This window comes from Siphateles boraxobius, unplaced genomic scaffold, assembly GCF_051911475.1.
Source record: "Siphateles boraxobius isolate OS27281-9 unplaced genomic scaffold, OSU_SipBor_1 8, whole genome shotgun sequence".
Taxonomy (NCBI): Eukaryota; Metazoa; Chordata; class Actinopteri; order Cypriniformes; family Leuciscidae; genus Siphateles; species Siphateles boraxobius.
The window spans coordinates 32,535,001-33,442,500 of record NW_027509208.1 but is presented as its reverse complement, the minus strand read 5'-3'; the positions used below and the strand labels follow the sequence as shown (position 1 = coordinate 33,442,500).

The 907,500-nt window shown below is 41.6% G+C and overlaps 5 protein-coding genes, 2 long non-coding RNA genes, 419 other non-coding genes and 2 pseudogenes across 455 annotated transcripts in view; 116 read left to right on the top strand and 312 right to left on the bottom strand.

Annotated features, from left to right (window-relative positions):
• Positions 1-201,285, top strand: part of ptprk (protein tyrosine phosphatase receptor type K) — a 238,228-nt gene extending 36,943 nt beyond the window's left edge. For 2 of the 26 annotated variants that reach the window (XM_077221121.1, XM_077221137.1), the window contains exons 2-34: positions 17,439-17,561; positions 40,729-41,000; positions 58,991-59,072; positions 66,935-67,050; positions 70,268-70,442; positions 91,063-91,356; positions 132,840-133,142; positions 141,566-141,675; positions 141,836-142,037; positions 151,222-151,327; positions 154,787-155,060; positions 156,293-156,329; positions 164,989-165,124; positions 168,545-168,574; positions 170,161-170,321; positions 171,349-171,384; positions 175,967-175,978; positions 176,136-176,410; positions 177,885-177,972; positions 178,915-179,054; positions 179,198-179,215; positions 180,457-180,493; positions 181,526-181,623; positions 182,755-182,871; positions 185,498-185,652; positions 187,135-187,270; positions 189,101-189,250; positions 189,807-189,980; positions 195,167-195,298; positions 196,211-196,336; positions 196,968-197,131; positions 199,059-199,194; positions 200,298-201,285. In XM_077221121.1, coding sequence (XP_077077236.1) covers positions 17,439-17,561; positions 40,729-41,000; positions 58,991-59,072; positions 66,935-67,050; positions 70,268-70,442; positions 91,063-91,356; positions 132,840-133,142; positions 141,566-141,675; positions 141,836-142,037; positions 151,222-151,327; positions 154,787-155,060; positions 156,293-156,329; positions 164,989-165,124; positions 168,545-168,574; positions 170,161-170,321; positions 171,349-171,384; positions 175,967-175,978; positions 176,136-176,410; positions 177,885-177,972; positions 178,915-179,054; positions 179,198-179,215; positions 180,457-180,493; positions 181,526-181,623; positions 182,755-182,871; positions 185,498-185,652; positions 187,135-187,270; positions 189,101-189,250; positions 189,807-189,980; positions 195,167-195,298; positions 196,211-196,336; positions 196,968-197,131; positions 199,059-199,194; positions 200,298-200,351 — 4,469 coding nt within the window. In that variant the 3' untranslated portion in view covers positions 200,352-201,285. Of the gene's footprint in view, positions 1-17,438; positions 17,562-40,728; positions 41,001-58,990; positions 59,073-66,934; positions 67,051-70,267; positions 70,443-91,062; positions 91,357-132,839; positions 133,143-141,565; positions 141,676-141,835; positions 142,038-151,221; positions 151,328-154,786; positions 155,061-156,292; positions 156,330-164,988; positions 165,125-168,544; positions 168,575-170,160; positions 170,322-171,348; positions 171,385-175,966; positions 175,979-176,135; positions 176,411-177,884; positions 177,973-178,914; positions 179,059-179,197; positions 179,216-180,456; positions 180,494-181,525; positions 181,624-182,754; positions 182,872-185,497; positions 185,653-187,134; positions 187,271-189,100; positions 189,251-189,806; positions 189,981-195,166; positions 195,299-196,210; positions 196,337-196,967; positions 197,132-199,058; positions 199,195-200,297 lie in introns of those variants that run through there. The other 24 variants (XM_077221123.1, XM_077221140.1, XM_077221131.1 and 21 more) reach the window with 23 other exon arrangements.
• Positions 201,286-202,045: 760 nt separating this feature from the next.
• On the top strand, positions 202,046-231,195 carry themis (thymocyte selection associated). The gene is made up of 6 exons (XM_077221146.1): positions 202,046-202,396; positions 203,719-203,856; positions 206,935-207,396; positions 208,834-209,903; positions 221,743-221,863; positions 229,769-231,195. The coding sequence occupies exons 1-6, from the start codon at positions 202,306-202,308 to the stop codon at positions 229,942-229,944; spliced, it is 2,058 nt and encodes a 685-aa protein (XP_077077261.1). The 5' UTR covers positions 202,046-202,305; the 3' UTR covers positions 229,945-231,195.
• Positions 231,196-231,201: 6 nt separating this feature from the next.
• Positions 231,202-237,595, bottom strand: LOC143729750 (protein leg1a-like). The gene is made up of 6 exons (XM_077221147.1): positions 237,264-237,595; positions 235,240-235,332; positions 234,950-235,134; positions 234,290-234,411; positions 233,897-234,135; positions 231,202-231,470 (listed from the first exon to the last, which is right to left on the bottom strand). Exons 1-6 carry the CDS (start codon positions 237,556-237,558, stop codon positions 231,319-231,321), a joined length of 1,086 nt encoding a protein of 361 aa, XP_077077262.1. The 5' UTR covers positions 237,559-237,595; the 3' UTR covers positions 231,202-231,318.
• A 16,797-nt stretch (positions 237,596-254,392) lies between these two features.
• Positions 254,393-262,901, bottom strand: mmachc (metabolism of cobalamin associated C). Its single transcript, XM_077219585.1, has 4 exons — positions 262,771-262,901; positions 262,292-262,489; positions 260,715-260,867; positions 254,393-255,662 (listed from the first exon to the last, which is right to left on the bottom strand). Exons 1-4 carry the CDS (start codon positions 262,876-262,878, stop codon positions 255,333-255,335), a joined length of 789 nt encoding a protein of 262 aa, XP_077075700.1. The 5' UTR covers positions 262,879-262,901; the 3' UTR covers positions 254,393-255,332.
• Positions 262,902-263,330: 429 nt separating this feature from the next.
• LOC143729751 (uncharacterized) lies at positions 263,331-264,718 on the top strand. Its single transcript, XR_013200059.1, has 2 exons — positions 263,331-263,543; positions 264,551-264,718. It is a non-coding gene; the product is annotated as an uncharacterized LOC143729751 (long non-coding RNA).
• Positions 264,719-278,418: 13,700 nt separating this feature from the next.
• Positions 278,419-278,533, bottom strand: LOC143729821 (U5 spliceosomal RNA). Its single transcript, XR_013200083.1, has one exon. It is a non-coding gene; the product is annotated as a U5 spliceosomal RNA (small nuclear RNA).
• Positions 278,534-280,992: 2,459 nt separating this feature from the next.
• On the bottom strand, positions 280,993-281,107 carry LOC143730385 (U5 spliceosomal RNA). Its single transcript, XR_013200587.1, has one exon. It is a non-coding gene; the product is annotated as a U5 spliceosomal RNA (small nuclear RNA).
• Positions 281,108-282,100: 993 nt separating this feature from the next.
• LOC143730305 (U5 spliceosomal RNA) lies at positions 282,101-282,215 on the bottom strand. The gene has a single exon (XR_013200514.1). It is a non-coding gene; the product is annotated as a U5 spliceosomal RNA (small nuclear RNA).
• Positions 282,216-283,285: 1,070 nt separating this feature from the next.
• Positions 283,286-283,400, bottom strand: LOC143730354 (U5 spliceosomal RNA). Its single transcript, XR_013200558.1, has one exon. It is a non-coding gene; the product is annotated as a U5 spliceosomal RNA (small nuclear RNA).
• A 1,328-nt stretch (positions 283,401-284,728) lies between these two features.
• Positions 284,729-284,843, bottom strand: LOC143730244 (U5 spliceosomal RNA). The gene has a single exon (XR_013200459.1). It is a non-coding gene; the product is annotated as a U5 spliceosomal RNA (small nuclear RNA).
• Positions 284,844-285,309: 466 nt separating this feature from the next.
• Positions 285,310-285,381, top strand: trnad-guc (transfer RNA aspartic acid (anticodon GUC)). Its single transcript has one exon. It is a non-coding gene; the product is annotated as a tRNA-Asp (tRNA).
• A 460-nt stretch (positions 285,382-285,841) lies between these two features.
• Positions 285,842-285,956, bottom strand: LOC143730280 (U5 spliceosomal RNA). Its single transcript, XR_013200491.1, has one exon. It is a non-coding gene; the product is annotated as a U5 spliceosomal RNA (small nuclear RNA).
• A 989-nt stretch (positions 285,957-286,945) lies between these two features.
• Positions 286,946-287,060, bottom strand: LOC143730363 (U5 spliceosomal RNA). Its single transcript, XR_013200567.1, has one exon. It is a non-coding gene; the product is annotated as a U5 spliceosomal RNA (small nuclear RNA).
• A 981-nt stretch (positions 287,061-288,041) lies between these two features.
• LOC143730304 (U5 spliceosomal RNA) lies at positions 288,042-288,156 on the bottom strand. Its single transcript, XR_013200513.1, has one exon. It is a non-coding gene; the product is annotated as a U5 spliceosomal RNA (small nuclear RNA).
• Positions 288,157-289,135: 979 nt separating this feature from the next.
• LOC143730303 (U5 spliceosomal RNA) lies at positions 289,136-289,250 on the bottom strand. Its single transcript, XR_013200512.1, has one exon. It is a non-coding gene; the product is annotated as a U5 spliceosomal RNA (small nuclear RNA).
• Positions 289,251-290,237: 987 nt separating this feature from the next.
• Positions 290,238-290,353, bottom strand: LOC143729822 (U5 spliceosomal RNA). Its single transcript, XR_013200084.1, has one exon. It is a non-coding gene; the product is annotated as a U5 spliceosomal RNA (small nuclear RNA).
• Positions 290,354-295,748: 5,395 nt separating this feature from the next.
• Positions 295,749-295,863, bottom strand: LOC143730243 (U5 spliceosomal RNA). Its single transcript, XR_013200458.1, has one exon. It is a non-coding gene; the product is annotated as a U5 spliceosomal RNA (small nuclear RNA).
• Positions 295,864-296,852: 989 nt separating this feature from the next.
• LOC143730241 (U5 spliceosomal RNA) lies at positions 296,853-296,967 on the bottom strand. Its single transcript, XR_013200457.1, has one exon. It is a non-coding gene; the product is annotated as a U5 spliceosomal RNA (small nuclear RNA).
• Positions 296,968-297,947: 980 nt separating this feature from the next.
• Positions 297,948-298,062, bottom strand: LOC143730301 (U5 spliceosomal RNA). The gene has a single exon (XR_013200510.1). It is a non-coding gene; the product is annotated as a U5 spliceosomal RNA (small nuclear RNA).
• Positions 298,063-299,296: 1,234 nt separating this feature from the next.
• Positions 299,297-299,368, top strand: trnad-guc (transfer RNA aspartic acid (anticodon GUC)). Its single transcript has one exon. It is a non-coding gene; the product is annotated as a tRNA-Asp (tRNA).
• Positions 299,369-299,822: 454 nt separating this feature from the next.
• LOC143730239 (U5 spliceosomal RNA) lies at positions 299,823-299,937 on the bottom strand. Its single transcript, XR_013200455.1, has one exon. It is a non-coding gene; the product is annotated as a U5 spliceosomal RNA (small nuclear RNA).
• Positions 299,938-300,933: 996 nt separating this feature from the next.
• Positions 300,934-301,049, bottom strand: LOC143730392 (U5 spliceosomal RNA). Its single transcript, XR_013200593.1, has one exon. It is a non-coding gene; the product is annotated as a U5 spliceosomal RNA (small nuclear RNA).
• Positions 301,050-301,520: 471 nt separating this feature from the next.
• On the top strand, positions 301,521-301,592 carry trnad-guc (transfer RNA aspartic acid (anticodon GUC)). The gene has a single exon. It is a non-coding gene; the product is annotated as a tRNA-Asp (tRNA).
• Positions 301,593-302,046: 454 nt separating this feature from the next.
• On the bottom strand, positions 302,047-302,162 carry LOC143730343 (U5 spliceosomal RNA). The gene has a single exon (XR_013200548.1). It is a non-coding gene; the product is annotated as a U5 spliceosomal RNA (small nuclear RNA).
• Positions 302,163-307,961: 5,799 nt separating this feature from the next.
• Positions 307,962-308,076, bottom strand: LOC143730238 (U5 spliceosomal RNA). Its single transcript, XR_013200454.1, has one exon. It is a non-coding gene; the product is annotated as a U5 spliceosomal RNA (small nuclear RNA).
• A 1,226-nt stretch (positions 308,077-309,302) lies between these two features.
• On the top strand, positions 309,303-309,374 carry trnad-guc (transfer RNA aspartic acid (anticodon GUC)). The gene has a single exon. It is a non-coding gene; the product is annotated as a tRNA-Asp (tRNA).
• Positions 309,375-309,827: 453 nt separating this feature from the next.
• Positions 309,828-309,943, bottom strand: LOC143730341 (U5 spliceosomal RNA). Its single transcript, XR_013200547.1, has one exon. It is a non-coding gene; the product is annotated as a U5 spliceosomal RNA (small nuclear RNA).
• A 1,762-nt stretch (positions 309,944-311,705) lies between these two features.
• LOC143730237 (U5 spliceosomal RNA) lies at positions 311,706-311,820 on the bottom strand. Its single transcript, XR_013200453.1, has one exon. It is a non-coding gene; the product is annotated as a U5 spliceosomal RNA (small nuclear RNA).
• Positions 311,821-314,023: 2,203 nt separating this feature from the next.
• On the top strand, positions 314,024-314,095 carry trnad-guc (transfer RNA aspartic acid (anticodon GUC)). Its single transcript has one exon. It is a non-coding gene; the product is annotated as a tRNA-Asp (tRNA).
• A 451-nt stretch (positions 314,096-314,546) lies between these two features.
• On the bottom strand, positions 314,547-314,661 carry LOC143730390 (U5 spliceosomal RNA). Its single transcript, XR_013200591.1, has one exon. It is a non-coding gene; the product is annotated as a U5 spliceosomal RNA (small nuclear RNA).
• A 987-nt stretch (positions 314,662-315,648) lies between these two features.
• Positions 315,649-315,763, bottom strand: LOC143730236 (U5 spliceosomal RNA). The gene has a single exon (XR_013200452.1). It is a non-coding gene; the product is annotated as a U5 spliceosomal RNA (small nuclear RNA).
• Positions 315,764-317,765: 2,002 nt separating this feature from the next.
• trnad-guc (transfer RNA aspartic acid (anticodon GUC)) lies at positions 317,766-317,837 on the top strand. The gene has a single exon. It is a non-coding gene; the product is annotated as a tRNA-Asp (tRNA).
• A 452-nt stretch (positions 317,838-318,289) lies between these two features.
• Positions 318,290-318,404, bottom strand: LOC143730235 (U5 spliceosomal RNA). Its single transcript, XR_013200451.1, has one exon. It is a non-coding gene; the product is annotated as a U5 spliceosomal RNA (small nuclear RNA).
• A 2,409-nt stretch (positions 318,405-320,813) lies between these two features.
• On the bottom strand, positions 320,814-320,928 carry LOC143730267 (U5 spliceosomal RNA). The gene has a single exon (XR_013200479.1). It is a non-coding gene; the product is annotated as a U5 spliceosomal RNA (small nuclear RNA).
• A 1,051-nt stretch (positions 320,929-321,979) lies between these two features.
• Positions 321,980-322,094, bottom strand: LOC143729818 (U5 spliceosomal RNA). The gene has a single exon (XR_013200080.1). It is a non-coding gene; the product is annotated as a U5 spliceosomal RNA (small nuclear RNA).
• A 1,175-nt stretch (positions 322,095-323,269) lies between these two features.
• trnad-guc (transfer RNA aspartic acid (anticodon GUC)) lies at positions 323,270-323,341 on the top strand. The gene has a single exon. It is a non-coding gene; the product is annotated as a tRNA-Asp (tRNA).
• Positions 323,342-323,793: 452 nt separating this feature from the next.
• LOC143730325 (U5 spliceosomal RNA) lies at positions 323,794-323,908 on the bottom strand. Its single transcript, XR_013200532.1, has one exon. It is a non-coding gene; the product is annotated as a U5 spliceosomal RNA (small nuclear RNA).
• A 1,174-nt stretch (positions 323,909-325,082) lies between these two features.
• trnad-guc (transfer RNA aspartic acid (anticodon GUC)) lies at positions 325,083-325,154 on the top strand. Its single transcript has one exon. It is a non-coding gene; the product is annotated as a tRNA-Asp (tRNA).
• Positions 325,155-325,606: 452 nt separating this feature from the next.
• LOC143730297 (U5 spliceosomal RNA) lies at positions 325,607-325,721 on the bottom strand. Its single transcript, XR_013200507.1, has one exon. It is a non-coding gene; the product is annotated as a U5 spliceosomal RNA (small nuclear RNA).
• Positions 325,722-327,420: 1,699 nt separating this feature from the next.
• Positions 327,421-327,535, bottom strand: LOC143730234 (U5 spliceosomal RNA). The gene has a single exon (XR_013200450.1). It is a non-coding gene; the product is annotated as a U5 spliceosomal RNA (small nuclear RNA).
• Positions 327,536-329,293: 1,758 nt separating this feature from the next.
• On the bottom strand, positions 329,294-329,408 carry LOC143730233 (U5 spliceosomal RNA). Its single transcript, XR_013200449.1, has one exon. It is a non-coding gene; the product is annotated as a U5 spliceosomal RNA (small nuclear RNA).
• A 1,038-nt stretch (positions 329,409-330,446) lies between these two features.
• On the bottom strand, positions 330,447-330,561 carry LOC143730232 (U5 spliceosomal RNA). Its single transcript, XR_013200448.1, has one exon. It is a non-coding gene; the product is annotated as a U5 spliceosomal RNA (small nuclear RNA).
• A 1,175-nt stretch (positions 330,562-331,736) lies between these two features.
• Positions 331,737-331,808, top strand: trnad-guc (transfer RNA aspartic acid (anticodon GUC)). The gene has a single exon. It is a non-coding gene; the product is annotated as a tRNA-Asp (tRNA).
• A 453-nt stretch (positions 331,809-332,261) lies between these two features.
• Positions 332,262-332,376, bottom strand: LOC143730346 (U5 spliceosomal RNA). Its single transcript, XR_013200551.1, has one exon. It is a non-coding gene; the product is annotated as a U5 spliceosomal RNA (small nuclear RNA).
• A 1,038-nt stretch (positions 332,377-333,414) lies between these two features.
• On the bottom strand, positions 333,415-333,529 carry LOC143730230 (U5 spliceosomal RNA). Its single transcript, XR_013200447.1, has one exon. It is a non-coding gene; the product is annotated as a U5 spliceosomal RNA (small nuclear RNA).
• Positions 333,530-334,704: 1,175 nt separating this feature from the next.
• Positions 334,705-334,776, top strand: trnad-guc (transfer RNA aspartic acid (anticodon GUC)). Its single transcript has one exon. It is a non-coding gene; the product is annotated as a tRNA-Asp (tRNA).
• Positions 334,777-335,229: 453 nt separating this feature from the next.
• LOC143730345 (U5 spliceosomal RNA) lies at positions 335,230-335,344 on the bottom strand. The gene has a single exon (XR_013200550.1). It is a non-coding gene; the product is annotated as a U5 spliceosomal RNA (small nuclear RNA).
• Positions 335,345-336,392: 1,048 nt separating this feature from the next.
• LOC143730229 (U5 spliceosomal RNA) lies at positions 336,393-336,507 on the bottom strand. The gene has a single exon (XR_013200446.1). It is a non-coding gene; the product is annotated as a U5 spliceosomal RNA (small nuclear RNA).
• Positions 336,508-337,556: 1,049 nt separating this feature from the next.
• LOC143730227 (U5 spliceosomal RNA) lies at positions 337,557-337,671 on the bottom strand. Its single transcript, XR_013200444.1, has one exon. It is a non-coding gene; the product is annotated as a U5 spliceosomal RNA (small nuclear RNA).
• A 1,049-nt stretch (positions 337,672-338,720) lies between these two features.
• On the bottom strand, positions 338,721-338,835 carry LOC143730226 (U5 spliceosomal RNA). Its single transcript, XR_013200443.1, has one exon. It is a non-coding gene; the product is annotated as a U5 spliceosomal RNA (small nuclear RNA).
• Positions 338,836-340,072: 1,237 nt separating this feature from the next.
• trnad-guc (transfer RNA aspartic acid (anticodon GUC)) lies at positions 340,073-340,144 on the top strand. Its single transcript has one exon. It is a non-coding gene; the product is annotated as a tRNA-Asp (tRNA).
• A 453-nt stretch (positions 340,145-340,597) lies between these two features.
• Positions 340,598-340,712, bottom strand: LOC143730388 (U5 spliceosomal RNA). Its single transcript, XR_013200589.1, has one exon. It is a non-coding gene; the product is annotated as a U5 spliceosomal RNA (small nuclear RNA).
• Positions 340,713-341,750: 1,038 nt separating this feature from the next.
• LOC143730225 (U5 spliceosomal RNA) lies at positions 341,751-341,865 on the bottom strand. Its single transcript, XR_013200442.1, has one exon. It is a non-coding gene; the product is annotated as a U5 spliceosomal RNA (small nuclear RNA).
• A 1,175-nt stretch (positions 341,866-343,040) lies between these two features.
• trnad-guc (transfer RNA aspartic acid (anticodon GUC)) lies at positions 343,041-343,112 on the top strand. Its single transcript has one exon. It is a non-coding gene; the product is annotated as a tRNA-Asp (tRNA).
• A 453-nt stretch (positions 343,113-343,565) lies between these two features.
• Positions 343,566-343,680, bottom strand: LOC143730344 (U5 spliceosomal RNA). The gene has a single exon (XR_013200549.1). It is a non-coding gene; the product is annotated as a U5 spliceosomal RNA (small nuclear RNA).
• Positions 343,681-344,728: 1,048 nt separating this feature from the next.
• Positions 344,729-344,843, bottom strand: LOC143730224 (U5 spliceosomal RNA). The gene has a single exon (XR_013200441.1). It is a non-coding gene; the product is annotated as a U5 spliceosomal RNA (small nuclear RNA).
• A 1,049-nt stretch (positions 344,844-345,892) lies between these two features.
• LOC143730223 (U5 spliceosomal RNA) lies at positions 345,893-346,007 on the bottom strand. Its single transcript, XR_013200440.1, has one exon. It is a non-coding gene; the product is annotated as a U5 spliceosomal RNA (small nuclear RNA).
• A 1,049-nt stretch (positions 346,008-347,056) lies between these two features.
• On the bottom strand, positions 347,057-347,171 carry LOC143730222 (U5 spliceosomal RNA). The gene has a single exon (XR_013200439.1). It is a non-coding gene; the product is annotated as a U5 spliceosomal RNA (small nuclear RNA).
• Positions 347,172-348,408: 1,237 nt separating this feature from the next.
• Positions 348,409-348,480, top strand: trnad-guc (transfer RNA aspartic acid (anticodon GUC)). The gene has a single exon. It is a non-coding gene; the product is annotated as a tRNA-Asp (tRNA).
• Positions 348,481-348,931: 451 nt separating this feature from the next.
• LOC143730324 (U5 spliceosomal RNA) lies at positions 348,932-349,046 on the bottom strand. Its single transcript, XR_013200531.1, has one exon. It is a non-coding gene; the product is annotated as a U5 spliceosomal RNA (small nuclear RNA).
• A 1,048-nt stretch (positions 349,047-350,094) lies between these two features.
• Positions 350,095-350,209, bottom strand: LOC143730221 (U5 spliceosomal RNA). Its single transcript, XR_013200438.1, has one exon. It is a non-coding gene; the product is annotated as a U5 spliceosomal RNA (small nuclear RNA).
• Positions 350,210-351,259: 1,050 nt separating this feature from the next.
• LOC143730219 (U5 spliceosomal RNA) lies at positions 351,260-351,374 on the bottom strand. Its single transcript, XR_013200437.1, has one exon. It is a non-coding gene; the product is annotated as a U5 spliceosomal RNA (small nuclear RNA).
• Positions 351,375-352,423: 1,049 nt separating this feature from the next.
• On the bottom strand, positions 352,424-352,538 carry LOC143730218 (U5 spliceosomal RNA). Its single transcript, XR_013200436.1, has one exon. It is a non-coding gene; the product is annotated as a U5 spliceosomal RNA (small nuclear RNA).
• A 1,238-nt stretch (positions 352,539-353,776) lies between these two features.
• trnad-guc (transfer RNA aspartic acid (anticodon GUC)) lies at positions 353,777-353,848 on the top strand. The gene has a single exon. It is a non-coding gene; the product is annotated as a tRNA-Asp (tRNA).
• Positions 353,849-354,300: 452 nt separating this feature from the next.
• On the bottom strand, positions 354,301-354,415 carry LOC143730217 (U5 spliceosomal RNA). The gene has a single exon (XR_013200435.1). It is a non-coding gene; the product is annotated as a U5 spliceosomal RNA (small nuclear RNA).
• A 1,043-nt stretch (positions 354,416-355,458) lies between these two features.
• LOC143730215 (U5 spliceosomal RNA) lies at positions 355,459-355,573 on the bottom strand. Its single transcript, XR_013200433.1, has one exon. It is a non-coding gene; the product is annotated as a U5 spliceosomal RNA (small nuclear RNA).
• Positions 355,574-356,810: 1,237 nt separating this feature from the next.
• trnad-guc (transfer RNA aspartic acid (anticodon GUC)) lies at positions 356,811-356,882 on the top strand. The gene has a single exon. It is a non-coding gene; the product is annotated as a tRNA-Asp (tRNA).
• Positions 356,883-357,334: 452 nt separating this feature from the next.
• LOC143730323 (U5 spliceosomal RNA) lies at positions 357,335-357,449 on the bottom strand. Its single transcript, XR_013200530.1, has one exon. It is a non-coding gene; the product is annotated as a U5 spliceosomal RNA (small nuclear RNA).
• Positions 357,450-358,497: 1,048 nt separating this feature from the next.
• Positions 358,498-358,612, bottom strand: LOC143730214 (U5 spliceosomal RNA). Its single transcript, XR_013200432.1, has one exon. It is a non-coding gene; the product is annotated as a U5 spliceosomal RNA (small nuclear RNA).
• Positions 358,613-359,662: 1,050 nt separating this feature from the next.
• LOC143730213 (U5 spliceosomal RNA) lies at positions 359,663-359,777 on the bottom strand. Its single transcript, XR_013200431.1, has one exon. It is a non-coding gene; the product is annotated as a U5 spliceosomal RNA (small nuclear RNA).
• Positions 359,778-360,826: 1,049 nt separating this feature from the next.
• LOC143730212 (U5 spliceosomal RNA) lies at positions 360,827-360,941 on the bottom strand. The gene has a single exon (XR_013200430.1). It is a non-coding gene; the product is annotated as a U5 spliceosomal RNA (small nuclear RNA).
• Positions 360,942-362,178: 1,237 nt separating this feature from the next.
• trnad-guc (transfer RNA aspartic acid (anticodon GUC)) lies at positions 362,179-362,250 on the top strand. The gene has a single exon. It is a non-coding gene; the product is annotated as a tRNA-Asp (tRNA).
• Positions 362,251-362,702: 452 nt separating this feature from the next.
• On the bottom strand, positions 362,703-362,817 carry LOC143730211 (U5 spliceosomal RNA). Its single transcript, XR_013200429.1, has one exon. It is a non-coding gene; the product is annotated as a U5 spliceosomal RNA (small nuclear RNA).
• Positions 362,818-363,860: 1,043 nt separating this feature from the next.
• On the bottom strand, positions 363,861-363,975 carry LOC143730210 (U5 spliceosomal RNA). Its single transcript, XR_013200428.1, has one exon. It is a non-coding gene; the product is annotated as a U5 spliceosomal RNA (small nuclear RNA).
• Positions 363,976-365,212: 1,237 nt separating this feature from the next.
• Positions 365,213-365,284, top strand: trnad-guc (transfer RNA aspartic acid (anticodon GUC)). The gene has a single exon. It is a non-coding gene; the product is annotated as a tRNA-Asp (tRNA).
• Positions 365,285-365,736: 452 nt separating this feature from the next.
• On the bottom strand, positions 365,737-365,851 carry LOC143730322 (U5 spliceosomal RNA). Its single transcript, XR_013200529.1, has one exon. It is a non-coding gene; the product is annotated as a U5 spliceosomal RNA (small nuclear RNA).
• A 1,048-nt stretch (positions 365,852-366,899) lies between these two features.
• LOC143730208 (U5 spliceosomal RNA) lies at positions 366,900-367,014 on the bottom strand. Its single transcript, XR_013200427.1, has one exon. It is a non-coding gene; the product is annotated as a U5 spliceosomal RNA (small nuclear RNA).
• A 1,050-nt stretch (positions 367,015-368,064) lies between these two features.
• On the bottom strand, positions 368,065-368,179 carry LOC143730207 (U5 spliceosomal RNA). Its single transcript, XR_013200426.1, has one exon. It is a non-coding gene; the product is annotated as a U5 spliceosomal RNA (small nuclear RNA).
• Positions 368,180-369,416: 1,237 nt separating this feature from the next.
• On the top strand, positions 369,417-369,488 carry trnad-guc (transfer RNA aspartic acid (anticodon GUC)). Its single transcript has one exon. It is a non-coding gene; the product is annotated as a tRNA-Asp (tRNA).
• A 451-nt stretch (positions 369,489-369,939) lies between these two features.
• Positions 369,940-370,054, bottom strand: LOC143730321 (U5 spliceosomal RNA). Its single transcript, XR_013200528.1, has one exon. It is a non-coding gene; the product is annotated as a U5 spliceosomal RNA (small nuclear RNA).
• Positions 370,055-371,102: 1,048 nt separating this feature from the next.
• On the bottom strand, positions 371,103-371,217 carry LOC143730206 (U5 spliceosomal RNA). Its single transcript, XR_013200425.1, has one exon. It is a non-coding gene; the product is annotated as a U5 spliceosomal RNA (small nuclear RNA).
• Positions 371,218-372,267: 1,050 nt separating this feature from the next.
• Positions 372,268-372,382, bottom strand: LOC143730205 (U5 spliceosomal RNA). Its single transcript, XR_013200424.1, has one exon. It is a non-coding gene; the product is annotated as a U5 spliceosomal RNA (small nuclear RNA).
• Positions 372,383-373,431: 1,049 nt separating this feature from the next.
• LOC143730203 (U5 spliceosomal RNA) lies at positions 373,432-373,546 on the bottom strand. The gene has a single exon (XR_013200422.1). It is a non-coding gene; the product is annotated as a U5 spliceosomal RNA (small nuclear RNA).
• Positions 373,547-374,784: 1,238 nt separating this feature from the next.
• Positions 374,785-374,856, top strand: trnad-guc (transfer RNA aspartic acid (anticodon GUC)). Its single transcript has one exon. It is a non-coding gene; the product is annotated as a tRNA-Asp (tRNA).
• Positions 374,857-375,308: 452 nt separating this feature from the next.
• Positions 375,309-375,423, bottom strand: LOC143730202 (U5 spliceosomal RNA). The gene has a single exon (XR_013200421.1). It is a non-coding gene; the product is annotated as a U5 spliceosomal RNA (small nuclear RNA).
• A 1,043-nt stretch (positions 375,424-376,466) lies between these two features.
• LOC143730201 (U5 spliceosomal RNA) lies at positions 376,467-376,581 on the bottom strand. Its single transcript, XR_013200420.1, has one exon. It is a non-coding gene; the product is annotated as a U5 spliceosomal RNA (small nuclear RNA).
• Positions 376,582-377,818: 1,237 nt separating this feature from the next.
• On the top strand, positions 377,819-377,890 carry trnad-guc (transfer RNA aspartic acid (anticodon GUC)). The gene has a single exon. It is a non-coding gene; the product is annotated as a tRNA-Asp (tRNA).
• Positions 377,891-378,342: 452 nt separating this feature from the next.
• LOC143730319 (U5 spliceosomal RNA) lies at positions 378,343-378,457 on the bottom strand. The gene has a single exon (XR_013200527.1). It is a non-coding gene; the product is annotated as a U5 spliceosomal RNA (small nuclear RNA).
• A 1,048-nt stretch (positions 378,458-379,505) lies between these two features.
• Positions 379,506-379,620, bottom strand: LOC143730200 (U5 spliceosomal RNA). Its single transcript, XR_013200419.1, has one exon. It is a non-coding gene; the product is annotated as a U5 spliceosomal RNA (small nuclear RNA).
• Positions 379,621-380,670: 1,050 nt separating this feature from the next.
• On the bottom strand, positions 380,671-380,785 carry LOC143730199 (U5 spliceosomal RNA). Its single transcript, XR_013200418.1, has one exon. It is a non-coding gene; the product is annotated as a U5 spliceosomal RNA (small nuclear RNA).
• A 1,049-nt stretch (positions 380,786-381,834) lies between these two features.
• Positions 381,835-381,949, bottom strand: LOC143730197 (U5 spliceosomal RNA). The gene has a single exon (XR_013200417.1). It is a non-coding gene; the product is annotated as a U5 spliceosomal RNA (small nuclear RNA).
• A 1,237-nt stretch (positions 381,950-383,186) lies between these two features.
• Positions 383,187-383,258, top strand: trnad-guc (transfer RNA aspartic acid (anticodon GUC)). Its single transcript has one exon. It is a non-coding gene; the product is annotated as a tRNA-Asp (tRNA).
• Positions 383,259-383,710: 452 nt separating this feature from the next.
• On the bottom strand, positions 383,711-383,825 carry LOC143730196 (U5 spliceosomal RNA). Its single transcript, XR_013200416.1, has one exon. It is a non-coding gene; the product is annotated as a U5 spliceosomal RNA (small nuclear RNA).
• A 1,043-nt stretch (positions 383,826-384,868) lies between these two features.
• Positions 384,869-384,983, bottom strand: LOC143730195 (U5 spliceosomal RNA). Its single transcript, XR_013200415.1, has one exon. It is a non-coding gene; the product is annotated as a U5 spliceosomal RNA (small nuclear RNA).
• A 1,237-nt stretch (positions 384,984-386,220) lies between these two features.
• On the top strand, positions 386,221-386,292 carry trnad-guc (transfer RNA aspartic acid (anticodon GUC)). Its single transcript has one exon. It is a non-coding gene; the product is annotated as a tRNA-Asp (tRNA).
• A 452-nt stretch (positions 386,293-386,744) lies between these two features.
• LOC143730318 (U5 spliceosomal RNA) lies at positions 386,745-386,859 on the bottom strand. Its single transcript, XR_013200526.1, has one exon. It is a non-coding gene; the product is annotated as a U5 spliceosomal RNA (small nuclear RNA).
• A 1,048-nt stretch (positions 386,860-387,907) lies between these two features.
• Positions 387,908-388,022, bottom strand: LOC143730194 (U5 spliceosomal RNA). Its single transcript, XR_013200414.1, has one exon. It is a non-coding gene; the product is annotated as a U5 spliceosomal RNA (small nuclear RNA).
• Positions 388,023-389,072: 1,050 nt separating this feature from the next.
• LOC143730193 (U5 spliceosomal RNA) lies at positions 389,073-389,187 on the bottom strand. Its single transcript, XR_013200413.1, has one exon. It is a non-coding gene; the product is annotated as a U5 spliceosomal RNA (small nuclear RNA).
• Positions 389,188-390,236: 1,049 nt separating this feature from the next.
• On the bottom strand, positions 390,237-390,351 carry LOC143730191 (U5 spliceosomal RNA). The gene has a single exon (XR_013200411.1). It is a non-coding gene; the product is annotated as a U5 spliceosomal RNA (small nuclear RNA).
• A 1,049-nt stretch (positions 390,352-391,400) lies between these two features.
• On the bottom strand, positions 391,401-391,515 carry LOC143730190 (U5 spliceosomal RNA). Its single transcript, XR_013200410.1, has one exon. It is a non-coding gene; the product is annotated as a U5 spliceosomal RNA (small nuclear RNA).
• Positions 391,516-392,752: 1,237 nt separating this feature from the next.
• trnad-guc (transfer RNA aspartic acid (anticodon GUC)) lies at positions 392,753-392,824 on the top strand. The gene has a single exon. It is a non-coding gene; the product is annotated as a tRNA-Asp (tRNA).
• Positions 392,825-393,275: 451 nt separating this feature from the next.
• Positions 393,276-393,390, bottom strand: LOC143730189 (U5 spliceosomal RNA). The gene has a single exon (XR_013200409.1). It is a non-coding gene; the product is annotated as a U5 spliceosomal RNA (small nuclear RNA).
• A 1,051-nt stretch (positions 393,391-394,441) lies between these two features.
• On the bottom strand, positions 394,442-394,556 carry LOC143730188 (U5 spliceosomal RNA). The gene has a single exon (XR_013200408.1). It is a non-coding gene; the product is annotated as a U5 spliceosomal RNA (small nuclear RNA).
• A 1,050-nt stretch (positions 394,557-395,606) lies between these two features.
• Positions 395,607-395,721, bottom strand: LOC143730186 (U5 spliceosomal RNA). The gene has a single exon (XR_013200407.1). It is a non-coding gene; the product is annotated as a U5 spliceosomal RNA (small nuclear RNA).
• Positions 395,722-396,770: 1,049 nt separating this feature from the next.
• Positions 396,771-396,885, bottom strand: LOC143730185 (U5 spliceosomal RNA). Its single transcript, XR_013200406.1, has one exon. It is a non-coding gene; the product is annotated as a U5 spliceosomal RNA (small nuclear RNA).
• Positions 396,886-398,122: 1,237 nt separating this feature from the next.
• On the top strand, positions 398,123-398,194 carry trnad-guc (transfer RNA aspartic acid (anticodon GUC)). The gene has a single exon. It is a non-coding gene; the product is annotated as a tRNA-Asp (tRNA).
• Positions 398,195-398,645: 451 nt separating this feature from the next.
• On the bottom strand, positions 398,646-398,760 carry LOC143730184 (U5 spliceosomal RNA). The gene has a single exon (XR_013200405.1). It is a non-coding gene; the product is annotated as a U5 spliceosomal RNA (small nuclear RNA).
• Positions 398,761-399,996: 1,236 nt separating this feature from the next.
• Positions 399,997-400,068, top strand: trnad-guc (transfer RNA aspartic acid (anticodon GUC)). The gene has a single exon. It is a non-coding gene; the product is annotated as a tRNA-Asp (tRNA).
• Positions 400,069-400,521: 453 nt separating this feature from the next.
• LOC143730268 (U5 spliceosomal RNA) lies at positions 400,522-400,636 on the bottom strand. Its single transcript, XR_013200480.1, has one exon. It is a non-coding gene; the product is annotated as a U5 spliceosomal RNA (small nuclear RNA).
• Positions 400,637-402,575: 1,939 nt separating this feature from the next.
• On the top strand, positions 402,576-402,647 carry trnad-guc (transfer RNA aspartic acid (anticodon GUC)). Its single transcript has one exon. It is a non-coding gene; the product is annotated as a tRNA-Asp (tRNA).
• A 452-nt stretch (positions 402,648-403,099) lies between these two features.
• LOC143730183 (U5 spliceosomal RNA) lies at positions 403,100-403,214 on the bottom strand. The gene has a single exon (XR_013200404.1). It is a non-coding gene; the product is annotated as a U5 spliceosomal RNA (small nuclear RNA).
• A 2,110-nt stretch (positions 403,215-405,324) lies between these two features.
• On the bottom strand, positions 405,325-405,439 carry LOC143730182 (U5 spliceosomal RNA). Its single transcript, XR_013200403.1, has one exon. It is a non-coding gene; the product is annotated as a U5 spliceosomal RNA (small nuclear RNA).
• A 1,691-nt stretch (positions 405,440-407,130) lies between these two features.
• LOC143729833 (U5 spliceosomal RNA) lies at positions 407,131-407,244 on the bottom strand. The gene has a single exon (XR_013200094.1). It is a non-coding gene; the product is annotated as a U5 spliceosomal RNA (small nuclear RNA).
• A 1,749-nt stretch (positions 407,245-408,993) lies between these two features.
• LOC143730181 (U5 spliceosomal RNA) lies at positions 408,994-409,108 on the bottom strand. Its single transcript, XR_013200402.1, has one exon. It is a non-coding gene; the product is annotated as a U5 spliceosomal RNA (small nuclear RNA).
• A 988-nt stretch (positions 409,109-410,096) lies between these two features.
• LOC143730179 (U5 spliceosomal RNA) lies at positions 410,097-410,211 on the bottom strand. The gene has a single exon (XR_013200400.1). It is a non-coding gene; the product is annotated as a U5 spliceosomal RNA (small nuclear RNA).
• A 1,000-nt stretch (positions 410,212-411,211) lies between these two features.
• Positions 411,212-411,326, bottom strand: LOC143730281 (U5 spliceosomal RNA). The gene has a single exon (XR_013200492.1). It is a non-coding gene; the product is annotated as a U5 spliceosomal RNA (small nuclear RNA).
• A 950-nt stretch (positions 411,327-412,276) lies between these two features.
• LOC143730277 (U5 spliceosomal RNA) lies at positions 412,277-412,392 on the bottom strand. The gene has a single exon (XR_013200488.1). It is a non-coding gene; the product is annotated as a U5 spliceosomal RNA (small nuclear RNA).
• A 472-nt stretch (positions 412,393-412,864) lies between these two features.
• On the top strand, positions 412,865-412,936 carry trnad-guc (transfer RNA aspartic acid (anticodon GUC)). Its single transcript has one exon. It is a non-coding gene; the product is annotated as a tRNA-Asp (tRNA).
• Positions 412,937-414,162: 1,226 nt separating this feature from the next.
• LOC143730292 (U5 spliceosomal RNA) lies at positions 414,163-414,277 on the bottom strand. The gene has a single exon (XR_013200502.1). It is a non-coding gene; the product is annotated as a U5 spliceosomal RNA (small nuclear RNA).
• Positions 414,278-414,750: 473 nt separating this feature from the next.
• Positions 414,751-414,822, top strand: trnan-guu (transfer RNA asparagine (anticodon GUU)). Its single transcript has one exon. It is a non-coding gene; the product is annotated as a tRNA-Asn (tRNA).
• Positions 414,823-416,048: 1,226 nt separating this feature from the next.
• Positions 416,049-416,164, bottom strand: LOC143729825 (U5 spliceosomal RNA). Its single transcript, XR_013200086.1, has one exon. It is a non-coding gene; the product is annotated as a U5 spliceosomal RNA (small nuclear RNA).
• Positions 416,165-417,401: 1,237 nt separating this feature from the next.
• On the top strand, positions 417,402-417,473 carry trnad-guc (transfer RNA aspartic acid (anticodon GUC)). The gene has a single exon. It is a non-coding gene; the product is annotated as a tRNA-Asp (tRNA).
• A 2,354-nt stretch (positions 417,474-419,827) lies between these two features.
• Positions 419,828-419,939, bottom strand: LOC143729854 (U5 spliceosomal RNA). Its single transcript, XR_013200111.1, has one exon. It is a non-coding gene; the product is annotated as a U5 spliceosomal RNA (small nuclear RNA).
• Positions 419,940-420,937: 998 nt separating this feature from the next.
• Positions 420,938-421,053, bottom strand: LOC143730068 (U5 spliceosomal RNA). Its single transcript, XR_013200299.1, has one exon. It is a non-coding gene; the product is annotated as a U5 spliceosomal RNA (small nuclear RNA).
• Positions 421,054-421,525: 472 nt separating this feature from the next.
• Positions 421,526-421,597, top strand: trnav-gac (transfer RNA valine (anticodon GAC)). The gene has a single exon. It is a non-coding gene; the product is annotated as a tRNA-Val (tRNA).
• A 2,675-nt stretch (positions 421,598-424,272) lies between these two features.
• LOC143730067 (U5 spliceosomal RNA) lies at positions 424,273-424,388 on the bottom strand. The gene has a single exon (XR_013200298.1). It is a non-coding gene; the product is annotated as a U5 spliceosomal RNA (small nuclear RNA).
• Positions 424,389-425,834: 1,446 nt separating this feature from the next.
• trnad-guc (transfer RNA aspartic acid (anticodon GUC)) lies at positions 425,835-425,906 on the top strand. The gene has a single exon. It is a non-coding gene; the product is annotated as a tRNA-Asp (tRNA).
• A 456-nt stretch (positions 425,907-426,362) lies between these two features.
• On the bottom strand, positions 426,363-426,478 carry LOC143730069 (U5 spliceosomal RNA). Its single transcript, XR_013200300.1, has one exon. It is a non-coding gene; the product is annotated as a U5 spliceosomal RNA (small nuclear RNA).
• A 999-nt stretch (positions 426,479-427,477) lies between these two features.
• On the bottom strand, positions 427,478-427,593 carry LOC143730065 (U5 spliceosomal RNA). Its single transcript, XR_013200297.1, has one exon. It is a non-coding gene; the product is annotated as a U5 spliceosomal RNA (small nuclear RNA).
• Positions 427,594-429,564: 1,971 nt separating this feature from the next.
• LOC143729840 (U5 spliceosomal RNA) lies at positions 429,565-429,678 on the bottom strand. The gene has a single exon (XR_013200100.1). It is a non-coding gene; the product is annotated as a U5 spliceosomal RNA (small nuclear RNA).
• A 1,003-nt stretch (positions 429,679-430,681) lies between these two features.
• Positions 430,682-430,797, bottom strand: LOC143730064 (U5 spliceosomal RNA). The gene has a single exon (XR_013200296.1). It is a non-coding gene; the product is annotated as a U5 spliceosomal RNA (small nuclear RNA).
• Positions 430,798-431,269: 472 nt separating this feature from the next.
• trnav-gac (transfer RNA valine (anticodon GAC)) lies at positions 431,270-431,341 on the top strand. The gene has a single exon. It is a non-coding gene; the product is annotated as a tRNA-Val (tRNA).
• Positions 431,342-434,022: 2,681 nt separating this feature from the next.
• On the bottom strand, positions 434,023-434,138 carry LOC143730063 (U5 spliceosomal RNA). Its single transcript, XR_013200295.1, has one exon. It is a non-coding gene; the product is annotated as a U5 spliceosomal RNA (small nuclear RNA).
• Positions 434,139-436,076: 1,938 nt separating this feature from the next.
• Positions 436,077-436,192, bottom strand: LOC143730262 (U5 spliceosomal RNA). Its single transcript, XR_013200475.1, has one exon. It is a non-coding gene; the product is annotated as a U5 spliceosomal RNA (small nuclear RNA).
• Positions 436,193-437,192: 1,000 nt separating this feature from the next.
• LOC143730347 (U5 spliceosomal RNA) lies at positions 437,193-437,308 on the bottom strand. Its single transcript, XR_013200552.1, has one exon. It is a non-coding gene; the product is annotated as a U5 spliceosomal RNA (small nuclear RNA).
• Positions 437,309-439,281: 1,973 nt separating this feature from the next.
• Positions 439,282-439,397, bottom strand: LOC143730261 (U5 spliceosomal RNA). Its single transcript, XR_013200474.1, has one exon. It is a non-coding gene; the product is annotated as a U5 spliceosomal RNA (small nuclear RNA).
• Positions 439,398-440,396: 999 nt separating this feature from the next.
• Positions 440,397-440,511, bottom strand: LOC143730291 (U5 spliceosomal RNA). Its single transcript, XR_013200501.1, has one exon. It is a non-coding gene; the product is annotated as a U5 spliceosomal RNA (small nuclear RNA).
• A 1,446-nt stretch (positions 440,512-441,957) lies between these two features.
• Positions 441,958-442,029, top strand: trnad-guc (transfer RNA aspartic acid (anticodon GUC)). Its single transcript has one exon. It is a non-coding gene; the product is annotated as a tRNA-Asp (tRNA).
• A 456-nt stretch (positions 442,030-442,485) lies between these two features.
• Positions 442,486-442,601, bottom strand: LOC143730260 (U5 spliceosomal RNA). The gene has a single exon (XR_013200473.1). It is a non-coding gene; the product is annotated as a U5 spliceosomal RNA (small nuclear RNA).
• A 1,000-nt stretch (positions 442,602-443,601) lies between these two features.
• On the bottom strand, positions 443,602-443,717 carry LOC143730062 (U5 spliceosomal RNA). The gene has a single exon (XR_013200294.1). It is a non-coding gene; the product is annotated as a U5 spliceosomal RNA (small nuclear RNA).
• Positions 443,718-444,189: 472 nt separating this feature from the next.
• Positions 444,190-444,261, top strand: trnad-guc (transfer RNA aspartic acid (anticodon GUC)). Its single transcript has one exon. It is a non-coding gene; the product is annotated as a tRNA-Asp (tRNA).
• Positions 444,262-446,933: 2,672 nt separating this feature from the next.
• LOC143730052 (U5 spliceosomal RNA) lies at positions 446,934-447,049 on the bottom strand. The gene has a single exon (XR_013200285.1). It is a non-coding gene; the product is annotated as a U5 spliceosomal RNA (small nuclear RNA).
• A 1,446-nt stretch (positions 447,050-448,495) lies between these two features.
• Positions 448,496-448,567, top strand: trnad-guc (transfer RNA aspartic acid (anticodon GUC)). The gene has a single exon. It is a non-coding gene; the product is annotated as a tRNA-Asp (tRNA).
• A 425-nt stretch (positions 448,568-448,992) lies between these two features.
• Positions 448,993-449,104, bottom strand: LOC143729858 (U5 spliceosomal RNA). Its single transcript, XR_013200114.1, has one exon. It is a non-coding gene; the product is annotated as a U5 spliceosomal RNA (small nuclear RNA).
• Positions 449,105-449,752: 648 nt separating this feature from the next.
• trnad-guc (transfer RNA aspartic acid (anticodon GUC)) lies at positions 449,753-449,824 on the top strand. The gene has a single exon. It is a non-coding gene; the product is annotated as a tRNA-Asp (tRNA).
• Positions 449,825-450,337: 513 nt separating this feature from the next.
• LOC143730384 (U5 spliceosomal RNA) lies at positions 450,338-450,452 on the bottom strand. Its single transcript, XR_013200586.1, has one exon. It is a non-coding gene; the product is annotated as a U5 spliceosomal RNA (small nuclear RNA).
• A 1,061-nt stretch (positions 450,453-451,513) lies between these two features.
• LOC143730352 (U5 spliceosomal RNA) lies at positions 451,514-451,628 on the bottom strand. The gene has a single exon (XR_013200557.1). It is a non-coding gene; the product is annotated as a U5 spliceosomal RNA (small nuclear RNA).
• A 1,052-nt stretch (positions 451,629-452,680) lies between these two features.
• Positions 452,681-452,795, bottom strand: LOC143730178 (U5 spliceosomal RNA). Its single transcript, XR_013200399.1, has one exon. It is a non-coding gene; the product is annotated as a U5 spliceosomal RNA (small nuclear RNA).
• A 1,758-nt stretch (positions 452,796-454,553) lies between these two features.
• LOC143730264 (U5 spliceosomal RNA) lies at positions 454,554-454,669 on the bottom strand. The gene has a single exon (XR_013200477.1). It is a non-coding gene; the product is annotated as a U5 spliceosomal RNA (small nuclear RNA).
• Positions 454,670-456,431: 1,762 nt separating this feature from the next.
• LOC143730089 (U5 spliceosomal RNA) lies at positions 456,432-456,547 on the bottom strand. Its single transcript, XR_013200318.1, has one exon. It is a non-coding gene; the product is annotated as a U5 spliceosomal RNA (small nuclear RNA).
• A 986-nt stretch (positions 456,548-457,533) lies between these two features.
• LOC143730382 (U5 spliceosomal RNA) lies at positions 457,534-457,648 on the bottom strand. The gene has a single exon (XR_013200584.1). It is a non-coding gene; the product is annotated as a U5 spliceosomal RNA (small nuclear RNA).
• A 1,238-nt stretch (positions 457,649-458,886) lies between these two features.
• Positions 458,887-458,958, top strand: trnad-guc (transfer RNA aspartic acid (anticodon GUC)). The gene has a single exon. It is a non-coding gene; the product is annotated as a tRNA-Asp (tRNA).
• Positions 458,959-459,412: 454 nt separating this feature from the next.
• LOC143729832 (U5 spliceosomal RNA) lies at positions 459,413-459,527 on the bottom strand. Its single transcript, XR_013200093.1, has one exon. It is a non-coding gene; the product is annotated as a U5 spliceosomal RNA (small nuclear RNA).
• A 998-nt stretch (positions 459,528-460,525) lies between these two features.
• LOC143730061 (U5 spliceosomal RNA) lies at positions 460,526-460,641 on the bottom strand. The gene has a single exon (XR_013200293.1). It is a non-coding gene; the product is annotated as a U5 spliceosomal RNA (small nuclear RNA).
• Positions 460,642-461,878: 1,237 nt separating this feature from the next.
• On the top strand, positions 461,879-461,950 carry trnad-guc (transfer RNA aspartic acid (anticodon GUC)). The gene has a single exon. It is a non-coding gene; the product is annotated as a tRNA-Asp (tRNA).
• Positions 461,951-462,427: 477 nt separating this feature from the next.
• Positions 462,428-462,502, bottom strand: LOC143729853 (U5 spliceosomal RNA; annotated as a pseudogene).
• Positions 462,503-462,907: 405 nt separating this feature from the next.
• Positions 462,908-463,022, bottom strand: LOC143730177 (U5 spliceosomal RNA). Its single transcript, XR_013200398.1, has one exon. It is a non-coding gene; the product is annotated as a U5 spliceosomal RNA (small nuclear RNA).
• A 410-nt stretch (positions 463,023-463,432) lies between these two features.
• On the bottom strand, positions 463,433-463,548 carry LOC143730269 (U5 spliceosomal RNA). Its single transcript, XR_013200481.1, has one exon. It is a non-coding gene; the product is annotated as a U5 spliceosomal RNA (small nuclear RNA).
• A 1,762-nt stretch (positions 463,549-465,310) lies between these two features.
• Positions 465,311-465,425, bottom strand: LOC143730275 (U5 spliceosomal RNA). The gene has a single exon (XR_013200487.1). It is a non-coding gene; the product is annotated as a U5 spliceosomal RNA (small nuclear RNA).
• A 408-nt stretch (positions 465,426-465,833) lies between these two features.
• LOC143730334 (U5 spliceosomal RNA) lies at positions 465,834-465,949 on the bottom strand. The gene has a single exon (XR_013200540.1). It is a non-coding gene; the product is annotated as a U5 spliceosomal RNA (small nuclear RNA).
• Positions 465,950-467,711: 1,762 nt separating this feature from the next.
• On the bottom strand, positions 467,712-467,826 carry LOC143730256 (U5 spliceosomal RNA). The gene has a single exon (XR_013200470.1). It is a non-coding gene; the product is annotated as a U5 spliceosomal RNA (small nuclear RNA).
• A 409-nt stretch (positions 467,827-468,235) lies between these two features.
• LOC143730333 (U5 spliceosomal RNA) lies at positions 468,236-468,351 on the bottom strand. The gene has a single exon (XR_013200539.1). It is a non-coding gene; the product is annotated as a U5 spliceosomal RNA (small nuclear RNA).
• Positions 468,352-470,114: 1,763 nt separating this feature from the next.
• Positions 470,115-470,229, bottom strand: LOC143730255 (U5 spliceosomal RNA). Its single transcript, XR_013200469.1, has one exon. It is a non-coding gene; the product is annotated as a U5 spliceosomal RNA (small nuclear RNA).
• Positions 470,230-470,639: 410 nt separating this feature from the next.
• Positions 470,640-470,755, bottom strand: LOC143730332 (U5 spliceosomal RNA). Its single transcript, XR_013200538.1, has one exon. It is a non-coding gene; the product is annotated as a U5 spliceosomal RNA (small nuclear RNA).
• A 406-nt stretch (positions 470,756-471,161) lies between these two features.
• On the bottom strand, positions 471,162-471,277 carry LOC143730330 (U5 spliceosomal RNA). The gene has a single exon (XR_013200537.1). It is a non-coding gene; the product is annotated as a U5 spliceosomal RNA (small nuclear RNA).
• Positions 471,278-472,325: 1,048 nt separating this feature from the next.
• Positions 472,326-472,441, bottom strand: LOC143730329 (U5 spliceosomal RNA). Its single transcript, XR_013200536.1, has one exon. It is a non-coding gene; the product is annotated as a U5 spliceosomal RNA (small nuclear RNA).
• Positions 472,442-473,684: 1,243 nt separating this feature from the next.
• On the top strand, positions 473,685-473,756 carry trnad-guc (transfer RNA aspartic acid (anticodon GUC)). Its single transcript has one exon. It is a non-coding gene; the product is annotated as a tRNA-Asp (tRNA).
• A 454-nt stretch (positions 473,757-474,210) lies between these two features.
• On the bottom strand, positions 474,211-474,325 carry LOC143730175 (U5 spliceosomal RNA). The gene has a single exon (XR_013200397.1). It is a non-coding gene; the product is annotated as a U5 spliceosomal RNA (small nuclear RNA).
• A 1,534-nt stretch (positions 474,326-475,859) lies between these two features.
• On the bottom strand, positions 475,860-475,974 carry LOC143730174 (U5 spliceosomal RNA). Its single transcript, XR_013200396.1, has one exon. It is a non-coding gene; the product is annotated as a U5 spliceosomal RNA (small nuclear RNA).
• A 1,534-nt stretch (positions 475,975-477,508) lies between these two features.
• Positions 477,509-477,623, bottom strand: LOC143730073 (U5 spliceosomal RNA). Its single transcript, XR_013200304.1, has one exon. It is a non-coding gene; the product is annotated as a U5 spliceosomal RNA (small nuclear RNA).
• A 1,051-nt stretch (positions 477,624-478,674) lies between these two features.
• Positions 478,675-478,789, bottom strand: LOC143730381 (U5 spliceosomal RNA). The gene has a single exon (XR_013200583.1). It is a non-coding gene; the product is annotated as a U5 spliceosomal RNA (small nuclear RNA).
• Positions 478,790-480,034: 1,245 nt separating this feature from the next.
• trnad-guc (transfer RNA aspartic acid (anticodon GUC)) lies at positions 480,035-480,106 on the top strand. The gene has a single exon. It is a non-coding gene; the product is annotated as a tRNA-Asp (tRNA).
• Positions 480,107-480,809: 703 nt separating this feature from the next.
• Positions 480,810-480,881, top strand: trnad-guc (transfer RNA aspartic acid (anticodon GUC)). Its single transcript has one exon. It is a non-coding gene; the product is annotated as a tRNA-Asp (tRNA).
• Positions 480,882-481,334: 453 nt separating this feature from the next.
• LOC143730173 (U5 spliceosomal RNA) lies at positions 481,335-481,449 on the bottom strand. Its single transcript, XR_013200395.1, has one exon. It is a non-coding gene; the product is annotated as a U5 spliceosomal RNA (small nuclear RNA).
• A 403-nt stretch (positions 481,450-481,852) lies between these two features.
• LOC143730172 (U5 spliceosomal RNA) lies at positions 481,853-481,967 on the bottom strand. Its single transcript, XR_013200394.1, has one exon. It is a non-coding gene; the product is annotated as a U5 spliceosomal RNA (small nuclear RNA).
• Positions 481,968-482,377: 410 nt separating this feature from the next.
• On the bottom strand, positions 482,378-482,492 carry LOC143730274 (U5 spliceosomal RNA). Its single transcript, XR_013200486.1, has one exon. It is a non-coding gene; the product is annotated as a U5 spliceosomal RNA (small nuclear RNA).
• Positions 482,493-484,254: 1,762 nt separating this feature from the next.
• Positions 484,255-484,369, bottom strand: LOC143730254 (U5 spliceosomal RNA). Its single transcript, XR_013200468.1, has one exon. It is a non-coding gene; the product is annotated as a U5 spliceosomal RNA (small nuclear RNA).
• A 1,240-nt stretch (positions 484,370-485,609) lies between these two features.
• Positions 485,610-485,681, top strand: trnad-guc (transfer RNA aspartic acid (anticodon GUC)). Its single transcript has one exon. It is a non-coding gene; the product is annotated as a tRNA-Asp (tRNA).
• Positions 485,682-486,133: 452 nt separating this feature from the next.
• LOC143730171 (U5 spliceosomal RNA) lies at positions 486,134-486,248 on the bottom strand. The gene has a single exon (XR_013200393.1). It is a non-coding gene; the product is annotated as a U5 spliceosomal RNA (small nuclear RNA).
• A 1,762-nt stretch (positions 486,249-488,010) lies between these two features.
• LOC143730170 (U5 spliceosomal RNA) lies at positions 488,011-488,125 on the bottom strand. Its single transcript, XR_013200392.1, has one exon. It is a non-coding gene; the product is annotated as a U5 spliceosomal RNA (small nuclear RNA).
• Positions 488,126-488,703: 578 nt separating this feature from the next.
• LOC143730308 (U5 spliceosomal RNA) lies at positions 488,704-488,818 on the bottom strand. The gene has a single exon (XR_013200517.1). It is a non-coding gene; the product is annotated as a U5 spliceosomal RNA (small nuclear RNA).
• Positions 488,819-489,228: 410 nt separating this feature from the next.
• On the bottom strand, positions 489,229-489,343 carry LOC143730169 (U5 spliceosomal RNA). Its single transcript, XR_013200391.1, has one exon. It is a non-coding gene; the product is annotated as a U5 spliceosomal RNA (small nuclear RNA).
• A 410-nt stretch (positions 489,344-489,753) lies between these two features.
• Positions 489,754-489,868, bottom strand: LOC143730273 (U5 spliceosomal RNA). The gene has a single exon (XR_013200485.1). It is a non-coding gene; the product is annotated as a U5 spliceosomal RNA (small nuclear RNA).
• Positions 489,869-491,630: 1,762 nt separating this feature from the next.
• LOC143730251 (U5 spliceosomal RNA) lies at positions 491,631-491,745 on the bottom strand. Its single transcript, XR_013200466.1, has one exon. It is a non-coding gene; the product is annotated as a U5 spliceosomal RNA (small nuclear RNA).
• Positions 491,746-492,985: 1,240 nt separating this feature from the next.
• Positions 492,986-493,057, top strand: trnad-guc (transfer RNA aspartic acid (anticodon GUC)). The gene has a single exon. It is a non-coding gene; the product is annotated as a tRNA-Asp (tRNA).
• Positions 493,058-493,509: 452 nt separating this feature from the next.
• LOC143730167 (U5 spliceosomal RNA) lies at positions 493,510-493,624 on the bottom strand. Its single transcript, XR_013200389.1, has one exon. It is a non-coding gene; the product is annotated as a U5 spliceosomal RNA (small nuclear RNA).
• A 1,763-nt stretch (positions 493,625-495,387) lies between these two features.
• LOC143730166 (U5 spliceosomal RNA) lies at positions 495,388-495,502 on the bottom strand. Its single transcript, XR_013200388.1, has one exon. It is a non-coding gene; the product is annotated as a U5 spliceosomal RNA (small nuclear RNA).
• Positions 495,503-496,080: 578 nt separating this feature from the next.
• Positions 496,081-496,195, bottom strand: LOC143730307 (U5 spliceosomal RNA). The gene has a single exon (XR_013200516.1). It is a non-coding gene; the product is annotated as a U5 spliceosomal RNA (small nuclear RNA).
• Positions 496,196-496,605: 410 nt separating this feature from the next.
• LOC143730369 (U5 spliceosomal RNA) lies at positions 496,606-496,720 on the bottom strand. Its single transcript, XR_013200572.1, has one exon. It is a non-coding gene; the product is annotated as a U5 spliceosomal RNA (small nuclear RNA).
• Positions 496,721-497,958: 1,238 nt separating this feature from the next.
• Positions 497,959-498,030, top strand: trnad-guc (transfer RNA aspartic acid (anticodon GUC)). The gene has a single exon. It is a non-coding gene; the product is annotated as a tRNA-Asp (tRNA).
• Positions 498,031-498,483: 453 nt separating this feature from the next.
• Positions 498,484-498,598, bottom strand: LOC143730164 (U5 spliceosomal RNA). Its single transcript, XR_013200387.1, has one exon. It is a non-coding gene; the product is annotated as a U5 spliceosomal RNA (small nuclear RNA).
• A 992-nt stretch (positions 498,599-499,590) lies between these two features.
• LOC143730289 (U5 spliceosomal RNA) lies at positions 499,591-499,705 on the bottom strand. The gene has a single exon (XR_013200499.1). It is a non-coding gene; the product is annotated as a U5 spliceosomal RNA (small nuclear RNA).
• A 1,759-nt stretch (positions 499,706-501,464) lies between these two features.
• Positions 501,465-501,579, bottom strand: LOC143730163 (U5 spliceosomal RNA). Its single transcript, XR_013200386.1, has one exon. It is a non-coding gene; the product is annotated as a U5 spliceosomal RNA (small nuclear RNA).
• Positions 501,580-503,341: 1,762 nt separating this feature from the next.
• On the bottom strand, positions 503,342-503,456 carry LOC143730162 (U5 spliceosomal RNA). The gene has a single exon (XR_013200385.1). It is a non-coding gene; the product is annotated as a U5 spliceosomal RNA (small nuclear RNA).
• A 578-nt stretch (positions 503,457-504,034) lies between these two features.
• Positions 504,035-504,149, bottom strand: LOC143730306 (U5 spliceosomal RNA). Its single transcript, XR_013200515.1, has one exon. It is a non-coding gene; the product is annotated as a U5 spliceosomal RNA (small nuclear RNA).
• Positions 504,150-504,559: 410 nt separating this feature from the next.
• On the bottom strand, positions 504,560-504,674 carry LOC143730368 (U5 spliceosomal RNA). The gene has a single exon (XR_013200571.1). It is a non-coding gene; the product is annotated as a U5 spliceosomal RNA (small nuclear RNA).
• Positions 504,675-505,912: 1,238 nt separating this feature from the next.
• On the top strand, positions 505,913-505,984 carry trnad-guc (transfer RNA aspartic acid (anticodon GUC)). Its single transcript has one exon. It is a non-coding gene; the product is annotated as a tRNA-Asp (tRNA).
• A 453-nt stretch (positions 505,985-506,437) lies between these two features.
• Positions 506,438-506,552, bottom strand: LOC143730161 (U5 spliceosomal RNA). The gene has a single exon (XR_013200384.1). It is a non-coding gene; the product is annotated as a U5 spliceosomal RNA (small nuclear RNA).
• Positions 506,553-507,544: 992 nt separating this feature from the next.
• Positions 507,545-507,659, bottom strand: LOC143730288 (U5 spliceosomal RNA). Its single transcript, XR_013200498.1, has one exon. It is a non-coding gene; the product is annotated as a U5 spliceosomal RNA (small nuclear RNA).
• Positions 507,660-508,894: 1,235 nt separating this feature from the next.
• trnad-guc (transfer RNA aspartic acid (anticodon GUC)) lies at positions 508,895-508,966 on the top strand. Its single transcript has one exon. It is a non-coding gene; the product is annotated as a tRNA-Asp (tRNA).
• A 454-nt stretch (positions 508,967-509,420) lies between these two features.
• LOC143730160 (U5 spliceosomal RNA) lies at positions 509,421-509,535 on the bottom strand. Its single transcript, XR_013200383.1, has one exon. It is a non-coding gene; the product is annotated as a U5 spliceosomal RNA (small nuclear RNA).
• Positions 509,536-509,938: 403 nt separating this feature from the next.
• Positions 509,939-510,053, bottom strand: LOC143730159 (U5 spliceosomal RNA). Its single transcript, XR_013200382.1, has one exon. It is a non-coding gene; the product is annotated as a U5 spliceosomal RNA (small nuclear RNA).
• A 3,239-nt stretch (positions 510,054-513,292) lies between these two features.
• On the bottom strand, positions 513,293-513,407 carry LOC143730158 (U5 spliceosomal RNA). Its single transcript, XR_013200381.1, has one exon. It is a non-coding gene; the product is annotated as a U5 spliceosomal RNA (small nuclear RNA).
• Positions 513,408-513,810: 403 nt separating this feature from the next.
• Positions 513,811-513,925, bottom strand: LOC143730157 (U5 spliceosomal RNA). Its single transcript, XR_013200380.1, has one exon. It is a non-coding gene; the product is annotated as a U5 spliceosomal RNA (small nuclear RNA).
• A 403-nt stretch (positions 513,926-514,328) lies between these two features.
• On the bottom strand, positions 514,329-514,443 carry LOC143730155 (U5 spliceosomal RNA). The gene has a single exon (XR_013200378.1). It is a non-coding gene; the product is annotated as a U5 spliceosomal RNA (small nuclear RNA).
• Positions 514,444-515,677: 1,234 nt separating this feature from the next.
• Positions 515,678-515,749, top strand: trnad-guc (transfer RNA aspartic acid (anticodon GUC)). Its single transcript has one exon. It is a non-coding gene; the product is annotated as a tRNA-Asp (tRNA).
• Positions 515,750-516,203: 454 nt separating this feature from the next.
• LOC143730380 (U5 spliceosomal RNA) lies at positions 516,204-516,318 on the bottom strand. Its single transcript, XR_013200582.1, has one exon. It is a non-coding gene; the product is annotated as a U5 spliceosomal RNA (small nuclear RNA).
• Positions 516,319-517,554: 1,236 nt separating this feature from the next.
• Positions 517,555-517,626, top strand: trnad-guc (transfer RNA aspartic acid (anticodon GUC)). Its single transcript has one exon. It is a non-coding gene; the product is annotated as a tRNA-Asp (tRNA).
• Positions 517,627-518,079: 453 nt separating this feature from the next.
• Positions 518,080-518,194, bottom strand: LOC143730153 (U5 spliceosomal RNA). The gene has a single exon (XR_013200377.1). It is a non-coding gene; the product is annotated as a U5 spliceosomal RNA (small nuclear RNA).
• Positions 518,195-519,432: 1,238 nt separating this feature from the next.
• On the top strand, positions 519,433-519,504 carry trnad-guc (transfer RNA aspartic acid (anticodon GUC)). The gene has a single exon. It is a non-coding gene; the product is annotated as a tRNA-Asp (tRNA).
• Positions 519,505-519,958: 454 nt separating this feature from the next.
• On the bottom strand, positions 519,959-520,073 carry LOC143730379 (U5 spliceosomal RNA). The gene has a single exon (XR_013200581.1). It is a non-coding gene; the product is annotated as a U5 spliceosomal RNA (small nuclear RNA).
• Positions 520,074-521,309: 1,236 nt separating this feature from the next.
• trnad-guc (transfer RNA aspartic acid (anticodon GUC)) lies at positions 521,310-521,381 on the top strand. Its single transcript has one exon. It is a non-coding gene; the product is annotated as a tRNA-Asp (tRNA).
• Positions 521,382-521,834: 453 nt separating this feature from the next.
• Positions 521,835-521,949, bottom strand: LOC143730152 (U5 spliceosomal RNA). The gene has a single exon (XR_013200376.1). It is a non-coding gene; the product is annotated as a U5 spliceosomal RNA (small nuclear RNA).
• Positions 521,950-523,187: 1,238 nt separating this feature from the next.
• trnad-guc (transfer RNA aspartic acid (anticodon GUC)) lies at positions 523,188-523,259 on the top strand. The gene has a single exon. It is a non-coding gene; the product is annotated as a tRNA-Asp (tRNA).
• Positions 523,260-523,703: 444 nt separating this feature from the next.
• LOC143729831 (U5 spliceosomal RNA) lies at positions 523,704-523,817 on the bottom strand. Its single transcript, XR_013200092.1, has one exon. It is a non-coding gene; the product is annotated as a U5 spliceosomal RNA (small nuclear RNA).
• Positions 523,818-524,220: 403 nt separating this feature from the next.
• LOC143730272 (U5 spliceosomal RNA) lies at positions 524,221-524,335 on the bottom strand. Its single transcript, XR_013200484.1, has one exon. It is a non-coding gene; the product is annotated as a U5 spliceosomal RNA (small nuclear RNA).
• Positions 524,336-524,742: 407 nt separating this feature from the next.
• LOC143730151 (U5 spliceosomal RNA) lies at positions 524,743-524,857 on the bottom strand. The gene has a single exon (XR_013200375.1). It is a non-coding gene; the product is annotated as a U5 spliceosomal RNA (small nuclear RNA).
• Positions 524,858-525,265: 408 nt separating this feature from the next.
• LOC143730150 (U5 spliceosomal RNA) lies at positions 525,266-525,380 on the bottom strand. Its single transcript, XR_013200374.1, has one exon. It is a non-coding gene; the product is annotated as a U5 spliceosomal RNA (small nuclear RNA).
• A 1,050-nt stretch (positions 525,381-526,430) lies between these two features.
• On the bottom strand, positions 526,431-526,545 carry LOC143730378 (U5 spliceosomal RNA). Its single transcript, XR_013200580.1, has one exon. It is a non-coding gene; the product is annotated as a U5 spliceosomal RNA (small nuclear RNA).
• A 1,237-nt stretch (positions 526,546-527,782) lies between these two features.
• trnad-guc (transfer RNA aspartic acid (anticodon GUC)) lies at positions 527,783-527,854 on the top strand. Its single transcript has one exon. It is a non-coding gene; the product is annotated as a tRNA-Asp (tRNA).
• Positions 527,855-528,308: 454 nt separating this feature from the next.
• On the bottom strand, positions 528,309-528,423 carry LOC143729834 (U5 spliceosomal RNA). The gene has a single exon (XR_013200095.1). It is a non-coding gene; the product is annotated as a U5 spliceosomal RNA (small nuclear RNA).
• A 1,762-nt stretch (positions 528,424-530,185) lies between these two features.
• LOC143730361 (U5 spliceosomal RNA) lies at positions 530,186-530,300 on the bottom strand. Its single transcript, XR_013200565.1, has one exon. It is a non-coding gene; the product is annotated as a U5 spliceosomal RNA (small nuclear RNA).
• A 474-nt stretch (positions 530,301-530,774) lies between these two features.
• trnad-guc (transfer RNA aspartic acid (anticodon GUC)) lies at positions 530,775-530,846 on the top strand. The gene has a single exon. It is a non-coding gene; the product is annotated as a tRNA-Asp (tRNA).
• Positions 530,847-531,292: 446 nt separating this feature from the next.
• Positions 531,293-531,408, bottom strand: LOC143730313 (U5 spliceosomal RNA). Its single transcript, XR_013200521.1, has one exon. It is a non-coding gene; the product is annotated as a U5 spliceosomal RNA (small nuclear RNA).
• Positions 531,409-531,815: 407 nt separating this feature from the next.
• On the bottom strand, positions 531,816-531,930 carry LOC143730149 (U5 spliceosomal RNA). The gene has a single exon (XR_013200373.1). It is a non-coding gene; the product is annotated as a U5 spliceosomal RNA (small nuclear RNA).
• Positions 531,931-532,404: 474 nt separating this feature from the next.
• trnad-guc (transfer RNA aspartic acid (anticodon GUC)) lies at positions 532,405-532,476 on the top strand. Its single transcript has one exon. It is a non-coding gene; the product is annotated as a tRNA-Asp (tRNA).
• Positions 532,477-532,928: 452 nt separating this feature from the next.
• On the bottom strand, positions 532,929-533,043 carry LOC143730148 (U5 spliceosomal RNA). The gene has a single exon (XR_013200372.1). It is a non-coding gene; the product is annotated as a U5 spliceosomal RNA (small nuclear RNA).
• A 408-nt stretch (positions 533,044-533,451) lies between these two features.
• LOC143730286 (U5 spliceosomal RNA) lies at positions 533,452-533,566 on the bottom strand. The gene has a single exon (XR_013200497.1). It is a non-coding gene; the product is annotated as a U5 spliceosomal RNA (small nuclear RNA).
• Positions 533,567-534,555: 989 nt separating this feature from the next.
• LOC143730356 (U5 spliceosomal RNA) lies at positions 534,556-534,670 on the bottom strand. The gene has a single exon (XR_013200560.1). It is a non-coding gene; the product is annotated as a U5 spliceosomal RNA (small nuclear RNA).
• A 1,762-nt stretch (positions 534,671-536,432) lies between these two features.
• LOC143730360 (U5 spliceosomal RNA) lies at positions 536,433-536,547 on the bottom strand. The gene has a single exon (XR_013200564.1). It is a non-coding gene; the product is annotated as a U5 spliceosomal RNA (small nuclear RNA).
• Positions 536,548-537,021: 474 nt separating this feature from the next.
• Positions 537,022-537,093, top strand: trnad-guc (transfer RNA aspartic acid (anticodon GUC)). Its single transcript has one exon. It is a non-coding gene; the product is annotated as a tRNA-Asp (tRNA).
• A 446-nt stretch (positions 537,094-537,539) lies between these two features.
• Positions 537,540-537,655, bottom strand: LOC143730312 (U5 spliceosomal RNA). Its single transcript, XR_013200520.1, has one exon. It is a non-coding gene; the product is annotated as a U5 spliceosomal RNA (small nuclear RNA).
• A 407-nt stretch (positions 537,656-538,062) lies between these two features.
• Positions 538,063-538,177, bottom strand: LOC143730147 (U5 spliceosomal RNA). Its single transcript, XR_013200371.1, has one exon. It is a non-coding gene; the product is annotated as a U5 spliceosomal RNA (small nuclear RNA).
• A 474-nt stretch (positions 538,178-538,651) lies between these two features.
• trnad-guc (transfer RNA aspartic acid (anticodon GUC)) lies at positions 538,652-538,723 on the top strand. The gene has a single exon. It is a non-coding gene; the product is annotated as a tRNA-Asp (tRNA).
• A 452-nt stretch (positions 538,724-539,175) lies between these two features.
• LOC143730146 (U5 spliceosomal RNA) lies at positions 539,176-539,290 on the bottom strand. Its single transcript, XR_013200370.1, has one exon. It is a non-coding gene; the product is annotated as a U5 spliceosomal RNA (small nuclear RNA).
• Positions 539,291-539,698: 408 nt separating this feature from the next.
• LOC143730285 (U5 spliceosomal RNA) lies at positions 539,699-539,813 on the bottom strand. Its single transcript, XR_013200496.1, has one exon. It is a non-coding gene; the product is annotated as a U5 spliceosomal RNA (small nuclear RNA).
• Positions 539,814-540,802: 989 nt separating this feature from the next.
• Positions 540,803-540,917, bottom strand: LOC143730355 (U5 spliceosomal RNA). Its single transcript, XR_013200559.1, has one exon. It is a non-coding gene; the product is annotated as a U5 spliceosomal RNA (small nuclear RNA).
• Positions 540,918-541,391: 474 nt separating this feature from the next.
• trnad-guc (transfer RNA aspartic acid (anticodon GUC)) lies at positions 541,392-541,463 on the top strand. The gene has a single exon. It is a non-coding gene; the product is annotated as a tRNA-Asp (tRNA).
• A 1,401-nt stretch (positions 541,464-542,864) lies between these two features.
• On the top strand, positions 542,865-542,936 carry trnad-guc (transfer RNA aspartic acid (anticodon GUC)). Its single transcript has one exon. It is a non-coding gene; the product is annotated as a tRNA-Asp (tRNA).
• Positions 542,937-543,390: 454 nt separating this feature from the next.
• On the bottom strand, positions 543,391-543,505 carry LOC143730076 (U5 spliceosomal RNA). The gene has a single exon (XR_013200307.1). It is a non-coding gene; the product is annotated as a U5 spliceosomal RNA (small nuclear RNA).
• A 476-nt stretch (positions 543,506-543,981) lies between these two features.
• Positions 543,982-544,053, top strand: trnad-guc (transfer RNA aspartic acid (anticodon GUC)). The gene has a single exon. It is a non-coding gene; the product is annotated as a tRNA-Asp (tRNA).
• Positions 544,054-544,546: 493 nt separating this feature from the next.
• Positions 544,547-544,618, top strand: trnad-guc (transfer RNA aspartic acid (anticodon GUC)). The gene has a single exon. It is a non-coding gene; the product is annotated as a tRNA-Asp (tRNA).
• Positions 544,619-545,072: 454 nt separating this feature from the next.
• On the bottom strand, positions 545,073-545,187 carry LOC143730078 (U5 spliceosomal RNA). Its single transcript, XR_013200308.1, has one exon. It is a non-coding gene; the product is annotated as a U5 spliceosomal RNA (small nuclear RNA).
• A 1,760-nt stretch (positions 545,188-546,947) lies between these two features.
• On the bottom strand, positions 546,948-547,062 carry LOC143730316 (U5 spliceosomal RNA). The gene has a single exon (XR_013200524.1). It is a non-coding gene; the product is annotated as a U5 spliceosomal RNA (small nuclear RNA).
• Positions 547,063-548,298: 1,236 nt separating this feature from the next.
• trnad-guc (transfer RNA aspartic acid (anticodon GUC)) lies at positions 548,299-548,370 on the top strand. Its single transcript has one exon. It is a non-coding gene; the product is annotated as a tRNA-Asp (tRNA).
• Positions 548,371-548,824: 454 nt separating this feature from the next.
• Positions 548,825-548,939, bottom strand: LOC143730075 (U5 spliceosomal RNA). The gene has a single exon (XR_013200306.1). It is a non-coding gene; the product is annotated as a U5 spliceosomal RNA (small nuclear RNA).
• A 1,549-nt stretch (positions 548,940-550,488) lies between these two features.
• Positions 550,489-550,602, bottom strand: LOC143730315 (U5 spliceosomal RNA). Its single transcript, XR_013200523.1, has one exon. It is a non-coding gene; the product is annotated as a U5 spliceosomal RNA (small nuclear RNA).
• Positions 550,603-552,363: 1,761 nt separating this feature from the next.
• LOC143730258 (U5 spliceosomal RNA) lies at positions 552,364-552,479 on the bottom strand. Its single transcript, XR_013200472.1, has one exon. It is a non-coding gene; the product is annotated as a U5 spliceosomal RNA (small nuclear RNA).
• Positions 552,480-553,478: 999 nt separating this feature from the next.
• Positions 553,479-553,594, bottom strand: LOC143730296 (U5 spliceosomal RNA). Its single transcript, XR_013200506.1, has one exon. It is a non-coding gene; the product is annotated as a U5 spliceosomal RNA (small nuclear RNA).
• Positions 553,595-554,067: 473 nt separating this feature from the next.
• On the top strand, positions 554,068-554,139 carry trnav-gac (transfer RNA valine (anticodon GAC)). Its single transcript has one exon. It is a non-coding gene; the product is annotated as a tRNA-Val (tRNA).
• A 2,671-nt stretch (positions 554,140-556,810) lies between these two features.
• Positions 556,811-556,926, bottom strand: LOC143730057 (U5 spliceosomal RNA). The gene has a single exon (XR_013200289.1). It is a non-coding gene; the product is annotated as a U5 spliceosomal RNA (small nuclear RNA).
• Positions 556,927-559,571: 2,645 nt separating this feature from the next.
• On the top strand, positions 559,572-559,643 carry trnad-guc (transfer RNA aspartic acid (anticodon GUC)). Its single transcript has one exon. It is a non-coding gene; the product is annotated as a tRNA-Asp (tRNA).
• Positions 559,644-560,098: 455 nt separating this feature from the next.
• Positions 560,099-560,214, bottom strand: LOC143730389 (U5 spliceosomal RNA). Its single transcript, XR_013200590.1, has one exon. It is a non-coding gene; the product is annotated as a U5 spliceosomal RNA (small nuclear RNA).
• A 987-nt stretch (positions 560,215-561,201) lies between these two features.
• LOC143730357 (U5 spliceosomal RNA) lies at positions 561,202-561,316 on the bottom strand. Its single transcript, XR_013200561.1, has one exon. It is a non-coding gene; the product is annotated as a U5 spliceosomal RNA (small nuclear RNA).
• A 473-nt stretch (positions 561,317-561,789) lies between these two features.
• Positions 561,790-561,861, top strand: trnad-guc (transfer RNA aspartic acid (anticodon GUC)). Its single transcript has one exon. It is a non-coding gene; the product is annotated as a tRNA-Asp (tRNA).
• A 513-nt stretch (positions 561,862-562,374) lies between these two features.
• On the bottom strand, positions 562,375-562,489 carry LOC143730270 (U5 spliceosomal RNA). The gene has a single exon (XR_013200482.1). It is a non-coding gene; the product is annotated as a U5 spliceosomal RNA (small nuclear RNA).
• Positions 562,490-563,552: 1,063 nt separating this feature from the next.
• Positions 563,553-563,667, bottom strand: LOC143730336 (U5 spliceosomal RNA). The gene has a single exon (XR_013200542.1). It is a non-coding gene; the product is annotated as a U5 spliceosomal RNA (small nuclear RNA).
• Positions 563,668-564,723: 1,056 nt separating this feature from the next.
• LOC143729845 (U5 spliceosomal RNA) lies at positions 564,724-564,838 on the bottom strand. The gene has a single exon (XR_013200105.1). It is a non-coding gene; the product is annotated as a U5 spliceosomal RNA (small nuclear RNA).
• Positions 564,839-565,809: 971 nt separating this feature from the next.
• On the bottom strand, positions 565,810-565,921 carry LOC143729850 (U5 spliceosomal RNA). The gene has a single exon (XR_013200109.1). It is a non-coding gene; the product is annotated as a U5 spliceosomal RNA (small nuclear RNA).
• A 1,236-nt stretch (positions 565,922-567,157) lies between these two features.
• On the top strand, positions 567,158-567,229 carry trnad-guc (transfer RNA aspartic acid (anticodon GUC)). Its single transcript has one exon. It is a non-coding gene; the product is annotated as a tRNA-Asp (tRNA).
• Positions 567,230-567,683: 454 nt separating this feature from the next.
• On the bottom strand, positions 567,684-567,798 carry LOC143730145 (U5 spliceosomal RNA). Its single transcript, XR_013200369.1, has one exon. It is a non-coding gene; the product is annotated as a U5 spliceosomal RNA (small nuclear RNA).
• Positions 567,799-568,271: 473 nt separating this feature from the next.
• Positions 568,272-568,343, top strand: trnad-guc (transfer RNA aspartic acid (anticodon GUC)). The gene has a single exon. It is a non-coding gene; the product is annotated as a tRNA-Asp (tRNA).
• A 454-nt stretch (positions 568,344-568,797) lies between these two features.
• LOC143730391 (U5 spliceosomal RNA) lies at positions 568,798-568,913 on the bottom strand. Its single transcript, XR_013200592.1, has one exon. It is a non-coding gene; the product is annotated as a U5 spliceosomal RNA (small nuclear RNA).
• Positions 568,914-569,384: 471 nt separating this feature from the next.
• On the top strand, positions 569,385-569,456 carry trnad-guc (transfer RNA aspartic acid (anticodon GUC)). Its single transcript has one exon. It is a non-coding gene; the product is annotated as a tRNA-Asp (tRNA).
• A 2,670-nt stretch (positions 569,457-572,126) lies between these two features.
• Positions 572,127-572,242, bottom strand: LOC143730060 (U5 spliceosomal RNA). The gene has a single exon (XR_013200292.1). It is a non-coding gene; the product is annotated as a U5 spliceosomal RNA (small nuclear RNA).
• Positions 572,243-572,714: 472 nt separating this feature from the next.
• On the top strand, positions 572,715-572,786 carry trnad-guc (transfer RNA aspartic acid (anticodon GUC)). The gene has a single exon. It is a non-coding gene; the product is annotated as a tRNA-Asp (tRNA).
• Positions 572,787-576,229: 3,443 nt separating this feature from the next.
• LOC143730051 (U5 spliceosomal RNA) lies at positions 576,230-576,345 on the bottom strand. The gene has a single exon (XR_013200284.1). It is a non-coding gene; the product is annotated as a U5 spliceosomal RNA (small nuclear RNA).
• Positions 576,346-577,792: 1,447 nt separating this feature from the next.
• On the top strand, positions 577,793-577,864 carry trnad-guc (transfer RNA aspartic acid (anticodon GUC)). Its single transcript has one exon. It is a non-coding gene; the product is annotated as a tRNA-Asp (tRNA).
• A 425-nt stretch (positions 577,865-578,289) lies between these two features.
• On the bottom strand, positions 578,290-578,401 carry LOC143729859 (U5 spliceosomal RNA). Its single transcript, XR_013200115.1, has one exon. It is a non-coding gene; the product is annotated as a U5 spliceosomal RNA (small nuclear RNA).
• Positions 578,402-578,874: 473 nt separating this feature from the next.
• On the top strand, positions 578,875-578,946 carry trnad-guc (transfer RNA aspartic acid (anticodon GUC)). The gene has a single exon. It is a non-coding gene; the product is annotated as a tRNA-Asp (tRNA).
• A 513-nt stretch (positions 578,947-579,459) lies between these two features.
• Positions 579,460-579,574, bottom strand: LOC143730383 (U5 spliceosomal RNA). Its single transcript, XR_013200585.1, has one exon. It is a non-coding gene; the product is annotated as a U5 spliceosomal RNA (small nuclear RNA).
• Positions 579,575-580,636: 1,062 nt separating this feature from the next.
• Positions 580,637-580,751, bottom strand: LOC143730142 (U5 spliceosomal RNA). The gene has a single exon (XR_013200367.1). It is a non-coding gene; the product is annotated as a U5 spliceosomal RNA (small nuclear RNA).
• Positions 580,752-582,508: 1,757 nt separating this feature from the next.
• LOC143730365 (U5 spliceosomal RNA) lies at positions 582,509-582,623 on the bottom strand. Its single transcript, XR_013200568.1, has one exon. It is a non-coding gene; the product is annotated as a U5 spliceosomal RNA (small nuclear RNA).
• Positions 582,624-584,386: 1,763 nt separating this feature from the next.
• LOC143730087 (U5 spliceosomal RNA) lies at positions 584,387-584,502 on the bottom strand. The gene has a single exon (XR_013200317.1). It is a non-coding gene; the product is annotated as a U5 spliceosomal RNA (small nuclear RNA).
• A 991-nt stretch (positions 584,503-585,493) lies between these two features.
• Positions 585,494-585,608, bottom strand: LOC143730377 (U5 spliceosomal RNA). Its single transcript, XR_013200579.1, has one exon. It is a non-coding gene; the product is annotated as a U5 spliceosomal RNA (small nuclear RNA).
• Positions 585,609-586,835: 1,227 nt separating this feature from the next.
• On the top strand, positions 586,836-586,907 carry trnad-guc (transfer RNA aspartic acid (anticodon GUC)). Its single transcript has one exon. It is a non-coding gene; the product is annotated as a tRNA-Asp (tRNA).
• Positions 586,908-587,359: 452 nt separating this feature from the next.
• On the bottom strand, positions 587,360-587,475 carry LOC143730081 (U5 spliceosomal RNA). The gene has a single exon (XR_013200311.1). It is a non-coding gene; the product is annotated as a U5 spliceosomal RNA (small nuclear RNA).
• Positions 587,476-588,533: 1,058 nt separating this feature from the next.
• Positions 588,534-588,648, bottom strand: LOC143730351 (U5 spliceosomal RNA). Its single transcript, XR_013200556.1, has one exon. It is a non-coding gene; the product is annotated as a U5 spliceosomal RNA (small nuclear RNA).
• Positions 588,649-589,873: 1,225 nt separating this feature from the next.
• Positions 589,874-589,945, top strand: trnad-guc (transfer RNA aspartic acid (anticodon GUC)). The gene has a single exon. It is a non-coding gene; the product is annotated as a tRNA-Asp (tRNA).
• Positions 589,946-590,397: 452 nt separating this feature from the next.
• LOC143730080 (U5 spliceosomal RNA) lies at positions 590,398-590,513 on the bottom strand. The gene has a single exon (XR_013200310.1). It is a non-coding gene; the product is annotated as a U5 spliceosomal RNA (small nuclear RNA).
• A 1,058-nt stretch (positions 590,514-591,571) lies between these two features.
• On the bottom strand, positions 591,572-591,686 carry LOC143730349 (U5 spliceosomal RNA). Its single transcript, XR_013200554.1, has one exon. It is a non-coding gene; the product is annotated as a U5 spliceosomal RNA (small nuclear RNA).
• A 989-nt stretch (positions 591,687-592,675) lies between these two features.
• On the bottom strand, positions 592,676-592,791 carry LOC143730086 (U5 spliceosomal RNA). The gene has a single exon (XR_013200316.1). It is a non-coding gene; the product is annotated as a U5 spliceosomal RNA (small nuclear RNA).
• A 991-nt stretch (positions 592,792-593,782) lies between these two features.
• LOC143730376 (U5 spliceosomal RNA) lies at positions 593,783-593,897 on the bottom strand. The gene has a single exon (XR_013200578.1). It is a non-coding gene; the product is annotated as a U5 spliceosomal RNA (small nuclear RNA).
• Positions 593,898-595,124: 1,227 nt separating this feature from the next.
• Positions 595,125-595,196, top strand: trnad-guc (transfer RNA aspartic acid (anticodon GUC)). Its single transcript has one exon. It is a non-coding gene; the product is annotated as a tRNA-Asp (tRNA).
• A 452-nt stretch (positions 595,197-595,648) lies between these two features.
• Positions 595,649-595,764, bottom strand: LOC143730079 (U5 spliceosomal RNA). The gene has a single exon (XR_013200309.1). It is a non-coding gene; the product is annotated as a U5 spliceosomal RNA (small nuclear RNA).
• A 1,055-nt stretch (positions 595,765-596,819) lies between these two features.
• On the bottom strand, positions 596,820-596,934 carry LOC143730348 (U5 spliceosomal RNA). The gene has a single exon (XR_013200553.1). It is a non-coding gene; the product is annotated as a U5 spliceosomal RNA (small nuclear RNA).
• Positions 596,935-597,984: 1,050 nt separating this feature from the next.
• On the bottom strand, positions 597,985-598,099 carry LOC143730141 (U5 spliceosomal RNA). Its single transcript, XR_013200366.1, has one exon. It is a non-coding gene; the product is annotated as a U5 spliceosomal RNA (small nuclear RNA).
• A 1,759-nt stretch (positions 598,100-599,858) lies between these two features.
• LOC143730300 (U5 spliceosomal RNA) lies at positions 599,859-599,973 on the bottom strand. The gene has a single exon (XR_013200509.1). It is a non-coding gene; the product is annotated as a U5 spliceosomal RNA (small nuclear RNA).
• Positions 599,974-601,735: 1,762 nt separating this feature from the next.
• On the bottom strand, positions 601,736-601,851 carry LOC143730085 (U5 spliceosomal RNA). Its single transcript, XR_013200315.1, has one exon. It is a non-coding gene; the product is annotated as a U5 spliceosomal RNA (small nuclear RNA).
• A 986-nt stretch (positions 601,852-602,837) lies between these two features.
• LOC143730373 (U5 spliceosomal RNA) lies at positions 602,838-602,952 on the bottom strand. The gene has a single exon (XR_013200576.1). It is a non-coding gene; the product is annotated as a U5 spliceosomal RNA (small nuclear RNA).
• Positions 602,953-604,179: 1,227 nt separating this feature from the next.
• trnad-guc (transfer RNA aspartic acid (anticodon GUC)) lies at positions 604,180-604,251 on the top strand. The gene has a single exon. It is a non-coding gene; the product is annotated as a tRNA-Asp (tRNA).
• Positions 604,252-604,703: 452 nt separating this feature from the next.
• On the bottom strand, positions 604,704-604,818 carry LOC143730072 (U5 spliceosomal RNA). The gene has a single exon (XR_013200303.1). It is a non-coding gene; the product is annotated as a U5 spliceosomal RNA (small nuclear RNA).
• Positions 604,819-606,055: 1,237 nt separating this feature from the next.
• Positions 606,056-606,127, top strand: trnad-guc (transfer RNA aspartic acid (anticodon GUC)). The gene has a single exon. It is a non-coding gene; the product is annotated as a tRNA-Asp (tRNA).
• Positions 606,128-606,580: 453 nt separating this feature from the next.
• Positions 606,581-606,695, bottom strand: LOC143730359 (U5 spliceosomal RNA). The gene has a single exon (XR_013200563.1). It is a non-coding gene; the product is annotated as a U5 spliceosomal RNA (small nuclear RNA).
• A 998-nt stretch (positions 606,696-607,693) lies between these two features.
• On the bottom strand, positions 607,694-607,808 carry LOC143730245 (U5 spliceosomal RNA). The gene has a single exon (XR_013200460.1). It is a non-coding gene; the product is annotated as a U5 spliceosomal RNA (small nuclear RNA).
• Positions 607,809-609,047: 1,239 nt separating this feature from the next.
• Positions 609,048-609,119, top strand: trnad-guc (transfer RNA aspartic acid (anticodon GUC)). The gene has a single exon. It is a non-coding gene; the product is annotated as a tRNA-Asp (tRNA).
• A 453-nt stretch (positions 609,120-609,572) lies between these two features.
• Positions 609,573-609,687, bottom strand: LOC143730140 (U5 spliceosomal RNA). The gene has a single exon (XR_013200365.1). It is a non-coding gene; the product is annotated as a U5 spliceosomal RNA (small nuclear RNA).
• A 411-nt stretch (positions 609,688-610,098) lies between these two features.
• Positions 610,099-610,213, bottom strand: LOC143730139 (U5 spliceosomal RNA). The gene has a single exon (XR_013200364.1). It is a non-coding gene; the product is annotated as a U5 spliceosomal RNA (small nuclear RNA).
• An 856-nt stretch (positions 610,214-611,069) lies between these two features.
• On the bottom strand, positions 611,070-611,185 carry LOC143730084 (U5 spliceosomal RNA). Its single transcript, XR_013200314.1, has one exon. It is a non-coding gene; the product is annotated as a U5 spliceosomal RNA (small nuclear RNA).
• Positions 611,186-611,595: 410 nt separating this feature from the next.
• Positions 611,596-611,710, bottom strand: LOC143730358 (U5 spliceosomal RNA). The gene has a single exon (XR_013200562.1). It is a non-coding gene; the product is annotated as a U5 spliceosomal RNA (small nuclear RNA).
• A 997-nt stretch (positions 611,711-612,707) lies between these two features.
• Positions 612,708-612,822, bottom strand: LOC143730337 (U5 spliceosomal RNA). Its single transcript, XR_013200543.1, has one exon. It is a non-coding gene; the product is annotated as a U5 spliceosomal RNA (small nuclear RNA).
• Positions 612,823-613,819: 997 nt separating this feature from the next.
• LOC143730070 (U5 spliceosomal RNA) lies at positions 613,820-613,934 on the bottom strand. Its single transcript, XR_013200301.1, has one exon. It is a non-coding gene; the product is annotated as a U5 spliceosomal RNA (small nuclear RNA).
• A 1,762-nt stretch (positions 613,935-615,696) lies between these two features.
• Positions 615,697-615,811, bottom strand: LOC143730138 (U5 spliceosomal RNA). The gene has a single exon (XR_013200363.1). It is a non-coding gene; the product is annotated as a U5 spliceosomal RNA (small nuclear RNA).
• A 1,105-nt stretch (positions 615,812-616,916) lies between these two features.
• On the top strand, positions 616,917-616,988 carry trnad-guc (transfer RNA aspartic acid (anticodon GUC)). Its single transcript has one exon. It is a non-coding gene; the product is annotated as a tRNA-Asp (tRNA).
• A 448-nt stretch (positions 616,989-617,436) lies between these two features.
• Positions 617,437-617,551, bottom strand: LOC143730310 (U5 spliceosomal RNA). The gene has a single exon (XR_013200518.1). It is a non-coding gene; the product is annotated as a U5 spliceosomal RNA (small nuclear RNA).
• Positions 617,552-617,870: 319 nt separating this feature from the next.
• LOC143730137 (U5 spliceosomal RNA) lies at positions 617,871-617,985 on the bottom strand. The gene has a single exon (XR_013200362.1). It is a non-coding gene; the product is annotated as a U5 spliceosomal RNA (small nuclear RNA).
• A 1,236-nt stretch (positions 617,986-619,221) lies between these two features.
• trnad-guc (transfer RNA aspartic acid (anticodon GUC)) lies at positions 619,222-619,293 on the top strand. The gene has a single exon. It is a non-coding gene; the product is annotated as a tRNA-Asp (tRNA).
• A 454-nt stretch (positions 619,294-619,747) lies between these two features.
• On the bottom strand, positions 619,748-619,862 carry LOC143729837 (U5 spliceosomal RNA). The gene has a single exon (XR_013200097.1). It is a non-coding gene; the product is annotated as a U5 spliceosomal RNA (small nuclear RNA).
• A 998-nt stretch (positions 619,863-620,860) lies between these two features.
• LOC143730058 (U5 spliceosomal RNA) lies at positions 620,861-620,976 on the bottom strand. Its single transcript, XR_013200290.1, has one exon. It is a non-coding gene; the product is annotated as a U5 spliceosomal RNA (small nuclear RNA).
• A 1,236-nt stretch (positions 620,977-622,212) lies between these two features.
• On the top strand, positions 622,213-622,284 carry trnad-guc (transfer RNA aspartic acid (anticodon GUC)). The gene has a single exon. It is a non-coding gene; the product is annotated as a tRNA-Asp (tRNA).
• A 477-nt stretch (positions 622,285-622,761) lies between these two features.
• On the bottom strand, positions 622,762-622,836 carry LOC143729852 (U5 spliceosomal RNA; annotated as a pseudogene).
• A 405-nt stretch (positions 622,837-623,241) lies between these two features.
• Positions 623,242-623,356, bottom strand: LOC143730136 (U5 spliceosomal RNA). The gene has a single exon (XR_013200361.1). It is a non-coding gene; the product is annotated as a U5 spliceosomal RNA (small nuclear RNA).
• A 410-nt stretch (positions 623,357-623,766) lies between these two features.
• On the bottom strand, positions 623,767-623,881 carry LOC143730135 (U5 spliceosomal RNA). Its single transcript, XR_013200360.1, has one exon. It is a non-coding gene; the product is annotated as a U5 spliceosomal RNA (small nuclear RNA).
• Positions 623,882-625,643: 1,762 nt separating this feature from the next.
• On the bottom strand, positions 625,644-625,758 carry LOC143730250 (U5 spliceosomal RNA). Its single transcript, XR_013200465.1, has one exon. It is a non-coding gene; the product is annotated as a U5 spliceosomal RNA (small nuclear RNA).
• Positions 625,759-626,167: 409 nt separating this feature from the next.
• Positions 626,168-626,283, bottom strand: LOC143730328 (U5 spliceosomal RNA). The gene has a single exon (XR_013200535.1). It is a non-coding gene; the product is annotated as a U5 spliceosomal RNA (small nuclear RNA).
• A 1,762-nt stretch (positions 626,284-628,045) lies between these two features.
• On the bottom strand, positions 628,046-628,160 carry LOC143730249 (U5 spliceosomal RNA). The gene has a single exon (XR_013200464.1). It is a non-coding gene; the product is annotated as a U5 spliceosomal RNA (small nuclear RNA).
• A 409-nt stretch (positions 628,161-628,569) lies between these two features.
• LOC143730327 (U5 spliceosomal RNA) lies at positions 628,570-628,685 on the bottom strand. Its single transcript, XR_013200534.1, has one exon. It is a non-coding gene; the product is annotated as a U5 spliceosomal RNA (small nuclear RNA).
• A 1,050-nt stretch (positions 628,686-629,735) lies between these two features.
• On the bottom strand, positions 629,736-629,850 carry LOC143730372 (U5 spliceosomal RNA). The gene has a single exon (XR_013200575.1). It is a non-coding gene; the product is annotated as a U5 spliceosomal RNA (small nuclear RNA).
• Positions 629,851-631,094: 1,244 nt separating this feature from the next.
• trnad-guc (transfer RNA aspartic acid (anticodon GUC)) lies at positions 631,095-631,166 on the top strand. Its single transcript has one exon. It is a non-coding gene; the product is annotated as a tRNA-Asp (tRNA).
• Positions 631,167-631,869: 703 nt separating this feature from the next.
• Positions 631,870-631,941, top strand: trnad-guc (transfer RNA aspartic acid (anticodon GUC)). The gene has a single exon. It is a non-coding gene; the product is annotated as a tRNA-Asp (tRNA).
• A 430-nt stretch (positions 631,942-632,371) lies between these two features.
• Positions 632,372-632,486, bottom strand: LOC143730134 (U5 spliceosomal RNA). Its single transcript, XR_013200359.1, has one exon. It is a non-coding gene; the product is annotated as a U5 spliceosomal RNA (small nuclear RNA).
• Positions 632,487-632,889: 403 nt separating this feature from the next.
• LOC143730271 (U5 spliceosomal RNA) lies at positions 632,890-633,004 on the bottom strand. Its single transcript, XR_013200483.1, has one exon. It is a non-coding gene; the product is annotated as a U5 spliceosomal RNA (small nuclear RNA).
• A 1,763-nt stretch (positions 633,005-634,767) lies between these two features.
• Positions 634,768-634,882, bottom strand: LOC143730248 (U5 spliceosomal RNA). Its single transcript, XR_013200463.1, has one exon. It is a non-coding gene; the product is annotated as a U5 spliceosomal RNA (small nuclear RNA).
• Positions 634,883-636,121: 1,239 nt separating this feature from the next.
• Positions 636,122-636,193, top strand: trnad-guc (transfer RNA aspartic acid (anticodon GUC)). Its single transcript has one exon. It is a non-coding gene; the product is annotated as a tRNA-Asp (tRNA).
• Positions 636,194-636,645: 452 nt separating this feature from the next.
• On the bottom strand, positions 636,646-636,760 carry LOC143730133 (U5 spliceosomal RNA). Its single transcript, XR_013200358.1, has one exon. It is a non-coding gene; the product is annotated as a U5 spliceosomal RNA (small nuclear RNA).
• A 1,762-nt stretch (positions 636,761-638,522) lies between these two features.
• Positions 638,523-638,637, bottom strand: LOC143730130 (U5 spliceosomal RNA). The gene has a single exon (XR_013200356.1). It is a non-coding gene; the product is annotated as a U5 spliceosomal RNA (small nuclear RNA).
• A 403-nt stretch (positions 638,638-639,040) lies between these two features.
• LOC143730129 (U5 spliceosomal RNA) lies at positions 639,041-639,155 on the bottom strand. The gene has a single exon (XR_013200355.1). It is a non-coding gene; the product is annotated as a U5 spliceosomal RNA (small nuclear RNA).
• A 1,235-nt stretch (positions 639,156-640,390) lies between these two features.
• On the top strand, positions 640,391-640,462 carry trnad-guc (transfer RNA aspartic acid (anticodon GUC)). The gene has a single exon. It is a non-coding gene; the product is annotated as a tRNA-Asp (tRNA).
• Positions 640,463-640,915: 453 nt separating this feature from the next.
• LOC143730128 (U5 spliceosomal RNA) lies at positions 640,916-641,030 on the bottom strand. Its single transcript, XR_013200354.1, has one exon. It is a non-coding gene; the product is annotated as a U5 spliceosomal RNA (small nuclear RNA).
• Positions 641,031-641,433: 403 nt separating this feature from the next.
• Positions 641,434-641,548, bottom strand: LOC143730127 (U5 spliceosomal RNA). The gene has a single exon (XR_013200353.1). It is a non-coding gene; the product is annotated as a U5 spliceosomal RNA (small nuclear RNA).
• A 1,238-nt stretch (positions 641,549-642,786) lies between these two features.
• trnad-guc (transfer RNA aspartic acid (anticodon GUC)) lies at positions 642,787-642,858 on the top strand. The gene has a single exon. It is a non-coding gene; the product is annotated as a tRNA-Asp (tRNA).
• A 453-nt stretch (positions 642,859-643,311) lies between these two features.
• On the bottom strand, positions 643,312-643,426 carry LOC143730126 (U5 spliceosomal RNA). The gene has a single exon (XR_013200352.1). It is a non-coding gene; the product is annotated as a U5 spliceosomal RNA (small nuclear RNA).
• Positions 643,427-644,419: 993 nt separating this feature from the next.
• LOC143730284 (U5 spliceosomal RNA) lies at positions 644,420-644,534 on the bottom strand. The gene has a single exon (XR_013200495.1). It is a non-coding gene; the product is annotated as a U5 spliceosomal RNA (small nuclear RNA).
• Positions 644,535-645,770: 1,236 nt separating this feature from the next.
• trnad-guc (transfer RNA aspartic acid (anticodon GUC)) lies at positions 645,771-645,842 on the top strand. Its single transcript has one exon. It is a non-coding gene; the product is annotated as a tRNA-Asp (tRNA).
• Positions 645,843-646,294: 452 nt separating this feature from the next.
• Positions 646,295-646,409, bottom strand: LOC143730283 (U5 spliceosomal RNA). Its single transcript, XR_013200494.1, has one exon. It is a non-coding gene; the product is annotated as a U5 spliceosomal RNA (small nuclear RNA).
• A 1,235-nt stretch (positions 646,410-647,644) lies between these two features.
• trnad-guc (transfer RNA aspartic acid (anticodon GUC)) lies at positions 647,645-647,716 on the top strand. Its single transcript has one exon. It is a non-coding gene; the product is annotated as a tRNA-Asp (tRNA).
• Positions 647,717-648,169: 453 nt separating this feature from the next.
• LOC143729827 (U5 spliceosomal RNA) lies at positions 648,170-648,284 on the bottom strand. The gene has a single exon (XR_013200088.1). It is a non-coding gene; the product is annotated as a U5 spliceosomal RNA (small nuclear RNA).
• A 987-nt stretch (positions 648,285-649,271) lies between these two features.
• LOC143730282 (U5 spliceosomal RNA) lies at positions 649,272-649,386 on the bottom strand. Its single transcript, XR_013200493.1, has one exon. It is a non-coding gene; the product is annotated as a U5 spliceosomal RNA (small nuclear RNA).
• Positions 649,387-650,622: 1,236 nt separating this feature from the next.
• trnad-guc (transfer RNA aspartic acid (anticodon GUC)) lies at positions 650,623-650,694 on the top strand. The gene has a single exon. It is a non-coding gene; the product is annotated as a tRNA-Asp (tRNA).
• A 453-nt stretch (positions 650,695-651,147) lies between these two features.
• On the bottom strand, positions 651,148-651,263 carry LOC143730074 (U5 spliceosomal RNA). The gene has a single exon (XR_013200305.1). It is a non-coding gene; the product is annotated as a U5 spliceosomal RNA (small nuclear RNA).
• Positions 651,264-651,665: 402 nt separating this feature from the next.
• On the bottom strand, positions 651,666-651,780 carry LOC143730125 (U5 spliceosomal RNA). The gene has a single exon (XR_013200351.1). It is a non-coding gene; the product is annotated as a U5 spliceosomal RNA (small nuclear RNA).
• Positions 651,781-652,948: 1,168 nt separating this feature from the next.
• Positions 652,949-653,020, top strand: trnad-guc (transfer RNA aspartic acid (anticodon GUC)). The gene has a single exon. It is a non-coding gene; the product is annotated as a tRNA-Asp (tRNA).
• A 456-nt stretch (positions 653,021-653,476) lies between these two features.
• Positions 653,477-653,591, bottom strand: LOC143730367 (U5 spliceosomal RNA). Its single transcript, XR_013200570.1, has one exon. It is a non-coding gene; the product is annotated as a U5 spliceosomal RNA (small nuclear RNA).
• A 407-nt stretch (positions 653,592-653,998) lies between these two features.
• Positions 653,999-654,113, bottom strand: LOC143730124 (U5 spliceosomal RNA). Its single transcript, XR_013200350.1, has one exon. It is a non-coding gene; the product is annotated as a U5 spliceosomal RNA (small nuclear RNA).
• Positions 654,114-655,280: 1,167 nt separating this feature from the next.
• On the top strand, positions 655,281-655,352 carry trnad-guc (transfer RNA aspartic acid (anticodon GUC)). The gene has a single exon. It is a non-coding gene; the product is annotated as a tRNA-Asp (tRNA).
• Positions 655,353-655,805: 453 nt separating this feature from the next.
• LOC143730123 (U5 spliceosomal RNA) lies at positions 655,806-655,920 on the bottom strand. Its single transcript, XR_013200349.1, has one exon. It is a non-coding gene; the product is annotated as a U5 spliceosomal RNA (small nuclear RNA).
• A 1,232-nt stretch (positions 655,921-657,152) lies between these two features.
• trnad-guc (transfer RNA aspartic acid (anticodon GUC)) lies at positions 657,153-657,224 on the top strand. Its single transcript has one exon. It is a non-coding gene; the product is annotated as a tRNA-Asp (tRNA).
• A 454-nt stretch (positions 657,225-657,678) lies between these two features.
• LOC143730366 (U5 spliceosomal RNA) lies at positions 657,679-657,793 on the bottom strand. The gene has a single exon (XR_013200569.1). It is a non-coding gene; the product is annotated as a U5 spliceosomal RNA (small nuclear RNA).
• A 407-nt stretch (positions 657,794-658,200) lies between these two features.
• LOC143730122 (U5 spliceosomal RNA) lies at positions 658,201-658,315 on the bottom strand. Its single transcript, XR_013200348.1, has one exon. It is a non-coding gene; the product is annotated as a U5 spliceosomal RNA (small nuclear RNA).
• Positions 658,316-659,483: 1,168 nt separating this feature from the next.
• trnad-guc (transfer RNA aspartic acid (anticodon GUC)) lies at positions 659,484-659,555 on the top strand. The gene has a single exon. It is a non-coding gene; the product is annotated as a tRNA-Asp (tRNA).
• Positions 659,556-660,008: 453 nt separating this feature from the next.
• LOC143730120 (U5 spliceosomal RNA) lies at positions 660,009-660,123 on the bottom strand. Its single transcript, XR_013200347.1, has one exon. It is a non-coding gene; the product is annotated as a U5 spliceosomal RNA (small nuclear RNA).
• A 1,693-nt stretch (positions 660,124-661,816) lies between these two features.
• LOC143730118 (U5 spliceosomal RNA) lies at positions 661,817-661,931 on the bottom strand. Its single transcript, XR_013200345.1, has one exon. It is a non-coding gene; the product is annotated as a U5 spliceosomal RNA (small nuclear RNA).
• A 1,237-nt stretch (positions 661,932-663,168) lies between these two features.
• Positions 663,169-663,240, top strand: trnad-guc (transfer RNA aspartic acid (anticodon GUC)). Its single transcript has one exon. It is a non-coding gene; the product is annotated as a tRNA-Asp (tRNA).
• Positions 663,241-663,694: 454 nt separating this feature from the next.
• Positions 663,695-663,809, bottom strand: LOC143729820 (U5 spliceosomal RNA). The gene has a single exon (XR_013200082.1). It is a non-coding gene; the product is annotated as a U5 spliceosomal RNA (small nuclear RNA).
• A 407-nt stretch (positions 663,810-664,216) lies between these two features.
• Positions 664,217-664,331, bottom strand: LOC143730117 (U5 spliceosomal RNA). The gene has a single exon (XR_013200344.1). It is a non-coding gene; the product is annotated as a U5 spliceosomal RNA (small nuclear RNA).
• Positions 664,332-665,568: 1,237 nt separating this feature from the next.
• Positions 665,569-665,640, top strand: trnad-guc (transfer RNA aspartic acid (anticodon GUC)). Its single transcript has one exon. It is a non-coding gene; the product is annotated as a tRNA-Asp (tRNA).
• A 444-nt stretch (positions 665,641-666,084) lies between these two features.
• LOC143729843 (U5 spliceosomal RNA) lies at positions 666,085-666,199 on the bottom strand. The gene has a single exon (XR_013200103.1). It is a non-coding gene; the product is annotated as a U5 spliceosomal RNA (small nuclear RNA).
• A 403-nt stretch (positions 666,200-666,602) lies between these two features.
• On the bottom strand, positions 666,603-666,717 carry LOC143730116 (U5 spliceosomal RNA). Its single transcript, XR_013200343.1, has one exon. It is a non-coding gene; the product is annotated as a U5 spliceosomal RNA (small nuclear RNA).
• Positions 666,718-667,956: 1,239 nt separating this feature from the next.
• trnad-guc (transfer RNA aspartic acid (anticodon GUC)) lies at positions 667,957-668,028 on the top strand. Its single transcript has one exon. It is a non-coding gene; the product is annotated as a tRNA-Asp (tRNA).
• A 444-nt stretch (positions 668,029-668,472) lies between these two features.
• On the bottom strand, positions 668,473-668,586 carry LOC143729830 (U5 spliceosomal RNA). The gene has a single exon (XR_013200091.1). It is a non-coding gene; the product is annotated as a U5 spliceosomal RNA (small nuclear RNA).
• Positions 668,587-668,996: 410 nt separating this feature from the next.
• Positions 668,997-669,111, bottom strand: LOC143730115 (U5 spliceosomal RNA). The gene has a single exon (XR_013200342.1). It is a non-coding gene; the product is annotated as a U5 spliceosomal RNA (small nuclear RNA).
• Positions 669,112-670,350: 1,239 nt separating this feature from the next.
• On the top strand, positions 670,351-670,422 carry trnad-guc (transfer RNA aspartic acid (anticodon GUC)). Its single transcript has one exon. It is a non-coding gene; the product is annotated as a tRNA-Asp (tRNA).
• Positions 670,423-671,124: 702 nt separating this feature from the next.
• On the top strand, positions 671,125-671,196 carry trnad-guc (transfer RNA aspartic acid (anticodon GUC)). Its single transcript has one exon. It is a non-coding gene; the product is annotated as a tRNA-Asp (tRNA).
• Positions 671,197-671,640: 444 nt separating this feature from the next.
• On the bottom strand, positions 671,641-671,755 carry LOC143729826 (U5 spliceosomal RNA). Its single transcript, XR_013200087.1, has one exon. It is a non-coding gene; the product is annotated as a U5 spliceosomal RNA (small nuclear RNA).
• Positions 671,756-672,988: 1,233 nt separating this feature from the next.
• On the top strand, positions 672,989-673,060 carry trnad-guc (transfer RNA aspartic acid (anticodon GUC)). The gene has a single exon. It is a non-coding gene; the product is annotated as a tRNA-Asp (tRNA).
• A 453-nt stretch (positions 673,061-673,513) lies between these two features.
• Positions 673,514-673,628, bottom strand: LOC143729819 (U5 spliceosomal RNA). Its single transcript, XR_013200081.1, has one exon. It is a non-coding gene; the product is annotated as a U5 spliceosomal RNA (small nuclear RNA).
• Positions 673,629-674,035: 407 nt separating this feature from the next.
• Positions 674,036-674,150, bottom strand: LOC143730114 (U5 spliceosomal RNA). The gene has a single exon (XR_013200341.1). It is a non-coding gene; the product is annotated as a U5 spliceosomal RNA (small nuclear RNA).
• A 1,239-nt stretch (positions 674,151-675,389) lies between these two features.
• trnad-guc (transfer RNA aspartic acid (anticodon GUC)) lies at positions 675,390-675,461 on the top strand. Its single transcript has one exon. It is a non-coding gene; the product is annotated as a tRNA-Asp (tRNA).
• Positions 675,462-675,905: 444 nt separating this feature from the next.
• LOC143729839 (U5 spliceosomal RNA) lies at positions 675,906-676,019 on the bottom strand. Its single transcript, XR_013200099.1, has one exon. It is a non-coding gene; the product is annotated as a U5 spliceosomal RNA (small nuclear RNA).
• Positions 676,020-676,422: 403 nt separating this feature from the next.
• On the bottom strand, positions 676,423-676,537 carry LOC143730113 (U5 spliceosomal RNA). Its single transcript, XR_013200340.1, has one exon. It is a non-coding gene; the product is annotated as a U5 spliceosomal RNA (small nuclear RNA).
• A 1,078-nt stretch (positions 676,538-677,615) lies between these two features.
• On the bottom strand, positions 677,616-677,730 carry LOC143730112 (U5 spliceosomal RNA). Its single transcript, XR_013200339.1, has one exon. It is a non-coding gene; the product is annotated as a U5 spliceosomal RNA (small nuclear RNA).
• Positions 677,731-679,493: 1,763 nt separating this feature from the next.
• Positions 679,494-679,608, bottom strand: LOC143730311 (U5 spliceosomal RNA). The gene has a single exon (XR_013200519.1). It is a non-coding gene; the product is annotated as a U5 spliceosomal RNA (small nuclear RNA).
• Positions 679,609-680,845: 1,237 nt separating this feature from the next.
• trnad-guc (transfer RNA aspartic acid (anticodon GUC)) lies at positions 680,846-680,917 on the top strand. The gene has a single exon. It is a non-coding gene; the product is annotated as a tRNA-Asp (tRNA).
• A 444-nt stretch (positions 680,918-681,361) lies between these two features.
• Positions 681,362-681,475, bottom strand: LOC143729829 (U5 spliceosomal RNA). Its single transcript, XR_013200090.1, has one exon. It is a non-coding gene; the product is annotated as a U5 spliceosomal RNA (small nuclear RNA).
• A 403-nt stretch (positions 681,476-681,878) lies between these two features.
• Positions 681,879-681,993, bottom strand: LOC143730111 (U5 spliceosomal RNA). The gene has a single exon (XR_013200338.1). It is a non-coding gene; the product is annotated as a U5 spliceosomal RNA (small nuclear RNA).
• A 410-nt stretch (positions 681,994-682,403) lies between these two features.
• On the bottom strand, positions 682,404-682,518 carry LOC143730109 (U5 spliceosomal RNA). Its single transcript, XR_013200337.1, has one exon. It is a non-coding gene; the product is annotated as a U5 spliceosomal RNA (small nuclear RNA).
• A 996-nt stretch (positions 682,519-683,514) lies between these two features.
• LOC143730108 (U5 spliceosomal RNA) lies at positions 683,515-683,629 on the bottom strand. The gene has a single exon (XR_013200336.1). It is a non-coding gene; the product is annotated as a U5 spliceosomal RNA (small nuclear RNA).
• Positions 683,630-684,864: 1,235 nt separating this feature from the next.
• Positions 684,865-684,936, top strand: trnad-guc (transfer RNA aspartic acid (anticodon GUC)). The gene has a single exon. It is a non-coding gene; the product is annotated as a tRNA-Asp (tRNA).
• Positions 684,937-685,380: 444 nt separating this feature from the next.
• On the bottom strand, positions 685,381-685,494 carry LOC143729828 (U5 spliceosomal RNA). Its single transcript, XR_013200089.1, has one exon. It is a non-coding gene; the product is annotated as a U5 spliceosomal RNA (small nuclear RNA).
• Positions 685,495-685,915: 421 nt separating this feature from the next.
• Positions 685,916-686,030, bottom strand: LOC143730106 (U5 spliceosomal RNA). Its single transcript, XR_013200334.1, has one exon. It is a non-coding gene; the product is annotated as a U5 spliceosomal RNA (small nuclear RNA).
• A 1,049-nt stretch (positions 686,031-687,079) lies between these two features.
• Positions 687,080-687,194, bottom strand: LOC143730340 (U5 spliceosomal RNA). The gene has a single exon (XR_013200546.1). It is a non-coding gene; the product is annotated as a U5 spliceosomal RNA (small nuclear RNA).
• Positions 687,195-688,431: 1,237 nt separating this feature from the next.
• trnad-guc (transfer RNA aspartic acid (anticodon GUC)) lies at positions 688,432-688,503 on the top strand. Its single transcript has one exon. It is a non-coding gene; the product is annotated as a tRNA-Asp (tRNA).
• Positions 688,504-688,958: 455 nt separating this feature from the next.
• On the bottom strand, positions 688,959-689,073 carry LOC143730247 (U5 spliceosomal RNA). The gene has a single exon (XR_013200462.1). It is a non-coding gene; the product is annotated as a U5 spliceosomal RNA (small nuclear RNA).
• Positions 689,074-689,481: 408 nt separating this feature from the next.
• LOC143730105 (U5 spliceosomal RNA) lies at positions 689,482-689,596 on the bottom strand. The gene has a single exon (XR_013200333.1). It is a non-coding gene; the product is annotated as a U5 spliceosomal RNA (small nuclear RNA).
• A 1,049-nt stretch (positions 689,597-690,645) lies between these two features.
• LOC143730339 (U5 spliceosomal RNA) lies at positions 690,646-690,760 on the bottom strand. Its single transcript, XR_013200545.1, has one exon. It is a non-coding gene; the product is annotated as a U5 spliceosomal RNA (small nuclear RNA).
• Positions 690,761-691,233: 473 nt separating this feature from the next.
• trnad-guc (transfer RNA aspartic acid (anticodon GUC)) lies at positions 691,234-691,305 on the top strand. The gene has a single exon. It is a non-coding gene; the product is annotated as a tRNA-Asp (tRNA).
• A 452-nt stretch (positions 691,306-691,757) lies between these two features.
• On the bottom strand, positions 691,758-691,872 carry LOC143730104 (U5 spliceosomal RNA). The gene has a single exon (XR_013200332.1). It is a non-coding gene; the product is annotated as a U5 spliceosomal RNA (small nuclear RNA).
• Positions 691,873-692,860: 988 nt separating this feature from the next.
• On the bottom strand, positions 692,861-692,975 carry LOC143730103 (U5 spliceosomal RNA). The gene has a single exon (XR_013200331.1). It is a non-coding gene; the product is annotated as a U5 spliceosomal RNA (small nuclear RNA).
• A 409-nt stretch (positions 692,976-693,384) lies between these two features.
• LOC143730102 (U5 spliceosomal RNA) lies at positions 693,385-693,499 on the bottom strand. The gene has a single exon (XR_013200330.1). It is a non-coding gene; the product is annotated as a U5 spliceosomal RNA (small nuclear RNA).
• A 405-nt stretch (positions 693,500-693,904) lies between these two features.
• On the bottom strand, positions 693,905-694,020 carry LOC143730090 (U5 spliceosomal RNA). Its single transcript, XR_013200319.1, has one exon. It is a non-coding gene; the product is annotated as a U5 spliceosomal RNA (small nuclear RNA).
• Positions 694,021-694,428: 408 nt separating this feature from the next.
• LOC143730101 (U5 spliceosomal RNA) lies at positions 694,429-694,543 on the bottom strand. The gene has a single exon (XR_013200329.1). It is a non-coding gene; the product is annotated as a U5 spliceosomal RNA (small nuclear RNA).
• A 1,049-nt stretch (positions 694,544-695,592) lies between these two features.
• On the bottom strand, positions 695,593-695,707 carry LOC143730371 (U5 spliceosomal RNA). Its single transcript, XR_013200574.1, has one exon. It is a non-coding gene; the product is annotated as a U5 spliceosomal RNA (small nuclear RNA).
• Positions 695,708-696,944: 1,237 nt separating this feature from the next.
• trnad-guc (transfer RNA aspartic acid (anticodon GUC)) lies at positions 696,945-697,016 on the top strand. The gene has a single exon. It is a non-coding gene; the product is annotated as a tRNA-Asp (tRNA).
• Positions 697,017-697,470: 454 nt separating this feature from the next.
• LOC143730100 (U5 spliceosomal RNA) lies at positions 697,471-697,585 on the bottom strand. Its single transcript, XR_013200328.1, has one exon. It is a non-coding gene; the product is annotated as a U5 spliceosomal RNA (small nuclear RNA).
• A 1,235-nt stretch (positions 697,586-698,820) lies between these two features.
• Positions 698,821-698,892, top strand: trnad-guc (transfer RNA aspartic acid (anticodon GUC)). The gene has a single exon. It is a non-coding gene; the product is annotated as a tRNA-Asp (tRNA).
• Positions 698,893-699,345: 453 nt separating this feature from the next.
• Positions 699,346-699,460, bottom strand: LOC143730098 (U5 spliceosomal RNA). Its single transcript, XR_013200327.1, has one exon. It is a non-coding gene; the product is annotated as a U5 spliceosomal RNA (small nuclear RNA).
• A 403-nt stretch (positions 699,461-699,863) lies between these two features.
• On the bottom strand, positions 699,864-699,978 carry LOC143730097 (U5 spliceosomal RNA). The gene has a single exon (XR_013200326.1). It is a non-coding gene; the product is annotated as a U5 spliceosomal RNA (small nuclear RNA).
• Positions 699,979-700,381: 403 nt separating this feature from the next.
• On the bottom strand, positions 700,382-700,496 carry LOC143730317 (U5 spliceosomal RNA). The gene has a single exon (XR_013200525.1). It is a non-coding gene; the product is annotated as a U5 spliceosomal RNA (small nuclear RNA).
• Positions 700,497-700,970: 474 nt separating this feature from the next.
• trnad-guc (transfer RNA aspartic acid (anticodon GUC)) lies at positions 700,971-701,042 on the top strand. Its single transcript has one exon. It is a non-coding gene; the product is annotated as a tRNA-Asp (tRNA).
• Positions 701,043-701,536: 494 nt separating this feature from the next.
• On the top strand, positions 701,537-701,608 carry trnad-guc (transfer RNA aspartic acid (anticodon GUC)). Its single transcript has one exon. It is a non-coding gene; the product is annotated as a tRNA-Asp (tRNA).
• Positions 701,609-702,835: 1,227 nt separating this feature from the next.
• LOC143730257 (U5 spliceosomal RNA) lies at positions 702,836-702,951 on the bottom strand. Its single transcript, XR_013200471.1, has one exon. It is a non-coding gene; the product is annotated as a U5 spliceosomal RNA (small nuclear RNA).
• Positions 702,952-703,948: 997 nt separating this feature from the next.
• LOC143730096 (U5 spliceosomal RNA) lies at positions 703,949-704,063 on the bottom strand. The gene has a single exon (XR_013200325.1). It is a non-coding gene; the product is annotated as a U5 spliceosomal RNA (small nuclear RNA).
• Positions 704,064-707,286: 3,223 nt separating this feature from the next.
• LOC143730056 (U5 spliceosomal RNA) lies at positions 707,287-707,402 on the bottom strand. Its single transcript, XR_013200288.1, has one exon. It is a non-coding gene; the product is annotated as a U5 spliceosomal RNA (small nuclear RNA).
• A 1,444-nt stretch (positions 707,403-708,846) lies between these two features.
• On the top strand, positions 708,847-708,918 carry trnad-guc (transfer RNA aspartic acid (anticodon GUC)). Its single transcript has one exon. It is a non-coding gene; the product is annotated as a tRNA-Asp (tRNA).
• Positions 708,919-709,372: 454 nt separating this feature from the next.
• On the bottom strand, positions 709,373-709,488 carry LOC143729838 (U5 spliceosomal RNA). Its single transcript, XR_013200098.1, has one exon. It is a non-coding gene; the product is annotated as a U5 spliceosomal RNA (small nuclear RNA).
• Positions 709,489-710,475: 987 nt separating this feature from the next.
• On the bottom strand, positions 710,476-710,590 carry LOC143730294 (U5 spliceosomal RNA). Its single transcript, XR_013200504.1, has one exon. It is a non-coding gene; the product is annotated as a U5 spliceosomal RNA (small nuclear RNA).
• A 1,063-nt stretch (positions 710,591-711,653) lies between these two features.
• On the bottom strand, positions 711,654-711,768 carry LOC143730335 (U5 spliceosomal RNA). The gene has a single exon (XR_013200541.1). It is a non-coding gene; the product is annotated as a U5 spliceosomal RNA (small nuclear RNA).
• A 1,056-nt stretch (positions 711,769-712,824) lies between these two features.
• On the bottom strand, positions 712,825-712,939 carry LOC143729851 (U5 spliceosomal RNA). The gene has a single exon (XR_013200110.1). It is a non-coding gene; the product is annotated as a U5 spliceosomal RNA (small nuclear RNA).
• A 971-nt stretch (positions 712,940-713,910) lies between these two features.
• Positions 713,911-714,022, bottom strand: LOC143729849 (U5 spliceosomal RNA). Its single transcript, XR_013200108.1, has one exon. It is a non-coding gene; the product is annotated as a U5 spliceosomal RNA (small nuclear RNA).
• Positions 714,023-715,780: 1,758 nt separating this feature from the next.
• Positions 715,781-715,895, bottom strand: LOC143730299 (U5 spliceosomal RNA). Its single transcript, XR_013200508.1, has one exon. It is a non-coding gene; the product is annotated as a U5 spliceosomal RNA (small nuclear RNA).
• Positions 715,896-717,131: 1,236 nt separating this feature from the next.
• Positions 717,132-717,203, top strand: trnad-guc (transfer RNA aspartic acid (anticodon GUC)). The gene has a single exon. It is a non-coding gene; the product is annotated as a tRNA-Asp (tRNA).
• Positions 717,204-717,657: 454 nt separating this feature from the next.
• LOC143730082 (U5 spliceosomal RNA) lies at positions 717,658-717,772 on the bottom strand. Its single transcript, XR_013200312.1, has one exon. It is a non-coding gene; the product is annotated as a U5 spliceosomal RNA (small nuclear RNA).
• Positions 717,773-719,008: 1,236 nt separating this feature from the next.
• Positions 719,009-719,080, top strand: trnad-guc (transfer RNA aspartic acid (anticodon GUC)). The gene has a single exon. It is a non-coding gene; the product is annotated as a tRNA-Asp (tRNA).
• A 421-nt stretch (positions 719,081-719,501) lies between these two features.
• Positions 719,502-719,614, bottom strand: LOC143729847 (U5 spliceosomal RNA). The gene has a single exon (XR_013200106.1). It is a non-coding gene; the product is annotated as a U5 spliceosomal RNA (small nuclear RNA).
• Positions 719,615-720,087: 473 nt separating this feature from the next.
• On the top strand, positions 720,088-720,159 carry trnad-guc (transfer RNA aspartic acid (anticodon GUC)). The gene has a single exon. It is a non-coding gene; the product is annotated as a tRNA-Asp (tRNA).
• A 422-nt stretch (positions 720,160-720,581) lies between these two features.
• Positions 720,582-720,694, bottom strand: LOC143729842 (U5 spliceosomal RNA). The gene has a single exon (XR_013200102.1). It is a non-coding gene; the product is annotated as a U5 spliceosomal RNA (small nuclear RNA).
• Positions 720,695-721,752: 1,058 nt separating this feature from the next.
• On the bottom strand, positions 721,753-721,867 carry LOC143730295 (U5 spliceosomal RNA). The gene has a single exon (XR_013200505.1). It is a non-coding gene; the product is annotated as a U5 spliceosomal RNA (small nuclear RNA).
• A 1,001-nt stretch (positions 721,868-722,868) lies between these two features.
• LOC143730370 (U5 spliceosomal RNA) lies at positions 722,869-722,983 on the bottom strand. The gene has a single exon (XR_013200573.1). It is a non-coding gene; the product is annotated as a U5 spliceosomal RNA (small nuclear RNA).
• Positions 722,984-724,747: 1,764 nt separating this feature from the next.
• On the bottom strand, positions 724,748-724,862 carry LOC143730279 (U5 spliceosomal RNA). The gene has a single exon (XR_013200490.1). It is a non-coding gene; the product is annotated as a U5 spliceosomal RNA (small nuclear RNA).
• Positions 724,863-725,335: 473 nt separating this feature from the next.
• On the top strand, positions 725,336-725,407 carry trnad-guc (transfer RNA aspartic acid (anticodon GUC)). The gene has a single exon. It is a non-coding gene; the product is annotated as a tRNA-Asp (tRNA).
• A 454-nt stretch (positions 725,408-725,861) lies between these two features.
• On the bottom strand, positions 725,862-725,976 carry LOC143730094 (U5 spliceosomal RNA). Its single transcript, XR_013200323.1, has one exon. It is a non-coding gene; the product is annotated as a U5 spliceosomal RNA (small nuclear RNA).
• A 1,763-nt stretch (positions 725,977-727,739) lies between these two features.
• Positions 727,740-727,854, bottom strand: LOC143730093 (U5 spliceosomal RNA). The gene has a single exon (XR_013200322.1). It is a non-coding gene; the product is annotated as a U5 spliceosomal RNA (small nuclear RNA).
• Positions 727,855-733,649: 5,795 nt separating this feature from the next.
• Positions 733,650-733,764, bottom strand: LOC143730293 (U5 spliceosomal RNA). The gene has a single exon (XR_013200503.1). It is a non-coding gene; the product is annotated as a U5 spliceosomal RNA (small nuclear RNA).
• A 1,226-nt stretch (positions 733,765-734,990) lies between these two features.
• trnad-guc (transfer RNA aspartic acid (anticodon GUC)) lies at positions 734,991-735,062 on the top strand. Its single transcript has one exon. It is a non-coding gene; the product is annotated as a tRNA-Asp (tRNA).
• Positions 735,063-735,515: 453 nt separating this feature from the next.
• LOC143730092 (U5 spliceosomal RNA) lies at positions 735,516-735,630 on the bottom strand. Its single transcript, XR_013200321.1, has one exon. It is a non-coding gene; the product is annotated as a U5 spliceosomal RNA (small nuclear RNA).
• Positions 735,631-737,391: 1,761 nt separating this feature from the next.
• On the bottom strand, positions 737,392-737,506 carry LOC143730091 (U5 spliceosomal RNA). The gene has a single exon (XR_013200320.1). It is a non-coding gene; the product is annotated as a U5 spliceosomal RNA (small nuclear RNA).
• Positions 737,507-754,435: 16,929 nt separating this feature from the next.
• On the top strand, positions 754,436-815,855 carry tab2 (TGF-beta activated kinase 1 (MAP3K7) binding protein 2). Of its 5 annotated transcripts, XM_077219648.1 has the most exons (9): positions 754,438-754,733; positions 781,338-781,511; positions 801,167-801,328; positions 801,416-802,751; positions 804,927-805,087; positions 806,245-806,338; positions 813,392-813,490; positions 813,739-813,852; positions 813,961-815,855. In XM_077219648.1, the coding sequence occupies exons 2-9, from the start codon at positions 781,410-781,412 to the stop codon at positions 814,095-814,097; spliced, it is 2,205 nt and encodes a 734-aa protein (XP_077075763.1). In that variant the 5' UTR covers positions 754,438-754,733; positions 781,338-781,409; the 3' UTR covers positions 814,098-815,855. The 5 variants fall into 5 exon arrangements, with proteins under 5 accessions (XP_077075762.1, XP_077075764.1, XP_077075763.1 ...); XM_077219647.1 differs by having other exon boundaries at positions 754,436-754,733; positions 801,167-802,751; XM_077219651.1 differs by lacking the exon at positions 813,739-813,852 and having other exon boundaries at positions 801,167-801,208.
• Positions 770,105-773,937, bottom strand: LOC143729741 (uncharacterized). Its single transcript, XR_013200058.1, has 3 exons — positions 773,842-773,937; positions 773,039-773,288; positions 770,105-770,156 (listed from the first exon to the last, which is right to left on the bottom strand). It is a non-coding gene; the product is annotated as an uncharacterized LOC143729741 (long non-coding RNA).
• Positions 815,856-907,500: the final 91,645 nt, after the last annotated feature.

Here is a 907,500-nt window from a genome sequence, read left to right as displayed (position 1 = left end):
ACCTTCAACGTGGGGCTTCTCGTGACTTCAAACCATTCATTTTTCACTGTCATCTCACCTGGGCCTTATCCAAGCTCCGAGAAGAGATTATCCGAGAACTGGATCCTGCACTCTCAGCACTTTGGCGAACCACACTTGATTGTTTGCAGTTCCTCAAACGCATCTGAGAAACCTCAAACACTGTGTCAGCTAGTCGAAGAACACCATCCTCCCTGGACCCCATTAACACGCACACACACACATGACTCCCCTAGTCATCATTTTCCCAGTCTTTTCATATACTTCTCCCGTTTTGTAAATCAGCTTATGTCCAGATTCCATCACTTCCTCCGCTGTGATATAAACGCAGGCCTCGCTGCCCTTTCCACAGCACTTTCCCCCGTTTATTCCTGAATTCATCAGCGCTCAGCCGTTCCGCTTAGACGATTACCTGTGGAAACGCTTTGCTCTCCGGAACGGGAAACGGCATTTTTATTCATATCCTGACATTTCATGGCCGCTGCGGCGTGGAAGAGAAAAACATTGTGTTTTTAAGTGTCAGGTGATCATGTATAAAGCGTTTTATTGTTGGGGAGAGAGATGGCGGTGAGTAAAAGTGAGGATGAGAGATTGTCGCACACACTCGTGGGCAATTACATGCTGCCGACTCGTGTCTTTTGTTCTTAAGCGCTGTAAAATGGTGCGTAAGGAAAGCGTGGGGACAGGTTAAACTACAGAGGAGACGTCTCCTCAGTAAACCAGCTCTCTGCTCTCTCTCTCTCTCTCGCTGTCTCAGAGAGCCGTTATCACAGGCTGTGAGTGTGGCGAAGAGAAGGTGCGCCTGCGTTTCAAAAGCTCTCTCCAGGCCCTGTGTGACATCAGTAATATGCCCAATCAGCGCTTAAAGAAAAGACTGTGACTGGGTGCAGTTGGACTGTGAACGCCTTGCTCATGACAATAGAAGAAGAGTAAGAGTAAGAGCATTTCATTTTAGTACAGCTGTTTTCATAACACTCGAACTTTTCCAGTTGCAAGTTACGTATTCCTGCGCGTGGTGATGTAGCGCGACCAATGCCATAACATGCAGCTTTACAGCAGAGCGAGCTGATGCAATAAACACACACACACACACACACACTACATAATCCCCCCATAATCAAATATAGCAGAATTCCCTCTTTCCATGGGTTTTGTTACAATGACAAAAAAGTAAAAATAAAGTTACTTTTTTCGTCTTCTCTGCTTCAGTGGTCTAACAGTGCTCGTGAATGTCAAAATGATTGAGATGGCCAATAAAATTAAAGAAGGCGTGGCTTTAGTGTTCACAGTAAACGAGTGTGAATTCCAGCACTGTGCTGCAGTTTTAAAGTGTGAGGTAAGATAAGTAGCTAAGCATTTAATATCACGATAGTTACATTTCCGACAGTAACCTCCAGTCACGCAAAGAGAATTTTTATTTTTGTCAAATTTTGCTGTTTTGATTAGAATAAAGCCTTGATAAATTATGTGATTCATGTAATGTGTTTAGTAATTAAATGTGACACGAACTTAATGAAGAAACGCGAGTGATTAATGCTGTGATTTTGACATGGTTACAACCTTGGTATGTCATGTGAAGTGTTGATTACTTTTAACTCTTAAAAGCCAGCGTTTTCTAAAAAAAGTTGCCATCCGGCGCCAGCATTTTTGATTTCAGAAGATGCATAACAGCATGACTACTGTATAACTGTGAAAACGAATTATGTCCTCAGGAGATTAGTCAGCTATATTCAGGACTGTACAGTGCGGTACATATAATCGAGTCTATTTTTGCTGCGCTGCTCACGCTCAATTAAAGTGAAAGTACACTTGATGGACAAAATAAATATGATTTCACACAAAAATGCCCAAAATAAGCATGTCTAGTGAGTTTTAACAAGAACTAGAGTAGGCAAAAGAAAATGAAAATGAAGACTGAAAAATATTTATAGAAGATTTAGGCTACCCATATAAACTTGTTTTTAATTATTCAGTTTGGGTGAATGTATGGTGTATTATAAAAAAAAAAAACTAAAGTAAACTAGCCAGAAAATATTATACACTTTCGGAAAATATTTATTTAATGTTATACACAGACACCTACATAGGCTTGCACAACCCAAATAAAACCTGAATGTGCGGTTTTGTGTGTGTGTATTTTTTTTTTTAATCCACGGAGTTTACAGTCTTGTAAACATATCGAAAGTATATGACTGAAACAACAAGATTGGAGCTGTTTTCTGGGTTGTTTTGTTGTTTACCATTTAGTCTATATGTGAATGTTGTACACCTCCCCATAACAAACTTTCAAGACTATCAATTTTTTAAATGACCAACTTCTAAAAACAAATTTATATTTGTCTTTGTAAAGAATTGTTCACTTATATGTAGCTTTGGAGCCATGCTGTGACACTGTACTGTAAACGCTTCCAGTGTGAATACTCTCGCGCGTCCGCAGCTGCAGTGACGATGTAGTTACGCTGGCGTGCTGCTCAAGCGCCGCTCACGCTTGCGGTGTGAAACGGCCGTTATGCTCTCAACACCTTACTTTGAGTTCAAAAATAGGAAAGAAAGAATTTTTTCTCCGGTTTAGAGAAGACATTTCCTGACAAAAATTAAGAGATAAAAAATGTTTTTAATCATAATTTAATATTTTACAATAAAACATTAGACAGATCTAATGAATATAACGATAATAATAATTTGTATTATTATATTTAATCTTTAATACTCTGTTTTATATTTTATAGCATTGTGTTGGTTTTTTTTTTTACTTGTGCTACAAAACTTTCAACCTGTGTAGCACCAGTGCTATGTGCAAAAAATTTATAAATAAATAAATAAATTAACATACAGCTCTAGTTTTATTAGCTTTAACAAAAGAGTACCTGGACTAATTGTAGATTTTAGTCTGTAATTAGTAGTTCATTGCTGGACAGGGGGAAGGATTTGCATAGAGTTTCCAAATGATCTCCAGAAGAACGCGAGATGAAACAAATTCTCCCCTCAGCTGTCCTTCACTGTGTCTGTTAGTCACAGAAGTCCCTCGGCTTCATGTCTCACACTCCAGTGAGGGTTGTGTTTCAGCTTTTCAGAGGGGAGGAGATGTGTCTCTGTGTAAAGACTCGTCCCCTTGTGAGACTGAAGGCAGATGCGAGGGTCCGAGGTGTTTTTGGATTAATGTTTCTGGATTATTTTCCAGTGTAAAACATCATCTGTGCCTGACACTTCTCTGTGTGCAGCTCGTGTTTCAGCCTGTTAAATACAGTCTTACGCTCATTACTGTAAGACAGTGTTGAGAATTATCCTGCTCACTACTGCTTTATTTTTTGATAGATGTTTTTTGATGGCAGATAAGTTTTGATTTAAAGGTGAAAAGGGGTTTCAAGCATAAAAAAATAAGTGTAATACAGCTTTAAATTTAGCCCCCCCCCCAAAAAAAACATTAGAATGCGTCCTGTTTCATTTTATATTTTTCTGAGCAAAAAAGAAACGACTATCATACATTTGTACCATGATTTACTACCGAAGACACCCACTAAAATATCATTGAGTGAACAGTTTGTATAAAAAAAACAATCTTTAATTTTTATTTAGAACAAGAATGATTTGATGTCAATTTAAAAGACTCTATTTAAGGATTACAGTGCAGCCCCAAATACTAATTAATTGTAATTTTCTAAAAATCTTTCTACTTTGCCATTATCCTTTAAACCACTAGGTGTTACCCATTTGTCAGCAAGAAGCTTTTGAAAGGAGGTTAAAAATAATTTAAAATATTATAAAATTTAGTATGATCACATATTGATGGCAGTAAATGATGGCAGAAGCAGATGTTGAAAAATAATAAGCATTTTACTTTACTCTTTTGATGCTCCCTGGAATGCTTGCTTAGCTTGACACTTTGTTTCTGACTAAAAATGACGGCTTCCAGCTATATTTATGAATTCTTTCTGTATGCCAACATAAATGAGATGATCGGGATGGGTATTTTGGATGGAGAATCCCCTCAATGGCCTCATCTTGAACTTGTGACTCTCCGTTCAGAAATATTACTAAGCTATTATTCTGACAATCGCAATCCTCAAAGCCTTTCTCGTCCCCTTGCAAAGAGTGCCGTTCAAGCGGCTGCGTCTGCATAATCTCTGGCTTTTTACAGTGAACTCTCTCTGTTTGTGGGCATCTAACATACATCAATATGTTACAAACAACTAAAACAACACAAATGCATTAAATATTTAATATTAATTAAGTTTGTCACATATTTGTCAGCATTCCTCATTTATCTGTTAATGAAATGCTAAAACATATGATTCTGTCCTTTAGTGTAATGGACGACACTGTGGTGTAACAGAGGATTTGCTTTTGCTTTAGAAAAAATTACCCTGAATAACGAAACTTCTGCTTCAGCTTATATTGCAGGCGATCAACTGGCCACCTATATTAAACAGAGAGCTTGACCAGTAAAGTTAATCACAATTATTCACATCAATTACTTATTTTTCCAAAAAATCTAACAATAAAAGTGTTTTTCGCCATTTCACTGAATGACGTGTTTGAAAAGGTGAAATTATGAAATATTTTTGAGCAATAAACTCATTTTGCTGCAGCACCAGACGATCTTCACGGCGCCTTTTGATGATGTCACAGACTGTCGAATGACCTTTGCTGTGTCCGAAACCACATATTCTCTCGAGTAGGTACTTATTTAAAATAAGTAATTACTTCACGACCACTAAAAAATTATGCTCTATTTATATTATGAATGTGTGTAGAATGAATGTAATCCGGACGTACTACATTCGCCACGTTGATGGTGTCACATGACCTACGCCAGTTGCTTCCCTTCGCTATCATTCACAAATCCTATCCCGTGGCCTCATGGGATAGTATGGGTTAGTCCCATCCCATCAGATGCACGCAACAGTATCTGAGTATCACTCCAGTATTCACTGAGTACTGTGGGTGCAGACACACTTCTTTTGTCACATACAGTTTTTCATCTACTATATAGTAGGGAAGTGTGTGATTTCAGATGCAGCAAATCAGGTTTTATATGATTTCAGAATGGCTTCTTGTTCCTTTTACACTGAACGACCTCTTAAGGCCTCATTATGCTTCTGCGTCAACTCCACGGCGTAGCTACGCCGTCATTCCTACGGCGTTGTGGCCGTTTTATGGTTCACCTCCAAAAAATTGTAACTACGCGAGTCGAGGCGACGCAGACCACAAGGGCTGTGATTGGTCAGATGCACCGCGATGCAACTCAACCAATCACAGCCCTTGTGGTCTGCGTCGCCTCGACGCGTAGTTACAATTTTTTGGAGGTGCACGTCGAGCTACGCCGGAGGGCTTCGTGGCGACGCAGAGGGGTCTTCGGGGGTACACCGTCGATTCGACGCAGAAGCATAAAACAGGCTTTACAAACTGCATATTCGGGACAAAAGTGCCCTGTTTTTTTTTCAATACTTAAAAGATAATCGCCAAGTCCTTTTAATATTACACAGCCAACACTTATTTGAAAATGCAAAGTAAACAAATATAAATTTAAAAGATGTAATGGTAAAATCAAAGTCCGGACGATTACGTTGAATGACAATTTTACACTATATTATTTCACCTAAATTTTATTTTCACAAAAGTTATTTGAAACATGAAGGTAGACAATTTATTTGCATTTTATATTTTTTTGTATGCATATTAAATTACTTTTGTAAATTTAACTTGATGCGGACACCAAAATGGTGATGTCTCATCTTTGAGTCTTTTACATTTTTCTTGTTTATTGGTTTAGTTATAATGAATTGTCATGCAGATATTGGTTCAGCTGAAGCGGTGGAAGTGTTGTGCGCAGGCTTGTGTCGACGGCTCGTTCAGCGAGGGGCTTAAGGAGGGTTTTGACAGTCTCTGAAGGTGTTGCTTTTAGCTGTTTTAATTGGTAGGAAATCCATTTACAATGTCTGCGTTTTTGACATTTTGCACTACAAGCAGAAAATAACTTGTGCCCTTCAAAGAAACTGCTTCTGCCTTTTTACAGGAATAATGTTAATGGCGAGATTAGACTCTCAGTTTAAGTCCACTCCACTAACACACAAAGATTGCTTTAAAACATCTGTAAACCTGCGGTCAAAACACCACGCAGCCGTGAAACGAAGCACTCAGGCACAATGGAGGAAGTGACACGTATTGTTTACCTACAGACAAGTGCCACCTTTTGTTATTTCTACATAATTGAACATTTTGTTTCAGGTAAAAGTGAGAGAAGCTATTTAGCTGTCTATTTGGTTTTGAAAGTCACCAAAGTTGCAAAGTCATTTGTTTTTTCTCTCTTTCTTCAACACCAATGGCTTTCATATCATGATGTTAAACTGCTATGGGCTTTTACCATTTTAGTGCTGGATAATAGTTTACTGTTAAAGTCCCCCTGTGGTAAAAATCCAGCTTTTAATGTTGTTTATATGTCTATGTGGAGTTTTTAATATGCTTTAAGACAAAACATGTGTAAATTCATAAGTCAACAGCATTGCTGAGTATTTTCTCCTTAAAACTGCAGTGAACCAAAGACAGTCTCAAAAACAGCGTTTGAAATCGCTGGTGTTTCTGACGTCACACACTACCTTGTAACCAATCAGATCAAAGTGTGATCGTCAACGAGTGGATCTCTGAGCTGTGTGAGTGAATGGAGGTGGGGCTCATCTGCATATGCATAGAACCGCATATACTAAATGAGGCAAGGGTGTCTAGTTACATAATTTTTTTGTATTATTATTATTGCCGCATCGCTCGATCTAGAGAGAAGCCGCCGCCGCCGTCGAGGAAGTGACAAGTCAGCTTAGGACAGCGCCTGAAGAAGCCGGCCGTCTTCGCCACCTTCAGCCATCCGTGCGAGGTACGCTATCCGGCGACGTATCCTTTTTTGCAAAACTTACTGTCTAAAAGAGCAGCGAGCGTCTTTTTCAAGATGCCTTGCACTTCCTGCGGCTCGTGCAAAGCCCCGCTCAGCGACGGAGACCGCCATGTGATCTGCGCTCTCTGCCTGGGCCAGGAACACGCAGCCCTCGTCCTCAGGGGGTTTGTTCGCTCAGCGACACACTTCCGATGTCGACCCTGCGGGCTCGGCTCGAAGTATTCAACCCTCAAGCTGTCACTCCGCCCTTTGCAGGACCGTGCAAAGAAGCGCCGTTCTCAAAGGCCTCCGGACCCGGAGCTACCACTCACAAGCCGCACTGCCGTCGTTTTCTGATGCAAACGCTCGCCAGAATGACTGCCTCGAGCGTCTATCTCTCTTTCTCCGACACCCCTCCCGCCCGCGCTGCCACCGCCTCAAGCCTTGTTTATACTCGACGCGTCCGCACGAGCGCGAGTCTCCGCTGACTGCGCGGGCACCTCTCCAAACGGACGAGGCGTTTATACTTGACACGCTCGCCGTTGTGCTATTCTGTGAAACGACAGGGGGCGACTCGGAGTAATTCTCCTCTAACTCACCAGGAATCAGCAGTGAAGAAGTAGTTTGCTGTTTATTAGTAGTTTATTAATAGCTGATTCATATTAAAAGAGTAATAAATGCAGTAGGTTTATTGTACTTTTTTGTACAAACTAGTTAAACAACTGAAGCCTTATTGAAGAGTGTTTAAACCTTAATTTCATCAGCAGGGCTTACTTCTGCTATTGTAGTCTTATTTTGTTAATGTAAGCAGATACTTTAGACAAGTGCAAACTGGGTCCTTAATGCAAATGTGATCCTTTTCACAAAATGAGAGGCTTTTATGGTCGCCCATCAATGCAAATGTATCTGTGTATAGAAGGATCACAAACATGCTGGTACAGACGTACCAGTTCGGCCAGATTCGGCTCGAAGTCGTTCATCTTCGGATGCGGCGCCGTGCGCGATGTTACAAAAAGTGGCGTGCACACCGCCAGGAGAAATGGGGTCTTGCGCACCCAACGCGCACGACCGCACACACCGCAATGACGTCATTTTGCCGCGCGCACCTTCGCGCTCTTGCTGACGCGTTGAGTATAAACATGGCTTCAGGGGACGAGGCGCTTGATATGTATGAGGACGCGCTGCTGACAGCTGTTTGACCGCATATAATGCAAAAAGAAATTTGCATTCTAAACTTTTTCTTTACCTTGACATGTTTCGACTGCAACCTGCAGTCTTCCTCCACCTGAACAACACCCTGTCTTTCTAGAAGAAAATTGTCCAATTTCTACAGTATGTTGGTTCTGATCTACTTCCTAAAGGAAATAAGCCTTTCATTTATTTGTTATTGTGTAGTTCAACTTGTTGAGTCACAACACAATGTGATGTATTCATTTCTGTGTTCTACAGAACATAAGCTACATAAAAATAATTCTGAAGTTATAACTACACGACACAGAAAGTGCTTTAAGTTGTTGTTACTCAATAAAAGAGTTAAGTAATTCAGCAGCTGACTTTTTTAATACTGCAATCACTTTGTAGTGTATTTTCGTTTACTGTTGTGAAATGGAAAATCAATAATCGCTAATCGAGAATCGTTAATAATCGAAAATCGACTATAATTGAATCGGGACTTCAATAATCGTAATCGAATCGAATCGGGAAATCAGACAGATTAACCACCCCTATTTATTTTTATAGCTCTTTTTACAATACAGATTGTTTCAAAGCAGCTTTACAGAGATAACAGGAAAATAATGTTATAATAATATTGTTAAATATAAAATGAAATGTCCCCAACTAAGCAAGCCAAAAGCCAATGGCGACAAAGGCAAAGAAAGGCGAAAAAGGCGACAATGTCAGAAACGTCTCAGGTTACGACTGTAACCCTAGTTCCCTGAGAAGGGAACGAGACGATGCGTCGATGACGCTTTGGGAACGCCTTCGGGTTATTAGCTCTGAAGCACGTATGTCAACTAGTCCAATGGAATGAATGAATGAACGCCCCCTTCGGGTGACGTCATGACCAGGAAAGGATATAAGCACATCCGGTGCGTTACTCGCGTTAGCTTCTAGAGCCGAAGCAAAGTCGCAGGAATGCAGGAAGTATGGCAGGGCGACGCATCGTCTCGAACTAGGGTTACAGTCGCAACCTGAGACGTTCCCTTTCGAGGGAACTTGCGATTCGTCGATGACGCTTTGGGAACGAGAATACCCAATACGCCGTACTTAAAAAATGCCAGATGATAAAACTGTCGGCAAACTAAGTAAAAAGCACCTGGGGCAGCATCCAGGTCCAAGCTGTAAAACCTCACGAATGTGAGCGGTGAGGACCAGCCCGCCGCATCACAAACGTCTTGGAGAGAACTCCAGATAATAAAGCTTAGAAGCCATACTCCTAGTTGAATGAGCCCTGACCACCAAATGGTTGGCCAGAGGACTCACAAGCAAGAAAATAGTCTCAACTATCTATTTGCCCAATAGGTTGGATTTTCTCGACAGAGAAGTCCGATGAACATAAGTGTCCAGTGCTCGCACTGGGCACAAAAGGTTCAGCTTTTTCTTTTCCGATAAATGGGGGAGGACAGAAACCTGCAGCACAATAGGCCTCGGAAAAAAGGTAGGCACCTTAGGAACATATCCATGTTTGGGGTAACATTGCCTTGGCCAACCCCGATGCACTCAAGGCAGGTGGAGACCAAAAGGGCCCGAAGGTCTCTACTCTTAGAGGGACGAAATAGCTAGCATAAAATAGTCTTAAAAAAAAAGAACTACTCTGAGACCAAATCTAAGGGCTCAAAGGGAGCCCCAGATAGGCCTTCTAGAACTATTGCAAGGTCCCAAGCCGGCACCCTAGTTCAAGTTGCAGGCCTCAGCCTCAAAGTGCCACGAAGGAAACAAGTGATCAGGGGGTCTCGACCCAAAAATTTACCACCCACCAGGGCGTGGAAAGCCAATGGCTGCCACGTATACCTTAAGCGTGGAAGGACATAGACCTGATACAAAGCGTTCTTGCAGAAACTCAAATACTGTGTTTACTGAACAGTTAACCGAATTCTACTGACCATGGTAACACCAAGAAGTGAAAAACTCTCGAAACAGTGAATATAGTATCCTCATAGCGGGAGCTCTTGAGCTTAGAATGGTCTCAACAACAATGAAAGATGGAGATGTAAAGGGCACCGTATAATGAGGTGTACACCGTTCCACCCCGGTTGGGGCTGCCCTCACCAGTCTGACGTCTGTGGCGCCAAGACCTTTTCTTTTGAGCCAAAGCCTTCTCAGCGTGAAGAACGGTCCTTGGATCCGGCTTCTGCTTTGAAGGCTTTGGCTGCTGTGTTGTGTATGAGAAACAAGACGGCTGGAGCTGCTCACGCCCAGCAGCCCCAGGGGGTTGGACATAGCGAGGGAGAGATTCTCTTGTATCTTTCTCCATTATTTCCATCAAATTGAGCCAGAGGTGTCTCAAAGTGACCACAAGGGCTGCCATAGACCGCCGAAATGTTCAGGCGGTCTCCTTAGTATCCCTGAGAGATAAATCTGTGGCCCGACAAAGTTCTCAAACCCCATCAGGCCAAACTCCCTCACTTCTGTCCAAATACCCCAGCAGGTCAGCCTTATATGCTTGTAGCACTGCTATAGTGTGCAAGCAGCCTCCAGCTAGACCCACTGCCGTAAATGCTTTTCCCACTAGATTAAAAAAAAATATATATATTATATATAATATATAATATATAAGACAAGATTAGTAAGGCTTTTTCCATGATCTGGACAGCTCGCTGTGCAGATCGGGAAAAAATGGAAGGCCCCGTGATGGAGGTGAAAAAAATAGAGGAAAGGAAACTTGTTCTTTATTTTTAGGACAAGCTCCCCCTAATTCTGCTGGCCATTAAATATTTAATTTATCTACAGCCTTGGTAAGCACCTCCACCAGCTTTATTTATTTATTTATTTATTTTTCTTTTTATATATAAATTTATTTTATATATATAAACTTTTATATATGTGTATATATATTTCTCATACGCTGGGGAAAGAGAGGGCAAATCCACTTCCCCCATGATTGTGCTTTGTTACTTTCAATGCCCAGCGCATCTACCTCTTTGAAGGTAGAGCACTGAAGCATTGATCTCTCTCCCCGGGCGGAAGAGACCGCAGTGCGGGCTTCCGAGACCGGAGAGAGAGCAATGGATCCCTCATGGAAAGGGAGGAGCATAAGATCCGCGGACCCATCTCCAACCCCGTAAAGAGATCCTATTTGCGATCCACAGGAATGCATTCTCCTGCACCCTGAGAATCGTGAGCCTGGTCACTTCCCTCGAAAAGTGACAGGCGGGAGTGAAGCATGCGAAGGGAAAGCTTCTCACAATGTCGTCAATCAGCCAAGGCTGATACCGCATGCTCCACTCCAAAACACATCACACAAAGCTTGTGTGTGTCCCTACTCGTTAAATAACGCGAGCAGGGAGAACACAGAGTTTGTGCAATTGTTTCTATAGTGTGTATATATATGTATATATCAGACAGACATCAATAAATATTCACAGACAGTTTTGACACAGAGTGCTTTGCTGAGGCACAAAAGCTAACGCGAGTAACGCACCGGATGTGCTTATATCCTTTCCTGGTCATGACGTCACCCGCCCTTGTCGTTCAATCATTCATACCATTGGACTAGTTGACATATGTGCTTTAGAGGTAATCACGAGAAGGCATTCCCAAAGCGTCATCGACGCATCGCAAGTTCCCTCGAAAGGGAACACAGTGTTTCAGTGATTCTGAACTCCCTGAAATGCCTCCATTGTAGTCTTGATTTTTTTCCGAGAATGAACCCGTCACAATATTCCTCATTTAAATAATTCATTCGCAGAATAAAGGGCTGGGGGTCTGGTTGAATAAGTTAGTCTTGTGTTGAAACTGGTAGTTATGGGAGGGGGCGGGACATTTCCCAAACACACTCAAAGTGCTCGACCAATCACAACGCACTTCTCTAGCCGACCAATCAGAGCACAGTGTGCTTTTCAGAAGGAGGGGCTTCATAGAGACAGGAAGTAAAAAGAGCGTTACTGACAGACTGGGAAGAGAGGAGCTGCAACGATGGAGAATATGAGGAAATAATCAACATTCAAGTAGGAATACCTGTTCTAGGAGAGACCAGAAAGGGCATAATATGGCCTCTTTAACTGTTTTTCATCAGGAGCTGAGACTAAACAGGTCTTGAAAGTTTTGCAGCTTTGCAAAGCCTGCACAAATTGACATTGTAGCACCACATTGGCAGTGCAATTCAGGGCTTCATGACACAAGGTTGCAAACTGTGCTTGTATGTATGTAAAAATAAAACAAAATAGCAAAACTTAATACTGGTGAAGATAATAAAGCATTGCGGAAATAATAAAAGAGAGCAGAGCAGAAGCAAGGTTTTATTTATGTGATCTCTAGTGAAGTTGATTAATCTGACGCCGTCTGTGACTAACCTTCTGTAAAATAACATTTTCCCATTTTACCCCAAACAACACCAGCACTATTTGTGTTTCTTGGTTGATTGGATCATTATTTGTGTTTTTCAATTTAGTTCAGCAGCTGATGGCATTATGATTGATTTCTTCACCTCCTGCCACACTGTTTTCCACATCTGGCCAGTTTGCAATATTAGCAATCGAATTTTTACTTTTAATTTGAGAATGCGGGCTGATTTGCGTCCTGCACTTTTCTTACACATTTTTCTCATTCTCAATCACTGTTAATGAGTGGGTGTTTATGAGCGTGCAGGGATGAAGCTGTTAACCCGTGTTTATTGGGGACTGTGAACGGGGTTTGCCCTTGAGGTTTTATCAGGCACAATAATTATTTTATTATGTAAATGAAGAGCAGGCTATTATTTCATTAGCAAGGCTGAATATTTGCAGCCATAGATTAGTATGCAAATCATCCCGTTAGTGTCCTTGCACTCACGCTGAATGCAGGAGGCGTTCGGCCCATCTGGAGCGTTGTGGACTCATTAAAGCGCTCGGCCCGTCTGTGCCGCACAATGGACTGAGGTGAGCGCCGTGAAATGCCAAAGGGGTATGAAAGATGTCTTCTGCATAAGGCAGTGGGATTTTGGCGATCTGGACCTGCTGAATAGACGCTTCCCCGTTTAAACAGAGCGATTCTGTCCTCGGCACATAGACGGGGGTTGTTGTGAGCGCTCTGTCCTCGGGCCAGCTATCAGCACTTATTCCGGCCCCTCGGCACAGCCAAGCGCGTCAAACACAGTCAGATGGTGTGTGGAGGTGTTTGGTTTGTGATGCTGAAGAGTATTATGTGTGTGTGTGTGTGTGGGGGGGGGTGTAGGCAGAGCTCAATTTCCTGTGCTGTAGATAAATTAAACACTGCTAGACGATCTAGTGGGTGTCGAATTTGAAGATGTTTTTGTTTTTGCTTTGGTTTGGGAGTCTCTTTGCTTGGTTAGGCTTTTAAAACTATAGAAACACACACACACACACACACACACACACACACACACACACACACACACACACACACACACACACACACACACACACACACACACACACACACACACACACACACACACACACACATACACACACACACACACACACACCCCAACCCTCTCGGATGCGTGTAAAATGGCATGTCTTTTAATGTTGTGCGTCTCAAATGATATTAGCATGACATGGCAGTAAGTGTGTGGATTAGCAGTAAATGACAGCAGTAATATTAGTTCGTGTGTATAATCACTCAGATTAAGTGTGCAGACCTCTGGAAGGCACGTTCCCTCTTCTGTCTTCTGCTTGAGCTCGTTTCATTCACACACTGAATACACTCTCGCAACGCTCTGTTTGCACAAGTCCTTGTCAGACGTTTCCTACATTTGCATGTGTTGGAAATGCAAAACGTAGGAAACGTGTGATTCACCAACTCACCATAGGATATTCCCATAAAATTCAATTAAAATGAATTCGGTTGAGTTTTATGTCAGGTCTCTCATGCTGACATATTGGGTTATCATGCAACTAAAGGATTTGCTAAATGTTTTGTAAAAATTAGGGATGCACCGATATGAAAGTTTTGGCCGATACAATAACCGATTCTTTATATTTGAAAGCTGAAAACCGATATTTTGGCTGATAAATCTAAATCCAAAGTTGTAATAGTTTTGAGAGCGTGATTACAAAAACAAAAGTCTCATAATTAAATCCATGTCCCAAGCACACGATTATAATGATGTTCTCATTATAGTTTTATGTAGCCGATATGACAAATTTGAGCTGCACATGTTGAACTTTACTGTATTTTCCCTTTTTGAAGTGATTCGATTCCAATCATATATCCAGCATTTCAAAACCATCATGTTGAACAGTGCGCATCTGAAGAGTCTCAGATGATGGAAATAATACATTATTTATCGGCTTTATTTTTGGCTGAAAACAATAACATTAAAAATGAACATATATATCGGCTGATACCGATATGGTGGATAATATATCGTGCATCCCTAAAATGAAAGTTGAGTTTATTGTCTGGTTTCCATGTGGTGTTGCAGCCCTCGGTGCGCAGATGAATGTGTGTGTTTTCTTGGGAATGTGCAGGTATTTCCATCCCAACATTACACAGGGCCGCTTTAATTAACACTTTCATCCGTCTGGATCTGTGACATCACTGAGAGGTTGTAAAGGTCAGTGGATGTAAAACACGGAGCGTCTGACCTTTACACAGGTGAGAAAACCTCACATAATGAATGCACTGCTTTGAGTCGCTAACAAGCTAGTAAGTCATGAAGTCCTGTCAAACTGTCTTTCAAGATGATGATCGTTAATCCTTCAGATGAATGTCCCGTCTGGAGGATGTTGGTGGTGGGATGCTATTTCACTCTCTGTTACCTCACTGGTGGACTTTAATAATAGCACATATAATGGCACAAATGAGTCCATAAAATTGCTGGTCGCAGTTTGCGTGCCACAGTTCCCGATCCTGTAAGTTGGTATTTCTTGTTGGTTTGTGGAGGGTCCAGTAGATCACCAGAATCTTACTTTACTCATCATTACTGGGACCGTTACTCCACCGCTACTCCGCGACTCTTTCCCTGCCTTTGACGAGTTTTTACGGCAATCCGTGTTTTCCCTGTGATAATGTAGGGGGGACTATTACACATCTTCTGAAAGAGTACAGCATCTCTGGATCAAAACTCTGGCGAAGAAGAAGCAGAAACAAGTGATAGAAGCATTGCTGACTCAGATGCAAAATAACACCATCATCAAACATTCAACAGCATATAAATCAAACCTGCTGAAATCCCGGGACACACCTAACAAAAGCTGATCACTTTCTTCTCTCCAGTCGGCTCATGTTGTTATGAAATATTTGTGATATTTTGAAATATTTTGTGATATATTTGAATGCTCAGGTAAAATTTGAACAGCCTTCTGTCTGTATTATCTTCACTTCTTTGCTCGCTTTTATCACTTGGGCTTTGATTCTTGTGCCCTGACTCGTTCACAAAGCGGAACAGTCTGTCACTGACGGTTATTCAACATGCTGAAACACACCGGAAACTAGCGTGTCACGCCCCTGATGTTACTGAATGTATGCAGGACTGTGTAAGTTTTGTGGGTGTTGATGAACTCGATCTGTGTTTTGATCATCACTCTGAATCCCTTCTGGACAAAGTCTTTGATAAGATTTTGCGCTCTTTTCAAAATGTTGTTTTTTTATGAAACTTACCCACATTCAAAAGAATGGATGAAGCTAAAATAACATGGTTTCCTTTTGATATATCGACTGTTTACATATTCATACAACAAAATGTTCTGGGAGCCATGCAACTTTTGTGAATATGATCAAAATTCCTGGCGTTGGATGGCAACTTTAAAGAAAAAAACGCTTGCAGGGAAAGAGTTGAAATACTGTGCCTGAATATATACCCTATCATAAAGTGCTTCTCTGTCATTTGATCATCATTTGATGTGTGTCCAGTAAATATACTATAATAAACATAATATTAATAGCAAAGTATATGTAATATTGTTGTAAAATTATTTTTATTAATTTTTTGCATTTTACTTTAGTTTTAACAAACACAAAGCCATCTGCTTCCGCATCACAGATGTAGTGATGTTTGTCAGCTGATAGAGACTCTAGAAGACATGCATGAGAAAAAGAAAAACATGAATACACAGACACACACATACACACACACACACACACACACACACACACACACTGACAGATCTTCCTGCTGCCAACTCGCTTATCTGTTCTGTGCTGTGACTGCATCAGCACCTATATGAGCACACACACACACACACACACGCACGCACGCACACACTCCAACACACACACACACACACACACACACACACACACACACACACACACACACACACACACACACACACACACACACACACACACACACTGCAGTCTAGAAAGACTGTGAGAGTGAAAGTGATAATGGCAACGGGATGTGACACACTCTTCACGGGAACGCAATCCAATATGTTGAACAATATGAGCATGTAGTAAATCACTGCCACACCACATCAAACATACCAGACCATGTTCGTACAGTATGAATCACAGGTGTTTCTGCTGTCTGCAGGTGTGTGTGTGTGTGTGTGTGTGTGTGTGTGTGTGTGTGTGTGTGTGTGTGTGTGTGTGTGTGTGTGTGTGTAAGGGGTTAACAACGCTCCTGTTTGCTGATGTGAGTCTCTGACTGAGAAGACTGAGTTCTCAGTGATCTGTGTAAATGAGTAACAGTGTCTGGCAATGCAAAGTACTGTGTTTGGCAAAGTGGAACATTTGCCTGTGGTTTGAAAACAACATATAAAAACAACTAGACTAACTAATAAAATTTCAAGCATTATTAAAGACAAGTAAACACTCAGCAATTATAAAAGAACAAATAACAAATTAGCAATCGCAACAAATAGATACAACTAAACAATTATATGATTGAAATAAACAGTGTTTTAAGATTTTCAGGTATTGAGGTACATATTTATAAATAAAATATACATTACAAATATAGTTACAAAAGTTATTGAGTCAAGAACGAGTGAATTTTCTCTTTTGTTATTGTAGAGATGGCAGTATGAACTTTAAGAGTTTCATAGATTCAATAAACTGTTACACACGCCTGCAGCACTGAAAACTGGTTTAAAATCATATTGAAATGCTCACAAATAAATCGATAAGATGAATTGAAATTTTAATTTTAAAAAAAGTATCCGATTCCAGAATTGGAATCGATTTTTGATTTCCAACCCTAGTTCACATGGGAGATGTCTGAGAAAATGTGTACAAAAGGTTATATATTTAGGTGGACTTAATATGTCAGTTATTAATGAAAAATTAAATCTGTGTGTTTTCATTAGTGGTCACAGACTTTTAGAGCCCGTGTGTGTGTGTGTCCATCTCACCTACATGAAGTCCTCAACAGTGAATTTGGTGCTGTACTGTTAAAGTTGTGCCTTTTTGGTTTGGTTTTATAGATAATGTTTGTCTCTTGTAGGCGGCTGCAGCTTCGATGACGGCCCAGCTCAGTGTGACTACCAGCAGGATCCTTACGACGACTTCGACTGGACACACGTCAGTGCTCAGGAGGTGCCGTACCTGCCCTCTGACCTGCCCCAGGGTGAGTCTCACACAAACACACATACACACCTGAGCCAGGCCAGAGTGTCCTCGCTAACCTTATAGCTGGAGAATCTGAGGCAAGAACACAGAGCGAAATACAAGAATGGAAATACAGGGTTTTATCTGGCCTTGTTTAAACAGTGAGGCAGATTTAGGAATGTTTTAATGGGCTGCTAACATTTGAACAAATTTGCAGCGGCGTCTTATCGTGTCAGGGTAAAAGCCATTACCGAAGTTGAGAGAAAATAGGCAGGTAACAGAACATTAATCTTCCTTCAGCTGCTGTTCCCGCTCTCTGAACACTCTTCCGGATGAGATCTGAAAATACTTTGCCATTTACATGACAAAACGTGCAAAGTGCCTGAGGCGGAAAAAAGGCTTTGGTCAAAGGACTGTCATACGTGACACAATTAAGCTTTTTAAATGTGCTCAAAGAAGACGCGAATAAGAGGGGAGAGCGGAGCGTTGCGACCTTCACTTTTCACCTCTCCTACGCTTAATCACTCGTTTTCAGACAGGAGATTCTGCTCAGGGAAATTAAAGCATTTCACTCTCAGCTAAATTCCCTAATTAATAAGATATTAAGTTATTAATCAATGCAGGAGAACAGAGAAGGTCGTCAGCCCTCGCTTTCAGTCAGGTAGGGGTTCACTCGAAGAGGACCTAAAGGAGAACATTACAGCTTTTGTCAGGCTTTTATGATAATAGCTGGTGCATCTCACTTTAGGCGTCTGGTTGACGAACGCATTTGATAAAATGAGCAAAATTATAATTTGGTATATTTTCATGCATTTATCGAGGTTTCTTTATCACTGGATTTGCTTGTTGTGTGTGTGTGTGTGTGTGTGTGTGTGTGTGTGTGTGTGTGTGTGTGTGTGTGTGTGTGTGTGTGTGTGTGTGTGTGTGTGTGTGTGTGTGTGTGTGCAGCTGGCCGCAGTCTGGACTCTCCACCGACATGTCTCATCTAAAGTCGAGTAAAGATGGGGCATTTATGTGATTACTTGATTTTGACATAAGGGAATCAACAGACATGCATTTTCAGCAGAAAGATAGACTGGGAATCAGAGAACGATGGAAAGGGAAAATACACAGAGAGAGAAACAGGAACTGACAGAAATGTGGACAGAAAGATAAACTAGGAAATCCTGGAAAAGGAATAGACAGAGAGATGAACAGGGACAGGGAAATACTGAAATGTGGACGGAAATAAAAATGGGAAAAAGGAATAGGAAAGAAAGATAGAGAGATGGACAGAAAGAGACAGAAATGTGGACAAATTGGACAGGTGAACAAGACAAAAATATAGACAGAAAGATAGACAGGAGAAAGCAAGACGGGTGGAAGGGAAAAGACACATGGAGATGGAGAGAAAGATACTGAAATGTGGACAGAAGAGATGGAAAGATGGATAGTTTTATCATTATAGTCTATTCCTCCGATCAGAGCATGTTTATAACTTGACACAGACGTGTTTTCGTGATGCGTTTCCCCCATAATTCCTGATGACTCAGTCCTAGAGGGAGTCGTTGGACGCTGCAGTGAGTGACTCGCTGAAACAGGACGTGAACACAAACCCGGAGAGGATCCGCTGCTCCTACAGGGAGAGATGTTGAGTTATGCTGGATTAGCACAGACGCAGTAGATGCTAGCTCTGTTTTCCGTATCATTCTGCCTTGAGGGAAGCTTACACTGATAGTGTTTTCAGTAAAAAAGCATCTGAAAGTTGCTCATTTTTAATGATAGTTGGTACTGAAGACAACAGAGACTGTTAGACGTGAAGTTGCAGTGGAATACAGACACTGAAGCTCATGTGATCCCACTTTTGATTTGAGGATTATGGGTTTGAGAAAAAGCCTAAAATGTACCGGTAACACTTTACGGTAAGGGTACATGAATTATCATGAATTCATGTATAAATTCATGCATTAATTCTGCATTCATTCATGCATTAATATCTCATGAATCATCAGGAACTAACACGAGTTCAACATTTTTCATTCATGATTTCATGGATGAACAACGCCTTAATTAAAACATTAACTAAGATGAGCACATCATCATGAATTATGATTTATTACGCATGATCATTATGTTTTCTTTGTTCTTTGTCTAGGTCAGTGACCTAGTCACCACTTTAGTTGAGGGGCCATACATATGATGAAGTCATTGGTAGATAATGCTTAGTTAATGATGACTACTGTATTGGACAGATGCCAAAATAGACCAATCGCAACTCATAGCACACAAATTCTGTTGACATTCAAATACAGTAGTCATCATTAACTAAGCATTATCTATCAAGGACTTCATCATGTGTGTGGCCCCTCAACTAAAGTGGTGACTAGTCCTTTGAAACACTGATGAACAATGTGCTATTAATGGTGGCATAACTGTGAACAAAGAAAACATCATGATCATGCGTAATAAATCATAACTCATGATGATGTGCACATCTTAGTTAATGTTTAAATTAAGGTGTTGTTCATCCAAGTCATGAATGAAAAATGTTGAACTTGTGTTAGTTTCTGATGATTCATAAGATATTAATGCATGAATGAATGCAGAATTCATGCATGAATTGATGATAATTCATGTACCCTACCTTAAAGTGTTACCAATGTACCTTTTAAAATGTAAATGCACCTTTATGGAGGAATAAATGTTGGACAGTTTCTTAATAATTCCAGAAGACACGTAAGCTTGGTACAGATGCCTTCCTGCTGTCATAACTGGCATAAACGTTTGAGTCTTTATGAAACAGCTCAGATGTAAAATTGGGCCGTCTCAGCTGAGGGCACTGGGATCCGCCTCATGGATCGGCGTCGGGATGCTTATACACAAACACTGATGGTCATGGCACTTGCTACGCACCTGTAAAACCTGATGAAGCCTTGATCTCTCGCCTACACCTGAGGAGCTTTTGGTGAAGTCTGATGACTTTTGGGAGCATGCAACGGCCCGGGACCAGTGTACTTCTTTTCCCGTCTTCAAAGTACACTCACCCATGGATGAGCACGGATGGACGGGTTCGACACATGCAGTACAACTGCTTTTTTCTACTCTACCAGACGCCAGAGGGCAGCACTGAGTCCTGTCATTTACAGGACATTCACTCGGAAGGATAGAATAAGAAAAGTAGCGGATCCGCCACTGCATGCAAAGTTTAGATCAAGAACCAAAACACTGACGATGGAGAAGGATATGCTGCTTTTTACTGGTTTATATCGCTCTGTCCACACTCTTCTTCGACTACTGCACAGAACATAAAAACTGTGTGTACTGCCGCTAGTGGACTCTTCTGTCTTTTCACGCAAAAATTGGGTAGACTTAGTGTCATCCAAGATGTTCATGTCTTTCTTTCTTTAGTACAATGGACTTCAATGGGGTCCAAATATCAGTTTCAGTGCAGCTTCAAAGTCTCTACACGATACCAATCAAGGAATAAGAGTCTTATCTAGAAAAACCATCGTCATTTTATACAAAAAATAAACATTTATATACCTTTTAACCACAAATGCTGGTCTTGCACTAGCTCTGTGATTCGCCACACATTACATAATCACGTTGAAAGGTCATGCGTGTTCCGGTTAAAAAATGTAGGGTAGGGCGAAAAACTAAAAATCGTCTGACATCGTTATTTTACCTTTTTTTTTTTTTTGTAAATGGTGTTTGACTCAGTCTTTGCACGTTGTCTTTGTAAACTCTAGGTCTGTACTTCCGCCTACGTCACGCATAACCTTTCAACGTGATTACTTAATGTGTCGTATCGCAGAGCTAGTGCAAGACCAGCATTTGTGGTTAAAAAGTATATAAATATTTATTTCTTTATAAATGTCCGATGGTTTGTCTAGATAAGACTCTTATTCCTCGGCTGGGATCGCGTCGAGACTTTGAAGCTGCACTGAAACTGATATTTGGACCCCATTGAAGTCACTATATGGAAGAAAATCCTTGAATGTTTTCCTCAAAAACCTTCATTTCTTTTCGACTAAAGAAAGAAAGACATGAACATCTTGGATAACATGGATAAATGATCAGGATTTTTTTTCTGAAGTGAATTAATCCTTTAACTGTACTGAAGGTTACTGCAGTGCACAGAAAGCACTGCACCGCTGAGTAACCCTGACACGCCGTTTCACACAGCACTCCCTTATCATCCTGCTTTATTTCACTGGCATCTTCTGCGCATCCTACACACTGCTTCAACTCCATATTTCTAGCAGTTCATTGCCAAGTTACATGCTACTCATCTACACTGCAGCAAGATGACTGCTTGGAAAAAGTGTTTGACTACACTAGAATTACTTCTAGATTGAAACTAATTTGTATGCAATGAGAAGAAACATCTCTGCTTTTTTGCGGTTGTTAATCTATGTAGACCTGTGACAGACAGACTTTGGCTTTTGCATCTCATTTCAATGCATTAACAAAAATGCATTGAATTAATTTAACTGGTATTACGCAAGTCAGAATTATTAACATCATAAAATCAACCTTAATAAATTGATTTCTACCGACAACATTTTAGAAATAGCTCTTTATTACTTCACTAAAAAAGTTTTACAGTGCATTTTTTCAGTCTCATAGTATCAGCGTTGCATTTGTAAAATAGTGGGTAAAAATCATATTCATAGACATTCCTACTTAATGTGCAGTAGCTTTTTAATTATATCGGCTAGTGCAGTTTATTCAAAAAACAGTACATTAATCTCACTTTTCACTAAATACTAGACCCTAATTTACATAAGCGATGAACAGCAGTATTCACCTAAATGCAATTTATAAATATATAAAATGACATTTTAAGAATGCATGCATGAACTTCTGTGAACACTGAAGAGTGCTGACTGAAATTAACCGTTTAATGTTTGTTAAAATAAATAGTCTGAGCAAATTCAGGGCTACTTGTGATACAGCGTTTCGAAATATTGCTACTTATTGGGCAAGGTACGTTGTTTTAAAAAAATGTTACATCTTGTAAACGACAAAACCGTCCTGCTACTGGAAACTGGGGGCACTGAATGCCTGGTTATGAAGGTCTCGAGTTACTGTGAGCGTTTGAAGAGCGTTGGGAAAGACGAGTGTTTCACCGCGGTGACAGAGCTTTCCGCTCTACATCTCCTGGCCAGTGTTTGCCTGACAAAAGGGACCGTTCCCGTTAATGTGGGTCAGTGGCATGAAGGGGAGGACGCCGCACTCACTGGCCTTTACACTGAAGAACGGATGTGTGCTGTGGTTGTGAGTGCAGGCCTTCTGTGATCCGGCTGTTAGTGTTGTGGGAAGGGTGACAGCCATCTTGAGTGTCTTCTGTCAGCCATCTTGTTGAGAGCGTTGTTGTGACGGCATCATTGTGTTTTGATAGCCACTGACAGCTCTCATCTACTTCATCAGCCTAGTTTAGAGATAATGATTACTATGCATTTCTTTAGAGTTTTATTCTTGGAAATTCTTTATATTTTTATATGGTTTCCCTTCCAAAGAAATGCTTTTTGTACTGCTGTGAAATCATAATAATTGAAATGCAACTATTTCCTCTAATCAGTGTAAGAAGCTTCCAGATGTTTTGTTTCATTTTTGTTTCGGTTTGCACATTTTTATTCTAACAGCTGTAACTGTGATATTATGGTAAATCGGTGTTTAATGCCACAAAATGACTCGTTTGAAATGCATTCAGGGTTTTTATTTGTTATCATACAAGAAAGATTTTTCTCACATGGTGCGAGTGTTTCGTCTCATGAACGTTGCGCGTCTCTTCTGTGAACAGCAGATGCGCTCCGGGTCCAGGAAGGCCCTTCTCTCTCTCTCTCTCTCTCTCTCTCTCTCTCTCTCTCTCTCTCTCTCTCTCTCTCTCTCTCTCTCTCTCTCTCCCTCTCTCTCTCTATTTCTCTCTCTCTCTCACACGGCAGGGATCTGAATGTAAATGCCCATATTTCTACATCACTGCCAAAAACCCAACAGCCCATTTTAGCTATTCACATTTCATGAGCAATCAAAGAGAGCAGGGATGGGCTGTGTTTGACAGGTCTGTTTTCTCTCTGAATGTGGACAGAGAACAGATCAGCTTATATTTTCAGTCATTCGGTGTAATGTACAGCTGTGCTAATGAACTAGTGCAATGGAGATTTACGTTAAAAGCTCCTGAAGAATTACAGGATGTAGAATTAAAATGAAATAAATCTCAATGTAATTTGTAAAACAGCTGCATGTGCGCTGTAAATTCATTTTAAAACAATAATAAATTTGATGTTTTTAAGTATGAATAATTTGATCATACACAGCATATCTCCAGAAGCATTAGATCAGTGGTTCCCGGCTCTGCTATGCTCAGTTTTAATGCTATTTTAAGGTGGGTACCCCGTACTCGCGTACCCCTCTGTCACCTCACGTACACCCAGGGGTTCACATTAGATTATATAATAATCTGTTTCTCAAGTGTTTGATTAAATTGTTTAGGTCTCACAGTTTGTTTTCAACGATACATGGAGTTTAAAGGGGTCCTATTATACTTTTACACTTTTTCAACTTTAGTTAGTCTGTAATTTTGCTGTTTGAGCATAAAAAAGATCTGTACGTTTACAAAAGCTCAAAGTTCACACCAAAGTGAGATATTTTATTTAACAGAATCCACTTTCCAAGAACTACAACGAACGGCTCGTTTGAACTACAACGCGTTTTTTTCTGGGCTTTATGAAGTCATAATGTTCCTCATTTAAATAATCTCTGCCCACGGAATATGTGAAAAAGTTCACTGCTGCTGTCAAAGAGATGCTGTTTTTTCCACAACTCATTTCTTTGACCTTCCTAAGGCTGATGTACTTAGAGTGGTTAGAATTTATTTTAAACACTGTTCCTGAATATTATAATCCCAACGTTTATCTTTGCACTGCACATTTTACGAAGAACAGTTTCAGAAACACAATGCAGGCGCCGCACAAAACCTTCTCCTGAAATAGAGCAGTTTCCACCTTGTTGGGACAATCTGTTGTTTATGGAAGTTCCCTTACGAAGGGAACTCAACGATGCGTCCATCGACGCCATGGGAACGCCCCCAGCATGACTGCGTCTGAAGCATCTATGTCAACTAGTCCAATGGAAAGAATGAGCGTCATGGGCGGGTGACGTCATGACCAGGATATGATAAAAGCACATCCGGTGCAAACCGGCATTAGCTTCTGTTGCCTCAGCAAGCGATCTGTGTCAAACTGTCTGTTATATTTACTGTTGTCTGTCTGATATATATATTTATGGAAACTAAACAATTGCACAACTCTGTGTTCTCCCTGCTCGCGCTATTTAACGAGTAGGGACACACACGAGCTTTGTGTGATGTGTTTGGGAGTAGAGCATGCGGTATCAGCCTCCGAGGGGGCTGATTGCCAACATTGTGAGAAGCTTTCGCTTCGCATGCTCCGCTCCCGCCTGTCACTTTTCGAGGAAAGTGGCCGGGCTCGCAATTCTCAGGGTGACAGGTCCCGCGTCTGCCGAGGCAGCGCGGAGAATGCATTCCTGTGGATCGCGAATAGGATCTCTTTACGGGGTTGGAGACGGGTCCGCGGATCTTATCTCCTCCCTTTCCACGAGGGATCCAGTGCTCTCTCGCCGGTCTCGGAAGCCCGCGCTGCGGTCTCTTCCGCCCGGGGAGAGAGAGAAATCAATGCTTCAGTGCTCTACCTCCGAGGAGGTAGATGTGCTGGGCATTGAAAGTGACACAATCATGGGGGAAGTGAATTTGCCATCTCTTTCCCCAGCGTATGAGAAATATATATAGCCTATATATATATATATGATAGTTTATATATTATATATAAAATAAAGTGAATATATATAAAAAATATATATAAAAAATAATAAGCTGGTGGAAGTGTTTACTAAGGCTGTAGATAAATTAAATATTTATGGCCAGCAGAAATATGGGGGCACTCGTCCTAAAAATAAAATAAATTAAACGAGTTTCCTTCCCTCTATTTTTCCACCTCCATCACGGGGCCTTCCATTTTTCCCGATCTGCACAGCGAGCTGTCTAGATCATGGAAAAAGCCTTACTCCTCTTGTCTTTTAGCCCCCACATTCATGTATATTCAGATATTTGGGGGTTAAGAGGGTATGGCTATGGGGCAATACCCCGGGTAGAACAGACGCTTGCGAGCTATCTGTCTCCCGGTTCAGTATCGTACCTGAAGGCGTCGGCTTCTCTCACTAAACCATTAAAGAAAACTATTTTTTAATCTAGTGGGAAAAGCATATATGGCAGTGGGTCTAGCATGGGCCTGCTTGCACACCATAGCAGTGCTACAATTATATCAGGCTGACCTGCTGCGGTATTTGGACAGAAGTGAGGGAGTTTGGCCCGATGGGGTTTGAGAACTCCGTCGGGCCACAGATTTATCTCTCAGGGATGGCAGCCCTTGTGGTCACTGAGAGACACCTCTGGCTCAATTTGATGGGAATCATAGAGAAAGATACAAGATAATCTCTCCCTCGCTATGTCCAACCCCCTGGGGCTGCTGGGCGTGAGCAGCTCCAGCCGTCTAGTTTCTCATACACAACACAGCAGCCAAAGCCTTCAAAGCAGAAGCCGGATCCGAGGACCGTTCTTCACGCTGAGAAGGCTGCGGCTCAAAAGAAAAGGTCTGGCGCCACCGGCGTCAGACCGGTGAGGGCAGCCCCAACCGGGGTGGAATGGTGTACACCTCATTATACGGTGCCCTTTCCATCTCGGTGCCCTCAGGGGACCGTTCTGCCAACCCCGCCACCCTTGGTGCTTCGGGGCGCAGCGGTCTCCAGCGAGCTTCTGGCGCAGCGTCAACTCGACATTGCGTCGGAATGCGCCCTCTGAGGGGGGTTCGAAAACAGTCAGTTCGGGTGGTTCGTGCCAGTATGCTTCAGGTCCCCGAACTGGCTGTCTTTATTACACCAGAGGCCAGCCTCGAGGGGCTGGTTCCCTTGGTAGATTTTCTGGCAGCGCGGAAGCTACTGCCAAATATATCTCTATGGGTCCTGCAGTTAGTAGTATGAGGCAGATTTGGTTCTCGTCCTCCAGGCTACAACGGGGTGTTGCTCACGTTAGTGCATTCCGAGCAGGCTCTGGTAATGGAGCAAGAGGTAAAGGCCCTGTTAGCAAAGAAAGCTATAGAGCAGGTGTACTCACCCGACATTGCGTCGGGTCTTTACAGTCGTTATCTCATTGTTCCAAAAAAGGATGGAGAGCTGCGTCACATACTAGATCTTCGTCTGTTGGAGTGTTTGGTGCTGGAACTCAAGTCCAAAATGCTGACACTCAAACAGATCGTGACTCAAATCAGATCCGAGGACTGGTTTGTCACGATAGATCTAAAAGACGCATACTTCCATATCTCCATCCTCCCTCAGCACAGGAGGTTCCTGAGGGTTTCTTTGGGGCAAAGAACACCAGTATCAGGCACTTCCTTTCGGTCTAGCTCTATCACCCCGCACATTCACGAAGCGTGTAGACGCAGCTCTGGCCCCGCCAGGCTGCAGTGCATATGCATTCTGAATTGCATAGATGACTGGCTGATTCTAGCGGAATCAGAACAGTTAGCGGTTCGGCACCGAGGTGTCGTTCTCGCTCCTATGCAGATGTTGGGGTTGAGGCTCAATGCCAAGAAGAGTGTGCTTTCTCCAGTACAGAGAACCACTTTCCTTGGTGAAGTATGGGATTCAGTGACGATGCGGGCCACTCTGTCGCCCGTTCGTGTAGCTGCTATCCTAACAGCCACAAAAGAGCTGAGGCTAGGCCAGTCACGCACTGTAAAACAGTTAGAGAGACTGTTGGGTCTTGTGACAGCAGCGTCCAACGGGATAACTTTTGGCCTGCTGTACATGAGACCTTTACAGTGGTGGCTCAGGACCAGAGGGTTCTCCCCGAGGGGAAACCCACTTCGTATGATCAAGATCACGCGGCGGTGTCTCCGCACCTTGGTTATATGGAGGAAACACTGGTTCTTAACCCAGGGTCCGGTGTTGGGAGCTCTTTGCCATCGAGTTGTGATCTCGACAGATGCTTCCCTCACCGGCTGGGGAGCGGTATTGGAAGGCCGCTCAGCTCAGGGCTTGTGGAGGAGTCATCATCTCTCTTGGCACATGAATTGCCTAGAGATGATGGTCGTCTTCAATGCGTTGAGACATCTCCTCCCAGACCTGAGGGGCCATCATGTGTTGTTCTGGAACAGTGACTGTTAGGCCTCAGGGCAGCAGCGTCCAATGTGATACCCTTTGACCTGCTGTACGTGAGACCTTTACAGAGGTGGCTCAGGACCAGAGGGTTCTCCCTGAGGGGAAACCCACTCCTTACGATCAAGATCACGCGGCAGTATCCCCGCGCCTTGGTTATATGGAGGAAACTCTGGTTCTTGACCCACAGACAACACGTTGGTGGCCTCTTATTTTGGTCCCTCAAGAAATTACGCTGTCTGAGGGCAGTGTATATTCCAGGGGGGGCCAGAATATTGGAGCAGACACCCTGTCGAGGCAGGGGCTGAGGCCAGGGGACTCCACCCCGAGGCGGTGGAGCAAATATGGGAGTTTTACGGCCAGGCAGAAGTGGATTTGTTCTCGTCTCAGCATACGACGCACTGTCCACTCTGGTTATCCCTCACTCAACCAGTCCCCTCGGGGCTGGATGCTATGGTGCAGACGTGGCCGAGGCTACGTCTGTACGCATTTCCCTCCGTTGCTCTGCTCCCAGGAGTTCTGGAGTGAATCCGCCAGGATGGAATAAGCCTATTTAGTAGCACCACCCTGGCCGAGCTGAATTTGGTTTGCGGACCTAATTTTTCTCCTCGACGGACCTCCCTTGGAGGTCCCGATCAGGAGAGACCTTCTGTCTCAGGCAGGGGATGCAATATTGCACCCCCGGCAGGGGATTTGGGAACTGTGGGTTTGGCCTCTGAGGGGGCCCAACTCATAGAGAGTGGTCTCTCAACCGAGGTTGTTTAGACCATTCTAAGCTCCAGAGCTCCCGCTACGAGGAAACTATATTCACTATTTCGAGAGTTTTTCACTTCTTGGTGTTACCAGCGTCAGTGGGATCCGGTTAACTGTTCAGTAAACACAGTATTCGAGTTTCTGCAAGAACGCTTTGTATCAGGTCTATGTCCTTCCACGCTTAAGGTATAATATGTGTGGCGGCCATTGCGGCTTTCCACGCCCTGGTGGGTAGTACATTTTTGGGTCGAGACCCCCTGATCACTCGTTTCCTTCGTGGCACTTTGAGGCTGAGGCTTGCAACTTGCACTAAGGTGCTGGCTTGGGACCTTGCAATAGTTCTAGAAGGCCTATCTGGGGCTCCCTTCGAGCCCTTAGATTTGGTCTCTGAGAAGTTCCTTTCTTTTAAGACTATTTTCTGCTAGCTTTTTCGTCCCTATAAGAGTCAGACCTTCAGGCCCTTTCGGTCCCCACCTGCCTTGAGTGCACCGGGATGGCCAAGGCAATCTTACCCGAAACATGGATATGTTCCAAAGGTGCCTACCATTATTCCGAGGCCTATTGTGCTGCAGGTTTCTGTCCTCCCCCATTTTTCGGACCAGGAAAAGCTGAACCTCTTGTGCCAGTGCGAGCACTGGACACTTATGTTCATCGGACTTCTCTGTCGAGAAAATCCAACCTATTGAGCATATAGATAGTCGAGACTATTCTTCTTGCTTGTGAGTCTTCTGGCCAACCATTTGGTGGTCAGGGCTCATTCCACTAGGAGTATGGCTTCTAAGCGTATTATCTGGAGTTCTCTCCAAGACGTTTGTGATGCGGCGGGCTGGTCCTCACCGCTCACATTCATGAGGTTTTACAGCTTGGACCTGGATGCTGCCCCAGGTTCTCAGGTGCTTAGTGCTTAGTTACAACAGACTGACACTCAGGTACTTGGAATTCTGGCGCTTTGGGTATTCTCGTTCCCATGGCGTCGATGGACGCATCGTTGAGTTCCCTTCGTAAGGGAACGTCTCAGGTTACTATTGTAACCATAGTTCCCTGAGAACAGGGAACGAGACGATGCGTCACCCTGCCATACTTCCTGCATCCCTGTGATCGGCTTGCTTCGGCAATTTTCGAAGCTAATGCCGGTTTGCACCGGATGTGCTTTTATCATATCCTGGTCATGACGTCACCCGCCCGTGACGCTCATTCTTTCCATTGGACTAGTTGACATAGATGCTTCAGACGCAGTCATGCTGGGGGCGTTCCCATGGCGTCGATGGACGCATCGTCTCGTTCCCTGTTCTCAGGGAACTATGGTTACAATAGTAACCTGAGACGTTTTATGTTGTTGCTACGCTCACCTGCTAGCCAACATTAGTGTTGATATAGTGTTTACTGTTAGCTTTTGTAAGACTGTTCGCCGCCCCTTAGGAAATTGTCCATGGTTTTCTGATCGATTACTGTTTGTATTACCAAAGTTTTCTGACAAATATCAGGATTAAGTGGTGTGCAATCGTATCTAAAATACATAAGCAAATTACAAAAAAAAAACATACCACTCTGAAACGTCCTGTGAAATCCGTGCTTGAAATCCGTTCTGGTTCTACTTCTTGTTCTTTAACATTGTCAGGGCCTGAATCGGGCTCGAATTGGTTTGAAATTGGCGATATCCGTAATATTTACACTAGAGCAGAAAAAACATATAAAAAGTGTAGACAAGTGTTTCTTCTTTTTCTTCTGAATGTTCTGGGTGTGTCAGCATGCATGTGTGGGATTCAGGGCTGTTGACTCTGTGAGGTTTTGGCACACGTCGAGGCTGCATTCTGTAGCAGTGTGTGACAAGAACATGTTTTTTCTGCTTAGTCATGCTCTGATTCCACTGAGGAGAGACTTTAACATCAGACCTCTGAGTACGCTATAATAATGTGTTCCACATTTCACATTCACTAAGAACAGACTTGACTATTTGCTCTGTGTGCTCACATCGAACTCCTACACCCTCTGGAATGAGACGTGGAGATCTGTTTTACATCAAATCTTCAATAGTTGACATGATGAATGGTAGTTTCCTTCTCTGTTACTCACTTTTTTTTTCCCCCAATATCTTTCTGTCTCTTCTTTGCTCATTTCTCAACCTCTTGATTTGAAGGGGTCATATTATATATATATATATATATATATATATATATATATATATATATATATATATATATATATTATTATTTGATTCTTAACTTGTGAAATGAGCAAGAGTTCAAACTTAAATAAGGCTCTTATTTATGGTGTTTTTGTGAGCGTTGCTGAATTACTTTTTGAGAGAAATATTTTTTTGTTATAGTAAATGTCCTTTTTTTGCAGTTTCAGACTTTCTTTAAACTGCTGCTCCATTTTACACTGTGTGAAGCAGCTCTGTAAATTGCTCTTTTAAAGCTCACAAGCTGATCCATTCTTCAGAGAGCCCATGAAATTGGAATTTTTTGTGCTTTTAGTCCATGTCTATTAGCTTTACGGTCATCTTTGTGCTAGTGTACTTTTAACAGATACTGTATGGCACGCACATTTAAAATATTTCTTTCTGCGAAAAACAGAACAAAAATATTGATGACATCATCTTGTACTCAGAGGCGTATGCAAATTGTTGTCCAATAAAACCTCCTGCAGTAAAACGGTTTCTTTGCAAATAACTTGCACGGTTCTAAAGGTGATGATACACAGGGCAACTTTTTGAGCAATGTTGCCAGGCAATCTTGCCGAGCGATTGTTGCTTGGGCACTTTCCCATTGAAAATGGGCAACACATTTCTATCTGGATAATTTAGATCGGTCGTGGGCCCTGTGTCTCATCTGGTTGCCTGTTGACGACAACATTGCCCAGCAACATTGCTCAAAAAGTTGCCCTGTGTATCATCACCTTAAGGCATAAACTTTGACAACTATCCTCCATTACTTGCAAAGCTGCGACAACAATGGCCAATAAATCAAAGTCGTTGAACCTTTCTCTGAAGTGAAATCTGAATATTCATTTTATTTCATTTGTGTAATGAGCGAACATTCAAAGTGAAGTCAAATAAATTTTTTCACTCACAAAACATGACAAATACTCCAAGGCAGCCCCACATGTATTCATTGTGCTGTATGCAATCCCATAATGCAATGTGTAAAAAAAAGTTGTATTGCTATATATGTATAGCTATGGCCGTTATATGGCATTTTTTAATTATCAGCATAGACCGATAAGTTTCTCTGTTTGGCCGATGTGTCGGAAACTTTTATTTTGACAGTGAGCAGGACTTTTATTTTGAAAGCACTGAGTCCAAGGTTTGAATCTTCATCTTCATTAGTTCCCTTTCGAGGGAACTCGCAATGCGTCAACGACGCTTTGGGAACGCCCCCAGAGTAAATGCGTCTGAAGCATCTATGTCAACTAGTCCAATGGAAAGAATGATCGTCACGGGTGGGTGACGTCATGACCAGGGTATGATGAAAGTGCATCCGGTGCAGACCGGCATTAGATTCTATTGCCTCAGCAAGTGATCTGTGTTTCTGTCTATATATATAAGTGGTGTTGATGGCGCAGTGGATAAGACACATGCCTTTGGTGTGAGAGACCCGGGTTCGAATCCACTGTGAGACACCAATGTGTCCCTGAGCAAGACACTTAACCCCTAGTTGCTCCAGAGGCGTGCGACCTCTGACATACATAGCAATTGTAGGTCGCTTTGGATAAAAGCGTCAGCTAAATGAATAAATGTAAATGTAAATATATATATGTATTTGGAAAGATGGCGAAACAACTATACAAACTCTGTGCTTCTCCCTGCCCACGTTATTTAATGGGTGGGGACACACACAAGCTTTGTGTAGTTTGTTTGGGAGTGGAGCATGCGGTATCAGCCTTCGAGGGGGCTGATTGCCAGCATTGCGAGATGCTTCCGCTTCACATGCTCCGCTCTTGCCTAGCGCTTTTCGAGGAAAGTGGCAGGGCTCGCGATCCTCAGGGTGCAGGGCCCGCTGTTGCCGAGGCAACACGGAGAATGCATTCCTGGGGATCGCAAAAGGATCTTTCAGAGGGGTTATCTCCTTATCTCCTTCCTTATCTGAAGGATCCTGTGCCCTCCCTCCAGTGTCAGAAGCCCGTCTTGCGGTTTCTTCTGCCCGGGGAGAGAGCCCGATGCTTCAGTGCTCTAGCTCCGAGGAGTTAGATGTGCTGTGCATCGAAAGTCAAAGCACACACACAGGGGAAAGAGATTTGCCACTTCTTTCCCCAGCATATGAGGAGCTGGTGGAAGTGATCACTGGCGCTGTTAATAAATTAAATATTGATTGGCCAGCCGAGAAAAGAGGCGCTTCCTCCCATCTAATGTTTTACTTCCACCACGAGACCTTTCTTTTTTTCCCGATCTGCACAGTGAGCTGTCCAGATTGTGGAATAAACCATACTTGTCCCGTATATTCAGCCCCCAAGTTCATATTTATTCAGGAATAAAGGGGTTGAAAGAGTATGGTTATGAGTCGATGCCCCCGGCTGAATAGACCCTCGCAAGCTATCTGTCACCCGGGCAAGCATCATCTCTGAAGGCCTCGGTTTTGCCCACAAAGCCATTAAAGACAACATCAGCTTTAGTGGGCAAAGCATATACGGCAGCAGGTCAGGCTGGAGTATGCCTTCACACTATGGCGGTGCTTCAGGCTTACCAGGCTGACTTGCTGGGGGATATTGACAGGAGTGAGGGAGTGGGGCCCGATGAGGTTCGAGAACTTTGTCGGGCCACATATCTGTCTCTTAGGGCTACCAAGGAGACTGCCAGAGCAAGGTGGTCTATGGCAGCCCTGGTGGCCACTGAGAGGCACCTATGGTTAAATCTTGCGGAGATTAAGGAAAAATATCGAAATATAGAAAATAGCTTTTCTCCTGGATGCCCCGGTTGATCCTTCTGGTCTCTTCGGCGACGCTGTTAATTCGGTCGTCGATAGATTCCAGGAGGCTAAAAAACAATCGGAGGCATTCAAAAGAATTCTCCCTCGCCGTGTCCAACCCCCCGGGGCTGCTGAGCGTGAGCAGCCCCAGCCGTCAAGCTCCTCATATCGTGTGCAGCAGAAAGAGAGTGTTGCATCTCGTGCACCTCCACAGAAACACTGGAAGCAGACGCAGCACTCTCAACCAAAGTCTTCTAAGCCTAAGCTGGATCTGAAGACCGTTCTTCAGGCTAAGAAGGCTTTGGCACAAAAGAAAACATCCTGACTTACTGGCATCAGACCTGTGACGGCAGCCCCAACTGGGGTGGAACGGTACACAACTCAGGATACGGTGCCCGTTCCATCTCGGTGTCCTCACGGGCCCGTTCTGCCAACCCCGCTACCCTCGGCGCTTTGGGGCGCAGTGGTCTCAAGCGAGCTTCTGGCGCAGTGTCAACTCAACTCAACTCAACTCTCGAGAGGCTGGTTCCCTTAGTAGATATTTCCTGGCAGCGTGGAAGCTACTGCCAAATATATCTCAGTTGGTCCTGCAGATAGTAGAAAAGGGATACAGAATCCAGTTTGGTTCTCGTCCCCCACGCTACAACGGGGTGTTACTCACTTAGTGCATCCCGAGCAGATCTGGTAATGGAGCAAGACGTAAAGGCCCTGTTAGCGAGGGAAGCTATAGAACAGGTGTACTCACCCGACAGAGAATCGGGTTTTTACAGTCGTTATTTCATTGTTCCAAAAAAGGATGGAGGATTGTGTCCCATTTTAGATCTTCGTCTGTTGACTCGTTCAGTACAGAAAACAGAGTTCAAGATGCTAACACTCAAACAGATAGTGACTCAAATCAGATCCGAGGACTGCTTTGTCACGATAGATCTGAAAGACGCTTTCTTCCATGTCTCCATCCTCCCTCAGCACAGGAGGTTCCTGAGGTTTTCTTTCGGGGGCAAAGAAAACCAGTATCGGGTACTTCCTTTTGGTCTAGCTTTATCGCCCCGCACGTTCACAAAATGCGTAGATGCAGCTCTGGCCCCGCTCAGGCTGCAGGGCATACGTATTCTGAACTACATAGACGACTGGCTGATTCTAGCGGAATCAGAACAGTTAGCGGCTCGGCACCGAGCTGTCGTCCTCGCTCATATGCAAATGTTGGGGTTGAGGCTCAATGCCAAGAATAGTGTGCTTTCTCCAGTACAGAGAACCACTTTCCTTGGTGTGGTCTGGGATTCAGTATCGATGCGAGCCGTTCTATCGCCCGCTCGTGTAGCTGCTATCCTTAAAGCCTCGAAATTGCTAAAGCTAGGCCAGTCACGCACTGTGAAACAGTTCGAGAGACTGTTAGGTCTTTTGGCAGCAGCGTCCAATGTGATACCCTTTGGCCTGCTGTACGTGAGACTTTTGCAGTGGTGGCTCAGGACCAGAGGGTTCTCCCCGAGGGGAAACCCACTCCGTATGATCAAGATCACGCGGCGGTACCTCCGCACCTTGATTATATGGAGGAAATACTGGTTCTTGACCCAGGGTCAGGTTTTGGGCCCTGTTGCTCTGCTCCCAGGAGTTCTGGAGAGAATCTGCCAGGATGGAGTAAGTCTACTGCTGGTAGCACCACGCTGACCGAGACGAATTTGGTTTGCGGCCCTCATTCATCTTCTCGACGGCCCTCCCTCGGAGGGTCCCGATCAGGAGAGACCTTCTGTCTCAAGCTGGGGGCACAATATTTCACCCCCGGCCAGAGATTTGGAAACTGTGGGTTTGGCCTCTGAGGGGGCCCAACTCATAGAGAGTGGTCTCTCAACCGAGGTTGTTGAAACCATTATGAGCTCCAGAGCTCCTTCTACGAGGAAACTTTATTTATTAAAATGGAGAGTTTTCAGTTCTTGGTGTCATCAACGCCAGTGGGATCCTTTTAACTGTTCAGTTAACACAGTACCTGAGTTTCTACAAGAGCGTTTTACATCAGGTTTGTGTCCATCCACGCTTAAGGTCTACGTGGTGGCCATTGCGGCTTTCCACGCTCTGGTGGGTGGTATATCTCTGGGGCGAGACCCCCTGATTACTCGTTTCCTTCGTGGCACCTTGAGGCTGAGGCCTGCAACTCGCACTAGGGTACCGGCTTGGGACCTGGCAATGGTCTTAGAAGGCCTGTCTGGGGCTCCCTTTGAGGCCTTAGATTCGGTTTCAGAAAAATGTCTTACTCTCAAGACCATCTTTCTGCTAGCTTTTTCGTCCCTCTAAATAGTCGGAGACCTTCAGGCCCTTTCGGTTTCCCCCACTTGCCTTGAGTTTTCACCGGGGATGGTCAAGGCTTTCCTATATCCAAAACAGGGATACGTCCCTAAGGTGCCGACCATGATTCCGAGGCCTATTGTGCTGCATGCTTTCTGTCCTCCTCTTTTTACCTCTTCGGACCAGGAAAAGCTGAACCTCTTGTGTGAACACTTATGTTAATCGGACTCTGTGGAGAAGATCCAATCAGCTATTTGTTTGTTTTGGATCACCCAAGAAAGGTCTTCCTGCTTCTTAACAGACGGTTAGCAAGTGGTTAGTCGAGGCTATTTCACTTACTTACGAGTCCTCTGCGGCCTCCAAAGCCTTATTATGTGGGGTTTCTCTCCAAGACGTTTGTGAAAGCGTCGTTGACGCATCGCGAGTTCCCTCGAAAGGGAACGTCTCAGGTTATGACTCCAACCATAGTTCCCTGAGAAAGGGACCGAGACGATGTGTCACCCTGCCATACTTCCTGCATCGCTGTGATCGGCTTGCTTCGGCAAATTTCGAAGCTAATGGCGGTTTGCACCGGATGTGCTTTTATCATATCCTCGTCATGACGTCACCCGCCCGTGAAGATCATTCTTTTCATTGGACTACTTTTCACAGATGCTTCAGACGCATTCACGCTGGGGGCGTTCCCAAAGCGTCATTGACACATCGTCCCGTTCCCTTTCTCAGGGAACTATGGTTACAGTCGTAACCTGAGACGTTTACTATTTTACAGATTTATTTTTTTATTTTCATTTTCTAATTATTTATTTCTAATTTTGTAAATCTTATATAAAATAAATATATATATTTAATACCAGCAATTGTTATGCATGTGCTATTTAATATCTTTTAAATTAAATAATTAAATAATATGATATCATATGGATCGGCTTTATATCAGCCTTGCTGCTCTCTTGGATAACGGTAGGCTATCGGTTATCAAAAAATTTAGATAGGTCGACTTCTAAAAAAAAAGTATTAAAAACGTTTTAGTGTGTACTGTTTATATTTATTAAATTATTTAGTTTTGACTGTATTGCTGCTGCCCATGAAGAGCATTTTCAAATCAGTCATTATGAGTTTCCATTTCATTTGGATGCTCCCTATGTAGACATGCTGTTGGTAAGATTGAGGTTTGAGGTTTAAGCAGGGAGTGGATCTGTGTGTAGATGTGTGTAATTAGTGGTGTGGTGGTTTAGTTCTCTGTCCAGTGCTCTGCATACTAACATAAACCACCGCTCTGCACTCGCTAAACCAGCCTCGGTCTGAGCTTTGTGGAGGTGCACTCGTGTTCATGTTTTCTTGTGGCTTTGAGAGCCGGCCAAACCTTCTCGTCTAATATGTCCAGCCTTCTGTCGTTGCTCTCGTCGTTTTCTTCACCGTTTTACACTGAAGTGATTAATGAGCAGCGCACATACACATTCTCCAACTCTCCAGCACATGTTCATAAGGAAGCACTTACATAAATCAAAAATCACTCATGGACATGTTTCATTTTCTGCCAGTAACTCTTGGCTGAACGATAGTGCCATCTGATACGCCGGTTAGTTCACGTCACCAACCTTTGACCTTTGGGAAGAAACAAATGTTTACCCAACGGGCGTTTATAGAGGAAACGGTGGGACACACACACCTCATGACATGCACATGGCTGTTCTCACCTGCAGTCATTAGTGTCTCGCTGTGAGCGCTCAGAGAATAATTCAGTTATTCTGCCAGCATCCGCAAGTGCTCTGTAACCCAGCTGTAAGGGGCAGGTTCACTTACCTGAGATGCCCAGCGGATAGTTTAACTTCCTGTTTGTACAGTTTGTATTTAGCTTTATTACAAGTCTGTCTGAAATACTTGATTGTGATTAATCAATGGTGTCTTTCTGTGGTCTAATATTTGCATATAATGACTCTAATGAGAAGAGCGTGTGGGTGGAGTCTCTCTGCAAATGCACTGCTCTCCCAACCAAATCAATCAAAAATCACAACCAATCAGAAGAGCGTGTAGGCGGAGTCTCTCTGCAAATGCACTGCTCTCACAACCAAATCAATCAAAAATCACAGCCAATCAGAATAGTGTGTGCACAGAGTCTCTCTACAAATGCACTGCACTCGCAACCAAATCAATCAAAAATCACAGCCAATTAGAAGAGCGTGTGGGTGGAGTCTTTCTGCAAATGCACTGCTCTCACAACAAAATCAGTAAAAAATCACAGCCAATCAGAAGAGCGTGTGGGCGGAGTCTCTATGCAAACTCACTGCACTCACAACCAAATCAATCAAAAATCACAAATCTTTGTCATAGAATACTCTATGTTTGTTCACAGTTTGAACATTTATTTTCAAAATCTAAGGTGAATCATACATTGTCGCTTTCAGTATGGCTATACATGATATTCATACTGTATTTTTTGACAAATGCTTGCAGGAAATATACCAAATATGTTTCAAATATGAAGTGTTGCTATAGAAAGAAAGGACAGGTAATTGTTTTCCTGTATAATATTTCTGTATTCTTTTTAAAATATTTTGACAGTGATGAAAGTGTGAAGGAAATATGTGAATGAGTATTGCAGGCCTTAGTCCAACCAGTCAGGACTTTGATTTTGTATTGGAGATGTTCAGAATCCTGTGTGAATTATGTCGGTCTTGCGGTGAGATTTGGAGCGCTGGAATCAGGAGACAGAAATAATTGGTAGGGTTGCTAGCAGCTCTTGGCCAATTTGCATTTGATTCTCCATCTTTCCTGGTGGTCTGATCCACACTCTATACTTATAAAAGCAAGAGGCTTTCTTTCACCCAGAACTCACCTGTAGAGAGAGAAAGAGAAACATGTTCTCACAGAGGAGAACAACTCCTCATAGATCTCATGGATGTGCTTCATCTGCAAATAAAGCCCAAATGAAAGCTCTTTCTGGCAACTTCTGCAACTTTACATCTGTCTCCTGAATAAACAGGCTATCTCTGTCTCTTAATGATCACTGCTTTAGACATTTGCTATTTCAATGGAAATAAAAGACGAGCAGCAGTGTTTCAAGACACTTACACCACACTGATGTTCTCAGCTGTGGTAATGATAGTCTACTTCATTCTGAGAATATATTGTCAAAGACAACATGAATCTTCATTCACAACTCATTTATTGTCTACGATGTGATGTGACATGATACATGATGATAAAATACACCAGCGTTCAAATAATATTTACATTTGAAAAAAAAGCTGTTTTCTATGTGAATAGTAAAGTGTCATTTATTCCTGTTTTCAAACCTGAATTTTCAGCATCATCACTCTAGTCTTCAGTGTCACATGATCCTTCAGAAATCATCATAATTTGCTGTTTTGTAGCTCAAGAAAATATTTCTGATTATTATCAATGATGAATACAGTTATGCTGCTTCACATTCCTGTTGTTCATTTTGTTTTTCAGGATTCTTTGATGAATAGAAAGTTCAAAAGAGCAGCATTTATTTGACATAAAATCTTAAACATTATACATGTCTTTACTCTCACTTTTGATCAATTTAATGCATCAAAATGTTAAATTCTTAAAACAAAATATCTTACTGAGCCCAAACTTTTGAACAGTAATGTATATAAAACATATTTGTAAAACATGAACAGTCCCATTGGATGCAATCATTTTTTTGTTATACTGTTTATATGAATAATTGTTTTATAAAGATCCAGTATGTGGTGACGGTGACAGGTGTGTGTTTTTATCAGCTAGGGTCTTTAATGCAGCTGAGAGTCTGGATTCTTATGTTATATCTCAGAGTATTTTTTCCCAACCCACATGACTTATGGTTAGATAAAAATAGTCAAAAGTAATTTCAGAGACAGAGAAAATGATTACACTTGAAAGATTCTGAATATGGAATAACATGCACCTGATGAGCTGCACACAACATGGCCAGGGTTATTTATTTAGGATGAGTTTCATCTAGGCTTTATGTCTAGTATCTGACAGAAGAGACGAGAGAGAAAGAGAAGATCTTTGCAGAGAGAGAGAGAGAGAGAGAGAGAGAGAGAGAGAGAGAGAGAGAGAGAGAAAGAGAGAGAGAGCTGGTCATCTCTGGTTCTGGCCGTGGAGAGACAGATGAACAGATGTATGTTCATTTGGACAAATGCTGGTGAAGTCTGTGCTCTCGCCGCCTGTATCCATCCTCTGGGCATTTGGGATTTGAAATCTTTTCCTCTCAGTGCAATCACATGCTTAAAGAACTGGAACTAGATCCTATATGGCCCTGTCCGACTTGGCCGATAGCTGGAAACCATTTCTCCGGTGGAGTGATTATGAAAGCATTCTGTAATAAGCACACGGCGAACTGCCAAGTGTACGAGTCTTTGATTCTGAAGTTCAGAAATATTGTGTCCCCATGTCTGAGTTTATATCTAGCTAGGATCCCACGTGAGTTCTCAAAAAATTTGCTTTGCTTGCTTTTTAGCAGATGACACTCACTACGTTTTCTATATTCCTTGGTGTGGCTTTGTGACATTTGCTTTACTCTGTATTTTTGTTTGATTACAACACAAAATCTGGTTCAAAACCTAAACGGGTAGGGCTGGAAATCTGGTTTAGTACTTAAATCCAGTTAATTTAGGAATATCTCAGCCGTAATGTCATGCAACAATCTGGTGATTTTAAGAATCAATATTGAATCATTGATTCTTTGATCCCAGAATGCATTACGACAAGCTTAGTGAAAAAAAGAAATGTCAACTTTAAATGTTTTATGCGGTGTTAAAAAATCTGCATAAAACATAAAACAAAATATATATATATATAAATAAAAATAGCTCAATCTAATGACAAATGGATCAATGTTTGGTGTGTGCTTGTTGTTCATATTCTGATTAGAGCATTACTTTAAACACAAATTCCTTTGGATGCAAATTAGGCACTAATGAGATTTCATTCAGTGTGGACGCTGCCTATGTAAGAAGCAGACAGCAAGGCAGACACTCACGCTTTTGAGTTCTTCACATGTGTTTCCTGTCTCCGTTCTACCAGGCTCGTACATGATGGTGGACACCTCTCAGCATGATTATGGAGAAAAGGCTCGCCTGCAGCTGCCGGTGATGAAAGAAAACGACACTCACTGCATTGACTTTAACTATCTGCTGTTCTGCCCGGACGGCTCCAGCTCCGGGACGCTTAACATCCTGGTGAAGGTCAACAAGGGCCCGCTGGCAAACCCCATCTGGAACGTCACGTCCTGCACAGGCCGAGACTGGATGAAGGCTGAGCTCGCTGTCAGCACCTTCTGGCCCAATGAGTATCAGGTATGCAAATCACCAAGCCAATCAAAAGATCTGGCTTGTTTTCTGTAGACAAGATACTATATCTGATGAGGTTATAGAGATGCAAAGATACTAAAGCCCCGATATACTCATGGTGAAGTTCTTTATCATTCTTCGCTCATGGGTAAAATGAAGTTTGATATAAGTTTGCGGTGATATGCTGTTAGCGATCATCATGACGCCGTCCACGCTGCCGAGAGTGAATATTAGATGAATATGTAAATATATGCTGCACTTGACTAAAAAAAACACACAATAAAATTGACAGCGGTGAGAAAACAGCAGTTCAGAAAGCATCTGATCTTAGTGATGTGAATGTTTGGACCAGCTCTGTGATTCAGCACTCCAGTCACGTCATGTTTATTTATACAGTACTTTAAACAATGGATTGCTGTAAAGCTAGCCTGGATGCCAGCTGAACTTAGCCCCGCCCACAACATTCGGTCTGGACTTGATCCGTTGAGAATAGTGGTCAACCGATATGGGTTTTTTGATGGCTGATGCCGATATCTTAGAGAGCAGGGTGGCCGATGGCCGATATAAAGATATTTATATTTATATATCAAACATATATACGGGCGGCGCCGCCCGTCAAAATAAAAGTCTGCAGAGCCGTCAAAATAAAAGTCCCGCTTCCAACACATCGGCCAATCAGAAAAACTTATCGGCCGTGGCGATATATCGGTCGACCACTAGTTGAGAAGCAAGTATGCCCGAACCAGAGCTGTTCGGACCAAACAAATTGTCAGGGCGGGCTTTATACGATGATGGACAGGTGATCAATAACGTAATTATCCACGTCACCAAAGAGCGCTTGGGTTGAATTCTTTTACAACAAAGAATGGATGGCGCTGGAGAATTTAGATGTGTAGATTCAGCCATCACATCTGTTATAGAAGATGTAGACAGCGCATTCATTTTAAAAGAGGAACAGAGAACCGCGATCAAGGCATTTGTCGATCCGATTGAGTGCAGAGGCATTTTCTTTCCTTGTTTGGTTGTAACACGCCCCATAATCACAGCCCAATGGAGCAGTATCAGACTCACATTCTGAGTAGAGTCTGAGTATGACTACGTCAGGCTACTGTAAAGCGGCAGTTTTACAGTATTAAACACAAAAAACAGTGTCAGTGTCGCTTTCAGTTAGAATTACAGCTTCAGTTTCTACTATAAAGCAGCTTTTCTCCAGTGTGTTCATGTTTTTTACTCGCGTCTGAACAGAAGAAATTAACCGAGGAAGATTTACACCTCAAAGAGGGCGGAGCCTCAGAGCCACGCCCACCTTTCCCGGAAAGTTCGCTTTGACAAGCTGTTTCGAGTTCCTGGAGAGCAGATTTTGTTGAAATGACATCACACCAGTTCATCTTTGATTTCGCTTGAAGTATATTGGTTCTTGAAAGCAAACTGAAGCAATTTTCTAAAGACTTTTACCTCTAACTGTGAGCTCGAGATTCAGAAGAGGTGTTTTCTTGTGTTGTCGCACAGTAACTCCTGAAGTCCATGTGGTGACATATTCCTGGCGTCAAGCCCTCTAAACAAAAGTACGAGGAACGGGATCATAATGGATGTTTTGCTTGTAGGCAGAGCTGGTTTAGTTTAAGTGTGACCGGAGCTGATTTATAGGAATCTAGCGGCTCTGTTGAGCTTTTCAGTCATATTCATGTATTCATATATCATTACTAATGTTTCCTTGCATGTGTAAAGTAACAAGGAGAGTTTCCTGCTGGTGAAACTTCTCTTTGGGTCAGTGGAGCTTCTTCACGGGACTTTTGTTTTTCAATACAATCGCTTTTTATTGTCCAAGTAGAGTAGTATTTAATCCACTGAATATGACTCTCTTCTCTTCTCTTCTCTTCTCTTCTCTTCTCTTCTCTTCTCTTCTCTTCTCTTCACTGTTGAATGTGGGTGTGTATGTGTCAGTGTTTGCCTTGCGTGTGTGATCTGACGGGTTGTTCTGCTTCAGTGTGTGTTTGTGTGTGTGTGTGTGAGACGGTGAATACTGAAAGCCTCCTTCTGTGTTTAGACTAATTGGGAGTCCTGACTGATCTCGTCCCTCTCTCTCTCTGCTGTCTCTCTTTCTGTGTGAGAGACAGGATTTCAAACGCTGTGAAGATTCAGTTTCTTTATGCGTTTAGGGCGTCTTTATAGTGTCCGTCTGTTTGCTTCAGCTTTATCAGTCCTACATGTACACACACCTGGAGGGCCTCTACTGGCCGTCTACAGACATTACACATCTTGCTCAGAGGAGCTGTGAGGAGACGCTTTTGTGATTAATATTGCATGATATTTCCGAGACGAGCTAATGGATCAGGAGGGCTTGTTTCTTCATGTCTGGATGTGATTTCTCACAGTATAAAGTATATTCCACCTGCTGCCCCCCTAAAGCCCCGGAGACGTGTCCCTTCTAATGAGTCCAGGCATGTTACGTCCCTTCATCACACTCTCTCGCTCGCAGTCCATCTCTAAACCCTGGTGTGGGCTTGTAATTTCTTGTCCCCTTTAATTAGGCACTGATGAGTCAGATCTGTTGCTGGAGTCCAGTTTATTTTAGCTGAAGACCTGATTCACTTTGGTTTTGTTTTCTCTGTGCGTAACTCCTGAGGGAGTCTTCCTGCGAGAGCGCTACACTTCCCCGATCAGATCGTTAGTCACCACGTCAAACGGACTGGCTTAATGAGCTGGACACCTGCCCTCGGTTACTTTCAATTATTCAATGTCAGATTGTCTGAAATCACGCCAAAGCGCAGAACTGAAGTGTTTGAGGAAGTCGCTCGCGTTCGCTGTCATTAACATTGTCGAAGGGAATGAGTTAACGTGTTGCTGGCATCCCTTTGGATTTTTAATCATTCATGGGAACTGAAGGATGACCAGTCACAGTCGCTAAACTTGAGAGAAGAAGTTGTTTTTCTGTTTTTTCTTCTAAGGCAAATAATGTTCATGTTCCTTTGTGGTTTCTCTGGCTTATGATGTGTTCTTCAATAATGTTCTTTGAGGACGCAAAACAGAAATGTGTGTCATCAGCAGGCGTGTGTGTGTGTGTGTGTGTGTGTGTGTGTGTGTGTGTGTGTGTGTGTGTAATCGCTTTGCTAATTAACTAATTAATTACTCACTCACTTGACAAAAAATATAGAATCTGAACTTTACATGCTCATTGGTGATCTGACTCCTAACCATTGCTTTATAATTCACTAGCATACCAGAAATGTTCCGTTAGTTAAGAAAACAAAATTAAAGACATTTCTTAAAGTCCCCCTGTGGTGAAAATCCAGATTTGATTTTAATATTGTTTATGTCTATGTGGTGTTTTTAATATGCTTTAAGACAAACCACGTGTAAAATCCAATCAGATCAATGTGTGATCGTCAACGATTGCATCTCTGAGCTGTGTGAGTGAGTGGAGGCGGGGCTCATCTGCATATTCATAGAACCGCGTATACTAAATGAGGCAAGGGTGTCGAGTTACATTCAAGATATTTTAAGGCATGAAGACATTTTTTATTTTCAAGGAAAAAACTTTTAAATATGTTATTTTGGTGATCAAAGATGAGTTTTAAGGGATACAGTTATTGACTACTGGGGGACTTTAAGATTAATTCTAAGAAATGCAATTTTTGAAGCATTTTCTTAAGAACAAAAAATAAGACTTAGGAAGCTTTTGGCTTTGGCTTCGATTCCTTATCAACTCAATGACTTGCTAGACTCGGTGTTGTGTTATGTAAAGCGGCATGTATTTTTAAAATAGCCCGCACTCTTGATTGGGACACTTTTTGCCATTGAGATTACTGGGAAAATGAGTGTCCCAATCAGGTCATTTTAAAGAGCCTGTCCCAAGATGAAGCAGTCTGTTCATCTTTCCTGTGCTCATGAACGTGTCCTGTTTACTTCTGCTCTCATACGAGCCCAATGCTGCTGAAGTGCTGTCATTTTAAAATGAAAAACAATGTTCCTATTTGGCATGTTTTTGTCCTTACATGAGTTGTTACTGGATTTTGAATTCAGCAACAAGTCATTTTAGGCATTATAATGATGATCATTGTTTACATCATGATTCCACTTCAGGGAACTTGTGCACATTCCTTGTTATAGTAATATATATTATATGTAGTTAGTTTTACGCTGTAATGTTCAATATTTGAAACAACCCAATAAATTCATGAAACATCTTATCTTTGAAGATTTACGGCAAGCTGGAGGTTAACATATCAACTAGGAGAATTAAACAGGTATATTTGTGTAACTCCCAAACCATAGTGAGTATTTGTATGTGTAATTAGGAATGTGCGAAATTACCTCATTTATTTAAAATTTGAATAGTTACCTGAGCGACTGGTTGACTGATCATGTAAAGGAAGGGCTGTGTGATTAAGCTGATTTCAGGTTCATCTGACCCCGATCGGCCGTTTACATTAGGCTTTTTCTTACATTCATGATTCACAGGTTAAAACGTTTTACTTCAAATTATTTAATATATGCTAAAATTATTGCCTGTAATCCCACAATCCAATATATGATAAAAATTCAGTTTCCCCAACTGTTGGTTAAGGATATTTTGACCATCACTACACCATTCTGCACCTCTAGCCATAGGTTAAAGAAGGTCTCGCACTTTTCCCAGGCTTCACAGCTCCGTGTGAATGCCGATGTCCCACCTTCTCCCAAAACAAGATCCCTCAGGGCAGGAGATCCCGGAGGGGTTCGGAAGAAAGTGTGAGGGGAGTGATTTAGAGGGTGTGTGAATGTGTGTGTGTGTGTGTGTGTGTGTGTGTGTGTGCGTGCGTGCGTGTGTGTGTGTGTGTGCGTGTGTGTGTGTGTGTGTGTGTGTGTGTGTGTGTGTGTGTGTGTGTGTGTGTGTGTGTGTGTGTGTGTGTGTGTGTTTGTTAGATAAAGGCTGGGGGTGTTTTGTGATAGTGTTGAGAGCTCGCATTTAGTCAAGGTCAGCACACATAAAACACACACACACACACACACTGTTTTATCTTGTGTCCAGCATAGCAGTAATTTATAAGTTGTTGCCAGCTTAGATTAGTGTACAGACTCCTGTGTGTGTGTGTGTGTGTGTGTGTGTGTGTGTGTGTGTGTGTGTGTGTGTGTGTGTGTGTGTGTGTGTGTGTGTGTGTGTGATACGAGCGTTTGAGGAAGTGTATATTGTGTCTATGTCCTCTGAATATGATACAGAATAATATCTTATCTTTCTCACTCAGCTTCACTAACCAACACACATACACACACACACACACACACACACACACACACACACACACACACACACACACACACACACACACACACACACACACACACACACACACACACACACACACACACACGCACGCACACACTGTAGAGGTTTTTCAAGTGAAACGCATTATTATTATTATAGTCTTGGATATTCTTGCCATTTTTTTTTTTTGTGGAAACATCCTCATTAAGTTTTTTCAAGCACTTTTTATATGTCTAGGTGAGAAACACGAGCACACGTGTGTGTATTCATATCATTGTGTGGATTTCCATAACATTAAGCCCAACATACACACGTTTGACATTGTTTTAAGCTGTTTTTCCCCATGGACGTGTTTAACTAACACTATGAGATATCTCATCCTCAGGCCATATGTCTTGTTTTGAGTTTACACTACGACAAAGAAAGAATTCCCCCTGAAATTAAACTCATCATTTAACCTGTATGCTGTTATTGTGTAAGGAACACATATTCACCGATGATCTTCCCCTCCCTATTATTTCTCTCTGTACAGTGTTTGAGTCTCACAGAGAATGGTGTATTTTTCTGTCGTCTGGCCAGATAATGACATGTTCTTAAAGTCATTAGGCTGATTACTCACACTCACTCTATTGTCCTGATTTAATGTGCTTCACTGTGTCTCTCTCTCATTCCTCACCTCAGTGTTGTAGATCAGCTTCAGTTCAGTTCAGCCGCTGGGTTTCAGGGTTCTGGTAATGCTGCACACATTATTCAGAGTATACTTTCAGTCTACTTTAGGTGCACTTATCAGAGATATACTTTACAAAATTATACTTAAGTGTACTTGGGTTATGCTTAAAAGTAAGTCTATATTTGGCCTATAGTTAATCATTATTTCAAGATACACTTAAGAAAAGTATTAATTGCATTCTTGACTTGTAGAACTGTTTAATAGATAGAGTAATATATTTAATTTTAACAGAGTAGCGTATTAAGGACTTTTTCCACATCTATTGGTTGTATTCAAACATTATTATTTTATAAACTTACATGTTTAAAGCAACAAGTCAGCTTTGTGCTGGATTAGCCTTAAAGTCATTAGTACATGGGTGGAACTGAACCTGATCTTTTTTCTACACAGTTCTATTAACCCACACAGAAACATATAAACGTGGATGATTTTATTAGCAATTCTTCTAAGGTGTGAGCATATTGTAACAGACTTGATTCATTCTGGCTTATAGGCCATTACCTGAATATATAATTCTGCATCTTATCATAGATCATTAAGTCAAAAGGATCAAGTCTCTTTATGTAATGCATAAATCATTGCCATAAATCCACTGGTAGTGTACATAGGAGTTAATTTCAATGCTACTAAATAGTACAGGTAAAACCACGTAACTCCATTGGCTCTTCAAACTGTCAGTCAAAGCTCATAGCTCCGCCCACCTCTATCATGCATGAAGTGCTGCTCTCAGTTTGAAGCGTCTCTGCTTGTTTGCAGTTCAAGAGTAAATAAAGAACTGATGTTTGAATAAGGACAGTGTTTTCTTTACTCTATAAACACTGTATATATAAAGGCTAATGTTTTATGTATTTGAGGAATTGAGAAAAGTCTCTTCGTCTGGCATTTGTTGTTGAGTCACAGTCAATACTGTCTTAAACAGCCCGGGTGAAACACTTCATCTTTAATAACATGAGAACAGAAAAACTGAACGACTACATAAACACAGTAAACTGCACAACTTGTAAGTTGATGAAAACGTAATGCAATGCCTCAAGTCAAGTCAAGTCACAATTATTTATATAGCACTTTTTACGATACATTGTTTCAAAGCAGATTTACAGCGATAAAAGGAAATGAATGCAACCAAGATTGTATTGGCTGTCCAGCAGCTCTAGAAGAAAGTCATTGTCTAGCTTAAGTAAGTCCAGCATTGATTCGTTTCTGTTGTAAAAATCATTAGTTTTTAATTTAGGGGCCGTCGATACGACAGCGTTTTCAAATAAATACAGAAAACTTTTTATGCTTTCACAACTCATACAGGTTTGGGTGAGGGTGAGTACTTGATAACAGAATTTTTATTTTTGGGTGAACTGTCCCTTTAATGATAATGGTAGCCCTTTATTTTACTGTCCTGTTCCCCCGTGTACATACTTTGTACTTATTAATAACTGGTAATAATAATTAATAATAATAATAATTTGTTACATTTATATAGCGCTTTTTCTGGGACCTCAAAGCGCTTTACAAAGAAGGGGGAATCTCCTCAACCACCACTAATGTGCAGCATCCACCTTACTGGTGGAGAGGAGACAGTAATGAAGCTAATAACTAGGTACTAACCCTGAACCTACACCTAAACATGACCTTAACCCATGTAGTAACCTTATATTATCCAGTACTGTCTAAGTTAAGTTCACTGTAAGTACACGTACTGTAAAATAAAGTGCAACCATGATAACAAACAATGTAAACAACTTCTGAAGTAACGAAAACATTTTAAAAGACACCGAGAGTCTTCTTTTAGCGAAGCGGTAACTCTTGGTCTTCAGACGGATCACTATCTTTTCATCCGGCATTGATCAGAAAGATTGAAGGTCTGTCTTCTGTTGAAGAGACTCGGCTTCAGGGTGATCTCCATAAGCTCAGAGAGCGAGAAATGACAGATTACAATCTGAACTGAGAGATGAAGTATCGCCCCGTCCCGGGCTGATGGATCTGCTGCTCGGGGAGTGGGATATATTGCCCCTAATGGGCCAAACGATGAAGGACATCTCGCTCTTCGCTCGCTGACAGACCCGCCAAATGAAAATAAATAAAAATAAAAAACGCTCCCCACGCATCACATTGGCATCAATAAGGATTTTTCCTTGCTCTCATTGTTTACTCAGAGAGCTGTGGTAATGATCACCACCGCCAATGCAAGTGTGTGTGTGTGTGTGTTTGTGTGTGTGTGTCTGTGTGTGTTCTTGACAGGTGAAGAGATGAGAGCTCAGAGCTCAATGTTTGGTGAAATGATGCCAACAGGAAGAGGAAAGTGTGCATGCATGTTTGTTTTTTATATGTGTGTATCTGAATTACATTTTTCAGTAACACTCAATAAGGTTAATTAGTTAACATTCGTTCACTACCTTAGTTAACATGAACTAAGAATGAACAGTGCTTCTGCAGCATTTATTAATCTTAGTTAATGTTAATTTCAACATTTACTGATACATTATTAAAATCAAAGGTTGTATTTGTTAACATTAGCACCGCTGTAATTAGTGCTTTTAAAAGTCACCATGGAATGAAAAATTATTTTTATTTTCATGGAATATTGCAGTTTTTATTACTAAATGATTTATCAGTGAGCATCATTATTGTTTTAAATTCATGTTCCTGATAATCTTGAATCAGAATAACTTCCTCTTGCAGCATCTCTTCTCTTCTCAGATGATAGGGCGGGGCAACCTGTCAATCACATGAGATCCACCAATAGCAAACCACAATCATCCAATAATTCCCCACAGACACAATCAAGCCCCGCCCACATTTGTTCTGTTTCCAGAAGCCGTTTCACTCGAATATACGACACGATAAAAAAGAAAAAATCAGCACAACTTACAATTCATGCCGAGTTTAGTTAATTATCACTAGTACTAGTGCGAATAGTGATGTGCTGAAATCTCTTAACAGTCTTAAAGTTGTGTGTGTTTGTGTGTGTGTTGTCCTGCAGCGTTTGAGTGATTCCTCAGTCATGTGTGTTGTTCGAGCAGAGTGTGCTGCTACTTTACTGAGAGATCATATTTTCATGCTGCACTAGAAAACGTGAAAAACTCAAACAGATTTAGGAACCATATATATAAACCTTACCAACCACCCAGAGACAACATAGCAACCAGCCTGAACATCTTAACAACCACAAGCTCTAAAACACTCTTGTTTAGACTGAATACATTCACACATGCAGATACACAGTCATCATGTAGGTCTTTCTCTCTCTCATCATAATGTTCCTCATCTTCGGTCTGAGAGTGTTGTATGTGTTTGTGTGTGTGTTTGTGTGTGTGTGTGTGTTTGTGTGTGTGTTGTGAGTCATCAGCCTTAAGCGATATTGATTGTGGTGCAGGGCTTCAGATGTAATCAATGTTTCATAATTTAATGCTCTGAAGAGTCATTTATGTCTTCAATAAAAACATGATGGATGATTGTGTGTGTAATGGATGTTTAGACATGATGCAGTTCAAACACACACCCTCAAAATCCCCGCTCAGACTTTTATCACTTCTCAAAATGTAAACGCCGTCAGATATGCAGTATTTATGTAGAATGAAGTGTGTGTGTGTGTGTGTGTGTCTGTCTGTCTGTCTGTCTGTCTGTTTGTGTTTGTGTTTGTGTGTGTGTGTGTGTGTGTGTGTGTGTGTGTGTGTGTGTGTGTGTGTGTGTGTGTGTGTGTGTGTGTGTGTGTGTGTGTGTGTGTGTGTGTGTGTGTGTGCGTATGTTTTAAAGGGGTAATGAACTGCATTGTTTTTTTTTAATAATGTTCCCTGGGGTGCCCTTATAATGTTAGTGTGATTTTTTAAAAAAATTTATTTATTTGATTAAAATATGATTTTACCAAAAATTTAGAAATACATGGCTTTTTCCTACCCTGTTTTAGTCCTCTGATTTGAACGCTTTGTTTGAAGGGGCGTGTCACTAATTGAGACTTCAGTGTAAACGCCCAGTGCTGTGATTGGCTGCTGTGAGACTTCAGTGTAAACGCCCACTGACGTGATTGGCTGCTGTGAGCCTTCAGTGTAAATGCCCAGTGCTGGATTGCCTGCTGTGAGACTTCAGTGTAAACACCTACTGCTGTGATTGGATGCTGTGAGACTTCAGTGTAAACGCCTACTTCTGTGATTGGCTGCTGTGAGACTTCAATGTAAACGCCTACTGATGTGATTGGCTGCTGTGAGCCGTTAGTGTAAACGCCCGCTGATGCGATTGGCTGCTGTGAGCCTTCAGTGTAAATGCCCAGTGCTGTGATTGGCTGCTGTGAGACTTCAGTGTAAACGCTTACTGCTGTGATTGGCTGCTGTGAGCCTTCAGTGTAAATGCCCACTGATGTGATTGGCTGCTATGAGCCTTCAGTGTAAATGCCCACTGATGTGATTGGCTGCTGTGAGACTTCAGTGTAAACGCCCACTGCTGTGATTGGCTGCTATGAGCCTTCAGTGTAAATGCCCACTGATGTGATTGGCTGCTGTTAGTCTTCAGTGTAAATACCCACTGCTGTGAGACTTCAGTGTAAACGCCCACTGATGTGATTGGCTGCTGTGAGCCTTCAGTGTAAATGCCCAGTGCTGGGATTGGCTGCTGTGAGACTTCAGTGTAAACACCTACTGCTGTGATTGGCTGCTGTGAGACTTCAGTGTAAACGCCTACTTCTGTGATTGGCTGCTGTGAGACTTCAATGTAAACGCCTACTGCTGTGATCGGCTGCTGTGAGCCGTTAGTGTAAACGCCCGCTGATGTGATTGGCTGCTGTGAGCCTTCAGTGTAAATGCCCAGTGCTGTGATTGGCTGCTGTGAGACTTCAGTGTAAACGCCTACTGCTGTGATTGGCTGCTGTGAGCCTTCAGTGTAAATGCCCACTGATGTGATTGGCTGCTATGAGCCTTCAGTGTAAATGCCCACTGATGTGATTGGCTGCTGTGAGACTTCAGTGTAAATGCCCACTGCTGTGATTGGCTGCTATGAGCCTTCAGTGTAAATGCCCACTGATGTGATTGGCTGCTGTTAGTCTTCAGTGTAAATACCCACTGCTGTGAGACTTCAGTGTAAACGCCCACTGATGTGATTGGCTGCTGTTAGTCTTCAGTGTAAATACCCACTGCTGTGAGACTTCAGTGTAAACGCCCAGTGCTGTGATTGGCTGCTGTGAGACTTCACTGTAAACACCCACTGCTGTGATTGGCTGTGAGCCTTCAGTGTAAACGCCCACTGCTGTGATCGGCTGCTGTGAGAGTTCAGTGTAAACGCCCAGTGCTGTGATTGGCTGACATGTTTGCATATGAAATAGCCAGAATTACATGTGGATCTCTCTTGTAAACTTTTAGCACGCTTTTACTATTAAAGCTCTCATGGTTAACTAATCGAGTAAAGTGTTGATTTATGTGATTTAAGTGTTGAAAGTGTGGATCTATAACATAGGGTTGGGCGGTATTTCGGTAATATCGTATACCGCGGGGTCTTAAAATAGCAACAGTATCAGTTTCAATACCGACATTACCGGCACTTATATATAATATATAAATATAATTTATTCAATGCCTAAAAATGCTTATGTAGTTGTCATCAAGTGACAGTGTGGAGGAGAAAGAGCGAGAGAGAGACGGGAGAGGCGGTAAATACTGACGAGGCAATTTGTAAATGTTGCAATAAAAAAGGTGACTGCGAGAGATGGAAACACCTCTAACCTAATGTCGCATCTCCGAAACAACCACCCACTCACTGCTGCGAGGATGCATTTTGCCCCGAGTTCATTAAATAAGCACATTAGTTTATATTTGTTAAAATATTATAATGTTATTTTTTTTTATGTTGATAATGAAAACTGAACAGCACGAGTAAGATGGGATGCATCGGGAGTCAGACATTGACCACTTAATTAAGTTTCATTTTGTAAAAGGCCTTTCTTTAAAGTGTATTTCGTTTTGTATAAATTGTATCTTAATTTTAATACTTTTTTATCAACCAATTGCCTGGATTTAATAAATAAGAATCAAATATAGCAGACAACATAATCATGACATGATCGTGCACTGGCGCGCATCTGTCACTTGCATTGAAATCTCATCATAAATTAACCGAAACTCAGTGTATGTCTCACAGACATGACAGATAGGCCTATATCTAAATAAAGCTTGAAATTTCATTCAAAACGAAAAGAAATAGGCCACTCGCTGATTATTTAATCCATGATGTGCATTTCTCTCTGTTCGCGTTCATACGGAAATGGCGATCATCAAATTAAACGAAACTATTCAAAACGAAAAGAAATAGGCTAGCCTACTCTCTGATTATGTAATCCATGATGTGCATTTCTCTCTATCGTTCACTATGGAGATGGCGATTCGTCAATTTCTTTAAACGAAACAATTCAAAAGGAAAAGAAATATAGGCAGCATACTCTCTGATTAATCCATGATGTGCATTTCTCTCTATAGGCGCGTTCACTACGGAGATATCAATCGTCAATTTCTTTAAACGAAACAATTCAAAACGAAAAGAAAAAGGCTAGCCTATACCTTCTGATTATGTAATCCATGATTTGCATTTCTCTCTATATATGCGCTTTCACTAGGAGATGGCGATCGTCAACTTAATCTTTGCAGCACTGACAGAAAAGTTGTATTAATAAAAATCAATGGACGCGTGTCAACGGATTTACAAATGCACTTCTTGCTTGTTGCTTGTTAATTTAATTTAAATGAATTAATAAAATGAATACAATTGTCATAATTAAAATAATTAAATATTATTAAATGTCCCATTTTTGCTCATTTATAAATAGTATTTATATCTACCACCCCCTCAGAACCTGGGTTCAAAAATTATTTGGCGCCACCATATTATAACGGCCCACGTATTAAAAATAGTCGAGTCTAAATAGGGCTCCGGCTCATAATTACATTTAATGCCGTCAGCCGGGATCAGACGGGCCGAGCTTCCCTTGCAGTCTTAAAGAAATCCCCACTGGTTGATTGGTTGACAGAGAATCGCCACTTGCGCGTAGAATGACAACATAAGAAGCGTAATTTTTTAATATGTTCAAATATAATACTACTGTTATTGGGTCACGGAATGTAGTTTTAAGTGTTTTTCAGGCGAGAATGTAGTTGTTTAAAGCTGAAATCTGTGGTTTATTTATAAAGATTTATGAAAATTTGATCCAGGATGTGAGATCGATTCCAGGCGATCAGCGGACGCTCGGCGCTCATGTACCCCGCCTGGAACAGCCTCTGCTCGGCTAGTCCTTCTGATGTGTGCCGCCGACTCTGACGTCTCTGTTGTGGTTAAACATGAGATATAATTCGTCTTGTATTCTGTAGACGTAGATGTTTGGTCTCGTGAATCTATAATTTGTTCCCTGGCCAATCGTTTTGGCTGAGGGCAAAGTGAAGTTTCATAACTTTATATATTTAGGCTATTTAACTTAACCGTTGTAAGGTTAGACTAGAGCGCTGACTTTGTATGTTTGACTGAATTGTTTGCTTTATTTCTTATTGTATAGCTTCTTATACCTTTTAATTATACTTTTATAATGGCTAATGTTGATAAAACTTTAACAAAAAGAGTCTTGTTTGAGTTTTGTCATTTTTTTATTTTTTTACTGTGAAGATGATTACTGTAATGTTGTTTACTGCAACATATGTTGTTTAGTACAAATGCACATATTGCCTGGACTATATTAATATGTTTAATATTTTGTGACAAAAAGCCACATGCTGAGAAACAAGAACAAGATCTGCTGTATGTCATACATTGTTGTTTACTGTCGCTTTCTTCTTCGCGAGAATTTGACATCAATCGCTTCTTTCCGGCATGGGCTACACCGCGCCTATCAAGTATGGTACTGTTGGTGGTGGAAACGCAAGCCGGATCAGGGTTAACCATCCCGAATCGTACTGTACTGTACCGTACCGCTCGGTGGAAACGAGCCAAAAGAATCCACAGTTAAATGTACTGCATACAAATAAATAATGCTCAACTGAGATATTCACATTGTTGAAAAAAAAACATTACCACATTCCTAGTATTAGGATCTTTTGGAAGGTAATGTAATTTGTGGTCTATCCTGTATAGCTCTCTTCTCGTCATCTCAACACAACAGTGGGCGGGGCCAAAGTTACGACCAGCAAGTAGGCGTTGTCTTCTTCTGCAGAGGTGGTCTTTCACTACTCTATTACGTCATAAAGAGACGAGTCCTTCACTGGGCTTGGTAACAACAAAAGCTGTTTTTGTAATAACAAGGAAGTTTTCAGTACTTACAGGACTTACAGGATATTCTTAAAGTATGATGACCTCTTGTATGTAAAAAGTTCAAGGAAAATTTTATTTCTCAGTTCATGACCCCTTTAATTGTTGGAGTGATGTCTGCAGATAATGGTGTGTGTGTGTGTGTGTGCGTGCGTGCGTGCATGTGTTTTTTAAGGGTTAGAGTGATGTCTGCAGATAGTGATGTGTGTGTGTGTGTGTGTGTGTGTGTGTGTGTGTGTGTGCGTGTGTGTGTGTGTGTGTGTGTGTGTGTGTGTGTGTTTAAAGGATTGGAGTTATGTATGCAGATAGTGATGTGTGTGTGTGTGTGTGTGTGTGTGTGTGTGTGTATTCTTACAATGATGTTCTGATTGACAACAAAGCTGCAGGCTTTCTCATCCAGACCGATCTGCCGTCAACATGACAATAGGGCAAACAAACACACACACACACACACACACACACACACACACACTGCGTGTGTGTAAAGGGGGATTGGTCTCTGTCAGATTATCATCTAGACAAGTTTTAAGGCCTTGTGTTTTCTGAGGTGATGAAAAAATATGGTGAGAATAAACATGTCTTATTACAAGACTTTTGTTTAGAGATAAAATCTTCACATTTGAAGAAACGTCTAAATAAAACATCATCATTAAAGTTGTTATATTTCAACTTTAAAGCAGTTTGACTCTGGCTGATGCGCTGAGTCAGCATGAGCGTCTCTGATTCATATTCATCCCATTTAACCTGGAAACAGAACAGATTCCACATCAAAACTACAATTCAAACATAACACTCTTCATTCCCTTTTCTAATAGCTTCTTTTGTCCGTGTCTGCACGTCTGTCCTCATACAGTGGATCGTCATTATCACTTTAAGGTTATTTGACTAATCGTTTTTGGCGATGATAGACGTTTCACATGTTCTTGTTCCAAATTAATAGAGAAAGAAAAGCAAACAAACACACTTATACATGCTCTCATTGGCATATCTGATCTGAATATGTCTTCTTTCTCCCAGTATTTCCCACCTGTGTTTGTTAATGCACGAGTGCATCAGTCTGCATATGTGCAGGCTTCACACACACGCGTGTGTTTGTGTGGAGTTGACGTGAGGTCAAGCAGTGACATCCTGCTTATGTGGCCCGCTGTAGATTTAGAGACTACATGGAATATTTGCACCTAAAGAGAACTAGTGAAGGCAAAAAAAGAAAAAAAAAGAATTATATATATATATATATATATATATATATATATATATATATATATATATATATATATATATATATATATATATATGTGTGTGTGTGTGTGTTTATGGTGACTAAATTGGTTTCAGTTTTGCCTTAACATTCACAACCAGCCTCATTATTCAGGGCTCTTTATGTGGAAGAGTTCAGGAAGAGTTTTGAAACCGCTGACAGTGTTGAAGATGTCTAGTCGTGCGCATCTCTAGTTCGAGCTGCTTTTGTCCGGCTCTGATGGGATAATTGCCGGAGTGCAGGATGTCACCCAGCCTCCCTCTGTCCTGTTCTCTTCTTTCTCACTTAGTTTTTTATCCTCTGTTCTTTCCCTCTCTTCTCATTTCAGCAATTTTCACTCTTGCCAAAGCCTTTTCCTCAGCTGAGACTCTGTCTAGTCTTTCAATCATCCTCTCTGATGACCGCTCACAAACACAGAAATGTCAGGGAATCTGGGAATAAAATTGAGATTTTCAAGCCTGGAAGAATCAGTAAAACCTTAAAAGTGATGGAAACTTCTGCACTGAATAGATTTTTTTCCTCCACTCACAATATGGGGCATCAAATATTACATTAGCTGGATATTGCAGATGTAGAGGAAAACAGGCATGATAATCTGTTGAAGGTCAACAATTATTGATTGTTTCATTGATTATTTATATCAGTCTATTAATTAACCTTTTAATTTATATGTTCATTCATTCATTCATTCATTCATTCATTCATGATAGCAAATAGTACATTCAAAATGTAGATTATTCAAAAATATCCATTCTTTCAATTCAGCCAAGAGGTCACACAGTGATGAATCAATCTTTGTCTGGTCACATGACTTAACGTGATGTAATTCGCAGGTCAGAGTTCACCAAACATGAGCTTGTGTTTGCGTTCTAATGCATTTGCATGTGTTTGAATGGAACGGAAAGTGTATTGTGACGTCCCTAAACAATAGCTATGTTTCCATCCACCTATTTTTATGTGCATTGTGGAATATCGCATAAAAAACCATGGATGGAAACGACAAGATGCACATGAATTCTTAAACCCCCGAATGCACTTAATTGAGGCAGATTAAGTGGGTTTTATCAGATAAGAAGACATGCACATAATCTATGATGGAAACACATTTACCAAATATATCCCTCGATGTGCAAAAACAAACTCAGGTGACTTTGCCTCAGCAGAGGCTGTGATTGGATAATTGGACTAACCAGCAGACCAATCGCATCACAGCATCTCAAATGTTGGGTTGGTGTTTCTGAAATGCCTGAGTCATAGTCTGTGATCAGAATGATTCGGTTTAATTCCTTCCAGAAGCGTCTCACAAGATTGTGTTCACAAACACCAGCATCCCAACACAAGAGACCATGAAAGCGTTTATTGTCACAGTTTCTTCCCCAATTTTAGCACTGATATTATCTGATAGTTTCCCAGGAAGTGAACACATGGGATGGAAACACTGCAAGTGTTTATGCCATATTCCAACTTTGAATGGAAACATTGCTGCAGGATTGTGACAGGATTCTGCATATACATTGGCTGATCAGCAGAATTACTGTACGAGCGAATCCTGTAGGATTAACTTGAGCGAGAGAGAGAGAGATAACGGCTTTCAGCCAGAACACTTTTGAAGATTTACATCATAATCGCCTCATAAGCATTACTGACCAAGAGCGGCCCTGAGATTTGCTTTGGAAATGTCAGAGGCATTTTAAGAGAGATCATGTCTATCAGTATTCCCTGGCTCAGACTGCAGATGGCCTCGCTCTAATTGAAACGGCTTCTCCTCTGTCCTGGCCTGATACGGGCAGGTCACTTTCAGATTGCTGCAATCTTGACGCCATGGCACGACATTAAAGGTTCATTGGAAAAGCGCTGTTCAAAAGCCAGACCTTCACGTCGAGGTTGAATACTGAGCGAATTCAACTCCGTTCAGTCATACTTCAATTCAGTAATGAAACCTAAGACTGACCTTGCCATTTCCAGGGTTTTCAACGACGCCGCTTCTGTCCTCCTGTGGCTGCTTGATCAGGAAGATTTTACTCCTGGAAATGAGCAACTGTTTGGGAAAATCTGTTTTGTCTTTGGAGATTAACAGAATGAGATTTGCTGCTTAGTTGTATATAAACAGGGACTATCTCTGACAGCTTTAAAGAGCTCAGGAGAACGAGTCCTGAGACACAGAGACTTCTCTGTTTCAGGACGGGGAGAATAGAAGAGAGATAATGCTGTTGGATGCTGTAGATTAACAGCAGATTATCAACACAGGAGTAGTTTTCTTACACATGGGTCATTTCATTTCAGAGGTGTATAACAGGGCTAGATTACATTTGTTAAAAAGAAGCACTCTTGAGCACTGAACTTATACTTTTTTTAAGTGCACTTAAATTGCCATTAATTTCATTCATATTATTTTATTTTTTTAATAGGGTTAGGGATTGGTTTATTGGTGCGTTCATTGGATTGATTCAGCTGTATGAAGTGAATGGCAGCTCATCTAAAAGACACTTTTCTCTGTGCAGGTGATTTTCGAGGCGGAGGTGACAAACGGCAGACGAGGTTTCATTGCCATCGACGACATCCAGGTGCTCAGTTACCCGTGCGGTGAGTTAGCAGAAACAGCACGTGTGTGTGTGTGTGTGTCTTTCTGTCTGTGTGTGTGTGTGTGTATGGTATAGAAGTCTAGACTGGTAAGAACGTTCAAACCCTGCACCCCTATTATTTAAAGCAGCTGTAATTTCCTTAAAATCACACACTTCAGGAAGTCAAACTATACCTGTCTTATAACTGACTCTTCTTACTACACTGAGACAGTATTTTAAATACCTCATGAAATCAAGATCCATGGTGATCCATACGTAATACTGTAATACTAAAAGATGACTAGCTAATGCAAACTTTTAGCATACATACACAGGCAAATGAACAATGTTTATTTTCTGAAAAAAATGAATAAATAAATAAACTGGAATAACATTTCCTGGTTTTTACTGTATTTGTGATCAACTAAATGCAGAAGAGACTATTTTCAAAAACAGTAAAAAGATCTTCCCAACCCTTAACTTTTGTTTGGTAGTGAGATATAGAATATTTGTGGTCGGGCCAGAGATGCAGACACAGATTTCATTTTGAGTCTCAATATGAAATAGTCTTTTGATAAATTTTTAAAAGTGAAATATTTTCAGGGAATGAGTGTTAATCACGTGGCCATCATGTCGGCAGCGGGAAGTAAAGAGCAGCGCAATCAATAAATGATCAGAGAGGACGCATGAGCACAAACACAGAGATAGAGCTGGAGCAGTTCAGATCCTCTGAGCACTGAAGTTTGTCTGATATATAATTAGCCCTTATTGCACGCCAAGTGCTGCTCTTAACATGCAGCGTTTAGGGGTCAAGTGACACACATCAGCAGACACACACGCGCCTGCAGTTCAGCACTCCAAATGTCAGCAATGTACATATCATTTTAAGTGATTAATATTTTGCCATCATCTCTCCAGGTTAGCACTAGTCTTACGCGTCTGTCAGGCGCATCCGCTGGGATCAGAGCTTAGCCATGATAATATTACAGGTATTCCCAATTAACGGCAAGTCCATGAGAGCACTGGGATTACTGCCACTCCAACATGGATTATATTCCCTCTGAACGCTGCTAATAAAGCTTCCCGCTGATCATGAGTGACATCTTATTAAAATGATGCAGAATGAGAGGGAGATGAAAGAGATTTGTTGCACGGAGGACACGGAGGGTTGCATGTTTGTGGCGCTAAAAGAGCATTTATTTTGAAGGCACTCTCTATCGAATGTGATGCTTTCTGTTCCCAAAGCTGTTTCAGCTCATTTGGCACAGCTACAGTCCAGCCCGACACCTAGCAAAGATCCCCTGCTCGTACCAGATCAAGACTTACCTCTTACCCTATTAGTTTCAGTACAGAAATAATGAAATACTCAGTGTTCGTTTGTTACTTATGTCTATATAAATTGGTATTTATTGGAAGAAATTTGATATTTCATATACTATATTTGTCCCCTGAATACAATTTCTAATGCCAGGAATGATTGATTGCATGGATGGGTGAGTGGATGGATGGGTGGATGGATGAATGGATGGGTGTGTGGATGCATGGATGGTGTGTGGTAGGGCTGCAACTAACGATTATTTTGATAATCGATTAATCGGACGATTGTATTTTTCCGTTTAATCGATTAATCGATTAAGCGGATAAAAGTTTTTAGAAAATTTAATTTGATTGTTTATCATAACTAAATAAAACCTTAAATCAGGGTATTTATGTGTAAAAGTGTACTTTAAAAAGTGCAAAGTCACACATTGAGTTTTACTAATATAATCTTTATTTTTTACATTTTAAACCTTAATATATTGATGAATTAAATATAGAAAGACTGAAAACAAGCATGTGAACATAGTAGAGCCGCAGTAGATTGCGTTTGAAAAACAATTAAAACTTAATAGTAGACAAATGCTATAAAAAGAGAAAGGAATGGAGGTACGCAGCAAGCTAACAGGCTTGATTAAAAGGACAGGAAAAATGATGCATTAGTGCACAAGCATTCGCTGAAAACCACTGACTACAGTGACTAAAAAACTATCTTTTACTGCTGCTGTTAGTAACTGCCTTTGTATTTAGTGCTTCACTTTGTAAACACCGTTTTAATTTCTTTGGTAGCGCTATTTAAATCCATAACTTATGTTGCGAGCGAACTGATTGCGCAACCTGATGCTCAAATCAAAATAGATCTAGTGTGACTGTCCCGAAGTTAGTAAACCAAGCTGTTTACACAGTAGCATTGTTTTCTCAGATCGGATAGCTATCTGATTGTGTAAAGACCAGGTGTAAATGCCCTCCGAAACGCATTAGAGACGGATTTGAATCTGATCGTTCAAACCGCTTCAGGAGGAGATCTGAGACTCATTCCAAACGAAACTGGACAAGTGTAAATGCATCTGGTTGATGAAACCACATGTAAATTTTACTCCTCCCAAAAATGCTAAAAAATAAACATGTGAGAGCGTGTTATATAGGCTATAATATGTAATGTTATAGCCCGATATTACGGCGCTACTGCAACACGCATCACCCCAGATGAGAAGCTGAACATCTATTTATTTATTCATTCATTTATTTATATATTTGTTGGTTAATTCGTTTGATTAATTTTATCTTCCGCTTTTTTCTTTCTCTTTACTCCACTGTTGCCTGCCTCCGCCATCTCGCTGAATGCTGCAGAGCCGCTGTGCGGGAAGCACGTGACATAAAACGAGGCCAGCTATTGGCTATTCGCTGCTTCTCCTGCTGTACTGTTTGAGTAAAACCTCCGGTGGCTCATTACTGCCACACTTTGGTCACCGCAGATTTAAAATATTTACGAAATGAGCCGCTTACAGCAAATAAAAGTTATTTAGCAACTAATCGATGACTAAATTAGTTTACAACTATCTTAATAATCGATTTTAATCGATTAAATCGATTAGTTGTTTCAGCCCTAATGAGTGGATGGATGGATTGATGGATGGATGAATGAATGGATAGATGGGTGTGTGGATGGATGGATGGATGAATGGGTAAATGGGTAGGTGGATGGATGGATGGATGGATGGATGAATGAATGGGTAGATGGGTGTGTGGATGGATGGATGGATGGATTAATGGGTAGATGGGTGGATGGATGAATGGATGGATGGGTGTGTGGATGGATGGATGGATGAATGGGTAGATGGGTGGGTGGATGGAAGGATGGATGGATGGATGAATGAATGGTTAGATGGGTGGGTGGGTGGACAGATGAATGGATGGATGAATGGGTAGATGGTAGGGGTGTAAATCGGAGCCTCAATGAAGATTCGACACAATACCGATTTCTTAAGCCAACGATTCAATTATTTTCGATACTTCAGAATTGTTTTTCTTGATAAGATTCGATTCGATACGATTCAATGCTAGATATTTTTACATGATATCTATTAAGTTTCAAATAAATCAACAAAAAAATTAATTAGCCTTTTATTGAGAATACAGAAACAGTATTTGTGGCGAGCAGGACGAGGCAGAGGGACGTGAGAGAACGGCGCGAGGCCCGTGGCGTGAGTGTTAATGAACATCACCTGTGAGACACACCGGTCTCGCATCTCCGCTCCTCCGTGAGAGATACGAGACCGGTGCGTCTCACATGTGATGTTCATTAACACTCATGCCACCTACCTCACGCTGTTACATTATAGCCTTTCTCTTTGCAAACGGCAACATCTCTTACCACTGCTCCATCTGTTTTCCTGAAGCCAAAATACTTCCACACCCATGACTTGACGCCGACTGGAGTGTGTAACATTTCACATTCATTGCCAGCTCGCTCTGATGGTACCATCCCTCTTGAAAGTCATACTCAACAATGTGTGTGAACGTAACGTGTGTGAAGTAGAAGACAATAATGAGGTTAGCGCCACACGCATCTTAGGAGTAGGTTATACGCATATGTTGGAGCGGATGCTGAAAATAGACACGCGAACAGACAGGCGGAGAAATAAACACATTAATCGATACTCTTGCGGGCGCATCGATGCATTGAATCTTCGGCTGTATAATCGATGGATCGATACGAGTCGATTAATATTTACACCCCTAGTAGATGGGTGGGTGGATGGTTGGATGGATGGATGGATGGATGAATGAATGGGTAGATGGGTGGGTGGATGGATGAATGAATGGATGGGTGTGTGGATGGATGAATGGGTAGATGGGTGGGCTGATGGATGGATGAATGAATGGGTAGATTTGAATGAATGGGTAGATGGGTGGGTGGGTGGATGAATGAATGGGTAGATGGGTGGGTGGGTGGATGAATGAATGGATGGATGGATGGATGGATGGATGGATGGATGAATGGGTAGATGGGTGGGTGAATGGATGGATGAATGGATGGATGGGTGTGTGGATGGATGGATGAATGAATGGGTAGATGGGTGGGTGGATGGATGAATGGATGGATGGGTGTGTGGATAGATGGATGAATGGGTGTGTGGGTGGATGGATGGATGGATGGGTGGGTGGGTGGATGAATGGATAGATGGATGGATGGGTGGGTGGGTGGATGAATGGATAGATGGATGGATGGATGGATGGATGGATGGATGGATGGATGGATGGATGGATGGATGGACCGGCATTTAGATGAGCTCAAAACTGCTGATAACTAAAGGACACAAAAATCACATTTTAAACAGGTTTTAAACAGGCTGCTGTACCTTTAAGAGCATGTATGTAACAATGACTTCTGTTATGGTTGGACGATTTCTAAGCATGTAAAATAAGTTACAGAGCTCATAATGAATTTTAAATGTCATTTATTTTCTGTAAATGTTCTGTAGGGACTGGAGAGGATATTTATTTTGTTACACTCTTATTATAACACTGTAAAAAAGTAAGAAATGTTAAATACAATCAACTTGAATGTTTAAGAATTTTAATTTTTAATTACATTAAACTGAATTGAAAAATTAGCTGAATCTTGAATAACTTAATTTAACTTGAATAACTTAATTTAGTTAAAGTAATGTGAAAACATATGTTGTCATATTTTATTGATCGTATAATTTTTTACACTGAAATAGCGAGACAAATTCTGTTTTCCATCATATGAACCTTTGTAATATTATCGGCAGTCACGTTTAACAGTAGAGAAAGCTTAATAAAACACAAGCATGTAAGTGTGTGTTCATGTGACTTCATGCTGAAACTCATATGAGATCTGCAGCTTGTCCTCTCCGTCTCGTTGTTCCTCTCGGTCTGCTTCTAACCACACACCTGCGTAATGGACACAAGACAATAAAGATATACTGAGACTGAATGAAAGACTGACAGAGAAGACGAATCCACAGGTGGTTTCTCTTTCAGAGACACCTGATGCTGCTCTCGGTTTTTGGTTCATGGATCGCAACTCATTATTGGAGAATTATCTGAAATCAAATGGGAAAAATTAGGGCGGATATACTTCCAGAACCTTACTGTAGCAAACTGTACTGTTACAGATGAATCATGTAAATATATAAAAATATATTTAGTATATGAAAATACTCAGACGATTATCCTATCCAGAGTGACTTGCAGTACACATGATCTCAGGTCAAGAGTCTTGATTGAGGACACAATGGTGATAATTCAGCCGCCTCAAATTAGGGATAGTCAATATACCGGTAGACATGATTAACTGGTAGAAATTTGTTATCTGGTAGAGATTTTGGACTATCGTCTCTATCGCGGCTACTCTGACGTGATCTTGCTGTCCTGTGCCGTCTCGAAAGCTTGTATGCATTTTTAAGCCTTGCGGTTTAAAAACAAGTGATTTTAAACTGTTCAAGCACAATAATCAGCAAAAGAGGACTCGTATCGGTATATGCATGCGCTGTCTGAGAGACGCGCACATAAAACCGCTGCTCATACTTCGTGTCAGTACTGAACCTAGAAATACACACAAATACACACACTTATGTCAAAATGCCCATCTTTGCGAGTTAAACACAGTTTGTCTCATAAACACAGTTGTTTCTGTCTTAAAGGCGCAGTAAGCGATTTCTGAGAAACGCTGTTGATATTTGATATCACCAAAACAAACATGCCCCTACCGAACAGGATCACACCCTTATCCTGATACCTCTGCCCCCAAATTCACAAACACGCTATGCAGAACAGATCCTCCCCCTCATGAATGGACACGCCCCTTACTACCTAGTAGTGTGTTTTGGGCCTCAGTCCGATCCACTATCAACAGCGATTCTCAAGAAATCTTTTATTTTTATTTTTATTATTATTATTTTTTAACTTATGTTAGTTGGGCTTGAATTAGTTTTTTTATGTGATTTTGAAATTGGTGATGAGATTTATGAAATTTCAATTAAATGATTATATCATAAAAACTTTATTTAAAATATAAGTTATTTACTGTATAAGTAAAAATAACTATATTGTGATATATATATATATATATATATATATATATATATATATATATATATATATATATATATATATATATATATATATATATATTAGGGGTGTGCAAAGCAGCCGGTATTTGTATCTGTATTTGTATTTGTTGAGGGGGAAAAAGTATTTGTATTTGTATTCGAGTAAAATCCAAAATAGGCGTAAAAATCTATTTTTTTTGCGTTACACTTCTAATTTACGTTATAGTGTAAGTATTCTTTAATTATATAAATCCAGCAATGAACATGTAGCCTACCAAGGAACGTCATTGAAAAGAAAATAACATAACAGCCATTACCTCATCCATGGTTAAACCAACAACTAATAAAATACCATTGTGAACATTATGAATCCCACCACCACCCGTCCTTGTTGGAGGACGCTGAACAGACAGAATAAGTAAGGGATAATGTATAGTGAGGCGGTTGATTATGAGCCTGACGCGAAGCGGAGGGGTCTTGAATCAGCCTGAAGGGTCTGTATTCGCTATAACAACCACCTCGCTATACATTATCCCTTTTACTACATGGCTACCTACCAAATAAATCAATAATTTGACTCAAAATATTGATTTAAAAAGGAGTTTATTGATTTAAAAACTATTGTATTGCTTCCGCTAAAAAAAATAGTCTGTTCCGTCTCTACGTTTAGAATCCATGGCAACGCTCTGTTTTTCGTGGCAACGGTGTGTTATACTTAGCAGCGGTCTGTTATTAAGAAATAACCATGGAAATAACAGACCGCATTCTACATTAGAATTCAACCAAGCCATGTAATAAAAACAAATAATTACGGAGCTAACAGAGCTACGTAAACAGAGCGAACATGAGAGCACCCAGCTGCAGACGTCAATAATGCAGCGTAATGAAATAATCTCCCGATCAAACTCCACTTCCCGAAAGTTATAAACTGCCTCCGGAACCCAGTTAAGGTACAAAAATCTATTCAACAAAAATAGTAATGCAGTTAAGTGTTTTTTCGCTCAGCCGAGCCCTCTCTGTTGCTGCGTGGAGCAGCCTGTGTCAGTCACCTCTTCCTGAACGTCACTCACTCACTCGCGCACTGCGGTCTCGTGAGGAAACGCAGCTTTTTGATATAAAGTTTTTCTTGTTCCCGAATACAAATATTTTCTAAAGTATTTGTTCGAAATAAGTATTCGTAAAAAACACGTTATTTGTGCCTTTCCGTATACCGTATTCGGGTTCGGCTCCACCCCAGATATATATATATATATATATATCGCTATCGAGAAATAAAATGATTCATATTGTGATATTAAGATCGATGTTAACCACTTTGCAGCATCACCCCAAAAATAAAGCATGTTTTACCTGTAACCATCAGTGTGTTAAACGCTGTGTGTACATCTTTATTTATTGCCTGTGTTGGGAGTGTTCAGCACTGGTTTAGTATTCTGGTATTTGAAAGTTGTAATGTCATGTGTTGCTGTCTTTTCCTTCATTGCAGATAAATCCCCTCACTTTCTGCGTTTGGGGGACGTGGAGGTGAATGCCGGACAGAACGCCACGTTCCAGTGCATCGCCACGGTCCGGGACGTGGTCAACAATAAGCTCTGGCTGCAGGTGGGAACTGAGAACACACACTCAGCTGATCTGAAGCAGACACGTCACTGCATCCACAATCTGACACATCAACACGGATTCAAAGAGAGTACTTATTACAAAAACAATGCACTTTAAAACAATATACTCAATTGAAAATTGAATGTATAGTTTGTAATGCATGTAAATGAAAATGCATTATAGTTTAAATTTGTATTAAATGAAATTAGCTGAACTTTTAGTGCTTTTTGACCCACTTAAGTATATCTTTGTATATCATTTCATAAATACTTCTATTGTCTTTGAAATGTGGTTAAAATACTGACATACATTTGTGGTGAGCTTAAATATACTTTAATGTAATTTCTATAGAAACCTATATTTCATATATATTTAAATATATTTGTAATTGCACATATAGTTGCCATTTTGTACATTTAAAATATATTAACTCCAAATTCAATATTGGATACAGTTTACATTATAATCAGGTACTTTCCATGTGCTTTAGTATGTTAGTCCACACATCAAAATAAGTGAACTTCTATAAACCATGACAAAAAACGTATTAAAACGTAATTATTTAAAATGTGCTTAAGTAAAACTTTAACTTGACATTATTACACAGTCATGAAAGTGTCTCTCTATAAATGCACTGAAGGGCCCTTTTATTTCATTCATATATTACGGTTACACTTTATTTCGATGATCTACTTTAGACATTCTACTAACTATTACTTATAAAATAAAATAAAATAAAATAAAATAAAGTGTTAGCAGATATTAATCAGGCAGTCTAATAATACTCTACTAATATTCCAATAAGAGTTAGTTGACATGTAGTTGCCTAGTTACTTATAGTTAGTAGAATGTCTAAAGTAAAGTAGACCATTGAAATAAAGTGTTACCTATATTATATGCAATTACAGTAAAAAAAAAAAAATTAAAACATATTTCCCCCGGCAGTTGTTTTTGGGTTGCGACCCACCGTTGGAGGACCATTTAACTAAAACTGCAGCCATGCTTTAGATCAGAGATGGGATTCACCCTAATTGGCGTGGAATGTCAAGTTCAGGATGTGCGGGAGCAAACAATTTGGCTGTTTTTAAGTTCGATGTCACTATTCTCAAAGAATTGCATCATTTGTGGAAACTGCATTGCATATTCATGGTCAACGTGTATATATAAGCACACTTACTAATCAAGCAGCGAGAGATACTCTGGGTTCATTACAGCCGAGCCTGTCACAGAGAGAGAGTCTCCTCAAATCTTCCCACTTTATTCATCCCGAAGGAAAATCCTGCTCTCCTAATGATGTGTGTGTCAGCAGGGTTTTCGTGTCTGTGTGTTGTGCTTGCGCTGAGGTGAAGCCCTGTGATTGTGATTAACTAATGAGAGGGCTTCACATGCAGAGAAGATTGAAAGAAGAAGCGCCTGACAGTGTATAGGAAAAGTGACCTTTTCTGTTCTGATACACGAGGAGGTGAAGAAATGAAAGAAAGCAAGCAAGTGCTGGTGTCTTCTGACTAATAGGAGATGTCATAGTTAAAGGGGCTAATGAATGATCCTCTGTCGCACACGCACACACACTTCACTCACACAGATCGCCTGTGACACTGACTGTCGTCACTTCTCCAGTCGAGCAGATTACAGGAGCTTCACCAGAACAAGCCTGAATGCTGAGTCCTGCTGGTGCTCTTATGAAGTCAAGTCCCAAATCCATGAGTAGCACCTCATTAAGGTGGCGTAGTTAGACATGCTACATATGCCTACTCCAGTAATAACAGTAAATTATGCTTAATTATGTAAGACTGGAGAAACTGGAAGAGAGGGCTACTCTCTGAGAAAACAAAGGAAATTAACATTTGAACTATCTTGCTATATTACCATCCCCATTCGAGACACAATCACAATTGAGTTGATCACCTCCCAATTTACACATCATTCCCTTCACCCTTCCCTACCGGAATTCACCCAGAAATCTCTATGGTTTAATATGAACAATTATCAAACAGTATGATACATTTTTGGTATCATTTGAAATGTCTCAAGTACAAAGGTCTCATTCCCACAGAAGTAAACCAGAAAGGTAATAAGGTGTGGAGAGTTTAGAGTTATCTTGTTAACTGCTATAGGTGTGCCCCCATGCAAATTAACGTCTGTCCCCAGTAAGTTTGGGACGGTGATTAATGCAAATTCCCACTGTGAAGTCATCTTTACATTTGAAAAGAGGTTTCTGCCTTGGTCTAAGTATTTAGGGAGATTCTGAAGAGGCTCGTGGCGATCTGTAGCTCAAACTAGCCTGTGATACGATGTGTATGCAGGCACTCTGCATCATGTATTTTATAATGTCAGGTTTGCATCTACTCTCTTTATTCCAGAGCATTTGATGATTTGTATTTATTATCTTTGAACTGATTATGAAATTGGCATAATACATTTACATAATAAATTCTTACATTTGATTTTATTCCGACTGACTCTGTCCCAAGTTCCCAAGTAGATTAAACGGATTTGTATGTTACGGCGAGTTTTGTGTCAGATTAGTGACGACTAATATTTGGCACTAATTCAAGTGTACGTGTTTTGCAAAGACAAGAAGTGAATTTCCTTTTAGGGCAGCAAACGTGCTGCTTGACCAACCTAGGGTGTGTCTTACCTCTTTTTTAATTTAATGTTACTTTAGATAAGTGTACGTGGGAATCCACGGCATAGCCAATCCAAAGCTATGATAAGACAAGTAAAGTTGGTTGACTTATATCTGTAGTAGTGGCCATACCTCTACTGAAGTAAAGTTACTTTCATTTCAAGTGTATGCAATCACCGGGACTATACCAAAGTATCTCTGATTGTGTAAGCGTGAATGCGACCGATCTCAGGTATAAAGCAATTACCTCTGTTTGGTTACCGAAGGTGGCGAGCTTGTGATCGTGAGACCCGTGTTAAACAAGGACCTCTGAGCGACATAGCTTCCTAATATGAATGGGTAAAATATAAGTAAAGAGTTAAATAGAACAATCAAATGTATTGCTAAACTGTTATATAATTGAACAATAACCAATTGGCAATCTAACCTAAATTCGAGGTTGTGATAAAATGGAGTCTGATAAAAGCTTAAATGGAATTAAATGACTTCGCTATGACTATGACATCTGAAGCCATTATAATGGGGAGGAAATGACTGAATCAAACCAATCAATTTTATTTTTCACCTCTTTTGCTCTGTTGACATGCATAGCGGCGTAACGGAGAGGACATTCCAGTGGCGGAGAAGAAAAACATCAACCACAGGAAGTTTGCGGCCTCCTTCAGACTGAAAGAGGTGACCAGTCAGGACCAAGATCTGTATCGCTGCGTCACCCAATCAGAGAGAGGGTCCGGCGTCTCCAACTTTGCTGGGCTCATAGTCAGAGGTAAAGCCTTGCTTTGTTTTTTATATGCTGTCTTTATCATTTTCTCTATATTAAAACTAGGGCTGTAAAAATTGACGATTAATCACAAATAATCTCATCCAAAATCAAAGTTTGTATTTACATAATATATGTGTATATGCATGAATATGCACATGCATGCATATATTTAAGAAAAGTGTGTTATTTATATATAAAATATTTATTTTTATATATAATATAAACTATGTATAAATACTGTATATATATAAATTTAAATCCAAATTTTTTTTTGAGAGAGAGAGCCTGATTAAAAAACCATGTCCCAAGCACACGATTATTATGACCTTCTCATTATAATTTTATGTAGCCTACATGACATACTTGCATTTTGCATTTTTCTGTATTATCCTTTTTTGAAGTGATTCCAATCATATTTCAAGCAATTCAAAACAGTGCACATCTGAAGTGTCTCAGCTGAAGGAAATAATACATTATTTATCAGCTTTAAAATATCGGCCAAATTGTCTTATCAGGCTGATAACGACAACATTAAAAATGAACATATATCGCCCGATACCAATATGGTGGCCGTTATATCGTGCATATATCGTCTATATAGATATAATGAATAAAAGGCTGCACTGTAAAAAATTAAATCGTAAAAAAAGGGTCAAATGACTGGCAGCAAAGGCTGCCAAACAAATACCGTAAAAATAAAGTAAAATATCCTGATTTAAATTAAGTGCAAAAACATTTTAAAGATATTTTTCTTAAATGTTTTACAGAAAAACACTGTTATTTTACAGCTATTATCTGGATTATTACGATCAAACACCCTAACTGTAAAAACAATCCCATAAAAAACAGCCAATGACTGTCAGCAATGGCTGCCATACAAAAACCATAAAATGAATGTAAAATAGCCTAATTTAAATAAGCGCAAAAGTAGAAATCTTCATTAAGCTTTTTAACAGAAACACAGTTATTTCACAAATTTTCAGATTTTTTTATTAATAACATGTAGGTGATGCATGATTTACTGTGACTAAAGCAACATGCAGCATTTCATTGGTGTTTCTCTGCTCATCCTTGACTGAAGCACAGGCTCTACTCTTCAACACAATGGTGACCAACAAAACACACCATACAGAAACAATTTAATCCCAACAGAACATTAAACACTAACAGATCTCTCAAGATCTCTGCATCCTCACTTATTACAATTCAGAATTTATTTATTGCATACTAACATTCTTACTGAGAATTAACAGATGTTTAGAAGTTGTTTTTTTATGGAAAATAATAAAGTTTGATGTCACCATGATGGAGATCAGTGTTTGCTTTAGTTGTGCTCTTGACCCTTGTTACGAGCCTGGCTCAAAGCAAGCAACAGAGTAGGGAAAGGCCACACACACGGAATAGGAATATAGTATATTTATTAAATTAATAGAATGTTAACAGAATAAACTTTGCTCAGCCAGTACTGAAGTTGGCTTTGAAAAAGAAATAAAAATATAAGCAATCGGAAATAAATAAACAAAACAAAATCATAAACGGTGCGGGAGAAATGCAACGGAGGCTGGTTCTCCTCCCGGTCTCATCTGAAGCATCTTTAAAGGCCCAGACCAGGAACTGATTAGCACAAACTCCAAACACCTGTGCCCAGCTCACCTGTAGGAGACAGACACAGCCAGGAGGAGGAGCCAGGCAAGGCCGTGACACCCCCCTCCTTACGACAGAGGCCTCTCAAAGAGAGACTCTGGAAAAATTACACACTTCTTTTCTTTCCCCATATAAGAATAAACATCAGATATAAACAAAAAAAATACTCAACTTTGTCTAGGGGTTATGGCTTGGCCACTCCTCCCAAGCCGGCAAAGCAGATGCAAAATGGTCACTTGAGTCCAACAGGCCCCCCCCACCCCTCCACTCAATCCCTCCCTCAAACCCAAGGCTCCAGCAAGTCCCGGTACCTGGAAAGCCAAATTTAAGGAGACTAGGCAGAGAAAGAGATACAAGAGAGAGACAGCCAGGACAAGACACTGACTCACTCCGGCTCACACGGGGCACGGGACAAGGCGTCAGCCATGACGTTGTCCACACCTCGAATGTGCCGGATCAGTAAGCTATACGGTTGTAAAAATAACACCCAGCGCATAAGGCGCTGACTTGGGCTCTTTAGAGAATATAAGAACGTTAATGGGTTGTGATCAGAATAAATGGTAACCGGAACAGCACCCCCACTTAAATAAACATCAAAGTGTTGTAATCCCCATATTAAAGCCAGTGTTTCTTTTTCGATGGTCGAGTAATTTAACTGGTGACGGTTAAACTTTTTTGAAAAGAAACACACTGGCCGGTCTACCCCTTGCTCATCTCCCTGCAGGAGTACGGCCCCAGCACCCACGTGGCTAGCGTCGACCTGCATCTGGAATGACTGGTCCATGCGGGGAGCCCTTAACACAGGAGCAGATGTTAACAACAACTTCACATTATCAAATGCGGCCTGACAAATCGCAGTCCAATCAAATTTAATACGGCCCTTCAAAAGGTCAGTCAATGGGGCAACAACAGTGGAAAAGTTAGCACAAAACCCACGATAATACCCCACCATTCCTAAAAAGCGTCGGAGCTCAGGTTTGGTAGCTGGAATAGGGAAATTATCGATAGCCACCACCTTAGCGTGCACAGGCCTCACCTGGCCCTGCCCCACCACCTTCCCCAAATAAACAACTGTCGCCTGGGCAAACTCGCATTTAGCGAGGTTTACAGTGAGGCGAGCTTCAACTAACCGTTTAAAAAGAGCCTGGATACGCTCAAGATGTTCAGACCACCCGTCACTATACACAACCACATCGTCCAAATAAACAGCACAGCCCTGTAAACCAGAGACTACGCGGTTCATTAGTCTCTGAAATGTGGCGGGCGCATTTCGTAACCCAAAGCTCATCACAGAGTACGAATACAGGCCAGACGGCGTTATGAAGGCTGAAACCTCCTGAGCCCGAGGTGTCAAAGGAACCTGATAGTAGCCTTTAAGTAAATCAAACTTACTTACAAACCTGGCCGAACCTACCCTGTCAACACAGTCTTCAACCCTTGGGAGCGGAAAAGAATCTGGCTTTGTGATGTTATTTAACTTCCGATAATCGGTACAAAATCTATACGTCCCGTCAGGTTTACTAACTAGAATGCAAGGCGAAGCCCAACTAGAATAAGAGGGTTCTGCCAAACCATTATTCAGAAGATACTTCACCTCTGCCTCTAGGTGCTGCTGTTTCTCGAGTGACACCCGATAGAACCTCTGCCTTATCGGCTCAGAATCACCCACATCGATGTCGTGCTTGATCAAATGAGTACACGACGGTGTGTCTGAAAATAAAGCAGGAAAGTTAAAAATCAACGACTCAACTGCTAATGCCCTCTCCTTGGACAAATGCCCAAGTATCGTGTCCAAATCAGACAACTTCTCTGAGTTCTTCAACCGAGGCTGGAGCACACAGTCGTCTGGGCTAACCACATCCTCATCACCACACGCTGCCACCATGTGGGGAGAGACGCTAGATATCCCAGCAACTGCAGCCACAGCAACTGACTTAACCTGATCACCAGTCTCGGCTGCCCCAGAAACCGAAGACCTACTGTAATAGGGTTTCAAAAGATTAATGTGACAGAGTTGCGTATTACGCCTACGGTCAGGAGTTGAAACTAGATAATTCAGGTCCGAAACCTGCCGAACTACCGTATAGGGACCTGAGTATCTAGCAAGAAAGGGAGAACCGGCTATCGGCAACAGCGCCAGAACCTGATCTCCAGGACTGAACACTCTCGGCTCAGCCCGGCGGTCATACCAACTCTTCATTTTCTTCTGAGCCTTAGTCAGATTTTCTACAGCCATCTCACAAGCTAAGAACAATTTCCGGCGGAAGCCGTTCACATACTCCAACAAGTTAGGATGACTTTCAGGACACTTCAGCTTATCCTGCAGGACAGCTAAAGGCCCACGAACTCTATGGCCGAACACCAAATCATTAGGTGAGAAACCTGTACTTTCCTGTGTTACCTCACGTGCTGCAAGCAACAGCCACGGAAGCCCTTCCTCCCAGTCTTTACTGAGCTGAACACAATAACCTCTTAGCAGTGACTTGAGCGTCTGGTGAAAACGCTCCAGAGCGCCTTGGCTCTGGGCGTGATAAGCGCTACTTAGCTGATGTTTAATACGCAGCTGCTCAAGCACTTCTGAAAACATACGTGATGTAAAATTAGAGCCTCTGTCACTCTGAATAATCTGAGGGATGCCGAAGATGGAAATAAACTGAGAGAGCGCCTTCACCACCGACTTGGTAGAAATTGTACGTAACGCATAGGCAGCGGGGTAACGGGTGGCCTGACACATCACAGTCAAAAGGTAAACACACCCCGACTTCGATGGAGGCAATGGTCCAACACAGTCGATTAGCAAATGCTCAAATGGGTTCCCTAAAGCCGGAATAGGGTAAAGTGGAGCTGGCTTGATCACCTGATTAGGCTTTCCCGTTATCTGACATGTATGACAGGTCTTAATGAAGCATGCCACATCCTTCTTTAGGCAAGGCCAATAGAAGTACTTCATAAGTCTGTCATACGTTTTCCGCACACCCAAATGGCCCGCTATATCACCATGAGCCGTCTGTAGTATCAAGTCTCTAAACTTCACCGGCACTACTATCTGGAAAACAGGATCCTCAAACATCTCTTTAGTCTGAGGCATCCACTTACGAACCAACAGCCCATCTTGAACAAAATAACCCCTCGCTGCACTATCTCGCTCCTCAAGAGGCAAAACCCCAGCAAACAGTTCACTCAATGTTGAATCCTCCTTCTGAGCTACAACAAAATCACTAAATGACAGGGAAGATGGCACATTGGGCAAAACAATAGGCTGTAATTCAGGCTTACAAATTTTCTCTAGAACCTCAGTTCCAGAGGCACGATTCATGGCCCGTGTTACTGCACAGGCAGTAAACACCTCAGGTAAGCTCTGCAGGCTACAATCAGTACCTGATGGGATAGATGGAACACTCTTAACCACCACAGGAGGTGGTACATCACGCCAAACACGCTCTCCAGCCAAGTTATTTCCCAAGATGAGATGTACACCATCTATAGGCAACGAATGGCGCACGGCAATGACAACTTCACCCCGAACCAGGTCTGACTGTAGCTCAATCCTATGCAGAGGAACAGTTACAACCTGCAACCCAATTCCCCTCACCAAAACATTACCCATGCTGGACTCACTAGAAAGAGGCAAAACAGACTCTAGAAGAAAAGATTCACAAGCCCCCGTATCTCTAAGAATTTTAACTGGCACCTTTGCAGAACTGCCCACCAATGATACTAAACCATCTGTAATGAAAGGAGAGTAATCATTAACATTGGCTTCAATTACATCAGACCCGCTATACGGGCTAGATCCCACAAGGCTGTCCGCGGACAAGTTAGAGGAGGCCACACCCCTTTCAGGTTTGGACCTAATCTCTGTGGGGATGAACTCAGACCGTGCGCGCACATCCGAAACGGCAAGAGCAACAGGTCTTGCCGCGCCAGATTTGCTCCTCTGGCCCCTTGCTCTCAAGACCGGACACTCGTTCTTCCAATGCCCCTTCTCTGAGCAGTAATGACAAGCATCCGGATCTGCCTTACCACGAGACTGTTCTTTGGCAACAGACTGACTAGCTGGAGTATTAGAAAATACTGAACGTTCACTGTAACGTCCAAAGCGCTGCTCGCGGTAACCCCTTCCTGAATTGTGTTCTTTAAAATTTTGCCTGTGCGTTAAAACGTATTCATCAGATAAAACTGCCGCATCTGCTGCTGTTTTTACCTTCCGCTCATTAATATATACCGCAATTCGATCAGGGAGGATGTTTCTAAATTGCTCTAAGACAATTAAATTACACAACTCTTCAAAGGTAGAAACGCCTACTGCAGCACACCAACGATTGAAATGACAATTCAGCTCTCTTACTACCTCTGTATAAGTCTGCTTTTCTCCCTTCTTCCAATTACGAAATCGCAGTCTATATGCTTCTGGAACTAACTCATATACTTTAAGCACAGCATCTTTCACACTTTTATAAATCCTTCTTTCAGGCACCGATAAAGCAATAAATGCCTCCTGCGCTTTTCCAACTAGAACGCTCTGGAGTAACAATGTTCGTTCAGGATCACTCCAACCACGATCATCTGCCACACTTTCAAACAGTGAAAAGAACACATCCGGATCTTTCTCACTAAACCTTGGAAGCAATCTGGCCATATTAGAGATATCAGGAGTGCGCGCTGGTCCAGTCGGAACATCGTCACCGGTATCACCCGTAATTTTCCCTTCTGCAATCAACCTAAGCCGTTCTAAGGCAATTTCTCTATCACTTTTGATTTTATCAAATTGTAGTTGACGTTCAGCTTCTCTCTCTCTACGCTCGGCTTCACGTTCAGCTTCTTTTTCTCTACGTTCGGCTTCACGTTCAGCTTCTTTCTCTCTACGTTCGGCTTCACGTTCAGCTTCTCTCTCTCTACGTTCAGCTTCTCTCTCTCTTTGTTGCATTTCTAACAACTCTTTTTGTTGTTCAAAGGTAAGACCAAAATTACTGCGAGACTCACCCAATGTTGCCAAAGGCGTTGAAGCACCTTCAGGATCCAACTCATCCATTGAAGCTATTGATGGGAGAATTTTTCTTTCAGCCAATTTAGTTCTGACAGCCTGCCTTATCTGCACCAATTTCGCATTTTTCCTCAAGCCCAATTCAAAATTATAATGTTCACTAACGTCGCACAACTGCTCCTTAGTCAACGTATCTAAAACCTGATCTGATGGAGCAGCGAAAAATGTATCCAAAGTATCCATTTATTTACTCTGCCCTTTTCTTTAACCCCTAAACAAAAAAAAAACAAAAAAATATTATTTTTTTAAGCACATTTATCAATGTAAGTGCGGCCACCACACTGCAGCTACGAGACAAAACAAACGGAGCTGCCCTGCACACTTCGATCCACTTCATGCATACCCCAAGAACAGAGATTTTTAATACACGATATCAGCAGGACCTAACTTCCCCGACAAAATGTCGTTAAAGCAGGCATCCACGACTGTGTCCTCCGCCCAGGGTATAGCACAAAAACAAAAAACTAAAATAACAAACAAGCGTTAAGCACTTTGCAGGGGTTCGTAAAGCTCCAGTGACTACACCAATTAATTATTAATTATTTTTGTCTCGCAAACACAGCGCAGCCCGCACCCACCCAACAATGAACCACCTCCTAATACTATAACCTGGCTGTATTTAAACAAGCCCAGGCACAAACGAACCAAATTTTGTCTCCCGCACCGACGTACTGCAAAAAAAATTCAAAACCTAATTAACTGATCCGCGTGTCTTTCCCAATAACCATGCGTTAAATGCCCAATCAACCTTACTGCGCCGGATCAGCGTAGGATCCAAATACAGTTTACAAATTTGGCACACTAATCAAAACGACCTACAATTCAACTACTCAAACCCAATTGAGAAATGCAAAAAAAACGCATATTTACCGATCGATGGTTCAAAATCCTGGACGAGCCCCCAAATCTGTTACGAGCCTGGCTCAAAGCAAGCAACAGAGTAGGGAAAGGCCACACACACGGAATAGGAATATAGTATATTTATTAAATTAATAGAATGTTAACAGAATAAACTTTGCTCAGCCAGTACTGAAGTTGGCTTTGAAAAAGAAATAAAAATATAAGCAATCGGAAATAAATAAACAAAACAAAATCATAAACGGTGCGGGAGAAATGCAACGGAGGCTGGTTCTCCTCCCGGTCTCATCTGAAGCATCTTTAAAGGCCCAGACCAGGAACTGATTAGCACAAACTCCAAACACCTGTGCCCAGCTCACCTGTAGGAGACAGACACAGCCAGGAGGAGGAGCCAGGCAAGGCCGTGACACCCTTTAGTTTTAACATTACTTTTTCTCTGGCTGCTTTAACCTGTTAACCTTCAAGGCCACTTTTGAAAAATCCCCAGAAATGGCATACCCAAACTTAAACAGATACAGTTCATGAACCCTTTGCACTAAAAGCACAAGTATGATCTCATCTGAAAGCTGACACCTAGTAGTTTATTGTAAATGTAGAATTAATTATTGTCATAATGAAAAAAAATGTTTAAATAGCTTCAAAGTTTTGTAAAGTTATTAGAAATTTCAAAAGCCATATGTGTGACCATTTTATATTTAAAATCTGAAAATGATAAGTCTAAAACTCTGTATTTAGTTAAATGTTTTTCAAGATCATGTCAAATTACTTTATTTTGATTAGACGCTAAAATGCAAACTGATGTTTAGTCATCTTCTGAGTCATCTATTCAGTCTATTGTCTCTATTATTTTGTGGTGTAAACGAGCCCCATTCAGAGTCAGTCTCCCCTGCACACATTTACACCTCTCCAGACTGGTTATGGCTCTAAATATGCATTTCTTTTGTCTGCATTAGCTACTAACGACTGGCTATTCACAGGCTATTCATAGGGTTTCAAACCCTAATTAATTTTATCAAAGTTCTCTCTAAATATTTGAAACTGGTATCAAATATACTGAAACATTTCAGTAAGCATTCCTATTTAGAAAAAAATCATAAATGAATAACTGCTGGTGGCAGGTGCACCTGGGCTAGCTAGCATGTTAGCTTAGCACACCATCAATACACGACCATTTATGAGATTAAAACCATGTTTGTGCTCCAAACTTACTTTATAACGCAAGTCGAGTGTTTTAAATAATCTTATGTGATCTAATTTGGCTTCAGATAAAAAAAAATCCGACAGAAAATTTATTATTTATAGTGTTCTACACGATGATGAAATCTATATCGATTAGCATTACATTATAAATATAATCTATTATTATGAAATACCTGACATGGCTTGAAGAACACAGGTAACTCAAATATCATTGCAATCATGTTTATTGTCTTCAAAACATCTTTATCTGCATGTTACAGCGATCTCTGTCAGCTACTTTCTGTATCGAGGTGACGTCTGGAATGTCACATGACTATGGGTCTTCTTCGTGATCCATATATGGACTATTATTGTGCATATAGCGCCCTCAGGCTATTGGTATGAATTGAAAACACAGCACATCTCAGTAAGAAGCGATCATAATGATTACATCGACGCATTTGGGTATAAATTCAATAAATATTATTCCTGTCTATAGAAATATGATGTGAATCAATGAGAATATATCAATATTTCTCCAAGTCTGCACATTTTTGAGCTAAAGCCCTGAGGGACGTTGTTTTGTGAATCGCTGTCATGACGACAGCACGGAGTGTTTTTTATGAATGGACCAGCTGACGCTCATAATTCATATTAAAGGTATCGACTCATTTTTTCATTTCATAACTCCTGACACAAATTAAGACATAACTGTCACTATAAGTTTCTCAGAATACAATAGTGGTCAAATACTGAATCTTGAGTCTTATATCTTTTTAATGATGTATAGTTTGTCAAGGTATAACATTAAATCTGATAGTAAATTTGATCTAAATTAAAAAAAAAAACGCTTCAGTGCGCCGACGCTCTGGTGTCGCTGATACATATTTGTTATGGTAGGAATTCAAGAGAAACTCGGATCAGAAGATCTGGTCACTTATTAGTGATAATAGTCATCATGTAGTTGAATACTTTGTTGATGCTACCTGAAGAAAGTAATATCTGATTAATTCGTTAAATATTAGTTGTTAATTTTGCAAACCAATACTGTTACAGAAGATCATGCAGTGCTGTGATACTAAGATTTTATCAAGTCATTATACTGAAAATGTTTTGACAGGATCATAAAGAACTCACACATACATCAAGAATCAGCGTATGAATCACTACAATGGTGATCAACTACTATAAAGTCACATAAAGGTTTTGTTGATTTTCACCATTGTTGAGATTCATTTGTTGATTAATGATGTCATACTCCTAAAAAAATAAACCAGCTCAAACATTTTCTTTATAATAGATATTGTTCTTAAATTTCAGATTGTAATAATATTGTTTCAATATTTTAAGGTTCATGGGGAAAAGTATGACAATCATAGACTTTATTTAAAACTTAAGCACGTCTATTTATAATGTACTCTCAACAGATATTTTCTTCTGCTTTAATTGCTATAACAAATGTATATTGAATACACAGTTAAAGCAGCCAGAGAAAATCTAATGGTATAAAATTAAAGGTCAAGAGCCCAACTGAAGCAAACACTGATCTCAATCATGGTGACATCAAATTTCTGTTAAAGTTTTTTGCACTTTATTTAAATTAACATATTTTACTTTAATTTAATGGTTTTTGTTTGGCAGCCGTAGCTGCCAGTCATTTGACCCTTTTTTTTAACGATTTTTTTTACAATGAAGGTATTTGATCATAATAATGCAGGAAATACCTGTGAAATAACAGTTTTTTGGTTTATTTAAAATAGAATATTTTACTTAAATTTTATGGTTTTTGTTTGGCAGCCTTTGCTGCCAATCATTTGACCATTTTTTTACGATTTTTTTACAATGAAGGTATTTGATCATTATAATGCAGGAAATACCTGTGAAATAACAGTGTTTTTTCAGTTTATTTAAATTTGAATATTTTACTTTAATTTTACGGTTTTTGTTTTGCAGCCGTAGCTGCCAGTCATTTGACCATTTTTTTATGATTTTTTTACAATGAAGGTATTTGATCATAATAATGCAGGAAATACCTGTAAATAACAGTGTTTTTCAGTTTATTAAAATTATGATATTTTACTTTAATGTTACAGTTTTTATGGGGCTGCCAGTCATGTAATCATTTAACTGTTTTGTTACCGTTTATTTACAGGTTATATTTGTAATTTTACATACATTTTTATGTAATTTAAGAAAATAGAAAAATATTGTATGAAAAATACAATCAATTTTCTGTAAAAAAAATGTGAATGACTGGAATTTGTCATCATTAATGTCACAATACCTAAAATATCAGCTGCATTTTAATTTTACAGATATTATTTGTAATTTTACAGTGTTTTGAGTACAATTTAAAATGAAAGAAAATGATCATCAAAAAATCACAGTTATTTTTTGTGAAATTAGGATTTTTTTTTACAGTGTGTGATTTTATAGACTAGTTTAAGGCCTTCCGACCCGAAGTCAAGAAGAAATAGCCATGGCTACAGCGACCATCTGCTTATTTAACCGCTGCTAAATAATACAAATGCATTCATATTTCAATGACCATTGGGCGCATGATGCCATATTAATATGCACAACCTGTTTACGCAAACAAATGTCGTTGGGTGTTTTTTTGGCGACCTCCCCCGAACCCGAGAGCGTACCAAAGTGCTGTTGTGTTTGGTCCCGTGTGCAGATGCGACTGAGAGGAGTGCGATAGTTAGCGGCGGCCGGAGGGCAGAAGGGCCGCTTGAGTCTCAAGCGCTCTGACAGCTCAGATATCTCCACCACACTTCCCCAGCTGACATCCTGCTACACGGATACCAAAGATGCTAATTTCAGCGGAAATTTTTGGGCCATGGATTTGTGCGTGCTCTAATGGGAGCTGGCACGGAGTTGCCTATTGTCGCGTGTGACCCCGGGCTAGTGCTTTATTAGCTCCCGCTCTCCCTAATGCGGGGCGACAGCGGGCCCTCACGGCTGTTTGGGGCCGCTTTGTAACAAATGAAAATTTCAGTGGCAAATTCTTACGCTGGAGAGGATCGATCTGTGTGTCCTCCAGCTGCAGCAAGAGAGATGGGAGGGGGGGAAAACACAACAGTTGTGGCCTCAGCGAGTGTAGCCCAGGGTTTGGAGTAATGACATTAGCCTGCTCTCGCTTGTAGGGAACAAACTGAATTGACAAGATGTGTGCTGTGAAATAGATTCAAACGCAAACAGTCGATAAGCACCACCCTGTTTTTATTGGATACCAGTGGTTTGGAGATTGTTTCCTTGTGCAGCTGCAGAAAGACCTCGCTCTTCAAAATGGCACTTAGTTGGAACTGGAAGGCTTTTGGTTTTTTGAGCCTGACGTCGCAGGAGAAAAGCATCTGTCTACTCTAAAGTCCTCAAGAACTAATAGACCGGGACCTTGTGAGATTATGAAAAGCTGAGAATGAATTAAATGGAATGTAACTTTTGGGGTGTACAATTTTCTCAGCTTTTTGCTGACAATGATGAAGGTTCCAAAGATGATTATTATTATTATTAACTTCAAATCTCAAGATGTTTTTCTTTAGAAAGTTTGGGAAGTCTGTGATAGACCGTTTTTTTTTTTATCTCCAAAGAATCATACATTCAAATCCAGAATGTTATGCAGCCAAAAGTGATGTTTAAGATGAACCACTGAAGAAACCACAGAAATCTCCGGATTTCTCCCAAGTGCAGTTGTGTTTGTGCTGGAGCGAGACATGAGAGACGATGATTGTTTGCTACTTGTGATTTCCTAATGACTAGATAACAGGCTGTCAGGCTCCTGTGAGCGCGCGGCACCCCGTCGCAAACACACGCCTGATCGCTGGTAAATATGCCTGGAGAGACAGCCGGAGATCAGGAGTTGAAACGAGGGAGATTTTAAAGACACCAGCTCTGCGTATGCTGACGGATCGTTAAAGTTTGATGAAGCGCGATCGCCTGATACTTCCCGACGATACACACACAGAACAAACGCAAACAAACCAAAAGAGCCAAAATGTCAACAACTCCGAAAGCTTCATCTGAGAGAATCTGAGAGAATGAAGAACAGAAAGCGCTTCATTAATGTCACAAGCGTCGGGTTCCTGACTGTGAAACACATCAATGATTCATTGGCTTTCACTGAACACACTCTTGCTGCTCTCACACTCGCACCTGGGCGACACTCAGGGTCTCAAATCAAGACCTTCCGTAATGCCCACATTATTTCTGTTTTCTTTACTTCTAGAAGAAAGGAATTATTGACCTGGTTTTCCCTTATTTGTCAGAGAAACTGCATCAGTCAGTGCATACAGTACTAGTCAAAATTCGGTTACATCTCTTCTGCTCACCAAGGCTGGATTTATGTGATTAAAAATACAGTAAAAACACTGAAATATTATTATAATTTAAAAAGTCTCATTATGTATGTAACACTAGTTCCCTGAAGAGGGAAGTCACGCTGCGTCGAAACGCTCTGCGTGATTGCGTCTGAAGCGCGTATGGAATCAGTCCAATGGCGTGACGGAACGTCATGTGACATCATCTACCAGCAAACTATAAAGCGTTCCCACAGCGTTTCGATGCAGCACGAGTTCCCTTGAAAGGAAACAGCTGTTTTCTATGTGAATAGTAAAGTGTAATTTATTCCTGTGATCAAAGATGCATTTTCAGCATCATTACTCCAGTCTTCAGTGTCACATGATCCTTCAGAAATAATTATAATATGATGATTTAATGATCAAGAAACATTTATGATTATTATCAGTGATGAAAACAGTTGTGCTGCTTCATATTTTTGTGGAAAGTGTGATTTTTCAGGATTCTTTGATCAATTAAAAGTTAAAAAGAGCAGCATTTATTTGAAATATAATCTTTTGTAACATTATAAATGTCTTTGATGTTTTTTTGGATCAATTTAATGCATCCTTGCTGAATAAAAGTATTAATTTCTTTAAAAAAGGTCAAACTTTTGAGCGGTGCACTGTGGGTCAGACTGGTGTGATGTCAGATGTCAGGGGTGAGAGCAGCTTTTGAGGGGTGATGGGTTTGTGAGAGGTGATCACATGTCCTGTCAGCGCAGAGAGAGAGGGATGAGTGTGTCTCTTGCTCTCTCTATCGCTGTCCGTCAGGTGTTAGATTGCCGTATCCCTGATCCAGACTCGCTCGCGTCTGTCATCTCTTTCCCTTCACAGGCCCCATCAAAACTTCAAAATAAAAAAGCTGTGATGCTTCCCACAGGAAATATTTCCTTTTGCTTTTCCTCCCTCACTTATTCTCCTTCCATTTCTGTCTGTCTCTCTCTCTCTCTCTCTCTCTTTACCTTTTCTTTTTTTAACGCGGCCTTGCTTTGATCAAACGCGTCCCTGCCGGGTCCTCGCGCCTGTGAAATAGATGACAAAAAAACACATTATTTCTCTGACTATAAAATGTTTAGTCGAGGGCAAGTGCCTTTTCCTATTGCATGAGTGTGTGTGAGTGAGTGAGTGAGTGTGTGTGTGTGTGTGTGTGTGTGTGAGTGTGTGTGTGTGTATGTGTGTGTGTGCGAGGAAAGACGGATGAGACAGGGCTTCAGGAAGGCTAACAGCAGGGCACATCACTATCATTGGCTCATGTCACACACACATGATGGATGACCCGCGTGAAACAGCCAGTGACACCTGACAGAAACACACTCACGCTCACCGTCGCGCTCTCAGTGCTCGTCCACGGCTCCATTCTGTTGAAATGAACGCTGGTAAAACCCCTGTTCAATGCAAGGCCATTATGGCTAACAATAAATTTGTATTTGGTAAATATTTAGTTTGCATATTAATTACAAAACTTTAAGGAATAGTTGACTTAAAATGTGAATATTCTGTTGTTTTTTGAGCTTGATGATACTTCTTTTGTGTCACTGAGATAGCAGAATACAGGTTATGAATGACACGAGGGTGAGTCAATACTGACAGGTTCTGCTCAATTTCATTCTGTCAATCAATGCTGTCGTGATGTAATGGAAGTAGCGTCAGATCCTTTCTTTCTTCCATATTGTGACTTACGAGCACAACAGATTATCAAACAAACGTATCGAAGAAATGTAGTGTTTGATTTGGTTCATTGCGTCAGTCGTTGATTGGATGGAGGCAGATCTGAATGTGAGCTTGTGGCCAATTATAAGAAAGGGACGGGGCTTAATCAGACTAAATGATTGGAGAATCCTGCATACGTCCGCAAAGAGAAGACTGACGCTTCACCAGGAGATCCAGTTATGACCGTTTCATCAAAAATAACAGTTGAAAAACTAATAAAATAATAAAACATAAGCACAGATGAATTGTTCACAATAACATGAATTTAAAGGAGTCTCACAAAGCATATTCTGTCTAAAAGAAATGCAATACAAACAACACTGAAAAAAGTTGTTTATTTGCTGCTGACCATCTCAGAAAGAATATAATTTTATCAGTTTTAAAATGTTGAATGTATAAATAAAACTGGTGTCTGTTTAATAAGCCTGATTCGGCCTGCTTTCAGCTAATACATGAATAGTGTTCCATTCACTCGCCAATTTAGCGCCGGTCCACTAAAAGCCCTGTGCTTGTGTTCCTCTGTGTGTGTGTTTGAGAGCGTGTGTCAGTGGCTCTAATGAATTGAGATGAATGTCGTTTGTCTGCAGGTTCAAGCACAAACGAACGAGGCTTTTTGCTGGCTTCTTAAAAAGCCCTGTTTGCTCTCAGACGCTTTGTTTTCTGAGGAACCCAGTAAATAAGCGCAGCCGTACACATTAATGTGACTTTGCTCCCCGAGTCTCTTCATTACTGGTAAAAGGCAGTGATTGTATGTGCTCCGTTGATGGACATGGAAATAAACAACATCTTTTATATCACATGCTGCCTATCATGACAAACATGGAGAAGCGTCTGACACACACACTTCCCCTGAACGGGGTCTTGGGAGACAGATATCACACAGAATGACAACAGTACAATATCTCCTGGTGTATGTCTTCTGATGTCAGGATGAGATATGACCTGGACCTGCTCTGGAAAGGTTTGCTGATTCACCCGTTCACTGTAATAACCGGCTTGAAAGGGTAAAGTCTTGTATGTCAGTGAGTGACTGACGAAACCAGCTCTGGTAAATGTCACATTTAAAATAATACATGAGAAATAAAAGTGCAGTTTACAGAGGTGATGTCATCACAAGACTCAAAACAAGACAACAAGGAAGATGTCCAAGAGTGTGTGTGTGTGTGTGTGTGTGTGTGTGTGTGTGTGTGTGTGTGTGTGTGTGTGTGTGTGTGTGTGTGTGTGTGTGTGTGTGTGTGTGTGTCTGTCTGTGTGTGCGTGTGTGTGTGCGTGAATGTGTGCGTGTGTGTGTGTGTGTGTGTGTGTGTGTGTGTGTGTGTGTGTGTGTGTGTGTGTGTGTGTGTGTCTGTGTGTTGTGTTATGCTCTGCAAGGGCAGTGCTTTTGTACATTAGTGCCGTTGTGATTCGATTACTTGGTGAAATGTAATTTTGGCGTGTTGCTGTTAGTGGTGTCACACACAACACAACACACACCGGAATCAGATTAGAGTATTAAAATAAGCCGGGTTTGATTGCACAGGGATACCAGCACCTCCTCCTGCAGGAACACACAATAAATCAATTAACTCTCATTCCTTCCTTCCTTTCCTTCATTCCATTAAGACATAAACCGCATTACGCAGGTCTCATTTACAGGAACGTCAACGGTTTAAACACTGATTTATTCACAAAATTAAAAAAACTTTCAACAGCTGCTGATTATATTGATAAAGTTCATTGTGATACATTTTTAAATAAGCAGTACGAGAGGTATGAGAGCCGGGTAAGACAGGGTAAGATGAGCCACACACCTTATTTATTTCTCTTTACCATAGATACCACAAAATCTCGTCTCAAATGCCTATGCTATTTTTAATTTTGTCATTTGAATATCAACATTTGTGCGATGTGATCAGTCCAAACCGTTTATGATGTTACAGGGTTCTACGCTAAGGATTTTCCCAAGGAGCACATGTGCTCCTAAATGAAAAAATGTAGGAGCACACAAAAAAATTTTGGAGCGCAGTGAAAAATGTTCAAGTAACAGAGTTTAACAAACTATTTATCATGTACATATATATACTACGTGTGTGCTCCTCTTTGTGTTCTACTATGGTGTGAAACCATTGGAGGACTATGGAAGTGATGACTCTTGTATCCTGCACAATACTGAAACAGATGTTTTGAAAATTTGACACATTGAAAACAGCTTTTAAAACACGGATCACTCATCACAAAAAAAACTTTACTGTGAGTGGTGTAGGGCTGCAGCTATCGATTCTTTTTGTAATCGATTAATCTAGCACTTAATCGACCGATCAATTGAGTAATCTGATTTTTTTTGTGTGTGTTTTATTAACAGAATAGTTATATTAAACTTGTGTCTATTTCAGTTAAAACTGTTATAAGTTATATACTATAAGTTATATAGTATGCAAGTTATAAAGCTATCTCATATGTGAATTTTCCTTTAAGATGTAATAATATAATCACTTAAATACGCATATTAGTGTATTCTGGTAGTTTAACGCTGAAGAAGAGCTGTAACGTGACTTGTTGAACACGCATTAAAAGCTGACGCACTTTTTGTTCCGTGCGTTTTAACTGAAAAATGAGTAGGCTACTCCGAATAAAAACCAACAGGCTGGGGACTTTCATTTTTTGTTGTTGTCTGTATTTGGCAGACGTGAAATACAAACAAGGTCTCGCAAAGACTGCAATACAATATTTGTTCCTCCATCACGTCCCGGTGTATACAGTGAATGCATGCTGAAATGATTGTTGCGTGGCTACATAACAGTTTAAGCATATATGTGATGCATTGCTGCAATTGTTCTGACTGGCGTGTGTGTGTGTGTGTGAAGGGGTTCTTTTTTTAGGCTATACTCTTGCAATTGAACGTGATAGTTACGTTTACTACTTAAAAATGTCATCAAAGGTAAAACTCATATCTAGTCAAACCGCATCACGACATCGCTACAAATACAGTATGGGATTAAAATCAGCGAACATCAATAGGCTTAGACTACGTTACCTTGTTTCAGCGATTTAAGTGTATTAAGTGAATTAAGTGTGTAATGATCCCACACTTTAGACAATTTCTGCTGTTTATTCTCCGCCATCGCGCCAACTAAATTCAAAATATATGCTTCCTGAACAGGTCCGTGTGAATAAACGGTCCATGTGAAACAATCAAATCCCTGCGCCGTGCGTATAGTGCGCGTCATAGGAATTTAACAAGGCTTCGAGGCAGAGTTTTTGCCTCGAGGAATTTTTGTAATCGAGTAACTCGATTAACTCGAGGAATCGTTTCAGCCCTAGATTGGTGCTTATTTGCTTAACCAGGGATGGATTCACTCAAACAACCCAACCACACCTGATGTAAACAAGAACAACCCAACCACACCTAGGCTAATGTAAAAAAGACTACTGAACAGTATTAACGTGTAGGCTACGCCGGCGACTTGATGCAGAAGTGTAAATCACACTTCACAATCACTTCAGTAAACATTTGAAAGATCACTGTAGCACGCAGGCTTTTTTATGTCCCGCCCCATCCAGGCTGTGACTGGTGAGTTTACGAAAAGTTATGGTAGGTTGTAGTTACTCGCACATTGTGCTCGTAAACCATTTTTCCGGTTCGCACGTATCGATTTTTAGGGGCATATGCGAGCAAAATGGCCGCACTGTAGAGCCCTGTGTTAAATTGATGTAGTTTTGTGTCTCTAGAAAATAGTGATATATGGCATTGTATTATATTGAATATCAAAGTTTTTGTGTCTACTTGTTAATGAGACATTTGTGAACTCATTAATGTTTTTAGATTTGTGGAGTAAAATTTATAGTTTTTATTTGGAAGTGAAAAGATAAAATTAGACCTTTGGGGTAAGATATGCCACCAGAATTGGAACAAAAGGCCCGGAGTGGCATGCTCTTACTACTGTTGTTGTTCTTGTTATTAATTCATTAATTTAATGCTTATTGTAATTCATGGGGTTATTATTTTTTCTGTCATCTTCACTTTTCATTAAAACCTATAAGCTAATTGAGTAAATTAATTTTCATATAAATATTGAAATATTGAATTCGCATTGTTGATTTATGACATATCTTCTTTTTTAAACATGGCCAATTAAACGTTCAGTTCTGATTGTTATTAACATTATTTATTCGAAACAGAAATATTTTGTAACATTATAAATTTCACTTTTGATCAATTTAATACATCCTGCTGAATAAATGTATAATTTTTTCCCAAAAAATAAAATCGTACTGATTCTGGTTGATCATTGGTTTTATTGTGCAGTCAAATATATCATCATAGTAAAGTATTTAAAGGTAACTTGTGTACTTTCTATACAAGTGTCACCAACCAGAACTGCAAAAATGATTTAACACTTTAACTTTCTCCATATGCCAAAGCTTTTTCTGAAGATCCTGTCCTTGAGCAGTATACACTGTACATACCCACGTGTTTTTGTGTAATCTGCTCATCATATACGCGCTCATGGCCGTGTAGGAATATGCAAAAGGCCTGTTGGTTTGGGGTGTGTGTGAGCTTCATGTGGGCTGGTTAATTAGCTGAGACAAATAGAGAGTTCAGGAGCCATCTGTGGTGGAGAGCGAGAGTGTGTGTCTCCATCTGATGGTCTCTCAGCTTGAGCTGTCTGTTGCTTCAGTGGACAGTCTCGCAGCTTTAAACTCCTCATCAAAATCAGTGAGATGCTGATGAAGGACTGTAGAGAGAGAACCTTTATATGTCACCTAAACAAGTGTCAGGATGTCTTGTGCTGATGCTGGTTTGAAGTCAACTGCACCATCTTGCATGATTTATTCATAACCATAAATTCATCAGTAGTGTCAGTCTCAGAGATATGTGGAGATCATTGTGGAGGATCTCTACACTTACACAGAGCAGAACAAATAGAAGAACAGCTTTCTGTTGTCCCCTCCAGTAAAAAATAGACGACTGACTTGTTCTATGTACGAATGAGATATCTCAACGCTTTTCTGTGGAGCCAAATGTATCAGAAAACACACACACACACACACACACACCCGCACGCACGCACGCGCAGTCGCGCACACACACCCGCACGCACGCACGCGCACACACACACACACACACACACACACACACACACACACACACACACACACACACACACACACACACACACACACACACACACACACACACACACACACACACTAAAGGACCATATGGATTTTTTTTTTTACTGCAGTAGTGCACTTACAGTAAACATTAACTTTAATTAAAAATGTGTTAAAATAAAAATACATGTGATCTTTTTAAATGAAATAAATTTGATTCAAACTGACTCCAGGAACATTTACTGATGATAAAATGAAAATGAAAAAGCCCTCATTCAGAAATCATGAGCTCATTAACATATGACCACCATTTACATAGCAACACCTATTCAATGTCACATGAAAGAGGTTAGCCAATTGTAGCATTAAAGTAATTTACATAGTCAAGTCTTAAAGGTATAGGTTTATTAGTAATGCTCAGAGAATGTAGAAAATGGTCATGAAAAACTAAATTATGACTTTTTGACTAGCCTTAATAAATGGACTTCAAGTGTTCTGCAAAATATGGCTCTTGCAGATATTCAGCATGCAGCTATTAATAAAATTAAACTAATTAGGTCTGATAAAATATTTCCTTTTTGATTCTATGTGACATTGGGATTGTTTGGATTAAAAAAATTATAATATATATATATATCTATATATATATATATATATATATATATATATATATATATATATATGTGTGTGTATATATATATATATATATATATATATATATAGTTTCATGTGAGGTTTATCTTTATTCTGCCAGAGCCCCCGAGACCCATCGCTCCGCCTCAGCTGCTGGGCGTCGGGCCAACATACCTGCTAATCCAGCTGAACGCTAACTCCATCTTTGGGGACGGCCCCATCATCCTGAAGGAGGTGGAGTACAGGATGACTTCTGGAAGCTGGACAGAGACACACGCCGTCAACTCGCCCAATTACAAACTCTGGCACCTGGATCCCGACACAGAGTACGAGATCCGAGTGTTGCTGACCCGTCCAGGAGAGGGGGGAACCGGACAGCCCGGGCCGGCTCTCATCACCAGAACCAAGTGTGCAGGTTAGTCTGCTCGGCTCCCCCACACCAATCTACGCATTGGTGCCATGACATTTTTAACAAGTACATATTCATTTTGTTGCGGGAGGTGCTCACGCTGGCAGCAATGAAAGCACTTATTTTTTGCTTGCGCTATTGCCACATTTCAGGGATCATAAAATATTCCTTTGGACTTAAGGATCTGGCTCTTTTGTGAGCCAGTTATGGCTGATTTCTGGGGGCATGGAAGAAGTTGTTGGGGAGTTTTGGTCTGCTTCCGGTTTACTTTCAGCAAGTAGCTTTTGGTATGTGGGCTAAAAGCAGCCGAAATACAACCAGATTCGGCCCAATACCAATTTGCTATCTGGGAAGCTTTGAACGGCTTAGTCTGACATGCTTGTTAGCTGATTAACTGCCAATTCTTATTAAAAATGAATGAATTCTAGTCGCATTACGTTTGCAACTGTTGTGCAAATAGCCATTACCCAAAAATAAAAATTCTGTCATCTTTTCTTCCAAACATATATGATCTTCCTTCTGTGGAAAACTATTTTGTCCGCACAATAAAAGTCAGTGGGGTCCAAAACAACATTGACTTTCACTGTATGGACATTTGTCATACAGGTTTGTAATGACAGGAGGTTGAGTAAATGATGACAAAATGTTCATTTTTGGGTGAATTGTCCCTCGAAGTGTAAATACAGGAGGTTTGCACCTAGTTTGCACAGGTGTTTGGGTGTACTTCTGAGTACATACTCCTGCTGTGATCATACACACATTAACACACACAAAAGAGACAAAATGCAGACTTTGGGCTCCCCTGGACCAGATGGAGGTTCGGTTTCAGCTGCAGTTTCAGAACGAACCTTAAGCGACATTGAAACAAGGGTCTTCTTGTTTTTGCAGCAGCACACCTCTAGTGAAAGTGTTTTTTTCCCTCTCTCTGTGTTGTATTTGCACATAAATAATTGCCTGGAGCTTCTTCAGAAACATAATTGGAAAACAAAGTAAACAAGAGAGAGTGTGGAGCTGTTATCATCGATGCCATTCACCCTTAAGAGCCGTGTGTGTGTGTGGTGTGTGTTTATATGTTAATCATGACTCAAACCATGCGCTGTATACCACCGCCCTTATAAAATTGGAAGCGTATAAGAGTAAACACTGTCACACTGCATATAAAGGCCTTGTGCCTTCATTTGAGCTCTGTGATGCCATTCTCTCTGCGGGTTTCCATGGTGCCCGTATTAAACGTGGCAAGACTCAGTGAGAACAGATATACAGCTAGTATGAGGAGGCACGGCGCAACGACCGTCATCCGGAGAGAGAGAGCAGCGTATGCATGGTTTCATTACAGAGAGTTTCTCTGTGTCCCTAGTGGCGGCACAGTATGCCGGCCCACTCGCTCGCTCTCTGATTGAAATTCAAACAGGAGCCCCTCTCCCCCATCAATCGCATTTGAACTTTCATATTATTATTATTTTTTTCGGCAAAAGACGTTTTCCAGGTCTGCTTTAGACGTAGCTTTAGATGGAGAGCTCTCTGGGTTTTTCATCTCCTTCTAGCCAATCACACGCTTATCTCACCTCGGACAGGGAGAACCGAGTGGAACCGGTGAATTTACACAATTACATTTAGATTGGTGCCAGTCTGCCCAAGTGCTCTGTTTAAATTCACATTCTCTCTCTCTCTCTCTCTCTCTCTCTCTCTCTCTCTCTCTCTCTCTCTCTCTCTCTCTCTCTCTCTCTCTCTCTCTCTCTCTCTATCTGTCGGTTAGTTTCCAGCTAAACCTTATTGTCTGGCGCTTGTGTGGCGTGTGCATATTTCACATTTATCAATATTATTATGTTTGGCAGCATAGTTTATCTTGGTTGCGGGTATGCATTTTGAAAAGGGCGACAGAGAGGAGGCGTAACTTCCTGAAAGAACAACGTCTCTTGTATGTGTCTGAGCACAAGCCAAACACACTGATTCTTTCCACTTAAAGACTGAAGTCTTGTGTGTGTGTGTGTGTGTGTGTGTGTGTGTGTGTGTGTGTGTGTGTGTGTGTGTGTGTGTGTGTGTGTGTGTGTGTGTGTGTGTGTGTGTGTGTGTGTGTGTGTGTGTGTGTGTGTTTGAGCTCATAATTAGGTGTGGCTTTATCATAACTGAGACCTCTGAGATCAGCAGAAACCCCTCAGGCCTTAACAGAGTTAAAAACTATTGCTCAGATAGTCCCACTGCTCTTTTGAAATTTTCCAGGTTTTTTCCAAATACCTGGTTAAGAACACTATCTGTCAGCATCACCATTCATCTCAAAGGCAGTCACTCTGTTTTCAGACATGCAAAGTAACAGAGAATAAAAATATAATGTGCGATTTACTGAGGCGGTTTTCAGTGAAAATCTCCAATTCATTTCCAGTTAATTTTCTTGCTTTTTAGAAGACATGGATTTGATATTAAAGCTATATTATCACATTTTAACCATGACATCTCTCAGAATAGTTTTGGCATGTTAATGAATATGGCAGTGTTAATGTATGTGGAATTAGCGGAATGAATCTGTCACGCTGCTGGAGATCTAGTATGGACTAATAGATACACAGACACACTGCTGTGAGCATATAAGATAAATAGACACACAGTACATAAATCCATCAGCAGATCTAGGCAGGTGGAGCTGGCAAGGTGGAGGGGTTCAGATGAACTCTGACTAGTTTTGAACAAACAATGAACCTGACTATTTGAAAGTAGAGCAAGTATTCTCATTGGCTGCAGAATCAGCAGAGGCCAATCAGCTTGTGTCATGTGGTAATGATGTGATTGCTAACCAGTGTTAATTTCGTTAACGAAAACTATGACGGAAAATGTTCGTTGACAACCTTTTTTTCCCTAAGACAAGTCGATGAGAGATGACACCCACGTCATTAAACAATAACTGTGACTATATCAACACATGCAATATCGTTGACGGAAAAAGACAAGACTGATGGGTTAAAAAAAAAACTTGACCAAAACCACTTGTTTTTGTCGAATAAAGGAGACGACAACACATTACAGTCAGACTGTGTTTGCGAGCGTTCATGCTTACAGTTGCCAGATTTCAATTATTTAAACCCCCAGTCAGAGCTTTTCTGGTAAAGTAACACGTTCCCTTTCGAGGGAACTCGCGATGCGTCGATGACGCTTTGGGAACGCTTCCAGCGTGAATGCGTCTGAAGCATCTATGTCAACTAGTCCAATGGAAGGAATGAACGTCACGGGCGGGTGACGTCACGACCAGGAAAGGATGAGAGCACATCCGGTGCAACCGGCATTAGCTTCTGTTGCCTCAGCAAGCGATCTGTGTCAAACTGTCTCTTATATGTACTGTTGTCTGTCTGATATATATATATATATATATATATATTAGGAGTGTAAATATTAATCGATTCGTATCAATGCATCGATTATACAGCCGACGATTCGATGCATCGATGCGTCCGCAAGAGTATCGATTAATGTGTTTGTTTTGCCGCCTGTCTATTTTCAGCATCCGCTCATATGCATACAAACGACTGTTGTTATGCACTGGGCTAACGTTAGTTAGTCACCGAACTAAACTGCCAGTGTGAATGCACCCTCAATCACTTAGTCGGCGAATTCCAATCTAGCAGTTACTAACGTAAAACAAACAGGTGCTAACGTGTACAAAAGGCTACTTCAACAGCTTACTTGAAAAGTCTAGGGTGCTTTCACACCAACTCGGAACGGAACGGGAACGGTTCCTATGAAAAATCGCTAATTATGTAAACGCTGTCTGTCATGCGGACCCGGGTGCGCACTGGGGTACCAAACCCGAGACTGCCTGGAGGAGGTGCGCTGAGTTCGGTTGCACTCGAACCGTGCCGCGGCTCGCGTGAATGTGAAAGCATCACGGACTCGGGTGCGCACTTGTTCAGGAAGTAAGTGACATGCGCATGCTTTTTAGCTGATTATGATGTATTTAGTTAAATAAAACACATGTAAGGGATGATAGTGTTGATAATTTACCTTGGATAAGAGCGAGAGTGAGTCTGCAGTGTATTCGCACACACATAGCGCGTGGACTCAGGGCAACAAATTAATGGAAATCCACTGTCTCCAGCATTTGCAATCAGCAAAAAGCCAAATGCGACACACAGTAAACCGGTGTTGTTCACTCAGCTGTGCATAATAGCACCAAATAAAATAAAAAAACACAATATATTGACCCGCGTTCTGTTTTCTATCATAATACGTGCACGTTTGCTATGACGTAAGATGCACGGAAACGCACCATGATTCGATAGAATCAAGTTTTGAATTGTATGAAGTAACTGTTATATTTGCTGTTCTATTTGCAGTGCATTTAGCACAACATACACATTATGTGAATAGAATACTGTTCCTGTATTCTCAATAAAAGGCAAATTATAAACATTCCTGTTGATTTATTTGAAACTTAATAGATATCATGTAAAAATATCGATTATTGAATCATATCGAATCGAATCGTATCGCTGGGAATTCTGAAGTTTCGAAAATAATCGAATCGTTGGCTTAAGAAATCGGTATCGTATTAAATCGTCATGTAGGCTCCAATTTACACCCCTAATATATATATATATATATATATATATATAACGAAACAATTGCACAAACTCTGTGTTCTCCCTGCTCGCGTTATTTAACGAGTGGGGACACACACAAGCTTTGTGTGATGTGTTTGGGAGTGGAGCATGCAGGGCTGATTGCCGACATTGTAAGAAGCTTCCGCTTGCAGCTCTGCTCCCGCCTGTCACTTTTCGAGGAAAGTGGCCAGGCTCGCGATTCTCAGGGTGCAGGACCCGCGTCTGCCGAGGCAGCGCGGAGAATACATTCCTGTGGATCGCAAATGGATCTCTTTACGGGGTTGGAGACGGGTCCGCGGATCTTATCTTCTCCCTTTCCCGAGGGATCCATTGTTCTCTCGCCGGTATCGGAAGCCCGCGCTGCGGTCTCTTCCGCCCGTGGAGAGAGATCAATGTTTCTGTGCTCTACCTCCGAGGAGGTACATGTGCTGGGCATTAAAAGTGACACAATCATGGGGGAAGTGGATTCACCATCCCTTTCCCCAGCGTATGAAAAATATATACATATATATATATAAATATATAAACTATATATAAAAAGCTGGTGGAGGTGATTACTAGGCTGTAGATAAATGAAATATTTAATGGCCAGCAGAAATAAGGGGGCTCGTCCTAAAAATAAAAATAAACGAGCTTCCTTCCCTCTATTTTCTCACCTCCATCACGGGGCCTTCCATTTTTTCCCGTTCTGCACAGCGAGTGGTCTAGATCATGGAAAAATCCTTACTCTTCTTGTCTTTCAGTCCCCAAGTTCATGTATATTCAGATATTAGGGGGTTAAGAGAGTATGGCTATGGGGCAATACCCCGGGCAGAACAGACGCTTATGAGGTATCTGTCTCCTTCGTCCCCGAAGGCCTTGGCTTCTCTCACTGAACCATTAAAGAAAACTATTTTTAAAATAATGGGAAAAGCATATATGGCAGTGGGTCTAGCAGGAGTCTGCTTGCACACTATAGCACTGCTACAAGCATATCAGGCTGACCTGCTGGGGTATTTGGACAGAAGTGAGGGAGTTTGGCCCGATGGGGTTTGAGAACTTCGTCGGGCCAGAGATTTTACAGTCAGAGGCGTTAAAAAATCTCTCCCTCGCTATGTCCAATCCCCTGGGGCTGCTGGGCATGAGCAGCTCTAGCCGTCTAGTTTCTCATACGCAACACAGCAGCCAAATCCTTCCAAGCAGAAGCCGGATCCGAGGACCGTTCTTCACGCTGAGAAGGCTTCGGCTCAAAAGAAAAGGTCTTGGCACCACCGGCGTCAGACCGGTGAGGGCAGCCCCAACCGGGGTGGAACGGTGTTCACCTCATTATACGGTGCCCGTTCCATCTCGGTGCCCTCATGGGACCTTTCTGCCAACCCCGCCACCCTTGGTGCTTCGGGGCGCAGCGGTCTCCAGCGAGCTTCTGGCGCAGCGTCAACTCGACATTGCGTCAGACTCGCGCCCTCTGAGGGGGGTTCGAAAACAGTCAGTTCGGGTAGTTCCTGCCAGTATGCTTCAGGTCCCCTGTGGCTGTCTCAACTACACCAGAGACCAGCCTCGAGGGCATGGTTCCCTTGGTAGATTTTTCGGCAGCGCGGAAGCTACTGCCAAATATATCTCTATGGGTTCTGCAGTTAGTAGTAAGAGGCAGATTCCAATTTGGTTCTCGTCCTCCAGGCTACAATGGGGTGTTGCTCACGCTAGTGCATCCCAAAGCAGGCTCTGGTAATGGAGCAAGAGGTAAAGGCCCTGTTAGCAAAGAAAGCTATAGAGCAGGTGTACTCACCCGACATTGCGTCGGGTCTTTACAGTCGTTATCTCATTGTTCCAGAAAAGGATGGAGAATTGCATCACATACTAGATCTTCGTCTGTTTGAGTGTTCGGTGCTGGAACTCAAGTCCAAGATGCTGACACTCAAACAGATCGTGACTCAAATCAGATCCGAGGACTGGTTTGTCACAATAGATCTGAAAGATGCATACTTCCATATCTTCATCCTCGCTCAGCACAGGAGGTTCCTGAGGTTTTCTTTCAGGGACAAAGAACACCAGTATCAGGCACTTCCTTTCGGTCTAGCTCTATCACTCCGCACATTGACAAAGCGCGTAGATGCAGCTCTGGCCCAGCCAGGCTGCAGTGCATACGCATTCTGAATTGCATAGACGACTGGCTGATTCTAGCGGAATCAGAACAGTTAGCGGTTTGGCATCGAGATGTCGTCCTCGCTTATATGCGAAGGTTGGATTTGAGGCTCAATGCCAAGAAGAGTGTGCTTTCTCCAGTACAGAGGACCATTTTTCTTGGAGTGGTCTGGGACTCAGTCACGATGCGAGCCGTTCTGTCGCCCGCTCGTGTAGCTGTTATCCTTACTCCCACAAAAGAGCTAAAGCTAGGCCAGTCACACACTGTGAAACAGTTCGAAAGACTCTTAAGTCTCAGGGCAGCAGCGTCCATTGTGATACCCCTTGGCCTGCTGTACGTGAGACCTTTGCAGTGGTGGCTCAGGACCAGAGGGTTCTCCCCGAGGGGAAACCCACTCTGTATGATCAAGATCACGCGGCAGTATTCCCGCGCCTTGGTTATATGGAGGAAACACTAATTCTTGTCGCAGGTTCCGGTGTTGGGAGCTCATCTCTACAGATGCTTCCCTCACCAGCTGGGGAGCGGTATTGGAAGTGCCGCTCAGCTCAGGGCCTGTGGAGGAGTCATCATCTCTCTTGGCACATGAATTGCCTTAAGATGATGATCGTCTTCAATGCGTTGAGATATCTACTCCCAGACCTGAGGGGCCATCATAGTTTGCTCTGGAACTGTGACTGTTAGGCCTCAGGCCATAGTTCCCTGAGAAAGGGAACGAGACGATGCGTCGCCCTGCCATACTTCCTGCATCCCTGTGATCGACTTCGTATTGATCGGCCCGTGACGTTCATTCCTTCCATTGGACTAGTTGACATAGATGCTTCAGACGCATTCACTCTGGAAGCGTTCCCAAAGCTTCATCGACACATCATGTCATTCCCTTTCTCAGGGAACTATGGTTACATTCGTAACCTGAGACGTTTTCTACCCGTTCTTTTCAATAGTATCTGGCAACCATGCGCGCGCTCTCTCTACACTGCTGTAGAAGCGCAGATAATCTGAAAAAACAGACAAGTAAACTGGAGTTCAGCGATCTTCAGATATTGTACTTAAATTAAAGTGTCATTCAGTCTTGTCTTTTTTCTTTCACGAGTCGCTTGCGCTGTTTATGCGACTAAATCTGCGATCAAAATGCAGGCTGATATCCAGCAGTTTTTTTAATGTTGATCATATTGTACGAACAAAAATGCAATGTTTCCTGAATATCCACACGATTTCAAATGTGACATTGATTTTATACAACAGTTCAACAAACAAAAGGGTAACATTAAGTGATGTACTAAATTTAAAACATTATTGTCAGTAGGCATATTGCTCTATTTTGCAACGAAGGCCACAGCAGAACTGTAGCACACAGTGGTGATTCGTGAACGAATATGTGGCTTTGAACGAATCGTGAGATTCAATGATCCATTCATAAATACAGCCACTTGCTTCGTTACTGAATGAATGAATGACTCGATGACTCACTCATAAAGACAGTGACTTACCGCCACCTTTTGGTGATTTTAATTTAATATTTAAAAGTATCACTTAGTTTTTACCAACAATCCATATTTATTGAACATTGTTTTATTTAAATTATTTTTTATTTTTAAAGGTATTTTTAAAGGTAAGAAATGAACTGGAAAAATCGATTCAAGGGGGCAAATATTCCCTTAATGGAAAAGGTGTGACTGCAGTCCAAGTGGAAGAGTACCTGGGGGTACTCTAAAAAACTGGAACTAAGGAAAAGGGATATGTAGAATTGCACAAGTGCTACTGCTGAAGAGTGCAATGTAAATACAGCCTGTTACCTTGATTCAAATTTCTTATAAGCTTAATTGAACTGGCCTAGAGAGAAAAATTGTAATGACATTTTTTGTCTACAGACAACAGTCCAAAATTAATGTCGGTAACTGCAGTTTGACTAAAAGTAATAACAAAGTTGACAAAAAATGCAATGACTTTTCGTTAACTAAAACTCGATTAAAACTATGAAAGACAAAATTACTAAAATGTGACTAAGACCAATAAGCATTTTCGTCTGAAGATGAGGACTAAGACTAAATCAAAAATGGCTGCCAAAATTAACACTGTTGCTAAAAGATTGCATTAAGGACTTATCATCCTGCACCATCTGCAGTTTCATGACTGAACTAGATATTAAAAAAAATTAATTCCTATAGGCTGATTATTCTGAGCACAGTTTGAGACGTTGTTCTGAAACTAGAGGAAACTAGTAAGATTACAGGTGGCTTTTTGTCAGGAGAAACGTATAAGAAGCAGTAGCCTTCAGCATTTGCTCTCAATTTAATAATGTTGCTGTGTAGGAAAAACATTTGAGATATTAAGATTATCTCATTTGTGATTTGTGAATATAAAACTAGATTCAGTTCCTCCTGATGTCATGGGAATGTAATATTTTTCAATACACAAAGTTACAACAGCAGCACTGATCTTTCTGCTCAAGAACATTCCCTTTCTGCTGAACTTGTGGGCTGGAAAAGGTTATGTATGATTATTATTTTATTTTTGTAGACACACTGCATGTAGAGACAAAAAATGCATTGAATGCAGGTCCTATGTGCACACGTGTCCTGATTATCACTGCCAAAAAAACCATTATGACAATGTTCCAGACATATCTCCCCCTGCCTTTTTATTTTGTACAAATGTCAAGCTATTTCCCCAAAATAGCAAATTGATCATATTTCCCATGATTCCCTGCTAAATAAATGAGATGTCAAACATTGCCTCAGTCATCACTGTACAAGTCAGTGCAATGTCTATAATGATGTCTGGAGAAATAAGCGCTAACTCGAGATGGAATTGAATCAGTGGCCTTTGCTCAACACCGCTCAGATGAAACACAGACAGACGTCGACGCAGACTCTCAGGGGTTTTATTGAACACAGAAATGGCTTTATCACAACTAAAAGGTATGTACTTTGTGATCCATTTGTAATATGAATTGAAGAGAACTGCCTTGTTCACTTGTGGGTCAACTGAAAGAGGTGTGGCTTTGATTCTTTCAAAGAGGACTCAAGTGTAAACACTCATAAATTGTCCAAAAAAAATCACACAACCTGTTGAATATGAGAGCTGCAGTTTAAATGTAATGTTTGGCCGTTTTGTTTCTTTTTAGCCTTGTTATCTTAACGTCAGTCATATGATATGTTAAAGCTCAAGTGTGTAATTTTGTTATGTTACAATACTTGCTCCTGTCCCAAATATAAACCTTTCATATGTTGATTCTCTTGTAGATTGTCTCTGTTCTGGCTGGTCAATGGTAGTGTTCAGGAAATCGGTCTGACAAGCATTGAAATCACACTTCAGCTTTAAATGTCTTATATCGCATTACAAATCAAATCACTCTTGTTGATATATATCGAAATAACGTCTCGGGTTATGACTATAACCCTTGTTCCCTGAGAAGGGAACGAGACACTGCGTCGTTGAAAACGACTCTTTGGGGACGCTCCCTTAGCGTGTGCCTCTGAAGTATGAATGAAACTAATCCAATCCTGATTGGTGTTGCGTCGTGACGTAACATGTGACGGCATTACCGGATGTATAAAAGAGACGCCGACACACACACACACACACACACACTAGCCTCGCGATGAAGCAAGACGCTCTAAGGCCTCTAGGGGCGTGGCAGGACGACGCTGTGTCTCGTTCCCTTCTCAGGGAACAAGGGTTATAGTCATAACACGAGACGTTCCTTTTCGAGGGAACTCACACTGCGTTGTTGAAAACTACTCTTTGGGGAACGAATGCCCACTAGGCTACGCACCGAAATAGGCCTGCCCTGGAGTGAAACTGATTCAGGCACTCAGCTAGGACGAGAGCACATGTGCACCAGGCATACTAGGGAGGTGCTGACTATAGAACCTAAAGAAAGTGTGCGGGGTAGCCCAACCGGCTTCCTCACAGATCTCCTGGAGGGGAACTCCTGAGAGGAGGGCCCTAGAGGATGCCATGCCTCTAGTCGAATGAGCCCTAATGGCCAGAGGTGAAGGCAAATTGCGCACCTCGTGAGCCGAGGCAATAGCCTGAACAATCCAATAACTAATAGTTTGCTTGGATGCCGGGAGCCCTCTCCTAGGTGAACCAAAACACACTAACAGTTGGTCCGACCTCCTCCAAGAAGAGGACCTCTCGAGGTAAATACTCAAAGCTCTGACGGGGCAGAGCAAATGAAGCTTCTCTTCTTCTGCTGACACATGAGGTAGAGGATGGAATGCCTGCAGGATCGTAGAGCTAGCCATATTAGCAGGCACTTTAGGAACATAGCCCGCTCTCGGGTGCAAAAAGTGCCAGGGTGACTATACTGGGGCGTTAGGACCCACACAGACCACAGGGTGAGCACCCCCTGCTGGCCTCCCTAAGACCTCTTCCAAAAGCAAACCTGGTTTTCTCAGGAGTCTCCCATTCAGGTACTAACCAGGCTCAACCCTGCTTAGCTTCAGTGGGCAACCAGTATTGGGCTAGAGGATGATATGGCTGCTGGCTGCCTATCACTGTATTCATATATAAGATTCTTCAGTATGATCAACAGCTATCGCGTTTCTCAGGAGCGAATTACCCTCCTCCCTCCCCAGCTCCTTCTGTCTTCATTCAGGATTTGGACCCGAGAACCACTGCCAGGTCCCAGGCAGGAACCCTGGACCTGGTTGTCGGTCTCATCTCAGAAAACGAACGACCAGCTGGTGCCTCCCCAGAGGCACATCACTCAATGGCGCGTGGAAAGCCGCAATGGCAGCCACGTACACCTTAAGCGTGGAAGGGGAGAGTACCGCAGAGAAAGGATCTTGAAGAAACTCCAGAACTGAAGCCACCGGGCAGTTAACTGGGTCTAAATCATGTTCTCTACACCAAGTGATAAATACATTCCACTTGAGGCCATATAATCTCCTAGTAGACGGAGCCCTAGAGCTAAGTATGGTTTCATCCACCCCGACGATAGACCAGCATTTAGGTACTGAACCCTGTCAGAGGCCAGACCCACAGTTTCCACAGCTCTGGGTGAGGGTGGAAAATTGTACCCTGCGCCTGAGACAACAGAGCTATCAGGAGTGAAATTATGTCTGAAAACCATACTCGGGTCGGCCACATTGGGGCAGCCAGAAGTAGACTGATGCCCTCCTGACGGACCCTCTCCAGGACTCCCGGAAGCAGAGCGATCGGGGGAAATGCGTACAGGCGAAGCCTCGGCCAGGCCTGTACCATGGCATCCAACCCCAGTGGGGCTGGATGTGAGAGGGAGAACCAAAGTGGGCAGTGGGACGTCTCTCGAGATGCGAATAGATCCACTTCCATGGGTCCAAACCTCTCCCATATCAACTTCAAGACATCTGGATGAAGTCTCCATTCCCCAGGCCTCAGCCCCTGCCTCGACAGGATGTCTGCTCCCTGATTCTGAACCCACGGAATATGCATTGCTCTGATACACAGTATTGTCCCTTGGGACCAAAGAATAACCTGATGCGCCAGTCTGCACAGAGGGGAGGTCTTGAAGTCTCTGCCCTGAAGTCTTAGTGGAGCAAATACTGCATCCATAGATTTGGTGAATGTGCGGGGAGAGAGTGCTAGGCCGAACGGAAGAACCCGATATTGGTAAGCTTCGCCCCCGAAAGCGAACCTCAGGAACCTCCTGTGACATGGAAGGATGGATACATGAAAATAGGCGTCTTTTAGATCTATCGTGACAAACCAGTCCTCGGATCTGATTTGACTTACGATGACAGGAATAGTAAGCATTTTGAACCTGTACTTCCTCAGAGACCGGTTCAAAACCCTGAGATCCAGAATTGGCCTCAACCCCCCATCCTTCTTTGGAACTATAAAGTACCGGCTGTAAAATCCGGACTCCCTGTCTGAATGAGGAACACGTTCTATGGCCTCATTGCACTTCTTGTTCCATCAACTGAGCCTGCTCTGGGACAACTGTAGTCTGCACCACCCCAGAAAATATGGGGGGGTGGGGCGGTGCCCGAACTACAGTCTGTACCCTGACTTTATTATATGCAGGACCCATGCAGATATGTTGGGAAGATGATACCATGCCTCTACAAAATCTTCTAAGGGAACCAGCCTCCCAGGCTGTAGTCGATACGGTTTTCGTTACCATAACTGATGCTTGTTTTTTATTCTTTGAGAAAAACGACGCGGAGTTCGTTCGCTGGAAGATGATGCGGCCCGAAGCGTCACCGACGGCGGGCAACTCACATCGTTTCCTTGAGGGCTCCGCTGCGAGAACAACCTCGGTTGCTCTGCAACGGAGGGGGCAGCCCTCAGAGGTCCCACCACTTTCCTGAAGCCCTCCTAGCCTGAAGGACGTCCCTCAGATCGCCCCTCTGGCTGGAGGGCTTCTGCTGGGAGCGTTTCCTTTGTTGCCAAGCTCCCGGAGGAGGGGCTCTAGAGGAAACGCTCTCCCTTTGCTCCGCACGGTGTGAGGAGCTGGCTGATGGTTGGGGCTGATCTCCTTGCCCCACCCTACTCGATTTGGACTTCGATTTACGGGGGAGGAACTGCTGGAACACCGCAGATTGCTTCTTCGCCTCCTGAAACCTGTCGACGACCGATGTAACGGCGTCGCCGAACAGGCCTGAAGGCGAGAGCGGCGCATCTAGCAAAACAGATTTGTCTTTCTCCTTTAACCCAGACAAATTCAGCCACAGATGCCTCTCCGTGGCCACCATAGCTGCCATAGAGCGGCCAATAGCGCGGGACGTCTCTTTAGTGGCCCGGACAGACAAATCTTTGGCCTTACGCAACTCCGCGACATCCTCTGGAGTTTGCCCCTCCCCCTCGTCCAAATCTTTCAGGAGGTCGGCCTGGTATGCCGGCAAAATAGCCATAGAGTGCAGACATGAACCAGCCCGACCTTCCGCCATGTAAGCCCTGCCTAATAAAGCAGATGTATCTCTGCAGGGCTTACTAGGCAGCGCCGGGGTTTTAAGGGAAAATGCCGCCTCAGGAGAGAGGTAGCCAGCTAACGCCTCTTCTACTTTAGGCATCCTCCCATAACCCATATCCCGTGCCCCCAAAACATTACTATAATCCACCACAGATGGATTGGAGACACGGGACGAATGCGGTTTATCCAACGATCTCGAGATCTCTTTGTGGATATCAGAGAAAAACGGCAAACCCCGGCGCTGAGGCTGTGACCTGTGCCGCAGGAAACGCTCGTCTAATTTGGTTTTGACTTGCGTTCCCTGCTCATCTTGTGGCCAGCTGATGTTAAGTCTGGCCACTGCACGAGTCACAACCTCCACCAGCTCCTCATATGCTTGGCCGTGAACTGGCGCGGCTAACTCACGGTCATCCCCCTCGATGCTGAGCACATCTGCCTTCTCGGAAACAGAGAGCTCAAGCATCGGGACCTGGTCGTGGGCAGAAGAAGCCGCAATGTGGGCTTCTGCACCACTCAAAGGGGCTTCGGGATCCTCAGATGAAGAATGAGAAAGTGCCTTAACAGTCTCATTCTCATCTGCAAGATCCCTCTGCGAACCCCATGATCTGAGTCGCCGCGGGACCAGAACCGAGGGGAATGCAAGCCTGACTGTGCTCAACAAAGCACGCCAGCCGGGAGCGCAGCACTCTCATGGGTAGTGCTTCACAGTCTGCACAGGCAGCTCCCTCGAGAGCTGCCTGGGCGTGCTGCGCTCCCAAACACTTCACACACAAAACATGCGTGTCCCCATCCGTAATGAAACAAAAACAGGGGTGCACACACTTCTTGAACTGTTCGCTGGCCATAATATATATATATATATATATATATATATATATATATATATATATATATATATATATATATATATATATATATGAATATAGAATCAGACAAACAACACCAAATAAGACAGACAATCTTAACAAAGAGCGCTTGCTGAAGAGTTAAAGCTAGTGTGTGTGTGTGTCGGCGTCTCTTTTATACATCCGGCAATGCCGTCACATGTTACGTCACGACCAAACACCAATCGGGATTGGATTAGTTTCATTCATACTTCAGAGGCGCACGCTAAGGGCGCGTCCCCAAAGAGTCGTTTTCAACGACGCAGTGCGAGTTCCCTCGAAAGGGAACCGAACATTTATTTTCTGACCATACAGGCCTAGTTTGAACTGTTTGTTGAAGCACAGACAGCTCTGTCACCTAATTGTAGACATTTGTCGGCTTTCTCATACTTTAAAAATGGATATATTGCAAACTTCCAATGTTGTCGGGTTCGCTTGAAAGTCGTATTCCCATGTGTCTGATAGCCAGAGGGCAGGATGTAGTGGCACATCTGGTATTTGTACTCTCTCTCTCTCTCTCTCTCTCTCTCTCTCTCTCTCTCTCTCGTACTGTGCCGTCTCTCCCCGTCATTCTCTGCCTGTAAGGCTGTGCCTTCAGAGGAGACCAACACCACAACTTGCTTTCTGACAGCAGAGGAAACAGTGAGAAAATGGTGTCTTTTCTTCACCTCCAAGTCAAATCCCATTTTAACTCAGGTCCAATAAATAATATTAACAGATACAACTTTTGATTTTGATAATGTGTTAGTACATTTTAAATTGAACATGAACTGAGATTAATGAATGCCTTAAAAAAAATTTTTTGTTAATGTGAACTAATTCAGTTTACTAATATTAACAAATTAAACCTTATTGTAAAGTGTTACTAATACAGTACTATGCTGTATACACAGCACCATTTGTAGTGAGCATGGTGGCAGTATTCCACTCTGAACATAAAGATATACTTTTCATGTCTATAAATGGTGTCAGCAATAACAGGAAGCACTGTTTGTTGAAACAGGAAGTAATAGGAAAAGTACTCTGATCTTGGCTCTTTAACCATTTTCTACAAAATGAAAACTGGCAAAGTATCTCCAATGTTGGAAATGCTTGGAGAGTCATCTATATCTAATAGTTAATGTCAAGTCAAGTCACCTTTATTTATATAGCGCTTTTTACAATACAAATTGTTTCAAAGTATCTTTACAATGATAACAGGAAAATAATGCAACAAAGTTTGCTCCTGCTGAACTGCAGATCTTTGTAATGGATCACTAACCCCCAAAAGTAAAGAAGAAGAATTGTCTGGCCAATCATGTGGAGAGTCTGAGGCTCTTGGTGACCAGAAGTGGCTAATCACAGCATCCCGGCCTAAGTATACGGATTGATGTTAGACTGCAGGGACTGGGTGTCTAGGCAACTGACAGCCACACAAGCCAAGATGAGTTATCATTATGTGGTCCACACAGCAGAGTATAATTTAGAAAATATCCCCATAAACCACTTGAAAATTAAAGCTGTGTAGATAGAGAACATTAGGGGTCCCAGCACCGAACCCTGAGGTACCCCGGTGATGAGTGTGTGGGAGTGTGTACTGAGAGGAGTACTTCTTGCTAGGACATCATTATGTTGGCCAAGTAGGATATAAACCAGGAAAGTGCTGACCTGGAGAAAATTAGCATGGAGTTGTGTGAGGATTCTCTGGCTTACTTTATGTCTTGTGGTTACAGCAAGGAAAGCAGTTTGAGTAGAGTGACCACGTTTGAAGCCAATTTCAATTAAATCATCTCATGGAAATCAGATTCCAGCACAGATAGTGAATTAGCTCTTTAGCCCAGTGACTAAGTGATTTTTGTAATCAAGTAATAGATACTGTAAAAGTATGGAAGAATAATACATTAAAGTAGGCCAAATAAACATAAATTGAAGGACCCATGTGTAAAGAAGTTTTTTTCCTGATTTTAAATGAAATTACAAGTCTAATAGTTTAATACTTTAATGCATGACGTCCATCAATGTGGACGAATCTTTAACCTTTCAAACCATCATGGGCGATTAGCTCTGACCCTTAATTCTCATAATTATATTCAAAATGGTGTATCCCCAATCTATTATATTTAACACAGATGTATTACTTTCTCAAAATACATGACATTGGAGGGGGAGGAATTACTTGGTTTTCTTTGAGTTTTGTGTGCACGCATATGGGTGTACGTGTCCAGGCTGTATGTTTTGTACTGTTTGACTTTGAACACAGTGTGTAGGTATGAGGTTGTGTGGTAGCGAGAGAGAGAGAGAGAAAAGGTGCTGTAATTATCATGAACTAAATGAGTGTGTGCGGTTATAGTGCTGATTGTGCTGAATGCAAGCTCTCCGAAGGCCCACGTGCACGACATGCTCGATTTAGCAGGCCAATTTTCAATTAAGCTACATCACAAATGAACATTGGCCATTTCAGGAAACATCGGCTTCCCATTTTTTCTGCCTATGTGGCAGAATGTGAGATTGGATGAATCTAATCGGTAATTGTCATCGTCCGTCAAGGTGAAAGCCTTCTGGGTAAGTACAATAAACAAGCCTCTTGCAGCATGCATTTTGTATTTAAGCAGACTGGTCGAAATATGAAGTTCATGTGCTCATATGATTGATTATTAGATACTGTGGTACATCATGTATCTTATGAGGGGCCATTCGATATTGATGGATCTTATATTTAAAAAAATGCTGCATGTTGCATGATAGAGTGCATTGTTTTGTGAAATGTTTATATGAAGCCAATTGTAAATGTTAAAGGCAAGTGTCTACAGCTCTAATGGTGCACTTTCAAATGAATGTTCTATGTTCAGCAGCACTTAAGCTCTATCGATAGCATTTGCGGCGTTATATTGAACACGCAAAGTTGCTGTTCACTGAAAACTTAGACAGCCACCCAACCTCTCCTTTGCGTGTTAATGAGAATCCAAATCATTCTTTTGAATGGGATCATATTTGGGTGAACTTTTCAATGAAGTTTCACTAGTAGCCAAACCTGTGCTAAATGTTGGTAGAACCGAATGTTTCATGTGTTTATTGAGCCTCAGAAAGGATAATTAGCTTAATTACAGCTTCTCAGATGTGAAGTAAAACAATACTTATTTTAGTGCTACTTTGCTTTGGGTGAATAGACTGAAGAAATTTCTGGTGGTTTGGTAATATTAGATTATTATGTGTTGTCTCTCGTGAATTACTTCTATTTAGAGGCATGCCAGCTCAGCATAAACCGTTACTTGTTTCTGATTGAAGAGTTTGTTCTGTTACACACACACTTCATTCTTTCTATCAATCTAAATTAAATGTGTTTGTGCAAGTGCTTGAGTAAATAAGTCTGGTCGTTCAAACACGTAGATTTTCACTCCACCAGCTTCGACAGTCTTTACCCCAGGACTTGTTTTGTGTTGTGCTTTGTCCACTAATGATTCCACTCCAATGCTTTGCACTCGTAGATTCTTTCAAGGCAACTGTAATAACCTCAATTTTAACATTCGATCCATTGAGGATTTTAAGAGGCCATTAAGCCCATTAGCCTGTGGTTTAAGACGATTGATTAGGTCTTGAAAGACATTGATCAGGTACCTTGAGTGTGTGTCGTGGAGGGGAATAAATCGCTGAGTTTCTCACATACTCATTTGTTTCCCTTCTCTCATTAAACGTGAATGTGTTTGTGTGAAGCACTCTTACATGTCCTAGTTTCTTCTGAGAGCGGTCGCCGCTTTACACCTCGGCTTCCTATTTTACTGTAGGAGTGCGGATCCTGTTTGTCTATTTACTCAATATTATGTTTCCCAGCCTATTTCATAAAGAACCAGATCCAGCAGACAAACATCATGAAGCCTGGAGATTATCAGTTTATGTCCAGAGAATGTTATTTAAATGGAAATTACTTCCTTCCTGCCACACGCTGTATTTTATTTGAGCTATTTGCCACGCATTGCTGGTGCTGGATATTAATGTTAATGGTACTTGTGTCTTTTCAGCATTCAGATGGGTTTCTGCACTCTTAACATATTGTAGGTGTTTATAGGTCTTTTAATGGCTTCACATGGGGGGAAAAGTTGTCATAGGAACACGCTCTGCTAGGCCATTTATTCTGAACATAAGTGTTGGCCTAATGGATCAGTGCTACCATATCTTCAACTGCAAAGCAAATCACCTTAAAGTGAATGTTTTTTTTCCCACTCCAAACATGAAAAGAAAGTAGAAAAAAAAAACAAGAAGTTTCCAGCAACAACCATTATTTTCTATTTTTTTCCACACTGAAAAGTGCTGCATGGTGCAACAAAATCACACGTAATAAAAAGAAAGTTTTACTTGTGTTTTATGTCAGATACTTTATGCTTCTAAATTACCACAATCGGTCTCTTCTCGTCTATGTTTAATATTCATAAGGAGCACTACTTTGGTCCAATGAGAATTCAGTGTGGGCTATCTGGTGCAGCAAGGGAGAAGTGGCTGACAAAACGTTGCTTGTCACAGTTGGTTAGGACAAAAACTCAAAGGCCTCGGATATGGTTAACACCATAGACAGCATAACACCAGAAATAGTCTGAATGAGCCATCGGATTGGGAACAGAACTTTCAGAATTTTAAATTAGATTGCATTCTTTCAAATTGTCAAAAACTTGTTGCAAGTGACATAGTGTTAAATTTTGGTATTCACCATCTACTTTCATAAATGGAAAAGAGCAGCATGAACTCTCTGCAAATATTCTTCTTCTTTGTTTCCTTTGCTTGTTTGTTTATTTGTAGCATCATGAGACATGAGTAGGTGATGTTTGTTTTCTGGTTGACCGTTCCTTTGAATCACCCGTCCACGTACTCTCGCCCCTGTGTTTTACTCTCTTCACCTTGGCATGCTGAGGTGGGTTTGTGCACATATAATGACATTTATTCCCTGCCCTTATTACCCATAATCCTGTGAGAGTGTAGTGGTTAAGGTGTGTGTTGACTCTGTGTGCTTATCAGGTCCTCGACAGTACTCATTTGAATTTCAAAAAAGCCAATTGGATGAACATGCTGGTGGAGTGCAGGTACGTGGTCCGTTTTACCTTTTACTGCCCTTTCATCTACCATCCGTTTCACTCTCTCTCTCTCTCTCTCTCTCTCTCTCTCTCTCTCTCTCTCTCTCTCTCTCTCTCTCTCTCTCTCTCTCTCTCTCTCTCTCTCTCTCTCTCTCTCTTGTCTCACAACGGCCTTCCTCAGGCAAAACATTTTTTTTTCCACATGCTGAATCTCAATTCAACATTTTCAATCTCCCCGCACAATAAAATCCCAATATATACCGAACTCTATGCCCCCCCCCCCCACAGCCAGTCCCCGACCCGATGAATAAATCATGACATGGAATGAGAGCCTGCGACCAAATATTACCCCATCTGAGGAAAGGTAATCTACTGGGCACGCATTCTCAGTGCTTCAGAAGTTCACTGTGCCCTGAGCAGTGTTCCTGTAAGTGTTGTCGCACAAACGCCGGGAACAGACGCAAACATATCTGGGCGAAAGATAAAGATTTCTTCAGCTTTTGAAGTCTAGCTGGATGTACATTCATTTTCAGTATAGAACTGAAGCTGTCAGGTAAATGGCAGGATGCTTGAACGGTACAGAAATTTCAATAGTTCAATTGCGGTACGTAATGAAGCCCACAGAGGTCATGCCGTACGATCTGTTCTCTGTTTTACTTCTTGTGATCTTGACAAAAGAAGTTATCTTGAGATGACGGAATGGCAGAAAAATAACAAATAAAAAACAGTTTCGTTTTGATGAACTGATATTGACAACAATGCTGATTTTTGTTGATGGGTGAACAAAACTTATTTGTATCAAATAATCACAATGAGATTTGGCCTTTTTTAACTTTTGATACAAAACAGTCTTAGCTTTAAAATTTCAAAATACTTGTGTTTTTTATTCTCTTCAATGTGTGGTGACAGATCACTGTAACACCTCAATTCAAGAACTGTTCATCTCTTCCTCTTTACTAATAGTTACAGCACCAAATAAACATGATGAACACCAGAAAGATTGTTGTAAGTTACAGAACAACCGAAATGAATCCGGTCTCATGTAATCCATTTAAACTGGACGTCAGTAAAACAGCTTGAGAACAATATGTCACGAATCCTGACTCAGAAAAGCCATTCAATGACCATAAACTCAAAAATCAACTCTAGAGAGCATTTTGATAAATAAAGGGACTTAATGCATATTCATTATATTTTACCTTAAAAATAAATCTGTTATGAAAACAAGCCTCTGTTTAAATGTTTATATTTCAACAATAAATCGGAAAAGAAACATAATTATATAAATTCATATAAAAACTGCCTTATGTGCAATTTTAATTTTTTCAAGTGTTGATCATTAGGCCTATATCTAAAAAAATAAACAAATAGCAATTGAATTAATAGATTCTAGAGATGCACCGATTGATCGTTTTTCACGTGATCGGCCGTTTCACACCAAGCGTGAGCAGCGCGGCGTGCATGTTAATCAATGATTGCATTTACACCGAGAGCAGGAGCAGCGCGTGAGCGTCGAGCAGGAGCGTCGCGTGAGCAGCAGTGAAGCGGGATTTCGGCGCAGAGTCTATTTTTGCTGCACTGCTCACGCTCAACTAAAGTGATTGTTTAGCCTGGCTGGACATGTGGCAGACGAGACAACAACTGTTTGCGAAATAAAACTTGCCATTGATGTACAATTGATTGCAATAGGCCTGTGTGTGTGTGTGTGTGTGTGTGTGTGTGTGTGTGTGTGTGTGTGTGTGTGTGTGTGTGTGTGTGTGTGTGTGTGTGTGTGTGTGTGTGTGTGTGTGTGGGTGTTTTGAGAAACTTCTTTATACTGCAAGGCTATATTTATTTTGCTATTTATATATTATTTTATTGCCATTACCTGTTTTCATACAGAAGTTTAATTTCCTAAATAAGTAAATATATCACTTTTTTTTAGATGAATATATGGAAATGAAAATGGTTCTTCCATACCATAACACTGCACTTAGATATGTGTGAATTTCCCACATCAGGAGTAATCATTTATATAGTTCTATTTTATTTAATTTGTTCAAAAAATGTTCTATGTAAAATGTTCTATTAAAGAAAAGATAGAAAATAAATATTTATGTTTGCTGTAAAGTGGTTAGAAAAAATTAAATCGGAATCGGCTAAAATCGGTATCGGCAGGACAATCTCTAATAGATTCTGCTGTTCATTTTACCTTCAATATTATAATTGTATAGTTGTATAGTATTACTTGTATAGTTTACAGCATTAGTTGAGAGATATTTATTTTTCCCTCATGTACATCCAAATTAATCGAATAGAAATCAAATCAAGAGCTTGTGAATTGGAAGCTAATCAAATTGTGAAATCTGTGTCAATACCCAGCCAAAATCATTACACATCATATGTATTTTGCATGTGACACAACAAGCAATCTGAGTATATACACAGAACATGCCAGTTCAGTTGAGGTAAATTTACATTCAAAAAACCTCCATTGTTTATTTAACTAAACATTAAAGCATTTAACTAAATATTGTAATTTTTTTTGTAATAAATATTATACTATGTAAAGCTGCAGACTCAAACCAGTCTACACAAACCCAGCACCAGAAGTGCCATCTCCTCCATGCTGCTGGTTAGAAGAGCTACAGCTTTTTAAAAACAGCTGAGCTTCTGTAATGTTGCTGGAAAAAAACAACTGACTGACATTTCTGAAACTTAGTACAGTTATACTACCAGAATAATGATTTCTGAAGGATCACGTGACACCGAAGATGCTGAAAATTCAGCTTTGATCACAGGAATAAATTAGATTTTACAGCACATTCACATAGAAAACAGTTAAAATAATATCTCAAAATATGACTGTATTTTTACTCTAATAAATGCTGCCTCGCTGAGCCTCAGAGACTCAATGTTGAACGCGAGTGTGTTTATTTGAACGCATTGCACTGCGCAGCTCACAGAGTTTATATGGTAATGTGGTCTGAAACGCAACAATAACGGCACAGCAAAAACAGAAGTGCTCTCGAAACTCAAAATTCAAAGTGCTGCTGGAAATTAATCATGCAATATGCAAACAGTGCCCAGATGAGACAGCGAGCGCATAGATGGGCAATACATTATGTAATGAATTTATCATTCTCTGTCTGAACAATATCTCCATCTGTTGCCCCGTGTTTCGTTTCCCTCTGATAGTAATAGAGCTCTCTGGAGACGGTGTGTGTGTGTGTGTGTGTGTGTGTGTGTGTGTGTGTGTGTGTGTGTGTGTGTGTGTGTGTGTGTGTGTGTGTGTGTGTGTGTGTGTGTGTGTGAAGCTGAAAGCGATGCTCATGTTCAGAGAGCGAGCTGTGGAAGGTGCTTCACCAGTCGCTTAATTGAAAATGTTGATGTGTTGATCGTTAAGGGGGGCTGCGAGATTGCCCCGTTGCTTTATGGGTAATTGATATGATGCTGCTGTGACACGCTCACTGTTTCATTTTCCCCATGGGAATAGTGTGAATTAGGTTTTTTTTCTCTTTTCTTTCTCTCCGCTCCCTCGGGGAGAGACAGTGGAAGGCGACACGCTCGTTTTTTTATGATTATCTTTTCTCTCCCTCCCTCGCTCTCTCATGTCCGCTGCCACTGAAGAAGTGATTTATTAGCACTTGTCAGAGGAGGATAAAAGGTGAAACATAATCAAGTGTGGGATGCACTAAGGCCTGTGTGTGTGTGTGTGTGTGTGTGTGTGTGTGTGTGTGTGTGTGTGTGTGTGTGTGTGTGTGTGTGTGTGTGTGTGTGTGTGTGTGTGTGTGTGTGTGTGTGTGTGTGTGTGTGTGTGTGTGTTTTTGATGCACTCTCACGCCTTGAAAGAAGAACGCTGGATCTTTTGAATTTCCTCCTCTTCCTCTCAACAAAAGCTCTGGATTGAATATTTAGGGGCTCTTTGGATTGTGTGGTTGTAATGATTAAATCCATATCATTGAGTGAACTGAAACAAAACGAGCCATTGCGATCAGTCCGACACGGGAAATTAGTCACCAGGTTTAATGAACATTCATTTATAACATTTAGTTCAAAACTGAAGTGTGGATATTTAGTAGATGCTTAAATAAAAACAACAAAACTGAAATCAAATCAGTAGTTAAACTAAATCGAATCAAGGACAAAAATATCATTCATATAAACAAACTTTCACTATTGACAATATAGCCACATTATGACACACTCATTTAGAATTAAAAAAACAAAGTATAATATTTGCCAATTTACAATGAAATGTTTCTTTAAAAGAACTAAAGTAGTTACTGGTCATTCTGGCGCTTATGTTCGCTGCTCATTTACTGTCACTTCTGCCCACACAGCCTGAAGAGTTGGTGAAAGTTGTTCAATTAGATCAAAAAAACTTCTTTTTATTTAAAATAACATATACCACTTTATTGAGTGCAAAAATACAAGAGACTGTCGATTTTAATTTAATTTTATCTGGGCTGTCATGACATACGATACAAACTTTCCCCTGAACGTTCTGGTACATCAATTTAAACTATATTAAAGTCTATAGGCATGTTATGTGTCAGCTACCTGTCTGTGTTTGTGTGTGTCTGTGTGTGTGTGTGTTTGTTTGTTTGTGTGTGTGTGTGTGTGTGTGTGTGTGTGTGTGTGTGTGTGTGTGTGTGTGTGTGTGTGTGTGTGTGTGTGTGTGTGTGTGTGTGTGTGTGTGTGTGTGTGTGTGTGTGTGTGTGTTTGTGTTTGTAAAAGAGAGAGAGAGAGAGAGACAGGTGGCACAAGTAAGATGAAGGACTGCTCACAAACCTCCCACTACCCATAATCTCACTCTTTTCCTTGTTTATTTGTGAAAACAAATATTATGGTCTGTCCCTAGTTGCCTAGTAACACATAAGGGCCCTCTGTGCTTCCTAGCGGGAGGGAGATTTGAGGCCTGACAGTAGAAAACATATGATGATGGAAAAAGCTTAAACTAATCCAGCTCTTCACACTCTAATAGTCCTGCAGACGAGAGACAGACAGATGGAGGGAAGCCACAGAGACTCTCGGAGAGAAGCCATATTCAGGAGGAAGTGGGATTTTATTAGGGCTTGAAACTGTGGCGGTGTGAGTCTGGTCTCTCTTTCTCTTCTGAGTGAAAATGTTATTGCTCAAATGTTCTTCTTTCATACTTCAAAAGACTTGGAGGAATAATTGACCAGAAAATTCAAATTCTGTCATGTCGTTTCACAGATGTTCGGCAGAATGTATATCCTGCTCTTTTCCATAATGTCAGCGCTTACTGTCAAGCTGCAAAAAAGATAAAAACAGAAATTAAACATTACCCGAAAATAAATATGTTGACCGATTAATACTATCAGTTAAACATTTTAACAGTTAAAACTGAGCAAAAGTAAAGCAAAAGGAAGTGAGTGAAAAGAAGTAGGCCTACTGTGTGGAACCATTTCCAGAGAAAGGGTGACGAAGTTACTTACAAAATATGCTACGCGGTATTGAAAAACAGCACTAGTACAAGTACAATGCAATATCACTTGCAAAGCAAACATCCACAAGCAAAAGAAAGGTGCTTCCCGAAGCTGGCCACTTTAGCGAGACGTTATCTCTATTCCCGGGACATCTGTGCCATCGGAGAGGACATTTTCTGCCGCGGGTCTAACTGACTAACCCCACATCATGTAGACATGTTACCTTTTTTTTAAATAAAAACTAGACAAGGTGTGGATTGAGGCAGGCCTGCTATTTGTATTTGACGAAAAAACTTAGTCTTATATTGCCGGGTTTTCAAAGCTTCAAAGGGATTCAGTGTTTTCTTTTTGCCATCTTAATTTGTTAAGTATTTAAGTTAAAAAAATATATATATTTAGTGTAGGCCTATTTTATGTTTTATTTTATGTTATTTTACTCTGTTTTTCTCTGTTGTCACTGTCAGAAATGCTGCAAGTGCGTGAAAATTCAGGTTCTGTTGTTGATCTGTTCTGTATGCTGCTGTTTGCATGTTAAAATAAACCGTGAATTTTTGTTTTTGTATTTTTAACTGGTCACAGACACTCGTCAATTTTATTTTAATTTAATTCAATACTATAATCTTATCAGTTAAAGGTTAATACTTAGATAACGAGCGCCGGTTGTCGGTCGGGAAAATTAACCGAAATGAGCATCCCTAGTTTGTGCACATTCAAATGTTTCATGTCACACCAGGTTTGATATCAAATGCCACAGGTTTAAAATGTCACAAGTTTGAATATGCATGATCATTTTATACTGCTTTTTCGTACATGAGGAGTAAGGAAGTTCTGCTAAACTTCTCCATTTGTGTTCCACAAAAACAAGATGAAACTCCATGAAGGTTTGTAAATTAAGGCAGAATTTTTGTTTTTGGGTGAACTATGATTTTTATGGAGTTCCTAAGAAGAAACGAAAAGTAAATGAATCAATAGTTGACAGTTAGTGAGAGTATAGAGCTGTAAATTAAAAAGTTAAAAATTAAAATTTGATCTTGGCAGCGTTTTTCTGAGCTCAGGGTAAGACGTTGTTGAGATGTCTTCTGATGTGAGATTAATGGGGTCTTTTTCTCAGGGTAACATCTGAGTTTCAGTAGAATCCTCTATTTGTTCTTTTAGTTACCTCATTAATGACTTGGGATTTGATGCTGGTGCTCCAGGTCAAGCGCAGGCAGAATGAACAGATGTGTGGTTCTGAGATTGGACTGCAGTCATTAGCAGATATTCAGGGCTAGTTATGTATTCATCCCTCGAGTCGGTCTGGTTTGGACCTTTTACAGGTGTTTACACGCAGATTCAGCCATCATCGACCAGGAGCTGAGAGAGCAATGCTGCTGTATGCCTGACTTTGTTTCAATTGCAGAATCTCTACAGGAAGAAAGAGAGTTTTTCTTTGATAATATGTCCGTGTCAAGGCTGATGATAAAAGCTGCTTTAAGCTTGTGGTGTAGAGTGATTTGAGCAAGAACTTCTGTGATGTTAAAAGGTTATCAGGTGAGATCAGACTCGCCTGGTTCCTCGTGTTTGTGAGCGACGCTGGCTTAAGGTCTGAGATGATGATTCTTCTTTATACTTCCTTGTGAAAACAAGATCTTTGTCCATATTGCCACTTGCATTGAGAGGGCTGGAAATGAGGGGGAGAGAGAGGCAGTGAGATCTACATCAAGTATCGCTCTAGTGCACTTTACCAAGTTGGAAGTTCACAATTCAAACTTTCAGAATTGGAAGAGAAGGCGGCGTAAGCCATGGCTGCGTTGAGGGCTCAGGGTTTGGCTGGTTACCGTGGACCGTTTGACCCTGGAAGATACTGTAATCTGGAAAACTCTGCTCAAATTGGCTCAAACCACCCTGGCTGCAGATCTGAGTGTGAATGAGCACAAGTTTCAAATCACACAGTCCTGCATCAGCCAAGTAACGGCCTTTGAGATAAATGGCAGCGCTAAAGAATAACGGCTGTCAGGCACACTGGTGCTGAGTGGGTATTAACCCAAGTTTTATGATTTAATATCGATTAATTTTCATATACAACACGCACAGTACAAAAAAACTAATACTGTAAACTATACAGTCAGGTGGAATATTACTATAGTATTACAGGTTAAAATTAACAACTGATTTGCATGCAAACATTTAGATTATTACTTATTAAATATATAATTATGTGTCTACTCCAATTTGATGTTGACATATAAACATTTAAACAGTGGCTGTAATAAAAACTTGTTTTCATGATTTATTCAAACATATTAAATATTTAAGAACTGGTTAAGTAAAAATACTATGAATATGTAACAGTGCATCTATTTATCAAAATGCTCCTCCTCTAGACTTTTTCTTGCTGACTATCAAGTTTATAGTCATTGAATGGCTTTTCTGGGGTAAATATAATGTTTTGTGACATATTGTTCTCAATCTGTTTTACTGACATCTTTCCACAGTTTAAACACTGTTTGATGGATTACATGAGACCGGATTAATTTCAGTAAGTTGTTCTGTAACTTTCAACAATCTTTCTGGTGTTCATCATGTTTATTTGGTGCTGTAACTATTAGTAAAGAGGAAGAGATGAACGGTTCTTGAACTGAGGTGTTACAGAGTTCTGTCACCACACATTGAAGAACATCAAAAACACATTTATTGATGGAATTACATGCAGATACTTTGTTTCAAATCAAAAGAATCAAAGCACAAAGCTTATTGTGATTATTGGATGGCAGAAACACTACCAATAATTTTAGAATAGTCAACACAACACAGACTAAAAGATCAATCTTGGAATTTAAGAATCAGTATTAGTTCATCAAACCGAGAATTCATTGATATTGATTAATTGAGACATCAATATTGTCAGCCCAGCCCTACAGCACACTTTTCTCTTTGTTAGCCCACATTTCTAATGTTTCAGAAGGAAGCAGATTCTGTTTTCAACAGCATTAAACTGCCATGACGGGTGAAATAGAGCGATAGTTAGCATCTGACTCACGTTGGTCAGAGTTTACAGTCCAAACACGAGCCACATCTGTGGATGTACCATTAACAATTGCTGTTTAGAAGCCAAATCTGGGATGATAATAAAGGGCTGATGGTGTCATATTTTAAGGAGCACACAATGTCAGATAGGTGTGCATCTGCTTTGTGTGTGTGTGTGTGTGTGTGTGTGTGTGTGTGTGTGTGTGTGTGTGTGTGTGTGTGTGTGTGTGTGTGTGTGTGTGTGTGTGTGTGTGTGTGTGTGTGTGTGTGTTTGTTTCTTAGCTAATGTACCCACCATTAGCAGACTGCAGCATTGATTGTCTTGAAATTTATGAAGCGCGGCCCATTACAGACCTCTCTGTCGGACGTTTTCTCTTTCCCTCCTGCCCACAGGGAGTCTCACTTGTGGTGTAAAAGCATAATTAAAGCTAACCAGTATTGGATCTTTACCTATGAATACACTGTGCTGGACATGTGCGACTCCCTCAGTAATGGGATTACTGGAAGTATGTGGGCAGACAGTCTTTGTGTTGGCCAAGTATGCTAGAGGAAACCGATGAAACCTATAAGGTGGGATCAAATAGGCCAATGGACGAGGCCGTATTGAATGCCTCTGTTTGAGAAAAGCCATCCATCTCCCGTCTCTAGCAGGAGAGTTTTTCAGTATCAGCTCGCACATTTATCGCTAAGACCCGCCGGTCCGATAAACAGCCCTTCAAAATTACATTCACATTCCCTGAACCTCCAATTTATAGCAATTAAATGAAATGCCTCCTATTACTCTGATCTCTTTCTCTTCCATTGCTCCATAATGTGGACTTGAGGATAAATTGCCTTCGTGATCAAGTGTCGCCCCTGTAAACCTCTCATTTATACACACAAGCGCTCTCGCTCATCACTGCTCGTTTCTTCTGAAGTAGACGGAGGACGTGTTTGGAGGTTTTAAATCCATCATCAGATGCTTCTGAAGGAAGTGAAGTATCACTGTGTCGCTCGACAGCCAGAGGAGAGATGAATGCTGAATGGCTGAAGGGTCACAATACGGATTACCTTATCGGCTTCTGTTTTGGCTTTGTTTTCATTGTGGACAAAAGATTTGATTAACATGGAGAGGTTGGGTAAAGTAATTATTCCCAGAGCTTCTCTGTGATTTTAGTCCCGCCCGAATGTGCCATCTCAGTAATCACTACGGACAATGTCAGTAAAGATTACGGCGGCTTTTTCCTTCTGTAAAAAGGTCCGGAAAAATGACCTCAGGTTATACTAATCTCGTGCGAATAGACCCGCTGTAAAACTATATGTAAATATTTAGTCATTTCCTGTTTAAAAGGAATTTTCTGCAGTTTTTCAGAAAGTATGTTTCAAGTATGGAGGCGCTAGAAAACGCATTCAGTTGCGTTCTAGACGCTGGGACAAATCTGTGGCAAAACTCGTGTGTTTCCCACACACCATTCAGATCAGAAAAGAAGATTGAAAGCACTTGTTACTTTGTTTAAAGTAACAAGGCACGAAACTTTGTTTAGTGTTACATAAGTGCCTATTACCAACATAAACCAATCTGATTTAATTAACATCGTTTAACTGGTTTTATACTGTTTTATATATAAATATAGGTTAATATGTGTTTGCACACATGATATTTCAGGAAGCAACGTAATACGCACATGACGACAGGAAGGGTGACGGCGATGGGTAATTCGAGTTACTCCTCCCACTTCTGCTAGTTTTACTGAGATTTCTTATCCCGTGCGAATTGGCTATTATTATTACAGACGTTCTGTGGTAAAATTACATTACTCCATCTACCCTTGAAAAACCAATCCCGTCCGAATTGGGCTAAAGACAGTAAAGAGAGCGGAACGTAATATTATTCATGAAGAAGTTGAATTATTAGAGCATATATTAACTATTCTTGCCTAGTGAATGATAATACCCAACAGCCTATCGTTGTTCCAGTGAGGTTTGTGTTGACAAACACCACTCACACTTTCTTCAGAAAATGTGTTACCACCCCTCAGATTAAAACAATACAGAAGAGACATCGAAGCTCCAGGATTTTCCTCCCATACAGACTAATTTAAAAAGAGCCGATGTGTATTCACCTGCGTGAAGTGGCAGAACAACAGCAAATCGATGGGTCTATTCATCAGGTGGCTGTGCCATTGAGAAGTCATTGTGAATGAGATTACCATTGATCTGTGCTGCTGGACACAGGCTGGAGATGCCACCACTTTATAACCACACACACAATGACACAAAGCCCTGCCTCGTGGGAAACAATACTACTTTCTAATCAAATCAATGCTCTGCTGTCTTAAAATGTCAACTCTCTGATGGCCGTGTTGGCAGTATGTAGGAGTTTTAGTTGATATCTAGTAAAGGGTGTCGCTGCTGAATCTACAGTGCGAAAGCAGAATGGTGTGAGTTTGCAGTCTGATTTGTCTGTCCATTGCTACATACATACAGAAATAGACTTTCTATCTGTTCACTGACTACATTCAAAATCAAGCATACAGCACGACCAGTAAAAACTACTGCAGGACAGGTGAATATATGATGCAAAACGCCACCTCCGTCAAAAATGAAATAATGATATTGAGCGAATCCTCTCCGCACATATCGCTTCAAACCTGCTAAAACCCAGCTTCAGCCCATTCAGATGCCAGTTCGTAGGCAGAAACCGCTTAACGCCACTTCTCTTTGCTAGCAAAATCCTCTATGTTTACTGAACCAATCAGAATACACAAATCGAGTCATATGATTTAATGATGAATGACGGCGTGTGTATGAGCCAGTTTTTATCCTGTTTAAAGAAATTTTTAGCTAAACAAGATGGGGAAGTATGATGAAACCTGTGGTAGTTTCAGTCACTGGCAAAAGGAAACGTCGTCAGCCTCATAATTTGCGAGTAGCATGTAAACACAACAGTGTTTCCGTGTGCTGCTGAAACTCTGACAGAAACAGACATAACCTACATTAAAGAGCAGCTCTATTCCACCCACGACAAAGTGAAACTTTTGTGCAAAAAATTGAGCAAAATACCATAGTTAATTACCAAGGAATCGACTAAAGTGACATTGTTTTAAATAAAGCATTTTAATCACTGACTAATAACCTTTTCATTGCCATTAAAGTGAAATAATTGAACCTAAACTCAGGAGCCTGATAAAAATGCTAATTTAAAAGAAAAGATGTGAGACGGACTTAGAGGTTGTTGCAATTTCATATGCTGTCATTTGTTGTGTTCAGCACAGCTTCATATATACATATATATATATATATATATATATATATATATATATATATATATATATATATGACAAGATAAAATATTAAATAATTGTCATGAATATTAGAATTAGAATTAGAATGGTTTCCGAATCTACATTGAATAATTATGAATGTATTACTAATTTGAGGTAGACAATATCAGTGAGTGTTTTTCCCTGTCAATATGGTTGTAGTCGTTAATATTAGTATTCCCTAATTACAGTTGTGTATGTAATCTGAATGACTGAAATTAGTAGATTCGGTGTGTGTGACCTCAGTATTGAAGCTGATTGGGGTTGTATTAGCTGCAGAAGAACATGCGATCAACGGATGAATAATGTGTGATCTGACCCGTGACTGTATGTTGTCATGATCAGTTCTGGATGGTGAGGGTGACTTCTGCACTGCAAGAAAGAAAAGAAATGAGATCATTATCTGTTAAGACATTTTCTTTGACCCTAAAACACAATGCAATGCAATGCGTAATATACCGTGCATTTGTCCTCAGCCGGACTGTACGGACAGGGTGTTTGCGAGGGAGTGACTGGGGTCGTGTGCGGTACAGACGTGGCTGAGGGAAGTGTGCTCGCATTTGATCATGGAGTGGCTGATCAATAAAGCTTTATTACAGAGGAGTAATGCTTTAATCTAGCAACTTAATGCAGCTCTCCACTTGTATTGATCCCAGCTCAGAGAGACAGGAAGAGGGAGGCTGGTAATTGTTGGCAGGAAAAATGTTATCTGTGTGTGTGTGTGTGTGTGTGTGTGTGTGTGTGTGTGTGTGTGTGTGTGTGTGTGTGTGTGTGTGTGTGTGTGTGTGTGTGTGTGTGTGTGTGTGTGTGTGTGTGTGTGTGTGTGTGTGTGGTTCTGAGTTTGATGGGCCGTACCAAATCAGAGCAATTTATTGCTGTTCACCACTACGTTTTACTGCTCACTTGACATTTAAACTGATGGAGGATGTCAGGGATCTATCAGCCTTCAGCTCGCCACTTAAAATCACGTTGGGGTTTTTTTCAGCCAGGTTGAATTGATCACAGGTCGTGGGTGTGAATTGGATGCATATAAATTTCCTCTCTCGTGGGTTTTACTTTACAGTGAGTGACATCTCCTTATCACCACGGCAACAGAACACCCCCCCCCCCCCCCTCATCCTGTTTAAGAGTTCCATAATCATATGAGGACCATTGAGAGAGAGTCACAAGATGGATTCTGCTCCTCCGGTTTGAAGGGGTTTAGTGTGTGAATCTGATCAGATGTTGTCTGCACTACAAGATGGGAACAATGGGAAAATTAGTAACTGGCATGCTGAAATAGTTTAATAAAAGTTGTAGTTTGGACTACATTTGAGACGGTTAGCTGAAATAAAATCTCAGATGAAATCTATTTCAATGTGTCAAGTCACCATGAACCCTTAAAACAAGTTACTGAAGTACATTAAATGGCAGACAAATTGTATTTTAGGGTTATGATAAAATCAGAAAAATCTGATCTTTTAGTTTGTGTCCATCATGTTCCAAGAAAAGGTGAATATAATCAACGAGATGAAGTGCCATTCATTTTTTCATTATTTTATTCACTTGATTTGATCATAAACGGACATTACCACATGATTGCTTTTAAATCTAAAGCATTACGCGGTTGAATTTATAACCATCCACAGAATAAAGCCACTCTTGGCGTGACATCAGATTCTGGTTACCACACGCCCACTGCAGTCTCTGGTGGTTTATTGCTTTATTGGGATTCTGTATGTACAGTGTGCGGCTGAAATCCTGATGAAAAATCTCATTTAATAGAATAAACATCAGGATTGGTGCTTGTATGAGCGGACGTTCGATTTGAGAGTGTTTGTCTTTCTTTAGAGATTGTTCATCTAATACAATCACAGCTGCAAATACATGCATTTAATCATCAGAAAAGAGCAGCCGGGAGGAAAAAAGCATCAGAATGAGCAGAAGATTGGAGAATAATGAGTGAGTTTTAATGAGCCAAACGTGTGTGTGTGATTGCAGGCTCTGTGCTTTGTGTTTTAAGCATGGGTTGTGTCTCATCATAGAAGGATCCGATACATCACCCTGTCAGAGACGTACAAACCCTGTCCGCCATGACTGACACTCACATAATGACTTATTTTTGAGTTGAACTGGCCCTAGAGACACGTCTTTAGCTCTCTCTCTCTCTCTCTCTCTCTCTCTCTCTCTCTCTCTCTCTCACTCTCTCTCACTCTCTGTTTTCCTCTGTTGTTTCTGAATAAGCGATGGACAGAGAGAATGAGAGACGAAGGGCTTGAACATCACTGTTATTAGATGTGTGTTGTTGAGCGAGAGCGAGGGGTGGGATGGTTCCTCTATTGCGTGTGACCCCAGGGCCGCGGTGGCAATGAGGGGCTGGGCCGAAGTAAGTCAGGACTAATGTTTGGTCATCCTGCAGGGTCACCGGTGGCAGAGCTCACAATTAAAGCCTCTGGGAGACTTTTCTGTCTGGCTGCCTGTCTCGTCCTCACATTCACATACTAAAAGCCTAACGTTAAACTAGATCAAATCAATTTGCAGACTTTTTAGCCAGTAGCTATTAGTTTGAAAAACCCTCTGAGATAAATCGCTTTTCTTTCATCACATCAACAGCCATCAAAGCTTTAGTAACTAATACATAATTTAAATGTTGTAACTTTACTGCATGTATATGCTGTTCTCTTTGAATTTAATGCAGTGTCATGTAAGATGAACAAAGGTCATTAAAAAAAATTCCACTTTATAACAACATCCACCATACTGTATACCACTATTATTTGCTTTGTGCAAATGCAGAGATGTTTTGCTTTCGGACAGTCATTTAAAATGTGCAAGTTTAGGATATCGAGGTAACTGAACAAAACTCCATTCAATAGCCTCTCTGGATACCTAGTATCTGAATAACGTGTACCATAACAGCAAATTTTTTACCATAATGGTGGGAATTTGCAAAAAAAAGGTTTGTAAATCACAAACAAAATGGCGGATAACAGCAAAGCTTATCAGTGCAGTGATTTGATTGGCTGTTTGTGCTGTCAATCATGTGTCTGTGGTGATGCAGATGTTGTTCTGTGAACACATGCAGACAGACGGCTTTGACCGTTGATCTCGTGCCTTAAATGAGAGTATCAAATGAAAGAAAGCTGAAACTTTATTTTACTTGCAGAAACAGCTATTGGACATTGACACTAAATCTGCCTAATGATGCTGGCCTGACAAGCAGAAGTGAAACCGCTTTAGCTATCCTTCTAAAATCAGGACAAAATACTTGTTTTTCTTTGCTCTCCTGAAGATTTATGACAATCATGAGTTTGAGAGAGAAACTGTCACCCAAAGGGATGATGGGAAAGGCTTTGTTATTGATAAGCTCTGAGCAAACAGCCAATCACTTTCCTGTGTTAACAAGCTCTTCACCTGTATTCAGAGCGGCTCGCTTTTAATTAGACTACATGGAAAGGGCCTCCTGAGCTTGCGTGTGTGTGTGTGTGTGTGTGTGTGTGTGTGTGTGTGTGTGTGTGTGTGTGTGTGTGTGTGTGTGTGTGTGTGTGTGTGTGTGTGTGTGTGTGTGTGTGTGTTTCCCATCTCTGTTTGGTTTAGTTTTCTGCTCTCGGTGTGGCTCCAGTTCACACACCGCACGGTGATCTGGATTTTCTGCGTCTGTTTTCTTCGCCAGAGTTATCTTTTCATGCATCATGGGGCGACAGTGGCTCAGTGGTTCATGTAGGTTGTCTACAAACCGAAAGGTTGGTGGTTCTATCCCCGGTTCCACCTGACCAAGTGTTGAGGTGCCCATGAGCAAGACACCTAACCCCAGCTGCTCCCGATCAGCTGAATGGCGCCTTGGCGCCTGACACCGCCGTTGGTGTATGAATGGGTGAATGAGTGTGTGAATGGTCGAATGAGAGGCAAATATGTAAAGCGCTTTGGTGGCCATTGGGTCTGTGAAAGTGCTATATAAATGCAGTCCATTTACCATCATGTTCTCTCACCTTCCAGTGGCGTTCAGTTGATGTCCTGTTTTTCATGTTTACACAGCTTTCTAATAGTTGACTGTGATTGGTCAGTGATGGCATTCTGTGAGCAAACGTTGTGTATAAATCAACCCAATCTCACACACAGCAAGATGTCATTATTTTATGATTTCATATGAATTTGAACGATGTGAATTATTCAAGAAACATACAATTTTTTAGGAAAAAAGTAAGCATGAAGCTCCGTCACTGGGGCGTTAGCACATTGTACGGAAACATATTAGATTGTATGAATTCATAGTGATTAGCCACAAACGTGAGCTTGAGTTGGTATGATTGTAAACTATATAATGTAATTGACGATTTCAACTGATTCTCTCTGTGGCAGAGCCATTTGCATCTGATTAATCGCTCATGTTATATAGTGTTATAGATGTAATAATATAATTATATACATATATCAATAATAGTGTGTTGTTTTAAGAAATACATCAAATGTACACTCTTATCAGTATTTCATGTTATTTTGTTTGTATTTATTTTGGTGAGTACTAGTAGTCGTGATGATCCAAAATATCTTTCTCTAAAAAAATATCCGACTAATATTTATATCTTTTAAAGCTGGCAAGAAATGAAAATTCAGGCATGTTATAGATCTTATTTGGGGTAACAAACAGTAAAAACCTCATAATGTTTAATCAAAATGCCATAACTTGATCTTCCAGACACTACTACCATTTCATTGTGACATTACTTAGCCTTGAACGTGTGCCTGAGACACTGAATCTGCTAAACACAATAAAGCTAGATCTAAAGTCTGAGGATCATCATCATGTATCTGTATGTTAAAGGCATTATCGACACACACCCGAATGACTCTCTGTGAAGCTGCTTTGAAACCATGTTCGTTGTGAAAAGCGCTTGAGAAATAAATTTGATTTGCCTAGACTTGTTTTGTTTCTATCGACAGTCATTATAACGTGAACATGTCTACAGTCAGTTTCCTCTTGTTTAGAGTCAGCATTCTGAATAATAACACATGTTGTTTAATGTTTCAAATTTGCGTCGTCCAGCGCCTGAAGCGTTTCTTACTGCGATAGAAAAACCTTCTGCATTGATGTGTGTGTGTGTGTGTGTGTGTGTGTGTGTGTGTGTGTGTGTGTGTGTGTGTGTGTGTGTGTATGTGTGTGTTTTTCCATGTGTAGCAGCAGCTCAATCCTCGACTGAGTGTGTGATCAAATGGTCAATGACCCCACACACTTCGGCTCAGTCCCGCCTGACTCTGAGGTCAAAGGTCATTTAAGGCTTGGAATAGAGCAGTTTTGAGCAGACGCTAGACATTATTGAGAGGTTTGCTGATTTATGACTCTAAGCACAGATTGTCGTTAGAGTAAAGGTTAATGTTAGGGTCAAAGTGTACTGGACATGCGTATAACAATCTTCTTACATACTAAAAACCCTCAGCGTTTCATCTGTGTCTATTCACGGCTGCATGTGTGTTGCATGATGCAGTGTGTGTATTTCTGTAGTAATGACACTGACAAACTGAATGGCACAGATAAATGACACTGTTACAGTAATTACAAACCATCTAGGAGTGCTGGACTGATGCAGTATGGGGTGGCGTTATATGAACTCTCTCTCGCACTGATGTATTGGCTAATTTAGAGAGGCTTAAAGCGTCTGCATCTGTGTGTGTGTGTGTGTGTGTGTGTGTGTGTGTGTGTGTGTGTGTGTGTGTGTGTGTGTGTATGAAGGAGCCTTTATCTGGTCCACAGGTGCCTCATTTGCTTTCACAACACTTTCCGTCTTCCTCGTGCCACTCATACCAGATCACACTCTCCTTTCATTTCAGCCTTTTCTGAATTTGTTCATCAGAAAGAGAATATAAAATCAAATGCTGTGGTTTGTGTATGAGTTTTCTGGTTGTTTGTCAGTGTGGTCATGTGGCTATTCAAGCAGATGGTGGCTCTAGAGGATGCCATGCCTATGTTTGAATGAGCCCTGACAGCCAAAGTTGAAGGCAAGCTGCACACCTGATAGGCCATAGAGATAGCCTGAACGACCCAGTTACTGATGGTCTGTTTGGATGCGGGAAGCCCCTTCTTGGGTGACCTGAAGCACACCAGCAACTGGTCTGACTTCCACCATGAAGAAGATCTCTGGACAGAGGTACAGACAGAGCTCTGACAGGGCAGAGCAAATGAAGTCTTTCTTCATCCGCCGTCACGTGAGGTGGAGAATGAAAGCCTGCAGAACCATAGGCCGTGCCACATTAGATGGCACTAGGCACATAGCCCGGCCTGGGATGCAAAATAGCCTTAATGTTACCTGGAGCAAACTTCAAGCACCCATGAGATATAGAGAGCATCTGAAGGTCCCCTACTCTCCTCAGAGAAGTAATGGCTACTAAAAAAGCTACCTTGAGGGAAAGGTTCTTGGCCTCAGCCAACTCCAGAGGTTCGAAGAGGGCCTCGACCAGCCCTTCGAGGACCACTTCCAGGCCCCAATTGGGAACTCTGGTACAAATCCACTTCCACTGGGCCGAACCTCTCATATACCGACTTCACCACCTCGGTGTGAAGTCTCCATTCCCTGGGCCTCAGCCCCTGCCTCGACAGGATGTCTGCTCTCTGATTCTGGTCCCTGGGACATGCATTGCTCTGAGATAACAGCTTCCCCTGAGACCACAGGAGGATCTGATGCACCAATCTAGATAGAGGGCACGATCTCAGAACCCCCTGATGAATCAAGAAGGAGATCACCGACACATTGTCTGCGTGGTGACCCCTGAGGTCTGGGAGGAAGCTCCTCAGAGCCCCGCCATCCATGACCGTGCCCCAGCCTGTGAGGGAGGCGTCTATCGAAGCAGGTTTCCGGCGACATGACGCTCCCAGCACGGGGCTTTGGGACAGAAACCAATCGTTTTTTCCACATAGATAGGGAACAATGGCATCTGCACGTAACCCTGATCATGCGGAACGGGTTCCCACTCAGGGAAACCCCTTGGTTTTCATCCACCACTGCAGGGCCCTCAAGTGCAGCAGGCCGAATGGAATGACATTGAACGCTGCTGCCATGAGCCCTACACTCTCTGAAAATTTTTTACAGTGATGGCTTGGCCTAGCTTTATCCTGGTCACCGTGGCCAGGATGGAATCGATCCGTGCAAGAGACAATTCTCCCCGCATCGTGACCGAGTCCCAATCCAGTTCCAGGAACGTGGTTCTCTGGGCTGGTGCCAACAAGCTTTTTTTCGTGTTGAGTCTCAACCCCAGGCTCTGGATGTCAGCAAGGACGACATTTTGATGCCGAACTGCCAGCACTTGTGACTGGGCCATAATAAGCCAGTAGTCGATATAATTTTGCACCCTGATACCCTGAAGCCTCAGCGGAGCTAGAGCTGCATCCATGCATTAGGGGAGAGAGCTAGGCCGAACGGAAGAAGAATCCAATATTGGAACGCTTCGCCCCCGAAAGCGAACCTCAGGAACTTCCTGTGAGATGGAAGGATGGATATATGGAAGTATGCGTCCCTTAGATCTATCGTGACAAACCAATCCTCAGATTTGATCTGACTCACAATGATGGGAATAGTGAGCATCTTGAACCTGAATCTCCTCAGAGACCAATTCAAATGCCTTAGATCTTAAATTGGCGCAACCCTCCATCCTTCTTGAGAACTATGAAGTAGCGGCTGTAGAACCCGGACTCCCTGTCCGGCGGAGGAACACGCTCTATGGCCTCCTTTTCCAGCAGGGAGTTTACTTCCTGTTCCAATACCCGACCCTGCACTGGGTCGACTGCAGTCCACACCAACCCGTGTAATTTCGGTGGGTGGAATGTGCAGGACCCAAGGGGAAATATTTGTCAGGTCTTACCATGCTTTGAAATATTCCACTAAGGGATATTATTCGGGTATTATTCAAGATTCGTTCTCGATCCCCTGAAAGGGCTCTCCGGCAGGGTTTGGTCGAAACGATTCTCGATGTGTGGACGCAAGCGCTGCCTGGCCGCAAGCCTGTGGGGCAGACAGAGCAGCGTGCGTTCGCTGGAAACCGATGTGTCCCGAAGCGCACTTAACGGTGGGATACAGACATCGATTTCCCGAGGGCTCCCCTGAGGGGAGTCTCTTTCGGTTTCGTTCTCGACACCCTGAAGTGGAGGTCCGGCAGGGAATAATCGAAAACCGTTTCCGATGTGCAGAAGGAACACTGCATGGCCGCAAGCCTGTGGGGCAGACAGAGCAGTGTGATTCTTTCGTTCGCTACTCATCATTTTAATTCCTCAGAATTAAATGCAGCCATAAACACTGGATAAGTGAAACACGGTCTGAATGGTAGGGTGAATTAAAATATCTAACTTCTTAAAGTCAGAAAATATTTCATCATTTTAATTTCTTAAAGTTAAATGCCCATAATTACCAGACAATACTGTTTTTATATGTGTTATACGTCTCATAATCTACGCGCTGCTTCGGAAAACGCGAGATTCGAGTCGTTACAATATATTTGGCTTTCATCCCTCAAGAAGAAAGTCAACAGGTGCGAGGCTGAAACATCCGACAGATATACATCGAGATATTTCTCAATGAACAGCTGTCAGCACCCTCAGGGGCTGACTGTGAATGCCTCGCACCCAAACAGTATTATTTCACAGATCGCGTGTGTCCCTTTTATTGGCTGACCCGTAATCTACGCGCTGCCTCGGCAAACAAGATTCGAGTCATTCACAATATATTTGGCTTTCATCTCTCAAGAAGAAAATCAACGGGCACGAGTCTGAAACACCCGAAAACACACGGCTGTGTGCGTCGAGATATTTCTCAATGAACACAGCCAGCACCCTCAGGAGCTGATTGTGCCTGCCTCCCACACAGAATCTTTATTGCAGAGTAGACACGTAATCTACGCGCTGCCTCAGCAAACGCGAGATCCGAGCACCTATAGATTCTGTATTGCAATGCAGACCTTTAATCTACGCGCTGCCTCGACAACGCAAGATCCCAGTCACAGAATCTTTATTGCAGAGTAGACACATAATCTACGCGCTGCCTCAGCAAACGTGAGATCCGAGCACCTATAGATTATGTATTGCAATGCGGACCTTTAATCTACGCACTGCCTCGACAACGCGAGATCCCAGTCACAGAATCTTTATTGCAGAGTAGACCCGTAATCTACGCGCTGCCTCGGCAAATGCGAGATCCGAGCCACTAGACTCTATATTGCAATGCAGACCTTTATTTAGGACAATTCTTTTGGGACAAACAACACCAAATAGGACAGACAGTTTGACACAGAGCGCTTGCTGAAGAGCAAAAAGCTAACTCTCTTGTGTGCCGGCGTCCCTTTGTAGCTTCCGTGTATGCCGCCACGTTACGTCATGACGCAACACCAATCAGGATTGGATTAGTTTCATTCATACTTCAGATGCGTTACGCTAAGGGCATTCCCCAAAGTGTCGTGGTCGACGCAGTTCGAGTTCCCTCAAAAAGGAAATACATTTTTACTCTTGCAGCAGTCGAGATTAACGAATCGTGAAAAGTGTTGATTGTAGCATTATATTTAGATCTATTCCCATCACATGAAAGGTTGCTATGATGAGCATTGAGCAGATGACAGACTGTCTGTTGATCACGTGAATGCAAATACTTTCACCATAAATAATATTGCAAACATTATGTAAATACAGTAAGAGCTTCTTGTGGAGTGTAACAGCGTCAGTGATTACATTACGAGATTTGTGGCAAGTGTCCAGATAAACTGCTGTGTGATTGACAGTTTAGACGATTGCGAAGGGAGCATTCTTTGATCGCTTTCTGTATATAATTTAATCACAATTAAAAAAAACAGATTATTTTCATGCTATTATTAATTATTATCATTATTTTCAGGTTTCTGTGTAGGCACGTTTGCCTCTGCATTTGCCTCATTATTTACCTACTACATGCACGAATCAGTGGGCGGGGCTAAACAGGCGTTGCTGTAAAAGCAGGTGTTGATCTTTTTCTGCGGGGGTGGTGTTTACCCACATTATTACGTAATAAAGTGGCACATTACACAACCGTTTGTTTTTGCATATTGGCTTCAATATAGGCTGTTTTTAGACTAACGAGAAAGTTTTGAGTTCTGAAACCTCCAGGATGTTTTTATAGTACAAAGACCTCTTATATGTCAAAAGATCAAAGACATTTTTATTTCTCAGTTCATGACCCCTGTAAGAATGAACAATGTTTTGACCCATCTTTCATCCTCTCTCTCAGAACCCATGCGGACCCCCAAGAGTCTGAAGATCGCGGAGACGCAGGCGCGCTACATCGCCGTGGACTGGGAGTCGCTGGGCTACAACATCACCCGCTGCCACACCTTCAACGTCACCATCTGCTACCACTACCACAAAACCCCCAACCAGAGCAAAGCTGACTGCCTGGAGATGGACCCCAAAGCCCCCCGACACGTGGTGGGAAACCTGCCTCCCAACACCAACGTCAGCCTGAAAATGATCCTCACCAACCCGGAGGGACGCAAGGAGAGTGACGAGACCGTCATCCAGACGGAGGAGGACGGTACTACAAACACTTCCTTCTACAGAAGGGATTCCCATCCTTACATATAAGAACACCAGAGATATTCAACAACCCATAGGTGTTATTAAATATTAAGACATATTAGAGATGTCTTCAAAGAGGAAATTATTTTCTATAGTGGGTGCATTCATAACAAACACATCTAGACATGTAGACTTACACAAGATTATACAATAATAGGTACCAGGGATCACAAATGAGACAAGAGCACAGCACACCAATGGATGATGTCTCTATACTTTAAGAGGATTATTTATTTAAAGCCTGTATGGCTGTAGGGACAAAGCTCTTACTGGTTTAACTGGCCTTTCTGCGCATATTAAAAATAAAACTACAATAAAAATATGATTTATTGAATTACTATAATCATATGTAATTCTATTGCTTTTATTAAAAAATATTCAAATATTTTATATTGAACGATTTTATTCATAATTCATTCAATGCCTTTTAATTTAGCAGGATATTGGTAATATCTGTTCTCTTAGGGTGTGTATCAGTTCACAGGTTTGATTCGAATAAAACAAACTGCCATCCGAACTGCAATCCACTTCCTAACAAATTCTGGTGCAGTTCGACTGAAATATGAACACAACACGGACCAAAGATATATAAATAAACCAAAAACGAGACGTGATGTCACAAGATGAGGCCTTTAAAAGGGATTCCTGCTGCTGTTTTGACTCCTTTACACATTTTATAAGCTCTTCATCAGTTCTCAGCTGGTCACAATATCATCATATGTTTGCACATACAATGAGCACATTTAGCCCAAAACATTGGCCCATTTAAAATGTTTACATAATTATGCTGACAGTTAAAGCCTCTTTCTGCAACATCTCTCTCATGGAGAAACAGATCAAAACATGTCAGGAATGTATAAATATAACTTTTTTTTTTCGGAAGATGAGTGAGGCAAATAATTCAAATGAGGATAAAGGCAAGTATATTTTGAACACAAGCGCACCTGACAGTCATAAGTGGGTTAGATGCTGTGATTTCTTGACACATCTGGGACGTGCACATCGCTTGCAGAACTTTTCCGTCAGTCGCCTTGACGTGAATAGTGTTGCAGAACAATAAAGGCCACCGTCAGCGGCTCCTTGGGCAAACCCAGGTTTATGAACACCGTTTGTATTCATCTGCGTATATGCAAATAATTTCTGAAGCGAACGTTTTCTTGTTTTGATGAAATGATACGCTCTCACCAGTGTACCATAATTTCTGCCCCTTTCTTTTGTGTTGTTGTGCTGATGGCCCATTTTATCCTGCAGAGTGATTTAGCGAGTGTGTCTCCCCAGGTACAGAATTAGCCTTGTGCCAAAACTTTTTTTTAACACAATTTTAACACAATTTATATTCAAGTCATTTCAGTCATGGAAGCAGGAGATTTTAGGGACCATGACGATCCTAAAATCAGTCCAGTTTGTCAGGCCTGTTCACTAGTATTGTACAGTGTGTCTAGCACAGTGTTTCTTGCGTGAGTCTCTCTGCAAACGCACTGCACTCGCAACCAAATCAATCAAAAATCACAGCTAATCAGAAGAGCGTGTGGGCGGAGTGTCTCTACAAACGCACTGCACTCGCAACCAAATCAATCAAAAATCACAGCCAATCAGAAGAGCGTGCGGGCGGAGTCTCTCTGCAAACACACTGCACTCGCAACCAAATCAATCAATTATCACAGACAACATTCAGACTAACTGCAATGATTGGATAAACATTTTTTGGTCTTTAGACTTCAACAGAAGTCTATGTATGTATATTGTTTAATATTTAAACCACTTCCATTATTGATTGCTATCAGATTGTGGAGAGAGTTTCAACCTCTAGAACATTAGGGCTGTCAAAATTGCTCAAAAATGACGTTCGAATATTCCCTCTAAAAAACACACATATATTCGAACTATTCGAATATCTGGTTGCGCATTTTTTCAATGACGCGCATTACGTCAATAACAGGAAAAATTAATACAAAGAGACATAACTACTTGTATAGGTAGTTTATTTAAATTTAAACATATTTAACAACGTATTACCTACACAAAAACAAGTAAAACAACTAATGGAAAGACCGCAGACCTCGCTCGCGCTTGCAATATCTAATCAGTAAGTACAGTACACTAATGTTTCTGTTTAATGTTGAGTAAAATGAGGCACACAATTCCGAGAAATGTCACAACGATTTTTTACCATGAGATTCATAAAATATAAAGTGCTATTACAAACGAAAAAGGCTACATTATTGGTGATTGTATTAAAAAAAGGAAGAAAAAAAAACTTACATAGCTTGCATACAACTTTATCTCACGGCTCCACAATTTTACCATCCACCGACCAAAATACGAAGTACTTCCAGTCATGGCTTTTTAGATTTTGGGGGGTTAAAATCACTTTCTCTGCTGCGAAAGTTCGGCTCTTCACTTTCTGCCATGCAAGTCAACTTTCAGCAGTGACGCTGTGCCAGTGCGACTCAGCTTGTGACCTGTTCCTGATCCCTCAAGCCTTGTTTATAGTCGACGCGTCCGAAAGAGCGCGAAGGTGCGCGCGGCAAAAGTGACGTCATTACAGTGTGGGCAAAAGTGACGTCATTGCATTGTGGGCGGTCGTGCGCGTTGGGTGCGCAAGACCCCATTCCGCCTGGCGATGACACGGGACTTTTCGTAACTTCGCGAGCGGTGCCGCATCCAAAGATGAACGACTTTGAGCCGAATCTGTACGAGCATGTTTATGATCCTTCTATACACAGAGACATTTGCATTGATGGGCGACCATAAAAGCCTCTCATTTTGTGAATAGGAACACATTTGCATAAGCACCCAGTTTGCACTTGTCTAACGTAACTGCTTACATTTACAAAATAAGCCTGCAATAGCAGAAGTAAGCCCTGCTGATGAAATTAAGGTTTAAACACTCTTCAATAAGGCTTCAGTTGTTTAACTAGTTTACATGCAGTGAAAGTACAATAAACCTACTGCATTTATTACTCTTTTCATATGAATCAGCAAGTAATAAACTACTAATAAACGGAAAACTACTTCTTCACTGCTGATTCCTGGTGGTTTAGAGGAGAATTCTCCGAGTCGCTCCCTGCCGTTTCACCAGAATAGCACAACGTCGAGCGCGTCCAGTATAAACGCCTCGTCCGTTTGGGGAGGTGCGCGTGCAGTCAGCGGAGACTCACGCTCGTGCGGACGCGTCGAGTATAACCAAAGCTTCAGGCAGCGCGCGCCTCCTCTACTGCGTTTTTCCCCCCACATTCGAATATATATTTTCACCTTCGAATTTCTGTTTTTTTTTTCAAAAAAAAAAAAGGTATAGCGACACCCCTGGTACTGCATATCAGCATCATTTTACCCATCAGCTGCTCTGCTCAGATATTAGTGTCAACACTGATCATCATAAACACATATCAATTTGTAGCCAAACATCTGATGGCAAATTCTCCACATTCTGTAAGACACACAACCAGCCAACATAGTACCCTTTCAAGAGAACTCGAGCTGCGTTGAGACGCGGTGGGAACGCTCTGCGTGATTGCGTCGTGAAGCACGTGTATAATGAGTCCAATGGAAGAGCGAGACGTCATAGGCGGGTGACGTCATAGACCAGGAAGCTATAAAATACACCAGAAAACAGACCGCGACAGCTTCTGTGCCTTCAGTAAGCGATCTGTGCATTCCGTCCTTGTCATATTTATTGTTGTCTGTCAAGTTGCAATGTATATATATATATATATATATATATATATATATGTATATTATAGCAAAAGAGAGCAAGCAGCTTTGTGTTGTTCCCTGCCCACGTTATATCACGGGTGGGGACGCACACATCAGCTTTTTGTTACTATTTGGGAGTGGAGCATGCCACAGTCAGTTCTCGAGTGGGCTGACTGTGAGCATTGCGAGACGCTGTCCGTGAGGACGCTCCGCTCTCGCCGGGCGTTCTTCGAGGAGGACGGTTTGGTTCGGTTCGCATTCCCCGCGGTTGCTGAGGCACGGCGGCGACTCGCATTTTGGGACAGATCTGACAGCGGGGGTTGGGACGGGCTCCGCCCTATCTCAGCTTTGCCCTGTCAGATCCAGTGCTGGTGATTTCCAGTTCCGAGGAATTGGTATCGTTAGTTTTTTGTTTAGAAAAAAGAGAACAAAACAAATAAAGATATTAAGAAAAAGGCAGATGTTTGAGTTTTCAATAAATAAATAAATAAGTCAGCTCATAACTCTGTTGAATAAAGAGGAGCTTTACAAGGAGGTTTATCTAGTGCTGTTGCTAGTTAAATATTTACTGGCCAGCTGAACATTATGAGAGTGAAAATAAAAAGAGTTTATTAGATGAAATATATCTAAAAACAGAAAAACTCTGTATCTCAGCCTCCTCGTCGGGGACTGCTGTTTTTCCCTATCTGCACACTGAGGTGTCGAGATCGTGGAATAAGCCGGTTTCTATTTTATGTGTTTAATGCCCAAACGTCTAACTATAGTAATGCTTTGGGTATTAAGTATCATGGTATGACAGTGCCTCGGGTTAAAGAGACGCTTGCGAGGTTTCTCTCTCCCGAGTCGGCGTCATCGTTTTTAACCCCGGCGTTACCCACCAGCCATCTTAAATAAATACATTTTATTAGGCAGCGCTGGTGGGTAAAATATAAGGACATGGATGAATGTGAGGATGTCAGCACTGACGCTATTCGAGAATTGCGTCGTGCAAAAACAGATAAACTATACTGGGGAGGGACGGTTTCGAGAAATCGTTTCTCCTCTGGGGGGGGGGGGCGACTCTCTGAGGAGGGTCGCAGCACGGCCAGTTCGGTTGTTTTCCTGCTGGTGGCCACGGAGTGATATTTTTATATATATATATATATATATATATATATATATACGTTTTTCTGATTTAAAAATAAAGAAAAATAAGATAATTATGTCTGTTCTTCTGGACGCTCCGCTTTCAAAAAAACGAAGAAATAAACCATTCAGCGGCATTCCAGAGGTTTCTTCCTCACCAATCTAATGTTCCTGAGACTGCTGGGCGGAGCAGTCTCGGTCTACTAAGCTCCTCGCAGCACAAAGTGCAAAACGAGCATCGCCATTTTGGCTCCTCAACAATCGAGGGGGACTTGGTTGGCAGTAGCAGTCTAGCCAGTTAGAGATATGCAAGATCTGAGGACTATTTATCCCTAAAAAACTTGGACAAATAGGAAGCCCTGACGCCGAGGCTATCAGGCTTCTAAAGGGTGGTCCCCTCCGGGGTAGGGATGGTTTTGAGAAATCGTTTCTCCTCTGCGCCCTCTGGGGTGTGACTCTCTGAGGAGGGTCGCAGCGCTGCCAGTTCGGTTTTCCTGCCGGTTCGCCGTTCAGGGCACCAAGGTGTCGGTGTCCCCAAACGATCCTCCGAAGGGGGTCTTAGAGCAGTCAGTTCGGTTTCCCTGCCGGCTCGTCATTTCAGGGTGCCGATGTGCCTGCTTTTTCCAATGATCCTCCGAGGAGGGTCATAGGAACTAAGCTATTTAGAGGTAGGCAAGATCTGAGGATTATCGTCATCTCTAATAAAGCTTAGACAGGAAGTCCTGTTCCAAAAAAACAAGGCTATCAGGCTTCTGAGGCCTCCTCTGGGGGAGGGACGGTTTTGAGAAATCATTTCTCCTCGGCGCCCTCTGGGGTGCGACTCTTTGAGGAGGGTCGCAGCGCTGCAAGTTCGCTTGTTCCCTGCCGGTTCGCCGCTTCAGGGCACCGTAGTGACTGTTCAACCAAATCCAGAGGCCAGTCTTGAGAGACTGGTTCCCCTAGTAGAATTTCTGGCAGCGTGGAAGCTACTGCCACATAATTCTCAGTGGGTCCTGCACACTATAGGAAAGGGTTCAGAATTCGGTTCTTGTCCGCCCAGATTTCTAGAGGTTCTTGAGGTTTGCTTTCAGAGGCGAAGCATACCAGTATCGGGTTCTTCCATTCGGCCTAGGTTATCACCCCGCACCTTTACAATATGCGTGGATGCAGCTCTGGCTCCTCTGAGATTCCAGGGCATTCGCGTAGTAAATTATATGGACGTTTGGTTGATTTTAGCTCAGTCCGAGCTTTTGGCAGTTAAACATCGAGATGTTGTTCTGTCCCACATAAGGAGGTTGGGGTTGCGGCTCAACACCAAAAAGTGTACTCCTCCCAGCTCAGAGGACCACTTTTCTAGGTGTAATATGGGATTCGACAACATGCAAGCACGTCTGTCTTCTGCATGATTCTCATCCGTAAAGAATGTAAACTAGGTCAGTCATTCACTGCAAAACAGTCTCTGAGACTGTTGGGGCTCATGGTAGTTGCGTCCAACGTAGTTACTTTCGGCCTTCTGTACATGAGCCTCCTGCAGTGGTGGCTCGGGACCAAGGGGTTTTCTCCGAGGGGAAATCCGTTTTCACATGATCAGGGTCACGCGGCTATGCCTTCGTGCCTCGGTCATGTGGAAGAAACCTTGGTTCCTCGCCCAAGGCCCAGTGCTGGGGGCTTCTTGTCGACGCATCACGCTATCGACGGATGCTTCCCTCACAGGATGGGGGGCGGTCATGAGTGGCCGCTCGGTGAAAGGTCTTTGGTTGGGGCTCATGGCAGTTGCGTCCAACGTAGTTACTTTTGGCTTTCTGTACATGAGACCCCTGCAGTAGTGGCTCAGGACCAAGGGGTTTTCTCCGAGGAGAAATCCGTTTTCGCATGATCAAGGTCACGCGGCTATGCCTTCGGGCCTCGATCATGTGTCAAGAACCTTGGTTCCTCGCCCAGGTCCAGTGTTGGGGGCTTCTTACCGACAAATAAATCTGTCGACGGATGTTTCCCTCACAAGTCGGGGGCAATCATAAGTGGTCGCTCGGCGAAGGGTCCGGACAACACACTGATGGTCTCGTATATCAGAGCAGATATCCTGTTGAGGCAGGGGCTGTGGCCCGGGGAATTGAGACTTCACCCCGAGGTGGTGGAGCTTCTTAGGGAGAACTTCAGGCAACTCAAGTCGACCTTTTGCATCGTTTGTACAATGCATTGACCTTTGTGGTTCTCCCTCACGCATCCAGCTCCGCTTGGACTGGACGTGATGTATTAGGTGTGGTTGACGCTACACCTGTACGCATTCCCGATATCTTTGCTCCTGGGAGCTCTGGAGTTATGGATACTGTGGGCTCGGCCTCTGATGGGGACCAGCTCATAGGTTCAGGTCTCTCGTCCGAGGTCGTGGAGACCATACTCCAGTCCAGAGCTCCCTCCACGAGAAGACTAAATATGCATTGACATGGAAACTGTTCTCTGCCTGGTGCAGAGAACGCCTTCTGAATCTTGTTTCTGCCCTGTTGGTACAGTACTTGATTTCTGTAATGAATGTTTCTTTGCTGGGTTATCTATGAGAAGAGATCCTTAATTTCGTCTTCTCCGTGGTACATGAGGCTGAGGCCTGCACGTACTTGGATTTGCACCTGGTTTGGTGGTAGTATTTCTTCACCCCAGGTCGGGTTGTATTTCTTAGTTCCCTACTAAATGTGCGGGTCATTTGTGCTCCAGGCCTTCTGTCCTCCACCTTTAATACCCCAGATCAGGAAAAACGCAATCTGTTTTGCCCTTTCCGGGCTTTGGATGCGTATGTCCACAGAGCTGCTCAGTGGCGTATTTCAGAACATTTATTTGTCTGCTTCGGGTAACTTAAGATAGGTTGCCCTACATCTAAACAGATAATGAGCAAGTGGGTAGTTGAGGCTATCGCACTTGCTTATGAAGCGGCCGGACAGCCTTCACCTATGGCTGTCTGCGCCCATTCTACAAGGAGTATGGCTGCCTCTAAGGCTTTAATTTCAGGTGTTTCCCTTCAGGACATTTGTAATGCGGCAGGCTGGTCCTCACCGCATACATTTGTCAGATTTTACGACCTAGACCTCTCCACTCCCAGGGCTAGGCTGCTTGTTTCCTAGTGTGCGCAAGGACTCCACACAGAACGGGCATTTCTCATTATGGCGTAGTGGGTATAGGGTTCCCACCGCGTCTCAACGCAGCTCAAGTTCCCTTGAAAGGGAACGTCTCAGGTTACGTATGTAACCCTGGTTCCCTGAGAGGGAACGAGACGCTGCGTTCTCCTCCCATACTTCCTGCATGCCCTGATCGACTTGCTTCAGGCTTTTTCAGAAGCTGTCGCGGTCTGTTTTCTGGTGTGCTTTATAGCTTCCTGGTCTATGACGTCACCCGCCTATGACGTCTCGCTCTTCCTTTGGACTGATTATACACGTGCTTCACGACGCAATCACGCAGAGCTTTCCCACCGCGTCTCAACGCAGCGTCTCGTTCTCTCTCAGGGAACCAGGGTTACATACGTAACCTGAGACGTTTTCTCACTAAAGCCAGTTCTGCTAGCATTCGGTTTTCTCTCTGTCTGTGCTGTAGTTCCTGGTCCAGTTCCCAAGGAGTTTGTGCGAGCGACTCCATCTGAGGATAAGATCTCACTGCAGTGGAAAGAGCCTCTGGAGCCCAACGGCATCATAACCCAGTATGAGGTAATGTGTGCCTTATTCACACTGGATTTTATATGTCAGATTTGTGTTCAAACTTGAACGGTTGTGCTCTAAGTTAATTTCTTAGTATTTTATTAGGAAGAACTAAAAATAAATCCCAATATATGCTGAACTTGTTGTGTTATGTGCTGGGTGTCTCCAGATCAGCTACAACAGCATTCATTCGTTCGATCCGTCGGTGCCGCTGCTTCGGCCGCCCCTGCTCGTGTCGTTACCCTGGAACACCTCGCGACACAACTTCTCACAGCTGCACCCGGGAACCACATACCAGTTCCTGATCCGGGCCAGTACCAGCAAGGGATACGGACCCCCAACCACACTCAACGTCACCACCAATATATCAGGTATGCTTATGAGTTGATGTTGTGTATGTCAAATTCCATCCCATCTTCTGATTGGACAATTTGTTCAGGCTGTGAAGTCAGATTCTTGCATATCTATAGTCACCAGGAAAATGAATTCTATTACGACTGAGAGTATCTGTTGGTATGGAAAGAGATGACAGAAAACGTCTCGGTTACGTATGTAACCCTCGTTCCCTGAGTAGGGAACGGAGGCGTTACGTCGGATGACGACGAATGAGGTTTCGCTTAGAAAGCCTATCAACTTCGAGTATTACAAAACGAGCCAATGGCAAAGAAATGCCATGGGTCTGCGGAATTTGCATGACGTAACTCCGCCCCACCTCGTGGGTATAAAAGGAGGACGCCAGCAACAGGCAGATATGTTTCTTCGCTGAAGAGCCAAGACTGAGTTCAGGCGATCCCCGCGGTACAGCGGAAAGTGGCAGGCAGACGTCCCTACTCAGGGAACGAAGGTTACATACGTAACCGAGACGTTCCCTTTCGTTGTCACTCCGAGTTACGTCGGATGAAGACGAATGGGGTTACCAGTCTAATCACGCCACCTTCGCAGCTGTCTTCCAGTCCCCTGCGTAAATCTGAGATCCCTGTCGTGAGAACCGACTGGGAATGGAGTCGCCAATCTCCCGGGAGGGGCTGAAGCCATGAGAGCTCGTCGGCTGCACAGTTCAGGGCTCCGGGGATATAAATGGCATGAAGCGACCTCAGATGCTCCTGACTCCATATGATGAGGTGGCGGGCGAGTTGCCACATACGGCGGGAGCGTACACCACCTTGATGGTTGATGTACGCTACAGTGGCGGTATTGTCTGAACGGACTAGTACGTGTTGGTTCTTGAGCACGGCCCGGAAGCAGCGCAAAGCAAGATGTACGGCCAGCAACTCGAGGCAATTGACGTGCCAGAGGCGGCGGGGTCCTGTCCAGGAGCCCGCGGCAGCACGTCCATTGCACATGGCACCCCAGCCCGTGGAGGAGGCATCTGTCGTTACAACGACGTGCCGCGAAGCTCGTTCCAGGGGCACTCCGGCCCGTAGAAAACTGAGGTCCGACCACGGGGTGAAGGTCTGACGGCAGGACGGAGTAACTGTTACTCGGAAGGTGCCGTGTTGCCATGCCCACCTCGGGACTCGGTCGCGAAGCCAAAGCTGAAGCGGTCTCATATGAAGCAATCCGAGCGGCGTTGCCGCGGCTGCAGATGCCATATGCCCCAGGAGCCTCTGAAAGAATTTCAGTGGAACTGTACTCTTGCCCTCGAACTGTCTCAGGCAAGTCAGCAGTGACTGCGCGCGCTCGCTCGTAAGCTGCGCGGACATGGCGACCGAGTCGATATCCATACCGAGAAAAGAGATCCTCTGCACGGGGCAAAGTTTGCTCTTTTCCCAGTTGACCCGAAGGCCGAGACGAGCTAGGTGCTGGAGCACTAGGTCCCTGTGTTCGCATACCTGGTCTCGAGAGTGAGCTAGGATCAGCCAGTCGTTGATGTAGTTCAGGATGCGAACCCCGTGTTTCCGAAGGGGAACAAGGGCTGCCTCGACGACCTTCGTGAAGACGCGAGGAGACAGGGCTAGCCCGAAAGGGAGAACCGCGTACTGGTATGCCTGCCCCTCGAAGGCAAACCGAAGGAACGGTCTGTGTCGAGGGAGAATGGAGACATGAAAGTAGGCGTCCTTCAGGTCGATTGCTGCAAACCAATCCTGGGGCCGCACACATTCGAAAATGCGTTTGGCAGTGAGCATCTTGAACGGCAGCCTGTGAAGGGAACGGTTCAGCACACGAAGGTCCAGGATTGGCCGTAACCCACCGGTTGTTCTTGGGGACAATGAAGTACGGGCTGTAGAAGCCGGTCCTCCTCTCGGCCGGAGGGACGGTCTCGATCGCACCCTTCGCCAGCAGGGTGGCGATCTCTGCTCTCATGATAGGGGCGTTGCCACCGACCAAAGTGGAGCGGACTCCCCTGAAGCGGGGAGGAGACCGCGCGAACTGAATCGCGTAGCCGAGCCTGATCGTCCGTGCGACCCATCGGGACAGGAGGGGAAGCTCTAGCCAGGCTCCCAAGAACTGTACCAGCGGGGTCATACGGACCACAGACTTCCCATGATGGTGCAGCAGGGCGGAATGACTGGCCCGGACGTGGACGGCATAGCGGCCCGGTGTGGGGGCACAGTCATTAACCGCGCCCTGACAGAGGAGACCAGGGAAGGAAGAACGTTCCACGGGGGTCTGCTCTGCCAGGGGGCTGGCGACAGAGGCGGAAGAGAGCGGCACGGTCCGGGGACGGCGCGCACTGTCAACCGGCTCTGGGACAGAGGGGGACGAGGGGTGCACGGCTCGGGGGCGGCGCACCGTGTCGTCCGAGAACTCTGTGTGCTCAGGGATGGAAATGTTACTTCTTTCTTTAACCACATTAGGGTGCTGCCCACCCGTGGGTGAGCAGCGGGGAGTGGAGAACAAAAGATTCTCCCCCGGCCCTCCACCGGGGGAAGGAGTGGTCCTGCTACGATCTCCTGAGAAGTAACCTTCAACGTCCCTGAGCAGCCCGTCTCAGGAGCGCCGCTTGGCCCGGAGTTTAGCGGGGGGCGGGGCTGGAGAGGGCTGGGGCGCCTTCTTACGGCTTCCTCCATGACCGGGCCCGGGTGGAGGCTGCTGCTTGGGCCGGGCGGGAGGGGTGGGAGCCGCAGGAGGGCGCCCTCGGCGGCGAACAGACTGAGGGATCTGCCCGGTCGGCTGGGTGGAGGCAGCAGCGGGCCGTCGGGGCAGAATGTGCTTGATGGCCTCAGTCTGTTTCTGGGCGGTGGAGATCTGTTAGGCGAAGTCCTCCACCGCACCGCCGAATAGGCCGGCCTGGGACATGGGGGAGTCGAGCAGGCGAGAGCGCTCAGCATCCCGCATGTCAGCCAGGTTCAGCCATAAGTGTCTCTCCTGGACCACAGCTGTGGACATCACCAGACCCAGGGAGCGTGCGGTCACCTTCGTCGCCCGGAGGGCGAGGTCGTTGGCGGCGTGCAGCTCATCGAAGAGCCCTGGGTCCGTCCTACCCTCGTGCATGTCCCTTAGCATCTGGGCCTGATAGACCTGCAGAGTGGCCATGGCATGCAAAGAGGCAGCCGCCTGTCCTGCCGCTCTGTAGGACTTCGCCACTAGGGTAGACGAGAACCTACAGGCCTTGGATGGGTGCTTAGGCTCGCCGCGAGAAGAAGCACTCTGAGGACACAGCTGCATCGCAACAGAGCGCTCAACCGGGGGGAGCCCAGTGTACCCACGGGCGGCTGCCCCATCGAGGGGAGGAAAGGTGGATGAAATCAACGAGCGGTCGCGGGAAGACATGGGAGTCTTCCAGGACTTCGAGATTTCATCATGCACGTCCGGGAAGAAAGGTATTGGGGCAGGCTGAGGACGGGAAGCCGCAGCTGCACCCAAAAACCAATCGTCCAGCCGCGAGCGCTCAGGACAGGGTGGAGGGTTCCACTCCAAACCAATGCTCGCGGCCGCCCGGGAAAGCATGGCCGTCATCTCTGGATCGGACTGAGCCACAGCCGTATTCACACCCGAGGGTGGCAGCTGTGACGAGTCGTCACTTCCAGACGAATCAGACCCACCTTGTGATGTTGCGATTGACATCGCATCTTCCTCTGGAGCGCCAAAGAACACCCGTGGGACCTCAAAGGATGGTCCCGCGAGGATCCCTTGAACGCTCGCGGGTTGCAACACTGGAGAAGGTGCTGCCGGGCACGGACGAATAGTCTGCGCTTTGTTCCACACAGTCACCCTCAGATCACCCTGACCACCAGCCGAAGTAGAGCCTCTCGAGGAGGCGCTAGATCGGGGTGTGGATGAGGGGACTCTCACTCTTGCGAGATCATTGAGTCTCGATCTAAGTGTTGCGATGGTCATGTTCCCACAGAAAGAACATGACTCATCCACGAGGGCTGCTTTAGCGTGATTAAAGCCCAAACACACCAAGCAGCGCTCGTGCCCATCAGAGTCAGACACCAGCCGACCGCAACCAGAAGTGCACGGGCGAGGCATCTTTAAAAAGACGTGCCGCGTGCAAGCTCTTTTTGTGAGAGAAACTCAGTGCTGAAGCGCCCGCGGAGAACACACTCGCTGGCAAACCACGCTCAGATAAGCAGGAAGTGTGCACTCGCCGGGAGATCGCCGTCACACCAACACTGGAGAGTTGCTCGTCTCGTAAGAAGCTGACAATCAGAGATAGCTTAAGGAGTGAAGAATTACACTTGGCTCCGAAGCGAAAACATATCTGCCTGTTGCCGGCGTCCTCCTTTTATACCCACGAGGTGGGGCGGAGTTACGTCATGCAAATTCCGCAGACCCATGGCATTTCTTTGCTATTGGCTCGTTTTGTAATACTCGAAGTTGATAGGCTTTCTAAGCGAAACCCCATTCGTCGTCATCCGACGTAACTCGGAGTGACAACGAAAGGGAACTATGAATTTTTGGCATACTTTTATTCTCTCTGAAATGAAGTGATTTTACTTGCAAATACATTACAAATACGTTCAAACGTCTGGGGTCAATGAGATTTTATTTGATCAAACATTCAGTTAAAAATGTAATTATTATTATAATTTAAAACGGATGTGTTCTATGTGAATATATAGTAAAAGGTAATTTATTCCTGTGATCAAAGCTGAATTTTCAGCATCATTACTCCAGTCTTCAGTGTCAGGTGATCCTTCAGAAATCATTATGATATGATGATTTAATGCTCAAGAAACATTTCTGATTATTATCAATGATGAAAACAGTTGTGCTGTTTCATATTTCTGTGGAAATCCTGTGGTACATTTTATTTTTCAGGATTCTTTGATGAATTGAAAGTTCAAAAGAAAAGCATTTATTTGAAATATAATCTTTTTTAACATTATAAATGTCTTTACTGTCACTTTTCATCAATTGAATGCGTCCTTTCAGAATAAAATTATTAATTTCTTTAAAAAGAAAACAAAAATCTTTCTGACCCAGAACTGTGGAACATAGTGTATATATGTGTGATTTTTTTGTGCAGTGTAATCAGTATTTTAATAACTTTTGACGCGTTACCAAAGTCAGCTCATTTGTGGTTTACTAATTGAAATAAAAATAAATAATGTGTTCTGTAAAGATGAATGAGCCCCTTTTGGTTTGTTTGTTTTAATTTGCATCTGCTTCTATAAGGATCTTGAATTGCAGGCTGTAATCAGCTGAATTGAATGTAAAAGCTTCTTCCTGTGTTGTGCTAATGACGACGAGGAGCGTAACCTCATCACGTCCCCTCAGGCTTTCTGCCACTTCACCGCTCGCAGATGTCACACACGCATGATCAGGGCAAATAGGATTTCCTAGCATTTCAGAAATACATCACTTTAGATTTGTTGCGAGTGAGAGAAGTGTAGGTGGAGCTAACAAAACATGCAGGGATGAGGGAAGAAAACCTGCTTTAGAAACGGAAGAGAAAGACAAATACACATGTGTGGGTGTGTGTGTGTTGTGCTTGTCTAATGTGTTTTATGATTTTTTAAGCAAATATACATTATAGCAACAGTGTTGGTATTGTCAACTAAAACTATCAAAAACTTATCTGATTACGTCTGTGAAGAGTAACTTTTTATTGTTAAATGTAATTTTTTAGTACTATTTTTCTTTATTAATTTTCATAATAATTTCATAATGTATTTTATGAGTCAGAGTATGTTGTACATGTGTGCTGATGAGAGACATGGGATGAGCTATATTTTCCATACAAGTATGTGTGCAATGTAACATGTTCACTGAGCAGAGATGTTCCACTTATGACGATACTTCAGTTGGCATGTTCTTTAGAAGGAAAGGAATGTTTCAACTGATGCAAATATACCACTAATGTATACACAGAGGGAAAGTGGATTGTACCATGTGTAAACATGAGGTATACGTTCCATTTTAAACATAAGCAACATGTTTTTCTACCTTACACGGAAGTTGTAAGACCCAGAGTGGTGTATATAAGATCATTCTTACTGTACCACCTCAGAGAAACATAAAGGCATGACGGGGTGAGAGGAAAGAGAAACATAAAGGCATGACGGGATAAAGGCATGACGGGGTGAGAGGAAAGAGAAACATAAAGGCATGACGGGGTGAGAGGAAGAAGAAATAGAGATGAGGGGGTGAGGGAGGAGAAACACCAAGAAACCATATACAGCTGGCATGATGTGGTGATGGAATAGAGAAATGGGGAACAGAGAAATCTGGAAAGAAGACCTCCTCACCTTAGCCTTATTCTTCTATGTCTGTTTCTCTCTGTCTGATACATGTATAAAAATAATAAATCAGAGATCTCTTGGCAAAGTAACTGGTGTAGCCTCCGTGATTCAACAATAATGGGGAAAAGCATGATTTTCAAATCTACAGTCTGAACTAGTCCAATCCTGATTGGTGCCCCATCACCTCGTGATGTGTGATGGTGTAACGCGAAAACTACAAAGGGAAGCCGGCAACACAGTAACGTCAGCTTTTAATGTGCTTTTAATTCATTCAGCTCCCAGGCATGCAGGAATTATGGCAAAGAGACACAGCATCTTGTTTCCTTCTTACGGAACAAGCTTTACAGTCGTAACCAGAGACATTTCCTTTCGAGGGAACTGCGAAATGCCCACTATCCCATTCTGACAAATGCCTGTCCTGGTGTGAAACTGTTCAGGCACAGCTCAGGAAGAAAGCACTCAAGACCCTGGCATAGCCAGCAGGTGCCATACTTAATGCCATACTTTGGGTTCAATGGGCTTACTGGCTGAGGTGAGGGCAGACGCAGAAATGCCTCCGAAATCCCCCTACTGATTGTTAGTTTGGTAGCCGGGCAGCCCCCTTGGGTGGCCTGAAACACACCAACAACTGGTCAATGTTTCTCCCTGAGAAAAGTATAGATGTAGCTTCTCTTGGTCTCTTGACACAGGAGGAGGATAAAGGCCTGTAGGACTATAAGCCAAGGCCAATGATCCGAAAAGTGCCAGGGACAACGTCTAGATCCCCCTGCCGGGACTCTAACCTGAGCTGGAAGCCTCATCCTCATAATGCCACTAAGGAATCAAATTACCAGTTAATGCTCCCCGTAAAGGTCCAATACTTGAAGAAGGCGACTGGTAGTCACACAGACTTTAAGAAACTCCAGCACTGAAGCCACTGAGCAGCTAACCGGGTCCAACTAACAGCAAGAGTGAGCTTTCACTTATGGTATAAAGATTCCTCTAGAGTTCAGGCTGGACTCCACAACCTCAGTTGAAAGACCTGTATTCAGGAACTGATCCCGCTTAAGGGTGAAGCGTCAGCCTCCTTCTCTAGAACTCTTGGGAGCAGAGCAATCAGGGAAAACGCATTCAGACAAAGCCTCAGCTAAGTCTGTACCATGGCATCCGACGCTGTGGTGCTGGATGCGTCAGGGAGAACCAGAGCAGACAGGGGTTTTTCTCTTGTGACGCTAATAGATCTGGGGTGCGTTTCCCGTACAACGACGTAACTTGCTGTCTAACTGCGATAGTACGATGCATCGTTGAAGAAATCAACTAGCTAGTCATGACTGTTTTCCGAAACCGTATTGTCACAAATTGGTGGTTCAATCACCTTGGTTAATGATTTCACACACGTGGTGGAGTAATAACTACTTTAATTTAATCTGTTTGAGATCGAATTAATGCTAGATGTTTTGCTATAAATTACAGACATGGCATCTGAGGACTATTTCTCATTTTTCTCAGTTATTTTGCTTTATTTCCAGATTCAATCATAGGCTCGTTCTTACATACTTGAGTAGGCTCACAGATGCACACTCTTCAAAAACGGTCTCGACAAACTAAAAGACGTAGGCTAAATATTTGTATACATTCTAAATAAAAGATATACTGAATGTCAGCTTGCTTATTTGGCTCAAGATTAGGATTTATTGAGTCCACATGTCATGCAAACAAGAAACTCTGCTTCTAACCACAGGATGAGAGCTGTCGTTCCAAACACACAACTGTGTGATGCTGTTTGCGAATTTTCGTTGGAACGATGATTTCGGAAAGCACCGACTCGTTAAACTATGCTGATAACGACGGAACTAACAATGCTTTTGGGAAACACACCGCTGGGCAGAATCTCCATTCCCTGAACAGGACATCCGCCCACAAATTTTGGTCCCCATGGATATACGTTGCTCTGAGTTACTGTGTTGCCTGCTTCCCTTTGTAACCCCAAAGTGTTGGCATACGACACAGCGTGAGTTCCCTCGAAAGGGAACTGTTATTGTTAATTTAAATATATATATATATATATTTTAAGAAATAATATTTAAAGATATAAATATAAGACAAAAAAATTTGAACTAAAATGAATTACTAAAACTGAAATAAAAAGTAAAACTAAACAGACAAGAAAAGGACAAAAGCACATAACAAAATTGCTAAAAAACTACAATGAAACCTGAAAATATAAAAATAAAAGATACAAAACATTAATAAATACTGTAATAGTATATAAATAATACTAAAATAACGGATCTATTAGTTAACTACGTAAGTTAACATTTACCAACAATGAAAAATACTTGTAAAGCATAATTTCAACATTTACTATACATTATTAAAATATAAAGTTGTATCTGTTAATATTATTGCATGGACCTGAGCTAAAAATATATTTAATTGTAATAAATACTACTGTTATTGCATTTACATTTAGCTATTTAGCAGACGCCTTTATCCAAAGTGACTTAAAAAACGAGGAATACAGCAAGCGAGTCAGCATAAAAAGGCAAACAACATAAGAAGTGCTCGAAATACAAAATTTCAGACATTGCTTAGAATAGCATAAGCCAGACAAGGGAGGGATTCAAGGAAAATTGTTTTTTTTTTCTTATGAGGTTAAGTATTTCTTATGAGTACTGAATTTCAGTTTGTACATTTATTATATAGTTTGTATAAATGTATGTGTTATGTACAGTATTAAGTTTAATACCATCAAGCAGTTTGAGATGCTCATTGTTTTCCTGCTAACAGTGACTTGTTTTTCAGCTGGACGGCTGTAGTTGAACTACTCTGAAGTTAGAACAGCTTTTAGCTTCTCAGAGTATTGAGTTTCAGAGAAGCTTCGCCAACACAGGATTGTATTAATGGGAAAATGTTGACACATTCACTCTCTCTGTCTCTGTAGCACCGACTCTAGAGGAATATGATGGGTCCGAGGCGTCCCTGAACGAGACGGCCACCACCATCACCGTCCTGCTGAAACCTGCCCAGGCTAAAGGAGCTCCTATCAGGTGTGTGTGTGTGTGTGTGTGTGTGTGTGTGTGTGTGTGTGTGTGTGTGTGTGTGTGTGTGTGTGTGTGTGTGTGTGTGTGTGTGTGTGTGTGTGTGTGTGTGTGTGTGTGTGTGTGTGTGTGTGTGTGCGCGCGTGTGTGCGTGTGTGCTTTCGCGCATCAGACTGAAATGAGCCTCTGCTGCTGCTCCCATATTCACTCCCTGTGTTTCTCAGCTCTATCTCTCCTTCGGCTGTTTCATATTCCTCTCAACACTTACACAAAGACTCTTCCTCTCTCTGCGCTCTAATATGACAGACTCATTCCTGCAGACAGCCTCAGATGGAAGAGAAGGAGAGACTTATTTATTGATTAAATTATTAGTTTAAATTCAATTAAGTACGGAAAATGCAGAAAAAGACCATTGGGAAAGTTAAGGGAAATATGGATGCGAAGCACAAGAAGCCATTAGAGCACAGTTTTTCACATGAACATACAAAATGTAAAATTATTTTACCCTGTAATGCCTGACATAATAGTCAGACAAAACTTTAAAAATTGAACACTTTATTAAAGTAAGATGAAATTCTGATGCTTGAAATGTAAATCAGTTACATCTGATCAGTATCTTTATAACAGTTTAGCAGATACTTACATAAAATGCATATAAATATCAATATGGGCCAATAATGTCTTAGTAAGATGATATTTAAATGCTTAGTTTCATGATCAAAGTTCTGTAGTTTTAAATCATATAATGTAATGCATTACAGTGATGATTGACAGATGAACAAATAAACCTCAAAAGCCTGATGATCATATTTGATTCTTTTCTTATAAATAATGTCTGGATAATCAAGTAAACCTCAGTCGCTTCTGTCCAGGTGAAATATTACTAACAATATCAAAGTTATTCTTGCGTTTCCTTGATAAATCAGGTCAGATTTGACACAGAAAGACACGTGAAGCTCGAGCTGTAGGAGGACGTTTGTACAAATCAAAATTACAATTACTTGATAAACGAGTCTAAACTATCATTCAGAGACAGAAGGACTGGAGGAGATCGAGTGAGGCAGTGAAGTCTTGATCATGTTCATCATTTAGAGGCCTTAATAATTTTCATATGCAATATGGTAAAGTATGTTTTATAGGGTTAAACATGGTAACTGTGGTGAATGGGACCTCTGTGTAGAAACTCCCGTAAAAACCTGAATGATTGAGGAGATTTTGTCCCCCAGTCAGCAGTGAGTAAAAACACAGAAACAGCTGAATGTATTAAACAAGAGTATGAATATCCCAAAATATCCTCTCAAAACTAAATAAATTATATTTTGTCTGTGCTTTTGGTTGTGTCATCGATATCCAAATGAAAGGTGAGAGCTGAGGGATGTTGATGTCACAGGGTGGTTCAAGGAAGACGGAAGAAGAAGGTAGATTCCAAACATTCTTTAATAACTAGGCATGGAAGACAGACAAACAGGTGCAACAGCGTGTAAACACGTAACATAGAGTGTTTCACACAAACAATACTGGACACTGAACAGAAGACAGGCAGGAACTTAAATACACGATGATTGACATAAACGACAGGCAGCTGTGAGGAAGGTGATTGGTGTCCATGGAAACAGATAGTGGCGGGAAACACTGACAGGGAAACACGTGAGAATTCAAAACAAACTGAAAATCAAATGAGCCTAATGGTGACATAACGTCCCCCTCCGGCAAGGCGCGTCCTTGCACCGTAACGCAACAACGGAGGGAGGACCGGAGGAGGTTCTGGAGGTGGACGAGGTGATGGTGAAGTGCAGGAACGAAGCTGGAGTGACAAGATGGTGAAGGGCTGACGACGATTCCCTAGTGGCACAGATGGAGATGGCCTGGTGGCGCAGACCCAGAGCCATCCAGTACCGACAGCCCAGGACAGAGTTGAGGGAGGGAAGAGACCAGGTGGCGAAGAGGCTGACGGTAGCTGGGGGATGGCCGACGGAGACTCGGTGGCGGCAGGATCCATCGGCGCAGACGGAGAGCCGGTGGACACAAACGACGTCGCTGGACTGAGAGACCCAGGCAACATCGCGGCGACGAGCACTGGAGATGGAGCCAGGGTACTCAAGAGCAGAGGCGGAGTCGGAGTGAGGGAGGACAAAGGTGACGCCGAGGGAAAGGAGAAGCCCGCTGTAGCCGAAGGGGTGGAGGGACGGAGCGTTGCGGACGGACTGTAAGTCCGTGGCGGAGGCAGAGAGACGACTGACCAAGGGGAGCTGGCAGGAGAAGGGAACCCGATGTAGCCGTCAGTTCGAGGGTCTCTGGTGGAGCCACATGTGGACAGGCCGAAATGGAGTGCAGAGGACCACGGCTGGAGGTGGAGCCACAAGATCCTCATGCCCAGGTGCTGCGGATGGCGGGCTGACCTGCGACCTGTCATCAGGGGTCTCCCCGGAGGCGATGCAGGGCTGCGAACATCCAGCAGCGGCAGGGCTGACTGACTGAGCTTTGTGGTGAGGTGCTACTTGAAAGATCAATCAGAGAGGGAAGATACAGTCACTAGAGTGGTCTGAAGACGATAAAGATGCAGATGACAAGTAGGATAGGGTGGGAAACGGGGTTTCCTCAGAGAAAATTTTCAGCCAGTCCTTGTGTTCCGTCGAGTGGGTTCCCTTGTCTGCAGATGTTGCGGGGCCACTCCCATGGTCAGACTCCTGTTGGAGCTCCTCCTCCGGGGCGAGGGTCAGCTCTGTCCTCTTTGTCTCGGGCTCTGGTTGGCGTGTCGCGCCGGGTGGTAGCTCTCCGTCACGCACGTGTTCTCCGCGGTCGAGGGTTGCAATCCGGGCTCTGGGTCTGGCTGTGTGCTGGATCGGGGTGCGACGCTCACCAGACACCTGATGACAGCCTCCTTCCAGTTCAGGTTAGAGGTGTCTGGGAGGTCGATCCGCTGGTGGAAGTTGGCCCCGATCCAGAACAGGTTTTTCAGGGTTTCGTCGTCGAGGGGGCTGGTGACTGCAAGAACAAAAAAGTCTCTGGTGAATGACCAAAAAATTCTGGCTTTTGTGAGCCAGCAGGATGAAGTCCACGCTATCCATTTTTTTAGGTCCGGAATTCTGTCACGGGGTGGTTCAATGAAGACGGAAGAAGAAGGTAGATTCCAAACTTTCTTTAATAACTAGGCATGGAAGACAGGCAAACAGGTGCGACAGTGTGTAAACACGTAACATAGAGTGTTTCACACAAACAATACCGGACACTGAACTGAAGACAGGCAGGAACTTAAATACACAGTGATGATTGACATAAAGGACAGGGAGCTGTGAGGAAGGTGATTGGTGTCCATGGAAACAGATAGTGGTGGGAAACACTGACAGGGAAACACATGTGTGAATTCAAAACAAACTGAAAGTCAAATGATCCTAATGGTGACAGTTGAGTTCTCAGTGTAAATGTGAATAAATGTGCTGATTGTGATGTTCTTTCGGTCGTCCACAGCTCGTATCAGATCGTGGTGAAGGAGATCAACCTGCAGCGAGCCCGACGGGAGGCTGGTGGTGGCGAGTGTTACCGCGAGCCCGTGTCGTATCAGAACGCCGCCAGCACAGGCCTGCCGTACTACTTCGCTGCGGAGCTGCCGCCCAGAAATCTCCCAGAACCGCTGCCGTTCACCGTGGGAGACAACAAGACGTACCATGGCTACTGGAACGCCCCTCTCGCACCCCGCAAAAACTACAACATCTACTTCCAGGCGGTCAGCAGTGTGGAGAAGGTCAGCAGACGATAAAAACCCACATCACTCATATCAACACATGCAGTGACTGACACTACAACTCACACAACTTAATCGCTACTATTTTTTCTTTGAGCAAAATCACATTTGTCTTGCTTCAGGCACTTTTATTGGTGTATTATCACTTTCTTTTGCATTGCATGCGACTGTTAAACAAATGACAAAGTTAATATCACACCCATGACAAGTCGAATACTAATAGAAATATTGGGGAGTCCAGTTTTTGTCTAGATCATAGCAGCTCAGAAGTTGTGTCCCAAATTACGCACTATACACTTTGTACTTATGAGCGTAGACAGGGTTTGGAATTAACAGTTTCATTCACCAGCCATTTGGCTACTTAATTTTTAATTTACCGGCCATTCAGAACTTCTACTAGCCAAAAAAAGAACCAGATTAACTATGTCACAGCACATATTTATTATAAAATTTGGATTTGATACATACATTTTTTATTTCTTACAAAATCCTGTCATCCAGCCTTCTCCTCCCTTCCTCTTTCATCCTCATCTTTTTCACCAAAAATGTGTTTTAGGTGGACAGATTAATACGGTACAAAGAACATAAAAAAATATTTAGGATGTTGGAAATAACGATGTTTTTTCTGTTAAGCAAATGCTTTTTAATCTAGCATTGTTTCAATGCTAATGAACAAGGATGCTGTTATTTGTTGCGTAGTGACGTGTGTGTTCCATTTAGCCAGATATAAGCAGATTCTGCGCAATACAATGTATTTAATATATCATGATCTCACGAGTTGAGTATTTACACTCAAAATCTTTGCAGATTTGGCTTACACGAACTTCCCCAGAAAAGTGAGTAAACATAATTTAACACGCCAAATTGTCTAGTGATTTGACAGCGTTACGCGACACAGTTGATTTTTACCTGCATTTGGCGTGTTGGCTGGTGTTCATTTTAAACCCTGAACGTAGTGAATGAATTTTGTAAGGATATTTTGTCATTCATCATCATTCGTCTGATCGCCCCTCCCCCTCCACTGTGTAATTAAAGCCACGTCTGTTGAGTTCAGCATCCCACAATTCGTTTTTCCGCTTAATTAAGTGCGTCATCCGGGTATTCGAAGAGATTAAAATACCAGTCATTCTACTCGATATGCATTGCAGATATCTGTTTTGACATCTTTGTTTTTCTGCTCTGCTATTACTTCGAGTTTTGAGAATTAACTGTAAATTGTTGTTGTATTTCAGGAAAGTAAAACGCAGTGTTTGAAACTGGCATTTAAAGGTAAGCCCTTTCATTTGAGAGCATATCTCTCTCTCTCTCTGATGTTATGATGTAAGAGTGTGTTAAAGTCTGAAGTCTGATCTTTCAGCAGTGTTTTTACTGGGGCACTGTTTGATTATATAGACAGACTATAGATAGATATTTGATCGTCCTTTACCATCCTGCACACAATAACCTATTCTGTTCAGCATCAAATGCATGTATCATTTACATAAGAATCACATTTATGAACATCTCCCTTAAATATATGTGCTAAAATATACTGAATTATACTATGTGAGCTTGCAATATAAGGAACAAATGCATACAATATGTGATTTTTAAAAAAGTGTAAAGTGGCAATAAATGCCCGATTTGTGCCTGAGTGAGAAGAATACAAGTGGAAATTGATGGCATTTATTTGTGCATATTAAAATAACAGATACTTGAGTATTATTCTAGGGATTCTGTATTTGAATTCTGATAAAACTGAATACTTTATTTTTACGAGGAAAATAAATATTACGCTTTACTCCATTACAACTTCATGTAGACTTAAAAGTACAAAGTAAATACATATCATTGTGGCTTAAATTTTTCCTCAATTATTAAAATTCAAAATAGCTTTTTTATTTATCCTAATTTGACTAACAAGTCAATCAAACAAACTCACTTAAATTTGACTTTCCTTTTGATGGACAGTAAAGTGTCCATGTTTGGGTGAACTGGTCCTTTCAGACACAGACTCTGAACTACAAGCATGTGTTTTTATAATAACCATCACTTTAGATGGATGAGATCATGAGTCATGTTAAAAATGAGAACATCTCAAACGTCTATTTTAAAAGCTTTCTCTGTACTTTTTTACACCACTGGAAGTTTGTCAGTGATAGGTTATTACAATTATTAATTATTAGGTTATAGTGATAGATTATGTGACTGCAATCCCTGGTCTGCAAAAAAAAACAAAAAACTTAAATATCTATTTAAAGTCATGTGCTGATGCTGTAGAATAATTATTATATATTTTAATTGATAGTGTAGTAGTCCTAGAAACATTGTGGTATTTCTGAAGATGCAGCATTTCACTCCCATTTATTATACACCTAATAAAATTCATGAATAATGAATCCATACCCACACCCAGATAGCAAGCAATCATGGAAGCAATGTTGAGTCAATGTTGATGCGTCAACGCTAATTGCATTGAATTAATGTTACAAAGTGATGTTGGTTCTGTCACAAACTGCTCTGAGACCAGAAAGTTTAGATCCAAATGCAGCTTTTTATAAGATGGGGTAATCCAGACATGTAATCAAATGAACAGGAAACAGGTCGAAATCCAGTTAGGCAGTCCAAACAAACAAACACAAGGTCGGGTAATCCAGAGGCAGGCACGGGACAAGGCAAACGGGTAATCCAGAGGCAGGCAGAGAGTCCAAGAAACCGAAATGCAGGGAACCAAAGAAATGCTTAGAGATGCAGGACAACAACATACAAAACAATATTGCCAACTGATTTACCAAGTTAATGTTGAAACAACATTAATATTTCAACTACACTGTAGGAATTTCTTTCTTCTGATGAACACTCGTTAACGATCACACTTTGATCTGATTGGTTACAAGGTAGTGTGTGACGTCAGAAACACCAGTGATTTCAAACCGTGTTTTTGAGACTGTCTTTGGTTCACTGCAGTTTTAAGGAGAAAATACTCAGCAATGCTGTTGACTTATGAATTTACACATTGTTTGTCTTAAAGCATATTAAAAACACCACAAAGATAACAGCATTACAGCATAAACAACATTAAAAGCTGGATTTTCACCACAGGGGACTTTAAATGATGTTAGAACTTTGTTCAGGAAATTCCTAATAAACGTTACTAAAGCAAGATGCATTTCTAAAGAATGTTTTCAAACACTTTAATGACTTTTTAATGTATCTAAATGCAGTCAGTAACAATACAAATCAAACGCAAATAACAAGCATGCAAATTGTATCAATGGTCAGTCTAAAAGTGCTTCACATTCAATCTGAACTTATGTCAATCTGTTTATGTATGCATGTCACACATATCTCAGGACTAATATATTTCATATGAATATATATATATATATATATATATATATATATATATATATATAAATTTTTTTGGGGGGGGTTCTGATTTTGTATATCGAAATAGTAATTTATGATTACAGTTTAATCATAAATGCCTATTTAACATTTCATTTTAACGTACATATTTTCTCCAGCTAAATGTCCAGTATGTTTGTATAAATTGTCTGGTGCGGTAATGACAGTACGGAAAGCACCTTCGGTCGTGTCTCGGCTGAGTTATTGCGCATTATTTCCTCCTCTGGCTCTTCATTAATTGTTTTTCAGCAGGAAATCGAATGATAAAAGTCTGCCCGAGGCTCCGAGCGCTCCCAGAACGGATTAGATATACCCCACGTCATGTGTTGTTTAGCAACAAAAATACATTTTAGTTTTTAAGCATGGAATTTTATCTCCAAAATGGACGTAATCCAATTTCCATTGAATTGCTCCCAGTGTTTTTCTCTCCGATCAGACTCATAAGAGCTGACAGAAACACAAGTGTCCTGGCAGGGGGCAAAATTTGATGTCTGAACCAATACAGGCGTGCATCTAAAACCTCACACGCCGCCCATTAATCACCTTTTAACCCAAGTGTGAAAACTGACTGCGAGACCACCTTGCTGGAGAGGTCACAGGCTCTGCTTTTCCTCCATGCCAGCGAGATGGACGTGAAGTTATAGATTACATTTTCACATTCACGTCCCAGACGTGAGACATAGTGAAAATAAATGGTAACATCTAAATTAGCTGGGTTTGTTCAAATCATTAATCAATATTATTTAAAATCACAGAATCCGCCTAAATACACTGATTTATCAGATAGAATATAGATATCTGATTTATAGATAGCTCTTTAAGGTAATAATTAAAATGTTACATTGTTTGCAGTGGAGACGGCTGTAAACTAGAGACTAATCCACAGCAACAGTGCATGAAAACAATGATCTATTGGAAATCTATTAAATATTGACATTGTATGAGCGATTTTTAGAATAGTGGGATCATTTTACACATAGTGTTAGTATTGCTACAACTGTGCATACATTAGGTTTGGAAATAAAGTAACAAATTTCATGTATCAGTTCATACACTGTGAAAGAATAGTTGAGCTAACTTAAAATAAGGCAACCTATCGCTTTCAACTTTTTAAGTTAACTCAACTAATCAACTAGTTAGTCAACTTAAATACTTTTGTTCATCTATTGTTTTTTTAACTTAAAAATTATTGTCAAGGCAACTAAAAGAAGTTGAAACAACTTGAAAAAATAAGGCAATCACACTCAAATTTTTAAGTTTTCAAATTTTAATTTTTTTTTACAGTGCACATTTAAACAAAATATTTTTTTCAGATGGACAGAAAATAAAGTGCAGCGTGTCAAGAATAGCCGTGTGCGTCTGTCAACTGAAGGCGTTCCTCACTGGATGATTGACAGCTTTGTTGATCATAATGCAGTCTATTTTTACGCATTGCAACATCCTTGCGTCCAGCGAATACATTTTATTGTCTATTGAACAAAAATTTAACCAGAAATATAACTTATACCGCTAGCATTGGCAAATAAAATTAGAAACCAAAATGATTATTTTCAAGTATTTCTAAATACACCCCTAAAGCACGATGGACAAGCAGGTCATCACTCACTCCATTGGCTGAGCCAGAAGTTGACACACAGATTTATATTTTGACAGTGTCACAGTGAAAGTGTTATTATTTTTAAAAAAAATGTTGTAAATTGCTTATTAAAATATGTTTAATGGAAAAAATATGAATATATAGGATCTTACTGGACCAGCAGATAAACAGATCTTTTAGCTCCCGAAAGTAGTTCTCTCAGCTCTGCTTAAATCCCCGTGTGGTGAAAATCCAGCTTATAATGTTGTTTATAAGTCTAAGTGGTGTTTTCAAATGCTTTAAGACAATCCATGTGTAAATTCATAAGTCAACACCATTGCTGAGTATTTTCAGTGAACCAAAGACTGTCTCAAAAACACGGTTTGAAATCGCTGGTGTTTCTGACGTCACAAACTACCTTGTAACCAATCAGATCACCGTGTGATCGTCAACAGGAGGATATCTGAGCTGTGTGAGTGAGTGGAGGCGGGGCTCATCTGCGTATTCATAGAACCGCATATACTAAATGAGGCAAGGTTGTCGAGTTACATTCAAGATATTTTTTGGCATGAAGATTTATTTTTCAAGGAAAAAACGTTTAAGTATGTCATTTTGGTGATGAAAGATGAGTTTTAAGGGATACACTTATTGACCACAGGGGGACTTTAAGATCCGTTGTGCAGATCCTGCCCTGGTTATGTGTTATTGACAGAGACAGGTCAAGTGAAGCTAACGCAGCACTCGTGTGTGTGATCGGTTCTTAAAGCCTGGAGGAAGAGTGTGGTTTGATGATGAAGGCCCGGTGCATTAGAGCAGCATCTGGCCCCGAGCTGCTCACTGTAGAGGACAGAAAGCCGTGTCACAGTGCCTTTGGTTTTGTGTGAGTGTTATTGTTGGGTAAAATAATCTGCCCCACAGATCCAGAGGCAGGAGAGTACAGCTGATGGCTTTATTTAAGAGGCCCATGTCAGCGGGTCATTGCCTTTTCACTCTTAAAAGCTTATAGTAGAGCTTCAGGACACAGTGAAGATGCTTTTACTTCTCTTGCCCAGACATCTCGCACAATGCAGCATTTACAGGCAAACTCACGAGTGGAGTCGGCATCAAGACGGCCATAAATGTCAATTGCACCGAGCTAGAGTTTGGATCAATAGCCGTAGATGCCTTAATGATAGTTGTGCTGTTATATCGGTGTGCGAGAGGTATTTCAGTCTGCAGTGATGTATTTCTGACAGGGTTATATACCCCAAGCTCCACTGCAGCACACTTACACAATGGAGGAAGATCTGGCCAAGTCACACCGTATCACTAGGTTTGGAATTATCCAGACTACCATTTCGTCTAACCATTACAGATTATTCCTATTAGCCTATTGACTTAGTTTTGTTCTTGTCACTTGCTGTGGAAACTTAATATACAAACCTGTTGGACAAACTTATGTTATTACAGTGAACTATATAACCAAAGCTCACGAGCAAAATGACATGGACCCATATTTTTTTTTTTTTTGTGTAGATTTAGTTTTGTATGTAATTACATTGGAGTAAGAAACAAATGGGAAAAAGCAATTCTTATGATATATCTGTCAGGTTGTTGTGCAGGTAGCTGAAGACGAGGACAAGAGGACTTCCAAAAATAGCTGATTTATTTACAAAATAAACTTCTATAAACATACAGGAACGAAATAACAAACTCCAGGAACTTCAGGGAAAACACAACCATACAAGAACGACGACCAACAAACACTGAGGGAAAACATAGGCTGTGGGCGTGGCCGGGGCGGAGCAGGCTGTGGGCGTGGCCGGGGCGGAGCAGGCTGTGGGCGTGGATGGGGCGGTGGGACCCTCGGGCGTCCAGGGCGGAGCTGTGGGACCCTCGGGCGTCCATGGCGGAGCTGTGGGACCCTCGGGCGTCCAGGGCGGAGCTGTGGGACCCTCGGGCGTCCAGGGCGGAGCTGTGGGACCCTCGGGCGTCCAGGGTGGAGCTATGGGAGCCTCGGGCGTCCAGGGCGGAGCTGTGGGACCCTCGGGCGTCCAGGGGGGAGCTGTTGGACCCTCGGGCGTCCAGGGCGGAGCTGTGGGACCCTCGGGCATCCAGGGCGGAGCTGTGGGACCCTCGGGCGTCCAGGGCGGAGCTGTGGGACCCTCGGGCGTCCAGGGCGGACCTGTGGGACCCTCGGGCGGCCAGGGTGGAGCTATGGGACCCTCGGGCGTCCAGGGTGGAGCTGTGGGACCCTCGGGCGTCCAAGGGGGAGCTGTGGGACCCTCGGGCATCCAGGGAGGAGAATAACAGCCAATCCTGAATCACCTCAACACATCCTAACCCCTCCCTAGCAACCACTGTCAAGCACCTTAGCAACAAAAATCCAAAGAGGGATATCTTCCATTCTGAATGTCACAAAGGCGTGGGAGTTGGTTTATATCATTCATACTGACAAGAAGCCTTTGGAGTTTCATGATTGGCAGCTGCCAAGCCACTCCCTAGCAACCAAACAGAGTACCCTAGCAACCATTTCGCAAGACCTATATCTCTGCATCAAAACATCGTATAGAGATGGGGGTTGGTTTATACATTCACATTGACTTTGGAGCTTCATGATTGGCAACTGCCAAGCCACTCCCTAGCAACTAAACAGAGTACCCTAGCAACCGTTTTGCAAGACCAATATCTCTGCATCAGAACATCATATAGAGATGGGGGTTGGCTCTTTTGACTCATGCTAGCAAACAGGACTTGCTACATGCTACACATGCTAGCAGTGAATAGCTACATGCTAATATTGATTAGCTAAGTGCTAAATCATGCCAATAAAATGCTACAAACTCAACAGTAACCATCTTTGACAACTACCAACCACCTAGTAACACCATAGCAACCACCCAGATTACCCTAGCAACACCCTAGCAACCACCCAGAACACCCTAGCAACTGCCTAGCAATGCCCTAGCAACCACCCAGAACACCCTAGCAAACACCTAGCAACCACCCAGGATACCCTAGCAACCACCTAGCAACGCCCTAGCAACCACCCAGATTACCCTATCAACCGCCTAGCAACCACCCAGAATACCCTAGCAACCTCCTAGCAACACCATAGCAACTACCCTAGCAACACCCTAGCAACTGCCTAGCAACACCCTAGCAACCACCCAGAACACCCTAGCAACCGCCTAGCAACACCATAGCAACCACCCAGAATACCATGGCAACCGCCTAGCAACGCCCTAGCAACCGGGTGGCGAGTTTTGCCACTGCAAGCACCACTTCACATTTTCTTCTGGAAATGTACATTCTAGTTATATTTTCATATTGTTATTTACGACTATTATTTATAGTTTCATTAATTGTATTATACAGTATAATCCATATATAAAATTGTGTAATACAATTGTTAAATGATACAATTTAATTTAAATTAAATACATTCCAACATAGGCTACAGTTAAAGAGTAAGAAAAGCGGTCTTATAGCTTCAGCTGTGAGGTTTCTCTGAATAACGCAGATATAAACGTGTGTCCTGCTGGCTAATTAGAGCTCTGTATAAAAGGTGTTTTTTCAGTTTGAACTGGTGAGAATAACACCGTTGGCTTTGCTCAAGGTTTGGGCGAGAGCGCGTCTGCAAACAGCGGCAAGTTTGACAAGAGTGACAACAGGTTGTGAGGAAAGCCCTTATATGGAGATGTGTGGGCGTGTTTTATGCAAATGACTGCCCTCATTTACAATACTCCAAATTCACTAAGATCAGAACGAGGTTAAGAACAAATTCATGTGCATAAGAACGTGTTGTGAATTAGGCAGAGATTTTTCGTATAAAGTTCTTCTGTGCGTACAAATACAAAATAATCCATGCAATTATTAGTGAATGAGACCCACTGTTTAATTATTTAAAACTTTATGTTTTAATGTCTTATGTTTTAAACTTTTATGTCATATATATAAATCAAGTTTACAGCATTAAAAACTTTAAATGTAAAATCAAATACCATAATCAAGTACTTTACATGTGCTTTAGTATGTTAGTCAACTTCTATAAAGCATGACAAAATGAAACATAATGATTTAAAATGTGCTTTAAAGTAAAACTTTAATTTGACATTATTACAAGAGTGCACTTTTTAAAAGGTGTTACGAAACAGTCATGAAAGTGTCTCTCTATAAATGGACTGAAGTGGCCTTTTATATCATTCATATAGTGTTTCTGCCAGTATATTTAAACAAAAAAAAAATATATATATATACACAGTGCACTTTTAATATTTGGGGTACTCTACAAGTGCTCATTTAATACACCAGAACAAGAGACATAAAAATTCAATATTTGCTTCTTTGCACGTGAGTATTGAAATGGGTGTATTTGCTGTGTGAACTGTAGTGTACAGTGATTTGAATACAGTGTGCAGCATGACACTCCCACAGGCCTTACATTGTGTTTAGCTCGACATGGCATCGTTCACGCACTGTTCTTTAGGCTGCGCTCCGAGGCAGTGTCTTCTCTTTCAACTGTTTCACACATTTATTTTTAGAGCAGACTCATTTTTGTGTTTTGCATAATTTATTCGTGCCAGGTAATAATATTAGCGTTCAAATATGGAATGATACTGTGGTTGTCTGCCGATGTTTGGCGAAACATATCCGACAGTCATTTTCAACCCATTCTGTTATGTTTTGGCAGCGAGAGAAAGAAAGAAATCACACAGCGAACTGATGGCAGACAAATCGTTGGGAACAGTTGTTGTGGTCAGAAGACTTTTGTGATGTTTGAAAGTGCATTTGGAACGGGATCTTGTAGAAACAGCGCGTTAATGGCAGACATTTCATTATTTTGCAGTTCTAATGTTGCATCTAAGAAAAAGGCTCTTAAAAAGCTAAATCATATTTGATGTGTTGAATTTGCTAAGCCATTGCTCCAACCTAACTCTCATATAGGTGGATGTTAAATTAAAACTTCTCTGTCTGTCCATTCAGGGGCCACAGAGGAGCCGGAAGTGATCCCAGATCCGGCCAAACAGACGGACCAGGTGGTGAAAATAGCGGGCATCAGTGCTGCGGTCCTGGTGTTCATTCTGCTGGTGCTCGTGGCCATCCTTCTGCTGAAGAAGAGGTAAGATGTGGCACACCACATTGCACACCACATCCTCCTCCCACTGCCATCTCATCACATCATCAGCAGCACACACACCAAACCTCAGTGAGAGAGGCAAACCTGGACACACACATTAATCAGGAGAGGTTCCTGTTATCACGCCTCAATAATCAATCCGTTAACCAGCCTGTTTGCACAGGACACTTTACTGTATCTTAGGGCTTTTCAGAAATACTGCCGTTCAAAGGTTTGGGGTCGGTGAGATGTTTTTAATGTTTTTGAAAGAAGTCTCTTCTGCTCACCAAGGATGCATTTATTTGATCAAAAAACAGTGAAATATTATTATTATTTAAAATATCTGTTTTCTGTGTGAATATATTTTAAACTGTAATGTATTGCTGTGATCAAAGCAGAATTTTCAGCATCATTACTCCAGTCTTCAGTGTCACATGATCCTTCAGAAATCATTCTAATATGATGCTTTGATGATCAAGAAACATTTCTAATTATTATCAATGTTGAAAACAGTTAATATTTTTGTGGAAACTGTGATACATTTTATTTTTTAGGATTCTTTGATGATTTGAAAGTTCAAAAGATCAGCATTTATTTGAAATGGAATCTTTTGTAACATTATAAATGTCTTTACTGTCACTTTTGATCAATTTAATGCGGTCTAGATTAATAAAAGTATTTTTATTATTTTTAAATTACTTAAGTTAACTAAAGTTAAAATTTGTTCTCAAATCACTTGTCTTATTTATTTGTAGACAGAATATTAGTAATAATAATAGTAATTGATGTCTTTGTCTGTGGAAGCAGGGGTTGGTCGAGGGAGAGACTGATGGATCGGCTGATGAATCACCTTCATTTTGGGGATAAAGGTGTAAAACTTGCAGTGTAGATGAACATTTGAGAGGACACACCAGAAAATATTTGGTGTTTGTGAGGGAAAGGAAAGAAGGGAGTGTGTTTCGAGCGTGTTTGGCTCTGTCTGTATGTAAATGAGCGCAGGGTTCAGTGCTTTAAGAGCCTGTACTGTACTCTACTCATCTCCACTGGTTGTTTTGAAGGGGTGTATTTAACGTGCACCCCCAGATCTTCAGGAAAACACACCATTGTGGCTCTTACTTTCACTTTTCTCTCCCTCTATCGCTCAGCAAACAGCCTGTCATTGTTTCTGCCAGCTGCTGTCTAATGGCTCCATCACGTGGTGTTTACTTGAACAGCAGGCTGTTTAACACACACACACACCAATGCTCATCGTAACGGACCAGCCAAGAAACATTAGTCTGGATAAATACCATAGATAGATAGATAGATAGATAGATAGATAGATAGATAGATAGATAGATAGATAGATAGATAGATAGATAGATAGATAGATAGATAGATAGATAGATAGATAGATAGATAGATAAGTAATATAATAAAGTTGAAATAATGATTGTATGGAATAATTAAATGGCTAAATAATAATTAATAAAAAAAACAAAGTAAACAACACACATACACACAGGTTCTATTGAGAATCCCTAGTTGCTTCAACAGTGAGCATTTTCTTTTTTCCTCTCAAAGCACACACACACACACAGTTCATCTATTCATTGTTGCAGTGGCAGCAGAGAAGAATCTTTTATAACCTTTAATGAAATGAAGAGCTTGGTCATGTGTGTAGATTGGACCTCTTTAGAAAAGCTGAGTTCAGTGTTCAGAGTCAAGGAATGTCTTTTCTTACTGCACACACACACAACACTCGCTCGTCTTCAGGATCGTGTTCGTTGTTGTTTTTAGGGGAAGCAAAATGAAATGTAATGCAATACATAAGCATGAAATTTTAATGATGCACAAAAATGCAATCCATTTAAATGGATTAATTCTGTAGAGTCAAATAATCAAAGTTCCTTTAAGCAAAATAGCACTCAGTGTGGCAGAAGCAGAGATGCAGTGAGCTCTAGTTTAAACTGTACAAACACACACGTGGGTCGGGTCGCACCGGCCCTTCAGAAGTTTGTTCTTTAACTGCATTGTAAAGTCCACACTAGAGGCTTAGTACCTACTAGCTAGTTTATAACTAAATCTGTTCTTTTTTCGGTTGCACCATTTGTTAGTGAGGCAGAACTTAGCTAGTAAGTCGTATGATCCAATGGCAGCCTTCAAATGCAAGAGCAGAAGTTACTCACGTAACTAACGGTAAAATTATTTTAGCTTCCAATCAAATACAATACCGCTTAATCATAAATAATATAATAGGTGTTTTATATGTAAATAACATTAAGAAACTGTTTTTTAAATTTATAAAGGATCAATTAATTAATACTGATACAAAAAACCCATAAGAAATTACATTTATTTGATATAAATTGTATTTATTTTGTGTAATTTCTCTTGAATGGGCCTCAGATCCTGGTTTATTTCCCACCCTGACCCAGGAGCATCAGGAATACTCTTCATCCTCCATTCTTCACTCATTCAGTGCAGTACTGCACTCCATCATGCTTGTAAATGAAAAATTCAGTAGTGGTCTCGGGCGTTAAACTGACAGCTGTCGGCGTGGAGAAGGCACAAGCTTATGTCTAGTGTAGAAAAACTGTATTTGTGATCCCTTGAATAACTTATTCCACAACCAGAAGTGTCCAGTACGAGCTGGTCTCACCGAGATAAAGCGAGTATAGTATTGGGGAGGTCATGTGATCTGAATGTGGGAGTGAACATCTCCTGTGAATGGACTTCATTTCAAACAAAACAGTGTTTGTTTCACCGACCAGCACCGTTAAACACGTCTGAACACGTTTCGCAAATGTGACATTCAGCATCATTTTTTGTGTGTGTGAGAGATGATTGTCTATTTTAACATCCTGTTCAAATGAATGAATATGTGCATATATTGAACCTCGATACACAGGTATATAAATGGCTCTTAAATGATTATCAATGTTTTCCGCTCAAACTGAAGATACTGCATCTTTAAAACGGTGGTCATTGACATATTGTTTATTTTGCAGGAAGTCAGCAGCTTTACTGCTTTGATTTGCAGCTTCATTTTATTTGTGCCTTTTTGCTTGTGCTCTGCATATGTGATTTTTCCCCCTTCTTTCTTTAAAAATGGCTTTTAAAAAACATTTTTAAATGGTCTGTGCTTCAGGTTTTATTGCTAGGATTGATCAAGTCAGAGATGCCCCTGAAATGCATGATGAAATAACACAGAGTTTTTGCATGCTCTGATTAGTTTTTTTTTTCTTTTTTTTTTACAGTCTATTGTCAAATAAATAGGGTGTCAGAATGCATGCAAATGTACAAAACAAGACATGCATGTTTGAATGAATGCCAGAGAGATCAGGCTAAAGTGTCTGTTGCTTATGTTGGTAAGGTTGATTCCCACAAGACACTCACCAATATCTCTTCATCTGTTTGTGCTGTTTCTCATTCGCTCGCCAGGAGGAGCTACTATTCGTACTCATATTACCTGTAAGTAACAGAGACGCTCAGACAAAAGCAAAAGGCTGACACACATGCAGGGCTCTCTGCTCTCTGTCTATAGTTAGTCCTGTTAGTCTTTTAAAGATGCAGTATCCTTTTTTCAAGCGAAAACACAAATCGATTCGACCAATCAAGTTCCTTTTGCATTGTAGTAGTTCTTGGACGAGCTCGGCGACGGTCGCATCCAAGCGGTGTTATTTGAAAAAAGAATGCTGCACTTGTGTCTGTCCGTTGTTTTCGGTTGGTTCTTTTGTTGTTTTGGTGTGTGCATGTGTGTGTGTGTGTGTGTGTGTGTGTGTGTGTGTGTGTGTGTGTGTGTGTGTGTGTGTGTGTGTGTGTGTGTGTGTGTGTGTGTGTGTGTGTGTGTGTGTGTGTGTGTGTGTGTGTGTGGGGGGATAGTTACTCACCCTGTCTCCATCCACCTCACATTTTCATCCGCCCGTTCATTTGGTGAAGAGGGTGTTTCTTCATGCTGCTGTCCCGGGTGGCCTTTAGTCTAAACCTACACCTCTACAAAATGTCAATAAAAAATAAAATCAAGATATCCCTGCTTGTATGTATTCCTGTCGAAAAAAAAGCATTGAAATCTTATAACAGATTGAAAATACACTAATAATCATTTGCCTTATAAATCATCTTTCTTTCACAGCTCCACATTGCATTTCATGACATGGCAAAGTAAAACCATGACAAGAGAATCTTTTTTTGTCTTCAGTTCATATACAGTAAATCTATATTTTTATGATCTGTTCTGTATTTGCTTTCTCAGATGCAACCTAAAAAAATACATTGACCTAAAAAAAATGTTCTCACTATTTTGTCTTGTTTTGCACTGGGGGGAAAAAAAGTCTAATCATCCTTAAAATGAGGGGAAAAAAATAGTTGGAGAAGCAAAATGGCATACTGTTTTCAGAGCTCAGTTTTTGAAATGATTTGTTCATCCTGATGATTGTGATGAATATTGTTCATTCAATCCTTTTCTTTAGATTTCCATTCATTTTAGAATATATGTCAAATATTTTTGTGATATTTTCTTGATCTCGGAACATATTTTAATATTTTAAGCCTTTAAATCTGCTTGAAGATAAAATTGAAAATGATTTGACATTAATCATAATTTTACTGCACTGTAACAAGTTAAATATCACATTTTCTCCTATCATGATACCCTTATGTTCAGATATTAACTGGAAAACAAGACAAAATTTCTTATTAAGAAAATAATTTTTTGTAATTCTATTGTTATGTTAGTCAAATGCTCTTGTTTACATTTAGACAAAAAATGCCTCATAAATGGCTGAACTTATTCTGTAACAGTAAAACTGTCAGGAAGTTTGAACAATTCGAACAGACATGGTTTTATTTCTCTGAATCACATCCACTAATTTGAAAGTATTCCTCAAAGTTGTCCTTTACCACAGAACAAAAGCTTTCCCATTGGATCATCCCCTTTCTCTCTCTCTCCTGTGTTGTTTATTCCCTCATGTGACTGCTTTGGCTGGGTGAAGGGTGGAATGATGTGGTTTCCTAGAGCAAAAGATCTTCATTGATTCTCTCTTTCATTGGGTTATCAGGAAGCTGGCCAAGAAGCGCAAGGATGCCATCGGGAACACCCGTCAGGAGATGACACACATGGTGAACTCCATGGATCGCAGTTATGCTGACCAGAGCACTCTGCACGCCGAGGAGCCCGTGTCCGTCACCTTCATGGACTCGCACAACTTCAGCAACCGCTGTGAGTACTCACAACAACACAACGTCTCGCTGTAGAACCAGCTCAAGCTTGTCTGCAACAGGAGTTTACACTTTTATATGAGAAAAAAACATTTGGTCTGACACATCAGAACGATGGACACCTACATGAAGAGAGTGGGGCGACACAGTTGATGTGCGTTTATCGGGCGCTAGTGTGTGTAATGGTAACATTTTAGTAGTCTAGATTGTGTACCTCTCTCTATTGAAGCTTGTTTCTGCCACAGAATAAAAAAGAAAAAAGGTAATTGCGACTTTTTATCTCACAATTCTGACTTTCTTTTTCACAATTGCGTTTACATCATCTGCGTTTACATCTGTGTTATAAAGTCAGAATTGCGTGATATAAAGTCGCAATTATGAGTTATAAAGTCAGAATTGCGTGATATGAATTTGCAATTTTGTGTTATAAAGTCAGAATTGCGTGATATTAAGTCGCAATTGTGTGTTATAAAGTCAGAATTGTGAGATATAAAGTTGTTATTGCGAGAAAAAAATCAGAATTCCAAGTTTATTTCTCTCAATTCTGACTTTATAACACACAATTGCTACTTAATATCACGCTATTCTGACATTTTATATCTCGCAATTCTGACTTTATAACACACAATTGCGACTTTATATCACACAATTCTGAGAAATAAAGTCAGAATTGCTAGATGTAAACTCGCAATTGTGAGATAAAAAGTTGCGATTATCTTTTAAAATGTTTTGTGGCGGAAACAAGCTTCCAGATCTCTCTTGCCCAGCCCATCACAAGAGCATTTAATGCCATTACTGCACCCACTGCTCTGCATTACGCAAAAGTTTTTAAAGCATCCCGGTTCAGTTATTAGTTATGACTGGATGTTGTGTGACCGTGCACAATGCACCCACGTTTAACATGCACTTCTGTTGAATCGTGAGTAAAAACTCAAGCAGTGAGGCGTGTGATTTCAGTTTCTGAACATCCTCAGCCTCTGAGAATTGATTTTGTTTGATTTACGATAACTCTGCATGTTTCTCTGCAGTGCCTAATGATCCTCTCGTGCCGACAGCTGTATTAGGTGAGGACTGAATGTATCGTGTGCACATGTCTGTGACTGGATCACTGGAGTATTCAGTTCAACCTGTTTTATGGCTCAAAGACAACATGAAAACAAGACCCCGTTTACTTGCCTTGAACATGGCACTTTTTGGTCTTATTGTGCACAATTAAATTAGTAAATTAGGGGAAAACATAATATTTTGTCAAGATTTGTTAACTTCTGAATGACCTTTCTGCCAGCTTAACTAAAGAGGTTTGGGTGGGGACATTAATATTAACCAACAATATAATTGGCCAATCTAATTAAATCAAAATGAATAAAGTCAAACCCTGTCCTACATTAGTTTGAAATGTAATTTCATGTTGTCTTTCATTTGTCCATATTTCCAATTAGTTAAATACTTCAAGTCACGAGGTAAAGCTTGATTCAGGTTGTGTCTGCCTTCAGAGGAGAACTGAATTGAGCTGAGTACTCCTGCTGCACATAAAGACCTTCATTACCCAGCATGCATCACTCATGTACTGTAGCCCCTCACCATGATCCTGTTGTGTTACGTAGAATGGGGTTTCTCAATCATTTCCACGGGCAGCGCTGTGTCACACACTAAACACATGTGCCCAGTTCAGTCAATGGACTCTACTACTAACAAGTCACAACACAAGTGTTAAACAAAATCCAACATCTGGAGCACAGGGAGCCTGTAGGAACAGATAGAGAATTACAGTGTTTGAAGAATCCCAGAATCTTACAAATGTCTCTTGAGACGACTGTGTTGGAATGAAAATAATCAGTCACCTAAAGGATGACAATGTGCACACACACGTTTGCTAAATGAGGGCCAACTGATACAGGTGCTGGTCATATAATTAGAATATCATCAAAAAGTTGATTTATTTCAGTAATTCCATTCAAAAAGTGAAATTTGGATATTATATTCATTCATTACACACAGACTGATATATTTCAAATGTTTATTTCATTTAATTGTGATGATTAAAACTGACAACTAATGAAAATCCCAAATTCAATATCTCCGAAAATTAGAATATTACTTAAGACCAATACAAAAAAAAGGATTTTTAGAAATGTTGGCCAACTGAAAAGTATGAACATGAAAAGTGTGAGCGTGTACAGCACTCAATACTTAGTTGGGGCTCCTTTTGCCTGAATTACTGCAGCAATGCGGCGTGGCATGGAGTCAATCAGTCTGTGGCACTGCTCAGGTGTTATGAGAGCCCAGGTTGCTCTGATAGTGGCCTTCAGCTCTTCTGCATTGTTGGGTCCGGCGTATCGCATCTTCCTCTTCACAATACCCCATAGATTTTCTATAGGGTTAAGGTCAGGCGAGTTTGCTGGCCAATTAAGAACAGGGATACCATGGTCCTCAAACCAGGTACTGGTAGCTTTGGCACTGTGGGCAGGTGCCAAGACCTGTTGGAAAATGAAATCTGCATCTCCATAAAGTTGGTCAGCAGCAGGAATAAAGTGCTCTAAAACTTCCCGGTAGACGGCTGCGTTGTCCTTGGACCTCAGAAAACACAGTGGACCAACACCAGCAGATGACATGGCACCCCAAACCATCACTGACTGTGGAAACTTTATAAGGGACTTCCAGCAACGTGGATTCTGTGCCTCTCCTCTCTTACTCCAGACTCTGGGACCTTGATTTCCAAAGGAAATGCAAAATTTACTTTCATCAGAGAATATAACTTTGGACCACTCAGCAGCAGTCCAGTCCTTTTTGTCTTTAGCCCAGGTGAGACGCTTCTGACGCTGTGTCTTGTTCAAGAGTGACTTGACACAAGGAATGCGACAGCTGAAACCCATGTCTTGCAAACGTCTGTGGACTGTTCGTGAAGCACTGACACCAGCTGCAGTCCACTCTTTGTGAATCTCCCCCACATTTTTGAATGGGTTTTGTTTCACAATCCTCTCCAGGGTGCGGTTATCCCTTTTGCTTGTACACTTTTTTCTACCACATCTTTTCCTTCCCTTCGCCTCTCTGTTAATGTGCTTGGACACAAAGCTCTGTGAACAGCCAAGCCTCTTTAGCAATGACCTTTTGTGTCTTGCCCTCCTTGTGCAAGATGACAATGGTCGTCTTTTGGACAACTGTCAAGTCAGCTGTCTTCCCCATGATTGTGTAACCTACAGAACTCGACTGAGAGACCATTTAAAGGTCTTTGCCGGTGTTTTGAGTTAATTAGCTGATTAGAGTGTGGCACCAGGTGTCTTCAATATTGAACCTTTTCACAATATTTTAATTTTCTGAGATACTGATTTTGGGGTTTTCATTAGTTGTCAGTTATAATCATCAAAATTAAAAGGAAAGAACACTTGAAATATATCGGTCTGTTGTAATGAATGAAAATAATATCCAAATTTCACTTTTGAATAGAATTACTGAAATAAATCAACTTTTTGATGATATTCTAATTATATGACCAGCACCTGTAGATTGTGATGTTTTATATAAAGCTAGTTACAATTACTACAGATGAACCCAAATGCTACCCCTAAAATAAGACTTATTATTGTTTTAAGATATATATTTTATGAAAGCCAATGCCAGTTGATTTTTAACTCCAATTCCAATTGAGGCAGAGGGTTGGTTTTGTCAGATTCAGTTTAGTTTCAAAGTTTCACCAAACTAAAGTAAAGCCACACACCATATGATCTGATGGGTCACAGACAGCAGGGAGAACCAACATTAAACGCTACAAATATGATGCAACTTACCATGTCATCATGCATAGCTATGATGACAGGATAAATAAAGCTACATATGCGTCCAAACAAATGACAGTGTTTTGACTTCCGAATGCATGAAGCCATTGATATTCAAGAGATATTGTATACTCAAATCATATTCATGTTGACTTTTTCATGGTAATCGCTTGTGAAAAAGAAGAGCACTTAATTGTATTGAATGTGCACTTGTAGTGTACTTAAAAAAAAAGAAACCATAGTTGTGGATAATATAACATTAATGAAATGTCAAATAAACAGTTTCACTTTAAAGAACATTTTAAATAATTGTGTTTTAATAATCTTTCATCGTGTTTTATAGAAGTTCACTTATTTTGACGCGTCTAACATACTAAAGCACATGTAAGGGACAATTTTAACAAGTGGTTTTTTTTATGTTAGAGTTAAAATATTTAAAAAATAAAATTAAGTTTACTATAAATTCTTATCAGTACATTCAGCAGTAGTTTAAGCATATTTCAAAGACAATAGAAGTAATCATACATTTACATATTAAGATGTATTGAAGTGCTACTTCAAAAAATCACTCTTATTCTCAGCTAAATACATTTTATATGAATTTAAACTACACTATTGTTTCATTTAATTGTAAATAACATGCAATTAAGTCCCCCGAAAGCAGTTTGCACTTTCAATGCTGTAATGTTTTCAGACACTTAATTGGATGTTTTTTACAGTGAAAATTGAAATATTCTATTAAAGTAGTGTTTCAGTAAGAAGTACAGTACTCTTTTAAAAACATGTGTAAAGTGTACTTCTTTTTCACAAGGGATATTAATACATTTCCATTAATAGATTTACATAAATTAGACATTTTAAAGACTAATAGATGTTCAATGTAAATTCTGGAAGCAGAATCAGCTGGGAAACACTCTTCTGTATGTTTTACCTAAGCATCATTATTTATACACACACACACACACACACACACTCACTCTCTCTCTCTCTCTCTCTCTCTCTCTCTCTCTCTCTCTCTCACACACACACACACACTCTCTCTCTCTCTCTCTCTCTCTCTCTCTCACTGACACACACACACACACACACACACTCTCTCTCTCACTCTCTCTCTCTCCCTCTCTCTCTCTCACACGCACAGACCACATGCCATTATGAGTGTTCCCGGAGCTCGTAGGATGATGCCAAACCTAAACTGACAGCTTACAAGTAAAGCTAACATGAATCCAGTCATCTGGGTTAACAGTGTCATATGCAAAGAGGACAGAACAGGCTAGAAAGACTCTTTCTACAGCGGTGTGATGATGATGATGATGAAGATTAAAACGTCCCCTAAGGCCCGGGTCTGGCAGAGACAGTGCTGAAGTGTGAAGGACGACACTTCACCCAAACCAGCTGCGTCTCTCTGACGTCTGCGATGAAGAGAAGTTAAAAGCTGAGACCAGCTGATTATCAAAGTCTTCAGAAACCTTTAGACTGCAGTTGTGGCCAAAAGCTGCGGAGAATCAACACTAAAATGTGCACTAGTTTGTTACTAACATGGGTTACTTATAAATCATATCCTGTGGTTGCGATTCCTGTGAACAAATTCCGTTATATTCAGTTTGTGGTGATGTACATATGGATGCGGCTTCTGGATCTCCTCAAAAATTATAGCTAAAATGAAATGTGACGTAGATTGGAAAATATCCTCCGTGTGATGTTGAGAGTGGCTTTGTTTGCAACCCCCCCCCCCCCTCCCCCCCTCCTAGTGTCCTGTGTACATGTTAGTGTACATGTTCAGTCCATATCACACCATCAGCTGTACTACAGACCCGTGTGTTTGAGCTGACGCTGAACTAAACAACTCTTTTCTCTCCCGCTGCCCCATAAGTGCCTATCACTGGTAAGTGTGTGTGAAGAAACGCCTCTGTCCTGTGCAGAGTGCTCAACTCTGGGATTATATATGCATTTGTGAGGTTTTGCGTGTGTTTGTGGAGTCCTTTGAGCTCAGCATGTATAAAGGTGTGCATTGAACTAAAGATTTCCCGATGCCTCCTCAGACGAGAACCACACAGCGGCAGCGGAGAACAGCAGACTGTTGGATATCCCACGCTACCACTGCGAGGGCACGGAGTCGCCCTACCAGACCGGACAGCTCCACCCCGCCATACGGGTGGCAGACCTGCTGCAGCACATCAACCTGATGAAGACCTCCGACAGCTATGGCTTCAAGGAGGAGTATGAGGTTAGACTGGGAAGCGTTGGGGATGCTGAAACCACTGAGAAACACATCGCAAAGCTCCTAGCTTATGATGAAAAAGCAGTGCGTCGGAATGTGAGAGTGTGTCCTGTGTGTCTTATCTGCTCAGCTAGAGTTCATTGGAAAGGCGAAATAAAGACCCCAATATACTCACGCCGAAGTTCTTTTTCATTCTTCGCTTACGGGTAAAAAGACGTTTGAATTACCCTTTGCTGTTAGCGAACATCCCGTCACCGTTTAGATCAGCGGTTCTCAAACTTTGTCAGCGTGACCTTTGTGTAGGGTGCATTGCTTTAGGGCCCCCAGATAAAATTCATGACACAAACCTCAAACTTACACATTTATTTAAAGTAGAAGCATATTAAATTATACAATACTGGAACATCAATTCTGTTGGTTGGTGTTTGATTATACAATTTATGATAAATTCTATATTTCATAAAATAGAACAAATTGTCATGAAACTATTTTGACAGTTGAAACTGATACTTTCAGAAATGTTTGTTTTAGAAAAGTGCAATAAAACAAAACGACATTGACAGTGGCAATGTTTTTTTTTGTTTGTTTGTTTGTTTTTTATACTAGTGCCAACCAGCGACGATTATGCAGAAATGAAAAATGCCGAAGTTATGTTTTTAATGTGATGTGAACTTTAAAAGTGCCTTTAAAATAAAAACAATAGGAAATGGCCTTGAACATGGAAAGCAATAGAAATTAAATGAAATTTTTCGAAGTAAGCCCAGTTGAATTATATTTCCCCTCAAAGATAAATGTTTGGTGGTATATCTTGTCTGGTTTGAGAGGACTGTGGGACACAAGCAGGACAGAGTCCGTCTCTTCTCTAATATCTGTTTCCTCACAGTGTTCCAAAGCACTGGACGCTGATTGTAAAAGGATTGAACATATGTTCAAATATTTAATAACTTTAATGTAATGAACATTTAATTTACTTATATAATTAATTCAATTATTATTTTATTATTATTTAAATGAATTATTCAACTTTTGGTCTGATTTTGTTCAAAATGACGTCACACCAGTTCAATTTCACTTGAAGTATATCGGGGCCTTAAAGATTGTTTTCACACAGGTTTACTGAAACCCCCCCGTCTTCCATATTTCTGATAAATGGATTGCCCCACCCCAAACTATTTTAACAACCAAAAAAATTACACTTCACCTTTAACAAGAACTTTACCAAAAAATGCCTCCACCACAACCTTATACCCACACATGTTTTGCAGTCATTAGCTTGCTGGTTGCAGGCAAACAGTGCCGGCGGTTTATGAAACCACAATCGTATCAGTTGAGTTTTTGTGCCAGATGCAGCACAATTTCTTTTTTTGTTTCGACTGCTGAGACCGCCTAATGTTTCTGTAACTCTTTAGTAATGAAATGTATTTGTGTTTCCATACACATAGTGAAAATTCACACTACTGTGTGGTGCTGATGTTGTCAAACTTGATGAGAATTTGAGTAAATTTGGATATTCTTAGGATTTCCTTAAGCTTCTGTTGGCTGTGTTGTAACTCTTTCTCTGTCTCTCCAGAGCTTCTTTGAGGGCCAGTCTGCTTCATGGGATGCAGCAAAGAAAGAGCAAAATCGAACGAAGAATCGATATGGGAACATCATTGCATGTAAGAGTGTATGATATTCTCACTCAAGATCTGGCTGCATACACTCTTAAAAACAACGTTTTTCTTTAGGTCCATAGACAGTTTTGTAGTCATTAAAGAACCTTTTGAACTTTTGCTCTAGAAAACCAACATCCACTGGTGCTTTAAGGATGAACCTATCAAGAAAGAGTCATATTTCACCGCAGCATCTAAACAAAAGATTAAGACATTATATTGTGTACAAAGAAAATGAAACCTGTTTTTAGTCAAATTATTTTCAATTTAACCCCCCAATTCTCAGTACAATGACCTTTGTTAAAGTAGAGCTGTGCATTTAAGCTAGAAACTTACAAATATACAATATATTCTATATATAATATACTTATTTAATAAAAATAAATTAAATTGAATTAATTAATTAAAAAATAAATTTTGAAAAAAACTTGCTGTGCTTACTGTTCTAGACTAATAGACTTGTTACAGCACTTGTATACTGTTGCCCTCTTGCTGGTCTGATAGCTTCTATTTCTCTCCTCATTTGTAAGTCGCTTTGGATAAAAGCATCTGCTAAGTGATTAAATGTAAATGTAAAAACTGTTAATTGTGTCTGGACAACATGATTGTATTTTATTACTGTAGAATTACAAACAAACAAATTCTCAAGAGGTAAACATTTGGACGCTTTACAATAATGAGAAAATGTGCATAATCGCCATGCAGATTATGTCACCAAGCAAATAATCTTCTATATCATTTGTATTTCTCCCTATTGGTCTTGAGGTGAAATATGACCAGAACATGTTTTAATGAGGTTCACCCTGCAAGAACTTAAAATGGTTTCACTGAAGAGCCTTTATTTTTAAGAATGCATGTATGTTTAGTGAGCATAGCTCACAATCCACCAAACATACAGAAAGCACCTACAGTGTTTTTATCCTGACTTTGCTCTGTTTGGCGCTGTAGACGATCATTCTCGAGTGATCCTGCAGCCAATGGAAGACGACCCCTCGTCCGACTACATAAATGCCAACTACATTGATGTAAGTGGCGATGCCGCCTCCTCCTCCATTGGCGAACGTGTGAGAAACGTCTCTCCCTCCCTCGTATGTGAGGTCTTTTATGCATGCCTTTGTCTCAACTATACACAATTTATAGCTTTCTTTTCTTCCTTGTTGGAGGTGCTTGCTGACTCACTGACATTGTTGTGCTCTCTCTCACTCTTGTGCGGTTGATTTGGGGGCGGTAGATTTGGCTGTACAGGGATGTAAGTATCACTGTAGGGCACATTCAAACACCCTCTCTGTGTCACCCATCTATCAGCATGCGCCGCTCCTCTCTCTCTCTCTCTCTCTCCACACGACACACACTTCTGCTTCTCCTCATACTCTGTGCTCTTACGCTCTGCACGTGGATGCCATGCATGGTCACATCCCTGGCCTAGTTTTGGTTAACCCTCATGATTTTGGTGTTGTGTGTTTTCCTGGGAGGGAGGGAGGAGAGGGGGGTATGATGTCGGGTCTCCCTGCAGTGTGTGTTTGATTCTGTTTGAAATTGTGGTGCGTGTCGAGATTACAAGTGTTGATCTAACTTGAAAAACCTAACTATTAAAAACATAATTTAGTTCAAGGCTTGACATTAACACCCGCCACCCTGCCAAATGTGTGTGTTTCAGCAGTTGTGTGTAACGCAGTCACTCCTACTAGCCACTTTGGCGGGTTGAATTTTATATATAATATATACATTTTTCAATTGTTGTCGATTTAAAGGCATCTGAAATAATAAAGTGCAATATAATTTTTTCGATACATATCGATACTGAAATATCAGTATAGATGCACAATACCAGCTGCACTTTCTCTCTCTCTAATCTTCCCAACAGGGAGTTACACACAAACCCGTGTCCCTTTACTCTCTCGTTTCATTCGCTCCAGATGAATATTGTTGCTGTTACAGGTCTTGAATTTAGCATAGGATTGCGCATAATTTTACTCATTCTTGCAGATTTTGTGCTCAAAGTGCGGCACATAAAGCCGTCTCTCAGTGCTAAATTGAGTTCGTTTTCACTGCTTATTGAGTTTAAACAGTCCAATACACACAAAATAATGTCAATAATGCCGGTCTTGGAGAGTATTCACGTAAACACAGCCAGTTATGCTTTAAGTGAACGTAAACAGTTGAGAAAGAAAATGCATGTGTAACATTATAATGCATCCATGCGTCAGGTCTTAAAGTGACAGCAGCCTAATAAACCTGCAGTCAAATTATGAGATCATATAAAAAATATCTATATGGGTGTTTTTCCCCATGGTATCTTTGTAGAACGACTAGTACCTTTGGAAAACCACTAGCCACAGTGTCTGGTGAGCAACAAAGTTAATGTCAAGCCCTGGTAGCCCACTGTAAAAATGAATTAATCTCAGATAACTTGACTGTATTTGTTTGAATTTTTTGCTGCTTTCTTCTTTTAAAGTTGTAACTAAATCCTTGTTTGCGTTTCTCTTGCAGGGATACCAAAGGCCCAGCCATTACATTGCAACTCAAGGTAAATGAGAAATGTTAAAATACTGCTTTCTTTATCACCAAGAACAAAAACTGACAGGTGTTTAAATACAAGAACTGTACCGTGACAATCATTGTCGCAACATTTAGAAAGCGTTGCTTTCTGTTTTATCTGTGAACGTGTGTATGCTCTTAAATCCAAAACCATTTAGCAAATATCATTCTAACAATCTACTAGTATGTATGTATCTATGTAACAACAGATGAACAAACAGTCTAAAATGATATCTTCCAGATTACATGTACCATTGACAATACAAATCTGATATAACACAAATAAATTCTGCATTATACAGCGCCTAGCATAAGTGAACACACCCATGCTAAAGTTGACTAAAAAGAGGAATAAAAAATGATCTTTTGGAAATTGATCTTAATGCCTTAGTTTAAAGTTCCTGATAAAGTTCTATAGGTATGGCCTTTGGAATTAACATATCCCCACATCATCACATTCCCTTCACCATACCTATAGATTGGCATGGTGTTATGCTGGTTTGGTTATGCTGGTTTGATTTGCATTGAGAGATGATCTTATGGAAAGTGCCCCATGCCAATCTCTAGGTATGGTGAAGGGTATGTGATGATGTGGGGATATTTTAATTCCATAGGCCAAGTGAACTTTTTCAGGATGTTAAAAATAAAAATCTGCTGCCTCTATGGGAATTTAACATAGGGGTGTCCTGACTTGTGCAACCTGTATTTTAAGGAAGAACATTTATTTATTTACGATGCATTATTCATTCACAAATAAAATTGGTGTCCTTAAAGGTTGGATTTTTCCAAATTTTTTTAAAATTAAGGCATTAAGATCATTTCCAAAAGATGATTTTTTATTCCTCTTTTTAGTCAACTTTAGCATGGGTGTGTTCACTTATGCTAGGCATTGTATATCACAGCACATGGTATACAAAGACTTTAAATAGCATGTTTTCAGTGTGTCCAAATGTACATGACTGTAGTTTTAACAAAAGCCTAAATTTAAAGAAATAAAATCAAAGCTTTATGTTGCCCATAGGCCCGGTCCACGAGACAGTGTACGACTTCTGGAGGATGATCTGGCAGGAACAGTCGGCCTGTATCGTCATGGTAACCAACCTAGTGGAGGTGGGCCGGGTATGTCACTATACTGCCTGCTGAGGGGCCGTTTTGTGTTTTTGTGCTCTGTGATGTGACCTGAAGGCCCCAGCCTGCAAAAACCCTTTTGAAGAGTGAGCCAGCACTAGTAATCGAGAACACCAGATCATATTTCATCTGCTCAAAGTGAATCTCACAAAGCCTGTCAGTAACAGGTCATAATTCACCCCAAAATCAAAAGAAAGAAAACACTTGTTTTTGACACTTCTCAAAGGGTTGATGCATGTGTATGTACGTATGTATTTTGTATATTTTTGCATGTTGTGGTTGTTTTGTTAAATTATATCATCATGCACAAGTGAGTGCATATGAAATTATGTTAACACTTTTCAATAAGGTTCATTAGTTAACATTAGTTAACTACCTTAGTTAACATGAACTAAGAATGAACAATACTTCTGCAGCATTTATTAATCTTAGTTAATATTAATTTCAACATTTACTTATACAATATCAAAATCAATGTTGTATTTTTTAACATTAGTTAATTCAACATGAACAAACAATGAACACCTTTATTTTTATTAACTAACATTAACAAAGTTTAATAAATACTGTAACAAATGTATTGCTTATTGTTAGTTAATGCATTAATGAACCATTCATGTAAAGTGTTACCGAAATGATTTCACAGCAGTCATTGGCCCAGTTTTACTGACAGGGTTTAGATTAAGCCAGGATTAGGCTTTAGTTCAATTAGGACATTCAAGTGGCTTTTATAAACATGCCTTAGAAAAAAATATTATTTGTGTGCATCTTGAGACAAAACAATGGTACTGACATATTTTAAGATATGCTTTCAGTTAAAACAGCTCAAACATAAGTGTGGGTTTATGTAAAAAAAACAAATGGAGCAAATTATCATAGGACTGAACATGTCCAAGCGGGATTTAAGCTTTAACATATAAGAAATTAATAAATGTTACTGCTGTGAATCAAGATGCTTCTGTATTGCTTTGTATCGATCGATATGGTAACTGTATTGTTACAGTTACTATTAAAAAGTATTATTAAATGAATGTCTAACAGGTTGCGTTAGTGCATGTGATTTGTAGACGGTGCGTCTTTTTGTCCTGTATTCTACGTTTAATTGGTCTCGTCCTCCTGTAGGTGAAATGCTATAAGTACTGGCCAGATGATGCTGAAGTTTACGGAGATTTCAAAGTGACATTTGTGGAGGTGGAGCCGCTTGCAGAATACGTTGTCAGGACTTTTACTCTGGAGAGGGTGAGACTGAAATGTTTAATTTTCTCATTTAGGCATAGGCCATATACAGCAGCCCCACAAAGTATGTGGACACTTTTGAGCTCACAATTATAAATGTGTGCCTTCATTAGATTAAATGTCTGTGTCTACTTGTGTCAAACTCCACTTTTCTACATCATGTATGAAGTCTGAATGTGTTTGAATCAGCTGGTGATTATGTGAGGCAGACCAATAAAGAGCATTAAGAGGCAGACCCAGCCCTGGCTTTTCTCTGTCCGTCCGCTCCATTGCAGTTATACTTGCTCAGAATGCAAAGCCTGGACCTCAGACCAGCTCTTGTCTGTTACGGAGACCAGCAGAAGGTAAGGCTGTTTCCAAGCAGAGGTTGGCCCTCTACATGTGGCTACCTTCATTTTGCCTTCGAAGTGTTGACTTGCTGTGCCATTTCCCTCCTATGGACTGGATACGTGCGGAATTCTTGCTCCAGTAGAGTTCCCCTTATTAGACGAACCCTGTCGAGTTCCTCCATACCCTTCGGCAACGGATGTGGCAGAACGTCCGAAGCCAGGCCTATGACCCGTATGCACTGGTGTAACCTGTGTTAGGCTGGGTCCATTTGTTGAGATCCCTACGGCGATCCCATATGTGTATTCACGGCGTGGCCGTGTCTTCCCTCGGCAGAGCCTGCTCTGCCATCACTGTCTGCTGTAATAGGCTGGAGCCACCCCAGTGACATTCCATATGTTGTACTGCCCGGTCTTCCGGCCAGTCCATACGTGTACAGGAGGTGGCTTCCGCAGCGTATTCCTTTCCAACGAAAGAGAACGCTTTCCCAGTGGTCTTGTGGAACAGCGGGCCTGGCCTAAGCCCTGTCCCATCTCCACCTCAAATAATGAAGGCTTTTCAGAAGGCTTTTGTCTAAGCACTGGAAGGTGGCAGCACTAGTGGCGTTTTAATTGGAATCCCAATCAGTCGACACGTTGACTATGTCGTACGTGAGCGACTGAAAGTTACGTATGTAACCCTCGTTCCCTGAAGGAGGGAACGGAGCCGTAGTCCCGTCGGCACTATTGCTCGACCACCGCTGACTCTGGGCTCCGCTTGGCTCCTCAGCGAAAAACAACTGGTGCCTGCATCCACTTCCTTATTTATACCCGCGTCGCGGAGCGGAGTGTGAGATGCGGATCTCGCACGCTAATGACAGGCTCCCTGAGCGCAATCCCAATCAGCCGACACGTTGACTACGTCTCTGTTCCCTCCTTCAGGGAACGAGGGTTAAATACGTAACCGAGACATTATGACAGTCTGATTAAACATTAAGAGGCACAATTTTATTTATGAAAGTGTACAAATGAATTGTTCACATTTCATGCCCACTTTTATGTGATTCTCTACACCTGTGTGAACTTGAGAGGAGAACTGAGTTCACACTTCCTTTATGAAACTGTCATTTGGACCTTGGACCGTGTGGTACCCTATGAAGTCCATTATATGGAGAAAAACCCTAGAATGTTTTCATCAAAAACCTTAATTTCTTTTCGACTGAAGAAAGAAAGACATGGACATCTTAGATGACATGGGGATGAGTAAATTATCAGCAAAAGGTTGTTTTTTTTAAAGTGAACTACTCCTTTAACCCTCTGGTGCTATTCGAACAAAAATCATGGACACACTTGTATTGTTCATGGTCAAAAATTAGCGCATTGGAAATTAATGGGAGACAAATTTCATCTACTGGAATCATTTGTTAGTGCACCTAAACAAATTATTACTGAAAGCTCATTTTTTGAAAAACCTCAAATTTGGAGCACAGCTTTATTAGATTTATGGCTTTGATTTTCTCACAGGTTTAGAGTAAAACGTATAAAAATGTAATGGTATTTTGAATGGTAAATGGTGCATTTTTCATAACAATAAATAAAAAATGTAAAGTTCCCTTTTTTAAACTATTTTCACTCCAGCAATAATCTGCCAACTGTCGTCTTCGAAAATAGACCAAACTAAAGTCTGTGCTCTAAAAGCATTAAAGATTTACGACCGTTTAAGTTGAAAAATTTTATTTTCAGGTCTATGCTCAAAAAGTGAACAAATGGATTGTAACTACTGCATAAATCCACTAAAAATACACAATATTAATTAAAAAACATTAGCGAACTAAAATACAGTACAATAATTTAATTTAAATTAAAAAAAATTTGACCAGAGGGTTAAACTCATCTGCATTGAGTGCCACGCCCACACCTCAACATCCAATCAACATGCATAGAATCAAGTCGCTGCCCTACAATTTTTATTTTTTGATAATCTGTTAAACTTGGATGTATGACACAATACGGAAGAAAAGATCTATCTACTTGCATTTTTACTTTTTTTACAACTTTAAAGTTTACAACTTTAGCGACATGATCCTATAACCAGAAACATCCACAACAGACTTCATCTTCAACACTACATTTGATGTTATAGCAGAAAGGCTTTGCTTGTGCGTCTTTCTTTACACTTGCCTCGATGTATTGTCATTAGTGTGACTGAAGTGTCGAGATACTTCTTGGGGCCAGTGGAATTGCTGAATGACGATAAATTGACTTGATATATTTGAATATAATTTTTTCAATGTTTTGTGTGTGTTTTTCCCTTAACTTCACAGAGGGGTTTTAATGAGGTGCGAGAGGTGAAGCAGTTCCATTTCACCGGCTGGCCCGATCATGGAGTCCCGTATCACGCCACAGGACTGCTGTCATTCATCCGACGAGTCAAGATGTCCAACCCTCCCACCGCTGGGCCCATCGTGGTCCACTGCAGGTACTGCAACAGAAAGCCTTTGTGCTGTAAACCTGGAGCTCAAGTGAACATGCGTGCTAAAGATCAGTGGCTAACGGTCATTTGCACTAAACGACGGTGGTGTGTGAATAGAACCAAAATTAATAAAAGTGGGCTTGGAAAGTCATAGCTTTTGTGAAATGTGTTCTGTCAAATTTACCAGCCTTTAACAGCTTTCAGGTGTAAAAGTGGCTAATCAAACGTCATAATGCCTCTGTTCTAATTTGAAGACAGGAAGGTGAGTGCAGAACTCATCCTATTTTAATGAACAATACAGCATCAGAAAAGACTGATCCACAGTTTGACATTTTCTATCCTTTTCTATACATGGTTGTACTTGTCGTCTCGTCTCTCTGGTGGGATGTAGAACCAGTCCTGTGTTGTAGAGGAGAATGCATTGTCATTGGTTTATGACATCATTTCCTGTTCACACCATAACTCATCAACATATGCGAGGGGTCTTGTGGTCGGTTCTGTCACTTTGTCCCACTCACACATACATCTACCAGCGTCCACATCTGACACTGTTGGCCAGAATCACAGCAGCTCGGATGAATCTTTCTGCCAGATGTGATAAATGGGCCCAAAACCATTTTACCATTTTGCATTACCACGTTGCCTGCTGTTCTTGCTCCAAGAACAGGATGTGGTCTCATCTGCATTGCTGCTTGCAACAACAACAAAAAATCCCATGATGCAACTTTCTTTTTCTTTTTCAACTTGTTAACAGTCTTTGATTGCTACTGTCTTTGTTCTCATGGCATTCTGTGTACATTTAGTCAAACGGCAAAAGTCTGAACGGTTTCAAACACAGATCATCCAGAGTTAATGCAGTAAAGATGGGCCATGATGGTTGATTAGTCACTAAACAACAAGTAGTTGAATAGTTGATGTTGACTGACACATCCAGATTTTTTTAACAGCAGTGCTGTAATTAGACCATTGCTGCGGTGTAATTGTCCTTACAATTTAGTGTTGTCAAAAGCACAAAAAGTCCATACAGAAACTGTACAAATGTGAAAATACCCGCCTGATAGATGGCTGATTTCACACACACACATCTGTTTTTTGTGCTCTGAAGAGCGTCACAGGTTTCGATTTCAATTGTAATTAAGAGTTTGTAGTTAGAATAAATAGCATTTATCAATTATTCCATGAAATATATGTAGTGCAAATGGTTGATATTTTACAATACTTTGTCACAAAGAAAATGAAGTAGGCCTAATCTAACTATCTAGATTGTATTTCAATGTATTTCACATTTATGAGGATGGATCCGCATCATTGTATTGTATTATACTTTGACCAAAAACATATCTCTGATGTCTGATGAAGAGTTTTGCATTTATAGCGGGCCGCTGCTCACACACACACTCTTCCTCACGTCTCTCTGCTGCTTGTTTGATCAGTGCTGAACCATTGTGAGACGGCTGATGGTTGTCTCCTCTGTTGTGTCCGTGTCAGTGCGGGAGCCGGGCGGACAGGATGTTACATCGTGATTGACATCATGCTGGACATGGCAGAGAGAGAGGGGGTGGTGGACATCTACAACTGCGTCAAAGCTCTGCGCTCCAGGCGAATCAACATGGTTCAGACTGAGGTATGTGGCCTTCTGAAGCACAAGCAGTGTTGCCGCTATTATTTTCTCCCCATTTTATGTGTTTTTAGGATGCCACTAGTTATAAGATTTGATATAATTAAATATAAGAAATAAAACTGACTTGAGAAACCTTCCCTGTAAGCTAAAAGTTTGGAATTACCGAATGTTTATCTCAAAGCAGCAGCCTTGTCTCAGTTGCTGAACATGCATATTAACTGGCCTCTATAAAGCAGCAGTGAAGAATCAAACCTCAGTCTTGACCACTAAGGGCCACTGTTGCATTTCTGCAGTTTTTACCAAAAAAAAAGTCATAATTTCTGCTAAGATGCATTTCATAGTTCTAACTCATATTTATTTTTTAAAAAGAGGCATAAGTAACACTTTACTTAAAACCTTCATGTATATTGTATTATTAAGGTATTCATAATGTATGTTATAATGCATCATATCTTTTTATAAATAATTGTAACCGATGTTAAAATGCATTATAATATTTACAGATTCCTCGTTACATCTGAAATCATTTGTTTATTATGTGTTTTAATGCATGATAACTGTGGTAATTAATGCATTAAAAATACTGTTATAATGCATTATATATATATAAAGGCTTATATAAAGGCTTTAAGTAAAGGTATCTTTTTTTATTGCTTTATGCAAATATTGCAATTTTGCTACAGTGGGACTCGCACATTACTGCATCTTCTACATGTTAATTAAAGCAATGTGGTAGTTGCCCTAAAATTGCCCCAAAAATAGTGACAAAAAGAGATTTCCAGCCTTGGAAAATGGACATCCTCACCCTTTATTTAAGTATTATTAACGATTTATTTAGAGATTATGTAAGCATATTGTGTAGTTGTGCTTGGAATCGATTGTTTTAATTTTGTGATAATAACACAATGAAACATGACAAATTGTGCGACATAATTTTTGGACTGGCTGTTAAAGGGGAAATTGGCAACTATTTCAACTTAATAAAACCATTTAGAAATCATCTGGATGGTGAGATAACCTGTTCTGGTGAGAATGGTAACTTTACCTGCACCCCCCAGCGTTCCCAGGCGAAAAACCAACCTTGCAACATGGGGACTAACGTCCCGGTAAGTTGGAAATAGGAAGTCTTGTGAGAAGCGAGAACGAGCGAGAAACACGAACTGCTTTACGGCAATTCGACATTAACACACACGCCATATGATACTGTGTATGATGTATTACCCACCTCAGCAGACATAGCTCCACATGATAAAGTTGGCCGGCTCCGATAATAACAAATGCACATGAGCAGCGGTTGAAAGGGGGCGGAGGGTGCCACAAGTTTTTTTTACGATAGTGTTGTGAAATATTCGCCCCATAGCTGTATGGGGAGCTCGTTGAGACAATATGCGACAACAAAAATGAAAATCAGCGAAGAAATGGCTAGAGTTGCCTAATTCCCCTTTAAACAAACAATTTATGAACACATGCAAAAACAAGTGAGAGCCAACCAAATATTATTAATTGATTATGTTGTAGAAAAAATGTATGGTTTTTCCTTTCAGCTTTTTGGTTGTCTATGCCAGTGGTTCTCAACTCCAGTCCTCGGGACCCACTGCTCTGCACATTTTTTATGTCTCCTTATTTAACACACCTGATTCAGATCACCAGCTCGTTAGGAGAGACTCCTTGATCTTAGCTAAGTGTGTCAGATAAGAGAAACATAAAAAAATGTGTAGAGCAGTAGGTCCCGAGGACTGGAGTTGAGAACCACTGGTCTATGCCTTTTCTTTGCATAGAAAAATATAACCTGTAGCTGGCTCTCAAAATCTCTATAATCCCTCTGTCTCTCAGGAGCAGTACATCTTCATCCACGATGCCATCCTGGAGGCGTGTCTGTGTGGCGAGACGGCGATTCCTGTGTGCGAGTTCAAAGCTGCATACTACGACATGATCCGCATCGATTCCCAGAGCAATTCCTCTCACCTCAAAGATGAATTCCAGGTACATACAAGTGCTGTTTTTTATTATTTACTGCAGTGCTTCTGTACTGGCTTTACTTCTGGACCCGAATTTTACAAGAGGAGTTATTCCTAATGTATACAATGTTGTTATTCCCAACATTCACACAAAAATCAGTTTTACTACTACGAACTGCATACGCTCCAACAATATGCAGCATTATTTTGTGTTTGGTTTCTAAACACCTCTCTAAAATTGGTGATTTCATGTCCTTGGCAGTCAGAGCACAAAATACATTGTCCTCATTTCAACAAGTATATATGGTTGTATATTTTTAATCTTGTGCGGTTTTGTGATTAACTTTGAGGTTGAGATCATGTCATGCAACCTGTCTATGTTGGCATCTGGCTCATTTGACTAGTTTCTTCCAAATGACAGATGAATCTGTGCCTATATCTGTGCCAAAATCTGTGCCTTTAGAGTTTGATTGGACACACAGCCTTTGACTCAAACAACAAAAGCTCAGAATTGGACTCACCTGCAGTGAAAAGTCCCCTGCAGACCTGTGATCATGATGTGTCCACTGTGTCTTGTCCAGACGCTGAACTCAGTGACCCCTCAGCCTCAGCCTGAAGACTGTAGCATTGCACTCCTTCCTCGAAATCACGACAAGAACCGTTTCATGGACAACCTCCCGCCCGACCGCTGCCTGCCCTTCCTCATCACCATCGACGGAGAGAGCAGTAATTACATCAACGCAGCGCTCATGGATGTAAGTCTTCCAGAGACCTCGCTGTCTCTCTTCTCCTCGTCTCCTTTACGTTAGACACACACTCTGTTCCAAAACCTAGTGAGCCGCCGACGAGGCCAGCCAACAGGTACCCAGACAGCAACATACACTGTAAAAAATAATACACTAAATCTACACAATAAAATTGTGGCAACAGATTACAACCAATATTGTAAATCAAATTCAACAAAGAAGAATCGAGTTAGAATGAATCAAATTAATTCCTTAAAAGTCAACAATTTTAAAAAAATTAAATTTAAACAAAGATACCTGAATAACAGACAGACATCAGAAATGATTTAAGAACTCCTCATTTTTTATTGCCAATATTGAAGACATTTGATGATAGCAAGCAGAATCACTGAAGGAAAGAGAAACACAAGAACTACAACTGACTTCAGCCACAGCCTTAGATGAAATCAACTGAAAAGACATTAAATCTCTCTTATTACAAACCAGATAGACTTTATTTATGTTATTTGTCTACAGTTCTTTTTGACTGTGAGAATAATGTGAGAATGGCGACTCCATCCCAAGTCGGTTCAGCTGATTTGGGACCAGTTCGGGGACGCACAGATAGATCTGTTTGCCTCTCACGACTCGTCCCATTGCGACCTGTATTATTCCCTGACCGAGGGCACGCTCGGCACGGATGCACTGGCGCACAGCTGGCCGCGGGGCCGCAAATATGCATTCCCCCAGTGAGCCGCCTTGCGCAGATCTTGCGCAAGGTCAGGGAGGACGAGGAGCAGGTCATCCTGGTTGCCCCTTACTGGCCCAACCGGACCTGGTTCCCCGAACTAGTACTCCTCGCGACAGCACCTCCCTGGCCGATCCCTCTGAGGAAGAACCTTCTTTCTCAGGGACGGGGCACCCTATGGCACCCTCGTCCCGATCTCTGGAACCTCCACGTGTGGCTCCTCGACGGGACGAGGCAGGTTTGAGTACCCTACCACCAGCGGTGGTGGCTACCATCACTTCCGCTAGGGCGTCGTCCACGAGACACGTCTATGCGTTGAAGTGGAACCTCTTCGTCAGCTGGTGCTCTTCTCACCGAGAAGACCTCCGGAGATGCTCGATCAGCGTTGTGCTTTCCTTCCTTCAACAGGGGCTGGAGCGAAGGCTGTCTCCCTCCACCCTGAAGGTCTATGTTGCTGCTATTGCCGCACACCATGACCTCATCGAAGGTAAGTCGGTGGGGAAGCACGACCTGGTCATCAGGTTCCTGAGAGGAGCGAGGAGACTAAATCCGCCTCGCCCTCCTCTCGTTCCCTCTTGGGACCTCTCAGTGGTTCTAACTGCCCTGAAGAGTGCTCCATTTGAGCCCCTGCAATCAGTCGAGCTTAAATTCCTGTCTATGATGACAGCGCTCCTGGTTGCACTGGCCTCCATCAAGAGGGTAGGGGACCTGCATGCATTCTCCGTTGACTAAGCGTGCCTGGAATTCGGGCCGGCTTACTCTCACGTGATCCTGAGACCCCGGCCTGGATATGTGCCCAAGGTTCCTACCACTCCCTTCCGGGACCAGGTGGTGAACCTGCAAGCGCTGCCCCCGGAGGAGGCAGACCCAGCCTTGGCACTGCTCTGTCCAGTACGCGCTCTGCAGAGCTGCAGGCTGGGCGACACCTAACACATTCGCCAGATTCTACAATCTCCGAGTGGAGCCAGTGTCCTCTCATGTACTCGCTTCGCCCAGCTAGTACTGGACCCGCTCAGGTGTCTTCGCTTGCTCGCCATTACACTCCTCGGACTGGATACGTGCGATATTCTCCTCAGGTGAGCTTCCCCGATAGCCCTGAGTTCCTCCAGCCCTCCTGACGTTGGCGCCAGTGTCTATTGCCTGCGCGTCGGCTAGGTTCCTCCCGTGTGCATGGTCCCTCCCCTGAGCGACCCCCACATGTGTATTTCCACTGTAAGCCTCTCTGAGCATGTGTCTTTCCCTTGGCAAGCCACCTTGCCACCCCTGGGGTTGAAATATTCCACCTGCGGATGGATACCCCAGTGTTCTCCATATGTTTCCTTCGGGTCACATGTGTATTCAACCTCTGGGTTGGCATTAATTGCATACTTCCCCTAGCTTGGGATATGCTTCCCAGTGTACCTTGGTATTCCTGTGATAAATGGAGTCCTTCGTCCAGTCTACGACAGGGATCTCAATTTACGCAGGGCACTGGAAGACAGCTGAGAAGGTGGCGTGATTAGACTGGTAACCCCATTCGTCGCCATCCGACGTAACTCGGAGTGACAACAAAAGGGAACGTCTTTGGTTACGTATGTAACCCTCGTTCCCTGAGTAGGGAACGGAGACGTTACGTCTTCCTGCCACTTTCCGCTATACCGCGGGGATCGCCTGACCTCAGTCTTGGCTCCTCAGCGAAGAAACATATCTGCATGTTGCTGGCGTCCTCCTTTTATACCCACGAGGTAAGGCGGAGATACGCTATGCAAATTCCGCAGACCCATGGCATTTCTTTGCCATTGGCTCGTTTTGTAATACTCGAAGTCGATAGGTGTTCTAAGCGAAACCCCATTCGTCGTCATCTGACGTAACGTCTCCGTTCCATACTCAGGGAACGAGGGTTACATACGTAACCAAAGACGTTTTTCAGTAACAATATTTTGTTGGCACAGATCAGACATTCTAAATTTTCTATTTTTAAATACACTGTATGTTTTTTTTTTAAATACACAGTCTGTCTTTTTAACATTTGTATTGACATCAAATAGTTACTTTTGGTCATTTATGAGATCAGTCAATAATTTTTCTCTACGACAAAACCACAAACTCGCATAAAAAGCAAAGAGTCAATCTGCCCAACTAAAGGAAACACTGATCAACATAATAGTGGACAAACATTTTCAATAAAACATCAACATTGAAACCTCTGTTAATTCTTAACAAGAGCTTCTGTAGATGAATGACAGAAATAAAGTCAGTCTGGTTAGTAATAAGAGAGATGTAATGTATTTTCAGTTGATTTCATCTCAGGCTGTAGTTTAAGTCACTTGAAATTCTCTTTTTTGTGTATCTCTTTTCTTCGTTGATTCTGCTCTTTTATCATCTGGTTACCATCTAAATTTTGCTTAATTTTTTGTGTGCTTTTGCAGTTACTCATTTTAAATGGTTGAATTTTAAGGAATTAATTTGATTAATTCTAACTCAATTAATTATTAATTGTATTAATAATTTTGCTTGTAATCTCTTTCCACAATTTTATTGAGTAGATATAGTGTATTATTTTTACGGTGTTGTATCGCCCCAGACCCGGGCCACATTTGGTACATGTGGATTCCACCCGTACTAGATGTGGGCCGGATCTGGGCCGACACTATGTTGCTATCTGGGTAGGCAGCTAAAATTTGCCGCATTCTAAGATGTCTAGCTTTAGTACACATTGCTTTTATCGGATCAGCCAGTTCAGTTAAAAAAATGGTGGATGTACTTTAGTACTTAAAAACGCATCGATAACAGTCCAGCGTATGTAAAATTAATTGTTTTACCCCAGTATTTGTGCTGTGGATTCTTAATGCTAATTAAAGTGTTGCGCTGTTGGCTTAGCAACATGCTAACATCGAACTCTATGGAGTTATAGTGCGCTACTAGACAGCAAGATCGCTCAGTGGATTTTGGAACGGAGCTACAGAAAGCTAGAGACAAATCCAGGTCGCAAGTGCTTTGAGTGGGACAGATGTTAGCGTGAGCCACTTTAAAACCTATTCCAGTTGAGCTATTTTGAGCGATCAGCGATACGATTATTTGTCTTGAATTAAGCTAATTAAGCTTTCAATTTTGTTTTTGCTTTCAATGAATTCTTCTTGATGGCTGTATGTGGTCCTAAATTTAACATTCTTTTTTTGGGGTTTCCAAAAATAATAGTCCTATTGTTTTTTGGTAACCTTATTGGAAAGGGAGAGGTAAGTGTAACTGTGAATCTCTTGCTTTAATTCTGTCATTTATTAAAAGACAAGTTGACTCAAATTCCAAACGGTCTGTCATGATTTCTCACCCGCAAGTCATTTTAAAACCTGGATGTTTCGTTTCTTTCTTTCTTTCTTTCTCTCTTTCTTTCTTTCTTTCTTTCTTTCTTTCTTTCTTTCTTTCTTTCTTTCTTTCTTTCTTTCTTTCTTTCTTTCTTTCTTTCTGTGGAACACAAATGGAGATGTTTTGCACAGTGTTTACTTCATACAGCAGAAGTAGTCGTTCATACCACACATACTTGTTCACACTTAAGACGACATGTTTGAATTGAACACTAGCACAAATGAGACTTGAGATACAACAAACCTGTTCTCAGCACACGAGTCGGATGAAGTGCTGCTAGTGTGTTTTGAGAGTCACTGCATGATTTCATTATATCCTGCCGACAGATTCTTCAGAATCTCTCCGTTTTTCTTCCACAGAAGGAAGAAAGTCAGACAGGTTTGGAATGACATGAGGGCGAGTTTCTGATCTGAGAATGCATTTCTGCAGTATTTAGATTGGTATGCATCCATCTCCTAGTGGTTCATGTGTCATTGATGTTTGCGTAATTGAAGCAACGAATCCGCTCGTATCTGTCTAATGTAGAGCACCGTCTTTCAATGTGCACAATGTTCTGTACATCTGAGAACGACGTTCATTCAGAGACGTCTTCACAGCCGATGACCTTTGACACTGGGAGATGGTGGTCTAACAGCCAGAATCAGCTAGTTTGACAGCTGAGCTCAAAAAGTTGTTATTTTAGAGGGTAATTTTAAATCGCTTCCTCGTACGCTTCACATACTCTTGGACTTTTTTTAACCAAGCCGTCAGAGGAATACCAGGTAATTTCTGATTCAGTTCTGCCTCTGTTAGACTGGATTTGTTTCGTGGCTTTAGTGGTATGTCAGCACTTTCCATTCAACCTCTCTATATTGGGTTTGCTACAGCATGCAAAGGAAAATGAATGCATTTAATCACTTACAGAGATATACATTTATCACACTGACACATCTACACACACACATATGAACCGACACACGTTTAAATCATTCTCTCATTTCTGAACGGTCACTGTGGTCCTTGCATGATCATACACATTCACACGTCGGCCAACTGAGAACAGTTCCATCTTCGTCTTGTTTGTGTGTAAGTGTCACAAAGCAGAGTACGTGTTTGCAGGAAGTACATTGTCCTCTATGTCATGCAGAGCTACAGACAGCCGGCCGCGTTCATCGTGACCCAGCATCCGCTACCCAACACCGTCAAGGACTTCTGGAGGCTGGTTTATGATTATGGATGCACCTCCATCGTCATGCTGAACGAGATCGATTTGGCTCAGGTGAGATTCAAGCTGAAGTGTCATTAAAATTTTGCATGAAGCGCAATGTTCATTTAAATTCCCCCTGTAGTCAATAATTTGATCCCTTAAAACTTATCTTTGATCACCAAAATGACATATTTAAACGTTTTTTCCTTGAAAAAAAAATTTCTTCATGCCTAAAAATATCTTGAATGTAACTCGACACCCTTGCCTCATTTAGTATACGCGGTTCTATGAATATGCAAATGAGCCCTGCCTCGACTCACTCACACAGCTCAGAGATCCACTCGTTGACGATCACACTTTGATCTGATTGGTTACAAGGTAGTTTGTGACGTCAGAAACACCAGCGATTTCAAACTGTGTTTTTGAGACTGTCTTTGGTTCACTGCAGTTCTAAGGAGAAAATACTCAGCAATGGAATTTACACATGGTTTGTCTTAAAGGATTTAAAAAGCACTACATAGACATAAACAACATTTAAAAGCTGGATTATCACCACAGGGGGACTTCAAAGAGGACCTATTATGTTGTTGCTTCTTTTACATAATTTCAATTGTCTTTAGTGTGTAATATTGCTGTTTGAGCATGAAAAAAAGAGAGTTATTCTCTATATAAAGGGGCGGGGCCTGATTGAGAGTGTGTTGAGTTCAAACATGCTCGAAGTGCTTGACCAATCACAACACACTGCTCCAGCCGACCAATCAGAGTACAGCGTGCTTTTCAGAAGGAGGGGCTTCATAGAGACAGGATGTAAACAGAGCATTACTGCAACAATGGAGAATATGGGGAAAATAATCAACATTCAAGCAGGAAAACCTCTTCTAGGAGAGACCAGAAACAACATCAAGAGTTTGCAAAAGGGCACAATAGATGACTGTAGTGTAAAAAGACTACTGTGTTTGATGACAGTGTAATGTGTGTGTACAGGGTTGTCCTCAGTACTGGCCGGAGGAGGGAATGCTGAGATACGGGCCTGTACAGGTGGACTGCATATCCAGCTCGATGGACTGCGACGTCATTAGTCGTCTCTTCAGGATATGCAACCTGACCAGAGTGAGTTTTTCACACATCTCTGAAGCTTTTAAGCCACAAAGTGCAGAGCCGCACATCTGTCTTGGTTAGACGTCCATCATTATATCTGACCCTGGACCACAAAACCAGTCACAAGGGATTGAGATATATACATCATCTGAAAGCTGAACAAATAAGCTCTCCATTGATGTATGGTTTGTTAGGATAGGACAATATTTGGTAAATCAAATATTTCAAATTTTCAATATTTTGAAAATCCGGAATCTGAGAGTGCAAAAAAATCTAAACATTGAGAAAATCGCCTTTAAAGTTGTTTATTTTTTGTACGTGATTTTGCCGCATTCACTCACACATTTTTTTTTAATATATATTTACGGTTGGAAATTTACTAAATATCTTCAGGGAACATGATCTTGAATTGATATCCTAATGATTTTTGGCATAAAAGAAAAATCGATAATGTTGACCCATACAGTGTACTGTTGGTTATTGCCACAAATATACCCCTGCGACTTGTGACTGTTTTTGTGGTCCAGGGTCACATTTTGACGTGTGTGTGTGTGTGTTTGTGTGTGTGTGTGTGTGTGTGTGTGTGTGTGTGTGTGTGTGTGTGTGTGTGTGTGTGTGTGTGTGTGTGTGTGTGTGTCTCAAGCCTCAGGAAGGTTACCTGATGGTCCGTCAGTTCCAGTACCTGGGATGGGCGGGGCATAGGGAAGTCCCCGCCTCCAAGCGCTCGTTCCTCAAACTGATCCTCCAGGTGGACAAATGGCAGGAGGAGTGTGAGGAAGGCGATGGACGCACTATTATACACTGCCTGTGAGTATAGATGTGCAGTGACCAGCTGTCAGTCACAACACAGGCACATAGCAGTTTGTGATGGTCATGGTATCAAATCTTCAAAATTCTTTGATACAGTTAAGTTAAAATAATTAGTACCTACAGGATTGCCATGAACAGACAGAAAGGCCCAGTCCCAATTCGCCTACTTATACTACGACCTAAAAGTATGTACTCTTTTTGTGAAGGAAAAAGTACATACTTTTGAGTGTGTAGCAAAAGAGTAGGCAAGCTTTGAGACATACTATCACGTCACCTTTAACGGACAGCTCTGTCTCGTGTTCCTGTCACCATAAACTGCCCTTTCAATCATCTAATCCAAGTTAAAATCCTCCATTCAATCTAATTTTATTTCCTACCAATTCAGAGAGCACGTTCATCTGCCAGTCGTGGGTCTTTCTTGCGGAGACTCTCCTCATGTGTTTGCAATTTGAATATAATGATGCATTTAAAAGTTAATGGCTAGACATATCTTTACAAAAGTTCATGCTGCTGCAGATGCAATGTAATGTAGACAATGTTGAATAAATACATTTTCGTCAGGTTAGATACTGATAATTAATCACTCAAACCCCTTTATCTAAATCTCTCTAAATAACCGGCGGACTCGCGCGTCCTCCATGTCTGTAGTTTTTTTAACACTTTTCACTCGTGTTTGTAGTTCTAACCGAATCCTCGTCCAACGCGTGATGGGTTGTGGGCAATATTAGCCGTTAGAGTGTGCATCGATCTGCACTTTCGGATTCTGACCGGAAATAGTAGACCATCCGGGTATCTTTGGAACACTCATTTCAACATACTATGATTTGGGACATACTAATTCTATTTTCGAATACTATTTAGGACGGATAGTATAACAATTGGGACTGGGCCAAAGTCTGCTCATAATTTCCACTAATATCTTGTCAATATTTCCTGTCACTATATTGTCTGTGAATGAATCTCATAATGCGCTCACGGATATGAGATTTACCCACACTAAACATCACATGAAGAACAAACTATGACTGGTCCTTTCTCATTTTTCAAAGCAGCTTTACAAAAAAAATTACTAAAGACTTAAATTCTTTACCATACTTTTCAAAAGAGCACTTATTACAGAAATAACATACTATGTTTGCGTGTGAATTAAAGGTTAAATGTTTCCGGACACTTAATTGCATGTTAATTGGAATTAAATGAAAATGTATTATAGTTTCAATATAATTAGCTGAACTTAAGAGTGCTTTTTGACTCACTTTATGTTAGCACAACTGTATATGCAATTTCTATGGAAACTTGCATATATTTTTTAATTCTGGAGTAGCAATTTCGTACATTTTAAATATATTAACTTTAAATGTAATATCAAATCCCACATTACAGTTAAAATCAATTATAATTACATGTGCTTTAGTATGTTAGTCTACACATGAAAATAAGTGCACTTCTTTAAAAACACAATGATTTGCTTTGAAACTTTAATTTGATATTACACTTTTTAAAAGATGTCAAGAAACACAGTCATGAAAGTGTCTAAGTGGACATAAATGGCCTTTTTTTAATTAAAATGATATTATCAGCAAGTACAGTTTTTTAAATACACAGTCCTGATTTGAAGTACACTGCAACACAATGCAGCACATTCTTGTTCTCACGAGAAACCCCAGTAAGCAGGACAATCTACATAAGGTAACTATAAAGATCCCGCATTGCTCTCGAGTGGGTTTCTCCATGAGAATATATGTGATGAGGAAGTCTTTGCACACACATTAGTACAGTGGTCCAGTACGGGGAAACTCATCTGACGTGTGTGTGTGTGTGTGTGTGTGTGTGTGTGTGTGTGTGTGTGTGTGTGTGTGTGTGTGTGTGTGTGTGTGTGTGTGTGTGTGTGTGTGTGTGTGTGTGTGTGTGTGTGTGTGTGTAGGAATGGAGGCGGCCGCAGTGGGATGTTCTGTGCCATCAGTATCGTGTGTGAGATGATAAAGCGGCAGAATGTTGTTGACGTCTTTCATGCGGTGAAGAGTCTGAGGAACAGCAAGCCCAATATGGTGGACAGTCCGGTATGAACAGCACCTCTCACACACTACACTAACATACACACTCAGTAGTGTTAGCAGGATGAGGAAGTCACTGGAGGCAACACCTACAGTACTTAGCCTTGTTACATGTAGTTACTATAGTAATATGGTTAAATTATGTATAATTACAAGCAAGGTGTCATTGTTACAGTGTAATTATATAGTTAAGTACTGCGTAATAATAATTAACAACAAGCACTTACTATTGTTGGATAGGATTTGGTCGAGGGTTAATTGCATGTAATTATGCATAATTTACTGTTATTACTATGGTAAGTACATGTAACGTATGTAACAAGGACACTGTAAAATAAAGTGTTACCAAACCTGTAGGAAGTACATGTGTTTCATTAACAGTACTCAGTGCTTATTTGTCTAATTACACTGTAACAACATCACCTTAAAATAAAGTGTGACCTCATTGTATTTTCTGTCTTGTTGTCCAGTAAGAATATCCCAGTATCCTTAAAACTAGATTTACATTTACTTGAGAAGCGTTATATATGACAATAAATGTGTATGGCTGTGGAAAATGGCACATCCTCTGAAAACACAATTCTGCACCTCAAGTCAATTCATCCTGGAGTTTATTTACTGGAATCAATGAAAATACTGATTAGGAAAAATATGATGCATCATAACAAATGCTTTTTAACGGAGACTAGCACTGAGATTTCACACTATAAATACAAATGTACATAAACATAAACATTGACATGTAACATTGAACAATAATTTAACACAACGTAAGCCTAACATCATTTATATAAAAGCCCATGGTATGTCTCTCTTTTTTTCCTTTTTTTTTAAAGACAGAGAAAGAATTTTTCTTACCTATTTTATTCTTATTTTTAATTATTTATTGTATTCTCATTTATTTACAAATTGATGTCTATATGTTAATTGGCCAGCAAGTTGATAAATAAAGAGTAAATAGCATTGAGAGAGATGTTTTGATGATAAGCTGTTGTGGCCTCAAACATTCACCACATCCTCTGTAAAGAGCCAGTGTTTCTGTTAAGCTCATATTAGCGCTCATCGATGTGCACTGTGTTCACTCTCATGATTTGCACTTGTCTTCACAGGAGCAGTACCGTTTCTGCTACGACCTGGCCCTGGAGTACATCGAGACATCCTAATGTTTCCCAACCAGACCTTCTCTTACGAGCGCCGTTTAAATGTCTGTGCATCCGTGTTGACTTTCATGGGATTCAAGTGCCGGTTCATGTTTCGTTTTGTTCTTTTTTTACAGCCATTTGAAACACTAAGGCCGAGCTGTTGCATGCTGAAGACGCTCTTTATTTGCGTGTGTCTCTCACTGTTCCTGTTAATAACATGTGTAGCTGTACTCGTGTGGATGGACATTGTGTTGAAAGGGGAAGCGTGTAACTTTGAACACTGCACTCCGCTCTAATGGCTGGCTTATTACGTTTCTTCTTTTCCTTTTTGGTAGCAGATGATGAGCATAAGCCAAAGACTTGTGTAAATATGTCTATAGGGATGAAGCACATTGTTTGTATTTATTGTTTACTTGCATTTTTGAAAGCTCAAAACAATCATTATCATTCCCTGTTTAGCCTAAATTTTCACTGGAAACACTCTTTGTATGAGACAGATTTAAGTAGTGTTCTTTTTTGTTGTATTTGAAAAAATGTATTTTCCTTTTTTATTTGAAATCTTTACGTGTTAAAGTGTTTTGTTTTACGTATCGGTTGTGATTTTTCTGAGGAGATCTCCGAGAGGGACTCCGGAGAAAAGAGAAGAGCTCTATTTTTTCTGATGTTTTCACATTTGTATTGTGCTGGAAATTGAGAAGAAAAAAACACAAACAATGAAGTGTATCATTAAAAATATATACAGTATTAGACTCTAGTGTATTTAGGATCAAAGCCAAATTAAGAAGAAAGTTGCAGCCAGTATTGATGCTGATCATTTTATAGAAAACAAAACAACAACAACAAAATTCATCATGTGAAATAAGTTATGTATTTTTTGTCTGTAGTTGTTGGCTTTATGGCTGTAATACAATGTCAAAAAGTACAAATACTTTGAATAAAAAAATGATATGTGAAAGAATGTGTTTCATCTGATTTAAACTGAGTACGGTTGGAATTAATTTGGAGAATTTACCCGTTTTGAAAATGCCACAGTATTGCTGTAATAAATGGTCCTTTTAACAGTAATAGACTGTAAAACTGTGACAGTGAAACCTGTTAATTGGTCAAGAGTAAGTTGTATTGCTCCTGTATATACAGGGAAAACTGTAATAGATCTCATTTTACAGTGAAACACTTTTAAATGTACTGAACAAATCATATTATAATTTACAATGACAAAACGTAAACTTCAGTGTGACATTTCACATTTGATCTTATTTGATCATCTTGCGTCTTATTTGCTTGTGCATTAGTGTTTTATTTTCCTTCTTATGTTCCATTATTTTTATTGTGTTCTGATGATGGTTCAGTATTTCCCTCAGCTTGTGATGAACTTTAATTCGTCATGTGTTTTTCTCTTTAATATGGTGTAATTATATGTTATATAAGTGCAGAGTGGCCTAGTTAACTCAGTAGAAAAAGGCTGTTGGATTTACCAGTTTACATTTTTTTGTAAATTACAGTTTTAAAATGTAAATTCTAAATGTTGCTCTGTAAATGTTAACTTTAGTGTTTTTTACTGTTTTTTTTTTTCTGTAAGAACTACAAGATTATTTTTTTAAATTATTTATATTGCAGTGACACCGTGGCGTTGGATGAACGCTTGTTTCGGGGATTTGGATCCCTGTTTGTTTCAGCTTAGCTTTGGCCCTGGTGTCATGAAGTCAGGCAGAGGATGTGGGATTAGTGTATCATAGTACTTTTGCAGAATCCCCGGTGCAGCTCTGCTTAACAATGCGTTGAGTTGTGGTCTTCGAGCTGAAGGTGGCTTCCTGTCCTCCTCCTCCTCCTCTGCGCTCGATGCCTCGCTGTCTCGTTCTCGATCTGCTCTTCTGAGCTGAGGGGCATCTGGAGGGCCAAAGGGCATCAGGGTTTTCCTTTATGGACAAGCCTTCGCTGTCAGCTCTAAAGCATCTCCTCACACACAAAGCAGAAGATGGCTACGACACTGCATGAATTCACACAGTTTGTGGATCCTAAAACTTTCCCTCGAGTGCTTCAGATCCAGTCAGGAATATACTATCAAGGTAAGCCAATCCCTGCTCAGAACTCTTCTGGTCCTCGCTGTCAGATAAAAGCTGTGATTATGAGTTCTGAACGTCGTAATATCTCGAATATCCGTCTCACGTATTGGCCTAGGTGAGGGTTTGCCGTTGAGAAACAAACTGGAAATGTATTTAATAATTGATAAGTTAACTTCTTTTTCAAACAAGTATTTTTTATATAAAAGACAAAATAGACAATGTAATCCTGTTACGTAATTTGGTTTTGAAGAGGGGCACTAGGGGTATAACAATATAGGCCCTATCGTGTCACAATACATCGCAATACAAAAATGCAACAATGTATCGTGGATAGTGACAAAATGTATTGTGTATAGTTCATCCAAAATAAAAATGACTGTGTGAGGGAAAAAAATCAAGTTTGCAGAGTTTAAGTGTCAGTACTACATTAAACTGACACTTTTTAAACTGGGGGGGGGGGGGTATTTATGGGTCCTGATAATGCCAAATGTCTGATGTTAGCAGTAAAAAGTGGCATACATTATTTTAAAATATGTAGTCAGTGAAAGAGTGCAAGCATGTTCATCTAAAATAATTAAGTATTTTCATCTCCAGAATCATGAATATTGTTATTCTGGTGTCTCTATTGTCCTGTGCTTTGTTTCCAGCATCAAGTCCAAGCCTGTTCATTTACACACACAATGTAATATCAAATCTAGCATTTTAATCAACAGTACATTTTTTGTTAACCTTTCATCATATGTCTTGGAGTATCGCAATAATATGGTATTGTGAGTTCACTATCGTCGTGATATATAAAATCGTGACACAAGGGTAGCGTTACACCCTTAACTGGCACGGGACGTTTTTACATAAACCAATGTGAGCTTTGGCATTGCATAAAACTCAAAACATTCCTTCCTTACAGTATATATATATATATATATATATATATAGTTTTTTTTTTAAATCAACCATATGATTTTGCAAAAAAATAAAACTCGTTTTAAATGATTTAGAGGTAATTGAAACTAGCAAGATGACTGAATGACTGAATTTATCAGTTGAACAAAGAAAACAAAGAAAAGTTTATTTTCAAACCACATGATATCAAGAGCGGAAACCACCCGGTGTCTGATCTTTTTCTAGCTCTCTTCGGTTTGTAATATGCCTGATGTTCGTGGTGTCATTAACTGTAAATATAATTTTTAACTGCTCAAAATGCCACTTCACTCCAGTACTCCGATTTGTGCAGCAATAGTTTTACAGCAATCCAAGCTAAATGGACTGGAATACTGAGAGCTTGAAATGTTTAATATGAGTGTGAAAACACTGGTGTTTTTCAGGCTGCGTGTATGAGATGTTTGGAAGAGAGTGCTCTCTTTCGACAGGAGATCTGCTGAAAATCATCGACATCACCATCACCAGATTCACAGCACTGAGCTCCAGCAACACTCAGATCGACATACCGGTGGAGTATCCAGGTACCAGAGTTACAAACTAAAGTCATTTCTTTCTTTTATATACAGATATTTTAAAATCTCTTCAAAGTTTCATTTTATTTTCATGCCAATTTTTTTGTTTGGAAAGCAAATTCCAAAACAAATGATTTGTATCTTGGATTTGTAAGTGATCTGGTTATTGTTGGTTGAAATGCGGCAGACGTAAACTAAACTCACTCAGTCCATTTGAGCAGCAGCTTCCATTCAGTTGCAGTTTTGCTTAGTATTTACCATATTATACCCTCAAAAGTATATAAACCTTAAATTTATCCCATCATCAGTTTGTTTCTGAATTAACTTTAACAATACTCTCAGCCCTGTACCCCAATTATGCTCCAATTATGTTTCCCTTTTTAATTAAAATGCTTAAAATGAATTTAAAAATTTCAAAAATAGTTTATTCTAAAACAGCAAAAAACTCCACAAGTACATGTCAAATGCCAATGCATAAAACATAGACTAACACCTAAAAAAATGTAGAGTATGTGTGCGTATGCTAGTACTTTCACAGTTGTGTCAGATGTCGGCTTTCCATTTTGTTCAGTCTTTGTGGCCCCAATAGATGTAACCGGGGGAAGTTGTGTTGCAAATCTCCCCGTCTGCTCAGCAATGAAAATTGTTTGTTAGTTTTTTGATATTTTGGTGAACGTTTTGAGTCGGTGTTTTTACATCAAACTCAATAAGAGAACTTGGTGAAATTTTTATTTCCCTACCTCAATTTTTTTTTTTCTGTCCATGTTTTTTATGAATACACCGTGGCTCTTGACATCTGCTGTCACCTCAGGCAGGTTGTGCTCCTGTATGATAGAGATTTTAACCCTGTATATCATTTCTGAGTGGTTAAACTGACAGTGATACTTCATGTTTCAACCATCCTGATTGTTGACTGGCTAGAGACCCGGCTGTTCTTACTGTACTGAGAAGATCAATCCACCAGCAAAGAATAGTGAAAGTGAAGTGATTTTGTGTCTCTTGTTGATGTACGGTGGAGTGTCGATCTCTCAGGCTTCTGGAGAGGGTGTAGATCTGGGTGTAGAAGTGAGAGGAAGAATGAGGAAACAAATATTAGTGTCTTGAACCTGGTGTGAACAGCGACGAGTGAAGCGGGAACACATGCTGTCTTAGGCCCCGTCCACACTACTGCGTTTTCGTTTAAAAACGGAGAATTAAAACGAAAACGATCTCCGTCCACACCAGCGTTTTAGCTGCGTATTAGAATTGATCTCCGTCCACATTAAAACGACTGAAAACTCGGATCACGTGACCATTCTCCAACACTGTGCATGCGCGTGCCGGTGTAAACAGGAAACAGATGGACTATTCCTCAGATTTGATGAGGAAGCAAGTAACGTTAGCTACCTCTGCAAAGATTAGAAAATGTCGAAGACCAGAGATTTCTTTTCATGGACCGCCGCTGCACACGGGAATTGTCATAGATCGCTCGAATAATAGTTTGCCTCCGGCGCATGTAGGCAGTTATAGCATTGTAAAATGCAGAATTTGCTTGCACAACAGCTGCTAACAAAGACATCAAAGTCAGTAACGCTTGTAATTCGTTATCCATGTTGCACTCACTAACATCAGCTACGTAGTCCAGGATGTTTTTGTTTGTTTTCTTCCGGTGACGGGAGATGTGATGGGTGGCTGACGAATCAGGGAAGGATACGTCATGGGTGATGACACCCAATCATAGAGCCGAGCGTGACCTTCTACGTCATCGTTTCTAAACTCCTCCGTTTTGTCCCGTCTACACTAAAGCGCCCTCCGGAGATTCAAAACGAAAAACGGAGCTGCAGCGTTTCTAAACTTCTCCGTTTTGGGTCTTCGTTTTTCCCGTTTTAGTGTGGACGGGAGGTGCAAACGTAGCAAAAGGTCTCCGTTTTTAAACGAAAACGCAGTAGTGTGGATGGGGCCTTAGGCTCTTTAAAGGCCAAACACACTACTGCCTTATTGGTTATTTGCAGAGGTTTGATCCTACTGTTATAAAATGCAAATGTGGTCTGTGAAGGTCAGCTGCGCATCACACACAACCCTGAGATTGTCCCGGATAGCTCTATACATGACGATCCTAGCCGAATGGAAAAGTGTTGGGCTGGATTGGAGGATGATAAGCTCTGTCTTCACTTGACTGAGTTAGAGATGATGGACATGTAACTACTAAGATGTGAAAAAGTCTTATTGCCTTATTTTGCCTAGGGCACAAAGTCCCTTTTAAGGCAAGTCATTTGACTCAGTGGCCATCTTTGAAACACCAGCTGTTTCAGTCATACAGTGCAGCTCCAATCTCTCCGAATGGGGAAACATCAGATTCTCCAAAGCTGTTTAAGCTATTAATTTTCATTTTTGAAATCATGCCCTGCACTTTTTTGCACTTTCGCACTGTATGTGTGGCCTCTGGACAATAAAATCTTATGAGCTTTTTGGCCAATTTTTTTTGTGCAAATCTTTTTTCAGTTTTTTTTATTTTTATTTTTTTATCTAAGCACCCCAAGAAGTTAATTCATCTGTATGGGAACAGTGTTGGCGCTACACCTTTCCATCCCCTTTTTTCGTATTCAAAATCACCAATGAAATCTGACAACTGTCTCATAAATTGTGTTTCTAAATGCTTAAATCATGACAAGAAAAGATAATTTTTCAGGCTGGACCAACAGCAGCTCCAGTGACTCAATGACATTACCAATTTGCGATTGGCTCTTTTATTTACAAGGAGGGACTTATTCTGCTATATTGCGCATTGCACTTTCTCCCATTGAATGTAATTTAAGTGTGCCATCTTTGTATATCTAAAGTCTTTACTTTCAAGTAAGCCAGGACTGTGAACAATAGGGCAGGTGAAAGCCTTAAAGTCCACTTGAGAATTCACAGTGGTTAGAAGCCTTTCAAGAAAGCCAGGACTGTGACTGAGCGACCCACCAAAAAATAGGTGTACGATGCCCTTGTTAATGACTCACTAAACAATTTATGTGTTTGTACAATTATTATAATTCACATTCTCTATGTTGTCTCCAATTTTGCTCTTATAACGGCTAAATTTTGGCATTGTTCTGTGTGTGACAGGTTTGTTTAGGCTGGTGTCTGACAGTCAGCCGTACCGAAGCATTCAGGAGATAGCCGCCTCACTGAAGATCAGCTCTCATCGGCTGGGCCAGCCCGTGTTCATCAGCTGTCAGGAGATTCAGCTGCCTCAGGGCTTCATAAGAGAGAGAGACAGCTTCAGGATCACCGGCGTCTCCCACGAGCTCCACGCTGGACACGTGCAGTGCGAGCTGCTGCTCAGAGAGCCCAAGTTCTGCTTCAGCCTGAGCTTCTCCCAGCAGGGACACTTTATAGAATGTGAGGACGACCAGTTTTACACCCTGAAAGAGGTCGCGGAGTGGAAAATCTCCAAAGGCAGGAAGAGGACTGTAACCGAGGTCAAAGCTCCGGCCAAGAAGGACTTCTTTTTTTCCAGTTTGTTGGAGAATGTATCTGGAGAGCTGACACTGACTCCAGTGTATGAACTGAAGGCTGTTACGAGTCGTGAGTATGACACTAGTTTAATTTCTATTCTAGTGGTGTGCACATACTTTATTAATAACAAAATTATAGCGCAGCAAATCTTTTTTCTCTCTCTTGTTTTCCTGTCAAAACATCTAAACCAGAAGAACCAAAGATATACTCATTTTTGTTCACAGAGAAATCTAACAAAATTTAATGAGCTTTATGCTTAAAATGAAAATACAATTTGCCAAAGGCATGAGAAAAAATAATTTGTTTTCCCTTATAATTAAGTTATTTCTTTCTTTTTTACTATAAATCTTTCTCTGAAAACAAGAGATAATATTTTACTTTTCAAGTTAATGTATATTATTTAAAGGACATTTAGTTCACTGTTTGCAAGTTTGGTTTGATTAAAACGAACCCTGATGCGATTGCTCTGTTAGTGCGGTTGTGTGAACACTGCCATCTGAACTCTGGTGCGCATCAAACAAGCAGAGTCTCAAAATATGAACAAAACATGGACCAAAGACATGTGAACGAACCAAAAACAGGACGTGAAGTCACAAGATGCGACCCTAAAAAAGAACTCAAACTCTTCCCACCATGGGAGCAGTGTTGCCCATCACAGTTCAGAGGGATTCTTGTTGCTGTTTTGACTCCTTTACACATTTTATAAGCTCTTCATGAGTTCCAGCTTGTAAAAATATCATCATATCTTTGCACATACAATGAGTGCATTTAGCCCAACATGTTTTGGATGTTATGCAAGTTCTGTTGCAAGTTCCGTTTTAAGAGCTGTTTTGTTTTCGTTTGTTTTTTGTATCTGTATGTATGGTCTTAAAAATGGCGGTCTGAATGTTAAGTGAACCAGGACTAAAGCCTCTTTTTCTGTTTTGGTGAGAACCAAACTACTGTAGAAATGTGAACACACCAGAATAATAACCAGGATAATAGAGTTAGTTTTAGGGTTAGATGTTTTTGCTGTCTGATCATGTAAGATGAAGTTAAAAGACATGCTGGGAAAATCATTAGGCTTTATTAATGAAACACAAGTGGAAAGAGTTTCTTTGTAAAAATGTTTATAAAGTTATTCATAAATCATCATCATTCAATTAAATTAACGTATGAAAGACAGCAGTTAGTTTAGTTAGTATGTAGTTTGTTTAGACAAAAATTCCATTCTGCTCTTGTGTGCATGTGTGTGTGTGTGTGTGTGTGTTTGTGTGTGTGTGTGTGTGTGTGTGTGTGTGTGTGTGTGTGTGTGTGTGTGTGTGTGTGTGTGTGTGTGTGTGTGTGTATGGGTGTGTGTGTGTGTGTGTGTGTGTGTGTGTGTGTGTGTGTGTGTGTGTGTGCGTGCGTGCGTGCATGCGTGCGTGCGTGCGTGTGAGTGTGTGAGTGTGTGAGTGTGTGTGCGTGTGTGTGTGTGTGTGTTTTCTGTTCCACATTCCTTAAAACATGGACTCTTTCTTCCCACAGTCTGCGAGAAATTCCTGCTCATCCCGTCAAACTTGGACGTGGAGGTAATGGATGTCACAGAAGAGTTTGATTGTGACTCTTTTGTGCAGCCTCTGTCTCTTCCAGATGTTTTGAAGAGGCCTCCAGAGTTTTTTCCTGTGGTGGCCAAGATGTCAAGTGAAAGCAATTTCAAGCTTTCACCAGAGCTTGAGTCCCTTTTCCACTCAAAACAGGTGATCGTTCATCATGCTTTTTATGCCAAACGAATCCTTGCCTCGGAAATGTGCCGTGAATCAACAAGACACTTTCTTATCCCGGAGTCCTATAACGGCCGCTTCAAGCGCCGGCCACGGCAGTTCCCCACCGCCTACGATCTGGAACGGGCGCGCAGCGAGACCGAACAGATACGTGTGGTCGCCACCAGAGAGTTCGAGTCGGTGTACAGCGGGCTTGCTTCTGTTCAAGCTGGAGACGAGTTTATAGTAACAAAAGGCAAAAGCTGTGCAGTTTCACGCAATGGGATCGAGAAGACAGCTGATAAATTTGAATGTCTGAAAGTCACAGAGAAAAGCCACGGGACAGAGGTGAAGGAGCCTGTGTGCCTCCCCATGTGTTTGGAGGGGGGATTTATGGAGCTGGTTCGGGACAAGCGTCAATACACCATTGCGGAGATATGCCGATGGTTCCCGCTACCCTTCAACGTCAAAGTGTCTGTGCGTGACCTCGCTTTGAAGGTTGACGTTCTGGCTGGAGTGCCTGGTCTGCACATTGAGGAGGAGATCTCGGACCCTTGCCTCCTTGTGTCAAACCTTGACCTCTCAGAGTTCAGGGAGGTGCCAGTAAATCGTACAGACTTGATCCTTAACGTAAAACAGCGCTGGGCTGGCGAGAGTCCAACATGTAGTGGAATGTCAGCCATAGAGGAGATCTCAGAGGACTGTTACTACACACTCAGGAGGTACGCTGTCGCTACTGTTACACCCCCTCCACGGCCTCCAAAAAAACCCAAACATCCTCCACCGCGACCACCCAAGATGCTCACCTCCAGATCTGAGAGCGCAAACAGTGAGAACTCCAGCTGCTCTCTCAAGGTAAACTGTGTATTTTATTGTATTCGGTGTTACGAACTTGATGTTCAAATTGCAGCCTTAAGATGCATGTCACATTTACCTCTCCCAGACAGCAATACAGTGTCAGCCCAGATCTGGTACATGTTGATTCCACCCGTACCAGATGTGGGCCGGATCTGGGCCGACGCTATGTTGCTGTCTGGGTTGCTGGGAATCGGCATGATGAAGAATTTCATCCGTATGTGATATCCGATTCCTTTTGCAATTTTCATGTGAGGTTTAAGTTTGGTGAAATATGGCACCTAAATTCACTGTGGCAATCATTAGCAAACCTTTTGGTTTGGCACTGACCTCAGTGTGGGAAAATACTCGAAATTTATCAACAAACCAAAACTGAAGATCCACAATGAACGAGGATCATTTTAAAATGTTAAATAGTAGAATATCTTTTAGGGCTAGACGATTAATTGTATTTGCGATAATATCGTGATATGATGAAATGCGATTTTGTAACCGCAAAAGCTGCGATTACACTGGTCACGTGACACGCGAGAGAAAAGCAGTCTTTAGATCAAGCATCAACTTGGCACGCTACGCATAGGTCTGGCATACAGGAAAGAACAGTTTATTTTTATTTATGTGATAGTGTTATTTATTCTCTCTCCAACAATTCTGGGTTGATTCAGAGAATTTAAGAATCGAGTCTGAGCTTAGTTTTTAAACACAGATGCTTGATGACGCTGCGCGTGCTTTAGAAACAACCGTATTCTGCTTGCTTCTAATTTCTCTCTCTCACACACACACGACACCGCTCGAACCTTCCGAAAAATAAGCTTTCATAAAGTTCGGGGTTTAAGCGAATTACAAGGACAGTCGCGGGCTTTCATTGCACAGGTTTTGCCGCTTTGATGTTACTCTTGCAGTGCTCGGTCTTGGCCGCCGGAATAGGGCTTGGGCGTCGTGACGTCATCACTTGGCGTTGCCGCCATTTTGGCAGCTTCCTTTACTACTACTCGGACTACTGCGCACTGTTTGTAGACGTACTTCCTCTCAGTTCTGTGGCTTAATTTGATTTAAGTCACGTTATTTCAACCATGGTAACCCGTTGCTGTATTGTGGGGTGTAACAGCGCAACACATAATCATCATGGGAAAAAGATAAAAAATGGATTAACTTTCCACTGCTTTCCTGCTTGGAAGCGCACCCACGGAGACCTAGTATCCGAGATAACAAAGAGTCGTCGGCTCGCTTGGATCTCGGCTGTAAGACGACCAAACATAACCTTCCACAGTATCCCGGTGTCGATGAGAGTGTGTTCCCTGCATTTTCATTCTGGTACGTTAAAAGAAGTCTCATTGATGCGTTGAGAGTGCAAGACCTGAGGAGACATAAATGAACATACATTATGCATTTGTTCATTTGTCTTAAAACTGGAAAAAGACAGTAGTAATAATAAAGTAAAACTTTACATTAAAAAATGACAGATAAGGACAACACTTCATTATGTTTCATTCTATGCAGGAAACCAAACATTAACCTCAACCCCTCAGTAATGTGTACATGACATATAAATGACATTTATATATACGACAGTAAATAACAGCCATATCACCCTGTATTATTATTATTATTAACATCTGAATATTAATTTATATAGCTTAAGTCGAATTCATGATGAAGACAGCGGAAAAGAGCTCAAAATACGCGAGAAACCCGGAAAACTACACTTTTGAAACACATAGTTAAAAGTACATGTGAATGGTTGTTAGCACTAACAGTTACTAAACTAGCAGCTAGGTGGAGCGCACCTTACCTTTGTCCGGATTACTGCGTTCCCACTGTTCGTTATGATGATCTGCAGCTCCTGAACCCATCCATTAGTGAACTGAACATGCGACTCCAATCCCTTGTAGCTTCGGAACTGTTCAGAGGTGTATGCGCTCACACCACAAACAAGGTAGCTGAATATGTCGTTTATACAAAACTGCGGCAGCAAGTCCTCGTCGGTGCTCCACTCTTTATGTGAAATTTCATAAGGATCCAAACCGTTTATAATGGCGATTTTGTCCACATATCGGTCCCTGGCTTCCCTAGATAACCTATCGCGGTAAATTGCACATCCTTTTAGGTGTTTTAACATATTTATTTTCTTTTCTTTCTCTCAACTCTGCTTCTCCTCGTTCGGCTTGCTGTATGTTTACATTCGTATAGCTGTCAAGATGGCCGCCACGTCCCAGAATGCAACGCGGCGCCCAAGCCCTATTTTCCTTACAAATGCTCCACAAAGGCATTATTATATCTTTTGGAATGCAGTTGGCTTATATATTAAAAATATGAAAATCACTGAGAAAGCTGTTTTCATTTTAAAATAGTTACGCGCGCTTTGTGAAGAGTGCTCGTGCATGCGGCTGTGATCGACTCATTGGTTAAATGTACTTGCATCTCAAAATGCTTTTGACGCGAAATTAATGTAAACACGGTCAGTTATATCTTAAACCAACAGGACAAACCACATTTACAATTTCAAAAGAGATATGTGCATTAGTGTGAATGCAGCTTATCGTTTAGCGGGAAAATCACTACAGCTCTTGAATGGAAAACGTTCAGACAGTCTACTTTTAAATACTGAAAGCACTCTTTGTTTATTGCTTGTAATGTTTTTTTTTTTGTTCCTCTTTATTTACTAGCTTTTATATTTTGAAGCTATATTAGTTTATAGCCCATTTACAATTCTTAACATGTAATTGGTTTAATTAAATGTGTTATAGCTATATATATATATTTAAAGTATGTATTTACACATGTAATTAAATACATATTTTAAGTGTTATTAAGATTAATTAATAAGAAAAAAATTAGATCAGATCATGAGCTGTCTAAAGATTCCCATCCCTACTGTTCAATGATGTATTGCTTGTCTTTGTCGACTAATACAGAAGGTAAAGAACTTAAAGTAATCGCATATTAAATCGCAATCGCAATATTGGTTAAAAAAATCGCAACTAGATTATTTTCCATAATCGTTCAGCCCTAATAGCTTTCGATGTTCACTGTCCTTATAATTTTACGGCTTTCTACAACATACTAATTTCGGGGTAAAGAGGGTTTCATCAGTCTGCTATGGAACAAACTTGTGTTTATGATGAACTAGTCACTGGATTTGAAAGTAGTCCTTGGATTTGCCAGAATATGTGGCTTCACATGTTTGAAAGAATATTCAGAGTTTAGTTTAAAGCCCTTAGAAGCAACCCAGACGGCAACATAGTGTCGGCCCAGATCTGGCCCACATCTGGTACACAGGGAATACACATGTACCAGATGAATGCCAGATCTGGGCCGACACTATGTTGCTGTCTGGGAAGTAGCCAAACAAGATATATGGGTGGCATGTATTTCTTACGCTGATAATCAAAAGTCAGGCTACATAAGACTCAACTGAAGCAAAGGGCAGAAGTTTCATTATTCATAGAACTCTCTTAAGTAAAAAATACAGAACATTAACATACTTAGAAGAAAATACATGTCAAATTTACCCATGTTATGAGTAATGAGTTAGACTGCAAAAATTACTTTTTAAATTGTATGTAGAATACTACTTCTGTATTTTGTCTACTACACTTGCAGATATTTTATAATTTGAAAAAATCTGCCAATGCACAATACATGGATATTGGATAATGGATAATATTTTAATAAAGTCCATCCTAAGTATCACTATCATCGCATTAATTGCTCAAGACACCCAAACTGATGAAGTTCTAATGGTTCTCAGCTTTGTGTGACTTTGTGTGTTAAAAGCAAAACTAAACAACGACTAAAAATGAAAACATGACAATTATACAGTCTATTATGTTAATTTATGAAGGGATTAATTTGACCAGAAAAAACAGGTTTATGAAACATAAGATGTCACACATTGAAAGAGGCCTTTATTGCCACTATTACACACATAGTAAACAATATCCAGAGAATTACTTGGGAGAAAAAAAGCCCAAGACATTCCTGAAATGATCTGTGAATAGTCAATGTCCACCAAATCCCGTCATCTTACCTGGTCAAGCTGGAGTTCATCATGGAAATGTTTGCTTATTATCTAAATAAACAAAGTTGATACAAAACACATAAGAACACACACACACTGTCTTTCAGTCTGTAGACAGATAGGCTCTTGAATGAAGAACATTTCATTATATTAAAAATGATTTTTGAAAATAATTGTAATGGGTGGCATACTAAATTACATCATGGCTGAACTGCTCAATTCTTAATGCATTGTCTTATTGCATATTCCACCAGGAGGCACTGTAGCCTACACTCCTACGGGTGTTTCTCGAACAGTTTTATAAGACTTATCTTCTACCATATTATTACTGCACACCTCACTGGTGAAAGGGCTTCTCTGGCTCATCAGCAACTTATGTTCTTGCAAATGTGTGTGTTGTGTATAAAGGTCTCTCAAAAATTAATTATTATTTTTCACATTTTGTTTCTGTTACACTTTCAGATTTTCATCCTCATAGACATTGTTGGTGGAGGAGACCAAAAAAATTGATAGAAAGATGTAAAAAAGAAAGACTTTGTTATAAACTGTATAAAACTGAGTATTGCATTTTTTGCCTGACCTATAATGATACATGTATAATAGGGAACAACAGGGCTAAAGGCACCTCTAAACCACAAGATGTGGAAAAAAACTCTACTGTAGGGCTATTCAATTAATTTGGAATTGGGGCCAGTTCATGAAACTGCAAAATAAGGGGCTGGAGAACCTCCCCTGAACCCTCCACAACCTGGTTAAATTATCATTATACAATTCACAGAGAGCAATACAAAAATCTATTTTTTTTTCCCAAAAATGTCAAGAAATCATTTAAGTAAAAAGGGAAAAACACTTGAAACACATCAATATATTTGATTTGATACAGACATAGGTTTGTATCATGTAGTGTGTCATGTCATATCATGTATTTCATGTATCCTAATCATCCCCATATACACTATATTGCCAAAAGTATTGGGACACCACTCCGAATCATTGAATTGAGGTGTTTCAATCACTTCCATGGCCACAGTTGTATAAAATCAAGCACCATACAGACGACTCAACAAACATCTGTGAAAAAAGGGGTCGCTCTCAGGAGCTCAGTGAATTTAAGCATAGCACTGTGATTTACATTTACATTTTCATTTCATTTTCATTCCACTATCATGCCTGTCCCCAAAAAAAAACAAAATCACTGGACTTAATGACTACAGACCTGTCGCTCTCACGTCTGTGGTCATGAAGTCGTTTGAAAGACTGGGGCTGGCCCAACTGAAGGACATCACTGGACCCCTGCTGGATCCCTTCCAGTTTGCTTACAGAGCAAACAGGTCTGTGGATGATGCAGTCAACATGGCACTGGATTATATCCTGCAACATCTCGACAGACCTGGGACTTATGCAAGGATCCTCTTTGTGGACTTCAGTTCCTGCCTGATGCCATCATGCCTGATCTTCTCACAGCCAAACTGATCCAGCTCTCCATACCATCCTCGATCTGTCAGTGGATCTCCAGCTTCCTGACGGACCGGCAGCAGCGAGTGAGACTGGGGAAACACACATCCAGGACTCTCACCACCAGCACTGGCGCCCCTCAAGGGTGCGTTCTATCCCCACTGCTCTTCTCCCTGTACACTAATGACTGCACTTCTAAAGACCCCTCTGTCAAGCTCCTGAAATTTGCCGACGACACCACTGTCATCGGTCGCATCCGGAACGGTGACGAGTCTGCTTACAGACTGGAGGTTGAACAGCTGGCTGTCTGGTGCAGTTACAACAACCTTGAGCTGAACACGCTCAAAACAGTGGAGATGATCGTGGACTTCAGGAGGAACAGCTCAGCACTCCCCCCACTCACCATCATGAACAACACTGTGGAAGCAGTGGAGTCATTCAGGTTCCTGGGCACTACCATCTCTCAGGATCTGAAGTGGGACAATCACATTGACTCCATTGTAAAAAAAAGCCCAGCAGAGACTGTACTTCCTTTGCCAGCTGAGGAAGTTCAACTTGCCACAGGAGCTGCTGATTCAGTTCTACTCAGCCGTCATTGAGTCTGTCTTATGCACATCCATCACTGTCTTGTCTGGTTCAGCTACCAAATCAGACATCAGGAGACTACAACGGACAGTACGGACTGCGGAGAGAATCATTGGTGCCCCCCTGCCATCCCTCCAGGACCTGTACTCTTCCAGAGTGAGGAAGAGGGCAGGTAAAATCATCACAGACTCCACTCACCCTGGACACCACCTGTTTGAACTGTTACCGTCAAGACGGAGACTTAGATCACTGGCCACAAGAATCATCAACATCTCGGCACAGGAACAGTTTCTTCCTACAGGCCATTTCCCTTCTGAACAGTTAACACACCTCCCAAGGCATATGCCTTAAGTGCAATACTCCCACTGTTTAGTGCAATATCCTACAACTCAGGTGATACTTATACTTATATTTAGATTTATTTATTATAATATTCAAAACACTGTAAATCTGTTCATAATCTGTAAATCTGGAAATGTCTATTCTGACTAAACCCAACTGTGATACTTTTATTCTCATATATTTATATTTTTATTCTTTATTCTTATAATTTGTAGTATTATGTTTCATGTTTCTTGTTGTATTTTTATAGTCCACTGGAAGCCTCAGCACCAAAACAAATTCCTTGTGTGTGCAAGCACACTTGGCAATAAAGCTCTTTCTGATTCTGATTCTGATGTTACATTTACATTTAGTAGGGGTGTCACGATTCTCCAAATCCTCGATTCGATTACATTTTCGATTCTAAGGTCACGGTTAGATACGATTCTCGATTTTTTTTTTAAGCACAGGTTGCTGTTGCTCCTAAAAAGCTGACATCAGTTCATCGCAATCTCACACATCTCTGTTATTATCAGTGAAGCTGACTGCACAATGAATCTTTCATAATATATAGCCTACACTTTGTTTGTTATAATTAGAGGATTTGCCAGCTTACAGAATTCTGCACTGAACAAAAAGTCAGTTTTGAGCGGTGAGGAGAGTCTATCTTAAATGCTTATGATTGGTCATTGCGTTCAAGAAATTAACACATATGTCTGTGATTGGCTAAATCGCTCAACGCTGCAAACATGTGATAAATAGAAACTCTGGCCTGTAAATCGTTTCTATTTTGTTTTAGTTGTTCTTGTTGCTTTTCTGCAACAGATGAAAAAAATTTATTAGTTTTTATATGTTTTATTCATAGATATTTCTAGTTTGCGAGAGTCCCGCAAATCTTTTTATTCTCCCGCACACACAGAGTGAGTGCATTACCGCCCGCGCTCGCAATCAGCCATCAAATCTAGTCCCGCGCCGCACTCTATTGCGTTGGGAGTGCACGTCTATAGATCAAGAGCCCGGCCTGAGGATAGTGACGGGAAATATCGGCCAAGTTCGGGCTCGGGCATAGAATCCAAGTTAGAGAACTCACAGCCTTTCAACACGTGTGTTTTTTTCCCGCGCCGTGATGAGTCGTTCATGAACGATCCGTTCATTGCCTCTGTCACGCGACAAATGAACAAAAGACTCGGAAGGTCAAGTATTAATGTTCCCTGTAAATTACTTTTGACTGCATTATAATGATTTCTTAATTCATATGATCAAGATTGCTTTGGATGTGTTCGGGGAATTTGCCTGTTAAAAGTATAACATTTAAAGCCCCTGAAATGACTAGAAAAAAGATTAGTTAATTTTGATGAACGAGATTGAACAATAGAGTCAGTAAAACGATCTGAACTTTCCATCACGGGCGCGACATGGGGGCGTGGCAGTATGGACGATTCCATTTTTTATTTCGATTTTTGAGTTTTTGAATTAATTTCGATCGATTTCGATTTAAAATCGAAATCGTGACACCCTTCACATTTAGTCATTTAGCAGACGCTTTTATCCAAAGCGACTTACAACTGAGGACTAAAGTAAGCGAGTCATCGTGAAGAGGCAAGGACAACGCAAGAAGTGCTCAAAATACAAAGTTCAGACATTGCTCAGAGAGGCAAAAGCCAGACAAGGGAAGATTTAAAAGGGGAAGGAAAGATTTAAAAGAGAAGGAAAGGTTTTTTTTTCTTTTTTTTTCTATGTTAAATACTCACGGAAGAGATGAGTTTTCAGTTGACTTTTGAATGCTGTCAGGGATTCTGCATTACGGACGAGGGTGGGTAGATCATTCCACCAGCATGGAACCGTGAATGAGAATGTTCTGGAGAGTGATTTAGTGCCTCGCCGTGATGGCACCACGAGCCGTCGCTCCTTGGCCGATCGTAGGCTTCTGGTAGGGATGTAGACTTGTAGTAGGGAGTGAAAGTAGGATGGAGCTGAGTCTGTGGTCGATCTGTAAGCAAGCATCAAAGCTTTGAATTTGATGCGAGCAGCGAGTGGTAGCCAATGCAGTGAGATGAACAGAGGAGTGACGTAGGCCCTTTTGGGTTCGTTGAAGACAAGGCGGGCTGCAGCATTCTGGATCATTTGTAGACATGATGGAAGTCATTAGTTACACATGATGGAAGTCCAGCCAGAAGAGCATTGCAGTAATCAAGCCTAGAAATAACCAGGGCCTAGACGAGAAGTTGTGTTGCATGCTCAGTTAGGAAAGGCCTGATCTTCCTGATGTTATACATTGCAAACCTGCATGTTTGAGCTGTCTTTGTAATGTGGTATGTGAAGGTCAGCTGGTCATCAAATATTACTCCAAGATTTCTGACTGACCTTGATGGGGTGATTGAGGATGTATCTAGCTGGATAGTGAAGTCATGCTGAAGAGACGGATTAGCAGGGAGGACGAGAAGCTCGGTCTTTGCCAGGTCGAGCTGAAGGTGATGTTCCTTCATCCATGCTGATATGTCCACCAGACAGCCTGAGATAGTGCAGCTACTGTGGGATCATCAGGTTGAAAGGAGAGGTGAAGCTGTGTGTCATCAGCATAGCAATGGTAAGAGAAACCATGTGCCTGTATGATGGGTCCCAATGATGTGGTGTAGAAGAGGAGCTGCCCAATAACTGAACCCTGAGGAACCCCTGTGTTCAGTTGATGTGCTTTGGATACCTCGCCTCTCCATGTAACCCTGAAGGACCTACCTGTGAGATAGGACTCAAACCAGTGGAGGGAAGTTCCTTTGATGCCCAGTGATGAGAGGGTGGATAGAAGGATCTGATGATTCACAGTGTCGAAGGCAGTAGAAAGATCCAGCAGAATGAGAACTGAAGATTTGGAAGCAGCTTTTGCGATCTGCAGTGCTTCTGTGACTGACAGTAGTGCAGTCTCTGTTGAATGGCCTTTCTTGAAGCCAGATTGGTTGAAATCTAGCTGGTTGGTCAGAGACAGGAAAGATGACACTTGGTTGAAAGCAACTCGTTCAAGTGTTTTCGCAATGAATGGTAGGAGAGAGACAGGTCTGTAATTCTCTAAAAGTGATGTGTCTGATGTTTTTTTTTTTAAGCAGTGGAGTTGCTGTTGGGAAAATGCCAGTGTGGAGGGATGAGCTGATGATGTGTGTGAGTGCTTGTAGAAGTGTGGGAGAGATGGCTTGTAGAAGGTGTGAGGGGATAGGGTCTAGAGGGCAGGTGGTAGGATGACTGGAGAGGAGAAGTTTAGATACTTCTTCCTCGGTTAGCGGAGAGAAGGTAAAGAGAAGGTTTCTGGTAGTGAGAGAGGATGGTTTGGGTTCCTGTGTGTATGGAGTTGAGAACTGACTGCTGATAGTAGTTGTTTTGTTGGTGTAGAAGTTAGCAAAGTCATCAGCAGTTAAAAGAGGAGGTGGGTGATGGTGGAGGTTTACAGAGGAGAGAGTTGAATGTCTTGAAAAGTGTTCGTGTGTTAGAGGCGTTGTTGATCTTGTTGTGGAAAATGAAGATTTTGCAGCGAGAACATCAGCAGAAAAGGAAGAGAGCAGAGATTGATACATACTCAGGTCAGACTATCTTTTGATTTGTGCCATTTCCTCTCCATTGCCCTGAGTTTTGTCCGGTGTTCACGAAGAACCTCGGATAACCAGGGTGATAGGTTTCCACCTGTGCAATAAGTCCATTCGTGAAATTTCCTCACTACTAAATATTCCATGGTCAACTGTTAGTGGTATTATGACAAAGTGGAAGCAATTGGGAACAACGGCAACTCAGCCACGAAAAATCCCAGAGTGGGGTCAGTCGCCAACTTTCTGCAGAGTCAATAGCTACAGACCTCCAAACTTCTTGTGGCCTTCAGATTTGCTCAGAGCTTTATGGAATGGGTTTTCATGGCCGAGCAGCAGCATCACTAAGTGAAATAAAAAGCATGGGATCCAGTGGTGTAAAGCATGCTGCCATTGGACTCTAGAGCAGTTGAGACGTGTTCTCTGGATTGACGAATCACCCTCTCTGTCTGGCAATCTGATGGACAAGACTGAGTTTGGCGGTTGCCAGGAGAACGGTACTTGTCTGACTGCATTGTGCCAAGTGTAAAGTTTTGTGGAGGGGGGATTATGGTGTGGGGTTGTTTTTCAGGGGTTGGGCTTGGCCCCTTAGGTTCAGTGAAAGGAACTCCTAATGCTTTAGCATACCAAGACATTTTGGACAATTTCATGCTCCCAACTTTGTGGGACCATTTTGTAGATAGCCCCGTTCTGTTCCAACATGTCTGCGCACCAGTCCTGACTTCAACCTGATAGAGCACCTTTGGGATGAATTAGACTGTAGACTGCGAGCCTCCTGTCGGGAGTTCTGGCGCAATATGGCTGCCGTTGCATCATCCAGGTGGATGCTGCACATTGGTGTCACATTGGTGACTTTGGGTGTTCCTGTGCACCCAAGTTCCCTTCTTGTAACACATTATTTGCCATTGTGAAGTATCATCCAAGACATTGCACGCACAACGTTGCCCTGAGGCAACAAAAAGAAAAAAACTGAATTTGTGAACATGCAAGATAAAAAAAAAACTTCATAAAACCTGCCAAAAGGCTTATCTACACCTTCATACACAAACACATATTTTTTATGTACAGTTCATGTAATTTTAAATAAGATTACTAAAGCAACTAATCTTGCTTTCTTCTCACACCATGTGCTCCTGTGACCATGTGTCAGAAAAGGACGTCCCATCTACAAATGGTGCTTGATAGTGACTCCCAAACCTTATTGGTTGCAATCATTTAAAGAAAACTGTATTGAACATGGGTCTTGAGAAGACTTTCCATTGCCTGAGGGCAACGCTGTGCTGTAGAGGGTTAACATTTTAATGACAGTAAATTTATTAAACAAAAATGAATTATTTTATGTATAAAATATACAGAAAATAGTACAAACTTTGCTAAAGTAATTGTTTTGAACAAGTATTAACTTAGACATTATTAAAAACACATTCTTTTAGCTGAAGTATTTATAAAGTATAAAAGACCTCCTCACCACCTTATACATTTATACCATTTTTAAACAAAATTAACAACTTTTATGATTTATTTTCACATAGAATCTGTTGCTCCATCAATGTTCAATACAAACATGTATATTTTGTTCTGCAATCCTACACTATGGGAGCAGTGAAAAGCATATTTATCTTAAAGTGTGTCTTTAGCCCTGTTGTACCCCAGTATATTAATGCATTTACATAAGGATTGGAAAATGTTCACGCTGCACTGGTAAATTTTCAAAACTCTAAGTACAAAGCTCATTGATTAAAAATCTGTGATTTGATGATGATTTGTACAGTTTTGAAAAACTGATTGTGAAAATAATGACAAAGCAATCAAAAATACGCTAATACAACTTTTATATTCACTTATTATTTACATCATGTAATTTCCTATTGTTCTGTCATCCCCGTAACAGACTCTTTGTGTTGAACCTTTTAAACAAGATGACTTCATGCAATGCAGTGACTCAAAAAATGGAAATGATAAAAAGATTCCCAGTAGTCCAGTCACATTGCCAAAACCTACCCTGCAGAAAGGTAGGAACATTCAGTAACTTTCTCTTTAGTGTTTATCAGCATATGTTAAATGTGAAGTGTGTAATGTCTGCGCCACCAACTGGAATGCAGTTCCCTTTCGTTGTCACTACGAGTTCCGTCGTGACGACGAATGGGGTTTCGCTTAGAAAGCCTATCGACTTTGAGTATTACAAAACGAGCCAATGGCAAAGAAATTCCATGGGTCTGCGGAATTTGCATGGCGCAACTCCGCCCCACCTCGTGGGTATAAAAGGAGGACGCCGGGAACATGCAGATATGTTTTTGCTTCGGAGTCAAGAGTATCTCTTCACTCCACAGTCATTTCTGACTTCACTCTACGAGACAAGCAACCTCCTCTCACAAAAGAGCTCGCACGTGGCACGTCTTTTTAAATACGGCTCGCCCGTGCACTTCTGGTTGTGGTGGACTCATTTCCGACTCTGATGGGCACATTCTCTGCTCTGCGTGTTTGGCCATTGATCACGCTAGAGCAGCGTTTGTGGATGCGTTTCTCCCGGCGGAAACATGACCATCGCGTCATTACGGTCGAGACTCAATGATCTTGTCAGAGAGAGAGTCCCCTCATCCACACCCGATCTACACTCCCCACGTGAGGTGGTACTTCGGCTGGTGGCCAGGGTGACCTGAGGGTGATGGTGTTGAACAAAACGCCCACGCGCCCCCCCCCCCCCCCCCCTCTTCACTGAGGATGAGCGATCACGGGACGCCCACGTGTCACGTGTCTGTCCTGTCTTGTATTGCACTTGGGTGTCTTTGTAATGTTGGGCCATGTGCTCTCGTTATTGTTTGATCCCTCCCCCTTGTTACCTCATTAGTGTTTGAGTTATTCCACCTCTTCCCTCTTGATTTGTTCCCTTTTTTAAGTCTCCTCTTGTTTGCAGTCTTTGTCGGATCGTTGTCATATGTTTTCCCAGTTTCCGTGTGATGGTCTTCGTGTTCAGAGTCAGTGCTTGTTCTTCAAGTTCAGTTTTGTTTAATGTCTCATTTATTGTGTTTTCCCCCTTGTGGGTTTTTGCTTTGTGTTTTGTTTTCTTTTGTTAATAAATCATCTGTTGCTGGACTTGAGTCCTCCTCTCTACTTTTTGTAACTTTAACGTGACAGAACGATCCGACCATTTGAGGACTCAGCAGCATGGATGACGATGATTTTGACTGGATGGATGATGACGCTTGCATGGACGAAGATGACTTGGATTGTCCAGACTACACAATCGCTACATTTGGATCGACCCAGTTTTCCACTATCTTTCATGACGGAATGACTCCGTCCTCTAACGAATCCGGCAGAATTAATATTTTTCAGGCCCTCACTTTTATGGTTCATCAAAGGGAGGAGTCGGAGCGTCTGGCCGGGTTCTCGGGGACCCGTGGATGTCGTAGAGGAGGAGGAGAGGGTCGAGAAGAGGCTCAACACCACTCTCCATCCTGGCCCCCCTTCGATCCTGGGCCAGTGAGGGACAGCTTAGAGCCTACTTCTCGCCGTCACAGACGGAAAAGGAGGAGGAAACGCCCATCTGTACAGCGAGAGACTGTTCACGTCCCGTCTGCCCAGTGAGAGACTGTTCACGTCCCGTCTGCCCAGCGAGAGACTGTTCACGTCCCGTCTGCCCAGCGAGAGACTGTTCACGTCCCGTCTGCCCAGCGAGAGACTGTTCACGTCCCGTTTGCCCAGCGAGAGACTGTTCACGTCCCGTTTGCCCAGCGAGAGACTGTTCACGTCCCGTCTGCCCAGCGAGAGACTTTTCACGTCACGTCGGTCCAGCGAGAGACTGTTCACGTCACGTCGGTCCAGCGAGAGATTGTTCACGTCCCGTCTGCCCAGCGAGAGACTGTTCACGTCCCGTCCGCCCAGCGAGAGACTGTTCACATCACGTCCGCCCAGCGAGAGACGGGTCACGTCACGTCTGCCCAGCGAGAGACTGATCACGCTCCATCTATCCAGTCTGGGACAGAGCCAGAGATCCCCTTTGGCGTGGCCGCCAAGGCTGTGACGGACTATCTGGAGCGTCTGGCTCGGATCTTGGAGATGACAGTCTCTGCTGTTCCAGAACCGGAGGCAGAGCTATTGTCCGCTGTTCCAGAGCCGGAGACAGAGCCAGTGTCTGCTGTCCCTGAGCCGGAGCCAGTGTCGCTGTTCCTGAGCCGGAGCCAGTGTCTGCTGTTCCTGAGCCGGTGTCTGCTGTTCCTGAGCCGGAGCCAATGTTTGTTTCTGTGTTTGTGTCTGTCCTAGTGGCCGTTGCTGTTCTGGTGGCTGTTCCTGAGCCAGAGCCTGTTCCTGAGCCGGTGCCAGTGCCAGTGTCTGCTCCAGAGCCGGAGCCAGTGCCAGTGTCTGCTCCAGAGCCGGAGCCAGTGCCAGTGTCTGCTCCAGAGCCGGAGCCAGTGCCAGTGCCAGTGTCTGCTCCAGAGCCGGAGCTAGTGCCAGTGTCTGTTCCTGAGCCGGTGTCTGTTCCTGAGCCGATGTCTGTTCCTGAGCCGGTGTCTGTTCCTGAGCCGGGGTCTGCTCCTGAGCCGGTGTCTGCTCCTGAGCCGGTGTCTGCTCCTGAGCCGGTGTCTGCTTCTGAGCCGGTATCTGCTCCTGAGCCGGTTGCTGCTCCTGAGCCGGTTTCTGTTCCTGTGCCGTGGTCGCCCGAGTGGTAGTCTCCGCCCTGGCCGCCCGAGGGGTATTCACCGCCCTGGCCGCCCGAGGGGTCTTCACCGCCATGGCCGCCCGATGGGTCGTCTGCTTCGCCCTGGCCACCCGATGAACTGTCTGCTTCGCCCTGGCCGCCCGATGGACTGTCTGCGGGACGCCCGATGGACTTTGTGCCCTGGCCGCCCGGTGGACTTTGTGTTTCGCCCGGGTCTCCCAGGACTAAACGCTTTGTCCCTCCCGTCCCACCCTGGTCTGTCCCTCCTGTCCCACCCTGGTCTGTCCCTCCCATCCCACCCTGGTCTGTCCCTCCCGTCCCACCCGTCCCGCCTGATGGAGCGTCTGGTAGCCGCTCCGTAGGGAGGGGGTAATGTCACGTGTCTGTCCTGTCTTGTATTGCACTTGGGTGTCTTTGTTATGTTGGGCCATGTGCTCTTGTTATTGTTTGATCCCTTCCCTTGTTACCTGATTAGTGTTTGAGTTATTCCACCTCTTCCCTCTTGATTTGTTCCCTTTTTAAGTCTCCTCTTGTTTGCAGCCTTTGTCGGATCGTTGTCATATGTTTTCCCAGTTTCCGTGTGATGATCTTCGTGTTCAGAGTCAGTGTTTGTTCTTCAAGTTCAGTTTTGTTTGATGTGTCATTTATTGTGTTTTCCCCCTTGTGGGTTTTTGCTTTGTGTTTTGTTTTGTTTTGTTAATAAATCATCTGTTGCTGCACTTGAGTCCTCCTCTCCACTTTTTGTAACTGTAACTTGACACCACGGGCCCGTCTTCGGACCTCCCGCGGGTTTCCTTTGACATTCCAGAATCGGATCTGATGTCCATCGCAGCATCACAGGGCGGGCAAGAATCTTCAGGAAGTGAAGATTCGGCAGTGCTGTCACCTTCGGGTGCGCATACGGCATTTGTCGAGTCGGATCCTGAGATGACGGCCATGCTTTCCCAGGCCGCCGCGAGCATCGGATTAGAGTGGAACCCTCCACCCTGTCCTGATCGCTCGCTGCTGGATGATTGGTTTTTGGGTGAGGCCGCTGACACCCGTCGGCGTCCAACCCCAATACCTTTCTTCCCGGATGTGCATGAGGAGATCTCGAAATCCTGGAAGACCCCCAAGTCTTCCCGTGATCCCTCGTTGATCTCCTCCGCCTCTCCTCGATGGGGGCGCTGCCCTGTTGCGATCTTACTCTGTCCTCAGAGTGCTTCTTCTCGGCACGACCCTAAGCACCCGTCCGAAGCCTGTAGTTTTTCGTCTACGCTTGTGGCGAAATCTTATAGAGCCGCAGGACAGGCTGCCGCCTCTTTGCATGCCATGGCTATTCTGCTGGTCTACCAGGCCCAGATGCTCAGGGACCTGCACGAGGGCAGGACTGACCCAAGGCTCTTTAATGAGCTGCGCGCCACCACTGACCTTGCTCTCTGAGTGACGTAAGTGGCCGCACGCTCGCTGGGTCAGGTGATGTCCACCAATCACCTGTGGCTGAACCTGGCCAATGTGTAAGATGCCGAGTGGACTCGTCTGCTCGACACCCCCATATCCCAGGTCGGCCTCTTCACCGGTGCGTTTGAGGGCTTTGCCCAACAGTTCTCAACCGCCCAGGAGCAGACTGAGGCTATCCATTATATTCTGCCCCGATGGCCCGCTGCTAAAAAAGCCCCGCCATCGGCTCAGATCCCTCAGTCTGCCCACCGCCGAGGGGGTTCACTCGGGCTGGCTCGTGGAAGAAGCCGCATGAAGGCACCACAGCCATCTACAGCCCCGCCCCCTGCTAAATGCCGGGCTAAGCGGCGCTCCTGAGATGGGCTGCTCAGAGATGGGACTCAGTTCTTTCCAGGAGGTGGTAGCAGGGCCACTCCTTATTCTCTGAAAGAACTGACTCTCCTGTCTCTGACCACACAGAGTTATCGAATGATAGTGTGCCGCCTCGGCCGTCGCACTCTCGTCCCCCTCTGTCACAGAGTTCTCAGATGACAGTGTGTGCCGCCCCTGGCCGCACCACTCTCATCCTCCTCTGTCGCCAGACTCCTGGCAGAGCAGGTCACCACGGAATACTGGTCCTTCCCTGGCCTCCTCTGTCAGGGTGTGGTTAATGACCGTGCCCCCACACCGGGCCGCTATGCCGTCCACAGCCGGGCCGGTCATTCCGCTTCGCTGCACCACCGAGGGGACGTCTGTGGTTCGCATGACCCCGCTGGCACAGTAATTGGGAGCCTGGCTAGAGCTTCCCAACCTGTCCCGCTGGGTCGCACAAACCATCAAGCTCGGCTATGCGATTCAATTCGCACGGTCTCCTCCCCGCTTCAGGCGAGTCCGCTCCACTATGGTCGGTGGCAAGGCCCCTATCATGAGAGCGGAGGTTGCTACCCTACTGGCAAAGGTTGCGATCGAGCCTGTCCCTCCAGCCGAAAAGGGGGCCGGGTTCTACAGCCCTTACTTCATTGTCCTGGTGAAATCCGGTGGGTTTCGGCCAATCCTGGACCTGCGCATCTGAACTGCCCCCTTTACAGGCTGCCGTTCAAGATGCTCCTGGCCAAACGCATTTTCAAATGTGTGCGGCCACAGGATTGCTTTGCAGCGATCGACCTGAAGGACGCATACTTTTATGTCTCCGATCTCCTTCGACATTCCTGCGGTTTGCGTCAAGGGGCGGGCATACCAGTACGCCGTCTCCCATTCTGGCTAGCCCTGTCTCCTCGCGCCTTCACGAAGGTCGTCGAGGCAGCCCTTGTTCCTCCATGGGAACACGGGGTTCGCATCCTGAACTATCTCGGCGACTGGCTATCCTAGCTCACTCTCGAGACCAGGTTTGCGAACACAGGGACCTAGTGCTCCGGCACCTAGCTCAGCTGGGCCTTCAGGTCAACTGGGAAAAGAGCAAACATTGCCCTGTGCAGAGGATCTCTTTTCTCGGTATCGACTCGGTCGCCTTCTCCACTCAGCCCTTGCTGACTTGCCTGAGACAAATCAAGCGCAAGAGCGCGGTTCCACTGAAGTTATTTCAGAGGCTCCTGGGGCATATGGCAACCGCAGCCACAACATCGCCGCTCGGATAGCTAATATGAGACCTCTTCAGCTTTGGCTTCACGACCGAGTCCTGAGGTGGGAAGTACCAGTTACTCCGACCTGCCGTCAGACCTTCACGCCGTGGTCAAACCTCAGATTTCTACGGGCTAGTGCCCTGGAACGTGCTTCCGGGCATGTTGTTGTCTCAACATATGCCTCCACCACGTCCCGATCTTTGGAACCTCAACGTGTGGCTCTTCGATGGGACGAGGCAGGGTTGAGTACCCTACCACCACCGGTGGTGGCTACCATCACTTCCTCTAGAGCAACGTCCACTGACATGCCTACGCGTTGAAGTGGAACCTCTTCGTCAACTGTTCTGCACTCTTCTCACCGAGAAGACCACAGGAATTGCCCGATCAGTGTCGTGCTATCCTTCCTGCAAGACGGGTTGGAGCGAAGGCTGTCTCCCTTCACCCTGAAGTGTATGTTTCCGCTATTGGCGTACATAACGACGCAGTTGATGGTAAGTCCGTGGGAAAGCACGACCTGATCGCCAGGTTCCTCTCGTTCCCACTTGGGACCTCTCAGTGGTTCTAACTGCCCTGCAGAGTGCTCCCCTTAAGTCTCTGCAATCAGCAAGCTTAAGTTCCTGTTAATTAAGACAGCGCTCCTGGTTGCATTGGCCTCCATCAAGAGGGTAGGGGACCTGCACGCATTTTCCGTTGACAAAGCGTGTCTGGAATTCGGGGCGGCTCACGTGATCCTGAGACCCCGGCCTGGACATGTGCCCAAGGTTCCCACCCAGGTGGGGAACCTGCAAGCGCTGCCCTTGGAGCAGGCAGACCCAGCCTTGGCACTGCTCTGTTCAGTACGCACTCCCTGCCTATGTAGACATAACGCAGTGTTTCAGGACCTCAGACCAGCTCTTTGTCTGTTATGGTGGGAAGCTGAAGGGAAAGGCTTCTCAAAGCATAGGTTGTCTCATGGGATGTGGACACCATTGCTTGGCATACTAGCAGCAAGGTCGACCATGCCCCCTTGGAGTGACAGCCCACTCCACCGGAGTGTGGCTTCCTCTTGGTCTCCAGCGCATGGCGCCTCGCTAACAGACATCTAGAGAGCTGTTGGCTGGGCGACACCCTACAGATTCTCCAGATTCTCCAATCTCCGAATGGAGCCTGTGTCCTCTCGTGTACTCGCTTCAACCAGCCAGTACTAAGACCTGCTCAGGTGTCTTCGGTTGCTCGCCATTCCACTCCACAAACTGGATTTGTGCGATATTTCCTCAGGTGAGCTTCCCCGACAAGCCCTGAGTTCCTCCAGCACTGCTGACATCGCCGCCAGTGTCTATTGCCTGTGCGTTGGCTAGGTGCCTCCGTGTCCATGGCCCCTCCTCTGGGCAACCCCCACATATGTATTTCCACTGTAAGCCTCTCTGAGCATGTGTCTTTCCCTTGGCAGCTACCTTGCCACCCCAGGGGTTGAAATATTCCACCATGCGGGCTGGACACCCCAGTGTTCTCCTTATGCATCCCCCTCTGGCTCATATGTGTATGTCTATATGTGCATATTTCCTATGATATATGCTCCCTGTGTACCTTGGTATTCCTGTGTTAAGTAGGAGTCCTTCGTCTGTGCTAGTCCACGACAGGGAACTCAGACTTACACAGGGCACTGGAAGACGGCCATGAAGGTGGCGCGGTTAGACTGGAACCCCATTTGTCATCACGGTGGAACTCGTAGTGACAACGAAAGGGAACGTCTTGGTTACGTATGTAACCCTCATTCCCTGAGTAGGGAACAGAGACGTTCCGTCTTCCTGCCACTTCCGCTGTACCGCGTGGATCGCCTGAGTTCAGTCTTGGCTCCTCAGCGAAGAAACATCTGCATGTTGCCGGCGTCCTCCTTTTATACTGCAAATTCCGCAGACCCATGGCATTTCTTTGCCATTGGCTCGTTTTGTAATACTCGAAGTCGAAACCCCATTGGTCATCACGACGGAACGTCTCCGTTTCCTACTCAGGGAACTAGGGTTACATACGTAACCGGTATCCTGAACACTTGCTCTATCTGCTCTAGCTTTTATCTACTAGTTGCTTCTTTTAAAATTAGCTCTACACATTTAGGTTAGACATGAGAAGGTATTTTAAAACAAAAAAGACACACTTCATCTTTAACAGGCTATGTTTTAAGGCTTGCGTGTCCTTTTGTCCTCACCCAAACTTTGTGTTGGCGTTTGTTTCCCCTTTAGCTCTCGCCAAGGGCCGAAGTCTGGACGACATATCCATCGAAAACAACCAAGATGACGACCATGATGTGCATGATTATGAATATATAGATGAGGCTCAGCTTGACAACATAAGAAGGGCATACCAGGAACAGCCCATTAACATGGGCGTGAAAGGAAAGCCGAGTAACACAATATGAGTATATACAATATATATATATATCTATATACACGACTGAAACACGACATGGTGCAACACACAAAGAAAAAGCCATTTCACATGACATTAATGACATGACCCAGGCTTATTTATTTAATAATCGCTATACATTAACTATACATTTAACTATACATATGATGGAATGAAAATAATTTATTAGGTTAAGGTCAATGTTTTAAAATCCCATTGTAAAAATGTACACTGTGCTGACGCTGTGATTTTTGAAATGCTTTTCTTAATGGGATTAATGCCAAGCTTCGAGCAAACAGGTTAAAGTACATTAGTTCACAAGCATCTTTGTTTGGTCAAATTATGGTCTCCCTATAACAGACAGGACATTATTTAACTAATTCCTAAAAGCAAATGGTTCTGAAGTGTTTAGGTGTGGATCATGTCAGAAAAGTGATTGCTATTCATAAATCTGAGAAGGGTTTTAGGGCTGAATTATTAAAGCAACGTCTGTCTTTCTCCATATACAGTACAAACAGTGCAAACAGCTGTCAGTCTTCACAACGGGCTTCCTAGCAAATTCAATACCAGGTCAGACAATATAATAATGTTTGGAAAAATCACAAAGAACCCATTTGGCCTGTAGATGTACAATACTGATAAAATAATACAGAAAATGATTTCTCTTTTAAAGGTGGTTATACGAGTGACTGGATCACAAGCCATTCTCACTCACGTTCGATGCTGCCGCTTGTCCAAGAGAAACATGCTCCCAAACGCATTCAGAGTCGTTTTAACCTGAGCTCACATTTGTGTGCCAGTCAAATAGTTTTATAACATTACTATGACATGAGGAATTCAATTAATTAGCATTGGACAAAAATGCAATACTGACAACAAAACTGTTTTAAGTCTTAAGAAATTAAGTCTTTTTATCTTTAGACATTTAGAGGTTTCCGGCGTAACTTTGTGTCTCTCCAGGCTGCAGCTGCACACAGTTACTGAGAACGGGCTGTGGATCATCATGTGTGCTTTATTTGCCCATTCATTCTGCATATTGACTTTTTGTATTTTTATGTGTGCCCTTGGAATATTTGTTTTAGTATTATTGTTAACCTAAGGTAAGATTTATCCCAGGTTTCTTGTACAGTCGTGTACAGTCTTGTTATATAAAGCGACAGAATTTAAAGTTGTTTTTTTCCACAGTATTTTGTGGAACATATTTTTGTCATGTTTTTGTGTATTTTGTCTGGTTTACAGTGAATAAATGAGATGGAAAGGAGCAGTGTTTGATTTCTTCTTGTTTATTAGTTAAAGATGCGAATGGCGCATGTCGTGGCCACAGCACACACACCTGCAGATTAACAGATCTGGTTTCACCCAGCTCTTACATCTGTTGGAGACGTCAGCAGCTGGTGGTCATCTCGGTCAGGATTGACATCAGACTGGTAGCAGGGAACTTGGGGTCGAGGATGAGGTCATGGAGAAGGGCCTGACCTTTCTCCCGAGCCTGAGCTGAACACATAGCACTACGCCAGAGTCTCACCAGGGAACCGCCTGCCCAAAACGCAAAATAATGCACTGAGACTGGAAACATGACTTAATCACAGATGTTTTCAGTTGAATTGGTTAATATTTGCAAAATATTTGAAAATTTAAGTAAGCTTTGTAATCATTTTACTGTTGTGTAACGATTAAATTTTGCAACAAGTATGCTATACTACAAGAAACTCTATGTGCAACATGGGATCATGAAATCATGTAAGATTGTTTCTCACCAAAAATAAATAAATAATGCATTGCATCATCTAATCTAATTACAGTTTAGATTTTTATTAATCCATCAATTTATTGAGTCACAAACACATGTACACAATGTCTGAGACCACAATGACCATCTAGAATACAACATTTATTTTAAACATTAAAATGAACATTTGTGAAAATTAAGAGATTCTAAACTATTTCTAGGTGGCTAATCAAATGTAAGTGACACTTTGTAGAGAGTGAAGGAGTGGATTCTGGAATCCACTTCTGCTTCAATGTATATGTAATGAGTGATTATAATCAAGGTATTAATCAATGCTTCCTTCCAAATATCAAATGACTTCTCTAGGCTTATGAGATTTCACTTTGTTTTAAAAGTTACCATTGTGATTATCAAAAATGTCCTTTCATGTATTCTTTCTAGTCTGTATGAAATATCTGAGAAGTGACTGAAGGGTCTGGCTCAAATGCCAGGAATACAGAAACAGTGTTTGCTCATTTAGCCCGGCTCCCAGAAATGAATTATGGACTTCTTTAACATGTATAAATACATCCATCAGCTTTTCTAGGGTACCCCGACAATTAAAGTCACAGGGGCCATTAAAGTTTATAGTTTAAGGGAACATTTCTTTGTTAAAGCCTTACTTTCCAGTTAGACTAAAGTGTCCTTTCCTTGAGAACTGTGTTATATTAAAAGTGTCCTCCCATTGAGAGAAAGAACGCATTGTCTTGATGTTTTGAGAAGACTGTCCTGTTTATAGTTAGAGGCTGGCCAAATCCAACCTTGAAGAAGCTATTTGTGTGTGTGTGTGTGTGTGTGTGTGTGTGTGTGTGTGTGTGTGTGTGTGTGTGTGTGTGTGTGTGTGTGTGTGTGTGTGTGTGTGTGTGTGTGTGTGTGTGTGTGTGTGTGTGTGTGTGTGTGTGTGTGTGTGTGTGTTAGTCTTTTTGGTTTCAGATTAAGAAACAAGTGGAATTATTGGAGATTGATTGACTAGTTTTCTTCAACATGTTGGCGACTAGAAACGCAGATCAGCGACCTGGAAGGTCACGACGTGCCTAACTTCAGTGTCCGAGTGTCAGCTGCATAATCGATGGAGATATGCCTCAGTCTATCTGTTTATGTGTGAAAAATTACTATTTTTATCTATTTCTTAGCCAATGAGAATTATTTAACCTGAAGCAAGGACGTAGCTTAGACCTTGGTGTAGGGTATAAATGAAAGCTTTAGCGTAAATTCTGCCGGGAAGACTCAATTGTTACGTCACTTATTACCTTCTCATCTAACCAATCGTGTTCTAATACTCGTAGTATAAAAGTTCGGTACTTACACATGTCTGAGTTTGAAGATGCTGATGCAAACATTCACCTTCATCCTCCCCACCACCACAAGGATGGTCCTGCCCAAACCTCCCAGGGGGTCGGCTGCGCCCCTGCCTTCGTCTTCAGGCAGGACATGCAGAGTCGGTACCATCGGATTGCGAGCTACGGGTACTGCTACTGTAAGCGGTGCGGCCTATAAACTCCTTGTGAGTCTTGAAGCTGACGTCTGCCTGATGAGACTGCAAACTATCTTCAGTAAAACTTTTCTTTAATTTATTATAATTCTGACTCTTTTCTTCAATTGACTGCACTCTTGACTCCGGGTCTTCATTCATCATATCTAGTTCTGGGTCTTGAATGTAAATCCTCTAACAAGAGACAGTCAGATTTTCTTATTCCATTGAAACCAGTGTTATTTTAGTGTTTTATTAATATTTTTAACTAGCTTATATTTTTAGTTTTCATGGTAATTTTAGTTGAATTGTTAGTCATTTCGTCATGTGCTTTTGACATTTTGTAACTTTTTTGATTTAGATTTTTTTATTTTATTTTCATTTCAGTTTTAGTTTTTATTCATTTCCAGTTGATAATGTTAGTGCTTCAATCAACTGATATTTATGTTTTATTTCAATTAACAGAGATGTTGTTAGTAGTTTTAGTTAACAATAATAACCCTGACTGAAGCTCAAGATACTCTTTGGATCATCTCAGATCATGTTGCAGATCATGATCAGGTTTTAATTTGCCCAAAAATGAAAATTCTGGTATGATTTACTCACCCTCATGTCATTCCATGTAGATGTTTTGATAGAATAGAATAGAAAAGTATTTAAATTTCCCTAGTGGTCTCAGACGTTTGGACTGTATAATTTCTCTCCATCCTCTGATATTCTTACCAAGCAGTTGATTCACACTGTTCATCCAGCTGAAAACGTAGAGTGTGTGGTTCTCCTCTGTGCTGAGATCGGCGATGTTGGGCGGGCTATCAGACTCCTGCAGCACCCGGCTTGGCAAGGGAGTCATGAACTTCTCTGACCTCTCAATGCTGGCGTGGAAATGAGCAGCTGCTACATATGCTGCCGAGCTGAGCCAGCTCAGTCCAAACCGAACCTCGGGAGAGGAGTACAACTTCTGCCTATAGCAATGATAAAAGAAGCCTCAAAACAGGTTTCGTTTAAACAGAAGCGCCCTGCCAAACTAAAGCTGGAAGAGTATCAACACATATTTAGTTTAGGGAAATGGCATGATGTCATGTGCAGAAGTTTGAACGTGTTATGAAGCATATGGACCTTTCACTGCAGGCAGCGGATGCGGTCAGTAGAGACTCCTCCTCTGCTGCCCACATCAGTCCCAGAATCTGATCCTTCTTGTAAAAATCGGTGTCCTCAGATTCACTGATCTGCTGCAGAGACTACATAGGAACACGGAAAAGAGCAACAGTTAGTCCTTGAGCTTAACAGATCAAATGTGCCTGATCTGGTGTTACCTGCACAAGTCTCAACAACCTTTCGTACGAAGACCTTAACATGGGCATTGTCACAAATTTGATTACTTCCAGTTCCTTTAAATGTTTTTTCATTGATTGTCATAACAACGTTTGGCCCCCACTACGTATAAATGTGATGCTTCTTAAACTACAAATATCCCATGTGTGCATGCATGAAAATTGCTGTTACTGCTATTGTGTTTAGTTTGTGGTGTTTGTTACGGTAGCAGTCGTCATGTACAGTGTCCTTGAATTTGTCTCTTCTGCTTATATTCTCAATACATTTTGACCCATACGATGTATTGTTGGCTATTGCCACAACTATACCTGTTCTACTTGTGACAGGTTTTGTGATCCAGGGTCACATTTGTGAGTCACTTTGGAAAAAAGCATATGCTGAATGCTTGAATGCGAATATTTATGTGCATCCAGAGAGAAAGTGACAGGAGCTGAACAATGACACCTGGAAAAATGTTTGCCATTTGGACATGGCATCGGGGTGTTTGGTGGAACAGTCTGTGTAGCTGGAGCAGTAATCTTGAGCCACCTCCGCTGGAACCTGAATGTGTATCTGAACCTCACCCTTCCAAACCACACCTGTCTGAACTGCTGCCAGGAATGGAAGCACAGACATGTAGTAGTTTATACCTGCAGAGAGTGGAAGGGACCAAATGAGAAAATACACGATGGGATTTAGAAAGTTAGCTTTGACTTTATGTCCATCTAGTGGTGCAAATGTAGAGCTGCACTTACATGCATACCAGCTCTGAAGAGAGATGCAAACCGGTTCTGAACTTTCCATTCCACAAGTGCTAGTACTCCCAGGGCTTGGGTCAGTCAACCGGCCTACGATGTAAAGTAAAACTTTAGCGACAACCAAAGTGTCCTTTTGTTAAATTAGTGTTCTAACATACTGTACTGAGTTGAATTTCCTGACTCATATACATTCCCTCAGCACAAGTACATACACTATATCAGGGGTGGGCAAACTCGGTCCTTGAGGGCCACAGCTCTGCAGAGTTTAGCTCCAACCCTGATAAACTTTAGGTTTATTGAAAATGTTTGGTCACCACTATGTTGATCAGTGTTTCCTTTAGTTGGACAGTGTGACTCTTGGTTTTATTGTTAGTTTTTGATCTTTGCAACAGTGTTCTGAAACACATAATTTATTACAAAGAAAACCAGAAACAAAGATAATCAGGTAAGTTCAGAATCATTACTCATAACTGTTCAGCATCATAACTCACTAATCTTACCACTGACCAAAAGTGGTAATTTCTTATTAATAAGTTCTATTCAAAAACAATACTTTCTTGCCACAGATCAGACATTCTGAATTATGATTTTTAAAATACATTAAAAGGGAAAATATTTTTGGATACACATGGAGACATAAAGAATCAGCATATGAATCTCAACAATGGTGACATGCTTCATGCTGCAATGCTTTCTGGTGAAATCTTGAGAGATGTATTGTCTTCTTTTATTTGAAGTTGATTTCAGGGTGTATGACTTTAAGTCAGTTGTAATTGTTGTGTTTCATTTTCTGAGAGTGCAAGCATGATGTTGAACCAACAACACATTGTAACATTGACTCAATGCTATTACCATTGATATGGATGAAATTTCAACATTTTTTCAACATTAATTGCGGGAGCAAAAGAGATGTTGATTCAATGTAGTTAGCATTGGCACATTGACATTATTTTGATGGTTGCGATCTATCTGGGACCATTATCAAACACACCTGAACCAGCTAATCAATGTCTTCAGGATTACTAGAAAGCTACAGGCAGGAGAGTTTATCAGGGTTGGAGCTAAACTCTGCAGAGCTGTGGCCCTCCAGGACCGAGTTTGCCCATCCCTGCAATATATGGACAAAAGTATTGGGACACCTGACCATTTACACCAACAGGGACTTTAATGACATCACATTCTTAATAAGTAGACATTATGGAGTTGGTGCCCCCTTTGCAACTATAACAGCTTCCACATCTAGGAAGGATTTCCAGAAATGTTTTTGTGAGAATTTTTGCCTATTCATCCAGTCGAGCATTTGTGAGTTCAGGCACTGATGTTGGATAAGAAGGCCTGGCTTGCAATTTCTGTTCAAGTTCAATTCTCTTAAGTTTAATAAACGCATTAGCTCTGTGATTGGTTCTAGTTTCTTTCATCTCCTCTTGCTTGCTAAAATTAAGCTGTTTCTATCCGAGAAGTCTCTGGAAGTTGCAATCAATGCTTTTATTATAGCTAGGCTGGATTATTGCAACTCCATCTACCATTGTACAGTATATCTAAGTCTCAAATTTACTGTTTACAAGTGGTTCAAAATGCAGCTGCACACTTGGACACAAGGATGTAAAAATGTACGTACTTCATTTGCCTTCTGAAAGATATACATTGGTTTCCAGTTAATTAAATCTTTACATAAATCTTTACATAATCAAATGAAGATTAAGGTCTGAAGATCAAAACTTACTACAAATAGAAACAAAATATATAATTTTATATATATATTTAATATATATATATATATATATATATATATATATATATATATATATATATATATATAATATAATATAATAATATTAATATATATTTAATATAATTTTTACATATACTTTAATCCACACACCCATAATGTAATACTTTTTAATCCACACACCCATAATGTAATACTTTTTATACAGAACTAATGATATTTACTATCCCATAACCATCACAGAAACCTTTCAGAATTAAACCATTTTTAAATATTTTTCAGGTTTACATACCTGATTTGAGTTTCCAGCCCAGCTGCATAGGAAGACTCCACAGAGGACTCTCCTTTTCTCCAGGGCCCACGGAGCCCATGTAGGGATCCGTAGAGTTGATCAGCAGCTTGTACAAAGCCATCCTCTGCAAGTAGTCCCATGGGTTTATCTGGATCACCCCGTCAACTGTGGGCAGCTCGGAGAGCTCGCTTGGGGCTTTCTCCCACAGAATAGGAAGTCCTTTCTCAGTCACTACTGCTGCATGGCTGAGCACAGCCAACACCACTACAGCACCCACTGTTCTGATGAAATCCATATCTAGTTGAAAATCCAGCTAGGCTGCCGAAGTCCTGTGGTACAGGGGCTAAAATCTAAGAGCAAACAAAGGACTTTGGTCCCAAATGGAGACAGGACCAAATGAGTGTGTGGGTGGGGATTGATTTGGAAGAACACAAACATTTTATGCTCAATTTTCTCAACACTGTAGACTATCAGAAAATGTGGTTATGTATGTAAAGTATTCGGTTATGTATTACATATGAACACTCATTTTATTCAAAAAGACTAGCATTGAATTCAACATTTTATCAATGCATTCCCTGTGACTCAATCCCTTCCCAAACAGCAACATAGTGTCGGCCCAGATCCGGGCCACATCAGGTACATGTGGATTCCACCAGCACCAGATGTGGGCCGGATCTGTGCCGACACTATATTGCTGTCTGGGATGGCCCTAATATGTACCCTTAAGGGGTAAATACAATACGTTTTTATGAGAGTTTGTACAATACTATTATATAATGTAACTGTCATATCTTGTTTACAGGTAAACAAAATCTATGTCTTACATATAATGTATTTCTTGAGAGCAGTGAGCAACTTGTGTAAAGTTTAACTTGATGGTCATAGTGTTATCTAGCATATTTGGACAGTCAGAGTCACCAGCTAACCAAAGCGCATGTGACATAACGGTTTCATGTCTGTTTCCCCCAGTGGCGGTTCTAGACCATTTCAACTGGGGGGGCCAAGCTGGGGCCAGTTGTACTGTTAGAGGGGCCAGTTACATTTAGACCGTATTGTTGTCATATCATTTTCTGCACTGCACTGCAGGCATTAACAGGCAAAATACAATGTTGGTAATCATTCAACAATGTATTTGCATTTCCATTATATTTTTACATTTGCATTACATATTCAGTATTAGTCACAGTAACTGTAATTGACATGATGTCCTTCTTTCTCTTCATTTTGGTGAGAACTATAGAGCACAAGCAATGGGGACCAAGAAACTTATTAATTTATTTAATGAAAATAACTGACTTGCTAGGTAACTTTGTCTAACCGTCAACGTTGCAACTCATTTACTGAGTGTGCTTTTAGTAAAAACACTCAGCACCATGAGTTTGTTGATCATATATTTTATCCTTTTTCAAACTGCCACAAACTACAAACGGCCAGGTTAAGATTATCTGATCTAACGTTACACTTATGTAATGCATTTAAAACAAATACAACATATTAACAACTTTACTCACCTCTATATATCCTTCTTTGCTTGAACTAATATTCGCACAGAATTTCCCCTTTGGGCTTGAACTATAATATTCGCGCAAAACTTCCATCAACTTCTGAATAGAAAAAAACCTGCAGATGCATGTGCTATGATACTGTTGTGTTCCGCTTTAAGCAGTCACTCTAGAAAATGTGTGGGTTACATTTGTGTTCGCGTTGCCACTGTCTAATATCGGATGTAAAAAACAACGATAGCAAAAAACAGTTTGGTAAAAATGATTCCACACTCAACATTTAGGGGGGCCAAGCTTGTTGTCACAGAGGCACTGAACACTGAACCTTTAGAGGTAAAGGCTTTTTTGAGAGGTTGCACATGGACAATGCCTCACTACTGTAGCAGTCAGTTTCTTTCACTAGACACGTGAGTCTGGAAAGAAATCCAAAATCTTGACTTAAGTGCTGCTTTCATGTAGAACCTGTTTCCTGTGTAGTTTGATCCTGTAGATGGGAAAACTGATCCTTTTTTACCTTATCATTGCACAAAATGTCACTGATGCCAAGTTATTATTGTATTTTAATAGGATAAGGTCTGGGGTTGGACTACTGTATTTTCATAGCTCCAAAATTGTCATATTTTGATATTTTATTTGGACATTTCAGAATTAATTTTGTCACTAATGTGCACTATTGCAACATTTGTGCAAGAAAAAAACTGCATTCATATTTAATCAATATCAATCAATAACTAATAATGGAACTTATAAAAGCAAAGTCATCCTGTAAAAACTTTCCTTTTGAAATACAAATGTAATAGAATTATACATATAATGTATATTACTACACTATTACATTTTTTATGTCCCTATAATTTGGCTAATGGGATGCATTCCTACACATTTGCCAAATATGCAAACCTCTCTGTAGATTTTCAGACTATATTTAACATAAATGGTTCTTATAGCATTATATTTGGCATAGAGTACAGTCATCTGTAATTTATTTGCTTGTATCTCACAACTGCATTTCTGAGCGCTCCTTTGAGTATCTGTTCCATGTTTTTGACCCTGTTCCCTGTTTTCCAGTTTTCTCCTGTTCGGCTATATCTTAGATTAACCCTGTTTGCCTGAGTTCCTGCCCAGGTATCAGTTTGGATTGTTTGCCTGTGTTTTGACCTTTTGCCTGTTATGAATTACTTCTTTGGATTACTCTTTAATAAACTACTGCGTTTGGATTCTCAGCCTTTGCGTCTCCGAGCAGTTCATAACAATTCTGCATAAGTTTGATACTGTAAATGTGGTTTGATGTTGCAGTTGCACAATCACTAAACTGCAAAGCAGCCTAGAGTCTGATTTAGATGATTGTTTGCTCTGTTATCTGTTCAGGGTTCGTACACCTTTTCCAAGGTCAAATTCAAGCACTTTTCAAGCACTTTCAATGTCCATTTTAAAGCTTTTTCCAGCACTTTACACCACCGTAAATTACATACCAATACATAGTCAAAATTATTATTTAGTGTTTGTATCACATTAAAAGAGATAATGCTATAAACAGACAAAATTGTGTTTCGTAATAGCAGATGGTTCAGATATTTAATCAAATCACAAGTTTTATTTTTCAAATGTTTCAGACTCTGTCAGTGCAATGGCACCTGTCTGATAAATAGCCTATATTATAAAAAAAAAAAAAAAAAAAGATTTCATTGCCAAGACATACATTTCTCTGTTGTTATGCACTGGACTAACATTTGCAGGTTTTAATTTGCGGGTAGTAAACGTTACAGTTACTGTGCTGTAACTTTGGCTATGTTCCCTGCATATTCCACAAATGTCATTAAAAAACAACAATGTAAAATGGTTCTCAACTGCAGACTTCAGTTTTGGTTGCAATATATGTAATACATGAGTACAGAGTCTCTCTGGCCACTCTCTGAATCCCAAGACAATTATCATCAAAAGGCCCCTTGCATGTGAACACAACCCAAGGGCACACACTGGAATGCACCTAAAAGAAAATGAATACAGAAATGATTAGGATACATACTTGATTGTTGAATATTTAATAAGAATAAAGTAATCATTCAAAAGGATATATATAAAAAGGATAAATATAATTAAATTGAAGAGACAGGGGATTCTGACCCCAACCCTTCAGTACGTACAGTAAGGGAGGTATTGTCAAAATTGCACCTGTAGTAAGTCAGTCTGATCACTAGGAAAGCACTACAGCCTTTGGAACAGGAAAAAATACTTTATAGGGGAATTACTGTAATTTTTTTAAATTAATATTTGTATACTGAATGTACAGAAAGGGAGGTACTGTCAAAATTCCACCTGTAGTAAGTCAGTCTGGTCAGTAGGAACATACTACAACCTTTGGAACATGAAAAAATCCCTTTGGTGAATTACTGTAACGTTTACATAAAACATTTTTGCGTACTGTATGTACAATAGCCTACGCAAAAGTACACTAAAGCAGTATAGGTGAATACGCAGCAAATATCAATCCTGAAACTAATTTAACCCAGTATTTTTTTTTTGTTGTTGTTGTTTTTAAACTTGACCATGTTCATGGTGCTGTCCATGTGGTCCTGAAGGTCCTATGATCAAGTCTGCAACTTGGGTACAGTTGCTTTTTATATTCGCTTCGCATATTTGCGGAGTTCTGCGTTCAATATCTCGTGAGCTGAATATTGTTACTACACAAATAACAGATAAAACACCAGAAGCTACACCAGAACACCAGGTTTATAGATAAAACACCAGAAGCTACAACATAAATTTCCTCAAAACAATCTTTCCTTCGCACTGGACAAAATACTGTACATTGATCTCTATGTCCAGGCTGCTAAGAAGGGACCATCTGCAAAGTGCAAACCCGAAGGAAAGCTTGTTTTGAGGAAATTTATGTTGTAGCTTCTGGTGTTTTATCTGTAGTTATATGTGATTGGTGTTGTGTGTAGCAACAACGTTTAGTTCACGAGTTATTGAACGCGGAAGTCCGCGATTGGGCGAATATGCGAATATAAAACCAACTTTACCTAAGTACCGTTGAAATGTCGCGGAGATTTGAACGAGTTCTGCATATAATTTTCACACACAGGGAGGTAGCATTGGAAAAGCATGTTTTACACCAGTTACCCCCTAAGCAGCTTTGTTATGGTCAATTGATTAACAGTCGAATCAAAATGCATAGAACACGATATTTAGACGATGATTATTAGTTCTGTACATTTTAATGTTCGCAGATTATCTTAATAAACGTTAAAAGATGATGAATTATAACAAAATATAGTAACATCACTTACCTTTCAAAAAAAGCTTTCTTCCACGAACATCTGTTTGTCTTGTATTCAGGACTAATCCCTCCGCACGTTCAAACATCTTGACCCCGCTTTTGCTTCAGTTTCATTGGTTGAATCTGTAAACCAATCATTTTCCTTTCTGCCCTCAGAACATGTTTGAGTACGTAAAACCATAGACATCATATAGATGTCTATGCGTAAAACTCCCATCTGCAGTGTGCACATGTTTTGCTAGCTACTTTGCTTGCTAATTTTTTTACTGCACATGTAGCAATCCTTTAGAGTAGGCATCTGTAAAAAAAAAAAAAAAAAAAAAAAAAAAAACATAAATGATATGTGTTATGGGGCTGGGGGGATAATACATTTATTGTTTTACCCCTATATGTTGACAAGATTCAGTCTCAGAAAATATTGTCACCACAGTGAGCTAACTTTCAAAACATTTAAAGAAAAATGCAACAGTATAATGCTACTCAGAACCTGGTTTCGAAAATTGTTTTTTCAACTTAAAGTCGATGTGAAATCAAAATTGACCGTATTTACTTTGTTCGTGCATATTTCTAGTCTTGTGGTGAACAATTAATCCATGCAAGTTAATGGTGTTCTTTAATCAAAATCCGAAAAGTTACTTCCGGTCTGGAATGGTGTTCCAAACCGCGATGGAGATGAGGAGCGCTAAAGTAAAACACTGCCCTGAGTTTAATATTCCCTTTCACTTGGAAATACATCACAACACTGGAGAAATGCTGTTTGCAACTTCAGGTTCACAGGGACTTTAAGACATTTATTTGTATTTGTGGTAGCCTTCTATCAGAAGCACCAGAAGAGGGCTATAGAAGAGTTTTGGGATAAAATGTTATAATAAATAATTATAGACTGTTATAAAGAGGCATACATTATATATATGGTGTGTTTGTATAAATACCCATATATATATATATATATATATATATATATATATATATATATATATATAATTGATTCATGTGACCTAACACAAAACCTTAGAATTATATGGTTCTATCTCCACTTTTGGTCGAAATTGAGTTTTTGACATAATCTTATCCATTAGGTGTTTATTAATGTCTGTGTGGTGTTATTTTTTCTAAAAAAGATATTTTGTTAGTAGTTATTAATAAAATAAAAAGGTTCCATCTCACAAAACAGCAGGGATTTAAAAACTTTGATGCTCAATATCTCAGAACTACCCTAAACGGAGATAGAACTGTATAATTCTAAGCTCACTGTTTGGTAAATATAATATGATCATGCTTAAACTAAAGGTGAAAAATCAACATCAGATTCCTTTTGTTAATCACCTTTGTTGTCTGTCCTCTAGCCTTGTTTCGTCGTTCGAACAATGTTTGTTCTGTTCCTGGCTTTACACCTGTATGAAGAAATCTGAGAAAAATAGCACAATGTACTATAAAGTACAATGAATATATTGGTCTTATTATTTATGTTCACTGTTTATTATTATCCTGCTAATTCTGAAGAGCTGTTAAAAGTTTTTCACTGTTTCTTTTAAAATGATGTTAAAGATCTATTCTATTCATATATATATATAATTATATATATATACACACACAAGTGTGTGTGGAAACAATTCCATTCTATTTATTATTATACATAATTCCATTATTTTATTAAAAATAATGCTTTTATTTGAAATAACCATTACAACTATTTTATTAAAAATGTTAATGCGTATTATTATTATTATTTATTATGATTAGGCTATGTTTCAGTATTTATTTATTAATTTCCACAATTGGATATTTCTGGAAAATATCATATCGAGTCAGATTAACGAAATATGGAAACTATGAACATTTTAACAAAATGTGTATACTTTTTACATGGTCCCTTACACACAACGTTTCAAATTTCCGAATAATTTCACACTAAATACTAACTTTAAAATGCTGATGTGACCTGCTCAAATAATTGAAACATGTTAAAATAATGAGAAAAATTGCGTCCCGTAATGGTTTTTCGACGCAACGTAAATTCAATCGGTCTATTGAATAGACGACAGAATTATAGGCCTAATATTTGTCCAGTAACAATAATTGATCTATTTCTAATGTTGTTAAGACGGATATGAATAAAAGTGAAGATTAATGTCACGTATGATGTCTAACTTTTCCAATTACTTTTGGATGTTTCATATTGTTTTATATTTCATACAACGTTATTCCCAAGTAAAAACCTGTAACAAGTTACAACTAACGTTAATCACCACAAAGCAAGATGAAACAGCACAAAGCGCCTTGCATATTATTTTGTTCTAAAACCATATTAGCTTTCAAGGTTCGCTGATAAAATAGCCTACCTGTATTAGCCTCAATTATCTCGTAGAAAACCCACAATGCATTGAGGGGACTCTGTGTGGCATATCGCCCGCCGCCTTTAGGGGCACTATTTTAGGAAACAATGCAGTGGGTCGTATTTGAGGAAAGGTGCAAACGACCATTATGGTCGTATAAGTTGGAGGACTTGTTGCAACATACGCAATTACGTTCAAAAGGTCACGGTTGACGTAGCCGGAAGTACAGAGTCAGTGTTTACAAGTTGAACGCGCAAACTAAGTCAAATGCCGTTTACAAAAAAAAAGGAATTAAAAGGTAAAACAACGATGTCGGACGACATTTGAATATGTGTATATGTTCCTCCTTCCTCACATTGGTAAACACTGACTCTGTACTTCCGGCTACGTCAACCATGACCTTTTGAGCGTAATTGCGTATTACTTGACGTTACAAACGTGCATCACAGAACAGAGCAAGGCGAGAATTTGTGCTTATAAAACTTACATTTTTTTATTTATTTTTGAAATGACCGATCGTTTCGCAAGATAAGACCCTTATGAATCGTTTGGTGTCGTTTAAAGCCATTTGAAGTTGCACTGAAACTGTCATTTGGACCTTGGACCGTTTGGTACCCAGTGAAGTCCATTATATGGAGAAAAATCCTAGAATGTTTTCATCAAAAACCTTAATTTCTTTTCGACTGAAGAAAGAAAGACATGGACATCTTGGATGACATGGGTGTGAGTAAATTATCAGCAAAAGTTTTTTAAAAAGTGAACTACTCCTTAAAGGTCCGATATTATTCCCCTTTTCACAAGATGTAAAATATGTGTCTGAAGTCCCCAGAGTGTGTATGTGAAGTTTTAGCTCAAAATACCCAACAGATCATTTTTTACCAAAGTGTTTAAATTGTCATTTTTTGGTGCTCAGAAAAACGAGCTGTTTCAGTGTGTGCCCTTTAAATGCAAATGAGCACGGCACAGGTGGCGGAGCTTCAAGAGTTCACGCTCAGTCTCAGGACAATTTCATCTCACAGAATGATGATAATAATATCAGAAACTCTCAGTAACGGTGTTCATTTCGACCCGGAGTCGGACAATAATACCTACAGAGTCAGAGTGCTGTATAGAGATGGAACAGGTATAGTTTAGTAGTTTAATTACGGTTATAACGTATTTGTCATCTGCTTGTATGCATCCACTATTAATAGCTTACAAGTCTGCTGTTTCGGACCAGCTCCGAATGATGATCAAACATATACGGATGAGTTTAATAAAGTTTATTGTACATAACACAAAAGATGAAGCGTCAGTTTTACTTCAGAAACTCACCGTAAGAGCAAACAGTAAGATTTAAGAAGTGCGCAAGTACATAAACGAATTTCGGTAGAGTTGAGGGAGCATTTTCTTTAAAAACAAAATAATTCCACCTCGTCTTCAGCGGCTGCCTCAGTTCCCTTTCGAGAGGTCTCTCCTATTGCGTAAGTAGCTTACGCTATGGGAAAACTCCTTTTCTCGAGAATATTGAAGTCTTTATGTAAAACGCATTGCAGCTGCACAGCTGACAGCAATGAACGAAGGAAGCTCGGTCATTGGCTGTGCTGCGGCAACTTGCTCGAACCAATGACGGGGCGAATCTGAATGCGCGACCAATGAGCGCGCTTCACGCCCGCGCGCGTCAGAGCCCGCCAAGATGGGCGTGGCCAAGAGCTATTTATTGGGCGCCCCGTCATGAGAGTTCTTTAGATTTAATCTCCTTCAGCGAACACCTTCTTCGCTGGATCCTCCGGATTATTGAAGCCTTCGCTGCCGTCGAAAAGCATACCAGCGGGATTGCTACGAGGACGTCGGCACCTTCAGCCGCCTTCGAACGCCATCCTACGGAGCCATCCGGCGTGCCACACACGCAAGTATCTTTACATCTGTTCGCCCTGCGACACTTGTAAAAGAGCAATTTTCTGAGGCGTTGTTTCAAATGCCTTCCTGCGCGTCGTGCAGAGACCTTCTCCCGGACGGGGATCGTCACATCATCTGCGCTCGCTGCCTGGGCCGGGACCACGCAGAAGCTGCTTTGACCAAGGGCGGATGCCCGGAATGTGATGACCTGGGTCTCTCCGCACTGCAGGCTCGCCTCGCCGCTTTCGCCGTGAGCGTGCCCATCGCCGCCACCCCTCTGTTTGAGCCGCGCACTAAGAAAAAGCGCCGCTCACAGAGGCTTCCTGAACCGGAGCTCAGTGACGTCACGCCGAGCCAGTCTCCGCGTGCTTCACCGCCGCTCTTGCCTTCCCCACCGCCGGTTCAGTTCACCCAGCCGGACCCACACCCCTCTAGCAGAGCGGTGGGCCTTGTGACTTTCGGCGCGTCCGAGGACGATGGGGGAATGGATGACAGCTTGTCCATCGACGCTGCATCGGACGACTGGCCGGGCTCCACTCTCGACCCCGCCCCGTCGACGCTAGCTAGCACGAGCGGGGGCTCCACCATGGATACGGAGATTATCCGCGTCCTCTCGAAGCCCGTAGAGGACCTCGGGCTCGATTGGTCTTCTCCCGAAGAACCAACCCGAAGCCGACTGGATGAGTCGTTTCTGCAGAGGCGCCAGCAGGCCCCTTGGCAAAGGCCTTCTCCCTTCTTCCCGGAAGTTCATGACGAACTCAACAAGTCATGGAAAGCCCCCCACTCTGCGCGTCTGAAGCCTTCTTTTTCTTCGTCGCTCTCCTCTGTGGACGGCGCGAAGGAAAGAGGCTACGAGGGAACGCCGCCCCTCGAGGAGGCCGTGGCCAATCATCTCTGCCCGCCCTCCACCACCGGATGGAAAGCCAAAGCTTCCCACCCCTCGAAGCCCTGCCGCACTACTTCTGCTCTCGCCGGTCGCGCCTACGCCGCCGCCGGCCAAGCTGCATCAGCGCTTCACTCAATGGCGGTACTTCAAGTGTTCCAAGCCAAGCTTCTCCGCTCTATGGACGAGTCTGGCCCCGAACCCGAAGCCTTTAAGGACCTACGCAGCGCAACCGATATAGCTCTGCGAGCCACGAAGGCCACCGCCCAGTTTATTGGCCGCGCCATGGCTAATTTGACTGTTCTCGAGCGCCATCTGTGGCTGACTCTGACGGAGATGAAGGACGCGGATAAGGCGCCGTTTCTCGACGCGCCTATCTCCACCAGCGGGCTGTTTGGACCGGCGGTTAAAGGTTTCGCCGAACGCTTCACTGAGGCCCAGAACGCTTCACAAGCTAGGCGCCATTTCCTGCCCAAGCGCTCCAGCTCATCGCAGAGCAGACAGAGACCGCCACAGCCGCAGCCTCAGGCTGACGCTCGACGCCGCTCGCGCTCCCACAACCGCAAGCCGCCTCCTGAGCGACGGGGTCCTCGGCCCAAGATTGTGCTGAACCCTGAGTCTCGAAAGCCGTCCTAGCCACAGGAATGAGAAGAGAGAGTGCGTGTCTCGCAAAAGCCGGACCACTCTCTCTGCAAAAGCTCAAACATTACCCAGTCCCCTTACAGGCGGCTGGAAATGTCCATACAGCAGTCAATGGGCCAGTCACAGAGCTCGCTCACCTGCAAACAAACGCCGTTTTTACGGCGACGCACAGAAAACACAAAAAGAGTCTTTTTCTGCCTGTGTCACTAAGGGTTCACATGTCCACAAAGTGTGCATTCCCAGATACCGTCAAAACAGTGCCAAATTCATTCCCAGCTCAGGCTGCGCGCCCCATGAATGTAGATCACGTGCCTACGTTCATGTACGCACCACTACACACAAGCACTGTTCACACAGTTATGAATTCATCCCCAATAAAAGCGGGAAACATTATAAAAGTGACGCGTGTGCCTACCACTGTTTATGCACCCCCACTTATAAACACTGTCCTTACAGTGTCAAACACAACCCCAGCTCAGGCTGCGAGTTTTACAGACATAGCGCGCGCTGTTGTAAGCACACACGCGCCCATTCACTCAGCTGCTCAGCGCGCGCCCGCGCCTCTGAGAGCACGAGCTCAGGCGATTCGCTGGCCGGGTCCCTACGTCACAGCGGCCCGCCCCTAGCCTGTATTCAGCCCATATCTGTACACGCAGCGGCATGGGAAAACATTCCAGATATGCCGAAATGGGTATTGAATATAGTAAAGCACGGATACTCGCTCCAGTTCGCTCGCAGACCACCACGTTTTACGACTGTGGTCTAGACGAAAGTGAGAAAGGAGTGCTCACATGTTCTACGCACCGAGGTGCGCAAACTAATAGAAAAGGGCGCTGTGGAAACTGTTCCCCCCTCTATGAGCGAGGCAGGTTTTTACAGCCGCTATTTTCTCGTCCCGAAAAAGGATGGCGGTCTCCGCCCCATCCTAGATCTCAGACACCTGAACAAAGCACTAATGATTCGCTCGTTCAGAATGTTAACAACCAAGCATATCCTCGCGCAAGTACGCCCAGGAGATTGGTTTCTCTCCGTGGATCTGAAAGATGCTTACTTTCACATTCCAATAGCGCCTCATCACAGGCCGTTTCTGAGATTCGCTTTCGAGGGACAGTCTTACCAGTACACAGTACTTCCGTTCGGCCTGTCCCTGGCTCCCCGTACATTCACGAAATGTATGGACGCAGCACTTTCCCCCTTGAGACGAAGGGGAGTGCGAATACTGAATTATCTCGACGATTGGCTGGTCCTAGCACAATCAGAGAGTCAGTTAATAACACACAGATCTTGGATTATCAGCCATTTAGAATGCCTGGGTCTAAGAATCAATTTTGCAAAAAGCATACTATCTCCCAACCAGAGGATTTCTTTCCTGGGAATAGTTCTAGACTCGATGCAAATGACAGCGCGTCTCTCATCAGAGCGCGCGCTCACCATCCGGCGCCTTGCAACATCATTCAGGGCGGGCGCGCGCGCCCCCGTCAAGCAGTTTCAGAGGATGCTCGGTCTCATGGCCTCAGCATCGGCCGTACTCCAGCTAGGATTGTTGCATATGTGCCCTCTCCAACGCTGGCTCAAGAGCCGCGTCCCTACTCACGCATGGCGTTCGGGCCACTTTTTAATCAGAGCGAACCACGGCTGTATAAAAGCCCTGACGCACTGGAAAGCCGCCAACTGGTACCAGTCAGGCGTGAGTCTGGGTGTGAACACAAGGAGAAAGATGATAACGACAGATGCCTCCAAAATAGGTTGGGGGGCCCTTTACAAGGGCAGGCCTGTCTCCGGCTTTTGGTCAAACCCGGAGAAGCGCCTACACATAAACTGTCTGGAGATGAAAGCGGTCGCTTTGGCTCTCAGAGCCCTGCTTCCACATCTAAAAAACGAACACGTCCTGGTCCGAACGGACAACATGACGGTAGTGTCGTACATAAATCGCCAGGGTGGACTCAGGTCGAGCTCCATCCATTCAATGGCCAGGAGACTCATTTTATGGTCCCAGCACAACTTGCGCTCGCTGAGAGCAGCGCATGTGCCAGGCGCCCTGAACCAGGGGGCAGACATGCTATCCAGAGACAAAATTCTCCCAGGAGAATGGGCTCTCAACCCGCTGACGATTCAGTGGTTATGGAAAACCTTTGGCAAAGCGGAGATCGACCTCTTCGCCTCCAAGGAGAACGCGCACTGCTCTCTTTTCTTCACGAAGAGCACGGACGCGCTCGCCCAGAGCTGGCCGAGCCGCCTCTTATATGCCTTTCCCCCGATCGCGATGCTGCCACAGGTCATCAGTCGGGTCAGAGAGGAGAAAAACGCAGTGCTTCTGATAGCCCCGCTCTGGAAGAACCAAACATGTTTTCCAGATCTGATGAAAATGCAATCTGCACCACGGCCGATTCCACTGAGGCCAGACCTCCTCAGTCAGGCCAGCAGGATGATTTTTCATCCCCGCCCCGATCTGTGGGCCCTTCATGCATGGCCCCTCAAGGAACCTCACGAGCGGAGCGCTAAAAACCATCGCTGAGGCGCGGGCGCCCTCCACGAGACGCTTATATGCACAGAAATGGAAAGTGTTCAGTGACTGGTGTAATGCCAAGGGCCTGAACCATGAGACATGCGAGATTACGAACGTACTCGCTTTTCTACAAGGGCTTCTGGAGGCGGGCCGGACCCCCTCCACGCTCAAAGTATATGTGGCGGCCATCACAGCGTCACACAACCCTGTAATGGAACGTCCATTGGGAAGAAATGACCAAATTATTCGTTTCCTAAGGAGCGCTAGGAGGATGAACCCTTCACGCCCCCCCCTCAGTGCCGATCTGGGACATAGCTACTGTCCTAGACGCTCTTAAAGGGCCCCCGTTCGAACCACTCCGAACCGTGCACCTTAAACAGCTCTCGCTCAAGACTGCGCTCTTGCTGGCACTCGCCTCGGTCAAGAGAGTGGGCGACCTGCACGCGCTTTCGACAAGTGCTGCCTGCCTAGAATTCGGACCTAACGACTGCAGGGTCGTCCTTAGACCGAAACATGGGTATATTCCTAAAGTGCTCACCACTCCCTTCAGAGCACAGGTTATCTCCCTAACTGCGCTATCGTCTCCAGCAGACGAACACGACGCTAATCTAAAGCCCCGTTAGGGCTCTCAGAGTGTATTTGGAGCGTTCTGCCCTATTCAGACAGACAGAACAACTGTTTGTATGCTTTGGCGGCCGTACGAAAGGTTCCGCCGTTTCAAAGCAGAGAATCTCTCACTGGATAGTTGAGGCTATAGCGCTGGCTTATGAAGCTAAGGGACTTCAATGCCCCTGGGGAGTCAAAGCACACTCCACCAGGAGTGTGGCTTCTTCCTGGGCATGGTCGAGCGGGATACCGATCGAGGATATTTGTGCGGCGGCAGGCTGGGCCTCACCGTCCACATTTTTCAGGTTCTACAACCTACAGGTCCCGACATTGCATTCCAATGTACTATCAGCATGATGCTAGTTGAACTACGAGTTCGTATCTAGATTATGTATGTGCTTGTGTCACACTTACCCCTTTTCCACCAAAAAAGAACTGGTTCGGAACTGGTGCTGGTTCAAAGTTAGTTCGGAGTTGGTTCAACTTGCGAACCTTCTCAGAACCGGTTTGTTTTCCCACTGACTAGAGCGCCCAGCGAACGACGTCGTTACGTCACTGTGTACGTCGCCATACAGAAACGCTAGCAAGTACATTATTTTGGGATTATCTCTAACTTGTGTACCATGAAGGCTTTAAAAACAATTGAAATAAGTAAGTCTTTTAATCTTTTCCTTTGATATGTAATCATTTCTGATTAGTTATGTACCTCTGTCTTGTGTCTTTTTTTCTTTCCGTTTATTTGTTCTATATTTTGACTGTTTTCTTCTTTGCTTACATAATGTTTTCAATAAAAAAATAAAATTTAAAAAAAGCTAGAAACGCTTGCGCCAACTTCAAGCATAATAATTACAATGGTGGACTACATCGTGTTTCTGCAAATGTTTCTCCTGGCTTTGCGGTCATAAAATATGTTTAGGACACATCTAAACCCGCCTCCAGCCCCGCCGTAAGCATGACACGGTGGTAAAAGAACGGTTCTCTGGTTCTAGTCCAGCAAAGAGTTGGTGCCGCTTTGGAACCAGTTTTCCTGGCCGAGAACCGGTTCTTTGGCTGTCGAAACACAAAGAACCGGTTCGTGAGTAGGCACCGGCTCCGAACCGGCTCTCAAAATGCTTTGGTGGAAAAGGGGTAACTGAGCGCCTTCTAGCCGCTCTGTATTTTTTCCACATATAAAGCTCGCCTCTGCCGGCTAGTTGGATGATAACTTTGCTTTTCAGCTCAGGCACCTGCCTCTGGCTATCATAAGGCGAAGTTCAGCACGCACGGCGTTTTGCATGATGTTCCCATAGCGTAAGCTACTTACGCAATAGGAGAGACCTCTCGAAAGGGAACGACTCGGTTACTAACGTAACCTCGGTTCCCTGAGAGGAGGGAACGAGTATTGCGTAAGCTGCCGTGCTTGTGCTTGGTTAGTTCGCTTCAGTCGTTTTAACCTAAAGAACTCTCATGACGGGGCGCCCAATAAATAGCTCTTGGCCACGCCCATCTTGGCGGTCTCTGACGCGAAACGCGCTCATTGGTCGCGCATTCAGAGTCGCCCCGTCATTGGTTTGAGCACGTTGCCGCAGCACAGCCAATGACCGAGCTTCCTTCGTTCATTGCTGTCAGCTGTGCAGCTGCAATGCGTTTTACATAAAGACTTCAATATTCTCGAGAAAAGGAGTTTTCCCATAGCGTAAGCTACTTACGCAATACTCGTTCCCTCCTCTCAGGGAACCGAGGTTAGGTTAGTAACAGAGTCGATTTCGGGAGTAAATAGAGAGCTCTTTGTGGATTAATAATACATCCAGCCACACAACACCTACAACGCTGGGAGACATTCTCGTCAGTGCAGCAGCTGTGAACTCGATCAGGGCGGGTCCATGTTAGAACGGCAGTGTCTGTCAACACTCGTGGGCGGGGCCTGTACTTAGTGACGTCACTAAAACAGCATTCTGAAAACAGGTCGTTGGGAGACACTGCTGATGATTTATGGGGATTAATACAAAAGGAGTGAGTGGATTTTTATCACTATTGGGTGGTAGTTTACACACACTGTCAACACACATTTATGTCCAAACAGCATGCAAAAATGATTTTTGCATAATTTTGGACCTTTAAGTATGAATGAGCATTTAACAAACCAGCAGAGCCAAACAGCGTTGTCATTTGTTTACTTCCTTGCTACAACGTACAATTAACAATACAAACTATTACAGGAAAACACATCAAAGAAAAATAAATCACACTTACAGGTTGTGGCCCGTAAACAAAAGCTTCTGTTTTTAAAGTTGGAACTGACATCTTTCAGAGCAAGCCGATGTGCGAATCCGGCATTGAGCTCGCGAAGATTGTGGAAGCTTTCCTACGTAACTTGTGCAGCACGGAGAGCGAGATTTGGGTCTGAATTATGAGGGCCCGAGTTAAAAATAAATTTTAACCATTGATCCCTAACTCCCTCGTCCCTAGGTAGTGATGATGTGACATTTGAAGCGAGGCGTCTGAACTTGTGTCGAGAAAAAACGGGCGTGCCAGATGAAGCCGCGATTCGAGGCTTGTGTTGTTAACGTGAAAATCACGTGACTAATGACAAACGAGGCCAATAATCGCCCTCGGTTTGTGTGGATTCGTCATCGGTTCGGTTTGAGTGTCGCTTCCGGATAAAGGGGGTTCGAAACTCGCGCCACCTTCTGGCTGTTGTCAGGAGTAGTAGACACAGTTGTAGTAGTGTCAGAGAGTTAGAGAACTCTCATTGTCATTACTGTGTCATACATGTGTTAGGACTGTATATTATTATATTATATAATGTTAGAATACTTAGTATATTGTTATTCTAAATTATAGTAGGCTAGCTATATTATAGTCTTGTTATATTAATTAGATAAGATTATTTGGATTCCTGGATCTGGACTGCTTTTTGTTTTGGATTGCCCTTTTGGATTTGTTTGCTTTTTGCGACTCTTACTTTTTCCTGGTAATGGAGCCAGCTAGAAAGAGGAGATCCTCCCCTGTCTGGGCTCAACAGAACCATCAGTATCCTCATTTATACCAGCTGGCACTGGCATTTTATGTTCCCCTGCATCCTCTGTTCCTTGTGAAAGGATATTTTCTAAGGCTGGAGAGGTTTTGTCCAAGAAGAGGAATCATCTAAACCCCAACACACTTGAAACATTTTTTGTTTCTCAATAAAAATCTATTGTAATCCTTCCATAACCCACTCGTAACTGCAGTGTTGCAGTTTGCTCCTCTATATCCCCAGTCCCATAAGCACAACACTGCACTAAAACTAGTAACAGCTCACTGCACAAACCCACTCAGAAACAATTCTTAACTTTCCCAACCCAGACTATTCTGTTGCAGTTTACTTTATTACACTCCCTCCACCATAAGCACTGCAATCAACAGTGACAGTTTTGTTGTTCATACCGTCACTATCCAAACAATTTATGAATAATTAATTAACTGTGTGTGTGACAGTTGTCTCTACACAAGTAAATTCAGACAGAGAAAGATACATATTTTATACCCAGGCAATGAACAAATGTCTGCTCAGGTCTTTTTATTATTGCAAATGAAAGGTTACAGACATTAACAGAAAGAAGAAAGTAAATAAAAAAATAAAAACAGAAGGGGGGGGGGGGGGGGGGGGGGTTCCAGTAATTAATTTGTCTGCTACTTCTTTGCAAATTAGCTAGGTGACAGCAATGCTGAATGCAGCTTCGAGTAATGAACCTTTGGGTGAAGCAATCGGCTGCGAGGTCTCAGTGGTTCAGGGAGCCTCATTTTGCCATCGCTTTCCCTAGGAAGGCTGAACAAAGTGGACCTTCAATCCGGATGAAAATAACAGCAGCGTTTCGACGGCATTGCGACTACTCATCTCCAAAACAGCAATATAAAATGGCCTCACCCGCTTATTATGTATTCTCGGAGGAGGGGTTTATGTAAATAATGGGATATGCTGACGTCAGCATATCCCATGGAATGTCGTGTAGTCCAAAACCGGCCGTTTACTGTAGTCCTTAGAAATTGAATTTTTTAAAAGCAAATATCTCCCTTTGCTTTGAACTTTGAGCGCTTTAACTTTGAATATGTTGTTTATGCTCAAACAGCAACATTACACACTAGCTAAAGTTAGAAAAGTGAAATCGTGTTTTATCACCCCTTTAAATAAAAAAAAGATTATTTATAAATTTTCATACATTTTCTACAAATAGCGATTGCAGTGAGACACCTGTAGAATGTTCATGTTCACAGTATCTTAAATATTATGACACAATTTTTTGCAAATACAAAATAGGGCGAATTGTGAGATATAAACTTTGAAACTGCAAGAAAAAAAGTCTGAATTGCAAGATAAAAAGCCTCAAATGTCTTTTTTATTAATTTTTTTATTTTGTATGTGTCTTCCACACATCAGAGCACATCTTTGGGAAAACAGCTATGAAAGTGTGTAATCAGCCCTGTTTGTTTGTGGAGCTCTGCTTCTCCGTCAGAAAGCCCCAACGTCTGAGCAGCTCCCCCCGCTGGCCTGGAGGAGTCGTGAAATACTCTCTCTGCTGATCTGAGTACCTCTCCTCTGTGGGCACAATGTCTCTGTAGCTCCCGTCCTCCCAGCGGAAGTTAAACCTCTCCAGCAGGTCGATCCGGTCCTCCTGTGAGCGCACACAGTCTGGGGGATCTTTCTGCTGGAGATCCGCTCCCACTCGCACATCCTGGAAGACCAGCAGGGCTCGTATAGCAAACCAGCCACCCAGCTTGGGGTGAATACAGACTCCAAACATCTTCTGTGTAGAATAAGGAGAAAGACGTTCAGGAATAGCAGACAATATCTGCCTCGCAGCGGACCATTTTATAAGGTTGTATTTGAGGGGCTGTGTAACCCCTTTTCAACTACAGTAACCACACTTCATACACTTAGGCTGCGTTTACACTTGGCATTAACATGCGACCTGTATCCAGATGTTGTCTACATACACATTGAAAAGACATGTGTAAACGCGATTTTGATCGGAATGTTATCCAATCAGCCTGTCCAGATTCGGAGTTAGTCGAGGACGCATTGCGATCAGGGGCCTCATTTATAAAACTGTGCGTAGGATCCTTAGTAAAAGTGTACGTGCACCAGAAAGCCAAAAATGGCATATGCAAAAAAAATATTCAGACTTATAAAACCGTGCTTACGCTAGAACTTGCGCAGAATTCACTTTATAAATCCCAGTTAGCGTAAGATTGTGCGCACATGCGTCTCCTCCCCGAAACAACCATATATGGAGCTTACAACGCCTAGTTTTACTATGCATATCCTCATCTGCATATCATTTGCATAAGATTATTCATCCACATGATAACATGTTTAACGGTACAAGACATTAGGAATATATATGAATAATATGAAATGTGGATGTGCTGTCACATTAGTTACATTAATAAAAATCATTTAGTAGCATATCCTTGCCTTGTTTTTGAATAAATAAATCAAATAGTGTAAAATACATTTCAGAGAAAGTTTTTCTCAATCTTTTCCACTGGCCGAAGAGTATTTTTAATTGATTTATGTTTTTAATGGAAACAGATAGATCTTGTTGTGCATTATTTGCAGGAAACTATTTTCTCAGACAATCTGCTATTATCATGATAAGCAATTATCTCTGTAGTTAAAACATTAAACACAGCATGCCAGAGGAAAAGTGTTCGAAAGCATTGCATCCACTACAAATATTTATATTTATTGAATATAAAAAATGTTGTAACTTCTCAGTAATGATTTCATGTGATTTAAGTGTTTAACTCCATTAATCAGAATGGCATATTTAATCTAAATCTTTACAACAGAAGTATAACAAAGTTTAAATCATTCTTTTATTTATTTAAACTGTTATTGTGAACATGCACTGTATTTATGATTAGGACTTATAATGAAGATTTACAGTTTTAGATGCGTTATGCTATGCGTCAGTTGCACTAAACGGCCCAACGCGCTCGCTGGCGCGGACATTTAAGAAGGAATGGATGTTTGCTTCATGTGATAGGCTTGGTGAGTGAAATTATATTTGTATTATCTTTCTGTATATGTATAATATTTTTAGATTTTCTGACTAAAATCGACCAAAAAGACATGTAACTCCAGCTCACCATCGGTGTCGCCAAACTGCTCCATCTCCAAAATGTTTTTACGCATGGGTCAGAATTTGTGTGCAGATGTGCAAATTTTCCCGTCAAGTTTGTTTTTATAAATCACAACTTATGCGTCGGAAGTGGCGTACGCCTCTTTCAGGGCGGTTTTGTGCGTACGCAATGGTTATAAATGAGGACCAGAACTTAGTGTAATGTAAACGCAATCCAGCCACCGTGTCTGCATTCACAGGTGGACGTCATACAAAACTCCGCCCACTGTCATTATTCCCCCTCCTCTCTCCAGGAATTGCTGCACATAGCTGTCAAGTCAAGTGCGAAGTAACGTTACATCGCAAATATACTGAAATATTTGCCTTCGCACCATAGACTGTAAAAAATATGGACAAAGCGTCTGTGACGTCACCCGTAGACTTTCTGAAGAACGGTTTTGAAGCCGTTTATGGGGGGTATGGGTGGCGCCATCTTGGAAAATCTTGAGAAATCCTAACCCCGCCCATCTTCTGGACAATCCATATATGGGTAAAAGGGCGGGCTTTGTGTGAGACTGGAACAATGTCATTTTCACGCGAAGAAAGCAACTTAAACAACAATGGATGACATACAGCAGATATGGTTTTTGCTTTTCTGCGTGTTTGTCACAAGAAGCCAAGCGCCGACATTAGGCGTTTCGCGATAGCAAGTACGCAAAGTTCGGACTTAATTGCCAAGTCCGACTCAGGAGAATGACTCCCGAGGACGCGAGTCCGGTTGGAACAGCTCGAGCGTGCGTCACTCAGCTCGCTTCTGTTACTCCAGTTATCTCTGTATGTATATTTTAGGCAACAATAAAACGAAATATGTTATAAAACACCACACTGCCTCTTTTCGTTTTCATTTAAAGAAATCTTAAACATTATAGCCGCACAAATGTGGTTCAGGCAACGCGTATTGATTATATTCACTGCATAACGTTAGCCTATTTATAACAAAACGAAATATAAAACACAACCCTGCCTCTTTTTGTTTAAATATAATATAAAATATTAACTTTTAATATGGTCCAGGCGATAGGCTATTGTGAATTTTTACTAAATAACAGATGTTGCAGTAAACAACATTAAAGATCATCTTTGTTGTATTAAAATTTAAAATGACAAAACTCAACCCAGTCTCTTTTTGTTAAATTTCAGTTTTATCAATATTAGCGACTATACAAGTAGCCTATAAGTAAAAGGTACAAGAAGCTATACAAATAAAGCAAACAATTCAGTCAAACATACAAAGTCAGCGCTCTAGTCTAACCATACAACGGTAAATATAAGCCTAAATATAAAGTTATCAAACTTCACTTAGCTCTCAGTTTGGCCAGGGAACAAACTATAGATTCACGAGACCAAAAATCGCCCGTTAGATATACACAAGAAAGACGAATTATATCTCCTGTTTAACCACTACAGAGACGCCAGAGTCAGCGGCAAACGTCAGAACGACAAGCCGAGGAAAGGCTGTTCGAGTCGGGGTACATGAGTACGTCTCCTCACTGACGTCACTCAATTCTAAAACTTGTCTTCCGCCATCTTGAGTACCTGATTCGGCAAGATCGATACGTCAGTCGCAAAGGAACTAGAGCTTATTCTCTGGCCAAGCCCGAACTTGCGGGCCGATATTTCCCGTCACTATCCTCGGGCCGGGCCCTTGATCTAGAGATGTGCACCCCCAATGCAAAAGAGTGCGGCGCGGGACTAGATTTGATGGCCGAGTGCGAGCGGCAATGCACTCTCTGTGTGTGTGCGCGTTGCAGGGAGAATAAAACGATTCGCGGGACTCCCGCAAACTAGAAATATCTATGAATAAAACATAAAAACTAATACATTTTTGCAGAAAAGCAACAAGAACTAAAACAAAATAGAAACGATTTACAGGCCAGAGTTTCCTTTTAAAACACGTTTGCAGCGTTGAGCGATATAGCCAATCACAGACATACGTGTTGATTTCTTCAACGCAAAGGCCAATCAGAAGCACTACAGATAGACTCCCCTCACTGCTCAAAACCTCTATGCTCAAAACTGACTTTTTGTTCAGAGCTCTGTATGCTAACAAATCCTCTAATTGTATCAAACAAAGTGTATATATTATGAAAGATTAATTGTGGAATCAGCTTAATTGATATTAACAGAGATGTGAGATCGCGATTAACTGATGTCAGCTTTTTAGGAATTATTAAGGGAGTGCACTTTGCGCGCATTCAGTCAAAATCCTTCAATCATATCAAGACCAACCATGCACGCAGCTGCTTGCTTTTATGTTATAACAACGGTGTTGTGTTATAACAGTGGTTTGTGTGTGCAAACTCTCTATGCAGTGTTCATGTTGTCTGTGGTGAGTGGATGTAAATGATAATGAGCTTTCTAGTTTAGGGGTGTGCTATATCACGATTTATGATCGTGGATTAAAATATATCCACCATTTACTTTTGAAGAAATGTCGTAGTATCGTGCATTCTATCAGTTGCAGTTCTGGCGCCTCCGTCTCAGCATATGCTACAACGCGACGTATATTCACGTCAAATGTTAACGCAAAGGAACGGGACAATGCAGTTCACATAAGTTCATTATTTGCATGTGCTATCAAGTGATTCACGTCTTGATGCGCGGTTCTAACGAGCGCTTTAACGTGCACTAAGCCTGTTTAACAACAGCGACAGGTTACTGAACGAAGTTATCTTTCTAGTCTTATTGCGCGAATACTGTCAAATACACACAGGGTTTACATAAACAAAGTTGCTTATGTATAAAGTGAAACAAACAGAGAAAATCCGCTTCCTAGCTAATGCCGTCAGTATTGTAGACAGTACTCGGCAGGTACTCAAGATGGCGGCAGTCAACTGGAAAAAGAGCGGATGACGTAAGAGGTCATGTGACTTATATTCATGTATATTAAAAAATGGCGCTTGTCATTCTCCTTGGCGAAGCCTATGCTCGTTTAGCTGTCAATCAAGCTGTCAATCAAAGTTAACCACACCCTTTTTGTCATACATTTTATATCTAAATACGATCTAAACTAACGAGTTAGAAAAAAATTCACCCCCCTCACAGTTGTCAGGCACTCGGAACCTATCGAAAAATACAATAAAAGTCCATGGGACCAACATGTAAAAACATGAATTTATCCTTTGAAAACGGACATTTTAACATGGGGTCTATGGACATTTGCTCCCTTTTGGGACCTGCCCCAAGCGGATTTTCAATGTATTGCAGTTTTTCGCACTTCCGGGCAGGCTTCATTTTTCAGATTAGAATGTTGCCGCTTGCTTCGCACCTGAAAGTTGCAGAACCATTCATTTACTGTAAAGAGAAATTTGTGTAAAGAGAAAACATTTTTCCCACCACAGCTGGCAACGTTCACGGACCCATACGTTTATCTGTACCGTTTCCATTACAGCATCTATTCACATTATTAGTACTTGCAGCCTCTTCATCCTCCTCATTTTGCGAGATTTGTAAAATGTCCCTGACTGAAAACTGCTTTTTTTTTTTTTTTTTTACAATATTTTTATTGAAGGAAGAAGTATTCTCCTTCAAGTAGTATTCAAGAAGTATTCAAAAAAATGTCATAAGCCTGTCACAGCCCTAATAATTTTGTTTTCTGATGAATCAAAGTTCAATATTTTAATCAACTGATATCATAAAGCGCGATAAACATGATGAAAGTGTCTGGCTGACCTGATCAGCCCACGGTGGACTGTGGATGTCTGATTTCTGGTAGTAATATGCTGCTCCTGATATGTGTGCGGCGGTCTGTGCGAGAAACTTGGGTCTTCTGCTGGGCAGCATCTCATAATCATAACTGACATCCACAGACTGATCGGGAAAACACTGAGTGAAAACAGAGAGAGCGAGAGAGAGAGAGAGAGAGAGAGAGAGAGAGAGAGAGAGAGAGAGAGAGAGAGAGAGAGAGAGCGAGAGAGAGACAGAATAAAACATATGGTCAGATAATGGAAACAGGACTCAAACTTTTAGATGCTACAGACACCAAAATATGATCATTCTCATGTGAGGGACCCCCACCCTAAAATGTATATATATATTCATGTATAAAGACCCAATTAATACTGTGGAAAATTAATTATAAATGTGGACAATATTTAGTTTATTTTACATTACTGCATTTTTCTACTAATTGTAGTAGTTAAATGTTTTGTAATCGAATATATTAATTATTTATTTAAATCATATTTAATTTACTTATTTTAATATTTTTTTTATTTTAATCAATGTATTAATTTACTTAGTTTAATCCTGTTATTTATTTATAGTTTATCATATTTATTTTAATCAAAATGTATTTATTTAAATCAAATGCATTCATTTATTATTTATTTTAATCCATTTCTTTTAATCTAATGTATCAACTAATTATTGATTTACGATAACACTTCACAATAAATTTACATGAAAGAAGAATTAACAATAGTTCTACAGCATTTATTAATCTTAGTTAATGTTAATTTCAATGCTGTTTGCTAATACATTATGAAAATCAAGTTATATTTGTTAACACCAGTTAATGCACTCTGAACTAACAATGAACGGCTGTATTTTTAATAACTAACATTATTTAAGAACTAACAGTTCATTGTTAGTTCATGTTAAGTTAATAGATTAACTAATGCTAACAAATTAACCTTATTGTAGAGTTCAATTAAATTCACATTTATTTGTATAGCGCTTTTCACAATACACATCGTTTCAAAGCAGCTTTACAGAAAATACACGAGTCCATATTACAATTTAGAGTGATCTGTTATTACCAGAGATGACTGTCTAAGTTATGTATTTCGGAAATGTACATATACAAATCACAGTTAGCTAAAAATGTATTATTTTACCAATGTAATAATTTAAGGAAGATACAATAAGCTCGTTGAGGTAATGAATACTTTTTTGTTAACAAATGATTATGACTATGACATTGTAGCATTTGGTGCATGCTGATTCATAGTGCTACCTGATTTACTTAAAAGTTAATTTATTTTTTTATTTATTTTTCATTTTAATCAAATTTAATAATTTAATTCAGTTGAATCTTATTTGTATTTATTTATACATTTTTTACACTGTTTTTATCTAAGCTATTCCACCCTGTGGGTCCCCGGACCCCAGTTAGAAAACTCCTGCTTCTAGATAAAAACAGAAAAAAAATCTAACCACAAAAGGAGTCAAGTTGTGATGTGATTGTGAACCAGAAGAAAAATCAGAGGCAGTGTAAATCATTTTTGTTGTCCTGCACTGAATCATACCAGTGAGACACAGGCTGAGACGGTGTGTGCGCTGCACTGATCTATGGGGTCCCGGAGGCCCTCACAGCGCTGGCTCTGTAAGAAGGGCAGGAACGAACGCTCAAACATGGCCGGAGTGCTCAGGACCACCACAGCCAGAGTGTCTGCTGGGTAATGGAGGTGATGGCCATGAGATAGCACTGCATTGTACCAGCCAACCTGCCATAAAACAGAAATATTATGAGTTACAATCATACAAACTGGGAGCTCAGCTCAACACTTTTTGTGGTTACATTCAGAGCTGTATACATAAGTGACGTCTAAACATGTTTATTCCCCACTTATGCGTACGTGCACAGGTGGTTTTGACTGCTTCTGCAAAGTTTCATGTGGATAGACTTGACATTATAATACATGCACCACTGTAATATACAGACACCGAATACTTTCATTATCGAGCCTGTTTGATTTTATTATGTTCGTGGAGCCGGACATATTACCTTAAAAGGATAAATTTCAAAACCGTGCGCTTTTAAAGCCTCGCGGAAAGTCCCTATAAGATCCTCTACGACGCGCTCACTGGAGATCGCCATATCTCTTCTTCTCATAATATTACGGTGTTTTATGGCGTGCATTTGCGCCGTCTAGTGAACAGGAGTCTGAAGCGTCAATCTCTGAGGAACCATGTGTTTTACAGAAGGGTTTTTTTATGGAATTACTTTTGTGCCAATAATAATGAAAGTAACTTTTCAAGAAACTAATGAAAATATAAATTGAAACTGAAAAAAATATCTTTGAAACTGAAAAAGAATAAATCGCGGGCACATTTTTTTACTTCGTTCTTAATACACGGCATGTTTTGCTAACTATTTCTCATATTTCTTTCGCTAATCTGAATTTACAAATGCGCTTCCAGAATTTTCAGTTACGCTTCTGAAGTTTTCGTTTACGCTCCCTGAGTTTTCGTTCGCAGTTCTGACACATATCTCTCGTGGGGGCGGGGCTAGTAGCAGTGTGTTCTCATTGGCTTCTGAGTTTTTGATTGACAGCTTCGTGACCTGGAAGTGAAGACGTCAGTGTTGTGTTTACATGTTTGAATGTGAGCGTCTGTAAGCGCAGCTTTCTATTTCATTTTACTGATATTAAGTTTGTGTATTTATTTGCTGGTACACTATATTGTTGAGATGATTTCTTATAGAAGGAATAGTAGCCTACAGACGAATGATATCATTATCATTAGTCATCGTCACTATCAGGATACTGGATACTCGTGGTAAGTTTTTTTTTTCTTTTTATATATACAATACTAATACTATTTATAATACAGTACTTGCTTTTTAAGGTGGTGAGGCATTTTAGAGCTCAGTGAGCCCATAACATTATACAGTGTTGTCTTGATTCAACTGTTAGCCCAGTCATTACATGACTTGTTTATCTACATACGATTATGTCTTTGATTAGATCATAGTTGCTTCGATTAGATAATATTCCCCCCAGCCACCCCAAACAACATTGGGCTAGAGTACTGTACAGTATCTGTACTGTGTAGCCTACAGTACAAAAAGTACTGTATCAGACAATGACCGATGCCATTGGACCAGAGCGCTGTCAATCACTGCCTGATTCAACCTTGGCAATGTAAAGCCTTTTTTTACCATGCCAATAAAGCTATTTAAACCTGAATTTCTCAATTTCTGATGAATTTGTGATGCAGAGTTTTTGAACTCAGACCACATCTCTGTTCATGATATGTAAACACACAATTATTTTGAAGTATCACCCTGGTCACAATATTTATTCTGATTACTTTTGTGTGATAAAGATGACTGATAAAGCTATTATATGTAGCTAGTATGAGTAACAAAATGCTTTTTCTGTGTCCATATTTGACTAATAATAATGCAAAAATGTTCACTTCAAATTAACATTTCTGAGAAAATTTTTTAATCTTTAATACTCTTTAATAATAAATATATGTCCAAATTCAAAACTTAATACATGCAAGTAATTATGACTGAAAACATCCAGCAACTAGGGAATACACAGCCATGGATATATGTTTATATATAGGGCTATAACACCCATCTACTGGTTACACAACAGTATTACAGATGATAAATGGTGCATGACTCAGATGTAAATATTTAGTACTGTAAAATCCCTTAAAACATTTATATAATTTGTTTGAAATAAATATTTTAAGTCTTCAACTTGTTACTGTATGTGGGAGTTCAAATCAGTGTGTATTGATTATAATATGTTTCCTTTCTCATTTTCCAGGGAGTTGAGCAACTTTTCCATAAACAAAATTCTGATGCTGACACAGAGGATGGAGTGATAGTACCAGAGATACACTGTCCACATCAGACAATAATCTTACTTTGTTCAGACACATCACATTTGAATGACTGGGATCTTGATCTTCAGACACCTGATTTATTTTGTTTTTATAAAATAGCAAATATTTTAATTTCCTCTAGATCAAAACAAACACAGTTCACAAGTACACAAGAGGTTGCACTTGATTTTTATTAGTTTATGCTGATCATGGATTAGCATACCAACAGCATATGAATGTTAAGGGGATAGTTCACCCAAATATACAATTCTCACTTATTTTACTCACCCTCATGCTGTCCCAGATGCATTTTACTTTATTTCTACAGATAAACACGAATTAAGATTTTAAGGAAAGTAATCCATCTCTGCGAGTCCTAAAGATGCTTTAAAAACCACACACAGTGACCGTGATGTCCATGCGACCTCAGTGGATGAATCAATCACTTCTGGAGTGAAACAATAGGCTAGACAAGAAAAATACTAATAATGTAAATTGTAAACCGTTTAAAACTATTAAAAGTCACTTCCGACCAACTATCATATGTACATGAATTACAATCCACTTGTATTATATGGACTCACAGAGATGGATTATTTCCTTAAAAATCTTTGTTTATGTTTATGTGAAGAAAGAAAGTCATATACATCTGGGATGGCATGAAGTGAGTAAATGATGAGAGAATTCTCATTTTTTGGCCGGACTATCCTTGTACCCACCCAGTCACTGCTTTGTTACTTTTACTATAACAGGAACTGTTCAAAGGATCATAGCATCATTTAAAATGTATATGAATTTTAAATATGTATTCTGTATTTGTAATTGTGCATTTTGTATAGTAATGTATATCATGATAATACTGTGCATTACATGTATAGTATGCAGGTAATGTTTTGTGGATTCTGGTCTTTCCTGTCACAACATTATTGCATCCAAGACTTTCACTTTGATACTTGTGTATATGCCGTATTGACAATAAAGAATGTACATTTATTTGAATTCATATTTGTAATTACTTTCATTTAACTGGTTGAATAAATCACAATTGAAACTGTTGATGATTGTTAAAATTTTAATTTTATATTTTAAATTTTAAATGTTAGAAGATAATATTAACTAAATTAAATAACTAAATAAAATTATCAGCATGATAAAAAACATTCTTTGTGTGACATATGTAATGAAATGCCCTTTGAGGTCTGTATCATTTGACAACAGGCCACGATTGTAATTTTTATATTGTTTAAATTCCTCTTATGTAAGTGATCATTAATGTTGATGGTGTAAATGCATATGCTGACAATGAGTAATGTGATGGACATGGTTGCCAACCTTGATTACCTGGTTGAAGTGAAACGTTCTTCTTGACGGCTGAATATCACACACTATGCTAGTATTATTTTTAAATTGTAACAGCTCAATCTAACCAGAGCCTAACATGCAAAAGAATCATCAGGAATAAACAAATATTCTCCGAAAACATTGGACACTATACAATATTTTCAGTATTATACAGTAGGCCTATTTTAATGTACAATTACACCTGAATAGTGAATAGACTCAATAGATCTCTTGCACTCCTAAAAGCTTCTGTCGACAAAGTAGTAGCAGCAGGTAAATACAGATAAAATTAAAAAACAAACATAACTTAATATCAGTAAAATGAAATAGAAAGCTGCGCTTACAGACGCTCATATTCAAACATGTAAACACAACACTGACGTCTTCACTTCCAAGTCACGAAGCTGTCAATCAAAAACTCAGTAGCCAATGAGAACACACTGCTACTAGCCCCGCCCCCACGAGAGATATGTGTCAGAACTGCGAACGAAAACTCAGGGAGCGTAAACGAAAACTTCAGAAGCGTAACTGAAAATTCTGGAAGCGCATTTGTAAGTTCAGATCAGCGAACGAAATATGAGAAATAGTTAGCAAAACATGCCGTGTATTAAGAACGAAGTAAAAAAATGTGCCCGCGATTTATTCTTTTTCAGTTTCAAAGATATTTTTTTCAGTTTCAATTTATATTTTCATCAGTTTCTTGAAAAGTTACGTTCATTATTATTGGCACAAAAGTAATTCCATATTTTTTAGGCCACATGAGAGCGCTAAGGGGTCCGGGAAAAGTTTTAAAATAAATAAAAATACATAATTAATAAGATTAATATAAATAAAAAATATTTAAAATACTAATTTGGTATTACTAAATGAATAAAATAACAAATATTATATATAACAAAAAAATCTATATTAATAAATGAATAAAATACATTGAAATAAATTATTAAAAATAGATTTAAACAAACAAATAAATAATACACAATACAGAACTATATAAACTTTTAAAAATTTATTTTCCAAATAATAATTTACACACATTTATCTCAGTATTACAAACAACAGGCACATAACAGGCACATATGTTCTATTCTTTCTGATAGGCACGTGCAGAGGGGGGGGGGCTTTGGGTGCTCGAGCACCTGCCCTTTTGCCCCTTGGTGCCCAAAGTGCCTAGCCTGACTACGTCAGACTTCCTACTTCCGCTAATTTCATTTCGCTCCTGTAGTCAGTCTGAGATAGCAGCCTATCTTTCTGTTTTCCACCGGCCTGAAAACAGCCTGGCCAATCAACGAACAGAGGGCGGGCTGAAAGCCGTGACGTAGTCGGTAAGCGCCGTGTTTAAGATTAGGTCAGGGAAATCGACCGCTGATATGGAGACGCGGATGCAATTCGCTCTGTTGTGGAGAATATTCCCGGCATTAGCAAACTGAAGCCCGAACACGAAGAGTGTGTATTAAACATTTTGAATGGAGGTGATGTTGTGGCCCTACTCCCTTTGGGAAAAGTTTAATTTTATCAACTATTACCGATCGTCAGCGAGAAACTGGGGAGCCTTTTGACAGGTCAGTGTCTCTTTTCTTTTCCAGGTCTTAAATACCGTAAAACTTCAAATAATAGCCCGGGCTTTTATTTGCCCAAATCGTCGAACTGCACCGACTTGTACTTGAGATAGGCGTCTAACTTATATGAGACAGGCCTTTATAGTTGAGATGTTGTTCATTGCGATGTTGTTCCTAGAGTCTATAATCTCTAAAAATCTCCAAATGCTCCACGTGAAACCGCGGTCTTCCGACCTCTTACTATCTTGTCGATTGATTTTTATGAATATGCGCGAGGGAGAGAGAGCAAGACAGCGCTCTTGTTGTTTGTAGACGTGGGAGTGCGCGCGCGCGGCCGGGGCTCTCTCTCTCTCTCTCTCTCTCTCTATCTCTCTCTCTCTCTCTCTCTCTCTCTCTCTCTCTCTCTGCTCGTTTGTTCCCTGTCAAGCGTAGCAGTCATTCTATTACATCACTCACAGATCAAAAAAGTCGTTTACAGCCATGTTCACTCGGGTATTTCGCTCGCATCATCAAGTGTTTACAGTGGAAGTTCGATCATAGATTTGAGTTCGATGCATGATGTCTGTGGTTCGATGCGGCTGTGTCGGCGCATAACATACGTCATAAACAAACTTATCTGATTGGCTTACGGGTAACCAATGATTTTAAACTTCAGTACGCGCCCCCTAGCGAGAGAGAAAACACTTCTCTATTATGCTATCCCAGACTCTGTGTACGAAGCAAAGTGAAGTAGCAGAGTCTGGTATTACCAGGCTACAAAGTGCCCTTTTGTCAAGGCAAAATTTCCTCTCCTTTTTTTGTAATTAAAGGCCCTTTTGTGGATGCCTGCCCAATCCAACTATTAGTAAAATTAATGAATAATAATTTAGCCGTAAATAAAATGACCCACATGATGACCTGTCACCTGACGAACTCATCCGGGACGATTCCTCACGCTGCACGCGCATTTTTTAATTTCGCGCGGCTACGCGCCCTACCAGAGGATTTCTTCAACTCTGCGGCTGCTGGTAAGTGGTGTTTTATTCTCAGCGAAGTGATTTTGATGTTTGTTTACTTATTATTATTATTTTACAAGAACGACGTGAAGAGCATGCTGAGATGTTGATTATATTGCTTTGTGTAGGCTGTAGAAGTAACGTTAGCTTGCTGTTTGAGGGAGAAAAGTTTCACGGGCGTCGAGGGGTCTGGTCTTTTTATGTTATTTGACTTAAAACTATTATTTTACTTTAAACTATTATTATTATTATTACAGTATTTATTTAAAAAACGTATAGTGCCATAAAAATTATCATCACAAATCTGGTAAGAGTTTAGGCTTATTATCGCTTACCAATATCTTATGTTTTGTGTGCAGAAGCCTCTGTGAACATCTCCCCTAGTACTATTATATAGGCTACTATTATTATATTATTATATTATAGCAGCCTGGGCAGAATCTGCAGCTTTACAGCAGGTCAGTGACCTAGTGAAGGTTCCAAACACTGTCAGCAGTCTTTACATCTTGTCATGGTTACATAAAAATGATTTAATCAGCTAATATATCTCTATATGTTTGTTTTAATGTCTCAGATCAGCTCCAGCAGTATCAGCAGCAGCAGCAGCAGTAACAACAACAGCAAAGGCTGCAAACTCACTTAAGGACTTTAGTAAGAATGTACCAGAACAGGTATCACATTAATGTTAAAAATCTTGTAAAGTATTAATTGCTGTTTCTGTTTGCTTTGTTTTTATTTTCATTGTATAAATGTAACTCTTGTATTTGTGTAAATCAGTTTATGCCATGAAAATAGCCATAGATGCTGATATGGCATTAAATAAAACTATACTGTACGAAACATGGGCCACGTTGATTTTGTCCTACACAGTTTACTATAACAGCTGTTCTTTATTATTCTGTATAACAGAGAAGAAAAAGCCATCAGGTTGGGACAACTTAAGATACTTCAGTTTCTAATCCCAGAGTTATTAATAGGTGCACACTGCACATTAATTATTTTTTTTATCTTTTAAACGTAAAATTTGTCTTTTCTGTTCTGTTTCTTTTTCAAAACTGCATCAATGCATTTGCTACTGTATCGATACAGAATCATCCGTATTGATATATTACTGTATTGATATTTTGAGCACAGCCCTATTTAAAGCCTTGTTCCGCATGTGCTCCCTTTTATACTTTGAGCACCTGCCCCTCCAGAGGTCTCTGCACGGCCCTGTTCATAATTATCACAAAAGTCAGCTGCACTGTAATAAGAAAACAATAAAGTGTAAAAAAAAAGTACAATCAGCTTAGATATTTAAGTAATTTCAACTTGAATTACATTAAACTCACTTAACAAAATGAGTTGAACTTATAAAAAAGTTGAAAATTGCTTATTTCGACGAGTTAAACTATTGTAAAAAAAATATTTTGTCATAACTTATTGATCATAATGTTTTACAGTGTGGATGCTTCCCTATAATGTGAAGTGTACTCTTCAATTTACTATGTAGGGCTACTCTCTTAATCCAATCATGGTTGTTCTTTGTTTCTTCACTTAGCCTACTTTCCAAAATGCAAATTCTATTCTGAAAAGAGTAATTCATTCATTCATTCTTGAGAGACAGATGTCTGTGTGATGATTAATTGGCTATTATATAATATTAATATTGAGTTTTTGGTCACACATCACCTATTGTGTCGTTGTTAGTCGTCATTTGGTCAGCGTGACATTAGGCTACTTTATGACAACGTTTTGAGGGACGTCGTGGTAAGTTCCATTTTTTATAATCTTGGCTAACTTTCCAGAAACGTCGTGGGCACGTCCTCAAAAGACGTCGCTAGTTTATCCCATGGAGAACGTCGTGGTAAGTCCATTTTCTTATAATCTTGGCTAACGTTCCAGAAACGTCGTGGGCACGTCCTCAAAAGACGTCGCTAGAGTATCCCATGGAAAACATTGTAAAGATGTGGTCAACTGGTCACCAGATTTAATAAAATCTTTGATGAATTAAGTACATTTCCCATAGGCCTATAATATCCAAATGGCATAGCCTATCACTAGGATAATACTTGTAAAGCAATTTTCTGGAAAGTTATCTCAGGGCTCTCAAGATTTATCAAAAGTTTAGAGTGAGATTTTGGGGAGGAGCCACCCAAATATTTGCAGCAGCGGTCCCTCGACCCAACCAAATTCGCTTCAATTTTTGCTAGCAGTTCAATTTTGCCTATTGTTCTTAATTGACCAGCACAAAAAGGAAATTATAACAATTGTTAAATCTGATAAAAAGACAAATTCATCCAAATAAAATAAATAGTTATATTTAAAAAATACAAATTTATTGAAAAATAAAAATAAATTTGACCCCAAACAAGCCAACTGAACATCAGTGCTCAATTTACATAACATTGTGTCATAACAACTTGCCCTGAGAATGTATGTCAAGACCCAAACCGGTCACCTTTACAGGGGTCATCGGATGCCCATTTTCCACAAGTTGGTATGATTCTTTTGGGTCTTCATGTAAAGTTTGTAACATACTTTGGTTAAAATTTCTCAATGGTTGTGTAAAACAACACCCTTTTTACCTCTTCAAAAACAGCTCTGTTCACAGTGACCCGTTTCGGTGCATGTCTCTTTAAATGATAATGAGCAACTACTTTTTGGCTTTTTGAGGATTAAAAAAATGTGAACGGATTTTTTTCATTGCATGGTGATTGTGTCCACACACTGCAAAGACACATTTATTTGCAAATACCATATAAAAGTGTATTTTGCATCCGATGACCCCTTTAAAAGCAGATGGAGAGTTTATGAATGAATCAAAAATAATTTAGCACGATTTTGTCTATACTCCTCAAGATCAGCTCTCACTGTCTTTGATCACAGGCAAGAGATATCGTCCAGGAATCGTAAAATCAAAATGCTAAAAAAAATAAAAATAAATGAAGATGTCCGCAAACCGCATTCATCAGATCGTGCTCTTTCAACTTCCACTCCGTGTGTGCGCGTGTTGTCTAGTAACGAACGTGCTCGCAGCGGGAACACATAATTTACCCGGAAACAACTAATTCTAATTTCTGATTGGCATGTAGCTAGCATTTAACTCTGTATAACTCGAGACAGATGCTATGAACTCGGCAGAGAACTTCCCTCCGTTTGCCTGCGTCTCGTCCATTAATTGTGTAGCGGGACAAGTTCCCTTACTCCATTAATGGAAAGCATATCCAGTATTAAGTGACGTTTCAACGGTAGTCCTCGTTAGTATAGAGCTGGTAAGTCCCGCCCCTTCCGCTAACCCCGCTGGACCTCTAGATTGAAAAATCGTCAATGCAAGTGAATGAGAGAAAATAATTATTTTCTAATCCCGTTCGAATTTTGCAATGAATGTGAACATATGTTGTCTGTGAATTTTTTATATAATTTTTCGTGTAAAGAATTTTCATACGATTAGACTTTGTGTGAGAGCAGTTTGTGGACTACAACTCTTCGCTGCTTTCGACGCGTTTGATATACGTCACCACCACTAGGACACACATCCCGCTAAACATGTCTGTGTCTTTGGTGCACTTCACCGCCTTCTTTCAGGGAGAGGACAAACTAGTTGAGCGTGGTGAAAACCACTTCAGGTCTGGGCATGTGGAAGGGTTTAGGTACGCAAGTGGGGAGATGGCCGGCGTTGTCCACGCCAGTCGACGAGAAAAGTGGTATAATGTTTTGGTGAGTCTACTAGTTAACTAGCACGTTAGCAAATTGCTAGTTACTGCAGTGAAAGCAAAGCTCCCTAGGGTTAACCATTCTCTTGAGTATTTTTGATTGTTATTCACACATTCTGCATAATCCACGAATGTAACTAGTGTTGCTGTGGCTAAAGTGCTGTAGCACTAGTTGTTTATATATATATATATATATATTATGAAGACTTCATATGCAAAAGCCTCTAAGTGCCATTTTAAATTTTCTTCTAGAATTATCATTTTTGTTTGGGATGTCTGGTTTTCTTTTTGAGTCTTTTTAAACAGGAGCTTGTTGTTTTCATGTATACCTTGGCAACTAGCCTGAATAATATGCACATGAAATGAAACTTGTTGAACCCACCTCAACATGTCTTTAACAATCATTTAACCCACCATGGGTAATGCTGAAGTCACTGTTACAAACTGTACAGAGTGCAAGACTGTCATTATGTTTTACTCTTATAAGACAGGGGTACACTTTCGTGTAGTCTGGCGTAAAATGTGTCTTATACTTTCGTTTTTCGCTAAACCATAGGATTGATATTCTACCCAGCTCCTGTTTTAACAGATCTCCCTGCGTGATGATGGCAGCAAACTGAAGTCCTCCTGTGAGTGCGCGGTGGGGGACGTTAAATACAGTCATGCTGCAGCGCTTGCCATTTTTGGCATGCGGGAGGTCAGCGTGACTGACATGGAGTGCCGCTGGAGGAAACCTGCCACCGTTAAAGTAACAAGGCCAGTGTCTGAGCTGTATCCGCAGGTAGAGGAGACCTACAACGCTCTTGCCAGGGACGTCACTGAGGAGGACATGGACTGGTTTAGGTCGGCGCTTCATGGGACTCAATGTGGGATGACATGGCTGTTGTCGTCAGAGCCAGAGCCCCAGCATCAGGCTCTCCCCACTGTGCCTCAGCTGGTGAGGAAGCACAAGGATCGGGGGCTAGAGGCAGTCCTTGCCTCCTTGGTGCTTTCTGAGGATCAACGCCTGCCCATCCTAACAGCCACCGTGGGGCAACGGGGAAATCCCCAATGGCAGCAGCACAGGCAGGGCCGGTTGACCGCCAGTAATTTTGGCGCTGTGCTTTCGCGCCGGTCTTCTACTCCCTGTCCATCCCTCATGAAGCGGCTGCTTGGGGCACAGAATTTGGATGGTGTCCTCGCTGTAAACTGTGGCGTAATGAATGAGCCAGAGGGGGTGAAAGCCTTTAAAATGGCTCATCGGGTGGAGGTGCTTGATAGTGGACTCTTTGTGAGCCGATCAGGCATCCTGGGAGCGTCACCTGATGGGCTGGTTGGACCATCTGCCCTGCTGGAGGTAAAGTGCCCTTACAGCCAGCGAAACAACACCATCACAGAGGCTGTCATAGAGGTCCCATCGTTTTGCCTGTGTGTGGAGGGGCAGGGGTATGCCCTCAAAAAGACCCACCCATACTGGCACCAGGTCCAGGGTCAGCTTTACCTAGCTGGTCGGGATGTTTGCTATTTTGTGGTGTGGACCACGAAGGAGGCAGTCATCATCCCCATCGCCAAAGACCCTGCGTGGGGACAACACCTCCTCATGCTCGAGGACTTCTACCGGCAGCACGTTCTCCCAGTGTTGGTCAGTAGAGAGGACTGAATCTGTATATAATATGTAAATAGTTTTTTTAATTTTTTTATATCAAATCAGTTCTTTTGTTCATGTTCCAAACATTTTGGGTGACCGTGGATCAGCGTTCCCGCCGCGTCTCCTGTCAGTACCTGTAATCAGGGAAGCCAATGATCCAGATACAGACTGTACTACTATAGTTCTTGTAAAATAAAATCTGTTGTATTATGTTAACAGGATACTATTTACCAATACATTACCGTAAGTTAGTTACATTTTTGGTCATAGAGGTGTGTTAGAGAGATTCAGCCAGATTCATTTTTTTTGTCATAAATTTCAAAATAAAGAATTCATTTATTAAAAGGTGAGATAGAAGAGGGAGAAAAGAGAAGGGAATGTCAACAATTAGGTGGCAGCAAGGGTGCTGCTTATCTCTTTGATTAGCGGCTGTTGCAAATTTACTAATGCGCAGCACAACTGTACTAGCACATTGGCCAAGCTCCTTAGCTGGTAGGGGATTATTTGAAGTATTTTGAAGTCCTTCAACCGTCCATTGGCCCTCTCCACATGGATACGGTTTCTTGCCACTTCCCTCGTGGCCCTGACCTCACTCCCGGAGAACTTTCCATTATTCAAAAATGGTGGTATGTTAACACTGACACCTTCTGGAACAATGTTGGAAATCAGGAACCCCTTGTCAGCCAGGACCATATCTCCTGGTACAAGCTGCTCCAGCAAGCCGGAGTCCTTTGTAATGGCCTTGTCTGACACAGACCCAGGGAACAGCTGACTGCAAAATGTGATGACTCCATTGGGGGCGACACCAATCAATACTTTGAAGGAGTACATTCCACGGTATGCAGAGTACACCATTTTTGCCACATCCATGTCCTTAGGAGCTGCCACTTTAATGTCGGTGCAGTCAATAACTATCCGGCAGTTTCTGGCAGAGGGCAGGAATGACTCTGGCATGCTATTTTGGTTTTTTTGCCGACTGGGCACATTCGCCATCATTTTTTGGAATAATAATGTGTGTAACACATGAATGAGTGTTCTTACAACATTTGACACCGTTGCAGTACTGCAAGAAAAAAGTTTGGCTAGGTGCAGATGGGGATAATTTTGACGCATCTTCATCAGGGTCATAAAAACCTGGGACTCCAAAGTCATCCCCTCTACCTTCCAGCCAGCTGCATATATGATGGAGCCCTGGAACCGCTGGACCAGCCCCACCACCCTTCTGAACATGGCCATTTCAAGTAGGCTAGTCTCCATTTTTATCTCAGCATCACTTAGGCCTTCTGGAGTATACAGGGCATGCATCCTGCTTCTGTGTGGGACCTGGTACTGGGAGAGCCCTGGCACAACCTCTGGCACATCCTCTGCCACCTCTTCTAGCATCTCCGCTGCTGCCATCTCCGCTGCCACCACCTCTACTGCCATCTCCGCTGCCACCACCTCTCCTGCCATCTCCGCTGCTACCACCTCTCCTGCCATCTCTGCTGCTACCACCTCTGCTGCCATCTCCGCTGCCACCACCTCTCCTGCCATCTCCACTGCTGACACCACCTCTCCTGCCATCTCCGCTGCCACCACCTCTCCTGCCATCTCCGCTGCTACCACCTCTCCTGCCATCTCCGCTGCCACCACCTCTCCTGCCATCTCCGCTGCCACCACCTCTACTGCCATCTCCGCTGCTACCACCTCTACTGCCATCTGGTTGCTGGGGCCACTTCCAGATGCATATTTTGACCACTGAAATAGGGATGGGCCATTTTCCTTGCCATGAGGGAAATGGCAGCTACACACCCTCGAGTTCTTGTCCGGCTCTCTGTCAGCTCGTCTGCAAAACCAAATGATAAGAAATTATCACTGGTAACTAGGGCTGGGCGATAAAACGATAATAATTGTTATAATTATCGCGATATAATTTTTCTCGATAAATCGATATCAAGAATTAATGTGTGTGTCACTGTTTATTTTTTTTCTTTTGATTTAGGCAGATCAATGAAGACATGGTCCATGATCCGCACTGACTTTTGACGAGAGATAACCAAAGGAAATGTTCCCTTCACGGTCTGTACAGAATTAATGTTTCTTAAATTAAGTCCTATGCGGCTGTTTACTTTAAGTTATTATTGCTAGTGAGTGGTGTACCTATGGTGCACGTGTGTATTCCTTCTCCCTTTAAGGCCCTTGTCAGGAGTCTGAAGGCCTGACCCTCACCGTGACCTTTGAGATTGTCCCATCAGGTGCTGTGCCTGGAGATAACGTTGTGCAGTGTATTCCAGCCTTCCTTCTCTTCTTTAATGATATGTCAGCATACATTTTACAGGATAAGACACATTTTTTGTAGTTGTTTCAATTAATGTCCCACTTTGTGACTCAATCTATAGCGATTGCACATAGTATATTTTTCTATGTTATAAATGCTACTTATTGACTTAGCAAATAAAGTCAGCTTGTGTTCTGTAAGATTATGCGACTAATTGTATTTTAAATACAAACATTATTTTTTCATTCGTAAAGAAACACAGCATAAGGTCATAAGTACAGTAAACCTCATTTATTTGAAATGGTACATAAATCCAGGATACTGCAAGCAGGACACACAGGGACATATGGAGCTGAGGATAGAAGAACATAACATTAGCTCATGTGATGAACATTAAATCTCAAGCTTCGTTACATTTTTGGTGTAAACGTTCTTGTGAGGTCTGTAAGTGATTAACAAAATAAATGCACAAGGCACCACGCCACATCCCTCATATTGTGTGCAATATGATCAACGTGGGGTGGTGTATTGTGGATACTTTCTGTGATTGAGATATGTGGACATGTTCATGGTTAAGTGACCAGTTGGTCACTGTAAAATGTAAAATACTGCTGTGTATGCTGATACTGCGAACTGTAATGCACTATAGTTAATAAAACACATGACCTGAAAATGACTGTGGACCAGTCCTGTTTGGGTTTTTTTGGCAGTTCCTGCAAAACAAATAAAGGGGACAAAACAAAACATGATGTATTTAATGTCAGAGGAAAGAAAGACTAAATCATTTTTAAAACTCATAATTATAGACTGATTCACGCATGGTAACAGTAATAGTGATTGGTCTGACTCACCCCTCAAAGCAATTTCATGCATGGCTGATGGTCCCTTCGACTCTCCCTGATCTTTCTGATTTTGGTTTTTCATTTTGATTGCATGATTACATAATATTACAAGAGGGTACTTTCCTTAACAATTTATATCACCAGTTACATTTCACCTCAAAGAATATACATTTTATCATTACCTTTTGCTCACTAGTGCTACCTTTTCTCATTAACTTCATTACTCTGAAACCAAATCACCTTTACACAGATTAAAAGTATGCCATCATGTGCATCTACTAAAACCTTTTTGAATTTTGTGAATTGCTGCACTGATTGATCATACTGTGCATATCTCATTGTTGCCAGGAGGACTTGGTTGAGGGGTTTTATTGAAATTATAATCATTCAAGCAGCACCTTTTTTATTGTGCTAGTGCTACTAGGCAAACCTGCTAATATTTCAGGAGCTTCTAGCAGAGTAGTGGGTAAGTCAACTTTTGCTAGATTCACATACCTGATACGTTTCATCCAGCGATTCCTAGTTTTTACATCAGACGGGAATCTGAAGAAAGAACAGCCTGTTTTGTTTGAATGGTGACAATTGGGTACAAAACACACAGGCATCTCGATCTAATTCCTTAGATTATCGCACCGTGATTTGTGGAGGGAAAATGTGTTATGCGGTGACGTCACATATGCGACGTGTAGTCTTTCTCGTTATGTCTATTCCACAACTGCTAGCCAAAGAATCATACAATATACTGTCAAACTCGTTACATGAAAAATTATATAAAAAATTCACAGACAACATATGTTCACATTCATGGCACAATTCAAACGGGATCAGAAAATAATTCTTTTCTCTCATTCACTTGCATTGACGCTTTTTCAACCTAGAGGTCCACTTGGAGTTTTACGGATGGGCGGGACTTACCAGCTCTATAGTGGATAGTATCTCCGCCTGTCACGTGGAAGACCGGGGTTCGATTCCCCGACGGGGAGGCTTCCTCTTTATCACGGCCAAACACTTTTTATATAAGCTCAGGCTTTACCGTGGAAGGCGCTGATAAAGCCAACCTGCCGTTCAAGACTCACTTGATTATGTTTAGCTAATTGCATTTGAAAGATTTTACTTTCAGGAAAGCGTTTGAAATAGGTTTGTAAAAGGTGTTTTTTTGCATGTTTGGCCTGAGTTTTTTTTTCATTTTCACTGTTCTGACCAGCGTGTTGCGTTCCGAACGCTTGGAAACAGAGAATAATTTTGCGAAGCAATCGGTTCAAAGCTTTGTTTCTCCCATCACTAACCTTTTGTGCTTGGTAAAACTTACATTCACACTGCTGACTCAAGACTCGAAGTTGTGAACTGGGAAAGTGTGGATGGTTTGACGACTACCCAGTTCCAGTCTTGGACAAAACAGCCAATTCTTTTAGCCACGCTCGATCTCTGGCCCAGCCTATTGTGGTTCTTTGTTACAAGCTGCCAAACGTCCTCTGTTCTTGAACAAACACATGTAGCTCTGCTGTGAGCAGAGCATCCAAAAATATCAGAAACTCGCAAATGTTCCCCTCCATGGAAATCTTTAGTAAAAGGCGAAAGATTTATGAGTGAATGAAGAGAAACTCGAGCTGTACCCATGAGACGTTGGGACAATGTTGTCGCAAGCACATGCAACCATGCTCAGCAAGGGTAATGTCTGGTGCAGGCTCCTCCCATCCAGCTTATGTTCTTTAAAAAAAGAAACAATAATACAGCCATATCCATTAGTAATAGTAATAGTAATAGTAATAGTTTATTTAAGAGTTTGACAAGGCAGGATATTGAAGGACAAAACCCTGAAATGTATCAAACAGAACACATACTCAAGACAACCGTATATACCTAATTAAAAAGTAAAAAAAAAAAAAAATAGAAGAAACAAACAGGAGGGGTAAAACAGATGCATACAAAAACCTGAAATACATCAGGCTTCATACAAGCAGAACCTGCAAGTTATTTATAAAACAGTTTAAGAGCACGTGGAATAAAAGAAACTTCATGTCTTTTTGATTTACTCCTGGGCACAATAAGTTCTCTACGCTGCCGTAGTAGGTAAATAGGTGTTGGAGCCACAGACAGGAAACAATGCAGTGGTGATGAACTGTCCTTGAGTAGTTTTGTAAAAGTACGTATAGTGGCCTCATCACGCCTCTCACTCAGTGATGGGAGAGAAGAAGTTGGAACACCTATTATCCGACAGCAACGTTTTTGGACCCTTTCCAACTCATCAGAGAGACCTTTTGGTAGTCCACCCCATACTGGACTAGCGTACTCAAGAACTGGCCGTATAAATGTCAAATATATTTTCATTAAAACATCACATGGGAGACCCGCGTTTTTAGCAACACAGAGATAGTGGATTCTAGGACGCACCTTCGAAATCATGTACTTAATGTGTGCGCCCCACGACAGATCAGAAGAAATTTGAACTCCAAGTAGTTTAAAGGTGGAAACTCTGCTAATTAGATGTCCTGATATTACAGGAGAGGAAGGGCAGGGAATGTTTTTGTCTTTCCTGGCGCTAATGACCATGTCTACTGTCTTACCTCCATTCATTGCCAATGAAAATTCATGTCCCCATTCCGCCACTGAATCCAAAGCCTTCTGTGTTAACCCTGGTAAGGATCCCATTAAAAATTCAGTGATTGTTAAATCATTGGCATATTTCACCGGGATTACTGAAGGAGGCAGGCGGGAATCCAAGCTGTTTATGGAGATTACAAAAAGCAGAGGGGATAGAAGTCCCCCCTGGGGAACACCAGCTGAAATTGGGTAGGAGTTAGACACACAGGAGCCCCACTTCACCTTTTGCTCTCTGTTACTCAGATAGCTCCTTATGCTGAGCCAAAGTGGACGTCTGACATTCATCTCAGCTAAAGCATAAAGCAGTTGACAATGATCAACTGTGTCAAAAGCTCGAGTAAAATCAACAAAAACAGCATGAATGTCCAATTTAGGATTGCTATTGAGTGCTTCATGCCAGTGTTGCAGAATATGAATCAGTGCAGTGTCAGTGGATCTGTTTGCCATGAAGCCATGTTGTGATGGTTGAATTTTAGCAACTGTATCCTCCAGAATGGCATCTCTGAGGATGGCTTCATACACTTTTCCAATTAGAGGAAGGAGCAAATGTAAAAAGAATGTGCCCCATCACCAAATGTCCGCAAACCCTGTCCAAGAGGATGTCACTGAATCCGATAGTATGTCAAAAGACCAGTGATAGTATTCGCATGAGATTTTTATGAACTTCCTGGATGCTAAGTGAACAAACCCTTCATCTCCTTGGATTGCGGGTGGATACCTCCATAGGACACTGTGAGCTCCTTGGCCAAAATAAAGGCCGTAAATAATAATAACTCCATTAATGGAAAGCATATCCAGTATTAAGTGACGTCTCAACGGTTGAGCATAGACAACAGTGAGGTACCGCCCAGAGAAGCAACTGTGGAGACCAGTCCTCGTTAGTATAGTGGACAGTATCTCCACCTGTCATGCGGAAGACCGGGGTTCGATTCCCTGACAGGGAGGCTTCCTCTTTATCACGGCCAAACACTTTGCATAAGCTCAGGCTTTACCGTGGAAGCCGCTGATAAAGCCAACCTGCCTTTCAAGACTCACTTGATTATGTTTAGCTAATTGCATTTGAAAGATTTTACTTACAAGAAACCGTTTGCAGTAGGTTTGTAAAAGGTGTTTTTTGCATGTTTTGCCTGAGTCTTTTTTTTTTCTTTTTTTTCTGCATTTTCATTGTTCTGACCAGCGTGTTGCGTTCCGAACGCTTGGAAACAGAGAATAATTTTGCGAAGCAATCGGTTCAAAGCTTTGTTTCTCCCATCACTACCCTTTTGTGCTTGGTAAAACTTACATTCACACTGCTGACCCAAGACTCGAAGTTGTGAACTGGGAAAGTGTGGATGGTTTGACAACTACCCAGTTCCAGTCTTGGACCAAACAGCCAATTCTTTTAGCCACGCTCGATCTCTGGCTCAGCCTATTGTGGTTCTTTGTTACAAGCTGCCAAACGTCCTCTGTTCTTGAACAAACACATGTAGCTCTGCTGTGAGCAGAGCATCCAAAAATATCAGAAACTCGCAAATGTTCCCCTCCACGGAAATCTTTAGTAAAAGGCGAAAGATTTATGCCTGAATGAAGAGTAACTCGAGCTGTATCCATGAGACGTTGGGACAATGTTGTCCCAAGCACATGCAACCATGCTCAGCAAGGGTAATGTCTGGTGCAGGCTCCTCCCATCCAGCTTATGTTCTTCAAAAAAAGAAACAATAATACAGCCATATCCATTAGAGGAAGGAGCAAATGTAAAAAGAATGTGCCCCATCACCAAATGTCCGCAAACCCTGTCCAAGAGGATGTCACTGAATCCGATAGTATGTCAAAAGACCAGTGATAGTATTCGCATGAGATTTTTATGAACTTCCTGGATGCTAAGTGAACAAACCCTTCATCTCCTTGGATTGCGGGTGGATACCTCCATAGGACACTGTGAGCTCCTTGGCCAAAATAAAGGCCGTAAATAATAATAACTCCATTAATGGAAAGCATATACAGTATTAAGTGACGTCTCAACGGTTGAGCATAGATAACAGTGCGGTACCGCCCAGAGAAGCAACTGTGGAGACCAGTCCTCGTTAGTATAGTGGACAGTATCTCCACCTGTCATGCGGAAGACCGGGGTTCGATTCCCTGACAGGGAGGCTTCCTCTTTATCACGGCCAAACACTTTGCATAAGCTCAGGCTTTACCGTGGAAGCCGCTGATAAAGCCAACCTGCCTTTCAAGACTCACTTGATTATGTTTAGCTAATTGCATTTGAAAGATTTTACTTTCAAGAAAGCGTTTGCAATAGGTTTGTAAAAGGTGTTTTTTGAATGTTTGGCCTGAGTCTTTTTTTTTTGTTGCATTTTCACTGTTCTGACCAGTGTGTTGCGTTCCGAACGCTTGGAAACAGTGAATAATGTTGCGAAACAATCGGTTCAAAGCTTTGTTTTTCCCATCACTACCCTTTTATGCTTGGTAAAACTTATATTCACACCGCTGTCTTGGACAAAACAGTCTTGGCCACGCTCGATCTGTGGCCCAGCCTATTGTGGTACTTTGTTACAAGCTGCCAAACGTCCTCTGTTCTTGAACAAACACATGTTGCTCTGCTGTGAGCAGAGCATCCAAAAATATCAGAAACTCGCAAATGTTCCCCTCCACGGAAATCTTTAGTAAAAGGCGAAAGATTTATGCGTGAATGAAGAGAAACTCGAGCTGTACCCATGAGACGTTGGGACAATGTGGTCCCAAGCACATGCAACCATGCTCAGCAAGGGTAATGTCTGGTGCAGGCTCCTCCCATCCAGCTTATTTTCTTTTTAAAAAAAACAATAATACAGCCATATCCATTAGAGGAAGGAGCAAATGTAAAAAGAATGTGCCCCATCACCAAATGTCCGCAAACCCTGTCCAAGAGGATGTCACTGAATCCGATAGTATGTCAAAAGACCAGTGATAGTATTCGCATGAGATTTTTATGAACTTCCTGGATGCTAAGTGAACAAACCCTTCATCTCCTTGGATTGCGGGTGGATACCTCCATAGGACACTGTGAGCTCCTTGGCCAAAATAAAGGCCGTAAATAATAATAACTCCATTAATGGAAAGCATATACAGTATTAAGTGACGTCTCAACGGTTGAGCATAGATAACAGTGCGGTACCGCCCAGAGAAGCAACTGTGGAGACCAGTCCTCGTTAGTATAGTGGACAGTATCTCCACCTGTCACGCGGAAGATCGGGGTTCGATTCCCTGACGGGGAGGCTTCCTCTTTATCACGGCCAAACACTTTGCATAAGCTCAGGCTTTACCGTGGAAGCCGCTGATAAAGCCAACCTGCCGTTCAAGACTCACTTGATTATGTTTAGCTAATTGCATTTGAAAGATTTTACTTTCAAGAAACCGTTTGCAGTAGGTTTGTAAAAGGTGTTTTTTGCATGTTTTGCCTGAGTCTTTTTTTTTTTCTTTTTTTTCTGCATTTTCATTGTTCTGACCAGCGTGTTGCGTTCCGAACGCTTGGAAACAGAGAATAATTTTGCGAAGCAATCGGTTCAAAGCTTTGTTTCTCCCATCACTACCCTTTTGTGCTTGGTAAAACTTACATTCACACTGCTGACCCAAGACTCGAAGTTGTGAACTGGGAAAGTGTGGATGGTTTGACAACTACCCAGTTCCAGTCTTGGACAAAACAGACAATTCTTTTAGCCACGCTCGATCTCTGGCCCAGCCTTTTGTGGTTTTTTGTTACAAGCTGCCAAACGTCCTCGGTTCTTGAACAAACACATGTAGCTCTGCTGTGAGCAGAGCATCCAAAAATATCAGAAACTCGCAAATGTTCCCCTCCACGGAAATCTTTAGTAAAAGGCGAAAGATTTATGCATGAATGAAGAGAAACTCAAGCTGCATCCATGAGACGTTGGGACAATGTTCTCCCAAGCACATGCAACTATGCTCAGCAAGGGTAATGTCTGGTGCAGGCTCCTCCCATCCAGCTTATGTTCTTCAAAAAAAGAAACAATAATACAGCCATATCCATTAGAGGAAGGAGCAAATGTAAAAAGAATGTGCCCCATCACCAAATGTCCGCAAACCCTGTCCAAGAGGATGTCACTGAATCCGATAGTATGTCAAAAGACCAGTGATAGTATTCGCATGAGATTTTTATGAACTTCCTGGATGCTAAGTGAACAAACCCTTCATCTCCTTGGATTGCGGGTGGATACCTCCATAGGACACTGTGAGCTCCTTGGCCAAAATAAAGGCCTTAAATAATAATAACTCCATTAATGGAAAGCATATCCAGTATTAAGTGACGTCTCAACGGTTGAGCATAGACAACAGTAAGGAACCGCCCAGAGAAAAAACTGTGGTGATCAGTCCTCGTTAGTATAGTGGACAGTATCTCCGCCTGTCACGCGGAAGACCGGGGTTCGATTCCCTGACGCGGAGGTTTCCTCTTTATCACGGCCATACACTTTGCATAAGCTCAGGCTTTACCGTGGAAGCCGCTGATAAAGCCAACCTGCCTTTCAAGACTCACTTGATTATGTTTAGCTAATTGCATTTGAAAGATTTTACTTTCAAGAAAGCGTTTGCAGTAGGTTTGTAAAAGGTGTTTTTTGCATGTTTTGCCTGAGTCTTTTTGTTTTATTTTTTTTCTGCATTTTGGTAAATTGACTGCATTTATATAGCGCTTTCACAGACCCAATGGCCACCAAAGCGCTTTACATATATGCCTCTCATTCACCCATTCACGGCGGTGTCAGCCATGCAAGGCGCCACTCTGCTCGTCGGGAGCAGCTGGGGTTAGGTCTTGCTCATGGACACCTCGACACTTGGTCAGGTGGAACCGGGGATAGAACCACCAACCTTTCGGTTTGTAGACAACCTACATGAACCACTGAGCCACTGTCACCCAGTTTTATCACTGTTCTGACCAGCGTGTTACATTCCGAACGCTTGGAAACAGAGAATAATTTTGCCAAGCAATCGGTTAAAAGCTTTGTTTCTCCCATAACTAACCTTTTGTGCTTCGTAAAACTTACATTCACACTGCTGACCCAAGACTCGAAGTTGTGAACTGGGAAAGTGTGGATGGTTTGACGACTACCCAGTTCCAGTCTTGGACAAAACAGCCAATTCTTTTAGCCACGCTCGATCTCTGGCCCAGCCTATTGTGGTTCTTTGTTACAAGCTGTCAAACGTCCTCTGTTCTTGAACAAACACATGTAGCTCTGCTGTGAGCAGAGCATCCAAAAATATCAGAAACTCGCAAATGTTCCCCTCCACGGAAATCTTTAGTAAAAGGCGAAAGATTTATGCGTGAATGAAGAGAAACTCGAGCTGTACCCATGAGACGTTGGGACAATGTGTTCGCAAGCACATGCAACCATGCTCAGCAAGGGTAATGTCTGGTGCAGGCTCCTCCCATCCGTTCTTTAAAAAAAAAAACAATAATACAGCCATATCCATTAGAGGAAGGAGCAAATGTAAAAAGAATGTGCCCCATCACCAAATGTCCGCAAACCCTGTCCAAGAGGATGTCACTGAATCGGATAGTATGTCAAAGACCAGTGGTAGTATTCGCATGAGATTTTTATGAACTTCCTGGATGCTAAGTGAAAAAACCCTTCATCTCCTTGGATTGCGGGTGGATACCTCCATAGGAAAGTGTGAGCTCCTTGGCCAAAATAAAGGCCTTAAATAATAATAACTCCATTAATGGAAAGCATATCCAGTATTAAGTGACGTCTCAACGGTTGAGCATAGACAACAGTGCGGTACCGCCCAGAGAAGCAATTAGGTGACCAGTCCTCGTTAGTATAGTGGACAGTATCTCCGCTTGTCACGTGGAAGACCGGGGTTCGAATCCCCGACGGGGAGGCTTCCTCTTTATCACGGCCAAACACTTTTTATATAAGCTCAGGCTTTACCGTGGAAGGCGCTGATAAAGCCAACCTTCTGTTCAAGACTCACTTGATTATGTTTAGCTAATTGCATTTGAAAGATTTTACTTTCAGGAAAGCGTTTGAAATAGGTAGGTAAAAGGTGTTTTTTTGCATGTTTGGCCTGAGTCTTTTTTTTTTTTTTTTTGCATTTACACTGTTCTGACCAGCGTGTTGCATTCCGAACGCTTGGAAACAGAGAATAATTTTGCAAAGCAATCGGTTCAAAGCTTTGTTTCTCCCATCACTACCCTTTTGTGCTTGGTAAAACTTACATTCACACCGCTGTCTTGGACAAAACAGCCAATTCTTTTAGCCACGCTCGATCTGTGGCCCAGCCTATTGTGGTTCTTTGTTACAAGCTGCCAAACGTCCTCTGTTCTTGAACAAACACATGTAGCTCTGCTGTGAGCAGAGCATCCAAAAATATCAGAAACTCGCAAATATTCCCCTCCACGGAAATCTTTAGTAAAAGGCGAAAGATTTATGCGTGAATGAAGAGAAACTCGAGCTGTACCCATGAGACGTTGGGACAATGTGGTCGCAAGCACATGCAACCATGCTCAGCAAGGGTAATGTCTGGTGCAGGCTCCTCCCACCCAGCTTATGTTCTTTTAAAAAAAAAACAATAATACAGCCATATCCATTAGAGGAAGGAGCAAATGTAAAAAGAATGTGCCCCATAACCAAATGTCCGCAAACCCTGTCCAAGAGGATGTCACTGAATCCGATAGTATGTCGAAGACCAGTGGTAGTATTCGCATGAGATTTTTATGAACTTCCTGGATGCTAAATGAACAAACCCTTCATCTCCTTGGATTGCGGGTGGATACCTCCATAGGACAGGGTGAGCTCCTTGGCCAAAATAAAAGGCTTAAATAATAATAACTCCATTAATGGGAAGCATATCCAGTATTAAGTGACGTCTCAACGGTTGAGCATAGACAACAGTACCGTACCGCCCAGAGAAGCAATTGGGATGACCAGTCCTCATTAGTATAGTGGACAGTATCTCCGCCTGTCACGCGGAAGACCGGGGTTCGATTAGTCTTCTTCTTTATCACGACCAAACACCTTGCATAAGCTCAGGCTTTACCGTGGAAGGCGCTGTTAAAGTCAACCTGCCGTTCAAGACTCACTTGATTATGTTTAGCTAATTGCATTTGAAAGATTTTACTTTCAAGAAAGTGTTTGCAATAGGTTTGTAAAAGGTGTTTTTTGAATGTTTGGCCTGAGTCTTTTTTTTTTTGTGGGATTTTCACTGTTCTGACCAGCGTGTTCCGTTCCGAACGCTTGGAAACAGTGAACAATTTTGCGAAGCAATCAGTTCAAAGCTTTGTTTCTCCCATCACTACCCTTTTGTGCTTGGTAAAACTTACATTCACACCGCTGTCTTGGACAAAACAGCCAATTCTTTTAGCCACGCTCGATCTGTGGCCCAGCCTATTGTGGTACTTTGTTACAAGCTGCCAAACGTCCTCTGTTCTTGAACAAACACATGTAGCTCTGCTGTGAGCAGAGCATCCAAAAATATCAGAAACTCGCAAATGTTCCCCTCCACGGAAGTCTTTAGTAAAAGGCGAAAGATTTATGCGTGAATGAAGAGAAACTCGAGCTGTACCCATGAGACGTTGGGACAATGTGGTCCCAAGCACATGCAACCATGCTCAGCAAGGGTAATGTCTGGTGCAGGCTCCTCCCATCCAGCTTATTTTCTTTAAAAAAAAACACAATAATACAGCCATGTCCATTAGAGGAAGGAGCAAATGTAAAAAGAATCTGCCCCATCACCAAATGTCCGCAAACCCTGTCCAAGAGGATGTCATTGAATCCGATAGTATGTCGAAGACCAGTGGTAGTATTCGCATGAGATTTTTATGAACTTCCTGGATGCTAAATGAACAAACCCTTCATCTCCTTGGATTGCGGGTGGATACCTCCATAGGACAGGGTGAGCTCCTTGGCCAAAATAAAAGGCTTAAATAATAATAACTCCATTAATGGAAAGCATTTCCAGTATTAAGTGACGTCTCAACGGTTGAGCATAGACAACAGTACCGTACCGCCCAGAGAAGCAATTGGGATGACCAGTCCTCGTTAGTATAGTGGACAGTATCTCCGCCTGTCACGCGGAAGACCGGGGTTCGATTAGTCTTCTTCTTTATCACGACCAAACACCTTGCATAAGCTCAGGCTTTACCGTGGAAGGCGCTGTTAAAGTCAACCTGCCGTTCAAGACTCACTTGATTATGTTTAGCTAATTGCATTTGAAAGATTTTACTTTCAAGAAAGCGTTTGCAATAGGTTTGTAAAAGGTGTTTTTTGAATGTTTGGCCTGAGTCTTTTTTTTTTGTTGCATTTTCACTGTTCTGACCAGTGTGTTGCGTTCCGAACGCTTGGAAACAGTGAATAATGTTGCGAAACAATCGGTTCAAAGCTTTGTTTTTCCCATCACTACCCTTTTATGCTTGGTAAAACTTATATTCACACCGCTGTCTTGGACAAAACAGTCTTGGCCACGCTCGATCTGTGGCCCAGCCTATTGTGGTACTTTGTTACAAGCTGCCAAACGTCCTCTGTTCTTGAACAAACACATGTTGCTCTGCTGTGAGCAGAGCATCCAAAAATATCAGAAACTCGCAAATGTTCCCCTCCACGGAAATCTTTAGTAAAAGGCGAAAGATTTATGCGTGAATGAAGAGAAACTCGAGCTGTACCCATGAGACGTTGGGACAATGTGGTCCCAAGCACATGCAACCATGCTCAGCAAGGGTAATGTCTGGTGCAGGCTCCTCCCATCCAGCTTATTTTCTTTTTAAAAAAAACAATAATACAGCCATATCCATTAGAGGAAGGAGCAAATGTAAAAAGAATCTGCCCCATCACCAAATGTCCGCAAACCCTGTCCAAGAGGATGTCACTGAATCCGATAATATGTCGAAGACCAGTGGTAGTATTCGCATGAGATTTTTATGAACTTCCTGGATGCTAAATGAACAAACCCTTCATCTCCTTGGATTGCGGGTGGATACCTCCATAGGACAGGGTGAGCTGCTTGGCCAAAATAAAAGGCTTAAATAATAATAACTCCATTAATGGAAAGCATATCCAGTATTAAGTGACGTCTCAACGGTTGAGCATAGACAACAGTACCGTACCGCCCAGAGAAGCAATTGGGATGACCAGTCCTCGTTAGTATAGTGGACAGTATCTCCGCCTGTCACGCGGAAGACCGGGGTTCGATTAGTCTTCTTCTTTATCACGACCAAACACCTTGCATAAGCTCAGGCTTTACCGTGGAAGGCGCTGTTAAAGTCAACCTGCCGTTCAAGACTCACTTGATTATGTTTAGCTAATTGCATTTGAAAGATTTTACTTTCAAGAAAGCGTTTGCAATAGGTTTGTAAAAGGTGTTTTTTGAATGTTTGGCCTGAGTCTTTTTTTTTTTTGCATTTTCACTGTTCTGACCAGTGTGTTGCGTTCCGAACGCTTGGAAACAGTGAATAATGTTGCGAAACAATCGATTCAAAGCTTTGTTTTTCCCATCACTACCCTTTTATGCTTGGTAAAACTTATATTCACACCGCTGTCTTGGACAAAACAGTCTTGGCCACGCTCGATCTGTGGCCCAGCCTATTGTGGTACTTTGTTACAAGCTGCCAAACGTCCTCTGTTCTTGAACAAACACATGTTGCTCTGCTGTGAGCAGAGCATCCAAAAATATCAGAAACTCGCAAATGTTCCCCTCCACGGAAATCTTTAGTAAAAGGCGAAAGATTTATGCGTGAATGAAGAGAAACTCGAGCTGTACCCATGAGACGTTGGGACAATGTGGTCCCAAGCACATGCAACCATGCTCAGCAAGGGTAATGTCTGGTGCAGGCTCCTCCCATCCAGCTTATTTTCTTTTAAAAAAAAACAATAATACAGCCATATCCATTAGAGGAAGGAGCAAATGTAAAAAGAATCTGCCCCATCACCAAATGTCCGCAAACCCTGTCCAAGAGGATGTCACTGAATCCGATAATATGTCGAAGACCAGTGGTAGTATTCGCATGAGATTTTTATGAACTTCCTGGATGCTAAATGAACAAACCCTTCATCTCCTTGGATTGCGGGTGGATACCTCCATAGGACAGGGTGAGCTGCTTGGCCAAAATAAAAGGCTTAAATAATAATAACTCCATTAATGGAAAGCATATCCAGTATTAAGTGACGTCTCAACGGTTGAGCATAGACAACAGTACCGTACCGCCCAGAGAAGCAATTGGGATGACCAGTCCTCGTTAGTATAGTGGACAGTATCTCCGCCTGTCACGCGGAAGACCGGGGTTCGATTAGTCTTCTTCTTTATCACGACCAAACACCTTGCATAAGCTCAGGCTTTACCGTGGAAGGCGCTGTTAAAGTCAACCTGCCGTTCAAGACTCACTTGATTATGTTTAGCTAATTGCATTTGAAAGATTTTACTTTCAAGAAAGCGTTTGCAATAGGTTTGTAAAAGGTGTTTTTTGAATGTTTGGCCTGAGTCTTTTTTTTTTGTGGGATTTTCACTGTTCTGACCAGCGTGTTCCGTTCCAAACGCTTGGAAACAGTGAACAATTTTGCGAAGCAATCAGTTCAAAGCTTTGTTTCTCCCATCACTACCCTTTTGTGCTTGGTAAAACTTACATTCACACCGCTGTCTTGGACAAAACAGCCAATTCTTTTAGCCACGCTCGATCTGTGGCCCAGGCTATTGTGGTACTTTGTTACAAGCTGCCAAACGTCCTCTGTTCTTGAACAAACACATGTAGCTCTGCTGTGAGCAGAGCATTCAAAAATATCAGAAACTCACAAATGTTCCCCTCCACGGAAATCCTTAGTAAAAGGCGAAAGATTTATGCGTGAATGAAGAGAAACTCGAGCTGTACCCATGAGACGTTGGGACAATGTGGTCCCAAGCACATGCAACCATGCTCAGCAAGGGTAATGTCTGGTGCAGGCTCCTCCCATCCAGCTTATTTTCTTTAAAAAAAAAACACAATAATACAGCCATATCCATTAGAGGAAGGAGCAAATGTAAAAAGAATCTGCCCCATGACCAAATGTCCGCAAACCCTGTCCAAGAGGATGTCACTGAATCCGCTAGTATGTCGAAGACCAGTGGTAGTATTCGCATGAGATTTTTATGAACTTCCTGGATGCTAAATGAACAAACCCTTCATCTCCTTGGATTGCGGGTGGATACCTCCATAGGACAGGGTGAGCTCCTTGGCCAAAATAAAAGGCTTAAATAATAATAACTCCATTAATGGAAAGCATATCCAGTATTAAGTGACGTATTAACGGTTGAGCATAGACAACAGTACCGTACCGCCCAGAGAAGCAACTGTAATGACCAGTCCTTGTTAGTATAGTGGACAGTATCTCCCCCTGTCATGCGGAAGACCGGGGTTCGATTCCCCGACGGGGAGTCTTCTTCTTTATCACGACCAAACACCTTGCATAAGCTCAGGCTTTACCGTGGAAGGCGCTGTTAAAGTCAACCTGCCGTTCAATTCAATTCAATTCAATTCAAATTTATTTGTATAGCGCTTTTCACAATACACATTGTCTTAAAGCAGCTTTACAGAAATTGCATTTCGGAAATGTACATAGAAAAATACAGTTAGTTAATCATGTATTAATTTATGGCATAACATATCGCCGGCTTTGAGTCGTCTCTTCACAGGCGTCGAGTCGTCTCTTCACAGGCGTTGGGGCATCTGAAGTCTCCGTGAGAGGCTGGATACAAACTGGAGCTGACGAATGCTATTTACCTCGGGACTAGCGTCCCGAGATAACAGCAGAAAGGCAGATGGGAAATAATTAGCATAGCTGATGTTCATAATGTTAATGCATTCGAACTGATTCAGCAGTAGTATCAAAGGTTAAGCATTAAGTGAATGCTTGGTTAAAGAGATGCGTCTTTAATCTAGTTTTAAACTGGGACAGCGAGTCTGAGGCTCGTACAATATCAGGAAGGCTATTCCAGAGTTAAGGAGCTAAATGCGAGAACGCCCTCCCTCCTTTAGTGGACTTAGATATCCTAGGAATGACCAGAAGCCTCGAATTTAGTGATCTTAAAGAGCGCGATGGATTGTATGGCGATAGAAGGTCTGTTAAATACACAGGAGCTAAACCATTTAGGGCTTTATAGGTCAGTAGGAATACTTTGTAATTGATACGTAACTTAATAGGTAACCAGTGTAGAGATGATAAAATAGGTGTTATATGATCATATTTTCTTGATCTAGTAAGAACTCTAGCAGCTGCATTTTGCACTAACTGTAGCTTGTTGATTGAGGATGCAGGACAGCCAGCTAATAAAGCATTACAGTAATCTAGTCTCGAGGTCATGAATGCATGAACTAACCTTTCTGCATCAGAAACAGATAGCATGTTGCGTAGCTTAGCAATGTTTCTAAGGTGGAAAAAGGCTGTTCTTGTAATATATGAAATATGATTTTCGAAAGTCAAGTTGCGGTCTAGTATAACACCCAGGTCTTTTACTGTAGTGGATAAAGTAACAGGACATCCTTCTAAATTAAAGTTGTATTGTAAGGGATTTTGTGGGTAGTTTTTTGGACCAATAAGTAGTACCTCCGTTTTATCTGAATTTAATAGCAGGAAATTACACGTCATCCAGCATTTTATATCATTTAGACACTCTGTCAATTTAGATAAGTTAGTGTTTTCATCTGTTCGTGATGAGATATATAATTGAGTGTCATCAGCATAACAGTGGAAATTAATTCCATGTTTTCTTATAATATTACCAAGTGGCAGCATATATATTGAGAATAGCAGAGGGCCTAACACCGATCCTTGCGGCACTCCATAGTCTACTGACGTTATCTTTGATTTTTCCCCATTTAAACAGACAAAATGGTAACGGTCTGATAAGTACGATCTAAACCAGCTTAATGCCTGTCCCTGAACACCAGTGTAGTTTTGTAGTCGACCCAAGAGTATTTTATGATCGATAGTATCGAACGCAGCACTAAGATCGAGTAGAACTAGTATTGAAATACAGCCTTGGTCAGAAGCTAAAAGTAAATCATTTGTAATTTTAACTAGCGCAGTTTCTGTGGTATGATGCGGTCTGAATCCCGACTGGAATTTTTCATAGATATCATTTTCTTGTAAGAAAGAGCACAATTGAGCGGACACAATTTTTTCTAGTATTTTAGACATAAATGGAAGATTTGAGATGGGTCTGTAATTTGCTAAGTTATTTGGATCTAATTGCGGTTTCTTAATGAGAGGTTTTATTACTGCCAGCTTGAATATTCTTGGAACATGACCTAAAGATAAAGACGAGTTAATAATATTAAGAAGAGGCTCTTCGACTACAGGTAACACTTCTTTCAGTAGTTTAGTGGGTATTGGATCTAATAAACATGCTGTTGGTTTAGATGCAATGATAAGTTTATTTAGCTCTTCCTGTCCTATAGTTGTAAAGCGGTGTAGTTGTTCTAGAGGGGCCATAATTGAGGCTGAATCATAAGACATCATAGAGGATTGTATATTTACAATTGTGTTTCGGATGCTTTCTATTTTCTCATTGAAGTAATTCATAAAATCATTACTACTATATTGTAATGGAATATTTTGCTCTGGTGATGTTTGTTTATTTGTTAGTCTAGCCACGGTGTTGAATAAAAACCTTGGATTATTTTGGTTATTTTCTATTAGTTTGCGGAGATTCTCAGCCCTGGCTGCTTTTAGAGCCTTTTTATAATGTGACATACTGTCTTTCCACGCGATTCTAAAGACCTCTAAATTAGTTTGTTTCCATTTACGCTCTAAGTTACGAGTTTCTCTCTTGATTGCATGCGTAGCACTGTTGTACCATGGTGCTTTAGTTTTCTCTCTAACCTTTTTTAATCTAATTGGTGCAACAATATCTAGTGTACTAGAGAACATGGTGCTCAAACTGCTAGTCATTTCCTCTAGTTCATCTGTTTGTTTGGGTGCACTGCGCAGCTGAGATAGATCAGGTAAGCTATTTGAGAATCTATCTATAGTGGTTGGAAGGATTGTTCTGCCTGGTCTATAACGTGGCGCAACATGATAAATTTCAGCAGTACGTATTATACAAGTTACCATGTAATGATCAGTGAGATCATCACTTTGCGGTATAATATTTATATCAGTTGGATTGGTTCCATATGATATAATTAAATCTAGTGTATGATTTAGACGATGAGTGGGACCACTGACGTTTTGCGTGACCCCAAAGGAGTTTAATAAATCTGTAAACGCAGTCCCTAACGCATCATTTGTATTATCTACGTGTATGTTAAAGTCTCCAACAATTATTGCTTTATCGACATTGACCAATAGATCTGAGAGAAAGTAGGCAAACTCTTTTAGGAAGTCAGCATAGGGCCCTGGAGGTCTATATAGGGTAGCCAAGGCTAGAGATAATATGGATTTGTTTCTTGCATCTAAGAGCGTAACATTTAGCACAAGTACTTCAAACGAATTAAACCTGTGACCTGTTTTCTGAGTAACATTAAGAATATCTCTATAGATTGTTGCAACACCGCCGCCACGACCGATCAGACGGGGCTCATGCTTATAACAGTATCCTGGTGGAGTAGACTCATTTAGACCGAAATAATCATTTGGTTTAAGCCAGGTTTCAGTAAGGCAAAGTACATCGAAACTATTATCTGTGACCATTTCATTTACAATAACCACCTTAGGTGTGAGCGATCTAATGTTTAGAAGACCTAGCTTTAGAAATTTGTTTTTGTTCACTGATATTTAGATTTTCTGGTTTAATTACAATAAGATTTTTGCTAGATCCTACACTAGATTTATTGTTTGGCCTCACTAAGCGAGGAATAGACACAGTTTCTATATAATGTTCTACACTACTTATATCAATTAAGTTGGGACAGCAAAGACTGTGATTTGGACTTTGACTTACTAGTCATATGGTGTGTAACGTCTTGGAGATGTTGTCCGACAGAACAGCCGCTCCGATTCTGCTGGGGTGCAGGCCATCAGCACGGTAGAGCCTAGGTCGCTCCCAGAACAGATTCCAATTATTTACAAAGAGCAGTTTCTGTTCATTACACCATGACATTAACCATTCATTTAGAGCAAATAATCTACTGAGCCTTTCTTGTCCTAGTCGGTACGTGGGAAGCGGTCCAGACACGATGATCGTTGCTTCAGGCGATGTGCTGCGAACCGTCTCGATCAGGCTTCTGTAGTCCTTCTTCAGAACCTCCGTCTGCCGCAGCCTGATGTCGTTCGTCCCCGCGTGTAGGACCACAGCTCCGACGCGCTCGTCACCGTTCAGGATCTCGGGAATCTATGCACCGACATCAAGAACACGCGCACCAGGAAAGCAGTGAGTGCGCACCTTACGCTTACCTGAGGTAGCACGGACATGACGGACCATGGAAGTACCGATGATCACGGCGGCGTCACGTTCCGGCTCGCGAAGAGGGGAGAAGCGGTTCCGGGTGGAGATCTCGAAGACCGGGAGGGGCGGGCAAATGCAACCATGCTCAGCAAGGGTAATGTCTGGTGCAGGCTCCTCCCATCCAGCTTATTTTCTTTAAAAAAAAAACAATAATACAGTCATATCCATTAGAGGAAGGAGCAAATGTAAATAGAATCTGCCCCATCACCAAATGTCCGCAAACCCTGTCCGAGAGGATGTCACTGAATCCGATAGTATGTCGAAGACCAGTGGTAGTATTCGCATGAGATTTTTATGAACTTCCTGGATGCTTAAATCTCTGCAGTATCTCCGCCTGTCACGCGGAAGACCGGGGTTCGATTCCCCGACGGGGAGTCTTCTTCTTTATCACGACCAAACACCTTGCATAAGCTCGGGCTTTACCGTGGAAGGTGCTGTTAAAGTCAACCTGCCGTTCAAGACTCGCTTGATTATTTTTAGCTAATTGCATTTGAAAGATTTTACTTTCAAGAAAGCGTTTGCAATAGGTTTGTAAAAGGTGTTTTTTGAATGTTTGGCCTGAGTCTTTTTTTTTTTGTGGGATTTTCACTGTTCTGACCAGCGTGTTCCGTTCCGAACGCTTGGAAACAGTGAATAATGTTGCGAAGCAATCAGTTCAAAGCTTTGTTTATCCCATCACTACCCTTTTGTGCTTGGTAAAACTTACATTCACACCGCTGTCTTGGACAAAACAGCCAAGTGGCTAAAATTCTTTTAGCCACGCTCGATCTGTGGCCCAGCCTATTGTGGTACTTTGTTACAAGCTGCCAAACATCCTCTGTTCTTGAACAAACACATGTAGCTCTGCTGTGAGCAGAGCATCCAAAAATATCAGAAACTCGCAAATGTTCCCCTCCACGGAAATCTTTAGTAAAAGGCGAAAGATTTATGCGTGAATGAAGAGAAACTCGAGCTGTACCCATGAGACGTTGGGACAATGTGGTCCCAAGCACATGCAACCATGCTCAGCAAGGGTAATGTCTGGTGCAGGCTCCTCCCATCCAGCTTATTTTCTTTAAAAAAAAAAACAATAATACAGCCATATCCATTAGAGGAAGGAGCAAATGTAAAAAGAATCTGCCCCATGACCAAATGTCCGCAAACCCTGTCCAAGAGGATGTCACTGAATCCGATAGTATGTCGAAGACCAGTGGTAGTATTCGCATGAGATTTTTATGAACTTCCTGGATGCTAAATGAACAAACCCTTCATCTCCTTGGATTGCGGGTGGATACCTCCATAGGACAGGGTGAGCTCCTTGGCCAAAATAAAAGGCTTAAATAATAATAACTCCATTAATGGAAAGCATATCCAGTATTAAGTGACGTCTCAACGGTTGAGCATAGACAACAGTACCGTACCGCCCAGAGAAGCAATTGGGATGACCAGTCCTCATTAGTATAGTGGACAGTATCTCCGCCTGTCACGCGGAAGACCGGGGTTCGATTAGTCTTCTTCTTTATCACGACCAAACACCTTGCATAAGCTCAGGCTTTACCGTGGAAGGCGCTGTTAAAGTCAACCTGCCGTTCAAGACTCACTTGATTATGTTTAGCTAATTGCATTTGAAAGATTTTACTTTCAAGAAAGCGTTTGCAATAGGTTTGTAAAAGGTGTTTTTTGAATGTTTGGCCTGAGTCTTTTTTTTTTTGTGGGATTTTCACTGTTCTGACCAGCGTGTTCCGTTCCGAACGCTTGGAAACAGTGAACAATTTTGCGAAGCAATCAGTTCAAAGCTTTGTTTCTCCCATCACTACCCTTTTGTGCTTGGTAAAACTTACATTCACACCGCTGTCTTGGACAAAACAGCCAATTCTTTTAGCCACGCTCGATCTGTGGCCCAGCCTATTGTGGTACTTTGTTACAAGCTGCCAAACGTCCTCTGTTCTTGAACAAACACATGTAGCTCTGCTGTGAGCAGAGCATCCAAAAATATCAGAAACTCGCAAATGTTCCCCTCCACGGAAATCTTTAGTAAAAGGCGAAAGATTTATGCGTGAATGAAGAGAAACTCGAGCTGTACCCATGAGACGTTGGGACAATGTGGTCCCAAGCACATGCAACCATGCTCAGCAAGGGTAATGTCTGGTGCAGGCTCCTCCCATCCAGCTTATTTTCTTTAAAAAAAAACACAATAATACAGCCATATCCATTAGAGGAAGGAGCAAATGTAAAAAGAATCTGCCCCATCACCAAATGTCCGCAAACCCTGTCCAAGAGGATGTCACTGAATCCGATAGTATGTCGAAGACCAGTGGTAGAATTCGCATGAGATTTTTATGAACTTCCTGGATGCTAAATGAACAAACCCTTCATCTCCTTGGATTGCGGGTGGATACCTCCATAGGACAGGGTGAGCTCCTTGGCCAAAATAAAAGGCTTAAATAATAATAACTCCATTAATGGAAAGCATATCCAGTATTAAGTGACGTCTCAACGGTTGAGCATAGACAACAGTACCGTACCGCCCAGAGAAGCAATTGGGATGACCAGTCCTCGTTAGTATAGTGGACAGTATCTCCGCCTGTCACGCGGAAGACCGGGGTTCGATTAGTCTTCTTCTTTATCACGACCAAACACCTTGCATAAGCTCAGGCTTTACCGTGGAAGGCGCTGTTAAAGTCAACCTGCCGTTCAAGACTCACTTGATTATGTTTAGCTAATTGCATTTGAAAGATTTTACTTTCAAGAAAGCGTTTGCATTAGGTTTGTAAAAGGTGTTTTTTGAATGTTTGGCCTGAGTCTTTTTTTTTGTTGCATTTTCACTGTTCTGACCAGTGTGTTGCGTTCCGAACGCTTGGAAACAGTGAATAATGTTGCGAAACAATCGGTTCAAAGCTTTGTTTTTCCCATCACTACCCTTTTATGCTTGGTAAAACTTATATTCACACCGCTGTCTTGGACAAAACAGTCTTGGCCACGCTCGATCTGTGGCCCAGCCTATTGTGGTACTTTGTTACAAGCTGCCAAACGTCCTCTGTTCTTGAACAAACACATGTTGCTCTGCTGTGAGCAGAGCATCCAAAAATATCAGAAACTCGCAAATGTTCCCCTCCACGGAAATCTTTAGTAAAAGGCGAAAGATTTATGCGTGAATGAAGAGAAACTCGAGCTGTACCCATGAGACGTTGGGACAATGTGGTCCCAAGCACATGCAACCATGCTCAGCAAGGGTAATGTCTGGTGCAGGCTCCTCCCATCCAGCTTATTTTCTTTAAAAAAAAAACAATAATACAGCCATATCCATTAGAGGAAGGAGCAAATGTAAAAAGAATCTGCCCCATGACCAAATGTCCGCAAACCCTGTCCAAGAGGATGTCACTGAATCCGATAATATGTCGAAGACCAGTGGTAGTATTCGCATGAGATTTTTATGAACTTCCTGGATGCTAAATGAACAAACCTTCATCTCCTTGGATTGCGGGTGGATACCTCCATAGGACAGGGTGAGCTGCTTGGCCAAAATAAAAGGCTTAAATAATAATAACTCCATTAATGGAAAGCATATCCAGTATTAAGTGACGTCTCAACGGTTGAGCATAGACAACAGTACCGTACCGCCCAGAGAAGCAATTGGGATGACCAGTCCTCGTTAGTATAGTGGACAGTATCTCCGCCTGTCACGCGGAAGACCGGGGTTCGATTAGTCTTCTTCTTTATCACGACCAAACACCTTGCATAAGCTTAGGCTTTACCGTGGAAGGCGCTGTTAAAGTCAACCTGCCGTTCAAGACTCACTTGATTATGTTCAGCTAATTGCATTTGAAAGATTTTACTTTCAAGAAAGCGTTTGCAATAGGTTTGTAAAAGGTGTTTTTTGAATGTTTGGCCTGAGTCTTTTTTTTTGTTGCATTTTCACTGTTCTCACCAGTGTGTTGCGTTCCGAACGCTTGGAAACAGTGAATAATGTTGCGAAACAATCGGTTCAAAGCTTTGTTTCTCCCATCACTACCCTTTTGTGCTTGGTAAAACTTACATTCACACTACTGACACAAGACTCGAAGTTGTGAACTGGGAAAGTGTGGATGGTTTGACGACTACCCAGTTCCAGTCTTGGACAAAACAGCCAATTCTTTTAGCCACGCTCAATCTCTGGCCCAACCTATTGTGGTACTTTGTTACAAGCTGCCAAACGTCCTCTGTTCTTGAACAAACACATGTAGCTCTGCTGTGAGCAAGACAATTCTTGGATACCTCCATAGGACAGGGTGAGCTCTTTGGCCAAAATAAAAGGTTTAAATAATAATAACTCCATTAATGGAAAGCATATCCAGTATTAAGTGACGTCTCAACGGTTGAGCATAGACAACAGTAACACACCGCCCAGAGAAGCAACTGTGATGACCAGTCCTCGTTAGTATAGTGGACAGTATCTCTGCCTGTCACGCGGAAGACCGGGGTTCGATTCCCCGACGGGGAGTCTTCTTCTTTATCACGACCAAACACCTTGCATAAGCTCGGGCTTTACCGTGGAAGGTGCTGTTAAAGTCAACCTGCCGTTCAAGACTCGCTTGATTATGTTTAGCTAATTGCATTTGAAAGATTTTACTTTCAAGAAAGCGTTTGCAATAGGTTTGTAAAAGGTGTTTTTTGAATGTTTGGCCTGACTCTTTTTTTTTGTGTGGGATTTTCACTGTTCTGACCAGCGTGTTCCATTCCGAACGCTTGGAAACAGTAAATAATTTTGCGAAGCAATCAGTTCAAAGCTTTGTTTCTCCCATCACTACCCTTTTGTGCTTGGTAAAACTTACATTCACACCGCTGTCTTGGACAAAACAGCCAATTCTTTTAGCCACGCTCGATCTGTGGCCCAGCCTATTGTGGTACTTTGTTACAAGCTGCCAAATGTCCTCTGTTCTTGAACAAACACATGTAGCTCTGCTGTGAGCAGAGCATCCAAAAATATCAGAAACTCGCAAATGTTCCCCTCCACGGAAATCTTTAGTAAAAGGCGAAAGATTTATGCGTGAATGAAGAGAAACTCGAGCTGTACCCATGAGACGTTGGGACAATGTACTCCCAAGCACATGCAACCATGCTCAGCAAGGGTAATGTCTGGTGCAGGCTCCTCCCATCCAGCTTATTTTCTTAAAAAAAAAAAACAATAATACAGCCATATCCATTAGAGGAAGGAGCAAATGTAAAAAGAATCTGCCCCATCACCAAATGTCCGCAAACCCTGTCCAAGAGGATGTCACTGAATCCGATAGTATGTCGAAGACCAGTGGTAGTATTCGCATGAGATTTTTATGAACTTCCTGGATGCTAAATGAACAAACCCTTCATCTCCTTGGATTGCGGGTGGATACCTCCATAGGACAGGGTGAGCTCCTTGGCCAAATTAAAAGGCTTAAATAATTATAACTCCATTAATGGAAAGCATATCCAGTATTAAGTGACGTCTCAACGGTTGAGCATAGACAACAGTACCGTACCGCCCAGAGAAGCCACTGAAATGACCATCTGTTAGTATAGTGGACAGTATCTCCGCCTGTCACGCGGAAGACCGGGGTTCAATTCCCCGACGGGGAGTCTTCTCCTTTATCACGACCAAACACCTTGCATAAGCTCAGGCTTTACCGTGGAAGGCGCTGTTAAAGTCAACCTGCCGTTCAAGACTCACTTGATTATGTTTAGCTAATTGCATTTGAAAGATTTTACTTTCAAGAAAGCGTTTGCAATAGGTTTGTAAAAGGTGTTTTTTGAATGTTTGGCCTGAGTCTTTTTTTTTTTTGGCATTTTCACTGTTCTGACCAGCGTGTTCCGTTCCGAACGCTTGGAAACAGTGAATAATTTTGCGAAGCAATCAGTTCAAAGCTTTGTTTCTCCCATCACTACCCTTTTGTGCTTGGTAAAACTTACATTCACACCGCTGTCTTGGACAAAACAGCCAATTCTTTTAGCCACGCTCGATCTGTGGCCCAGCCTATTGTGGTACTTTGTTACAAGCTGCCAAACGTCCTCTGTTCTTGAACAAACACATGTAGCTCTGCTGTGAGCAGAGCATCCTAAAATATCAGAAACTCTCAAATGTTCCCCTCCACAGAAATCTTTAGTAAAAGGCGAAAGATTTATACGTGAATGAAGAGAAACTCGAGCTGTACCCATGAGACTTGGGACAATGTGATCGCAAGCACATGCAACCAAGCTCAGCAAGGGTAATGTCTGGTGCAGGCTCCTCCCATCCAGCTTATTTTCTTTAAAAAAAAAACAATAATACAGCCATATCCATTAGAGGAAGGAGCAAATGTAAAAAGAATCTGCCCCATCACCAAATGTCCGCAAACCCTGTCCAAGAGGATGTCACTGAATCCGATAGTATGTCGAAGACCAGTGGTAGTATTCGCATGAGATTTTTATGAACTTCCTGGATGCTAAATGAACAAACCCTTCATCTCCTTGGATTGCGGGTGGATACCTCAATAGGACAGGGTGAGCTCCTTGGCCAAAATAAAAGGCTTAAATAATTATAACTCCATTAATGGAAAGCATATCCAGTATTAAGTGACGTCTCAACGGTTGAGCATAGACAACAGTACCGTACCGCCCAGAGAAGCCACTGTGATGACCAGTCCTCGTTAGTATAGTGGACAGTATCTCCGCCTGTCACGCGGAAGACCGGGGTTCAATTCCCCGACGGGGAGTCTTCTCCTTTATCACGACCAAACACCTTGCATAAGCTCAGGCTTTACCGTGGAAGGCGCTGTTAAAGTCAACCTGCCGTTCAAGACTCACTTGATTATGTTTAGCTAATTGCATTTGAAAGATTTTACTTTCAAGAAAGCGTTTGCAATAGGTTTGTAAAAGGTGTTTTTTGAATGTTTGGCCTGAGTCTTTTTTTTTTGTGGCATTTTCACTGTTCTGACCAGCGTGTTCAGTTCCGAACGCTTGGAAACAGTGAATCATTTTGCGAAGCAATCAGTTCAAAGATTTGTTTCTCCCATCCCTACCCTTTTATGCTTGGTAAAACTTACATTCACACCGCTTGTCTTGGACAAAACAGCCAATTCTTTTAGCCACGCTCGATCTGTGGCCCAGCCTATTGTGGTACTTTGTTACAAGCTGCCAAACGTCCTCTGTTCTTGAACAAACACATGTAGCTCTGCTGTGAGCAGAGCATCCAAAAATATCAGAAACTCTAAAATGTTCCCCTCCACGGAAATCTTTAGTAAAAGGCGAAACATTTATGCGTGAATGAAGAGAAACTCGAGCTGTACCCATGAGACGTTGGTACAATGTGGTCGCAAGCACATGCAACCATGCTCAGCAAGGGTAATGTCTGGTGCAGGCTCCTCCCATCCAGCTTATTTTCTTTTAAAAAAAAAACAATAATACAGCCATATCCATTAGAGGAAGGAGCAAATGTAAAAAGAATCTGCCCCATCACCAAATGTCCGCAAACCCTGTCCAAGAGGATGTCACTGAATCCGATAGTATGTCGAAGACCAGTGGTAGTATTCGCATGAGATTTTTATGAACTTCCTGGATGCTAAATGAACAAACCCTTCATCTCCTTGGATTGCGGGTGGATACCTCCATAGGACAGGGTGAGCTCCTTGGCCAAAATAAAAGGCTTAAATAATAATAACTCCATTAATGGAAAGCATATCCAGTATTAAGTGACGTCTCAACGGTTGAGCATAGACAACAGTACCGTACCGCCCAGAGAAGCAATTGGCATGACCAGTCCTCGTCAGTATAGTGGACAGTATCTCCGCCTGTCACGCGGAAGACCGGGGTTCGATTAGTCTTCTTCTTTATCACGACCAAACACCTTGCATAAGCTCAGGCTTTACCGTGGAAGGCGCTGTTAAAGTCAACCTGCCGTTCAAGACTCACTTGATTATGTTTAGCTAATTGCAATTGAAAGATTTTACTTTCAAGAAAGCGTTTGCAATAGGTTTGTAAAAGGTGTTTTTTGAATGTTTGGCCTGAGTCTTTTTTTTATGTTGCATTTTCACTGTTCTGACCAGTGTGTTGCGTTCCGAACGCTTGGAAACAGTGAATAATGTTGCGAAACAATCGGTTCAAAGCTTTGTTTCTCCCATCACTACCCTTTTGTGCTTGGTAAAACTTACATTCACACTGCTGACACAAGACTCGAAGTTGTGAACTGGGAAAGTGTGGATGGTTTGACGACTACCCAGTTCCAGTCTTGGACAAAACAGCCAATTCTTTTAGCCACGCTCAATCTCTGGCCCAACCTATTGTGGTACTTTGTTACAAGCTGCCAAACGTCCTCTGTTCTTGAACAAACACATGTAGCTCTGCTGTGAGCAAGACAATTCTTGGATACCTCCATAGGACAGGGTGAGGTCTTTGGCCAAAATAAAAGGTTTAAATTGCTTAATGTATTAAGCCCAAACGGTTGCTTGGGCTTAATACATGGCTGCAAAAAACCTGTAATATAAAAGGAGTGAACTTTATTGACAACTTCAATCTTTTCTGGAGTCAGGGGCAACTGTTTCAACGGGATGGCCACCACCCAAACAAACTTGGTTCAAGAGTGCTAAAGGACAATATCTACTTCTCCCTCCGTCATCCTTCTGCAATGTGTGCCAATCCACTCAACCGGAATGGCACACACACACCTGGATACAGTATGAATGACCACAGGATTTCACTTCAGCCCCTGAATGGACATGCGGTTGACACATCACACAAGGACAGTGATAACACTACTCAGCCACAACAACCTCTGCTCACGGACACAATCTCAGCTGAGCCCTGCCCACAGAGCTCAACACAGACAGACTGTGACATACCAGCACTGCTCCAAGATACAGCACCGAAGGACGACTTTCTGGAAAACAGCCAGGGAAACCAGGACAGCATATTACAGCCTCCAATAACACCAGAGCAAAAATCACTCTCACCGGAAACATTATCACTCTCTCCAGCATCTCCACTTCTGTGCTTCTCAGAGAAAATGGAACAACTGGTGCATGCTGGAACTAGACTATCCCACTCTTTTGCTGCGAGCCCCCAGATACCAACCAAAAAACGCCAGGCCCCACAACCACCAAAGCCTACGGGCCCAGCTCGCCCTCCCCCTCCTCCTGTGAGAGCTCTTCGGCCTCTGCCACAGCGCCAGGGCACACACCCTCCTCCGGCGGCTCGAGGTGAACCAAAAACAACTGATACCAGCTCTCAGTGATATGTGTCGGGTCCCCGCTATGATAACAATAACTTTCTCAAATGTTTACAGAACAAGCGGGAACCCAGTGTGCCTGTATCTTTTTCTATTGCTGTTCGATTACATGATAGAAAGTCTAAGGCCTTCAAAAGCCGTACAGCAAACCCATCTAATCTGGTACCTATTACACGACATACCAAGATTGCTGTGGGGACAAAAAGTAAGACTGTTAAGTTAGCACTTTTAAACATCCGCTCACTTAAAAATAAATCACTTTTAGTCAACGACTTAATAACCACATACAACCTGGATTTTATGTTGCTAAATGAAACTTGGCTAGAAGAAAGTTGCAGTGCAACAGTCCTCAATGAAACAGCCCCTCCTAACTTTACTTTTATGAGTGTCTGCAGAGCTGTCAGAAGAGGCGGAGGTTTAGCTGCTCTTTATAAAGATGTCTATCAATGTAAGCAAATATCATTTGGGAATTACCCGTCTTTCGAATATCTGGGTATTGTGTTAAAAGGTGCTCCACGCATTTTACTTATCATTGTTTACAGGCCTCCAAAATACTCTCCAGCTTTTGCTGAGAACTTAACAGAACTGTTATCAACAATTTCCTCAGAGTTTGACTGCTTTGCCATTGCTGGAGATTTTAACATCCACATAGATAATGCAGAAAACAATATGGCAAAAGAAATCAAAACTGTTTTAAAAACTTTTGATCTGACTCAGCATGTACATGGAGCCACACATAATCGTGGACACACTCTAGATATACTTATCAGTAAGGGTCTAAACATTTCATCAATTGTTATTAAGGATGTAGCACTGTCTGATCATTTTTGTATTTTCTTTGATATATTGATCTCTCCTGCCATTGAAGCTAGATCTGTGTCTGTCAAGAAGAGATGCTTAAATGAGAACACTAGTGTACTATTTATGAAGGCTATATCTTTAACACCAAGCATATCTGCTGACTCTGTTGATTTTCTCCTTGATTCTTTTAACTCAAAAGTTAAGAGTGTAATTGATGATATTGCTCCTGTGAAAGTCAGGAAGAAGAGTGGCAGACAAAAAGCACCTTGGAGAAACTCAACAGCAGTGCAAAATATGAAAAGACAATGCAGAAAAGCAGAGCGCATGTGGCGGAAGACAAAACTTGTAGTCCATTATAACATCTACAAAGACAGCATCCATGCTTTCAATAAGGAACTAAGCAAAGCTAGACAGACTTTTTTCTCGAATATTATAAACAGCAATATAAACAACATGCGCACTCTTTTTGCTACTGTAGAGAGACTGACAAACCCCCCAAGCCAGATTCCCAGTGAAATGCTCTCAGTGAGAAAGTGCAGTGAGTTTGCTTCTTTCTTCTCTGACAAAATCAATAATATCAGAAAGGTGATCAGCTCATCCTTGAGTTGCGCTGGTGTCAGGCAGATCAGACAACAGCACGAGAAAGTAGCCACTATGTCTGATTTCGAAGAAATTGATGGCAAAATTTTGGAAGAAACCGTACAGCAACTAAAAACATCAACCTGCGCCCTTGATGCACTTCCCACATCTTTTTTCAAAAATGTGTTACACAGCTTAGAAGCAGATCTCCTAGAAGTGGTAAATGCCTCAATTCTCTCTGGGAGTTTTCCGACCTCCCTGAAAACTGCTGTTGTCAAGCCCCTCCTGAAAAAGAGCAATCTGGATAAGACCATATTAAACAACTATAGACCGATCTCAAATCTTCCTTTCATAGGCAAGATCATTGAAAAAGTTGTCTTCAATCAGCTGAACAAATTCTTAAGCTCGAATGGATACTTTGACCATTTTCAATCTGGTTTCCGACCGCACCACAGTACAGAGACCGCGCTCATAAAGATAATAAATGATATTCGCTTAAATACTGATACAGGCAAATTATCAGTGCTGGTACTACTCGACCTCAGTGCTGCATTTGACACTGTCGATCACAAAATACTTCTTGACAGGCTGGAAAACTGGGTCGGGCTTTCTGGGATAGTCCTAAAATGGTTCAGGTCATACTTAGGAGGCAGAGGTTATTATGTGAGTATAGGAGACCATAAGTCTGAGTGGACATCCATGACATGCGGAGTCCCTCAAGGCTCAATTCTTGCGCCACTCCTATTCAACCTGTACATGCTCCCAATGAGCCAAATAATGAGAAAGAACCAAATCGCTTACCATAGCTATGCAGACGACACACAGCTCTACTTATCCCTATCGCCTAACGATTACAGCCCCATTGACTCCCTTTGCCAATGCATTGATGAAGTAAACAATTGGATGTGCCAAAACTTTCTTCAGTTAAACATAGACAAAACTGAAGTCATTGCGTTTGGAAACAAAGATGAAGTTCTCAAGGTGAACGCATACCTTCAGTCTAGGGGTCAAACAACTAAAAATCAAGTCAGGAATCTGGGTGTGTCTCTGGAGTCAGACCTTAGTTTCAGTAGTCATGTCAAAGCAATAACTAAATCAGCATATTATCACCTGAAAAATATTGCAAGAATTAGATGCTTTGTTTCCAGTCAAGACTTAGAAAAACTTGTGCATGCTTTCATCACCAGTAGGGTGGATTATTGTAATGGACTTCTCACTGGCCTTCCCAAAAAGACCATAAGACAGTTGCAGCTCATACAGAACGCTGCTGCTAGGATTCTGAGCAGAACCAGAAAATATGAACACATCACACCAGTCCTCAGGTCTTTACACTGGCTGCCAGTTACATTTAGGATTGATTTTAAAGTATTATTACTGGTATATAAATCATTCAATGGCCTAGGACCTCAATACATTGCAGATATGCTCAGTGAATATAAACCCAACAGATCACTCAGATCATTAGGATCACATCGGCTAGAAATACCAAGGGTTCACTCGAAGCACGGCGAGTCTGCTTTTAGCTACTATGCCAGCCGCAGGTGGAATCAGCTTCCAGAAGAGATCAGATGTGCTCCTACAGTAGTCACATTCAAATCCAGACTCAAAACACATCTGTTTAACTGTGCATTTACTGAATGAGCACTGTGCCACTGTTCGTCAGACTGTTTGCACTGTATTTTATTTTATGTTTTAATTATTCTGATTTCTGTATTTTATCTTTTATTCTAAACTGTTTTAATTATTCTGATTTCTTTTGATTATTTTAATTTCTTCTATGTAAAGCACTTTGAATTACCATTGTGTATGAAATGTGCTATATAAATAAACTTGCCTTGCCTTGCCTAAATAATAATAACTCCATTAACGGAAAGCATATCCAGTATTACGTGACGTCTCAACGGTTGAGCATAGACAACAGTAACACACCGCCCAGAGAAGAAAGTGTGATGACCAGTCCCCGTTAGTATAGTGGACAGTCTCTCCGCCTGTCACGCGGAAGACTGGGGTTCGATTCCCCGACGGGGAGTATTCTTCTTTATCACGACCAAACACCTTGCATAAGCTCGGGCTTTACCGTGGAAGGTGCTGTTAAGGTCAACCTGCCGTTCAAGACTCGCTTGATTATTTGTAGCTAATTGCATTTGAAAGATTTTACTTTCAAGAAAGCGTTTGCAATAGGTTTGTAAAAGGTGTTATTTGAATGTTTGGCCTGAGTCTTTTTTTTTTGTGGGATTTTCACTGTTCTGACCAGCCTGTTCCGTTCCGAACGATTGGAAACAGTGAATAATTTTGCGAAGCAATCAGTTCAAAGCTTTGTTTCTCCCATCACTACCCTTTTGTGCTTGGTAAAACTTATATTCACACCGCTGTCTTGGACAAAACAGCCAATTCTTTTAGCCACGCTCGATCTGTGGCCCAGCCTATTGTGGTACTTTGTTACAAGCTGCCAAACGTCCTCTGTTCTTGAACAAACACATGTAGCTCTGCTGTGAGCAGAGCATCCAAAAATATCAGAAACTCGCAAATGTTCCCCTCCACGGAAATCTTTAGTAAAAGGCGAAAGATTTATGCGTGAATGAAGAGAAACTCGAGCTGTACCCATGAGACGTTGGGACAATGTGCTCCCAAGCACATGCAACCATGCTCAGCAAGGGTAATGTCTGGTGCAGGCTCCTCCCATCCAGCTTATTTTCTTAAAAAACAAAAACAATAATACAGCCATATCCATTAGAGGAAGGAGCAAATGTAAAAAGAATCTGCCCCATGACCAAATGTCCGCAAACCCTGTCCAAGAGGATGTCACTGAATCCGATAGTATGTCGAAGACCAGTGGTAGTATTCGCATGAGATTTTTATGAACTTCCTGGATGCTAAATGAACAAACCCTTCATCTCCTTGGATTGCGGGTGGATACCTCCATAGGACAGGGTGAGCTCCTTGGCCAAAATAAAAGGCTTAAATAATAATAACTCCATTAATGGAAAGCATATCCAGTATTAAGTGACGTCTCAACGGTTAAGCATAGACAACAGTACCGTACCGCCCAGAGTAGCAATTGGGATGACCAGTCCTCGTTAGTATAGTGGACAGTATCTCCGGAAGACCGGGGTTCGATTAGTCTTCTTCTTTATCACGACCAAACACCTTGCATAAGCTCAGGCTTTACCGTGGAAGGCGCTGTTAAAGTCAACCTGCCGTTCAAGACTCACTTGATTATGTTTAGCTAATTGCATTTGAAAGATTTTACTTTCAAGAAAGCGTTTGCAAAAGGTTTGTAAAAGGTGTTTTTTGAATGTTTGGCCTGAGTCTTTTTTTTTTGTTGCATTTTCACTGTTCTGACCAGTGTGTTGCGTTCCGAACGCTTGGAAACAGTGAATAATGTTGCGAAACAATCGGTTCAAAGCTTTGTTTCTCCCATCACTACCCTTTTGTGCTTGGTAAAACTTACATTCACACTGCTGACACAAGACTCGAAGTTGTGAACTGGGAAAGTGTGGATGGTTTGACGACTACCCAGTTCCAGTCTTGGACAAAACAGCCAATTCTTTTAGCCACGCTCAATCTCTGGCCCAACCTATTGTGGTACTTTGTTACAAGCTGCCAAACGTCCTCTGTTCTTGAACAAACACATGTAGCTCTGCTGTGAGCGAGACAATTCTTGGATACCTCCATAGGACAGGGTGAGCTCTTTGGCCAAAATAAAAGGTTTAAATAATAATAACTCCATTAATGGAAAGCATATCCAGTATTAAGTGACGTCTCAACGGTTGAGCATAGACAACAGTAACACACCGCCCAGAGAAGCAACTGTGATGACCAGTCCTCGTTAGTATAGTGGACAGTATCTCCGCCTGTCACGCGGAAGACCAGGGTTCGATTCCCCGACGGGGAGTCTTCTTCTTTATCACGACCAAACACCTTGCATAAGCTCGGGCTTTACCGTGGAAGGTGCTGTTAAAGTCAACCTGCCGTTCAAGACTCGCTTGATTATTTGTAGCTAATTGCATTTGAAAGATTTTACTTTCAAGAAAGCGTTTGCAATAGGTTTGTAAAAGGTGTTATTTGAATGTTTGGCCTGAGTCTTTTTTTTTTGTGGGATTTTCACTGTTCTGACCAGCGTGTTCCATTCCGAACGCTTGGAAACAGTGAATAATGTTGCGAAACAATCGGTTCAAAGCTTTGTTTCTCCCATCACTACCCTTTTGTGCTTGGTAAAACTTACATTCACACCGCTGTCTTGGACAAAACAGCCAATTCTTTTAGCCACGCTCGATCTGTGGCCCAGCCTATTGTGGTACTTTGTTACAAGCTGCCAAACGTCCTCTGTTCTTGAACAAACACATGTAGCTCTGCTGTGAGCAGAGCATCCAAAAATATCAGAAACTCTAAAATGTTCCCCTCCACGGAAATCTTTAGTAAAAGGCGAAACATTTATGCGTGAATGAAGAGAAACTCGAGCTGTACCCATGAGACGTTGGGACAATGTGGTCCCAAGCACATGCAAACATGCTCAGCAAGGGTAATGTCTGGTGCAGGCTCCTCCCATCCAGCATATTTTCTTTTTTTTAAAAAAACAATAATACAGCCATATCCATTAGAGGAAGGAGCAAATGTAAAAAGAATCTGCCCCATCACCAAATGTCCGCAAACCCTGTCCAAGAGGATGTCACTGAATCCGATAGTATGTCGAAGACCAGTGGTAGTATTCTCATGAGATTTTTATGAACTTCCTGGATGCTAAATGAACAAACCCTTCATCTCCTTGGATTGCGGGTGGATACCTCCATAGGACAGGGTGAGCTCCTTGGCCAAAATAAAAGGCTTAAATAATAATAACTCCATTAATGGAAAGCATATCCAGTATTAAGTGACGTCTCAACGGTTGAGCATAGACAACAGTACCATACCGCCCAGAGAAGCAATTGGGATGACCAGTCCTCGTCAGTATAGTGGACAGTATCTCCGCCTGTCACGCGGAAGACCGGGGTTCGATTAGTCTTCTTCTTTATCACGACCAAACACCTTGCATAAGCTCAGGCTTTACCGTGGAAGGCGCTGTTAAAGTCAACCTGCCGTTCAAGACTCACTTGATTATGTTTAGCTAATTGCATTTGAAAGATTTTACTTTCAAGAAAGCTATTGCAATAGGTTTGTAAAAGGTGTTTTTTGAATGTTTGGCCTGAGTCTTTTTGTTGTTGTTGCATTTTCACTGTTCTGACCAGTGTGTTGCGTTCCGAACGCTTGGAAACAGTGAATAATGTTGCGAAACAATCGGTTCAAAGCTTTGTTTCTCCCATCACTACCCTTTTGTGCTTGGTAAAACTTACATTCACACTGCTGACACAAGACTCGAAGTTGTGAACTGGGAAAGTGTGGATGGTTTGACGACTACCAAGTTCCAGTCTTGGACAAAACAGCCAATTCTTTTAGCCACGCTCAATCTCTGGCCCAACCTATTGTGGTACTTTGTTACAAGCTGCCAAACGTCCTCTGTTCTTGAACAAACACATGTAGCTCTGCTGTGAGCAAGACAATCCTTGGATACCTCCATAGGACAGGGTGAGCTCTTTGGCCAAAATAAAAGGTTTAAATAATAATAACTCCATTAATGGAAAGCATATCCAGTATTACGTGACGTCTCAACGGTTGAGCATAGACAACAGTAACACACCGCCCAGAGAAGCAACTGTGATGACCAGTCCTCGTTAGTATAGTGGACAGTATCTCTGCCGTCACGCGGAAGACCGGGGTTCGATTCCCCGACGGGGAGTATTCTTCTTTATCACGACCAAACACCTTGCATAAGCTCGGGCTTTACCGTGGAAGGTGCTGTTAAAGTCAACCTGCCGTTCAAGACTCGCTTGATTATTTTTAGCTAATTGCATTTGAAAGATTTTACTTTCAAGAAAGCGTTTGCAATAGGTTTGTAAAAGGTGTTTTTTGAATGTTTGGCCTGAGTCTTTTTTTTTTTGTGGGATTTTCACTGTTCTGACCAGCGTGTTCCATTCCGAACGCTTGGAAACAGTAAATAATTTTGCGAAGCAATCAGTTCAAGCTTTGTTTCTCCCATCACTACCCTTTTGTGCTTGGTAAAACTTACATTCACACCGCTGTCTTGGACAAAACAGCCAATTCTTTTAGCCACGCTCGATCTGTGGCCCAGCCTATTGTGGTACTTTGTTACAAGCTGCCAAACGTCCTCTGTTCTTGAACAAACACATGTAGCTCTGCTGTGAGCAGAGCATCCAAAAATATCAGAAACTCGCAAATGTTCCCCTCCACGGAAATCTTTAGTAAAAGGCGAAAGATTTATGCGTGAATGAAGAGAAACTCGAGCTGTAACCATGAGACGTTGGGACAATGTGGTCCCAAGCACATGCAACCATGCTCAGCAAGGGTAATGTCTGGTGCAGGCTCCTCCCATCCAGCTTATTTTCTTTAAAAAAAAAACAATAATACAGCCATATCCATTAGAGGAAGGAGCAAATGTAAACAGAATCTGCCCCATCACCAAATGTCCGCAAACCCTGTCCAAGAGGATGTCACTGAATCCGATAGTATGTCGAAGACCAGTGGTAGTATTCGCATTAGATTTTTATGAACTTCCTGGATGCTAAATGAACAAACCCTTCATCTCCTTGGATTGCGGGTGGATACCTCCATAGGACAGGGTGAGCTCCTTGGCCAAAATAAAAGGCTTAAATAATAATAACTCCATTAATGGAAAGCATATCCAGTATTAAGTGACGTCTCAACGGTTGAGCATAGACAACAGTACCGTACCGCCCAGAGAAGCCACTGTGATGACCAGTCCTCGTTAGTATAGTGGACAGTATCTCCGCCTGTCACGCGCAAGACCGGGGTTCGATTAGTCTTCTTCTTTATCACGACCAAACACCTTGCATAAGCTCAGGCTTTACCGTGGAAGGCGCTGTTAAAGTCAACCTGCCGTTCAAGACTCACTTGATTATGTTTAGCTAATTGCATTTGAAAGATTTTACTTTCAAGAAAGCTATTGCAATAGGTTTGTAAAAGGTGTTTTTTGAATGTTTGGCCTGAGTCTTTTTTTTTTGTTGCATTTTCACTGTTCTGACCAGTGTGTTGCGTTCCGAACGCTTGGAAACAGTGAATAATGTTGCGAAACAATCGGTTCAAAGCTTTGTTTCTCCCATCACTACCCTTTTGTGCTTGGTAAAACTTACATTCACACTGCTGACACAAGACTCGAAGATGTGAACTGGGAAAGTGTGGATGGTTTGACGACTACCCAGTTCCAGTCTTGGACAAAACAGCCAATTCTTTTAGCCACGCTCGATCTGTGGCCCAGCCTATTGTGGTACTTTGTTACAAGCTGCCAAGCGTCCTCTGTTCTTGAACAAACACATGTAGCTCTGCTGTGAGCACATGCAACCATGCTCAGCAAGGGTAATGTCTGGTGCAGGCTCCTCCCATCCATCTTATTTTCTTTAAAAAAAAACACAATAATACAGCCATATCCATTAGAGGAAGGAGCAAATGTAAAAAGAATCTGCCCCATCACCAAATGTCCGCAAACCCTGTCCAAGAGGATGTCACTGAATCCGATAGTATGTCGAAGACCAGTGGTAGTATTCGCATGAGATTTTTATGAACTTCCTGGATGCTAAATGAACAAACCCTTCATCTCCTTGGATTGCGGGTGGATACCTCCATAGGACAGGGTGAGCTCCTTGGCCAAAATAAAAGGCTTAAATAATAATAACTCCATTAATGGAAAGCATATCCAGTATTAAGTGACGTCTCAACGGTTGAGCATAGACAACAGTACCGTACCGCCCAGAGAAGCAATTGGGATGACCAGTCCTCGTTAGTATAGTGGACAGTATCTCCGCCTGTCACGCGGAAGACCGGGGTTCGAATAGTCTTCTTCTTTATCACGACCAAACACCTTGCATAAGCTCAGGCTTTACCGTGGAAGGCGCTGTTAAAGTCAACCTGCCGTTCAAGACTCACTTGATTATGTTTAGCTAATTGCATTTGAAAGATTTTACTTTCAAGAAAGCGTTTGCAATAGGTTTGTAAAAGGTGTTTTTTGAATGTTTGGCCTGAGTCTTTTTTTTTTGTGGGATTTTCACTGTTCTGACTAGCGTGTTCCGTTCCGAACGCTTGGAAACAGTGAATAATTTTGCGAAGCAATCAGTTCAAAGCTTTGTTTCTCCCATCACTACCCTTTTGTGCTTGGTAAAACTTACATTCACACCGCTGTCTTGGACAAAACAGCCAATTCTTTTAGCCACGCTCGATAAGTGGCCCAGCCTATTGTGGTACTTTGTTACAAGCTGCCAAACGTCCTCTGTTCTTGAACAAACACATGTAGCTCTGCTGTGAGCAAGACAATTCTTGGATACCTCCATAGGACAGGGTGAGCTCTTTGGCCAAAATAAAAGGTTTAAATAATAATAACTCCATTAATGGAAAGCATATCTAGTATTAAGTGACGTCTCAACGGTTGAGCATAGACAACAGTAACACACCACCCAGAGAACCAACAGTGATGACCAGTCCTCGTTAGTATAGTGGACAGTATCTCCGCCTGTCACGCGGAAGACCGGGGTTCGATTCCCCGACGGGGAGTATTCTTCTTTATCACGACCAAACACCTTGCATAAGCTCGGGCTTTACCGTGGAAGGTGCTGTTAAAGTCAACCTGCCGTTCAAGACTCGTTGATTATTTGTAGCTGATTGCATTTGAAAGATTTTACTTTCAAGAAAGCGTTTGCAATAGGTTTGTAAAAGGTGTTTTTTGAATGTTTGGCCTGAGTCTTTTTTTTTGTGGGATTTTCACTGTTCTGACCAGCGTGTTCCGTTCCGAACGCTTGGAAACAGTGAATAATTTTGCGAAGCAATCAGTTCAAAGCTTTGTTTCTCCCATCACTACCCTTTTGTGCTTGGTAAAACTTACATTCACACCGCTGTCTTGGACAAAACAGCCAATTCTTTTAGCCACGCTCGATCTGTGGCCCAGCCTATTGTGGTACTTTGTTACAAGCTGCCAAATGTCCTCTGTTCTTGAACAAACACATGTAGCTCTGCTGTGAGCAGAGCATCCAAAAATATCAGAAACTCGCAAATGTTCCCCTCCACGGAAATCTTTAGTAAAAGGCGAAACATTTATGCGTGAATGAAGAGAAACTCGAGCTGTACCCATGAGACGTTGGGACAATGTGGTCCCAAGCACATGCAACCATGCTCAGCAACGGTAATGTCTGGTGCAGGCTCCTCCCATCCAGCTTTTTTTCTTTAAAAAAAACACAATAATACAGCCATATCCATTAGAGGAAGGAGCAAATGTAAAAAGAATCTGCCCCATCACCAAATGTCCGCAAACCCTGTCCAAGAGGATGTCACTGAATCCGATAGTATGTCGAAGACCAGTGGTAGTATTCGCATGAGATTTTTATGAACTTCCTGGATGCTAAATGAACAAACCCTTCATCTCCTTGGATTGCGGGTGGATACCTCCATAGGACAGGGTGAGCTCCTTGGCCAAAACAAAAGGCTTAAATAATAATAACTCCATTAATGGAAAGCATATCCAGTATTAAGTGACGTCTCAACGGTTGAGCATAGACAACAGTACCGTACCGCCCAGAGAAGCAATTGGGATGACCAGTCCTCGTCAGTATAGTGGACAGTATCTCCGCCTGTCACGCGGAAGACCGGGGTTCGATTAGTCTTCTTCTTTATCACGACCAAACACCTTGCATAAGCTCAGGCTTTACCGTGGAAGGCGCTGTTAAAGTCAACCTGCCGTTCAAGACTCACTTGATTATGTTTAGCTAATTGCATTTAAAAGATTTTACTTTCAAGAAATCGTTTGCAATAGGTTTGTAAAAGGTGTTTTTTGAATGTTTGGCCTGAGTCTTTTTTTTTTGTTGCATTTTCACTGTTCTGACCAGTGTGTTGCGTTCCGAACGCTTGGAAACAGTGAATAATGTTGCGAAACAATCGGTTCAAAGCTTTGTTTCTCCCATCACTACCCTTTTGTGCTTGGTAAAACTTACATTCACACCGCTGTCTTGGACAAAACAGCCAATTCTTTTAGCCACGCTCGATCTGTGGCCCAGCCTATTGTGGTACTTTGTTACAAGCTGCCAAACGTCCTCTGTTCTTGAACAAACACATGTAGCTCTGCTGTGAGCAGAGCATCCAAAAATATCAGAAACTCGCAAATGTTCCCCTCCACGGAAATCTTTAGTAAAAGGCGAAAGATTTATGCGTGAATGAAGAGAAACTCGAGCTGTACCCATGAGACGTTGGGACAATGTGGTCGCAAGCACATGCAACCATGCTCAGCAAGGGTAATGTCTGGTGCAGGCTCCTCCCATACAGCTTATTTTCTTTAAAAAAAAACACGATAATACAGCCATATCCATTAGAGGAAGGAGCAAATGTAAAAAGAATCTGCCCCATCACCAAATGTCCGCAAACCCTGTCCAAGAGGATGTCACTGAATTCGATAGTATGTCGAAGACCAGTGGTAGTATTCGCATGAGATTTTTATGAACTTCCTGGATGCTAAATGAACAAACCCTTCATCTCCTTGGATTGCGGGTGGATACCTCCATAGGACAGGGTGAGCTCCTTGGCCAAAATAAAAGGCTTAAATAATAATAACTCCATTAATGGAAAGCATATCCAGTATTAAGTGACGTCTCAACGGTTGAGCATAGACAACAGTACCGTACCGCCCAGAGAAGCAATTGGGATGACCAGTCCTCGTTAGTATAGTGGACAGTATCTCCGCCTGTCACGCGGAAGACCGGGGTTCGATTAGTCTTCTTCTTTATCACGACCAAACACCTTGCATAAGCTCAGGCTTTACCGTGGAAGGCGCTGTTAAAGTCAACCTGCCGTTCAAGACTCACTTGATTATGTTTAGCTAATTGCATTTGAAAGATTTTACTTTCAAGAAAGCGTTTGCAATAGGTTTGTAAAAGGTGTTTTTTGAATGTTTGGCCTGAGTCTTTTTTTTTTGTTGCATTTTCACTGTTCTGACCAGTGTGTTGCGTTCCGAACGCTTGGAAACAGTGAATAATGTTGCGAAACAATCTGATCAAAGCTTTGTTTCTCCCATCACTACCCTTTTGTGCTTGGTAAAACTTACATTCACACTGCTGACACAACACTCGAAGTTGTGAACTGGGAAAGTGTGGATGGTTTGACGACTACCAAGTTCCAGTCTTGGACAAAACAGCCAATTCTTTTAGCCACGCTCAATCTCTGGCCCAACCTATTGTGGTACTTTGTTACAAGCTGCCAAACGTCCTCTGTTCTTGAACAAACACATGTAGCTCTGCTGTGAGCAAGACAATCCTTGGATACCTCCATAGGACAGGGTGAGCTCTTTGGCCAAAATAAAAGGTTTAAATAATAATAACTCCATTAATGGAAAGCATATCCAGTATTATGTGACGTCTCAACGGTTGAGCATAGACAACAGTAACACACCGCCCAGAGAAGCAACTGTGATGACCAGTCCTCGTTAGTATAGTGGACAGTATCTCCGCCTGTCACGCGGAAGACCGGGGTTCGATTAGTCTTCTTCTTTATCACGACCAAACACCTTGCATAAGCTCAGGCTTTACCGTGGAAGGCGCTGTTAAAGTCAACCTGCCGTTCAAGACTCACTTGATTATGTTTAGCTAATTGCATTTGAAAGATTTTACTTTCAAGAAAGCTATTGCAATAGGTTTGTAAAAGGTGTTTTTTGAATGTTTGGCCTGAGTCTTTTTGTTGTTGTTGCATTTTCACTGTTCTGACCAGTGTGTTGCGTTCCGAACGCTTGGAAACAGTGAATAATGTTGCGAAACAATCGGTTCAAAGCTTTGTTTCTCCCATCACTACCCTTTTGTGCTTGGTAAAACTTACATTCACACTGCTGACACAAGACTCGAAGTTGTGAACTGGGAAAGTGTGGATGGTTTGACGACTACCAAGTTCCAGTCTTGGACAAAACAGCCAATTCTTTTTGGCCACGCTCAATCTCTGGCCCAACCTATTGTGGTACTTTGTTACAAGCTGCCAAACGTCCTCTGTTCTTGAACAAACACATGTAGCTCTGCTGTGAGCAAGACAATCCTTGGATACCTCCATAGGACAGGGTGAGCTCTTTGGCCAAAATAAAAGGTTTAAATAATAATAACTCCATTAATGGAAAGCATATCTAGTATTAAGTGACGTCTCAACGGTTGAGCATAGACAACAGTAACACACCGCCCAGAGAACCAACAGTGATGACCAGTCCTCGTTAGTATAGTGGACAGTATCTCCGCCTGTCACGCGGAAGACCGGGGTTCGATTCCCCGACGGGGAGTATTCTTCTTTATCACGACCAAACACCTTGCCTAAGCTCGGGCTTTACCGTGGAAGGTGCTGTTAAAGTCAACCTGCCATTCAAGACTCGCTTGATTATTTGTAGCTGATTGCATTTGAAAGATTTTACTTTCAAGAAAGCGTTTGCAATAGGTTTGTAAAAGGTGTTTTTTGAATGTTTGGCCTGAGTCTTTTTTTTTGTGGGATTTTCACTGTTCTGACCAGCGTGTTCCGTTCCGAACGCTTGGAAACAGTGAATAATTTTGCGAAGCAATCAGTTCAAACCTTTGTTTCTCCCATCACTACCCTTTTGTGCTTGGTAAAACTTACATTCACACCGCTGTCTTGGACAAAACAGCCAATTCTTTTAGCCACGCTCGATCTGTGGCCCAGCCTATTGTGGTACTTTGTTACAAGCTGCCAAATGTCCTCTGTTCTTGAACAAACACATGTAGCTCTGCTGTGAGCAGAGCATCCAAAAATATCAGAAACTCGCAAATGTTCCCCTCCACGGAAATCTTTAGTAAAAGGCGAAAGATTTATGCGTGAATGAAGAGAAACTCGAGCTGTACCCATGAGACGTTAGGACAATGTGGTCCCAAGCACATGCAACCATGCTCAGCAAGGGTAATGTCTGGTGCAGGCTCCTCCCATCCAGCTTTTTTTCTTAAAAAAAAAACACAATAATACAGCCATATCCATTAGAGGACGGAGCAAATGTAAAAAGAATCTGCCCCATCACCAAATGTCCGCAAACCCTGTCCAAGAGGATGTCACTGAATCCGATAGTATGTCGAAGACCAGTGGTAGTATTCGCATGAGATTTTTATGAACTTCCTGGATGCTAAATGAACAAACCCTTCATCTCCTTGGATTGCGGGTGGATACCTCCATAGGACAGGGTGAGCTCCTTGGCCAAAATAAAAGGCTTAAATAATAATAACTCCATTAATGGAAAGCATATCCAGTATTAAGTGACGTCTCAACGGTTGAGCATAGACAACAGTACCGTACCGCCCAGAGAAGCAATTGGGATGACCAGTCCTCGTTAGTATAGTGGACAGTATCTCCGCCTGTCACGCGGAAGACCGGGGTTCGATTAGTCTTCTTCTTTATCACGACCAAACACCTTGCATAAGCTCAGGCTTTACCGTGGAAGGCGCTGTTAAAGTCAACCTGCCGTTCAAGACTCACTTGATTATGTTTAGCTAATTGCATTTGAAAGATTTTACTTTCAAGAAAGCGTTTGCAATAGGTTTGTAAAAGGTGTTTTTTGAATGTTTGGCCTGAGTCTTTTTTTTTTGTGGGATTTTCACTGTTCTGACTAGCGTGTTCCGTTCCGAACGCTTGGAAACAGTGAATAATTTTGCGAAGCAATCAGTTCAAAGCTTTGTTTCTCCCATCACTACCCTTTTGTGCTTGGTAAAACTTACATTCACACCGCTGTCTTGGACAAAACAGCCAATTCTTTTAGCCACGCTCGATAAGTGGCCCAGCCTATTGTGGTACTTTGTTACAAGCTGCCAAACGTCCTCTGTTCTTGAACAAACACATGTAGCTCTGCTGTGAGCAAGACAATTCTTGGATACCTCCATAGGACAGGGTGAGCTCTTTGGCCAAAATAAAAGGTTTAAATAATAATAACTCCATTAATGGAAAGCATATCTAGTATTAAGTGACGTCTCAACGGTTGAGCATAGACAACAGTAACACACCGCCCAGAGAACCAACAGCGATGACCAGTCCTCGTTAGTATAGTGGACAGTATCTCCGCCTGTCACGCGGAAGACGGGGGTTCGATTCCCCGACGGGGAGTATTCTTCTATATCACGACCAAACACCTTGCATAAGCTCGGGCTTTACCGTGGAAGGTGCTGTTAAAGTCAACCTGCCATTCAAGACTCGCTTGATTATTTGTAGCTGATTGCATTTGAAAGATTTTACTTTCAAGAAAGCGTTTGCAATAGGTTTGTAAAAGGTGTTTTTTGAATGTTTGGCCTGAGTCTTTTTTTTTGTGGGATTTTCACTGTTCTGACCAGCGTGTTCCGTTCCGAACGCTTGGAAACAGTGAATAATTTTGCGAAGCAATCAGTTCAAACCTTTGTTTCTCCCATCACTACCCTTTTGTGCTTGGTAAAACTTACATTCACACCGCTGTCTTGGACAAAACAGCCAATTCTTTTAGCCACGCTCGATAAGTGGCCCAGCCTATTGTGGTACTTTGTTACAAGCTGCCAAACGTCCTCTGTTCTTGAACAAACACATGTAGCTCTGCTGTGAGCAAGACAATTCTTGGATACCTCCATAGGACAGGGTGAGCTCTTTGGCCAAAATAAAAGGTTTAAATAATAATAACTCCATTAATGGAAAGTATATCTAGTATTAAGTGACGTCTCAACGGTTGAGCATAGACAACAGTAACAGACCGCCCAGAGAACCAACAGTGATGACCAGTCCTCGTTAGTATAGTGGACAGTATCTCCGCCTGTCACGCGGAAGACCGGGTTTGATTCCCCGACGGGGAGTATTCTTCTTTATCATGACCAAACACCTTGCCTAAGCTCGGGCTTTACCGTGGAAGGTGCTGTTAAAGTCAACCTGCCATTCAAGACTCGCTTGATTATTTGTAGCTGATTGCATTTGAAAGATTTTACTTTCAAGAAAGCGTTTGCAATAGGTTTGTAAAAGGTGTTTTTTGAATGTTTGGCCTGAGTCTTTTTTTTTGTGGGATTTTCACTGTTCTGACCAGCGTGTTCCGTTCCGAACGCTTGGAAACAGTGAATAATTTTGCGAAGCAATCAGTTCAAACCTTTGTTTCTCCCATCACTACCCTTTTGTGCTTGGTAAAACTTACATTCACACCGCTGTCTTGGACAAAACAGCCAATTCTTTTAGCCACGCTTGATCTGTGGCCCAGCCTATTGTGGTACTTTGTTACAAGCTGCCAAATGTCCTCTGTTCTTGAACAAACACATGTAGCTCTGCTGTGAGCAGAGCATCCAAAAATATCAGAAACTCGTAAATGTTCCCCTCCACGGAAATCTTTAGTAAAAGGCGAAAGATTTATGCGTGAATGAAGAGAAACTCAAGCTGTACCCATGAGACGTTGGGACAATGTGGTCCCAAGCACATGCAACCATGCTCAGCAAGGGTAATGTCTGGTGCAGGCTCCTCCCAACCAGCTTATTTTCTTTAAAAAAAATCACAATAATACAGCCATATCCATTAGAGGAAGGAGCAAATGTAAAAAGAATCTGCCCCATCACCAAATGTCCGCAAACCCTGTCCAAGAGGATGTCACTGAATCCGATAGTATGTCGAAGACCAGTGGTAGTATTCGCATGAGATTTTTATGAACTTCCTGGATGCTAAATGAACAAACCCTTCATCTCCTTGGATTGCGGGTGGATACCTCCATAGGACAGGGTGAGCTCCTTGGCCAAAATAAAAGGCTTAAATAATAATAACTCCATTAATGGAAAGCATATCCAGTATTAAGTGACGTCTCAACGGTTGAGCATAGACAACAGTACCGTACCGCCCAGAGAAGCAATTGGGATGACCAGTCCTCGTTAGTATAGTGGACAGTATCTCCGCCTGTCACGTCGGAAGACCGGGGTTCGATTAGTCTTCTTCTTTATCACGACCAAACACCTTGCATAAGCTCAGGCTTTACCGTGGAAGGCGCTGTTAAAGTCAACCTGCCGTTCAAGACTCACTTGATTATGTTTAGCTAATTGCATTTGAAAGATTTTACTTTCAAGAAAGCTATTGCAATAGGTTTGTAAAAGGTGTTTTTTGAATGTTTGGCCTGAGTCTTTTTTTTTTGTTGCATTTTCACTGTTCTGACCAGTGTGTTGCGTTCCGAACGCTTGGAAACAGTGAATAATGTTGCGAAACAATCGGTTCAAAGCTTTGTTTCTCCCATCACTACCCTTTTGTGCTTGGTAAAACTTACATTCACACTGCTGACACAAGACTCGAAGATGTGAACTGGGAAAGTGTGGATGGTTTGACGACTACCCAGTTCCAGTCTTGGACAAAACAGCCAATTCTTTTAGCCACGCTCGATCTGTGGCCCAGCCTATTGTGGTACTTTGTTACAAGCTGCCAAACGTCCTCTGTTCTTGAACAAACACATGTAGCTATGCTGTGAGCAGAGCATCCAAAAATATCAGAAACTCGCAAATGTTCCCCTCCACGGAAATCTTTAGTAAAAGGCGAAAGATTTATGCGTGAATGAAGAGAAACTCAAGCTGTACCCATGAGACGTTGGGACAATGTGGTCCCAAGCACATGCAACCATGCTCAGCAAGGGTAATGTCTGGTGCAGGCTCCTCCCATCCAGCTTATTTTCTTTAAAAAAAAACACAATAATACAGCCATATCCATTAGAGGAAGGAGCAAATGTAAAAAGAATCTGCCCCATCACCAAATGTCCGCAAACCCTGTCCAAGACGATGTCACTGAATCCGATAGTATGTCGAAGACCAGTGGTAGTATTCGCATGAGATTTTTATGAACTTCCTGGATGCTAAATGAACAAACCCTTCATCTCCTTGGATTGCGGGTGGATACCTCCATAGGACAGGGTGAGCTCCTTGGCCAAAATAAAAGGCTTAAATAATAATAACTCCATTAATGGAAAGCATATCCAGTATTAAGTGACGTCTCAACGGTTGAGCATAGACAACAGTACCGTACCGCCCAGAGAAGCAATTGGGATGACCAGTCCTCGTTAGTATAGTGGACAGTATCTCCGCCTGTCACGCGGAAGACCGGGGTTCGATTAGTCTTCTTCTTTATCACGACCAAACACCTTGCATAAGCTCAGGCTTTACCGTGGAAGGCGCTGTTAAAGTCAACCTGCCGTTCAAGACTCACTTGATTATGTTTAGCTAATTGCATTTGAAAGATTTTACTTTCAAGAAAGCGTTTGCAATAGGTTTGTAAAAGGTGTTTTTTGAATGTTTGGCCTGAGTCTTTTTTTTGTGTGGGATTTTCACTGTTCTGACTAGCGTGTTCCGTTCCGAACGCTTGGAAACAGTGAATAATTTTGCGAAGCAATCAGTTCAAAGCTTTGTTTCTCCCATCACTACCCTTTTGTGCTTGGTAAAACTTACATTCACACCGCTGTCTTGGACAAAACAGCCAATTCTTTTAGCCACGCTCGATAAGTGGCCCAGCCTATTGTGGTACTTTGTTACAAGCTGCCAAACGTCCTCTGTTCTTGAACAAACACATGTAGCTCTGCTGTGAGCAAGACAATTCTTGGATACCTCCATAGGACAGGGTGAGCTCTTTGGCCAAAATAAAAGGTTTAAATAATAATAACTCCATTAATGGAAAGCATATCTAGTATTAAGTGACGTCTCAACGGTTGAGCATAGACAACAGTAACACACCGCCCAGAGAACCAACAGCGATGACCAGTCCTCGTTAGTATAGTGGACAGTATCTCCGCCTGTCACGCGGAAGACCGGGGTTCGATTCCCCGACGGGGAGTATTCTTCTATATCACGACCAAACACCTTGCATAAGCTCGGGCTTTACCGTGGAAGGTGCTGTTAAAGTCAACCTGCCATTCAAGACTCGCTTGATTATTTGTAGCTGATTGCATTTGAAAGATTTTACTTTCAAGAAAGCGTTTGCAATAGGTTTGTAAAAGGTGTTTTTTGAATGTTTGGCCTGAGTCTTTTTTTTTGTGGGATTTTCACTGTTCTGACCAGCGTGTTCCGTTCCGAACGCTTGGAAACAGTGAATAATTTTGCGAAGCAATCAGTTCAAACCTTTGTTTCTCCCATCACTACCCTTTTGTGCTTGGTAAAACTTACATTCACACCGCTGTCTTGGACAAAACAGCCAATTCTTTTAGCCACGCTCGATCTGTGGCCCAGCCTATTGTGGTACTTTGTTACAAGCTGCCAAATGTCCTCTGTTCTTGAACAAACACATGTAGCTCTGCTGTGAGCAGAGCATCCAAAAATATCAGAAACTCGCAAATGTTCCCATCCACGGAAATCTTTAGTAAAAGGCGAAAGATTTATGCGTGAATGAAGAGAAACTCGAGCTGTACCCATGAGACGTTAGGACAATGTGGTCCCAAGCACATGCAACCATGCTCAGCAAGGGTAATGTCTGGTGCAGGCTCCTCCCATCCAGCTTTTTTTCTTAAAAAAAAAACACAATAATACAGCCATATCCATTAGAGGACGGAGCAAATGTAAAAAGAATCTGCCCCATCACCAAATGTCCGCAAACCCTGTCCAAGAGGATGTCACTGAATCCGATAGTATGTCGAAGACCAGTGGTAGTATTCGCATGAGATTTTTATGAACTTCCTGGATGCTAAATGAACAAACCCTTCATCTCCTTGGATTGCGGGTGGATACCTCCATAGGACAGGGTGAGCTCCTTGGCCAAAATAAAAGGCTTAAATAATAATAACTCCATTAATGGAAAGCATATCCAGTATTAAGTGACGTCTCAACGGTTGAGCATAGACAACAGTACCGTACCGCCCAGAGAAGCAATTGGGATGACCAGTCCTCGTTAGTATAGTGGACAGTATCTCCGCCTGTCACGCGGAAGACCGGGGTTCGATTAGTCTTCTTCTTTATCACGACCAAACACCTTGCATAAGCTCAGGCTTTACCGTGGAAGGCGCTGTTAAAGTCAACCTGCCGTTCAAGACTCACTTGATTATGTTTAGCTAATTGCATTTGAAAGATTTTACTTTCAAGAAAGCGTTTGCAATAGGTTTGTAAAAGGTGTTTTTTGAATGTTTGGCATGAGTCTTTTTTTTTGTGGGATTTTCACTGTTCTGACTAGCGTGTTCCGTTCCGAACGCTTGGAAACAGTGAATAATTTTGCGAAGCAATCAGTTCAAAGCTTTGTTTCTCCCATCACTACCCTTTTGTGCTTGGTAAAACTTACATTCACACCGCTGTCTTGGACAAAACAGCCAATTCTTTTAGCCACGCTCGATAAGTGGCCCAGCCTATTGTGGTACTTTGTTACAAGCTGCCAAACGTCCTCTGTTCTTGAACAAACACATGCAGCTCTGCTGTGAGCAAGACAATTCTTGGATACCTCCATAGGACAGGGTGAGCTCTTTGGCCAAAATAAAAGGTTTAAATAATAATAACTCCATTAATGGAAAGCATATCTAGTATTAAGTGACGTCTCAACGGTTGAGCATAGACAACAGTAACACACCGCCCAGAGAACCAACAGCGATGACCAGTCCTCGTTAGTATAGTGGACAGTATCTCCGCCTGTCACGCGGAAGACCGGGGTTCGATTCCCCGACGGGGAGTATTCTTCTATATCACGACCAAACACCTTGCATAAGCTCGGGCTTTACCGTGGAAGGTGCTGTTAAAGTCAACCTGCCATTCAAGACTCGCTTGATTATTTGTAGCTGATTGCATTTGAAAGATTTTACTTTCAAGAAAGCGTTTGCAATAGGTTTGTAAAAGGTGTTTTTTGAATGTTTGGCCTGAGTCTTTTTTTTTGTGGGATTTTCACTGTTCTGACCAGCGTGTTCCGTTCCGAACGCTTGGAAACAGTGAATAATTTTGCGAAGCAATCAGTTCAAACCTTTGTTTCTCCCATCACTACCCTTTTGTGCTTGGTAAAACTTACATTCACACCGCTGTCTTGGACAAAACAGCCAATTCTTTTAGCCACGCTCGATCTGTGGCCCAGCCTATTGTGGTACTTTGTTACAAGCTGCCAAATGTCCTCTGTTCTTGAACAAACACATGTAGCTCTGCTGTGAGCAGAGCATCCAAAAATATCAGAAACTCGCAAATGTTCCCCTCCACGGAAATCTTTAGTAAAAGGCGAAAGATTTATGCGTGAATGAAGAGAAACTCAAGCTGTACCCATGAGACGTTAGGACAATGTGGTCCCAAGCACATGCAACCATGCTCAGCAAGGGTAATGTCTGGTGCAGGCTCCTCCCATCCAGCTTTTTTTCTTAAAAAAAAAACACAATAATACAGCCATATCCATTAGAGGACGGAGCAAATGTAAAAAGAATCTGCCCCATCACCAAATGTCCGCAAACCCTGTCCAAGAGGATGTCACTGAATCCGATAGTATGTCGAAGACCAGTGGTATTATTCGCATGAGATTTTTATGAACTTCCTGGATGCTAAATGAACAAACCCTTCATCTCCTTGGATTGCGGGTGGATACCTCCATAGGACAGGGTGAGCTCCTTGGCCAAAATAAAAGGCTTAAATAATAATAACTCCATTAATGGAAAGCATATCCAGTATTAAGTGACGTCTCAACGGTTGAGCATAGACAACAGTACCGTACCGCCCAGAGAAGCAATTGGGATGACCAGTCCTCGTTAGTATAGTGGACAGTATCTCCGCCTGTCACGCGGAAGACCGGGGTTCGATTAGTCTTCCTCTTTATCACGACCAAACACCTTGCATAAGCTCAGGCTTTACCGTGGAAGGCGCTGTTAAAGTCAACCTGCCGTTCAAGACTCACTTGATTATTTGTAGCTGATTGCATTTGAAAGATTTTACTTTCAAGAAAGCGTTTGCAATAGGTTTGTAAAAGGTGTTTTTTGAATGTTTGGCCTGAGTCTTTTTTTTTTGTGGGATTTTCACTGTTCTGACTAGCGTGTTCCGTTCCGAACGCTTGGAAACAGTGAATAATTTTGCGAAGCAATCAGTTCAAAGCTTTGTTTCTCCCATCACTACCCTTTTGTGCTTGGTAAAACTTACATTCACACCGCTGTCTTGGACAAAACAGCCAATTCTTTTAGCCACGCTCGATAAGTGGCCCAGCCTATTGTGGTACTTTGTTACAAGCTGCCAAACGTCCTCTGTTCTTGAACAAACACATGTAGCTCTGCTGTGAGCAAGACAATTCTTGGATACCTCCATAGGACAGGGTGAGCTCTTTGGCCAAAATAAAAGGTTTAAATAATAATAACTCCATTAATGGAAAGCATATCTAGTATTAAGTGACGTCTCAACGGTTGAGCATAGACAACAGTAACACACCACCCAGAGAACCAACAGTGATGACCAGTCCTCGTTAGTATAGTGGACAGTATCTCTGCCTGTCACGCTTTAGACCGGGGTTCGATTCCCCGACGGGGAGTATTCTTCTTTATCACGACCAAACACCTTGCATAAGCTCGGGCTTTACAGTGGAAGGTGCTGTTAAAGTCAACCTGCCGTTCAAGACTCGCTTGATTATTTTTAGCTAATTGCATTTGAAAGATTTTACTTTCAAGAAAGCGTTTGCAATAGGTTTGTAAAAGGTGTTTTTTGAATGTTTGGCCTGAGTCTTTTTTTTTGTGGGATTTTCACTGTTCTGACCAGCGTGTTCCGTTCCGAACGCTTGGAAACAGTGAATAATTTTGCGAAGCAATCAGTTCAAAGCTTTGTTTCTCCCATCACTACCCTTTTGTGCTTGGTAAAACTTACATTCACACCGCTGTCTTGGACAAAACAGCCAATTCTTTTAGCCACGCTCGATCTGTGGCCCAGCCTATTGTGGTACTTTGTTACAAGCTGCCAAACGTCCTCTGTTCTTGAACAAACACATGTAGCTCTGCTGTGAGCAGAGCATCCAAAAATATCAGAAACTCGCAAATGTTCCCCTCCACGGAAATCTTTAGTAAAAGGCGAAAGATTTATGCGTGAATGAAGAGAAACTCGAGCTGTAACCATGAGACGTTGGGACAATGTGGTCCCAAGCACATGCAACCATGCTCAGCAAGGGTAATGTCTGGTGCAGGCTCCTCCCATCCAGCTTATTTTCTTTAAAAAAAAAACAATAATACAGCCATATCCATTAGAGGAAGGAGCAAATGTAAAAAGAATCTGCCCCATCACCAAATGTCCGCAAACCCTGTCCAAGAGGATGTCACTGAATCCGATAGTATGTCGAAGACCAGTGGTAGTATTCGCATGAGATTTTTATGAACTTCCTGGATGCTAAATGAACAAACCCTTCATCTCCTTGGATTGTGGGTGGATACCTCCATAGGACAGGGTGAGCTCCTTGGCCAAAATAAAAGGCTTAAATAATAATAACTCCATTAATGGAAAGCATATCCAGTATTAAGTGACGTCTCAACGGTTGAGCATAGACAACAGTACCGTACCGCCCAGAGAAGCAATTGGGATGACCAGTCCTCGTTAGTATAGTGGACAGTATCTCCGCCTGTCATGCGGAAGACCGGGGTTCGATTAGTCTTCTTCTTTATCACGACCAAACACCTTGCATAAGCTCAGGCTTTACCGTGGAAGGCGCTGTTAAAGTCAACCTGCCGTTCAAGACTCACTTGATTATGTTTAGCTAATTGCATTTGAAAGATTTTACTTTCAAGAAAGCGTTTGCAATAGGTTTGTAAAAGGTGTTTTTTGAATGTTTGGCCTGAGTCTTTTTTTTTTGTTGCATTTTCACTGTTCTGACCAGTGTGTTGCGTTCCGAACGCTTGGAAACAGTGAATAATGTTGCGAAACAATCGGTTCAAAGCTTTGTTTCTCCCATCACTACCCTTTTGTGCTTGGTAAAACTTACATTCACACTGCTGACACAAGACTCGAAGTTGTGAACTGGGTTGTGTGGATGGTTTGACGACTACCAAGTTCCAGTCTTGGACAAAACAGCCAATTCTTTTAGCCACGCTCAATCTCTGGCCCAACCTATTGTGGTACTTTGTTACAAGCTGCCAAACGTCCTCTGTTCTTGAACAAACACATGTAGCTCTGCTGTGAGCAAGACAATCCTTGGATACCTCCATAGGACAGGGTGAGCTCTTTGGCCAAAATAAAAGGTTTTAATAATAATAACTCCATTAATGGAAAGCAAATCCAGTATTACGTGACGTCTCAACGGTTGAGCATAGACAACAGTAACACACCGCCCAGAGAAGCAACTGTGATGACCAGTCCTTGTTAGTATAGTGGACAGTATCTCTGCCTGTCACGCGGAAGACCGGGGTTCGATTCCCCGACGGGGAGTATTCTTCTTTATCACGACCAAACACCTTGCATAAGCTCGGGCTTTACCGTGGAAGGTGCTGTTAAAGTCAACCTGCCGTTCAAGACTCGCTTGATTATTTTTAGCTAATTGCATTTGAAAGATTTTACTTTCAAGAAAGCGTTTGCAATAGGTTTGTAAAAGGTGTTTTTTGAATGTTTGGCCTGAGTCTTTTTTTTGTGGGATTTTCACTGTTCTGACCAGCGTGTTCCGTTCCGAACGCTTGGAAACAGTGAATAATTTTGCGAAGCAATCAGTTCAAAGCTTTGTTTCTCCCATCACTACCCTTTTGTGCTTGGTAAAACTTACATTCACACCGCTGTCTTGGACAAAACAGCCAATTCTTTTAGCCACGCTCGATCTGTGGCCCAGCCTATTGTGGTACTTTGTTACAAGCTGCCAAACGTCCTCTGTTCTTGAACAAACACATGTAGCTCTGCTGTGAGCAGAGCATCCAAAAATATCAGAAACTCGCAAATGTTCCCCTCCACGGAAATCTTTAGTAAAAGGCGAAAGATTTATGCGTGAATGAAGAGAAACTCGAGCTGTAACCATGAGACGTTGGGACAATGTGGTCGCAAGCACATGCAACCATGCTCAGCAAGGGTAATGTCTGGTGCAGGCTCCTCCCATCCAGCTTATTTTCTTTAAAAAAAAAACAATAATACAGCCATATCCATTAGAGGAAGGAGCAAATGTAAACAGAATCTGCCCCATCACCAAATGTCCGCAAACCCTGTCCAAGAGGATGTCACTGAATCCGATAGTATGTCGAAGACCAGTGGTAGTATTCGCATTAGATTTTTATGAACTTCCTGGATGCTAAATGAACAAACCCTTCATCTCCTTGGATTGCGGGTGGATACCTCCATAGGACAGGGTGAGCTCCTTGGCCAAAATAAAAGGCTTAAATAATAATAACTCCATTAATGGAAAGCATATCCAGTATTAAGTGACGTCTCAACGGTTGAGCATAGACAACAGTACCGTACCGCCCAGAGAAGCCACTGTGATGACCAGTCCTCGTTAGTATAGTGGACAGTATCTCCGGAAGACCGGGGTTCGATTAGTCTTCTTCTTTATCACGACCAAACACCTTGCATAAGCTCAGGCTTTACCGTGGAAGACGCTGTTAAAGTCAACCTGTCGTTCAAGACTCACTTGATTATGTTTAGCTAATTGCATTTGAAAGATTTTACTTTCAAGAAAGCTATTGCAATAGGTTTGTAAAAGGTGTTTTTTGAATGTTTGGCCTGAGTCTTTTTTTATTGTTGCATTTTCACTGTTCTGACCAGTGTGTTGCGTTCCGAACGCTTGGAAACAGTGAATAATGTTGCGAAACAATCGGTTCAAAGCTTTGTTTCTCCCATCACTACCCTTTTGTGCTTGGTAAAACTTACATTCACACTGCTGACACAAGACTCGAAGATGTGAACTGGGAAAGTGTGGATGGTTTGACGACTACCCAGTTCCAGTCTTGGACAAAACAGCCAATTCTTCTAGCCACGCTCGATCTGTGGCCCAGCCTATTGTGGTACTTTGTTACAAGCTGCCAAACGTCCTCTGTTCTTGAACAAACACATGTAGCTCTGCTGTGAGCAGAGCATCCAAAAATATCAGAAACTCGCAAATGTTCCCCTCCACGGAAATCTTTAGTAAAAGGCGAAAGATTTATGCGTGAATGAAGAGAAACTCGAGCTGTACCCATGAGACGTTGGGACAATGTGGTCGCAAGCACATGCAACCATGCTCAGCAAGGGTAATGTCTGGTGCAGGCTCCTCCCATCCAGCTTATTTTCTTTAAAAAAAAACACAATAATACAGCCATATCCATTAGAGGAAGGAGCAAATGTAAAAAGAATCTGCCCCATCACCAAATGTCCGCAAACCCTGTCCAAGAGGATGTCACTGAATCCGATAGTATGTCGAAGACCAGTGGTAGTATTCGCATGAGATTTTTATGAACTTCCTGGATGCTAAATGAACAAACCCTTCATCTCCTTGGATTGCGGGTGGATACCTCCATAGGACAGGGTGAGCTCCTTGGCCAAAATAAAAGGCTTAAATAATAATAACTCCATTAATGGAAAGCATATCCAGTATTAAGTGACGTCTCAACGGTTGAGCATAGACAACAGTACCGTACCGCCCAGAGAAGCAATTGGGATGACCAGTCCTCGTTAGTATAGTGGACAGTATCTCCGCCTGTCACGCGGAAGACCGGGGTTCGATTAGTCTTCTTCTTTATCACGACCAAACACCTTGCATAAGCTCAGGCTTTACCGTGGAAGGCGCTGTTAAAGTCAACCTGCCGTTCAAGACTCACTTGATTATGTTTAGCTAATTGCATTTGAAAGATTTTACTTTCAAGAAAGCGTTTGCAATAGGTTTGTAAAAGGTGTTTTTTGAATGTTTGGCCTGAGTCTTTTTTTTTTGTGGGATTTTCACTGTTCTGACTAGCGTGTTCCGTTCCGAACGCTTGGAAACAGTGAATAATTTTGCGAAGCAATCAGTTCAAAGCTTTGTTTCTCCCATCACTACCCTTTTGTGCTTGGTAAAACTTACATTCACACCGCTGTCTTGGACAAAACAGCCAATTCTTTTAGCCACGCTCGATAAGTGGCCCAGCCTATTGTGGTATTTTGTTACAAGCTGCCAAACGTCCTCTGTTCTTGAACAAACACATGTAGCTCTGCTGTGAGCAAGACAATCCTTGGATACCTCCATAGGACAGGGTGAGCTCTTTGGCCAAAATAAAAGGTTTAAATAATAATAACTCCATTAATGGAAAGCATATCCAGTATTACGTGACGTCTCAACGGTTGAGCATAGACAACAGTAACACACCACCCAGAGAAGCAACTGTGATGACCAGTCCTCGTTAGTATAGTGGACAGTATCTCCGCCTGTCACGCGGAAGACCGGGGTTCGATTCCCCGACGGGGAGTATTCTTCTTTATCACGACCAAACACCTTGCATAAGCTCGGGCTTTACCGTGGAAGGTGCTGTTAAAGTCAACCTGCCGTTCAAGACTCGCTTGATTATTTTTAGCTAATTGCATTTGAAAGATTTTACTTTCAAGAAAGCGTTTGCAATAGGTTTGTAAAAGGTGTTTTTTGAATGTTTGGCCTGAGTCTTTTTTTTTTGTGGGATTTTCACTGTTCTGACCAGCGTGTTCCGTTCCGAACGCTTGCAAACAGTGAATAATTTTGCGAAGCAATCAGTTCAAAGCTTTGTTTCTCCCATCACTACCCTTTTGTGCTTGGTAAAACTTACATTCACACCGCTGTCTTGGACAAAACAGCCAATTCTTTTAGCCACGCTCGATCTGTGGCCCAGCCTATTGTGGTACTTTGTTACAAGCTGCCAAACGTCCTCTGTTCTTGAACAAACACATGTAGCTCTGCTGTGAGCAGAGCATCCAAAAATATCAGAAACTTGCAAATGTTCCCCTCCACGGAAATCTTTAGTAAAAGGCGAAAGATTTATGCGTGAATGAAGAGAAACTCGAGCTGTAACCATGAGACGTTGGGACAATGTGGTCCCAAGCACATGCAACCATGCTCAGCAAGGGTAATGTCTGGTGCAGGCTCCTCCCATCCAGCTTATTTTCTTTAAAAAAAAAACAATAATACAGCCATATCCATTAGAGGAAGGAGCAAATGTAAACAGAATCTGCCCCATCACCAAATGTCCGCAAACCCTGTCCAAGAGGATGTCACTGAATCCGATAGTATGTCGAAGACCAGTGGTAGTATTCGCATGAGATTTTTATGAACTTCCTGGATGCTAAATGAACAAACCCTTCATCTCCTTGGATTGCGGGTGGATACCTCCATAGGACAGGGTGAGCTCCTTGGCCAAAATAAAAGGCTTAAATAATAATAACTCCATTAATGGAAAGCATATCCAGGATTAAGTGACGTCTCAACGGTTGAGCATAGACAACAGTACCGTACCGCCCAGAGAAGCCACTGTGATGACCAGTCCTCGTTAGTATAGTGGACAGTATCTCCGGAAGACCGGGGTTCGATTAGTCTTCTTCTTTATCACGACCAAACACCTTGCATAAGCTCAGGCTTTACCGTGGAAGACGCTGTTAAAGTCAACCTGTCGTTCAAGACTCACTTGATTATGTTTAGCTAATTGCATTTGAAAGATTTTACTTTCAAGAAAGCTATTGCAATAGGTTTGTAAAAGGTGTTTTTTGAATGTTTGGCCTGAGTCTTTTTTTATTGTTGCATTTTCACTGTTCTGACCAGTGTGTTGCGTTCCGAACGCTTGGAAACAGTGAATAATGTTGCGAAACAATCGGTTCAAAGCTTTGTTTCTCCCATCACTACCCTTTTGTGCTTGGTAAAACTTACATTCACACTGCTGACACAAGACTCGAAGATGTGAACTGGGAAAGTGTGGATGGTTTGACGACTACCCAGTTCCAGTCTTGGACAAAACAGCCAATTCTTCTAGCCACGCTCGATCTGTGGCCCAGCCTATTGTGGTACTTTGTTACAAGCTGCCAAACGTCCTCTGTTCTTGAACAAACACATGTAGCTCTGCTGTGAGCAGAGCATCCAAAAATATCAGAAACTCGCAAATGTTCCCCTCCACGGAAATCTTTAGTAAAAGGCGAAAGATTTATGCGTGAATGAAGAGAAACTCGAGCTGTACCCATGAGACGTTGGGACAATGTGGTCGCAAGCACATGCAACCATGCTCAGCAAGGGTAATGTCTGGTGCAGGCTCCTCCCATCCAGCTTATTTTCTTTAAAAAAAAACACAATAATACAGCCATATCCATTAGAGGAAGGAGCAAATGTAAAAAGAATCTGCCCCATCACCAAATGTCCGCAAACCCTGTCCAAGAGGATGTCACTGAATCCGATAGTATGTCGAAGACCAGTGGTAGTATTCGCATGAGATTTTTATGAACTTCCTGGATGCTAAATGAACAAACCCTTCATCTCCTTGGATTGCGGGTGGATACCTCCATAGGACAGGGTGAGCTCCTTGGCCAAAATAAAAGGCTTAAATAATAATAACTCCATTAATGGAAAGCATATCCAGTATTAAGTGACGTCTCAACGGTTGAGCATAGACAACAGTACCGTACCGCCCAGAGAAGCAATTGGGATGACCAGTCCTCGTTAGTATAGTGGACAGTATCTCCGCCTGTCACGCGGAAGACCGGGGTTCGATTAGTCTTCTTCTTTATCACGACCAAACACCTTGCATAAGCTCAGGCTTTACCGTGGAAGGCGCTGTTAAAGTCAACCTGCCGTTCAAGACTCACTTGATTATGTTTAGCTAATTGCATTTGAAAGATTTTACTTTCAAGAAAGCGTTTGCAATAGGTTTGTAAAAGGTGTTTTTTGAATGTTTGGCCTGAGTCTTTTTTTTTTGTGGGATTTTCACTGTTCTGACTAGCGTGTTCCGTTCCGAACGCTTGGAAACAGTGAATAATTTTGCGAAGCAATCAGTTCAAAGCTTTGTTTCTCCCATCACTACCCTTTTGTGCTTGGTAAAACTTACATTCACACCGCTGTCTTGGACAAAACAGCCAATTCTTTTAGCCACGCTCGATAAGTGGCCCAGCCTATTGTGGTATTTTGTTACAAGCTGCCAAACGTCCTCTGTTCTTGAACAAACACATGTAGCTCTGCTGTGAGCAAGACAATCCTTGGATACCTCCATAGGACAGGGTGAGCTCTTTGGCCAAAATAAAAGGTTTAAATAATAATAACTCCATTAATGGAAAGCATATCCAGTATTACGTGACGTCTCAACGGTTGAGCATAGACAACAGTAACACACCGCCCAGAGAAGCAACTGTGATGACCAGTCCTCGTTAGTATAGTGGACAGTATCTCCGCCTGTCACGCGGAAGACCGGGGTTCGATTCCCCGACGGGGAGTATTCTTCTTTATCACGACCAAACACCTTGCATAAGCTCGGGCTTTACCGTGGAAGGTGCTGTTAAAGTCAACCTGCCGTTCAAGACTCGCTTGATTATTTTTAGCTAATTACATTTGAAAGATTTTACTTTCAAGAAAGCGTTTGCAATAGGTTTGTAAAAGGTGTTTTTTGAATGTTTGGCCTGAGTCTTTTTTTTTTGTGGGATTTTCACTGTTCTGACCAGCGTGTTCCGTTCCGAATGCTTGCAAACAGTGAATAATTTTGCGAAGCAATCAGTTCAAAGCTTTGTTTCTCCCATCACTACCCTTTTGTGCTTGGTAAAACTTACATTCACACCGCTGTCTTGGACAAAACAGCCAATTCTTTTAGCCACGCTCGATCTGTGGCCCAGCCTATTGTGGTACTTTGTTACAAGCTGCCAAACGTCCTCTGTTCTTGAACAAACACATGTAGCTCTGCTGTGAGCAGAGCATCCAAAAATATCAGAAACTTGCAAATGTTCCCCTCCACGGAAATCTTTAGTAAAAGGCGAAAGATTTATGCGTGAATGAAGAGAAACTCGAGCTGTAACCATGAGACGTTGGGACAATGTGGTCCCAAGCACATGCAACCATGCTCAGCAAGGGTAATGTCTGGTGCAGGCTCCTCCCATCCAGCTTATTTTCTTTAAAAAAAAACAATAATACAGCCATGTCCATTAGAGGAAGGAGCAAATGTAAACAGAATCTGCCCCATCACCAAATGTCCGCAAACCCTGTCCAAGAGGATGTCACTGAATCCGATAGTATGTCGAAGACCAGTGGTAGTATTCGCATGAGATTTTTATGAACTTCCTGGATGCTAAATGAACAAACCCTTCATCTCCTTGGATTGCGGGTTGATACCTCCATAGGACAGGGTGAGCTCCTTGGCCAAAATAAAAGGCTTAAATAATAATAACTCCATTAATGGAAAGCATATCCAGGATTAAGTGACGTCTCAACGGTTGAGCATAGACAACAGTACCGTACCGCCCAGAGAAGCCACTGTGATGACCAGTCCTCGTTAGTATAGTGGACAGTATCTCCGCCTGTCACGCGCAAGACCGGGGTTCGATTAGTCTTCTGCTTTATCACGACCAAACACCTTGCATAAGCTCAGGCTTTACCGTGGAAGGCGCTGTTAAAGTCAACCTGCCGTTCAAGACTCACTTGATTATGTTTAGCTAATTGCATTTGAAAGATTTTACTTTCAAGAAAGCTATTGCAATAGGTTTGTAAAAGGTGTTTTTTGAATTTTTGGCCTGAGTCTTTTTTTTTTGTTGCATTTTCACTGTTCTGACCAGTGTGTTGCGTTCCGAACGCTTGGAAACAGTGAATAATGTTGCGAAACAATCGGTTCAAAGCTTTGTTTCTCCCATCACTACCCTTTTGTGCTTGGTAAAACTTACATTCACACTGCTGACACAAAACTCGAAGATGTGAACTGGGAAAGTGTGGATGGTTTGACGACTACCCAGTTCCAGTCTTGGACATAACAGCCAATTCTTTTAGCCACGCTCGATCTGTGGCCCAGCCTATTGTGGTACTTTGTTACAAGCTGCCAAACGTCCTCTGTTCTTGAACAAACACATGTAGCTCTGCTGTGAGCAGAGCATCCAAAAATATCAGAAACTCGCAAATGTTCCCCTCCACGGAAATCTTTAGTAAAAGGCGAAAGATTTATGCGTGAATGAAGAGAAACTCGAGCTGTACCCATGAGACGTTGGGACAATGTGGTCCCAAGCACATGCAACCATGCTCAGCAAGGGTAATGTCTGGTGCAGGCTCCTCCCATCCAGCTTATTTTCTTTAAAAAAAACACAATAATACAGCCATATCCATTAGAGGAAGGAGCAAATGTAAAAAGAATCTGCCCCATCACCAAATGTCCGCAAACCCTGTCCAAGAGGATGTCACTGAATCCGATAGTATGTCGAAGACCAGTGGTAGTATTCGCATGAGATTTTTATGAACTTCCTGGATGCTAAATGAACAAACCCTTCATCTCCTTGGATTGCGGGTGGATACCTCCATAGGACAGGGTGAGCTCCTTGGCCAAAATAAAAGGCTTAAATAATAATAACTCCATTAATGGAAAGCATATCCAGTATTAAGTGACGTCTCAACGGTTGAGCATAGACAACAGTACCGTACCGCCCAGAGAAGCAATTGGGATGACCAGTCCTCGTTAGTATAGTGGACAGTATCTCCGCCTGTCACGCGGAAGACCGGGGTTCGATTAGTCTTCTTCTTTATCACGACCAAACACCTTGCATAAGCTCAGGCTTTACCGTGGAAGGCGCTGTTAAAGTCAACCTGCCGTTCAAGACTCACTTGATTATGTTTAGCTAATTGCATTTGAAAGATTTTACTTTCAAGAAAGCTATTGCAATAGGTTTGTAAAAGGTGTTTTTTGAATGTTTGGCCTGAGTCTTTTTTTGTTGTTGCATTTTCACTGTTCTGACCAGTGTGTTGCGTTCCGAACGCTTGGAAACAATGAATAATGTTGCGAAACAATCGGTTCAAAGCTTTGTTTCTCCCATCACTACCCTTTTGTGCTTGGTAAAACTTACATTCACACTGCTGACACAAGACTCGAAGATGTGAACTGGGAAAGTGTGGATGGTTTGACGACTACCCAGTTCCAGTCTTGGACAAAACAGCCAAATCTTTTAGCCACGCTCGATCTGTGGCCCAGCCTATTGTGGTACTTTGTTACAAGCTGCCAAACATCCTCTGTTCTTGAACAAACACATGTAGCTCTGCTGTGAGCAGAGCATCCAAAAATATCAGAAACTCGCAAATGTTCCCCTCCACGGAAATCTTTAGTAAAAGGCGAAAGATTTATGCGTGAATGAAGAGAAACTCGAGCTGTACCCATGAGACGTTGGGACAATGTGGTCCCAAGCACATGCAACCATGCTCAGCAAGGGTAATGTCTGGTGCAGGCTCCTCCCATCCAGCTTATTTTCTTTAAAAAAAACCACAATAATACAGCCATATCCATTAGAGGAAGGAGCAAATGTAAAAAGAACTGCCCCATCACCAAATGTCCGCAAACCCTGTCCAAGAGGATGTCACTGAATCCGATAGTATGTCGAAGACCAGTGGTAGTATTCGCATGAGATTTTTATGAACTTCCTGGATGCTAAATGAACAAACCCTTCATCTCCTTGGATTGCGGGTGGATACCTCCATAGGACAGGGTGAGCTCCTTGGCCAAAATAAAAGGCTTAAATAATAATAACTCCATTAATGGAAAGCATATCCAGTATTAAGTGACGTCTCAACGGTTGAGCATAGACAACAGTACCGTACCGCCCAGAGAAGCAATTGGAATGACCAGTCCTCGTTAGTATAGTGGACAGTATCTCCGCCTGTCACGCGGAAGACCGGGGTTCGATTAGTCTTCTTCTTTATCACGACCAAACACCTTGCATAAGCTCAGGCTTTACCGTGGAAGGCGCTGTTAAAGTCAACCTGCCGTTCAAGACTCACTTGATTATGTTTAGCTAATTGCATTTGAAAGATTTTACTTTCAAGAAAGCTATTGCAATAGGTTTGTAAAAGGTGTTTTTTGAATGTTTGGCCTGAGTCTTTTTTTTTTGTTGCATTTTCACTGTTCTGACCAGTGTGTTGCGTTCCGAACGATTGGAAACAGTGAATAATGTTGCGAAACAATCGGTTCAAAGCTTTGTTTCTCCCATCACTACCCTTTTGTGCTTGGTAAAACTTACATTCACACTGCTGACACAAGACTCGAAGATGTGAACTGGGAAAGTGTGGATGGTTTGACGACTACCCAGTTCCAGTCTTGGACAAAACAGCCAATTCTTTTAGCCACGCTCGATCTGTGGCCCAGCCTATTGTGGTACTTTGTTACAAGCTGCCAAACGTCCTCTGTTCTTGAACAAACACATGTAGCTCTGCTGTGAGCAGAGCATCCAAAAATATCAGAAACTCGCAAATGTTCCCCTCCACGGAAATCTTTAGTAAAAGGCGAAAGATTTATGCGTGAATGAAGAGAAACTCGAGCTGTACCCATGAGACGTTGGGACAATGTGGTCCCAAGCACATGCAACCATGCTCAGCAAGGGTAATGTCTGGTGCAGGCTGCTCCCATCCAGCTTTTTTCTTTAAAAAAAAAACAATAATACAGCCATATCCATTAGAGGAAGGAGCAAATGTAAAAAGAATCTGCCCCATCACCAAATGTCCGCAAACCCTGTCCAAGAGGATGTCACTGAATCCGATAGTATGTCGAAGACCAGTGGTAGTATTCGCATGAGATTTTTATGAACTTCCTGGATGCTAAATGAACAAACCCTTCATCTCCTTGGATTGCGGGTGGATACCTCCATAGGACAGGGTGAGCTCCTTGGCCAAAATAAAAGGCTTAAATAATAATAACTCCATTAATGGAAAGCATATCCAGTATTAAGTGACGTCTCAACGGTTGAGCATAGACAACAGTACCGTACCGCCCAGAGAAGCAATTGGGATGACCAGTCCTCGTTAGTATAGTGGACAGTATCTCCGCCTGTCACGCGGAAGACCGGGGTTCGATTAGTCTTCTTCTTTATCACGACCAAACACCTTGCATAAGCTCAGGCTTTACCGTGGAAGGCGCTGTTAAAGTCAACCTGCCGTTCAAGACTCACTTGATTATGTTTAGCTAATTGCATTTGAAAGATTTTACTTTCAAGAAAGCGTTTGCAATAGGTTTGTAAAAGGTGTTTTTTGAATGTTTGGCCTGAGTCTTTTTTTTTGTTCTTGCATTTTCACTGTTCTGACCAGTGTGTTGCGTTCCGAACGCTTGGAAACAGTGAATAATGTTGCGAAACAATCGGTTCAAAGCTTTGTTTCTCCCATCACTACCCTTTTGTGCTTGGTAAAACTTACATTCACACTGCTGACACAAGACTCGAAGTTGTGAACTGGGAAAGTGTGGATGGTTTGACGACTACGAAGTTCCAGTCTTGGACAAAACAGCCAATTCTTTTAGCCACGCTCAATCTCTGGCCCAAACTATTGTGGTACTTTGTTACAAGCTGCCAAACGTCCTCTGTTCTTGAACAAACACATGTAGCTCTGCTGTGAGCAAGACAATTCTTGGATACCTCCATAGGACAGGGTGAGCTCTTTGGCCAAAATAAAAGGTTTAAATAATAATAACTCCATTAATGGAAAGCATATCCAGTATTACGTGACGTCTCAACGGTTGAGCATAGACAACAGTAACACACCGCCCAGAGAAGCAACTGTGATGACCAGTCCTCGTTAGTATAGTGGACAGTATCTCCGCCTGTCACGCGGAAGACCGGGGTTCGATTCCCCGACGGGGAGTATTCTTCTTTATCACGACCAAACACCTTGCATAAGCTCGGGCTTTACCGTGGAAGGTGCTGTTAAAGTCAACCTGCCGTTCAAGACTCGCTTGATTATTTTTAGCTAATTGCATTTGAAAGATTTTACTTTCAAGAAAGCGTTTGCAATAGGTTTGTAAAAGGTGTTTTTTGAATGTTTGGCCTGAGTCTTTTTTTTTTGTGGGATTTTCACTGTTCTGACCAGCGTGTTCCGTTCCGAACGCTTGCAAACAGTGAATAATTTTGCGAAGCAATCAGTTCAAAGCTTTGTTTCTCCCATCACTACCCTTTTGTGCTTGGTAAAACTTACATTCACACCGCTGTCTTGGACAAAACAGCCAATTCTTTTAGCCACGCTCGATCTGTGGCCCAGCCTATTGTGGTACTTTGTTACAAGCTGCCAAACGTCCTCTGTTCTTGAACAAACACATGTAGCTCTAATGTGAGCAGAGCATCCAAAAATATCAGAAACTTGCAAATGTTCCCCTCCACGGAAATCTTTAGTAAAAGGCGAAAGATTTATGCGTGAATGAAGAGAAACTCGAGCTGTAACCATGAGACGTTGGGACAATGTGGTCCCAAGCACATGCAACCATGCTCAGCAAGGGTAATGTCTGGTGCAGGCTCCTCCCATCCAGCTTATTTTCTTTAAAAAAAAAACAATAATACAGCCATATCCATTAGAGGAAGGAGCAAATGTAAACAGAATCTGCCCCATCACCAAATGTCCGCAAACCCTGTCCAAGAGGATGTCACTGAATCCGATAGTATGTCGAAGACCAGTGGTAGTATTCGCATGAGATTTTTATGAACTTCCTGGATGCTAAATGAACAAACCCTTCATCTCCTTGGATTGCGGGTGGATACCTCCATAGGACAGGGTGAGCTCCTTGGCCAAAATAAAAGGCTTAAATAATAATAACTCCATTAATGGAAAGCATATCCAGGATTAAGTGACGTCTCAACGGTTGAGCATAGACAACAGTACCGTACCGCCCAGAGAAGCCACTGTGATGACCAGTCCTCGTTAGTATAGTGGACAGTATCTCCGGAAGACCGGGGTTCGATTAGTCTTCTTCTTTATCACGACCAAACACCTTGCATAAGCTCAGGCTTTACCGTGGAAGACGCTGTTAAAGTCAACCTGTCGTTCAAGACTCACTTGATTATGTTTAGCTAATTGCATTTGAAAGATTTTACTTTCAAGAAAGCTATTGCAATAGGTTTGTAAAAGGTGTTTTTTGAATGTTTGGCCTGAGTCTTTTTTTATTGTTGCATTTTCACTGTTCTGACCAGTGTGTTGCGTTCCGAACGCTTGGAAACAGTGAATAATGTTGCGAAACAATCGGTTCAAAGCTTTGTTTCTCCCATCACTACCCTTTTGTGCTTGGTAAAACTTACATTCACACTGCTGACACAAGACTCGAAGATGTGAACTGGGAAAGTGTGGATGGTTTGACGACTACCCAGTTCCAGTCTTGGACAAAACAGCCAATTCTTCTAGCCACGCTCGATCTGTGGCCCAGCCTATTGTGGTACTTTGTTACAAGCTGCCAAACGTCCTCTGTTCTTGAACAAACACATGTAGCTCTGCTGTGAGCAGAGCATCCAAAAATATCAGAAACTCGCAAATGTTCCCCTCCACGGAAATCTTTAGTAAAAGGCGAAAGATTTATGCGTGAATGAAGAGAAACTCGAGCTGTACCCATGAGACGTTGGGACAATGTGGTCGCAAGCACATGCAACCATGCTCAGCAAGGGTAATGTCTGGTGCAGGCTCCTCCCATCCAGCTTATTTTCTTTAAAAAAAAACACAATAATACAGCCATATCCATTAGAGGAAGGAGCAAATGTAAAAAGAATCTGCCCCATCACCAAATGTCCGCAAACCCTGTCCAAGAGGATGTCACTGAATCCGATAGTATGTCGAAGACCAGTGGTAGTATTCGCATGAGATTTTTATGAACTTCCTGGATGCTAAATGAACAAACCCTTCATCTCCTTGGATTGCGGGTGGATACCTCCATAGGACAGGGTGAGCTCCTTGGCCAAAATAAAAGGCTTAAATAATAATAACTCCATTAATGGAAAGCATATCCAGTATTAAGTGACGTCTCAACGGTTGAGCATAGACAACAGTACCGTACCGCCCAGAGAAGCAATTGGTATGACCAGTCCTCGTTAGTATAGTGGACAGTATCTCCGCCTGTCACGCGGAAGACCGGGGTTCGATTAGTCTTCTTCTTTATCACGACCAAACACCTTGCATAAGCTCAGGCTTTACCGTGGAAGGCGCTGTTAAAGTCAACCTGCCGTTCAAGACTCACTTGATTATGTTTAGCTAATTGCATTTGAAAGATTTTACTTTCAAGAAAGCGTTTGCAATAGGTTTGTAAAAGGTGTTTTTTGAATGTTTGGCCTGAGTCTTTTTTTTTTGTGGGATTTTCACTGTTCTGACTAGCGTGTTCCGTTCCGAACGCTTGGAAACAGTGAATAATTTTGCGAAGCAATCAGTTCAAAGCTTTGTTTCTCCCATCACTACCCTTTTGTGCTTGGTAAAACTTACATTCACACCGCTGTCTTGGACAAAACAGCCAATTCTTTTAGCCACGCTCGATAAGTGGCCCAGCCTATTGTGGTATTTTGTTACAAGCTGCCAAACGTCCTCTGTTCTTGAACAAACACATGTAGCTCTGCTGTGAGCAAGACAATCCTTGGATACCTCCATAGGACAGGGTGAGCTCTTTGGCCAAAATAAAAGGTTTAAATAATAATAACTCCATTAATGGAAAGCATATCCAGTATTACGTGACGTCTCAACGGTTGAGCATAGACAACAGTAACACACCACCCAGAGAAGCAACTGTGATGACCAGTCCTCGTTAGTATAGTGGACAGTATCTCCGCCTGTCACGCGGAAGACCGGGGTTCGATTCCCCGACGGGGAGTATTCTTCTTTATCACGACCAAACACCTTGCATAAGCTCGGGCTTTACCGTGGAAGGTGCTGTTAAAGTCAACCTGCCGTTCAAGACTCGCTTGATTATTTTTAGCTAATTGCATTTGAAAGATTTTACTTTCAAGAAAGCGTTTGCAATAGGTTTGTAAAAGGTGTTTTTTGAATGTTTGGCCTGAGTCTTTTTTTTTTGTGGGATTTTCACTGTTCTGACCAGCGTGTTCCGTTCCGAACGCTTGCAAACAGTGAATAATTTTGCGAAGCAATCAGTTCAAAGCTTTGTTTCTCCCATCACTACCCTTTTGTGCTTGGTAAAACTTACATTCACACCGCTGTCTTGGACAAAACAGCCAATTCTTTTAGCCACGCTCGATCTGTGGCCCAGCCTATTGTGGTACTTTGTTACAAGCTGCCAAACGTCCTCTGTTCTTGAACAAACACATGTAGCTCTGCTGTGAGCAGAGCATCCAAAAATATCAGAAACTTGCAAATGTTCCCCTCCACGGAAATCTTTAGTAAAAGGCGAAAGATTTATGCGTGAATGAAGAGAAACTCGAGCTGTAACCATGAGACGTTGGGACAATGTGGTCCCAAGCACATGCAACCATGCTCAGCAAGGGTAATGTCTGGTGCAGGCTCCTCCCATCCAGCTTATTTTCTTTAAAAAAAAACAATAATACAGCCATATCCATTAGAGGAAGGAGCAAATGTAAACAGAATCTGCCCCATCACCAAATGTCCGCAAACCCTGTCCAAGAGGATGTCACTGAATCCGATAGTATGTCGAAGACCAGTGGTAGTATTCGCATGAGATTTTTATGAACTTCCTGGATGCTAAATGAACAAACCCTTCATCTCCTTGGATTGCGGGTTGATACCTCCATAGGACAGGGTGAGCTCCTTGGCCAAAATAAAAGGCTTAAATAATAATAACTCCATTAATGGAAAGCATATCCAGGATTAAGTGACGTCTCAACGGTTGAGCATAGACAACAGTACCGTACAGCCCAGAGAAGCCACTGTGATGACCAGTCCTCGTTAGTATAGTGGACAGTATCTCCGCCTGTCACGCGCAAGACCGGGGTTCGATTAGTCTTCTTCTTTATCACGACCAAACACCTTGCATAAGCTCAGGCTTTACCGTGGAAGGCGCTGTTAAAGTCAACCTGCCGTTCAAGACTCACTTGATTATGTTTAGCTAATTGCATTTGAAAGATTTTACTTTCAAGAAAGCTATTGCAATAGGTTTGTAAAAGGTGTTTTTTGAATTTTTGGCCTGAGTCTTTTTTTTTTGTTGCATTTTCACTGTTCTGACCAGTGTGTTGCGTTCCGAACGCTTGGAAACAGTGAATAATGTTGCGAAACAATCGGTTCAAAGCTTTGTTTCTCCCATCACTACCCTTTTGTGCTTGGTAAAACTTACATTCACACTGCTGACACAAAACTCGAAGATGTGAACTGGGAAAGTGTGGATGGTTTGACGACTACCCAGTTCCAGTCTTGGACATAACAGCCAATTCTTTTAGCCACGCTCGATCTGTGGCCCAGCCTATTGTGGTACTTTGTTACAAGCTGCCAAACGTCCTCTGTTCTTGAACAAACACATGTAGCTCTGCTGTGAGCAGAGCATCCAAAAATATCAGAAACTCGCAAATGTTCCCCTCCACGGAAATCTTTAGTAAAAGGCGAAAGATTTATGCGTGAATGAAGAGAAACTCGAGCTGTACCCATGAGACGTTGGGACAATGTGGTCCCAAGCACATGCAACCATGCTCAGCAAGGGTAATGTCTGGTGCAGGCTCCTCCCATCCAGCTTATTTTCTTTAAAAAAAACACAATAATACAGCCATATCCATTAGAGGAAGGAGCAAATGTAAAAAGAATCTGCCCCATCACCAAATGTCCGCAAACCCTGTCCAAGAGGATGTCACTGAATCCGATAGTATGTCGAAGACCAGTGGTAGTATTCGCATGAGATTTTTATGAACTTCCTGGATGCTAAATGAACAAACCCTTCATCTCCTTGGATTGCGGGTGGATACCTCCATAGGACAGGGTGAGCTCCTTGGCCAAAATAAAAGGCTTAAATAATAATAACTCCATTAATGGAAAGCATATCCAGTATTAAGTGACGTCTCAACGGTTGAGCATAGACAACAGTACCGTACCGCCCAGAGAAGCAATTGGGATGACCAGTCCTCGTTAGTATAGTGGACAGTATCTCCGCCTGTCACGCGGAAGACCGGGGTTCGATTAGTCTTCTTCTTTATCACGACCAAACACCTTGCATAAGCTCAGGCTTTACCGTGGAAGGCGCTGTTAAAGTCAACCTGCCGTTCAAGACTCACTTGATTATGTTTAGCTAATTGCATTTGAAAGATTTTACTTTCAAGAAAGCTATTGCAATAGGTTTGTAAAAGGTGTTTTTTGAATGTTTGGCCTGAGTCTTTTTTTGTTGTTGCATTTTCACTGTTCTGACCAGTGTGTTGCGTTCCGAACGCTTGGAAACAATGAATAATGTTGCGAAACAATCGGTTCAAAGCTTTGTTTCTCCCATCACTACCCTTTTGTGCTTGGTAAAACTTACATTCACACTGCTGACACAAGACTCGAAGATGTGAACTGGGAAAGTGTGGATGGTTTGACGACTACCCAGTTCCAGTCTTGGACAAAACAGCCAAATCTTTTAGCCACGCTCGATCTGTGGCCCAGCCTATTGTGGTACTTTGTTACAAGCTGCCAAACATCCTCTGTTCTTGAACAAACACATGTAGCTCTGCTGTGAGCAGAGCATCCAAAAATATCAGAAACTCGCAAATGTTCCCCTCCACGGAAATCTTTAGTAAAAGGCGAAAGATTTATGCGTGAATGAAGAGAAACTCGAGCTGTACCCATGAGACGTTGGGACAATGTGGTCCCAAGCACATGCAACCATGCTCAGCAAGGGTAATGTCTGGTGCAGGCTCCTCCCATCCAGCTTATTTTCTTTAAAAAAAAACACAATAATACAGCCATATCCATTAGAGGAAGGAGCAAATGTAAAAAGAACTGCCCCATCACCAAATGTCCGCAAACCCTGTCCAAGAGGATGTCACTGAATCCGATAGTATGTCGAAGACCAGTGGTAGTATTCGCATGAGATTTTTATGAACTTCCTGGATGCTAAATGAACAAACCCTTCATCTCCTTGGATTGCGGGTGGATACCTCCATAGGACAGGGTGAGCTCCTTGGCCAAAATAAAAGGCTTAAATAATAATAACTCCATTAATGGAAAGCATATCCAGTATTAAGTGACGTCTCAACGGTTGAGCATAGACAACAGTACCGTACCGCCCAGAGAAGCAATTGGGATGACCAGTCCTCGTTAGTATAGTGGACAGTATCTCCGCCTGTCACGCGGAAGACCGGGGTTCGATTAGTCTTCTTCTTTATCACGACCAAACACCTTGCATAAGCTCAGGCTTTACCGTGGAAGGCGCTGTTAAAGTCAACCTGCTGTTCAAGACTCACTTGATTATGTTTAGCTAATTGCATTTGAAAGATTTTACTTTCAAGAAAGCTATTGCAATAGGTTTGTAAAAGGTGTTTTTTGAATGTTTGGCCTGAGTCTTTTTTTTTTGTTGCATTTTCACTGTTCTGACCAGTGTGTTGCGTTCCGAACGATTGGAAACAGTGAATAATGTTGCGAAACAATCGGTTCAAAGCTTTGTTTCTCCCATCACTACCCTTTTGTGCTTGGTAAAACTTACATTCACACTGCTGACACAAGACTCGAAGATGTGAACTGGGAAAGTGTGGATGGTTTGACGACTACCCAGTTCCAGTCTTGGACAAAACAGCCAATTCTTTTAGCCACGCTCGATCTGTGGCCCAGCCTATTGTGGTACTTTGTTACAAGCTGCCAAACGTCCTCTGTTCTTGAACAAACACATGTAGCTCTGCTGTGAGCAGAGCATCCAAAAATATCAGAAACTCGCAAATGTTCCCCTCCACGGAAATCTTTAGTAAAAGGCGAAAGATTTATGCGTGAATGAAGAGAAACTCGAGCTGTACCCATGAGACGTTGGGACAATGTGGTCCCAAGCACATGCAACCATGCTCAGCAAGGGTAATGTCTGGTGCAGGCTGCTCCCATCCAGCTTTTTTCTTTAAAAAAAAAACAATAATACAGCCATATCCATTAGAGGAAGGAGCAAATGTAAAAAGAATCTGCCCCATCACCAAATGTCCGCAAACCCTGTCCAAGAGGATGTCACTGAATCCGATAGTATGTCGAAGACCAGTGGTAGTATTCGCATGAGATTTTTATGAACTTCCTGGATGCTAAATGAACAAACCCTTCATCTCCTTGGATTGCGGGTGGATACCTCCATAGGACAGGGTGAGCTCCTTGGCCAAAATAAAAGGCTTAAATAATAATAACTCCATTAATGGAAAGCATATCCAGTATTAAGTGACGTCTCAACGGTTGAGCATAGACAACAGTACCGTACCGCCCAGAGAAGCAATTGGGATGACCAGTCCTCGTTAGTATAGTGGACAGTATCTCCGCCTGTCACGCGGAAGACCGGGGTTCGATTAGTCTTCTTCTTTATCACGACCAAACACCTTGCATAAGCTCAGGCTTTACCGTGGAAGGCGCTGTTAAAGTCAACCTGCCGTTCAAGACTCACTTGATTATGTTTAGCTAATTGCATTTGAAAGATTTTACTTTCAAGAAAGCGTTTGCAATAGGTTTGTAAAAGGTGTTTTTTGAATGTTTGGCCTGAGTCTTTTTTTTTGTTGTTGCATTTTCACTGTTCTGACCAGTGTGTTGCGTTCCGAACGCTTGGAAACAGTGAATAATGTTGCGAAACAATCGGTTCAAAGCTTTGTTTCTCCCATCACTACCCTTTTGTGCTTGGTAAAACTTACATTCACACTGCTGACACAAGACTCGAAGTTGTGAACTGGGAAAGTGTGGATGGTTTGACGACTACGAAGTTCCAGTCTTGGACAAAACAGCCAATTCTTTTAGCCACGCTCAATCTCTGGCCCAAACTATTGTGGTACTTTGTTACAAGCTGCCAAACGTCCTCTGTTCTTGAACAAACACATGTAGCTCTGCTGTGAGCAAGACAATTCTTGGATACCTCCATAGGACAGGGTGAGCTCTTTGGCCAAAATAAAAGGTTTAAATAATAATAACTCCATTAATGGAAAGCATATCCAGTATTACGTGACGTCTCAACGGTTGAGCATAGACAACAGTAACACACCGCCCAGAGAAGCAACTGTGATGACCAGTCCTCGTTAGTATAGTGGACAGTATCTCCGCCTGTCACGCGGAAGACCGGGGTTCGATTCCCCGACGGGGAGTATTCTTCTTTATCACGACCAAACACCTTGCATAAGCTCGGGCTTTACCGTGGAAGGTGCTGTTAAAGTCAACCTGCCGTTCAAGACTCGCTTGATTATTTTTAGCTAATTGCATTTGAAAGATTTTACTTTCAAGAAAGCGTTTGCAATAGGTTTGTAAAAGGTGTTTTTTGAATGTTTGGCCTGAGTCTTTTTTTTGTGGGATTTTCACTGTTCTGACCAGCGTGTTCCGTTCCGAACGCTTGGAAACAGTGAATAATTTTGCGAAGCAATCAGTTCAAAGCTTTGTTTCTCCCATCACTACCCTTTTGTGCTTGGTAAAACTTACATTCACACCGCTGTCTTGGACAAAACAGCCAATTCTTTTAGCCACGCTCGATCTGTGGCCCAGCCTATTGTGGTACTTTGTTACAAGCTGCCAAACGTCCTCTGTTCTTGAACAAACACATGTAGCTCTGCTGTGAGCAGAGCATCCAAAAATATCAGAAACTCGCAAATGTTCCCCTCCACGGAAATCTTTAGTAAAAGGCGAAAGATTTATGCGTGAATTAAGAGAAACTCGAGCTGTAACCATGAGACGTTGGGACAATGTGGTCCCAAGCACATGCAACCATGCTCAGCAAGGGTAATGTCTGGTGCAGGCTCCTCCCATCCAGCTTATTTTCTTTAAAAAAAAACAATAATACAGCCATGTCCATTAGAGGAAGGAGCAAATGTAAACAGAATCTGCCCCATCACCAAATGTCCGCAAACCCTGTCCAAGAGGATGTCACTGAATCCGATAGTATGTCGAAGACCAGTGGTAGTATTCGCATGAGATTTTTATGAACTTCCTGGATGCTAAATGAACAAACCCTTCATCTCCTTGGATTGCGGGTGGATACCTCCATAGGACAGGGTGAGCTCCTTGGCCAAAATAAAAGGCTTAAATAATAATAACTCCATTAATGGAAAGCATATCCAGGATTAAGTGACGTCTCAACGGTTGAGCATAGACAACAGTACCGTACCGCCCAGAGAAGCCACTGTGATGACCAGTCCTCGTTAGTATAGTGGACAGTATATCCGCCTGTCACGCGCAAGACCGGGGTTCGATTAGTCTTCTTCTTTATCACGACCAAACACCTTGCATAAGCTCAGGCTTTACCGTGGAAGGCGCTGTTAAAGTCAACCTGCCGTTCAAGACTCACTTGATTATGTTTAGCTAATTGCATTTGAAAGATTTTACTTTCAAGAAAGCTATTGCAATAGGTTTGTAAAAGGTGTTTTTTGAATGTTTGGCCTGAGTCTTTTTTTTTTGTTGCATTTTCACTGTTCTGACCAGTGTGTTGCGTTCCGAACGCTTGGAAACAGTGAATAATGTTGCGAAACAATCGGTTCAAAGCTTTGTTTCTCCCATCACTACCCTTTTGTGCTTGGTAAAACTTACATTCACACTGCTGACACAAGACTCGAAGATGTGAACTGGGAAAGTGTGGATGGTTTGACGACTACCCAGTTCCAGTCTTGGACAAAACAGCCAATTCTTTTAGCCACGCTCGATCTGTGGCCCAGCCTATTGTGGTACTTTGTTACAAGCTGCCAAACGTCCTCTGTTCTTGAACAAACACATGTAGCTCTGCTGTGAGCAGAGCATCCAAAAATATCAGAAACTCGCAAATGTTCCCCTCCACGGAAATCTTTAGTAAAAGGCGAAAGATTTATGCGTGAATGAAGAGAAACTCGAGCTGTACCCATGAGACGTTGGGACAATGTGGTCCCAAGCACATGCAACCATGCTCAGCAAGGGTAATGTCTGGTGCAGGCTCCTCCCATCCAGCTTATTTTCTTTAAAAAAAAACACAATAATACAGCCATATCCATTAGAGGAAGGAGCAAATGTAAAAAGAATCTGCCCCATCACCAAATGTCCGCAAACCCTGTCCAAGAGGATGTCACTGAATCCGATAGTATGTCGAAGACCAGTGGTAGTATTCGCATGAGATTTTTATGAACTTCCTGGATGCTAAATGAACAAACCCTTCATCTCCTTGGATTGCGGGTGGATACCTCCATAGGACAGGGTGAGCTCCTTGGCCAAAATAAAAGGCTTAAATAATAATAACTCCATTAATGGAAAGCATATCCAGTATTAAGTGACGTCTCAACGGTTGAGCATAGACAACAGTACCGTACCGCCCAGAGAAGCAATTGGGATGACCAGTCCTCGTTAGTATAGTGGACAGTATCTCCGCCTGTCACGCGGAAGACCGGGGTTCGATTAGTCTTCTTCTTTATCACGACCAAACACCTTGCATAAGCTCAGGCTTTACCGTGGAAGGCGCTGTTAAAGTCAACCTGCCGTTCAAGACTCACTTGATTATGTTTAGCTAATTGCATTTGAAAGATTTTACTTTCAAGAAAGCTATTGCAATAGGTTTGTAAAAGGTGTTTTTTGAATGTTTGGCCTGAGTCTTTTTTTTTTGTTGCATTTTCACTGTTCTGACCAGTGTGTTGAGTTCCGAACGCTTGGAAACAATGAATAATGTTGCGAAACAATCGGTTCAAAGCTTTGTTTCTCCCATCACTACCCTTTTGTGCTTGGTAAAACTTACATTCACACTGCTGACACAAGACTCGAAGATGTGAACTGGGAAAGTCTGGATGGTTTGACGACTACCCAGTTCCAGTCTTGGACAAAACAGCCAAATCTTTTAGCCACGCTCGATCTGTGGCCCAGCCTATTGTGGTACTTTGTTACAAGCTGCCAAACATCCTCTATTCTTGAACAAACACATGTAGCTCTGCTGTGAGCAGAGCATCCAAAAATATCAGAAACTCGCAAATGTTCCCCTCCACGGAAATCTTTAGTAAAAGGCGAAAGATTTATGCGTGAATGAAGAGAAACTCGAGCTGTAACCATGAGACGTTGGGACAATGTGGTCCCAAGCACATGCAACCATGCTCAGCAAGGGTAATGTCTGGTGCAGGCTCCTCCCATCCAGCTTATTTTCTTTAAAAAAAACACAATAATACAGCCATATCCATTAGAGGAAGGAGCAAATGTAAAAAGAATCTGCCCCATCACCAAATGTCCGCAAACCCTGTCCAAGAGGATGTCACTGAATCCGATAGTATGTCGAAGACCAGTGGTAGTATTCGCATGAGATTTTTATGAACTTCCTGGATGCTAAATGAACAAACCCTTCATCTCCTTGGATTGCGGGTGGATACCTCCATAGGACAGGGTGAGCTCCTTGGCCAAAATAAAAGGCTTAAATAATAATAACTCCATTAATGGAAAGCATATCCAGTATTAAGTGACGTCTCAACGGTTGAGCATAGACAACAGTACCGTACCGCCCAGAGAAGCAATTGGGATGACCAGTCCTCGTTAGTATAGTGGACAGTATCTCCGCCTGTCACGCGGAAGACCGGGGTTCGATTAGTCTTCTTCTTTATCACGACCAAACACCTTGCATAAGCTCAGGCTTTACCGTGGAAGGCGCTGTTAAAGTCAACCTGCCGTTCAAGACTCACTTGATTATGTTTAGCTAATTGCATTTGAAAGATTTTACTTTCAAGAAAGCTATTGCAATAGGTTTGTAAAAGGTGTTTTTTGAATGTTTGGCCTGAGTCTTTTTTTTTTGTTGCATTTTCACTGTTCTGACCAGTGTGTTGCGTTCCGAACGATTGGAAACAGTGAATAATGTTGCGAAACAATCGGTTCAAAGCTTTGTTTCTCCCATCACTACCCTTTTGTGCTTGGTAAAACTTACATTCACACTGCTGACACAAGACTCGAAGATGTGAACTGGGAAAGTGTGGATGGTTTGACGACTACCCAGTTCCAGTCTTGGACAAAACAGCCAATTCTTTTAGCCACGCTCGATCTGTGGCCCAGCCTATTGTGGTACTTTGTTACAAGCTGCCAAACGTCCTCTGTTCTTGAACAAACACATGTAGCTCTGCTGTGAGCAGAGCATCCAAAAATATCAGAAACTCGCAAATGTTCCCCTCCACGGAAATCTTTAGTAAAAGGCGAAAGATTTATGCGTGAATGAAGAGAAACTCGAGCTGTACCCATGAGACGTTGGGACAATGTGGTCCCAAGCACATGCAACCATGCTCAGCAAGGGTAATGTCTGGTGCAGGCTGCTCCCATCCAGCTTTTTTCTTTAAAAAAAAAAACAATAATACAGCCATATCCATTAGAGGAAGGAGCAAATGTAAAAAGAATCTGCCCCATCACCAAATGTCCGCAAACCCTGTCCAAGAGGATGTCACTGAATCCGATAGTATGTCGAAGACCAGTGGTAGTATTCGCATGAGATTTTTATGAACTTCCTGGATGCTAAATGAACAAACCCTTCATCTCCTTGGATTGCGGGTGGATACCTCCATAGGACAGGGTGAGCTCCTTGGCCAAAATAAAAGGCTTAAATAATAATAACTCCATTAATGGAAAGCATATCCAGTATTAAGTGACGTCTCAACGGTTGAGCATAGACAACAGTACCGTACCGCCCAGAGAAGCAATTGGGATGACCAGTCCTCGTTAGTATAGTGGACAGTATCTCCGCCTGTCACGCGGAAGACCGGGGTTCGATTAGTCTTCTTCTTTATCACGACCAAACACCTTGCATAAGCTCAGGCTTTACCGTGGAAGGCGCTGTTAAAGTCAACCTGCCGTTCAAGACTCACTTGATTATGTTTAGCTAATTGCATTTGAAAGATTTTACTTTCAAGAAAGCGTTTGCAATAGGTTTGTAAAAGGTGTTTTTTGAATGTTTGGCCTGAGTCTTTTTTTTTGTTGTTGCATTTTCACTGTTCTGACCAGTGTGTTGCGTTCCGAACGCTTGGAAACAGTGAATAATGTTGCGAAACAATCGGTTCAAAGCTTTGTTTCTCCCATCACTACCCTTTTGTGCTTGGTAAAACTTACATTCACACTGCTGACACAAGACTCGAAGTTGTGAACTGGGAAAGTGTGGATGGTTTGACGACTACGAAGTTCCAGTCTTGGACAAAACAGCCAATTCTTTTAGCCACGCTCAATCTCTGGCCCAAACTATTGTGGTACTTTGTTACAAGCTGCCAAACGTCCTCTGTTCTTGAACAAACACATGTAGCTCTGCTGTGAGCAAGACAATTCTTGGATACCTCCATAGGACAGGGTGAGCTCTTTGGCCAAAATAAAAGGTTTAAATAATAATAACTCCATTAATGGAAAGCATATCCAGTATTACGTGACGTCTCAACGGTTGAGCATAGACAACAGTAACAAACCGCCCAGAGAAGCAACTGTGATGACCAGTCCTCGTTAGTATAGTGGACAGTATCTCCGCCTGTCACGCGGAAGACCGGGGTTCGATTCCCCGACGGGGAGTATTCTTCTTTATCACGACCAAACACCTTGCATAAGCTCGGGCTTTACCGTGCAAGGTGCTGTTAAAGTCAACCTGCCGTTCAAGACTCGCTTGATTATTTTTAGCTAATTGCATTTGAAAGATTTTACTTTCAAGAAAGCGTTTGCAATAGGTTTGTAAAAGGTGTTTTTTGAATGTTTGGCCTGAGTCTTTTTTTTTGTGGGATTTTCACTGTTCTGACCAGCGTGTTCCGTTCCGAACGCTTGGAAACAGTGAATAATTTTGCGAAGCAATCAGTTCAAAGCTTTGTTTCTCCCATCACTACCCTTTTGTGCTTGGTAAAACTTACATTCACACCGCTGTCTTGGACAAAACAGCCAATTCTTTTAGCCACGCTCGATCTGTGGCCCAGCCTATTGTGGTACTTTGTTACAAGCTGCCAAACGTCCTCTGTTCTTGAACAAACACATGTAGCTCTGCTGTGAGCAGAGCATCCAAAAATATCAGAAACTCGCAAATGTTCCCCTCCACGGAAATCTTTAGTAAAAGGCGAAAGATTTATGCGTGAATGAAGAGAAACTCGAGCTGTAACCATGAGACGTTGGGACAATGTGGTCCCAAGCACATGCAACCATGCTCAGCAAGGGTAATGTCTGGTGCAGGCTCCTCCCATCCAGCTTATTTTCTTTAAAAAAAACACAATAATACAGCCATATCCATTAGAGGAAGGAGCAAATGTAAAAAGAATCTGCCCCATCACCAAATGTCCGCAAACCCTGTCCAAGAGGATGTCACTGAATCCGATAGTATGTCGAAGACCAGTGGTAGTATTCGCATGAGATTTTTATGAACTTCCTGGATGCTAAATGAACAAACCCTTCATCTCCTTGGATTGCGGGTGGATACCTCCATAGGACAGGGTGAGCTCCTTGGCCAAAATAAAAGGCTTAAATAATAATAACTCCATTAATGGAAAGCATATCCAGTATTAAGTGACGTCTCAACGGTTGAGCATAGACAACAGTACCGTACCGCCCAGAGAAGCAATTGGGATGTCCTCGTTAGTATAGTGGACAGTATCTCCGCCTGTCACGCGGAAGACCGGGGTTCGATTAGTCTTCTTCTTTATCACGACCAAACACCTTGCATAAGCTCAGGCTTTACCGTGGAAGGCGCTGTTAAAGTCAACCTGCCGTTCAAGACTCACTTGATTATGTTTAGCTAATTGCATTTGAAAGATTTTACTTTCAAGAAAGCTATTGCAATAGGTTTGTAAAAGGTGTTTTTTGAATGTTTGGCCTGAGTCTTTTTTTTTGTTGCATTTTCACTGTTCTGACCAGTGTGTTGCGTTCCGAACGATTGGAAACAGTGAATAATGTTGCGAAACAATCGGTTCAAAGCTTTGTTTCTCCCATCACTACCCTTTTGTGCTTGGTAAAACTTACATTCACACTGCTGACACAAGACTCGAAGATGTGAACTGGGAAAGTGTGGATGGTTTGACGACTACCCAGTTCCAGTCTTGGACAAAACAGCCAATTCTTTTAGCCACGCTCGATCTGTGGCCCAGCCTATTATGGTACTTTGTTACAAGCTGCCAAACGTCCTCTGTTCTTGAACAAATACATGTAGCTCTGCTGTGAGCAGAGCATCCAAAAATATCAGAAACTCGCAAATGTTCCCCTCCACGGAAATCTTTAGTAAAAGGCGAAAGATTTATGCGTGAATGAAGAGAAACTCGAGCTGTACCCATGAGACGTTGGGACAATGTGGTCCCAAGCACATGCAACCATGCTCAGCAAGGGTAATGTCTGGTGCAGGCTGCTCCCATCCAGCTTTTTTCTTTAAAAAAAAAACAATAATACAGCCATATCCATTAGAGGAAGGAGCAAATGTAAAAAGAATCTGCCCCATCACCAAATGTCCGCAAACCCTGTCCAAGAGGATGTCACTGAATCCGATAGTATGTCGAAGACCAGTGGTAGTATTCGCATGAGATTTTTATGAACTTCCTGGATGCTAAATGAACAAACCCTTCATCTCCTTGGATTGCGGGTGGATACCTCCATAGGACAGGGTGAGCTCCTTGGCCAAAATAAAAGGCTTAAATAATAATAACTCCATTAATGGAAAGCATATCCAGTATTAAGTGACGTCTCAACGGTTGAGCATAGACAACAGTACCGTACCGCCCAGAGAAGCAATTGGGATGACCAGTCCTCGTTAGTATAGTGGACAGTATCTCCGCCTGTCACGCGGAAGACCGGGGTTCGATTAGTCTTCTTCTTTATCACGACCAAACACCTTGCATAAGCTCAGGCTTTACCGTGGAAGGCGCTGTTAAAGTCAACCTGCCGTTCAAGACTCACTTGATTATGTTTAGCTAATTGCATTTGAAAGATTTTACTTTCAAGAAAGCTATTGCAATAGGTTTGTAAAAGGTGTTTTTTGAATGTTTGGCCTGAGTCTTTTTTTTTGTTGTTGCATTTTCACTGTTCTGACCAGTGTGTTGCGTTCCGAACGCTTGGAAACAGTGAATAATGTTGCGAAACAATCGGTTCAAAGCTTTGTTTCTCCCATCACTACCCTTTTGTGCTTGGTAAAACTTACATTCACACTGCTGACACAAGACTCGAAGTTGTGAACTGGGAAAGTGTGGATGGTTTGACGACTACGAAGTTCCAGTCTTGGACAAAACAGCCAATTCTTTTAGCCACGCTCAATCTCTGGCCCAAACTATTGTGGTACTTTGTTACAAGCTGCCAAACGTCCTCTGTTCTTGAACAAACACATGTAGCTCTGCTGTGAGCAAGACAATTCTTGGATACCTCCATAGGACAGGGTGAGCTCTTTGGCCAAAATAAAAGGTTTAAATAATAATAACTCCATTAATGGAAAGCATATCCAGTATTACGTGACGTCTCAACGGTTGAGCATAGACAACAGTAACACACCGCCCAGAGAAGCAACTGTGATGACCAGTCCTCGTTAGTATAGTGGACAGTATCTCCGCCTGTCACGCGGAAGACCGGGGTTCGATTCCCCGACGGGGAGTATTCTTCTTTATCACGACCAAACACCTTGCATAAGCTCGGGCTTTACCGTGGAAGGTGCTGTTAAAGTCAACCTGCCGTTCAAGACTCGCTTGATTATTTTTAGCTAATTGCATTTGAAAGATTTTACTTTCAAGAAAGCGTTTGCAATAGGTTTGTAAAAGGTGTTTTTTGAATGTTTGGCCTGAGTCTTTTTTTTTGTGGGATTTTCACTGTTCTGACCAGCGTGTTCCGTTCCGAACGCTTGGAAACAGTGAATAATTTTGCGAAGCAATCAGTTCAAAGCTTTGTTTCTCCCATCACTACCCTTTTGTGCTTGGTAAAACTTACATTCACACCGCTGTCTTGGACAAAACAGCCAATTCTTTTAGCCACGCTCGATCTGTGGCCCAGCCTATTGTGGTACTTTGTTACAAGCTGCCAAACGTCCTCTGTTCTTGAACAAACACATGTAGCTCTGCTGTGAGCAGAGCATCCAAAAATATCAGAAACTCGCAAATGTTCCCCTCCACGGAAATCTTTAGTAAAAGGCGAAAGATTTATGCGTGAATTAAGAGAAACTCGAGCTGTAACCATGAGACGTTGGGACAATGTGGTCCCAAGCACATGCAACCATGCTCAGCAAGGGTAATGTCTGGTGCAGGCTCCTCCCATCCAGCTTATTTTCTTTAAAAAAAAACAATAATACAGCCATGTCCATTAGAGGAAGGAGCAAATGTAAACAGAATCTGCCCCATCACCAAATGTCCGCAAACCCTGTCCAAGAGGATGTCACTGAATCCGATAGTATGTCGAAGACCAGTGGTAGTATTCGCATGAGATTTTTATGAACTTCCTGGATGCTAAATGAACAAACCCTTCATCTCCTTGGATTGCGGGTGGATACCTCCATAGGACAGGGTGAGCTCCTTGGCCAAAATAAAAGGCTTAAATAATAATAACTCCATTAATGGAAAGCATATCCAGGATTAAGTGACGTCTCAACGGTTGAGCATAGACAACAGTACCGTACCGCCCAGAGAAGCCACTGTGATGACCAGTCCTCGTTAGTATAGTGGACAGTATCTCCGCCTGTCACGCGCAAGACCGGGGTTCGATTAGTCTTCTTCTTTATCACGACCAAACACCTTGCATAAGCTCAGGCTTTACCGTGGAAGGCGCTGTTAAAGTCAACCTGCCGTTCAAGACTCACTTGATTATGTTTAGCTAATTGCATTTGAAAGATTTTACTTTCAAGAAAGCTATTGCAATAGGTTTGTAAAAGGTGTTTTTTGAATGTTTGGCCTGAGTCTTTTTTTTTTGTTGCATTTTCACTGTTCTGACCAGTGTGTTGCGTTCCGAACGCTTGGAAACAGTGAATAATGTTGCGAAACAATCGGTTCAAAGCTTTGTTTCTCCCATCACTACCCTTTTGTGCTTGGTAAAACTTACATTCACACTGCTGACACAAGACTCGAAGATGTGAACTGGGAAAGTGTGGATGGTTTGACGACTACCCAGTTCCAGTCTTGGACAAAACAGCCAATTATTTTAGCCACGCTCGATCTGTGGCCCAGCCTATTGTGGTACTTTGTTACAAGCTGCCAAACGTCCTCTGTTCTTGAACAAACACATGTAGCTCTGCTGTGAGCAGAGCATCCAAAAATATCAGAAACTCGCAAATGTTCCCCTCCACGGAAATCTTTAGTAAAAGGCGAAAGATTTATGCGTGAATGAAGAGAAACTCGAGCTGTACCCATGAGACGTTGGGACAATGTGGTCCCAAGCACATGCAACCATGCTCAGCAAGGGTAATGTCTGGTGCAGGCTCCTCCCATCCAGCTTATTTTCTTTAAAAAAAAACACAATAATACAGCCATATCCATTAGAGGAAGGAGCAAATGTAAAAAGAATCTGCCCCATCACCAAATGTCCGCAAACCCTGTCCAAGAGGATGTCACTGAATCCGATAGTATGTCGAAGACCAGTGGTAGTATTCGCATGAGATTTTTATGAACTTCCTGGATGCTAAATGAACAAACCCTTCATCTCCTTGGATTGCGGGTGGATACCTCCATAGGACAGGGTGAGCTCCTTGGCCAAAATAAAAGGCTTAAATAATAATAACTCCATTAATGGAAAGCATATCCAGTATTAAGTGACGTCTCAACGGTTGAGCATAGACAACAGTACCGTACCGCCCAGAGAAGCAATTGGGATGACCAGTCCTCGTTAGTATAGTGGACAGTATCTCCGCCTGTCACGCGGAAGACCGGGGTTCGATTAGTCTTCTTCTTTATCACGACCAAACACCTTGCATAAGCTCAGGCTTTACCGTGGAAGGCGCTGTTAAAGTCAACCTGCCGTTCAAGACTCACTTGATTATGTTTAGCTAATTGCATTTGAAAGATTTTACTTTCAAGAAAGCTATTGCAATAGGTTTGTAAAAGGTGTTTTTTGAATGTTTGGCCTGAGTCTTTTTTTTTTGTTGCATTTTCACTGTTCTGACCAGTGTGTTGCGTTCCGAACGCTTGGAAACAATGAATAATGTTGCGAAACAATCGGTTCAAAGCTTTGTTTCTCCCATCACTACCCTTTTGTGCTTGGTAAAACTTACATTCACACTGCTGACACAAGACTCGAAGATGTGAACTGGGAAAGTCTGGATGGTTTGACGACTACCCAGTTCCAGTCTTGGACAAAACAGCCAAATCTTTTAGCCACGCTCGATCTGTGGCCCAGCCTATTGTGGTACTTTGTTACAAGCTGCCAAACATCCTCTATTCTTGAACAAACACATGTAGCTCTGCTGTGAGCAGAGCATCCAAAAATATCAGAAACTCGCAAATGTTCCCCTCCACGGAAATCTTTAGTAAAAGGCGAAAGATTTATGCGTGAATGAAGAGAAACTCGAGCTGTAACCATGAGACGTTGGGACAATGTGGTCCCAAGCACATGCAACCATGCTCAGCAAGGGTAATGTCTGGTGCAGGCTCCTCCCATCCAGCTTATTTTCTTTAAAAAAAACACAATAATACAGCCATATCCATTAGAGGAAGGAGCAAATGTAAAAAGAATCTGCCCCATCACCAAATGTCCGCAAACCCTGTCCAAGAGGATGTCACTGAATCCGATAGTATGTCGAAGACCAGTGGTAGTATTCGCATGAGATTTTTATGAACTTCCTGGATGCTAAATGAACAAACCCTTCATCTCCTTGGATTGCGGGTGGATACCTCCATAGGACAGGGTGAGCTCCTTGGCCAAAATAAAAGGCTTAAATAATAATAACTCCATTAATGGAAAGCATATCCAGTATTAAGTGACGTCTCAACGGTTGAGCATAGACAACAGTACCGTACCGCCCAGAGAAGCAATTGGGATGACCAGTCCTCGTTAGTATAGTGGACAGTATCTCCGCCTGTCACGCGGAAGACCGGGGTTCGATTAGTCTTCTTCTTTATCACGACCAAACACCTTGCATAAGCTCAGGCTTTACCGTGGAAGGCGCTGTTAAAGTCAACCTGCCGTTCAAGACTCACTTGATTATGTTTAGCTAATTGCATTTGAAAGATTTTACTTTCAAGAAAGCTATTGCAATAGGTTTGTAAAAGGTGTTTTTTGAATGTTTGGCCTGAGTCTTTTTTTTTTGTTGCATTTTCACTGTTCTGACCAGTGTGTTGCGTTCCGAACGATTGGAAACAGTGAATAATGTTGCGAAACAATCGGTTCAAAGCTTTGTTTCTCCCATCACTACCCTTTTGTGCTTGGTAAAACTTACATTCACACTGCTGACACAAGACTCGAAGATGTGAACTGGGAAAGTGTGGATGGTTTGACGACTACCCAGTTCCAGTCTTGGACAAAACAGCCAATTCTTTTAGCCACGCTCGATCTGTGGCCCAGCCTATTGTGGTACTTTGTTACAAGCTGCCAAACGTCCTCTGTTCTTGAACAAACACATGTAGCTCTGCTGTGAGCAGAGCATCCAAAAATATCAGAAACTCGCAAATGTTCCCCTCCACGGAAATCTTTAGTAAAAGGCGAAAGATTTATGCGTGAATGAAGAGAAACTCGAGCTGTACCCATGAGACGTTGGGACAATGTGGTCCCAAGCACATGCAACCATGCTCAGCAAGGGTAATGTCTGGTGCAGGCTGCTCCCATCCAGCTTTTTTCTTTAAAAAAAAAACAATAATACAGCCATATCCATTAGAGGAAGGAGCAAATGTAAAAAGAATCTGCCCCATCACCAAATGTCCGCAAACCCTGTCCAAGAGGATGTCACTGAATCCGATAGTATGTCGAAGACCAGTGGTAGTATTCGCATGAGATTTTTATGAACTTCCTGGATGCTAAATGAACAAACCCTTCATCTCCTTGGATTGCGGGTGGATACCTCCATAGGACAGGGTGAGCTCCTTGGCCAAAATAAAAGGCTTAAATAATAATAACTCCATTAATGGAAAGCATATCCAGTATTAAGTGACGTCTCAACGGTTGAGCATAGACAACAGTACCGTACCGCCCAGAGAAGCAATTGGGATGACCAGTCCTCGTTAGTATAGTGGACAGTATCTCCGCCTGTCACGCGGAAGACCGGGGTTCGATTAGTCTTCTTCTTTATCACGACCAAACACCTTGCATAAGCTCAGGCTTTACCGTGGAAGGCGCTGTTAAAGTCAACCTGCCGTTCAAGACTCACTTGATTATGTTTAGCTAATTGCATTTGAAAGATTTTACTTTCAAGAAAGCGTTTGCAATAGGTTTGTAAAAGGTGTTTTTTGAATGTTTGGCCTGAGTCTTTTTTTTTGTTGTTGCATTTTCACTGTTCTGACCAGTGTGTTGCGTTCCGAACGCTTGGAAACAGTGAATAATGTTGCGAAACAATCGGTTCAAAGCTTTGTTTCTCCCATCACTACCCTTTTGTGCTTGGTAAAACTTACATTCACACTGCTGACACAAGACTCGAAGTTGTGAACTGGGAAAGTGTGGATGGTTTGACGACTACGAAGTTCCAGTCTTGGACAAAACAGCCAATTCTTTTAGCCACGCTCAATCTCTGGCCCAAACTATTGTGGTACTTTGTTACAAGCTGCCAAACGTCCTCTGTTCTTGAACAAACACATGTAGCTCTGCTGTGAGCAAGACAATTCTTGGATACCTCCATAGGACAGGGTGAGCTCTTTGGCCAAAATAAAAGGTTTAAATAATAATAACTCCATTAATGGAAAGCATATCCAGTATTACGTGACGTCTCAACGGTTGAGCATAGACAACAGTAACAAACCGCCCAGAGAAGCAACTGTGATGACCAGTCCTCGTTAGTATAGTGGACAGTATCTCCGCCTGTCACGCGGAAGACCGGGGTTCGATTCCCCGACGGGGAGTATTCTTCTTTATCACGACCAAACACCTTGCATAAGCTCGGGCTTTACCGTGCAAGGTGCTGTTAAAGTCAACCTGCCGTTCAAGACTCGCTTGATTATTTTTAGCTAATTGCATTTGAAAGATTTTACTTTCAAGAAAGCGTTTGCAATAGGTTTGTAAAAGGTGTTTTTTGAATGTTTGGCCTGAGTCTTTTTTTTTGTGGGATTTTCACTGTTCTGACCAGCGTGTTCCGTTCCGAACGCTTGGAAACAGTGAATAATTTTGCGAAGCAATCAGTTCAAAGCTTTGTTTCTCCCATCACTACCCTTTTGTGCTTGGTAAAACTTACATTCACACCGCTGTCTTGGACAAAACAGCCAATTCTTTTAGCCACGCTCGATCTGTGGCCCAGCCTATTGTGGTACTTTGTTACAAGCTGCCAAACGTCCTCTGTTCTTGAACAAACACATGTAGCTCTGCTGTGAGCAGAGCATCCAAAAATATCAGAAACTCGCAAATGTTCCCCTCCACGGAAATCTTTAGTAAAAGGCGAAAGATTTATGCGTGAATGAAGAGAAACTCGAGCTGTAACCATGAGACGTTGGGACAATGTGGTCCCAAGCACATGCAACCATGCTCAGCAAGGGTAATGTCTGGTGCAGGCTCCTCCCATCCAGCTTATTTTCTTTAAAAAAAACACAATAATACAGCCATATCCATTAGAGGAAGGAGCAAATGTAAAAAGAATCTGCCCCATCACCAAATGTCCGCAAACCCTGTCCAAGAGGATGTCACTGAATCCGATAGTATGTCGAAGACCAGTGGTAGTATTCGCATGAGATTTTTATGAACTTCCTGGATGCTAAATGAACAAACCCTTCATCTCCTTGGATTGCGGGTGGATACCTCCATAGGACAGGGTGAGCTCCTTGGCCAAAATAAAAGGCTTAAATAATAATAACTCCATTAATGGAAAGCATATCCAGTATTAAGTGACGTCTCAACGGTTGAGCATAGACAACAGTACCGTACCGCCCAGAGAAGCAATTGGGATGTCCTCGTTAGTATAGTGGACAGTATCTCCGCCTGTCACGCGGAAGACCGGGGTTCGATTAGTCTTCTTCTTTATCACGACCAAACACCTTGCATAAGCTCAGGCTTTACCGTGGAAGGCGCTGTTAAAGTCAACCTGCCGTTCAAGACTCACTTGATTATGTTTAGCTAATTGCATTTGAAAGATTTTACTTTCAAGAAAGCTATTGCAATAGGTTTGTAAAAGGTGTTTTTTGAATGTTTGGCCTGAGTCTTTTTTTTTGTTGCATTTTCACTGTTCTGACCAGTGTGTTGCGTTCCGAACGATTGGAAACAGTGAATAATGTTGCGAAACAATCGGTTCAAAGCTTTGTTTCTCCCATCACTACCCTTTTGTGCTTGGTAAAACTTACATTCACACTGCTGACACAAGACTCGAAGATGTGAACTGGGAAAGTGTGGATGGTTTGACGACTACCCAGTTCCAGTCTTGGACAAAACAGCCAATTCTTTTAGCCACGCTCGATCTGTGGCCCAGCCTATTATGGTACTTTGTTACAAGCTGCCAAACGTCCTCTGTTCTTGAACAAATACATGTAGCTCTGCTGTGAGCAGAGCATCCAAAAATATCAGAAACTCGCAAATGTTCCCCTCCACGGAAATCTTTAGTAAAAGGCGAAAGATTTATGCGTGAATGAAGAGAAACTCGAGCTGTACCCATGAGACGTTGGGACAATGTGGTCCCAAGCACATGCAACCATGCTCAGCAAGGGTAATGTCTGGTGCAGGCTGCTCCCATCCAGCTTTTTTCTTTAAAAAAAAAACAATAATACAGCCATATCCATTAGAGGAAGGAGCAAATGTAAAAAGAATCTGCCCCATCACCAAATGTCCGCAAACCCTGTCCAAGAGGATGTCACTGAATCCGATAGTATGTCGAAGACCAGTGGTAGTATTCGCATGAGATTTTTATGAACTTCCTGGATGCTAAATGAACAAACCCTTCATCTCCTTGGATTGCGGGTGGATACCTCCATAGGACAGGGTGAGCTCCTTGGCCAAAATAAAAGGCTTAAATAATAATAACTCCATTAATGGAAAGCATATCCAGTATTAAGTGACGTCTCAACGGTTGAGCATAGACAACAGTACCGTACCGCCCAGAGAAGCAATTGGGATGACCAGTCCTCGTTAGTATAGTGGACAGTATCTCCGCCTGTCACGCGGAAGACCGGGGTTCGATTAGTCTTCTTCTTTATCACGACCAAACACCTTGCATAAGCTCAGGCTTTACCGTGGAAGGCGCTGTTAAAGTCAACCTGCCGTTCAAGACTCACTTGATTATGTTTAGCTAATTGCATTTGAAAGATTTTACTTTCAAGAAAGCTATTGCAATAGGTTTGTAAAAGGTGTTTTTTGAATGTTTGGCCTGAGTCTTTTTTTTTGTTGTTGCATTTTCACTGTTCTGACCAGTGTGTTGCGTTCCGAACGCTTGGAAACAGTGAATAATGTTGCGAAACAATCGGTTCAAAGCTTTGTTTCTCCCATCACTACCCTTTTGTGCTTGGTAAAACTTACATTCACACTGCTGACACAAGACTCGAAGTTGTGAACTGGGAAAGTGTGGATGGTTTGACGACTACGAAGTTCCAGTCTTGGACAAAACAGCCAATTCTTTTAGCCACGCTCAATCTCTGGCCCAAACTATTGTGGTACTTTGTTACAAGCTGCCAAACGTCCTCTGTTCTTGAACAAACACATGTAGCTCTGCTGTGAGCAAGACAATTCTTGGATACCTCCATAGGACAGGGTGAGCTCTTTGGCCAAAATAAAAGGTTTAAATAATAATAACTCCATTAATGGAAAGCATATCCAGTATTACGTGACGTCTCAACGGTTGAGCATAGACAACAGTAACACACCGCCCAGAGAAGCAACTGTGATGACCAGTCCTCGTTAGTATAGTGGACAGTATCTCCGCCTGTCACGCGGAAGACCGGGGTTCGATTCCCCGACGGGGAGTATTCTTCTTTATCACGACCAAACACCTTGCATAAGCTCGGGCTTTACCGTGGAAGGTGCTGTTAAAGTCAACCTGCCGTTCAAGACTCGCTTGATTATTTTTAGCTAATTGCATTTGAAAGATTTTACTTTCAAGAAAGCGTTTGCAATAGGTTTGTAAAAGGTGTTTTTTGAATGTTTGGCCTGAGTCTTTTTTTTTGTGGGATTTTCACTGTTCTGACCAGCGTGTTCCGTTCCGAACGCTTGGAAACAGTGAATAATTTTGCGAAGCAATCAGTTCAAAGCTTTGTTTCTCCCATCACTACCCTTTTGTGCTTGGTAAAACTTACATTCACACCGCTGTCTTGGACAAAACAGCCAATTCTTTTAGCCACGCTCGATCTGTGGCCCAGCCTATTGTGGTACTTTGTTACAAGCTGCCAAACGTCCTCTGTTCTTGAACAAACACATGTAGCTCTGCTGTGAGCAGAGCATCCAAAAATATCAGAAACTCGCAAATGTTCCCCTCCACGGAAATCTTTAGTAAAAGGCGAAAGATTTATGCGTGAATTAAGAGAAACTCGAGCTGTAACCATGAGACGTTGGGACAATGTGGTCCCAAGCACATGCAACCATGCTCAGCAAGGGTAATGTCTGGTGCAGGCTCCTCCCATCCAGCTTATTTTCTTTAAAAAAAAACAATAATACAGCCATGTCCATTAGAGGAAGGAGCAAATGTAAACAGAATCTGCCCCATCACCAAATGTCCGCAAACCCTGTCCAAGAGGATGTCACTGAATCCGATAGTATGTCGAAGACCAGTGGTAGTATTCGCATGAGATTTTTATGAACTTCCTGGATGCTAAATGAACAAACCCTTCATCTCCTTGGATTGCGGGTGGATACCTCCATAGGACAGGGTGAGCTCCTTGGCCAAAATAAAAGGCTTAAATAATAATAACTCCATTAATGGAAAGCATATCCAGGATTAAGTGACGTCTCAACGGTTGAGCATAGACAACAGTACCGTACCGCCCAGAGAAGCCACTGTGATGACCAGTCCTCGTTAGTATAGTGGACAGTATCTCCGCCTGTCACGCGCAAGACCGGGGTTCGATTAGTCTTCTTCTTTATCACGACCAAACACCTTGCATAAGCTCAGGCTTTACCGTGGAAGGCGCTGTTAAAGTCAACCTGCCGTTCAAGACTCACTTGATTATGTTTAGCTAATTGCATTTGAAAGATTTTACTTTCAAGAAAGCTATTGCAATAGGTTTGTAAAAGGTGTTTTTTGAATGTTTGGCCTGAGTCTTTTTTTTTTGTTGCATTTTCACTGTTCTGACCAGTGTGTTGCGTTCCGAACGCTTGGAAACAGTGAATAATGTTGCGAAACAATCGGTTCAAAGCTTTGTTTCTCCCATCACTACCCTTTTGTGCTTGGTAAAACTTACATTCACACTGCTGACACAAGACTCGAAGATGTGAACTGGGAAAGTGTGGATGGTTTGACGACTACCCAGTTCCAGTCTTGGACAAAACAGCCAATTATTTTAGCCACGCTCGATCTGTGGCCCAGCCTATTGTGGTACTTTGTTACAAGCTGCCAAACGTCCTCTGTTCTTGAACAAACACATGTAGCTCTGCTGTGAGCAGAGCATCCAAAAATATCAGAAACTCGCAAATGTTCCCCTCCACGGAAATCTTTAGTAAAAGGCGAAAGATTTATGCGTGAATGAAGAGAAACTCGAGCTGTACCCATGAGACGTTGGGACAATGTGGTCCCAAGCACATGCAACCATGCTCAGCAAGGGTAATGTCTGGTGCAGGCTCCTCCCATCCAGCTTATTTTCTTTAAAAAAAAACACAATAATACAGCCATATCCATTAGAGGAAGGAGCAAATGTAAAAAGAATCTGCCCCATCACCAAATGTCCGCAAACCCTGTCCAAGAGGATGTCACTGAATCCGATAGTATGTCGAAGACCAGTGGTAGTATTCGCATGAGATTTTTATGAACTTCCTGGATGCTAAATGAACAAACCCTTCATCTCCTTGGATTGCGGGTGGATACCTCCATAGGACAGGGTGAGCTCCTTGGCCAAAATAAAAGGCTTAAATAATAATAACTCCATTAATGGAAAGCATATCCAGTATTAAGTGACGTCTCAACGGTTGAGCATAGACAACAGTACCGTACCGCCCAGAGAAGCAATTGGGATGACCAGTCCTCGTTAGTATAGTGGACAGTATCTCCGCCTGTCACGCGGAAGACCGGGGTTCGATTAGTCTTCTTCTTTATCACGACCAAACACCTTGCATAAGCTCAGGCTTTACCGTGGAAGGCGCTGTTAAAGTCAACCTGCCGTTCAAGACTCACTTGATTATGTTTAGCTAATTGCATTTGAAAGATTTTACTTTCAAGAAAGCTATTGCAATAGGTTTGTAAAAGGTGTTTTTTGAATGTTTGGCCTGAGTCTTTTTTTTTTGTTGCATTTTCACTGTTCTGACCAGTGTGTTGCGTTCCGAACGCTTGGAAACAATGAATAATGTTGCGAAACAATCGGTTCAAAGCTTTGTTTCTCCCATCACTACCCTTTTGTGCTTGGTAAAACTTACATTCACACTGCTGACACAAGACTCGAAGATGTGAACTGGGAAAGTCTGGATGGTTTGACGACTACCCAGTTCCAGTCTTGGACAAAACAGCCAAATCTTTTAGCCACGCTCGATCTGTGGCCCAGCCTATTGTGGTACTTTGTTACAAGCTGCCAAACATCCTCTATTCTTGAACAAACACATGTAGCTCTGCTGTGAGCAGAGCATCCAAAAATATCAGAAACTCGCAAATGTTCCCCTCCACGGAAATCTTTAGTAAAAGGCGAAAGATTTATGCGTGAATGAAGAGAAACTCGAGCTGTAACCATGAGACGTTGGGACAATGTGGTCCCAAGCACATGCAACCATGCTCAGCAAGGGTAATGTCTGGTGCAGGCTCCTCCCATCCAGCTTATTTTCTTTAAAAAAAACACAATAATACAGCCATATCCATTAGAGGAAGGAGCAAATGTAAAAAGAATCTGCCCCATCACCAAATGTCCGCAAACCCTGTCCAAGAGGATGTCACTGAATCCGATAGTATGTCGAAGACCAGTGGTAGTATTCGCATGAGATTTTTATGAACTTCCTGGATGCTAAATGAACAAACCCTTCATCTCCTTGGATTGCGGGTGGATACCTCCATAGGACAGGGTGAGCTCCTTGGCCAAAATAAAAGGCTTAAATAATAATAACTCCATTAATGGAAAGCATATCCAGTATTAAGTGACGTCTCAACGGTTGAGCATAGACAACAGTACCGTACCGCCCAGAGAAGCAATTGGGATGACCAGTCCTCGTTAGTATAGTGGACAGTATCTCCGCCTGTCACGCGGAAGACCGGGGTTCGATTAGTCTTCTTCTTTATCACGACCAAACACCTTGCATAAGCTCAGGCTTTACCGTGGAAGGCGCTGTTAAAGTCAACCTGCCGTTCAAGACTCACTTGATTATGTTTAGCTAATTGCATTTGAAAGATTTTACTTTCAAGAAAGCTATTGCAATAGGTTTGTAAAAGGTGTTTTTTGAATGTTTGGCCTGAGTCTTTTTTTTGTTGTTGCATTTTCACTGTTCTGACCAGTGTGTTGCGTTCCGAACGCTTGGAAACAGTGAATAATGTTGCGAAACAATCGGTTCAAAGCTTTGTTTCTCCCATCACTACCCTTTTGTGCTTGGTAAAACTTACATTCACACTGCTGACACAAGACTCGAAGTTGTGAACTGGGAAAGTGTGGATGGTTTGACGACTACGAAGTTCCAGTCTTGGACAAAACAGCCAATTCTTTTAGCCACGCTCAATCTCTGGCCCAAACTATTGTGGTACTTTGTTACAAGCTGCCAAACGTCCTCTGTTCTTGAACAAACACATGTAGCTCTGCTGTGAGCAAGACAATTCTTGGATACCTCCATAGGACAGGGTGAGCTCTTTGGCCAAAATAAAAGGTTTAAATAATAATAACTCCATTAATGGAAAGCATATCCAGTATTACGTGACGTCTCAACGGTTGAGCATAGACAACAGTAACACACCGCCCAGAGAAGCAACTGTGATGACCAGTCCTCGTTAGTATAGTGGACAGTATCTCCGCCTGTCACGCGGAAGACCGGGGTTCGATTCCCCGACGGGGAGTATTCTTCTTTATCACGACCAAACACCTTGCATAAGCTCGGGCTTTACCGTGGAAGGTGCTGTTAAAGTCAACCTGCCGTTCAAGACTCGCTTGATTATTTTTAGCTAATTGCATTTGAAAGATTTTACTTTCAAGAAAGCGTTTGCAATAGGTTTGTAAAAGGTGTTTTTTGAATGTTTGGCCTGAGTCTTTTTTTTGTGGGATTTTCACTGTTCTGACCAGCGTGTTCCGTTCCGAACGCTTGGAAACAGTGAATAATTTTGCGAAGCAATCAGTTCAAAGCTTTGTTTCTCCCATCACTACCCTTTTGTGCTTGGTAAAACTTACATTCACACCGCTGTCTTGGACAAAACAGCCAATTCTTTTAGCCACGCTCGATCTGTGGCCCAGCCTATTGTGGTACTTTGTTACAAGCTGCCAAACGTCCTCTGTTCTTGAACAAACACATGTAGCTCTGCTGTGAGCAGAGCATCCAAAAATATCAGAAACTCGCAAATGTTCCCCTCCACGGAAATCTTTAGTAAAAGGCGAAAGATTTATGCGTGAATTAAGAGAAACTCGAGCTGTAACCATGAGACGTTGGGACAATGTGGTCCCAAGCACATGCAACCATGCTCAGCAAGGGTAATGTCTGGTGCAGGCTCCTCCCATCCAGCTTATTTTCTTTAAAAAAAAACAATAATACAGCCATGTCCATTAGAGGAAGGAGCAAATGTAAACAGAATCTGCCCCATCACCAAATGTCCGCAAACCCTGTCCAAGAGGATGTCACTGAATCCGATAGTATGTCGAAGACCAGTGGTAGTATTCGCATGAGATTTTTATGAACTTCCTGGATGCTAAATGAACAAACCCTTCATCTCCTTGGATTGCGGGTGGATACCTCCATAGGACAGGGTGAGCTCCTTGGCCAAAATAAAAGGCTTAAATAATAATAACTCCATTAATGGAAAGCATATCCAGGATTAAGTGACGTCTCAACGGTTGAGCATAGACAACAGTACCGTACCGCCCAGAGAAGCCACTGTGATGACCAGTCCTCGTTAGTATAGTGGACAGTATATCCGCCTGTCACGCGCAAGACCGGGGTTCGATTAGTCTTCTTCTTTATCACGACCAAACACCTTGCATAAGCTCAGGCTTTACCGTGGAAGGCGCTGTTAAAGTCAACCTGCCGTTCAAGACTCACTTGATTATGTTTAGCTAATTGCATTTGAAAGATTTTACTTTCAAGAAAGCTATTGCAATAGGTTTGTAAAAGGTGTTTTTTGAATGTTTGGCCTGAGTCTTTTTTTTTTGTTGCATTTTCACTGTTCTGACCAGTGTGTTGCGTTCCGAACGCTTGGAAACAGTGAATAATGTTGCGAAACAATCGGTTCAAAGCTTTGTTTCTCCCATCACTACCCTTTTGTGCTTGGTAAAACTTACATTCACACTGCTGACACAAGACTCGAAGATGTGAACTGGGAAAGTGTGGATGGTTTGACGACTACCCAGTTCCAGTCTTGGACAAAACAGCCAATTCTTTTAGCCACGCTCGATCTGTGGCCCAGCCTATTGTGGTACTTTGTTACAAGCTGCCAAACGTCCTCTGTTCTTGAACAAACACATGTAGCTCTGCTGTGAGCAGAGCATCCAAAAATATCAGAAACTCGCAAATGTTCCCCTCCACGGAAATCTTTAGTAAAAGGCGAAAGATTTATGCGTGAATGAAGAGAAACTCGAGCTGTACCCATGAGACGTTGGGACAATGTGGTCCCAAGCACATGCAACCATGCTCAGCAAGGGTAATGTCTGGTGCAGGCTCCTCCCATCCAGCTTATTTTCTTTAAAAAAAAACACAATAATACAGCCATATCCATTAGAGGAAGGAGCAAATGTAAAAAGAATCTGCCCCATCACCAAATGTCCGCAAACCCTGTCCAAGAGGATGTCACTGAATCCGATAGTATGTCGAAGACCAGTGGTAGTATTCGCATGAGATTTTTATGAACTTCCTGGATGCTAAATGAACAAACCCTTCATCTCCTTGGATTGCGGGTGGATACCTCCATAGGACAGGGTGAGCTCCTTGGCCAAAATAAAAGGCTTAAATAATAATAACTCCATTAATGGAAAGCATATCCAGTATTAAGTGACGTCTCAACGGTTGAGCATAGACAACAGTACCGTACCGCCCAGAGAAGCAATTGGGATGACCAGTCCTCGTTAGTATAGTGGACAGTATCTCCGCCTGTCACGCGGAAGACCGGGGTTCGATTAGTCTTCTTCTTTATCACGACCAAACACCTTGCATAAGCTCAGGCTTTACCGTGGAAGGCGCTGTTAAAGTCAACCTGCCGTTCAAGACTCACTTGATTATGTTTAGCTAATTGCATTTGAAAGATTTTACTTTCAAGAAAGCTATTGCAATAGGTTTGTAAAAGGTGTTTTTTGAATGTTTGGCCTGAGTCTTTTTTTTTTGTTGCATTTTCACTGTTCTGACCAGTGTGTTGAGTTCCGAACGCTTGGAAACAATGAATAATGTTGCGAAACAATCGGTTCAAAGCTTTGTTTCTCCCATCACTACCCTTTTGTGCTTGGTAAAACTTACATTCACACTGCTGACACAAGACTCGAAGATGTGAACTGGGAAAGTCTGGATGGTTTGACGACTACCCAGTTCCAGTCTTGGACAAAACAGCCAAATCTTTTAGCCACGCTCGATCTGTGGCCCAGCCTATTGTGGTACTTTGTTACAAGCTGCCAAACATCCTCTATTCTTGAACAAACACATGTAGCTCTGCTGTGAGCAGAGCATCCAAAAATATCAGAAACTCGCAAATGTTCCCCTCCACGGAAATCTTTAGTAAAAGGCGAAAGATTTATGCGTGAATGAAGAGAAACTCGAGCTGTAACCATGAGACGTTGGGACAATGTGGTCCCAAGCACATGCAACCATGCTCAGCAAGGGTAATGTCTGGTGCAGGCTCCTCCCATCCAGCTTATTTTCTTTAAAAAAAACACAATAATACAGCCATATCCATTAGAGGAAGGAGCAAATGTAAAAAGAATCTGCCCCATCACCAAATGTCCGCAAACCCTGTCCAAGAGGATGTCACTGAATCCGATAGTATGTCGAAGACCAGTGGTAGTATTCGCATGAGATTTTTATGAACTTCCTGGATGCTAAATGAACAAACCCTTCATCTCCTTGGATTGCGGGTGGATACCTCCATAGGACAGGGTGAGCTCCTTGGCCAAAATAAAAGGCTTAAATAATAATAACTCCATTAATGGAAAGCATATCCAGTATTAAGTGACGTCTCAACGGTTGAGCATAGACAACAGTACCGTACCGCCCAGAGAAGCAATTGGGATGACCAGTCCTCGTTAGTATAGTGGACAGTATCTCCGCCTGTCACGCGGAAGACCGGGGTTCGATTAGTCTTCTTCTTTATCACGACCAAACACCTTGCATAAGCTCAGGCTTTACCGTGGAAGGCGCTGTTAAAGTCAACCTGCCGTTCAAGACTCACTTGATTATGTTTAGCTAATTGCATTTGAAAGATTTTACTTTCAAGAAAGCTATTGCAATAGGTTTGTAAAAGGTGTTTTTTGAATGTTTGGCCTGAGTCTTTTTTTTTTGTTGCATTTTCACTGTTCTGACCAGTGTGTTGCGTTCCGAACGATTGGAAACAGTGAATAATGTTGCGAAACAATCGGTTCAAAGCTTTGTTTCTCCCATCACTACCCTTTTGTGCTTGGTAAAACTTACATTCACACTGCTGACACAAGACTCGAAGATGTGAACTGGGAAAGTGTGGATGGTTTGACGACTACCCAGTTCCAGTCTTGGACAAAACAGCCAATTCTTTTAGCCACGCTCGATCTGTGGCCCAGCCTATTGTGGTACTTTGTTACAAGCTGCCAAACGTCCTCTGTTCTTGAACAAACACATGTAGCTCTGCTGTGAGCAGAGCATCCAAAAATATCAGAAACTCGCAAATGTTCCCCTCCACGGAAATCTTTAGTAAAAGGCGAAAGATTTATGCGTGAATGAAGAGAAACTCGAGCTGTACCCATGAGACGTTGGGACAATGTGGTCCCAAGCACATGCAACCATGCTCAGCAAGGGTAATGTCTGGTGCAGGCTGCTCCCATCCAGCTTTTTTCTTTAAAAAAAAAAACAATAATACAGCCATATCCATTAGAGGAAGGAGCAAATGTAAAAAGAATCTGCCCCATCACCAAATGTCCGCAAACCCTGTCCAAGAGGATGTCACTGAATCCGATAGTATGTCGAAGACCAGTGGTAGTATTCGCATGAGATTTTTATGAACTTCCTGGATGCTAAATGAACAAACCCTTCATCTCCTTGGATTGCGGGTGGATACCTCCATAGGACAGGGTGAGCTCCTTGGCCAAAATAAAAGGCTTAAATAATAATAACTCCATTAATGGAAAGCATATCCAGTATTAAGTGACGTCTCAACGGTTGAGCATAGACAACAGTACCGTACCGCCCAGAGAAGCAATTGGGATGACCAGTCCTCGTTAGTATAGTGGACAGTATCTCCGCCTGTCACGCGGAAGACCGGGGTTCGATTAGTCTTCTTCTTTATCACGACCAAACACCTTGCATAAGCTCAGGCTTTACCGTGGAAGGCGCTGTTAAAGTCAACCTGCCGTTCAAGACTCACTTGATTATGTTTAGCTAATTGCATTTGAAAGATTTTACTTTCAAGAAAGCGTTTGCAATAGGTTTGTAAAAGGTGTTTTTTGAATGTTTGGCCTGAGTCTTTTTTTTTGTTGTTGCATTTTCACTGTTCTGACCAGTGTGTTGCGTTCCGAACGCTTGGAAACAGTGAATAATGTTGCGAAACAATCGGTTCAAAGCTTTGTTTCTCCCATCACTACCCTTTTGTGCTTGGTAAAACTTACATTCACACTGCTGACACAAGACTCGAAGTTGTGAACTGGGAAAGTGTGGATGGTTTGACGACTACGAAGTTCCAGTCTTGGACAAAACAGCCAATTCTTTTAGCCACGCTCAATCTCTGGCCCAAACTATTGTGGTACTTTGTTACAAGCTGCCAAACGTCCTCTGTTCTTGAACAAACACATGTAGCTCTGCTGTGAGCAAGACAATTCTTGGATACCTCCATAGGACAGGGTGAGCTCTTTGGCCAAAATAAAAGGTTTAAATAATAATAACTCCATTAATGGAAAGCATATCCAGTATTACGTGACGTCTCAACGGTTGAGCATAGACAACAGTAACAAACCGCCCAGAGAAGCAACTGTGATGACCAGTCCTCGTTAGTATAGTGGACAGTATCTCCGCCTGTCACGCGGAAGACCGGGGTTCGATTCCCCGACGGGGAGTATTCTTCTTTATCACGACCAAACACCTTGCATAAGCTCGGGCTTTACCGTGCAAGGTGCTGTTAAAGTCAACCTGCCGTTCAAGACTCGCTTGATTATTTTTAGCTAATTGCATTTGAAAGATTTTACTTTCAAGAAAGCGTTTGCAATAGGTTTGTAAAAGGTGTTTTTTGAATGTTTGGCCTGAGTCTTTTTTTTTGTGGGATTTTCACTGTTCTGACCAGCGTGTTCCGTTCCGAACGCTTGGAAACAGTGAATAATTTTGCGAAGCAATCAGTTCAAAGCTTTGTTTCTCCCATCACTACCCTTTTGTGCTTGGTAAAACTTACATTCACACCGCTGTCTTGGACAAAACAGCCAATTCTTTTAGCCACGCTCGATCTGTGGCCCAGCCTATTGTGGTACTTTGTTACAAGCTGCCAAACGTCCTCTGTTCTTGAACAAACACATGTAGCTCTGCTGTGAGCAGAGCATCCAAAAATATCAGAAACTCGCAAATGTTCCCCTCCACGGAAATCTTTAGTAAAAGGCGAAAGATTTATGCGTGAATGAAGAGAAACTCGAGCTGTAACCATGAGACGTTGGGACAATGTGGTCCCAAGCACATGCAACCATGCTCAGCAAGGGTAATGTCTGGTGCAGGCTCCTCCCATCCAGCTTATTTTCTTTAAAAAAAACACAATAATACAGCCATATCCATTAGAGGAAGGAGCAAATGTAAAAAGAATCTGCCCCATCACCAAATGTCCGCAAACCCTGTCCAAGAGGATGTCACTGAATCCGATAGTATGTCGAAGACCAGTGGTAGTATTCGCATGAGATTTTTATGAACTTCCTGGATGCTAAATGAACAAACCCTTCATCTCCTTGGATTGCGGGTGGATACCTCCATAGGACAGGGTGAGCTCCTTGGCCAAAATAAAAGGCTTAAATAATAATAACTCCATTAATGGAAAGCATATCCAGTATTAAGTGACGTCTCAACGGTTGAGCATAGACAACAGTACCGTACCGCCCAGAGAAGCAATTGGGATGTCCTCGTTAGTATAGTGGACAGTATCTCCGCCTGTCACGCGGAAGACCGGGGTTCGATTAGTCTTCTTCTTTATCACGACCAAACACCTTGCATAAGCTCAGGCTTTACCGTGGAAGGCGCTGTTAAAGTCAACCTGCCGTTCAAGACTCACTTGATTATGTTTAGCTAATTGCATTTGAAAGATTTTACTTTCAAGAAAGCTATTGCAATAGGTTTGTAAAAGGTGTTTTTTGAATGTTTGGCCTGAGTCTTTTTTTTTGTTGCATTTTCACTGTTCTGACCAGTGTGTTGCGTTCCGAACGATTGGAAACAGTGAATAATGTTGCGAAACAATCGGTTCAAAGCTTTGTTTCTCCCATCACTACCCTTTTGTGCTTGGTAAAACTTACATTCACACTGCTGACACAAGACTCGAAGATGTGAACTGGGAAAGTGTGGATGGTTTGACGACTACCCAGTTCCAGTCTTGGACAAAACAGCCAATTCTTTTAGCCACGCTCGATCTGTGGCCCAGCCTATTATGGTACTTTGTTACAAGCTGCCAAACGTCCTCTGTTCTTGAACAAATACATGTAGCTCTGCTGTGAGCAGAGCATCCAAAAATATCAGAAACTCGCAAATGTTCCCCTCCACGGAAATCTTTAGTAAAAGGCGAAAGATTTATGCGTGAATGAAGAGAAACTCGAGCTGTACCCATGAGACGTTGGGACAATGTGGTCCCAAGCACATGCAACCATGCTCAGCAAGGGTAATGTCTGGTGCAGGCTGCTCCCATCCAGCTTTTTTCTTTAAAAAAAAAACAATAATACAGCCATATCCATTAGAGGAAGGAGCAAATGTAAAAAGAATCTGCCCCATCACCAAATGTCCGCAAACCCTGTCCAAGAGGATGTCACTGAATCCGATAGTATGTCGAAGACCAGTGGTAGTATTCGCATGAGATTTTTATGAACTTCCTGGATGCTAAATGAACAAACCCTTCATCTCCTTGGATTGCGGGTGGATACCTCCATAGGACAGGGTGAGCTCCTTGGCCAAAATAAAAGGCTTAAATAATAATAACTCCATTAATGGAAAGCATATCCAGTATTAAGTGACGTCTCAACGGTTGAGCATAGACAACAGTACCGTACCGCCCAGAGAAGCAATTGGGATGACCAGTCCTCGTTAGTATAGTGGACAGTATCTCCGCCTGTCACGCGGAAGACCGGGGTTCGATTAGTCTTCTTCTTTATCACGACCAAACACCTTGCATAAGCTCAGGCTTTACCGTGGAAGGCGCTGTTAAAGTCAACCTGCCGTTCAAGACTCACTTGATTATGTTTAGCTAATTGCATTTGAAAGATTTTACTTTCAAGAAAGCTATTGCAATAGGTTTGTAAAAGGTGTTTTTTGAATGTTTGGCCTGAGTCTTTTTTTTTGTTGTTGCATTTTCACTGTTCTGACCAGTGTGTTGCGTTCCGAACGCTTGGAAACAGTGAATAATGTTGCGAAACAATCGGTTCAAAGCTTTGTTTCTCCCATCACTACCCTTTTGTGCTTGGTAAAACTTACATTCACACTGCTGACACAAGACTCGAAGTTGTGAACTGGGAAAGTGTGGATGGTTTGACGACTACGAAGTTCCAGTCTTGGACAAAACAGCCAATTCTTTTAGCCACGCTCAATCTCTGGCCCAAACTATTGTGGTACTTTGTTACAAGCTGCCAAACGTCCTCTGTTCTTGAACAAACACATGTAGCTCTGCTGTGAGCAAGACAATTCTTGGATACCTCCATAGGACAGGGTGAGCTCTTTGGCCAAAATAAAAGGTTTAAATAATAATAACTCCATTAATGGAAAGCATATCCAGTATTACGTGACGTCTCAACGGTTGAGCATAGACAACAGTAACACACCGCCCAGAGAAGCAACTGTGATGACCAGTCCTCGTTAGTATAGTGGACAGTATCTCCGCCTGTCACGCGGAAGACCGGGGTTCGATTCCCCGACGGGGAGTATTCTTCTTTATCACGACCAAACACCTTGCATAAGCTCGGGCTTTACCGTGGAAGGTGCTGTTAAAGTCAACCTGCCGTTCAAGACTCGCTTGATTATTTTTAGCTAATTGCATTTGAAAGATTTTACTTTCAAGAAAGCGTTTGCAATAGGTTTGTAAAAGGTGTTTTTTGAATGTTTGGCCTGAGTCTTTTTTTTTGTGGGATTTTCACTGTTCTGACCAGCGTGTTCCGTTCCGAACGCTTGGAAACAGTGAATAATTTTGCGAAGCAATCAGTTCAAAGCTTTGTTTCTCCCATCACTACCCTTTTGTGCTTGGTAAAACTTACATTCACACCGCTGTCTTGGACAAAACAGCCAATTCTTTTAGCCACGCTCGATCTGTGGCCCAGCCTATTGTGGTACTTTGTTACAAGCTGCCAAACGTCCTCTGTTCTTGAACAAACACATGTAGCTCTGCTGTGAGCAGAGCATCCAAAAATATCAGAAACTCGCAAATGTTCCCCTCCACGGAAATCTTTAGTAAAAGGCGAAAGATTTATGCGTGAATTAAGAGAAACTCGAGCTGTAACCATGAGACGTTGGGACAATGTGGTCCCAAGCACATGCAACCATGCTCAGCAAGGGTAATGTCTGGTGCAGGCTCCTCCCATCCAGCTTATTTTCTTTAAAAAAAAACAATAATACAGCCATGTCCATTAGAGGAAGGAGCAAATGTAAACAGAATCTGCCCCATCACCAAATGTCCGCAAACCCTGTCCAAGAGGATGTCACTGAATCCGATAGTATGTCGAAGACCAGTGGTAGTATTCGCATGAGATTTTTATGAACTTCCTGGATGCTAAATGAACAAACCCTTCATCTCCTTGGATTGCGGGTGGATACCTCCATAGGACAGGGTGAGCTCCTTGGCCAAAATAAAAGGCTTAAATAATAATAACTCCATTAATGGAAAGCATATCCAGGATTAAGTGACGTCTCAACGGTTGAGCATAGACAACAGTACCGTACCGCCCAGAGAAGCCACTGTGATGACCAGTCCTCGTTAGTATAGTGGACAGTATCTCCGCCTGTCACGCGCAAGACCGGGGTTCGATTAGTCTTCTTCTTTATCACGACCAAACACCTTGCATAAGCTCAGGCTTTACCGTGGAAGGCGCTGTTAAAGTCAACCTGCCGTTCAAGACTCACTTGATTATGTTTAGCTAATTGCATTTGAAAGATTTTACTTTCAAGAAAGCTATTGCAATAGGTTTGTAAAAGGTGTTTTTTGAATGTTTGGCCTGAGTCTTTTTTTTTTGTTGCATTTTCACTGTTCTGACCAGTGTGTTGCGTTCCGAACGCTTGGAAACAGTGAATAATGTTGCGAAACAATCGGTTCAAAGCTTTGTTTCTCCCATCACTACCCTTTTGTGCTTGGTAAAACTTACATTCACACTGCTGACACAAGACTCGAAGATGTGAACTGGGAAAGTGTGGATGGTTTGACGACTACCCAGTTCCAGTCTTGGACAAAACAGCCAATTATTTTAGCCACGCTCGATCTGTGGCCCAGCCTATTGTGGTACTTTGTTACAAGCTGCCAAACGTCCTCTGTTCTTGAACAAACACATGTAGCTCTGCTGTGAGCAGAGCATCCAAAAATATCAGAAACTCGCAAATGTTCCCCTCCACGGAAATCTTTAGTAAAAGGCGAAAGATTTATGCGTGAATGAAGAGAAACTCGAGCTGTACCCATGAGACGTTGGGACAATGTGGTCCCAAGCACATGCAACCATGCTCAGCAAGGGTAATGTCTGGTGCAGGCTCCTCCCATCCAGCTTATTTTCTTTAAAAAAAAACACAATAATACAGCCATATCCATTAGAGGAAGGAGCAAATGTAAAAAGAATCTGCCCCATCACCAAATGTCCGCAAACCCTGTCCAAGAGGATGTCACTGAATCCGATAGTATGTCGAAGACCAGTGGTAGTATTCGCATGAGATTTTTATGAACTTCCTGGATGCTAAATGAACAAACCCTTCATCTCCTTGGATTGCGGGTGGATACCTCCATAGGACAGGGTGAGCTCCTTGGCCAAAATAAAAGGCTTAAATAATAATAACTCCATTAATGGAAAGCATATCCAGTATTAAGTGACGTCTCAACGGTTGAGCATAGACAACAGTACCGTACCGCCCAGAGAAGCAATTGGGATGACCAGTCCTCGTTAGTATAGTGGACAGTATCTCCGCCTGTCACGCGGAAGACCGGGGTTCGATTAGTCTTCTTCTTTATCACGACCAAACACCTTGCATAAGCTCAGGCTTTACCGTGGAAGGCGCTGTTAAAGTCAACCTGCCGTTCAAGACTCACTTGATTATGTTTAGCTAATTGCATTTGAAAGATTTTACTTTCAAGAAAGCTATTGCAATAGGTTTGTAAAAGGTGTTTTTTGAATGTTTGGCCTGAGTCTTTTTTTTTTGTTGCATTTTCACTGTTCTGACCAGTGTGTTGCGTTCCGAACGCTTGGAAACAATGAATAATGTTGCGAAACAATCGGTTCAAAGCTTTGTTTCTCCCATCACTACCCTTTTGTGCTTGGTAAAACTTACATTCACACTGCTGACACAAGACTCGAAGATGTGAACTGGGAAAGTCTGGATGGTTTGACGACTACCCAGTTCCAGTCTTGGACAAAACAGCCAAATCTTTTAGCCACGCTCGATCTGTGGCCCAGCCTATTGTGGTACTTTGTTACAAGCTGCCAAACATCCTCTATTCTTGAACAAACACATGTAGCTCTGCTGTGAGCAGAGCATCCAAAAATATCAGAAACTCGCAAATGTTCCCCTCCACGGAAATCTTTAGTAAAAGGCGAAAGATTTATGCGTGAATGAAGAGAAACTCGAGCTGTAACCATGAGACGTTGGGACAATGTGGTCCCAAGCACATGCAACCATGCTCAGCAAGGGTAATGTCTGGTGCAGGCTCCTCCCATCCAGCTTATTTTCTTTAAAAAAAACACAATAATACAGCCATATCCATTAGAGGAAGGAGCAAATGTAAAAAGAATCTGCCCCATCACCAAATGTCCGCAAACCCTGTCCAAGAGGATGTCACTGAATCCGATAGTATGTCGAAGACCAGTGGTAGTATTCGCATGAGATTTTTATGAACTTCCTGGATGCTAAATGAACAAACCCTTCATCTCCTTGGATTGCGGGTGGATACCTCCATAGGACAGGGTGAGCTCCTTGGCCAAAATAAAAGGCTTAAATAATAATAACTCCATTAATGGAAAGCATATCCAGTATTAAGTGACGTCTCAACGGTTGAGCATAGACAACAGTACCGTACCGCCCAGAGAAGCAATTGGGATGACCAGTCCTCGTTAGTATAGTGGACAGTATCTCCGCCTGTCACGCGGAAGACCGGGGTTCGATTAGTCTTCTTCTTTATCACGACCAAACACCTTGCATAAGCTCAGGCTTTACCGTGGAAGGCGCTGTTAAAGTCAACCTGCCGTTCAAGACTCACTTGATTATGTTTAGCTAATTGCATTTGAAAGATTTTACTTTCAAGAAAGCTATTGCAATAGGTTTGTAAAAGGTGTTTTTTGAATGTTTGGCCTGAGTCTTTTTTTTTTGTTGCATTTTCACTGTTCTGACCAGTGTGTTGCGTTCCGAACGATTGGAAACAGTGAATAATGTTGCGAAACAATCGGTTCAAAGCTTTGTTTCTCCCATCACTACCCTTTTGTGCTTGGTAAAACTTACATTCACACTGCTGACACAAGACTCGAAGATGTGAACTGGGAAAGTGTGGATGGTTTGACGACTACCCAGTTCCAGTCTTGGACAAAACAGCCAATTCTTTTAGCCACGCTCGATCTGTGGCCCAGCCTATTGTGGTACTTTGTTACAAGCTGCCAAACGTCCTCTGTTCTTGAACAAACACATGTAGCTCTGCTGTGAGCAGAGCATCCAAAAATATCAGAAACTCGCAAATGTTCCCCTCCACGGAAATCTTTAGTAAAAGGCGAAAGATTTATGCGTGAATGAAGAGAAACTCGAGCTGTACCCATGAGACGTTGGGACAATGTGGTCCCAAGCACATGCAACCATGCTCAGCAAGGGTAATGTCTGGTGCAGGCTGCTCCCATCCAGCTTTTTTCTTTAAAAAAAAAACAATAATACAGCCATATCCATTAGAGGAAGGAGCAAATGTAAAAAGAATCTGCCCCATCACCAAATGTCCGCAAACCCTGTCCAAGAGGATGTCACTGAATCCGATAGTATGTCGAAGACCAGTGGTAGTATTCGCATGAGATTTTTATGAACTTCCTGGATGCTAAATGAACAAACCCTTCATCTCCTTGGATTGCGGGTGGATACCTCCATAGGACAGGGTGAGCTCCTTGGCCAAAATAAAAGGCTTAAATAATAATAACTCCATTAATGGAAAGCATATCCAGTATTAAGTGACGTCTCAACGGTTGAGCATAGACAACAGTACCGTACCGCCCAGAGAAGCAATTGGGATGACCAGTCCTCGTTAGTATAGTGGACAGTATCTCCGCCTGTCACGCGGAAGACCGGGGTTCGATTAGTCTTCTTCTTTATCACGACCAAACACCTTGCATAAGCTCAGGCTTTACCGTGGAAGGCGCTGTTAAAGTCAACCTGCCGTTCAAGACTCACTTGATTATGTTTAGCTAATTGCATTTGAAAGATTTTACTTTCAAGAAAGCGTTTGCAATAGGTTTGTAAAAGGTGTTTTTTGAATGTTTGGCCTGAGTCTTTTTTTTTGTTGTTGCATTTTCACTGTTCTGACCAGTGTGTTGCGTTCCGAACGCTTGGAAACAGTGAATAATGTTGCGAAACAATCGGTTCAAAGCTTTGTTTCTCCCATCACTACCCTTTTGTGCTTGGTAAAACTTACATTCACACTGCTGACACAAGACTCGAAGTTGTGAACTGGGAAAGTGTGGATGGTTTGACGACTACGAAGTTCCAGTCTTGGACAAAACAGCCAATTCTTTTAGCCACGCTCAATCTCTGGCCCAAACTATTGTGGTACTTTGTTACAAGCTGCCAAACGTCCTCTGTTCTTGAACAAACACATGTAGCTCTGCTGTGAGCAAGACAATTCTTGGATACCTCCATAGGACAGGGTGAGCTCTTTGGCCAAAATAAAAGGTTTAAATAATAATAACTCCATTAATGGAAAGCATATCCAGTATTACGTGACGTCTCAACGGTTGAGCATAGACAACAGTAACAAACCGCCCAGAGAAGCAACTGTGATGACCAGTCCTCGTTAGTATAGTGGACAGTATCTCCGCCTGTCACGCGGAAGACCGGGGTTCGATTCCCCGACGGGGAGTATTCTTCTTTATCACGACCAAACACCTTGCATAAGCTCGGGCTTTACCGTGCAAGGTGCTGTTAAAGTCAACCTGCCGTTCAAGACTCGCTTGATTATTTTTAGCTAATTGCATTTGAAAGATTTTACTTTCAAGAAAGCGTTTGCAATAGGTTTGTAAAAGGTGTTTTTTGAATGTTTGGCCTGAGTCTTTTTTTTTGTGGGATTTTCACTGTTCTGACCAGCGTGTTCCGTTCCGAACGCTTGGAAACAGTGAATAATTTTGCGAAGCAATCAGTTCAAAGCTTTGTTTCTCCCATCACTACCCTTTTGTGCTTGGTAAAACTTACATTCACACCGCTGTCTTGGACAAAACAGCCAATTCTTTTAGCCACGCTCGATCTGTGGCCCAGCCTATTGTGGTACTTTGTTACAAGCTGCCAAACGTCCTCTGTTCTTGAACAAACACATGTAGCTCTGCTGTGAGCAGAGCATCCAAAAATATCAGAAACTCGCAAATGTTCCCCTCCACGGAAATCTTTAGTAAAAGGCGAAAGATTTATGCGTGAATGAAGAGAAACTCGAGCTGTAACCATGAGACGTTGGGACAATGTGGTCCCAAGCACATGCAACCATGCTCAGCAAGGGTAATGTCTGGTGCAGGCTCCTCCCATCCAGCTTATTTTCTTTAAAAAAAACACAATAATACAGCCATATCCATTAGAGGAAGGAGCAAATGTAAAAAGAATCTGCCCCATCACCAAATGTCCGCAAACCCTGTCCAAGAGGATGTCACTGAATCCGATAGTATGTCGAAGACCAGTGGTAGTATTCGCATGAGATTTTTATGAACTTCCTGGATGCTAAATGAACAAACCCTTCATCTCCTTGGATTGCGGGTGGATACCTCCATAGGACAGGGTGAGCTCCTTGGCCAAAATAAAAGGCTTAAATAATAATAACTCCATTAATGGAAAGCATATCCAGTATTAAGTGACGTCTCAACGGTTGAGCATAGACAACAGTACCGTACCGCCCAGAGAAGCAATTGGGATGTCCTCGTTAGTATAGTGGACAGTATCTCCGCCTGTCACGCGGAAGACCGGGGTTCGATTAGTCTTCTTCTTTATCACGACCAAACACCTTGCATAAGCTCAGGCTTTACCGTGGAAGGCGCTGTTAAAGTCAACCTGCCGTTCAAGACTCACTTGATTATGTTTAGCTAATTGCATTTGAAAGATTTTACTTTCAAGAAAGCTATTGCAATAGGTTTGTAAAAGGTGTTTTTTGAATGTTTGGCCTGAGTCTTTTTTTTTGTTGCATTTTCACTGTTCTGACCAGTGTGTTGCGTTCCGAACGATTGGAAACAGTGAATAATGTTGCGAAACAATCGGTTCAAAGCTTTGTTTCTCCCATCACTACCCTTTTGTGCTTGGTAAAACTTACATTCACACTGCTGACACAAGACTCGAAGATGTGAACTGGGAAAGTGTGGATGGTTTGACGACTACCCAGTTCCAGTCTTGGACAAAACAGCCAATTCTTTTAGCCACGCTCGATCTGTGGCCCAGCCTATTATGGTACTTTGTTACAAGCTGCCAAACGTCCTCTGTTCTTGAACAAATACATGTAGCTCTGCTGTGAGCAGAGCATCCAAAAATATCAGAAACTCGCAAATGTTCCCCTCCACGGAAATCTTTAGTAAAAGGCGAAAGATTTATGCGTGAATGAAGAGAAACTCGAGCTGTACCCATGAGACGTTGGGACAATGTGGTCCCAAGCACATGCAACCATGCTCAGCAAGGGTAATGTCTGGTGCAGGCTGCTCCCATCCAGCTTTTTTCTTTAAAAAAAAAACAATAATACAGCCATATCCATTAGAGGAAGGAGCAAATGTAAAAAGAATCTGCCCCATCACCAAATGTCCGCAAACCCTGTCCAAGAGGATGTCACTGAATCCGATAGTATGTCGAAGACCAGTGGTAGTATTCGCATGAGATTTTTATGAACTTCCTGGATGCTAAATGAACAAACCCTTCATCTCCTTGGATTGCGGGTGGATACCTCCATAGGACAGGGTGAGCTCCTTGGCCAAAATAAAAGGCTTAAATAATAATAACTCCATTAATGGAAAGCATATCCAGTATTAAGTGACGTCTCAACGGTTGAGCATAGACAACAGTACCGTACCGCCCAGAGAAGCAATTGGGATGACCAGTCCTCGTTAGTATAGTGGACAGTATCTCCGCCTGTCACGCGGAAGACCGGGGTTCGATTAGTCTTCTTCTTTATCACGACCAAACACCTTGCATAAGCTCAGGCTTTACCGTGGAAGGCGCTGTTAAAGTCAACCTGCCGTTCAAGACTCACTTGATTATGTTTAGCTAATTGCATTTGAAAGATTTTACTTTCAAGAAAGCTATTGCAATAGGTTTGTAAAAGGTGTTTTTTGAATGTTTGGCCTGAGTCTTTTTTTTTGTTGTTGCATTTTCACTGTTCTGACCAGTGTGTTGCGTTCCGAACGCTTGGAAACAGTGAATAATGTTGCGAAACAATCGGTTCAAAGCTTTGTTTCTCCCATCACTACCCTTTTGTGCTTGGTAAAACTTACATTCACACTGCTGACACAAGACTCGAAGTTGTGAACTGGGAAAGTGTGGATGGTTTGACGACTACGAAGTTCCAGTCTTGGACAAAACAGCCAATTCTTTTAGCCACGCTCAATCTCTGGCCCAAACTATTGTGGTACTTTGTTACAAGCTGCCAAACGTCCTCTGTTCTTGAACAAACACATGTAGCTCTGCTGTGAGCAAGACAATTCTTGGATACCTCCATAGGACAGGGTGAGCTCTTTGGCCAAAATAAAAGGTTTAAATAATAATAACTCCATTAATGGAAAGCATATCCAGTATTACGTGACGTCTCAACGGTTGAGCATAGACAACAGTAACACACCGCCCAGAGAAGCAACTGTGATGACCAGTCCTCGTTAGTATAGTGGACAGTATCTCCGCCTGTCACGCGGAAGACCGGGGTTCGATTCCCCGACGGGGAGTATTCTTCTTTATCACGACCAAACACCTTGCATAAGCTCGGGCTTTACCGTGGAAGGTGCTGTTAAAGTCAACCTGCCGTTCAAGACTCGCTTGATTATTTTTAGCTAATTGCATTTGAAAGATTTTACTTTCAAGAAAGCGTTTGCAATAGGTTTGTAAAAGGTGTTTTTTGAATGTTTGGCCTGAGTCTTTTTTTTTGTGGGATTTTCACTGTTCTGACCAGCGTGTTCCGTTCCGAACGCTTGGAAACAGTGAATAATTTTGCGAAGCAATCAGTTCAAAGCTTTGTTTCTCCCATCACTACCCTTTTGTGCTTGGTAAAACTTACATTCACACCGCTGTCTTGGACAAAACAGCCAATTCTTTTAGCCACGCTCGATCTGTGGCCCAGCCTATTGTGGTACTTTGTTACAAGCTGCCAAACGTCCTCTGTTCTTGAACAAACACATGTAGCTCTGCTGTGAGCAGAGCATCCAAAAATATCAGAAACTCGCAAATGTTCCCCTCCACGGAAATCTTTAGTAAAAGGCGAAAGATTTATGCGTGAATTAAGAGAAACTCGAGCTGTAACCATGAGACGTTGGGACAATGTGGTCCCAAGCACATGCAACCATGCTCAGCAAGGGTAATGTCTGGTGCAGGCTCCTCCCATCCAGCTTATTTTCTTTAAAAAAAAACAATAATACAGCCATGTCCATTAGAGGAAGGAGCAAATGTAAACAGAATCTGCCCCATCACCAAATGTCCGCAAACCCTGTCCAAGAGGATGTCACTGAATCCGATAGTATGTCGAAGACCAGTGGTAGTATTCGCATGAGATTTTTATGAACTTCCTGGATGCTAAATGAACAAACCCTTCATCTCCTTGGATTGCGGGTGGATACCTCCATAGGACAGGGTGAGCTCCTTGGCCAAAATAAAAGGCTTAAATAATAATAACTCCATTAATGGAAAGCATATCCAGGATTAAGTGACGTCTCAACGGTTGAGCATAGACAACAGTACCGTACCGCCCAGAGAAGCCACTGTGATGACCAGTCCTCGTTAGTATAGTGGACAGTATCTCCGCCTGTCACGCGCAAGACCGGGGTTCGATTAGTCTTCTTCTTTATCACGACCAAACACCTTGCATAAGCTCAGGCTTTACCGTGGAAGGCGCTGTTAAAGTCAACCTGCCGTTCAAGACTCACTTGATTATGTTTAGCTAATTGCATTTGAAAGATTTTACTTTCAAGAAAGCTATTGCAATAGGTTTGTAAAAGGTGTTTTTTGAATGTTTGGCCTGAGTCTTTTTTTTTTGTTGCATTTTCACTGTTCTGACCAGTGTGTTGCGTTCCGAACGCTTGGAAACAGTGAATAATGTTGCGAAACAATCGGTTCAAAGCTTTGTTTCTCCCATCACTACCCTTTTGTGCTTGGTAAAACTTACATTCACACTGCTGACACAAGACTCGAAGATGTGAACTGGGAAAGTGTGGATGGTTTGACGACTACCCAGTTCCAGTCTTGGACAAAACAGCCAATTATTTTAGCCACGCTCGATCTGTGGCCCAGCCTATTGTGGTACTTTGTTACAAGCTGCCAAACGTCCTCTGTTCTTGAACAAACACATGTAGCTCTGCTGTGAGCAGAGCATCCAAAAATATCAGAAACTCGCAAATGTTCCCCTCCACGGAAATCTTTAGTAAAAGGCGAAAGATTTATGCGTGAATGAAGAGAAACTCGAGCTGTACCCATGAGACGTTGGGACAATGTGGTCCCAAGCACATGCAACCATGCTCAGCAAGGGTAATGTCTGGTGCAGGCTCCTCCCATCCAGCTTATTTTCTTTAAAAAAAAACACAATAATACAGCCATATCCATTAGAGGAAGGAGCAAATGTAAAAAGAATCTGCCCCATCACCAAATGTCCGCAAACCCTGTCCAAGAGGATGTCACTGAATCCGATAGTATGTCGAAGACCAGTGGTAGTATTCGCATGAGATTTTTATGAACTTCCTGGATGCTAAATGAACAAACCCTTCATCTCCTTGGATTGCGGGTGGATACCTCCATAGGACAGGGTGAGCTCCTTGGCCAAAATAAAAGGCTTAAATAATAATAACTCCATTAATGGAAAGCATATCCAGTATTAAGTGACGTCTCAACGGTTGAGCATAGACAACAGTACCGTACCGCCCAGAGAAGCAATTGGGATGACCAGTCCTCGTTAGTATAGTGGACAGTATCTCCGCCTGTCACGCGGAAGACCGGGGTTCGATTAGTCTTCTTCTTTATCACGACCAAACACCTTGCATAAGCTCAGGCTTTACCGTGGAAGGCGCTGTTAAAGTCAACCTGCCGTTCAAGACTCACTTGATTATGTTTAGCTAATTGCATTTGAAAGATTTTACTTTCAAGAAAGCTATTGCAATAGGTTTGTAAAAGGTGTTTTTTGAATGTTTGGCCTGAGTCTTTTTTTTTTGTTGCATTTTCACTGTTCTGACCAGTGTGTTGCGTTCCGAACGCTTGGAAACAATGAATAATGTTGCGAAACAATCGGTTCAAAGCTTTGTTTCTCCCATCACTACCCTTTTGTGCTTGGTAAAACTTACATTCACACTGCTGACACAAGACTCGAAGATGTGAACTGGGAAAGTCTGGATGGTTTGACGACTACCCAGTTCCAGTCTTGGACAAAACAGCCAAATCTTTTAGCCACGCTCGATCTGTGGCCCAGCCTATTGTGGTACTTTGTTACAAGCTGCCAAACATCCTCTATTCTTGAACAAACACATGTAGCTCTGCTGTGAGCAGAGCATCCAAAAATATCAGAAACTCGCAAATGTTCCCCTCCACGGAAATCTTTAGTAAAAGGCGAAAGATTTATGCGTGAATGAAGAGAAACTCGAGCTGTAACCATGAGACGTTGGGACAATGTGGTCCCAAGCACATGCAACCATGCTCAGCAAGGGTAATGTCTGGTGCAGGCTCCTCCCATCCAGCTTATTTTCTTTAAAAAAAACACAATAATACAGCCATATCCATTAGAGGAAGGAGCAAATGTAAAAAGAATCTGCCCCATCACCAAATGTCCGCAAACCCTGTCCAAGAGGATGTCACTGAATCCGATAGTATGTCGAAGACCAGTGGTAGTATTCGCATGAGATTTTTATGAACTTCCTGGATGCTAAATGAACAAACCCTTCATCTCCTTGGATTGCGGGTGGATACCTCCATAGGACAGGGTGAGCTCCTTGGCCAAAATAAAAGGCTTAAATAATAATAACTCCATTAATGGAAAGCATATCCAGTATTAAGTGACGTCTCAACGGTTGAGCATAGACAACAGTACCGTACCGCCCAGAGAAGCAATTGGGATGACCAGTCCTCGTTAGTATAGTGGACAGTATCTCCGCCTGTCACGCGGAAGACCGGGGTTCGATTAGTCTTCTTCTTTATCACGACCAAACACCTTGCATAAGCTCAGGCTTTACCGTGGAAGGCGCTGTTAAAGTCAACCTGCCGTTCAAGACTCACTTGATTATGTTTAGCTAATTGCATTTGAAAGATTTTACTTTCAAGAAAGCTATTGCAATAGGTTTGTAAAAGGTGTTTTTTGAATGTTTGGCCTGAGTCTTTTTTTTTTGTTGCATTTTCACTGTTCTGACCAGTGTGTTGCGTTCCGAACGCTTGGAAACAATGAATAATGTTGCGAAACAATCGGTTCAAAGCTTTGTTTCTCCCATCACTACCCTTTTGTGCTTGGTAAAACTTACATTCACACTGCTGACACAAGACTCGAAGATGTGAACTGGGAAAGTCTGGATGGTTTGACGACTACCCAGTTCCAGTCTTGGACAAAACAGCCAAATCTTTTAGCCACGCTCGATCTGTGGCCCAGCCTATTGTGGTACTTTGTTACAAGCTGCCAAACATCCTCTATTCTTGAACAAACACATGTAGCTCTGCTGTGAGCAGAGCATCCAAAAATATCAGAAACTCGCAAATGTTCCCCTCCACGGAAATCTTTAGTAAAAGGCGAAAGATTTATGCGTGAATGAAGAGAAACTCGAGCTGTAACCATGAGACGTTGGGACAATGTGGTCCCAAGCACATGCAACCATGCTCAGCAAGGGTAATGTCTGGTGCAGGCTCCTCCCATCCAGCTTATTTTCTTTAAAAAAAACACAATAATACAGCCATATCCATTAGAGGAAGGAGCAAATGTAAAAAGAATCTGCCCCATCACCAAATGTCCGCAAACCCTGTCCAAGAGGATGTCACTGAATCCGATAGTATGTCGAAGACCAGTGGTAGTATTCGCATGAGATTTTTATGAACTTCCTGGATGCTAAATGAACAAACCCTTCATCTCCTTGGATTGCGGGTGGATACCTCCATAGGACAGGGTGAGCTCCTTGGCCAAAATAAAAGGCTTAAATAATAATAACTCCATTAATGGAAAGCATATCCAGTATTAAGTGACGTCTCAACGGTTGAGCATAGACAACAGTACCGTACCGCCCAGAGAAGCAATTGGGATGACCAGTCCTCGTTAGTATAGTGGACAGTATCTCCGCCTGTCACGCGGAAGACCGGGGTTCGATTAGTCTTCTTCTTTATCACGACCAAACACCTTGCATAAGCTCAGGCTTTACCGTGGAAGGCGCTGTTAAAGTCAACCTGCCGTTCAAGACTCACTTGATTATGTTTAGCTAATTGCATTTGAAAGATTTTACTTTCAAGAAAGCTATTGCAATAGGTTTGTAAAAGGTGTTTTTTGAATGTTTGGCCTGAGTCTTTTTTTTTTGTTGCATTTTCACTGTTCTGACCAGTGTGTTGCGTTCCGAACGATTGGAAACAGTGAATAATGTTGCGAAACAATCGGTTCAAAGCTTTGTTTCTCCCATCACTACCCTTTTGTGCTTGGTAAAACTTACATTCACACTGCTGACACAAGACTCGAAGATGTGAACTGGGAAAGTGTGGATGGTTTGACGACTACCCAGTTCCAGTCTTGGACAAAACAGCCAATTCTTTTAGCCACGCTCGATCTGTGGCCCAGCCTATTGTGGTACTTTGTTACAAGCTGCCAAACGTCCTCTGTTCTTGAACAAACACATGTAGCTCTGCTGTGAGCAGAGCATCCAAAAATATCAGAAACTCGCAAATGTTCCCCTCCACGGAAATCTTTAGTAAAAGGCGAAAGATTTATGCGTGAATGAAGAGAAACTCGAGCTGTACCCATGAGACGTTGGGACAATGTGGTCCCAAGCACATATAACCATGCTCAGCAAGGGTAATGTCTGGTGCAGGCTGCTCCCATCCAGCTTTTTTCTTTAAAAAAAAAACAATAATACAGCCATATCCATTAGAGGAAGGAGCAAATGTAAAAAGAATCTGCCCCATCACCAAATGTCCGCAAACCCTGTCCAAGAGGATGTCACTGAATCCGATAGTATGTCGAAGACCAGTGGTAGTATTCGCATGAGATTTTTATGAACTTCCTGGATGCTAAATAAACAAACCCTTCATCTCCTTGGATTACGGGTGGATACCTCCATAGGACAGGGTGAGCTCCTTGGCCAAAATAAAAGGCTTAAATAATAATAACTCCATTAATGGAAAGCATATCCAGTATTAAGTGACGTCTCAACGGTTGAGCATAGACAACAGTACCGTACCGCCCAGAGAAGCAATTGGGATGACCAGTCCTCGTTAGTATAGTGGACAGTATCTCCGCCTGTCACGCGGAAGACCGGGGTTCGATTAGTCTTCTTCTTTATCACGACCAAACACCTTGCATAAGCTCAGGCTTTACCGTGGAAGGCGCTGTTAAAGTCAACCTGCCGTTCAAGACTCACTTGATTATGTTTAGCTAATTGCATTTGAAAGATTTTACTTTCAAGAAAGCGTTTGCAATAGGTTTGTAAAAGGTGTTTTTTGAATGTTTGGCCTGAGTCTTTTTTTTTGTTGTTGCATTTTCACTGTTCTGACCAGTGTGTTGCGTTCCGAACGCTTGGAAACAGTGAATAATGTTGCGAAACAATCGGTTCAAAGCTTTGTTTCTCCCATCACTACCCTTTTGTGCTTGGTAAAACTTACATTCACACTGCTGACACAAGACTCGAAGTTGTGAACTGGGAAAGTGTGGATGGTTTGACGACTACCAAGTTCCAGTCTTGGACAAAACAGCCAATTCTTTTAGCCACGCTCAATCTCTGGCCCAAACTATTGTGGTACTTTGTTACAAGCTGCCAAACGTCCTCTGTTCTTGAACAAACACATGTAGCTCTGCTGTGAGCAAGACAATCCTTGGATACCTCCATAGGACAGGGTGAGCTCTTTGGCCAAAATAAAAGGTTTAAATAATAATAACTCCATTAATGGAAAGCATATCCAGTATTACGTGACGTCTCAACGGTTGAGCATAGACAACAGTAACACACCGCCCAGAGAAGCAACTGTGATGACCAGTCCTCGTTAGTATAGTGGACAGTATCTCCGCCTGTCACGCGGAAGACCGGGGTTCGATTCCCCGACGGGGAGTATTCTTCTTTATCACGACCAAACACCTTGCATAAGCTCGGGCTTTACCGTGGAAGGTGCTGTTAAAGTCAACCTGCCGTTCAAGACTCGCTTGATTATTTTTAGCTAATTGCATTTGAAAGATTTTACTTTCAAGAAAGCGTTTGCAATAGGTTTGTAAAAGGTGTTTTTTGAATGTTTGGCCTGAGTCTTTTTTTTGTGGGATTTTCACTGTTCTGACCAGCGTGTTCCGTTCCGAACGCTTGGAAACAGTGAATAATTTTGCGAAGCAATCAGTTCAAAGCTTTGTTTCTCCCATCACTACCCTTTTGTGCTTGGTAAAACTTACATTCACACCGCTGTCTTGGACAAAACAGCCAATTCTTTTAGCCACGCTCGATCTGTGGCCCAGCCTATTGTGGTACTTTGTTACAAGCTGCCAAACGTCCTCTGTTCTTGAACAAACACATGTAGCTCTGCTGTGAGCAGAGCATCCAAAAATATCAGAAACTCGCAAATGTTCCCCTCCACGGAAATCTTTAGTAAAAGGCGAAAGATTTATGCGTGAATGAAGAGAAACTCGAGCTGTACCCATGAGTCGTTGGGACAATGTGGTCCCAAGCACATGCAACCATGCTCAGCAAGGGTAATGTCTGGTGCAGGCTCCTCCCATCCAGCTTATTTTCTTTAAAAAAAAACACAATAATACAGCCATATCCATTAGAGGAAGGAGCAAATGTAAAAAGAATCTGCCCCATCACCAAATGTCCGCAAACCCTGTCCAAGAGGATGTCACTGAATCCGATAGTATGTCGAAGACCAGTGGTAGTATTCGCATGAGATTTTTATGAACTTCCTGGATGCTAAATGAACAAACCCTTCATCTCCTTGGATTGCGGGTGGATACCTCCATAGGACAGGGTGAGCTCCTTGGCCAAAATAAAAGGCTTAAATAATAATAACTCCATTAATGGAAAGCATATCCAGTATTAAGTGACGTCTCAACGGTTGAGCATAGACAACAGTACCGTACCGCCCAGAGAAGCAATTGGGATGACCAGTCCTCGTTAGTATAGTGGACAGTATCTCCGCCTGTCACGCGGAAGACCGGGGTTCGATTAGTCTTCTTCTTTATCACGACCAAACACCTTGCATAAGCTCAGGCTTTACCGTGGAAGGCGCTGTTAAAGTCAACCTGCCGTTCAAGACTCACTTGATTATGTTTAGCTAATTGCATTTAAAAGATTTTACTTTCAAGAAATCGTTTGCAATAGGTTTGTAAAAGGTGTTTTTTGAATGTTTGGCCTGAGTCTTTTTTTTTTTGTTGCATTTTCACTGTTCTGACCAGTGTGTTGCGTTCCGAACGCTTGGAAACAGTGAATAATGTTGCGAAACAATCGGTTCAAAGCTTTGTTTCTCCCATCACTACCCTTTTGTGCTTGGTAAAACTTACATTCACACTGCTGACACAAGACTCGAAGATGTGAACTGGGAAAGTGTGGATGGTTTGACGACTACCCAGTTCCAGTCTTGGACAAAACAGCCAATTATTTTAGCCACGCTCGATCTGTGGCCCAGCCTATTGTGGTACTTTGTTACAAGCTGCCAAACGTCCTCTGTTCTTGAACAAACACATGTAGCTCTGCTGTGAGCAGAGCATCCAAAAATATCAGAAACTCGCAAATGTTCCCCTCCACGGAAATCTTTAGTAAAAGGCGAAAGATTTATGCGTGAATGAAGAGAAACTCGAGCTGTACCCATGAGACGTTGGGACAATGTGGTCCCAAGCACATGCAACCATGCTCAGCAAGGGTAATGTCTGGTGCAGGCTCCTCCCATCCAGCTTATTTTCTTTAAAAAAAAACACAATAATACAGCCATATCCATTAGAGGAAGGAGCAAATGTAAAAAGAATCTGCCCCATCACCAAATGTCCGCAAACCCTGTCCAAGAGGATGTCACTGAATCCGATAGTATGTCGAAGACCAGTGGTAGTATTCGCATGAGATTTTTATGAACTTCCTGGATGCTAAATGAACAAACCCTTCATCTCCTTGGATTGCGGGTGGATACCTCCATAGGACAGGGTGAGCTCCTTGGCCAAAATAAAAGGCTTAAATAATAATAACTCCATTAATGGAAAGCATATCCAGTATTAAGTGACGTCTCAACGGTTGAGCATAGACAACAGTACCGTACCGCCCAGAGAAGCAATTGGGATGACCAGTCCTCGTTAGTATAGTGGACAGTATCTCCGCCTGTCACGCGGAAGACCGGGGTTCGATTAGTCTTCTTCTTTATCACGACCAAACACCTTGCATAAGCTCAGGCTTTACCGTGGAAGGCGCTGTTAAAGTCAACCTGCCGTTCAAGACTCACTTGATTATGTTTAGCTAATTGCATTTGAAAGATTTTACTTTCAAGAAAGCTATTGCAATAGGTTTGTAAAAGGTGTTTTTTGAATGTTTGGCCTGAGTCTTTTTTTTTTGTTGCATTTTCACTGTTCTGACCAGTGTGTTGCGTTCCGAACGCTTGGAAACAATGAATAATGTTGCGAAACAATCGGTTCAAAGCTTTGTTTCTCCCATCACTACCCTTTTGTGCTTGGTAAAACTTACATTCACACTGCTGACACAAGACTCGAAGATGTGAACTGGGAAAGTCTGGATGGTTTGACGACTACCCAGTTCCAGTCTTGGACAAAACAGCCAAATCTTTTAGCCACGCTCGATCTGTGGCCCAGCCTATTGTGGTACTTTGTTACAAGCTGCCAAACATCCTCTATTCTTGAACAAACACATGTAGCTCTGCTGTGAGCAGAGCATCCAAAAATATCAGAAACTCGCAAATGTTCCCCTCCACGGAAATCTTTAGTAAAAGGCGAAAGATTTATGCGTGAATGAAGAGAAACTCGAGCTGTAACCATGAGACGTTGGGACAATGTGGTCCCAAGCACATGCAACCATGCTCAGCAAGGGTAATGTCTGGTGCAGGCTCCTCCCATCCAGCTTATTTTCTTTAAAAAAAACACAATAATACAGCCATATCCATTAGAGGAAGGAGCAAATGTAAAAAGAATCTGCCCCATCACCAAATGTCCGCAAACCCTGTCCAAGAGGATGTCACTGAATCCGATAGTATGTCGAAGACCAGTGGTAGTATTCGCATGAGATTTTTATGAACTTCCTGGATGCTAAATGAACAAACCCTTCATCTCCTTGGATTGCGGGTGGATACCTCCATAGGACAGGGTGAGCTCCTTGGCCAAAATAAAAGGCTTAAATAATAATAACTCCATTAATGGAAAGCATATCCAGTATTAAGTGACGTCTCAACGGTTGAGCATAGACAACAGTACCGTACCGCCCAGAGAAGCAATTGGGATGACCAGTCCTCGTTAGTATAGTGGACAGTATCTCCGCCTGTCACGCGGAAGACCGGGGTTCGATTAGTCTTCTTCTTTATCACGACCAAACACCTTGCATAAGCTCAGGCTTTACCGTGGAAGGCGCTGTTAAAGTCAACCTGCCGTTCAAGACTCACTTGATTATGTTTAGCTAATTGCATTTGAAAGATTTTACTTTCAAGAAAGCTATTGCAATAGGTTTGTAAAAGGTGTTTTTTGAATGTTTGGCCTGAGTCTTTTTTTTTTGTTGCATTTTCACTGTTCTGACCAGTGTGTTGCGTTCCGAACGATTGGAAACAGTGAATAATGTTGCGAAACAATCGGTTCAAAGCTTTGTTTCTCCCATCACTACCCTTTTGTGCTTGGTAAAACTTACATTCACACTGCTGACACAAGACTCGAAGATGTGAACTGGGAAAGTGTGGATGGTTTGACGACTACCCAGTTCCAGTCTTGGACAAAACAGCCAATTCTTTTAGCCACGCTCGATCTGTGGCCCAGCCTATTGTGGTACTTTGTTACAAGCTGCCAAACGTCCTCTGTTCTTGAACAAACACATGTAGCTCTGCTGTGAGCAGAGCATCCAAAAATATCAGAAACTCGCAAATGTTCCCCTCCACGGAAATCTTTAGTAAAAGGCGAAAGATTTATGCGTGAATGAAGAGAAACTCGAGCTGTACCCATGAGACGTTGGGACAATGTGGTCCCAAGCACATATAACCATGCTCAGCAAGGGTAATGTCTGGTGCAGGCTGCTCCCATCCAGCTTTTTTCTTTAAAAAAAAAACAATAATACAGCCATATCCATTAGAGGAAGGAGCAAATGTAAAAAGAATCTGCCCCATCACCAAATGTCCGCAAACCCTGTCCAAGAGGATGTCACTGAATCCGATAGTATGTCGAAGACCAGTGGTAGTATTCGCATGAGATTTTTATGAACTTCCTGGATGCTAAATAAACAAACCCTTCATCTCCTTGGATTACGGGTGGATACCTCCATAGGACAGGGTGAGCTCCTTGGCCAAAATAAAAGGCTTAAATAATAATAACTCCATTAATGGAAAGCATATCCAGTATTAAGTGACGTCTCAACGGTTGAGCATAGACAACAGTACCGTACCGCCCAGAGAAGCAATTGGGATGACCAGTCCTCGTTAGTATAGTGGACAGTATCTCCGCCTGTCACGCGGAAGACCGGGGTTCGATTAGTCTTCTTCTTTATCACGACCAAACACCTTGCATAAGCTCAGGCTTTACCGTGGAAGGCGCTGTTAAAGTCAACCTGCCGTTCAAGACTCACTTGATTATGTTTAGCTAATTGCATTTGAAAGATTTTACTTTCAAGAAAGCGTTTGCAATAGGTTTGTAAAAGGTGTTTTTTGAATGTTTGGCCTGAGTCTTTTTTTTTGTTGTTGCATTTTCACTGTTCTGACCAGTGTGTTGCGTTCCGAACGCTTGGAAACAGTGAATAATGTTGCGAAACAATCGGTTCAAAGCTTTGTTTCTCCCATCACTACCCTTTTGTGCTTGGTAAAACTTACATTCACACTGCTGACACAAGACTCGAAGTTGTGAACTGGGAAAGTGTGGATGGTTTGACGACTACCAAGTTCCAGTCTTGGACAAAACAGCCAATTCTTTTAGCCACGCTCAATCTCTGGCCCAAACTATTGTGGTACTTTGTTACAAGCTGCCAAACGTCCTCTGTTCTTGAACAAACACATGTAGCTCTGCTGTGAGCAAGACAATCCTTGGATACCTCCATAGGACAGGGTGAGCTCTTTGGCCAAAATAAAAGGTTTAAATAATAATAACTCCATTAATGGAAAGCATATCCAGTATTACGTGACGTCTCAACGGTTGAGCATAGACAACAGTAACACACCGCCCAGAGAAGCAACTGTGATGACCAGTCCTCGTTAGTATAGTGGACAGTATCTCCGCCTGTCACGCGGAAGACCGGGGTTCGATTCCCCGACGGGGAGTATTCTTCTTTATCACGACCAAACACCTTGCATAAGCTCGGGCTTTACCGTGGAAGGTGCTGTTAAAGTCAACCTGCCGTTCAAGACTCGCTTGATTATTTTTAGCTAATTGCATTTGAAAGATTTTACTTTCAAGAAAGCGTTTGCAATAGGTTTGTAAAAGGTGTTTTTTGAATGTTTGGCCTGAGTCTTTTTTTTGTGGGATTTTCACTGTTCTGACCAGCGTGTTCCGTTCCGAACGCTTGGAAACAGTGAATAATTTTGCGAAGCAATCAGTTCAAAGCTTTGTTTCTCCCATCACTACCCTTTTGTGCTTGGTAAAACTTACATTCACACCGCTGTCTTGGACAAAACAGCCAATTCTTTTAGCCACGCTCGATCTGTGGCCCAGCCTATTGTGGTACTTTGTTACAAGCTGCCAAACGTCCTCTGTTCTTGAACAAACACATGTAGCTCTGCTGTGAGCAGAGCATCCAAAAATATCAGAAACTCGCAAATGTTCCCCTCCACGGAAATCTTTAGTAAAAGGCGAAAGATTTATGCGTGAATGAAGAGAAACTCGAGCTGTACCCATGAGTCGTTGGGACAATGTGGTCCCAAGCACATGCAACCATGCTCAGCAAGGGTAATGTCTGGTGCAGGCTCCTCCCATCCAGCTTATTTTCTTTAAAAAAAAACACAATAATACAGCCATATCCATTAGAGGAAGGAGCAAATGTAAAAAGAATCTGCCCCATCACCAAATGTCCGCAAACCCTGTCCAAGAGGATGTCACTGAATCCGATAGTATGTCGAAGACCAGTGGTAGTATTCGCATGAGATTTTTATGAACTTCCTGGATGCTAAATGAACAAACCCTTCATCTCCTTGGATTGCGGGTGGATACCTCCATAGGACAGGGTGAGCTCCTTGGCCAAAATAAAAGGCTTAAATAATAATAACTCCATTAATGGAAAGCATATCCAGTATTAAGTGACGTCTCAACGGTTGAGCATAGACAACAGTACCGTACCGCCCAGAGAAGCAATTGGGATGACCAGTCCTCGTTAGTATAGTGGACAGTATCTCCGCCTGTCACGCGGAAGACGGGGGTTCGATTAGTCTTCTTCTTTATCACGACCAAACACCTTGCATAAGCTCAGGCTTTACCGTGGAAGGCGCTGTTAAAGTCAACCTGCCGTTCAAGACTCACTTGATTATGTTTAGCTAATTGCATTTGAAAGATTTTACTTTCAAGAAAGCGTTTGCAATAGGTTTGTAAAAGGTGTTTTTTGAATGTTTGGCCTGAGTCTTTTTTTTTTGTTGCATTTTCACTGTTCTGACCAGTGTGTTGCGTTCCGAACGCTTGGAAACAGTGAATAATGTTGCGAAACAATCGGATCAAAGCTTTGTTTCTCCCATCACTACCCTTTTGTGCTTGGTAAAACTTACATTCACACTGCTGACACAACACTCGAAGTTGTGAACTGGGAAAGTGTGGATGGTTTGACGACTACCAAGTTCCAGTCTTGGACAAAACAGCCAATTCTTTTAGCCATGCTCAATCTCTGGCCCAACCTATTGTGGTACTTTGTTACAAGCTGCCAAACGTCCTCTGTTCTTGAACAAACACATGTAGCTCTGCTGTGAGCAAGACAATCCTTGGATACCTCCATAGGACAGGGTGAGCTCTTTGGCCAAAATAAAAGGTTTAAATAATAATAACTCCATTAATGGAAAGCATATCCAGTATTACGTGACGTCTCAACGGTTGAGCATAGAAACAGTAACACAGCGCCCAGAGAAGCAACTGTGATGACCAGTCCTCGTTAGTATAGTGGACAGTATCTCCGCCTGTCACGCGGAAGACCGGGGTTCGATTCCCCGACGGGGAGTATTCTTCTTTATCACGACCAAACACCTTGCATAAGCTCGGGCTTTACCGTGGAAGGTGCTGTTAAAGTCAACCTGCCGTTCAAGACTCGCTTGATTATTTTTAGCTAATTGCATTTGAAAGATTTTACTTTCAAGAAAGCGTTTGCAATAGGTTTGTAAAAGGTGTTTTTTGAATATTTGGCCTGAGTCTTTTTTTTGTGTGGGATTTTCACTGTTCTGACCAGCGTGTTCCGTTCCAAACGCTTGGAAACAGTGAATAATGTTGCGAAGCAATCAGTTCAAAGCTTTGTTTCTCCCATCACTACCCTTTTGTGCTTGGTAAAACTTACATTCACACCGCTGTCTTGGACAAAACAGCCAATTCTTTTAGCCACGCTCGATCTGTGGCCCAGCCTATTGTGGTACTTTGTTACAAGCTGCCAAACGTCCTCTGTTCTTGAACAAACACATGTAGCTCTGCTGTGAGCAGAGCATCCAAAAATATCAGATACTCGCAAATGTTCCCCTCCACGGAAATCTTTAGTAAAAGGCGAAAGATTTATGCGTGAATGAAGAGAAACTCGAGCTGTACCCAAGAGACGTTGGGACAATGTGGTCCGAAGCACATGCAACCATGCTCAGCAAGGGTAATGTCTGGTGCAGGCTCCTCCCATCCAGTTTATTTTCTTTTAAAAAAAAACAATAATACAGCCATATCCATTAGAGGAAGGAGCAAATGTAAACAGAATCTGCCCCATCACCAAATGTCCGCAAACCCTGTCCAAGAGGATGTCACTGAATCCGATAGTATGTCGAAGACCAGTGGTAGTATTCGCATGAGATTTTTATGAACTTCCTGGATGCTAAATGAACAAACCCTTCATCTCCTTGGATTGCGGGTGGATACCTCCATAGGACAGGGTGAGCTCCTTGGCCAAAATAAAAGGCTTAAATAATAATAACTCCATTAATGGAAAGCATATCCAGTATTAAGTGACGTCTCAACAGTTGAGCATAGACAACAGTACCGTACCGCCCAGAGAAGCCACTGTGATGACCAGTCCTCGTTAGTATAGTGGACAGTATCTCCGCCTGTCACGCGCAAGACCGGGGTTCGATTAGTCTTCTTCTTTATCACGACCAAACACCTTGCATAAGCTCAGGCTTTACCGTGGAAGGCGCTGTTAAAGTCAACCTGCCGTTCAAGACTCACTTGATTATGTTTAGCTAATTGCATTTGAAAGATTTTACTTTCAAGAAAGCTATTGCAATAGGTTTGTAAAAGGTGTTTTTTGAATGTTTGGCCTGAGTCTTTTTTTTTTGTTGCATTTTCACTGTTCTGACCAGTGTGTTGCGTTCCGAACGCTTGGAAACAGTGAATAATGTTGCGAAACAATCGGTTCAAAGCTTTGTTTCTCCCATCACTACCCTTTTGTGCTTGGTAAAACTTACATTCACACCGCTGTCTTGGACAAAACAGCCAATTCTTTTAGCCACGCTCGATCTGTGGCCCAGCCTATTGTGGTACTTTGTTACAAGCTGCCAAACGTCCTCTGTTCTTGAACAAACACATGTAGCTCTGCTGTGAGCAAGACAATTCTTGGATACCTCCATAGGACAGGGTGAGCTCTTTGGCCAAAATAAAAGGTTTAAATAATAATAACTCCATTAATGGAAAGCATATCTAGTATTAAGTGACGTCTCAACGGTTGAGCATAGACAACAGTAACACACCGCCCAGAGAACCAACAGTGATGACCAGTCCTCGTTAGTATAGTGGACAGTATCTAGTATAGAAGACCGGGGTTCGATTCCCCGACGGGGAGTATTCTTCTTTATCACGACCAAACACCTTGCATAAGCTCGGGCTTTACCGTGGAAGGTGCTGTTAAAGTCAACCTGCCGTTCAAGACTTGCTTGATTATTTGTAGCTGATTGCATTTGAAAGATTTTACTTTCAAGAAATCGTTTGCGATAGGTTTGTAAAAGGTGTTTTTTGAATGTTTGGCCTGAGTCTTTTTTTTTGTTGCATTTTCACTGTTCTGACCAGTGTGTTGCGTTCCGAACGCTTGGAAACAGTGAATAATGTTGCGAAACAATCGGTTCAAAGCTTTGTTTCTCCCATCACTACCCTTTTGTGCTTGGTAAAACTTACATTCACACTGCTGACACAAGACTCGAAGATGTGAACTGGGAAAGTGTGGATGGTTTGACGACTACCCAGTTCCAGTCTTGGACAAAACAGCCAATTCTTTTAGCCACGCTCGATCTGTGGCCCAGCCTATTGTGGTACTTTGTTACAAGCTGCCAAACGTCCTCTATTCTTGAACAAACACATGTAGCTCTGCTGTGAGCAAGACAATCCTTGGATACCTCCATAGGACAGGGTGAGCTCTTTGGCCAAAATAAAAGGTTTAAATAATAATAACTCCATTAATGGAAAGCATATCCAGTATTATGTGACGTCTCAACGGTTGAGCATAGACAACAGTAACACACCGCCCAGAGAAGCAACTGTGATGACCAGTCCTCGTTAGTATAGTGGACAGTATCTCCGCCTGTCACGCGGAAGACCGGGGTTCGATTCCCCGACGGGGAGTATTCTTCTTTATCACGACCAAACACCTTGCATAAGCTCGGGCTTTACCGTGGAAGGTGCTGTTAAAGTCAACCTGCCGTTCAAGACTCGCTTGATTATTTTTAGCTAATTGCATTTGAAAGATTTTACTTTCAAGAAAGCGTTTGCAATAGGTTTGTAAAAGGTGTTTTTTGAATGTTTGGCCTGAGTCTTTTTTTTTGTGGGATTTTCACTGTTCTGACCAGCGTGTTCCGTTCCGAACGCTTGGAAACAGTGAATAATGTTGCGAAGCAATCAGTTCAAAGCTTTGTTTCTCCCATCACTACCCTTTTGTGCTTGGTAAAACTTACATTCACACCGCTGTCTTGGACAAAACAGCCAATTCTTTTAGCCACGCTCGATCTGTGGCCCAGCCTATTGTGGTACTTTGTTACAAGCTGCCAAACGTCCTCTGTTCTTGAACAAACACATGTAGCTCTGCTGTGAGCAGAGCATCCAAAAATATCAGAAACTCGCAAATGTTCCCCTCCACGGAAATCTTTAGTAAAAGGCGAAAGATTTATGCGTGAATGAAGAGAAACTCGAGCTGTACCCAAGAGACGTTGGGACAATGTGGTCCCAAGCACATGCAACCATGCTCAGCAAGGGTAATGTCTGGTGCAGGCTCCTCCCATCCAGCTTATTTTCTTTAAAAAAAAAACAATAATACAGCCATATCCATTAGAGGAAGGAGCAAATGTAAACAGAATCTGCCCCATCACCAAATGTCCGCAAACCCTGTCCAAGAGGATGTCACTGAATCCGATAGTATGTCGAAGACCAGTGGTAGTATTCGCATGAGATTTTTATGAACTTCCTGGATGCTAAATGAACAAACCCTTCATCTCTTTGGATTGCGGGTGGATACCTCCATAGGGCAGGGTGAGCTCCTTGGCCAAAATAAAAGGCTTAAATAATAATAACTCCATTAATGGAAAGCATATCCAGTATTAAGTGACGTCTCAACGGTTGAGCATAGACAACAGTACCGTACCGCCCAGAGAAGCCACTGTGATGACCAGTCCTCGTTAGTATAGTGGACAGTATCTCCGCCTGTCACGCGCAAGACCGGGGTTCGATTAGTCTTCTTCTTTATCACGACCAAACACCTTGCATAAGCTCAGGCTTTACCGTGGAAGGCGCTGTTAAAGTCAACCTGCCGTTCAAGACTCACTTGATTATGTTTAGCTAATTGCATTTGAAAGATTTTACTTTCAAGAAAGCTATTGCAATAGGTTTGTAAAAGGTGTTTTTTGAATGTTTGGCCTGAGTCTTTTTTTTTTGTTGCATTTTCACTGTTCTGACCAGTGTGTTGCGTTCCGAACGCTTGGAAACAGTGAATAATGTTGCGAATAGGGATGGGAATCGAAAACCGGTTCCACTCGAGAACCGGTTCTAAATTTTACGATCCATCGATATTGTATGCCCTCGACGTTAACGAGTCCTCTTATCGATGCTCCTGCTCTGAGTCAGCCATAGTATGTACAGACCGTGAACTCACAACTGTCCCTTTTGTCCTTTATCAAGCACCATAGCACCGCGTCCAAAGATAATCTTTGTCCTGCAAAGTCTTATTTGATCAGTGAGTAAAATTGTCTCTCTCTGGTAATGTAGATGAACCGCTGCGCTTGTGACAGGCCGCATGTTAAACTGATCGAGCAGAGAGAGAGAGAGAGAGAGAGCCCCGGTCGCGCGCACGCACTCTCTCTCTTCGGAGCAAGTCGAAAGTAGGCTTCACCGTCTCAAAACTAAGCGCTGTCTTCCTCTCTCCCTCGCACATATTAATCAAAATAAACGACACGATGGTAAGGTAGGGAGACTAAAGTTTTATCTGGAGCATTCGGAGATTTGTTTTTCCTGAATTGCCGCTGGGTGTGAATTGTGCTAAAATACGTTGCCTTATCTTCTCTGAAAAGTCTTCCGCACATTCAGCTGACATAATCACACTTCAAATAAACGAAAAAAAACGATCCAGTGATGAAATGTTTTCTGTGATGACACACATCTTGTGGGATGTCCCAACTGGCGGGATAATCACACAACGCGCACACGTCCGATAATGACACGTCCAATTCGCGAACTAATGACTCATTTGAACCGATTCGTTTTAATGAATGGTTAAAACAACTGATCTTTCCAACACTGAACTCACGGGACGTTTAATCGGTGTATAACTAATCGGTAACACTTTACAATAAGGTTCAATTTTTTACAGAAATTACATAAAAAGTACAGTTTGCTTAGTCAAGTGTAAGCATTAAAACGACTTGTTCCCCCCCGAAAAAGACTACTTTTTCCCACACAGTGCTATCAGGAATCGATAAGAGAATCGTTAAAGAATCGGATCGATAAGCAGAATCGTTAGTGGCATTGATATTGATAAAATCTTATCAATTCCCATCCCTAGTTGCGAAACAATCGGTTCAAAGCTTTGTTTCTCCCATCACTACCCTTTTGTGCTTGGTAAAACTTACATTCACACTGCTGACACAAGACTCGAAGATGTGAACTGGGAAAGTGTGGATGGTTTGACGACTACCCAGTTCCAGTCTTGGACAAAACAGCCAATTCTTTTAGCCACGCTCGATCTGTGGCCCAGCCTATTGTGGTACTTTGTTACAAGCTGCCAAACGTCCTCTGTTCTTGAACAAACACATGTAGCTCTGCTGTGAGCAGAGCATCCAAAAATATCAGAAACTCGCAAATGTTCCCCTCCACGGAAATCTTTAGTAAAAGGCGAAAGATTTATGCGTGAATGAAGAGAAACTCGAGCTGTACCCATGAGACGTTGGGACAATGTACTCCAAAGCACATGCAACCATGCTCAGCAAGGGTAATGTCGGGTGCAGGCTCCTCCCATCCAGCTTATTTTCTTTAAAAAAAAAACACAATAATACAGCCATATCCATTAGAGGAAGGAGCAAATGTAAAAAGAATCTGCCCCATCACCAAATGTCCGCAAACCCTGTCCAAGAGGATGTCACTGAATCCGATAGTATGTCGAAGACCAGTGGTAGTATTCGCATGAGATTTTTATGAACTTCCTGGATGCTAAATGAACAAACCCTTCATCTCCTTGGATTGCGGGTGGATACCTCCATAGGACAGGGTGAGCTCCTTGGCCAAAATAAAAGGCTTAAATAATAATAACTCCATTAATGGAAAGCATATCCAGTATTAAGTGACGTCTCAACGGTTGAGCATAGACAACAGTACCGTACCGCCCAGAGAAGCAATTGGGATGACCAGTCCTCGTTAGTATAGTGGACAGTATCTCCGCCTGTCACGCGGAAGACCGGGGTTCGATTAGTCTTCTTCTTTATCACGACCAAACACCTTGCATAAGCTCAGGCTTTACCGTGGAAGGCGCTGTTAAAGTCAACCTGCCGTTCAAGACTCACTTGATTATGTTTAGCTAATTGCATTTGAAAGATTTTACTTTCAAGAAAGCGTTTGCAATAGGTTTGTAAAAGGTGTTTTTTGAATGTTTGGCCTTAGTCTTTTTTTTTTGTGGGATTTTCACTGTTCTGACTAGCGTGTTCCGTTCCGAACGCTTGGAAACAGTGAACAATTTTGCGAAGCAATCAGTTCAAAGCTTTGTTTCTCCCATCACTACCCTTTTGTGCTTGGTAAAACTTACATTCACACCGCTGTCTTGGACAAAACAGCCAATTCTTTTAGCCACGCTCGATCTGTGGCCCAGCCTATTGTGGTACTTTGTTACAAGCTGCCAAACGTCCTCTGTTCTTGAACAAACACATGTAGCTCTGCTGTGAGCAAGACAATTCTTGGATACCTCCATAGGACAGGGTGAGCTCTTTGGCCAAAATAAAAGGTTTAAATAATAATAACTCCATTAATGGAAAGCATATCTAGTATTAAGTGACGTCTCAACGGTTGAGCATAGACAACAGTAACACACCGCCCAGAGAACCAACAGTGATGACCAGTCCTCGTTAGTATAGTGGACAGTATCTAGTATAGAAGACCGGGGTTCGATTCCCCGACGGGGAGTATTCTTCTTTATCACGACCAAACACCTTGCATAAGCTCGGGCTTTACCGTGGAAGGTGCTGTTAAAGTCAACCTGCCGTTCAAGACTTGCTTGATTATTTGTAGCTGATTGCATTTGAAAGATTTTACTTTCAAGAAAGCGTTTGCAATAGGTTTGTAAAAGGTGTTTTTTGAATGTTTGGCCTGAGTCTTTTTTTTGTGGGATTTTCACTGTTCTGACCAGCGTGTTCCGTTCCGAACGCTTGGAAACAGTGAATAATTTTGCGAAGCAATCAGTTCAAAGCTTTGTTTCTCCCATCACTACCCTTTTGTGCTTGGTAAAACTTACATTCACACCGCTGTCTTGGACAAAACAGCCAATTCTTTTAGCCACGCTCGATCTGTGGCCCAGCCTATTGTGGTACTTTGTTACAAGCTACCAAATGTCCTCTGTTCTTGAACAAACACATGTAGCTCTGCTGTGAGCAGAGCATCCAAAAATATCAGAAACTCGCAAATGTTTCCTCCAAGGAAATCTTTAGTAAAAGGCGAAAGATTTATGCGTAAATGAAGAGAAACTCGAGCTGTACCCATGAGACGTTGGGACAATGTGGTCCCAAGCACATGCAACCATGCTCAGCAAGGGTAATGTCTGGTGCAGGCTCCTCCCATCCAGCTTATTTTCTTTAAAAAAAAACACAATAATACAGCCATATCCATTAGAGGAAGGAGCAAATGTAAAAAGAATCTGCCCCATCACCAAATGTCCGCAAACCCTGTCCAAGAGGATGTCACTGAATCCGATAGTATGTCGAAGACCAGTGGTAGTATTCGCATGAGATTTTTATGAACTTCCTGGATGCTAAATGAACAAACCCTTCATCTCCTTGGATTGCGGGTGGATACCTCCATAGGACAGGGTGAGCTCCTTGGCCAAAATAAAAGGCTTAAATAATAATAACTCCATTAATGGAAAGCATATCCAGTATTAAGTGACGTCTCAACGGTTAAGCATAGACAACAGTACCGTACCGCCCAGAGTAGCAATTGGGATGACCAGTCCTCGTTAGTATAGTGGACAGTATCTCCGGAAGACCGGGGTTCGATTAGTCTTCTTCTTTATCACGACCAAACACCTTGCATAAGCTCAGGCTTTACCGTGGAAGGCGCTGTTAAAGTCAACCTGCCGTTCAAGACTCACTTGATTATGTTTAGCTAATTGCATTTGAAAGATTTTACTTTCAAGAAAGCGTTTGCAATAGGTTTGTAAAAGGTGTTTTTTGAATGTTTGGCCTGAGTCTTTTTTTTTTGTTGCATTTTCACTGTTCTGACCAGTGTGTTGCGTTCCGAACGCTTGGAAACAGTGAATAATGTTGCGAAACAATCGGTTCAAAGCTTTGTTTCTCCCATCACTACCCTTTTGTGCTTGGTAAAACTTACATTCACACTCCTGACACAAGACTCGAAGTTGTGAACTGGGAAAGTGTGGATGGTTTGACGACTACCAAGTTCCAGTCTTGGACAAAACAGCCAATTCTTTTAGCCACGCTCAATCTCTGGCCCAACCTATTGTGGTACTTTGTTACAAGCTGCCAAACGTCCTCTGTTCTTGAACAAACACATGTAGCTCTGCTGTGAGCAAGACAATCCTTGGATACCTCCATAGGACAGGGTGAGCTCTTTGGCCAAAATAAAAGGTTTAAATAATAATAACTCCATTAATGGAAAGCATATCCAGTATTACGTGACGTCTCAACGGTTGAGCATAGACAACAGTAACACACCGCCCAGAGAAGCAACTGTGATGACCAGTCCTTGTTAGTATAGTGGACAGTATCTCCGCCTGTCACGCGGAAGACCGGGGTTCGATTTCCCGACGGGGAGTATTCTTCTTTATCACGACCAAACACCTTGCATAAGCTCGGGCTTTACCGTGGAAGGTGCTGTTAAAGTCAACCTGCCGTTCAAGACTCGCTTGATTATTTTTAGCTAATTGCATTTGAAAGATTTTACTTTCAAGAAAGCGTTTGCAATAGGTTTGTAAAAGGTGTTTTTTGAATGTTTGGCCTGAGTCTTTTTTTTGTGGGATTTTCACTGTTCTGACCAGCGTGTTCCGTTCCGAACGATTGGAAACAGTGAATAATTTTGCGAAGCAATCAGTTCAAAGCTTTGTTTCTCCCATCACTACCCTTTTGTGCTTGGTAAAACTTACATTCACACCGCTGTCTTGGACAAAACAGCCAATTCTTTTAGCCACGCTCGATCTGTGGCCCAGCCTATTGTGGTACTTTGTTACAAGCTGCCAAACGTCCTCTGTTCTTGAACAAACACATGTAGCTCTGCTGTGAGCAGAGCATCCAAAAATATCAGAAACTCGCAAATGTTCCCCTCCACGGAAATCTTTAGTAAAAGGCGAAAGATTTATGCGTGAATGAAGAGAAACTCGAGCTGTACCCCAAGAGACGTTGGGACAATGTGGTCGCAAGCACATGCAACCATGCTCAGCAAGGGTAATGTCTGGTGCAGGCTCCTCCCATCCAGCTTATTTTCTTAAAAAAAACACAATAATACAGCCATATCCATTAGAGGAAGGAGCAAATGTAAACAGAATCTGCCCCATCACCAAATATCCGCAAACCCTGTCCAAGAGGATGTCACTGAATCCGATAGTATGTCGAAGACCAGTGGTAGTATTCGCATGAGATTTTTATGAACTTCCTGGATGCTAAATGAACAAACCATTCATCTCCTTGGATTGCGGGTGGATACCTCCATAGGACAGGGTGAGCTCCTTGGCCAAAATAAAAGGCTTAAATAATAATAACTCCATTAATGGAAAGCATATCCAGTATTAAGTGACGTCTCAACGGTTGAGCATAGACAACAGTACCGTACCGCCCAGAGAAGCAATTGGGATGACCAGTCCTCGTTAGTATAGTGGACAGTATCTCCGCCTGTCACGCGGAAGACCGGGGTTCGATTAGTCTTCTTCTTTATCACGACCAAACACCTTGCATAAGCTCAGGCTTTACCGTGGAAGGCGCTGTTAAAGTCAACCTGCCGTTCAAGACTCACTTGATTATGTTTAGCTAATTGCATTTGAAAGATTTTACTTTCAAGAAAGCGTTTGCAATAGGTTTGTAAAAGGTGTTTTTTGAATGTTTGGCCTGAGTCTTTTTTTTTTTGTGGCATTTTCACTGTTCTGACCAGCGTGTTCCGTTCCGAACGCTTGGAAACAGTGAATAATTTTGCGAAGCAATCAGTTCAAAGCTTTGTTTCTCCCATCACTACCCTTTTGTGCTTGATAAAACTTACATTCACACCGCTGTCTTGGACAAAACAGCCAATTCTTTTAGCCTTGCTCGACCTGTGGCCCAGCCTATTGTGATACTTTGTTACAAGCTGCCAAACGTCCTCTGTTCTTGAACAAACACATGTAGCTCTGCTGTGAGCAGAGCATCCAAAAATATCAGAAACTCGCAAATGTTCCCCTCCACGGAAATCTTTAGTAAAAGGCGAAAGATTTATGCGTGAATGAAGAGAAACTCGAGCTGTACCCATGAGACGTTGGGACAATGTGGTCCCAAGCACATGCAACCATGCTCAGCAAGGGTAATGTCTGGTGCAGGCTCCTCCCATCCAGCTTATTTTCTTTAAAAAAAAAAAAACAATAATACAGCCATATCCATTAGAGGAAGGAGCAAATGTAAAAAGAATCTGCACCATCACCAAATGTCTGAAACCCTGTCCAAGAGGATGTCACTGAATCCGATAGTATGCCGAAGACCAGTGGTAGTATTCGCATGAGATTTTTATGAACTTCCTGGATGCTAAATGAACAAACCCTTCATCCCCTTGGATCGCGGGTGGATACCTCCATAGGACAGGGTGAGCTCCTTGGCCAAAATAAAAGGCTTAAATAATTATAACTCCATTAATGGAAAGCATATCCAGTATTAAGTGACGTCTCAACGGTTGAGCATAGACAACAGTACCGTACCGCCCAGAGAAGCCACTGTGATGACCAGTCCTCGTTAGTATAGTGGACAGTATCACCGCCTGTCACGCGGAAGACCGGGGTTCAATTCCCCGACGGGGAGACTTCTCCTTTATCACGACCAAACACCTTGCATAAGATCAGGCTTTACCGTGGAAGGCGCTGTTAAAGTCAACCTGCCGTTCAAGACTCACTTGATTATGTTTAGCTAATTGCATTTGAAAGATTTTACTTTCAAGAAAGCGTTTGCAATAGGTTTGTAAAAGGTGTTTTTTGAATGTTTGGCCTGAGTATTTTTTTTTGTGGCATTTTCACTGTTCTGACCAGCGTGTTCCGTTCCCGAACGCTTGGAAACAGTGAATAATTTTGCCAAGCAATCAGTTCAAAGCTTTGTTTCTCCCATCACTACCCTTTTGTGCTTGATAAAACTTACATTCACACCGCTGTCTTGGACAAAACAGCCAATTCTTTTAGCCAAGCTCGATCTGTGGCCCAGCCTATTGTGGTACTTTGTTACAAGCTGCCAAACGTCCTCTGTTCTTGAACAAACACATGTAGCTCTGCTGTGAGCAGAGCATCAAAAAATATCAGAAACTCGCAAATGTTCCCCTCCACGGAAATCTTTAGTAAAAGGCGAAAGATTTATGCGTGAATGAAGAGAAACTCGAGCTGTACCCATGAGACGTTGGGACAATGTGTTCCCAAGCACATGCAACCATGCTCAGCAAGGGTAATGTCTGGTGCAGGCTCCTCCCATCCAGCTTATTTTCTTTTAAAAAAAAAACAATAATACAGCCATATCCACTAGAGGAAGGAGCAAATGTAAAAAGAATCTGCCCCATCACCAAATGTCCGCAAACCCTGTCCAAGAGGATGTCACTGAATCCGATAGTATGTCGAAGACCAGTGGTAGTATTCGCATGAGATTTTTATGAACTTCCTGGATGCTAAATGAACAAACCCTTCATCTCCTTGGATCGCGGGTGGATACCTCCATAGGACAGGGTGAGCTCCTTGGCCAAAATAAAAGGCTTAAATAATTATAACTCCATTAATGGAAAGCATATCCAGTATTAAGTGACGTCTCAACGGTTGAGCATAGACAACAGTACCGTACCGCCCAGAGAAGCCACTGTGATGACCGGGGTTCAATTCCCCGACGGGGAGTCTTCTCCTTTATCACGACCAAACACCTTGCATAAGATCAGGCTTTACCGTGGAAGGCGCTGTTAAAGTCAACCTGCCGTTCAAGACTCACTTGATTATGTTTAGCTAATTGCATTTGAAAGATTTTACTTTCAAGAAAGCGTTTGCAATAGGTTTGTAAAAGGTGTTTTTTGAATGTTTGGCCTGAGTATTTTTTTTTTGTGGCATTTTCACTGTTCTGACCAGCGTGTTCCGTTCCGAACGCTTGGAAACAGTGAATAAAATTTGCCAAGCAATCAGTTCAAAGCTTTGTTTCTCCCATCACTACCCTTTTGTGCTTGATAAAACTTACATTCACACCGCTGTCTTGGACAAAACAGCCAATTCTTTTAGCCAAGCTCGATCTGTGGCCCAGCCTATTGTGGTACTTTGTTACAAGCTGCCAAACGTCCTCTGTTCTTGAACAAACACATGTAGCTCTGCTGTGAGCAGAGCATCAAAAAATATCAGAAACTCGCAAATGTTCCCCTCCACGGAAATCTTTAGTAAAAGGCGAAAGATTTATGCGTGAATGAAGAGAAACTCGAGCTTTACCCATGAGACGTTGGGACAATGTGGTCCCAAGCACATGCAACCATGCTCAGTAAGGGTAATGTCTGGTGCAGGCTCCTCCCATCCAGCTTATTTTCTTTTAAAAAAAAACAATAATACAGCCATATCCATTAGAGGAAGGAGCAAATGTAAAAAGAATCTGCCCCATCACCAAATGTCCGCAAACCCTGTCCAAGAGGATGTCACTGAATCCGATAGTATGTCGAAGACCAGTGGTAGTATTCGCATGAAATTTTTATGAACTTCCTGGATGCTAAATGAACAAACCCTTCATCTCCTTGGATTGCGGGTGGATACCTCCATAGGACAGGGTGAGCTCCTTGGCCAAAATAAAAGGCTTAAATAATTATAACTCCATTAATGGAAAGCATATCCAGTATTAAGTGACGTCTCAACGGTTGAGCATAGACAACAGTACCGTACCGCCCAGAGAAGCCACTGTGATGACCAGTCCTCGTTAGTATAGTGGACAGTATCTCCGCCTGTCACGCGGAAGACCGGGGTTCAATTCCCCGACGGGGAGTCTTCTCCTTTATCACGACCAAACACCTTGCATAAGCTCAGGCTTTACCGTGGAAGGCGCTGTTAAAGTCAACCTGCCGTTCAAGACTCACTTGATTATGTTTAGCTAATTGCGTTTGAAAGATTTTACTTTCAAGAAAGCGTTTGCAATAGGTTTGTAAAAGGTGTTTTTTGAATGTTTGGCCTGAGTCTTTTTTTTTTGTTGCATTTTCACTGTTCTGACCAGTGTGTTGCGTTCCGAACGCTTGGAAACAGTGAATAATGTTGCGAAACAATCGGTTCAAAGCTTTGTTTCTCCCATCACTACCCTTTTGTGCTTGGTAAAACTTACATTCACACTGCTGACACAAGACTCGAAGTTGTGAACTGGGAAAGTGTGGATGGTTTGACGACTACCCAGTTCCAGTCTTGGACAAAACAGCCAATTCTTTTAGCCACGCTCAATCTCTGGCCCAACCTATTGTGGTACTTTGTTACAAGCTGCCAAACGTCCTCTGTTCTTGAACAAACACATGTAGCTCTGCTGTGAGCAAGACAATCCTTGGATACCTCCATAGGACAGGGTGAGCTCTTTGGCCAAAATAAAAGGTTTAAATAATAATAACTCCATTAATGGAAAGCATATCCAGTATTACGTGACGTCTCAACGGTTGAGCATAGACAACAGTAACACACCGCCCAGAGAAGCAACTGTGATGACCAGTCCTCGTTAGTATAGTAGACAGTATCTCCGCCTGTCACGCGGAAGACCGGGGTTCGATTCCCCGACGGGGAGTATTCTTCTTTATCACGACCAAACACCTTGCATAAGCTCGGGCTTTACCGTGGAAGGTGCTGTTAAAGTCAACCTGCCGTTCAAGACTCGCTTGATTATTTTTAGCTAATTGCATTTGAAAGATTTTACTTTCAAGAAAGCGTTTGCAATAGGTTTGTAAAAGGTGTTTTTTGAATGTTTGGCCTGAGTCTTTTTTTTTGTGGGATTTTCACTGTTCTGACCAGCGTGTTCCATTCCGAACGCTTGGAAACAGTAAATAATTTTGCGAAGCAATCAGTTCAAAGCTTTGTTTCTCCCATCACTACCCTTTTGTGCTTGGTAAAACTTACATTCACACCGCTGTCTTGGACAAAACAGCCAATTCTTTTAGCCACGCTCGATCTGTGGCCCAGCCTAATGTGGTACTTTGTTACAAGCTGCCAAATGTCCTCTGTTCTTGAACAAACACATGTAGCTCTGCTGTGAGCAGAGCATACAAAAATATCAGAAACTCGCAAATGTTCCCCTCCACGGAAATCTTTAGTAAAAGGCGAAAGATTTATGCGTGAATGAAGAGAAACTCGAGCTGTACCCATGAGACGTTGGGACAATGTGGTCCCAAGCACATGCAACCATGCTCAGCAAGGGTAATGTCTGGTGCAGGCTCCTCCCATCCAGCTTATTTTCTTTAAAAAAAAAACAATAATACAGCCATATCCATTAGAGGAAGGAGCAAATGTAAAAAGAATCTGCCCCATCACCAAATGTCCGCAAACCCTGTCCAAGAGGATGTCACTGAATCCGATAGTATGTCGAAAACCAGTGGTAGTATTCGCATGAGATTTTTATGAACTTCCTGGATGCTAAATGAACAAACCCTTCATCTCCTTGGATTGCAGGTGGATACCTCCATAGGACAGGGTGAGCTCCTTGGCCAAAATAAAAGGCTTAAATAATTATAACTCCATTAATGGAAAGCATATCCAGTATTAAGTGACGTCTCAACGGTTGAGCATAGACAACAGTACGGTACCGCCCAGAGAAGCCACTGTGATGACCAGTCCTCGTTAGTATAGTGGACAGTATCTCCGCCTGTTACGCGGAAGACCAGGGTTCAATTCCCCGACGGGGAGTCTTCTCCTTTATCACGACCAAACACCTTGCATAAGATCAGGCTTTACCGTGGAAGGCGCTGTTAAAGTCAACCTGCCGTTCAAGACTCACTTGATTATGTTTAGCTAATTGCATTTGAAAGATTTTACTTTCAAGAAAGTGTTTGCAATAGGTTTGTAAAAGGTGTTTTTTGAATGTTTGGCCTGAGTCTTTTTTTTTTGTTGCATTTTCACTGTTCTGACCAGTGTGTTGCGTTCCGAACGCTTGGAAACAGTGAATAATGTTGCGAAACAATCGGTTCAAAGCTTTGTTTCTCCCATCACTACCCTTTTGTGCTTGGTAAAACTTACATTCACACTGCTGACACAAGACTCGAAGTTGTGAACTGGGAAAGTGTGGATGGTTTGACGACTACCAAGTTCCAGTCTTGGACAAAACAGCCAATTCTTTTAGCCACGCTCAATCTCTGGCCCAACCTATTGTGGTACTTTGTTACAAGCTGCCAAACGTCCTCTGTTCTTGAACAAACACATGTAGCTCTGCTGTGAGCAAGACAATCCTTGGATACCTCCATAGGACAGGGTGAGCTCTTTGGCCAAAATAAAAGGTTTAAATAATAATAACTCCATTAATGGAAAGCATATCCAGTATTACGTGACGTCTCAACGGTTGAGCATAGACAACAGTAACACACCGCCCAGAGAAGCAACTGTGATGACCAGTCCTCGTTAGTATAGTAGACAGTATCTCCGCCTGTCACGCGGAAGACCGGGGTTCGATTCCCCGACGGGGAGTATTCTTCTTTATCACGACCAAACACCTTGCATAAGCTCGGGCTTTACCGTGGAAGGTGCTGTTAAAGTCAACCTGCCGTTCAAGACTCGCTTGATTATTTTTAGCTAATTGCATTTGAAAGATTTTACTTTCAAGAAAGCGTTTGCAATAGGTTTGTAAAAGGTGTTTTTTGAATGTTTGGCCTGAGTCTTTTTTTTTGTGGGATTTTCACTGTTCTGACCAGCGTGTTCCGTTCCGAACGCTTGGAAACAGTGAATAATTTTGCGAAGCAATCAGTTCAAAGCTTTGTTTCTCCCATCACTACCCTTTTGTGCTTGGTAAAACTTACATTCACACCGCTGTCTTGGACAAAACAGCCAATTCTTTTAGCCACGCTCGATCTGTGGCCCAGCCTATTGTGGTACTTTGTTACAAGCTGCCAAACGTCCTCTGTTCTTGAACAAACACATGTAGCTCTGCTGTGAGCAGAGCATCCAAAAATATCAGAAACTCGCAAATGTTCCCCTCCACGGAAATCTATAGTAAAAGGCGAAAGATTTATGCGTGAATGAAAGAGAAACTCGAGCTGTACCCATGAGACGTTGGGACAATCTGTTCCCAAGCACATGCAACCATGCTCAGCAAGGGTAATGTCTGGTGCAGGCTCCTCCCATCCAGCTTATTTTCTTTTTAAAAAAAACACAATAATACAGCCATATCCATTAGAGGAAGGAGCAAATGTAAAAAGAATCTGCCCCATGACCAAATGTCCGCAAACCCTGTCCAAGAGGATGTCACTGAATCCGATAGTATGTCGAAGACCAGTGGTAGTATTCGCATGAGATTTTTATGAACTTCCTGGATGCTAAATGAACAAACCCTTCATCTCCTTGGATTGCGGGTGGATACCTCCATAGGACAGGGTGAGCTCCTTGGCCAAAATAAAAGGCTTAAATAATAATAACTCCATTAATGGAAAGCATATCCAGTATTAAGTGACGTCTCAACGGTTGAGCATAGACAACAGTACCGTACCGCCCAGAGAAGCCACTGTGATGACCAGTCCTCGTTAGTATAGTGGACAGTATCTCCGCCTGTCACGCGGAAGACCGGGGTTCGATTAGTCTTCTTCTTTATCACGACCAAACACCTTGCATAAGCTCAGGCTTTACCGTGGAAGGCGCTGTTAAAGTCAACCTGCCGTTCAAGACTCACTTGATTATGTTTAGCTAATTGCATTTGAAAGATTTTACTTTCAAGAAAGCGTTTGCAATAGGTTTGTAAAAGGTGTTTTTTGAATGTTTGGCCTGAGTCTTTTTTTTTGTTGCATTTTCACTGTTCTGACCAGTGTGTTGCGTTCCGAACGCTTGGAAACAGTGAATAATGTTGCGAAACAATCGGTTCAAAGCTTTGTTTCTCCCATCACTACCCTTTTGTGCTTGGTAAAACTTACATTCACACTGCTGACACAAGACTCGAAGTTGTGAACTGGGAAAGTGTGGATGGTTTGACGACTACCAAGTTCCAGTCTTGGACAAAACAGCCAATTCTTTTAGCCACGCTCAATCTCTGGCCCAACCTATTGTGGTACTTTGTTACAAGCTGCCAAACGTCCTCTGTTCTTGAACAAACACATGTAGCTCTGCTGTGAGCAAGACAATCCTTGGATACCTCCATAGGACAGGGTGAGCTCTTTGGCCAAAATAAAAGGTTTAAATAATAATAACTCCATTAATGGAAAGCATATCCAGTATTACGTGACGTCTCAACGGTTGAGCATAGAAAACAGTAACACACAGCCCAGAGAAGCAACTGTGATGACCAGTCCTCGTTAGTATAGTGGACAGTATCTTCGCCTGTCACGCGGAAGACCGGGGTTCGATTCCCCGACGGGGAGTATTCTTCTTTATCACGACCAAACACCTTGCATAAGCTCGGGCTTTACCGTGGAAGGTGCTGTTAAAGTCAACCTGCCGTTCAAGACTCGCTTGATTATTTTTAGCTAATTGCATTTGAAAGATTTTACTTTCAAGAAAGCGTTTGCAATAGGTTTGTAAAAGGTGTTTTTTGAATGTTTGGCCTGAGTCTTTTTTTTTGTGGGATTTTCACTGTTCTGACCAGCGTGTTCCGTTCCGAACGCTTGGAAACAGTGAATAATTTTGCGAAGCAATCAGTTCAAAGCAAGGTTATAATCCTTAACGAAAACGAACGAAAAAACGAAAACTAGGTGGGAAAAAACATTGTCGTTAACTAAAATAAAAATAAAAACGAGGCATTACAAAAAAACGATAACTAACTAAAACTGTAATGTGTGTTTGGCAAAACTAACTAAAATAAAATAAAATAATAGAGTAAATGTCCTTAGTTTTCGTCTTTGTAAATGTCTTTCATTTTTAACGCTATTTAAAACACGCAGTGTATTCGTTCAGCTGCATTTCCTTTCGCTGCTCTCCCTCCGTCTCTCTGTCACATGCACGCGCACACACACACACACACACACACACACACACACACACAGCCCCTCCCCTCCGTGCACACCGCGTCTCCATGAAAACGAGGGTTCGACGTTGAAAGCAAGTTCGCGAAAGGTTGGTATCTCGTGAACACCTTTACACAATCACACATTAAAAAGTGGTGCAAAAATATTTTTAATTCTGAATACATTATTGTCTGTGTGTTAATGTCGACCCGAGAAGCGATTGCGCCTTCTTTAGAAAGTTAACTAGTCGCAAATTTGAGGTAAAATGCACTTGGGTTGTCGATATCAAATATATAAGCTGTGATTCAAATATTAAATAATGTTATGTCATTATTCAATACAGATGAGTAGCCGGTCCGACATTAATTTTATGGCCCGCTTCATGCAAAAGATGAATGCACTTTTTATTTTATTTTTAGTTCAAAGGTTGTGCGAATGTTAGACAGTGTGCCTTATATGTAGCCTATATGTTTAATACCGCGGAGTCGGACGCTTTGGATAATCCGTGGTTCAATTAATAAAAAATAACACTTATCATCGTCATTGCGATGTGTGTGGAATGTTTAATGTAGCTTTATATAGCTACTTGATATCTCCGAAATGTAACCATTAACTTGATAAGCGCAACAAATAGCGAAACAAGCGGTAAAGCTGTCAGTTTGTGTGTGCACGCAGAGCTCGTGCATTCAGAGCTGCGCACTTTCAATTGCGTAATTTAAATATCACACTTTAATTATTTATAGCTCATAACTTATAAAAAATAAAATAAAACAAGGTGTTATTACTATATGACAAATGATAGACAGCTATACAGCGCGCAAGGACTGAATTGAGCTCTCTTTCGCGTCTGAATGGACAAATACACAGCATTATGTATAAATGTCCGTTTTGGAGAGTATTCATGCAAACACAGTCAGTTATGTCTTTACAGAACATACAGTTGTGAGAATATCGGATGTGCATCAGTGCAATTGGATCTGCACTCGGTCTTAAAGTGACAGTGCGTAATAAACCTAATGCCGTCTGTGCACTTAATATCAATCAAACAACAAAATAAAAAGAGAAAAGAATTCACTGCTCTTTAATGAGAAATAGCCTGTATTTGCTCAATGATTTTCTCCATGTATTTTGAGTTTTTTAATACTCTTGAGTATTATTTTTGTTTTAATACATTTATAAACTACTTTTTTGTTCCAGATTTTTTTAATTTTTATTTTCATATTCAGTATTACTTTAAATCGGACAAAGACTAGCAATACTTACCTTGCAAGGAGGTTTTTAATACTCTGTTTGGGTATGAACTCTTTTTTTGTGTCACGCGGAAGACCGGGGTTCGATTCCCCGACGGGGAGTCTTCTGCTTTATCACGACCAAACACCTTGCATAAGCTCAGGCTTTACCGTGGAAGGCGCTGTTAAAGTCAACCTGCCTTTCAAGACTCACTTGATTATGTTTAGCTAATTGCATTTTAAACATTTTACTTTCAAGAAAGCATTTGCAATAGGTTTGTAAAATGTGTTTTTTGAATGTTTGGCCTGAATCTTTTTTTTGTGGCATTTTCACTGTTCTGACCAGCGTGTTGCGTTCCGAACGCTTGGAAACAGTGAATAATGTTGCAAAACAATCGGTTCAAAGCTTTGTTTCTCCCATCACTACCCTTTTGTGCTTGGTAAAACTTACATTCACACTGCTGACACAAGAATCGAAGTTGTGAACTGGGATAGTGTGGATGGTTTGACGACTACCCAGTTCCAGTCTTGTTCAAAACAGTCAATTCTTTTAGCAGAGCATCCAAAAATATCAGAAACTCGCAAATGTTCCCCTCCGCGGAAATCTTTAGTAAAAGGTGAAATATTTATGCTTGAATGAAGAGAAACTCGAGCTGTACCCATGATACGTTGGGACAATGTGGTCACAAGCACATGCAACCATGCTCAGCAATGGTAATGTCTGGTGCAGGCTCCTCCCATCCAGCTTATTTTCTTTAAAAAAAAAACAATAATACAGCCATATCCATTAGAGGAAGGAGCAAATGTAAAAAGAATCTGCCCCATCACCAAATGTCCGCAAACCCTGTCCAAGAGGATGTCACTGAATCCGATAGTATGTCGAAGACCAGTGGTAGTATTCGCATGAGATTTTTATGAACTTCCTGGATGCTAAATGAACAAACCCTTCATCTCCTTGGATTGCGGGTGGATACCTCCATAGGACAGGGTGAGCTCCTTGGCCAAAATAAAAGGCTTAAATAATAATAACTCCATTAATGGAAAGCATATACAGTATTAAGTGACGTCTCAACGGTTGAGCATAGACAACAGTAACATACCACCCAGAGAAGGCACTGTGATGATCAGTCCTCGTTAGTATAGTGGACAGTATCTCCGCCTGTCACCCGGTAGAGCGGGGTTCAATTCCCCGACGGGGAGTCTTCTCCTTTATCATGACCAAACACCTTGCATAAGCTCAGGCTTTACCGTGGAAGGCGCTGTTAAAGTCAACCTGCCGTTCAAGACTCATTTGATTATGTTTAGCTAATTGCATTTGAAAGATTTTACTTTCAAGAAAGCGTTTGCAATAGGTTTGTAAAATGTGTTTTTTGAATGTTTGGCCTGAGTCTTTTTTTTGTGTGGCATTTTCACTGTTCTGACCAGCGTGTTCCGTTCCGAACGCTTGGAAACAGTGAATAATTTTGCGAAGCAATCAGTTCAAAGCTTTGTTTCTCCCATCACTACCCTTTTGTGCTTGGTAAAACTTACATTAACACCGCTGTCTTGGATATAACAGCCAATTATTTTAGCCACGCTCGATCTGTGGCCCAGCCTATTGTGGTACTTTGTTACAAGCTGCCAAACGTCCTCTGTTCTTGAACAAACACATGTAGCTCTGCTGTGAGCAGAGCATCCAAAAATATCAGAAACTCTCAAATGTTCCCCTCCACGGAAATCTTTAGTAAAAGGCGAAAGATTTATGCGTGAATGAAGAGAAACTCGAGCTGTACCCATGAGACGTTGGGACAATGTGGTCGCAAGCACATGCAACCATGCTCAGCAAGGGTAATGTCTGGTGCAGGCTCCTCCCATCCAGCTTATTTTCTTTAAAAAAAAAACAATAATACAGCCATATCGATTAGAGGAAGGAGCAAATGTAAAAAGAATCTGCCCCATCACCAAATGTCCGCAAACCCTGTCCAAGAGGATGTCACTGAATCCGATAGTATGTCGAAGACCAGTGGTAGTATTCGCATGAGATTTTTATGAACTTCCTGGATGCTAAATGAACAAACCCTTCATCTCCTTGGATTGCGGGTGGATACCTCCATAGGACAGGGTGAGCTCCTTGGCCAAAATAAAAGGCTTAAATAATTATAACTCCATTAATGGAAAGCATATCCAGTATTAAGTGACGTCTCAACGGTTGAGCATAGACAACAGTACCGTGCCGCCCAGAGAAGCCACTGTGATGACCAGTCCTTGTTAGTATAGTGGACAGTATCTCCGCCTGACACGCGGAAGACCGGGGTTCAATTCCCCGACGGGGAGTCTTCTCCTTTATCATGACCAAACACCTTGCATAAGCTCAGGCTTTACCGTGGAAGGCGCTGTTAAAGTCAACCTGCCGTTCAAGACTCACTTGATTATGTTTAGCTAATTGCATTTGAAAGATTTTACTTTCAAGAAAGCGTTTGCAATAGGTTTGTAAAAGGTGTTTTTTGAATGTTTGGCCTGAGTCTTTTTTTTTTGTGGCATTTTCACTGTTCTGACCAGCGTGTTCCGTTCCGAATGCTTGGAAACAGTGAACAATTTTGCGAAGCAATCAGTTCAAAGCAAGGTTATAATCCTTAACGAAAACGAACGAAAAAACGAAAACTAGGTGGGAAAAAACATTGTCGTTAACTAAAATAAAAATAAAAACGAGGCATTACAAAAAAACGATAACTAACTAAAACTGTAATGTGTGTTTGGCAAAACTAACTAAAATAAAATAAAATAATAGAGTAAATGTCCTTAGTTTTCGTCTTTGTAAATGTCTTTCATTTTTAACGCTATTTAAAACACGCAGTGTATTCGTTCAGCTGCATTTCCTTTCGCTGCTCTCCCTCCGTCTCTCTGTCACATGCACGCGCACACACACACACACACACACACACACACACACAGCCCCTCCCCTCCGTGCACACCGCGTCTCCATGAAAACGAGGGTTCGACGTTGAAAGCAAGTTCGCGAAAGGTTGGTATCTCGTGAACACCTTTACACAATCACACATTAAAAAGTGGTGCAAAAATATTTTTAATTCTGAATACATTATTGTCTGTGTGTTAATGTCGACCCGAGAAGCGATTGCGCCTTCTTTAGAAAGTTAACTAGTCGCAAATTTGAGGTAAAATGCACTTGGGTTGTCGATATCAAATATATAAGCTGTGATTCAAATATTAAATAATGTTATGTCATTATTCAATACAGATGAGTAGCCGGTCCGACATTAATTTTATGGCCCGCGTCATGCAAAAGATGAATGCACTTTTTATTTTATTTTTAGTTCAAAGGTTGTGCGAATGTTAGACAGTGTGCCTTATATGTAGCCTATATGTTTAATACCGCGGAGTCGGACGCTTTGGGTAATCCGTGGTTCAATTAATAAAAAATAACACTTATCATCGTCATTGCGATGTGTGTGGAATGTTTAATGTAGCTTTATATAGCTACTTGATATCTCCGAAATGTAACCATTAACTTGATAAGCGCAACAAATAGCGAAACAAGCGGTAAAGCTGTCAGTTTGTGTGTGCACGCAGAGCTCGTGCATTCAGAGCTGCGCACTTTCAATTGCGTAATTTAAATATCACACTTTAATTATTTATAGCTCATAACTTATAAAAAATAAAATAAAACAAGGTGTTATTACTATATGACAAATGATAGACAGCTATACAGCGCGCAAGGACTGAATTGAGCTCTCTTTCGCGTCTGAATGGACAAATACACAGCATTATGTATAAATGTCCGTTTTGGAGAGTATTCATGCAAACACAGTCAGTTATGTCTTTACAGAACATACAGTTGTGAGAATATCGGATGTGCATCAGTGCAATTGGATCTGCACTCGGTCTTAAAGTGACAGTGCGTAATAAACCTAATGCCGTCTGTGCACTTAATATCAATCAAACAACAAAATAAAAAGAGAAAAGAATTCACTGCTCTTTAATGAGAAATAGCCTGTATTTGCTCAATGATTTTCTCCATGTATTTTGAGTTTTTTAATACTCTTGAGTATTATTTTTGTTTTAATACATTTATAATCTACTTTTTTGTTCCAGATTTTTTTAATTTTTATTTTCATATTCAGTATTACTTTAAATCGGACAAAGACTAGCAATACTTACCTTGCAAGGAGGTTTTTAATACTCTGTTTGGGTATGAACTCTTTTTTTGTGCTTAATTTTAATAATTAATATTGCTAGAAAACTGTTAATCCACTTTTTTGTTCCAGATTTTGTTTCACGTTCAGTATTAGCCTACTTTAAATAGGACAAACACTAGCAAGACTTACCTAGCAAGATAGGCAATACACAATATTTCGTACTTATTTAGAAATGCAGTTTATGTCGTCTTTAGTCTATTTGCTATTTAGTTTTTTTTCCTGGCACACGTCACTTACACATTTTGCACTTTACTGCGGAGTCTTGTGCAGACTGTTTACATATTTGTGCCCATATGTACATTTTATGTACTGGTTTTATTGTTGAATAGATATTTCTAAAATTGTATGATGTTTTCGTTGAGTTATTATTACACAATTCTTTTTCTGACCTTTTTGAATCTTGCCCCTGACAAATAACCCAAAATCCAAAAAAAGACTAAAACTAACATTAAAACTAAAAAAACTAAACTAAAACTAAGCATTTTCAAAAAATAAAAACTAAACTAAACTAGCAAACCCACTTTAAAAACTAATTAAAACTAAACTGAATTTGAAAACCAAAATTCAAAACGAAATAAAAATAAAAACTAATGAAAAATGCAAAACTATAATAACCTTGGTTCAAAGCTTTGTTTCTCCCATCACTACCCTTTTGTGCTTGGTAAAACTTACATTCACACCGCTGTCTTGGACAAAACAGCCAATTCTTTTAGCCACGCTCGATCTGTGGCCCGGCCTATTGTGGTACTTTGTTACAAGCTGCCAAACGTCCTCTGTTCTTGAACAAACACATGTAGCTCTGCTGTGAGCAGAGCATCCAAAAATATCAGAAACTCTCAAATGTTCCCCTCCACGGAAATCTTTAGTAAAAGGCGAAAGATTTATGCGTGAATGAAGAGAAACTCGAGCTGTACCCATGAGACGTTGGGACAATGTGGTCGCAAGCACATGCAACCATGCTCAGCAAGGGTAATGTCTGGTGCAGGCTCCTCCCATCCAGCTTATTTTCTTTAAAAAAACAAACAATAATACAGCCATATCCATTAGAGGAAGGAGCAAATGTAAAAAGAATCTGCCCCATCACCAAATGTCCGCAAACCCTATCCAAGAGGATGTCACTGAATCCGATAATATGTCGAAGACCAGTGGTAGTATTCGCATGAGATTTTTATGAACTTCCTGGATGCTAAATGAACAAACCCTTCATCTCCTTGGATTGCGGGTGGATACCTCCATAGGACAGGGTGAGCTCCTTGGCCAAAATAAAAGGCTTAAATAATAATAACTCCATTAATGGAAAGCATATCCAGTATTAAGTGACGTCTCAACGGTTGAGCATAGACAACAGTACCGTACCGCCCAGAGAAGCAATTGGGATGACCAGTCCTCGTTAGTATAGTGGACAGTATCTCCGCCTGTCACGCGGAAGACCGGGGTTCGATTAGTCTTCTTCTTTATCACGACCAAACACCTTGCATAAGCTCAGGCTTTACCGTGGAAGGCGCTGTTAAAGTCAACCTGCCGTTCAAGACTCACTTGATTATGTTTAGCTAATTGCATTTGAAAGATTTTACTTTCAAGAAAGCGTTTGCAATAGGTTTGTAAAAGGTGTTTTTTGAATGTTTTGCCTGCGTCTTTTTTTTTTGTGGCATTTTCACTGTTCTGACCAGCGTGTTCCGTTCCGAACGCTTGGAAACAGTGAATAATTTTGCGAAGCAATCGGTTCAAAGCTTTGTTTCTCCCATCACTACCCTTTTGTGCTTGGTAAAACTTACATTCACACTGCTGCCTTGGACAAAACAGCCAACTCTTTTAGCCACGCTCTTTAGTAAATCTTTAATAAAAGGCGAAAGATTTATGCGTGAATGAAGAGAAACTCGAGCTGTACCCATGAGACGTTGGGACAATGTGGTCGCAAGCACATGCAACCATGCTCAGCAAGGGTAATGTGTGGTGCAGGCTCCTCCCATCCAGCTTATTTTCTTTAAAAAAAAAACAGTAATACAGCCATATCCATTAGAGGAAGGAGCAAATGTAAATAGAATCTGCCCCATCACCAAATGTCCGCAAACCCTGTCCGAGAGGATGTCACTTAATCCGATAGTATGTCGAAGACCAGTGGTAGTATTCGCATGAGATTTTTATGAACTTCCTGGATGCTAAATGAACAAACCCTTCATCTCCTTGGATTGCGGGGGGATACCTCCTTAGGACAGGGTGAGCTCCTTGGCCAAAATAAAAGGCTTAAATAATAACAACTCCATTAATGGAAAGCATATCCAGTATTAAGTGATGTCTCAACGGTTGAGCATAGACAGCAGTGCGGTACCGCCCAGAGAACCTACTGTGATGGCCAGTCCTCGTTAGTATAGTGGACAGTATCTCCGCCTGTCACGCGGAAGACCGGGGTTCGATTCCCCGACGGGGAGTCTTCTTCTTTATCACGACCAAACACCTTGCATAAGCTCAGGCTTTACCGTGGAAGGCGCTGTTAAAGTCAACCTGCCTTTCAAGACTCACTTGATTATGTTTAGCTAATTGCATTTTAAAAATTTTACTTTCAAGAAAGCATTTGCAATAGGTTTGTAAAATGTGTTTTTTGAATGTTTGGCCTGAGTCTTTTTTTTTTTGTGTGGCATTTTCACTGTTCTGACCAGCGTGTTGCGTTCCGAACGCTTGGAAACAGTGAATAATGTTGCGAAACAATCGGTTCAAAGCTTTGTTTCTCCCATCACTACCCTTTTGTGCTTGGTAAAACTTACATTCACACCGCTGTCTTGGACAAAACAGCCAATTCTTTTAGCCACGCTCGATCTGTGGCCCAGCCTATTGTGGTACTTTGTTACAAGCTGCCAAAAGTCCTGTGTTCTTGAACAAACACATGTAGCTCTCCTGTGAGAAGAGCATCCAAAAATATCAGAAACTCTCAATTGTTCCCCTCCACGGAAATCTTTAGTAAAAGGCGAAAGATTTATGCGTGAATGAAGAGAAACTCGAGCTGTACCCATGAGACGTTGGGACAATGTGGTCGCAAGCACATGCAACCATGCTCAGCAAGGGTAATGTCTGGTGCAGGCTCCTCCCATCCAGCTTATTTTCTTTAAAAAAAAAAACAATAATACAGCCATATCCATTAGAGGAAGGAGCAAATGTAAAAAGAATCTGCCCCATCACCGAATGTCTGCAAACCCTGTCCAAGAGGATGTCACTGAATCCGATAGTATGTCGAAGACCAGTGGTAGTATTCGCATGAGATTTTTATGAACTTCCTGGATGCTAAATGAACAAACCCTTCATCTCCTTGGATTGCGGGTGGATACCTCCATAGGACAGGGTGAGCTCCTTGGCCAAAATAAAAGGCTTAAATAATTATAACTCCATTAATGGAAAGCATATCCAGTATTAAGTTACGTCTCAACGGTTGAGCATAGACAACAGTAACGTACCACCCAGAGAAGGCACTGTGATGATCATTCCTCGTTAGTATAGTGGACAGTATCTCCGCCTGTCACCCGGTAGAGCGGGGTTCAATTCCCCGACGGGGAGTCTTCTCCTTTATCATGACCAATCACCTTGCATAAGCTCAGGCTTTACCGTGGAAGGCGCTGTTAAAGTCAACCTGCCGTTCAAGACTCATTTGATTATATTTAGCTAATTGCATTTGAAAGATTTTACTTTCAAGAAAGCGTTTGCAATAGGTTTGTAAAATGTGTTTTTTGAATGTTTGGCCTGAGTCTTTTTTTTTTTGTGGCATTTTCACTGTTCAGACCAGCGTGTTCCGTTCCGAACGCTTGGAAACAGTGAATAATTTTGCGAAGCAATCAGTTCAAAGCTTTGTTTCTCCCATCACTACCCTTTTGTGCTTGGTAAAACTTACATTAACACCGCTGTCTTGGATATAACAGCCAATTATTTTAGCCACGCTCGATCTGTGGCCCAGCCTATTGTGGTACTTTGTTACAAGCTGCCAAACGTCCTCTGTTCTTGAACAAACACATGTAGCTCTGCTGTGAGCAGAGCATCCAAAAATATCAGAAACTCTCAAATGTTCCCCTCCACGGAAATCTTTAGTAAAAGGCGAAAGATTTATGCGTGAATGAAGAGAAACTCGAGCTGTACCCATGAGACGTTGGGACAATGTGGTCGCAAGCACATGCAACCATGCTCAGCAAGGGTAATGTCTGGTGCAGGCTCCTCCCATCCAGCTTATTTTCTTTTAAAAAAAAACAATAATACAGCCATATCGATTAGAGGAAGGAGCAAATGTAAAAAGAATCTGCCCCATCACCAAATGTCCGCAAACCCTGTCCAAGAGGATGTCACTGAATCCGATAGTATGTCGAAGACCAGTGGTAGTATTCGCATGAGATTTTTATGAACTTCCTGGATGCTAAATGAACAAACCCTTCATCTCCTTGGATTGCGGGTGGATACCTCCATAGGACAGGGTGAGCTCCTTGGCCAAAATAAAAGGCTTAAATAATAATAACTCCATTAATGGAAAGCATATCCAGTATTAAGTGACGTCTCACCGGTTGAGCATAGACAACAGTACCGTACCGCCCAGAGAAGCAATTGGGATGACCAGTCCTCGTTAGTATAGTGGACAGTATCTCCGCCTGTCACACGGAAGACCGGGGTTCGATTAGTCTTCTTCTTTATCACGACCAAACACCTTGCATAAGCTCAGGCTTTACCGTGGAAGGCGCTGTTAAAGTCAACCTGCCGTTCAAGACTCACTTGATTATGTTTAGCTAATTGCATTTGAAAGATTTTACTTTCAAGAAAGCGTTTGCAATAGGTTTGTAAAAGGTGTTTTTTGAATGTTTTGCCTGCGTCTTTTTTTTTTGTGGCATTTTCACTGTTCTGACCAGCGTGTTCCGTTCCGAACGCTTGGAAACAGTAAATAATTTTGCGAAGCAATCGGTTCAAAGCTTTGTTTCTCCCATCACTACCCTTTTGTGCTTGGTAAAACTTACATTCACACTGCTGCCTTGGACAAAACAGCCAACTCTTTTAGCCACGCTCTTTAGTAAATCTTTAATAAAAGGCGAAAGATTTATGCGTGAATGAAGAGAAACTCGAGCTGTACCCATGAGACGTTGGGACAATGTGGTCGCAAGCACATGCAACCATGCTCAGCAAGGGTAATGTGTGGTGCAGGCTCCTCCCATCCAGCTTATTTTCTTTAAAAAAAAACAGTAATACAGCCATATCCATTAGAGGAAGGAGCAAATGTAAATAGAATCTGCCCCATCACCAAATGTCCGCAAACCCTGTCCGAGAGGATGTCACTTAATCCGATAGTATGTCGAAGACCAGTGGTAGTATTCGCATGAGATTTTTATGAACTTCCTGGATGCTAAATGAACAAACCCTTCATCTCCTTGGATTGCGGGGGGATACCTCCATAGGACAGGGTGAGCTCCTTGGCCAAAATAAAAGGCTTAAATAATAACAACTCCATTAATGGAAAGCATATCCAGTATTAAGTGACGTCTCAACGGTTGAGCATAGACAGCAGTGCGGTACCGCCCAGAGAAGCTACTGTGATGGCCAGTCCACGTTAGTATAGTGGACAGTATCTCCGCCTGTCACGCGGAAGACCGGGGTTCGATTCCCCGACGGGGAGTCTTCTTCTTTATCACGACCAAACACCTTGCATAAGCTCAGGCTTTACCGTGGAAGGCGCTGTTAAAGTCAACCTGCCTTTCAAGACTCACTTGATTATGTTTAGCTAATTGCAGTTTAAAAATTTTACTTTCAAGAAAGCATTTGCAATAGGTTTGTAAAATGTGTTTTTTGAATGTTTGACCTGAGTCTTTTTTTTTTTTGTGGCATTTTCACTGTTCTGACCAGCGTGTTGCGTTCCGAACGCTTGGAAACAGTGAATAATGTTGCGATACAATCGGTTCAAAGCTTTGTTTCTCCCATCACTACCCTTTTGTGCTTGTTAAAACTTACATTCACACCGCTGTCTTGGACAAAACAGCCAATTCTTTTAGCCACGCTCGATCTGTGGCCCAGCCTATTGTGGTACTTTGTTACAAGCTGCCAAACGTCCTGTGTTCTTGAACAAACACATGTAGCTCTCCTGTGAGAAGAGCATCCAAAAATATCAGAAACTCTCAAATTTTCCCTCCACGGAAATCTTTAGTGAAAGGCGAAAGATTTATGCGTGAATGAAGAGAAACTCGAGCTGTACCCATGAGACGTTGGGACAATGTGGTCGCAAGCACATGCAACCATGCTCAGCAAGGGTAATGTCTGGTGCAGGCTCCTCCCATCCAGCTTATTTTCTTTAAAAAAAAAAAAACACAATAATACAGCCATATCCATTAGAGGAAGGAGCAAATGTAAAAAGAATCTGCCCCATCACCAAATGTCTGCAAACCCTGTCCAAGAGGATGTCACTGAATCCGATAGTATGTCGAAGACCAGTGGTAGTATTCGCATGAGATTTTTATGAACTTCCTGGATGCTAAATGAACAAACCCTTCATCTCCTTGGATTGCGGGTGGATATCTCCATAGGACAGGGTGAGCTCCTTGGCCAAAATAAAAGGCTTAAATAATTATAACTCCATTAATGGAAAGCATATCCAGTATTAAGTTACGTCTCAACGGTTGAGCATAGACAACAGTAACGTACCACCCAGAGAAGGCACTGTGATGATCAGTCCTCGTTAGTATAGTGGACAGTATCTCCGCCTGTCACCCGGTAGAGCGGGGTTCAATTCCCCGACGGGGAGTCTTCTCCTTTATCATGACCAAACACCTTGCATAAGCTCAGGCTTTACCGTGGAAGGCGCTGTTAAAGTCAACCTGCCGTTCAAGACTCATTTGATTATGTTTAGCTAATTGCATTTGAAAGATTTTACTTTCAAGAAAGCGTTTGCAATAGGTTTGTAAAATGTGTTTTTTGAATGTTTGGCCTGAGTCTTTTTTTTGTGTGGCATTTTCACTGTTCTGACCAGCGTGTTCCGTTCCGAACGCTTGGAAACAGTGAATAATTTTGCGAAGCAATCAGTTCAAAGCTTTGTTTCTCCCATCACTACCCTTTTGTGCTTGGTAAAACTTACATTAACACCGCTGTCTTGGATATAACAGCCAATTATTTTAGCCACGCTCGATCTGTGGCCCAGCCTATTGTGGTACTTTGTTACAAGCTGCCAAACGTCCTCTGTTCTTGAACAAACACATGTAGCTCTGCTGTGAGCAGAGCATCCAAAAATATCAGAAACTCTCAAATGTTCCCCTCCACGGAAATCTTTAGTAAAAGGCGAAAGATTTATGCGTGAATGAAGAGAAACTCGAGCTGTACCCATGAGACGTTGGGACAATGTGGTCGCAAGCACATGCAACCATGCTCAGCAAGGGTAATGTCTGGTGCAGGCTCCTCCCATCCAGCTTATTTTCTTTAAAAAAAAAACAATAATACAGCCATATCGATTAGAGGAAGGAGCAAATGTAAAAAGAATCTGCCCCATCACCAAATGTCCGCAAACCCTGTCCAAGAGGATGTCACTGAATCCGATAGTATGTCGAAGACCAGTGGTAGTATTCGCATGAGATTTTTATGAACTTCCTGGATGCTAAATGAACAAACCCTTCATCTCCTTGGATTGCGGGTGGATACCTCCATAGGACAGGGTGAGCTCCTTGGCCAAAATAAAAGGCTTAAATAATTATAACTCCATTAATGGAAAGCATATCCAGTATTAAGTGACGTCTCAACGGTTGAGCATAGACAACAGTACCGTGCCGCCCAGAGAAGCCACTGTGATGACCAGTCCTTGTTAGTATAGTGGACAGTATCTCCGCCTGACACGCGGAAGACCGGGGTTCAATTCCCCGACGGGGAGTCTTCTCCTTTATCATGACCAAACACCTTGCATAAGCTCAGGCTTTACCGTGGAAGGCGCTGTTAAAGTCAACCTGCCGTTCAAGACTCACTTGATTTTGTTTAGCTAATTGCATTTGAAAGATTTTACTTTCAAGAAAGCGTTTGCAATAGGTTTGTAAAAGGTGTTTTTCTGAATGTTTGGCCTGAGTCTTTTTTTTTTGTGGCATTTTCACTGTTCTGACCAGCGTGTTCCGTTCCGAATGCTTGGAAACAGTGAACAATTTTGCGAAGCAATCAGTTCAAAGCAAGGTTATAATCCTTAACGAAAACGAACGAAAAAACGAAAACTAGGTGGGAAAAAACATTGTCGTTAACTAAAATAAAAATAAAAACGAGGCATTACAAAAAAACGATAACTAACTAAAACTGTAATGTGTGTTTGGCAAAACTAACTAAAATAAAATAAAATAATAGAGTAAATGTCCTTAGTTTTCGTCTTTGTAAATGTCTTTCATTTTTAACGCTATTTAAAACACGCAGTGTATTCGTTCAGCTGCATTTCCTTTCGCTGCTCTCCCTCCGTCTCTCTGTCACATGCACGCGCACACACACACACACACACACACACACACACACACACAGCCCCTCCCCTCCGTGCACACCGCGTCTCCATGAAAACGAGGGTTCGACGTTGAAAGCAAGTTCGCGAAAGGTTGGTATCTCGTGAACACCTTTACACAATCACACATTAAAAAGTGGTGCAAAAATATTTTTAATTCTGAATACATTATTGTCTGTGTGTTAATGTCGACCCGAGAAGCGATTGCGCCTTCTTTAGAAAGTTAACTAGTCGCAAATTTGAGGTAAAATGCACTTGGGTTGTCGATATCAAATATATAAGCTGTGATTCAAATATTAAATAATTTTATGTCATTATTCAATACAGATGAGTAGCCGGTCCGACATTAATTTTATGGCCCGCGTCATGCAAAAGATGAATGCACTTTTTATTTTATTTTTAGTTCAAAGGTTGTGCGAATGTTAGACAGTGTGCCTTATATGTAGCCTATATGTTTAATACCGCGGAGTCGGACGCTTTGGATAATCCGTGGTTCAATTAATAAAAAATAACACTTATCATCGTCATTGCGATGTGTGTGGAATGTTTAATGTAGCTTTATATAGCTACTTGATATCTCCGAAATGTAACCATTAACTTGATAAGCGCAACAAATAGCGAAACAAGCGGTAAAGCTGTCAGTTTGTGTGTGCACGCAGAGCTCGTGCATTCAGAGCTGCGCACTTTCAATTGCGTAATTTAAATATCACACTTTAATTATTTATAGCTCATAACTTATAAAAAATAAAATAAAACAAGGTGTTATTACTATATGACAAATGATAGACAGCTATACAGCGCGCAAGGACTGAATTGAGCTCTCTTTCGCGTCTGAATGGACAAATACACAGCATTATGTATAAATGTCCGTTTTGGAGAGTATTCATGCAAACACAGTCAGTTATGTCTTTACAGAACATACAGTTGTGAGAATATCGGATGTGCATCAGTGCAATTGGATCTGCACTCGGTCTTAAAGTGACAGTGCGTAATAAACCTAATGCCGTCTGTGCACTTAATATCAATCAAACAACAAAATAAAAAGAGAAAATAATTCACTGCTCTTTAATGAGAAATAGCCTGTATTTGCTCAATGATTTTCTCCATGTATTTTGAGTTTTTTAATACTCTTGAGTATTATTTTTGTTTTAATACATTTATAATCTACTTTTTTGTTCCAGATTTTTTTTATTTTTATTTTCATATTCAGTATTACTTTAAATCGGACAAAGACTAGCAATACTTACCTTGCAAGGAGGTTTTTAATACTCTGTTTGGGTATGAACTCTTTTTTTGTGCTTAATTTTAATAATTAATATTGCTAGAAAACTGTTAATCCACTTTTTTGTTCCAGATTTTGTTTCACGTTCAGTATTAGCCTACTTTAAATAGGACAAACACTAGCAAGACTTACCTAGCAAGATAGGCAATACACAATATTTCGTACTTATTTAGAAATGCAGTTTATGTCGTCTTTAGTCTATTTGCTATTTAATTTTTTTTCCTGGCACACGTCACTTACACATTTTGCACTTTACTGCGGAGTCTTGTGCAGACTGTTTACATATTTGTGCCCATATGTACATTTTATGTACTGGTTTTATTGTTGAATAGATATTTCTAAAATTGTATGATGTTTTCGTTGAGTTATTATTACCCAATTCTTTTTCTGACCTTTTTGAATCTTGCCCCTGACAAATAACCCAAAATCCAAAAAAAGACTAAAACTAACATTAAAACTAATAAAAACTAAACTAAAACTAAGCATTTTCAAAAAATAAAAACTAAACTAAACTAGCAAACCGACTTTAAAAACTAATTAAAACTAAACTGAATTTGAAAACCAAAATTCAAAACGAAATAAAAATAAAAACTAATGAAAAATGCAAAACTATAATAACCTTGGTTCAAAGCTTTGTTTCTCCCATCACTACCCTTTTGTGCTTGGTAAAACTTACATTCACACCGCTGTCTTGGACAAAACAGCCAATTCTTTTAGCCACGCTCGATCTGTGGCCCGGCCTATTGTGGTACTTTGTTACAAGCTGCCAAACGTCCTCTGTTCTTGAATAAACACATGTAGCTCTGCTGTGAGCAGAGCATCCAAAAATATCAGAAACTCTCAAATGTTCCCCTCCACGGAAATCTTTAGTAAAAGGCGAAAGATTTATGCGTGAATGAAGAGAAACTCGAGCTGTACCCATGAGACGTTGGGACAATGTGGTCGCAAGCACATGCAACCATGCTCAGCAAGGGTAATGTCTGGTGCAGGCTCCTCCCATCCAGCTTATTTTCTTTAAAAAAACAAACAATAATACAGCCATATCCATTAGAGGAAGGAGCAAATGTAAAAAGAATCTGCCCCATCACCAAATGTCCGCAAACCCTATCCAAGAGGATGTCACTGAATCCGATAATATGTCGAAGACCAGTGGTAGTATTCGCATGAGATTTTTATGAACTTCCTGGATGCTAAATGAACAAACCCTTCATCTCCTTGGATTGCGGGTGGATACCTCTATAGGACAGGGTGAGCTCCTTGGCCAAAATAAAAGGCTTAAATAATAATAACTCCATTAATGGAAAGCATATCCAGTATTAAGTGACGTCTCAACGGTTGAGCATAGACAACAGTACCGTACCGCCCAGAGAAGCAATTGGGATGACCAGTCCTCGTTAGTATAGTGGACAGTATCTCCGCCTGTCACACGGAAGACCGGGGTTCGATTAGTCTTCTTCTTTATCACGACCAAACACCTTGCATAAGCTCAGGCTTTACCGTGGAAGGCGCTGTTAAAGTCAACCTGCCGTTCAAGACTCACTTGATTATGTTTAGCTAATTGCATTTGAAAGATTTTACTTTCAAGAAAGCGTTTGCAATAGGTTTGTAAAAGGTGTTTTTTGAATGTTTTGCCTGCGTCTTTTTTTTTTGTGGCATTTTCACTGTTCTGACCAGCGTGTTCCGTTCCGAACGCTTGGAAACAGTGAATAATTTTGCGAAGCAATCGGTTCAAAGCTTTGTTTCTCCCATCACTACCCTTTTGTGCTTGGTAAAACTTACATTCACACTGCTGCCTTGGACAAAACAGCCAACTCTTTTAGCCACGCTCTTTAGTAAATCTTTAATAAAAGGCGAAAGATTTATGCGTGAATGAAGAGAAACTCGAGCTGTACCCATGAGACGTTGGGACAATGTGGTCGCAAGCACATGCAACCATGCTCAGCAAGGGTAATGTGTGGTGCAGGCTCCTCCCATCCAGCTTATTTTCTTTAAAAAAAAAACAGTAATACAGCCATATCCATTAGAGGAAGGAGCAAATGTAAATAGAATCTGCCCCATCACCAAATGTCCGCAAACCCTGTCCGAGAGGATGTCACTTAATCCGATAGTATGTCGAAGACCAGTGGTAGTATTCGCATGAGATTTTTATGAACTTCCTGGATGCTAAATGAACAAACCCTTCATCTCCTTGGATTGCGGGGGATACCTCCATAGGACAGGGTGAGCTCCTTGTCAAAATAAAAGGCTTAAATAATAACAACTCCATTAATGGAAAGCATATCCAGTATTAAGTGACGTCTCAACGGTTGAGCATAGACAGCAGTGCGGTACCGCCCAGAGAAGCTACTGTGATGGCCTGTCACGCGGAAGACCGGGGTTCGATTCCCCGACGGGGAGTCTTCTTCTTTATCACGACCAAACACCTTGCATAAGCTCAGGCTTTACCGTGGAAGGCGCTGTTAAAGTCAACCTGCCTTTCAAGACTCACTTGATTATGTTTAGCTAATTGCATTTTAAAAATTTTACTTTCAAGAAAGCATTTGCAATAGGTTTGTAAAATGTGTTTTTTGAATGTTTGGCCTGAGTCTTTTTTTTTTTTTGTGGCATTTTCACTGTTCTGACCAGCGTGTTGCGTTCCGAACGCTTGGAAACAGTGAATAATGTTGCGAAACAATCGGTTCAAAGCTTTGTTTCTCCCATCACTACCCTTTTGTGCTTGGTAAAACTTACATTCACACCGCTGTCTTGGACAAAACAGCCAATTCTTTTAGCCACGCTCGATCTGTGGCCCAGCCTATTGTGGTACTTTGTTACAAGCTGCCAAAAGTCCTGTGTTCTTGAACAAACACATGTAGCTCTCCTGTGAGAAGAGCATCCAAAAATATCAGAAACTCTCAAATGTTCCCCTCCACGGAAATCTTTAGTAAAAGGCGAAAGATTTATGCGTGAATGAAGAGAAACTCGAGCTGTACCCATGAGACGTTGGGACAATGTGGTCGCAAGCACATGCAACCATGCTCAGCAAGGGTAATGTCTGGTGCAGGCTCCTCCCATCCAGCTTATTTTCTTTAAAAAAAAAACACAATAATACAGCCATATCCATTAGAGGAAGGAGCAAATGTAAAAAGAATCTGCCCCATCACCAAATGTCTGCAAACCCTGTCCAAGAGGATGTCACTGAATCCGATAGTATGTCGAAGACCAGTGGTAGTATTCGCATGAGATTTTTATGAACTTCCTGGATGCTAAATGAACAAACCCTTCATCTCCTTGGATTGCGGGTGGATACCTCCATAGGACAGGGTGAGCTCCTTGGCCAAAATAAAAGGCTTAAATAATTATAACTCCATTAATGGAAAGCATATCCAGTATTAAGTTACGTCTCAACGGTTGAGCATAGACAACAGTAACGTACCACCCAGAGAAGGCACTGTGATGATCATTCCTCGTTAGTATAGTGGACAGTATCTCCGCCTGTCACCTGGTAGAGCGGGGTTCAATTCCCCGACGGGGAGTCTTCTCCTTTATCATGACCAAACACCTTGCATAAGCTCAGGCTTTACCGTGGAAGGCGCTGTTAAAGTCAACCTGCCGTTCAAGACTCATTTGATTATGTTTAGCTAATTGCATTTGAAAGATTTTACTTTCAAGAAAGCGTTTGCAATAGGTTTGTAAAATGTGTTTTTTGAATGTTTGGCCTGAGTCTTTTTTTTTTTGTGGCATTTTCACTGTTCTGACCAGCGTGTTCCGTTCCGAACGCTTGGAAACAGTGAATAATTTTGCGAAGCAATCAGTTCAAAGCTTTGTTTCTCCCATCACTACCCTTTTGTGCTTGGTAAAACTTACATTAACACCGCTGTCTTGGATATAACAGCCAATTATTTTAGCCACGCTCGATCTGTGGCCCAGCCTATTGTGGTACTTTGTTACAAGCTGCCAAACGTCCTCTGTTCTTGAACAAACACATGTAGCTCTGCTGTGAGCAGAGCATCCAAAAATATCAGAAACTCTCAAATGTTCCCCTCCACGGAAATCTTTAGTTAAAGGCGAAAGATTTATGCGTGAATGAAGAGAAACTCGAGCTGTACCCATGAGACGTTGGGACAATGTGGTCGCAAGCACATGCAACCATGCTCAGCAAGGGTAATGTCTGGTGCAGGCTCCTCCCATCCAGCTTATTTTCTTTTAAAAAAAAACAATAATACAGCCATATCGATTAGAGGAAGGAGCAAATGTAAAAAGAATCTGCCCCATCACCAAATGTCCGCAAACCCTGTCCAAGAGGATGTCACTGAATCCGATAGTATGTCGAAGACCAGTGGTAGTATTCGCATGAGATTTTTATGAACTTCCTGGATGCTAAATGAACAAACCCTTCATCTCCTTGGATTGCGGGTGGATACCTCCATAGGACAGGGTGAGCTCCTTGGCCAAAATAAAAGGCTTAAATAATAATAACTCCATTAATGGAAAGCATATCCAGTATTAAGTGACGTCTCAACGGTTGAGCATAGACAACAGTACCGTACCGCCCAGAGAAGCAATTGGGATGACCAGTCCTCGTTAGTATAGTGGACAGTATCTCCGCCTGTCACACGGAAGACCGGGGTTCGATTAGTCTTCTTCTTTATCACGACCAAACACCTTGCATAAGCTCAGGCTTTACCGTGGAAGGCGCTGTTAAAGTCAACCTGCCGTTCAAGACTCACTTGATTATGTTTAGCTAATTGCATTTGAAAGATTTTACTTTCAAGAAAGCGTTTGCAATAGGTTTGTAAAAGGTGTTTTTTGAATGTTTTGCCTGCGTCTTTTTTTTTTGTGGCATTTTCACTGTTCTGACCAGCGTGTTCCGTTCCGAACGCTTGGAAACAGTAAATAATTTTGCGAAGCAATCGGTTCAAAGCTTTGTTTCTCCCATCACTACCCTTTTGTGCTTGGTAAAACTTACATTCACACTGCTGCCTTGGACAAAACAGCCAACTCTTTTAGCCACGCTCTTTAGTAAATCTTTAATAAAAGGCGAAAGATTTATGCGTGAATGAAGAGAAACTCGAGCTGTACCCATGAGACGTTGGGACAATGTGGTCGCAAGCACATGCAACCATGCTCAGCAAGGGTAATGTGTGGTGCAGGCTCCTCCCATCCAGCTTATTTTCTTTAAAAAAAAAACAGTAATACAGCCATATCCATTAGAGGAAGGAGCAAATGTAAATAGAATCTGCCCCATCACCAAATGTCCGCAAACCCTGTCCGAGAGGATGTCACTTAATCCGATAGTATGTCGAAGACCAGTGGTAGTATTCGCATGAGATTTTTATGAACTTCCTGGATGCTAAATGAACAAACCCTTCATCTCCTTGGATTGCGGGGGGATACCTCCATAGGACAGGGTGAGCTCCTTGGCCAAAATAAAAGGCTTAAATAATAACAACTCCATTAATGGAAAGCATATCCAGTATTAAGTGACGTCTCAACGGTTGAGCATAGACAGCAGTGCGGTACCGCCCAGAGAAGCTACTGTGATGGCCAGTCCTCGTTAGTATAGTGGACAGTATCTCCGCCTGTCACGCGGAAGACCGGGGTTTGATTCCCCGACGGGAAGTCTTCTTCTCTATCACGACCAAACACCTTGCATAAGCTCAGGCTTTACCGTGGAAGGCGCTGTTAAAGTCAACCTGCCTTTCAAGACTCACTTGATTATGTTTAGCTAATTGCATTTTAAAAATTTTACTTTCAAGAAAGCATTTGCAATAGGTTTGTAAAATGTGTTTTTTGAATGTTTGGCCTGAGTCTTTTTTTTTTTTTGTGGCATTTTCACTGTTCTGACCAGCGTGTTGCGTTCCGAACGCTTGGAAACAGTGAATAATGTTGCGAAACAATCGGTTCAAAGGTTTGTTTCTCCCATCACTACCCTTTTGTGCTTGGTAAAACTTACATTCACACCGCTGTCTTGGACAAAACAGCCAATTCTTTTAGCCACGCTCGATCTGTGGCCCAGCCTATTGTGGTACTTTGTTACAAGCTGCCAAACGTCCTGTGTTCTTGAACAAACACATGTAGCTCTCCTGTGAGAAGAGCATCCAAAAATATCAGAAACTCTCAAATGTTCCCCTCCACGGAAATCTTTAGTAAAAGGCGAAAGATTTATGCGTGAATGAAGAGAAACTCGAGCTGTACCCATGAGACGTTGGGACAATGTGGTCGCAAGCACATGCAACCATGCTCAGCAAGGGTAATGTCTGGTGCAGGCTCCTCCCATCCAGCTTATTTTCTTTAAAAAAAAAAAACAATAATACAGCCATATCCATTAGAGGAAGGAGCAAATGTAAAAAGAATCTGCCCCATCACCAAATGTCTGCAAACCCTGTCCAAGAGGATGTCACTGAATCCGATAGTATGTCGAAGACCAGTGTTAGTATTCGCATGAGATTTTTATGAACTTCCTGGATGCTAAATGAACAAACCCTTCATCTCCTTGGATTGCGGGTGGATACCTCCATAGGACAGGGTGAGCTCCTTGGCCAAAATAAAAGGCTTAAATAATTATAACTCCATTAATGGAAAGCATATCCAGTATTAAGTTACGTCTCAACGGTTGAGCATAGACAACAGTAACGTACCACCCAGAGAAGGCACTGTGATGATCATTCCTCGTTAGTATAGTGGACAGTATCTCCGCCTGTCACCCGGTAGAGCGGGGTTCAATTCCCCGACGGGGAGTCTTCTTCTTTATCATGACCAAACACCTTGCATAAGCTCAGGCTTTACCGTGGAAGGCGCTGTTAAAGTCAACCTGCCGTTCAAGACTAATTTGATTATGTTTAGCTAATTGCATTTGAAAGATTTTACTTTCAAGAAAGCGTTTGCAATAGGTTTGTAAAATGTGTTTTTTGAATGTTTGGCCTGAGTCTTTTTTTTTTGTGGCATTTTCACTGTTCTGACCAGCGTGTTCCGTTCCGAACGCTTGGAAACAGTGAATAATTTTGCGAAGCAATCAGTTCAAAGCTTTGTTTCTCCCATCACTACCCTTTTGTGCTTGGTAAAACTTACATTCACACCGCTGTCTTGGATATAACAGCCAATTATTTTAGCCACGCTCGATCTGTGGCCCAGCCTATTGTGGTACTTTGTTACAAGCTGCCAAACGTCCTCTGTTCTTGAACAAACACATGTAGCTCTGCTGTGAGCAGAGCATACAAAAATATCAGAAACTCGCAAATGTTCCCCTCCACGGAAATCTTTAGTAAAAGGCGAAAGATTTATGCGTGAATGAAGAGAAACTCGAGCTGTACCCATGAGACGTTGGGACAATGTGGTCGCAAGCACATGCAACCATGCTCAGCAAGGGTAATGTCTGGTGCAGGCTCCTCCCATCCAGCTTATTTTCTTTAAAAAAAAAACAATAATACAGCCATATCGATTAGAGGAAGGAGCAAATGTAAAAAGAATCTGCCCCATCACCAAATGTCCGCAAACCCTGTCCAAGAGGATGTCACTGAATCCGATAGTATGTCGAAGACCAGTGGTAGTATTCGCATGAGATTTTTATGAACTTCCTGGATGCTAAATGAACAAACCCTTCATCTCCTTGGATTGCGGGTGGATACCTCCATAGGACAGGGTGAGCTCCTTGGCCAAAATAAAAGGCTTAAATAATTATAACTCCATTAATGGAAAGCATATCCAGTATTAAGTGACGTCTCAACGGTTGAGCATAGACAACAGTACCGTACCGCCCAGAGAAGCAATTGGGATGACCAGTCCTCGTTAGTATAGTGGACAGTATCTCCGCCTGTCACACGGAAGACCGGGGTTCGATTAGTCTTCTTCTTTATCACGACCAAACACCTTGCATAAGCTCAGGCTTTACCGTGGAAGGCGCTGTTAAAGTCAACCTGCCGTTCAAGACTCACTTGATTATGTTTAGCTAATTGCATTTGAAAGATTTTACTTTCAAGAAAGCGTTTGCAATAGGTTTGTAAAAGGTGTTTTTTGAATGTTTTGCCTGCGTCTTTTTTTTTTGTGGCATTTTCACTGTTCTGACCAGCGTGTTCCGTTCCGAACGCTTGGAAACAGTAAATAATTTTGCGAAGCAATCGGTTCAAAGCTTTGTTTCTCCCATCACTACCCTTTTGTGCTTGGTAAAACTTACATTCACACTGCTGCCTTGGACAAAACAGCCAACTCTTTTAGCCACGCTCTTTAGTAAATCTTTAATAAAAGGCGAAAGATTTATGCGTGAATGAAGAGAAACTCGAGCTGTACCCATGAGACGTTGGGACAATGTGGTCGCAAGCACATGCAACCATGCTCAGCAAGGGTAATGTGTGGTGCAGGCTCCTCCCATCCAGCTTATTTTCTTTAAAAAAAAAACAGTAATACAGCCATATCCATTAGAGGAAGGAGCAAATGTAAATAGAATCTGCCCCATCACCAAATGTCCGCAAACCCTGTCCGAGAGGATGTCACTTAATCCGATAGTATGTCGAAGACCAGTGGTAGTATTCGCATGAGATTTTTATGAACTTCCTGGATGCTAAATGAACAAACCCTTCATCTCCTTGGATTGCGGGGGGATACCTCCATAGGACAGGGTGAGCTCCTTGGCCAAAATAAAAGGCTTAAATAATAACAACTCCATTAATGGAAAGCATATCCAGTATTAAGTGACGTCTCAACGGTTGAGCATAGACAGCAGTGCGGTACCGCCCAGAGAAGCTACTGTGATGGCCAGTCCTCGTTAGTATAGTGGACAGTATCTCCGCCTGTCACGCGGAAGACCGGGGTTCGATTCCCCGACGGGGAGTCTTCTTCTTTATCACGACCAAACACCTTGCATAAGCTCAGGCTTTACCGTGGAAGGCGCTGTTAAAGTCAACCTGCCTTTCAAGACTCACTTGATTATGTTTAGCTAATTGCATTTTAAAAATTTTACTTTCAAGAAAGCATTTGCAATAGGTTTGTAAAATGTGTTTTTTGAATGTTTGGCCTGAGTCTTTTTTTTTTTTTGTGGCATTTTCACTGTTCTGACCAGCGTGTTGCGTTCCGAACGCTTGGAAACAGTGAATAATGTTGCGAAACAATCGGTTCAAAGCTTTGTTTCTCCCATCACTACCCTTTTGTGCTTGGTAAAACTTACATTCACACCGCTGTCTTGGACAAAACAGCCAATTCTTTTAGCCACGCTCGATCTGTGGCCCAGCCTATTGTGGTACTTTGTTACAAGCTGCCAAACGTCCTGTGTTCTTGAACAAACACATGTAGCTCTCCTGTGAGAAGAGCATCCAAAAATATCAGAAACTCTCAAATGTTCCCCTCCACGGAAATCTTTAGTAAAAGGCGAAAGATTTATGCGTGAATGAAGAGAAACTCGAGCTGTACCCATGAGACGTTGGGACAATGTTGTCGCAAGCACATGCAACCATGCTCAGCAAGGGTAATGTCTGGTGCAGGCTCCTCCCATCCAGCTTATTTTCTTTAAAAAAAAAAAAACAATAATACAGCCATATCCATTAGAGGAAGGAGCAAATGTAAAAAGAATCTGCCCCATCACCAAATGTCTGCAAACCCTGTCCAAGAGGATGTCACTGAATCCGATAGTATGTCGAAGACCAGTGGTAGTATTCGCATGAGATTTTTATGAACTTCCTGGATGCTAAATGAACAAACCCTTCATCTCCTTGGATTGCGGGTGGATACCTCCATAGGACAGGGTGAGCTCCTTGGCCAAAATAAAAGGCTTAAATAATTATAACTCCATTAATGGAAAGCATATCCAGTATTAAGTTACGTCTCAACGGTTGAGCATAGACAACAGTAACGTACCACCCAGAGAAGGCACTGTGATGATCATTCCTCGTTAGTATAGTGGACAGTATCTCCGCCTGTCACCCGGTAGAGCGGGGTTCAATTCCCCGACGGGGAGTCTTCTCCTTTATCATGACCAAACACCTTGCATAAGCTCAGGCTTTACCGTGGAAGGCGCTGTTAAAGTCAACCTGCCGTTCAAGACTAATTTGATTATGTTTAGCTAATTGCATTTGAAAGATTTTACTTTCAAGAAAGCGTTTGCAATAGGTTTGTAAAATGTGTTTTTTGAATGTTTGGCCTGAGTCTTTTTTTTTTGTGGCATTTTCACTGTTCTGACCAGCGTGTTCCGTTCCGAACGCTTGGAAACAGTGAATAATTTTGCGAAGCAATCAGTTCAAAGCTTTGTTTCTCCCATCACTACCCTTTTGTGCTTGGTAAAACTTACATTCACACCGCTGTCCTGGATATAACAGCCAATTATTTTAGCCACGCTCGATCTGTGGCCCAGCCTATTGTGGTACTTTGTTACAAGCTGCCAAACGTCCTCTGTTCTTGAACAAACACATGTAGCTCTGCTGTGAGCAGAGCATCCAAAAATATCAGAAACTCTCAAATGTTCCCCTCCACGGAAATCTTTAGTAAAAGGCGAAAGATTTATGCGTGAATGAAGAGAAACTCGAGCTGTACCCATGAGACGTTGGGACAATGTGGTCGCAAGCACATGCAACCATGCTCAGCAAGGGTAATGTCTGGTGCAGGCTCCTCCCATCCAGCTTATTTTCTTTTTAAAAAAAACAATAATACAGCCATATCGATTAGAGGAAGGAGCAAATGTAAAAAGAATCTGCCCCATCACCAAATGTCCGCAAACCCTGTCCAAGAGGATGTCACTGAATCCGATAGTATGTCGAAGACCAGTGGTAGTATTCGCATGAGATTTTTATGAACTTCCTGGATGCTAAATGAACAAACCCTTCATCTCCTTGGATTGCGGGTGGATACCTCCATAGGACAGGGTGAGCTCCTTGGCCAAAATAAAAGGCTTAAATAATTATAACTCCATTAATGGAAAGCATATCCAGTATTAAGTGACGTCTCAACGGTTGAGCATAGACAACAGTACCGTACCGCCCAGAGAAGCCACTGTGATGACCAGTCCTTGTTAGTATAGTGGACAGTATCTCCGCCTGTCACGCGGAAGACCGGGGTTCAATTCCCCGACGGGGAGTCTTCTCTTTTATCATGACCAAACACCTTGCATAAGCTCAGGCTTTACCGTGGAAGGCGCTGTTAAAGTCAACCTGCCCTTCAAGACTCACTTGATTATGTTTAGCTAATTGCATTTGAAAGATTTTACTTTCAAGAAAGCGTTTGCAATAGGTTTGTAAAAGGTGTTTTTTGAATGTTTGGCCTGAGTCTTTTTTTTGTGTGGCATTTTCACTGTTCTGACCAGCGTGTTCCGTTCCGAATGCTTGGAAACAGTGAACAATTTTGCGAAGCAATCAGTTCAAAGCAAGGTTATAATCCTTAACGAAAACGAATGAAAAAACGAAAACTAGGTGGGAAAAAACATTGTCGTTAACTAAAATAAAAATAAAAACGAGGCATTACAATAAAACGATAACTAACTAAAACTGTAATGTGTGTTTGGCAAAACTAACTAAAATAAAATAAAATAATAGAGTAAATGTCCTTAGTTTTCGTCTTTGTAAATGTCTTTCATTTTTAACGCTATTTAAAACACGCAGTGTATTCGTTCAGCTGCATTTCCTTTCGCTGCTCTCCCTCCGTCTCTCTGTCACATGCACGCGCACACACACACACACACACACACACACACAGCCCCTCCCCTCCGTGCACACCGCGTCTCCATGAAAACGAGGGTTCGACGTTGAAAGCAAGTTCGCGAAAGGTTGGTATCTCGTGAACACCTTTACACAATCACACATTAAAAAGTGGTGCAAAAATATTTTTAATTCTGAATACATTATTGTCTGTGTGTTAATGTCGACCCGAGAAGCGATTGCGCCTTCTTTAGAAAGTTAACTAGTCGCAAATTTGAGGTAAAATGCACTTGGGTTGTCGATATCAAATATATAAGCTGTGATTCAAATATTAAATAATGTTATGTCATTATTCAATACAGATGAGTAGCCGGTCCGACATTAATTTTATGGCCCGCGTCATGCAAAAGATGAATGCACTTTTTATTTTATTTTTAGTTCAAAGGTTGTGCGAATGTTAGACAGTGTGCCTTATATGTAGCCTATATGTTTAATACCGCGGAGTCGGACGCTTTGGATAATCCGTGGTTCAATTAATAAAAAATAACACTTATCATCGTCATTGCGATGTGTGTGGAATGTTTAATGTAGCTTTATATAGCTACTTGATATCTCCGAAATGTAACCATTAACTTGATAAGCGCAACAAATAGCGAAACAAGCGGTAAAGCTGTCAGTTTGTGTGTGCACGCAGAGCTCGTGCATTCAGAGCTGCGCACTTTCAATTGCGTAATTTAAATATCACACTTTAATTATTTATAGCTCATAACTTATAAAAAATAAAATAAAACAAGGTGTTATTACTATATGACAAATGATAGACAGCTATACAGCGCGCAAGGACTGAATTGAGCTCTCTTTCGCGTCTGAATGGACAAATACACAGCATTATGTATAAATGTCCGTTTTGGAGAGTATTCATGCAAACACAGTCAGTTATGTCTTTACAGAACATACAGTTGTGAGAATATCGGATGTGCATCAGTGCAATTGGATCTGCACTCGGTCTTAAAGTGACAGTGCGTAATAAACCTAATGCCGTCTGTGCACTTAATATCAATCAAACAACAAAATAAAAAGAGAAAAGAATTCACTGCTCTTTAATGAGAAATAGCCTGTATTTGCTCAATGATTTTCTCCATGTATTTTGAGTTTTTTAATACTCTTGAGTATTATTTTTGTTTTAATACATTTATAATCTACTTTTTTGTTCCAGATTTTTTTAATTTTTATTTTCATATTCAGTATTACTTTAAATCGGACAAAGACTAGCAATACTTACCTTGCAAGGAGGTTTTTAATACTCTGTTTGGGTATGAACTCTTTTTTTGTGCTTAATTTTAATAATTAATATTGCTAGAAAACTGTTAATCCACTTTTTTGTTCCAGATTTTGTTTCACGTTCAGTATTAGCCTACTTTAAATAGGACAAACACTAGCAAGACTTACCTAGCAAGATAGGCAATACACAATATTTCGTACTTATTTAGAAATGCAGTTTATGTCGTCTTTAGTCTATTTGCTATTTAGTTTTTTTTCCTGGCACACGTCACTTACACATTTTGCACTTTACTGCGGAGTCTTGTGCAGACTGTTTACATATTTGTGCCCATATGTACATTTTATGTACTGGTTTTATTGTTGAATAGATATTTCTAAAATTGTATGATGTTTTCGTTGAGTTATTATTACACAATTCTTTTTCTGACCTTTTTGAATCTTGCCCCTGACAAATAACCCAAAATCCAAAAAAAGACTAAAACTAACATTAAAACTAATAAAAACTAAACTAAAACTAAGCATTTTCAAAAAATAAAAACTAAACTAAACTAGCAAACCCACTTTAAAAACTAATTAAAACTAAACTGAATTTGAAAACCAAAATTCAAAACGAAATAAAAATAAAAACTAATGAAAAATGCAAAACTATAATAACCTTGGTTCAAAGCTTTGTTTCTCCCATCACTACCCTTTTGTGCTTGGTAAAACTTACATTCACACCGCTGTCTTGGACAAAACAGCCAATTCTTTTAGCCACGCTCGATCTGTGGCCCGGCCTATTGTGGTACTTTGTTACAAGCTGCCAAACGTCCTCTGTTCTTGAACAAACACATGTAGCTCTGCTGTGAGCAGAGCATCCAAAAATATCAGAAACTCTCAAATGTTCCCCTCCACGGAAATCTTTAGTAAAAGGCGAAAGATTTATGCGTAAATGAAGAGAAACTCGAGCTGTACCCATGAGACGTTTGGACAATGTGGTCGCAAGCACATGCAACCATGCTCAGCAAGGGTAATGTCTGGTGCAGGCTCCTCCCATCCAGCTTATTTTCTTTAAAAAAAAAACAATAATACAGCCATATCCATTAGAGGAAGGAGCAAATGTAAAAAGAATCTGCCCCATCACCAAATGTCCGCAAACCCTGTCCAAGAGGATGTCACTGAATCCGATAATATGTCGAAGACCAGTGGTAGTATTCGCATGAGATTTTTATGAACTTCCTGGATGCTAAATGAACAAACCCTTCATCTCCTTGGATTGCGGGTGGATACCTCCATAGGACAGGGTGAGCTCCTTGGCCAAAATAAAAGGCTTAAATAATAATAACTCCATTAATGGAAAGCATATCCAGTATTAAGTGACGTCTCAACGGTTGAGCATAGACAACAGTACCGTACCGCCCAGAGAAGCAATTGGGATGACCAGTCCTCGTTAGTATAGTGGACAGTATCTCCGCCTGTCACGCGGAAGACCGGGGTTCGATTAGTCTTCTTCTTTATCACGACCAAACACCTTGCATAAGCTCAGGCTTTACCGTGGAAGGTGCTGTTAAAGTCAACCTGCCGTTCAAGACTCACTTGATTATGTTTAGCTAATTGCATTTGAAAGATTTTACTTTCAAGAAAGCGTTTGCAATAGGTTTGTAAAAGGTGTTTTTTGAATGTTTGGCCTGCGTCTTTTTTTTGTGTGGCATTTTCACTGTTCTGACCAGCGTGTTCCGTTCCGAACGCTTGGAAACAGTGAATAATTTTGCGAAGCAATCGGTTCAAAGCTTTGTTTCTCCCATCACTCCCCTTTTGTGCTTGGTAAAACTTACATTCACACTGCTGCCTTGGACAAAACAGCCAACTCTTTTAGCCACGCTCTTTAGTAAATCTTTAATAAAAGGTCGAAAGATTTATGCGTGAATGAAGAGAAACTCGAGCTGTACCCATGAGACGTTGGGACAATGTGGTCGCAAGCACATGCAACCATGCTCAGCAAGGGTAATGTGTGGTGCAGGCTCCTCCCATCCAGCTTATTTTCTTTAAAAAAAAAACAGTAATACAGCCATATCCATTAGAGGAAGGAGCAAATGTAAATAGAATCTGCCCCATCACCAAATGTCCGCAAACACTGTCCGAGAGGATGTCACTTAATCCGATAGTATGTCGAAGACCAGTGGTAGTATTCGCATGAGATTTTTATGAACTTCCTGGATGCTAAATGAACAAACCCTTCATCTCCTTGGATTGCGGGGGGATACCTCCATAGGACAGGGTGAGCTCCTTGGCCAAAATAAAAGGCTTAAATAATAACAACTCCATTAATGGAAAGCATATCCAGTATTAAGTGACGTCTCAACGGTTGAGCATAGACAGCAGTGCGGTACCGCCCAGAGAAACTACTGTGATGGCCAGTCCTCGTTAGTATAGTGGACAGTATCTCCGCCTGTCACGCGGAAGACCGGGGTTTGATTCCCCGACGGGGAGTCTTCTGCTTTATCACGACCAAACACCTTGCATAAGCTCAGGCTTTACCGTGGAAGGCGCTGTTAAAGTCAACCTGCCTTTCAAGACTCACTTGATTATGTTTAGCTAATTGCATTTTAAAAATTTTACTTTCAAGAAAGCATTTGCAATAGGTTTGTAAAATGTGTTTTTTGAATGTTTGGCCTGAGTCTTTTTTTTTTTTTGTGGGATTTTCACTGTTCTGACCAGCGTGTTGCGTTCCAAACGCTTGGAAACAGTGAATAATGTTGCGAAACAATCGGTTCAAAGCTTTGTTTCTCCCATCACTACCCTTTTGTGCTTGGTAAAACTTGCATTCACACTGCTGACACAAGAATCGAAGTTGTGAACTGGGAAAGTGTGGATGGTTTGACGACTACCCAGTTCCAGTCTTGTTCAAAACAGCCAATTCTTTTAGCAGAGCATCCAAAAATATCAGAGACTCGCAAATGTTCCCCCCCGCTCAAATCTTTAGTAAAAGGTGAAAGATTTATGCGTGAATGAAGAGAAACTCGAGCTGTACCCATGATACGTTGGGACAATGTGGTCACAAGCACATGCAACCATGCTCAGCAATGGTAATGTCTGGTGCAGGCTCCTCCCATCCAGCTTATTTTCTTTTAAAAAAAAACAATAATACAGCCATATCCATTAGAGGAAGGAGCAAATGTAAAAAGAATCTGCCCCATCACCAAAGGCTTGTTCGACTTGAACCGGCGCTGCACAGACCGATCGGTTGATGACATCAAAGTAGCGCGAGAGCGATTAGAGAGCAGACGGCTCCTTATGCTTTTGAATCGCTCTCGCGGTACTTTGATGTCATCAACCGATCGGTCTGCGCAGCGCCGGTTCAAGTCGAACAAGCCTCAAATGTCCGCAAACCCTGTCCAAGAGGATGTCACTGAATCCGATAGTATGTCGAAGACCAGTGGTAGTATTCGCATGAGATTTTTATGAACTTCCTGGATGCTAAATGAACAAACCCTTCATCTCCTTGGATTGCGGGTGGATACCTCCATAGGACAGGGTGAGCTCCTTTTCCAAAATAAAAGGCTTAAATAATAATAACTCCATTAATGGAAAGCATATCCAGTATTAAGTGACGTCTCAACGGTTTAGCATAGACAACAGTACCGTACCGCCCAGAGAAGCAACTGTGATGAACAGTCCTCGTTAGTATAGTGGACAGTATCTCTGCCTGTCACGCGGAAGACCGGGGTTCGATTCCCCGACGGGGAGTCTTCTTCTTTATCACGACCAAACACCTTGCATAAGCTCAGGCTTTACCGTGGAAGGCGCTGTTAAAGTCAACCTGCCGTTCAAGACTCACTTGATTATGTTAAGCTAATTGCATTTGAAAAATTTTACTTTCAAGAAAGCGTTTGCAATAGGTTTGCAAAAGGTGTTTTTTGAATATTTGGCCTGAATCTTTTTTTTGTGGCATTTTCACTGTTCTGACCAGCGTGTTCTGTTCCGAACGCTTGGAAACAGTGAATAATTTTGCGAAGCAATCGGTTCAAAGCTTTGTTTCTCCCATCACTACCCTTTTGTGCTTGGTAAAACTTACATTCACACTGCTGACACAAGACTCGAAGTTGTGAACTGGGAAAGTGTGGATGGTTTGACGACTACCCAGTTCCAGTCTTGGACAAAACAGCCAATTCTTTTAGCCACGCTCGATCTCTGGCCCAGCCTATTGTGGTACTTTGTTACAAGCTGCCAAACGTCCTCTGTTCTTGAACAAACACATGTAACTCTGCTGTGAGCAGAGTATCCAAAAATATCAGAAACTCGCAAATGTTCCTCTCCACGGAAATCTTTAGTAAAAGGCGAAAAATGTATGCGTGAATGAAGAGAAACTCGAGCTGTACCCATGAGACGTTGGGACAATGTGGTCGCTAGCACATGCAACCATGCTCAGCAAGGGTAATGTCTGGTGCAGGCTCCTCCCATCCAGCTTATTTTCTTTAAAAAAACAAAACAATAATACAGCCATATCCATTAGAGGAAGGAGCAAATGTAAAAAGAATCTGCCCCATCACCAAATGTCCGCAAACCCTGTCCAAGAGGATGTCACTGAATCCGATAGTATGTCGAAGACCAGTGGTAGTATTCACATGAGATTTTTATGAACTTCCTGGATGCTAAATGAACAAATCCTTCATCTCCTTGGATTGCGGGTGGATACCTCCATAGGACAGGGTGAGCTCTTTGGCCAAAATAAAAGGCTTAAATAATAATAACTCCATTAATGGAAAGCATATCCAGTATTAAGTGACGTCTCAACGGTTGAGCATAGACAACAGTACCGTACCGCCCAGAGAAGCAACTGTGATGACCAGTCCTCGTTAGTATAGTGGACAGTATCTCTGACTGTCACGCGGAAGACAGGGGTTCGATTCCCCGACGGGGAGTATTCTTCTTTATCACGACCAAACACCTTGCATAAGCTCAGGCTTTACCGTGGAAGGCGCTTTTAAAGTCAACCTGCCGTTCAAGACTCACTTGATTATGTTTAGCTAAGTGCATTTGAAAGATTTTACTTTCAAGAAAGCGTTTGCAATAGGTTTGTAAAAGGTGTGTTTTGAATGTTTGGCCTGAGTCTTTTTTTTTTTTGGCATTTTCACTGTTCTGACCAGCGTGTTGCGTTCCGAACGCTTGGAAACAGTGAATAATGTTGCAAAACAATCGGTTCAAAGCTTTGTTTCTCCCATCACTACCCTTTTGTGATTGGTAAAACTTACATTCACACTGCTGACACAAGACTCGAAGTTGTGAACTGGGAATGTGTGGATGGTTTGACGACTACCCAGTTTCAGTCTTGGACAAAACAGCCAATTCTTTTAGCCACACTCGATCTTTGGCCTAGCCTATTGTGGTACTTTGTCACAAGCTGCCAACATCCTCTGTTCTTGAACAAACACGTGTAGCTCTGCTGTGAGCAGAGCATCCAAAAATATCAGAAACTCGCAAATGTTCCTCTCCACGGAAATCTTTAGTAAAAGGCGAAAGATTTCTGAGTGAATGAAGAGAAACTCGAGCTGTACCCATGATATGTTGGGACAATGTGCTCACAAGCACATGCAACCATGCTCAGCAAGGGTAATGTCTGGTGCAGGCTCCTCCCATCCAGCTTATTTTCTTTAAAAAAAAAAACAATAATACAGCCATATCCATTAGAGGAAGTAGCAAATGTAAAAAGAATCTGCCCCATCACCAAATGTCCGCAAACCCTGTCCAAGAGGATGTCACTGAATCCGATAGTATGTCGAAGACCAGTGGTAGTATTCGCATGAGATTTTTATGAACTTCCTGGATGCTAAATGAACAAACCCTTCATCTCCTTGGATTTCGGGTGGATACCTCCATAGGACAGGGTGATTTCCTTGGCCAAAATAAAAGGCTTAAATAATAATAACTCCATTAATGGAAAGCATATCCAGTATTAAGTGACGTCTCAACGGTTGAGCATAGACAACAGTACCGTACCTCCCAGAGAAGCAACTGTGATGAACAGTCCTCGTTAGTATAGTGGACAGTATCTCCGCCTGTCACGCGGAAGACCGGGGTTCGATTAGTCTTCTTCTTTATCACGACCAAACACCTTGCATAAGCTCGGGCTTTACCGTGGAAGGTGCTGTTAAAGTCAACCTGCCATTCAAGACTCACTTGATTATGTTAAGCTAATTGCATTTGAAAGATTTTACTTTCAAGAAAGCGTTTGCAATAGGTTTGCAAAAGGTGTTTTTTGAATGTTTGGCCTGAGTCTTTTTTTTTTTTTTGGCATTTTCACTGTTCTGACCAGCGTGTTGCGTTCCGAACGCTTGGAAACAGTGAATAATGTTGCAAAACAATCGGTTCAAAGCTTTGTTTCTCCCATCACTACCCTTTTGTGATTGGTAAAACTTACATTCACACTGCTGACACAAGACTCGAAGTTGTGAACTGAGAATGTGTGGATGGTTTGACGACTACCCAGTTTCAGTCTTGGACAAACCAGCCAATTCTTTTAGCCACACTCGATCTCTGGCCCAGCCTATTGTGGTACTTTGTTACAAGCTGCCAAACGTCCTCTGTTCTTGAACAAACTAATGTAGCTCTGCTGTGAGCAGAGCATCCAAAAATATCAGAAACTCGCAAATGTTCCCCTCCACGGAAATCTTTAGTAAAAGGCGAAAGATTTATGCGTGAATGAAGAGAAACTCGAGCTGTACCCATGAGACGTTGGGACAATGTGGTCCCAAGCACATGCAACCATGCTCAGCAAGGGTAATGTCTGGCGCAGGCTCCTCCCATCCAGCTTATTTTCTTTTTAAAAAAAAACAATAATACAGCCATATCCATTAGAGGAAGGAGCAAATGTAAATAGAATCTGCCCCATCACCAAATGTCCGCAAACCCTGTCCAAGAGGATTTCCCTGAATCCGATAGTATGTCGAAGACCAGTGGTAGTATTCGCATGAGATTTTTATGAACTTCCTGGATGCTAAATGAACAAACCCTTCATCTCCTTGGATTGCGGGTGGATACCTCCATAGGACAGGGTGAGCTCCTTGGCCAAAATAAAAGGCTTAAATAATAATAACTCCATTAATGGAAAGCATATCCAGTATTAAGTGACGTCTCAACGGTTGAGCATAGACAACAGTACCGTACCGCCCAGAGAAGCAATTGGGATGACCAGTCCTCGTTAGTATAGTGGACAGTATTTCCGCCTGTCACGCGGAAGACCGGGGTTCGATTAGTCTTCTTCTTTATCACGACCAAACAACTTGCATAAGCTCAGGCTTTACCGTGGAAGGCGCTGTTAAAGTCAACCTGCCGTTCAAGACTCACTTGATTATGTTTAGCTAATTGCATTTGAAAGATTTTACTTTCAAGAAAGCGTTTGCAATAGGTTTGTAAAAGGTGTTTTTTGAATGTTTGGCCTGAGTCTTTTTTTTTGTTGCATTTTCACTGTTCTGACCAGTGTGTTGCGTTCCGAGCGCTTGGAAACAGTGAATAATGTTGCGAAACAATCGGTTCAAAGCTTTTTTTCTCCCATCACTACCCTTTTGTGCTTGGTAAAACTTACATTCACACTGCTGACACAAGACTCGAAGTTGTGAACTGGGAAAGTGTGGATGGTTTGACGTCTACCCAGTTCCAGTCTTGGACAAAACAGCCAATTCTTTTAGCCACGCTCAATCTCTGGCCCAACCTAATGTGGTACTTTGTTACGAGGTGCCAAACGTCCTCTGTTCTTGAACAAACACATGTAGCTCTGCTGTGAGCAAGACAATTCTTGGATACTTCCATAGGACAGGGTGAGCTCCTTGGCCAAAATAAAAGGTTTAAATAATAATAACTCCATTAATGGAAAGCATATCCAGTATTAAGTGACGTCTCAACGGTTGAGCATAGACAACAGTAGCACACCGCCCAGAGAAGCAACTGTGATGACCAGTCCTCGTTAGTATAGTGGACAGTATCTCCGTCTGTCACGCGGAAGACGTTCGATTCCCCGACGGGGAGTCTTCTTCTTTATCACGACCAAACACCTTGCATAAGCACGGGCTTTACCGTGGAAGGTGCTGTTAAAGTCAACCTGCCGTTCAAGACTCGCGTGATAATGTTTAGCTAATTGCATTTGAAAGATTTTACTTTCAAGAAAGCGTTTGCAATAGGTTTGTAAAAGGTGTTTTTTGAATGTTTGGCCTGAGTCTTTTTTTTTTCGTGGGATTTTCACTGTTCTGACCAGCGTGTTCCGTTCCGAACGCTTGGAAACAGTGAACAATTTTGCGAAGCAATCAGTTCAAAGCTTTGTTTCTCCCATCACTACCCTTTTGTGCTTGGTAAAACTTACATTCACACCGCTGTCTTGGACAAAACAGCAAATTCTTTTAGCCACGCTCGATCTGTGGCCCAGCCTATTGTGGTACTTTATTACAAGCTGCCAAACGTCCTCTGTTCTTGAACAAACACATGTAGCTCTGCTGTGAGCAGAGCATCCAAAAACATCAGAAACTCGCAAATGTTCCCCTCCACGGAAATCTTTAGTAAAAGGCGAAAGATTTATGCGTGAATGAAGAGAAACCCGAGCTGTACCCATGAGACGTTGGGACAATGTGGTCCCAAGCACATGCAACCATGCTCAGCAAGGGTAATGTCTGGTGCAGGCTCCTCCCATCCAGCTTATTTTCTTTTTAAAAAAAAGAATAATACAGCCATATCCATTAGAGGAAGGAGCAAATGTAAAAAGAATCTGCCCCATCACCAAATGTCCGCAAACCCTGTCCAAGAGGATGTCACTGAATCCGATAGTATGTCAAAGACCAGTGGTAGTATTCGCATGAGATTTTTATGAACTTCCTGGATGCTAAATGAACAAACCCTTCATCTCCTTGGATTGCGGGTGGATACCTCCATAGGACAGGGTGAGCTCCTTGGCCAAAATAAAAGGCTTAAATAATAATAACTCCATTAATGGAAAGCATATCCAGTATTAAGTGACTTCTCAACGGTTGAGCATAGACAACAGTACCGTACCGCCCAGAGGAGCAATTGGGATGACCAGTCCTCGTTAGTATAGTGGACAGTATCTCCGCCTGTCACGCGGAAGACCGGGGTTCGATTAGTCTTCTTCTTTATCACGACCAAACACCTTGCATAAGCTCAGGCTTTACCGTGGAAGGCGCTGTTAAAGTCAACCTGCCGTTCAAGACTCACTTGATTATGTTCAGCTAATTGCATTTGAAAGATTTTACTTTCAAGAAAGCGTTTGCAATAGGTTTGTAAAAGGTGTTTTTTGAATGTTTGGCCTGAGTCTTTTTTTTTTGTTGCATTTTCACTGTTCTGACCAGTGTGTTGCGTTCCGAACGATTGGAAACAGTGAATAATGTTGCGAAACAATCGGTTCAAAGCTTTGTTTCTCCCATCACTACCCTTTTGTGCTTGGTAAAACTTACATTCACACTGCTGACACAAGACTCGAAGTTGTGAACTGGGAAAGTGTGGATGGTTTGACGACTACCCAGTTCCAGTCTTGGACAAAACAGCCAATTCTTTTAGCCACGCTCAATCTCTGGCCCAACCTATTGTGGTACTTTGTTACAAGCTGCCAAACGTCCTCTGTTCTTGAACAAACAATGTAGCTCTGCTGTGAGCAAGACAATTCTTGGATACCTCCATAGGACAGGGTGAGCTCTTTGGCCAAAATAAAAGGTTTAAATAATAATAACTCCATTAATGGAAAGCATATCCAGTATTAAGTGACGTCTCAACGGTTGAGCATAGACAACAGTAAGACACCGCCCAGAGAAGCAACTGTGATGACCAGTCCTCGTTAGTATAGTGGACAGTATCTCCGCCTGTCACGCGGAAGACCGGGGTTCGATTCCCCGACAGGGTGTCTTCTTCTTTATCACGACCAAACACCTTGCATAAGCTCGGGCTTTACCGTGGAAGGTGCTGTTAAAGTCAACCTGCCGTTCAAGACTCGCTTGATTATTTTTAGCTAATTGCATTTGAAAGATTTTACTTTCAAGAAAGCGTTTGCAATAGGTTTGTAAAAGGTGTTTTTTGAATGTTTGGCCTGAGTCTTTTTTTTTTTTTGTGGGATTTTCACTGTTCTGACCAGCGTGTTCCGTTCCGAACGCTTGGAAACAGTGAATAATTTTGCGAAGCAATCAGTTCAAAGCTTTGTTTCTCCCATCACTACCCTTTTGTGCTTGGTAAAACTTACATTCACACCGCTGTCTTGGACAAAACAGCCAATTCTTTTAGCCACACTCGATCTGTGGCCCAGCCTATTGTGGTACTTTGTTACAAGCTGCCAAACGTCCTCTGTTCTTGAACAAACACATGTAGCTCTGCTGTGAGCAGAGCATCCAAAAATATCAGAAACTCACAAATGTTCCCCTCCACGGAAATCTTTAGTAAAAGGCGAAAGATTTATGCGTGAATGAAGAGAAACTCGAGCTGTACCCATGAGACGTTGGGACAATGTGGTCCCAAGCACATGCAACCATGCTCAGCAAGGGTAATGTCTGGTGCAGGCTCCTCCCATCCAGCTTATTTTCTTAAAAAAAAAAAATAATACAGCCATATCCATTAGAGGAAGGAGCAAATGTAAAAAGAATCTGCCCCATCACCAAATGTCCGCAAACCCTGTCCAAGAGGATGTCACTGAATCCGATAGTATGTCGAAGACCAGTGGTAGTATTCGCATGAGATTTTTATGAACTTCCTGGATGCTAAATGAACAAACCCTTCATCTCCTTGGATTGCGGGTGGATACCTCCATAGGACAGGGTGAGCTCCTTGGCCAAAATAAAAGGCTTAAATAATAATAACTCCATTAATGGAAAGCATATCCAGTATTAAGTGACGTCTCAACGGTTGGGCATAGACAACAGTACCGTACCGCCCAGAGAAGCAATTGGGATGACCAGTCCTCGTTAGTATAGTGGACAGTATCTCCGCCTGTCACGCGGAAGACCGGGGTTCGATTAGTCTTCTTCTTTATCACGACCAAACACCTTGCATAAGCTCGGGCTTTACCGTGGAAGGTGCTGTTAAAGTCAACCTGCCATTCAAGACTCGCTTGATTATTTTTAGCTAATTGCATTTGAAAAATTTTACTTTCAAGAAAGCGTTTGCAATAGGTTTGTAAAAGGTCTTTTTTGAATGTTTGGCCTGAGTCTTTTTTTTTTTTGTGGGATTTTCACTGTTCTGACCAGCGTGTTCCGTTCCGAACGCTTGGAAACAGTGAACAATTTTGCGAAGCAATCAGTTCAAAGCTTTGTTTCTCCCATCACTACCCTTTTGTGCTTGGTAAAACTTACATTCACACCGCTGTCTTGGACAAAACAGCCAATTATTTTAGCCACGCTCGATCTGTGGCCCAACCTATTGTGGTACTTTGTTACAAGCTGCCAAACGTCCTCTGTTCTTGAACAAACACATGTAGCTCTGCTGTGAGCAGAGCATCCAAAAATATCAGAACCTTGCAAATGTTCCCCTCCACGGAAATCTTTAGTAAAAGGCGAAAGATTTATGCGTGAATGAAGAGAAACTCGAGCTGTACCCATGAGACGTTGGGACAATGTGGTTCCAAGCACATGCAACCATGCTCAGCAAGGGTAATGTCTGGTGCAGGCTCCTCCCATCCAGCTTATTTTCTTTAAAAAAAAAAACAATAATACAGCCATATCCATTAGAGGAAGGAGCAAATGTAAAAAGAATCTGCCCCATCACCAAATGTCCGCAAACCCTGTCCAAGAGGATGTCACTGAATCCGATAGTATGTCGAAGACCAGTGGTAGTATTCGCATGAGATTTTTATGAACTTCCTGGATGCTAAATGAACAAACCCTTCATCTCTTTGGATTGCGGGTGGATACCTCCATAGGACAGGGTGAGCTCCTTGGCCAAAATAAAAGGCTTAAATAATAATAACTCCATTAATGGAAAGCATATCCAGTATTAAGTGACGTCTCAACGGTTGAGCATAGACAACAGTACCGTACCGCCCAGAGAAGCAATTGGGATGACCAGTCCTCGTTAGTATAATGGACAGTATCTCCGCCTGTCACGCGGAAGACCGGGTTTAGATTAGTCTTCTTCTTTATCACGACCAAACACCTTGCATAAGCTCAGGCTTTACCGTGGAAGGCGCTGTTAAAGTCAACCTGCCGTTCAAGACTCACTTGATTATGTTTAGCTAATTGCATTTGAAAGATTTTACTTTCAAGAAAGCGTTTGCAATAGGTTTGTAAAAGGTGTTTTTTGAATGTTTGGCCTGAGTCTTTTTTTTTTTGTTGCATTTTCACTGTTCTGACCAGTGTGTTGCGTTCCGAACGCTTGGAAACAGTGAATAATGTTGCGAAACAATCGGTTCAAAGCTTTGTTTCTCCCATCACTACCCTTTTGTGCTTGGTAAAACTTACATTCACACTGCTGACATAAGACTCGAAGTTGTGAACTGGGAAAGTGTGGATGGTTTGACGACTACCCAGTTCCAGTCTTGGACAAAACAGCCAATTCTTTTAGCCACGCTCAATCTCTGGCCCAACCTATTGTGGTACTTTGTTACAAGCTGCCAAACGTCCTCTGTTCTTGAACAAACACATGTAGCTCTGCTGTGAGCAAGACAATTCTTGGATACCTCCATAGGACAGGGTGAGCTCTTTGGCCAAAATAAAATGTTTAAATAATAATAACTCCATTAATGGAAAGCATATCCAGTATTAAGTGACGTCTCTACGGTTGGGCATAGACAACAGTAACACACCACCCAGAGAAGCAACTGTGATGACCAGTCCTCGTTAGTATAGTGGACAGTATCTCCGCCTGTCACGCGGAAGACCGGGGTTCGATTCCCCGACGGGGAGTCTTCTTCTTTATCACGACCAAACACCTTGCATAAGCTCGGGCTTTACCGTGGAAGGTGCTGTTAAAGTCAACCTGCCGTTCAAGACTCGCTTGATTATTTTTAGCTAATTGCATTTGAAAGATTTTACTTTCAAGAAAGCGTTTGCAATAGGTTTGTAAAAGGTGTTTTTTGAATGTTTGGCCTGAGTCTTTTTTCTTTTGTGGGATTTTCACTGTTCTGACCAGCGTGTTCCGTTCCGAACGCTTGGAAACAGTGAATAATTTTGCGAAGCAATCAGTTCAAAGCTTTGTTTCTCCCATCACTACCCTTTGGTGCTTGGTAAAACTTACATTCACACCGCTGTCTTGGACAAAACAGCCAATTCTTTTAGCCACGCTCGATCTTTGGCCCAGCCTATTGTGGTACTTTGTTACAAGCTGCCAAACGTCCTCTGTTCTTGAACAAACACATGTAGCTCTGCTGCGAGCAGAGCATCCAAAACTATAAGAAACTCGCTAATGTTCCCGTCCACGGAAATCTTTAGTAAAAGGCGAAAGATTTATGCGTGAATGAAGAAAAACTCGAGCTGTACCCATGAGACGTTGGGACAATGTGGTTCGAAGCACATGCAACCATGCTCAGCAAGGGTAATGTCTGGTGCAGGCTCCTCCCATCCAGCTTATTTTCTTTAAAAAAAAAACAATAATACAGCCATATCCATTAGAGGAAGGAGCAAATGTAAAAAGAATCTGCCCCATCACCAAATGTCTGCAAACCCTGTCCAAGAGGATGTCACTGAATCCGATAGTATGTCGAAGACCAGTGGTAGTATTCGCATGAGATTTTTATGAACTTCCTGGATGCTAAATGAACAAACCCTTCATCTCCTTGGATTGCGGGTGGATATCTCCATAGGACAGGGTGAGCTCCTTGGCCAAAATAAAAGGCTTAAATAATTATAACTCCATTAATGGAAAGCATATCCAGTATTAAGTTACGTCTCAACGGTTGAGCATAGACAACAGTAACGTACCACCCAGAGAAGGCACTGTGATGATCAGTCCTCGTTAGTATAGTGGACAGTATCTCCGCCTGTCACCCGGTAGAGCGGGGTTCAATTCCCCGACGGGGAGTCTTCTCCTTTATCATGACCAAACACCTTGCATAAGCTCAGGCTTTACCTTGGAAGGCGCTGTTAAAGTCAACCTGCCGTTCAAGACTCATTTGATTATGTTTAGCTAATTGCATTTGAAAGATTTTACTTTCAAGAAAGCGTTTGCAATAGGTTTGTAAAAGGTGTTTTTTGAATGTTTGGCCTGAGTCTTTTTTTTGTGTGGCATTTTCACTGTTCTGACCAGCGTGTTCCGTTCCGAACGCTTGGAAACAGTGAATAATTTTGCGAAGCAATCAGTTCAAAGCTTTGTTTCTCCCATCACTACCCTTTTGTGCTTGTTAAAACTTACATTAACACCGCTGTCTTGGATATAACAGCCAATTATTTTAGCCACGCTCAATCTTTGGCCCAGCCTATTGTGGTACTTTGTTACAAGCTGCCAAACGTCCTCTGTTCTTGAACAAACACATGTAGCTCTGCTGTGAGCAGAGCATCCAAAAATATCAGAAACTCTCAAATGTTCCCCTCCACGGAAATCTTTAGTAAAAGGCGAAAGATTTATGCGTGAATGAAGAGAAACTCGAGCTGTACCCATGAGACGTTGGGACAATGTGGTCCCAAGCACATGCAACCATGCTCAGCAAGGGTAATGTCTGGTGCAGGCTCCTCCCATCCAGCTTATTTTCTTTTAAAAAAAAAACAATAATACAGCCATATCGATTAGAGGAAGGAGCAAATGTAAAAAGAATCTGCCCCATCACCAAATGTCCGCAAACCCTGTCCAAGAGGATGTCACTGAATCCGATAGTATGTCGAAGACCAGTGGTAGTATTCGCATGAGATTTTTATGAACTTCCTGCATGCTAAATGAACAAACCCTTCATCTCCTTGGATTGCGGGTGGATACCTCCATAGGACAGGGTGAGCTCCTTGGCCAAAATAAAAGGCTTAAATAATAATAACTCCATTAATGGAAAGCATATCCAGTATTAAATGACGTCTTAACGGTTGAGCATAGACAACAGTACCGTACCGCCCAGAGAAGCAATTGGGATGACCAGTCCTCGTTAGTATAGTGGACAGTATCTACGCCTGTCACGCGGAAGACCGGGGTTCGATTAGTCTTCTTCTTTATCACGACCAAACACCTTGCATAAGCTCAGGCTTTACCGTGGAAGGCGCTGTTAAAGTCAACCTGCCGTTCAAGACTCACTTGATTATGTTTAGCTAATTGCATTTGAAAGATTTTACTTTCAAGAAAGCGTTTGCAATAGGTTTGTAAAAGGTGTTTTTTGAATGTTTGGCCTGAGTCTTTTTTTTTTTGTTGCATTTTCACTGTTCTGACCAGTGTGTTGCGTTCCGAACGCTTGGAAACAGTGAATAATGTTGCGAAACAATCGGTTCAAAGCTTTGTTTCTCCCATCACTACCCTTTTGTGCTTGGTAAAACTTACATTCACACTGCTGACACAAGACTCGAAGTTGTGAACTGGGAAAGTGTGGATGGTTTGACGACTACCCAGTTCCAGTCTTGGACAAAACAGCCAATTCTTTTAGCCACTCTCAATCTCTGGCCCAACCTATTGTGGTACTTTGTTACAAGCTGCCAAACGTCCTCTGTTCTTGAACAAACACATGTAGCTCTGCTGTGAGCAAGACAATTCTTGGATACCTCCATAGGACAGGGTTAGCTCTTTGGCCAAAATAAAATGTTTAAATAATAATAACTCCATTAATGGAAAGCATATCCAGTATTAAGTGACGTCTCAACGGTTGAGCATAGACAACAGTAACACACCGCCCAGAGAAGCAACTGTGATGACCAGTCCTCGTTAGTATAGTGGACAGTATCTCCGCCTGTCACGCGGAAGACCGGGGTTCGATTCCCCGACGGGGAGTCTTCTTCTTTATCACGACCAAACACCTTGCATAAGCTCGGGCTTTACCGTGGAAGGTGCTGTTAAAGTCAACCTGCCGTTCAAGACTCGCTTGATTATTTTTAGCTAATTGCATTTGAAAGATTTTACTTTCAAGAAAGCGTTTGCAATAGGTTTGTAAAAGGTGTTTTTTGAATGTTTGGCCTGAGTCTTTTTTTTTTTGTGGGATTTTCACTGTTCTGACCAGCGTGTTCCGTTCCGAACGCTTGGAAACAGTGAATAATTTTGCGAAGCAATCAGTTCAAAGCTTTGTTTCTCCCATCACTACCCTTTTGTGCTTGGTAAAACTTACATTCACACCGCTGTCTTGGACAAAACAGCCAATTCTTTTAGCCACGCTCGATCTTTGGCCCAGCCTATTGTGGTACTTTGTTACAAGCTGCCAAACGTCCTCTGTTCTTGAACAAACACATGTAGCTCTGCTGTGAGCAGAGCATCCCCTTTAATGTTCCCCTCCACGGAAATCTTTAGTAAAAGGCGAAAGATTTATGCGTGAATGAAGAGAAACTCGAGCTGTACCCATGAGACGTATGGACAATGTGGTCCCATGCACATGCAACAATGCAAGGGTAATGTCTGGTGCAGGCTCCTCCCATCCAGCTTATTTTCTTTTTTTTAAAAAACAATAATACAGCCATATCCATTAGAGGAAGGAGCAAATGTAAAAAGAATCTGCCCCATCACCAAATGTCCGCAAACCCTGTCCAAGAGGATGTCACTGAATCCGATAGTATGTCGAAGACCAGTGGTAGTATTCGCATGAGATTTTTATGAACTTCCTGGATGCTAAATGAACAAACCCTTCATCTCCTTGGATTGCGGGTGGATACTTTTAGCCACGCACGATCTGTGGCCCAGCCTATTGTGGTACTTTGTTACAAGCTGCCAAACGTCCTCTGTTCTTGAACAAACACATGTAGCTCTGCTGTGAGCAGAGCATCCAAAAATATCAGAAACTCGCAAATGTTCCCCTCCACGGAAATCTTTAGTAAAAGGCGAAAGATTTATGCGTGAATGAAGAGAAACTCGAGCTGTACCCATGAGACGTTGGGACAATGTGGTCCCAAGTACATGCAACCATGGTCAGCAAGGGTAATGTCTGGTGCAGGCTCCTCCCATCCAGCTTATTTTCTTTAAAAAAAAAAAAACAATAATACAGCCATATCCATTAGAGGAAGGAGCAAATGTAAAAAGAATCTGCCCCATCACCAAATGTCCGCAAACCCTGTCCAAGAGGATGTCACTGAATCCGATAGTATGTCGAAGACCAGTGGTAGTATTCGCATGAGATTTTTATGAACTTCCTGGATGCTAAATGAACAAAGCCTTCATCTCCTTGGATTGCGGGTGGATACTTTTAGCCACGCACGATCTGTGGCCCAGCCTATTGTGGTACTTTGTTACAAGCTGCCAAACGTCCTCTGTTCTTGAACAAACACATGTAGCTCTGCTGTGAGCAGAGCATCCAAAAATATCAGAAACTCGCAAATGTTCCCCTCCACGGAAATCTTTAGTAAAAGGCGAAAGATTTATGCGTGAATGAAGAGAAACTTGAGCTGTACCCATGAGACGTTGGGACAATGTGGTCCCAAGCACATGCAACCATGCTCAGCAAGGGTAATGTCTGGTGCAGGCTCCTCCCATCCAGCTTATTTTCTTTAAAAAAAAAACAATAATACAGCCATATCCATTAGAGGAAGGAGCAAATGTAAAAAGAATCTGCCCCATCACCAAATGTCCGCAAACCCTGTCCAAGAGGATGTCACTGAATCCGATAGTATGTCGAAGACCAGTGGTAGTATTCGCATGAGATTTTTATGAACTTCCTGGATGCTAAATGAACAAACCCTTCATCTCCTTGGATTGCGGGTGGATACCTCCATAGGACAGGGTGAGCTCCTTGGCCAAAATAAAAGGCTTAAATAATAATAACTCCATTAATGGAAAGCATATCCAGTATTAAGTGACGTCTCAACGGTTGAGCATAGACAACAGTACCGTACCGCCCAGAGAAGCAATTGGGATGACCAGTCCTCGTTAGTATAATGGACAGTATCTCCGCCTGTCACGCGGAAGACCGGGGTTCGATTAGTCTTCTTCTTTATCACGACCAAACACCTTGCATAAGCTCAGGCTTTACCGTGGAAGGCGCTGTTAAAGTCAACCTGCCGTTCAAGACTCACTTGATTATGTTTAGCTAATTGCATTTGAAAGATTTTACTTTCAAGAAAGCGTTTGCAATAGGTTTGTAAAAGGTGTTTTTTGAATGTTTGGCCTGATTTTTTTTTTTTTTGTTGCATTTTCACTGTTCTGACCAGTGTGTTGCGTTCCGAACGCTTGGAAACAGTGAATAATGTTGCGAAACAATCGGTTCAAAGCTTTGTTTCTCCCATCACTACCCTTTTGTGCTTGGTAAAACTTACATTCACACTGCTGACACAAGACTCGAAGTTGTGAACTGGGAAAGTGTGGATGGTTTGACGACTACCCAGTTCCAGTCTTGGACAAAACAGCCAATTCTTTTAGCCACGCTCAATCTCTGGCCCAACCTATTGTGGTACTTTGTTACAAGCTGCCAAACGTCCTCTGTTCTTGAACAAACACATGTAGCTCTGCTGTGAGCAAGACAATTCTTGGATACCTCCATAGGACAGGGTGAGCTCTTTGGCCAAAATAAAAGGTTTAAATAATAATAACTCCATTAATGGAAAGCATATCCAGTATTAAGTGACGTCTCAACGGTTGAGCGTAGACAACAGTAACACACCGCCCAGAGAAGCAACTGTGATGACCAGTCCTCGTTAGTAAAGTGGACAGTATCTCCGCCTGTCACGCGGAAGACCGGGGTTCGATTCCCCGACGGGGAGTCTTCTTCTTTATCACGACCAAACACCTTGCATAAGCTCGGGCTTTACCGTGGAAGGTGCTGTTAAAGTCAACCTGCCGTTCAAGACTCGCTTGATTATTTTTAGCTAATTGCATTTGAAAGATTTTACTTTCAAGAAAGCGTTTGCAATAGGTTTGTAAAAGGTGTTTTTTGAATGTTTGGCCTGAGTCTTTTTTCTTTTGTGGGATTTTCACTGTTCTGACCAGCGTGTTCCGTTCCGAACGCTTGGAAACAGTGAATAATTTTGCGAAGCAATCAGTTCAAAGCCTTGTTTCTCCCATCACTACCCTTTGGTGCTTGGTAAAACTTACATTCACACCGCTGTCTTGGACAAAACAGCCAATTCTTTTAGCCACGCTCGATCTTTGGCCCAGCCTATTGTGGTACTTTGTTACAAGCTGCCAAACGTCCTCTGTTCTTGAACAAACACATGTAGCTCTGCTGCGAGCAGAGCATCCAAAAATATCAGAAACTCGCAAATGTTCCCCTCCACGGAAATCTTTAGTAAAAGGCGAAAGATTTATGCGTGAATGAAGAGAAACTCGAGCTGTACCCATGAGACGTTGGGACAATGTGGTTTCAAGCACATGCAACCATGCTCAGCAAGGGTAATGTCTGGTGCAGGCTCCTCCCATCCAGCTTATTTTCTTTAAAAAAAAAAACAATAATACAGCCATATCCATTAGAGGAAGGAGCAAATGTAAAAAGAATCTGCCCCATCACCAAATGTCCGCAAACCCTGTCCAAGAGGATGTCACTGAATCCGATAGTATGTCGAAGACCAGTGGTAGTATTCGCATGAGATTTTTATGAACTTCCTGGATGCTAAATGAACAAACCCTTCATCTCCTTGGATTGCGGGTGGATACTTTTAGCCACGCACGATCTGTGGCCCAGCCTATTGTGGTACTTTGTTACAAGCTGCCAAACGTCCTCTGTTCTTGAACAAACACATGTAGCTCTGCTGTGAGCAGAGCATCCAAAAATATCAGAAACGCGCAAATGTTCCCCTCCACGGAAATCTTTAGTAAAAGGCGAAAGATTTATGCGTGAATGAAGAGAAACTCGAGCTGTACCCATGAGACGTTGGGACAATGTGGTCCCAAGCACATGCAACCATGCTCAGCAAGGGTAATGTCTGGAGCAGGCTCCTCCCATCCAGCTTATTTTCTTTAAAAAAAAAACAATAATACAGCCATATCCATTAGAGGAAGGAGCAAATGTAAAAAGAATCTGCCCCATCACCAAATGTCCGCAAACCCTGTCCAAGAGGATGTCACTGAATCCGATAGTATGTCGAAGACCAGTGGTAGTATTCGCATGAGATTTTTATGAACTTCCTGGATGCTAAATGAACAAACCCTTCATCTCCTTGGATTGCGGGTGGATACCTCCATAGGACAGGGTGAGCTCCTTGGCCAAAATAAAAGGCTTAAATAATAATAACTCCATTAATGGAAAGCATATCCAGTATTAAGTGACGTCTCAACGGTTGAGCATAGACAACAGTACCGTACCGCCCAGAGAAGCAATTGGGATGACCAGTCCTCGTTAGTATAATGGACAGTATCTCCGCCTGTCACGCGGAAGACCGGGGTTCGATTAGTCTTCTTCTTTATCACGACCAAACACCTTGCATAAGCTCAGGCTTTACCGTGGAAGGCGCTGTTAAAGTCAACCTGCCGTTCAAGACTCACTTGATTATGTTTAGCTAATTGCATTTGAAAGATTTTACTTTCAAGAAAGCGTTTGCAATAGGTTTGTAAAAGGTGTTTTTTGAATGTTTGGCCTGATTTTTTTTTTTTTTGTTGCATTTTCACTGTTCTGACCAGTGTGTTGCGTTCCGAACGCTTGGAAACAGTGAATAATGTTGCGAAACAATCGGTTCAAAGCTTTGTTTCTCCCATCACTACCCTTTTGTGCTTGGTAAAACTTACATTCACACTGCTGACACAAGACTCGAAGTTGTGAACTGGGAAAGTGTGGATGGTTTGACGACTACCCAGTTCCAGTCTTGGACAAAACAGCCAATTCTTTTAGCCACGCTCAATCTCTGGCCCAACCTATTGTGGTACTTTGTTACAAGCTGCCAAACGTCCTCTGTTCTTGAACAAACACATGTAGCTCTGCTGTGAGCAAGACAATTCTTGGATACCTCCATAGGACAGGGTGAGCTCTTTGGCCAAAATAAAAGGTTTAAATAATAATAACTCCATTAATGGAAAGCATATCCAGTATTAAGTGACGTCTCAACGGTTGAGCATAGACAACAGTAACACACCGCCCAGAGAAGCAACTGTGATGACCAGTCCTCGTTAGTAAAGTGGACAGTATCTCCGCCTGTCACGCGGAAGACCGGGGTTCGATTCCCCGACAGGGAGTCTTCTTCTTTATCACGACCAAACACCTTGCATAAGCTCGGGCTTTACCGTGGAAGGTGCTGTTAAAGTCAACCTGCCGTTCAAGACTCGCTTGATTATTTTTAGCTAATTGCATTTGAAAGATTTTACTTTCAAGAAAGCGTTTGCAATAGGTTTGTAAAAGGTGTTTTTTGAATGTTTGGCCTGAGTCTTTTTTCTTTTGTGGGATTTTCACTGTTCTGACCAGCGTGTTCCGTTCCGAACGCTTGGAAACAGTGAATAATTTTGCGAAGCAATCAGTTCAAAGCCTTGTTTCTCCCATCACTACCCTTTGGTGCTTGGTAAAACTTACATTCACACCGCTGTCTTGGACAAAACAGCCAATTCTTTTAGCCACGCTCGATCTTTGGCCCAGCCTATTGTGGTACTTTGTTACAAGCTGCCAAACGTCCTCTGTTCTTGAACAAACACATGTAGCTCTGCTGCGAGCAGAGCATCCAAAAATATAAGAAACTCGCAAATGTTCCCCTCCACGGAAATCTTTAGTAAAAGGCGAAAGATTTATGCGTGAATGAAGAGAAACTCGAGCTGTACCCATGAGACGTTGGGACAATGTGGTTTCAAGCACATGCAACCATGCTCAGCAAGGGTAATGTCTGGTGCAGGCTCCTCCCATCCAGCTTATTTTCTTTAAAAAAAAAAAACAATAATACAGCCATATCCATTAGAGGAAGGAGCAAATGTAAAAAGAATCTGCCCCATCACCAAATGTCCGCAAACCCTGTCCAAGAGGATGTCACTGAATCCGATAGTATGTCGAAGACCAGTGGTAGTATTCGCATGAGATTTTTATGAACTTCCTGGATGCTAAATGAACAAACCCTTCATCTCCTTGGATTGCGGGTGGATACTTTTAGCCACGCACGATCTGTGGCCCAGCCTATTGTGGTACTTTGTTACAAGCTGCCAAACGTCCTCTGTTCTTGAACAAACACATGTAGCTCTGCTGTGAGCAGAGCATCCAAAAATATCAGAAACGCGCAAATGTTCCCCTCCACGGAAATCTTTAGTAAAAGGCGAAAGATTTATGCGTGAATGAAGAGAAACTCGAGCTGTACCCATGAGACGTTGGGACAATGTGGTCACAAGCACATGCAACCATGCTCAGCAAGGGTAATGTCTGGTGCAGGCTCCTCCCATCCAGCTTATTTTCTTTAAAAAAAAAACAATAATACAGCCATATCCATTAGAGGAAGGAGCAAATGTAAAAAGAATCTGCCCCATCACCAAATGTCCGCAAACCCTGTCCAAGAGGATGTCACTGAATCCGATAGTATGTCGAAGACCAGTGGTAGTATTCGCATGAGATTTTTATGAACTTCCTGGATGCTAAATGAACAAACCCTTCATCTCCTTGGATTGCGGGTGGATACCTCCATAGGACAGGGTGAGCTCCTTGGCCAAAATAAAAGGCTTAAATAATAATAACTCCATTAATGGAAAGCATATCCAGTATTAAGTGACGTCTCAACGGTTGAGCATAGACAACAGTACCGTACCGCCCAGAGAAGCAATTGGGATGACCAGTCCTCGTTAGTATAATGGACAGTATCTCCGCCTGTCACGCGGAAGACCGGGGTTCGATTAGTCTTCTTCTTTATCACGACCAAACACCTTGCATAAGCTCAGGCTTTACCGTGGAAGGCGCTGTTAAAGTCAACCTGCCGTTCAAGACTCACTTGATTATGTTTAGCTAATTGCATTTGAAAGATTTTACTTTCAAGAAAGCGTTTGCAATAGGTTTGTAAAAGGTGTTTTTTGAATGTTTGGCCTGATTTTTTTTTTTTTTTGTTGCATTTTCACTGTTCTGACCAGTGTGTTGCGTTCCGAACGCTTGGAAACAGTGAATAATGTTGCGAAACAATCGGTTCAAAGCTTTGTTTCTCCCATCACTACCCTTTTGTGCTTGGTAAAACTTACATTCACACTGCTGACACAAGACTCGAAGTTGTGAACTGGGAAAGTGTGGATGGTTTGACGACTACCCAGTTCCAGTCTTGGACAAAACAGCCAATTCTTTTAGCCACGCTCAATCTCTGGCCCAACCTATTGTGGTACTTTGTTACAAGCTGCCAAACGTCCTCTGTTCTTGAACAAACACATGTAGCTCTGCTGTGAGCAAGACAATTCTTGGATACCTCCATAGGACAGGGTGAGCTCTTTGGCCAAAATAAAAGGTTTAAATAATAATAACTCCATTAATGGAAAGCATATCCAGTATTAAGTGACGTCTCAACGGTTGAGCATAGACAACAGTAACACACCGCCCAGAGAAGCAACTGTGATGACCAGTCCTCGTTAGTAAAGTGGACAGTATCTCCGCCTGTCACGCGGAAGACCGGGGTTCGATTCCCCGACGGGGAGTCTTCTTCTTTATCACGACCAAACACCTTGCATAAGCTCGGGCTTTACCGTGGAAGGTGCTGTTAAAGTCAACCTGCCGTTCAAGACTCGCTTGATTATTTTTAGCTAATTGCATTTGAAAGATTTTACTTTCAAGAAAGCGTTTGCAATAGGTTTGTAAAAGGTGTTTTTTGAATGTTTGGCCTGAGTCTTTTTTCTTTTGTGGGATTTTCACTGTTCTGACCAGCGTGTTCCGTTCCGAACGCTTGGAAACAGTGAATAATTTTGCGAAGCAATCAGTTCAAAGCCTTGTTTCTCCCATCACTACCCTTTGGTGCTTGGTAAAACTTACATTCACACCGCTGTCTTGGACAAAACAGCCAATTCTTTTAGCCACGCTCGATCTTTGGCCCAGCCTATTGTGGTACTTTGTTACAAGCTGCCAAACGTCCTCTGTTCTTGAACAAACACATGTAGCTCTGCTGCGAGCAGAGCATCCAAAAATATAAGAAACTCGCAAATGTTCCCCTCCACGGAAATCTTTAGTAAAAGGCGAAAGATTTATGCGTGAATGAAGAGAAACTCGAGCTGTACCCATGAGACGTTGGGACAATGTGGTTTCAAGCACATGCAACCATGCTCAGCAAGGGTAATGTCTGGTGCAGGCTCCTCCCATCCAGCTTATTTTCTTTAAAAAAAAAAAAACAATAATACAGCCATATCCATTAGAGGAAGGAGCAAATGTAAAAAGAATCTGCCCCATCACCAAATGTCCGCAAACCCTGTCCAAGAGGATGTCACTGAATCCGATAGTATGTCGAAGACCAGTGGTAGTATTCGCATGAGATTTTTATGAACTTCCTGGATGCTAAATGAACAAACCCTTCATCTCCTTGGATTGCGGGTGGATACTTTTAGCCACGCACGATCTGTGGCCCAGCCTATTGTGGTACTTTGTTACAAGCTGCCAAACGTCCTCTGTTCTTGAACAAACACATGTAGCTCTGCTGTGAGCAGAGCATCCAAAAATATCAGAAACGCGCAAATGTTCCCCTCCACGGAAATCTTTAGTAAAAGGCGAAAGATTTATGCGTGAATGAAGAGAAACTCGAGCTGTACCCATGAGACGTTGGGACAATGTGGTCCCAAGCACATGCAACCATGCTCAGCAAGGGTAATGTCTGGTGCAGGCTCCTCCCATCCAGCTTATTTTCTTTAAAAAAAAAACAATAATACAGCCATATCCATTAGAGGAAGGAGCAAATGTAAAAAGAATCTGCCCCATCACCAAATGTCCGCAAACCCTGTCCAAGAGGATGTCACTGAATCCGATAGTATGTCGAAGACCAGTGGTAGTATTCGCATGAGATTTTTATGAACTTCCTGGATGCTAAATGAACAAACCCTTCATCTCCTTGGATTGCGGGTGGATACTTTTAGCCACGCACGATCTGTGGCCCAGCCTATTGTGGTACTTTGTTACAAGCTGCCAAACGTCCTCTGTTCTTGAACAAACACATGTAGCTCTGCTGTGAGCAGAGCATCCAAAAATATCAGAAACGCGCAAATGTTCCCCTCCACGGAAATCTTTAGTAAAAGGCGAAAGATTTATGCGTGAATGAAGAGAAACTCGAGCTGTACCCATGAGACGTTGGGACAATGTGGTCACAAGCACATGCAACCATGCTCAGCAAGGGTAATGTCTGGTGCAGGCTCCTCCCATCCAGCTTATTTTCTTTAAAAAAAAAACAATAATACAGCCATATCCATTAGAGGAAGGAGCAAATGTAAAAAGAATCTGCCCCATCACCAAATGTCCGCAAACCCTGTCCAAGAGGATGTCACTGAATCCGATAGTATGTCGAAGACCAGTGGTAGTATTCGCATGAGATTTTTATGAACTTCCTGGATGCTAAATGAACAAACCCTTCATCTCCTTGGATTGCGGGTGGATACCTCCATAGGACAGGGTGAGCTCCTTGGCCAAAATAAAAGGCTTAAATAATAATAACTCCATTAATGGAAAGCATATCCAGTATTAAGTGACGTCTCAACGGTTGAGCATAGACAACAGTACCGTACCGCCCAGAGAAGCAATTGGGATGACCAGTCCTCGTCAGTATAATGGACAGTATCTCCGCCTGTCACGCGGAAGACCGGGGTTCGATTAGTCTTCTTCTTTATCACGACCAAACACCTTGCATAAGCTCAGGCTTTACCGTGGAAGGCGCTGTTAAAGTCAACCTGCCGTTCAAGACTCACTTGATTATGTTTAGCTAATTGCATTTGAAAGATTTTACTTTCAAGAAAGCGTTTGCAATAGGTTTGTAAAAGGTGTTTTTTGAATGTTTGGCCTGAGTCTTTTTTTTTTGTTGCATTTTCACTGTTCTGACCAGTGTGTTGCGTTCCGAACGCTTGGAAACAGTGAATAATGTTGCGAAACAATCGGTTCAAAGCTTTGTTTCTCCCATCACTACCCTTTTGTGCTTGGTAAAACTTACATTCACACTGCTGACACAAGACTCGAAGTTGTGAACTGGGAAAGTGTGGATGGTTTGACGACTACCCAGTTCCAGTCTTGGACAAAACAGCCAATTCTTTTAGCCACGCTCGATCTGTGGCCCAGCCTATTTTGGTACTTTGTTACAAGCTGCCAAACTTCCTCTGTTCTTGAACAAACACATGTAGCTCTGCTGTGAGCAGAGCATCCAAAAATATCAGAAACGCGCAAATGTTCCCCTCCACGGAAATCTTTAGTAAAAGGCGAAAGATTTATGCGTGAATGAAGAGAAACTCGAGCTGTACCCACGAGACATTGGGACAATGTGGTTCCAAGCACATGCAACCATGCTCAGCAAGGGTAATGTCTGGTGCAGGCTCCTCCCATCCAGCTTATTTTCTTTTTTTTAAAAAACAATAATACAGCCATATCCATTAGAGGAAGGAGCAAATGTAAAAAGAATCTGCCCCATCACTAAATGTCCGCAAACCCTGTCCAAGAGGATGTCACTGAATCCGATAGTATGTCGAAGACCAGTGGTAGTATTCGCATGAGATTTTTATGAACTTCCTGGATGCTAAATGAACAAACCCTTCATCTCCTTAGATTGCGGATGGATACCTCCATAGGGCAGGGTGAGCTCCTTGGCCAAAATAAAAGGCTTAAATAATAATAACTCCATTAATGGAAAGCATATCCAGTATTAAGTGACGTCTCAACGGTTGAGCATAGACAACAGTACCGTACCGCCCAGAGAAGCAATTGGGATGACCAGTCCTCGTTAGTATAGTGGACAGTATCTCCGCCTGTCACGCGGAAGACCGGGGTTCGATTAGTCTTCTTCTTTATCACGACCAAACACCTTGCATAAGCTCAGGCTTTACCGTGGAAGGCGCTGTTAAAGTCAACCTGCCGTTCAAGACTCACTTGATTATGTTTAGCTAATTGCATTTGAAAGATTTTACTTTCAAGAAAGCGTTTGCAATAGGTTTGTAAAAGTGTTTTTTGAATGTTTGGCCTGAGTCTTTTTTTTTTGTTGCATTTTCACTGTTCTGACCAGTGTGTTGCGTTCCGAACGCTTGGAAACAATGAATAATGTTGCGAAACAATCAGTTCAAAGCTTTGTTTCTCCCATCACTACCCTTTTGTGCTTGGTAAAACTTACATTCACACTGCTGACACAAGACTCGAAGTTGTGAACTGGGAAAGTGTGGATGGTTTGACGACTACCCAGTTCCAGTCTTGGACAAAATAGCCAATTCTTTTAGCCACGCTCAATCTCTGGCCCAACCTATTGTGGTACTTTGTTACAAGCTGCCAAACGTCCTCTGTTCTTGAACAAACACATGTAGCTCTGCTGTGAGCAAGACAATTCTTGGATACCTCCATAGGACAGGGTGAGCTCTTTGGCCAAAATAAAAGGTTTAAATAATAATAACTCCATAACTCCATTAATGGAAAGCATATCCAGTATTAAGTGACGTCTCAACGGTTGAGCATAGACAACAGTAACACACCGCCCAGAGAAGCAACTGTGATGACCAGTCCTCGTTAGTATAGTGGACAGTATCTCCGCCTGTCACGCGGAAGACCGGGGTTCGATTCCCTGACGGGGAGTCTTCTTCTTTATCACGACCAAACACCTTGCATAAGCTCGGGCTTTACCGTGGAAGGTGCTGTTAAAGTCAACCTGCCATTCAAGACTCGCTTGATTATTTTTAGCTAATTGCATTTGAAAGATTTTACTTTCAAGAAAGCGTTTGCAATAGGTTTGTAAAAGGTGTTTTTTGAATGTTTGGCCTGAGTCTTTTTTTTTTTGTGGGATTTTCACTGTTCTGACCAGCGTTTTCCGTTCCGAACGCTTGGAAACAGTGAACAATTTTGCGAAGCAATCAGTTCAAAGCTTTGTTTTTCCCATCACTACCCTTTTGTGCTTGGTAAAACTTACATTCACACCGCTGTCTTGGACAAAACAGCCAATTCTTTTAGCCACGCTCGATCTGTGGCCCAGCCTATTGTGGTACTTTGTTACAAGCTGCCAAACTTCCTCTGTTCTTGAACAAACACATGTAGCTCTGCTGTGAGCAGAGCATCCAAAAATATCAGAAACTCGCAAATGTTCCCCTCCACGGAAATCTTTAGTAAAAGGCGAAAGATTTATGCGTGAATGAAGAGAAACTCGAGCTGTACCCATGAGACGTTGGGACAATGTGGTCCCAAGCACATGCAACCATGCTCAGCAAGGGTAATGTCTGGTGCAGGCTCCTCCCATCCAGCTTATTTTCTTTAAAAAAAAAACAATAATACAGCCATATCCATTAGAGGAAGGAGCAAATGTAAAAAGAATCAGCCCCATCACCAAATGTCCGCAAACCCTGTCCAAGAGGATGTCACTGAATCCGATAGTATGTCGAAGACCAGTGGTAGTATTCGCATGAGATTTTTATGAACTTCCTGCATGCTAAATGAACAAACCCTTCATCTCCTTGGATTGCGGGTGGATACCTCCATAGGACAGGGTGAGCTCCTTGGCCAAAATAAAAGGCTTAAATAATAATAACTCCATTAATGGAAAGCATATCCAGTATTAAATGACGTCTTAACGGTTGAGCATAGACAACAGTACCGTACCGCCCAGAGAAGCAATTGGGATGACCAGTCCTCGTTAGTATAGTGGACAGTATCTCCGCCTGTCACGCGGAAGACCGGGGTTCGATTAGTCTTCTTCTTTATCACGACCAAACACCTTGCATAAGCTCAGGCTTTACCGTGGAAGGCGCTGTTAAAGTCAACCTGCCGTTCAAGACTCACTTGATTATGTTTAGCTAATTGCATTTGAAAGATTTTACTTTCAAGAAAGCGTTTGCAATAGGTTTGTAAAAGGTGTTTTTTGAATGTTTGGCCTGAGTCTTTTTTTTTTGTTGCATTTTCACTGTTCTGACCAGTGTGTTGCGTTCCGAACGCTTGGAAACAGTGAATAATGTTGCGAAACAATCGGTTCAAAGCTTTGTTTCTCCCATCACTACCCTTTTGTGCTTGGTAAAACTTACATTCACACTGCTGACACAAGACTCGAAGTTGTGAACTGGGAAAGTGTGGATGGTTTGACGACTACCCAGTTCCAGTCTTGGACAAAACAGCCAATTCTTTTAGCCACTCTCAATCTCTGGCCCAACCTATTGTGGTACTTTGTTACAAGCTGCCAAACGTCCTCTGTTCTTGAACAAACAGATGTAGCTCTGCTGTGAGCAAGACAATTCTTGGATACCTCCATAGGACAGGGTGAGCTCTTTGGCCAAAATAAAATGTTTAAATAATAATAACTCCATTAATGGAAAGCATATCCAGTATTAAGTGACGTCTCAACGGTTGAGCATAGACAACAGTAACACACCGCCCAGAGAAGCAACTGTGATGACCAGTCCTCGTTAGTATAGTGGACAGTCTTTATCACGTCTTTTTTTTTTGTTGCATTTTCACTGTTCTGACCAGTGTGTTGCGTTCCGAACGCTTGGAAACAGTGAATAATTTTGCGAAGCAATCAGTTCAAAGCTTTGTTTTTCCCATCACTACCCTTTTGTGCTTGGTAAAACTTACATTCACACCGCTGTCTTGGACAAAACAGCCAATTCTTTTAGCCACGCTCGATCTGTGGCCCAGCCTATTGTGGTACTTTGTTACAAGCTGCCAAACTTCCTCTGTTCTTGAACAAACACATGTAGCTCTGCTGTGAGCAGAGCATCCAAAAATATCAGAAACTCGCAAATGTTCCCCTCCACGGAAATCTTTAGTAAAAGGCGAAAGATTTATGCGTGAATGAAGAGAAACTCGAGCTGTACCCATGAGACGTTGGGACAATGTGGTCCCAAGCACATGCAACCATGCTCAGCAAGGGTAATGTCTGGTGCAGGCTCCTCCCATCCAGCTTATTTTCTTAAAAAAAAAAACAATAATACAGCCATATCCATTAGAGGAAGGAGCAAATGTAAAAAGAATCAGCCCCATCACCAAATGTCCGCAAACCCTGTCCAAGAGGATGTCACTGAATCCGATAGTATGTCGAAGACCAGTGGTAGTATTCGCATGAGATTTTTATGAACTTCCTGCATGCTAAATGAACAAACCCTTCATCTCCTTGGATTGCGGGTGGATACCTCCATAGGACAGGGTGAGCTCCTTGGCCAAAATAAAAGGCTTAAATAATAATAACTCCATTAATGGAAAGCATATCCAGTATTAAATGACGTCTTAACGGTTGAGCATAGACAACAGTACCGTACCGCCCAGAGAAGCAATTGGGATGACCAGTCCTCGTTAGTATAGTGGACAGTATCTCCGCCTGTCACGCGGAAGACCGGGGTTCGATTAGTCTTCTTCTTTATCACGACCAAACACCTTGCATAAGCTCAGGCTTTACCGTGGAAGGCGCTGTTAAAGTCAACCTGCCGTTCAAGACTCACTTGATTATGTTTAGCTAATTGCATTTGAAAGATTTTACTTTCAAGAAAGCGTTTGCAATAGGTTTGTAAAAGGTGTTTTTTGAATGTTTGGCCTGAGTCTTTTTTTTTTGTTGCATTTTCACTGTTCTGACCAGTGTGTTGCGTTCCGAACGGTTGGAAACAGTGAATAATGTTGCGAAACAATCGGTTCAAAGCTTTGTTTCTCCCATCACTACCCTTTTGTGCTTGGTAAAACTTACATTCACACTGCTGACACAAGACTCGAAGTTGTGAACTGGGAAAGTGTGGATGGTTTGACGACTACCCAGTTCCAGTCTTGGACAAAACAGCCAATTCTTTTAGCCACTCTCAATCTCTGGCCCAACCTATTGTGGTACTTTGTTACAAGCTGCCAAACGTCCTCTGTTCTTGAACAAACACATGTAGCTCTGCTGTGAGCAAGACAATTCTTGGATACCTCCATAGGACAGGGTGAGCTCTTTGGCCAAAATAAAATGTTTAAATAATAATAACTCCACTAATGGAAAGCATATCCAGTATTAAGTGACGTCTCAACGGTTGAGCATAGACAACAGTAACACACCGCCCAGAGAAGCAACTGTGATGACCAGTCCTCGTTAGTATAGTGGACAGTCTTTATCACGTCTTTTTTTTTTGTTGCATTTTCACTGTTCTGACCAGTGTGTTGCGTTCCGAACGCTTGGAAACAGTGAATAATTTTGCGAAGCAATCAGTTCAAAGCTTTGTTTCTCCCATCACTACCCTTTTGTGCTTGGTAAAACTTACATTCACACCGCTGTCTTGGACAAAACAGCCAATTCTTTTAGCCACGCTCGATCTTTGGCCCAGCCTATTGTGGTACTTTGTTACAAGCTGCCAAACGTCCTCTGTTCTTGAACAAACACATGTAGCTCTGCTGTGAGCAGAGCATCCAAAAATATAAGAAACTCGCAAATGTTCCCCTCCACGGAAATCTTTAGTAAAAGGCGAAAGATTTATGCGTGAATGAAGAGAAACTCGAGCTGTACCCATGAGACGTTGGGACAATGTGGTCCCAAGCACATGCAACCATGCTCAGCAAGGGTAATGTCTGGTGCAGGCTCCTCCCATCCAGCTTATTTTCTTTAAAAAAAAAAACAATAATACAGCCATATCCATTAGAGGAAGGAGCAAAAGTAAAAAGAATCTGCCCCATCACCAAATGTCCGCAAACCCTGTCCAAGAGGATGTCACTGAATCCGATAGTATGTCGAAGACCAGTGGTAGTATTCGCATGAGATTTTTATGAACTTCCTGGATGCTAAATGAACAAACCCTTCATCTCCTTGGATTGCGGGTGGATACCTCCATAGGACAGGGTGAGCTCCTTGGCCAAAATAAAAGGCTTAAATAATAATAACTCCATTAATGGAAAGCATATCCAGTATTAAGTGACGTCTCAACGGTTGAGCATAGACAACAGTACCGTACCGCCCAGAGAAGCAATTGGGATGACCAGTCCTCGTCAGTATAATGGACAGTATCTCCGCCTGTCACGCGGAAGACCGGGGTTCGATTAGTCTTCTTCTTTATCACGACCAAACACCTTGCATAAGCTCAGGCTTTACCGTGGAAGGCGCTGTTAAAGTCAACCTGCCGTTCAAGACTCACTTGATTATGTTTAGCTAATTGCATTTGAAAGATTTTACTTTCAAGAAAGCGTTTGCAATAGGTTTGTAAAAGGTGTTTTTTGAATGTTTGGCCTGAGTCTTTTTTTTTTTGTTGCATTTTCACTGTTCTGACCAGTGTGTTGCGTTCCGAACGCTTGGAAACAGTGAATAATGTTGCGAAACAATCGGTTCAAAGCTTTGTTTCTCCCATCACTACCCTTTTGTGCTTGGTAAAACTTACATTCACACTGCTGACACAAGACTCGAAGTTGTGAACTGGGAAAGTGTGGATGGTTTGACGACTACCCAGTTCCAGTCTTGGACAAAACAGCCAATTCTTTTAGCCACGCTCGATCTGTGGCCCAGGCTATTGTGGTACTTTGTTACAAGCTGCCAAACTTCCTCTGTTCTTGAACAAACACATGTAGCTCTGCTGTGAGCAGAGCATCCAAAAATATCAGAACCTTGCAAATGTTCCCCTCCACGGAAATCTTTAGTAAAAGGCGAAAGATTTATGCGTGAATGAAGAGAAACTCGAGCTGTACCCACGAGACATTGGGACAATGTGGTTCCAAGCACATGCAACCATGCTCAGCAAGGGTAATGTCTGGTGCAGGCTCCTCCCATCCAGCTTATTTTCTTTTTTTTTAAAAACAATAATACAGCCATATCCATTAGAGGAAGGAGCAAATGTAAAAAGAATCTGCCCCATCACTAAATGTCCGCAAACCCTGTCCAAGAGGATGTCACTGAATCCGATAGTATGTCGAAGACCAGTGGTAGTATTCGCATGAGATTTTTATGAACTTCCTGGATGCTAAATGAACAAACCCTTCATCTCCTTAGATTGCGGATGGATACCTCCATAGGGCAGGGTGAGCTCCTTGGCCAAAATAAAAGGCTTAAATAATAATAACTCCATTAATGGAAAGCAAATCCAGTATTAAGTGACGTCTCAACGGTTGAGCATAGACAACAGTACCGTACCGCCCAGAGAAGCAATTGGGATGACCAGTCCTCGTTAGTATAGTGGACAGTATCTCCGCCTGTCACGCGGATTGACCGGGGTTCGATTAGTCTTCTTCTTTATCACGACCAAACACCTTGCATAAGCTCAGGCTTTACCGTGGAAGGCGCTGTTAAAGTCAACCTGCCGTTCAAGACTCACTTGATTATGTTTAGCTAATTGCATTTGAAAGATTTTACTTTCAAGAAAGCGTTTGCAATAGGTTTGTAAAAGTGTTTTTTGAATGTTTGGCCTGAGTCTTTTTTTTTTGTTCCATTTTCACTGTTCTGACCAGTGTGTTGCGTTCCGAACGCTTGGAAACAGTGAATAATGTTGCGAAACAATCAGTTCAAAGCTTTGTTTCTCCCATCACTACCCTTTTGTGCTTGGTAAAACTTACATTCACACTGCTGACACAAGACTCGAAGTTGTGAACTGGGAAAGTGTGGATGGTTTGACGACTACCCAGTTCCAGTCTTGGACAAAATAGCCAATTCTTTTAGCCACGCTCAATCTCTGGCCCAACCTATTGTGGTACTTTGTTACAAGCTGCCAAACGTCCTCTGTTCTTGAACAAACACATGTAGCTCTGCTGTGAGCAAGACAATTCTTGGATACCTCCATAGGACAGGGTGAGCTCTTTGGCCAAAATAAAAGGTTTAAATAATAATAACTCCATAACTCCATTAATGGAAAGCATATCCAGTATTAAGTGACGTCTCAACGGTTGAGCATAGACAACAGTAACACACCGCCCAGAGAAGCAACTGTGATGACCAGTCCTCGTTAGTATAGTGGATAGTATCTCCGCCTGTCACGCGGAAGACCGGGGTTCGATTCCCTGACGGGGAGTCTTCTTCTTTATCACGACCAAACACCTTGCATAAGCTCGGGCTTTACCGTGGAAGGTGCTGTTAAAGTCAACCTGCCTTTCAAGACTCGCTTGATTATTTTTAGCTAATTGCATTTGAAAGATTTTACTTTCAAGAAAGCGTTTGCAATAGGTTTGTAAAAGGTGTTTTTTGAATGTTTGGCCTGAGTCTTTTTTTTTTTGTTGCATTTTCACTGTTCTGACCAGTGTGTTGCGTTCCGAACGCTTGGAAACAGTGAATAATGTTGCGAAACAATCGGTTCAAAGCTTTGTTTCTCCCATCACTACCCTTTTGTGCTTGGTAAAACTTACATTCACACTGCTGACACAAGACTCGAAGTTGTGAACTGGGAAAGTGTGGATGGTTTGACGACTACCCAGTTCCAGTCTTGGACAAAACAGCCAATTCTTTTAGCCACGCTCAATCTCTGGCCCAACCTATTGTGGTACTTTGTTACAAGCTGCCAAACGTCCTCTGTTCTTGAACAAACACATGTAGCTCTGCTGTGAGCAAGACAATTCTTGGATACCTCCATAGGACAGGGTGAGCTCTTTGGCCAAAATAAAATGTTTAAATAATAATAACTCCATTAATGGAAAGCATATCCAGTATTAAGTGACGTCTCAACGGTTGAGCATAGACAACAGTAACACACCGCCCAGAGAAGCAACGGTGATGACCAGTCCTCGTTAGTATAGTGGACAGTATCTCCGCCTGTCACGCGGAAGACCGGGGTTCGATTCCCCGACGGGGAGTCTTCTTCTTTATCACGACCAAACACCTTGCATAAGCTCGGGCTTTACCGTGGAAGGTGCTGTTAAAGTCAACCTGCCGTTCAAGACTCGCTTGATTATTTTTAGCTAATTGCATTTGAAAGATTTTACTTTCAAGAAAGCGTTTGCAATAGGTTTGTGGAAGGTGTTTTTTGAATGTTTGGCCTGAGTCTTTTTTTTGTGTGGGATTTTCACTGTTCTGACCAGCGTGTTCCGTTCCGAACGCTTGGAAACAGTGAATAATTTTGCGAAGCAATCAGTTCAAAGCTTTGTTTCTCCCATCACTACCCTTTTGTGCTTGGTAAAACTTACATTCACACCGCTTGCTTGGACAAAACAGCCAATTCTTTTAGCCACGCTCGATCTGTGACCCAGCCTATTGTGGTACTTTGTTACAAGCTGCCAAACGTCCTCTGTTCTTGAACAAACACATGTAGCTCTGCTGTGAGCAGAGCATCCAAAAATATCAGAAACTCGCAAATGTTCCCCTCCACGGAAATCTTTAGTAAAAGGCGAAAGATTTATGCGTGAATGAAGAGAAACTCGAGCTGTACCCATGAGACGTATGGACAATGTGGTCCCAAGCACATGCTACAATGCAAGGGTAATGTCTGGTGCAGGCTCCTCCCATCCAGCTTATTTTCTTTTTTTTAAAAAACAATAATACAGCCATATCCATTAGAGGAAGGAGCAAATGTAAAAAGAATCTGCCCCATCACCAAATGTCCGCAAACCCTGTCCAAGAGGATGTCACTGAATCCGATAGTATGTCGAAGACCAGTGGTAGTATTCGCATGAGATTTTTATGAACTTCCTGGATGCTAAATGAACAAACCCGTCATCTCCTTGGATTGCGGGTGGATACTTTTAGCCACGCACGATCTGTGGCCCAGCCTATTGTGGTACTTTGTTACAAGCTGCCAAACGTCCTCTGTTCTTGAACAAACACATGTAGCTCTGCTGTGAGCAGAGCATCCAAAAATATCAGAAACTCGCAAATGTTCCCCTCCACGGAAATCTTTAGTAAAAGGCGAAAGATTTATGCGTGAATGAAGAGAAACTCGAGCTGTACCCATGAGACGTTGGGACAATGTGGTCCCAAGCACATGCAACCATGCTCAGCAAGGGTAATGTCTGGTGCAGGCTCCTCCCATCCAGCTTATTTTCTTTTAAAAAAAAAAAACAATAATACAGCCATATCCATTAGAGGAAGGAGCAAATGTAAAAAGAATCTGCCCCATCACCAAATGTCCGCAAACCCTGTCCAAGAGGATGTCACTGAATCCGATAGTATGTCGAAGACCAGTGGTAGTATTCGCATGAGATTTTTATGAACTTCCTGGATGCTAAATGAACAAACCCTTCATCTCCTTGGATTGCGGGTGGATACTTTTAGCCACGCACGATCTGTGGCCCAGCCTATTGTGGTACTTTGTTACAAGCTGCCAAACGTCCTCTGTTCTTGAACAAACACATGTAGCTCTGCTGCGAGCAGAGCATCCAAAAATATCAGAAACTCGCAAATGTTCCCCTCCACGGAAATCTTTAGTAAAAGGCGAAAGATTTATGCGTGAATGAAGAGAAACTCGAGCTGTACCCATGAGACGTTGGGACAATCTGGTCCCAAGCACATGCAACCATGCTCAGCAAGGGTAATGTCTGGTGCAGGCTCCTCCCATCCAGCTTATTTTCTTTAAAAAAAAACAATAATACAGCCATATCCATTAGAGGAAGGAGCAAATGTTAAAAGAATCTGCCCCATCACCAAATGTCCGCAAACCCTGTCCAAGAGGATGTCACTGAATCCGATAGTATGTCGAAGACCAGTGGTAGTATTCGCATGAGATTTTTATGAACTTCCTGGATGCTAAATGAACAAACCCTTCATCTCCTTGGATTGCGGGTGGATACCTCCATAGGACAGGGTGAGCTCCTTGGCCAAAATAAAAGGCTTAAATAATAATAACTCCATTAATGGAAAGCATATCCAGTATTAAGTGACGTCTCAACGGTTGAGCATAGACAACAGTACCGTACCGCCCAGAGAAGCAATTGGGATGACCAGTCCTCGTTAGTATAATGGACAGTATCTCCGCCTGTCACGTGGAAGACCGGGGTTCGATTAGTCTTCTTCTTTATCACGACCAAACACCTTGCATAAGCTCAGGCTTTACCGTGGAAGGCGCTGTTAAAGTCAACCTGCCGTTCAAGACTCACTTGATTATGTTTAGCTAATTGCATTTGAAAGATTTTACTTTCAAGAAAGCGTTTGCAATAGGTTTGTAAAAGGTGTTTTTTGAATGTTTGGCCTGAGTCTTTTTTTTTTTGTTGCATTTTCACTGTTCTGACCAGTGTGTTGCGTTCCGAACGCTTGGAAACAGTGAATAATGTTGCGAAACAATCGGTTCAAAGCTTTGTTTCTCCCATCACTACCCTTTTGTGCTTGGTAAAACTTACATTCACACTGCTGACACAAGACTCGAAGTTGTGAACTGGGAAAGTGTGGATGGTTTGACGACTACCCAGTTCCAGTCTTGGACAAAACAGCCAATTCTTTTAGCCACGCTCAATCTCTGGCCCAACCTATTGTGGTACTTTGTTACAAGCTGCCAAACGTCCTCTGTTCTTGAACAAACACATGTAGCTCTGCTGTGAGCAAGACAATTCTTGGATACCTCCATAGGACAGGGTGAGCTCTTTGGCCAAAATAAAATGTTTAAATAATAATAACTCCATTAATGGAAAGCATATCCAGTATTAAGTGACGTCTCAACGGTTGAGCATAGACAACAGTAACACACCGCCCAGAGAAGCAACTGTGATGACCAGTCCTCGTTAGTATTGTGGACAGTATCTCCGCCTGTCACGCGGAAGACCGGGGTTCGATTCCCCGACGGGGAGTCTTCTTCTTTATCACGACCAAACACCTTGCATAAGCTCGGGCTTTACCGTGGAAGGTGCTGTTAAAGTCAACCTGCCGTTCAAGACTCGCTTGATTATTTTTAGCTAATTGCATTTGAAAGATTTTACTTTCAAGAAAGCGTTTGCAATAGGTTTGTAAAAGGTGTTTTTTGAATGTTTGGCCTGAGTCTTTTTTCTTTTGTGGGATTTTCACTGTTCTGACCAGCGTGTTCCGTTCCGAACGCTTGGAAACAGTGAATAATTTTGCGAAGCAATCAGTTCAAAGCTTTGTTTCTCCCATCACTACCCTTTGGTGCTTGGTAAAACTTACATTCACACCGCTGTCTTGGACAAAACAGCCAATTCTTTTAGCCACGCTCGATCTTTGGCCCAGCCTATTGTGGTACTTTGTTACAAGCTGCCAAACGTCCTCTGTTCTTGAACAAACACATGTAGCTCTGCTGCGAGCAGAGCATCCAAAAATATAAGAAACTCGCAAATGTTCCCCTCCACGGAAATCTTTAGTAAAAGGCGAAAGATTTATGCGTGAATGAAGAGAAACTCGAGCTGTACCCATGAGACGTTGGGACAATGTGGTTCGAAGCACATGCAACCATGCTCAGCAAGGGTAATGTCTGGTGCAGGCTCCTCCCATCCAGCTTATTTTCTTTTAAAAAAAAAAAACAATAATACAGCCATATCCATTAGAGGAAGGAGCAAATGTAAAAAGAATCTGCCCCATCACCAAATGTCCGCAAACCCTGTCCAAGAGGATGTCACTGAATCCGATAGTATGTCGAAGACCAGTGGTAGTATTCGCATGAGATTTTTATGAACTTCCTGGATGCTAAATGAACAAACCCTTCATCTCTTTGGATTGCGGGTGGATACCTCCATAGGACAGGGTGAGCTCCTTGGCCAAAATAAAAGGCTTAAATAATAATAACTCCATTAATGGAAAGCATATCCAGTATTAATTGACGTCTCAACGGTTGAGCATAGACAACAGTACCGTACCGCCCAGAGAAGCAATTAGGATGACCAGTCCTCGTTAGTATAGTGGACAGTATCTCCGCCTGTCACGCGGAAGACCGGGGTTCGATTAGTCTTCTTCTTTATCACGGCCAAACACCTTGCATAAGCTCAGGCTTTACCGTGGAAGGCGCTGTTAAAGTCAACCTGCCGTTCAAGACTCACTTGATTATGTTTAGCTAATTGGATTTTTAAAGATTTTACTTTCAAGAAAGCGTTTGCAATAGGTTTGTAAAAGGTGTTTTTTGAATGTTTGGCCTGAGTCTTTTTTTTTTGTTACATTTTCACTGTTCTGACCAGTGTGTTGCGTTCCGAACGCTTGGAAACAGTGAATAATGTTGCGAAACAATCGGTTCAAAGCTTTGTTTCTCCCATCACTACCCTTTTGTGCTTGGTAAAACTTACATTCACACTGCTGACACAAGACTCGAAGTTGTGAACTGGGAAAGTGTGGATGGTTTGACGACTACCCAGTTCCAGTCTTGGACAAAACAGCCAATTCTTTTAGCCACTCTCAATCTCTGGCCCAACCTATTGTGGTACTTTGTTACAAGCTGCCAAACGTCCTCTGTTCTTGAACAAACACATGTAGCTCTGCTGTGAGCAAGACAATTCTTGGATACCTCCATAGGACAGGGTGAGCTCTTTGGCCAAAATAAAATGTTTAAATAATAATAACTCCATTAATGGAAAGCATATCCAGTATTAAGTGACGTCTCAACGGTTGAGCATAGACAACAGTAACACACCGCCCAGAGAAGCAACTGTGATGACCAGTCCTCGTTAGTATAGTGGACAGTATCTCCGCCTGTCACGCGGAAGACCGGGGTTCGATTCCCCGACGGGGAGTCTTCTTCTTTATCACGACCAAACACCTTGCATAAGCTCGGGCTTTACCGTGGAAGGTGCTGTTAAAGTCAACCTGCCATTCAAGACTCGCTTGATTATTTTTAGCTAATTGCATTTGAAAGATTTTACTTTCAAGAAAGCGTTTGCAATAGGTTTGTAAAAGGTGTTTTTTGAATGTTTGGCCTGAGTCTTTTTTTTTGTGGGATTTTCACTGTTCTGACCAGCGTGTTCCGTTCCGAACGCTTGGAAACAGTGAACAATTTTGCGAAGCAATCAGTTCAAAGCTTTGTTTCTCCCATCACTACCCTTTTGTGCTTGGTAAAACTTACATTCACACCGCTGTCTTGGACAAAACAGCCAATTCTTTTAGCCACGCTCGATCTGTGGCCCAGCCTATTGTGGTACTTTGTTACAAGCTGCCAAACGTCCTCTGTTCTTGAACAAACACATGTAGCTCTGCTGTGAGCAGAGCATCCAAAAATATCAGAAACTCGCAAATGTTCCCCTCCACGGAAATCTTTAGTAAAAGGCGAAAGATTTATGCGTGAATGAAGAGAAACTCGAGCTGTACCCATGAGACGTTGGGACAATGTGGTCCCAAGCACATGCAACCATGCTCAGCAAGGGTAATGTCTGGTGCAGGCTCCTCCCATCCAGCTTATTTTCTTTTTTTTAAAAAACAATAATACAGCCATATCCATTAGAGGAAGGAGCAAATGTAAAAAGAATCTGCCCCATCACCAAATGTCCGCAAACCCTGTCCAAGAGGATGTCACTGAATCCGATAGTATGTCGAAGACCAGTGGTAGTATTCGCATGAGATTTTTGTGAACTTCCTGGATGCTAAATGAACAAACCCTTCATCTCCTTAGATTGCGGATGGATACCTCCATAGGACAGGGTGAGCTCCTTGGCCAAAATAAAAGGCTTAAATAATAATAACTCCATTAATGGAAAGCATATCCAGTATTAAGTGACGTCTCAACGGTTGAGCATAGACAACAGTACCGTACCGCCCAGAGAAGCAATTGGGATGACCAGTCCTCGTTAGTATAGTGGACAGTATCTCCGCCTGTCACGCGGAAGACCGGGGTTCGATTAGTCTTCTTCTTTATCACGACCAAACACCTTGCATAAGCTCAGGCTTTACAGTGGAAGGCGCTGTTAAAGTCAACCTGCCGTTCAAGACTCACTTGATTATGTTTAGCTAATTGCATTTGAAAGATTTTACTTTCAAGAAAGCGTTTGCAATAGGTTTGTAAAAGGTGTTTTTTGAATGTTTGGCCTGAGTCTTTTTTTTTTGTTGCATTTTCACTGTTCTGACCAGTGTGTTGCGTTCCGAACGCTTGGAAACAGTGAATAATGTTGCGAAACAATCGGTTCAAAGCTTTGTTTCTCCCATCACTACCCTTTTGTGCTTGGTAAAACTTACATTCACACTGCTGACACAAGACTCGAAGTTGTGAACTGGGAAAGTGTGGATGGTTTGACGACTACCCAGTTCCAGTCTTGGACAAAACAGCCAATTCTTTTAGCCACGCTCAATCTCTGGCCCAACCTATTGTGGTACTTTGTTACAAGCTGCCAAACGTCCTCTGTTCTTGAACAAACACATGTAGCTCTGCTGTGAGCAAGACAATTCTTGGATACCTCCATAGGACAGGGTGAGCTCTTTGGCCAAAATAAAATGTTTAAATAATAATAACTCCATTATTGGAAAGCATATCCAGTATTAAGTGACGTCTCAACGGTTGAGCATAGACAACAGTAACACACCGCCCAGAGAAGCAACGGTGATGACCAGTCCTCGTTAGTATAGTGGACAGTATCTCCGCCTGTCACGCGGAAGACCGGGGTTCGATTCCTCGACGGGCAGTCTTCTTCTATATCACGACCAAACACCTTGCATAAGCTCGGGCTTTACCGTGGAAGGTGCCGTTAAAGTCAACCTGCCGTTCAAGACTCGCTTGATTATTTTTAGCTAATTGCATTTGAAAGATTTTACTTTCAAGAAAGCGTTTGCAATAGGTTTGTGGAAGGTGTTTTTTGAATGTTTGGCCTGAGTCTTTTTTTTGTGTGGGATTTTCACTGTTCTGACCAGCGTGTTCCGTTCCGAACGCTTGGAAACAGTGAATAATTTTGCGAAGCAATCAGTTCAAAGCTTTGTTTCTCCCATCACTACCCTTTTGTGCTTGGTAAAACTTACATTCACACCGCTTGCTTGGACAAAACAGCCAATTCTTTTAGCCACGCTCGATCTGTGACCCAGCCTATTGTGGTACTTTGTTACAAGCTGCCAAACGTCCTCTGTTCTTGAACAAACACATGTAGCTCTGCTGTGAGCAGAGCATCCAAAAATATCAGAAACTCGCAAATGTTCCCCTCCACGGAAATCTTTAGTAAAAGGCGAAAGATTTATGCGTGAATGAAGAGAAACTCGAGCTGTACCCATGAGACGTATGGACAATGTGGTCCCAAGCACATGCTACAATGCAAGGGTAATGTCTGGTGCAGGCTCCTCCCATCCAGCTTATTTTCTTTTTTTTTAAAAACATTAGGCTTGTTCGACTTGAACCGGCGCTGCGCAGACCGATCAGTTGATGACATCAAAGTACCGCGAGAGCGATTCAAAAGCATAAGGAGCCGTCTGCTCTCTAATCGCTCTCGCGGTACTTTGATGTCATCAACCGATCGGTCTGTGCAGCGCCGGTTCAAGTCGAACAAGCCTAATAATACAGCCATATCCATTAGAGGAAGGAGCAAATGTAAAAAGAATCTGCCCCATCACCAAATGTCCGCAAACCCTGTCCAAGAGGATGTCACTGAATCCGATAGTATGTCGAAGACCAGTGGTAGTATTCGCATGAGATTTTTATGAACTTCCTGGATGCTAAATGAACAAACCCGTCATCTCCTTGGATTGCGGGTGGATACTTTTAGCCACGCACGATCTGTGGCCCAGCCTATTGTGGTACTTTGTTACAAGCTGCCAAACGTCCTCTGTTCTTGAACAAACACATGTAGCTCTGCTGTGAGGAGAGCATCCAAAAATATCAGAAACTCGCAAATGTTCCCCTCCACGGAAATCTTTAGTAAAAGGCGAAAGATTTATGCGTGAATGAAGAGAAACTCGAGCTGTACCCATGAGACGTTGGGACAATGTGGTCCCAAGCACATGCAACCATGCTCAGCAAGGGTAATGTCTGGTGCAGGCTCCTCCCATCCAGCTTATTTTCTTTAAAAAAACAAAAACAATAATACAGCCATATCCATTAGAGGAAGGAGCAAATGTAAAAAGAATCTGCCCCATCACCAAATGTCCGCAAACCCTGTCCAAGAGGATGTCACTGAATCCGATAGTATGTCGAAGACCAGTGGTAGTATTCGCATGAGATTTTTATGAACTTCCTGGATGCTAAATGAACAAACCCGTCATCTCCTTGGATTGCGGGTGGATACTTTTAGCCACGCACGATCTGTGGCCCAGCCTATTGTGGTACTTTGTTACAAGCTGCCAAACGTCCTCTGTTCTTGAACAAACACATGTAGCTCTGCTGTGAGCAGAGCATCCAAAAATATCAGAAACTCGCAAATGTTCCCCTCCACGGAAATCTTTAGTAAAAGGCGAAAGATTTATGCGTGAATGAAGAGAAACTCGAGCTGTACCCATGAGACGTTGGGACAATGTGGTCCCAAGCACATGCAACCATGCTCAGCAAGGGTAATGTCTGGTGCAGGCTCCTCCCATCCAGCTTATTTTCTTTTAAAAAAAAAAAACAATAATACAGCCATATCCATTAGAGGAAGGAGCAAATGTAAAAAGAATCTGCCCCATCACCAAATGTCCGCAAACCCTGTCCAAGAGGATGTCACTGAATCCGATAGTATGTCGAAGACCAGTGGTAGTATTCGCATGAGATTTTTATGAACTTCCTGGATGCTAAATGAACAAACCCTTCATCTCCTTGGATTGCGGGTGGATACTTTTAGCCACGCACGATCTGTGGCCCAGCCTATTGTGGTACTTTGTTACAAGCTGCCAAACGTCCTCTGTTCTTGAACAAACACATGTAGCTCTGCTGCGAGCAGAGCATCCAAAAATATCAGAAACTCGCAAATGTTCCCCTCCACGGAAATCTTTAGTAAAAGGCGAAAGATTTATGCGTGAATGAAGAGAAACTCGAGCTGTACCCATGAGACGTTGGGACAATCTGGTCCCAAGCACATGCAACCATGCTCAGCAAGGGTAATGTCTGGTGCAGGCTCCTCCCATCCAGCTTATTTTCTTTAAAAAAAAACAATAATACAGCCATATCCATTAGAGGAAGGAGCAAATGTTAAAAGAATCTGCCCCATCACCAAATGTCCGCAAACCCTGTCCAAGAGGATGTCACTGAATCCGATAGTATGTCGAAGACCAGTGGTAGTATTCGCATGAGATTTTTATGAACTTCCTGGATGCTAAATGAACAAACCCTTCATCTCCTTGGATTGCGGGTGGATACCTCCATAGGACAGGGTGAGCTCCTTGGCCAAAATAAAAGGCTTAAATAATAATAACTCCATTAATGGAAAGCATATCCAGTATTAAGTGACGTCTCAACGGTTGAGCATAGACAACAGTACCGTACCGCCCAGAGAAGCAATTGGGATGACCAGTCCTCGTTAGTATAATGGACAGTATCTCCGCCTGTCACGTGGAAGACCGGGGTTCGATTAGTCTTCTTCTTTATCACGACCAAACACCTTGCATAAGCTCAGGCTTTACCGTGGAAGGCGCTGTTAAAGTCAACCTGCCGTTCAAGACTCACTTGATTATGTTTAGCTAATTGCATTTGAAAGATTTTACTTTCAAGAAAGCGTTTGCAATAGGTTTGTAAAAGGTGTTTTTTGAATGTTTGGCCTGAGTCTTTTTTTTTTTGTTGCATTTTCACTGTTCTGACCAGTGTGTTGCGTTCCGAACGCTTGGAAACAGTGAATAATGTTGCGAAACAATCGGTTCAAAGCTTTGTTTCTCCCATCACTACCCTTTTGTGCTTGGTAAAACTTACATTCACACTGCTGACACAAGACTCGAAGTTGTGAACTGGGAAAGTGTGGATGGTTTGACGACTACCCAGTTCCAGTCTTGGACAAAACAGCCAATTCTTTTAGCCACGCTCAATCTCTGGCCCAACCTATTGTGGTACTTTGTTACAAGCTGCCAAACGTCCTCTGTTCTTGAACAAACACATGTAGCTCTGCTGTGAGCAAGACAATTCTTGGATACCTCCATAGGACAGGGTGAGCTCTTTGGCCAAAATAAAATGTTTAAATAATAATAACTCCATTAATGGAAAGCATATCCAGTATTAAGTGACGTCTCAACGGTTGAGCATAGACAACAGTAACACACCGCCCAGAGAAGCAACTGTGATGACCAGTCCTCGTTAGTATTGTGGACAGTATCTCCGCCTGTCACGCGGAAGACCGGGGTTCGATTCCCCGACGGGGAGTCTTCTTCTTTATCACGACCAAACACCTTGCATAAGCTCGGGCTTTACCGTGGAAGGTGCTGTTAAAGTCAACCTGCCGTTCAAGACTCGCTTGATTATTTTTAGCTAATTGCATTTGAAAGATTTTACTTTCAAGAAAGCGTTTGCAATAGGTTTGTAAAAGGTGTTTTTTGAATGTTTGGCCTGAGTCTTTTTTCTTTTGTGGGATTTTCACTGTTCTGACCAGCGTGTTCCGTTCCGAACGCTTGGAAACAGTGAATAATTTTGCGAAGCAATCAGTTCAAAGCTTTGTTTCTCCCATCACTACCCTTTGGTGCTTGGTAAAACTTACATTCACACCGCTGTCTTGGACAAAACAGCCAATTCTTTTAGCCACGCTCGATCTTTGGCCCAGCCTATTGTGGTACTTTGTTACAAGCTGCCAAACGTCCTCTGTTCTTGAACAAACACATGTAGCTCTGCTGCGAGCAGAGCATCCAAAAATATAAGAAACTCGCAAATGTTCCCCTCCACGGAAATCTTTAGTAAAAGGCGAAAGATTTATGCGTGAATGAAGAGAAACTCGAGCTGTACCCATGAGACGTTGGGACAATGTGGTTCGAAGCACATGCAACCATGCTCAGCAAGGGTAATGTCTGGTGCAGGCTCCTCCCATCCAGCTTATTTTCTTTTAAAAAAAAAAAACAATAATACAGCCATATCCATTAGAGGAAGGAGCAAATGTAAAAAGAATCTGCCCCATCACCAAATGTCCGCAAACCCTGTCCAAGAGGATGTCACTGAATCCGATAGTATGTCGAAGACCAGTGGTAGTATTCGCATGAGATTTTTATGAACTTCCTGGATGCTAAATGAACAAACCCTTCATCTCTTTGGATTGCGGGTGGATACCTCCATAGGACAGGGTGAGCTCCTTGGCCAAAATAAAAGGCTTAAATAATAATAACTCCATTAATGGAAAGCATATCCAGTATTAATTGACGTCTCAACGGTTGAGCATAGACAACAGTACCGTACCGCCCAGAGAAGCAATTGGGATGACCAGTCCTCGTTAGTATAGTGGACAGTATCTCCGCCTGTCACGCGGAAGACCGGGGTTCGATTAGTCTTCTTCTTTATCACGGCCAAACACCTTGCATAAGCTCAGGCTTTACCGTGGAAGGCGCTGTTAAAGTCAACCTGCCGTTCAAGACTCACTTGATTATGTTTAGCTAATTGGATTTTTAAAGATTTTACTTTCAAGAAAGCGTTTGCAATAGGTTTGTAAAAGGTGTTTTTTGAATGTTTGGCCTGAGTCTTTTTTTTTTGTTACATTTTCACTGTTCTGACCAGTGTGTTGCGTTCCGAACGCTTGGAAACAGTGAATAATGTTGCGAAACAATCGGTTCAAAGCTTTGTTTCTCCCATCACTACCCTTTTGTGCTTGGTAAAACTTACATTCACACTGCTGACACAAGACTCGAAGTTGTGAACTGGGAAAGTGTGGATGGTTTGACGACTACCCAGTTCCAGTCTTGGACAAAACAGCCAATTCTTTTAGCCACTCTCAATCTCTGGCCCAACCTATTGTGGTACTTTGTTACAAGCTGCCAAACGTCCTCTGTTCTTGAACAAACACATGTAGCTCTGCTGTGAGCAAGACAATTCTTGGATACCTCCATAGGACAGGGTGAGCTCTTTGGCCAAAATAAAATGTTTAAATAATAATAACTCCATTAATGGAAAGCATATCCAGTATTAAGTGACGTCTCAACGGTTGAGCATAGACAACAGTAACACACCGCCCAGAGAAGCAACTGTGATGACCAGTCCTCGTTAGTATAGTGGACAGTATCTCCGCCTGTCACGCGGAAGACCGGGGTTCGATTCCCCGACGGGGAGTCTTCTTCTTTATCACGACCAAACACCTTGCATAAGCTCGGGCTTTACCGTGGAAGGTGCTGTTAAAGTCAACCTGCCGTTCAAGACTCGCTTGATTATTTTTAGCTAATTGCATTTGAAAGATTTTACTTTCAAGAAAGCGTTTGCAATAGGTTTGTAAAAGGTGTTTTTTGAATGTTTGGCCTGAGTCTTTTTTTTTGTGGGATTTTCACTGTTCTGACCAGCGTGTTCCGTTCCGAACGCTTGGAAACAGTGAACAATTTTGCGAAGCAATCAGTTCAAAGCTTTGTTTCTCCCATCACTACCCTTTTGTGCTTGGTAAAACTTACATTCACACCGCTGTCTTGGACAAAACAGCCAATTCTTTTAGCCACGCTCGATCTGTGGCCCAGCCTATTGTGGTACTTTGTTACAAGCTGCCAAACGTCCTCTGTTCTTGAACAAACACATGTAGCTCTGCTGTGAGCAGAGCATCCAAAAATATCAGAAACTCGCAAATGTTCCCCTCCACGGAAATCTTTAGTAAAAGGCGAAAGATTTATGCGTGAATGAAGAGAAACTCGAGCTGTACCCATGAGACGTTGGGACAATGTGGTCCCAAGCACATGCAACCATGCTCAGCAAGGGTAATGTCTGGTGCAGGCTCCTCCCATCCAGCTTATTTTCTTTTTTTTTAAAAACAATAATACAGCCATATCCATTAGAGGAAGGAGCAAATGTAAAAAGAATCTGCCCCATCACCAAATGTCCGCAAACCCTGTCCAAGAGGATGTCACTGAATCCGATAGTATGTCGAAGACCAGTGGTAGTATTCGCATGAGATTTTTGTGAACTTCCTGGATGCTAAATGAACAAACCCTTCATCTCCTTAGATTGCGGATGGATACCTCCATAGGACAGGGTGAGCTCCTTGGCCAAAATAAAAGGCTTAAATAATAATAACTCCATTAATGGAAAGCATATCCAGTATTAAGTGACGTCTCAACGGTTGAGCATAGACAACAGTACCGTACCGCCCAGAGAAGCAATTGGGATGACCAGTCCTCGTTAGTATAGTGGACAGTATCTCCGCCTGTCACGCGGAAGACCGGGGTTCGATTAGTCTTCTTCTTTATCACGACCAAACACCTTGCATAAGCTCAGGCTTTACAGTGGAAGGCGCTGTTAAAGTCAACCTGCCGTTCAAGACTCACTTGATTATGTTTAGCTAATTGCATTTGAAAGATTTTACTTTCAAGAAAGCGTTTGCAATAGGTTTGTAAAAGGTGTTTTTTGAATGTTTGGCCTGAGTCTTTTTTTTTTTGTTGCATTTTCACTGTTCTGACCAGTGTGTTGCGTTCCGAACGCTTGGAAACAGTGAATAATGTTGCGAAACAATCGGTTCAAAGCTTTGTTTCTCCCATCACTACCCTTTTGTGCTTGGTAAAACTTACATTCACACTGCTGACACAAGACTCGAAGTTGTGAACTGGGAAAGTGTGGATGGTTTGACGACTACCCAGTTCCAGTCTTGGACAAAACAGCCAATTCTTTTAGCCACGCTCAATCTCTGGCCCAACCTATTGTGGTACTTTGTTACAAGCTGCCAAACGTCCTCTGTTCTTGAACAAACACATGTAGCTCTGCTGTGAGCAAGACAATTCTTGGATACCTCCATAGGACAGGGTGAGCTCTTTGGCCAAAATAAAATGTTTAAATAATAATAACTCCATTATTGGAAAGCATATCCAGTATTAAGTGACGTCTCAACGGTTGAGCATAGACAACAGTAACACACCGCCCAGAGAAGCAACGGTGATGACCAGTCCTCGTTAGTATAGTGGACAGTATCTCCGCCTGTCACGCGGAAGACCGGGGTTCGATTCCTCGACGGGCAGTCTTCTTCTATATCACGACCAAACACCTTGCATAAGCTCGGGCTTTACCGTGGAAGGTGCCGTTAAAGTCAACCTGCCGTTCAAGACTCGCTTGATTATTTTTAGCTAATTGCATTTGAAAGATTTTACTTTCAAGAAAGCGTTTGCAATAGGTTTGTGGAAGGTGTTTTTTGAATGTTTGGCCTGAGTCTTTTTTTTGTGTGGGATTTTCACTGTTCTGACCAGCGTGTTCCGTTCCGAACGCTTGGAAACAGTGAATAATTTTGCGAAGCAATCAGTTCAAAGCTTTGTTTCTCCCATCACTACCCTTTTGTGCTTGGTAAAACTTACATTCACACCGCTTGCTTGGACAAAACAGCCAATTCTTTTAGCCACGCTCGATCTGTGACCCAGCCTATTGTGGTACTTTGTTACAAGCTGCCAAACGTCCTCTGTTCTTGAACAAACACATGTAGCTCTGCTGTGAGCAGAGCATCCAAAAATATCAGAAACTCGCAAATGTTCCCCTCCACGGAAATCTTTAGTAAAAGGCGAAAGATTTATGCGTGAATGAAGAGAAACTCGAGCTGTACCCATGAGACGTATGGACAATGTGGTCCCAAGCACATGCTACAATGCAAGGGTAATGTCTGGTGCAGGCTCCTCCCATCCAGCTTATTTTCTTTTTTTTTAAAAACATTAGGCTTGTTCGACTTGAACCGGCGCTGCGCAGACCGATCAGTTGATGACATCAAAGTACCGCGAGAGCGATTCAAAAGCATAAGGAGCCGTCTGCTCTCTAATCGCTCTCGCGGTACTTTGATGTCATCAACCGATCGGTCTGTGCAGCGCCGGTTCAAGTCGAACAAGCCTAATAATACAGCCATATCCATTAGAGGAAGGAGCAAATGTAAAAAGAATCTGCCCCATCACCAAATGTCCGCAAACCCTGTCCAAGAGGATGTCACTGAATCCGATAGTATGTCGAAGACCAGTGGTAGTATTCGCATGAGATTTTTATGAACTACCTGGATGCTAAATGAACAAACCCGTCATCTCCTTGGATTGCGGGTGGATACTTTTAGCCACGCACGATCTGTGGCCCAGCCTATTGTGGTACTTTGTTACAAGCTGCCAAACGTCCTCTGTTCTTGAACAAACACATGTAGCTCTGCTGTGAGGAGAGCATCCAAAAATATCAGAAACTCGCAAATGTTCCCCTCCACGGAAATCTTTAGTAAAAGGCGAAAGATTTATGCGTGAATGAAGAGAAACTCGAGCTGTACCCATGAGACGTTGGGACAATGTGGTCCCAAGCACATGCAACCATGCTCAGCAAGGGTAATGTCTGGTGCAGGCTCCTCCCATCCAGCTTATTTTCTTTAAAAAAACAAAAACAATAATACAGCCATATCCATTAGAGGAAGGAGCAAATGTAAAAAGAATCTGCCCCATCACCAAATGTCCGCAAACCCTGTCCAAGAGGATGTCACTGAATCCGATAGTATGTCGAAGACCAGTGGTAGTATTCGCATGAGATTTTTATGAACTTCCTGGATGCTAAATGAACAAACCCGTCATCTCCTTGGATTGCGGGTGGATACTTTTAGCCACGCACGATCTGTGGCCCAGCCTATTGTGGTACTTTGTTACAAGCTGCCAAACGTCCTCTGTTCTTGAACAAACACATGTAGCTCTGCTGTGAGCAGAGCATCCAAAAATATCAGAAACTCGCAAATGTTCCCCTCCACGGAAATCTTTAGTAAAAGGCTAAAGATTTATGCGTGAATGAAGAGAAATTCGAGCTGTACCCATGAGACGTTGGGACAATGTGGTCCCAAGCACATGCAACCATGCTCAGCAAGGGTAATGTCTGGTGCAGGCTCCTCCCATCCAGCTTATTTTCTTTAAAAAAAAAAAAACAATAATACAGCCATATCCATTAGAGGAAGGAGCAAATGTAAAAAGAATCTGCCCCATCACCAAATGTCCGCAAACCCTGTCCAAGAGGATGTCACTGAATCCGATAGTATGTCGAAGACCAGTGGTAGTATTCGCATGAGATTTTTATGAACTTCCTGGATGCTAAATGAACAAACCCTTCATCTCCTTAGATTGCGGATGGATACCTCCATAGGACAGGGTGAGCTCCTTGGCCAAAATAAAAGGCTTAAATAATAATAACTCCATTAATGGAAAGCATATCCAGTATTAAGTGACGTCTCAACGGTTGAGCATAGACAACAGTACCGTACCGCCCAGAGAAGCAATTGGGATGACCAGTCCTCGTTAGTATAGTGGACAGTATCTCCGCCTGTCACGCGGAAGACCGGGGTTCGATTAGTCTTCTTCTTTATCACGACCAAACACCTTGCATAAGCTCAGGCTTTACAGTGGAAGGCGCTGTTAAAGTCAACCTGCCGTTCAAGACTCACTTGATTATGTTTAGCTAATTGCATTTGAAAGATTTTACTTTCAAGAAAGCGTTTGCAATAGGTTTGTAAAAGGTGTTTTTGAATGTTTGGCCTGAGTCTTTTTTTTTTGTTGCATTTTCACTGTTCTGACCAGTGTGTTGCGTTCCGAACGCTTGGAAACAGTGAATAATGTTGCGAAACAATCGGTTCAAAGCTTTGTTTCTCCCATCACTACCCTTTTGTGCTTGGTAAAACTTACATTCACACTGCTGACACAAGACTCGAAGTTGTGAACTGGGAAAGTGTGGATGGTTTGACGACTACCCAGTTCCAGTCTTGGACAAAACAGCCAATTCTTTTAGCCACGCTCAATCTCTGGCCCAACCTATTGTGGTACTTTGTTACAAGCTGCCAAACGTCCTCTGTTCTTGAACAAACACATGTAGCTCTGCTGTGAGCAAGACAATTCTTGGATACCTCCATAGGACAGGGTGAGCTCTTTGGCCAAAATAAAATGTTTAAATAATAATAACTCCATTAATGGAAAGCATATCCAGTATTAAGTGACGTCTCAACGGTTGAGCATAGACAACAGTAACACACCGCCCAGAGAAGCAACGGTGATGACCAGTCCTCGTTAGTATAGTGGACAGTATCTCCGCCTGTCACGCGGAAGACCGGGGTTCGATTCCCCGACGGGGAGTCTTCTTCTTTATCACGACCAAACACCTTGCATAAGCTCGGGCTTTACCGTGGAAGGTGCTGTTAAAGTCAACCTGCCGTTCAAGACTCGCTTGATTATTTTTAGCTAATTGCATTTGAAAGATTTTACTTTCAAGAAAGCGTTTGCAATAGGTTTGTGGAAGGTGTTTTTTGAATGTTTGGCCTGAGTCTTTTTTTTGTGTGGGATTTTCACTGTTCTGACCAGCGTGTTCCGTTCCGAACGCTTGGAAACAGTGAATAATTTTGCGAAGCAATCAGTTCAAAGCTTTGTTTCTCCCATCACTACCCTTTTGTGCTTGGTAAAACTTACATTCACACCGCTTGCTTGGACAAAACAGCCAATTCTTTTAGCCACGCTCGATCTGTGACCCAGCCTATTGTGGTACTTTGTTACAAGCTGCCAAACGTCCTCTGTTCTTGAACAAACACATGTAGCTCTGCTGTGAGCAGAGCATCCAAAAATATCAGAAACTCGCAAATGTTCCCCTCCACGGAAATCTTTAGTAAAAGGCGAAAGATTTATGCGTGAATGAAGAGAAACTCGAGCTGTACCCATGAGACGTATGGACAATGTGGTCCCAAGCACATGCAACAATGCAAGGGTAATGTCTGGTGCAGGCTCCTCCCATCCAGCTTATTTTCTTTTTTTTTAAAAACAATAATACAGCCATATCCATTAGAGGAAGGAGCAAATGTAAAAAGAATCTGCCCCATCACCAAATGTCCGCAAACCCTGTCCAAGAGGATGTCACTGAATCCGATAGTATGTCGAAGACCAGTGGTAGTATTCGCATGAGATTTTTATGAACTTCCTGGATGCTAAATGAACAAACACTTCATCTCCTTGGATTGCGGGTGGATACCTCCATAGGACAGGGTGAGCTCCTTGGCTAAAATAAAAGGCTTAAATAATAATAACTCCATTAATGGAAAGCATATCCAGTATTAAGTGACGTCTCAACGGTTGAGCATAGACAACAGTACCGTACCGCCCAGAGAAGCAATTGGGATGACCAGTCCTCGTTAGTATAGTGGACAGTATCTCAGCCTGTCACGCGGAAGACCGGGGTTCGATTCCCCGACGGGGGGTCTTCTTCTTTATCACGACCAAACACCTTGCATAAGCTCGGGCTTTACCGTGGAAGGTGCTGTTAAAGTCAACCTGCCATTCAAGACTCGCTTGATTATTTTTAGCTAATTGCATTTGAAAGATTTTACTTTCAAGAAAGCGTTTGCAATAGGTTTGTAAAAGGTGTTTTTTGAATGTTTGGCCTGAGTCTTTTTTTTGTGGGATTTTCACTGTTCTGACCAGCGTGTTCCGTTCCGAACGCTTGGAAACAGTGAACAATTTTGCGAAGCAATCAGTTCAAAGCTTTGTTTTTCCCATCACTACCCTTTTGTGCTTGGTAAAACTTACATTCACACCGCTGTCTTGGACAAAAAAGCCAATTCTTTTAGCCACGCTCGATCTGTGGCCCAGCCTATTGTGGTACTTTGTTACAAGCTGCCAAACGTCCTCTGTTCTTGAACAAACACATGTAGCTCTGCTGTGAGCAGAGCATCCAAAAATATCAGAAACTCGCAAATGTTCCCCTCCACGGAAATCTTTAGTAAAAGGCGAAAGATTTATGCGTGAATGAAGAAAAACTCGAGCTGTACCCATGAGACGTTGGGACAATGTGGTCCCAAGCACATGCAACCATGCTCAGCAAGGGTAATGTCTGGTGCAGGCTCCTCCCATCCAGCTTATTTTCTTTTTTTTTAAAAACAATAATACAGCCATATCCATTAGAGGAAGGAGCAAATGTAAAAAGAATCTGCCCCATCACCAAATGTCCGCAAACCCTGTCCAAGAGGATGTCACTGAATCCGATAGTATGTCGAAGACCAGTGGTAGTATTCGCATGAGATTTTTATGAACTTCCTGGATGCTAAATGAACAAACCCTTCATCTCCTTAGATTGCGGATGGATACCTCCATAGGACAGGGTGAGCTCCTTGGCCAAAATAAAAGGCTTAAATAATAATAACTCCATTAATGGAAAGCATATCCAGTATTAAGTGACGTCTCAACGGTTGAGCATAGACAACAGTACCGTACCGCCCAGAGAAGCAATTGGGATGACCAGTCCTAGTTAGTATAGTGGACAGTATCTCCGCCTGTCACGCGGAAGACCGGGGTTCGATTAGTCTTCTTCTTTATCACGACCAAACACCTTGCATAAGCTCAGGCTTTACAGTGGAAGGCGCTGTTAAAGTCAACCTGCCGTTCAAGACTCACTTGATTATGTTTAGCTAATTGCATTTGAAAGATTTTACTTTCAAGAAAGCGTTTGCAATAGGTTTGTAAAAGGTGTTTTTGAATGTTTGGCCTGAGTGTTTTTTTTTGTTGCATTTTCACTGTTCTGACCAGTGTGTTGCGTTCCGAACGCTTGGAAACAGTGAATAATGTTGCGAAACAATCGGTTCAAAGCTTTGTTTCTCCCATCACTACCCTTTTGTGCTTGGTAAAACTTACATTCACACTGCTGACACAAGACTCGAAGTTGTGAACTGGGAAAGTGTGGATGGTTTGACGACTACCCAGTTCCAGTCTTGGACAAAACAGCCAATTCTTTTAGCCACGCTCAATCTCTGGCCCAACCTATTGTGGTACTTTGTTACAAGCTGCCAAACGTCCTCTGTTCTTGAACAAACACATGTAGCTCTGCTGTGAGCAAGACAATTCTTGGATACCTCCATAGGACAGGGTGAGCTCTTTGGCCAAAATAAAATGTTTAAATAATAATAACTCCATTAATGGAAAGCATATCCAGTATTAAGTGACGTCTCAACGGTTGAGCATAGACAACAGTAACACACCGCCCAGAGAAGCAACTGTGATGACCAGTCCTCGTTAGTATAGTGGACAGTATCTCCGCCTGTCACGCGGAAGACCGGGGTTCGATTGCCAGACGGGGAGTCTTCTTCTTTATCACGACCAAACACCTTGCATAAGCTCGGGCTTTACCGTGGAAGGTGCTGTTAAAGTCAACCTGCCGTTCAAGACTCGCTTGATTATTTTTAGCTAATTGCATTTGAAAGATTTTACTTTCAAGAAAGCGTTTGCAATAGGTTTGTAAAAGGTGTTTTTTGAATGTTTGGCCTGAGTCTTTTTTTTTGTGGGATTTTCACTGTTCTGACCAGCGTGTTCCGTTCCGAACGCTTGGAAACAGTGAATAATTTTGCGAAGCAATCAGTTCAAAGCTTTGTTTCTCCCATCACTACCCTTTGGTGCTTGGTAAAACTTACATTCACACCGCTGTCTTGGACAAAACAGCCAATTCTTTTAGCCACGCTCGATCTTTGGCCCAGCCTATTGTGGTACTTTGTTACAAGCTGCCAAACGTCCTCTGTTCTTGAACAAACACATGTAGCTCTGCTGTGAGCAGAGCATCCAAAAATATCAGAAACTCGCAAATGTTCCCCTCCACGGAAATCTTTAGTAAAAGGCGAAAGATTTATGCGTGAATGAAGAGAAACTCGAGCTGTACCCATGAGACGTTGGGACAATGTGGTCCCAAGCACATGCAACCATGCTCAGCAAGGGTAATGTCTGGTGCAGGCTCCTCCCATCCAGCTTATTTTCTTTTTTTTTAAAAACAATAATACAGCCATATCCATTAGAGGAAGGAGCAAATGTAAAAAGAATCTGCCCCATCACCAAATGTCCGCAAACCCTGTCCAAGAGGATGTCACTGAATCCGATAGTATGTCGAAGACCAGTGGTAGTATTCGCATGAGATTTTTGTGAACTTCCTGGATGCTAAATGAACAAACCCTTCATCTCCTTAGATTGCGGATGGATACCTCCATAGGACAGGGTGAGCTCCTTGGCCAAAATAAAAGGCTTAAATAATAATAACTCCATTAATGGAAAGCATATCCAGTATTAAGTGACGTCTCAACGGTTGAGCATAGACAACAGTACCGTACCGCCCAGAGAAGCAATTGGGATGACCAGTCCTCGTTAGTATAGTGGACAGTATCTCCGCCTGTCACGCGGAAGACCGGGGTTCGATTAGTCTTCTTCTTTATCACGACCAAACACCTTGCATAAGCTCAGGCTTTACAGTGGAAGGCGCTGTTAAAGTCAACCTGCCGTTCAAGACTCACTTGATTATGTTTAGCTAATTGCATTTGAAAGATTTTACTTTCAAGAAAGCGTTTGCAATAGGTTTGTAAAAGGTGTTTTTTGAATGTTTGGCCTGAGTCTTTTTTTTTTGTTGCATTTTCACTGTTCTGACCAGTGTGTTGCGTTCCGAACGCTTGGAAACAGTGAATAATGTTGCGAAACAATCGGTTCAAAGCTTTGTTTCTCCCATCACTACCCTTTTGTGCTTGGTAAAACTTACATTCACACTGCTGACACAAGACTCGAAGTTGTGAACTGGGAAAGTGTGGATGGTTTGACGACTACCCAGTTCCAGTCTTGGACAAAACAGCCAATTCTTTTAGCCACGCTCAATCTCTGGCCCAACCTATTGTGGTACTTTGTTACAAGCTGCCAAACGTCCTCTGTTCTTGAACAAACACATGTAGCTCTGCTGTGAGCAAGACAATTCTTGGATACCTCCATAGGACAGGGTGAGCTCTTTGGCCAAAATAAAATGTTTAAATAATAATAACTCCATTATTGGAAAGCATATCCAGTATTAAGTGACGTCTCAACGGTTGAGCATAGACAACAGTAACACACCGCCCAGAGAAGCAACGGTGATGACCAGTCCTCGTTAGTATAGTGGACAGTATCTCCGCCTGTCACGCGGAAGACCGGGGTTCGATTCCTCGACGGGCAGTCTTCTTCTATATCACGACCAAACACCTTGCATAAGCTCGGGCTTTACCGTGGAAGGTGCCGTTAAAGTCAACCTGCCGTTCAAGACTCGCTTGATTATTTTTAGCTAATTGCATTTGAAAGATTTTACTTTCAAGAAAGCGTTTGCAATAGGTTTGTGGAAGGTGTTTTTTGAATGTTTGGCCTGAGTCTTTTTTTTGTGTGGGATTTTCACTGTTCTGACCAGCGTGTTCCGTTCCGAACGCTTGGAAACAGTGAATAATTTTGCGAAGCAATCAGTTCAAAGCTTTGTTTCTCCCATCACTACCCTTTTGTGCTTGGTAAAACTTACATTCACACCGCTTGCTTGGACAAAACAGCCAATTCTTTTAGCCACGCTCGATCTGTGACCCAGCCTATTGTGGTACTTTGTTACAAGCTGCCAAACGTCCTCTGTTCTTGAACAAACACATGTAGCTCTGCTGTGAGCAGAGCATCCAAAAATATCAGAAACTCGCAAATGTTCCCCTCCACGGAAATCTTTAGTAAAAGGCGAAAGATTTATGCGTGAATGAAGAGAAACTCGAGCTGTACCCATGAGACGTATGGACAATGTGGTCCCAAGCACATGCTACAATGCAAGGGTAATGTCTGGTGCAGGCTCCTCCCATCCAGCTTATTTTCTTTTTTTTTAAAAACATTAGGCTTGTTCGACTTGAACCGGCGCTGCGCAGACCGATCAGTTGATGACATCAAAGTACCGCGAGAGCGATTCAAAAGCATAAGGAGCCGTCTGCTCTCTAATCGCTCTCGCGGTACTTTGATGTCATCAACCGATCGGTCTGTGCAGCGCCGGTTCAAGTCGAACAAGCCTAATAATACAGCCATATCCATTAGAGGAAGGAGCAAATGTAAAAAGAATCTGCCCCATCACCAAATGTCCGCAAACCCTGTCCAAGAGGATGTCACTGAATCCGATAGTATGTCGAAGACCAGTGGTAGTATTCGCATGAGATTTTTATGAACTACCTGGATGCTAAATGAACAAACCCGTCATCTCCTTGGATTGCGGGTGGATACTTTTAGCCACGCACGATCTGTGGCCCAGCCTATTGTGGTACTTTGTTACAAGCTGCCAAACGTCCTCTGTTCTTGAACAAACACATGTAGCTCTGCTGTGAGGAGAGCATCCAAAAATATCAGAAACTCGCAAATGTTCCCCTCCACGGAAATCTTTAGTAAAAGGCGAAAGATTTATGCGTGAATGAAGAGAAACTCGAGCTGTACCCATGAGACGTTGGGACAATGTGGTCCCAAGCACATGCAACCATGCTCAGCAAGGGTAATGTCTGGTGCAGGCTCCTCCCATCCAGCTTATTTTCTTTAAAAAAACAAAAACAATAATACAGCCATATCCATTAGAGGAAGGAGCAAATGTAAAAAGAATCTGCCCCATCACCAAATGTCCGCAAACCCTGTCCAAGAGGATGTCACTGAATCCGATAGTATGTCGAAGACCAGTGGTAGTATTCGCATGAGATTTTTATGAACTTCCTGGATGCTAAATGAACAAACCCGTCATCTCCTTGGATTGCGGGTGGATACTTTTAGCCACGCACGATCTGTGGCCCAGCCTATTGTGGTACTTTGTTACAAGCTGCCAAACGTCCTCTGTTCTTGAACAAACACATGTAGCTCTGCTGTGAGCAGAGCATCCAAAAATATCAGAAACTCGCAAATGTTCCCCTCCACGGAAATCTTTAGTAAAAGGCTAAAGATTTATGCGTGAATGAAGAGAAATTCGAGCTGTACCCATGAGACGTTGGGACAATGTGGTCCCAAGCACATGCAACCATGCTCAGCAAGGGTAATGTCTGGTGCAGGCTCCTCCCATCCAGCTTATTTTCTTTAAAAAAAAAAAAACAATAATACAGCCATATCCATTAGAGGAAGGAGCAAATGTAAAAAGAATCTGCCCCATCACCAAATGTCCGCAAACCCTGTCCAAGAGGATGTCACTGAATCCGATAGTATGTCGAAGACCAGTGGTAGTATTCGCATGAGATTTTTATGAACTTCCTGGATGCTAAATGAACAAACCCTTCATCTCCTTAGATTGCGGATGGATACCTCCATAGGACAGGGTGAGCTCCTTGGCCAAAATAAAAGGCTTAAATAATAATAACTCCATTAATGGAAAGCATATCCAGTATTAAGTGACGTCTCAACGGTTGAGCATAGACAACAGTACCGTACCGCCCAGAGAAGCAATTGGGATGACCAGTCCTCGTTAGTATAGTGGACAGTATCTCCGCCTGTCACGCGGAAGACCGGGGTTCGATTAGTCTTCTTCTTTATCACGACCAAACACCTTGCATAAGCTCAGGCTTTACAGTGGAAGGCGCTGTTAAAGTCAACCTGCCGTTCAAGACTCACTTGATTATGTTTAGCTAATTGCATTTGAAAGATTTTACTTTCAAGAAAGCGTTTGCAATAGGTTTGTAAAAGGTGTTTTTGAATGTTTGGCCTGAGTCTTTTTTTTTTGTTGCATTTTCACTGTTCTGACCAGTGTGTTGCGTTCCGAACGCTTGGAAACAGTGAATAATGTTGCGAAACAATCGGTTCAAAGCTTTGTTTCTCCCATCACTACCCTTTTGTGCTTGGTAAAACTTACATTCACACTGCTGACACAAGACTCGAAGTTGTGAACTGGGAAAGTGTGGATGGTTTGACGACTACCCAGTTCCAGTCTTGGACAAAACAGCCAATTCTTTTAGCCACGCTCAATCTCTGGCCCAACCTATTGTGGTACTTTGTTACAAGCTGCCAAACGTCCTCTGTTCTTGAACAAACACATGTAGCTCTGCTGTGAGCAAGACAATTCTTGGATACCTCCATAGGACAGGGTGAGCTCTTTGGCCAAAATAAAATGTTTAAATAATAATAACTCCATTAATGGAAAGCATATCCAGTATTAAGTGACGTCTCAACGGTTGAGCATAGACAACAGTAACACACCGCCCAGAGAAGCAACGGTGATGACCAGTCCTCGTTAGTATAGTGGACAGTATCTCCGCCTGTCACGCGGAAGACCGGGGTTCGATTCCCCGACGGGGAGTCTTCTTCTTTATCACGACCAAACACCTTGCATAAGCTCGGGCTTTACCGTGGAAGGTGCTGTTAAAGTCAACCTGCCGTTCAAGACTCGCTTGATTATTTTTAGCTAATTGCATTTGAAAGATTTTACTTTCAAGAAAGCGTTTGCAATAGGTTTGTGGAAGGTGTTTTTTGAATGTTTGGCCTGAGTCTTTTTTTTGTGTGGGATTTTCACTGTTCTGACCAGCGTGTTCCGTTCCGAACGCTTGGAAACAGTGAATAATTTTGCGAAGCAATCAGTTCAAAGCTTTGTTTCTCCCATCACTACCCTTTTGTGCTTGGTAAAACTTACATTCACACCGCTTGCTTGGACAAAACAGCCAATTCTTTTAGCCACGCTCGATCTGTGACCCAGCCTATTGTGGTACTTTGTTACAAGCTGCCAAACGTCCTCTGTTCTTGAACAAACACATGTAGCTCTGCTGTGAGCAGAGCATCCAAAAATATCAGAAACTCGCAAATGTTCCCCTCCACGGAAATCTTTAGTAAAAGGCGAAAGATTTATGCGTGAATGAAGAGAAACTCGAGCTGTACCCATGAGACGTATGGACAATGTGGTCCCAAGCACATGCAACAATGCAAGGGTAATGTCTGGTGCAGGCTCCTCCCATCCAGCTTATTTTCTTTTTTTTTAAAAACAATAATACAGCCATATCCATTAGAGGAAGGAGCAAATGTAAAAAGAATCTGCCCCATCACCAAATGTCCGCAAACCCTGTCCAAGAGGATGTCACTGAATCCGATAGTATGTCGAAGACCAGTGGTAGTATTCGCATGAGATTTTTATGAACTTCCTGGATGCTAAATGAACAAACACTTCATCTCCTTGGATTGCGGGTGGATACCTCCATAGGACAGGGTGAGCTCCTTGGCTAAAATAAAAGGCTTAAATAATAATAACTCCATTAATGGAAAGCATATCCAGTATTAAGTGACGTCTCAACGGTTGAGCATAGACAACAGTACCGTACCGCCCAGAGAAGCAATTGGGATGACCAGTCCTCGTTAGTATAGTGGACAGTATCTCAGCCTGTCACGCGGAAGACCGGGGTTCGATTCCCCGACGGGGGGTCTTCTTCTTTATCACGACCAAACACCTTGCATAAGCTCGGGCTTTACCGTGGAAGGTGCTGTTAAAGTCAACCTGCCATTCAAGACTCGCTTGATTATTTTTAGCTAATTGCATTTGAAAGATTTTACTTTCAAGAAAGCGTTTGCAATAGGTTTGTAAAAGGTGTTTTTTGAATGTTTGGCCTGAGTCTTTTTTTTGTGGGATTTTCACTGTTCTGACCAGCGTGTTCCGTTCCGAACGCTTGGAAACAGTGAACAATTTTGCGAAGCAATCAGTTCAAAGCTTTGTTTTTCCCATCACTACCCTTTTGTGCTTGGTAAAACTTACATTCACACCGCTGTCTTGGACAAAAAAGCCAATTCTTTTAGCCACGCTCGATCTGTGGCCCAGCCTATTGTGGTACTTTGTTACAAGCTGCCAAACGTCCTCTGTTCTTGAACAAACACATGTAGCTCTGCTGTGAGCAGAGCATCCAAAAATATCAGAAACTCGCAAATGTTCCCCTCCACGGAAATCTTTAGTAAAAGGCGAAAGATTTATGCGTGAATGAAGAAAAACTCGAGCTGTACCCATGAGACGTTGGGACAATGTGGTCCCAAGCACATGCAACCATGCTCAGCAAGGGTAATGTCTGGTGCAGGCTCCTCCCATCCAGCTTATTTTCTTTTTTTTTAAAAACAATAATACAGCCATATCCATTAGAGGAAGGAGCAAATGTAAAAAGAATCTGCCCCATCACCAAATGTCCGCAAACCCTGTCCAAGAGGATGTCACTGAATCCGATAGTATGTCGAAGACCAGTGGTAGTATTCGCATGAGATTTTTATGAACTTCCTGGATGCTAAATGAACAAACCCTTCATCTCCTTAGATTGCGGATGGATACCTCCATAGGACAGGGTGAGCTCCTTGGCCAAAATAAAAGGCTTAAATAATAATAACTCCATTAATGGAAAGCATATCCAGTATTAAGTGACGTCTCAACGGTTGAGCATAGACAACAGTACCGTACCGCCCAGAGAAGCAATTGGGATGACCAGTCCTCGTTAGTATAGTGGACAGTATCTCCGCCTGTCACGCGGAAGACCGGGGTTCGATTAGTCTTCTTCTTTATCACGACCAAACACCTTGCATAAGCTCAGGCTTTACAGTGGAAGGCGCTGTTAAAGTCAACCTGCCGTTCAAGACTCACTTGATTATGTTTAGCTAATTGCATTTGAAAGATTTTACTTTCAAGAAAGCGTTTGCAATAGGTTTGTAAAAGGTGTTTTTTGAATGTTTGGCCTGAGTCTTTTTTTTGTTGCATTTTCACTGTTCTGACCAGTGTGTTGCGTTCCGAACGCTTGGAAACAGTGAATAATGTTGCGAAACAATCGGTTCAAAGCTTTGTTTCTCCCATCACTACCCTTTTGTGCTTGGTAAAACTTACATTCACACTGCTGACACAAGACTCGAAGTTGTGAACTGGGAAATTGTGGATGGTTTGACGACTACCCAGTTCCAGTCTTGGACAAAACAGCCAATTCTTTTAGCCACGCTCAATCTCTGGCCCAACCTATTGTGGTACTTTGTTACAAGCTGCCAAACGTCCTCTGTTCTTGAACAAACACATGTAGCTCTGCTGTGAGCAAGACAATTCTTGGATACCTCCATAGGACAGGGTGAGCTCTTTGGCCAAAATAAAATGTTTAAATAATAATAACTCCATTAATGGAAAGCATATCCAGTATTAAGTGACGTCTCAACGGTTGAGCATAGACAACAGTAACACACCGCCCAGAGAAGCAACTGTGATGACCAGTCCTCGTTAGTATAGTGGACAGTATCTCCGCCTGTCACGCGGAAGACCGGGGTTCGATTCCCCGACGGGGAGTCTTCTTCTTTATCACGACCAAACACCTTGCATAAGCTCGGGCTTTACCGTGGAAGGTGCTGTTAAAGTCAACCTGCCGTTCAAGACTCGCTTGATTATTTTTAGCTAATTGCATTTGAAAGATTTTACTTTCAAGAAAGCGTTTGCAATAGGTTTGTGGAAGGTGTTTTTTGAATGTTTGGCCTGAGTCTTTTTTTTTGTGTGGGATTTTCACTGTTCTGACCAGCGTGTTCCGTTCCGAACGCTTGGAAACAGTGAATAATTTTGCGAAGCAATCAGTTCAAAGCTTTGTTTCTCCCATCACTACCCTTTTGTGCTTGGTAAAACTTACATTCACACCGCTTGCTTGGACAAAACAGCCAATTCTTTTAGCCACGCTCGATCTGTGACCCAGCCTATTGTGGTACTTTGTTACAAGCTGCCAAACGTCCTCTGTTCTTGAACAAACACATGTAGCTCTGCTGTGAGCAGAGCATCCAAAAATATCAGAAACTCGCAAATGTTCCCCTCCACGGAAATCTTTAGTAAAAGGCGAAAGATTTATGCGTGAATGAAGAGAAACTCGAGCTGTACCCATGAGACGTATGGACAATGTGGTCCCAAGCACATGCAACAATGCAAGGGTAATGTCTGGTGCAGGCTCCTCCCATCCAGCTTATTTTCTTTTTTTTTAAAAACAATAATACAGCCATATCCATTAGAGGAAGGAGCAAATGTAAAAAGAATCTGCCCCATCACCAAATGTCCGCAAACCCTGTCCAAGAGGATGTCACTGAATCCGATAGTATGTCGAAGACCAGTGGTAGTATTCGCATGAGATTTTTATGAACTTCCTGGATGCTAAATGAACAAACCCTTCATCTCCTTGGATTGCGGGTGGATACTTTTAGCCACGCACGATCTGTGGCCCAGCCTATTGTGGTACTTTGTTACAAGCTGCCAAACGTCCTATGTTCTTGAACAAACACATGTAGCTCTGCTGTGAGCAGAGCATCCAAAAATATCAGAAACTCGCAAATGTTCCCCTCCACGGAAATCTTTAGTAAAAGGCGAAAGATTTATGCGTGAATGAAGAGAAACTCGAGCTGTACCCATGAGACGTTGGGACAATGTGGTCCCAAGCACATGCAACCATGCTCAGCAAGGGTAATGTCTGGTGCAGGCTCCTCCCATCCAGCTTATTTTCTTTAAAAAAAAAACAATAATACAGCCATATCCATTAGAGGAAGGAGCAAATGTTAAAAGAATCTGCCCCATCACCAAATGTCCGCAAACCCTGTCCAAGAGGATGTCACTGAATCCGATAGTATGTCGAAGACCAGTGGTAGTATTCGCATGAGATTTTTATGAACTTCCTGGATGCTAAATGAACAAACCCTTCATCTCCTTGGATTGCGGGTGGATACCTCCATAGGACAGGGTGAGCTCCTTGGCCAAAATAAAAGGCTTAAATAATAATAACTCCATTAATGGAAAGCATATCCAGTATTAAGTGACGTCTCAACGGTTGAGCATAGACAACAGTACCGTACCGCCCAGAGAAGCAATTGGGATGACCAGTCCTCGTTAGTATAATGGACAGTATCTCCGCCTGTCACGCGGAAGACCGGGGTTCGATTAGTCTTCTTCTTTATCACGACCAAACACCTTGCATAAGCTCAGGCTTTACCGTGGAAGGCGCTGTTAAAGTCAACCTGCCGTTCAAGACTCACTTGATTATGTTTAGCTAATTGCATTTGTAAGATTTTACTTTCAAGAAAGCGTTTGCAATAGGTTTGTAAAAGGTGTTTTTTGAATGTTTGGCCTGAGTCTTTTTTTTTTGTTGCATTTTCACTGTTCTGACCAGTGTGTTGCGTTCCGAACGCTTGGAAACAGTGAATAATGTTGCGAAACAATCGGTTCAAAGCTTTGTTTCTCCCATCACTACCCTTTTGTGCTTGGTAAAACTTACATTCACACTGCTGACACAAGACTCGAAGTTGTGAACTGGGAAAGTGTGGATGGTTTGACGACTACCCAGTTCCAGTCTTGGACAAAACAGCCAATTCTTTTAGCCACGCTCAATCTCTGGCCCAACCTATTGTGGTACTTTGTTACACTGTAAAAATGAATACGAATGAATATGCTAAATCTAATCAATAAAATTGAGGCAACAGATTACAAGCAATATTATTCATTAAATTTAACAAATTAGAATTGAGTAATAATTAACCAAATTAATTCCTTAAAAGTTAACCATTTAAAATGAGTAAAATTTACACATTTTCTTAAACAAAAATATCGGAATAACAGACTGACGTCAAAGATGAATTAAGAACACTTTTTTTTATTGCCAACATTGAAGACACCTGATGTTAACAAGCCATATCACTGAAGGAGAAAACCGCAATTGGTATGTTACCATTATGGTGATCAGTGTTTGCTTAAGTTGGGCTCTTGACTCTTAAATCATTGACTTTAGATTTTGTTTGGCTGTTGTACTTCAGTTATAACAGCCAGATGAACAACTACAAAAGGTGATCTGATGGTGTTTGTTATGTTTTAACATAATCATTATTTCACTATCATTTGACCTGAATCACTGAACTCATATTTCTCAGTTAAGTTTACTTTATATTTAAAAGTAAATAATTATAGGAGCCCTGTCATTGTACAGCTTCATATTTTTAGCGTTTTCAATGAGACCAAATCAATAATAAGACAATTTTTAAAGGTACTTTATGTTGGCACACACAGACATCAAGAATTAGCGTATACATCTCAACAATGGTGACAAACAGATCAACTCTGAACACAAGCTCATTATTTATTCATGCAGCAATGCATGATGGGAGCCATGAATGAGTTTTGATTGGTGGCACGCAGAATGCACTGCAACATGCTTTATAATTGTCACCATTGTTGAGATTCACAGGCTGATTCTTGATGTCTGTGTGTCTAAAAACAAACAAAAAATAATAATAATTGTATTTGAGATATGTTTAAAAAAATTCTTAGGATTACATTGTAAAGGTTACAAATACTGTACAAGGACAGTGCTGCTATAATTAATAAAGTAAACCTAAATTGGGCTCTATATGAGTTCCATGATTCAGGTCAAATGATTGTGAACTAATGATTATGTTAAAACACAACCAACACCATCAGATCACCTTTTCTATTTGTTCATCTGACTGTTATAACTGAAGTACAACAACCAATCAAAATCTAAAGTCAATGATTTAAGAGTCAAGAGCCCAACTAAAGCAAACATTAATCTCCATAATGGTAACATACCAATTACGGTTTTCTCCTTCAGTGATTCGGCTTGTTAACATCAGGTGTCTTCAATGTTGGCAATAAAAAAAAGTGTTCTTAATTCATCTTTGACGTCAGTCTGTTATTCTGATATTTTTGTTTAAAAAAATGTGTAAATTTTACTCATTTTAAATGGTTAACTTTTAAGGAATTAATTTGGTTAATTATTACTCAATTCTAATTTGTTAAATTTAATTAATAATATTGCTTGTAATCTGTTGCCTCAATTTTATTGATTAGATTTAGCATATTCATTCGTATTCATTTTTACAGTGTACAAGCTGCCAAAGTCCTCTGTTCTTGAACAAACACATGTAGCTCTGCTGTGAGCAAGACAATTCTTGGATACCTCCATAGGACAGGGTGAGCTCTTTGGCCAAAATAAAATGTTTAAATAATAATAACTCCATTAATGGAAAGCATATCCAGTATTAAGTCACGTCTCAACGGTTGAGCATAGACAACAGTAACACACAGCCCAGAGAAGCAACTGTGATGACCAGTCCTCGTTAGTATATTGGACAGTATCTCCGCCTGTCACGTGGAAGACCGGGGTTCGATTCCCCGACGGGGAGTCTTCTTCTTTATCACGACCAAACACCTTGCATAAGCTCGGGCTTTACCGTGGAAGGTGCTGTTAAAGTCAACCTGCCGTTCAAGACTCGCTTGATTATTTTTAGCTAATTGCATTTGAAAGATTTTACTTTCAAGAAAGCGTTTGCAATAGGTTTGTAAAAGGTGTTTTTTGAATGTTTGGCCTGAGTCTTTTTTTTTTTGTGGGATTTTCACTGTTCTGACCAGCGTGTTCCGTTCCGAACGCTTGGAAACAGTGAATAATTTTGCGAAGCAATCAGTTCAAAGCTTTGTTTCTCCCATCACTACCCTTTTGTGCTTGGTAAAACTTACATTCACACCGCTTGCTTGGACAAAACAGCCAATTCTTTTAGCCACGCTCGATCTGTGACCCAGCCTATTGTGGTACTTTGTTACAAGCTGCCAAACGTCCTCTGTTCTTGAACAAACACATGTAGCTCTGCTGTGAGCAGAGCATCCAAAAATATCAGAAACTCGCAAATGTTCCCCTCCACGGAAATCTTTAGTAAAAGGCGAAAGATTTATGCGTGAATGAAGAGAAACTCGAGCTGTACCCATGAGACGTATGGACAATGTGGTCCCAAGCACATGCAACAATGCAAGGGTAATGTCTGGTGCAGGCTCCTCCCATCCAGCTTATTTTCTTTTTTTTTAAAAACAATAATACAGCCATATCCATTAGAGGAAGGAGCAAATGTAAAAAGAATCTGCCCCATCACCAAATGTCCGCAAACCCTGTCCAAGAGGATGTCACTGAATCCGATAGTATGTCGAAGACCAGTGGTAGTATTCGCATGAGATTTTTATGAACTTCCTGGATGCTAAATGAACAAACCCTTCATCTCCTTGGATTGCGGGTGGATACTTTTAGCCACGCACGATCTGTGGCCCAGCCTATTGTGGTACTTTGTTACAAGCTGCCAAACGTCCTCTGTTCTTGAACAAACACATGTAGCTCTGCTGTGAGCAGAGCATCCAAAAATATCAGAAACTCGCAAATGTTCCCCTCCACGGAAATCTTTAGTAAAAGGCGAAAGATTTATGCGTGAATGAAGAGAAACTCGAGCTGTACCCATGAGACGTTGGGACAATGTGGTCCCAAGCACATGCAACAATGCAAGGGTAATGTCTGGTGCAGGCTCCTCCCATCCAGCTTATTTTCTTTTTTAAAAAAAACAATAATACAGCCATATCCATTAGAGGAAGGAGCAAATGTAAAAAGAATCTGCCCCATCACCAAATGTCCGCAAACCCTGTCCAAGAGGATGTCACTGAATCCGATAGTATGTCGAAGACCAGTGGTAGTATTCGCATGAGATTTTTATGAACTTCCTGGATGCTAAATGAACAAACCCTTCATCTCCTTGGATTGCGGGTGGATACTTTTAGCCACGCACGATCTGTGGCCCAGCCTATTGTGGTACTTTGTTACAAGCTGCCAAACGTCCTCTGTTCTTGAACAAACACATGTAGCTCTGCTGTGAGCAGAGCATCCAAAAATATCAGAAACTCGCAAATGTTCCCCTCCACGGAAATCTTTAGTAAAAGGCGAAAGATTTATGCGTGAATGAAGAGAAACTCGAGCTGTACCCATGAGACGTTGGGACAATGTGGTCCCAAGCACATGCAACCATGCTCAGCAAGGGTAATGTCTGGTGCAGGCTCCTCCCATCCAGCTTATTTTCTTTAAAAAAAACAATAATACAGCCATATCCATTAGAGGAAGGAGCAAATGTAAAAAGAATCTGCCCCATCACCAAATGTCCGCAAACCCTGTCCAAGAGGATGTCACTGAATCCGATAGTATGTCGAAGACCAGTGGTAGTATTCGCATGAGATTTTTATGAACTTCCTTGATGCTAAATGAACAAACCCTTCATCTCCTTGGATTGCGGGTGGATACCTCCATAGGACAGGGTGAGCTCCTTGGCCAAAATAAAAGGCTTAAATAATAATAACTCCATTAATGGAAAGCAAATCCAGTATTAAGTGACGTCTCAACGGTTGAGCATAGACAACAGTACCGTACCGCCCAGAGAAGCAATTGGGATGACCAGTCCTCGTTAGTATAATGGACAGTATCTCCGCCTGTCACGCGGAAGACCGGGGTTCGATTAGTCTTCTTCTTTATCACGACCAAACACCTTGCATAAGCTCAGGCTTTACCGTGGAAGGCGCTGTTAAAGTCAACCTGCCGTTCAAGACTCACTTGATTATGTTTAGCTAATTGCATTTGAAAGATTTTACTTTCAAGAAAGCGTTTGCAATAGGTTTGTAAAAGGTGTTTTTTGAATGTTTGGCCTGAGTCTTTTTTTTTTGTTGCATTTTCACTGTTCTGACCAGTGTGTTGCGTTCCGAACGCTTGGAAACAGTGAATAATGTTGCGAAACAATCGGTTCAAAGCTTTGTTTCTCCCATCACTACCCTTTTGTGCTTGGTAAAACTTACATTCACACTGCTGACACAAGACTCGAAGTTGTGAACTGGGAAAGTGTGGATGGTTTGACGACTACCCAGTTCCAGTCTTGGACAAAACAGCCAATTATTTTAGCCACGCTCAATCTCTGGCCCAACCTATTGTGGTACTTTGTTACAAGCTGCCAAACGTCCTCTGTTCTTGAACAAACACATGTAGCTCTGCTGTGAGCAAGACAATTCTTGGATACCTCCATAGGACAGGGTGAGCTCTTTGGCCAAAATAAAATGTTTAAATAATAATAACTCCATTAATGGAAAGCATATCCAGTATTAAGTGACGTCTCAACGGTTGAGCATAGACAACAGTAACACACCGCCCAGAGAAGCAACTGTGATGACCAGTCCTCGTTAGTATAGTGGACAGTATCTCTGCCTGTCACGCGGAAGACCGGGGTTCGATTCCCCGACGGGGAGTCTTCTTCTTTATCACGACCAAACACCTTGCATAAGCTCGGGCTTTACCGTGGAAGGTGCTGTTAAAGTCAACCTGCCATTCAAGACTCGCTTGATTATTTTTAGCTAATTGCATTTGAAAGATTTTACTTTCAAGAAAGCGTTTGCAATAGGTTTGTAAAAGGTGTTTTTTGAATGTTTGGCCTGAGTCTTTTTTCTTTTGTGGGATTATCACTGTTCTGACCAGCGTGTTCCGTTCCGAACGCTTGGAAACAGTGAATAATTTTGCGAAGCAATCAGTTCAAAGCTTTGTTTCTCCCATCACTACCCTTTGGTGCTTGGTAAAACTTACATTCACACCGCTGTCTTGGACAAAACAGCCAATTCTTTTAGCCACGCTCGATCTGTGGCCCAGCCTATTGTGGTACTTTGTTACAAGCTGCCAAACGTCCTCTGTTCTTGAACAAACACATGTAGCTCTGCTGTGAGCAGAGCATCCAAAAATATCAGAACCTTGCAAATGTTCCCCTCCACGGAAATCTTTAGTAAAAGGCGAAAGATTTATGCGTGAATGAAGAGAAACTCGAGCTGTACCCACGAGACATTGGGACAATGTGGTTCCAAGTACATGCAACCATGCTCAGCAAGGGTAATGTCTGGTGCAGGCTCCTCCCATCCAGCTTATTTTCTTTAAAAAAAAAACAATAATACAGCCATATCCATTAGAGGAAGGAGCAAATGTAAAAAGAATCTGCCCCATCACCAAATGTCCGCAAACCCTGTCCAAGAGGATGTCACTGAATCCGATAGTATGTCGAAGACCAGTGGTAGTATTCGCATGAGATTTTTATGAACTTCCTGCATGCTAAATGAACAAACCCTTCATCTCCTTGGATTGCGGGTGGATACCTCCATAGGACAGGGTGAGCTCCTTGGCCAAAATAAAAGGCTTAAATAATAATAACTCCATTAATGGAAAGCATATCCAGTATTAAATGACGTCTTAACGGTTGAGCATAGACAACAGTACCGTACCGCCCAGAGAAGCAATTGGGATGACCAGTCCTCGTTAGTATAGTGGACAGTATCTCCGCCTGTCACGCGGAAGTCCGGGGTTCGATTAGTCTTCTTCTTTATCACGACCAAACACCTTGCATAAGCTCAGGCTTTACCGTGGAAGGCGCTGTTAAAGTCAACCTGCCGTTCAAGACTCACTTGATTATGTTTAGCTAATTGCATTTGAAAGATTTTACTTTCAAGAAAGCGTTTGCAATAGGTTTGTAAAAGGTGTTTTTTGAATGTTTGGCCTGAGTCTTTTTTTTTTGTTGCATTTTCACTGTTCTGACCAGTGTGTTGCGTTCCGAACGCTTGGAAACAGTGAATAATGTTGCGAAACAATCGGTTCAAAGCTTTGTTTCTCCCATCACTACCCTTTTGTGCTTGGTAAAACTTACATTCACACTGCTGACACAAGACTCGAAGTTGTGAACTGGGAAAGTGTGGATGGTTTGACGACTACCCAGTTCCAGTCTTGGACAAAACAGCCAATTCTTTTAGCCACTCTCAATCTCTGGCCCAACCTATTGTGGTACTTTGTTACAAGCTGCCAAACGTCCTCTGTTCTTGAACAAACACATGTAGCTCTGCTGTGAGCAAGACAATTCTTGGATACCTCCATAGGACAGGGTGAGCTCTTTGGCCAAAATAAAATGTTTAAATAATAATAACTCCATTAATGGAAAGCATATCCAGTATTAAGTGACGTCTCAACGGTTGAGCATAGACAACAGTAACACACTGCCCAGAGAAGCAACTGTGATGACCAGTCCTCGTTAGTATAGTGGACAGTATCTCCGCCTGTCACGCGGAAGACCGGGGTTCGATTCCCCGACGGGGAGTCTTCTTCTTTATCACGACCAAACACCTTGCATAAGCTCGGGCTTTACCGTGGAAGGTGCTGTTAAAGTCAACCTGCCGTTCAAGACTCGCTTGATTATTTTTAGCTAATTGCATTTGAAAATTTTACTTTCAAGAAAGCGTTTGCAATAGGTTTGTAAAAGGTGTTTTTTGAATGTTTGGCCTGAGTCTTTTTTTTTGTGTGGGATTTTCACTGTTCTGACCAGCGTGTTCCGTTCCGAACGCTTGGAAACAGTGAATAATTTTGCGAAGCAATCAGTTCAAAGCTTTGTTTCTCCCATCACTACCCTTTTGTGCTTGGTAAAACTTACATTCACACCGCTGTCTTGGACAAAACAGCCAATTCTTTTAGCCACGCTCGATCTTTGGCCCAGCCTATTGTGGTACTTTGTTACAAGCTGCCAAACGTCCTCTGTTCTTGAACAAACACATGTAGCTCTGCTGTGAGCAGAGCATCCAAAAATATCAGAAACTCGCAAATGTTCCCCTCCACGGAAATCTTTAGTAAAAGGCGAAAGATTTATGCGTGAATGAAGAGAAACTCGAGCTGTACCCATGAGACGTTGGGACAATGTGGTCCCAAGCACATGCAACCATGCTCAGCAAGGGTAATGTCTGGTGCAGGCTCCTCCCATCCAGCTTATTTTCTTTTTTTTTAAAAACAATAATACAGCCATATACATTAGAGGAAGGAGCAAATGTAAAAAGAATCTGCCCCATCACCAAATGTCCGCAAACCCTGTCCAAGAGGATGTCACTGAATCCGATAGTATGTCGAAGACCAGTGGTAGTATTCGCATGAGATTTTTATGAACTTCCTGGATGCTAAATGAACAAACCCTTCAATCTCCTTAGATTGCGGATGGATACCTCCATAGGACAGGGTGAGCTCCTTGGCCAAAATAAAAGGCTTAAATAATAATAACTCCATTAATGGAAAGCAAATCCAGTATTAAGTGACGTCTCAACGGTTGAGCATAGACAACAGTACCGTACCGCCCAGAGAAGCAATTGGGATGACCAGTCCTCGTTAGTATAATGGACAGTATCTCCGCCTGTCACGCGGAAGACCGGGGTTCGATTAGTCTTCTTCTTTATCACGACCAAACACCTTGCATAAGCTCAGGCTTTACCGTGGAAGGCGCTGTTAAAGTCAACCTGCCGTTCAAGACTCACTTGATTATGTTTAGCTAATTGCATTTGAAAGATTTTACTTTCAAGAAAGCGTTTGCAATAGGTTTGTAAAAGGTGTTTTTTGAATGTTTGGCCTGAGTCTTTTTTTTTTGTTGCATTTTCACTGTTCTGACCAGTGTGTTGCGTTCCGAACGCTTGGAAACAGTGAATAATGTTGCGAAACAATCGGTTCAAAGCTTTGTTTCTCCCATCACTACCCTTTTGTGCTTGGTAAAACTTACATTCACACTGCTGACACAAGACTCGAAGTTGTGAACTGGGAAAGTGTGGATGGTTTGACGACTACCCAGTTCCAGTCTTGGACAAAACAGCCAATTATTTTAGCCACGCTCAATCTCTGGCCCAACCTATTGTGGTACTTTGTTACAAGCTGCCAAACGTCCTCTGTTCTTGAACAAACACATGTAGCTCTGCTGTGAGCAAGACAATTCTTGGATACCTCCATAGGACAGGGTGAGCTCTTTGGCCAAAATAAAATGTTTAAATAATAATAACTCCATTAATGGAAAGCATATCCAGTATTAAGTGACGTCTCAACGGTTGAGCATAGACAACAGTAACACACCGCCCAGAGAAGCAACTGTGATGACCAGTCCTCGTTAGTATAGTGGACAGTATCTCTGCCTGTCACGCGGAAGACCGGGGTTCGATTCCCCGACGGGGAGTCTTCTTCTTTATCACGACCAAACACCTTGCATAAGCTCGGGCTTTACCGTGGAAGGTGCTGTTAAAGTCAACCTGCCATTCAAGACTCGCTTGATTATTTTTAGCTAATTGCATTTGAAAGATTTTACTTTCAAGAAAGCGTTTGCAATAGGTTTGTAAAAGGTGTTTTTTGAATGTTTGGCCTGAGTCTTTTTTCTTTTGTGGGATTATCACTGTTCTGACCAGCGTGTTCCGTTCCGAACGCTTGGAAACAGTGAATAATTTTGCGAAGCAATCAGTTCAAAGCTTTGTTTCTCCCATCACTACCCTTTGGTGCTTGGTAAAACTTACATTCACACCGCTGTCTTGGACAAAACAGCCAATTCTTTTAGCCACGCTCGATCTGTGGCCCAGCCTATTGTGGTACTTTGTTACAAGCTGCCAAACGTCCTCTGTTCTTGAACAAACACATGTAGCTCTGCTGTGAGCAGAGCATCCAAAAATATCAGAACCTTGCAAATGTTCCCCTCCACGGAAATCTTTAGTAAAAGGCGAAAGATTTATGCGTGAATGAAGAGAAACTCGAGCTGTACCCACGAGACATTGGGACAATGTGGTTCCAAGTACATGCAACCATGCTCAGCAAGGGTAATGTCTGGTGCAGGCTCCTCCCATCCAGCTTATTTTCTTTAAAAAAAAAACAATAATACAGCCATATCCATTAGAGGAAGGAGCAAATGTAAAAAGAATCTGCCCCATCACCAAATGTCCGCAAACCCTGTCCAAGAGGATGTCACTGAATCCGATAGTATGTCGAAGACCAGTGGTAGTATTCGCATGAGATTTTTATGAACTTCCTGCATGCTAAATGAACAAACCCTTCATCTCCTTGGATTGCGGGTGGATACCTCCATAGGACAGGGTGAGCTCCTTGGCCAAAATAAAAGGCTTAAATAATAATAACTCCATTAATGGAAAGCATATCCAGTATTAAATGACGTCTTAACGGTTGAGCATAGACAACAGTACCGTACCGCCCAGAGAAGCAATTGGGATGACCAGTCCTCGTTAGTATAGTGGACAGTATCTCCGCCTGTCACGCGGAAGTCCGGGGTTCGATTAGTCTTCTTCTTTATCACGACCAAACACCTTGCATAAGCTCAGGCTTTACCGTGGAAGGCGCTGTTAAAGTCAACCTGCCGTTCAAGACTCACTTGATTATGTTTAGCTAATTGCATTTGAAAGATTTTACTTTCAAGAAAGCGTTTGCAATAGGTTTGTAAAAGGTGTTTTTTGAATGTTTGGCCTGAGTCTTTTTTTTTTGTTGCATTTTCACTGTTCTGACCAGTGTGTTGCGTTCCGAACGCTTGGAAACAGTGAATAATGTTGCGAAACAATCGGTTCAAAGCTTTGTTTCTCCCATCACTACCCTTTTGTGCTTGGTAAAACTTACATTCACACTGCTGACACAAGACTCGAAGTTGTGAACTGGGAAAGTGTGGATGGTTTGACGACTACCCAGTTCCAGTCTTGGACAAAACAGCCAATTCTTTTAGCCACTCTCAATCTCTGGCCCAACCTATTGTGGTACTTTGTTACAAGCTGCCAAACGTCCTCTGTTCTTGAACAAACACATGTAGCTCTGCTGTGAGCAAGACAATTCTTGGATACCTCCATAGGACAGGGTGAGCTCTTTGGCCAAAATAAAATGTTTAAATAATAATAACTCCATTAATGGAAAGCATATCCAGTATTAAGTGACGTCTCAACGGTTGAGCATAGACAACAGTAACACACTGCCCAGAGAAGCAACTGTGATGACCAGTCCTCGTTAGTATAGTGGACAGTATCTCCGCCTGTCACGCGGAAGACCGGGGTTCGATTCCCCGACGGGGAGTCTTCTTCTTTATCACGACCAAACACCTTGCATAAGCTCGGGCTTTACCGTGGAAGGTGCTGTTAAAGTCAACCTGCCGTTCAAGACTCGCTTGATTATTTTTAGCTAATTGCATTTGAAAATTTTACTTTCAAGAAAGCGTTTGCAATAGGTTTGTAAAAGGTGTTTTTTGAATGTTTGGCCTGAGTCTTTTTTTTTGTGTGGGATTTTCACTGTTCTGACCAGCGTGTTCCGTTCCGAACGCTTGGAAACAGTGAATAATTTTGCGAAGCAATCAGTTCAAAGCTTTGTTTCTCCCATCACTACCCTTTTGTGCTTGGTAAAACTTACATTCACACCGCTGTCTTGGACAAAACAGCCAATTCTTTTAGCCACGCTCGATCTTTGGCCCAGCCTATTGTGGTACTTTGTTACAAGCTGCCAAACGTCCTCTGTTCTTGAACAAACACATGTAGCTCTGCTGTGAGCAGAGCATCCAAAAATATCAGAAACTCGCAAATGTTCCCCTCCACGGAAATCTTTAGTAAAAGGCGAAAGATTTATGCGTGAATGAAGAGAAACTCGAGCTGTACCCATGAGACGTTGGGACAATGTGGTCCCAAGCACATGCAACCATGCTCAGCAAGGGTAATGTCTGGTGCAGGCTCCTCCCATCCAGCTTATTTTCTTTTTTTTTAAAAACAATAATACAGCCATATACATTAGAGGAAGGAGCAAATGTAAAAAGAATCTGCCCCATCACCAAATGTCCGCAAACCCTGTCCAAGAGGATGTCACTGAATCCGATAGTATGTCGAAGACCAGTGGTAGTATTCGCATGAGATTTTTATGAACTTCCTGGATGCTAAATGAACAAACCCTTCAATCTCCTTAGATTGCGGATGGATACCTCCATAGGACAGGGTGAGCTCCTTGGCCAAAATAAAAGGCTTAAATAATAATAACTCCATTAATGGAAAGCATATCCAGTATTAAGTGACGTCTCAACGGTTGAGCATAGACAACAGTACCGTACCGCCCAGAGAAGCAATTGGGATGACCAGTCCTCGTTAGTATAGTGGACAGTATCTCCGCCTGTCACGCGGAAGACCGGGGTTCGATTAGTCTTCTTCTTTATCACGACCAAACACCTTGCATAAGCTCAGGCTTTACAGTGGAAGGCGCTGTTAAAGTCAACCTGCCGTTCAAGACTCACTTGATTATGTTTAGCTAATTGCATTTGAAAGATTTTACTTTCAAGAAAGCGTTTGCAATAGGTTTGTAAAAGGTGTTTTTTGAATGTTTGGCCTGAGTCTTTTTTTTTTGTTGCATTTTCACTGTTCTGACCAGTGTGTTGCGTTCCGAACGCTTGGAAACAGTGAATAATGTTGCGAAACAATCGGTTCAAAGCTTTGTTTCTCCCATCACTACCCTTTTGTGCTTGGTAAAACTTACATTCACACTGCTGACACAAGACTCGAAGTTGTGAACTGGGAAAGTGTGGATGGTTTGACGACTACCCAGTTCCAGTCTTGGACAAATCAGCCAATTCTTTTAGCCACGCTCAATCTCTGGCCCAACCTATTGTGGTACTTTGTTACAAGCTGCCAAACGTCCTCTGTTCTTGAACAAACACATGTAGCTCTGCTGTGAGCAAGACAATTCTTGGATACCTCCATAGGACAGGGTGAGCTCTTTGGCCCAAATAAAATGTTTAAATAATAATAACTCCATTAATGGAAAGCATATCCAGTATTAAGTGACGTCTCAACGGTTGAGCATAGACAACAGTAACACACCGCCCAGAGAAGCAACTGTGATGACCAGTCCTCGTTAGTATAGTGGACAGTATCTCCGCCTGTCACGCGGAAGACCGGGGTTCGATTCCCCGACGGGGAGTCTTCTTCTTTATCACGACCAAACACCTTGCATAAGCTCGGGCTTTACCGTGGAAGGTGCTGTTAAAGTCAACCTGCCGTTCAAGACTCGCTTGATTATTTTTAGCTAATTGCATTTGAAAGATTTTACTTTCAAGAAAGCATTTGCAATAGGTTTGTGGAAGGTGTTTTTTGAATGTTTGGCCTGAGTCTTTTTTTTGTGTGGGATTTTCACTGTTCTGACCAGCGTGTTCCGTTCCGAACGCTTGGAAACAGTGAATAATTTTGCGAAGCAATCAGTTCAAAGCTTTGTTTCTCCCATCACTACCCTTTTGTGCTTGGTAAAACTTACATTCACACCGCTTGCTTGGACAAAACAGCCAATTCTTTTAGCCACGCTCGATCTGTGACCCAGCCTATTGTGGTACTTTGTTACAAGCTGCCAAACGTCCTCTGTTCTTGAACAAACACATGTAGCTCTGAGCATCCAAAAATATCAGAAACTCGCAAATGTTCCCCTCCACGGAAATCTTTAGTAAAAGGCGAAAGATTTATGCGTGAATGAAGAGAAACTCGAGCTGTACCCATGAGACGTATGGACAATGTGGTCCCAAGCACATGCAACAATGCAAGGGTAATGTCTGGTGCAGGCTCCTCCCATCCAGCTTATTTTCTTTTTTTTAAAAAACAATAATACAGCCATATCCATTAGAGGAAGGAGCAAATGTAAAAAGAATCTGCCCCATCACCAAATGTCCGCAAACCCTGTCCAAGAGGATGTCACTGAATCCGATAGTATGTCGAAGACCAGTGGAAGTATTCGCATGAGATTTTTATGAACTTCCTGGATGCTAAATGAACAAACCCTTCATCTCCTTGGATTGCGGGTGGATACTTTTAGCCACGCACGATCTGTGGCCCAGCCTATTGTGGTACTTTGTTACAAGCTGCCAAACGTCCTCTGTTCTTGAACAAACACATGTAGCTCTGCTGCGAGCAGAGCATCCAAAAATATCAGAAACTCGCAAATGTTCCCCTCCACGGAAATCTTTAGTAAAAGGCGAAAGATTTATGCGTGAATGAAGAGAAACTCGAGCTGTACCCATGAGACGTTGGGACAATGTGGTCCCAAGCACATGCAACCATGCTCAGCAAGGGTAATGTCTGGTGCAGGCTCCTCCCATCCAGCTTATTTTCTTTAAAAAAAAAACAATAATACAGCCATATCCATTAGAGGAAGGAGCAAATGTAAAAAGAATCTGCCCCATCACCAAATGTCCGCAAACCCTGTCCAAGAGGATGTCACTGAATCCGATAGTATGTCGAAGACCAGTGGTAGTATTCGCATGAGATTTTTATGAACTTCCTGGATGCTAAATGAACAAACCCTTCATCTCCTTGGATTGCGGGTGGATACTTTTAGCCACGCACGATCTGTGGCCCAGCCTATTGTGGTACTTTGTTACAAGCTGCCACACGTCCTCTGTTCTTGAACAAACACATGTAGCTCTGCTGTGAGCAGAGCATCCAAAAATATCAGAAACTCGCAAATGTTCCCCTCCACGGAAATCTTTAGTAAAAGGCGAAAGATTTATGCGTGAATGAAGAGAAACTCGAGCTGTACCCATGAGACGTTGGGACAATGTGGTCCCAAGCACATGCAACCATGCTCAGCAAGGGTAATGTCTGGTGCAGGCTCCTCCCATCCAGCTTATTTTCTTTAAAAAAAAAAACAATAATACAGCCATATCCATTAGAGGAAGGAGCAAATGTAAAAAGAATCTGCCCCATCACCAAATGTCCGCAAACCCTGTCCAAGAGGATGTCACTGAATCCGATAGTATGTCGAAGACCAGTGGTAGTATTCGCATGAGATTTTTATGAACTTCCTGGATGCTAAATGAACAAACCCTTCATCTCCTTGGATTGCGGGTGGATACTTTTAGCCACGCACGATCTGTGGCCCAGCCTATTGTGGTACTTTGTTACAAGCTGCCACACGTCCTCTGTTCTTGAACAAACACATGTAGCTCTGCTGTGAGCAGAGCATCCAAAAATATCAGAAACTCGCAAATGTTCCCCTCCACGGAAATCTTTAGTAAAAGGCGAAAGATTTATGCGTGAATGAAGAGAAACTCGAGCTGTACCCATGAGACGTTGGGACAATGTGGTCCCAAGCACATGCAACCATGCTCAGCAAGGGTAATGTCTGGTGCAGGCTCCTCCCATCCAGCTTATTTTCTTTAAAAAAAAAACAATAATACAGCCATATCCATTAGAGGAAGGAGCAAATGTAAAAAGAATCTGCCCCATCACCAAATGTCCGCAAACCCTGTCCAAGAGGATGTCACTGAATCCGATAGTATGTCGAAGACCAGTGGTAGTATTCGCATGAGATTTTTATGAACTTCATGGATGCTAAATGAACAAACCCTTCATCTCCTTGGATTGCGGGTGGATACCTCCATAGGACAGGGTGAGCTCCTTGGCCAAAATAAAAGGCTTAAATAATAATAACTCCATTAATGGAAAGCATATCCAGTATTAAGTGACGTCTCAACGGTTGAGCATAGACAACAGTACCGTACCGCCCAGAGAAGCAATTGGGATGACCAGTCCTCGTTAGTATAATGGACAGTATCTCCGCCTGTCACGCGGAAGACCGGGGTTCGATTAGTCTTCTTCTTTATCACGACCAAACACCTTGCATAAGCTCAGGCTTTACCGTGGAAGGCGCTGTTAAAGTCAACCTGCCGTTCAAGACTCACTTGATTATGTTTAGCTAATTGCATTTGAAAGATTTTACTTTCAAGAAAGCGTTTGCAATAGGTTTGTAAAAGGTGTTTTTTGAATGTTTGGCCTGAGTCTTTTTTTTTTTGTTGCATTTTCACTGTTCTGACCAGTGTGTTGCGTTCCGAACGCTTGGAAACAGTGAATAATGTTGCGAAACAATCGGTTCAAAGCTTTGTTTCTCCCATCACTACCCTTTTGTGCTTGGTAAAACTTACATTCACACTGCTGACACAAGACTCGAAGTTGTGAACTGGGAAAGTGTGGATGGTTTGACGACTGCCCAGTTCCAGTCTTGGACAAAACAGCCAATTCTTTTAGCCACGCTCGATCTGTGGCCCAGCCTATTGTGGTACTTTGTTACAAGCTGCCAAACGTCCTCTGTTCTTGAACAAACACATGTAGCTCTGCTGTGAGCAGAGCATCCAAAAATATCAGAACCTTGCAAATGTTCCCCTCCACGGAAATCTTTAGTAAAAGGCGAAAGATTTATGCGTGAATGAAGAGAAACTCGAGCTGTACCCACGAGACATTGGGACAATGTGGTTCCAAGCACATGCAACCATGCTCAGCAAGGGTAATGTCTGGTGCAGGCTCCTCCCATCCAGCTTATTTTCTTTTTTAAAAAAAACAATAATACAGCCATATCCATTAGAGGAAGGAGCAAATGTAAAAAGAATCTGCCCCATCACCAAATGTCCGCAAACCCTGTCCAAGAGGATGTCACTGAATCCGATAGTATGTCGAAGACCAGTGGTAGTATTCCCATGAGATTTTTATGAACTTCCTGGATGCTAAATGAACAAACCCTTCATCTCCTTAGATTGCGGATGGATACCTCCATAGGACAGGGTGAGCTCCTTGGCCAAAATAAAAGGCTTAAATAATAATAACTCCATTAATGGAAAGCATATCCAGTATTAAGTGACGTCTCAACGGTTGAGCATAGACAACAGTACCGTACCGCCCAGAGAAGCAATTGGGATGACCAGTCCTCGTTAGTATAGTGGACAGTATCTCCGCCTGTCACGCGGAAGACCGGGGTTCGATTAGTCTTCTTCTTTATCACGACCAAACACCTTGCATAAGCTCAGGCTTTACCGTGGAAGGCGCTGTTAAAGTCAACCTGCCGTTCAAGACTCACTTGATTATGTTTAGCTAATTGCATTTGAAAGATTTTACTTTCAAGAAAGCGTTTGCAATAGGTTTGTAAAAGTGTTTTTTGAATGTTTGGCCTGAGTCTTTTTTTTTTTGTTGCATTTTCACTGTTCTGACCAGTGTGTTGCGTTCCGAACGCTTGGAAACAGTGAATAATGTTGCGAAACAATCAGTTCAAAGCTTTGTTTCTCCCATCACTACCCTTTTGTGCTTGGTAAAACTTACATTCACACTGCTGACACAAGACTCGAAGTTGTGAACTGGGAAAGTGTGGATGGTTTGACGACTACCCAGTTCCAGTCTTGGACAAAACAGCCAATTCTTTTAGCCACGCTCAATCTCTGGCCCAACCTATTGTGGTACTTTGTTACAAGCTGCCAAACGTCCTCTGTTCTTGAACAAACACATGTAGCTCTGCTGTGAGCAAGACAATTCTTGGATACCTCCATAGGACAGGGTGAGCTCTTTGGCCAAAATAAAAGGTTTAAATAATAATAACTCCATTAATGGAAAGCATATCCAGTATTAAGTGACGTCTCAATGGTTGAGCATAGACAACAGTAACACACCGCCCAGAGAAGCAACTGTGATGACCAGTCCTCGTTAGTATAGTGGACAGTATCTCCGCCTGTCACGCGGAAGACCGGGGTTCGATTCCCCGACGGGGAGTCTTCTTCTTTATCACGACCAAACACCTTGCATAAGCTCGGGCTTTACCGTGGAAGGTGCTGTTAAAGTCAACCTGCTATTCAAGACTCGCTTGATTATTTTTAGCTAATTGCATTTGAAAGATTTTACTTTCAAGAAAGCGTTTGCAATAGGTTTGTAAAAGGTGTTTTTTGAATGTTTGGCCTGAGTCTTTTTTTTTTTGTGGGATTTTCACTGTTCTGACCAGCGTTTTCCGTTCCGAACGCTTGGAAACAGTGAACAATTTTGCGAAGCAATCAGTTCAAAGCTTTGTTTTTCCCATCACTACCCTTTTGTGCTTGGTAAAACTTACATTCACACCGCTGTCTTGGACAAAACAGCCAATTCTTTTAGCCACGCTCGATCTGTGGCCCAGCCTATTGTGGTACTTTGTTACAAGCTGCCAAACGTCCTCTGTTCTTGAACAAACACATGTAGCTCTGCTGTGAGCAGAGCATCCAAAAATATCAGAAACTCGCAAATGTTCCCCTCCACAGAAATCTTTAGTAAAAGGCGAAAGATTTATGCGTGAATGAAGAGAAACTCCAGCTGTACCCATGAGACGTTGCGACAATGTGGTCGCAAGCACATGCAACCATGCTCAGCAAGGGTAATGTCTGGTGCAGGCTCCTCCCATCCAGCTTATTTTCTTTAAAAAAAAAACAATAATACAGCCATATCCATTAGAGGAAGGAGCAAATGTAAAAAGAATCTGCCCCATCACCAAATGTCCGCAAACCCTGTCCAAGAGGATGTCACTGAATCCGATAGTATGTCGAAGACCAGTGGTAGTATTCGCATGAGATTTTTATGAACTTCCTGCATGCTAAATGAACAAACCCTTCATCTCCTTGGATTGCGGGTGGATACCTCCATAGGACAGGGTGAGCTCCTTGGCCAAAATAAAAGGCTTAAATAATAATAACTCCATTAATGGAAAGCATATCCAGTATTAAATGACGTCTTAACGGTTGAGCATAGACAACAGTACCGTACCGCCCAGAGAAGCAATTGGGATGACCTGTCCTCGTTAGTATAGTGGACAGTATCTCCGCCTGTCACGCGGAAGACCGGGGTTCGATTAGTCTTCTTCTTTATCACGACCAAACACCTTGCATAAGCTCAGGCTTTACCGTGGAAGGCGCTGTTAAAGTCAACCTGCCGTTCAAGACTCACTTGATTATGTTTAGCTAATTGCATTTGAAAGATTTTACTTTCAAGAAAGCGTTTGCAATAGGTTTGTAAAAGGTGTTTTTTGAATGTTTGGCCTGAGTCTTTTTTTTTTGTTGCATTTTCACTGTTCTGACCAGTGTGTTGCGTTCCGAACGCTTGGAAACAGTGAATAATGTTGCGAAACAATCGGTTCAAAGCTTTGTTTCTCCCATCACTACCCTTTTGTGCTTGGTAAAACTTACATTCACACTGCTGACACAAGACTCGAAGTTGTGAACTGGGAAAGTGTGGATGGTTTGACGACTACCCAGTTCCAGTCTTGGACAAAACAGCCAATTCTTTTAGCCACTCTCAATCTCTGGCCCAACCTATTGTGGTACTTTGTTACAAGCTGCCAAACGTCCTCTGTTCTTGAACAAACACATGTAGCTCTGCTGTGAGCAAGACAATTCTTGGATACCTCCATAGGACAGGGTGAGCTCTTTGGCCAAAATAAAATGTTTAAATAATAATAACTCCATTAATGGAAAGCATATCCAGTATTAAGTGACGTCTCAACGGTTGAGCATAGACAACAGTAACACACCGCCCAGAGAAGCAACAGTGATGACCAGTCCTCGTTAGTATAGTGGACAGTATCTCCGCCTGTCACGCGGAAGACCGGGGTTCGATTCACCGACGGGGAGTCTTCTTCTTTATCACGACCAAACACCTTGCATAAGCTCGGGCTTTACCGTGGAAGGTGCTGTTAAAGTCAACCTGCCGTTCAAGACTCGCTTGATTATTTTTAGCTAATTGCATTTGAAAGATTTTACTTTCAAGAAAGCGTTTGCAATAGGTTTGTAAAAGGTGTTTTTTGAATGTTTGGCCTGAGTCTTTTTTTTTTTGTGGGATTTTCACTGTTCTGACCAGCGTGTTCCGTTCCGAACGCTTGGAAACAGTGAATAATTTTGCGAAGCAATCAGTTCAAAGCTTTGTTTCTCCCATCACTACCCTTTTGTGCTTGGTAAAACTTACATTCACACCGCTGTCTTGGACAAAACAGCCAATTCTTTTAGCCACGCTCGATCTTTGGCCCAGCCTATTGTGGTACTTTGTTACAAGCTGCCAAACGTCCTCTGTTCTTGAACAAACACATGTAGCTCTGCTGCGAGCAGAGCATCCAAAAATATAAGAAACTCGCAAATGTTCCCCTCCACGGAAATCTTTAGTAAAAGGCGAAAGATTTATGCGTGAATGAAGAGAAACTCTAGCTGTACCCATGAGACGTTGGGACAATGTGCTCCCAAGCACATGCAACCATGCTCAGCAAGGGTAATGTCTGGTGCAGGCTCCTCCCATCCAGCTTATTTTCTTTTTAAAAAAAAACAATAATACAGCCATATCCATTAGAGGAAGGAGCAAATGTAAAAAGAATCTGCCCCATCACCAAATGTCCGCAAACCCTGTCCAAGAGGATGTCACTGAATCCGATAGTATGTCGAAGACCAGTGGTAGTATTCGCATGAGATTTTTATGAACTTCCTGGATGCTAAATGAACAAACCCTTCATCTCCTTGGATTGCGGGTGGATACCTCCATAGGACAGGGTGAGCTCCTTGGCCAAAATAAAAGGCTTAAATAATAATAACTCCATTAATGGAAAGCATATCCAGTATTAAGTGACGTCTCAACGGTTGAGCATAGACAACAGTACCGTACCGCCCAGAGAAGCAATTGGGATGACCAGTCCTCGTTAGTATAGTGGACAGTATGTCCGCCTGTCACGCGGAAGACCGGGGTTCGATTCCCCGACGGGGGGTCTTCTTCTTTATCACGACCAAACACCTTGCATAAGCTCGGGCTTTACCGTGGAAGGTGCTGTTAAAGTCAACCTGCCATTCAAGACTCGCTTGATTATTTTTAGCTAATAGCATTTGAAAGATTTTACTTTCAAGAAAGCGTTTGCAATAGGTTTGTAAAAGGTGTTTTTTGAATGTTTGGCCTGAGTCTTTTTTTTTGTGGGATTTTCACTTTTCTGACCAGCGTGTTCCGTTCCGAACGCTTGGAAACAGTGAACAATTTTGCGAAGCAATCAGTTCAAAGCTTTGTTTCTCCCATCACTACCCTTTTGTGCTTGGTAAAACTTACATTCTGTCGCTGGACAAAACAGCCAATTCTTTTAGCCACGCTCGATCTGTGGCCCAGCCTATTGTGGTACTTTGTTACAAGCTGCCAAACGTCCTCTGTTCTTGAACAAACACATGTAGCTCTGCTGTGAGCAGAGCATCCAAAAATATCAGAAACTCGCAAATGTTCCCCTCCACGGAAATCTTTAGTAAAAGGCGAAAGATTTATGTGTGAATGAAGAGAAACTAGAGCTGTACCCATGAGACGTTGCGACAATGTGGTCCCAAGCACATGCAACCATGCTCACCAAGGGTAATGTCTGGTGCAGGCTCCTCCCATCCAGCTTATTTTCTTTTTTTAAAAAAACAATAATACAGCCATATCCATTAGAGGAAGGAGTAAATGTAAAAAGAATCTGCCCCATCACCAAATGTCCGCAAACCCTGTCCAAGAGGATGTCACTGAATCCGATAGTATGTCGAAGACCAGTGGTAGTATTCGCATGAGATTTTTATGAACTTCCTGGATGCTAAATGAACAAACCCTTCATCTCCTTGGATTGCGGGTGGATACTTTTAGCCACGCACGATCTGTGGCCCAGCCTATTGTGGTACTTTGTTACAAGCTGCCAAACGTCCTCTGTTCTTGAACAAACACATGTAGCTCTGCTGTGAGCAGAGCATCCAAAAATATCAGAAACTCGCAAATGTTCCCCTCCACGGAAATCTTTAGTAAAAGGCGAAAGATTTATGCGTGAATGAAGAGAAACTCGAGCTGTACCCATGAGACGTTGGGACAATGTGGTCCCAAGCACATGCAACCATGCTCAGCAAGGGTAATGTCTGGTGCAGGCTCCTCCCATCCAGCTTATTTTCTTTAAAAAACAAAACAATAATACAGCCATATCCATTAGAGGAAGGAGCAAATGTAAAAAGAATCTGCCCCATCACCAAATGTCCGCAAACCCTGTCCAAGAGGATGTCACTGAATCCGATAGTATGTCGAAGACCAGTGGTAGTATTCGCATGAGATTTTTATGAACTTCCTGGATGCTAAATGAACAAACCCTTCATCTCCTTGGATTGCGGGTGGATACCTCCATAGGACAGGGTGAGCTCCTTGGCCAAAATAAAAGGCTTAAATAATAATAACTCCATTAATGGAAAGCATATCCAGTATTAAGTGACGTCTCAACGGTTGAGCATAGACAACAGTACCGTACCAACCAGAGAAGCAATTCGGATGACCAGTCCTCGTTAGTATAGTGGACAGTATGTCCGCCTGTCACGCGGAAGACCGGGGTTCGATTCCCCGACGGGGGGTCTTCTTCTTTATCACGACCAAACACCTTGCATAAGCTCGGGCTTTACCGTGGAAGGTGCTGTTAAAGTCAACCTGCCATTCAAGACTCGCTTGATTATTTTTAGCTAATTGCATTTGAAAGATTTTACTTTCAAGAAAGCGTTTGCAATAGGTTTGTAAAAGGTGTTTTTTGAATGTTTGGCCTGAGTCTTTTTTTTTGTGGGATTTTCACTGTTCTGACCAGCGTGTTCCGTTCCGAACGCTTGGAAACAGTGAACAATTTTGCGAAGCAATCAGTTCAAAGCTTTGTTTCTCCCATCACTACCCTTTTGTGCTTGGTAAAACTTACATTCACACCGCTGTCTTGGACAAAACAGCCAATTCTTTTAGCCACGCTCGATCTGTGGCCCAGCCTATTGTGGTACTTTGTTACAAGCTGCCAAACGTCCTCTGTTCTTGAACAAACACATGTAGCTCTGCTGTGAGCAGAGCATCCAAAAATATCAGAAACTCGCAAATGTTCCCCTCCACGGAAATCTTTAGTAAAAGGCGAAAGATTTATGCGTGAATGAAGAGAAACTCGAGCTGTACCCATGAGACGTTGCGACAATGTGGTCCCAAGCACATGCAACCATGCTCAGCAAGGGTAATGTCTGGTGCAGGCTCCTCCCATCCAGCTTATTTTCTTTTTTAAAAAAAACAATAATACAGCCATATCCATTAGAGGAAGGAGCAAATGTAAAAAGAATCTGCCCCATCACCAAATGTCCGCAAACCCTGTCCAAGAGGATGTCACTGAATCCGATAGTATGTCGAAGACCAGTGGTAGTATTCGCATGAGATTTTTATGAACTTCCTGGATGCTAAATGAACAAACCCTTCATCTCCTTGGATTGCGGGTGGATACATTTAGCCACGCACGATCTGTGGCCCAGCCTATTGTGGTACTTTGTTACAAGCTGCCAAACGTCCTCTGTTCTTGAACAAACACATGTAGCTCTGCTGTGAGCAGAGCATCCAAAAATATCAGAAACTCGCAAATGTTCCCCTCCACGGAAATCTTTAGTAAAAGGCGAAAGATTTATGCGTGAATGAAGAAAAACTCGAGCTGTACCCATGAGACGTTGGGACAATGTGGTCCCAAGCACATGCAACCATGCTCAGCAAGGGTAATGTCTGGTGCAGGCTCCTCCCATCCAGCTTATTTTCTTTAAAAAAAAAAACAATAATACAGCCATATCCATTAGAGGAAGGAGCAAATGTAAAAAGAATCTGCCCCATCACCAAATGTCCGCAAACCCTGTCCAAGAGGATGTCACTGAATCCGATAGTATGTCGAAGACCAGTGGTAGTATTCGCATGAGATTTTTATGAACTTCCTGGATGCTAAATGAACAAACCCTTCATCTCCTTGGATTGCGGGTGGATACCTCCATAGGACAGGGTGAGCTCCTTGGCCAAAATAAAAGGCTTAAATAATAATAACTCCATTAATGGAAAGCATATCCAGTATTAAGTGACGTCTCAACGGTTGAGCATAGACAACAGTACCGTACCGCCCAGAGAAGCAATTGGGATGACCAGTCCTCGTTAGTATAATGGACAGTATCTCCGCCTGTCACGCGGAAGACCGGGGTTCGATTAGTCTTCTTCTTTATCACGACCAAACACCTTGCATAAGCTCAGGCTTTACCGTGGAAGGCGCTGTTAAAGTCAACCTGCCGTTCAAGACTCACTTGATTATGTTTAGCTAATTGCATTTGAAAGATTTTACTTTCAAGAAAGCGTTTGCAATAGGTTTGTAAAAGGTGTTTTTTGAATGTTTGGCCTGAGTCTTTTTTTTTTTGTTGCATTTTCACTGTTCTGACCAGCGTGTTGCGTTCCGAACGCTTGGAAACAGTGAATAATGTTGCGAAACAATCGGTTCAAAGCTTTGTTTCTCCCATCACTACCCTTTTGTGCTTGGTAAAACTTACATTCACACCGCTGTCTTGGACAAAACAGCCAATTCTTTTAGCCACGCTCGATCTTTGGCCCAGCCTATTGTGGTACTTTGTTACAAGCTGCCAAACGTCCTCTGTTCTTGAACAAACACATGTAGCTCTGCTGCGAGCAGAGCATCCAAAAATATAAGAAACTCGGAAATGTTCCCCTCCACGGAAATCTTTAGTAAAAGGCGAAAGATTTATGCGTGAATGAAGAGAAACTCTAGCTGTACCCATGAGACGTTGGGACAATGTGCTCCCAAGCACATGCAACCATGCTCAGCAAGGGTAATGTCTGGTGCAGGCTCCTCCCATCCAGCTTATTTTCTTTAAAAAAAAAACAATAATACAGCCATATCCATTAGAGGAAGGAGCAAATGTAAAAAGAATCTGCCCCATCACCAAATGTCCGCAAACCCTGTCCAAGAGGATGTCACTGAATCCGATAGTATGTCGAAGACCAGTGGTAGTATTCGCATGAGATTTTTATGAACTTCCTGCATGCTAAATGAACAAACCCTTCATCTCCTTGGATTGCGGGTGGATACCTCCATAGGACAGGGTGAGCTCCTTGGCCAAAATAAAAGGCTTAAATAATAATAACTCCATTAATGGAAAGCATATCCAGTATTAAATGACGTCTTAACGGTTGAGCATAGACAACAGTACCGTACCGCCCAGAGAAGCAATTGGGATGACCTGTCCTCGTTAGTATAGTGGACAGTATCTCCGCCTGTCACGCGGAAGACCGGGGTTCGATTAGTCTTCTTCTTTATCACGACCAAACACCTTGCATAAGCTCAGGCTTTACCGTGGAAGGCGCTGTTAAAGTCAACCTGCCGTTCAAGACTCACTTGATTATGTTTAGCTAATTGCATTTGAAAGATTTTACTTTCAAGAAAGCGTTTGCAATAGGTTTGTAAAAGGTGTTTTTTGAATGTTTGGCCTGAGTCTTTTTTTTTTGTTGCATTTTCACTGTTCTGACCAGTGTGTTGCGTTCCGAACGCTTGGAAACAGTGAATAATGTTGCGAAACAATCGGTTCAAAGCTTTGTTTCTCCCATCACTACCCTTTTGTGCTTGGTAAAACTTACATTCACACTGCTGACACAAGACTCGAAGTTGTGAACTGGGAAAGTGTGGATGGTTTGACGACTACCCAGTTCCAGTCTTGGACAAAACAGCCAATTCTTTTAGCCACTCTCAATCTCTGGCCCAACCTATTGTGGTACTTTGTTACAAGCTGCCAAACGTCCTCTGTTCTTGAACAAACACATGTAGCTCTGCTGTGAGCAAGACAATTCTTGGATACCTCCATAGGACAGGGTGAGCTCTTTGGCCAAAATAAAATGTTTAAATAATAATAACTCCATTAATGGAAAGCATATCCAGTATTAAGTGACGTCTCAACGGTTGAGCATAGACAACAGTAACACACCGCCCAGAGAAGCAACAGTGATGACCAGTCCTCGTTAGTATAGTGGACAGTATCTCCGCCTGTCACGCGGAAGACCGGGGTTCGATTCACCGACGGGGAGTCTTCTTCTTTATCACGACCAAACACCTTGCATAAGCTCGGGCTTTACCGTGGAAGGTGCTGTTAAAGTCAACCTGCCGTTCAAGACTCGCTTGATTATTTTTAGCTAATTGCATTTGAAAGATTTTACTTTCAAGAAAGCGTTTGCAATAGGTTTGTAAAAGGTGTTTTTTGAATGTTTGGCCTGAGTCTTTTTTTTTTTGTGGGATTTTCACTGTTCTGACCAGCGTGTTCCGTTCCGAACGCTTGGAAACAGTGAATAATTTTGCGAAGCAATCAGTTCAAAGCTTTGTTTCTCCCATCACTACCCTTTTGTGCTTGGTAAAACTTACATTCACACCGCTGTCTTGGACAAAACAGCCAATTCTTTTAGCCACGCTCGATCTTTGGCCCAGCCTATTGTGGTACTTTGTTACAAGCTGCCAAACGTCCTCTGTTCTTGAACAAACACATGTAGCTCTGCTGCGAGCAGAGCATCCAAAAATATAAGAAACTCGCAAATGTTCCCCTCCACGGAAATCTTTAGTAAAAGGCGAAAGATTTATGCGTGAATGAAGAGAAACTCTAGCTGTACCCATGAGACGTTGGGACAATGTGCTCCCAAGCACATGCAACCATGCTCAGCAAGGGTAATGTCTGGTGCAGGCTCCTCCCATCCAGCTTATTTTCTTTTTAAAAAAAAACAATAATACAGCCATATCCATTAGAGGAAGGAGCAAATGTAAAAAGAATCTGCCCCATCACCAAATGTCCGCAAACCCTGTCCAAGAGGATGTCACTGAATCCGATAGTATGTCGAAGACCAGTGGTAGTATTCGCATGAGATTTTTATGAACTTCCTGGATGCTAAATGAACAAACCCTTCATCTCCTTGGATTGCGGGTGGATACCTCCATAGGACAGGGTGAGCTCCTTGGCCAAAATAAAAGGCTTAAATAATAATAACTCCATTAATGGAAAGCATATCCAGTATTAAGTGACGTCTCAACGGTTGAGCATAGACAACAGTACCGTACCGCCCAGAGAAGCAATTGGGATGACCAGTCCTCGTTAGTATAGTGGACAGTATGTCCGCCTGTCACGCGGAAGACCGGGGTTCGATTCCCCGACGGGGGGTCTTCTTCTTTATCACGACCAAACACCTTGCATAAGCTCGGGCTTTACCGTGGAAGGTGCTGTTAAAGTCAACCTGCCATTCAAGACTCGCTTGATTATTTTTAGCTAATAGCATTTGAAAGATTTTACTTTCAAGAAAGCGTTTGCAATAGGTTTGTAAAAGGTGTTTTTTGAATGTTTGGCCTGAGTCTTTTTTTTTGTGGGATTTTCACTTTTCTGACCAGCGTGTTCCGTTCCGAACGCTTGGAAACAGTGAACAATTTTGCGAAGCAATCAGTTCAAAGCTTTGTTTCTCCCATCACTACCCTTTTGTGCTTGGTAAAACTTACATTCTGTCGCTGGACAAAACAGCCAATTCTTTTAGCCACGCTCGATCTGTGGCCCAGCCTATTGTGGTACTTTGTTACAAGCTGCCAAACGTCCTCTGTTCTTGAACAAACACATGTAGCTCTGCTGTGAGCAGAGCATCCAAAAATATCAGAAACTCGCAAATGTTCCCCTCCACGGAAATCTTTAGTAAAAGGCGAAAGATTTATGTGTGAATGAAGAGAAACTAGAGCTGTACCCATGAGACGTTGCGACAATGTGGTCCCAAGCACATGCAACCATGCTCACCAAGGGTAATGTCTGGTGCAGGCTCCTCCCATCCAGCTTATTTTCTTTTTTTAAAAAAACAATAATACAGCCATATCCATTAGAGGAAGGAGTAAATGTAAAAAGAATCTGCCCCATCACCAAATGTCCGCAAACCCTGTCCAAGAGGATGTCACTGAATCCGATAGTATGTCGAAGACCAGTGGTAGTATTCGCATGAGATTTTTATGAACTTCCTGGATGCTAAATGAACAAACCCTTCATCTCCTTGGATTGCGGGTGGATACTTTTAGCCACGCACGATCTGTGGCCCAGCCTATTGTGGTACTTTGTTACAAGCTGCCAAACGTCCTCTGTTCTTGAACAAACACATGTAGCTCTGCTGTGAGCAGAGCATCCAAAAATATCAGAAACTCGCAAATGTTCCCCTCCACGGAAATCTTTAGTAAAAGGCGAAAGATTTATGCGTGAATGAAGAGAAACTCGAGCTGTACCCATGAGACGTTGGGACAATGTGGTCCCAAGCACATGCAACCATGCTCAGCAAGGGTAATGTCTGGTGCAGGCTCCTCCCATCCAGCTTATTTTCTTTAAAAAACAAAACAATAATACAGCCATATCCATTAGAGGAAGGAGCAAATGTAAAAAGAATCTGCCCCATCACCAAATGTCCGCAAACCCTGTCCAAGAGGATGTCACTGAATCCGATAGTATGTCGAAGACCAGTGGTAGTATTCGCATGAGATTTTTATGAACTTCCTGGATGCTAAATGAACAAACCCTTCATCTCCTTGGATTGCGGGTGGATACCTCCATAGGACAGGGTGAGCTCCTTGGCCAAAATAAAAGGCTTAAATAATAATAACTCCATTAATGGAAAGCATATCCAGTATTAAGTGACGTCTCAACGGTTGAGCATAGACAACAGTACCGTACCAACCAGAGAAGCAATTCGGATGACCAGTCCTCGTTAGTATAGTGGACAGTATGTCCGCCTGTCACGCGGAAGACCGGGGTTCGATTCCCCGACGGGGGGTCTTCTTCTTTATCACGACCAAACACCTTGCATAAGCTCGGGCTTTACCGTGGAAGGTGCTGTTAAAGTCAACCTGCCATTCAAGACTCGCTTGATTATTTTTAGCTAATTGCATTTGAAAGATTTTACTTTCAAGAAAGCGTTTGCAATAGGTTTGTAAAAGGTGTTTTTTGAATGTTTGGCCTGAGTCTTTTTTTTTGTGGGATTTTCACTGTTCTGACCAGCGTGTTCCGTTCCGAACGCTTGGAAACAGTGAACAATTTTGCGAAGCAATCAGTTCAAAGCTTTGTTTCTCCCATCACTACCCTTTTGTGCTTGGTAAAACTTACATTCACACCGCTGTCTTGGACAAAACAGCCAATTCTTTTAGCCACGCTCGATCTGTGGCCCAGCCTATTGTGGTACTTTGTTACAAGCTGCCAAACGTCCTCTGTTCTTGAACAAACACATGTAGCTCTGCTGTGAGCAGAGCATCCAAAAATATCAGAAACTCGCAAATGTTCCCCTCCACGGAAATCTTTAGTAAAAGGCGAAAGATTTATGCGTGAATGAAGAGAAACTCGAGCTGTACCCATGAGACGTTGCGACAATGTGGTCCCAAGCACATGCAACCATGCTCAGCAAGGGTAATGTCTGGTGCAGGCTCCTCCCATCCAGCTTATTTTCTTTTTTAAAAAAAACAATAATACAGCCATATCCATTAGAGGAAGGAGCAAATGTAAAAAGAATCTGCCCCATCACCAAATGTCCGCAAACCCTGTCCAAGAGGATGTCACTGAATCCGATAGTATGTCGAAGACCAGTGGTAGTATTCGCATGAGATTTTTATGAACTTCCTGGATGCTAAATGAACAAACCCTTCATCTCCTTGGATTGCGGGTGGATACATTTAGCCACGCACGATCTGTGGCCCAGCCTATTGTGGTACTTTGTTACAAGCTGCCAAACGTCCTCTGTTCTTGAACAAACACATGTAGCTCTGCTGTGAGCAGAGCATCCAAAAATATCAGAAACTCGCAAATGTTCCCCTCCACGGAAATCTTTAGTAAAAGGCGAAAGATTTATGCGTGAATGAAGAAAAACTCGAGCTGTACCCATGAGACGTTGGGACAATGTGGTCCCAAGCACATGCAACCATGCTCAGCAAGGGTAATGTCTGGTGCAGGCTCCTCCCATCCAGCTTATTTTCTTTAAAAAAAAAAACAATAATACAGCCATATCCATTAGAGGAAGGAGCAAATGTAAAAAGAATCTGCCCCATCACCAAATGTCCGCAAACCCTGTCCAAGAGGATGTCACTGAATCCGATAGTATGTCGAAGACCAGTGGTAGTATTCGCATGAGATTTTTATGAACTTCCTGGATGCTAAATGAACAAACCCTTCATCTCCTTGGATTGCGGGTGGATACCTCCATAGGACAGGGTGAGCTCCTTGGCCAAAATAAAAGGCTTAAATAATAATAACTCCATTAATGGAAAGCATATCCAGTATTAAGTGACGTCTCAACGGTTGAGCATAGACAACAGTACCGTACCGCCCAGAGAAGCAATTGGGATGACCAGTCCTCGTTAGTATAATGGACAGTATCTCCGCCTGTCACGCGGAAGACCGGGGTTCGATTAGTCTTCTTCTTTATCACGACCAAACACCTTGCATAAGCTCAGGCTTTACCGTGGAAGGCGCTGTTAAAGTCAACCTGCCGTTCAAGACTCACTTGATTATGTTTAGCTAATTGCATTTGAAAGATTTTACTTTCAAGAAAGCGTTTGCAATAGGTTTGTAAAAGGTGTTTTTTGAATGTTTGGCCTGAGTCTTTTTTTTTTTGTTGCATTTTCACTGTTCTGACCAGCGTGTTGCGTTCCGAACGCTTGGAAACAGTGAATAATGTTGCGAAACAATCGGTTCAAAGCTTTGTTTCTCCCATCACTACCCTTTTGTGCTTGGTAAAACTTACATTCACACCGCTGTCTTGGACAAAACAGCCAATTCTTTTAGCCACGCTCGATCTTTGGCCCAGCCTATTGTGGTACTTTGTTACAAGCTGCCAAACGTCCTCTGTTCTTGAACAAACACATGTAGCTCTGCTGCGAGCAGAGCATCCAAAAATATAAGAAACTCGGAAATGTTCCCCTCCACGGAAATCTTTAGTAAAAGGCGAAAGATTTATGCGTGAATGAAGAGAAACTCTAGCTGTACCCATGAGACGTTGGGACAATGTGCTCCCAAGCACATGCAACCATGCTCAGCAAGGGTAATGTCTGGTGCAGGCTCCTCCCATCCAGCTTATTTTCTTTAAAAAAAAAAACAATAATACAGCCATATCCATTAGAGGAAGGAGCAAATGTAAAAAGAATCTGCCCCATCACCAAATGTCCGCAAACCCTGTCCAAGAGGATGTCACTGAATCCGATAGTATGTCGAAGACCAGTGGTAGTATTCGCATGAGATTTTTATGAACTTCCTGGATGCTAAATGAACAAACCCTTCATCTCCTTGGATTGCGGGTGGATACCTCCATAGGACAGGGTGAGCTCCTTGGCCAAAATAAAAGGCTTAAATAATAATAACTCCATTAATGGAAAGCATATCCAGTATTAAGTGACGTCTCAACGGTTGAGCATAGACAACAGTACCGTACCGCCCAGAGAAGCAATTGGGATGACCAGTCCTCGTTAGTATAGTGGACAGTATGTCCGCCTGTCACGCGGAAGACCGGGGTTCGATTCCCCGACGGGGGGTCTTCTTCTTTATCACGACCAAACACCTTGCATAAGCTCGGGCTTTACCGTGGAAGGTGCTGTTAAAGTCAACCTGCCATTCAAGACTCGCTTGATTATTTTTAGCTAATTGCATTTGAAAGATTTTACTTTCAAGAAAGCGTTTGCAATAGGTTTGTAAAAGGTGTTTTTTGAATGTTTGGCCTGAGTCTTTTTTTTTGTGGGATTTTCACTGTTCTGACCAGCGTGTTCCGTTCCGAACGCTTGGAAACAGTGAACAATTTTGCGAAGCAATCAGTTCAAAGCTTTGTTTCTCCCATCACTACCCTTTTGTGCTTGGTAAAACTTACATTCACACCGCTGTCTTGGACAAAACAGCCAATTCTTTTAGCCACGCTCGATCTGTGGCCCAGCCTATTGTGGTACTTTGTTACAAGCTGCCAAACGTCCTCTGTTCTTGAACAAACACATGTAGCTCTGCTGTGAGCAAGACAATTCTTGGATACCTCCATAGGACAGGGTGAGCTCTTTGGCCAAAATAAAAGGTTTAAATAATAATAACTCCATTAATGGAAAGCATATCCAGTATTAAGTGACGTCTCAACGGTTGAGCATAGACAACAGTAACACACCGCCCAGAGAAGCAACTGTGATGACCAGTCCTCGTTAGTATAGTGGACAGTATCTCCGCCTGTCACGCGGAAGTCCGGGGTTCGATTAGTCTTCTTCTTTATCACGGCCAAACACCTTGCATAAGCTCAGGCTTTACCGTGGAAGGCGCTGTTAAAGTCAACCTGCCGTTCAAGACTCACTTGATTATGTTTAGCTAATTGCATTTGAAAGGTTTTACTTTCAAGAAAGCGTTTGCAATAGGTTTGTAAAAGGTGTTTTTTGAATTTTTGGCCTGAGTCTTTTTTTGTTGTTGCATTTTCACTGTTCTGACCAGTGTGTTGCGTTCCGAACGCTTGGAAACAGTGAATAATGTTGCGAAACAATCGGTTCAAAGCTTTGTTTCTCCCATCACTACCCTTTTGTGCTTGGTAAAACTTACATTCACACTGCTGACACAAGACTCGAAGTTGTGAACTGGGAAAGTGTGGATGGTTTGACGACTACCCAGTTCCAGTCTTGGACAAAACAGCCAATTCTTTTAGCCACGCTCAATCTCTGGCCCAACCTATTGTGGTACTTTGTTACAAGCTGCCAAACGTCCTCTGTTCTTGAACAAACACATGTAGCTCTGCTGTGAGCAAGACAATTCTTGGATACCTCCATAGGACAGGGTGAGCTCTTTGGCCAAAATAAAAGGTTTAAATAATAATAACTCCATTAATGAAAGCATATCCAGTATTAAGTGACGTCTCAACGGTTGAGCATAGACAACAGTAACAAACCGCCCAGAGAAGCAACTTTGATGACCAGTCCTCGTTAGTATAGTGGACAGTATCTCCGCCTGTCACGCGGAAGACCGGGGTTCGATTCCCCGACGGGGAGTCTTCTTCTTTATCACGACCAAACACCTTGCATAAGCTCGGGCTTTACCGTGGAAGGTGCTGTTAAAGTCAACCTGCCGTTCAAGACTCGCTTGATTATTTTTAGCTAATTGCATTTGAAAGATTTTACTTTCAAGAAAGCGTTTGCAATAGGTTTGTAAAAGGTGTTTTTTGAATGTTTGGCCTGAGTCTTTTTTCTTTTGTGGGATTTTCACTGTTCTGACCAGCGTGTTCCGTTCCGAACGCTTGGAAACAGTGAATAATTTTGCGAAGCAATCAGTTCAAAGCCTTGTTTCTCCCATCACTACCCTTTGGTGCTTGGTAAAACTTACATTCACACCGCTGTCTTGGACAAAACAGCCAATTCTTTTAGCCACGCTCGATCTTTGGCCCAGCCTATTGTGGTACTTTGTTACAAGCTGCCAAACGTCCTCTGTTCTTGAACAAACACATGTAGCTCTGCTGCGAACAGAGCATCCAAAAATATAAGAAACTCGCAAATGTTCCCCTCCACGGAAATCTTTAGTAAAAGGCGAAAGATTTATGCGTGAATGAAGAGAAACTCGAGCTGTACCCATGAGACGTTGGGACAATGTGGTTCCAAGCACATGCAACCATGCTCAGCAAGGGTAATGTCTGGTGCAGGCTCCTCCCATCCAGCTTATTTTCTTTAAAAAAAAAAAAACAATAATACAGCCATATCCATTAGAGGAAGGAGCAAATGTAAAAAGAATCTGCCCCATCACCAAATGTCCGCAAACCCTGTCCAAGAGGATGTCACTGAATCCGATAGTATGTCGAAGACCAGTGGTAGTATTCGCATGAGATTTTTATGAACTTCCTGGATGCTAAATGAACAAACCCTTCATCTCCTTGGATTGCGGGTGGATACCTCCATAGGACAGGGTGAGCTCCTTGGCCAAAATAAAAGGCTTAAATAATAATAACTCCATTAATGGAAAGCATATCCAGTATTAAGTGACGTCTCAACGGTTGAGCATGGACAACAGTACCGTACCGCCCAGAGAAGCAGTTGGGATGACCAGTCCTCGTTAGTATAGTGGACAGTATCTCCGCCTGTCACGCGGAAGACCGGGGTTCGATTCCCCGACGGGGAGTATTCTTCTTTATCACAACCAAACACCTTGCATAAGCTCGGGTTTTACCGTGGAAGGTGCTGTTAAAGTCAACCTGCCGTTCAAGACTCGCTTGATTATTTTTAGCTAATTGCATTTGAAAGATTTTACTTTCAAGAAAGCGTTTGCAATAGGTTTGTAAAAGGTGTTTTTTGAATGTTTGGCCTTAGTCTTTTTTTTTTGTGGGATTTTCACTGTTCTGACCAGCATTTTCCGTTCCGAACGCTTGGAAACAGTGAATAATTTTGCGAAGCAATCAGTTCAAAGCTTTGTTTCTCCCATCACTACCCTTTTGTGCTTGGTAAAACTTACATTCACACCGCTGTCTTGGACAAAACAGCCAATTCTATAATATATATATAATAAATAATAATAACTCCATTAATGGAAAGCATATCCAGTATTAAGTGACGTCTCAACGGTTGAGCATAGACAACAGTAACACACCGCCCAGAGAAGCAACAGTGATGACCAGTCCTCGTTAGTATAGTGGACAGTATCTCCGCCTGTCATGCGGAAGACCGGGGTTCGATTCCCCGACGGGGAGTATTCTTCTTTATCACGACCAAACACCTTGCATAAGCTCGGGCTTTACCGTGGAAGGTGCTGTTAAAGTCAACCTGCCGTTCAAGACTCGCTTGATTATTTGTAGCTAATTGCATTTGAAAGATTTTACTTTCAAGAAAGCGTTTGCAATAGGTTTGTAAAAGGTGTTTTTTGAATGTTTGGCCTGAGTCTTTTTTTTTTTTTGGGATTTTCACTGTTCTGACCAGCGTGTTCCGTTCCGAACGCTTGGAAACAGTGAATAATTTTGCGAAGCAATCAGTTCAAAGCTTTGTTTCTCCCATCACTACCCTTTTGTGCTTGGTAAAACTTACATTCACACCGCTGTCTTGGACAAAACAGCCAATTCTTTTAGCCACGCTCGATCTGTGGCCCAGCCTATTGTGGTACTTTGTTACAAGCTGCCAAACGTCCTCTGTTCTTGAACAAACACATGTAGCTCTGCTGTGAGCAGAGCATCCAAAAATATCAGAAACTCGCAAATGTTCCCCTCCACGGAAATCTTTAGTAAAAGGCGAAAGATTTGTGCGTGAATGAAGAGAAACTCGAGCTGTACCCATGAGACATTGGGACAATGTGGTCCCAAGCACATGCAACCATGCTCAGCAAGGGTAATGTCTGGTGCAGGCTCCTCCCATCCAGCTTATTTTCTTTTAAAAAAAACAATAATACAGCCATATCCATTAGAGGAAGGAGCAAATGTAAAAAGAATCTGCCCCATCACCAAATGTCCGCAAACCCTGTCCAAGAGGATGTCACTGAATCCGATAGTATGTCGAAGACCAGTGGTAGTATTCGCATGACATTTTTATGAACTTCCTGGATGCTAAATGAACAAACCCTTCATCTCCTTGGATTGCGGGTGGATACCTCCATAGGACAGGGTGAGCTCCTTGGCCAAAATAAAAGGCTTAAATAATAATAACTCCATTAATGGAAAGCATATACAGTATTAAGTGACCTCTCAACGGTTGAGCATAGACAACAGTACCGTACCGCCCAGAGAAGCAATTGGGATGACCAGTCCTCGTTAGTATAGTGGACAGTATCTCCGCCTGTCACGCGGAAGACCGGGGTTCGATTAGTCTTCTTCTTTATCACGACCAAACACCTTGCATAAGCTCAGGCTTTACCGTGGAAGGCGCTGTTAAAGTCAACCTGCCAATTCAAGACTCACTTGATTATGTTTAGCTAATTGCATTTGAAAGATTTTACTTTCAAGAAAGCGTTTGCAATAGGTTTGTAAAAGGTGTTTTTTGAATGTTTGGCCTGAGTCATTTTTTTTGTTGCATTTTCACTGTTCTGACCAGTGTGTTGCGTTCCGAACGCTTGGAAACAGTGAATAATGTTGCGAAACAATCGGTTCAAAGCTTTTTTTCTCCCATCACTACCCTTTTGTGCTTGGTAAAACTTACATTCACACTGCTGACACAAGACTCGAAGTTGTGAACTGGGAAAGTGTGGATGGTTTGACGACTACCCAGTTCCAGTCTTGGACAAAACAGCCAATTCTTTTAGCCACGCTCAATCTCTGGCCCAACCTATTGTGGTACTTTGTTACAAGCTGCCAAACGTCCTCTGTTCTTGAACAAACACATGTAGCTCTGCTGTGAGCAAGACAATTCTGGATACCTCCATAGGACAGGGTGAGCTCCTTGGCCAAAATAAAAGGTTTAAATAATAATAACTCCATTAATGGAAAGCATATCCAGTATTAAGTGACGTCTCAACGGTTGAGCATAGACAACAGTAAAAGACCGCCCAGAGAAGCAACTGTGATGACCAGTCCTCGTTAGTATAGTGGACAGGATCTCCGCCTGTCACACGGAAGACCGGGGTTCGATTCCCTGACGGGGAGTCTTCTTCTTTATCATGACCAAACACCTTGCATAAGCTCGGGCTTTACCGTGGAAGGTGCTGTTAAAGTCAACCTGCCGTTCAAGACTCGCGTGATTATGTTTAGCTAATTGCATTTGAAAGATTTTACTTTCAAGAAAGCGTTTGCAATAGGTTTGTAAAAGGTGTTTTTTGAATGTTTGGCCTGAGTCTTTTTTTTTTTGTGGCATTTTCACTGTTCTGACCAGCGTGTTCCGTTCCGAACGCTTGGAAACAGTGAATAATTTTGCGAAGCAATCAGTTCAAAGCTTTGTTTCTCCCATCACTACCCTTTGGTGCTTGGTAAAACTTACATTCACACCGCTGTCTTGGACAAAACAGCCAATTCTTTTAGCCACGCTCGATCTTTGGCCCAGCCTATTGTAGTACTTTGTTACAAGCTGCCAAACGTCCTCTGTTCTTGAACAAACACATGTAGCTCTGCTGCGAGCAGAGCATCCAAAAATATAAGAAACTCGCAAATGTTCCCCTCCACGGAAATCTTTAGTAAAAGGCGAAAGATTTATGCGTGAATGAATAGAAACTCGAGCTGTACCCATGAGACGTTGGGACAATGTGGTTCGAAGCACATGCAACCATGCTCAGCAAGGGTAATGTCTGGTGCAGGCTCCTCCCATCCAGCTTATTTTCTTTAAAAAAAAAAACAATAATACAGCCATATCCATTAGAGGAAGGAGCAAATGTAAAAAGAATCTGCCCCATCACCAAATGTCCGCAAACCCTGTCCAAGAGGATGTCACTGAATCCGATAGTATGTCGAAGACCAGTGGTAGTATTCGCATGAGATTTTTATGAACTTCCTGGATGCTAAATGAACAAACCCTTCATCTCCTTGGATTGCGGGTGGATACCTCCATAGGACAGGGTGAGCTCCTTGGCCAAAATAAAAGGCTTAAATAATAATAACTCCATTAATGGAAAGCATATCCAGTATTAATTGACGTCTCAACGGTTGAGCATAGACAACAGTACCGTACCGCCCAGAGAAGCAATTGGGATGACCAGTCCTCGTTAGTATAGTGGACAGTATCTCCGCCTGTCACGCGGAAGACCGGGGTTCGATTAGTCTTCTTCTTTATCACGGCCAAACACCTTGCATAAGCTCAGGCTTTACCGTGGAAGGCGCTGTTAAAGTCAACCTGCCGTTCAAGACTCACTTGATTATGTTTAGCTAATTGCATTTGAAAGGTTTTACTTTCAAGAAAGCGTTTGCAATAGGTTTGTAAAAGGTGTTTTTTGAATTTTTGGCCTGAGTCTTTTTTTGTTGTTGCATTTTCACTGTTCTGACCAGTGTGTTGCGTTCCGAACGCTTGGAAACAGTGAATAATGTTGCGAAACAATCGGTTCAAAGCTTTGTTTCTCCCATCACTACCCTTTTGTGCTTGGTAAAACTTACATTCACACTGCTGACACAAGACTCGAAGTTGTGAACTGGGAAAGTGTGGATGGTTTGACGACTACCCAGTTCCAGTCTTGGACAAAACAGCCAATTCTTTTAGCCACGCTCAATCTCTGGCCCAACCTATTGTGGTACTTTGTTACAAGCTGCCAAACGTCCTCTGTTCTTGAACAAACACATGTAGCTCTGCTGTGAGCAAGACAATTCTTGGATACCTCCATAGGACAGGGTGAGCTCTTTGGCCAAAATAAAAGGTTTAAATAATAATAACTCCATTAATGAAAGCATATCCAGTATTAAGTGACGTCTCAACGGTTGAGCATAGACAACAGTAACACACCGCCCAGAGAAGCAACTGTGATGACCAGTCCTCGTTAGTATAGTGGACAGTATCTCCGCCTGTCACGCGGAAGACCGGGGTTCGATTCCCCGACGGGGAGTCTTCTTCTTTATCACGACCAAACACCTTGCATAAGCTCGGGCTTTACCGTGGAAGGTGCTGTTAAAGTCAACCTGCCGTTCAAGACTCGCTTGATTATTTTTAGCTAATTGCATTTGAAAGATTTTACTTTCAAGAAAGCGTTTGCAATAGGTTTGTAAAAGGTGTTTTTTGAATGTTTGGCCTGAGTCTTTTTTCTTTTGTGGGATTTTCACTGTTCTGACCAGCGTGTTCCGTTCCGAACGCTTGGAAACAGTGAATAATTTTGCGAAGCAATCAGTTCAAAGCCTTGTTTCTCCCATCACTACCCTTTGGTGCTTGGTAAAACTTACATTCACACCGCTGTCTTGGACAAAACAGCCAATTCTTTTAGCCACGCTCGATCTTTGGCCCAGCCTATTGTGGTACTTTGTTACAAGCTGCCAAACGTCCTCTGTTCTTGAACAAACACATGTAGCTCTGCTGCGAACAGAGCATCCAAAAATATAAGAAACTCGCAAATGTTCCCCTCCACGGAAATCTTTAGTAAAAGGCGAAAGATTTATGCGTGAATGAAGAGAAACTCGAGCTGTACCCATGAGACGTTGGGACAATGTGGTTCCAAGCACATGCAACCATGCTCAGCAAGGGTAATGTCTGGTGCAGGCTCCTCCCATCCAGCTTATTTTCTTTAAAAAAAAAAAAACAATAATACAGCCATATCCATTAGAGGAAGGAGCAAATGTAAAAAGAATCTGCCCCATCACCAAATGTCCGCAAACCCTGTCCAAGAGGATGTCACTGAATCCGATAGTATGTCGAAGACCAGTGGTAGTATTCGCATGAGATTTTTATGAACTTCCTGGATGCTAAATGAACAAACCCTTCATCTCCTTGGATTGCGGGTGGATACCTCCATAGGACAGGGTGAGCTCCTTGGCCAAAATAAAAGGCTTAAATAATAATAACTCCATTAATGGAAAGCATATCCAGTATTAAGTGACGTCTCAACGGTTGAGCATGGACAACAGTACCGTACCGCCCAGAGAAGCAGTTGGGATGACCAGTCCTCGTTAGTATAGTGGACAGTATCTCCGCCTGTCACGCGGAAGACCGGGGTTCGATTCCCCGACTGGGAGTCTTCTTCTTTATCACAACCAAACACCTTGCATAAGCTCGGGTTTTACCGTGGAAGGTGCTGTTAAAGTCAACCTGCCGTTCAAGACTCGCTTGATTATTTTTAGCTAATTGCATTTGAAAGATTTTACTTTCAAGAAAGCGTTTGCAATAGGTTTGTAAAAGGTGTTTTTTGAATGTTTGGCCTTAGTCTTTTTTTTTTGTGGGATTTTCACTGTTCTGACCAGCATGTTCCGTTCCGAACGCTTGGAAACAGTGAATAATTTTGCGAAGCAATCAGTTCAAAGCTTTGTTTCTCCCATCACTACCCTTTTGTGCTTGGTAAAACTTACATTCACACCGCTGTCTTGGACAAAACAGCCAATTCTATAATATATATATAATAAATAATAATAACTCCATTAATGGAAAGCATATCCAGTATTAAGTGACGTCTCAACGGTTGAGCATAGACAACAGTAACACACCGCCCAGAGAAGCAACAGTGATGACCAGTCCTCGTTAGTATAGTGGACAGTATCTCCGCCTGTCATGCGGAAGACCGGGGTTCGATTCTTCTTTATCACGACCAAACACCTTGCATAAGCTCGGGCTTTACCGTGGAAGGTGCTGTTAAAGTCAACCTGCCGTTCAAGACTCGCTTGATTATTTGTAGCTAATTGCATTTGAAAGATTTTACTTTCAAGAAAGCGTTTGCAATAGGTTTGTAAAAGGTGTTTTTTGAATGTTTGGCCTGAGTCTTTTTTTTTTGTGGGATTTTCACTGTTCTGACCAGCGTGTTCCGTTCCGAACGCTTGGAAAAAGTGAATAATTTTGCGAAGCAATCAGTTCAAAGCTTTGTTTCTCCCATCACTACCCTTTTGTGCTTGGTAAAACTTACATTCACACCGCTGTCTTGGACAAAACAGCCAATTCTTTTAGCCACGCTCGATCTGTGGCCCAGCCTATTGTGGTACTTTGTTACAAGCTGCCAAACGTCCTCTGTTCTTGAACAAACACATGTAGCTCTGCTGTGAGCAGAGCATCCAAAAATATCAGAAAATCGCAAATGTTCCCCTCCACGGAAATCTTTAGTAAAAGGCGAAAGATTTGTGCGTGAATGAAGAGAAACTCGAGCTGTACCCATGAGACATTGGGACAATGTGGTCCCAAGCACATGCAACCATGCTCAGCAAGGGTAATGTCTGGTGCAGGCTCCTCCCATCCAGCTTATTTTCTTTTAAAAAAAACAATAATACAGCCATATCCATTAGAGGAAGGAGCAAATGTAAAAAGAATCTGCCCCATCACCAAATGTCCGCAAACCCTGTCCAAGAGGATGTCACTGAATCCGATAGTATGTCGAAGACCAGTGGTAGTATTCGCATGACATTTTTATGAACTTCCTGGATGCTAAATGAACAAACCCTTCATCTCCTTGGATTGCGGGTGGATACCTCCATAGGACAGGGTGAGCTCCTTGGCCAAAATAAAAGGCTTAAATAATAATAACTCCATTAATGGAAAGCATATACAGTATTAAGTGACGTCTCAACGGTTGAGCATAGACAACAGTACCGTACCGCCCAGAGAAGCAATTGGGATGACCAGTCCTCGTTAGTATAGTGGACAGTATCTCCGCCTGTCACGCGGAAGACCGGGGTTCGATTAGTCTTCTTCTTTATCACGACCAAACACCTTGCATAAGCTCAGGCTTTACCGTGGAAGGCGCTGTTAAAGTCAACCTGCCAATTCAAGACTCACTTGATTATGTTTAGCTAATTGCATTTGAAAGATTTTACTTTCAAGAAAGCGTTTGCAATAGGTTTGTAAAAGGTGTTTTTTGAATGTTTGGCCTGAGTCATTTTTTTTGTTGCATTTTCACTGTTCTGACCAGTGTGTTGCGTTCCGAACGCTTGGAAACAGTGAATAATGTTGCGAAACAATCGGTTCAAAGCTTTTTTTCTCCCATCACTACCCTTTTGTGCTTGGTAAAACTTACATTCACACTGCTGACACAAGACTCGAAGTTGTGAACTGGGAAAGTGTGGATGGTTTGACGACTACCCAGTTCCAGTCTTGGACAAAACAGCCAATTCTTTTAGCCACGCTCAATCTCTGGCCCAACCTATTGTGGTACTTTGTTACAAGCTGCCAAACGTCCTCTGTTCTTGAACAAACACATGTAGCTCTGCTGTGAGCAAGACAATTCTGGATACCTCCATAGGACAGGGTGAGCTCCTTGGCCAAAATAAAAGGTTTAAATAATAATAACTCCATTAATGGAAAGCATATCCAGTATTAAGTGACGTCTCAACGGTTGAGCATAGACAACAGTAAAAGACCGCCCAGAGAAGCAACTGTGATGACCAGTCCTCGTTAGTATAGTGGACAGGATCTCCGCCTGTCACACGGAAGACCGGGGTTCGATTCCCTGACGGGGAGTCTTCTTCTTTATCATGACCAAACACCTTGCATAAGCTCGGGCTTTACCGTGGAAGGTGCTGTTAAAGTCAACCTGCCGTTCAAGACCCGCGTGATTATGTTTAGCTAATTGCATTTGAAAGATTTTACTTTCAAGAAAGCGTTTGCAATAGGTTTGTAAAAGGTGTTTTTTGAATGTTTGGCCTGAGTCTTTTTTTTTTTGTGGCATTTTCACTGTTCTGACCAGCGTGTTCCGTTCCGAACGCTTGGAAACAGTGAATAATTTTGCGAAGCAATCAGTTCAAAGCTTTGTTTCTCCCATCACTACCCTTTTGTGCTTGGTAAAACTTACATTCAAGCCGCTGTCTTGGACAAAACAGCCAATTCTTTTAGCCACGCTCGATCTGTGGCCCAGCCTATTGTGGTACTTTGTTACAAGCTGCCAAACGTCCTGTGTTCTTGAACAAACACATGTAGCTCTCCTGTGAGAAGAGCATCCAAAAATATCAGAAACTCTCAAATGTTCCCCTCCACGGAAATCTTTAGTAAAAGGCGAAAGATTTATGCGTGAATGAAGAGAAACTCGAGCTGTACCCATGAGACGTTGGGACAATGTGGTCGCAAGCACATGCAACCATGCTCAGCAAGGGTAATGTCTGGTGCAGGCTCCTCCCATCCAGCTTATTTTCTTTAAAAAAAAAAAACAATAATACAGCCATATCCATTAGAGGAAGGAGCAAATGTAAAAAGAATCTGCCCCATCACCAAATGTCTGCAAACCCTGTCCAAGAGGATGTCACTGAATCCGATAGTATGTCGAAGACCAGTGGTAGTATTCGCATGAGATTTTTATGAACTTCCTGGATGCTAAATGAACAAACCCTTCATCTCCTTGGATTGCGGGTGGATACCTCCATAGGACAGGGTGAGCTCCTTGGCCAAAATAAAAGGCTTAAATAATTATAACTCCATTAATGGAAAGCATATCCAGTATTAAGTTACGTCTCAACGGTTGAGCATAGACAACAGTAACGTACCACCCAGAGAAGGCACTGTGATGATCATTCCTCGTTAGTATAGTGGACAGTATCTCCGCCTGTCACCCGGTAGAGCGGGGTTCAATTCCCCGACGGGGAGTCTTCTCCTTTATCATGACCAAACACCTTGCATAAGCTCAGGCTTTACCATGGAAGGCGCTGTTAAAGTCAACCTGCCGTTCAAGACTCATTTGATTATGTTTAGCTAATTGCATTTGAAAGATTTTACTTTCAAGAAAGCGTTTGCAATAGGTTTGTAAAATTTGTTTTTTGAATGTTTGGCCTGAGTCTTTTTTTTTTGTGGCATTTTCACTGTTCTGACCAGCGTGTTCCGTTCCGAACGCTTGGAAACAGTGAATAATTTTGCGAAGCAATCAGTTCAAAGCTTTGTTTCTCCCATCACTACCCTTTTGTGCTTGGTAAAACTTACATTAACACCGCTGTCTTGGATATAACAGCCAATTATTTTAGCCACGCTCGATCTGTGGCCCAGCCTATTGTGGTACTTTGTTACAAGCTGCCAAACGTCCTCTGTTCTTGAACAAACACATGTAGCTCTGCTGTGAGCAGAGCATCCAAAAATATCAGAAAATCTAAAATGTTCCCCTCCACGGAAATCTTTAGTAAAAGGCGAAAGATTTATGCGTGAATGAAGAGAAACTCGAGCTGTACCCATGAGACGTTGGGACAATGTGGTCGCAAGCACATGCAACCATGCTCAGCAAGGGTAATGTCTGGTGCAGGCTCCTCCCATCCAGCTTATTTTCTTTTAAAAAAAAAACAATAATACAGCCATATCCATTAGAGGAAGGAGCAAATGTAAAAAGAATCTGCCCCATCACCAAATGTCCGCAAACCCTGTCCAAGAGGATGTCACTGAATCCGATAGTATGTCGAAGACCAGTGGTAGTATTCGCATGAGATTTTTATGAACTTCCTGGATGCTAAATGAACAAACCCTTCATCTCCTTGGATTGCGGGTGGATACCTCCATAGGACAGGGTGAGCTCCTTGGCCAAAATAAAAGGCTTAAATAATTATAACTCCATTAATGGAAAGCATATCCAGTATTAAGTGACGTCTCAACGGTTGAGCATAGACAACAGTACCGTACCGCCCAGAGAAGCCACTGTGATGACCAGTCCTTGTTAGTATAGTGGACAGTATCTCCGCCTGACACGCGGAAGACCGGGGTTCAATTCCCCGACGGGGAGTCTTCTCCTTTATCATGACCAAACACCTTGCATAAGCTCAGGCTTTACCGTGGAAGGCGCTGTTAAAGTCAACCTGCCGTTCAAGACTCACTTGATTATGTTTAGCTAATTGCATTTGAAAGATTTTACTTTCAAGAAAGCGTTTGCAATAGGTTTGTAAAAGGTGTTTTTTGAATGTTTGGCCTGAGTCTTTTTTTTTTGTGGCATTTTCACTGTTCTGACCAGCGTGTTCCGTTCCGAATGCTTGGAAACAGTGAACAATTTTGCGAAGCAATCAGTTCAAAGCAAGGTTATAATCCTTAACGAAAACGAACGAAAAAACGAAAACTAGGTGGGAAAAAACATTGTCGTTAACTAAAATAAAAATAAAAACGAGGCATTACAAAAAAACGATAACTAACTAAAACTGTAATGTGTGTTTGGCAAAACTAACTAAAATAAAATAAAATAATAGAGTAAATGTCCTTAGTTTTCGTCTTTGTAAATGTCTTTCATTTTTAACGCTATTTAAAACACGCAGTGTATTCGTTCAGCTGCATTTCCTTTCGCTGCTCTCCCTCCTTCTCTCTGTCACATGCACGCGCACACACACACACACACACACACACACAGCCCCTCCCCTCCGTGCACACCGCGTCTCCATGAAAACGAGGGTTCGACGTTGAAAGCAAGTTCGCGAAAGGTTGGTATCTCGTGAACACCTTTACACAATCACACATTAAAAAGTGGTGCAAAAATATTTTTAATTCTGAATACATTATTGTCTGTGTGTTAATGTCGACCCGAGAAGCGATTGCGCCTTCTTTAGAAAGTTAACAAGTCGCAAATTTGAGGTAAAATGCACTTGGGTTGTCGATATCAAATATATAAGCTGTGATTCAAATATTAAATAATGTTATGTCATTATTCAATACAGATGAGTAGCCGGTCCGACATTAATTTTATGGCCCGCGTCATGCAAAAGATGAATGCACTTTTTATTTTATTTTTAGTTCAAAGGTTGTGCGAATGTTAGACAGTGTGCCTTATATGTAGCCTATATGTTTAATACCGCGGAGTCGGACGCTTTGGATAATCCGTGGGTCAATTAATAAAAAATAACACTTATCATCGTCATTGCGATGTGTGTGGAATGTTTAATGTAGCATTATATAGCTACTTGATATCTCCGAAATGTAACCATTAACTTTATAAGCGCAACAAATAGCGAAACAAGCGGTAAAGCTGTCAGTTTGTGTGTGCACGCAGAGCTCGTGCATTCAGAGCTGCGCACTTTCAATTGCGTAATTTAAATATCACACTTTAATTATTTATAGCTCATAACTTATAAAAAATAAAATAAAACAAGGTGTTATTACTATATGACAAATGATAGACAGCTATACAGCGCGCAAGGACTGAATTGAGCTCTCTTTCGCGTCTGAATGGACAAATACACAGCATTATGTATAAATGTCCGTTTTGGAGAGTATTCATGCAAACACAGTCAGTTATGTCTTTACAGAACATACAGTTGTGAGAATATCGGATGTGCATCAGTGCAATTGGATCTGCACTCGGTCTTAAAGTGACAGTGCGTAATAAACCTAATGCCGTCTGTGCACTTAATATCAATCAAACAACAAAATAAAAAGAGAAAAGAATTCACTGCTCTTTAATGAGAAATAGCCTGTATTTGCTCAATGATTTTTCTCCATGTATTTTGAGTTTTTTAATACCCTTGAGTATTATTTTTGTTTTAATACATTTATAATCTACTTTTTTGTTCCAGATTTTTTTAATTTTTATTTTCATATTCAGTATTACTTTAAATCGGACAAAGACTAGCAATACTTACCTTGCAAGGAGGTTTTTAATACTCTGTTTGGGTATGAACTCTTTTTTTGTGCTTAATTTTAATAATTAATATTGCTAGAAAACTGTTAATCCACTTTTTTGTTCCAGATTTTGTTTCACGTTCAGTATTAGCCTACTTTAAATAGGACAAACACTAGCAAGACTTACCTAGCAAGATAGGCAATACACAATATTTCGTACTTATTTAGAAATGCAGTTTATGTCGTCTTTAGTCTATTTGCTATTTAGTTTTTTTTCCTGGCACACGTCACTTACACATTTTGCACTTTACTGCGGAGTCTTGTGCAGACTGTTTACATATTTGTGCCCATATGTACATTTTATGTACTGGTTTTATTGTTGAAATGATATTTCTAAAATTGTATGATGTTTTCGTTGAGTTATTATTACACAATTCTTTTTCTGACCTTTTTGAATCTTGCCCCTGACAAATAACCCAAAATCCAAAAAAAGACTAAAACTAACATTAAAACTAATAAAAACTAAACTAAAACTAAGCATTTTCAAAAAATAAAAACTAAACTAAACTAGCAAACCCTCTTTAAAAACTAATTAAAACTAAACTGAATTTGAAAACCAAAATTCAAAACGAAATAAAAATAAAAACTAATGAAAAATGCAAAACTATAATAACTTTGGTTCAAAGCTTTGTTTCTCCCATCACTACCCTTTTGTGCTTGGTAAAACTTACATTCACACCGCTGTCTTGGACAAAACAGCCAATTCTTTTAGCCACGCTCGATCTATGGCCCGGCCTATTGTGGTACTTTGTTACAAGCTGCCAAACGTCCTCTGTTCTTGAACAAACACATGTAGCTCTGTTGTGAGCAGAGCATCCAAAAATATCAGAAACTCTCAAATGTTCCCCTCCACGGAAATCTTTAGTAAAAGGCGAAAGATTTATGCGTGAATGAAGAGAAACTCGAGCTGTACCCATGAGACGTTGGGACAATGTGGTCGCAAGCACATGCAACCATGCTCAGCAAGGGTAATGTCTGGTGCAGGCTCCTCCCATCCAGCTTATTTTCTTTAAAAAAAAAAACAATAATACAGCCATATCCATTAGAGCAGAGGTTTTCAAACTGTGGGTCGCGACCCATTTGTGGGTCGCAGATTGGGAAGAGGTGGGTCGCGCAATCACTTTTGCAGCTGCAGCTGAATTTACGTTTCATGAGTGACACATACAAACAGGTTGCACGTTGAACCAACGTTAAATAGAAATCGCTATATTGCTTAGAGCGATTTAAAGTTAGATAAATGTCAGTATTGTGTTTCATGAAGCGCGCGCTTGCGACTTGTTGTGATAACAATTTTCACCGTCTCAGAGCGGCTTCGGTTCATTAAGCGTTAAAAAAATGTTTGGTGCGCATTATTAACGAGAAGAAACTCGTTTACTCCAATCACTGCACTGCATTCTGCATGAGATCGCATTACACCGGAGAATTCAAATGTCACGAAAGGTTGATTCAGGTCTGGGCTGCGTTTCCCAGAAGCATCGTGAGCTAAGTTGTTTGTAGAGACCATTGGTGGCAATGGTTCTGCGATCTACTCAGGCATACGATGCTTTTGGGAAACGCATTAATCTCTGTCGTCTGTTCAACACAGCGCTGTTGTCTTTCAGAGATATGGTCGTCGTAAGAGTGCGTTGTTTTGTGTTCCCTCGCATGCATTATGATACCTACCAACGCATAAGGAAAATACATATTTAAAAGGTAATTAAAATTTATACACACGAGCACGAAAGCGTTTTCTGCGCTGAACAACGCAATGAGTTTAACAACACTCGCAGCATAAATAGGCTATTAGTATTGAAATTCTAGGTCCTGGGCATAGCCTACTGTCAAATAAAATTATTAGTATATAATATATATATATATATATATATATTTTATATTCTGATTTTTTTGTCATATCAAACCTTTGGTTAAGATTAAGCTAACTTAATCTTTTTCATTTATTTAAATTTGTTTTGCCATGTTTGGGTAAATCAGTTGAGGCAGCAGACAAAAACTACTCAGTATTCTTCACATTATTTCAACAGCCATAAGGCTACTATTTTAATTCTCAAACTTTTTCTAATGTATGTACCATAAGTTTATTGCAATTAAACTTATATGTCATACTATGACAAGAAAAACTGCTCTAAAGAGAACTAACGCCTCCCACCCCACATTCATGCTTTAAAATTATTTAGGTGGGTCTTGAGATAGATTATTCTTGTCTACGTGGGTCCTGGAATGGACAAGTTTGGGAACCCCTGCATTAGAGGAAGGAGCAAATGTAAAAAGAATCTGCCCCATCACCAAATGTCCGCAAACCCTGTCCAAGAGGATGTCACTGAATCCGATAATATGTCGAAGACCAGTGGTAGTATTCGCATGAGATTTTTATGAACTTCCTGGATGCTAAATGAACAAACCCTTCATCTCCTTGGATTGCGGGTGGATACCTCCATAGGACAGGGTGAGCTCCTTGGCCAAAATAAAAGGCTTAAATAATAATAACTCCATTAATGGAAAGCATATCCAGTATTAAGTGACGTCTCAACGGTTGAGCATAGACAACAGTACCGTACCGCCCAGAGAAGCAATTGGGATGACCAGTCCTTGTTAGTATAGTGGACAGTATCTCCGCCTGTCACGCGGAAGACCGGGGTTCGATTAGTCTTCTTCTTTATCACGACCAAACACCTTGCATAAGCTCAGGCTTTACCGTGGAAGGCGCTGTTAAAGTCAACCTGCCGTTCAAGACTCACTTGATTATGTTTAGCTAATTGCATTTGAAAGATTTTACTTTCAAGAAAGCGTTTGCAATAGGTTTGTAAAAGGTGTTTTTTGAATGTTTTGCCTGCGTCTTTTTTTTTTGTGGCATTTTCACTGTTCTGACCAGCGTGTTCCGTTCCGAACGCTTGGAAACAGTGAATAATTTTGCGAAGCAATCGGTTCAAAGCTTTGTTTCTCCCATCACTACCCTTTTGTGCTTGGTAAAACTTACATTCACACTGCTGCCTTGGACAAAACAGCCAACTCTTTTAGCCACGCTCTTTAGTAAATCTTTAATAAAAGGCGAAAGATTTATGCGTGAATGAAGAGAAACTCGAGCTGTACCCATGAGACGTTGGGACAATGTGGTCGCAAGCACATGCAACCATGCTCAGCAAGGGTAATGTGTGGTGCAGGCTCCTCCCATCCAGCTTATTTTCTTTAAAAAAAAACAGTAATATAGCCATATCCATTAGAGGAAGGAGCAAATGTAAATAGAATCTGCCCCATAACCAAATGTCCGCAAACCCTGTCCGAGAGGATGTCACTTAATCCGATAGTATGTCGAAGACCAGTGGTAGTATTCGCATGAGATTTTTATGAACTTCCTGGATGCTAAATGAACAAACCCTTCATCTCCTTGGATTGCGGGGGGATACCTCCATAGGACAGGGTGAGCTCCTTGGCCAAAATAAAAGGCTTAAATAATAACAACTCCATTAATGGAAAGCATATCCAGTATTAAGTGACGTCTCAACGGTTGAGCATAGACAGCAGTGCGGTACCGCCCAGAGAAGTTACTGTGATGGCCAGTCCTCGTTAGTATAGTGGACAGTATCTCCGCCTGTCACGCGGAAGACCGGGGTTCGATTCCCCGACGGGGAGTCTTCTTCTTTATCACGACCAAACACCTTGCATAAGCTCAGGCTTTACCGTGGAAGGCGCTGTTAAAGTCAACCTGCCTTTCAAGACTCACTTGATTATGTTTAGCTAATTGCATTTTAAAAATTTTACTTTCAAGAAAGCATTTGCAATAGGTTTGTAAAATGTGTTTTTTGAATGTTTGGCCTGAGTCTTTTTTTTTTTTGTGGCATTTTCACTGTTCTGACCAGCGTGTTGCGTTCCGAACGCTTGGAAACAGTGAATAATGTTGCGAAACAATCGGTTCAAAGCTTTGTTTCTCCCATCACTACCCTTTTGTGCTTGGTAAAACTTACATTCACACCGCTGTCTTGGACAAAACAGCCAATTCTTTTAGCCACGCTCGATCTGTGGCCCGGCCTATTGTGGTACTTTGTTACAAGCTGCCAAACGTCCTCTGTTCTTGAACAAACACATGTAGCTCTGCTGTGAGAAGAGCATCCCAAAATATCAGAAACTCTCAAATGTTCCCCTCCACGGAAATCTTTAGTAAAAGGCGAAAGATTTATGCGTGAATGAAGAGAAACTCGAGCTGTACCCATGAGACGTTGGGACAATGTGGTCGCAAGCACATGCAACCATGCTCAGCAAGGGTAATGTCTGGTGCAGGCTCCTCCCATCCAGCTTATTTTCTTTAAAAGAAAAAACAATAATACAGCCATATCCATTAGAGGAAGGAGCAAATGTAAAAAGAATCTGCCCCATCACCAAATGTCCGCAAACCCTGTCCAAGAGGATGTCACTGAATCCGATAATATGTCGAAGACCAGTGGTAGTATTCGCATGAGATTTTTATGAACTTCCTGGATGCTAAATGAACAAACCCTTCATCTCCTTGGATTGCGGGTGGATACCTCCATAGGACAGGGTGAGCTCCTTGGCCAAAATAAAAGGCTTAAATAATAATAACTCCATTAATGGAAAGCATATCCAGTATTAAGTGACGTCTCAACGGTTGAGCATAGACAACAGTACCGTACCGCCCAGAGAAGCAATTGGGATGACCAGTCCTCGTTAGTATAGTGGACAGTATCTCCGCCTGTCACGCGGAAGACCGGGGTTCGATTAGTCTTCTTCTTTATCACGACCAAACACCTTGCATAAGCTCAGGCTTTACCGTGGAAGGCGCTGTTAAAGTCAACCTGCCGTTCAAGACTCACTTGATTATGTTTAGCTAATTGCATTTGAAAGATTTTACTTTCAAGAAAGCGTTTGCAATAGGTTTGTAAAAGGTGTTTTTTGAATGTTTTGCCTGCGTCTTTTTTTTTTGTGGCATTTTCACTGTTCTGACCAGCGTGTTCCGTTCCGAACGCTTGGAAACAGTGAATAATTTTGCGAAGCAATCGGTTCAAAGCTTTGTTTCTCCCATCACTACCCTTTTGTGCTTGGTAAAACTTACATTCACACCGCTGTCTTGGACAAAACAGCCAATTCTTTTAGCCACGCTCGATCTGTGGCCCAGCCTATTGTTGTACTTTGTTACAAGCTGCCAAACGTCCTCTGTTCTTAAACAAACACATGTAGCTCTGCTGTGAGCAGAGCATCCAAAAATATCAGAAACTCGCAACTGTTCCCCTCCACGGAAATCTTTAGTAAAAGGCGAAAGATTTATGCGTGAATGAAGAGATACTCGAGCTGTACCCATGATACGTTGGGACAATGTGGTCCCAAGCACATGCAACCATGCTCAGCAAGGGTAATGTCTGGTGCAGGCTCCTCCCATCCAGCTTATTTTCTTTAAAAAAAAAACAATAATACAGCCATATCCATTAGAGGAAGGAGCGAATGTAAAAATAATCTGCCCCATCACCAAATGTCCGCAAACCCTGTCCAAGAGGATGTCACTGAATCCGATAGTATGTCGAAGACCAGTGGTAGTATTCGCATGAGATTTTTATGAACTTCCTGGATGCTAAATGAACAAACCCTTCATCTCCTTGGATTGCGGGTGGATACCTCCATAGGACAGGGTGAGCTCCTTTTCCAAAATAAAAGGCTTAAATAATAATAACTCCATTAATGGAAAGCATATCCAGTATTAAGTGACGTCTCAACGGTTGAGCATAGACAACAGTACCGTACCGCCCAGAGAAGCAACTGTGATGAACAGTCCTCGTTAGTATAGTGGACAGTATCTCCGCCTGTCACGCGGAAAACCGGGGTTCGATTCCCCGATGGGGAGTCTTCTTCTTTATCACGACCAAACACCTTGCATAAGCTCAGGCTTTACCGTGGAAGGCGCTGTTAAAGTCAACCTGCCGTTCAAGACTCACTTGATTATGTTAAGCTAATTGCATTTGAAAAATTTTACTTTCAAGAAAGCGTTTGCAATAGGTTTGTAAAAGGTGTTTTTTGAATGTTTGGCCTGAATCTTTTTTTTGTGGCATTTTCACTGTTCTGACCAGCGTGTTCTGTTCCGAACGCTTGGAAACAGTGAATAATTTTGCGAAGCAATCGGTTCAAAGCTTTGTTTCTCCCATCACTACCCTTTTGTGCTTGGTAAAACTTACATTCACACTGCTGACACAAGACTCGAAGTTGTGAACTGGGAAAGTGTGGATGGTTTGACGACTACCCAGTTCCAGTCTTGGACAAAACAGCCAATTCTTTTAGCCACGCTCGATCTCTGGCCCAGCCTATTGTGGTACTTTGTTACAAGCTGCCAAAAGTCCTCTGTTCTTGAACAAACACATGTAACTCTGCTGTGAGCAGAGTATCCAAAAATATCAGAAACTCGCAAATGTTCCTCTCCACGGAAATCTTTAGTAAAAGGCGAAAAATTTATGCGTGAATGAAGAGAAACTCGAGCTGTACCCCATGAGATGTTGGGACAATGTGGTCCCTAGCACATGCAACCATGCTCAGCAAGGGTAATGTCTGGTGCAGGCTCCTCCCATCCAGCTTATTTTCTTTAAAAAAACAAAACAATAATACAGCCATATCCATTAGAGGAAGGAGCAAATGTAAAAAGAATCTGCCCCATCACCAAATGTCCGCAAACCCTGTCCAAGAGGATGTCACTGAATCCGATAGTATGTCGAAGACCAGTGGTAGTATTCACATGAGATTTTTATGAACTTCCTGGATGCTAAATGAACAAATCCTTCATCTCCTTGGATTGCGGGTGGATACCTCCATAGGACAGGGTGAGCTCTTTGGCCAAAATAAAAGGCTTAAATAATAATAACTCCATTAATGGAAAGCATATCCAGTATTAAGTGACGTCTCAACGGTTGAGCATAGACATCAGTACAGTACCGCCCAGAGAAGCAACTGTGATGACCAGTCCTCGTTAGTATAGTGGACAGTATCTCTGTCTGTCACGCGGAATACAGGGGTTCGATTCCCCGACGGGAGTCTTCTTCTTTATCACGACCAGACACCTTGCATAAGCTCAGGCTTTACCGTGGAAGGCGCTTTTAAAGTCAACCTGCCGTTCAAGACTCACTTGATTATGTTTAGCTAAGTGCATTTGAAAGATTTTACTTTCAAGAAAGCGTTTGCAATAGGTTAGTAAAAGGTGTTTTTTGAATGTTTGGCCTGAGTCTTTTTTTTTTTTTTGGCATTTTCACTGTTCTGACCAGCGTGTTGCGTTCCGAACGCTTGGAAACAGTGAATAATGTTGCAAAACAATCGGTTCAAAGCTTTGTTTCTCCCATCACTACCCTTTTGTGGTTGGTAAAACTTACATTCACACTGCTGACACAAGACTCGAAGTTGTGAACTGGGAATGTGTGGATGGTTTGACGACTACCCAGTTTCAGTCTTGGACAAAACAGCCAATTATTTTAGCCACACTCGATCTCTGGCCCAGCCTATTGTGGTACTTTGTTACAAGCTGCCAAAATCCTCTGTTCTTGAACAAACACGTGTAGCTCTGCTGTGAGCAGAGCATCCAAAAATATCAGAAACTCGCAAATGTTCCCCTCCACGGAAATCTTTAGTAAAAGGCGAAAGATATATGCGTGAATGAAGAGAAACTCGAGCTGTACCAATGATACGTTGGGACAATGTGCTCACAAGCACATGCAACCATGCTCAGCAAGGGTAATGTCTGGTGCAGGCTCCTCCCATCCAGCTTATTTTCTTTTAAAAAAAAAACAATAATACAGCCATATCCATTAGAGGAAGTAGCAAATGTAAAAAGAATCTGCCCCATCACCAAATGTCCGCAAACCCTGTCCAAGAGGATGTCACTGAATCCGATAGTATGTCGAAGACCAGTGGTAGTATTCGCATGAGATTTTTATGAACTTCCTGGATGCTAAATGAACAAACCCTTCATCTCCTTGGATTGCGGGTGGATACCTCCATAGGACAGGGTGAGCTCCTTTGCCAAAATAAAAGGCTTAAATAATAATAACTCCATTAATGAAAAGCATATCCAGTATTAAGTGACGTCTCAACGGTTGAGCATAGACAACAGTACCGTACCTCCCAGAGAAGCAACTGTGATGAACAGTCCTGTTAGTATAGTGGACAGTATCTCCGCCTGTTGCGGAAGACCGGGGTTCGATTCCCCGACGGGGAGTCTTCTTCTTTATCACGACCAAACACCTTGCATAAGGTCAGGCTTTACCGTGGAAGGCGCTGTTAAAGTCAACCTGCCGTTCAAGACTCACTTGATTATGTTAAGCTAATTGCATTTGAAAAATTTTACTTTCAAGAAAGCGTTTGCAATAGGTTTGCAAAAGCTGTTTTTTGAATGTTTGGCCTGAATCTTTTTTTTGTGGCATTTTCACTGTTCTGACCAGCGTGTTCTGTTCCGAACGCTTGGAAACAGTGAATAATTTTGCGAAGCAATTGGTTCAAAGCTTTGTTTCTCCCATCACTACCCTTTTGTGCTTGGTAAAACTTACATTCACACTGCTGACACAAGACTCAAAGTTGTGAACTGGGAAAGTGTGGATGGTTTGACGACTACCCAGTTCCAGTCTTGGACAAAACAGCCAATTCTTTTAGCCACGCTCGATCTCTGGCCCAGCCTATTGTGGTACTTTGTTACAAGCTGCCAAACGTCCTCTGTTCTTGAACAAACACATGTAACTCTGCTGTGAGCAAGGTATCCAAAAATATCAGAAACCCGCAAATGTTCCTCTCCACGGAAATCTTTAGTAAAAGGCGAACAATTTATGCGTGAATGAAGAGAAACTCGAGCTGTACCCATGAGACGTTGGGACAATGTGGTCGCTAGCACATGCAACCATGCTCAGCAAGGGTAATGTCTGGTGCAGGCTCCTCCCATCCAGCTTATTTTCTTTAAAAAAACAAAACAATAATACAGCCATATCCATTAGAGGAAGGAGCAAATGTAAAAAGAATCTGCCCCATCACCAAATGTCCGCAAACGCTGTCCAAGAGGATGTCACTTAATCCGATAGTATGTCGAAGACCAGTGGTAGTATTCGCATGAGATTTTTATGAACTTCCTGGATGCTAAATGTACAAACCCTTCATCTCCTTGGATTGCGGGGGGATACCTCCATAGGACAGGGTGAGCTCCTTGGCCAAAATAAAAGGCTTAAATAATAACAACTCCATTAATTGAAAGCATATCCAGTATTAAGTGACGTCTCAACGGTTGAGCATAGACAGCAGTGCGGTACCGCCCAGAGAAGCTACTGTGATGGCCAGTCCTCGTTAGTATAGTCGACAGTATCTCCGCCTGTCACGCGGAAGACCGGGGTTCGATTCCCCGACGGGCAGTCTTCTTCTTTATCACGACCAAACACCTAGCATAAGCTCAGGCTTTACCGTGGAAGGCGCTGTTAAAGTCAACCTGCCTTTCAAGACTCACTTGATTATGTTTAGCTAATTGCATTTTAAAGATTTTACTTTCAAGAAAGCATTTGCAAAAGGTTTGTAAAATGTGTTTTTTGAATGTTTGGCCTGAGTCTTTTTTTTTTGTGTGGCATTTTCACTGTTCTGACCAGCGTGTTGTGTTACGAACGCTTGGAAACAGTGAATAATGTTGCGAAACAATCGGTTCAAAGCTTTGTTTCTCCCATCACTACCCTTTTGTGCTTGGTAAAACTTACATTCACACTGCTGACACAAGAATCGAAGTTGTGAACTGGGAAAGTGTGGATGGTTTGACGACTACCCAGTTCCAGTCTTGTTCAAAACAGCCAATTCTTTTAGCAGAGCATCCAAAAATATCAGAAACTCGCAAATGTTCCCCTCCGCGGAAATCTTTAGTAAAAGGTGAAAGATTTATGCGTGAATTAAGAGAAACTCGAGCTGTACCCATGATACGTTGGGACAATGTGGTCACAAGCACATGTAACCATGCTCAGCAATGGTAATGTCTGGTGCAGGCTCCTCCCATCCAGCTTATTTTCTTTTTAAAAAAAAACAATAATACAGCCATATCCATTAGAGGAAGGAGCAAATGTAAAAAGAATCTGCCCCATCACCAAATGTCCGCAAACCCTGTCCAAGAGGATGTCACTGAATCCGATAGTATGTCGAAGACCAGTGGTAGTATTCGCATGAGATTTTTATGAACTTCCTGGATGCTAAATGAACAAACCCTTCATCTCCTCGGATTGCGGGTGGATACCTCCATAGGACAGGGTGAGCTCCTTTTCCAAAATAAAAGGCTTAAATAATAATAACTCCATTAATGGAAAGCATATCCAGTATTAAGTGACGTCTCAACGGTTGAGCATAGACAACAGTACCGTACCGCCCAGAGAAGCAACTGTGATGAACAGTCCTCGTTAGTATAGTGGACAGTATCTCCGCCTGTCACGCGGAAGACCGGGGTTCGATTAGTCTTCTTCTTTATCACGACCAAACACCTTGCATAAGCTCAGGCTTTACCGTGGAAGGCGCTGTTAAAGTCAACCTGCCGTTCAAGACTCACTTGATTATGTTTAGCTAATTGCATTTGAAAGATTTTACTTTCAAGAAAGCGTTTGCAATAGGTTTGTAAAAGGTGTTTTTTGAATGTTTGTCCTGAGTCTTTTTTTTTGTTGCATTTTCACTGTTCTGACCAGTGTGTTGCGTTCCGAACGCTTGGAAACAGTGAATAATGTTGCGAAACAATCGGTTCAAAGCTTTTTTTCTCCCATCACTACCCTTTTGTGCTTGGTAAAACTTACATTCACACTGCTGACACAAGACTCGAAGTTGTGAACTGGGAAAGTGTGGATGGTTTGACGACTACCCAGTTCCAGTCTTGGACAAAACAGCCAATTCTTTTAGCCACGCTCAATCTCTGGCCCAACCTAATGTGGTAATTTGTTACAAGGTGCCAAACGTCCTCTGTTCTTGAACAAACACATGTAGCTCTGCTGTGAGCAAGACAATTCTTGGATACCTCCATAGGACAGGGTGAGCTCCTTGGCCAAAATAAAAGGTTTAAATAATAATAACTCCATTAATGGAAAGCATATCCAGTATTAAGTGACGTCTCAACGGTTGAGCATAGACAACAGTAACACACCGCCCAGAGAAGCAACTGTGATGACCAGTCCTCGTTAGTATAGTGGACAGTATCTCTGCCTGTCACGCGGAAGACCGGGGTTCGATTCCCCGACGGGGAGTCTTCTTCTTTATCACGACCAAACACCTTGCATAAGCTCGGGCTTTACCGTGGAAGGTGCTGTTAAAGTCAACCTGCCGTTCAAGACTCGCTTGATTATGTTTAGCTAATTGCATTTGAAAGATTTTACTTTCAAGAAAGCGTTTGCAATAGGTTTGTAAAAGGTGTTTTTTGAATGTTTGGCCTGACTCTTTTTTTTTGTGTGGGATTTTCACTGTTCTGACCAGCGTGTTCCATTCCGAACGCTTGGAAACAGTAAATAATTTTGCGAAGCAATCAGTTCAAAGCTTTGTTTCTCCCATCACTACCCTTTTGTGCTTGGTAAAACTTACATTCACACCGCTGTCTTGGACAAAACAGCCAATTCTTTTAGCCACGCTCGATCTGTGGCCCAGCCTATTGTGGTACTTTGTTACAAGCTGCCAAATGTCCTCTGTTCTTGAACAAACACATGTAGCTCTGCTGTGAGCAGAGCATCCAAAAATATCAGAAACTCGCAAATGTTCCCCTCCACGGAAATCTTTAGTAAAAGGCGAAAGATTTATGCGTGAATGAAGAGAAACTCGAGCTGTACCCATGAGACGTTGGGACAATGTACTCCCAAGCACATGCAACCATGCTCAGCAAGGGTAATGTCTGGTGCAGGCTCCTCCCATCCAGCTTATTTTCTTAAAAAAAAAAACAATAATACAGCCATATCCATTAGAGGAAGGAGCAAATGTAAAAAGAATCTGCCCCATCACCAAATGTCCGCAAACCCTGTCCAAGAGGATGTCACTGAATCCGATAGTATGTCGAAGACCAGTGGTAGTATTCGCATGAGATTTTTATGAACTTCCTGGATGCTAAATGAACAAACCCTTCATCTCCTTGGATTGCGGGTGGATACCTCCATAGGACAGGGTGAGCTCCTTGGCCAAATTAAAAGGCTTAAATAATTATAACTCCATTAATGGAAAGCATATCCAGTATTAAGTGACGTCTCAACGGTTGAGCATAGACAACAGTACCGTACCGCCCAGAGAAGCCACTGAAATGACCAGTCCTCGTTAGTATAGTGGACAGTATCTCCGCCTGTCACGCGGAAGACCGGGGTTCAATTCCCCGACGGGGAGTCTTCTCCTTTATCACGACCAAACACCTTGCATAAGCTCAGGCTTTACCGTGGAAGGCGCTGTTAAAGTCAACCTGCCGTTCAAGACTCACTTGATTATGTTTAGCTAATTGCATTTGAAAGATTTTACTTTCAAGAAAGCGTTTGCAATAGGTTTGTAAAAGGTGTTTTTTGAATGTTTGGCCTGAGTCTTTTTTTTTTTTTGGCATTTTCACTGTTCTGACCAGCGTGTTCCGTTCCGAACGCTTGGAAACAGTGAATAATTTTGCGAAGCAATCAGTTCAAAGCTTTGTTTCTCCCATCACTACCCTTTTGTGCTTGGTAAAACTTACATTCACACCGCTGTCTTGGACAAAACAGCCAATTCTTTTAGCCACGCTCGATCTGTGGCCCAGCCTATTGTGGTACTTTGTTACAAGCTGCCAAACGTCCTCTGTTCTTGAACAAACACATGTAGCTCTGCTGTGAGCAGAGCATCCTAAAATATCAGAAACTCTCAAATGTTCCCCTCCACAGAAATCTTTAGTAAAAGGCGAAAGATTTATACGTGAATGAAGAGAAACTCGAGCTGTACCCATGAGACTTGGGACAATGTGATCGCAAGCACATGCAACCAAGCTCAGCAAGGGTAATGTCTGGTGCAGGCTCCTCCCATCCAGCTTATTTTCTTTAAAAAAAAAACAATAATACAGCCATATCCATTAGAGGAAGGAGCAAATGTAAAAAGAATCTGCCCCATCACCAAATGTCCGCAAACCCTGTCCAAGAGGATGTCACTGAATCCGATAGTATGTCGAAGACCAGTGGTAGTATTCGCATGAGATTTTTATGAACTTCCTGGATGCTAAATGAACAAACCCTTCATCTCCTTGGATTGCGGGTGGATACCTCAATAGGACAGGGTGAGCTCCTTGGCCAAAATAAAAGGCTTAAATAATTATAACTCCATTAATGGAAAGCATATCCAGTATTAAGTGACGTCTCAACGGTTGAGCATAGACAACAGTACCGTACCGCCCAGAGAAGCCACTGTGATGACCAGTCCTTGTTAGTATAGTGGACAGTATCTCCGCCTGTCACGCGGAAGACCGGGGTTCAATTCCCCGACGGGGAGTCTTCTCTTTTATCATGACCAAACACCTTGCATAAGCTCAGGCTTTACCGTGGAAGGCGCTGTTAAAGTCAACCTGCCCTTCAAGACTCACTTGATTATGTTTAGCTAATTGCATTTGAAAGATTTTACTTTCAAGAAAGCGTTTGCAATAGGTTTGTAAAAGGTGTTTTTTGAATGTTTGGCCTGAGTCTTTTTTTTGTGTGGCATTTTCACTGTTCTGACCAGCGTGTTCCGTTCCGAATGCTTGGAAACAGTGAACAATTTTGCGAAGCAATCAGTTCAAAGCAAGGTTATAATCCTTAACGAAAACGAACGAAAAAACGAAAACTAGGTGGGAAAAAACATTGTCGTTAACTAAAATAAAAATAAAAACGAGGCATTACAAAAAAACGATAACTAACTAAAACTGTAATGTGTGTTTGGCAAAACTAACTAAAATAAAATAAAATAATAGAGTAAATGTCCTTAGTTTTCGTCTTTGTAAATGTCTTTCATTTTTAACGCTATTTAAAACACGCAGTGTATTCGTTCAGCTGCATTTCCTTTCGCTGCTCTCCCTCCGTCTCTCTGTCACATGCACGCGCACACACACACACACACACACACACACAGCCCCTCCCCTCCGTGCACACCGCGTCTCCATGAAAACGAGGGTTCGACGTTGAAAGCAAGTTCGCGAAAGGTTGGTATCTCGTGAACACCTTTACACAATCACACATTAAAAAGTGGTGCAAAAATATTTTTAATTCTGAATACATTATTGTCTGTGTGTTAATGTCGACCCGAGAAGCGATTGCGCCTTCTTTAGAAAGTTAACTAGTCGCAAATTTGAGGTAAAATGCACTTGGGTTGTCGATATCAAATATATAAGCTGTGATTCAAATATTAAATAATGTTATGTCATTATTCAATACAGATGAGTAGCCGGTCCGACATTAATTTTATGGCCCGCGTCATGCAAAAGATGAATGCACTTTTTATTTTATTTTTAGTTCAAAGGTTGTGCGAATGTTAGACAGTGTGCCTTATATGTAGCCTATATGTTTAATACCGCGGAGTCGGACGCTTTGGATAATCCGTGGTTCAATTAATAAAAAATAACACTTATCATCGTCATTGCGATGTGTGTGGAATGTTTAATGTAGCTTTATATAGCTACTTGATATCTCCGAAATGTAACCATTAACTTGATAAGCGCAACAAATAGCGAAACAAGCGGTAAAGCTGTCAGTTTGTGTGTGCACGCAGAGCTCGTGCATTCAGAGCTGCGCACTTTCAATTGCGTAATTTAAATATCACACTTTAATTATTTATAGCTCATAACTTATAAAAAATAAAATAAAACAAGGTGTTATTACTATATGACAAATGATAGACAGCTATACAGCGCGCAAGGACTGAATTGAGCTCTCTTTCGCGTCTGAATGGACAAATACACAGCATTATGTATAAATGTCCGTTTTGGAGAGTATTCATGCAAACACAGTCAGTTATGTCTTTACAGAACATACAGTTGTGAGAATATCGGATGTGCATCAGTGCAATTGGATCTGCACTCGGTCTTAAAGTGACAGTGCGTAATAAACCTAATGCCGTCTGTGCACTTAATATCAATCAAACAACAAAATAAAAAGAGAAAAGAATTCACTGCTCTTTAATGAGAAATAGCCTGTATTTGCTCAATGATTTTCTCCATGTATTTTGAGTTTTTTAATACTCTTGAGTATTATTTTTGTTTTAATACATTTATAATCTACTTTTTTGTTCCAGATTTTTTTAATTTTTATTTTCATATTCAGTATTACTTTAAATCGGACAAAGACTAGCAATACTTACCTTGCAAGGAGGTTTTTAATACTCTGTTTGGGTATGAACTCTTTTTTTGTGCTTAATTTTAATAATTAATATTGCTAGAAAACTGTTAATCTACTTTTTTGTTCCAGATTTTGTTTCACGTTCAGTATTAGCCTACTTTAAATAGGACAAACACTAGCAAGACTTACCTAGCAAGATAGGCAATACACAATATTTCGTACTTATTTAGAAATGCAGTTTATGTCGTCTTTAGTCTATTTGCTATTTAGTTTTTTTTCCTGGCACACGTCACTTACACATTTTGCACTTTACTGCGGAGTCTTGTGCAGACTGTTTACATATTTGTGCCCATATGTACATTTTATGTACTGGTTTTATTGTTGAATAGATATTTCTAAAATTGTATGATGTTTTCGTTGAGTTATTATTACACAATTCTTTTTCTGACCTTTTTGAATCTTGCCCCTGACAAATAACCCAAAATCCAAAAAAAGACTAAAACTAACATTAAAACTAATAAAAACTAAACTAAAACTAAGCATTTTCAAAAAATAAAAACTAAACTAAACTAGCAAACCCACTTTAAAAACTAATTAAAACTAAACTGAATTTGAAAACCAAAATTCAAAACGAAATAAAAATAAAAACTAATGAAAAATGCAAAACTATAATAACCTTGGTTCAAAGCTTTGTTTCTCCCATCACTACCCTTTTGTGCTTGGTAAAACTTACATTCACACCGCTGTCTTGGACAAAACAGCCAATTCTTTTAGCCACGCTCGATCTGTGGCCCGGCCTATTGTGGTACTTTGTTACAAGCTGCCAAACGTCCTCTGTTCTTGAACAAACACATGTAGCTCTGCTGTGAGCAGAGCATCCAAAAATATCAGAAACTCTCAAATGTTCCCCTCCACGGAAATCTTTAGTAAAAGGCGAAAGATTTATGCGTGAATGAAGAGAAACTCGAGCTGTACCCATGAGACGTTGGGACAATGTGGTCGCAAGCACATGCAACCATGCTCAGCAAGGGTAATGTCTGGTGCAGGCTCCTCCCATCCAGCTTATATTCTTTAAAAAAAAAACAATAATACAGCCATATCGATTAGAGGAAGGAGCAAATGTAAAAAGAATCTGCCCCATCACCAAATGTCCGCAAACCCTGTCCAAGAGGATGTCACTGAATCCGATAGTATGTCGAAGACCAGTGGTAGTATTCGCATGAGATTTTTATGAACTTCCTGGATGCTAAATGAACAAACCCTTCATCTCCTTGGATTGCGGGTGGATACCTCCATAGGACAGGGTGAGCTCCTTGGCCAAAATAAAAGGCTTAAATAATTATAACTCCATTAATGGAAAGCATATCCAGTATTAAGTGACGTCTCAACGGTTGAGCATAGACAACAGTACCGTACCGCCCAGAGAAGCCACCGTGATGACCAGTCCTTGTTAGTATAGTGGACAGTATCTCCGCCTGTCACGCGGAAGACCGGGGTTCAATTCCCCGACGGGGAGTCTTCTCTTTTATCATGACCAAACACCTTGCATAAGCTCAGGCTTTACCGTGGAAGGCGCTGTTAAAGTCAACCTGCCGTTCAAGACTCACTTGATTATGTTTAGCTAATTGCATTTGAAAGATTTTACTTTCAAGAAAGCGTTTGCAATAGGTTTGTAAAAGGTGTTTTTTGAATGTTTGGCCTGAGTCTTTTTTTTTTGTGGCATTTTCACTGTTCTGACCAGTGTGTTCCGTTCCGAATGCTTGGAAACAGTGAACAATTTTGCGAAGCAATCAGTTCAAAGCAAGGTTATAATCCTTAACGAAAACGAACGAAAAAACGAAAACTAGGTGGGAAAAAACATTGTCGTTAACTAAAATAAAAATAAAAACGAGGCATTACAAAAAAACGATAACTAACTAAAACTGTAATGTGTGTTTGGCAAAACTAACTAAAATAAAATAAAATAATAGAGTAAATGTCCTTAGTTTTCGTCTTTGTAAATGTCTTTCATTTTTAACGCTATTTAAAACACGCAGTGTATTCGTTCAGCTGCATTTCCTTTCGCTGCTCTCCCTCCGTCTCTCTGTCACATGCACGCGCACACACACACACACACACACACAGCCCCTCCCCTCCGTGCACACCGCGTCTCCATGAAAACGAGGGTTCGACGTTGAAAGCAAGTTCGCGAAAGGTTGGCATCTCGTGAACACCTTTACACAATCACACATTAAAAAGTGGTGCAAAAATATTTTTAATTCTGAATACATTATTGTCTGTGTGTTAATGTCGACCCGAGAAGCGATTGCGCCTTCTTTAGAAAGTTAACTAGTCGCAAATTTGAGGTAAAATGCACTTGGGTTGTCGATATCAAATATATAAGCTGTGATTCAAATATTAAATAATGTTATGTCATTATTCAATACAGATGAGTAGCCGGTCCGACATTAATTTTATGGCCCGCGTCATGCAAAAGATGAATGCACTTTTTATTTTATTTTTAGTTCAAAGGTTGTGCGAATGTTAGACAGTGTGCCTTATATGTAGCCTATATGTTTAATACCGCGGAGTCGGACGCTTTGGATAATCCGTGGTTCAATTAATAAAAAATAACACTTATCATCGTCATTGCGATGTGTGTGGAATGTTTAATGTAGCTTTATATATAGCTACTTGATATCTCCGAAATGTAACCATTAAAGGGTTAGTTCACCCAAAAATGAAAATTAAGTCATTAATTACTCACCCCCATGCTGTACCAACCCCGTAAGACCTTCGTTCATCTTCGGAACACAAATGAAGATATTTTTGATTAAATCTGAGAGGTGGATCACTGCTACATAGGCTGCCAGAGGGAATGAAACTTGACGGCCCAGAAAGTCATTAAAGAACATGTTTAAATATTCCATGTGCCTACAGTGGCTCAACTATAAGTTTATCAAGCGACGAGACTACTTTTTTCCCGAAAAAAAAAAACATAATAACGACTTTATTCGACTATTCCTTTTCATTCCTTGTGGGCCTGAGACGAGAGTTCAAGAGATTTCCACGACGCATGCGCGAGAACTGAACAAGAAGTATTAGAAGAAGAACGTTCTCTTCTCAGTTCTCGCGCATGCGTCGTGGAAATCTCTTGAACTCTCGTCTCAGACCCACAAGGAAGAAAAGGAATAGTCGAATAAAGTCGTTATTATGTTTTTTTTTTTCGGGAAAAAAGTATTCTCGTCGCTTGATAAACTTATAGTTGAGCCACTGTAGGCACATGGAATATTTAAACATTTTCTTTAATGACTTTCTGGGCCGTCAAGTTTCATTCCCTCTGGCAGCCTATGTAGCAGTGATCCACCTCTCAGATTTAATCAAAAATATCTTCATTTGTGTTCCGAAGATGAACGAAGGTCTTACGGGGTTGGTACAGCATGGGGGTGAGTAATTAATGACTTAATTTTCATTTTTGGGTGAACTAACCCTTTAACTTGATAAGCGCAACAAATAGCGAAACAAGCGGTAAAGCTGTCAGTTTGTGTGTGCACGCAGAGCTCGTGCATTCAGAGCTGCGCACTTTCAATTGCGTAATTTAAATATCACACTTTAATTATTTATAGCTCATAACTTATAAAAAATAAAATAAAACAAGGTGTTATTACTATATGACAAATGATAGACAGCTATACAGCGCGCAAGGACTGAATTGAGCTCTCTTTCGCCTCTGAATGGACAAATACACAGCATTATGTATAAATGTCCGTTTTGGAGAGTATTCATGCAAACACAGTCAGTTATGTCTTTACAGAACATACAGTTGTGAGAATATCGGATGTGCATCAGTGCAATTGGATCTGCACTCGGTCTTAAAGTGACAGTGCGTAATAAACCTAATGCCGTCTGTGCACTTAATATCAATCAAACAACAAAATAAAAAGAGAAAAGAATTCACTGCTCTTTAATGAGAAATAGCCTGTATTTGCTCAATGATTTTCTCCATGTATTTTGAGTTTTTTAATACTCTTGAGTATTATTTTTGTTTTAATACATTTATAATCTACTTTTTTGTTCCAGATTTTTTTAATTTTTATTTTCATATTCAGTATTACTTTAAATCGGACAAAGACTAGCAATACTTACCTTGCAAGGAGGTTTTTAATACTCTGTTTGGGTATGAACTCTTTTTTTGTGCTTAATTTTAATAATTAATATTGCTAGAAAACTGTTAATCCACTTTTTTGTTCCAGATTTTGTTTCACGTTCAGTATTAGCCTACTTTAAATAGGACAAACACTAGCAAGACTTACCTAGCAAGATAGGCAATACACAATATTTCGTACTTATTTAGAAATGCAGTTTATGTCGTCTTTAGTCTATTTGCTATTTAGTTTTTTTTCCTGGCACACGTCACTTACACATTTTGCACTTTACTGCGGAGTCTTGTGCAGACTGTTTACATATTTGTGCCCATATGTACATTTTATGTACTGGTTTTATTGTTGAATAGATATTTCTAAAATTGTATGATGTTTTCGTTGAGTTATTATTACACAATTCTTTTTCTGACCTTTTTGAATCTTGCCCCTGACAAATAACCCAAAATCCAAAAAAAGACTAAAACTAACATTAAAACTAATAAAAACTAAACTAAAACTAAGCATTTTCAAAAAATAAAAAATAAACTAAACTAGCAAACCCACTTTAAAAACTAATTAAAACTAAACTGAATTTGAAAACCAAAATTCAAAACGAAATAAAAATAAAAACTAATGAAAAATGCAAAACTATAATAACCTTGGTTCAAAGCTTTGTTTCTCCCATCACTACCCTTTTGTGCTTGGTAAAACTTACATTCACACCGCTGTCTTGGACAAAACAGCCAATTCTTTTAGCCACGCTCGATCTGTGGCCCGGCCTATTGTGGTACTTTGTTACAAGCTGCCAAACGTCCTCTGTTCTTGAACAAACACATGTAGCTCTGCTGTGAGCAGAGCATCCAAAAATATCAGAAACTCTCAAATGTTCCCCTCCACGGAAATCTTTAGTAAAAGGCGAAAGATTTATGCGTAAATGAAGAGAAACTCGAGCTGTACCCATGAGACGTTTGGACAATGTGGTCGCAAGCACATGCAACCATGCTCAGCAAGGGTAATGTCTGGTGCAGGCTCCTCCCATCCAGCTTATTTTCTTTAAAAAAAAAAACAATAATACAGCCATATCCATTAGAGGAAGGAGCAAATGTAAAAAGAATCTGCCCCATCACCAAATGTCCGCAAACCCTGTCCAAGAGGATGTCACTGAATCCGATAATATGTCGAAGACCAGTGGTAGTATTCGCATGAGATTTTTATGAACTTCCTGGATGCTAAATGAACAAACCCTTCATCTCCTTGGATTGCGGGTGGATACCTCCATAGGACAGGGTGAGCTCCTTGGCCAAAATAAAAGGCTTAAATAATAATAACTCCATTAATGGAAAGCATATCCAGTATTAAGTGACGTCTCAACGGTTGAGCATAGACAACAGTACCGTACCGCCCAGAGAAGCAATTGGGATGACCAGTCCTCGTTAGTATAGTGGACAGTATCTCCGCCTGTCACGCGGAAGACCGGGGTTCGATTAGTCTTCTTCTTTATCACGACCAAACACCTTGCATAAGCTCAGGCTTTACCGTGGAAGGTGCTGTTAAAGTCAACCTGCCGTTCAAGACTCACTTGATTATGTTTAGCTAATTGCATTTGAAAGATTTTACTTTCAAGAAAGCGTTTGCAATAGGTTTGTAAAAGGTGTTTTTTGAATGTTTGGCCTGCGTCTTTTTTTTGTGTGGCATTTTCACTGTTCTGACCAGCGTGTTCCGTTCCGAACGCTTGGAAACAGTGAACAATTTTGCGAAGCAATCGGTTCAAAGCTTTGTTTCTCCCATCACTCCCCTTTTGTGCTTGGTAAAACTTACATTCACACTGCTGCCTTGGACAAAACAGCCAACTCTTTTAGCCACGCTCTTTAGTAAATCTTTAATAAAAGGTCGAAAGATTTATGCGTGAATGAAGAGAAACTCGAGCTGTACCCATGAGACGTTGGGACAATGTGGTCGCAAGCACATGCAACCATGCTCAGCAAGGGTAATGTGTGGTGCAGGCTCCTCCCATCCAGCTTATTTTCTTTAAAAAAAAAACAGTAATACAGCCATATCCATTAGAGGAAGGAGCAAATGTAAATAGAATCTGCCCCATCACCAAATGTCCGCAAACACTGTCCGAGAGGATGTCACTTAATCCGATAGTATGTCGAAGACCAGTGGTAGTATTCGCATGAGATTTTTATGAACTTCCTGGATGCTAAATGAACAAACCCTTCATCTCCTTGGATTGCGGGGGGATACCTCCATAGGACAGGGTGAGCTCCTTGGCCAAAATAAAAGGCTTAAATAATAACAACTCCATTAATGGAAAGCATATCCAGTATTAAGTGACGTCTCAACGGTTGAGCATAGACAGCAGTGCGGTACCGCCCAGAGAAGCTACTGTGATGGCCAGTCCTCGTTAGTATAGTGGACAGTATCTCCGCCTGTCACGCGGAAGACCGGGGTTTGATTCCCCGACGGGGAGTCTTCTGCTTTATCACGACCAAACACCTTGCATAAGCTCAGGCTTTACCGTGGAAGGCGCTGTTAAAGTCAACCTGCCTTTCAAGACTCACTTGATTATGTTTAGCTAATTGCATTTTAAAAATTTTACTTTCAAGAAAGCATTTGCAATAGGTTTGTAAAATGTGTTTTTTGAATGTTTGGCCTGAGTCTTTTTTTTTTTTTGTGGGATTTTCACTGTTCTGACCAGCGTGTTGCGTTCCGAACGCTTGGAAACAGTGAATAATGTTGCGAAACAATCGGTTCAAAGCTTTGTTTCTCCCATCACTACCCTTTTGTGCTTGGTAAAACTTGCATTCACACTGCTGACACAAGAATCGAAGTTGTGAACTGGGAAAGTGTGGATGGTTTGACGACTACCCAGTTCCAGTCTTGTTCAAAACAGCCAATTCTTTTAGCAGAGCATCCAAAAATATCAGAGACTCGCAAATGTTCCCCCCCGCTCAAATCTTTAGTAAAAGGTGAAAGATTTATGCGTGAATGAACAGAAACTCGAGCTGTACCCATGATACGTTGGGACAATGTGGTCACAAGCACATGCAACCATGCTCAGCAATGGTAATGTCTGGTGCAGGCTCCTCCCATCCAGCTTATTTTCTTTTAAAAAAAAACAATAATACAGCCATATCCATTAGAGGAAGGAGCAAATGTAAAAAGAATCTGCCCCATCACCAAATGTCCGCAAACCCTGTCCAAGAGGATGTCACTGAATCCGATAGTATGTCGAAGACCAGTGGTAGTATTCGCATGAGATTTTTATGAACTTCCTGGATGCTAAATGAACAAACCCTTCATCTCCTTGGATTGCGGGTGGATACCTCCATAGGACAGGGTGAGCTCCTTTTCCAAAATAAAAGGCTTAAATAATAATAACTCCATTAATGGAAAGCATATCCAGTATTAAGTGACGTCTCAACGGTTTAGCATAGACAACAGTACCGTACCGCCCAGAGAAGCAACTGTGATGAACAGTCCTCGTTAGTATAGTGGACAGTATCTCTGCCTGTCATGCGGAAGACCGGGGTTCGATTCCCCGACGGGGAGTCTTCTTCTTTATCACGACCAAACACCTTGCATAAGCTCAGGCTTTACCGTGGAAGGCGCTGTTAAAGTCAACCTGCCGTTCAAGACTCACTTGATTATGTTAAGCTAATTGCATTTGAAAAATTTTACTTTCAAGAAAGCGTTTGCAATAGGTTTGCAAAAGGTGTTTTTTGAATATTTGGCCTGAATCTTTTTTTTGTGGCATTTTCACTGTTCTGACCAGCGTGTTCTGTTCCGAACGCTTGGAAACAGTGAATAATTTTGCGAAGCAATTGGTTCAAAGCTTTGTTTCTCCCATCACTACCCTTTTGTGCTTGGTAAAACTTACATTCACACTGCTGACACAAGACTCGAAGTTGTGAACTGGGAAAGTGTGGATGGTTTGACGACTACCCAGTTCCAGTCTTGGACAAAACAGCCAATTCTTTTAGCCACGCTCGATCTCTGGCCCAGCCTATTGTGGTACTTTGTTACAAGCTGCCAAACGTCCTCTGTTCTTGAACAAACACATGTAACTCTGCTGTGAGCAGAGTATCCAAAAATATCAGAAACTCGCAAATGTTCCTCTCCACGGAAATCTTTAGTAAAAGGCGAAAAATGTATGCGTGAATGAAGAGAAACTCGAGCTGTACCCATGAGACGTTGGGACAATGTGGTCGCTAGCACATGCAACCATGCTCAGCAAGGGTAATGTCTGGTGCAGGCTCCTCCCATCCAGCTTATTTTCTTTAAAAAAACAAAACAATAATACAGCCATATCCATTAGAGGAAGGAGCAAATGTAAAAAGAATCTGCCCCATCACCAAATGTCCGCAAACCCTGTCCAAGAGGATGTCACTGAATCCGATAGTATGTCGAAGACCAGTGGTAGTATTCACATGAGATTTTTATGAACTTCCTGGATGCTAAATGAACAAATCCTTCATCTCCTTGGATTGCGGGTGGATACCTCCATAGGACAGGGTGAGCTCTTTGGCCAAAATAAAAGGCTTAAATAATAATAACTCCATTAATGGAAAGCATATCCAGTATTAAGTGACGTCTCAACGGTTGAGCATAGACAACAGTACCGTACCGACCAGAGAAGCAACTGTGATGACCAGTCCTCGTTAGTATAGTGGACAGTATCTCTGACTGTCACGCGGAAGACAGGGGTCCGATTCCCCGACGGGGAGTATTCTTCTTTATCACGACCAAACACCTTGCATAAGCTCAGGCTTTACCGTGGAAGGCGCTTTTAAAGTCAACCTGCCGTTCAAGACTCACTTGATTATGTTTAGCTAAGTGCATTTGAAAGATTTTACTTTCAAGAAAGCGTTTGCAATAGGTTTGTAAAAGGTGTTTTTTGAATGTTTGGCCTGAGTCTTTTTTTTTTTTGGCATTTTCACTGTTCTGACCAGCGTGTTGCGTTCCGAACGCTTGGAAACAGTGAATAATGTTGCAAAACAATCGGTTCAAAGCTTTGTTTCTCCCATCACTACCCTTTTGTGATTGGTAAAACTTACATTCACACTGCTGACACAAGACTCGAAGTTGTGAACTGGGAATGTGTGGATGGTTTGACGACTACCCAGTTTCAGTCTTGGACAAACCAGCCAATTCTTTTAGCCACACTCGATCTCTGGCCCAGCCTATTGTGGTACTTTGTTACAAGCTGCCAAACGTCCTCTGTTCTTGAACAAACTAATGTAGCTCTGCTGTGAGCAGAGCATCCAAAAATATCAGAAACTCGCAAATGTTCCCCTCCACGGAAATCTTTAGTAAAAGGCGAAAGATTTATGCGTGAATGAAGAGAAACTCGAGCTGTACCCATGAGACGTTGGGACAATGTGGTCCCAAGCACATGCAACCATGCTCAGCAAGGGTAATGTCTGGCGCAGGCTCCTCCCATCCAGCTTATTTTCTTTTTAAAAAAAACAATAATACAGCCATATCCATTAGAGGAAGGAGCAAATGTAAATAGAATCTGCCCCATCACCAAATGTCCGCAAACCCTGTCCAAGAGGATTTCCCTGAATCCGATAGTATGTCGAAGACCAGTGGTAGTATTCGCATGAGATTTTTATGAACTTCCTGGATGCTAAATGAACAAACCCTTCATCTCCTTGGATTGCGGGTGGATACCTCCATAGGACAGGGTGAGCTCCTTGGCCAAAATAAAAGGCTTAAATAATAATAACTCCATTAATGGAAAGCATATCCAGTATTAAGTGACGTCTCAACGGTTGAGCATAGACAACAGTACCGTACCGCCCAGAGAAGCAATTGGGATGACCAGTCCTCGTTAGTATAGTGGACAGTATTTCCGCCTGTCACGCGGAAGACCGGGGTTCGATTAGTCTTCTTCTTTATCACGACCAAACAACTTGCATAAGCTCAGGCTTTACCGTGGAAGGCGCTGTTAAAGTCAACCTGCCGTTCAAGACTCACTTGATTATGTTTAGCTAATTGCATTTGAAAGATTTTACTTTCAAGAAAGCGTTTGCAATAGGTTTGTAAAAGGTGTTTTTTGAATGTTTGGCCTGAGTCTTTTTTTTTGTTGCATTTTCACTGTTCTGACCAGTGTGTTGCGTTCCGAGCGCTTGGAAACAGTGAATAATGTTGCGAAACAATCGGTTCAAAGCTTTTTTTCTCCCATCACTACCCTTTTGTGCTTGGTAAAACTTACATTCACACTGCTGACACAAGACTCGAAGTTGTGAACTGGGAAAGTGTGGATGGTTTGACGTCTACCCAGTTCCAGTCTTGGACAAAACAGCCAATTCTTTTAGCCACGCTCAATCTCTGGCCCAACCTAATGTGGTACTTTGTTACGAGGTGCCAAACGTCCTCTGTTCTTGAACAAACACATGTAGCTCTGCTGTGAGCAAGACAATTCTTGGATACTTCCATAGGACAGGGTGAGCTCCTTGGCCAAAATAAAAGGTTTAAATAATAATAACTCCATTAATGGAAAGCATATCCAGTATTAAGTGACGTCTCAACGGTTGAGCATAGACAACAGTAGCACACCGCCCAGAGAAGCAACTGTGATGACCAGTCCTCGTTAGTATAGTGGACAGTATCTCCGTCTGTCACGCGGAAGACGTTCGATTCCCCGACGGGGAGTCTTCTTCTTTATCACGACCAAACACCTTGCATAAGCTCGGGCTTTACCGTGGAAGGTGCTGTTAAAGTCAACCTGCCGTTCAAGACTCGCGTGATAATGTTTAGCTAATTGCATTTGAAAGATTTTACTTTCAAGAAAGCGTTTGCAATAGGTTTGTAAAAGGTGTTTTTTGAATGTTTGGCCTGAGTCTTTTTTTTTTCGTGGGATTTTCACTGTTCTGAGCAGCGTGTTCCGTTCCGAACGCTTGGAAACAGTGAACAATTTTGCGAAGCAATCAGTTCAAAGCTTTGTTTCTCCCATCACTACCCTTTTGTGCTTGGTAAAACTTACATTCACACCGCTGTCTTGGACAAAACAGCAAATTCTTTTAGCCACGCTCGATCTGTGGCCCAGCCTATTGTGGTACTTTGTTACAAGCTGCCAAACGTCCTCTGTTCTTGAACAAACACATGTAGCTCTGCTGTGAGCAGAGCATCCAAAAACATCAGAAACTCGCAAATGTTCCCCTCCACGGAAATCTTTAGTAAAAGGCTAAAGATTTATGCGTGAATGAAGAGAAACTCGAGCTGTACCCATGAGACGTTGGGACAATGTGGTCCCAAGCACATGCAACCATGCTCAGCAAGGGTAATGTCTGGTGCAGGCTCCTCCCATCCAGCTTATTTTCTTTTTAAAAAAAAGAATAATACAGCCATATCCATTAGAGGAAGGAGCAAATGTAAAAAGAATCTGCCCCATCACCAAATGTCCGCAAACCCTGTCCAAGAGGATGTCACTGAATCCGATAGTATGTCAAAGACCAGTGGTAGTATTCGCATGAGATTTTTATGAACTTCCTGGATGCTAAATGAACAAACCCTTCATCTCCTTGGATTGCGGGTGGATACCTCCATAGGACAGGGTGAGCTCCTTGGCCAAAATAAAAGGCTTAAATAATAATAACTCCATTAATGGAAAGCATATCCAGTATTAAGTGACGTCTCAACGGTTGAGCATAGACAACAGTACCGTACCGCCCAGAGGAGCAATTGGGATGACCAGTCCTCGTTAGTATAGTGGACAGTATCTCCGCCTGTCACGCGGAAGACCGGGGTTCGATTAGTCTTCTTCTTTATCACGACCAAACACCTTGCATAAGCTCAGGCTTTACCGTGGAAGGCGCTGTTAAAGTCAACCTGCCGTTCAAGACTCACTTGATTATGTTCAGCTAATTGCATTTGAAAGATTTTACTTTCAAGAAAGCGTTTGCAATAGGTTTGTAAAAGGTGTTTTTTGAATGTTTGGCCTGAGTCTTTTTTTTTTGTTGCATTTTCACTGTTCTGACCAGTGTGTTGCGTTCCGAACGATTGGAAACAGTGAATAATGTTGCGAAACAATCGGTTCAAAGCTTTGTTTCTCCCATCACTACCCTTTTGTGCTTGGTAAAACTTACATTCACACTGCTGACACAAGACTCGAAGTTGTGAACTGGGAAAGTGTGGATGGTTTGACGACTACCCAGTTCCAGTCTTGGACAAAACAGCCAATTCTTTTAGCCACGCTCAATCTCTGGCCCAACCTATTGTGGTACTTTGTTACAAGCTGCCAAACGTCCTCTGTTCTTGAACAAACAATGTAGCTCTGCTGTGAGCAAGACAATTCTTGGATACCTCCATAGGACAGGGTGAGCTCTTTGGCCAAAATAAAAGGTTTAAATAATAATAACTCCATTAATGGAAAGCATATCCAGTATTAAGTGACGTCTCAACGGTTGAGCATAGACAACAGTAAGACACCGCCCAGAGAAGGAACTGTGATGACCAGTCCTCGTTAGTATAGTGGACAGTATCTCCGCCTGTCACGCGGAAGACCGGGGTTCGATTCCCCGACAGGGTGTCTTCTTCTTTATCACGACCAAACACCTTGCATAAGCTCGGGCTTTACCGTGGAAGGTGCTGTTAAAGTCAACCTGCCGTTCAAGACTCGCTTGATTATTTTTAGCTAATTGCATTTGAAAGATTTTACTTTCAAGAAAGCGTTTGCAATAGGTTTGTAAAAAGGGGTTTTTTGAATGTTTGGCCTGAGTCTTTTTTTTTTTTGTGGGATTTTCACTGTTCTGACCAGCGTGTTCCGTTCCGAACGCTTGGAAACAGTGAATAATTTTGCGAAGCAATCAGTTCAAAGCTTTGTTTCTCCCATCACTACCCTTTTGTGCTTGGTAAAACTTACATTCACACCGCTGTCTTGGACAAAACAGCCAATTCTTTTAGCCACACTCGATCTGTGGCCCAGCCTATTGTGGTACTTTGTTACAAGCTGCCAAACGTCCTCTGTTCTTGAACAAACACATGTAGCTCTGCTGTGAGCAGAGCATCCAAAAATATCAGAAACTCACAAATGTTCCCCTCCACGGAAATCTTTAGTAAAAGGCGAAAGATTTATGCGTGAATGAAGAGAAACTCGAGCTGTACCCATGAGACGTTGGGACAATGTGGTCCCAAGCACATGCAACCATGCTCAGCAAGGGTAATGTCTGGTGCAGGCTCCTCCCATCCAGCTTATTTTCTTAAAAAAAAATAATAATACAGCCATATCCATTAGAGGAAGGAGCAAATGTAAAAAGAATCTGCCCCATCACCAAATGTCCGCAAACCCTGTCCAAGAGGATGTCATGTCACTGAATCCGATAGTATGTCGAAGACCAGTGGTAGTATTCGCATGAGATTTTTATGAACTTCCTGGATGCTAAATGAACAAACCCTTCATCTCCTTGGATTGCGGGTGGATACCTCCATAGGACAGGGTGAGCTCCTTGGCCAAAATAAAAGGCTTAAATAATAATAACTCCATTAATGGAAAGCATATCCAGTATTAAGTGACGTCTCAACGGTTGGGCATAGACAACAGTACCGTACCGCCCAGAGAAGCAATTGGGATGACCAGTCCTCGTTAGTATAGTGGACAGTATCTCCGCCTGTCACGCGGAAGACCGGGGTTCGATTAGTCTTCTTCTTTATCACGACCAAACACCTTGCATAAGCTCGGGCTTTACCGTGGAAGGTGCTGTTAAAGTCAACCTGCCATTCAAGACTCGCTTGATTATTTTTAGCTAATTGCATTTGAAAGATTTTACTTTCAAGAAAGCGTTTGCAATAGGTTTGTAAAAGGTCTTTTTTGAATGTTTGGCCTGAGTCTTTTTTTTTTTTGTGGGATTTTCACTGTTCTGACCAGCGTGTTCCGTTCCGAACGCTTGGAAACAGTGAACAATTTTGCGAAGCAATCAGTTCAAAGCTTTGTTTCTCCCATCACTACCCTTTTGTGCTTGGTAAAACTTACATTCACACCGCTGTCTTGGACAAAACAGCCAATTATTTTAGCCACGCTCGATCTGTGGCCCAACCTATAGTGGTACTTTGTTACAAGCTGCCAAACGTCCTCTGTTCTTGAACAAACACATGTAGCTCTGCTGTGAGCAGAGCATCCAAAAATATCAGAACCTTGCAAATGTTCCCCTCCACGGAAATCTTTAGTAAAAGGCGAAAGATTTATGCGTGAATGAAGAGAAACTCGAGCTGTACCCATGAGACGTTGGGACAATGTGGTTCCAAGCACATGCAACCATGCTCAGCAAGGGTAATGTCTGGTGCAGGCTCCTCCCATCCAGCTTATTTTCTTTAAAAAAAAAATCAATAATACAGCCATATCCATTAGAGGAAGGAGCAAATGTAAAAAGAATCTGCCCCATCACCAAATGTCCGCAAACCCTGTCCAAGAGGATGTCACTGAATCCGATAGTATGTCGAAGACCAGTGGTAGTATTCGCATGAGATTTTTATGAACTTCCTGCATGCTAAATGAACAAACCCTTCATCTCCTTGGATTGCGGGTGGATACCTCCATAGGACAGGGTGAGCTCCTTGGCCAAAATAAAAGGCTTAAATAATAATAACTCCATTAATGGAAAGCATATCCAGTATTAAATGACGTCTTAACGGTTGAGCATAGACAACAGTACCGTACCGCCCAGAGAAGCAATTGGGATGACCAGTCCTCGTTAGTATAGTGGACAGTATCTCCGCCTGTCACGCGGAAGACCGGGGTTCGATTAGTCTTCTTCTTTATCACGACCAAACACCTTGCATAAGCTCAGGCTTTACCGTGGAAGGCGCTGTTAAAGTCAACCTGCCGTTCAAGACTCACTTGATTATGTTTACCTAATTGCATTTGAAAGATTTTACTTTCAAGAAAGCGTTTGCAATAGGTTTGTAAAAGGTGTTTTTTGAATGTTTGGCCTGAGTCTTTTTTTTTTGTTGCATTTTCACTGTTCTGACCAGTGTGTTGCGTTCCGAACGCTTGGAAACAGTGAATAATGTTGCGAAACAATCGGTTCAAAGCTTTGTTTCTCCCATCACTACCCTTTTGTGCTTACATTCACACTGCTGACACAAGACTCGAAGTTGTGAACTGGGAAAGTGTGGATGGTTTGACGACTACCCAGTTCCAGTCTTGGACAAAACAGCCAATTCTTTTAGCCACTCTCAATCTCTGGCCCAACCTATTGTGGTACTTTGTTACAAGCTGCCAAACGTCCTCTGTTCTTGAGCAAACACATGTAGCTCTGCTGTGAGCAAGACAATTCTTGGATACCTCCATAGGACAGGGTGAGCTCTTTGGCCAAAATAAAATGTTTAAATAATAATAACTCCATTAATGGAAAGCATATCCAGTATTAAGTGACGTCTCAACGGTTGAGCATAGACAACAGTAACACACCGCCCAGAGAAGCAACTGTGATGACCAGTCCTCGTTAGTATAGTGGACAGTATCTCCGCCTGTCACGCGGAAGACCGGGGTTCGATTCCCCGACGGGGAGTCTTCTTCTTTATCACGACCAAACACCTTGCATAAGCTCGGGCTTTACCGTGGAAGGTGCTGTTAAAGTCAACCTGCCGTTCAAGACTCGCTTGATTATTTTTAGCTAATTGCATTTGAAAGATTTTACTTTCAAGAAAGCGTTTGCAATAGGTTTGTAAAAGGTGTTTTTTGAATGTTTGGCCTGAGTCTTTTTTTTTGTGGGATTTTCACTGTTCTGACCAGCGTGTTCCGTTCCGAACGCTTGGAAACAGTGAATAATTTTGCGAAGCAATCAGTTCAAAGCTTTGTTTCTCCCATCACTACCCTTTTGTGCTTGGTAAAACTTACATTCACACCGCTGTCTTGGACAAAACAGCCAATTCTTTTAGCCACGCTCGATCTCTGGCCCAGCCTATTGTGGTACTTTGTTACAAGCTGCCAAACGTCCTCTGTTCTTGAACAAACACATGTAACTCTGCTGTGAGCAGAGTATCCAAAAATATCAGAAACTCACAAATGTTCCCCTTCACGGAAATCTTTAGTAAAAGGCGAAAGATTTATGCGTGAATGAAGAGAAACTCGAGCTGTACCCATGAGACGTTGGGACAATGTGGTCACAAGCACATGCAACCATGCTCAGCAAGGGTAATGTCTGGTGCAGGCTCCTCCCATCCAGCTTATTTTCTTAAAAAAAAAAAAATAATACAGCCATATCCATTAGAGGAAGGAGCAAATGTAAAAAGAATCTGCCCCATCACCAAATGTCCGCAAACCCTGTCCAAGAGGATGTCACTGAATCCGATAGTATGTCGAAGACCAGTGGTAGTATTCGCATGAGATTTTTATGAACTTCCTGGATGCTAAATGAACAAACCCTTCATCTCCTTGGATTGCGGGTGGATACCTCCATAGGACAGGGTGAGCTCCTTGGCCAAAATAAAAGGCTTAAATAATAATAACTCCATTAATGGAAAGCATATCCAGTATTAAGTGACGTCTCAACGGTTGAGCATAGACAACAGTACCGTACCGCCCAGAGAAGCAACTGTGATGACCAGTCCTCGTTATTATAGTGGACAGTATCTCTGACTGTCACGCGGAAGACAGGGGTTCGATTCCCCGACGGGGAGTATTCTTCTTTATCACGACCAAACACCTTGCATAAGCTCAGGCTTTACCGTGGAAGGCGCTTTTAAAGTCAACCTGCCGTTCAAGACTCACTTGATTATGTTTAGCTAAGTGCATTTGAAAGATTTTACTTTCAAGAAAGCGTTTGCAATAGGTTTGTAAAAGGTGTTTTTTGAATGTTTGGCCTGAGTCTTTTTTTTTTTTTGGCATTTTCACTGTTCTGACCAGCGTGTTGCGTTCCGAACGCTTGGAAACAGTGAATAATGTTGCAAAACAATCGGTTCAAAGCTTTGTTTCTCCCATCACTACCCTTTTGTGATTGGTAAAACTTACATTCACACTGCTGACACAAGACTCGAAGTTGTGAACTGGGAATGTGTGGATGGTTTGACGACTACCCAGTTTCAGTCTTGGACAAAACAGCCAATTCTTTTAGCCACACTCGATCTTTGGCCCAGCCTATTGTGGTACTTTGTCACAAGCTGCCAACATCCTCTGTTCTTGAACAAACACGTGTAGCTCTGCTGTGAGCAGAGCATCCAAAAATATCAGAAACTCGCAAATGTTCCTCTCCACGGAAATCTTTAGTAAAAGGCGAAAGATTTCTGAGTGAATGAAGAGAAACTCGAGCTGTACCCATGATATGTTGGGACAATGTGGTCACAAGCACATGCAACCATGCTCAGCAAGGGTAATGTCTGGTGCAGGCTCCTCCCATCCAGCTTATTTTCTTTAAAAAAAAACAATAATACAGCCATACCCATTAGAGGAAGTAGCAAATGTAAAAAGAATCTGCCCCATCACCAAATGTCCGCAAACCCTGTCCAAGAGGATGTCACTGAATCCGATAGTATGTCGAAGACCAGTGGTAGTATTCGCATGAGATTTTTATGAACTTCTTGGTTGCTAAATGAACAAACCCTTCATCTCCTTGGATTGCGGGTGGATACCTCCATAGGACAGGGTGATTTCCTTGGCCAAAATAAAAGGCTTAAATAATAATAACTCCATTAATGGAAAGCATATCCAGTATTAAGTGACGTCTCAACGGTTGAGCATAGACAACAGTACCGTACCTCCCAGAGAAGCAACTGTGATGAACAGTCCTCGTTAGTATAGTGGACAGTATCTCCGCCTGTCACGCGGAAGACCGGGGTTCGATTAGTCTTCTTCTTTATCACGACCAAACACCTTGCATAAGCTCGGGCTTTACCGTGGAAGGTGCTGTTAAAGTCAACCTGCCATTCAAGACTCACTTGATTATGTTAAGCTAATTGCATTTGAAAGATTTTACTTTCAAGAAAGCGTTTGCAATAGGTTTGCAAAAGGTGTTTTTTGAATGTTTGGCCTGAGTCTTTTTTTTTTGTTGCATTTTCACTGTTCTGACCAGTGTGTTGCGTTCCGAACGCTTGGAAACAGTGAATAATGTTGCGAAACAATCGGTTCAAAGCTTTGTTTCTCCCATCACTACCCTTTTGTGCTTACATTCACACTGCTGACACAAGACTCGAAGTTGTGAACTGGGAAAGTGTGGATGGTTTGACGACTACCCAGTTCCAGTCTTGGACAAAACAGCCAATTCTTTTAGCCACTCTCAATCTCTGGCCCAACCTATTGTGGTACTTTGTTACAAGCTGCCAAACGTCCTCTGTTCTTGAGCAAACACATGTAGCTCTGCTGTGAGCAAGACAATTCTTGGATACCTCCATAGGACAGGGTGAGCTCTTTGGCCAAAATAAAATGTTTAAATAATAATAACTCCATTAATGGAAAGCATATCCAGTATTAAGTGACGTCTCAACGGTTGAGCATAGACAACAGTAACACACCGCCCAGAGAAGCAACTGTGATGACCAGTCCTCGTTAGTATAGTGGACAGTATCTCCGCCTGTCACGCGGAAGACCGGGGTTCGATTCCCCGACGGGGAGTCTTCTTCTTTATCACGACCAAACACCTTGCATAAGCTCGGGCTTTACCGTGGAAGGTGCTGTTAAAGTCAACCTGCCGTTCAAGACTCGCTTGATTATTTTTAGCTAATTGCATTTGAAAGATTTTACTTTCAAGAAAGCGTTTGCAATAGGTTTGTAAAAGGTGTTTTTTGAATGTTTGGCCTGAGTCTTTTTTTTTGTGGGATTTTCACTGTTCTGACCAGCGTGTTCCGTTCCGAACGCTTGGAAACAGTGAATAATTTTGCGAAGCAATCAGTTCAAAGCTTTGTTTCTCCCATCACTACCCTTTTGTGCTTGGTAAAACTTACATTCACACCGCTGTCTTGGACAAAACAGCCAATTCTTTTAGCCACGCTCGATCTCTGGCCCAGCCTATTGTGGTACTTTGTTACAAGCTGCCAAACGTCCTCTGTTCTTGAACAAACACATGTAACTCTGCTGTGAGCAGAGTATCCAAAAATATCAGAAACTCACAAATGTTCCCCTTCACGGAAATCTTTAGTAAAAGGCGAAAGATTTATGCGTGAATGAAGAGAAACTCGAGCTGTACCCATGAGACGTTGGGACAATGTGGTCCCAAGCACATGCAACCATGCTCAGCAAGGGTAATGTCTGGTGCAGGCTCCTCCCATCCAGCTTATTTTCTTAAAAAAAAAAAAATAATACAGCCATATCCATTAGAGGAAGGAGCAAATGTAAAAAGAATCTGCCCCATCACCAAATGTCCGCAAACCCTGTCCAAGAGGATGTCACTGAATCCGATAGTATGTCGAAGACCAGTGGTAGTATTCGCATGAGATTTTTATGAACTTCCTGGATGCTAAATGAACAAACCCTTCATCTCCTTGGATTGCGGGTGGATACCTCCATAGGACAGGGTGAGCTCCTTGGCCAAAATAAAAGGCTTAAATAATAATAACTCCATTAATGGAAAGCATATCCAGTATTAAGTGACGTCTCAACGGTTGAGCATAGACAACAGTACCGTACCGCCCAGAGAAGCAACTGTGATGACCAGTCCTCGTTATTATAGTGGACAGTATCTCTGACTGTCACGCGGAAGACAGGGGTTCGATTCCCCGACGGGGAGTATTCTTCTTTATCACGACCAAACACCTTGCATAAGCTCAGGCTTTACCGTGGAAGGCGCTTTTAAAGTCAACCTGCCGTTCAAGACTCACTTGATTATGTTTAGCTAAGTGCATTTGAAAGATTTTACTTTCAAGAAAGCGTTTGCAATAGGTTTGTAAAAGGTGTTTTTTGAATGTTTGGCCTGAGTCTTTTTTTTTTTTTGGCATTTTCACTGTTCTGACCAGCGTGTTGCGTTCCGAACGCTTGGAAACAGTGAATAATGTTGCAAAACAATCGGTTCAAAGCTTTGTTTCTCCCATCACTACCCTTTTGTGATTGGTAAAACTTACATTCACACTGCTGACACAAGACTCGAAGTTGTGAACTGGGAATGTGTGGATGGTTTGACGACTACCCAGTTTCAGTCTTGGACAAAACAGCCAATTCTTTTAGCCACACTCGATCTTTGGCCCAGCCTATTGTGGTACTTTGTCACAAGCTGCCAACATCCTCTGTTCTTGAACAAACACGTGTAGCTCTGCTGTGAGCAGAGCATCCAAAAATATCAGAAACTCGCAAATGTTCCTCTCCACGGAAATCTTTAGTAAAAGGCGAAAGATTTCTGAGTGAATGAAGAGAAACTCGAGCTGTACCCATGATATGTTGGGACAATGTGGTCACAAGCACATGCAACCATGCTCAGCAAGGGTAATGTCTGGTGCAGGCTCCTCCCATCCAGCTTATTTTCTTTAAAAAAAAACAATAATACAGCCATACCCATTAGAGGAAGTAGCAAATGTAAAAAGAATCTGCCCCATCACCAAATGTCCGCAAACCCTGTCCAAGAGGATGTCACTGAATCCGATAGTATGTCGAAGACCAGTGGTAGTATTCGCATGAGATTTTTATGAACTTCTTGGTTGCTAAATGAACAAACCCTTCATCTCCTTGGATTGCGGGTGGATACCTCCATAGGACAGGGTGATTTCCTTGGCCAAAATAAAAGGCTTAAATAATAATAACTCCATTAATGGAAAGCATATCCAGTATTAAGTGACGTCTCAACGGTTGAGCATAGACAACAGTACCGTACCTCCCAGAGAAGCAACTGTGATGAACAGTCCTCGTTAGTATAGTGGACAGTATCTCCGCCTGTCACGCGGAAGACCGGGGTTCGATTAGTCTTCTTCTTTATCACGACCAAACACCTTGCATAAGCTCGGGCTTTACCGTGGAAGGTGCTGTTAAAGTCAACCTGCCATTCAAGACTCACTTGATTATGTTAAGCTAATTGCATTTGAAAGATTTTACTTTCAAGAAAGCGTTTGCAATAGGTTTGCAAAAGGTGTTTTTTGAATGTTTGGCCTGAGTCTTTTTTTTTTTTTTTGGCATTTTCACTGTTCTGACCAGCGTGTTGCGTTCCGAACGCTTGGAAACAGTGAATAATTTTGCGAAGCAATCAGTTCAAAGCTTTGTTTCTCCCATCACTACCCTTTTGTGCTTGGTAAAACTTACATTCACACCGCTGTCTTGGACAAAACAGCCAATTCTTTTAGCCACACTCGATCTGTGGCCCAGCCTATTGTGGTACTTTGTTACAAGCTGCCAAACGTCCTCTGTTCTTGAACAAACACATGTAGCTCTGCTGTGAGCAGAGCATCCAAAAATATCAGAAACTCACAAATGTTCCCCTCCACGGAAATCTTTAGTAAAAGGCGAAAGATTTATGCGTGAATGAAGAGAAACTCGAGCTGTACCCATGAGACGTTGGGACAATGTGGTCCCAAGCACATGCAACCATGCTCAGCAAGGGTAATGTCTGGTGCAGGCTCCTCCCATCCAGCTTATTTTCTTAAAAAAAAATAATAATACAGCCATATCCATTAGAGGAAGGAGCAAATGTAAAAAGAATCTGCCCCATCACCAAATGTCCGCAAACCCTGTCCAAGAGGATGTCATGTCACTGAATCCGATAGTATGTCGAAGACCAGTGGTAGTATTCGCATGAGATTTTTATGAACTTCCTGGATGCTAAATGAACAAACCCTTCATCTCCTTGGATTGCGGGTGGATACCTCCATAGGACAGGGTGAGCTCCTTGGCCAAAATAAAAGGCTTAAATAATAATAACTCCATTAATGGAAAGCATATCCAGTATTAAGTGACGTCTCAACGGTTGGGCATAGACAACAGTACCGTACCGCCCAGAGAAGCAATTGGGATGACCAGTCCTCGTTAGTATAGTGGACAGTATCTCCGCCTGTCACGCGGAAGACCGGGGTTCGATTAGTCTTCTTCTTTATCACGACCAAACACCTTGCATAAGCTCGGGCTTTACCGTGGAAGGTGCTGTTAAAGTCAACCTGCCATTCAAGACTCGCTTGATTATTTTTAGCTAATTGCATTTGAAAGATTTTACTTTCAAGAAAGCGTTTGCAATAGGTTTGTAAAAGGTCTTTTTTGAATGTTTGGCCTGAGTCTTTTTTTTTTTTGTGGGATTTTCACTGTTCTGACCAGCGTGTTCCGTTCCGAACGCTTGGAAACAGTGAACAATTTTGCGAAGCAATCAGTTCAAAGCTTTGTTTCTCCCATCACTACCCTTTTGTGCTTGGTAAAACTTACATTCACACCGCTGTCTTGGACAAAACAGCCAATTATTTTAGCCACGCTCGATCTGTGGCCCAACCTATAGTGGTACTTTGTTACAAGCTGCCAAACGTCCTCTGTTCTTGAACAAACACATGTAGCTCTGCTGTGAGCAGAGCATCCAAAAATATCAGAACCTTGCAAATGTTCCCCTCCACGGAAATCTTTAGTAAAAGGCGAAAGATTTATGCGTGAATGAAGAGAAACTCGAGCTGTACCCATGAGACGTTGGGACAATGTGGTTCCAAGCACATGCAACCATGCTCAGCAAGGGTAATGTCTGGTGCAGGCTCCTCCCATCCAGCTTATTTTCTTTAAAAAAAAAAACAATAATACAGCCATATCCATTAGAGGAAGGAGCAAATGTAAAAAGAATCTGCCCCATCACCAAATGTCCGCAAACCCTGTCCAAGAGGATGTCACTGAATCCGATAGTATGTCGAAGACCAGTGGTAGTATTCGCATGAGATTTTTATGAACTTCCTGCATGCTAAATGAACAAACCCTTCATCTCCTTGGATTGCGGGTGGATACCTCCATAGGACAGGGTGAGCTCCTTGGCCAAAATAAAAGGCTTAAATAATAATAACTCCATTAATGGAAAGCATATCCAGTATTAAATGACGTCTTAACGGTTGAGCATAGACAACAGTACCGTACCGCCCAGAGAAGCAATTGGGATGACCAGTCCTCGTTAGTATAGTGGACAGTATCTCCGCCTGTCACGCGGAAGACCGGGGTTCGATTAGTCTTCTTCTTTATCACGACCAAACACCTTGCATAAGCTCAGGCTTTACCGTGGAAGGCGCTGTTAAAGTCAACCTGCCGTTCAAGACTCACTTGATTATGTTTACCTAATTGCATTTGAAAGATTTTACTTTCAAGAAAGCGTTTGCAATAGGTTTGTAAAAGGTGTTTTTTGAATGTTTGGCCTGAGTCTTTTTTTTTTGTTGCATTTTCACTGTTCTGACCAGTGTGTTGCGTTCCGAACGCTTGGAAACAGTGAATAATGTTGCGAAACAATCGGTTCAAAGCTTTGTTTCTCCCATCACTACACTTTTGTGCTTACATTCACACTGCTGACACAAGACTCGAAGTTGTGAACTGGGAAAGTGTGGATGGTTTGACGACTACCCAGTTCCAGTCTTGGACAAAACAGCCAATTCTTTTAGCCACTCTCAATCTCTGGCCCAACCTATTGTGGTACTTTGTTACAAGCTGCCAAACGTCCTCTGTTCTTGAGCAAACACATGTAGCTCTGCTGTGAGCAAGACAATTCTTGGATACCTCCATAGGACAGGGTGAGCTCTTTGGCCAAAATAAAATGTTTAAATAATAATAACTCCATTAATGGAAAGCATATCCAGTATTAAGTGACGTCTCAACGGTTGAGCATAGACAACAGTAACACACCGCCCAGAGAAGCAACTGTGATGACCAGTCCTCGTTAGTATAGTGGACAGTATCTCCGCCTGTCACGCGGAAGACCGGGGTTCGATTCCCCGACGGGGAGTCTTCTTCTTTATCACGACCAAACACCTTGCATAAGCTCGGGCTTTACCGTGGAAGGTGCTGTTAAAGTCAACCTGCCGTTCAAGACTCGCTTGATTATTTTTAGCTAATTGCATTTGAAAGATTTTACTTTCAAGAAAGCGTTTGCAATAGGTTTGTAAAAGGTGTTTTTTGAATGTTTGGCCTGAGTCTTTTTTTTTGTGGGATTTTCACTGTTCTGACCAGCGTGTTCCGTTCCGAACGCTTGGAAACAGTGAATAATTTTGCGAAGCAATCAGTTCAAAGCTTTGTTTCTCCCATCACTACCCTTTTGTGCTTGGTAAAACTTACATTCACACCGCTGTCTTGGACAAAACAGCCAATTCTTTTAGCCACGCTCGATCTCTGGCCCAGCCTATTGTGGTACTTTGTTACAAGCTGCCAAACGTCCTCTGTTCTTGAACAAACACATGTAACTCTGCTGTGAGCAGAGTATCCAAAAATATCAGAAACTCACAAATGTTCCCCTTCACGGAAATCTTTAGTAAAAGGCGAAAGATTTATGCGTGAATGAAGAGAAACTCGAGCTGTACCCATGAGACGTTGGGACAATGTGGTCCCAAGCACATGCAACCATGCTCAGCAAGGGTAATGTCTGGTGCAGGCTCCTCCCATCCAGCTTATTTTCTTAAAAAAAAAAAATAATACAGCCATATCCATTAGAGGAAGGAGCAAATGTAAAAAGAATCTGCCCATCACCAAATGTCCGCAAACCCTGTCCAAGAGGATGTCACTGAATCCGATAGTATGTCGAAGACCAGTGGTAGTATTCGCATGAGATTTTTATGAACTTCCTGGATGCTAAATGAACAAACCCTTCATCTCCTTGGATTGCGGGTGGATACCTCCATAGGACAGGGTGAGCTCCTTGGCCAAAATAAAAGGCTTAAATAATAATAACTCCATTAATGGAAAGCATATCCAGTATTAAGTGACGTCTCAACGGTTGAGCATAGACAACAGTACCGTACCGCCCAGAGAAGCAACTGTGATGACCAGTCCTCGTTATTATAGTGGACAGTATCTCTGACTGTCACGCGGAAGACAGGGGTTCGATTCCCCGACGGGGAGTATTCTTCTTTATCACGACCAAACACCTTGCATAAGCTCAGGCTTTACCGTGGAAGGCGCTTTTAAAGTCAACCTGCCGTTCAAGACTCACTTGATTATGTTTAGCTAAGTGCATTTGAAAGATTTTACTTTCAAGAAAGCGTTTGCAATAGGTTTGTAAAAGGTGTTTTTTGAATGTTTGGCCTGAGTCTTTTTTTTTTTTGGCATTTTCACTGTTCTGACCAGCGTGTTGCGTTCCGAACGCTTGGAAACAGTGAATAATGTTGCAAAACAATCGGTTCAAAGCTTTGTTTCTCCCATCACTACCCTTTTGTGATTGGTAAAACTTACATTCACACTGCTGACACAAGACTCGAAGTTGTGAACTGAGAATGTGTGGATGGTTTGACGACTACCCAGTTTCAGTCTTGGACAAAACAGCCAATTCTTTTAGCCACACTCGATCTTTGGCCCAGCCTATTGTGGTACTTTGTCACAAGCTGCCAACATCCTCTGTTCTTGAACAAACACGTGTAGCTCTGCTGTGAGCAGAGCATCCAAAAATATCAGAAACTCGCAAATGTTCCTCTCCACGGAAATCTTTAGTAAAAGGCGAAAGATTTCTGAGTGAATGAAGAGAAACTCGAGCTGTACCCATGATATGTTGGGACAATGTGGTCACAAGCACATGCAACCATGCTCAGCAAGGGTAATGTCTGGTGCAGGCTCCTCCCATCCAGCTTATTTTCTTTAAAAAAAAACAATAATACAGCCATACCCATTAGAGGAAGTAGCAAATGTAAAAAGAATCTGCCCCATCACCAAATGTCCGCAAACCCTGTCCAAGAGGATGTCACTGAATCCGATAGTATGTCGAAGACCAGTGGTAGTATTCGCATGAGATTTTTATGAACTTCTTGGTTGCTAAATGAACAAACCCTTCATCTCCTTGGATTGCGGGTGGATACCTCCATAGGACAGGGTGATTTCCTTGGCCAAAATAAAAGGCTTAAATAATAATAACTCCATTAATGGAAAGCATATCCAGTATTAAGTGACGTCTCAACGGTTGAGCATAGACAACAGTACCGTACCTCCCAGAGAAGCAACTGTGATGAACAGTCCTCGTTAGTATAGTGGACAGTATCTCCGCCTGTCACGCGGAAGACCGGGGTTCGATTAGTCTTCTTCTTTATCACGACCAAACACCTTGCATAAGCTCGGGCTTTACCGTGGAAGGTGCTGTTAAAGTCAACCTGCCATTCAAGACTCACTTGATTATGTTAAGCTAATTGCATTTGAAAGATTTTACTTTCAAGAAAGCGTTTGCAATAGGTTTGCAAAAGGTGTTTTTTGAATGTTTGGCCTGAGTCTTTTTTTTTTTTTTGGCATTTTCACTGTTCTGACCAGCGTGTTGCGTTCCGAACGCTTGGAAACAGTGAATAATGTTGCAAAACAATCGGTTCAAAGCTTTGTTTCTCCCATCACTACCCTTTTGTGATTGGTAAAACTTACATTCACACTGCTGACACAAGACTCGAAGTTGTGAACTGAGAATGTGTGGATGGTTTGACGACTACCCAGTTTCAGTCTTGGACAAACCAGCCAATTCTTTTAGCCACACTCGATCTCTGGCCCAGCCTATTGTGGTACTTTGTTACAAGCTGCCAAACGTCCTCTGTTCTTGAACAAACTAATGTAGCTCTGCTGTGAGCAGAGCATCCAAAAATATCAGAAACTCGCAAATGTTCCCCTCCACGGAAATCTTTAGTAAAAGGCGAAAGATTTATGCGTGAATGAAGAGAAACTCGAGCTGTACCCATGAGACGTTGGGACAATGTGGTCCCAAGCACATGCAACCATGCTCAGCAAGGGTAATGTCTGGCGCAGGCTCCTCCCATCCAGCTTATTTTCTTTTTAAAAAAAACAATAATACAGCCATATCCATTAGAGGAAGGAGCAAATGTAAATAGAATCTGCCCCATCACCAAATGTCCGCAAACCCTGTCCAAGAGGATTTCCCTGAATCCGATAGTATGTCGAAGACCAGTGGTAGTATTCGCATGAGATTTTTATGAACTTCCTGGATGCTAAATGAACAAACCCTTCATCTCCTTGGATTGCGGGTGGATACCTCCATAGGACAGGGTGAGCTCCTTGGCCAAAATAAAAGGCTTAAATAATAATAACTCCATTAATGGAAAGCATATCCAGTATTAAGTGACGTCTCAACGGTTGAGCATAGACAACAGTACCGTACCGCCCAGAGAAGCAATTGGGATGACCAGTCCTCGTTAGTATAGTGGACAGTATTTCCGCCTGTCACGCGGAAGACCGGGGTTCGATTAGTCTTCTTCTTTATCACGACCAAACAACTTGCATAAGCTCAGGCTTTACCGTGGAAGGCGCTGTTAAAGTCAACCTGCCGTTCAAGACTCACTTGATTATGTTTAGCTAATTGCATTTGAAAGATTTTACTTTCAAGAAAGCGTTTGCAATAGGTTTGTAAAAGGTGTTTTTTGAATGTTTGGCCTGAGTCTTTTTTTTTGTTGCATTTTCACTGTTCTGACCAGTGTGTTGCGTTCCGAGCGCTTGGAAACAGTGAATAATGTTGCGAAACAATCGGTTCAAAGCTTTTTTTCTCCCATCACTACCCTTTTGTGCTTGGTAAAACTTACATTCACACTGCTGACACAAGACTCGAAGTTGTGAACTGGGAAAGTGTGGATGGTTTGACGTCTACCCAGTTCCAGTCTTGGACAAAACAGCCAATTCTTTTAGCCACGCTCAATCTCTGGCCCAACCTAATGTGGTACTTTGTTACGAGGTGCCAAACGTCCTCTGTTCTTGAACAAACACATGTAGCTCTGCTGTGAGCAAGACAATTCTTGGATACCTCCATAGGACAGGGTGAGCTCCTTGGCCAAAATAAAAGGTTTAAATAATAATAACTCCATTAATGGAAAGCATATCCAGTATTAAGTGGCGGTGTGCTACTGTTGAGCATAGACAACAGTAGCACACCGCCCAGAGAAGCAACTGTGATGACCAGTCCTCGTTAGTATAGTGGACAGTATCTCCGTCTGTCACGCGGAAGACGTTCGATTCCCCGACGGGGAGTCTTCTTCTTTATCACGACCAAACACCTTGCATAAGCTCGGGCTTTACCGTGGAAGGTGCTGTTAAAGTCAACCTGCCGTTCAAGACTCGCGTGATAATGTTTAGCTAATTGCATTTGAAAGATTTTACTTTCAAGAAAGCGTTTGCAATAGGTTTGTAAAAGGTGTTTTTTGAATGTTTGGCCTGAGTCTTTTTTTTTTCGTGGGATTTTCACTGTTCTGACCAGCGTGTTCCGTTCCGAACGCTTGGAAACAGTGAACAATTTTGCGAAGCAATCAGTTCAAAGCTTTGTTTCTCCCATCACTACCCTTTTGTGCTTGGTAAAACTTACATTCACACCGCTGTCTTGGACAAAACAGCAAATTCTTTTAGCCACGCTCGATCTGTGGCCCAGCCTATTGTGGTACTTTGTTACAAGCTGCCAAACGTCCTCTGTTCTTGAACAAACACATGTAGCTCTGCTGTGAGCAGAGCATCCAAAAACATCAGAAACTCGCAAATGTTCCCCTCCACGGAAATCTTTAGTAAAAGGCGAAAGATTTATGCGTGAATGAAGAGAAACTCGAGCTGTACCCATGAGACGTTGGGACAATGTGGTCCCAAGCACATGCAACCATGCTCAGCAAGGGTAATGTCTGGTGCAGGCTCCTCCCATCCAGCTTATTTTCTTTTAAAAAAAAAGAATAATACAGCCATATCCATTAGAGGAAGGAGCAAATGTAAAAAGAATCTGCCCCATCACCAAATGTCCGCAAACCCTGTCCAAGAGGATGTCACTGAATCCGATAGTATGTCAAAGACCAGTGGTAGTATTCGCATGAGATTTTTATGAACTTCCTGGATGCTAAATGAACAAACCCTTCATCTCCTTGGATTGCGGGTGGATACCTCCATAGGACAGGGTGAGCTCCTTGGCCAAAATAAAAGGCTTAAATAATAATAACTCCATTAATGGAAAGCATATCCAGTATTAAGTGACGTCTCAACGGTTGAGCATAGACAACAGTACCGTACCGCCCAGAGGAGCAATTGGGATGACCAGTCCTCGTTAGTATAGTGGACAGTATCTCCGCCTGTCACGCGGAAGACCGGGGTTCGATTAGTCTTCTTCTTTATCACGACCAAACACCTTGCATAAGCTCAGGCTTTACCGTGGAAGGCGCTGTTAAAGTCAACCTGCCGTTCAAGACTCACTTGATTATGTTCAGCTAATTGCATTTGAAAGATTTTACTTTCAAGAAAGCGTTTGCAATAGGTTTGTAAAAGGTGTTTTTTGAATGTTTGGCCTGAGTCTTTTTTTTTTGTTGCATTTTCACTGTTCTGACCAGTGTGTTGCGTTCCGAACGATTGGAAACAGTGAATAATGTTGCGAAACAATCGGTTCAAAGCTTTGTTTCTCCCATCACTACCCTTTTGTGCTTGGTAAAACTTACATTCACACTGCTGACACAAGACTCGAAGTTGTGAACTGGGAAAGTGTGGATGGTTTGACGACTACCCAGTTCCAGTCTTGGACAAAACAGCCAATTCTTTTAGCCACGCTCAATCTCTGGCCCAACCTATTGTGGTACTTTGTTACAAGCTGCCAAACGTCCTCTGTTCTTGAACAAACAATGTAGCTCTGCTGTGAGCAAGACAATTCTTGGATACCTCCATAGGACAGGGTGAGCTCTTTGGCCAAAATAAAAGGTTTAAATAATAATAACTCCATTAATGGAAAGCATATCCAGTATTAAGTGACGTCTCAACGGTTGAGCATAGACAACAGTAAGACACCGCCCAGAGAAGCAACTGTGATGACCAGTCCTCGTTAGTATAGTGGACAGTATCTCCGCCTGTCACGCGGAAGACCGGGGTTCGATTCCCCGACAGGGTGTCTTCTTCTTTATCACGACCAAACACCTTGCATAAGCTCGGGCTTTACCGTGGAAGGTGCTGTTAAAGTCAACCTGCCGTTCAAGACTCGCTTGATTATTTTTAGCTAATTGCATTTGAAAGATTTTACTTTCAAGAAAGCGTTTGCAATAGGTTTGTAAAAGGTGTTTTTTGAATGTTTGGCCTGAGTCTTTTTTTTTTTTGTGGGATTTTCACTGTTCTGACCAGCGTGTTCCGTTCCGAACGCTTGGAAACAGTGAATAATTTTGCGAAGCAATCAGTTCAAAGCTTTGTTTCTCCCATCACTACCCTTTTGTGCTTGGTAAAACTTACATTCACACAGCTGTCTTGGACAAAACAGCCAATTCTTTTAGCCACACTCGATCTGTGGCCCAGCCTATTGTGGTACTTTGTTACAAGCTGCCAAACGTCCTCTGTTCTTGAACAAACACATGTAGCTCTGCTGTGAGCAGAGCATCCAAAAATATCAGAAACTCACAAATGTTCCCCTCCACGGAAATCTTTAGTAAAAGGCGAAAGATTTATGCGTGAATGAAGAGAAACTCGAGCTGTACCCATGAGACGTTGGGACAATGTGGTCCCAAGCACATGCAACCATGCTCAGCAAGGGTAATGTCTGGTGCAGGCTCCTCCCATCCAGCTTATTTTCTTAAAAAAAAAAAATAATACAGCCATATCCATTAGAGGAAGGAGCAAATGAAAAAAGAATCTGCCCCATCACCAAATGTCCGCAAACCCTGTCCAAGAGGATGTCACTGAATCCGATAGTATGTCGAAGACCAGTGGTAGTATTCGCATGAGATTTTTATGAACTTCCTGGATGCTAAATGAACAAACCCTTCATCTCCTTGGATTGCGGGTGGATACCTCCATAGGACAGGGTGAGCTCCTTGGCCAAAATAAAAGGCTTAAATAATAATAACTCCATTAATGGAAAGCATATCCAGTATTAAGTGACGTCTCAACGGTTGGGCATAGACAACAGTACCGTACCGCCCAGAGAAGCAATTGGGATGACCAGTCCTCGTTAGTATAGTGGACAGTATCTCCGCCTGTCACGCGGAAGACCGGGGTTCGATTAGTCTTATTCTTTATCACGACCAAACACCTTGCATAAGCTCGGGCTTTACCGTGGAAGGTGCTGTTAAAGTCAACCTGCCATTCAAGACTCGCTTGATTATTTTTAGCTAATTGCATTTGAAAGATTTTACTTTCAAGAAAGCGTTTGCAATAGGTTTGTAAAAGGTCTTTTTTGAATGTTTGGCCTGAGTCTTTTTTTTTTTTGTGGGATTTTCACTGTTCTGACCAGCGTGTTCCGTTCCGAACGCTTGGAAACAGTGAACAATTTTGCGAAGCAATCAGTTCAAAGCTTTGTTTCTCCCATCACTACCCTTTTGTGCTTGGTAAAACTTACATTCACACCGCTGTCTTGGACAAAACAGCCAATTATTTTAGCCACGCTCGATCTGTGGCCCAACCTATTGTGGTACTTTGTTACAAGCTGCCAAACGTCCTCTGTTCTTGAACAAACACATGTAGCTCTGCTGTGAGCAGAGCATCCAAAAATATCAGAACCTTGCAAATGTTCCCCTCCACGGAAATCTTTAGTAAAAGGCGAAAGATTTATGCGTGAATGAAGAGAAACTCGAGCTGTACCCATGAGACGTTGGGACAATGTGGTTCCAAGCACATGCAACCATGCTCAGCAAGGGTAATGTCTGGTGCAGGCTCCTCCCATCCAGCTTATTTTCTTTAAAAAAAAAAACAATAATACAGCTATATCCATTAGAGGAAGGAGCAAATGTAAAAAGAATCTGCCCCATCACCAAATGTCCGCAAACCCTGTCCAAGAGGATGTCACTGAATCCGATAGTATGTCGAAGACCAGTGGTAGTATTCGCATGAGATTTTTATGAACTTCCTGCATGCTAAATGAACAAACCCTTCATCTCCTTGGATTGCGGGTGGATACCTCCATAGGACAGGGTGAGCTCCTTGGCCAAAATAAAAGGCTTAAATAATAATAACTCCATTAATGGAAAGCATATCCAGTATTAAATGACGTCTTAACGGTTGAGCATAGACAACAGTACCGTACCGCCCAGAGAAGCTATTGGGATGACCAGTCCTCGTTAGTATAGTGGACAGTATCTCCGCCTGTCACGCGGAAGACCGGGGTTTGATTAGTCTTCTTCTTTATCACGACCAAACACCTTGCATAAGCTCAGGCTTTACCGTGGAAGGCGCTGTTAAAGTCAACCTGCCGTTCAAGACTCACTTGATTATGTTTAGCTAATTGCATTTGAAAGATTTTACTTTCAAGAAAGCGTTTGCAATAGGTTTGTAAAAGGTGTTTTTTGAATGTTTGGCCTGAGTCTTTTTTTTTTGTTGCATTTTCACTGTTCTGACCAGTGTGTTGCGTTCCGAACGCTTGGAAACAGTGAATAATGTTGCGAAACAATCGGTTCAAAGCTTTGTTTCTCCCATCACTACCCTTTTGTGCTTACATTCACACTGCTGACACAAGACTCGAAGTTGTGAACTGGGAAAGTGTGGATGGTTTGACGACTACCCAGTTCCAGTCTTGGACAAAACAGCCAATTCTTTTAGCCACTCTCAATCTCTGGCCCAACCTATTGTGGTACTTTGTTACAAGCTGCCAAACGTCCTCTGTTCTTGAGCAAACACATGTAGCTCTGCTGTGAGCAAGACAATTCTTGGATACCTCCATAGGACAGGGTGAGCTCTTTGGCCAAAATAAAATGTTTAAATAATAATAACTCCATTAATGGAAAGCATATCCAGTATTAAGTGACGTCTCAACGGTTGAGCATAGACAACAGTAACACACCGCCCAGAGAAGCAACTGTGATGACCAGTCCTCGTTAGTATAGTGGACAGTATCTCCGCCTGTCATGCGGAAGACCGGGGTTCGATTCCCCGACGGGGAGTCTTCTTCTTTATCACGACCAAACACCTTGCATAAGCTCGGGCTTTACCGTGGAAGGTGCTGTTAAAGTCAACCTGCCGTTCAAGACTCGCTTGATTATTTTTAGCTAATTGCATTTGAAAGATTTTACTTTCAAGAAAGCGTTTGCAATAGGTTTGTAAAAGGTGTTTTTTGAATGTTTGGCCTGAGTCTTTTTTTTTGTGGGATTTTCACTGTTCTGACCAGCGTGTTCCGTTCCGAACGCTTGGAAACAGTGAACAATTTTGCGAAGCAATCAGTTCAAAGCTTTGTTTCTCCCATCACTACCCTTTTGTGCTTGGTAAAACTTACATTCACACCGCTGTCTTGGACAAAACAGCCAATTCTTTTAGCCACGCTCGATCTGTGGCCCAGCCTATTGTGGTACTTTGTTACAAGCTGCCAAACGTCCTCTGTTCTTGAACAAACACATGTAGCTCTGCTGTGAGCAGAGCATCCAAAAATATAAGAAACTCGCAAATGTTCCCCTCCACGGAAATCTTTAGTAAAAGGCGAAAGATTTATGCGTGAATGAAGAGAAACTCGAGCTGTACCCATGAGACGTTGGGACAATGTGGTCCCAAGCACATGCAACCATGCTCAGCAAGGGTAATGTCTGGTGCAGGCTCCTCCCATCCAGCTTATTTTCTTTTTTAAAAAAAACAATAATACAGCCATATCCATTAGAGGAAGGAGCAAATGTAAAAAGAATCTGCCCCATCACCAAATGTCCGCAAACCCTGTCCAAGAGGATGTCACTGAATCCGATAGTATGTCGAAGACCAGTGGTAGTATTCGCATGAGATTTTTATGAACTTCCTGGATGCTAAATGAACAAACCCTTCATCTCCTTAGATTGCGGATGGATACCTCCATAGGACAGGGTGAGCTCCTTGGCCAAAATAAAAGGCTTAAATAATAATAACTCCATTAATGGAAAGCATATCCAGTATTAAGTGACGTCTCAACGGTTGAGCATAGACAACAGTACCGTACCGCCCAGAGAAGCAATTGGGATGACCAGTCCTCGTTAGTATAGTGGACAGTATCTCCGCCTGTCACGCGGAAGACCGGGGTTCGATTAGTCTTCTTCTTTATCACGACCAAACACCTTGCATAAGCTCAGGCTTTACAGTGGAAGGCGCTGTTAAAGTCAACCTGCCGTTCAAGACTCACTTGATTATGTTTAGCTAATTGCATTTGAAAGATTTTACTTTCAAGAAAGCGTTTGCAATAGGTTTGTAAAAGGTGTTTTTTGAATGTTTGGCCTGAGTCTTTTTTTTTTGTTGCATTTTCACTGTTCTGACCAGTGTGTTGCGTTCCGAACGCTTGGAAACAGTGAATAATGTTGCGAAACAATCGGTTCAAAGCTTTGTTTCTCCCATCACTACCCTTTTGTGCTTGGTAAAACTTACATTCACACTGCTGACACAAGACTAGAAGTTGTGAACTGGGAAAGTGTGGATGGTTTGACGACTACCCAGTTCCAGTCTTGGACAAAACAGCCAATTCTTTTAGCCACGCTCAATCTCTGGCCCAACCTATTGTGGTACTTTGTTACAAGCTGCCAAACGTCCTCTGTTCTTGAACAAACACATGTAGCTCTGCTGTGAGCAAGACAATTCTTGGATACCTCCATAGGACAGGGTGAGCTCTTTGGCCAAAATAAAAGGTTTAAATAATAATAACTCCATTAATGGAAAGCATATCCAGTATTAAGTGACGTCTCAACGGTTGAGCATAGACAACAGTAACAGACTGCCCAGAGAAGCAACTGTGATGACCAGTCCTCGTTAGTATAGTGGACAGTATCTCCGCCTGTCACGCGGAAGACCGGGGTTCGATTCCCCGACGGGGAGTCTTCTTCTTTATCACGACCAAACACCTTGCATAAGCTCGGGCTTTACCGTGGAAGGTGCTGTTAAAGTCAACCTGCCGTTCAAGACTCGCTTGATTATTTTTAGCTAATTGCATTTGAAAGATTTTACTTTCAAGAAAGCGTTTGCAATAGGTTTGTAAAAGGTGTTTTTTGAATGTTTGGCCTGAGTCTTTTTTTTTTGTGGGATTTTCACTGTTCTGACCAGCGTGTTCCGTTCCGAACGCTTGGAAACAGTGAATAATTTTGCGAAGCAATCAGTTCAAAGCTTTGTTTCTCCCATCACTACCCTTTTGTGCTTGGTAAAACTTACATTCACACCGCTGTCTTGGACAAAACAGCCAATTCTTTTAGCCACGCTCGATCTTTGGCCCAGCCTATTGTGGTACTTTGTTACAAGCTGCCAAACGTCCTCTGTTCTTGAACAAACACATGTAGCTCTGCTGCGAGCAGAGCATCCAAAAATATAAGAAACTCGCAAATGTTCCCCTCCACGGAAATCTTTAGTAAAAGGCGAAAGATTTATGCGTGAATGAAGAGAAACTCTAGCTGTACCCATGAGACGTTGGGACAATGTGGTCCCAAGCACATGCAACCATGCTCAGCAAGGGTAATGTCTGGTGCAGGCTCCTCCCATCCAGCTTATTTTCTTTAAAAAAAAAAACAATAATACAGCCATATCCATTAGAGGAAGGAGCAAATGTAAAAAGAATCTGCCCCATCACCAAATGTCCGCAAACCCTGTCCAAGAGGATGTCACTGAATCCGATAGTATGTCGAAGACCAGTGGTAGTATTCGCATGAGATTTTTATGAACTTCCTGGATGCTAAATGAACAAACCCTTCATCTCCTTGGATTGCGGGTGGATACCTCCATAGGACAGGGTGAGCTCCTTGGCCAAAATAAAAGGCTTAAATAATAATAACTCCATTAATGGAAAGCATATCCAGTATTAAGTGACGTCTCAACGGTTGAGTATAGACAACAGTACCGTACCGCCCAGAGAAGCAATTGGGATGACCAGTCCTCGTTAGTATAGTGGGCAGTATCTCCGCCTGTCACGCGGAAGACCGGGGTTCGATTCCCCGACGGGGGGTCTTCTTCTTTATCACGACCAAACACCTTGCATAAGCTCGGGCTTTACCGTGGAAGGTGCTGTTAAAGTCAACCTGCCATTCAAGACTCGCTTGATTATTTTTAGCTAATTGCATTTGAAAGATTTTACTTTCAAGAAAGCGTTTGCAATAGGTTTGTAAAAGGTGTTTTTTGAATGTTTGGCCTGAGTCTTTTTTTGTGTGGGATTTTCACTGTTCTGACCAGCGTGTTCCGTTCCGAACGCTTGGAAACAGTGAACAATTTTGCGAAGCAATCAGTTCAAAGCTTTGTTTCTCCCATCACTACCCTTTTGTGCTTGGTAAAACTTACATTCACACCGCTGTCTTGGACAAAACAGCCAATTCTTTTAGCCACGCTCGATCTGTGGCCCAGCCTATTGTGGTACTTTGTTACAAGCTGCCAAACGTCCTCTGTTCTTGAACAAACACATGTAGCTCTGCTGTGAGCAGAGCATCCAAAAATATCAGAAACTCGCAAATGTTCCCCTCCACGGAAATCTTTAGTAAAAGGCAAAAGATTTATGCGTGAATGAAGAGAAACTCGAGCTGTACCCATGAGACGTTGGGACAATGTGGTCCCAAGCACATGCAACCATGCTCAGCAAGGGTAATGTCTGGTGCAGGCTCCTCCCATCCAGCTTATTTTCTTTTTTAAAAAAAACAATAATACAGCCATATCCATTAGAGGAAGGAGCAAATGTAAAAAGAATCTGCCCCATCACCAAATGTCCGCAAACCCTGTCCAAGAGGATGTCACTGAATCCGATAGTATGTCGAAGACCAGTGGTAGTATTCGCATGAGATTTTTATGAACTTCCTGGATGCTAAATGAACAAACCCTTCATCTCCTTAGATTGCGGATGGATACCTCCATAGGACAGGGTGAGCTCCTTGGCCAAAATAAAAGGCTTAAATAATAATAACTCCATTAATGGAAAGCATATCCAGTATTAAGTGACGTCTCAACGGTTGAGCATAGACAACAGTACCGTACCGCCCAGAGGAGCAATTGGGATGACCAGTCCTCGTTAGTATAGTGGACAGTATCTCCGCCTGTCACGCGGAAGACCGGGGTTCGATTAGTCTTCTTCTTTATCACGACCAAACACACCTTGCATAAGCTCAGGCTTTACAGTGGAAGGCGCTGTTAAAGTCAACCTGCCGTTCAAGACTCACTTGATTATGTTTAGCTAATTGCATTTGAAAGATTTTACTTTCAAGAAAGCGTTTGCAATAGGTTTGTAAAAGGTGTTTTTTGAATGTTTGGCCTGAGTCTTTTTTTTTTGTTGCATTTTCACTGTTCTGACCAGTGTGTTGCGTTCCGAACGCTTGGAAACAGTGAATAATGTTGCGAAACAATCGGTTCAAAGCTTTGTTTCTCCCATCACTACCCTTTTGTGCTTGGTAAAACTTACATTCACACTGCTGACACAAGACTAGAAGTTGTGAACTGGGAAAGTGTGGATGGTTTGACGACTACCCAGTTCCAGTCTTGTTCAAAACAGCCAATTCTTTTAGCCACGCTCAATCTCTGGCCCAACCTATTGTGGTACTTTGTTACAAGCTGCCAAACGTCCTCTGTTCTTGAACAAACACATGTAGCTCTGCTGTGAGCAAGACAATTCTTGGATACCTCCATAGGACAGGGTGAGCTCTTTGGCCAAAATAAAAGGTTTAAATAATAATAACTCCATTAATGGAAAGCATATCCAGTATTAAGTGACGTCTCAACGGTTGAGCATAGACAACAGTAACAAACCGCCCAGAGAAGCAACTGTGATGACCAGTCCTCGTTAGTATAGTGGACAGTATCTCCGCCTGTCACGTGGAAGACCGGGGTTCGATTCCCCGATGGGGAGTCTTCTTCTTTATCACGACCAAACACCTTGCATAACCTCGGGCTTTACCGTGGAAGGTGCTGTTAAAGTCAACCTGCCGTTCAAGACTCGCTTGATTATTTTTAGCTAATTGCATTTGAAAGATTTTACTTTCAAGAAAGCGTTTGCAATAGGTTTGTGGAAGGTGTTTTTTGAATGTTTGGCCTGAGTCTTTTTTTTGTGTGGGATTTTCACTGTTCTGACCAGCGTGTTCCGTTCCGAACGCTTGGAAACAGTGAACAATTTTGCGAAGCAATCAGTTCAAAGCTTTGTTTCTCCCATCACTACCCTTTTGTGCTTGGTAAAACTTACATTCACACCGCTTGCTTGGACAAAACAGCCAATTCTTTTAGCCACGCTCGATCTGTGACCCAGCCTATTGTGGTACTTTGTTACAAGCTGCCAAACGTCCTCTGTTCTTGAACAAACACATGTAGCTCTGCTGTGAGCAGAGCATCCAAAAATATCAGAAACTCGCAAATGTTCCCCTCCACGGAAATCTTTAGTAAAAGGCGAAAGATTTATGCGTGAATGAAGAGAAACTCGAGCTGTACCCATGAGACGTTGGGACAATGTGGTCCCAAGCACATGCAACCATGCTCAGCAAGGGTAATGTCTGGTGCAGGCTCCTCCCATCCAGCTTATTTTCTTTAAAAAAAATAAATAATACAGCCATATCCATTAGAGGAAGGAGCAAATGTAAAAAGAATCTGCCCCATCACCAAATGTCCGCAAACCCTGTCCAGGTTTTGGACAGGGCAATCAGCAATCAGTTCAAGCAATCAGCTCAAAGCTTTGTTTCTCCCATCACTACCCTTTTGTGCTTGGTAAAACTTACATTCACACCGCTGTCTTGGACAAAACAGCCAATTCTTTTAGCCACGCTCGATCTTTGGCCCAGCCTATTGTGGTACTTTGTTACAAGCTGCCAAACGTCCTCTGTTCTTGAACAAACACATGTAGCTCTGCTGTGAGCAGAGCATCCAAAAATATCAGAAACTCGCAAATGTTCCCCTCCACGGAAATCTTTAGTAAAAGGCGAAAGATTTATGCGTGAATGAAGAGAAACTCGAGCTGTACCCATGAGACGTATGGACAATGTGGTCCCAAGCACATGCAACAATGCAAGGGTAATGTCTGGTGCAGGCTCCTCCCATCCAGCTTATTTTCTTTTTTAAAAAAAACAATAATACAGCCATATCCATTAGAGGAAGGAGCAAATGTAAAAAGAATCTGCCCCATCACCAAATGTCCGCAAACCCTGTCCAAGAGGATGTCACTGAATCCGATAGTATGTCGAAGACCAGTGGTAGTATTCGCATGAGATTTTTATGAACTTCCTGGATGCTAAATGAACAAACCCTTCATCTCCTTAGATTGCGGATGGATACCTCCATAGGACAGGGTGAGCTCCTTGGCCAAAATAAAAGGCTTAAATAATAATAACTCCATTAATGGAAAGCATATCCAGTATTAAGTGACGTCTCAACGGTTGAGCATAGACAACAGTACCGTACCGCCCAGAGAAGCAATTGGGATGACCAGTCCTCGTTAGTATAGTGGACAGTATCTCCGCCGGTCACGCGGAAGACCGGGGTTCGATTAGTCTTCAAGAAAGCGTTTGCAATAGGTTTGTAAAAGGTGTTTTTTGAATGTTTGGCCTGAGTCTTTTTTTTTTTTTTGCATTTTCACTGTTCTGACCAGTGTGTTGCGTTCCGAACGCTTGGAAACAGTGAATAATGTTGCGAAACAATCGGTTCAAAGCTTTGTTTCTCCCATCACTACCCTTTTGTGCTTGTTAAAACTTACATTCACACCGCTGTCTTGGACAAAACAGCCAATTCTTTTAGCCACGCTCGATCTGTGGCCCAGCCTATTGTGGTACTTTGTTACAAGCTGCCAAACGTCCTCTGTTCTTGAACAAACACATGTAGCTCTGCTGTGAGCAGAGCATCCAAAAATATCAGAAACTCACAAATGTTCCCCTCCACGGAAATCTTTAGTAAAAGGCGAAAGATTTATGCGTGAATGAAGAGAAACTCGAGCTGTACCCATGAGACGTTGGGACAATGTGGTCCCAAGCACATGCAACCATGCTCAGCAAGGGTAATGTCTGGTGCAGGCTCCTCCCATCCAGCTTATTTTCTTTAAAAAAAATAAATAATACAGCCATATCCATTAGAGGAAGGAGCAAATGTAAAAAGAATCTGCCCCATCACCAAATGTCCGCAAACCCTGTCCAGGTTTTGGACAGGGCAATCAGCAATCAGTTCAAGCAATCAGTTCAAAGCTTTGTTTCTCCCATCACTACCCTTTTGTGCTTGGTAAAACTTACATTCACACCGCTGTCTTGGACAAAACAGCCAATTCTTTTAGCCACGCTCGATCTTTGGCCCAGCCTATTGTGGTACTTTGTTACAAGCTGCCAAACGTCCTCTGTTCTTGAACAAACACATGTAGCTCTGCTGCGAGCAGAGCATCCAAAAATATAAGAAACTCGCAAATGTTCCCCTCCACGGAAATCTTTAGTAAAAGGCGAAAGATTTATGCGTGAATGAAGAGAAACTCTAGCTGTACCCATGAGACGTTGGGACAATGTGGTCCCAAGCACATGCAACCATGCTCAGCAAGGGTAATGTCTGGTGCAGGCTCCTCCCATCCAGCTTATTTTCTTTAAAAAAAAACAACAATAATACAGCCATATCCATTAGAGGAAGGAGCAAATGTAAAAAGAATCTGCCCCATCACCAAATGTCCGCAAACCCTGTCCAAGAGGATGTCACTGAATCCGATAGTATGTCGAAGACCAGTGGTAGTATTCGCATGAGATTTTTATGAACTTCCTGGATGCTAAATGAACAAACCCTTCATCTCCTTGGATTGCGGGTGGATACCTCCATAGGACAGGGTGAGCTCCTTGGCCAAAATAAAAGGCTTAAATAATAATAACTCCATTAATGGAAAGCATATCCAGTATTAAGTGACGTCTCAACGGTTGAGCATAGACAACAGTACCGTACCGCCCAGAGAAGCAATTGGGATGACCAGTCCTCGTTAGTCTAGTGGGCAGTATCTCCGCCTGTCACGCGGAAGACCGGGGTTCGATTCCCCGACGGGGGGTCTTCTTCTTTATCACGACCAAACACCTTGCATAAGCTCGGGCTTTACCGTGGAAGGTGCTGTTAAAGTCAACCTGCCATTCAAGACTCGCTTGATTATTTTTAGCTAATTGCATTTGAAAGATTTTACTTTCAAGAAAGCGTTTGCAATAGGTTTGTAAAAGGTGTTTTTTGAATGTTTGGCCTGAGTCTTTTTTTTTGTGGGATTTTCACTGTTCTGACCAGCGTGTTCCGTTCCGAACGCTTGGAAACTGAACAATTTTGCGAAGCAATCAGTTCAAAGCTTTGTTTCTCCCATCACTACCCTTTTGTGCTTGGTAAAACTTACATTCACACCGCTGTCTTGGACAAAACAGCCAATTCTTTTAGCCACGCTCGATCTGTGGCCCAGCCTATTGTGGTACTTTGTTACAAGCTGCCAAACGTCCTCTGTTCTTGAACAAACACATGTAGCTCTGCTGTTAGCAGAGCATCCAAAAATATCAGAAACTCGCAAATGTTCCCCTCCACGGAAATCTTTAGTAAAAGGCGAAAGATTTATGCGTGAATGAAGAGAAACTCTAGCTGTACCCATGAGACGTTGGGACAATGTGGTCCCAAGCACATGCAACCATGCTCAGCAAGGGTAATGTCTGGTGCAGGCTCCTCCCATCCAGCTTATTTTCTTTAAAAAAAAACAACAATAATACAGCCATATCCATTAGAGGAAGGAGCAAATGTAAAAAGAATCTGCCCCATCACCAAATGTCCGCAAACCCTGTCCAAGAGGATGTCACTGAATCCGATAGTATGTCGAAGACCAGTGGTAGTATTCGCATGAGATTTTTATGAACTTCCTGGATGCTAAATGAACAAACCCTTCATCTCCTTGGATTGCGGGTGGATACCTCCATAGGACAGGGTGAGCTCCTTGGCCAAAATAAAAGGCTTAAATAATAATAACTCCATTAATGGAAAGCATATCCAGTATTAAGTGACGTCTCAACGGTTGAGCATAGACAACAGTACCGTACCGCCCAGAGAAGCAATTGGGATGACCAGTCCTCGTTAGTCTAGTGGGCAGTATCTCCGCCTGTCACGCGGAAGACCGGGGTTCGATTCCCCGACGGGGGGTCTTCTTCTTTATCACGACCAAACACCTTGCATAAGCTCGGGCTTTACCGTGGAAGGTGCTGTTAAAGTCAACCTGCCATTCAAGACTCGCTTGATTATTTTTAGCTAATTGCATTTGAAAGATTTTACTTTCAAGAAAGCGTTTGCAATAGGTTTGTAAAAGGTGTTTTTTGAATGTTTGGCCTGAGTCTTTTTTTTTGTGGGATTTTCACTGTTCTGACCAGCGTGTTCCGTTCCGAACGCTTGGAAACTGAACAATTTTGCGAAGCAATCAGTTCAAAGCTTTGTTTCTCCCATCACTACCCTTTTGTGCTTGGTAAAACTTACATTCACACCGCTGTCTTGGACAAAACAGCCAATTCTTTTAGCCACGCTCGATCTGTGGCCCAGCCTATTGTGGTACTTTGTTACAAGCTGCCAAACGTCCTCTGTTCTTGAACAAACACATGTAGCTCTGCTGTTAGCAGAGCATCCAAAAATATCAGAAACTCGCAAATGTTCCCCTCCACGGAAATCTTTAGTAAAAGGCGAAAGATTTATGCGTGAATGAAGAGAAACTCGAGCTGTACCCATGAGACGTTGGGACAATGTGGTCCCAAGCACATGCAACCATGCTCAGCAAGGGTAATGTCTGGTGCAGGCTCCTCCCATCCAGCTTATTTTCTTTTTTAAAAAAAACAATAATACAGCCATATCCATTAGAGGAAGGAGCAAATGTAAAAAGAATCTGCCCCATCACCAAATGTCCGCAAACCCTGTCCAAGAGGATGTCACTGAATCCGATAGTATGTCGAAGACCAGTGGTAGTATTCGCATGAGATTTTTATGAACTTCCTGGATGCTAAATGAACAAACCCTTCATCTCCTTAGATTGCGGATGGATACCTCCATAGGACAGGGTGAGCTCCTTGGCCAAAATAAAAGGCTTAAATAATAATAACTCCATTAATGGAAAGCATATCCAGTATTAAGTGACGTCTCAACGGTTGAGCATAGACAACAGTACCGTACCGCCCAGAGGAGCAATTGGGATGACCAGTCCTCGTTAGTATAGTGGACAGTATCTCCGCCTGTCACGCGGAAGACCGGGGTTCGATTAGTCTTCTTCTTTATCACGACCAAACACCTTGCATAAGCTCAGGCTTTACAGTGGAAGGCGCTGTTAAAGTCAACCTGCCGTTCAAGACTCACTTGATTATGTTTAGCTAATTGCATTTGAAAGATTTTACTTTCAAGAAAGCGTTTGCAATAGGTTTGTAAAAGGTGTTTTTTGAATGTTTGGCCTGAGTCTTTTTTTTTTGGTGCATTTTCACTGTTCTGACCAGTGTGTTGCGTTCTGAACGCTTGGAAACAGTGAATAATGTTGCGAAACAATCGGTTCAAAGCTTTGTTTCTCCCATCACTACCCTTTTGTGCTTGGTAAAACTTACATTCACACTGCTGACACAAGACTAGAAGTTGTGAACTGGGAAAGTGTGGATGGTTTGACGACTACCCAGTTCCAGTCTTGGACAAAACAGCCAATTCTTTTAGCCACGCTCAATCTCTGGCCCAACCTATTGTGGTACTTTGTTACAAGCTGCCAAACGTCCTCTGTTCTTGAACAAACACATGTAGCTCTGCTGTGAGCAAGACAATTCTTGGATACCTCCATAGGACAGGGTGAGCTCTTTGGCCAAAATAAAAGGTTTAAATAATAATAACTCCATTAATGGAAAGCATATCCAGTATTAAGTGACGTCTCAACGGTTGAGCATAGACAACAGTAACACACCGCCCAGAGAAGCAACTGTGATGACCAGTCCTCGTTAGTATAGTGGACAGTATCTCCGCCTGTCACGCGGAAGACCGGGCTTCGATTCCCCGACGGGGAGTCTTCTTCTTTATCACGACCAAACACCTTGCATAAGCTCGGGCTTTACCGTGGAAGGTGCTGTTAAAGTCAACCTGCCGTTCAAGACTCGCTTGATTATTTTTAGCTAATTGCATTTGAAAGATTTTACTTTCAAGAAAGCGTTTGCAATAGGTTTGTGGAAGGTGTTTTTTGAATGTTTGGCCTGAGTCTTTTTTTTGTGTGGGATTTTCACTGTTCTGACCAGCGTGTTCCGTTCCGAACGCTTGGAAACAGTGAATAATTTTGAGAAGCAATCAGTTCAAAGCTTTGTTTCTCCCATCACTACCCTTTTGTGCTTGGTAAAACTTACATTCACACCGCTTGCTTGGACAAAACAGCCAATTCTTTTAGCCACGCTCGATCTGTGACCCAGCCTATTGTGGTACTTTGTTGCAAGCTGCCAAACGTCCTCTGTTCTTGAACAAACACATGTAGCTCTGCTGTGAGCAGAGCATCCAAAAATATCAGAAACTCGCAAATGTTCCCCTCCACGGAAATCTTTAGTAAAAGGCGAAAGATTTATGCGTGAATGAAGAGAAACTCGAGCTGTACCCATGAGACGTATGGACAATGTGGTCCCAAGCACATAAAACAATGCAAGGGTAATGTCTGGTGCAGGCTCCTCCCATCCAGCTTATTTTCTTAAAAAAAAAAAACAATAATACAGCCATATCCATTAGAGGAAGGAGCAAATGTAAAAAGAATCTGCCCCATCACCAAATGTCCGCAAACCCTGTCCAAGAGGATGTCACTGAATCCGATAGTATGTCGAAGACCAGTGGTAGTATTCGCATGAGATTTTTATGAACTTCCTGCATGCTAAATGAACAAACCCTTCATCTCCTTGGATTGCGGGTGGATACCTCCATAGGACAGGGTGAGCTCCTTGGCCAAAATAAAAGGCTTAAATAATAATAACTCCATTAATGGAAAGCATATCCAGTATTAAATGACGTCTTAACGGTTGAGCATAGACAACAGTACCGTACCGCCCAGAGAAGCAATTGGGATGACCAGTCCTCGTTAGTATAGTGGACAGTATCTCCGCCGGTCACGCGGAAGACCGGGGTTCGATTAGTCTTCAAGAAAGCGTTTGCAATAGGTTTGTAAAAGGTGTTTTTTGAATGTTTGGCCTGAGTCTTTTTTTTTTTGTTGCATTTTCACTGTTCTGACCAGTGTGTTGCGTTCCGAACGCTTGGAAACAGTGAATAATGTTGCGAAACAATCGGTTCAAAGCTTTGTTTCTCCCATCACTACCCTTTTGTGCTTGGTAAAACTTACATTCACACTGCTGACACAAGACTCGAAGTTGTGAACTGGGAAAGTGTGGATGGTTTGACGACTACCCAGTTCCAGTCTTGGACAAAACAGCCAATTCTTTTAGCCACGCTCAATCTCTGGCCCAACCTATTGTGGTACTTTGTTACAAGCTGCCAAACGTCCTCTGTTCTTGAACAAACACATGTAGCTCTGCTGTGAGCAAGACAATTCTTGGATACCTCCATAGGACAGGGTGAGCTCTTTGGCCAAAATAAAAGGTTTAAATAATAATAACTCCATTAATGGAAAGCATATCCAGTATTAAGTGACGTCTCAACGGTTGAGCATAGACAACAGTAACACACCGCCCAGAGAAGCAACTGTGATGACCAGTCCTCGTTAGTATAGTGGACAGTATCTCCGCCTGTCACGTGGAAGACCGGGGTTCGATTCCCCGACGGGGAGTCTTCTTCTTTATCACGACCAAACACCTTGCATAAGCTCGGGCTTTACCGTGGAAGATGCTGTTAAAGTCAACCTGCCGTTCAAGACTCGCTTGATTATTTTTAGCTAATTGCATTTGAAAGATTTTACTTTCAAGAAAGCGTTTGCAATAGGTTTGTGGAAGGTGTTTTTTGAATGTTTGAGTCTTTTTTTTGTGTGGGATTTTCACTGTTCTGACCAGCGTGTTCCGTTCCGAACGCTTGGAAACAGTGAATAATTTTGCGAAGCAATCAGTTCAAAGCTTTGTTTCTCCCATCACTACCCTTTTGTGCTTGGTAAAACTTACATTCACACCGCTTGCTTGGACAAAACAGCCAATTCTTTTAGCCACGCTCGATCTGTGACCCAGCCTATTGTGGTACTTTGTTACAAGCTGCCAAACGTCCTCTGTTCTTGAACAAACACATGTAGCTCTGCTGTGAGCAGAGCATCCAAATATATCAGAAACTCGCAAATGTTCCCCTCCACGGAAATCTTTAGTAAAAGGCGAAAGATTTATGCGTGAATGAAGAGAAACTCGAGCTGTACCCATGAGACGTATGGACAATGTGGTCCCAAGCACATGCAACAATGCAAGGGTAATGTCTGGTGCAGGCTCCTCCCATCCAGCTTATTTTCTTTTTTAAAAAAAAACAATAATACAGCCATATCCATTAGAGGAAGGAGCAAATGTAAAAAGAATCAGCCCCATCACCAAATGTCCGCAAACCCTGTCCAAGAGGATGTCACTGAATCCTTGGATTGCGGGTGGATACTTTTAGCCACGCACGATCTGTGGCCCAGCCTATTGTGGTACTTTGTTACAAGCTGCCAAACGTCCTCTGTTCTAGAACAAACACATGTAGCTCTGCTGTGAGCAGAGCATCCAAAAATATCAGAAACTCGCAAATGTTCCCCTCCACGGAAATCTTTAGTAAAAGGCGAAAGATTTATGCGTGAATGAAGAGAAACTCGAGCTGTACCCATGAGACGTTGGGACAATGTGGTCCCAAGCACATGCAACCATGCTCAGCAAGGGTAATGTCTGGTGCAGGCTCCTCCCATCCAGCTTATTTTCTTTAAAAAAAAAACAATAATACAGCCATATCCATTAGAGGAAGGAGCAAATGTAAAAAGAATCTGCCCCATCACCAAATGTCCGCAAACCCTGTCCAAGAGGATGTCACTGAATCCGATAGTATGTCGAAGACCAGTGGTAGTATTCGCATGAGATTTTTATGAACTTCCTGGATGCTAAATGAACAAACCCTTCATCTCTTTGGATTGCGGGTGGATACCTCCATAGGACAGGGTGAGCTCCTTGGCCAAAATAAAAGGCTTAAATAATAATAACTCCATTAATGGAAAGCATATCCAGTATTAAGTGACGTCTCAACGGTTGAGCATAGACAACAGTACCGTACCGCCCAGAGAAGCAATTGGGATGACCAGTCCTCGTTAGTATAATGGACAGTATCTCCGCCTGTCACGCGGAAGACCGGGTTTAGATTAGTCTTCTTCTTTATCACGACCAAACACCTTGCATAAGCTCAGGCTTTACCGTGGAAGGCGCTGTTAAAGTCAACCTGCCGTTCAAGACTCACTTGATTATGTTTAGCTAATTGCATTTGAAAGATTTTACTTTCAAGAAAGCGTTTGCAATAGGTTTGTAAAAGGTGTTTTTTGAATGTTTGGCCTGAGTCTTTTTTTTTTGTTGCATTTTCACTGTTCTGACCAGTGTGTTGCGTTCCGAACGCTTGTAAACAGTGAATAATGTTGCGAAACAATCGGTTCAAAGCTTTGTTTCTCCCATCACTACCCTTTTGTGCTTGGTAAAACTTACATTCACACTGCTGACATAAGACTCGAAGTTGTGAACTGGGAAAGTGTGGATGGTTTGACGACTACCCAGTTCCAGTCTTGGACAAAACAGCCAATTCTTTTAGCCACGCTCAATCTCTGGCCCAACCTATTGTGGTACTTTGTTACAAGCTGCCAAACGTCCTCTGTTCTTGAACAAACACATGTAGCTCTGCTGTGAGCAAGACAATTCTTGGATACCTCCATAGGACAGGGTGAGCTCTTTGGCCAAAATAAAATGTTTAAATAATAATAACTCCATTAATGGAAAGCATATCCAGTATTAAGTGACGTCTCTACGGTTGGGCATAGACAACAGTAACACACCACCCAGAGAAGCAACTGTGATGACCAGTCCTCGTTAGTATAGTGGACAGTATCTCCGCCTGTCACGCGGAAGACCGGGGTTCGATTCCCCGACGGGGAGTCTTCTTCTTTATCACGACCAAACACCTTGCATAAGCTCGGGCTTTACCGTGGAAGGTGCTGTTAAAGTCAACCTGCCGTTCAAGACTCGCTTGATTATTTTTAGCTAATTGCATTTGAAAGATTTTACTTTCAAGAAAGCGTTTGCAATAGGTTTGTAAAAGGTGTTTTTTGAATGTTTGGCCTGAGTCTTTTTTCTTTTTTGGGATTTTCACTGTTCTGACCAGCGTGTTCCGTTCCGAACGCTTGGAAACAGTGAATAATTTTGCGAAGCAATCAGTTCAAAGCTTTGTTTCACCCATCACTACCCTTTGGTGCTTGGTAAAACTTACATTCACACCGCTGTCTTGGACAAAACAGCCAATTCTTTTAGCCACGCTCGATCTTTGGCCCAGCCTATTGTGGTACTTTGTTACAAGCTGCCAAACGTCCTCTGTTCTTGAACAAACACATGTAGCTCTGCTGCGAGCAGAGCATCCAAAACTATAAGAAACTCGCAAATGTTCCCGTCCACGGAAATCTTTAGTAAAAGGCGAAAGATTTATGCGTGAATGAAGAAAAACTCGAGCTGTACCCATGAGACGTTGGGACAATGTGGTTCGAAGCACATGCAACCATGCTCAGCAAGGGTAATGTCTGGTGCAGGCTCCTCCCATCCAGCTTATTTTCTTTAAAAAAAAAACAATAATACAGCCATATCCATTAGAGGAAGGAGCAAATGTAAAAAGAATCTGCCCCATCACCAAATGTCTGCAAACCCTGTCCAAGAGGATGTCACTGAATCCGATAGTATGTCGAAGACCAGTGGTAGTATTCGCATGAGATTTTTATGAACTTCCTGGATGCTAAATGAACAAACCCTTCATCTCCTTGGATTGCGGGTGGATATCTCCATAGGACAGGGTGAGCTCCTTGGCCAAAATAAAAGGCTTAAATAATTATAACTCCATTAATGGAAAGCATATCCAGTATTAAGTTACGTCTCAACGGTTGAGCATAGACAACAGTAACGTACCACCCAGAGAAGGCACTGTGATGATCAGTCCTCGTTAGTATAGTGGACAGTATCTCCGCCTGTCACCCGGTAGAGCGGGGTTCAATTCCCCGACGGGGAGTCTTCTCCTTTATCATGACCAAACACCTTGCATAAGCTCAGGCTTTACCGTGGAAGGCGCTGTTAAAGTCAACCTGCCGTTCAAGACTCATTTGATTATGTTTAGCTAATTGCATTTGAAAGATTTTACTTTCAAGAAAGCGTTTGCAATAGGTTTGTAAAAGGTGTTTTTTGAATGTTTGGCCTGAGTCTTTTTTTTTTGTGGCATTTTCACTGTTCTGACCAGCGTGTTCCGTTCCGAACGCTTGGAAACAGTGAATAATTTTGCGAAGCAATCAGTTCAAAGCTTTGTTTCTCCCATCACTACCCTTTTGTGCTTGTTAAAACTTACATTAACACCGCTGTCTTGGATATAACAGCCAATTATTTTAGCCACGCTCAATCTTTGGCCCAGCCTATTGTGGTACTTTGTTACAAGCTGCCAAACGTCCTCTGTTCTTGAACAAACACATGTAGCTCTGCTGTGAGCAGAGCATCCAAAAATATCAGAAACTCTCAAATGTTCCCCTCCACGGAAATCTTTAGTAAAAGGCGAAAGATTTATGCGTGAATGAAGAGAAACTCGAGCTGTACCCATGAGACGTTGGGACAATGTGGTCCCAAGCACATGCAACCATGCTCAGCAAGGGTAATGTCTGGTGCAGGCTCCTCCCATCCAGCTTATTTTCTTTAAAAAAAAAAACAATAATACAGCCATATCGATTAGAGGAAGGAGCAAATGTAAAAAGAATCTGCCCCATCACCAAATGTCCGCAAACCCTGTCCAAGAGGATGTCACTGAATCCGATAGTATGTCGAAGACCAGTGGTAGTATTCGCATGAGATTTTTATGAACTTCCTGCATGCTAAATGAACAAACCCTTCATCTCCTTGGATTGCGGGTGGATACCTCCATAGGACAGGGTGAGCTCCTTGGCCAAAATAAAAGGCTTAAATAATAATAACTCCATTAATGGAAAGCATATCCAGTATTAAATGACGTCTTAACGGTTGAGCATAGACAACAGTACCGTACCGCCCAGAGAAGCAATTGGGATGACCAGTCCTCGTTAGTATAGTGGACAGTATCTCCGCCTGTCACGCGGAAGACCGGGGTTCGATTAGTCTTCTTCTTTATCACGACCAAACACCTTGCATAAGCTCAGGCTTTACCGTGGAAGGCGCTGTTAAAGTCAACCTGCCGTTCAAGACTCACTTGATTATGTTTAGCTAATTGCATTTGAAAGATTTTACTTTCAAGAAAGCGTTTGCAATAGGTTTGTAAAAGGTGTTTTTTGAATGTTTGGCCTGAGTCTTTTTTTTTTGTTGCATTTTCACTGTTCTGACCAGTGTGTTGCGTTCCGAACGCTTGGAAACAGTGAATAATGTTGCGAAACAATCGGTTCAAAGCTTTGTTTCTCCCATCACTACCCTTTTGTGCTTGGTAAAACTTACATTCACACTGCTGACACAAGACTCGAAGTTGTGAACTGGGAAAGTGTGGATGGTTTGACGACTACCCAGTTCCAGTCTTGGACAAAACAGCCAATTCTTTTAGCCACTCTCAATCTCTGGCCCAACCTATTGTGGTACTTTGTTACAAGCTGCCAAACGTCCTCTGTTCTTGAACAAACACATGTAGCTCTGCTGTGAGCAAGACAATTCTTGGATACCTCCATAGGACAGGGTGAGCTCTTTGGCCAAAATAAAATGTTTAAATAATAATAACTCCATTAATGGAAAGCATATCCAGTATTAAGTGACGTCTCAACGGTTGAGCATAGACAACAGTAACACACCGCCCAGAGAAGCAACTGTGATGACCAGTCCTCGTTAGTATAGTGGACAGTATCTCCGCCTGTCACGCGGAAGACCGGGGTTCGATTCCCCGACGGGGAGTCTTCTTCTTTATCACGACCAAACACCTTGCATAAGCTCGGGCTTTACCGTGGAAGGTGCTGTTAAAGTCAACCTGCCGTTCAAGACTCGCTTGATTATTTTTAGCTAATTGCATTTGAAAGATTTTACTTTCAAGAAAGCGTTTGCAATAGGTTTGTAAAAGGTGTTTTTTGAATGTTTGGCCTGAGTCTTTTTTTTTTTGTGGGATTTTCACTGTTCTGACCAGCGTGTTCCGTTCCGAACGCTTGGAAACAGTGAATAATTTTGCGAAGCAATCAGTTCAAAGCTTTGTTTCTCCCATCACTACCCTTTTGTGCTTGGTAAAACTTACATTCACACCGCTGTCTTGGACAAAACAGCCAATTCTTTTAGCCACGCTCGATCTTTGGCCCAGCCTATTGTGGTACTTTGTTACAAGCTGCCAAACGTCCTCTGTTCTTGAACAAACACATGTAGCTCTGCTGTGAGCAGAGCATCCCCTTTAATGTTCCCCTCCACGGAAATCTTTAGTAAAAGGCGAAAGATTTATGCGTGAATGAAGAGAAACTCGAGCTGTACCCATGAGACGTATGGACAATGTGGTCCCATGCACATGCAACAATGCAAGGGTAATGTCTGGTGCAGGCTCCTCCCATCCAGCTTATTTTCTTTTTTTTAAAAAACAATAATACAGCCATATCCATTAGAGGAAGGAGCAAATGTAAAAAGAATCTGCCCCATCACCAAATGTCCGCAAACCCTGTCCAAGAGGATGTCACTGAATCCGATAGTATGTCGAAGACCAGTGGTAGTATTCGCATGAGATTTTTATGAACTTCCTGGATGCTAAATGAACAAACCCTTCATCTCCTTGGATTGCGGGTGGATACTTTTAGCCACGCACGATCTGTGGCCCAGCCTATTGTGGTACTTTGTTACAAGCTGCCAAACGTCCTCTGTTCTTGAACAAACACATGTAGCTCTGCTGTGAGCAGAGCATCCAAAAATATCAGAAACTCGCAAATGTTCCCCTCCACGGAAATCTTTAGTAAAAGGCGAAAGATTTATGCGTGAATGAAGAGAAACTCGAGCTGTACCCATGAGACGTTGGGACAATGTGGTCCCAAGCACATGCAACCATGGTCAGCAAGGGTAATGTCTGGTGCAGGCTCCTCCCATCCAGCTTATTTTCTTTTAAAAAAAAAAAACAATAATACACCCATATCCATTAGAGGAAGGAGCAAATGTAAAAAGAATCTGCCCCATCACCAAATGTCCGCAAACCCTGTCCAAGAGGATGTCACTGAATCCGATAGTATGTCGAAGACCAGTGGTAGTATTCGCATGAGATTTTTATGAACTTCCTGGATGCTAAATGAACAAAGCCTTCATCTCCTTGGATTGCGGGTGGATACTTTTAGCCACGCACGATCTGTGGCCCAGCCTATTGTGGTACTTTGTTACAAGCTGCCAAACGTCCTCTGTTCTTGAACAAACACATGTAGCTCTGCTGTGAGCAGAGCATCCAAAAATATCAGAAACTCGCAAATGTTCCCCTCCACGGAAATCTTTAGTAAAAGGCGAAAGATTTATGCGTGAATGAAGAGAAACTCGAGCTGTACCCATGAGACGTTGGGACAATGTGGTCCCAAGCACATGCAACCATGCTCAGCAAGGGTAATGTCTGGTGCAGGCTCCTCCCATCCAGCTTATTTTCTTTAAAAAAAAAACAATAATACAGCCATATCCATTAGATGAAGGAGCAAATGTAAAAAGAATCTGCCCCATCACCAAATGTCCGCAAACCCTGTCCAAGAGGATGTCACTGAATCCGATAGTATGTCGAAGACCAGTGGTAGTATTCGCATGAGATTTTTATGAACTTCCTGGATGCTAAATGAACAAACCCTTCATCTCCTTGGATTGCGGGTGGATACCTCCATAGGACAGGGTGAGCTCCTTGGCCAAAATAAAAGGCTTAAATAATAATAACTCCATTAATGGAAAGCATATCCAGTATTAAGTGACGTCTCAACGGTTGAGCATAGACAACAGTACCGTACCGCCCAGAGAAGCAATTGGGATGACCAGTCCTCGTTAGTATAATGGACAGTATCTCCGCCTGTCACGCGGAAGACCGGGGTTCGATTAGTCTTCTTCTTTATCACGACCAAACACCTTGCATAAGCTCAGGCTTTACCGTGGAAGGCGCTGTTAAAGTCAACCTGCCGTTCAAGACTCACTTGATTATGTTTAGCTAATTGCATTTGAAAGATTTTACTTTCAAGAAAGCGTTTGCAATAGGTTTGTAAAAGGTGTTTTTTGAATGTTTGGCCTGATTTTTTTTTTTTTGTTGCATTTTCACTGTTCTGACCAGTGTGTTGCGTTCCGAACGCTTGGAAACAGTGAATAATGTTGCGAAACAATCGGTTCAAAGCTTTGTTTCTCCCATCACTACCCTTTTGTGCTTGGTAAAACTTACATTCACACTGCTGACACAAGACTCGAAGTTGTGAACTGGGAAAGTGTGGATGGTTTGACGACTACCCAGTTCCAGTCTTGGACAAAACAGCCAATTCTTTTAGCCACGCTCAATCTCTGGCCCAACCTATTGTGGTACTTTGTTACAAGCTGCCAAACGTCCTCTGTTCTTGAACAAACACATGTAGCTCTGCTGTGAGCAAGACAATTCTTGGATACCTCCATAGGACAGGGTGAGCTCTTTGGCCAAAATAAAAGGTTTAAATAATAATAACTCCATTAATGGAAAGCATATCCAGTATTAAGTGACGTCTCAACGGTTGAGCATAGACAACAGTAACACACCGCCCAGAGAAGCAACTGTGATGACCAGTCCTCGTTAGTAAAGTGGACAGTATCTCCGCCTGTCACGCGGAAGAACGGGGTTCGATTCCCCGACGGGGAGTCTTCTTCTTTATCACGACCAAACACCTTGCATAAGCTCGGGCTTTACCGTGGAAGGTGCTGTTAAAGTCAACCTGCCGTTCAAGACTCGCTTGATTATTTTTAGCTAATTGCATTTGAAAGATTTTACTTTCAAGAAAGCGTTTGCAATAGGTTTGTAAAAGGTGTTTTTTGAATGTTTGGCCTGAGTCTTTTTTCTTTTGTGGGATTTTCACTGTTCTGACCAGCGTGTTCCGTTCCGAACGCTTGGAAACAGTGAATAATTTTGCGAAGCAATCAGTTCAAAGCCTTGTTTCTCCCATCACTACCCTTTGGTGCTTGGTAAAACTTACATTCACACCGCTGTCTTGGACAAAACAGCCAATTCTTTTAGCCACGCTCGATCTTTGGCCCAGCCTATTGTGGTACTTTGTTACAAGCTGCCAAACGTCCTCTGTTCTTGAACAAACACATGTAGCTCTGCTGCGAGCAGAGCATCCAAAAATATAAGAAACTCGCAAATGTTCCCCTCCACGGAAATCTTTAGTAAAAGGCGAAAGATTTATGCGTGAATGAAGAGAAACTCGAGCTGTACCCATGAGACGTTGGGACAATGTGGTTTCAAGCACATGCAACCATGCTCAGCAAGGGTAATGTCTGGTGCAGGCTCCTCCCATCCAGCTTATTTTCTTTAAAAAAAAAAAACAATAATACAGCCATATCCATTAGAGGAAGGAGCAAATGTAAAAAGAATCTGCCCCATCACCAAATGTCCGCAAACCCTGTCCAAGAGGATGTCACTGAATCCGATAGTATGTCGAAGACGAGTGGTAGTATTCGCATGAGATTTTTATGAACTTCCTGGATGCTAAATGAACAAACCCTTCATCTCCTTGGATTGCGGGTGGATACTTTTAGCCACGCACGATCTGTGGCCCAGCCTATTGTGGTACTTTGTTACAAGCTGCCAAACGTCCTCTGTTCTTGAACAAACACATGTAGCTCTGCTGTGAGCAGAGCATCCAAAAATATCAGAAACGCGCAAATGTTCCCCTCCACGGAAATCTTTAGTAAAAGGCGAAAGATTTATGCGTGAATGAAGAGAAACTCGAGCTGTACCCATGAGACGTTGGGACAATGTGGTCCCAAGCACATGCAACCATGCTCAGCAAGGGTAATGTCTGGTGCAGGCTCCTCCCATCCAGCTTATTTTCTTTAAAAAAAAAACAATAATACAGCCATATCCATTAGAGGAAGGAGCAAATGTAAAAAGAATCTGCCCCATCACCAAATGTCCGCAAACCCTGTCCAAGAGGATGTCACTGAATCCGATAGTATGTCGAAGACCAGTGGTAGTATTCGCATGAGATTTTTATGAACTTCCTGGATGCTAAATGAACAAACCCTTCATCTCCTTGGATTGCGGGTGGATACCTCCATAGGACAGGGTGAGCTCCTTGGCCAAAATAAAAGGCTTAAATAATAATAACTCCATTAATGGAAAGCATATCCAGTATTAAGTGACGTCTCAACGGTTGAGCATAGACAACAGTACCGTACCGCCCAGAGAAGCAATTGGGATGACCAGTCCTCGTTAGTATAATGGACAGTATCTCCGCCTGTCACGCGGAAGACCGGGGTTCGATTAGTCTTCTTCTTTATCACGACCAAACACCTTGCATAAGCTCAGGCTTTACCGTGGAAGGCGCTGTTAAAGTCAACCTGCCGTTCAAGACTCACTTGATTATGTTTAGCTAATTGCATTTGAAAGATTTTACTTTCAAGAAAGTGTTTGCAATAGGTTTGTAAAAGGTGTTTTTTGAATGTTTGGCCTGATTTTTTTTTTTTTTGTTGCATTTTCACTGTTCTGACCAGTGTGTTGCGTTCCGAACGCTTGGAAACAGTGAATAATGTTGCGAAACAATCGGTTCAAAGCTTTGTTTCTCCCATCACTACCCTTTTGTGCTTGGTAAAACTTACATTCACACTGCTGACACAAGACTCGAAGTTGTGAACTGGGAAAGTGTGGATGGTTTGACGACTACCCAGTTCCAGTCTTGGACAAAACAGCCAATTCTTTTAGCCACGCTCAATCTCTGGCCCAACCTATTGTGGTACTTTGTTACAAGCTGCCAAACGTCCTCTGTTCTTGAACAAACACATGTAGCTCTGCTGTGAGCAAGACAATTCTTGGATACCTCCATAGGACAGGGTGAGCTCTTTGGCCAAAATAAAAGGTTTAAATAATAATAACTCCATTAATGGAAAGCATATCCAGTATTAAGTGACGTCTCAACGGTTGAGCATAGACAACAGTAACAGACCGCCCAGAGAAGCAACTGTGATGACCAGTCCTCGTTAGTAAAGTGGACAGTATCTCCGCCTGTCACGCGGAAGACCGGGGTTCGATTCTCCGACGGGGAGTCTTCTTCTTTATCACGACCAAACACCTTGCATAAGCTCGGGCTTTACCGTGGAAGGTGCTGTTAAAGTCAACCTGCCGTTCAAGACTCGCTTGATTATTTTTAGCTAATTGCATTTGAAAGATTTTACTTTCAAGAAAGTGTTTGCAATAGGTTTGTAAAAGGTGTTTTTTGAATGTTTGGCCTGAGTCTTTTTTCTTTTGTGGGATTTTCACTGTTCTGACCAGCGTGTTCCGTTCCGAACGCTTGGAAACAGTGAATAATTTTGCGAAGCAATCAGTTCAAAGCCTTGTTTCTCCCATCACTACCCTTTGGTGCTTGGTAAAACTTACATTCACACCGCTGTCTTGGACAAAACAGCCAATTCTTTTAGCCACGCTCGATCTTTGGCCCAGCCTATTGTGGTACTTTGTTACAAGCTGCCAAACGTCCTCTGTTCTTGAACAAACACATGTAGCTCTGCTGCGAGCAGAGCATCCAAAAATATAAGAAACTCGCAAATGTTCCCCTCCACGGAAATCTTTAGTAAAAGGCGAAAGATTTATGCGTGAATGAAGAGAAACTCGAGCTGTACCCATGAGACGTTGGGACAATGTGGTTTCAAGCACATGCAACCATGCTCAGCAAGGGTAATGTCTGGTGCAGGCTCCTCCCATCCAGCTTATTTTCTTTAAAAAAAAAAAACAATAATACAGCCATATCCATTAGAGGAAGGAGCAAATGTAAAAAGAATCTGCCCCATCACCAAATGTCCGCAAACCCTGTCCAAGAGGATGTCACTGAATCCGATAGTATGTCGAAGACCAGTGGTATTATTCGCATGAGATTTTTATGAACTTCCTGGATGCTAAATGAACAAACCCTTCATCTCCTTGGATTGCGGGTGGATACTTTTAGCCACGCACGATCTGTGGCCCAGCCTATTGTGGTACTTTGTTACAAGCTGCCAAACGTCCTCTGTTCTTGAACAAACACATGTAGCTCTGCTGTGAGCAGAGCATCCAAAAATATCAGAAACGCGCAAATGTTCCCCTCCACGGAAATCTTTAGTAAAAGGCGAAAGATTTATGCGTGAATGAAGAGAAACTCGAGCTGTACCCATGAGACGTTGGGACAATGTGGTCACAAGCACATGCAACCATGCTCAGCAAGGGTAATGTCTGGTGCAGGCTCCTCCCATCCAGCTTATTTTCTTTAAAAAAAAAACAATAATACAGCCATATCCATTAGAGGAAGGAGCAAATGTAAAAAGAATCTGCCCCATCACCAAATGTCCGCAAACCCTGTCCAAGAGGATGTCACTGAATCCGATAGTATGTCGAAGACCAGTGGTAGTATTCGCATGAGATTTTTATGAACTTCCTGGATGCTAAATGAACAAACCCTTCATCTCCTTGGATTGCGGGTGGATACCTCCATAGGACAGGGTGAGCTCCTTGGCCAAAATAAAAGGCTTAAATAATAATAACTCCATTAATGGAAAGCATATCCAGTATTAAGTGACGTCTCAACGGTTGAGCATAGACAACAGTACCGTACCGCCCAGAGAAGCAATTGGGATGACCAGTCCTCGTCAGTATAATGGACAGTATCTCCGCCTGTCACGCGGAAGACCGGGGTTCGATTAGTCTTCTTCTTTATCACGACCAAACACCTTGCATAAGCTCAGGCTTTACCGTGGAAGGCGCTGTTAAAGTCAACCTGCCGTTCAAGACTCACTTGATTATGTTTAGCTAATTGCATTTGAAAGATTTTACTTTCAAGAAAGCGTTTGCAATAGGTTTGTAAAAGGTGTTTTTTGAATGTTTGGCCTGAGTCTTTTTTTTTTTTGTTGCATTTTCACTGTTCTGACCAGTGTGTTGCGTTCCGAACGCTTGGAAACAGTGAATAATGTTGCGAAACAATCGGTTCAAAGCTTTGTTTCTCCCATCACTACCCTTTTGTGCTTGGTAAAACTTACATTCACACTGCTGACACAAGACTCGAAGTTGTGAACTGGGAAAGTGTGGATGGTTTGACGACTACCCAGTTCCAGTCTTGGACAAAACAGCCAATTCTTTTAGCCACGCTCGATCTGTGGCCCAGCCTATTGTGGTACTTTGTTACAAGCAGCCAAACTTCCTCTGTTCTTGAACAAACACATGTAGCTCTGCTGTGAGCAGAGCATCCAAAAATATCAGAACCTTGCAAATGTTCCCCTCCACGGAAATCTTTAGTAAAAGGCGAAAGATTTATGCGTGAATGAAGAGAAACTCGAGCTGTACCCACGAGACATTGGGACAATGTGGTTCCAAGCACATGCAACCATGCTCAGCAAGGGTAATGTCTGGTGCAGGCTCCTCCCATCCAGCTTATTTTCTTTTTTTTAAAAAACAATAATACAGCCATATCCATTAGAGGAAGGAGCAAATGTAAAAAGAATCTGCCCCATCACTAAATGTCCGCAAACCCTGTCCAAGAGGATGTCACTGAATCCGATAGTATGTCGAAGACCAGTGGTAGTATTCGCATGAGATTTTTATGAACTTCCTGGATGCTAAATGAACAAACCCTTCATCTCCTTAGATTGCGGATGGATACCTCCATAGGGCAGGGTGAGCTCCTTGGCCAAAATAAAAGGCTTAAATAATAATAACTCCATTAATGGAAAGCATATCCAGTATTAAGTGACGTCTCAACGGTTGAGCATAGACAACAGTACCGTACCGCCCAGAGAAGCAATTGGGATGACCAGTCCTCGTTAGTATAGTGGACAGTATCTCCGCCTGTCACGCGGAAGACCGGGGTTCGATTAGTCTTCTTCTTTATCACGACCAAACACCTTGCATAAGCTCAGGCTTTACCGTGGAAGGCGCTGTTAAAGTCAACCTGCCGTTCAAGACTCACTTGATTATGTTTAGCTAATTGCATTTGAAAGATTTTACTTTCAAGAAAGCGTTTGCAATAGGTTTGTAAAAGTGTTTTTTGAATGTTTGGCCTGAGTCTTTTTTTTTTGTTGCATTTTCACTGTTCTGACCAGTGTGTTGCGTTCCGAACGCTTGGAAACAGTGAATAATGTTGCGAAACAATCAGTTCAAAGCTTTGTTTCTCCCATCACTACCCTTTTGTGCTTGGTAAAACTTACATTCACACTGCTGACACAAGACTCGAAGTTGTGAACTGGGAAAGTGTGGATGGTTTGACGACTACCCAGTTCCAGTCTTGGACAAAATAGCCAATTCTTTTAGCCACGCTCAATCTCTGGCCCAACCTATTGTGGTACTTTGTTACAAGCTGCCAAACGTCCTCTGTTCTTGAACAAACACATGTAGCTCTGCTGTGAGCAAGACAATTCTTGGATACCTCCATAGGACAGGGTGAGCTCTTTGGCCAAAATAAAAGGTTTAAATAATAATAACTCCATAACTCCATTAATGGAAAGCATATCCAGTATTAAGTGACGTCTCAACGGTTGAGCATAGACAACAGTAACACACCGCCCAGAGAAGCAACTGTGATGACCAGTCCTCGTTAGTATAGTGGACAGTATCTCCGCCTGTCACGCGGAAGACCGGGGTTCGATTCCCTGACGGGGAGTCTTCTTCTTTATCACGACCAAACACCTTGCATAAGCTCGGGCTTTACCGTGGAAGGTGCTGTTAAAGTCAACCTGCCATTCAAGACTCGCTTGATTATTTTTAGCTAATTGCATTTGAAAGATTTTACTTTCAAGAAAGCGTTTGCAATAGGTTTGTAAAAGGTGTTTTTTGAATGTTTGGCCTGAGTCTTTTTTTTTTTGTTGCATTTTCACTGTTCTGACCAGTGTGTTGCGTTCCGAACGCTTGGAAACAGTGAATAATGTTGCGAAACAATCGGTTCAAAGCTTTGTTTCTCCCATCACTACCCTTTTGTGCTTGGTAAAACTTACATTCACACTGCTGACACAAGACTCGAAGTTGTGAACTGGGAAAGTGTGGATGGTTTGACGACTACCCAGTTCCAGTCTTGGACAAAACAGCCAATTCTTTTAGCCACGCTCAATCTCTGGCCCAACCTATTGTGGTACTTTGTTACAAGCTGCCAAACGTCCTCTGTTCTTGAACAAACACATGTAGCTCTGCTGTGAGCAAGACAATTCTTGGATACCTCCATAGGACAGGGTGAGCTCTTTGGCCAAAATAAAATGTTTAAATAATAATAACTCCATTAATGGAAAGCATATCCAGTATTAAGTGACGTCTCAACGGTTGAGCATAGACAACAGTAACACACCGCCCAGAGAAGCAACGGTGATGACCAGTCCTCGTTAGTATAGTGGACAGTATCTCCGCCTGTCACGCGGAAGACCGGGGTTCGATTCCCCGACGGGGAGTCTTCTTCTTTATCACGACCAAACACCTTGCATAAGCTCGGGCTTTACCGTGGAAGGTGCTGTTAAAGTCAACCTGCCGTTCAAGACTCGCTTGATTATTTTTAGCTAATTGCATTTGAAAGATTTTACTTTCAAGAAAGCGTTTGCAATAGGTTTGTGGAAGAGTCTTTTTTTTGTGTGGGATTTTCACTGTTCTGACCAGCGTGTTCCGTTCCGAACGCTTGGAAACAGTGAATAATTTTGCGAAGCAATCAGTTCAAAGCTTTGTTTCTCCCATCACTACCCTTTTGTGCTTGGTAAAACTTACATTCACACCGCTTGCTTGGACAAAACAGCCAATTCTTTTAGCCACGCTCGATCTGTGACCCAGCCTATTGTGGTACTTTGTTACAAGCTGCCAAACGTCCTCTGTTCTTGAACAAACACATGTAGCTCTGCTGTGAGCAGAGCATCCAAAAATATCAGAAACTCGCAAATGTTCCCCTCCACGGAAATCTTTAGTAAAAGGCGAAAGATTTATGCGTGAATGAAGAGAAACTCGAGCTGTACCCATGAGACGTATGGACAATGTGGTCCCAAGCACATGCTACAATGCAAGGGTAATGTCTGGTGCAGGCTCCTCCCATCCAGCTTATTTTCTTTTTTTTTTAAAACAATAATACAGCCATATCCATTAGAGGAAGGAGCAAATGTAAAAAGAATCTGCCCCATCACCAAATGTCCGCAAACCCTGTCCAAGAGGATGTCACTGAATCCGATAGTATGTCGAAGACCAGTGGTAGTATTCGCATGAGATTTTTATGAACTTCCTGGATGCTAAATGAACAAACCCTTCATCTCCTTGGATTGCGGGTGGATACTTTTAGCCACGCACGATCTGTGGCCCAGCCTATTGTGGTACTTTGTTACAAGCTGCCAAACGTCCTCTGTTCTTGAACAAACACATGTAGCTCTGCTGCGAGCAGAGCATCCAAAAATATCAGAAACTCGCAAATGTTCCCCTCCACGGAAATCTTTAGTAAAAGGCGAAAGATTTATGCGTGAATGAAGAGAAACTCGAGCTGTACCCATGAGACGTTGGGACAATGTGGTCCCAAGCACATGCAACCATGCTCAGCAAGGGTAATGTCTGGTGCAGGCTCCTCCCATCCAGCTTATTTTCTTTAAAAAAAAAACAATAATACAGCCATATCCATTAGAGGAAGGAGCAAATGTTAAAAGAATCTGCCCCATCACCAAATGTCCGCAAACCCTGTCCAAGAGGATGTCACTGAATCCGATAGTATGTCGAAGACCAGTGGTAGTATTCGCATGAGATTTTTATGAACTTCCTGGATGCTAAATGAACAAACCCTTCATCTCCTTGGATTGCGGGTGGATACCTCCATAGGACAGGGTGAGCTCCTTGGCCAAAATAAAAGGCTTAAATAATAATAACTCCATTAATGGAAAGCATATCCAGTATTAAGTGACGTCTCAACGGTTGAGCATAGACAACAGTACCGTACCGCCCAGAGAAGCAATTGGGATGACCAGTCCTCGTTAGTATAATGGACAGTATCTCCGCCTGTCACGTGGAAGACCGGGGTTCGATTAGTCTTCTTCTTTATCACGACCAAATACCTTGCATAAGCTCAGGCTTTACCGTGGAAGGCGCTGTTAAAGTCAACCTGCCGTTCAAGACTCACTTGATTATGTTTAGCTAATTGCATTTGAAAGATTTTACTTTCAAGAAAGCGTTTGCAATAGGTTTGTAAAAGGTGTTTTTTGAATGTTTGGCCTGAGTCTTTTTTTTTTTGTTGCATTTTCACTGTTCTGACCAGTGTGTTGCGTTCCGAACGCTTGGAAACAGTGAATAATGTTGCGAAACAATCGGTTCAAAGCTTTGTTTCTCCCATCACTACCCTTTTGTGCTTGGTAAAACTTACATTCACACTGCTGACACAAGACTCGAAGTTGTGAACTGGGAAAGTGTGGATGGTTTGACGACTACCCAGTTCCAGTCTTGGACAAAACAGCCAATTCTTTTAGCCACGCTCAATCTCTGGCCCAACCTATTGTGGTACTTTGTTACAAGCTGCCAAACGTCCTCTGTTCTTGAACAAACACATGTAGCTCTGCTGTGAGCAAGACAATTCTTGGATACCTCCATAGGACAGGGTGAGCTCTTTGGCCAAAATAAAATGTTTAAATAATAATAACTCCATTAATGGAAAGCATATCCAGTATTAAGTGACGTCTCAACGGTTGAGCATAGACAACAGTAACACACCGCCCAGAGAAGCAACTGTGATGACCAGTCCTCGTTAGTATTGTGGACAGTATCTCCGCCTGTCACGCGGAAGACCGGGGTTCGATTCCCCGACGGGGAGTCTTCTTCTTTATCACGACCAAACACCTTGCATAAGCTCGGGCTTTACCGTGGAAGGTGCTGTTAAAGTCAACCTGCCGTTCAAGACTCGCTTGATTATTTTTAGCTAATTGCATTTGAAAGATTTTACTTTCAAGAAAGCGTTTGCAATAGGTTTGTAAAAGGTGTTTTTTGAATGTTTGGCCTGAGTCTTTTTTCTTTTGTGGGATTTTCACTGTTCTGACCAGCGTGTTCCGTTCCGAACGCTTGGAAACAGTGAATAATTTTGCGAAGCAATCAGTTCAAAGCTTTGTTTCTCCCATCACTACCCTTTGGTGCTTGGTAAAACTTACATTCACACCGCTGTCTTGGACAAAACAGCCAATTCTTTTAGCCACGCTCGATCTTTGGCCCACCCTATTGTGGTACTTTGTTACAAGCTGCCAAACGTCCTCTGTTCTTGAACAAACACATGTAGCTCTGCTGCGAGCAGAGCATCCAAAAATATAAGAAACTCGCAAATGTTCCCCTCCACGGAAATCTTTAGTAAAAGGCGAAAGATTTATGCGTGAATGAAGAGAAACTCGAGCTGTACCCATGAGACGTTGGGACAATGTGGTTCGAAGCACATGCAACCATGCTCAGCAAGGGTAATGTCTGGTGCAGGCTCCTCCCATCCAGCTTATTTTCTTTTAAAAAAAAAAACAATAATACAGCCATATCCATTAGAGGAAGGAGCAAATGTAAAAAGAATCTGCCCCATCACCAAATGTCCGCAAACCCTGTCCAAGAGGATGTCACTGAATCCGATAGTATGTCGAAGACCAGTGGTAGTATTCGCATGAGATTTTTATGAACTTCCTGGATGCTAAATGAACAAACCCTTCATCTCTTTGGATTGCGGGTGGATACCTCCATAGGACAGAGTGAGCTCCTTGGCCAAAATAAAAGGCTTAAATAATAATAACTCCATTAATGGAAAGCATATCCAGTATTAATTGACGTCTCAACGGTTGAGCATAGACAACAGTACCGTACCGCCCAGAGAAGCAATTGGGATGACCAGTCCTCGTTAGTATAGTGGACAGTATCTCCGCCTGTCACGCGGAAGACCGGGGTTCGATTAGTCTTCTTCTTTATCACGGCCAAACACCTTGCATAAGCTCAGGCTTTACCGTGGAAGGCGCTGTTAAAGTCAACCTGCCGTTCAAGACTCACTTGATTATGTTTAGCTAATTGGATTTTTAAAGATTTTACTTTCAAGAAAGCGTTTGCAATAGGTTTGTAAAAGGTGTTTTTTGAATGTTTGGCCTGAGTCTTTTTTTTTTGTTACATTTTCACTGTTCTGACCAGTGTGTTGCGTTCCGAACGCTTGGAAACAGTGAATAATGTTGCGAAACAATCGGTTCAAAGCTTTGTTTCTCCCATCACTACCCTTTTGTGCTTGGTAAAACTTACATTCACACTGCTGACACAAGACTCGAAGTTGTGAACTGGGAAAGTGTGGATGGTTTGACGACTACCCAGTTCCAGTCTTGGACAAAACAGCCAATTCTTTTAGCCACTCTCAATCTCTGGCCCAACCTATTGTGGTACTTTGTTACAAGCTGCCAAACGTCCTCTGTTCTTGAACAAACACATGTAGCTCTGCTGTGAGCAAGACAATTCTTGGATACCTCCATAGGACAGGGTGAGCTCTTTGGCCAAAATAAAATGTTTAAATAATAATAACTCCATTAATGGAAAGCATATCCAGTATTAAGTGACGTCTCAACGGTTGAGCATAGACAACAGTAACACACCGCCCAGAGAAGCAACTGTGATGACCAGTCCTCGTTAGTATAGTGGACAGTATCTCCGCCTGTCACGCGGAAGACCGGGGTTCGATTCCCCGACGGGGAGTCTTCTTCTTTATCACGACCAAACACCTTGCATAAGCTCGGGCTTTACCGTGGAAGGTGCTGTTAAAGTCAACCTGCCGTTCAAGACTCGCTTGATTATTTTTAGCTAATTGCATTTGAAAGATTTTACTTTCAAGAAAGCGTTTGCAATAGGTTTGTAAAAGGTGTTTTTTGAATGTTTGGCCTGAGTCTTTTTTTTTGTGGGATTTTCACTGTTCTGACCAGCGTGTTCCGTTCCGAACGCTTGGAAACAGTGAACAATTTTGCGAAGCAATCAGTTCAAAGCTTTGTTTCTCCCATCACTACCCTTTTGTGCTTGGTAAAACTTACATTCACACCGCTGTCTTGGACAAAACAGCCAATTCTTTTAGCCACGCTCGATCTGTGGCCCAGCCTATTGTGGTACTTTGTTACAAGCTGCCAAACGTCCTCTGTTCTTGAACAAACACATGTAGCTCTGCTGTGAGCAGAGCATCCAAAAATATCAGAAACTCGCAAATGTTCCCCTCCACGGAAATCTTTAGTAAAAGGCGAAAGATTTATGCGTGAATGAAGAGAAACTCGAGCTGTACCCATGAGACGTTGGGACAATGTGGTCCCAAGCACATGCAACCATGCTCAGCAAGGGTAATGTCTGGTGCAGGCTCCTCCCATCCAGCTTATTTTCTTTTTTTTTAAAAACAATAATACAGCCATATCCATTAGAGGAAGGAGCAAATGTAAAAAGAATCTGCCCCATCACCAAATGTCCGCAAACCCTGTCCAAGAGGATGTCACTGAATCCGATAGTATGTCGAAGACCAGTGGTAGTATTCGCATGAGATTTTTGTGAACTTCCTGGATGCTAAATGAACAAACCCTTCATCTCCTTAGATTGCGGATGGATACCTCCATAGGACAGGGTGAGCTCCTTGGCCAAAATAAAAGGCTTAAATAATAATAACTCCATTAATGGAAAGCATATCCAGTATTAAGTGACGTCTCAACGGTTGAGCATAGACAACAGTACCGTACCGCCCAGAGAAGCAATTGGGATGACCAGTCCTCGTTAGTATAGTGGACAGTATCTCCGCCTGTCACGCGGAAGACCGGGGTTCGATTAGTCTTCTTCTTTATCACGACCAAACACCTTGCATAAGCTCAGGCTTTACAGTGGAAGGCGCTGTTAAAGTCAACCTGCCGTTCAAGACTCACTTGATTATGTTTAGCTAATTGCATTTGAAAGATTTTACTTTCAAGAAAGCGTTTGCAATAGGTTTGTAAAAGGTGTTTTTTGAATGTTTGGCCTGAGTCTTTTTTTTTTGTTGCATTTTCACTGTTCTGACCAGTGTGTTGCGTTCCGAACGCTTGGAAACAGTGAATAATGTTGCGAAACAATCGGTTCAAAGCTTTGTTTCTCCCATCACTACCCTTTTGTGCTTGGTAAAACTTACATTCACACTGCTGACACAAGACTCGAAGTTGTGAACTGGGAAAGTGTGGATGGTTTGACGACTACCCAGTTCCAGTCTTGGACAAAACAGCCAATTCTTTTAGCCACGCTCAATCTCTGGCCCAACCTATTGTGGTACTTTGTTACAAGCTGCCAAACGTCCTCTGTTCTTGAACAAACACATGTAGCTCTGCTGTGAGCAAGACAATTCTTGGATACCTCCATAGGACAGGGTGAGCTCTTTGGCCAAAATAAAATGTTTAAATAATAATAACTCCATTATTGGAAAGCATATCCAGTATTAAGTGACGTCTCAACGGTTGAGCATAGACAACAGTAACACACCGCCCAGAGAAGCAACGGTGATGACCAGTCCTCGTTAGTATAGTGGACAGTATCTCCGCCTGTCACGCGGAAGACCGGGGTTCGATTCCTCGACGGGCAGTCTTCTTCTTTATCACGACCAAACACCTTGCATAAGCTCGGGCTTTACCGTGGAAGGTGCCGTTAAAGTCAACCTGCCGTTCAAGACTCGCTTGATTATTTTTAGCTAATTGCATTTGAAAGATTTTACTTTCAAGAAAGCGTTTGCAATAGGTTTGTGGAAGGTGTTTTTTGAATGTTTGGCCTGAGTCTTTTTTTTGTGTGGGATTTTCACTGTTCTGACCAGCGTGTTCCGTTCCGAACGCTTGGAAACAGTGAATAATTTTGCGAAGCAATCAGTTCAAAGCTTTGTTTCTCCCATCACTACCCTTTTGTGCTTGGTAAAACTTACATTCACACCGCTTGCTTGGACAAAACAGCCAATTCTTTTAGCCACGCTCGATCTGTGACCCAGCCTATTGTGGTACTTTGTTACAAGCTGCCAAACGTCCTCTGTTCTTGAACAAACACATGTAGCTCTGCTGTGAGCAGAGCATCCAAAAATATCAGAAACTCGCAAATGTTCCCCTCCACGGAAATCTTTAGTAAAAGGCGAAAGATTTATGCGTGAATGAAGAGAAACTCGAGCTGTACCCATGAGACGTATGGACAATGTGGTCCCAAGCACATGCTACAATGCAAGGGTAATGTCTGGTGCAGGCTCCTCCCATCCAGCTTATTTTCTTTTTTTTTAAAAACAATAATACAGCCATATCCATTAGAGGAAGGAGCAAATGTAAAAAGAATCTGCCCCATCACCAAATGTCCGCAAACCCTGTCCAAGAGGATGTCACTGAATCCGATAGTATGTCGAAGACCAGTGGTAGTATTCGCATGAGATTTTTATGAACTTCCTGGATGCTAAATGAACAAACCCGTCATCTCCTTGGATTGCGGGTGGATACTTTTAACAACGCACGATCTTTGGCCCAGCCTATTGTGGTACTTTGTTACAAGCTGCCAAACGTCCTCTGTTCTTGAACAAACACATGTAGCTCTGCTGTGAGCAGAGCATCCAAAAATATCAGAAACTCGCAAATGTTCCCCTCCACGGAAATCTTTAGTAAAAGGCGAAAGATTTATGCGTGAATGAAGAGAAACTCGAGCTGTACCCATGAGACGTTGGGACAATGTGGTCCCAAGCACATGCAACCATGCTCAGCAAGGGTAATGTCTGGTGCAGGCTCCTCCCATCCAGCTTATTTTCTTTAAAAAAAAAAAACAATAATACAGCCATATCCATTAGAGGAAGGAGCAAATGTAAAAAGAATCTGCACCATCACCAAATGTCCGCAAACCCTGTCCAAGAGGATGTCACTGAATCCGATAGTATGTCGAAGACCAGTGGTAGTATTCGCATGAGATTTTTATGAACTTCCTGGATGCTAAATGAACAAACCCTTCATCTCCTTAGATTGCGGATGGATACCTCCATAGGACAGGGTGAGCTCCTTGGCCAAAATAAAAGGCTTAAATAATAATAACTCCATTAATGGAAAGCATATCCAGTATTAAGTGACGTCTCAACGGTTGAGCATAGACAACAGTACCGTACCGCCCAGAGAAGCAATTGGGATGACCAGTCCTCGTTAGTATAGTGGACAGTATCTCCGCCTGTCACGCGGAAGACCGGGGTTTGATTAGTCTTCTTCTTTATCACGACCAAACACCTTGCATAAGCTCAGGCTTTACAGTGGAAGGCGCTGTTAAAGTCAACCTGCCGTTCAAGACTCACTTGATTATGTTTAGCTAATTGCATTTGAAAGATTTTACTTTCAAGAAAGCGTTTGCAATAGGTTTGTAAAAGGTGTTTTTGAATGTTTGGCCTGAGTCTTTTTTTTTTGTTGCATTTTCACTGTTCTGACCAGTGTGTTGCGTTCCGAACGCTTGGAAACAGTGAATAATGTTGCGAAACAATCGGTTCAAAGCTTTGTTTCTCCCATCACTACCCTTTTGTGCTTGGTAAAACTTACATTCACACTGCTGACACAAGACGAAGTTGTGAACTGGGAAAGTGTGGATGGTTTGACGACTACCCAGTTCCAGTCTTGGACAAAACAGCCAATTCTTTTAGCCACGCTCAATCTCTGGCCCAACCTATTGTGGTACTTTGTTACAAGCTGCCAAACGTCCTCTGTTCTTGAACAAACACATGTAGCTCTGCTGTGAGCAAGACAATTCTTGGATACCTCCATAGGACAGGGTGAGCTCTTTGGCCAAAATAAAATGTTTAAATAATAATAACTCCATTAATGGAAAGCATATCCAGTATTAAGTGACGTCTCAACGGTTGAGCATAGACAACATTAACACACCGCCCAGAGAAGCAACGGTGATGACCAGTCCTCGTTAGTATAGTGGACAGTATCTCCGCCTGTCACGCGGATGACCGGGGTTCGATTCCCCGACGGGGAGTCTTCTTCTTTATCACGACCAAACACCTTGCATAAGCTCGGGCTTTATCGTGGAAGGTGCTGTTAAAGTCAACCTGCCGTTCAAGACTCGCTTGATTATTTTTAGCTAATTGCATTTGAAAGATTTTACTTTCAAGAAAGCGTTTGCAATAGGTTTGTGGAAGGTGTTTTTTTAATGTTTGGCCTGAGTCTTTTTTTTGTGTGGGATTTTCACTGTTCTGACCAGCGTGTTCCGTTCCGAACGCTTGGAAACAGTGAATAATTTTGCGAAGCAATCAGTTCAAAGCTTTGTTTCTCCCATCACTACCCTTTTGTGCTTGGTAAAACTTACATTCACACCGCTTGCTTGCACAAAACAGCCAATTCTTTTAGCCACGCTCGATCTGTGACCCAGCCTATTGTGGTACTTTGTTACAAGCTGCCAAACGTCCTCTGTTCTTGAACAAACACATGTAGCTCTGCTGTGAGCAGAGCATCCAAAAATATCAGAAACTCGCAAATGTTCCCCTCCACGGAAATCTTTAGTAAAAGGCGAAAGATTTATGCGTGAATGAAGAGAAACTCGAGCTGTACCCATGAGACGTATGGACAATGTGGTCCCAAGCACATGCTACAATGCAAGGGTAATGTCTGGTGCAGGCTCCTCCCATCCAGCTTATTTTCTTTTTTTTAAAAAACAATAATACAGCCATATCCATTAGAGGAAGGAGCAAATGTAAAAAGAATCTGCCCCATCACCAAATGTCCGCAAACCCTGTCCAAGAGGATGTCACTGAATCCGATAATATGTCGAAGACCAGTGGTAGTATTCGCATGAGATTTTTATGAACTTCCTGGATGCTAAATGAACAAACCCGTCATCTCCTTGGATTGCGGGTGGATACTTTTAGCCACGCACGATCTGTGGCCCAGCCTATTGTGGTACTTTGTTACAAGCTGCCAAACGTCCTCTGTTCTTGAACAAACACATGTAGCTCTGCTGTGAGCAGAGCATCCAAAAATATCAGAAACTCGCAAATGTTCCCCTCCACGGAAATCTTTAGTAAAAGGCGAAAGATTTATGCGTGAATGAAGAGAAACTCGAGCTGTACCCATGAGACGTTGGGACAATGTGGTCCCAAGCACATGCAACCATGCTCAGCAAGGGTAATGTCTGGTGCAGGCTCCTCCCATCCAGCTTATTTTCTTTAAAAAAAAAAAAACAATAATACAGCCATATCCATTAGAGGAAGGAGCAAATGTAAAAAGAATCTGCCCCATCACCAAATGTCCGCAAACCCTGTCCAAGAGGATGTCACTGAATCCGATAGTATGTCGAAGACCAGTGGTAGTATTCGCATGAGATTTTTATTAACTTCCTGGATGCTAAATGAACAAACCCTTCATCTCCTTAGATTGCGGATGGATACCTCCATAGGACAGGGTGAGCTCCTTGGCCAAAATAAAAGGCTTAAATAATAATAACTCCATTAATGGAAAGCATATCCAGTATTAAGTGACGTCTCAACGGTTGAGCATAGACAACAGTACCGTACCGCCCAGAGAAGCAATTGGGATGACCAGTCCTCGTTAGTATAGTGGACAGTATCTCCGCCTGTCACGCGGAAGACCGGGGTTCGATTAGTCTTCTTCTTTATCACGACCAAACACCTTGCATAAGCTCAGGCTTTACAGTGGAAGGCGCTGTTAAAGTCAACCTGCCGTTCAAGACTCACTTGATTATGTTTAGCTAATTGCATTTGAAAGATTTTACTTTCAAGAAAGCGTTTGCAATAGGTTTGTAAAAGGTGTTTTTGAATGTTTGGCCTGAGTCTTTTTTTTTTGTTGCATTTTCACTGTTCTGACCAGTGTGTTGCGTTCCGAACGCTTGGAAACAGTGAATAATGTTGCGAAACAATCGGTTCAAAGCTTTGTTTCTCCCATCACTACCCTTTTGTGCTTGGTAAAACTTACATTCACACTGCTGACACAAGACTCGAAGTTGTGAACTGGGAAAGTGTGGATGGTTTGACGACTACCCAGTTCCAGTCTTGGACAAAACAGCCAATTCTTTTAGCCACGCTCAATCTCTGGCCCAACCTATTGTGGTACTTTGTTACAAGCTGCCAAACGTCCTCTGTTCTTGAACAAACACATGTAGCTCTGCTGTGAGCAAGACAATTCTTGGATACCTCCATAGGACAGGGTGAGCTCTTTGGCCAAAATAAAATGTTTAAATAATAATAACTCCATTAATGGAAAGCATATCCAGTATTAAGTGACGTCTCAACGGTTGAGCATAGACAACAGTAACACACCGCCCAGAGAAGCAACGGTGATGACCAGTCCTCGTTAGTATAGTGGACAGTATCTCCGCCTGTCACGCGGAAGACCGGGGTTCGATTCCCCGATGGGGAGTCTTCTTCTTTATCACGACCAAACACCTTGCATAAGCTCGGGCTTTACCGTGGAAGGTGCTGTTAAAGTCAACCTGCCGTTCAAGACTCGCTTGATTATTTTTAGCTAATTGCATTTGAAAGATTTTACTTTCAAGAAAGCGTTTGCAATAGGTTTGTGGAAGGTGTTTTTTGAATGTTTGGCCTGAGTCTTTTTTTTGTGTGGGATTTTCACTGTTCTGACCAGCGTGTTCCGTTCCGAACGCTTGGAAACAGTGAATAATTTTGCGAAGCAATCAGTTCAAAGCTTTGTTTCTCCCATCACTACCCTTTTGTGCTTGGTAAAACTTACATTCACACCGCTTGCTTGGACAAAACAGCCAATTCTTTTAGCCACGCTCGATCTGTGACCCAGCCTATTGTGGTACTTTGTTACAAGCTGCCAAACGTCCTCTGTTCTTGAACAAACACATGTAGCTCTGCTGTGAGCAGAGCATCCAAAAATATCAGAAACTCGCAAATGTTCCCCTCCACGGAAATCTTTAGTAAAAGGCGAAAGATTTATGCGTGAATGAAGAGAAACTCGAGCTGTACCCATGAGACGTATGGACAATGTGGTCCCAAGCACATGCAACAATGCAAGGGTAATGTCTGGTGCAGGCTCCTCCCATCCAGCTTATTTTCTTTTTTTTTAAAAACAATAATACAGCCATATCCATTAGAGGAAGGAGCAAATGTAAAAAGAATCTGCCCCATCACCAAATGTCCGCAAACCCTGTCCAAGAGGATGTCACTGAATCCGATAGTATGTCGAAGACCAGTGGTAGTATTCGCATGAGATTTTTATGAACTTCCTGGATGCTAAATGAACAAACCCTTCATCTCCTTGGATTGCGGGTGGATACCTCCATAGGACAGGGTGAGCTCCTTGGCTAAAATAAAAGGCTTAAATAATAATAACTCCATTAATGGAAAGCATATCCAGTATTAAGTGACGTCTCAACGGTTGAGCATAGACAACAGTACCGTACCGCCCAGAGAAGCAATTGGGATGACCAGTCCTCTTTAGTATAGTGGACAGTATCTCCGCCTGTCACGCGGAAGACCGGGGTTCGATTCCCCGACGGGGGGTCTTCTTCTTTATCACGACCAAACACCTTGCATAAGCTCGGGCTTTACCGTGGAAGGTGCTGTTAAAGTCAACCTGCCATTCAAGACTCGCTTGATTATTTTTAGCTAATTGCATTTGAAAGATTTTACTTTCAAGAAAGCGTTTGCAATAGGTTTGTAAAAGGTGTTTTTTGAATGTTTGGCCTGAGTCTTTTTTTTTATGGGATTTTCACTGTTCTGACCAGCGTGTTCCGTTCCGAACGCTTGGAAACAGTGAACAATTTTGCGAAGCAATCAGTTCAAAGCTTTGTTTCTCCCATCACTACCCTTTTGTGCTTGGTAAAACTTACATTCACACCGCTGTCTTGGACAAAAAAGCCAATTCTTTTAGCCACGCTCGATCTGTGGCCCAGCCTATTGTGGTACTTTGTTACAAGCTGCCAAACGTCCTCTGTTCTTGAACAAACACATGTAGCTCTGCTGTGAGCAGAGCATCCAAAAATATCAGAAACTCGCAAATGTTCCCCTCCACGGAAATCTTTAGTAAAAGGCGAAAGATTTATGCGTGAATGAAGAAAAACTCGAGCTGTACCCATGAGACGTTGGGACAATGTGGTCCCAAGCACATGCAACCATGCTCAGCAAGGGTAATGTCTGGTGCAGGCTCCTCCCATCCAGCTTATTTTCTTTTTTTTTAAAAACAATAATACAGCCATATCCATTAGAGGAAGGAGCAAATGTAAAAAGAATCTGCCCCATCACCAAATGTCCGCAAACCCTGTCCAAGAGGATGTCACTGAATCCGATAGTATGTCGAAGACCAGTGGTAGTATTCGCATGAGATTTTTATGAACTTCCTGGATGCTAAATGAACAAACCCTTCATCTCCTTAGATTGCGGATGGATACCTCCATAGGACAGGGTGAGCTCCTTGGCCAAAATAAAAGGCTTAAATAATAATAACTCCATTAATGGAAAGCATATCCAGTATTAAGTGACGTCTCAACGGTTGAGCATAGACAACAGTACCGTACCGCCCAGAGAAGCAATTGGGATGACCAGTCCTAGTTAGTATAGTGGACAGTATCTCCGCCTGTCACGCGGAAGACCGGGGTTCGATTAGTCTTCTTCTTTATCACGACCAAACACCTTGCATAAGCTCAGGCTTTACAGTGGAAGGCGCTGTTAAAGTCAACCTGCCGTTCAAGACTCACTTGATTATGTTTAGCTAATTGCATTTGAAAGATTTTACTTTCAAGAAAGCGTTTGCAATAGGTTTGTAAAAGGTGTTTTTGAATGTTTGGCCTGAGTGTTTTTTTTTTGTTGCATTTTCACTGTTCTGACCAGTGTGTTGCGTTCCGAACGCTTGGAAACAGTGAATAATGTTGCGAAACAATCGGTTCAAAGCTTTGTTTCTCCCATCACTACCCTTTTGTGCTTGGTAAAACTTACATTCACACTGCTGACACAAGACTCGAAGTTGTGAACTGGGAAAGTGTGGATGGTTTGACGACTACCCAGTTCCAGTCTTGGACAAAACAGCCAATTCTTTTAGCCACGCTCAATCTCTGGCCCAACCTATTGTGGTACTTTGTTACAAGCTGCCAAACGTCCTCTGTTCTTGAACAAACACATGTAGCTCTGCTGTGAGCAAGACAATTCTTGGATACCACCATAGGACAGGGTGAGCTCTTTGGCCAAAATAAAATGTTTAAATAATAATAACTCCATTAATGGAAAGCATATCCAGTATTAAGTGACGTCTCAACGGTTGAGCATAGACAACAGTAACACACCGCCCAGAGAAGCAACTGTGATGACCAGTCCTCGTTAGTATAGTGGACAGTATCTCCGCCTGTCACGCGGAAGACCGGGGTTCGATTCCCCGACGGGGAGTCTTCTTCTTTATCACGACCAAACACCTTGCATAAGCTCGGGCTTTACCGTGGAAGGTGCTGTTAAAGTCAACCTGCCATTCAAGACTCGCTTGATTATTTTTAGCTAATTGCATTTGAAAGATTTTACTTTCAAGAAAGCGTTTGCAATAGGTTTGTAAAAGGTGTTTTTTGAATGTTTGGCCTGAGTCTTTTTTTTTGTGGGATTTTCACTGTTCTGACCAGCGTGTTCCGTTCCGAACGCTTGGAAACAGTGAACAATTTTGCGAAGCAATCAGTTCAAAGCTTTGTTTCTCCCATCACTACCCTTTTGTGCTTGGTAAAACTTACATTCACACCGCTGTCTTGGACAAAACAGCCAATTCTTTTAGCCACGCTCGATCTGTGGCCCAGCCTATTGTGGTACTTTGTTACAAGCTGCCAAACGTCCTCTGTTCTTGAACAAACACATGTAGCTCTGCTGTGAGCAGAGCATCCAAAAATATCAGAAACTCGCAAATGTTCCCCTCCACGGAAATCTTTAGTAAAAGGCGAAAGATTTATGCGTGAATGAAGAAAAACTCGAGCTGTACCCATGAGACGTTGGGACAATGTGGTCCCAAGCACATGCAACCATGCTCAGCAAGGGTAATGTCTGGTGCAGGCTCCTCCCATCCAGCTTATTTTCTTTTTTTTTAAAAACAATAATACAGCCATATCCATTAGAGGAAGGAGCAAATGTAAAAAGAATCTGCCCCATCACCAAATGTCCGCAAACCCTGTCCAAGAGGATGTCACTGAATCCGATAGTATGGCGAAGACCAGTGGTAGTATTCGCATGAGATTTTTATGAACTTCCTGGATGCTAAATGAACAAACCCTTCATCTCCTTAGATTGCGGATGGATACCTCCATAGGACAGGGTGAGCTCCTTGGCCAAAATAAAAGGCTTAAATAATAATAACTCCATTAATGGAAAGCATATCCAGTATTAAGTGACGTCTCAACGGTTGAGCATAGACAACAGTACCGTACCGCCCAGAGAAGCAATTGGGATGACCAGTCCTCGTTAGTATAGTGGACAGTATCTCCGCCTGTCACGCGGAAGACCGGGGTTCGATTAGTCTTCTTCTTTATCACGACCAAACACCTTGCATAAGCTCAGGCTTTACAGTGGAAGGCGCTGTTAAAGTCAACCTGCCGTTCAAGACTCACTTGATTATGTTTAGCTAATTGCATTTGAAAGATTTTACTTTCAAGAAAGCGTTTGCAATAGGTTTGTAAAAGGTGTTTTTGAATGTTTGGCCTGAGTGTTTTTTTTTGTTGCATTTTCACTGTTCTGACCAGTGTGTTGCGTTCCGAACGCTTGGAAACAGTGAATAATGTTGCGAAACAATCGGTTCAAAGCTTTGTTTCTCCCATCACTACCCTTTTGTGCTTGGTAAAACTTACATTCACACTGCTGACACAAGACTCGAAGTTGTGAACTGGGAAAGTGTGGATGGTTTGACGACTACCCAGTTCCAGTCTTGGACAAAACAGCCAATTCTTTTAGCCACGCTCAATCTCTGGCCCAACCTATTGTGGTACTTTGTTACAAGCTGCCAAACGTCCTCTGTTCTTGAACAAACACATGTAGCTCTGCTGTGAGCAAGACAATTCTTGGATACCTCCATAGGACAGGGTGAGCTCTTTGGCCAAAATAAAATGTTTAAATAATAATAACTCCATTAATGGAAAGCATATCCAGTATTAAGTGACGTCTCAACGGTTGAGCATAGACAACAGTAATACACCGCCCAGAGAAGCAACTGTGATGACCAGTCCTCGTTAGTATAGTGGACAGTATCTCCGCCTGTCACGCGGAAGACCGGGGTTCGATTCCCCGACGGGGAGTCTTCTTCTTTATCACGACCAAACACCTTGCATAAGCTCGGGCTTTACCGTGGAAGGTGCTGTTAAAGTCAACCTGCCTTTCAAGACTCGCTTGATTATTTTTAGCTAATTGCATTTGAAAGATTTTACTTTCAAGAAAGCGTTTGCAATAGGTTTGTGGAAGGTGTTTTTTGAATGTTTGGCCTGAGTCTTTTTTTTGTGTGGGATTTTCACTGTTCTGACCAGCGTGTTCCGTTCCGAACGCTTGGAAACAGTGAATAATTTTGCGAAGCAATCAGTTCAAAGCTTTGTTTCTCCCATCACTACCCTTTTGTGCTTGGTAAAACTTACATTCACACCGCATGCTTGGACAAAACAGCCAATTCTTTTAGCCACGCTCGATCTGTGACCCAGCCTATTGTGGTACTTTGTTACAAGCTGCCAAACGTCCTCTGTTCTTGAACAAACACATGTAGCTCTGCTGTGAGCAGAGCATCCAAAAATATAAGAAACTCGCAAATGTTCCCCTCCACGAAAATCTTTAGTAAAAGGCGAAAGATTTATGCGTGAATGAAGAGAAACTCTAGCTGTACCCATGAGACGTTGGGACAATGTGGTCCCAAGCACATGCAACCATGCTCAGCAAGGGTAATGTCTGGTGCAGGCTCCTCCCATCCAGCTTATTTTCTTAAAAAAAAAAAACAATAATACAGCCATATCCATTAGAGGAAAGAGCAAATGTAAAAAGAATCTGCCCCATCACCAAATGTCCGCAAACCCTGTCCAAGAGGATGTCACTGAATCCGATAGTATGTCGAAGACCAGTGGTAGTATTCGCATGAGATTTTTATGAACTTCCTGGATGCTAAATGAACAAACCCTTCATCTCCTTGGATTGCGGGTGGATACCTCCATAGGACAGGGTGAGCTCCTTGGCCAAAATAAAAGGCTTAAATAATAATAACTCCATTAATGGAAAGCATATCCAGTATTAAGTGACGTCTCAACGGTTGAGCATAGACAACAGTACCGTACCGCCCAGAGAAGCAATTGGGATGACCAGTCCTCGTTAGTATAATGGACAGTATCTCCGCCTGTCACGCGGAAGACCGGGGTTCGATTAGTCTTCTTCTTTATCACGACCAAACACCTTGCATAAGCTCAGGCTTTACCGTGGAAGGCGCTGTTAAAGTCAACCTGCCATTCAAGACTCGCTTGATTATTTTTAGCTAATTGCATTTGAAAGATTTTACTTTCAAGAAAGTGTTTGCAATAGGTTTGTAAAAGGTGTTTTTTGAATGTTTGGCCTGAGTCTTTTTTTTTGTGGGATTTTCACTGTTCTGACCAGCGTGTTCCGTTCCGAACGCTTGGAAACAGTGAACAATTTTGCGAAGCAATCAGTTCAAAGCTTTGTTTCTCCCATCACTACCCTTTTGTGCTTGGTAAAACTTACATTCACACCGCTGTCTTGGACAAAACAGCCAATTCTTTTAGCCACGCTCGATCTGTGGCCCAGCCTATTGTGGTACTTTGTTACAAGCTGCCAAACGTCCTCTGTTCTTGAACAAACACATGTAGCTCTGCTGTGAGCAGAGCATCCAAAAATATCAGAAACTCGCAAATGTTCCCCTCCACGGAAATCTTTAGTAAAAGGCGAAAGATTTATGCGTGAATGAAGAAAAACTCGAGCTGTACCCATGAGACGTTGGGACAATGTGGTCCCAAGCACATGCAACCATGCTCAGCAAGGGTAATGTCTGGTGCAGGCTCCTCCCATCCAGCTTATTTTCTTTTTTTTTAAAAACAATAATACAGCCATATCCATTAGAGGAAGGAGCAAATGTAAAAAGAATCTGCCCCATCACCAAATGTCCGCAAACCCTGTCCAAGAGGATGTCACTGAATCCGATAGTATGGCGAAGACCAGTGGTAGTATTCGCATCAGATTTTTATGAACTTCCTGGATGCTAAATGAACAAACCCTTCATCTCCTTAGATTGCGGATGGATACCTCCATAGGACAGGGTGAGCTCCTTGGCCAAAATAAAAGGCTTAAATAATAATAACTCCATTAATGGAAAGCATATCCAGTATTAAGTGACGTCTCAACGGTTGAGCATAGACAACAGTACCGTACCGCCCAGAGAAGCAATTGGGATGACCAGTCCTCGTTAGTATAGTGGACAGTATCTCCGCCTGTCACGCGGAAGACCGGGGTTCGATTAGTCTTCTTCTTTATCACGACCAAACACCTTGCATAAGCTCAGGCTTTACAGTGGAAGGCGCTGTTAAAGTCAACCTGCCGTTCAAGACTCACTTGATTATGTTTAGCTAATTGCATTTGAAAGATTTTACTTTCAAGAAAGCGTTTGCAATAGGTTTGTAAAAGGTGTTTTTTGAATGTTTGGCCTGAGTCTTTTTTTTTGTTGCATTTTCACTGTTCTGACCAGTGTGTTGCGTTCCGAACGCTTGGAAACAGTGAATAATGTTGCGAAACAATCGGTTCAAAGCTTTGTTTCTCCCATCACTACCCTTTTGTGCTTGGTAAAACTTACATTCACACTGCTGACACAAGACTCGAAGTTGTGAACTGGGAAATTGTGGATGGTTTGACGACTACCCAGTTCCAGTCTTGGACAAAACAGCCAATTCTTTTAGCCACGCTCAATCTCTGGCCCAACCTATTGTGGTACTTTATTACAAGCTGCCAAACGTCCTCTGTTCTTGAACAAACACATGTAGCTCTGCTGTGAGCAAGACAATTCTTGGATACCTCCATAGGACAGGGTGAGCTCTTTGGCCAAAATAAAATGTTTAAATAATAATAACTCCATTAATGGAAAGCATATCCAGTATTAAGTGACGTCTCAACGGTTGAGCATAGACAACAGTAACACACCGCCCAGAGAAGCAACTGTGATGACCAGTCCTCGTTAGTATAGTGGACAGTATCTCCGCCTGTCACGCGGAAGACCGGGGTTCGATTCCCCGACGGGGAGTCTTCTTCTTTATCACGACCAAACACCTTGCATAAGCTCGGGCTTTACCGTGGAAGGTGCTGTTAAAGTCAACCTGCCGTTCAAGACTCGCTTGATTATTTTTAGCTAATTGCATTTGAAAGATTTTACTTTCAAGAAAGCGTTTGCAATAGGTTTGTGGAAGGTGTTTTTTGAATGTTTGGCCTGAGTCTTTTTTTTGTGTGGGATTTTCACTGTTCTGACCAGCGTGTTCCGTTCCGAACGCTTGGAAACAGTGAATAATTTTGCGAAGCAATCAGTTCAAAGCTTTGTTTCTCCCATCACTACCCTTTTGTGCTTGGTAAAACTTACATTCACACCGCTTGCTTGGACAAAACAGCCAATTCTTTTAGCCACGCTCGATCTGTGACCCAGCCTATTGTGGTACTTTGTTACAAGCTGCCAAACGTCCTCTGTTCTTGAACAAACACATGTAGCTCTGCTGTGAGCAGAGCATCCAAAAATATCAGAAACTCGCAAATGTTCCCCTCCACGGAAATCTTTAGTAAAAGGCGAAAGATTTATGCGTGAATGAAGAGAAACTCGAGCTTTACCCATGAGACGTATGGACAATGTGGTCCCAAGCACATGCAACAATGCAAGGGTAATGTCTGGTGCAGGCTCCTCCCATCCAGCTTATTTTCTTTTTTTTTAAAAACAATAATACAGCCATATCCATTAGAGGAAGGAGCAAATGTAAAAAGAATCTGCCCCATCACCAAATGTCCGCAAACCCTGTCCAAGAGGATGTCACTGAATCCGATAGTATGTCGAAGACCAGTGGTAGTATTCGCATGAGATTTTTATGAACTTCCTGGATGCTAAATGAACAAACCCTTCATCTCCTTGGATTGCGGGTGGATACTTTTAGCCACGCTCGATCTGTGGCCCAGCCTATTGTGGTACTTTGTTACAAGCTGCCAAACGTCCTCTGTTCTTGAACAAACACATGTAGCTCTGCTGTGAGCAGAGCATCCAAAAATATCAGAAACTCGCAAATGTTCCCCTCCACGGAAATCTTTAGTAAAAGGCGAAAGATTTATGCGTGAATGAAGAGAAACTCGAGCTGGCTCCTCCCATCCCATCCAGCTTATTTTCTTTTTTTTAAAAAACAATAATACAGCCATATCCATTAGAGGAAGGAGCAAATGTAAAAAGAATCTGCCCCATCACCAAATGTCCGCAAACCCTGTCCAAGAGGATGTCACTGAATCCGATAGTATGTCGAAGACCAGTGGTAGTATTCGCATGAGATTTTTATGAACTTCCTGGATGCTAAATGAACAAACCCTTCATCTCCTTAGATTGCGGATGGATACCTCCATAGGACAGGGTGAGCTCCTTGGCCAAAATAAAAGGCTTAAATAATAATAACTCCATTAATGGAAAGCATATCCAGTATTAAGTGACGTCTCAACGGTTGAGCATAGACAACAGTACCGTACCGCCCAGAGAAGCAATTGGGATGACCAGTCCTCGTTAGTATAGTGGACAGTATCTCCGCCTGTCACGCGGAAGACCGGGGTTCGATTAGTCTTCTTCTTTATCACGACCAAACACCTTGTATAAGCTCAGGCTTTACAGTGGAAGGCGCTGTTAAAGTCAACCTGCCGTTCAAGACTCACTTGATTATGTTTAGCTAATTGCATTTGAAAGATTTTACTTTCAAGAAAGCGTTTGCAATAGGTTTGTAAAAGGTGTTTTTTGAATGTTTGGCCTGAGTCTTTTTTTGTTGTTGCATTTTCACTGTTCTGACCAGTGTGTTGCGTTCCGAACGCTTGGAAACAGTGAATAATGTTGCGAAACAATCGGTTCAAAGCTTTGTTTCTCCCATCACTACCCTTTTGTGCTTGGTAAAACTTACATTCACACTGCTGACACAAGACTCGAAGTTGTGAACTGGGAAAGTGTGGATGGTTTGACGACTACCCAGTTCCAGTCTTGGACAAAACAGCCAATTCTTTTAGCCACTCTCAATCTCTGGCCCACCCTATTGTGGTACTTTGTTACAAGCTGCCAAACGTCCTCTGTTCTTGAACAAACACATGTAGCTCTGCTGTGAGCAAGACGATTCTTGGATACCTCCATAGGACAGGGTGAGCTCTTTGGCCAAAATAAAATGTTTAAATAATAATAACTCCATTAATGGAAAGCATATCCAGTATTAAGTCACGTCTCAACGGTTGAGCATAGACAACAGTAACAACCAGCCCAGAGAAGCAACTGTGATGACCAGTCCTCGTTAGTATAGTGGACAGTATCTCCGCCTGTCACGCGGAAGACCGGGGTTCGATTCCCCGACGGGGAGTCTTCTTCTTTATCACGACCAAACACCTTGCATAAGCTCGGGCTTTACCGTGGAAGGTGCTGTTAAAGTCAACCTGCCGTTCAAGACTCACTTGATTATTTTTAGCTAATTGCATTTGAAAGATTTTACTTTCAAGAAAGCGTTTGCAATAGGTTTGTAAAAGGTGTTTTTTGAATGTTTGGCCTGAGTCTTTTTTTTTTTTTGTGGGATTTTCACTGTTCTGACCAGCGTGTTCCGTTCCGAACGCTTGGAAACAGTGAATAATTTTGCGAAGCAATCAGTTCAAAGCTTTGTTTCTCCCATCACTACCCTTTTGTGCTTGGTAAAACTTACATTCACACCGCTGTCTTGGACAAAACAGCCAATTCTTTTAGCCACGCTCGATATTTGGCCCAGCCTATTGTGGTACTTTGTTACAAGCTGCCAAACGTCCTCTGTTCTTGAACAAACACATGTAGCTCTGCTGCGAGCAGAGCATCCAAAAATATCAGAAACTCGCAAATGTTCCCCTCCACGGAAATCTTTAGTAAAAGGCGAAAGATTTATGCGTGAATGAAGAGAAACTCTAGCTGTACCCATGAGACGTTGGGACAATGTGGTCCCAAGCACATGCAACCATGCTCAGCAAGGGTAATGTCTGGTGCAGGCTCCTCCCATCCAGCTTATTTTCTTTAAAAAAAAAACAATAATACAGCCATATCCATTAGAGGAAGGAGCAAATGTAAAAAGAATCTGCCCCATCACCAAATGTCCGCAAACCCTGTCCAAGAGGATGTCACTGAATCCGATAGTATGTCGAAGACCAGTGGTAGTATTCGCATGAGATTTTTATGAACTTCCTGGATGCTAAATGAACAAACCCTTCATCTCCTTGGATTGCGGGTGGATACTTTTAGCCACGCTCGATCTGTGGCCCAGCCTATTGTGGTACTTTGTTACAAGCTGCCAAACGTCCTCTGTTCTTGAACAATCACATGTAGCTCTGCTGTGAGCAGAGCATCCAAAAATATCAGAAACTCGCAAATGTTCCCCTCCACGGAAATCTTTAGTAAAAGGCGAAAGATTTATGCGTGAATGAAGAGAAACTCGAGCTGGCTCCTCCCATCCCATCCAGCTTATTTTCTTTTTTTTAAAAAACAATAATACAGCCATATCCATTAGAGGAAGGAGCAAATGTAAAAAGAATCTGCCCCATCACCAAATGTCCGCAAACCCTGTCCAAGAGGATGTCACTGAATCCGATAGTATGTCGAAGACCAGTGGTAGTATTCGCATGAGATTTTTATGAACTTCCTGGATGCTAAATGAACAAACCCTTCATCTCCTTAGATTGCGGATGGATACCTCCATAGGACAGGGTGAGCTCCTTGGCCAAAATAAAAGGCTTAAATAATAATAACTCCATTAATGGAAAGCATATCCAGTATTAAGTGACGTCTCAACGGTTGAGCATAGACAACAGTACCGTACCGCCCAGAGAAGCAATTGGGATGACCAGTCCTCGTTAGTATAGTGGACAGTATCTCCGCCTGTCACGCGGAAGACCGGGGTTCGATTAGTCTTCTTCTTTATCACGACCAAACACCTTGTATAAGCTCAGGCTTTACAGTGGAAGGCGCTGTTAAAGTCAACCTGCCGTTCAAGACTCACTTGATTATGTTTAGCTAATTGCATTTGAAAGATTTTACTTTCAAGAAAGCGTTTGCAATAGGTTTGTAAAAGGTGTTTTTTGAATGTTTGGCCTGAGTCTTTTTTTTTTGTTGCATTTTCACTGTTCTGACCAGTGTGTTGCGTTCCGAACGCTTGGAAACAGTGAATAATGTTGCGAAACAATCGGTTCAAAGCTTTGTTTCTCCCATCACTACCCTTTTGTGCTTGGTAAAACTTACATTCACACTGCTGACACAAGACTCGAAGTTGTGAACTGGGAAAGTGTGGATGGTTTGACGACTACCCAGATCCAGTCTTGGACAAAACAGCCAATTCTTTTAGCCACGCTCAATCTCTGGCCCAACCTATTGTGGTACTTTGTTACAAGCTGCCAAAGTCCTCTGTTCTTGAACAAACACATGTAGCTCTGCTGTGAGCAAGACAATTCTTGGATACCTCCATAGGACAGGGTGAGCTCTTTGGCCAAAATAAAATGTTTAAATAATAATAACTCCATTAATGGAAAGCATATCCAGTATTAAGTGACGTCTCAACGGTTGAGCATAGACAACAGTAACACACCGCCCAGAGAAGCAACTGTGATGACCAGTCCTCGTTAGTATAGTGGACAGTATCTCCGCCTGTCACGCGGAAGACCGGGGTTCGATTCCCCGACGGGGAGTCTTCTTCTTTATCACGACCAAACACCTTGCATAAGCTCGGGCTTTACCGTGGAAGGTGCTGTTAAAGTCAACCTGCCGTTCAAGACTCGCTTGATTATTTTTAGCTAATTGCATTTGAAAGATTTTACTTTCAAGAAAGCGTTTGCAATAGGTTTGTGGAAGGTGTTTTTTGAATGTTTGGCCTGAGTCTTTTTTTTGTGTGGGATTTTCACTGTTCTGACCAGCGTGTTCCGTTCCGAACGCTTGGAAACAGTGAATAATTTTGCGAAGCAATCAGTTCAAAGCTTTGTTTCTCCCATCACTACCCTTTTGTGCTTGGTAAAACTTACATTCACACCGCTTGCTTGGACAAAACAGCCAATTCTTTTAGCCACGCTCGATCTGTGACCCAGCCTATTGTGGTACTTTGTTACAAGCTGCCAAACGTCCTCTGTTCTTGAACAAACACATGTAGCTCTGCTGTGAGCAGAGCATCCAAAAATATCAGAAACTCGCAAATGTTCCCCTCCACGGAAATCTTTAGTAAAAGGCGAAAGATTTATGCGTGAATGAAGAGAAACTCGAGCTGTACCCATGAGACGTATGGACAATGTGGTCCCAAGCACATGCAACAATGCAAGGGTAATGTCTGGTGCAGGCTCCTCCCATCCAGCTTATTTTCTTTTTTTTTAAAAACAATAATACAGCCATATCCATTAGAGGAAGGAGCAAATGTAAAAAGAATCTGCCCCATCACCAAATGTCCGCAAACCCTGTCCAAGAGGATGTCACTGAATCCGATAGTATGTCGAAGACCAGTGGTAGTATTCGCATGAGATTTTTATGAACTTCCTGGATGCTAAATGAACAAACCCTTCATCTCCTTAGATTGCGGATGGATACCTCCATAGGACAGGGTGAGCTCCTTGGCCAAAATAAAAGGCTTAAATAATAATAACTCCATTAATGGAAAGCATATCCAGTATTAAGTGACGTCTCAACGGTTGAGCATAGACAACAGTACCGTACCGCCCAGAGAAGCAATTGGGATGACCAGTCCTCGTTAGTATAGTGGACAGTATCTCCGCCTGTCACGCGGAAGACCGGGGTTCGATTAGTCTTCTTCTTTATCACGACCAAACACCTTGTATAAGCTCAGGCTTTACAGTGGAAGGCGCTGTTAAAGTCAACCTGCCGTTCAAGACTCACTTGATTATGTTTAGCTAATTGCATTTGAAAGATTTTACTTTCAAGAAAGCGTTTGCAATAGGTTTGTAAAAGGTGTTTTTTGAATGTTTGGCCTGAGTCTTTTTTTGTTGTTGCATTTTCACTGTTCTGACCAGTGTGTTGCGTTCCGAACGCTTGGAAACAGTGAATAATGTTGCGAAACAATCGGTTCAAAGCTTTGTTTCTCCCATCACTACCCTTTTGTGCTTGGTAAAACTTACATTCACACTGCTGACACAAGACTCGAAGTTGTGAACTGGGAAAGTGTGGATGGTTTGACGACTACCCAGTTCCAGTCTTGGACAAAACAGCCAATTCTTTTAGCCACTCTCAATCTCTGGCCCAACCTATTGTGGTACTTTGTTACAAGCTGCCAAACGTCCTCTGTTCTTGAACAAACACATGTAGCTCTGCTGTGAGCAAGACGATTCTTGGATACCTCCATAGGACAGGGTGAGCTCTTTGGCCAAAATAAAATGTTTAAATAATAATAACTCCATTAATGGAAAGCATATCCAGTATTAAGTCACGTCTCAACGGTTGAGCATAGACAACAGTAACAACCAGCCCAGAGAAGCAACTGTGATGACCAGTCCTCGTTAGTATAGTGGACAGTATCTCCGCCTGTCACGCGGAAGACCGGGGTTCGATTCCCCGACGGGGAGTCTTCTTCTTTATCACGACCAAACACCTTGCATAAGCTCGGGCTTTACCGTGGAAGGTGCTGTTAAAGTCAACCTGCCGTTCAAGACTCACTTGATTATTTTTAGCTAATTGCATTTGAAAGATTTTACTTTCAAGAAAGCGTTTGCAATAGGTTTGTAAAAGGTGTTTTTTGAATGTTTGGCCTGAGTCTTTTTTTTTTTGTGGGATTTTCACTGTTCTGACCAGCGTGTTCCGTTCCGGACGCTTGGAAACAGTGAATAATTTTGCGAAGCAATCAGTTCAAAGCTTTGTTTCTCCCATCACTACCCTTTTGTGCTTGGTAAAACTTACATTCACACCGCTGTCTTGGACAAAACAGCCAATTCTTTTAGCCACGCTCGATATTTGGCCCAGCCTATTGTGGTACTTTGTTACAAGCTGCCAAACGTCCTCTGTTCTTGAACAAACACATGTAGCTCTGCTGCGAGCAGAGCATCCAAAAATATCAGAAACTCGCAAATGTTCCCCTCCACGGAAATCTTTAGTAAAAGGCGAAAGATTTATGCGTGAATGAAGAGAAACTCTAGCTGTACCCATGAGACGTTGGGACAATGTGGTCCCAAGCACATGCAACCATGCTCAGCAAGGGTAATGTCTGGTGCAGGCTCCTCCCATCCAGCTTATTTTCTTTAAAAAAAAAACAATAATACAGCCATATCCATTAGAGGAAGGAGCAAATGTAAAAAGAATCTGCCCCATCACCAAATGTCCGCAAACCCTGTCCAAGAGGATGTCACTGAATCCGATAGTATGTCGAAGACCAGTGGTAGTATTCGCATGAGATTTTTATGAACTTCCTGGATGCTAAATGAACAAACCCTTCATCTCCTTGGATTGCGGGTGGATACTTTTAGCCACGCTCGATCTGTGGCCCAGCCTATTGTGGTACTTTGTTACAAGCTGCCAAACGTCCTCTGTTCTTGAACAATCACATGTAGCTCTGCTGTGAGCAGAGCATCCAAAAATATCAGAAACTCGCAAATGTTCCCCTCCACGGAAATCTTTAGTAAAAGGCGAAAGATTTATGCGTGAATGAAGAGAAACTCGAGCTGGCTCCTCCCATCCCATCCAGCTTATTTTCTTTTTTTTAAAAAACAATAATACAGCCATATCCATTAGAGGAAGGAGCAAATGTAAAAAGAATCTGCCCCATCACCAAATGTCCGCAAACCCTGTCCAAGAGGATGTCACTGAATCCGATAGTATGTCGAAGACCAGTGGTAGTATTCGCATGAGATTTTTATGAACTTCCTGGATGCTAAATGAACAAACCCTTCATCTCCTTAGATTGCGGATGGATACCTCCATAGGACAGGGTGAGCTCCTTGGCCAAAATAAAAGGCTTAAATAATAATAACTCCATTAATGGAAAGCATATCCAGTATTAAGTGACGTCTCAACGGTTGAGCATAGACAACAGTACCGTACCGCCCAGAGAAGCAATTGGGATGACCAGTCCTCGTTAGTATAGTGGACAGTATCTCCGCCTGTCACGCGGAAGACCGGGGTTCGATTAGTCTTCTTCTTTATCACGACCAAACACCTTGTATAAGCTCAGGCTTTACAGTGGAAGGCGCTGTTAAAGTCAACCTGCCGTTCAAGACTCACTTGATTATGTTTAGCTAATTGCATTTGAAAGATTTTACTTTCAAGAAAGCGTTTGCAATAGGTTTGTAAAAGGTGTTTTTTGAATGTTTGGCCTGAGTCTTTTTTTTTTTGTTGCATTTTCACTGTTCTGACCAGTGTGTTGCGTTCCGAACGCTTGGAAACAGTGAATAATGTTGCGAAACAATCGGTTCAAAGCTTTGTTTCTCCCATCACTACCCTTTTGTGCTTGGTAAAACTTACATTCTCACTGCTGACACAAGACTCGAAGTTGTGAACTGGGAAAGTGTGGATGGTTTGACGACTACCCAGATCCAGTCTTGGACAAAACAGCCAATTCTTTTAGCCACGCTCAATCTCTGGCCCAACCTATTGTGGTACTTTGTTACAAGCTGCCAAAGTCCTCTGTTCTTGAACAAACACATGTAGCTCTGCTGTGAGCAAGACAATTCTTGGATACCTCCATAGGACAGGGTGAGCTCTTTGGCCAAAATAAAATGTTTAAATAATAATAACTCCATTAATGGAAAGCATATCCAGTATTAAGTGACGTCTCAACGGTTGAGCATAGACAACAGTAACACACCGCCCAGAGAAGCAACTGTGATGACCAGTCCTCGTTAGTATAGTGGACAGTATCTCCGCCTGTCACGCGGAAGACCGGGGTTCGATTCCCCGACGGGGAGTCTTCTTCTTTATCACGACCAAACACCTTGCATAAGCTCGGGCTTTACCGTGGAAGGTGCTGTTAAAGTCAACCTGCCGTTCAAGACTCGCTTGATTATTTTTAGCTAATTGCATTTGAAAGATTTTACTTTCAAGAAAGCGTTTGCAATAGGTTTGTGGAAGGTGTTTTTTGAATGTTTGGCCTGAGTCTTTTTTTTGTGTGGGATTTTCACTGTTCTGACCAGCGTGTTCCGTTCCGAACGCTTGGAAACAGTGAATAATTTTGCGAAGCAATCAGTTCAAAGCTTTGTTTCTCCCATCACTACCCTTTTGTGCTTGGTAAAACTTACATTCACACCGCTTGCTTGGACAAAACAGCCAATTCTTTTAGCCACGCTCGATCTGTGACCCAGCCTATTGTGGTACTTTGTTACAAGCTGCCAAACGTCCTCTGTTCTTGAACAAATACATGTAGCTCTGCTGTGAGCAGAGCATCCAAAAATATCAGAAACTCGCAAATGTTCCCCTCCACGGAAATCTTTAGTAAAAGGCGAAAGATTTATGCGTGAATGAAGAGAAACTCGAGCTGGCTCCTCCCATCCCATCCAGCTTATTTTCTTTTTTTTAAAAAACAATAATACAGCCATATCCATTAGAGGAAGGAGCAAATGTAAAAAGAATCTGCCCCATCACCAAATGTCCGCAAACCCTGTCCAAGAGGATGTCACTGAATCCGATAGTATGTCGAAGACCAGTGGTAGTATTCGCATGAGATTTTTATGAACTTCCTGGATGCTAAATGAACAAACCCTTCATCTCCTTAGATTGCGGATGGATACCTCCATAGGACAGGGTGAGCTCCTTGGCCAAAATAAAAGGCTTAAATAATAATAACTCCATTAATGGAAAGCATATCCAGTATTAAGTGACGTCTCAACGGTTGAGCATAGACAACAGTACCGTACCGCCCAGAGAAGCAATTGGGATGACCAGTCCTCGTTAGTATAGTGGACAGTATCTCCGCCTGTCACGCGGAAGACCGGGGTTCGATTAGTCTTCTTCTTTATCACGACCAAACACCTTGTATAAGCTCAGGCTTTACAGTGGAGGGCGCTGTTAAAGTCAACCTGCCGTTCAAGACTCACTTGATTATGTTTAGCTAATTGCATTTGAAAGATTTTACTTTCAAGAAAGCGTTTGCAATAGGTTTGTAAAAGGTGTTTTTTGAATGTTTGGCCTGAGTCTTTTTTTGTTGTTGCATTTTCACTGTTCTGACCAGTGTGTTGCGTTCCGAACGCTTGGAAACAGTGAATAATGTTGCGAAACAATCGGTTCAAAGCTTTGTTTCTCCCATCACTACCCTTTTGTGCTTGGTAAAACTTACATTCACACTGCTGACACAAGACTCGAAGTTGTGAACTGGGAAAGTGTGGATGGTTTGACGACTACCCAGTTCCAGTCTTGGACAAAACAGCCAATTCTTTTAGCCACTCTCAATCTCTGGCCCAACCTATTGTGGTACTTTGTTACAAGCTGCTAAACGTCCTCTGTTCTTGAACAAACACATGTAGCTCTGCTGTGAGCAAGACGATTCTTGGATACCTCCATAGGACAGGGTGAGCTCTTTGGCCAAAATAAAATGTTTAAATAATAATAACTCCATTAATGGAAAGCATATCCAGTATTAAGTCACGTCTCAACGGTTGAGCATAGACAACAGTAACAAGCAGCCCAGAGAAGCAACTGTGATGACCAGTCCTCGTTAGTATAGTGGACAGTATCTCCGCCTGTCACGCGGAAGACCGGGGTTCGATTCCCCGACGGGTAGTCTTCTTCTTTATCACGACCAAACACCTTGCATAAGCTCGGGCTTTACCGTGGAAGGTGCTGTTAAAGTCAACCTGCCGTTCAAGACTCGCTTGATTATTTTTAGCTAATTGCATTTGAAAGATTTTACTTTCAAGAAAGCGTTTGCAATAGGTTTGTGGAAGGTGTTTTTTGAATGTTTGGCCTGAGTCTTTTTTTTGTGTGGGATTTTCACTGTTCTGACCAGCGTGTTCCGTTCCGAACGCTTGGAAACAGTGAATAATTTTGCGAAGCAATCAGTTCAAAGCTTTGTTTCTCCCATCACTACCCTTTTGTGCTTGGTAAAACTTACATTCACACCGCTTGCTTGGACAAAACAGCCAATTCTTTTAGCCACGCTCGATCTGTGACCCAGCCTATTGTGGTACTTTGTTACAAGCTGCCAAACGTCCTCTGTTCTTGAACAAACACATGTAGCTCTGCTGTGAGCAGAGCATCCAAAAATATCAGAAACTCGCAAATGTTCCCCTCCACGGAAATCTTTAGTAAAAGGCGAAAGATTTATGCGTGAATGAAGAGAAACTCGAGCTGTACCCATGAGACGTATGGACAATGTGGTCCCAAGCACATGCAACCATGCTCAGCAAGGGTAATGTCTGGTGCAGGCTCCTCCCATCCAGCTTATTTTCTTTAAAAAAAAAAACAATAATACAGCCATATCCATTAGAGGAAGGAGCAAATGTAAAAAGAATCTGCCCCATCACCAAATGTCCGCAAACCCTGTCCAAGAGGATGTCACTGAATCCGATAGTATGTCGAAGACCAGTGGTAGTATTCGCATGAGATTTTTATGAACTTCCTGGATGCTAAATGAACAAACCCTTCATCTCCTTGGATTGCGGGTGGATACCTCCATAGGACAGGGTGAGCTCCTTGGCCAAAATAAAAGGCTTAAATAATAATAACTCCATTAATGGAAAGCATATCCAGTATTAATTGACGTCTCAACGGTTGAGCATAGACAACAGTACCGTACCGCCCAGAGAAGCACTTGGGATGACCAGTCCTCGTTAGTATAGTGGACAGTATCTCCGCCTGTCACGCGGAAGACCGGGGTTCGATTAGTCTTCTTCTTTATCACGGCCAAACACCTTGCATAAGCTCAGGCTTTACCGTGGAAGGCGCTGTTAAAGTCAACCTGCCGTTCAAGACTCACTTGATTATGTTTAGCTAATTGCATTTGAAAGGTTTTACTTTCAAGAAAGCGTTTGCAATAGGTTTGTAAAAGGTGTTTTTTGAATGTTTGGCCTGAGTCTTTTTTTGTTGTTGCATTTTCACTGTTCTGACCAGTGTGTTGCGTTCCGAACGCTTGGAAACAGTGAATAATGTTGCGAAACAATCGGTTCAAAGCTTTGTTTCTCCCATCACTACCCTTTTGTGCTTGGTAAAACTTACATTCACACTGCTGACACAAGACTCGAAGTTGTGAACTGGGAAAGTGTGGATGGTTTGACGACTACCCAGTTCCAGTCTTGGACAAAACAGCCAATTCTTTTAGCCACTCTCAATCTCTGGCCCAACCTATTGTGGTACTTTGTTACAAGCTGCCAAACGTCCTCTGTTCTTGAACAAACACATGTAGCTCTGCTGTGAGCAAGACAATTCTTGGATACCTCCATAGGACAGGGTGAGCTCTTTGGCCAAAATAAAATGTTTAAATAATAATAACTCCATTAATGGAAAGCATATCCAGTATTAAGTCACGTCTCAACGGTTGAGCATAGACAACAGTAACACACCGCCCAGAGAAGCAACTGTGACGACCAGTCCTCGTTAGTATAGTGGACAGTATCTCCGCCTGTCACGCGGAAGACCGGGGTTCGATTCCCCGACGGGGAGTCTTCTTCTTTATCACGACCAAACACCTTGCATAAGCTCGGGCTTTACCGTGGAAGGTATTGTTAAAGTCAACCTGCCGTTCAAGACTCGCTTGACTATTTTTAGCTAATTGCATTTGAAAGATTTTACTTTCAAGAAAGCGTTTGCAATAGGTTTGTAAAAGGTGTTTTTTGAATGTTTGGCCTGAGTCTTTTTTTTTTTGTGGGATTTTCACTGTTCTGACCAGCGTGTTCCGTTCCGAACGCTTGGAAACAGTGAATAATTTTGCGAAGCAATCAGTTCAAAGCTTTGTTTCTCCCATCACTACCCTTTTGTGCTTGGTAAAACTTACATTCACACCGCTGTCTTGGACAAAACAGCCAATTCTTTTAGCCACGCTCGATCTTTGGCCCAGCCTATTGTGGTACTTTGTTACAAGCTGCCAAACGTCCTCTGTTCTTGAACAAACACATGTAGCTCTGCTGCGAGCAGAGCATGCAAAAATATCAGAAACTCGCAAATGTTCCCCTCCACGGAAATCTTTAGTAAAAGGCGAAAGATTTATGCGTGAATGAAGAGAAACTCTAGCTGTACCCATGAGACGTTGGGACAATGTGGTCCCAAGCACATGCAACCATGCTCAGCAAGGGTAATGTCTGGTGCAGGCTCCTCCCATCCAGCTTATTTTCTTTAAAAAAAAAACAATAATACAGCCATATCCATTAGAGGAAGGAGCAAATGTAAAAAGAATCTGCCCCATCACCAAATGTCCGCAAACCCTGTCCAAGAGGATGTCACTGAATCCGATAGTATGTCGAAGACCAGTGGTAGTATTCGCATGAGATTTTTATGAACTTCCTGGATGCTAAATGAACAAACCCTTCATCTCCTTGGATTGCGGGTGGATACTTTTAGCCACGCTCGATCTGTGGCCCAGCCTATTGTGGTACTTTGTTACAAGCTGCCAAACGTCCTCTGTTCTTGAACAAACACATGTAGCTCTGCTGTGAGCAGAGCATCCAAAAATATCAGAAACTCGCAAATGTTCCCCTCCACGGAAATCTTTAGTAAAAGGCGAAAGATTTATGCGTGAATGAAGAGAAACTCGAGCTGTACCCATGAGACGTTGGGACAATGTGGTCCCAAGCACATGCAACCATGCTCAGCAAGGGTAATGTCTGGTGCAGGCTCCTCCCATCCAGCTTATTTTCTTTTTTTTAAAAAACAATAATACAGCCATATCCATTAGAGGAAGGAGCAAATGTAAAAAGAATCTGCCCCATCACCAAATGTCCGCAAACCCTGTCCAAGAGGATGTCACTGAATCCGATAGTATGTCGAAGACCAGTGGTAGTATTCGCATGAGATTTTTATGAACTTCCTGGATGCTAAATGAACAAACCCTTCATCTCCTTAGATTGCGGATGGATACCTCCATAGGACAGGGTGAGCTCCTTGGCCAAAATAAAAGGCTTAAATAATAATAACTCCATTAATGGAAAGCATATCCAGTATTAAGTGACGTCTCAACGGTTGAGCATAGACAACAGTACCGTACCGCCCAGAGAAGCAATTGGGATGACCAGTCCTCGTTAGTATAGTGGACAGTATCTCCGCCTGTCACGCGGAAGACCGGGGTTCGATTAGTCTTCTTCTTTATCACGACCAAACACCTTGCATAAGCTCAGGCTTTACAGTGGAAGGCGCTGTTAAAGTCAACCTGCCGTTCAAGACTCACTTGATTATGTTTAGCTAATTGCATTTGAAAGATTTTACTTTCAAGAAAGCGTTTGCAATAGGTTTGTAAAAGGTGTTTTTTGAATGTTTGGCCTGAGTCTTTTTTTTTTGTTGCATTTTCACTGTTCTGACCAGTGTGTTGCGTTCCGAACGCTTGGAAACAGTGAATAATGTTGCGAAACAATCGGTTCAAAGCTTTGTTTCTCCCATCACTACCCTTTTGTGCTTGGTAAAACTTACATTCACACTGCTGACACAAGACTCGAAGTTGTGAACTGGGAAAGTGTGGATGGTTTGACGACTACCCAGTTCCAGTCTTGGACAAAACAGCCAATTCTTTTAGCCACGCTCAATCTCTGGCCCAACCTATTGTGGTACTTTGTTACAAGCTGCCAAACGTCCTCTGTTCTTGAACAAACACATGTAGCTCTGCTGTGAGCAAGACAATTCTTGGATACCTCCATAGGACAGGGTGAGCTCTTTGGCCAAAATAAAATGTTTAAATAATAATAACTCCATTAATGGAAAGCATATCCAGTATTAAGTGACGTCTCAACGGTTGAGCATAGACAACAGTAACACACCGCCCAGAGAAGCAACTGTGATGACCAGTCCTCGTTAGTATAGTGGACAGTATCTCCGCCTGTCACGCGGAAGACCGGGGTTCGATTCCCCGACGGGGAGTCTTCTTCTTTATCACGACCAAACACCTTGCATAAGCTCGGGCTTTACCGTGGAAGGTGCTGTTAAAGTCAACCTGCCGTTCAAGACTCGCTTGATTATTTTTAGCTAATTGCATTTGAAAGATTTTACTTTCAAGAAAGCGTTTGCAATAGGTTTGTGGAAGGTGTTTTTTGAATGTTTGGCCTGAGTCTTTTTTTTGTGTGGGATTTTCACTGTTCTGACCAGCGTGTTCCGTTCCGAACGCTTGGAAACAGTGAATAATGTTGCGAAGCAATCAGTTCAAAGCTTTGTTTCTCCCATCACTACCCTTTTGTGCTTGGTAAAACTTACATTCACACCGCTTGCTTGGACAAAACAGCCAATTCTTTTAGCCACGCTCGATCTGTGACCAAGCCTATTGTGGTACTTTGTTACAAGCTGCCAAACGTCCTCTGTTCTTGAACAAACACATGTAGCTCTGAGCATCCAAAAATATCAGAAACTCGCAAATGTTCCCCTCTACGGAAATCTTTAGTAAAAGGCGAAAGATTTATGCGTGAATGAAGAGAAACTAGAGCTGTTCCCATGAGACGTATGGACAATGTGGTCCCAAGCACATGCAACAATGCAAGGGTAATGTCTGGTGCAGGCTCCTCCCATCCAGCTTATTTTCTTTTTTTTTAAAAAACAATAATACAGCCATATCCATTAGAGGAAGGAGCAAATGTAAAAAGAATCTGCCCCATCACCAAATGTCCGCAAACCCTGTCCAAGAGGATGTCACTGAATCCGATAGTATGTCGAAGACCAGTGGTAGTATTCGCATGAGATTTTTATGAACTTCCTGGATGCTAAATGAACAAACCCTTCATCTCCTTGGATTGCGGGTGGATACTTTTAGCCACGCACGATCTGTGGCCCAGCCTATTGTGGTACTTTGTTACAAGCTGCCAAACGTCCTCTGTTCTTGAACAAACACATGTAGCTCTGCTGTGAGCAGAGCATCCAAAAATATCAGAAACTCGCAAATGTTCCCCTCCACGGAAATCTTTAGTAAAAGGCGAAAGATTTATGCGTGAATGAAGAGAAACTCGAGCTGTACCCATGAGACGTTGGGACAATGTGGTCCCAAGCACATGCAACCATGCTCAGCAAGGGTAATGTCTGGTGCAGGCTCCTCCCATCCAGCTTATTTTCTTTTAAAAAAACAAAACAATAATACAGCCATATCCATTAGAGGAAGGAGCAAATGTAAAAAGAATCTGCCCCATCACCAAATGTCCGCAAACCCTGTCCAAGAGGATGTCACTGAATCCGATAGTATGTCGAAGACCAGTGGTAGTATTCGCATGAGATTTTTATGAACTTCCTGGATGCTAAATGAACAAACCCTTCATCTCCTTGGATTGCGGGTGGATACCTCCATAGGACAGGGTGAGCTCCTTGGCCAAAATAAAAGGCTTAAATAATAATAACTCCATTAATGGAAAGCATATCCAGTATTAAGTGACGTCTCAACGGTTGAGCATAGACAACAGTACCGTACCGCCCAGAGAAGCAATTGGGATGACCAGTCCTCGTTAGTATAATGGACAGTATCTCCGCCTGTCACGCGGAAGACCGGGGTTCGATTAGTCTTCTTCTTTATCACGACCAAACACCTTGCATAAGCTCAGGCTTTACCGTGGAAGGCGCTGTTAAAGTCAACCTGCCGTTCAAGACTCACTTGATTATGTTTAGCTAATTGCATTTGAAAGATTTTACTTTCAAGAAAGCGTTTGCAATAGGTTTGTAAAAGGTGTTTTTTGAATGTTTGGCCTGAGTCTTTTTTTTTTGTTGCATTTTCACTGTTCTGACCAGTGTGTTGCGTTCCGAACGCTTGGAAACAGTGAATAATGTTGCGAAACAATCGGTTCAAAGCTTTGTTTCTCCCATCACTACCCTTTTGTGCTTGGTAAAACTTACATTCACACTGCTGACACAAGACTCGAAGTTGTGAACTGGGAAAGTGTGGATGGTTTGACGACTACCCAGTTCCAGTCTTGGACAAAAAAGCCAATTCTTTTAGCCACTCTCAATCTCTGGCCCAACCTATTGTGGTACTTTGTTACAAGCTGCCAAACGTCCTCTGTTCTTGAACAAACACATGTAGCTCTGCTGTGAGCAAGACAATTCTTGGATACCTCCATAGGACAGGGTGAGCTCTTTGGCCAAAATAAAATGTTTAAATAATAATAACTCCATTAATGGAAAGCATATCCAGTATTAAGTGACGTCTCAACGGTTGAGCATAGACAACAGTAACACACCGCCCAGAGAAGCAACTGTGACGACCAGTCCTCGTTAGTATAGTGGACAGTATCTCCGCCTGTCACGCGGAAGATCGGGGTTCGATTCCCCGACGGGGAGTCTTCTTCTTTATCACGACCAAACACCTTGCATAAGCTCGGGCTTTACCGTGGAAGGTGCTGTTAAAGTCAACCTGCCGTTCAAGACTCGCTTGATTATTTTTAGCTAATTGCATTTGAAAGATTTTACTTTCAAGAAAGCGTTTGCAATAGGTTTGTGGAAGGTGTTTTTTGAATGTTTGGCCTGAGTCTTTTTTTTGTGTGGGATTTTCACTGTTCTGACCAGCGTGTTCCGTTCCGAACGCTTGGAAACAGTGAATAATTTTGCGAAGCAATCAGTTCAAAGCTTTGTTTCTCCCATCACTACCCTTTTGTGCTTGGTAAAACTTACATTCACACCGCTTGCTTGGACAAAACAGCCAATTCTTTTAGCCACGCTCGATCTGTGACCCAGCCTATTGTGGTACTTTGTTACAAGCTGCCAAACGTCCTCTGTTCTTGAACAAACACATGTAGCTCTGAGCATCCAAAAATATCAGAAACTCGCAAATGTTCCCCTCCACGGAAATCTTTAGTAAAAGGCGAAAGATTTATGCGTGAATGAAGAGAAACTCGAGCTGTACCCATGAGACGTTGGGACAATGTGGTCCCAAGCACATGCAACCATGCTCAGCAAGGGTAATGTCTGGTGCAGGCTCCTCCCATCCAGCTTATTTTCTTTTAAAAAAACAAAACAATAATACAGCCATATCCATTAGAGGAAGGAGCAAATGTAAAAAGAATCTGCCCCATCACCAAATGTCCGCAAACCCTGTCCAAGAGGATGTCACTGAATCCGATAGTATGTCGAAGACCAGTGGTAGTATTCGCATGAGATTTTTATGAACTTCCTGGATGCTAAATGAACAAACCCTTCATCTCCTTGGATTGCGGGTGGATACTTTTAGCCACGCTCGATCTGTGGCCCAGCCTATTGTGGTACTTTGTTACAAGCTGCCAAACGTCCTCTGTTCTTGAACAAACACATGTAGCTCTGCTGTGAGCAGAGCATCCAAAAATATCAGAAACTCGCAAATGTTCCCCTCCACGGAAATCTTTAGTAAAAGGCGAAAGATTTATGCGTGAATGAAGAGAAACTCGAGCTGTACCCATGAGACGTTGGGACAATGTGGTCGCAAGCACATGCAACCATGCTCAGCAAGGGTAATGTCTGGTGCAGGCTCCTCCCATCCAGCTTATTTTCTTTAAAAAAAACAAAACAATAATACAGCCATATCCATTAGAGGAAGGAGCAAATGTAAAAAGAATCTGCCCCATCACCAAATGTCCGCAAACCCTGTCCAAGAGGATGTCACTGAATCCGATAGTATGTCGAAGACCAGTGGTAGTATTCGCATGAGATTTTTATGAACTTCCTGGATGCTAAATGAACAAACCCTTCATCTCCTTGGATTGCGGGTGGATACCTCCATAGGACAGGGTGAGCTCCTTGGCCAAAATAAAAGGCTTAAATAATAATAACTCCATTAATGGAAAGCATATCCAGTATTAAGTGACGTCTCAACGGTTGAGCATAGACAACAGTACCGTACCGCCCAGAGAAGCAATTGGGATGACCAGTCCTCGTTAGTATAATGGACAGTATCTCCGCCTGTCACGCGGAAGACCGGGGTTCGATTAGTCTTCTTCTTTATCACGACCAAACACCTTGCATAAGCTCAGGCTTTACCGTGGAAGGCGCTGTTAAAGTCAACCTGCCGTTCAAGACTCACTTGATTATGTTTAGCTAATTGCATTTGAAAGATTTTACTTTCAAGAAAGCGTTTGCAATAGGTTTGTAAAAGGTGTTTTTTGAATGTTTGGCCTGAGTCTTTTTTTTTTGTTGCATTTTCACTGTTCTGACCAGTGTGTTGCGTTCCGAACGCTTGGAAACAGTGAATAATGTTGCGAAACAATCGGTTCAAAGCTTTGTTTCTCCCATCACTACCCTTTTGTGCTTGGTAAAACTTACATTCACACTGCTGACACAAGACTCGAAGTTGTGAACTGGGAAAGTGTGGATGGTTTGACGACTACCCAGTTCCAGTCTTGGACAAAACAGCCAATTCTTTTAGCCACGCTCAATCTCTGGCCCAACCTATTGTGGTACTTTGTTACAAGCTGCCAAACGTCCTCTGTTCTTGAACAAACACATGTAGCTCTGCTGTGAGCAAGACAATTCTTGGATACCTCCATAGGACAGGGTGAGCTCTTTGGCCAAAATAAAATGTTTAAATAATAATAACTCCATTAATGGAAAGCATATCCAGTATTAAGTGACGTCTCAACGGTTGAGCATAGACAACAGTAACACACCGCCCAGAGAAGCAACTGTGATGACCAGTCCTCGTTAGTATAGTGGACAGTATCTCCGCCTGTCACGCGGAAGACCGGGGTTCGATTCCCCGACGGGGAGTCTTCTTCTTTATCACGACCAAACACCTTGCATAAGCTCGGGCTTTACCGTGGAAGGTGCTGTTAAAGTCAACCTGCCGTTCAAGACTCGCTTGATTATTTTTAGCTAATTGCATTTGAAAGATTTTACTTTCAAGAAAGCGTTTGCAATAGGTTTGTAAAAGGTGTTTTTTGAATGTTTGGCCTGAGTCTTTTTTTTTTGTTGCATTTTCACTGTTCTGACCAGTGTGTTGCGTTCCGAACGCTTGGAAACAGTGAATAATGTTGCGAAACAATCGGTTCAAAGCTTTGTTTCTCCCATCACTACCCTTTTGTGCTTGGTAAAACTTACATTCACACTGCTGACACAAGACTCGAAGTTGTGAACTGGGAAAGTGTGGATGGTTTGACGACTACCCAGTTCCAGTCTTGGACAAAACAGCCAATTCTTTTAGCCACGCTCAATCTCTGGCCCAACCTATTGTGGTACTTTGTTACAAGCTGCCAAACGTCCTCTGTTCTTGAACAAACACATGTAGCTCTGCTGTGAGCAAGACAATTCTTGGATACCTCCATAGGACAGGGTGAGCTCTTTGGCCAAAATAAAATGTTTAAATAATAATAACTCCATTAATGGAAAGCATATCCAGTATTAAGTGACGTCTCAACGGTTGAGCATAGACAACAGTAACACACCGCCCAGAGAAGCAACTGTGATGACCAGTCCTCGTTAGTATAGTGGACAGTATCTCCGCCTGTCACGCGGAAGACCGGGGTTCGATTCCCCGACGGGGAGTCTTCTTCTTTATCACGACCAAACACCTTGCATAAGCTCGGGCTTTACCGTGGAAGGTGCTGTTAAAGTCAACCTGCCGTTCAAGACTCGCTTGATTATTTTTAGCTAATTGCATTTGAAAGATTTTACTTTCAAGAAAGCGTTTGCAATAGGTTTGTGGAAGGTGTTTTTTGAATGTTTGGCCTGAGTCTTTTTTTTGTGTGGGATTTTCACTGTTCTGACCAGCGTGTTCCGTTCCGAACGCTTGGAAACAGTGAATAATGTTGCGAAGCAATCAGTTCAAAGCTTTGTTTCTCCCATCACTACCCTTTTGTGCTTGGTAAAACTTACATTCACACCGCTTGCTTGGACAAAACAGCCAATTCTTTTAGCCACGCTCGATCTGTGACCAAGCCTATTGTGGTACTTTGTTACAAGCTGCCAAACGTCCTCTGTTCTTGAACAAACACATGTAGCTCTGAGCATCCAAAAATATCAGAAACTCGCAAATGTTCCCCTCCACGGAAATCTTTAGTAAAAGGCGAAAGATTTATGCGTGAATGAAGAGAAACTAGAGCTGTTCCCATGAGACGTATGGACAATGTGGTCCCAAGCACATGCAACAATGCAAGGGTAATGTCTGGTGCAGGCTCCTCCCATCCAGCTTATTTTCTTTTTTTTTAAAAAACAATAATACAGCCATATCCATTAGAGGAAGGAGCAAATGTAAAAAGAATCTGCCCCATCACCAAATGTCCGCAAACCCTGTCCAAGAGGATGTCACTGAATCCGATAGTATGTCGAAGACCAGTGGTAGTATTCGCATGAGATTTTTATGAACTTCCTGGATGCTAAATGAACAAACCCTTCATCTCCTTGGATTGCGGGTGGATACCTCCATAGGACAGGGTGAGCTCCTTGGCCAAAATAAAAGGCTTAAATAATAATAACTCCATTAATGGAAAGCATATCCAGTATTAAGTGACGTCTCAACGGTTGAGCATAGACAACAGTACCGTACCGCCCAGAGAAGCAATTGGGATGACCAGTCCTCGTTAGTATAATGGACAGTATCTCCGCCTGTCACGCGGAAGACCGGGGTTCGATTAGTCTTCTTCTTTATCACGACCAAACACCTTGCATAAGCTCAGGCTTTACCGTGGAAGGCGCTGTTAAAGTCAACCTGCCGTTCAAGACTCACTTGATTATGTTTAGCTAATTGCATTTGAAAGATTTTACTTTCAAGAAAGCGTTTGCAATAGGTTTGTAAAAGGTGTTTTTTGAATGTTTGGCCTGAGTCTTTTTTTTTTTGTTGCATTTTCACTGTTCTGACCAGTGTGTTGCGTTCCGAACGCTTGGAAACAGTGAATAATGTTGCGAAACAATCGGTTCAAAGCTTTGTTTCTCCCATCACTACCCTTTTGTGCTTGGTAAAACTTACATTCACACTGCTGACACAAGACTCGAAGTTGTGAACTGGGAAAGTGTGGATGGTTTGACGACTACCCAGTTCCAGTCTTGGACAAAACAGCCAATTCTTTTAGCCACGCTCAATCTCTGGCCCAACCTATTGTGGTACTTTGTTACAAGCTGCCAAACGTCCTCTGTTCTTGAACAAACACATGTAGCTCTGCTGTGAGCAAGACAATTCTTGGATACCTCCATAGGACAGGGTGAGCTCTTTGGCCAAAATAAAATGTTTAAATAATAATAACTCCATTAATGGAAAGCATATCCAGTATTAAGCGACGTCTCAACGGTTGAGCATAGACAACAGTAACACACCGCCCAGAGAAGCAACTGTGATGACCAGTCCTCGTTAGTATAGTGGACAGTATCTCCGCCTGTCACGCGGAAGACCGGGGTTCGATTCCCCGACGGGGAGTCTTCTTCTTTATCACGACCAAACACCTTGCATAAGCTCGGGCTTTACCGTGGAAGGTGCTGTTAAAGTCAACCTGCCGTTCAAGACTCGCTTGATTATTTTTAGCTAATTGCATTTGAAAGATTTTACTTTCAAGAAAGCGTTTGCAATAGGTTTGTGGAAGGTGTTTTTTGAATGTTTGGCCTGAGTCTTTTTTTTGTTTGGGATTTTCACTGTTCTGACCAGCGTGTTCCGTTCCGAACGCTTGGAAACAGTGAATAATTTTGCGAAGCAATCAGTTCAAAGCTTTGTTTCTCCCATCACTACCCTTTTGTGCTTGGTAAAACTTACATTCACACCGCTGTCTTGGACAAAACAGCCAATTCTTTTAGCCACGCTCGATCTTTGTCCCAGCCTATTGTGGTACTTTGTTACAAGCTGCCAAACGTCCTCTGTTCTTGAACAAACACATGTAGCTCTGCTGCGAGCAGAGCATGCAAAAATATCAGAAACTCGCAAATGTTCCCCTCCACGGAAATCTTTAGTAAAAGGCGAAAGATTTATGCGTGAATGAAGAGAAACTCTAGCTGTACCCATGAGACGTTGGGACAATGTGGTCGCAAGCACATGCAACCATGCTCAGCAAGGGTAATGTCTGGTGCAGGCTCCTCCCATCCAGCTTATTTTCTTTAAAAAAAAAACAATAATACAGCCATATCCATTAGAGGAAGGAGCAAATGTAAAAAGAATCTGCCCCATCACCAAATGTCCGCAAACCCTGTCCAAGAGGATGTCACTGAATCCGATAGTATGTCGAAGACCAGTGGTAGTATTCGCATGAGATTTTTATGAACTTCCTGGATGCTAAATGAACAAACCCTTCATCTCCTTGGATTGCGGGTGGATACTTTTAGCCACGCTCGATCTGTGGCCCAGCCTATTGTGGTACTTTGTTACAAGCTGCCAAACGTCCTCTGTTCTTGAACAAACACATGTAGCTCTGCTGTGAGCAGAGCATCCAAAAATATCAGAAACTCGCAAATGTTCCCCTCCACGGAAATCTTTAGTAAAAGGCGAAAGATTTATGCGTGAATGAAGAGAAACTCGAGCTGTACCCATGAGACGTTGGGACAATGTGGTCGCAAGCACATGCAACCATGCTCAGCAAGGGTAATGTCTGGTGCAGGCTCCTCCCATCCAGCTTATTTTCTTTAAAAAAAACAAAACAATAATACAGCCATATCCATTAGAGGAAGGAGCAAATGTAAAAAGAATCTGCCCCATCACCAAATGTCCGCAAACCCTGTCCAAGAGGATGTCACTGAATCCGATAGTATGTCGAAGACCAGTGGTAGTATTCGCATGAGATTTTTATGAACTTCCTGGATGCTAAATGAACAAACCCTTCATCTCCTTGGATTGCGGGTGGATACCTCCATAGGACAGGGTGAGCTCCTTGGCCAAAATAAAAGGCTTAAATAATAATAACTCCATTAATGGAAAGCATATCCAGTATTAAGTGACGTCTCAACGGTTGAGCATAGACAACAGTACCGTACCGCCCAGAGAAGCAATTGGGATGACCAGTCCTCGTTAGTATAATGGACAGTATCTCCGCCTGTCACGCGGAAGACCGGGGTTCGATTAGTCTTCTTCTTTATCACGACCAAACACCTTGCATAAGCTCAGGCTTTACCGTGGAAGGCGCTGTTAAAGTCAACCTGCCGTTCAAGACTCACTTGATTATGTTTAGCTAATTGCATTTGAAAGATTTTACTTTCAAGAAAGCGTTTGCAATAGGTTTGTAAAAGGTGTTTTTTGAATGTTTGGCCTGAGTCTTTTTTTTTTGTTGCATTTTCACTGTTCTGACCAGTGTGTTGCGTTCCGAACGCTTGGAAACAGTGAATAATGTTGCGAAACAATCGGTTCAAAGCTTTGTTTCTCCCATCACTACCCTTTTGTGCTTGGTAAAACTTACATTCACACTGCTGACACAAGACTCGAAGTTGTGAACTGGGAAAGTGTGGATGGTTTGACGACTACCCAGTTCCAGTCTTGGACAAAACAGCCAATTCTTTTAGCCACGCTCAATCTCTGGCCCAACCTATTGTGGTACTTTGTTACAAGCTGCCAAACGTCCTCTGTTCTTGAACAAACACATGTAGCTCTGCTGTGAGCAAGACAATTCTTGGATACCTCCATAGGACAGGGTGAGCTCTTTGGCCAAAATAAAATGTTTAAATAATAATAACTCCATTAATGGAAAGCATATCCAGTATTAAGTGACGTCTCAACAGTTGAGCATAGACAACAGTAACACACCGCCCAGAGAAGCAACTGTGATGACCAGTCCTCGTTAGTATAGTGGACAGTATCTCCGCCTGTCACGCGGAAGACCGGGGTTCGATTCCCCGACGGGGAGTCTTCTTCTTTATCACGACCAAACACCTTGCATAAGCTCGGGCTTTACCGTGGAAGGTGCTGTTAAAGTCAACCTGCCGTTCAAGACTCGCTTGATTATTTTTAGCTAATTGCATTTGAAAGATTTTACTTTCAAGAAAGCGTTTGCAATAGGTTTGTGGAAGGTGTTTTTTGAATGTTTGGCCTGAGTCTTTTTTTTGTGTGGGATTTTCACTGTTCTGACCAGCGTGTTCCGTTCCGAACGCTTGGAAACAGTGAATAATTTTGCGAAGCAATCAGTTCAAAGCTTTGTTTCTCCCATCACTACCCTTTTGTGCTTGGTAAAACTTACATTCACACCGCTTGCTTGGACAAAACAGCCAATTCTTTTAGCCACGCTCGATCTGTGACCCAGCCTATTGTGGTACTTTGTTACAAGCTGCCAAACGTCCTCTGTTCTTGAACAAACACATGTAGCTCTGAGCATCCAAAAATATCAGAAACTCGCAAATGATCCCCTCCACGGAAATCTTTAGTAAAAGGCGAAAGATTTATGCGTGAATGAAGAGAAACTCGAGCTGTTCCCATGAGACGTATGGACAATGTGGTCCCAAGCACATGCAACAATGCAAGGGTAATGTCTGGTGCAGGCTCCTCCCATCCAGCTTATTTTCTTTTTTTAAAAAAACAATAATACAGCCATATCCATTAGAGGAAGGAGCAAATGTAAAAAGAATCTGCCCCATCACCAAATGTCCGCAAACCCTGTCCAAGAGGATGTCACTGAATCCGATAGTATGTCGAAGACCAGTGGTAGTATTCGCATGAGATTTTTATGAACTTCCTGGATGCTAAATGAACAAACCCTTCATCTCCTTGGATTGCGGGTGGATACTTTTAGCCACGCACGATCTGTGGCCCAGCCTATTGTGGTACTTTGTTACAAGCTGCCAAACGTCCTCTGTTCTTGAACAAACACATGTAGCTCTGCTGTGAGCAGAGCATCCAAAAATATCAGAAACTCGCAAATGTTCCCCTCCACGGAAATCTTTAGTAAAAGGCGAAAGATTTATGCGTGAATGAAGAGAAACTCGAGCTGTACCCATGAGACGTTGGGACAATGTGGTCCCAAGCACATGCAACCATGCTCAGCAAGGGTAATGTCTGGTGCAGGCTCCTCCCATCCAGCTTATTTTCTTTTAAAAAAACAAAACAATAATACAGCCATATCCATTAGAGGAAGGAGCAAATGTAAAAAGAATCTGCCCCATCACCAAATGTCCGCAAACCCTGTCCAAGAGGATGTCACTGAATCCGATAGTATGTCGAAGACCAGTGGTAGTATTCGCATGAGATTTTTATGAACTTCCTGGATGCTAAATGAACAAACCCTTCATCTCCTTGGATTGCGGGTGGATACCTCCATAGGACAGGGTGAGCTCCTTGGCCAAAATAAAAGGCTTAAATAATAATAACTCCATTAATGGAAAGCATATCCAGTATTAAGTGACGTCTCAACGGTTGAGCATAGACAACAGTACCGTACCGCCCAGAGAAGCAATTGGGATGACCAGTCCTCGTTAGTATAATGGACAGTATCTCCGCCTGTCACGCGGAAGACCGGGGTTCGATTAGTCTTCTTCTTTATCACGACCAAACACCTTGCATAAGCTCAGGCTTTACCGTGGAAGGCGCTGTTAAAGTCAACCTGCCGTTCAAGACTCACTTGATTATGTTTAGCTAATTGCATTTGAAAGATTTTACTTTCAAGAAAGCGTTTGCAATAGGTTTGTAAAAGGTGTTTTTTGAATGTTTGGCCTGAGTCTTTTTTTTTTGTTGCATTTTCACTGTTCTGACCAGTGTGTTGCATTCCGAACGCTTGGAAACAGTGAATAATGTTGCGAAACAATCGGTTCAAAGCTTTGTTTCTCCCATCACTACCCTTTTGTGCTTGGTAAAACTTACATTCACACTGCTGACACAAGACTCGAAGTTGTGAACTGGGAAAGTGTGGATGGTTTGACGACTACCCTTTGTGCTTGGTAAAACTTACATTCACACCGCTTGCTTGGACAAAACAGCCAATTCTTTTAGCCACGCTCGATCTGTGACCCAGCCTATTGTGGTACTTTGTTACAAGCTGCCAAACGTCCTCTGTTCTTGAACAAACACATGTAGCTCTGCTGTGAGCAGAGCATCCAAAAATATCAGAAACTCGCAAATGTTCCCCTCCACGGAAATCTTTAGTAAAAGGCGAAAGATTTATGCGTGAATGAAGAGAAACTCGAGCTGTACCCATGAGACGTATGGACAATGTGGTCCCAAGCACATGCAACCATGCTCAGCAAGGGTAATGTCTGGTGCAGGCTCCTCCCATCCAGCTTATTTTCTTTAAAAAAAAAAACAATAATACAGCCATATCCATTAGAGGAAGGAGCAAATGTAAAAAGAATCTGCCCCATCACCAAATGTCCGCAAACCCTGTCCAAGAGGATGTCACTGAATCCGATAGTATGTCGAAGACCAGTGGTAGTATTCGCATGAGATTTTTATGAACTTCCTGGATGCTAAATGAACAAACCCTTCATCTCCTTGGATTGCGGGTGGATACCTCCATAGGACAGGGTGAGCTCCTTGGCCAAAATAAAAGGCTTAAATAATAATAACTCCATTAATGGAAAGCATATCCAGTATTAATTGACGTCTCAACGGTTGAGCATAGACAACAGTACCGTACCGCCCAGAGAAGCAATTGGGATGACCAGTCCTCGTTAGTATAGTGGACAGTATCTCCGCCTGTCACGCGGAAGACCGGGGTTCGATTAGTCTTCTTCTTTATCACGGCCAAACACCTTGCATAAGCTCAGGCTTTACCGTGGAAGGCGCTGTTAAAGTCAACCTGCCGTTCAAGACTCACTTGATTATGTTTAGCTAATTGCATTTGAAAGGTTTTACTTTCAAGAAAGCGTTTGCAATAGGTTTGTAAAAGGTGTTTTTTGAATGTTTGGCCTGAGTCTTTTTTTGTTGTTGCATTTTCACTGTTCTGACCAGTGTGTTGCGTTCCGAACGCTTGGAAACAGTGAATAATGTTGCGAAACAATCGGTTCAAAGCTTTGTTTCTCCCATCACTACCCTTTTGTGCTTGGTAAAACTTACATTCACACTGCTGACACAAGACTCGAAGTTGTGAACTGGGAAAGTGTAGATGGTTTGACGACTACCCAGTTCCAGTCTTGGACAAAACAGCCAATTCTTTTAGCCACTCTCAATCTCTGGCCCAACCTATTGTGGTACTTTGTTACAAGCTGCCAAACGTCCTCTGTTCTTGAACAAACACATGTAGCTCTGCTGTGAGCAAGACAATTCTTGGATACCTCCATAGGACAGGGTGAGCTTTTTGGCCAAAATAAAATGTTTAAATAATAATAACTCCATTAATGGAAAGCATATCCAGTATTAAGTCACGTCTCAACGGTTGAGCATAGACAACAGTAACACACAGCCCAGAGAAGCAACTGTGATGACCAGTCCTCGTTAGTATAGTGGACAGTATCTCCGCCTGTCACGCGGAAGACCGGGGTTCGATTCCCCTACGGGGAGTCTTCTTCTTTATCACGACCAAACACCTTGCATAAGCTCGGGCTTTACCGTGGAAGGTGCTGTTAAAGTCAACCTGCCGTTCAAGACTCGCTTGATTATTTTTAGCTAATTGCATTTGAAAGATTTTACTTTCAAGAAAGCGTTTGCAATAGGTTTGTAAAAGGTGTTTTTTGAATGTTTGGCCTGAGTCTTTTTTCTTTTGTGGGATTTTCACTGTTCTGACCAGCGTGTTCCGTTCCGAACACTTGGAAACAGTGAATAATTTTGCGAAGCAATCAGTTCAAAGCTTTGTTTCTCCCATCACTACCCTTTGGTGCTTGGTAAAACTTACATTCACACCGCTGTCTTGGACAAAACAGCCAATTCTTTTAGCCACGCTCGATCTTTGGCCCAGCCTATTGTGGTACTTTGTTACAAGCTGCCAAACGTCCTCTGTTCTTGAACAAACACATGTAGCTCTGCTGCGAGCAGAGCATCCAAAAATATAAGAAACTCGCAAATGTTCCCCTCCTCGGAAATCTTTAGTAAAAGGCGAAAGATTTATGCGTGAATGAAGAGAAACTCGAGCTGTACCCATGAGACGTTGGGACAATGTGGTTCCAAGCACATGCAACCATGCTCAGCAAGGGTAATGTCTGGTGCAGGCTCCTCCCATCCAGCTTATTTTCTTTAAAAAAAAAAACAATAATACAGCCATATCCATTAGAGGAAGGAGCAAATGTAAAAAGAATCTGCCCCATCACCAAATGTCCGCAAACCCTGTCCAAGAGGATGTCACTGAATCCGATAGTATGTCGAAGACCAGTGGTAGTATTCGCATGAGATTTTTATGAACTTCCTGGATGCTAAATGAACAAACCCTTCATCTCCTTGGATTGCGGGTGGATACCTCCATAGGACAGGGTGAGCTCCTTGGCCAAAATAAAAGGCTTAAATAATAATAACTCCATTAATGGAAAGCATATCCAGTATTAATTGACGTCTCAACGGTTGAGCATAGACAACAGTACCGTACCGCCCAGAGAAGCAATTGGGATGACCAGTCCTCGTTAGTATAGTGGACAGTATCTCCGCCTGTCACGCGGAAGACCGGGGTTCGATTAGTCTTCTTCTTTATCACGGCCAAACACCTTGCATAAGCTCAGGCTTTACCGTGGAAGGCGCTGTTAAAGTCAACCTGCCGTTCAAGACTCACTTGATTATGTTTAGCTAATTGCATTTGAAAGGTTTTACTTTCAAGAAAGCGTTTGCAATAGGTTTGTAAAAGGTGTTTTTTGAATGTTTGGCCTGAGTCTTTTTTTGTTGTTGCATTTTCACTGTTCTGACCAGTGTGTTGCGTTCCGAACGCTTGGAAACAGTGAATAATGTTGCGAAACAATCGGTTCAAAGCTTTGTTTCTCCCATCACTACCCTTTTGTGCTTGGTAAAACTTACATTCACACTGCTGACACAAGACTCGAAGTTGTGAACTGGGAAAGTGTGGATGGTTTGACGACTACCCAGTTCCAGTCTTGGACAAAACAGCCAATTCTTTTAGCCACGCTCGATCTTTGGCCCAGCCTATTGTGGTACTTTGTTACAAGCTGCCAAACGTCCTCTGTTCTTGAACAAACACATGTAGCTCTGCTGTGAGCAAGACAATTCTTGGATACCTCCATAGGACAGGGTGAGCTCTTTGGCCAAAATAAAATGTTTAAATAATAATAACTCCATTAATGGAAAGCATATCCAGTATTAAGTGACGTCTCAACGGTTGAGCATAGACAACAGTAACACACCACCCAGAGAAGCAACTGTGATGACTAGTCCTCGTTAGTATAGTGGACAGTATCTCCGCCTGTCACGCGGAAGACCGGGGTTCGATTCCCCGACGGGGAGTCTTCTTCTTTATCACGACCAAACACCTTGCATAAGCTCGGGCTTTACCGTGGAAGGTGCTGTTAAAGTCAACCTGCCGTTCAAGACTCGCTTGATTATTTTTAGCTAATTGCATTTGAAAGATTTTACTTTCAAGAAAGCGTTTGCAATAGGTTTGTGGAAGGTGTTTTTTGAATGTTTGGCCTGAGTCTTTTTTTTGTGTGGGATTTTCACTGTTCTGACCAGCGTGTTCCGTTCCGAACGCTTGGAAACAGTGAATAATTTTGCGAAGCAATCAGTTCAAAGCTTTGTTTCTCCCATCACTACCCTTTTGTGCTTGGTAAAACTTACATTCACACCGCTTGCTTGGACAAAACAGCCAATTCTTTTAGCCACGCTCGATCTGTGACCCAGCCTATTGTGGTACTTTGTTACAAGCTGCCAAACGTCCTCTGTTCTTGAACAAACACATGTAGCTCTGAGCATCCAAAAATATCAGAAACTCGCAAATGTTCCCCTCCACGGAAATCTTTAGTAAAAGGCGAAAGATTTATGCGTGAATGAAGAGAAACTCGAGCTGTACCCATGAGACGTATGGACAATGTGGTCCCAAGCACATGCAACAATGCAAGGGTAATGTCTGGTGCAGGCTCCTCCCATCCAGCTTATTTTCTTTTTTAAAAAAAACAATAATACAGCCATATCCATTAGAGGAAGGAGCAAATGTAAAAAGAATCTGCCCCATCACCAAATGTCCGCAAACCCTGTCCAAGAGGATGTCACTGAATCCGATAGTATGTCGAAGACCAGTGGTAGTATTCGCATGAGATTTTTATGAACTTCCTGGATGCTAAATGAACAAACCCTTCATCTCCTTGGATTGCGGGTGGATACTTTTAGCCACGCACGATCTGTGGCCCAGCCTATTGTGGTACTTTGTTACAAGCTGCCAAACGTCCTCTGTTCTTGAACAAACACATGTAGCTCTGCTGTGAGCAGAGCATCCAAAAATATCAGAAACTCGCAAATGTTCCCCTCCACGGAAATCTTTAGTAAAAGGCGAAAGATTTATGCGTGAATGAAGAGAAACTCGAGCTGTACCCATGAGACGTTGGGACAATGTGGTCCCAAGCACATGCAACCATGCTCAGCAAGGGTAATGTCTGGTGCAGGCTCCTCCCATCCAGCTTATTTTCTTTAAAAAAAAAAAAACAATAATACAGCCATATCCATTAGAGGAAAGAGCAAATGTAAAAAGAATCTGCCCCATCAACAAATGTCCGCAAACCCTGTCCAAGAGGATGTCACTGAATCCGATAGTATGTTGAAGACCAGTGGTAGTATTCGCAAGAGATTTTTATGAACTTCCTGGATGCTAAATGAACAAACCCTTCATCTCCTTGGATTGCGGGTGGATACTTTTAGCCACGCACGATCTGTGGCCCAGCCTATTGTGGTACTTTGTTACAAGCTGCCAAACGTCCTCTGTTCTTGAACAAACACATGTAGCTCTGCTGTGAGCAGAGCATCCAAAAATATCAGAAACTCGCAAATGTTCCCCTCCACGGAAATCTTTAGTAAAAGGCGAAAGATTTATGCGTGAATGAAGAGAAACTCGAGCTGTACCCATGAGACGTTGGGACAATGTGGTCCCAAGCACATGCAACCATGCTCAGCAAGGGTAATGTCTGGTGCAGGCTCCTCCCATCCAGCTTATTTTCTTTTTAAAAAAAACAATAATACAGCCATATCCATTAGAGGAAGGAGCAAATGTAAAAAGAATCTGCCCCATCACCAAATGTCCGCAAACCCTGTCCAAGAGGATGTCACTGAATCCGATAGTATGTCGAAGACCAGTGGTAGTATTCGCATGAGATTTTTATGAACTTCCTGGATGCTAAATGAACAAACCCTTCATCTCCTTGGATTGCGGGTGGATACCTCCATAGGACAGGGTGAGCTCCTTGGCCAAAATAAAAGGCTTAAATAATAATAACTCCATTAATGGAAAGCATATCCAGTATTAAGTGACGTCTCAACGGTTGAGCATAGACAACAGTACCGTACCGCCCAGAGAAGCAATTGGGATGACCAGTCCTTGTTAGTATAGTGGACAGTATCTCCGCCTGTCACGCGGAAGACCGGGGTTCGATTCCCCGACGGGGGGTCTTCTTCTTTATCACGACCAAACACCTTGCATAAGCTCGGGCTTTACCGTGGAAGGTGCTTTTAAAGTCAACCTGCCATTCAAGACTCGCTTGATTATTTTTAGCTAATTGCATTTGAAAGATTTTACTTTCAAGAAAGCGTTTGCAATAGGTTTGTAAAAGGTGTTTTTTGAATGTTTGGCCTGAGTCTTTTTTTTGTGGGATTTTCACTGTTCTGACCAGCGTGTTCCGTTCCGAACGCTTGGAAACAGTGAACAATTTTGCGAAGCAATCAGTTCAAAGCTTTGTTTCTCCCATCACTACCCTTTTGTGCTTGGTAAAACTTACATTCACACCGCTGTCTTGGACAAAACAGCCAATTCTTTTAGCCACGCTCGATCTGTGGCCCAGCCTATTGTGGTACTTTGTTACAAGCTGCCAAACGTCCTCTGTTCTTGAACAAACACATGTAGCTCTGCTGTGAGCAGAGCATCCAAAAATATCAGAAACTCGCAAATGTTCCCCTCCACGGAAATCTTTAGTAAAAGGCGAAAGATTTATGCGTGAATGAAGAGAAACTCGAGCTGTACCCATGAGACGTTGGGACAATGTGGTCCCAAGCACATGCAACCATGCTCAGCAAGGGTAATGTCTGGTGCAGGCTGCTCCCATCCAGCTTTTTTCTTTAAAAAAAAAACAATAATACAGCCATATCCATTAGAGGAAGGAGCAAATGTAAAAAGAATCTGCCCCATCACCAAATGTCCGCAAACCCTGTCCAAGAGGATGTCACTGAATCCGATAGTATGTCGAAGACCAGTGGTAGTATTCGCATGAGATTTTTATGAACTTCCTGGATGCTAAATGAACAAACCCTTCATCTCCTTAGATTGCGGATGGATACCTCCATAGGACAGGGTGAGCTCCTTGGCCAAAATAAAAGGCTTAAATAATAATAACTCCATTAATGGAAAGCATATCCAGTATTAAGTGACGTCTCAACGGTTGAGCATAGACAACAGTACCGTACCGCCCAGAGAAGCAATTGGGATGACCAGTCCTCGTTAGTATAGTGGACAGTATCTCCGCCTGTCACGCGGAAGACCGGGGTTCGATTAGTCTTCTTCTTTATCACGACCAAACACCTTGCATAAGCTCAGGCTTTACAGTGGAAGGCGCTGTTAAAGTCAACCTGCCGTTCAAGACTCACTTGATTATGTTTAGCTAATTGCATTTGAAAGATTTTACTTTCAAGAAAGCGTTTGCAATAGGTTTGTAAAAGGTGTTTTTTGAATGTTTGGCCTGAGTCTTTTTTTTTTGTTGCATTTTCACTGTTCTGACCAGTGTGTTGCGTTCCGAACGCTTGGAAACAGTGAATAATGTTGCGAAACAATCGGTTCAAAGCTTTGTTTCTCCCATCACTACCCTTTTGTGCTTGGTAAAACTTACATTCACACTGCTGACACAAGACTCGAAGTTGTGAACTGGGAAAGTGTGGATGGTTTGACGACTACCCAGTTCCAGTCTTGGACAAAACAGCCAATTCTTTTAGCCACGCTCAATCTCTGGCCCAACCTATTGTGGTACTTTGTTACAAGCTGCCAAACGTCCTCTGTTCTTAAACAAACACATGTAGCTCTGCTGTGAGCAAGACAATTCTTGGATACATCCATAGGACAGGGTGAGCTCTTTGGCCAAAATAAAATGTTTAAATAATAATAACTCCATTAATGGAAAGCATATCCAGTATTAAGTGACGTCTCAACGGTTGAGCATAGACAACAGTAACAGACCGCCCAGAGAAGCAACTGTGATGACCAGTCCTCGTTAGTATAGTGGACAGTATCTCCGCCTGTCACGCGGAAGACCGGGGTTCGATTCCCCGACGGGGAGTCTTCTTCTTTATCACGACCAAACACCTTGCATAAGCTCGGGCTTTACCGTGGAAGGTGCTGTTAAAGTCAACCTGCCGTTCAAGACTCGCTTGATTATTTTTAGCTAATTGCATTTGAAAGATTTTACTTTCAAGAAAGCGTTTGCAATAGGTTTGTGGAAGGTGTTTTTTGAATGTTTGGCCTGAGTCTTTTTTTTGTGTGGGATTTTCACTGTTCTGACCAGCGTGTTCCGTTCCGAACGCTTGGAAACAGTGAATAATTTTGCGAAGCAATCAGTTCAAAGCTTTGTTTCTCCCATCACTACCCTTTTGTGCTTGGTAAAACTTACATTCACACCGCTTGCTTGGACAAAACAGCCAATTCTTTTAGCCACGCTCGATCTGTGACCCAGCCTATTGTGGTACTTTGTTACAAGCTGCCAAACGTCCTCTGTTCTTGAACAAACACATGTAGCTCTGAGCATCCAAAAATATCAGAAACTCGCAAATGTTCCCCTCCACGGAAATCTTTAGTAAAAGGCGAAAGATTTATGCGTGAATGAAGAGAAACTCGAGCTGTACCCATGAGACGTTGGGACAATGTGGTCCCAAGCACATGCAACAATGCAAGGGTAATGTCTGGTGCAGGCTCCTCCCATCCAGCTTATTTTCTTTTTTAAAAAAAACAATAATACAGCCATATCCATTAGAGGAAGGAGCAAATGTAAAAAGAATCTGCCCCATCACCAAATGTCCGCAAACCCTGTCCAAGAGGATGTCACTGAATCCGATAGTATGTCGAAGACCAGTGGTAGTATTCGCATGAGATTTTTATGAACTTCCTGGATGCTAAATGAACAAACCCTTCATCTCCTTGGATTGCGGGTGGATACTTTTAGCCACGCACGATCTGTGAGCCACGCACGATCTGTGGCCCAGCCTATTGTGGTACTTTGTTACAAGCTGCCAAACGTCCTCTGTTCTTGAACAAACACATGTAGCTCTGCTGTGAGCAGAGCATCCAAAAATATCAGAAACTCGCAAATGTTCCCCTCCACGGAAATCTTTAGTAAAAGGCGAAAGATTTATGCGTGAATGAAGAGAAACTCGAGCTGTACCCATGAGACGTTGGGACAATGTGGTCCCAAGCACATGCAACCATGCTCAGCAAGGGTAATGTCTGGTGCAGGCTCCTCCCATCCAGCTTATTTTCTTTAAAAAAAAAACAATAATACAGCCATATCCATTAGAGGAAGGAGCAAATGTAAAAAGAATCTGCCCCATCACCAAATGTCCGCAAACCCTGTCCAAGAGGATGTCACTGAATCCGATAGTATGTCGAAGACCAGTGGTAGTATTCGCATGAGATTTTTATGAACATCCTGGATGCTAAATGAACAAACCCTTCATCTCCTTGGATTGCGGGTGGATACCTCCATAGGACAGGGTGAGCTCCTTGGCCAAAATAAAAGGCTTAAATAATAATAACTCCATTAATGGAAAGTATATCCAGTATTAAGTGACGTCTCAACGGTTGAGCATAGACAACAGTACCGTACCGCCCAGAGAAGCAATTGGGATGACCAGTCCTCGTTAGTATAATGGACAGTATCTCCGCCTGTCACGCGTAAGACCGGGGTTCGATTAGTCTTCTTCTTTATCACGACCAAACACCTTGCATAAGCTCAGGCTTTACCGTGGAAGGCGCTGTTAAAGTCAACCTGCCGTTCAAGACTCACTTGATTATGTTTAGCTAATTGCATTTGAAAGATTTTACTTTCAAGAAAGCGTTTGCAATAGGTTTGTAAAAGGTGTTTTTTGAATGTTTGGCCTGAGTCTTTTTTTTTTGTTGCATTTTCACTGTTCTGACCAGTGTGTTGCGTTCCGAACGCTTGGAAACAGTGAATAATTTTGCGAAACAATCGGTTCAAAGCTTTGTTTCTCCCATCACTACCCTTTTGTGCTTGGTAAAACTTACATTCACACTGCTGACACAAGACTCGAAGTTATGAACTGGGAAAGTGTGGATGGTTTGACGACTACCCAGTTCCAGTCTTGGACAAAACAGCCAATTCTTTTAGCCACGCTCGATCTGTGGCCCAGCCTATTGTGGTACTTTGTTACAAGCTGCCAAACGTCCTCTGTTCTTGAACAAACACATGTAGCTCTGCTGTGAGCAGAGCATCCAAAAATATAAGAAACTCGCAAATGTTCCCCTCCACGGAAATCTTTAGTAAAAGGCGAAAGATTTATGCGTGAATGAAGAGAAACTCTAGCTGTACCCATGAGACGTTGGGACAATGTGCTCCCAAGCACATGCAACCATGCTCAGCAAGGGTAATGTCTGGTGCAGGCTCCTCCCATCCAGCTTATTTTCTTTAAAAAAAAAACAATAATACAGCCATATCCATTAGAGGAAGGAGCAAATGTAAAAAGAATCTGCCCCATCACCAAATGTCCGCAAACCCTGTCCAAGAGGATGTCACTGAATCCGATAGTATGTCGAAGACCAGTGGTAGTATTCGCATGAGATTTTTATGAACTTCCTGGATGCTAAATGAACAAACCCTTCATCTCCTTAGATTGCGGATGGATACCTCCATAGGACAGGGTGAGCTCCTTGGCCAAAATAAAAGGCTTAAATAATAATAACTCCATTAATGGAAAGCATATCCAGTATTAAGTGACGTCTCAACGGTTGAGCATAGACAACAGTACCGTACCGCCCAGAGAAGCAATTGGGATGACCAGTCCTCGTTAGTATAGTGGACAGTATCTCCGCCTGTCACGCGGAAGACCGGGGTTCGATTAGTCTTCTTCTTTATCACGACCAAACACCTTGCATAAGCTCAGGCTTTACCGTGGAAGGCGCTGTTAAAGTCAACCTGCCGTTCAAGACTCACTTGATTATGTTTAGCTAATTGCATTTGAAAGATTTTACTTTCAAGAAAGCGTTTGCAATAGGTTTGTAAAAGTGTTTTTTGAATGTTTGGCCTGAGTCTTTTTTTTTTTTGTTGCATTTTCACTGTTCTGACCAGTGTGTTGCGTTCCGAACGCTTGGAAACAGTGAATAATGTTGCGAAACAATCAGTTCAAAGCTTTGTTTCTCCCATCACTACCCTTTTGTGCTTGGTAAAACTTACATTCACACTGCTGACACAAGACTCGAAGTTGTGAACTGGGAAAGTGTGGATGGTTTGACGACTACCCAGTTCCAGTCTTGGACAAAACAGCCAATTCTTTTAGCCACGCTCAATCTCTGGCCCAACCTATTGTGGTACTTTGTTACAAGCTGCCAAACGTCCTCTGTTCTTGAACAAACACATGTAGCTCTGCTGTGAGCAAGACAATTCTTGGATACCTCCATAGGACAGGGTGAGCTCTTTGGCCAAAATAAAAGGTTTAAATAATAATAACTCCATTAATGGAAAGCATATCCAGTATTAAGTGACGTCTCAACGGTTGAGCATAGACAACAGTAACACACCACCCAGAGAAGCAACTGTGATGACCAGTCCTCGTTAGTATAGTGGACAGTATCTCCGCCTGTCACGCGGAAGACCGGGGTTCGATTCCCCGACGGGGAGTCTTCTTCTTTATCACGACCAAACACCTTGCATAAGCTCGGGCTTTACCGTGGAAGGTGCTGTTAAAGTCAACCTGCCATTCAAGACTCGCTTGATTATTTTTAGCTAATTGCATTTGAAAGATTTTACTTTCAAGAAAGCGTTTCCCAATAGGTTTGTAAAAGGTGTTTTTTGAATGTTTGGCCTGAGTCTTTTTTCTTTTGTGGGATTTTCACTGTTCTGACCAGCGTGTTCCGTTCCGAACGCTTGGAAACAGTGAATAATTTTGCGAAGCAATCAGTTCAAAGCCTTGTTTCTCCCATCACTACCCTTTGGTGCTTGGTAAAACTTACATTCACACCGCTGTCTTGGACAAAACAGCCAGTTCTTTTAGCCACGCTCGATCTTTGGCCCAGCCTATTGTGGTACTTTGTTACAAGCTGCCAAACGTCCTCTGTTCTTGAACAAACACATGTAGCTCTGCTGCGAGCAGAGCATCCAAAAATATAAGAAACTCGCAAATGTTCCCCTCCACGGAAATCTTTAGTAAAAGGCGAAAGATTTATGCGTGAATGAAGAGAAACTCGAGCTGTACCCATGAGACGTTGGGACAATGTGGTTCCAAGCACATGCAACCATGCTCAGCAAGGGTAATGTCTGGTGCAGGCTCCTCCCATCCAGCTTATTTTCTATAAAAAAAAAAACAATAATACAGCCATATCCATTAGAGGAAGGAGCAAATGTAAAAAGAATCTGCCCCATCACCAAATGTCCGCAAACCCTGTCCAAGAGGATGTCACTGAATCCGATAGTATGTCGAAGACCAGTGGTAGTATTCGCATGAGATTTTTATGAACTTCCTGGATGCTAAATGAACAAACCCTTCTTCTCCTTGGATTGCGGGTGGATACTTTTAGCCACGCACGATCTGTGGCCCAGCCTATTGTGGTACTTTGTTACAAGCTGCCAAACGTCCTCTGTTCTTGAACAAACACATGTAGCTCTGCTGTGAGCAGAGCATCCAAAAATATCAGAAACTCGCAAATGTTCCCCTCCACGGAAATCTTTAGTAAAAGGCGAAAGATTTATGCGTGAATGAAGAGAAACTCGAGCTGTACCCATGAGACGTTGGGACAATGTGGTCCCAAGCACATGCAACCATGCTCAGCAAGGGTAATGTCTGGTGCAGGCTCCTCCCATCCAGCTTATTTTCTTTAAAAAAAAAACAATAATACAGCCATATCCATTAGAGGAAGGAGCAAATGTAAAAAGAATCTGCCCCATCACCAAATGTCCGCAAACCCTGTCCAAGAGGATGTCACTGAATCCGATAGTATGTCGAAGACCAGTGGTAGTATTCGCATGAGATTTTTATGAACATCCTGGATGCTAAATGAACAAACCCTTCATCTCCTTGGATTGCGGGTGGATACCTCCATAGGACAGGGTGAGCTCCTTGGCCAAAATAAAAGGCTTAAATAATAATAACTCCATTAATGGAAAGTATATCCAGTATTAAGTGACGTCTCAACGGTTGAGCATAGACAACAGTACCGTACCGCCCAGAGAAGCAATTGGGATGACCAGTCCTCGTTAGTATAATGGACAGTATCTCCGCCTGTCACGCGTAAGACCGGGGTTCGATTAGTCTTCTTCTTTATCACGACCAAACACCTTGCATAAGCTCAGGCTTTACCGTGGAAGGCGCTGTTAAAGTCAACCTGCCGTTCAAGACTCACTTGATTATGTTTAGCTAATTGCATTTGAAAGATTTTACTTTCAAGAAAGCGTTTGCAATAGGTTTGTAAAAGGTGTTTTTTGAATGTTTGGCCTGAGTCTTTTTTTTTTGTTGCATTTTCACTGTTCTGACCAGTGTGTTGCGTTCCGAACGCTTGGAAACAGTGAATAATTTTGCGAAACAATCGGTTCAAAGCTTTGTTTCTCCCATCACTACCCTTTTGTGCTTGGTAAAACTTACATTCACACTGCTGACACAAGACTCGAAGTTATGAACTGGGAAAGTGTGGATGGTTTGACGACTACCCAGTTCCAGTCTTGGACAAAACAGCCAATTCTTTTAGCCACGCTCGATCTGTGGCCCAGCCTATTGTGGTACTTTGTTACAAGCTGCCAAACGTCCTCTGTTCTTGAACAAACACATGTAGCTCTGCTGTGAGCAGAGCATCCAAAAATATAAGAAACTCGCAAATGTTCCCCTCCACGGAAATCTTTAGTAAAAGGCGAAAGATTTATGCGTGAATGAAGAGAAACTCTAGCTGTACCCATGAGACGTTGGGACAATGTGCTCCCAAGCACATGCAACCATGCTCAGCAAGGGTAATGTCTGGTGCAGGCTCCTCCCATCCAGCTTATTTTCTTTAAAAAAAAAACAATAATACAGCCATATCCATTAGAGGAAGGAGCAAATGTAAAAAGAATCTGCCCCATCACCAAATGTCCGCAAACCCTGTCCAAGAGGATGTCACTGAATCCGATAGTATGTCGAAGACCAGTGGTAGTATTCGCATGAGATTTTTATGAACTTCCTGGATGCTAAATGAACAAACCCTTCATCTCCTTGGATTGCGGGTGGATACCTCCATAGGACAGGGTGAGCTCCTTGGCCAAAATAAAAGGCTTAAATAATAATAACTCCATTAATGGAAAGCATATCCAGTATTAAGTGACGTCTCAACGGTTGAGCATAGACAACAGTACCGTACCGCCCAGAGAAGCAATTGGGATGACCAGTCCTCGTTAGTATAGTGGACTGTATGTCCGCCTGTCACGCGGAAGACCGGGGTTCGATTCCCCGACGGGGGGTCTTCTTCTTTATCACGACCAAACACCTTGCATAAGCTCGGGCTTTACCGTGGAAGGTGCTGTTAAAGTCAACCTGCCATTCAAGACTCGCTTGATTATTTTTAGCTAATTGCATTTGAAAGATTTTACTTTCAAGAAAGCGTTTGCAATAGGTTTGTAAAAGGTGTTTTTTGAATGTTTGGCCTGAGTCTTTTTTTTTGTGGGATTTTCACTGTTCTGACCAGCGTGTTCCGTTCCGAACGCTTGGAAACAGTGAACAATTTTGCGAAGCAATCAGTTCAAAGCTTTGTTTCTCCCATCACAACCCTTTTGTGCTTGGTAAAACTTACATTCACACCGCTGTCTTGGACAAAACAGCCAATTCTTTTAGCCACGCTCGATCTGTGGCCCAGCCTATTGTGGTACTTTGTTACAAGCTGCCAAACGTCCTCTGTTCTTGAACAAACACATGTAGCTCTGCTGTGAGCAGAGCATCCAAAAATATCAGAAACTCGCAAATGTTCCCCTCCACGGAAATCTTTAGTAAAAGGCGAAAGATTTATGCGTGAATGAAGAGAAACTCGAGCTGTACCCATGAGACGTTGGGACAATGTGGTCCCAAGCACATGCAACCATGCTCAGCAAGGGTAATGTCTGGTGCAGGCTCCTCCCATCCAGCTTATTTTCTTTTTTTTAAAAAACAATAATACAGCCATATCCATTAGAGGAAGGAGCAAATGTAAAAAGAATCTGCCCCATCACCAAATGTCCGCAAACCCTGTCCAAGAGGATGTCACTGAATCCGATAGTATGTCGAAGACCAGTGGTAGTATTCGCATGAGATATTTATGAACTTCCTGGATGCTAAATGAACAAACCCTTCATCTCCTTAGATTACGGATGGATACCTCCATAGGACAGGGTGAGCTCCTTGGCCAAAATAAAAGGCTTAAATAATAATAACTCCATTAATGGAAAGCATATCCAGTATTAAGTGACGTCTCAACGGTTGAGCATAGACAACAGTACCGTACCGCCCAGAGAAGCAATTGGGATGACCAGTCCTCGTTAGTATAGTGGACAGTATCTCCGCCTGTCACGCGGAAGACCGGGGTTCGATTAGTCTTCTTCTTTATCACGACCAAACACCTTGCATAAGCTCAGGCTTTACAGTGGAAGGCGCTGTTAAAGTCAACCTGCCGTTCAAGACTCACTTGATTATGTTTAGCTAATTGCATTTGAAAGATTTTACTTTCAAGAAAGCGTTTGCAATAGGTTTGTAAAAGGTGTTTTTTGAATGTTTGGCCTGAGTCTTTTTTTTGTGTGGGATTTTCACTGTTCTGACCAGCGTGTTCCGTTCCGAACGCTTGGAAACAGTGAATAATTTTGCGAAGCAATCAGTTCAAAGCTTTGTTTCTCCCATCACTACCCTTTTGTGCTTGGTAAAACTTACATTCACACCGCTTGCTTGGACAAAACAGCCAATTCTTTTAGCCACGCTCGATCTGTGACCCAGCCTATTGTGGTACTTTGTTACAAGCTGCCAAACGTCCTCTGTTCTTGAACAAACACATGTAGCTCTGCTGTGAGCAGAGCATCCAAAAATATCAGAAACTCGCAAATGTTCCCCTCCACGGAAATCTTTAGTAAAAGGCGAAAGATTTATGCGTGAATGAAGAGAAACTCGAGCTGTACCCATGAGACGTTGGGACAATGTGGTCCCAAGCACATGCAACCATGCTCAGCAAGGGTAATGTCTGGTGCAGGCTCCTCCCATCCAGCTTATTTTCTTTAAAAAAAAAAAACAATAATGCAGCCATATCCATTAGAGGAAGGAGCAAATGTAAAAAGAATCTGCCCCATCACCAAATGTCCGCAAACCCTGTCCAAGAGGATGTCACTGAATCCGATAGTATGTCGAAGACCAGTGGTAGTATTCGCATGAGATTTTTATGAACTTCCTGGATGCTAAATGAACAAACCCTTCATCTCCTTGGATTGCGGGTGGATACTTTTAGCCACGCACGATCTGTGGCCCAGCCTATTGTGGTACTTTGTTACAAGCTGCCAAACGTCCTCTGTTCTTGAACAAACACATGTAGCTCTGCTGTGAGCAGAGCATCCAAAAATATCAGAAACTCGCAAATGTTCCCCTCCACGGAAATCTTTAGTAAAAGGCGAAAGATTTATGCGTGAATGAAGAGAAACTCGAGCTGTACCCATGAGACGTTGGGACAATGTGGTCCCAAGCACATGCAACAATGCAAGGGTAATGTCTGGTGCAGGCTCCTCCCATCCAGCTTATTTTCTTTTTTAAAAAAAAAACAATAATACAGCCATATCCATTAGAGGAAGGAGCAAATGTAAAAAGAATCTGCCCCATCACCAAATGTCCGCAAACCCTGTCTAAGAGGATGTCACTGAATCCGATAGTATGTCGAAGACCAGTGGTAGTATTCGCATGAGATTTTTATGAACTTCCTGGATGCTAAATGAACAAACCCTTCATCTGCTTGGATTGCGGGTGGATACTTTTAGCCACGCACAATCTGTGGCCCAGCCTATTGTGGTACTTTGTTACAAGCTGCCAAACGTCCTCTGTTCTTGAACAAACACATGTAGCTCTGCTGTGAGCAGAGCATCCAAAAATATCAGAAACTCGCAAATGTTCCCCTCCACGGAAATCTTTAGTAAAAGGCGAAAGATTTATGCGTGAATGAAGAGAAACTCGAGCTATACCCATGAGACGTTGGGACAATGTGGTCCCAAGCACATGCAACCATGCTCAGCAAGGGTAATGTCTGGTGCAGGCTCCTCCCATCCAGCTTATTTTCTTTAAAAAAAAAAAACAATAATACAGCCATATCCATTAGAGGAAGGAGCAAATGTAAAAAGAATCTGCCCCATCACCAAATGTCCGCAAACCCTGTCCAAGAGGATGTCACTGAATCCGATAGTATGTCGAAGACCAGTGGTAGTATTCGCATGAGATTTTTATGAACTTCCTGGATGCTAAATGAACAAACCCTTCATCTCCTTGGATTGCGGGTGGATACTTTTAGCCACGCACGATCTGTGGCCCAGCCTATTGTGGTACTTTGTTACAAGCTGCCAAACGTCCTCTGTTCTTGAACAAACACATGTAGCTCTGCTGTGAGCAGAGCATCCAAAAATATCAGAAACTCGCAAATGTTCCCCTCCACGGAAATCTTTAGTAAAAGGCGAAAGATTTATGCGTGAATGAAGAGAAACTCGAGCTGTACCCATGAGACGTTGGGACAATGTGGTCCCAAGCACATGCAACCATGCTCAGCAAGGGTAATGTCTGGTGCAGGCTCCTCCCATCCAGCTTATTTTCTTTAAAAAAAAAACAATAATACAGCCATATCCATTAGAGGAAGGAGCAAATGTAAAAAGAATCTGCCCCATCACCAAATGTCCGCAAACCCTGTCCAAGAGGATGTCACTGAATCCGATAGTATGTCGAAGACCAGTGGTAGTATTCGCATGAGATTTTTATGAACTTCCTGGATGCTAAATGAACAAACCCTTCATCTCCTTGGATTGCGGGTGGATACCTCCATAGGACAGGGTGAGCTCCTTGGCCAAAATAAAAGGCTTAAATAATAATAACTCCATTAATGGAAAGCATATCCAGTATTAAGTGACGTCTCAACGGTTGAGCATAGACAACAGTACCGTACCGCCCAGAGAAGCAATTGGGATGACCAGTCCTCGTTAGTATAATGGACAGTATCTCCGCCTGTCACGCGGAAGACCGGGGTTCGATTAGTCTTCTTCTTTATCACGACCAAACACCTTGCATAAGCTCAGGCTTTACCGTGGAAGGCAGTGTTAAAGTCAACCTGCCGTTCAAGACTCACTTGATTATGTTTAGCTAATTGCATTTGAAAGATTTTACTTTCAAGAAAGCGTTTGCAATAGGTTTGTAAAAGGTGTTTTTTGAATGTTTGGCCTGAGTCTTTTTTTTTTGTTGCATTTTCACTGTTCTGACCAGTGTGTTGCGTTCCGAACGCTTGGAAACAGTGAATAATGTTGCGAAACAATCGGTTCAAAGCTTTGTTTCTCCCATCACTACCCTTTTGTGCTTGGTAAAACTTACATTCACACTGCTGACACAAGACTCGAAGTTGTGAACTGGGAAAGTGTGGATGGTTTGACGACTACCCAGTTCCAGTCTTGGACAAAACAGCCAATTCTTTTAGCCACGCTCGATCTGTGGCCCAGCCTATTGTGGTACTTTGTTACAAGCTGCCAAACGTCCTCTGTTCTTGAACAAACACATGTAGCTCTGCTGTGAGCAGAGCATCCAAAAATATCAGAACCTTGCAAATGTTCCCCTCCACGGAAATCTTTAGTAAAAGGCGAAAGATTTATGCGTGAATGAAGAGAAACTCGAGCTGTACCCACGAGACATTGGGACAATGTGGTTCCAAGCACATGCAACCATGCTCAGCAAGGGTAATGTCTGGTGCAGGCTCCTCCCATCCAGCTTATTTTCTTTTAAAAAAAAAACAATAATACAGCCATATCCATTAGAGGAAGGAGCAAATGTAAAAAGAATCTGCCCCATCACCAAATGTCCGCAAACCCTGTCCAAGAGGATGTCACTGAATCCGATAGTATGTCGAAGACCAGTGGTAGTATTCCCATGAGATTTTTATGAACTTCCTGGATGCTAAATGAACAAACCCTTCATCTCCTTAGATTGCGGATGGATACCTCCATAGGACAGGGTGAGCTCCTTGGCCAAAATAAAAGGCTTAAATAATAATAACTCCATTAATGGAAAGCATATCCAGTATTAAGTGACGTCTCAACGGTTGAGCATAGACAACAGTACCGTACCGCCCAGAGAAGCAATTGGGATGACCAGTCCTCGTTAGTATAGTGGACAGTATCTCCGCCTGTCACGCGGAAGACCGGGGTTCGATTAGTCTTCTTCTTTATCACGACCAAACACCTTGCATAAGCTCAGGCTTTACCGTGGAAGGCGCTGTTAAAGTCAACCTGCCGTTCAAGACTCACTTGATTATGTTTAGCTAATTGCATTTGAAAGATTTTACTTTCAAGAAAGCGTTTGCAATAGGTTTGTAAAAGTGTTTTTTGAATGTTTGGCCTGAGTCTTTTTTTTGTTGTTGCATTTTCACTGTTCTGACCAGTGTGTTGCGTTCTGAACGCTTGGAAACAGTGAATAATGTTGCGAAACAATCAGTTCAAAGCTTTGTTTCTCCCATCACTACCCTTTTGTGCTTGGTAAAACTTACATTCACACTGCTGACACAAGACTCGAAGTTGTGAACTGGGAAAGTGTGGATGGTTTGACGACTACCCAGTTCCAGTCTTGGACAAAACAGCCAATTCTTTTAGCCACGCTCAATCTCTGGCCCAACCTATTGTGGTACTTTGTTACAAGCTGCCAAACGTCCTCTGTTCTTGAACAAACACATGTAGCTCTGCTGTGAGCAAGACAATTCTTGGATACCTCCATAGGACAGGGTGAGCTCTTTGGCCAAAATAAAAGGTTTAAATAATAATAACTCCATTAATGGAAAGCATATCCAGTATTAAGTGACGTCTCAATGGTTGAGCATAGACAACAGTAAAACGCCGCCCAGAGAAGCAACTGTGATGACCAGTCCTCGTTAGTATAGTGGACAGTATCTCCGCCTGTCACGCGGAAGACCGGGGTTCGATTCCCCGACGGGGAGTCTTCTTCTTTATCACGACCAAACACCTTGCATAAGCTCGGGCTTTACCGTGGAAGGTGCTGTTAAAGTCAACCTGCCATTCAAGACTCGCTTGATTATTTTTAGCTAATTGCATTTGAAAGATTTTACTTTCAAGAAAGCGTTTGCAATAGGTTTGTAAAAGGTGTTTTTTGAATGTTTGGCCTGAGTCTTTTTTTTTTTGTGGGATTTTCACTGTTCTGACCAGCGTTTTCCGTTCCGAACGCTTGGAAACAGTGAACAATTTTGCGAAGCAATCAGTTCAAAGCTTTGTTTTTCCCATCACTACCCTTTTGTGCTTGGTAAAACTTACATTCACACCGCTGTCTTGGACAAAACAGCCAATTCTTTTAGCCACGCTCGATCTGTGGCCCAGCCTATTGTGGTACTTTGTTACAAGCTGCCAAACGTCCTCTGTTCTTGAACAAACACATGTAGCTCTGCTGTGAGCAGAGCATCCAAAAATATCAGAAACTCGCAAATGTTCCCCTCCACGGAAATCTTTAGTAAAAGGCGAAAGATTTATGCGTGAATGAAGAGAAACTCGAGCTGTACCCATGAGACGTTGGGACAATGTGGTCCCAAGCACATGCAACCATGCTCAGCAAGGGTAATGTCTGGTGCAGGCTCCTCCCATCCAGCTTATTTTCTTTAAAAAAAAAACAATAATACAGCCATATCCATTAGAGGAAGGAGCAAATGTAAAAAGAATCTGCCCCATCACCAAATGTCCGCAAACCCTGTCCAAGAGGATGTCACTGAATCCGATAGTATGTCGAAGACCAGTGGTAGTATTCGCATGAGATTTTTATGAACTTCCTGCATGCTAAATGAACAAACCCTTCATCTCCTTGGATTGCGGGTGGATACCTCCATAGGACAGGGTGAGCTCCTTGGCCAAAATAAAAGGCTTAAATAATAATAACTCCATTAATGGAAAGCATATCCAGTATTAAATGACGTCTTAACGGTTGAGCATAGACAACAGTACCGTACCGCCCAGAGAAGCAATTGGGATGACCAGTCCTCGTTAGTATAGTGGACAGTATCTCCGCCTGTCACGCGGAAGACCGGGGTTCCATTAGTCTTCTTCTTTATCACGACCAAACACCTTGCATAAGCTCAGGCTTTACCGTGGAAGGCGCTGTTAAAGTCAACCTGCCGTTCAAGACTCACTTGATTATGTTTAGCTAATTGCATTTGAAAGATTTTACTTTCAAGAAAGCGTTTGCAATAGGTTTGTAAAAGGTGTTTTTTGAATGTTTGGCCTGAGTCTTTTTTTTTGTTGCATTTTCACTGTTCTGACCAGTGTGTTGCGTTCCGAACGCTTGGAAACAGTGAATAATGTTGCGAAACAATCGGTTCAAAGCTTTGTTTCTCCCATCACTACCCTTTTGTGCTTGGTAAAACTTACATTCACACTGCTGACACAAGACTCGAAGTTGTGAACTGGGAAAGTGTGGATGGTTTGACGACTACCCAGTTCCAGTCTTGGACAAAACAGCCAATTCTTTTAGCCACTCTCAATCTCTGGCCCAACCTATTGTGGTACTTTGTTACAAGCTGCCAAACGTCCTCTGTTCTTGAACAAACACATGTAGCTCTGCTGTGAGCAAGACAATTCTTGGATACCTCCATAGGACAGGGTGAGCTCTTTGGCCAAAATAAAATGTTTAAATAATAATAACTCCATTAATGGAAAGCATATCCAGTATTAAGTGACGTCTCAACGGTTGAGCATAGACAACAGTAACACACCGCCCAGAGAAGCTACTGTGATGACCAGTCCTCGTTAGTATAGTGGACAGTATCTCCGCCTGTCATGCGGAAGACCGGGGTTCGATTCCCCGACGGGGAGTCTTCTTCTTTATCACGACCAAACACCTTGCATAAGCTCGGGCTTTACCGTGGAAGGTGCTGTTAAAGTCAACCTGCCGTTCAAGACTCGCTTGATTATTTTTAGCTAATTGCATTTGAAAGATTTTACTTTCAAGAAAGCGTTTGCAATAGGTTTGTAAAAGGTGTTTTTTGAATGTTTGGCCTGAGTCTTTTTTTTTTTGTGGGATTTTCACTGTTCTGACCAGCGTGTTCCGTTCCTAACGCTTGGAAACAGTGAATAATTTTGCGAAGCAATCAGTTCAAAGCTTTGTTTCTCCCATCACTACCCTTTTGTGCTTGGTAAAACTTACATTCACACCGTTGCTTGGACAAAACAGCCAATTCTTTTAGCCACGCTCGATCTGTGACCCAGCCTATTGTGGTACTTTGTTACAAGCTGCCAAACGTCCTCTGTTCTTGAACAAACACATGTAGCTCTGCTGTGAGCAGAGCATCCAAAAATATCAGAAACTCGCAAATGTTCCCCTCCACGGAAATCTTTAGTAAAAGGCGAAAGATTTATGCGTGAATGAAGAGAAACTCGAGCTGTACCCATGAGACGTTGGGACAATGTGGTCCCAAGCACATGCAACAATGCAAGGGTAATGTCTGGTGCAGGCTCCTCCCATCCAGCTTATTTTCTTTTTTAAAAAAAACAATAATACAGCCATATCCATTAGAGGAAGGAGCAAATGTAAAAAGAATCTGCCCCATCACCAAATGTCCGCAAACCCTGTCCAAGAGGATGTCACTGAATCCGATAGTATGTCGAAGACCAGTGGTAGTATTCGCATGAGATTTTTATGAACTTCCTGGATGCTAAATGAACAAACCCTTCATCTCCTTGGATTGCGGGTGGATACTTTTAGCCACGCATGATCTGTGGCCCAGCCTATTGTGGTACTTTGTTACAAGCTGCCAAACGTCCTCTGTTCTTGAACAAACACATGTAGCTCTGCTGTGAGCAGAGCATCCAAAAATATCAGAAACTCGCAAATGTTCCCCTCCACGGAAATCTTTAGTAAAAGGCGAAAGATTTATGCGTGAATGAAGAGAAACTCGAGCTGTACCCATGAGACGTTGGGACAATGTGGTCCCAAGCACATGCAACCATGCAAGGGTAATGTCTGGTGCAGGCTCCTCCCATCCAGCTTATTTTCTTTTTTTTTAAAAACAATAATACAGCCATATCCATTAGAGGAAGGAGCAAATGTAAAAAGAATCTGCCCCATCACCAAATGTCCGCAAACCCTGTCCAAGAGGATGTCACTGAATCCGATAGTATGTCGAAGACCAGTGGTAGTATTCGCATGAGATTTTTATGAACTTCCTGGATGCTAAATGAACAAACCCTTCATCTCCTTGGATTGCGGGTGGATACTTTTAGCCACGCACGATCTGTGGCCCAGCCTATTGTGGTACTTTGTTACAAGCTGCCAAACGTCCTCTGTTCTTGAACAAACACATGTAGCTCTGCTGTGAGCAGAGCATCCAAAAATATCAGAAACTCGCAAATGTTCCCCTCCACGGAAATCTTTAGTAAAAGGCGAAAGATTTATGCGTGAATTAAGAGAAACTCGAGCTGTACCCATGAGACGTTGGGACAATGTGGTCCCAAGCACATGCAACCATGCTCAGCAAGGGTAATGTCTGGTGCAGGCTCCTCCCATCCAGCTTATTTTCTTTAAAAAAAAAAACAATAATACAGCCATATCCATTAGAGGAAGGAGCAAATGTAAAAAGAATCTGCCCCATCACCAAATGTCCGCAAACCCTGTCCAAGAGGATGTCACTGAATCCGATAGTATGTCGAAGACCAGTGGTAGTATTCGCATGAGATTTTTATGAACTTCCTGGATGCTAAATGAACAAACCCTTCATCTCCTTGGATTGCGGGTGGATACCTCCATAGGACAGGGTGAGCTCCTTGGCCAAAATAAAAGGCTTAAATAATAATAACTCCATTAATGGAAAGCATATCCAGTATTAAGTGACGTCTCAACGGTTGAGCATGGACAACAGTACCGTACCGCCCAGAGAAGCAGTTGGGATGACCAGTCCTCGTTAGTATAGTGGACAGTATCTCCGCCTGTCACGCGGAAGACCGGGGTTCGATTCCCCGACGGGGAGTCTTCTTCTTTATCACAACCAAACACCTTGCATAAGCTCGGGTTTTACCGTGGAAGGTGCTGTTAAAGTCAACCTGCCGTTCAAGACTCGCTTGATTATTTTTAGCTAATTGCATTTGAAAGATTTTACTTTCAAGAAAGCGTTTGCAATAGGTTTGTAAAAGGTGTTTTTTGAATGTTTGGCCTTAGTCTTTTTTTTTTTGTGGGATTTTCACTGTTCTGACCAGCATGTTCCGTTCCGAACGCTTGGAAACAGTGAATAATTTTGCGAAGCAATCAGTTCAAAGCTTTGTTTCTCCCATCACTACCCTTTTGTGCTTGGTAAAACTTACATTCACACCGCTGTCTTGGACAAAACAGCCAATTCTATAATATATATATAATAAATAATAATAACTCCATTAATGGAAAGCATATCCAGTATTAAGTGACGTCTCAACGGTTGAGCATAGACAACAGTAACACACCGCCCAGAGAAGCAACAGTGATGACCAGTCCTCGTTAGTATAGTGGACAGTATCTCCGCCTGTCATGCGGAAGACCGGGGTTCGATTCCCCGACGGGGAGTATTCTTCTTTATCACGACCAAACACCTTGCATAAGCTCAGGCTTTACCGTGGAAGGCGCTGTTAAAGTCAACCTGCCAATTCAAGACTCACTTGATTATGTTTAGCTAATTGCATTTGAAAGATTTTACTTTCAAGAAAGCGTTTGCAATAGGTTTGTAAAAGGTGTTTTTTGAATGTTTGGCCTGAGTCATTTTTTTTGTTGCATTTTCACTGTTCTGACCAGTGTGTTGCGTTCCGAACGCTTGGAAACAGTGAATAATGTTGCGAAACAATCGGTTCAAAGCTTTTTTTCTCCCATCACTACCCTTTTGTGCTTGGTAAAACTTACATTCACACTGCTGACACAAGACTCGAAGTTGTGAACTGGGAAAGTGTGGATGGTTTGACGACTACCCAGTTCCAGTCTTGGACAAAACAGCCAATTCTTTTAGCCACGCTCAATCTCTGGCCCAACCTATTGTGGTACTTTGTTACAAGCTGCCAAACGTCCTCTGTTCTTGAACAAACACATGTAGCTCTGCTGTGAGCAAGACAATTCTGGATACCTCCATAGGACAGGGTGAGCTCCTTGGCCAAAATAAAAGGTTTAAATAATAATAACTCCATTAATGGAAAGCATATCCAGTATTAAGTGACGTCTCAACGGTTGAGCATAGACAACAGTAAAAGACCGCCCAGAGAAGCAACTGTGATGACCAGTCCTCGTTAGTATAGTGGACAGGATCTCCGCCTGTCACACGGAAGACCGGGGTTCGATTCCCTGACGGGGAGTCTTCTTCTTTATCATGACCAAACACCTTGCATAAGCTCGGGCTTTACCGTGGAAGGTGCTGTTAAAGTCAACCTGCCGTTCAAGACTCGCGTGATTATGTTTAGCTAATTGCATTTGAAAGATTTTACTTTCAAGAAAGCGTTTGCAATAGGTTTGTAAAAGGTGTTTTTTGAATGTTTGGCCTGAGTCTTTTTTTTTTTGTGGCATTTTCACTGTTCTGACCAGCGTGTTCCGTTCCGAACGCTTGGAAACAGTGAATAATTTTGCGAAGCAATCAGTTCAAAGCTTTGTTTCTCCCATCACTACCCTTTTGTGCTTGGTAAAACTTACATTCAAGCCGCTGTCTTGGACAAAACAGCCAATTCTTTTAGCCACGCTCGATCTGTGGCCCAGCCTATTGTGGTACTTTGTTACAAGCTGCCAAACGTCCTGTGTTCTTGAACAAACACATGTAGCTCTCCTGTGAGAAGAGCATCCAAAAATATCAGAAACTCTCAAATGTTCCCCTCCACGGAAATCTTTAGTAAAAGGCGAAAGATTTATGCGTGAATGAAGAGAAACTCGAGCTGTACCCATGAGACGTTGGGACAATGTGGTCGCAAGCACATGCAACCATGCTCAGCAAGGGTAATGTCTGGTGCAGGCTCCTCCCATCCAGCTTATTTTCTTTAAAAAAACAAACAATAATACAGCCATATCCATTAGAGGAAGGAGCAAATGTAAAAAGAATCTGCCCCATCACCAAATGTCTGCAAACCCTGTCCAAGAGGATGTCACTGAATCCGATAGTATGTCGAAGACCAGTGGTAGTATTCGCATGAGATTTTTATGAACTTCCTGGATGCTAAATGAACAAACCCTTCATCTCCTTGGATTGCGGGTGGATACCTCCATAGGACAGGGTGAGCTCCTTGGCCAAAATAAAAGGCTTAAATAATTATAACTCCATTAATGGAAAGCATATCCAGTATTAAGTTACGTCTCAACGGTTGAGCATAGACAACAGTAACGTACCACCCAGAGAAGGCACTGTGATGATCATTCCTCGTTAGTATAGTGGACAGTATCTCCGCCTGTCACCCGGTAGAGCGGGGTTCAATTCCCCGACGGGGAGTCTTCTCCTTTATCATGACCAAACACCTTGCATAAGCTCAGGCTTTACCGTGGAAGGCGCTGTTAAAGTCAACCTGCCGTTCAAGACTCATTTGATTATGTTTAGCTAATTGCATTTGAAAGATTTTACTTTCAAGAAAGCGTTTGCAATAGGTTTGTAAAATTTGTTTTTTGAATGTTTGGCCTGAGTCTTTTTTTTTGTGGCATTTTCACTGTTCTGACCAGCGTGTTCCGTTCCGAACGCTTGGAAACAGTGAATAATTTTGCGAAGCAATCAGTTCAAAGCTTTGTTTCTCCCATCACTACCCTTTTGGGCTTGGTAAAACTTACATTAACACCGCTGTCTTGGATATAACAGCCAATTATTTTAGCCACGCTCGATCTGTGGCCCAGCCTATTGTGGTACTTTGTTACAAGCTGCCAAACGTCCTCTGTTCTTGAACAAACACATGTAGCTCTGCTGTGAGCAGAGCATCCAAAAATATCAGAAACTCGCAAATGTTCCCCTCCACGGAAATCTTTAGTAAAAGGCGAAAGATTTATGCGTGAATGAAGAGAAACTCGAGCTGTACCCATGAGACGTTGGGACAATGTGGTCGCAAGCACATGCAACCATGCTCAGCAAGGGTAATGTCTGGTGCAGGCTCCTCCCATCCAGCTTATTTTCTTTTTAAAAAAAACAATAATACAGCCATATCCATTAGAGGAAGGAGCAAATGTAAAAAGAATCTGCCCCATCACCAAATGTCCGCAAACCCTGTCCAAGAGGATGTCACTGAATCCGATAGTATGTCGAAGACCAGTGGTAGTATTCGCATGAGATTTTTATGAACTTCCTGGATGCTAAATGAACAAACCCTTCATCTCCTTGGATTGCGGGTGGATACCTCCATAGGACAGGGTGAGCTCCTTGGCCAAAATAAAAGGCTTAAATAATTATAACTCCATTAATGGAAAGCATATCCAGTATTAAGTGACGTCTCAACGGTTGAGCATAGACAACAGTACCGTACCGCCCAGAGAAGCCACTGTGATGACCAGTCCTTGTTAGTATAGTGGACAGTATCTCCGCCTGACACGCGGAAGACCGGGGTTCAATTCCCTGACGGGGAGTCTTCTCCTTTATCATGACCAAACACCTTGCATAAGCTCAGGCTTTACCGTGGAAGGCGCTGTTAAAGTCAACCTGCCGTTCAAGACTCACTTGATTATGTTTAGCTAATTGCATTTGAAAGATTTTACTTTCAAGAAAGCGTTTGCAATAGGTTTGTAAAAGGTGTTTTTTGAATGTTTGGCCTGAGTCTTTTTTTTTTGTGGCATTTTCACTGTTCTGACCAGCGTGTTCCGTTCCGAATGCTTGGAAACAGTGAACAATTTTGCGAAGCAATCAGTTCAAAGCAAGGTTATAATCCTTAACGAAAACGAACGAAAAAACGAAAACTAGGTGGGAAAAAACATTGTCGTTAACTAAAATAAAAATAAAAACGAGGCATTACAAAAAAACGATAACTAACTAAAACTGTAATGTGTGTTTGGCAAAACTAACTAAAATAAAATAAAATAATAGAGTAAATGTCCTTAGTTTTCGTCTTTGTAAATGTCTTTCATTTTTAACGCTATTTAAAACACGCAGTGTATTCGTTCAGCTGCATTTCCTTTCGCTGCTCTCCCTCCTTCTCTCTGTCACATGCACGCGCACACACACACACACACACACACACACACACACACAGCCCCTCCCCTCCGTGCACACCGCGTCTCCATGAAAACGAGGGTTCGACGTTGAAAGCAAGTTCGCGAAAGGTTAGTATCTCGTGAACACCTTTACACAATCACACATTAAAAAGTGGTGCAAAAATATTTTTAATTCTGAATACATTATTGTCTGTGTGTTAATGTCGACCCGAGAAGCGATTGCGCCTTCTTTAGAAAGTTAACAAGTCGCAAATTTGAGGTAAAATGCACTTGGGTTGTCGATATCAAATATATAGGCTGTGATTCAAATATTAAATAATGTTATGTCATTATTCAATACAGATGAGTAGCCGGTCCGACATTAATTTTATGGCCCGCGTCATGCAAAAGATGAATGCACTTTTTATTTTATTTTTAGTTCAAAGGTTGTGCGAATGTTAGACAGTGTGCCTTATATGTAGCCTATATGTTTAATACCGCGGAGTCGGACGCTTTGGATAATCCGTGGGTCAATTAATAAAAAATAACACTTATCATCGTCATTGCGATGTGTGTGGAATGTTTAATGTAGCTTTATATAGCTACTTGATATCTCCGAAATGTAACCATTAACTTTATAAGCGCAACAAATAGCGAAACAAGCGGTAAAGCTGTCAGTTTGTGTGTGCACGCAGAGCTCGTGCATTCAGAGCTGCGCACTTTCAATTGCGTAATTTAAATATCACACTTTAATTATTTATAGCTCATAACTTATAAAAAATAAAATAAAACAAGGTGTTATTACTATATGACAAATGATAGACAGCTATACAGCGCGCAAGGACTGAATTGAGCTCTCTTTCGCGTCTGAATGGACAAATACACAGCATTATGTATAAATGTCCGTTTTGGAGAGTATTCATGCAAACACAGTCAGTTATGTCTTTACAGAACATACAGTTGTGAGAATATCGGATGTGCATCAGTGCAATTGGATCTGCACTCGGTCTTAAAGTGACAGTGCGTAATAAACCTAATGCCGTCTGTGCACTTAATATCAATCAAACAACAAAATAAAAAGAGAAAAGAATTCACTGCTCTTTAATGAGAAATAGCCTGTATTTGCTCAATGATTTTCTCCATGTATTTTGAGTTTTTTAATACCCTTGAGTATTATTTTTGTTTTAATACATTTATAATCTACTTTTTTGTTCCAGATTTTTTTAATTTTTATTTTCATATTCAGTATTACTTTAAATCGGACAAAGACTAGCAATACTTACCTTGCAAGGAGGTTTTTAATACTCTGTTTGGGTATGAACTCTTTTTTTGTGCTTAATTTTAATAATTAATATTGCTAGAAAACTGTTAATCCACTTTTTTGTTCCAGATTTTGTTTCACGTTCAGTATTAGCCTACTTTAAATAGGACAAACACTAGCAAGACTTACCTAGCAAGATAGGCAATACACAATATTTCGTACTTATTTAGAAATGCAGTTTATGTCGTCTTTAGTCTATTTGCTATTTAGTTTTTTTTCCTGGCACACGTCACTTACACATTTTGCACTTTACTGCGGAGTCTTGTGCAGACTGTTTACATATTTGTGCCCATATGTACATTTTATGTACTGGTTTTATTGTTGAAATGATATTTCTAAAATTGTATGATGTTTTCGTTGAGTTATTATTACACAATTCTTTTTCTGACCTTTTTGAATCTTGCCCCTGACAAATAACCCAAAATCCAAAAAAAGACTAAAACTAACATTAAAACTAATAAAAACTAAACTAAAACTAAGCATTTTCAAAAAATAAAAACTAAACTAAACTAGCAAACCCTCTTTAAAAACTAATTAAAACTAAACTGAATTTGAAAACCAAAATTCAAAACGAAATAAAAATAAAAACTAATGAAAAATGCAAAACTATAATAACTTTGGTTCAAAGCTTTGTTTCTCCCATCACTACCCTTTTGTGCTTGGTAAAACTTACATTCACACCGCTGTCTTGGACAAAACAGCCAATTCTTTTAGCCACGCTCGATCTATGGCCCGGCCTATTGTGGTACTTTGTTACAAGCTGCCAAACGTCCTCTGTTCTTGAACAAACACATGTAGCTCTGTTGTGAGCAGAGCATCCAAAAATATCAGAAACTCTCAAATGTTCCCCTCCACGGAAATCTTTAGTAAAAGGCGAAAGATTTATGCGTGAATGAAGAGAAACTCGAGCTGTACCCATGAGACGTTGGGACAATGTGGTCGCAAGCACATGCAACCATGCTCAGCAAGGGTAATGTCTGGTGCAGGCTCCTCCCATCCAGCTTATTTTCTTTAAAAAAAAAACAATAATACAGCCATATCCATTAGAGGAAGGAGCAAATGTAAAAAGAATCTGCCCCATCACCAAATGTCCGCAAACCCTGTCCAAGAGGATGTCACTGAATCCGATAATATGTCGAAGACCAGTGGTAGTATTCGCATGAGATTTTTATGAACTTCCTGGATGCTAAATGAACAAACCCTTCATCTCCTTGGATTGCGGGTGGATACCTCCATAGGACAGGGTGAGCTCCTTGGCCAAAATAAAAGGCTTAAATAATAATAACTCCATTAATGGAAAGCATATCCAGTATTAAGTGACGTCTCAACGGTTGAGCATAGACAACAGTACCGTACCGCCCAGAGAAGCAATTGGGATGACCAGTCCTTGTTAGTATAGTGGACAGTATCTCCGCCTGTCACGCGGAAGACCGGGGTTCGATTAGTCTTCTTCTTTATCACGACCAAACACCTTGCATAAGCTCAGGCTTTACCGTGGAAGGCGCTGTTAAAGTCAACCTGCCGTTCAAGACTCACTTGATTATGTTTAGCTAATTGCATTTGAAAGATTTTACTTTCAAGAAAGCGTTTGCAATAGGTTTGTAAAAGGTGTTTTTTGAATGTTTTGCCTGCGTCTTTTTTTTTTGTGGCATTTTCACTGTTCTGACCAGCGTGTTCCGTTCCGAACGCTTGGAAACAGTGAATAATTTTGCGAAGCAATCGGTTCAAAGCTTTGTTTCTCCCATCACTACCCTTTTGTGCTTGGTAAAACTTACATTCACACTGCTGCCTTGGACAAAACAGCCAACTCTTTTAGCCACGCTCTTTAGTAAATCTTTAATAAAAGGCGAAAGATTTATGCGTGAATGAAGAGAAACTCGAGCTGTACCCATGAGACGTTGGGACAATGTGGTCGCAAGCACATGCAACCATGCTCAGCAAGGGTAATGTGTGGTGCAGGCTCCTCCCATCCAGCTTATTTTCTTTAAAAAAAAACAGTAATATAGCCATATCCATTAGAGGAAGGAGCAAATGTAAATAGAATCTGCCCCATAACCAAATGTCCGCAAACCCTGTCCGAGAGGATGTCACTTAATCCGATAGTATGTCGAAGACCAGTGGTAGTATTCGCATGAGATTTTTATGAACTTCCTGGATGCTAAATGAACAAACCCTTCATCTCCTTGGATTGCGGGGGGATACCTCCATAGGACAGGGTGAGCTCCTTGGCCAAAATAAAAGGCTTAAATAATAACAACTCCATTAATGGAAAGCATATCCAGTATTAAGTGACGTCTCAACGGTTGAGCATAGACAGCAGTGCGGTACCGCCCAGAGAAGTTACTGTGATGGCCAGTCCTCGTTAGTATAGTGGACAGTATCTCCGCCTGTCACGCGGAAGACCGGGGTTCGATTCCCCGACGGGGAGTCTTCTTCTTTATCACGACCAAACACCTTGCATAAGCTCAGGCTTTACCGTGGAAGGCGCTGTTAAAGTCAACCTGCCTTTCAAGACTCACTTGATTATGTTTAGCTAATTGCATTTTAAAAATTTTACTTTCAAGAAAGCATTTGCAATAGGTTTGTAAAATGTGTTTTTTGAATGTTTGGATTGAGTCTTTTTTTTTTTGTGGCATTTTCACTGTTCTGACCAGCGTGTTGCGTTCCGAACGCTTGGAAACAGTGAATAATGTTGCGAAACAATCGGTTCAAAGCTTTGTTTCTCCCATCACTACCCTTTTGTGCTTGGTAAAACTTACATTCACACCGCTGTCTTGGACAAAACAGCCAATTCTTTTAGCCACGCTCGATCTGTGGCCCGGCCTATTGTGGTACTTTGTTACAAGCTGCCAAACGTCCTCTGTTCTTGAACAAACACATGTAGCTCTGCTGTGAGAAGATCATCCCAAAATATCAGAAACTCTCAAATGTTCCCCTCCACGGAAATCTTTAGTAAAAGGCGAAAGATTTATGCGTGAATGAAGAGAAACTCGAGCTGTACCCATGAGACGTTGGGACAATGTGGTCGCAAGCACATGCAACCATGCTCAGCAAGGGTAATGTCTGGTGCAGGCTCCTCCCATCCAGCTTATTTTCTTTAAAAGAAAAAACAATAATACAGCCATATCCATTAGAGGAAGGAGCAAATGTAAAAAGAATCTGCCCCATCACCAAATGTCCGCAAACCCTGTCCAAGAGGATGTCACTGAATCCGATAATATGTCGAAGACCAGTGGTAGTATTCGCATGAGATTTTTATGAACTTCCTGGATGCTAAATGAACAAACCCTTCATCTCCTTGGATTGCGGGTGGATACCTCCATAGGACAGGGTGAGCTCCTTGGCCAAAATAAAAGGCTTAAATAATAATAACTCCATTAATGGAAAGCATATCCAGTATTAAGTGACGTCTCAACGGTTGAGCATAGACAACAGTACCGTACCGCCCAGAGAAGCAATTGGGATGACCAGTCCTCGTTAGTATAGTGGACAGTATCTCCGCCTGTCACGCGGAAGACCGGGGTTCGATTAGTCTTCTTCTTTATCACGACCAAACACCTTGCATAAGCTCAGGCTTTACCGTGGAAGGCGCTGTTAAAGTCAACCTGCCGTTCAAGACTCACTTGATTATGTTTAGCTAATTGCATTTGAAAGATTTTACTTTCAAGAAAGCGTTTGCAATAGGTTTGTAAAAGGTGTTTTTTGAATGTTTTGCCTGCGTCTTTTTTTTTTGTGGCATTTTCACTGTTCTGACCAGCGTGTTCCGTTCCGAACGCTTGGAAACAGTGAATAATTTTGCGAAGCAATCGGTTCAAAGCTTTGTTTCTCCCATCACTACCCTTTTGTGCTTGGTAAAACTTACATTCACACCGCTGTCTTGGACAAAACAGCCAATTCTTTTAGCCACGCTCGATCTCTGGCCCAGCCTATTGTGGTACTTTGTTACAAGCTGCCAAACGTCCTCTGTTCTTGAACAAACACATGTAACCCTGCTGTGAGCAGAGTATCCAAAAATATCAGAAACTCGCAAATGTTCCTCTCCACGGAAATCTTTAGTAAAAGGCGAAAAATTTATGCGTGAATGAAGAGAAACTCGAGCTGTACCCCATGAGATGTTGGGACAATGTGCTCGCTAGCACATGCAACCATGCTCAGCAAGGGTAATGTCTGGTGCAGGCTCCTCCCATCCAGCTTATTTTCTTTAAAAAAACAAAACAATAATACAGCCATATCCATTAGAGGAAGGAGCAAATGTAAAAAGAATCTGCCCCATCACCAAATGTCCGCAAACCCTGTCCAAGAGGATGTCACTGAATCCGATAGTATGTCGAAGACCAGTGGTAGTATTCACATGAGATTTTTATGAACTTCCTGGATGCTAAATGAACAAATCCTTCATCTCCTTGGATTGCGGGTGGATACCTCCATAGGACAGGGTGAGCTCTTTGGCCAAAATAAAAGGCTTAAATAATAATAACTCCATTAATGGAAAGCATATCCAGTATTAAGTGACGTCTCAACGGTTGAGCATAGACATCAGTACAGTACCGCCCAGAGAAGCAACTGTGATGACCAGTCCTCGTTAGTATAGTGGACAGTATCTCTGTCTGTCACGCGGAAGACAGGGGTTCGATTCCCCGACGGGAGTCTTCTTCTTTATCACGACCAGACACCTTGCATAAGCTCAGGCTTTACCGTGGAAGGCGCTTTTAAAGTCAACCTGCCGTTCAAGACTCACTTGATTATGTTTAGCTAAGTGCATTTGAAAGATTTTACTTTCAAGAAAGCGTTTGCAATAGGTTAGTAAAAGGTGTTTTTTGAATGTTTGGCCTGAGTCTTTTTTTTTTTTTTGGCATTTTCACTGTTCTGACCAGCGTGTTGCGTTCCGAACGCTTGGAAACAGTGAATAATGTTGCAAAACAATCGGTTCAAAGCTTTGTTTCTCCCATCACTACCCTTTTGTGATTGGTAAAACTTACATTCACACTGCTGACACAAGACTCGAAGTTGTGAACTGGGAATGTGTGGATGGTTTGACGACTACCCAGTTTCAGTCTTGGACAAAACAGCCAATTATTTTAGCCACACTCGATCTCTGGGCCAGCCTATTGTGGTACTTTGTTACAAGCTGCCAAAATCCTCTGTTCTTGAACAAACACGTGTAGCTCTGCTGTGAGCAGAGCATCCAAAAATATCAGAAACTCGCAAATGTTCCCCTCCACGGAAATCTTTAGTAAAAGGCGAAAGATATATGCGTGAATGAAGAGAAACTCGAGCTGTACCAATGATACGTTGGGACAATGTGCTCACAAGCACATGCAACCATGCTCAGCAAGGGTAATGTCTGGTGCAGGCTCCTCCCATCCAGCTTATTTTCTTTAAAAAAAAAAACAATAATACAGCCATATCCATTAGAGGAAGTAGCAAATGTAAAAAGAATCTGCCCCATCACCAAATGTCCGCAAACCCTGTCCAAGAGGATGTCACTGAATCCGATAGTATGTCGAAGACCAGTGGTAGTATTCGCATGAGATTTTTAAGAACTTCCTGGATGCTAAATGAACAAACCCTTCATCTCCTTGGATTGCGGGTGGATACCTCCATAGGACAGGGTGAGCTCCTTTGCCAAAATAAAAGGCTTAAATAATAATAACTCCATTAATGAAAAGCATATCCAGTATTAAGTGACGTCTCAACGGTTGAGCATAGACAACAGTACCGTACCTCCCAGAGAAGCAACTGTGATGAACAGTCCTGTTAGTATAGTGGACAGTATCTCCGCCTGTTGCGGAAGACCGGGGTTCGATTACCCGACGGGGAGTCTTCTTCTTTATCACGACCAAACACCTTGCATAAGGTCAGGCTTTACCGTGGAAGGCGCTGTTAAAGTCAACCTGCCGTTCAAGACTCACTTGATTATGTTAAGCTAATTGCATTTGAAAAATTTTACTTTCAAGAAAGCGTTTGCAATAGGTTTGCAAAAGCTGTTTTTTGAATGTTTGGCCTGAATCTTTTTTTTGTGGCATTTTCACTGTTCTGACCAGCGTGTTCTGTTCCGAACGCTTGGAAACAGTGAATAATTTTGCGAAGCAATTGGTTCAAAGCTTTGTTTCTCCCATCACTACCCTTTTGTGCTTGGTAAAACTTACATTCACACTGCTGACACAAGACTCAAAGTTGTGAACTGGGAAAGTGTGGATGGTTTGACGACTACCCAGTTCCAGTCTTGGACAAAACAGCCAATTCTTTTAGCCACGCTCGATCTCTGGCCCAGCCTATTGTGGTACTTTGTTACAAGCTGCCAAACGTCCTCTGTTCTTGAACAAACACATGTAACTGTGCTGTGAGCAAGGTATCCAAAAATATCAGAAACCCGCAAATGTTCCTCTCCACAGAAATCTTTAGTAAAAGGCGAACAATTTATGCGTGAATGAAGAGAAACTCGAGCTGTACCCATGAGACGTTGGGACAATGTGGTCGCTAGCACATGCAACCATGCTCAGCAAGGGTAATGTCTGGTGCAGGCTCCTCCCATCCAGCTTATTTTCTTTAAAAAAACAAAACAATAATACAGCCATATCCATTAGAGGAAGGAGCAAATGTAAAAAGAATCTGCCCCATCACCAAATGTCCGCAAACGCTGTCCAAGAGGATGTCACTTAATCCGATAGTATGTCGAAGACCAGTGGTAGTATTCGCATGAGATTTTTATGAACTTCCTGGATGCTAAATGTACAAACCCTTCATCTCCTTGGATTGCGGGGGGATACCTCCATAGGACAGGGTGAGCTCCTTGGCCAAAATAAAAGGCTTAAATAATAACAACTCCATTAATTGAAAGCATATCCAGTATTAAGTGACGTCTCAACGGTTGAGCATAGACAGCAGCGCGGTACCGCCCAGAGAAGCTACTGTGATGGCCAGTCCTCGTTAGTATAGTGGACAGTATCTCCGCCTGTCACGCGGAAGACCGGGGTTCGATTCCCCGACGGGCAGTCTTCTTCTTTATCACGACCAAACACCTAGCATAAGCTCAGGCTTTACCGTGGAAGGCGCTGTTAAAGTCAACCTGCCTTTCAAGACTCACTTGATTATGTTTAGCTAATTGCATTTTAAAGATTTTACTTTCAAGAAAGCATTTGCAATAGGTTTGTAAAATGTGTTTTTTGAATGTTTGGCCTGAGTCTTTTTTTTTTGTGTGGCATTTTCACTGTTCTGACCAGCGTGTTGTGTTACGAACGCTTGGAAACAGTGAATAATGTTGCGAAACAATCGGTTCAAAGCTTTGTTTCTCCCATCACTACCCTTTTGTGCTTGGTAAAACTTACATTCACACTGCTGACACAAGAATCGAAGTTGTGAACTGGGAAAGTGTGGATGGTTTGACGACTACCCAGTTCCAGTCTTGTTCAAAACAGCCAATTCTTTTAGCAGAGCATCCAAAAATATCAGAAACTCGCAAATGTTCCCCTCCGCGGAAATCTTTAGTAAAAGGTGAAAGATTTATGCGTGAATTAAGAGAAACTCGAGCTGTACCCATGATACGTTGGGACAATGTGGTCACAAGCACATGTAACCATGCTCAGCAATGGTAATGTCTGGTGCAGGCTCCTCCCATCCAGCTTATTTTCTTTTAAAAAAAAAACAATAATACAGCCATATCCATTAGAAGAAGGAGCAAATGTAAAAAGAATCTGCCCCATCACCAAATGTCCGCAAACCCTGTCCAAGAGGATGTCACTGAATCCGATAGTATGTCGAAGACCAGTGGTAGTATTCGCATGAGATTTTTATGAACTTCCTGGATGCTAAATGAACAAACCCTTCATCTCCTCGGATTGCGGGTGGATACCTCCATAGGACAGGGTGAGCTCCTTTTCCAAAATAAAAGGCTTAAATAATAATAACTCCATTAATGGAAAGCATATCCAGTATTAAGTGACGTCTCAACGGTTGAGCATAGACAACAGTACCGTACCGCCCAGAGAAGCAACTGTGATGAACAGTCCTCGTTAGTATAGTGGACAGTATCTCCGCCTGTCACGCGGAAGACCGGGGTTCGATTAGTCTTCTTCTTTATCACGACCAAACACCTTGCATAAGCTCAGGCTTTACCGTGGAAGGCGCTGTTAAAGTCAACCTGCCGTTCAAGACTCACTTGATTATGTTTAGCTAATTGCATTTGAAAGATTTTACTTTCAAGAAAGCGTTTGCAATAGGTTTGTAAAAGGTGTTTTTTGAATGTTTGTCCTGAGTCTTTTTTTTTGTTGCATTTTCACTGTTCTGACCAGTGTGTTGCGTTCCGAACGCTTGGAAACAGTGAATAATGTTGCGAAACAATCGGTTCAAAGCTTTTTTTCTCCCATCACTACCCTTTTGTGCTTGGTAAAACTTACATTCACACTGCTGACACAAGACTCGAAGTTGTGAACTGGGAAAGTGTGGATGGTTTGACGACTACCCAGTTCCAGTCTTGGACAAAACAGCCAATTCTTTTAGCCACGCTCAATCTCTGGCCCAACCTAATGTGGTAATTTGTTACAAGGTGCCAAACGTCCTCTGTTCTTGAACAAACACATGTAGCTCTGCTGTGAGCAAGACAATTCTTGGATACCTCCATAGGACAGGGTGAGCTCCTTGGCCAAAATAAAAGGTTTAAATAATAATAACTCCATTAATGGAAAGCATATCCAGTATTAAGTGACGTCTCAACGGTTGAGCATAGACAACAGTAGCACACCGCCCAGAGAAGCAACTGTGATGACCAGTCCTCGTTAGTATAGTGGACAGTATCCCCGTCTGTCACGCGGAAGACGTTCGATTCCCCGACGGGGAGTCTTCTTCTTTATCACGACCAAACACCTTGCATAAGCTCGGGCTTTACCGTGGAAGGTGCTGTTAAAGTCAACCTGCCGTTCAAGACTCGCGTGATAATGTTTAGCTAATTGCATTTGAAAGATTTTACTTTCAAGAAAGCGTTTGCAATAGGTTTGTAAAAGGTGTTTTTTGAATGTTTGGCCTGAGTCTTTTTTTTTTTGTGGGATTTTCACTGTTCTGACCAGCGTGTTCCATTCCGAACGCTTGGAAACAGTGAATAATGTTGCGAAGCAATCAGTTCAAAGCTTTGTTTCTCCCATCACTACCCTTCTGTGCTTGGTAAAACTTACATTCACACCGCTGTCTTGGACAAAACAGCCAATTCTTTTAGCCACGCTCGATCTGTGGCCCAGCCTAGTGTGGTACTTTGTTACAAGCTGCCAAACGTCCTCTGTTCTTGAACAAACACATGTAGCTCTGCTGTGAGCAGAGCATCCAAAAACATCAGAAACTCGCAAATGTTCCCCTCCACGGAAATCTTTAGTAAAAGGCGAAAGATTTATGCGTGAATGAAGAGAAACTCGAGCTGTACCCACGAGACGTTGGGACAATGTGGTCGCAAGCACATGCAACCATGCTCAGCAAGGGTAATGTCTGGTGCAGGCTCCTCCCATCCAGCTTATTTTCTTTAAAAAAAAAACAATAATACAGCCATATCCATTAGAGGAAGGAGCAAATGTAAAAAGAATCTGCCCCATCACCAAATGTCCGCAAACCCTGTCCAAGAGGATGTCACTGAATCCGATAGTATGTCGAAGACCAGTGGTAGTATTCGCATGAGATTTTTATGAACTTCCTGGATGCTAAATGAACAAACCCTTCATCTCCTTGGATTGCGGGTGGATACCTCCATAGGACAGGGTGAGCTCCTTGGCCAAAATAAAAGGCTTAAATAATAATAACTCCATTAATGGAAAGCATATCCAGTATTAAGTGACGTCTCAACGGTTGAGCATAGACAACAGTACCGTACCGCCCAGAGAAGCAATTGGGATGACCAGTCCTCGTTAGTATAGTGGACAGTATCTCCGCCTGTCACGCGGAAGACCGGGGTTCGATTAGTCTTCTTCTTTATCACGACCAAACACCTTGCATAAGCTCAGGCTTTACCGTGGAAGGCGCTGTTAAAGTCAACCTGCCGTTCAAGACTCACTTGATTATGTTTAGCTAATTGCATTTGAAAGATTTTACTTTCAAGAAAGCGTTTGCAATAGGTTTGTAAAAGGTGTTTTTTGAATGTTTGGCCTGAGTTTTTTTTTTTTGTTGCATTTTCACTGTTCTGACCAGTGTGTTGCGTTCCGAACGCTTGGAAACAGTGAATAATGTTGCGAAACAATCGGTTCAAAGCTTTGTTTCTCCCATCACTACCCTTTTGTGCTTGGTAAAACTTACATTCACACTGCTGACACAAGACTCGAAGTTGTGAACTGGGAAAGTGTGGATGGTTTGACGACTACCCAGTTCCAGTCTTGGACAAAACAGCCAATTCTTTTAGCCACGCTCAATCTCTGGCCCAACCTATTGTGGTACTTTGTTACAAGCTGCCAAACGTCCTCTGTTCTTGAACAAACACATGTAGCTCTGCTGTGAGCAAGACAATTCTTGGATACCTCCATAGGACAGGGTGAGCTCTTTGGCCAAAATAAAAGGTTTAAATAATAATAACTCCATTAATGGAAAGCATATCCAGTATTAAGTGACGTCTCAACGGTTGAGCATAGACAACAGTAACAGACCGCCCAGAGAAGCAACTGTGATGACCAGTCCTCGTTAGTATAGTGGACAGTATCTCCGCCTGTCACGCGGAAGTCCGGGGTTCGATTCCCCGATGGGGAGTCTTCTTCTTTATCACGACCAAACACCTTGCATAAGCTCGGGCTTTACCGTGGAAGGTGCTGTTAAAGTCAACCTGCCGTTCAAGACTCGCTTGATTATTTTTAGCTAATTGCATTTGAAAGATTTTACTTTCAAGAAAGCGTTTGCAATAGGTTTGTAAAAGGTGTTTTTTGAATGTTTGGCCTGAGTCTCTTTTTTTTTGTGGGATTTTCACTGTTCTGACCAGCGTGTTCAGTTCCGAACGCTTGGAAACAGTGAATAATTTTGCGAAGCAATCAGTTCAAAGCTTTGTTTCTCCCATCACTACCCTTTTGTGCTTGGTAAAACTTACATTCACACCGCTGTCTTGGACAAAACAGCCAATTCTTTTAGCCACGCTCGATCTGTGGCCCAGCCTATTGTGGTACTTTGTTACAAACTGCCAAACATCCTCTATTCTTGAACAAACACACGTAGCTCTGATTTGAGCAGAGCATCCAAAAATATCAGAAACTCGCAAATGTTCCCCTCCACGGAAATCTTTAGTAAAAGGCGAAAGATTTATGCGTGAATGAAGAGAAACTCGAGCTGTACCCATGAGACGTTGGGACAATGTGGTCCCAAGCACATGCAACCATGCTCAGCAAGGGTAATGTCTGGTGCAGGCTCCTCCCATCCAGCTTATTTTCTTTTAAAAAAAAACAATAATACAGCGATATCCATTAGAGGAAGGAGCAAATGTAAAAAGAATCTGCCCCATCACCAAATGTCCGCAAACCCTGTCCAAGAGGATGTCACTGAATCCGATAGTATGTCGAAGACCAGTGGTAGTATTCACATGAGATTTTTATGAACTTCCTGGATGCTAAATGAACAAACCCTTCATCTCCTTGGATTGCGGGTGGATACCTCCATAGGACAGGGTGAGCTCCTTGGCCAAAATAAAAGGCTTAAATAATAATAACTCCATTAATGGAAAGCATATCCAGTATTAAGTGACGTCTCAATGGTTGAGCATAGACAACAGTACCGTACCGCCCAGAGAAGCAATTGGGATGACCAGTCCTCGTTAGTATAGTGGACAGTATCTCCGCCTGTCACGCGGAAGACCGGGGTTCGATTAGTCTTCTTCTTTATCACGACCAAACACCTTGCATAAGCTCAGGCTTTACCGTGGAAGGCGCTGTTAAAGTCAACCTGCCGTTCAAGACTCACTTGATTATGTTTAGCTAATTGCATTTGAAAGATTTTACTTTCAAGAAAGCGTTTGCAATAGGTTTGTAAAAGGTGTTTTTTGAATGTTTGGCCTGAGTTTTTTTTTTTTGTTGCATTTTCACTGTTCTGACCAGTGTGTTGCGTTCCGAACGCTTGGAAACAGTGAATAATGTTGCGAAACAATCGGTTCAAAGCTTTGTTTCTCCCATCACTACCCTTTTGTGCTTGGTAAAACTTACATTCACACTGCTGACACAAGACTCGAAGTTGTGAACTGGGAAAGTGTGGATGGTTTGACGACTACCCAGTTCCAGTCTTGGACAAAACAGCCAATTCTTTTAGCCACGCTCAATCTCTGGCCCAACCTATTGTGGTACTTTGTTACAAGCTGCCAAACGTCCTCTGTTCTTGAACAAACACATGTAGCTCTGCTGTGAGCAAGACAATTCTTGGATACCTCCATAGGACAGGGTGAGCTCTTTGGCCAAAATAAAAGGTTTAAATAATAATAACTCCATTAATGGAAAGCATATCCAGTATTAAGTGACGTCTCAACGGTTGAGCATAGACAACAGTAACAGACCGCCCAGAGAAGCAACTGTGATGACCAGTCCTCGTTAGTATAGTGGACAGTATCTCCGCCTGTCACGCGGAAGTCCGGGGTTCGATTCCCCGATGGGGAGTCTTCTTCTTTATCACGACCAAACACCTTGCATAAGCTCGGGCTTTACCGTGGAAGGTGCTGTTAAAGTCAACCTGCCGTTCAAGACTCGCTTGATTATTTTTAGCTAATTGCATTTGAAAGATTTTACTTTCAAGAAAGTGTTTGCAATAGGTTTGTAAAAGGTGTTTTTTGAATGTTTGGCCTGAGTCTTTTTTTTTGTGGGATTTTCACTGTTCTTACCAGCGTGTTCCGTTCCGAACGCTTGGAAACAGTGAATAATTTTGCGAAGCAATCAGTTCAAAGCTTTGTTTCTCCCATCACTACCCTTTTGTGCTTGGTAAAACTTACATTCACACTGCTGACACAAGAATCTAAGTTGTGAACTGGGAAAGTGTGGATGCTTTGACGACTACCCAGTTACAGTCTTGTTCAAAACAGCCAATTCTTTTAGCAGAGCATCCAAAAATATCAGAAACTCACAAATGTTCCCTTCCACGGAAATCTTTAGTAAAAGGTGAAAGATTTATGCGTGAATAAAGAGAAACTCAAGCTATACACATGATACGTTGGGACAATGTGGTACCAAGCACATGCAACCATGCTCAGCAATGGTAATGTCTGGTGCAGGCTCCTCCCATCCAGCTTATTTTCTTTAAAAAAAAAAACAATAATACAGCCATATCCATTAGAGGAAGGAGCAAATGTAAAAAGAATCTGCCCCATCACCAAATGTCCGCAAACCCTGTCCAAGAGGATGTCACTGAATCCGATAGTATGTCGAAGACCAGTGGTAGTATTCGCATGAGATTTTTATGAACTTCCTGGATGCTAAATGAACAAACCCTTCATCTCCTTGGATTGCGGGTGGATACCTCCATAGGACAGGGTGAGCTCCTTTGCCAAAATAAAAGGCTTAAATAATAATAACTCCATTAATGGAAAGCATATCCAGTATTAAGTGACGTCTCAACGGTTGAACATAGACAACAGTACCGTACCGCCCAGAGAAGCCACTGTGATGACCAGTCCTTGTTAGTATAGTGGACAGTATCTCCGCCTGTCACGCGGAAGACCGGGGTTCAATTCCCCGACGGGGAGTCTTCTCCTTTATCATGACCAAACACCTTGCATAAGCTCTGGCTTTACCGTGGAAGGCGCTGTTAAAGTCAACCTGCCGTTCAAGACTCACTTGATTATGTTTAGCTAATTGCATTTGAAAGATTTTACTTTCAAGAAAGCGTTTGCAATAGGTTTGTAAAAGGTGTTTTTTGAATGTTTGGCCTGAGTCTTTTTTTTGTGTGGCATTTTCACTGTTCTGACCAGCGTGTTCCGTTCCGAATGCTTGGAAACAGTGAACAATTTTGCGAAGCAATCAGTTCAAAGCTTTGTTTCTCCCATCACTACCCTTTTGTGCTTGGTAAAACTTACATTCACACTGCTGACACAAGAATCGAAGTTGTGAACTGGGAAAGTGTGGATGGCTTGACGACTACCCAGTTCCAGTCTTGTTCAAAACAGCCAATTCTTTTAGCAGAGCATCCAAAAATATCAGAAACTCACAAATGTTCCCTTCCACGGAAATCTTTAGTAAAAGGTGAAAGATTTATGCGTGAATGAAGAGAAACTCGAGCTATACACATGATACGTTGGGACAATGTGGTACCAAGCACATGCAACCATGCTCAGCAATGGTAATGTCTGGTGCAGGCTCCTCCCATCCAGCTTATTTTCTTTAAAAAAAAAAACAATAATACAGCCATATCCATTAGAGGAAGGAGCAAATGTAAATAGAATCTGCCCCATCACCAAATGTCCGCAAACCCTGTCCAAGAGGATGTCACTGAATCCGATAGTATGTCGAAGACCAGTGGTAGTATTCGCATGAGATTTTTATGAACTTCCTGGATGCTAAATGAACAAACCCTTCATCTCCTTGGATTGCGGGTGGATACCTCCATAGGACAGGGTGAGCTCCTTCGCCAAAATAAAAGGCTTAAATAATAATAACTCCATTAATGGAAAGCATATCCAGTATTAAGTGACGTCTCAACGGTTGAGCATAGACAACAGTACCGTACCGCCCAGAGAAGCAACTGTGATGAACAGTCCTCGTTAGTATAGTGGACAGTATCTCCGCCTGTCACGCGGAAGACCGGGGTTCGATTCCCCGAAGGGGAGTCTTCTTCTTTATCACGACCAAACACCTTGCATAAGCTCAGGCTTTACTGTGGAAGGTGCTGTTAAAGTCAACCTGCCGTTCAAGACTCACTTGATTATGTTAAGCTAATTGCATTTGAAAAATTTTACTTTCAAGAAAGCGTTTGCAATAGGTTTGCAAAAGGTGTTTTTTGAATGTTTGGCCTGAATCTTTTTTTTGTGGCATTTTCACTGTTCTGACCAGCGTGTTCTGTTCCGAACGCTTGGAAACAGTGAATAATTTTGCGAAGCAATCGGTTCAAAGCTTTGTTTCTCCCATCACTACCCTTTTGTGCTTGGTAAAACTTACATTCACACTGCTGACACTAGACTCGAAGTTGTGAACTGGGAAAATGTGGATGGTTTGACGACTACCCAGTTCCAGTCTTGGACAAAACAGCCAATTCTTTTAGCCACGCTCGATCTCTGGCCCAGCCTATTGTGGTACTTTGTTACAAGCTGCCAAACGTCCTCTGTTCTTGAACAAACACATGTAACTCTGCTGTGAGCAGAGTATCCAAAAATATCAGAAACTCGCAAATGTTCCTCTCCACGGAAATCTTTAGTAAAAGGCGAAAGATTTATGCGTGAATGAAGAGAACCTCGAGCTGTACCCATGAGACGTTGGGACAATGTGGTCGCTAGCACATGCAACCATGCTCAGCAAGGGTAATGTCTGGTGCAAGCTCCTCCCATCCAGCTTATTTTCTTTAAAAAAAATAATAATAATACAGCCATATCCATTAGAGGAAGGAGCAAATGTAAAAAGAATCTGCCCCATCACCAAATGTCCGCAAACCCTGTCCAAGAGGATGTCACTGAATCCGATAGTATGTCGAAGACCAGTGGTAGTATTCACATGAGATTTTTATGAACTTCCTGGATGCTAAATGAAAAAATCCTTCATCTCCTTGGATTGCGGGTGGATACCTCCATAGGACAGGGTGAGCTCTTTGGCCAAAATAAAAGGCTTAAATAATAATAACTCCATTAATGGAAAGCATGTCCAGTATTAAGTGACGTCTCAACGGTTGAGCATAGACAACAGTACCGTACCGCCCAGAGAAGCAACTGTGATGACCAGTCCTCGTTAGTATAGTGGACAGTATCTCCGCCTGTCACGCGGAAGACCGGGGTTCGATTAGTCTTCTTCTTTATCACGACCAAACACCTTGCATAAGCTCAGGCTTTACCGTGGAAGGCGCTGTTAAAGTCAACCTGCCGTTCAAGACTCACTTGATTATGTTTAGCTAATTGCATTTGAAAGATTTTACTTTCAAAAAAGCGTTTGCAATAGGTTTGCAAAAGGTGTTTTTTGAATGTTTGGCATGAGTCTTTTTTTTGTCTGGCATTTTCACTGTTCTGACCAGCGTGTTGCGTTCCGAACGCTTGGAAACAGTGAATAATGTTGCGAAACAATCGGTTCAAAGCTTTGTTTCTCCCATCACTACCCTTTTGTGCTTGGTAAAACTTACCAAGCACAAAAGGGTTCACACCGCTGTCTTGGACAAAACAGCCAATTCTTTTAGCCACGCTCGATCTGTGGCCCAGCCTATTGTGGTACTTTGTTACAAGCTGCCAAATGTCCTCTGTTCTTGAACAAACACATGTAGCTCTGCTGTGAGCAGAACATCCAAAAATATCAGAAACTCGCAAGTGTTCCCCTCCACGGAAATCTTTAGTAAAAGGCGAAAGATTTATGAGTGAATGAAGAGAAACTCGAGCTGTACCCATGAGGCGTTGGGACAATGTGGTCCCAAGCACATGCAACCATGCTCAGCAAGGGTAATGTCTGGTGCAGGCTCCTCCCATCCAGCTTATTTTCTTTAAAAAAAAAACAATAATACAGCCATATCCATTAGAGGAAGGAGCAAATGTAAAAAGAATCTGCCCCATCACGAAATGTCCGCAAACCCTGTCCAAGAGGATGTCACTGAATCCGATAGTATGTCGAAGACCAGTGGTAGTATTCGCATGAGATTTTTATGAACTTCCTGGATGCTAAATGAACAAACCCTTCATCTCCTTGGATTGCGGGTGGATACCTCCATAGGACAGGGTGAGCTCCTTGGCCAAAATAAAAGGCTTAAATAATAATAACTCCATTAATGGAAAGCATATCCAGTATTAAGTGACGTCTCAACGGTTGAGCATAGACAACAGTACCAAACTGCCCAGAGAAGCAATTGGGATGACCAGTCCTCGTTAGTATAGTGGACAGTATCTCCGCCTGTCACGCGGAAGACCGGGGTTCGATTAGTCTTCTTCTTTATCACGACCAAACACCTTGCATAAGCTCAGGCTTTACCGTGGAAGGCGCTGTTAAAGTCAACCTGCCGTTCAAGACTCACTTGATTATGTTTAGCTAATTGCATTTGAAAGATTTTACTTTCAAGAAAGCGTTTGCAATAGGTTTGTAAAAGGTGTTTTTTGAATGTTTGGCCTGAGTCTTTTTTTTTTGTGGCATTTTCACTGTTCTGACCAGTGTGTTGCGTTCCGAACGCTTGGAAACAGTGAATAATGTTGCGAAACAATCGGTTCAAAGCTTTGTTTCTCCCATCACTACCCTTTTGTGCTTGGTAAAACTTACATTCACACTGCTGACACAAGACTCGAAGTTGTGAACTGGGAAAGTGTGGATGGTTTGACGTCTACCCAGTTCCAGTCTTGGACAAAACAGCCAATTCTTTTAGCCACGTTCAATCTCTGCCCCAACCTATTGTGGTACTTTGTTACAAGCAGCCAAACGTCCTCTGTTCTTGAACAAACACATGTAGCTCTGCTGTGAGCAAGACAATTCTTGGATACCTCCATAGGACAGGGTGAGCTCCTTGGCCAAAATAAAAGGCTTAAATAATAATAATAACTCCATTAATGGAAAGCATATCCAGTATTAAGTGACGTCTCAACGGTTGAGCATAGACAACAGTAACACACCGCCCAGAGAAGCAACTGTGATGACCAGTCATCGTTAGTATAGTGGACAGTATCTCCGCCTGTCACGCGGAAGACCGTGGTTTGATTCCCCGACGGGGAGTATTCTTCTTTATCACGACCAAACACCTTGCATAAGCTCGGGCTTTACCGTGGAAGGTGCAGTTAAAGTCAACCTTCTGTTCAAGACTCGCTTGATTATTTTTAGCTAATTGCATTTGAAAGATTTTACTTTCAAGAAAGCGTTTGCAATAGGTTTGTAAAAGGTGTTTTTTGAATGTTTGGCCTGAGTCTTTTTTTTTTGTGGGATTTTCACTGTTCTGACCAGCGTGTTCCGTTCCGAACGCTTGGAAACAGTGAATAATTTTGCGAAGCAATCAGTTCAAAGCTTTGTTTCTCCCATCACTACCCTTTTGTGCTTGGTAAAACTTACATTCACACCGCTGTCTTGGACAAAACAGCCAATTCTTTTAGCCACGCTCGATCTGTGGCCCAGCCTATTGTGGTACTTTGTTACAAGCTGCCAAACGTCCTCTGTTCTTGTACAAACACATGTAGCTCTGCTGTGAGCAGAGCATCCAAAAATATCACAAACTCGCAAATGTTCCCCTCCACGGAAATCTTTAGTAAAAGGCGAAAGATTTATGCGTGAATGAAGAGAAACTCGAGCTGTACCCATGAGACGTTGGGACAATGTGGTCCGAAGCACATGCAACCATGCTCAGTTAGGGTAATGTCTGGTGCAGGCTCCTCCCATCCAGCTTATTTTCTTTTTAAAAAAAACAATAATACAGCCATATCCATTAGAGGAAGGAGCAAATGTAAAAAGAATCTGCCCCATCACCAAATGTCCGCAAACCCTGTCCAAGAGGATGTCACGGAATCCGATAGTATGTCGAAGACCAGTGGTAGTATTCGCATGAGATTTTTATGAACTTCCTGGATGCTAAATGAACAAACCCTTCATCTCCTTGGATTGCGGGTGGATACCTCCATAGGACAGGGTGAGCTCCTTGGCCAAAATAAAAGGCTTAAATAATAATAACTCCATTAATGGAAAGCATATCCAGTATTAAGTGACATCTCAACGGTTGAGCATAGACAACAGTACTGTACCGCCCAGAGAAGCAATAGGGATGACCAGTCCTCGTTAGTATAGTGGACAGTATCTCCACCTGTCACGCGGAAGACCGGGGTTCGATTCCCCGACGGGGAGTATTCTTCTTTATCACGACCAAACACCTTGCATAAGCTCGGGCTTTACCGTGGAAGGTGCTGTTAAAGTCAACCTGCTGTTCAAGACTCGCTTGATTATTTTTAGCTAATTGCATTTGAAAGATTTTACTTTCAAGAAAGCGTTTGCAATAGGTTTGTAAAAGGTGTTTTTTGAATGTTTGGCCTGAGTCTTTTTTTTTTTGTGGGATTTTCAGTGTTCTGACCAGCGTGTTCCGTTCCGAACGCTTGGAAACAGTGAATAATTTTGCGAAGCAATCAGTTCAAAGCTTTGTTTCTCCCATCACTACCCTTTTGTGCTTGGTAAAACTTACATTCACACCGCTGTCTTGGACAAAACAGCCAATTCTTTTAGCCACGCTCGATCTGTGGCCCAGCCTATTGTGGTACTTTGTTACAAGCTGCCAAACGTCCTCTGTTCTTGAACAAACACATGTAGCTCTGCTGTGAGCAGAGCATCCAAAAATATCAGAAACTCGCAAATGTTCCCCTCCACGGAAATCTTTAGTAAAAGGCGAAAGATTTATGCGTGAATGAAGAGAAACTCGAGCTGTACCCATGAGACGTTGGGACAATGTGGTCGCAAGCACATGCAACCATGCTCAGCAAGGGTAATGTCTGGTGCAGGCTCCTCCCATCCAGCTTATTTTCTTTTAAAAAAAAACCAATAATACAGCCATATCCATTAGAGGAAGGAGCAAATGTAAAAAGAATCTGCCCCATCACCAAATGTCCGCAAACCCTGTCCAAGAGGATGTCACTGAATCCGATAGTATGTCGAAGACCAGTGGTAGTATTCGCATGAGATTTTTATGAACTTCCTGGATGCTAAATGAACAAACCCTTCATCTCCTTGGATTGCGGGTGGATACCTCCATAGGACAGGGTGAGCTCCTTGGCCAAAATAAAAGGCTTAAATAATAATAACTCCATTAATGGAAAGCATATCCAGTATTAAGTGACGTCTCAACGGTTGAGCATAGACAACAGTACCGTACCGCCCAGAGAAGCAATAGGGATGACCACTCCTCGTTAGTATAGTGGACAGTATCTCCGCCTGTCACGCGTAAGACCGGGGTTCGATTAGTCTTCTTCTTTATCACGACCAAACACCTTGCATAAGCTCAGGCTTTACCGTGGAAGGCGCTGTTAAAGTCAACCTGCCGTTCAAGACTCACTTGATTATGTTTAGCTAATTGCATTTGAAAGATTTTACTTTCAAGAAAGCGTTTGCAATAGGTTTGTAAAAGGTGTTTTTTGAATGTTTGGCCTGAGTCTTTTTTTTTGTTGCATTTTCACTTTTCTGACCAGTGTGTTGCGTTCCGAACGCTTGGAAACAGTGAATAATGTTGCGAAACAATCGGTTCAAAGCTTTGTTTCTCCCATCACTACCCTTTTGTGCTTGGTAAAACTTACATTCACACTGCTGACACAAGACTCGAAGTTGTGAACTGGGAAAGTGTGGATGGTTTGACGACTACCCAGTTCCAGTCTTGGACAAAACAGCCAATTCTTTTAGCCACGCTCAATCTCTGGCCCAACCTATTGTGGTACTTTGTTACAAGCTGCCAAACGTCCTCTGTTCTTGAACAAACACATGTAGCTCTGCTGTGAGCAAGACAATTCTTGGATACCTCCATAGGACAGGGTGAGCTCTTTGGCCAAAATAAAAGGTTTAAATAATAATAACTCCATTAATGGAAAGCATATCCAGTATTAAGTGACGTCTCAACGGTTGAGCATAGACAACAGTAACACACCGCCCAGAGAAGCAACTGTGATGACCAGTCCCCGTTAGTATAGTGGACAGTATCTCCGCCTGTCACGCGGAAGACCGGGGTTTCGATTCCCTGACGGGGAGTCTTCTTCTTTATCACGACCAAACACCTTGCATAAGCTCGGGCTTTACCGTGGAAGGTGCTGTTAAAGTCAACCTGCCGTTCAAGACTCGCTTGATTATTTTTAGCTAATTGCATTTGAAAGATTTTACTTTCAAGAAAGCGTTTGCAATAGGTTTGTAAAAGGTGTTTTTTCAATGTTTGGCCTGAGTCTTTTTTTTTTGTGGGATTTTCACTGTTCTGACCAGCGTGTTCCGTTCCGAACGCTTGGAAACAGTGGATAATTTTGCGAAGCAATCAGTTCAAAGCTTTTGTTTCTCCCATCACTACCCTTTTGTGCTTGGTAAAACTTACATTCACACCGCTGTCTTGGACAAAACAGCCAATTCTTTTAGCCACGCTCGATCTGTGGCCCAGCCTATTGTGGTACTTTGTTACAAGCTGCCAAACGTCCTCTGTTCTTGAACAAACACATGTAGCTCTGCTGTGAGCAGAGCATCCAAAAATATCAGAAACTCGCAAATGTTCCCCTCCACGGAAATCTTTAGTAAAAGGCGAAAGATTTATGCGTGAATGAAGAGAAACTCGAGCTGTACCCATGAGACGTTGGGACAATGTGCTCCGAAGCACATGCAACCATGCTCAGCAAGGGTAATGTCTGGTGCAGGCTCCTCCCATCCAGCTTATTTTCTTTAAAAAAAAAACAATAATACAGCCATATCCATTAGAGGAAGGAGCAAATGTAAAAAGAATCTGCCCCATCACCAAATGTCCGCAAACCCTGTCCAAGAGGATGTCACTGAATCCGATAGTATGTCGAAGACCAGTGGTAGTATTCGCATGAGATTTTTATGAACTTCCTGGATGCTAAATGAACAAACCCTTCATCTCCTTGGATTGCGGGTGGATACCTCCATAGGACAGGGTGAGCTCCTTGGCCAAAATAAAAGGCTTAAATAATAATAACTCCATTAATGGAAAGCATATCCAGTATTAAGTGACGTCTCAACGGTTGAGCATAGACAACAGTACCGTACCGCCCAGAGAAGCAATTGGGATGACCAGTCCTCGTCAGTATAGTGGACAGTATCTCCGCCTGTCACGCGGAAGACCGGGGTTCGATTAGTCTTCTTCTTTATCACGACCAAACACCTTGCATAAGCTCAGGCTTTACCGTGGAAGGCGCTGTTAAAGTCAACCTGCCGTTCAAGACTCACTTGATTATGTTTAGCTAATTGCATTTGAAAGATTTTACTTTCAAGAAAGCGTTTGCAATAGGTTTGTAAAAGGTGTTTTTTGAATGTTTGGCCTGAGTCTTTTTTTTTTGTTGCATTTTCACTGTTCTGACCAGTGTGTTGCGTTCCGAACGCTTGGAAACAGTGAATAATGTTGCGAAACAATCGGTTCAAAGCTTTGTTTCTCCCATCACTACCCTTTTGTGCTTGGTAAAACTTACATTCACACTGCTGACACAAGACTCGAAGTTGTGAACTGGGAAAGTGTGGATGGTTTGACGACTACCCAGTTCCAGTCTTGGACAAAACAGCCAATTCTTTTAGCCACGCTCAATCTCTGGCCCAACCTATTGTGGTACTTTGTTACAAGCTGCCAAACGTCCTCTGTTCTTGAACAAACACATGTAGCTCTGCTGTGAGCAAGACAATTCTTGGATACCTCCATAGGACAGGGTGAGGTCTTTGGCCAAAATAAAAGGTTTAAATTGCTTAATGTATTAAGCCCAAACGGTTGCTTGGGCTTAATACATGGCTGCAAAAAAACTGTAATATAAAAGGAGTGAACTTTATTGACAACTTCAATCTTTTCTGGAGTCAGAGGCAACTGTTTCAACGGGATGGCCACCACCCAAACAAACTTGGTTCAAGAGTGCTAAAGGACAATATCTACTTCTCCCTCCGTCATCCTTCTGCAATGTGTGCCAATCCACTCAACCGGAATGGCACACACACACCTGGATACAGTATGAATGACCACAGGATTTCACTTCAGCCCCTGAATGGACATGCGGTTGACACATCACACAAGGACAGTGATAACACCACTCAGCCACAACAACCTCTGCTCACGGACACAATCTCAGCTGAGCCCTGCCCACAGAGCTCAACACAGACAGACTGTGACATACCAGCACTGCTCCAAGATACAGCACCGAAGGACGACTTTCTGGAAAACAGCCAGGGAAACCAGGACAGCATATTACAGCCTCCAATAACACCAGAGCAAAAATCACTCTCACCGGAAACATTATCACTCTCTCCAGCATCTCCACTTCTGTGCTTCTCAGAGAAAATGGAACAACTGGTGCATGCTGGAACTAGACTATCCCACTCTTTTGCTGCGAGCCCCCAGATACCAACCAAAAAACGCCAGGCCCCACAACCACCAAAACCTACGGGCCCAGCTCGCCCTCCCCCTCCTCCTGTGAGAGCTCTTCGGCCTCTGCCACAGCGCCAGGGCCCACACCCTCCTCCGGCGGCTCGAGGTGAACCAAAAACAACTGATACCAGCTCTCAGTGATATGTGTCGGGTCCCCGCTATGATAACAATAACTTTCTCAATGTTTACAGAACAAGCGGGAACCCAGTGTGCCTGTATCTTTTTCTATTGCTGTTCGATTACATGATAGAAAGTCTAAGGCCTTCAAAAGCCGTACAGCAAACCCATCTAATCTGGTACCTATTACACGACATACCAAGATTGCTGTGGGGACAAAAAGTAAGACTGTTAAGTTAGCACTTTTAAACATCCGCTCACTTAAAAATAAATCACTTTTAGTCAACGACTTAATAACCACATACAACCTGGATTTTATGTTGCTAAATGAAACTTGGCTAGAAGAAAGTTGCAGTGCAACAGTCCTCAATGAAACAGCCCCTCCTAACTTTACTTTTATGAGTGTCTGCAGAGCTGTCAGAAGAGGCGGAGGTTTAGCTGCTCTTTATAAAGATGTCTATCAATGTAAGAAAATATCATTTGGGAATTACCCGTCTTTCGAATATCTGGGTATTGTGTTAAAAGGTGCTCCACGCATTTTACTTATCATTGTTTACAGGCCTCCAAAATACTCTCCAGCTTTTGCTGAGAACTTAACAGAACTGTTATCAACAATTTCCTCAGAGTTTGACTGCTTTGCCATTGCTGGAGATTTTAACATCCACATAGATAATGCAGAAAACAATATGGCAAAAGAAATCAAAACTGTTTTAAAAACTTTTGATCTTACTCAGCATGTACATGGAGCCACACATAATCGTGGACACACTCTAGATATACTTATCAGTAAGGGTCTAAACATTTCATCAATTGTTATTAAGGATGTAGCACTGTCTGATCATTTTTGTATTTTCTTTGATATATTGATCTCTCCTGCCATTGAAGCTAGATCTGTGTCTGTCAAGAAGAGATGCTTAAATGAGAACACTAGTGTACTATTTATGAAGGCTATATCTTTAACACCAAGCATATCTGCTGACTCTGTTGATTTTCTCCTTGATTCTTTTAACTCAAAAGTTAAGAGTGTAATTGATGATATTGCTCCTGTGAAAGTCAGGAAGAAGAGTGGCAGACAAAAAGCACCTTGGAGAAACTCAACAGCAGTGCAAAATATGAAAAGACAATGCAGAAAAGCAGAGCGCATGTGGCGGAAGACAAAACTTGTAGTCCATTATAACATCTACAAAGACAGCATCCATGCTTTCAATAAGGAACTAAGCAAAGCTAGACAGACTTTTTTCTCGAATATTATAAACAGCAATATAAACAACACGCGCACTCTTTTTGCTACTGTAGAGAGACTGACAAACCCCCCAAGCCAGATTCCCAGTGAAATGCTCTCAGTGAGAAAGTGCAGTGAGTTTGCTTCTTTCTTCTCTGACAAAATCAATAATATCAGAAAGGTGATCAGCTCATCCTTGAGTTGCGCTGGTGTCAGGCAGATCAGACAACAGCACGAGAAAGTAGCCACTATGTCTGATTTCGAAGAAATTGATGGCAAAATTTTGGAAGAAACCGTACAGCAACTAAAAACATCAACCTGCGCCCTTGATGCACTTCCCACATCTTTTTTCAAAAATGTGTTACACAGCTTAGAAGCAGATCTCCTAGAAGTGGTAAATGCCTCAATTCTCTCTGGGAGTTTTCCGACCTCCCTGAAAACTGCTGTTGTCAAGCCCCTCCTGAAAAAGAGCTATCTGGATAAGACCATATTAAACAACTATAGACCGATCTCAAATCTTCCTTTCATAGGCAAGATCATTGAAAAAGTTGTCTTCAATCAGCTGAACAAATTCTTAAGCTCGAATGGATACTTTGACCATTTTCAATCTGGTTTCCGACCGCACCACAGTACAGAGACCGCGCTCATAAAGATAATAAATGATATTCGCTTAAATACTGATACAGGCAAATTATCAGTGCTGGTACTACTCGACCTCAGTGCTGCATTTGACACTGTCGATCACAAAATACTTCTTGACAGGCTGGAAAACTGGGTCGGGCTTTCTGGGATAGTCCTAAAATGGTTCAGGTCATACTTAGGAGGCAGAGGTTATTATGTGAGTATAGGAGACCATAAGTCTGAGTGGACATCCATGACATGCGGAGTCCCTCAAGGCTCAATTCTTGCGCCACTCCTATTCAACCTGTACATGCTCCCAATAAGCCAAATAATGAGAAAGAACCAAATCGCTTACCATAGCTATGCAGACGACACACAGCTCTACTTATCCCTATCGCCTAACGATTACAGCCCCATTGACTCCCTTTGCCAATGCATTGATGAAGTAAACAATTGGATGTGCCAAAACTTTCTTCAGTTAAACATAGACAAAACTGAAGTCATTGCGTTTGGAAACAAAGATGAAGTTCTCAAGGTGAACGCATACCTTCAGTCTAGGGGTCAAACAACTAAAAATCAAGTCAGGAATCTGGGTGTGTCTCTGGAGTCAGACCTTAGTTTCAGTAGTCATGTCAAAGCAATAACTAAATCAGCATATTATCACCTGAAAAATATTGCAAGAATTAGATGCTTTGTTTCCAGTCAAGACTTAGAAAAACTTGTGCATGCTTTCATCACCAGTAGGGTGGATTATTGTAATGGACTTCTCACTGGCCTTCCCAAAAAGACCATAAGACAGTTGCAGCTCATACAGAACGCTGCTGCTAGGATTCTGAGCAGAACCAGAAAATATGAACACATCACACCAGTCCTCAGGTCTTTACACTGGCTGCCAGTTACATTTAGGATTGATTTTAAAGTATTATTACTGGTATATAAATCATTCAATGGCCTAGGACCTCAATACATTGCAGATATGCTCAGTGAATATAAACCCAACAGATCACTCAGATCATTAGGATCACATCGGCTAGAAATACCAAGGGTTCACTCGAAGCACGGCGAGTCTGCTTTTAGCTACTATGCCAGCCGCAGCTGGAATCAGCTTCCAGAAGAGATCAGATGTGCTCCTACAGTAGTCACATTCAAATCCAGACTCAAAACACTGTTTAACTGTGCATTTACTGAATGAGCACTGTGCCACTGTTCGTCCGACTGTTTGCACTGTATTTTATTTTATGTTTTAATTATTCTGATTTCTGTATTTTATCTTTTATTCTAAACTGTTTTAATTATTCTGATTTCTTTTGATTATTTTAATTTCTTCTATGTAAAGCACTTTGAATTACCATTGTGTATGAAATGTGCTATATAAATAAACTTGCCTTGCCTTGCCTAAATAATAATAACTCCATTAATGGAAAGCATATCCAGTATTACGTGACGTCTCAACGGTTGAGCATAGACAACAGTAACACACCGCCCAGAGAAGAAAGTGTGATGACCAGTCCTCGTTAGTATAGTGGACGGTATCTCCGCCTGTCACGCGGAAGACCGGGGTTCGATTCCCCGACGGGGAGTATTCTTCTTTATCACGACCAAACACCTTGCATAAGCTCGGGCTTTACCGTGGAAGGTGCTGTTAAAGTCAACCTGCCGTTCAAGACTCGCTTGATTATTTGTAGCTAATTGCATTTGAAAGATTTTACTTTCAAGAAAGCGTTTGCAATAGGTTTGTAAAAGGTGTTATTTGAATGTTTGGCCTGAGTCTTTTTTTTTTGTGGGATTTTCACTGTTCTGACCAGCCTGTTCCGTTCCGAACGATTGGAAACAGTGAATAATTTTGCGAAGCAATCAGTTCAAAGCTTTGTTTCTCCCATCACTACCCTTTTGTGCTTGGTAAAACTTATATTCACACCGCTGTCTTGGACAAAACAGCCAATTCTTTTAGCCACGCTCGATCTGTGGCCCAGCCTATTGTGGTACTTTGTTACAAGCTGCCAAACGTCCTCTGTTCTTGAACAAACACATGTAGCTCTGCTGTGAGCAGAGCATCCAAAAATATCAGAAACTCGCAAATGTTCCCCTACACGGAAATCTTTAGTAAAAGGCGAAAGATTTATGCGTGAATGAAGAGAAACTCGAGCTGTACCGATGAGACGTTGGGACAATGTGCTCCCAAGCACATGCAACCATGCTCAGCAAGGGTAATGTCTGGTGCAGGCTCCTCCCATCCAGCTTATTTTCTTAAAAAAAAAAAACAATAATACAGCCATATCCATTAGAGGAAGGAGCAAATGTAAAAAGAATCTGCCCCATGACCAAATGTCCGCAAACCCTGTCCAAGAGGATGTCACTGAATCCGATAGTATGTCGAAGACCAGTGGTAGTATTCGCATGAGATTTTTATGAACTTCCTGGATGCTAAATGAACAAACCCTTCATCTCCTTGGATTGCGGGTGGATACCTCCATAGGACAGGGTGAGCTCCTTGGCCAAAATAAAAGGCTTAAATAATAATAACTCCATTAATGGAAAGCATATCCAGTATTAAGTGACGTCTCAACGGTTAAGCATAGACAACAGTACCGTACCGCCCAGAGTAGCAATTGGGATGACCAGTCCTCGTTAGTATAGTGGACAGTATCTCCGGAAGACCGGGGTTCGATTAGTCTTCTTCTTTATCACGACCAAACACCTTGCATAAGCTCAGGCTTTACCGTGGAAGGCGCTGTTAAAGTCAACCTGCCGTTCAAGACTCACTTGATTATGTTTAGCTAATTGCATTTGAAAGATTTTACTTTCAAGAAAGCGTTTGCAAAAGGTTTGTAAAAGGTGTTTTTTGAATGTTTGGCCTGAGTCTTTTTTTTTTGTTGCATTTTCACTGTTCTGACCAGTGTGTTGCGTTCCGAACGCTTGGAAACAGTGAATAATGTTGCGAAACAATCGGTTCAAAGCTTTGTTTCTCCCATCACTACCCTTTTGTGCTTGGTAAAACTTACATTCACACTGCTGACACAAGACTCGAAGTTGTGAACTGGGAAAGTGTGGATGGTTTGACGACTACCCAGTTCCAGTCTTGGACAAAACAGCCAATTCTTTTAGCCACGCTCAATCTCTGGCCCAACCTATTGTGGTACTTTGTTACAAGCTGCCAAACGTCCTCTGTTCTTGAACAAACACATGTAGCTCTGCTGTGGGCGAGACAATTCTTGGATACCTCCATAGGACAGGGTGAGCTCTTTGGCCAAAATAAAAGGTTTAAATAATAATAACTCCATTAATGGAAAGCATATCCAGTATTAAGTGACGTCTCAACGGTTGAGCATAGACAACAGTAACACACCACCCAGAGAAGCAACTGTGATGACCAGTCCTCGTTAGTATAGTGGACAGTATCTCCGCCTGTCACGCGGAAGACCGGGGTTCGATTCCCCGACGGGGAGTCTTCTTCTTTATCACGACCAAACACCTTGCATAAGCTCGGGCTTTACCGTGGAAGGTGCTGTTAAAGTCAACCTGCCGTTCAAGACTCGCTTGATTATTTTTAGCTAATTGCATTTGAAAGATTTTACTTTCAAGAAAGCGTTTGCAATAGGTTTGTAAAAGGTGTTTTTTGAATGTTTGGCCTGAGTCTTTTTTTTTTGTGGGATTTTCACTGTTCTGACCAGCGTGTTCCGTTCCGAACGCTTGGAAACAGTAAATAATTTTGCGAAGCAATCAGTTCAAAGCTTTGTTTCTCCCATCACTACCCTTTTGTGCTTGGTAAAACTTACATTCACACCGCTGTCTTGGACAAAACAGCCAATTCTTTTAGCCACGCTCGATCTGTGGCCCAACCTATTGTGGTACTTTGTTACAAGCTGCCAAACGTCCTCTGTTCTTGAACAAACACATGTAGCTCTGCTGTGAGCAGAGCATCCAAAAATATCAGAAACTCGCAAATGTTCCCCTCCACGGAAATCTTTAGTAAAAGGCGAAAGATTTATGCGTGAATGAAGAGAAACTCGAGCTGTACCCATGAGACGTTGGGACAATGTGCTCCGAAGCACATGCAACCATGCTCAGCAAGGGTAATGTCTGGTGCAGGCTCCTCCCATCCAGCTTATTTTCTTTAAAAAAAAAAACAATAATACAGCCATATCCATTAGAGGAAGGAGCAAATGTAAAAAGAATCTGCCCCATCACCAAATGTCCGCAAACCCTGTCCAAGAGGATGTCACTGAATCCGATAGTATGTCGAAGACCAGTGGTAGTATTCGCATGAGATTTTTATGAACTTCCTGGATGCTAAATGAACAAACCCTTCATCTCCTTGGATTGCGGGTGGATACCTCCATAGGACAGGGTGAGCTCCTTGGCCAAAATAAAAGGCTTAAATAATAATAACTCCATTAATGGAAAGCATATCCAGTATTAAGTGACGTCTCAACGGTTGAGCATAGACAACAGTACCGTACCGCCCAGAGAAGCAATTGGGATGACCAGTCCTCGTCAGTATAGTGGACAGTATCTCCGCCTGTCACGCGGAAGACCGGGGTTCGATTAGTCTTCTTCTTTATCACGACCAAACACCTTGCATAAGCTCAGGCTTTACCGTGGAAGGCGCTGTTAAAGTCAACCTGCCGTTCAAGACTCACTTGATTATGTTTAGCTAATTGCATTTGAAAGATTTTACTTTCAAGAAAGCTATTGCAATAGGTTTGTAAAAGGTGTTTTTTGAATGTTTGGCCTGAGTCTTTTTGTTGTTGTTGCATTTTCACTGTTCTGACCAGTGTGTTGCGTTCCGAACGCTTGGAAACAGTGAATAATGTTGCGAAACAATCGGTTCAAAGCTTTGTTTCTCCCATCACTACCCTTTTGTGCTTGGTAAAACTTACATTCACACTGCTGACACAAGACTCGAAGTTGTGAACTGGGAAAGTGTGGATGGTTTGACGACTACCAAGTTCCAGTCTTGGACAAAACAGCCAATTCTTTTAGCCACGCTCAATCTCTGGCCCAACCTATTGTGGTACTTTGTTACAAGCTGCCAAACGTCCTCTGTTCTTGAACAAACACATGTAGCTCTGCTGTGAGCGAGACAATTCTTGGATACCTCCATAGGACAGGGTGAGCTCTTTGGCCAAAATAAAAGGTTTAAATAATAATAACTCCATTAATGGAAAGCATATCCAGTATTAAGTGACGTCTCAACGGTTGAGCATAGACAACAGTAACACACCGCCCAGAGAAGCAACTGTGATGACCAGTCCTCGTTAGTATAGTGGACAGTATCTCTGCCGTCACACGGAAGACCGGGGTTCGATTCCCCGACGGGGAGTATTCTTCTTTATCACGACCAAACACCTTGCATAAGCTCGGGCTTTACCGTGGAAGGTGCTGTTAAAGTCAACCTGCCGTTCAAGACTCGCTTGATTATTTTTAGCTAATTGCATTTGAAAGATTTTACTTTCAAGAAAGCGTTTGCAATAGGTTTGTAAAAGGTGTTTTTTGAATGTTTGGCCTGAGTCTTTTTTTTTGTGGGATTTTCACTGTTCTGACCAGCGTGTTCCGTTCCGAACGCTTGGAAACAGTGAATAATTTTGCGAAGCAATCAGTTCAAAGCTTTGTTTCTCCCATCACTACCCTTTTGTGCTTGGTAAAACTTACATTCACACCGCTGTCTTGGACAAAACAGCCAATTCTTTTAGCCACGCTCGATCTGTGGCCCAGCCTATTGTGGTACTTTGTTACAAGCTGCCAAACGTCCTCTGTTCTTGAACAAACACATGTAGCTCTGCTGTGAGCAGAGCATCCAAAAATATCAGAAACTCGCAAATGTTCCCCTCCACGGAAATCTTTAGTAAAAGGCGAAAGATTTATGCGTGAATGAAGAGAAACTCGAGCTGTAACCATGAGACGTTGGGACAATGTGGTCCCAAGCACATGCAACCATGCTCAGCAAGGGTAATGTCTGGTGCAGGCTCCTCCCATCCAGCTTATTTTCTTTTAAAAAAAAACAATAATACAGCCATATCCATTAGAGGAAGGAGCAAATGTAAACAGAATCTGCCCCATCACCAAATGTCCGCAAACCCTGTCCAAGAGGATGTCACTGAATCCGATAGTATGTCGAAGACCAGTGGTAGTATTCGCATTAGATTTTTATGAACTTCCTGGATGCTAAATGAACAAACCCTTCATCTCCTTGGATTGCGGGTGGATACCTCCATAGGACAGGGTGAGCTCCTTGGCCAAAATAAAAGGCTTAAATAATAATAACTCCATTAATGGAAAGCATATCCAGTATTAAGTGACGTCTCAACGGTTGAGCATAGACAACAGTACCGTACCGCCCAGAGAAGCCACTGTGATGACCAGTCCTCGTTAGTATAGTGGACAGTATCTCCGCCTGTCACGCGCAAGACCGGGGTTCGATTAGTCTTCTTCTTTATCACGACCAAACACCTTGCATAAGCTCAGGCTTTACCGTGGAAGGCGCTGTTAAAGTCAACCTGCCGTTCAAGACTCACTTGATTATGTTTAGCTAATTGCATTTGAAAGATTTTACTTTCAAGAAAGCTATTGCAATAGGTTTGTAAAAGGTGTTTTTTGAATGTTTGGCCTGAGTCTTTTTTTTTTTGTTGCATTTTCACTGTTCTGACCAGTGTGTTGCGTTCCGAACGCTTGGAAACAGTGAATAATGTTGCGAAACAATCGGTTCAAAGCTTTGTTTCTCCCATCACTACCCTTTTGTGCTTGGTAAAACTTACATTCACACTGCTGACACAAGACTCGAAGATGTGAACTGGGAAAGTGTGGATGGTTTGACGACTACCCAGTTCCAGTCTTGGACAAAACAGCCAATTCTTTTAGCCACGCTCGATCTGTGGCCCAGCCTATTGTGGTACTTTGTTACAAGCTGCCAAGCGTCCTCTGTTCTTGAACAAACACATGTAGCTCTGCTGTGAGCACATGCAACCATGCTCAGCAAGGGTAATGTCTGGTGCAGGCTCCTCCCATCCAGCTTATTTTCTTTAAAAAAAAACACAATAATACAGCCATATCCATTAGAGGAAGGAGCAAATGTAAAAAGAATCTGCCCCATCACCAAATGTCCGCAAACCCTGTCCAAGAGGATGTCACTGAATCCGATAGTATGTCGAAGACCAGTGGTAGTATTCGCATGAGATTTTTATGAACTTCCTGGATGTTAAATGAACAAACCCTTCATCTCCTTGGATTGCGGGTGGATACCTCGATAGGACAGGGTGAGCTCCTTGGCCAAAATAAAAGGCTTAAATAATAATATCTCCATTAATGGAAAGCATATCCAGTATTAAGTGACGTCTCAACGGTTGAGCATAGATAACAGTACCGTAGAGCCCAGAGAAGCAACTGTGATGACCAGTCCTCGTTAGTATAGTGGACAGTATCTCCCCCTGTCACGTGGAAGACCGGGGTTCGATTCCCCGACGGCGAGTCTTCTTCTTTATCACGACCAAACACCTTGCATAAGCTCAGGCTTTACCGTGGAAGGCGCTGTTAAAGTCAACCTGCCGTTCAAGACTCACTTGATTATGTTTAGCTAATTGCATTTGAAAGATTTTACTTTCAAGAAAGCGTTTGAAATAGGTTTGTAAAAGGTGTTTTTTGCATGTTTGGCCTGAGTCTTTTTTTTTTGTTGCATTTTCACTGTTCTGACCAGCGTGTTACGTTCCGAATGCTTGGAAACAGTGAATAATTTTGCAAAGCAATCGGTTCAAAGCTTTGTTTCTCCCATCACTACCCTTTTGTGCTTGGTAAAACTTACATTCACACTGCTGACACAAGACTCGAAGTTGTGAACTGGGAAACTGTGGATGGTTTGACGACTACCCAGTTCCAGTCTTGGACAAAACAGCTAATTCTTTTAGCCACGCTCGATCTCTGGCCCAGCCTATTGTGGTTCTTTGTTACAAGCTGCAACACGTCCTCTGTTCTTGAACAAACACATGTAGCTCTGCTGTGATGTGTTGACTGTTATTTTGACGGCGCTGCAGACTTTTATTTTGACGGATAGCGCTGAGAACACCAACACCTGAGAAGAGAATGGCAGCGCCTGAATCTGATCACACAGCGCTAACTCACATTCTCCATCTCTCTGTCAAGCCTTGGTTATACTCGACGCGTCCGCACAATAGACTGTAAAAAAATATGGACGTAGTGTCCGTGACGTCACCCGTAGGTTTCTGAAGAGTGCTTTTGAAGCCTAAAGTAGGCGGGGGCAACCGTCGCCATCTTGGCATCGCGTCAGCTCTCGTCACTCCCGGATAAAAGAAAATGGGCAAAGAGGCGGAGCGTGGGTGGAGCTGAGGTACTAATGCTATGATACTGGCCTCGTGCTAAAGTGACAGCTGAATGTAGAAGTAAAGCCAATAGTTAAAGTTCATGTTTTTGCCCTTCAAAATACTATAATAATTAAAAGACGTAACCAAAATTGAGACTATGTGTATCGGGATGCATTATTATTCTGCTAGTTAAAAATGTATTATCATGCAGTAACTTACAATATTGCTCTGAGCTTGTGCATGTGACAGTGATTCATGCGCATACATGTCAGTCAGTGCGGCATCGCACGTCAAGTTCATCAAGAGCTTTATTCAGTTCAGTTGATTTTAAAATCTGATTTTGGCCGCTTCTCAATTTCTCAAATGGGTTAAACCAAAAATATTACCTCAGAAGTTCAAGTAAATGCACTAGAAATCCGCGCTCATTCAAGGGTGTGTATCTATTGCATGGACGGAGAGAAAGCACTGACACCTGCAGGATTTTCTCACGGTACTTTTTATTTAACACTTAAAAGTTTGAGAGCAACGGTACCGCATAACGAGTGTAGCCTGTACAGTATACTCCAAAAAGCAACGAAATTGTCAGACATCCATTAGTGCATGCGAGGAAAACAACTGGAAATACAACGCTGGTTGTTCTCTCCATACTCGACACCGACGGAATCCAACGGCGTGGGCAAAGGTATAATGCGTTTATTAAATTGTATGAAATAATCCCGAAAAAAGCACAAACACTGCAGAGATGGCAAGTACAGCAGCTGAGGGTGACGTTAACAGGGACAAACGTCGGCTAGCAGTTATAGCAGCCTCAATCCACCAGTCACGCAAGTGGCCACGCCCTTAATTATGCAGAACTTTAAGGCTTAATATAATTTAAACGGATGAGGTGTAAAAAAATTCACCCCCCACACAGTTGTCATGAAGGGCAAAATTAGCTATATAGACCAAAACCACTTTTTGCTCCAGGCTGTAAACATATTTTTTTCTGCTGTAAAGTTGGGGATTTTAACATGGGGGAGATACAGATTTGACTCACTTTTGCAGCCTGCCTCAAGCGGTCAGTCGATGAATTGCAGTTTAATTCACTTCCGCGTTGGTTTCAAGAGAGAGACGGGGAGGTTGCCGCTTGGTCCGCACGAGCGCGAGTCTCCGCTGACTGCGCGCGCACCTCCCCAAACGGAAGAGGCGTTTATACTGGACGCGCTCGCCGTTGTGCTATTCTTTGAAACGGCAGGGGGCGACTCGGAGTATTCTCCTCTAAACCACCAGGAATCAGCAGTGAAGAAGTAGTTTTCCGTTTATTAGTAGTTTATTCCTTGCTGATTCATATAAAAAGAGTAATAAATGCAGTAGCCTAGGTTTATTGTACTTTCACTGCATGTAAACTAGTTAAACAACTGAAGCCTTATTGAAGAGTGTTTAAACCTTAATTTCATCAGCAGGGCTTACTTCTGCTATTGTAGGCTTATTTTGTAAATGTAAGCAGTTACGTTAGACAAGTGCAAACTGGGTGCTAAATGCAAATGTGTTCCTATTCACAAAATGAGAGGCTTTTATGGTCGCCCATCAATGCAAATGTCTCTGGGTATAGAAGGATCATATAAACATGCTGGTACATACCAGTTCGGCCAAATTCGGCTCGAAGTCGTTCATCTTCGGATGCGGCGCCGCGGGCGAAGTTACAAAAAGTGCCGTGCACACCGCCAGGCGAAATGGGGTCTTGCGCACCCAACGCTCACGACCGCCCACACCGCACTGACGTCACTTTTGCCGCGCGCACCTTCACGCTCTTGCGGACGCGTCGACTATAAACAAGGCTTCAGTCATATCTAATACTTTGTTAGACAGAACCGGTGGCTACAGAACTGGTATTCAAAGAAAGTAAATGGTATGCGAAAAAGTAATGCGTTTGCTTTTATGTTATTTGTAACCGAGAACAATCAGGCTAAAATACTTTCTCATTTACCGTCAACATTTAGCAAATTCGCATCTTCATCATTTAAACAAATCTCTGAATATCCAATAAACATTTAATTTCACAAACCTTGCAGATTTAATCGAATCCAGCTGTGATATCTGGTGTAGTGTGCATTTGTAGCCTGCATAAACGTGTTCCTGCGAGTGACAGTCCGTGGAAGTGATTGAATGCGAACAGAAGATCAGTTTCACAGGAGACGCGATCGAAAAACTTTAAATCCTTCATTTTAAAATATGCTGTGCTATATCCAGATGCCCACTGTGTGCTTTATGAATAATTGCCTTGTCAAAAGTCAAAGTAAAAAAAATATGATTATCAGTGCGCATGAAATTACCAGATTACTGAGTGCCCTGTTACAGTACTTCCTTTTTATTCACATATTCATATATTTTTAAACAATTACTTTATTTGTGAAAAATAATGTAATAGGATTGCAGATTCATGAAGTTACCATCTAAAGTATTGGGGCTAAGCATGTTTATTTTAAATATTTTTTAATATTTCTTAAATTTATCTAATTTATTAAATATTGATTTATATAAATATAAAGTGTGTATATATATATAAATGTGTGTGTGTGTGTGTGTATAATCTATATATGTTAGATATATAAATATAAATATCGGCTTTATATCGGCCATCGGCCACCCTGCTCTCTAAGATATCGGCATCGGCCATCAAAAAACCCATATCGGTCGACCACTATTCTTGTGTTTCTCTATTTTCTGTTCTTGTGTTCATCTTTCCTTCAGTGATTCTGCTTGTTAACAGCAGGTGTACATCATAAGGCTCAACAATCACTTACATACTCACTTGATTATCTCACTGCAACACTGCGTCAATGTTAGTTTTTACTCTTTGTAGTGCTGATTTTCCTGTGGGGTTGAAAGGGTTAACAGGGTAAGATAAAAAGACACACCCACAAAATGTATTTGAACAGTAATAAACTGTAAGTTATAAAACATGTATATACTGGCAAAACTGTTGCCAGGAGTTTACTGTAAAATTTATTTTTTGGGTCATCATTGTGCTGAAGAGTACAGCATGTCCTTCAGTCCAGGAGAAGATCTACAAGCATTGATGATATGCTGCATGTTGCTTTATTTAACAGGCAGTGACTGTGTAATTGTTGGTCTAGTGGAAATCTCTTTATTTACACTTTATTTTTTTATTTTTTTACTTTGCTCACATTATTAGTGTGTTATAAATTTTAGTTGATACATTTAAAACGACAGTTGGTCAATTTAAGGCAGTCGGTTTCTGCAAGTGAAATTAGTTGTGGGCCCATTGAGTTTTAAAATTGAAATTGAGTTTTAAATTAGTGCATGGTATTTTTACAGTAACATACTGCAGATTACAGTAAAGAACTGTACAATTAACAGTAAATTACTGGCAACAGTGTTGCCAGTATTTGCTGTAAAAAAAAACCTGGTAAGGTCTAACAGTGTGACTAAATAGGAAAAGGATCTACCACCAGCAGACGATTTTGATATTCTAGGTATTATCAACTGGCCGGAATTTTGAGATCACAATAGACATGAAGGACTATAATACATTAAGAGCTCCCTCAAATTCTGGGGAGCTACACCATTTAGTGCTTTCTAAGTAATCAGCAATATTTAAAAATGTAGAAGATGTTTAATAGGAAGCCAATGCAGTGTTGATATAACCGGGCTAATATGGCCATACTTCCTGGTTCTAGTATAGAATAAATAACAATGAAATATATACAAATACTCATTAAGTCACGTTGTTAAAATACATCAGTTAAGATTGTGGGTAGGTGTAGGATAGAATATACAGTTTGTACAGTATAAAAATAGTAATTTTTATGGAAAGTCCCCAAAGACTTACGTACTGTGTGTGCGTGTGTGTTTGTGTGTGTGTGTGTGTGTGTGTGTGTGTGTGTGTGTGTGTGTGCGTGTGTGTGCACACAGCAAAAACTCCAGTGTTAAATAAACTCTCCTGGGAGTTTATTTGGCTCCACACTCAAAAGTGTTAATGTGTTAAAATATGAGGGTTAAATGAACACTGAAGCAGTGTTAAAGTTAATGAGATACTTGATGATTGACCATTATTGAAGACACCTGGGGCCTCATTTATAACCGTTGCGTACGCACAAAACAGGCCCTGAAAGATGCGTAGGCCACTTCCGACGCATAAGTTGTGATTTATAAAAACAAACTTTACGGGAAAATTTGCGCACCTGCACGCAAACTCTGACCCATGCGTACAAACTTTTTGGAGATGGAGCAGTTTGGCGACACCGATGGTGACCTGGAGTTAAATATCTTTTTGGTCACTTTTAGACAGAAAATCTAAAGAAAATTATACATATACATAAAGATAATACAATCATAATTTCACTCACCGAGCCTATCACATGAAACAAACATCCATCCCTTCTTAAATGTCCGCGCCAGCGAGCGCATTGGGCCGTTTAGTGAATCTGATGCAGCCTTTCTAAAACAATAGGTTACTATCGTAACCCCGGTTCTCTGAAACATCGATTGGAGAGATCCACCTATGGGAAAGGCATCCGTACCTGACCTCTGCAGAAGCATCCAATTGCACCAAGTCTGGCTAGACAGACAGAAGCGTGCAGCCAATGCCAGGTGAGGCCACACCCCCTTACCTACGGGCATATAACAGCTGGGCGCCCTGCTATTCCTCAGTAAGTATATTCGCTTCTTGTGCGGCAAGCGGGGCAAAGCTGGTGGATCTCTCCACTCGATGTTTCAGAGAACCGGAGTTACGATAGTAACCTATTGTTCTCTTTCATCATCTCATGTTCGAGATCCACCTATGGCAGAGACATGGACAGCTCCCCGATTGCCCAATACACTCACAGTGAGGTTCTGAAAGCCAGAGAAAGACGGTCACCTCGGAGAGGCGGTACCTGACACGTCCATTAATCATGAACCAGCAAAGGTGACGCCACACCTAACTGCTGTGGACAAGCAAGACATGAAACATGCATGATGCACATACATGATAGTAACCCCAACCCACCAAGGCACATAAACTATACCCATAAAGGGAAGTAAATGTTTGGAGACAGGAATGAACATGGCCAGCCGGCCCATTCACTCTTATTGTTTTTTTCCCAACAGGGTTACAGGGAAGAGCTAAGAAGACCCCACCCCTACAACCGAATGTGCTACCGAGGTTCTGGTGACATCCAGCCGCTAGTAACGCACAAAGGTATGATGAGAAGCCCAACTGGCAGCGGAGCAGATGTCCTGCAGTGACACTCCCCTAAACAAAGCCCAAGAGGTGGCTAAGCCCCTTGTGGAATGAGCTCTGATGCCCCTTGGGGGCTGCACTCCCTTTGCTTCATAAGCCATAGTTATAGCGCCCACAGCCCAATGTGAGAGGCGTTGCTTCGATATGGGACTCTCTCTGTGGGGCCCATGAAACAAAGACCTGGTCGCTCTTCCGGAAAACGTTGGTCCTGGTCATATATGCCTGTAAAGCACGGACTGGACACAGAGCATTCAGCCTCTGATCCTCTAGAGAGGTAAAAGGTGGAGGGTGAAAAGCGGACAGCTCCAACACCTCTGAAGTGAACGCAGGGAAGCACTTCGGCATGAAGGCCGGGTTAGGCTTAAGGGAAACCTTGTCTCCACTGAGGGAGAACTTAGTGCACGAGGGGTGAACCGATAGTGCATGTAGATCACTGACACGTTTAGCAGATGCCAAGGCCAAGAGCAAAGCTGTCTTGAAGGACAGCAGCTTAAGGGAAATACTCCCCAGAGGCTCAAAAGGATGTTGAGACAAAGCTTCCGGCACCACGGAGAGGTCACACTCCGGAACAGTTCTCCTTATGACTGGCAAGGAGCGGCGTGCACCTTTCATAAATCTGCAGATTAGAGGGTGCTGCCCGACAGTAGAGCCCTCAAAACCCACATGACAGGCTGAAATTGCAGCCAAGTAGACCTTAATGGTGGAAAAGGATCTCCCTTTTTCCATGAGGTCTTGAAGGAAACACAAAATATCAGGAACTGAGCACCGATAAGATGTGAGACTGCGCCCATCGCACCACCCTTCGAACACTTGCCACTTACAGCCATATAAGGACCATGTGGAGACCGCCCTGGCATTCTGAATAGTGGCGACGACACGCGGCGAATGCCCAAGTGCGTTCAGGTTCGTCCTCCCAGGACCAGAGAGTCACCCTGTCTGGGTGGGGGTGGTAAATCTCCCCGTTGGCTTGGGACAATAGATCCGTGCGAACGGGAAGGCGCCACGGTTCGGCATATAACAGAGGAATTATCTCTGTCAGCCTTGGGCCACCTGGGTGCTATCAGAATGAGAGACAGACCCTGCTCTCTCACCCTGGCCAATGTGGGAATTATCAGGCACAGGGGAGGAAAAGCATACAGGAGCACTCTGAGCCATGGGTGGGCCAGTGCGTCTACCCAGAGGGGCGCGTCCATGTCCCTTAGAGAGAAGAACATAGGACAGTTGGTAGTTTTCGCGCGAGGCGAATAGATCTATGCTCGCCGGTCCGAATCTCATCCATAGTATTTCCACTATCTGCTGGTGAGGACGCCAATCTCTGTAGATTGGGTTTCCCCTTGATAGCAGATCCGCACCTCTGTTCAGAATGCCCGCAACGTGAGTTGCGCGTAACGACAGGAAAACCCGTCTGCTCCACACCAAAAGCTTGTAAGCTAGAGTGTGGAGTATCGACGAGCGCATGCCGCCCTGACGGTTGATATAAGCCACAGCCGTGGTATTGTCGCACCGTACTAGAACGTGATGTCCCTGCAGGCGAGGCAGAAAATGATTCAGAGCTTTCCAAATGGTTAAAAGCTCTAAATAGTTTATGTGCGCTGAACGTAGTCTGTTTGGCCACAGACCATTCACCGTTCTGCCCTCCTGGGTGGCACCGCAGCCTGTTAAGGACGCATCTGTCGTCACAACTTTCCGCATTGTAACCGCCCCCAGAGGGGTTCCCCGTGCGTAAAAGTCTTCGCTCTCCCAGTGGCGCAAGGCTGCCGAGCAGGCGCGTGTCACTGTTACCGAGCGGCAAAGTTCGCGAATCGGACTGAAATGTAGTGACAAAACCCATTTCATTAACGCCCTCATCCACAGGAGTCCCAACGGCACAACTTGGGTGGATGAAGCCATGAGACCCTGCAGCCTGAGACATGTGCGATATTGCACTTTCGCCCCTTCTCTGAACTGCGACATACAGTTCATCAGAGAGGGAACGCGCTCTTGAGAGAGACGCGCTCGCATGGAGACCGAGTTCAACTCCAAGCCCAGGAAAATGACATTTTGACTGGGCGTGAAATTGCTCTTGCTCACATTCACTTGGAACCCGAGCGATGTGATGTGTGCGAGCACATGGCCGGTGTCCTGCAACACCTTCTCCTTTGATTCGGCTATGATGAGCCAACCGTCTATGTAAGTCAGGATTCTCAGACCTGATATTCTCAGAGGTGCTAAGCCTGCCTCCGCGCACAGACAGAAAGACCGGGGACTCAAACTGAGTCGAAACGGAAGAACTGTGAAATCGTAACATATGCCCGGGTAGCCGAAACGAAGAAACTTCCTGTGCGGAGGATAGATATTTATGTGAAAAAAAAGCATCTTTCAGATCGACTGATGTGAACCAGTCGTTCTGTTTTATGGCACGGGCGAGTGCGCCCTGTGTCAGCATTCTGAAATTGTATTTCCTCAAATGTTTGTTCAACACTCGAAGGTCCAACATAGGGCGGAGAGAGCCGCCTTTTTTCGGGACCAGAAAATAACGGGAATAAAAGCCCTGGTTCATCAGATTAGGGGGCACCACCTGAATTGCTCCCTTGTTTAGGAGAGATGAAATTTCCTCTTTCAGAATGTGAGAGGCGTTCTCTTCCGTGTGAGAAAAGAGAATGCCTTTGAAATGCGGGGGTTTTACTGCGAATTGCAATCTGTAACCCTGCATTATTGTACGCATCACCCACTCGGGAGCTGAAACGGTTCGCCAAGCCGCTTCGTGACTTGCGAGTGCTCCCGCTCGGGCCAGAGCGGAGCTGTGTGAGACCAACAGGTTTATTTGTGATGCAATGGCGCCATCTAGTGGACACACTAGAGGCGACATGCAGGGGTTCGGAGGGATTTTCTCTCTCTGCAGTGAGATCAGTTCTCTCTGCGGAGAAAGGTTTTCTCTCCGAAACGAATTCATTCGATTCGTATTTTTTTGTGTTTTGTGTTGGGCAAACACTGGGGCCGAAGCCTTTATTGAGAGAGTGAGGGGAACATAGTGTGGGCAGTTTGGTGTCACTGAGCTTAAACTTTCCCTCACAGAGGGTCCCCTGAACGTGGGGGGAAAACACACATTTCTCGAACACACGAGCTGGGCAGTCTTGACAGGCGGTGAGCTGATCCATCCGCGGGACCCCCTGGGTCTCTTGGACGGGGGTCCTAGAAGGGGAGGGGAGTCCGAAGGGCTCGCAGCCCATGAACATGGACTCGATGCCCCCATCGGCTGAACATCAGGCAGGCCGCTTGCGTTTCGAGTCGGTGAGGTTGGAATTCGCAGGTCTTACCCCAGGGCTTACCCCAGTGCCTGTTTGTAGGTGCTGGGTTATGTTGCCGTGGGGGTGGTTTGTTGCGGGGCTTTTCCTTGCCCTGATGAAACTGTCGTCCCGTGGCCGGTGGGTTAGGCAAACGCACAGGGGGCGCCTGGCGTGGGACTGCCTTCCTGGGAAGGCAAAGCTTGAAGGCCTCATCCTCCTTCCTCTTATCGTCACACCGTTGTTGCATCAGTACGAAGGCGGGGCCGAAGAGAGTCCGGCCGGGCTCCACCGGCGCACCCGCAATGCGCCGTTTCTCGCTGTCAGGGAGTCCTGACAGGTTCAGCCAGAGCGTGCGCTCTCCCACCACGGAAAGTGACATGGAGCGCCCGCAGGCTTGGACAGCCTGCCGAGCGTTACGGAGGACGAGGTCGTTCGCCGTGAGGATCTCCTTCCACAGGGTTTCAGAAGGATTTCCCTTTTCCAATTGTTGCCCTAATTCTTCGAGGATCTCCGCCTGGTAGGCGGAGAGGAGCGAAGAAACGTTAAGGGACCTTACAGCCACGGCCGAGGACTTATAAGCTGCCTGGTGAACGGAGGCAGCGAAACGGTCCATCTTGTTGGGCAAGACTGGCTTAGGGGGAGCGAGCAGCCCGCCCTGAGCAAGGTTAAGGTGCCTGGCGATGGAAGGCTCAGCGGCGGGAGGTTCGCCCATACCGTGCGCTGCCATGTCCTTAACTTCAGGTCCCGTGAGACCGTGTTTGAAGTCGAGCGGGTCGCTCCAATAATTCCTCATGTGCTTCGCACACGCCGGGAGGATGGGGAAGAGTTGTTTCCTTGGGCCGGGAGGGGGTCCCAGCACTTACCCATCATAAATATCCCTCTCCTGGTCGGTGGCACTCTGAGGTGCTGTCCATTCAATGTTGAGAACGAGCGGCCGCTCGATCACACACTTCCAGGAGGATGGCTTGAGGCAGAGCCGCGTGGGCGGTAGCCTGGGGAACACCAGAGGGCGGGATGGCCTCCTCGTCCTCTGAAACCCCAAGAATGGCCGCATCCTCCTCTTCGCCAGAACCGGGCTGTTCGTGGACGAGAGCGAGGTTGTCCTCGAAGATGTCCTCCTCGGGGAAGGCGGGATTGGGCTGGTCAGTCCAGATGAGCGACGTTGCGCCCCGGGAGGCCCCCGGTAGCGCGTTGTCATCACCGTGTCCCCCGTCCGAGTCAAAAGGGCTGAGCCCGGTGCACTGTGTCACTGCCACCTTAAAACGGCGTTTAAGCAGCTTCCTAGGCAGCATGAGGCAGAAACTGCAATTCTCCGGGTTCTCCAGGGCTTCCCGAGCGTGCTTAGTACCCAAACAGACCACGCAAAGCTGATGAAGATCCTTAGCCGCGATAAGGGCACCACACGCGGCCGGGCAGGCCCGTGATAGGCTATCCCCTGGAGAGGCTGCAGGCTTAGACAGTGACATACCAGCGAAGAAATCAGAGAAATCCGTGGCGGGCAGCCGTGAGGAGAAACAGAGAAAAAAGGCGAGAGCGTGGGCGACTCGCAATGCTAAGCAGCAGCAGTTGAAAAATAAACAACTGTCACGTCCGGCGGAGGCTGATCTGGCCGATATGTCCTCCTGAAGACACGAGGTGAGCAGTGTAAAAATCAACCGAGCTGTGAGATGCAGAGATCGCGAGAAGCGAATGTCAACTGAGGAATAGCAGCGCGCCCAGCTGTTATATGCCCATAGGTAAGGGGGTGTGGCCTCACCTGGCATTGGCTGCGCGCTTCTGTCTGTCTAGCCAGACTTGGTGCAATTGGATGCTTCTGCAGAGGTCAGGTACAGATGCCCTTCCCATAGGTGGATCTCGAACACGAGATGATGGAAGAGAACCGTACATTCATTATATGTCCTAATCATAAAAAGGCCTACAGTGCATGTTCACAATACAGTTTAAATAAATAAACGAATGATTTAAAATATGTTTTACTTCTGATATAAACATTTAGATTAAATATGCCATTCTCATTAATGGTGTTAAACACTTAAACTAGGCTACATGAAATCATTACTGAGAAGTTAGAAAATTTTTTGTAAATATTTGTTGTGGATGCAATGCTTTTGAACACTTTTCCTCTGGCATGCTGTGTTTTAATGTTTTAACTACAGAGATTAATTGCTTATCATGATAATAGCAGATGGTCTGAGAAAATAGACCTTGTTGTGCATTATTTGCACAAAACTATCTTTTCCCATTAAAAATATAAATCAATTAAAAATACTATTTGGCCAGTGGAAAAGATTGAGAAAAACTTTCTCTGAAATGTATTTTACACTATTTGATTTATTGAAAACCAAGGCAAGGATAGGCCATTAAATAATTTTTACTAATGACATCCGTATTTCATATTTTCGTAATGTCTGGAACCGTTAAACATGTTATCACGTGGATGAATAATCATATGCAGATGAGGATATGCATCGTAAAACTAGGCGTTGTAAGCTCCATATATGGTTATTTCGGGTGGAGACGCATGTGCGCACAATGTTACGATGACTGGGATTTATAAAGTGAATTCAGCGCAGATTCTGGCGTACGCACGGTTTTATAAAGCCTGTTTTATGCTTCTGCGTCAAATCGACTGCGTACCCCCGCTGCGGCCGTGGAGTTGACGCAGAAGCATGATGACTTCCAGCCATTACACATTATTACACTTATTATTAACTACTATGACTTTATTTGTCATACATCTACAGAAGTTGTTATGTTTAATAGAAAATGTTTGCCATTGTAGAGATCAGTGTTTGCTTTACTTGGGATGCTGACCCTTGACTTTTTAACATTAATTTTTTTCTTGTTTGAACTGTGGTTTTGCAAGTAACACTTATATTGTTATTTAAGCCTTTTATTTTGGCCAAGGAGCTCACCCTGTCCTATGGAGGTATCCACCCACAATCCAAGGAGATGAAGGGTTTGTTCATTTAGCATCCAGGAAGTTCATAAAAATCTCATGTGAATACTACAACTGGTCTTCGACATACTATCGGCTTCGGTGACATCCTCTTGGACAGGGTTTGCGGACATTTGGTGATGGCGCAGATTCTTTTTACATGTGCTCCTTCCTCTAATGGATATGGCTGTATTATTGTTTTGTTTTTTTAAGAACAAAAGCTGGATGGGAGGAGCCTGCACCAGACATTACCCTGGCTGAGCATGGTTGCATGTGCTTGGGACCACATTGTCCCAACGTCAATTTGTGTTTGCATTTGCATTTTTGGCTTTCGGGCGCACGTACACTTTTAGTAAGGATTCTACGCACAGTTTTATAAATGAGGTCCCTGACGTTAACAAATAGAATCACCAAAGGAGAAAATCATCAATCAATGCATGGTGATGGGCGCAGTGGATAAGACACATGCCTTTGGTGTGAAAACCGGGTTCGAATTCACTGTGAGACACCAATGTGTCCCTGAGCAAGACACTTTAACGCCTAGTTGCTCCAGAGGCGTGCGACCTCTGAAATATAGCAATTGTAAGTCGCTTTGGATAAAAGCGTCAGCTAAATGAATAAAAATATAAAATGTGATCGGTATTTGCTTTATTTGGGCTCATGACCCTGGAGCAAAGAGAAAAGGTGATCAGGTTGTGTTGTGATATAATCAGATTCATTATTTGACCTGAATCACTGAACTCATATAGAGCAATCACTCAGTTAGAATATAATAACTCAGTTAGAATTATATTGTTGGTTACAGCATCACTGTGGTTCAGAGGACATTGCTAAGACAATTCAGATCCTAATTCAATCATACCGCAATGCATGATGGGGGCCATGAATGAGTTTTGATTTGTGGCACCCACAATTAGGGCTGCACAATTAATCGAATTTCTAATTGCTATTACGATTACGATACCACGATTACGTAATCGTTCAAGGCCGCGATTACAAAAGAAATCCACTCTGCGTGTGTGTGTTAAGAGCATAATTATGTTATGAGAGGCGAATCACGACTACTTCAGACAACCCAGCACAATATGACATACCAGGCAGCGACGTAAGTAAACGCTGAAATAAAAAGTATTTCACCTCAGAAAAACGGACTTTACTGTCCTGTCAGCCGTTATACTGTGCTCGTAGCGCGCACTCTTCAATTGCACGCGCAAATGCGGCGGCGCGCGCTGTGTATCGCTTCACTGTATAAAGTGCAAAAGAAACTACGAGCATGCAACGTCGTTACAATGTAAATTAGTAAGTCACGAAATAAAAGTAAAATACCAATAAATCACGTGTTAGCTGCGAAGGATTTGGACGCAGGTATGATTTTCATTCTATTAACCAGAAGGTGTTTCATTAACAGTTCTTGTTAGTATTGCGTATTCACCATGGTAACTGTCGTTTCCATAACCCAAAAATGCCACTTTATTTTCACTTTGTGTTATTTTTTTATATTATTAAATGACTGTGGTGGCTCATATCAACATTTTATTAACAAGAACTAGTTTGGGACTGCTATTTAATTGCTTTACCATAGTCCTAATGTTTTTCTAGTCTTTACTATGAGTCATACAATTTATGTGTTTAAGTAAAGGGGGACAGTACTTGTGTGTGTGTTAACAATTTTTGTGTAAACGTGTATTATAATATGCCTATATATATTCAATGTAAATTGTGATAATCGTAATTAATAATCGCAATTACAATTTCAAGGGAATAATTGGCAATTATTTTTGTCATAATCGTGCAGCTCTACCCAGAATGCACTGCAGCATGCTTTATAATTGTCACTGATGTTGAGATTCACAGGCTGATTCTTGATGTCTGTGTGTCTAAGAACAGCACAAGGACGGTGCTGTTATAAACAACTAAGAAAATCTAAATTAGAGTTAATGAGTTTAGTGATTCAGGTCAATTAATGATTAATTTCAAAACATGTTTTAAGCAACATTTAAAAGTACTGTCCAATAAAGGCTGGCTTTAAGCACTTAATTACATTTTATGTGACCTAATCTACAGTGAGATCTATTTATGGTTAATAGCTTGTTAACAAAGCATTATCTAACTCTTTACATATCAGCTAATAATCAATAGCACTTTCTGTGACAATGAATGAAGAACTCACTATTTGTAGCATATATTCTATTCATGTATTAACTACAGTTTCTAAACTATTAATTAACTATAAACTAATAATTGGAAATGATTTATAAGGTCTTTGTTACTGTATATTATAAAGTGTTACTGGTACAGGTAGGCCTACAGTTTTTTATTTTGGAAAAAATATATAACATGGTTTTGGAAAACAAAAATACAAGACAGACAATTAACCAAATAATAAGAAATTAACTGTGGATATTGGCATGAACTACCATCAAAACCTTTTTCTTCCCTTTTCTCATTTTGTAACTTCCAGTTGTTCTATAAATCCATTGAAAGTAAACAATAGGAATCGTTCAGTGATTTATAGTCAAAATGAAGTCGGATTATAAAAGTGCATCTTGAGACTTCAAAATGAAAATTCTGTCATCATTTACTCAAAAGTTGTTTCTAACCTGTATGAATTTTTTCTTCTTCTGCTGAACACAAAAGAAGATATTTTGAAAAATGTCGGTAACCAGACATTTGAAGGACCCCGACTTCCATAACTGTTTTTCCTACTATGGAAGTCAACTGGTTACATCAACTGTATAGTAAATGTATTCTTTAAAATATCTTATGTTGTGTTCAGCAGAAGAAAGACTTTCATACAGTTTTGAAACAACTTGAGGGTGAGTAAATGATGACAGAATTTTCATTTTGAAGTGAAATAGGTATATTCCTTTAAACCTTGAATGCGAATTTCTCTTTCTAATTCCGTCTACGTAAAGTATAACTCCTTTAGCCGACTCCTTCCTCATTAAATAATTGCTCATTAATATTAAGGTTTTGATGAACTGTGCTTTAGTAAGGTCAGGTAGCAACTTGAGATGCAGAATTAATATTAATGAGCTAAAACTTCTCCATAGTACGGTTCGTAAATTCGCTTTTCCTTGAAGGAAAAAAAAGTCTCGCGATAGGCGCATACTCGTACGGCCGCCATATTGTGTGACACTATTTTGATTCTTATCTGTTGGAAGTGCGAAAGGAAGCGAGAAAATAAGGGGGAGCAGAGGGGGAAAAGTAGAAGAGCTGTCAAAAGAATCTCGAGTCTGCGAAACAGCGGGCGGCGGAGGCGCTGGTGTTTTTTCTCCCCTCATCGCTGTCTTTAGCTGAGTTGGGCCTGGGTTCATCAGCCCGGCCCAGTGCAGTTCCGCGGCGGCGTCTCGGCCCGGGGAGCGGCGGCTGGCACGGTGAGAAAAACTCTTGAGAACAGGCCTTTCAGTTTTTATGGAGTCGAGGGAAACGCCAAACAACTCAATTGAAAGTCGTTTTTTGTGCTTCCCTTCTTTCATAATGTCGCTCTGACTGTAAGCGCACACCCTCCGTCGCCTTAAAGACTCAAAACGTGATGAAAAAGCTGTAAAGCTTCAGCCTGTCGCGTTCCTGCATCCTGACGCTCTGTTCGGGTTGATTCACTCGTTCGCTCTATATTGATTTTACCCCAGTTGTTGACGTTTAACATTTACTGAAGTTTCAGAGCTTTCTGTGTAGTTTAGAGTGAACCTTCCAGGTTATAAGACCTCTGAAATGCAACCATAAGGCTGAAATTGTCGTTTTCCCAGTTACGTTAAGTGATTAATCGATGGTCAGGTCAAACGTGGGAGTTGATTTATTTTATTTAACAGTAGGCTTATAAAGGAAACAAAACTATGATGATCATCAGGCCTTCAAAACAAATGAATGCTGTGCATAATCTATCATGAATAGCTGAAGAAGAATGTTTGAAAGTAAATCCCAGGGTCAGTTTTCTTTTTTTTACCAAGTTTCTTGGCTATAAAGTTTAACGTAATGAACCATATTTCATTCGGGATGCAAGTAAGTTAGCTGAAGGCACTTTCACTGATCCAAAAAGTGTTATAACTCATTACATAAATACTGGTACATCTTTTTCTTAATTCATGAAACAGATGTTGTTGACATGATTGATACTGGTAATGGCAAATGAAAACAAAACAAATCAAGATGCTTTATTAAAAACAACAACACACACATCAAAATGCATGTGCCCCATGATTTTACACACCTAAATTGCATTTATATTAATTATTTCAGAATGATCCAGTTATGGACATGAATTGAATAGACGGTGAACTGACTTGAGCTGAATAACAACACTATTGTCCTCAATAGAGCTGCTTATACCTGATTTAACTTGTTTCATAATTAAGTTTGCATCATCAATTCTGTTAATTTACTTTTTGTTAAGTGAACCTGCTTTAAAACAATTTCTATTATATTAAGTGCTATAATTGTAACGTGACTTGATTTAGGGTTTCTGCAGGTCTTAAAAAGGCCTTAGAGGGTTACTTCACCCACAAATGAAAATTATCGCTTAATGATCTCACCCTCAAACAATCCTAGGTGTCATTCTGGATTACTGAAGAATAGGACACAGGAGAAGAAAGTTTAATACTTACTTCACTAATAAAAACAAAAATTCTAAAGTCATATTTGCTTATGGTTTATCTGAGTCATCGAAGGACAGCAGCAAGTACATTGGTCATTAAAGTGAGATTAAATGCATAAAAGTATTTGTTTTATTTAACATATTTAATTACCGGAGGTTTGCGAAATATTGATTTTGGGTTTCACTAATTTTATTCATTGAGGAATACTGAATCTTTTTTGTGCAAGTGAGGAGCAAATGCCTGCTCACATTTAGTCTAGAACTACAATAAGTCTCATGTTCACACACAGCACAGCCCATGACTGTACACTGACTCACGCTTTTTTAGCAAAATGGTTACAGAATTGTCAGTCAATAAATGGGAAAACAAAGTAACTTCTGTTACTTATTTGAAAAAGTAGCCTAACTCAGATATTTTGTTGTAAATTTAAAAGTAATGCGTTACTTTACTAGTTGCTTGAAAAAAGTAGGCCTAATCTGATCTTGAGTTAAAGTAACACTATGTAGTTTTTCAACCTTCATAATATACTTACAATAGGTTAAATGACACGTCTGCCATAGCCTGACGTGGTCTGTATCACTTTTACTGGCACTATGTAACTTCAGGTTTTGGGTAGTAACCGGAGCACAAAAAGAACTACAAAATTCGACTGCTTTACGGCATACATAGTTTTTCTTCGTTTGTGATGTCTTTCATAAAATCATGCATCATACTCTACCTTGTCTGTGGCGATTGTTGATTCCAAAGCTGGTGCTGGATAAACTAGGAGCATGCGCGTGCGACAGTAGGCTGCGGTAGGCTAAATTATTTACGACAGCGGTAATGGACAATTCCGCTTCCAACCTGTAGGGGCAAAGGAAAAGTTCCTTGGTGTTGCTTTAATTGTGATGCGTTACCCCAACACTGCACACAACTAGGGCTGCAACTAACGATTATTTTGATAATCGATTAATCGGACGATTATTTTTTCGATTAATCGATTAATCGGATAGAAATTAAATTAGATTTTTTTTTTATTATAACTAAATAAAACCGTAAATCAGGGTATTTATGTGTAAAAGTGTACTTTAAAAAGTGCAAAAGCCACACATTGAGTTTTACTAATATCAATATTTGCATTGTTTTTAATGATAATTGCTGATGGCAAGTTGACAAACATGATTATTGTTAAAAAAATGATATCCAACATATTATGTTTTAACACAATTTTTGTTAAAACAAATTTACACAGACATGTTGTTCAGATGTGAATATCTGAACTAAAAACAAACTAAAAACATCTAAAATATATAATTCATTTAATTTTTATTTAAAATTAATTATATATAAGGAATATAAGGATAAAGAATATAATATATATTATATATAATATATAAAAGAATAATATAAGGATAAATTGATTAAATAAATATAGAAAGACTGAAAACAATTGTGTGAACGTAGAGCCGCAGTAGATCGCGTTTGAAAAACAATTAAAACTTAGTAGACAAATGCTATAAAAAGAGAACGGAATGGAGGTAACGTTACCCAGCAAGCTAACAGGCTTGAGTAAAGGACAGGAGAAATTATGCATTAGTGCACAAGCATTCGCTGAAAACCACTGAGTACAGTGACTAAAAAACAATATTTTACTGCTGCTGTTATTAACTGCCTTTATATTTAGTGCTTCGCTTTGTAAAGACCGTTTTAATTTAACCTATTTCTGCGGTAGCGCTATTTTAATCCATCACTTACGTTGCGAGCGAACTGATTGCGCAACCTGATGCTCGAGACAAAATACAGACATCCCAAGATCCAGGAAGTCCCGGGAGTCTCCCGCATATTGATTGCGGCTCCCTGATGCCCGTGAATTAGTTCAAACTCCCGAAATCTAGAGCGCGCAAGCAAGAGCGCGCATGCGAGACATAAGAGACTGCTCCAAACCGTGTAGCGCGCGCGCTCGGCAGAGCGCCTGAGGGAGAGAGACCTTGCGTGTGTGTGCGTACCAGTAAACGCTCCCCGTGACGTAAGCAGACCAACTAATCGATAATGACATTCGTTGACAACGATTTTCATAATCGATTATAATCGATTTTATCGATTAGTTGTTGCAGCCCTACACACAACACAATTGGAGTTAAATTAAAATATATCCTGGCTCTTCCAAGCTTTATAATGAGAGCGAATAGAGATTTTGAAGCTCTAAAAAGCGCATACATCCATCATAAAATAATCCGTAAGACTCCATGGGGTTAATAAATGCCTTCTAAAGCGAAGCCATGCATTTTTGTAAGATATATTTATAATTTTATAAACTATTAATCACAGGCTTCTGGTAACGTCTGCACGCAAGTCGAGTTCTGGCGGAAGAGTGACCTCAGACCTGGTTTCACTGTATTGCGTATTCCGATTACAGCTCTAAGATGTGTTCTTTTTTTATGTCTGGGTAAAAAACAGTTTTTGTCCCCCCATTGAACACATATAGAATATTGGAACAGTAGTATACATGACAGGTTAAGGGGTGGTGATGGCGCAATGGATAAGACACATGCCTTTGGTGTGAGAGACCCGGGTTCGAATCCACTGTGAGACACCAATGTGTCCCTGAGCAAGACACTTAACCCCTAGTTGCTCCAGAGGCGTGCGACCTCTGACAAATCTAGCAATTGTAAGTCGCTTTGGATAAAAGCGTCAGCTAAATGTAAATAAAATAAATAATTGAATTCTTCGAAAATAAATGCAGCCTAAGCCTAAAAGCCTAAATGCAGTCTAAGCCTAAACCTGCAGGTCAACAATAATTAGAACATAAATAATTTAATTATTTTCTGTAAAAAAAAAAGACACGTAAAAAAAAAAACCGTAAAAAAAAAAAAGTCACTTAAAGCTGCAGTCCGTAACTTTTGGGGCTCTTGCGGTTAATAAACAGAACTCCGTGCGTCTTGCGGAGCTACTTTTCTCTGTTTATGTTTGTGAGTCACTTAAGAGTGAGTCACTCTTATTATAGGTGTACCGTATTGATTCAGGATAAGACAAAACACGATTTGGAAAATGGAGTCATGATGCATTCGCTCATGTAAATATTGGATGCAAAAAAACTTAAGGACTGCAGCTTTAAGTGAGCCAGGCATGTGATCAGCTAAAGAGAAAAAAGAGAGAAAAACAGAATCTAACTAACCCCAACCCCCACAATTATTATTCTTTTTTTATATTAAACTAATAGACATATCTTATTATTGCGATAATAGGCTATTGCAACATTACACTATAGTACTGTAAAAAAAAAAGAATATTTATAATCCATAATAATGTTAAATCAACATGCGGATTGCTTCTGATAAATTATAATCATTATTATTATTATTGTTATTTTTTGTTTTTGTACTTTACAGTAAAATTAAAATACTAACATTTATGGATGCCTTGCTTTCAAACATTAAATCATTGAGCTTTTATTTTGGCGGAAAACCACAGGGAGACCCAGAGATATGTTTATTTTTGTTGAAAACAGTGGTGTATTTTAATTACTGGCATCGGGCAAACATTTTTCAGAAAAGGCAAACACAATAATAATTTTTTTAATTCATATAGCATTAGTAAATGATGAATTTTCATTTTCAGGTGAACTATCCCTTTAATCATGGCATAATCAAGCCATAATTGTGATCATGATTATTTTAAGCTAAGTAAGAGATAGAGAGGGAACGTCTTTGAAAACATACTGTAATCAGCAAGGACACTGAGGCTTTTCATCTTCAAACAGAACGATTCCCAACATATGCTGTAGAAGGAACTTGAAAGTGGCTTAAAACAAAAGGAAGTGTGCCTTGGTCCCATGTGGTAACATTTTGAGTCATTCTCTTGTTTAAATCTTTGTTAGCATGTCATATCCTTCTACGTAGCTTTGACTTTAGCAGAGGTTTCTTGCTTTGCACTTACAAGAAATTGCTTGTAAGTTATATCAGTTAAGTAGCAAGAGATTCCAGTGAAGTCGGGGTGTTGCAATATACTGGTATTGATGATAACCGTGATGTTTGAAAAATTAATTCGATGTATTGGATTGTGCAAAAGGTGCTGCATAGTCAACTGTCGCCCATACATAGACAAATACCAAACTTAAATGTCCGAGGCCTGGTCTTCTCTTGTCTTCCACTGTCACTCCTCTTATCCTTCAGAGCTCCTGGGACTCCAGACTGGTGCAGTGCACAGTGACGTTCATTAAAACTCGTTCACTAACACTCGCGCCACCGGCCTCACTCTGTTTTCATGGCTCGCACCCTGCTCTTCATCACAGTAACGTTAAAACGACAGTAATTTGAACGAAAAGTTCAAGTTTTTTTTTTCTCTTTAATCGACTGTTTTCAGTGTTGATTCGTAGCAGCTGTACCGTTTAGTCGACTAGTCTTGCACAACCCTATTAAAAACCTATTTTTCTTAGGCTAGTTAAAGGGTTAGTTCACCCAAAAATGAAAATTATGTCATTAATGACTCACCCTCATGTCGTTCCAAGCCCGTAAGACCTCCGTTCATCTTCGGAACACAGTTTAAGATATTTTAGATTTAGTCTGAGAGTTTTCTGTCCCTCCATTGAAAATCTATGTACGGTATACTGTCCTTGTCCAGAAAGGCAATAAAGACATCATCAAAGTAGTCCACGTGACCTCAGGGGGTTAGTTAGAATTTTTGTGAGAATACTAGAATACGAGAATAGTTTTTGTGCGCAAAAACAAACATAAATAACTGACTTTATTTCAACTATTCTTTTCCTTCTCTTTGGGCCTCTAGTCAGTTAGCGTAGTGTAATTGCGTAGAGCTAAGTCACACGTAGGCTCACTATTGGCCGACGCTGGTCATGTGGGTGATGTGTATGACGTACAACAACAGAAGCGCTGCGCTGTTATGGTGCGTTCACACCGGACGCGAATAGCACATCAGGCGCGAGTGATTTCAATGTTAAGTCAATGGAAAGACGCGTTACGCGCGTAAAAAATTCCTGCGGCGCGAATGAGGCGTAGAGCGCGGCGCGGTAGACGCGAATTCGCCTCATTCGCGCGTCAAGTTTGCGCGAATGGCGCGAATTAAGCGTCTGGCGCGTTAAACGCGTTACGCGCGAATGATTTAGTTAGTGCTATTTGTGCATTCACGCGTTTGACGCGAATTCGCGTCTGCCGCCCGAGTTGAAAAATATGAACTTCTGCGTCAATTCGCGCCGCGTTAACCAATCAGAAGCCTAGCTGCTTGCTGCTGTCACGTGGTGAAGTATCTGGATGCTTCAATACATTATTTTGTAATATGACTGTGGTTCTAATGCACAACAAAGCAAATATTTTATCACATAAAACTTGATTTCAATATATGACACATTCATTTTGTATTGAATGCTATTTATTCCATAACTAGATTATATGAAATATTATTATAATGTAAAGACAACCAACATACTGCATAAGTTTGTGTCTGGACAGTGTTGTGTGAGAGAAAGAGAGAAAAATCACAGGACAGATTAATCACTTTTGGAGGCTGGCTCCATTTATCATCAAAACAAAAATAAATGACAGATTAGGTGGATGAGGGCGAGGGTGATCCTCGCTCCAATGCAGGACAACAGGTCATCAAGCTGGGCGCGGGACAGGCGGAAGTACCGCTGAAAGCCGCCGTCATCCAGGCGCAGCTCCTGGAGCGAGCCAATGGTGAAATTCGCCACACTGGGTTCGCCTTCGAAGGGTCTGGTGGACACAAATACGGCGACGATTACCCCTACGCCGCCGTTCTGCTCTCCAGAGCAAATACAGAGCGGTGACTCTCTCGATGAATGCTCGATCAACATAAAAAAGATGGCCGCCAACGGGTTTCGATTCTGACGCGCGAGACGCGCGTAAATTTCGCTTCAAACTTTTGTTTTTACGCGCGTCAGTTTCACTCTTGACACGTGAATTAACACAAAGTGGTCAAGCGTCAAACTAGACGCGGTAGACGCGAATTTGACGCGGTAGACGCGAATTTGACGCGCTATTCGCGTCCGGTGTGAACGCACAGTTACACTAGTGAACTGACTCGAGGCCCACAGAGAAGGACATGAATAGTTGAAATAAAGCCGTTATTTTAGTTTTTTTGCGCACAAAAAGTGGCTCAATCTTAAGTTTATCAAACGACGAGAACACTGTAGTCACTTGGACTATTTTAACGATGTCTTTAATAACTTGTCGAGGCCGGCAAGTTCAATCCCTGAAGAAGCCTATGGAGGAGTGATCCAGCTCTCAGATTTCATCAAAAATATCTTAATTCGTGTTCCGAAGATGAACGAAGGTCTTACGTGGTTGGAACAACATGAGGGTGAGTAAATACTGACAGAATTTTCATTTTTGGGTGAACTAACCCTTTAACTTGTGTATGTTCACGTTTCCCTCATTCATGTGTTGAGCGCTGCCTCGAGGAGCCATAAAGTAGTGACGCTGGGAAAGCAGGGAAATCTATTTAGAGCTCCTTAATTTATTTATTAAAATATCGATATCTGGCGCCAGCATATCAATTATCGCATCGCACGGAGAAGGACAACGACATATCTCTATCGATATTTTGTCTCACCCCAGTGCTTATCAGTTTAACAAATAGTGACTTAGAATCACCATTGGCTAGTAATTTTTTAGTTTACATGCCAGGCTGATACACAATTTTTTGTATATGATTCCATCGAATCAGCTTATCTTAAATGGCTTATCTATCATATCCTATGTTAAATGGCACAGCTTTTTAAATATCTGAACGCACACTCTTAACATCAGTCAATCAAGCATTATATTATGATAATCAAGCACTAACTATTTAATGATTGAACTTTAGTTGAACTAAAACTTGAAAGCATGAAAGCATATTTGCCATTTTAACTGAACTTAGGACTGGTGATGGTGCTTAAAGGCCCCCTGGAATCAAAATTTAAGTTTTTTAGCTCTTAGGATGAATATGTCAGCCTTAATGTTATAAATAAGCTGGTGTGTTCCAAAACAATGACAAAATTCGCATTTAGGAGATATAGGCTAAGCATTCAAAACGTACAGTCCCTCACTTCCGCTAAAATGGATCACGGATTTTTATGACGTCACCGTGGACTTCAGCTTCTCATTACATCTTCTGTCCAATCAAATGCTCTCTAGAATCTGAAGCGTCCCGCTCCCCATGATATAAACACCACCTGGCCAAAGCGACCGTGGCTGTACCTGACTGTAAGTTCAGTAGTAAACGCATGCTCAGTGTCAGCTGCTTGTTCTCATCAGTTAGCTGTCGGAGTTACTGGAGTAACATATACTCCGGGATATTGTTTATTTCGAGTCAGAGTGACTTTCAGGCACGTCCGAAAGCGAGTAACATTAGAAAACTGGATCAGCGCTGACTGGTTCAAAAGAACGATTTGTTCACGAACCGGACATCACTACCATTGTCACGTCACTAAGCAATATGGGTTGGAGATGTGTGTTCGGTTGCTCAAATGCTCGAGTTTTATTCCGTTTTGAGAATGAAATGGCTAGAATTTATTTACACCTCTAACGTTAATATTGAATCCAACTTATCACCAGTGCTCGCATTCGTTTCCATGGTTCTGTCAAGTACGACTGCAGTCTGAGATAAACTAAACACTATCGGCTGTTTGAAAAGGGAGAGGAGCCATTTAATATCTCCCGCCTTAGCTTCCTGTTTCAGTGGAAATTACATCAACACATCAAACAAAGCTGCGCGTTTCAAGGCACTTCACTTGGCCTTTAAGATATTGTTGGTCATTCAGTGTTTCTGTAGAAATAAAGTATATAATAGTAATTATTATTAAAAGATAATACTACTACTACTAATTCTACAAATAACAATAAACAGTGACAGCGCACTAAGGATTGATGAGCTGCTGGGTTAATGAATATTAATCACGTTGTCTGTGTTCGCTCAAATTATTTGCGGATATAGATGGGCACCAGCCAATGAGATTGCCTTTTGCACATTAGTCCCACTCACTACCAGAGAAACTGGCATGTCTTCTGATTGTTCTTAAAAGCGGAATAATTGCAAAATAAAAATATTTAAATTATTTTGACAGGAAAATTCAACAAAGAATATTGGTTCGGGAATACCCTAACACTTTTAATAATATTTCAGTGCACAAAACCATGATAATATGAAATGCATCAAAACAGAGCAGCACAAAGCGCTTATGTGCATCCAGGGTGCAGAATGATGTGCTTAAATTAAAGCAACATGAAGTCACAGTGCACAGCGCTGCACAAGTGCAAAGTGTAAAGCTCATGTCACAAAGAGAAGAAATGTCGAGTGCCCAAATCTTAGTGTATATCTGTCCATAGTTTTAAACGCCAGTTATTGTGTGTTTGACAATTCAGACCGTGCGACCGCCTATTCGATTCTCATTTGTGGATTATTGAGCTTGAATGGTCAAAAATGTCAAAATGTATGTTATGGCGAGTATTCACTTAAAGGGATAGTTCACCCAAAAATTTAAATTCTGTCAGTAATTACTCACCCTCATGTTGTTCCAACCCTGTAAGACTTTCGTTCATCTTCGGAACACAAATTAAGATATTTTTGATGAAATCTGAGAGCTGGCTCACTCCTCCATAGGCTTATAATAATAATAATAATAATTAGTTACATTTATGTAACGCTTTTTCTGGGACCTCAAAGCACTTTACATAGAAGGGGGAATCTCCTCAACCACCACCAATGTGCAGCATTCACCTGGATGATGCGACGGCAGCCATATTGCACCAGAACGCCCACCACACACCAGCTTACTGGTGGAGAGGAGACAGTGATGAAGCCAATCAGTATATGGGGATGATTAGGAGGCCATGATGGACAGAGGCCAAGGGGCAAACTTGGCCAAGATGCCGGGGTTACACCCCTACTCTTTATCGAAGGAAATCCTGGGATTTTTTATGACCAAAGAGAGTCAGGACCTCGTTTTAACGTCTCATCCGAAGGACGGTGCTTTTTGACAGTATAGTGTCCCCATCACTATACTGGGGCGTTAGGACCCACACAGACCACAGGGTGAGCACCCCCTGCTGGCCTCACTAACGCCTCTTCCAGCAGCAACCTGGTTTTCTAAGGAGGTCTCCCATCCAGGTACTAACGAGGCTCAGCCCTGCTTAGCTTCAGGCCCCATCCACACTACTACGTTTTAGTTTAGAAACGCAGACCTTTTGCTACGTTTGCACCTCCTGTCCACACTAAAACTGCAAAAACGAAGACCTAAAACAGAGAAGTTTATAAACGCTGCCGACCCCGTTTTGCGTTTTGAATCTCCGTAGGGCGTTTTAGTGTAGACGGGTCAAAACGGAGAGGCTCACGCTCTGCTCTCTGATTGGATGTCATACAATGGAAGAAAACGCACAACACCAGCCTGGACTACCAGTTACGTTAGTGCAAGTAAATTCTGCATTTCACAATGCTATAACTGCCTACATGCGCCGGAGGCAAGCTATTATTCCAGCGATCTGTGACAGTTCCCGTGTGCAGCGGCAGTATCGACCGTACATGGAGCGTCAGTTTTGGGTTAAGCCGGGAAGAACCAGCGCATGGTGGGATAATTTTATCAATGAAGTTGTAGTTCCTGAAGAATGGTGCGAAAGCTTTTGAATGTCCAGATCAGCACTTATCAACCTCAGCGAAATCTGAGGAACAGTCAATCTGTTTCCTGTTTACACCGGCACGCGCGTGCCCAGTGTAGGTGAATGGTGACGTGATCCGCGTTTTCAGTCGTTTTAATGTGGAATGAGATCAGTTCTAATACACAGCTAAAACGCTGGTGTGGACGGAGATCGTATTCGTTTTAATTCTCCGTTTCTAAACTAAAACGCAGTAGTGTGGATGGGGCCTCAGTGGGCAAACAGTCTTGGGCTACAGGGTGATATGGCTGCTGGCCATAATAGGCTTCTAAGCAATTTCATTCTGCCGGTCCAGAAAAGTTAGTTAAGACATTGTTAAAATAGTCCAAGTGACTACAGTGGCTCAACCTTAAAGCGGCACTATGCAGTTTTTTTTAGCCTAACTGAACAGCTTCGGGGTTATTGGAATGGTTATATGACTCTTTTCGGGTTGAATGGTGGCCGTCTCGGTCGGAAGAGTCTTGGAAAAGGTAACGAGAATCTGACAGCGCGAGGAACCGGGCAAGAGTCCCACTCTGTCAGGCTTTCACTGTTAAAGTTGATTCCCGCGATTATCATGAGAACAGTTGTCAATATCTCACATAATTATCAGGACATAAATAAGCCTACACGTTGTAAATAGTGTAAATGAGCACAATTCGGAAACTATTATGATAAATTGCAACAATCATGTCTAACAATATCATAACGGACATTGTTACAAAATAATGCGACTTACATGTAACTTTATTAATAATGACATCTGGCATTTAGGCTCAGGTAAGCCTAACGCGGTATGCTACTTTATTATTATAAATAGGCCGTGAGTGCAGATACACTCTGCGTGAGTGGTATTTACGATAGTAACGTTAAATACAAGTACTCTACAGCGACTCTGTCTGTTTGACAAAAGCAGAAATCCTGCATAGTGCCGCTTTAAGTTTATCAAGCGATGAGAACACTTTTTGTGCGCAAAACCCCCCCCCAAAAATAAAAACTTTATTCAACCATTGATTTTTCTCCGTGTGTGCCTCTGAGTGAGTTCACGAGAGCCACGACGCATGTGCAGAAGAGGACGCAGACGGGTCTCGATGTAGTGTTTAAAATGGTTCTAAAGTGTGCATTTCCTGGATGTCCGAATTGTGAGAAACCAACAAGAAAACGTAAAAGTGCCTTACCAATGCTGCAAAATGTATGGCTTACCTTTCACACTTTCCCATCAATGTGGGCCTCTGACGTGAGTTCAAAAGAGCGCCACGACGCATGCGTGAGGACGGAGAATATATCTCAGAATATTTTCTAATTGAGAATCTTTTTCTCTTACTACTGGAGCTGCCAGTTTGCTAAATTTCAAATGATTATGAAACTGAAAGCACAAACTCAAAGCGGCAGCCCTTCAGACGCACTCAGTGTCCGAATTCACGTACTTGTTTTCCTTCACTCCTTCAAGGGGACTATATTATTTGAGTGATGCAGCGAATAGTGAATGAGGGTAAAGCGGGTGTTTTCAAACAGCCTTAAATTGGGTTTGACTGATGTGGGAGAGATGCACACATCCCAAGTCTCCCGGAAGTTCCGTGAGTCTCCCGCATATTGATAGCGGCTCCCTGATGCCCGCAAATTAGTTCAAATCTCCTGGAATCTATATTTTGCGAGCTCCAGAGCGTGTAGCGCGTTCAAGGCAGAGAGCAAGAGATTGAGAGACCTTGCGTGTGTTTGCAAGTGTGCGTGTGTGTGGAGCGCATGTAAGACAGCAGCATGACCCCCCCCCCCCCCCCCCCCATCAACAAAACCGAACACTAATGTTATGCACAAATAGAATATGCAGGCGTTATACACTAACTTGATAAACCACGTTAGAAATTTGAAAATTGAGAATGCAGTGCATCGTAATGCATCGTGATATCGAATCGAATTGAACTGAATCGATGACATGATATTCGTAATCGAACCGAACCGTGAGACCAGGGTAGATTCACACCCCTATTAATTGTGCAGGGACATTTTCTGCCCCTTATCTTGGGCATTTTTGTAAAATTTGGTGTCATTTTAGTCCCAAGCCCCTGTTAATTTCCAATCCTGCTGTGCACAATGAATATTAAAGAGGCTCCGCAAAGAATATTATGTAGTTATAAATACGTTGGAGACAATAATGTTTCTGACTTTTTTGCATTTTTGTCATTTTTATAAGTTGTTTTTTAGTTTTAATTAGGGCTGAACAATTTTTAAATTTATTTTTGGGTCAATGACGTATAAGGCCTTTGAGAGGCCCATTTTTAAAATACTTGAAATAATATATTTGGCTATTTTCTAAACATTTGGAGTATAGTCTACACATGCATGTGTGTGAAAACTTCAAACAAAGATATTTTAGTGCTTTTAAACTCAAATGAATAGGGCAACAACCTTAAAAAAGTCATTTGGGGCGACAGTAATTTATTTTAAAATTAATAGATTTCCTTTACATAAGTTATATTTTAAGAAGTATCAGTAATTAATTGAACTGTTTAAGAAAGATATACTCATGTGTCCTTTCATTTATTGCAAATGATGTTAAATACATTTTTATCTATAATGGCAGTGTCACCCTCATAAAGCAATTACATATTTTTTTTACTCATATAATCCATAAAACTGATTTAAAATGTGTAGATATAGTATCCACTTATTGATGTTATACCAATGAATTATATTTCAACCAAAATGGACAGACATTATTTTTTGAATTTACTACAGAATTGAATATGGTTGGTTACCCCACATGACAAGTGGTCGCCCCACATGATGAAAAACAGCAGGCAATTAAGACTATTCAATGATTTTGATAGTTAAAACACATTTAATGAAATTTTATGAAGAATCAGCATATCCATTTCATTTGACACATTTCATAACATTAACAGTTTCCTCAATATTTCATTTGACACATAACCATCATATTAATATTTTCAATACTAATGCATTAAACACTTGGACATAACATTGAACAGCATTTTCCTTTTTCCTTTTCATTTCATTAATCACTTAAACATACAATGTTTGCCTTTTCATTACTATTTCATTTAACAGTTTAACATAGCAGCATTCTGCAGACACATTGAACAGCATTTTCCTTTTTCCATTTTCATTACATTAATCACTTAAACGTACAATGTTTGCATTTTTCTTACGATCTCATTTAACACTTGAACATAACAGCATTCTGCAGACACATTGTAGGCATTTCTTTAACCCCAGCAATTTCTGAATGCTACCCAGTCTTGGCAGGTCAACTTTGAAAAGCGTGAAGTTGCTGGCTCGGGTTCTGAAATGAAAGTAGAAAGTAACATATGGGCCCGTATCCCTAAAGAATTTTTGTGCAAAAAGTGGCTCCTAGCGGCCAAATTCTAAGAAAATTCTCAAGAGTCATGACGTTTCTTACAATTTCCCCTAAAAGTGACACGAAAATCCCAGTTAATATAAAAGCTATTCCTCAAGATTCCTAGTGCTTAAAAGGGCTCCTAAGGCGAGATCTGCTAAGAGCAGGGAAGAGGACTTTTAGTGGCTTAGGAGTTGCCCTAAGCAGCTGCACAAAATGGCCAACAGAGGAGGCAGGAGAGATGTCCTGCAAACACTGGATGACAGGGAATTATTGAGTTGTAACGTTGAAATTTCTACTTCATTAACGACAGCCCCTTGAGATAGGCCATCTTGTTACCAATGGGGTCCATATGGGAGTGAAAGTACAAAATATGCCAGCTAGGATATTAATATGAGCAAATAAGACCCAAATCATTATTTGAACAGGGTGTAATGAGGTTAAGTTTTCACATATTTTAGATTCTAATGTTGGGCTATAACCCCTACAGCTTACTATTCATTTTCCAGATATTTTCTTGATTGTGAAATATTCTTTACAATTACAGTCTGCATAAGATTAGAGTGTATAATTATGTTTATTGATTTGAGGGTACATCCTTTGCTCATTATCACCAAAAGTTCATTTTCATCAAACTTGTAGGATCAACCAATCACGGCTTTTGAAATGATGACTCATACCTAGCAACGGGGTCAACCACACGTCCTCACTAAGATAGGATTTTCCATCCATTCCTTGCTCAGAGTTCACTGAAAATGTTCTGGAATCACTTCTAAGCTAAAACTCCTGGCAAGGAATTTTCAGGTTAAGTTTGGAGCTCTCTGAGAGGATTCTCAGAATCTTTAGGGATACGGGCCCTGGAGTTTTTGGCCATAAGAACAAGTTCTTGTCATCAGACTGCCGCATACAGCTTATCTGCAGTTCCTCTTCCACAACCTTTAGGACCTGACCTACATATGGAAGCTCGTCGTAGGTTACTATCACAAACCTTCCACATAGATCTTGGACACTTTCTTCTTGCCTAGGTGGCTCAGGTGGAGAGCTTGAGGGGTCCTCAGGTTTCTCATAAAGCCCTATACCAACTAAAACTGGTGGGGTGTTTTCTAAGGATGGTGGTGTCATTTCCAGCATCGCCTTTTCTATCTTCTTCCTCTCCCTGTAACCTTTTGATGCAGCCTTCCACTTGGCTGTCTGTTTCTTCCTCTCTCTCTCTGATAGTTCATCTGACTTCATGTATTTGATTGTAGGGCTGGGTATCGTAACAAAATTTTCAATACCAATACCGATACCGATACCTTGACTTCGGTAACGGTTCCTGAACGATACTTTTTTCGATACCAATTTTATGAAAGTTTTAACAATATAACATTACCTAATTTTTATTTTTATTTTTTCAGTTTGTTGACTTTTTACATTCATATTTTGAGTCTGTAAAAAAGCACCAATGCTAAAGTTTTCTATGTTTCCTAATAATTTAACAACATGTATTTACTTCAATGAGCTCATTGTTTCTCCCTTAACTTAATGCATTGTTTAACATTGAAACTGAATGAAAATTAATTGAAATGCATTACACAGTCACCTCTGATAACAGATCACTCTAAATTGTAATTTAGACGCATACATTTTCTGTAAAGCTGCTTTGAAACGATATGTATTGTGAAATAAATTCAAATAAATTAATAAATTCAAATAAATGTGAATTGAATTAAATATAGGCTATTGGAGTGCGGGATATATGCCTCGCACTCAGCACATATGAAGCTTGCGCAAAGCACTGGCAAAAGTAGCCTAATGATTATGGATGTGTCGGGAAACAATAGCAAGGAGATATTTTAATTGTTTATTAATGAACAAGTGTTTACTGAGTGTGTTGGCTGCAAAGATGATTATGGCGATGCTGACTCGTCATTCCTGCAGTAACGTTAGTGAACGCGCGCGCGCCTATGGATTAGGTAATCAAACTATTTATTTCTAATTGTTTCGTTTAATAGTAGACATATTTTGACCGTATATAGGACTATTTCTCATGCCTGTGAGGCAAGTATCCTATACGCTGAGTTTCGGTTCATTTGTGATGCGCTCCAGTTCTTGCAGTCGAAGACGGATTAACTTTCTACTCTCAAGTAGCCTATATTCTGTGCGCTTTTAAGTGCCTTATCAGATTTACAGTGTTTCCAGTCTTGGCAGCAATTATCTTGTCGAAAATATTGCATTGCGTGCTTCTAACATAGGTAGGTACACTTTTGATCATTTCCACATATTTTCTATCCATCTGGGTTGGGACGCTTACACACAAACACACACACACACACACACACACACACACACACAAACACACACTACAGCCTCACGTGCGATGAGCCAAGTCTCTGGGCAGCCGCGTAAACTAGTGTTTTTCCGCCACAGCCAATCATGCTGCATGCTTATTGTTTCACTGACGTTGACGAGATTAACCACTTAGGTACCGAAACTTGGTACCGAAAAACAAGACATGTTTCGATACTCGGTAGTATCGAGGCAATTCGTCGGTACCTAAAAAGTACCGAACTCGGTACTAGTGATCGACCGATATTGATTTTTTTATAACCGATACCGATACAGATTATTTGCATGTGTATGTGCCCGATAACCGATATGCAGAACCGATATTTATTTACTGTTATACTTCTGTTTTTGGCACAATTATTACAACACAAATGAACTGAACAAACCATTTTATTTATAACAATCACTCCCTCCTTGCATACAAAAAAAAACCTTTATATTTATACACAAATAAATAGAGGGGTCTGAGTCCAAAAAATAAAGTGCACTGTTACTAAGTGTCTTTGTTTAAAAATAAAAGCTTTGATGAGGTAAAAAATAAAGCAAAAATAAAAGGAGGGGGGGGGGGGGGTATGTTTATTTGTTTTCATAAATGGTAAACTAATCAAATTACAATAAAAACATTTATATTATTACATTATATAATTTATATCTAAATTATACATATCATTTATAAGCATCAGCAGCAAAAATGTTAACAATAGGCAAAATAAATGTTAAAAGTCTAATGTTTTCATATGGAAAAAATAATTGACAGGGGAGTCATATCACCTTGGCAGAAATGTAATTCATTTTAAACAGTTTTAGAAGGTTTATGTGCCGTTTAATAGGTTTAAACTAAGAGTGAGGAATAATTCACTGGGTAATATTAATTCACTGCATAATATTAGCTGGAATAGCCTATAACATCAGGAAAGTAACAAACAAAACAGCATATACATCATCGCATTTTCCAACTAGTATGTTATTAATTATTATTAATATTTTTGTCGGTCTAGATCATGAAATGCTTTATGACAAAGTGCTGTTTATCTATGCATTTACACATAACTATAACATTAGGCTATACGTTACTCAACCGCGATCGCGCGTGCAGATAATAAATAATTAATTTCCACAAAGCGGTATATTTAGATGTGTATTAGCAAAATAATTGCTATGTAGTAAATGATAATATAATCTAGGGTGTTTAAACAAGATAATCTTGTCAAAAGTTTCATTCAGTGGCCGTGCTTGAGCATTCCTGATCATCAACCCAGTGAGTGCTCAGCAATATGAACGAACTTTTTTTTCGAGACTAATGGTGAGCAAATACAACAGATAGAGAATTAAATTCAGCGCTTTTATTTTTAACATGCAGTTATTCATGTCTGTTTTATTTAATTAATGTAAAGTTACGTCTTTATTGGGGAAGGACATGACGGATAACGCTACGTGGCTCAATGAGTTCGTCTCAATTTTTTAGAACCAAGCTGCATAAATAAACTATATCAGGCATTTATCTCTCAAATCTCATTTCTGCATGCATGTCTGTTATGTTAAATAAAGTTGAATAATTAAAGCAAAGCAAGTAGAACATATACTTTACCTGTGCACAGAGTTGTTATTGACTGATCTCCTCAGACGCGGGCTGTAATGGCGGAATTCTCAAAACGGCCACAAGATGGCGCCGTTTATCGGAAAATACGATATTACAAAACCGATTCCCGATTATGGGAAAATGCTTAAATATCGGGAAAAATATCGGTAAACCGATACATCGGTTGATCACTACTCGGTACCCAGCCCTATTTGATTGTGCCCTTTTGCTTTCTTCTCTGGTAGCTGAAACAAATTATTGTATAATAAACTATTGACATTAGTATACTGTCACTGATTCTGGTGGCCTAACATTACATTTTATGTACTGTTAACTACCTATAGATTTTACCTTTATTTTTTCCTGGCAAGATAGTCAGCTCTTGCTACAGGATCTGCATTGATCTGCTGCCTGTTGCGAGCAGTCTTTTCTTTGCTTGTTAGTGGGGCCATCTAGAAAAAAAGTAAATTTAAACATACACAGAGTTAGAAAAGGAATTGGAAAAAGTAGAATGAATGCTTAATATGCACACATTTCTCTGATAAAAACATAATAATCAAAAAGAAGTAAGCTTAGTCCTCTCTGAAGTAGGATGGAAATTATTGAAATTTAGAAAAAATAAATGGTGAAATGTAGAAAGTTATTTAAAACAAGTAAATGCATATAATGAATGAAAACATTTGCATACAGAAACTACAAATACATGATATGTGTTTTCTATCATTTTAAGCAATCAGTGGCGGTCGCCCCAGATGATGCTCGGTCGCCCCAGATGATGTTTTCAAGCTTAATCAAGTATAACAGGCTAATGCTTAGCTATAGAACCCAAGCTAGCTTCTTCTCACCACATATCACTGACAAATTTACATAAAAAATAAAGATTTGCGTATAAAACTTATTATTTACAGTTTTAGGTTGGTCGCCCCACATGATATCAAAATGTGACTTATACACTGCAGCAGTTTTAAAGAGGATTTGTTTGTAAAAATGAGAGTGACTACTCACCTGCTAGTTGTCTCTGTGGGACCCTCACCATGAGGCTGGCTGATGCAACATCCTCTTTGAGATGATTGTCAAAATAAAAGTCCCTTAATTGTATTTTCTTGATGGTCGCCCCAGATGATATTTCAGACAATGAACATCTTCGGACAAGATTTGTTTGTTTATTATGATTGAAATTTGTGTACAAATGTTTCATAACTTTGTCAATCAATGGAAAACAAGTTTAAAATTATGCCAAATAGGGTAAGGATTATATTTAAATTATTTTAGTTTTATTTAAAACCGGTTGTCAAAACAGAAGTCAAGGCCGGACGGTCACCCCACATGATGTTTTCACACTTCAGGTGGCAGAAAATGGCCAATAAGCCAATTATTTTTAAAGAAATAAGAGTGGGCATATGTACATGGGAGGTGGTAGACATACATGTTATAATTTTATTCATTTGAATGTTTATTAATTGGTAAAAAGTTCAGTCGGACAGAAAAAGTAAGCGTCACGTCTTTGACCCTTTTACCAATATTGCGAATTAATATGCAATTATTTTTTGAGCTCTTTATTTTATGTATTATTTAACAAAGACTAGGCTAACTATAAATCATTGTATAGTCGGGATGGGAATCTTTAAGCACCTCATGGTCCGATTCTGGGTGTTACGATCCGATTCCAACACGATTCTTGATCTTTTTTTTTCTTATCAATTAATCTCATTAATAAAACTTAATCTTTTTTTATTTAATTACATGTGTAATAAGTGCTTTTTAAATAATTAGACATTATAAATAAATAATAAAATAAGTAAATAATAAAGAGGAACAAAAAAATGACAAGCAATAAACAAAGACTGCTTTCAGTATATATGCTATCTGAACTTGTTCCATTCAAGAGCTTTGAGTGATTTTTCTCTCTCATCTTTACTGTTGTTGGATTAGACAGTGGGAGATCTAATCAGCTGCATTCACACTAATGCACAGGTCTCTTTTGAAATATAAGATGTGGTTTGTCCTGTCGGTTTAATCCCTTAACGGGTTAGTTCGTCCATTTAAGACATGAAGTTGTATGCAATCCTTACCAGCACTATAGTGCATACACACTGACCCACTCTGTAGTCACCTCCCTGGTCAGAGTTTTGGCCGCTGGAAGTTTTTCAAGAAAGTACTCCCGGTTACTTTCTGGGGCCTCAAAACTGTGCGTTTTTACGTGAAAAAATTATTTGCGTTTCAAAGCTTGATTAATTTACCACACAAAAAACACGCCAGACAAAATTCATACCTCAGTTTTAATCGGCACTATTTTCTATCCATTTCTATCAATCCGCGCTGCTGTCAACGTCAACAGTACCTCAATTTTGTGTGTGTGTTCAATCAAATAGTTTTCTCAGCAAATTGTACCTATATCCCTAAAAAATGTTTTTATATTAGACAACTTTTCATGTGTTTTCCACTGGAGTCTAAACATCAGCTTGTTTACCGTATAGTTTAGACATGGGATCATAAAGTAAATAGAGCTTACCTGTGGTACTGGTACAGCAAAACTCTTTAAAATCTGTTTTTTTCTTTTCTCCTCCTTGGTTGGGTATGTAATCATACTGCACACACGATACTCCTTGATTCTGGATATTTTAGCTCCCGCAGAGTAGCCGATGGCAACCAGCCAAAGCTGTCTCGTAGCTATATCCGAAACAGGAAAACGATGGAATCTGAACGGTGATCCCGGCACATTCTTGTGGTCACAGCCTGGGAATTTACAAGTTCGCACCATTGTTCATTTTTTTTACTTTTTACGTCGTTGTCAATCGATTGTGTAAACACTATGGGAACAGCTGATCGGAATGTGCGCACTGTTGACGTTGACAGCAGCGCGGATTGATAGAAATGGAAAGAAAATAGTGCCGATTAAAACTGAGGTATAAATTTTGTCTGGCGTGTTTTTTGTGTGGTAAATTAATCAAGCTTTGAAACGCAAATAATTTTTTCACGTAAAAACGCACAGTTTTGAGGCCCCGGAAAGTAACCGGGAGCACTTTCTTGAAAAACTTCCAGCGGCCAGAACTCTGACCAGGGAGGTGACTACAGAGTGGGTCAGTGTGTGTGCACTATAGTGCTGGTAAGGATTGCAAACAACTTCATGTCTTAAATGGGCGAACTAACCCTTTAAGACATAACCGATGGTGTTTACATTAATTTCGCGTTAAAAAAGCATTTTGAGATGCAAGTACATTTAACTACGTACTTAGACACAGACGGGGACGCTCAGAGATGCATGTGCGAGTGCTCTTCACAAAGCGTTTGACTATTTGAAATCAAAAGCAGCCTTCTGTCCGAACTCAGACAACAAATTAATATTCATGAACCCAGCAGCTCATCAATCCTTAATGCGGTTTATATTGTTATTAGTTAGTAGTAGAATTCGTAGTTGTGTTATCTTATCAGCATTATAGTCTATTTTTTTAACATAAACACTGAATGACCAACATTATCTTAGATCAGTTAAAGTCAGTTAAATATGCATTCATACGTTTTCGTTCATACATGGTTACCAAGTTTTAATTCTAATTACTAAAGTTCTATCATTAAATAATGCTTGATTATTTGCACTCAGCTAAACCACTGTGTGCAAAACATACATACCAAATACAGTGCAAAAAACGTTTGGATCATCTTCACGACTTCTTTCAAACTTATTTGATTAAAACTCAAGTTGTACAAGTTGAAAGGTATATTGATTCATTAATGTCAGAATGTTGAACAAGTGAAACACAAAAATATTTAAAAACAAGTGGTTTAAGGAATAATTGGAAATAAAGAACATTAAATAAAGGAAACAGAAACTTGTTACGTTTCAAATGGATGATTTTCCTCATCACACACATGGCCATTAGAATACTTGTTTTGAAGTACTAAAACAATAGGCTCCGTGTGCATTGTGCATTATTTTCCAAACCAAACACTTGGCTTGGTTAATAAAGGATAAAATTAATCAAATTGTTTTTGGTAAAATTATAGTTTTCTCAAAGGGATCAATTTTTTTTATTAAAAAAAAACTGAATCAGATCTAAGGACTTCACTAAGCAAGAGGCCTTTGATAGTCAATATAATGGTTCATACAAAATTGTGTTTTTACGTTTGTTTTTGTATTCTTCACACTTCAAGAGAATTTTTTTTTTTAAATTAAATCCAATTTTTTCAAACCAGCTGTTCAGATTGGTTGACTTTATCAATAGATATTTCTCTATTGGTTATGTACAAATGTACCTGACAATTGTCAGACAACAGTGTAGGAATGGGTGGCATATGTACTGCTTAATGCTGTCACTGCAGATATTAGAGTTAAGGAAGGAATATGAACACATGGAAAAAGTGGTGACAGGTAACCTGCTAACTTCAGATTGTTTGAACATTTGACTTGCTCTAAACTTGAAGACATGCACACCTGATGAAAGGTGCATGTACTGTAGTCAACACAAACATTGCTCAAAGCAGTTGTTTTGCATTTTGAACTCCATTTGTTTTTGCACACCAGACCTTTTTGTGATAAGCTCATGGATAGCAGAGAGAGAGAGAAAAAAAAACTATGCTAAATGCATATAATAAAATATAACATGGTTCATTTGACACCATTCGGTGCCATTATATGAACAAGCGCAAGCCAGACATTTTTGTTGTTGGTGGACAAGTTCAAGGAAATTGCACAATTGTGTGGACTTTTCCACTGAAATTTCCACTAAGGTAAAAGTGGTTTGAACATGTGCAAGTTGCGGCAGATGAATACTTCAGTAGGTAGGCCTAGTTTATGTCTTTGATTTAAATATCTCTGTGAATGTCAGATAATCATTCTTACATTTTGTCTTAAATGGTGAATTATTCCTTTTGTTATGAAGTTAGCAGTTTTTGGCGAGTAACCAAGTTTTATTTACTTGCCACAGCTTTACCACATTTACTCACCAAACATAAATGTTTTTCTCTGAATTTGCTCATGTTTGGCTTATTTTTCAGTGTTAGCCTATTTTTGGACCTGGGCTACATCACAGATTTTGGGATGCGCTTATATGTTTTGTTCAGTCTTGTTGTGTTGTTCGTTCATTGTGTGGGTGTGGCAGACAGCGCAGCTCTCCACTGGAGTCTTGTTAAGGCAGTGGCTCATTTCGTTGAGCTGTGGCTTTGCCGAGGGCGATGAATATGTTCTCTGTGTGTCTCAAACAACCAAGCATTAGAAGCACTATATAAAAATTGTGTTTTGCAACTCTAAAATGGCCTCTTTAGCCTTGGGGTAGAAAATGGAATATTTCCTATTGAGCAACGAGTGAATTGACTTTTCTTTCATTTTCCAAAACAGATTGCACAACAGATGTATACAATATCTAAGGCAGTGAAATAGTCTCTGGGCTAATAGCTGAAATTAGTTTGGGCGTTTAAACAGTGTGAAATGGTGGAAGCTCCACCGAAAACCCTACTTTCCCAAATGCATAGGAGGTTAATCATAGTTTTTCAATAGAAGTTATCAATTGGGTGCCAATTTAATAGCTAATATTCTGCATCAGTCACTAAGTAAGCTTATTGAAGATAAATAAACAGCCATACAATCATACAATACAATCATAACAAAGAAATAAATTACAAGCAATAATAAGACAAAGAAATAAATCAGAATAAATAAAAAAATTAAATAAAGAGTGCTTTCAGTGTTTCTGGAAGTTTTTCTTTCAGACTAAAATATGAGAGTAGTGGGACCAGCACCGGGGAAGAAGAGCAGACAGAAACTTAAGTGCTGTTACTAGGGGTGTAACGATATTCAAACCGAACTGAAAAAACGCGATTCAGAACCCATGATATGTATCGTGATACTCTCATGGCGTGCCGAACATGCCCCGCCCCCTGCTACCCCGACCCGGCCCTTGCTCATTCAATCTTATGTGTACACAACAAAATCAGTTTTGTAGCCTAACCACCATTAACACCATATAATAGCAAGCTCCGTGTTTTTTACTTTCGATAATAAGCAAGGTGTAATCTTTCAAATTCTGTCTATTTGATCACGAAATTCAAACAATAAATGCCGTTTTGGCGCTTTGATGTGTCGTGACAGATCACTGTACTAGGCTCCTCATTGCAAGCGGCAGCGCGGAGCGTGAGTAAACTCGATCATCTCTTCCTCAGTTACAGAATAAACATGAATGGACACCTGAAGGTAGTGCTGGGCGGTTTGACCAAAAAATGATATCACGTTTTTTTTTTTTTTCAAAATTATGCCGGTTTTCCGGTTTATGGCGGGTTTTTTTTCATGCATAATCAGGTGTTCAAAGCATTTTCTACTGGTTGAGAGATGAATTACTGCAGTAAATTGACTTAGGATGGTCTATCTTACTGTCATTAGTGAATATTGTAGAATAATTCCACACTAGTAATACAGGTTTGCATGGCCCTAGAACACTATACTGTTGTTTACAAATAAGAGCCAGTCATGATTCTAATCAAGTGAGGAATCATAGTGCAAAGACAGTTGCAGTCAAAATACAGAACTTTTATTTTACTGTGCAAATTTCACTTTTTTTTTACAAAAACCAATACAAAAAGTAGAACAACTTTCAAGTAAATCTTAAAAGGAAATAAAAAACAAGTGACTTAGTGAAGTGACAATTTGCATTAATATGGGCTTTGAGGTATATTCACATTCAAATAAATAGTATAAGTGAACAGCATGCAAAGGCAACTTGCATAAATAAAAAAGGTGTGCAACTTGCATTAGTTCAAGCCCAGTTACATTACACATGCCAGGGAACTACACTAACATTTTCCACTGGTGGCACTTGCGCTACTAACTTTTTCAGTTACTAGCGCAAAACATGATTTGGTCGCACAAATTATTTATATAGTAAGCCGCTCTGGATAATAATGACCAATAGTGAAACTGTATTGCATACAGATGTGCTTTTTATTTTACTCTCCATCTTTTAAAACACATGCCTTCTTGTTTTCTTTAAAAATGGTTGGGATAGATTTACTGCAATAGAAAATACAGTAGCCTACACAATAAAGTGCTAAATTAATTTATTTTGGATTTCACCATGCTATGGTTGGCACAGATGGGCAGACTTCTGAACTCTTAAGGAAAAGTAAAATAAATATAATATGTCATTGTGAAGCTTCAATGATTCGTGTTTGAATTGTTTTTACGCAGTTACAAATTTGGACAGTCCTGCAATTGAAGGCCCACAGAATTTACAGTAGGGCTGCACGATATTGGTAAAAAAATGACATTGCGATATTTGATTTTTCTGCGATATATATTGCGATATAAAAACAATTTCACCAGATGACTTGAATAGCTCTACTTGGAAAGAATGAATCATTCTAGAATGACTCTTGAGTTCAGTGTTGGACAGATCAGTTGTTATTTTAACCATTCATTAAAGTGAATCGGTTCAAAGGAGTCAGTTCGCGAATTGGACGTGTCATTAACGGACCACGGCACACGTTGTGTGATTATCCAGGCAGTTTAGGACATCGCACAAGATTTGTCTCAACACAGAAAACATTTCATTACCAGATAGATTTTTTGTTTTGTTTATTGAAAGAGTGGTTTATGCCATCTGAATGTGTGGAAAGCTTTTCAGAGAAGATGAGGCAACGTTATTTTAGCACAATTCACAACCAGTGGTAGTTCAGAAAAAAAAAAACTTCGGTCTTCCGACCTTTTACCATCGTGTATTCTCAAAGATATTCAGTCAACTCAATTCATTATTATGAGCGAGGGAGGGAGAGAGAGCGCGCGCGCGACTGGGGCTTTCACTCTCTCTGCTCGTTCTCTCAGTTAAACAAGCGCGAATCCGCGAAGCCAACTTGATGTGTTGAATGCTCAGAGCGCGTTATAAAACGTATTCTTAAAATACACATTTCTGTTTTAATAAATGCTCATAGTAAATCATAGCATATTGCCTAAAACATTAGGTAGGTAAAAAAATAATCAAACGGTGATACATTTGTGACCCATTAAAAATTAGGGTCGCAATGGCATTTCAAAAGGTCGCATATGCGACCATTTTGGTCGCAGTGTAGTTCCCTGCATGCTTGAAGCCGCCTTTTTCGACTGTATTAATCGGGACCATGTCTTTGGCTATGTGGCTAGTGATAGTGTTTGTAATCTCGATCCACCGTTTGCTTTTTCTGACGTAGTAAGTCCCGCTAGCAAACGCGTCTTTAAGTGACATTTGGCTCGACTTTTCTTTTGCTTTCCCCGTGTTACCTGCTGATGTGGAGGGCGCTGAGTCCGCTGACTTTAATTTCATACATTCTTGATATTACAAGACGTGCTTGCGGCTAAGGTGCTGGAGCAAATTGCTTGTGTTTCCGCCTTTGGCGCCAATTTTAGCCCGACAGCACTGGTTGTTTGGTCGACGTTATATATAATATATTGGACTACATCTGTCGCATATTTCCAGTGCTTTTCATTTGTTTAGTCAGTCTCACAAATATGCATTTCTGTCTTCTCTCTTTAATTGCAGAAGATGCTAAGATAGTGGGTGAGCGACGCATGCGTGCTGAGGTCAATTCCGTTCTGTTTTGGCAGTAGACGAATGGCACAGGGAAACCAGGAGATTGACAACCAGGTTCTGCACCACCTGCGGCAAAAGTTTCCAGAAGTTCCAGAGGACGTGGTGTCTGATTGTGTACTACAAGTGAGTTAGACATGCTCCATTTCCCCATCCATGTCCTGTGTGCGAATTATTCAAGGATTATTATCAAATGTGTTTCTGTAAGCCTAAGTAGGGATGCAACGATACCATTTTTTTCAGAATCGATCCGATCCGATATAAAAAATTCTGAGTATCAACTAGGGCTGGGCGATAAAACGATAATTATCGTGATATGATTTTTCTGGATAAAACAATATCAAGAGTTCGATAAATGTTCGATAATGTTTATGCGCCAAAAGCGGAACGAAACTCATTTGAGCCACATGGACCATTTATCCGCTCTGCTCAAAGTCCAAACGGCAGCGCAGCGCGAGCTCACTAGAGCAGACGCGTTTACTCTGATCGGTCTCGCTCACGAGATCCAGTTAGAAGTGCATGAATTCAGCAAAGAACACAAATGTCTCAGTGATTTATACCAGTTTAAAGGCAGATGAAACAGCACTGACAAACAGGAGAAACACTGTGCGCAACGATACAGTCAGCTTTTCCGTCTACAAATTCCCATCATTTACCATGGATTTACTGTAACGTTAGCCTGGTAATATTAACTGCACCATGAAATGTGGGATATACATATTGAATTGTATTATATTATTAATGTAGACAATGTATTAAATGACTAATGGAATATAATTACAGTATTTAATAATGTATTTAGGCTACTGTTTTTCATACAAATACCATAGAAACCATAAAGTTACATTTTGCCATGATATTGAGGTGCTATAGGCTATGCCTGGTTTTATCTGTGGTTATCATGATCTAAATGCATGATACTGGAAGACCAATGGTTAATTTTAATAAAACTCAAAGTCAGAATATTACATTTTACCAAATAAAATTGAGTGTTTTTTTTTTAACAGATGTTACTGTTTTTGTTAATGAACATAAATTTAACATTGTAAATCTGCATCCTAACTCAAGCTAATACTACTGTCAACTCACTGTCAAATATGCGTTTAGAGACAAAACATGTAATATTAATATGCAGCCTGCACTGCAAACTGCTGAAGATACGTGCTATCAAAGTCAGGCAACACAAACCTGTTTCAAGACTTGAAACAATATCCCCCATTAGCACATGCAGAAACTAAGAAATACATTTTTCTATTAAGATATTTATTTTAAGGAAAAATGACAAATGTTTGAATGTTCTACCTGAGATTTGTGAAATGTTCTGACAATAAAGAGTAGTTTAAAACCACAATTAACGCTCTGGTTTCTACAACTTTGACTTAGGAGCCTTTAAACTTGAAAGAAATAAAAATGTGACATTTATCGTGATAATTATCGATATCGACTGATATAAAACACTTATTGTGATAATTTTTTTTGCCCATATCGCCCAGCCCTATTATCAACCGTTTTTTTCAAATCAAGTAGAATTTATTCAACTCTCTGTGTTGAACTGATAATCACTCTTTTGTGTGTTAAACACAATCTACTTAATACAGACAACTTCATTATAAAGAAAAACAACAAATCAAAAAAATATATGATCATAATCTATGACAAAAATGCTATTATAACTAAATTAGTGGATAATTCAGCAGTAATATTTAGTCTAGGAAAATCATGAGTGCACAATAATTGTATAAAATCTAAACATTTAAGTGAAAAAACATTTAGTGGGGAACAAATAAGAGACTATAAGTGTAACACTAAATCTGTTAAAACGTTACACATTGCTCTTTGTATTATTGTAAAATACATTCATGAAAAACAAGATAACAAAAATCAAAAAGATAAATTATTTTATATATGGCTATAGGCTACTATAAAATTGAGACATGTTTTAAATGTATAGCACAGCTGTTTGAGGCAGCAACATATGATAGATAGAACAGAACAAGAAAGGCTATTAATAATCTTTCATTGTGTCATTGTATTATGATACGTTTATGCGCATCCCGAGCGCAGAATGATGTGCTTGAAGCAACATGGAGTCGCAGCGCGTCGAGTCCGCATTGTTCAAAACATAAAGGAAATACCTATTGATGCGTAGTGTATTATACAGTATCTATCTATGCAATAGTTTATTCAGCGTTTTCTTTTAACAGTTTTAAATTTCAGTTACTGTGCGCGTGAAGAACAGTTATAGTGCTCTGACTCTACTTTAGTGTTGCGAATCAACAGACACCCGGTAGAAAGTAACATGAATAAGTTACAGCAATAAAGTCCAACAATATAAAGTTGTTTTATGCGAAACCATAGACGTTTATCTACAGATCAAGTATAATAATAGTAACATTGAATCATCTTGGAGAGAGTTTCATTGTGTTGACTGTAGGACTGGGACAACGCGTCGACATTATCGATTACTTCGAAGCATAATATATTCGACGCATAATATGCGCGTATAAGCAACACGAGTGGCTCCTCAGACTATCAGAAGTGCAAGGCGGCACGCACTCATTCCTCTAAAGTACACACACACACACACACACACACACACACACACACACACACACAACCCACAGAAAAATGAACCATAACACACAAAAATTATGCCAAACTGTCCGTATTGTCGAGTGTCCTCATAAGAGCAGTCTTAAATTAGTAAATAAAGTATTTTATTTTAAAGAGTAAATTACTCACTCAGACCCGGAGCCAGGATGATTATTATACCGGAAGCCTAATAATCATGAATGCACTCCGCTATCTTTTAAAGGGGCATTCGCCAACTCTAGCTATTCCTTCACTGATTTTCACTTTTGTTGTCGCATGTTTTCTCAGCGAGCTCCCCCTACAGCTGTGAGGCGTATATTTCACAACAATGTCATAAGAAAACTCACTTGCGGCACCCTCCTCCCCCTTTCTACCGCTGCTCATGTGCATTTGCTGTTATCGGAGCCACCCAACTTTATCGTGTGGAGCCATGTCTACCGAAGTGGGTAATACATCATACACATTGAGGGCGGCGTGTGTGTTTATGTTGAATAGCCGTAAAGCAGTTTGTGTTTCTCGCTCGTTCTCGCTTCTCACGAGACTTCATATTTCCAACTTACCGGGACGTTAATCCTCATGTTGCAAGGTTGGTTTTCCGCCTGGGAATGCTGGGGGGAGCGGGGAAAGTCACCATTCCCACCAGAACAGGTTATTAAACCATCCAAATGATTTCTAAACGGTTTTATTAAGTTTAAATAGTTGTCGAATGCTCCTTTAACACATCTCCGGCGAACGGGTTCTTCGCGCAAAAGGAAAAAATCTCATGAAGCGCAGTGAAATGCAGCGACCTGTGGCGTTTCCTGATGGATTGAGGTTGTTTCTTAACTTCATTTTATGCGTGCAATTCACACGAGCTCTAAGTGCGTGCGAGACTGCTGCAAGTATGCGCTTATAGCTGGGTCAATGACGTGACGCCTACATTTTCTTTCCGATTGCATTTGTTCAGGTAAAAACGGGTTTAAATGCATAAAAAGATACTGTATATTTGTAGTACCTCTCCCATGTATGTACTCACTTTAACTTTTAAAAAAACATAGTTATTTGTAACTTTTTTTGATATTTTAAGTGTCAAAATATCATGTGGTGCGACCGTCCGGTCCTAACTTCTGTTTTGAAAACGTCTTTGAAATTACTCTAAATTTATTAGAGCATGATTTCCAAAGTGTTTTGTAATTCTGTAAAAAAAAAAATCAAAGCATTTGTAGTTATATTTCCATCATAATATACAAACAAACTTTGTCCGATGATGTCCATTTTTTGAAATATCATGTGGTGCGACCATCAAGGAACTACCATTTTGGGACTTTTATGTTGAAAACTATTCAAACACAGGAAGTTACATCATATTCCAAATTTACCAAGGACCCATGGAACCCACAAGCAGGTTTGTAAAAAATATAAACCTTTGTAATGGTTGGTATGCAGTTACCAAAGTTGGATGTCATGTGGTTTGACCTTAAAAAAAATTAATATTAAAGTTATTTCTACAAATATATATTTTTATTCAAAATTTTGTTTTGACCTTTTGTGGAAAGCTAGCTTGTTTTGTTTAGGTGACCAATTCTGTGCCTGTAAATTTTGACTGAATTTGAAAATATCATGTGGTTTGACCAAATATCATGTGGTGTGACCACTGCAGACTGTTTTTCATGATAGATATATGTCCTAGATTGGCAGGTTTTGTGCTTTTATATTCAATTGATGGTTTATATACAAAAAGTACTTTAATTTAGTATAATGTGGAATAGATTTTTATGCAATTTGGTATTTTTTTTTATATTTCAGGTGGTTTATGTTTACTCTTTGTACAATATGAGAAAAATGCAACAAAAAAAGTTATAGCATGTAATTTTAGTTTAGTAATTATGCATTTATTAGTAATTTATTTATTATTGCCTTTTTATTTATTTAAAACTATTTTGATCTATTTTACCAGATGCCAATGCCAAGTGAAGTAAAAATTCTGACCCTGCAGGAAGAGTGGAGTACCTTGCTAGCATAAGAGTGAAATATTATTACAGTTTAAAATAGCTGGTTTCTATGTGAATATATATATATATATATATAGTAAACTGTAATTTATTCCTGTGACCAAAGCTACATTTTCAGCATCATTACTCCAGTCTTCAGTGTCGCATGATCCTTCAGAAATCATTCTAATATAATGATTTGCTGCTCAAGAAACTTGATTATTATCTATGCTCTAGATCTAACGCTCAATTTCCGGATTGAGGATTTTAGTTATACTATTTTCGTTACTACTGAAAATTGTGGAAACTGGGATACATTTTATATGTCAGGATTATTTGATGAATAGAAAGTTCAAAAGAACAGCATTTATTTTAAATATAATCTTTTGTAACATTCTAGCCTAAATATCTTTACTGTCACTTTATCAATTTAATTTGTCCTTGATTAATAAAAGTATTAATAAAGTAAAAAGTAATAAAAAAAACTATTGACCCCAAATGTTACCTATATACAATATTTATTTATATATATATTAGAGGTGGGCATAGATTATTTTTTTTTAATCTAAATTAATCTCACTGTAATCTTGGAATTAATCTAGATTAAAATGGCTCATTTAAATTCTGCCGAAGGCATTCAGAATATGTGTGCTACCCAAATAATGACTAAAAGTAAGTTTTTGAGAAAAGTTCGCCTCGCGTAGAGATGTGAATTTCTGCCAAAAATGCCATTCGACAATAGAGGAGAAATAGTCGAATATCGTTCCAAAAAAAAAAAATGCACACTCACAATGACAGAAAGGGAGGTCATTTTCATCTTTAGCGATTTGTCAAACAAATTGTTTATTACTTGAACAAGTAACATGTTTTCGTCATTTTTTTTAACATAGTAGGCTAATTGGAAGAAGAAAAAAAACAATAAGCACGACGTAGCTACACAGTCCGTTTTTGCATTGCCAAATCAGATGCTCGTTATGTGAACCTGCCTCTACCGGCAATAGCCTCCTCCTTTTTAAACAAATTAGTTTCAATCAATGTAAACTATCGTGTGACTATGCCCCTGCGCAATACACACACATTACCGCCGGCTGGCGGGTGTTCATTTCATAAACTGTACACAACGGTATCTTATTTAACCTGTTAACCTTTGCCAGTGTGCCGACACTCTGAAGCGTTTTTTTGTATAAATTAATGTATATGTCCAAAACACGGATAATGTCATACTTTTTAGTAGTGCTATCGTGGCGTAATAATCTGTTTGGTTGTAAAATGTATTACCTGAATGAAATGAAATCGAATGTAACATTATCGTCCTGTGGAATCATTCATTCACAGACAGCTTACGAAGATGTTCAACTTCTTCATCGCTGGCAAAAATATGATGCATTTGCAGATTTGCTTTCACTAGACTAAACTATACTGTAGATCTATGGCCACTTCATCCAACGCTCTTGATGTTCTTAAATCTTCCTGTTACGACTTTGAGTCGAGTGTGATTGAACGCGCTTCAGACGATTCAGTGCGTGAGGAAACTGAACAGCTCATTCAGACTGATTCGCGAACCGATTTAGACAGATCTGCCAACTTGTTTGATGAAGTCTTTGAACAGAATCGACTCAAAAGAGTGATTCATTTGTAAATGGAGCATCGCTCATGCCCATAAAAAGATACAGCGCGCTTGGAATAAACTCATCTAACAACATGTATTGCATTAAAATAAAGTAACGAGAGGAACGTCGCCCAACGTAACATGTAAAAGTAGGGCTGGGTATCATAACAAAATTTTAGATACCGATACCTTGGCTTTGATACCGGTTCCTGATCTATACTTTTTTCGATACCAATTTTATGAAACCAGTTTTAACAATATAACAACACCTAAAAAAAAAAAAAACTTATTTTTTCAGTCAGTTTGTTGACTTTTTTACACATATTTTGAGTATGTAAAAAAGCACCAATGCTAAAGTTTTCTGTTTCCTAATCATTTAACAACATGTATTCTTTACTTCAATTAGCTCATTTTTCTTAATGCATTGTTTAACAATGAAACTGAATGAAAAGCTACTTTGAAACGATATGTATTGTGAAAAATGCTATAACAAATGTGAATTGAATTAAATATAGGCTACTGGGGGCGAGATATGTGCCTCGCGCTCAGCACACATGAAGCTTGCCGCAAAGCACTGGCGAAAGTAGCCTAATGATTATGGATGTGTCGGGAAACGATAGCAAGGAGATATTTTAATTGTTTATTAATGAACACGTGTTTACAGTGAGTTGGCAGCAAAGATGATTATTGCGATGCTGACTCGTCATTCCTGCAGTAGTGAACGTGCGCGCGTGCCTATATGGATTAGGTAATCAAACTATTTATTTCTAATTGTTTCGTTTAAAAATAGATATATTTTGACCGTATATAGGACTATTCCTCATGTATGTGAGGCTAGTATCCTATACGCTGTGTTTCGGTTCATTTGTGACGCGCTCCAGTTCTTGCAGTCGAAGACGGATAAACTTTCTACTCTCAAGTAGCCTATATTCTGTGCGCTTTTCTTATGATTTACCGTGTTGCCTTCTGACATAGGTAGGTACACTTTTGATCATTTCCACATATTTTCTATCTATCTGGGTTGGGACGCTTACACACACACACACACACACACTACAGCCTCACGTGCGACGAGCCACGTCTCTAGGCAGCCGTGTAAACTAGTGTTTTTCCGCCACAGCCAATCATGCTGCATGCTTATTGTTTCACTGACGTTGACGAGATTAACCAGTTAGGTACCGAAACTTGGTACCGAAAAACAAGACATTTTTCGATACTCGGTAGTATCGAGGCAATTCGGTCGGTACCTAAAAAGTACCGAACTCGGTACCCAGCCCTATGTAAAAGTATACACCTTGTGTCCCTGACAGGAAAATACCCTGCTGCGCGATCTGTGACAGTAGGCGAAAATATAACGATATTCGAAAAAGCTATTTTATGATCCCAACCCAACTTTGAGAATAGATTAACGGCGATATTTTTTTTATCGCCCAATAAGAGTCTCACGTTAACGCAGCACGTTAGCGCCGATAACGGCCCACCACTAATATATATATATATATATATATATATATATATATATATATAACATTATTATTTGTTAGAAAGAAATTCTAAGTCAAGTTAAATGAAATGGTGCACTTATGTTTGCGATATGATTTTTATAAAAAAAATGTTTATAAAATGTTTGTGTTCAGAAACATTCTGTGAATTTTGTATAAAATGTGGTTTAAATCTATTTTTTGTATAAAATGCATTGTTCATTGATCTCTTTAAATATATATTTTAACTATAAGGTCATCGTTGTCATTTGGAGCGACCACTCATCATGTGGTGTGACCAATAAAAGCAATCTCTGTATTAAATTTAAAATAAAATATCTTATTTCTGTGGCTGAAATATGAATCACTGATAAAGTATGCTTAAGTGAATGATATTTTTAAAACATTTTTATCAGTTTATGTGATTTACAGGAAAAATAAGTCTGTTAACTAGATTTAAGGCGGCAACTCTAAAATTATAGAACAAAAACAATGTGATCATTATTTACAAAAACTTAAAAGAAATGCAAATACTTTGTTTCTTAACACTTTAACTACTAAGAACTTAAAAAAAATGTTAAGCATATTGAGGAAATTAATTAATTTTAAGATAAATCACGGTCACATCACATGACATTTTTTAAGGCTATGGCCAATTCATCTAGATGAAGAAACACTAAAATTACTTAAATTAAAAATTTTATATGAATTTATTTGTACACAACATCCTAAATGTTTGAACAATTGCAACAGGCATTTTTTGTTGTTGGTATTTTAAAATCGGCCTGTTGAAAATCCTTATATGTCATTGACCCAGCTATTAATGTCGTGAAAAAATACATAGAGGACACCTGACAATGCGCTGACAGACAGGAACAAGAAGGTAACATTTAATAAAGTCTCAACTTTCAAATTTGGTCAGTCAAAGAAAATTAAACCATAAATAGGTCTACTATTTTGTGGCTCTTTAATGTGTCGTGACAGATTGCACTTTTTTTTTCAGTAAACTAGGTGTATGTGTTTTCAAGGCTTCAAGGTTTTATTGAATGCTACCTAAAACTAGAATGTACATTTCCAGAAGAAAATGTGAAGTGGTGCTTGCAGTGGCAAAACTCGCCACTCGGTTGCTAGGGTGTGGTACATGATTGCATACGAGCCAACAAACATGTCTTTACTATGTTCTGGAGCTGAGATATGGCTTATTCATGTTGTTCAGGAGGTTGCTAGGGCGTTGCTAAGGTGTTCTGAGTGGTTGCTAGGGTGTTTTGGGTGGTTGCTAGGGTATTCTGGGTGGTTGCTATGGTGTTCTGGTTGGTTGCTAGGGTATTATGGGGGGTTGCTAGGGCGTTGCTAGGGTGATCTGGGTGGTTGCTAGGTGGTTGCTAGGGTGTTCTGGGTGGTTGCTTTGGTGTTGCTAGGCGGTTGCTAGGGTATTTTGGGTGGTTGCTAGGGTGTTGCTAGCCGGTTGCTAGGGTGTTCTGGGTGGTTGCTAGGCAGTTGCTAGGGTGTTCTGGGTAGTTGCTATGGTGTTGCTAGGCGGTTGCTAGGGTGTTCTGGGTGGTTGCTAGGGTATTATGGGTGGTTGGTAGGGTGTTGCTAGGCGGTTGCTAGGGTATTCTGGGTGGTTGCTAGGGCGTTGCTAGGCAGTTGCTAGGGTGTTCTGGGTGGTTGCTAGGGTGTTGCTAGGGTAATTTGGGTGGTTGCTATGGTGTTACTAGGTGGTTGGTAGTTGTCAAAGATGGTTACTGTTGAGTTTGTAGCATTTTATTGGCATGATTTAACGCTTAGCTAATCAATATTAGCATGTAGCTATTCCTTGCTAGCATGTGTAGCATGTAGCAAGTCCTGTTTGCTAGCATGAGTCAAAAGAGCCAACCCCCATCTCTATACGATGTTCTGATGCAGAGATATCGTTCTTGCAAAGCGGTTGCTAGGGTACTCTGTTTGGTTGCTAGGGAGTGGCTTGGCAGCTGCCAATCATGAAACTCCAAAGGCTTCTTGTCAGTATGAATGATATAAACCAACTCCCATGCCTCTGTGACATTCAGAATGGACGATATTCCTCTTTGGATTTTGGTTGCTAAGGTGCTCGACAGTGGTTGCTAGGGTGTGGCTAGGAAGTGTTGAGGTGATTCATGATTGGCTGTTTGCTGCCCCGAGTCAAACGAGACCACCCTCATGTTTCTATGACAATTCAGTCCAGAGATATCCCTTCGATCTCTTTCAATGGAAGTCTATGGGAGTTGTTGCTAAGGTGCTCTAAATGGTTGCTAGGGCGTGGCTTGATAGCTTTACAATGATCCTGAGAGACTGATTGGTTGTCTGAGTAAAATGAGCCCGCCCCCTTGTCTCTATGACACTGTGATCCAGAGTTATGTTCAATATAAAAGCTGTTTCTATGGTGTAGGACGGCCCATTTCATGGGCCGTCCTACACCATAGTTTGTCAATGGGGAAACTTTGGGCAGCTCCTGCCCCCCAGGGGTGCAACTTTTACCCCATTGTGTGGTATGTTCTTACAGAGCCTGTCAGCCTCTTCAAATGTGGTAAATTACACGTTTCTGCGACGTCCTCGTTCCGACCTACGAGTCGTAGGCAAAGTTTGACGCAATGTTAAGTCTATGGGATTTTTCGGCCGGTTTTTCGCCCCTGGGGCGAACATCGTACCCCCGATCCCTTATGAAAGTCATAGCACACCATTCCCGAACAGGCCGCACGTTTTGACGCCTCATTCGTGGGTCTGTGACAAAAACTGCGGGAGGAGTAGCGCGTCAAAAAGTGGCCAGAAGAAAAATAATAAGAACTAGCATGATTAGCATGTTGCTAGCATGATGCTAGCATGATTAGCCTGTTGCTAGCATTGTTTGTAGCTAGTTGCTAGCATGATTAGCATGTTTCTAGCATCATGCTAGCATGATTAGCATGTTGCTAGCATGATTAGCATGTTGCTAGCATGATGCTAGCATGTTTAGCATGTTGCTAGCATGATGCTAGCATGGTTGCTAAAGTATTACTAGGTGGTTGCTAGGTGGTTGCTAGGGTGTTCTGGGTGGTTGCTATGGTGTCGCTAGGCGGTTGCTAGGGTATTCAGGGTGGTTGCTAGAGTGTTGCTAGGCAGTTGCTAGGGCGTTCTGGGTAGTTGCTATGATGTTGCTAGGCGGTTGCTAGGGTATTCTGGGTGGTTGCTATGGTGTTGCTAGGGTATTGTGGGTGGTTGCTAGGCTGTTGCTAGGATGTTCTGGGTGGTTGCTAGGGTGTTGCTAGGCAGTTGCTAGGGTGTTCTGGGTGGTTGCTAGGGTGTTGCTAGGCAGTTGCTAGGGTGTTCTGGGTGGTTGCTAGGGTGTTGCTAGGGTTATCTGGGTGGTTGCTATGGTGTTACTAGGTGGTTGGTAGTTGTCACAGATGGTTACTATTGGAGTTCTTTACATTTACTTGGCATGATTGAGCACTTTTCTTATCACTAATAGCATGTAGCTATTTGCTGCTAGCATGTGTAGCATGTAGCAAGTCCTGTTTGCTAGCATGAGTCAAAAGAGCCAACCCCCATCTCTATATGATGTTCTGATGCAGAGATACTGGTCTTGCAAAACGGTTGCTAGGGTACTCTGTTTGGTTGCTAGGGAGTGGCTTGGCAGCTGCCAATCATGAAGCTCAAGTCAATGTGAATGTATAAACCAACCCCCATCTCTATACGATGTTTTGATGCAGAGATATTGGTCTTGCAAAATGGTTGCTAGGGTACTCTGTTTGGTTGCTAGGGAGTGGCTTGGCAGCTGCCAATCATGAAACTCCAAAGGCTGCTTGTCAGTATAAATGATATAAACCAACTCCCATGCCTCTGTGACATTCAGAATGGAAGATATCCCTGTTTGGATTTTGGTTGCTAAGGTGCTCGACAATGGTTGCTAGGGCGTGGCCAGTAAGTGTTGAGGTGATTCAGGATTGGCTGTTTGCTGCCCCGAGTCAAACGAGCCCACCCTCATGTTTCTATGACTCTTATATTCTGAGATATCCCTTTGATCTGTTTCAATGGAAGTCTATGGAACTTGTTGCTAAGGAGCTCTAAATGGTTGCTAGGGCGTGGCTAGATAGCTTCACAATGATCCTGAGAGACTGATTGGCCGTCTGAGTAAAATGAGCCCGCCCCTTTGTCTCTACGACACTGTGATCCAGAATTATGTTCAATATAAAAGCGGTTTCTATGGTGTAGGACGGCCCATTTCATGGGCTAGCATGAATACCCTAGCAACCGCCTAGCAACACCCTAGCAACCACCCAGAATACTGAGTGACATAATATTTTGGGTGGTTGCTAGGGTGTTGCTAGCCGGTTGCTAGGGTGTTCTGGGTGGTTGCTAGGGTGTTGCTAGGCAGTTGGTAGGGTGTTCTGGGTAGTTGCTATGGTGTTGCTAGGCGGTTGCTAGGGTGTTCTGGGTGGTTGTTAGGGTGTTGCTAGGCGGTTGCTAGGGTGTTCTGGGTGGTTGCTATGGTGTTGCTATGCGGTTGCTAGGGTATTCTGGGTGGTTGCTAAGGTGTTTCGGGTAGTTGCTAGGCGGTTGCTAGGGTGTTCCGGGTGGTTGCTATGGTGTTGCTAGGTGGTTGCTAGGGTGTTTTGGGTGGTTGCTAGGGTGTTGCTAGGCGGTTGCTAGGGTGTTCTGGGTGGTTGCTAGGGTGTTGCTAGGCGGTTGCTAGGGTGTTCTGAGTGGTATGGTATTCTGGATGGTTGCTATGGTGTTACTAGGTGGTTGGTAGTGTTCACATTTGGTTACTATAGAGTTTTTATAATGTTCATGGCATGATTTAGCACTTAGCTAATCAATATTAGCATGTAGCTATTCACTGCTAGCATGTCTAACATGTAGCAAGTCCTGTTTGCTAGCATGAGTCAAAAGAGCCAACCCCCATCTCTATACGATGTTCTGATGCAGAGATATTGGTCTTGCAAAACGGTTGCTAGGGTACTCTGTTTGGTTGCTAGGGAGTGGCTTGGCAGCTGCCAATCATGAAGCTCCAAAGTCAATGTGAATGTATAAACCAACCCCCATCTCTATACGATGTTTTGATGCAGAGATATAGGTCTTGCAAAATGGTTGCTAGGGTACTCTGTTTGGTTGCTAGGGAGTGGCTTGGCAGCTGCCAATCATGAAACTCCAAAGGCTGCTTGTCAGTATAAATGATATAAACCAACTCCCATGCCTCTGTGACATTCAGAATGGAAGATATCCCTGTTTGGATTTTGGTTGCTAAGGTGCTTGACAATGGTTGCTAGGGCGTGGCCAGTAAGTGTTGAGGTGATTCAGGATTGGCTGTTTGCTGCCCCGAGTCAAACGAGCCCACCCTCATGTTTCTGTGACTCTTATATTCTGAGATATCCCTTTGATCTGTTTCAATGGAAGTCTATGGAACTTGTTGCTAAGGAGCTCTAAATGGTTGCTAGGGCGTGGCTAGATAGCTTCACAATGATCCTGAGAGACTGATTGGCCGTCTGAGTAAAATAAGCCCGCCCCTTTGTCTCTACGACACTGTGATCCAGAGTTATGTTCAATATAAAAGCGGTTTCTATGGTGTAGGACGGCCCATTTCATGGGCCGTCCTACACCATAGTAAGTCAATGGGGCAACTTTGGGCAGCTCCTGCCCCCCAGGGGTGCAACTTTTACCCCATTGTGTGGTATATTCTTACAGAGCCTGTCAGCCTCTTCAAATGTGGTAAATTACACGTTTCTGCGACATCCTCGTTCCGAGCTACGACTCGTCAAAGTTTGACGCAATGTTAAGTCTATGGGATTTTTCGGCCGGTTTTTCGCCCCTGGGGCGAACATCGTACCCCCGATCGCTTATAAAAGTCATAGCACACCATTCCCGAACAGGCCGCACGTTTTGACACCTCATTCATGGGTCTGTGACAAAAACTGCGGGAGGAGTAGCGCGTCAAAAAGTGGCCAGAAGAATAATAAGTATGCACAATAACACTAGTGTTGCTTTGCCATAGGCAAGCACCACTAATAAGTATGCACAATAACACTAGTGTTGCTTTGCCATAGGCAAGCACCACTAACTAGAAACAGAGCATTTCCTGCGGAACATGCGTGTGAATGCTTAAAATGCTTAACTGAAATGCAAAGAAAGAAAGAAAGAAAGAAAGAAAGAAAGAAAGAAAGAAAGAAAGAAAGAAAAAGAAAGAAGGATTAGTTAGAAAGAAAGAAAGATGGATTAGTTAGAAAGAAAGAAAGATTAGGTAGAAAGAAAGAAATAAGGATTAGGTAGAAAGAAAGAAAGAAAGAAAGATAGATTAGATACAAAGAGAAAGAAAAAGGGAGGGAGAACAGGAGAAGCAGAAGGATAAATGCAACAAAAACCTGTAAAGTTCCTTCAGAAAAGAGCTCAGTGACTGTGCACCAATCAGAACACAGGACCAATTATGTGTGTCTCCCTTTGATCTGTGCCCCTTTGATCTGTGCTTATCAACATCACCTGTGCAATCAGCTTTCCTATTTAGACAGAGGGCAAAATCGCTGATACTTGGCCTCGAACAAACCTCCCTAGAGACAAAACTATAGGTTGTATCTGCGAAATGACCTGACCGTGAGCGAGACAAGGCCTTTGTGAACGATGTGATGTATTTTTTGTGTGGATAGAGTTGAAAAAAGAGACCACTTTGGCAAGTTGAAAAACTAGTGATCAGAGCATTACGGACCAAAGTTTGACCTGAATTTATAATTGCTGCCAATGGAGGATTGTCTGTCACTCTTGTCCTTTGGAAGGACACAGAGGAAAAACTGTAAGTCCGAGGGATTTACTAAACACACGTGAGGAAGCACAACAAAAATACCTACGTTTCAAGTATAATTACATGCCCGAAGAGTTAAAATTGTTGCCAGGCCAGCGATTTAAAAATTATTTTTTACGATTAGTTTTCAAGCTGGCTCACTCTAGCAGATGACATCACGTGCTCTAGCTCTGAACAGTCTCTCTCATCCGCTTCCATTAAAATCTGAGAAACGGCTTGAAAAACTTCATGAGACTAAAGTAGAGATTGTGAAAAAAGTATAAAAGATTTCAAAAAGTTGAATACAACGTTAATAGCTTAAAGATTTCTCTACATTTTAAAGTTGAAATGACAAAAATAGCTGAAAGTATGCAGAAGTAGTGGGCTTTGAAAGCAGAAGGAGCATAAAGCAGGATTTGAAGAATTCTCCATTGACTTACATGTTAAAAAAAATGCACAAAAAGATTAATAATTTAAAAAGTATAAAAGTTATAAAAAAGAAAAATAATAGCACACATGTCCTTGAAAAGCTGAACATTTTGATACTTGAATGGTTTTTGTAGCACAAAGTAGAGAGGAGTTGAAAGCGACCACGGAAGAATACGGAATAATAATAATAAAGATTTGGATTTCAATAGTGTGAATGCTTGAAAGCATTCACACTAATAATAAGTATACACAATAACAATAGTGATGCCTTGCCTTTGGCAAGCACCACTAATAAGTATGGAGAAGAACAATAGCACCACTAATTACTTTATTTTGTGTATTTGTATATTGTTTGTTGCTGTTTTTAAACGACTCGCTACCGTACCTGTTAGCACAAGGACTATGAATCGGCATCAAACGCACAATAACTGGAATTTAAAACTGTGAAGAAACAAATGATCAATAAACTGTTGGACAGATATACACTAGGATTTGTGCGCTCGACATTTCTTCGCTTTGTGCCGTGAACTTTTAAATGCGCACTTGTGCAGTGCAGCGCTGCACACTGTGACTCCATGTTGCTTTGAGCACATCATTCTGCACCCGTGATGCGCATATGCGCTTTTTGCGCTCTGTTTTGAAGTTCATGGTTTTGCGCACTGAAAGATTATTAAAAGCCTATATATTTTTTATACCTATCCTGCACAATACATTTAAAATAAGTATAATTTAATTGTATATTATTTCTGTGTAGTGTAGTGAAGTAGACTATATAAATATACACTTCTGAATTCTTGACATTCATATATAAATATAAAATTGTGAAATGTATGATTGCATGATTGAATTTTATAAGAGTACTAATAGTAATTTGTTTTTATTAACATGTTTAGTTTTTATAAAATTACTGTGCAGATTTTTTCAAGAATTACTTTTTGCTGCTGATTTATACACTCATTAAGTTTCATAAAAATACATAATACATTTATGTAATATTTAAAGGTGTTAACTGTAATCTTACACTGCAAAAATATAACTGACAAAGGATTAAATTCATCACAATTATGGATATTTGCAGCGGGGCGAGGGCTTTGACAACCTCTCTCTTTTTTGACCATACATGTGTTTGCATCCCTGTAGATGGATTAAATATAAACTGTTCTTTCCTGTAGGCCAGGCCTATTGATGCTTCCTCTACAGACTGCTTTACCTAAGCTCTCACGTGTCATGTGACCAGAGTGTGTAATCGCAGTAAGGCTGCACAATATATCGAAATTATCGAAATATCGCAAATGTATATATTGCGATATGCATATCGCACCGGCTTGCAATAACTTGGGTCATGAACAAAAGACAAATACAAAATCACACTGCTCTTAGCTGAATAACTTTTGTAGCTTTAATGAATCAGTACACTGTATATTTAAATCATACAGTGAAAACTAGCAACATATTATTTTTACATTTGATTATTTAGTTTCTGTTGTTAAATAAACCTAATGTATGAAACCCTAAATCCAGTGGTTTACACTGATGTTAAAATAACACTTCTTATGCTACAATAAAACACTGCTGTTCACTGTCAGAAGCTGTAGAGATGTTTTCTTGCCACAAAAAGAATGTGAAACACGTATGTAGGTTATATAATTTTTAATATATTTTAAAGATAATTTAAATTTATTTTACACACTTTGAGCATTATCGTATTGCATATCGAATATCTCATTATTTTATGAGTTATCGCATATTGCAATTTTCTTCAATATCGTGCAGCCCTAAATCGCAGCCCTTTGCGGTAAAAAAAAAATATTTCTTTATCATATCACGATATTATCGCAAATGCAATTAATCATTCAGCCCTAATGTGGATTACAGCGAACGAATCAAATGGATGTCTTTTTTAAATTTGTGTTGTGTTTTTGGTCTGACAAAACACAAAAAAAGTATCACATGATAAATAATGTTTAAACAATTACAGAAATGTTATTCATTTTTAGACGTTTTCGTTTTAAAGTGTAGTCTTGTTTAACGTAATCCTTCTAAACGAGTTTGCAGCAGAAGTCACGAACAGAGCGAAATGTTTTAGTGCTGTAAATATTGTATGTTTCAGTTAGGGATGGCCCGATACCGATACTGGCATCGGGGATTGGGTCGATACTGTCCTCATATACTCGTACTCGTACTCATAAAAATTCGCCGATACCACGCCCCGATACCACGAAAATTTTGCAAAACGAAACTGGCCGCCGCGAGTGCTTTGTCGAGGTGAACTGAGGCATAGGGACGTGTACTCCCAACGCAAAAGAGTGCGGCGCGGCACTAGATCTGATGGCCGAGCGCGAGCGCGGGCGCGGGCGGTAATGCACTCACTCTGTGTGTGCGGGTTCCGGGAGAATAAAACGATTCGCGGGACTCCCGCAAACTAGAAATATCTATGAATACAACATATTAAAACTAATAGATTTTCATTCATCTGTTGCAGAAAAGCAAGAAGAACAACTAAAACAAAATAGAAACGATTTACAGGCCAGAGTTTCTATTCATAACATGTTTGCAGCGTTGAGCGATGTAGCCAATCACAGACGTGTGTTGATTTCTTGAACGCAATGGCTAATCAGAAGCATTTAAGATAGACTCCCCTCACTGCTCAAAACTTTTTTGTTCAGTGCTGAATTCTGTATGCTGGCAAATCCTCTAATTATAACAAACAAAGTGTGGATATTATGAAAGATTCATTGTGCAGTCAGCTTCATTGATAATAACAGATGTGTGAGATCGCGATGAACTGTCAGCTTTTTAGGAATTAGACTATTAAGGGAGCGCACTTTGGGCGCATTCAGTCATGTCTGACCATGCACGCAGTAACTGCTTGCTTTTATGTTAAATTAACAGTGGTTTGTGTGTTAATACATTTATTATTTTACTCATTATTATTTATTTTTAGACTTGTTAAAACAAGCAGAGAAGAAAATAAAAACAGTCTTCTAACCTGTGTTCTAAAATAGTCTTCTGTCTTCTTTTCTGGGAGCCTATAGTTACTTTTGCGGTAGAAATATCGGTATCGGTACTCGATATCGGCAAGTACACAAATGTGAATACTCGTACTCATATCGGTTTGAAAAAAAATGGTATCGGGCCATCCCTAGTTTCAGTGTATGAACACGTACATTTACTGTAGTAAATGTTGTAGAAACACACTTTACCTAAAAATACACATTCTCGTCAGATCACGCTGCAGAATAACCGCTAAATAGTGTAAATAAGAACCTATCTTTAGAACAGGGTGTCAAATTGTCTTTATTAGTCCTTTATTAGTGGCACTTTTGCCATAATTATTGGCTTATTTTTGTCAATAAACCTAAATATCCCTCAATAAGTGCCATAATTAATGTGGATATAACTTTCACTTTAGAACAGGGTGTCAAATTGTCTTTATTAGTCCTGTATTAGTGGCCGTTTAGCCATAATTATTGGCTTATTCTGGTCAATAAACCTAAATATCACTCAATAAGTTCAATAATTAATGTGGATATAACTTTTACTTTAGAACCGGGGGTCAAATTGTCTATTAGCCTACTTTTTTTTTTTTTTTTTTTTTTTTTAGCAATTTATTACTGTTAACCAGCACTAATTAAACATAGTTATATTTCAGTGATTCACCATAGATCAATCAAGTTAACTAAACAATATGAAGCTAGTAACTAAGTACATTACTACACAAAAATAATATATGTTATAAGTTGTAAATAATGGCTAAAAGGTGTTTACATTCAGTTAATCATTAATTACTAGCTTATTTTTGCTTATTTATTGCATGAATGTAGATCCTCTAATAAATTGTAAATAATGGCTGTAACGAGGTTACATGTTACGGGAAGGAGGAGACGGGAACTGGCGAATATTTAAACAATTTAATAACAAAATAAAACAAATACAAAATGAAAGTATAAGACAGCAGCCCCTCATGGATGACTGCTGTCACATATAACAAAACAAATACAACACAAGTCCAGGCCTGGCCTCTCTTAATCTCCACTGCCGTCACTCCTCCTTTTATGCTTCCGCTCCTCCATGAGAGATACAAGACCGATGCGTCGTGCAGGAGTCACTCATCAGTAATCACGCTACCGGCCTCGCGCCATTCTCCCACGGCCCTCGGCCTCTTCCTGCTCACCACAATGGCTAATATGTCCTATCTATATTTTAAGTTAATCATTAATTACAAGTATGTTCGTGCTTAAAGCAGCACTATGCAGTTTGTTTAGCTTAACTGAACAGCTTCTGAGTTATTGGAATGGTTATATGACTCTTTTCGGGTTGAATGGTGGTCGTCTCGAAGAAAAAAACGAAGAAAACGCGGTCGGAAGAGTCTAGAAAAAGGTAACGAGAATCGGACAAGAGTCCCACTCAGTCAGGCTTTCATTGTTAAAGTTGATTCATGCGATTTATCATGAGTTGTCAATATCTCACATAATTATCAGGACATAAATAAGCCTACACGTTGTAAATAGTGTAAATGAGCGCAATTTGCAAACTATTATGATCAATTGCAATAATCATGTCTAACAACATCATAATGGACATTGTTACGAAATAATGCGACGTACATGATGCTCTACAGCATCTCAACAGAGGCATCATTTATGTCATTTGGAATGCAGTATATATTCAAAACTCACTGACTGATGTTATTCAGTTGATTTGTGGAGTATGATGAACAATGAGTAATGATGTTTGAAATGTAATTCTTGGAATTATTATCCTCATGAATTATAATATTTATTAAATTAAATAATGAACAGCAACAAAATGCCACTGGGGTCTGTCGCTACCAAATCTAAGGGGCATCTTACCCCAAGGGTATATCTTTAAATTTAGCTTCTTCCCCAGACATATCTGAAGCTGACAGATTTGTCTCGCTCTTCTTTCCTCAGAATAAAAACGATTTGGCTGCATGTTGCGAATACCTGGCCAAGGTGAGTCCTGGTTTTTTGTATAGTGAAGGCAGCCAGAGTTTGACAGATCTTCGCAATCACATGACCCAACTCAACCTCGGCGTCTCTCAGAATACCCATGGTGCAGTGCAGCGAGATGTAGTAAGGATGAATGGAAGTAGGACTCTCAACCCCAGTGTGAGCGATGGGCCATTAAACGTGCTGTCTCCCCTCTCTGATTTCTACCAGCCTGAAACGCCATCTGTGTCTTCACACACGCCCACGAGCCTCAGCGCATTCGCTCCCATGGAGTCCACTCGTAAGCCGCAGCCTCCTCAGCACCTTGGCCTATACCAGGTTGGGGGCAAAGGTCATGGACCACCGCCAACCCCACGCTTCAACCCAATCACAGTGACACTCGCACCCAACACCGGCCGAAATACACCTACCTCCCTGCACATACATGGAGGGCCTCAGTCGGGTCTGAATAGTCCAAACTCCATCTACATTCGCCCATACGTGACCCAACCAGGCTCGACGCGACAGGTACAAGGACGAGCGCAGTACAGTCCCACCTCCCAGCCTACCCAGCAGATCTATCAAATTACTCATCCTGCAGCTTCCCAAAGTTCGTGGAGCGGCAGCCAGCATCAAACCTCACACGTATACATGCCTATCAGTTCACCCACCAACACCCAAGCCCCCTCTATCCCCTCGGCCGTGGCATCACAGGCCTCGTCTTCGTCACCCTCACCTTCCTCGTGCTCATCTGCTGCCTCCTTTAGCCAGTATAACATCCAGAACATCTCAACTGGGCCTCGGAAGAATCAGATTGAGATAAAGTTGGAGTCTCCACAGAGGGGGGCTGGTGGTTCGAGCACGGCCACCGCTACGCTCCTGCGCTCGGGCTCTTCCCCACGGGCCACCTGTAGCTCCACATCTTCGTCCTGTCCCTCGTCGTCTTCTTTGGCTGCCAGCACGGGTCCCTCCGCCCCCATCTCAATTGGAGGAGCTGGGCTCAGTCGCAGCCAGCCCACGGTGTATATCTCTGCATCCCCACCCACTGCTGCTACTACCCCATCGGACGAATGCGCCATTGTTCCCAACACCCCTCGCTCCCAGCCCAAGTTCTATATTTCTGCTAACACATCAGCTGACGATGGAGGGGGAAGAAACCCGCCTACAGTCTATATCTCGGCCAATCCAACGCTTCAGGGTTCTGCTGGTCTGCGGGCTTTAGGAAGCCAGGTGAGCATGGGACCTGCATATATACACCACCACCCACCCAAATCTCGTCCCTCTATGGCAGCTGGAGGCACTGCCACGTCTCCTCGTGTGGTGGTAACACAGCCCAACACCAAATACACCTTTAAAATCACTGTCTCCCCCAATAAACCACCAGCTGTGTCTCCTGGAGTGGTGTCGCCAACGTTTGAGCCAACTAACCTGCTCAGTTTACCTGGCGATCACCATTACGCAGAGCCGGATCCCCTGTACCAGTCTGACCCACTTTCACCTCACCGGGACAAAAGCTCAGAGCCTCGCAGACTCAGCATGGGTGCAGACGACGCTGCATACACACAAGGTGCGTTCATCTCTTGTATTGTTTCTGGTAATGAACTGTGTGACGCACATAATCGTTCTTTTAAATGATTTGCGAATAGTGGCTCATGCTTTATTTTGAGTCCACTTTAGACTTTCTACTAACTAAAAGTAACTTTGCAACTACATGTCAACTAACTTTCATTAGAGTATTAGGTAGTAGTAGACTGCCTAAGTAGTAGTTACCTAGTAGTTAGGTTAGGGTGGGTAAAATAAGTTGACATATAGTTGCAAAGTTACTGATGTCTGTTGGGGGTCATCAAAATAAAGTGTTAGTAGATATTAAGCAGACAATCTACTCTAATGAATGCTAGTTGACAGTGGCAAAGTTATAATGTCTGAAATGGTCTATCGGAATAAAGTGTTACTAATTTGTGTTTTATGATGCCTTGAATTTTAATTTTATGATGCCTTGAATTTTAATTTTATATATTATTTCAGAACATTGTTACATTTTAAGTTGTATTTTAAAGATTTCAACAAGATTTGCCTCACTGCTAATCTAGGTTTCAGATATTTTTCTTTTATTTGCTCCTTTTGTTCTTTATTTTTCCCTTTATTTCTTTAAGTATAGACTCTTTTAAGCTAAGTACCTGATATAGACTTGCTCATAGTGTTAATTCTGTACTAAAGTGTGCAACACCAAATAATTAATATTCTACTTTTACCTCTTGCTCAGTTAATATTGAGAAAAATGTCAGAGCTGTTCAAAAGCACTTGTGTCTTATATAAAAATCCTTCTTACCCTAATGCAATACATGCTTTGTTTTGTTTTTTTGTAAAACATTTTTCCACTTGACGCAAATTTGGGATACTTGGAGATTTTTGCCAAAATGAGAACACAGACAAGCTCACAACAATCTTCAATCAAAGCTCTTCACTCGTTAACTTGCATTGGTTAATAGAATAAGGATGAAAGCCAAGCTATTTAGGGCTGTGTGTAAAATGTAATTAACAGTGGCAGTGTTGTGTTTGCCTTATATGGATATTTGCCCAACTCATTAAAAGTTAGCCTACACTTCATGTTCTGTTGAGTGTGTTTTGTCTTAAAGCAGGATGCATTGAATTTGAGTCATGCAGCTTATCTATCACTACAGAACAAATTTATTGTAAAACAGCATTCAGAGGTAATTTATTCCAAAAGCTTGTCGAAGACACTTAAGATGATATTTAGATTCCAATCTAATGTTCTGGCATCACTAGATCATTAAACCATGTGGAAGCTGTTAATGGTTGGTGTGTGTGTGTGTGTGTGTGTGTTATATTCATATTTTGACACACTTGTTTGTGAATGTTAGATTACTGTTATTGGGAGATTGGGTAATGTAATTATTACCTAGAAGCTCTGGTCATTTTAATCTGTCTGACTCGACAATCTAAGTAGTTTTCCCAAACTTTGTCTGGACATTTATGTGCTAGTAAATATTACAGCATCTTTTGCCAATAGAAATAACCCCAAGTAAAAATAGTCCTGTGCTAGTAAAAAGCCAGTGCTTGTCCAGCCTATAAGCCCAATTGCTTTATTGACAAGATTATATAATGAGGTGCATGTGTGTTTGGCCTGTGTTTCTGAAGAAATTTATATTCTTTATTGTCCAGTACAGGATTACATATTAATGTCAATAGTACTGTTGTATTTTGAAATACAATCATGATTAATATTTTCTGCCTAATTAATTGGCACCAAAATACATTTGCTTTTACATGGTACTTTTATAATTGAAGTTTCATACATTAAATGTTTAAAGTGGTTACATGTTTAAAAGGAGTATTCAATACCATTCGTTCTACCTTTTAATATCAATATTGATATTAGTAAATAGTAAAACATTTCGCTTCAGTTTGCATCTGCTGGTCAAAAAGCTTTCTCAAAAGTGGGTGAAGGAGAAGGGTAACCATCCGCAATCCACCACAAACTCTCATTCACCTCCTTATTTTACTGTCCAGTCAATTTCTGATTGAACTCAAGTCTTGCCTAATTTGTCAAATATTTTGTTTACTCAAATTCAAATATTTCACATTATGGAAGGAAGCTGAATGCTAAATGGGGTTTGAATGCTGTTTTATCACTTCATAGACTCTTTATAGTTAATCAGATGTTTGTGATCAGTTTTGTACATGAAATTTTGCATGTATCTGATAATTACTTGTGTTACAGCTTTGCTAGTGCATCAGAGGGCACGCATGGAGAGATTGTGGCATGAATTAGAGCTGAAGAAGAGAAAGCTGGAGAAGCTGAAAGAGGAAGTCAACGAGATGGAAAATGACCTCACAAGGAGACGACTGCAGCGCTCCAACTCAGTCTGTCAGATACCATCTGTACGTTAATGTACCTCTTCATTTCTCTTACTCTCTAACTAGGGCTGTCACGATGAAGGATTTTCTTTTGCAGTGATTTTAAGTGCTCAGTATTTCGCCATTTTTTTCGTCATATTATTGCTATTTTTTTAATTTTCTTTATTCATTTTTTAAAAAACAATTGCTATACAAATAAATGTTACGATGTGGTCAGCAGCCTCGAAGATTAAGGAGATTCCAAAACAGGTTTTATTAATAATCCAAACACTCTGAATGAACGCACAGGAGAATAACGCAAAACCACACAATGCATAAACGAGAACTGACCAAGAACAACTGAAACTAGGGCTGCACAATGAATCGAATTTTTAATCACAATTACGACTACGGATGCCACAATACCCTTGAATGTTGACAGGATGCTATGACAAATATTTCTCTTTCCTCTTCGGACATGGCAAGCGTATATTTTTTTTCACAAATATATGACTTGACCTAAGGAAGGACTGATGCAGTTAATCGCAAGCCTTCAGTCGATCTCTCTCTCACTTACTGTCGGTTTAGGCTTGTTTACTGCAAATCCTCTGAGCTTCTGTGCAAATCACAATTGTAGACAGTCTTAAGTAAAAAAAGAGCAAGTTGGCGAAAAAAAAAACATTCTTCACTCAACTTATCATCATTATCAACTTATTTGACATTCAATACACATGCATAAAGTGTTAAACAAGAAGGGCATAGCCTTATGAACAAAAGTGAATATCGGTGTTGCGGTGGTTGCCTGCATTCCGCTGCATTTGGTTATCGCAACAGCCTTTGCTAACACACTCTCCATTAGGTGTGCTAACATTTGCTCTGGCAACATTGATTATTATTTTGATTCTTTACTAAATTGGATAATGATTGTTTTCAAATACGCTGAAAAGTGTAAATATTCTATGTATGTTGCGTCAGAGCTTGAAGTCTTTAGCACACTTGAGTACAAGTGGGTCTGTCTCATTAGTTTGGCCTCAAAAATAATTGTTACATGTCGATTCAATATGAGCATAATGACATGGCAGACTTAATGCAAAGTAACAAATGAGTGGTGGACCATTAATTTTGTATATAATTTTGTATTTTATAATAGATCAACACAATGCACTTTTGAACACTTCCACTTATGTTTTTGTTTTTTTCAGATTGAGGAGATGCAACAATTGAGGTGTAAGAATAGGCTTCTACAGATCGATATTGATTGTTTAACCAAAGAGATTGACCTCCTTCAGACACGAGGTGAGTACCATGCTAGTTTTCCGCAGCTTTTCAGGATATGTCCTGGTGTGGCATTACAGGGCTCCAGACAAAATAATTTGGTTACACTTTATTTTAAGGTGTCATTGTTACAGTGTAATTAAATATTTAAGTACAGTGTAATATTAATTAACTACATGTACTTACTATAGGGACAGGGTAGGATTAGGATTTGGTTGAGGGTTAATTGCATGCAATTAGGCATAATTTATTGTTATTACTATGGTAATCACATGGAGCATATGTAACAAGGTCACTGTAAAATAAAGTGTTACCAATATTTTTTTGAAATTTTTTGAAGGCCAATTTCTTTTAAGTTGATAAATTACAGAACTCAAATATCAGTATTGTTCAGAAGTGCAGAAATTTGAGTGCGTAGCATCTTAAAAGTGTGGTAAGTAGGGTAGAGAATCGAAAATCGATTCCAGAATACTTGAGGTCAGGAATCGGATACTTGTTATAAAATTAAAATTTTGATTCCTCTCATCGATTCCTTTGTGAGCATTTCAATATGAGTTTAAACCATTCAAGCATGAGACGACTCGCACGCTGTTTTCAGTGCTGCACAAACGTGTAACAGAATATTGGATCCGGGAAACTGTTAAAGTGACAGCAGCCTAATATTCCTGTTGCCGTGTCTATAATAACACTAATGAAACAACAAAAGACAGGAAATTCACTCGTTCTTGACTCAATAACTTTTGTAACTATATTTGTAATGTATATTTTATTTATAAAGTGCAGTTATTTTACATTTTATTACAGTTTCTGTACCTCAATACCTGAAAATCTTAAACTATTTATTTCAATCATATCTTTGTTCAGTTGTATATATTTGTTGTGATTGCTAATTTTTAGGGCCCAAGCCTTGAAAGGGCGCAGAGCCCTAGTGTTTTCCTTAAAATTATTTGTTATTATGTATTAGGGCCCTTGCCCTGGAAGGGCGAAGGCCCTATTCTTTTCATAAGGATTATTATTAGGGCCCAAGCCCTGAAAGGCTCCCATTTATGTCACATAAATGCTTGATATGTAGTTTTAATCATGGACACACTGAGTCAGGTAATCTGTCAAGTCATGTCCTAAAAATGATGTAACTTTACATGAATTAAATAAAACAGCCATGAATGAGTGCATGTTGGAAATAAAACCGCTGAAATTAATTCTCTTTTTCTGTTGTCTATGCTTATCATTAGTCACGTATTCATAGTCTTGTTCAATCCCCGGGTTGATGCTCAGATGTACGGAGCCCCTAAAGGGACGTGGTGGTGGAAAAAAAATTAGGATGGGAGAATTTTTTTTTTTTAATCTTTTGCGTTCCCTCGGAAAACTTTTGCGTTCCCCCGAGAAACTTTGCATTCCCTCGCAAAGATATTTGCGTTCCCACGCAAAAGTTTTGCGTTCCCTCGCAAACTTATTTGCGTTCCCACGCAAAAGTTTTGCGTTCCCACGCAAAACCTGTTGTGAGCTCGGAGAGACACTTCCTGTTTAATGTCCCGCTGGCAGTGCTTCAGAGCTCCGTACGTTAATGGAGCGTTTCATAGTGTTTGAACTTGGATTCAAATATAATGAAATGCGGTCAGTGCTTAACTCAAGGATCTTCCCGGATCAATATTCTTGAGCTAAACGTTGTTAAAACACAAACGACACCTATTTACAATCACAGTAACCTAGACAACGAGCTAATTTTCCTCATAATATAAATTTATCTCTAAACAGCTGATTGAGAGACAAGTCCAAATAAGGGGCCGTCTGCAAAGTTCAAATCCCAAACCCATCTGCACATTTTATATTATTAAACATATTATATAGCTTCACTATGACATTGTCGACAAATTCAGTTCACACATCACCGCTCTCCTGCTGGTTATACTACAATACTTAGTTTGATAAAAAAAAAGCATAGTTGTTATGATTTTTTATGAAATAAAATCAATAACTTCACACTGTTATGTGTAATGCCATCGAAATTCAGTAAGCAAATATAATGCATAAGCTATGATTGTAAATAGCTGTGCACAGTAACAATATAATTTTGTGTAAATAATAGGCCTAGTTATTTTTTATGTGCAATTACTTCCCATACTAGCTTTCCTGTAGCTCAAACAGTAGAGCGTTGGTGCATGCAATACCAAGGTCATAGGTTCGATTCCCAGGGAAGAGCATGAACTCATAAGAATGTAAATGTATACCTTTGGATAAAAGAGTTACATTTACAGTTATGCAGTTGGAAGACAAAGTGTTGTATAACCAATATTAGAACAGTGATGTGTGAACTAAATTTGGTGTGTTACAGTGGAGTTGTTGAATATTTTTCATAATATAAAATGTGCAAAAGCAGTGTAGTATGACCAGTGGGTCACCATTGATGTGTAAGCTGAATTGGGTGGCACTAGTTTGTAACATTGAAGTTAATGACTATTTTTGTATTTTTGAATATGATTTGATGCTGTAGTCGTTGGTTGGGTTATATTGCACTTTGCAGATGGTCCCTTGACTTGTCTCTCAGCCACCTGCACATAAAGATCCATTTAGCCTATATTATAAAGCTCGTTTTGAGGAAAATTGGGTTGTAGCTCGTTGTCTAGGTTACAGTGATTGTAAATAGGTGTCGTTTGTGTTTTAATAACGTTTAGCTCAAGAATATTGATCCGGGAAGTTCCTTGAGTTAAGCACGGACCGCATTTCTTTATATTTGAGTCCAAGTTCAAACACTATGAAACGCTCCAGTAACATACGGAGCTCTGAAGCACTGCCAGCGGGACATTAAACAGGAAGTGTCTGTCCAAGCTCACAACAGGTTTTGCGTGGGAACGCAAATAACTTTGCGAGGGAACGCGAAACTTTTGCGAGGGAACGCGAAACTTTTGCGAGGGAACGCAAAACTTTTGCGTGGGAACGCAAATATCTTTGCGAGGGAACGCAAAGTTTCTCGGGGGAACGCAAAAGTTTTGCGAGGGAACGCAAAAGATTTTTTTTTTTTAACTTCTCCCATCCTAATTTTTTTTTCACCACCACGTCCCTTTAGGGGCTCCGTACAGATGCTCCAGCATGGCCACCGTATGCAGCTTTTAACACGATCCGCTCGTTTAAAACTCCTTAAATTATATTAACATTTACTATATAATCTTTATTTTTCTATTAAACATCTAAATAATTGAATCTATGTTGAAATCAACTATCTGTGAGAGAAGTTATGTGTAAACACTACTCTGTCAGCAGGTATTTAATAATCTAGACTGACAAAAACACTAATAAATAATTCTAATAACATGCCAGATGAGATGGACTCGGTAATTGTGATGCATTCGTTGATTAATTTTCTGACAATGTATGCATATTCCAGGGAATATTTCAGCGTATCCATTCTCTTCACTCATTAGCCTATTAAACAACACATAAACCTTTTAGAACTGTAGTTTGAAACGAATGCTTATATTTATGTGAAGTTGATAGGTTCTCTTGTCTTTAATTTATGTTTTCCATTTGAAACATCAGATTTTGAACATTTATTTTGCCTATTGTTAACATTACTGCTTTTGTTATAAATAAAAAGATGTAACTGGGATTAAGATGCACTAAATTAGCCATGTTTTTTTATTATCATTCATGCAGTTTAGAATGTTTTATACTTTTAAAAAATTGTTAGAATATTTTACATGCTTTATTTTTTACCCTTTTGTTTAATTGATCAAAGCTTTTTTTTTTTAATTAGAGAACCACTGACATAGACTATCATGTTTATGATAGTCTAAATTTGACTTTAAAATTCAGTTTTAAAAATATATATTATTTAATTATCATTGAAATAACATTGATTTATTCAGATATTTATGTATATTTAATTACGTTTCATATGAACAACCGTTCCAAAAATAGACTAATGTAAAGCTCACAAACATCACAGTAATGGTTTGAATTGGACCTAACCGAAAAATGACTTTATCTTCAGTGTAGGGCTGAGCGATTATGGAAAATAATCTAATTGCGATTTTTTTTTAACCAATATTGCGATTTAATATGCGATTACTTTAAGTTCTTTACCTTCTGTATTAGTCGACGATAGGGATGCAGCGATTACCGGATTTCACAATTAACCGCGCTTTAAAACGTCACGGTTAATTAATCGTAAAGACTATGCTACACCGAGTGTTCTGCACGGAACGGCACTTTTGCACCAAACGAAAACAAGGTTACACCAGCGGTGCACTAGCTTAATGCCGTGTTCAACCACTATGGCAGAGGGACTAGCAGCGATGCTCTATTTCCACCGAAAAAACGCCTTAAGGGCCTGTTCACAGATCGCGTCTTTTGCGCGCTCAAGTTCGTTATTTCAAATGTAGGCGCGCGGCATGCACGCTTATAAGGGAAGCGACGCGCTCGTTTTTTTCCAAGCGCGTGCGCGCCGCATCGAGATAAAAACATCTCTACTTTTCATAATGCCGCAAGCGCACCTTAGGTCAAGTGACAAGAACCAACACAGCAACAACAGAAGCCTCCGGACGGAGCGCAACCGCCCTAGCGCTTTGGAAAAAGGAGAACGTGGCGTGCAACTTTCAGCTTTCAGTGCAAAAAAACAACAACAAAAAAACAGCGGAATGTTTTGGTTACGCAAGTCTGTGGAAAACAGAAGTGACGTGCTCTCAAGATTTTCAGTCAGTGAACATTTAACTTAATATCCTATTGCTTTCTCCTGTAAATGTTAGGCTTTGTAGTTTTAATATGCCCGGTGTAAAACACTAACATAAGATCAGGGCCGTGTAGACTTCTAGAACTACCAATTAACTGCATTTCAGTTATTTATAACAAGGCATGAGAGATGTTCTCAGTTTCTTTCTATAATTTTTACTTAAACTTCAAACAAACAAACCAAAATAATGAGATTATAATAGATGATTTTCTAAAGGTGCATGTAAAATTTGGATTAATAATTAAAAAAAGAGTATTAAAATAAGTACAATAATATTGGAGTGGATAACATTTGGACTATATTTGTTTTCTTTTTAAAAGAAATACATAGTTAATATTTAGCTTACATTTAATTCAATAGAGCCAACTACTTTGTTTATTCTTATTTTCATTGGGATTTATTATCCCTTTATTTGTTTTTAAGTCAAATACCAACAAGATATTGTTTTCATGTTATCAAGTTTTCTACCTCAGGTTGAAAATAAATTTAGAACAAACTAAACACTTAATCATCTTGTGATCTTTTTCAATCAAATAGCCCTGCAGCCATTGACTTAATTTGTTATTTTTAAAAGAAAAATGCTGGATGTTTACAAAGCACTTCTCTATAATTCTAAAGGAAGAGATTGATTATCGTTTGTCATTTTATAATTTTGTACTGTGTTGTGGCAAATAACACATTAAAATCTAGTGTTGAGTGTTCATGTGATATTATACATATAGTTTTGTGAAATTAATTGATGCATAATAATCGTGATAATCGTTAAATCGTGATTATTTCTCAGACAATAATCGTACTTACAAAATCTGTAATCGTTGCATCCCTAGTCGACGAAGACAAGCAATAAATCATTGTACAGTAGGGATGGGAATCTTTAGGCAGCTCATGATCCGATCTAATTTTTTACGTATTAATTAATCTTAATAACACTTAAAATATGTATTTAATTACATGTGTAAATACATACTTCAAATATATATATATATATATATATATATACATTTAATTAAACCAATTACATGTTAAGAATTTAAATGGGCTATAACAATATAGCTTCAAAATATAAAAGCTAGTAAATAAAGAGGAACAAAAAAAAACATTACAAGCAATAAACAAAGAGTGCTTTCCGTATTTAAAAGTAGACTGTCTGAACGTTTTCCATTCAAGAGCTGGAGTGATTTTCCCCATATATGATAAGCTGCATTCACACTAATGCACATATCTCTTTTGAAATTGTAAATGTGGTTTGTCCTGTTGGTTTAAGATATAACTGACCGTGTTTACATTAATTTTGCGTCAAAAGCATTTTGAGATGCAAGTACATTTAACCAATGAGTCGCTCACAGCCGCATGCACGAGCACTCTTCACAAAGCGCGCGTAACTATTTTAAAATAAAAGCAGCTTTCTCAGTGATTTTCATATTTTTAATATATAAGCCAACTGCATTCCAAAAGACATAAATAATGCCTTTGTGGAGCATTTGTAAGGAAAATTCCGGCGGCCATGACCGAGCACTGCAAGAGTAACATCAAAGCGGCAAAACCTTTGCAATGAAGCCCGCGACTGTCCTTGTAATTCGCTTAAACCCCGAACTTTATGAAAGCTTATTTTTCGGAAGGTTCGAGCGGTGTCGTGTCTGTGTGTGTGTGCGTGTGTGCGTGTGTGCGTGTGTGCGTGTGTGCGTGTGTGCGTGTGTGTGTGTGTGTGTGTGTGTGTGTGTGTGTGTGTGTGTGAGAAATTAGAAGCAAGCAGAATACGGTTGTTTCTAAAGTACGCGCAGCGTCATCACGCATCTGTGTTTAAAAACTAAACTCAGACTCGATTCTGAAATTCTCTGAATCGATCCAGAATTGTTGGAGAGAGAATAAATAACACAATATCACATACATAAAAAATAAACTGTTCTTTCCTGTATGTCAGACCTATGCGTAGCGTGCCAAGTTGATGCTTGATCTGCAGACTGCTTTTCTCTCGCGTGTCACGTGACCAGTGTAATCGCAGCTTTTGCGGTTACAAAATCGCATTTCATCATATTGCGATATTATCGCAAATGCAATTAATCGTTCAGCCCTACTTCAGTGTCTGTTGTTTGTTTTTACTAGTTTGATATAACTTAAAAAGCTTAATGCCATTGTGGATGACATTAAGGAACACATTCAGGAGCTTCATTTTGTATATTATGATCTTTTTGCCTGATGTGTGGTTGCATTATGAGAAACAAATCAAGAGGGATGACACCATTTTTTAATGTATAATCTCCCTAAAGTATTGCTGCTTAGTTCAGCTTCTCTTATTGGTCCTATTTTATGCAAATGTGTTTTTTACTGCTTGTTTTTCTGATTTTTAGGACCAGACTTTAATCCCATTGCAATTCACAATTTTTATGACAACCTTGGGTTCTTGGGTCCTGTAGCTCCTAAACCGCTTAAAGGTCCTACAAAACCAGGTCAGTAGTTAAGAAACTTTTAATCTCATCTCTTATACACTTTACAATATGATCTTGCCACACTTTTGCTTCTGCTTTTCTTTTTTGATGTTTCATATCTTATTTTTCTGGCAATGAACCCTTGAAAGATTTTATTTAAAGTTTTTTTTTTTTTTTACTGCCTCTACATTTCATTCTCATCCTCAGTTTCTTTCTCTGTCTTTATTTCTCTGTTGCCAATCGGCCCATTGTGTTGTGGTGTCGATTAGGTGTAGATCTCACAGGTTCTCTAGACAGGAGAGGGCGCAAAATAAACGTCAGCTCCAAGTTAAAGCGAGATCCGTCTCTACCTCCTGTACCACCTTCTATGGCTGTATCCATGGGTGGGTCTCTGTCTCTCTCTTTCTCCGCACTTCTGCCACTTCCCTCTCTTTCCTTCTAACTCTGATCTGCACAGGCTTTGATAATGATTTTGATGCATTTTCTTTCAGAGGGCAGTAGGAATGTGAGGGTCATGTCAGAGCCTGAGGAGGATGATGGAGTTCAGTGGAGCTGTACTGCCTGCACCTTCCTCAACCACCCTGCCCTCAACCGCTGTGAAGAGTGTGAATTTCCACGGCATTTCTGAGCCACACACAAACACACACAATACATGCAACACACACAAACGTGTCGACAGCCACCGTTTCGCCTCCTCCAGGAAATCATGGACACACCTGTTGGAGGATTTCTATAAAGCTTCCTCTTTCCCCCACAGTGTCATTGTGTGTCTGTTTGTCTTGTGATGTCCACTGAAGACTGGATGATGTTTACAGCTCTTTTGTCTCTGTACAAAATGTGTGCTTCTGTGTTGAGAGGGAGTTTTATGTGTCGCGTGGGAGATTAAGGGAAATTTCACCCGCTTGATCCATGAAGAGGCTCAGTGCTGCCAGTGATATTAACACGTTATTACATCCACACGGCTTACATGTGTGGCTACGAATGCCAGTGTGCCCTTTTTTTCCATGGGAACAGTTTTTGACTGCTTGATGAATGCTGTTCCCAAAGGATCATGAGTGGAATCTGCTAAACTCGCAATTCTTTTGTTTGGTAAATAAAATGTAACAAAAAAAAAATTGCATGCTATAGATGTACAGTTTACAGAGGAGTCCCCGCCACACAGATTTTACTGTACATAGTTTTAGAATGAGCTTTTTGATGCCTATTTTCTTTCTCAAGATTTCACATGTATTTCCTGTAAGTATAGCTTTATAGACTTCATTTATTTCTATGTGGTGTTGTTTTTTTGTTTCTCAGATAAGAATGGTTTCCCATCGTGAGCTTTTGTGGGAACTTAAAGGGATGATAAAATGTGCAACAGCAAACGACAAAACAATGCTCTTTGTCAAGCACTCTATCCAGTGTACGAGCTGCAGATGCAGCAAAACTGAAAAAGATCTAGATTTTATTAATAAGGTACTTGGACCTCAGAGCAGTCAAAGGACTTCACAGGAAATCCATAAAGCCCTCAGATAACACGTGCTTTCCTATGTGACAACTGGAATGTAGGTTTACTATCAGGAGAATTTATACCTTTGTGCCAAGAAAGGAATGTTTCGTTGCTATGCATTGATAAAGCTTTTCAGATTATGTTCAGTAATGTGGGTTTGAGAGAAAAGTATGTATGGGTGCCCTCCTAACAGTGGATGAGTATTCACAGGGGCTTTTTAATACACGGAGTACTCACCGCTAAGCCTTTATGGCTCAGGTTTTATAAAGTGCCAAAGCACAGGAAGCACAGATTATCGTGTCCCTGAGTGTAGCTCAATATTTCACAATGTGCCTTCAGTCTTTACATGGTTCTCTGTTACGAATCATGTGCACAGTGCCTTCGCTTGCAGATGTTACAGAATTGAAACAGGTTCTTGGAAATGTTTTGTAACTTTATTTGTTGATTGACCTAAAGTTTATTTCAGAAAATGAATGTTTTGCCATTCATTCTTACAATAGTGCTTAATGCATAATTCGTGCATTGAAAAGTTGAATGAGGTCGTTATTTATGAAACAAATGAATACACAATTTCCAAATGCTGGTTTCTGGTATCCAGGCTGTGGAGAAAATTTATTCATTCTACGCTTTGTTTCTGAGATGAGACTATTTTTGGCTCCAAAAACATTACTTTCTGTGGTAGTTTAACTTACTTTTGAAAAACCCAAAGAAATAATCAGATCTATCTGTCATGTTTATGGATTTTAAAAGGAAAGGGGGAGGAAAAATTATTATTTGGATATCCAATGTTTTTGATCTTAGCTGGGAAAACTGTCTTTGTAATAGATAAGTTATTTGTAAAAAAATAAATAAAAAAAATAAAAAATAAAAAAGGAAAAAAATTAAAACAAAAATAAACTGTCTGCTTTTCTGGAGTTTTTTCTTTTTATCTTACGTTTATTTAACTCTTTCCTCGCCATTGACAAGATTTTCCTTTTTTTCCCGTTTTCCTGTTTTCACTGTATGGTAGGGGGAGTACTGAAGGAGTACAGCAGCTTTGGCTCAAAGCAGGCAAAGAAGCAGCAGATACAAGCGACAGAATCATTGCTTACATGTAATCTAACGTGATCATTAAACAGCATATAAATCAAAATTACTTAATGTTACTAAATAAAAGGTCAACCCATGAAGAGGTAACAACTGTGGTACTTTTTGATCATTCCGAATCCCATGTGTTCTTTGACTAGTTCAAAATGATGAAACTATTTTTTTTCTGAAACTTACTCAGATTCGTTTTGAAAAAAAATACATCCAGGAAGCTAGAATATTTTTTGTTTTGTTATTAAATCCTGAGGCTCTGTTCTTTCTTTTCATATATTGCATGTTCACAAACACATACAACAAAAAATACTGTATGCTAGGGGCGATGAAATTTGTGAAAATTATCAAAAATTTAGGGTACATTTATGTCATATGATACGGTATTGTTTATCGTTTCAACACAGTTACTGATACTTTAACTTCAAGAAAATGCAAGGGATATCAGCATGGTGACTGTAGTGTGTAGGGGGTTGTCTAAACGTGAGGTTTCTACGAAGAAACTGCCTACAATCTGTCATTTTACATGGGGTGATAAGTGACAAACAATGGCAAAGTTTAATCCACTTTTGAGTTTTTCCTTTAATAAGCCGATGGATTGGAGACAGAGATTGTAGTGATTCTGGACAGCTACTAAGCTTGATAGAGAATGGAAAAGTGCAGGTAAACAGTCTCATTTATTCCATGGGGAGTGAGGCAGAGAACGTTTATAAATCCTTTGTTTCTGCAGAAGAGAGTCAGAAAAATTACTATGCAGCAGTTGTCAGAAAACAGAAGTGTTTATCAGAGCGGAAACAGAAGTTTTATTTTTATTGTCCCCAGGAGGAAATTATTTTCCAAATCACTGAACTTGTTTAACATACACAACATAACCAATATAATTCTAATAGACATAATACAGAAATAAAAAAAACAATTAAATAACACTCAGCGATGTCTGTTGGTAAGGTACGTGATGGCTGAGGGAATCAGGCTTCTTCCAAAGCGAGCCCTCCTGCACCTCAGAGCCCTGTACCTACACCCTGAATGCAGTGGGGCTAGATACTCATTAAGTGGATGTGGGGAGTCCTGTTCTATTGAAATTGCAATGCGTGTGATAGCTCTGTTATTAAAGGGCACCTATTATCCACAATTCAATTTTGCATGGTGTTTGGACATAAATGTGTGATGGCAGTGTGTGTACACAACCACCCAGCAGTGATAAAAATCCATCCACTCCTTTTTTTTTAAATCCCCATAAATCATAAGCAGTGTCTCCCAACGACCTGTTTTCAGAATGCGGCTTTAGTGACGTCACTAAAGCCACAGGCCCCGTCCACGAGTGTTGACAGACACTGCCATTCTAACATAAAACCACCCTGATCGAGTTCACAGCAAGTTGAGAGTTGTACACATCCGCCATTGCTACACTGACGAGAATGTCTCCCAAGCGTTGTCGGTGTTGTGTAGCTGGATGTAATAATCCACATAGCTATGTTTATTTACTGGAGCGATAGGCCTAACATTATTGATCATGGCAGTAATGAAAGTGAGAGCGCGCACTTTATTACAGTTCATAGGAGTTGTTTTACGGATATACAGGTCCTTCTCAAAAAATTAGCATATTGTGATAAAGTTCATTATTTTGCATAATGTAATGATAAAAATTAAACTTTCATATATTTTAGATTCATTGCACACCAACTGAAATATTTCAGGTCTTTTATTGTTTTTATACTAATGATTTTGGCATACAGCTCATGAAAACCCAAAATTCCTATCTCAAAAAATGAGCATATTTCATCCGACCAATAAAAGAAGTGTTTTTAATACAAAAAAGTCAACCTTCAAATAATTATGTTCAGTTATGCACTCAATACTTGGTCGGGAATCCTTTTGCAGAAATGACTGCTTGAATGCGGCGTGGCATGGAGGCAATCAGCCTGTGGCACTGCTGAGGTGTTATGGAGGCCCAGGATGCTTCGATAGCGGCCTTAAGCTCATCCAGAGTGTTGGGTCTTGCGTCTCTCAACTTTCTCTTCACAATATCCCACAGATTCTCTATGGGGTTCAGGTCAGTAGAGTTGGCAGGCCAATTGAGCACAGTAATACCATGGTCAGTAAACAATTTACCAGTGGTTTTGGCACTGTGAGCAGGTGCCAGGTTGTGCTGAAAAATGAAATCTTCATCTCCATAAAGCTTTTCAGCAGATGGAAGCATGAAGTGCTCCAAAATCTCCTGATAGCTAGCTGCATTGACCCTGCCCTTGATAAAACACAGTGGACCAACACCAGCAGCTGACATGGCACCCCAGACCATCACTGACTGTGGGTACTTGACACTGGACTTCAGGCATTTTGGCATTTCCTTCTCCCCAGTCTTCCTCCAGACTCTGGCACCTTGATTTCCGAATGACATGCAAAATTTGCTTTCATCCGAAAAAAGTACTTTGGACCACTGAGCAACAGTCCAGTGCTGCTTCTCTGTAGCCCAGGTCAGGCGCTTCTGCCGCTGTTTCTGGTTCAAAAGTGGCTTGACCTGGGGAATGCGGCACTTGTAGCCCATTTCCTGCACACGCCTGTGCACGGTGGCTCTGGATGTTTCTACTCCAGACTCAGTCCACTGCTTCCGCAACTCCCCCAAGGTCTGGAATCGGTCCTTCTCCACAATCTTCCTCAGGGTCCGGTCACCTCTTCTCGTTGTACAGCGTTTTTGCCACACTTTTTCCTTCCCACAGACTTCCCACTGAGGTGCCTTGATACAGCACTCTGGGAACAGCCTATTTGTTCAGAAATTTCTTTCTGTGTCTTACCCTCTTGCTTGAGGGTGTCAATGATGGCCTTCTGGACAGCAGTCAGGTCGGCAGTCTTACCCATGATTGCGGTTTTGAGTACTGAAACAGGCTGGGAGTTTTTAAAAGCCTCAGGAATCTTTTGCAGGTGTTTAGAGTTAATTAGTTGATTCAGATGATTAGGTTAATAGCTCGTTTAGAGACCCTTTTCATGATATGCTAATTTTTTGAGATAGGAATTTTGGGTTTTCATGAGCTGTATGCCAAAATCATCAGTATTAAAACAATAAAAGACCTGAAATATTTCAGTTGGTGTGCAATGAATCTAAAATATATGAAAGTTTAATTTTTATCATAACATTATGGGAAAAAATGAACTTTATCACAATATGCTAATTTTTGAGAAGGACCTGTACAGTTTACCAGTTTATTGAGCATCCCCTGAAAAGGTGAGTATAATATTTGTTTACTGTTAGTTGTAATGAGTGTTTTTTGTACTTCGCTGTGTATGTTGATAATAATGAAAGGGAGAGGGAGAGAGTTTATGGATAATACTTCAATGCGGACTTCTTATACAGTGTTTATTCAGCTCTTACAGTGATTTTCTAGAGTGAAATTGACCCTTCATCTTTTGTGTGATGTACAATAAACTTCATTGAACTAATCAGTATATTTTTACAACATTCGGACGCGGTCTGCGGTTATAACCGTAATTAAACTAGACTATACCTGTTCAATCTCCATACAGCATATATTATCTGGCTCTGTTGGCATTATTGTCCGACTCCGGGTCGAAATGAACACGGCTACTGAGAGTTTATGTTTTGATATTATCATTCCGTGAGATGAGAGATTGTCCTGACACCATAAACTGTAAAAAAAATGGACAAAGCGTCTGTGACGTCACCCATAGACTTTCTGAATAACGGTTTTGAGGCCGTTTATGGGGGTATGGGCGGCGCAATCTTTGAAATTTTGGGAAATCCTAACCCCGCCCACCTTCTGGCCAATCCATATATGGGTAAAAGGGCGGGCTTTGTGTGAGACTGGCCGGCCGGTGGACGCGCCTCTTCAACCAAGCAGCGGCAGCCTCAGCTATCTGTAACGTTATAAGATCGACTGGCAGACTAGGCTACTTTTTACAGTCTATGGCTACTACATTCACTGCAAAGCTGCTGAAGAGTACAACCCATCTGAATGAAGAAGCGCGCGGGCAGATGTTTTGCGCGGCTAGCTCTCTTTACAACACAAGAGAGCTAAAGTTACCCCGCCCTAAAGTACATCATGTGCTCGCGACTAGCTCTCCTTTCGGACGGCGAACCACCTCTCGCGCTCCCACGTTTCTTCCCTCGTCAAGCCTCGGCGGAAGAAGCGCGTGGGTGGATGTTCGTGTTTCACAGAACTGTTTCACAGAAACAGTGTTTCAAACGTCAGTTATAACCATAGGTAAAGTACCTCGGACGCTAACTTATCTGAGGCGATTTAATGCTAACTGTTGCAGTGCCACTACCCACAGACATTGATGCTAAATAGTGCTAACTACGTGAAATAGTACTGGAATGTCACTTACTGAAAACAATGGAGCGAAGTACTCCTACAGTGTCGGTTAGTGCAGTTTATAGCAGAGCAACCCATTTTATGCACAATATTTCAATACAAATGTTCAGAAAGGATACAGAGGTGGTATGATGTGTTGTGTCAGATCATAGCGGAGACGTCAAATTTCAGGAATCCCACTCGGCGCAGCCCGTTGTCAGCTGTCAATCAAGCTGTCAATCAAAGTTAACTACGCCCTTATTTGTCATACATTTATATCTAAATATGATCTAAACTAACAAGTTAGAAAAAAATGCACCCCCCTCACAGTTGTCAGGCACTCAGAACCTATCGAAAAATAAAATAAAAGTCGATGGGAGTAATATGTAAAAATATGAATTTATGCTGTGAAAAGGGATATTTTATCATGTGGTCTATGGACATTCGCTCCCTTTTGGGACATGCCCTTCGCGGATTTTCGATGTATTGCAGTTTTCCGCACTTCTGGGTAAGCTTCATTTTTCAGATAAGAATGTTGCCGCTTGCCTGACACACGTCCTGCGAGCTCGTGAGGCTCCGCCCTCTGGGCCGGCAGCAACTGCTCATTTGCATTTAAAGGGATACACACTAAAACGGTGCGTTTTTCTGAGCCTCAAAAAGTGACAATTTAAACATGCTGTAAAAAATTATCTGTTGGGTATTTTTTGCTAAAACTTCACATACACACTCTGGGGACATCAGAGACTTATTTTACATCTTGTGAAAAGGGGCATAATAGGTCCCCTTTAAGTTCTATGAGGTTGAGTGTTGGAAGACCTATAACTTTCGCAGCAATATTAGACACCTTTGCAAGTTTGGTCCGGTTTATAATAGAAAGCATGTTGAATAAACAGACAGAACAATACAATAGAATTGGATGAATGATGCTTTGATAAAGTAGCAATAATGATTGAGGTGCAATGTAAAGTTCTTTGAGTTTTCGAATGACTGACATTCTTTGGTGACTTCTTTTTTGAATGTCCATAATGTGCTGATCAAAGGTAAGTGTGTTGTCCACTGTTACTCTGGGATATTTGAAACTGTCCATTATTTCAACAGTTTGATTATGAATAACAATATGATGCTGGGGTGAAGGGGGACTGACTATCAGCTCTTTTATCTAGCTAATATTGAGGGTTTGCATCTACATCACGATTTGGCGGTTCCCCGGATGCGCGGCCATATTGGAGATTAAACAACAGCATGGATTGCGCTGTTTATTTACTACAGAACACATTGTTACACTAATTTATGATGTCTAAATTACGGGAAAAAACACATGGAAGCTGCGAAATCATATAGAGAAGGACTTAGTAAGCAGGAAAGAGCGTGGAACTAAAGTTAAAGGAAAACAATTTTTTGTTTTTTTCTCCTCTTTTTGTCCGGGCAATTTTTAAGTTAATCTTGATCGTTATACCTTTGTGAGTACTGTCTATAGAAAAAAAAACTAACCGGCTTGGTGCTTGCAACACGGAGCTGTTCCCCCAAATGCCCAGAGCTCCCACTCAGCTAAAACGGCAGTTATGGGGGCATACATAAAGAGTGTCTTTGTGCCTCTTAACAGACACAAAATCCAATTAAAATGTCTGTTCAACGTAAACAGGGCCGTTACACGTGAACAAGATGCGTTTAGCAACTTAGCCATTGTTTAAATTCACCTAAATATTATTTTAAACGGCTAGCTGTAGTCTCCCGCTGAAGTCCCGTGGGAACTCAGTTGTAGCCAAAGGTAAATAGCAGTGTGTAGGTGGAAGGAGCGTAGTGTGTGAAGAGTGATGATCGGAGTTGCTCACAAGTGAAGACGAAATGGTTCGCGTTTGTGCAGTACAAGGATGACTACTATTTGAGACTACTTCTCAAATATTATAAACAGAAACTTAAACAACACACAGACTCTTTTTGCTACTGTAGAGAGACTGACAACCCCCCCCCCCCCCAGCCAAGCCAGATTCCCATTGAAATGGTCTAAGACAGCAAGTGCAGTGAGTTTGCTTCCTTCTTCTGTCATGAATCAGTTTCTTTCCTCTCTATTCCCGTAGTGTTAGACACGCACACACGCCCAGCTGTTCATCATTATCTCAGCCTTCGCGCTGCGCACACACTTAGTTGCTCCCATTCATGGTTTTCCCCTATCTCTCTTCTCGCAGCTGTTTCCCATAGCAATTAACACTTACACTGATCCTGTCTCATCTGTGCTTGCTTCCTCTCTAATTTACTCGGCTACTTCTAGTCACTGTTTTCTCTGCTCCCTTGTCAGTGTATTGTTGTACGTTGAGCTTTCGCTTTGTCTCTTCGTTTACATATCTACCAATATATTCTGTCACGAATTTCTGCATCCTGTCCTGTCGAGACGTTTGAGATTTGTTTGGAGATTCACCATTGTTCTCTACCCAGTTCACCTGCTGTCTGAGGATCTCCAGCTTGCCTGCCATCCGTGAGTTTCATACATTGGACACGGGAAGAGTACTCAGTTGCTGCTCGCCTCCTTGCCGGCGCTGAACCAACTATTTACTAGGACAGCATTATTGTTTTCGTTTTTGTCAGATCTGCGTCCATTGACGGCAGTGTCCTTATTTCCAGTTACAAAGAAAAACTCTGTTATTTGCATTACCTCTGCTTTTGGGTCCTCTGTTCGAACTGTAACATCTTCTCTGAGAAAATCAATAATATCTGAAAGGTGATCAGCTCATCCTTAAGTTGCGCTAGGGTCAGACAGATCAGATCGCAACCTGAGAAAGTAGTTACTATGTCTGATTTCAAAGAAATTTATGGCAACATTTTGGAAGATACCATATAGCACCTTAAAACATCAACCTGCGCTCTTGACGCACTTCCCACATCTTTCTTCAAAAATGTGTTAAACTGTTTAGAAGCAGATCTCCTAGAAGTGGTAAATGCCTCACTTCTCTTTGGGAGTTTTCCAAACTTCCTGAAAACTGCAGTTGTCAAGCTCCTCCTGAAAAAGAGCAGTCTGGATAAGACCATATTAAACAACTATAGACCGATCTCAAATCTTCCTTTCATAGGCAAAATCATTGAAAAAGTTGTCTTCAATCAGGTGAACAAATTCTTAAGCTTAAATGGATACTTTGATAATTTTAAATCTGTTTTCCGATCGCATCACAGCACAGAGACAGCTCTCATAAAGATAATAAATGATATTTGCTTAAATACTGATACAGGCAAATTATCAGTACTGGTACTACTCGACCTCAGTGCTGCATTTGACACTGTCGATCACAACATACTTCTTGACAGGCTAGAAAACTGGGTCGGGCTTTCTGGGATAGTCCTAAAATGGTTCAGGTCATACTTAGGAGGGAGAGGTTATTATGTGAGTATAGGAGACCATAAGTCTGAACGGACATCCATGACACGCGGAGTCCCTCGAGGCTCAATTCTTCCGCCACTTCTATTCAACCTGTACATGCTCCCAATGACCCAAATAATAAGAAAGAACCAAATCGCTTACCATAGCTATGCAGACGACACACAGATCTACTTAGCCCTATTGCCTAACGACTACAGCCCCATTGACTCCCTATGCCAATGCATTGATGAAGTAAACAGTTGGATGTGCCAAAACTTTCTTCAGTTAAACAAAGACAAAACTGAAGTCATTGCATTTGGAAATAAAGATGAAGTTCTCAAGGTGAATGCATACCTTCACTCAAGGGGTCAAACAACTAAAAATCAAGTCAGGAATCTTGGTGTGTCTCTAGAGTCAGACCTTAGTTTCAGTAATCATGCCAAAGCAATAACTAAATGAGCATACTATCACCTGAAAAATATTGCAATAATTAGATGCTTTGTTTTCAGTCAAGACTTAGAGAGAACTTGTGCATGCTTTAATTACCAGCAGGGTGGATGATTGTAATGGACCTTCCCAAAAAGACCATAAGACAGTTGCAGCTCATACAGAACACTGCTGCCAGAATTCTGAGCAGAACCAGAAAATATGAACATATCGAACCAGTCCTCAGGTCTTTACACTGACTGCCAATTAAATATAGGATTTATTTTAAAGTATTATTACTGGTATATAAATCACTAAATGGCCTAGGACAGAGGTCTTCAATCCTGCTCCTGGAGGGCCACTGTCCTGCAGAGTTTAGTTCCAACCTGCTTCAGGACACCTGCCTTTGTATATTCGAGCTGATTCAGCTGTGTTTGATTAGGGTTGGAACTAAACTCTGCAGGAGAGTGGCGCTCCAGGAGCAGGATTGAAGACCTCTGGCCTAGGCCCTCAATACATTGCAGATATGCTCACTGAATATAAAACCACCAGATCACTCAGATCATATGTATCACATCAGAAATACCAAGGGTTCACTCTAAGCATGGCGAGTCCGCCTTTAGCTACTATGCCAGCCGCAGCTGGAACAAGCTTCCAGAAGAGATCAGATGTGCTCCTACAGTAGTCACATTCAAATCCAAACTCAAAACACATCTGTTTAGCTGTGCTTTTACTGAATGAGCACTGTGCCACTGTTTGTCCGACTGTTTGTACTGTATTTTATTTTATTTCTTATTCAAAACTGTTTTAATTATTCAGATTTATTTTGATTATTTTAATTCCTTCTATGTAAAGCACTTTGAATTACCCATGTGTATGAAATGTGCTATATAAATAAATTTGCCTTGCCTTGCCTTAAAGGATTAGTTCACCTCAAAACGAAAATTTCCTGATAATTTACTCACCCCAATGCCATCCAAAATTTTCATGTCTTTCTTACTTCAGTGGAAAAGAAATTAAGTTTTTTGAGGAAAACATTTCAGGATTTTTCTCCACACAGTGGACTTTACTGGTCACAAACATGTTGAAGTCCAAATCTATGCAGTTTAAAAGGGCTTTAACCCTCTGGGGTTGACAAACGCTGGCGTGTGTGAATGAGACTTAAAATATTAATTTTTGGTCATATAGACTTAAGAAATATAAAAAATAAACTGTTGAATGTCTATTTTTTATGTGTCCAATCGAAATAAAACATTGTGCTTTTGTAAAATAAAGAAAATAAACAGGGTGTGCTTTCTGTCTCTCCATCTCTGTTAACCTTTTTTCCGGAGCACGTCTCTAAACTTAAACAAAACTCAGCGAATACTATTCACCCAAGCACGGGCGTAATTTCCTATGGGGACAGGGGGGGCATGTCCCCCCCACTTTACAAAATCCCGTTTGTGTCCCCCCCACTTTCAAGTTTGTTTGTTATGATTTTTTTAACCGCACGCCGTCATCGCCATGGAGGAGCAGGAGATAGCCTGTGCCGATGCGCACGTCCACGTCCAGGTACGTCGCATCCACACACCATAGTCTACACTCTAAAAATAGCTCACTGAAAGTGCTAATAAACAGGTATCGCGCTTGAATAAGCGAGAACTGGATTCTGGTGCGCTGTCTGTGCGTCGTGTGCGTCAGAACATTCACAGACAGCGTGCCAGAATCCAGTTCTCTTTCGCGCTTGAATAATAACACACACATTTATGCCAAAATTTCGGTTTTGTCAATTTTATCCTCACAAGAACAGTCTTAAATTAGTTAAATAAAATCTTAAATAAAAGTCAAGAGTAAATGAGAAAATTAAATGCGTAAGATTCTGTAATCAGCGAAAGATCTTAAAGGGACAGCAGCCAATTCTCTCTGTCAGTAAAGTTAACCAAAGAACAAAGGGGAACAGAGCAAATAACTCACTGCTCTTGACTAAAGAACGTTTATAGCTTTAATAAGGATTAATCTATATTTAATTTATAATGTATGGCTGTGCAGACTATTTGATAACCTTATTAAATTTCTGTATATTTCATACCTGTTAGACAGGAAAGGCACAGGTAATTATGACATTTATTATGGGTTTTTATGTGAGGATTGTTTAAAAGTTCACTTAAATTAAAAGTTGTTATATTTTTGAAGCCTAATAAATGTTTCAAATTGGGGGGGGGGGATCCTTTTCATGGAGACATCAGTAGCTATAATAATATCAGTGATACTGGCCTTCATTCATAAAAAGATGCTATTAATTATTTAAAATATACCGTCTCTATGTTGTTTTTACATTACAGTGGAAATTGGTTCTCTCATAATTTCAATTTTATTTACACACAAAACATTAATGGTGAACATTTTTGATTTATAAAATGATTCTCAAGTCTTGGCAAATCGGCCCCTATTAAACAATAAAAAAGTAAGAAATCTTTTTGTTATACATAGTTTAGTAGCCTACTTTTATTTTTGGCAGAATTTATCGTTATAATCAACTTAATTATTTCCTAGATTTTGTATCACCATAGTCCCCAAATGTATGTAAATGCAGGAAATGGGATTCAAATCGAAAAAAAAAAAATCCCCCATTTTGTGTCCCCACTTCTCAAACCAAAGTTACACCCTTGCACCCAAGCATGAGCGATATATCTTTATAATCTTTTAAGTTTGTACTTTTAAAATATCTAATTCAAAACTAAAATAAATATTCTCTGTTTATGTAATCTATAAAAAAAAGAGAGGGGTGTCAGCCGATCTCATTATCGTTCTCTCAGCTCATTATTCTGCTAATGTGACACGCCCACGGAGAGCAAGCGCTATTCAGACGCAAATGATCTGAAGCGACACATGCAAACGTGTCAACGCCCCTCATAAACGCCATAACACAACAAATTTAATCAACAGATTGATGTAATATTTCTCTTGCGAGGCTGTGAGGAATAATCCTGGGACATTTTCCTCAGAACATGTAGTGTTACAAAAGATTCTATTTCAGATAAATCAGGGTTCTCAAGTCTCACGCTTTGGCGGTGAGACAAACGCAATTCAACCAGTTCACACGGTTAGATTGCGTTTGTTACTAGTCAATTAGATGCGCGAACACCGGAAGTTGACGGAACATTCTCGGCCACCGTACGTTCGTTACTAGGTAACCAACAACATCGCGCGGACACATGTCGTGATGGAGAAGGTAAGTTAAAGGAGAACTCCAGGCAATTTTTAAGTTTATCGTGACCGTTATATCTTTGTGAGTACTGTCTATAGAAAAAAAAAATTTAAAGGGATTGGTGCTTGCAACACGGAGCTGTTCCCGCAAATGCCCAGAGAGCTCCAACTCAGCTAAAATGGCAGTTATGTGGGCATAACTGTCTTGAGTGTCTTTGTGCCTTTTAACAGACACAAAATGCAATTAAAATGTCTGTCCAACATGAAAAAGGCCCTTACATGTGAACAAGATGCTTTTAGCAACTTAGCCATTGTTTAAATTCACCTAAAGGGTGTTTTAGACGGCTAGCTGTAGTCTCGTGGGAACTCAGTTGTAGCCAAAGGTAAATAGTTGTGATGGGAAGTCCGGTTCTTTCGGACAGTTCGTTTCAATGAACCGGTTAAAAAAACTCGTTCACCGGTTCTTTTACATCATCACGCAATGACTTCATTTAGAGTGACGCAATGACGTAAATTCTTTCATCCCGCGGGGATCATCAGTTCTCAGATGACGGGTCCGAAAGAAACAGTTTTCGGTTCAGTGAACTGGTAATTCGAAACTGCAACAATTCTTGAGAATTTCTGTAGCAAAAAGGGTGCGCGCGAGAGAGAGAAATAGCAGTGTGCAGGTGGGAGGAGCGTAGTATGTAAAGAGTGATGATCGGAGAGTTGCTCACAAACGAAGAAGAAATGGTTCGCGTTTTTGCCGTTCCGAATTATGGCAACAGAATGCGAAAATACAAGAAATTATTTTCATCGTCTTCCTTTCCATGACCTCGAGATTCTGCATTTGTTGCTAGTTGTACTTCAACTTGATGCGAAAACTCCCATACAAGTACTACGCGCTAAAGATTACCGCATTTGCAGCGAAAACTTTGACAAGGATGACTGCACAGACACAACAAAGTGGGGCCGTATGAAGATAAAAACGATTCCGTGGACGAAGACGGGTGCAACTACTGTGGAGGTAATGTAAACTTTATTTATCCTTCCATTTGGGGGCTGTGTTGTGTCTGTGTAGTCATCCTTGTACGGCACAAACGCGAACCATTTCTTCTTCACCTACACACTGCTATTTACCTTTGGCTACAACTGAGTTCCCACGGGACTTCAGCGCGAGACTACAGCTAGCAATCTAAAACACTATTTAGGTGAATTTAAACAATGGCTAAGTTGCTAAACGCATCTTGTTCACATTAAAGGGCCCTGTTCATGTTGGACAGACACTTTATTTGCATTTTGTGTCTGTTAAGTGGCACAAAGACACTCTTTATATATATGCCCCCGTAACTGCCGTTTTAGCTGAGGGGGAGCTCTGGGCATTTGGGGCAGAGCCGGCCCGAGCCTTTTGGGGGCCCTAAGCAGAATTTGATTTGGGGGCCCCCTCCCACTACGCGAAGTCACCTGTGCTTGACAATTATTGACACAAATGTCACGCAATAATGATACATTATAAATGAATACAGTGAGGTTATATATTAATACAAAATAAATAATAAATAAAAAATAGATGCCTACTTAAATAAAAAAGTTGAAACTTTTACTTTACTCTTTTACTAACTCTTTGAAACTTCTTAAAACAAACTGTCTCAAAACGTATATAAAATAAATTATTTGCAAAACATAATGACAAAAGTGAGACATCAGAAACATAATAAGAACAAGGGTTCAACAATGACAATTATTGTTGAAAACTGTAAAAAATATTATTATTATTTCTCTACTGTCTCAATACAGTGTAACTGTCCTCAAAATCTTTTTTATTATTATTATTGTAACAGACTTTGTTGGATTGTACATGACAGAATCCAACAAAGTCTGTTACTATAATACGGGTAATGTACTGGCGCTCGTTGTATGTGTGTATGCAATCTATTTTTCCCCTCGGGGCTTGCCGTAGATAGGGACTTGGTCGTGCGCACTTGGTACTGGAGTGTAGCGGGTTTTTGGAGCTAGTGATCTGATGTGTGGTATAATAAAGTGGAGAAGAGTTCAAACTGCTATGTTTATTATTTATTCAAGCTGCTAACCTTTGTAGGATTACAAATTTTATTTTAAATGTATAATTGAGCTTCCAATACAATAGCATAGAAACTGAGAAAGTTTATTAGTGTGAATTTTGTATCTAAGGTAAATGATGTCACAAACCTGCCTGTTCCTGTCTGTCCAGCTCTCTATTGTAAGTTAAATTGGTCAGAGCACTGAGACTATCACCTTTTGTCTTTATGCACTGCCTGGCCATTAAGATAATGTGAAGGTATCGGTGAAGAGTCTGGCTGATTGGATTAGGATATTTACATTACACTGTTATGCTGATTGGATTAGGATTGGTAACACTCTCAGTCTAGGGCAGATCCTTAACCCAGATGCCTCATTTGCATGCTTTTGTTTCCACCTTTATGTAACTCCTCCTCCTGAAAGGGTATATGAACTAAATGTATACTGCCTTAGTTAGACTTGATTGAGATGACTACAGCGACGCAATAAAGAACTTATACCTCAACAATCTCCTGGTCTGCAACTCTATCTTTTCTACACTTGAGAAGAAAAAGTTCACAACAGATGGTGCCGTGACCCGGATGGAGCTGAAACACCTGAATCCAGAACTGAATCTCAACAAAAGATTTCAACAAAGACTGAATTCCAGACTGAATCTTGAAACTTCAAGCTCAAAAAAAGAATCTCAACAAAGAATGAACTTCTGACTGAATTCCAGACTGAATTTTGAAACTTCAAGCTCAACAAAGATTTTAACAAAGAATTATCTTTCTGACTGAGTTCCAGACGGAATCTTTCCGTACAACTAAAGATTTGGTGAGTTTCACTCTATTCAAAGAACAACTGCAGACCAGTACGAATTTTGTGCCTCTGCGCCGTCAGAGAAAGAGTTATCAGACAGCTGTAGTGTTTGATTACCTAAAGTTATCCTTTAAAAGTTGTCTTTTAAAGATGAAAATATATCCTCTGTTCAGGCAGGGACGTTTTTAACATCACATGTTAAAAAGATATCCTCTGTGTCAGGCAGGGAAGATTAGTATTATTTTGCTAATTATTTGTTTTGTTGTTTGTTACCTTGTGGTGTTACCCTCTAAAAAATTTCTTTTAGAGAAGAGAGTTTGATCCTCTGAATAGTCAGGGAAGTTGTTGGTATCCTCTGTGCAGACAGGGAAGATTTTAGCATTCAAGTTAAAATATTGTTAGCCTCTGTGCAAGCAGAGAAGAGGTAGTCTTACAGGCTATTTATTTTGGTTACCCTTTTAAAAGTTTTTCTTTTAGAGAGGAAAGTTTGATCCTCTGTTTCAGGCAGGGAAGAGTTAGCAATACATGCTAGTAATTTTGTTTTATCCTCTAAAAAGTTAGGAAGGTGAAAGATCCTTTCCGTTTCTTTCAGGGAAGATTAGCGTAACGTGCTAATAATTTGTGTTTCATCCTCTGTTTCTGGCAGGGAAGTTAAATGTGATGTGTTGGTAACAAGGAAGGTTTATCAACAGTTTGATCTGTGACATAAGTGTAGACTCTTTTGATCAGAGAAGTTTTAGTGTCTTTGTTTGTTTGGTAACAAAGAAATCCACAAAATGATTAAGAAAAATGCTAGACTAATCTCCACAACTAAAAAAGGTGGTCTTGCTAATCCTTTGTGGTCAGATAGCGAATTTAAAACACTGTTAGGAGAACAGATGGATCTAATAGTCACTGAAAAAGTTAGACAAGAACTAACACAGAAATATGAGATTCATCCAGATAAGATTTGGTCTATTGAAGAATGCAAGAAGGTGTTAGGTGCATGTATCAGAAAGAAAAACATGAAAGGCATAATCTGTTGCCATAGGGAATTTAGCTTATCCATTGCACAAGAACAATCTAGGTGTATAGCTAATTTAAAAGAACAGAACAAACAAATGCACACTAAGGTAGGCCATAACAAGGCCTCAACCAAATGTGACTCAGAAGACCAACAGTCAGATGAAACTTATCCTGACTTAAAAGCATTCTTTGAAACAGATGTAGACATCCCATCAGTAACTGATAAGCCTGTAGATTCAGTAAAGGTTTGTGTTGCAAGAAGATCTCAGGGAATTGAGGGAACTGAAAGTGTTCCTACCAACTCTTCTGTTGTCCAAAACCAAACTGTTGCCAAAGCACTCGGAACTAGAGATATAGAAAGACTATCCCAAAGCTTACCTTCAGTACGCACTGATGTTTCTGAATTTAGAAGGGTATTGATCAATAAAATGCGTCTTTACGACATGTCGTTGGCAGAAGTCACACAACTGATGTCACAAATTCTAACTGAATCTGAATTCAACAGTTTTGAGTCTGCTGTTACTTCTGAACTACAACATGCCAGAAAAGATGAATTGAGAGAGGGAGTTCTGAAAGCGTTGAAGAACATTGTTGGACCTAAAATTGACTGGTCGAAGATCACTAGTTCTTTACAGAAGAAGGGTGAAACTGTTAGTGAGTACACTCAAAGATTTTGCCAGTCAGCAGCAGCATACAGTGGTATAGCTGACACTTCAGAGAAGGTGCTAGAAGATAATGGTCCCCTAGTTCGCACATGGTTTGATGGTCTGTTGTCAGAACATAGAAAAGCATTGCCTTTCTTAGACTTAACATGGTCCACTAGAACCATACAAAACAACTTAGACAGTTTGGCTGCATGGGAAAGAGACTCTGATGTCAAGGAAAGAGTAAAAATTGCAGCAGCATCCTTTAAGGTCAACACAGAGAATCAACAGAAACGCAAATCTCCTAAGAGAGAGGGCAGCAGTTGTTATTATTGTGGTAAACATGGACATTGGGGAAAAGAGTGTAGGAAAAACAAAAAGAACTTTAAACAAGTTAACAATGTTACTCAGCTCCTACTCAGCCTGCTTGCTACTATGAAGCAGCCCCTCCCCTCATCATTAAACTGGGGCAGCTGGTTGATGTGTTAACCATTTGGGCTGTGAGTGCTTTATTTCCCCACTAACTTGCAACAGAGATAAAAGACTTTGTTTTTTGTTTAATAGAACAAAAGGAAAGTGACTATCTCAGTTTTTCCTTTGGGGGACACTGGTTAAAGTAGACTCACAGCCTTAAATGTTATTTTACAGTACAGGCCTTTCATCATTAATAGTGTTAGATCAGACTGTAAATGAAAAAAAGCCCTCATGCAGTGTCCACAATAATGCAACAGAGATAAAAGACTTCTGTTTTTGTTTAATAGCACAAAAGGAAAGTGACTACCTCAGTTTTTCCTTTGGGGGACTCTGGTTAAAGTAGACTCACAGCCTTAAATGTTATTTTACAGCACAGGCCTTTCATCATTAATAGTGTTAGGTCAGACTGTAAACGTAAAAAAGCCCTCATGCAGTGTCCACAATAATGCCAAATATTGTCTTACAGCGTGCACCTGTCACAAATTCGTCCTCATGTATGATGTCTGCTATGACTGAAGTTTTGTTAGAGGATGAAGGAGAAATTACTCACGATTGTGTTACGCTTACATATACACCTATGAGTGAAGTAAAAGAAAAAGGTAACAGACGAGCAGGTTATGCAGTAACGTCCACCACGGAAGTGTTAGCTTCAGGACGTCTTCCAGATCATTTTTCAGCTCAAGCTGCAGAACTAGTAGCCCTAACAAGAGCATGCACGCTAGCTTCGGGATCAGTTGCTAATATCTACACAGATTCCAGATATGCTTTTGGGGTAATTCATGATTTTGGTGTCATTTGGCAAACCAGACAGTTTCTAACTTCTGCTGGATCCCCCATTAAGCATGCTGAATTAGTGAAAGATCTAATGTTTTCCATGAAACTTCCAAAGAAATTAGCAGTGATCAAAGTGAAAGCACATCTCACAACTAATACTACAGAAGCTAAAGGTAATGCTCTTGCTGATATGGCAGCTAAACAGGCTTGTTTCTATGCAACTGTACAAGTGTGTTCAGGTAGTGCAGCACAGAAGAAAATGATGCCTCCTGAATCAATAATTGATCTGTACAAAGACGTTTCCTCCATTAGAACCAAAGTGACATGGGCCACATCAAGTGATGTTGATTACAGCAGCTGCAGTATTGTGTCAGGGAAGGAAAACCTAGACTCATGTGTCACACTGTAAGGTTGTTCCTGCACCAACAGGGATAGGTTAGGACACAGAACCAGTGAGGAGCCCCGGGAAGAACCGAATGCAATAGGCTTCGGGGGTTAACCCTGGGGTGAAGACTTCCCTCATAGGCCCTATCCTAGTCCATCCTTACCTCACTGTTCTTTAGTTGTCAAAGGAATTAAGAAATAGGGAGAGATGGAACGACAATAGCAGACCCAGAAAAAGTTTACAACCCTAGTGTTTGAACAAATACTGCTCTACTGCTTAGCAGACTTGGAAGTTTACAACCCTAGTGTTTGAACAAATACTGCTCTCCTGTCTTTTGTTTTCTTTCTTACTCTGTGCAGATACCACTGATGACTTCCCGAGACCCATACGCACTGACCTCGTCATCTGCGTATGAAGCCACAAGAAAACCTCAAGAAACAACTTGACCCTCTTCCGAGCCAACTATCACAAAAGGATAAAGAAAAGAAAAAGAAAAAAATACACAACGCAGAGACTCACATACGAAACCTTCAGTCATCCATCAACATGATCAAGATTGTCGTACCAGTAACATCACAGACACTCTCGCTTCGCACAAGATAATGATCTTACAGAACAGAGTGGCCTTAGATTACATTCTAGCAACGGAAGGAGCCTGCACCATCATCGGACCTGAGTGCTGCACCGGGTTTTAATGGATCCAACAGAGAACTTGAACAAAATCCAACAAGACATTCTTGATCTTTCAGCAAAATTACACCAGATGACTGAAGTAAATTTTTCATGGTTCGGAAACTTGATTGGGAAACCCTGGCTGTGGATAAAGGAAATAGCAATTCTGCTGTTATTTCTTCTAATAGCGTACTATCTATGCGTCCACAGTATCAAGTGTTTCATTCAACAAATGACTCACGCCCCTCACAAAGAAATGACAGTTCCAAACAGAAAAGACTATTACCCTTAAGAACTTCACGGACCCTAAATTTGCATGTTTGTTTCTGTGTCAGCATGCAATTGCAGAAAAGCAAACATAGAACACGCATTATGTGCCTGTAACGATCACAAGTTACAAGAATGAACTTTTAAGTCTTTAAATTTGTATTTTGTGAGAGTTATTTAGAACTCTCAAAGGGGGAACTGTAGGATTACAAATTTTATTTTAAATGTATAATTGAGCTTCCAATACAATAGCATAGAAACTGAGAAAGTTTATTAGTGTGAATTTTGTATCTAAGGTAAATGATGTCACAAACCTGCCTGTTCCTGTCTGTCCAGCTCTCTATTGTAAGTTAAATTGGTCAGAGCACTGAGACTATCACCTTTTGTCTTTATGCACTGCCTGGCCATTAAGATAATGTGAAGGTATCGGTGAAGAGTCTGGCTGATTGGATTAGGATATTTACATTACACTGTTATGCTGATTGGATTAGGATTGGTAACACTCTCAGTCTAGGGCACATCCTTAACCCAGATGCCTCATTTGCATGCTTTTGTTTCCACCTTTATGTAACTCCTCCTCCTGAAAGGGTATATGAACTAAATGTATACTGCCTTAGTTAGACTTGATTGAGATGACTACAGCGACGCAATAAAGAACTTATACCTCAACAATCTCCTGGTCTGCAACTCTATCTTTTCTACACTTGAGAAGAAAAAGTTCACAACACCTTACACCTAGAAGGTTAAGTTCCCCTGCGGCTATTTTCTCCAACTTAAACCGATACCGTGACTATGCGCAGTTGCGCACGAATTGTCTATGCAATCGCGAGGTGACTAGATTATGCGCATGACTTAAACGCTGGCAGACACAGCAGCAGTTGTTGGCAGGTATATTGATCATGAAATCAGAATTTTCTTGTCTTGAATTATACATTCATATTCATTCATTCATTTATGTCACTTGTTTAAGTCATCTAAAAAAAAAAAAATGTTAAACTCGATTGGGGGGCCCCCTGGTGGCCAGGGGGCCCCAAGCAACCGCTTAGTTCGCTTATGCCTCGGGCCGGCCCTGATTTGGGGGAACAGCTCCGTGTTGCAATCACCAATCCGGTTCATTTTTTTTTTCTATAGACAGTACTCACAAAGATATATAACGATCAAGATTAACTTAAAAATTGCCCGGAGTTCTCCTTTAAGAAAGAAAGCTTGTCTAACATTTTTAGGCTAGAACATTTAATATATAGCCCATCGTATACATTATTATTAATGCAGTCAACTACTTTACAACCAGGCCAGAAGCTTTGGCTCAGTTTGGCTAGCTTACGTTATCTGAAACCAAGGGAAATGTTAGTGGGTATGGGAAGGAAGAAGATGTATTTCTTCAGTTCATTCTATTTTATATAATGTACTGTATTAATAGTATTTCTAGTTACATTAAGCCCCCTACCCCTGTTATCAAGGCATCAAAATGTTCAACAAACACAACACAAAACATTTAATAAGCTGGAGTGTGTACTCTTGTGTACACAAACACACACACACACACACACACACACACACACACACACACACACACACACACACACACACACCTTAATACTGTAATATATCCATTTGTTCATAATGTCTCACCACACAATAAATCATTATGTATAATGGTATACCATTTCGACTAGACACATTTAAAATGCAAAAAGATGTGTTTTTCCAAACTGTTTGGAGCAATTTGTTATATTTTTGTATTTTTTGTATATTTGTAATTTTGAAATATAACATTAAAGAGTGATGTGATGAATTGCTCTGTCATTTATCAGATTTACCAATTGTTACAATTTCAATTTGTGCTGGTTAATTATGAACAATGGGTAAAATTGGGGGGCGGGGATGGACGGAGGCGGGGCTCCATTAGGGCTCCTCCCCTAACCGGATGTGATCTCACTCCAAGCTTTTGATCAAACTTGAGAACCCTGTAAATACTGTTCTTTTGAACTTTACCTCAGAAGCGCTGGTATTTCGAGGAGCAACAGATTCAGCTGAGCTGAGGAATACTGTAGTAAGTTTTTTTCATTCTCAAGTGAATCGCGTTTCTGTGTGTGAATGAATGAACGGCAGAGATGCGCTGTTTACCACAACTCGCAAAAAGAGTTTAAATTTGAATCGCGTTTCTGTGTGTGTGAATGAATGACCCGCTTTTAGCAAACTATATTGCTATACTGAGATGAGTAAAAATCGACTGAAATATGTTGAAATAAAATGTATTTGTATAAGAAACGTATTAAACTGCAAATTAACATTTATATTCTTATATAAACGAAAGACCTATGTTACAGACATATGAAAGACAACATTTCGTTGACTAGTTTTGGATAGATTATTATACATTTTTACTGTAAAATATTTGTCACCTCAAATAAGCTTGTGTTTGCCAATTTTTGCTCATATGTTTAATAGCCTATAGTGTGTTTTGTCAAAAATAATCAAATAATATGTTATTATGTGTTTGTTCCAATGTAGTCTAGGCTATATCCAAAGTAATTAATCCTTAACTTTGAAATATGTATGATAAAATCTATACTTATGTTTTTACAAAGAAAGACTGCACTTGAATTGTTGTTGTAATTGTAACCTTTTTAATAAAAAAATATATTTACAAGGTAAATGTAAACAAACTTAAAAGGTAAATATAAGCCTTTTCTTGAAATAATTTTCATTTAGTTTTATTAGTGACAAATTAGGGGAGAGGATACATATTCCAAAACTGAAAATACAGTATGAGAATTAACTACACACAATTTATATATATATATATATACACACACACACACATATATTGCTCTTGCATTCTTTCTTGTGGCTCAGTGACACACCTGAATGAATGGCTCATTAAGTATGCGGGCCCCATTGTCTCCTCAGGTGTGAACCACTAAATATGCATGATGGGGTTCGAAATTGTTGACGCCCCTTGCGCATATTGCCTTTCCAAACAAAAAGTGTCTTACAAAATTTAAATCAATGTATTGTTTTATGTGAATGATTAGGCAGGATGATTTTCATATCATTTTTAAGAAAAAACTCTAGGCAACGACATCCATTAGTCAAATGTCTTATTGACACATATTTAGTATGTGTTTTGTGGCCTTATTTCAGAAACTTTAGTTTTTAGTTTTTTCAATAACCATGCATAAACATTATTCTCTCAAAAATACAAACATGTATACATGTTGCTCACATATTATGGTAGCCCTGTTAGTGCTAAATAGAGTGTAATTACACCTTTGCCATTAATATGTTTATAAGCAACTGAAAAAAGCACAAATGTCAGGGCATGTCAGAACATCTCAAGGACCCCAGAGGGTTAAAGTGCTTCAAAGGTATCTGCACGATCCCAGCTGAGGAATAGTGTCTTATCTAGCGAACCGATCTGTCATTTCCAAAAAAAAAAAAAAATTTTTTAAATCTTTTTTAACCACAATTTTTCGTCTTGTGCTGGTCTGCGACGCGCTCGGTTTTACGTCATCACGTTGGAAAGGTCAAGTGGAAGTACCGCCCCATTGTTTTAAGCATCCAGGATACACACACGAAAGGACTATTTTAAACAATAAACTGACACAAAGACATAAATATGTCATTCAACATACAGTAAAATTTGAACAATCCTCTTTCCCCACACTTTTAAAACAATGGGGAGGTACTTCCACTTGACCTTTCCAACGTGATGACGTAATGCAGAGCACGCGCGTCGCAGACCAGCACAAGACGAACAATTGTCTTAAATGATCTTTTCACAAAAAAAACACGCCGGGCAAAATTCATACCTCAGTTTTAATGCGGCACTATTTTCCTTCCGTTTCTATCAATCCGCGCTGCTGTCAATGTCAACAGTGCGCACGTGACGATCAGCTCTTCCATAGTGTTTACACAATCGATCGACAACAAGGTAAAAAATATTAAATTAACAATGGTGCGAACTTGTAAATTCCCAGGCTGTGACAACAAGGATGTGCCGGGATCAAAGTTCAAATTTCATCGTTTTCCTGTATCAAATATGAATATGAGACAGCTTTGGCTGGTTGCCATCGGCTACTCAGCGGGAGCTAAATTATCTCGAATAAAGGATTTTCGTGTGTGTAGTGCTCACTTCAGCGAAGACGATTACATCTCCAACCAAGGAGGAAAAGGAAAAAACATGATTTTAAAGAGTTTTGCTGTACCAGTACCACGGGTAAGCTCTATTTACTAACTTTATGATCCCATGTCTAAACTGTACGGTAAACAAGATGATGTTTAGACTCCATTATAAAACACGTGAAAAGATGTGTAAAAAAAAAAAATATATATATATTGTTACAATTTGCTGTGAAAAATATTTGATTGAACACACCATTTGTCATTCATCCTGCCTCTTGCTACAGCTGTGGTGGGCCCAGCATCAGATTGGACAACTTCTCTGTCCTCTCGCTCTCTCTCTTCCCGTTCTTTGTCCATCTGCTCAAGTTCGGCATCGGTATACTCCGGTTCATAAAGATATCCCTTTGTCGTTGAGTTAAAATTACTGTCTTCATCTGATCCGTCTGACACTGTGCTAAAATTAGTTTCATCATCTGAAGTTTCGTAGTCGGACATGTTGTCGGCGAGTCGCGCTATCAACAGCTGATCGTCACGTGCGCACTGTTGACATTGACAGCAACGCGGATTGATAGAAACGGAAGGAAAATAGTGCCGCATTAAAACTGAGGTATGAATTTTGCCTGGCGTGTTTTTTTTGTGTTAAATTAATCAAGCTTTGAAACGCAAATCTTTTTTTCACGTAAAAACGCACAGTTTTGTGGCCCCGGAAAGTAGCCGGGATTACTTCATTCAAAAACTTCCAGCGGTCAGAACTCGGATCAGGGGGGTGACAACAGAGTGGGTCAGTGTGTATACACTATAGTGCTGGTAAGGATTGCATACAACTTCATGTCTTAAATGGGCGAACTAACCCTTTAAAACTCAATTTCTTTTCCACTGAAGAAAGAAAGACACAAACATCTTGGATGGCATTGGGGTGAGTAAATTATCAGGAAATTTTCATTTTGAGGTGACCTAATCCTTTAAGCTATATTTGACTGCTTTGTGTGTTCATACAGTGTGTTCATATTTTACAATGTGTTGTCTTTTTCAGAGAGTTATGGAACCAGAAGCTGCTGCAGAACATCATGATTTCATCTATGTTCATGAGGTCGGATTTAACCTATGCAAAACAAGACGTAGGGGAAGAAACTTCATAGGGAACCAGGCCCGGATTGGCTAATCGGGAGCACCGGGAGAATTCCCGGTGGGCCGGTCTGTTTTATTGGCCAGGAGGGCCGGTGTTGTCTGGGCACTGGGTTGAATGCTCCAGTCTCAGCGCAGCACCACTATTTTTTTATTATAATTTTCTCGCAGCCCCACAAAAACAAAATAAAGTCAGTCGTTAGAGATGTGCGAACAAAGAATAAGAGATGCAAAACATGGATAATAGGCGCAAAGGCGCCCTGAAAAGGCCAGAATAATAAAACATCTCTAGAAACTCAAGCGGCCAAATAGCCTCAGGGCCGTACCCACCAAGGTTATTATAGTTTTGCTTTTATTAAATTAGTTTTTATTTTAATATCGTTTTCAAATTTGCTTTAAATTTCAGTTTAGTTTTAGTTAGTTTTATTAATGGTTTTGTTAGTTTTAGTTTAGTTTTTATTTTGCAAACACATTTCTATTTAGTTTTTATTTTATTTAGTTTCAGTTTTAGTAATTATAGTTTAGCAGACCAAAAAGAACACTTCCAGTGTAGACCAAAGCGGGACGCTTAATTTCAGCAAAGTTTAATGTTTGCCCAATTACAGTTAACTCTTGAGAAGACATCTTAATAATAAAAATAAAATAATGGTTTGAGATTGAACAAAGCACCAAATAAATGGAACTTAAAAGTATACAAGAAAAAAAATATGAAAAACTCAGACAAACTAATTCATATTAAAGATGAAATCTTGTTAAACGTGCCTAGTTTACTTTTTTTCAGCTGTAAATGTGGCAGAGTGACCACTGGTACATAAAAAAAAACCCCAGCTCAATTCATCTGACTACAGCCAACACAACCTGCTGTGAAGCCAGTGTGATGAAATAATGAAGTATCTATGCAGTGTGTATATGTTTTTTTATCCTGGTGGGGACTTAAACCTGAATACAAACAGACTCATGGGGACTCGTGTCACTGTGGAGACCCACATTGAGGTACACAAGGCTATAAATCATACAAAATTAGTTTTTTTGTAAATGTAAAAATGCAGAAAGTTGTGTGATGGGTAGGTTTAGGGGTCAGGTTAGTGTAAGAAGACAGAATAGTTTGTGCAGTATAAAAACCATTACGTCTATGAAGAGTCCCCACAAAGATAGTGCACCAGTGTGTGTGTGTGTGTGTGTGTGTGTGTGTCCTGGTATTCCATACATTGCTGGGAAATGTCCCCACGTGGATATTATTAGCAGTAAATGTTTTATAAAAACAAAGATAATAACAGCACCTTTCAGCCTGTCAACCTCCATGCAAACATGACATCTCAAACATAGTAGCCTAGAACATTAAAGTTTTTTTGTGCTTGACGAACTTGTTTTGCTGTCGCACCCGCGTCTCGCAAATGAAACGGCAATCTAAAAATGCTGCGCTCAAGTTAAAAGAAGTCCAACTTGCCTCTTATTACCTTGAGTTATTTCCCATTCCACTGCAACAGATGCATCCTTTATGAACAGCGCTTAGCACTAGCCATGTGTTCTACGTTACGGTCCTTCATTGAGCGCGTCACAGCAGGACAGCGGTTAATCGCCTCAGCAACTTCACGCGTATGAAGCGCAGTATCAGCCACAGGTCAGATTTTCCGCCAAAGTAAAGAGCCTAATAACGAAAACTATTATTTATTTTTGCTAATTATTATTTTATTTCAGTTAGTTTTTCAGTAACTGTTGTTAGTTTCGTTTAGTTTTAGTTTTTCATTTATTTTTAATTTTTAATTTTATTTCAGTTTACGAAAATGTTTTTTGACCAATAGTTTTAGTCTTAGTTTCAGTTTTCGTTTACGAAAATAACCTTGGTACCCACCATTGTGGTCTCCGAGGTCCGGACCTTGGTCATTTTTCTGAGTGTATAATGAACTTTGTGAAATAATTGCCTAATACTCTAATTTGGTGCTGCAATGATTCGCATATCGCGACGATAACCGACCTCATAATCTGAGCTGCTTCAGTAGCTACTCAACACCGCTCGTCGGCAATGGCAAAATGTTTGAGATGACCGATCAAAGCAAGCGGGATTTATGTTAACAGAAGCGCGAGCAGTGGCCGCGCGCAAATCCCAACGCGACGCTTCAAGAGATTAGCAAGTGGAACTAAACTAAACAGCTGTTTTACGATAGAAGTTTTAAACGACCGAAATAAATAATCAGTTTGCAAAGACTGTATCAATCAAAGCTCAGCTTCGGGAAGGGGAGATTTACAGGTAACCTAAAGATAAAGAGACTGAGAGAAGAAGAATGAGAGAAGGACATGGAAATGAGAGCAGGAAGAGCAATAGCCTATTGCATACTGTGCCCAGAAGGAGAATAACTTTATTACAATGGATTCCTATTTAACACAGATATACATGTTCTTTGCCAATGACAGTGGAAAAATAATATTCCCCCGAACCCAGATCACTTTTGGGACCTTTGTATTTATGTACGGCTATTGCACTGAATAGACAATATATATTTTTGAAAAATACAATGAATTACAAGGCTGTACAGAACAGTGCACTATTGCAGACTTATATACTGAGGGTTTAATTACATTATTTTAATATAGTCGGTTGGGAACTAAAGTGGGCCGGTCTAAGGTATGAAACTCCAGGGCTGAAAACTAGTCCTACTCCGGCCCTGTAAGGAACCGTGTCATCGTCATGTGCAAAGCCATTAGTCACAATGGTGCCCTTCATCATCATGCCACTCTTGGTCCTTACAATACTTCCCACATTATCACTTTTCTTGATACCCTGCACAATATCCTTATTCCCATAGACCAGAGGAATGGACCAGAGCAGTCAAGGTTTGTTGTCATCTTGGACAACGCAAGTTTCCACCGGACTGCTCTGGTATGCAAATGGTTCAATGACCATCCATAACTTTGGATGCTCAACCTGCCACCATATTCTCAATTTTTAAACCCAACTGAAGAGTTATTTTCAGCGTTGCGTTGGAAGGTGTACGAAGGTATACGATTGCCAACTGTAGTGATCTTTTTCTTTGTAGAAAAGTTAGAAGCTCAGACCAGGAGAAGGTGGAAGTTTTCCAAGCAGAAGTTCTTTATTGCATGTCGGTAGCTGCAGTCATTCCAACATCGTCTAACTAAGGGAACTTTACATTGTAGTTTATATACATTTCAAGGGGGAGGGATTACATATAGGTGGAGACTTCTCTGAAACAAAAGCATGTAAATGAGGAACGTGCCCTAGACTGAGAGTGTTACAAATCCTAATCCAATCAGCATAACAGTGTAATGTAAATATCCTAATCCAATCAGCCAGACTCTTCACCGATACCTTCACATTATCTTAATGGCCAGGCAGCGCATAAAGACAAAAGGTGATAGTCTCAGTGCTCTGACCAATTTAACTTACAATAGAGAGAACAGGACTGGCAATGAATCTCTTGCTGATACTCTGATATCTAAATTCAGTCTACTAAACTTTCTCAGTTTCTATACTATTGTATTGGAAGCTCAATTAAACATTTAAATAAAATTTGTAATCCTACATTTCCCCCTTTGAGAGTTCTAAATAACTCTCACGTTATATACAAATTTAAACACTTAAAAGTTCATTCTTGTAACTTGGGATCGTTACAGGCACATGCTTCTGTGTTGCTGTTTCTGCCATTGCATGCTGACACAGAAACAAACATGCAATTTTAGGGTCCGTGGCAACCCTGCGGGTAATAGTCTTTTCTGTTAGGAACTGTGATTTTCTCGTGAGAGGTGTGATTCATATGTTGTATGAAACACTTGATACTGTGGACGCATAGATAGTACGCCAGTAGAACAAACAACAACATAATTGCTATTTCCTTTATCCACAGCCAGGGTTTCCCAATCAAGTTTCCGAACCATCAAGAATTATCTTCAGTCATCTGATGTAATTTTGCTGAAAGATCAAGAATGTCTTGTTGGATTTTGTTCAAGTTTTGTTGGATCGATTAACCCGGTGCAGCATTCAGGTCCGATGATGGTGCAGGCTCCTCCTTGCGTTGCTAGAATGTAATCCAAGGCCACTATGTTCTGTATGATCATTATCTTGTGCGAAGCGAGAGTGTCCGTGATGTTACCAAGGGCCAAAGCCGTACCATTGGCCAATTTCTGTACAGAATTCGATAAGCTTCTGACTTGATCAAGGGCTTGCATGACACCATAAGATGGTATTAATGCTCCTAGAGTTCTTGACCACCATGTTTGTGCAGTTTGTGCACAAGTGAGTCCTGGAATGCAGCCATCTGCTTTGTTAGTGGTAGGAGCTGAATTTTGTAGCTGTGGGGAGCTTGGGGTGGAGTGTGTATTTTCACTGATAGCTGGTAGAATATAAACCAGGGTGCACATTCCGTTAAATTGGCTGGGGAGGATGCTGTAGACAGAAGTTCCACATAACCAAAAAGTGTCAGTTGGTGGAGAGATCATACACAACTGATTTATTTCAAAAAAATTGGTGGGGATGGGTTTCTGGAGAAACACTCTGTTAAGTCATTTTCCTCTTTCTTATCTGTTTTAGTAACGTACACGTGGGATTCTGCTCCTCTTTCAATCACAAAGCTGCAACGTTCACGAGGAATTTCACCCAGTGGAGTCGATGCTGGGGCATAATTTTCCATGCACCAATAGAACATCATTGGCAGGAGTAGATCTGTCATGATGGGAGTAGCTGAAGTTAGGTTGCAGGATGGTAGTCCTGGAATGCAACACGGAGAAGCTGGAGGAATTGTTGTATTGTGACATGTATCCTTGTTGTATAATTCACTGGTATGATAATTGAATAAGGTACACGTGTCACATTTGGAGATAGGGTGTGCCACCCAGGGGATTCCTGCTCCTACTGAAGGTGCGTGTGGCATGCAAACGTCCTTTCCAGCAAACAAGGCATTTCTTGACATATTCATCAGCTCTAAGAATATGTTGTTTCTGGAGTCCACACTTTGTGCGATGTCCATGATGCTTAGTAGAACGACAATCTTCATCATGTTGATGGATAATTGAAGGTTTTGTATGTGAGTCTCTGCGTTGTGTATTTTTTTTTTTTTTTTCGTGATAGTTGGTTCGGCAGTGGGTCTAGTTGTTTTCTGGAGGTTGTGGCTTCATATGCAGGTGAGGAGGTTGGTGCGTATGGGTCCCGGACTGTCATCAAGTTGTGTCTGCACAGAGTAAGAAAGAAAAACAAAAGACAGTAGAGCAGTATTTTTTTCAAACACTAGGATTGTGAACTTTTTCTGAGTCTGCTAGACAGTGGAGCAGTATTTGTTCAAACACTAGGGTTGTAAACTTTTCTGAGTCTGCTATTGTTGTTCCCTCTTTCCCTATTTCTTGAACCTTTGACACCTAAGGAACAGTGAGGTAAGGATGGACTAGGATAGGGCCTATGAGGGAAGTCTTCACCCCAGGGTTAACCCCCGAAGCCTGTTGCATTCGGTTCTTCCCGGGGCTCCTCACTGGTCCCGTGTCCTAACCTATCCCTGTAGGTGGGGGAACAACCTTACAGTGTGTACAATGAGTCCAGGTTTTCCTTCCCTGACACAATACTGCAGCTGATGTAATCAACATCACTTGATATGGCCCATGCCACTTTGGTTCTAATGGCTTATTTCTGAATGACTTTATCATGACCCATTGACCTGGGATGATTGTGTGTCCACCTTCTGGTGGAGTCTGCCAACATGACTCAACTCTCCCTCTGGCACTCTGTACCGCCTTTGTTAGGTTTTCACAGTAAGCAATCAGGGCATCTGAGGCAATGTGTACATCAGCATTTCTAAGATCTATCACACCTGGCATCTGCATGGGGCGTCCAGTAATAATCTCATGAGGGCTCAGTCCTACTGTTCTGTTAGGTGATGCTCTCATACTACACAGTACTGCTGGCAGTGCTTTGACCCATGGTACCCCTTCCTGATGCATTTTGCTTAGTCTGGTTTTGATTGTTCTGTTCGATCGTTCAACCTGTCCTGATGCTTGTGGCCTGTATGGGCAGTGAAGATTCCACTTAATCTTCAAAATTCTACACACTTCCTTGACTACCTGTCCTGTGAAGTGTGTACCTTGATCTGAGTCAATGCAATCTGGGAATCCCCATCTAGGAAAAAAATCAGTGACAAGACATTTAGCAGTATGTGCAGCTGTAGCACGCCCTGTTGGATAAGCTTCTACCCATCTTGAGAACTTATCTATTACTACCAAAACATCAGTTTTTCCCTTACAACGAGGCAATGATATGTAATCAACTTGTAGGTGACGAAATGGTCCTGGTGGGGCTGGGGTATGTGCTGCTGGTGTTGTGGCTGCTGGTACATCATTATTTTTCTGACATGTAACACACCTCTTGGCTGTTTCTGTGGCTACATTTCTGAATTTTGGATTCCACCACTGATTTGAGAACCTGTGATTCATCGTTGCTGGACCACTATGACCCAAATTGTGTATTTGTTGAGCCAAATATGGCAACAGTGATTCGGGAGCAACATACTTTCCCCCTTTGGTCCAGCAACCGGATGAATCCACGGTGGCTCCTTTGTCTAACCATGTCCATGCTTCATACAGAGGAACGTCTTTGTACGGATCAATTATTGTTTCAGGAGGCATAATTGTCTTCTGTGCTGCACTACCTGAACATACTTGTACAGTTGCATAGAAACAAGCCTGTTTAGCTGCCATATCAGCAAGAGCATTACCTTTAGCTTCCGTAGTATTAGTTGTGAGATGTGCTTTCACTTTGATCACTGCTAATTTCTTCGGAAATTTTATGGAAAACATTAGATCTTTCACTAATTCAGCATACTTAATGGGGGATCCAGCAGAAGTTAGAAACTGTCTGGTTTGCCAAATGACACCAAAATCATGAATTACCCCAAAAGCATATCTGGAATCTGTGTAGATATTAGCAACTGATCCTGAAGCTAGCGTGCATGCTCTTGTTAGGGCTACTAGTTCTGCAGCTTGAGCTGAAAAATGATCTGGAAGACGTCCTGAAGCTAACACTTCCGTGGTGGACTTAACTGCATAACCTGCTCGTCTGTTACCTTCAATTACTTGAGCTGAACCGTCAACAAACAACTCAAATTCTGAATTCTCTGTGGTAGTTTCTTTTACTTCACTCATAGGTGTATATGTAAGCGTAACACAATCGTGTGTCATTTCTCCTTCATCCTCTAACAAAACTTCAGTCATAGCAGACATCATATATGAGGACGGATTCGTGACAGGTGCACGCTGTAAGACAATATTCGGGGCTGTGAGAGTTGCTAACCAATTTCCCCAGCAATAGGAAGTGACAGAAGTGACTTCTGCTTGCTTCATTAATGCGGACACTGCGTGCGGACATCTTATGTTTACAGACTGTCCTAACACCATTCCTGATGAAGCCTGAAGTGCTAGATGCACTGCCTGTAATGCTCTGAGGCATGGGCCCATACCTTGAGCTACTATGTCAAGTTTACCAGAATAGTAATGAATTGGGCGTAAACTGCCCCCATGATCTTGCATTAGACATGCAGTCATGAAGCTTAAATGTTCATGGACATAAAGCACAAATGGTCTATCAGTTTGGGCAGTTCCTAATGCTGGTGCTTGACATAGTGCTCTCTTCAAATCATTGAACGTTTTGAGGTGACTTTCTTCCATACAAACAGTATCAGAATCTTTACCATGGCCTTTCAACAAGTCATAGAGCGGCTGTGCAATTGAGGCATAGTCTTCAATCCAAGGTGTACAGTAACCTGCTGTTCCTAAAAATTATCGGAGTGTTTTAATGGTAGTAGGCGGGGGTATGGCTTTGACTGAAGCCGCTCGATCCTGTGTAATGGATCTATTTCCTGCACCAATTGTTTGACCCAGAAATGTGACTTGCTTTTTAGTAGAAAAAGCTTTTTTTGTGAAAGCTGCATTTGTGTCCTTTCTTATGCAAATAGTCCAACAATAATGCCAATTCAGTTTGATGTACCTCGTGTTCTGTTGAGGCAATCAAAATATCATCGACACATTGGATCATAGTGGACTGTTTTACCGGACAATCTGGGTCACACAAATCACGTCTGACAGTCTGATGGTATATGGTTGGGTAGTTTTGAAATCCCTGTGGCAAACGTGTCCACTGATATTGCTCATAGTCAACTGTGAAAGCTAACCATGGCTGGCTGTCAGACTGCAATGGCACAGAAAAGAATCCATTAGACATATCAATTACTGAAAAAATCTGACACTCTAATGGTAAGCCATTACAAATTGTGGACGGATATAGCACTAGGGGTGTGATTTTATCAATATGTTTATTGGCTACTCTGTAGTCTATGGTGAGTCTCCATGTCCCATTGGATTTCTTGATGGGCCATATCGGCGAGTTACAGGGACTATTGGTTTTAACTAGCACTCCCTGCATCAGCAACTTTTCTACAATAGGTTTGATCCCCTGTATTGGATGATTCTGTAAAAAAGCATACTCAGGAGGGATCACATTATTGGTAGAAACTTGTGCTGAGGAAATTTTAATGCTAGCAGATTCTGAGGACACGTCTAAAGTTAGATGTATTTGTCTCAGAAGATCCATGCCTAAAATTGCACCTGTATTTGATGGAGCACATAACAATTTTTTTAGTCAGTTTTCGGGCCAAATTGTACATCTATGGGCGGGGTTTCATACAAATCAGAATCTTCACCTATTACGCCAGTTAAAGAAAATTTGGTTTTCTTGTACGTAATATGTCTAAACCTTTAGCCAATTTTGTAGGAATTATGGTAATTTCTGCACCTGTATCAAGCAAAAAATCAATTTCTTTCTCTTGTATGCTACCTTTCACAAAAATTCTTGTCATTATGATGGATTACAGGGGTAAGGTAGCTACTCACAGCCCCAACAATTAGTTTTTTTCCTGGTCTTTTTGTGCTCTTAAAAGAGCCTGAACAAGCTGTCCTAAAGTTTCAGTGGACACTTGCGGAACTGCTTCCGGGTTGTAAGCAGGCTGAGAAGGAGCAGAATTATGCATAGCATTTCTTTTTGTATCTTGCAATTTCTTCCTACACTCTTTCTCCCAATGTCCTAATCTTCCACAATAGTAGCAGCTGCCTTCTTTTTAAGACCCCCTGTTTTCTTGTTTTGCTGTGCTAAATGTAGCTGCTGCTGCTACTCTCACTTTGGCTTTAACATCAGCATCTCTTTCCCATGCAGCTAACCTGTCAACGTTACTTCTGAGAGTTCTGTTAGACCAAGTTAGATCTAGGAATGGCAAAGCTCTTCTGTATTCGGCTACAAGGCCATCTGACCAGATACGAATTAGTGGTCTTTTGTCATCGAGCACACTTTCAGAACCATCCACTATTCCACTGTAAGTTATGGCTGACTGACCAAACCGTTCAGTATATTCATTTACTGTTTCTTCTTTCTTTTGTACACAGCTAGTAACTCTAGACCAGTCTATTTTGGGTCCTAAGATAGTCTTTAGGATTTTCAAAACACCTTCTTTCATATCGCCTCTACTGGCATGTTGTAGTTCAGAAGTCACTGCAGATTCAAAATTGTTGAATTCAGAATCATTTACATTTACATTTATTCATTTAGCTGACGCTTTTATCCAAAACGACTTACAATTGCTATATTTCAGAGGTCGCACGCCTCTGGAGCAACTGTGGGTTAAGTGTCTAGCTCAGGGACACATTGGTGTCTCACAGTGGATTCGAACCCGGGTCTCTCAGACCAAAGGCATGTGTCTAATCCACTGCGCCATCACCACCCCACTTGTTAAAATTTCAGTTAATCAGTTAAAATTTGTGACATTAACTGTGTGACTACTGTTAACGACATGTCATATAGACGAATTTTGCTGATCAATGCCCTTCTAAATTCAGAAAACTGTTTACGTGGTGAGGGTAAATTCTCAGAGAGTCGTTCTATATCCTTAGGTCCAAGGGCTTTTGCAACAGTTTGTATTCGGACTACAGAGGGGTGGGTAGAAATACTTTCATTTTCCTCAATTCCCTGTGATCTTTTTCTAGCTCCACACACATAAACTGAATTTACAGGCTTATCAGTGACTGATTGGATGGCTACATCTGTTTCAAAGAACACTCGTAAATCAGGGTAAATGTTATCAGGCTGACTTACTTCTTCCACATCAGTTTTTTTGCATCTTTGATGCGGTTCAATTTCTTGGTCAACGCGGAAACTCTAGCACGTAGTTCTTTGTTCTCTTTCTCTAGCTCTGAGTTATGGTGAGACTGCTCTGTAGCTTTTGCTAAAAGAAATTCTTTATGGCAACAAATTATGGCTTTCACATTGTTCTTGCGAATACTTGCTCCTAGTACTTTTTTACACTCTTCTACAGACCAAATCTTATCTGGATGAATCTCATGTTTCTGTGTTAGTTCTTGTCTAACTTTTTCAGTGATTATTAGATCCATCAGTTCTCCTAACAGTGTTTTAAATTCGCTATCTGACCACAAAGGAGTAGCAAGACCACCTTTTTTATTTGTGGAGATTAGTCTAGCACTTTTCTTAATCATTTTGGGGATTTCTTTGTTACCACACAAACAAAAAATAAACTTCTCTGATCAACAGAGGGTGTTAACACAGATCAAATCTTGTTAAACTTCCTTGTTACCAACACATCACAAACTATTAGCATGTTACGCTAATCTTCCTTAAAAGAAAAATGCAAAGGATCTTTCACCTTCTTAACTTTTAGAGGATAAAACAAACAAAAACACTAAATCTTCTCTGATCAAAAGAGGCTACACTCGATAACACAGTTAACCTTCCTTGCCCAGAGCAAAGGGTAACACACAAAATATTAGCACGTTACACTAATCTTCTCTAAAAGGAAATGCAAAGGATCTTTCACCTTCCTAACTTTTAGAGGATAAACACATCCCTGTTTGAACAGAGGTTCACCAATATTAACACGTAATGTTAACCTTCCCTAACTTTAGAGGATACCTTCTCTAGCAACGTAGAGGCTATACTTTCATCTTTAAAATAAACTTTTAAAGGGTAACTTTGTTAGCCAGACACTGCAGCTGTCTGATAACTGTTCTCTGACGGTGCAGAGATTTGTACTGGTCTTCAGTGGTTCTTTGAATAGAGTGAAACTCAACAAATCGTTGTTTATACGGAAAGGATTCCGTCTGGAACTCAGTCAAAAAAAAGTTTGTTCTTTGTTGAGCTTTGAAGTTTCAGGATTTAGTTCTGGAACTCAGTCTTTGTTGAGTGGAGATTTCAGTTCTGGAACTCAGTCTTTGTTGAGTGGAGATTTCAGTTCTGGATTCAGGTAAGATTCTCTCTGGAATGCAGTCAGATCTTTGAACCAATCTGGATTCAGGTGAAGTTAATTCTATCCGGCTCACCACACCATCTGTAGTGATCTTTTTCTTTGTAGAAAAGTTAGAAGCTCAGACCAGGAGACGGTGGAAGTTTTCCAAGCAGAAGTTCTTTATTGCTTGTCGGTAGCTGCAGTCATTCCAACATCATCTCACTAAGGGAACTTTACATTGTAGTTTATATACATTTCAAGGGGGAGGGATTACATATAGGTGGAGACTTCTCTGAAACAAAAGCATGTAAATGAGGAACGTGCCCTAGACTGAGAGTGTTACCAATCCTAATCCTATCAGCATAACAGTGTAATGTAAATATCCTAATCCAATCAGCCAGACTCTTCACCGATACCTTCACATTATCTTAATGGCCAGGCAGCGCATAAAGACAAAAGGTGATAGTCTCAGTGCTCTGACCAATTTAACTTGCAATAGAGAGAACAGGACTGGCAATGAATCTCTTGCTGATACTCTGATATCTAAATTCAGTCTACTAAACTTTCTCAGTTTCTATACTATTGTATTGGAAGCTCACTTAAACATTTAAATAAAATTTGTAATCCTACACAACCCCACCAACTGTGGGTCACAGTGGGTTAAAAATATAAGAATTTAAATATATTTTAATTTTAAATTTACAATTTAAATCAATATTGGTTATATTACAATCACAAAATAAACGGGGAGCTGTTCCTTAAACAAGACCACTAAATGGGCAAGTTTCGTCAATATCAAGATCTTTACAGATAGATGAATTAAACTTGTCGCTCATATCTTTTAAGCTATTGCGCTTGTGATAACGTCATAGGTCACATGATAGCATCAACATGGCGGATGTTGTACGGCTCGCGTTCATACTTGACGAGATCAGGCTATAAAGTACCTACTCTTTTAGCGCTCGTTAAGTAAGAACTTATTGAAATGAAGTACCTACACAGTGAGTATGCGGTTTCGGACGCAGCCTCGATGTCATTACACAACAGTTCAGACTAATTTTTCAAAATATTAGTCCCAACACAATTCTACTTACATTGTTAAAAATTGCTGTAAATTAACAGACAAATTCAGACAGCAAAATACTGTTACAATGAAACAATGAATTCTGGGTAACAGCAATCAGGTGATGTTTGCTATGTATTGATGATGACTGATTCACTGATCTCATTTTGTGTCTAATCTTTGTGCTGTGTTATTGATTTTTATATTTTTGTTTATAGCAGCCCTGTAATTCTGCAACATGAGATCCAGCAGTATTGTGTTAATCAATTGTTATGAAGGATTTTAAAAACATGTTGTGCACAAAACATTTCAAAATACTGCATCGAGACACACCAAGACATCAAGATTCAGCATATGACTCTCAACAATGGTGACAATCAACAAAAAGCTTCATACTTCGTATCCTTTTAAAACATTGTATACATTTTAAATATTGCTTATTGCTTACAAAGAACTAAGTACTTGAGCAAGCTCTTAAGGCATTATAGTCCTTTACGTCTATTGCGATCTCAAAATTCTAGCCAGTCTATAATCAACTGCAGGCGGTAGATCCTTTTCCTATTTAACATCTAAACTTTGGAATAGTCTTCCTAGCATTGTTCGAGAAGCAGACACACTCTGTCAGTTAAAATCTAGATTCAAAACACATCTCTTTAACCTGGCATACACACAGAACATTATACATTTCTATTATTCAAATCAGTTAAATGATTGTTAGGCTGCATAAACTAGGTCAGCTGAAACCGGGAACACTTCCTATAACACCCAATGTACTTGTTACATCATAAGGAGAATGGCATCTACGATAATGTTAGTCTTTCTGTTATTCTGAGGGTTACTGTAGTCAGCCAGATTTGGGACCTTGGCCTGGACACGACCACAACGCATGATTTAGTCAGCCGGATCCGGGCCGTATCCAAATCAGATGGTGGGCCTGCGCTTTGACTCAACCAGAACGCACACCTGAAGTGTCAGCAGAGATTGTGTCAACTAGACTCTGCCCTGTGAAGGCCTCATCAACACGACAGCCATCGGCACTGATCCTCAACAAACTCGTCTCCATACCAGCTTGATTTTGATCTTCATGGACCTGGATACATTTTCTCAATGTCCCAATCCAATCTGACTTCTGACCTGTAATGCTGCCTTAACCTTACACTGTTCGATCATTGGCCAAAGGAGAACTGATCCTGGTTACTCCCAAGGTTTTTTTTTTCTTCTCCATTCTGTCACCTGACGGAGTTTTGGTTCCTTGCCACTGTCACCTTTGGCCTTTGGCTTGCTTATTCGATGACACTTAATATTCAACAATATTATTGATCTGCCTGCATTGACACCATAATATGAGAACTAAACTGAGCTGGACGATGACATCACTGTTTTCATCAGAGTGGATATATAAACTGAGCTATATTATAAACGCAACACTTTTAGTTTTTGTCCCCATTTTTCATGAGCTGAACTCAAAGATCTAGGACTTTTTCTATGTACACAAAAGGGCTATTTCTCTCAAATATTGTTCACAAATCTGTCTAAATCTGTTAGTGAGCACTTCTCCTTTGCCAAGATAATCCATCCACCTCACAGGTGTGGCATATCAATATCCTGATTAGAAGGCATGATTATTGCACAGGTGTGCCTTTGGCTGGACACAACAAAAGGCCACTCTAAAATGTGCAGTTTTATCACAGCACAATGCCACAGATGTTGCAAGTTTTGAGGGAGTGTGCAATTGGCATGCTAACTGCAGGAATGTCCACCAGAGCTGTAGCTCGTGAATTGAATGTTCATTTCTCTACCATAAGCCGTCTACAAAGGCGTTTCAGAGTATTTGGCAGTACATCCAACCGGCCTCACAACCGCAGACCACGTGTAACCACACCAACCCAGGACCTCCACATCCAGCATCTTCACCTCCAAAATTGTCTGAGACCAGCCACCTGGACAGCTGCTGCAACAATCGGTTTGCATAACCAAATAATTTCTGCAAAAACTGTCAGAAACGGTCTCAGGGAAGCTCATCTGCATGCTCGTCGTCCTCATCGGAGTCTCGACCTGACTTCAGTTCGTCGTCGTAACCGACTTGAGTGGGCAAATGCTCACATCTGATGGCGACTGGATGCCCAAGACCACGTGATTTGCCTGTCCGACGTGTTTTTTCTTGATTTTTGGGTTTCTACCTTAGTCTATGGTTTCTACCAAGGATATATTGGTGTGCAATACAATTGGGAGTCTGCACAGGGTGTTTATTTTGAAATTGACACTGTTTTTTGACTTATTTTGTATTTACGTTGCGGCTTGGACACGGTGCCCGTCGAAAATAGACTCAGCGCCTATCTTTAGTGGAGCGGTGCGGAGAGCCGCTTCTGGGATGCTTCTGAAACGTGCCGCATCGCGGCTGGTGTAAACACAAGCATTGACTAGAGTGGCCGCGATCAGCTCCGGTAGCAGTGTCGCAGTGTAAATAAGGGGTAAGAGAGTTTGGCAGTTGACATGTATGACACAGAACATTACAAACAGTGTTAGGGAGTTACTAGTTACATGTTACTATGCCGTGGGACAAGCACACTCTGGCCTTTAAGAGAGCAGCTCGAAAAAATGGAGTGCAGCTGGAAGAAAACAAAACTACAGGTTTTATGTATTTCATGGAAAGATAGCACGATTGCATACATAAAAGCCTTAAAGGGTTAGTTCACCCAAAAATTCTGTCAGTATTTACTCACCCTCATGTTGTTCCAACCCCGTAAGACCTTCGTTCATCTTCGGAACACGAATTAAGATATTTTTGATGAAATCTGAGAGCTGGATCACTCCTCCATACTAGTCCATAAGCTTCTTCAGGGATTGAAACTTTCCAGCCCCGAAAAGTCATTAAAGACATTGTTAAAATAGTCCAAGTGACTACAGTGGCTAAATCTTAAGTTTATCAAACAACGAGAATACTTTTTGTGCAAAACCCCCCAAAAATAACGACTTTATTTCAACTATTAATTTCCTTCTCTCTGGGCCTCGGGTCAGTTCACTAGTTTAATGGCGTAAGCTTCTGTTGTTGTACGCCACACGCATCACCCATTTGACCAGCGTCGGCCAATAGTGAGCCTACGTGTGACGTAGCTCTACGCAATCATACTAAGTTAACTGACTAGAGGCCAACAGAGAAGGAAATGAATAGTTGAAATAGTCGTTATTTTTGTTTGTTTTTGCGCACAAAAAGTATTCTCGTCGCTTGATAAACTTAAGATTGAGCCACAGTAGTCACTTGGACTATTTTAACGATGTCTTTAATGACTTTACGGGGCTGGCAAGTTTCAATCCCTGAAGAAGCCTATGGAGGATTATGGAGGAGTGATCCAGCTCTCAGATTTCATCAAAAATATCTTAATTTGTGTTCCGAAGATGAACGAAGGTCTTACGGGGTTGGAACAACATGAGGATGAGTAAATACTGACAGAATTTTAATTTTTGGGTGAACTATCCCTTTAAAAGCCGTTAGATCTGCTTATTTTTCTACCCTCTTAGAAGAAAGTAAACAAACATTAGGTATTTATTTGATACTGTGGATAAATGAACAAGAAATAAAGCTTCAACTCCAGACGTTTTGAAGCAGCACAGCAGTAATGACTTTATGAACTTCGTTGCTTGCAAGATTGATTATATTAGAGAGGAAATTATAACCATGCAACCGTCTACAACAGCATTGCATCAGGCAGTGCATTATAGTTGCCCTAAGTAAAATTTCAATTAATTCATTGCTATAGGAGAGGAAGAATTGTCTAAACTCATTAAATTATCTAAATCAACAACATGTATGTTAGACCGTATACAGACTAAGCTACTGAAATATATGCTTCCAGAGGTCATAGATCCTCTTCTTAAAGTCCCCATGAATTCAAAATTGACCATACTTACTTTGTTTGCCTAAATTGATCATTTTGTGGTGAACAATTCATCCATGCAAGTCAATCCACACAAAAAAAAATGTTTGGCTTCGTAATCTTTAATCAAAATCTGAAATTTCCCCTCCCCTCTGCATTGGAGGACTTTCCCTGATGACGTAGGTTTGACGGTTTTGGTGTCTACTTAGCATCCGTAACCACGCCCCTCCAACTGACAGTAGACAGGCTGCCTGTGTGTTTGAATGAAACGCCTACTTTTCTAGACCCAATCAGGTGCTAGTTGGAAAAAAGCCACGCCCACTGTTTTGCCTCATTTAGTATTCCGTTTCTCTCAGAAATACGTCACAACACTGGAGAAAAGTCGCTTGCAACTTCCGGTTCACGGAGACTTTAATATCATGAATTCCTCTTTGTCATTTGGATACGTACCGAAAACTTTTAAGCTGGCTATTATTAAAACGCTTATTAAAAAAACGCAACTTGATCCTACAGAATTAATCAATGGCCAATCTCAAATCTCCCTTTTCTGTCAAAGATGCTAGAAAAGGCAGTATCCTCACAACTATTTTCCTTTTTAGAATCAGAATCAGCTTTTATTGCATAGGAAAACTTGTACAAGGAATAGGTCCCAGTGCAGGCGGATAAAAATAATAAATAAAAACAATGAATAAAAATATTAATAAAAATATCTATTTTGAAATTTAACTACATTAAACTGTACATTAGTGAAATGTGTGCAAAAAGTCACAGTTTGAACTCTGAAGATGCAGCATAGCAGACTAATGTTATCAATGTAACGTGTATGAAACGGTGTTGATGAGAACAGTTGCCGATGGAAAGAAACTGTTTTTGTGGCGTGAGGTTTTTGTCTTGATGGACTGCAGTTCTTTAGAAAGAAATGGTAGCTGGGAGGATTTCCAGCCAGGATTGAGACTGTATCATAGTTCTGAGACTGCTCTCATTAGAGTTACAAATGATTTGCTAATATCCTCCGATTGTGGTTGTATCTCTCTATAAGTGTTACTGGATCTTAGTGCTACATTTGATGCTATCGACCACAACATTCTTTTGAATAGTCGCGAAAATTGTGTTAGTGGAATTGCATTGGTATAATACAAATCAGTTTGTAGCAATAAAGGAAGAGATATCATATGGATCACAAGTTCAGTATGGAGTACCTCAAGGCTCAGTAGTAGGACCGTTGCTTTTAGGAGATATCTAGAGGAAGCGTGGCATTAGCTTTCACTGTTACGCTGATGATACTCTGTTCTATATTTCTTTGTGCCCCAACGAAACTTTCCAGTTCACAAAATTAACCGAATGCATAGCTGAAAATAAAAAAATTGGATGACTAGTAATTTCCTTGTTCTTAATTCTTTTTTGTGAACAATTGTTTTTATTGAGTAGTCAGTTCAATATAAGAGAAAAGATACAACATTTTAAAGTGTAACCCACAACCTCCATCCATCCATTCACCCATCCACCCACCAGGTAGACTTATCAGTCCCTCCAGGATTTCGAACAGTGGAAACATAAAAACATAGGCTACTACGTCATTTTGTTCACAACAGGACATCATTCAAACTGCAAATTGTTTACTTATATTTGTGTACACTCGCAATAAAACACAACATTGTGCTTTTGTCACAGTCTAAACTCTTGTCAAATTGTAACCTACAACTGACACACACACACACACACACACACACACACACACACACTTTTAGAAGCAAATCATTTTACCAACCTCATTTCAAAATACCCATCTTTTGGACATTCATCATATCGCTTTGGTTTTCATTTCTTGTCCTCAGAGTCGGAGCACTAGCTAATCTGTTTATTTTTAAGTTACACATTCTACATTGATTAAAAAAGAAAATCAAATGTGTTTTTAATAGTAGTATTATTTTATACGGAAATCAATTATTTATAATTCAGATGAGAATAAAGTTAAGGTTAATTAAAATTAAGGAAAACAAATATATTGATCTGAAATATAGCAAATTAAATTTAAATTCATTCAGGTACAATTACCAAACATATGTCAAGGTCTTTTTGTCTTTTTATTAATTTAATTAATAAACTAATTATATAAAACTATTGTCAGTGCACTACAAATAAACTGGTACTGTGCCCTTATTAATAAAACTTATTTTACAAATACAAGGCTTAAGACATTTATAAAAATGCCTTCTGCATTTCATGCTTTTCACTCTATTACCGAAATCGTACCAAACCTTGACGTCTGTGTACCGTTCCACCCCTAATATTTATACATACAATTCATGGTAATTTAGAGGTAACGTTAATGTACTGTAGTATATCACCTCCTATCACCTATAACATGCGCAAAAAAAGATACATCAATAAAGGAAAGGAAAAAAGCATAATATGAGCACTTTAAGTAAAAATCTATCTACCTTTGCTGTTTTAACCTATAAAAACAAATGCCAAAGAACATCGCAACTTTCATCGCAACTTTTTAGAAAAGCGGCCTCAACATCAGGAATTTTAGGCAGCTACAATCAGAAAAAAGGCCCGCGAAATCCTGGAGGGACTGACTTATACTGTGCTAAGGAATTGCAGGACATCGCAGTGGAAAAGGTAAATAAAATACCTAATCAATAGATAAATAGAAGACAAACACAAAATAAATTTTACATCAAAAAGAAGATACAGATTTTTTTTTGTTCTAAAAATGTTCTAAGAACATTTCCATGCAGTGTTCTAATAATGTTTTCAGTGGGTAATTATTATTTATTTTTTTAGCTCTTGCTCTCCCTGATCCGTTCGATGACCTGTGGGAGCATCGAGACCAGAGGGAACGCATAAATGGGCCGGCTGGGCCAGCGCAGAGGAGGAGGAGTCTGGCCATAGCGTCCAGCCTGGCCTATATGAGGCCGCCCTGGCGATTTATGTAGGACACCACTGACATGTTGTCCGTGTGGACCAAGACGTGGTGTCCCGCCATATCTGTGAGGAAGGGCTAAATGAACCGCTCTCATTTCGAGGGAGTTGATATGTAGGCATTTCTCCAGGCTAGACCAGAGACCGGAGATTGGCCTGCCCTCACACAGTGTCCCCCAACCCAGGTTGGAGGTATCTGTCGAAACCACTTTCCTTCTCAAGACCAATCCTTTGTCTACACCTGACCGGTACCAGTCGGGGCGCTTCCAAGGGGCCAGGGCTTTTGTCATTTGTCTCAAGTCTATAACTGTTCCCAGGAAGACTGTATGCTGGCTGGGAAACAGTGTGCTCTTTGCAAGATTGATACTGAGACCCAGGCATTCTAGATGGCTGAGGAGCCCCGATCTGTGTGTTAGCAACTCGCTCTTCGATTGGGCTAGAACGAGGCAATCGTAGAGGTAGTTCAGGATTCGCATTCCCCGTTGTCTCAGGGGAACAAGCGCAGCATCCATGCATTTCGTGAATATATGGGGTGCCAGAGACAGACCGAACGGTAGGGCCGTAGATTGATAAGTAGGGCTGGGTATTGTTAGGAATTTCACAATTCGATTCGATTTCAATTCGATTTCGATTCGATATTGATTTATAAGCTTCGATATCGATTCAATAATTAGTAAATACACAAGTAATTAAGTACCTGAGTATATATTTAAATAATGTGTGCATTATTATCAATGTTTAAGAACAAATTGACCCCAGCATGTTTCCAGTCATGGTTTATTTAGCAGAACAAACTGTACGATATTGTACATGTGTTGAATACAAACCACCACTGTAACGAACAGGTGCTTTATTAACACACCTCTAAAGTGCATGTAACTGTTATAGAAAGTATATTTCTTTCTTCCTATACATTCAAGTTATAAAAGAAATGTAAACAGAAACACAAAATGTGCCTACTCATAAAAAAATGCACTTTGTGAGGCACACGCGTGCACATTTGCACACAGACGCAAGGACTCTCGCTCTTTTCCTCTCTGTCGTGCGCGTGCTACGTGGTTTGGAGCTTGCGAGCTCTAGATTTCGGGAGATTTGAACTAATTTGCGGACATCAGGGAGCCACTATCAATATGCGGGAGACTCCCTGAGACTTATTGTTGTTCTTATTATCATTTAGGGGGGCTTAGGAACATTTTGAGGTAGCTTCAGCCCCCCTAAAATAGGCCTAACAACGTCCCAGGTTGGTGGTGCAGGCTTGAACGGAGTGCAGCTACTGTCCGTCGTCTTGCTGTTGTGGGAAAGCGCGTCTTGTACAACGCTGAACGCTCTCACTAGAGTGTTGCCCATAGCTCCGCCACTGGCCGGTGGGCTGAATCGATTCGTAGGATTTGATGAATCGATATTGAATTGAGAAACAAATAATTGCAATGCATTGATGAATCGATATTTTTACCCAGCCCTATTGATAAGCCTGCCCCTCGAAGGCAAATCTCAAGAAAAGATCTAGAATTGGTCTGAGGCTGCCGCCCTTCTTCGGAACGAGGAAGTAGCGACTGTAAAAGCCTGACTCGCTTAATGAGGGGAGAACTGTCTCGACAGCTCCTTCAATTAGTAGGTTTGACACTTCGGTGCGAAGGATGCGAGCTGCGTTGCTTCCCACCGATGTCCCGAGTACTGTACGAAATCGTGGGGGTCTGCGAGCGAACTGGAGCGAGTATACTCGCTTTATTGTTTTCATTATCCAGCATGATACCCCGGGGATGGCCTGCAAGGCCTCGGCCCGTGTGGCTAGGTGTTGAATGAAATCTGGGGGCGTGTTACCGTGTGACGGGAACCCGACCACCCGAACTGTGGGAATTTTATTTATTTATTTTCTAGTGTGTTTGGGTTTGCTATAAAGGCAGCTTTTGTTATCAGTGGCGCATGCTTTGTAACGGGCCTGGTGACTGATTTTTGAACATTTCCAGCCAGCCGAACTGTGAGAGGGGCTGTTAGGAAAAGACTCAGTTCTCGCTCTTGTTTGAGCTGCTGTAAAAACAGCGTTTTTCTGCAGTGGTGCGCACCTTACAGTGTAATAGGTTGACTGCAGTTATATGAGGGGTGTAGAATATGTGGGTTCGCACCTATTCATAGATGTATGGGAGCAGGATATTAGAGGAGAAGGTCAGGGGGCGGGGTTTTGGTCAGTAGTAGAGAGACTACATGGAGAATGACATTAAAGTGAGTTCGTCATAAAAGTTACAAAACGAGTACTCTGTTTTGTGTACATCTATATCGTGTCAGAAGTGAGAGTCGTGAGAAATCATGGCTCAAAGTCTCCGGCGCATAGAACCGCTCGTATTTGATGACGACATCGCTAACAACTGGCTGAAATTCAAGAGGGAATGGGACGTGTACAGCAAAGCAGGACTGTCGGACAAATCAAAAAAGGTGCAAGCTTACACTCTCCTTAATTTTGCTGGTTCAGATGCACTAGATAAATATGAGTCATTTCACTTTCAAGAGGATGAGAACAAAGAGGATCCTGATGTGTTAATAAAAAAAATTGAAGAGATTTGCCTGCCAGAACGGAACGTGATAATGGACGGACATGCTTTCAATAATACAAAAACCTGACGAAGGAATTCAGTCTTACGTGGCCACGTTAAGACTGTTGGCAAAAAAAATGTGACTTTGGAGAGCTAACTGATGAACTAGTACGTGACCGAATTGTCTGTGGCATACATAATGATGCAGTTCGTTCTCAACTGTTAAGGGAAAAAGATTTGACACTGCAATCGGTATTCAGGATATGCATGCTATTTGAGGGTTCTGAAAGGGGTACCAAGGAGCTTAAAAGGGAGGCTGAAGTGTTTGCAGTGCAGCACAACAAAAGGCGATGTAACAATTGTTGGGGTGAGCACGATTTTGAGCGCAACAAATGCCCAGCTTTCAATAAACGCTGTAACTCATGCAACAAATGGAACCACTTTGCCAAGTGTTGTAGATAGAAAGCCTCAATACACAGGTTTGAGGATGGCTCCATCTAGTGAAAAAAAACCTACACAGAGTAAATGAAGTGGAAGGTGAAATCCACCAAGATGATTTTCACTGTGAAAGTGTGGACCTGTTTGCAAACAAAGGAGAAATATTCACCTCTCTCACAACGACTTGTAACAAGCAGATTAAGCTGAAAATAGACACTGGGGCTAAATGCAATGTTATGTCTTTATCTACATTACAGCACATTGACCCAAATGCCCAAATTGATCAGTCACACAGAGTGAATCTGATAGCTTACGGCGGTCACACAATTCAGACACTGGGTACTGTCACCCTAGTTCTCTCAGGAGGAAAATTGCAATTCCACATGGTGGATAGAAACGTTAAGAGCTAACTAGGCTTACCAGACAGCATGAGGTTAAATCTCATACAACTTAGCCCAGAAGTACATGCTATACAACAACAGGCTCCCGAGATGAGTGATTTATGAGGACTTGTTTCGTACTGACACTGTTGGCAAGCTCCCAGTCACATATCACATGCGTCTGGATGAGTCGGTACATCCGACTGTCTGTGCCCCGAGAAGGATCCCGCTGGCCATGAAAGGCAAAGTCGCACAAGAGCTGGAAAGAATGACAAAAATGGGCATTATTGTGCCAGTGCAGCAGGCTACTCTTTGGGTGTCTGCCATGGCAGCTGCTGTCAAAAAGGATGGCTCGGTACGCATATGCATAGACCCTGTACATCTTAATAAGGCTCTCCTGAGGCCTTATCACCCGTTAAAGACTGTAGAGCAAGTAATTGCTGATATGCCATAGGCAAAGGTTTTCAGCATTTTGGATGCAAGGTGTGGATTTTGGCAGATCCCTTTGGACGAGGAATCATCGAAACTCACAGCTTTTATGACCCCGTTCGGGAGGTACAGATTTCTACGAATGCCATATGGGATTTCAACTGGAAGTGAAGTTTTTCAGAGATGCATGGAACAACTCTTTTCAGGCCAGCCGTGTGAAATAGTTGTGGATGACATCTTGATCTGGGGCTCTTCTGTTGAAGGACATGACAAACGCCTCAAATGTGTGTTGGACCGTGTCAGAGCCATCAATATGCAGCTGAACCCGACAAAATGTCGTTTCAGGGTCTCAGAGGTGCCATATGTAGGCCACCTTCTTACAGATAAATTTGTCAAACCTGACCCAGAGAAAACCAAGGCCATCCGCCAGATGCCCACTCCAGAAGACAAAAATGGTTTGCAGAGGTTTCTTGGCATGACCATTTATCTCTCAAAATTCATCCATCGGTACAGCGAGAGAACGGCTCCCCTTCGTCAGCTCCTGCGCCAAGATGCACAATGGTGTTGGACTGAACAACATGCTGCTGCTGCAGACACCCTTAAAGAACAACTGACAAGTCCACCTGTCCTACAGTATTTTGATGTACACAAGCCGGTGACATTATCTGCTGATGCCTCCCAGCATGGTCTCGGAGCAGTCTGTCTTCAGGATGGCAGGCCTATTGCATTTGCATCGAGATCTCTCACAGACACTGAAGCGCTATGCACAGGTTGAGAAAGAACTCTTGGGACTAGTCTTTGCCTGTGTAAAATTCCATGATTATATCTATGGCCGGCCAGTGACTGTGGAGACGGATCATCAACACCTCATAACCATTCTGAGAATGGTTATGCACACAGCGTTGGTGCGCATCCAGCGAATGATGCTCAAACTTCAGTGCTATCATCTGAATGTGATTTATAAACGAGGCCGTGAACTGTATGTTGCGGATGCACTGTCACGCGCACACCTCCACACCACTGATAGTCCTGAAACCTGAAGCTTTGGAAGGGGTGTTGTCATCTAGAAGGATTGAGGAACTCAGGCAAAACACACAGACAGATGCTGTTTGCAAACGACTCGCAGACACGATTCTCACTGGCTGGCCTGACTCATATAAGGACGTTCCACATGACATCCGCCCGTTCTATGCCATGAGGGATGAATTGACCGTGGATAATGGTTTGATTCTTAGAGGTCAGAGGTATGTAATACCCCCCACTCGCTCCAGAAACACTACCTCACACAGCTCCACCAAGGTCATCCTGGCATTCAGTCTACCAAGCGACGGGCACGCGAGACCATGTTTTGGCCTACAATATACAGTGATATTGAAAAGGAGGTCTCCAGATGTGCCCCATGCAATGCTCTAAAGCAGCATCAGATGAGAGAACCTTTGCAACTTCACCAGATACCAGACAGTCCATGGTCCATTACGGCAGCTGACATATTCGAGTGGTCAGGGAAGACTTACCTGGTTTTAGTGGACTCGTACTCTGGTTGGTGGGAGTATGATATTCTTCCGAACCTTTCCAGTAATGCTGTGATCAGGCTACTGAAACGGCAATTCACTGTACATGGGATCCCCTACCAGTTGATGACTGACAATGCAACATCATTTTCAAGCAGGGACTTCAAGACCTTTGCTCACCAGTGGGACTTTCATTATGTCACGAGCAGTCCCAAGTAGCCTAGGTCAAATGGTCTGGCGGAACGTGGTGTCAGGTCTGCAAAGCATCTCCTAGAAAATTGTGCACGTGACGGTTCTGACATCTATGCAGCTTTGCTCAACTTGCGCAACACACCCAGAGACAGCATGCCTTCTCCGGCACAACGTCTACTGCCCCGACGCACCAGGTCCTTGATCCCCATGGTACCATCCCAGCTCACACCGAAAGTTCAGACCAATGTTCAGGCTGTTTTGTTTGCACTCCTAAAAAAAGGAAAGATCAGCCATGACAAATCTGCCAGACGTCTTTCGCCTCTGGAGCCCGGGCAGACGGTACGCATGGAAACGACCCGTGGGTTTGACAAGCTGGCCACAGTTTCAGGAAATGCCCTTCAACCTAACAGTTATATTGTACAGTCTCATGGGAAGACTTATGTAAGAAACCGCCGTCACCTTCTACGGGTGACTGAATCATGCTGTCCGGATACCACCATCATGTCCATGCCCATGATCTCTCCAGAACCCCAAGCAAGGCCATGTACTGTGATGTCACATGACACTTCGTAAAATGGATGTGACATGCCGTCGCCACAAAACAGCGACAGTTCCAGGCAAGAGAATCCAGCTCCGCTTGTTGTCACTTGATCAGGAAGGGTGTCCAAGCCTAATTCAAGGCTCAAAGACTTTGTTACACACTGATTGATTTCTCAGTACGTAGTGTTTATAATAGATGTGAGCATATGTTATATGTTGTTAGTTCTTATTTCTATTGTTGCACTTGTTTAAAAAAAAAAAAAAAAAAGAGGAAAGATGTAGAATATGTGGGTTCGCACCTATTCATAGATGTACGGGAGCAGGATATTAGAGGAGAAGGTCAGGGGGCGGGGTTTTGGTCAGTAGTAGAGAGACTACATGGAGAATGACATTAAAGTGAGTTCGTTATAAAAGTTACCAAACGACTACTCTGTTTTGTGTACATCTACAAGGGGTTAACAGAAAATTGCTCTTTTTGTGATTTATTTGGGTTGCTGTTAAAACAGCATTTGTTTGTAGACATCTGCCCTTGCATATAGCTACGCAATACGAAGTGAACATTTTCGAAAGGGAACTACTGTTGAGTTCAAGGTTAACCCTGCCTGGTTTAAATGTTTGAAAATGATTAACAGTTGAAAATTCATTAGAAATTTAGAAAAGTAATCAGTTACATTACTTTAAGTAATTGAAATAGTTACACTACTTATTATATTTGAAATAGGGTAACTTGTAACCTATTACATTTCCAAAGTGACCTTCCCAACACTGATTACAAATATACAACTGCAGCAAATAATATAAATGTATATAAATATGCAAATGATACAAATGCTACAAACAATGAAGAGAAACACAATGTTTTTAAAAAATGTAATTCTTCATTCACACAATCAGGGAATAAAGACAAAAATTCAAAAGGCCTCCCATTTCAATTTCATTAACAAAGATAAGGAAGTGAGTGTTTGCAAGTTTAAGAGAGAAACAACTAGTGAATGTGAGAGAGTTTGTGTGTATTGGAGAGCATGTTGTGTACATGAGAGGTGAAAGCCATGTATCTGTCTCCATTTTGTCTGCATTTCAGTGTTTTGCATGTGTTTGCACATTTTGTGTTTATTTGCAATTAAAATAGGTAAAGTTTAAAATAGACCTAAACATCCTCTCATAAATTATCTCTATTTCAGGTAATGAAAACTTTTTTTATTTGGTTCACAACAATGCCATCTAGTGGACTTTTTAGGTACTTTCATCCCTAGACAATGTATTGCTTGCAATGAATATATGAAGGTATTTTTGGTGCAAAACTACTGAACGCCTGTGACAGTGAAATTTGTAGTTGTAGAGAATAGCCACACATGTGTATCAGTAAATTTGAAGTCACAGAGAGAAATGTTTTAAGAGTTGCAAACTTGTAGACTTTTTTTTCTCTCCCACAAACACAACACAAGTTACACCTTCTCAAAATCTTCATTGCAGGTGCACAAATCCTATTCTACAAATCACAAATGAATAAACTCGTGCGCTCACATTTTTGCAAAAGTTGCTGCTTGAATATGGTGCAAAACGCATTTAAATACCCGCATCAAAAAATGTTAAGTCACAGAGAAATTTTGCTCATCCGCAAATCAGTATGTGAATTCATCCAATGAGAGTTGCACACATGTACAGTCCCTCCAGGGTTTCACGGGCCTTTTTTCTGATTGTTGCGGCCTAAAATTCCTGATGTTGCGGCCGCTTTTCTAAAAAGTTGCGATGAAAATTGCGATGTTCTTTGGCATTTGTTTTTATAGGTTAAAACAGCAAAGGTAGATAGATTTTTACTTAAAGTGCTCATATTATGCTTTTTTCCTTTCCTTTATATCTTTCCTGATATATCTTTTTTTGCGCACGTTATAGGTGATAGGAGGTGATATACTACAGTACGTTAACGTTACCTCTAAATTACCATGCATTGTATGTATAAATTTTAGGGGTGGAACGGTACACAGACGTCAAGGTTTGGTACGATTTCGGTAATAGAGTGAAAGGCATGAAATGCAGAAGGCATTTTTATAAATGTCTTAAGCCTTGTATTTGTAAAATAAGTTTTATTAATAAAGGCACAGTACCAGTTTATTTGTAGTGCACTGACAATAGTTTCATATAATTAGTTTATTAATTAAATTAATAAAAAGACAAAAAGACCTTGAGATATGTTTGGTAATTGTACCTGAATGAATTTAAATTTAGTTTGCTATATTTCAGATCAATATATTTGTTTTCCTTAATTTTAATTAACCTTAACTTTATTCTCATCTGAATTATAAATAATTGATTTCCGTATAAAATAATACTACTATTAAAAACACATTTGATTTTCTTTTTTAATCAATGTGGAATGTGTAACTTAAAAATAAACAGATTAGCTAGTGCTCCGACTCTGAGGACAAGAAATGAAAACCAAAGCGATATGATGAATGTCCAAAAGATGGCTGTTTTGAAATGAGGTTGGTAAAATAATTCGCTTTTAAAAGTGTGTGTGTGTGTGTGTGTGTCAGTTTTTGGTTACAGTTTGACAAGAGTTTAGACTGTGACAAAAGCACAATGTTTTGTTTTATTGTGAGTGTACACAAATATAAGTAAACAATTTGCAGTTTGAATGATGTCCTGTTGTGAACAAAATGACGTAGCCTATGTTTTTATGTTTCCACTGTTCGATCGCGCCTCTCACTCACACACACACACACACTGTTCGATCCGTCTCTCTCTCTCTCTCTCTCTCTCTCTCTCTCTCTCTCTCTCTCTCTCTCTCACTCACACACACACACACACACACACACACACACAGTTCGATCGCGCCTCTCTCTCTCTCTCTCTCGTGGTTATTTTTGTAAATGTGAGACGTTGGCAGCACACATGTCTGCTGCGTCTTCTGTTGTTCAACGGAGAATGCTTGCAGGTCCCCTACCCTCTTGATGGAGGTCGCTTCATGGTGTGCGGCAATAGCGGCAACATAGACCTTCAGGGTGGAGGGAGACAGCCTTCGCTCCAGCCCCTGTAGAAGGAAGGAAAGCACAACGCTGATCGAGCATCTCCGGGGGTCTTCTCGGTGAGAAGAGCACCAGTTGACGAAGAGGTTCCACTTCAACGCATAGACGTGTGTCGTGGACGACGCTCTAGCGGAAGTGATGGTAGCCACCACCGCTGGTGGTAGGGTACTCAAACCTGCCTCGTCCCATCCAGGAGGAGGGTGCCATAGGGTGCCCCGTCCCTGAGAAAGAAGGTTCTTCCTCAGAGGGATCGGCCAGGGAGGTGCTGTCGCGAGGAGTACTAGTTCGGGGAACCAGGTCCGGTTGGGCCAATATGGAGCAACCAGGATGACCTGCTCCTCGTCCTCCCTGACCTTGCGCAAGGTCTGCGCTAGAAGGCTCACTGGGGGAAACGCATACTTGCGGCCAGCTGTGCGCCAGAGCATGCGTGTCGAGCGTGCCCTCGGTCAGGGAATAAAACTGGGCGCAATGGGTCGAGTCGTGGGAGGCAAACAGATCTATCTGTGCGTCTCCGAACTGGTCCCAAATCAGCTGAACCGACTGGGGATGGAGTCGCCATTCTCCAGGGAGTGGCTGAAGCTGTGAGAGCTCGTCGACTGCACAGTTCAGCGCTCCGGGAATGAAAATGGCTCGAAGCAACCTCAGATGCTTCTGACTCCATAGGAGGAGGTGGCGGGCGAGTTGTGACATACAGCGGGAGCAACGCCCGGAAGCGGTGCAGGGCAAGGCGTACTGTCAACAACTCAAGGCAATTGACATGCCATAGCCGCTGGGGTCCTGTCCAGGAGCCCGCAGCAGCATGTCCATTGCACATGGCGCCCCAGCCCGTGGTGGAGGCATCTGTTGAGACGACAACATGCCGGGAAGCTCGCTCCAGGGCGACACCCGCCCTGAGAAAACTGAGGTTCGACCACGGGGTGAAGAACTGACGGCAGGTCGGAGTAACTGGTACTCGGAGCGTGCCGTGTTGCCATGCCAACCTCGGGACTCGGTCGCGAAGCCAAAGCTGAAGCGGTCTCATATGAAGCAATCCGAGCGGCGTGACCGCGGCTGCCACATGGCAACCGAGTCGATGTCCATACTGAGAAAAGAGATCCTCTGCACGGGGCAAAGTTTGCGCTTCTCCCAGTTGACCCGAAGGCCCAGACGAGCTAGGTGCCGAAGCACTGGGTCCCTGTGTTCGCAAACCTGATCTTGAGAGTGAGCTAGGATCAGCCAGTCGTCGATATAACTCAGGATGCGAACCCTGTGTTCCCGAAGGGGAACAAGGGCAGCCTCGACAACCTACGGAAGATGCGAGGAGACAGGGCTAGCCCGAAAGGGAGAACCGCGTACTGGTATGCCTGCCCCTCGAAAGCAAACCGAAGGAACGGTCTGTGTCGAGGAAGAATGGAGACATGAAAGTAGGCGTCCTTCAGGTCGATCGCTGCAAACCAATCCTGGGGCCGTATGCATTCGAAAACGCGTTTGGCGGTGAGCATCTTGAACGGCATCCTGTGAAGGGAGCGGTTCAGCACGCGCAAGTCCAGGATTGGCCGTAACCCACCGGTTTTCTTGGGGACAATGAAGTAGGGGCTGTAGAAGCCGGACCTCATCTCGGCTGGAGGGACAGTCTCGATTGCACCCTTCGCCAGCAGGGTGGCAATCTCTGCTCTCATGATGGGGGCATTGCCACCGACCAAAGTGGTGCGGACTCCCCTGAAGCGGGGAGGAGACCGTGCGAACTGAATCGCATAGCCAAGCCTGACGGTCCGCACGATCCAGCGGGACAGATGGGGATGCTCTAGCCAGGCTCCCAGGAACTGAACCAGCGGGATCATGTAAACCACAGGCGTCCCCCCGGAGGGGCAGCGAAGCAGAGTAACTGGCCCAGACGTGGACGGCATAGCGGCCCGGTGTGGGGGCACAGTTAGCAACCGCGCCTTGGCAGAGGGGGCCAGGAGAGGACCAGGCTGGTCGTCCCGCAGGGGCCTGCTCTGCCAGGGGTCTGGCGACAGAGGGGGACAGGGGCGAAACGGTCCGTGGACGGCACGCCGTGTCAACCGCCTCTGGGACAGAGGGGGGCGAGGAGTGCACGGCTTGTGGGCGGCGCTCTGTGTCGCCCGAGAACTCTGTGAGCTCAGGGAAGAGGGGATTGTTTCTGTTTTTAACCACATTAGGGTGCTGCCCACCCGTGGGTGAGCAGCGGGGAGTGGATAACAAAAGATTCTCCCCCGGCCCTCCACCGGGGGAGGGAGTGGTCCTGCTACCACCTCCTTAGAAACAATCATCATCCCTGAGCAGCCCGTCTCAGGAGCGCCGCTTGGCCCAGCGTTTAGCAGGGGGCGGGGAAGGAGAGGGCTGTGGCGCCTTCTTGCGGCTTCCTCGGCGACCGGCCCTGGGTGGAGGCTGCTGCGTGGTCCGGGCGGGAGGGGCGGGAGCCGCAGGAGGGCGCCCTCGGCAGGAAACAGGTCGAGGCGTCTGCCCGGCCGGCTGGGTGGAGGCAGCAGCGGGCCGGCGGGGCAGAATGTGTCTGATGGCCTCGGTCTGTTTCTGGGCAGTTGAAAACTGTTGGGCAAAATCTTCAACCGCACCGCCGAAGAGGCTGGCCTGGGACAAGGGGGCGTTAAGCAGACGGGTCCGCTCCGCGTCCCGCATGTCGGCCAGGTTCAGCCACAGATGTCTCTCCTGGACCACAGCTGTGGACATCACCAAACCTAGGGAGCGCGCGGTAACCTTTGTCGCCCGGAGAGCAAGGTCAGTCGCGGCGCACAGCTCATCAAAGAGCCCTGGGTCTGTCCAACCCTCGTGCATGTCTCTGAGCATCTGGGCCTCGTAGGCCTGCAGATTGGCCATAGCATGCAGTGAAGCAGCCGCCTGTCCCGTCGCTCTGTAAGACTTCGCCACCAGGGTCGACGAAAATCTACAGGCTTTGGATGGGTGCTTAGGCTCGCCCCGAGAAGAAGCACATAGGACATAGTTGAGGACATAGTTGCATGGCAACAGAGCGTTCAACCGGGGGGAGCCTTGTGTACCCACGGGCAGCTGCCTCATCGAGGGGAGGAAAGGCGGATGAGACCAGCGAGCGGTCCCGAGAAGACGGGGGTCTTCCAGGACTTCGAGATCTCATCATGCACATCCGGGAAGAAAGGTATTGGGGTTTGCCGAGGACGAGGGTCGGCGGCCTTACCCAAAAACCAATCGTCCAGCCGCGAGCACTCGGGACAGGGTGGAGGCCTCCACTCAATTTATTTATTTTTTCACTTTATGGTGTTTTTGAGTCGTGAGAACCAATCTCTTTCGCAATTATATTTAATTCAAGCTGGTGCAAAAGCCAAACTGGGTTGCTGGACTTTGGGTTACTGTTCACCTTGTCATCTGGGTGACAGCGACCTGGCGTCGTGTCAGCTTCATCGAACTCTTCGCCGTTGAACCTCCATCGGTTCTCGACTTCTGTGGACTGTTTTGTTTGGACTATCATTACCAAACTTTCACCTAGACTCCTCATAGTTATTTTTTCCACCTCATCAGAGTTATGCTGTTGAATTTCCCAGTGAGTGCGATCTCTATCGGCATTCAACTTTGAATTTGTAAGAGATTTCATTCAACTTATGGACTCATTTATCCATATGCAACACATATCAGGTCCAACACAGATCTTGTTTTATCATCAGGACTTGCAATTAGTAATATTTCTGTAAGTGATGCTGGTCTGTCTGATCACTGGCCGATTTTGTCAAAGAAAAGAAAGAAAGATTACATATTGAAATATTGTTAAAATTTTAATTGTTGTAATTGTAACCTTTTTTGTGTTTTATTAGTGACAAATTTGGGGAGAGGATACATTCCAAAACTTTCTGAAAATGCAGTATGAGAATTAACTGCACAATTACTAGAAATGTTTACCTTGGATATTATACAATTTGCATTTACATTTACATTTATTCATTTAGCTGACGCTTTTATCCAAAGCGACTTACAATTGCTATATTTCTGAGGTCGCACGCCTCTGGAGCTACTAGGGGTTAAGTGTCTTGCTCAGGGACACATTGGTGTCTCACAGTGGATTCGAACCCGGGTCTCTCACACCAGAGGCATGTGTCTTATCCAGCCCTTTCCACATGCATATAAAATTTGTGGAAAAAGACAAAATTTTCTCAAGATGTTTCCAACTCATCTTGAAAAAAAAGTGTATTTTCCCTACTGGGTACCACAAGAAAGAATGCGAGGACAAAATATATATAATTAATTTTGTCCTCACATTCTTTGGTACCCAGTGACACACCTGTGTGAAAGACTCATTATGCTGGTCATCGTCTTCTCAGGTGTGAATCACACCCCCACGCATATTGCCTTTCCAAACAAGGTGTCTTACAAAATTTAAATCAATGAATTGTTTTGTGTAAATTAGGCAGGATGATTTTCAGATCATTTTGAAGCAAAAACTCCATGCGACAACATCCATTAGTCAAGTCTCGTGGACACATTTAGAATGCGTTTTGTGGCCTTATTTCAGAAACTAAGTTTTCAATAACCATGCATAAACATTATTCTCTCGAAAATACAAACATGTACATACATGTTGCTCACATATTATGGTAGCCCTGTTTGTGCTAAATAGAGTGTAAACTTTGCCATTTAATATGTTTATAAGCAACATAAAAAAGCACAAATGTCAAGGCATTTCAAAACATCTCAAGGACCCCAACCCCAGAGGGTTAAAGTTAGTTTTAATCTTTTAAACATGAGTCGAAATGTACCTACCATTGAGGAAATGAGTGTAATGATTAGACCTGGGGGCAAGCTGGTTGAGAACCCACATGCAACTTTAATTTACAAACGTGAACAAACATAAAACAAAGGCATGGCATGAAACCCACGATAGGATACATTGAGTACTAGGCAAAGACACAGGGCAAACATGAGGGCTTAAATACAGACTAATTACTAGAACCAATAACAACATGACATCACACAATTGAACACATGGCAGGATCACATGACATACAGAAACAGGAACAAGGAACAAAACCCAAACATAGCCCAAACTCAGGCTCTGCAGGGCTGACGTGAAGAAACTCAGGCTCGGCAGGGCTGACGCGAAGAAACTCAGGCTCAGGAAACAGCTGTCTCTGGCTGAGAGGATACTGTAGGCTGGCGGGGCTCCTCATCCACAAAACCCACAGTAAATGACGTGCCGCGCGACAAAAGGGCAAAGTCCATATACTGCACCAGAGTGCTGTGAGAGGTATTGGCAGGCATGAGGTAGTAAAGATGCTCACCAAGTCCATGGTGAAATACGTCTTTCAAGACACCATCACCAAATCCATACACTGGCAAAGCTCAGACCTACCTCATGTAATCCTCAATTGGACGGTCACCTTGGCTGAGGCGGAAGAGACGAATTGCTGGGTCCATGTTGGGTCTAGTATTCTGTAATGATTAGATCTGGAGGGATGCTCGTTGAGAACCCAAATGCAAATTTAATTTACAAACGTGAACAAACACAAAACAAATGCATGGCAAGACATGAAACCAAAACAAGAACCACAACAGGAAACATTCAATAGTAGACAAAGACACAGGGCAAACATGAGGGCTTAAATACACAGACTAATTACTAGGCAAGGGAAACCTGTGAACAATTAAACAATGAACCAATAACAACATGACACATCAGACAAGGGAACACATGGCAGGATCACATGACTTGAACAAGGGATTACATGACATACAGGTGTAAAAATCCGCTAATTTATTTATCCCTTTTAAACAGATATGTCACTATAAACACTTAAGGGAATCTTTTAGAACAAAAGCAACAATCACGAATATCACAACCACAATAATAACACATACTCAATGCTTTCTTAAATAGATAAACATGTTCAAGAACAGATGCATGGGAGTTATTAAGTCACACAGCAACACACAAACATTCAGACAGCGCTGAACTTCATTCAACAAAAAACAAAACAAAAAAAAAACATCATCAGTTCAATTGACCGACGCGCTTAGCGCGGATATTATAACTGAATCAATTGTTCCATGCAACCTTACAATTTCCCTTTTTCTTTTGTTTTGTCCCAGTCCACAAAGTTAAAGTAAAAAAGTTTAAAAAAAAAAAAACGTCCAAACTGGCTCCTGAGCGCGCTACAGTCTTTCCAACCAAGAACCAGTTAGTCCATGTGAATAATCCTCTGTTCGGAACGTGACGAAAAAAACATAATCCACAACCACAAAAAAGGACAAAAAAGTAGAGCGTTGATCCAGTGGTATACCACTCCAAAAAAATACAAAAATGAAGCTGTCTCACCAGAGCCGTAGATCGCCGGGCAATGTTAAACCACACAATTAGCAAGCTTGAATCTGGGCACATGCACCGGTAACGCGCACACGAATAAACAATCCAAGTGGTTCAATACTTTTCTGTCTTTCTCTGGTCCCATTAAAGCCGTCTTTTAACGTATCATTTGAAATACCATCAAACTTTAAGGTACAAGCTTTAAATCTCTTTTACTGCAGCAAACAATACCGGCGCCATGTTCTCCAAACACATTCCTCTGTTTTCTTATTCTCACCACACCCCTAAATAAACTAGGCGCGTAATCAGCGTATCAGCATAACAGTGTCATTCAAATGCATAGGTGCTAATCCAATCAGTCTAACTATTCAATAACTGGGACAGGGGGCTCCAAGCCATTAAAGACAAAGGGTGAGAGTCTCAGTAATGAGATTCATTTAACTTACAATAGAGAGAACAGGACTGGCAGGACTATCCTGCTGGAAACTCTGATATAATCATCATTTATACCTAAAATGCTAAATTCAGTCTAGTAAACTTTCTCAGTTTATATACTATTGTATTGGAACCTAAATTAAACATTTAATAAATTTGTAATACAACAGTTACCCCTTTGAGAGTTCTAATAACTCTCACATAATACAAATTTAGACTAATTTAAAAGTTCATTCTTGTAACTTGTGAACGTTACAGGCACATAGCGCATGTTATGTGTTGATTTTCTGTAATTTTATGCTGACACAGAAACAAACATGCAATTAGGGTCCGTGAAGTTCTTACGGGTAACAGTCTTTTCTGTTTGGAACTGTCATTTCTTTGTGGTGGGCGTGAGTCATTTTTGAATGAAACACTTGATACTGTGGACGCATAGATAGTACGCCAGTAGAAGAAACAACAGCAGAATTGCTATTTCCTTGATCCACAGCCAGGGTTTACCTAACAAGTTTCCAGCCATGAAGAATTATCTTCAGTCATCTGGTGTACTTTTGCTGAAAGATCAAGAATATCTCGTTGGATTTTGTTCAAGTCCTCTGTTGGATCCATTAACCCGGTGCAACATTCAGGCCCGATAATGGTGCAGGCTCCCCCTTGCATTGCAAGAATGTAATCCAAGGCCACTCTGTTCTGTAAGATCATTATCTTACGAAAATCTTGATCATGTTGATGGATGACTGAAGGTTCCGTGTGAGACTCTGCGTTGTGTATTTTTTTTTCTTTTGTGATAGTTGGTTCAGCAGTGGGTCTAGTCGTTTACTTTCAATTGTTACACAGAGATGCATTTCCAAATGCTCCCTCCCCAAGATTGGTCTGCAGCGTTCGACCTGAGAGACATGTACTTCAGATCTCTATCCTTCTGCACCACAGGCCATCCTGTGTTCATGCGTTCAAAGGGTGTGAAGTATCAGTACAAAGTCCTACCCTTTAAGTGCTCATAGCCAGTTGGGTCCTCAGGTCAACTGGGAAAGAGTAAACTTGTCCACGGCTGAGGATCTCTTTTCTAGTTTGGAGATGGATTCGGTCCACCGCATCTCTGAAAAAGAGTGTGTGGATGGTTAGTGCTGTATAGAAGTGAGAAAGGATCCCACTGAAACTCTTCAGAGGCTCCTGGGGCATAATGTAGATGCAGCTGCTCGGCTTCCTCCATATGAAGACCACTTCAGCACTGACTTCACGCCCGAGTCCCGAGGTGGCCATGGCAGAGCGGCACGTTATGTGTGAAAGCACCCTGGCCTACCGCCAAACCCTCAGTCCGTAACAGACCTTTTGTTTCTCTGGGCCAACGGTCCCTAGAACGAGTGTCCATCAATACCGGCTGAGGGGCCACGTACAAAGGACATGAAGTAACGGACGAAACTACGCTTCCCTCGCATGTCACAACTCGCCCACCCCATCCTCCTCGGAGACAGAAGCTTCTGAGGTCGCTTCCTTCCACTTATTACTTCTGGCCTCAATCGTGCCGCTGACGAGCCTCATGACAGCCTATGGCCCAGGGAGAATGGAGTCTCCATCCCCAGGCGGTCCAGCTGTTTGGGACCACTTCGGGGCCGCACAGTTACATCTGTTGCCCCTCCAGACTCATCCCTCCACCACTTATTTTTTTCTACTGTCTCAGTGAACATCCCTGAACACAGAAAAAAACTCTGGCTACAGCTGGCCCTGGGGCCCCTGCAGAGATGCATTCCCCAGTGGGCCTTCTTGCACACAACTGTGCTTAAGTCAGAGAGTAGATGGAGCAGGTATTACTAGTTGCCCCTTATTAGCCCAACCAAACCTCTCCTCTCGACAGCCTTTTACTGACTCCTTCCTCTGAGTACATTGTCAGGGATGGGGCATGATGGCACCCGCATTTAGACCTTGGAGAATTCCAGGTCTGGTTCTAAAAGCACGGGACGCGGAGGTTCTGGTTGCTACCGAAATATTTTTTATGCCGTAGAGACCATCACTTCTGTGAGAGCACCCTGCAAAATGAGGCATGCTTCCCCTTAGAAATGGAACCTATTCATTGAATGAGTCTTCCCTCCGTGAGGGGGTCCAAAGGTGCTCGATCACTTCAGTGCTTTCTTCCTATAAAATGGGTTGGAGTGAGGCTGTGTCTTTCACCCTCAAAATGTATGTTGCCTCTGTATTGACGCACATCATGATGCAGTGGATACAAATCCGTGGGAAGCACGTCTGATCGTCAGGTTCATGAGGGGAGCAAGGAGACTGAATCTGCTTTGCCCTCTTGGGACTTATCTTTGGTGCTACTGCACTGCAGAGACCTCCCTTGAGCCCACCTGGTTTGTGAGCTCCTCCCAAGTGAGTGTATTGCTCCCTCCTAGGCATTGACACAGAGTGCCTCGCTGAACAGATGACATTTAGAGTTGGGAGCTGGGCGACACCTATCACATTCGCTAGAGAACTAGCCTATGTGTTGAACCGCTGCATCCCGTGGGATCCCTTCACATGAAGCCAGTTTCACTGAAAGCCCGATTCAAAGTGTCGGCTTGCTGCACCATTCCCCTCCTATGGACTGGATGCGTGCGTAATTCTTGCTCCAGTGAGTTTCCCTTATTAGCCGAACCCTGTTGAGTTCCTTTGGCAACGGACATGGTGGATTGTCCGAAGCCAGGCCTATCACTCGTATGCACTGATGAAACCTGTGTTAGGCTGGGTCCATATGTTGTGATTCCTACGGCGATCTCATATGTATATTCTTCCACGGTACGGCTGTGGCGAGTCCGTGTCTTCCCTCGGCACAGCCTGCTCTGCCGTCACTGTCCGGTTGAGTCTCCCCCCCTGTCATAGGTTGGAGCCACCCCAGTGACATCCCATATGCCCGGTCATCCTCCAATTCCATATGTGTATTCTCCACGTTAATTCCCTTCGGGCACGATGTGGCTTCCACAGCGTATTGCTTTCCAACGAAAGAGAACACTTTCCCTGTGGTTTTGTGGAACAGTAGTGACTTCCCTGGCCTAAGCCCTGTCCCATCTCCACCTCAAATGATGCGGGGGGATCAGAAGGCTTTTGTCTAGGCGCTGGAAGGTGGCAGCACTAGTGGCGTTTTAATTGGGATCCCAATCAGTCGACACGTCCAACACATTCCCATTCAACTTTCTCATCTGAAGGAAAACCGGTGTATCATAGTTTTTCACAGCTGCTGGTTTTACTCTGAGATTTTCCCAGGGTGATTTACTCTGTGTCTCTCGTATTCTTTTTGCGCGCCTAAGTAGTCTATTGGACGTCTCAAATAGACAAGATTTTTCACTAAACTTACGGGATAACCTCGGGTTCAGTGCCCCATCAATCCGCACCCCACAAAACCCATTTGTTCGGAAGCTCTAGGAATGGAATCAATCCAGTCAGCACTCCACAAAACCTTAATTTTAATTTCAACTCACTATTTTACCACAGACTCAGGTCATCAGCATGGTTTAATCTCTCAATTTCCCAAATTAATAATTTTTCTCTGAACATTTTCTTTTTCTATCTTACCCAGTTCTCTCAATGCCACTTGAGCTCTTTTACGAATCCAGTTGTGTCTTCAGGCATGAATAAGAGACAAATGTTCAATCAATGATTATAATGGTTTATTTCTTGCAGGAGAATGTGAGAGTGCGCGCCCAGAGGGAAGGCTCTCTCCCTCTTTATATCTCTGCTACTCATAACATAAATATATAACAAAATATCTGAGTAAATTTTTTCAAATAAGGAATGCAGTATTTTCCCATTTATTGACTGACACCTCTTCTGTCCCCATGTTGAGAGAAATCAGGATTAAGTGCAGAGGAGTTGTGTGCACTGAGTAAACATTTAACAGTTAACTTTAAATATAAATGTCTTTGCTACTGACTCACTCATAAAGACTGTCTTTGCTGCCATCTAATGGTGTTATTTATATAAATTATATTTATTGAAAAATTATATCGAAATAAACAATATTAGCCATTATAAAAGTATAAGAAGATGGATCAAGATGGCCGCCAAGTGAACTGAGAAAAGGGAGATTCTCCATAATCCAACCCAAATCCATTTTAAATCATCAGGATTTGACATAATCTACTGGAAATAATGCATCAGAGTTAATGAGGCAATCCATGGTGATCAGTATTGTGGACTATTTTTTAAAAACAGTTGGATATTAGAACCTATGCTGTAAGTGAAGCAAAGGCCCATAGGACTATATGCCTATTAACCCTCTGAGGTCTAGGGTGTTTTTGGGGTCCTTGAAATGTTTTGACATGCCCTGACATTTGTGCTTTTTTCAGTTGCTTATAAACATATTAATTGCAAAGGTATAATTACACTCTATTTAGCACAAACAGGGCTACCATAATATGTGAGCAAGATGTATGTACATGTTTGTATTTTTGAGAGAATATTGTTTATGCATGGTTATTGAAAAAACTAAAACTTAAAGTGTCTGAAATAAGGCCACAAAACACATACTAAAAATGTGTCCACGAGACTTTTGACTAATGGGTGTTGTTGCCTAGAATTTTTGCTTCAAAATGATCTGAAAATCATCCTGCCTAATCATTTACACAAAGCAATACATTGATTTAAATTTTATAAGACACCTTTTGTTTGGAAAGGCAATATTCGTGGAGGCGTGTTCACACCTGAGAAGACAAAGGCCGGATAATGTGCCACATACATAATGGCTGCATATTAATGAGCCTTTCACACAGGTGTGTCACTGGGTACCAAAGAATGCGACCTCAGACAAAAGAAATATATATATATATATATATATATATTTTAGAAATTGTAACCAATTACAAATAGGTTACAATTACAACAACAATTACAATTTTAACAATATTTCAAGTGTATTATTTCTTTGTAAAAAGTATACATTTTATCATACATATTAAAAAAGGTAAGGATTCATTGGTTTGAATATTGGAACAAACACTATAATAACATCTTAGTTGATAATTCAATATACCTACTTTATTTTTGACAAAACATCCCATACTATAGTATATGAGCAGAAATTGGCAAACAAAAGCTTACCTATTTAATGTGACAGTAGTCTTTTTTTACAGTCAAAACTTTATAATCAATCCAAAACCAATCACGAAATCTTGTCTAAACATTCATATTTAGTCTGTAACATATCGTGTTTATGATATTATATTAGCATGTTAATTTGCAGTTTGTTGCTTATACAGACATTTTATTTCAACATTTCAGTCTATTTTTACTCATCTCAGTAGGCTATAGCAATATAGTTTGGATGTGTTCAGGTACACCTCGACATGAAGCTGCCAGCACTTCTGGTACATTTTCCAGGGTTATTAGATAGTATTATTCCTCAAAGCGTAGGGATACGCTGTGTACACAGCGGTAGTAAGATACATACTAATGTAGGGTATGGACCAATCAGACACATACTAATTATTCATAATATACAAAGGTTTATGAAACTCCTCACACAGCCCAAATGAACAAACACAAGGGCAGAAACAGTGTCATGTTACAGGGCATGATAAGGAGATTTTACGACCTCCGAGGAATGTGGCCACATACTCAAGAGAGAGACTATGAAACAGAAACCCTCTTTAAAACAGACTTTGCTGCATTAATCATGGACTAACTGATCTATAAATGAACATGCATAAAACTGTGAAAGAAACAGTGTAAATGGTTTACTGTCTCGTGTACGATTAGGTATATATTATGGTATGTATCCTGGTATACAACCAACTAACGATCAATGTAACCTCACCTGTATCATGCCTCCTACCTATTTAATCCTCATTTAATGACTCACACTTTGATGTACATCACCTTCTTCTAGAATGCAGTGTGGATGTGTTATAGCTATCTGAGCATTAATGAAGGTATAATCATGCTAGGGACAAAGATCCGTAAATCAACTAAGAGCCACTTTCCCTCTCAGACATGTCACCTTTCTGATTGGTCGAGTTCAACCCTTAGGGGAGGATCTTTTCCAGGCCTTATTAGAGACAGTCCACATGTGACCTCCCTCTCTCAGTTCTTTCATCCAGCCGCAACACTGTTCTGGTGATACTGGGGAACCCCCTCCCCCTCCACGGGGGCCCCAGGGCCCAGCAGGCCTCGATTCCAACCAGATATGGGCTCATGCAGGAGAGAGATGACTCTCTCACAAAGAACCAAGGACAATCTCAAGAGTTTTGGAACAAAGACTCCAACCAACAACAACTCCAATCACCCATCCTTCCGACTTTCTCACTTCTCCTGGGTGCTCGGCGTGGCCTCAACAGAGTCCCAGGCCTTGACCAAACCAGCCATGCGTTCCTGGAGAAAGAGAACGCTCAACCAACTTCCACTTGACACTGCAGGAACCATCAACGACTTCAATTTTCAACAACTTCAAGAATTGTTCCCATTACAAATGCAAGTATTCAATTCAATGAAATGTGAAAATGAAATTCTGATGGTTCTTCTCATAGACCCTCTTCCGGTTTCCAATTTCATCCTATCACTAACCTATTTATGTATTCATGTGTGTATGTTGTTTAGTTTATTTATATTCATATAAATATCTATATTAGTTAATAAAACTTGTACATAATATGTATTTGGTTCTGTTTTGTTTGCAATACAAGTCACTTTACGATCACGGTTTTTGCTACTGGCTCAAAGTACTGTACAGGCGAAGAAATAATTATTCTTCTGTGGCTATGGAAGATACCCTTTTATTAGAATAAATTAATAATCAAAAGAGTTCGTTGGAAGAACTGATTAATTGATTGTAATATTAATTCAGCCACATCAAGTTAATCCAATTAACTGACCCAAATATGTATAATTAATAATAACAAGATATTATTGATTATTAATATTTCCAAAAAGCTGAGTTCCTTACACTAAACATGATGTGTTTTATAATCCAGCTGGTGGGCGTTGGCATGTTTGAATGGCTTGCCTTAGATCATTTGCGTTTGAATACCGCGTGCTCTCCGTGGGCGTGTCACATTAACGTGTAATCAGGTATAATGAGCTGGAAAGAAAAAGACTGACATCTCTCTTTTTTCATACAGATTACATAAACTGAGAGTATTTGTTTTTTTATATAAATTAATTCATTTAAAAGAAGAGAGTTCAAGCTTCATTATGGAAAAACACTTGTGCCATTATGACAAGTATTCGCGAAGTTACATTTAATTTTCGGACACGTTTCAGAATGGACTTCACTGACAGAGAGAAAGCAAAACTAGCATCATGTTTATTTTTCTTTATTGACTAAAAGCACAATACTTTGTTTATATTGTGAGTATACACAAAAAATAGAAACTTAACAGGATCGAATGATGTACAGTATAACACTAACACGTAAGATCGAAATCAACAGAGTATTTTGAGTCTCTATTGCACTGATAAGAAAAAAAGCGAGACTTTCGCGCCGGCGCGATAGCCGACCTCAGAGGGTTAAGCACATTGTGACTGTTCTCTCAGCAGTATAAAAAAAATCTACTCTGATATTTGGATCTTTGAGAACAAATCAACATAAGTCAATGGCAACAAGAAAAGCAGCTGAGATGGAAGAAATAACGGCATCTTTAAAGTTTATGGCAGATGAGATCAGCAAAGTTGCTACTCAACAACAAAGCATCTTGGCCCTTATGGAGGAGATACGTAACCTAAGAGAAATAGTACATTTGAGAGATAAATAGATTGACGAACTTGAACAAAGGATTGACGCATTGGAACAACAAACTTGGGAGTAAAGATGTCATCATTACTGGACTAGAGACAAAGCATCGCAGCTATGCCAGAGCAGCAGTGGGAGCAAATGAAGGTGAGGACACTCCTCTAGAAGAATTGCAGTCATTGGAACGACAGGTTTTGCTGTACCTAAGCAGTAAACATATCGATCTGGATGATAGTAACATCTCTAGCTGCTGTACAATCCCAAACAAGAATCGTAAAGAGAAGCCATCCATATTTGTACAGTTAGTTTCAAAAAAGCACAAGATTGAGCTACTGCAAAAGACCAGAAAATTAAAAGGTACCGGAGTCTATATAAACGAGTATTTAACAAAGAAAAATGCTGGAATAGCTAAATGGAGCCGTAAACTCAGGAAGCAAGACAAAATACAAGCAACATGGACAAGGAATGGGAAGGTGTACATCCGACCAAATGGAGAAGATCAAAACAGGCCAACTTGCAAAATTGTTAGACAATAAGACAATTGCAAAAATTGGACAGTTACAAGTGATGGTCCACTTCAGCAGGATAAAGGACTTTGTATTGCTATGGAGGAACTTGTGAAGAAATTGGGGAATACAACTATAGATAATATGTCTGACCGGGATGAACTCAAGAGGTATGGTTTTGATAATGATATTGATCCGGATATGCATTACTATAACAATTTTGATATAAATTGTAATTATTATACGGAACAAGAATTCAACAATAGTGTGGAAATGTATGGTGCTTTGTCCGTCATACATTTCAAAAGCAGAAGTCTAAGTAAAAATTACTCCTTTATCAAAGAATTTCTTAAGTCCTTTAAAAAATTTACTATAATAGCAATTTCAGAGACTTGGCTTGATGATGGCAAAGTGGGTGATGTGGCTCTTGAGGGATACAAGTTGTATACCACCAGTAGGAATAATAAAAAGGGCGGAGGAGTGGCTTTGCATATAGATCAATCATTAAGAAATAAAATTGTAAAAAAATGTTTCATACAGCATAGACAATGTTCTGGACTGTGTAACAGTGGAAATTGAATTAGAACACTTCAGAAATATAATTATTAGCTGTGTGTACAGACCACCAGGAACATGTTTGTCAACATTTAATGAAAGAATTGTAGATTTGCTAAACAGCATGACCACTGACAAAGTACAAATAGTGTGTGGAGACTTCAACATTGACATACTTAATCAATGTGTCCTTCAAGGTATTTCTGAGTTTATAAATATAATGTATAGTAATCATGTATGTCCACTCATTGATAAGCCAATCAGAATTACAACAGAAACAGCAACACTAATAGATCATATTTTTACCAATAGACTTGAGGAAAAAAACGCCACTTGTTGGGGGCTTATTTATTAAGGATGTCAGTGATCATTTGCCAGTGTTTGCAATATTCACAAATTTTTTTATACGAAAAAACAAACCCCAGACCATTAATAAATTCATAAGAAGATGTACGGCAAAAAATATTGAAGAATTCAAAAAGGAACTCAGCAACCAAAACTGGTCTGATATTTATGCAGAACGTGATGCTAATATGGAATACGATACTTTTTTGTATAGATTTATTAAGTTGTATATTATCAGTTGCCCCATGAAGTTGATTCACAACCATAAAAATAAATCAGTAAAAAAGCCATGGATAACAAAAGGTTTTGAAAATGCATGCAAAAAGAATAGACTATATGCGAAATTTGTAAAAAAAAAATAAAAAAAGAATAAAAAATAAAATAAAAAAAGGACTATTGAGTCGGAAGAAAAATACAAAAAATATAAAAATAAATTGGGAAGTATTATCCGAAATTGCAAAAAGCAATATTTTCATACTCTCTTAAACAACAAAAGCAAAATATGCAAGGAACTTGGAAAGTACTAAACAATATTATAAAAAAACGAATAATAAACGAGAGTGTCCATGTTATTGCACAAATGACAATGAAGTTCTTATTAGAAATTCAAAGGAGATAGTAAACAAATTCAATTGTTATTTTGTTAAAGTTGGTTTCAATCTGGCAATCTGGTATTATTGAATCAAAAAGTAGAAACATAAAGAGTTGTGAAAATATTAGTAGGAACTGTTCCTCGATGTATGTGTCTGACATTACCAAAAATGAAATACTGGAGGTTGTGAATGGTTTTAAAAATAAAAGGTCAACCGATTGAGCAGATATTGATATGAAACTAGTTAAAAACCTAATCCATTTAATATTAGAACCCCTGACCTATATCTTCAATTTGTCCTTTAATTCTGGCGTGTTTCCAGATCAGATGAAAATTGCAAAAATTATTACAATTTACAAGAGTGGTGATAGTCATTTATACTCAAACTATAGACCAATTTCATTATCTAAATTTTGAAAAATACTGGAAAAACTTTTTCTGAAGAGGCTTGATAGTTTCATAGAAAAATGCATGATATTAAGTGAGGATCAGTATGGCTTTAGAGGCCGTGCTTACTCTTGGTTAGAAAGCTATCTTGACAATAGATACCAGTATGTTAATTTTAATGAGCATCAATCAGAAATGCGTAAAGTAACTTGTGGGGTGCCCCAGGGGTGATTGGTCCTAAGTTGTTTATTCTATATATTAATGACATTTGTAAGGTATCCGATTTATTAAAATGTGTTTTATTCGGAGATGACACAACACTGTATGTACCTGAGGATAATCTTCACCAATTAATTACTGATGTGACCAGAGAACTATCCAGAATTAAGCAATGGTTTGACCAAAATAAACTATCCTTTAATTTAAGTAAAACCAAATATATTATATTCAGTTATCGAGAAATTAAAACCAGCATGAGCTTAAAGATTGATGTGGAACTAGAAAGGGTGAATGAAAACAAATTTCTTGGAACAATATTAGACCATAAATTATCCTGGAAACCACACATCGCTCATGTTCAATTAAAACTGTCAAAAACAATAGCTTTATTACATAAAACCAAGTATTTTTTAAATACGCTTTCTTTGTATATTCTGTATTGTTCTCTTATTGTTCCATACTTTTCTTACTTTGTTGAAATATGGGGGCATGCTTATACCACAAAAACATAGCTTTTTTTTTGTAAGATAAAAATTGGTTTTAAGGATAGTCAATCATTCACCGTATAATGAACCGACAAATTCTATATTCTGTAAATTTAAAGCAATAAAGTTTTCTGATTTAGTCAGTCTGAATACTGGTGTCTTTATGTTTAAAGTTAATAGCAAAATAGTGCCTGAAAATATACTATGTTTGTTTGAAAACAGGGAACAGAAATATAACCTAAGACAAGAGAACATGTTTAATAAACAGATGGTCAGAGCAAACTTTAAAATGAACACCATTTCGGTAAAAGGGGTCGATTTATGGAATGGTCTCACCGATGATCTCAAGAGGAGTAATTCCATTCACTATTTAAAAAAACAGTTTAAAATCCTAATTTTTGATAAATATTCGGATGCTTAAGAAAAATTGTCCAAGATAAGTTTATGTATAATTGTTGTGCTTAAATTTAAATAACACAAGTAATAAATAAATATTTGTTAATTTGAGTTCAGAGGTTTGAATGTATGTATGTGTATGTACATGAGTATATATGCAGCATGTGTATATAGGAATGTGTTTATGTATACATATGTTTATATGTGTATATTGTTTAAGCTCAAATTTTGATGTGTAGATGTTGTTTTGTAAATAGGGTAGGCGTAATAAGCCACGGCTTCAGCCTACACCCGTTCGGTTACCTTCTTTGTTTGTAATGAATTTGTTGTTGTATATACATTTTGTTCCATGTTTAGTAACCGAATAAACCTTTATTCATTCATTCAAAGAAGTATGTACAATAGGAAATAAACAAGCAATAAAGCTAAACTGAAATACAGTTCAGTCAAAAGTAAAAGAAGAAGAAGAAGAAAAAAGACATGCTAGATGGTACAGGATTTCAGTTAACTAAAAATATAAAGTTATGAAACTTAACTTTGGCCTTAGCCAAATCAATTTGCTCTGGGACAAATAATAGATTCCAAAGAAGGCCAAAGATTTGAAGATCTCATTTGATATACCCAAAATTAATTATACCTCATGTTTTAACACGTTTAAACATGCAAATTCCCGAAGGGCTGTTAGAGATAAAGCTGTTCTCGCAGGTACATGAGCGCTGAACGGCCGCTGATGGTCTAGAGCTCACATCTCCGAAAACATCAAAGCTAATTGTCAAATAGGTGCTATGTTTATATATAAGTCCTATATTTGAGGTCTAAATATATAAAACACGACGCTGTCCTGAAGTGTCAACTTCACCGTGTCAACTAGACTATCCCTTGCGAAGGCCTCAGCGACACAACAAATTTTTTTCCTCTGTACAAATAAAAACGTTATCAAAATGATTCCCATTCACATGGATCCGCGGAAAGGACTAAAGCAGTGTATTATTCATGCCAGATAAGTAATTGGCAATGTCACTTTGTAAAGAAAGACTTCTTACCCGCACACATACACTTTCAAAAGCGCATGGCTATAGACTAAACACATAATACGCTTGCATGCAGTCACCGTTTTCACAGATTTGCATTTTTGAATTTTACATGGAGATGATAACGGTATCGCTTTCAGAAAACATTTTCAAAAACTTACACTTCAAAGTTTGTGTTCTCAGGTCACCAAAACACTGTTGGCGTTTAAATGAACAGCCAGAATGCATTAAAAAGTTGTTAATAACTAATGATTTTTTACAACGGAAATGAATCAATCAACTAGAAAAAAAAGTTTGATGAGACAAACTTTAAGTTGGCTTGAGAAAGCCGGACCAGAGAGTTTGAATAAGTTTAAAATAGTTTGAAGTTTGATAGTTGGATTAGTCAGAAAGAAAGAAAGAAGGAAGGATTAGTTAGAAAGAAAGAAAGAAGGAAGGATTAGTTAGAAAGAAAGAAAGAAGGAAGGATTAGTTAGAAAGAAAGAAAGAAGGAAGGAAGGATTAGTTAGAAAGAAAGAAAGAAGGAAGGAAGGATTAGTTAGAAAGAAAGAAAGAAGGAAGAAGGAAGGATTAGTTAGAAAGAAAGAAAGAAAGAAGGAAGAAGGAAGGATTAGTTAGAAAGAAAGAAAGAAGGAAGGATTAGTTAGAAAGAAAGAAAGGAAGGAAGGATTGATTAGTTAGAAAGAAAGAAGGAAGGATTAGTTAGAAAGAAAGAAAGAAGGAAGGAAGGATTAGTTAGAAAGAAAGAAGGAAGGATTAGTTAGAAAGAAAGAAGGAAGGATTAGTTAGAAAGAAAGAAGGAAGGATTAGTTAGAAAGAAAGAAGGAAGGATTAGTTAGAAAGAAAGAAGGAAGGATTAGTTAGAAAGAAAGAAGGAAGGATTAGAAAGAAAGAAAGAAGGAAGGATTAGAAAGAAAGAAAGAAGGAAGGATTAGAAAGAAAGAAAGAAGGAAGGATTAGAAAGAAAGAAAGAAGGAAGGATTAGAAAGAAAGAAAGAAGGAAGGATTAGTTAGAAAGAAAGAAAGAAGGAAGGATTAGTTAGAAAGGAAGGATTAGTTAGGAAGGATTAGGAAGAAAGAAAGAAAGAAGGAAGGATTAGTTAGAAAGAAAGAAAGAAAGAAGGAAGGATTAGTTAGGAAGGATTAGGAAGAAAGAAAGAAAGAAGGAAGGATTAGTTAGGAAGGATTAGGAAGAAAGAAAGAAAGAAGGAAGGATTAGTTAGGAAGGATTAGGAAGAAAGAAAGAAAGAAGGAAGGATTAGTTAGAAAGAAAGAAAGAAGGAAGGATTAGTTAGAAAGAAAGAAAGAAAGAAAGAAAGAAGGAAGGATTAGTTAGAAAGAAAGAAAGAAAGAAGGAAGGATTAGTTAGAAAGAAAGAAAGAAAGAAAGAAGGAAGGATTAGTTAGAAAGAAAGAAAGAAGGAAGGATTAGTTAGAAAGAAAGAAAGAAAGAAAGAAAGAAAGAAGGAAGGATTAGTTAGAAAGAAAGAAAGAAAGAAGGAAGGATTAGTTAGAAAGAAAGAAAGAAAGAAGGAAGGATTAGTTAGAAAGAAAGAAAGAAAGAAAGAAAGAAAGAAAGAAGGAAGGATTAGTTAGAAAGAAAGAAAGAAAGAAAGAAAGAAAGAAGGAAGGATTAGTTAGAAAGAAAGAAAGAAAGAAAGAAAGAAAGAAGGAAGGATTAGTTAGAAAGAAAGAAAGAAGGAAGGAAGGATTAGTTAGAAAGAAAGAAAGAAGGAAGGAAGGATTAGTTAGAAAGAAAGAAAGAAGGAAGGATTAGTTAGAAAGAAAGAAAGAAGGAAGGATTAGTTAGAAAGAAAGAAAGAAAGAAAGAAAGAAGGAAGGATTAGTTAGAAAGAAAGAAAGAAAGAAAGAAGGAAGGATTAGTTAGAAAGAAAGAAAGAAAGAAAGAAGGAAGGATTAGTTAGAAAGAAAGAAAGAAAGAAAGAAGGAAGGATTAGTTAGAAAGAAAGAAAGAAAGAAAGAAGGAAGGATTAGTTAGAAAGAAAGAAAGAAAGAAAGAAGGAAGGATTAGTTAGAAAGAAAGAAAGAAAGAAAGAAGGAAGGATTAGTTAGAAAGAAAGAAAGAAAGAAAGAAGGAAGGATTAGTTAGAAAGAAAGAAAGAAAGAAAGAAAGAAGGATTAGTTAGAAAGAAAGAAAGAAAGAAGGATTAGTTAGAAAGAAAGAAAGAAAGAAAGAAAGAAAGAAAGGATTAGAAAGAAAGAAAGAAAGAAAGAAAGAAAGAAAGAAGGAAGGATTAGTTAGAAAGAAAGAAAGAAAGAAAGGAAGGATTAGTTAGAAAGAAAGAAAGAAAGAAGGAAGGATTAGTTAGAAAGAAAGAAAGAAAGAAAGAAAGAAAGAAGGAAGGATTAGTTAGAAAGAAAGAAAGAAAGAAAGAAAGAAGGAAGGATTAGTTAGAAAGAAAGAAAGAAAGAAAGAAAGAAGGAAGGATTAGTTAGAAAGAAAGAAAGAAAGAAAGAAGGAAGGATTAGTTAGAAAGAAAGAAAGAAAGAAGAAAGAAAGAAAGAAAGAAAGAAGAAAGAAAGAAAGAAGGAAGGATTAGTTAGAAAGAAAGAAAGAAAGAAGAAAGAAAGAAAGAAAGAAGGATTAGTTAGGAAGGATTAGGAAGAAAGAAAGAAAGAAAGATTAGTTAGAAAGAAAGAAAGAAAGATTAGTTAGAAAGAAAGAAAGAAAGAAGGATTAGTTAGAAAGAAAGAAAGAAGGATTAGTTAGAAAGAAAGAAAGAAGGATTAGTTAGAAAGAAAGAAAGAAGGATTAGTTAGACAGAAAGAAAGAAGGATTAGTTAGACAGAAAGAAAGATAAGTTAGAAAGAAAGAAAGATAAGTTAGAAAGAAAGAAAGATAAAGATAGATAAGTCAGAAAGAAAGAGAAAGATAGATAAGTCAGAAAGAAAAAAGACAAAGAAAGATAGATTAGTTAGAAATAAATATAGATAGATTAAGTAGAAAGAAAGAAAGAAAGATAGATTAGTTAGAAAGAAAGAAAGACAGATAGATTAGTTAGAAAGAAAGATGGATTAGTTAGAAAGAAAGAAAGCAAGATGGATTAGTTAGAAAGAAAGAAAGACAGATAGATTAGTTAGAAAGAAAGAAAGAAAGATAGATTAGTTAGAAAGAAAGAAAGAAAGATTAGTTAGACAGAAAGAAAGAGAAAGATAGACCAGAAAGAAAGAGAAAGATAGATAAGTCAGAAAGAAAAAAGACAAAGAAAGAAAGATAGATTAAGTAGAAAGAAATAAAGAAAGATAGATTAGTTAGAAAGAAAGAAAGAAAGAAAGAAAGAAAGAAAGAAAGAAAGAAAGAAAAGTTAGACCGAAAGACAAAGAAAGATAGATTAGTTAGAAAGAAAGATAGATTAGTTAGAAAGAAAGATAGATAGATTAAGTAGATAGAAAGAAAGAAAGATTAGTTAGACAGAAAGAAAGAGAAAGATAGATAAGTCAGAAAGAAAAAAGACAAAGAAAGATAGATTAGTTAGAAAGAAAGATAGATTAGAAAGAAAGATAGATTAGTTAGAAAGAATAGTTAGAAAGAAAGATAGATTAAGTAGAAAGAAATAAAGAAAGATAGATTAGTTAGAAAGAAAGAAAGAAAGATTAGTTAGACAGAAAGAAAGAGAAAGATAGATAAATCAGAAAGAAAGAAAGAGAAAGATAGATAAGTCAGAAAGAAAAAAGACAAAGAAAGATAGATTAGTTAGAAAGAAAGAAAGATAGATTAGTTAGAAAGAAAGAAAGATAGATTAGTTAGAAAGAAAGATAGATTAGTTAGAAAGAAAGATAGATTAGTTAGAAAGAAAGAAAGAAAAAGATAGATAAGTCAGAAAGAAAGAAAGATAGATAAGTCAGAAAGAAAGAAAGAAAGAAAGATAGATAAGTCAGAAAGAAAGAAAGAAAAGTTAGAAAGAAAGAAAGACAGATAGATTAAGTAGATAGAAAGAAAGAAAGAAAGATTAGTTAGACAGAAAGAAAGAAAGAAAGAAAGAAAGAAAGAAAAGTTAGACCGAAAGACAAAGAAAGATAGATTAGTTAGAAAGAAAGATAGATTAGTTAGAAAGAAAGATAGATTAGTTAGAAAGAAAGAAAGAAAGATTAGTTAGACAGAAAGAAAGAGAAAGATAGATAAGTCAGAAAGAAAAAAGACAAAGAAAGATAGATTAGTTAGAAAGAAAGATAGATTAGAAAAAAAGATAGATTAGTTAGAAAGAATAGTTAGAAAGAAAGATAGATTAAGTAGAAAGAAATAAAGAAAGATAGATTAGTTAGAAAGAAAGAAAGAAAGATTAGTTAGACAGAAAGAAAGATAGATAAATCAGAAAGAAAGAAAGAGAAAGATAGATAAGTCAGAAAGAAAAAAGACAAAGAAAGATAGATTAGTTAGAAAGAAAGAAGACAAAGAAAGATAGATTAGTTAGAAAGAAAGAAAGATAGATTAGTTAGAAAGAAAGAAAGATAGATTAGTTAGAAAGAAAGAAAGATTAGTTAGAAAGAAAGATAGATTAAGTAGAAAGAAAGAAAGAAAGAAAGAAAGAAAGAAAGACAAAGATAGATTAGTTAGAAAGAAAGATTAGTTAGAAAGAAAGATAGATTAGTTAGAAAGAAAGATAGATAGATTAAGTAGATAGAAAGAAAGAAAGAAAGATTAGTTAGACAGAAAGATTAAGTAGAAAGAAAGAAAGATAGATTAGTTAGAAAGAAAGATAGATTAGTTAGAAAGATAGATAGATTAAGTAGATAGAAAGATAGATAGATTAAGTAGATAGAAAGAAAGAAAGATTAGTTAGACAGAAAGAAAAAGAAAGATAGATAAGTCAGAAAGAAAGATAGATAAGTTAGAAAGATAGATTAGTTAGAAAGAAAGATAGATTAGTTAGAAAGATAGATAGATTAAGTAGATAGAAAGATAGATAGATTAAGTAGATAGAAAGAAAGAAAGATTAGTTAGACAGAAAGAAAAAGAAAGATAGATAAGTCAGAAAGAAAGATAGATAAGTTAGAAAGAAAGATAGATTAGTTAGAAAGAAAGATAGATTAAGTAGATAGAAAGAAAGAAAGATTAGTTAGACAGAAAGAAAAAGAAAGATAGATAAGTCAGAAAGAAAGATAGATAGATTAGTTAGAAAGAAAGATAGATTAGTTAGAAAGAAAGATAGATTAGTTAGAAAGATAGATAGATTAAGTAGATAGAAAGAAAGAAAGATTAGTTAGACAGAAAGACAAAGAAAGATAGATTAGTTAGAAAGAAAGATAGATTAGTTAGAAAGAAAGATAGATAGATTAGTTAGAAAGAAAGATAGAAAGAAAGATAGAAAGATTAAGTAGAAAGAAAGAAAGATTAGAAAGAAAGATAGATTAGTTAGAAAGAAAGAAAAGTTAGACAGAAAGACAAAGAAAGATAGATTAGTTAGAAAGAAAGATAGATAGATTAGTTAGAAAGAAAGATAGAAAGAAAGATAGAAAGATTAAGTAGAAAGAAAGAAAGATTAGAAAGAAAGATAGATTAGTTAGAAAGAAAGAAAAGTTAGAAAGAAAGAAAGAAAGATTAGTTAGACAGAAAGAAAGAAAGAAAGAAAGAAAGATTAGTTAGACAGAAAGAAAGAAAGAAAGAAAGAAAGAAAGAAAAGTTAGACAGAAAGAAAGAAAGAAAGATTAGTTAGACAGAAAGAAAGAAAGAAAGAAAGAAAGAAAGATTAGTTAGACAGAAAGAAAGAAAGAAAAGTTAGACAGAAAGAAAGAAAGAAAGAAAGAAAGATTAGTTAGACAGAAAGAAAGATTAGTTAGACAGAAAGAAAGAAAGATTAGTTAGAAAGAAAGAAAGAAAGAAAGAAAGATTAGTTAGACAGAAAGAAAGAAAGAAAGAAAGAAAGAAAGATTAGTTAGACAGAAAGAAAGAAAGATTAGTTAGACAGAAAGAAAGAAAGAAAGAAAGATTAGTTAGACAGAAAGAAAGAAAGAAAGATTAGTTAGACAGAAAGAAAGAAAGAAAGATTAGTTAGACAGAAAGAAAGAAAGATTAGTTAGACAGAAAGAAAGAAAGATTAGTTAGACAGAAAGAAAGAAAGATTAGTTAGACAGAAAGAAAGAAAGATTAGTTAGACAGAAAGAAAGAAAGATTAGTTAGAAAGAAAGAAAGAAAGATTAGTTAGAAAGAAAGAAAGAAAGATTAGTTAGACAGAAAGAAAGAAAGATTAGTTAGACAGAAAGAAAGAAAGATTAGTTAGACAGAAAGAAAGAAAGATTAGTTAGAAAGAAAGAAAGAAAGATTAGTTAGAAAGAAAGAAAGAAAGATTAGTTAGTTAGAAAGAAAAATAGATTAGTTAGAAAGAAAGAAAGATAGATTAGTTAGAAAGAAAGAAAGAAAGATAGATTAGTTAGAAAGAAAGAAAGATAGATTAGTTAGAAAGATAGATAGATTAAGTAGATAGAAAGAAAGAAAGATTAGTTAGACAGAAAGAAAGAGAAAGATAGATAAGTCAGAAAGAAAAAAGACAAAGAAAGATAGATTAGTTAGAAAGAAAGATAGATAAGTTAGAAAGAAAGATAGATAGATTAAGTAGAAAGAAAGATAGATTAGTTAGAAAGAAAGAAAGATTAGTTAGACAGAAAGAAAAAGATAGATAAGTCAGAAAGAAAGATTAGTTAGACAGAAAGAAAAAGATAGATAAGTCAGAAAGAAAAAAGACAAAGAAAGATAGATTAGTTAGAAAGAAAGATAGATTAGTTAGAAAGAAAGATAGATTAGTTAGAAAGAAAGATAGATTAGTTAGAAAGAAAGATAGATTAGTTAGAAAGAAAGATAGATTAGTTAGAAAGAAAGATAGATAGATTAAGTAGATAGAAAGAAAGAAAGATTAGTTAGACAGAAAGAAAGAGAAAGATAGATAAGTCAGAAAGAAAAAAGACAAAGAAAGATAGATTAGTTAGAAAGAAAGATAGATAAGTTAGAAAGAAAGATAGATAGATTAAGTAGAAAGAAAGATAGATTAGTTAGAAAGAAAGAAAGATTAGTTAGACAGAAAGAAAAAGATAGATAAGTCAGAAAGAAAGATTAGTTAGACAGAAAGAAAAAGATAGATAAGTCAGAAAGAAAAAAGACAAAGAAAGATAGATTAGTTAGAAAGAAAGATAGAAAGATTAAGTAGAAAGAAAGATAGAAAGATTAAGTAGAAAGAAAGAAAGATTAGAAAGATAGATTAGTTAGAAAGAAAGAAAAGTTAGACAGAAAGACAAAGAAAGATAGATTAGTTAGAAAGAAAGATAGATTAGTTAGAAAGAAAGATAGATAGATTAAGTAGATAGAAATAAAGAAAGAAAGATTAGTTAGACAGAAAGAAAAAGATAGATAAGTCAGAAAGAAAAAAGACAAAGAAAGATAGATTAGTTAGAAAGAAAGATAGAAAGATTAAGTAGAAAGAAAGAAAGAAAGAAAGAAAGATTAGTTAGACAGAAAGAAAGATTAGTTAGACAGAAAGAAAGATAGATTAGTTAGACAGAAAGAAAGAAAGATAGATTAGTTAGACAGAAAGAAAGAAAGATAGAAAGAAAGATTAGTTAGACAGAAAGAAAGATAGATTAGTTAGAAAGAAAGATAGATTAGTTAGAAAGAAAGATAGATTAGTTAGAAAGAAAGAAAGAAAGATAGATTAGTTAGAAAGATAGAAAGATTAAGTAGAAAGAAAGATTAGTTAGAAAGAAAGAAAAGTTAGACAGAAAGACAAAGAAAGATAGATTAGTTAGAAAGAAAGATAGATTAGTTAGAAAGAAAGAAAGATAGATTGAAAGAAAGATAGATTGATTAGTTAGAAAGAAAGATAGATTGAAAGAAAGATAGACAGATTAGTTAGAAAGAAAGATAGATAGATTAGTTAGAAAGAAAGATAAGTTAGAAAGAAAGATAAGTTAGAAAGAAAGATAGATTAGTTAGAAAGAAAGATAGATTAGTTAGAAAGATAGATTAGTTAGAAAGAAAGTGTAACGGATCACAGAGACGGATGTAAATGCAAAAGGCTCTTTATTTGGGAGTCAAAAAGGCTCTACAGTACTCTTGTTCACCTGCATAGCCCTCAGGCGTAGGAAGACGAGGTTCACGTTGCTGGTGCGGTTCCGGTGGAATGGGTTGAACAGGCGGTGTGGGTGGCGCAGTGGGAAATCGGAGTTGTTGAAATTGCTTGGTGAGCTCGGACACCTGTGTCACGAGCGCTTGAATCGCCCGACCTGAATTGGCGATGGTCTCCTCTTGAGAATCCACCCTCGAGATGCTTCGAGCGGCGAACTCGTCCCAAGTCGTGGTCTCTGCTACATCCATAATTCTGGTCAGATCGTTCTGTAACGGATCACAGAGACGGATGTAAATGCAAAAGACTCTTTATTTGGGTGTACACAGACACGAAGGTCAGACACAAAACTCAGGACTCTCTTCACAGTTGCAGGACAGGCGATCAGCGCGAGATGGAAGGTAACACAGGGACCTCGGTGAGCGAATGGTGCTGGTGATAACCCGTGAAGACCCAGTGCAGTGCTTGGTAATCCAGTGCAGGTGAAGAATCCAGATGAGACGAAGACACAGGGAATCCACGATCCCACAGGAACACAGGAACACAGGAACACAGGAACACAGGAACACAGGAACACAGGAACACAGGAACACAGGAACACAGGAACACAGGAACACAGGAACACAGGAACACAGGAACACACCGGGGAAACCACAACGATCTGACAACATGAGACACCAGTTACTGAACTTATAAAGGGACAAACGGATTGACACCAGCTGGCGCTGCTGATCAGCAGTGATCAGTGACCACGCCCACAGACACACATACAGACACACAACAACCGCACACGAGACGAGAGAGAGACAGTGAATCCATAAACCGTGACAGAAAGAAAGATAGATTGGTTAGAAAGAAAGAAAGATTAGTTAGAAAGAAAGATAGATAGATTAGTTAGAAAGAAAGATAGATTAGTTAGAAAAAAGAAAGATAGATTAGTTAGAAAGAAAGATGGATTTGTTAGAAAAAAAGAAAGATTAGTTAGAAAGAAAGATAGATAGATTAGTTAGAAAGAAAGAAAGATGGATTAGTTAGAAAGAAAGAAAGATTAGTTAGAAAAAAAGAAAGATAGATAGATTAGTTAGAAAGAAAGAAAGATAGATTAGTTAGAAAGAAAGAAAGAAAGATTAGTTAGAAAGAAAGATATATTTGTTAGAAACAAAGAAAGATAGATTAGTTAGAAAGAAAGAAAGATTAGTTAGAAAGAAAGAAAGATTAGTTAGAAAGAAAGATGGATTTGTTAGAACAAAAAAAAGATTAGTTAGAAAGAAAGAAAGATGGATTAGTTAGAAAGAAAGAAAGATGGATTAGTTAAAAAAAGAAAGATTAGTTAGAAAGAAAGAAAGAGAAAGAAAGATAGATAAGTCAGAAAGAAAAAAAGACAAAGAAAGATAGATTAGTTAGAAAGAAAGATAGATAGATTAGTTAGAAAGAAAGATAGATTAAGTAGAAAGAAAGAAATAAAGAAAGAAAGATTAGTTAGAAAGAAAGAGATTAGTAAGAAAGATAGATTAGTTAGAAAGAAAGAAAGATTAGTTAGAAAGAAAGAAAGATAGATTAGTTAGAAAGAAAGATAGATTAGTTAGAAAGAAAGATAGATTAGTTAGAAAGAAATAAAGATAGATTGGTTAGAAAGAAAGAAAGATTAGTTAGAAAAAAAGATTATTTAGAAAGAAAGATAGATAGATTAGTTAGAAAGAAAGATAGATTAGTTAGAAAAAGAAAGATAGATTAGTTAGAAAGAAAGATGGATTTGTTAGAAAAAAAGAGCGATTAGTTAGAAAGAAAGATAGATAGATTAGTTAGAAAGAAAGAAAGATGGATTAGTTAGAAAGAAAGATGGATTAGTTAGAAAGAAAGAATTATTAGTTAGAAAAAAAGAAAGATAGATAGATTAGTTAGAAAGAAAGAAAGATAGATTAGTTAGAAAGAAAGAAAGAAAGATTAGTTAGAAAGAAAGATATATTAGTTAGAACGAAAGAAAGATTAGTTAGAAACAAAGAAAGATATAGATTAGTTAGAAAGAAAGAAAGATTAGTTAGAAAGAAAGAAAGATTAGTTAGAAAGAAAGATGGATTTGTTAGAAAAAAAGAAAGATTAGTTAGAAAGAAAGAAAGATGGATTAGTTAGAAAGAAAGAAAGAAAGAAAGATGGATTAGTTAGAAAAAAGAAAGATTAGTTAGAATGAAAGAAAGAAAGATTAGTTAGAAAGAAAGGAAGATAGATAAGTTAGAAAGAAAGAAAGAGAAAGAAAGATTAGTTAGAAAGAAAGAAAGAGAAAGAAATATACATTAGTCAGAAAGAAAGATAGATAGATTAGTTAGAAAAAAAGATAGATTAAGTAGGAAGAAAGAAAGAAAGAAAGAAAGGTTAGTTAGAAAGAAAGAAAGATAGATTAGTTAGAAAGAAAGATAGATTAGTTAGAAAGAAAGAAAGAAAGATAGATTGGTTAGAAAGAAAGAAAGATTAGTTAGAAAGAAAGATAGATAGATTAGTTAGAAAGAAAGATCGATAGATTAGTTAAAAAGAAAGATAGATAGATTAGTTAGAAAGAAAGATGGATTAGTTAGAAAGAAAGAAAGAAAGAATGTTGGATTAGTTAGAAAGAAAGATTAGTTAGAAAGAAAGGAAGATAGATAAGTTAGAAAGAAAGAAAGATAGATTAGTTAGAAAGTTTGTTGAGTTTGTAGCATTTTATTGGCATGATTTAGCACTTAGCTAATCAATATTAGCATGTAGCTATTCACTGCTAGCATGTGTAGCATGTAGCAAGTCCTGTTTGCTAGCATGAGTCAAAAGAGCCAACCCCCATCTCTATACGATGTTCTGATGCAGAGATATTGGTCTTGCAAAACTGTTGGTAGGGTACTCTGTTTAGTTGCTAGGGAGTGGCTTGGCAGCTGCCAATCATGAAGCTCCAAAGTCAGTGTGAATGTATAAACCAACCCCCATCTCTATACGATGTTTTGATGCAGAGATATAGGTCTTGCGAAATGGTTGCTAGGGTACTCTGTTTGGTTGCTAGGGAGTGGCTTGGCAGCTGCCAATCATGAAACTCCAAAGGCTTCTTGTCAGTATGAATGATATAAACCAACTCCCACGCCTTTGTGACATTCAGAATGGAAGATATCCCTCTTTGGATTTTTGTTGCTAAGGTGCTTGACAATGGTTGCTAGGGGGGGGGGGGGTTAGGATGTGTTGAGGTGATTCAGGATTGGCTGTTTGCTGCCCCGAGTCAAACGAGCCCACCCTCATGTCTCTATGACTCTTATATCCTGAGATATCCCTTTGATCTGTTTCAATGGAAGTCTATGGAACTTGTTGCTAAGGAGCTCTAAATGGTTGCTAGGGCATGGCTTGATAGCTTCACAATGATCCTGAGAGACTGATTGGCCGTCTGAGTAAAATGAGCCTGCCCCTTTGTCTCTATGACACTGTGATCCAGAGTTACGTTCAATATAAAAGCGGTTTCTATGGTGTAGGACCATGAAATGGGCCGTCCTACACCATAGTAAGTCAATGGGGCAACTTTGGGCCGCTCCTGCCCCCCAGGGGTGCAACTTTTACCCCATTGTGTGGTATGTTCTTACAGAGCCTGTCAGCCTCTTCAAATGTGGTAAATTACACGTTTCTGCGACATCCTCGTCCCGAGCTACGACTCGTCAAAGTTTGACGCAATGTTAAGTCTATGGGATTTTTCGGCCGGTTTTTCGCCCCTGGGGCGAACATCGTACCCCCGATCCCTTATAAAAGTCATAGCACACCATTCCCGAACAGGCCGCACGTTTTGACGCCTCATTCGTGGGTCTGTGACAAAAACTGCGGGAGGAGTAGCGCGTCAAAAAGTGGCCAGAAGAATAAGAATAAGAAGAATAAGAATAACTAGAATGTACATTTCCAGAAGAAAATGTGAAGTGGTGCTTGCAGTGGCAAAACTCGCCTCTCGGTTGCTAGAGTGTGGTACATTATTGCATACGAGCCAACAACCATGTCTGTACGATATTGTGGAGCTGAGATATGGCTTATTCATGTGTTTGTATGGTTACTAGGGTACTCTATATGGTTGCTATGGTCTACTTATACAGTTTATGAGATGATATTTAAAGACTAGTTGACAGTCTGAGTCAAAAAAGCCAAACTCCATGTTTCTACTATTTTCTGGAGCTGAAATATGGCTTGTAAATGTTGTTTTATGGTTACTAGGGTGCCCCAAGTGGTTGCTAGGGCACGGCTATGAAGTTATTTTGTCACTACTTATTGGCCTCTTGATATGCCGAGTCAAAAGAGCCCAATCCCAAGTCTCTATGACCTCCTGGTCAAAAGATATGATCTCACAAATGTTGTGCCAATGTTAAGTCTATGGGACTTTTTTCGGCCGATTTATCGCCCGCCGGATGATCACCGTACACCCGATCGCTTAGAAAAGACATAGCACACCTCTCCTCAATGAACCGGTCGATTTGACACCTCATTCATGGGTCTACGACAAAAGCTGCGGGAGGAGTAGCGTGCCGAAGTTTTGTGTAGGTGAATAGTAATCACAATACTAGATAAAAAGTTTGTTGGCAAACTTTAAGTTGGCTTGAAAAAGCCTAGCCAGAAAGTTTGAAGTAGTTTTAAAAGCTTTCAGTTTAAAGGTTTTCAGTTTGAAATAGTTTTAGTTAGATAGATGGATGGACGGACGGACGGACGGACGGACGGACGGACGGACGGACGGACGGACAGACAGACAGACAGACAGACAGACAGACAGATAGATAGATAGATAGATAGATAGATAGATAGATAGATGGATAGATAGATAGATAGATAGATAGATGGATAGATAGATAGATGGATAGATGGATAGATAGACGGATAGATGGATAGATAGATAGATAGATAGATAGATAGATAGATAGATAGATAGATAGATAGATAGATAGATAGATAGAGAGGCAAAAAAAAAGAAAATACTTTAAATGTACTTATGTAGCAGAAACATAATTAAACTAAGCACCAACAATAATAAACTCAAACAGACTTCAGAACAACATACATTTCATTCTATTTCACTATTACAATATGCGGTAAGATACAGACTTTCTGAAATATTGATATGAACAGTTACTCATGTAAGCGCATTGACTGAGCCTGTCGTCTGCCTCACGGCTGGACCTACACGTGAACACGACGATAACCCCCAAACCCTACACTCTGAAACATGTTATAAGTTTATGTCACAGTGTTATGGGGAGTCTGTACTCTTCGCAAGTGACACTTTGACAGAAAGGACAGCATATTTAATAATAGGTAATTACAAAATTTGTCTGTGGGTAATCAACACCTAATTTGAATTAAAAAAATCTAGAAAGAAAGAAAGAAATATTAGTTAGAAAGAAAGAAAGAAAGAAAGAAAGAAAGAAAGAAAGAAAGAAAGAAAGAAAGAAGAAATATTAGTTAGAAAGAAAGAAAGAAAGAAAGAAGAAAGATTAGTTAGAAAGAAAGAAAGAAAGAATTAGTTAGAAAGAAAGATTAGTTAGAAAGAAAGAAAGAAAGAAAGAAAGAAAGAAGAAAGATTAGTTAGAAAGAAAGAAAGAAATAATTAGTTAGAAAGATTAGTTAGAAAGAAAGAAAGAAAGAAAGAAAGAAAGAAAGAAAGAAAGAAAGAAAGAAAGAAAGAAAGAAAGAAGAAAGATTAGTTAGAAAGAAAGAAAGAAAGAAAGAAAGAAAGAAAGAAGAAAGATTAGTTAGAAAGAAAGAAAGAAAGAAGAAAGATTAGTTAGAAAGAAAGAAAGAAAGAAAGAAAGAAAGATTAGTTAGAAAGAAAGAAAGAAAGATTAGTTAGAAAGAAAGAAAGAAGAAATATTAGTTAGAAAGAAAGAAGAAATATTAGTTAGAAAGAAAGAAAGAAAGAAAGAAAGAAGAAAGATTAGTTAGAAAGAAAGAAAGAAAGAAAGAAGAAAGATTAGTTAGAAAGAAAGAAAGAAAGAAAGAAGAAAGATTAGTTAGAAAGAAAGAAAGAAAGAAAGAAGAAAGATTAGTTAGAAAGAAAGAAAGAAGAAAGATTAGTTAGAAAGAAAGAAAGAAAGATTAGTTAGAAAGAAAGAAGAAAGATTAGTTAGAAAGAAAGAAAGAAAGAAGAAAGAATAGTTAGAAAGAAAGAAAGAAAGAAAGAAGAAAGATTAGTTAGAAAGAAAGAAAGAAAGAAAGAAGAAAGATTAGTTAGAAAGAAAGAAAGAAAAAGAAAGAAAGAAAGAAAGAAAGAAAGAAGAAAGATTAGTTAGAAAGAAAGAAAGAAAGAAAGAAAGAAAGAAAAAAGAAAGATTAGTTAGAAAGAAAGAAAGAAAGAAGAAAGAAAGAAAGAAAGAAAGAAGAAAGATTAGTAAGAAAGAAAGAAAGAAAGAAAGAAAGAAAGAAAGAAAGAAGAAAGATTAGTTAGAAAGAAAGAAAGATTAGTTAGAAAGAAAGAAAGATTAGTTAGAAAGAAAGAAAGAAAGAAAGAAGAAAGATTAGTAAGAAAGAAAGAAAGAAAGAAAGAAAGAAAGAAAGAAAGAAAGAAAGAAGAAAGATTAGTTAGAAAGAAAGAAAGAAAGAAAGAAAGAAAGAAAGAAAGAAAGAAAGAAAGAAGAAAGATTAGTTAGAAATAAAGAAGAAAGATTAGTTAGAAATAAAGAAAGATTAGTTAGAAAGAAAGAAAGAAAGAAAGAAAGAAAGATTAGTTAGAAAGAAAGAAAGAAAGATTAGTTAGAAAGAAAGAAAGAAAGAAGAAAGATTAGTTAGAAAGAAAGAAAGAAAGAAAGAAGAAAGATTAGTTAGAAAGAAAGAAAGAAAAAGAAAGAAAGAAAGAAAGAAAGAAGAAAGATTAGTTAGAAAGAAAGAAAGAAAGAAGAAAGATTAGTTAGAAAGAAAGAAAGAAAGAAAGAAGAAAGATTAGTTAGAAAGAAAGAAAGATTAGTTAGAAAGAAAGAAAGATTAGTTAGAAAGAAAGAAGAAAGATTAGTTAGAAAGAAGAAATATTAGTTAGAAAGAAAGAAAGAAGAAATATTAGTTAGAAAGAAAGAAAGAAAGAAAGAAAGAAAGAAAGAAAGAAAGAAAGAAAAAAGAAAGATTAGTTAGAAAGAAAGAAAGAAAGAAGAAAGATTAGTAAGAAAGAAAGAAAGAAAGAAAGAAAGAAAGAAAGAAAGAAGAAAGATTAGTTAGAAAGAAAGAAAGAAAGAAAGAAAGAAAGAAAGAAAGAAAGAAAGAAAGAAAGAAGAAAGATTAGTTAGAAAGAAAGAAGAAAGATTAGTTAGAAAGAAGAAAGATTAGTTAGAAAGAAAGAAAGAAAAAGAAAGAAAGAAAGAAAGAAAGAAAGAAAGAAAGAAAGAAAGAAAGATTAGTTAGAAAGAAAGAAAGAAAGAAAGAAGAAAGATTAGTTAGAAAGAAAGAAAGAAAGAAGAAAGATTAGTTAGAACACGACGATAACCCCCAAACCCTACACTCTGAAACATGTTATAAGTTTATGTCACAGTGTTATGGGGAGTCTGTACTCTTCGCAAGTGACACTTTGACAGAAAGGACAGCATATTTAATAATAGGTAATTACAAAATTTGTCTGTGGGTAATCAACACCTAATTTGAATTAAAAAAATCTAGAAAGAAAGAAAGAAATATTAGTTAGAAAGAAAGAAAGAAAGAAAGAAAGAAAGAAAGAAAGAAAGAAAGAAAGAAGAAATATTAGTTAGAAAGAAAGAAAGAAAGAAAGAAGAAAGATTAGTTAGAAAGAAAGAAAGAAAGAATTAGTTAGAAAGAAAGATTAGTTAGAAAGAAAGAAAGAAAGAAAGAAAGAAAGAAGAAAGATTAGTTAGAAAGAAAGAAAGAAATAATTAGTTAGAAAGATTAGTTAGAAAGAAAGAAAGAAAGAAAGAAAGAAAGAAAGAAAGAAAGAAGAAAGATTAGTTAGAAAGAAAGAAAGAAAGAAAGAAAGAAAGAAAGAAAGAAGAAAGATTAGTTAGAAAGAAAGAAAGAAAGAAGAAAGATTAGTTAGAAAGAAAGAAAGAAAGAAAGAAAGAAAGATTAGTTAGAAAGAAAGAAAGAAAGATTAGTTAGAAAGAAAGAAAGAAGAAATATTAGTTAGAAAGAAAGAAAGAAAGAAAGAAGAAAGATTAGTTAGAAAGAAAGAAAGAAAGAAAGAAAGAAGAAAGATTAGTTAGAAAGAAAGAAAGAAAAAGAAAGAAAGAAAGAAAGAAAGAAAGAAGAAAGATTAGTTAGAAAGAAAGAAAGAAAGAAAGAAAGAAAAAAGAAAGATTAGTTAGAAAGAAAGAAAGAAAGAAGAAAGAAAGAAAGAAAGAAAGAAGAAAGATTAGTAAGAAAGAAAGAAAGAAAGAAAGAAAGAAAGAAAGAAGAAAGATTAGTTAGAAAGAAAGAAAGATTAGTTAGAAAGAAAGAAAGATTAGTTAGAAAGAAAGAAAGAAAGAAAGAAGAAAGATTAGTAAGAAAGAAAGAAAGAAAGAAAGAAAGAAAGAAAGAAAGAAAGAAAGAAAGAAGAAAGATTAGTTAGAAAGAAAGAAAGAAAGAAAGAAAGAAAGAAAGAAAGAAAGAAAGAAAGAAAGAAAGAAGAAAGATTAGTTAGAAATAAAGAAGAAAGATTAGTTAGAAATAAAGAAAGATTAGTTAGAAAGAAAGAAAGAAAGAAAGAAAGAAAGATTAGTTAGAAAGAAAGAAAGAAAGATTAGTTAGAAAGAAAGAAAGAAAGAAGAAAGATTAGTTAGAAAGAAAGAAAGAAAGAAAGAAGAAAGATTAGTTAGAAAGAAAGAAAGAAAAAGAAAGAAAGAAAGAAAGAAAGAAGAAAGATTAGTTAGAAAGAAAGAAAGAAAGAAGAAAGATTAGTTAGAAAGAAAGAAAGAAAGAAAGAAGAAAGATTAGTTAGAAAGAAAGAAAGATTAGTTAGAAAGAAAGAAAGATTAGTTAGAAAGAAAGAAGAAAGATTAGTTAGAAAGAAGAAATATTAGTTAGAAAGAAAGAAAGAAGAAATATTAGTTAGAAAGAAAGAAAGAAAGAAAGAAAGAAAGAAAGAAAGAAAGAAAAAAGAAAGATTAGTTAGAAAGAAAGAAAGAAAGAAGAAAGATTAGTAAGAAAGAAAGAAAGAAAGAAAGAAAGAAAGAAGAAAGATTAGTTAGAAAGAAAGAAAGAAAGAAAGAAAGAAAGAAAGAAAGAAAGAAAGAAAGAAGAAAGATTAGTTAGAAAGAAAGAAGAAAGATTAGTTAGAAAGAAGAAAGATTAGTTAGAAAGAAAGAAAGAAAAAGAAAGAAAGAAAGAAAGAAAGAAAGAAAGAAAGAAAGAAAGAAAGATTAGTTAGAAAGAAAGAAAGAAAGAAAGAAGAAAGATTAGTTAGAAAGAAAGAAAGAAAGAAGAAAGATTAGTTAGAAAGAAAGAAAGAAAAAGAAAGAAAGAAAGAAAGAAAGAAAGAAAGAAGAAAGATTAGTTAGAAAGAAAGAAAGAAAGAAGAAAGAAAAAAGCAAGGTATTGCTTTTGACTTATAAAGCTCTAAATGGTTTAGCTCCAGTCTATTTAACGGATCTTCTATCGCCTTACAATCCATCGCGCTCTTTAAGATCACTAGATTCGAGGTTTCTGGTCATTCCTAGGATATCCAGATCCACCAAAGGAGGCAGAGCATTTTCACATTTAGCTCCGAAGCTCTGGAATAGCCTTCCTGATATTGTTCGTTGCTCAGACTCGCTCTCCCAGTTTAAAACTAGACTGAAGACGCATCTATTTAGCCAGGCATTCATATAAATTTTTTATCTTACAGTTACTGTAAATTCGGCCTCTAGTTCATAAACGCCAGAGGAGAACTGGCCCCCGACTGAGCCTGGGTTCTCCCAAGGTTTTTTTTTCTCCATTGGGTCACCTGATGGGGTGTTAGGACACCATTAGGTCACTGGATGGAGTTTTTCGGTTCCTTGCCACTGTTGCCTTTGGCTTGCTCAGTTGGGGATATTCAAATTAATTAACCAATCATACCATTGATCAGCTCTACCAAACTTGGATGTCTTTTTTCCAGTAATAAACAAACATTAAGTTGTTTTGATTGATACTGTGAAGCAGCTTTGATACAATCTGTATTGTGAAAAGCGCTATATAAATATATTTGACTTGACTTGACTTGACTTGACTTGACTTGAAAGATTAGTTAGAAAGAAAGAAAGAAAGAAAGAAAGAAAGAAGAAAGATTAGTTAGAAAGAAAGAAAGATTAGTTAGAAAGAAAGAAAGATTAGTTAGAAAGAAAGAAGAAAGATTAGTTAGAAAGAAGAAATATTAGTTAGAAAGAAAGAAAGAAGAAATATTAGTTAGAAAGAAAGAAAGAAAGAAAGAAAGAAAGAAAGAAAGAAAGAAAGAAAGAAAGAAAGAAGAAAGATTAGTTAGAAAGAAAGAAAGAAAGAAGAAAGATTAGTTAGAAAGAAGAAATATTAGTTAGAAAGAAAGAAAGAAGAAATATTAGTTAGAAAGAAAGAAAGAAAGAAAGAAAGAAAGAAAGAAAAAAGATTAGTTAGAAAGAAAGAAAGAAAGAAGAAAGATTAGTAAGAAAGAAAGAAAGAAAGAAAGAAGAAAGATTAGTTAGAAAGAAAGAAAGAAAGAAAGAAAGAAAGAAAGAAAGAAGAAAGATTAGTTAGAAAGAAAGAAGAAAGATTAGTTAGAAAGAAAGAAGAAAGATTAGTTAGAAAGAAAGAAAGAAAGAAAGAAAGAAAGAAAGAAAGAAAGAAAGAAAGAAAGAAAGATTAGTTAGAAAGAAAGAAAGAAAGAAGAAAGATTAGTTAGAAAGAAAGAAAGAAAAAGAAAGAAAGAAAGAAAGAAAGAAAGAAGAAAGATTAGTTAGAAAGAAAGAAAGAAAGAAGAAAGATTAGTTAGAAAGAAAGAAAGAAAGAAAGAAAGAAGAAAGATTAGTTAGAAAGAAAGAAAGATTAGTTAGAAAGAAAGAAGAAAGATTAGTTAGAAAGAAGAAATATTAGTTAGAAAGAAAGAAAGAAGAAATATTAGTTAGAAAGAAAGAAAGAAAGAAAGAAAGAAAGAAGAAAGATTAGTTAGAAAGAAAGAAAGAAAGAAAGAAGAAAGATTAGTTAGAAAGAAAGAAAGATAGATTAGTTAGTAAGAAAAAAAGAAAAAAGAAATATTAGTTAGAAAGAAAGAAAGACAGAAAGAAAGAAGAAAGATTAGTTAGAAAGAAAGAAGAAAGATTAGTTAGAAAGAAAGAAAGAAAGAAGAAAGATTAGTTAGAAAGAAAGAAAGAAATAAAGAAAGAAAGAAGAAAGATTAGTTAGAAAGAAAGAAAGAAAGATAGATTAGTTAGTAAGAAAGAAAGATAGATTAGATAGATAGATAGATAGATAGATAGATAGATAGATAGATAGATAGACAGATAGATAGATAGATAGATAGAAAGAGATAGATAGATGGATAGATAAATAGATAGATAGATAGATAGATAGATAGATAGATGGATAGATGGATAGATAGATAGATAGATAGATAGATAGATAGATAGATAGATAGATAGATAGATAGAAAGAGATAGATAGATGGATAGATGGATAGATAGATAGATAGATAGATAGATAGATAGATAGATAGATAGATAGATAGATAGATAGATAGATAGATAGATAGATAGATAGATAGATAGATAAGTTCATTAGTACATATAGAATGGTAGTTTAATTGAGTCTTGGGCTTCAGGGAGTTTAGATTTGAGTTTTTGTGTTGTACACTGCTGGGCCACCGTAGCCTTGGCTCAATTTGAACTGTTGCAATGAAAGTCAATGGGATTTTTATGATTTTTAATATTAATTTTTAAGAAATCTGAAAGTCAAATCAGTCTGAAAAGATATAGCACACTAAGTCAGAACAGTCTGAAGGTCTGACCCGAGTTTGGAGTTTGTAGAGTTAAAGCTCTAGGAGGAGTAGCAGTCAGAAAATTTTGGTTAAGAAAAAGAAGAAGAAAAAGAATAATAACTAGAAAAAGTTCGTCGAGACAAACTTTGAGTTGGCTTGTGAAAGTTTGGACCAATAAGTTTGAAGAAGTTTAAATTAGTTTAAAGTTTAAATTAGTTTAAATTTTAAAGTAGTTTGAAGTTGAAATTAGTTTAAAGTTTAAAGTAGTTTAAAGTTTAAAGTTTAAAGTTTTAATGGTTTAAAGTTTAAAGTAGTTTAAAGTTTGAAGTATAGTTTGAAGTAATTTAAAGTTGCTAGGGTGTTTCTAGTGGGTTGCTAAGGTGTTCTGGGTGGTTGCCTGGCGGTTGCTAAGGTATTTTAGGTGGTTGCTAGGGTGTTTTGGATGGTTGCTATGGTGTTGCTTGGGTCTTCTACGGTATTTTGGGTGGTTACTATGGTGTTGCTAGGGTGTTTTAAGGTATTTTGGATGGTTGCCATGGTGTTCTGGGTGGTTGCTATGGTGTTGCTAAGGTGTTGTAAGGTATTTTGGGTGGTTGCTATGGTGTTCTGGGTGGTTGCTAGGCAGTTGCTAGGGTGTTTTGGTGGTTGCTAGGGTGTTGCTAGGGTGTTCTAGGGTATTTTGGGTGGTTGCTATGGTGTTGCTAGGGTGATTTAAGGTATTTTGGGTGGTTGTTAGGGTGTTCTGGGTGGTTGCTAGGCAGTTGCTAGGGTGTTCTGGTGGTTGCTAGGGTGTTGCTAGGGTGTTCTAGGGTATTTTGGGTGGTTGCTATGGTGTTGCTAGGGTGAT

What these genes read in the sequence shown, in the direction of transcription:
- themis (XM_077221146.1), top strand. Translation starts at nt 202,306, where the DNA reads ATGGCTACGACACTGCATGAATTCACACAGTTTGTGGATCCTAAAACT. An exon ending in GTCAGGAATATACTATCAAG is followed by an intron (nt 202,397 to 203,718) that starts GTAAGCCAATCC and finishes GGTGTTTTTCAG; the next exon opens with GCTGCGTGTATGAGATGTTT. An exon ending in CATACCGGTGGAGTATCCAG is followed by an intron (nt 203,857 to 206,934) that starts GTACCAGAGTTA and finishes TGTGTGTGACAG; the next exon opens with GTTTGTTTAGGCTGGTGTCT.
- LOC143729750 (XM_077221147.1), bottom strand. Translation starts at nt 237,558, where the DNA reads ATGGATTTCATCAGAACAGTGGGTGCTGTAGTGGTGTTGGCTGTGCTC. An exon ending in TCTTCAGAGCTGGTATGCAT is followed by an intron (nt 235,135 to 235,239) that starts GTAAGTGCAGCT and finishes CACTCTCTGCAG; the next exon opens with GTATAAACTACTACATGTCT. An exon ending in AATGGCAAACATTTTTCCAG is followed by an intron (nt 234,412 to 234,949) that starts GTGTCATTGTTC and finishes GTTCCTATGTAG; the next exon opens with TCTCTGCAGCAGATCAGTGA.
- mmachc (XM_077219585.1), bottom strand. Translation starts at nt 262,878, where the DNA reads ATGAGAAGAAGAGATATGGCGATCTCCAGTGAGCGCGTCGTAGAGGAT. An exon ending in TTGAAATTTATCCTTTTAAG is followed by an intron (nt 262,490 to 262,770) that starts GTAATATGTCCG and finishes GTTTTATGGCAG; the next exon opens with GTTGGCTGGTACAATGCAGT. An exon ending in TCTCAGCCTGTGTCTCACTG is followed by an intron (nt 260,868 to 262,291) that starts GTATGATTCAGT and finishes GTTTTCACTCAG; the next exon opens with TGTTTTCCCGATCAGTCTGT.
- tab2 (XM_077219647.1), top strand. Translation starts at nt 781,410, where the DNA reads ATGGCACAGGGAAACCAGGAGATTGACAACCAGGTTCTGCACCACCTG. An exon ending in CAGTCTGTCAGATACCATCT is followed by an intron (nt 805,088 to 806,244) that starts GTACGTTAATGT and finishes TGTTTTTTTCAG; the next exon opens with ATTGAGGAGATGCAACAATT. An exon ending in TGACCTCCTTCAGACACGAG is followed by an intron (nt 806,339 to 813,391) that starts GTGAGTACCATG and finishes TCTGATTTTTAG; the next exon opens with GACCAGACTTTAATCCCATT.